A 1,153,433-nucleotide genomic window follows, 5' to 3' on the forward strand; every position below is an offset into this window, starting at 1 on the left:
AATAGTTGTGTCCATAAGAAGTGGATAAGCAAAAATAAACTAGAGCATGTTATGGACACGGTAGCTCAGTGGCAGAGCGTTCACCTCTGGTACATGGGGCCCTGGTTCGATTGCAGCTTGCGCTATGTGAGCTTCTTTGGTGAACAAACACCCTGTGCGTGGGTTTTCCCGTTTCCTCGTACTTTCTTCAATCCACCATTTCTCATCATCACTGTTTCCCTTAGCCACAGTGTAATAATCGTGGTACGTTAAAGTAGATATTTCATTTCACTTCAAAACATATTAGTGGTGTTCTTCTTCCAAAACTAAAGAAATGTAGTATTGAACATCGGCAATTCCGTACACCATAGGTGCCGACTACATGGGTATGGCCTTGGCTCTGAGGTTCAAGCATCCGTTGGAAATTTTTAATGTGTACTTATAAAATTAATATTGAAATAACATTTTCATGACATTGACAGAAACTTAGCGCATGTGACCGCAAGTTTGATTTCATAGGTGGATGCTTATACGTTGAATAATTGTTTATCAATATAACTTATAGCTCCCTTAGGTATACGGCATATCTAGGATTCAACGATATAACATTATACAACAATAAATAATCTATATTCACATCTGAGAGTGATTTCGTACTTATTTGAAATAACTTGAAGTTTGATGCCGTTATTATGTATTTCTAATGTAAGTCAAAACTATTTATATAAATTGAGTTTACACAAGACATAGACAGTTGAGTCGTTTTCAGTTTTCACTCAAATTATTCTAAAATATTGGGGCCGCGGTGGCTCAGTGGTAGAGCGTTCAGCTCTGGTGTTTGGGGTCCTGCGTTCGATCCCAGTCCCCGCCAAGTGAACTTTGTGGTGGACAAACACTATGTGCGTGGGTTTCCTCGGGATTCTCCTGTTTCCTCCCACTTTATTCTTTCCACCATTTTCATTCATTTTTCATCATCACCGTCTCCTTTAGCCTAGCCGGCATAATCGTGGGACGTAAAACTCACAAATTTAATTTCATTTCACATTCTAAAATATTAAGAGGTTTAATTATTATTATTTTAATTTTTTCTCTCTTTTTTGGTCAATATTGCAAAACATATCATCATCGTCATAATAATAGCTATTCTGCCATTATTGGCAGCTGAGAAGCTTCGATGACTGTGGTCCTCAGCTAGTCTCTTCGTCTTAACGTAGCAGTTTTCTGTCTTAATATCTTTCTTCAACTACAATCTCCTTCGCCTCCTCCCTCTAGCATGTCCCTCATAATACAGTTCCTCCTCAGCCAATGTCCTCCTCTTAATTACATCTAAAATTCTTCTTTTCTCCCCTACTGCTACTATTTCTAAAACCTTCGCATTCGTTTTCCGTTCAACCCAGCTGATTCTCTCCTTTTTTCTCCATGCCCACATTTCGAAAGTCTAATTGTTTCATCGTTTTTGCGTAATGTCCTTGTTTCTGCCCCATACAGTACATATTAGAATCAGTAAAACAAAATTTCAATATTTAATTGGGAGTTTGTTCAATACAAAGATGACCTAATCGTGGTTGGAAAGAAACAAATCTGACGCCTTTAGAGTGTAAAAATAATTTTGCAATTTATGGTATTTCAGTAATCTGTGCCGTCTTGGTTTTCTTTCATGCGTCTCACTGTCAGGGGTAGCCTCCCCAGTTTGGGAACCAGTGGAGTATTGGATCTGTTAAAACATATAAAAATATTACGAAATATTGTGATTTATCTTGTAAGTAGTGAAGCGTGATCACCCATTGAAAAAAAAAATAATAAAGGTCATCGCCTATGTTGTACAGTATCATCACACTTACACGAAGGTAAAATATATTACATTTAGAAACATACATTGTATTTCCCTCACTATTGACGCAGTGTAGGATTTATTATCCCTTATGTCGAGACTAAAATCTACTTATGAAAATCACAGATTTCTTAAAAGCAAAACTTGCAAGACTCTTGCAAGCAAGACCAAGACTGGGTGTGCAAGACCAAGACCAAGACCAAGACTAGGTGTGCAAGACCAAGACCAAGACCAAGACCGAGGGTTCCAGTGCAAGACCAAGACCAAGACCGCATGTGCAAGAGCAAGACCAAGACCAAGACCACCCGGGTCTTGGTCTTGGTCTTGCATTTGCTCATCACTACAGTAATATACAGTAAATACATATGTATGAGCGTAAATACGTAAAATTCAATATGAAAATACTCTATTTAATACGTATTTGAATTACTGGGACGGATGAAGAAGAAATTCATTTCTGTTAAATATTATTGTTGGGGAATGTGTTAATATGTTCCTATACTGCAAATAATAATGGGTGTATGGTAATTTTCTTAAGGACATGTCATCACCCTGTGGAGAAGAAACTCACCAAATTTCTTGGGGAAAAGTCTGCAGTAGTTGTCTGCCGTGTACATCCTACGGACACGAGTTTCTGTTCGAAATTTGCTTGTAACTGTTGGATCAATTGGAGAACTTCTATTTCACCGCGATTAATGGCAAATTTCTTTAATTGTTCAACTGTTTGACACACCAATTTGTAGAAAAGCAAAATTTTGCTTTTCCAAAAAAAGTAAGAGAGAAAACATTGCTTGTTGAAAAATGTTATCGCAAAATAAACAATATTTCTTTTGTTATCTATGAAATTGTCGGGAAAAATGGAAGGCCCAGAGGAAAAAGCACTAAATTTGTTATGGAAGGGAAGATCCGCATAGAATTCTTGACCATACGACTAATCCAGCATGAGGGTTAGTGCTTATGGAAGATTTTGTAGGATTTCCGCCAGAAAGCAGTTTATTGCGGGCAGAAAAAAAAAAGAAGCATTTCAAGTTCAGCTTGAAGTTGTTCTGTTTGATGATAGATATACTTATGGGGAAAAGACTTTTCTGTCTACTGTCATATATCGCAGAACCGAGAATAATTCCTGTCCGTTATGAAGAGGTTATTGAAACGTTTTGGGGTAAAAAAAAGGACTGTCCGCGTCCGTATCTGAGAGTGTCCGTAAAAGGGAGGGTTTTGTTCCGTAAGAGAACATATATTTTTGCCGGGACAAAAAAATCTGTCCGTATTATAGAGGTGTCCGTTATTGAGAGGTATCCGTTAAGGGAGGTTTCACTGTATTTCGTTGGACTTTAGCATCCCTTTCAACACCAAGGTTATAATGAGACATGGACCTACTGCTTCACGTGAAATCCGAAACACATGGGATTACGCCGAGAATCGAATCCGAGAATCTCCTGGGCCAAAGACACGTACGTTAACGATATAGTCACGATATAGTTCCAGACAATGCAAAATTAACCCTGCTTTTCTTTAGAATTAATATACTAGGGTCAACTTTACATCTCCTGAAACTTTATTTAAACCAGGGGTTCGCAACAGACTTGAAGAACAAGTGAGGGATCACAAGCTCACTGCAGAAATAAATTATAAAATTGTTAAAAAATCTTAACAGATGTTACGTGTTTGCTATTTTGCCTTTTTATACTCCCATTGGAGATTTTTAAATAATTGAACACTTAATGAATGAAAACAAAGCAAGTGGTTTGAGGTTTTGAGTCTCGTTCAGCAGCAAAGCTATATGATACGTTAAACTACACCTTAACGTAAAATCCTGTTCTCGCCAAAAATCAAATTCAGGTCTCTCGCGCCGAAGACGTCTATGCTAATCATATAGCTTCGAGGGAACTAAATATGAAAATATGGTTATAATTGCATTATCGTTATTATTATTATTATTATTATTATTATTATTATTATTATTATTATTATTATTATTATTATTATTATTATTATTATTATTATTATTATTATTGAAGACTTGAGATTTCAATGCTGAATTTGAAATCAGACAAAAAAGCACATATGGCCAATGAGGGAGAGGGAGGTTAGCGAGAATTATACAGAGTTTAAGAAGGCGCCAGGTAAACGGTTCGGAACCACTGCTTTAAACATTATCATTTACACTTTATAACCTTGCACTTGTGATTCCTGCTTCCCCCTGCCCTTGTGCGGATTTGATTCAAAACTAGCTTGTACAGACTAGTCAGCACACATTGATTTGTATTTTATGCACTTGATATAATTGCATCAAGAAATCATTCACACATGGTACATGGAGTAATAGCACATGGAGTAAAGGCACGCCAATAACACCTGTTACAAAATATCTCTCCACGTCCAATGCAAGTGTGAACTGCAGGAGTACTATACGAAACTTGTAATGTTTAAATGAGCCTATTCCATCAGCAAATTTTCATTCTGCTACGAATGCTTTCAAGAAAAGATTAGCTTCATAATCCACTGGGAAGTGTTGGGGACCTAAGAAAACAGACACCTGAATAGCACATGGAGTGAGGTTAACAGCAAGGATAACAGATCTGAAAACACTATCCTTAAAACACTGCAAACAACTGTATGTTGCATTTACTGCAAATTTAAAAATCACATTCCAAAAGCTGGCAATTTACAGGAAAGATGTAGTAATTTAGATTTTATTTTCAAATTGAATTTAGCCTTCCTTTCAGCAGGAGCCTGATGTGCCAACGGTGTATACGCTATCAACCTACCCATAAACTAACTAACTAACTAACTCTATGGCCTATGGAACCCGGAGGTTCAATGCCGCGTTCACAAAAGCTCTCCACTGACTTCTATCCTTAGCCAACTGGATCCAGTTTCTACTTTGTATTCCTATCTCTGCGAGATACATCTTAACATTGTCCTTCCATCTGCACCTAGGTCTTCCTAATGGTCGTTTTCCGATTGGTCTTCCAGTTAAGACTTTGAAAGCATTTCTATTTTCTTCCATCCTAGCTACATGACCTGCCCACCTAAACCTCCTAGACTTGATGACCCTAACAATGTTTGGTAAACCGTATAAATTATGTAGTTTGTCGTTATGAAGTTTCTGCCATATCCCATTCCCGTTCCTCTTGGGTTCGATATTCGTCTCGGGATCTTGTTCTCAAATACTTTCAGTCTATATTCTTCTTTCAGAGTAAGCGACCATGTTTCGCAACCATGTTTCGCAACCATATAGAACAACAGGCATGCTTATCGTTTTATATATTTTAAGTTTCAAATTCCAAGAGAGAATTCGCGACGACAAGAGATTTTGAACTGAATAATAACACGAATTCCCTGCTTTTAGTCGACATTTAATTTCTTTGTGAATATGATTTTCGTATTAATCCAATGTTCTCGGGATTGCTGCTAGAGTGAGTGTTCCTGTGCTGAGCCTTCGTTACCATACAGCGGCAACATCTTCACATAGCTCTGAAGATATTGCCGCTGTATGGTAACGAAAGCTCAGCACAGCAACACTCACTCTGGCAGCAATCCCGAGAACATTGGATTAATAGTAGACGCCAGCAAAGCTTCAAGATCATAATGATTTTCGTATGTTAATATTGATCCTATATATTTGAAACTATTCACTTTATCAAAAGAATTATTTAATATTTTAACGCATCTATAATTTGCTGTATTACGGCCCCGACACACTTCCATGTATTTAGTTTTCTCTGCATTTACTTGTAAACCCATGTCCCTGCAAGCGTTTAATAAGATCTGTGTATTTCTTTCTATTGTTCTCCTGTAATCCCCTATTAAATTTACATCATCAGCATATGCCATAACTTGGTGAATACCGTTTAAATCTATTCCCTGGTTGCTATCTTTGACTTTCCTTATAGCGTATTCCAGGACAACGCTGAATTATAATGGTGACAACGCATCTCCTTGTTCCAGGCCATTTTCGACGAGAAAGCTCGTGGACAAAAATTTTCCTACCCGGACTTTACTTTAGGATTCATTTAAACACATCTTAATCAATTTAATTAGCTTTCTCGGAATTCAAAGTTCTGTAAGAACGTTGTATAATGTTTCTCTTCTAACCGATTCGTAAGCCTTTCTAAAATCAATAAATATTTGATGTACTGGGGTATTGTATTCTCACTTCTTTTCGAGTATTTGGCGAATGGTAAATATTTGATCGATAGTTGATCGATTTTGTCTAAATCCGAACTGATAATCTCCAATAATTTCATCTGCGTATGGGGTCAATCTTGCTAATAGAATATTTGAAAGGATTTTATAGGATGTTGACAGAAGAGAGATGTCTCGATAATTATTAGTCAGTTTTGTTACCTTTCTTGTGATTTGGAACAATGATTGATTCTTTCCACTATTTTGGTAATTCTTCCTTGTTCCAGATAAGGGGAATGAGTTTGTGTATCTTGTTCCACAATTTTTGCCTCCAGCTAGAATTAACTCAGCCGTAATTTCAACTACATCCACCTACCCATTAGGAAGCTATATGTAGTAATTTAGAAACGAAAGGGAATTTCTTAGGAGCTAGTTTGTCTATACACTGAACCATGTAAGTATAGTGTCAGAAACTTATAAACAACAACACTAGACGTCTTCGGCGCGGAAAACCTGAGTTTGTTTTCCCGCGAGAACTTATATAGCTAGGATTTTACGTTAAGCTGAAGCCTCAAGTCTCATATAGCTTTGCTGCTGAACGGGTCTCCAAACTTCAAATCACTCACCTTGTTTTCATCTGTTTATATTTATTAAGTGTTTAATTACTTAAATGTCTCGAAAGGGAGCATAAGAAAGACAAAATATCTAACACGTAACATCTGCTAAGTTTTTTTTGACAGTTTTATAGTTTATTTCTGTAGTCAGCTTGTGATCCCTCGCTTGTTCTTCAAGTCTCCTTCAGAAGTCTGACTCTTGGGAACAACTGGTTTAAAGTTTAAGGCCATGTAAAGTTGACCCTAGTATATTAATTCTAAAGAAAAGCAGGGTTAACTTTACATTGTCTGGAACTATTTCGTGACTATATCGTTAACACGCGTCTTTGGCCCAGGAAATCCGGATTCAACTCCCGGCGTAATCCCATGTGGTTCGGATTCCACGTGAAGCAGTAAGTCCATGTCTCATTATAACCTTGGTGTTGAAAGGGATGCTAAACTCCAACGAAATATAATGCAGTTCACACTGTATGTTCCAGTTGGTATCCTTATATGGTTCCTAAAGAATGCTACCTAATAATGGCCATCTAGTTCAATTTGGTGGGCATTTCTCGTGCAATTGAACCGAGCATGGCAGCGACACTACAACGTTATTTGCTGCAAAATAATTAAACCAGACCTACCTTTTGGATGCAAATAAAGGCGAACTGGAGCGTGTAATGTAAAGTTAATCTGAAAAACATTTTCGCACATGGTAAAAGTAACAAGGCCAAGACGTTTTCAATTTTACATCATCATTTGAGTGGAACCCAAGTTCTGTACGTAAATTTGAAATCAAAAGAAAGTGTTGCATAACAAAGTGCACGATTTCTGCAAAAACCAGTGTATTCACTGCAGTGTTTAATTCAGACTTTTGTACATGAGGGGCAATAAAAATTAAGAGGCGGCTCTATTCTAGATTGCAATAGGGCAGTAAGGATCTGTCGCAACAAAACCTGCGACTTGTTATTGTCTGCTCGGTTGCAATAACCCACATATTGCCATTTTTACCTAACTAATGGTGTAAAGCGTTTTTGTGCGTTTGTATCTATTTTCCAAGTTTTTATTTAACCTATATGGAAACGCCATTTGTTAATTAGAACTATTAGATTGGGCAAAAGAAGACACTAATTTTCTTTTAAAAAACAAACAGAAGTCTTTGCTGTTAAGATTTCTTATTTCCGAAACATATATATATATATATATATATATATATATATATATATATATATATATACAACGGTATGTTGTATGTTGTATATTTCATTATTATGTTGTACTATTATCTATCTGTACTGGTCTTAGGGATAAGATCAGAGGTGCAATAACGGAGCATATTTTGTAAAGGAAGAAAAGGAAATTGTAATGAGTATTATTGTTCCTTAGTTACGGTATTGAATAAAATAAATAGAAAGGATGATAGATGGAAGATTAGGAAGTTCTCAGAACTATTGTTGGTAAAGGAATTATAAGTTTGTATCCTGAACACTAAGCGAAGGTAAAAATAAATAATATTTACGTTTTAATGTTCTTTTATATATATTGTGGCTCAAATAATATTTATTAAGAACCACGGGAAAGGAACAAAATATAGAATTACTGTTCCATATTTAAATGGTGCCTTCACACCGGGAATTAGTGTTTTGTTTCGAAGTATAGTAACAACGAACACAATTGAGCCGAATATTTATGTTACCGTTCTAAGAAGTGGTAAACGAATACATAGAGGCATGTCGGAAACAGAAGGGTCCAAGAAAGACTTATACAAAGGGAGATTCCTGCTCCTGAAAGTATGACAGATCTCTCAAAACAGATATCTTGTCAAATGAATCAACTACAGGAGAAAATGGTAACTCAACAACAGTTTGAAAAATTCCAGCAGGTAATTCATCAGCAGTTGGAGGAATTCCAGCAGAAAATGGTAACTCACCAGTAGTTTTAGGAGTTCTAGCAGAAAATGGTAACTCAACAACAGTTTGAGGAATTCCAGCAGGTAACTCATCAACAATTTGATGACTCAATAAAGCAACTGCAACTTAAAATTGAGGAACGACTTGAAGATAAAATGAACCAACAACTGAAAAAACTAGAACAAACATTGGATCAACGAACAGTACTGAGGTAAGAATTAAAACAAACAATTGCTGAAGAAACCTCATTAACAGTCAGCAGGAACGCGTCAAAGGAACCTGAACGTTCTACAATTCCTAAATTTGCGTCGGCGAAGAAATATGACATTGTTGATTTGAATGTATGGAATTAGCCGAATGTTCGTATAAGCGTACTGCTGTGCTGATTGGATCAGATTATCCTAATTTTTCTCTTCGTTCGAATGTTTTTGATTGTCTTGCCGATGTTGTGTGTAACGAAGATTCTGGTAGATATCAGTGTGCTAGAAGTTATGACCATCCTCATCTTGAGAACGCTATTAACTGTCTACGTTACCCGTATGTCCAACATGATATTAATTCTATGGTCCATGTAGCAGAAGATAAGTTGCTTCCAATATTTGTGAAATTCAGGAAGAAGACGTGTGTTCCTATTAGTGCATGTATTGATTGGTCGAATGAGTTGAATTTGTTGAATTGTTCATTCAACGAAAAGACCGGTATGATATCAGTGAACAATCCGATGATGCTTACACAGCATGTGATGCAGTGTGTTGGTTTCCATCATCTAAATATGATGCTGCAAAGTTTAGAAAATACATCAATGTTTCAATACAGTAATAGATGACATCAAACTAACCTTCGTAACCAGGTTCGGAGTGGCCATGGAAGACTAAAGTGTGATCCCAATGTAAAAGGTGATGTTAGATCCATGTATGCCGATAATGTAACCAAGTATAGCTACAGAAGAAACAGAAACCATGGCAGGACAGACCACCGTGGATGTCACGTAAAGGACAAATATCGATCCATTAGAAGACATGATATTTCACCTACAGTGAAACGAAGGAGAACTAAACCTAGTGTTATCGATGACGATCAATGTGATACCAGGAACATAACCGAACCTAATCTTAGTTGTGACGATAAATGTGATACCGGTAACAGAACCGAAACTAACATTAGTAGTGACGGTAAATGTGATTGTGATTGTGTGACTCAACTTAACCCTAGTGAAGTACGATTACGTTTGCCTAGGAAGCATGTAAATACAAGGTCTAATCTCGTTCAACGTAGATTACGTAGAAATACCGGAGATGACGAAAATCCTCGAAATAAGAAGCAAAGAACTACAGATACAAATAACGCGACATATTGTATTCATGTTTGTGACTTTCAATGCAACCCAAACAAATGAATTGGTCATGTAACTTAACCTAATGTAGGAGCGTCCGAAAGGACATATCAACTTGATTTTTAATTTGACCAAATGCTTTACTTTAATGTTATGTGTTTTCTTTGATATTTGTATTATCAATTTCATTATTTATGTTCCATGTTATTGAAGTATATTTGAAAGCATTTTTGTAATGTTAGGGGTATAAATTGAAGTTAATGAGTTTTGTTTTCAATAAGCAATTTTATAATGCGTCTGAAGGGAACCGTACTCAATCGATTTTGCTCTATGTTATGTTTATTCGTGTAGTATGTTTATTCCGTATTCACTTCCTAATGATAAAATGGACCAATTTCAATAGAGAATATGTTTGTATTTAGCTCTTTGTAATTATACTCAATTTCATGAATTGAACTATATACATTATAAGAAATATATCCCAATGAATGTAAAAATAATTGTGAACCGTATTATTATTGTCATTTTTTTGTTGATACACCTTGTTATCAGTATTATAACGTGAGGCTAAAGAACATGCTTAATTATGAGATTAATATATGTGATATTGATGTAAAATGTAATCTTAGATATATACAAGTGTCGTTCAAAATGTGTATTCTCTTACGGTACAGGATTCTTTTCATTTATTGTTAATCAATAAATGAAATCCATGTTCGAGACGCCATATACAACGGTATGTTGTATGTTGTATACTTCATTATTATGTTGTACTATTATCTATCTGTACTGGTCTTAGGAATGAGATCAGAGGTGAAATAACGGAGCATATTTTGTAAAGAAAGAAAAGGAAATTGTAATGAGTATTATTGTTCCTTAGTTACGGTATTGAATAAAATAAATAGAAAGGATGATAGATTGAAGATTAGGAAGTTCTCAGAACTATTGTTGGTAAAGGAATTATAAGTTTGTATCCTGAACACTAAGCGAAGGTGAAAATAAATAATATTTACGTTTTAATGTTCTTTTATATATATTGTGGCTCAAATAATATTTATTAAGAACCACGGGAAAGGAACAAAATATAGAATTACTGTTCCAAATAAATAAATAAGTAAATATTGGTCATTTTCTGCTACTTTTACATGTCCCGGTAAACGCCCCCCTGAGACCCCATTGTTTCGAAATTTGAAAAAAAAACGCTTCGTCTTGATCTGGGGCCTGGGACAAGTTACCCCTTACCAAAATTTGGTAACTCTCGGTCAACTCATCTGGTCCCCAGGCCACACACAGACAGACAAACACACAAACAAACTCTTTATTTTATTTATATTATAAGATAGTTTACAAGATAGTATTCAGTATGTATTTTTATAATAATTGAGGTCATAACGAAAGGAAAATTGTTATATTTGAATAAACAGGAGAAGGACGTAAATATTGCAAAATCTTTTTCAATACTTTTTTTTATTACTTTGCTCGAAATTTCTTCATAGTTTGTTATTAAAATACTTGCGAACATATCCTCATTTTATTGCCCTAACAAACCAATATATGTTGATAGTAAAGTAGTTTAGATTGATCGAGCTCCTGGGCCTTCAGAATTTCATGTCACTTCGCCCCCTGTTACGAAATCCTGGCTAAACGAACCAATATGTTCCAGTAAAATAGTTTAGAGTGATCGAGCCCCTTTTGTGATGACCACAGTATTTCATGTCACGGACCCCCCCCCTTTCACGAAATCCTGGCTTCGTGCCTGATTGTATCATTGTTTTTTTAAATCGAGAAGTATAAGAACACGGTATGTTGGAAGAATACTTTTTAAATCCTGTTTTCGAGGTTATCAAGATTATCTGCAGTGGATACGTAAGAGCTAAACTTGCTCAACAGTTTTATTCTAAATAGCAAACGAGATGCTTCTTCACCGTGCGCTTAAAAAGCTTACATACATAGTTCGTAAGAGGAATAAGTCTGTAGCTCGTGGCTGTTGTTGCACTTTTCTCTGATTTAAAAATTGCAAGCACCTGAGACTTACGCCTTTGAGATGGAAAGATCTCCTCCAACCAGATGCGATTAAACAGCTGGAATAATGAAAGCTGCAAATTGCCTGAGACGTTGTGCTACATAAGATATATGATCAATTCCTGGAGAATTGTTGGACGACTCACTAAGGTAGAATGAATTGGTGAGCCATGAAGTCAACATTATAATCTTCAGTATTGTCACTCCGGAAATTTAAACGTTCTTTTTTCTCGGTACGAGTGCAAAAGCGATTGAACTTGACGCAATAATAAGCAGTCAGAGATAGAAGAAAAGTGTCGGCTCAACATGTCGACTATCTATGTGCGGTTAGTTTCCAGAAACCTGTTTGGAGATAGAGCAGGCACATTAGAAGAACAGTGGTTATTTATGGAGCGAACTCGACACCAAACAGTAGTTTTAGGGATTCGACTACTGGGAGCCGTTACATAATCTTTCCAACTTTGACACTTCGAAGATTTTTATCAGGTATCGAGCATGGAGAACTAACTAACTAACTAACTCTATGACTTATGGAACTCGGAGGTTCAATGCCGCCTTCACAAAAGCTCTCCACTGACTTCTATCCTTAGCCAACTGGATCCAGTTTCTACTTTGTATTCCTATCTCTGCGAGATACATCTTAATATTGACCTCCCATCTGCAACTAGGTCTTCCTAATGGTCGTTTTCCTATGGGTCTACCAGTCAAGACTTTGAAAGCGTTTCTATTTTCTTCCATTCTAGCTACATGACCTGCCCACCTAAGCCTCCTAGACTTGACGACCCTAACAATGTTGGGTAAACCGTATAAACTATGTAGTTCCTCGTTATGAAGCTTCCGCCATTCCCCATTCTCGTTCCTCTTGGATCTGAATATTCGTCTTGGGATCTCGTTTTCAAATACTTTCAGTCTATGTTCTTCTCTCAGAGTAAGCGACCATGTTTCGCACCCATATAGAACAACAGGCATGGTTATCATTTTTATATATTGTCAACTAATTACTGTGTCGTGCCTATTAAGCAGGGATGTACGTGTTAAAAATGACACAGTACTAGTTGCTTCTATCTACTATCTGAAGTAGATAGGATACATTAAAACTACTATCTCCACCAACCTACTACTACGTAGGATTTTGTATAACAACATGCGAAAGGTGATTGAATCAATTATAACTTAGACTGTTAACTTTAAAGTATTCATTTATTAGATTATCTTTTAAGTAGAATTTAGAGTTGGATGTTGTGATGTAAGTTATTAGATAAAATAGCTGAATCACATTTAATAAATCTGTTGGTGAATTAGTCAACTCGAGAGTATCAGAGATGTATTATAATATACCTCGTTGAACTGGATTCGAACTCCTGGACTCGAAGTTCGTCGTCTAAGTTCCACACAGTGGATGGATGTCCACTGGAAATCGGTGTTGTCAACAGCTGGTTCCCAATAGCTGTTCTACTGAGAATGATCCTTTGAGACTGAACAACCAACGGATCTCCTACCACTGATCACTGATCTCTGGTCCTCATTCAGTCCAACATTACCTTTTTATGTTCATGTCCATGATGACGAATTTGTTGTTGTTTAATTACAAATTCTGTAGCTCTTACATCTCTGTGCCGAAATTGTGCTGAATCACAATTTCTGCTGTTTCTCTCAATGACTATATTCTCCAGACAGTTTACGTCTGCAAAATTCACAATTTTACCTAATTTTGATAATGTGTACATGTTAACATAAATTTATACAACGTTTTACATTTTCTTGTTTTTCGTATTTGTTTATGTTCTTGTGACACTTGCAGACTCGTGTCTATTACTTCAAGAAAACAACAGTCATCAGCAATACGTAACCTGATGTTATAATATGTCTGTCTGCAACCTAATTACGTTCTTACAACAAGTTAAATTATAAACAAAAACTTTACTGTTTCCTTTTGAAGCCAATTAATAAAATTAAACGAATTTAGATATTAAAATATTCCAGAATTTTGGCGTACCGTGACACGCCCCCACTTTAAACTGAGGCATCTCCGATGACGACTAGATCTTTCAAAAGAAAGATCGGCTTTCGGAGAACTCCCTGTATACAAAAATTTCCAAATTATTAATTCATGTAACAAATTACAGATATAATTTTTAAAAATTGAAAGCCAAAATTGTACTGTTCAGATTAAACAAAACAACATTGATGGTTAATAATTCTCACGGATTTTTTTTTCAAAAGTTCAATTAATTCTTTTCTATTTATGAAGCCAAATATATTTGATAGCAGTACACTGCATTTATCTGCAATCTGTTGTAGTAACACAGAACTACTTGAAGTCTGTCTGTCTTCAACACGTTAGTTATTGTTTCCATCCTAAGTCCTTTCTTAGGAAACTCGTAAATGATATATTCATATTTAATTTATACATATACACACACGATAACATACTTTTATGCACTTTCACTATAATTTTATCTTGATTTCACTAAACACACTAATACACCAACACCAAAACAGCATTATTGTTCCAACAAACTTGACCCAAATTGAGTTACATAGTTGGCAACTCAGTGTCAACTCTGTGTCAACGCTTTTATGTTAAAGTGATGATCTTAGAAAAAATTCCTTCTTCTTCTTCTCCTCTCATTTCCGCTCAACCTTGACCAACTTGCGTATCCGTTCTACGTGTAAAACGTCCTTGTCCAACACATCTCGTTCCACGTCTATTCATGTCCACTCACTCTTACAGTTTTACTGCACTATTATGTAATAATACTATCTCAGTACTCGAAACTGAATTCACCAATTCTCAAATGTGATTATTTTTAAAAATAAGTGTGCATTTTTAATTATGTGATGTGTAATAACTTTACGTGTGTTACTGTGTTATATATATTTTTTTCACATCCTTCACTCTTATATACATCTCCTCTACCTATTACTGGTAAGTACCCTAATTTTATTATTTCCTATTACTTGTTATTATTTATTAAATTTAACTTTATTTATAATTTGACAAGTTTCTTATTTTTAAAAAAAATGTTTTTTATTAATATTATTATTTACGTCTCCCGTTACTTATTCTTTTAATTATCCTTATTATTTAGTTACTCATTTTATTACCATTCACTGTACACAAAATATATTTATAGATTAGGGATTTTATTGATGCAGACTCGCATTTCCTCGAATCTGGGATTGGGCTTTTGATGGTAAATTGCGGCCCTCCCCGCAATTTCATCTATAAATACCATTTTGTATACAGCTACTTACTTATTTATTTAACTTTTGGTGTTTTCCTAGAACACTTGTTATTACTATTTATGTATTTATTACCTAAAAAAAATATTTAATTTAAATTTCCACTCTTCTTCATACTCAAAAATGTTTAATTATCTATTTATTTATTTAAATCGACAAAATCGGGTATAAAATTGATAATTTACTATATCTAGATGTTGTATCAATAATCAATAGTACTTATATCGTACTCTCTATGATTCTCAATTCTCGGTCATTAACTTCAACGTCTTTAGTCGCTGGCCTTTCAACATAAAAACTATTCAAGTTATCGTCACTTTCGGGTTTTAATTAATAATATAATAATAATTAATAATATAATAATAATTAATAATATAATATAATCATAATCTTAATAATAATATAATGTTAATAATGCTAAATAATAATTAATTATTTTATTTATTTGTCAAATGGCCTAAGCTTTGAAACGGTACCTATGATCAGTTATATAAACATGATTCTTCAATCCGTCTCTAAATGTTCTGTAACACTTAAGGGTTTCTCTGTAGACTGCATATAGCCAAGTCTTATTTTTCCCCTAAATTATTTCTTAGTAAGCTTACTTTATTTATTTACTAGTTCTATAGCTAGAGCTCTCTATATATCGCTTACTTCTCATTATTTCAACTAGTATATATTTACTTACTTATTTATTTATTTAGCTAGCTTTCTTTTTTTTCTTATTAACATTAATAAAATATAATCATAATTCTTAATATAATAATAATAATAATAATAATAATAATAATAATAATAATAATAATAATTGTCACTTTCTGTTATAATAAAATTCTTCAAAATTAATCATAATCTTGACTGTCATGTCCGTAATGAAATATCTATTATTCTATTTTTCTATTAAATTTGCTATCTATTTCTCTATTATCTTTATTTATTTTCTACTCTCTTTCTCTTTCCAGATCTTTCCATCTCTCCTCTTCCTTCATTTTCTCATTCCTGAATTAAATGCTCGTGATTAGTCTATTTTCTACCTTTCCTATTCTTAGAACTTAACTATTCTAACTTAACAGCTAGATAGCAAGCCTATTTTCTCTATTCCTATTTTTCTTAAACATCTATTTCCTTAACATTTAACTATATCTTTTATTACTATTCCTACATTCTAATAATTAAAAAAAAATTCAAAATTTTGCTCTTTCTAGATACTTAGCCTAAATAGGTCAGATTCACACACACAAAAAAATTTCACCGCTTTGCAGAACGACAAGTGGGTAACTATTTCCTTCTCTGTACCGCCTTAATGTCGCCGAAGACTTATGTGTTATTTATAAATAAACATTTTCGTGAGAGGTCTGGTAAACGCCCAATTCAACATCACGAAAATGTGATTTCTTACCTACCTAGATTTTCTATCAAGATGTCTCCTAATTATATGATTATCTTTACAAAATTTTAAAACGTAATCACTAAACATTTAATTTCATCAATCATTCATTTTTTTCATTCTATCTTGCCTTTCTCTCTTCTTATTTATTATTATCCTCTTTTTTTCAGATAGCTTCTTACTCATAACTATTTTCTTCTTTATTATCACATTATTTTAGTCATACTTAAAAACTTTAAATTCTCATTTATTTAATAATTCATTCGTTTATTATGCCGTAAAGACATCTTTACTTATCCAATTAAATTTCAATATTTACTCCTTTTAAATTTATTTTTAGTACTATAACTAATTCCTAAACCTATTTAAATCTTACTAAAAATAATAATATGCAAATCCTTAACCCTTTACACTTAGATTATCGATATAATTATCCTTACTAGTAACTAACCTATTCTTAATACTAATTACAATTACTATGACTATAATATTACTTAACTACTTAAATATTACCTAATCCCATATCCTAAATATTACAAATATAACTAATAACTCTATATACATCTACTGAGTTTGCTAATAACTCGTCCATCTCCATATCTAAATATGAATATTTATCATAACATCCAAGCATTTCGCTTGATGAATAGCAATGATGACAGCACTGCTGCCTTAAAAACAACATTTCTACAAGTATTATGCCTAATTTTATCACCCCGTGAGGGCGGGTGGTGAGGGTTAATTTACCCTTATGGCCTGTAGCCATGATTATAGCCTAGTGACTATATTCTTATTTAAACCTAATGACAACTTACTATCGTGACGGGAATCGAACCAACGGTCGCTTTCCACCATAATCATGATGGCTAATCAAACCTAACGCATGTTATTACTCTTACAAATTACTCTTGGCTTGCGACAGGTCGTAACTTATGCGCCATGTCAACTATTACTGCGGATATAGCGCTTGAATTGCTATCACCGGGAATCGAACCCTAAGCATCTGCACCATGTCAACTTTAATACTGATGTCGGGGATTGAACCAAAGATGCCTTCACTATACTAATGATAGACCTTGCTCCACTAGGATCGCTACACGGCATAAGCCTCACAGCCTCACCATGTCAACTTATTATTATTTATAATAACTATGTGAAGGAGAGTGACTCAATTAGAGTATGAGCGTTTATCTTTGAATAGGCATTTTATTGTAATATCTTTTTAGTCGTAGAGAGTAAGATGTTGTTATGTCAAATTTAAGTAAAAATGGTGAATCACATTTAATAAATCTGTTGGTGAATTAGTCAACTCGAGAGTATCAGAGATGTATTATAACATACCTCGTTGAACTGGATTCGAACTCCTGGACTCGAAGTTCGTCGTCTAAGTTCCACACAGTGGATGGATGTCCACTGGAAATCGGTGTTGTCAACAGCTGGTTCCCAATAGCTGTTCTACTGAGAATGATCCTTTGAGACTGAACAACCAACGGATCTCCTACCACTGATCACTGATCTCTGGTCCTCATTCAGTCCAACATTACCTTTTTATGTTCATGTCCATGATGACGAATTTGTTGTTGTTTAATTACAAATTCTGTAGCTCTTACATCTCTGTGCCGAAATTGTGCTGAATCACAATTTCTGCTGTTTCTCTCATTGACTATATTCTCCAGACAGTTTACGTCTGCGAAATTCACAATTTTACCTAATTTTGATAATGTGTACATGTTAACATAAATTTATACAACGTTTTACATTTTCTTGTTTTTCGTATTTGTTTATGTTCTTGTGACACTTGCAGACTCGTGTCTATTACTTCAAGAAAACAACAGTCATCAGCAATACGTAACCTGATGTTATAATATGTCTGTCTGCAACCTAATTACGTTCTTACAACAAGTTAAATTATAAACAAAAACTTTACTGTTTCCTTTTGAAGCCAATTAATAAAATTAAACGAATTTAGATATTAAAATATTCCAGAATTTTGGCGTACCGTGACAATATTTTTAGCTTGAAATTCTTCGATAGAATTCTCGACGACAAGAGATTATGAACTGAATAACGTTAATAACACCAATTCCGTGCTATTAGTCGACATTTAATTTCTTCGTGAATATGATTTTCGTCTGTTAATATTGATCCTAAATATTTGAAAGTATTAACTTTATCAAAAGTATTATTTGATATTTTAACGCATCCATAATTTGCCGTATTACGATCCCGACGCGCTTCCGTGTATTTAGTTTCCTCTGCATTCACTTCTAAACCCATGTCCCTGCAAGCGTTTAATAAGACCTCTGCATTTCTTTCTATTGTTCTCCTATCCTCCCCTATTAAATCTCCATCATGAGCATACGCCATAACCTGAGGAACACCATTCAACTCTAGGCCTTGGTTGCTATCTTTGATTTTCCTTGTAGCGTATTCCAGGACCGTTTCTAATAGTTTAAAAATATGCTGTTGAAAGATTCATTCTCCCGTTTCTGTGTCTCGATGTTGAAATGAAAACGCAGTATAACAACAACTACAAGTAAGGGAAACAACAATAGTCGCATGTGTCCCTAGCGGACACCTAGATGAATAGTTAATGTTTAATCAAATGTTTATGGCTGAGAAATGTTTGCTTTGAAATTAGCATGTGAATGTGCAAGGCTTCCTTAAGTTCCTGCTAACGACATACTGAGTGTACACAGTTTGAATAATATACAAGATGTTGATTACGTAATTATGTCTCCAGATGTAGCTACAACAACAAATTTCCATGAGATTCAAGAAATTTGTCACATATTCTGTAACTTACACTTCTTCTCAGTAACGCTGTTTTCTTCATATATTTTTGTTTCCTTGAAATTTATTAGAAATAAGAAGACATTTATTAGAAATAAGAATTAATAGCTAATAATTATTTAAAAGTTTATGTAAGAATATTTAATATAGCTCAGCTTGAGAGGTATGTACGGTGGCTATTTTGTCCTCTTTGTGGTTCTATAAAGTATAAGCAAATTAGAAATTAAAGAGCTGGAGAGAAGGGAGAAGGAATATATTGAGAATTATGATCAAGGTACTGTTAGGTTTAAGAATATTAGTTGGGGCGAGAAATGTTTTAAATTTGTAATATACTTACTAAAAAGAAAAAGAAGTGTGTTGCTAGGTAGATTGTCGTTTATTGAGATTGGGATATACAAAGTTTTTGACAGAATATATATATATATATATATATATATATATATATATATATATATATATATATATATATATATATATATATATATATACAAAAAAATTGAGATTGGAATATAGGACATGGATTAAGGAAAATGTCAAATGAGTTATGTGTAAATAAGTAGTAGAAGTTGATGGTATTTAATGTATTGGAAGATTACGACATTGTGATTAAAGTGTGTTACGAGTTTTAATGAATAAAGGTATTTGAAGGAGGTAACAGGGTTGAAATATATGGAAGCTAGTGAATTTGAATATATCTATTGCTCTGCTGATAAATGAAATAATTTAGTGGAAATTACTTTTAATAATTACAGTAAAAAAAAGTTTAATAGGTACTACGATACAAAAATACAAGTGAGGGTTCATTATTAGAGATGTACTTGTTCCTTTGGTTAATAATTCTACCATATAAAGCAGATTCTTGACAAAGATCAAGTAGTAAAAATAAATAAAAAAAAGAAAGAAACAAAATTTTCGAGTTTAATTGATTAATAGTTTTTGAGTAATTAGTATCTTGAATTTTCACACCGTACCTTAGAATTATATCCAAGCAATGAATAGTTAAATTGAAGCAATGAAACATCATCTTGTGTGAAAGCAATATAGAAGTCAATTATTTCCTGATACTGGGTTAAACTGAAAATAGTATGCCAGCAACCAGGACTCGAACCCAGAACCATATTCATGTTCGCAAAAAACTTGGCTACGTAAAGAAATATATGTCATTAAAATTTAGTCACCGAATGTTATTCCCCCTTTTTAAATTATCCATAATTCTGTTACGGTTAAAAAAGCAATGTGTTATTAGACGTTGCTCTAAAGAACGCTTTCCACCTTGTCCGTTGTTTCAAATACTCTGTGTATTTGAAAACTTTCACAGATAACACAATTTCATGTTGTCCCTTACTGTAAGTGAAAATATCAGGGTGTAACACCCATTTTCAGCATTGACATTGTATGAAACGTGGACCTACAAATTTAACACACTGACTGCCATACTAGAAAAATACAATATTTCCCTAAAAGTCATGGAGACTTTTTACAAAAATATATATTTTTTGCAACAATAAATGTACAAATAATTAAGATTTTCAGGAATTAACTGCAGAATTTTGCCCAAAATTGCATAAATGTAACAGGGTAGTAGTGTGAGTCGCTTGCGTATTACGCGGTTCCTAAGGTAAATATACGTATAAGTTATATTTAATCACGAGGTGACTCCCTGAAAACTTCGAGTGAGTTTAGGATAACCGTCTTTCACACTTCCTAACTATGCTATGCATAAGTGTCAGAAGTCTTACAGAACGGCTTTGTCCGTCCGTTCGTCTGTAAGAGATATCAGAGCAAAAACGGTAAGAAATATCGAGAAGTGGTTTTATACAATAGATTCAGCATACCAACAATAGATCCCCCATCTTCTCCATTAACGCTCTATTCAAACCGCAAGTGGCTAAGCGGTTAGCGTATGCGCATTTGGTGTGGGAGACCCGGATTTGATTCCTGACAGGAGCTTATGGGATTAGTATTCCACGTTAATCAGTACGTCCCGTCTCATATAGCCTCGCAGGTGAAAGGGGCGTTAAACTCAAAATAAATTTAGCTCAAACCGCAAGTGGTTCAAACTAATGATTTCTGGTATCAACACTTATCGCCATAGAATAAAAATGATAGTAGATAGTGACAAGCGGTTTTCTGCAATCGATTCAGGGTCTCAAGGAAGCATATCATCACAACCCACAACACTATACCAAAACCGTAAGTAGTTGAAATTTACTACTACTTCCGGTTTCAATACTGTCTTTTATAGAGCTAAAAGTACCATAACCCACAACACTCTACCAATATTAAAAGTGGTTGAAATTTATTACTACTTCCGATTTCAACACTGTCTTTTATAGAGCTAAAAGTATACCACAACTCGCAACATTCTAACAGTATTAACATTGGTTGAAATTTATTATTACTTCCGATTTCAATACTGTAGTAGTACGGTCCCCGTTATATTGCGCCGAGTCAACAAAATTTTTTATGACGTCATAGGTAAAAGATCAATGACCTTGGCCCGGGGTCAATGACCTAGGGGAACCTAGGATCCCCCTCTAGATTTTGGCAGGGGTACCAGGCCCGTAGCCAGCCCAAGAATTTAGGGGGGGCTCGGTAGAAGTTAGGAGGGGCCGACCCAATCATATTATACTTCATCATCTTATTATAGTTCATTTGCAAACCTACCGTGAAACTTTCTTAGGGGCCAGCCAGAGTTTAGGGAGGCCCGTCCCCCCTAGTCCCCCGTGGATACGGGCCTGAGGGTACCTTGGCCCACCACGTAAATTTTGGCAGGGGTACATAGGACCACCCTCTTAAATTTTGGAAATTGCCAAATCTAAAATTTGGTATGGTAGCATAGGACCACGGTATGTACACTCTTGTCCAAAATTATTGTCGCATGTCTATAAATATGTTGTTGTAGGAATATAATTTGATAACGAATTCGCCCGGTATTTCTTAAAATGTTAGTATGTGTATAATTAGTAAAGACATGTATGTGGCAAATTTCATATCAAAGAGCAGTAAATAAAAAGAATAAAACAAAAATAAAACTTCCTTGTCCATTTAGCAACATTTTGTTTTACTCATTATAATTTTCGTATTTATAATTCTTTTCCTATGAAATTTACCACAAATATACATTTCCCGATTATACACATTGTATCAGTATTAAAAGTACCCTGCAAAATCATTATCACATTACATTCTTACAAGAAGACAGTTATAGATATGTGACAATAATTTTGGGCATGAGTGCAACTCTATCAGTGTTCGGGGTCCATCTCATTCCCTTTCATGGGTAAAAAATTCCCCAAAATTTAAATTTCGGAAGTTTTTGACCTAATTTATCCCCTTTTATGAGGTTTTATTATCTTATATGGTCGTGTACATGGCTCCATTCTCTTTCATAACACATGGGTACCTGAGTGCACTCATTTTAAAATTTTGCTGGGGTACCTTGGCCCATCGCCTAAAATTTGGAAATTGTAAAACTTAAAGATTTGGTATAATAGTATAGGGCCCTAATAAATATCATTATAAATTTGGGTGGTCCACCTCGTTCCCTTTCATGGGTAAAAAATTACCAAAATATAAACGTAAGCAATACGTTGTACCATGTGTTCGGTTTTTGGCCGAATTTATTCCCTTTGATGAGGTTCTATTACTTTATGTGGTTATATGGGCATACATAGGGGTCCATTCCTTATCCTAAGACATAGATAGGTTACATTGGTGCATCCTTCTTAAAATTTGGAAGGGGTACATTGGCCCACCCCTTAAATTTTGGAAATTGTCCAATTTGGTATACTAGTACAGGTCAATAACAAATATCATTGTAAATTTCGTTCCCTTTCATGGGTAAAAATTGTCAAAAATTTAAATTTTGGAAGTAATCGAACCCTTTGATAAGGATGAATGTGTACAGGGATTCGTTTCCTTTATACTTTGATGCTCACTTTTTAAAATCTCTTGGGTACATAGGACCATTTTTTAAATTTGGGAATTACCAAATAAGAAAATTCGGTAAACGTTCTCTAGAACCCATTGTAAATGTTGGTGTTCCTCTTATGATCAAATATTCAAATTTTGAAAGTTATTGACCTATTTTACTTTCTTTGATACCTATTTGTTATCTCATATGAGTACAGGGTTCATTACTTTTCATAAGATATAGGTATATTTGTGCACCAATCTTAAATTTGGGAGGGTACATTCCTTATTGTTAAATCAATAATTCTTAATTGTTCTTAGAATGTGTCTATAAAAGTTGGATGGTCCAGCGTGGTTAAATCGCTGTCAAACATTAGTATGATCACCTGGTCATTTATTGACCTATGAACCTGGGATTATGGGTCCAGGATATTGAAACATTGGTACGTTCCTCTTAAACTTTGTAGGATAATTTTAGAATTGTCAAAATGAAATTACGTCATTGGTCTTGACGTCAAAATATAAACGTCCTATAGGTCAAAATATAAACGTAAGCAATACGTTGTACCACGTGATTGACCTTGATGAAGTAGTAGTAGTATCAAAATTTGTTTTGACACTTCTTAAGTTTGGGAGTTATCAAATAACACACTCCTAGACAACAGTTGGTTCTGCTAAGGTAAACGATTGACGGTGGTTATTGACCTCATTGAGAGCTAACTACAACATATAATTATATGGTTAATTCTAAGACTTAGGTATATCGAGAGAGGCACGTAGGACCATTCTTTAAACTTTCGAATTGTGATAAACAAAATTTTAGTATGATGCGCGAAGTTTGAATGTTCAATACCTGATTAATGTGAAACAATACTTTGAACTTTAGTCACAGCTCTTAGTCTAAGATCATTTGTGGTGGTTGATTTTTTACCTTGAGCTTTAGAAATCTGATAAGTAACCTTATTGAATCTTATGACTCATAGTCTAAAGGCGATATGATATCTGATATGCTACAACACTTGGAAATTTAGTCACAACTCACTGTCTAAGGTGATGTAATCTGACCACTGGCAAAGTTATTGTTGATGCAATTTGATTGGGTGATCACTATCTTTTATGCAATCTGATAGGTTGATGTCTTTCAAATCTTTGTGATTGGTTGATCACTATCTTTCGTGCAATCGGATTGGTTGCTGATTTTCAAATCTTTGCTGCATTCAGTTTTAAGTCTTGTTTAACATTTATAGATTACTGTTTAAAAATCTTGGTTTCAACATTTTGTTTGTTTTGCATTCACTGATAAATATAAGCAAAACCGTTTATTTGTTAATCGAATAGTTAAAAAGCGGATAAAGTTTGACGGGTAACCGTGAAATTACTTTAGTTGAAAATTTTTTGAAAAAATTTCGTTTGAAAAATTTTGTTTGGAAAATCTATTTAAAATTTTTCGTTTCGAAATCGTTTGAAATTTTTGGTTTGAAAATTTTGATTTTTTTGAAAAAAATTTTGTTTGAAATTTTTTGCTTGATTTTTTGAAAATTTTGTTCGAAATTGTTTGAAAAATGTTTTCGTTTCAAAATTTTGGTTGTAAAATTTTTTTTCCAAACTTTTTGTTTGAAATTATTTTTCTTCAAAATTTTTGTTTTGTAAATTTTTAGTTTGAAAATTTTTGAAATTTTTGTTTGGAATTTTTTTTAAGTTTGTGCACTCATTAGTAAAGAGTCAGAACTGTTTAGAATAAAAACAATTTTCAAACAAAATTTTGAAAAGAAATTGTAACAAAAAATTTTTCAAACTAAAAATTTCAAAAAGTTTTTCAAACACATTTTTGAAAAAAAATTCAGAAGAAGAAAGGTCTATTTTGTGAGTTTTAGAATACGAGTTAAAGAAAAGACCCATAAAATGTTTCGTGCGAAGTGTTGTACTTTATGGGACAGATACATGGATATTGCGCAAAAGCGATGAAAAAGACCTATAGTCTCCCAAATTCTACTTTTCATATTTTTAAGGACTTTTTGTTTTTTTCTTTCTGTTCTACAAATAGGGAGGGATTTGCACAGATTTTAAATCTAGTTGGAATCTTTGTACTATAAGCTTTCCAATGATGTATCAATCATGAATCTGTGATTATTAGAGGGATCACCAGAGCTGCGGACGCAAGGGTCTGCAAAAGGCCTTCGAAAATCATATACATTGCATTTTTATAGGAATTTCGTTCTGAATTTTTATCTCGCTTTGTATTGTAACAATGTTTACTTTTTTTTTCATGATTGTCACAAGTCTGTTGCCTACACATTAGCATCATTTTGTCAGCGATGGATGACTTTAGGGGTTGCCAGGGCCTCCTCAAATTTTATTTTTTCACATTTTAGGACTTTTTTGTTTTTGTTTTTCTTGTTCATCTTCTACGAATAGGGCAATAATTTCACCAATGTTACCTAGTTGGAATCTGTTCAATAAGCTTTTCAAGGAAGTATCGACCACGACTCTGTGATAATTAGGGGCTTCACCAGGGTCCCCAACGTGAGAGTCTACGATTTCGTAAAAGTCCCTGACGGGTGTAGAAATGATATAGTACCATCTCGTGAATTTTTTTGCTTGGCAAGTTGTTTTCAGTTGTAAAATTGCAAATTTCGTTTTCCGATAGAATTTGGGATTGTTTCAAATCTCGAATCCTTTCTGGCCGAACAAAGTAATAAATGTATAAGAGCTTGGTTCTGTTTTTCACATTAATATTTTTGTTGGGATCAGATTTACGTGATGTAAACTTAGATCGAGGTAGATGATAACTATATTTAAAGTCATTGTAAACTAACAAGATAAATTACTAACAAGATCACTAAATCGTTTACCTATGATGCATTATTTATATAATCATTAACAATGCATGATTAATATTCACTTATTGATGATACATGTATTACTTATTATTTTAAGACAGGAATTATATTTTGAAATGTGCTAGTTATATAGTATTTCAGAAATTTGAAGATGAGGAACAAAGAAAGCCATTTTGTGCTTCAGCCTCCAGCAGATGACACTGGACGGGGTGGTACTGCTTGAGGTGTTGAAACAAATTCAAAGAACCAAATGGTACACTTATCTATCAGGATACGAAATGAGAGTATGGGGCCACGGTAGCTCAGTAATGGAGCGTCGTGGTTCAGCCCCAGCCCACGCCAAGTGAACTTGTGTTGGGGACAAATACCCTGTGCATGGATTTCCTCGGTACTTTCAGTTCTCCTCTCATTTTTTCATTATCTTACTCTCACAGACTCCTTTAGCCCGCTTCAGTGCATAATCGTGGGACGTTAAAGTTTAAAAAAGAGAGAGAAAGATACAAGAGATGCAACATTATCGTTCTTTGGTATTAACCTTTGACATATATAATTTGGTAAAAGCGTTTCATGGGCGTGAGTTGTATCTTTGTACAAGAGGCAGGATAATATGGTTATTGCGGATCCTATTTTGAAGCAGACAGACATTTTTAAACGGATAAAATATTTTACGCATTTTGATGCAAACTACAGTTATTTTATCGTCTCTGCAATTGGAATTACTTCCTCCCTCCACTCATTTTCAGACCAAATTTAACTTTTAAGATAAAGTTATCATTAGAATACATGGGAAAATGGTAAATAATTTATTAATGGATTAATAAGAAAAAAATATTTGTTAAGTTTTCACTAGTTAAGTCTGGTAAATTACACAATCTCGATCTACATGCAATTCATCACAGTGTTGCCACAGTCCTCGCTCTAGAGTGGGCTGAAAAATAGTACCAAATTGAAACAGAAAGGGCTGAAGTCATTATTTTAAGCCATGAACATCGCTTTATAGCACAAAACTAAAAGAGGTAAAATTTTAGACCCTCCCGCTTCCAAGTGTCCAAATCAAGGGTTTGGTGTTGATTGCCACGGGTGCTGACTGCCACAGCCAATTATTTGTGCCGATTGCCACGACTGGCGCTGATTGCAAATATCAAGGTGCTGATTGCCACGACGGCGTGCTGACTGCCACGAGCCTGGGAGAAACTATTTGGGAAGAGCGGAATTAATCCCTCATACTAAATTTACTAATCATAAATTTAGTACGACTGTTTAATTTAGTAATCATCACAGCAAATCTATGTGGTATCCTGTAAGGTACAAAGTTGCTCACTAAGTGGAACGACATACATTTGGATGTTTATAAAGAGATTGTCTTTTCTGTTATATGTATAATTTGCACATTTCGTTGCTTAAATTAATTGTCTTATTGTACTATTTAATGGATCAGTATTATAAATTACAGTTAGTGTGTATTTATTCACCCTAATAATGTTTTTTCTAGTCAAAGGAAGGGCTATTTAAACAATGCTAGGAGGACAGTTCTTGGCATAAAGAAAAACAATTCCACGTTTAAATAACTAGATTTTCTGGGCGATCATCTTCGCTTCGAAGAGGGAACTTCTTTTCTGCAGTACGATAGATTTGAACAAGATAAACGAATTTTGTGTTTTGGATATGATGGTCTGAAGCGAGTGCTGACAAGGGAAGTTCGGGAGAAAGCACTCGCCAGCAGAGAAACTAGGCATGTCATTTGAAGGAACAATTCACACAGACAAATTGTCCATTACAAGTTGCATGGCGGATGGCAAAGACGTAATGGTTGAGAAGATATCAAAGAACTGCACACGATTTGTACAACCATTTGATGTGTTTGGATTCCGACCAATTAAAGATTATGGCAGGAGATTTGTACATAGTCTGAAACTTCTTCATTCGAACGTTATGATGTATCAACCAAAAAATCAAATAAAGTTCGTGTCCATACGAATCGATTCCGATCACCGCGATACATTGGACTCAGTTTGAGTTGAGTTGATTTTGAGTTAAACGTCCCGTTCAGCAGCGAGGCTATATGAGACGTGGACCTAGTGATTAAAGTGAAATCCGTACCACATGAGCACCAGCTGGAAATCGAACCAGGGTCTCCCACGCCAAAGGCGCGGACGCTAACCTCTCAACCACGAAGGAGCTCTTGTTTCAGTTTGCATTCCACAAGTCAGGTTACGAACAAATTATAGGCTTATACCTTTTGAATCACTTGTCGAATTTCCTTTTTGCTTTGGTCCTGCGAACTGTTCCCTTGACGGATGCAACGCAATTGCACATATAAAATGTTCATGGTGAAAGGAAGTCTTTTGCTTGCGTCATTTCTTTAAAGAACGCAAGAAGAACAACAGGGATCAATTTTCATCTCTAACCTATCATTATTGTGAACAGTACAATGACTAATTGTATCTAACTAATTGTATCTAACAAACCCGTTAGTTATTGCAAAACAGTTTTTTTCTGTTACTTCCGATAGCTTTCAATTCGTATGTCAATATTCGTTGCTAATTATGTTGTACTTAACGAGTTTAAATACTGATATCCTCATTTTCTTATATAAACTTCCACGTTAAATATCTCGAGCAGTTCTCAACCGTACAGGAATTTTATTAGCTTGTTGTAATCAGCTTGAATTGGGGCTTCAAATGGCATGTTCAATTTCTCTGCAGGCGAGTACTTTCTCCCGAACTTTCCTTGTAAGAGACAGCCAGCGTTGTTTTTTTGATGGAACTTTCGAGAGCTGCTCGAAACAATTTGCACAGCTGTACACAGTTCATGCTGACATATGGAGTTCAAGTAAGAACACATAAATGGACCAATTTTGTACGCACCGCTCTCTGACAAAACTGAAAGTACATACAGAGACAGGTTTACGTTTGTTAGGAGTTGGTCTGAACAAAACGATCCTAAGGTTCATCACGTTTCTTTCATGCTTCCTGGAGTCAGGTAATGTTAAGTCTAGCAACTTTCTCTCAGGTTCGTGACAGTCAGCACATCATCGTGGCAATCAGCACCTTGATATTGGAAATCAGCGCTAGTCGTGGCAATCAGCACCAGTAATTGGCTGTGGCAATCAGCACCCGTGGAAATCAGCACCCCACCAAATCAAGAAAGTGCTCATTTTAAAAATTACTTTTTAAAAACATCCAATTAAGAGGACCCAGAACAATCGTGGAAGTAAATGAAACGTTTTCCGCACGTAGAAAGTATAACAGAGGCCGTAAATTCATAGGAAAAAACAGTTATGATATTCGGTATGTATTGTAAGGAAACCAAACGCGCGTCTATTTCAAAGTGACCAAAAACCAAACTGTATCGTGACCATATATGAAAAATATATAAAACAAGGAGCAAATCAATCATCTCTGTGTAAACAGTTATGTTATAATAAAATATTAAAATATAATTTATTATTGCACCTTATTCTCGCGAATTTCAGGACCGAAGGAGCACAATAGACACACAAAGTTTGTAGCGTTATGCGATGCAACGTCACAGAATGATTGCTCAACAGCATTTTTTAACAGTCCAAAACACAAGTAACGTAAAATGTATGAAAAGTTTTATTGACACTTTTGAAAATGTGACAAATATTTGTTAAATGGTGCTGAATTAGGTAGAATTGTACCAACTTTTTCACAAAAGGGGCTGAAAGTACCAGCGTGGTACCAACGGGCCGATGAATGATTGAATTTGGTACAATTGTACCAAGTGTGGCAACAGTGATTCATCATCAGTGATGGAGAGGTTGATCGATAGGAAGAAACTGTCAATGGTGTGGTGAATCTGTGTAAAATTTTCATTTTAAGTATTGAAACTCATCATTTTTGTTCGAAAATGGTTGAGGATATAAAACAACTGAATTGTACGTATAAGAAAAAAACAAACATGATTACAAGTTTTAGATTTTTTTTGGAGATAGTTCTTCAATTTGCCTTTATGACGGTCATCTGTCTCTAGGAATGATATGTTCAGAATACTAGAGTACCAACTTTTTATGCCTGAAGTCACACAGGTGCAATTCCTGGTACAATAAAATTCTTTTGACCCTAGCGTGAACATTAACAAACATATTTCATTTCTACTTTCCCAACGATTTTGTAAATAAATTGAAACTTTTTCAAGTGGATTAAATGTGGTGATAACGCAGATGAATTGTTCTCATTTGAATTAAAAAAAATATCTCTATTAATGATAGAGCGAACTTATTTTTTAAAGTAGTGTAGTTACACTTGCAATGTACATGTAGTATGTCATGTTCCTATGATGTCATCCGACAGCAATGACTCTCTAAGCATTTAATGAATGTATCTTTCTACAGCTAAATTTTTCATATCTCTGTCTGCTCTACATGGAGAGAGCATGGGGACGAAAGTAGTTTATGATGAACATATTTTTCTTTATTGAATACAAATGGTAGAAAATTTAGTGTTAGTTATGAGTAAAGGGTGAGCCAACAGTTCATTTTGTATCACGAACAAAGACTGGCTTTGACATTCAGTGATTGACGGTTAAATCAACACGAAAGCTGGAAGTTTCCCAAGCAACACGAGTTCATATATTGTTATGAAGTGTTGTGTCTCGTCTATTATTACAGAAAATCAGTATGGAAGAGAAAAATCAGAAGTGGATTTATAATTGTATAATAGAAGTCTTGTAGTCATTTTATATAAACTTAGGTAAGGATTACTCGAATCTTACATAAACTAGGTCAATCGTCTCTTTTCATATAACCTTACACATAATCTAGAAATGATTGAAATAATAGAAATGTTAGGATTCGTTGAAACTGTCACGATTTACTTAACCCAACTCATAATCTAAGATTATTGATACCACAGGTATACATTATTTCCTATCAGTTATGTAAATACAAGCAAATCAATTTGGAATTTCCAATATCTATTTATTGTAGTAAATTTCTGATCAGTTTTGAGTTAATTACAAAACATATTACAAAGGTAGTATATGGTACCAAAGATCCTGGGTTCGAGGATCGTGCTGTCCCAGACATGAATACATTCTGCCCTTAATTGACAGCATTAACAAATAATATAATATTACACAGAGCAGTTAATAGTGAATTCAAAGAGTTATTCGCCATAAAGACGAATTACGAAAGAAAGCAATATTAAGCTCCCTATCTACTCTAGAATACATTTGGCCAACGTCATAATGAGACCTAGTAGTTAACTCTTTCTCGAGATATCCTGATTAATCAGTTATGCATACTGTCAATATAAGACTCATAGTACTTACATAAGTACAACCATTCCTACAGTCTTAATCAAAATATAACGACGAGTAAAAGTCGTGTGTACTCGAAGTGGCTTGGGTACAAGTACACTTTGGCCGTAAGTTTAATACAGCTAAATGAGACAAATTTCGGAGCTATAAGTTATTGCTCTATAGGCCACGGATGGGCCTTCACGGGTTATGAACCACGAAAGCCTGTGCGGAGAGATCCAGCTCACGCATAGGTCTGAATCGTACTGATTACACTGATATGCAAGGTTTTGTTGTGTTCAAGTAAAGAGTGTATTGGAATCGATTTTCTCTGCAGATTACAAAAATGACCTTCAAAATTGTGTATCACGGCAGATTTTTTCACAAATCATGAAAATGCCAAAATTTAAAAAAAAGTACTTTTTATTCATATCTTGACGTTGTCATCTCTGGTGCCTCTCCTAATCGTTGCAGAAACATGAACGATCCCTTGTTGGAAAGCTAATAGAACAAGTAATACAACGAACTATGTTTAAAGTATCTGAGCTCCCATTCGTAGAATAATAATAATAATAATAAATTAGAAATATTTGTAAAAAGAAGTCATTTTTTGAATTTCCGACCACGCTGGCAACACTGTTAGTTATTGTACGTTGATAAAAAAAAAATAATACGAGTTCCTTACATAGTCATACCAATCATATAGAAAAATGAAAGCCGTAACCACAATAGGAAGCCAGGGAAAAAATCAAAGTGCAACCACCGTTTATAAAATTTTTTGGTTGGTAAACATTCACGTTGTTACCCCTGGCGCCTCCTAATTGTCACAGAGACATGATCGACACCTTGTTGGAAAGGTAATAGAGCAGGAAATCCAACGAGGTATGTCTGGTAGCCCTGAGCTCCCATTTGTAGAACAAGAAGAAATTCGAAATATTTGTAAAAAATAAATAAAAAAATAAATTTTCGGTCCGCTGACAACATTGTTAGTAATCCCACACTGATCAAAAATTTAATACAAGTGCCTTACATAATAATACCAACCATATAGAAAATGAAAGCCGTAGCTACAATAGTAAGGGAGAAACAAAACGAAGTGCAATCACCTGTATAAAATTTATAATTTGATTTGTATGCATTCACCTGGCGTCTCCCCAACTCGTAATTGTCACAGAGATATGAATGACATTTTGGTTGGAAAGCTCATGAAACAGGAAATGCAACGAGGTATGCTTCGCACTCATAGTCTAATAGTCATAGAAGAACGGTAAGAAGAAAGAGAAAAAAAAGAAGATAAACATAAATGCATAGTTTAAAACACACATTCGTCACCGGACTTCCCTTTAAACTTCCTCTTTTTGGATTTTCGTTGGTGTTCTTCCGTACAGTCTCTTTTTAACATCCAGCAATAGTCAACCATCATATGGACAGACAGTCCTTGGTATCTCTTTTCCATCACTTTAATATCCTGATGGAAACGCTCGCCATGCTCTTCCGTAAAATCACCAAGATTGTCAGGAAAGTAATTAAGATGAGCATGAAGAAAGCGAACTTTGATGCTCATGTTGCAGCCAAGCAGTTTAAAAGATTCCAACATCTCGTCGATTAAAACGCTGTAATTTGCAGCCTTCTTATTCCCCAAAAAGTTTTGTACCACATTTCTGAACGCAGCCCATGCTTGTAATTTTTATCTCACTCATACTTTCCTCAAATGTTTTGTCCGCCATCAATTTTCGGATTTGTGGGCCTGTGAAAATTCCAGCTTTGATTTTTTTTCTGACGTGATAGATAGAAATTTACTGGCAAGGTACTGAAAGCATTTACTATCTCTGCTTAAAGCTGTTACGAATTGTTTCATTAAACCTAGTTTTATATGTAACGGTGGCAACAGTATTTTTAGAGGGATCAACCAATGGAAGTGAAACAATGTTCTTTTTGCCAGGTATGAAAGTACTTTTGAATGGCCACTGCTTTCGAACCCAATGTTTAGTTTTTGTTCTGGATTCCCACTCACACAAAAAGCAAGGATATTTTGTGTAGCTTGCTTGTTGGCTTAGTAATATTCCAATGACTTTGGTTCGGTACTATTGTTGTAACATTCAGCGATATATTTGTTTCTCTTTACACTTTAATTCCATTTAAACTTTCCAACAAGTCGATCACATCATTTTTTATATGGTTGGTATGACGATGTGAGGAACTCATATGATTATTTTTACCAGACTAGGATTACTAACAGTGTTGCCAGGGTGGCAGGAAATTAAAAAAAATAACTTATTTTACAACTTTTTTGACTTTCTTCTTCCTATTCTGCTACAAACGGGAGACAGGGTTACCAAACATATCTCGTTTGATTCCCTGTTTTATTACCTTTCCAACAAGGTGTCGATCATGACTCTGTGACAATTAGGAGACGCCAGGGGTAACAACGTGAATGTTTACGAACCAAAAATTTTTATAAACGGTGGTTGCACTTTGAATTTTCCCCTCCCTTCCTATTGTAGCTACGGCTTTCATTTTCCTATATGGTTGGTATGACTATGTAAGGAACTCGTATTATTTTCTTTTTACCAACGTAGAATAACTAACAGTATTGCCAGCGTGGCCGGAAATTCAAAAAATGACATTTTTTACAAATATTTCTAATTTCTTCTTCTATGAATGGGAGCTCAGATGCACCAAACATTGCTCGTTGCATTACTTGTTCTATTAGCTTCAACAAGGGGTCGTTCATGTCTCTGCAACGATTTGAAGAGGCGCCAGGGATGACACCGTCAATACTATATGAATTCCCTGGCAGGCATCTACAGGTTAAAACATTAGTTTTTTTTTCAATTTTGACATTTTGTGATCTGTGAAAAAAATTGACGTGATACACAATTTTGAAGGCCATTTTCGTAATCTGCAGAAAAAATCGATTCGGATACACCATTTTATTTTAAAACAACAGAAAAGAGTTGAAAATTTGCAGATCAGTGTTACTGAACGAACTGAACGCCAACTCGACTGAGGCAAGTCGTTATGTACTACCTCAATTCTCTTCCACATCACAAAACCGTAACTGTGACCCAACTACGTCATAGCCATATAGCTTATTCCACTTTGGCCAAAATATTATTTTTGATATTTCTAAACTTGGCCACTGCTTTCCTTCTGTCATTTAATGAGGACGCTCAGATTTATTTCCATCGAAGATCTCGGTTCTTCCGTTTCTTTCGATTGTGATGTCACTCAAAGACAGATTTCTCTACAGTGGCTGTTAATAGTCTTGTGAAGAATTCTCTTCCGTGTTAAAAGACAGTTAACGTTTTTGCTCTATAAGAAATTACTCTTTTCTATTTTTCTCTCTCTTTAATGTTTTTGATGCCTCTTTTTTATTATTTTTTTTTGAATAAAAGAAAAAATGAATTTTTCTGGATATCGTCCCTTTTCTCCACTGAAACGTGGTAATAATTAGCTAAATTAAAGAGAGTAAAGTTTCATATGAAATTTATAACAAAGAAATGTCTGTGAAAAATTAACTTTTGCTTTCATTAAGTAAAATGCTATTTCAGTTTTAAACAAAGACCTACCTATAATAAATTAACGGGAAAAATATTTGCTTTCTTTAAGTCGATTCTTTTGGTTAATATAGGGCCCACCAGACGCCCTGGTTTAGTTGGGAAAATCTCAGGTTTACGCAATCTGTTCCCTAAAAGTTGTTCAAAACTCCAAATGCCCAGGCTTTTCTATAAAACTTAATATTATTCGTGCAATAAATCCCGCCTTTATTACTCATTGATACTCAGCTAGTTAGAATAATCTACTCTGTCATTTACTTTTGGTGAGTGTTGATATATTATGTAATAATTTCAGCAGAAGATAAGTACATAACTACGAATTATTCTTCTTATGATATCCTGATTTTCAGTCTAAATTTTAATAGAGGGGTCTTGTTTTTCCAGTTTTAAAATCTGGAAGCCTTCCTTAGGTTAATAACTTGTATACTTTGGAGAAATTTTGTTTAAAAAGATAAATTTTTAAACTAACTAGGATAGTCTAATCTTTAATGATCAGTAGCTGAAATACCTAGTCTTCGCACACGAAGAATACATTTATGGATAATATTTGAATCCTGCTTAAGATACACATTTCAATGAAAGTGTCACTATAAAGTAACCTATAAGATACTTCATATTTTATATACATTTTGAAGCCATACCCCTTAAGATATTGCCTATTGAGGAATGTGATATGATAAAAACCTCTTGATGTAGGTATTAATTATGTTCCCAACTTTTATTTCAAACGGGTGAACCGTTTGCAGTGATATGATCACAAACAACAGACAACGTAGAAGTAGATTCCAATCCGTCGAAAAGGAAATTCCCCTAAATACTGGAATTTTGTAAAATACTGGATCATAGTCTCCGTTTATTTCTAATGAGGAGTTTAGGGTCTATATACAGAGTTTATCTTCTTAATTTGAGTGGTCATAAATAATAGATGGAAATTTTACTATAACAGAAATTGGTCCGTTTCCCCTATAAGAGTGAGATAAAAAAAATAATGAAATATGTATCTTCTTAATAACCGACTTAAAAAAACAAACTAGGTTTTCAGTTTGACCTGTATGTATGTTTGTATGTATATATGTATGGCTGTACGCGATTATCTCGAGAACCGTTGGTCATATTTCGATGTGGTTTCCACTAATTTAATAAGCTAATAAGCTATTCCCAAGGAAAGCTTATAATTTTTTAAAAAATCGAATAACTCCTGCGCCACTTGAGAGAAAATTATCTTTAAATATTCTGCAAACAGAAGTTTAACGAAATAAGGCAGGTTGCATACATCAAAAGGGGTAAGAACACCAACCAGCATTCTCCGACTGAATGACTTAGCACTGATGATGGATGTTTAGGCAATTGGTGATGTCATGACTGTTTACATGACGGTCTAGCTCAACTATTGCCAGTATTCACGCACTTTTTCTGTGACTGATCGCCCACTGCAAGGAGCATTTTGGAGATCGAAATTTCCAGAATGAAAACTAGTTTTACTGACTTTCGTGAATATGTTAACTGTTTGAAGTGTCCAAATATCCGCAGCCTACTAAGAACAAGCCTATAAGAAGTCACGATGGCCATTGGTAGAGGCTTAAATCTTGTTTCAAGAGTAGACGTTTGATCTCAGCCCATGTGAATTCGTGACGGATGACATTGAGAGAGAAAGATAGAGAGAGAGGAGAGGGAAAGTTTCCAATATATGACAGAGAAGGATGCTTCACGTATGCAGGCTTAGAGTTGGAGAAATAAATTATCGAACAGCATCTATACTCTGAGGAAAATTGTGATTTTCTGAAGCGTAATAAAAACCATAGGTTCTCAGTAAAAGCTGTGAGTATCGCATCCGCAGTTGAATTAAGGTGAACTCTTTCTTTGAAGCATCAGATGATTGCGCAGTGAGAGAAAGATCTTAACACATGGAGAATGAAATATTAAGAAATTCACAACTTCGGAGATTGATTTTGAGCCAAGAACGTTTCGATCATGTAGCCATGACGTTAGCAACTCATCCACGGAGATTATTTGATAAATCATGCTATTGTTGCATATCTCGAGAATGTCAACATTTTCGAGGCATAATAATTAGGAATAATTATTTATTGTAAATATTCAAACAAGTGTTTCAGTGAGTCGAAAAATTAATATTTAAGGTGCATGCTATGCGACAAAGTTTAGCGTCTAAAATACTGCAACGTTCTCACTCAACAATGAGGATCTAATATACGGTATATATATTTGTAAAGTACTAACCGAAATTAGTAAAAATACGAAATCTGAGCGGGAGAGATCAAAACGTATAGGATCTAAAGCTAACATTGTAATCTATGGAAAATCTTATTTACGTATTAGTCTCTAACTTCTACAAGCTTTCTTTACTGGTCTATTGCAAGTGGCAATAGCAGGGTGTTCCCGGGCTTTCGACTTCGAATCATGAGGCGCAATCCATTAGGGTTCGAGTTCCTCTGAAGAGCATGGTCGAGATTTTGAACTGTCCTTGATATTTCTGTGTTCGTGTCCCTGTCGCGTTTGGATTACGCAGAATTTACGAGTAATGGTCATGCAGACCAGTATTCCTGTTGAGTCGAAGTTAAGAAATAAAATAGTGGCTAGCGTGAGTGGTTTTTATGCATGTGGTCCCGGGTTCGATACCTAGAAAAGAGTACAAAAATTTAATTTCAAATCATTCGCTTTTATTAAAGAACTGCAACCGACATCAAAACGCACTAAAAAGCAGAAAATAAAAATTATTTAAAAATATGAACCGACTTAAAAAAAAACGCACTACGGATAGGCAAGAGTCGAGCTAAAACTTGACTTGGCTCGAAACTCGACTCGAGTTTCGAGTCGAGTCAAAGATAATTTTCTCGAGTCGTGTTCCGAACCGAGTCACTGTTTTTGAAATCGAGTTTCGAGTCGATTGAGTTTGATAAATGGTTCGCTCGTTCAGCTCGTTTTAACTCGTCTTGAAATCATGACCTGATTAGACTGGAAAGCGAAGGCCATGAGAAATGTAAGCAGTAATGTGGAATATTTTTAGTGTTGCTCACGACAGGGGTGCATCTCGTCTCGTCTCGATAACGAGACAATAATAGATTTTTATAACGAGACAGCCTCAAACGTCGTGAGCACCAATATAAGTAAATACTGTAGTTCTTATCATCAAGGTTGAAACCTGATCGGTTGACTTTTGAGCCAAAGCAGAAGCCTAACCCGGGAGTGATGTCAACCGGATCGGCTCGGTTAACTGAGCGAACAGACTAAGCCGACTCGGTTTAACTGAGCGAACCAGCTCTGCTCAACTGAGCTGATCGCTTGGCTAGGCACGGTAAGGACGAGTCATCGACTCGGCTCAATTGTGCCAATGGCTCTAACCGCCTCGGTTGGGATGAGCAACCGGCTCGACTCATGTAAGCCATCGCTCCAGTCATCTCCATTGAAACGAGTCTATCAGCTCGGTTCGACTCAGCTCAACTGAGCCTGGCCCAAACCAGCTCGGTTGAGGTGAGCAATCAGCTCGGTTCGGTTCGGACCGGGTGAGCCATCGACTCAATTGGTTGCGCTGTTGGCTCTGCTCACTTCTCGGTTCGGCTCGATAGTGAATGAGCTGTGAGCCGAGCCGTTGACAACCCTAAATCCAGGTCTAGCAGTTTTGAACATGTTTGGCCGGCGCCCTATAACTTTTAACAATTTTTGGCTATAGCCCGAATACTTGCTCCTCCGGAACTCAAACCCAGAACCTCGTGACCTTGCCTTCTGAAAATTTCTCGACAACCGAGATCGAAAGTCAACTAAATTTTAGTATTTAGATACAAACAGCTTATCTTTAATGGTTATACACGGTGCTGTTATAATAATAATAATAATAATAATAATAATAATAATAATAATAATAATAATAATAATAATAATAATAATAATAATAATGTGTTATAGCAGTAGCATTGATAATTATATTGGTTATGTAGAATACTCGAAGAGAGTACTTGGAATTACACAAAGGATTTAGCTCGAATTGGCTCGTTTTTGGCTCGACTCAACTTGAAACTCAACCAGAATTCGAGACGAGTTTGGAGTCGAGTTGGAGGATTTTTTCGAGCCGAGTTCTCGAGTTGAGCTCAAAGTTGTCTGTTTCGAGTCGAGTCGAGTTTCAAAGAAAACTCACTCAAACTCGCTTGTGCCAATCCCTAAAAGGCTCTAAAAGGCAGAAAACAATAAAAAGTGCTTAAAAGTACAATATCATTTATCACTATTATATATATATATATATATATATATATATATATATATATATATATATATATATATATATATTTTTTTTTTTTTTGAAGTCATGCCAAGCCGAACAAATTTATATCTAACATAAAACTATTTCGAGGGTGATTTTAGGAATCATTAGTATTAATGGCTTCTCACGAATTAAAAAGAATGTTGGTATAGATAACAATAATAAATTATTTTGTGCTTTTAAGCACTTTACTATTACTTTTACCTGTTTTTTTAACGCTTTTGCCTTTCCTTTTATGTATTTTTTCGTCGATCGATTCATATGTTTTAAAAATAGTTTTTATTCTTAATGAAGAATTTATATACTGAATTTCAAACCTCCAAATTAGAGCAATCCCTACATTCGGCAATTTGTGTATAAAAGAGAAATCTCAATATTATAGAAGTTTATCCCTTTTATCCCTTTAGGAGGAGACTTTTAAAGATCATATTCTCTTATTTTTGTTTAAGAGCTTAAACACCAAATTTCACATCTCCAACTTAAGCAAATCCTAACAATAGGCAAATTTTCAATAAAGAAACAGAAATTTGGGGATTTTATATATTGTCCCTTTTTCCCTCTTAGGAAAGGAATTTTTTAAGAGGCTAAACATGTTCCATTGTTTTCATTTAAAAGCTTATACGCCGAATTTCTTCTCCTACTGAACCGAATCCTTACATTTAGTGTTTTGTGAATAAATCAAGGGAAATTTCAATTATTATAGAAATTGCCTCTCATTTCCCTTTTAGAAGCACAGTTCCCAAAAACGCTCAAACATGTTTTCTCTTATTTTTATTTAAGAGATTACATAGTGAATTTCACATTCTCAACTTAAGCAAATTCCTACATTCGGCACTTTGTGAATAAAAATGGGAAATTTCAATTATATTGAAATTGCTCTCTCTTTTCCACTCAGGAGCATAATCTTCAGAAATGCTGAAATACGTTTATCTTTATATAAACAGAATTTGTGTGTTTATTTGAAAGTCTACATATCGAATTTTAAATCTCTAGCTCAAGCAAATCCTCCTTTACATTTGTCACTTTGTGATTAAACAAAGCGAAATTTAAGTATTTTAAAATTGCCATTGCCATCCCCTTAGGAATGAAACTTTCGAAGACACAATAATATGATTTCCCTTATTTTTAATGAAGAATTCATATGCCGAATTTTTTATCTCACTCACTTCAGGGATTTAGAAGATGCACTATTCTTGTCCAAAAATTGAACTCCCTTTACTCCCCTCTCAGAATACATATTAAAAAAAATATCCCTCATGCCTTTGTTTCATGACAAAAGGAGTATTCTGTCCAAATTTCACGTTTCTACATATAGTAATATGGCTTGGGCGATGATGAACAAATCACTTCTCTCTTTTAAGTAGTATAGATCAGTGGTTCCCAATTTCTTCAAAATTCGAGACCCCTTTTTATTTTTACTGGAACCGACGGACCCCACAACTTTAAATATTCGTATCTGCGTTGAAGTAGTAGTTGAGAGGTACAATTTTTTTCAATGCATTGTTTCTTGAAAAGCAAACCTTGAAGTCTCCTCACTGTTTATCTTGAAATAAGGCTAAAAGTAGAAAATATTGAACCAGTACGGAAAGAATTGTCCGAAACAAGAATATGTATCATTTTTCCCACAACATCCAGATTCTGGCATACATTCCTTATATAATATAAATATAGATTGATAATTGCATTGGTACCTAACCTTCTGGTATTTCTGAAAGTTTTCTGAGATCCCTACGTGAAACCGGGTCCGGGCACGAGGGACGCAAGTGTTCCGAGGGGGTGATTTTTTCAGAAAAATTTCCGTTTTTTCCCGATTTTTACGGTTCAGGTATGCGATATGTACATGCGAGTGGTACCATAAGAATGGACTTGTTATACTAAAGAAAATAATGTTTAAACCATGACTCTAGGCCAAATAGTAATGACGCAGTAAATTTTTATAATATGTATATATATATGTGAGTAAACAGTATATAGAGAAAGTCAAAATTCAGACTTTCAACAATTTTTTCCGCCCTTTGCTTTCAAGATACAAGATTGAAATTTTGCATACGATTATATATATAACAACGTATTCTTAGAAAAAAATCAGATCCTTATGTCAACCCAGGCCTAGGTTAGAGAGGCAAAATGTTTTGGTCTGATTTTCAAAAATACTTCTGGATTTTTCAGGTTCAGGTGCAGGTGCATGACGCAGTACATTTTGAAGTGTATATATATATATATATATATATATATTTCCATTTTACACAGGGACATGCTAACAAAAGAAAGAAAAAACAAGACAACAATAACAATAACATAGAAAAAAGACTGTAAAAGTAAAACTATTCCGTCAAAACTCGTTTAATTGCTCTTTCAAACACTGGGTAGCTCGAAAAAATGTCCACATTAGTTGTTACTTGATTATAACAGTTTGGTATTCTATAAAAAAGAGACCTCTGTATAATAGCCAACCTAGGACGGGCAAGATGGAAGATGGAATAGGTAGGTATTCCGGGTGATGCGGGAAGGGACACGTAAGGATAGTTCCTGAAGTAATATTTCCGATCTTAAGTTTCCATTAACTATTTTATGTAGATACTTCAGGTCAGAGATAATTCTGCGTACTTCAGGAGTCTGAATATTAAGATGTCGCAAGAGTTCCTTCTTAGATAATGATCAAAGTGCAGGAACACGAAAACGGACTATAGCGAGGAAGAAATTGAGAACAGAATCAAATCTGATGAGATGTGTAGGTGCTGCCATGGCCCATATGGGAGACCAGTATTCGATCTTGGGCGCTATTAAAGTTTTATAAAAAGTTGCTAATGAAGAAACAGTGCGTAGTTCGGTGAATCGGTAAAGAAGTCCCAACATGCGCATTGAATTTTTTAGTATTGAGATGTGGTCAGAGAAGGTGAGTTTTGAATCAAAGATGACACCAAGATCGTTATGACTAGCAGAATGTGTGATAGGGGAATCGTTGATATGGTATGTGGAGGGAACAGGAGACTTTTTCAAGGTAATAGTAATACTGTCACATTTCTTACTGTTGAGTTTCAAGTGCCACATTTCACACCAGCTTATAAGGTAATTTATGTCTTCCTGTAGAGCAATTGTGTCATGGAGACACGATATTTCTCTGTATAACTTACAATCGTTAGCAAAAAGCAGAAGACCACTTGGTTGAGCTGATAAGTGCGTGTAGAGATCATCCATATACAGGACAAACAGCAGAGGCCCAAGTACACTCCCCTGAGGCACCCCTGAGTTGAGGGTTGGGGGTTAGAAGTCGCCCCTGAAAGAACAACTCTCTGTTTATGGTCCTTCAAGTCGCTTGTGATTACAGAGAGAAATTTACCATGTACATTAAATCTATTGGAGAGTTTATGAAGAAGATGAATGTAACTGACAGAATCAAAGGCCTTCGAGAGATCAAAGTAGATAACATCTAATTGAGTATTGTTATTCATACATTTGACTGCACAGGAGAGAAGAGTACTTAAATTTGAGAGACTTGAGCTTTTTGGTAGAAAGCCGTGCTGAGAACTGTGGATGTAAGGTGAGGTGAATTTAAGTAGCCTGTCTTTGATTATTTTTTCGCAGATAATTGATATTATAGAAAGAAGATATATTGGTCTATAGGAGGATACATGATCTTTAAGTCCTGATTTATATATTGGGGTCACGTGAGCTAGTTTCCAACTGGTGGGATAATACCCTTCCTTGAAGCATCTATTGAATAAGATAGATAGAGGAACCGCAATAACTGAAGCAGTTTTGTTGAGAAAGAGAGGACTAATTTTATCAGGTCCAAGTGATCTATGTGGAGATAACGATAGCAAGAGAGTCAGAACTTCGCCTGGGGTAGTAGAGACATTGGATAAGGTTTCCGAACATATGGGGCGGAGAGGGGGAAGATGGGTTGTAGAGGAAAGGGAAGTAAATGTTTTGCAGAAGTAGTTATTGAAGAGTCTTTGATCATCACTCGCTTCAGTATTTTCATCTTGAACTGTTGCCGGTATCACCGGAGATTTTGTTCTAGATTTAATTACTGACCAAAAGACTTTAGGGTTACTAATAGTAAAATCACCAATTGAGTCAATGTATTCAAAATACTTACGCCGCTGTACCTTCTTGGCAAGACTTCTAATTTTAGCAAAGTTTTTGTATGTGTAGTCACTCGGATGTGATTTCCATAGAGACCAGGCAAGCTTTTTGTTTTTAAGAAGTTCACGAAGTTCATTGTCGTACCAGACCGGAAACCTGTTCGATTTTGATGCTTTCACTGGCAAAAAGTTCTTTATGGCTGAGTGGACAACAGATGTAAATAAGTCCACAGCGTCGTCAACAGTTCCTACCTCTAACAAACACCAAGGAAACAATTCAATAGTACGGCAGATGTCACCCCAGGGGGTTTTCTTCCAAAGAAGTTGTTAGCTACTTTTGAGGGGCTGGTTTGTAGTAGTGGAGGGGAGGACATCGAAAGAAACATCCAAGGAATCGTGATCCGAGGGAAAAAGATTTCTGCGTGGGACAGCACAACGAGGTTCTAAGTTAGAGAGAATATAGTCAAGATTGCTATTATTGCGGGTATTATGCATATTATGTTGACCTAAACCAAGTCCATGAATAAAATTATCCATGAAATAACTGTCGTTTCCATCTTTAGCGACGCCATGTTTGCTGTCCTGTCACGTGATGGAAAGGTTGAAATCACCCAACAGGATGACGTCACCGTATGACAACACATGTAACAGTGAGTCATGGCAAGCTTCTAAGATGTGCTGGGGGGTGTTCTTGTGCGGCCTATAGAAGCACCCAATAAACATAGAACGACGCTTTGGAATAAACACTGGGACAGAGTGGCCCAGGGTTAACGTGAATATCACCACAAAGGAGGAGAAAACAAACGAGAATGAGGCACTGTTTTTTATTTTATTTATTTTTTTTTGCTTTTGACTCATACTTTGGCACAAATTCACTGGTAGTTCCTCCGTCACTGTTAGTAGAACCAGAGAGAACACATGGCGGTCCTCTTGGTATGAAGGCAGCAGCAATAAAATGGAAAGATCTTCCACTACACTTCAGTCCATGTTTCATTGGCATTGCTTCACTTGGGAAAGTCACAGCACCGATACTACATGAAGACAGTAGAACACGCACATAAACACTAAACACAACCACGAAAAAAAGGTAAACAATAAGAACACCACTTTGCATCGACTTCGAGTTTGACGCCATGTTGATTTTTCCGAAATATATATGAATGAAATTATATATATATATATATATATATATATATATATATATATATATATATATATATATATACATATACATATATATATGAAAAAATGGCTCACCTTCAGACTTTCAAAAATGTCTCCCGGCCTTAGTTTTCAAGATTCAAGAACGAATTTTTGCACACGTATTATGTACATAATAACGTATTTTTTAAAAATCAGATTCCTGCGTGAACCCAGGCCCGGGCCAGAGGGGCACAAAAATTTCGATTAAAAAAGTTCCTGTTTTCTCCAATTTTCTTGTTTCTGGTGTATAATACGGACAAGAGAGTAGTACCGTTGGAAAGTATGATCTATCTTGAAAAAAACGAGGTATGAACCATGATCCTAAGATAAATAGTAAGGAAGCAGTAGCTGTTTGAGTAAAAGTCTAAAATTTACCTCAAAAAGCGGAAATCCTAAAAGGGTTAAAAATAACATGAATAAGTTCATCTTGCTCCTCCTCAAGCAAAATTCTTAATTGTACCACACTATACTCGAGAGGATTTCTTATCCATGAGTTTTCACAATCTGATGGAGGAAAGTAATCTCTGAATCTAGTCAGTAAATCATTCAGGCTCTCAATACTGACATGTTGAACTTCTTTTGGCAGTTCTTCATCATTGAACTTCAGGAATTCCTTCAATGTTGGAAAGGTGCTGAGATTAATTACTTTCAGCAGGGTTTACCCACAACTATATTTTTATAATTGTTGCCTCAATATTTTCATTTCAATGTGTTGTTTGACAGAAATATTTTCTTGATTTCACTTACCTCCGAATCGCCAAGCCCGCAATTCCAGAGAGCCACACAAGCAGCTAGATACAATTTCTTCCTCACAATATGAGCCATTTCTGCTTTGGAAATGATTTTTACAACGTCATAAGAAGCCAACGTCGTTTTCTCTTTTGGACTTACACAAAAGTATTTTTCTATAGGGTTCTTAACATAACTTTCTCAAGTTTCTTTGCCTTTAACTTGAAACATTATAGCGACTTGCTGGCTTCACTGGCTTCATAGATTCATGAGCAAGAATATCATGACATAAAATAGACATAGATTTGGACTCTAAATGTGATCCTTGTTTAGCTTGAATGAAACCACACTGTTGCTGTATTTACGTATTTTTCTGTACTTAAAATGTAAAAGAAGTCGATGTGCTGATACTTTAACAAGTACTGCACTCCGAACCAACAATAACAGACACCAGTTCAGAATTTTCTGTTTTCTTCAGTGGACCACTTTATCTGTTTAAAGAACGAATTAAGCATGCTTTTATTTTAACGAAGCGAAACATCTACCTGCATAATGGAGCATGAAGAAGCAGCAAATGTAAGGAGTAACGTAAATTATTAAGGCATCCGCCAGAAGCGTTTAAAGTTTAATATTACCAACGACTACTAAGTTACCAAATTGGCGTGAAAATCGATACACTTAAATATCACAAATTGAGTTCCGAACAAAAAATTTAGAATTAATTACATATTAGATCGCTAGGTGTCTTACGCTTCCTGCTTGTTGTCTTGACGGGTTTAAGGTTTGAGAATACCGTGATTCTTCAGATTCCATTGCCTCCTATTTCTTGGTTTTTGGTTGACGCTGTGATATGTGATTTAGTGCTTTTGCAACTGTCGCAGGAGGATTGTTATCTGCTTTCTTTGATATGACTTTTGTGCAAGAAGGAATAATTACTGTAGCGGATCTACTAAAGTAAGTGTGGCGTCTTCTTCTGTCTGATGTGCCTTAATCGATATTACCTTAAGTTGCTGGATTTATTTTTGGCTGTCATCAAAGAAAGAGACAACCATTTCCATGAGAACCATGCACTTCATCACTGAATCGGGAGCTGACTTGAGTCGCGGGATTCCCCGTTTCAGTTTTTCCAGTGCTTTCAGAATATTGAGCCCACGAAAAAGGTGGCGGATTTCAGTAAAGAAGGAATTAATGTTCCCTGTCTCATTTTGGTTGGATTGTGCAGAATTCCGTCCTGATGATGGCACTTTGGCTTTCAGTGAGTGAAATAATTTGTTGTCCTGGGAAAAGGATATATATAATTTCTATGGTTTGGTAATTCTTTTGTGCTGATGTCGTTCTTAATCTTGCTCAAACATGATACATTCTTCATAATTTACCGGATGATCTCCTGAGCAATTGACACAGTGAGCTAGGTTTCATGATATCAGTAGGTTTAATTGGGCAGTGTCTGGTGAGATGATCTTGTCGATACTTCACACAACGATGTGGGTGAACATGTGTTTTCTGTATGCCCCAACCGCTGACAATGGTCTCGTTGGAAAAATTCTCCAAAGATGGTATGGCATGGTTCAACCAAAACCTTATAATGGAGTGGTTATTTTATATCATATACACTGCTAGATGAGCAATTGGGGGACTTTTCTTCTTGGGCAGTGTAACAAAAATGAGGGTTATGGGTACCCTACCAAGTGTCGATGATGATTGCACAGCAGTTTTATGATTGTTATGCCCTTTCATGCTTTGGAGATGATATATCCTTTGTGGTGGAGGCATAGTGAATTTTATGGGGCTCGGTGTTAAGTGGTAGTCTTAGTAGAACTACACGGAGTGTAGACAGGCGCTTCTTGGTTTCTAGGACAAATTCCATAGAATCCTTGCTGAATAGCTCTTCGAAGTATCATAATCTTCTTGATTTTGGCATTGTTTTTTGAATGACCCACGCCTTAGTGAGTAAGTACGAGTATGTTGGAAAGACCTTGAGAATGATAGTAGTAAAAATATAGATTTTGTCTTCCCTAATATTATGGACTATTAGACTTTTAAGAGTCGGAGGACTAACAATATGTTCAGCGGCATCGGAATCTTCATCTGCAGTTTGTTTCAGATTTTAACGATAGAAACGTAAGGTCACTCCAGCTTTTTTGCCTATACTATGGAAGAGCTTATACAGTAAAATGCTAGCTTTGCAAAATTGAGTGCGTTATAAATTATGAGTTGTAAGTACTATAATACTTTATAAATTTGTTCTATGGTCCCTTAGGATTCTGCGAACCACAAAATAGGAAATGCTGGTATAAATTATGAATTAAAGCAGTTCACTACGTAGAACAAAAGCTATGTTAATTATTTTTACAAATAATTAGTAATGAAAAAATAATTAATTTTTAATCTTCTACAGCAAGACTAAACAGAATTAGGTGAAAAATTACTTTTGTAATTTAATTAATTGAAGCCCAAAGTGGTAGCAGAATTAATTTCTCCTGTTACTATCTTTATCTTGTTAGCACATTTCATTTGGAAGTTCGCTGCTGGTAAAGGGAAAATGTAATTACAGTTTGTATGCAATATGTGGTAAAATCTAAATGATAAAGCCCTGACATAATAACACATGCCTCTTCTAAAACAAATTAATGCTGTAACTACACTTTACCTTTTAACTAAACTCAATCTACTTACAGAAATTGATATTTAAATAAGGTGAAATTCTTCTTAAATTATTTTATTCTTTATTGTTTTAAAAACAAATTTTTCATAAAGCAAATTAGTATTTATTTATGCAAACCAGGCCAATTTATAATTTTCCCTAATTATAAAATATTATGAATGAATACAAGGCATCTAACACTGAACAGGATCAATGTTTATAGGAGTTATTTAGTATTTACTTGTACCATATATCAAACGAAATACACACACATAAAAGCGAGAAAATTCTTTTATCTTATCATGATTTGTAGAATGCTTTTATTCATGAGCATGTTTTTTTTTATATTAGTTTACATTGATTTACTGATATTAACGTTCAAGGGTGTCATTTGAGGAGGGACCCTTCCATTTGAGTAAGAGCATTCTCGTTGTGAAGATGCGTACTGCTAACGTTAAAGTTTTGAAGAATTCCTGCTTGCCAACTACTATCCACTGAATACATTTTAAAGGTAACATATGATTGATAGTATAAGTTCTACCTCCTTTGAACCTGTAATAAGACTGGACAAAACAGACATTGGTGTACAATTAGACATTGAAGAGTGGAAATCATAATTTACCCTAGTTGGTCACGTTAGTGATTATTTTAGCGATGAACTGAATGTGACAATTGTGAAATCATTAGGCTCAAACAATGAAGTACTGCTACGAACAATACTTGGTGAGACGATAATGCTTCTACGCAAGGAAAATACATTGAATGTGCCTCGCAATATTGTGTACCTGACACAAACTGAGTACAACATATTTACAAACGCATGGCAGTGTGTGAAATATTCTGTTGAAGTATATTGCAAGACAAATATATTTCTATAAAAAGTACTATTTTGAAAAATGTGTACTGCATTAAGTACAACCTTTATGTAAACTGTGGGAAACTTGCAGTCATAGATCATGGATACACACATGTATTGACAATCAGTTTATATGTGACAATATAGACATTGAATTGCCACTTATAGATATCGCCATAGCCTTGAAAAGATTCAGTTCGAATTAAAATTATACACTATAGTACAGGAAGTGCAATAGAAACTGTATTAACAATATCCAAACTCTTTTTCTGACATAGATATATGTGGTTAACAATATCAATAGCTAATCTGTGTGTGCGTGTATTTAACCCTTTACTGTTCACTATGACTTACAGTTGACCAAAAAATCTCAAACTTGTACAGGATGATATATAGGCACTCTATATCATCTCTACTGATTTTGAAAATTTTCCCGCCAAAACTCTTCGAGTTATGAATTGTTACCATATGGTTACATTGTACAATATGCCTGTATTCATAGTTGTAACCATATGGTAACATTGGTCAATATGGTGTGCTTGTTATGTAAAAACCATTTCTACTAGAGCAGTACGATAGTAAATTGATATAAGAGTCCAGTTGCAAAATACTGAATATATTTTAAACCGTGTTCAATTACAAACAATACTTTTGTGTTACAGCTCCTAAATAGTCATGTTATCAAATATCTGGGGCATATAATTACAACTTACAGCCACTTGTCAAGAAATGATGGTGACTTTTTGCGTGCAAGTTAGTATAAAAATGACAGCGTATTTATTTGGACTAAATAAATTACAAATAATGGTTATGGTATTGGATGTTTTCTTGCACTGTAATGTAGTGCTTATGGACATATTTCTTTACCATATAATAAAAGTTTTAGAGCAGTATAGTTAGTTTCTACGAATGGAATACCAGAAAGCAGTTTTTGTTTTTATTTCAGTAAAAGACAACCTTGCATCACATTTCATGCACGTAATTCGACTAGTACCATATTTCTAAACCGGCACCTTCCTTTAGACCAGCGTTTCCCAACCTTTTTCAACTTGCGGCATACTACAGGTGTAATTTGAATTCTCGCGGCACACCCATATCATATATATATATATATATATATATATATATATATATATATATATATATATATATTATTACTATTATTATTTCTAAATATAAAATACCTTGGTATTTTTCTGTGATTACTGATCTTCTTACAGAGAAGAAAGCTCGATCGCTGGTTTTCTCCCGTGGTAAATAATTATGCTTATTTTTCATTCTAATTTTAAAATAGAAAACAATTGCAATGAAATATAGGACTCGGGTTTTTAAAAATCCACTTTCCCTTTCGAAAAATGTATCTAATCTTTCACTAAAAAGGAAGATCACTAAATAACGAACAAATAAAGAAATCTCCTGTACCTTTAAAACACAAATGTGGGTAATTTGTATGCATGTTTGTTTTGTTGAATTTATTGAATGATATGTTAAAATTTCAAGTTACGAAATAGTCTGCAACAATAAAGAAGCAATAATGGTCATAACAATGATAAATACGTTTTTCAACATTAAAAATGTACAGAAAAGTAACACAGTATGCAACTTAAAATTGTAGATTTATAGTAGAGGTTCATAGTAATGTGAAACACAAATATACATTTTTCCCTATGTTTTGCAATTTGGTTCCTATAGAATTAATAATTTGTTTCGATTTCCTCGCGGCACACCAGCGGCCCATTCGCGGCACACTAGTGTGCCGCGGCACACCGGTTGGGAAACGCTGCTTTAGACGTATGGATAGGCCAGTGGGGTATATTATCTGTTGTAGTATCATCACTCGGGCGAAGTTTTCAGTGGTTGACCTGTCTTTCCTTGCGGTTCTATTGTCGATTCTACAGAGGACCATCCTCTCTTTGGTTTCCCACACGTAGCAAGTGCGTAGGTAATATCAGAACGATATACCTTCAACCGTATAAGTAATTCTCTAACCATTTTACGGTCTCTCCTGCATATCAGTCAGCTGTTTACTACAGCCATGTCTAGTATGTAGCTGAAGATTTTGAGGTACCAATGTTTGGCTTTCATTGTACGATAAATTATAGTTAGCATATTTGATTTATCCACTGCCCCTATATGTTTGTTTTATCGTTTGATAATGGCTAGGCACTAAACATGCATTTTTTCTTTGAAACTTCAGAGTCAGCATCAGAATCGGTTATGTCATCCGGTAGAGATGTAAGACCTTTTGGAATGCTATTATTCTGAAAAAAGAAACAAAGGTAAAATTATTCTAAATCAGATATTTTTAGATGTTTTTTTTTTATGAAGTAAAACCTTCAAACATGAAATAGATTTTGGTGAATATCTGGATTCAAAGAACGTGATTTAAAATTGTATTATTTACATAGAACTTACTGAAAATACCAGTAGTAAGTTATAGATATTACGCCAAAGAACGAGAATAGTTTAAATGTAGGAAACAAAAAGGGAAGGGTTTTTATCCACTTTCTTTCTACTAGTAGTTTTGAAATGTATATTCAATATCAAGCATATAATATGCTAGAATTTAGCAGCAACACAAAGAAAATTTGCAACAGCAGAATACTTCTACGAGATGCATAAACATATATAGGTGCTAAATGATTCAACATACCTCACTGTCAGGTACATAATCTTGATCTTGAGGAACTTAGGTCTTCATCGGATTCGGACGAATCAATGTCAGGCAACTGCGATGAATCGGATATGACAGCTGTTGCTCCTTAAGACTTTTTCGTAAAACACGTTGACCGAGATACCATCCCCATCCATTTTAAGCGACGACGAACTGAACTCTGAAATGAACAAACTAAAAAATATAATAAGTCAGTAAACTATAAATTTATTTCTCATAGATCAGCGTTCAGGATAGATCTGGGTAAAAGAAAAAGGGGTACACAAATTGTACCTAAAACACATTTACATTTAACGATATCCCATATAAAAGTATTATTAGAAATGGTGTAATACCAACAAAACCTTTACTGACAACGCCCCTGATCACAGTTCATTAGATTTACGAAAGCCGAAAATGAAAATGGACACGTCTCAATGAAACAAATTGATGAACCAAACTGTAATATGGAAATTTCACAGAGTAAAGACACATAAAACATTTCTTTCATGTATGAATATAAACAATTCAGTAAATACACTTGTACATAAAATCGCGAAGAATACAGTTCAATAAATAATATAATTTTATTCCCTCATTGAACAATGTAACCATATGGTTACGCGAGGTTTAACAACCCTAAACGTACTCATAAATTGATTTAATTGATAAAATTAAATTTAAAATCTTTCAATTAGGCTTTATAAACAACTAGAAGTCAACAAAACAAAATTACTGTTACTTACCTAACAACCAGGAATATTTCCTCTTCACCCTCTGTGAATTCTGGCTTCTATTAACAAACACAACACATCTTTCCCACATAAAGTTACCCGAACCCACTACAAGGTGTGAGAACGAGTCAGCGTACGAAGCGGAAAGGTGCAGCCATATGGTAACAATGACCAACAACGGAATATTGAATTAGCGTTCACGTTAGACAAGTTCGATTATTTTGTAACCATATGGTAACAAAAAACAGTAAAGGGTTAAAAAGTACCGGTTTTATTATGTTTTTTTTTCAATTCAAGTACAACCAATAGGTATCAAAAGTAATTATAAAAATTACAATAGTTTATCACATGTATAGTAATAAGAGATAATTTATTTCCACTTTATTATTTCCACTTTACAAGGAATGACTATCAATAGATTCTTTTACATGAACGTTTTTTGTTCTCAAATTTTAAAACTAAAATTAAGGAAAAGTTCATGTTCATTGAACATGCAATCTCTGACAATTTGGGTATGTAAGCTTTTCAAGTGTGCTTGCTATTAGTTATTTATGCTCCTTAGTCTCTGACTGCTTGTGTCCTTTTTCCAGAAAAACACATTTTCAATTAAAAGATCAGTGAAAGCATAAAATTCAAACAAAGAAATTTTAAAACAAAAATTTTCAAACTAAAATCTTTCAAACACAATTTTTGAATAAAAACTTCAAACTAAAAATTTAAAACAAACATTTCAAACAAAAAGTTCAACGTATACAAAACTTTTCAACAACAAATAATAGGAAAACTAAAATTTTATAATATTTAACTTTACAGCAATGACCGTAGACTTTGAATACTGGCTACAAATCTTGTAGTTCAAAACATGAAGAAAAATCAACCAAGCAGATTTCACATTATTCGACTTCCACGAAAACCCTAAAGTTTTAAGTTCTAATCATACGGTTTAAAGTGTGAACATACATTAATGTATCAGATTTCACTAAAGATAATTTTCCACCAATGATTTTAAACTTTGAGTCATATTTACAGATCCTAAAGTTCAAAGTGTGAAATTATTGTTGTTGTTGTATATCAATTGTTTTTATTGACTACCTATCAAGTCACAAGTAGTAAATTTGTTTTACTTTGAAGGCACAAAAATATGCGAATGTGATATCAGAATACATGAATCAGATTCCAAAAATGTAGTGAATCTTTGTTTCTTCTTTCGAAGAATCAGATGAATAGTTTAAGTTCATAACATCCTCAAATGTTTTGTTTTGAAGACAAGAAATATGCGAATATGCCATGATAAGATTTCTAAAAAATGTGGTTCCAAAAGTTTGGGAGGAATACTTTGGACCAAGTGCATATGAAATATTTAACTTTTCTTCATGACGGTTAACATCAATAAAAGTAGCTACCGATTATGTGTTTACGAAATATGATACCTAAATTTTAGAGAGGTATCTGAATCAGCCGTTTAGGAAGAACACAAACTTTGATTAAATTATTGTACTCATCATAAAACAACAAGATCTAGGAAGGTTTCACTAAATAAAAAACCTCCATGAAAAACAATTACAACATTTCATTTTTAAAAATCCCAACTTTAAGAATGTACCCATGCCAAACTTTGGGAGAAAATTATCAATGCACACATGACTTATGAAATAAAATCAGCTCCTGTATTCATCCGTATGATAATGTGTTACAATAAGGCATCATCTTAGTAAACCTTAGGGCAACATACTCAAAATTCCCGCCTTATGGTTATTTGAATAGATTTAGTAAATTAATTTAACTCCCTTACGGATTCAGTAACGAAAAGAAGTGACGTTAATCGTAAACACGGTGCTTTTGTTTGCTTTAAAGGATTGTGCTGGTAGTGATTTGCTATTAAATATATGCAAATATATGCAATATATTTCATCATCATCATCATAAGTATTCTGCCATTATTGGCTGGTCACTTGCTGCAACTGACAAATGAGAAGCTTCCATGCCCCACGGTCTTCTTCTAACCTCTTCGTCTTCACGTATGATTTCTCTGTTTTGATAGCGTCCATTAATTGTAGTCTCCTTTGTCCCCTCCCTCTCTTTTCTGCCACCATACGTTTTAGCACGTTCCTCATGATACAATTCCTTCTTACTCAATGTCCCAACCATTTCTCTTTATCTTCTTAATATCTTCTTATTAATATCTAAAATTGTTCTTTCTTCTCTAACTATTTCTAACACCCTCTCATTCGTTTTCCGCTCGACCCAGATAATTCTCTCCATTCTTCTCCACATTCATATTTCGAAAGCTTCCAGTCATTTTTCATCGCTTTTGCATAATGTTTATGTTTCTGACCCATAAAAAACAATACTCCACACGGAACACGTTATGAGTATTTTTCTATCCAAAATATGTAACTATCCAAAATTCTGCATTTCAGAAAATCTGATACTCCTCTGGCCTGGAGGTTCCCGGACTTCTGATTATCAAATTACACTTCCTCAATTTTTTCAAAAAAACTGTCATTAGGACTTACGACTTCTGCTTCACTATTCTTTTCGTTATCGTACGTGTTTGTGATATTTATTTTTAGTATTTTGTGTGCACTAAAGCACAAAAATATATTTATAATAAATATTATTTACGATGATGAAAAATTCTATATGGAACGTACGTATATATTGCTGTTCAAATTTAACGTTGGAGCAATATGCAATGGGTAGTGTAATAGAGTGATAAACGGCTACTTTTATTTTTATCTATTTTGGAACAACAACCTTAACTTTAAAAATACTACATTCTTTTCTTATTTTCTATTTTTTTTAACTCCTATGTATTTCCCCAATTCTGCTAAATTACTTCTACAGACATAATAAAAATCCCAGCTGTTTAAAAAGTGAACAATGTATATAAGGTTTCGTCTATCCCTAAGGAAGTTAAATTAAAACGTCACCCAGAGAGCTGCAATTTGTGCAGTCCTTGGAGAACGAGCTGGTGTTGTGCTTCGGTACAGAAGCAGGAAGAAGAATGTTCTTCCTCTATTGTACCCTCTAACTCAAACGGATTCAAGAAGTTAAGTGATTTATATGCTGCACGTAGCGAGCGTCGCGTGGAGTTTCTAACTAACCAACAGTGGCTAATAGGAGTTTTTAGACGTACTGCTCTGATAACCTTATCTGCAACTTCTCATAGTATGTTACATTTTTTTTACTTTTATTCTACTATCATTAATGACTGGACCTAACACAAGCTGTTTCATGAATTGAGAGGAGAATTCGAGGACCTTTCTCTACAAACGTGGTTATATGTATTTTTATAATTGCTATGTAGACCAATGTATATCCAGGTTAATACTTTTATTTGTGAAAGAAGCATGAACATTTTACAATAAAAACTTCCAGACTTTGTTTAAGATCAATGTAAATAATCATAATCACCATCATTGATATTGTGCCATCAATGGTAGGGCACTTACCTCAAGATGTGAAACTTCCATACACTGAGGTACTTAACTAATTTCTTCGACTTGATGTAATGACAATCCCTTTTGATCTATCTATTGAAACTTCTTTAGTCCCTCCCTCTTTTTCCTTTCGTTATACTTTGTATCACATCTCTGAAGATACAGTTCCTTCTCAGCCAATCTCCCAACTGATCTGTCTTCCTTTTTGAAGTTATATCCAATCTTATTGTTAGCTCTCATATTATTCTCAGGACTTCATAATTGGTTTTCAGTATAATCCAGTTTATTTTTCCCGTTCTTCTTTACATTCACATTTCGAAAGCCTCTAATCGTTTCTCGTCGTCTCTGCATAGCATCTATTTTGCTGCCCTGTACAATACTTCCTGTCCCTTGCAAAACGTTTGAGAGCGTCTTCCGCATTTAAAAATTCTTAAATGCTCCTTCCTTATACATTCATATCCTTGCTTTTATTGATTGCTTAATCGAACTGTTGTTTGAATGACAGGTAAAGAAAAGATGTTGTAATACAAAAAATCAAAAACAATTAATTTTATTGGTGAGAAAGAACAAACCAATAAGCTTGTAAGTCCATATTAAGTCATAATGTATATGTAGACCTCCAGCTCTAAATTAAAAAAAATTGTTTAAAAGCATTTTCATGTTGATTTTTGTCCTTTTTCGGCCATTTTACGCATTATTCGTGGTTGCCGCGCTACTTAATTTCGCGGTAAATCTAGAGTTTACTGTATTTGAAACAGGTTGTTTCATTATAATCATTATTGGTTTTTACTTTCTAGAATTTACTTTTATCCCCTTTTTCCCGTAGTTTTGCCTCGAGTTTTCCAACATTAATTTTCTATATAAATTCTGTGATAAACGCCATATCATTACCAAAAGGTATACAACTAATCCTCCTACTGAAATACCATTTTCTACACGCAGACCCTTATTCATTATCTCACATGAACACATTAAAAAAACGGTAAGAAGTACCTTTCTAATTGCGCTCTCCTCTAATTTCATCCATTATTCTGCCACTTATTTAATGCCTTCGAGCTTGCTTTCATGACACTTCGGCCTTTCCATTGCAATCCAATTGTTTTACAGAATTTCGGTTAAAAGTCTTTTCCAATCAATATACACACTCTACCTCTTTCCATAAATTGGGGCCGCGGTGATTCAGTGGTAGAGCTTTCATCTCTGGTGCTTGGGGTCCCGGGTTCGATCCCAGCCCCCACCAAGCGAACCTTGTGGTGGACAAACACCGTGTGTGTGGGTTTCCTCGGCGTTCTCTCGCTTTCTTCATTCCACCATTTCATTCATTTTTCATCATCACCGTCTCCTTTAGCCTAACCGGCATAACCGTGGGACGTAAACCTCAAAGATTTCATTTCATTTTCTTTCCATAAATTTTCAGCGAATACTCTTAATAATCAAACAGAATTTATTATTCGCTAACTCCTTCTAAAATCAAACTGTTCCTCCTTACTCTTCTCACTTATTTTCTCATATAGTCTTCTGTTCATTATTTAAAGCAGAAATTTTTCTGCATGCGATATGAGTTCCGTAGTACTCACATCCTTTTGGGTTTGATTCCTTAATCAAGGAAAGCATATCGTTTTCAAGTAATCTCTCGGCAACTCTACCGTTTCATGTATTTCATTACAGAGCCGGAATAATTCTTTTACTTCTCTCCCATACCCTTAATTAGTACCGTATATTATTTATTCTGGACACCTTTCTCATCTCGAGGATTACTTTGTCAAACTCGTCCGAAATATAGTGGATCCTTTATCATCGTCCCTTACTGTACTTTCTATTTCAACATTTAAGCTACGCGGTCTATCCTCAATCTAGTGAAAGTCCTCAATACATTTTCCATTTTCCTAAGACTTATTTTTGCTATAATATCATTTTTATTATCTAGTAACTTAACTTTTTTTTTTTTCAAATTTATATTGATTCCTGGAATGAAAGTGTGTCAGTTACCCGATCGCATAACAATATTCCATCCTTTAATGTCACTCTGACCACAGTTGGGACGAGTCCCAAAGTTGCCAAACCAATCAGTATGATTCTCGCCAACTTTGGCTACTGGAAGAGACACTTCTTGTCTAACTGCTCCAGTTAATTTGGCAAGGGTAGCCTTTTTGGTAACTAACTACTGCGACATAGCTCTAAATTTCAACTTTGATTTGGCAATTTCTTTCTTCTTTATCCATCTAATCATGTATGAGAACAATATTTCTGAAACGATTCAGATAAAAATATCAGAAGCATGGCCGTCCTCAGCAGGGGCAATGGAAGAAAGGGGGTAACACGTACCTTCCCTGGATTTTCGAAGAGTGTTCAGTTCTTCGAAGCGCATATCAAGACATAATAATTGCTTACTCACATACTACGAGTATAGCACTTAATAAATTTATATTAAATACTATATTACTGTAGTAGGAAAGATATATTTACTGAAGGCAACAGGAATATATGCGTAAATAATTGTTGTTTTACATTATACATTATGTGCACCCATGCATTTAAGTGTGTGTGTGTGTGTGTGTGTGTGTGTGCTTCTCGACTGCACTTTTGTGTTTATCTTTTGCCTTCCCTCCTCTTAGAAAAAAAAAACTCTGAAGGCGTCCCTGATCAGAGATTCTAAAATCTCTCAAAGCTATTTTTGGAAGTTTATCATCTCACCAGAGATGAAAACATTTATCCAAGGATATCTAAAAGCTCCAATGATTTTTCACCGTTCCAATTGTATTGTAAGTACAGATGTCTTCACTTCTTGTGAAAAAATTTCTAATGCCTCGTAGCAACATGAAGCTATTGAGGTGCAAAACAGTGTTGCTAAATATTAACAGCAGAATGCTAATAATTAGTTTAAATGTGGAATTTTGACACATCTTTTATCAGACGTACATATTGATGAACTGAAACTACAAATTCTCTATGAAAGTACAGTTGAATCAACTAGACTCTTGAAACAAGTCAGGGAGTATCAGTGGCTTTAGGGTTCGAATTCGTGCGATATTTGTGACTTTTCGAGGTCTAATAAATGGCCAAAATGTTCACATGACCGCTGATTGAAAGGTGACTTCGTGAACAAACATGTAACCACTCAGCAGTGCTGCCTCCCACTCCCATGTTCCCAAAATACTTGCCATTATAATCGTATCGTTCATTATATGATAGGCTCGGGCAAACATTATGGTAAGCGCCACTTCTGGTGAAATTGAGTTATTAGGTATAATGGGTTGGGATCGAATCACAGAAGAGCATGTAGGAAGTTTAATTTCGGAAATATATTTGCAGAAGTCAGAATTGAGTTTTACGTGTCATTGCATTGAGTTGCATGGAGTGACTTGCGTGGTCTCTGTGTCATGGTCAGTTTGCTATCTTCCTCTCTCTTTCTTTTACTCCCTCGCTCGTAAGAGGCATAGTGAAACTATTTCGCAAGAAATTGTACAGCTAGCAATAAAAGTATATCCCGATGATTGCTATAACTCTTTAGTTCGAGTCCAGTGCTTTTTCAGCTATCACAAACGTCTGGACAGATGTAACCCAATTGACACTTAGCATTACAACCAACAGACTACACTCTGTAAGTCTTTCGCTGTGGAATTAATACACGGAAAGCATCTCCGCTTTAATATTAATGTCTATTGTTCGGAGGGTGTTGACCAATAAGCGCCATATGAAAATGATATTACAGTTCTTTGTATAAATAATGCATTATCTTATTACATTCTGCGTGTGAGAAGAAAGATAAAATATTGATCACACACGAGTCAGAAAATGGTGAAATTAACTGAAAATGTCAAATCTGCATTAATTGACTGTAATAAGTTTGTAAATCTTTGTCTCCATTCATGGACCTACTTCAATTCCAGTCATCCGAATATCTCTTTCCTTTTTCACAGGAGAAGATCTTGTATTTTACACATAGCATGAATGAAATTGAAATTTAAACATGTTGGAAATTTCGGACCTACGGGAATTTGAACCTGGGCCTCTTTGACAGAAAATCGATGCAATAACCACTTACATATGGCCAACAATTATTTGATGTTGCACATAAATTGTTAGCTAGTTTAAAACCTTTCTTGTAAAACTATTTCAAATACTAAGGCCTGTATAAAGAGACGATTATGAGTTGAGTTACACATTATTTCCTTTTCCAATTCAGGAGCAAGTCAAAGCTTGTAGTGTAGTAGTATCGTACGATAATAACAAGTGGTAGACCTGTGGTCAAGTCCCGTCGTGTCAATAATTTTTTTCATTAACTTTTACTTTTTAGGTAATTGTAATTCTAATTCTGTTATTACTTTATTATTATTATTATTATTATTATTATTATTATTATTATTATTATTATTATTATTATTATTATTATTATTATTATTATTATTATTATTAACAATCATTTCAAATCCTATCAGTGTACGGATTCTGTTTTATATAAGTTATTGTGACCTACAAAATAAAATGTGACTTGTGCGGAAAGTACGTTTATATGCAGCAAGAGCTGTAACACCTCAGTTATTCTTCTCAAACTCCGTCGTCTCTGACTGACTAAACCTAGCATGAAGCAGGAGAGAACGAAGTATGATTAAGGGTGAAAGCAAATAAATCAGGACACTGAAGGACGAAAACCATAATGCTTCCACCATAACATGCTATATACATCTATAGAAAGAGAATTAAGTATAGTTACATGTTTTGCAGAATTTCTTGTGAAGTTGTTGTCTATTGTAATCAGCTTGTTTCTAAGAAAAAGTGCTTTGATGTGCTGTTGGAAATGAAAGGCAAGTGCATCTTTTAGTTATTTTTTCCATTGAGCATGTGTGCAATACTTTCACTATTCTTCATAGAAATGTCATCTATGGAACGTTACCTTCCAGGCCAAAACTGAAATTATCAGCTCTATGTGGGTAGGCATCGCTAGCAGCAGCGAAGTCGAGAAGACCCGTGGTGTTAAGTTACGTACGTCAGGGAAAAGGTGGTTAAGTTTATCCTGTACAATGAAAAGCAAGTGGACAACTGTCATTCATTAAATTATTCGAATAGATTATGCCTTCTAACAGTAGGAATTTACAGAAAACTTTTGTAACCAATAAACCAATAACTTTTGTATCTGGTTAACCAATAAAGTGCGTGACTAACGAAGTAAATGAGTGACGTACGTAACATAACGGTATTTGTTACGTACATCACGGCGAATAATAAGATCTATTGCATATCAAGAATCATGTTACTATATGTAATGTAATGTAAATTTATTTACATCGAGGGTAAAAGTGGATCTGAAAAGGTGGGGGGACGGTAGGTAGTGGCATGAAACCACGTCGTTCCCCCTGCATATCTTTGCTCATTGTAATTTTTTAGAAACTGGGGGACGCCGTACATATTTATTTTCCATCTTTCGAATAAAAAGGAAGTAAAGCGATATCTTCATTATGAAGGCCGCCACACTCGAAGAAAGTCAGAAAAGGAAGTCAACATGTTACGTGCGTCACATTGCTTTCACCCATTATCGTGAAAAAAAAATCGAATTCAAGATTTCAACGGATTTGCACGTTTCATGACCGCTACATACCGAAAAAAGTTATTTGAATATTTGTTCGTTCGTCCGAATCTAACGTCTAGAAATCACATCGTTCAATGAATTCGCACAAAATTTTAAACTTAAGGTTATCTAGAAGAGTTTCTCGAATTTTCTTCCTACTACAAAAATAATTTGCTGAAGGGTGAAAATTTTTAAAATTGCCATTTTCTTGTAACAGCTATAACAGTTTACCTGTACTTTATATACCAATGTTGCATTAGTAACACTATGCTGTGACATAAGTCATTCTTTTGGGGAAGATCTACGAGTGGCAGTTTATTCATGGTGATGAGTACTTTTGGACAAAATAAGACAATGCTCTTTGCCCTGTCTTCGTCGTTATTGAATCGATTCTTGCTTTCATGATCAGATCAAATATCGACAGAAACTTTATTAGAGCTACGCATAAAAAGCTTTCCGGGTTTGAATTTTCAGTTACAATCTTTCTGACACAGCTAAAGGATTTTTTTCTGCAAGTAATAGAATCAGTGACATAAAATGTCTCTCCACCTTTTGATCGAGGATTTTATGTGTCTTTGCAGACCATCATCGATCAGTTCACAATTGTTATGTGACGTGCTTTCATAGTCCTGAACTCTCGGATATTCAACTTTCTCCGATTCAACGTCAAAAATCATATATATATATATATATATATATATATATATATATATATATATATATATATATAAACTGTATCTTTCGTTCTCCTGTCAAGCAATAAGACACAACAGAAATAAAATAATGCTTGCTAACGTCGGGCTTAACACAAAGAAGTTCGAAACATTTTCATAATTCTTTTTTTGGCGTATGTTTTTGCTTATCAAGACTGCTAGAAACGTAACTGCATGCTCCATTAATTGTAATTTTCACATATACTTCTATAAATTTTCTGTAAGCTCTAATGTTTATTTTTCTGGCAGCTTTTTTCTTTTTCGTTTTTCTGCTTCATTGAAATATCGATGCTTCGTCTTAAAGAATAATACACTATATATTATCAAAGGCTTGCAAGGATTTCTAAAAAAAAATTGCAACTATTGCTGTGGTTCAGTGTTTGATATATAATACGATGGTATAATAAACATATAAAATCGTTTTGTACTATTACAGCTCGTGCAAGCGTGCAAAGAGCGGTTTATGATTCATGTACTTCGCAGTTCGTTGTTTCACCCACTTATGTGTCTTCCAAGTTATTTCCACTTCCCCCTCGAACTATTAAACCGTCAAGAAGTTCAAATAACTACTGTATGTGTCGCATGATTAATCTACTGTATGTTCCATGATCATATCACAGTTACACAATATGGTTCATAGGGTAAGTTTGAATTTTGTGTGCTCATTGAAGATTACCTTGCAGCTCAGTTTAATGCAAATAAAACTGAATATACCATCCAAACTCATTCCAATTTACAGTACATATGCACTTTAACAGTAAGTAGCAAAGTACACAATAAATATTATATTTTATTGATTCTACACATAACTTGTCAATCAAATGTATGTTTATCTGCTGTCACATGGCATCCAAGGTTCAATCAGCAAATCAGTGAATGGAAGCGAGATTCTGGGAGGGAGAGGAAATCTGAATCGTGCGGAGACGCTACAGATGACTCGCTATGCGAAACAGACTTGTTTTCTCGCTGCATCCTATGCATGACCATAGTTATTGAAATTGTGGAGAGTCTTCCTTTCAGCAAGTACAGCAAAGCGCACAAATAAGCCCTGAGAGTCCTGAGAGATGTTACTAACCATAAGGGCCGACTGCTTGGGTGCTCCCGAGCTCCAGCACCCACACAAATAATCTTATGGGTGCGGCACACCCACAAGATTTTTAGTTTGATAGAAAAAATAAAATAAATATTTCTCACTTGCCATTATCAAAAAATAATAAGCAATAAAAATATTGAGATGGAAGTTAAGATGTCTAAACTCTAAAACATAATTGTTTGTTTCAAATGTGTTTGTGCAAAGGTAACCCAAGCAAAATGCTTCCCTTCCTTCCCTGTCTCTGGCCTGGTCAAAGGCAGTCCTCACAATATACAATTCAACTATATTGCGATTAGAATCGGGAACAGCCCTTTATGACAGTTTTCATAAAAGATTTTAACTTAAAGGAAATCAATCAAAAAATACGGAGACTCCCATGAAAACATAGGCTATAACACGCCCCGCCACTGATATGCACCCACATAAATTTTGGAAAGTCGGCACCGTTGGCATTTTCACGGATCCCAAGAGCTTCAGATATCCTCTGATCTGATTGGCCGATACAGATAAGACATCACGAGTCATGACATGTATATATGACCGAGTGAGCTGGCGCAACATGATAGGAAAAAAGTAGTTTTTGGCGTGGGTTCAAACACTGCCTCCTGCCTAAGGAAAGTTTTTATTATTATTTTTAAAACTTTTTATAACACTCCTTTTGTTAAAATAATATTAAAAATAATACACAGAAAATGATTTAACGATTATTTTTTTTAAAAATTTTCATTAAACTTCTTTCATTAAAATAAGTTTGCCCTTGTACTATACAGATCCAAAGCGATTTAACGATTATTTTTTAAAATTTCCATTAAACTTCTTTCATTAAAATAAGTTTGCCCTTGTACTATACAGATCCATAGCAAAAGCAGTAGTAGTAATAGTAGGTGACGTCATCGATACGTGGCCAATAAGAATGCTACTTCAGCCATGTTTTGGATGAACCTCTTGGGATCGGCGAAAATGCGCACTGTTGTTACTATCATCATGTTATATGTTTCATTAATTAACGAGCAATTGATCATTTGCGTCAGCTACTGACAGGAGCCCATCAGAAGGCAAGATCCGGGACGGTGGCAACGCTGACCCTTTTTATGCCGTCACTACAGAGAATGGATGTTTCTTTTAAAGTAGTATTGAAGAAAGTACATGGCACAAACATTAAAGTGCAAACTAAAGGTTCATGAAGAAAATACACAAAGCAGAACTCTACAATACAAAGGATGATTACAGAATAGTGTGCTATGGTTAGTCAAATTGAGATGTCTTAGAAGTAGGGATGCTTGCTAGAATGAGAAATGTACATAGGCCTATAGTTCAGAATGGGAAAGATTCTCAGAGCAAGATTGATCATACGCATGGGCGGCGATTAGGGGGGGCAAAGGGGGGCAGTTGCCCCCCACTTTTTTGAAGCAACCCATTAATGTATATACCGTAGTTTCATTTGGAAATATAAAGTTTATGTGTGTGCTACTGTTTCATAAGAAAAATGGTGCTATGTAACATTTGCCTTTGCGTGAGTACGTATTGGTTGTCTTCCCGTGAAGTTAAGAAAGCTACAAGAATTGCGTTTTAAGTGCGACGGAAATTAACCCAAAAATCAACCTATTGGAGCACAACAATTCGAGCATACTTTCAATCCAGAGATATGGAAGTCAAACCTGCTAAATCCATTTTCAGTTTTGTCAGGAAACGAAGAAGTGATGTCTTTATGTTTCAGAATTGTTTAACAATTTTCTTGTTTAGAGGTCCCTACTTAATACAAATGAGTGAAATCAACCATTAAACAAAAAATGTTGTTCAACAATTCTGAAAACACGAGGGCGTCACTTTTTCGTCGTTCCCAGACAAAATTCAAAAATGGTTTTAGCAGGTTTTGCTTCTATACCCCCTTCTTACAAGGGCTCGATATGTTAGTCAGCCGCTTTGAAACTAATTGAGAGAACATTTAGCAAAAAAGAAGTATTTCACAAGTTATTCTTTAATTGCACAAAAATTGACAATTCCTAAAATGTCTTCTCTTCTTTCTAAAGTAAGGAATATTGATTAAAAAGAGCGTAATAAGAAACGACTTCTACCTTTTTCATTGTTTTGTAATGTAATATACGAGTGAAGTGGTGTGTGTTTAGGGGTGTAACTGTATATACAATTAAATTTAGTGAATTCAACATAATTCTAGGTTTTAGGATTATTTTGTATAGCTGGAGTGTAGAGTGATTCTAAGTATTGTTGTCTTTTGATGTGTTCCAAGAAAGTGAAAATTGCACCTAATGGCAACGAACATGTTTCGGGAAGCTGCAAAAGCAAATATTGCTTTAAATGTCGTAGCATATGCTTATTGTATTTAGTGTCTTTCATTTTCTAAGAGTAATAACACGCATTTAATAGCATGTGTGGAATTAAAAATTAAGTTGTTCAATTATCCCCAGTTTCAGTATAGCATCTACAAAGCAAGACAATTTATTCATTACTATGACTAATATTATTATTTCTATTTATTTGGTTTTCAAATTTGTTATTAAATAATCTGATTACACAGTTTTCCAGACAGAATTTTAAGATGTTCGTGAGCAAGGAATCAAATCTCTTCTTACATTTTCGTTATTTCAGAGTATTACCTACTTGCGTTGGTTTTATCAATTTACTTAATAAAATATGAAATACGATATATAGTATTTTGACTTAAAAATATAGTATCCTATTAGTTATACAACCTTTCGTGAAACAAAGTGTTAGAAACAACCAGGAAAACTAAGATTGATATACAAATATTCAGATCATGTCTTGCCCCCCCACTTTTAACGTCCAATCGCTGCCACTGATCATACGAATTCAATCTGCTAGTGGAATTTTGTTTATGCAGCAATAAGCATTCGGCCTTCTTATTCCATATATTTAAGGAATCAAAATTAATTTTCATAACAAGTATAGAACCCTCTTTTTTAAAAGTCACTTTCTTGAATTGAAAATGTCTATATCATTACTCTATGCTTAAAGTTTTAAATGTTCACTCCAATAACAATTCAGAACTGGAGACTCACTGTAGAAAACAATATAAGTGTCAAAAACAATAGTTACTGTAACAGTAGAGACAAAATGTATGATAGTAAATTGTGCCCAAGCGTCGCAAAATAGAAAATACTATTGCCTAGAAATACAACTACTGTTCATAACGATGTGAAGTTATGTATGAAAATCTAAGACGTAAACGTATTTAAAATAATAAAATAAGTTAAACAATTTCAAGGTGGCACTTACATTGTTTTCTACAGCGAGTCTTCAACTACGATTTTAATTCGATAATATTGCTTTCTTGAAAAGATTATAATATATTGCTTAGTTTACATTTTACACACCTTTTGTAGGATTTTTAATTAACGAAATGTTATTTCACTTGAAGCAGATGACAAGTGTTATCATTGTTGCTTGAAATATTTTCTTTCATTAATGATACAGAAATGCGGGTTCCAAGAAAACAAGGTGAATTTCTTCTTAAACAAGAGCAAGTCACCTAATTTTGAGAAATTTTCTGTCACAGTTGAAGTCAATAATTAAAAAACTTTTTATTGTTTTAACTAATTTAATCTCTTACCCAAAGAAGGGTAACACTTAGGAAACACTTATGAATTTCTAAACGTTTGCTTTCAAATTGATTTTTCCAATATTACTAGGATAGTTCACATTATTGTGAGGTCATCTTTGAGATGTTTTGGATTCACAGAGAACTTGAAATAGTTCGTATATAAAGGGAATATCTCTTCCTGGAAACTTGTATCTATCTTTGAATTTATTCCCAGAGGGAGTTAGTTACAGCTGAGCGAGTTGGTTGCCTTAACAGGACCCATTAATTCCGTCACCGCAAACAACTTGTCTTTGAAACACCTGATACACTCTGCAGTACACAATTTCAGACACACTTTTTGTCATTCATGTTTAGTGATTATTTACTATCATTGTGTTTTCTTTTTGCGATTAGTATTATTATGCAGAGTATTTTTTTAATTCAAATACTGTTTGTATCACTTGTAGTTAAGTTTAAAAATGGTTAAATCACTATTCAGAGTTTGAAGTTTCAAAGTACTTGATTTTCAAGAACACACAATGCAAACTAAGTTATGATTATGAACTTAAAGAAACCTTTTTAATTAGTATAGTTATGATATTTTGTATCGATATGTATGATATTTTGTATTTCAAAACTAAATATATTACGCAAGACAAGTATCACAGGAAGCTATATAATGTGCGTACTGATTTTCATTAGTTTCAGGACTAATATAATATACATTCACTCCAAATTGCGATTTGCATGGGTAGATACTGCAATAACAAGCAGCTGATGGAGGAATTCACTTGTGAACGCATGAAACGTTCTTAGAAACATATGTTAATTTCCAATTTACAAGCCAGACTAAAGTGTCTTGATATGAGCTCCTTCGTGGCTAAGCGGTTAGTGTACGCGTCTTTGGCATGGGAGACTCCGGTTCGATTTCCAGCGGGAGCTCATGTGGTCCCATCGGAATTCAGAACTGAGTATATTTTTCTTGTATGTATTACCTTATAAAGCTTTTGCGATAAAAGTGTTCCTGCTACGAGTACATAATATTTAAACTTATCATGTATGGTTTCTTTTATAAGGGGAAATAAAAGAAATTATGAATGTATATGTACGTGTAGTAATTCAAGATGTTAAACTAAAGCATATCTTTAGCGAATCCTTTAAAAGTTTATTTTCAATTATTACTTTTTGTAGAACAATATAATTCTATCTAATTACATTTTCTACTTATAAATTTCATATCATACATTTTTAGCCTAAAAGGAAAGTTGGAGAAATTAAATTCGTTAAGCAAGTATAGTTGTAAAGTTTAACATTATGAAGTAGAATCATTATTAAACACGTTTTTCTTAATGTAGTGCAGAAGCTTTTTAATTTAACGTGTTTTTTGTTAATTGCTTAGCCAATTTCTTGGAATGGCGTCGCTCGGGGCCCCACTGAAATAATCTTTACAGCTCAAACAGGGACACAGCTCAAATTTGGTGGTACCCGAACTAAAATACTACTGCATGGTAAGCAGGCATTAAGTTATGATTGCCTAGTGGTTGAAGTTTCGTCTATGTAAGCCAAGAGTTTACGCTAAAGCGGCTTTGTGATGAATAACAGTATTCGCACGTCTTCTTAGCTCTTTTCCCATTAACTTGAATTGCTTCGTATTGCCTAACTAATATACATAACTGAAGGACATTGCATCTAAGACTGCAGTTTGAGCTACACTCTCTCTAGCAACTAGTGTGAAGAACGTTAATCTTCGTTTGTTGGAGAAAGATGAGAGAAGACAATTTCTTTAGTATTTTCTTACTATTTACTATACAATTTTCTTTTATCAATGACTACAATGGACGAGAAAGTAATTTCGTTGCGGTGGTAGCGAAAGTACAATCCAAATGTTGCAGTTTGATTCTAATCAGTAGGGATTCTAGGCATTAGGGCGGTATTATAATTGACACTTACTTTTCTTATCTTCCTTATCTTTGATTGTTCTTGGCAGTAACTAGACATTAATATACGCTATAATAAATCATTTGTTCTTGGTAGTAAGTAGACAGTAATATATGCTATAATAAATCATATTATTCATTTAAGTGATTGAATATTTAATTAGAACGGTCGATTCATGTCGATGGGACGGACACAAGCAGTTTCTTGTAGTTTATTTATGCGCTCTTTTCTTTTGTGTTTCAATTTTTACACGAGTGCCTTTTTTGTTGTCTGATTATTAAATTACACAATCACGAGGCACACTAATGGACTAATCAATGAACCAATAGACTGTGATGTGCATTCATAACCAAAGATGGATATATGGTATATCACCTTTTGAGATAGATATGTCCCGAAAGGTCCCTTATTGCGAGAATGCCAAAGTTTCTGTTTCGGAAATTTAGTCAGAAATTTAATGTTCTCTTTCATTGTAATAGTATAACTAAAGGTAATCGAAAAAGATAACCATTTAAATTTTCATATATGGGACATTCCTTTGAAACTCACCAGAAACACGTTGAAAGCATTAGGGGAAGTACAGCATACCTGACCAATCCATCGCTAGCAAAAGGAATTGCTGCCTTGTATGGTTCAGTGTTCAGTTTTCAAAAGTTTTCAACTCTTGAAACAATACAACCGAAAACCATGTTTAAATTGATTAAAGTTACTTGCAAAATAAAGTCAAGAGATGAAAAGGAAGTTTGAGTGACTACTGTGTTTGATGTAAATAAAATATCACTGGGATTGTTGAGAAACTTCATCGTATATTCAAGTTCTCCTTAGTGTGTAATGTATAGATTGGATGTTATATACTGCATCAAACTTTTCTTTTAGGATGTAGCCTATATATATATATATGTTTTAGTGAAGTTTGTGGAACAGATTTCCTGAAAAAATTTGAAGTAGAGTTAAGTATTAAGTTGAACGTCATTGGTCGTATCTATTGACTATGCAAGAAGATAAATACTACAAAAATATAGCAAAGTGATTATGATTAGATAAAAGAAAATTGTCAGAAAGGAGAATATTATTACTACTATTACTATTAATAATAAAATATCAAATTTCAAACTACTATGGTGGTAATTATAACACAGCCACTTGCAGTTAATTGTATTTTTATATTTTAGAACATGATGTGTTCGGTTGGGTCTAGTTCAAGAAGACGTTTTCACGAAACAACAGAAGAAGAAGCATGTTGCATTGTTGGCTAAAAATAAGAGACAAAAACCTAGAGTATCATTAAATGTTAGCGATTTTCTGACCCCAAGCTCTCTTACTCTCCGATTTAGTACCATGAGACAAATTTCAAAATCTGCCTTAAAAGGACACAGATTTGACGACATTTTCTGACATCTGGTGCGCGGCGACAAATTTACTTTGCAATATTCTAGGAGACAAGCTTCAAAATTACTTCCAGTAGTGGAGGAAACCTTCATCAAAGAGCTTCACTACTCTTGGTTAAATTCGAGTTTAGTGTCCTGTTTAGCAGCCGGGCTATGTGAGACGTGAACCTACAGGTTAACATGAGATCCGAACCACACGAGCTCCAAGCGGGAATCGAGTCCTGGTATCCCGTGCTATCGACCCATATGCTAACCATATAAAAATGGATAGCTCTTATTTAACAAGAGAACTATTTTTAACTAGTGTATAGGTAAGCAAACATTTTATTTCATAGACGATTCAGAGAATCAAATAGTCACACCTTGTATATTACACGATCAGGTTTTGAACATGCCAAACTGCCTTTGACAGGTAACATAGGTTAACTCGACGCAACTGAATTTCCTTTTAGTTCCCAACAGGAAGCTGGATAGAACGCGAAACCAGACTGTTAGCAGAGTTAACCTAATTCATTAATGCTTTCGAAATATTTTGAAATCCTCCCGGAATTCGTTATTTTTCCCATTTCAGGTATATAGCTCGTAAAAATTCCATATTCCTGCCAGTGAATCCATTAGTAGAATAAAATATGCTTACATTTGCTCTTTATGGTTGAAAAATAGGAATTTTATTTCATTGATTAATCTAGTGTAGTGCATAAATCACACAATTCAAATGACCACTCATATATTTATGAAGAAAAATCAATGAACGCGAATAATGTTTAAAGAGAGATGTTCGAGAGAATCAGAAGTGGGTGAGGTAAACAACCAATGGCGTTTTCGTTCTTCAACTATGAGAATCCAATTTCAGTTGACGACTGCTGCAAAAAGGATCTCTGCACATTAAAAATTAGAAAAATTGATTTCTCAAGTCTGTTAAATTCGCGCACACCTTACATTTACAAAATAAACAATATGCTGTTGTCACGTCTTTGCCAACAGGGTGCCAATCCTTGAATTTAGGGATCATTTCCTATTGCTTCCGGTGCTTTTGTTCATATTTTAAACCCATAATAGCTTCTAAATAATTAAGACTAACAAGGGAAGATCACGAAGTGACTCCGTTGAGATCCGAACGAGACAATTGTGTTTGCACTCGATATGTTATAACTAGACAATTCCCAAAGTTATACGTGCCAAATACCGTGAGTTACAACATATTTTTTAATGTAAAAGCTACCTGGCAGAATAGTTTGAACCGGGTCATTTATTCGGAAACAGTTGTGTAAATGAAAAGCTCGGCGAACACGTATACCATCATTTTCAAGGACACATTTTTTTGGATAAAAAAAAAGTTTGTCTTAGGGTTTCCCACAGAGTCCCAGACAGGGTCCAACTCAAAATTTTCAAATGACAAGGGGTTTTAAGTAGCACATCGTTTGATAGCTGTTGTAAAATAAAAGAACATGGAGCAAGTCTCGGCTCTCTACGACAACCCTCTGCAAAATGGCAGCGATTCAAGCGTAAACGAAAGCTTTATTGAAAATCTATGGCCATCTTGAATCCAAGATGGCCGCTTAAAACCTATGTCATTCATAACAGTACAAATCTAAATCTCTATTTTTCTCTATTATGCATTTAAAAGCAATAGGAAGATTAAAGAACAATAGAATTTCGATTCACTTCAACTATTATTTCATTCCGTAACAACACATATGTTTCTTTCCTAATGCACGTTCGTCACGGTTCACTCGATATAATTTACATGAATATGACGAATATGCGATAAACACATAACGCTGACTTTCTATTCATACTACTAAACAAAAGATGAATACCTTCGGGTATTTTTCTAATATTGTCATGCAAAGTTCAAACATAAAGAGCCACCAGTCAGGTTGGGGGCTCTATTGTAACGTATTCGCGATGGTTACATTTGTATGTCATTCGTTGGTTTGATCGCAATATTTCAAGAAATAGCATATTTATATACAATCTCATTTTTCACGCTGGAAGCCATATTGGATTACAGACAATACTCTCTTATATCTTGTAGATATCTGCTATAAACCATAAACGTAAATACCACATTTTGCTTCTTCAAAACCAGTGGTTTCAAGTGGACATGCGTTCGATACATAGTGCGGCATTTTGAACTCAATATGTGAAGTGAAAAAAGGGACATCGTGAAATGGGAAATGGGGAGTCGCTGAATTTTTGAACTGAAGTCTTTTAATTTGATAATTTTAGTAAATATGAAATAAGAATAAATGAATTTTGGAATTTTTGCTTCATATGTATGTTTTAGGATTAACTAATTCATATCGGACTTCCGAAGAGGAACATCAAAGCAATTTAATGACCGTGTCTATAGCGACAACTCCCAGTCACGATCCCTCTTCAGTTTTATTAGAAAGACGAAAAGAAAGAGTGAGAAAGAAGAGAAGAAGGTAGGAGAAAGGAGGAAAAGAGGAAGCGGGAAAGGAGAAAGGAAGAAGGAGCTAAATATAAAAGATACTGGATAATTATAGAAATGTGGTAAAGGAACTTGAATAGTTATTAAAAAGGTGATTCATACTCGAATGTTATTACTTGAGGATCAATTCTAAAGCGATCCCGAAGGGGCACATGTTCCCTCATACTACCCCGACTTGGATCCAGGCAACTGCACAAGTAGGAGTTGCCCTAACCCAGCCCAGGTGACGAGAAGTTTAAATTTGATTGTTTGTCTGTTATTTCCAAACGTTAAATAACCTTTTATCCAGTATCTCAATTTTCATAATGGAGATCGAACACACATTTGAATTAGCCAAGAAAAAAAATTAAAGTAATGGAAATATTTTTCACAAATAGAAGTTTTGAGACTTCTGAAAAGACCGTCATTATTCAGGCTCATCCTGTTATTTTGACTTTTCTTCCAGAGTCTATTTAGACTTCTTTAGGATTAGTTATCTTTCAGGACTTCCATCATACATTAATACATATAACATGCTATTACACACTTATTATAAACACTATCATAGTAAACCAATATTAAATACTACAACTTACAACTAAATTTGTCATTCATTCACGCACACTCACATACATACAGGACAGCGTATCAACACGGGTAAAAATAGTTTTAAAAGAAACCATCTAACTACAATTTGGTGAACATTATATATAATTAACTGCTGGTAAAATATGACATAAGTTCATAAATACTGTTACATTCTACAATATTCTAAGTAAAGAAAACATCTTGAAATGAGGGTTATAATGAGTCTTTATCTAATTAATTAATTCTACGAGCCCTCTCTCGTACCTTTAAACGAGCTATTATAGCACACATATTCTTAAAGCACCCTTTCTGGTGTCCATGCTTTAACCCCATTTCATTTTAAGATTCACACATAAAATTATATTTATTAATCGTAACCGACACATATTCCATTCGTAGCAGTATTTATCGACACATTTCTTCCATATCTGGGATTAAGAGTGCAAAGTTTTGTCACTAATATCACGGTGACTATGTTATTTATTCGGTAATTCCACTTACTATCCCATTCACTAACTATCTTTCAGTCAATATCACCTTGTATTACCAGGTGCACACATTTATCATTACATTCACACCATATATAAAAAACGAGAATTTTCCAAGTCCAGTCGGATTTTTCGGTTGTATTGAGAACACGACTACTGAGGTGGAAAACACTGATCAAGTTTGTTGATTCGTATGGAAGGGAAGGAATCGAAATGTAATTCTACAGGAGGATTCCAGTTTACTAACTTGAAGGTAGATTTAACATTACATTAGAGTTACATTTATTTATTTATTTATTTATTTATTTAATATACAACACAACAGGCTTAATACCCAATTACAGTGTTGTGTACATACAGCAAATGTTACATGTATTAATTTCTTAATTATTTCTACAGAAAATTTCTTGTTTCACATATAATCTGAACCTGTTTTCTGAAAGACTAAATACATCCACTTTATCAAGCTTATTTACAATATCATTGTATAATTTACACAGCCTCCACATAGGGGATTTATATAATATATTGCTCCTGGCTTTTGCACAATAAAATGTCTCTGTATTCTCTACTCTGGTTTTGCAAGTGGGAATCCGCAATGATATTTTCGAGACCAACTCCATACAATCAATCTTATTATTTAATAACTTGTATAAGAATAACAAGTCCAACATCCATCTTCTTTTTTCTAGAGTTTGAAAATTGACCTGCCTTAATCCATCCTATACGCAATTAATGTAATACAGACGATGTTAGCTGTTACATATGTTACTTAATAATATTACAAAGATTAGATAGAATATCTAACATGCGGCGGTATTTTCTAACATTCACATTTTACATTTATCGGATATTTAGGAACTATCGCAACCAGGAGCCTTTCGGGGTAGGTACCCTTTACATATATTTGTTTACTCAATTCACCTTTATACCTTTTATTTTAATATCATACTTATATTCTACACATATGTATATCTTAATATAAATATACTCAAGAATTATTTAAATTTTCAGATTAATAATCCCGACAAATTAAATTTTAGGTTGCAACATTTCACATAAGAAAATCCGAATATATCTCAAATTTAACTAAGTGACCGCACATAATGATAGAATTAATATTCTCAAGCATTCTATTTAGACTAGTAGACATTTAATTCGGATGGAGGCACGTAAGCAAAGAATATGTATAAATATATGATTCTAAAATGTTAATACTACTTTTGGGCCCAGAGAACTACAACAATATTCAAGTTTATGGTTACCAATGGAAACAAAAGTAGAAATAACTGATAATTTAACGGAGAATTCCAAATGGATAATGATACAAAAAACGAAAAAATGAAATGAAATCTTTGAGTTCTACGTCCCACAGTTGTGCCGGTTAAGCTAAAGGAGACGGTGATAATGAGAAATGAGTGAAATGGTGGAATGAAGAAAGTGGGAGGAAATGGGAGAACCCCGAGAAAACCCACGAGCACGGTGTTCGTCCACTACAAAGTCCACACGGTGCGAGCTGGGATCGAGCCAGGGACCCCTAGCACCGGAGGTGAACGCTCTACCACTGAGCCACCGCGCCCCCAACAAAAAACGAAAGTAAAATTTAATTGTGTACAGAACCATCGATCGCTATTGCAGTGGGACAAAATATGGTGAGAAAAGTTTCCTTAATATTCAACATCAACGAATACCTCCACGAATCGTGTTTCGGGACATCTCAGTCTCGCGACATCTCAATCTCTTGTCGTCGCGAATTCTGTCGAGGAATTTAAAGCTTAAAATATACAAAACGATAACCATGCCTGTTGTTCTGTATGGTTGCGAAACATGGTCCCTTACTCTGAGGGAAGAACATAGACTGAAAGTGTTTGAGAACAAGATCCTGAGACGAATATTCTGACTTAAGAGGAACGGGAATGGGGAATGGCGGAAACTTCATAACGAGGAAATACATAATTTGTTTGGTTTACCAACATCGTTAGGGTCGTCAAATCTAGGAGGCTTAGGTGGGCGGGTCATGTAGCTAGAATGGAAGAAAGTAGAAACGCTTTCAAAGTCTTGACTGGAAGACCAATCGGAAAACAACCATTAGGAAGACCTAGGCATAGATGGGAGGACAATATTAAGATGGATCTCGCAGAGATTGGAATACAAAATAGAAACTGGATGCAGTTAGCTAACGATAGAAGTCAGTGGAGAGCTTTTGTGAACGCGGCATTGAATCTCCGGGTTCCATAGGCCATAGAGTTATATATATATATATATATATATATATATATATATATATATATATATATATATATATATATATATATGCTGAGTCGTTCATGACGCATGACTAACGCTTCAAGTTCTGGGTTTTTCCCACACTTTTTAGAAAATTCTCGCGTTTTCTGTTTTTACGGGGAAAACCGAAACATATAAGAAATTATATCAAAAAGTGTAGTTTGGCTTTGACAAGATTGAGTTCATCAGTAACAGCAACACAAGTAGGCTTCCCCTGCCATAGATACTTCACAATACATTAGTTTCCTAACTCAAGAACAAACAACTGTCAATTTCATTTGCAATAAATTTGATTAAATACCAGAAGACACAATGATACGCTCACCTGAGTTGCCAACAATAGAAACTTTATGAAAGCCAACTGCATACCTAGAGCAGAACTCCACTTTTAACGACATCGTCTGTGCCTAGTGATCTGAGTAGTGATGTAAGGTGGGAAATTTTGCGCGGAAAATTTTAAAATTTTCCCGTATATTTTTCCGGAAAATATTCCGTTTCAAACAAATATCAGTGATCAAGCATCAATTTCTCATTAACCATAAAATTGATTGACTTAAAAGGCGGAATATCGTTTAAAGAATCTGAAAATTTTCATGGCTCAGAAAATTCCCGGTACTATGTAGGAACAAGTGAAACAACTTTTTAGTGACTTGAAATATTTTCTGTCGTGTATGAAAAAATTGAAAAACTTTTTATCTTGAAAACTTTTCATAATTTTGAAGCGAAAAGTAAAACAACTTTGTATGAATCGGAAAGATTTATTTCTCTGTAGAAACAAGTGAACGGAATTTTCATGAATCGGAAAATTTTCATTACGATGTAGAAACAGTGGAACAACTTTTCATAACGCGGACAATTTTGAATAGTATGTATAGTGATGTTAGGTGGAAAATTTTCAAGTATATTTAACTGCACACTGAGCTCTAAAATTGAATTCCTGTAGAGGAATGTTAGAGCAACTTATGATTTTCCAATTACCTTTCGGGAACCCAGTGATATTTCGAGTTGGTAAGTAAAGACTTACATAGTGTTTCTCTCTCTTTCTCTCTCCCCCCCTCTCTCTCTCTCTTTATATATATATATATATATATATATATATATATATATATATATATATATATATATATATATATATATATATATATATATATATAGGAGGTGTTTCAAAAGAACACCGACAACGTTTGGGAGGTGATTCTTGACACCCAGATAAGACAAAAAGTATCGACCAACTTGGGTGCACCAATGCTTCCTTTCGGAGTTATATGCTGCCAAAAACATGAAAAATTGAATGTAAAGGTCCATAGCTTCAATACTATGGGACCTACCTTAGTAGGGTCAAGACCACTTAGGAGCTAACATGTACCCTATTCAAATATCCATGCCTCAGAATCCTGCAACAATTCCGCAATAATTTTTATAGAGGTAATTGGTGAGTACTTCAAATTATACGCCCATAACCAAACTCCCTCTGCAAAAATTGCTACGTGAATACTTTAGGATTCTGGAACATGTATTTTTGGATAGTGCACATATTAGTTCCTAAGTGAAGTCTTGACCCGACTACGGTAGGTCCCATAGTTTTGGAGCTATGAACCTTTAAATTTCAATTTTTCATGTTTTCAGCAGCTAATAACTCTGAAAGGAAGCATTTGTGCACCCAGGTTGATCTATACTTTTTGTCTTATCTTGGTGTCAGGAATCACCTCTCAAACGTTGTCGGTGTTGTTTTGAAACACCCTATATATATATATATATATATATATATATATAATCATTGTGTGTATAAAGTGCAGGGAACATAAATTGAGTTTGTAGAGTACAAATATGCAATTCCACTGTTTAAAATGTAACAGGAAAGCGAGAAAAAGCTTTTGTGAATTTATCAATTATTTCAAAAACAGAAAATTCCACTATTTCTTCACATATACGCCTGTCTATGTAATGAAATAACTACACAGAACATAAAGGTTCCACTTCCTTATAAAGATTATGTTTGTAACATGAATTAAAAAGAAATGCTCGAGTATTAAATTAACGAAATATGATTTTGTGAGATCAAATGTGAATTCTGAGGGAAGAGTACATTGAAGTTTTTGAAACGTTTTTGCAGAAAAGATGAATGATGTAGGAATAAGTGGATTATGTTTTTATGAATACGAAAAATTTCCAGAAAATTTACATCAATAGATCTGAGACACATTCGTTGGCTCATTGCAATCTTTACAGAGAAATCATAAGTTCACCACCTGACGCCACATAAACCTCCACCAGGGGCACTGGTCATTCCAAAAGTCAACTTACTGTAAGATTCGCAAGACATCACGCCCGGCTCCACAAAACAGATTCTCCACGAATCTTAAGCCGCAATAGTGATCCTCCTCAAGATGGCTCCATCACTCCATCACTCCAAACACTACAAGGTTAGTCAAGGTTAGACGCTACAACACTACTCCATACTTTCCCAGCGTCCGCCATATTCCTATTGTAGGCAACTACTCCTCGAGTTGAATATAATTGCCGTAGGCAGGAGAACTGCGGAATATATTTTATATGATGGTTAAAAGTTCTTCCATTGGATCCATACTTTACATTAAGACAACATTTTAGATTAAGCATTTCTTTGTTCTGAAACTTAGTACTTCGTTATTTAATCTCCAATTGCGTATATTTAAACAAATGCTTTTGTTAATTGCTTTTAGTTCTACGTAACTAATAGGTTCTCTAATTGACAAAACACGAAAACAAAGGAAGTACATTGATATCAATGTATGAGAGAGAAATCTTTTGAAGAAAAATACGTACTTCTGTGAATTCAATGTACTTCCCTGTTCCGTTTTTTTTTCTTTCTTTTTTTGCTTTGTCTTTTTACCCACTTTCCCGTATGTAATCATCTCTTTTCTCTCCTTGATGAGTGTCATATTGTTTTGGGCTAGCAGCTGAATCCAGATGCTTAAAAAAATAAGGTTTTAAAAAATTGTCGTGCAATTCTCTTCTGAAAAACACAGCAACAGCAGCGGCGAATGAAAAGCGGTCGGGCTCCTTGCAGTAGCACACAATTTCGACAAACAATGACGCAGATGTCGTTGCGTCCAATGCTTTTATTTCGGAGGCTGATGAAGCTGCGCTTGGACTAACGAGAGATGGGAATGTCGATTGTAGTTGTAGACAAGATATTACAGGCTTCCACCTACATTACCCCTTTCTCCCTCCCCCCTCTTTCTCCTTTTTAAACATGCACACGTACACACACATCGTATTTGCAGCAACTCTATATGTAGATCACAATACTGTACTGTAACATCTACCAACAGCTCACAAACTGAATCAATTGACTAATTGATTTTTTTTCACATGATAAAAATCGGTTTTCGGTGTACAGGACTCTTTTATTTGTTAGTTCTCTTTTTCAATGCGGTTGTAAAACATGTCATTATTATTGTATGTATATTTAATCTTCAATTCCCTAATTGAATTTTTGTTCAAGGTTTATTTAATTGACGCTTTGCAAATTCCGGTTCATCAATGTAGGAATTATTGATTTAGTATGTCTAGCCTTCAATAGGTTACTTCTACATATCTTTATCTGTATTACTATATTATATCTATATAGTATATATCAATGACTCTATAAAAACAGACTTCTTTTAAGGACAACATATTTAAGCTATGATTACTATCATCCACTGTAAAAATGATTTGTCTAGAAATGAATTCTTCAATAAGAACGTATCGTCGGGTGAAACAATGTGTGGACAGAAATAAACAAAATGAAAAAAATATAGCGTAATACGAAATAACATAACTTACTATTCAGTGTGTTTTTGTATATACTATGCGACCTTTTCTTACGGTTTGTTTAACTACTATTAACGGAACAACCATACAGTGCGGGAATAACAATTGTCATTTAATACCTACTTACAGTGCTGTTCACATTTCGTGACATTTTTTGGTTTCCTGTTTTCTGGGAAATAGAATATCAAAAAATCTATTTTCGGTTACAAAACTGAAACAGATTTTTCAATTTTTAAAACCGAATTTTCGATTCGAAAACCCGAAACCAGTTTTTTTTGTTTGAAAAACTAGAAGCCAATTTCTCAATTTCGAAAACCGAAATCGATTTTCGATTTTGGAGACTTTTTTATGACAGACTTTTATAACATCTGTTATACAAATCGAAATTTAATTCAGTTTTTAAATGATAAAATGGTTTCAAAATCCAATAATTGGCGGTTTTATTAATCTCTCTATCACAGAAATACTTTTACGTAAATAAGCGTGCTCGAATTTGGAGGAATGGTATTCTTTTTCTTTAAAATTACCATTCCCGTAGTTTTAGAAACATTCCTCATATAACAAATGCTCGAAACGGGGAATTTCAAATTCTAGCGCTATATTTTGCATATGCATTTTCAAATGATCCGTTCGATTAAAAACTTTACATGTCGGAGTACATCACACTGGAGTATTCGACAAATTTCGAGCATTGTATAAAATTCTCAGCGCTGTACGGATCTCTTCGGGGAGTCGACGCAGGAAGATATTTTGTGCCCCCAATCAGTGAGTTGGTACTGTATGCCCCCAATCCTACACTCCAGACTTTTACAACGTTCTTTCATACTGCTCAAAAAGTTGGTAATGAATTACTGTGGTACTGAATTCCATTCCTCCATCAGCACTGTTGACAACCGCTGTATGTTCCTTGGTTAATCTGAATGTGCTACACGATGCCTCCTCATAGTGTCTTAAATGTGCTTGATGGGATTCAAGACAGACAGGCTAGTCCATTCGGATGTAGTAACTCATTATCACTCATAATGAAGAAGTTGGCGCCGACTACCTCTGAAAAATGATACGTGGAGAAGGAGTAGGTTATAGTGTCACAATAACGTTGAGTAGTGAGTGTATCACGTTCAAAAATTGGGAGGTCGGTATGCCCAAAGCAACGTTATGCCTCCTCATACAATACCACCAGAATGATCTTGTTCAACAACACTCCTGGTTTCACCAGATGAGTATATTACTATTCAGATTGAATGTGCTCTTATCGGACAAGAGAACGCGACCCTACTCCTCATAGTAGGTATATACAGGCACGACACTGTCTCGCCATCAAAAGAGGTGAAACAGACTACAAAGGACCATTCATGGCCCCTATGATCTTGACATTAACTCACTCTATTTGTGTGGTTTACTTTGTTCGGTGTTTGACAGCAAGTAGAGCAAATTCGTTTTAATTTATCAATTTATAAAACTATCATCGTTATCATCTCTTAAAAAAAGAAATCTTTGAGTTTTACGTCCCACGGTTATGCCGGTTAGGCTAAAGGAGACGTTGATGATGAGTAATGAATGAAATGGTGGAATAAAGAAAGTGGGAGGAAACGGGAGAACCCCGAGGAAACCCACGCACACGGTGTTTGTCCACTACTATCATCTCTTCAAGTCTACACGTACTGTATGTCCATGTTTCTCGCAACTTTCTCTTGCCTCATGAATCACGATCACTTAGAATCAGTGGCATACACAAGGGAGGCTTGGGGGTTTAAATCCCCGTGAACAAGTTATGGAAAAATAAATATGTTATATTAAGGTATATATACGCAGAAATCAAGTTTATCATTAAATAAAATTAAATTGAATGCTTGACCCCCTTAGGAAATTCTGGGTACGCATCTGTTTTAGAATAATCCAGTACTGCACAAAGCATAAAACAGAAGAGAATCATGGATTCTTTACGTAATACTATTTTCCTTCACGTTTATCTTCCTTGAGAAAAAGTCGGAGAAATTAGTTAAAACTGTCGGAAACACATTTTATATTTTTCTTGAATGCAAAAACAACTTTACAACTCCTGAAATGTTGCCAAATTGCGTGGTCGGATTCATATGCCTTGAAGGACAATTGTTGATACAAACTTTTTTTCGTCCTTTGCGGGAAAGATGAAAAAAATAGAAAGAAAAGGGGTGAGAAGAGGGATAACTTAAAGTTTTCTTTTGGACAAGTTTTCTAGGAAATGCTTCGGCTCCTTCCTTTTCGTCTTCAGTTTCAAGTGACTAATTTTCTAGGTTATCTTCCTCATCTTCTCTTAAAAATTTTGTTCCTTTGTTCCTCTTACGATACAGATAAAAAAGGGGGAGAAGACACAAAAGTAAAGAGAAATTTGTGTCTTTGTTGAAAAGCTCTCTAAAAGCCAACCATACTTCTTTAGTTATCGTTTTCTCTCCAGTAGAAGGGTAACAATTTATAGTTGCTTGTAAGTGAGGAAGTTACTTAGAGTTAACAAGAGACCTATGTTAGGGTCATATTTTCTATCTTGCCAAGTTAAAGTAATATTTAATGATAATAGGAATAAGAAATATCTTTCTTGAAGGTAAATATAATTTATTATTATCATTGTATAAAGTGGACATATCCCATGTATGAATAATTCACATCTTACTTAGAGAACGTATTTTAAGATTCCAACTAAAAATATTTTAAAATTCCGTAGATCAATTTGAGGAATTTTCTGTCACCACTAGATACCAAGAGCTTATACGCGTTGCTTCAAAAGCGTAATTTATGGCATTGAAAGACTTAAGTGCGTTTTATTATAAAGTTCAAGGCATCACTCAACCGGAAAGAAAACAATGACGACTGTGTTTTGAGATATGCATGGTGTACTTCTGATGGATTTTTGAATGAAACTGAATGTTACTGTTCTTCGAATGAAACATTAATGCTATTGCTTATTTAGTCACATTGAAGAAACTGAGGATGGTTGGTTGTTCAAAGCAAGAAACTTTACGTGTCGGATCATGCTGTGAGCTCATACTGCACAGCAACCTTAGTATTAGGAACTTCATCTGTATCCACTCTACATTCCGTCAAGTTCACATTCCTTCTCAACTATCCTTAAAAGTATCTTCATGGTAATTGTTTTGAGTCACATGATAGGACCAATTAAAATCCCAACATGCTACTGTTAGGATAGTTAAGATTACTTTTTGTATCTAAAAGAAGTAACGTATTACTTCAACTAATTCTACAATCAACTATCAATCAATGAATGTCGATACCACCTTCTTTTCACTGTTAACCTTTAATTGACTTATACCACCAGAGCCGTAGCTAGAGATTTCGGAGCTCGGGGGCGAAGTAGAATTCGGCGCCCCCTACACTCACCACATCAAGCTTATCCTTCATTTTTTTGGATATAAGAGAAACAGATTTTGTTGTTATAAATACTATGTTGGTTTTTTTTATGAAGCTGCTTCGACAGACCATTGCATCCGCCAAAAGCGATCATTATGTATTCTATTACAAATAAGAGGAGTATTCAAGAGGTGTTTTCAAGAGGCGTATTTTGGACTTTTTGTTAAACTTGTCAAATGGTCGGTGGTGTGATATTATTGTTTTAAATGTACAGTACATGCCCAACAGAAGATAAGGATGACGATATTAAAAGTCTTGCGATACCGTATAAAATTCTTTTAGAGAATTTCCATGCGAAGGTAGGGAGACAGAATATTTTCAAACCTGTTATGGGGAAAGGAAGTCTGCATAAGGAAAGTAATGAAAACGGTGTTAGTTTTGTGTGCTTTGGGAGATCCAAAAACCTTATCGTGAAGAGTACAAAATTCCTACATCGCGACGTTCATAAATGCACAAGGACCCCGCCAGATGAAAGAATATACAATCAAATTGATCAAGTTTTACTAGACAGAAGAAGACCGTCTAGCATAATTAGTGTTCGCTCGTTCAGAGGACTCGACTGTGACACTGATCACTATCTGGTTGCGGCGATAACAAGAGAGATTATCGTTGAATAAACAGAATATTCATCATCTGAAAACGGAGAGGTTTAGTTTAAAGAAATTAGAGGATAACCAAGCGAGAGAAGACTACAAGATTGAAGTATAATAGATTCCCGTTTTTAGAAGGTTTTGAGAGCACTAATGTTGAGGGTACTTAGGTTCAAACTAGGGAAAGCATTAAAATCTCACAAGAGAACATCTTATATTGATAGTATCAAACAATGCACAATCGATAGAGGAGTGAAGAAAAGTGAGAAATCCGAAGTTTTACGAGCCGACACCCAGAAATACAGGAGATACAGAGGAAAAAAAAAAGATCTAGAATCATATGAAGATAGTAATGCAAAAGATACACTGACACAGAAGGAACTTCAAAATGATCAAAGTAATCAAAATGACATTTACACAACAGTATAGTAAGCAAATACAGTACCCACAGATATGCTCAATAACATCATATGTAATTGCAGTGTTGCCAATGGAGCACAAAATGCAGTTTTGTTATATTTGTGTTAGCACGGAACACAAATTATAACGTCTAGACACTATAACATCTAATTATGAGTAGAACCTTACCTGTGAAGTCCTGATGTACAGTTTTGCCAATGTTTGCGGACCACTTGGTCATCAAAAGGTATGGATCATTTCAACTTATGTGCTGTGTTTTGGTACTATTCTGACATTTTCCTTCAGCAAAAATGAATCGACTGTGCTTCGTCCGTTATTTTTGTACTCCAGTGATTATATTATTGTTTGCGCTCTCATATTTTGGTTTCAACTAGTTCGAATCGTATACTGTATGTACTTTTCTACTTCCGAGATTCATATAGGCCTATTTTTAAACGTTGGCAACACTGTATCAAGACTTCAAAGGTATGGTTCTTTTCATAATTAAATTTTCAGGATGTTATATTTTGAGTTCCGTGCCATTTAACCCTTTTCTTGACAATGTATCCTTTGGGATACATAATTTTTTTTGAACATTTTTCGTTCTTTGACTACCGTAGATGCGGGCTACTTGGACCCAATTTTGCAATAAATTCGTTCTTTCGGCCTGTTTTCATCCACGAAAAGTCGAAAGTTATTGTCATAACCCATATTAAGTTGAACTACAGGCTTTATTGTACATATCGAGGACAGTTTTAGTTACATATATTGAAAACAAAGCACAGGCGATTATTGTAAAAGATGGGTCCAAGTAAGACTCGCGTTCGGGCTACTTGAACCCACCCCCATATTTTCCTACAGAAAACCATTGAAATCTGCTCTGAGATTAAGTAGGACGTAGGTGTTCCAAGAACAACACTTTTTATTCACTGCAAACCGCAAAGAGAACATGTTAAGAGGTACTGTCAAATATAATGACTGTAATAGCTGATTACGTTTTCTTCTATAGTTGCACGAGCCCTATCTATATTAGCAGCGAATCTATTCGTTGACTGGAGGTGCAGTTTCTAAAATAACTTCACCCAATCTCGACAGAAAGCAATGACAGTTCTCCCATGCATGGCTAAATAGGACTTCTCAATAAATCTGAAATCAAGTTAATTAACGAGGAATCTGAAATCACACTTTATCAAGATGACTAACGAAGGCTAATTATTCTTCTTCAGTGAACACTTTCAGATGGCCCGAATTCTGCCTTGACCTGTTCTTTAATCTTCTTTCTATGGTGGAATGGCTTATCTTGAAGTGAGCTTCTGTTTCTTTTTGCGACATTTTCCCCGACTGAATTGCTGGTAAACATTCAAGCTGTTATGAAAAATCAGCACATTTCCGACCTGCAGGCAATCTTTTATATTGATGTACCATTTTGTACCGGTATCCTTAAGGAAACAATGAAAAGTGTGACACGTAACAACAGACCTTTATTTTTCATTGATAAAGATAACAAAGTATGGGGTGTTATAAAGATAACAAAAGATATGGTGGGACAAAATATCCATATTTTCCAGCTCATATGTATATACATACTTAATAAATAATGCAATTACGCACACATCTTATTGTATATGAGAAAGTTTACCATTTCAGTTTCATTAACCTATATGTAACTACTTATGTGTTTACTTAGCATTCCTTGCAAATAGTATTCACACATAAAAGTTTGGCGGTCAATAAGTACAGTCTTTCCGTCAACGACCTTTCTCACCAATGCTGCTCAATCGTAGCCTACCACAGAACTATTTTCAATGTGTGTACACCTGCATTATGATCCCATCTAACGGATCTAACACTGAAATCACTCATTATTGCATTGCATATGGGACTTTAAACGAGTTTTTGGTATGGGTCCAAGTAGCCCCTTAATGGTCCAAGTAGCCCGCAATTACGGTACCTATTTTGGCAATGTATCCTATGGGATACATTACATCACAGCCTTGTCTAAATAAAACATGTAACTAAAATGTGCAATTATCTATTATTTTATAATGGCACGGAAGTCGCATCCAGTAGGGAATGCGGCGTAGGATCGAAACTGCGTAGCATCGAAACTGCGTACGATCGAAAAATTCAGCTCAAAACCTGTTTCGATCCTACGCAGTTTCGATCGTACGCAGTTTCGACGCTACGCAGTTTCGATCCTACGCAGTTGCCCTGAAATAATTTAAGTTTTAATCATGCGCTCAAAAAATATATATTTTTTTCTCTCTCTTTAATTTGTTTAACCTGTGCAGCTATAAATTAGGGTTATATTCATGGACTCCACACGACCTAAACTGCGTAGGATCGAAACTGCGTACGGTCGAAACTGCGTAGCGTCGAAACTGCGTAGGATCGAAACTGCGTACGGTCGAAACTGCGTAGCGTCGAAACTGCGTACGATCGAAACTGCGTACGGTCGAAACTGCGTAGCGTCGAAACTGCGTAGGATCGAAACTGCGTAGGATCCACACTGCAGGTAGGATGGACAAGTTACAGGCGTATGGATTCAGAATCAATTATGATTTGTAATGATGACTATGTCAGAAGTGTAATACTAACTTTGAAACAGCTTCGACGGAATATAATGTAAAATAGTTATGTAATATCAAGAATTTAAAGTAATGAAGAATATGATGTATAATGAATATTGAAGGATAATAATAATAATAATGTTTAACGAATATTTCGATTGTAAAGATATTATTTCTAAAGGCTATCAGAAAGTTAGAGAAACAAAAGTCAGATAAAGATTCATATGCTGTTCTGTGTGTACTTGTCTGCGTAATATGAATGAAAATTTATATGATTTTATGTACAGCTTAACGACCTAATCACCAGTTATTCATATGTATGTCAACAACGTTACAATATTGTACTTCGCTTTGGGAGTTTCTCATTTGTACGCTGAACCTCAAATCGATTTATAATTGGAACACGTACCCGTGGGAGTAGGAGCATTTCAATGTATTCCGTTACATTTCACAAAAATATTTTTAACCGTAAAAGATTCGAGATTAAACTACTATTCAAATAGAGAATAAAATTACGAAAGTTTACAACTATTACTGGAAATCAATGCTGTCATCCATTTTGAACATTTTAAAAGAACATAGTTTCTAATGTATTGAAATTTCATTTCTTATGAATAGTTTGAAACGTTGTAAATAGTTGTAAAGAACCTGCAGAAAATTCGTCAAAATCCTCCTACAATGGGGAAGCCGTGTTAGACATGGAGTTAGTAGATGCAGATGGTGGCATTGGAAAAGTCCGGGTCTCCCGAGCACAGTGGTGATATCAGAAACCGGGCCCCAGCCATGAGGCTCCAGAAAAATGGAGTCCCGAAGTTTTGGGAGCGGGTTCTTTCTATACGCCTATTAAACATGGAATTGTATGTGGGTGGGTGGTGAAGTTTTTAAATGTTCGGGTTGTCTGAGCACAGTGTTAACGTCAGAAATTGGGCCCTTGTCTCAAAGGTCCAAAAATGGTGTCCCGAAATTTTGAGCTTGGCTTCATTATATTTTTCTTTTAAGCATGGAGTTATTGGATACATATTGTGGTGTTGGAAAGCTCCGGGACCTGAGACTCCAGAAATGAGATCCCAAAAGTTTGGGTTCAGGTCTCTTTTATTTGCCTATTTAACATGGTGTTGTACTATAGTGTTAGCGTTTGAAAGGTCGGGGTCGATTAACGAAAGCGGTAATGTCAGAAATTGGGCCCTGGCCTCGAAGCTCCAGAAAATGTGGTTCCGAAATGTTGGGCTTGAGTCCACTCTATTTCTCGTTTCAGCATGGAGTTGTTGCATACAGATGGTGACGTTGGAAAGATCCGATTCCCCTCAGCACAGTGGTGGTCAGGAACCGGGCCCCCAACATGGGGCCCCAGAAATGGAGTCCCAATGTTTTGGGCATGAGCCCCTTCTATACGCCTATTAAACATGAATTGTTGTACGAAGGTGAAAAACTTTTATCTTCGTAAAAAAAAAAAAAAAAAAAACTTATATCTTCCTTATAATTATTAGATAATAATCTCAGCTCCTAAACACGTATAAAAGATACCGAAGTTATATTTCAGCAAAAAACAATTACCATAAAACATCTCTTTGCATGTGTAATGACTGAAATGTATTATACTTTGCTTCCCTCCCAAATAAATAAATAAATAAATAAACGATTACAGTCGATAAGCGTAAATCTGGCAGAACCTATTTTCCGAAATCTAAAACAAATCACGCAGCTTGTTTATTGCTTGTTCGCGATTGTCCACATCACATTTTCGGTTTTTCATTGTATGTAATTAACTATACCATAACAGAAATTCCCGCTACGAACAAATTACACGTTAGGTATACGCCTATGTGTCTCGTCTCGAGGACTTCCGGGCCGCAGTGGCTTAGTGGCAGAGGGTTCACACATGCTTCGGGGCCCTGGTTCTATACCAACTTGCGCAAAGTGGGGTTTGTGGTGAACAAACACCGTGTGCGAGGGTTTTCTTGGAGTTTCCCTTTCCCACAACTCTTTCATTTCACCATTCCATTTATTCTCATCATCTGCGTCTCCTTTAGTCTACCCAGGATGACAGTCGGACATAAAACTTAAAGATTGCATTTTCATTTTCACATTTGGAGACCCTGTATCTGTGTTCCTTGAGTGCCCCAAATGCTAAATAATAATGGGTTGGAAGGCCCATGAAGTTTAGTACCTGGTACACTCATTATCTCAACTTGCCCAAAAAGTTAAGGGCTCACGTTAAGTTAACGCCCCAAAACTTTGATTTTCACACCTTATTAACTATATTGGCCCAAAAGATGAAATTTGTTAGCCCATCGATCTTTATCTCTACTAGCCCAGAAAGTTGGGAGGCTCTGGTGAAGTTAGCCCCCAAATTTTCGGCGCCTATATCACATTAACTATGGGAGAACGAAAGCTGAAATTTGGTAGCCTATCCAGCCCGTAGACAGTACTATGTAGGCCATTCATTCTCTGGACCAGCCCAGAAACTTTGGGGGGGAAGGGGCTCACGTTAAATTAGAGCCCGAAATCTTTGGCGCGCATATCTCATTAACCCTTTCGGGACAAAATCGATTTTGGGGTTTTTGGTAGACTTTCAGTTAATGATTTATTGCCCAAACACTGTTATCCCGATTGATATCGTTTACGTCTTGTATTTTAGAAGAGGGACATGGCTATTTTTTGGTGTAAGTTAGATTGCAGTGTTGCTAACGGGAGGGATTATTGAAAAAATGTAGGAGTGAAATTTTAAAAAAAAAATCCCTAGCCGAATTTCATGATTTTTTCTAGCTGGGAACACCGAAGCCACAGGGGTTCAAGTCACCTAAAAAGAATTTTCTGGTATGTTGACAAGGTACAGTAAAAACCTGAAGTCGCTGGCTGCCATACAAAGAGAGAAAGAAAAAAACTCTCTCATAATACACATCAAATTTTGGCACTTCTTACGCGTCAGAAGCAAAAATCAGCATACATGGTGGTTCACCGTCTTCCCTAATTATTCAATCGTGCTCCTCTATGGTGCGTTTTGTAGGCCAAGAATGATTCCAGACAGTTGTACGTTGGTTTGAATATAGCCAAGGACACTGAAATAATAGGGGGGAAAGGATAAACTTCCCAAATTTTTTACAAACAATTACAATTAACATTTTCTGTAGCTGGCAACATTGCTACCACTCAGAAGCAAACAATTTTAAAGTAATCTTTGGCCCACCAATAATATATTCAGCTAGTATCATGATGATATCTCTCAAATTAAGCATGTAATTTTAAAAAGTATATCATTTTTCCTAGAAAGTCACTATTATCCTTAAAATTATGTAATATGGTATACTGTAAGACCGGAATTGTAGTGTCCCCAATTATCCAAGTGAAACTTTTTATAGTGCGTTGTGTAAGTCAAGGATGAGGCATCCAGAATCTGGTATGTTCGTTCCAATGTAGCCAATAGAAGAGAAGGAAATAAGAGGAAAATTTTAGAAGGGAAAAAAGGGAATTTTTTTACCAAAAAAAAGTCTGGAAATAAGTAGTTCTATGGCTGGAAATACTGCTAAGAGACAGATGCAACTATCTTCAAATAAACCTTAGCCCACCACTAATATATCCTGAAAGTATCATGTCGATATTGAATAAACGAAGCTAGTAATTAAAAATTAATAGATTATGGTAAATATAAAAGTGAGAAAAATCAAGGATTAGAACCTTAATACGAAAATGAAATGAAATGAAATCTTTTAGTTTCACGTCCTACGGTTATGCCGGTTAGGCTAAAGTAGACGCTGATGATGAGAAATGAATGAAATGATGGAATGAAAAAAGTGGAAGGAAACGGGACAACCCCGATAAAACCCACACACACGATGTTTAGAACCTAAATACGAATTTATGGTGCGCCTCCTAATTACGCAATTGCAACGATCTGTGCCCAAGTTTGTTCAGTAAGGACCGATGTTTGACTGACGTAGTTCACTTGCGCTCGGACGTATAGGTACGGAATTATAAACATAAACTTCGAAAATTGACAAATCTGAAAATACTTTATCTTCGCATTGAATTTGGACCCCTCCTCCAAAGTAAGTTCATGCGTATGGTACGTACCACCATACTACGATTTTTAATTTCAGTAAAAATCCCTTTGTTTTCTTGCCCCCAGGATAACTATATACTCTGCCAGTTAATATGTTTAAAACATTTGGAGTGATGTATCGTCATGTGTATAGATTAACCTCTTGCACACAGAGAATGTTTCTTTTCCAAGATTTAAATAAAACTGAAATGTTTTCCATTTCCATACAGAATTCAATTCACCTAAGATGTCCAAAGTTCACCTAAGATGTCCAAAATTCAATTCACCTAAGATGTCCACAACAATTTTTATGGAGGTAGTTGGAGAATACTTTATATCATAGGCCCGCAGTTAAACTCCCTCTATAAAAATTGTTGTGGAAGCACCTCAGGATTCTGACATACGCATTTTTGGATAGGGCACATACTAGTTCCTAAGTTAAGTCTTGACCCGACTGCGGTAGGTCCCATAGTTTTGGAGCTATGGACCTTTAAAATTCCTTTTTTCATGTTTTTGGCAGCCTATAACACGTAAACCGTCGCTTGTAGAGGGATAAATTCTTAAGGTCTTTTGAATTTGGCTAATCAGAGTGCTCCTTTAACCCGCGTATATTCGACGATAACCGTTCGGGATAAAATCTGCTCGCCATGTAGACCTAATTTTATTACAAAATGACGACTGTCTATTTACTTTATTTTGTAGTTCTTCCATATTCACTTTCAAATGATCGGCGCCAGTTGCCATCTAATAAAGTTGATGCGTTTGTTGCTTCTAGTACACAACCGCTTTGAAAAAGAAGCAATAAATGCATCAAATGTGGGAGATGAATTTAGAACACCAAAATGGTACATGCCTAGCACATCTTGTGCTGTTAGGGTTTCTTCAGAAACATTTTGTAAAACAATTGAAAACACATCGCGCGGTTTGTATTTTGAAATTTTGCGTATACTTGGATTTGTTTAAGTATTTCTTTCTACTGTGTTTGCCTGTAGCTTCAGTTCATAAGCCTTTATAATTAGATACCCAACATATATGGCAATCACGCAGAAAACAACACCGAAGATTTTACACTTGTGTTAACACACAGGCTGTGTGTCATTTCAACTAGCGGCATTTGACACACAACTCCAAACGGAGAGTGAGTTGTTCTAACCACTTGTTTGTGTTATATTTTAACACAATCGTGCTAACACATAGGCATGTCGTTGAAATAATACAACGATTTTTTACAGTATAGGCACTTCCAGTAGAACTACAAGGATTAAATTTGGCAAAGTTTTTAGCCTCCTGGGACTATATAGAAAATTTCCAAAAGTGAATATTTTCCATTTTTAGCAGCTTTAAAGAGACAAAAAACTGTGTAATTTAAATAGACTTTTTGGATGTACAAAATCTCATATTTTAGGTACCGTAATTGAAATCGGAATAAAAACTAGGAATTTTGGTATGTTAGTAGGTTTATGAGGCGCGAGGCCGTAGGATGAGAAATTTTGTATCTGGCGACAAATTCCCACCTACTTAAAACTAAACTGATTATATAAACATTCAATTTTGCCAATTGCCAAGTTCATAAAGAAATTGAAAATCACAGCAACTGGGTAAGTAAGAAAATGCTAATCCAAATGTCAATTGAAAGAAACGGAAGTCTTTTAAGTAAATATTGGCAGCAACGCATTCTAATTTTCCAACTTGGTCAAAAGTTAGCAGGGTTGGAAAAAATACAGTCTTTTTTTTTTTTAAAAAAAAAGAACAAAACGCGTGTTTAAAACATGAAAAAAGTGTTTAAAATGTTTTAAAGATGTTTTAAAAAACACAAAAAAAAAGTAAAAGTACATGTTTTAAACATTTTGAACAGTTTAAAATATTATTTTAAACATATTTCAAAATCGTGTAATCACGTATTTATTAAGACTTTTTGCTCTTTCAACCGATCTTTTCATTTATTTTATTCTCTTTAAGACTACACAGTGTTGGGTACAGAACATTTCCGTATAGATTAGTAATTTTCAACTTATTTCATATAACGACCCCTTTTATTACACCCTCTTGCCAGTGACTCTCATACAGTAAGTATTTTCTTGGATATAGTTAGCTTTTAAGGTAGATTTTAAAATTTACCAACTATAGAGGTTTCACACAATCTATCAATATACATGGCAAAACAAAAGTCCTCACCATCCTTGTGCGTTGACAACGGGTTGAGGGAGAATGATGAATCTTGGAAGTGGTCTGACACATCAGATGGTGCTATCAAGCATCATGGCGAACATCTGTGCTTAGTATTCGAAATTTCAAATGCAAATGGTGTCATGTTACATGAGGGCTAGAATTTTACCAGAAATGCTGTTGTGCGGTTATTTTAACCATAAAGAAAATCATTTCGAGTTACCGCTTCTAAAAGTTTTGTAGTTATGCCTTTAGGGGCTAAGCTAGCGTTTCGTGGAGGCGGGTGAGATTTTTGTTGCAAAATTTGATTACTACTTCATAACACTGGTGCTAATAAAATTATTTTATAATAATAGGGCTACGTTTTCGAAAAGTAATGTTTGAAGCACACTTCATATTGTGCTAACTTTATATTTTCTGCAAGTCTATGTAATTGGTTGTTTTTTGAGTCAAAAATTTATTGACGAAAGGTAATATTTGGGGCGTTCAGAGTACAATAGATCCAAATCCATTTTCAATAAACTTCAGTTTTCCTCAGCAAATGAATTCTATTTCAAAAAATAATACTTCGCAGTCAAGAATCCAAAACAAATGTAACTAAAACCATGCGAAAAGGCGTGGGATAGTTTCATATGACAGCCGCTAGTAAGGGCGTCAGTGGAACAGGAGGGCAACCACCCTCATCCGCACCCTGCATTTCAGATTTTGGGGACGGTAAGACAGTTTTAGAAATCTTTTGATAAGCAAAGTCCAACAGAATAAGCCTGAGGTAATTACACCGAATAAATACGAAGAACATACAGATGATTAAAACTGGGAAGTTGCTTAGGTCCAATTTCCTGAATTTTAAGCAGGCCCGAAACTCGAAAGTAGAGCCACCTTTGAAATCCTTGGGTAAAAAAATTATACAAGAAAGCAATATAGGCCTATAGCTCCTTACGGCCAATGATCAAAATCCGTATTTATTCGGTGCAAGGACTTCAATTTTTAAATGTTGGACTTTGCTAAGCAAAATGTTTCTAAATCTGCATTACTGCCCCAAAAATCTGAAATTCAGGGTAGAAGACGGATGATTTCTAAACGAACGCCCCTATCTAGCGGCAATCATACAAAATTCTAGATTCCTTTTTTTCAGGTAGTTTTTCTTTCTTTCATCTCGGATTCGTGGTTGTGAAAATATGACATTTTACGTCGATGTATTCTTTTGGACACATTCTGCATTTATGTAACGTAATTATGCATCATTGACTATGACATTCGGAGCTTGACTTGTTAATCATTCCAACGCTGCAACATACACAATACAAGTATAATGTTAATATCTTAAATGTATGAGCAAGGAGGGGGAAGGGAAAATTAGCTCTCCTCCCCATTCCGTCAACGCCCTTGTCTAGCGGTTGTCCTATGAAACTCTAGTCCACACGCTTTCCCGTGGTTTTTGTTTCATTTATTTCATACCCTATGCTACGAAGATATTACGTTTGCTGAGCAAAAGTGAACCTTTCTGAAAATGAACTTGGGTCCCTTGTGCTCTAAATGTTGAGTTGAAGCCAAATTTATCCTGCAACCCAAGTTTGTTCGAAACATATAAAATTAGTTTGTTTAGTTTGATTGATTACATCTTGCATCAGTAGCAAGGCTATATTAGACAGGGCTTTTTGTTTAAAGTGGGATCTGACCCACTAATTTTGAAATTTTACGTGGGATCGCAGTCAAAATCTATACAGCAAATTCCGACGCCTCGTGTCTCTATCCTCAAAAATTAATGTTAAAAGACTGAATATTGCACCCTGTAGCGTGGTACATACATACAAACAAACAAATTGAGATCAAATTGTCCCAGACCTTGACGTTCAGCACTAACGTTATAATAAGTATCACACTTGGTTAGTTACGTGATCGACTGCCATACCTTGCGTTTCTCACCTGGTCTCTTCATACAAGCTATGCCAAGTTGTAAAGTTTCAAAGAAAATTTAGAACTGTGGTGGGGAAGAGGTACGAAATAAAATTTTCATAATATAATGAAAAAGATATTGTTGATACAAAATTAGTTGTTACCTGAAGTTTCCAGTTGCATCTCAGCCACACCACTGACGTTAGATTCATCAGAAGCAATTTTCGGATCAACATTTTTACCATTTGTTTGGGTTTCCATTTTTACCAAGCATTGCATTTTTTATAATGATTTTCGTTCTTGGAACTAAACCACCCATTTCTTTCTTACACGTTTTGTGACAAACTCGTTTGATCGTTTACTTACCTGATTGAGTTTGAGTTACTCTAATAAATTTGTATCAAATCATGTCCTTCTTTTCTTCACGCATAATCCATGTTAAACGATTCCATGTTGTACGGAGACAGAACTAACATGTACTGTACAAACGAATGCTTGCGATATTTTAATTTCAGAACCTCAACGTCGCAATGAATACAACACAACAGTTTGTTTCCGTGATAATTATTTTATTTATTTTTTAATATCAGTTCTATAAGTAGTCCAACCTTCGACTACGACACTTTCTCGCAAGTTAACTGAGAAGCATTTAAACAATACAATATACGTTAAAAATAAGGGGGAAAAGAGACAAAATAAATTGTAGATCACCACATTGACCTGCTGTAGCCACGAGAAATCAAACCATTCACATGGGAAGAAAATAGTCTTCTGATTGGGGAGCACTTTTGGATAGTTCTCTTGCTCTGGAAGATTTCTTTTTTTTACGAACATAAAATAAAATGCAAATAAACATATGTTTAAGACAAGTCTTCAAAATAAACGTGTATAAAACAAAATGTTTAAAACATAAACAAAATTTGTTTTAAACAAAATCAATTGTTAAAAAAAAGTTTTAATCATTTGTTTTAAATATTTTGTTTTAAACAAAACAACCCTGGAAGTTAGTAAATTTGGGACCAAGTCCAAACTAGCAAAAACTTGAACTAATTACATGAACCTTCGATTGTACCACCTGCAAAGTCTATAAAAGAAGTGACAATTCACAGCAGCTAGGTAACTAAGAAAATGTTAAGCTAAGTCAATTGAACTTAACGGCAATCTTCTGAACAAGGAATTTGCCAACTTGATCAGAAGTAGTGGCTTTTGGGGGGAGGATTCTCCTTTCTCCCTGCTGAGACAAGACTTAGCTTTTTTGGTCCTCCTGAATAAGTCATAGTCCCCCAAGAAAAACTTCCTGGGTACACCCCTGTATGATTATTTAATTATATTTGTCACTATTTTATTTCTCAGTTTCGTATCTATGCACTTTCGATCGTACGCAGTTTCGACCGTACGCAGTTTCGATCGTACGCAGTTTCGATCCTACGCAGTTTCGACGCTACGCAGTTTCGGTCGTATACAGTTTTGATCCTACTCCGATTTTTCCCTATATAACTTCAAAAAAATACTATTACTTAATATTCTGTGATTATAAAATAATTGTTTTTTTATTGTTCGATCATAAGACCTTATCTGTTTTCGATCCTACGCCGGTTTTAGTTTCGATCGTACGCAGTTTCGATCGTACGCAGTTTCGATCGTACGCAGTTTCGGTCGTACGCAGTTTCGGTCGTACGCAGTTTCGATCGTACGCAGTTTCGATCCTACGCATGTAACCCCATCCAGTATTTTTTTCTGAGCAACACAAGTCTCCTTGCCAAGAAAAGGGTTAACAAAACTTCATTTTGTGCTCAGTTGGCAATACTGTATTACATATGATGTTATTAAGCATGACTGTGGGTACATTGTTTGCTTACTATACTGTTGTGTAAATGTCATTTTGATTACTTTAATCATCTTGAAGTTCTTTCTGTGTCAGTGTATCTTTTGCATTGCTATTTTCACTTGATTCTATAGACCGTCTCACCCTTAGATTGCAGTGCAGGAGTAAAGGACAATGCTTTTTTCCTTATGTCCATTGTTGCCAAACTTAGATTGAATTTTAGAAATAGTTTGTTTTGCTAAATATGGATAGGTTATTGTAGAACATTGTATTTTCTATCAAATAATCTGTTTTGCTCATATCAAGAAAAATTTGCAAGTATTGAAATAAATTGAAATAGTGAAATCTTGCTAATGGCAAATTCTAACGTCGCATTAAATTACGTCATAAGTTCGGAACTAAAAGAGATACAATGTTGAAACTTATACAACTATTAAAACCATATTTGGTGCCTCAGTTCAAAAAGTTTGCATTCAGAAAAACTTTTTGAATTTTAAAATAAAAAATAAAATATAGGAGAAAGTGTATATACTATTGCAACGCAATATCTAAAAAGTTGACTAGTGAGAAACTTTTTTATTTTTAAGGTTAGATGGGGGTGCAAAGCGAGAAAAATATTGAGAAAGGATTGAAGTTATTTTTAAAACAATTCGCAGATCGACATCTTTTTTGTTTAGATTTTATAACTTTTAGTGTTAAGAGTCAATTTTCCAAAGCGCGCGCGTCTGACCAGAGGAAAAGCAGTGACAAAACTTGCCGATGCTATTTTCCTTATAATGTTTGTTTTAAAGTGACTGAGTGTTGTGCATACCGATGAGTATTCACTGTTGATTCTATGCGAGCACGAATCTACTGCTTAACGGAAGCATGATCGTAAATTCGAATCCTGAACCACACCTACGAGAAACATTGCGTCAACTCCACTCAATCTTAAGTTCCACTTACTTCGCTCATTTTCCTGAGTTACACACACACACTCACATACATAAGAGGTACACACAAGTTTTATATATAAGATTAACATTCAGACATCGGGAGCGTATAGTTTAAAGCCTGTGGCAAACATATTGGCATTTCAGCTAAACGAATAAAATGCAAGCTCTGACACGACGTTGCCGAGTAGGAAAGGGGTGTTGTGGCTATGGCTAAGCAGACGAACTTTAGCGCGATCAGGTAGCAGGGGACAGACGTGGATGTATACAAAATAAACGTGGCAAAACCGCTGGCTCCTCATTTGCTAGCAGCATTTAAAGGAAACTTGGAGCGCCGCCTTCAAATGCCAAGATGTTTGTCACGTCGTTTAGTTCGTATTTTCTCTCTTCCAAGAAAGGCAAATGGGTGAATAGTAAGTACAGTGAACACTTGAATCAGGATAGTAATTCAGTTAGCAATAACATAAATCACAAAAATGCAGTTGGCACTAAAAAAACTGTTTCTTCAGAAGATCAATATCTATGGAAGAGGAAAAAGCAGACCAATATCTCTTAATAATAGAACTCCTCACTCCTGATGATAAAAAGCTATTAGATTTTGTAACTAATCCATTTACAGTTCGCATGTGGTCCCTAATGTTGTTTCGAAATGCTGACAATTTTGACAATAAAAGTTGGTTTCGTTTTTAATTCCACTTCTCTTATTTACTTTGAATACGCAAATGAAGATGGAAAAAGCGTTCATAACAATTAACTTCATCAGCTCACAAAGCAGAATGAAAAAGCTCTTGTTCTTTCCCCCATGTTTCTTTAGGAAGCATGAAAGAAACAAAATGTATTTTCAGTGGGTTGATAATTCTGTTTGGTCTTCTTTCCTCGCCCAAGGATCTGTACCTTGTTGCCTGTCATACGTGATTTAAAGTCACAACTTGTGCGTTAGCTTAGAACAGATATAATAAGGTTTCTTTTCATTCTTCTGTTTCCAGACTGACATTGTGTGTCTGAGGTGTCAGAAGTGAGTATAGAAACCAGGAAGGTTCAGTTCCTATTCACTATTACATTTGTCATCATCACCATAGGTGTTCTGCTATTATTGGCAGGTCACTTGCTGCAACTGAGAAACTTCCATGATCCACGGTCTTCCGTTAACCCCTTCGTCTTCACGTATGATTTTTCTATTTTGAAATCGTCCAGTAATTGTAGTCTCCTTAGTCCCCTCCCTCTTTGTCCTGCCACCATACCCTCTAGCACCTCCTTTATGGTACAGTTCTTCCTTAGTAAATGACCCAACCAATTTCTCTTCCTCTTCTTAATAATATTTAAAGTTGTTCTTTTCTTCTCCACCATTTCTAATACTTTCTCATTCGTTTTCCGTCCGACCCAGTTCATTCTCTTCATTCTCCTCCACACCCACATTTCAAAACCTTCCAGTCTTTTCTTTAATTGTTTCTTGTGTAATGACCATGTTTCTGATCCTTATAGTACAATACCACATGCGAAACCTTCTATGAGTCTTTTTCTCAACTCTTTATTCAAGGTCCCGCAAAGCAGACTTTCCTTCCTCCTAAAGGCTTCTTTCGCTATTCCTATTCTTGCTTTTATTTCACGTTTACATTTCCATGGTCTTCGGATTTTCAGCTACAGACTGAATACATGGAAGGAATTTCACCTTTAAGTGGAATAAGAGAAAGGATTAAAAGGTATTTAGCATGCGTACTTTTCTTCTTTTATTTTAAATTTACAAATCTTTCGTTAATATTGAAAAATGCATTTATAATTTCTATTATAGTGCGATGTTTTGTTTAGACCTGGTATTTATTAAAATATCATGCTGTTGTTTCGCGGGAAAAATTGGATCTAAACCATCGGATGTGGGGAGCAGCTGCATTCGCAATATACTTTACGATGTAAACGGAATTGGATTTGCCAATATTTTGCGTACACAGACGAATGAGCGTTCTCGTACGTCATATTTTCTCGTCACGTATCAACATCACTCTACTCGTTTTCATTCTTATCCAACTTCAGTAGCAGTATCTTAAACATTGCTATTCCTTAGTTTGCCGCACAATCGGTGCTGGGAATTGAACTGTTTAGCCTGCCATTTATTTCAATCAATGTTTTCTATTCGTTTCATACGTTCTCTCTGTTTCGTATTGCTTCCGTCAAAATTTTGTTGTAACGATTTATAAACCATCGTAAAAGGAAACCTCTAACACACAATTATTAGACTGTTGCTTCATACTCTCCAATTCGCCGTTCCGAATGAATTTGCGGGAATGGAATGGCAAAAAGATTGAAAATATATTAATTTGAAAAAACCTTTATATACAGACTCAATCACTCTTTCTGTGTTTCTTGTTCTTTCTTCAGAAGAAAACATACGGCGGAAGAAATGTGGCAACAGCGCGCTCCATTTACTCTGTACTTCAATGTAAGAGTGAGACGCTCTATAGATTCTTCCTTCCTCTGTATCTCCTGTATTTCTGGGTGTCGGCCCGTAAAAAATTTGAGTTTCTCACTTTTCGTCACTCCTCTATCGATTGCGCGTTGTTTGATTGGGCAATGCTACTATCAATATAAGATTTCCTTTGGCAGCAAGAGAAAAAATGGGGCACGCGGAAATACGTGGGAACAAATCATAGTTTGACCAGGAATGCACCAAACAAACGGAGAAGGGAAAATAGGCGAGACTGGGTTGGCTACAAAGTCCGAACGATATAACTACACTAAATTTCGTTGACAGCAGACGGGAAAATTCGAAAATATTTAGAAGAGAGAAAAGCGACTTTTTGAAAGCTGAAATTAATGAACTTGAAGATAATAGTAAAAGAAAAAAATCTAGACATGTTCAAGAGCATCAACGAATTTCAGAAAGGGTATCAACCTCGCGCGTATATATTAGAAAGAGACAACATAACAATTCTTATGGTAGAGATAGCATCTTGAATAGAGGGAAAGATATCTTTGAGGATTTGCTTAACATGAACCCAAAATCTAATGTTCATGGGGAAAATGATGCGCACAGCAGAACCATAAATTTCAGAGCCTAGCCGAACAGAAGTAGAAACTGCTATAAAGAAATTAAAGAAACACAAATCTCCAGGTATAGACAAAATTCCTGATGAGTTAATTTTAGCTAGAGGGGAAAAATTGTGGAATGAGATACAGAACCTTGTTCTCCTTATCTGGAACAAGGAGAAATTACCACAAGAGTGGAAAGAATGAATCACTGTTCCAATTCACAAGAAAGGCGACAAACCAGATTGTAATAATTATCGAAGCATTTCTCTCATGTCAACATTCTATAAAATCCTCTCAAATATTTACAGTAATTAGCAAGATTGATCTTATACACAGATGGAATTATTGGAGATTAACAGTATGGATTTAGACAAAATCAATCAATTATGGACCAGATTTTTACCATTCTACAAATACTCGAAAAGAATTGGGAATACAATACCCGGTACATCAATTATTTATTGATTTTAGAAAGTATTACGATTCTATTAGGAGATAAATATTATATAACATTCTTGCACAATTTGGAATACCGAAAAAGCTAGTTGATTAATTAAGATGTGTTTAAACGAATCCCAAAATAAAGTCCGAGTAGAAAATTCTTGTCCACGAGCTTCCTATAAGGAAAATCAGAGATAGCAACCAAGGCCTAGAGTTGAATGTTATTCATCAGGTTATGGCGTATGCTGAGTGCTGACGATGTAAATCTGATAGAAGAACAATAGAAATAAATACAGAGACATTATTAAATGCTTGGAGGTTTAGAAGCAAATGCAGAAAAAATTAAATACCTGGAAGTTCACTTGGATTTTAATACTACAAATTATGGATGTGTCAAAGTATCAAATAATATTTTCGGTAAAGTGGATACTTTAAAGTGTCTAAGATCAATATTAACAGACCAAAATCATATCCACGAATAAATTAAATGTCGACTAAAAGCAGGGAATTCGTGTAATTATTCAGTTCAAAATCTTTTGTCGTCGCGAATTCTGTCGAGGAATTTGAAGCTCAAAATATATAGAACGATAATCATGCCTGTTGTTCTGTATTGTTGCGAAACATAGTCGCTTTCTTTAGGGGAAGAACGCAAACTGAAAGTATTTGCGAATAAAATCCTGAGACGAATATTCGGACTCAAGAGGAACGGCAATTGGGAATGGAGGAATTTCCATAACGAGAAAGTGCAAAATTTACAGTCTTTAACGTAAATAGATTCATCAAATCTAGGAGGCTCAGGTGGCCAGATTATGTAGCGAGAATGAACGTAGGAAAGCTTTCAAAGTTTTGACTGAAAATCCAACCGAAAAGCATTCATTAGGAAGACCTAGATGCAGATGGAAGGACACTATTAAGATGAGTCTTGTAGAAATAGAAATGCAATGTAGAAACTGGACTCAGTTGGGTAAGAACGGAAGCCATTGGAGAGGTTTTATGAACGCGGCATTGAATCTTCGTGTTCTATAGGCCAGAGAGTTCGTTAGTTACTTGTTTTTACGGCAATAAAATATTTTGTGAAACATAACGGAAATTCAGAAGGTTTATGTTTTGTCTGTATGTAGATAGATAAAACAGAGCACAACTGATACGTATGCAAAGAGAATGTATCTTGGCGATACTAGTTGATGGAGAAATGATCCCAATAAATTCCTTTAAATTTGAAGGATTTCATATGTAAATGGAATAAAAAAAATACTGGTAGTAATTAGACTTTGATAAAGACGAACTTTGTTGAGTTAAGTCCTGACCCTTTTAGCCCCTACTCTACGATTTCGAATATGTCATTATTCCCCTTATTTACCTTCATTTTAAATATTCCTGCTCAAACAGCACCTTACGTGTGTCTGTTCACTCCTCTCACACTCTTATACCTTCATTCTCACCATCGTGATTATCCTTAACTAAGCAAACTCATCGCCATTACAACGCTGAACATGTACTTCAGATTTTACGGTTTTCGATTTTGAAAACGCTCCTGTGTACCCTATAAGTCATTACTCGACCCTTTGTATATTACATCGTTACTATTAAATCGTATATAATTACTTCCTTTAAGTAATAAGTAATAACTTGTTAATTTTGGGTTGCGAGCAGAGCGAGCAAGAAAATTTTTAACAAATATATTTCTTTGCAAACTGACAATAATATTGATTTATTAGGTCGCCAATTCTTTAACGGGGCGCTGCGTCGTTTATTCTTTTCCGACACCTTTTCTTTTTTCTTGCTCGTTCGGCTCTCCCTTGCTCTCAGCGCCCGGGGCAACCGCCCCGCTCGCCCCCTAGCTACGGCTCTGTATACCACTACTCCTAATTAAACGGGAACTTTCCCGTATCCCAAAAATTATCACAATAACTAACATGTTATAACCACACTTGGCATTACTATAAGCCACTAAAATATCAATTGCCACACTTGGCACTAACTCTCCTTAACATACAAAGACTTCAGCCACTTAGGGCTCCATTTCTACATCAGCATTATTTATATTTCATAGTACCGCTCTTCTTTTCTTACTACAATTTCCCCAACACCTTGTTCGATTATTTCTAATAAACACCTTGTTTGATACTTTTAGATAATATCCTAGTTTAACTCACAAAACTTTAACATCTACTTAGTCAAGGTCCCATCTTCCATCGACAGGAATTTGACAATACATACGCTACCGCTTCAAGAGAAAAGGTGACTACGTCAAAGAAATAGTATAAGTATGTATCTTCCTTATACATGTAAATATTTCAGTTCAATAGAATACTGTATCAAAATCACATGAGATGAGGACTTTTCAACTTTTCCTCATAGTACTAATATCTGCTGGAACATATATCCATTTAACAGAACTTTGAAAGCTACCACTGTGTAGCTGACATTGGTAGTTAAGCAATCAAATTAAGCCACTATCGCTTTATAGAAAGTTGCAATGTTTAGGTCTCATGCAAGTGCATGGGATGGTTTGAAGTGATCAGTGAGTAAATAGTGTTTTGTGAGAATCTTAACTTCTTAAAGTTCCTTCTACGGTAATGACGTGGCAACAGTGCCTAGTAGACAGACATGTATTCCACGCGATAATTTATTCAACTTAAAACTTACGAACTGTATTGAAATTAATTCCGTCTTTATCTCTCTCTCTAGATGTGGTACTGGTTGGTAGTAGTTATCTTTCACCTCGAAATGTTGGTGCGAATGGAATATGCGCTTTGACGTCTGGTGGAAAATTCACCTCAACGACATAATACCACACAAGAATACGCTAAGACCAAACATCTAACGTCACAAACTCAGTATACGTCCAGCAAACAGCATGAGATATCCAGTCAGTCAGGAAGTATTGTGTTGTTAAACAGTGTCATATGAATAGTTCATATGTCGCAGTTAAGTTCATAATTAAGAACAAAAGTGCGAGTGTCTTTACAATTTCAAAGTGGAACATTCTGCATACCAGGTTGAAAAAAATATGGTGCATTTAGGCCAGGAATGGTGAATGAACGCATCATTCGGCGTTGCTTAGTCAAATTTCGTTCCGGCGACACGAATACTCTGTACAATTGGTAAGATGAGAAGGTTGGACTCATGAGTGCCACATGAGTTTGTAACGATCAACGAAGACTGTTGTATGAATTTGTGAAGTTCTCTGATTGTATGCAGTAACCAGAAAGATTTCCAGCATCGGATTCATAAGATGCGGAGCTGCTACTACAACCGTAAACTGTCAGGAGAGTGGTTGAAACATGATCAACATCCAGGGGTATGTCTTTCAAAGCAGCAAGTCTTGTAATGTTTTTACAGGGAATATATCATGAATTAGAAATTCTTAAATAATAGCAAAGACCATTTTTAAACACTAATGCTGTAACCTCTAATTTATCAGGATTTCATTCACGATTCATAGTATATACAATTATACTATATTTGATTTTGAAAAGTTTTACACTAGTAGCCCAGAACGGTTTCCAAAACCTATAGATTGTTTTATTCCGACCATTTCCAGAATACGTTCACACCCTTTCCACCTGATTTTCCTCTGGGGCATCCTACTGATCTCTTAAGCTTATCATCTCCATGTCTACAACCAAGAAAAACGCACATTCTTTCCGGGTAGCTTCTACAGCTCCTATCTCATTCAACTTAAATCGCAAACGTATACAGCTCCTGGTATGGATCAGATAACTTACTGCCACATCATCTTACTGTCTTCTTCTTCTTTCCTACATATATATTCTTCCATTTTTCGTACCGGCTACATACCCTCAGACACGAAAACCTTCTTTACTCGAATGATTCTAAACGGTTACAAACCTGCAGAATTTGTTCCACTTTACCGACCTATTCAACTAACCTCCGTGTATAGTAAAATTATTGAATGCATCATTGTTATCAAACTTCATCTCTCTACCCTAATTTGTTACCTGTGCATCAGGCGGCCTCATTTTAACAATAAGGACCAACTGCTCAGACTCTTAAATCTCATTACTAATCATATAATACTATTCATCCAACTTGTCTTATTCTTTTCGATCTAAAAAGAGCTTTTGATAAAGTGTGACACCTAGCTTTTATGTTTATACTTCCAGTTCCCACTTTTTTATCTCTGCTTCATCTTTCATTTTCTTTCCAACCGCCTTTATGATTTTACTATTAATAGTCCATTATCTTATTCGTTTTTTATCTCTGGTTTACTCTGGTTTACCTTAAGGCTCCGCTCTCTTACTCCATCTGTATCTTCTCTTTGTAGCTGACATGCCATGATACTGCTTTTCCTTGGACAGCCCGGACCATCCAACAAATCAATTCTTCTGTCAACATAGCAACTAATTCACTGATGCAATAAGTGCCGACTCCATATCAACTTCAGCAAGACGTAAGAGTCTTTGTTTCACCTCGCTCTCGAATCCTGAAAGATCCGATTCTTACAATCAGTGCCCATGGCACATCTACCCGCCATCCCAAACAGGTCACTTACCTTGGTCTCACTATCGACCATCATCTAACTTGGCGCCCCTATCTGAAAGAAATTATTCGCAATTCCTATCACCGTTTACTAAAACAACCTTATTAAACATTAAACAGTAGTTAAAAAACAAAAGTGACATAGGGACGACAAGATATTACAAAATGCCGCATTTGTACTCAAATGACAAATGTGCAGACATGCTTTTTGTCTATGGCTTCTGCAACAATAGTTGAAAGTGTGCGGTAGAAGAATATAGGCAACAATACCCTGATCAAACAACATCTGATCGGCGCGTATGGGACAATATGTAACACTGGCATTCTGTAAAGCGTACAGTTACTATCTGAACGTCCCCGGCAGTACACCCTTGACAAGAAAGGCAATATTTTAGCAATGGTCCAAAGAAGTCCTGGAACAAATGTACGCACTGGATTGCTGCACGTGAAGTGTAGAACGATCGTATGTGCATCGGTTTCTAGTCGAAAATGGTTATTATCGATTACGATTTATCCTTTTCATATACAACGGATACAACTCCTCCATGCAGGGGACTGTGAGCTGCGTGTGGAGTTTTATTGGTGGGTACAGGCAAATAGAGATATACTTCCATATATTCTATTTGCGGACGAAGCTACCTTCATCCGACAACACCCGCAACGCATATTAGTGGATGTACGACAATACGCATGCAACTGTCCAGACAAATTCCCAGTGACGTTTCGCAGTGAATGTATGGTGTGGGATCGTTAGTGATTTGTTTATTGGTCCCATTATGTTACCAGGACGAATGAAGGGCCAACAGTACCTGCATCTTCTGCAGTATTATTTCCCATTGCAATTAGAAGATGCTCCCCTAGCCACACGAAAAAGATTGTTTTTCCAACAGGATGGGAAACCCTGTCGTTATACTCGTATAATTACACAACTTCTCAAAACAATCTTCCCCAATGGATGGATCGGCCGTGATGGTTACGTCCAGTCGCCACCACGATCACCTTACATAACACTCGTGAACTTTTGTATATGAGATTGGGTGCAGGAAATCGTGCATGGGAGTAGGTATCGTACACGTGAAGAAGTTGTTGCCCAAATTCGTCAGGCCCTGTCTACCATACGAGAGCGCCGGGCTGATCTGAGACGGGCCAAAAGTATGTCCTAACAGGAACTGCTGAGCGTATTGAAATTGAGGGATACATTTTCGAAAATTTACTGTGATTCTTAAGGCAGTAAACAGTCACAACTATCCTGCAGATAAGAACTGAAAGGCATTGAGTGCTTTACTTTCATTCGTTGTTGTGTCCTAGTATGCAATTGGAGTTCATAGCACTGCCATCTTTTGGCAACCAAAATAAAGTACGCACATATGAAAACATATTGCGTTGTTATTGATTCATGACAGTTTCGCAACATTGCACATTGAATAATATTACGTTAATGCACTTGATGTCCAATTCTGTTTACTTTACAAACGTCCAGTTTCTTTGATATACTACAAAGTAATTACAAATGACGCAGTGGTTCGAAATTTTGTATTTCATTCATTTTTGTGCTGTACCTACGATACTAGTCGTATTACTACACGATTTTGACTATTTACGTGATATGTAGACTATTATAGCGCATATTGGATGGTAAAATTGGTCATTTTTGCTCATTGCATTCTAAGCTTTTTTTAAAAATAGAGTTTGATATCCAGATATGAGAATTAAAATTTGGTATTTTTTTTATTTCGGGATACAGGGATCTGTAAATGTAACGAATGTAATACGTATCTAATGCATATTACGTGTGCTATTTACATGTTTTTGAAAGAAACTGATTTTGCTTGTCCTGATCCGTACTACAATTCCGCAAAATATTGGCCTTTTCTGATGGAACACCCTAGTGATGAAGGCATACGGCCTCTGGTTTTTCAGTGATCAAGACATACCGTCATTAGTGTTTAGTAAAATTCCCAAATGAAATTTCGTGATTTTTTCGTGACCTTTTCTTTACCAAACCATAAAATTTCGTAACATCCTCAACAGTGAATTTGGGTCCAAATTAGGCTGAATTTTCATGCATGCGATAGAAGCGTGCTTTGCTTGCAATTTGGTAGTATCTAAAAGCCGACCACCAACATTTTTGATGGTGAATTTTGACGTTTTACAAAACAAAATTTTCCAGTCTGTACTTATATTTGTACGAATAAAAAAAAATCGTAACCCAACAGCTAAATTTCGTGACTTTTTCTTGACTTTCATGACTGTTTTATGATTTCGTGACTTTTTCATGACTTTCGTGACCGATAAACACCCTGTAAATACCTTTAATAAATCAATTTTTATACACATTAATTGACGAATAGCTTTGCACGTAAAAAGATTTGTTTCTTATGCAGAAATAATTTCTAAGTTGACAACACCAACATTTTTGTTATCTTACTCTTGCCTTCTGTTTTTAAAATGGGACTTCATCTAGTTTATATTTTGATGTGCCATATTGAATTGTTCCTTTCTTATGTGTGTGTGTGTGTGTGTATGTGTATCCTTGCCTAAATACACGTAAATGCCGTGTTTCGAGTACGTGCGGATTTAGAGGTTGTCTGCTGAGAGGGGCGGATCTTTCGAGGGCTTGGACCCCTGAGTCGAGTGGAGGATCCGGGAGTTTTTTTCGCACGAAATTGTAAATATAAAAACTCGGTTTTTGAGCATTTTCGTTTATAATTTTCTACGATACAACATAGGGAGATATATGTCTTTTCAGAAAGATATTAGTAAGAAATCAAAGTGTCTCCATGCCCCCGCAACTACAGAGAAGCTTTACAATTGTTTTCAGTCATTATATAAATAGAAATGCAATCTTTTAGGCAACACACCCTCACTGTATTTCAACATTTAGATAGCCGGTATGTCGAGTCAAAATCGTAATATATATATATATATATATATATATATATATATATATATATATATATATATATATATATATATATATATATATATATATATATATATATATATATATATATGTGTGTGTGTGTGTGTGTGTGTGTATCTATGTATGTAATAATGTTTGTCCGTTTATTCCACTCAGACCATTGCACCGAAGATTTTCGCTACATAGTTTAACGTATGATTCTAACTTATTGCTTTGATTAAAATGCGTATCCTAAGAGGGGAGTGAGGAATTCAAAATATATGCAAAAAAAGTTGAGTATCACACGATCCTCTCAACACAACAAGATTTAAACTGGGTACGTAAATCATCCATTTACAATAATATAACCAATGATCTTGCTGTTTTGAAAATTCTCGTTTTAAGGGAAGCAATATAGGCATCTTCAATATGTATAAAAATTAATGTAACGATTTTTTGTCGTTGAACTCCTTCTAGACCAGGGATGCAAATAAACACTCGCCCGGGGCGAGTGGTTCATCAGTGCAGGTGAGTATTTGATATCATACCGAAGGTAAGTAAATGATTTCTATTGTGGGATGTGGGCTAGTAGCTTTTTTCTCGAGCGAGTAAAATTGTGTTGCTTATTTGCATCCTTCTTCTAGACCATCCACCAATGTTAATGGTTTAAGTAAGTACATTACCGTACCATGGTTTAACCTAGGGCTTTATCATGTTACTTTAAGAAAAACGTATATCCTAAGGGAACACCGGGAGGTTCAAAATTTATGCAAAAGAATTTAGGATATCTCGAAAACGACAGATATTAATGCCCAACCCTTAGTTTTGGGGAGCTGTTGAGATAATTAGTAACACCTTCAACCCCATTGAAGATTTGTTCAGCCCCATCGGCATTTGTTACGGTGGGAAATTATTACACGTAAAACTAATAGTAAACGTTCGATATTAATGTTCAATCCATTAGAGGAATAGTGACACCAACAGTGCCGTTGAAGTCCAAATTTATCACCCATGCATATCCTAAAATGGAGTAAGGGGATTAAATACTTTACATAATCTTATTCTTTCTGTGCGAAAAGCAGGCATTTCATTTAGTCATTAAATAAAACAATGTTAGGGCAGACATGGGATAAAAAAATCTAAACAATCCTTCTTTTGATTTATTGGTTTGTTGGTTAATTTGGAGTTCACCATGACCTTGAACACCGACGCTATATGAGACGTGAACCTACAGCTTAAAGTGGGATAAGAATCACATGTGTTGTAACTAAGAATGGATCCCAGGTCTCCAATAGCCTCTTTAAAGTTTAACTAACATCTTCACGGTTATGCATCGAGGCTAAGGGAGACGTTGATGATTGTATTGCACGAAATAGTATAATTTAGAAAGTGGAAGGAAACGGGCGAAGTATGAGAAAACCGCTGTTTGTCCACTACAAGGCACCAGGGACACTATGCCCAGATGTGATCACTGTACCACTGAGCCACGAGGCCTCGTACGTAGCGATTTCTTAGATATATATATAGTTCTTCCAAATACCTTGCAACAACTAAATGCAACACACAAAAGTTATAAAAGAAACACATTATTAATAATACGTAATTTAATATTTAAGTCTATAGATTTAGTATGTTGGTCCGTAGACCCGTAGAATGCACTTCAAAATTTTGAATTCCAGACGGTTCCAGAAAAACTGTCTACTGTAAATTCTACTGCTGCATCAAAAAATGTTATTCCTACTGAAAAACGAATATATGCCATATAAGGCGGGGAACCGAACCAATTTTACAGGATTTATGTGGACTTACACAAAGCATTTTCTGAATCGTATATTCAAACGAGAAATAATACGAAAAAGTTTAGTAGCCGTTAAGAGAATCGATGCAGGGATTGAGGCAGAAGCTTGTGTCTGGGCCAAGTTGATACGAAAAAAAGGAATAATAAATAAATAAAACAGCTCTCTATATTTTTTTTAAAAAATGAATTTTTAGTGCCCCTAGCGTACAGTTTATGGGAAAACCAATTACATCATTCAATTTTAATATTTCATTTCAGAGCTTATGCTACATCCCACTTTTCTTTTCTGCATCTCATGTTTCCGCTAGCCATTTACGCGTCCTGGGTTCTTCATAAAAAATGCCAATTTTAATTTTTCATTCCGTGGTTTCGTTTTTCCATTACAGCATTTGCTTGGGTTCATCTACTGTATATTATCTATAGATATATATACACTGTATATATATTATGAATTCTCGGTTTTCAGCTTGCTTGTCACGAATTATTCACATGTGTGCACTCTTTTGCTTTTAATGTGGCATGAGGATTATAGGGTTAAGATTACTCTTGTTCTCCCCTTCAAAACTCTCAAACCGATAATCCAATGTTTGACCACAGTAGGTCAGTGATAGAGGACCAAATCGAGGACGTATAATCAAATGGCTAAAAAAAAAGCTTTGTGCAGTGGTCCGCAAGAAAAGGAGAAGAAAATATATATGTAAAAGAAAGTTGATCAGTTAGATTTGGCATTATTCAAGTGAAATAAATAAATATCTATACCGAGTTCGTGTGGAATTACATGTTACAAAATGTTAAAAATGTCAATCATTAAAAAACATTTAATTATTAATCCTAATGTATATGACCAAGCATTGTTTTAGAGTTCACGTTTGGAAATATGGATCACATTTCAATCTTTGTTCTAGCATATTGACTTAATTTGACTTGGACTTCCACGGGATAATTTCAATTTTCTTGCATTACATCGCTATCGTAGGTGAGTTTATTTGGAGTTTAATGTCCTTTTCAGCACCGAGGTTATATGAGACGGGACCTACTGATTAACGGGGAATCCGAACGGGGAATTGGGAATCGAACCCGGGTTTCCTACGCCACAATCGCGTACGGTAACAGCTTTTCTCTCTCTCTCTCTCTTATTTTTTTTAAGAGAAAATATCAACCAATCATACCTCAGTTTCCTGAGCACCCGAGTTTCTTCGTATACAGCAGAGTACTGCAAATCCAGGCCCGAAGACGGCCGGGCCCGCCCCGGATCGATCTGTATTCTGTGCTCGGCTCGACCCGACCCGACCCGGCCCGAATCTCGAGTCGGGCAGAGAACGTGCCGGGCTCTAACCGGGCCGGGCATAACCGGCCTGAGAAAACCAAGTTGATAAGTCAAGTCAATCCTTCAATATGCAATGGAAAATGAGAAATGTGTCGTCATAATATTGCAAATGTATATTTGTCCTTCTCGAATGGGAAACAATAATACAGCTCATGGACGTAAATGTCTTATACTAAGCTCATTAGTGCATTACGAGTAAGAGAGAAGATATGTAAAACTGCTACACCGTATATGATACTAATACTACAACTACTACTGCTAATACCACTACTACTATTACTAGTAATACAAAAACAAAACAATGAAAATGAAATCTTTGAGTTTTACGTCCCACAGGTATGCCGGCTAGGCTAAAGGAGACGGTGATGATTAGAAATAAATGACATGGTGGAATGAATAAAGTGCTAGGAAACGGAAGAACGCCGAAAAACCCCCACACACGGTGTTTGTCCACCACAAAGTTCACTTGGCGAGAGCTGGGATCGAACCAGGGACCCCATCCACCAGAGGTGAACGCTGAACCACTGAGCCACCGTTCCAGGAACACCTTATCGACCCTGGCGTCTTGGTGATTTATTTGATCATTATATTTTGTTATATTTGTAGTATCATACTATAAACAATACAGGAAAATGTAACCCCATTTGGTATTTGCTTGCTAATTGAACATTACTACAAATTACACTGATCTTATGAGCACGACAGTTCGCGGGTTTTGGCCTCCGTGGTCTTATGGTAGCGTACCAAATTCTACTTAGTAGGTCAAGTACTTGACTTTATCATACATTCTTTAGGTAACTACGGCTCAGGCCGTATGGATGATGATGGGATGAATTGGTGGAATGAAAACAGTGGGAGGAAGCGAGACCACCCCGGAAACTCCTATGCACACAGTGTTTTTCCACCACAAAGCTCACGTAGCACGAGCAGGGATTGATCCGACGACCTCCAGCACAGATGTGAGTTTTTCCTACTGAACCACCGTTGTTCCTCGTATTTCAAGCATCGCTTCACATTCTGTGCAGACCGGGCATAATAACTAGCATTTCTCCGTTTTTTTCTGTACTTAGAATAAATTCTGTACCACTAGATATGTCAACTCTGACGCGAAGTCGAAGCAGTTGTCGTAGTAGTAATAGTAGAAGTAGTAGTAGTAGTAGAAGTAGTAGTAGTAGTAGTAGTAGTAATAGTAGTAGTAGAAGTAGTAATAGTAGTAATATTACAGTACTTTGCAGTCTTGAATAAAGAGTCAGTTTCCCAAACACATTACGATTAACATAGGCTGACAGTAAGACCGTAACAACACGGCAAAGGCAGAGGTAGTGAAGGACATTAAAAAAAATGACAACATTAGTTTCCGATCTGTCTTTCAGAGTGTCCGGGCCGGCCCGGCTCGACCCGGAAATACATGTGCCCGTTTCGGCCCTATAGCATTTGTGTCCGGCCCGGAATGTGCCCGGCCCGATTCGCCCTGGTTATGGTCCGGTCCAGTTTGATATTACCTGATACACAGTCAGGGCTCTGGTACACAGAGATTCCTTAGCCTTTATTAAATTCGATAGCGACACGAACACATACATATTCGTATAGTTAAAATTAAGCTTTCCAACCGGGAATCGAACCCAGGACCTCGTAGACCAAAGGCAGACGTCCTAGCCCTTAGACAAGCGGGGAGGGCTAAGCACGAAGAAGCTCTACATCGCTATCGGATTTCTGAACTAAATTTTATGGAAATATTTGATGAGAAAACAGTTCTAATAATAGTAGGATAGAGAAACTTACATAATGCAAAACTTTTATTATATTGTCGAAATTCATATATAAGGAACTGTTTGAACGTGCCTATGCAGAATGCAGTAGTGAAATACTTGTGACAAATTCAACATCGTTTTCTGAAGGAATCTGGTAATAAGACCATTTAACATAAAATTACAAATAATTGTGGACATTTATGACTGGATTATAGCTAGAGTTAGGGAGACAATAAATAAGTTTCGAGTTTCTGTATTTTGCGTCCTTATGTAACTCCTTTTTTTTTTTTTTTTTTTTTTATGAAAGACAAGACTTAACTATTAATATGAGCTTAGAGCCATGAGCAAGACTTGAATCGTGGGGAATTGACAGTGTAGGCCGTTCCCGACTACTATATTTCGCCTCCAAGAGCGCTGCTTACAGAATCACTTCACCAGTTCCCGGGGATATGTTAAAGAATCAATAGTTTGATGACCAAAGAGGTTTAATATGTGATTTTATCCTGTAAGATTTCAAGGAATAACGAAAGCATCATATAGTTAAAATAGTTATCAAGTTGGAACTTTATATTCAAACACGTCTTGGTCATAGAGTGATTGGCTTTAAACTGACACGGTCTTCGGCTTTTGACAACTCTGCGGCCACCTTTATTTTTCATTCTTACTTTTTTGAAAGGAAAGAAATCTGCTAACGTAGCATTTAAAGAAAAGAAAGAAACTTCTGCTTGAAGGAAGAACTTTGGAAACTGGAAAATTTTCTTGTCATAGTTATAAAAGACTCCACAAGTATAAGGAAGTCTCGCTCAAGTAAATGAGTTTTCGAGACAAGAAGAAAGAACACAAGGCTAATGGTAAACAAACTCTTAATACATTTTCGACGTATTGTGCTCCAAGAAATTGTTTGAAGAAAGAATCTGAAGGATAATTGTTAACAAACTCTCCTGGTTCACTAAAATATGTAGGTGTTACCGGATATTACACAGTTAGTATGATTGAGACGTGCGAGATACAGAAACAACGCTCGACTAGATTTAGAAAATGAAAAAAGGGATATTCGGCAAATTGATATGATTTGACTATCCATCTAGATATAGTCCTTGTTAAGTCTTTATTCATATCAGTCAGGAAGAAAAAACATTTGATCATCTACAAGCCAAAATTGGGACACTTTTTTTTTTTTTTAGTAGAGCATTTTGTGTCTGTCACGTTTGTATTTTTTCGCGGACACCGGACGACTTTCTAAAAAAAATCTCTTTACAAACGTGACATCTGATCCACCTACGGTAGATGGATTGAGGATTACGAATTATGGCGCTAAAATTTGGGAGAGTGTAAGAAGAGATTACATTCACTATTAGTTACATGAAATACCACCAAGAGCAATACAAGAGTTTGGAGTTACATTTAACATGATAAAGGAAAAATACTAAAGAGAAAGTAATGATCCGTATACTAAATGTCTTCGAATATGTAAAATTCTGGAGACGTTCGAAACGACATGACACTATAGAAGGTCGTTTCAGGTTGATGGTAATGAATTCAGCACCTTTCCCAGTTTAAGAAATACCACAACAACGCCAATAATTGTAATTGACGTTACGTGGTTTTATCCACTGTGGTGATTGCCTGTAATTATATTGTACTCATGGCTACTCCCCGAAAGTTATGAATTGAGACTAAGATTGAAAAACTTCTTGCTTATCTGAATCACGAACAAAAACAACTCAAGAAAAGATTAATAAGCTCGAAAAAAAAAAATGAAACTGCTTTTCCTTCATCTTCAGCTGAAGCGAAACGACACACCATAATCGAAAAGAGTGAATATACACTGAAGCGTAAGTGCGGTGCTAGTGGATGGTTGATGATGCAATAATTATGTTTGTCTCAGACCTTACTTGTGAATTTGGCAGTATATGATCTCTGCTATCGTAATCGTAATAACTGATAACTGAACAGTTTGTAATGAACAAAATTGTTTTAACGTACAGTTATTAAAACTAAATAATAATGTTATTTCAAAAATAGTTCACAAGAAACCAAAACAACATGATACGTAACCAAATGCAGTTGAAATCGTTCCTCTAGTTGCTGTCTTAACTTAGATTTTAGAGCCGTTGTTTTTTACTGGCAACACTGAAAATATCTCAGGTTCATATTTTCTGTTGTAGAATAACATTCTCTGTGATTGTGGTAAGTTGCATTTCATTATCCTCTTTCACTTATGAATAAACAAGCAAAGAAAAATGGTAAATTGTGTATTATTTTTGGTAAGTCAGGCTCTTAAAATGAGATTGGGTAATTATTATGGTTATATTCAAAGCTTGATCCATCCACTGAAAGCACGAGCGTTAGCCACTTAGCTATGACGGAGTACGCTCCCACAATAATTCTCTAGTCAAGAATGAAGTGAAAAAGTAAAAAGAGCAAACGACATGATGCTAGATAGGGAATCATGTGATTCGGATCCCACGTTAAGTTACAGGTCCACGTCTCATATAGCGTCACTGCTAAAAGAGATGCTAAACTCAAAATTACATGAAATTCATTTTCTATTTCAAATAGTACATTTCGAGACTATCGAGTCAAGATCGAAACGACGATTTTTGACTCGAGACGAGACCAAGATCGAGACAACTATTTGTCAACCGTGACTGTATACAATCTCGTCTCAATACCATCACTAGCTAAGGAAAACGGTGACGATGAGATGGATGATAGTGGTGGAATTACGAAATTGGGAGGAAACGGGAAAACTCCGAGAAAACCCACACATAAGACATTTCTCCACTACAAAGCTCACTTTTATAGGACTGGGATCGAACCAAATACCAATATGCCATAGATGAGAGATCTACTAGTAAACCATCGTGTCCCTTTAAAAAAATGTGTATATTCTAGAGTAATATATTCGGACATTAATTGCAACTAAAACTAAATTGTTTCAATTTAATTACAGTAAAGCTCCAAATATCCGCAAGCGCTGCTAACATTTTTGTAACCTTGCTACAGTCTTTTAACCCTTTTAATTAAAAGCCCTACTTCTTTACTTGCAATATATATCCAAGCACGTTCATGTTCAGTATCATCATCATCCATTTCCAAATACAGTAAAGCCACGTTTATCCACGGAACTAGGTGGCAAAGGCACCGCGGATAGCGAATATCGCTGATAACAAAAAAAAAAAAAAAAAAAAAAATACAAATGAGTTACAAACACGAAAAAATATTTCAGCATAAAAATTATGTTTTATTATACGAAAAAGATAATAAAACTTTAAAAATATGTACAGTACAGCAGAAGCCTTTGCTTTCTAGGCCTAAAATACTAAATTGAACAATAAACAGAAAACAACACTGTACTGTAAACAAAAGGTATTTACTTACTCTTAAAAAAATAGTAATTCGTTTCTGCTTCTTGCTTTGGAAATACCTGTTCTTTATTCCAGATTGTACTTTGCTTAAAATGAATTTTTCTGCGAATTTTCTTTTAAATATTGAAGCAATTCGTCTACGTGGTGCATAGAAGTTTCGTGTGTCATCTGCGCAGGCGCCTCGTCTTCTTCACTTTCACTTTGTTCTTCTTCGTTCTCGTAGCAAGTTTAAACGGTGACGAGGGAATTTCTGGACTAGATTATTTTCATGAACATTACGAATTTGAGAAATCAGGAGCATATTTGAAAAAGATCTACGTTATTTATTAACCTCTATCAGGTATCGTACCTATGAAAATCAATAACCTAATTTTAATGTTGGTACTTTCTGTCAGCTACACTATCAATATGCAAGAGTGATTATTTTAAAGAAAAAAAAAATACAACCATGAGAGTGGTTTCTAAGAAAATCGAATTTTAATTTTCATTTTGCTGTATGTTAAACTTATATTTGGAGAAAGACATGAAAGTCGAGAAAAAATATTATGAAAGTTTTAAAATTTGGCATCTAGTATGTATACATACCAATGAATGAACAGAAAAATTGAGATTGATGAAGAGACTGACTGACATAAAAGAATACCTTTTCCAACATATATAGGCTATGAAACGTGTAAATCGATTGAAATATCGAATTCGATTTTGTTCTTTATCATCTATTTACATTCAGAAGGAACTAGTGGGCATTTTGCAATATGTTGATTGAGATTAACAAAACCAGCCACGCAACTACGCTAGTTGTCACCCGGGGTAAGATCTCGCCTTAGCGTCCTTCCCCTCTGACCAACAATACTAAAACACTTTCCCAAATATTTGCCCAATTTTGCGCTCTCCGGCTTCCAATTTGCCGTCCGGGGCACAAGCCCCGTTTTCCTCCCTAGTTACGTCACTGAACAAAACTGGCAAATTATAACGAAGAGGATGGACAAACCGTTAAAGACAAAAATTTTCTTGCTTCTTGGGATTAACCAACCCTGTACAGTAACAATATTTTGAGTACTGTATGCAATTTTAATGTTTGTTTTGCCATTAGCGATGCTGTGCATTAAAAGTGAGCGACAGTCTCTTCCTTTTCTTCTTATTGTGTATTATTAGAGATTTTCAACACCTTACCCTTTACCGAAATTCTTATCTGAAAGAACTCAGTGGGTTATAAACAGTTAGGCGAAACGAGATTAAATTGTCGCAGAATACGCGGGTTCAATTTCCGGTGGGTGCTCGTGCGGTTCGGACCCACTTTTACATTCCGCATATAGGGTGTCCCACTTAAAACCAATTCGTTTCACTTTCATTCTGGTATTCAAAATTTTAGGTAAGAAGTTCACATAAGATGTAATAATGTGGTGACACGTGTCTTGTAAGAATGTAACTTTGCGATATTTACATACGATGCAATACAACATGTCTTTTGCATGAAGGGAAGTTGGCTCTGTTAATGTGATATTTTGTTTACGACATTTCTAAAATCACAGCTTAAACAAAAGTTATTCTAGATCTGAACTTACCCAAGGTATTGAAAATAGGCATTGTCGTTATTTAACCTGCAATTTGGCGTACGTAGACAAAGCAGCTGCCGTCGTCCATTTGGAATGTGCAGATTAATCATTCAAACAAAAGTGAGTGTTAATTAAAAATCATATTGTACGTAAGACCACAATGATGAGTAAAGTTTCTAGTTCTCTTTCGTAGTAATTTTGAACAAGAACTTCCTCATTGGCAAAGTGAAACGACCAAAAAGGAAGTTTTCGCGCGGAAGTTCAAGGACCTCTCACTTTTTGAACAAAAGGAAATCTTGTAGTGAAGAAGAGGCGATGAGAAACAGTGGATGTAGAGCTGTGAAGTTTCGAACCTACGTTGGGCGAAATATTCGTTCATTTGTCGAGAGGCTCTGTTGAGAGTAATTCCTCTTCTTCACGCCCTTTTTTTCAGAAAAAGAAAAAAAAAGTAGTTTACAACGGCACAAGAGCTGTCAACAATTTCGCTGTAATCCTGTGTTCAGCACCCGTGGGTGTAGTAGTGGTAGTGATAAAGTGGGACAGAAACTGCCCCCATCCGCACAAATAGTCTTCGAATTTCGATCATGTCAAAGAAAAGAAAGAAAGAAGGAAAAAATACTGAAGTAAGTTTCTGGCAAACTTCTTCATTAAAACGCTGCCTCCCTTTTAATGGGTCCTCTGGTAATCTTCCGGGGAAAAGAGGAGAGAGAACAGGGTGCACATAGGGAACTAAAGAATGCAGCCGGAAAAGTCGTCAATACATCTTTCTTTCTCATTCTCTCTCTCTCTCTTTAGTAAGGATGGACGAAACTGAACGAACGACCCAACTGCGCAAGAGTACTCTCGAAAACCTGTCTGACTGACTCTGTTGCTTTCCCGTGGTAGTAGTTTGGTCGTTGCATTACATAAATACACATCCATTTGGATTTCCAGTTCGGGAGCGCATTCCGGTTTAATAACAAACTCCGTTGTATCTATATTTTTTTAACACTGTTGATATTCTGTTTTTCGTAAATTAATCCGTTCACGCTTCATCTCATGTGATCTGTTGGGAACTGAGTGGATAGAGTATTACATATGTTTTTCTTTTTACTTTTTTTTTTCAAAACAGCGAAAGGTGTCAATAAGTAACTTTTTTTAGAGGTTAATATCTGAAGCATTTTCCTGTCTCTAATTCTCTGTATTTTTTTTACAAAATAAGTAAAATCAAAATCCTACAGAAAAGAAAGTTGAAAAAAATAAATTTTCATTATTTTTTGTGATGGGACCTGTTGACAAATTTTTAGTGTCTTTTTGCTTCATTTTTGCTAACGGTAAGTATTATTCAATTTTTTTTTAAATTCTTTTCTTGTGTGTCTATATACATAGATGTTTCGGGAAAACGAATATTAAACAAAAATCTTTCCAAAACTTCCTTTCTGAATTCAAATAAGAAACTACGAGAAAACCCGAATATTTTCAAAATGCTTAATATGTTCAGGAATTATTTATTTCAAATCAAAGTTTTTTTTTTAAAGAAAACTATTAGTATCTGCTCTGTACTTCCAAAGCATTAAAACTGTTGTTTAATTTAAAAGTAGTACAAAACGTCCACAGAGTTCAATGGAACACAATCTTCTGAAAACATATTCATAAATTCAGCTGAAAATTTGCATTTCTTTACCATATTCGGAAGCCTTTAGTATATTAAAATTATGCTTGTTTAGTACTTTCTTATTAAAAATACAAATATTCTTTAAAAAAAAACTGTTGCTAACATTTTCTCGAAAAGAGAACTATTATTTTAAAAAATGTTACTCTTTCTGGCGAAAAAATAAAATAATGCAACAAAATTGAAAAAAAAAATCTTTGTAGTAGAGTTATAGCCCTGCTATAAATACTTATTGAAAAGAGAGAAAAACAAATTCTTTGACTCTAGCTCACTTTAAATTTAATTTTAAGTATGGTTATATTTTTGTTTAAGAAATCAAAAAACTATACTTTGAAATTTCGTAGCATTTCCAGGAATCTGTTAAATTGGATTACCAAGAAGCTACCTCATATATGAACTCCAGTTGATCGAACTGAGAATTTCTGTTCCCTCATGTTTCTTAAAAAGACATTTCAAACACTCTCAAAACTTTGTTTTTAAAGTTTTTTTTGCCTGGGTTCTTTTATCACATAGTGTGAGATCTGTCTATGGTAGTCGCGACTACAAAAGGTTTTGAATAAAGTACTAACATCAAATTCCTGTCACGAAATTGTTTTTTGTATTTTCGTTGAACTTGTTAATTTTTAAAATTACATCTACAATAGTATTCTCCTTCCCCACTTTATGCAATAATTCCCTATTTGCAACAATAGTGTCTAGTTTTGTCATATTTTGTTTTCATTCATATTTCACGCACATATATAAAGCATTCGTGGCAAGTTCGACCAACAAGAGGTTAAATTAAAAAAAAAACTCAATAAAACTTCACAATAGACACAGTAGGTGGTGAAAGTGCATATCCTTTTTTTCTAACTCTTTCAGACCCAATCCATTCTTATTCAGGGGCGTGATTTACGGGGGCTGGAGGGGGAAATTGCTCCCCCCAAAGAGTTTGAGGAATACATATAGTCTACTTTAATTAATTGTCTAGTTATATACTAGTACAAAACGTGAAAGTCTTATTCTGGTGGTGCTCTTTCCCCCCTCAAGCGAATTCTCAAATTACGCCCCTGTTCTAATTGGCATGTGATTTTACGAGTTAGGTCTTATTTCTATAGTGGGAAGTTTTAGTTAAAAACATTTGGCACCTTGGGTGGATATTACATTGTACTATTAATTGGATGAATTGCGATCTGACGATTTTCTTTCTGATTCTCCGAAATACAGAAAGAGGTCAAAATTAAATCAGATCTGAAGAATTAAACAAGAAATACTTAATTCATTATACATTGTAGAACTCGGTATTCAAGTTCACCAATTTACTCCAAAGCAGTTGAAAACTGAAGATATAGAGATGGAAAGCTCTTCTGCACTTCTACTTCGTATACAATCATACACCGTGTATTCCAAAAATTCTTCGAAACACATCTCTCTTACGACCCTTATACTCTTACCTGTACACCGAAGTAAATCAAACATATTAGATAAAAATATCTATATTTCAAGCCACAATAATACTAATCCGTCTTACGAGGTACATTATGTATAGTCGTGAGAATACAACTTTTTACACATAATTCACTGAATATCACGCGAACAATAAGAGGGAAACGCCTAATATTGGGAAGTGAGAAATAGTAATTCAAAGGGATAAATATGGATATTTCTACGAGAAATCTCGTACTTGAGAAATCTCAAAGAAAGGTATATATTTAGGTTCGCAAGGAAAATACAAAGAAAGTTTAATAATAAGAAAGAATCGTAAAGGAGTAACAAAAATCTTGTCTGCATTGAACTGACAGAGGGTATGATCCAAATGTTTCACCAGCGACAAACCTTCCTCTTTTTCAGCGTTAGAATTCTACTTTTTTGATTTCTTTACACTACCAATTATTTCAAAATCATTCTACTCCCTTTGGTTTAAAGATACAAACTCCATATAACAAAAAGAAGTACACAGTTACTTCTGCATCCCTCACTAGCCGGGGATAATCGCATTTATCGAGGACATAACACGAAAAGTAAGAATGATAGCGTTCGGTAATTTGGGCCGCCCAGTAAATTAACGTAGTGTGGCTATGGGTTTATAGTTATATCATTTTTACTATAAAAATATTTAGGAAAATGTACAGAATATGGCTTCACTTTAATGTATTCGGTTTCAAGTCTAAACTTCCACGAATCTGGTCTTACAAACACTAAGAAAGTTGAATCTCCAACGGGAATAGAATTAACTCATCAAACACATTTGGCAAAACTATGCTCATCCCTCACCTGCTTTTTATGTTTCGCACCAAGTAATAGAGCCAATAGCATAACAGATGAGTACAGGGTTAGACATGGAAAGTTAGTTATTGGCTTGCTCGTGGTTTTCAAGATATTTTGACAGTTTTTTATCCTTTAATATTCCGCACATTTTTATACTATAAATCTTTGGTAGTGGAATTGTTCATATCGATTACTCTAGGTACTATTTTTTTTTTCCGTTTGTGGGATGTTTATTGTATATTCTCATGATCAAAGGGAAATTGTGAAGAAAGAAAAGAATAAAAGGAAATAGCAAAAGGAAATTGATAAACGTAATATATGTGTATGTATATACAAGTGCCCTGGTCACAGGCAAATTTTAACCCATTTTCCCTAAACATAGCTAGATGGCGCCACTAAGCCAATTGAGCAGGAGTAAGATAAGCAGTATTTTTCTTCTGTGATTCAAAAAGTCTTGGCCAAACTGGAAATTTAAGAGCTGGATTAGACGAATAGATTAAGAATTATGATTAGGGATACCACGTGTACAAAAACGGTGTAATTAAGTCTTCATTACACATGTAGTCACTTGTATATGTCAATTAATATTAATCCGATATAATAAAGCACTTTGATTTCCCATGGTGTCAAGGAGCCGGATCCTCCAATTGAAAAAAGGAGTAATTTAAAATTCTGAAGAATTTTAAAATAAATTAGGAGTATGTTCTGTTTTGTACATGTAATACTTTAGTTATGTGACAAATTATTATAAACAATTTTTCTCCTTATCATTTTTCTCTTCTCGAAATTTCACTCTTTGACATGTAACTAGGCGCGTCGTTTATTTACCGTACTAGGTGATCGGTTGATATGAAATATAACGCCCGTTTCAGTACCGAGACTATATGAGACATGGATCTGCAACCTAATATGAAACCCGAACACATGAGCTCAATCGGGAATGAAATCCGGTCTCAAGCATATACCTGTGAGGAAACTTTGTGAACTATATTTGTAATCATAATTATAGCATAAAAATAAGATAAATGCATATATATCCTACTATTAATAGTATGATTGTATACAGTAAATGGTGATGTGACAGAAAATTTGTAAACATTTATTTAAAGAATTATAACTAGAAGTAAACAAAAAATATTTTTCTTGTACGTGTTTATGTGTGCATTTAAAATAGAGATGGTGGTTTTAAAATAGGACCCTTCAATGAATTGCGCATTTAAAATGATACTTTTAGTACTATAAACAGTACAGAGTAGCTCCCTTAAAATTAAATAAATAAACAAATAAAACAATTTGTTTTTTTAAATGATGTTTTTCTACTTTTTACGAAGTTATTTTAAAAATAAAACGGAGAATACGTAAATTATTTTTGACGGTGACTATATAGAAATAGGTACTTCAACTCATGTAAAGGGTCGGAACCAAGACATATTAATGAAAATTGGGAGTATTTTGGAAGAACTCGGAAATCAATAATATCTAAATGTTCACATATTATTATTAGTGAAGCGAACATAGCGATTATTTGTGTGTATGTCTGATGGTCTATGTGTTCGTCCATCTGTTTCATGATAATTTTCAAAAAGCTTATACGATTATAATATGTACATTCCTCATATTAAAAAAAAATGTCCAGGATTGCGATCTAGCGAAAATAAGTTGATGAAATTAGATGAAGTTCACCCCATATTGCAAGTTTGCACATATACATGTTAAACAAATTTATGACGTTAACTATATAAAAAAAAACTATTCTACTAAACAATTTTCCAACACTACATAGTGATTTTTATAAAAGACATTGCTTACTTTATTTAGAGTACTCCGACCATCCCCATTCGATGCTGATAAAGTTGAGGAAGGATAATCGGGCTAGGAGGGGTAAGCACCCAAACTCTGAAGTACTCTTTATTAAATGGCATGATAAGAAAATAATATTCTTCTATAACTTTCATTAAAATAATTTTATTTTGGTGCAATTATTTTGGTGGTATACTTTTACTGAGGTTTCCAAATCACTCCAGTGCTTGGGATTAAAGTCTATTAAAAATGTCAGGGCGTATTGTTCTTTCTCCCTCATTAAAAAATATTCCACGTCAATTTTCGTAAAAAAAAAAAAAAAAAAAGCTGAAGCAATATAACGTATACTTCCTTTAAATGCTTTACAATAATTCCTATAAAATCGCTGGAAAATAGGGATGTGGATTTATTCCTTCTTCTTCTTCTTCTTCTTGTCTTTTTAAAGTTTCAAGATGACTTTCGTAAAAAAAAAAAAAGGTTGATGATGGGATATACACATTTATGTGAGGCTTCCTAATCATATGCAATCATTGGAGAATGAAAAAGTTAATTTAGGCCGTTCTTCACTATTATAAATATGTCCCACAACAGCTTTCAAAACAAAAATGGTTTCGATAGAATATGGTGTTTGTTACAAAAGGCTTTTTCAAATCTCTACTACTTGGGGTAGAAATCTATCACTAATGAGATGGAAATTAATCCTTCTTCCAATGTAAAATGTATGTTCGGCTGAAATTTCCTAAAATATTTCCGACTTTTATGATACATAAGAAATTTAATTAAAAGTGAATAAGGCGAAAAAATCTCCAATTAAAAATAAAGAGATCACTTCTACAATAGACAACATCATTAATTATTACTTCAAGTAACGTGCTCGATTAATTGATTACAATTAATATCCTTAGTCAGCAGCTAGAATGGCGACATCTACAGTTCAAAGCGAAATCGGATCCATTGTACTGGGTCCGATGCTTCCCCAAACTTGTACACTATACTTTAAGTCACACAGTGATGTAATGTTCGAACTTTTGGTACATATACTTCGACATTTTCAAGGATATATCATATACTTACCTGCGTATACGGGCGTTATTTCGTAAATTTAAGCTGATTTTGCGCTGCAGTAGCGGATCCAGTCTGGGGCAGGGAGGCCTTGCCCCCTGCTTTTTCAGTGACAAAATAACTTTAGACATTACTTATATATTTTGCAATTTATAGTAAACTCACGATATATTCTACCTATCATAGTATAGGTTCTGGCTGCGCCCCATTTTTACCTTCTAGATCTTCCGCTGATAAGTTGTACTATGAAAATATTAGGTACATATACGCAGAACCGTAGCTAGAGATTTCAGCGCCCGGGGTGAAGTAGAATTCGGCGCCCCCTACACTGGCCTGACCAAGTTTTTGTTTTATTATTTTAAGAATAAGATAAGCAGCTTTTGTTATTATGCTACGCTGAATTTTTTTTTTATCAAGTTGCTTGGACAGACCATTGCAACAACCAAAAGCGATCATTATGTGCACAAGCTGTTTTCAAGAGTCTTATTTTGGACTTTTTGTTAAAATTGATAAAACTACCTTTGGTTGTATACAAAACCACTTGGAGAAAAAAAAGTAAAAACCTACTTACAAATTTCATACTTTCGATAAGGAATGAAATTTCAAGACATTAGAAACTATGTGCTTTTAAAATGTTTGAAATGGGTAACAGCATCAATTTCTAGCAATAATTAATTGTAAATATTTGTAATTGTATTCTGTATGTGACCACACAAATAACATTTTAATTTTGATTCTTTACGATAAAAAAATATATTGTGAAATGTAACAGAAATTAATAAAGAGCCTTCTTTGTGAATTTCTTAATATTGATGGACGGAGGTGAAAAGTATATTTAATGTTTGTACTTAAAATCCAAAATATAGTTTGGCTACTATATATACAAAAATTATACGTATCCACAAAAAATCATGGCGATACAAGTAGTTGACGGAGAAATGATCCCAATAAATTCCTTCAAATTGAAGCATTTCATGTATCAATGGAATAAAAAAAAAAGCATTGGTAGTGATTAGTCTTTGATAAAGACGAAATTCGTGGGGTTAGGTTCTGACCTGTTAAGATTCAATTCTACATCTGCTTCAAGTTCGAAAATGTTATTATTTCCCTTGTATACGTTCATTTCTAATATTCCGGCACAAAGAGCAGCTTGCGTGTGTCTTTTCAACCCACTTACTTTTCATACTTTCATTTTCACCATTGTGATTAATCTGCTTGGGTACAAAAGCGCGATTGACTAACCGAATTAGTCCCAGAAGCGACAGTCCTATTAGCGACAGGAACTGTTATCTGTCCTACGAGCGACCGATTCATTTACATTGAGACGATGGAAAATGATATGATTCCATCTCGTAAAATATGTTTGCCTCTGACGTTATTAGCGCCCGAACAACCTTGGTATGAAATATGTACGTGCCAGTGATACTGTTCGTCAAATATATTTTTCCTCTACTGTGAGTGCAAATAAAACTTATTTTAATTTTGAGTTAGATTTGGCATAAAACGTATCAAATAACTTAACGAGACAACAGGGATATTTCCATGAAAAGTATCGGTATATTCCTATGTAATTATTGAAAATCCAGTTGTAATATCCCCTTTCTTCAAAAGCTCTGTTTTCTGTACTTAATTTGATTCAAATCTAATTACTTACTAAGCACAGTAATATATTTTATTTTGAAAAATTTAAACGTGTAACAGTTTCGCCAACTATCTACTTTTTAGACTTCCTAAGACTATGAATAAAATGAAAAAAAAAATGTCAATGATAAAAGACAGCTTTTGAGATCCCTTACGTCTGATTGGCTATTCTCAACCAATTCCACCAATTACAATGCAGTTCCCTCTAAACAATCCAAAAGGTAAGCCTAAACAAACTCTTTAAACTCCTATTGTAAGATATTAAAACGTAAACTATTTGCTTAATTTGCCTTCCTCCCTGTTTTGACTTATACATAAAAGCTTGTCGTGTAGCAATCTGAAATAATCCCTTATAACTAGACGAACTGTTAAGTACTGCGAGAGATTTGTAACTTGTGTAATAATTTCTTCGAATATACCATGTTTTTAGGTTTCTTTGATATCCTCAAATGGTGAACACCTTTTTTCTATGGACACCCGATGGGAAGGCAGTGGTCACCCCCCTGGCTCACAAAAAATGTATACGTAATAAAGCAAACCATGTATATTAAATACCAGATATACCAGACGTGATACAGCAACCATAGAGATGCCCCTCCCTAGAAAATTTTCTTCCGGCGCTCCTACCTCCTGATTTCTTTCTTATGCCATAAACATATTCAATCTAAACTTATGCTCCGTATCATTTTAACATGAAATTTTTAATTATATTAGAATCATAGAGAAAGGCAGATCTACTCTAAATATTTAGTTAGTTTTCCCTTGATAGAGTCAATGTATTCATAGAAATTAATTCAAAAATATAATATTAGGAAAAACTTATAAAAGATTGTTAATGTAATGAAAGCATTCTCACGTATTAAATTCAGGTAGAGCTAAATTTTTCATAGCACATTTTGTTAGGTTCTAAATCACATTAGCATAAAACAAGTTAAAGAAGAGAGAACCTTTTCTTCCATTATGAACGAATCGGTGACTCATAGGGAATTAACGGATCAAATAGGTCGCTCATAGGACAGTTAACAATTCCTGTCGCCAATAGGACTGTCGCAAGTGGGAAGACACCGACTAACCACACTCGTCACCATCAAAACGCCGAACGCGTATTTCAGACTTTGACCGTTTCTGATTTTGAAAATGCTGCTGCGTACACTTCGTGGCATATATATATCACAATGTCATTAACAAATCATATATAATAACTGTCTTTAAGTAAAAGTAAAAAAAATTGTTGTGACTCTTATTGAAACGTTTCTATTGCGAACGTAGCGAGCAAGAAAATTTTGATCAAATATACCTAGGTACTTTTTTGAAACCGACAACAATATTGATTTAATAGGGCGCCAATACCTCCTCGGGGTGACTCGTCGTTTACTCATTTCCAACAATTTTCTTTCTTCTTGCACGTTCGGCGCCCTCTTGCTATCAGCGCCAAGAGTGACAGCCCCGTCGCCCCCCTCCTCAACAGGCTACGGCTCTGCACATACGCCATATTAGTACATCCCGGAAGTATTAATAACATTTGTTAAAATAATGAATATTGGGATTGAATGAGGTGGAACGGACTTCTTTTTTTTCCCTATGTTCATGGATCTGAATTTTAAATTGAGGGACAAATCAATAGTAGAACATGACAAAGCAATTTTGTTGCAGTGATAATAGACTCAACAATGAACGTTTCCATAGATAAATGGAGTTTCATTATTATTATTATTATTATTATTATTATTATTATTATTATTATTATTATTATTATTATTATTTTGCCAGAAATTAATAAAATGTACAGTTTAGATCTTCACAAGTAAATATCAATTAAAGAATTGCTGAAGTGAGGAAATAGGAGTGTTGAATGATTAATTAAAATAATATTGTAAAAGAATTTTGTAGGTCCATTGAAAAAGAAGACTAAATTAATGCTTTAGTAGTTATTTACAATGGACGATTGACATGAAAAATTAATGTTATAAGTAGAAATAGCTAATAGTTGTCGATAATAATTTCATTAATACGTAGATATCTATGAAAGCGTGTAATTAATGATCAGTGAAGATTAATTGTGTAAAGCGTAAGGAGAAACAAATGCATCCATAGATTGACACTGTCGAATATTGAGTGGTCGTTATGGTGACATAATTGTGTGATTGCCAGAGAGAGAGAGAGAGAGAGAGAGAGAGAGAGAGAGAGAGAGGCATTTCGAACTGGTATCTGGTAGTGATTTGAGCGTATCTTCGACCCTCTGTGCATTTTAGGTTAAAGTCAAGCTTAATTAAAAGCTCTAATTGTTTATATTTAACGTTTCCGTTCCGTTTATTACCAACCACCATTCAATTTTATGAATACTAATGTTCAAATCTAAATATGATAAAATATGGATCTTGTTCTATTGGTAAACAGCAAAGTAGCTTCATGTTCAGTATCATTAGTATACAGATGTTAAGTTGCAACTAAATCGTCACAATATTGGGTGTCCGAAAAAGCATGCCCTTTAAAAAAAAACTCTGGCTCCCTAATGTGATATTAGAACCCTTTATATACCAAAACCAAGATAGTATACATAGTTTTTTGTTTTACCTACATTACAAAGATTCAATATGGACATTTTCCGTGACACATCAGATATCTAGTCGATAGTCCATTTCCTCCCATTTTCGAATCAACATATATCTTGTAACGGGAGCAAAAGCTTCTATGACCCGCTCTCGCGCCGCAGCTCCGTCAGATCTTGCAACTGTGGGACCAAGACGTGGTGTTTGACAAAGCTGCATAGAAAGAAGTCGCATGGTGCCATTTTTGGAGAGCTCGGGGGTCATCTCGAAAATGCTTCATCATCAGGACTAAATTTAGTGCGACCTATTCAACGCTGTTGGGAGATATTCATTCAGATAGCTTTTCACGTCATTATGGAAGTAGGGTGGAGGTTCATTCTGTTGGAAAATAAAATCTCGGGAGTCCTCTTCAAATTGCGGTATGAACGACATTTGGAACATGTCATGATACGAGTGCCCTGTTATAGTTCTTTTTGCAAAGAAAAATGGTCTATAAGGCTTCGTTCTGCACATGGCAGCAAAGATGTACAACTTTTGAGAATCTCTGACATGCTCAATGATTCGCAGAGGGTGTTCTGAACCCCAGATTCAAACATTATGAATGTTAACTTTGCTATTGATATGGAAAGTCGCCTTATTTCAGACATCATTTTCCAGAAAACCCAACATGTCTACACTGAAGACAGTGTGAAATTTTTTGTCATCTTCAGTGAGTGCTTGCACAAGCTGTGAATTTCAAACGCGAACAAAGAACATCCCTTTTAACTCACGACCCACAATCCGCTGACTTCGTGGGGCTGCGTTGGAAGGATTGCCAAACTCTACCCATTGCCTCCTCTGAATGCGAAGAACAGTCTGCAGCAATCTTTCTGAATTTTGAAGACTTGCAATGTAATTATTTATTTTAAACCATACTACATAATCTCCCACCACTTTTGGCTTTACCTCCTACCACTTTTGCATAGTGAACAAATGAAATTGACACACTAATCAATCAACTATATATATATAAATCATCATCAGCTGCTCCTATCTACCGTTTGTGGGAAGTTAATTCTTGGGCTATGCCGTGATCAGTTTCGCACACGACAGAATAAAGTCGCTTATAACTCAGGCACTATTAGTCCTACACTAATATAAGTATACATTTTTTTGAAAGAGCATAAAATGACGAAAGACTTTTAGGGAAAAATATTTTTCCGAATTCTACCTTGTAAAGAATCTGTGGCTAAAAAAAAAAAAAAAGTCACACGCAACCAATACTAAGTAAAAATCAAAAAAGCAAGAAAACCATTGTATTTAGCTCAAAAAATGCACAGGAATTAAATTGTGGAAGACAATTAGCCAAGCAAAATGGAAAAGCAAAATGGAATGCTCTAGCTCCTATGGTTACGGAGATATAGTGAATAATAGAAACGGCTAAAATAACGTGCCTACTATGCTGTTTACTCTTATCCATTCTTTCACCTCCATGAACAGTGATGGACTCAACTTAGTAAAGTAACAAGGGAGAAAAAAATCTCAAAGTAACCAAATACTAGCGCGAACAAAGGCCGGACGCGTATATTTAAATTGCACCAATTGCGGAAACAGCTATACTGTTCTGTAGTTACTTTTAAACAGTGCTCTCAAACGGGTCGGGTTGGTCCCACCCGACCCGACGCTGGTCGGGTCATTTGGGTCAGCTCGGGTCGAGTTATCCGGTAGGGTCAGTTGGGTCAGGTTGTCGGGTCGAGTCACTCGGATGGGGTCATGGGTTGGGTCAGTCAATTTGGGCCACGGGTCGGGTCGGTCTTCAATCTGACCCGACGTGACCCGTTGAGAGCACTTTGTCTACTATTAGGTGGCCTAGAAATAATATGTATTAGTATGGCTTTGAAATTTGTCAATATTGTCCCCTTAATTAATTTGTCATGTATGAAACGGGCTCAGGGGCGCAGCTTATGGTCCCCCTGACCTTACCGTGCTGGAGGGCCCACAGGCTCCGGGCCTGGAAGTATTCGTAACATAGGGCCCCTTGAAATTGTCGGCTCCAGTGCCCCAAAAGACTTAATCCGCCCAGTGATTTATCTACACCCCCGCCCAGTGATTTATCTACACCTCTTAAACCTCCAAGCACCCCCTAAAATTTTGGGACACCCCGAAAATAAATTCCTTACACTCCCAAGTGCAAATACTAGAAAGATTCATTCTCGTTCTGACTAAAGCCCTCCAGGACTTTGTAGAAAATATTTTAAATGATCTTATCTTTAGGCAGAACGGGAATTCTCGTTGTGCCAAATCTTTGGAGACAAGAAATTTTAATGCGAGGAGGAAATTTTTAGGGAAATGCAACACCAAAAAGCTTGACTCCTAGCGTGTTTGTACGCAAGATCGGAACTCATGTATAAAATGGCAGTGGTAACGAGGGGGAACTAAATCCAAGCAGTAAAAATACAAGGAAAATTCTGACAAGGACAAAAACACAGTAATATATATTGGATATACCAGTGCACACCCTATATGATATTTTTTCTTCAATTCATATATTCTAAAATGTTATCTGTATTTTTTCAACCGAAATAACTTTTTCTTTCTTTTAAAATGCTGAAAACTCGTAAAATGCGTAAAATGTTATAATAAAAGGGCAGAGTAACTTTAATTACTTTCACACATATCCATATGAAAAGTTCTGGGTATTCATATTTATTATGCCTTTACTACATTTGAAATACGTTTAGCATATTACAGTTCATTCATTTTAATTAAGACCATTTTAATTACGAAAAGTAACTGTGATGCTATTTGATTTTTAAAAAGTCGTTCTTGTGTGGTAGCATATAGCAGTCTTTTATTTTGAGTAATGTATAAATATTTATTTTAATTCTGAAATACTGATCAAGGTTTTTAGAATCAAAGATCAAAATGTGAAATATATAAAAAGTCTTTTATTGGGTTTTCAGCATTTTGTAAAAAATGTTATTTCCGTAAAATGAAGAATTTCAGACAGTTTAGATGTATAAGAGCCTAGTTGAAGAAAAAAATATTCTTTTATCAATCTGCGCCTATGATTCTGTAACTTCAATTTAGTCCGTTTATTATTATTATTATTATTATTATTATTATTATTTTCCAAACTAAAATTTTAAACAAAAAAATTTCAAACTAAAAGTTTTGAAACGAAAAAATTTAAAACAAAAAAAAATTCACACAAATTTCAAACGAAAAAATTTCAAACAAAATTTTGAAACGAGAAAATTTTCAAACAAAAATTTTGAAACAAAAAATTTTACAAACAAAAATCTCAAACGAAAAATTCTCAAACAAAAAAATTTCAAACAAAATTTTGAAATGAAAAAAATTTCAAACAAAAAATTCAAAAAAATTGAAAATTTTTTAAACCAAAAAAATTCAAACGAGAAAGTTTTCAAACCAAAAATTGCAACTAAAATAATTTCACGTTTCACGGTTAACCGTCAAACATTATCCGGTTTTTAACTATTCGATTAACAAATAAACGGTTTTGATCATATTTATTAGTGAGTGCAAAATGTTGAACGAAAGTGTTCAAACTAAGTTTTTAAGCAGTAATCAATAAATGTTAAACAAAACTTAAAACTGAATGCAGCAAAGATTTGAAAATCATCAGCCAATCAGATTGCATGAAAGATAGTGATCAACCAATCAGATTGCATGAAAGATAGTGTTCAGCCAATGAAATTGCATCAACAATAACTTTGCTAGTGTCAGATTACGTCACCTTGTGATTAAATTTCAAAATGTTGTAGTATGTATTGCCTATCATCTATTAGTCATAAGATTCACTAGGGTTACCTATTAGATTTCTGAAAACTCAAGGTTAAATCAACCACCACCATGATCTTAGACTATGAGCTATGACTAAAGTTCAAAGTATTGTTTCAAATTTTGCGCCTCAGACTAAACTTTGTTTATCACAATTCCCAAATTTAAAGAATGGTCCTGCGTGCCTCTCTCGATATACCTAAATCTTAGAATTAATCATATAATTACATGATGTAGTTAGGTCTCAATTAGGTCAATTGTTTACCTTAGCAGAACCAAATGTTGTCTAGAAACGTGTTATTTGATAATTTCCACGAATTTTGAAAAGGAAATGAATTCGTGTACAGTACCTCATCAAGGTAAATCACGTGGTACATCGTGTTGCTTACGTATATATTTGATCCATAGGCGGGAATAATCAAAACCAATGACGTAATTTCATTTTGACAATTCTCAAATTATACTACAAAGTTTAAATGTACCAATGTCCTGGACTCCTAATCCCATCATAGGTCAATAACAGATCACGTGACCATACTCCTATTTGACAATGATTTACCCAAAGAATGAGATATCACCCAATTCTAAGAAAAATTACCAATTATTAATTTAACAATAAGAAATGTACCCCTCCAAAAATTTAAGATTGGTACACAAATACACCTGTGTCTTATGAAAAAGTAATAAATCCTGTACTCATTCAATAATAAAACCGTATTTAAAAAGATAAAATAGGTCAATAACCTTTAAATTTTGAATATTTGGCCATAAGAGGGAAACCAACATTTACAATGGGTCCTAGAAAACGTTTACCGAATTTTGTTATTTGATAATTCCCAAATTTAAAAGGGAACAGAAACATATACAGGTAATAAACCCATGTACATACACATATAACGTGCTAAATCCTTATCAAAGGGGGTCAATAACCTCCGAAATTTGTTTTTTGGTAGTTCTTTACCCATGAAAGGGAACGAGTTGGACCATCCAAATTTATAGTGGTACATATTGAGGTCATGTATTATGATACCAAATGCTTATATTGAACAATTTCTAAAATTGAGAGGGTGAGCCAAGGTACTATCCTAAATTTTTAAAGGGATGCATCAGTGTACTCATGTCTTATGATAGGAAATTGACCCCTATACATGACCATATAACCATATAAGGTAATGGGACCACATCAAAGTGGATAAATTGGTCCAAAAACCAAACACGTGGTACAACATATTGCTTATGTTTATATTTTGGCAATTTTTTACCCATGAAAGGGAACAAGGTGGACCACCCAAATTTTTCATGATACATATTAAGATCCTGTGCTATAATACCGAATGCTTAGATTGGTAAATTTCCAAGTTTGAAGAGGTGGGCCAAGATACCCCTCCCAAAAATTTAAAGGGGTGCACCAATGTACCTATATCTTGTGATAGGAAATAAACCCCTATACATAACCATATAACCATATAATGTAATAGGACCTTATCAAAGGGGATAAAATGGGCCAAAAACAAAACACGTGGTACAACGTATTGCTTACGTTTATATTTTGGCAATTTTGCATTCCTAAAAGGGAACGAGGTGGACCACCCAAATTTATAGTGATACATATTAAGCTCCTATACTATTATACCAAATGTTTAAATTGGGCAATTTCCAAAATTGAAGAGGTGGGCTTAGGTATCTCTCCCAAAAATTAAAGGGGTGCATCAATATACCCATGTCTTATAAAAGGAAATTAACTCCTGTATACGTTTATATCACCATATAGGGTAATTAAACCTCATCAAAGGGAATAAATTAGGTCAAAAGCCCCGAAATTTAACTTTTTGATAATTTTTTACCCATGAAAGGGAACGAGGTGAACCGCCCAAATTTATAGTGATCTATATTAGGGTCCTATACTATTATACCAAATGTTTAAATCGGGCAATTTCCAAAATTTAAGGGGTGGGCCAAGGTACCCCTCCCAAAAATCTAAAGGTGTGCATTAATATACCCATGGCTTATGAAAGAGAAAGGACCTCTGTACACTCCCATATAACCATATAAGGTAATAAGACCTAATGAAAGGGGATATGTTAGGTCAAAACCCTCCGAAATTTGATTTTTTGGCAATTTTTTACCCATGAAAGGGGACGAGATAGAACCCGAATACTAATAGAGGTACATACTATGGTTCTAGGCTACCACAGCCAATTTTTAGATTTGGCAATTTCCAAAATTTAAGGGTGATGGTCCTAGGTACCCCTGCCAAAATTTAGGGTGTGGGCCAAGGTACCCCTGCCAAAATCTAAAGGGGGTGATCCTAAGTACCCCTAAATCATTGACCCCGGGCCAAGGTCATTGACCTTTGACCTATGACGTCACAAATATGGGGGTCAAAGTCCAAAGTTAGATAGAGTCAGGCCATTACTACTGTTACTTTATTGATCTAACTACACATACGGACTATGGCTACCATATAATTTCAAATATTGACGACAATTCATTGTTCTTAAACAGGTTAATAACACTCACACACACATCAATACATACATGTTACAGGCACGTAGCCAGCATTTCGTGAAGGGGGGGGGGGTCCGTGATATGAAATACTCTGATCATCACACCAGGGGATCGATCATTCTAAACTATTTTACTGGAACATAAATTGGTTCGTTTAGACAGGATTTTGTAACGGGGGGAGGGGGAGGGAGTGATATGAAATTCTGAAGGCTCAGGAGCTTGATCAATGTAAACTATTTTACTATCAACATATATTGGTTTGTTAGGACTAAGTATTTTAATAACAAACTATGAAGAAATCTCGAGTAATAAAAGAATAAAAAAAAAGTATTGAAAGAGATTTTACAATATTTACGTTCCTTTCTTTGTTCATTCAAATATAACGATTTTCCTTTCATTATGATCTCAACTATTATGAATAGTACATATTCACTATTATAAAAAGTACATACTCAATAATGTCTTGTAAAATATTTTACAATATCTTCTTTCCCTTTTCTGTTGAATCAAATGCTAATAGCACTCCTTTTCCATATATTTTTTTCTTTTTATTATTCCGTCAACTACTGTCGGTTCCAAATGAGAGGTTAAAGGAGCAGTAGAAAATTGTTTTTGAAATAATATGTTTGATTCTGCAAGGATGCGATGACGAAAAATTATGAAAAACAAATTTCCACGCTGTTACTCAAAGGCACTATGCTTTCGGAAGCTTGAAGTCTCCCTGAATAGTAGCAGAAATTCTGAGAATTCTGGAACTTTTTTAGAAATTTCAAATTCCCTGACTCTTCCAGGATATCTCGCTCACCTCACCACCATGTATTGCAAGTTATACAAATTTCCTCATAAGAAAGAGTAACCAAAAGCTTCCTGTAGTTTTTTTTTATTTTTAACGCTGATCCTTCTTTTTCACATTTCATTTTGTTTCATCCTTCCTTAATATTTTTCATTTCTTGTCTCGAAGGGGGTCCGGACCTCCCGAACCCCCCTTGGCTAGGTGCCTGCATGTTACATGACATACGAACTAAATCTACACATACTAATACATATCACTACAGAAATTTAAATTTTACATATTTAGACTAAACAAATCACTAACATCACCATATTTTCAATCGGCTCTGATACAAAAAGAGGGAAGGGAATTAATCCGGGTAAGCTGGCCTTTGCATGCAAACTAACCCATGTTTTCAGTTATGAGATTATTATTTATAGCCCCAGAGGGACATATCAAAACTATTAAGGGAAAGATCCCTTTCCTGAAGAGAAAGGAGCCTTTACGAAACTATTCAACCCAGAATACTGAGGTGGAATATAGTTCCCAATCACAGCAAGGAAATTTTCGCGGCGGAAAATATAAAGCGAATAAAAAATGGTGAAAACTGGATCAAACGAGATTTTTTAAAGCAGAATATGGGCATCTCAGTGGGGCGAAGGGGGTCTAAATTATTCTACCAAATATTGGATTGGTGGACAAATTCAGCAAATTCTACCCAATTACTAGCCTATAGATTACGTTGAAATAAAATGTATAATTTCAATAATCATCCAATTGAGGTGCCCATATACAGAAATTTACGATGAAATAATATATAAATAAAGAAATTATTCCCTGAAATATAATTTTTCCTAATTATTCTGAAGCTCCTGAGTTAATTTTGATTTGGACAAGGAACAAATGGATTTAATACGTCAACCGAAAATTATATAGTAAAATCTAATAATATACAGCACTCGTCAAAAATTACTCAGAACCCTCCCCCCAAATTTTATGCTACCTCAACTGCAATTGAATATTACAGGAGGCTGGGAATTCTCGACTTGGGTGCTTACAACTCACGCCACGGCCCTGTTTGACTATATATCAAATCTTACATTTTGTTTCTTTTTTTGATTATCCAGATGAAGGGAATTGAATTAACTGTGTTTTATTGTATTAGCAAAAGTAATACTGCGCTTGAAAATTTGATTTGTTTTCACGGAAGTGATTGATTTTGCATGGTGTGAGGCATGATTTGTAGTTTCTGTGAGTGTTCCCAATGGAGTCTATCGTTTAGAGCTGAAATTAGGAAAAGGCAACGGGATCAACTTTTAAGTGACGTTTAAAAAATAATGCGATCTCTCTTCCTTTAAATTTAAAATTTCCATTTTACAGTTTCAAAGCTGAAATAATAATAATAAAAAATACGTTTAGGGTAGCGGACAAGACGAGACAAGGCAGAATTTTCGTGACGAAATTCGAGACAAGACAGCTTTTCCAATAGAAGCAGATACATTTTTCCAGGTGAGAAATCACTTTTACGATACATTTTCAAGATAAGACAGCTTCAATTCATCTCGTGCACATTTCGAAATGCGTTCCTGTTCTTTGAAAATTTAAGTTGCCTTTTTCTCCAGTTCTTAAATCCTTTAGTAATAAATGCTCCATCGTAATATCGATCTTACGAAATAATCGACATAGAAAACAAAAGCACTTTATGGAAGAAGACATTGTATTCAAATAGTGAATGCTATGCACTTTAAATTCTTCCTTTTACTCCTGGGAATCGTGCCAATAAAGGCTGGAATAGTTCTGCTTTAACATGTTCCAGTTCTGATTATTTAATACAGCTGGATCACTCTTGAATGTTAAACTGAGACTGGTTTCAGTTTATACTGTAAACCTCAGTAGGTTTGATATCTTACCTTCTCTGTCACAAAAAGAACTACTTGATATTTTCAAAATTCCAACTGCTTGAACCAGAAACGATTTGAGAGAGCTGTCAAGGGTCATAATTTTAAGCCGAATAGTTTATCTAAACATAGTATCATATAGGCCTCGATATATTCCAATTTTAAAAGTAATAAAGGAGTAATTTTACCAAGTAATACCACTTACAGTGATTATTCTTAACTTTACGATCATAAATGAATTAATTGATTGGATTTAATGTTTGTTTTCAGTACTGAAGCTATATGAGAAGTGGAGCCACAATTTAACGTAGAATCGAGGAGTCGTACCTAGGTCTCATGCATGAGAGGCGAAAACATGGCGCGAATGAGGAAGCCCGAAGCTCTGACATGTGTCAGGTACACAGAAAGAGGGGGAGAATATCAAATGACAATTCGGAAGATACGGTATGCCACCTCTAAACACCATATTGGAAGCACGATATTTCAGTGAAAGGGTGCTATATTCTAATAGATGGTATTCTTGGTCCGATCCCTGGCTAATGGATAGTGGACAATATTGTGTAGCAGGTTTTCTCGAGGTTCTATGACAGCCTGTTTCATAATCACCTGCATTTGCAATCTGCCTCTTTACCCGAGAGAACAAATTCGTGGGACGTTGTGCCTCTATCCATACTCCTGGGTTTGCGTCTGGTCGTATTAATGTGTTTGGTCAGAATCATTTTATTCCTTTTACTTTCTTAATTCCGTAAAGTTTTCCAGCGTCGTTCTCTTTAAACACCAGTCTTTTTATTATACAGTAGCTCGTGAATATTCATTGATTCTTCATTTCTATAGAGCTCCCTCGCGGCTATATGATCAGCGTACGCACTTACAGCTCGAGAGATTCGGGTTCGATTCGTGGGGTGGGAGTTTATGTTGTCCGGATTCCACGTTAAGCTATAAGTTAAGGTGTAAGATCATATGTCATATAGCCTTAGTACTGAAGGAGGCACTAAATACCAATCCACCCAGTGCCATGCCGTGGGGAGGCGAGCTGGGCAATGCCCCCCGGCGCTGAAGGAAGCGGGCGCAAAATTTGGGAGGAAAAAGAAAAGAAAACAGGAAAGAAAAAAGAGAGGAAAAATACTTGGAATGTTTTAGATCAATAGCAGTATTTTTCAATCTAATATTTAATTTGCATGTGTACATATATAAAATGGAAGGAAAAATTAATGAAACGGGCTCAAAATCAAGGAAAAGCAGGGTTTATTTCTGAAAATTTTCTTACGCTTCGCTGTTGGTGGTGCTTCGCGTCCGGTCTGTCGATCTCACTCATATGTATGGGGGCGCCGGGCACTCATTTTCCACGGCACGGCACTGAATACACCATAAAAACCAATAATCATTTCTATAATACAGATCTAATCAAATTTTAAGGATGATTATTACATGTAGTATAAGGGTCACTGTTTGGACTATGCGTCTCACTGCTACGAGTGTGTATATGTGTGTGTTATTCTCACTCACACACAAGAATAAAACAACAATAGATAAATCTACTAATTAGACCTACATAGCATTATGTCTTTTTCATATAGGGTAAAGAAATACATAAAAAAGAAAAATTCCTGCAGGATAAAATATGTCAATGGCATCAGATTGACAACGACGACATATATTTAACGCCACAGAACTTGGTTTCACTCGATTTTCTCGAAAAATATGCAAGATAATTTACGCTCAAGTATATCATTTTATTTATTTCGATGTGATGTGTCAATTAATATGTTTTATCTTTGGACAATTTTCTAGTTTAACAAAAGTTAAATGTTAATAGTCAATAGTAATTTTGGACAATGTCTTTCATAACCACACTGTATACTTTCGGCTTGATAGTGTCACAATGAAAAGCTTTTAGTGTACCCGTATACTTCAGTTTCAGCTTTATGTTAATAGATGGCACGATTATCGTACAGAATCAATTTTGGGGTTTACAACTTCGCTTTTCTCGAAAATTACACATGAAGATAGGGATGCTAGCAGCTTTGGACGTTTTTTTTTTTTTTCGTTGAACGCTAATTGCGTTGTAACATTATATAGTTTAAATATTTGTCATTAGTAATTTGTAATGCTTTTGATAATTGCTTTCCTCTTATTTTCCTGCATGTTTGTCTTTATCTAAAATGCTTAAAGGTATTTGAAAGAATATTTCTAATTTGTACAATAGAAGTGTACATATTTTGTTATTGCGACATGATAAACCAGTTTCTTGTGCCTAATTTACAAGATGTGGATATGGATGACATGTGGTTTTAATAAACCATTGGTACATGCTATACAACACTAGAAACAATTCAATTACTGCATCAGTCATTTCCTCCTCGAGCTCGTGTAACTGCCTGTTTGGATGATCAGATCATGCTGTTGGTCTTTTCTTTTCTTTTCTTTTCTTTTTCTTTCTTTCTTTCTTTCTTTTTCTTTTTCTTTCTTTCTTTCTTTTTCTTTTTTTTTTTTTGAAGTTTTAGATTTATGCCAACAAGCCAACGACCACTCACGCCTTGAAGGAGGAAATTTAGTGCTGTATCAACGAAATTCAGCCACATTTATGCAAAACGGTCATGGAAAATTTCAACATAGAAGTACGTATGTGCCAGCCAAGACGAGGAGGACATTCACCTGATATGCTATTCTACACATAACCCTATACTCTATAGTTTATGAATCAACAAAAAATTTACAATGATAAACAACCTGTTTTCTATCAAAATTACTTTCTTTGTGAATTTCGGGACATCCATTTTAAACACGATGTTTCAAAACAACACCAACAACGTTGTCGGCGTTGTTTTGAAACACCCTATATATATATATATATATATATATATATATATATATATATATATATATAGATAGATAGATAGATAGATATAGATATAGATATAGGGAGATCTCGACACTTTTAAGGTCTGGCAAAGCTAGTGATCATACACGCACACGATGATTTGTGTCGATTCTCAGTGGCAAGTTGCATATGCAGAGAAGTTAACCGCTTCCTGGATTAACCCGAATATATTACTTTTAGTGATAATATGTAAAACTGGATTAAGCCGAATTATTACAGTCATTATATTTTTTTACTTTCTTGTCTGGATTAATCGAAAATATTGCGTCGTGATAAAGAAAAGTGCACGGAGCAAATATTTACACGCGATTTAACCGTCTTTTGTTTTGGTTTCTTGATTTAACTTTAATTTTGGGCAGGCCCGTTCCCTCGCTTATAGATACATCTAAACACTTGATTGATTAATGACAGCAGGATATTACTTTAACAGAAATGGTTTATGCTATTTGTTAAGTAATTATCTACCGGTACCATTAATATTAATAGTGGAAAATATACTATATAAATACTCTTTATTGTATCTTTTAGCGTTTATATATTTTTCAAAATTTTTGGGTAGATCTGTGCCTACCCGGCCTACTAAAGCCGCCAGTGCACCAGGGGCTCGTGTGTTATTCCCGTAATAGTTCCTTGTTTTTATTTTCAGTATTAGAGCTAGGAGGGAGAAGTTCGTTAGTTTCTTTTCTTTCCTTTTGAATAAGTTTTGTGTGTACGACTGCATTTTTGAGTGCCTTTTGCAAACAGTGAGCAATGACGAAGAAGAAAATTTTAGTGTTGTTAGTGTAGATAGAAGTAGTAGTAGTGACAGTAAATTCACTACAGACTTTTTTTTTAAATTTTAACATTTCCAATTTGTACGAGGGTAAATAAAAATGTAAACGCAATTTAAAAATTACGTTAAGGATCAAACGCAGAGGAACTGGTACAATGAAAGTCAACATGAGGTAGTGTTAACAATTCTCTGGTCTGGTTACAGCGTAATTTATACATTATTTTTACTTCTTTATTTGCATTCGTATTATTACTAATTTTTACATTGGATTTGCTTCTATTAAATGAAAATAGCATATAATATACAATATAGCCATTATATTATGACATATGGAAAATTGTATGACTAAATATAGCTTAATTTCAGCATATATTTTATTTCATTCTACAGTTTTTTTTTAAATCAGTGCCCTAAGTAATTCGGAATAATCCAGGAGGATGCTGTTGCTGTTTTAAATAGCTCCATATTATTATTTCACGGAACTTTTGCTTTGTTTCTGTACAGTAATAAATAGATAAAGATGTTTCTAAATAAAACATATTTTTTAAGAGCGCAAATTCATTCTATTCTTACAGCTCTAGTATTTTGAACTGTGCCCAAAATAACTAGAGATAATCCAGGAATTTTTCGATGGGCTATAACTTTCGAAATTTAGTCCTGAATGAGAATTAACATAGGTCGTGAGAGGTTGCATTTATGATAGATTAAACATATAAAATAAAACAATATGCTTTTTTGGGGCTTTTCTACAAAAATGTAGACCGGGAAGCGGTTTGCCTATTGCAAAGGAAGCAGAAGCCTCTAAAAGCTAAAGCTTTATTTAAAATAAAAATATATCCATGTTATAAGTTTCAGTAAGTCAAAAATAAGATATAGCGGTAATATATGGTGATGAAAGGAGACAAAGTATTGGTATTATAATAGAGTATACTCTGTATGCATGTGTGTCAGGCAGACACACATTGCTTGTTACAGTAATAACTCGTGCCAGCTTTTGTTGATCAATCCATTTAGGAGATAAATCGACAGCGTCTGTTGGGAGATTTCGACATGTAGTTTCTTTGTTATAAGGAAAGTCATCAGACAAAAGGACTACCGTCTGGTAAATCTTAGTGTATACATCGTAGGTTAAGGTTACATAACAAATACGCTTTCACAGCTTCTGAGTCAATTAGTCCGGTAGAATCCTGATGGTAAAGTACCTTTTGTTTTAGATTAGCACAGTACATGTGTTAAAGATCCTGATATATTAAAGAAAGCCTCAGATGCTTCCACTACACAGTACTCAAAATTGTCATTCCTTAATGTATCCTTCTTCAGCAGTTTGAGAAACAATTTCAACTTATCTTAGACAATTTTGCTCGTAAAAACCCTGGCAAAATGTTGTGAAAGAAGACTATGAGAAAATCATTTTCGTTGGAAAAAAATCAGCCTCTGTTGGATGCTTCGCATATGGATTCCGAAAATGTGTTAAATTGTGATTTTCAATTATTGATTACTATGCGTACTGAAATATTGAAATACAATATGTTGCAAAACAAATTGAAAACAAAGTTTGTTATTAATGACCTTACATTGTTTCAGTGTTATTGTATTTCAACTTAGTTGTAATGAATTGCAGCAAAATTTGCAAATAAGTCGTATGTAGATAGTGGAAACCTTACATTTAGTATTTCATTGCGTTTTATATTTGTTGTAAAGGACACTGTTTTCAAAAACGTGAAGGATTTCATTGTTTATGTAGTGTCGACATCTCCCACAGTAATTGTCGAGTGCTCCCACAAGCCTTCCAAAATCTACTGATCCGCACCACTCCCTTTACGTGTTCTTGCGTTTGCAATAATACTGCATTCACGGGCAAGATTTTGTGTTTTATAGCTAGAGCAAGGATTATTGTCAAATATTATCGCTTTTGCAGAATAAAATTATCGTAACTTTCAGAGTAATGTCGAATTCTTTCTTAACGTGTCGAAATGTCCCTAAGTGACCCTATATATCTATATCTATATCTATATCTATATCTATATCTATATCTATATCTATATCTATATCTATATTCATATCTATATCTATCTATCTATCTATCTATCTATCTATCTATCTATCTATCTATCTATCTATCTATCTATAGTAGTAAGTTTGGGTGATTAGGGACAGTCGCTGAATCCGGACATCCTAAGCTTACGATAATACTGTTCTTCGCATGTGTAATGTGGAAACTTGTTGTGATGCATATTTGAAGCACCGTACCTTCCTACAGTTCAGTGCTGAATAGGAAGTGGAAAGAGTGTTATACGTAGTTTCGACGGTGGAGGAAAGAAGAAGAAACAGGATAGTTCATGCACGTTTTTTGACCTGATATAACTTTTTAGTGGAATATGTTAAGGTTTTACACAGAAGTGGTTATCAGCAAATGGTTAAGTAAGATATATATCAAAGCGAAGACCCTACTTTACTCGTTGCATATTGGAGGAATTCTGTTACTTTACGAGTACCTGCTCAATGCGTGCACAAGTTTACAGTGCTCAAAACGGGCGAATCCAGACGTTTATGGAAGAGTGAATTCGGACACGTTTATTACGTTAAGGTGAACCCGGACAATGTAATTAATGAACTAAGAGGATTCAGAACACTCCCTCGCTTTTCACGTTTATGAGTGTGAAATAGTACGTGAGGTCTATTGCTTATTTCTAGTGTCTATTCATTTTTGCCATAAATGGACTTCGAGGAATCACCAGAAAAAACTGTAAAATTATCTTAGGATCTACAAACACAACTAAATTACAAAATGCTAATCACAAAGTGCCCAAAACTTCTACACTACTGAATGGCTACATCCTCTGGTATATTCCTGTTTGATCCGCAACAAGTTCGGGAACATGAATTTCTTTTGTCTAGTGAACATGATCCGCCAGTAGCTGGAAACAATTCCTCTTCTGTGTCATCAGTCTCACCCTCAAACACGTCTCAATCGCCTTCAGAGTCTTCAGTTAAACAGTTCATATCTTCTCCTGCTGTTGCTTCTTCCAAACCCACAGCCCAAAAGTCAGGTGTTGCTAAAGGATTAAGTGTCATGAATTGCAGTTTGTTTCAAACTGTCTCCTCAAACACAATCGAAAGTATGTATGAAAACAACTATGGATTTTGTGGGAAGAATTATTATATACCATCATCAAGCAAATACGGTTCCTGGGTGTCCTATTCTGTGTATAAGACCTGGTTTCATGAAAGGTGTGTGGGAGGTGATAAGGAACTGTATTTTATTTGTGGACGATGTGTCTGAATTATGACTAGTGCTTCGTGAAACTGGCAGACGCCATTAACGCATAATAATAATAATAATAATAATAATAATAATAATAATAATAATAATAATAATAATAATAATAATAATAATAATAAAATAAAAATAAATAAATAAATGCTAGTCTCATTGCACACATATTATACATTTTACTAATAATCTAGTTGTTACTAGCAAATAATAGTAGTACAATGTAGTTCTAATGGAAACAAATGTGATTACTATGTTTAATGATTAAACACTATAGTGGTAGTTACACTACTGTGCGTTTAACTTACAGTTTCAACAGTAATTAGTATAGAAATGGCTATGTTAGTAATTTGTATGTATTATCATGTATTTGTATTTACTCATATATTCTGTATTTGTATTTGTATTGCTTATCATTTTAGAATGTTAGTGTAGCAAGATAGTAAGCTAAAATATACCTGTCATGTATACGTATATCATCCTTCAAAGTTCAATGTCCGGAATCGCCAACCTACTGTCCGGATTCAACCTTCCAAATTTGCCAAGTTTCAGAATATTATTTTTTATTTCTTAACATACAATTCCAGGAAAACTATTTCAGTTGTACATGCATACCAATATATCATTAAGTAATATGACGAAGTACTGGATATTTTCGTTTAGCGGGGTAGTAGTAAAAGAAACATCAGAACTGTCCGGATTCACCCAAACTTACCCTATATATATATGGGTGCACCATTTATATATATGTCCAACCTTAATAACGAAGAACCCAAAAGTGGGAGATAAGCGAAACTTTGCATGAAGCAGCTATAGAAAGGCAGACACCTATCCATATAGTGCGTAACATCACCAGATGAACAGTGTTGCCACCCCAATATAAAGTTATGTTTTTTTAGACCTAAGTTAGAATGACCTAAATTTGATTCCATAATTCGAATCAGCAATGAAAACAAAGACAAAAAGATGATAATCGCAGATCAGTCTTGTACACGTTTTGAGAAATAACATTAAACATGTGTCAAATTAAAATACCTTTTGCACACACAAGGAATGAAGTAGTACTTATTTGCGCATATTAAATTAAATACTAGTAAGAACTCTTCCAGGTGGCTTCAAGTTTAGAAGGTTCAGTTAAACACTGTTGCCACAACGGAAAGGAGAAAGGTTAAGTTTAGAAATGATGCAATAACTTGGAAAAGGTCACTACTATAGTATGGTTTAAAGTTTATTGAGCAAATCAGTATGTCGTAAGGAGTATTGTCGCGTTTATTTGAGATTGTTAAGTCAAATACTTACAGAGATATTCGGCATCTTGTAAAAGCTGAGAATTTTGTGCTCTACAAGGTGGCAACGCTATCTCAAAATTCCCCATTTTCCTTTAGCGATGGAGAAATCGTAAAGAAATACTGAAAACGAAATGAAACATTGATGTGTAGATATACAATGAAATGAAACCCTTTGAGTTCTTGAAATAAGTAATTAAACGGAATGTTGTGGTTATAAATGGTCCTCGAATTAGTAATACGAATTCACAATACAACAAGATGATACAAAGACATTTACGGGAGTTACCTAATAGCTACTTTCGTGTGGGAATATAGTTACTGTCTTGCAACTTTACAGGAGCAATATCGAAACCATTCAATAGTATCTGTAAATATTACAAACTTCTGACCAATTCTTGTTTAAAACAGGAATGAATGCAATCATAACAGTTTGTTGCAACAGAAGCAATACCAGAGGGTGGTTTGCAAGCACATTTTTTTTTTGTCTGAGTGGTAATTGGTGGTTGTAGCCAAGCGGGTGTAACGAAGAAAATTACTCACTTCCCTTGCTTGCTAACACACGTCTAAGGGGTCATTCGGAAGCAATGTTCAAGAAATCCTACATACGAGAAAGTGGCGCCAAAAATGTGAGAAGTCATAATTACTATGCCGATTATCGCTAATAAAATGGTAAATATTGCATTGCGTTGATGCAATCCATTACGGAATGTGCCCACAAGTCTCCGGCAGTAGATCACGAAACAAATTTCTTTGTATGGCATACAGGTGAACTCTCACGTAGGAACTTAAGAATTTTAAAGTCATGGCCCTAACTGAGTATTTTATTCATCATCATTTTGCTACCATGTTATAAATCTCTGCAAATGTTAGGTGCACCAGTTGTATATGCACCAATGAAAAATTCATTATTCTGGAAATACACAATTATGTTTACCATAAAATTAGTTGGCCTTATGCAGAGTCGTTCAGATGTGTGATTAGTTCCATACTAAAGAGTTCGACTAGCATATGTTTCCTGCAGTAGTCAGGCTTTTAGTGTGTCGTTAATCAAACGTCAAAACGACTCTGCATAAGGCCTAGTGTATTTTTTACATTTCTACTTTGCCTTCACTTTGTTAAACTGCACGTTGTCTTCTGTATTTGTCAACTCATTTATTGAATGTATAGTTACAATTCATCGAAAAAGTTTGAAATGCGCTACTGCATTTCATGTGTAGCTCCAAACAATGTTTTAAGCACAGTTTTAGTAATATTTCTTATGAATTCAAAGGTAAATAAATTGACCAAACTGTATGTATTTTTTCTCTCTTTATGTTCGTGAACATAAAACAGGTGTTATGATAGATAGGTTGGGTTTGCTTAGTTTAGCTAAATATAAATTTGGTAGACACCTTCTATAATACTGTATTTCATAAAAAGGTAAATAAAATATGTGAATTATGCATTAATCTCACAAAAATCATAGATTAGAATTTTCTTTTACATACGCAGTAGATAGGTCGTAATTAATGAATGTCTTTTAATGTTTTATAGGGCTTCATTCTGCAGTGGATTGCTTTAACGAAAAGTAAATTTTTGTGCTTTTGTTTGCAATACTTGGTATGTAATTAATTATAATTATTTATTACATTATTTGCGTTCCTCTGCGATCCCCAAATTTTGCGAAGTCTATTACGAAATTAGGACCATATACTTTTATTTAGCATGCGTTCTGGCATACTGTTATTAGCACTTTTGATAACTGTTTTTTTCCAGGAAAATACGAAACCCGTATTCCCTCATTTTTCGTCCACAATAAATGTGCACAATCTCATTCACTTCGATCCACTTCTTCTTGTCTTTTGGGCATGGACTTTGAAAATTTGGGGTGGGGGCTATTGCCCCCCTAAAAACGTTTTTCCGTAGAAAATAAAAAAAACGTATTCGTTTATTTTTTTTTTTTTTTTGCGTATTGTCCCTGCACGAAGTTTTGTTGCAATTCTTCATGTCCTTTATACACATCTGGATATGTCCATGGTAACTCACGTTACGTAATGACGTATATTTTGAAGGATACTAATCACAATAAACTTAAAAGCTCCGCTTTTTTTTTTTTAAAAAAAAGGAAAGATGTTTAAAAAAAGGAAAATAAAATACTATAGTAACTCAAGTTACAAATTTTTCCCCTACATTCAGAACCTGTTTTTTTTTTAGTACATTTTTTTGTCCTGTCATAGCTATGTGCATGAAGTTACTATGTAAGGTAGGGACACACACAATTTAATTATGGCAAAAATATTAAATTTTTATTTACATGTTATGACTATTTATTTTAGTGGAATATGCACAGAGTCGGGTAACTCACGTTACGGTAACTCACGTTTCATTTGTCAACGGTCTTTTATTATTAAGTATAAGCAACATACATTTATAATAATTTGAAATAAGCACAGTTTAATTAAGTTGAACATTGAACTTTACTTTAGGAAAAGATTTAATCAGTTATATGAAATTTTACTTGGGATACCGACAGAAAAAAATAAGACCTATGTAATAATGAATAAGGCCTGTATAATATAATATAATTAAAACTTGAAAGGGAATGAAAGGTAACCTACGGAAAAAATAAGAAAATAGTAATTCTCTGAAAAAAAATTAATGATGCTACTACATACAACTATATTTTTTCAAAAGAACAACTTGAATAAAAATTATAACTATATTTCTTTCATGAATTTTTGTCCCTATTTCCGTGGACATACCCATCTGACATACTGCTACTAGCACTTTTGATGTTTCGTGATCAAAGGTTTGGAGGGGTTCGTGCCCCACCTAATCGTTTTTTTGGGGGGGGGGGGTGAAATACGAAACACATATTCCCTCATTTTACATCTGCAATATCTGTGCACAATTTCGTCACTTCGGTCCACTTGTTTTTGCCTTTCGGGCATCACCTTTCAAAATTCTGGCTGGGGTCTTTTGCCCCCTAAAACCATTTTTCCACAGAAAACGAAAAACACGCATTCGTTTATTTTATGTGTAATATCTACCTGACAAATTTTTATCAAAATCGGAGTGTTACACTTTGGAAGTGTTATTGTTAGTAACACATGCAGCAGCGCCATTTCAGACTTTACTTGCCTGGAGTGAGGGTGGGGAATGAAAGAGTTTTTTTTTTGGCTGTTATTAGTAAAGTGCATTAGTATACAATGATTAAAATATATGTATTATTCAAACTCTCACTCTAATTGTCTCCTCTCTCTCCCCACATGAGAACTCTGAAAGAAAATAGCAATCTTGATCTTAAATTTTTATAGTTTGTTCAACAATATGATACGAACGTGTATGTATGATTCAAGTTGACGCTTTAAATTTCGCTTCAAATTTTCTACTTGAAACTGAATCACAGCTGGACACAAATTTAATGCGTGGATTATTTTCCATGAAAAAAAGAAGAAGAAAAAAGAAACTAACGAGGGAAGTTGTTGAAAATTGAGATCAAATGTTCTGTTTTATGCTTGGAGTGGGAGATGAACTTTTAATGACGTTACCTTTTGTTAAAAACACATTTTTATATCTTCATAAAAACGAAAAATGGATGATACATGAAATGATTTGTGAATGTTTCCTTTTCTATTGATTCAATGTATCGCCGTTCCAAACACAGAAAGAAATAGTTTGTTTAAAACTAGAACAAAGATGGGTCAGGTCAATTGGATAACATTATAATTTGTAGTATCATAATTTTATTTATTCAAACGCATTTAATTGCATAGAAATGTGCATGGTTAAGTGTGTTATAGTGGAAGAAGCAAGTCATAAGATCATTTGAGCCGTTAAATGTACAACAATAGAAATTTAAAAAAAATGAGTGGATAATGGTCGTTGATGCAAAAGTTTTGTAAAATATTGCTGATAAAGCTCGCTATAACAGCAATAACGAGAGGAACCAATGTAGTTTTAGACATAACTACGTACTCCCACGGCACACAAAAGGAAACGAATTCGTAACTTCCAAAATGTAGTGTTAAACCAAGGGGTCCATATATTTCATATAACACTACTTCTGAATTAAATAGGCCATATAGTAATCTTAATATCCTTTGCGTAATGACTTCCAAGATCGAGAAGAAAGTCCATCTGCTTGACATGCTTCAGTACTCCTTTGGACATGTGCCACAATTCCTTATTGTGTTTTCTGATGAAAATGCAATTTAAATTATTTTTTAAATACTTCAAGAAAAGTTACAGTAAACAAAGACAAGAATATGACCAGGGGAAACAATGTCATGACTGTAGATATCTTAAAATAACTTCAACTTACTTTCAGTTTTATTTTACTTTCAAATATGACAAAAGAGTTTGGAAGTTGGAAGGAAAGCGATTATTTAATTTCAGCTCAAATTAGATTGACAAGAGAATTTAAAACTGGTTTTAGAAACATTCTTAAATGATCTTAACAGTAATTGGTGCTGCACACACACACACACACACACACACACACACACACACACATATATATATATATATATATATATATATATATATATATATATATATATATATATATATATACATATATATACTCGCACACACTCGAGCCTACTCCCAGTTGTAAGTCTTCGACGCTCATTTTTGAACCCATATCACAACGGGTTCTCTGTAAAAAGACGAGTCAGATGAGTACCTCAGGCATTGGTTTGCTCTTGGCTATTTAATGGTTTGTTTATAAATTTAAATATACGAGGTGCATCCAGAAAGTAAGTTTCCCATGCGTCCCATAGCTAGGAAACCTTATGTTGCGCGAAGCGGCTACCTGTACGTGAGAGAGTAAGCTCGTAGCATGGCACATGCACTAGCGGAACTTCCCTAGTGCTCTCAGTAGCGTCGTGGCAGTGGTTGAAGATGGACGTTCCTATTCCAGCTCCCGCCGCGTGTGAAGTGCGAGCATTGATAAAGTTTTTAATGCACACGGGGAATAGCACCAATCGAAATCCATCGTCAGCTGTGCCAGGTCCATGGGCCTAACGGCATGAGCAAGCAGTTCCTGCAGATTTTCCGCTCCTTATTGCACACCAAAGTCACCGAGTGCCTGTTGATCAAGAAGTTTTGTGTTGAAGCAACCGACCCTAGAGCACAAAGCAAGGCGCACAGGGTCAGCATTGACATTTTTGCAACGATACAGCTGACGATAGATTTCAATCGGTGCTATGCCCTGTGCATTCAAAAACTTTATCACTGCTCGCACTTCACATGTGGCGGGAGCTGGAATAGGAACGCCAATCTTCAATTACTGCCACGACGCTACTGAGAGAATTCGGAAAGTTCTGCTGGCGCTTGCGCCGTGTTAGAACCTTACTCTTTCACGTACACGCAGCCTCTACGCGCAACATACGGTTTCCTAGCTATGGGACGCGTGGGGGAAACTTACTTTCTGGATGCACCTCGTATTTTAACAATATCTCCTACTGAGATATTCTTAAAAACTGCTCTAAAGCCATAGTGGCTAATAAATGTTGCAGTGTAGTTTGTGAAATCAGAAGCCTTAATCTATGGTTGATGTAAGTAATTCTTTATTTTCCAATTTCTTGCATACCAATTTAATCTAAAGTGAGTACCAACAGATTCTTTAAAAAGTATAGAATTACATATTAACATTTGATCCATATAAAAGTAAATTAAGTAAATTTATTATTGCAATTTACTGTTTCATTTTCATTTATTGTCTCAAATGTGTCTACTTTCTTTACGATGCTGTTGTGGGAGGTGTAAATAGCATTCTCAAGCTTTAAACTGGGAAAAAAACTCAAGATTATAAACGTTATGTCCTCATACTAGTAATCACGGTGTTCTAATATGGGAGAAAAGAAAAGGGATACTCGTGGTATTTATGTTTCTATTACATAGTAATTGTTGCAGTTCATATTTTAATGTATTATTTTGACGAACAGTGTTCCAACACATCATTACTATAACTACTAAATACCTACTATGAACCGTTTTCAAACAAGAATGTCTTTTTTAAAAAGCATCCCTGTTTTTGGAAAATTTCCCCTACAATTTAAGGCAACATAGCGTAGTCGCTGACGCTCTCGCCTTCGGTGCGAGCGGTCCCGAGTTCGAGTCCCGGTGGGGGCACTCGGTCGAGAAAGTGTATACAGCTTTTCAAGGCCAACCATTCTGAATGAGGTTTTCCTGGCTTTTTCTCATTCACACCAGAAATCGCTTCCTTCCTTTCCAAATCCTTTCTTCCTTCCATTTCCCCGGATAGTGTGCTTGCCGAGGGACGTCATTCCTTATACATGACGGACTAAATGGCAATAGATGCCGAACATCTAAAAATTTAAATCCTAAATCCTAAATTTAAGGCAACAATCTACCCAAATTAATTTCATAAAATGCCTATTGTCTCACGTAATTCTATCTTGAAACATACCAAATAATATATGTATGTACATTCTAAATACTGTCTATTAAGTTATATTGTTCAGTACCCACGCTCTGTGCATCTACAATAACGCGACTTCTTCCCCATACCATACCATCAGAAGAAACTCCTAAACAAATTCCAGAAGGAAGAAGAAAATTAGGAGTCATTGAAATATAAAACAATTTTCCTGCAGCTATATGTTTTGCTTTACATTTTTTTCTTATTCTGTAGCTTCAGACCCTCTTCTATCACTATTGGGAAAAAATTCTTGACAATCCGTTAGCTCTAGGGCTGAATTTCTTTTGCTAACTCCTCAATGGCTGGGACAGCTGTTGCATCAGATCAATTTTATCCCCTCCTCTGCTTTTCGTTAGAATTCTCTTTTTCTTTATGTCGTTTGAAATAGGAAATTCTTATCGAAGAAAAAAAGGAAAAAAGAAGAAATGAAAGTTTCTGGAAGAACAACATCTTGTAGAATCGTCAATAAATTTGTATTGGATTCAATAACATAATCTAGATGCAAGGAGGAAAATATTATAGAGAAATCTTCATTCTTATTCCTCATCTCTTCTCATTGTATGCCTTCTTTTGTTTTGTGAAACTTTTTTTTTTTAACTTTTTCTACAGTCGCATATTCTGAATTTTCAATATTGTCTTCAGAAATTACCATCTGATAAAAATAACTTCCACGATTCAAGCTGTAATACTTACTATCTAAATGAAAGGATATACTTAGTAAAATCAGCACTTGTAGCCTTCCCTTACCCTTGCTCTTCTTACGACTGGTTGATGCTGCATATTATTTAAATTCACTTAAATTTCTAATTAAAAATCAAGGAGATAAATTCAAGAGAAATAAAATAGAACGGATCAATAACATAATGTTTACTTGAAGACCATACAGCAAATAAATGACAACATCCGAGATCCGAGCTCAGTCTCAAAGAGAAAGTGTTTTTAGAATTTAGCTAACTTCTTAAGGTGAAAGATGGTATTGATCTAGATATTTTTATTATTTAGTTTCGAATAGATACTAAAGATCTACTGCACACTGGAAACATTTTTTTTGCGCAACTGTTTTGTCACCCTGACTAAATGCATTCAGTAGTATGTTAGCACGCACACTACGGCGGTGGAGATAGAAAAGTCGTCGAGGTATCTTCAAGCAGGGGGACAGCTCGGAGACGAAACAGTTAAGCAACAGCTCAAAATGCATGGAAGCAAATGGCAGCCTGCACACCGGCGACAAAACAGTTGCTCAGAATTTCTTGTGCATTGAGTTAAAAAGTGTGTCATGGAAGCCAGCCTGTCTTTAATTATTGATGAAGATAACGAAAAGACATAGAAAAACGCCCAACATTATAATGATTCTTTGCAAGAATGTTCTGATGTAAATTTAAAGAAGAAGCTGTCGGAGGAAGTGTGTTTTACTATTGAAGAAACTGGAATGAGTTTTCCACCAGCCAAACAAACAAACAAAAAATCAGGGGCGTCATTTCGGGAGAACAATTGTCCCCCCCCCCGCCAAGTTTGAGAAACATGCGCTTTTCAATAAATGGTTTACTAGTATATTAGTATAAGAAACTGAGAGACTGCTGTCAGTGGAAAATATTGCTCCTCCTCCTCCCCCGGCGTAACTCCACTAGATACATTACTCAATAGTTATATATTACTGTCATACTATACTCTACTATTTTTATTGATCGATTTCATACAACTGGAAGAAATATAGATACAATTTCCATTCTCATTTTTCTTTTTATTACAAATACGAGGACTACTAGGAAAGTTTCTGCATACTACTACGTACTAATGTTCCTCTATTTCAAAATTCGGAAGAATAGGCTTTACCTTTGATTGTTAAAGCCTTTTTTTTTTTTTTCAGAATATGTCGAAGAAATACTGCTATTCGGAAGAAATACCACTGTTCAATAGCTGCTTTAAAGAGTACTATATTATTTTTCATTGTGAGACCAAAAACAAGCCAATGGCTGTTGGATTATTGGAGTACGGACAATGAGTCATTAATTCGACATTTTCACTGAACTTGAAAACAATATTTTGATTTAAGTGATAACTGACCTTGTAGTGGTGAAGAATGATGCGATGATTTGAGTTTGTTTTACACAATTCATTGATGACCTCTGGCAAACAAGTTGTTGTATACCACACATCATTTAGAGTTCTTAGTTTTCTAAAGCTATGACTGCCACATGTCCGGTATAATTGAAGAAACAAGCAATAATTTGCGTGCCAGCACTCCTGAAAAGAACAACTTTTATTGGTTTAGGATAATGTTGAAACATCCGAACAGAGGACTGCTGTTTAGTTTTGTTTTCATATGAATAGACCCAATATTCGCCCCCTGTAACAATTAAGTACACAAAATTTGACTTATCTTGGTTGAATTTTTTGAACATTTCTTTTCATGGATTGACACAAAACTGTTTTTGGTATTTGGTCAAAGTGTGGGATCGTACGGCTTCAAAGTTCCCATACACCCTCCATTCCACAAGAAACAGAACTTTTGAAAACAAATAGTACCACTAGTGCCATCTGTTGTAATATTTTACCGGTAGATGGCGTAGTCCCTCATTGACAACTGGTATAAATGTCATGACATTTGGATGCACGGCAACAAAGTTATTGCGTTTCAACTGTCAGTGTGTTGTGTACATCGGTCGGAAAATGAGTTTCAAACAACGAGCTGCAATTGCGTTTTGTGTTAAACTGGGTAAAACTTCTAGTGAAACGCACCAAATGCTACAAAATGCATATGGTGATGAGTGTCTATCCCGTACGCAAGTTTACGAGTGGTTCAGGCGATTCAAATTGGGTAGAGAGACGCTGGATGATGACGAAAGATCAGGCCGTCCCAGAACCGGATTATCGGAAGAAAACATCGAAAAAGTGCGTGAATTCATCAAACATAACAAAAAATCGTCGGTGAAAGTTATTGAAATGGAATTAGGCATTCCTCAAACAACCGCAAACCGCATTTTGACCGAAGTTTTGGGCCTTAAGAAGGTTAATTCGCGGTTTGTACCACACAAACTCACCGAAGACCAAAAAGTTGATCGAATTGCGCATTGCAAAGACATCGTTAAAAGTGCTCGGCAGGATCAAACTTCTTGAAATCGATTGTAACTGGTGACGAGACGTGGTGTTTTGAATATGAGCCCGAAACAAAGCGGCAAAGTGCTGAATGGAGAGCGCCGGATGAAGGAACACCCAAAAAAAGTCGCTTGGTGAAGTCAAAAGTTAAGGTGATGCTGATTTGTTTTTACGATTCAAAAGGAATTATCCACAAAGAATTTGTTCAGCCCGGCCAGACAGTCACTGGAGAGTTTTACTTGGGCGTCATGAAGCGTTTGCTGGCAAGAATTCGTCGTATTCGGCCCGAATATCACGAAATCGGCAGTTGGACTCTTTTGGACGATAATGCACCATCACATCGTTCGCGACTTGTAACTGAATTTTTGGTCAAAAATCAGATTATTCGGTTGCATCATCCGCCCTATTCACCAGATCTCGCTCCGTGCGATTTCTATCTGTTCCCGAAACTGCATTTGGCGATGAAAGGAAAGTGGCACGCATCGATTGATGCCATTGAGAAGGCGACGACCGCCGTCCTAAAGACCATTCCAAGAAAGGACATGGAGAAGTCGTTTGACAACTTGTTGGAGCGTGCAAATATGCGTATCGATGCAGAAGGGGAATACATTGATTAATAAAAATGATTTGTTCCAAAATGTACATTGCTTTTTTGTTTTTTAAAAACGTTCGGTTTCTTTTGGAATGGAGGGTGTACATTCACTTAACCATGCAAAATCGTATATATTGTCTTCATGTCAGTGTTCAAAGATGTCTGAATCTCACAGTATGGCACATACCGACTTTACTCAATCATTTCACACACAGCATCAACTTTATTGGCAACAGACGTGGATAGACGACATGGCATGATCTTCATCACTGAGAAATGCACTACCACACTCGAATTCGGAAAATTCTCCGAACTATATATATAAAACTATATGAACTGCCATAAAGTAACGGGTACTTTCGTTTGACGTGGAAAGTAGACATTTGGCATGATTGAAGCTTTTTGAGACTAACTCACAGGAAAATTGCCAAAAGTAAATATTTTTAATTTTAGGGAACTAAAGGGGGAAGAAATTCCTTAAATGCTGTATACATTTTCATGTTTATTTCTCGAATTAACCAGATGAATCTTATTACTGGGAAACAAACAAACCTGCCAGTAGAACTTACATTAATTAATGCACATTATCATTGCTGTTGGTGAGATAAATATTCATGCATAAGTGCGTGGGCTTCCGTTTGTGCATATGATCGGATTATAAAGAAATGTTATGAATATATACGGTAATAGATGTATGTACGTACATTATGGAAAAAAATAATCAGGGTTTTAGCCTGCTTCAAATTATTCCTCCCTCTGCACAGCTTTTTGAAAAAGAGAATGTAGGTATCAATTTAACATGAAATCCATCGCACACATGATTTGTCTATTAAAGTTATAAAACAATACTGTAAAATTCGTATACAAGTCGTACAAGCTTAAATATTATATAAACACTAGTTGTTGTGCCCAATAATTTGTCTCGCTGTGCGTTATAAGTTAAAATTATGCTTAATTAAAATAATTAAAGCTCATTTCTTAGCATATAGCTTTTTTTTTTTTATTTCCCATCAGTAACCCCAAACTTCATACCATATTTACCTAATTATTCAAATATTTCATTTTATACAACGTTGTGTTGATGTAAAAGCATATGAGGAATTTGATGGATAACATGTTTAGATAAACTCGAGATAATGCAACATAAAGTTGTCCATGAGCTATCTGAGACAACAGTGGCGTAGCTGACCAGCGCAAGCGCCCTTGCCCTTAGCACAATGATATTGAAACTGGATTCTTCTTACATGCAATATGAACCATGTCTTATTCCGCTCATTACGACGTTATATTTCATAGTGTCACACAAAAAAGTATTACATATCATGGTAACAAAAAAACTTACTTTCCAGAAGATTTGACTAATTATATGATGTATTGTTAATCTTTTTTAACTTGGGGGGGGGGAACACGTTGGTATCAGTGATAGAGCGTTTATCTTGTTGTGTGAGATCCTTGATTCGATCTCCGGCCAAGTAAGTTTGTGGTGGATGACATTATTTCCGTGGGTTTTCTCGGGGTACATGTTTCCTCCTACTTTCTCATTCTACCACTTTTTTCTCATCATCATTCACTTCCAGTTACCCTAACCATTGTCTCCCTTAGCCTAAAACGGCAGAATCCTAATACGTTAAACTGAAATATTTCATTTCATTTTTCAGCTTTTTCTATGTAGCATATGCGTTAAAATTTACCATCTGCGGGTGCGAGTAGAAAACATTAAAAAAAAAAAAAAAGTAGATCTCTTAAATTTCCTCCAAAATATTACTGAGCTGCTGTTTAGCTTATATATACAGTATATGCAGGACTTGAAATTTCTGGACTGATTCCTATTGTTTTCTCGTACATATCTAATAATGCAAATGCTTATCACCGAACTAAAATATTTGTGGCAAATTTGATAAATGTTAACGTGTTTGTTCTTGTGCTTTGTTAATTGTCACAGCAAAGAGATGGCTTGACAGGAAATTTCCATTGTTTTACATCAACAGAGTATTCTGCATAAGATCGCATCAGCGTAATTCGAGGAATGTAAACTTGATTGCCAACACGAGTTCCTGTTATTACTATTTCAGCTTCAACTGAGCAGATATTAAGAGCTTTCACAATTAATCTTGTTACGTTACAAGGATCCAATGACAGCTTAAGATTCTTAACAACAAATATTAAAGCCGAGCGAGATAAAAATAATAAATAGAAAAGTACGGTGATATTCAGTATCATCACTATTCATTTTGAAATAGCGAGTTCGATTCCCGGAGGGAGCTCATGTGGTTCTGATTCCACGTTAATCAGTAGGTCCACGTCTCATATAGCCTCGGTGCTCAACGGAACGTTAAACTCAAAATCAAATCATTTTGAAATGATTTAATTGAAATGTCAGAGTTTAAGTTGCAATTCAATCGTCACAACATGTTACGAGTAGATTAATTTGCACTATCGCAACGGTATGTTACTGCCCTTTTAGGATTTCCACTTTTTGAGGTAGATTTTATATTTTCTCTCAAATAGCCACTACTTCCTTACTATTTATCGTAGGATCATGGTTCATACCTCGCTTTTTTCAGGATAGAGAATATTTTACAACGGTATCACCCGCTTGTCCGTATTATCTTCCAGAAACAGGAAAATTGAAAGAAAAAAAAAGGGAGATTTTTCTAAATTCTTTGCGCCCTCTGGCCCGGGTCTGGGTTGACGTAGGGATCTTAATTTTTAAAAAAGTTGTTATGTACATAATATGTAGACAACATTTCAATCTTGTATCTTGAAAACTAAGGTTGGGAGAAACTTTTGAAAATTTGAAGGTGACAATTTCTTTTATTCGATCAAAAGATCCAATGTACTTCAGGCAAAAATTTTCTTCTTTGCCTTATATCTGCAGAACTACATATAGTGTAGCCATACCCAAACTATCATTTAACTCACAAGCAAAGGGTCCAAATGGATGAATCGAGTTGCGGAATGATACATAGTGCGCCTGATAGAGGATGTGAAAATATGTATATATGGAAAGTTATAGCGGCTGAGCGCCATAATAAACGGAGAGGGATGAGGTCAAAGTTGGTGGGAAATGGGCCATGCTATGCATGAAAATAGTGAAAGCTCGACAATGCAAACGGTGGTAGTTTCACATATTGGCAAAAAAAGAATGGGCAGAGTAGATCAGGAACCTCCGCCGCCATCTTGAAATCCGCCATTTTGAAATCTGTGATATTTTTAGAAATGGAAAGTCATCTGATATATCAATTAGAGCCAGAATGTTCTCAAAAAGTCAATTATGAACTTCAGTGATCGTTATATGTACTTATTTGGGAGATTAGGATCTTCTTTATAGTATGTTGGAAGTTTGGATTATCACGAAAACACATATAAGCAGTGGCATATTGATGGGGTGGCTATCGGGCTCAAGCCCCCTGAAATAAATTTGTTATATGCACAACTTCATTAAAATTTGTCGGCACCTAAAGTAAAAATAAAAGTGCTTATTCACGTGTTGTACATAGCTCCGCGGAAACAAAATCCTAACTACGCCACTGCATATAAGTTATACATACCTACAAGCTAAGAAAAATAACAGTGAAATTTGATATCCAACAGTGAAATTTGATAATAATAATGTAATAATATACAACTTTTATATCAAATTTCACTTTTAGTTTTCTTGGTTTGTAGATATATTTCAGTTGTAAGTGTTTTCGTGATAATCCAAACTTTCAACGTACGAGTATCAATCTCCTATATTTCCGTAAATAACTATAAAGATGATCCTAAATCTTTCAAATAGGCACAGATAACGATCACTGAAGTTCATAATTGACTTTTTGAGAACATACTGGCCCTAATTGATATATCACACGACTACCTTTCCATTTAAAAAAGAATATCACAGATTTCAAAATGGCGATTTCGAGATGGCGGAGGAGTTTCCTGATCTACACTACCTATTCTTCTATTGTCAATATTTGAAACTATCTTCGTTTGCATTGTATATCTTTCAGTATTTTCACGATTCAACAGTTTATTTGATGTATTTCAATAACATAGCACAGCCCTTCTCCCACCAACTCTGATCCCCTCCCCCTCTGTTCCTTATGGCACTCAACCGCTATAACTTTGCACATATACATATTTCCACACATTCTATCAGGTGCACTATGTCTCATCCCGTAACTAGATTCATCCATTTGGACCCTTTACTTGTCAGTATGATGTGCTTATTCTGTAAAAAAATAAGAATACTAGACTTAGGAACCATTTAAAAAGTTTTTGGACACTGTCAAAAAAACTTCAATATGTTTCAATCAAAAATTTGCTAGTACGCCTTATATCTAGAGAACTACATATAGTGTAGCCAAACCCAAACTATCACTGAACTCAATATGATGTGCTTATTCCGTAAAGAAAATACGAAAACTTCATTTAGGAGCCGTTCAAACATTTTGTGGTCCCTGATAAAAAAAACAATACATTTCAATCAAAATTTTTCTTGTAGCCCTTATGTCTGGAGAACTACATATAGTGTAGCTAAATCCAAACTATCACTTAACTCAGTATGATGTATGACTTATTTCGTAAAAAAAATACGAAAACTCGATTTAGAGGCCGTTCAAAAATTTTGTAGCCCCTGATCCAAAAACTAATTATTGGCCAAGATCGCAATATTTTGATCCATTTTTTGGATCATTCATAAAATTCTTGGATACATATATATTATACGAGGCGTATCCGGAAAGAAAGTACCGTTTCGCATTCCCGCCGCTGCTGCGCTGCGATCGGCGTTCCGCGCATGCGCGCTAGTCGTCCTTGTTCGTCTGCTCTCAACTGACGCCATTTTGGTTGCTTTGCATAGTGTTGCCTGTTTATAATGCAAGTTTAAAATATCTAAGACAATTAACGATCTCGCCGACTGTGAGATTCGTTCAGTAATTCGATTTTTAAACGCAAAGAATGTGAACCCAGCAGAAATTCATCGTCAAATTAAAAATGTTTATATTGAAAACGCAATGACTGATGGAATGGCGAGAAAGTGGGAAAGGATGTTTAATGAGGATCGAACTAATGTCCACGATGAGCCTCGGAGTGGTCGGCCTCCTGTTGTCTACGATGACTTGCTGAGGAAAATCGGTGAAAAAATCCGTGAGAACAGAAGTTTCACTATGACATCGCTTTCAGGCGAATTCCCGACGAAGTGAAACTCGCTGTGAAGCAATGGTTCTCATCACTGGCTGCATATAGTGTCAAATTCACTGGTTTCATTGTTCTATGAGGAAGGACTAGATAAGTTGATCCACCGCTACGACAAGTGCCTCAACAACGGTGCAAACTATGTGGAAAAGTAGTGTAAAATATGCTCTTTCTTGTGACAATGTTTTTTAAAAAATATGTTTACTATATTTTTTTTTCAAAACGGTACTTACTTTTCGGATACACCTCGTATGTGCTTAAAAATTTACTGTGTCACTACTGTTAGGCCTAGAGCCACGGTTTAAACGCTATTTTATTTTATATAACGGGCCCTTTTCAACGGTACCACATACATATCCGTATCATACACCAGAACCGGAAAATTTGGGGAAAACCCGGAAGTGTTTTTTGAAAAATTTCATGGAAGACTTTGAGCCTCTGGCCCGGACCTGGGTTAACTTGGGGATCTGATTTTAAAAAAAAATACGTTGGTATGTACATAATACGTATACAAAGTTTCAATCTTGTATCTTGAAAACAAAGGGCGGAAAATGTTGAAAATCTGAATTTAGGCCATATATATATATATATATATATATATATATATATATATATATATATATATATATATCCAGGGGCGGATCCAGGATGTAATCAAGGGAGGTGCTAAACCATATTTTGCGTTTTATGCAGTGTAAAGCAGGATTGATACCCATTTTATCCAGTGTATATCTGAGCGTCAATGGGGGGCTATAGCCACTATATATATATATATATATATATATATATATATATATATATATATATATATATATATTATAAAAACATACTGCGTCATTATTATTTGGCCTAGAGTCATAGTTCAAACGCTATTCTCTTCAGTATAACAAGTCCTTTCCAATGGTATCATTCACATGTCCATATAATACATCTAAACCAAAAGAACCAATGTGCACTGGTAACCAACGGATTGATTAGTCTCTTCTTCGATGGACACGTCATTGCGTAAAATTGCCAGGAAATGTTGGCGATCTTTTTTCTTCTTAAATTGCGACAGGAAAGGTTCCCATTAGGTTGACAGTGGTTCCAACAGGACGGGGCTAGACCTCACATGACTGTAGAAGTGCTCAGGTATCTCCATTTCAAGTTCCAGAATCGAGTTCGTGTTTGGTGGTAGCCCTATTTCTTATCTGAAACATTCTATTTCGGTTTCTGGGATGTGTGTGTGGCGCAAACCCTTCGCCTTTTTTCTCGTCGCCTCTCCCCCGGTTTTCTTTAATATCCCCCTACGAAACATAACATAGTCTTGTTTTTGATCTTGGGTACAATCATATACATCCACATTTATTTCCTTTTGCTAGGTGCTAGTACGCACTTTGATATTCCTCAACTTACCCAAGGTAAACTGTATGCATTGTCGGATAAAAGGCGTCTCTCTAGCAATTATTAGAACGTTCTGTTCCCATAATAATTTCTGTGCCTCAAGGTATGATAAATAATGTCTTCTATGTGAGTCATATTTCCCTTCTGTCCATCAAGTACTTATAATTCTCCTCTGTACTTATACATATTGAAGTGGCTTACTTTCATTTCTAGTTTTATTTTGTATTTAAGTTTTCCAATAAAGAGAAACTCAAAGTGTTAGAGCGTTCACCTGTAGTGCTTGGAGGCCTTAGTTCAATCCTAGCTCGCGCCAAGTGGGCCTTGTTGTGGACAAATACCATGTGTGGATTTTTTCATATTATCTCGTTTCCTTTCACTTTCTTAATTCCATATTTTCATTTATTTTTATTACCACCGTCTGTCTCTTTTAGCTTACACAGCATAACCATGAGACAAAATGGAAAGATTTCGTTTCACGAAAGTACGGGGACGGCAACGACAAAAGTCGTAATTTATTTCATACATTCCTTTATTTTGAAAGGAGAACGCGAAAAGGTATTGCTCATAGTTATTAATTTTACTTGGCGTTTCCCGTGAAACTTTCTTGTTGTAACGCCATTGGTGTTACTTTTTGTTATTTATTTCACACATATTATTAATTTACAGAATGGTGAGGGAACGGCAACGCCCTTGTTATTTATTTCATTGATTCTTTTGCTTTCAACGAAGGTCATGCTCAACGCTAATTTTGATGAGCTGAACATTATTCAACGCAAGTGGTGATGGAATTGCGTGTGACCTTGAGCATGCTTATGGAGTTCTGCGAGCGTGACAACGATAGTGGTGGACTTGAACACTATTGATAAACAGTACAGACATTTCAATTTTTTAGAAACATTTACTATTTATTATATTTACTCACGTTTAACTCATAGAATCTAAGATGAAGGCAGATGTTTATGGATGGAAGAAACCCAAGTGTGAGGAAGATTTTGCGATATTAAATTTCAAATTAGGCCTAAATTACATTTTTAAAATAGCTCTTCTTTTTTTTTAAAAAAAGAAAAAAACGGACTGAAAAACTGAAACTGAACTTTTTCATTATTGGAATCTCATCTATGAATGAGAATTTTCAATCTCATCTGTTGTGCTCAGTGCACAAGGAAATCAAGTCCACTTTTTGGTCGTTTTGGACATATTTCATATTTAAGATCTCTAACTGATCCTCCTTTTAATCCTTAAAAGATTTCATACCCAAATATTGTAAATAAGTCTTCACTTTTACAAGTATTTAAACGGACCGTACACACTTTATATTTATTTTTCTCACAGCTTTAATAATTTGACATGATTATGCTCTGAACACCTCATGCAATATTTTCTTCGAGTTACAAGTAAGAAAAGAGTTTCGCAAATAAATACGAATATTTTCTACTCAAATTTAGGATAATACTTTTAGCAGAGTAAAATGAAATCAGGGACCAAACATAAGAAACAAAAACAATCGATACGTCACTGGTCATTTCGTGATTCATTATCTGTGCATATAGCAAAGCAAGGCCTTCAGTTAGAGCATTTATTAACATAAAACTTGGGTTTCGCTGACATAAGAGGGCAACGCACGGAATAAGGAAAAGTATACTTACTCTCGCTATATCGCATCGCTAGTTCGCTATATTATATAGTCTATATAATGGTTCGAAGTACTTCTCGCATTATGTCTGCATCCTACAAGTTCATGAAATTTCAATGTCTTTAATTATTGTTCGCCTTAGTCTACAAAACATTTTCTTTATTTTGAGGGGAGGAAATACAGCTAATGAAATGCAGGATCAATTTAAAAAACAAAGGCAACTACTGATATTTCTAAATCCACCGATTTCGCTTCTTTCTCAAAATTCTACCAATTCTACCAAATTTAACAGAGAATTTGAGGACAGAAAACAAAGAAACAATCATAACCTTTGTTCCGTTTATTTGGGATTAGCAGAAGTGCTGTTCCTCGCACTGACCGTATAGTATGCAACCTGCAACACATTGAAGTAGTGTGTGCTGTCTAACTTGAACAACTTCTGAAATAAAACTCCAGAGCCTGTGATGCTCCTAATTCCTCCTCTAGTCGCAAAAAAAAAAAAAAAAAAAAAACTTCGTACTGGGTTTAGATCTGATGAAAGTCTATCTCTTTACGAATTTGGTGACTCTAAGTGACTCCTTTTAATGCGGAAATCAGATGACAAACACATACACAGTCATACATGTATTCTTTTATTTATTAGTATAGATCAGGGGAGTTCCAAGAGGGTTCACCGGGTCCGGATCCCCCGAAATTTCCTGACTCAATATATACTTGTACACTTTCTCAATAAAACAATACTTGTTTAACAGGGAAATGATTGATACAGCATGAAAATTCGATCTTATACTTCAAATGTACGCTTTCTCTTATGAAAACAATCTAGTTCTACTTGTTTTGTATTTTTTCTTAAAATATAAGTTTAAGTATTTTACAATTTCTTATCGATTTTTCTGGTGCAGAATAATACCAATTCAATACTACATAGATGTTGTAACTTACAGTATTGGACCCCCCTCCAAAGCTTGGACTCTTCCCAGCAAAAATTTCTGGGTGCACCCCTAATATAGAGAGATGAACGATAAATTGATGGAAACAATTTTTCGAAATATGATTTGTAAAATGATTCAGAGAATAGCAAGTTAGGATCCTACGTTAAAATGTAAGTCAACGTGTCATATAGGCCTAACCTAGGTGCTGAAAGAGGCGCTGAATTCAAATCCTACAAAAACAATCGAACAGCTATTGGTTAAGTATTACACAGTGGATAAGAGCGAAAGAAACTACCGAGCGATCCAGAAAGAGGGAAACACAATGAAATTCTCCACAAATAATGTCAAGTTGTACAGGTGGATAAATTATGTACATGTTTACCTAATCCTATACATATATTCGTTTAACTGTGTAAATTTAGAAACGCCCTTATTCAGGTTGTGATTTCATATACACTAGAAATATGTGTACAAATATGAAAACTTGAATTGTCCTTGGCAATGGAATGAAAGATTTACATATCCCTCAAATTCAACACTATAAGAAGACAGAGCAGACAGTGGTGGAGAAGCTGGAGAGAGATAGTCTTATACTCCAGGACATGGTCATTCAGAGGAAGTAGAAAGAAGAAATATTCCCAAGGCTAATAGAAAGAGAAATAAAAACAAGTGCACATGTATACCTATGTAATCAAAAATACGTACCTTTAATCAATCTAAAAAAAAATACTGCATTTCTTCGATTTTGTAAGTTTCATTCTCTAATTATATAGTATGATGAAAACCAGAAGTAGAACAGAAACTTTGGAAAGCTATTATTGTTTGCAAGGTTTAAGTTCCAAAGTTTTTTCTCTTTCTCGTTTCGTCACACATTTGCAATCTGCTCTCTAGCTTCAGAACTTTGCAGACATTAAGTTGAACCAATCACTCTGTTTTCTGTAAACAGACGTAGTTCTTGTGTAGCCAACTCGTTCTAACGATTCTCGTCTTCAACGATGGGCTGCTATTTTTAATTTCAAATTATATTACTTATATGTATACTTTATACACTAGAATGAATCGATCTCAAAATTAGTTTGAATTTTTAGTTTACTGCTTTAATTAAGAAAAAAATAATCACTAGTGCTCAATAATTGAAGCGAACGTAGCGGGATTCTATGATTTGACTTGACCGACATTTATGTGTTTGTTCTTCTGTTCATCCAGTCGTCTGTTTGTAACCGCGATAACTCTCTTAAAGGTATCGATTTTAGTAAAACTCGACATATACAATCTTATTCAAAAAATCTTGGCCACTCATCTATTTTAGAAGGACATATTCTGGAATTCGTACGTAAGAAATTCCAATACTTTGGCTCTAAATAATACAGGGTGTCCGGAATGGGACTGACGGTTTTTAAAAGTGTATAGTTTTAATATGGTCAGAGGTACAGAAGAAGAAAAAACATGCACTTTAAAGAAGAACTCAAAAATTGGTTTTACTTACAAATCATTCTTCAAATCATTGGTTTTACTCAGTGTAGCTCCACCTAAGCTCCATTTGTAACTCTTACAATATCTAGCCTGAACTCAATCTCTCTCCACGTATTCTGTACCATCTGAGTTGTTACTGAAGCAATCGAATTTCTAATATGGTCTTCATCTAGGTTCACGTAGTTCATCTAGGTTATGAGCCTTTTCACCAGAATACACAAGGTCTTTCACATACCTCCACAGGAAGAAATCTAGGAAGGTCTAGAAGTTGAGGCCACCTAATTAGTCCATCACAGCCTATTCAACGGCCAGAAAATTCAGTATCAAGGTACTCCCTCGCTTGTAGGCTCCACTGTGGCAGGGCACCATCCAATTGGAATATCATTTCAGGTTGCAAATGTTGTAACTGGGGAACAGCAAAGTGTTGAAGCATGTCTAAGAACACACTTCCTGTTATGGTTTGCTCTATGAAAAAGAAGGAGCCTATAACTGCATTATATGTTAAAGCACACCAAACATTCAATTTGGGACTGTCTCTAGATTGTTCTATGTATGCATGCGGAGTCTCAGATCCCCATATCATAACATTGTGTTTGTTAACACAGCCAGACAAGTGAAAAGTTGTCTAATCAGAGAAAACAATGTTCAATAGGAAATAATGGTCATAATCAATCCTGTCCGGAATTTCAGTAACAAATGCTGCTCCATGTGGCTTATCGTTGGGTTTAATGTCTTGAAACAATTGCACCTTATACGCGCGCAAATGTAATCGTTTGTGTGACACATCGTGCACTGTTGACTTTGGAATTGCCAATTGCCTGCTCGCAGCACGAATTGACTTCCTCGGGCTACGTGAGAAACACTTTCTTATTGCTTCCACATTTTCTTCTGACACACGCGATTTACCACCGCTGTGTTGTTTCACTACTTTTGATAAAGTGGATAGTTTCAAGTATCTAGGATCAATATTAACAGACGAAAATCATATTCACGAAGAAATTAAATGTCGACTAAAAGCAGGGAATTCGTGTTACTATTCGGTTCAAAATCTCTTGTCGTCGCGAATTCTGTCGAGCAATTTGAAGTTTAAAATATACAAAACGATAATCATGCCTGTTGTTCTGTATGGCTGCGAAACATGGTCACTTACTCTGAGGGAAGAACATAGACTGAAAGTATTTGAGAACAAGATCCTGAGACGAATATTCGGACCCAAGAGGAACGGGAATGGGGAAGGGCGGAAACTTCATAACGAGGAACTACATAATTTATATGGTTTACCCAACATTGTTAGGGTCGTCTAGGAGGCTTAGGTGGGCGGTTCATGTAGCTAGAATGGAAGAAAGTAGAAACGCTTTCAAAGTCTTGACTGGAAGACCAATCGGAAAACGACCATTAGGAAGACCTAGGCGCAGATGGGAGGACAATATTAAGATGGATCTCGCAGAAATAGGAATACAAAGTAGAAACTGGATGCAGTTAGCTAAGGATAGAAGTCAGTGGAGAGCTTTTGTGAACGCGGCATTGAACCTCCGGGTTCCATAGGCCATAGAGTTAGTTAGTTAGTTAGTGTTGTTTCACTACACTCTCCGTTGATAAAAAAGAATTGATCCTTATATGCCTGGATGCTGTTGGGTGATGGAGGATCCTTGTGGTAAACACATCGAAAGTTTCGTTGAACTTAAACAACACTTTTTGTCTCTGCAAACCACTACACGCATTGCACCTTTTCGACTGCCGACGCCATTTCTATTTATCGGCGTCACCGGTATTTCTTCAAGTATGAAAATTTGCTGAACAAAACTTTTTGAGTTTTCCTTCAATGTGAATGTTTTTTTTTCTTCTGTATCTCTGACCATATTAAAACTTACACTTTTAAAAACCGTTAGTCCCATTTGGGACACCCTGTATCTCAATTGGCCAAAAATTTCTATATTTTTTAAAATTTAAATTTCTACTGTGGGTACATGTATAGGGCGTTTCAAAAAGAAGTGGGTAATCAAGTTTTTTTCTGAACAAGACTATACTTTCCTATAACCTTTCGAAATAAGTCTATTGTTTGAAGTAACATTGCAATAAGAATAAGGTTTGAACATATTCATACGAAACAATTTTACAGTATAAACTATGTAAAAATTGTTTTTTGGGGAAAACATACTATAGTTTGTTTAGAACATTCCGATTATTCTTACAGATTGGGATTACGTTTTGAAATTAAATGAAAGGGCTAATTTACCCCTCTTTCATAAATTTGTCCTTTCAATTGAATTATTTTTCAAAATATTTTCCATGGTAATTGTCGTACGTTTAAAAATGTTATACTGTCATTAAAGAAAGATATATTCGATTTTCATGCAATTTGGCATATAGTTTCTTCAATCAGCCTCTCTGGATGGAATTAAATCAGTGACGAATAACGGGATGGATTAACTTCGCCGATTTGTTTTAGAAACTTCCGCTACATATTTTGTAAGTCAATACTCGATTTTGACAAGTATTATGAATATATTCTTTAGAATTGTCTTCCCACTGACTTTAATCCTTCTTATGATTTAAAAAGAAATGTTCTACAAGTAACTTCTGTAAGAATAACAAAATAATCTCTCTCTCTCTCTCTCTCTGTCTCTCTCTGTGTGTGTGTTTGTGTGTTTGTCATCATACTTTCGAACTGAAAGAAACCACCTAGATTCAACAAATTTTGTACACATATAACCACATACGAAGCCATTTTGTCGATTTTGTCTTAAAGGTAGATTTGCAGGGAAGGGAGTAAAAATATATAAATTGAAGGAGAAAATAAATGTCCAGGACAACATATATTAGCGGTGGTGGACTGGAGTTTAGCGTCAATTTCAGCAGTGAAGTTATATGCCACGTGAACCTACAGCTTAACGAAAGATCCTATCCACGTGAGATTCCGCTGGGGATCTAACGTAGGTCTCCCGCGCCGAAGATGTGCACGGTAATGATAGCCATAAGGGAGCTCCCGACTAATATTACTGTTAAATCCGTAGTTTTTGGGGTCGCTTAGATAAATAGTGAGTAATATTCCCGACGCTGTTTAAGTCCAAGTTTTACCGCATCGTCATGGAGTGGGGTGGGGTGAAAAATAACATATCCAAAATGACCAATATTAATATCGAATTCACAGTTTTCAGGATCGCTAAGCTGATTGGGGATATACCCACTGATATTTACGTAAATGCAAGTTTAGGGAAGAAGAGACATATCAGCTTGCCCAGGAATTGACAGCAACAACACCAAAAGTATTTATTTATTTCAGACACTCCGTATCCGCTTTCTGGCTTATAGAAAAAAATATTAAGAGAATTGATAGAGAGTCAATTATATGTATAAAAGAAAATGATAAATACCCAGATGGACTGATATTTATGTCAAATGCATGGCTTTTGTTTGGTGTTGTTGAGAAAAATGGTGACACTCTTGAAGCCTCATCGTCATGGAGGGGGAGGAGGATAAAAAATAAGACGTCCAAATTGGTCGACATTAGCCTGGAGCTGGAATTGGTCAAATCTATAGTTTTCAGAGTTGGTAAGCTGATTGGTGGTGCCCGATGATATTTGAGCCAAAGTTTAGGCACGAAATTACATGTCAACTGTCCTGGGATTGATAGAGGCAACTCCTAAGGCGTTACTCTTTCTTATCGATTTATTTCACTCAATTATTTAACCTCAAGTATTTTGCATAAACATTATCCTCTCCGGTCATTTTAGGAAGTTCGTTAATAAAATACCTAGGTAATATGATTTTGGAAGAATATTGCATTTTTAATTTTTCTACTGATTTCTGACCATCTCTATTGCTTGAAGCTGAAATCAGCCAATAATTTAATGAATTGAATATTCTCCTTAGTTTAAATAAATTACATTAAAAAAAGTCGTAAAATTACTTAGAGGTTTATACGAGTATATCATTGGAGACTTTCTGACTTCTAATTTGAAGTTGTAAAAATGAAAATGAATTTTTAAGTTTTACGCCACTGTCATGCCGACTACGCTAAAAGAGACTGTGATTATGAGAAATGAATCAAATGGTGGAACGAAGAAAGTAGAAGCAAACGGGAGAACCAGAAGAATACACCCGCACATGATTTTAGTGTCTGGTGGCTGTTTTGTAGTCGAAAATTTACTTGCATAAAGATGCTTCTATTATAGCTTTCGTTTTCTTCCTCTTCATTCATATTTCTATTCCTTCATTACTTTTTGTAAAGAAAAATGATCAGCCACTGCCCTGTTATATCTACTCTCAGCAACACTACACTCTCAAACATATTTTGTTCTATGAAATTTCGAGAAAAATAGTGAGAAAGTGTGTGTGTGTGTGTGTGAGAGAGAGAGAGAGACAGTCAGAGAGTTATAGCATTTTTAACTTTAAAACCTTCAGTTTAATGTCACAAACTCTATGTTCTAATGCTACTTCATTCTTTGAGCAGAGAGAGGGAGAGAGAGAGAGATTTCACCCATTCCATTTCTCTCTCTCGTTCTCCTTATAATGATGCTTCTTCATATTCGTTGCCTCCTTCCTCCTCATCAAATCACGTTCTGGCGCCTCTGAGGACAGAAAGAAACATCACGCTAAATTTCCTAAAGAAAGAGAAAAAAAGTAAAGCCGAATTAATTTGTTGTGAGTTTCCAACTTCCGTGCTCCGAAAGCTAGATTCAGTACTCTACTTTGATTGTCGTTTCGTGTGAAACTCCAAGTTTAATTTAGGTTCGTGTACATTTTGGTGATCCTTAGAATTCATCCAATACATGGTTCAAGTAGCATTCCTATTGAGCCAAATTAAATGATGAATTGAACAGTTTGAAGTTCAACTTGCTCTTGTTGATTTCCTTTGTTTGTGTATGTATGTATGTATGTAATTAATTATGTATGTATGTATGTGTGTGTGTGTGTGTGTGTGTGTGTAAGAGAGAGAGAGAGAGGATTATTAATATCATCAAATATTAAACAGGTTGTAACATAATTCTTGATATATATTCACTTTCTGCGCGACACAAATATACAAAGTCCGTCCCGAAAATAATGCACCCATTTTCATTTTAAGTAATTTATTGAGCCAATTCGTACAAGTATTCAATATTCTTCCGTGACCCGACCCGTGACCCGAATTGACTGACCCAACCCGACTGACCCGAACCGTGATCCGATCTGATTGACCTGACCCGATAACCCGACCCGAGCTGACCCGGTTGACCCGACCCGACAACCCGACCCGAGCTGACCCGACTGACCCGACCCGAGTAGCCTGACCCGACAACCCGACCCGAACTGACCCGACTGACCCGACCCGACAACCCGACCCGAGTTGACCCGACCCGTAACCCGACCCGAACTGACCCGATCCGAGTCGGGTCGGGTCGGGTCAATCCGACCCGTTTGAGAGCACTATGGTCACGACACTGGGTGAACGCCAAAATGCACTCACATTGGGAAACTAGTTTTAAAAGCATAATTTTAGAAAATAAAGCATAAAGCATAATTTAAAATATATAGCACAATTCTGGGAAAATTCTCTTTAACTGAAAGTTTAACATACTGTGTTAATATTTTTTAAAGCCAATATTTACAATGCAAAATCATTGAGAACATAACAATGCAACAATGAAAAGCTTATTTTCATTTCTGTAAACTTTTCGGTGTAATCCTTTGATGTGGAGAAAAGAAAGTAAAAGAAGAAATTTTTCGCCAACAATGAATAGTATGCAAGAACTCCATACTATATTGTTACAGTGACGACGCCAGCTTTATGTTCTTAGGGGGGGAAAGGAGGGGCAGATACATTTTCTGGGGGCGGCTATATGCCATACCAAAAATGACATATTTATTACGTTTGACTTATTTTACATTACATTGTGTATTTCGTTGCTGTTTTTATGTTAGATCTATATGATTATAAATTAAACTTATTTCAAATAAAATTTGTAACTAACAAATAAGTAACGTCTGCACATGAAATATTTTTCAATGAAACTTTTGAAGCCTAAACATAAATTGAATTACTTTCGCGTATGCTACAAGTAACACATTCGTCTATATGCTACGTATCTCTCGCTCTCTCCCTCTCTCTCTCTCTCAATATATATATATATATATATATATATATATATATATATATATATATATATATATATATGTAGAATATATGTAGAGAGAAAGAGAGAGAGAGAGAGAGAGAGAGAGAGGGAGAGAGACAGAGAGAGAATTTACTAGGAGCTGCTGAAAATGTCGTAGTCCAATTCAGAAGGAGTGTAGGTATACTAGGTAGAAAAATGAAACCGTAGTTTAGAAAAACATATCTCTGTATGTACAAATATAAATTTTCATATTAATAATGAAATTCTTATTGTTTCTCAGGCCTCTGAAGTGATTATGTGTGCCCAAACAGATAATTTCACGAACATCCAGATCCTTACTGTTATAACATTTTTGTTCCACCAAGGAAAGTCACCGAAGTAAATTAATTGGGAAACCAGTGAAACACCACGGGACTCTCCTCCGTTATATATAGTGGTGAAGAAGTAAGTGGCTTAGTATAAACGTAGCAATTTCTCAACAAATTATGATTTACATCCAGGATGATTAAAAGCAATGACTCTTCCTGGAATCATGGATGCAATTTGTGACATTATTCTTGAAAATTGATGCATTTCAGCCAGTGGTGGATATAGCCCGGGGCCGGAGGGCCTAAGCCACCCCAGTTTTTGTGTGACAAAAGTAATTTAAGCTATTTATATTTCTTATAGTCTGAGGTCTGCATCCCGCTTTCTCAGTTTTTACCTTCTCAGCAAGACTTGTGTCAGGGATTCTGGGCATTTCTTTGGAACTCGTCGGTAGCATAATTCAGAATGGCTTGGGTATGCGCAAGTTCTCTGCATAATGGGTTCCCAAAATATATGTCAGGGAGAATAAAAGGGTAACGGCATTAAGAGAAGTATTCTTCCAATTTGACCGTAATGCTGATCAATTTCGCTGACGAATAATAACCATAGATGAAATATAATTGTACCACTATGATCCTGAATCGGAACAACAGTCAATGGAGTAGTAGCACTCATTTCTCCATCGCCCCAAGAAGTTCAAGACACAGAAGTAGGTTGAGAAATTGTTTGGAACATTCTTCTGGTATAAGTATGGAGTGGTAGACTACCTCCTCAATGGTCAGATATTTAATCCAGAATCTCTACATTACTTACAAAACTGAAAGAAAAATTCAAAGTTCAACGCTGCGGAAAATGAAAAGAAAGGAATTCTGTTCCTTCAGGAGAACACACCTGTCCATCAAGCCCCTGCGAACATAACTGACATTGCATAATCTAGGATTTCAATGTCTAAATCATCATTCTTATTCCGCAGATTTAGCTCCGTATAACTATTACGTGTACTTATTTCCCAAACTTAAATAACACTTGAAAGACGCCATTTTAGATCTGATAGGGGTAGTGCTACGAACAATGGTGCGAGGAAATCTAGATTTTTTTAACTTTTCTGCAAAAGCTGGAGCACTGTAGAAGGTAATATATTGACTCTCGGGGAAAGAGAAGAAGAAGTAAAACTTCACCAATCCACGTGCACTCCTTCTGGGTTGGGCTACGAATTTTTCAGCAGTTCCTAGTCAATATGGTAGACGTCACGTCAGTACTTTGAAACAAAATAAGTAAAGGAGCACTAGTATATACCAATTACTAACTAAAGATCAGCACTCTGACAATACATTTTATTGGGAATCAATTTCATTCCATAATTTTATTATTATCATTTGCAGGAAGGGAAAACACAACTCTTTTTATCTCCTTCAAAAAATTAAGCCCTGGTAGTTGCAAACTAAGCTGTTATAAGCACATCCTCTGAATATTGGAAGCCGAGAATAATGTTTCAGAAAAAAGAAGTTTTAAATAAAACAAAATATGAAACTGGAAACTTCAAACCTGGACAAATACAAACAAGTTACGTAACTGGTTTTACCTTTCTTTTGTTTCCAATCGAAGTTGATCCAATGAGAAGAAAACAAGTCGACCAAATCTACTATTGTTCGCTAGGCACAATTATTAAAAATCATAAGAAAGAAGTATAACTAAAATTTACCTCAAAAGGGGCTAAATTAGAAAACAGAAATATGCGTGCATACCCAGACGCTCAAAGAAGAAAGCTTGAGGATTAATCTGCCACATAGTAAATTCATGGAAAGTACACTACAATTTGTCAATGAGATTAGTTATGATACTGATATATAATACTACATGAAGAATGTTTAAAGATTGTACGAGTCTGGGGGGGGGGGCAGTCTAGGTGGCAGTCAAGGGGGCAGAAGTAGCTACTAGGGGGGCGCTTCCCCCCACCCTTGCCCCCTCTGGCGTCATCACTGTATTGTTATGTTTACTTTTTGAACTTAAGCACTTTCTGTACTTTTTGGTGGCATCTTTTACTTTCCCTTTCTGTATATATGTACCTGTAAGGCGCACACAAATGATAGAAAAAATTTATTCGAGCAAAGCACATCTCTTTACAATGAATTAAGTAGAAAGTTCATTAAATATGAGAGAAACTAGTTGCAAAAAAATATCAATAAATAGATCAAGATATTTAGAATATTTGATGTATAATAAATATACATTATACACGATTAATGTAAAATAATCATTGAAATTAACAATAAAGCATAATTTAAAAAAAAACATAATTAAACAAGAAATAAAGCATAATGTGGGTTGCTCTAACAATTAAGTTGTATGAAGACGAGAAGAAAACGAAAGCTGATTCCTTAACGAATTTCGTTGATCTTCTTTGTGTTTACAAAAACGCATTCCTAGAAACCTACAAGCTAGGTATCATCTCTGTGATTATATCAGTTTCTAGTGCTACATGTGAAAGGTCATTCTCTTCTTTGAAAAGATTAAAGACTTGTATACGCAAGTCAATGACTCATGATAGGTTGAAAAACTTAGTGTTACTTTATATTGAGAAGAAAATTGCTAAATCGTTAGATCTTTAACAAGTTGTGGATATGTTTGCTGCTGCCCACACGAATAGAAAGATCCTCTTCAAGTAGAGGCATGAACCTGTAAGTTATTTTCTTTATCTGTAAAAGTGTATTTGCTTCCACTTAAGTCAACCAGCTACACATATTTCAAACGCCACGATTAAATAACTATTTACTTATATTAGAAATCAATTGCATTAATGAATCCTAGTTGTTTGAGGTACTAAATTCTTATATTTTCACTGTTTTCCAAAGAGTAAAATCATGAACAATAAAGATGGAAACATTCACCTTGAATACACACACACACACACACACACACACAACACACAAAATATATATTGGAGATGTCCCCCTCAAAATCCTCTTGGGCCCTTCATTGCTCCCCCTGAAAAAAACTCTAGCTACGCTACTGGACACCATGCACCAGAGATGAATTCTCTACCACTGAGCCACCGCGGCCCTGCTTGGGCTTGGTCGTCCATATCCAATCTCTCTTTTGGCGTTGCTTAAACAACTTCTAGTTTTGTTCTAAATCCAGACTCCATATTGGCGTAGATACTAATATTACAGTCGATTGGTAAAATCAATCTTCCATATTAAAAAATTAAAGTACACACAAGTAGAAAAATAAGCATTTATCATAAAAACACTCGCTGCAAGTGTTCAAAATAGATTTATGGTTTCTATAAAATCAATTGAAAATTGCTATTTTTAATTAGGCAGCTAGTGAAAAACAGCAGCTTTCGACTCCAGCCGAGTTTAAACTCAACCTAAACTCAGTTGACCAAAGTGAACTGACCCGACTGACCCGACCCGATAACCCGACTGACCCGACCCGACAACCCGACCGATAACCCGACCCGAGTGACCCGACCCGATAACCCGACCCGATTGACCCGACCCGATAACCCGACCCGAGCTGACCCGATTGACCCGACCCGACCCGAATAACCTGACCCGACAACCCGACCCGAGTTGACCCGACTGTCCCGACCCGACAACCCGACCCGATTTGCCTGACCCGATAACCCGACCCGAGCTGACCCGATTGACCCGACCCGACAACCGGACCCGAATAACCTGACCCGACAACCCGACCCGAGTTGACCTGACCCGTTTGAGAGCACTACCTTTGAGGGAGTTTTCAATCTTCGGGAACAAAAAGAAATCGGGCGGAGACAAATCAGAACTGTAAGGCGGCTGGAGGAGCGTTGAGATGCCGGCCTTGGTCAGGTAGTAGGTCGTCAGAAAGGCGGTGTGGCTGGGAGCATTGTCCTGGTGCAGCTTCCAAGAATTCTTGATCTCGCGCCTGACGCTTTTGACTCGTTGTTTTAGCCTTTTCAGTACTTCGACGTAGAACTTGGCGTTGACTGGTTGGCCAAGTGGAACAAATTCAAAATGGTCCACTCCGTTGGAATCGACCTAGCACTCACACAAGGGTTCACTGAAACAGGCATTGTGACTCTCCAAGAACTCGGAGCCGACTGGCGCTAGTTGCGCTGTGTTCCCAAGACTCCACCCACCCTTTCGTGCAAGCGGCAACGCTGTGCGACGGGTAGTCGCGGCAGAAGAAAATGAGGCGCATTAATTTTGGGGCAGACCTTGTATTATGCTTAAATGAGTATTTACCTAAGTATATATTTTTAAAAAAGAACCACACATCAATCTTGTTAGTCTACAATTTTCTCATTTTTTATTAGATCACCTATTAGATGGTATTACACACAATGAATACACTGACTTTTGTATATGATCTAGGTAAACTTTGTACTGTAACACATTATTTCGTTTTCAAATTTGCATATAATACTTGGGTTCTAGTTACCTGAAGGATAAAGTTGAAAATATCTTGAAATTGTTTCATTTACAGCAGTGTATAAAAAGAAAATATCTTTCAATATGTTTTTGAGATTATTTTATTTCACGCGTCCCTTCCCGCTGATCTAGTGAGTGGAGAGGGCCGCGTGAACGCGTAGTCCCGGGTTCGATTCCCAGTGGAGAGCACAAAAAGTTTAATTTCACAATCAATAATCTTTCCTCTCCTTCAGCTTAAAGGACATACAAATGCACATTAAACTTAAAAAAGAATATTTTTTTTGCTTCACGTTCCAGTTAGTCTTTATATCTATCGAAAAGAAGGATTGGATGAGAAGTGTCTTATGAGAAATTGCGTCGCTGTATCTTTATAGATAAGCCATATTTGTTGCAACTGTGTGAAATAAACCTATCAAGTTGCACTAATGAAATGAAATGTTTGAGTTTTATGTCCTACGATTATGTCGGCAAGGCTAAAGGAGACGGTGATGATGAGAATGAATAGAATGGCGGAATAAAGAAAGTGGGAGGAAACGGGAGAGCCCCGAGAAAACTCACGCACACGGTGTTCGTCCACTACAAAGTTAACTTGACGGGGCTGGGATCGAACCCGGGACTCCAAGCACCAAAGGTGAACGCTCTACCACTGTGCCCCGTGGGCCCATCAAGTTGTACTAGATGGTCTATACAAATATTGCATCAAATTCGTGTCAATTCAGAGTGAAGAAGGATGATCCGTAAGAAGCATTCTGATTAGCAAAAGTGGATATGGTAATGAATGAAGAGTTACAGTATTTGTTTAAATATTTGTTGCCATTTTTTTTCTCGTGCTTAAAAAAATGCGATTCTTCCTGTCTGCGGAAGGATACGAATTGAAGCTGCAATGTAAAGTTTTTTATTTTATGTTTATAGAATGAATATAATTGGGTAAACTTTACATTACTTGCTCCAGTTGATATCCTTACCCAGACACGAAAAATGGTACTACTTTCCACCATGAGAATAATCATATTAGAAAATGATTAAACAAACCTATCTTCATATATACACATTGCTATCTTTGCAACATGCCTGCTTCTTACAGAGGATCTCTGCGCGGCTCTCCTGCTTCTCTCTGCTCTGGTGCGGATTTTATACATTACTAGTTTGTAGCAATCTTCGTTGTTCTAATGGCTAGCGTATGTGCATTTGGTGCAGTGGTCCCGGGTTCGATTCCTGGTGGGCGAGCACTAAAAATTAACTTTCATACTCATTAATTTTCATTATTCATCTGTCTCATGTATCCTAAAGGGACATTAAACTAAACATTTCTATATTTCTTTTACTAGCTTGTAGTGACTACCTAGCACAAATTGATGCATGTCCTCTCACTTATAGACAAAATTCCAACCTTACCTGTAAAACTACAATAGCGATATCTGTCACAAAATGCTTATAACCAGCTCTACTTTCCTAAGTAGAGACCTACATCCGAACGAAGAGGTTTTTAAATTATTTTTTTAACGAGCTTATTTATAATATGTGTATACCCAGTAGCCACTGGCAAATTTTAGGCTGAAGGAAGCCTAATTGTTTCTTTGGAGAAGGACAATTTTTCACTGAAAATAGCACACGTCTACATTTATTATAGTAACAATAAGTTTCGAAATTAAATGAATATATCAAGTTATCTTGGTTTTCTCATAACTAACTTCAATTTTCACTACTACTAATTTTTTAAGGGGGGGGGGATTATAAACTGGAAGAAATTGCATTAGAGCAGTTAGAAGATTAGCATTGTGCACATTGAACACATAAGTGGCGCGGGCAGCGGTGGCTGAGTACTTAGCTGGGGGCCCTGATTCGATCCAAGCTTCCGCCAAGTAGGTTTTGTGGTGAACAAATACCGTGTATTTGGGTGTTCTTTTGATCCTACGGTTTCCTTCAACCTTCGTTTTTTCACCATTGTCCATTTCATCATCACTGTCTCACATAGTTTCAGTGCGTAATCATGAGGCGTATTTTCGAAATACACTGAACTCTAGCCATAAGCCATTGTGAACAGGGTTACACTTGGCAACAATGTAGGAAAAATGAATGACGTTTATACTGCGATCCTGTTGGTGACATCACGAGTCATGACCTACACATAGCACGAAGTAAACGCCAGACGCTGTGGGCGCTTCTAGCTATTAAGCTAGCGCAACATACTAGCAAGGAACTTCGTTGTTGGTGTGGGTTCAAACCCTTCCTAAGGGAACTTCTTTTATTATTTTTTTTTAAAATTATAACACTTTTTTCGTTAAAATAAGAATAAAAATAATATTCAAAAGGTGATTTAACGATTATTTTTTAAAATTTTCATTAAACTTCTTTCATTAAAATAAGTTTGCCCTTGTACTTATACAGATCCATAGCAAAAGTAGTAGTAGTAATAGTAGTAGTAGTAGTAGTAGTAGTAGTAGTAGTAGTAGTAGTAGTAGTAGTAGTAGTAGTAGTAGTAGTAGTAGTAGTAGTAATAGTAGTAGTAGTAGTAGTAGTAGTAGCAGTAGTAGCAGTAGTAATAGTAGTAGTAGTAGTAAAAGTAGTAGTAGTAGTAGTAGTAGTAGTAGTAGTAGTAGTAGTAGTAGTAGTAGTAGTAGTAGTAGTAGGAACGTGTTAGAATGCAATTCAGCATTCATTTGTTTCCGTGCGATGTTGCCAAACGTAATGCCTTCTGCGTAGGGCTGAGTGTATTTCGAAAACATGCAATCAAGAGACGATAATAAAAGAAGTATTAACGTAGAAACAACACTACACAATGCATAGGTCTAGGTAAGAGAAACATGCATGGGGGATATAGAGCAATCACTGACACTGGTAACAGAACTTGATAAAATGGGTGAAGTAGTTTGGATATTGCAGAAAAGAAAAGAATGAATAGCTATAAATATTTTCCAACAAAAAAAAAAGTATTAACCTACTTCAACAAGAGCGCTAAAAGTAGAAAACAATAAGTATTAAAAAGCAGATAATAATAAATTATAAGATAGCACGTAAAAGGTGAAAATAATTCATTATTATTATCTAATCTATGCGAAGCCAGAAAATGAATTCCTCATAAAATTATCATCGGAATTAACTTTATATTAGTTATTAATTTGTTCGGCTTGGCACAGACTTCAAAATTCTTTTTATAAATAATGGTATCATTAACTGATTTTAAGTTATTAACGCTATAATTAATGCTATCATTGCACTTAGACCATCTATTGTATCTGCATTAGCACCACCAACATGTATTGAAACCTTTGCCAAAGAGAGGTCTAATGGCTGGGTTTAGTTTATTTTGATATGAAGACAATTATGCTGAAATAAACAAAAATAGATGATTAACCAAACCTAATCCCTTACCTTAAAAATGCTTTTAAGTGTTTTTATTATTATTGTTATATTTTCTGTTATTTTGTACTTTTATTTTTACTTTATAACGCTTTTTTAAAGTTAGTTAATATTGTTTTCTTTAGTAGTTAGATACCTAAACTACAGATATGACACTAAATTCCATATTAAACATGAAGACTCACACAATATTAACATTATCTATGTTTTCAGGTGTTTTATGATTTCACTCCAAAGACGTAATCAACTAAATATTAGAATCTCCGAAAGAGTATACTCTGAAACTGGAAAAGAATAAGAAAATCAGTACATTTGTGTTGAAGTTATACGTGAACATGCATACAATGAAGTCAGTTAATTTTGGTATTAACTCTGTCGGTCGTTGAAAAGTTTCATGGTCTAGTTCTGAACATTATTGTTAGATCCTTATGAAGTTTAGGAAGTTATGGACAAGGGTAAATAGATTATTATTCCCTCAATGATTTGAAAGTTTCTTGTTTGTTCGTAACACTCTATCTGTATGGTAATTAGTAGCCATCCACGTACAGAGTCTTCCAAAAGTCCTGCAAAAAAGTATAAAGCTGTAACTTTGAAAGTACTACTTTCAATCAAGGGCGTACGCAAGGGGGGGATGATGGGGCTACAGACCCCCCCCCGAAATTTTGAGAAATCAAAATGTTCAAATTAAAGTAGTAAAAAGACTCTAAAAACCTAAAAAAAGAAAGAAAATCGAGAAAATGCAGTCTTTCCCGAAAGAGAACTGGAATTTTCTTTCGCATTAGTAAAGAAAAGATATATACATAGATTATATTTTAATTTGGAGAAGTAGACGCTCTCAGATTTTGGAAAGGAAATGCACATTATCAACTGAAGTCAATTCTTTAATTTTATAAAACTCAAATAAACGAACAACGTAATATAAGTTACATTCGAGTTTCATTGATATATTCGCGGAGAAAAGTTGAATTATCCTGCCCCAGCGGAGATGGACTTACATTGTTCGATAAAAGGTGCGTCTGTTTCAAAGCGAAATAGTACTTTGAGAAATGGCCTGCACCAGGGGCGCACAGAGATGGAGGAACGAGGGGAACATTTGCCCCTTCCTGATTTATACGATTTTCTTACATTTTCAGGGATTTCGGGAGAAGATTGCATACTTTACAGGGGCTTCCCCCATGGACAATTCTCCCCCGTTAGAAATCTATTGCGGACGCTCATGGCCTACACTGTGATGTGATCGCGTGTCATAGTTGGAGAACCCATAACTATATTCTACTTCCGAGTTAATTGATGTCACTACAATACCTTGTTTACTTTGTTTCCAGTTTTACGTCCTTTGTCACTTGCTAGCACTGAGGTCTACAGCTAAAAGTGACAACCCAGCTACTACTCGGGTTTTTATTCGCTTTTAGCTCCCAGGGGAATTTGAACCCTCCAATAAATAGTTAGTATATTCTGAAATAGCCAACGTGAGATATACGGCCATGCGTTGGCTATTTCCACTTTCCCGGTGATGAAGTTAACTAACTTCATTAAAATCATTTGAAAATTTGTAATGGTTTTGGATATCTTGCCGTACTCTATACTACCTTAAGCTACAATGTTACAACACAGCAAAATTATTATTATTATTATTATTATTAGTATTATTATTATTATTATTATTATTATTATTATTATTATTATTATTATTATTATTATTATTATTATATTATTATTAAATGATCTAGTTGAAAGGTAGTTATTCTGAAGCAATGAAATTAATGGAATAGCTACCGTATCTTATTCTTTCTTGACTACGGAAAGTTGTGTTTTTACTGTGCAAGTAAAATTTTTATTCCATTAAAAAAACTGAGGTGCGAAAATTGTTTTGTGTTTATCAAAGGAAAATAAACAGCTGCATATGATAACGATAGTATAGCTTTAAATATTCGTCTCATTCTAGATGGTGACTTCGAAAAAGAGGACAGTGCCAAGGCTTTTCGGCACACGAGGTGTATCATTGATAATGGTCTTGAATTGCAGAATTTGGTTACGGGAAATTCATCCCCCTTGCTCCTTCCCTTGAAGACGACGACATTGTCTCCCCGTTTCGCGCGAATGATCGTAAGCTATAATTATCTCTTCATGTGATGAAAGCTCGCCTTCTCATTGGTCGATTCTTCTTTTGTTGCAATCTTGGGCTTATCTGCTTCTATTATCTAGAACGTTCCAGCAGTGAGTACGAGAGGGAAACGTCAGGGAGACTTTTAAAATCTTTGTTTAAATAGTGTTTTGTGATTGAAGAATTCTCGCGGAGGATCAGCCTAAGAAAAATCTTCTTTGCAAAAGAAACCAGAAAGGAAAGAGAGTTACAGGTAAGTTCAATAAAAGTGTAGTTACATTAAATTATGAATGACGATGGGCGCCCGCAGAATATTTTTTCTGCAGTGGGCTGTGTAAATTGCCATGTTGTGTTTACGAAACATTTACATCTCCTATATGTTTACCTGTATTGTTAGGTGGTCCTTATACGTGGTCCATGTCTTCCTTCCCGGTTTTGACAGCTCACCAACGATGGAAATATACAAGCCAGCTTCATCCAGCAAATATGGATAGAATTTGAGAAAGCGCTTTACACGATCCAACTAATTTATCATCCAACTTTTGTATTCGAGTATCTTTTCTGAATCTGAATTACGGGTACACAATCAATTACGTGTTAAAGACAGGGACGTAGCCAAGGAAGGCCCAGGGGGTCTGTACCTCCCCTCCAAAATTTATGGAAGTTGTTAAAATAAGGCCTAAAGTCGCGTTTTCCTTTCAATTTTTTCCAGGGGAGGACCTCCTCGAAATGAACTTCTAGCCAACGGATCCCCCCGAAACAAATCCTGGCTACGTCCCTGGTTAAAGATCATAATAGGTTCTGCAAAGAATGTACTAAAAAATCAGCGAAGTTGTTATCATTCATTGTTTTTTTCATGGAACCCATCTTCTGGAGGAAATTCGGCTCAGTGCTTCGAACACAGCAGCTTGCAAGAGTAGTTATATTTGCACGAACACTGTAGGGTGGCCTCGCGAGGCGTAGTCGCTAACGCTCTCGCCTTTAGTGCAAGCGGTCCCGGGTTCGATTCCCGGTGTGATCATCGGTCGGAAAGGTGTAACAGCTTTTTCAGGCCAGCCACCCTGAGATCTACTGCGTTTTCCTCACTCCTCCCAGACAAATGCCGGGATGGTACCTCACATATAGGTCCCAGGCCGCTTCCTTCCCCATCCATTTCTTTCTTCCTTCCCCTTCCTCGGATTGTGTGATCGCCGAGGGACGTCATCCCTCAATCGTCACGGGCTTAAGGCAGTAGATGCCGGAGTGCCCATAAATTGCATCAATTGAATCAACGAACACTATACGGGCCACACAAACGTGGTTCAAAAAAACTTTCGAAATTTTCATAAACCAGTAGGGGTTTCGATAATCCTAAAGAAGAGTTCCCTCAACCATCGTCGCGCCTATCACTTTTGTAGACAACCTTTGAAAAGTAAATTGTTCAGGTCATTTTTGTTCTTAATAATTAGAATAGTTCGAAAAACACGAATTCACTTTATGAAGCTCTCATGCATAGAATACAAGGGGGGAGTTGGTATGGGGAACTGTTCTTAAGGATTTCTGGAATTTCTAGTCATGCAAGTACAGAAGTGAACCCAATAAAAAATTTTACCTTGTATTTTTCTAGCTTCAGGTGCAACAATGATACATCTTATCGATTCCTTATACAATAATTGTATTGTATTGCAAAAAAGTAAATTGATGAATTAATTTTGTAGACAACGTTATTTTCAGTTTTAAGGTGTTGTTTGGAGAGAACATTAGTCTCCTTTCCTTTTTAAGACTTTCAAAAAGATTCTCCTGCCTTCTCTTAGCGTAGTGGCTGCAACGCGCATCTTTGGTGCATGTTGTCCAGGGTTTCATTCCCGGTGGGGGCACTCTTGGAACGCAGTGGTTTGGAGCCCAACTTTAAATTGTAGGTGTCGTACTATATAGCCCCGTTGTTGACATAGGACGTTAATTCAATCAAACAGAAAGATTCTGTTCGAGATAGTGATAGTTAACTATGTCCACTATGCAATTAGGTTTTAGCTTTTAACTCTATTCATTATGACTCTGGAAATTATCAGAAAACTTAAATAAAAAACTTCTGAGCAGAGTAATACACTTTTATTACAAAAACTAAAATAATGTGTTACGGTTTCGACAACGATACGTTGTCGAAACTGTAACACATTATTTTAGTTTTTGTAATAAAAGTGTATTACTCTGGTCAGAAGTCCTGTATTTAAGTTTTAGCTCTTAACTGTTTGTTGAAAGATTTACGTCCTGTGTCAGCAGTTGGGCTATTAAGAACGGGAGCTATAGTATAAAGCGGACTCCAAACTACAGCACTCAAAGTACCCTCATCGAGAATCAAACCAAAGACCATGCGCACCAAAAATGAGCGCGCTAGCCATCGATTAAGTGGGGGTTTAGCTTTTGAAACATAAGAAGAATATTGAAAATGCCGTATACTGTGTGCAGAATAATTTTGTTTTTATGTCAATTTTTAATGCGTAAGTAAGCGAACTGGTGACATTATTTCGTGTGCGTAGTCTTAGTTATATCCCTATTTAGTTATTATAACAGTTAGGTTAAGTGTTAATGGTTTTACATGGTCGATGTGAAGCAGTTTTAAAACCCTGAAAAAATACTTAGTGAAATACTATTTCAGTTGTTAACGGATTAGTCTATTTTGTAAGAAATAGAGAATGGCCCGTTTAGATTGCCTTGCCCTTATATGGCGGCGTCCATGGATTTTTCCGACCGATAAATATATTATAGGTACGTTATCAGAATCAAATTTTATTTTTGATATCAGTGTCTCGAGATACTTCTTCATTTGTCTATCTTATAATTTTTTTTTTTATTTTTCAGATGAAGAGAACAATCCTGGCTAATTTTACTTCACGCAAGAAGGGAAATACTGGAGACGAAGCTGGCCCTTCTTCAACATCAGACTTCGCTGGAGATGAAGCTGGCTCTTCTTCAAGATCAAACTTCGCTGGAGATGAAGCTGGAACTTCTTCAAGATCAGACTTCGCTGGAGATGAAGCTGGCCCTTCTTCAAGATCAGACTTCGCTGTAGATGAAGCTGGCCCTTCTTCAAGATCAAACTTCGCTGTAGATGAAGTTGGCCCTTCTTCAAGATCAGACTTCGCTGGAGATGAAGCTGGCACTTCTTCAAGATCAGACTTTGCGTGTGATGAACCAGTCATTTCTCCAAGATCAGACTTTGCGTGTGATGATCTTGTCACTTCTACAAGTTCGGACTTCGCTGGTGATGATTCTGGCACTTCCACAATGGACTTCATTCACGATGAATGTAGCTTCTCCGCAAGATTAGAAGCTACTAGGGTTGGTGATACACCCATTTATGACGGGCCTTGTTCAATTTCTATCGGAATAAGAGAACACGTTCATTCTTCAGTAAACGATATATCAAATTTCATTAACGTCGAACTCAACAATATGGAAAATGGACAAATTGAAGTATCTTTGGACACCATCTTTGAGCTACCAGTTTCCGACTGAAGATTCTAGGACTTTCAAGCGTCATTTTCAAAGAAAATGCTGGACGAGTATAAGTGGCTCCTCTACTCGAAGATAAAAAGTGGATTGTATTGTAAAAGTTTTTTTTTTTTTTTTTTTTTTTTTTTAGATAAAGGAAACGTTGGTAAGGGTTCTCATCAAAAAGTTGTCCTCTTCATATCCAAGCCCTTTTACAATTTGAAAAATGCTTTAGAATCATTTAGAAATCATCAATCTCTGCAGTACCATAAAGATGCAGTTCTCACTGAAAGGACTTTTTTAGACTTCGCAGAAAAGAAGAAAGTACCAATCGACCAAGTACTAGATGTAAAAAGGAAGAAAGTTATTGAAGATAATCGGCTGAGGTTGAATGGGATACTGGAGGAAGTGAGACTATGTGGCATGCAAAACATTCCTCTACGAGGACATTCCGATGCAGGACGTATATCCCTCATCGCACCTGTCAATAACGATGGAAATTTCCGCAGCCTTTCAAGATATTGGGTTTACGGAGGTGACCTACTACTCAGAGAGCAACTCGAGAGCAGTGCAAGAAACTCAATGTACACAAGTCCAAGAATACAAAATGCATTGATTGAGTCTTTTGGGAGCCTTAATCAAAAGAAGATTATAGAAGGAGTGTGTCAGAGCCCTTTTTACACAGTGTTAGCTGACGAAACAACAGACATTTCTCAAGTTGAACAATTTTCATTGTGCCTCAGATATATTACTGAATCCAAACCCTTTGCTATAAAAGAGGACTTTCTTACGATGCCACTGGTTTATGCCTGTTTACGATGTCACGGGTCAAGGTTTAGCGAGAACATTGCAAGAAAAACTCATAGAACACGGGCTTGATTTAATCTATATGAGAGGTCAAGGCTATGATGGAGCATCTACCATGAGAGGCGAATTCAGAGGTGTCCAAGCTATTTTAAAGAAATCCTTTCCAAAAGCAATATACACCCATTGTGCGAGTCATTGCTTAAATTTGTGTATATCTGATACGTTTAAAGTTCAGGTTGTTTGAAATGCTATTGGCGTAATATCAGAGACGTGTTCATTTTTTCGAGCCAGTGCAAAGCGTACCTCCATTTTAAAACAAAAAATTAAAGAACTGAAACCAGACTGTGATAATACAACAATGAAAACACTTTGTGAAACGAGATGGTGTGATAGGCATGATACTGTATTACTTTTTAAAGAAATGCTTATACCAATTGTTTCAGCTCTTGAGTGCGTTAACCAACATCGAAGAAAGCATTATTAATTTTAAATAGCATTGAAACACCGTCCTTCATTCTAGCTCTGATTGTCACATCAAAATTGTTGGGACTGACCTACAATCTTTCAAAATACCTTCAAACGAAAGGCATCGATTGGCACAAAATGCTGATTCTGAGTTTCACAAACTGTTCAAAGATTCTCTGGAACTTGCAGCTCATATAAATATTCAAATAACAATTCCAAGAACAGTTGGTCTCCAACACAATCGAGCCAATCCACCTTGTAGAGACCCGGAAACATATTATAGAGACACTTTTTATACCATGCTTAGACGACATGATTTCTTCTCTAGATGAAAGGTTCTTAGCTCACCAGGATACTGTGTCATCTCTTCTGTATCTTATACCAACTAACTGTGATGTGCCATTTGATAAAGTTCGACAAGCATTTGAATTCTATAGAGACGACTTGACTGACTCTTACGGAGAAGTACTTTTGGGAGAGTGGGATTTATGGAGACAAAAGTGGAAATCAGAAGAAAAACTTGGAAGTGTTCTTGACGCATTAGACGAATGCGATGAAAATATTTCCCCAAATATAAGCATACTATTAAAAATACTTGCTGTACTTCCTGTTTCTACAGCTTCAGTTGAACGAAGCTTTTCGAAACTAAAATTAATTAAAACGTATATGAGGAGCACAACAAGTGAAAGTAGATTGAATGGAATTGCGTTACTCTCTATTCATAGAGATCACAAATGATCATGTCATCGACCATTTTGCTGGATCTGGGAACGCAAGACGTTTGCAACTCGCTTTATAAACCTGTGTATAAATTACATGTTTTTTATATAAAATGTTATTGTTTTCTACAGTCCTCTTCCTACAAGAGCTTACATTATCTATTACGATACTTTGACCAATTGCCTTCGTTATATACACTACTATAGATATAGAAATAAATTATACTAATGGAAAGAGGATTTTGTTTAAATAATAAAAAAACTTTTGTTTTAGATTAAGCTCGGTATTGTAATAAAATAATTTAACTTTTAAATGCACAGTTGTTTTTGGTAGATAAATGTTAAATGGAATTATCACTTTACAAAGTTCCTTTTTTGTGAGACATCGATGTTCTCGTTCTGAATGGATGTAGCAAATATGCCGAATATACTAAATATTTTATTGTTAAGGCTACTTGGTTTCTTTCCTAAATTAAAAAAAATTGCACATCAACAGGTAAAAATATTTTCAGGGGTATTCATCCAAGCTGCGACTAAAGTAGGAAATGTAATATTATACTAATTGCCCCTAAAATTATGCTAATTTTGTAAAAAAAAAAAAAAAAAAAAAAAAAAAAAAAAAAAAAAAACATTTCTGTGTATTTCCCTGCGCACCAGGAATGTGTGTCATCTCTCCAGCGATTTATTCCAACCTACTGTGTCATGTTATTTGACAAAAGTTCATTTACTGTATGTACTATATTCTTCACAACTGATTTCAGCCCCCCCCCGAAAATAAATCCTGCGTACGCTACTGCTTACAATTTTGTATTTTGTTTGTAATGTTTAGTGGAAATGTTAAAATTTTTGTTGGCAACAATGAGCGGATGTAAACGTTGACGTCATAACCGCAAATCACGTGACAAAGATGGCGTCTACTCAAGAGAAAGCGCAGTGTGTGGCGTGGTTTTGTGAGTTAAAACCTAGTGTTTTTGTGAGAAGAAAATTCCGACAAAAATATCAGAAACAAGCACCTGCAGGTTCAAGTATCAAGAGATGGTACGATAAGTTCCTAGCTACCGGTAGTGTCTTAGACTTGCCTCGTAGCGGAAGGCCAACAACCAGTGTTGATATGATTCAGTCCGCGCAGGAAAGCGTGTTTCGAAGTCCAAAGAAATCGTTGAAACGCAGATCCTTGGAGCTGCGAGTGCCAATGACAACGCTACACAATATCGTTCGTAAGAAAATTATATAGGAGTTTACAAGCAAAAACCGAAAAATGTTCAGGACCTCCGGAAGAAGATACTTGATGTGATTGGGAGTATTACGGGTGAAATGCCATTCTTGGATTCCCGAAAAGACTTCAGCAATGTATGGACGTAAATCGTGCTCATTTGGAGGTTTGGCGTTGAAAAATGCTTGGAAACAAAATTTCAGACTTTCTTACAAGTCCATTAAAAGTTTTGTACAAATACAATAAATGGTTACAACTTACAGCTTTTTACTTTTTTGCAGGAGTTTAGGAAGGCACTTGATATCATCTGGTACCGTCAGTATTTTCAGATTACGTCATCACTTCGGAAAACAGATGTTTTTAACCACGTCACTGTTACGGGCATGGGGTGTCTACACTTGGTATCAATGTCTCATTGTTGTTTCGGAACGCTACACTTCTACTCAGTCTACCACTAGCATTCAAATTTGTCCAACAAAAGAGACAACTACCTTTTATTTTCAATTTTTCTTCCCCTTCGTATGTTTCTATCATTTGTGAGGACGGACGTCGAACCCCAACCCATGCTTTATATCTAGAAAGTATCTCTAAGGACAGGTCTTCTCTTTGTGGAATTTTCACTCAGTGGCGTAACTAAAGGCTTGGGGGCCCTCCCGCAGACAGCGTGGTGTGGTTCCCCTTTCTACGTGTCACTTCACTATTTGGGGCCCCCCCTAAAGGCTTGGACCCCCGCAATGCAGGGTCTGCGGGGCCCTTATGTACGCCCCTGGTTTCACTGCACTCGCACTTATTGTTCAAAAGTTCTGACACTTCAAATTTCGGGCGGCGCAGTTATACGTACTGATTGTAACTCCGAAGATTATCGTTAGATCCTCATGAAGTTTACATGAGACAAGAAAACAATATTCTTTTAAACAAATAAAAAAAAATGAATTGTGGGAATCTGCTCACGTGTTGAAATTATGCGTAAACATATATTAAAGCCGGTTGATTACGGTTTTCACACTACATCCATTAAGGTGTTTCATTATCTAGCTCCAAAAGTTAAAAAAACGCCACAACCTCCTTTTATTTCATTACTATCATTACATTCTGATGAAATTCAAGTGGAACCAACAGGAAAATATAATCCGTCACATAAAAGATGAATAATCAAAATCGATGCACACATGTTGAAGGTATGCGCTAATATAGATACAACATATTTCTGTAGTACTTCAGTAGTATATAAATATCTATTTCTGCAGTGTATGTATTATTTTTTTTAAAATTTATGCACGGATTTTGCACTCCTGCACCGTTAATCTCAGTGTTACACGCTTGCCTCTGCTCACTCCGACTTGCACACTTTTCTGTAGAACAAAGAATATATTTCCTCGAAAAGTGAACAGCAAGCAATCAAATGATAATTTTTTGTAACAGTACTTTCATTTCATGTTTATATACACACAGTATAAATCTGTACGCATAAGGTGGACAGGCTTATTGAAGAGACCTCTGAGTGCATAAGCAGATTATTTATAACAAGGAAAGTGATTTTTTAAAAATCGTTACTGTCAGTGGCACTCGGATTCCTAGTCTCCTCATTAGAAGTCTAAATCGTATGTGTAGCCTTTCTCTTATCATGGCTTATATTTCAGTCATCCTTACATGATGTGGTATTTCTCAAGTATCTCAGTACTAGCTACTACACCTACAGATTTGTAGCTTACGTATATGTTTTCTTAGAGCTATGTAATGAATTACTCTTCCAATTCAAGTAACATATATTTATACTTTTATGTTGAGCTATTCTCTTCTAAGTTAGGATTATATTACTTGAATTTAATTTTGGTTATCCTAGTTTTAAATATTCTTTGAAAAACATTGCCGTTTTCTGTGATTTTGTTTGGCATGCTTAAGATTAATCTGCATCCAAACTAAAGAATGGAACTCTTATTCGCTAAACTCAAGAGTTTATCCATTACATTTATGACTTGATCATGAAACGAAGTCGGTACAAAGTATCAACTTTAATAACAAACAAGAGCTGTTGTGGTGACGTCACTACTTGCTCGTTCAATAGTGAATATTCTTGGGATTTAGCTCTTGGGATCGGTGAAAATGCTTCTCTCCTGTATGACCTAAGAGCATCCAAATATGTAAATTACGTAACCTCTAATTGCGCCGTTGCCACAGCAATTAGCAAAGCGAGAGTTCTGTCTTTTTATTGTTTGTCTTTACCTGACTCAAATTCCTCCCACATTGGAATTAAGGAAAAGTGAGAATGTAAGTTTAATTTACATTCTTTACGTTCTTCTCTTTTGTTTTAATGATTTCTATTTGGGGTGTAATGAACTAAACTGCTTTTACATACTTATTCGCCTGCTTCCCCTTCCTACATTGCAACTCTTAGACCCCTACCTTCTTTGTGTTAGAAAAAAATAAGAAGTTTAAAATCCTGAAGGTAACATATCGTTGATTACCTAGTATAAAATTCCATTTCATATCAAGAGCTCACTGGAAAAGTGCTATTTCCACCGAGTTTACTTCCTTCTAACTCAAATAAGTGTTGAATTGAATAATAATGTTGGAACAACAACGAAAAAACTGTCCGTGCCTGGAATAATTGTGGTTAACGTTCCCTTTCAGGTCAGTAGCTACGTAAAATGAGACTTATTGCTTAAACTAGTATCTGAATTCTTAACTTCTATTGGAGCTTTTGTCCAATGTTACTATTTCAGTTGAAGATTGAACATGGGCACAGTGGGAGCGATTTCTATATATTTTTTTGGAGGGGAGGGGAGGAAGGAGACCGTTCTGATATGTGTGTTTTGTTGTTAGATATCCAAGTAAAGATGCCTAGTTCCTGGTGGACCCAAAGGTAACTTTGGAGAAGCACGAGTGTCCCTGGGTCTCCTCCACGATCAATGCCCGTGGATCAAAAGTACAGAAAGAACGCATGTTAGATACTTGATCATGGGCACCCGAAGGGGAGGTCAGGGTGGGGTCCGAGCCCCCCTGGCTCACGAAAATGCATTAAATATCTTAAGATTTTCTTAATATAAATAAAACATACCAAACATAATATAACAATCAGGAGCCCCCTTCCCCCTAGAAAATTTCCTTCGGACGCCTATATACTTGATCGTTATAGAGCATCTCAACGGAACTTATATCAGATGAAGGAACGTAATTACATGATCGATTGAACCATTCGGCTACAAGGAAGGATAATGATTACATTACTCCTTGAAGGAAAAGAAAATTGTAATTTAACATTTCTACGAAATGAAAGCTGTTATCTGTAATTACATTCACATGGATCATTTGCAAATATCTTAATCGTATAATAATATGAGTTATTATTTCTGTGTAGCTCGTAAAATGTAGGTAATAAATTCATCATCTTTATACACTTCTTAAAATGTTATATTCTACACATACGCTATTCTAATGGAAACTTGAGAGGCAATCAAACTACGGAACTGAAACTCAGCAAAACAAACAATACGGTTATTAGGAAATCAGATAATTTTACCTGATGGCAATCGTGATATATGTTCATAAATTTGAATGTTCTTAATACACAATTTCTCTTCTTCATAAGGAGGTAACTGTGATCTTGCTAGTGGGTATATTTTCCGGGAGCAGCAGTTTGACACTCATATATTGGAGTTTATGCGTCTACCTTATAGCATAATTTATTACTGCAAATTTTGAACAGCCACACCAATACAACTAATCAAATAACACAACTAGTACTCCTTCTTTTATGCTTTTATTTTTTTGGTAGGATGTAGCTTTTTACAATAGAGACCTTCCTAGTAGTATAAAGTTTCTTCTAATTACCGAAGAATAGAAAAAAAGTTGTTGCATAGTTAGATATACTTATAGATCGTAGATGTACAGAAATGCAAGAAAATTCCATCAAATCATTAATGGAACATCATACATAAAACACTTTAAACTCTTTCTCTGTCACCTTGATTTCAGTATCCTTGCAACATTAAGCCTTTTGCAACAAACTATCTACATTTAGCGGAAACCAAGCACTCTACAGAAACTGACAGGCCAACACTGTGTACCACCATAGTAGAGGTATGCGCCGGCCGGAATTTTTAGCCGAGGCCCGACCCGACCTGTTAATTTATAATGTGAGGCTCGAGCCGAGTCCGAAATATGTTTTATCCTTTAAGCCCGAGCCCGGCCCGAGCTCATGTGATAATCAAATGAGCCCGAAATAAGCCCTAATTACAGAAATTTAATAATTAACCTAAAATTGTAGTTTTATTTACAACAGTTAGAGGTTTAATTTTGCAGTTTAAAAGCTTACATGATTCAGAAAGAATAACGAAATAAAGCTTATCATTTACACTTGCTAACTATATGAATTCTCTAAAGATGGTGATTAATATAAATTCGGTCTCTTTAGCCTTGGTGCATAAATGTGGGACGCCAGACTAAATATTTCATTTCATTTATATAAGTTCTTATGAAATGCCCAACTTGAAATGAATACTCCAAATATCTAAAACAAAGTGTCAAAATGTGCAAATTCTTATGCAAATAGATGTGTACAAAACTCACTCTGATAGCCCTCAAAGCAATCGATTGCTCACACTCTGACTGCTCAAACTTTCATTCACAGATAATATAAATACGTTTATTTCTGTTATTTTAATTTTTCTCTCCACTACTACTACAAACTACACAGTTAGCTTTACTCTCAATTACAAAATGATAATCAGATTTTTAGTGTGGGCGTCTCAAGTTAAAAATTTAGATGTACTTTAAAAGTTCTCCAGGAAGAATGGTCCCACAAATACCGTTGTACAGTATATTTACAAAGTTAGGCCCGAAAAGGCCCGAGAAATATGGTTGTATATTTAAAAATTTACGGCCTGGGCCCGGGCCGAGCCCGAAGTGATATATGCTTCGTAGGCCCGAGCCCGTGCGGACCTCTACACCAGAGTATAAAAACTTTATGCATAAGTCCCACTTTACAGAGAATGTCTACAATGAGAACTACTCCTTGACGCTAAATGGCGTCAATGGCACACAGCAATAGGCATGAATGACACCATATGGCGTCAAGTAGCAGAGAACGAGTTAAAGAAAATATAAACACTAAAATATACTTATATATGAATTTAAGTGGAACAAATCTTTCAAACAAACTATTATAATAAATAAATTAATTAATTTTAAATGTTTTCAATTATTTTATACGTAAAAACATTCCGTGAGAATAACTTATCCGATTATTGAAAACCACATTGAGTTGTAAACAACGGTTCTCGATATAATCTAAAATAGGTCAAACTGATGATCTCCTTTTTGCTCCTTTTTAAGTCGGCTAAATGATTCCATAGTAGAAACTGTCAATGATAATATAAAATATTTTTTTTTCTTTCGGAAATACTTGGGATCATAAAAATATATAACGATCACCTACTGAAGATCGTCTCTCATAGAGCACCTCTCGTGCATCCTTTCAGAAAAGCGCTGGGATAAAAGAGTTCATCATTAGATCTTTCTCCTTTCTCGTTGCACACACTAATTTTTTCCAAGATTTGAAAATTTGCCCACAGTGATCGCCAGGTGTGCATCTAGAAATTCTTGCTAGGAGAGGTCCAAATTTTGAGGCGGGGATCGTGTACTACAACACATTACGTCTATGTAATATTAAACCAGTGACATTTTGCACTCAAAAAGACGATAAGTAATTGTTAAGTACTGTCACATATATTCTCAGAAAAATGATAGGTTGGTTTTATAAGAAAAGAAAGAGTAAAGATGATCAAAGCTTTATACTATATAAATCATTTCTTTGCTAAGAAAACATAATAGTTTCATTAAGAAAGTGTATAAATGAATGTAGAATTAAGATTTGGGGCGAGGGGGGGGGGTCCGGACCCGATGGTCTTCTCTCGTGGATGCGCTCGTGACGATTGCGCAGTAATGATATGTTACAAAAACAATTTAACTCTTTGTAACAGCAATAAATCATAGCCACGTAATCGGAATCGTGCATGTTTCGATGTGATCTTACAAAATATGGTAAATTTATTTATAACGGAATCATACGGCACCATGTTCTACTTACAAATCTATCACCACACTTTGCTACCCTTATCGAGTGTAAACTTGGGAATTTCGGGAGGGAAATGCTGTTCCTCATCATCTTCCCTGGATACTTCATTGCTATTCCATCAAAAGACCACGACCAACCCCATTGGGAACAGCCTTGAATACACCCATTAATCAATTGCAACGCAAGTATAAGTAATGAACTATACGAAAACTAACCTTATCAAATTAGGGAACAATTTACTTAGTGACGTTGGAGGGAAAGACTAAGAAGCTACAGAACAAAAATTAGTTGAAAGATACAACAAGAATTTTCTTCAATAAAAAAAAAGAAAAAAAAAAGAAATGCGAATCATCTCCACAAAATAAATCCTGATAGGACTGATAGGCCTTTGAAATTTCGACAGTATTTGTGAAGTAAAGTACCACTAAAGAAAGATGTTTTGGAAAAGCATTGTAGAAAGGCGAGATGGGAGTTCCATTTATTATAATAAGATGCCCATATGACAGAATCCTTTAAATTTTGAGTCTTGAAATTTGATATTTTCAAAATAATTTCTTTTTATTTTGAAAATACGTGTTTTATTCAAAATAATTAATACGTGTTTCAGCGTATTTTAAATATGTAATCTAAAAGGGAGCGAAGAATGAGATATTAAGAAAAAGGAGTGGATTAGTTCGCTTACCTAGGTGAAATATCAAAAAGGCTGAAACATATATATTTTTTAATTATTCTAAATGAAAATTCTAAAATTTTATGTCACCAGGACTTCTGCTAGTTACAACGTATAAAGTCTATTTAAGGATTTTATTTCATTATTGTTGACTTTTCTTTCTTTCTTTTTCTTTCTTGTAAGTTGTATTCATTCTTCACTTATTATAAGACTCGTGAAAAGAAAAGACATGGTCGCTGGAGAATTTTTGGAATTCTCATTTTTCTTTCCAGTGAGTTAGTTGTCTTTCCTCGTTTTCAATTTGCCAAGCGTCTCGTCGTCACTGCTTATTATCATTTAAGCTAAATTAGTTTTGGTTTCTATAGTTGTCATTTGTTTTTTTTAACCACCTCACCTTTTTCTCTGCTCTAACGAAGAGTCTGATTCTTTTGTATCGTCGAATATAATTAACTTGTAGTTGCGTGGCTGATGTTAATATTATATTTCATTTTCTTTTGCTTTCTTTTCAGTGCCTCAATAAACTAAGCAAAATACTCAGTAAAATGTTTATGACTGAAGGGCATCAAATATATGTATTGGACAGTTGCACCGATTTCAGTATTACGTTTATTATTGGGGGCGGGCACATATGTTTTCCAGATATCGTCTAACACGACATCAGTGATGATTTCAATATAAATACGGAGGTATAAGCAAATATCATAGGGTCGCTGGGGTCCGTCGGCCCCCCAGAATCAATGTTATGGTATGGAGGGATCATGGTGAGTAGAGCATTCACTCGTAGTGCAAAGACTCTCGGGTTGAATACAAGACCACAAGAATTTATGGCACCCACCGTATTTGCGGATTTCCTTGCAATTCATCTGTTTCTTCTTATTTTTCATTCTACTAGTTTATTTACAATTATTTATTAGTTTTTAATGTAAAACAGAACCTAACTTCATTTCATTTTACTACAAATAATGCATTAGATTGATCCACATGAAATTGACGTTTTAATATGTATATTTTATTTATGTCATAAACACATAATTTTTGAAAATATTTGACTGAATTATGCACCAAATTATGTTCCATCTGTATCAAGGCTAGGGATGGCCAATTCCGGATAGTAAAATCGGAAAAATTCCGGACTTCGGAAAACATCCGGACTTCGAAAAAATTCCGGAACTCGGAAAACTCCGTAATTTAGAAGATTTCGGAAAAATTCCGGAATTCGGAAAAATTATTTTCCTTTTTGTAATCCTAAGAATTTTGTTTCAATGCAAAGGAACAAATTTTCTTTTTGTAATCCTAAGAATGTATGATGCAAGTTAAGCTGGAACTTACATCCTAAAGTATATACTACTCAATCTTTTCATAGTTAACGAGACGTAGCCCATAAGCGTGATGTACTCCTTCTTTCGATTTTTGTTTTCAATACTTATCTTGGATTTGAAATATTCTTGAGTGTCAAAAAAGAAGAAATTTGAACATAAAACTGTTTATATCAAATAGAATAGCAGTAAAATCTACTTACTAATGAATGAAAAAGAATATATATATTCAAGTGGCCTATAGAAATATTTCCTTTTACAAATGTAGCTGTACGTTAAGGCTTTTGAAGAGTTCACTATTATCACTTATACAAATTAGTCACATATTAACACGAAACATGGAATACCATTCAAAATCTCACAGATATTTTAAACATGATTTAGTGAATGTCGGTGCTGATTTTCTAGACAGTTCAACCGACTGTAGCAAATATTGGCTCTGTTCTTCATTGTTTGTGATTTTCTGCGAAAAATCCTGTACCAGTTTGACTCCACGTGCATTTACAACCTTTAAATTTCTTACAAACGATTTCATTTCATTGTAGTGGAGATTCTCTTTCCAAGTCGATGGACATTTTTTCAGCCAGGCACCATTCTGTTGAAATCTTGGGGGGCGCAGTGGCTCAGTGGTAGAGCGTTCACCTCCGGTGCTTGAGGTCCCTGGTTCGATTCCAGCTCGCGCTAGTGGGTTTTCTCGGGGTTCTCCCGTTTCCTCCCACTTTCTTCATTCCACCATTTCACTCATCTCTCATCTCTCCTTTAGCCTAACCGGCATATCCGTGGGACGTAAAACTTAAAGATATAATTTCGTTTCATTTTCTGTTGAAGTCTTTCGAAAAGTAGCCATGAACTGGGGCCTACTAAATGAAATAATTTTGTTCCCGAATTTAGAATTGGAAACACAGGGACGCCTATTGGTAACGTTCTTGCTTCACTTTTGAACTTAAGCAATGAGGATGCTATCTTTTTCTTTTCAGTTTCAGAAATTTTCTCTGAAAAGAGTGAAATCCGTACTGTTTCCTCTGTCAAATACCAGAAGTGTCGATTGAAGGCTGTCAAAGCAGACTGAGCAACCTCAAAATCTATGGCTTTGTACCTGTTCAAACAGTGCCAAAGCTCAATGTCATTCACAGGAGCGTCTGCAGCTTTTAGAGCGTTCAACCAGAATTTTATGTAAATAAGAGCATTGAAACGACAAATCCTGCGCAGTTTTTCAACTTTATCTGGTTCAAAACCCAGTTGCTCACTAAATGCGTACATTTTTGCCGCATAAATAACTGTGGACATCCGTCTTGCTTTATAAAAAGCTCCAGGCTTTTGCCAATGAATTTCACCTAATACCGTAAGTAAGACATCCGCATATTCTTTACAGTCTTCACGAGGAAGAAGTTCCTTCTCTTGGCTCAAAACATATTTTAAAAATGCAACAGCCTCCTCCTTTAAAGATTTTAGCTTTCTGTCACTAAATCCAATCTATATTCTTTGAAATTGTTTTCCACTGTGATTGAAATTCTTTAAAATCTAAGTTATCTGAACTCATAGACTGTCCGAAAACACATTTCCACACTGCAGACTCGATCAACTCAAACACACGGTGTCGACAAGCGAGGTATAATAATTTCTTTTCCAACAGCGTTTCTACTCTTGCACAAGCTCTATTTATCCACCCACTATTTGATGCAGTTGTATCAAAGGAAAGACCAATTATATTTTCTGATATACCCCAATTTAAAAACATTGTCTGCCTGCACTTTAACAGTTCCTTCAGGTATATTTGGAACCCCTAACAGTTTTCCCTCCTTATAATCCGGTATCCCTGAAATTAAGATCACTAGTCTTTCGTCAGATTCCCCATTTAGACTTTTTAATACTTTGCCATTCCAATGAAGCACACAGTGTTTAGGAGGTTTAAAATTCTCTCGAAAGTTACTAACAGTCTCAAAGCGGAGCGTATTGCTAGTTCTTGTAACTGTCTCTCTACTTAATCTTAAGTCATCAAGGTTTGCCCCACCCTCTACTGCAATAGATGCTAACATAACAGTTCTTTGGCTTAGTGAAAGTCCAAGGCGATCGGCCATTTGAGAGATTTTTGGCTTTTGAAGGGATTTTTCGGTACTTTAATAATAACTTCTTTACGTTTATGAAAAGATTTTGAGGCTGAGGAAAAGTCTGGGTCACGATTAGATTCATAGTCTGTTTCACATACATTCTGTTCTTCAACGTCACTTTCATTTCCATTGTGATGATATAAAACGGCTTCTTGTTGATATTTCAAGTTTCTTTTCAATGTTGACTCATCTCGTTTAATCTTATACATCACTTTTTTATACAGTTTATCTTCAGTCCCAACATACTTTTACCTTCCCTTAATGCGTTTAGAAACTCTATATCTTCGAATTTCTGATGATTATTCCTAAGTTTATCACTTTTAATTTTCTCTTCTGCCTCATGATCCGCGATTAAAAAGTATTCGGAGAGTTTGTCAAGAAAGTTCTTTTCCTTATCCAGGTTAGAGCTTGAACCCTTATGTTTTTGGAGAGATCTGTGGGTCATTCTATTTGAAAAGGGTTTTTTGAGGGTTTGAAAAACGAAATTTTCACAGTGTTCAAAATCATTATTTTCTTTATTTTTCTGTTCGCTATAATGATTTACATTAACATCAATACAGTGGTTCAACACGAGAACCAATATTTTGAGAAATATTGGTAAATGTAAAAAATGCTCTGAACGGAGGTGACAGCTAACTGAACGGAGGTGACAGCTAATTGAATGGAGCAGACTTTATACCAGCATGGATGTGACATCAGAACGAATGTGACAAGACCATCTCTTTCCAATTGAAAAGTAAAAATTTGTAACGAATTTCGAAAAAAGTAGTATTACATAATATAAGATTAGTATTACACATCTGCTTTAAATGATTGCTAATGTACAGAACTCAATTGTTGACATTAGCATTCAAATGAAGTACAGTATTTTCTTTAACATATGCTATCCTTATTACGAGGGTGGATTAAATATAAACGGGATTTTATTTCTTATTTAAATTCAATTTTTGAATACCACAAGGCACTTACAATTTATTTTTCCACATAGTTTCCTCCTTGGCCAGCTTTTCGACGCCTTCACTGTAAAAAGAACAGCGTTGTGTTACCAGCCAGCTGCGCACGAACTCTTCCACACTCTCGTCATCTTCAAATCGTTGCTCTCCTAGAGCTTCTTTAACCGGTCCGAACATATGGAAATCGCAGGGCGATAAGTCCGGGCTGTAAGAGGATGTTCAAGTGTAGTCCAGTGCATTTCCTGTGACTTCGAGACAGTTCGAGCTGCAGTATGGGTCGCGTATTGTCGTGCAGGAGGAGTATCTGTAGGAGCGACTGGTCTCGTCTTTTGCAGCGATATGTAACTCTAGCCTTGTTCAACAGCTCGCAGTAGTATTCAGCATTTATTGTGCGTCGCTCATGTAAAAAGTCAATCAGCAACAGGCCTCACCGATCGATAAAAAATGGTTGAAAGAACCTTGCCAGCTGACAGTCGAGTCTTGGTTTTCACTGATGCTATTTCCCCTTTCCTCCGCCACTCCTTACTGGCTTATTTGGATTCAGGAGTGTAGTTGTGAACCCATGTTTCGTCGCAGGTAACGACCCGACTCAAAAATGAATCACCTTCTTCCGTAAACCTTGCTTTAATCCTCTAACAGACCACCAAACGTCACAACTTGAGATTTTCGGTCAAAAGGTGAGAGATCCATCTGTAACACACTTTACGGAACTGTACGTCGTTGTTGATGATTGCTTGAGAGCTCCCATAGCTGATTCCGATTTGTTCTGCAATTTCTGATACTGTTATTCGTCTATCGTCGTCAATAATGCCTTTAACTGCACGAATGTTTTCATCCATAATGCTGGTCCGAGGATGGCGATCGTGTTGCTGATTTTCCACACGTTCTCGTCCTTCCTTGAACTTTTTATGCCAGGCATACACACGCGTCCTTGACAATGTTTGATCCCCGAACTGTGCAGTCAATTTCTGGCAAATTTCTGCCGCTGGAACTCCTTCACGGGCAAGAAATTTTATAATTATGCGTTGCGCAGTTTAGGGGTGCACTTGTTGCTCCGACATCATGAGTGGTACTGACGAAATGGCGGGAAATATCTAATAGCACGCTCTCTCCTCTAACAGCGGTCCCGCCTAGGGATGCGCACGAGACAAGATTTGAGACTGTCTCGACTCGAAAATGTGCTGTAAAAGTGATGTCTCGACTCGAAAAATATATATTTTTCTATTGGAAGAGCTGTGTCTCGACTCGAATTTTGTCAAGAAAATCCTGTCTCGACTCGACTCGAACGCATCCCTAGTCCCGCCTAAACATAATAGAAGCGAGCGGCCAGTCCTACCAACTGTTGATGTTCAGGAACAAAAATCCCGTTTATATTTCTTTCCCCCCTCGTAATTGTTTATTATTATAAGAAAAAATACGATTGCGCATTAAAAATATAGCTAGTTAAACTTCCGCTAATTTTACAGATTTTGTGTAATATCTTCAAAATGGATAAAATTAATCAAAAAGTGGAAGCTCACAATATTATTCTCACAATACCGTTATCACGACTCACCTATGTACTTTCGTTTTGCAGCCATTATTTAACGTGAAAATAAATGTCGTATCTATAAAATGTTCGCAAAGCGAAAGCAGATAGGGGAGTCGTGATAACGGTATCTCATGCAAAATACTCTTGTCTAATATACTGCTTTTCCACTTTTCGATTAATTTTATATATTTTGAAGATATTACTGATCACATCCCCTCCGTGAATGCAGTAATGAACGGAGGTGACATTACTTTATACGCACGGAGGTGACAAATTCCGCCATTATGGCACGATTAAGATATACCCCTAAGGTTAGATTCTGTTTACCCTTATTTTCAGCATTAATTCTTAAAGAGTAACATTATAATTCAACTAAATTAAATTATCATCTATAAATACCTTCTTACAATTTTGAACGGAGTTGACAGCTTGTGTTGAACCAAATTATAACAAGTGCGATTTCAGACTAATAAAAAGGAACAATCATCACCAACAAACTTACCTCGCTTAAGTAACGCCTTCCTTGGAAAGTTCTATAAACTAACAAGTCCTGAGACTACGACAAAAATGAAGTTGAGAAATATGGCGGACATATATGTTTTTTTTAAAAAATGCATTAGCACGGAGGTGGAAAAAAAAAACTGGATACAGAAAAGAATGCTACTTTTAATAGCATAAGAAAAGCTTTAGCTTATAAATTTATTTCCATCTATTCATTTATATTCATAGGTTAAATAAGTCGTCTAATACTTGGCGCATAAAGGATAGTACTTTAATAATTTCGAATCATTGAAGTAAAACTGTAAGTGGTTAAAACGTACGGTGGTGACATATCATCTATTTTGACATCAATATTTTTAAATAAAACTATAAAAATATTATTGAGTTCATTATTAATTTTAAGTTACCTTTGCAATGTATGTACTTATACAATTTCAACATGTTTTGATTTCTACCTGCCTATCAGCATATCAATTACATCAAAAGTCCCATTTCAAATAGAATGACCCCTGTACTGATCAAAAAGAGCAAGTACTTTACTTTTGATTTTATCTTTGTGGGTTCCTGTCACCACGGCATGGCGCGTCCTCAGGTTGCGGATCGAGGAGAAGGCCTCTAGATATAGAGGTTAGCTGCGAATATACTGAATAAGCAGTCGCGGACAGATGACAAGCAATAGTCCTCCAGCTTGGGGGTTTGGGTAAGGCTAACACCCTCATCCTGTAAAAAAAGGTACTTGTTCAGAAACATTCACAAAAGCCTCGGACAAGCACTGATAACTTGGCACGACATCAGCAAAAGAAAATGGACATGAGATTTGGAACATGGAATATTAGAAGTCTTTATAGGGCAGGCGCATTAAAATCTGTAACGAGTGAGTAAGAGAAATACAGGATGGACTTAGTAGGAGTTGAGGAAGTTAGGTGGGAACGAAATGGATCTGAGAATTCCGGAAATTTTACGTTCTTTTACGGGGAAGGAAATAAAAATCACCAGTTAGGAACAGGGTTTTTCGTTCACAAACGAATATTACCAGCTATTAAACGGGTTGAATTTGTTACTGACAGACTTTCTTTTATTACTCTTAAGGGACGGTGGTGTGATATTATTGTTTTAAATGTACATGCTCCAACTGAAGATAAGGGTGACGATATAAAAGATAGTTTTTACGAGGAAGTGGAACGAATATTTGACCAACTCCCGCGATACTATATGAAGATTCTATTAGGGGATTTCAATGCGAAGGTAGGACGAGAGGATATTTTCAAACCGATTATAGGGAACGGAAGTTTGCATAAGGAAAGTAATGACAACGGTGTTAGACTCGTGAACTTTGCAACATCCAAAAACCTAATCGTGAAGAGTACAAAATTCCCACATTGCGACGTTCATAAATACACTTGGACATCACCAGACGGAAAAACACATAATCAAATTGATCACGTTTTAGTAGATAGAAGAAGACAATCTAACATAATTGACGTCCGGTCGTTTAGAGGGGCTGATTGTGACACTGATCACTACCTGGTAGTAGCGATAATACGGGAGAGATTATCGTTGAATAAAGGTAATATTCAATGTCCGAAAACGGAGAGATTTAATTTAAAGAAATTAGAAGAGAGCCAGGTAAGAGAGGAATACCAGATTGAGGTTTCGAATAGATTCGCGGTTTTAGAAGACTCGGAGTGCACTAGTGTTGAGGATACTTGGATTGAAATTAGAGATAGCATTAAAAGTTCAGCAATAGAAAAATTGGGACACGCGGAAATACGTAGGAACAAACCATGGTTCGACCAAGAATGCATTAAACTAGCAGAAAAGAGAAAACAGGCAAAATTACGGTGGCTACAAACTCCGAATGAAACAACTACACAAAATTTCGCAGATATCAGGCGGGATACTTCCAAAACTTTTAGAACAAAGAAACGGGATTTTTTGAAAGCTAAAATTAAGTAACTTGAAGATAATAGTAAAAATAAAAATATTCGGGACATGTATAAGGGGATCAACGAATTTAAGAAAGGCTATCAACCTCGTGCTTATATATTAAAGAAATCTGACGGAACAGTTCTCACCGATACGGATAGCCTCTTAAATAGATGGAAAGATTTCTTTGACGATTTGCTGAACACGCAGCCAAAAACTAATGTGCGTGGAGAAAAGGAGATACACACCGCAGAACCGTATATTCCAGAACCCAATCGAATAGAAGTGGAAGCCGCTATAAAGAAATTGAAGAAACACAAATCTCCGGGTGTAGATGAAATTAAGGCTGATTTAATTTTAGCTGGAGGCGAAAAATTGTGGAACAAGAAACACAAACTCATTCTTCTTATCTGGAACAAGGAAGAATTGCCACAAGAGTGGAAAGAATCAATCATTGTTCCAATTCACAAGAAAGGCGACAAAACTGACTGTAATAATTATCGAGGCATTTCTCTTCTGTCAACATCCTATAAAATCCTTTCAAATATTCTGTTAGCAAGATTGACCCCATACGCAGATGAAATTATTGGAGATTATCAGTGCGGATTTAGACGAAATCGATCAACTATCGACCAAATATTTACCATTCGCCAAATACTCGAAAAGAAGTGGGAATACAATACCCCGGTACATCAACTATTTATTGATTTTAGAAAGGCTTACGACTCGGTTAGGAGAGAAACATTATACAACGTTCTTACAGAACTTGGAATACCGAGAAAGCTAATTAGATTAATTAAGATATGTTTAAGTGAATCCCAAAGTAAAGTCCGGGTAGGAAAATTTTTGTCCACGAGCTTCCACGTCGAAAATGGCCTGAAACAAGGAGATGCGTTTTTCCGCTTTTAGCCACTGCTCTGAAATTTGTTCAACAATTACATCAGCAATCACCCCATTGCTACTCACGTGTTTACCCTTTTTGAAATAATTTTCTTTCAAAAAACATAAATATTTTAACATATCACCTTTTATTGAAACTCGAGATAAGGGTAGTTTTTCCACCACACTTCCAAGAAGCCACACACTTGATTCAGAACGCAGTTTTGGTTTCTCACTAGAGTTCATGATGAAAGATGAAAAAAATGCAATTCACTAACTGTAAGAAATCCTGAGAAGAACACACAGTCTAACCTGTTCATCTTCTCAACACAAACTAGTTCAGTTCAGTTGATTTCCTTTTCTTCATTACAGTACGAAGAAATGACGAACAAGTTCCGACACGCTTGTTTAGACTTAAACTTTAGGACTACATGTCCACTCTTGTCGGTACATATCAGACACAATACTGCTCTAAATGTTAAAAAAAAATGTTACAATTCATATTTTAAGCTGTAGAAACATGTTTATGAAAACTTTAAAAATAATCCATAATTTCATTTTTGGCTATTTTTCAAAACTTTGAACCCTTAGGGGCAAACTAAAACACTAATCTAAAGACTTCAAATTTCATATATTTTCATTTCACACCAAAATAAATCAGAAAAACACCGTGGAGCAACAGTTTCAAAACATTGCTATTTTTTGAGACACCCTAATAGAGATGCACGCGAGACGGGACGAGACGAGAAATGGAAAAGTCTCGTCTCGTCTCGCAAATGTGAAGTCTCGTCTCGCGTCTCGCATAAAATTTTGAGTCTGATCTCGCGTCTCGCGCGAGACTTTCTCGCATGGTCTCGCAGTCTCGCATATATTCTGGGTCAAAATTTTGCAATGTGTTATTCTATGGCTGTTAATGAATGATGATGTGATATTCTGTCCGAAGGCAGGTATTTGACCTAAAAGTCCCTTTGCAAGGTTAATCCATGGTGGTTTGCCATTGCTTTCCATGGGATGAATGTTCATAACATTCTAAGGAGATGGAACCTAGAATTCAACATGGTATCCGAACTTGTATCCCCTCTGCTCCAAATTAAAAGAACAGTTGTGCTGGAGTTTGATTGCTGGACCATTAATTTTCGTCAAATTAATAGCATAATTTACAGCAAAACCAGCATAAATTGTTGCTGGATCCAACATTGTTTTCCAGCTTAGAGTTCTCCAGCAATATTTTCCAGTATGCCATGCGGGCACATTTTTGCCCCGAAAAAAGTCGCCAATGTAATTAGGATATAAAGAATATAATGTTTCCGTATATGTTTTTCTGAACTCATTGAACCAAATCAGGATCCTTTTACTATATCTATATGTAAATTTTTTCGTCTTTATTTAACCGGATTTCAACCTTGTCTTTGCCTGCTTCTAGTCCGAGGAATGCTCTAACGTCACAATATCCAAGGAACCTGGATCGATCTCCAGAGAAAGGTGGCAGCTATTACAGAAAAAAGCATATTCGCAACACGCAAAACCTTGAACAGACACAACAACATTCCTTTCAAATTAGCCACACGGACATGCATTAAATACACTACTGCAGCCCATACTTCTGTATGGATGTGAAGTTTGGGGTACAAACTGTGCTGATAACGTAATTAACAAAGCAGCAACCAAGTTCATAAAACAAATATTAGGGGTACCACAATCGGCACCTAACAGCGCGGTCCTATTCGATACAGGAAGGTATCACGTGAGAGCAGCTATAAAAATACGGGTACTAAAGTGTTGGTTACACCTATGCGAAACAGAAAACGAGAGGGAAATTCAGAAGCAATGCCTCAAATACTAAATGAAACAGAGAGAAAATAACTCATGGATAATGAGAGTAGTGAAACTATTGCAAGAGATAAATATGATCAACCTGTTAGAAAAAAGAAACAAGAAATCAAAAGAAATGTGTAAAACAATTAGAGAAAAGGTAATATTAGATGCAAATCAAAATCTGAAAGCTGATTGCGAAGCCAAGCGATCTTTGACAACATACGTACAAATCAAAACAAATGAGGGGGCAGAAAAATATCTTGAGCTAGGGAGGGAACAAAGACGCGCCATAGCAATATTCCGAATGGGGATGTACAGGTGGAAAAGTCCGAAAGATGAAACCGGAAATTACATATGTAGTCTATGTGGAGAAATTGAAAATGAAATACATATTTTATTCGAATGTGAGGGGCTACAGAAAGAACGCAATAGGGAGTGGATAGGGGATAGCATACATGACAAAAACTTGGAATTAAACAAAATTCTAAATGCAACCGATAAACAGAAGTTATCAATCTTAGCAAAATTTCTGCAGTCATTCTATCGTTTACGGGAAGAAGCTTTAAAAGAGACTGAGGACAACAACGCACCCTCTACTCCACCATAAGAAAAACATAATGATAATAATTAATCTTTTAGTGTATCTATTCATTTGTATTTGTTGTTTATATTTATATCAGAATTGTGTCACAAACCTGTAGAATTGTATTATAGGCCACAGGCCTTCAATACAAACAAACAAACAAACAAATAAATAAATAAATAAATAAATAAATAAATAAATAAATAAATAAAATTGACACGGATTGTTCCCTTAGAATAGGTTTGAACTTTCTTTTCAGAAAGTTGAAACTCTCTAGCATTAAATTTGTGGAAGCAGCAGAGAAAATATAAAAATACGTTACTTGTGGAGGAGAACAGTGCTGCCATCTATTGTAGCCTATCTCCCTTTACATCAACCACCAAGGAATAACATTACTTGTGTCAACGGAGTTGTGGGTAACGCAATATGTTAACAATTGCGAGAATCAAAATATCCAGCAAACTATACTTGATACGAAAAAAGCTTTCTGGATCAATTTCCAGATCATACAGTTGAACTAACTGCAGTGTTGCCAGAATATCAAAACCTGAAAAGTTTTGGTTAACCCGACAGCACTGGTGTCAAGCCACACAGACACAGACCACATGTATTTTGATCCTGAGCTAAGTAAAATGCTGACCTTACAAGAACGCGGTTTCGTGTAACTTCCTACTTCAACACCTCAGTTGTAGACCGCATTTTATCGCTTGCTGAGAGGCATTCTATCCGGAGAAAAAGAAATGTTGGGTCTGACAAACTAGGCGTCAGTGCTCGTGTTACTCAAATGAGAGGTTATTAATTTTTAAAAAAAGTAAGTGTAAGTCCCACCAAACCTATAGGACCATCCTACCAAACCAGTGTTTGAATTAAACTTCCGAACTAGAGGGGGATGTTTTTGATAAATATATAGAAAGAAAATACTTATTTCATGTAAAAATATCATGTTATTTCTGCGAGCCGGGCCGGGGATAAACTTTGACGAGAGGGTATTTCCCCGCCATCCCCCAACATTAATCGCTAGTAGTAACGTGAAAAAGACAGAAATAACATAAATATCACATTTCGCAGCAATAGGGAGTCTTATTCGCTTTTCAGACCAAAAACAGAAGTTCATATATTCGTGAGCGCCCGCGTGTATGGGTTTGTGTCACAAAATAAAGTCCTAAATCGATACTGTAATAAATTTCCAATTTACAAAGCTTTTCTTTTTTAATGATGTTTAGAAACTAAAGAAGGCTTTAATTCTGAAAATCAACCTTGAATAATAATAAATCTCATAAAATGTCTATTGCCCCAATCACTTTTTTGTTCCTGGAGGCATTAACCCACAACTTAGAAAACTCAATAAATGTAAAATCACTAAATATACAATTAAATGGAATTCATAAATGTTGCGAGACTGCGAGAAGTCTCGCGAGACTTAACAGTCTCTCGTCTAGCGTCTCGTCTCGCATGATTTAGTCTCGTCTCGCGTCTCGCATAAAATTTTCACTCTCGTCTCGCGTGCATCCCTACACCCTTAGCGTGAGCCTTATGTATGAAGTTGTTAAACTCATATTATTACGTCAAGAGCTGTACGATGGATGCATTACCGTTAAAATTGATGGCACTAATTAGCACTTACATTGCTCTAACGGTTAACCTCATTTCTGAGATGATTCTTAGATTTGGGCCTGTTGGCATGCAGTTAGAAGACCCATACTCATTATTTAAAAAATACACGTTATCTGCGGAGTACTAAAGATTTGCGTCACTATCGAACACTAACGTAGCACTAGCGGCGTGTAAAGTTGAAATTGGGGTCTGACGTAAGTGGCTTGTCAACTTCACGGACATTTTATTTTCCTTATTCATACACAGTTTATGTCACCAGGGACAAACATGAAATTCGGCGCACCCTAATTTATATGTACATCTATCTATTATTGCCCTTTTAGGCGCCCCTCCAACCACTCGCCCAGGACACGTTCCTTCTCCCTTAGTATCGACCTGTATTCATATATCTCTATATTTGAAAAAGTCTTGGCTGAGTGAGTGTCTGACTGACTGATCATGCCAAGCAGCTTAAAAACCTGCCTTACTAAAAATAATCCAAAATTTAACATTTTCTTTTGCTTGTTTTTTCATAAGTAAAAGGAGATAATGAAATGCAACTTACCATAATCATAGATAATGTTATTCTACAACAGAAAATATGAACCTGAAGAATTTTCAGTGTTGCCATGCATAGAAATTACAGTGTTGCCAGAATAACAACGCCCCTAAAATCTAAGTTAAGGCAGTGACTAGAGGAACGAACTCAACTGCATTTGGTTACGTATCATGTTGTTTTGGTTTCCTGTGAATTACTTTCTAAATAATAGTTTATTTACCTTGTAATAAACAAAATAGTTTTAACATACAGTTAATAAAACTAAACAATAATGTTATTTAAAAAGTAGTTCATTTATTAATAGGACCAGTGGCGGCTCGTTTCTGAACCCAGCATGATATGGGCAAAATGAAGTAGCAATTTGCTTTGAAGCTTTCTGGATAAATATGCTGATGGATTGTAGGATATACCCGTGTCCTATTTGCTTAGTTTGCACAGAATTAATGTAGGAATTCGGAAACTTTTACTTTGACACATATCAGTGATAACAAAATTTGCTTTGGTCCCGTGTGGCATAGTCGCTAATACTCTCGTCTTTAGTGCGAGCAGTTCCGGGTTCAATTCCCGGTGGGGATACTTTGTCGAAAAAGTGTAGAATTTTTTTTCAGGCCAGCCATCTTAAGTAAATTTTTTCATGAGTTTCCCTCATTCACACTAAGCAAAAGCCGGGATGGTACCTAACATACAGGTCCCAGGCCACTTCCTTCCTTCTCTTTCTGCAGAGTGTGCTCGCCGAGGGACACCACCCTCATACGTGACGGGCTAAATGGCTATAGATGCCGACAGCTCGCAAATCTAATCCCTAATCTCTAATAAAATATGGAGGTTGTATCCCTTCTTAATATCGTCTGAAAGCTTATTTTTAGCTGATTGTAGAAATATATGTCATAGGAAATATATCTGTGTATTCATCTATTTTGATGCCTATTTTGATGTATTTAAAGATTCGCAACAACATCAAACCTACACTACTTGACTCATAACAGGTCAAGTAATCAAACCTATACTAGTTTGACCTGTATAACTATAACCTGTATAACCATAAGTAGTATAGGTTTGATTACTTGACTCGTGTTTTAATACTATCCATCAACTGTAGCCTCTTTTTAGATGTTATAATTTGTATTCCGCGCCATTTAACAAAACTTTTTTTTTTGCTCCGTTAGCAACATTGCATTACATATGATGTTATTGAGCATGTTTGTGGGTACAATGTTTGCTTACTATACTGTTGTGTAAATGTCATTTTGAAGTTCTTTCTGTGTCAGTGTATCTTTTGCATTGCTATTGTCACATGATTCTAGATCCTTCTTTCCCCTGTATCTCATCTGTTTCTGGGTGCCGTCCCATAAAACTTCGGATTTCTCAGTTTTCTTCACTCCTCTTTCGATTGCACATTGTTTGGCTGGACAATGCTACTATCAATATAAGACGTTCCCTTGTCGTGTTCCTCAGCAGCAGCCTTTCCAAAAGCGACATCGATGAATCCAGTTGCTTGGGCTGAAGAATGTAGAAGTTTGAATTCATAAAGGACAAGAAACCGTGTAAAGTTTCCACGTCTGTATTTAATACAGAATTTCTGCAGTATTTCTGGCCTAACCTGAAAAATAAATGTCTGATTAGATAGAGCAAAGAATAAGCAACAAAATGATCTAGAACAACTTTCATTAAATTTTAAATTGTACAAAATATATTATAAAAAATGAGTCAGCACAAAACAGACACTTAATGTAACGACTTAACAGTAAGACGTCTAAAAATTGAATCTTTTGCCCACAAGTTGGCGTTAGGGTACCAAATGTTAGGGTATGGGAGTCGCAGCTGGTGAGATTTAACCGCGGACAGCTGAAATTAGTATATGTGCGAAAAGTGTTGGAATTCTTGTAATTAGACATAAGGTATTGCGTCATGAATGTGAGTGAACTATCTGCAAGACTGCTCTATATTTTACAATTTAATTTTGAAAAAGGCACAAATACTTCGAAGCTTCGTGGAGAAATTTATGCTGTTTATGGACAAGATACGTTATCAAAAACGACAGCCAGAAGATAATTCATTCGCTTTCGTTCTGGAAATTTCTATGTCCAAGATGCTCCTCTGAGTTGATTACTAACCGCAGCAAAAGTGAATATTCTGGCAAAGGTCTACTATGTAAGCCGTCATGACAACGCCAATGACTAAAACATCCATCATAAAGGCGTGTTAATCCATTTGGAGAAAGCTGGCTACAAAATGAAATTCGACGTTTGGTGCCTCATGATCTGGTTCAAAAATATTTACTTAATCGAATTCCTACTGAATCAAGGAATCTCTACTGAAGTGTAAAGAACTCGAACCATTAAGACTGTTAAAAAGTGGATAGCCTACGACAACATGCGATAAAGATGGTGATCGAAATGCGAGGAAACTAAAAAGTATGTGGCAAAGTCCATACTGACGCCCAGAAGGTTATGCTGTTCATTTAGTGAAATTGGAAGGTCATCATATATCACGACCTGCTACCACCGGGCAGAACGATAAACTCGGACCTGTACTGTCGACAATCAGTGTGACTGCATTTAGCATTTCTAAAGAAACGGCTGGAGCTAGTCAACAGAAAGCGTGTCGTATACTATGCTGACAACGCCAGGCTGCGAACATCTGTAAAAGTTGTAAAAGTTGATCCTTCAAAAGTTGAGGGAACTTGGTTGGAATGCTCTAATGTATCCATCGTACAATTATAGCACTGTCAGACTATCATTTGTTTCGATCTTTGCAAAACTTCCTGAATGTTAATAGTTTCAAAAGATGTTTGTGAAAACTAAGTGTCTTTTCCTTAAGTAGAAACTACAGAAGGTCTGAAGTGACGGGATTAGATTATGCTGGAAAAATGACAGAAGGCCATCGAATAAAATGGTTTATATGTTCATAATGTTATTTTCAAATAATAAGAAAGGTATTATCAATTTTCGCTTCCAAGAGCTCAATGCTTTTTAGAAGCCTGATAAATTTAGTATCATTACTCAAAGAACATTGTACTATCTAAAATAATGAGTCCTATGCAGAGTCGTTTCTAGCTTCGTATTACGAGTTTTACTAACACGCGGTGTTAACTTCCGTATTTAGAAAACTGTTGGTGAAGTTAGCAACGATTTATATTACAAAGAGCAAGCCACGACTTTTCCTGCAGGATTGTGCAAACTCATTGGGAAAAATCAAGATAAGAAAGAATATTGCGGAGGAATCAAGATGATTGCGGCCAACAAAACTCACGCAAAAGCATATTTGGAAAGAGTAACAGTGGTCCTAAAAAAATTCTCAGTGACATTTCCCATCGAACATTAAAGGGGATTATCACCACCGTGCTACTGCGATTCAAATGACGGAGGAACTGAAAGAGCACCTCCCATACCTTGTGCCGGCAATTACATACCACCGCCAGTTACATGACATGGACATATGGTCTTAAGTTACACGGGCAAAGCCTCTAATAAAAGACCATAACGCTTCAGCACAACGCCAAAGGTAAAATATGAATCTCTGATGACTGGAAATGTATAATATGGTCGGATGAAACGTTGTTCACCTTATTTCGAACTAAGCACCATGTTTATGTGTGGCGGACGCCCAAAGAAACGTATGGTGTAATGTTTTCTTTAGCCTAGCCGTGAAACATGGCAACGTGTCTGTAACACTGTAGCCCACAATGTCTTGTTTTTCAGTGGATTCTGTGTTGGCAGTTACCGTTCATGTCGCTGGCCGTGATTATGTCAACATTTTAGGGAACTATGTGCATTGTAAGGGTCAGACGTTCTTTGCGGGGAAAAGTCACAATATTCCAGGATGAAAGTGCACCAATTCACACAGATAGAGATGTTGCAAAGTGGTTTGAAGAGTATTCAGATGAAGTTCAACACCTTCCCTGCTCCGTCCAATTCTCAGACTCCTATGAGTTCATTCCACGTTGCATCAGAGGTGTTTCGTGGATGCTTCAATGTCATGTTAATAGGGTAAGTTGCCCTTTTTTCAGATGTTCATATATATATAGTTTTAGTCAAAAATATATCACAAAATGTTTAGACTAACGGTATTTTTTTCCGTAGACTTGTTTCCCTAATGCCTGTAATCTCAGATACACTGTCGTTAACATTTCTATTACAAAATGAAATGAAATATTTAGTTTAACACCCCTGGATTATGCATCGAGGCTGAGGGAGACGATGATGAGAAGAAATGAATGAAATGGCAGAATGAAGAAAGTGGGAGGAAACAGGATAATCTCGAGAAACTCCATACATACGACCTTTCTCCATCACAAAGCTCACTTCGCGATCTGGGATTGAACCAGGAACCCCACACACCAGAGGTGAACGCTCTACCAGTGAGACCAGAGCGGCCGATTTTAATTGGCCAAAGTGAAATGTATAGGAAGTAAATAGTACGATTAGTATGAGATAAATTAAAGTATCCCATCCTCTTTGCTCCGGACAGCTCCTAATCATCTGGATTTTTTAAGTGAACTAATGTGGCTCATCAACATAAACAAAATAATGTCATTTCCAGCTTATTGTGTCTCTGGAGTTGCCATACAATGGGAGTTCTGGCAGACGTTCTCAAACTATAGTAGAGGTAGCATAATTCTCTATTGCAATGGATGCTCCAATTGTTCCTTTTTTATTCCTTGAATCTTTGTAGAAAGATCTTGAGAATTTTCATTATTAATGCAATTCGTTGGAATATTTGTTTTACCGGTGTTGAAAATGTCGCTCAATACATATAGCAGACTAGATAATAATTACTCCGGAAAAGTCAATAACAGGCAAGAGATGACGGTAGTAGTATCTTAATCTTTACAGTAAAATATTTGGAATTACGCTTTCTATTATGATCGTTAATCTACGAAAATAAATTCTAAAGAATTGTAATATACAAGGTCTAAAGATAGATCTCTGGTTATGAATAAAGTACATATATTAACAGGCACTCACTCTCACACACCAAATGAAACAGTCTTGAATTTAGGGGTAATATAAGATAATATAGGATGTCGCAGTAGTCAGTGTACATTCATATCTTAAAAAGAGTGTTAGGGAACATTGGATTCAGGAAATGTCAACAAATCGTGATACATGAGGATGCGATACTAGAGAAGATATTGGAATTGATGATTATCGATCTGCAGACGAATCTATAAACGATATTGCGTGTTTCTGAAGTTATTGTTGAAAATTTTCCGAGTGATTTGATGTATTGGAGTGTAGATTGGATATTGCAACTCTTCAAATGTCTTAAGATAATTCCACAGGTTAAAGCTTGATCGGGTGAGATCAAGAGGCTGTGTAGACCAGATTCTGCGACAAATAATTCAATTAAAAAATCAATACTTATTTCTAGAGCAATATCAGAGAATGTAGAGCGGTGTGTGCTATGTTGCGCTTTCTGTTGGAACCAAACACGCATAACGATGAAATTTCCAATGAACAGTTACAATATATCCCGGTAGTAGCATTCCGCATTCTCTGTATCGTGAAAAAAGAGTCGCTCGTAATTTGTTGATGGGCCATGACACACACACCTCAACTTTCTGATCAAGAAGAAATTATTTGTAAAGTGTATGCGAATTATGCGTTCTCACTGACTTGTGTTCTTCTGGCAGTTCATATAACTATGCATCATCAATAAAGACGTCACATTCAGAAAACTAAGAAAGTTTCGAAATGACTGGTAATATTCCACACACAATTCATAGTTTTTTCGCATATAACTCTTAAACACAGACACCTTATATGGATGTGCGTGGTTGATTCAGGAGAATCCTATGTAATATTGGCTTTGGTCTTCCGGTCAGCTGTGACAAGCGTCTGGCAGATTTTGAAATACTTTGTATAATCTTCTCATGAGTGACACGTACGCTTTTTTCTTATGTTGATGTTCTCCTACTGCCACTTTATTTTGATGTTAATAATCTGTAACTACGTTATACATCTAACACATTTCTTGTTTTTGTGAACGTGATAAGAAAGTTACACAGCACTGGACGTTCGGAAAAGATTGTTCTACAAAGCAACTGCAACTTTCACCTGCTCTGTGTAATTACCAGCAAACTATGTATATGTTTAACCGAAAACACTGTCTCCTCTATTGTCAGAGACAACATGGGATGTAGTAATGGGTACTTTCTATTCCTTTTCCAGCGCTATTGTGTCTACTAAAACGAACAGAGTTTTATGCTAGACTATTGGGTTTCTATCGATGCTACTCTACACATGTTATTATTATTTCTGGCACTAAATCACATTGGCAATCTGTTGGCGGTCTCAACTGCACATAGACTTTTTGAACATTCTGTGTATGAATTTAAGTGAAAAAAATGAGATGAATATTAAAACGCGAATGAAGAAAACCTTCAACACTTGAAAATGCTTTTATTCGAGTCACAAGTAAGGAAGTAAAGGAAAACGTAGGAAAAAATAATCACGTATTTTTGAACTCAATAAAAGGTGACGGGAAATTAGCTTCTTTAATAACTCTTCAGTAAATGACGATAGATTGAAAAGGGGACGCTGACGTAGAAGGAAAGAGGGAGAGAGAGAGAGAGAGAAAACCTTCTAACTTCCTCATTTGAAACCTCTTTTTCTCTAAAATTGATGCATTTCTTCATCTATTGATTGACTTCTCGTAATTTTACAAGAGTTTGAACTTCTAACGCGCTTTCATATACCTTGGAAGGTTTTAGTACAGGAAGTTAAGATAGAGAAGTTCGGTCGTTAATTGCATTTGCACAACGGATGGGAAATATATGTATTTAAAAGAGATTTAAAAAAAAAGAAATCAACACTTTTTTCTTGGATAAAAATGGTAAACATAATGATTGCACAATATCAATTAGCAGTGTAGTTTCACATTCTGTATATTATAGACAATTGATTTAAATTAAATTTGAAGCACAAACTTTTTTATTATTCTCGTATATTGTATACATATAAAAAATGTTTACTAGTTTTTTTTAATGAATACGGGGAGCGATAAGGACATTTACTTTTGTATTTTGAAGATAATATAGATTTTAAAAATTTATAAATCCGGGGACATCTGGAAACTTTAGCATAGAATAGATCGGCGATATTACCTTTTTCGACTATACTTTGTGGTGACATTTTATTTTGCAAAGACTGTTAAAAGTTAGCACCGGAAGTTGGATTGGCATTGTTGTTCGAATTAACGAACTTTACTAAAGAATTCACAAATTATGTTCTAATGAAAATAAAATAATGTAAATAATGAATATAATTGTTCTTGGGCAATCATCCAGGTGAATTCTATGTCGTTTCGATAACCGTCAAGATTGTTCTCATATTCAGGGTAAAGTATGGGAGACCAAAAAAAGTCTTTATTATTTAGGTGCTGGCAGGAAAAGAGCGGAATTTGATTGGTCAATGGCGACGTCCAAGCAGTGTCAGTCTATATCCTCAATTGTAATTGGCTGGTTTACTGCTTTGGTTGGCTAGTCCTGATTAGTTGTTTTGTGTACGTTTACATCCAATAAGGGAAGATCATGTATGACTGAGTTGAAGACAGTATCCTTATTGAGGTTGCTGCCTTCTTCTAATAGTATTGTTATTGTTTCCTTCACTTTTCTTTCTCAGTAGCCTAAACACAGCTATCAAAGTCGTTTTAGAGAAATAAATGTTATGTCCCTCAGTTGTGTTATGCTCTGCCAATCCTGATTTTTCTTCTTGCTGTCGTTTGATGTAATCGGAACGTTCTTTTCATCGAATTTCGAGCGTACGTCCAGGCTGTCCAATATACTTAATCTTACCCACATCCACATGGTATACGGTATACTCCCGGTGTCCATCATCCTAAATTATCTTTTACTGGATGTAGCAAGGCACTGAGTTTGGCAGGAGGTTTATGGATAGGTTCTATCACACGAAAACACGGGGTAGATAATGTAACCAAATTCTTGATTGTAATTAGCCAATAGTTTTCTATATTATTTAATCAAAGCTGTTCTATACATTCATTTGTTTGTTTCTTTGTTGATGTATAGCGTTCCTTTTCAGCACAGAGGCTATATGAGATGTAGGGTATAAGGTGGAATTACGAACCACCTAATGCGTTCATTTCTTAATGTTCCCTCACCGGGAATCGAACCCGGGAGGCCCACGTGCACTAAAGGTGCATGCGATAGCAACTAGACCAATGGAGAGGCTTACTATAAATTATAATTTTCAAATGGATTTCCACTAATGAGATACATATTAATTTTGATCTTAAAATCAAATTTGCTTTTTCTATTCATAGTAACATACATAAAGAAAGTGGTTGTATCTTTATAATTAACGGTCAAAAATGAACAAAACGAAAGAAATATGCACACGAAAACATCATATTTGAAATAAGATGAGCACAATACGTATAATATCATTTGAAAGGAAAGAAAATCTAAATCTTTGTTCTTACACTCAGAGCACACTATAGGCACTGTACCATAATATACGACTCATTAGACGTGTTTCAACTGCATGTTGTTTTTCACGGAATTCGTTTAAGTACTCATTTAAAGGTTACCTCTTACATTCTTCTTTGAAATATAATAAGGTACCCAACTAATGAGGATTCATAATGAAACGAATGGAATTCAATTTAGCATAACAGTTCCATATGGCAGTAAAAGAGGCGTATGGCTTAGGTACTTTTGAAGGTAACCATCAATGGCACATATGACGCACTTGAACAAGAATTTTCTCCACAATAGACGCTACACAATTTCAAGATTGTTTGAACATGTATTTTCAAACACATATGTATTATTCATATATACGCACCAAGTTGGAATATTGGACTGGCGTGATTTGGAACCCCTCACAACAAAAATATCACCAAGAAATTGAAAGAGTTCAATCTAAATTTCTGAGGTACTTAGTATATAAAATAACTGGAATTTATCCGTCACTTGAAAGTAATAGTACACTGATAGACAATTTTAATATTTACTCGTTAGGACAAAGGCATAATATTGCCGATCTGGTGTTCCTCCAGAAAATAGTTCAAAATGAATTTGAATGTTCAAACTTTATATCTTCATTATACTTCCATGTTTCTTCAGTTACAACCAGAACAAATAATACAAGTTTATTGCAACAAGGCTAGGGTCAACATAATGCTGAAGTCACCAATCTGGGGAACATGTTCTTTCTATAACAAATTATATCACAAACATAATGAAATTGATATATGTCAATGTCCTGTAAAGCAATGAAAAAACTGTAGTAAAATGAATTATAATATTTCAACACTCTAATTGGGCAAATACCTGATTTGTTGATAAAATAAAATAAAATAAAAAATAAATAAAATAAATACATCAAGTATATGACCATTGCTGGCCTAGCCATTATCTTTATTATATATGCTTGCAAGTAAAGTAAGGTAATAGTTGTAGCTAGGTGCGCTGAGTCCTACATGACGTCTAAAGATGTTGCTAGCGTGGAAATAATTTCCAGAGCAGAAGGCTTTGAGGGAACAACTAGTAATTTTTAAAAGCCAAAAGCAGCGCAAAAGCTATTGGAATTTTATCAGGTACCTTTTCAATTTATCATGAAAAAGGTCTTTCACGAACAGGTTAATAATTATGCTGTTTAGTGTATGTTTTTAAAATGGGTTTCATTACCATTAAAAGTAGCCTAAAGCAGAGTTGATTATGTTACAAGTAAAGAGAAGTCATTATAGTATTGCTTTGGGATATCCACTAACAAAATGTTTTATCCTATGAAAATCTTTTGACTCTATTTAGTTTTTATGTATATTCTACATTGTACAGACATCATCTACTTTGCTTTCCTTTCAGTTACGCTTTTTAGCGTAAATAAAAAAAGTTCTGTGTCCAATTCATTAAGCTTTCTATTTTTTAAGCCTTATAGAATTTTTAGTATTATTTTATTTATTTCATTAGCCTTAAAAACAAATTTTCGGGGGAAAATTGAGTTTTCTATCTATTGAAATTTTACATTAATTTATCAGATTAGAGTATTATAATTCTCTAAATAATGTACGTATTTAATACACACACACTCTCTCTCTCTCTCTCTCTCTCTCTCTCTCTCACACGCACACACACACACACACACACACATATATATATATATGAGGGAGAGAGAGAGAGAGAGAGAGACTATCATACGTTTTATGTTGTTATGAATGAATCTGAGAGTGACCAAAATAAAAAATACAGTAGATTGGATTTTTATATTGGATTTATGAACACCTCGCTTTGCAAACAATTAGGTTTCGTGAAAAGTTTTGTAAACAACTTTTCCCTCGGTTTACGAGCAATATTTAGGCATCGGAACACATACATAGGTGCTACTGACAAGTCCACGTACATAGAAGTGCTTTTGTGCCTTTGCTGTGAATATTATCTGTCAGAGTTCCGTGTTCCGAAACTACTTTCTGTACTTTTTTGTATGTCTTAACCAATTATTGTTTGGTTTAATTTAGTGTTCCTTATTTGTCTCTCTCTCTCTCCCTCTTTATTTTTCTATTTTTGCCTTGAGTAAGGAAATTAAAAGTAAGAGACAAACACATTAATTAATTGCTAATGAATTGCTTGATATCGATTTATTATTCAAAATAAACATTCAATACTTTTACCATATATATATATATATATATATATATATATATATATATATATATATATATATATATATATATATATATATATATGAACAAACTCCATGGCTCTGGATAAGTAGAGTAACAAATAAAACACAGTTCTGACCAGAGCAGAATGAAATATATTAAAAACTATACTTACAATGTGTTACAGTTTCAAGGACCAAGAGTGTTTGTGTCTGATGAAGAGGACGTTAGGTCCTTGAAACTGTAACACATTGTAAGTATAGTTTTTAATATATTTCATTCTGCTCTGGTCAGAACTGTGTTTTATTTGTTATTATATATATATATATATATATATGTACGCTCTGAACACTTTCCTAACATACAACACTACTATTTCACTGTTCAATTAGATGCTCTATTTTTCTACTCTAATTGTGCAACATCAACTCCTTTATTGTTTCTTCTCCAATCATGAATGAAAAGCTAATCCATTCACTCTTTAGTCATTTTTGAATGGATGTTGCTTCTGTGATACGAGTATTACAGGACAAGCCATTACTGTTTGTAACATTAATTCTACACAATTAATGAGCGTATTACTTGAACATTCATAACAATGCTTCAATGTTCTGTTTCCACTTTTCTGCCCTTTGTATCTATGTTAAAGTAAGTGGACTAGAACTTGCCTTCAAACAAACTACTCACACAAGAAAGAAACACTGTTTCCCTATGAGAATTTAATATTAAAAAGATGACATGTCTACGTCTTTCTTCAAAGTAGGACAACTTCATATTAATCTTTGTTTCATTTCTATCTTTTATCGTCTACATATACAACACACATTTGCATAACACATTTTTCTGATGTCATGTTCAATTTTTTTTTTGTAACTAGAAAACATTTGCATATTTTATTTCACTTTCATTAAATTGTTGTTTTGTTTGTTTCGTTCCTATTTCATTTAATAACGTTTGTGTTGTTATCCTCTTGCGGAAGAGTACTTACTGAAAATGACAGCAACCCGCAAAATGTAATCAACACATAGCAAGAAAGAAAATCTCTTGTAATTTAAATGCATCACTCATTTGTAGTAATCTCAACATGTCATTCTTTTTCTCTCTATTTTTTGGTAAAGTTTTTAAATTTACATTTCAATTTTTTTTGGTAAAAGAAAGAAAGAAAGAGAAATAAATTAAATGAAAAGCTCAAGCAGTCAATTTGCCTTTCATCATACTTCAGCAAATATAGTTACATAAAAAAGGATGTATATTTAGTGAAAATCTTTATGTAGCTTCTGAAATGAATAATTCAATACCTGTCTAAATCTCCATGATTTGACTGAGGTCAGTCTTTCAGGCGCCACATGCTCTATATTATTCTATTCGAGTAAAGCGTCTGCTGTTATTATGAGAGAGGCTTCCGTAATGGACGTATTATTTGTCGTCTTCCGGATAAAGGGAATGGCCTTTTGCCAGAATGGAGATTGAGATTTTAGTGTCTGTGACGAGACTCAAAATGCATATATTTATTATTATTACTAATATTATATTCATCATCATTAAAGTAAACCCATTTATGAAGGGAAATTGTCATGTTATATATACCAAAAAATGACCCATTTGTTTTTCATTTTAGTTTATTACTTTTTGTTATTTTCAGTAATTAACGCAGACTGTATTGCTAAACCATTTTGTTTGTTTCAAGTCTAATTAAATTTTCTATTTTTATTGTAAAATATTTTAATCGTTACACAAAATTACATAACAGTATGGTATACAATATAACTAAATCAATCTTGATGTTTCTGTCAGTGTAACATAAATAAACAACATAATGAAAATTTTATTATTATTATTATTATTATTATTATTATTATTATTATTATTATTATTATTATTATTATTATTATTATTATTATTATTATTATAGTTCCGTGCATGGTAAAAATGAGAGAAGGATTCTTAATTTGGGGAGAATTAATGACTGATTATGTTCCTTAGTTATTTCAGCACCAGTCAATATGAATAATCCTTTAAACTTCTAAGGAATCATAGACCACGTTTCATGAAAATCGACTTTTTTTTTTTTTTTTTTTTACCAAAGTTACCTTGAAACACATTTGAAGTTGGAGTGAATTTATCTCCTATCCGGGACAAATCCCAACCCAAAAGACCCCCATTCATAGTCTCAAAGGAAATACATTATTTTACGAATATTAGATTGTTTCTTAATTCATTTCAGTTCCAAGCAACATAGATTGTTCTTTATCGAAGAAAACTCACACAATGTTTCTTTAAAATCGGATAAGTTTTTAACGAAATTTGTCCTGGAATATATATATTTTAAGAAGGAAATATATATTTTTATGTCGTAGAAATTTTACATTGTTTTTGACCTATTTCAATTTCAGGCAATGGAACAATAGATATCCTTTAAAAAACATACACTTAATTAAATCAAATTGGATGAGCTAAAACTAGACTAAAAATTATTTTGTTATCACGTTATGAGACTATATGATTTATCCGATTTTAATACAATTTTGTTTGTTTTTCTTTTTTTCTATTCTTTAAGGCTAGAAAACATCCAATTTTAGGATTGAAAAAGGATTTTTAGGATATATATACACGAAATTTACCATGGAACATAGTTTTCCAAAAAATTGAGATAAAGCCATCTCTTACTCTTGACCTATTTCATGGATGGTCAAGGCAGTGGGATGATTAGAAAGTCAACGAAAATAGACAACACATTGCATTAAAAGCCAATAATATTTACGAAAGTTATCAAAGAATTTTTTTCTTAAAATATTTCAACTTCTGACTAATTTTATCCCAGTATTCTTTACGGATTTAAATTCGAAGGAACAGAGTCATTTTCTAATTCTTAAAGAAGTTTTATTGTCAATTTTCACTGCAATAGAAAGAATTTTCACGGAATTTACACAGATAATACAGAAAGACAGGCGGTCGGTTATACAAAAGCATGCTAAGTTAAACGATAGAGGTTCGCTGATGGTCAGTCATACTTGAATTTGATCTTTCGTTGTGACTCCGAACGCATATTAAATATTAAACTAGTAATGGTTGTTGTATTTCATGATGTAATTATGTGAACAGAGCATGAAGGATTAGAACTCTCGAGAACGTTAAGCATGAGGATAAATGTGTTTCACATGTCTGCTTTGATGCACTGACAACAGAAGTTTACAATGTATTTTAAAGAGACTTTTTTTGGCACTGATGCTTTGAGAGTCTATTCTTGCAATACACATATTATTGCATGTCATCAATTCCTTCAGAGTAGATTATGAGCAAAGTAAATTGACAAGGACCACAATTCAACGAAAAGAATTAAGAATAGTATGACGAAATGATGGTAAAGTGCTTACCTCCTATGTGCAATGTTACAGGTTCGTTTCCAGTGCATGACTCTATACTGAATAAACATGTTTGTGAGTTTTCTTCCGTAATTCTGTTTCCTTCTACATTATAACTCGTACACTAATTGTTTTGTGTCTATTGTTGCCATACACTGTACATTTTATTTTTCTACGTCTTACTCCAAGAGAATCCTCTTTTACAGATGATATAGCTCTTGAAGAAGAATTTGAAATGATGGAAAACATTAAGACTCCAGATGAAAATAAACACTGAAGAAATTAAAGCAGTGATGATTTCAGTGAAGGAAACTGCCAAATCTCGAAATTGAAGGAGAGAAAGTACAACAAATGGTTTTAGATTTTAAGTAGTATTATAAATTCAGATCTGGAATGTGAAGAGGAAAGTAAAGCTATAATAATAGTGGCTGAAGAGGCCTTCAGAAAGATGAAAAGCCTACTGTATTTTGTTGATCATTAAATACAATTTTAAGGAAAAGACTTATAAAAACGTTTCGTGGAGAATATTGTACTGTACGGGCAGATATATTACGGAAGAAGAGTAAACAAGTGAGTTTCGTTAGTTTCGTTTCACAGAGTGAAAATACAGTAAATTTCCAATTATATGAATTAAATATTCAAAATAGTGCCTCTATAACTAGTGTGCAATAGAGGAATAAATTCAAAGATGGATTCTGTTCCTGGGACGAGGAATTTATATCAAAAAGTCATTGCTAGCAATGTGTTTGTTCTATTGGTGTTAATATTAAAACTGGAAGTGGTAATTAGTGCCTATCATTTCTAGTTGCAATAAAAACAATAAAAATCAGAGATAAAACATATTCTTCGTATTGAATCCATATATTAAAAAAACTCTGCTTGTCCCTATCTCAATTTCATCCATTATGCGATTAGTGTTGTAATGGAACAAATTTAGATTTTCACCATTCCCGGTTTCAACAGATAAGTAAAAGTCGTGACAAGAATCATTCTTGTGGCGTTGAATCTGTGTCAAAAATAAAACAACAGTTTTTTGATGTCCCTTACCGTTTTTGCTCTATGGAAATAAGTATTGACGTGGTGTTTGCAAATGGTGATGGAATGTTCTCTTGAGGCGCTGTATCAATGACTAAAATCCACTTCTCTCCATCTATTACCGTTTCTGTTCTTTGGCGATCAACGTTAAAACCGGAAACGGTTGAATTCTATCACTTCCAATTTGAATAGAACGGAAGACCTATTTTTGGGACGCTAAATAGATTGAAAAAAAGAAAAAAATCCCTTCTCGACATCTCTGATCGTTTTTGCTCTATGGAAACCAATATTGGAACCCCAAGTACTAGTGTATTATAATCACTTGCAGTTTTCGTAGAGTTTTGCAGATGACAATGCTATGTTCTCTTGAGACGTGAACCAATTGCAAGAAACGCTTTTCGGAATATAATGCCGTTTCTGTTCTATAGCGATGAACGTCGAAATCGGAAATGATTGATTTCTATCACTTCTGCTTTGAACAGAGCGTGAACGAAGGAGCAGAAACTTATTCTTGGGACACTGAATCTATTGCAAGAAACCACTTCTCGATATCATTTACCTTGTTTTGCTCCGTGCAAATGAATATTGAAATCGGAAGTACTAGTAAATTTCAACCATTTCCGGGTTTAGTATAGTGTTACAGATGATGATGGTATGTTCTCTTGAAAAGCTAAACCGATTGCAAAAAAAAAAAAAAAAAAAAAAAAAAAAGTTTGTCGATATCTATTATCGATTTTGTTCTTTGACAATAAACATTGAAACCAAAAAGATTGATTTCTACCACTTCTAATTTGAATAGAGAGTTAGGTTAGGTGAAAGACGTTGAAACTGGAAATTGCTAATTTAAACCATTTCCAGTTTGAGTAACAAAATAACAGTGAAGTTGGAACCTATTCTTGGGACTGAATCGTTTGCAAAAATCCACTTACTGTTTTTGATCTGATACCTTTCGACAGAAACATTGATGGATATAGCTGATTTATAAGACTTCCGACATCTAAGCATAACATAGTTTGGAAGTCTAAAAACAAGTAAGAGATTTTGAAATGATGTTTAGGGAAAGAATGGAGAAAATTATCTAAGTGGGACAAATTGTACTGAGGAAATGTTGGCGAGTATTGAGGAAAGAAAAAATAATACTGACAATAGTTTTAAATGGAGGAAAGAAAACTAGTTACTTAAGGCATTACTTGAGGAGAATTGTCTTAATGAGGGTGTCATAGACAACAAGAAGAGCATTCCATTGGACTACATTAAAGAAAAAGTTCTTACATAAAAACGAAGAAACTGGCTTAGGATCATAGCGCAAAGATCCTAAATTGAGGAAAGTACTCTACTTATATTGTTGCTGATGGCTAAACAACCAGCGAGTAATTGAATTTCGAAGGAGTACTTTCAATCTCGATTCCTCATATGTTTCTTGCTTCGGATTCGAACCCTAGTACTGACACACATCCAAATTTAAGCAGTAAGTCCCTTCTCGTATGGTCGCGGTACTGTAAAAGGACCTTTAATTCCAATCAGTGAATCTGACTTCATTGAATTGATTTAGAAAGATAAAAATCACCAGATCAGACCGCACCACATGAGATTTGATCAAACAGATATGAATGAACTTTTAATTAGTCTTTTCGTACTTTAGGTAGCTCAAGTTGGCAAATGTAAAGACATTAAAGAAATTGTTAGTGTTAATTTCTTCTTTCTTATTATTGATATGTCGACACAAACTGCGCTAAGAATCTAGTGCGAGAATTATGAGAGATATTCATCTAACGATCATACATATTAATAAGAATGTGACAAACAAGACAAACCAAATCATAAAACGGCTTTGAGAAGACCTATTTACGTATTACATATATGTAACTAATATAGTATATGTAAAATAGAGTGAATAAAAAGGATCTTTAAATGAGAGTGGTATCGATCGAGAACAGAAATATCTATTCTTTCATTATATATATATATATATATATATATATATATATATATATATATATATATATATATATATATATATATATATATATATAAGTTCCACTTCTCCGAAGTAGTTGAGACTGGAAGAGAGAGAGGTCAAGTGTGGAGAACTGCTCTACACTGAATAAACCAACCCAGACCAGACCAACCCATACCGTTCGTTCACTGAAATACAATCTCTACTCAGAGAAAAAGCTAACGGCGTGCGCTGTGCTTTTCCCCCGAGGGTCTTTCTAAGGAAAACCTCCAAGTCACAGTTGATTTAAGTCTTTTCGGAAGAGTAGCTAGAAAAAAATAAAATAAAGTAAAAGAAAACTAAACCATAGATTGTAGATGTGTATAGATAGGAGGATACTTCTTTTTATGTATATGTACAGCTATATTTGTCAAGACTTTTTTTTGTTCACTTGTACAGAATTTTTGCTTTTCATTTTATCTTGGATTCCTAAATTTTATTGTTGGGATGCTATACCATAGAAGAAATAGCTTAGGACGTGAGGAAGATAAACTCACAAACACACTTAACATGTAACGACAAGCTTTTATTTCCTTTCCCCTCGTGAAAAATCGAATGAAATGTTGTTTCTGCGAAGTGTATTATCGGTTCCATTGTTTACTATATCAGAGACTTTAGATTAATTTTTACATGTATTTACAAAAGTTATTTAATTTTGTAAACAGATGCGTATTGGTTTCTAAAACGGAGTACTTTCAAATGCAAATATAATCGTCATATTGCAAAACCAAGTTTCCAACATTTTTTTTCTTTTTTTTGTTAAATCTGTAGTGTTTACCTCTTTGATGTTGAAGGCGTGACTTTGTATTTCATCGGGCTCATATGATTCGGATTAACATCTCGTTTTGTGTTGTCATTGAAAAGAGACATCAAACTGCAATCACAGCATTTTCTTAGAAGTGAATTAATATTTGTTATATCTCAGTGGCAGTTTCTCTTAATGTTTGCATGTTTGTACAAACTTCCTTCCAATATTTTCAATTTTTATTTGTGTTAAATCACTTTTCGTTTTATTGTCAACATCATATCTTTTTAAACAAGTGCGTTTGAAACGGGGTTTTCTAGTTGCTTTCTGGTTGAGAGTTTGCCAAACTCCCCAGCTTAACAGCTTCTGGGCCACTGCGGGGTTGCGCAGTAAGAGGGGGGTTATCACGCCGTGCACTGCCTCATAAGGATCCATATGCTTGCAGATCTTTTGCAAACAAATCTACCAAACAAAAACAGCTTTTCCAAAACATAACACTTTGGAACTGGAACTTCTCCACCGTCCCTCCCCCTATAGTATTGGTTGACACGGTTCTCGCCTGAAGAGGAACAGTCTGTTCCTTTGTGACAATGTTGCGTACCGTAACCAAGTCGCTACAGAGAGAGAGAGAGAGAGAGAGAGAGAGAGAGAGAGAGAGAGAGAGAGAGAAACTTGCGCCTTGCCTACGATATTTAATACACTCCTATCTGAAGGAGTAGAAATTTGGTAGCATTAAAACAATGTTTTCCTTTTCATGTGTGTATGGGTGAATGAGAAAATTGGAGGGCAATTTTTAGAAAAAGAGCGTTAATTGGAGAAGGGGTGAGATTTTAAAGCGGGTAGCGGACTTTGTAATGCTGTATGTTTGTGTGTGTGTATGTGTGCCGGTCTTTGTTTTCATTGGAATATTGTTGCTGTAATTACATAATTACGTGTCTGTCCCTGATATACGTGAACTATTCTAGCAATGCAGTAGCAATGAATTCTGTAACGTCTCTGTTGAATTAGCCGTTTTCGAAAAGAACTTGAGAAGCAAACCTACTTGTGAAAGACATCGGAAGACTGATTCCGACTCTCAATATAACGCAAATAATTAGAAGTCAGAAACGAACATTTACAAGGAAGTTTAATCTCAACTTGTACGAACAGCATAAGTGGTTATGTGAATGTGAAATTAAAAATGCTTTGTTTTGGTTTCCTTGTTTGTTGTTCGGGGTGGGGGAAGATGCATGGAGTAAAAAAAGGTGCGGATATCCAGCATTTTCATGACAAAATAAATAAATAAATAAATAAAACATGAAAATTCGTCAGCTCATATAAGACACGTTCTAATCTCACTGTGTTGGGAAGTGCGAATATTGCTGCTCAACTAGATGCTGGTTATATGCGGTCCATTGAGAATCAGAATCAAAAAGTGACGCAAAAACAGGTACGTAATCAATATAATCATCAATTGCATTTGATTTCGTGGCACCTTCGAATTGGCTTCAAGAGGACATGATGAAAAACAGACTCTTCTTCAAATCGAGGCGTATTTTGTAGATTAATTAATTTCGGCGCAGAACTTGACAGCGCTCTCAAGAGTCCTTTAGAAAGCACAACAATTTTCAAGAGTACGTCTAAAATCATACAAAATGAGCTTCTCCATTGCATGTTTGAAGCATGCCATGAATAAATTGCTATTATTATTTATATCAGTGGCGGAGCCAGGGGCAATTGCCCCCCACAGAAGAGGAAACTTTTATTTTATATATAAATAAAATCCATCCCAGAGTTTGGAGCTTTTAAAAGTTGTTCTAAGTAGCAGTATTACAACCCACCGCCCTCTCTAGAAGTTGTCCTGGATCCGCCCCGGATTTATACTATTATTATTATTATTAAACTATTATTATTTATAATAATAATAATAATAATAATAATAATAATAATAATGAAAAAGGAGAGGTGCACCACCTAAAATTCAAAGCAACGTAAAATAAAATAGTTTAACAAATCAGAGAACTTAATTTCTATCGTTACTTATTCATTCTTTACACGGATATAAAATTACCTCTTTTTTGTATGAGTCGTCACAACTAGTTTTGAATTATATTTGTTTGCATAGCCTCATTATTAATCACAGTGTTAACATCTTTTTTTTAATCAACTGAAATTTCTTACCTTTCGCTATTATAATCTGAAATATCTATTATCATCATTATTATAGTATTATCATCATCCACAATGATTTAATTAACATCTTTGAGACTTTTATTTACGATGTGGATTTCTGAATAATAACGCATATATGGATAATGCACACAGAATTAAAAGTTCCGAAAACAGTCTTTCTGTTCTGCCTGATTCCTGTTCTGCCTAATGACCCTCCAGGACTTTGTAGCACATTTCCAAACTTCCCTTATCTTTAGGTAGAACAGAAATTTTTATCCTCGTCGTCCATGTTCCATCGTACGGTCCACTGTACGTTAACTCTGAGAAAAAAAATGTAAAGACATATGAATATACAGTATTACAGTAACAATGATATATTCTATTACAGCTCGATTCTCATTGTTATGCAAAACTTCGTCATTATATGACGTAAGAAGATTAAGGTTGTAAGATTAAAGGAGTTAAGAAATTAAGGGAATTAAATTAAGGTTGTAAGATTTAATATCAAAGTTGAAAGAAAAGCATGCAATAACAAATCTCATATTTGAAAATAATTTCTCCTTAAACTAGCTGTGACTACATTTAATTCAAAATTGAACTTCTGTAATGCACAGTATTAGCGTAGCTAAAAGAGAAAGAAACAATAAGTACGGTCCGGATTCGAACCTAGGACCCTCCACGTAGGTGTCTCTTACACTAACCATTCATCTAACGCATCATGACATATACGCGCATGACATAAAGCTATATATTCATATCCAAGTGACACTCTTAGACGCATTTTCGTTGTTTTTTTTTTTTTAACTTTTTCATTTCAGAAGTCTTAACATGTTTACGACGGTTTGTTTTATTTTTCCTTAGAGCTTCGCAAAAACAAACTTTTATTGTCTTAAAAAGTGTTCCTGAACAAGAGGAAGTTCATTATGCACCCTGTAACTAAGCTACAAGAGGGCTACGTTCATTGTCTACGGCGCAAGCACCGAGTCAACTTTTGGAATATTCCATTCTATTAGTTTCTCAATGTAACTAAAGGAAAATAATATGAATGAATGCGTTGGGTTCTCCGTGACTGACTGGATAACTTCATGATTCGATAACTAAGGCGTTCCTGGTTCGCAACCCGTCTCAGAAGCTCAAGATATTTTAAAGCTTTAATTCCAAAGATTTTAAGATCTTTCTCTCCCTTCGCAATTATCTGATGCTCTAAAAAGCGTTCTCCATCTTAACTCGACAACTGCCTGACGTCATCCTCGCAGCTCGGAAACTTTCGTTCTTCTGTTACCCAAAATCACAAATTTCGTCATAATATGGATGCTGTTCATTTTTTCTCCAATTCTAAATTTGCATATTTGAATCTCTCTCTCTCTCAATGTCGTCCACTATGAACGCACATGACTTAGGATCAAACCTTCGACTCTTGAGACCAAATATAAGTGCTCTGGTGATGCGCTATCGCAGTCCCATAGGTTTGTTGGTAAAAACAGTGTCATTTTAGATTTTGTTCAGGGGAAATTCTGTGCCAACATAAGAGTTTTACTTTTTATATCAGTGTTTTACTATACATTTGCTCAAACAATATGTGTTTATCACACTCAAGGGAAGGGAGAATTGTACCTTCCTGTCCTGCCCAAATCACGCCCCTGGAAAATTTGCTTGCAATTACTTGAAAACAAACTGAAATTAATCATTGAATAACACTCATTTCTCTCAGTAGTTTTTTAGAGCTCTGCACCCGCATTACTGACTTCGGAAGGCAGTAAACATACTGCCGTGATTGACATTTCCATAGATTTTACAAGGCCTAGTTTGTTGTGATATGTAGTCTTTGAAGAAGGGCAAAGAATGCAAATATAGACGTTCATGAAGCTACGGGAACATTTTGTGACACTTATGTTTTATTGAGGCTCTACCAGGGGCAGATCCAGGACCGACTTCTGGGGGGGGGGACGGTGAGTTGTCATACTGCTACTTTTAAGGGCTCCAAACTTCGGGATGGGTTTTATTTATGTATATATAAAATAAGAAAGTTTCCTCTTCTGAGGGGGCAATCGCCCCGATCGCGCCCCTGGATCCGTCCCTGGGCTCTACAGAGGCATTTCAGAACAAACGAATGGAAGAGTTGGTTTTAGAGCTATAAAACTTGTAAACATGTTTCCTTTTTTTTTTTTTTTTGATCTGAATGGAAAGAGCATATTACGTCACGAGGAGAAGGAGGAGGAGGAGGAGGAGTTGAATTGATTACAAGTATTAGCTAGTCGATCGAGACATGTATTTCTGAATGCATAAGCACATGGCGCAAGAATTTGTTAGTAATTGGATTTAAACTTTCTGTAATATTTTCTATGTCGCACGTTCCAATAACAGATCGTAAGAAATGTGTCAATGTATTGTTCATAAGGAAACAAAAATTACTTATGGGAGCCAGGCACGTAGCTAAGGGGGGGGGGGATCCGGGCAAAGGGAGTTGGTGAAGATGCACAACATCTTAAAATCTAGCGGCCAGGAAATTCCATCTTCACTGCAAATAACTGTTACCAAGCAGAAAACAAATGAACATGGATAGCAATGTTGCCAGACAATGCCAAGCAATGTTACCAGACAATGCCAAGCGGGGACGCGGCAGAAGTCCTAAAAGGCACAAGACCTAAACGGCATTAGACCTAAAATGCACAAGTCCTAAAAATTATTTCGCGGCACAAGTCCTAAATGGCAGAAGTCCAAAAAGGCATAAGTCCTAAAAATCATTTCGCGGCAGAAGTCCTAAACGGCAGAAGTCCTAAAAGGCAAAAGTCCTAAACGGCAGAAGTCCTAAAATTATTTCGCGGCACAAGTCCTCAATGGCAGAAGTCCTAAACGGCAGAAGTCCTAAAAATCATTTCGCGGCGGAAGTCCTAAACGGCAGAAGTCCTAAACGGCAGAAGTCCTAAAAGGCAGAAGTCCTAAACGGCAGAAGTCCTAAAAATTATTTCGCGGCACAAGTCCTAAATGGCAGAAGTCCTAAAAGGCAGAAGTCCTAAACGGCAAAAGTCCTAAAAATCATTTCGCGGCAGAAGTCCTAAACTGCAGAAGTCCTAAAAGGCAGAAGTCCTAAAAATCTCTTGTGGCGCTACCATCGCGTCCGTAAGAAGAATACTGTCAATCTGTTAGTCAAAGTTTTAGATATACTGTTTCAAATTACAGAATCTTAGTTCTTACAAGTTATTTGTATAAATACATATTCTATCGTTCTGAAATAATAAATAAATAAATGAAACCTATTGTCCTTTCTTGCTCTTTCTATGATATATTTCTATGTTGACAAAATTTTAACTTCCTACCAAATGTAATTCCCAGATCTTTCATAATGTCTGTTTTTCTCTATTTCCACACCATTGACCTCATATTAGTAACATAATATTGTATTTTAGTTATGTACGTCATAAATTTTGCTTTCCTTGTGTTGTTTTGAAGTAAATTATTTTTACACATATATTTCTTGTACAGCGGGGGACACTTCTAAATGGTACACCTTAGCCGTAAATCTCCATATGGCTGTACCATTTAGAAGTGTCCCCCGCTGTACAGAAGTCTTTCTGTAGCAAATAATTGTCATACTCGTAATTAACTACTCCTTACTCGTTATCATTATTAATAATAATTTTAGTGTTACTAATAATATTGTTACCGTTGAAATTAAATACGTTCATATTGGTATTGTGCAACTACTTACTACTGAAATGCTTTATCGAATATTTAAGTCTGTAGTTTGTAGCAGGGTGGCCATAGAAGTTAATGGCTTTATAGCCCATAGTACGTCACTGAAATTTTAGAGGATCTTTGAAAAGCAACTTAATTGAAATTAATTAGAAAGATATATTTAAAATAAATTTATTTAATACAAGAACATTACGTTTAATCAATTCCGCAACCATTGTTGAGGAAGGGATGTATTAAAGAACGAACCATTGCATTGAAATAATGCAGAAGCAATAGCTGAGTTTATATATATATATATATATATATATATATATATATATATATATATATATATATATATATATATATATATATATATATATAAATGAAAGTATACTAGAATGTAACTAACTAGACTAGAAATGAAAGAATGTAACTATATATATATAAATGAAAGTAACTATATTTGTAACTTAACAACATTTAAACCACCAGACTGATCTCGACAAAAACTTTCAACATAGATGAGGTTCGGACCTGAAATGGTTTTATCATTTCACTTTGAAGGTGCAATTTGGAGGAAGGAAGTGCGGATATATATTAAAAATTATCGATCTTAGTGTCGAACCCATAGTTTTCGGGGTTGCTGAGATGAACACTGACATTTCCGATGAAGCTTAAATTCTAATTCAGCACTGCAACTTGGGGGAAGGAGAGGAAGATGTATAAAATGATCGAAAATGACCGCTATAAGTGTCGAATCCATAGTTTTTGCGGTCGCTGAGGTGAACAGTTACACTTTCGATGCCGTTTAAATTCAAATTTACTCCCGCAAATTGAGGGAGGTATATAAAAATGATGAAAAATAATCGATATTAGTGTGGATCCATAGTTTTCGAGGCGCTAAGGTGAACAGTGACACTTTCGATACCGTTTAAAAAATTTAAATTTATCCCCGCAAATTGAGGGAGGGGGAGGTATATTAAAATGATTCAAAATAATCGATATCAGTGCGAATCCATAGTTTTCAAAAATTCTTTCTTATTTCCAAAATACTTATTTCCAAAAATTCTTTCTTATGTCCTGCTTTCATAAGAAAATTATATTTTATAATCAAAATTTAACGACTCTACTTGTAGTAGTATGCCCAAAAACTCACTCATCTTTACTCTTTTATATAAGAGTACAGAAGATAAATACAGTCAAACAAATGGACTTCCATGAACAGTTTCCGATTTCTTATAACTAACTTAATCATACATTTCCCCCAAGCTGTGGTTTTAAATTTACACTCTGTCAAGGTCCAGGTTTCAAAAAGGAACTAACTGGAAATATAATGTATTTATAACTGGAATTATGTATTTATGTACATGTGTAATATGTATAAATTTATTGTCTTATTGAAGCTTTCGTAATCTGGAAATAAACTTTTGATTTGCTTTTAATATATAAAAAGCCTGCTCCCATAAAAAAATTTGCAGGCCACACCCCTAAATGACTATGCAGTAATTTCTGCAAAAATGACACAGGACCTAAAATTTAGGTCTAGTGCCTATATTTTTAGAACTTGTGCCGTTTAGGACTTATGAATGTCACCCACTGTATTGCATAATAAATGTTCTTTGTTCAATTTTAAATTTACTGCGTTCTTTATGTATACAGTTGGTATTTAATGTTCACTCGTGAAATGTCCAGTGAGATTTTGTCCTAATTAAGTAAACTTTGGTGGATTTTTGTCCTATTCTTAATAAAATACGCTCCGCATAGTATATATTGCAATTCTGAATGTTTGCTTGGTTTCAGAAGTCTGGTAAAATATGCTTTTTAAACATTTTTTATTTTTTATTTATTTATTTTTGTTTTAGGAATTTGTCTTGGGATTCTCGTATCTCCATTCGAAAGAAACTAATTTCTTAACTAATTATGTAATTAATTCTTAGAATGAAATAGGTTGTATTATGTAACTCGTATATAAGTGCAGAACAGATAGTGATAATAATAATCTTAGTAGTATAAATATAGCTGTTACTGTTGGAATTAGCTACGTTCGTAACATTATTGCCAACTAGTTGCTGGATCGTCTCAATTTCGTGTGGTGGTGGCGAATTTCAGAACTAAAGCAAGTGAATGAAAAAGGCACAAGTCCTAAAAGGCAGAAGTCCTAAACGGTAGAAGTCCTAAACTGCAGAAGTCCTAAAATTTAGGTCTAGTGTCTATATTTTTAGGACTTCTGCCGTTTAGGACTTCTGCCTTTTAGGACTTCTGGATGTTACCCTGCCAAGCAATGTTACCAGACAATGAAAAGCAATGTTACCAAACAAATGTGAGTAAAACCTAACACCGTTAGAAAACACAAATTAGGGGTACGCCCACTTCAGGACCACCCTATATTAATTTTCCAATATTATTGTTTTTCAATGGGAAAATAATTGTCCAAAGATGCTAATCGATAAATATCAGTGGACAAAACAGTGGCATAAATGAGTTCAGGTTCTCATGTGTAATTTTCAAGAAAAATCAATGAAAAGCAGTTTCTTTGTATTTCTAAAAACAAAAAATGATGTATAACAACCATGCCATCTATTAAGATGAAATTTATACTGATATTTATCCTCATTAGACGTTTTATTTTTTTATGACACAAGCAAGATGACAATGAACAATATGGTTAATAACATATAGCCCAAACTTATAGTTGTCGAAACATTAGTCAAATATCAATTGATAGATGAGATCAAGATGAACAAAATGACGTATTTTAGGATAAATTCTCATTGAAAGTTATCGAGAGAACGGAGAAAAACGAAGATTTTATGACTCTAAAAAGAATGCTTGTTGCTAATAATACTTTTTTAAAGTTTTTATTTACTTGGAAAATAATTTATTTATATATTTTGTATATAAAATGTACTGTTAAGTACCTGATTAATTTTCTTCTTCTTCTTTTTTGTCTTCTTTTTAAATTTACACACATACTACTTGTTTAAAATATGGATACTTTGTAATATTTTAAATAATTTTAATCAGAGACTGTATTGTCTATATTACGTTGCAATGTTGCTCAAAATTTCTTTATTTTGTTTAAACATATGTCGTTTGTTTAAATATTTCAATATTTCACAATATATAGTTCTCTTTCTTCTACCTCTATACTTGCTTATTCTTTATCCGTTAATTCTGCGGGGAAACAAAACTAAGTTGAACTCAAGAACTCTTTCATTAAGTGCCCTATTGTTACTCAAAATTCACGCTATTTCGAAATGTTCTGCGTGTGGCGTTATTACAGGATAAATAAACTCGCAACAAGAGAAAGTGAAAATAGATGAATAAAAGAAGCTACTCTCTCTCTGTGTCTGTGTGTGTGTGTGTGTGTCATAATGATCTTAGTGGTTACAAGCAACGTGTAGTCGAGGTATGTTCCTACGTACATCTATAGGAGACTCAGCCTCTCTTACTGTGTCTGTCTATGAATAAACGCTTAGATTTTCTACCTTCGTGACTTGCATCGTCAAATAATCTTTCAAGAGAAACGGCAGAAGAGTTTCGTTGGTGGAGGGGAGGGAAGAAGTGAAAGAAACACAATATGTACAAGAAAGGCTTCAGCTTTTCGTGTTTCGGGGGAAGAGAAGAGATGTCTGTCTGTAGATTGTTATTTTCCGGGTCAGTTGACTCATTGGAAAGCCTTCTTCATCTTTTTCCTCCCCCACCTTCATCCTCCTGTTGTACTCCCTCCGACCGCTCATTGGCTGCACTTCCAGCGTATAAAACGTTCATGAGATGACTGAAAATCTAACGGGAGAGGAAGAGAAACAGGGGGACTAGAAAACGCCTCAGTCATTAGCGCTCATTAGTGCGACTCCCGAAGAGGAGAGAAAAAATATTGCAACGAGGAACGACAAGAAGAGAGATGGTTCATATAAGGTAGGGAACTTGTGACATCACTCAAACTTGCACAGTCAGCTTTACTATTTCACTGTTTGAAATACTGTCATGTGCACAATATGCAGTTCCAGATATTGAGGAAGAGGGAGAAAAATCTTCGCTAAGCGATGGGAGATTTACAATTTTATCGATCCAACTTTTCTTTTTGGCACAACTTCATTTTTGCACCACAAAATTGCTGTATTTCGCCTCTCTTTTCTATACCTTTCTCGGTAGGTCAAGAAGGAGACTTCACAAACACAAACATTATTTTGTTGTGAAATATTTTCAATTCTATATCCCATTTTCCTTTTGCCTTTGAGAGAAAATTCCGGCCCATTTCTAACTTTGCTCTGTGGGCTGGGAGGGCGTTGACATCAATCCGAGTACTAAGAATTCCTTTCCTTTGAGCAAACCACGTCAAATATATATATATATATATATATATATATATATATATATATATACACCACATATGTATGTGGAGAACCTTAGAGCAAAATATATATAATACTACATTCTCATATTGCAAATGAAAAAAAAAATCAAAGCAGCAGCAGCAAAGTCAAGCTTTCCAACTTTTTGTTTGTTTGAAAGAGATTTAAGCAAAAATTGTAAGGCAAAAGTCGTGACAGGAATTTTCCTTTAAAGAATAGGGCATGGCATGAAATTTGGTTACAAGCGGATTCCTCGAGGCATTGACCAGTTAATGTGGACAATATTATCTGTATTTACGTTAGGATTGCCTGATCAAAAGTAAACTATAAATGCATAAAAAATTGAATTCTTTAGCTTTTTAAATCTATAAGTTTGAGATTTTCAAGGGAAAGAACAATATATATATATGTATTTTGTTACACAGAATTCAAATTTTTAAACCCTAGTGGAATCACCGTGTCAATTTTGTTTTATGGGCTAAAATGTGTCCTTCCTATCAAAAATCGCTCAAATGTTTCGCCCACAACAAAAATTGACATAGTCAATCTTCCTGGGGTTTCGAAATTTGGATTCTGTGTAACAAAATACATCAATCCATATCCTGGAGTCTGGTGCGGAGATTTGTGTGTGAGTGTCTGTGTAATCGAACCGATCCTTTCCGCACCGAAGAGGCATATACTACAGTACAGCTTTTTTAAACCTATTTTCTGTCACGACCCTCCCTCTTATCGCACCATTTTACAGCATCGCGCAGCACCCTATAAGTAATTTTCAGTTTGTAATAATCTTATTGATTATAGCTGCTTATCGATCCACTCTGGGTCTAGGTTTCATAGCCTTCATTTTGAAATGTGCACTATTTCAATTTGCAGTTTTTGTTGTATTTGTATTTTTCTTGTATTTCAATATGCAGTTTTCTACCAGTTCCATTCCTTTTTTCTTGCAATTGTTTCTTAACGATTCTTCATTTATTTAAAATGCTCTTTTAAATGTTCTGTTAAATGTTCTTTTTGTATTTGACAATCTATGGAAGTTAAAATATGATTATTAAAATAAGAAATTCAAAATAATCTTAAATTGTTTTCCGCTTCCGGATTCTAATTACATTTACCTTTTTCACCTCCTTTCGCGACTCTCATAAATTTCTTTCGTGATCCTCCTAGGGGTCTTCAGATTGAGAAACTTCGTTAGAGTATACTCACTAGAGAATCCTTCTGCACATGACAGAACTAAGATAAGACCAGTTAAATCACAGACAGAAGCATAATCTCACCACAGACAGATGAAGCGAATGTATTTTCTAGATTTTACCGTCTTGTTTTTCTCTATGATCTGTTGCCTAACGCGTCATTTTCTATACATGTGGTCTAGAATTCATTTCTGCATATTTTATCACTTAATAGCGAAATATTGACAGCTGCATCACGATAAAGCCGCTACTATCCTTCCAGTTAATTGAGACTGTCTTGGCCGGAAACAGAGAGTTCTTATGATTCATCAGAGTTTCTATTCTCCTGATGTGGTTCATTCTCAATATTAACTGTTCTCCAATCTGAACATGTCGGTCAAAGTCTCCTGACTTGAATTATGAGAATATACATACTATACTGAATGTGACTGCTTAGCTATATTCCATTCCAAAAGACGGTTCCAAACGAATACGGGTATCAATGGGATAAGTATGTGTAATGGATTAATGTTTAGGACCTCCAGATGAATTATTGAATTTCTACTGGCCAAAGATAGGTCCATATATGTACAGGTGTATAAATTACGAATTCAACATGTGATGATTGCAAATTCCTTTTCTTAATTATGTCATCAAGGACTGAGCTGATAAATACAGGAATACATAAGCTCTGTGTTTCATTCAAAAATTCGTTGAGTTTCTTAAGGATTATGGATTATGCAGACAGCAGAGTAGGGTATTCACCAGTTCTGACAATGAAAGAAAAAGTTTCTTACGAGGAGAAAAGGCGAGGAAAGAAAGAAAGCAATAGAAAGAAGGAAGGAACGAGATGAGGTCTGACAGTGAACGTGTGTGGATATGGAATAAATCGATTGAGAGCTGACAAAGTTCCGAAAAAGAACAATCTCTTCTCAACAGTTGAGAGTGAAAGAAACCGAGTAATCACGGGAAAGCGCTTCTGATTACGTTCTGCCGAGTTTTCTGGGAGTCTTCCGTACAAGTGACTGAATACTTTTGCTGCGTTGTAATTCCAAACTTCTGAGTTCGATTACTTTCATAAACTTCCATCATTTCCTGCTCCACAGGATGTGGTGTTGGTGTTTGTAAATTTGATGAGACAGTATGGAGGAAAACATCTGGCAGTTCTCAAATTGTGGTTTTCGATACGCTTTAAAGAATCCAGCAATCATAAGAATAAAGAATGGAAAAAATCAAATCGAAATATGAAATGAAATGAAATCGTTAGTTTATGTTCTACCTGCTTTGGCATTTAGGTTTGAGAAGACAGATGATAAACTCAAGGAAAGAAATAATTTTTGAAATGAATGTAAGGAGGATAATGGTGGAAAGTGGAGAAAGAGAGAGAGACACAAGGGCTCATGGCTATGTGTTTATCACTCCGGCGCTGGAGACCCGTCTTCAATTCCCAATGAGAGTTCATGTGATACGTTGAGCTATATGTCCATGCCTCATATAGCATGGTGCTGAAAAAGGGACGCTATACTCCTATCTTCCAACTGTTAGTAGATAAACAATACCTTGGAATGCGATAATTGATCTTGGCGAAATGACAATAAACTGTGGTCGAATTCGAAATAAGTTTAAAAAAATTATGCATACAACATGCGGAGTTAAAATAAAGTCCTAAACAATCGTTTAAAAATTAGGACGCGCAAAGTATGCGATGGCGCAATTACACAATTGTACTGCACATAAACTATTATTGAGTCCTCCAATTCAACAAAGCTCTGGTTTTAATCCTCCCTATAACTTCTGTTTACATATTATACATCATAACTTTCGACTTTGGAATCGTAACCATAAATATCACAATCACATTCACAATCCACTCCCATGTAGCTCATTCTCAATACATGTGGCTCATTCTTTCCATAACCTGAACATGTCATTGAAAAAGATCTAACTTGGGTTGAGGGAAGACACTGTATGCAACGTGACTTCTAACTATATTCCATTCCCAAAGATGTTTCCAGACGAATGACAGTATCGATAGGAAGGAACTGCAGGGATTACTGTTAACACCACTAGGGGAACTAATGTATTTCTCAGTATATAGTGCTATCTATACTTTAACATCAGCAACTACATTCTTTCACATTCAATGTCAAGCTAATATTATAAATCGATAGGCGATAATTGTTAAAAAGGCGATAGTTGTCGGTACGGATAATTTACGAATGAAGCCATTAGGTGTCAAATTGTTTACAGCATACTAAGTAAGGTGACAACAAACTATTTGCTGTTTTCAATATAGCCCTGTTCAAGCGCTATTTATCATCAACAGGTGGAAGTCAGAAGTGGATCAAAAGGCAGTTGTTAGATATATAAACCACTCTAACCACTTTTGACCGTAATCAAAGAGTTTTATGCTTATGGTGAAATACATATCGGGTGTTCTAAAAATGGCGTCCACGGATTACAGAGTACTATTCTACAAGTCAAAATAAAGAAAAAATAAATATGCAATTTATACCTTTTGGGTCCTTATCTATAGACACGAATTGCACTATGTGGCAACGTCGCAAATAAAGAACTACAGAGTAGATTTACCAATCCATCAAATAGTTACGCTGATCCTTTCCAGATGGCAGTTCAGTCGATGTACGTTGACACTAGCACCATTTATAAGCGTAACAATCGATGTAACTGCTTGATGGATTCATAGAGCAATGGCAATGGCTCTAAGTTAATATGAAACGTTGCTACATGGTGAAACTTTTGATTCCCTATTAAGACGTTCTACAAATGGTGATACAAACACGAAATAATAAATCCAAGAACTTACCTGTCCCTTCCCCTCTCTTTAAACTAACTAACTAACTAACTCTATGGCCTATGGAACCTGGAGGTTCAATGTCGCGTTCACAAAAGCCCTCCATTGACTTCAATTCTTAGCCAACTGGATCCAGTTTCTACTTTATATTCCTATCTCTACGAGATCCATCTTAATATTGTCCTCCCATCTGCGACTAGGTCTTCCTAATGGTCGTTTTCCGATTGGTCTTCCAGTCAAGACTTTGAAAGCGTTTCTACTTTCTTTCATCCTAGCTACATGACCTCCCCATCTAAGTCTCCTACACCTGATGAACCTATCAATCTTTGGGAAACCGTATAAATTATGTAGTTCCTCGTTATGAAGTTTCCGGCATTCTCCATTCCTGTTCCTCCTGGGTCCAAATATTCGTCTCCGGATCTTGTTCTCAAATACTTTCAGTCTACGTTTTTCCTTTCTAGTAAGCGACCATGTTTCGCAACCACACACAACAATAGGCATGATTATCGTTTTATATATTTTAAGCTTCAAATTCCTCGACAGAATTCCCGACGGTAAGAGATTTTAAACTGAATAATAACACGAATTCCCTGCGTTTAGTCGACATTTAATTTCTTCGTGAATATGATTTTCGTCTGTTAATATTGGTCCTAGATATTTGAAAGTATCCACTTTATCAAAAGTATAATTTAATATTTTAACGCCTCCATAATTTGCCGTATTACGTTTCCGATGCACTTCCATGTACTTAGTTTTCTCTACATTTACTTCTAAACTGATATGCCTGCAAGCGTTTAATAAGAACTCTGCATTTCTTTCTATTGTTCTCCTATCATCCTCTATTAAATTTACGTCATAAGCATATGCCATAACCTGGTGAACACAGTTCAACTCTAGGCTCTGGTTGCTACCTTTGATTTTTATTATAATGTATTCCAGAACAAAGTTGAATAATAATGGCGACAATGCATCTCCTTGTTTCAGGCCATTTTCGACGTGAAAGCTCGTGGACAAAAATTTTCCTACCCGGACTTTACTTTGAGATTCATTTAAACATACCTTAATTAATCTAATTAGCTTTTTCGGTATTTCAAGTTCTGTAAGAACATTGTATAATATTTCTCTCCTAACCGAGTCGTACGCCTTTCGAAAATCAATAAATAGTTGATGTACCGGGGTATTGTATTCCCACTTCTTTTCGAGTATTTGTCGAATGGTAAATATTTGGTCGATAGTTGATCGATTTCGTTTAAATCCGCACTGATAATCTCCAATAATTTCATCTGCGTATGGGATCAATCTTGCTAATAGAATGTTTGAAAGGATTTTATAGGATGTGGACAGAAGAGAAATGCCTCGATAATTATTAGTCAGTTTTGTCGCCTTTCTTGTGAATTGGAACAATGATTCATTCTTTCCACTCTTGTGGCAATTCTTCCTTGTTCCAGATAAGGAGAAAGAGTTTGTGTATCTTGTTCCACAATTTTTCGCCTCCAGCTAAAATTAATTCAGCCGGAATTTCATTTACACCCGGAGATTTGTGTTTCTTTATTTTCCTTATAGCGGTTTCTACTTCTATTCGGTCGGGTTCTGGAATATACGGTTCTGCGGTGTGTATCTCCTTTTCTCCATGCACAGTAGTTTTTGGTTGCTTGTTAAGCAAATCGCCAAAGAAATCTTTCCATCTATTTAAGATTATATCCGTTTCAGTTAGAATCGTTCCGTTAGCTTTCTTTAATATACAAGCAGGAGGTTGATAGCCTTTCTTAAATTCGTTGATCCCCTTATACATGTCCAGAATGTTTTATTTTTACCATTATCTCCAATTTCCTTAATTTTAGCTTTCAAAAAATCGCGTTTCCTTGTTCTAAAATGTTTGAAAGTTTCCTGCCTGATATCTACGAAATTTTGTGTAGTTATTTCATTCGGAGTTTGTAGCCAACGTAGTTTTGCCTGTTTTTCTTCTCTGCTAGTTTAATGCATTCCTGGTCGAACCATGGTTTGTTCCTATGTATTTCCGCATGTCCCAAATTTTCTTTTGCTGAAATTTTAATGCTGTCTCTAATTTCAATTCAAGTATCCTCAACACTAGTGCACTGCGAGTCTTCTAAAGCCAAGAATCTATTCAAAACTTCAATCTGGTATTCCTCTCGTACCTGTCTCTCTTCTAATTTCTTTAAATTAAATCTATCCGTTTTCGAACATTGAATATTTCCTTTATTAAACGCTAATGTCTCTCTTATTATCGCTGCTACCAGGTAGTGATCAGTGTCACAATCAGCTCTTCTAAACGACCGGACATCAATTATGCTAGATTGTCTTCTTCTATCTACTAAAACGTGATGAATTTGATTATGTGTTTTTTCCGTCTGGTGAGGTCCAAGTGTATTTATGAACGTCGCAATGTGAGAATTTTGTACTCTTCACGATTAGGTTTTTGGATGTTGCAAAGTTCACGAGTCTAACACCGTTGTCATTACTTTTCTTATGCAGACTTTCGTTTCCTAATCGGTTTGGAAATATCCTCTTGTCCTACTTTCGCATTAAAATCCCCTAATAGAATTTTCATATGGTATCGCGGGAGTTGGTCAAACATCCACTCAACTTCGTAAAAACTGTCTCTTATATCGTCATCCTTATCTTCGGTTGGAGCATGTACATTTAAAATAATAATATCACACCACGGACCCTTAAGAGTAATACAAGAAAGACTGCCAGTAACAAATTCAACCCGCTTAATTGCTGGTAATATTCGTTTATGAACAAAACATCCTTATCCTAATTGGTGATTTTTATTTGCTTCCCCGTAAAATAACGTAAAATTTCAGGAATTCACAATTCCATTTCCTTCCCACCTAACTTCCTGAACTCCTACTAGGTCCAACCTGTATTTCTCTAACTCACTCGTTACGGATTTTAACGCGCCTGCCCTATAAAGACTTCTAATATTCCATGTTCCAAATCTCATGTCCATTTTCTATTGCTGAGGTTGTGTCAAATTATCAGTCCTTGTCCGAGGATTTTGTGAATGTTTCTGAACAAGTGCATTTTTTCACAGGTTGCTAACCTTACCCAAACCCCCAAGCTGGAGGATTATTGCTTGTCATCTGTCCGCGACTGCTTTTTCAGTACATTCGCAGCTAACCTCTAACTAGCCTTCTCCTCGATCCGCAACCTGAGGACGCGCCATGCCGTGGTGACAGGAACCCATGTGGCAAGGATTCCTTCGAACAAGAAATAAAAACAGAAACTCTTTTCAAAGTACGAAAAAGAATAAGAAAAGTAAACGTGGAATAGATTGTATCAGATATGTAGTAAACTTTCGTTCCAAAATGAAATTAGAAAAACATTTACTCAACAAACAAGGTAAAGTGTAAACATACATTACAGGAAAAACGGAAGGCCTTGGCGAGAATAAAACTGTTTTTATTTAAAAAAAATCTTCTCAGATGGCCTTCAACTTCCGCGAATATGAAGCAATAAATAGAAAACAAAAGCGTTGGTGTTTACAAGGAAGTGACTATAGAAATCCGAACAAATTCTACTAGAGCATCACTCAACGAGCATCTGAGGATCTTTCAACAATAATTCTTTTAGTCATAAATTCTCGACGTTCTGGTTATCGCTAGTGTTGGTGCTTTGGATAAGTGTAGTGGTAATTACAACTATGGACCATTGTGGACTGTAAGGACGCTTTTGATGAACTCTCTGTTAATCATTGTATAAAGCAATGAACACTTAACAGACTTAACTGTATACGAGATTATGAACTCCGTGTCGTTACGGAGCACGTCAGTGATCTTCAAATCTCATACAGTTATGTATTGTGTACGATAAGCTTTCTTTGTAATTTTCATAGTGTTGGTAATCACAATTATAATGACAAAATCACAAAGTTCCTTTATATATATACAACATCGTTACTCAAAGGTCCTCAGTTTCTGTATTTATATAAGAAAGGCTACGGAAAATCACCATAAAATATTTTACGCACTGTATTTAGATATTACCTTTTATGAGGGTACATAACAAATTAATCAATTACACTCCTTAGAATTGTTCATGTAGCTTACACAAGATGAATCCGAAATTATATGTGTTTATCTTTTGTTGCTATGACAACCAATTTCACATTGTCAAATTACTATATTAACAAAATAGCAACGTATAACAACTGCAAAGAAATTATATCTATATATCCTTTTTTCATATATTTCTTCTTCCTCCTCTTGAATAGCTTGTGCATAATTTATAAGTATATTCTGCCCACAAAATACAAATAAAGATATAATAAGGAGTGATGAAATGCAAGTATCGTTGTACAATTATGTAGTTATACCAATAAAACCCTTTTGGCGGTGTTCACATAGAACATCAGTCTGTTATCTTTCAACACGCTATACTACCCACATCAAGCATCACTCAATCTGATTATATTTTTTTAAACATGGCTTATGGCTCCACCGCCATATAGCGGCTGAAGGAGACCCCAGAGAGTGTACCAGTATATAATATTATTGCTTTATTTTGATCTGAAGAATAGGCTCTATTGTTCGTGGGCACCAATTTTAGAGCATCCGATATATAGAACACTCGCAATGTACACTGGTAGAGCGCTCACTTCTGGTGAGTGCAGTCAATAGTTTGATTCCAGCTAATGCCAAGTGGGCTTTGTGGTAGACAAATACCGTTGAGTAGGTTTTTCCTTGTTCTCTCACTTGCTCCCAGTTTCCCCATTCCATCGTTATCATCCGTCTCTTTATCAACAGCTTTCTTAGCCTTGGTGCATAATCATGAGACGATAAACTCGAAAAGAAATAATGTTCAGTTAAAGGGTCTCAATTTTACTGTCGCAACAACTTCCATAATTTTAAACAGTATTTCTTCCCAAGATTGGAAAATGTCAATCAAGAATGATGAACAAATGAATTAAACCAAAATCATTAACAGAATACACCATGTTAGTTCTAACTGACAGCCCAGATGATTGCAATGGAGTTATACAATACCACTTACTTCAGAGCAAAAACGTTAAATACCGGTATTTAATGCTATTCATGTGAAGACCACAGCTATTTGAAATGAAATCAATCATAATTTGTTTCCGCATACAGTTGAATATTTTTCACTATGGTTAGAACATGAATTGGCTACATCATTATCTTTGGGTCTATACTGCAAAAGAGCCAGAACAGGATAGGCAGGAAGACAAAAAGGAAAAGATCGGACCAGTTCAATTGACACCATCAACTCAATGCATTTATTGTGGAAAGAATCAAGTTGTAAAGGATATAACTCAAGAGTCTGTAGCATCATAGCGCAGGGAGTGTGAGGCTAATGAAGAACAAAAAAGTTTAATTACCGATCATCTTCCATCATTACTATCACTGGTATAGTCTATTTTACTCAAATTGAGAAGTTTTCTATCTATCTAGAGTTGTCTATCTTTGTTACAAACTTCAGCGCAATGAAGCGTACACCGAGGCTAAGGGAGACGGTGATCAATGAGATGGATGATAATTGTGCAGTTAAGAACTTGAGAGGAAACGTGATAACCCCTAGACAACTCACACACTCGGTGTTTGTCCATCATAAGGCACATTTGGGGAGAATATAGTCTGCATGTTTATCAGAATAATGAAAGACATAAAAAATGGAACTTGATAAGTTAACATGACATTGAACCATCTTTCATCTTTACAACAGCTCTGATGCAACATGGAATGGAGTCGTAGAAGTTGTGAATAGTAGCAAAATGTATGTTACACCATTCCACGAGCAGTGGATCATTCGATTCCGTAAAAGAGAATGAGGTGCGGAAATGTGCTACTTACTCGCATCTCCAAAACGGACCACAAAAGTTCAATTACAAACAGGTCCGGGGATTGGGTGGACCAGAGTATGTATTCAACTCCATCCCAATTTTCCTTAAACAGCCCCATAATAGTTCTAGCTGTGTGAATGGGCGCATTATCATCTTGGAACATGACATCATTGCCTGGAAAAATATCTGGACCATACAATGCATAATGGTTCGCTACATAGGCGATATAATCACTGGCAGTGACGTGACCGTTGAGTGTCACCAGAGGATCCACTGAATACCAGGATATTGTTGCCTGCTCTATACACACATACATTCTCCGCAATGTTTCATGGTTGGACACAGATACTGCAAATCATACGCTTCCTTGGGCGTCCGACACAAACACGATCCATGTTTTGTAATAATGTGAATGACGACTCATCCGACCATACCATACACTTCCAGTCATTAGCGATATGTGTTTCATATTCGAGGCCCGCTGCAGTATTGCTAAACAGTTACGGTTCCTTATCAGCAATTTCGTCCTTGGAACCCGACCTCGTATGTCTATACGTAACTCGCTGGAGACTGTGTTTGTCGACGCAGGCTTAAGAAGGTGCTGCTTGAGTTCCTTCCTCACTTGCACTGCAGTCACGTGACGGTTCTGAGTGAGAACTCGCTTCAATGACCGGCGCACAGTGGTCGAAATAGCAAGAAAGCTGGACAAAACCCCCAAAACGAACTCTATCACTGGAACGAATGTCTATAGTCTTTCAGTAAGGAAATGTCCACTCTATATAAAACAGATTTGTTTTTCATCCTGGCTTACCTCGTTCATGAAGAAACACCTGTCGAAAGTGGATAATCTGCCGTCCTTGTAAAAAATGCTTTCCGTTTGTGATACTGTGACGGAAATATTACTCTTAAGTATGTTGATACTTATGAGATGTTAAACATTGGTATTGGTGATCAGAACAGTATCAATCCTTTAAGGCCAATCCCAGTAGACACGTTGGGCTCTGAGGCACATCGTGTGCACGCTGAGGGCATTTTTACAATACTATACTCAAAATCAATGCTTTGCTATATATTTGTAGACTTTTAAAATTTTCCTTGCAAGTCCAAAGTTTAATTTTTTCTGTTGTCTCTCAATTAATGATTTTTGTCAGAATTGGCTGCTACTATACCTGCTACCTAGCAAACGAAGCGAGCTTTAATGAGTCTAGGTGAGCGCTCAATGCTCACAGAGGCTGATTGCTAGTTCCGTTTGTCATGTCGTCGTGCCACCTATACAACTATTGGCGCACATTGTAAATCACTGGGGGATTTAGTATACCTTTAGCTCCTCTCGCACTAGATATGCTAAGTGCGAAAGCTCAGAAGTCTCGAAACAGACTTTCGCAGGTATCGCGAGAAATAGTGCCAGAAAAGCTCTAGAAAAGATAGAAACCTAGATTTGCTACACGTGTTTTGTCTCTGTACAACAACACCCGATAATTTCGCTCAGACCCAGTATGCTCCAAATCATAATAATATGCAGAACGAAATGCTACAACTTTAAAATATTCATCGCCAATCTCATGTTTGGGCACCAGAGACTTTTGAAAGTGATTAATTTCACAATCGAATTTTGTAATTTTTATTGTACTTGATTGGACTACTCCCACTGTTTTGTTTTCAAATATATGTGTTGCGAGATAGTTTCATTTCTGTAACTATTTCTTACATGGACTGACTTTTGGTTAACTTCATTGTTCATGTTTATGTATAGTTTTTCGTTACTGTCCAAAAGCATGTTTATCTTGATTATAATGAGATCTCTAATTTTAATAACATTACCACAAATTCTAAATTATTTTTTTCATAACGACCCAAGATGGTATTTGTAAACCTGATTTTGAAAATGTCAACATTTTCGCCATCTACATAGGCATCACTGACCATAAACGGTAAATTATTCTTCACATTACAGCAGAACAATCGAAAATAAACTAGTGTGCTTTCAAAACAATACCGTATCGACAAAACCACGCTTTCAATTCGCCCTCAAATAGTTTTGCCGCGCTTTCTCGTCATTCCGACCACTGTGTGGCTGCTCATATCACTAAGGATTTTCTACCGATCATTCTTTCTCCTCCCCGATTGACTTTGTCGTGAGTTTTATAGGCCGTCATCAACTTGGACATTGTCCTTCGCGACACACCAAACACAATTGTCACTTTCGTCACGCTCGGACCACATAACCGAGCACCAACAATTCGTTCTATTAGAAAATAAAAGAAGTCACCTATTTTACACTATCTGCTTAATTCATTGCACAATGTCGTTCTATTATTCTTGAGATATCCCTAATACACAGTCACCAACATCCAGGAACAGCGGTCGCCGCCGTCTGATCGTTGCCAACCCAGACTTCTGACGCTCTGTAAGTTTACTTCTTTTGATTGTCAACGTTTTCTATGAAGAAGTGGGATAATTTACCATTTTTGAGCAAGAAAAAGTTATTTAGAAGGTATCAACTTTCAGGAAAGTCAATTAGAAGCTACTTCGAAGCCCGAGACCGAGAGCTGCATTAAATTTGAACTTATATCAATGAATTTTGAACGTCATCAACAGAGAGTTTATAGGGTTCAAATACTTCTCGTTGATGTTATCTCTTCAGAAACACAAAGCAAGTATTCAGCTACTTTCAAACAATACAAATCTTTTAAAAACCAAATAGTTTCATTCCCGTTTCTCTCATTGTTATCCGTATCTTTTGAATGAGACAGTTCTTGTTGTTAGATACTGTAATTGTCTATTTTGAGACAGTTTTTAAAGCATGGATTCACATGTTAGATTTTAATCAGAAAATTCTTACAAATAAATTGCTCTAATACCAACAACACTCTGTACAATCTGTACTTCTACAGATGGCAGAGCAATTTAATGTTCTGAGTTGATAAAAAAAAAAAAAAAAAAAAAATGAGGCTCTATAACAGAAGGAAGGTTCGATTGAGATTTATTTCGCTACTTACGCAATATTTGTGAAAGCACGTTTAAAAGCAATGTAGCAATGGTGTGCCATTTGATTAAATTGTCTTCAGTTAGTATAGTACACATTGTGTTAAAAATTTATCTTAAGATGGAACGCCAACAGTTTCATTCTCTGTAAAAGTTTATTAGCCTGGGTTTATTCATTTTATAAAAGATTGATTACTAAGAGAAATTCAGAGTAAATTTCCTGTTGTTTTAGAGTAACAAGAACTGTGGACGGAAAAACAGGTTTTAGGTTGTGACTTGCGGTCAGCACATCGTGTTTTAACACTGTTGATTCTCGCTTATCAAAGCACCTTAAATTGTTTACTAGAATTCCAAACTTTGAAACAAAAGTTTATGGAACAAATACAATGCACTATAATTTTTCGTGGAATTCTGTTTTGTTTAGTTTTCTAGGGGGCACAGTGGCTCATATATTCCAATCTATATCTACAATCCATTTAATACAACTTGTACCTTCTGACAGTTGCTTTCCTCTGTTTTTTCCTTCCTGCACGTGGTCACAACAATCAGACAAGAGGAACTGTTTCTACGGCAACAGCACGTTCAGCCAATTGTAGTAGCTCATTTCTCTCGCTCTGCAATGGTAAACATTCTACCCTTTCCGCACGTTGCCAATTTGAATATAAACAAATGCAAATTGTTTTAGTCAAATGTCAACTTGAGTAGGGGATCTGCTGGCTATTGAGAAAATTCTTTTTAATTCTCTTTTGTGCCATTTAATTTTCTAAAACTGAGATTTACTTGCAATGAATAATTTCATGTTTCAACACCAGACGCAAAAGCTGACAACACAGCATTGAGCATCACGTGCGCGCAGCAAGCTGTCAGAAGGGACAAGTAGTATCAATTACAGTATAGGAAGCCAATATATTCAGTTAGTTGGAGAAACTGTTACACAGTTATTATTTTAAAATAAAAAACAAACGTTGTTTTGTTCAGTGATTTATATTTCTAGTTTAAGTTAAAAGATGGATGCGATCTCCTTAGGAAAACGACAGTATGCAATTTCGAAGAATTAATACTGGTCACAATCTAACGGGGTTAAAATATTATTACGGTACCCTCATTTTTTAATACCTTCATTTATTGGAGAAAACCTAGAAACGTATTCAAAATACAAGTATTTTGTAATAGAACGTTCTACCATTAAAAATATATTTCATTGTAATATCCCCCAAAATGAGCAAAATTGATAAAAAAAAATTAAAAAGTGTTACGTAACGAAAGGGGAGGGGTTTGGCCTTGCGTTACGAAGTGTTTACAAAGGGGAGGGAGGGGATAAAAATTGGTTAAAAATAGCGTTACGTAATATATGGACAGCCCCTAATCCCGTATATGCCCCAATACAGCCCTGGTGATAACCTGACCTTCATAAAAGACAGTGGGGACAGGAAACAGATACATGGAAAGTGTAGTCAATGGTTTATGCAGGCATACTGATCGTGGACGTATGATTACATTCTTTATGTCTGTAATATAACTTTTGAGATTTTATATTGCTTTTATTTTATTTTGTTTTGTTTCTTTGTTTTTGAAAGAATCATAAGAATAACATACATTGAGTGTAACTATAATGCATAAAGTTTAATGTTATAATTCATATAAATTTTAGTTGAGTGCTCAGCAACTCAACGCAAGTAGGAGGAATCATTAGCTGTAAGTGATAGAGGAATTAAAAACTGGGAGACACTTTATAAATAAAGAAATAAACATAAAAGTTCAACTTGCGTATGTAGCTTTCTGCAAACTAATGTACTATTGTGGATGATCTTTTAATTAGCAGCTCATCAATTTCATGCCTTCCCGTCTTCACTTTAAGGATCTAAAGAAACCCATTATAATTTCCGGAATTTCTTTCTGAAATGTATGGTTTTTTAAGCAACGCTTTTTCTTTAGTATCTGTAGATGCAGCACCAAGCAGTTGATTTTGGAAATTTTCCCTTTGATATTTTTTTATACCTTACTTTAGTTTAGAAGTCGACTATATTTTCAAATGGTAGTCACGCACACGCATTCTCTTTCATTTCTTCTTCCTTTCACTCATCATAATCGAGAATTGAATCAAAATTCTCTCGTGCTCCTATCTTCCTCTCCACACTCTTCTAGAGTTAACGTCTATTATTTTAGAAGTAACTGGAAGGCCGAAACTGTGATGGTACAGAGGGCGTCTACTTGTGGCTCAAATAAAATACCCTTTCCTGACAACTCGTACAATCGTGCATCATCAAGGATAAAGAAAAAGGAAGGAAATAGTATAAAAAAGAGGAGAGTATTGATACAAACGTGAAAAGTATATTTTATTTGAAGAGAATAAGCAAATCGTTGGAGGAACTGACTTTCAGAAAATCATCAAAGGATAAATGTATCTGATATAATTAAAAGGATTGCACCAAACATGAGGTTGATCATTTTGAAAGAACATTTGAAGTTATATATTCTATCTTGCTCAAATGTCACATACCTAGATATCAAATCCTGATGGAAACAATCAACATCTCTGAGTGCTAATTTTATTTACAATAAATCGAACAGAGTTCCTGTCTCCAAACCAAAGAACAGGAATACTAAGTCTGCTTATTTGTATTGACCATTGAAAGCTGTAAAATTGAAGTAGGTAACGAAGCTGTCTAAAACAGTATATTTATACAATAAAATTGACCCTACAGTGCACTGAAACACAACGAGAATACGTCTGACGAAAAGAGGAAATAGTACCGGTATGTGAAGTTCACATGTTTAAGTTTGTGAGGATGGCGTATATATGCCAGCAGGTCAGTAAATTATGTCCTTTACCTAATAACGTAAAAGTTCTTTCGCCCTATGTGGTAGCGATCCAACATTTCAGGAATGTAATAAGATGTTATTAACCGTACCTTGATATGTTATCCAAATTTGGGTTATACAGTAATGTAAACTTCAATGTCGAGATGCAGTTAGGGAATCGGTGAGGAAGTTATCTCAAGAGACTGGGTGTGTTTTTTCATGAGCATCACAGGTGATCAATGGAATTGAGGTGAGGAGAGCTTGATAGAGTGCTGGGAGTTTGCATTATTGGTTATTAGAACTATTCCTGTACGGAACGTGCGAGATGAATAGATCAGCATGCGTTATCATCTTGGAAGGTAGTATCATCACGAGAGAAAAATGTAACTTAGTGCTATGTTACCAGGAGATCACAATAGCGGATATCCGTCAGGCGTTTGTGTACAATCGGTATGATGCCATGTAAACTACCCTACAACATACATCCACTATCACCAGCCACTGTAGACACCATACATGTGGTTTCATCGCCTTATGGAAATTCCTTGAAACACACACACACATATATACCTATCCATAGAATTTAGTACCTTATCAGAACAGTAGATCTTTCTCCAGTTTTTTATTGTTAAGTTCGCATGTTCGTTGCAGCAAGCGATCTTGGTGTTTTCTTTTTTCATTCTGGTGAGGAGCGGAGACCATACCATTGGAATAACCCATACGCTCAGTCATAAAAAATATGTTTTCGAGTTGATACGGTTGCCATATATATTGGAAATGAGCTGCTCCACCGTTAATCAATTCCTGCGAGCCCATACTAGTCACTGAATACGACAATTAGAGTGTCCGGGGGCAAAAGTCCGCAGGCGGCAAAAGTCCTTTTTGGGGTTTTGAGATACGTTTTTGTTGGAGTTGTGCAACATTGCTTGTGCTGCAGAAAGATTAAATGGCGGCGGTGTATTGTTCATGTTAGTAAAGGTGTGAAGAGAAATTTAGTAATACAATGAGGTAAGTTATATTTTGTCTTACTTTGAAGTAATATTTTGTTTTATGGGAAGTAGTATTACAGTCTGTGGGAGAAATTACGACATATTTTATTGCTGTTTCATATGAAAACACTTCTTCAGTAACAATATACACTACCTCCTCTTTTCTCGGTATCAGTTATGAAGTCAGTATTTCATTGTAATTAAAACATGTGCAAATGGGGCAAAAGTCCGACTTTTTTCTGGGGCAAGAATCCGAATGCGGACTTTTGCCCCAGCTCTTGAATTTGTAAATGATTTTATTCTTAAATTTAAATTCCAGTTTCTAACAGTAGACCTATTTAAATTTGTTTGCTACGTAGGCTTTCTTTAGCTTAACTAAAGCTGTGTAGGCCTTTATGAAGATTGATCTTTGAATTTGGGCAAGCCACGCACAACATTGATTAGTGCACCAATGGCACCAAGAGCACTACTCACATTTCAGCGGTGTAAACAGAGCCTAGGATTAATAGTCAGTAGTGCTAACACAAACCAGTTTGTATTGCTGAATCCATCTCTTGAGGTGTGAAAAGTGCTCTTGATGTCATTTGGTTCATCGGTACTGAGAGAGATGTGTCCTTTGCTATTAGAAACAATACGAAAAAATATGGTTTAAGTTTAAACATATACCACCTAAAGTATGTAGTTTCTCTTTTTCGGAATCTCAAGGAAAGAAAAGAAAAAAATGCGTTATCGCGTTGTTTGGACGAATGTGCCATGGATGGCTCTGAATTTACAATACACTAGTTTTTTTTTCTGGGAGTGGTGGTAGTTTATTTCCTAGTTCTTGTCAACAACGAACCTTTGTATAATTTACTTTTTTTCTACAGGGTGGTCCATGAGTCTTAGTACAGTGGATTATTTTGGAAACAAACATGATTAAAGCAAAATCTAACTAGCGGAGGGCGGACGTAGGCAAAGGAGCTACCGATTGATGCATGGTAGTAAATGGCGGCCATCTTGAATCTAGGTTATTTTTTTTCAAATGGGAAGGTAGGCATGTGACACATCCATTAACACTGTCTTTTGCAGGGGAATGCAGTTCCGCAAAGAGAAATGTATTATCATGTCCTGTTCCAAAGTTATGAAGCCCCAAAATTGACGGTTTTATGTTTCCTTGTAGGGAGAGCGACATGGCACTAACGCTGCAAGAAAGATTTGACGCCCCAAATTTGACAGTTTTTCATTTTGTGCAGGCAGATTGCACTGACGAAGCAGGAAAGAACTGAGATCGTCCTAATGTTTGGGGAAAGAAGCAGTCGTGTGATTGCCCAGGACGCGCGCTAGTCCGAAAGACCTGCAATAAGCCACAACACCGTTAGCTACCTCATTAGGAAATTAAGTGTGACTGGTAATGTTGCCGACAGACCACGGTCAGGTCCCCCACAAACCGCGACAGATGAGGAGACATCCACATGGTGCTTGCTGCAAGTGTGAAAAGTCCGAAGCGCAGCACAAGACAACTATCAGCGATAACAGGCGTACCACATGCTTCCGTGATGAGGATTCTCTATACAAACAAGTGGCATCCCTTCAAGCTGCAACTTTTCCACAACCTTTCAGAGGATGATCCGGACCGGCGCATGGAATTCGCCAATTGGGCTTTGTCATAATATGACTGAGATCCGCATTTCCCAGCCAGCATTCTCTTCACAGATGAAACAAACTTTGATTTGGATGAGGAAGTGAATCGCCAGAACATGAGATATTGGTCGGATGCAAACCCACATGCGATCAATTCCTGCAAGAGTGTTACCCCTGCTCATATCATGGTGTGGTGTGGCACATGGAACACGTCGATCATAGGACCCTTATCCATTCCTGATATCTTAAATGATGTCCGATATCTGGACATGTTACAGGAGTTGGTTTTTCTGTTGTTTCTCCGCCCTGATGCCACCTTGCCGCGATATTTTCAGCAAGATGGTGTCTCACCGCATTATGCGCTGCCTGTGCGGGAATGCTTGGATCTGCATTTTCCTGGACGTTGGATCGGTCACAGAGGCCCTGTGGAGCGGCCAGCGGCCGATCTCTCTCCCTTGGATATTTTTATGGGGACACTTAAATACCCGGTGTATCAGGAGAAGATTCGGGATGTTGCACACCTACAGAGACTTATTCAGGACGCCTGTGGCAGCATCACCCCCGCTGTGTTGTTACGGGTTCAGGAGGACTGGATTAAGAGACTCCGGTTGTATGTTGCAATGGACGAGCAACATGTGAAACACATCCTGTAGGTGGGATTTTGGGACGTCATAACTTTGGAACGGGACATGATAATGCATTTCTGCTTGCGGGACTGCATCCCCCTGCAAAAACTGTGTTAATTGATGTGTCACATACCTACCTTTCCATTTGAAAAAATAAAGTGGATCCAAGATGGCGGCCATCAAGATGGCCGCCATTCACCACACATGCATCAATCAGTAGCTCCTTTACCCAAGTCTGCCCTTCGCTAGTCAGATTTGCTTTAATCATGTTAGTTTCCAAAATAATCCACTGTACTAAGACTTATGGACCACCCTGTAGTTTAACTTTATCAATACGAAGAATAACTTCATACTTTGTATGTTTATTGAGTTTATTTCAAGTGAGATAAACTTATCTTTTTGCTTAGTCTAGCGTTTTTTAAATATATAGAATCACTCAATGTTTCGTATGCTGTTTGTTTGTCTTAAGATTATTGTACATCATCATCATCATCATAGGTATTCTGCCTTTATTGGCAGTTCACTTGCCGCACCTGAGAAGCTTCCATGCTCCAAGGTCCTCCGCTATCTTCTTCGCCTTAATGATCTTTCTGTTTTTATATAATCCATTAATTATAGTCTCCTTCGCCCCCTCCCTCTCTTTCTCGCCAACATACCTTCTAGGACGTCCCTCATGATACAATCTCTTCTTAGGCAATGTCCCAACCAGTTTCTCTTCCTCTTCCTAATAATATCTAAAAGTGTTCTTTTCTCACCCATCATTTCTAACACTTTCTCATTCGTTTTCCGCTCGACCCAAGTAATTCTTTCCATTCTTCTCCATACCCACATTTTGAAGGCTTCCAGTCTATTTTCATCACCTTTACGTAATGTCCACGTTTCCGCCCCATAAAGTACAACACTCCACACGAAGCATTTTATGAGTCTTTTTCTCAACCCTTTCTCAATTCTTGTAGAAAACAAAATAGTTCAATAAAAGTGCCTGTATGTCGATTTCCTACTTCGTGTATTTCAGCGGACTTCTGCCCCATTGCGATAGGACTTTTCCCCCTATACTGGGGTAAAAGTCCGAATTTGTCCATTCTTTTTTAAATTCATGTATCTTATTAAGTAATAAAGTGATAGGCGTTTTAGCACTTCCAAAATATAGAGGAATGTTCACTTATACTTCTGTGCGAAATTCGTTATTTTGCCGTTATATCTTTCTGCTCCAGCGCAATTCAAACACCAAACTGCGGGTTTTTGTCCTGCTTACTCTACTCCGACAATCAGTCTCGCGTCATTTTCTACAATGTTACCATCGGTTCATCATGTGTCTCTGTTAACACCAGTCTTGATACTCTTTTCCTATCGATCTTCCAAAGTACCCCACTAGTGCACTCAATTGCATGATCGAGGCATCAGATTCTTGGGCCCCAATAATTGACTTTTGTCAAACATTGACAAGTCTTGATGTTTACCCATCACACACAAATTATCAAATAATGACTGATTACCTAGGCTCGTAGTTGTGCGCTATTAAGATGCGCGCTGTGTCACGAAGAAAATAACTTGGCAACTAATAATAAAATGAAATAAAATCTTTCAGTTTAACGTCCCACGATTATGCCCTTTAGGCTAAGGGAGACTATGATTAAAGCAAGTGAATGAAAATGGAAGAATTGGTGGAATGAGAATATGGGAGGAAACGGCAGTGCCTCGAGGAAACCTACAGACATAATGCTGCCCACCACAAACCTACTTGGTTGGGGATTGAACAAGGGACCCCACGCATTATAGATAAGCACTCTACCACTGAGCCACAGTGCCTCCATATTGCGAACAAAATTGTTCCATTATGTGGAGGGCTTAACTCGGTGATCAGTAATTAAATATCTTATATACCATATTAATCTTGTAGCTTCGTTGTTAAGTTATCAAGTCATCTTACATTTTCATTTTATTTCGAAAGACATAAATATTAACTTACAGAAACATTCCTCTACATTTGGTAAGAAATGGAATCATCTTTCAAGTTGCGGTTTTAACGAATATAAGATTACCTTAATTTACGCGTTTGCAGCTTCAGACTAAGTAGAAAATAATTATAAGATCTTTTTGGATCTGTAGCTTACGCCTATTCAAGATTTAAAAAGAAGTATTTTGAAGCATTTGAGGTAATTCTCAATTTCTCGTTTCCTTGCATTTGGCCTTTCTTTTCTAATTTTACATACTCTATCTTCCTTTTGTTATTTAGATTTCCACACATGACTGGGTCAATTTCAGATGTAACGTTAATGATACTTGTACGTTCTTTAGGTGCTTAGAAAATAACTAGTAATCTTCATTTTAACAATATATTTTAGTTCATTTTTCATTCTTCTAATGCATTTTGAGTATTTAGAGTTCCCTACACGCATCACATACTTAAGTAGAATACAAGAGAATATTGAATCACACACAAACAAAGTAATACAGTAACTGAACTTATTTTCTAATCCATGTTGCTATTAACGTTATACAAAACAAATCATGTACAACTGTTGCTCTTGCCAAATGATACAGTAATGCGCCTATGTATTTTACAAGCACACTAACATCGGAATTCTTCTGTATTCTACCAAGAGCCCAGTCTCTTGAATATTACGTCAAATACATGTTCCAATTAATGGCTGCAACAAAACGATGAGCGTTTAATAATTTTCCTGCATCATTGCCCACTGCTAGTTCAACTTCAACCTTTATTAATTAAGGATTCAACTCTGGTACACATCATTGAACTACAGTTGGAGAACGATCTTTTGTGGTTTGAATTTGATGGGGAAAAATGAAGCAAACATTGATTTCTCACTGTTAGTTCCAACGTCGACATGAGTTATGGAAAGTTATCTAAACAGTCTTTGACAAGAATAAAATGCTTTCCGTCCATCTCTCAGATAAATCTCTCTCAGGTTTTATTGATATGCCTTTGAAAGCCACAAACTCCGCGACTGATTAATCTACAACAGTAAACCACACGCCACTCTTTATTATAGACCCTATGCATTGATTGTTAGATATTCATTCATATAAAAGATTGAAATCCATATTTTTATTTATCTATATGTATTGATACTTGCACATGAATGTTTTAACAATGGGTTACATGTAAGATAGTATTGGTGGATACAAATGAGCTATATTTGAAATTCGTATGTCTGAGGCTAACGAGTACTACATGTAACATCATACAGAATACTGGCCAACAGTATCATTCATAATTAGTATACTTTGAATTTAAATTCTGTCAAATAATCAATTTATTTCGTAAACACTCCGAACGAAACATGAATCAAGCAAACAATTCGCTTTTCATTATCGGTTGTATTGTATATGTCGATCAGTATTCTTGACAATTGCCCGATAGCTCACTTTCTACTGGAGAAGACTCCTTTGCAGGTGTACAAAGGGTATTTTACTCCATTCCTGTAAGAATGCTTTCAGGAGGACAGAAACGATGAACACCTTACAAGAAGAGAGGCGGTGTTTCAGAAGTCCAGAAGCACAGCTGTTCATTGAGTTCATTGAGTTGGCATTCGGACTCTTCCATGTTGTAGAGCTCTCTCGTGGCTACGCGGTTAGCATGCGCGCATTTGGCGTGGGAGACCCGGGTTCGATTCCCGGCGGGAGCTCATGTGGTTCGGATTCCACGTTAATCAGTAGGTCCACGTCTCATATAGCCTCGCTGCTGAAAGGGACGCTAAACTAAAATCAATCAATCAATCTTCCATGTTGTACTTTGTTGGTAAAGAAAATAGTACGAATCTCAGTCCTAGTTTCCATCAGAGAGTAGAATACCAGTGACAATTTGGCTATGTGACTAAACGCCTTGATCTGATGCATTTCCACCCGGTTCATGTCCACTCCATACAGTGTGGAGGTTTCGTTGTTATAAATATCCGTCAAAACATCTTCCTGATAATAGGCAACATTGATTTTCACATAATTGGTAACGCGACGTAGCTTTAATTTGAACAATGTTTACCCACATCATGAAACCATGATGTGTGAAGCTATCAATGTACTGCCGAACGAAATTGCTTGAATACTCTTTTCTATCAATACTTCTGTACGTAGTTGTTTGAACCTTTCTTCAATCAGTCAGATATATCCACGCCTTGTATACAGTGACTACAAACTTCGATCGTTCTTCACTTCACTAGCTAGCGCTCGTAAAGTTTCCTGCAGTTGGTTACACGTTACACAATATTGCGGGTTTTCAGCGAATGAACATTTGCATTATGGACAACCTCTAGATTAATTTTTGTGAATGATAAAATGGATGGTTGGTTAGAACACTTAGATCCGATTGGCCATAGCACGGTAGCACGGTGTATCGGTGGATTCGGATTCTCTGACGCCGTCGATGTCTTAATTCCGCGCAACAGTAGTAGTTTCAGCTTCACTGGTGTAGTGGTTCCATATGGCAATGATGATTTCAGAATTTCAATATACGAGAAAAATAGGTGAGAACTACTGCAAAAATGCTGTAAATTCATACACTGCCTTTTGGATGCAGCTAAGATGGTGATACACAACAAGAGGGCTGTTGCGCTGCACATCTTTTCACTTTGGCATTCGAAATAGAGCGTCTACGAGTAAATCCGAGTTCGTGGCAGTGTTTAACTGTGCTGGACCAACTGAAGTGTGTGCTATAATGCAGCCTCCTCAGAATCGAGTAATTAAACTTCGCGCTGCACGACTACTTTGCTAGAGGACACATCACACATTACTACCTCTGTGATAGAACTTCACATTCTTAAGCTTCTCTTGTTTCATACTGCACCCTTTGTACTTTGCTTGTATGGAGACTATCAGCCTCTATTTATCTCAGAGTTGGCGCAATGAGCATCACTGCTTAGAAGTAATGTTGGATAGATTTCGAAAGAACAATTGCATCAGATGTTGTATGAATCCTGAAAATTCATACAAGTTGTCATCATACAGGTTCAATGAATATTTGGATAGAATGTTTCAAATGAAATAATTTATTTTGATATTTCGATTTGAGTTTAAGCAAGAAGAAGAAGAAAAAATGAAGACAATTTGTTTCAGCAGAAGAAAGACAATGTTTTATGTTTTCAATGATTACGGAACATTGGAAGATGAAGTTTAAAAATAACCATAGAGAAAACAATAGACTTTCTTTACTTCTAATTTCTTTAGTTGAATGAAAAACAGAAATTTCTCTTTTAATAATATTAAAGAACATTTTTCTCAACTTTGTTCTTTAGGAGTTGAAGAGAAAGAAACATTCTTGGATCTCACTTATTAAACGAAACTGTTCCTTGTTAAGCATTTAATTAAGAAAGAGAGAGAAAGGAATTTTTATTGGCTGCAGTTATGAACCGTACTTATTTGTTCATTTAGAGTTCCTTCTCTAATCGTACTTCGTATTTCTTTCATTAACTTCTTAAATTATATTTTCTCATATTTTTTAAAAAAAAAATCATTGTAGTAATTTAAATTAATGTTAGTCAAATTACATAATTAACAATATTATTGGCGTCTAACGAAATAGAAAAAAGTCTAAAATGAGACATATATACCAATTAATAGATGTGATCAATTTGAACAAACTAATGTAAGGAAATCCTCCCGCATACTTTTTGAGAAAGTTGAGAAAATTATTTTTTGTAAACCTAAAAATTAATAGTGAACGATAACCATGCTTCCTATTAAGAATAAATTAATATTAAAGACTACACTAATTAATAATACACTCATCAAACTTTTCGTTATGGCACTTTCACGACGACAGAACACAGTATGGTTACTGAGATATAGCCTAAACTTAACACTGTATGGTTAATGATATATAGCCTAAAATTAACATAGTATGGCTAATGAGATATAGCCTAAAATTAAGAGTATGGTTAATGAGATATAACCTAAAATTAACACAGTATGGTTAATGATATATAGCCTAAAGTTAACACAGTATGGTTAATGAGATATACCCTAAAATTAACACAGTATAGCTAATGAGATATAGCCTAAAATTAACGGTATGGCTATTGAGATATAGCTTAAAATTATCACAGTATGGTTAATGAGATATAGCCTAAAATTAACACAGGATGGTTAATGAGATATAGTCTAAAATTAACACAATATGGTTAATGAGATATAGTCCAAAATTAACAAAGTATTATTAATGAGATATAGCTTAAAATTATGATGAACTCTTAAACTTTATTGTTACTTTCAAGCAACGATAAGAGAGAAGAAAGTACAGTGATCGCGAAAAAATCGACCTATTTTAAGAAATGTACATGTTTCATAGCCTCTAACATGGGCGCCCGAAGGGGGAAAAGAGAGGCCCGGCAAACCACCTATATTAAATACCAAACAGAGAGACGGCTTCCATGCCTCTACATACATACCGAAAAAGTGATTTTTCGATGTTTATCCGTCTGTTCTTCTGTTCTTCCGATGTAAATGTCTTCACTCGCCTAGAGGCAGTATCGTTCAACGTACCTGCACCAAATTTTAAAATTAAGGTTTTTATAAATTTCCCTACGGGCGTTTCTCGAATTTTCTTCTTACCCCTAAAATTAAGCGTGGTTTACTAAAGGGTGAAAATAGAAAATTTCAAATTTTCTCGAAAACGGGTAGAATGATTTTGTTAACATTTCGTACATCAACATTTCATTAACAACCCTATACTGTGTTACATATAATTTGTCTGGGGAAAGTCCAAAAGTTTACTCTTAGAGATGAGCTCTTTCTGAACAGTTTTCTCAAAAATGACTCAAATGATTTTGTTCATATTTGAAGGGTGAGAGGCAAGCTTACTATTTTAAGAAATGTTACTATGTTACTATTTGAAGAAATTAGAGGGTTCTGCTATACAATTCATTTTCAAAGTCGGAAAGCTGACTTTTCACATAAGACTATACCTAGATACTTGAAGGATTAAACGGACAAGATTAAACAAAGCGGTACGCGTTGCTTTATATGTAGCACTACATATCTCAGCTATTGAAAACTTGTTGGTTATCATGTTCTTTCCTCACACTCTTCATTTCACAAATAAATGTTTCGTTAGTAACTTGACAATACAGCATAATTAATTTGTCCTGAAAATATTCAGAATCGGTAATTTACTCTTGAGGATGAGTTTTTCTCAGCCGACTTTCTCAAAAACGACTTAAGCGTTCATTACTAACCTAACAACATGGCATAAATAATTTATCTTGAATCAATACACAAGGTATAATCTACCGCTTCGAACTTATTGTTTTTACGCTTTTGGCCCTCGCTAACTCTGTCAATATGCCAAATATGCTATATGTTCATTGATCTTTTTTGAGTTGAGTTGAGTTGATTTTAGTTTAACGTCCCTTTCAACAGCGAGGCTATATGAGAAGTGGACCTATTAATTAAAGTGAAATCCGAACCACATGAGCTCCCGCCGGGAATTGAGCCCGCATCTCTGGAGTTATTTTAAATCAATCAATCAATCAATCAATCAATCAATCAATCAATCAATCAATCAATCAATCAATCAATCAATCAATCAATCAATCAATCAATCAATCAATCAGTCAGTCAATCAATCAATCAATCAATCAATCAATCAATCAACAATCAATCAATCAATCAATCAATCAATCTATCTATCTATCTAAGTTATATATTAAATCAGGAAATATCTTTAAGCATAAATCAAAACGTCTCCATTAAGGGTAAAGAGTAAATGAAATGAAATCTTTTATTTTAACGTTCTACGTTTATACCGTCTAGACTAAGAAAAACTGATGATTAAAGCAAGTGAAAGATGATGGAAGGATCGGTGGATGAATAAGGTGGGCCGAAACGGGAGCACCACCCACGGACACGATGTTGTCCATCACACATTTACTTGACTGGGGATCGAACCAGGGATCCCACACATCAAAGCAAAGTGCTCTACGACGAAACCACTGTGCCCACCAATAAATAAAGAGATAAGTTACACTTATCATATGAAGTTTGAGTATGCTGGTTCTCGTTTCTCTATTGTATTATCATTTCTTTATTGTATTGATATACGAGGATGTATTACCATTGTATTGTTATCACACGGATTTTCTCAGGATTCTCCTGTTTTTTCCACTTTCTTATTCCTAAATTATTTCATAATAACTCGTTTTTACTCAATATCCATCTCCTTTAGCCTACAAGACATAACTAAGGGTCATAAAACTACATATCTTACTTCATTTCTGTTGTACAGTACTATGTTCAGTAAGAAATTCCTAATTTACACATTTCTTCTCCTATAAAAATAATAATAATAATAATAATAATAATAATAATAATAATAATAATAATAATAATAATAATAATAATAATAATAATAATGTACAATACAATTAGTTATGTAAATGTCTGGATTAGTTAAACTAAAGAGAAGAAGAGGAAGTGTAATAGAAAACATAAAATATGTTAGAAGACGAGCCAGGGTATTTTGCTGATTCAATAAATCTCTGCATGTGGTCTTTTAATTGGCCTATAATTCATGCAGTTTTTGTTTTAGAAGACATGGCGCAATGAATACAGAAGTTTTGTTCACTATGCAGATCAGACGGATTAAATTCTTCTCCTTCTTTTGTAAATATAGTTATGTCGTTTCCGCGTACAGATTAAGCATTCTCTGAGATAGATATAGTTTTTTCTTGCCTCGTTATCTCGGGAAGATTGCAGCATCATAATTTATAAAGCGCGATACAAGAATGTTTAAAACTAGTAATGAATGGTGATACTTTGTGTATGGTTCTCCTTAATTTAAAGGTGATACTAACTTAAACGTTGCGCAATTTACTTTTAACCGAGATCATCTTGGCATATTTTTAAAGAATTTTCTTGATGTTAATGTAAAGGAATTTGTTAGATAGTACTCAAATTCAGAGAAATGCGGAGTATTTATCTACCATTGTCCAGTTTATTCCCTTGCGATAATTTGGTTCTCGTCTTACAAGAAACAATTTCAAGAAGTTACTACCTAATAATAATGAAGGATTACTACTAAGCCAACTAGTCTGGTCTCTTAACAACAAAAAAGGCTCGGATAGTGACAGGCCGGAAACAAGTATGAAACTTGGCAGATTGAAAGTACTTCGGTATTCAATTCATTTTAGGGTCGGGTACCAAAATTTTCTGGCCGTCATTTTGAAATATGCCACCATATTGGATTTTTTGAATGTTCTCTTAAAAGATCATTATCTCGGTAACCAATGATCCGATTTTGATGATTCTTTTTTTAAAATTATAAGTTAAGCCCGAGTATAATCGCTTATAACAGTAATGAAGACAAGGAAATATAATAAAAGCGAGAAAATTAGAAATATTTAAGATTTTATAAAACATATTTTTATATAAATGAATTTCCCTCCAAAATGATCCATTTTATGAAAACATGTACCCTATAACGTTTGAAAGAGAATAAAAAGATCTTTAATTTGATATATAACAGATTAAAATGCGATGAGAAATGGTTGAAACATAGTTAAATTAAGAAATCTGTACATTAAAATACAAGGAGTATGCAGGGAGTCAACTGGACGAAACTTAGCGTTGTGTGATTACAAGCATGGTCGGAACCTTGCAAATTAATGTTTTTGTGAATTGTTATTCAAATCCATATTATTTGAAAATGTTAAAATATAGTTCATATAACATGAACATAGTTCGTAGAACATGCTTATATTTGCTTCAAGTCTCAAGTCTTTATCAATTTTAGATCAAAAGATATACACAATCAAATTTTGGGTTGCACGACTTTACGGACACACTGTATATTGTATAGTAAATGGACAGCTTACATTTTCATAAAAGAGCTAATTTTTTATATTGTTTGCAGTTCCCAATAGCTTTTTATTTCTAAAAAATCACAAATTTGATTTCATACATTTTTCCATTTAATGAGAATAAATTGGAGGAGATAACAAGAATGATTTAGAATATGATAATTTACAACAATGAATGCAATCAACAGCATTCACCCGTTTGTTGAATAAAAGATCTTTGTATGCAGATGCTGATCCTGCATTTGAATTCAGAAAAGCTGAAGTAGGGTATTTGACCAAATCAATAAGATAGCCGAATCCCTCTTCTGTCTTCAGTTTGTAATTTCCTGTACCTTGTTCAGCAGCTGTTCAATTTTCGTTTACATAGCACCGTCCTTTTGATATTTATGTTATCGAATATTTTGAATTTGTTCATTCTTATTATTATTTCTCATTGTTGTATATATTAACATGTTGAATGGCTCCCATAGAAGTTGACTTGTAGTCAGAGGTGGATTAACCATTAAGCACGTAGTAGGACATCAACGGATTGGGGCACCACTGGAATTTTACAGTATATAGTCAAATTGATCTTGCTCCATGGGCCAAATGGCGCAATATCACAAATGGTGCAGTTGAACCAGGATAAGCAAAGCGATCTCTAATATTAAATTTAAAAGAAACATACAGTAGAACCCCCCTAATACGTCACCTTTGGGACTGGGACCATGGACGGAACGCAAAAAAGGTCTGATTATCAGAAAATATAGAGAAAAGCGGATATATAGTAAAATAAACAATTTCTTAGCTCAAAAATTACTGTAATGTTCTCTAATTTAAAAGCAAACGAACAGTAAAGTCTTAAAAACTGTACAGTATAGTATAGAAAACGCGCACAACGAAAGAAACGATACAAGAAATGACGGAGCACTAAAGCGGATATGCAATAACAACAAGTAAACACCAAAGCCGCGACGGCAGTAAACGACAATGGATCTAGTGAGTCACCGACGAGTCGGGACAAGTTCGGCTCGAGCACACTCGAATAATCTAGAGTGGCGGACCAGCCGAGGGCGGACAAGGGGGGTTCTACTTTATCTATCTATCTATCTATCTATCTATCTATCTATCTATCTATCTATCTATCTATCTATATATATATATATATATATATATATATATATATATATATATATATAGATAGATAGATAGATAGATAGATAGATAAGATATAGACTGCCGGTCAAAAGTTTCCGGACAGATCTATAAACAGTGCAATATTAAGTTGTGCTTGTAATACAGTACAAATTTGACAAAAATGCATGATAGTATACAAACAGAATGATCAGTTTTAACATCAGAATAATATAACTACGTTTTTTTGCTAGCAATAAAAATTAGCAAATTCTTTAAATGTTCTTCTCGTCAAAGAAACCGCCCTTCGCTGCTATGACACGTTTCCCCAATCGGGGCAAGTGGTTTATAAGTTTCTGCAGACCTTCATCTGAAATATTATTCCAGGCGTTTTGTAGAATGTCAAACGTGTCATCAGCAGATGTTGGGCAGTCTTTCCGTACACTTCGATCGAGCTCTTCCCAGAGAAGTTCGATGGCGGTTAAGGTCTGGAGACTGAGGAGGCCATTCCATGATACAAATATCTCCATCGGCTTGTTTTTTTTAACGTAGTTAGAACAAAGTTTGGACGTGTGTTTTATCTTTCTGAAAAGTGAATCCACAACCGATCAAAAGCACTCCTGAAGGAATAGCATGCCTACTTAAACCATTTTTGTCAAGATTTCCTTGTATCCTGTGAAGCGAACCAACTCCAGAACTTGCGAAATACCCTCAAACCATCACAAAGCCTCCTTCATGTTTAGTAGTCGAAGTTACACCGTCAGGATGCATCGTTTCTGCAACAAATCTTCTAACATAAACTCGACGACGTTTCCAAAAATTTGAAATTTTGATTCGTCTGTCCATAACAGTCGTTTCCATTGTTCTATTGTCCAATTTTTGTGTTTGAAGGTTCATTGAAGCCTCTTTTGCTTGTTTCTACGACGCAGCAAAGGTTTCTGCACAGCAACTCTTCCACAGAGTCCAGCTACTCTCAAACGTCGTTTCACAGTACTAACTGAAATTTTTGTAGGATGACTACGATTAAATTTTGATTGAAGTTCCGGTACAGTAAGTTTCCTATTTCCTTTGCTAGACAACACTAATACGATCTTCCGCACGCAGTGTTTGTAGTTTGAGTCAAATTTTCCTAATCTAGGGAAATTTCATAAGTAAATTTAGCGAAAAGCGAACAAGGGAATTATTCGATAAAAAGTAAAAATCCAGGGAAATTCTCGCGTTGATTGATTCACCAATATAAATGATTAAATTTTTCTTTGTTTTCAGAAATAAACCAAAACAATATCAATAGTTTATGTATGTTTCGTGTGGGTATAGGTGTGTGTGTGTGTGTGTCTTCAAAGTATTAACGATTTAAACCAGTTGTTGGCTAGGTGGATTTTGTGTATTTCTTGCAAAGGTAAAAAGTAAAAAAAAATGTAGAAGCAGAAAGCAAATAAATAAAACAAATGTGATTGGCACTTCCTTTCATATAGCTCAATTAATCTTATCACATAACTTCTATCATAGGAATTGGACTCTCAACAAACTAGGGAAAATTTGATAATAAAAGGGGAAATTTTGTGTCAGTTGAGAGAAATTTGCTTAAGAAAACCTACGAACACTGAACACGATGCCTCCTAGTTCGATTTTTGTCCACGTTTTTTACTGTTTTCTGAAAACGTTTGATGGAATCACCAACAGTAGATGGAGTCAATTTCAGTTTGGAAGCTCTTTGACGAAAAGCTCGCATTATGAAGCGTAATGACTCCAGCGCGTGTCTCTACACTTAATGTCTTACCTCAGCCCATGATTTCTAAAAATCACAGCACCAAACACTCACAGAAGGCAATCAACACAAATACTGTTCACAAGTCAGAACACTCTATCCTACAATAGTCCTCATTAATACTGTAAACTACTGTTTCTTTTTATTATTTTTTTTTACAACGCTAGCGTGCTGAAGGCCTGCTAGCCCATTACAAGGGTTACGCCCTTTTCTCGGGAAGAGAAGGAGTAGTAATATGGAAAAGAGACAGCAGGGATGGTCTAAGTGATTTAATAATTTATATAAACTTTATTGATCATAAATTATATAGCATTCAAGTACCATAGCAGACATTATGGCCTTTAGCCATAATCATTAGGATGGGTGATGAGATGGAGATGAGGGTGAGGTGCACTGAACGCCACAACACAGTAAAGGAAAGGGTTAGTTACACGAATGCATGTTATCTTCCGATCCTGGAGCTGCTCAGGATCATGATAAGAGACACAATGAGCCCTGTTAGAAGAGATGGATTACTGTGCATATGATTCGAAGATGTAGTTCGAATCTGTATGAATGGCAAAGGCTGATGCGATGTCTTCATCTGGATGATTTAGTGGGAGTGAATAACGATATAAAGTAAAGAGGAGGGAGAGTGGCGGGTGGCGGACAGGATGTTGTGGAGCGTAGTCGATATCACTGTATAGAATATCAAGGAAAAGGGGATGCTTCTGAACCAGTCTATTGGAGATGTAGGAAAGTCGAAGTTTTTCGATATGGTAAAGGATGTGAGGAAAGGAGATGCAATCATACAGATCTTGTGTAGGGCTGGGTAGCTAGATACGATATGCAATACGCAGGGCGTGTCGTTCTAGAATCTGGAGCTTGTTGTAAAAGGTTGAATGTGCAGCAACCCAAGCTGTAAACCCATAGGTGAGGACGGGTCATAGGACGGGTCCTCACCTTCTATGCCCGAGGTTGAGTCTGTGAGTCGGCGAAGAAGATTCAGTCTATTGTAAGCTTTAGTGATAATCTGATCTAAGTGATGTCGACATGTGAGGTATCAAATGTAAAACCTAAGTATTTATCATGTTTGGTAGGTTTGATAGGTGTATCAAGAACAGAAAGGTGCAGGCGTGTTGGGTTTCTATGGACGCGTGACCGTCTCTTAGGGTCAATAAAAACTATTGCTTGAATCTTCTCAGAATTTAGCACCATTACGAGCACCAACTAACAAAGACATTGATGGCAGATTGAAGTGCTGTGTTCAATTGAGGGATCGTTTTGCCGAGAGCAAGAAAGGTTGGGTCGTCTGCAATCTGGAAGAGATGTACATTTGGAGGAAGTGGAGGAAAATCGGAAACGAAGAGCAGATACAGAAGTGGAGATAATGCTGAGCCCTGTGGAACGCCGGAATGAATAAAAACAGGATGTGATAAGGAATTGTTTATAGGTACATATGTAATGCGACATGAAAGAAAGTTGAAAATGAATTGGATGTAGCACATTGGTAGTTTACAGGACAGAAGCTTAAAGAAGAGCGCAAGATACCATACCTTATCGAAAGCTTTCTCAAGGTCGAATAGAAGTGAGCATGAAGGCTGTGAGCGGTTGAAGTGATTCGTAATGAGATTGGTGAGGCGTAAGAGCTGGTCGTGAACAACAATGCGAGGACGGAAACCTGCTTGATGGAGTGGAATGATACGATGGCGAGAGAAATGTAGATGAAGTCTGTTTACAAGAATGCGTTCGAGAATTTTGCAGAAAACAGTGGTTAATTGGATTGGACGGTAAGATGATACAGAGGTGGCTGGCTTGTTAGGTTTTAGAAACATTAAAGTATTGGAGGTTTTCCAATCTGCGGGAATGATACCAGTACGTAAAACGAAAGTGAAAATATGGGCTAACAGGAGCAGTAAACAGAAAGGACTCTCTTTAATGTGACAGTAGGTGATAAGGTCCATGCCTGAGCAGTGTTACGTTTGCGAGCTGTGACTTCACAAATTTCTGGAACTGTGATAGGTGTGGTAAGTTCGTGATGAGCTGGAAAGGTATGCTCTGTACTGGGTTGAAGATGAGGAGAATCAACATTAAACGTATATGCAGGATGGCGTCGTTCAGATCTTTCAGGAGGAAATGGAGTGAAAATGGTTTGCAGATGGTTCGCAAAGGCATAAGCTTTGGCAGTATATGAAGTGAGTGGGTGGTCATCGTCAATGAGAGGGTAAGGTGTTCGAGTAAGTTTGCCAGTCAATGCATTAAATATCCTCCAGTATTTGGTAGGATGTGAAGTTGTGTCCAGTGTGTTGCACGTTTTGACCCAATTTCGAAGTTTATAGGCGACAACATACTTACAAACCCTACGTTGGATTTGTCGGTGATGGCGTAGAGCCTCTTCGTCCTTTGTGCGTACGTAATCTCGGTAAAATTGTCGAGAACGTCTGATCATGTGAAGGTACTGATGTGGTAATCGAAGACGCCATAGATGTACTTGCGAGGTAGGTATATTCTCGACAGATGTTGTATGAATAGAAGAGGTGATAGCATCCAGCACCGAATATAGTTCATTCTCAGTGTTTGGTGGCTCGAGATGTTCAAGCTTAGAAGTGAGATGAAGTCTGTAGTTATCCCAATCCTGTATGGTTGCGAAACATGGACGTTTACTCTGAAGGAAGAACATAGACTGAAAGTATTTGAGAACAAGGTCCTGAAACGAATATTTGGACCCAAGAGGAACGGGAATGGGGAATGGCGGAAACTTCATAACGAGGAACTACATAATTTATACGGTTTACCAAAGGTTGTTAGGTTCATCAAGTGTAGGAGACTTAGATGGGGAGGTCATATAGCTGGGATGAAAGAAAGTAGAAACGCTTTCAAAGTCTTGACTGGAAGACCAATCGGAAAACCACCATTAGGAAGACCTAGTCGCAGATGGGAGGACAACATTAAGGTGGATCTCGCAGAGATAGGAATACAAAATAGAAACTGGATGCAGGTAGCTAAGGATAGAAGTCAGTGGAGAGCTTTTGTGAACGCGTCATAGAACCTCCGGGTTCCATAGGCCATAGAGTTAGTTAGTTAGCTAGTTATCCCAATTAGCTGGGTCAAATCTAGGGACCTCCCTAGGTGGTATGTTTGCAGAACAGTGGTGGTGAAAAGAACGTTTGATAGTTAACTTGACTGGAAGGTGGTCACTGCTAAGAGAGTCAGACATCGATATGACATTTGCCTGAAAGGGTTGTGGAGGTGATAACAACATCGGGGCTGGTATCTGAAAGGGGACGGGTTGATTTTAGAAATTTGTGCAGGGCGTAAGATATGCGTGTCGTGTTGAAGTCTTGGAACTGAGCCGTCTGGCAAACGGGTCTGCTATGAATATTGATATCGGTCATTACAATGCAATTTCGAAAGTTGTTAGCGATATACTGAAGAAAGGATTAAGAAATTGCATGACCAGGGCAAACGTAGATAGTCGCTAAGGTGATGTATAAAGCCTTGAAACAGACGGTTTGATAAGATATTCCGGTAGGATGTGAATAGGAGCGTGGAAAGTACGATAAGATAACTGAGAGGCAAAACTAATAAGTACGGCGCCATTGGCACGTAGGCCAGGTGTTTGATTGTCAGCTCGAAGGATCTTATATCCTGGGAACCTACAAGGCAGGCGTGAGGTGCGATGCATTTCGTTGAGTAAGAAAGCTAATGCGTGTTCCTCCAGAGTAAGTTGTTCGAAGAGGAGTTTTTGTTGGGTGAGGGAACTGACATTAAGAAAGGTGATAACGATATCTGTAATGAAACTAAGAACATTAAACGGATGTTTCCAGACGGGTAGTATGAAAGTGAACTCGGTGACCTGTGTACGTTGCATTGAATATAACATGAAAGATACAGCGGGCAGCGTACTGTAGTTGCTGCAGTACATGCGGCCGTATCTTTGAGTTTTACGTCCCATGGTTATGCCGGTGAGGCTAAAGGAGACGGTGATGATGAGTAATGAATGAAATGATGGAATGAAGAAAGTGGGAGGAAACGGGAAAACCCCGAGAAAACCCACGCACACGGTGTTTGTCCACCACAAAGTTCACTAGGCGGGGGCTGGGATCGAACCCGGGACCCCAAGCACGTTATATATATATATATATATATATATATATATATATATATATATATATATATATATCTGATATCAGTTGCCGGTTATCGGGAAATAATTCCAGTTCAGTAGCTAAACTGAGGTGAACATGGATTACAAAAAGGAGAAGTCAATCTTTCGAACACGCGCGTGCGACTTAAGTTGTTTGGTATCCTGATGAAAAACTTGTATCACACTATTAGCATGTAACAAAAAAAAAAAAATAAAAAAAATAAAAATGAAACATGTACCTAATCAACAGTCTTTCTTCAGCTGAACAAAATGATATACTTGAGTGTCAATTTTCTCATGTGTAGTTTACGAGAAAATGAAGTAAAACTAATTTTTATGCCACTAGAAAAGTATATTGTTTGTTGTCAATAACAACAAGGACTTACAAGATTGTGTGTTAATACTTCTGTCCTTGTTAACTACATTTAATTAATATTTGTATTTATTTTGTAATAACTGATTTACTTTTTAATAAATTATGTAAGTTATTACAAAATAAATACAAATATGAATTAAAAAGTAGTTAACAATGAACATAGACAGCATGATAAATCAATTACAGTTGAGTTTAGTTTTCTAGCCATTGCCTTAATCTAGATTTTTGGGTAATTCAAATTCTGGTCACACTTTAATTTTTGTGGATGGCAACAGTGATTATTCTTTCGATTCATATTTTCGGGTGTAGAATAACATTATCTATTTTTGTGATAAGTTACATAACAAAATTATTAGTTTTTGAAGAATATTTAGTAGTCTGGCCCCTTAACATTTTCATGGGTAACAGTGGCTATCCATATTCTGTTCAAAATCAGTAATATTCCCTAGCTTGTATGCAACCCACACAATAGCAAAGTAATGTTGGTTGCCTATAATAAAATAATATAGAAGCTCGAGATCTTGACTATCTTCAGCATAGTTTATTTATTTATGTACGGTATGTGTAAAAAAAATACACTGCTAGCTAGTAGGTTGTATCTAATATTGTTTATCTTCTACTAGGACCTAACAGTAACACACATACTCTTAAGAGTGATACATACTCCCAATAGTAACGCGTATACTTCATGTAAAAAGTGATTGAGGAGCAGTGTCGCTTTAAAACAAAATCCAGATTTTTAAAACCCATTGATTACTTTCGCCGGATTTACGTACATAGTAAAAACAGAGATTTTCTGGTCTAATTGTGTTATATTTCAATCTTTAGGTGATTTCTTTTTGTTTTTAAACCGTGGTTTCCCTAAAACTACGCAAATTATTCTACGGACCTTCGCACTATTTGAGCCATTATCGAAATAAAATTGTATAACGTAGCCCAGATTTTTCCTCTCGCTCTTGGCCATGTTTTACAAGTTGACAATATTGTTAGTGCGCTTCTACTGTTTCACGTTTTCTTAAGTGTGCATTCAGAAGCAGCTCCACGAGTCATACGGAATTCTGCAGATGCATCACATGCGAAGCCAAGCAGTTTTCTGATTGGTATAGAGCCCAGGCTTTACGAATATCGTGATCACTATAGGCTTACTTAACAAGAGTGCAAATTAGAATTAGTATAGTTGCAGTAGTTTAGAAGACAAGACGTGTGATTCTCACCGTTGTTGTTATCTGTGTCAAAGTGTGAAATGAAGGTGCATTTCGCCAGCCCCCCCACCTTGGAGTTTCGAAAAAAAAACTATGCCAATCGTTTGTGCTACGTTTGTCCCGGAATGTACCGCAAAAATTTTCGTTTGTACCACTTCCGGTACGAAGTTATAATAGTTTTAAAGTGTGGGGGCTGGGGAAACGGCAGCCCCCCACCTTGGAATTTAGAAACGAAACCTATGCCAATCGTTTGTGCTACGTTTGTGTCGGAATGTACTGGAAAAATTTTCGTTTGTACCACTTCCGGTACGAAGTTATAAGGGTTTTAAAGTGGGAGGGCTGGGGAAACGGCAGCCCCCCACCTAGGAATTTCGAAACAAAACCTATGCCAATCGTTTGTGCTACGTTTGTGCCGGAATGTACCGCAAAAATTTTCGTTTGTACCACTTCCGGTACGAAGTTATAAGGGTTTTAAAGTGGGGGGCTGGAGAAACGGCAGCCTCCAAACTTGGAATTTCGAAACAAAACCTATGACAATTGTTTGTACTACGTTTGTGCCGGAATGTACCGAAAAAACTTTCGTTTGTACCACTTCCGGTACGAAGTTATAAGGGTTTTAAAGTGGGGGGGCTGGAGAAACAGCAGCCTCCAAACTTGGAATTTCGAAACAAAACCTATGGCAATCGTTTGTGCTACGTTTGTGCCGGAATGTACGCAAAAATTTTCGTTTGTACCACTTCCGGTACGAAGTTATAAGGGTTTTGAAATGGGGGCTGAGAAAACGGCAGCCCTTCACCTAGGAATTTCGAAACGAAACCTGTGCCAATCGTTTGTGCTACGTTTGTGCCGGAATGTACCGCAAAAATTTTCGTTTGTACCACTTCCGGTACGAAGTTATAAGGGTTTTAAAGTGGGGGGCTGGAGAAACGGCAGCCTCCAAACTTGGAATTTCGAAACAAAACCTATGGCAATCGTTTGTGCTACGTTTGTGCCGGAATGTACGCAAAAATTGTCGTTTGTACCACTTCCGGTACAAAGTTATAAGGGTTTTAAAATGGGGGCTGAGAAAACGGCAGCCCTTCACCTAGGAATTTCGAAACGAAACCTGTGCCAATCGTTTGTGCTACGTTTGTGCCGGAATGTACCGCAAAAATTTTCTTTTGTACCACTTCCGGTACGAAGTTATAAGGGATTTGAAGTGGGGGCTGGGGAAACGGCAGCCCCCCCACCTAGAAGTTTCGAAACGAAACCTATGCCAATCGTTTGTGCTACGTTTGTGCCGGAATGTACCGCACAAATTTTCGTTTGTACCACTTCCGGTACGAAGTTATAAGGTTTTTAAAGTGGGGAGCTGCAGAAACGGCAGCCTCCAAACTTGGAATTTCGAAACAAAACCTATGGCAATCGTTTGTTCTACGTTTGTGCCGGAATGTACCGAAAAAATTTTCGTTTGTACCACTTCCGGTACGAAGTTATAAGGGTTTTAAAGTGGGGGAAGCTGGAGAAATGGGAGCCTCCAAACTTGGAATTTCGAAACAAAACTTATGCCAATTGTTTGTGCTACGTTTGTGCCGGAATGTACTACAAAAATTTTCGTTTGTACCACTTCCGGTACGAAGTTATAAGGGTTTTGATGTGGGAGCTGGGGAAACGGCAGCCCCCCACCTAGGAATTTCAAAAAAAACCTATGCCAATCGTTTGTGCTACGTTTGTGCCGGAATGTACCGCAAAAATGTTCGTTTGTACCACTTCCGGTACGAAGTTAAAAGGGTTTTGATGTGGGGGCTGGGGAAACGGCAGCCCCCACCTAAAAATTTCAAAACAAAACCTATGCCAATCGCTTGTGCTACGTTTGTGCCGGAATGTACCGCAAAAATTTTCGTTTGTACCACTTCCGGTACGAAGTTATAAGGGTTTTAAAGTGGGGGTTGGAGAAACGGAAACCAACAATAGTGAAATTTCGAAACAAAATCTATGCCAATCGTTTGTGCTACGTTTCTGCCGCAATGTACCGCAAAAATTTTCGTTTTAGTGGGGGCAAACTTCAGAAACATCAAATTCTATACAAATAGAGATAGAAACATTGAGTTAACGGCAATCGTTAGTGCACTTAAAAGGACTAAGCACTAACGTTAGTGCTATCATATTTTGGGATTTATTCAAGATTTTTGGTGGTGAGGCCAACTTCAGAAATATCAAATTCTATACAAATAAAGGTAGAAACATAGTGTTAACGGCAATCATTAGTGCATCATTAGTGCACTTAAACGCACTAAGCACTAACGTTAGTGCTACTATATTTTGAGATTTATTCAAAAAATTGGTGGGGTGGTCAACTTCAGAAATATCAAATTCTATACAAATAGGGATGAAACATGGCGTTAATGGCAAACGTTAGTGCATCGTTAGTGCACTTAAAGGTACTAAGCACTATCGTTGGTGCTACCATATTTTGGAATTCATTCTAGATTTTCGGTGGGATGGGCAACTTCAGTAATTTCAAATTCTATACAAATAGAGGTAGGAACATAGAGTTAACGGCAATCGTTAGTGCATCGTTAGTGCACTTAAAATACTAAACACTGACGTTAGTGCTACAATATTTTGGGATTTATTCAAGATTTTAGATGGGGGCCAACTTCAGAAATATCAAATTCTATACAAATAGAGGTAGAAACATGCAGTTAAAGACAATCATTATTGCATCTTTTATTCACTTAAATGCACTAAGCATTAAGGTTAGCATTACCATATTTTGGGATTTCTTCAAGATTTTTGGTGGGGCCAACTTCAGAAATATCAAATTCCATACAAACATTATTGCTTTCTAGAAGCACTTACGATACACTAATGAATGGCTTTAATTTTTTGTTAGTGCTTGAAGTTGACGCAAGTTCACCGTGCCCTCCAAAGATATTGTACCTGTAGCACCTACACTAATGAAGTACTAACGTTAGGGGTTGGTGCACTAAGAACCACTAACAGTTGCACTAGAAGATATCATTAGTGCTTTTCAATATGGCGGAAATTTGATGCAATTAAAAATTCCCAATAAATGTCTTATAGGAGTTTAGTGACATGTAATTGTCCATAACTACACTAATATTGAAGGACAAACGAAACTGTTAGTGTTTTCTAGAAGCACTAACGATGCACTAACGATTGCACTAGAATAGATCATTAGTGCTCTTGAATTTGACGGAAATTTAATGCAATGAAAAATTTTCCATAAATTTATTATGTGTTTCGTTACATGTAATGGGCCATAACTTAACTAATATTGAAGTTCTAACTAAATTATTAGTGTTTTCCAGAAGCTCTACCAATGCACTAACGAATGGCACTAAGTTTTTAGATAGTGCTTGAAGTGGGGGCGCTATGTTCACTCTGGCCTCAAAAAGTATTTTAATTGTAGCACATTTACTAATGAAGCACTAACCTTAAGTGTAGATGCGCTAAGAAGCACTAACAATGCACTAACGATCGCTCTAGAAGAGATCATTAGTGATTTTGAATTTGGCGAAAATTTGATTCAATGAAAAATTTGCCTAAATTTCTTGTGAGTCTCGTGATATGTAATTAGCCATAACTACACTAATAGTGAAGCACTAACAAAATTGTTAGTGCTTTATAGAAGCACTAACGAATTGGACTTTTTTTTCGTTAGTGCTTAAAGTGTCTGTGCGAAATTCACGCTGACTTCCCCATAGGTTTTTTTCTACTTGTAACACCTACACTAATGAAGCACTAACGTTAGGTGTTTGTGCTCTAAGAAGCAATTACGATGCACTAACAATTGCACTAACAGAGGTAATTAGTGCTTTTGAATGCGATGGGAATTTGATACAATGAATAATTCCCCATGTGTTTCTTATGGGAGTTTTGAGACTTATAATTGGCCATTTCTACACTAATGGTAAAACATTAACGAAACTACTTGTATCTTCTAGAAGTATTAACAATGCACTAACGTATAAAACTAATTTTTTCGTTAGTGCTTATAGTGGGGGCTAAGTTCACGATAATTTCGAAAGTTTTCTTTCCTTGTAACATTAGTGCTTCCTAGTGCACCACCACCTAAGTTTCGTACTTCATTAGTGTAGGTGCTACACAAACGTAGCACAAACGATTACAATAGGTTTTTTGCGGTACATTCCGGCACAAACGTAGCACAAACGATTGGCATAGGTTTTGTTTGAAATTCATAGTTGGGGGGCTGCCGTTTCCCCAGCCCCCACTTCAAAACCCTTATAACTTCGTACCGGAAGTGGTACAAACAAAAATTTTTGCGATACATTCCGACACAAACGTAGCACAAACGATTGGCATAGGTTTTGTTTTGAAATTTTTAGGAGGGGGCTGCCGTTTCCCCAGCCCCCACTTCAAAACCCTTATAACTTCGTACCGGAAGTGGTACAAAAGAAAACTTTTTGCGGTACATTTCGGCACAAACGTAGCACAAACGATTGGCATATTTTTTTTGAAATTCCTAGGTGGGGGCTGCCGTTTCCCCAGCCCCCTACATCAAAACCCTTATAACTTTGTACCGGAAGTGGTACAAACGAAAATTTTTGCGGTACATTCCGGCACAAACGTAGCACAAACGATTGTCATAGGTTTTGTTTTGAAATTTCACTTTAGGGGGTTTCCGTTTCCCCAGCACCCCACTTCAAAACCATTATAACTTCGTACCGGAAGTGGTACAAACAAAAACTTTTGCGGTACATTCTGGCACGAACGTAGCCCAAACGATTGGCATAGGTTTTGTTTCGAAATTTCACTTTAGGGGGTTTCCGTTTCCCCAGCCCCCCACTTCAAAACCCTTATAACTTCGTACCGGAAGTGGTACAAACGAAACTTTTTTCGGTACATTCCGGCACAAACGTAGCACAAACGATTGCAATAGGTTTTGTTTCGAAATTCTAGGTGGGGGCTGCCGTTTCCCCAGCCCACCACTTCAAAACCCTTATAACTTAGCACCGGAAGTGGTACAAACGAAAATTTTTGTGGTACGTTCCAGCACAAACATAGCACAAACGATTGGCATAGGTTTTTTTTGAAATTCCAAGGTGGGGCTGCCGTTTCCCCAGCCCCCCACATCAAAACCCTTATAACTTCGTACCAGAAGTGGTACAAACGAAAATTTTTGCGGTACATTCCGACACAAACGTAGCACAAACGATTGGCATAGGTTTTGTTTCGAAATTTCACTTTAGGGGGATTCCGTTTCTCCAGCCCCCACTTCAAAACCCTTATAACTTCGTACCGGAAGTGGTACAAATGAAAATTTTTGCGGTACATTCCGGCACAAACCCAGCACAAACGATTGACATAAGTTTTGTTTTGAAATTCCTAGGTGAGAGGCTGCCGTGTCCCAGCCCCCCACTTCAAAACTCTTATAATCTTGTACCGGATGTGGTACAAACGAAAATTTTTGCGGAACATTCCGCACAAACGTAGCACTAACGATTGGCATAGGTTTAGTTTTGAAATTCCCAGGTGGTGGGCTGCGGTTTCTCCAGCTCCCCACTTTAAAACCATTATAACTTCGTACCGGAAGTAGTACAAACAAAAATTTTTCCGGTACACTCCGGCACAAACGTAGCACAAACGATTGGCATAGTTTTTGTTTCGAAATTTCAAGTTTATAGGCTTCCGTTTCTCCAGCCCCCCCACTTTAAGACCCTTATAACTTCGTACCGGAAGTGGTACAAAGGAAAATTTTTGAGGTACATTCCGGCACAAACGTAGCACAAACGATTGACATAGGTTTAGTTTTGAAAGTCCTATGTGGCGGGCTGCAGTTTCTCCAGCTCTCCACTTTAAAACCCTTATAAATTCGTACCGGAGGTGGTACAAACGAAAATTTTTGCGGTACATTCCGGCACAAACGTAGCACAAACGATTGGCATAGGTTTTGTTTCGAAATTCCAAGTTTGGATGCTGCCGTTTCTCCAGCCCCCCCACTTTAAAACCCTTATAACTTCGTACCGGAAGTGGTACAAACGAAAATTTTTGCGGTACATTCCGGCACAAACGTAGCACAAACGATTGGCTTAGGTTTTGTTTCGAAATTCCAAGTTTGGAGACTGTCGTTTCTCCAGCCCCCCACTTTAAATCCCTTATAACTTCGTACCGGAAGTGGTACAAACGAAAATTTTTGCAGTACATTCCGGGACAAACGTAGCACAAACTATTGGCATAGGTTTTGTTTTAAAATTCCGAGGTGGGGGGGCTGCCGTTTCCCCAGCCCCCCACTTTAAAACTCTTATAACTTCGTACCGGAAGTGGTACAAACGAAAATTTTTGCGGTACATTCCGGCACAAACGTAGCACAAACGATTGGCATAGGTTTTGTTTCGAAATTCCAATGTGGGGGGGCTGCCGTTTCCCCAGCCCCCCACTTTAAAACTACTATAACTTCGTACCGGAAGTGGTACAAACGAAAATTTTTGCGGTACATTCCGGCACAAACGTAGCACAAACGATTGGCATAGGTTTTATTTTAAAATTCCGAGTTGGGGGGGCTGCCGTTTCCCCAGCCCCCCACTTTAAAACTCTTATAACTTCGTACCGGAAGTGGTACAAACGAAAATTTTTGCGGTACATTCCGGCACAAACGTAGCACAAACGATTGGCATAGGTTTTTTTTCGAAACTCCAAGGTGGGGGGGCTGGCGAAATGCACCTGTGAAATGAATGAGAAGAACGGACAACGTTTGGCGATTAAATTCTGCTGTAAAACCGATATCTCGGCAACGTGTTAAAAATGATTCAGAAAGCTTATGGTGATGAAGGATTAAGTCGAACAACCATTTTTCAGTAAAGAAACTGCGCTTTCAAAAATCACCTGTAAATACAACGTTGATTGTGTTTTCCGACAGCCAAGGCGTAGTGCACAAAGAGTTCGTGCAGGAAGGTTGCTCTGCAAATAAGGAGTACTATGAAAATATTTTAGATGTCTAATAATGGGCATTATTCGCGTTTGTCCTGCCTATACCGAACTCGGAATTTTTTCCTCCTACACTGAACAGCTTCTGGTTCAAAAACAAATCGTAACCTTGCATCAACCTGCTTATTCTCCAGACCTTTCTCCGCCTGGATATTTTCTATTTCTCAATCTGAAGTTGCAACTAAATGGTGAAAAGTTCGATATCATAAGTTATATTCAGCAAACTGGGACCGATGAACTGGACTCCCGTAGAAAAATTTTCCAAGGACATGAAATGGTTGGAAATACGTACGTAGCAGTGAATTACTTCAGATAGAGCCTGTTCTGAATAAACAAAATAAAAAATGGTACCAACCTTCTTATTTTTCTTCCAATGGCCCTAGTCCGAGGACATATGGGCCGCACTGTAAGATCGATAACACGTGACTACTACGTCATGAGGGTAGCAGAAAAGACTCACTCATTTTACCACCGCTACCGAATACAGTAGAATGCAGTAGACGTTTGTCATGTGCAAAGAAGCACTGATATGAATGACTTTGATTGAGGGTAAGTTGTTGGGACACTAATGGTTAGTGCTGGTATATCTGTTTGAGTCGCACTCGTAGGATGTTCATGGACTACAGTATCAAGGGTGTACTAGAATGGTTGAGAAACGATAAGACGTCTGCCAGACTATGACACTTAGGCTAGCCACGTCCAATGGATACAAAATGTGTGTAACGAGTTTCATGTATAATGTCTTAGCACAGGCGAGTTAGAGGTTGCCAATCGTCCCGGAAAATCCGGGATCGTCACGGAATCGAGATCTGCTTCCCGAAAATATTTCTCAGGACGAATTAATGTCCCGGATTTCAGCTAAGAAGAAAAGAAGGAAATATTATAATTTGCTTAAAAGGGAATATAATATAACAAACGTCATCAGAGCATATTTTCAATGAATTAACCGTTCTGTATGTAAAATAAGTACAACGTGAGAAATGAAACATCATACCTTAAATGAGCTGAAACGGACTCTGAAAACCACAAAACATAACAGATCCTGAGGAAAAAGAAACAATTTTGCTTACCAGGGTGAAGGAGTAAATCATCTACTTAAGTTTGCTTAACTAGGGAGAAGACCTAGTGAAATGACTAAAAATGTTATAACGTAATACTTGAACAACTCTATCTAATGGAAGAAAGTAAATTAGTATATAGCACTTCTTTTCATTTTAAGCATTCAAAGATTCTCGTAATTTAGTAGAATCCCGGATATTCATTTTTGAAATATGGCAACTCTAAGGCTAGTGACAAGTGAACAATTGAGTTATCAATGCAACAATGCGCCAATACGACCAATTTCAGCAATGTCCATGCGATATATCTTGCATCAGCAAAGTATCGTACATGTAGACCAAGACGAGTACCTTTGACAACACAGCGGCATCGATAGTTATGGCTTGCATAGGTAAAAACAAGATGTCATTGGACTAAGAATCAATAGAAGAAATTTATCTGGAATAATTAGTCCCACCTTTTACTGAGCCATACCCATGGGCGAGTTCGAATATGACATAAACAGCATGGAACCTCCGGGTTGCACCATGGAAATTCAATACACTAAGAACGGTGGTACCACAGTTTGAGCAGTGGTAACTCCTTACATTTCTTAGGGCTATTAGTCATCATTCGCCAAATCAAATGTATCGCCATCTGTTAGCTGATCATCTGCGTTCATATCTCCACGCCGAGTATTCTTACAACAGTACCCATTCGAACAGTAGAACGCAACGCGTTATCGGACTGCGATCACTCTAGAATGGTTGGAGGATCATAACAATTAAATGAAAATGAAATAAAATCTTTGAGTTTTACGTCCCACGGTTATGCCGGTTAGGCTAAAGGAGACGGTGATGATGAGTAATGAATGAAATGGTGGAATAAAGAAAGTGGGAGGAAACGATAGAACCCCGAGGAAACCCACGCACGCGATGTTTGTTCCCACAAAGTTCACTTGGCGGGGGCTGGGATCGACCCCGGGACCCCAAACACCAGAGTTGAACGCTCTACCATTGAGCCACCGCGTTCCCGATAATAACAATGAATTCTCAACACTACTGTATTCTGGCCTCCCAACTCGTCAGACTGTTACTTCATTGAAGATATATGTTACATTTGGAACGTATTTTCCCAGGTGCTGCTCCATCTCCCCAAAACATGCATCAACTGGGGATACTGCTGCAGCAAGCATGGCTTGGACTGTTCATACAGGATGTTTAACATCTTGTAGAATCATTTCCTAGTCATTTGAACGCTGTGATTTCTCAGAAAGGTGGACTAACACACTATTAGTTAAGTTTTACCAATTAAATAACCATGCAGTATATATACACACACTAGCGTTTGGCTAGCTGGGGTCTTCGCCCCCCCCAGACCCTCGCGTTTACTCAGCCTAACTTCTCACAACTCATTTTCAGCATTTGCTTCCGTTCTTTGGAAGACAAGAATACATTTATAGCATTATTTCTTACGAAAAAGTTAAACCTCTTTTCCTCTTAGACTACTCATATCAATCAATGTGAGGTAATAATAGAAACCCATGTCGGCCCAAGCACTGTGATTAAAAAGTCATTTCAAATGATTCACCCGTTTTCTCCTGATGAAGGGACAGAAGAACTCGAAGTGATTTTTATAAATTGAGAGAGAAAACAAATTCCCCCTCGCTCGTTAAAAGCAGAATTTCCGAAAATTATGTGACATATACCCAGAGGTAAAAGTGAGGGACAAAATGTGGAACACGCTTCTCCCCTTCCAGAAAATATCTAAGGCATCCCTCCACTTCTTTAAAAATACAATGGGCAAACATAGGCACGGGTGATGGGGTGACGTCATGCGTCCCCATACCTTTTCAGACCCACTTTAATCCCTGATTATACCCACTTGTTTTCAATATTAAAATTATATACCAAGTTTCATATTCCTTACATCTAACTAATGTTTAGAAATTTCGAGATATGGCGATCCAATTTTAACAATTGCAATCTCCACCCTTTTTCTTCCCGTCTTTTTAATTCTCATGTAGAGGATATATAGGTATATAAAAAATTTTTGAATTATTTTAACTGAAAAGTCTAAATATAAAATTTGATGTCTCTAATATTGATGAATTTCGATATAAGGCTGTCTTATTTTAACAATTACAATCCCCGCCTCTCTTTCTTTATGTCTTTTTTCTTCTTTGTAAAGGAAATATACATTTATCTATTTTGGTTACTCCCATTTTATTTTTAGAAAAGAAATAAATATTTAGACTACTTTTTTCCCCCCCCACCCATTCTTCCTTTGTTCTATTTTTCGTTTTGTTTTTCTTCGAGCTTTTATTCCCTTTGTTTCCCTTATCTATTCTTAATTTTTGTATATTTTTTACTATTATAGGAGGAGAGAAAGCAGAAGGAGATTAACCATTACTATTCCCAGAAATCAATTACTATTGATCCATAATACTTAAGCTATTTTCTCTCTTTACTGCATTTGTTTCTATTCCTTTATTTCTCATTATTTTTTTCCTGGCAAGAATTGCGATCCCACAAGTATGAATGAAAGGAACGTAAGATTAAAAGTATTTACTGAACATCACAAAAATATTCTAACGTATACACTTGTAAAAATTTAATAGCCCTTTTTATATCCAAAAGTAATCCTAGACCTATTGATGAAGTTCTATAGAAATGAGCGGGTGGTTTCTGACTTAATCCTTCGAAGCCGATTAAGATCTCTCACACATTTAGAAAGTGACCAACCAAACCACAAGAGACGCGATTTAATTCGCTTACACGAAGACAGGAAGTAAAATATCTGCTTTTGTTCAAACAGGTCGTTTGGTATGATAATAACGCAAGATCACAAATTCTGTAGCTTTATCAGCGGCTGCTTAAGTAGTGAATTCATTGGAAATTTCTGAGAGTAGCTCGAGCCTGGATAACTTAGTAACTTGTCCGCTGTATTTTACGCGATAAAATCACTATATATAGCTTCTAATCCTGAACCATGAAGGAGACAGCGTTTTCCACAATCAATAGAGAACGATTCTTGTTGTAACAAAATGCATGGGAGACTAATAAATGGAGAAAATTAGTATCAACAATTGTAAACTAACATGGAAAAGTAAATTATAGTATTGTTCTGTACAAAAGCTGTTTCTCGTGTTTGTTTAATACACATACCTTTTGTAGCACATGTTTAAAGAAATATATCGAGGCTACTTTCAGGCGGTCCATGAAACACTGTGCAGAAAGAAAAATTGGACCAAATACAGACGAAAGTATCATTTTTGAACTCTCAGTGCATTTACACAGTTATTTCCCATTGCCCATTGTATGACGTAGGAGCACGCTTTTACAATATGTGAAAAGCAGAGAGAAACACAATGAGCAAAGGAGGGAAAGATTTAAGGTGGGAGAGTATCAAGTTGGTCGTAACACAACGCCAGATCCAAGTGCGTAATTTCCAACGGCAAAAGAAATGAACATTTCAATGCTTGTTTAATCAAAATAGTTAGTATCTGATTTTATATATTTTTGCCATCCTCAGGTCACTATTAATCTCCTTGGCGATAGAACACTAAAATCTGCGATCGAAAAATTTCTCAACCGCACTGTAACGCTCCATCATCAGAGAAGGTCTTCTCTCCCAGAAAGTGATCGAGATGCTGGAAAAGGTGGTAATCGGAAGGAGAGACTAAAGGAGAATACTGAATACTTACACACTGCAGCTCGTGAAAAGTTTACTACGTTCTTTGAGCTACATTTTCGCATGCATTGCTGTGCAATATGAGGATACCATACCTTTGAATCATTTCTGTATGCTTACGGGCAAATTGCGGCACTTTTTTTTTTTTGAGTTCAACACTGTAACGATCTCCAGTGCTGCTTTCTCCTCGATCGAGAAAGATATCATAAATCAATATTACAATAGCTCACAATACCAGCAGCAACATCTCCTAGGAACTTTGGAAACAGTTCTGGGCTTTGATCAACAATTAGTGATCAACAGTGAAACCACTGTCTTGACTATTTACGATTGTCGCACTGGACCCATTTCTTATCCAAAAGTTACAATCCGATGCAGGAAACTTTCGCGCTTGTTCCTTACGCTGAGAACTACATATCTCCAGACGGCGATTCTTATTGATTGGATTGCGATTTTATCATCTCTTTCAGAACTGAAGCTATATAAGACATGGACTTCAGCTTAACGTCGGATAAGGACCACATGAGCTCCTTCACGAATTAAACCCAGATCTCTCGCGCCGAGTTTTGAAAAAAAGTAGTCGAAAATTATGAAAATCAAATCAATATCATTAAATGTGGCAAGAAGGATGTCTGTAATTGTTATAAATATGTGTGGAATTGCAATGAAAAGTACGAGCTGATATTTAAGGGAAGGAAAAGACACGAGCTGACATTTAAGGGAGCCTTTTTTAACATAGTATTTTTTTTACATATACTGTACATAAATATAGCAATAAACATATATTCTAGCAGGACCATCAACTGTTATTGGCAACTACTTTTAAGCGCCATAAAATTTAGTTTTGTCAATTTTCTCGGAAACTACTCATAATAATTTACCCATAAGCATGTCATTTCGTTACTCTCGTTTTCCACTTTCTATTGATATATGTCGTATCTTTGAATAATATTTTAACCACATCTTGGTAGTGTTATTATGAAGATGTTCATCAGGATATACTTTAGTATTCGTTTGACCTTAATACGTGGTACGATTTTCGTGTAGCATTAATTATTTTGGTTTACAAGGTATTTCTTTTAATTTTCTCGAAAACTACACATGAGGTTCAACGCGACACACATTTTGTATATGCCTGATTTTTGAACACCTTTTACTTGTTGAAGCTAATATTATCGTAGAATTTATTGCAACTTCTAAGACTGGACATTTGAGATAAAAAGAAATTAGAAAATATAGAGTGGTACAAAAATACAGACAAAAGAGACCCATGTGTAACATAAATGATATGTTTCAATTAGTAGATTAAATAAACTCCCTGTCATCAGACTTCTTTTTCTCATTCTCATTTAATGAAGATCTTCCTACAGAGAACCTAACTTCACATCAAAGCTGATTAATAGTAATGTCCCTACGCGTATCTAACTCCGAGTATATTATTCAAAATTAATGTCAATACGGCGATTCAGTCATTTTCATAACCGTACACAACTATTTAAATATTCAATAATCGTTTAACGCTGTTTCCACCACAAATTGTAACTTATTTCTTTCTTTATTAGTAAACCTTGCTTTGTAATCCTATTTCCAATCAATATTTATGTTTCATAAGTTATTAATAACATTATAAACGACATATTCTTCATTATCAAATTCAATATCGACTTTGTGAACTCTTCTCTATGTCATGAACATAAATACAATTAGCAATTTCTGCTGTTTTTTTCAACTCTTCATCTTCCTTTTTGGAAACTTTGTCCTTTGTTTGTTCTTGACTTGCTGCTTTGACCAATGGTGAACATTGATTCAGTCAGAACAAAATGTGATTTCATTCTGTCTACGAAGACTGTGGCTTTCCTTAGGTTGATAGTAAGTTAAGTTAATCTGCCTATTCTATATTCGTTTCGTCCGTCACACTGTTCCTAAAAATACACATACACAGTTCTTCGAATTTAACTCTTCGTGTTCCTCGAGAACGAGGAGCGTCGATCGACACCCATACTGGGAAAAGTGATTGGCTAAAACATACGTTGTTCTTTTTATCAGGCAAAGCTTGATTACAAGTCCTCTTCTAACATATTCCTGTTGTTGAGTTCAGACAAGTAATCTCTTCTCCCGAGAGTCAAATTGTAGCTAAAATTCGTGTTCTGAGGTTCTGGAATTGGTGAGAGCGATACATCTTTACCTTGTCTGTATATATCACACTGCTGTGACTATAACACGAATCGCAATGCCCTGGTCGATTTATTAAAGTTATGAGTTATGAGTTCCAGTCAAGTGGGAAACCATCATTCCAAGAAGTATGGGCATTGGCGCTGTCCACTTTCTATTAGACACAGCTGAGCAGTTATCCTGAGAGAGAGAATTATAAGAGAATTTTTGCTTGTCGTGCTCCTGTTTTGTTTCATCTACAAGGACGTTTAAAAAAAACTTTTTGGATATCCGGTATGCTTGCAAATCCATCTGATAAAATTTCTGCACGCGGCAGCTGTGTGTTATTAGGTGCACTGCTCAACGGAGTAATGATACGACGTCTTACTGTTAGAATCATTGCTGCGTCTTTCATGCGTGAGTTCTCTGATAATCTTGGTCGCCTAAAAATGTTTTTCGTGAGGTATCCTTGATAAATATACTATTTCACTGTGGTACCTAGGTAACGATGCAAACTTAAGACTGTCACCGAATCTGTTTTGCACATTATCTTTCAATTTATCAATTTCGCATCATTTATTGTAATGTTATAGGTCGTCCTCCTGAAGACGATGCAGGTACCGTTCTCTAAGAAGAGAAGCTGACTTTACTTTCCCATTCTTCATAATCACTCCTTCAATATAATTACATGGCTTTTAAAATGCTTTTGCGTACGCTGCAAACATTTCCAATGTGTTTTCACTTAAATCAGGTTGATTTCTTGTGGGTCACCGAGTGTATGAATTCCAAGTAGGTTTATAGTATTTCAGCTCAATGATTTAAGTCAATTTCTCGTATCTGCACTAGCAACGTTTTGCTTTCGCTTTTACTGTTTCCTTTATAGAACCGTTGGTACTCGAATGAGCGATTTCCACTGTCGTAGTAACCTTTCTTTCGTCCTACATATACTCCCTCCTTCTTACAGAATATGCACTGGATTTGATTAAAAGAAATCTAGCAGAATTTAATGAAGTTTGCCAGCAGATCTGGTAGCCTGCGTGCTATTTAGTTATGAGACTGGGAGAAGTACTTGAAATTTCTTGAGATAGGGATGGGAGAAGCTTAGTAAAGTTCTGGTAGCACCAGTAATGATACGCATGTAACGTAGGATTAACATGTTCCGGAATCTTCTCACAAATACCGAGTATATTAACCGATTGTTGAGCGCTACTTTTACGTATAGTTGTTACATCAGTAATCTTCCTTGAGGTGATTTCACTTAATTTTGTGAAGATTTTGTCACTGCGATTTCGTACATTATGTATCGTACAGCATGTTTTAGTACCACCAGAAGATATATTCGGGTTACGCTTTTTTCACACCCATGACGAGTAATTGGTTTCAAGTCAGCTCAGTATCTTTCAACAAACTTTAATTAGTACCGTTGTTTTCAAGGACTTGGAGCATCAAAATAAGGTGCCGAAGAAAAGTTGAATTACTAAGTATTATTAAGTAATAACAAAATATTGTTTTAAAAAGATCCCTATTTTCTGAAACATATAGGCGGTTTGCTAATAGAATGAAACGTTTTCCATCACCTAAGCGTTTTTGTCATGGATCTTATCCCCGTTCTTCATGTACACCTTACATTTATTAAAAAAATATGTATTTTTTCCCATAGGGACTACATAAATAATTTCCAATTTCATCTTCCGGCTGTTTCCGCTAGTGCACCTCCATTCAATATATTGTTATAGAACATTTTTCTCAATTCAAATATTTTTCTTCCTCGTTATCGTCACTCGTAAGTTACCAAAAATCATTTAGTTTTGCAATCAGATTTCAAATTTTCAATTGCAGTTGATATTAATTTTTGTATAATTACCTGTATGTATTTTGCCTTCCTGTTTTTTTTTTTTTTTTCATACAGCAAGTCAACCATATTTATCTCTTGCAAGAGTCTCAGTACTTCCATCATCCACGAGTCTCTGTCTCAGTTAATAATCAAGGTATAGTTTTTCTGCTTTCCCGTTTTTTTGTTTTGTTTCGCACAGATTTAGACAGTATTTTAGCACTCGTAATTTTATGACTGAACTAACGGGATACTGCCCTATTTAAAGCAGAACTGCGCTATTAGGTGATAATTGTAGTGCCCAAGGTATTTGTGAACTTCATTCGTGCCTTGATAATTACGTTATCAGCACAATTGGTGCCCCAGACCTTACACTCGTACAGAAGTATGGACTGCAATAATGTATTAAATATACATTTGGCCAATTTCAGCAGAATGATGTGTCTGTTTAAGATTTTACGAATTGTAACAATACTTTTGTCTCTGACTGCTTTCACTCTTCTCAGGTGGTCGAATCAAATCTTTTTATTTAATATATTTACTCACAGGTATTTAAAGTTTTTTTTTTAGCTATTTATAAATCATTCCCCTGATATAACTATCTCTTGCCTTAGGACAGTTTGTTTCTTTTATTTTAGAATAACTACGTTGGGTTTGATCACATTCATTTTGTTTCGCTCTGCAATTCTATTACGGTTTGTGACCTGATTGTCAAGTCGTCAGCGTACTGGATTTGTTTCTTGCAATACATGACGGGGTGACTATTAGTTCCTTTAGTGCCTCAACTAGTCATACTTCAGGCCTATATATAATATTGTATTGGTTCGGATATTTTGTTTTGTCCGTTTGTTACATAGAAATTGAGCCGGTTGTGTATTTTTTGATTCTTTTAAGTGTTTGAGTGGGTTTCGCACGTTCTTAGTTTGTGCAGTAAAGTAGTTCTGCTGATGGAAGCTTTTCCTTCAAAATCGAGGAAACAGCTGAACAGTTTACCTCGTTTCTGTATTACACACCATGATATTGTGTATGATACTGTAGCTCTTGTGGTGAGTTGGAATCATACATACAGTGGCGATACTTTGTTGTTGCAGTTTGCCCAGCAGCGTTCTTTTCTTGTGACCAGGATTCGTGTGACAATCTTCTTATGGCCAGAAAAAAGTGTGATTCCTCTGGAATTAACATTGGCTTTCTTTTTGTACAGCAGGATAATTACACCATTTCCAAATAAATCAGGTAAATCTACGCCCTATAACAACTTATCAAACATAAGTGTCGTGAATTAATAAATTCAATGATAATATTTAACAGTCAAAATTGGTGTTTTAGTAGACTTATTTGTGATATGTCGTACGAACCTAAAATAATACGAAATGAAATGAAATCTTTGAGTTTTACGTCCCACGGTTATGCCGGTTAGGCTAAAGGAGACGGTGATGATGAGAGATGAGTGAAATAGTGGAATGAAGAAAGTGGGAGGAAACGGGAGAACCCCGAGAAAACCCACGAGCACGATGTTTGTCCACCACAAAGTTCACTTGGCGGGGGCTGGGATCGAACCCGGGACCCCAAGCACCAGAGGTGAACGCTCTACCACTGAGCCACCGCGCCCCCCTAAAATAATACGAATATAGACATTAATCTCTATATAGTCTTCTAAACACCATATACATACAGCTAAATAATTTATCACTGTCTCGTATCAGTATTTGAGAGAAAGATGTTGCAGAGTCTTGTTCATTCATATATTAATAGTATGTCTTTCTGTATGTGGCAGCCCGTTGCTCATAGAATTCGGTCATTTATTATTCTCTATCTGGCGAAGGTAATGCTCCTTTTTGTTCCTTCTGATACGACGAAAACTTTCTCATGTTCTCAATATTACCTTCCGTATATGAATATGTGAAAAAAGAAAGAAATATCAACTGATGGTGACATAAATGGACAGAAACAAGATTAAAATCCTTTCTTTGCGGCTTTCATCTCTATAACTCCGTAGCTGGAAAGTGCTAATAGAATAGCAGTAAGTAAATCTGGCCGCCATCCAAAACGGCAACTTTCACAGAAACAGCAATACAAAAGCAGTAAATGGTAGACAAAAGAAGGAAAGAGAGAGAGATACAGAGGAGAGATTAAAACAGACAGGTATCACTTCTCCTAATGGACATCCTGGGATTTCCCAGCTGTTGATGTGAGACTAATGGAAGTGATATATATTCTCTACAAGATAAGATAAAAGCTTAAATAAAAGACGATCTTTCAACTTAATTCGAGGTATGAATTTTGTATCATCTGCTTACGTAAGATTTATTCTCATTAGAATAGCTAATTGTATAAAGAAGTGACACTCCATTTTAAAATAACGCTCAGCCTTCGAGTTCAAATCCATTGTTTGTCTAGCTTAAAAGCAACTCATCCTGTCGAGCTCAAAAGTAATTAGTAATCTTTTAAAAATATTTTTCATTGATATACGCATATCTTGCTTTAAAAATACTATTCGGAAATCTAAAAGATGTTTCAGAAGTAAGAAGGAGAAAGAGGTGAAATGAATATGTGTACTGTTTAAAGTTCTTTGTCTACAAGAAAACATAAAGATAAGGTTTATAGAAAACCTTGAAGTGAGGTGGATACACTTCAAAACACAACTTCAAGATATTTTAGTGTTAGACCCTGAACTTGCAATAGCAATAATCTGTTCATGATAAAGAAAAATAGTTGCATAATTATAAATATAAAAATAAAAAGTAAAGTAAAAATAAGAATAGATAAAATGTACAATTAAACTGGTTAAAAGAAACTTTAACGAAATTGCATGAATCATTTCAACTAATTCGAATCATTTTTTATTTTCAACTACATCATACTATAACAATACCTACAAAACAAAAGCAAAGGTAAAAGAAGTTGTGCAATTTTCAATAAGAGGTTTGTTCTAAGATAAGTAGTTCTCTAAAATCACTTTTATTTAATAAAAAATGTAGATTCAATGTATACTGAAAGTAATATCATTTTTCCTACAAACATTCGTTTTAAATTACATTACAATAGCACATACTTACATGTCTTTACAGGTGTTACTAAAACATGTTCAATAAAGTTATATATTTAGCCGTTGACAAGAAAAAAACAAACTAGAGAAAAGAGAGTTGTTGGAAGTGTTGGTATAGAACAAAACTTTAAAAGTGTATAAAAATTATACCGCAAACCACACCATTCTATCTACTCCTATTTCTGTCTTATACGTGATCAAAATTGGAAAGAATTTTGGAATATCTGATATTTCATATATTTCATATGTAAAAAAAAGTCGCGAGCTTGCGATTTGTGCTTCAAAATATTTATACTACACTATTTTGGTATCGTGCTTCTGGAGGAAATTGAAATTAAATTCTCTAACTTAGCAGCTCTCAAAGGCTTTTGTGTGGCTGATACGTTAGTACATTTATTCCCATCATTATTAATTCTCGCTTTTTAGAGTTGAGTTGAATTGATTTTGAGTTTAACGTCCCGTTCAGCAGCGAGGCTATATGAGACGTGGACCTACTGATTAACGTGGAATCCGAACCACATGAGCTCTTACTGAGAATCGAACTCGGGCCTCCCACGCCAAACGCGCGTACGCTAACCGCTTAGCCACGGAGGAGCTCTCTGGCTTTTTAGAGTAGAATACACTACTCCTAATATAAGTTGCTCCCCAGTTTGTTCATGATGGCATATCAACACTGAAAAGGGAAATTAGTCATATATAATTTACTCGTTTGGAGATTAACGCGTCGTGTCAATGTATGATCCGAGCTACATATACTCCCATAGGAAATTAGCCAGAGTTTTCTGCTAAAAGAGAAGAACATTATTCATTCAAATTATCAAAACTAAACTTTGGTTGGCTGATTTGAAGTTTAGCGTTCGTTTCAGCATCAAAGCTATAGAGACGTTGTTCTACAGCTTAATGGGGGTTTCGAACCACTTGTGATCCCACCAGGAAACAAACCCGGGCCTTGTATGTTAGCCTTGAAAGAGCTCAAAAATAAATGTTGGTAATAAATAAGGATGTTATCTCATCTAATAACATAAATCAATATCTCTTGGTTCCAGTTTCAATGATCAAACTACATTTCTCTAGTAGGAATTTCCTGACTAACAAGACAATATTGAGTATGCTATTTGAAACATATTCCTACCTATAGTAAACAGAAACATGTCTTTAAATATTGTGAGATGACGTACAGGAAATGAATGAACCCGTTGACAGCTTACAAATGTTCAAATCTTTTTTCTTTATTTAGAATTGAGCCATGAGTTCATTTTGTCTCGAAATGTTATGCATCTTCCTAAACGCGTCTAGTGATGCGTAATACTGATAAAACCTGAATACGGTGGTGTATCGTCGGTCAGAATGAGAGAGCCTGCCTTGCATTTATTTACATTGAAGATGGATCTCAGTTATTGAGCGAAAGGCTTTGAAAAAAAAGTGGAATGAATATAAACGCGATGCATGAATATTCTAGTTGGAAGATTTACGTGGTAACATGTAACAGAAAGGAAGAAAGAAACAATTCGTTAAAGTGAAAGCGAAAGCATGTACTGTACATATAGACTTTCAACTACATTTGTAAACAAAGCATTAAAAATACAAATATTTTACACTAGTAATTTCGATAAGTGGTGAAATAGTTTCTGAAGGCAACTATTATCTCTCCTTTAATACTACAATAAAATAGTTTTCTTATATTCAGGTTGATTGGATAGATTCACAATATATACTTTAATTAGAATACGAAATTTAGCCAAAAGAAATAACAAAACTTGTTTTTAGAACATATTACTACATGAGCATTTTAAAATTTAAGAACTTACAAGAATTGCATGCAGTACATATTTTACTTTTAAAAAAATTAACATTGAAGTTTATTTTTGTATATTTGCTTGTTCACTTAACAAAAATCATATAGTTCCGCAGTGGCGTCTGGAAAGGGGGCTTCCGGGTATTAACCTCCAATGAAACAGCATATGAAACAGTGATAACGCCAGCTTTAATTTCTTGAGTGCAAGAGGAGGGACTGGGACATCTTGGGAGGGGAGCTTTTTTTTTGTATACAGAAAGTAACAGACTTATATTACGTGACACATTACAACTGAACCAATCTGAGGGACAGTCGGAGGGGCGGATGGGTCATCGTCCCCCTCTAGGATCGTTACTTATATGAAAAATTAAATATTTATTTATTAATATATCTGTAAAAAATCGTGAAACAGTATGAACTTGGAAGGTTGAATCCTTCCCTTGAAGAAATTCTGCGAACGTTACTAAATTCCTACATCACTTTTGGGTCATTTCAAAGAAAGCAGTAGAACATAGAACCTCAACAACCCTAAATTTATTAATTTACCCAAAATTTAATGCTCATTGGAATAAAGATAACCCATATATGTTTTTATCCAAGAATCAACAATTTACCACTCAGTTCACTATGGAATTTCAAAATATTACACTTTTCAATAGACATGACTAGTGCTTGAAAAATTTTCTTCTGTCTTAGCTGCCAGTTCTGTAAACCAGGATTCACATTGTAAATTATTCATTGCATCTTTGGAAAGTTGAAAATAGCTAATAAAACTCAACTGACCAAAGCAGTATATATACTTTAAGATTATATATACTGCTTTGGTCAGTTGAGTTTTATTAGGATTCACAATACACAATTTTATTCATAGACCTACATGTTAGAGCCCCAAATTAGCTAGACACCACGCTCGTGCTTGCACTCGCCATGGTGATCCCACCTGGAGGTCTGCACACTACTATATTATTCCTATTTTCTTAGGTATACAAATAATCAGAAGTGATTCTTTGAATTATCATAACGAACAGAAAAGAAAGATCTGTTATTAAAATTCTGCTAGTAAACTTTATAAGATTATTATGTTAGTACGTCTGTCTGTATGCTACTTCATATGATAATGCTTGAACGAAAGTTAATTTGTGAATTCTGTTGTTAGCAATAGCCACTTAAAGTGATTATTTCGGTCGAGCTCGTTAATGAATTCTATCATTTAACACTTTCAGGGGTAACGGTGATTTTAACGGCGATATTCAGTTGATTTTTCTTGGTTTGATTCTTAGATTGGCGTTCCTTTCATCAGCGATGCGATATAAGACGTGGACCTACAGCTTAACATGGAATCCGAACCACAAGAGCTCCCGCCGGGAATCGAAGGCGGGTCTCCCACGCCAAAGGGGAGTACTCTAACTGTTTATGCACGAGGGAGCTCAATGGTGACATCCATGTATGATAAGTGGAAATATGTGCTAAGGTTAGATTTTTTGTGTTAAAAGGTAAAATATTTTTATAGGTTAAAAGTGTTTTGTGAGGTTAAAAGATTTTTGGTTAAAACTTGAAAAGTATTAGTGAGGTTAAAACCTCACATACTTGTGGTATGAAAGGGTATACAAAACAAGAGTATTGTTGTTTATTAAGTTCTTCACAAGGATTATTACTAACCGTTTAAACTACAGCATTGCAGATTCATTCATAAATTTGTTTCGCATGATCCTCTTTACTGTCCCTACAAGAATTTATTACACTCCATATAGGTAGGGACGTGAAGTTTTCGTTTTATTTTATCCCTAAAATCGGTGTTATTTTTCGCGAATTAATGCAACCAAATAGGGATTATTTGCTTTGTTTTGTAATGGTTTTGAAATGCAAGTATATTGTAAACATAAAGAAAATGGTCTGTGAAAGCTAATTAAAATAAAATATAACTTTAAAGTTAAATGAATAGTTTTATATTTTGACATCTTAAATTTAAAAGAATAAATTATGTTTTTGGACTTGCCATCTGTTTTTGGACTTGGGTTTATTTAATGTATGATTTCAATACATATTTGACTAGAAAACACACTGCAGTGTTTCTTAATATTTTCTTCACTTCAAAATAATAATAATAATAATAATAATAATAATAATAATAATAATAATAATAATAATAAATCACAATATACTTATATACTTATTTAAATGCAATTCGTATCATTATCAACACATATTTTCAGTTAATGGCGAATTTATAGTTCCTTCAATTTTTCTTATTTTTCAAAAGACAAAATTGTAAATATTTCCACATTTTTCTTTAAGTTTTTGCCTCAATATCTTTGAGAAACAATGTTGGAAGCTGACAAAGATATTGTTTCAAGATCATAGGCAGCAAAATCTCAGGGGCAAATTTCCACTAACCAACCGTTCTAAAAATAACAGGACTGATGGTCTTTTGTAAATTACATTTTGTTGCAAAGGAAACTTGTGTTATACCGACCAACATGGCGATTTCGCGAATCTATCACTTTATTAGTGCATTTCGGTGTTATTTTGAAAAAAGTTCCGAATTCGTGTTATTTCGCGATTTGAAAATACCAAAAAAACAGCCTTCTATCATATACTGAGGTATATCTATATACTTTACTTTGCCTTTTTCAAGTTTTCGATGTTATCATTAAAACGAAAACTTCATCTCCCTACATATAGATATAATGCGCTTCTTTGTTCTCACACAATATCATTAAACACAATAATATTAATTGAGCTCAAGTTAAAATATTCCAATTTTAAAGGAATTTCTTTTATAAAACCGAAATAAACATTCAATTTCAATTCTTTAAGCTTTTAAATGTGTTAAAAGTTACAACTTACTAGAAATCCTATTTTGTACTTGTGCAACACTTACGGTACGAACATGCCGAAGAGATCTCGCGATCGAGGTCGGGGTTTAAGTCGCGGTCGCATCCTAGATACTGGCACAAACCCATGGATTCAAATGAGTAAGCACATGCCGAAGATGTACGCTACATCGCGACCTAGAGGTTGACCGCGAAGGTGAATTAGTGGTCGCGATTATAAACAACCGAGTTTGCTTTTACATCGATGTTCAGCGGAAGCACCGCTGTGGCTCTTGTTTTCATTGGTTCTCCTTGAAGCAGTGCACGGAATAAAGTCTTCATTTATTTAGAATTTCGTCTGCAGAGGATTGTGTGTGCCTATGCTCGAGAGGTTTTGCTGCACTATTAAATTTGATTATGAAAGACATATTAACAGAACTAGTGAAGAATGTTCCAGCAATATGGGATAAGAAACACAAAACATTATAATAGGCACGTTTTAAATAGAGATTGGAAAAAAATAGCAACCGAAATGGGAATGTCGGATAAGTTATTTATATTTATATGAGAATTATACTGCAGCTTATTATTATATAAGGCAGTGGCGGTTAAATAGAGGGGGCTTTCGGGCTGAAGTCCGTAAATTGTGGAATTTCTAAAGAAAAAAGAAGCTAATGTTAATCATATCTATACTTAAAACTCCACCACCACCCAATTCCGAGATTAATAAAGAAAGGTTTTTTCTAAATTCGTTACTGATATAAGGTAAAGAAATATCTGTAAAGACGCACGTATCAATAGGTAGGAAACGTCGAGTAACGGAACTGCAGTGATAAAACTTCATTTGCTGAAGTTAATACCCCCTTCACCTCGAAACCTGAAGGCATGTTTTTTTTTTAATTTTACTGGGAAATGGTTTCTCGCCTGAGTGCTGAAAATTGACATTTTTACACAGGAAATTAAAAAAAATGGTAAAAGTCTTTGATTTATTGATAGAGATGGACAAAAGATGAGACTCGAATAGTCTTGCGAAACAAGGGACAAGACTTCGATATTTCTTATGTCTCGTCTCGCCTCCATACGTATTTATAAACTATTTGGTCCTTTCAGTGCCAAAATGTTGTTTTGCAGTCCTTTTTATGCAATAATTTCACACGCGTCACAGTAATATTTCTCCGCAAACTGGGAACGTACAGCGAGGGTGCGACCTCTTCGCTATGTCTGCCCTTTATCCATCTAAACATCGAGGTAGCGACCCGATTTAAACCTCGCCCTTGATCGCGAGGTCTCTTCGGTATGTCTTTACCCTAAGACACAATTCAATGAAAACTGTAGAACTTCAATCTGTACTCTCTGCCGGATGCAGTGCGAATTCCAACATTGAATGCCACACACTCTGGATTATTATTTGTAGCGCGAGCGGTTAAACCATTTATGCACTAAACTATCCAATATTGATATTAGTTATATTTGAATTGAAAATCTTGATACATAATAATATTTCATTACAAATAACTCTTGGTTTTGCAGTAATTAATATATTTGTATATAATAGGCTATTATTGACAATTTATACATTTCTTAAATTTTAACCAACTTCATATCGTTTAGAAGTGACCTTATTAATCCTTACGTTGGTATTTCTGTTGTTTTCTTATGACTAACACTGATCTCATGATTTCATTTAAAAAATACATCCTCCATATGTGATATCCGAATAGTAGTCTTGTTACTACAGTCATAGCATGTTTATAATATAAGTACCATATTTGCCAAATAACTATTTACGTGGCACTATTGAAACAATCATACATTATCATTTAATAAAAATATGTAGCACTGCAAAACTTCCTAATTTCATGTAAAATGACTTCTTTACAATTCGGAATTTGGTTGGTTAACATGTTATTTCAAATTTATCGTCCATTTCATCACCCAGCAATATTAAATATGCATATAATTTCCAATGTGGTATTCCAATATAATCCCGCTGGTAGTCGCACCAATTCATTGTTCACATTTTATGATTTTGTCATTCTAAATGTTGCTGGATCCTTACAGTGTGAAACTTGCTTCTGATTGTATATAATTTCTAGGTTATTTTTTTCAGAAATCATATAGCGAAAAACATATCGAAGTTGGCTAGCATTTGTTTCACACAAAATTTCAAACTTTGCAATTGGATAACTGTTAAAAGTAATATCAGCACATTGTTGTTAACCAGTAGCGGCAGTTGTCGGTCGAAGTAATGACTGCAATATAAAGTACATGTGCACATGAGCCAGCACGCTTCTTACTCTCGAGTGTTACTTAGATATTTAGAAAATGTGGACCGAAAAAGTACCTTATTCCTTTCTGTGTTTAAGTAAAGAAGTGTAGAAGAAGTCCTGATAGTCGACAGATTTGTGATGTAAGGCACCCCTGAAGAAGGATTTTTGAAAATTTGACGTGGAAGGGGGAAATGTTAGCTAAAGCTAAAGAAAACGTCAAAATTCTGAGAAAAGTTACTCTAGTGAATCATTTGATTCCAGAACAACACATTAAAATATAGGGGAGGGTTAGAATGCAGAAATAGGCTGATTCGAAGCTAGAAGTGTTGAATAATGCTCCATACATTAAACCCTTTCGATTACTATATTTTCCAAAAACTTTAAATGTAAATAGAAAATGCAATGAATTTATGAAGAGAGTCAGAATGTTTCGAAGAAACTTAGCCAAAGTTTGTAAACAAGAAAAATGTCCTAATAAGTGATAATGATAGTAATATGATGCTTTGCAACATACCAAATATGTTGTTCATCTTGTTCATATAACCATCCCGATTAACTCATACAAAGAATAGATCGGCCAGGCAGCTGGTCGTACTAATGTTGAAAATCTATACGAGGTATGGTATCTTATACTTGGTATAGATCTAAGTGTGACTGGGCGATGGCTTTGATGGAGCACTATTAGTGGCCAGATAATGTCCTTCCATTATACACCACGCCTGCAACATACGACTTACGTCTGGAGATCTAATTGACCAAAGTACAAGATGTACACAGAATCTAGCTCACAAGGGTTCTACATAATGTCTACTTAAGATTGGAGGATATGATTGACTACGTCACGAACATACCAAGCACTAGCTATATTCCCCTGAACGAGGACCAGAACGAAGCTCATATGAAGTTTATCATCTTTCATACCATGCCATAATAGCAGAGTTTCGTATGGCAAGTGCGAGCACATGCTATATTTTCCTCACTTACCTGCACGTCTATGGAAAGAGACTGTCGACATTATGTTCAAGATGGAACTAACTTTAATCTCTAAATACTACCACCTTTCATCCGTCCGCTTAGCTACTGTAGCTTCAAACACCATCAGAGATGAGCAGATATCAAAGTTAATAATGTGAAAGAAATGTGGGAGCACAGACCTGGGTCCAACCATAGATTATTTAGAGTTTGTGTACTCATATTTAGGGCAGGAGGAAGCGGCGGCTCCGATTACAGTCCGGTAGGGGGTAACAAACAATCCAGGGCTCCCCGCGCCTCTTGGATTCACCCGAGATCAAGAGTAAAAGTGAGGGGAACGCGAGGGAACGCCGTCCCCCACCTCGAAAATATATGTATGGCGTCTCCCCAGGTCCTAAAAACTACAATGAGCAAAGATAGGCAGGGGAAACGGCATGCGTCATACCGCTACCTGCCGTCAACCCACTTTTTCACATCCACTTTTACCCCTGCCGGATATTATTCTGATATGAAAACTCTCTTCCTCCGATCGTATGCATCATTGACGGATTGACCACGTTACGATCCATGCAAGTGGCAATTCTTGAGAACGATCACCAAGCTCTGCACTGTTTTGTCAATCGATAAACAGACTGTAACCCACACACGAGACACCAGTACTCATAATTGCACTCATTTGTACGAGATCTTCAGATTACCATCACTATCCCTACTGGTACTACAATCACACTCCTCTCTACTGTAACTTTTGTGCTGGAATCTACAAACCAAGACAGGAATACCCTCTATAGACGCGCATTCTGTGGTCTCAAATTCTTTCGAATCGGACTACATAAACCAGATGTATTTAAATGCATTTCTGTCATTGTGTACATGTATGTAATTTGATGATAAACATATAAATATAGATTCGAGACAAGAGCAAAATACATGATTTGTATTACTACTCTTCGTTTCAGAAAATAAGATTATTTTTGAATAAATGCTATTATGCAATGCTTCGTTTACATCAGAAATCAGCGTTCAGTTTGAAGGAGTATCTAAGTCTTCGCTGAGTACTGTGCTTTACTTGAAATTTTCATCAACGGAAATGAAATCTAGAAGTTACGTGTTGTGAAAGGACAACTGTCAACCAGAAGACTAGAAACAGAGACATAAATAAAATATGACGAACATCCAGTGCTCTCTCGAAGCCAAAAGCCTTAATAAGGTATATGAAACTAATTTACAAATCTGAGCAAGGATTTAAGCAAGACGTTTCTCTCGTAGAAGTTTCACCCACAACATCTCTGAAATGAGATGTTGAAATGTCACTCAAAAATGAAAGCTGAAAACTTGAGGTAGGTCTCTCGAAAAGTTTAAAATATTTTTCTCTACTGGAAAGACAACTAACTGAAATATAAATGTGTAATTTAATATTCCAGAATCAACCTATTATATATATGTATGTTGTTAAGGGGGAATATCCGTGTTTTGGCCCCTTACAAGAAATTTGCCAACCCACGCTTTGCTATTACTTGCAGAAGTTTAAGTTTTGGTCAGTATGTGTGTATAAAATGTCAGCATCTCTGTGTTAATTTTTCCCCTCGAGCTTGCCTTTTACGCAAATAGCATGGGCTCAAATTTTTAGCACAGCTCTAAAAGTGTTTGCACCTTTTCCTTGGAAACTACTGAAGGGATCCGTTTAATTTTTGTACCATGCACTCTACACTAGCTGGTAATACTACTGAACTAGGATTATTCTTTTAAGTTACATATAAAGCCAGTAATTATTTCTTATTAATTTCGAAGAATGTTAATGTGATTTTTTATATTCATTAAAGAGTAATTGAAAGAAATAAAGGGACTATGCCATAATTCTAGTTCAGTAAATAGATGTGTGTATATAAAGTAAGATTTATGCAAAATTTCGTTACTTTAGCATTAGTAGTTTGTGAGAAAATGATACACGTATATCCAAAAGTGCAATTTTCAGAAATTAAGAGTTTAAAATTTAAATGGATTTTCATCAATAAAGCGGACAACAACTTTCAGAAAACACCATAACTATACTTTTCGTGTTCAGCCGTGTCTTCTTCATCCTTCCTACATTTTCTTTTCTTTGTTCTTGATTCTTTGGTAAGCCTCAGGATTGCCAATTTCAATTTTGTAATTCGCTTTCTGTCCATATATTGTAGTAATTTGGAGGTGTATTCACCGCTTGAAATTCTCATCCTTTCCAGAACACCAGTATTTCCTTCACGGCCATTATTAAAACACACAACAGCATCATACACTGTAATTTATACGATTTTATAACCCGCAAATGTAGTTTTTGGGTATTGTCATATTAGTGCATTGAAACTTTCATTGGGGTTCTGTGTTTTCCCATTCAAAAGGGCTGGATTTCCCAAAAGGGCTGGATCCGCAAACGTTATGTAGATAGGTTTTATAGCATCCATCACTGGAGCAGGTAGTGAATGCTTATGTTCATAATGTTCTCCATTTGTTTGAGATCTGTTATGTCCACACTAGGAATTTTCTCCTTTGGGACAAAGCATATGCGTTTGTATCTCGTCAGTTGAATATTTTGGGAAAAAAGTTGCCTACACTGCTTTCTTCAGAAGGTTGCCAATGTTTTCCCTTATCTGACCCCAAACACGGACCCCTTTATTCTGGAAAGGAGAGGGACAGGTTTTTCAGAGCAATATCAGTAAATAAAAGGACTGTTATTTATTGTTATTAATTATTTTGAGACCTGCAAACACCTGCGTCGAAAATGTCTTATAAACAATTCACTTCTTATGAACTTTCCAAGTTTCTCTTGCTTCTTTTATGGTAGTTATATCTATATATTAAATTACTCTTACCAACTAACAGTACGCGATATGGACGTAAAATGTCAATAATATGAAAGAACAGAAGCTGGCTTTTAAAAATTTCGAACAATAAATTCTTTATATATTTCATATAATTTTCATGGAGATATTTGTAATTCAATAAATAAGATTTTTGAAACTCCATCTTCTTCAAGACCAAAGTATCTCTTGAAAACGCATTATCTTAAAGAAGATACTATAAATTTGCTTCAAATAGTATTAAAGTTTACATGTTTTTAAACTAGCTGAAATAAACATTCCTCGCATAGGTCAAATAAAATCTGTATGTAACCAAACTGAACAACGAAAGAAAAAAATATCGGTCTATTTCTACTAGTTTTACATAATTCCGGTAAACGCACCTGAGACCCCCTAGTTCGAATTCTACAAAAACGTCTCTGGACCCCAGCCGACGGGGGCTGTATTTCGAAGTCAACGCCTGTAGGAGTATCACCATTCATTTCAACGACTGCAACTAATATCGGTCATTTTGGATTATTTTTACATGCCTCGGTAACACCCCCGCGCAGGTGACCACCGGCCCGCATACAATGGTAGCTGAATTTGAAAATCATCGCTAATGGAAGTATCATCACTGATTTCAGCGACTGTGAAAACTATGGATTTGACACTAATATCTGTCATTTTCTACTACTTTTACATGTCCCGGTAAACGCACCCCGTGAGACTCTCCTGGTTCAAATTTTAAGAAAACCCATCGTTTTAGTCTGGGGCTTGGACCAAGGTACCCGTGACCAAATTTGGTAACTCTCGGTTCACTCGTGTGGCCCCCAGGCCGCACACAGACACACAGATGGACAGACAGACACACAAGCTCCTTATTTTATTTATATTAGATTACATACAAAGGAAAGCTTTATGAACAAATAGATGATGTTGTTGTCGGGTCACCTTTATCGTAAGTTATAGCCAATTTCTGTATGGAGTTTTGGAAAGAGAAAGCCGTGGGAACTGCTAAACTGAAATCATAATATTGATACGTAGATGACACAATCCTAGTTTTTGCATATGGAAAAGATGAAATAATTAAATTTTAATATCATCTAAACGACATACATCCCAACATTTAAGTAAGAATGGGAATTTGAAAAGGAAGAAAAATACCGTTTCTGGATATACTAATTTTAAAGAAAAATTCGTATATGTAGTAACATATTCACACGCATTCTACATAAGAGCTGATACCTATCACCCTCATCCCAGAAAAATCATTACTAAATAAATTATTGCACAGAGTAAAGAGGATTCAAATAAAGATCACCTGCAAGCGTGATCAACTGAAACATGTTTTCCTACAAAATAATTATAATAAAAAGAATATTAATAACGAAATAACAAAATATCTAAAATGTCACAAGAAGCAGATTCCGACAAGATTTAAAAGAAAAAAAACAATAAATGTCTATTATTCATACTTTTTACTCACAATACTTCGTACAAAGTGTACCGAATAAATATGTTATAAAGACAATTCACATACCGCCTTTAAAGATCACATAAATGTTACGCTCTATCAAGGATCAAGAAATACAGGTATTATACACCCAAGATATTTACTCAATTCCCTCGTAAATATGGCCTCACGTACATTGGACAGACGTAACGTACAATTAAAACTAAAACATGTGAACACCTGAAGTCAGCATTAGCGCAATATGCAATAGAAGATAATTTTGTTTTAAATTACAACGATGTTACGTAAAATGATTCATCAAAATAAAAAGCTATTAATAGGAGCAATAGAAATAAGATTATATGATAACACAAAGGAGGATTCAAAAGAGAAGATGAACTGAAATTAAGTGAAATTTGTAATATTTTATTACCAGGAGAAAAAGGAACTAAATAAATAAATAAACGTAAACAATATTGATATTAAGAAAACGGTTAATATAAATTTGAATCAAACTATAATTTGTAACAACATTTATTTGCTAAATATTGAAATATACCTTAAAATTATAACAATGTAATAATTATTTTTTTGAACAGTAAATCTATTTAACTTAATTGCTATGTCTACATAATTATAGTTTAACTCTTGTTCTAAATACTTTCATTCACATTTCTTTACATTTTGGTATATCAATTAAACTCCCTCTCAGCTCGCTGCTTCTATTCGGTAGAAAAGAACTGTTCTTCGTAAAGCGCTCAGTACAATACTTTCTGCTAACAGTACGTTATTTCATACTTTATATATATATATATATATATATATATATATATATATATATATATATATATATATATATATATAATGTAGTAATTGAAAAAGACATAAAAGAAAAACAGAAGATAAAAAAGAAAAAGATAAAAAGATGGTGCGTAGAAAAGAATGAAAAATTGTATGAGAAAACAGCAAATTCTGCACAGTTTGTTATAAAAGGAAAACCTCTTCTGATAATTTGCCAAGAAGTAATGTACCTAAAATAAAAGCCACATTAACTGTCTATAGGACATTTAGACAGTTAAATGGTGACCATTTTATAAAATGGGTCACACACGAAAAATGTTTCCCTTAAAAAAGGTGTTTGTTTTTCCTTAGTCTTTTCAATAACATATCAGATACTAATATACCTTCCATTTGAAATTTTGTGGTAATTTCATAAAGGGATCTTTCGGGTTAGAAGAACGCCTCATTCGATGAACCCTCTGACATCTCACTTTGAATCTCAATCTCTCAGTCTGTAAGATACTTATACAACCTCTTCCTTCTTATCTCATCGCACAGTTATATGCATCTTCAGTGCCTTCAACATCTTCAGTGCCTTCAACACGGAATTTTCATCGGTGTTAATAATTTGCTGTAATCTGACACAGTTAAAGGACAATTGACCGGTTTATGAGTTTGTTATGAATTATTATAGATAGTCGCGGCTTTCTACGAGAATTTACGCTTGGAATTTCCTGGAGTAATACCATCATGGTATCGCGAGTACCCCGTAGACCAGAAGGGCTTGGCTCCTTGTGGTCAAAGTTATTCATAGGTTTCACAGTAAAGTTGCTTTCACAAACTGACTTAAAAGTTTAAGGTTGTGTGAAGTTATAACATGATTCCATAAACTGCTTATAGCTGACAGATAATCCAGCTTTATTGAATAATGTTATGAGCTCCTTGGACTTGCATTTTCCTTGAATTGAATGATCATTTATTAAATGCACATGGGTTATCTTTCTTTCATTGCTTGTAGAAGTTTCCTCTGTTTTGCTGATCTCTTCAATTTCGTTTCACTATACTTTATCTTCTTATGAGCTCAAACATGCTTGACTGTTATCATGGATGGCAGAAAAACGTCAATTTATCCATGTTGAATACACACACACACACAAAAAAAATCAGTGTTTGGGGATAGATGTTGTCTTCCAGAATTTTTCTAATTGATTTGCATCTCCAAATTCTTTGTCTACCCTTAAATCTATTTCCAGAAGTGTTTCTCTAATTACTCTGCCAACCTCTCCGACAGAAGGAACAGAACTTAGTTTATCTGCTACTTCATCAAGAGTAAGGTTTATAAGTAAATAAGTTGAAACTGTAATGGTTGATAAAATTGAATAGGTCGACATAAGTGTATAACTGGTGTATTGACGAAAATAACGCAAATTGCAAATTATTATTGCTCTATTTAACGAGTCTAATATAAATATCGTGTTATAATACATGCACAAATTGTTGTGTGCAATAGTCTTAAGCGTTAAAATTATATAGAAAATAGTGCAATAGGTGAAAAGGGAAAAAGAAAAGGAAAAAATAAATATAAGAAAGAAAGAAAGAAAGAAAGAAAGAAAGAAAAAACTCCGATCGCGTCGTAACAAAAGAGGGGGCGCCCTGTATTGTGCAAATGAGATGCATGGGAATAAGTCGTGAGTGGAAACCCTCCACCCCTGGTGGGGATATTCATGAAGCTATTGGCTTATGTCTAATTTTATATCAATATATTATCCATTTCTTAATTTCGAACACAAGGTTCGACCAAAATGAGAAAACTTTTATATCGGACTTCTGAAGAAAAATAAAATAAAATAAAATAAATACATGACCGTGTTTATTATACATAGAATTCCCAGTCACGACCCCCTTTTCAGTTTTTTCACAATAGGAGAAGAAGAAGAGATGAAGAAAGGAAAGGGAAGATAGGATAGGAGGAGAGGAAAAGAGGGAAAGTAAGAAGGTGAGAAAAGAGAGGGAAACTGTTACTGGATATTCTTTGAGAAATATGGTAAAGGAAAATGAACAATTATCGAATTGGGATTATTTCCAAGAGCTATTGGGTGAGTATTTGGTATTAAGGTGATCAAAGGTAGACACATGTTAACCCATACCCGCCAAACCTAGATCCATTTAACCCCAACTACCAAATTATACCAATCTAGCTCTGAGATAGATGAGAAATTTTAATTTAACAGTTTATTCAATATTTCAGAAAGTTCTTGACTAGTATCAGTACTTGATGTATAAATGATGAAGTTAACGGCATGTTATAATTGACCGAAGCAAAAAAAAAAAATCAAAGTAACACGCATGTTTGTCGTTTTGAAGATTTTGACTTTCGAAGTTCTCCCATGATGATCGTTCGTCAGGCTATTTCTGTTCTTTTTGCTTCCTTTATAGAGCCAACTTAATTGAGTTAGTGTTGACTTTTCCACGACTTTAATTGCCAACTACCGTTAATTACAGTAAGTCACACATATATGTCAAAAGAATTGGTGCACTTAATACTAAACCTACATTTCACTCACACACACATTCATACAGGACAATGTATACTTCAGGTTGCATTTAGTTGAATTAAACTAACCTAACTACATTTCTATAGACATTTATTACATTCCAAGAAAACTTAATTTGACAGAACAGAAAAAAGTTTGATACATGAATTTAAAAAAATATAATAAATCCTGTATTTTACTGAACTATTAACTGTTTCTTTAATAAAAATGCAGATTTTTGGGCTCCCCCGCAGTTTTCAGTCTTTAACTATGAAATTGAATTGGGTTTTACCTTGATTTTCCTTGAAATTTCAGTTCTTTTCGGCAGAGATGTGGTAGTCAATATTACAAGTTGTGCTTCTTGACGCGTCCACGGTAAGAATGATAACATTGCGCCGAAAAAGACAGGGATAGGAGGATTCCACCAATCAGGCCGAAATATTTCAGCCACGGAATTTACCAAGCAAATGAAAAATAGTAAAATCTGGATATAACCGGATATGAAAGTGACTATAGACTAGTGAGAGGAGGTGAGTTAGGGTTTTAATTACCTGGCAAATTCTACATTGGTCTGAAATTAAGAAAATTTATATCCAATGGCGGAACTATGTTTCGGTATGACGTCAGAATGGTAAACCTTGTAACTATTCAACTTGTATATGCGAAAATGGAATTTACAATCAATTAAAATATAAATAAATATGTTATTCCGTGAAAATATGATTCCTAATGAGACTTTTCGATTCATTACGTTAATTTGAAGTAAAGAGAATAAATACATCATGTAATTAAACCGAAATCGAATTGAAAAAAAAATACTAGGTACAGGGTGAGTAAAAAAAAGTTGCCATTACTCTCAACTGTAATGGTACATTACATAAGTTGACTTCATCTTCCTAAATTTAATCTCAAACATAACATATTAACTCCGGCAAATTTAAAGACAGAAAAAGATGATAGTACCATTGGAAACCTCTGGTTGTGCTCCATCAGTTCAATTTGTGTTTATTATCAATGTTTGTTTCATAGTTTCATAGTTATTTCCATGAAATTATAAAAGTCACACCTGAAATGTCGGAAGTTGGTTGCCTTACTCAAAAAAAGTCGGCACCATGTAAGAATTTTACCAGTTATTATTGCTTACAGTATCCTAATTTGGTTCAAGAATGAAGTTTCTAGTTTCATTATACGATGAGATGGTTCTGGTTTAGAAAAATATAACATTTTTCCTAGTCGCCGCCGTATTGAATTTCAAATTTGATAACTTACGCCCGAGTTCCCAGATGCCTACTGAAGATTTTATCATCACTTAGACATGTCTATACTGTTATCTTAGGAGCAAGTTACTCCACCTCAAAATTCCTGCGGGTTTGATGGCCAAGGACTGTATTAGTATATCTGTTGGTTCTATGGGTACGGTTTTCACTTTTTAGTATGTACTCTGTGTTCTCTACATATACTTAAAAACTGATTTCTTAACACGGTACCATTGATGTACGTATTTACCTTTTATTCCATCAACTCTTTATCAAATTCACATTATCAGCATATAGCAGCAACTACATTTGCCTAAGTAAAATATCGTAAACGTCACATGCAAAGCTGGTTCTTTCGAGACAGTTAGGGATTAGGAATTAGATTTCTGGGCTGTCGGCAGCTAAGGCCATTTAACCCGTCACGTATGAGGGATGACGTCCCTCGGCGATCACACTATCCGATGAAAGGGAAGGAAGGAAGTGTTATGTACCATCCCGGTATTTGCTTGGTCTGCATGAGGGAAACCCACGAAAAACCTCACTCAAGATAACTGGCCTGACAAAGCTATTACACTTTTTCGATGGAGTGTCCCCACCGGGATCTGGCGAGGCTAGGATAGAATAGGGTCTCTGCGATTATTATGCTTCTAAAAATGCACCCGTTTTGGGGAGACTAGACAGCACCATTTTATAACGTGGGCTGCAGGTATTTGACAGGTCAAAGCAGGTGTATGATATTTACTACCATCCTTTGGATGAAAAGCATGTACAGTGCATTCACACATGTAAGAAAACTTTCTTTAAACGAGTTTACGGTAGTAGCAGCTTTCTGCACGAAGGGGAACTTCCTATACACAGAGCGACATGTACTGTAAGGTAAATGCTGCTTACTAGATATGTAGTACATCTTAAATTTTATTTATCACCAGCCCTGACAATGATGCCGAGAAAGCACAAATCTACCAAGACAAAGCCAGCAGTCACATCACCAAAGCAACTGAGGCCTACATGTCTCGTGTCAGTCGAATGAAACAAGAAACATGTATCAAGCTTCCGATTCAGGTACATCCCTGTTAAATTGCCGGGTCCATCACCCATTGAGTTTATACCTTTGACCTATTAAAGCATAACACTACAAAACATGAGGGCAACAATACTTGAGTCACTCTGGAAGACATGAAGGGACGAATGCGATAAACTGGACCAAAGTGCATAGAATGGAAACTTCCTTTAATGGAAGCTCCAATATTATGATGCAATTTTTCATCATCAAGGTCATCATATTATACACGATCGGTGACGAAAAAGGAGTTTTGAAGCCTAGGGCACAGTTCACTACCATAAAGATACGATATTACTTTTAAAAATGTTATTTTATATGATTTGTTAATGACGATGTGATATACAAGGTGCCGAGTAATGACTTATATTGTACACAGGAGCGTTTTCAAAATCAGAAATGGTCAAAATCTGAAATATGTTTTCGGTGTTTTGATGGTGATGAGTTTGCTCAGTTAATCCTCGTAAAACGAACTTCAGTCTTCCCCTAGTCCTCTGTTGGTTTCCTAATTGTGCATTCTAAGGCGAATGGAGACAAATTCCAGACTGAATGAATCCTGAAAGACTGACATATTTATTACTACTTGTACCTTACTATTAACTATACTAACACACAGTCTTTCACCGATTTTACAAATGTCAATTAGCAATGATAAAGCTAACCTTGTAACGTAATTATTGGTTTTCGAAAATCTTAATGTGTATATTTACTAAACTGTTCAGGCATCTTCCATATTTTCTTCAATATGTATTTTATGTAAAATATCTAGTCTAACATTGACTTACGTAGTATTTTATCAGAATTCGCATTCATGATGTCTGATTAGGTAATACGCATGGAATATCATAGTGCTAGAATATTAGACAAGATCTTTGGGAAATTTCCTTTTTAGCCATGTTAAGTAGAACGGGAAGATAAATAATACATATTAATATAATACAAAGTAAATAATAAGAATAATAAAAGTATATCATAGACATAGTGTAATTAAAGGCAGCCAACATGCCTGCAATGGAATTTACATACTTCTAGAATGTCAACTAGAGACTAGACGATATTAATTTATTCTTAAAATGTCCTATTTTTTCGGTTGAAAGGTAGTAATTCATTTCTAATTGCTCTCTTTCTTTGCCAAAATAAACTTTTGCTTTTCTTTAGTTATATATTACGGTTGCCAAAAGCACTTCTTCTTTTTTTTTTTTTTTGCTTTCTCCTTGTTTGTCGAATTCGAGAAGTCGAACAACAAACTTTCTTGTTCTCGTTCTTCTTTTACTGTTTTTTCTGTAGATTTCTTTTTTCTCTCGTCCGTTTTTAATCAAGTACCTCCCTGCCCTCAAAAGCTGAGATTCCACTTATTAAACATGAAACCATTTACTTCTTTACATTTCTCCCTTCCTTTAATCAAAAGAACCGAGTCTATGATTTATTAAATTCCAGTTTTCGACATTTCTGAACATCAGTTACAAGTAATTATTTGCTTCTTTATTATTAAATATAGTTGGCTTTCAAGTCATAACCTCGAAATATTTAGTTGAGATATTAAAGAAAGAGTTTCAATACGAGTTGGAATATACTTGTTTATATCACGAGTTTTAAAACTTCATAAGATAGTGCTACTCTTGAAGTTTTCCTTACGTTTTACGTGTAACTTCTTATTTCCAAATTTAAAGATAATTTCGATACATTAGCATTCCTCTTCTTTAAAAAGGAAATGAAAAAAGAAAATGATGTATAAATGTACAATGGAAGCTCACAAGAATAATAAATGATAAAAATAAGCTAATTTTAATTTAACAAGCATAAAATGAGTTTGAAAACGTTACCGTCAACAGAGCTGGATTACATAATTACACGAGTGTAGATAAATTTACATTAAAGTTGCACTATCCGGGTCGTGACGTAATGTCACGTGGTAATTAGTCTATTTTGCACAACAACTATATTGATTAAAAAAAGTGATTTACTTACGTTACGAGACGTAGCTGGGCGAGCGTCAGCGAGCGAAGGGGGTTTGAAGCCCCGATGAGCTCGTTTTATTCACTACCTTTGGCAATCACAAAATGATGGAATAAAGTGTCAATGTGCGTTGGTGGTTAGAGCAAAATTATCTAATTTAAGAGGCCTAATCACTGCGAAATTAAAATACTTCTAATTTTGCAGTAATTATGTGATATCTTCAAATAGATAAAAGATAAAATGTGGAACAAGAGAGCCCTAGACAATGTTTGAGGTACCATTATCACGCGTCACCTAGTAGCTTTCCGTTTGTAGCCATTTAGAAACGCGAAAATAAATGCCGATTTTCTAACTGGCTGAAAATCGAAAGCAGATAAGTAAGTTGTGATAACGGTATCCTATGTAAAATATTATTGTCTAGGGAACTCTTTTTCCACTTTTCGATTATCTTTTATCTATTTAAAGATATCACATAATTACTGTGAAATTAGCAGTATTTTAATTTCGCTATGATGGGGCCTCTTAAACTAGAATATTCCCATATCTTGAAAGGTGGCACTCTTTATCGTGGCTAGTATGTATATTAATATACAAACACTTCGTTATTGCGATCTTTTAAATATATTATTTATATAATTGCAAACAAAGTAATTAAGTCGACTATGTTACCTGATAACAGGTCACTTTTCTGCTGCTTTTTTTTTTCTAATGGCGTTACAGACTTTTGCCTAAAATCAATATCAATAAATCAGAAAGAAACGGAACACTTTAAAGCTTACGTTCACTACTTAATTACATCATCGTTAATGAAAAAAGTCTAAATTTAAAATGTTTAATTATTAACATAACAACTAATATGGTGATGAGATATTGTATAAACAGGGAAACTGATTTTTTTAAAAAAATAAAAAAAAAGACTTAGCAGTATTACTTGACGGAAATGCATTGTTTGATGAACATGTTAAGGCAGTGGTTCCCTTCAGGTGAGTTCAAAATTTATAGAGTTTAACCTCCTTGAGCAAGATATGAAAAAATTAAACACTTACTATATTAAGATATTTCTACATAGGAACAATGTAAACAAAAATAATGCGTGTCCTGAAAGGATGTTAGGATGAGTCCTTAAATCTCCTTCAGCTCTCTGTACGCAATTGACTCTTGTAACATATATGATCTATCCATTAAAAAGGTACAATAGCAACAAAGGCGCTTCTTTTAAACTGTCTTTCATTCCCATCTGGCGATGGGCGGGCCGTAGAAGGTTACGCCTTCTCTTTGGCCAGTGACAAAGGCGTTTTTTTAGTGTAATAGGGTTAGGGATTAGTAGGTTGTACTTTATTCATCATTTGTAGTTCCTAAAGAATAAACGCTTTTGCAGTATGTCTCCTAACCCTAGTCATTAGAGGGTTACACCCTCTCTTTGGCACAGTATTTACGACAATGACGGATTAAATCATGTAGGATGGTCTAAGAGTAGTTTTATAAACAAACAGTGCTGGAAAAATACAATAAACGAAATATTAGATAACTGAATAAAGAGAAATGTGCATACAAGAAAGCAACAAACATAGAAATGGTGCAGGTATAAACAGAAAAAAAAAAACTTTGGTATAGAAACAATGTATTGTGCTTTTATGAAATAAAGATGATGATGTAAAATGAAATGCAGTGCATACACGCCACAGTCACAAACACAGTGTTAGGTACACGAATGCAGGTTAGTTCTGTCTCGGGGCGACTCGAGACTGATGGAAACAAGGGGGCAGCCCAAGTTAATATTGCAGTCAGACATTGTGCTATAATGAAAACAAATGAGGAAGATGATCGGGTATATGATATATATTAAAGATGTCGTGTTCTTCAGCTGTAGGATGTGTGGTTTTTAGATATAACGTGAGAAGAATGTTTAATGCTGAATGTAAATATTTATACGGTGCGTCAGTTTCCGCATCGGCTCGTAAAGTATCAAGAAGTAATGGATGGGAGGCTGATAGGAGGAATAGTATGTATTTCAAACGAAGGTCGGCAATATGTTGAATAAGGTGAGGGAAATTGATATGTTCATATGTCAGGAAGTTCGGATATGGTAACTTTATACGATATGCAAGCCGGATGGCATGGCGTTCCAATATCGATAAACGGTCGTAGAACTTTGTTGGAGCATTGCACCAAGCAATGTGACCAAACGTTAAGATAGGCCTAAGGAACATTTTATATGTATTTAGAAGCAATGGGGCCTTTAATCCCCAAGTAGTTCAGTTAGCCGACGTAGAAGGTTGAGCCGGATATTAGCCTTTTGTGATATTTTTTCAAGATGAGGCTTCCAGTTGAGTTTTGTGTCGAATACAACCCCGAGATATGTTGCCGTAGATGTTGTTTGCAGAGAATGTTCATTAAGCGTGACTTTGAGGTTTCGCGGATTGCAATGAACCTTGGAGCGGCGTTTCGGAGGTAAAAAGACTAACGCTTGTGTTTTATCGCTATTGATAGTAAGTTTCCAAGTTTTACACCATTGCATAAACTCACTGAGAGTGGATTGTAATCTCATGCTAATCTGATGCATAGTTGTGCCAAGAGCTAGAAATGCCGTGTCATCGGCATATTGAAATAAGTACACGTTTTGCATAGGTTTAGGTATATCAGAGGCATACAGTATATATAGGAGTGGACTGAGGGCAGAGCCCTGTGGAACGCCACAATACGGAAATGTGGGATGTGAGATGGCAGATCCTATGTATACATATCCTATTCGATTAGTTAAAAATGAATATATGAAACGTAAGTAGCAGATAGGGAGGTTTAGTTTCTGTAATTTTTGTATAAGCCCATCATGCCACACTTTATCGAAAGCCTTTTCAAGGTCCATTAATACAAGGCAAGATGGAAAGGCTTTGTTATATTGGTTTGTTATTAGTGTAGACAGCCGAAGTAACTGGTCGTTAATGGAAAAACCTGGTCGAAAACCTGCTTGGTGTATGGGCAGTAAGTTATGTTTTTGGATATGTAAATGGAGCCGATGGACAAGAATTTTCTCAAACAGTTTACTGAACACTGTTGTCAATTGTATTGGACGATAAGAAGACACAGCATGCGCTGGTTTATGAGGCTTAAGAAACATGCAAATTTTGGATACCTTCCAATCCATTGGGTAAAAGCCGGTGCGCAGAATGAAGTTGTAGAGAGCAACAAGTAGTGTAAGTAAAGTGAGTGGAGCTTCTTTTAGGAGCCGGTAGGAAACATGATCGATGCCTGGTGCAGTGTTTCGTTTCTTACGAAGTGCGCGTTGAAGTTCTTGAGTAGTGATTGGTGCTGTAAGAGGATGGTCGTTATTTATGACGTGTGTGAGTGATGGTTGAAGAGTTGGGATAGTAGACAAATCTGCGCGGTTATGAGAAATATATGACATTGCAGGCGTAAAGATCGTTTGTAATTGTGTTGCGAATGCGTTAGCCTTATTTTGGTCGGTAAAAGGAGGGACATCATTGTCCAACAGAGGGTACAATAGTTTAGTGCTTTTGCCTGTGAGTCTATGAAAGGTGTTCCAATATCGGTTTGGGGAGGCTTCATCGGTTAGTTTATTACATGTACTGATCCAGTTGCGACGTTTATATGCTATGAGATAATTTGTAACAGTTCTTTGCCATTGTCTATGTTGACGGAGACATTCTTGGTTGCCGGTTCGTTTATATTCTCGAAATTGTTGGCGTGATTTCTGAATTAGTGGCAGATATAGTATAAAGATATGTAGAGCATCAGTGATGTGGTTTACGACATTGTACATTTCGATTTCTGAAGTTGGTGGTTGAAAAGTGAAAACACGGTTATATACCGTCTGCCAAAATTGAGGCCAATCAGCTTTATCATAGCGGTGGATAAGTTGTGGTTCTAGCTTTTGTAAAGATGGTCGAGTCTTCTTGATGGTTAGTTTGATTGGACAGTGATCGCATCCAATCGTATCAAGAACCTTCAATTCGCAGTCATTTATAAGTGCGAGAGACGTAATCACTACATCCGGGGTTGTTTGGCTGGCTGGTCGAGTAGGACCAGGGGGATTATGAATGTGAATTTGTAGTGCAGTTGAAACAAAGTCCATAAACCATTGTTTCTCCCTTGCACTTCTGCTATGAATATTTATATCAGCCATGATGATTATGTTTTTAAAGTTATGGGCTATATAATCGAAAAAGGTGAAAGGTATTGGGTGGCCAGGCCGTATATATATGGTAGCTACATTAACAGTAAAAGAAGGGTAGTATATAGAGAATAAGAGATGTTCAGGAAGTTTTGCAAATGCAGTAGGATTGTATTGTCTATAAGGACGTTTGGGAGAAAAGCCAATCAACACCCCTCCTTGAGCGCGTGCTCGTACATCGTGGTAGTCGCAGCGTTGAAGTTGGTAACCAGAAAGTCGTGCAGAAGACGCTGGTTTTAAAGCTGTTTCGTTGAGAGCTACGATATCAATTGTTTCTTCTAACAGAAGAGGTTCTAGAAGTACTTTGTGTTGTTGAAATGATCTGATGTTAAGGAATAGTAAAGTAAGAGCCATAATGTATACCGCCATATTGGTTTTAGACTTCTGTCTCTAGAGGTGCGATATGGAAGTGAACGAAAGATCCTACAAAGGCGTTTTTTTAAGTGCCTAGCCCGTCCGGCTAGAACCCTGTTAGAGGGTTATGCCCTCTCTTAGGGAACTGAGGTATGGAAATAGTAGCTGTGTGTGACTTTGTGAGGGTCTCAGAGTTCTGTATTAAAGCTTATTATAACTATCAAAGAATTAATGACCTTTGCGGGCTTTAACATCAGGTAGGGAAAGGGTGGCAGTTGTGGATGGATTTATTGTGCAACATAGGATGGAAAGATGAGCGGAAGATGGTCATGAATTTGATAGTCAGCAAGTAACTCAAGGTCTAGTGCATCAGGAGGTAGTGTGTAGCAGTACAGAGTATACGGGAGGGAGAGCGGTGGATGGAAATATCGAAATGCTACTGGGTGGAGTGAGATATGATGCATAGTAGTCAGAAGTAGAGGATGGTGTGCTTCATAACGATTGTGTATGTAGGTGAGACGTAACTTTTCGAGATGAAACTGTAGAGATGGAAACTCAATGCGGTTGTATAACTCTGCTGTTGGGCTAGGTAACTTAATTCGAAATGCAATACGTAGTGCATGTCTTTCTAAAATTAAGAGCTTTTCGTAGAAGGAGCGTGCAGAAGCTATCCAAGCAGTGTGACCGTATGTTAGAGTCGGTCGTAGGAAAGCTTTGTAGGTATTTAATACTGTAGTAGGTTTCAAGCCCCATGTTGTTCCGGTTAACCTCTTTAGGAGATTTAGTCTATTGTAAGCCTTGGCGGTGATTGTTTGAAGATGAGGTTTCCATGTTAGATGTCGATCGAATGTAATGCCTAGGTAGGTCACTGTTGAGCGTGCCTGTATCGGTGTATGGTTTACATGAAGTGTGAGGCGGTTGGGATTTCGACGAACTCGTGAGGTTTTCTTAGAGGGAATGAATACAATCGCCTGGGTTTTTGTGGCATTAATTGTAAGTTGCCATTTATCACACCAGCGGAGGAAATCGTTAATAGCTGTTTGCAAAGATTTGTTTATTGATTGGATAGTCGATCCCAAAGCAAGGAATGCAGTGTCAACGGCGTACTGAAAAAGATGGAGTTATCTGGTAGTGGAGGCATATCAGCAACGTAGAGAATGTATAGAAGTGGCGATAAAGCCGATCCTTGAGGAACTCCGGATAGCAGAAAAATAGGGTGTGATAGGTAGTTGTTAATAGAAACATAGGAAAGGCGACCCACTAAAAAGTTGTAAATCAGACGGATATATGTGAGTGGTAAACGGTGCATTATTAATTTATAGATTAGTGCTAAGTGCCAGAGTTTGTCGAACTCTTTCTCTAGATCAAACAGTACAAGACATGATTTCTTGACGGAATTATAATGATGTGTGACCATAGTGGATAAGCGAAGCAGTTGGTCGTTGATAGAATAGCCTGGTCTAAATCCTGCTTGATTGATGGGAAGAAGGTGGCGTCTGTCGATGTATGTGTGTAGACGTCAGACAAGAATGCGTTCTAAGATTTTACTGAAGGACGATACGATGGACGATACGATGATACGCTTTCAGGTGGTTTGTGAGGTTTTGGAAACATTAACGTCTTTGAAGTCTTCCACTGGATAGGAAAATAGCCTGTTCGAAGAATGAAGGTAAAGATGCTGGCAAGCAGAGTAAGCAATGGGAGCGGACTTTTTTTGATATGTCGATAAGTGATATTATCGAATCCTGGTGCACTATTACGTTTATTTCGAACAACAGTGATGATGTCCTGAACTGTAATTGGTTCTGTCAAAGGTTGATTAAGTGGAAGAGTATGGTGTGGATGAGGCTGTAAAGAAGGAGATGAAGTATTGACTGCGTCTGCTGGATGATGATAAGTAGGAGGAGATCCGTTAAGTGTGAATATTGTTTGAAGAAAATAAGCGAAAGCGTTGGCTTTGTCTGTATCTGTTTGAATGCGAGATTCCCCTTGTAATAGTGGGTAAGGTGTTTTGGTGTACTTTCCACAAAGAGCATTAAAACGTTTCCAATACTTCGTCGGATGATTGACATCAGAGAGAGAATTACATGTCTTAACCCAACAGCGTAGTTTGTAAGCACATATGTAGTTTTTGACCATCCGCTGAAGTTGCTGATAATGACGAAGTGATTCAGGATTGCCAGTCCTTTGAAAATCTCGATAAAATTGTCGAGAGCGAGTAACGAATGTGAGATATTGTGGAGGTAATGTAGGCCGGTATGATGTGGAGGTAGAAACTGGAATGAATAGAGAACTTGCCTCCTGAATTGTGGTGGTGAGATTGTCTATGTGAGCATATAGTTCGTCTTCTGTAGTGAGTGGTTGTAATGGCTCTATAGCTGTCATGAGATGAGCTCGATACTGATCCCAGTTTGCTTTGTCAAAGCGGGGACTGGTGCGCTGGAAATGATTAGAGGAATTCATACTAGTTGTACGGAGCTGAAGTTTAATTGGAACATGGTCACTGCCGACTGGATCAAGAACATCGATATGTACTTGAGAGACTAGATTAGCTGAAGTAATGACGATGTCCGGAGTAGTTTGTGAGATGGGTCTTGTATGTTTAGGCAGATTATGAATGATGCCAAGTGTATGAGTTGTAATGAAGTTTCGGAATGCGGTTCTGTCGTGCTCTGATCTACTATGCATGTTGAAATCGGCCATGATTATAAATCGTTTATAATTATCAGAAATATACTGAACAAATGAGGTAGGTAGTGGATAGCCGAGACGGATATAAATGGTGGCAACAGTGATGGCTATGTTACGGAAGTATAATGTGAGTAGTAGGTACTCAGGAAGACCAGGTAAGTTACAAAGATGTCGGCGTGATGGGACACGATGAGGAAAACCCACAGCTGTTCCCCCATTAGCTCGTTTGGACGGAAGGAAGCTATCCTGTCTGATTAGTGTGTAGCCGGCAAACTGACAAGAGATGGATGGAGTAAGGAATGTTTCATTTAGAATAAAGACTGTGGCTCTTTCCTCTAGTAGTAACGCTTCGAATAAAGGTTTGTTTTTGAGAAGTGAACGAATGTTAAGAAATATAAACGTTAAAGCCATGATGAAACAGACAATGCTAAACTGTGGTTTCCAAGCGAGAGGTATGGAAATATACATTTTGTCCTGAATAAGTCGCATAAAAATTAACATGGAAAATCTCTTTTCCTGCGTGAGTAATTTGCTGTAACACGTGTGATCGATGAAATGGTTGAATATTTTGTAAGGTAAGTGTGAGAAAAGAAAGATTTCGCACTGTTATAGGTGAGTCCATAGAAGGAGGAGCATCAGTGGAATAATTGTGTGTGCGCAATGGTACTACATATTCTGGATGATTTACTTCAGGAGCAGGTTTGCCTTTGCATTTATAGCTATATGTCGGATGTGCTTCGCGACAGGTAGAAGAAGTAGGTGGCCGTTCTAGATTTGGACAGGCACGTGTTAAATGCTCGCCAGTACAGTAACCACAGACGTTGGTGTTAGTACAGGTGGCAGTAGTGTGTTGATTATAAGCCTGACATTTTTCACAACGAACAGGCAAGGGAGCAGAGGAGCGAGAGGGTTCGACACGATGCTTCCTGTTATATATATATGCGCCATTTGTCAGTAGACTATCTATGGTGTTTTGTGATGATGTTAAAACTCGAACCATGAATGTAGGGCCTGTAGCGTTACGGATCCGCAGAACTTTCTGAAGAGTGTGTCCTTCGTAGGTTAGTTCTTCTTGAATCTCCTCATCGGTGTAGGAAGGATCGACACCCCGAATAACCACAGATAGCAGTGGTGTACGTCTTGGAGGAGACATTTGTTTTTGTTTAGATGCATTAAGGCTGCTAAGTTGAGCATCTTTGCCAAAGGTATCAATAGGTACTTTGTTCTTAATAGTGCTGAGTAAATTAGGATCCTCTGTTTTAAAGATGTATCCATTTCTAGTCTTGATAATTTCTTTTAACGAAGCTTACAAAGGCGCCTGAGCTCCACCTTATAACTTTGGATTTAAACCGTTGATCTACGGTTATTTGCGATTTCACGTTTAATAAAGACAAATATTTTAAAGTATGTGTATTTTGAATAAATTATTTAAATAGATCCGTTTTTTATAAAGTTTATCCATTTAAAATGATTGTTCAAAGCTTCTGTATTTTATTAAACCTTTTCCAAAATCAATGCAAATGAATTGTGCTGCCATCTTTGGAGTTCTTTTAAACTATACGTTTGTGGACGTTTATATGTTTGTTGCCAATCCTTTCGATAATGAGATCTCGAAAACTACAGGATCTAGAAAGATGGCGTTTTCACTGATCGATTGCAAATTTTATGTAGATTGTCCAGTTCTAATTGAATATTTAAAAAAAGCCTGGAAGTGTTGAAATTAGATAAAAAACCTAAAGCACCATATCCTACACATTAAACATTCCAACACTACATAATTGTGTACGGGAGTTGAATACTTCTCAGGAGTTTGTTTCATGGCCAAATGATTACGAAAAACGAAGTATAACCATTTCTCCACTCTAAGTTGAATCTTTATTGTTTGCGGTGTTTTGCCCAATGAACACCATATATCACTGACATTATTATTAATTATGTGTGTACTGTATTTGCTTATTACATACTGCATGCAAGAAGAATGAAAACACTGGTCATACTTGAATTAAAAACTCCAACTGGAAGTAGGCTCAAATCTTGCAAACGGTGCGAGATATTGAAAAAGTAATCGAAAAAATCTCCCCTTTATGGTATCTCTTGCCAATTTTTATCAAGACGTTTTTCACTTGTGCTTGTAAAGGGGCATTTACAGGTGTGAGGAATAACAATGAGATTCATGCTCATATGTGAATGATGTGCTGTGTAGAGGGCGCAGGTTCAGCTAGTCTACATATTAAAATGATAGGTTTATATGTTTGTCTCCAAAGAAAAGTTTATATGCTTGTCTCCAATCCTTTTGACAATGAAATCTCGAAAAGCACAAGTGCTAGAAACATGCTGTTTTCGCTGGCCGATTCCAAATTTTGTGATGATTGTCCAATTCTAATTGAATATTTTTAAAAAATGTGCCCCTTATTTCTTTACTACATTTTTAGGGGTACATTGAAAGTGTTCAAATTGTAAAAAAAAAAACATATCCTATGAGTTATACATTCCAACACAACATAGTTGTATACAGGAGTAGTATATCTCTCCAGCATTTGTTTCATGGTCAAATGATAGTCAAAAACGAAGGATAACCACTTCTCGAGGCTAAGATGAATCTTTATTGATTGGAGTGTTTTGCCTAATGAACACTTTATATCACTGACATTTTATAAGTAATTGTGTATAATGCATTTACTTATTACATACTGCATACAAGAAGAGAGAAAACCCAGATCACACATGAATTAGAAACTTCAACCGAAAGTAGGTTCAAATCTTGGAAACGGTGAGAGATATTGAAAAAAATAATCGAAAATTCTCCCCTTTATGATACTGCTTGCCGATTCTTATCAATACATCTTTCACTTGTGTCTGTAAAGGGATATGTACAGAGGTTGTGAGAAATGACAAGGGAATTCATGCTCATATGTGAATTATGCGCTGTATAGAGAGAGCAGGTTCAGCTAATTTATAATAAAAATGAAACAAGTATGTCGCGTAGGCATACAGTAAAGTGTGTCGTCAGTCAAAAAAGGTTGGGAATCACTGTGTTAAGATAATAGCAAGAGGTATCACGAAAATTTTAGTAATTTTATTCAGTCAATATGAAAATTGTAATAAGATTGACGTGAATATTTGACATGGTTTTAGTTATACTATAATTAGAGTATATATGTGTAGTTGTGAACGATGTTGTTGAAGTTCATTCAGAGAAGCTAAAATGAATACAAAAGAGGTTTATCAAGTACCCTTATAATTATGAACAATTGGCAATATTTTTAAAATTTGACTTATTGAGAAACAAATACGGCAGTTGTTAAATGATCATACACTAGAACAAAACTTTTAAAATTATAAATTCTACAGGGCTGACTTTAGTTCAAAATATTTTAAATATTTTAATGAAAAAAATTCATGTTGGTACAAGATATGAAATACTCTATATTGCTATTAATGGCCAGACATCTCCCAAAAGATAAGTATGCTCGTTACAAAAGCATCATGAGTGGCGGTAAAAGGAATATGAGCGTTCGGGAGAACGTCATACAAGCACTTGCAGTTAACAGGAAGGATTATATGTTAATAGGTATATTTTAGGTTGGGTGCTAAGAAACTATAATTTTTAAATCTTTCAAGAAAATAAACAACAAAAATATTACGATAATATGTTCTAAGATATTTAAATAAAGCGTATGACAGTAAACTGTATAAGATGTCAAGGTGTAAATTTAAGATCGATTGAAAGCTGTACTAAGTAGACGAGCATTGCATTAACTCATTTATTTATTTTTAAACATTTATGTCTCTAAATGTATTAATGTGCGAATTTAACAAAGTGTTTATTTAATTTATTATTATTATTATCAAGATGGCGCTGATCGATGACACATATGGTTTGTGTCATAAAGCATTTTTTTGCAAACAATTAAATTTAGCATGCTTGTATAAAAATAGAAGTTTAGATGTGTCAAGTACGAAATGTATTCGCAGAAAAGGTAATCGACATATACACAAGGGCGCAGATTTCTCTGTAGATTTGGGGGGCCCATTCAGATGCAGAAGGCATATATATGAAGATATTAAGACAAATTGCACTCAAATTATGATAAATATTGGGTTTTCATAAATACAATAGGGGGCCTACATGAAGTTTGAGGTGGCCCGGTCCCCCGGGATCGGCGCCCTTGCATATATGGCAAATGTCAAAACTGCATACGAAAACGAGACAACAAAATTGTTAGTCCTGCATTGAGGAATCACGTAGGTTCACTAACGTGCTGATTCACTAACTGAATTCTCTCAATGATTCAAGTGGAGATGAAGTTTTGGACCATTACGCGAGTAATTCTTCTAATAATAAGTATTCTAATAATAACGCAAAAGATGTTTCATGCTGCAATGTAGTGAATGAGATGTTAGACCATGTGATATCTATTTTGCAGGAAATAAGTGAAAAGTATGAGGCATTAAAAGCTGAGTTAGTATCTGAAAAGCAGGAAAATATATAATTAAATTAATTAATAAGCAGTGAGAACAGAATTAAGACATTTGCAGAAGTTGTAAATAGTCCATCCACCAGTAAATGGTGCAAGGAAGTAAAAATGAAAACAATGTCAAGGTAAATGAAACGAACTGCATGCCATTAGAGCAAGTAACAAACAACAGTGGATGAAAGGTTGTAAATGAAGGCCCTAAGCGTACTAACCAAAGAAAGTAGACAGGGACAATACCGAAGAAAGAATCACGTGAGCTTGTAAGAAGTTCAACTTTAATGCAGAGAAGGAGTGTTACTGATGAGCTAGAGGTAAACAAAAAGCCATACTGTGTATCTTCAGTGTTTGTGACTCGTCTTAATCCGAGTGTTTTATGTGATGAACTTAGTGCATTTATTAATGATAGTGCAAATATTGAGGTAGTAAATTGTGGCAAACTAAAGACAAAACATAACAGACACTCATCCTATTATGTTAGCGTAGAAGGAAAACATTTCGAACTCGGATATATGATCTGACGATGTACTACTGTTTACAAGGTTTATAGAACGTTTAAAGGATTAAATAGTAGTACCGTTATCGGAAGTTTCTAGTACCGTTATCGGAAAGTTAAGATTATATTCATAAAAAGTATCATATTTTTGGAATATTTTTAAAAATTCTGAGAGTAAACAAGTCCTATAGCAAGTAAACTACTATAGCACGTTAGTTAAGGATACAATTGAAATTACTGAAGTATTTAAGAAAGTATTTTGCGAAGGTTTTAAGTTACAATTTAATCAAGAAGTATTGACGCCTTAATACTGTTAGTAATATTGCTCTAATTGAAATTCCTCCATCTGAATTCGATGTAATCCAAACCACTGAAGTAATTGCACGAAACACCACACTAGACCCAGACAACATTACCTAGTATGTAATAAAAGCTTGTGCGAAGGAACCAGCAGGTAATCTGGCAAATATATTTAGTATTTCACTTCGTACTGGAATATTCCCTTCAACATGGAAGGAGTGTATGCAGTACCGGTATGTAAGTCAAGTCACAAACAAAATTCTAGTAATTACAGGTCAATAACTCTGGTTAACGGATTTTCAAAGATTTTCGAATTAATCATACAAATCGAATTAATCTTATATTTTAATGTAAGAAGTACTTCAAGTGAGTCACAACATGATTTCTATAAGGACAAGTCAATTGCAACTAATTTAATTCACTTTCCCAATTTAACATATTATGCACTTAAGAATGAACTATAGGTTGAAATTATATATATATATATATATATATATATATATATATATATATATAATAATAATATAATAATAATATAATAATATATTTATTTTAGTGCCATGAACAGCCAGATAGCAAAAATACAGCACTTAGTCATAGAACTAAGGGTTATAACACACATTTTATATTCCTTTTAATATTAACAATACATTTGTTTCGACGACAGGAGGTCATTGTCTATCTTATAATATACACATAATTTTATTATTTCTATCTTGTCTACATAAACATAATTAATTCATTATTCATTAAAATAGTTAGTCAATTTTCTTAAAATTGTCCTTAAAATAAGGATGCCGTCAAACATACAGATATACTATATAAAACATACATACCTATTAAAATCTATACGTCAGTTCAATAAATACAATTATCCCGATAATATATTAAAAGAACTTGTCAGTTTTCTTAAAATTATAGAATTTTTATTCATGGGAATCATTTCCGATGCTTTTCTAAGGTTATATGTTGGTACCCTTATACCTATATTATGTAGGCAGTATTCACTACTATATCTATTATCTAAAATTTTCTGAATAAAGTTTTTCTCTATCATTTATAGATCATATATATATATATAGATAGATAGATAGATAGATAGATAGATATAGATATATATAGATATATACATTCCAAAATATTTCGACTTGGTAAATCACAAAATTCTTATTAGTAAGTTATTAAATACTGGTTTGTATTCAATGTACATACATTCGCTGGTTTGAAAGTTACTTATTGGATAGAATATATAAAGTTAAAATCGCCTATACATTCTAGTGCATGTTGTGTAGGAATGGAATACCACAAGGGTCACCCTTAAGACCTCTTTTATTTTATTTGTAACTGACATCAGAGATAAAACCAAATATTTAAAATATTACTGTTTGCTGATGACATGAAGTTGTTTAAAGTAGTCAATAACGAATATGATAAGTACCTCCTGCGTCAAGATTTGAATACAATAAATACATGGTGTAAAACGATTTACTTCAAATCAGCACTATGAAAATAAAATTTATGACCCAATATTATATTATAAAATTTATACACAATATTATAATAGTAAATACAAGGTTAGTGGTGTGAACATAGAACCAACAGACGACATTTAGGCTCTGCGAATCAAATTTGACAGTCAATTAAAATTTTGTCACTATATACATGTTGTATAAGGAACTAGAGAACCAAAAATTCTCTTTTTAAATAATGGCCTGCTTTTCACACCAATAGAACATATACGCATTTACATAAATTACTACTTACACCTAAACTAGAATTTGGAACTGTAATATGGAACAGTATTTCTAAACTTTTGACAATCATAATTGAATCTGTACAAGAGTGTTCTATTAGATTACTGTGTTTTAAAATGAAAATTAAATACTGGTCACTGGTCACTAGAATAACTGTCGGGGTTTAGAGGAACTTACAAAGAGAAAAAAAATTGATAGGGTTTTCATAGGAAAGGTACTTGAAGATATGTATTAGAATGAATATTGTTTACATAATATTGGCTTCATAAATTGCAAACCATACTGTAAGAATTAGTACAATTTTAGTTCCACTATACTGGAAATGTGAAATTTTAGGAAAGTTGACTCATTCTTTTACGAGATTTGACTGATTGTTTTAGTATGTTGACCAGCAACATTCCTCTTTTTTGTCTGATCATTTTAAAGCATATTGAATCCAAAAAATTAGAATGTTGTAACTACACGATAATAACTTATTCTGCTTTAGTTGACTTTCATTTTCCATTATACGTTGTTAATTTTCTCTTTTCTTTTTTTCCTTTATAATGATACTGTACATGTTTATATTACGATATCATACAAAGTGCTATATTTTTCTCAAAATTGTTTGCAGCACTATAATAAAAACTATTATTATTATTTAGCATATGTATGATTCTTAGTATAACTGACTATTGTACTTATTTATAAGAAGCAAAATTACTTGAATTCAAACAAATACAAAAAAATGAGCAATTGTCGATGGGTTAAATTTAATCTTGAAATCGGATCATACTATTTTCATAAAGTAGCAAACTCTACGCCTCTTCATATACTAGAATACGATTTAGCTGGATCCCTACATTGGAAAGAACTTATTTATTGGGCATATCTACTTTCTTAAGATACGTTTCTTTTCTGCGGTACGAGAGCTTGATCACCTTTTTCCTACCAGTTACAATTGATCTTTCTGACATTTTTATTTGAATAATTCGTGAAATGGCTTTTTATTTTTTTTGTGATTAGGTTATAAATTACATATAGCTTGCCAACAAATAATATATAAAATTACAAAGAATTTTAAAATTTATTTTTACAGTGCTGATAATTCAAGGAGATGAGCAAGAGTACAGATTGACCCGGTATCTCATGGCAAACTACGACTCTTCAGTCAGACCAGCTGAAAATTCTTCAGAACCACTGAAGGTCGTTTTTGGTTTATCATTACATCAAATCATAGATGTGGTAAGTACAATAAAGTATTAGAAACTATTTAACATATTATTTATATGTTTACGTGGAATAAATATAATTTCACATCATAATGAAACGAGGCATATCTCGTGCGGTGACCCTATTTACTTAAAAGTAGGTATATCTCAGTATGCTGAACCAGTTTGAAGTAGTTTTACTTCATACGAACTAGCTTTATGAAAACTAATTTCTATTTCATTACTTAATCATGGTCATTAGGGCAACATGTATAAAAGAAAATTATCATCTCCATAATTATCATAAACATACTTGTCAGCCTTCTAGTTTATTACACTGCAAGAATTAGTTGTTGAAAAATACCTTTAGAAGGAACTAATTCAGCCAGTAGTGCTGTTGCCAACAGGAGCCATCAGAACTAAATAAGTTATAAAATATAGCTAAAATGGCTCAACTCTTCCAAATTTACGATTAAAAAATTAGGAGAATCTTCCGTAATTTTACTACACATATTTAAAGAGTGAAGTAGTATTCATTATGACATTTTCAAATAAATAATTTCCCCCTTAATTAACGTAAACAATTCTGAAATTCTTTCCTTCATTACCAATTCTTGAGGTAATGTTGACTATATACTATATATCGATGCATTATTAATCTAGCATGACATTAAACGTAGACAGTCCTAGCCAAAAAATGTACCTACGAAACACTTAATATGCAATATAATTACACGTTGAAATTAATACTGAAATTCGAAGTATCCGAAATCACAATTTGACGTTTCAGTGGCACTTAAGAGAGAATGATACAAGTAAGGCACATTAAATGCATTCTTGAGAAGAATATAAGTAAGCACTCGCCTACTGCAAACAGAAGGAAGTCAAATTTTATTTTAGTTTCATTCATGTTCTAAAGAAGTTTTATTGACAGAAACGTATAATTACCGTTATATCCAAAATGGCTAGAAATTGGCTATTTTGAGTATAGAATTGGCCAAAATTATAGCTAATAGCTACACTGAATTTTGTAGACTACATGATTTGCTATATTGAACTTTTCAAAATGTAAAGAAAAGCGGTTTTAGTGAAGGAGTGACATTCCAGAGCATGTTAATAAGAGCTCAGGTGAGAATGGCATAGCGTGTATGTAGAACACCGTCAAAGAGCTTAATGAATCTTGTTGATATTTTTGAGTTTGAATAGATTCTAAATATATTTTATTCTAGCTGTTTATTAAATTAACATCCACATTAATGACTTTCATTTATATTTTTTTGTGTTTTAAGTTATTTGTTATCAGTGCATGAGACTTACAGTTTAGAATATGGCCTGAACCACTGTAGTACGTACAGTAGTCATCCACTGGAACCGAACCTGGGAACTGGCGCTTTAAAGGCGCACGTGCTAACTACTTAACTAATGACAGGGTATATTAACAATCTTAATGTGTGCTTAGAGAGTGAGTATGAACCAGTTTATAAGCCATAATAAATGCATGGATATTAAAAAACCATATTATAATACATTATTAATAAGCTATTTTTTGCCATACTTATTTGATATTTTGTTTCGGAAAAGCATATGTGTTGTTGGTTCTACATTAAGAATGACATCTTTGTAACGAATGTTTAATGTTTGGAGAGATCTATCGGATTTCGCTTATTTTTTATTTCTGGACTCATTCTGATTCCTTTCTCGAAATACTATAAAAATAGTAACCTACTTGTGAATTTTTAGAGCTTTAAGAAATACACCATGTTTAACCTGTGTCTTCCCAAACAAATTTATAAAAGCAAAATGGCCAATTTTATTATTATTATTAATGTTAATAATAATAATAATAATAATAATAATAATAATAATAATAATAATAATAATAATAATAAAACACTGTGTATATTTTACCCCTAACTTTTCTTTTTTATACTATGCAGCAGGATTGGTTATCAGTTTATTACTACCTTACGTTTAGCTTGTAATTACTAAATTATTACCTCATTTTCCTCTGGTTATAACAGTAAAGTGTAACGTGGCAATAAAACTGTATATGTGGATGGGGATTTTAAAAAAATAAATTAATACATAAGATTATGTTTAAAGTCCCGACCATTTGTGAGTATCGTGGACTTTGGCTCGAGAGTCACTCGCACCTGAAATTATTTATAAAGTATTTAAAAGTTTATGGTTAGCACCCATTAAGATGTTAGCGTCTGAAGGACAATAAGAAAATAGTTGATTACAAGGTGGGAACAATTCAGTTGAAAGTTCAGTATATTCTTTAGTTTAGAGAATTTAAATAAAATGCTACAGTGTGTAAAACATTCCAAATAATGCACAAAAGGAATGCTATGTATGAGGGAACACTCAAAGGTAGTTTAAAATTTCGAATAAGATTGAAGCGCTGCTGATTTCTACGTACTGGTAGCAACTGTTGTTACTTTCATCTGGAACCAACATGAAAATGATTGAAATTGGAAGACTGGGTAATCTGAAGCCTCAAAAATCTTTCAAAAGATATGGAGAATTAAGAGTCAGTGTCACTACAATAAACAAGAAAACGCGTAAACAACTTAGAAGTTAAAATATAATCAGATAATATAGAAATTATCTGGAGTAAAACTTGATGAGAAATGAATTAATGGCAAGGAACCTACTTCTTAATCGTTTAGGTTTTTAGATTTGAGACCTTGAACATTCTATGTGTCAAAAACGTTTAAACAAAAGTGCATCCTGAAGACACTAAAAAGGTATACGTACATAACTTTAAAGACATTATTTGTGTGTTGTAATTTAGAAAATACCAAAAACAAGATCATAAAATTTTCGGATTCTGAAAAGTGCAGTAATAGTATTTGACATCAATGGAACACAATTAAGGGTCTCTCGTTGAATAACTGTGCATTATTCTTAAAACTTCAACCATAAGAAACGTTTCAAAAGTGATTTGATGTTGATATAACTCTTGAATTGGAATCCATGATCCTTTCTAATTTGATGTAACTTTAAAACACACTTCTAACAATGATATCGAAAATTGGGTACTTTGAATTCAAGTTGAATTTCGCCATATTAAGATTTTTCTCTTACTTTTTAAATTATTTTAAGGGTGAATAAACTGACAATATTTAAAGGTATGCCACTCAAAAAATGTCTAATTAATTCTCTATTACCTTCAGGTTAAAACTGAGAAGATTTTATATCAACGTCCTTAATTGCAACCATTTTTAAAACTTTTATTTACAAAGAAAATAATTTGCTTTGTAGAATTCATAATCACTCCACCTGACAGGCAAAATATATATATATATATATATATATATATATATATATATATATATATATATATATATATATATATATATATCCTAGAGAAAAATGGACATAATTTCTCGTTGCTGCTCTTTGATAGATAATTTCTTTCAGAAATGTTAATTCTAAGAAAAAGAATAGGAATTTAATGATTTCACAAGATAGTATGGCTGATATTCTGGGAGCAGCGTAATGAGCTTAACTTGGTGACAACTCGCACAAAATTGTACAAAAGAAGGCAAAGGAAATCCGATTAATTAGAGAGACGAAAACCTGAAGTTGTTAGAAAGCTCTAAAATTGAGCAGACAATTTTCAAGCAACACGACTTGAAAGAAAACGATTGGAAAACACTGCGAGAGAGAGGGAAGAGTTGTAAGACAGGACATAATTCTAATGACAATTTTAAAGGTACAGTAATTGGAACGTCTTCCTTCAAAATAAATCTTAACAAAAATTACAAAAAAAAACCTAGGTTTTTGCAATTACCAACACTTTAAAATACTGAGCAAAGTTCTTGACTTCCAAACAAATTTTGTGAAATAGTTTGACACTATAACTTTAATTAAAACAAATTATTATGGAATCGTATCTTTGTTGTATTGTTACAGAGTACGGCTTCCTACTTTATACATTTTATAATTGAGAATGCACACCTAAATGAACATTTCAGAATTTGAGGTTAACATTATACTTGGAAGAGGAAAAGGAGAGAAACATGTGATGGGATTTGGAAACGAGATTAAATTGGTTTGGTCAAAAAGTTCGATAATTGGAAAATTTAGCTTTCAGTTTATGTTTTTTTTTAGAAATATTATAGTCTCTGCTTAAGTTTAAATGTCATATATATATATATATATATATATATATATATATATATATATATATATATATATATATATATATACAGGTAAACCAAGAAAGTTCTGCCGCTTTTTCGCCACCATCTTCGAACATCGATATGTCACCTAAGACATACCTGGAGGATCAAGAATAGTCCCCATCGGTATCAACGACCTTCTGCCAACGTTCTGGAAGGCCATAGATTCCATTGCGGTAGAACTTGATGTGCCGTGAAGGGAAGAAAGTATCAAGTGCATCTAGCATCTTTACTAGGGTTTGAACAGGCGCCCTCTAAGATGATTGTCCAAGGAATGGAACAGGTGATAATCGGACGGTACAATGTCCGAGGAGTATGCTGGATGTAATGGTGTTTCCCATACAAGGCGTAGAATGGTGTCCCGCGTCAGTCTAACCACATGGGGCTTAGCATTGTCCTCTAACAGGAGAACCTTTTCGCGGTTCAGAAGTGCTGGCTCCAGAACTTTGAGTTTTTCTTGAACACGGTTCAACTACTGATAGTAGACAGTTCCATTGCTGGTCTCACCAGTTGATAACAGTTCCCGATGTAAGGTGCCGCGAGCAGTCCACCAAAGAAACAGGAGGACCTTCTTCTGGTGCAGTTCTGGTTTCGGCTGTTTTGGAACCGATTCATGGGAAGCTAACCAATAATGACAGCGCTGTGGAGCTTCGTACATTACCCACTTTTCATCACCTGTGAATACCTTGTCCAGAAATGGCTCCTTCCTCAGACGAGATAGCAAAGAAGCACAGGTGTTTGCTTGCGTTGGCTTCTGGTCCGGAGTCAAATTATGTGGGGCTCATCGACCCCACTTGTAGTGCTTCTGAAGTTGATGCTGGTGTTGCCGAATGGTTTCTCCACTCACACTGAATTATAGTCTCAGTTTCTTACATGTCTGGGCACTGTTCGCCTCAATTGCTGCCTGAAGGTCTTCATTTTGTACATGTGTTGGTCTTCCGGCAAGTGGTATGTCTTCGAGTGTTTCGTTACAGTCCTTAAACTTGTTAAACCACCTCTATACTGTCAGCGTAATCAGGACACTCTCAACAAAGGCCTGGCATATCTTCCGCCCCACTGCACCGGGGTTTGATCCCAGTTTGAACTCGTACAGCATACACACCTCTATGAGGCTCTGTGGAGGTCTTATGTTCACTCTGTCCTTACGCAAGTTCACGGTGTAACTGAAATGCCAGAACAAGGTAGTATATTGGATATATCCACATCAACAACTGATCTTCGCCTTATCTCCATTCGCATTCACCTCACGGTGTGAGGGCCAATCGAACACAGACCTCCACGAAAAGCGACAGAACCCTTTTTTTGTTACCTTTATACAATATGAGACACATATGCCTAGTAAATTTAGAACGACTAGAGGAAATGACACCATACCTTGGATACGAGTGATGAAGGTAAAATCGAATATATTACTATATAGATCCATCATGGTAGCCATCTTTTTAAAGTCCGCCAGCTTCGATTTAGATCCGAGACTTTCAATAGGAAGAGATCATGTAGAAAGTTTTCAGTGACAGGTTCTACAGACTATTGCGACTGTACTGCAAGTGACGGAGGAACTCAAACAGCACTTCCCACAGCCTGTGTCAACAATCTGAGTCCGCCACAAGTTATATAAGATGGACATACAGGGTCGGCTTGCACGAGTAGAAACGCTGATAGGGGATCATGACGCTCTATGACCTCAATGGTGCCGCGACAATGCAACATGGATTGTTGATGACTGATAACGTGATAAAGTCGCATGAGTCATCGTTCACCTGATTTAAAATCATTGATGTTTACGTGTGATTTACGTCGAAGGAAGCATATGATTTACAGTGTCTCAACGTAACTGTCATATGTGGCGTAAGTTTGTGATTATGTGTACCACAATATCGTAGTTTTCAGTCGGTCCTTACCAGTCGCGTCACTATCCGTGATTATGTTACCAATTTAGGGAAACGTATGCACCCTATTTTCCAGATATTATTTCCGGGTAATGACGTCATACATCAAGATGATAATGTGGCCGTTCACACAGCTAGAGTTGTTGCGGCGTGCTTTGAGTATATTTGGATGAACACCACCACTCACCCTTCCAGTTCCTGGCAGTGAATATAATTGGACATATGTGGTCCAGTTTGGAGATACGGATTTGGCGTATGCAGATTTTTGCCTCCATCTTCTCTCACGGAACTGAGTAACGTCGAGCATGGGGAAGGGTGAAATATTCCACTTCCTCTCATTCATAACTTCTATGACTCATTCTACTTCGCATCAGAGCTACTCTGAGGGCGAAAGAAGATGCAACGGAGCAATATGTTCAACAGTCTTCTCTACTTAGTAACGGTTTCCATAAAATTCTACAATAAAACAATGGATAGAAAAGCAACTGATGCTATGTGTCCTTTTAACCCTTTCGGGGAGAGGGTGTGGTAATTCATGATTGATGATCATTATTTTACCGCATATCTACTATATTGAACGTAATTATTTAATAAATAATATTTTATAGCTTTGTTTTTAGATAGTAGTTATAACATATATTTACAATTTTTAAATACAATCTACTTATAATACCAACATATCGAAAGTATGTGAATTATGCACAATACGTTATTGTTCGTGAATAATTGTTTAATCTATATAGCTTGTGCTGCCTTTTTCTAATTGTACTTCAAGTGATATTATTTTTTATAAACATCATAATCTGTTATTATGAACGTAATATTTCATACATTAAATATGATTATTTCAAATACATTATATGCAGCACAATTTGAAACGCTCTTTCTTTGCACGAGGAAAAATGGTTTATGGAAAATATTTTTATCCTCTTCCCTTTAGTTGAGTTGATTTTGAGGTTAATGTTTCATTCAGTAGCGTGGCTATATGAGACGTGGACTTACTGATTAACGTGGAATCCGAACCACATGAGCTCTCACTGAGTATCGAAATCGGGTCTCCCAAGCCAAAGGCACGTATGCTAACCGCTTAGCTCTTCACTTTTAGGACATACATTTCAATGGAAGTGTAATACTAGAAATTGTAAGATGTTCGACTTTTGGCATGCATTTTCAAAACCCCGTACCCTCATAGGAACAACCTGTAATGAAGGTGACGTGATAAAAATTCAGCTTGACGTGAGTTAACAATGTTCCAAACGCGTCAACCGTTTTCCTGACTCCAAAAACTATGGATTCGAGACTAATCTCGGTCATGGTTAACATTTCATTTTAACCTCTATACCTTGAACTTGCACTTAAACGATTCGAAGTGTCACTATTCGTCTCAGTAATCTCGTAAATTATGAATTCGATTCTAATATCGGTCGTTTTCTCATTTGCACTGTCATTTTTAGGGCTGCTGAATATGTTATGATACTACACAATATTTGCTCTTAGTAGTTGAAGTCATTGCAGACATTCCAGAGTTATGTTGGAACATACATATACACTTACATTATATTCAATGTAGTTATTTACTACTGTGTCGTAGTAGGAACATCAGTTAATAGCTCAGATCACAACTACAAAACATTAAACTTAGGAATGTAAACATGGGGATGAAAACTGATGTCCTGCACGGAACTTAACAGTTAAGGGTTATGTTTGAATATAAATAAAATTCAAATGATTTAATTTTGTAAACAAATAAATAAATAAATAAATAAATAAATAAATAAATAAATAAATAAAAGTAAGTAGTTTATAAGGTGAGGTAAAAAGAGTAAGGATTAGATTATGATAATAAAGGATGCGCACTAGCCTGAGCAACTTTTGGGTGACTGGCGTCGTCCTTGTTGTCTGGAATTACAAATGTTTCTTTCTACCGTTTTCACTCTCTGAATGGTGATTGGTTAAATTGGAGGTAGTTGACAACTGGAAATGAATCTTGCCAAACTGCTAGGGGGGTTGATTCAACTCTACGATGAGCGTTGTTCTTCATCTCTGCTCAATGAATTGGGAGTTCTGACAAAGTGTTTCTGGAATGATGAACCTTCAGAATGGTATTTCAAATTATATGGACCTGGACCGTCTCCAATGGTATGGTGTGCTTCTTTACACGATCTTGCACCTATCAAATCTTCATGATTAATACTCCTTGTGAACGTGTCCTCTATGGTTTTGTTTAATCAGAAAACGATGATTGTTGCGATCAATGAACGAGGAAGTTCTAGGCTAGGTCGAACGGAATGCATGAAAGCAGGAAGGTCTTTATGTTTATTTGTAACTTTTATAATGATAACAAGGAAATACAAGTTTACTTGAGCTGTCTGAAAATATACAACATGAATAAGAATCTTGTCTCAATTGAATTGAAGATTTCAATAATTCTAATAAAATTTATTTGTAGAATAAAAATAAACTGATTAAATGATTATAATTAAATTTAACAAATTATCACAGAAATACACATAACTATGGATCACTTCACAATACACCAAATATTTGTTTTGTTATTAAAATAGTGTATGTTTCTGTAAGTAATTTCTACGTATTTATGACACTGGAAGTCAATGCGTTGAACATAGATCACCTAGTTGATTGTGCTTCATCTGAATGGTCACAGTTCTTGGTAGACATAAGCGTTACGAAGTTTAGTCATTTTTGTTTAATGTAATTAGTTCATGAAGTGTACCTAGGGCTCTCAGATTTTTAGACCGAAAAATCGTAATACACTTTGAGTTTTCAGTGTTATGGACTTGCATTTTCCTCAAATACCAGGATTAATTACCTACGTAAATAAGGCAATACTCACCAAAGTGACTGACAGACACAACATTTTTCTTGTCAGTTGAGCATCGATAATTAATTAAAATTGTAATATTTAAATGTCATAATAATGATATTAACTTATGTTTTGGGAAATTTAGAATTTTAAATAATTTTTGGAGGCCAAATGATGTAAATTCATGGCTAATCCTGCTAAATAGGGACGTCTGAGAGTCCTAAATATATCAACAATTTGTATTACGTAATTACTAGCAACAAGGGTGCCTATATACCCACCTATGTTCAATGGCGCAAATTAACCTGACATGTCCTCTTTCAAATGCAATATCTTCTTTTCAATCTTACAATAACACTATTTAAACTACCGTCAAATGTTCTTTTTAGGAGTAACATGGTGTAGTGATCGTTGATATTTTACTGTTGCTAAAAGATATATGTTAGTTACAGCAGCGATAGCTCAGTATGCCAACATGTGCGTGTCGAGTACTTTCGTTTACGTGTGTGTGTGTTCTATGTTCTTATGGAAATCCAAGGTTATAAAGGATGGAAATTATTTTTGACATGACCTTTGAACCATAACCAGGACTCGAATTAAGTGCAGTTGCTGGGTACACAAACCATCATGCAAGATAAACCCTCACAGGATAGACTGTTTCCCACCACATTATCTTGCCAGACCGTCATGCAAGATAAACCCTCACAGGATAGACTGTTTCACACCACATTATCTTGCCAGACCATCATGAAAGATAAACCCTCACAGGATAGACTGTTTCCCATCACACTAACTGGCCTCCAGGAGAGCTAGATTACAGGACCACACTACCGGACGCAAGATGTGAAACGTACTAAAGAAATACTCCCTACACAAAGTATATTATTGTTTGGAGGAATTCTTAAAATTATTATCCTAATTCAGCTTTTCCCAATCGCTTTTTCGCAAAACATTACAATTTAAGAACATATTTCATGCTGTTCAGAAGACTTGCAAGTCTAGAACTTATATGATGTCTTTAATAACAAATTAAATCTATTTAGAGACAGACTGACCAGCCAACACTGCTCAGTTGTAACCTAACTTAAGGCAAATTAAGGGTGTCGCTATGTCGTGCATGTTAAGCAAGGTGTGTCCTCAAAGGTGTGGCAGTGCCTTCTAACCCCTTACTCAAAAACTGTTGGAGACCATTGCCCTGATGTGTAATGTCAAACCACACTTGTAGTACAAATATAGAAACATAAGGATACTATCCCGCTTCACTCAGGTAAGTAATTTTAGTTTTAATAATTAAATAAATCTGCTATCATCTTTGCCATAACGAACTCCACTAACTAAAGGCAAGAATAAAAAATAAAATATGAAAAGGGCTCTTGCGTCTGAACATCAAGACACCAAGGTTATAGATGATTACTAAAATAACTGTTGTAACGGATTAAATCTCCCTTACATGTTGCCCTAGTGTGTTAATTGTTAAATATCATTCATCCATTGTTATTTGTGTAATGTTTCATAAGTCGTATGCTATCATAATATGTTACACAATGTTCCGAATTGCGTTATTATTTAACAGGCTATCATCGTCATAGATGCTGAAAGCCCAGAAATTTAAGTTTCTGATTCTAATTCTAACCTTATTATTTATATGTGGTTATTTACTTTATCTAATGACCTTTCTTTACTTTAAAATATATGTAATTGTTTATTTTTTATGTTCCTCGTGTATGACTTCAATGTGCACATAGTGTACGTATGCTGCTATATGCGTTATGAATTGACCAATAAAGCCAACGAATGCAATAAGATGATGCTAAGGGTATCATAAAGATTTAATTATCATAGTAAAAGAATCAGGATACAGAGATTGTTACGATTTCTATTTGTTAAACCTTCTCTATGTAGCCAACACCCAGATTTACATATTTCTCCCAGTGTTCCTTCACTTTACGAATACCGTCATTATAGAAGTCTGCACATTGTGCTTTAAACCACTCTTCATCTGTCAATGACTTCATCTGTGTTGTCAAAATGGCGACTACGCAACGGATTCTTCATTTGGGAAAATAAGAAAAAGTCACTCGGTGCAAGGTCGATAGAATAAGGCGGATGTTGCAATACCTGAAAGTCACACGTCCTTGCTTGGTCGACAGCAACTTGAGATGAATGAGCTGGTGCATTGTCAGCTTGGAGAAGAACGCATTTTGAGAGCATGGCGGGGCGTTTCGTTTTCAGGGCACCGCGCAATTTGTCCAGGAGATTGCTCTAGTACTTTCCAGTGACGGTTTGTCCTTTTGTAAGATAATCTGTGAGGATTACTCTACGAGAATGCCAAGAAACGGACAGCATGACCTTCTCCCTGACTTTTGAACCTCTGCCTTTTTGGGTGGGGGAGTCGGCATGTTCCCACTGTTTGCTCATAGCTTTAGTCTATGGATCATAGTCAAGGTCCGTCGATCCTACTGTTCCGCGGTTTTACAGGTCCTTTCATAACTAGCTGCTTCTGCGTAGCTACTTTCTCCAGCTGTAGTGTGACGTCACCGCGGTGAAGCAGGGACAAATATCGTAGGCTAAGCCATATTCCGCCATAGCGATTTGCAAAGGAAAACAAATTTTAAAATGCGATAAAATAGACTACAAACAGATACAATACGTACTTACTTTAGGATTGTGCAGCACTTGAAGAAAGGCTTTGCATCCACTATCTTAAAAGCATCCTTCTTCCGAAGTTCCCGTGTTTTTCTATTCAAAAACCGAATTCTGAAGAATGTCCTAGCCTTGTCGAATAGTTTCAACATAGAAGCGTCTTTCTTAGAACATCAAATGGTCGGCCAATCACATTCTTTTGTTTTCGTTTTTTTTTTTTTTTGTTGTAAAATTTTCAAAATACATCTTATTTTTTGTTGCTTCCATCCACCGGGAAGAAGGTAAAATGAGACCACAACATAGCCTCACATTACCACCATTCAACTTCGAAAGAATTGCAACTGTTTAATCCTAAGACTTCAACTTTCGATATGATTTCGAAGTTTAAGTTTTTACTGATAGTCTTATGGAAATCTTCATACATTGACTGTTTCCACACATCTATCAAGCCTCGAATCATTGCCACCTGGACATTTCTGTGTCATTCCAAAATTAAGTAAACCTGTTCGTCATAGGACACTCGCCCATTAACATTCATTCCATCAAATATAAGCACTGAAAATTTCTTCACACTTTAAGCAGCGCCCTTGCTCCGTCAAAATTTTCAAAACTAGTGTAAGAATATCACGAGAAAATGGCTATTTTTGCATGCAATGTCAAAGTGTTGACACATTGGGTACGCGGATTAGAACATGTAACCGCAGATAATTGTATAATTTATTACGGTGACGCGTTGTGTTAATGCACGAATAATATCTTAATCAGTCCTTGTTAGTTTTTTCTTGCCATTTATTAGCATATTTACTTGGACCTGTATAAAACTTTTTCGTATTATATCCACCACCGGTTATTAACCACTCTATTGAAACGATCACAATATTATATTTTAGAACCGGTCTTTGAAATTAATTCTTTATTATATTTGCTTTCCAATTCTTTTAACTTCGTTTGTAAATATAGACTATTATTTTGGCTTTGTACATACTGCCAGAGTTTAGTTTTTCGTTGGGCCGCGGTGGCTCAATGGTAAAGCGTTCACTTCTGGTGTATGTGTCCTTGGTTCGATACCTGTGCGCCAAGTGAACTTTGTGGTGGACAAACACCGTATACGTGGGTTTTCTCGAGATTCTCTTGTTTCCTCCCACTTTCTTTATTCCACTATTTCATTCATTCTTATCATCACCGTATCCTTTAGACCAGCCGGCATAACCATGCGACGTAAAACTTAAAGATTTAATTTTAGTTTCTCGTTCTCTTCATGCAAAAAGGAAAGCTATTCCTTTAGTTCATGCCCTTCGCTCTCCACAGAACAAACGGAACATAAAGAGTTATTTTTTGTTCCGGTCATAATAGTTATTTCATCTGACTGTACCCAAATGCCTGATTTGTTTTTACTCTAAACATCTAGCTTTCGTACACTTATTTCTTTCATTATTTACAGGAACACGGTTTCGTATGACACTGACATGTTCAGTGAAGGCACAACATCGGTTTAAACTTACTCTTGAGCAGAATGTTTAGAAACTCACGTTTTAAATCACGTTTATAAGCTTCGGGTATAAAATGATTGGAATAGACGATGGCGTTTTTAACTATAAAGGTGTCTTTCCGACAGCATTTCTCTTGCCAAACTTTCCACAGAGGATTCGAGGGAAATACCTGAAAAATAACTTAGGAACCCTTAATATTTCTACTATGATTGCAAGTACTTATCGTACAATTCGACATGCTTATAAGCTAACACGAACACTACAGTAATTAATTTTTCTCAGTACAGGAAAACAAGAATCATTCGCTTTCCTGGAAAAATCAAACTAACAAGCATGGGTGAATGAGAAGGACCTTGGGCGAAAGCTGTTTCTGCTCCAGCGGTGACGTCACGATTTTACTACATCTTCGGTTTTCAAAGAAGGGTAGTTATGACGCGACCTTAAAAGAGGGAAGGAACATTCTAAAAGAGGGTCGACGGACCTTGAATCATAGTGATATATTCACTATTCATTCATGGCTACCAGATGCCCGAAAAATTCCTCTTCATCCTCATCTAAGAGTGTCAACATCTATTGGGAAAGGCCGCCGTGCGAGCCTCAATCTTATACACTTTGCACTTTGGTCACTTTTGGGACATCCTGTAAAAAACTATCAATCATTAGGAGCTAATTTCCTTAACATCGTGCACATAAGAACCAAACACAACACTGACAGAATTTCATCACCATATTTTAATAACTTCCTGGTGTAATTAAACTTTATGATGTTTATATATTTTTTTGTTTTAAATGTTGTTGAAAAGCTTGAAAGATTATATCATTATATGTTGATGCAAAGTTCTCTTTGAAAGTTCCCCTAAAGTTTACGATTAATTTAATAAAAAAATATATAATAAGCAAGGATGAATTTAAAATATAAATTAGTTTAGCTTTGATAATAGTGAATTGAACCATTTCAAAATATACGATTACACTGCGAGACAAAAGAGATGGTGGTGATAATGAAATGCATGATATGGTGAAAGTAAGAAAGTGGTATGATGGAACGGGATAACCGCAAAAAGATTCACGCACACCGTGCTCGTTCACCACAAAGCCCAGTTGGTCAAAGCCAGGATTGAATCATGCTTCCCTCGCACAAGAGACGACCACTCTACATCTGAACCCTATTTTTTTTAGTCTGCAAAAGTAACTAAAATGATATTCTGAAATATGAAAACTGTAGGATTTATCCTATTGATCTTGTATGTTGTGTTCTGTTGTTTTCTCTTCCAAATAATATGGAAGTTAATTATGTAAATGAAGTTAATCGTTTGATCGGATTTTCAGGAAATGTAATCTAAATAAGTGATTAGATATAATGGCATGTTTAAGCTTTGGAGTTAGTGAACTGCGAAATCGTTGTATAATGCTAAAACAATCAACAGCAGGTAGAAAATATAGAGAGAACAATGCCCATTATTGCATCTTAGCGCATACGAGATTCATGTCTTGTATAAATGTTCAGATTTTCATGACGCAATTATCATGAGGTTGATATATAATGAAAATGCAAACACTCGAATCAATGAATGAATAGTGAAGTATATAAACGAGGAACAGATGATTTATTTAGGAATATAGATATTTTATTAATACAGTAGAATCAATGTTAACCGATTATACTTGTTATTATTATTATTACATCATATTACTATTATCATCTACTTTTTAATGCTTTTATTGAATTTTGCTACTTCCTTTTTAAATTTTTACTTTACCCCTCTATTAAAATAGATGGGAATCATAAAAAAATTACAATCGTCTTCTGTGGCATTATCCTGAAAATCGACACAGGCGAACTTCTTGTACTGATTATAAAACATTCACAATCGTATAAACTTACAATCACAAAATGTCAGAGTATGTGCATCAAGCTCCTTAATTTCTTCGTGAGAAATTATTTTATTTGCCATCTTGATTTTAAGAAAAACTGGTGAAACTGCCAACAAAGAAAGAATGGAGAAAACACGCAAATATATTGTACTTTCTGAATCTTAGTTTAGAAACATTCTATTATAAACACCAAACATTCTTATTCATAGTACAATTATTTACGCTTAAAGGTTAAAGGGCCGCGGTGGCTCAGTGGTAGAGCGCTCAATTATGGGGCTTCTGGTTCGTTCTCAGCTCGGAACTTTGTGATGGAGTTAAGTTGAGTTGATTTTGAGTTTAATGTCCCGTTCAGCAGCGAGGCTATATGAGACGTGGACCTACTGATTAACGTGGAATTCGAACCACATGAGCTCCCGCCGAGAATCGAACTCGGGCCTCGCCAAAGGCGCGTACGCTAACCGCTTAGCCACGGGGGAACTCAACTTTGTGATGGACTATGTGGGGCTGAAGTGGTTCTTGGGATGAGCGATCATTGTTAGTGCGTTATGTCTCTGGTTCAATTCCAGTTCGCTTCAAATAAGCTTTCAAGTGGACAAATAACATGTGATTGCAGTTATCCCGTTTCCTTTCAGTTTTTTCGTTCCACAATTTCATTAATTATCGTCATCAGTGACTACCTTAGACTCGGCACATCATCGTAGGACGTTAAATAGAATTTTATTTGACTTAAACATTATAACTATGAAAGGATATTTCCTTTCTGATCAAAAGTTGTAATTTAAAGACACCATCGTGTAGATCTAGTCTTCAATATACCACATATCAAAACTCTCAGAAAAATATTGTTTAGTTACGGAGGTACAATGCTTTAAACAACGCAAAAATTAGCTGCTTACGTCACGGCAACAGAAACAAGTGTACTGGTGTGACGTCATATCTCGGTATTACTCTCTCAGCCGTATCGAAAGCTTCAGGGATTCTTTTCATATTGCAGTTTCTTACACTAAACTACAAAAATTTACTAAAATAGTGAAAGACAAGTGACAAAAGAAGCAAAATACTTACTGTATATAAAAATAATGTGTTAATAAGACCTGTTTTCCTAGTTTAAAATACATTAAAAGTGGATTACTTTTACATGTCTCGGTATTCCCTCCTCCCGCTGACTCCCGGTCCTCATACAATTGTAGCTGAATTTGCAAGTCGTCGCTAATGAAAGTGTCACCACTGATCTCAGCAACCACGAAAACTATGGATTTGACACTAATATCGGTCATTTTGGATTACTTTTACATGTCCCGGTAAACGCCCACTTGAGACCCCCCTGATTAGAATTTTGAAAAAACGTTTCGTCTTGGCGTGGTGCCTGGACCAAGGTACCCGTGACCAAAATTTGGTAACTCTCAGCCCAGACCCCAGGCCGGTCCCGTAAATCCCCTCTGAGCCTCCCCTGGTTTCAAATTAAAAAAAAACGCTTCGTCTTGATCTGGGGCCTGGGCCAAGGTACCCGTGGCCGAAATTTGGTAACTCTCGGTCCACTCGTCTGGTCCCCAGGCCGAGCACAGGCAGACAGACAAACACACAAACAAACTCTTTATTTTATTTTTATTAGATTAGATTAAATGGTTCGAAATAAAAAAAACACGCTTTCTCTTGATCTGCGGCCTGGGCCAAAACACCCCTGACCAATATTAGATTTTGGGGATATTAAATCTCCATGCTATTATACTACTTCTACAAATAAGCACTTTCTGCACGAGAAAGCTCTTAATGCCTTTAAAAATCCGTATCGTCCTACACCCTTACATTGTGTCTACTATTTACTGTACATAATAGCAACTGATGACCCCACACCATTGCTACAACTATTCTTATCTTAATGCTATAAGATTTGTTTTTGTAGTACTTTATATTTTTATTATATTTCTACAAGGGAAATGCTTTCGTGGTCATCGTGGTTTGGAGCTGAAGAAAGCTGTAGCAAATAGACATATAGTTAGGCTGCCGAGAGAGCATCATGAACAAGAGAAGTGCTCAAAAATCTTTCTTCTGACACAGGCACTAGTTCTCAAAATTAGGAACCATAATAATACAATTTAACCCCTTACCGCATGCCGTGCCACATATGGCACATACCCTTTTTTCACTTTAGCTTTTTTGTGATTTATCAAAGGCACCAAATGACTGTTTTGTCTGCTGTCATCAGTGCTGTGTGAGATATTGAAGTGTATGAATTAGAGATTTTGGTGTCATCTGGTATGTTCTTTGTGAGTTGTAAGTGTGTCATATATGACACTTACTTATTTCTCGTCGTAATTAAGTGAAAAATCTAAAATTCAAGTTTTAATTCATTTTTCAAGTTCCCATATGAGGATTTCCAATACTGATTATTATTTTTTCGCTAAAAGAAAAGAAAATCATGCCGAAAGGGGCTAATAAGTGGGCCTACATAATTTTATTTTGAATTTAAATTATCTAGGCTCCTGACTCCGCCACTCCGAAGCTACCTGGTGCTCGGGATTTTTCGATTCTGAACAAGAGGGATATTAGCAGAAATTCATTATGCATTACATGTGTTGTTATTTCGAAACTTCATTTTTTTGTTTTCAACAATGTCACACGAAATAGTGTTATAAACATACGTGTTCTGTTTATATTCATCCTCTCGTTAGCTGTGAGTGTGTGAGTAATGTTTGGTATATGGTGGTACACTGGCAAAAGATTAAATCGTGAAAGCATGTTTTCGGAAGTCCACATGTAAAATAATAATAATAATAATAATAATAATAATAATAATAATAATAATAATAATAATAATAATAATAATAATAAGAAAAAGAAGAAGAAGAAGAAGAAGAAGAAAATCAAATGTTTGAAGATTCAACACTGTTAAGTTTCATTAGTCTAGGTTGGTTTCCATATTGCTTTACTCGCTAAAACAGAATATTGTGTATATTACTCGTCATGACATACAACAAACAGTTCTAATCATGGGAGACAGTGGAACAGTTGTGGGGCGAGGGGTCCCTCATTCGATTTCAGAATATTGAGTTTGTGGTGGACAACATCGTGTTCGTGTGTTTTCTAGCGGTTATGGTGTTTCTTCACACATGACCATCCGGCCATTTTTTTTAAAAAAATACTTTCCTTAATTATTCGGCTCTCTTAGCCTACAGGGCACAAACATGGGGCGTGAAGCTAGAAATTTCATTCAGTAATCAGCCAATTGGAACTAATTTGTTGTCGCTATTTTGCTGTCATATTAGTTTATTTGTTAGTTTAAATGTTAACTTATGTGTTGAAAACACTTCAGTCAATCTGTAAACCTTGACCTGGACTAGTATAAACAATTTACGAGTATGTTTCACTGGCTAAAGAAAACGACAGTAAGCGCCAAGATATTATGATTAAATAATATTGTTAAAGTGCAAAGTTGTTCGATAACGGCACTGAAGAATTCTTATAAAAACTCATGGATATGATTATCATCTTACGTTGGTGCGCCCCAGGATTAAATTCAGTAGATAATTTAAATTATTTTTCCTCGGGGGAATGATTTCTCATGGGTAAATTTCCTTTTGCTACTCCCTTAACGCATATCGAATTCACAACAAACTAACTTATCAGAAATTAGCACTCAGCCATCAAATTACTGTGCTTTTATGTCGTTATTTTTTCGAATATGAATAAAATTCGCATTGTAAGGTCGGTTGGTGATCTAAACATGAGAACATTTTTAGTGTATTAACTCAGGCTGCAAACAATGCCTATTTACATAAAGGTATTAAATAATATTGCTATCACAATCGCCTTCGTGTGTTTATTCTTGTGGCATACATTACAGCTTTTAAAAGAACTGGAAAGCTTAGATGAATACCTATGTTCATAAACACTGATTTCGATGTAACGTGAGGAAAGGTAACACTAGTTTAATATTTAAATGGTTTAGTGAATTCAATACATTCACCTTATTATTGAATAACACTTCAGAAATATATGTTAGATGTGTTGTTGCTTAATCTTGCAAACTAATAAAACGTAACATGGTTCTTAGCTATTTGACTATATTCAAATAATTAATTACCAAAATAGACAAACAGTTTATTTTTTAAAAGCATATATTTTGCTACTTTTTAATTCATTTCATTAGCAACGTAGTATACATCTGAAAAACATGCATCATTTCTTTTCCTAAGTCGTTTCACTACTTAGCGGCGCAAATATCTTTCCCTGAACCAACAGATGACGTATAAACATGGTAGTCATTGTGTTAAGCACACGAGTATCAGACCTAAGTTCGATCGCATATTTCGACCAGTTAAAAATCAACGTCTGAGTAAAAACAAGTGCTTCCTGTAATCAGCTTTCCATAAAGTATTTTATAGCATAATAAAAGAAATCAGTGGAACTGTCCATTTAAATTTCGATGATGTGTAGAAAAATACAACAATTCTGTTTGCTATCTTAATTTCGGTGAGTTGTTTAAAACATGCTTGAAAGATTCAAACCTTCTCTAAAAAAACCGAAAATCGTCTGAGCACATTTCATTCCCGTTCTGAATAAATTACAGTAAATACCATATTCAAATATATAAAGTTGTAAAACATAATTTTGATGACTATACTTTTGTGAATATATACCTGCTTTTTAAGTTGTTAATTGTTTAGTAATCTGAGAAATATCACACAAATGTGCCTAGTGTTTTTAAAATCCTGGTTACGCAACTGCCTATGGTGCTGAAATTTCCACTTCGAAATTCAAATCATATGTCTTAATTTTGAAAGAAAATGTAGGTTTTGAAGAATTTAAACTGAAAAGTGCAATTTGTTCTAAAATAATATCAGCCTTTAATGAAAAAGTGTTCAAAACTGCGACATAGAACAATTGATAGTTCTCATTAAGCTCAATAAAATAATGTAGAAGAGTGTCGATCTTGATGTGCAGTTTTCGAGAAAAATGATTTTTTTGTAAACTTAAAATATTGCAATGTTTTGCTGCACTAAAAGAATGTGATAACCACACTACCTATAAAGATAAAACTGATACTACAGCAAACAACTAGTGACACCTTATTACTTGTAAAATCACTTTCTGCCCCATGTAGATGAAACTGCCGTTAAATCCATTTCGTCTCCCAACAAATATGTCTGTGGGTTATAATGCTTTTATTTTAATGCTAAGTATAAATTCATCTTGTTAAGTACATTGTTATCGCAACTTCCTTGTTCGAGGAAGGAAAACATAGTCCAGGATTGTGGTGAACAGCTCTCGTTAGAAACTTGAAACAGAATAAGTTAAAGTCGAATTGAGACGGAGAAGGACACATTTTGTAAATCTCTCTCTCTCCCTCACACACACACACACACACACACACACACACACACACACACATATATATATATATATATATATATATATATATATATATATATATGCCTGCGTGTGTCTCTCTGTATGTTTGTATGTGATAGACAAGAAGTAAGCAGCTAAAGGTTAGAGTGAAGAGGAAGAAAAGGGGCTGCAAGAAGGAGAAAAGCGACCACTTTTAGTCTCTAACAAGCAGAACAAACACAATCAGGACGAAATACCACTTCAGGACCCTCTGGCAGAGAACTCCCAAAGAGCTGCAAGAAGAAAAATAAACAACTACAGGATGAGAAGTTATAGAAAGGAGGTAAAACTGCAGCCAGTTAATTCTGTTATTTTGTCAAAAGCTCTGGAAATGAGTATCTAATGGAAGGGAGATGTCTGCTTTTATGTTATCATTGAACGTTATCTTCAGTTTTTATTTCATTTCAAAAAATATCGATATCAAACTTTAGTGAAACGGATATTATTACTTTTAGAGTACCTTACCTTAAGGCAGGTAAAACCAACTGACTGAAGGGGGAAAGGGATAATGGAAGAACAGGATATTATTAAATATTCTCGACTGAAGTTTTGAATTGAGGACAAACGTTTACCAATTTATGTAATTCGAAGAATATTATCCATATGATTTGAGTTTGTATATTTAATTTTACCTTCTCAGTAACAGAAATTTTGAGTCGTTGTCCACTGAAATTAGAGACAAGGGACAATTTCTCTTCCTACTCCAACTATTTTTTTGCTGATAATATTAGTATCGGGTGTGAAAATCAGTTGTTGATGTAAAGTGTTCGCGGGATGAAATAGGCATGTGTACTGTCATCGCAGTTAACATGTATTCTGGGGAAACAGTTTAGAATAAGAGAATAATTAATGATAATATGGAAGTAATAGTTGGTGTATCCATATTGTGATATTATTTTATATTTATAGGCGAAGTAGTTGAAGTTATATTTGCTTATATTGACATGGAGGAAAACAGTAAAAAGGAAATATGAATTTTAGATGATATGGAATAAAGTTGTGTTATCAGGAAGTTACTGTGTATTATTCTTTCGTAGTGCAGTACGAGTTGTGACTTGTTTCTTGGTTAGTTACTAACATAATGATATATAATCTACACTTTTGACCTAAAATCATTAATATTTATATAACATATATGTCGATATTATCAACAGTTAGCATAATAGAATATTGCATTATGCATCGCAGTAGATTACTATGTATTGTTCTTTCGTAGCACAGAGTGAGTTGTGACTTGTTTTTTGGTTAGTTAGCAATATAAAAAAAATATAGAATCTACACCTTCGGTGTAAAATCATTAATACTTTATAACCTATATGTCGACGATACCAACAGTTAGCAAGAAAAAAAATTACGTTATACATCGTATCAAATTATCTATGATATAATCCAACTATTATTCCTTAAAAAAGTCCATAACCTGGAAAAAATATATATGACCACTAAAATTAAAATTCTAGAAAAGTGAAGAACCAGTAGCATCATATTTGTTGATGTAAAAGTAAAGATATTACAATTATCGCTCTGTGCCACAAGTAACTGGGCCTCAAGAGACTAGCAATATACACAATATACAAAGATTGTTATTGTGTGAATCTACCACAAGTGTCAACATCCTGCGATGTGACAAGGTATAGAAGGAAGAGCCGTTGAGTGTCTTCTTGGAATGTTGCAAGTCATGCCGTTACCAATTTCCTCAGCTGTAATAAGCGAACAAGTATTAGAAGAACGCATGGATCAAAGAAGCAATTAAACTTGGTGTCCAAAGAATTATCGGTAGATGCAAGCCACATGAGTTCATATGTTGTTCTTACTGGAATATTGTTCCTTACAAGAACAACTGAATTGGACCAACAACAAAGCTCCGATACGTCAGTGATGTAATAATAGTTTATCAATGTCTAGTCAATGCCAATGTCACGAGTAAAAATGAATTCAATGGCATTATACAATAATATCCCATTTCGAACCAAGTAAAGTCAGATATGACTGCTACAATTATATTTCCGCAGATAGAAGAGAGATTTATCCAAGAGGGTATTATAAAATTCATCCGTCATGAGCAATGTTATTAACGCCATAACTTTTAGTAGCTTATGTTGTGCTGTACTTATGTTCTCCATTCAAGTAAAGCGATTCACATGTGTTTTATTTGTAATTTTTATAATTTAACATATTATTACTTTGCCAGTGTTATTAATCCTATGAATACAGTAAAGTGTTGTCTTGTGATTATCATCGACGTGCCCATATCAACCTACTTCACCACTACTTTGTTTATATTTCGAGAGAAGCGTAGTCAGAAGTAGGGTTAGACTGCTCGTACTATCGTCTTGAGGTCCAGACCTTGACATTTAGTGATTACTATCTAATCTTACATTAGGTGTAACTATAACTTCATACTTCTTTCCTTTAGTTCGTCACTGGATAAAGTAAGATTTTCAACCTTTCTTACTCTGGAGTCATTAGAAATGTAGTTGAAGCAAGTAAGCGAAGTTCTACCATTCAACTTGACATACATTATATTGTATTTATTACATTGTATATAGTATGATAACTTATGGTGCATTGATATGATTTTAACGAATCTTTGCATGCGCTATCTTTGAGATTTATTAATGTTTAGTACTTGAAACTTAAGTCGCTGAACAATTATAAGCCAAAAATATATAAATTTATCCCTAATCTGATAAATACAAGTTGTATGTACAGAATAAGATAAAGATTTTCCAAACTAACTTAACAAAAAATGATATATGTTCTCACACGGGAGGGTCCCACAAGTAGTAGCTAAAATCTGATTGACATATAGCACATCTGATAGAGCACCATGAGAAGTGAAAACAAGCAAAATTTAAGGTGCTATGGATCAGAAGGATAGGAACTACGGGGCTTCAAAATTTGAATATCCAAAAAATTATATCATGGAATTATGTACGTTTAAAGTAAATATCTTGAAAACCGTTAAAGCAATCAAAACAAAAGTTGTACAAATTAATGAGAACAAAATGCCCTATCGAAAACCACAAACAATGTTGCCATAGCTGAAGCAATATTGCCAACTCAGCATAAAATATTTTGTTTCCAATAGTACCGTATACAAGTGTACACAGATTTAAAACACACTATTATCACTAAATATTACAGTGAAGTGTAGTGGTACAGTGTTGGATACTGTTGGAGCTACGTATGCTGAAAATGTGCAATGGGAAAATCTGATATGTGGCAACACAGGGTAATAAAGGAACGCATTGGAAAAAAGTGATTGATCTGCATTACACTTCCGTAGCCTCAATGAATAAGCAGACAACTCGCGAAAACAAGATAATACACGCTTAGAAAGAAACACGTGTTTTCTAATTCTTAAAATGATTGTCCAGATTATCTTATTAATACTTGGACGAGTAGTTTCTTGGCGTATGTCTTTCGTGTTAAGTGACATATTCTTTTACTTCCTTTCCTACATACCATAAGATTAATTTTGTACACTGTAATATTACGATATTCACATTGGAAATATAATTATTTTTATTACTATCTCATTTCGTTTTTACTCGGCCATGTGGTCTAGAAGGCTAGACAACCAACCTATTAGGGATGCGGGTTCCAATTCTGCTTCGGACATGTTTTTGTTGTACTTTTCACCTTACATTTCATTGTTATCTTACTTTGTCATAGTGCTTGGATCCTATTTTACACTATAGGTCCCGTTCTATATAGCTTCGCAACTGGCACAGGACGTTAAAAATGGCATCACTCAATTTCGTTTTCCAAGTGCATCAATATTTTGTGACACTGCTGACATTTTGCTATGTTATACTATCGGTGTTATACATTTGAACTAAATTCATAATATGAGACCCAGATTTCATTATTACAATCTGTTGTCACATATCAGACTTCTCCATTGTATATTTTCAGCACACGTAGCTCTAACAATGTGTAACACTGTACCACTACACTTCACTGTTATGTTTAGTGATAATAGTGTGTTTTAAATCTGTGAACACTTGTACACTGAGAAAAAAATTGTAGGTAGCGTACTTGAAAAGATAGGTTACATGCGTAATTCCTGTAGTTTTTGGACTTAACGTACAGCAGACGTATAACTGAAAACGCATGTTTTATAATACTTTCTGTATAGGTGTTCCATCTAAACGTACCTTCTGTATGAAACAATGTAGGCGGTCAGGATTTCACATACAAATGGACGTATATAACATATAGCTGACAAAGTTAACATAAGTATATGCATGTGATATAAGGAAAACTGTTAGATGTTAGACATCCTGCAACGGCATGATGCAACATCTAAGGGCAGTGCCTATGTAGCATACGGATAACGTTTGCTCCGTACTGATTTCTATAGTAGCAAGAGGATACCGTATATTTGTACAATATACCGCTGTCCTGAGAACGGATTTTTCTCTGTGTATATAGTGCTATTTGAAACAAAATAATTTATGCTGAGTTGGCAACACTGCTTCACCTATGGCAAAACTGTTTGTGGTTTTCGATAGGGCAATTTGTACTCATTACATTGTACAACTTTTGTTTTAATTGCTTTAACAGTTTAAGATATTTACTTTAAATGCACATAATTCCGTGATATAATTTTTTATATATTCAAATTTTGAAGCCTCGTAGTTCCTATCCTTCTGGTCCATAGCACCTTGAATTTTGCTCATTTTCATTTCTCATGATGCTCTATCAGATGTGCTATATGACAATCAGATTTTAGCTACAACTTGTGAGACCCTCCCGTGTCAGATTTCCAAAGAATTGAAATAAATCAAGAATAAGTTAAATTCTTCTTAAGGAACGTTTACCATAAAACATTCTCTAATTTTCATGAAACATACTATTTTTTAAGCATAAGAAATCTCACTATTGCTTGGGGTTGAATTTCGTCGAATAAGGGATTTAATCCATTTTTTTGTACATCCAGTTCATTTTTTAAAAAGCAGTTGAACACTGGATGGATCAACTAATTATATAATATTATAAAAGATGAGTTTATAACTGTATCAAATACGAGTTCATATTTGAAAAAATGAAATGAAATCTTTGAGTTTTACGTCCCACGGTTATGCCGGTTAGGCTAAAGGAGACAGTGATGATGAGTGATGAATGAAATGGTGGAATGAAGAAAGTGGGAGGAAACGGGAGAACCCCGAGAAAACCCACGCACACGGTGTTTGTCCACCACAAAGTTCACTTGGCGGGGGCTGGGATCGAACCCGGGACCTCAAGCACCAGAGGTGAACGCTCTACCACTGAGCCACCGCGGCCCCGAGTTCATATTTGAGTTACACATACAAATCGTATATGAGTTACAAACAAGAACTATAGAATACGCAGTGGTACTGAACTGTGATCTGTGGATTTTAGTGCAGTACAATGTAACTAGCCGAACACAACAATCTGGATCGTGAAATATCCAGATTGATGTAAGGAAAAGAAAACATTAAAAATAACTGAATTGAGAACTGTACTGTATGTGTGCATTTATAAAAAATATAATTTCATTGAAATCCATATCTAAATCAACTTTAAAACTTATACTGGTTTGGATTTCTCGAAGTCTTTATTGAGATAGTTCTAAGTCGGTATGTCAGTAATATCAAAGATCCTGTAATTATTTTTCTCAGAAAATCTAAACTATTCACTTGCTTTAGAAATTGTAACTGGACTTTTAAGTGAAAAGTAGGCAGTGTTGCATATTATATCTATCTTTTTACTAAACAAAAGCAATTTTCGAGATACTTTTATTTCACAACATAAACTTTTTGTAAGATTATTCCAATTATCAAAATTTATGCACATTTGGATTGCATTTAGAACTCTCTATAATCTGTAACTAGAGTTATATTGTTATAAAGAGAAACATAAATAAAATTGCATATAAATAATTCAATATTACTATAATTTAATTGATTGATTTAAATTAGAGAAAGTTGATATAAAATCGTGATAAACTTGTTCACTCATTAAAGCGAAAATGTTTGAATTAAATGGATGGGATAATTTATCAGTGTTTACAAAAACCTTGATCTGTCAGTCTCTTAGTTCCTCCAGGTTTGTTATTTATGTTTGAGTATTAACCCTGGACATTTATTATGGTTAACCAATGTAAAAGGAGCTATGTCATTAGATTTTATTCGACGTTAGCTAATAAGAGTTTACGAGTTCTATCATTTCTTTTAATACATATTTTTTGTTTTGTCTTTCCGTACTTTAATCATGTAAAAAAGAGGAAAATTTGTTCCTGATCTCCAGTGGCTTGAAGTGACATTTCTATGGTCACACGTAATGAAGACACACGAGTGGGTTTACACAGAGATAGATGGATAACGTAATCCTTTTGTGTTTGAGTTTGTGTTTAGAACGTGAAACTGGTTTTAACACATACACATACACATACAAACACTTTCTCTTCTCTCAATATCCAATTTTCACCCAAATTCTCCCTTCGAAAGGATCCCCACACACACGTACAGAGAGAGAAAGAGGGAGAGGGTGGAGGGAGTACAGAAGTAATCGAGGAAACCAATTTGAGAGTTTGAGATTCTGGGTTCTATGTAGACAGAGAGGAATAGCAGGAACTGTCGACGACCCCTTTGAGACATTCGCAGAGAAACGAAACGAAACGACACGGAGATGTTTACTCAATTATTGATGGAGTGAGTGAGTGGAAGTTGGGGAGGAGAAGGAGAGGGAGGAGACAAAGATGATGAAACGTTGAGGATGAGATGAAATGAACGAAAGGTATTTTAAACATCTGTGGATGAAACAAAAGAACAGGATGAACTTAACGAGTTTGTTCTTAAATTCTATTAAAAGAAAAAAGAGAGAAATAAAATTTCGTTCTCTTCATATTCAATTTACAAAGTATACACACTTGAGTAAAATACACTTTTTATAACAACATCAGCTTAACTGCACCGTGATAATTAAAGGACACAGTGATTTAATGGTAGAATAGGCCTACTTTCTCCTGATGCATCGGACCATAGATATGACTTATAACTATATGGACTTCGGAGTGAACAATCACTGAGTTTGTGGATTCGCTACTCTTACGCTTGTTTCTTGAAGTTTAACTCCCCTTTTCAGCATCGAGGTTATATGAGACAAGAACTTATAGTTTATGGTGAATTTCGAACTACCGCAATGCGTTTAATGGTCTCCCATCGACAATCGATCCCAGAACCATATAAAACAAAGGTACTTGTGCTGGACACTGGATCACCTGAGAGGGCATTCCTACTCTTATTAAAGTCCAGAAGGTATAACATCGTTTTCTTCCCGCACTTGGACCTACTTGTCACTGGAGGTGTGGTAAGAGGATAGCAAATCACCATCTGCCAATTACCGTGCTCAGCGAGCCACGAGTAACCAAGCAAGCAACTCCCCATAAACGTCACTACAACTTTTCGCGGGAAGCCAACGACTTTATACTTTCCGTACTATAGTCGTTACTTTTAATCTACGATTTACAGACGTAAGACATTAAACTTAAGATTTTATTCACGTCATGCTTGAAAGAAGATACTATATGCTCAACGTTAAAAAAAGGTTAGATGAAATATGGAAATGATGATGCCGTTGTTGACTTTTTCCCGTCTAAACCCTCTAAGGTATCAAATATAAGGCCATTTTCGTTCTACACCAACTCCAAACACTAATAGATCAAAATTTTCAATAAGTAACAGACAATATCAAAGCAAGAATACATTGCATAGACATCCACAAGATATTTGTCTTCAAGATGTTGACATCAACAAAAATCATTTCTAGATCAATCTACTTCAGTATGGTATTTGTACAATATAATTTTCTTACACCTCTTGTGTAGCTCTCTTACATACATCTTCTTGATATCTGTATATTTACTGTGAGGGTCACGAAAATGCAATTATTAAAATTTTTTTAGGATAAGTACATACAGCAGTCTAAATTGTTACTCACATCAAAGCCCACAACACCAAAAAGAAGGGAATCCGAAAGCTCTATTCCAATTCCTCAACTCATTCGGGGCTTAAACTTGGTCAATTTGATGACAATGGGAAGGTAGAGTGTAAACCCATTTTCATTGCTAACTGTACAAAATCTCACTATACAATATATTGCTAAGATTAAATCAATAAGATAATAGCATCAGCAAGTGACTATAAACAAAAATCATATAACTTTTTTCTACAAGATAGGCCTAGATACTAAAATATTTAACTATAACACATTCAGAGCATGTTGACACTCTGTTGTTGAACGGTGTTGTCAATTTGGAGGAAAGTCACTAAAAGTAGGAAATTCAATTTTCAAGGTGGCGAAAAAAATTTTTTCTGGTTGCACTTCATTTTTGGCGATTTTTAGCAACGATTTGGCAACATACCTGCAAATCTAGCGACTTTTCTGGTACGAACAACTTGTCCTTTTGTGATGAAGCATGGTTAGTTCGAAATAATTTTGATATAGACTGTTTATTTTCCTTTCTACAATTTCTCTTTTTCGGTTTTCGTTTTGTTTCAGTCAGTACAAGCGACGACCCTTGCTCTCTGACAGAGGAAAATGACAACCAACAATATTTAGTTTACAGAGTTTCCGCTAAACGCCACAAGTGAAATAGTATTATTGATAATAAGCAGAGTAGTTTTATTTATTTATCATATTTTTGAACCCTACCGGCATCTTAGGCCAGTCTCGTTTGAGTAATGACGTCTCTCGTTGAGCACATTATCCGGTATTGCGAAAGAAAGAAAGAAATGGGAAAACGAAGAACTGGGCAGGGACCTGTATATTGGATACTGTTTCGGCATTTGTCTGGTGTGAATGAGGAAAACCCAATCTGGAAAGGCTTTTACACCATATGTCACCACCAGGAATCGAACGCGTGCTTGCTCGTATCAAAGAGAATAGTGTTAGTGACTGCTACGCGGGACCGCACCGGGTAATTTTAGAAGTGGAAGTAATATTGAATTGGGTGTAAGATATTTTTTCTTTTGTGGATTCAATTTTTATACAGTTTTGGAAATCATATAACGTAAGTGTTTCAATGTGTTAATTATGTCAGTAGCTTTATGACTTCAAGTTTTTGCAACTTCTCACCCAAAATTGGAGTGATTAATCTCTCATTTAGTGAATTTTTATGTTAATGTTTTGGCAACACTATTGTTGATGTTGAAGTCCGTACTCGTGTTCGTTATTGAGCTGATGTTTTAATCCCTTATCTCTTTTAATCCTTTATCTTATGCAACCAGAAAAACTTTACTATGCTTAAGGTTGCATAACTTTGAGAGACGTTAGAATATATAATCTATAGGCTATATTAAAATGCTAGGTTTATATGTTTGTCTCCAAATAAAAATGTATATGTTTGTCTCTAATTCTTTTGACAATGAGATCTGGAAAACCACAAGTGCTAGAAACGTGCCGTCTTCACTGGTCGATTCCAAATTTTGTGTAGATTGTCTAGTTTTAAAATTAATGTTTCTATAAGATCCCTTTCAGAGAAGGTTTCGAATTTTCTTTCTACCTCCAAACATAAAGGTAGTTTACTAAAAGGTGAAAATAAAAATATTTTCTAGCAAACAGCTCTAACGATTTTGTTTATATTCCATACGTCAACATTTCATTTACAATCCTATGTTGTGGCATAAGTTCTCTCTCTGGGAATAATTCAGAAGGAATATTTGGATCTTAGCGATTAGTTTTTTCTGTACAATTTTCTCAAACATGACTCAATTCGATTCAATAGCGATTTTGTTCATAATTCATAAATCAATGTTTCATTAATTCTGGCAATATGGTATAACTTATTTGTCCTGGAAAATCCACAAGGAGTAGTTTACACTTGAATCGAGTGTTTTTTAGACAACTTTTTGTCAAAAAACGACTCAAACGATTTTGTTTATATTCCATAAATTCGTGTTTAATTAATAACCATACAATATAGGATAAGCCATTCCCCATGAAAACGTCAACAACGGGCAGTTTGCTCTTGCCGTGAGTTCCTTTTAGGCTATTTTCTTAAAAAGCGACTCAGGGAATTTTTATTATTTTTTCGTAAATAAGTGTTTTATTTATAACTTACAATTCAGTAAGTTATGTTCTCAATTATGTTCTTATGTTATTTATAACTTACATTCTCATGAAAACAACTACAAGCGTTAGCTTATTCTCGAAGATACATTCTCTCTGTGTGACTTTCTAAAAAATATTTTCGGAAAACTAAAGCAATATTTCGTAAAAGTGGGTCTTTCTGAATACAGTGTGCAAGAATTATCGTGGTTCAAGCGAGAAGACCCTCGACAGTCTTTTTCAAAGCTCACATCGACACCCAAGAAGGTTATATTATACATTCACTCGGATTGGAAGGGCATCGTATAAACTTTATTTGTTTTCGTCGCTGGGGAACTCCTTGGATGGTGTGAATTTCATAAGTTAGTTTCCAAACAAGTTTGTAAATATCGCGTGCCATATTTATTTTGAATAGTAACTACAGAATTGCTATAGTGACTGAATTATGGTATGGTGTTGCTGGAGAAATTTCAGAGGGTCAACGAAACAAATTGTTGGATATTTTATTTCTTAATGTTATTCCCAAATAATAAATATATATTCTTAAGCTTGACCTCCAAAAGGCTCAATACTTGTAGACAATCGGATAAATAGATTAAGATATATAAGGGGCTTTTATAGACATAACCAGATTCTATACAAGAGATTATGTTCTATTTAAGCTAACGTTTGATATTACAGAGTTAGAGTAAAAAGGAAACCAGCAAAGGTGTTTTCACTTCCTAATAAATATCGTTCTTTAATTTATTATCTTTCGATTAATTTAATATTTGCATTTAATGTTATATTGCAAATATTGAACAAGATATAAGTTAGAGCGGAAAGGTTTCAGTTTAGGATAAGAAAGGCAAAAAAATGTAAACATACCATTGATTTACTTGAATAAAAATGAAATGAAACGAAATCTTTAATTTATACGTCCCACGATTATGCCGGTTAATCTAAAGGAGACGGTGAAGATGAGAAATGAATGAAATGGTGGAATGAAAGAAGTGGGAGGAAACGGGAGAACCCCGAGAAAACCCACGAGCACGATGTTTGTCCACCACAAAGTCCACACGGCGCAAGCTGGGATCGAACCAGGGACCCCAAGCACCGAAGTTGAACGCTCTACCACTGAGCCACCGCGCCCCCTATTTGAATAAATTATAGGCTATCGAAAAAGGGCAACAAATATAGAAATTAACTGAGTGAAGAGCGAGGAAAAAAGATTAGAATTTATGGATGACATGAAAGGAAAAAAATAATATTATGTCAAAACGAACAAAAATGAAACAAAATCTATATTTTAAGTCCCACGTTATTCCCTATAAATTAAGGAAGATAGATGATTAATGAAAGTGAATGTTCATGAAGTAATTGTTAGAATGATAAGGAGGGAAGGAACATGAGAATCCTAAGAAAATCCACAGACACGATGTTGTTTACCACAAACTCACATGGTCTGGAATTGAATGGGGGACCCTTTGCACTAACGGTGATCGCTTTACTGGTTTTAATAACTTATTCAACCTTTTCTAACATTGTTGAATTTGTATTATTATTATTATTATTATTATTATTATTATTATTATTATTATTATTATTATATGATAATAATAAATGATAATATATGATAGTAAATTTGTTTGAGCGCTCGCATTTAAAGTGCATTGAATGTTGGAACTAATTGCAGTAAGTAAGATTTGTTATGTGCTAATACTCATTGCTCTTATCAGTGTTCTTTCCCTCTTATTTCCTTCAATTTATTGCTGCACGAATTATTTCATGATAATTCATTTATAGGGATTTTTTTAAAAATATGTTTCCCCTAGTTTACACGTCATATCTATTTATCATTAAACTAATATATAACTTTTCCTTTTCTACATATTTCAAATTCGCAATTTCCCACAGTTCTTTCTTCCCTTATGCAATAGGCTTGTGTGCTCTAATTACTTAGCAAAAGCTACTCAAGAAAGTTTAAATGCCTTTTTTTTTATTGTAGGACGAAAAGAATCAAATTCTTACCACAAACTGTTGGTTGACTCAAATATGGACAGACCATCATCTAAAATGGAACGCCTCTGATTTTGCTGGTATTAAAGTAATTCGTGTACCATATTATCGAGTGTGGAGACCAGATACAATATTGTATAACAAGTAAGTGTTTTTATTTGTAAAATATGATTAATTATGAATTGTTGGTGTGTGTGTGTGTCCCTATCTCTTTCATATATATATATATATATATATATATATATATATATATATATATATATATATATATATATATATATATATATATATTAGGGTGGTCTAAAACGAAATGCAAAAATTCAACTTGTTCAAAACAATCTTCCACAAGGCTTATTTTTCCCCTCGTGTCGTAAGTTAGTTACCTGTAAAATTTTAGCCCTATTGCTCAGTATTTACAGATCGCACCATTTTAAACCTTTTTGTTCTTATACTATTACCAATGATCTAATGCTAGAATATTGGGAGGTATACGCTGGACCGTTTTGAAAATATAGCGTATGCCAACGTCCGTATATACTCGTTTGCTCGTAAATTTAAGTTAAATATATGCTGCACTCTAAAAAATATGAGGTGGGTAATGGGTATACGCCCAATTCCTATATACTATACTATAGGTGTTAAGACTACAATGTAATTTAACACAGTAGCTGCGCTAATAGCTGGATAGATATAAGTTCGTAGCTTTCATTATGATCACTAGATGGCTATATAATGCTTTTTCCAAGAAGTTTGTGAATTATTAAAACCAATGGCTGTGGTGATGATGTAGCTGAAAGAGGTATAAGTCTCATCCGAAAGTATAATGGAGCCTTAACAAAAGACGAGGAACAAAATCAGTTTGGTCTTTGATTGGTTGAAATCCATCGTAAAATGTTCCCGTTCTACTGGAGAAAGCATTTTTGTAACTTGAGAGTACAAATACTGACATTTTGTTCTGAAAGGTTTGACAACAACCAAACATTTGACAGAACATTTTATCCTGTTTTCGTATCTTTATTCCGGAAAGTATAATGCCTTTGTAAATATAATCATGGAAGAAAATAGGGCAAAATATATAAAAGTTAACAATCTAGGTTTGCTAAATATCACTGAATTATGCTTCAACAGATATAATTAAAGAATAATGCAAATTTCTGGAGTTCCTTATTTTCAAATGCAAGTATATGTATTGTATAAATATTTTAATACATTATTTGCACTATATTATTTTTCATTTTTTCCTAGTGCCGATTCACAATACAATTCAGCAATTATTAACACTAATGTAATAATTTCAAATTCTGGTGAAGTGGTGTGGTTGAGTCATGGAATCTTCCGCAGTTCCTGTGACATCAATGTTGAGTACTTCCCATTTGATATTCAGAGTTGCAAATTGAAATGGGCATCGTGGACATATGATGGTTATCAGGTAAATAGAACGAATCATTATCTATTACAACATACTATCTGTTTACGTAAAGGAATTATTTTCAGGCTTCACTTTCAAGAAGGTAAACTAAGGAAAACAGAACGTCAAAGAATTCATTAAGAATTTTAACTTAACTACAATCACAAGTGTTGCGGAAAACTTATACTGAGTACAATACTATCTTTCGTTCCTAAGGCCTACATTGAAATAGTGATATGCACAAAAATGGGCTGAGTATTTGTGGCTACCCAATAGAACAAACATAACACAAAGTTCCTAATGTTCTTCATTAATGGAGAAATTAATTAATTTTCAATAATCTTCGTAAAATTATTAGTATTAGTCCATTATAGTTCTCGGTTCACTTTAAGCTTCTTTAAAAATGGTTTACAAAATACAGGACAAACCCAAGTATTTTTTTAAAAATAAAAGGTAGTACTAAAGTAAGTACTGTTCTTAATATTTTAACTTTATTTTTAACAAAGTAGAAATTCTTGCATAATCTTAAGAATATATTTTTAGTCTCAAAAGTTTATTTACTTTCATTCAGTCAGGTAAACAATATGCTAAAAATCATGTATTGAGCCAAATCTTGCAATTTATAGTTTTCATTTATCTCACACCTACAAAACAATTTGTGGTTAATAGATTTTAGCTCAAATACAATCGTAAAATGGAATCTTAATGAGAAATTATCTTTATAATTAAAGTTTCTTTTTTACTTTATTTTCCTCAATCAAATTAGAATCAAATTGAAAAAAAAATCTAGGATTCTCAACCTTTCTGCTTATTTATTAACGAAGATCCAGGTATAGATATTCAACACTGGAATTGGTCAGAGCATTTTTTTCTTTTTTTTGTTTTGGAAAACACAGATGAAATAACATTTCTAGTTTAACCTGTCTAGATGCACACCTTAGATTAAAGGGAAGAGTTGGCGGAATGAAGATACTGAGAGAGAAACTGGGGAACCTCGTGATGCTCATGAGTTGTCTACTAGAAATTCGGATAACCTAGGATCAAAGGCAATGGTTGATCTTTTTGTTCACAGAATAGAAATAACCCACTCGCTTGAACAAATTATATATGGCTGACACAAATGGGTACTGAAATTGTTTGATGTGTTAGATGTACAGGCTTAAAATTTAGTACATAGTACCTTTCTGATACATAAATTATAATTGTCTTCATGTGAACTTGTTATGAATGACGAAGGCAGTAGGAATATGTGTGCATTTGTAAGTTACGCCAACCAATTAACTAGTGTGTGAATTGCTGTAATTTTTGGGAGTCGCAAGAAGTCATTAAGTAGAGAAAAAATTATAATCATATGAAATTTTTAAAGTCTACGCCGAAGGAAGAAAACAGGAATTTTAGCATTATTACAGAATTATTTAAAAGCATTAGAGTTAAAGACATAAAATTTGGTACAGTAGGAAGTCAAAAATCCGAACTAATTGAGACTACAGGTAGTCCGGATTTTCGAAAATGACCAAGAAAATGCCATTTAGGCTTAAATATAGTGTACGGTATGCTCTTTTATCGATACAGTGGTCGTACAATACCGTACGTAAGACTACATACATTTAATGTTTCTGAAGAACCTGCTCGTACACTAAATTACACTCTTCTTGTAACTAACACTTAAAACTTAACTTGTACAAGCTTAAGGGAAAATAAAAATATGCATGACAAACAATTACATATAAATAAGCTTGCAAGAAACACTGACTTCACACAACGCCGACGGACAACCCTACTTTTGTTTATCGCTAGAGTAAGAAAAAATGTAAAACGCTTCTGGGGACTGCGTTCGGATTTTTGACGTTTCGGATTTTTGACGTTCAGATTATCGACATCCTACTGTATATTGAATTTTTTTGCTTATTAGAATGCAAATATGACATTTACTGGTGAAGATTCGTAATGCATAACATAGAGGAAGGGGTCCAAAACATTGTGTCTTCGATTACATGTTTTAATATTTCTAAGTTTTATAAGGGTCTATATTTATGAGCTTAACTGGATCTGACGTTCCAAATAAGATGTTAGTTACTTTTAGAATAAAGAATTTCGCAAAATATAAGTTCAGCAGAAGTTTTAAATGTTTGGCTTATTATATACTTATTAATGAGTGTTGGAAACTCAAATAGTCGCTTTGACTTCTATCCACAAAACCATGATTATACTAAGCTGTGATATCATTGTGCGGCCAACAAAACAAAAAGATGATAATAAAATAAAAAATAAATAAAATAAAATAAAAATCAAAAATAGAAAAATGTCCTGGAAACCACATAAATTAAAAACGCAGATTATACTTTCGTTTTGTAACTTAGGCAATTATTATTCTTGACCATCCAAGAGATTCTATTAGTTTCCTTATGAATAGATTGTGTAGCATTCATAAACAAATAACTGGTATTGTCAATAAAATACATGAATAAAAGCAGCAGTAGCACCGTCGTGTTATTCGAACGAGGATTTTATCTTCTTTTTCATACAGTTCAACAAAGAGGATCACATATCAAAACTTTCTAGTTTTACAGGCGAACACTGAGTTTACGGTGTTATAGTTTTCCTGTTCAATTCGACCATTTTGTACAAACACTCTCTCTGATAACACACGTCAAATTATAAGGGGAAAATTCTACTTCAGGTTTAATTCAGGAACTGATAGAAAAGAAAAAGATACTTGTGGAAGTTCCAAGAGTTATACTATACTTGGAAGAAATATGGAAAAATTAAATTTTCTGATCTTATATAACATACAGGAAATTCGTATCTTGTGGAAACGTACCTAAGGTTACCCGACGACTGGAAGTAAAACGAAATTCTTGGCATCTTCTTCCTACCCTCTCTCCCTACACACATTCTCTTTCTCTCTGCCAAGACGAAAGACAGAAAACGTGACGCTATTACGTCAATTTCGTACGTGCAATCGTGATTCTTTTTCTTCTTCTGTCATTTTAGAGAACTTTTCAAATTTAATTTATTTTATCTTTTCCTTAGCCGTTATTCAGTTGAAAAGATTGAATAGTGAAAGCGTTTTCTTAATGCCTATTGACCTGCCGTAGTTTTGAGAAGAACATACAGCTTTTTTATCTGTATGACAAGTTTGCTTTTAATAAGCTAATTTGAGCTATTTAAAATGAAATGAAATGAAATTTCTAGTTTTAGAGCCCATGGTTATGCCCTTTAGAATAAAGGGTAAGAATGACTTAGGGGACCCATATACTACAGTTTAACTGAAGGAAAACCTGATCGTGACGTCAGAACTGAAGGAAAAACTGTGCGAACTGAAGAAATCGTTTATAACTCGACAAGTTTCAAACCAAGATGCGCAGATCGCTGCGGAGCACTTCGTATTCCACCACCCTCCCCACTACTCTTCCATCCACTGATCTGGCCTTGAAAATACCAGTGATACTAACTCAGCAAACTTATGCTACAACAAATATCACCTGCTAAATAAATGACAAATATTAGCTTGTAGCGTTACAGTATCGACTCGTAATTCTCATATCAGTGGTCCATTTCATTTAATCCCGCTTTTGAAAATGCGTTCCGGTGGTAGCTCTTAGTATTGTACGGTAGTATATTCGCGTATATTCGTTATTAAGCTTTATGACGAAGAGAAACCAAAAGGCGAATGGCTTAATTTTCTGGATTTCACATTAAAGACTGAACTGACAGCCGAGCCTACTAGAACATTACGACACTGAACCAGGGGCGAAGACAGAACGGGGGGCGCATCTTTGTGAAAGGGAAATATTTCTGTCTTACTTCAATGAGACGAGTTGACAAAAGTATTTTTGTCAATATAAGACAACAAATAAGCTGCTATCAATCTATTTTTAGTACAAACTATGTCTCAAGTGTTATAATGTTTAACATTTTGCGCCCCCCATCCTTCTGAGTAAGAATGAATAATTATTCAACTTCCAAGGCCGAAGATACAACTTGTGCAAAAAAAAAAAAAAAAAAAAAACTATAACAACTGATAACTAATAGAGAAAACTTTGTTCAACGATTTCTTTTATTTCAGCTAATTCCTCTTCCAGAAGTGCAGATCAAAATATTTGGCATAGTTACAATTAAAATATTTGATTTAATTATCACCCTAGTTATACGTTCAAGGCCCCAAAGGACATGTGGGCCCCCTATTGTATTTATGAATATACATTATTTGGCATAATTTGAATGCAATTTGTCTTAAAATCCTCATGTATATACCTTCTGCATCTGAATGCCCCCCTCCCCAACTTTACAGAGAAATCAGCGCCCTTGGGTCGAGCCTAAATGCTAAAACATATTTCTAACTCGAGTCAGGCCTCACATTATTAATTCACAGGCCCGGCCTGAGATGAAACCTACATTCACGCATCACATTCAGTACCGGCGTGTTGGCAAAGTAAGAATGAAATAGGTGTAACAGAAACTGTTGGAAAAGGACCACGTCTTATTATTGTCCATGCAGGAGGGGAATTTGGGTTTGTTGATAATGCTCTATTAATGTTCAAATCTAAGTAAAAAAGTGGAGATTATCATGATGACATGAACAGTAGAAATTTTTCAAAATGGATCGATGAAAAACTACTTCCTAATCTTCCCGAAAACAGCGTTGTTGTTGTTGTTGATAATGCCAGTTATCACAATGTTCAAATCAATAAAAGACTATCTATGTCTTCACTTAAAAGCGACATGATACAGTGGCTATCAACGACAGACAAACCTATAAACGAAACCGAAATTGAAGCAGAGAATAGAGTAAATACATTGTGGAGAATGAACAAAAGACAACTTTTCTTAAGAATTCAAACTGTACCTTATGTGAAACAATACGCGATTGCCAAGAAATTTATAAACGCGGGGCACACTATAATAAGACTTCCACCTTACCACGCAGACTTAAATCCTATTGAACTTGTGTGTGTGTGGAGGGGGGATGGAATCAGGAGCAAAGCAAGGCAATGCATTTCCGATTCACTTGATGCAAAGAAAGAATTACTGGGAAAGTTATTTAATGAATATTCACCACAGAAATTGGTAAAATGTTGTGAACACGTGAAAAAAATTTAAGACTCTTACTTTGAAAGAGACGGACTTATGGATGAGTGTGTAGATGAACTGATACTAGATTTGGTGAAACCGATTCAGACTCAGATTCATCGGCCGATACAGACTCAGATGAGTGGGAGAGTGAAACTGAAGGAGAAATGGAAAACATTTAGAAGGTGATTTCTGTTATCATTTATTTATTTATTTTTCATTAAGATTCATTGCGAACTTTTCCACCTTTTAATTCATATATTACGTTGGTAAGGAGTACCCCTAATCATACTTAATTCATTTAATATTCAAAGAGAAAATATTAAAATGCATTAAAAATTTAGTGCAGTCAATATACAGCATTTACACTCAAATGTCGTAGAAAATCCTCAGACCATTCCGCTCCCTCCAGATTGCAACACTGCAAAACATCATCGTCGCGGAGAAGGGAGTGGGGAAATGTAGGATTAGGTGCGCAACAACTAGGCTGCAGCGTTCTGTTTACAAACTTTTTTACTTATAGTTCAATCTGTTCTTCATGTGGCTATTTGGACTGAAGAACGGTTATTTTGGACTCAACCAACGAACCGTCTTTTGCTACGGTAAGTGCTATTAACTGAAGGAAACACACAGTTGTCTCAGTTGAGGTCCTGTCATCATGGCAGCTAGTAAAACTGAGGCATGTTGGATTTTATTGAAGCCTACCATGCTCATCCCTAACTTCGGGATATGCAACATGTGTATTACGCTAATAGGTATAACAGAGAGGAGGCGAATGACGTGTTACTTACGAAATTAAAAGAGCTGGAATCTCAGGCGACACGCGATACTGTTATTAAAGAATAAACAACTTACGGTCGGAATTTTGGAAGGAACTGCGGAAAGTGAACGAATCCAAGAAATTAGGGATTGAAGGTGAGGAAGTGTGCGTTCCAAAGTTTTGTTTTTCAAGGAATTCAGTAGCGCACTCCACAGAACATCTGATGAAACTGAAGCAACTGAAGGACTGAACGCGATTAACTGACGATACTCCACACACTATCAGTTCAGTTCATCTTAGATCTTTTAAGTCAGTTTCTAGCTCAGTTGGACTGATCAGTTAGAACTGATAGTGTATGGGTCCTTATATAATGTGAATAATGATGAAATAGTTGGTGGAATAAGAAAGCGGGAGGAAACTTAAGAATCCCGATAAAATCAACAGATACGATACTGTCCATCACAAATTCACTTGACCTAGGATCAAACCATGGGATTCTAGCACCTATAGTGAGTGCTTACCATTAACCTTCGCATTATCTAGGCATTTTTTGTAACGAGGACTACCAATGGAGGGTAATTTTGTACCCACGTGTTAAGACTAAATATATCTATCTCGCAAATGAAAAAAATTAGAAATTCTCACAAATATCTACAATGACTGAAGTGAAGAGTACTCGGGATACGAAAAATAGTTATTTATTATACTACCATCTAGAAGTGATACTTCTAAATGTCAATCACATCAACTACAAACAAGGAGGGTGTTACTTTGTGCCCGCAACTCAAAATATCAAATTTATGAGGCACACTAACGTTCAATTTGCACAGTAGGCCTATACATTTTAGCTAAATTTGTTGAGCAATAACATTTTTTTTACAATTTTAAAGAAACCATTAGAAAAGTAATTACAAAAATCCTATTGTGGTGAGTACGAAGCTTCCCCCCCCCCCCCGCTTCGTTGATATTGCGAGGGTTAAACCATCGTGCTACCTTTCTACGATTTAAAAAATGAAATAAAAATAAGAAGAGAAGGAAATGTTACTTTTATATTATTTATTTATTTTTGCTGTCACATTTTTCATTTTATAACGACGTTTTCAGTATATCTTTACAAAGAATGACTTAATTAAAAGAAATCATTTGTACTATTTCGTGATATTATGATTATTTTAATTTATATTAATACAATTAAAAAAACAATGACGTTATTTCGGGAATCAGGGATGAAATTGTTTTTCTGAGTTTGCGGTATATATATATTAACATTACTCGAACATTTCAATAGCAATGAATATTGAATGTATGTATTATTGTCGTCAGATGCGAATTTACAAATATTTTTTGAAATGATCAAAAAGCTGACTTTCGATGTAGTCAACGTGTAATAGTCAACGAGTGATAACTGGAATCGTTTGAAGTGAATTTTCGTTGCCAAGTTGTTTGCTACATGACTCTTGGTGTGATTCCCGGTGGAGTTACAACACATCGGGTAAAACCCTACTAGTGGTTCTGATTTATATTCAAGGGAGCAATCCATCAAGGCAAAATAACTTGGTAGGTAGAAAGCACGGTCATGATATAACTTACAGAAATTTTCTTCTTCAAAGAAAGCATGTATGTGAAACATAAAGGTAACTATTTATTTTAAGGAGAAAATGTGATTATTTTTCATACAACTTTATGAGATTCCTTTGTTATAATGTTTGTCCGTCACATTATCACTGCCAGTGATAGAAAGTGTCTATAAGGAATGCTGGGTTTTTGTATTTATATCACTTTTCTTAAACTCTGATGCAAAGCAGCTTGGGAGTTTATTTTCTGCGTTCTTTCAGTACTTATTGGAAATCTGAGTAGATTTCCTGTGGAAGAACTTAGAGTTCGGATACAATGTTAAGCTGTAGATGCACGTGTCATGTAACTTTAGGCTGAAATTAAACATTACAATTCACCGGGTCTATTCAAAGCAGAGTTGATCAATTTTTGGTGGGGAGGAGAAGGAGAATATTTGGTTCGATTGGATTGGAGTTCAATGTCTCTTTTCAGCACCGAAGCTATATAAGATGTGGACCTACAGTTTAATGTGGAATCCAAACCACAGTAATAAGTTAGGTTGTCCACCAGGAATCGAAGCCTTGCACGAACACTTCACATGCTATTCACTAGATCAGCGGAGAAGGTGTTTTTTCGGGTAAATTACACACTTTTTACACATTTTTAATCTTTCTATTAGTTCCAATTAATTCCTTCCCATCTTCAAAAATTTTAATAACACACTTTTCTGGCATCTTTATATGAAACTAGGAGATACGCTGGCTACTGGTAGAGCGCGTAACTCTGGTACATGGGTCCTTAATTAAATCTCTGACCAAGTAAGTTTGTGGTGGACAACATCGTGTCCTTCTCGGGGTGCTCCCGTTTCCTTCCATACTCTCATTTCAGCAGTTCTTCCATTATCATTCACTTGCCTTAATCGTTCGTCTTCTTTAGCCTAAAGGGCATAATCATGGGACGTTAAACTGAAAGATTTAATTTTTTTTCTATATGAAAATAAACATACAACCAAACAATAAACTATAATTCAATTTTATTTAAACTAGTATATCGTATTTAATGACGAGGAAAGTGTTTTGTATTCAGACAATGTTAATAACTTTATACCAAGCCCTTCGAATCACATGAAAAATAACAGCAAATCACTTAACCTGTTGCGACTACCACAGTAAATTATTATTTTTTATTATTTATGAATCTTTAGTAAATTATTGAAAGAAAGATAAAATATATCTTTATTGTTTCTAAATGCTTCTTTCTCCATTCTTATACTGCTTTTCTTCGGTACTTGGCTATTGAAAACTAACCACCTATACACCTCTCCTCTTACATATTCCTCTTACAGACACCTTTGTTTCAGTAACTATTGCTTTTGTCTCTGTAACGTTTATTTTCACTTGACATTCTTCGCAACTGTTGCTAAAAATTTTCATAATAAAGGATAAGTCAACATGAAAAATATTTAGAGTTGGAAAAACTGTTTGATTTTGATCTCAATTAGTGAAAGCTAAAAGGACACTCGAATTCTTCTACAAGTCTTAACCTTTCTGCTAATAACTTCCATTCAAAGTAATAAACTGTTCACTTATAGAAGTTTATTGAAAGTTTATGTAACTTCTTGCAAAATTGTTCATCATTTTTTTCTTTACAGATTACTTCTCGTTATGTATTTCTTTTGTTTTAAAAATAATGTTTAAAAGTAATTATAACTTCACATTTTGCAGAATTCCTAAACTTTGCTAGTAATCACTGCAAATAGACTCAGAAATTATGTAGCTTTCAAAGCTAAAATCTATCTTAGACGGAAACTTTTAATTTTTCTCAATTAGAAAGAAAATTCTTCCTTAAAAAACGTTAGAATCATTTTACGTACTTCAATTTATTATTTAAAAAAAATATACATAATGAAAGAGAAAGTATGGTGGTTAATTTTTATAGATATACTCAAACATTGAAACCGTAACCTTCAGAGTTAAAATTTCTTTGAGATATTTGGAACGGAAATAATTTATATTTAATGAAGAACGTACTAGTTTTTAGTCGATAATAAGGATTTAACGTCAACTACAATTTTAACACGAATGATGCTATGTGACACAATTAGTCACATGTTCATATTCAGCGTAATAATATCCTCTTTAGTATCGGTGTGTATGAAGATAATTTGGAAAGTTCCAATAATTATGTACTTTACATGGACGTATCTCCCTTAACATTAATTACTTAATACAAAAAATCGACTAATTATTTAAGCTTTTTCTCTCTTCAAAATCCATGAGCATGAAAGATTCTTTCAGCCTCAGACAGAGATGGAAGTTTGACGAATCAAATTAGAGGAGTAAGTGGGACGTGACAGTAAGTCATATCCATATTTTCCATTGCTACGACACATGAATGGAGTAGATCATTGTCTTGATAGATGATCAATTCCATCTATTGTAAATTGACTCTTAACCTCTTGTATTTTTATCTTTAATTGTCTAAAAGGTTAGCACAGCTGCACCATGTAATGGTTATAGTGGTTGGAAGATAGTTAACAATAAGATATCTTAAGAAACACCAACACCATACTATTTTCGGCAAAGACAAGAATTGTGACACTTCTATTCTTTTGCTTCTGATAGGTAGTAATGCAATAATATTTCACCAGTTGTCACTAGGGCAATACTAGTTTTTATAAAAGTCGGAAACCAGTTTCTAAAAAAAACTAAAGCCAGCATTTCGGTTTCCTTCAAAACTGGTTCGATTTACATCGAAAGCGGTTAGGGCTTTTTTTTTTTTCAAGAATCGATTAGGATTTTTACCGCAACTGTTTGTTCCTGCTAGAAAACTGAACCAGGTTTAAAACCGAAATCAGCTTAATAAAGAAAACCAAACCATTTTTTAAAACCAAAACTGATTTTCGATAGATAACAAAACCAGCTTTTGGTATGAAACCGAACCATTTAAAAAAACGGTTTTGTGAAAGTTTCCAAAAATCGGTTTTTGTGCCCACTTCAAGTTGTCACTAGTCAATACATAAAATCAGTTGGATTCTCTGGAAATGGAATAAACTCCCAGTAACTTGGAATGCAATCTGCTTTTCCTATCAGCAGTTGCAGAACTCACTCTGGAGACAATTTCTTGGTACGAATCCTCCGTTGTGAAACATTAGTTCACCTAAAATAACAAAAGTCTCAAAAATTTAATTTACTTTTAATTAGCTATTCTGTAATACCTCATTCTGCACTTTAAAAATTATATATTTTTAGTGTGCTTACAGATTTTTGATATTTCTTACGTAAAGCATTTCTCAGATTTCTCCGATTGCGTTTAAACTCTAAGAAGTTTGTTTGGAATTTTGAAAATGATATACTTCTCTGAATATTTTTCATGTTGGTATGAATACGCAGTTGCTTTCGTATCTTTTTCTTTTTTAAAATGAACATTTAATTACTACTCTATATTTAAAAAAATATCGATTTTGTTCACACACGCCAACTCTGCAACCATTAACTATAAATAACGATGTCCTTATTTGATTCGGAGAGAAATGCACAGATGCCACATTTTGATAGTGTAAACGTTTTGGAACTAGTGTTTCTACTTATAAGTAATTTCAAGAATTTTTTGAAATTTATATCTATTTTCAATGTCAGAACTTATATTTCAAATAGTTTCAATTAAAGACAACTTGTATATGTAACAAACTTAAATTGATTACTAAAATGTGTGAGACCTCACCAGCTCGTTACACAAAATATAGAAGTTCACAGTGTTGTTGTACGGAGACTTACAAACAGTTAGAATTCTAAGAAACCACATCATCAGCCACTTACTGATGGCTTTAAATTATCCCTGCATTTATGGCAACTGAACTTGAACATTTCAACTACAAACATCAGTGGTTAACAGATTGATTGATTTAGTTAAAGTTAATTGGCTGTAAACGAAGTCATATGTGCGACTATAAAATTTAAAATTTGTTGGAATAGCATGGAAACACATGAGTTCTCGCTAAAAATCGTTGTGAAGTTGAGCCAATCAAACGACTTAGCTCGAATAGAGATTGGGGTAAGTTCAATTTTGCAAACTTGAAATTAAATCACGCAATATTCAATCTGTCAAACAAGATCTATTGTTAGGGACCTGTAAAATGTTAAATTGAACGTGTCATTTTGGAAACACATTTAACTTGTTTAGAGAGCATTAAATACAGTAAGTTCGAAATTTTGTTCAATATAGCTAGGTATATATATATATATATATATATATATATATATATATATATATATATATATATATATATATATATATATATATATATATATATATAAGGTTTAAAAAATTGTATACCAATAGTTTAAAGATGTTACAATTTTATTTTCCATTTCAGTTGGAATTGTTGAAGCAAGATGAGGCAGGAGACGTAAGTAATTACCAGGCCAATGGAGAATTTGATCTCGTAAGCTTCGACGCAGTAAAACACGTAGAGTATTATTCTTGCTGTCCTGAGCCATATCCCGATATCACTTACACAATCCGACTTCGGCGTCGACCTATGTTTTACGTATTTAATCTTATTCTTCCATGTATGTTAATTAACGGAATAGGTAAGCCATTTACTAATATTGATTCTTATATTTATTTAGTTCATATAAGTTTGTAACAAGTAATCCTGTTTTTCAGCTTGTTTGTACATATTTAATGATTTCAGACAATTTGAAAACTTTGTAATGTACTGTAAAAAAACAATTAAACTAAATCACTAATGGACAAAATACCCTCAAACATTGCCAGTACGACAATCACGATCAAAGTGAGCTCTTCAACAAAAATTTAAACTAACCTCATTTCTCCTTTGATATAATAAATGATTCGGGCATATGCTAGTTACTCAAACATAAGAATCTTTCATGACTTTGATATATTCACTTGAGGACAAATGGCTTACGCGACTGCTCTTTGTGCACGTGATCCTGCACTGAGAAGAAAATGCACGTAGCGTACGTAAAAACGTAGGTTACATGCGTAAGTCCTGTAGTTGCTAGACTTATCGTACGACTATATGTAATACCTTGCAGCAAGCGTAAAAACGAAAATGTATGCTTTATAATATTTTCCGTATAAGTGTTCCATCTATACGTACTTTTCGTATGAAAGAAGGAAGCGTATAGTCGGTAAGGATCTCACATCCAGATAGACACATATGACGTATATAACACATAACTGACGTATGTAATATACGGAAGACTGTTAGATATCAGACATCCTGCAGCGGCATGATGTAATATCTAAACGGGAAACGGGTAGTACGTATGAAGCATATGGATAATGTATGCTCCTTTCAGATTTCCGCAGTAAACATAAGGATTCGGTATATTTGTACAATATACCACTGTCCGGATTTTTCTCAGTGCGGATTTGATCCATAATGTAGGTAACAAGCCTTGAATAGAAACCCAAATACTAATTCGGATCGCACTTCAAGAATTACATCCTTTCTATATAGATCCAAAGAAACATTAATCTTGATGCAATCAATGCCCATTGGGGTAACTACAGGAGGACCAGATCCCTAGACCATCTTGCCACACGTCTAGAATACTGATGTACCTCAATTAAGGTATTTTCAATTCTCACTAGTAGGCAACCGTTGCCTTTCCTAGCAAAGTTTATTAGTTACGTCAATGTTAATTCCTTTGGGCTTTCAATGTATTTCAATTCTTAGTTTTGTGCCTTCAAAGCTGTAGGTATAACTGAACTCAGATACGGACGGATGACGAATTTAAAGGTCTCATTTAGTCGTCTCATTTTAAAATACGATCATCTTAGAAAGATGATAAGGAGAGGTCATTTCACCAGAAGAAAAATCGCTGAAAGAATAACATTTAATTACGCAGTTTATCGTTAGGCATTAACTCTATCATTAAATGGCAATTTTAATGAATTAAAAAATATGATAAAACTAGCAGCGTTCACCCCGCTTCGCTGCGGTCACCCCGGAACGCAATAAACTTTGTTACTTAGATAATTTTTACTTTTTCGCTTTCAAGTGATATGATAAAAACCATAGAAGATTGCAGTAAATCTTAACATTATATCGCCTGTCATTTATGTTAACCCGCCCCGCTTCGCTGCGGTCATCCCGGTGCTGGCATATTGTAAAAGTGTCTGTAAAAATAAGCAAATCAATTAAAAAATTTTAAACAGAAGATTCAAGCTATTTTCCGCTGTATATCGCCTGTCATTTATGTTAACCCGCCGAGTGACACGGTCATGCGGGTTGCATATAAATACGTTTATTTTTACCTATGATGAACTAATAACAAAGGATTTGTACGTTATGGACACTTGAATGGTCAATTATCTCAAGACACTGGTAATTAAAAATTAAAGTGATATGATAAAAACCATCTAGGGTCCAAATCCTAATAACCCCCCAAAAATGAAAGAAATTGGTTCAGCCGTATTAGCGTGATGAGCGGACAAAATATTGTACGTTCTCTTTTATATATATAGATCATGGATATTTAAAAATATAACAGCACAAGAATATTCAGTAAGCGAGGTAAGTTTTAAACTCTTTGCTTATTCAATTATACAATTTACTTTTGGAAATTTAAAATTCTGAACAAATAAAGGATCAAACTTACAGTAACTATATTCTGAGATTTTTACTAGTAGAATTAAATCAAAAGTGCTTATTGTTAAGAAACCAAACAACTTTTACTTCACGAATGTTCCTATTTCACAAGTCTTAATATTTAAGAGTTATTTATGTGAACTGTGAAGATGATATAAATAACTATCCAGCAGTTTATGAAACTAGTGTGTAAATGAAATAAAAATCCATGAGATCGCTTCTATTGCATTTATAATTGTATTATATGTAGGTCGTCCTTAAGAGAGAACAGGAGAGTATTCAAATTGTATGGATTAAGAGCTTCAATGTAATATGGTCCACGAACACTTTTCATTTTATATCTTGGGGCTGAGAAGTTTTTAGCAATGAATTACACAATATTTTAATGTAAATGACAAATATTAAAACTCAAGTACTTCACAGAGAAATCGATATAACATTACCATCAGCATATATATTCTGCCATTATTGTCAGCTTACTTGCAGCAGCTGAGAAGCTTCCCTATTCCACGGTCTTCGGTTAACCTCTTTGTTTTCATGTATGATTTTTCTGTTTTGATGCTATCCATCAATTGTAGTCAACTTCATCCTCTCTCTCTTTCCTGCTATCATACCGCCTAACGTGTCCTTCATGATACAGTACCTTCTTAGTCAATATTCCAACCAGTTTCTCTAAAATTTTCATTTTTTTACCGTATCTAACATTATCGCATTTTTTTCGCTCTATCCAGCCAATTCTCTCCTTTCATCTACACAAATTTAGAAAGGTCTAGTCTTTTTTTTTTCCTTTTTTGCATAATGCACATGTTTCTGCCCCATACAGTACAATACTCCACGAGAGGTATTTTATGAGTCTTTTTCTCAACTCTTTTATTCAAGGACCCCACAAAGTAGACTTTTTTCTCCTGAAAGTTTCTTCCGACATTTCTGTACTTGCTTTTATTTCACGTTCGCACATCGTATTACCTAAATATCGAAATCTAGTCAGTTGTTCTATTTTCTCCCCTGTTACTCTGTTTTTGAGAGCGACCACTTCGTTCCAATCACCATAACTTTTGTCTTTCTAACATTTATTTTCTTCTCATATATTCAGTCCTTTCTCAAATTTTCTAACATCTTATTGATTTTCTCTTTAGATTCCGCAACAAGTGCCATATCATTTGCAACTCCCGACAACAATTTCTAAATTACGCGATCAAATAGCTTTTCAAGAATAGTAGGGTAATCCGCTGCATATCGATCATTTCACATTGAATAACATATGGGAATAGAAAAACAACCTTTTCCCCAAAATTTTTAACTTATTCCAAAATACTATCTGCAACTTCTTTGTCAACCCTTCCTCCTCATCTTTCGAAAGGATGGTTGGATGACCAACTACTTTTGGAATGATAATTTTTTTTCTTGGAGGGCTTGGCTTCTAGCACTCGAAATCCTATTCTGTAATATTGTATGTGGCACGTTGAAGAGGCCCACCACAGTTCGTAAACTTATATCTTCACGCAATACACTTGAAACAATCCTATTTATATTATCCTCCCACAATTCATTCAAAAGCCTTTCGACTTGTACGTGTGCATGGTCTATAACGATACGAAATTATTGTAATTAATTTTTGGAATGGAGTAGCTGATGATCAATATAGCCCTGGGAAAAATGATCATAAATTCTCGAAAAGTCTATCCTTCTTTGAGTGGTGAAACATGCAGATTTGAAATTATGTAAGTTCTTGAAGTAGTGAGATTTAAAAGATGGGTTGGTAACTCTGTTAGTTGAGTAGTATTCAAAAGAATAAGTCAAGCGATATCCTTCTGTCGACATGTTACAAAATTTCATCAAATTTTATCTATTAGTTTAAAAGTTCCAAGGTTGATTCCAGATATTTTTTGTTTTAAAAAATGGTCTACCCTGTGCAAAGAAAAGTGTTTATGACCCATGTAACATTGGCTCGTCTTCACAAGAATTTGACTTATCGTACATCTACTTTTCTTTTTTTTTCAGCACTGTTGGTGTTTTATGTGCCATCTGAATCAGGAGAGAAGGTGACTCTGGGCATCAGCGCTCTCCTTTCAATGACAGTGTTTCTTATGACTATCCGAGAAAGTCTTCCACCAACGGAGAAAACGCCTCTCATCAGTAAGTACCACACATAAATTCTTTATTCATATATTTCTGACTGATAATTATATTATTTTATTAGGCAATTTTATTCGGCTGGTAAAGTTATGGTGCGTTCACCTCTCTAGGGTCAAATTTTGCAATTTTTCACTCCACATACAATTTTCTTTAAATTTTGCAAACATATCTATCTCTGATAATTATATAGTATTTTAGCAATGTTGGCTTAGAACGTGTACACGGCAAATAGTTGTCTCCAATACATTATGTTACTACGAATGTTCTATCAAGACCCCTCCCATGGCTAGCAAATAAGAAACTATCTTTTATTCAGAAGAATAGTTTTGGGATATGTTAATAAATTTTAATATATATAGGTTTGTGGTGTTTGATTTATCAACTCTCCAAGTTTGGCTCCCTTGCAGCTGGCAGGTCTGCTTGACCTTGAGACGGTACCAGTGCTATTTTTCCCTCTGTTTCCTCAGTTCAGTCCAGGTAGGCGTGCAGTGCAGAGCAACTCAGCAACAATGTGTACTCCGCAACAGAAAGCGCAGTGTGTTACTTGGCTTGTGAAAACTGAGTCAAAACAGTGCAACGCAATTTTAGACGTCAGTATGCTGGTGAACCACCTACAGCAAAAACTATCTGTCATTGGCTAAAGTCTTTCAAGGAAACCGGTAGTGTTTTAAAAGCAAAATCACCAGGTAGACCGAGAACTTCTGAAGATGTTGTCGAACAGATCCGTGTTTCTTGTGTTCGGAGCCCGAAGAAGTCATTGGCCAGACGTAGTCTACAATTAGGAGTGCCTAAAGCAATGTGCGTGCAGCTCTTGACACTCACTTTCCAGGAAGGTGAATAGGCAGGGCTGGCCCAATACCTTGGCCACCACGAAGCCCAGACTTAACTCCACTGGACTTTTTCTTTTGGGCCACAGAAACAATGTTGTGTACAGTGAAAAGATCAGAGACATCAATCATTTACGGGAAGGAATCGTCGCGGCGGTCGGGACAGTTACACCTGAAATGTTGGTGAATACGTGGCGAGAAGTGGAATATTGTCTCGACGTGTGCAGGGCTACAAATGGATCCCACGTTGAAGTCTACCAACATTAAACAAAACTTGAAGGAATTTTCTTTCATGATATGTACTCATTGATGTAAGTTTTCATTCATTTCCCAATTAAATTTATACTTAAAACTAGGGAGTACTTTTTCAAACACCCTGTATATATATATATATATATATATATATATATACAGTGGTGGCAGTGAGACAGTATGGAGTGGTATGCCATACCGCCTCTGGTTTTTCAGTGATCAAGACATACCGTCACTGGAGTAAGAGGATGCTAAATACCTTTAACAAATCCATTTTTATACACAGTAATTCACGAATAGCTTTGGAGGTAAAAGGATTGTATTTCTTATGTAGAAATAATTTCTAAGTTGGAAACACTGACATTTTTGTTATTTTATCCCTACACTTTGTTTTCAAAATAAATTGTCTTCAAAGAAGTCCATCTACTTTATATTTTGATGTCCCATATTGAATTGTTTCTTTCTTATGTATATGTGTGTCTTCTTGTCTTAATGCATATAAATGTCGTGTTTTTGAGCATGGGCGGATTTAGGAGTTGTCTTTTGTGGGCGGCGAATCTTCTGGGGTCTGAAATATCCCTCATTCGAGTGAGGGGTACGCGGGTTTCCCCGCAGGAAATTGTTAAGATCGGCTTTTGAGCATTTTCTGTATAATTCTCTCTAATACAACATAACGGAATATTTTATTTTTTTATTTTTTTCAGAAAGTTGTTTGTTAGTGGGGGGATCAAAGTGTCTCCATGTCCTTTCCTCCCTGTAACTATAAAGAAGCTCTCCACTGGTTTTCAGTCATTATGTAAATAGAAATGCAATCTTTTAGACAACATAACCTCACTGTATTTCAACATTTAAATAGCCGGTATGTCGAGTCAAAATTGTAATAGAACATACCACCTCTTTTTTTTCACTTGGAACACTATATATATATATATATATATATATATATATATATATATCGTTGATCATAAAATTAATGAGCACTTTCACTTTTCTCATGACTTGAATGTATTCAATCTCTCTTCTAGACTTTCTTCTTTTCCTCCGCCTTTTTCTCTCTACTTTCTATAACATTCCTTATAAGTAGGGAGCGGAATTTTATGAAATGTCATCTTTTTATCCGATAATGCGGACACAATGCCCATCAAATATGCATCATATTACACTTCACTTTGAAAAAAAAAAAGATAATTTCAAAGTGTATGTTTTAGCATATTTTACCAATTTTAAGCGTTTAGGTCATTTTTTGTTTTTCGATTTTAGGTCATCTTTTGTCATTCTTCCTCATGTTTTCTGATTTTCTTTAATCATTTTTGGTATGTTTCGGTAATTTGTAATTTTTTTTTTGTTATTCCTTTGATTTTGGCAACATGCTCGAGACTTCGCACCGAGGTAAACATATTTTTTTCATAAGATAACAATTTACAAGCAAAAGAAAAAGGATCTGAAGTACAGATATTAATTTTTGTATTCATGTTGTGAAGACAATGGTGGCGTACTGCAATCATGGGTAAGGTAAGTGGGAAAATGGATTTTTCATTTTCATTAATTATTTCCAAAATTAATTTGTGTGTGTGCAATATTTAAAAAATAATTTCTGATGTTTAACTTGTTAATTTTTCTACGGTCTGTATCTTAGCGGAAAGAGGCAGCATGTCTAGGAAGTCCTCCCTTCCCCGAATGTATCTCTGATTTTCACTTTCCAATTTTTCATATAAAATTTGTTAATTCTAAACAATAATCACACGATCTACATGGAGGCATTATTTCTTTATCTTTACAGTAATACGCAGAACATGAAAGCACACAACACTACACAATAAGCCAAGATGCGAAAAATAAGTGTATTTTAAGCTGAATAATTTGCTGTATTTGTCTTAATCATTAAATTCCTTACATTTATATTTTATTTGGTTATTTTCATTTAAAATGAAACTTACATACTTCAACAGAAAAAACTATTTTATTTTTCTAGTATCGCTGACACCATGCCCATCATTTGATATGTTTGTCTTATTCTTTTAGTTACTGTCACAGGTTTAATGGCCATTTTCATAATTTTTATGCCATTTTTCCATGTTTTAAGGGCATTATATATATCATGAATTTGCGACCCTATTCATAAGCCAATTTAAACTCAAACAATGCAGTAACCAGTTTATCTTTCTCTTTTTAGTTATTTGCAATTTAATTATCAGATATCCAAAAAAGTTCGTGAGTTCGTGCCGCTGAAACGAAAATTGTAATTCAAACGGCAGATGTCGGCAACCTTGTCTGAATGAGCTCAGATGTTATTCTCATTAATCGTCAGTCAGTCCAGGGTTATGAAGTGTGTTGGTTGTAGGAACTACAATACTGATGTGAACCGATCAATGTCAAAGGATGTTTTACGGCCGGGTTTACTTTATGAGTTCAAATTGGGCAGCAATGCTCGAAAGATATGTTCCACGTTTGGAGAGGCGCGTCAGTGAGTGAGTGCACAGGTCACCATTAACTTTGATCACAATGTAGAGGGTAAAAAATTAGGAATCGAGTTCATTGACGGAGATGATTCCCAACAGGAAGTAGGTTTTATCGTTGACCACTATGGAGCGAAGCGATAGTAGATAGCGAGAAGCTGTTTCTTGCATATCGATTAAGTGTTCCAAGAATACATTTAATCTCCATCCTCAACATTCTACTAAAACCGAAAGTGATAGAATTCCTGTATAATTTCCGGTTTCCGGTTCCAATATTGCTCTTCTTAGAGCGAGAAAGGTAGTTATTAGCTAGAACCGTTTTTTATTTTTTAAAATCTTTTCGAATTGACTTAGAGTTCTAAGAATAGGTATCTTCATTTCTCTTCAAACCGGAAGTGGCACAAATGAAACAATTCCGATTTTAAAGTTAATCACTATAGAGTAAAGATGGTAACAAATAGGAAGAAAATATTTTTTTAAATCAATCAATCGAACCCAAGAATATATGCCATCTCCACCCTAATCTCTGTACTAAAACCGGAAATGATATAAATCTGCTACCACTTCTGGTGTCGATATTAATTGAATATATATATATATATATATATATATATATATATATATATATATATATATATATATATATATATATATATATATATATATATATATATATATATATATATATGTGTGTGTGTGTGTGTGTGTGTGTGTGATGCTACTGGTTTAAATATACATTTCATTTTCATTCTTGTAGGTATGTATTACGGCGTTAGCATTTGCCTCGTTTCGTTTGCGTCCGGATTGTCAGTAGTGACACTAAATGTTCATCATAGAGGCGTTAGAGGAACAGGGGTGCCAGAACTTATAAAAAAGCTCGTCCTTGGAAGGTTAGCAAGACTTGTTTTCCTTCAGTTTGAGCCAAAACAAAAGAACAAATCAGAAGACTCCAAAGTGCGAATAAATGTAAGTAAAATCCATCAACCTACGAAATCTTTAATTACATTATTAGGCTATTCTTATTGTAAAATATAGTTTTTTAAGAGTATGTGTGTCACCAGTAGAAGACAAAAAATAATAGGTAGACCCTATAATCTGCTACTAATCACTGTAGGTTTCTTTTACGTGTATGGTGCATGAACGAATAAACAACCTACAGTGACTAGTAGCAGATTATAGGATCTACCTATTATTTTTGTCTTCTACTGGTGACACACATACTCTTGTGGCACATACAAACAACCATAAAAAAAGAACACTATCAATTATTATTGGCAACGATTGACATACTATTCAGTGCCATAAAATTTTGTTTTTTAAAAATCTATTTTCCTCGATAACAATTTGCCCTAAAGCACCTCATTTGTTTTGCCTTATATTACGGTTAAACAAAATATAAAGTTTAAGATTTGATCATAATTTTGAGTCTATATATACGGTATAATACTTTAGTAATCATATACTTTGTGTTATCTTGCTAATGTCATAACGGAAAGCTTAATCAGGATATACTTGTATTTCAATACCAGTTAGTCTTAATTGGTGTCATGCAGGAATGCCCGCAGGGTTTTTTTTTTCTAGAGGGAAATGGCCGATTGCAAGGTGGAGCAAATGACGGATTCCAAGGAGAGGCAAAAGAGTGATACTAATGGGGACAGAAAACCGACACACAAGTACACTTGTGAATATTCGCATACTTTAGTGTGCGCGTGTACGTAATATATCATATAGAATAATAATTATTTACGCATATATTATTATGAACTACAGTAAATAAACTATAGTACTATAGTATTTAATATAAATACATGAAGTACTGTTACATTTCAGAGCATATTTCTAACAACTGAACACTCATCTGAAATCCAGTGGGGACGATGCAGGAGAAAATCCTTGCTCCTTGCTGCCGTGGTTATTATACATTATACCATGGTTATCACACAGAATCAGATTTTATTTTTACAAAAAAAAAAAAAAGTTTTCTTTACATTTGAATGTGATTTATGTGACAATTGCACTTCACTGCAGCAAAAAGTACTCAGTCCAACGAATTGGAATTGGTACACAGATGGAGACTAAGAAGTACAAAATCTGAAAGGATGCTACTCAATATAGATTAAGACAGTGGTTAGTAAATCGCAAAATGTCAGGTATAATGCATATAAAATGTACGTTGTATGTTCCAGCATAATTGTGGAACTCTTGGAGCAATTTCTTAAACTTTGTACAAATGACTTACAATCTTTTAAGAATATATTGGGTTAGACATCCCTAGCAACTCTAAACGGTGGAACATGTAAAACTAATCAAAAACGATTGGTATTAGTATTGAATCTATAGTTTGCTGGCTCCCTGAGATGAAAAGTGACATTACCAATGGTGTACTAGCGGGGCAAGACAACCATATATTCCTTAGGGAAATAGGAAGGGGGTAACAAAAATAATCGGAAACAACCAATATTAGTGTCGAATCCATAGTTTTGCGGGTCTTTGATAGGAACAGTGACACTTTCGATGCAATTTACTTTCAAGCGCAGTCTCCTATGGCATGAGGGTAAAAAGATGTGATAAAGTAAAGGTTCAAAAGATGTGAACCTACACTTTATCTGAATCATCGTAATGGGTTCAAATTTAATGTTACCCCATTGCAAATTGCATTAAAATTTGAATACTTACTATCCTGAGACAACCACAGGAACTAAAGTCACAGGCACTAACCACTGGAAGTTTTATGTAACTCCCAACAGATATATCTTTCAAATTAAAGGAAACAAAAATGATAAAGTGTATAAAAATGCATACAATGGAATCATGAATCTGCATCTTTCTTATGGTGATGTATCTAAAAGAACAAGTATTTCTGTTCATATGTGTTTTACTTCCCTATATACTCCTTAACTTATCTCACATTTTGAAGTAAAATTTATTTATATTAGCCAATATAAATCACCAAGCATTCGACATCTGACGACATAAATACTGCCAAAAGCTGAGAAAGTATTCTTTCTAATAACCTCGAGGGCTTGAAATCTCTATACGTCGTATATAAATCCACTTGAACTAGCGTAAGTGAAAAGCTAACGTCTGGAGAAGAAGAATCTTGTGTGCTCCCCGCTGTACTGTGTAAAGCTGCAAGTTCTGTGAATTCGACACCCAATGACATCGATTACCAATATATTAGTCGTGCTCACTTGTCACCTTCCGAAGGAAATGGGAAAACCAAACCCCTGATCTCTGCCAAACTGCAAAGCAGATACTTCCAACTTCTTTCTTTACCTTTTTTTTTCTAAATAAAATGTCTTCCTTTCTTTACGACCAAATTTCCTTTCCCATCCACATTGCAGCTTTTTCTTGAGGAGTTTTCTCTGATTTTATTTTTTTAATCTATTGTGTTTCCGTTATGGTTATATACGTATTTTCTGCATATATTACATAGGAATGATGTAGTACTATTTTTTATAACATAAAAAGGCTGCGTTTTAAAACAAAATTAAATATATACTTAAATCGCTCAGTTTATGTCGCATGGTTATGTCCTGCTGACTAAAGCAAACGGATGATTAATGAAAGCGAATGACTATAAAAGAAATTGATGAAATGAAGCTGTTGGAGGAAAATGAAATAAACTCTCGATTTTACTACCCACTTTCATGCCTTGTTGGCCAAAAGAAAAGGTGATGATGGAATGAATGAAATGACGGAATGAAGAAAGTGAGAGGAAACGGGAAAAACCGAGAAAACCCAAGCATATGGGGCTTGTCGACCACAAAATCCGCGAGCTGTGACCGAATCAAGGACCCTATGCACCACAGGTGAAAGCTCTACCATTGAGCCACCGTGGCTCCTGAAACTATGGGAGGAAACGGTAGAATTCCGAGAACACGAATGTATCCAGCACAAACTCATATGCCTTGGAATCGAATTAGGGAACCCTTGCACATGGAGTGAGCAATCTATTTTTTTTAATTCGCTCCAACCGAGGCACCTGTCTCTATGACAATATTCTTTTATACCCTGTAATATTTAACATAATCTACCATAACAGGGACACGTACACAGAAATAAAAAGGACAGTTACAAATCAGGGCATGCGTTTCAGACTGGCACAAAGCAGATGTGCACAAAGCAGAATCGTATATTCCAGAGCCTAGCTGAACAGAAGTAGTAATAGCTATAAAGAAATTAAAGAAATACAAATCTTCGGGTATAGACAAAATTAAGGCTGAGATAATTTTAGCTGGACGGGAAAAATTGCGGAACAAAATATACAAACTCGTTCTCGTTATCTGGAACAAGGAGAAATTACCACAAGAGTGCAAAGAATCAATCATTCTTTCAATCACAAGAAAGGCGACAAAAATGATTTTAATAATTACCGAGGCGTCTCTCTTCTGTCCACATCCTATTAAATCCTCTCAAACGTTCTATTAGCAAGATTGATTCTATACGCAGAGGAAATTGTTGGAGATTATCAGTGCATAATTAGACAAAATCGATCAAATATCAACCAGATATTTACCATTCGACAAATACTCGAAAAGGAATGAGAATATAATGCCCCTGTACATCAATTATTTATTGCTTTTAGAAAGGTTTACGATTCGATTGGGAGGGAAACATTGTACAACATTCTTACAGAATTTGGAATACCGAAAAAGCTAGTTAGATTAATTATGTTTAAATAACTCCCAAAGTAAAGTTCAAGTAGGAAAATTCTTGTCCACACGAGCTTTCACATCGAGAATGCCTTGAAACAAGGAAATGCGTTGTCATCATTATTATTCAACATTTTTTGGAGTATGCTATACGGAAAATTAAAGATAGCAACCAGGGCCTACACATAGAGCTGAGTGGTATTCACTAGGTCAGTAGTTCTCAACGTAATTCCTATCACGACCCCCATTTTATCACATTATCTTGCCAGCGAACTCCTTATAATTTCTGATTTGTAATAAGCTTCTGTGGAATGTTTAATATACCTATTGCGGAGATCTCACGATATCCATCTATTTGTATAACAGTGGAATTCATTTCTTGTATACAGCGTGTTTCAAAACAACACCGACAACGTTTGGGAGGTGGTTCCTGACACCAAGATAAGACAAAAAGTATAGTCCAACCTGGGTGCACAAATGCTTAGTTTCGGAGTTATAGGTTGCCGAAAACATGAAAAAATGAACTTTAAAGATCCATACCTCCAAAACTATGGGACCTTCCGTATTCGGATCAAGACTCCACTTAAGAACTTGTATGTGCCCTATCCAAATACCCATGTTTTAGAATCCTAAGGTTCTCACGCAACGGCTTTTATAGAGGGAGTTTGGCTGCAGGCATATAATTTGAAGTACTCACAAACTACCTCTATAAAAATGTTGCGCAAGTACCGCATGATTCTGAAACATGGATATTTCGATAGAATACATACTAGTTCTTAAGGGAGGTCTTGACCCGATTGCGATAGGTCGCATAGTTTGGGAGCTATAGACCTTTGAAGTTCATTTTTCATGTTTTCGGCAACCTATAACTCCGAAAGAAAACATTTGTGCACTCAGGTTGGTCTATACTTTTTGTCTTATCTTGGTGTCAGGAATAACCTCCCAAACGTTGTCGATGTTGTTTTGAAACACCCGTATAGTGGACACAGTAACTTTCCTAAAAGCGACTGGTTTGAAACCAAATTTAGTCAGTTCATTCATATTACAAATATCGAATATGATCCGTCATATTGTTTCAAAAGGAATGCCATTTCAAAATTTTAAAATTTCATAACTCCCTTAATATTAGATCCCATGATAAAGAAAAATAATTTCTAATTTTGGTTTAAAAACTTGGACAGTTGTCAAAAAAAGTTATTGAGTATTTTAAGTGGTATGATAATGTGCGGCACGAAGATTGAACCGGACATTACCGCACTAATGAAATCACACTATGCTCAAATATCTCATTAGTTTTCGATTCGAATTGTCTTTCAATATGCAAGTTTTGTTGCATTTGTATTTTTCTGGTATTTCCATATACTGTTCTCATTAGTTTCGTATCGTATCTCTTTCATTTAAATTGATCTCTACACCATTAAAAATGTTTAGTAGACCTATATTTTGTTGTTCTTAACAGTATGTATAAAAATAACAAAATGGCTATCAGAACAAAATTCAAAATAATATTTAAAAATACTTTCTGGTATTAGATTCTAATTATATTTATCTCTTTTGCTTATCTTCGCGACCCCATGAAGCCCTCTTACGACCTCCTAGGGGTCGCGGCAACCAGGTTGAGAAACCTGCACTAGGTTATGGCGTACGCTGCTTATGTAAATCTGGTGGGGAATGATATGAGAACAGTAGAAATAAATGCAGAGGATTACTAAACTCTTGCAGGAACATGGATTTAGAAGTAAATACAGAGAAAACTAAATACATGGAAGATCGCCGGGACCGTAATACTACTAATTATAGATGCACCAAAATATCAAATAATACTTTTGACAAAGTGCATACTTTCAAATATCTAGGATCAATATTAACAGACCAATATCATACCCACGAAGAAATTAAATGTCGACTAAAAGCAGGTAATTCGTTTTATTATTCAGTTCAAAATCTTTCGTTGTCACGAATTCTGTCGAGGAATTTGAAGTTTAAAATAGATAAAAGGATAATGATTCCTGTTGCGCTGTATGGTGTTGCAAAACATTTTTCCCTTCTTTGAGGAAAAGACGCAGACTGAAAATATTTGGAAATAAAATCCTCAGACGAATATTCGGACCCAAGAGAAACGGGAATGAGGAATGACGGAAACTTTATAACAGGAATTGCATAATTTACAGAGTTTGTCCGGGAAGTAATAGGACTGATTTTATTCCGCCATGACTGTACTTCGGAGCGTGCGCGCACCGACTGGATCCGGTAGAGGGCGTTCCTAGCTAACGAACGAGCGGCTGGTCAGTTGTCTCCGAGCACACGGAGAGTTAGGACAGGCTTTTTCGCGCGACGTGTTTCTGTGAGTGGTGCAAGCCGAAAATGCAGCGTTCATTAGAGCAGGGGTACGCGATTAAAGTCTGTGTTAAACTCGGTAAATCTGCGACAGAGACGTTTGATATGATCAAGCAGGCTTATCCAGATGATGCTTTAGCAAGAAGTGGTGTGTTTCGGTGGCACAAGGCCTTTTCGGAGGGCCTGCATACCGTTTACCAAACAGTTTTAGGGTCATCAAATGTACAGGTCATGTAGCCAGAATGGAAAAGGAAGTTGAAACGTTAGGTGCAGATGGGAGGACAACATTAATATGGATTCAGCAGAAGTAGAAATACAAAAACTGGATCCAGTTGGCTAAGGACAGAAGCCAATGGAAGTTTTGTGAACGTGGTATTGACTCTCCAGGTTCCATAGACGATATTGACTGTTTTAAAAATGATGCTCACGGACTACAGAGCACTATTTTACAAGTCAAAATAAACCGAAAAAATATATAATTGTATAGCTTTCGGGTCTTCGTGTAGAGACGTGAATTGCACTACGTGGCAACGTCGCAGATAAAGAACCACAGAGCAGATATACCAATCCATGAAATAGTTACATCGATCCTTTCCAGATAGCAGTTCAGTCGATGTACGTTGACACTAGCACCACCTATTAGCGTAACAATCGATGTAACTGCTTGATTGATTCGTAGAGCAATTCTAATGTTTCCAAGTTAATCTATAACGTTGTCACATAGTTTAATTTTGATTCCCTATAGCGGCTGAAGGAGGCTTCAGAGGGTATACCATGATATAACATTCTCGCTTTCTTTTGACCTGAAGAATAGTGCTCTATTATCTATGGGCGCCATTTTTAGAACACCCAATATATATACATATATATATGATTTGTATTTTTCTTATTGTTATTGTTTTCGTATATTTTTATTTTAATTACATGTTTATGTTTCATTATTTTATTATGTTTTATTAAAGGCTTATAAGAATGACATTCCTTATTATTGGGCAACTTAACATTGGTAGTAACTACGGGAAGATCAAAATCGAGGGAATCTTACACGGTGCAAATGATATATAAATTAAAGAACAAAGCACAATCGGACGTTAAAACTGAAAGATGTGATACATCAGGGCGGCCGACAAAGATCTAAGTTGTAATCAGCTACTTAGGTAAAAATCCGAATTTCGACGTAAATGGTCATTATGGCCAAGCAAGTTGGAAATTTTGTATTCGCAATGTTTGTAAATGTTGTTTAATAGATGGAATTCAGATAGGAGTTTAGGAAATTAGGAAACTGTTCAGGAAATTAGTTGAAGTACAGTAAGCATACTTTAATTTACGTAAATGAGGAAGCATTATTTTATTTTCTTTCTAATAAGAAGCGAGAGCTTAAATGGTTTTATTTGATTGAATTCTTCTTCAAGCTTATTTAACCCTTTCGTGGGCGAATTTTTCTAAAAGGATTCGAAGATGTTTCCTCTATGCTCCCCAGCACACACTCAAAACAAACAAACGAAATCATTTCTCGAGTACAATTCCCATTTCCATAGTGAAAAAACATGACTAATGGGAATATTGCTTCCCAGTGCAGCAAATAAAAGCATACCTATGATCCCTTGGCGGGAAGTATGCTTCCCATTGCCCACAAAAGGGTTAAATGACAATTTGCAAAAATTAAACTTTATTTATATACATCTAATGTTTTATGATTGAATCCTAATTTAAATAATATTACTTGATGTATATGGCTATTATAAAGTATAATTTTGGGTGGCAAAGAGACATTTAGAGAGGTGTGAAGAATATAAACTTAAATCACATTATAATTTGATTATTAAATTATTAATAATTATTAAAACGCGCTTTCATTTCAAATATAGGAGATAAATACTTCCATATTGTCTGAAACACAAGATGGCGCAGGTACTCAACGCAGTTAATTGAATTTTCCTGTAACATTTCTGCAATTTTTAAACGAGCAACTTTAAAGAAATCTACTTAGTCGAAACCATTAATACTCACAATACTTTGCTTTAAATCTACAACTACGTACTTTAGAGAGTGAAATATTTTATGGTAAGCGGGAAAATCAAGTAAGCTCTCAGTTTAACGTTTAAACGTAATGAAAAATTAATTTCCTCAATCATTTTTATTGTTAGTTTAATAAGAATTATATTTCTAGTTTTATTTTTATTTTCTTAGCAGGATATGAATCCTCACACAGGAACCCGCTTGGGTGCACAACGAGCTGATAAATGGATGTCAGAAGACAGCGTCTCCTATGATCCCCAACAGAGGTCACCTCGATTTATCACAAGAAGTAGTAAATCTGACTCTAGTCCAGGTAAAAATAAGGATTGTAATTCTTTTTAACTTTTATTTTCTAAGTTCGTACATGTGACATGAATAGTTGTAATTTGTCATATAATGCATTTCTTTTTCTTTCTTTCTTTTTTTTTTTCTATTTGTTATTATTAAAGCCTAGCAGATAAGATGTCTACTTACTAATTTCAGGTTGGGAATTTTTTCTCATTCTATCCACCAGGGTGCAGCCAAAAATTTTTGTTGGGGTGGAGGGGGTCCAAACTTAGGGAGGTTCCATACTACAAGCCACGACGTCTATTTTCCCGTAATATTGAACAAGTTTTATTATGTATTCGATAAATAATTGTAAAATTGTTGCCTTCTGTTCTTTGTGTAGGTTATATATTATTTTTCGCTCCTTCTAGTTTATTTCTGCTTCACTCAGAATTTTGAACATTTTACATTATCAAATGCTTATTTCAGGTCCACAAATGCTACGTAAATTGAAGAGTTGGATGCAAGAACCAGGTAAGTCCACTTTTAGAAATTTCTCCCCAGCTGCCTGTTTCTTGCTCTAACTTCACGATGAATACTATATGTTGGTATCTCCCTTGCATTATAACACTGAATCCACATGACTCTTGCATACAATGTAGAGTGATTTTTTCCTACTGAAATGTGTAAAAATATCAAATTCGTTAAAAAAATTGGATCTACCTGGTTCTTGCATCCAACCCTTCAATTGTTCTATCTACTCGAATTCTTTCTTTTGGCAATCCTCTTAGTATAAGTACAGCTTCCCACGTTCCTGTTTTCTTTCTAAATTCAAATTGCCATCTACTAGTATTTCTTCTATCTTGATTTACAGTCATCTATAGAGAATGTTTGTAAAGATTTTTGTAGCGTGTGTAAGCAAGCTTATCGTTCTGTGATTCTCTCATTTATCAGTAACTACTGCTTTTGGTATTGCCACTATATTGCTGCTCTTGAAGTCTGTAGACACTTGCTCCTCTTCATACATGTTGTTAATTAATTTATAAAATCTCTCCTGAACTTCCTGTCCCGTACTTTGTAAGATTTCTGTTGGTATCTCATCCACACCTGAAACTTTCTTGTTTTAGCTCTTGTAATGCTTTATTGTATTCGGATCTGAGTATGAATTCTTCATTAGCCCTTTTCTACTTCCCCCATGTTTTCTAATTCTTCTAATTGCTTGTCGCTTCCTTAGAGCCTTAATAAATATTTCTTCCATGTTTCCAATCTATCTCCACCTTCAATTATGGATCTTCGTTCTTTATCTTCTAACGCACTGATCTTTGGTCTCCCCGAAAAAAAAGTGGTAAACTGAGCTTCGAAGGGGACTAGAGTAGGGTAATCTGTTGAACATTCCGGCTAATAAAATTGATTCCCAGTTGAAAAACTTTGAGAAATGCTTGCTACATTATTAAATTATAGCTTCCGGTAGAGTCTTCACTACAGCAAAATTAAACCACCGCTAATTTTAGAGTTTTTCTGTAATATCTTCAAAACAAATAAAAATATTCCAAAAGCAGAAACGTAATGAACTAGATAATACAATTTTGCATGCGATACCATTATCACAACTCTTCTATCTGCTTTCGATTTACAACTGTAAATAGATTTAGCATTTTTTGCGGGTTCTGTAAATAGCGGCATACCAAAAACAGATTGTGGAATTGTGGTAGTGATGAATTGTGGTAAAGGTATCACATGCAAAATCATATTGTCGAGTTCACTACGTTTCTGCTTTTGGAATATTTTTATTTGTTTTGAGGATATTACAGAAAAACTCTAAAATTAGCGGTAGTTTAATTTCGCTGTAGTGAAAACCCTTAAGCATGGAAGAAGATAGTAGTTTCTTGCTATTTCACAGAAATGGTTACCGGTATATTGTATTTTAAATCCATTTGCTGTTAACAATTCTGTTATAGTGTAAAATCTTAACTGTTTCAGTTTGTCCTTAGCACGTACTTCAAATTCATAGTGTTGTGTTTATACACCTATATCTTCCAAGACTTCTCTTCCTTATAGCACGATTAAACCTTTGTTTCTCATTTACAAAGAATATTATGAATGAAACATGAAGTACACGAGCTTCAAGTTAAGCTTTACTTACCATTTTCACGCTTTAGCTACAATAGGTCCTCAGTGAAGCAAAAACCACTCTCACATAATATCTCTTTCAACAAGTAAAGATCTTTTTTAGTGCGAACCGTAGGAAACGAAGACTGCAAGGTAATGAGCTGTCAGAACTTTAGCAGCTATGTTGTGGAATTCAGCTAAAGTGGGTGTAAATCAAATTGACGCATACGGGACTCGTAGCTAGAGATTAATCTTGTCTTATCTTGCTCTATTTGGTAACAATCCACACTTTAATAATCTTCTTTTGTATTTAGAATAGCTTTACTGCATTGTTATTATTATAAAGAATAAGAAATAAATAACGCATCTTTATAATGTAAATAAAAAATTGACAATTCTTTTATATTTCTAATTTAATTGTGTCTTCACTGAGATATGCTATATTCGAAAAGAAGTTGATTTGCTGTGTCTATTAATATTGAGCAATGATACCAATAGGGATGCACGCGAGACGAGACGAGACGAGAAATGGAAAAGTCTCGCGTCTCGTTTCGACTCGCAAATGTGAAGTCTCGTCTCGCGTCTCGCCTAAAATTTTGAGTCTCATCTCGCGTCTCGCGCGAGACTTTCTCGCATGGACTCGCAGTCTCGCATATATTTTGGGTCAAAATTTTGCATGAATGATGATGCGATATTCTGTCCGAAGGCAGTTATTTGACCTAAAAGTCCCTTGGCAAGGTGAATCCATGGTGGTTTGCCATTGCTTTCCATGGGATGAATGTTCATAACATCCTAAGGGGACGGAACCTAGAGTTCAACATGGTATCCGAATTTGTGTCCCCTCCGCTCCAAATCCAAAGAAAAGTTGTGCTCTAATTTGATTGCTGGACCATTAATTTTCGTCAAATTAATAGCATAATTTACAGCAAAACCAACATAAATTGTTGCTGGATCCAACATTGTTTTCCAGCTTAGAGGTTTCCAGTAATATTTGGCTCTTCTAAAATATCGTCGCCACTATCAACATTTACACGTTTTGGTCGTTTCCTTGAAGGGTGATTTTCCATTATAAAGATGCTTTTATACCACCAAGAGCGCTTGTAGACAACAAAAGAACTCCTCACAACACAATACGACCCAATTCTTTCGCTTCGTTCGCTCTTATAGCAATGTTGCATTATCGCATTTTATCAACTTTCGCTTTCAACTTATATAGTGCTGCCAGATCTAGAAAATGAAATTACTGACAGATATAGGGCCATTCCTACCATCTCCCACCAAACCTATTGGGCCATCCTACCAAACCAGTGTTTGAATTAAACTTACGAACTAGAGGGGATGTTTTTGATAAATATATATATATATAGAAAATACTTATTCCATGTAAAAATATCATGTTATTTCTGCGAGCCGGGCCGGGGATAAACTTTGACGAGAAGGGATTTCCCCGCCATCCCCCAACATTAATCGCTAGTAGTAATCTGAAAAAGACAGAAACAACAGAAATATCACATTTCGCAGCAATAGGGAGTCTTATTCGCTTTTCAGACCAAAAACAGAAGTTCATGTATTCGTGCGCGCCCGCGTGTATGTGTTTGTGTCGCGAAAAAAAGTCCTAAATCTATGCTTTAATAAATTACCAATTTACAAAGCTTTTCTTTTTTAATGATGTTTAGAAACTAAAGAAGGCTTTAATTCTGAAAATCAACCTTGAATAATAATAAACCTCATAAAATGTCTATTGCCCCAATCACTTTTTGTTCCTGGAGGCATTAACGCTCAACTTAGAAAACTCAATAAATGTAAAATCACTAAATATACAATTAAATGTAATTCATAAACGTTGCGAGACTTAACCGAGTCTCGTCTATCGCCTCGTCTCGCATGGTATAGTCTCGTCTCGCATAAAATTTTCACTCTCATCTCGTGTATCGTCTCGCAAATGCGATACGAGACGAGACTTTTCGCATCTCGCGTACATCCCTAGATACTTACAATGGTTGAAATCAGGGCCGCCACGTGGGTGGGGCGACCGAGACAATCGCCCCTGGCGCCGCAACCAGGGGGCGCCAAGACGACAATTGAACAAAATTCTAGGAATTCAGATTATCTTGGTAAATGATTTTTTTTCTTACAAAAATAATGTTAATTCAGATATTTTAATAAAATCAGGCCACGGTTAAGTAAACTTTATTTATTATTTCATAAGGACAACACAACAGGCCTAATGCCCAGTTATAGTATCGTGTACTTACTTATCTAACATAGCTACACTATTATACATACACAAATATACGTCGTTTAATTATGCAGAAGTTATTGCCTGAAGATTGTCTTCAACTTGTTTTCGGACATTACTAAATACATCTACTACACAAAACCTAATCATTTCGTTATACACACTGGCGTCTCTGGCATGTAAAATTTGGGTGGGACATCAAAGAGACTGATTTAAATGGTACTACCTAGCCCAACCTGTTTATTATCTTTGAGTCCATGTGTTACCTTTCTGCTTACCTTCACGGACCCCCTGAGGCATATCAGGAACTCTGTTACCTATTATATTGCAAATAAATAAGATAATTATTACTTATATGTAGTTCTGTCGTTATTAAATAAATTAAATTAGAATAAAATATTGAATATTTTGTACTTCAAAATATTGGGGGGACGCGCCCCCCTCGTACCCCCGCCAGAGACGCCCATGGTTATACAAAGTATATATATATTCTCCATACAGGAGGCTTATATAATATGTTAGTTCTTGCTTTTCTACAATAGAATGTCGTAGTGTTTGTTTGCTGTTCTAGTCTTACCTGTTGGGACATGTAATAACACTTCTGAAACTAATTGTGGACAATCAATTTTACCGTTTAATAATTTATGCAAGAAAAACATATCAAATACCCATCTCCGTTTTTCGAATGTTTGAAGACTAAAATTCGTTACTAAGTCTTCATGGGGGACATAATTTGGGTAGAAACCGGTTTTCTTGTATGCAAGCATTTTTAAAGATTTTAAACTGTATATTTTCTATTGCATCAGAGTATTTAGTGACATTTGGTGTCCAAACAGTAAAACAGTATTCTAATTTTGACCTCACATACGAAAAATATAACCTTATAAATGTTGATTCTTTGTAGAAATCCTGCCCTATCCTATAAATTAAACCTAGGTTTCTATATGCAGTATTCGTTATTGCGTCAACGTGTTGAAACTAAGGTTAATTTGCTATCAAATCTAACTCCTAGATCTTTGATAGTATTTGGGGTAGACAAGGAAGTGACACTTATTGTATAGGCAAAGTTAATTGGATTTTCTTTCCTCGTGAAAAATATAGATTTACATTTGGACACATTCAGGACTAATTTATTGTTATCACACCATATTTGAACTCTCTCTGGAGCCTGTACAAATTTCACGCAGTCACTTGAACTTACTTTGAAGTATAATTTGAGATCATCGGCTATAAGAAGAACTTGAGAAGTTTTAATACACGGAGGAATATCATTAATAACAAGAAGAAAACACGGAACTTAGATTATATCCTTGAGGGACTCCCGATAAATATCGAACTTGAAAATTACCGCTAAAGTAAAACATTGTTTAGGATTATTGAACTGGAACTCTTTCCAGCCCTCTGTGAGAAGAGTTTTTTTAAAATCTTTCTTTATCTTTTTATTTGCATCGTTATTTGTATATATTCTTTGTTAGCTATGTTGATGTGTATCAAGTTCAAAATAAACAAGAATAGCACTCGATTTCAATAATTAAAAACCATGTTTTCATTAACTTTTATGTTTTAACTACAAACGCCATTCACTTTAAAAAACTGATAAAATATCAACTTCTTTTATCTTACATTATGATCTTACATTCCACATTTAAATCTAGGAGTACAGAATAAATTCTGGTTGTTTTTCATAACACATTTGGGGGGGGGGGGGCGCCTGGGAATTCTCGTCCCGGGCGATTACAACCCTCGTGACGGCCCTGGTTGAAATGCACAAGGAAAGAAAGTAGTAATTTATGTGCATGTGTGAGTCTTCTTCCCGAAGGCAGGTTTTAGCTTACTTATTTCAACGCAGCAAAATGTAGCTATTAAGCCAGTGGAGAAAAGATAGAGTAGGCTGTTCGTTTCCCCTGTGGCTCTAAAAGGTATATTCAAAATTGGAAACTAAACATGACGTAGAGGAGAAGGTTGAGAATGAAAACGCGGGATTGCAGGTGGAAAAAAGCTGTGTAATTATGACTTCACTTTTTACATACCAATTAATAATCGTCTGATATAAAGAACTTTGACTTCCTATAACTTCAACTGAAGAAAATGTTTAGGCAGGCCCTGGTAATTGTTATTAGCTACAAGGCTACCCAGGCATTCTTTTAAAGAAAAGAAAGTACACAATGTGAAAATTTAAGTTTCAGTTTTCGAATTTCCTTCACCCACTATTCTCCGCTCACAAACCCGTATAATGAATGAATGAACAATTCAAAAAATAAAAAATAAATAAATAAATAAAAAATAAAAAATAAGCTTTCCAATTTGACGAGTGGAAACTCATTTAGTTTGATTTTAGCCCTGTATGCTCACGGAAGTATTAGTATTTTAGATCCTGTTAATCTTAACAGCACTGAAGGTAGTTTATCAAGCAAATATGATATCCATAATTAATTTCATAGGATTACATGTAGAACGTATTTTTTGATTGTTCATATCTAATGATCAACTGAATAAATCAGCCATCAACAAACCCGATTTCTAAAATTTGGTCCTCCTACATCCTGGCCAAAACTGATGGCGATCAATTAAGTAGTTGGTGAGAATCTGTGTCTTCCGGAGGGATACACGGACAGACAGTAAATACATAAAAGAGTCTTTGTTAACCCAAACTCCTTAATAAAAATTACAGAAAACAATGCCCTATCTGATGATAGAATGTTGTGTTCGCATTTTTCTGTTTCTCCGGATGTCACATAGAGCAAGGGCATTCTTTCACTATTCATTTCATTATAGTTATTCATTTCTCAACGTTTGCTTTAGCTTAGATCCAAAAGCAAAATAATTAGGAAAGACCGAGGATAGATCGAGTGTGAAAGAAGAAGAAGAAATGTAAACTAAATGAAATGAAATCTGTAGTTTTAAACCCCACGGGTAGATCCTGTAGGCTAAAAAGATGAATGATTGACAAACATAATTATTGAAAATTTGGTGTGAATGTGATTGAAAACGACATAAACAAGAAATATCCTATGATCGCGTCGTTGTCCACCACAAACTGACATGATAATGTAGAAGCGAAGCAGGGATACCAGGTGATAGCTATAGGCCTACCACTGTCTGATCCTGACCCCTAAGAAGAGAAGCGAGTTCTATTGCTGTTGATCTGTTTTGCTGATTGGTGTCGGTTTCTTTGCCCGCTCTAATTTTTTTTATAACAATAGAAAAGCCATATGTTCAATACCGCTTTCTCTTCGTTACAAACTGGCTAGTGCACATGGTCCTAGGTTCGATAGCCGGTATCAATACTAAGTATCAAATCTAACCTAAATAATCATACAATTTCCACTTTAAGTAGTTGGTCTGCTGAAGACGGAAGTTGAACTTAAAAATTAAAAAAAAAAAAAAAAAAAAACTATTTGGTACCGAATCGTTAGTTATGAACATCGTAGTTCCTAAATTAACAAATAAGTAATATTAATTTAAAATGTAAAACCTGTTTAACAGGTACTTACAGTGCTTGTTGACAACAGTGGTATATTATCTTCTTTCACGACACATCATTTGTCGCATATTTTGATATTTCTAAAGCTACCTAGAAAGAGCCTAAAAGCTATCCTAAGGGTATCGGACGCTGCGTCAAGGCTGTACCTAGGGATTCTGACTGTATTAGAACCAACGAAATTTTAAAAATAATATTCATGCAGTTGTAATAAATGTTCTTGTTTCTATTAGACTAGACTCTAATCTTAGCTATTTCTTTTTTCTTGGGTAGAATTTTTACATAGATGTTCCTACGAACTCTACTTTGGTGCGGTTACTATATTCTGAAATGCCACATTTCCGTCTGGGTAACTCTTATATTGTATATACACATTAACTTTTGAAATAAGAATGATAACTTTTATTTTTTACTTCCAAATTCGTCTTGAAAACATTATGAAGAATGTATTGAAATGTATGAAATATAATAATTAACGGATTAGGATTAGATTTCTGGGCTGTCGGCATTTAAGGCAATTTAGCCCGTCACGTATTTGAGGGATGACGTCCTTCGGCGAGCACACTATCCGATAAAAAGGAAGGAAGGGAGCAGCCTGGGCCTTATAAGTTAGGTACTACCCCGCCATTTGGCTGGTGTGAATGAGGGAAACCCAGGAAAAACCTCACCCAAGATTGCTAGCCTCAAAAAGCTGTTACACTTTCTTGACCCACCAGGAATCGAACCCAGGATCGCTCGCACCAAAGGCGAGAGCGTTAGCGGTTACACCACGCGGGGCCACATATAATAATTAAACTATAGTACTTACCCAGCAATAAACTAAAGTACATATTTTCAAGTAGAATTGGTCTTCTTTTAACAGTTCCTTTTTTGAATCCAACCATTCAAATATATCTTTACATGTGAAATGTATGAAGTTGAATTGACAAAACACTTGAGCTTAGAAAATGTGAACAAATCAGAGAATTTCAGAAAATGTATGCTGTCGGAAATGTTTATTCTCAAAATGCAGACATGTCCATATAAATGCTGACAGATGGTAACTCTATGCTTTGGTAGCCGAATGGTCAGCGCTCGTGGCCTATGGTTCGATTCTCGGTGGGCTAACACAATATTACCTTGTTGATAAGTATCGTGAGCGACAAAAGGTGTGACGAGCTCTAGTCTGTAGCGCTAAAAGCAACTGTGATGGAAGTCTATGTATTGATCATATGGCAGCTACTTAAACTCTGTCTAGCGGACCAGAGTCCTTTGTGAGGTCTAATGGGGGAATAGCCATGTTCATTTGTTTCTGAACTAGTGGGTTCTATAATAGACTTTTCGTCAGTGGTGGTGCCTAGCAGTTTCTGTAATTAAAAGAGAAGATATATTAAAATGGAAATTTTAATTAATAATCTATCAAAATCTTATATATAAAAAGTAATATTTGTTTGTATGTTTGCCCTGTATCTATATCTATACCATTGACTTGAAATACTTCTAAGTAGTTGTATTGAAGAGACCGAAGTCTAGAAGAGGTCGTAGAGTATTTAAATTTTTTGATGTGTTTCCTACGGTGGGACGAGGATGGTTCAAAGAGAAAAAGCTGGTTTAAATCTTGTGTCAAAAATAGAGTATCTCATTGAACACTTCATGTTAGGAAAGTGAAACTCGATGAGTGAACTCATTCTTAAAAAGAAATTGACATGGAAAAATTACTCTGGGATAGGAAATTTCTAGACGATGAGAAGTGAGGGACTGCAAGAATAATCTAAAACTACCAATAGGCCTATTAGTCTTCGGGTTCGCTGAGATGAATATTGACCCTCCCCGATGCCGTCTAAGTCCAAAATTCAGCCTCTATCAAAATGAAAGAATTGAGAAAGAGTGAACAACAAAATGTTCAAAATGACCGAGATTAGTATCGAATCCATAGATTTCGGGGTTTTTAAGCTGATTGATGACAGTCTTGATGACATTTAAGCCCAAGTTTAGTCATAAACATGTATATCAGCTGTCCCGACAATTGGTAAGGGTAACGCCAAAGGCGTTGCTCCTCGTTTTTTATTCTACTTAATCCTTAATTTTTAAATACTGCTCATAAACATTATTCTTTCCGTGGGAAGCCAGGCAACTCTGCTAGTGTTCTAATATAAGTAATAAATTAACGTGGCATAACCTCAAGGACTCATAGTACGTTTTGCCACTTTACGTCTCTATAAAGTCTATCAAGAAAATCGATATTATTATTATGTCCTATATAAAAGAGTAAAATCCTTACTGACGGACAAACAATGCCTAGGCCAAACTACTTAAATGTGAAATCTAGGTAGTACATATATTTTTGTGACGTAAGGTGCTACTAAGGAGAACTTGACATTTGATGGGGGAAGTGGATGTCCCAATTATTTTAATAAGATGTCCATGTCTCAGATTTTTTTTTTAAATTTGGAGACATGAATTCGTGTATTTAGAGTTTTCATTAAGAATAATTAAACACGTTTGTCGTATAATGCTTATACTAGAAGGGAAGTAAAGGGGGAGTAGTAGTGGTTCACTAAGAAGAAAAGTGTTTGAATTTCGTGCGAGGCTTCGTGTTCAAAGAATTCTATGTAAAAGATACAGAGGGAAAACATTGTTCGCAATAACAAATGGGGGCATTTACTAGTTATTTATTAAAACCCATTGAATGATATTGTAAAATGATAAAAGGATGATCTTATATGGCTTAGGGTTGGGAAACCTTTACAGCCTTGTGCACCAACGAAGTTTAAACAAGCGTTTACTCAAACGCGTTCAACATTAAAACTTAAAGTTTAAACGTGTTTCCAGGACTTTGGTTGCACCATTGAAAGTCGAAGTTTAGTACACCTCGTTTAAGTAAACTTCGGTCAATTTGTAAAATCGACTCTGATTGGTTGTCGTCTTTTGTCTCTAATCTTAATTTAACAAAGTAACAAATAAAGAAAACATACCGCGTGCCGGTCTTTTCGACTTTCGAGATTGTGTGCATAGAGTTGTGAGTAGTCTAACTTCAGTGATGGTAATTGTGATTGAAAAATAATGAAACCATGAGCAAAATATTTTTCCGAAAACGAGAAATGTATTGTAATTTCACTAGTGAAAAAATACAAAGATATTATTGAATGTATACAGACTGACTTGGATCAACGAAGTTTAAACCCCCAAAATCCGGCCGTTCAAGCTAAAACCAAGTTTATCTACCATTTGACCGAAACCGAGGCCGTGCAACAGACATTTTCACCGAGCTTGGTTACGACCCTCATTCAACAGTTGAACTTCGTTGGTGCACACGGCCAATAGTCTTTCTTCAAAACATTCAAATGTTCCAAGGTGTGTTCCTTCTTGATGCAAGCAAATAATATTCTTAACCACCTTTTTATTCAAGTATGACAAGCGCCAGCTAGTACAGTATTAACGAAAAAATTAGGACATTTGAATTCTTTAAATACATTTTATGTATCTTTACATTTTTGTTCCTTGCAAACATAAAAGTTCTAGTTCTTGGGGTTTAGATGATCTGAACTTGACTATTTTTAGTTAATATAGTTTTAATAAGCGTTTCATAAGCTTTTCATTGACATGCTACTTACCTATATTCGAATAATATGAGTTCTGAACTGTGTTTCTTCCAGGGATAGTTACTCGGAGCTAACATATATATTAATTTCAGACTAATCGTACTCTTTTGTATTGGATGCGTTCTTCAGCAAATAGTGGTCAGTGCAGGCCCTCACATTTTGATTTTGACTCCTGGACAACATTTTATGAAAGTCTATTACTTAAGGTTTCCTTTAAAGTAGTGTTCAAATGTGTGTCATAATTTAATATTAATTTATTAAAAATCTCAATAATTTCTTAACTTTTCTCCTGAAATCTGACTAATAATATATATTTTTCTTTTCAGATAATTTTGAAAACCAGTTTATGAGAGTTTTAACGAAAGTACATCAAACAATTGAACGAAACGAAATTCGTCTAGCAGAGCAAGACAACAAAGAGATGGCAGAACTAGAGTGGAAACAGGTGGCGCTAGTGTGTGATCGTTGTCTTCTTTGGATTTTCATGCTATCAACCGCCATTACAACCACCGTTATTTTGTGTTCTTCTCCCTACGGGCCATGATTCAATGTTTCTACTGACTGTAATATTAAAGATTACTAAAAAAGAAATAATTTAATATTCGTCTCGGTCGTGGCTGAAAAAAAAAAAGAATAAATGAGTGTGTTTGAGTGGTACTTTATTTTAATGAACACTAATGCTTGTGAATGAAATTGGTTTCTGATTATAAACACATGGAAAGTTATGTAATTCAATGGGTAAATGATTTCAAATTTCACATAAGAGAAAATAAACTACAGATAGGTAGAGAAAGGCAGTAACTTCTTTGGGAATGATTTTACATAGGTTTACAACAATGTTCCAAAATAAATTGAATACTCACCTCCTTTTCTGCACTAGGGGGCGCAGTGGCTCAGTAGTAGAGCGTTCACTCCGGTGCTTGGGGTTCCTGGTTCGATCCCAGCTCGCACCGTGTGGACTTTGTGGTGGACAAACATCATGCTCGTGGGTTTTCTCGGGGTTCTCCCGTTTCCTCCCATTTTCTTCATTCCCATTTTACTCATCTCTCATCATCACCGTCTTCTTTAGCCTAACCGGCATAACCGTGGGACGTAAAACTTAAAGATTTAATTTCATTGTTTTCCTTTTCTGCACCTTTCTACTTAGACACGAGTGCCCATCAGTTGGAGTCATCTCAAATTGAGAGAAAAATATGTTGGGACACTTAGCAACTAAAGTTTGATATAAAAAGGGTATCAAGGGTAAAAAGGATACAATAACACACGTTTTAATTAATGGTGCACCAGAAGAATACGGTATGTATTTGACAAAGAGGAGGGGAGCATCAAATATTGGTCTTGAAAAATGGCGGGCTGGGACTTCAAAGACAAGGTGGAATTAACCATGGGAACCTATATATACTATATAGATGGTATGGGCTTGCGTAAAATATGTGTCTAATTGCAGTATTAGTTATACAGACCTGCAGCTTTTCAATCTTGACATACTTAAACTCCATCAATGGTTCATATACTTGACTAAAGAGGCCAGGCGGAAATTCCCGCATTCCAGCCCGGGGTAGTTTGCCATAAATCTAGAGGGAAACTATGTAAGGAGAATTTAGGGGAACACATCTTGGGCTATAGAAATGAACACTCCTGCCTTAGCTAGAGTTCTATAGACAAAGCCATATCTTTGGGAACACACTTTATTTTCCGTATTTTTTCTATTTAATTTGTTTGCAAACTTATAGATCAAGGTGTGTTACCAACTGGTGGGAGTAAATAACATAAAACATAAGGTAGGTGTTCAATTTATTAGAACATGGCGATAAAGTCGTGAACAAAAGAAATAATTATATTTTACAGATATTTTCTTTTGTCGTAGACTGTATAAGCACTTGATGTGAGTTATCTAAAAAAAAAAAAAAAAAAAAAATCTTAACCACAGGAGATTTAAGTACCAAGATGAAGCATTATATGAAAGAATGCATTGCTATAATACTGTTTTTACAACAAAAAAGCATTAAGATATTTGATATAGTGTTTTAATTGTATTTGTACTTATTTCTTAGCGAACATGTTTACAACGATAATTTCAGATGCATTCTTTTGAATGTGTCAAATGATTTAAGAGCTCAATATAATGACATGTTGTTATACAGGTGTATTTAAAGAGAAGAATATATTTTAAAAAATGAATCCGCCCTTGAAATTGTTTTCTTTATTTGGGCAAAGAGGACAAGTAAAAAATGTTTTAAAAAACAAACAATATTTCAGTTATTGCATTAAGTCATGTCAAATGAGTAATTCCACTGATATATCAATCTACGACATACTTATGAAAAAATGGTAACTCCATCCACCAATTATTGCTTTTTAAATTATAAAGAACAAATTCAATACCAATTGTCCTCTCAATATCTAAGACTTGGGTTTACAGTTCACAGAAAAAATTGAAAATTTTAGACATAATCCTTTATAGATCAAGACAGGTTTCCACCAGCATTTATTCCAACACTTCCAAATATCTATTTAATAAATATAGTATTATTTTGTTTAAAAAATCACGTCAATAGAATTGCATAATTTTAATATACATAGCTTAAAACCATAGGCCTATATCTTAAATATTATTCCAATTATATAAGGAAGGTATGTGATATAATTATTTTCATTAGTTCATCGGAATATAGTTTCATCACTTATGGAATCACGGGTGTAGGGAATATCAAAGTAAGATAATTAAGAAGCAATTATTATAATGACACAATAAAATTTGTCTTTAAACAACAACGTTATTTTCTGTTGAGTTCTACACCATTGATTTAAACGAGAAAAAGTTATTTCTACATTACGTATTACCAACCACAGCTATATTCCTCAGAGAGATAAAATTGTTAACAAATTATTAACATGTTAAGAGCTGGTTATTCATCATACCATCTGTTTTGAATTTATTTTTATTTTTGTTGTTTATGTATTGTGAATAAAGTGTGTAATATGATATTAAGAACTTTTTTATATTAAACTGATCATGAAATGCATCTCTATTCTATGAGCTTGACATTCCCATTATTTATTAACATAAAATATGTGGAGCATTGTGGACATTATATATTATAGCAATAAACTATTGGAATAAAATGAAACTTGTGTTTACATTGAGACATAAAAACCAACGTTTTAAGAGGTATGTATGGCGTACCTGAATAACCATACACTATCTGTATGAAAGTAAGAAGGATGACAAAAGATGTTAAATTAAAACACTTTGTTACGTTGACATTGAAATATCTCCCCTAATTCAGAGTAATAACAAAATCTTTGTCATTTTCGACAAGTAAGTATTTTACCTAAATACTCAATTATACAAAACTTTGTCTCATACAGGAATTCATGACGCATTAGGAAACTTAATCAAATTATTTCTTTTATAAATCCAGTGTATAAATAAGTTAAATTATTATTAGCCGTCGAAATAATAAATTACCAATAAAGTACTAATCAACTCATCAACTTGATACAAACTGTAAAAAATAACACACAAATATTAACAAATTCCCTACTAGTACTCTATAACTTTTCATCACATCATCGCAAACCTTCATAATGCTTCACGTAATTTTTTAAAGCAGTTAATGGATTTTTTTCCACACCAGAATAAGCAAACCTTGTGCTAGAATACTGTCCTGCACATATACGTAAATGTAGGTTCGTTCCTTTCCTGATCAAAGCTCAATACTCAATTCACACAATAATACCGAGCGATCAATAGCTAGTGAAGGCTTGTTAGTAGCCACGATGATTACTTTCACTATTACAACTGAATGAGGATGCGCCGCACTATTCTAGAACCCTACCCTAAGCCATTACTGTATACGCTTTTTAAAGTTTAAAAAAGTGTTTTTCTCTACTGTGAGCGGTGAGCTTGTGTAATTTAAATTCCAAGTTAAGCTAGGTGTTGTTAGTAAAAGGAATAGTATCTGATAGGAAACTAATAATGGATAAGGTACTGATTAAAAATACTCCATCATAAAAATGATTATTTTAAGATTAACATGAGTAATTGTATTTAAAAGAGGATTATGTAGGATATTAGATTCTACTGGCAGAAGAATTTTTCACGATGTGGGAAACAAGTATTTAATGTTTAGAAGTGTGAAACCATTACAAGTGCTCAAATGGATAAGGGCTTATGTGATGTTAAGCGATGTGATGTTAAGCGATGTGATGTTATTCGCTATTTTTATTTAATTGCATTCTTATCCATCACTGACGAGCCTGCTCTTTGTAGACGCAACCCCATGCGGTCTCCTCTGCTGCGCTCCTGCCCTAACTCGGTTAGATAGCATTCTTGCTTTTAGTGCTCACCTTGCACAAGTTGGTTTGTGTTTATTGCGCAATTGTTTTCCTGGCATAGTCCGAACGCGTATTTATACCGTAAGAAAAAGTCATCATAAAGTGCTTCCACATCCATGAATGCAACTCCTGCCCTAAGTAACAACATCTAAAACACTGCAATGACTCTGATATAATAATTGCCTGTCATAAGACTGGAGGTACTACGATATCAAGTAGTCATTTCCAGGGCCTATCAATTGCACCTATTTTATCGATCTTTACGCAGTTATTTAGTCATGCATCACGGGAATACCAATCCACAATATTTTTTAGGAATTATTTAAACCAAAAAAGTGAAAGAAAATGTTTTTTTTAATTTGACGAACTATCCTTAATCTGCACCTTAATTGCATTAGAAATCGTTATCTTGCATCACTAGTGCGCCATATCTAAAAGCATGTTACAGTATGCCTCATATCAGGAGCGTCATTTCAGATTTTGCTTGGGGGGGCAAGACCCCTTGATATAAGTAAAATTTCGCGTTTTTCACTAATTTACTATTATTCTATTGATAAAATATATATACATCTAAAACTCAGGGTGGGGCAAATGCCCTTCCCTGCCCCCCCTAAATGACGCCCCTGCCTCATATACGTCTAATATTAAAAGAAATGCTAAGTGTAATTAAAATCTACTAGTACTACTTATTCTCCATCACTAATGCACCATACCTAAAACTATATTAACAAACGTTCTAAAGAGTTCTTCAACTATATTTAAGTAAATATTCTCTTACTTCAATACGTTTCTGCCTACATAAAAATATAATACTGTGTTCTTTGTTTTGTTTCCTCTAATTAATGAGGTTTTTGACGTCCCTGTTATCTGTAAAGCGTCAGTTCTCACTACTTATGGTATTAGAATAAAACTAATATTTCAAAAGCATCATCTTTCCTCCTACTTATTTTAAAACATTTTCGTTTGTTGCTCTCTTCGTTCATTTTATCTTCTTCATCTTCCTCCAACTCTACATCTCGAAGCTCTCTAAATATTTCTTCTCAAACTTCCGTAATGTCCAAGTCTCTGGGACAACCATATTATTCAATACTTCCTTAACATCCAATATTCCAGTCCAATACTTTGGGAAATAGTAGTACGGATGATTCTAAGCAAAAACGTTCATATGAACATAGATCTTAATCTCAAAAGTTTGAGAACTACAGATTGTGCACCATTTTTGAACTTATGTTGCTTATTGCTCAACTGTAGTTATTCTACAGAGATGAAACATAGCGCATTTGAAAGATGATACAATAGCTTTTCAAACGATATGCAACATGTGGCAATGGTGTCTTTGGAAGAGAAGTTATTTAGGGAAATTTGGGAATTAGTATTGTCATTTAATTGCCTTTAAATTTATCTTAAAATAAACTTAGCCTTATCAAATTTTCCTCAATAACTTCTCTTGCAAAGACACCATTCTATCATCTTTTAAATGCTTAACACCTCTCCTCTGTAGACTAACTACAACATAATGTAAAAAATGGTTCACAACCTGAATTTCTCAAAGCGCTGAGAATAGAACTCATGTTCATATGATTTTATTGCTTAAACTCACTCATAGTGCACTTTCTCAAGGTATTGTTCTTTTCCCCTGAAAAATCCTATGGGTATATGGCTATAGCCCCCTCCTCCCTTGACGCTCCGGTATACACTGGATAAAATGGGCTTCCATCCTACTTTACACTGGATAAAGCGGCGAACTATGGTTTACCCCTCCCTTGATCATATCCTGGATCCGCGTATATATATATATATATATATATATATATATATATATATATATATATATATATATATATATATATATATATATATATATATATACTTCTTGCGGGTACTTCTGCGACAACTTTTGTAGACGTAGTTGTTGAGTACTTCAAATTATATGCCCGTAGCCAAACTCCCTGTATAAAAATTATTGCATGAGTACCTTAGGATTCTGAAACATGTAATTTGGATAACACACACATAAGTTCCTAAGTGAAGTCTTGACCCGCCTACGGTAGGTCTCATAGTTTTGGAGTTATGAACCTTTCAAGTTCTTTTTTCCATGTTTTCGGCAGCCTATAACTCCGAAAGGAAGCATTTGTGCACTCAAGTTGCTCTATACTTCTTGTCTTATCTTGGTGTCGGAAATCACTTCTCAAACGTTGTCGGTGTTGTTTTCAAATACCCTGTATATGGGATCACTGATAACTTCAACATTGGTTCACCAATTTTGATTATTACACTGTGCAACACGAAATCGGTCCTTTACATGGATATCTGTTTTTCTTATGTATTTTTGCATGAGAAAATCAAATCTGTGATTACTTTTTATGTATCACGTACCAATTTTGTGAAAAAATGAAAAGTTTGAAATATTTTACTGTGAAATCCCATATTTTTACGGGATGTGATCAAATATGATCAAATTTTGGTTTGGTTATTGGAATTTAGCGTATCTTTTTTTAGCAGCGAGGCTATATGAGACATGGGCCTACAGTTTAAGATTGAATTCAAGCCTCCGTGTCGCTCAATGTTTTCCTACCGGAAATCAAACTCGAGACCCCGTGCGCCAAAGGCGCACATGCTACACACTAGATCAGTGGAGAGGCAGAAATGTATTTAAGATAAAAATTATTGCATATGTAATGTACCATACCTTACAATTTATGCTCATTTAATCATCATCCAAACGACAATTTTTCTTCTTTGCAGAAGGAATATGCTGTTTAAAGAGAGGTTCTCATCCTCCAATTTTCTCCTACTGTGTAAGTCTTTTTCTGTGTCATAATAGGAAACCTAGTTTCTCATATTTCTCCTCACTCTTTATCTCATTTCAGGGAGTAGCCCATTAACATCTAGTGATAAGCGAGTTCAGATTTGTGTTGTCTAAATCTGCTGCCATATGTTCTTGCATTTGAGTACTTTTTGGTTCGATTGTATTGTTAGTTACTAAGTGTGTTTCGTTTCGAGTGGTCGAATTTGTCTTGTTGTGTCTCTTTTGCGGTAGTGTTTGTTGCACATCTGGGTTTCAAGAAAGTGCTGAAAATACGTTTAGTTACATACAGTGAAATGCAATGTCCCGTGAGTGTAAAAATAAACCCGATTTATTTTATGTGTGTGGTGAAATTACATTAAAACTCAAAAAGTAGCCTTACACCTTTAGTGAAAAAGGCTTATGAACTGTTTGGTTGCAGGATTGGAGATCAAGATGTCTTGGGCCCCACATATATGTTGCACTACGTGTTCCAGGAATTTGAGAAGCTGGCTACAAGGAAAACATATTTCTATGAAATTTGCTGTTCGTATGATTTTGCGCGCACAAATGGATCATGTAACTGACTGTTACTTTTGTTTGACTGATGTAAAGAATTTTTCCTCTAAATCTAAACATAAGATTCAGTATCCTAATTTAAAGTCAGCTATCCGACTAATTCCCCACAGTGAAGATCTTCCAGTACCTAAAAATCCAGAACATTACATTATTGATTCGGAAGAAGATACCTCAGACGTTCCAATCAGCAGAGAAGATGTACACTTTCAGCATTCTACATCCCAGTCAACGTTACCTCATTTGATCACACAAAAAGAGCTTAATGATCTTGTTCGAGAAAAGCGGAATTACTGGGCTCCTGGCTTCAAGGTTGGAATCTCTTAGCTCAAGATGTTAAAATAAGTTTGTTTAGGAAACGACAAAGTACTTTTGTGGATTATTTTGTTGAAAATGGAGGCATTGTTTATTGTAAAGATGTAGATGGCTTATTGCAGTCTTTAGGACATGATCATAACCCTATCGAGTGGCGCTTGTTTATTGACAGCTCGAAACTACGTCTGAAGGCAGTGCTACTCCATATTGGAAATGTTCGCCCATCTGTTCCTGTAGCATATGCGGCTCATACAAAGGAGACGTATGAAGTCTTGAGTGCGATATTGGACTTCATTGAATATAAAAAATTCAAATGGCATGTGTGTGGGGACTTAAAAGTTATTGGTATTTTTACAGAAATGCAACAAGAATACACCAAGTATTGTTGTTTTCTATGTGAGTGGGATAGCCGTGACAAAGCAAACCACTACGTTCGTAAATACTGGCCTCAAAGACATGATTTCATTCCCGGCACCAATAACGTATCTCGTACACCAATTGTGAACCCTCAAGATGTATTTTGCCACCACTACATATCAAGCTTCCCAAACTTAAGTGAGGTAAAAATTAAAGAAGGAATATTTGTTGGTCCACAAATTAAAATAGTCATGCAGGATGATTTGGCTGTCATTTAAATCGGTATGTTCAGGTTTTCTTGGAAATGTAAAGGATGAAAATTACGAAGCTATTGTTAGTGACATGGTGCACATATTTCAACTCATGAGATGCAACATGTCATTAAAATTACACTTTTTGCACTCACATCTCGACTTTTTCCCGCAAAACCTCTGCGCAGTAAGTGATGAACACTGAGAACGGTTTCATCAGGACAGGACATTTGCCACATTTGAAAAGCGTTACAGTGGAAAATGGACTGAAAATATGCTTGATGAGTATTACTGGTCTATCGTCAGAGAGACTCCAGATGTCTGCAAGCGTAAGTGGCCAAAGAAAGTATTTTAAAGGGTAAGTAAACAAAATTTAATATTAGTATCATATGCTTTCCTAGCCTACATTGGATAGCAAATATACGTAAATATGTACATTTCGTATAATATGTTTTGGTCTGCCCAACAAAAACGTGACGTGATAGAACATTTTGGTTTTCACCATTGAATTCAGCACCTGCCATTTAGTTAAAATCATATAATTTCATTTGAAGGACAGAAAAAGGTTTAAATTTGTTGCACAGTGTTATTATTATTATTGTTTAGAAGAGCAAATTTTCTCAATGACCCCACAGAAAGTTCATCAAGTTCTAATGATAGTCTCTGGAGCTAGACCTTGAAACACCTCAATGGATGTGTGAAAACCGTAATTAACCAACTTTAATATGAATATGTCCAGGCATAACTTTAACATAGGTGCACCGATTTTGATTATTCTTTCTTTGTTTGTTCTTTTCTTGTAGCCTTATGTAAACTTCATAGAGATCTTGAGAATTAGACCATTAAATTCCACAATGGATGACAGTGCTCATACAATAATTGTGTGTATAATGACGTTTAAATTCGACAAAGGCGCACAAATTTTGATGATTCTTTTTCGTTTAAAAGAGTATTCTTTCTTCGTGATCCCATATTAACTTCATAAGGATCTAACGATAGTCTTTGCAGCTAGACCATCAAATTCCTCAATGGTTGACAGTGTTCATCATTAATTATGTATGTGTTCACATCTATTTTCGCAGAGATGCACCGATTTCGATTTTTTTTTTGTTTTAAAGGATACTCTTTCCTTATACTGCTTTAAGGAAACTTCATAAATGTCTAACCATAGTTTTCGAAGCTACAGGGCATCCGTAAAGTCGCGCAACCCAAACTTGGAGTGTCAAAACTTTTGACCTATAAGTGAGAATGAAATGAAATTCCCATCCAGAGAAGGCTTGTTCTTGCAGATATTTTTGAGGTATAAACCATGGGATGGGGATTCAACGGTAGTTCTCACGAATGCCAGAAGCATAGGAAGTTGAAGATTTTTTTTAAGCAACGGGAAAAATCAGGAATTAAAGGTAGTTGTGGATTTTTTGTGAACAAATATGAGTGCTAACGGATAGACTTGTCATTGTAGATGGCAATAAGACATAACTACAGACAGCTGAAATAAACAACTTGGAAATCATGAAGTAAGTTTCATTTTTGATGGTTCTGATATAACTACTTTAATTTTTTTTGAATTTCTATTACATAAAAAGAAATGAACAGAAGTAAATAATTGACTAGGTATTACCGGTATTATTAAGTCATGTTTGATGTGTAGGATGAAGTGTTAGATAAATCTAATTGTTCTCTGTAGATAGTGGCATTTATCGGTAGAGTAAAAAACTGTGGAAGGCACAAAAGTACGCAAACCATGCTGGGGCAAGAGTACGCTCATCATTTATCAACCTAAGGCTAAAGTTAGAAATTGCACGTTAGTATAATTGCTTACGATATGATTTAGTTATGATATTAATTAAATCCAGTACCAGTTCTTATCGACTGTAACAAGGACTATCAGAAGAAAACAGGTTGAAAATTGTTTATTCCGATCTATGTTTCTAGGCATATAATTGTAAAGAATCACATATTATAATCAATATAATTTTGCACGTAATCTTTAATAATTCGCACTTCATGTAATACTAATACAGTTTATACAGCGTGTTCAATATACAATGCAACCCGGAGTTTGGAATAGTAGAACTTTTGAACTGGAAGCGATACACAAATAATGGTTATACCAAAATGAAGCTTTGTTCATGCATATATTTTTAAACTAGGAAGCAACGATTGAAGTACGCTAGGCACCACCAGATGTAACCAAAGGCGTAAACTTTTTTTTTTTCAAATCACGTAAATTATTCGTAACTCATACGTATGGATGTTCTGTCGTTAATACTCAGTTTCTACAGTTGGAGTAGCTTGGAAACTATGGAGCGGAAAAAAAGAATTTTTAATTTCCACCGATAACCAATCGGATCAGGCCTCTGTAACTAGGGAAATTGTAGTTTTCATAAATTAACATTCTGAATTGGCAGCACTTCTGATGTTTTGATTCAAACACAGGTTCACATGTTTCACCATGTTGGCAGCAACTTTACGAAGAGTAGAAGTGTTAATATTCTCAATGACACTTCAAATGTTTGTTTTCAGGTCTTGTATAGTTCGGGGATTGTTCTTGTATACCTCTTGCTTCAAGAAGCCCCATAGAAAAACTCAGAGAAGCAACAAGTCTTTACTTACTATCCGTTCAACAAAAAATTATTGGAACATGTTTAATGTTGCAGTTGACGTGTGACATGTTGCCCAGTCTTGCTGAAACCAACAATCACGTTAATCAATATTCAACAAAGAAATGGACTTTGTAATAAGTTAACGATATACTATGCCATCAACTGTTGTGCAAAAATAAATGTCCAGCTATTCGGCGCCGTGAGATAGCGCATCACACACCTACTTTATGGAACACTGCTGTTGTTCTTGCAACACACATGGATTGTCAGATGACAAGTATCTGGAATTCTGACTGTTCACTTAACCATTGGGATTAAATCAAGCTTCAGGTCTGGCATCTTAAGTTCTTGAACAACCTGTATCTTGTATGCCCGTGAGTGCGCCATCCTTAAAGTCGTGTGAGTCGTTGAATGTGGTCAATTTACTTGTGCTGAAAGCGTACAGATTTCCGTGGTGATTGTGACATACGTTGTTCTACTGTGTCCAAAACCTCTTGTGTAAGAATACGCCGTTACTTATTGTGTTGTTTTTCGTGTACAGATCCCGTCTGATGAAATTTTGAAACAAATCTACATATTGTTGACTTATTTGGAAGGCTAGTGTTGGGAAAATGTTCACTAAATTCTGGTCTCACGTGGCATATGAGTTGGAACGAAAACAATGCTCAATAATGAAAATCTTCTCTTGTGTAGAGTACCTCATTTCACCAAAACAATAATTATTTCACAAGAAGTTAATAAATACATAAAACACAACACAGAACACAAAATAAACTTTCCAAGCAAAGCGACAACACTCAATACAAATACGCACTGCCATCCAAACACGATTCACATTTCCTTCGTCTTGTTTTGTTATATTTTGCAAGCAGGAAATGTTATCTTGCTGGTTAGCAGTGTTGCCGGGTGCATGTAGGCCCTAAGTAAAACTTCTACCATGATAATTTCAAAGTTTCTTTTTCATTGTTTTCAGGAATTGTATAATGTACAAAGATTCTTAAGATTCTTAACACACCTTTTGATGCACTGAAACATCAGCAGTGTTGCCAATTCAGAGTGTTAGTTTATGAAAACCACGATTTCCCTAACTCACCTTACAGAGGCATCATCCGATTGGTTATCGGTGGAAATTAACAATTCTTTCTTCCGCTCTATAGTTCTCAAGCTACGCACTCCAACTAAACAAACTGAAAATTAACGACAGAACATCCATACGTATGAGTTACTCGTATGACTCAATTTACGTGTTTTGTAAGAAAAAATTAATTTACACCTTCAGTTACATCAGGAAATACTGTGTGGTTCCCAGTACACTTCAATAGCTGCTTTCTAGTTTAAAAAATATGTGAATGAACAAGACTTCATTTTGATATAACCGTTACTTGCATATCGCTTCCAAATTCAAAAGTTCTACTATCCCAAATTCGGGTTGCATTGTATATTAGACACCTTATAGTATTAACTGTTTTGTACTTTTGTTGTTCCATACAAACTTTAGCCCCTTTCCATCCGGACTTCTGGTGGAGTAAATGTGTGTTTTCGCCGTTGGTTAAATTATCATTTATTACAACCAGAATCTTAACATTATTAATATGAAACGTTTTCAAAGTAGAAAGAGATGTTTGAAAATTGTTAGATGTAAGTTACAAGCTTCTACTTGTCTTTACTACTGTGTTGCACTTTGCTATATTGTGAAATTACTCTACAGTTTTTTACGCCTACAAATTCATTAGACTATTTAAATTACTTTTAAAATTGAACCATTTTAAGTTTTTCTAAGTCTTACTTAATTCATTAATTCAGCCTCAAAGAACATTTGATTATGATTGTACATTGTTAGATAATTATTTGCAAAATCATTACTTTCAATTCAGCATTATAAAATTAGTCAATAAACTAAAGATTAGTACTCCTTATACCATCATGTCACATTTCTTTCTATTGCAAGAGCCTTCTGGTTGAATGATCTAAACGTCATTGTCCTCTCCCAACCAAACTGTTAGAAATACTTCTCAAAGTAATAGTTGTAAGTTAGATTGTGCGACAAAAAGTAGGAGAACAAATAGCCATTATTGGAAGCTAGGATCTTCTTCAGGCCGTCCTGAATTGGGAACTTCGAAGCTCGTCGCAGCACAAGCAATCGATGAAGGAAGTCCAGGTCATTGTCTAGAAACCATCATCAAGCTGAGACATGACAATCCATTCATCACTCCTGGCAGGTTTGAGGGATACGAAATCCAATCATCAACATTAATTTGGTTTCATCAATTGCCAGCCAGAAAGTTTCGCAACTACTTCGGAGAGCCATTTCTTCGATTGAAACAACTAATGAAGAATTATTAACGTGAATAATTCTTCATTCGAGATGAAAACGAAGAAACATATTCTCCAAACTTATAGCATCTGCATATTTTTCGTTCTTTCTGAACAGAAGAAGAATGATTTTGTTTCGATAGTACATTTTCATAAAGCAACATGACTATATCTGAGTTTCCAGACTATTTATTTTTCTGTTTTCTTCGTCAATACTGCATTCGATTCCTCCCTCAAGTGACACAAAAGAGAGCAAGATTATTCACCTCATATCCCAAACGAAAACTACTTGTGGGGTATATTAATTACTTATTATTATTTTAAACATTATATGTGAATATTTTTAAATATTAGGAACGAATTTTTTCATTCTTGGATAGACGTGCCTAGCGTGGTTGAAAATCAATATTTGCACGTATTTAAAAGTAAATGAATAAATGCCATATTCTCTCGTTTAAATGTTTCACTTTGTCTAGAACATTTAACATCAGATAATGTGTCTGATGAAGGCAAAGTTAATTTGCCGAAACTGTAACGCTATTATTTATTAGTTAATATATGCTTTGGTCAGAATTTGTCTGTTATTTTATACAAGAAGTTCCAAAGCTAGAATGAGTGGCATTCAGAACATTTCTATTTCAAGTGTGCCCTCGGAAAATATGTGAAACATATTTTGGTCCTATCTCTTACAGAGAAAACCTCTTTGTTTTGGGGAAAGAAGTGAATGACCTAGGCTATGTTGCTAATTTGTCATTCAGTCGTAAAGATTGTGGGCTAGTTAGAATGGCTAACAAAACAGTGCACAGCGAAGCCGGTAAAATAATTCAATGTAGCAATCCTCTCCGCATTCACCTATTGAAAGAAGAGGTACGGAAAAAACACATCGACAGCAGCGCCAACAGGGGCAAACTTGAAATAGAAAAGCTCTAACAATAGTTTGTGCATTATTTAGTACGATAATATAAAGGTATACCAATAGATTTTTTTGTATCTGAGATAATTCAACTCGGTTTATCGTTTTCAGTCCCATATGATTGACATAAAGAATTCATTTGTCGCAAGTATAAACTACTTGCACCTTGTAGTTCATAAATATTATTTGTGAAATAAGTTTACTTTATATTCTAATTGCTTCTCGAACTACTCTGAAATAAAACAACAACGTATACAACAAATATATTTATGTACTTGTACAGAAGAGAGCGAAACAATAAACACGACATTATATAAGAATTGCTGTGTTGAACAAGTTCAGAGAATATAACAAACAGTACACCAAAAAACAGAAAGAACAATATACAAATATATAATAAGTATATAGAAAGTAACATAAAATAACAAACTGCATTAAAGAAAGAAAATAAAATTTAGAAAAAAGTATCTCTTTTTCTTTGTCTCACTCCGTCTTCCAAACACACTTTTCTGTATTCTCTCAACAGAACACATGGGAATAAGTTATTCTTATTAAGTAGAAATGTTAACTAGAAACAAGTTGATGACAGTGTTGTTATGAACATTTACATCACAACTATATTGACACATCTGTTTCAAGTTTTTGGTTCAGAATTACGTCTGATGAGCAGTATATAAGACAAAAATAAAATAAAATAGAGATTCTTATAGTTCAGATTTCACAGGAATATTTTTACACAAATATGGAATATATCTTTCATATTCTTAGTAGTAATAATAATGATAATAAATTTAGATATAAAATTTAATGAAATCTTCTAACTAGAAAGCTTTTCCTTAAAATTTGTATTTACTAACAAATGTATATTTTTTTATTCATTATCTGTGCTGAATATAAAAAGATTTGTATAAAAAGTTTCTAATGAAACAAAAAGTTATTCTGTTGTGCACTAATACGATTATTAATAAGTAAATGTCTCTTTGCAGCGAAAAATTCTCTGCATAACCTTCAAAAACAATCTGTTTTCATAGGTTTTATTTGGACCAGGTCTAGTTCAATTCTAATAATTATTAAGATTCTTGTGTAGTTTTCTAATAAGGCTAACAAGGCTAAAATATCCAAGATCTAATATATTTATCTAATATATCTACTGGCTTTAGAAAATATATATATATATTTATTTAAAGTATCTAAAGTTATTATGTTTCAAAAATCTACAAAAGAAGAAAATTCTAACGATGCTATTAAATTTAAATAAAGCCTAAAGAATTTCAAAAATTACTTTATGCACAATATACATATCTTTTCGAGATTATTTCAACATAATGAAATGGATTTCTCACATATCTGCCCTAGTATTTAATGTTTGGTCGTTTATACACACTGTTTCATTATATATATTAACTTAATAATTTTTTTTGTGCTGAAGTCAACCTAAAATTTTGTTTGAAATAAATTTAAATCTTTAAACAGATAACCTCTTTTTAGAAACAATGTAAGAAGTAAAAAATAATGTAAGTATATTTCGTTATTTGTTTACTGTGTAAAATTAAAATTAACGTTTAATATAGTTTTATATAAGTTTTCAGCTAGTTTGAAGATATTTTTTTCTTGTAAAAATAAGTGTTTATTATTCTAATCGTCTACATGTTTGTCTCCTTGGTGTTATTTTAATTTAATTGAAAGTTTTTTTTATAGAACTATTGAATCTATATAATGAGTAATAATGAAACATTAGTTACAAATATTTCTTTTATATTTTATATACATAGTTTCACAAACAATAGATTCACATTATGTACATATAATTCCAACAAATAATAACGTTTTCTGTACTATTTACAATGACTTTCCCTCAGAACTGAAGTCCATGTGATAGAATTATTCTGGAAGATAATACAAAGGATGAAGAAAAAGTAGTAGAACAGTTTTGTAGATTAAAGAACAGTATAAAAGTAATATATACTAGAATATATTAAGATTTCTGAAGTTTCAATAAATTTTACAATTAGTTATTTGTATGAAAATGTTGAAAAATAAAGAATTTAAAGTGACTTTGAAATAATATAAATCTTTATACTATCATGTAATAATACATGTTACAATATTTAAGAACTGCGCGAGAGAAATGGAAAAGAAATATTGATCACATGAGTTATTTCTAAATTGCCCTTTGAAAGAATAATTAACAGAAAATTTAATTAAAGATTGAAGTACTAGAAGAAAAAGAAAACTATGATATAAGACGGAATATTATAAACTACATATATATTTCTTAAACAAGTGGGTTGAATGAATTCGAATCTGTAACTTTCTGAATGTATACTATACTTAAAAATGATAATTAAACTGAATTATAACAAAATTAAGATTATATATTTTCTGGAGATATGTGAAGTACGTGTGATGCATTTAAGGAACAGAACTTTAATAAAATAAATATTTAAATTAAAATATTGAAACATGATAATTTGTGTATTGCTGCTATAAATATGAGTTATTTTTCTCTTTAATCACTGTACCAAACTAATAATTTTGTATTAATCAATTATGTGACAACCAGAACTAGGTAACAGGAGAATACATTCAACCAATAGAATTTCATCCATTGTTCCCTCTGAATGGTAAGATAAACTAGTAGTTAATAACATATATTTCGAATATTAATTGAAACTTAATGCAATATAATAATTATGTTAACTAATAAAAAGTAAGATAAAGAATGATTGATAGAAAATATAACATTAATATTCCGAGTAATGTAGAAAGCAATAACATATTTTTTTTTTTCCTTTACGTAAAGTCGGATGTCAAAAGAAATTAACTCACTTAATGTCTACTTTGATTTATATTTTGGCTTGTTCTTGAGAAATGTAATAAAAAATATTTTAATTTACGGATGGAATTTCCTTTTGTTTTTCATAAGAAATGTACTGTGATGGAATATGAAATGTTATTTACAAACGTAAAATAAGAAGGAAAAGCAATATGCTCAAGAAAATCGGAAAGAGTTACAATTTTATAACATATTTAAAATGTTTCAAGTTGTTACTTTTATACATTATAGTACATTACAGCATTTGTTCAAAATTATCATATAATTTTCAACAGCATTCGAATATTGGACAATATCAGCTGTCTACATTACACTCTTGCTTAGTTTTATATTTCTTCCTAAAAATAAGCATTTTGTACACACGTATAATTGTATAATATGTTTCAGAAAAATTTCACTCGAAACAAGTTATACACTACTGCCGCGATTGGTCAGAAACGAAAGCTAAAGTTTAAGCATAGACTGACAGAAAAAAAGACTTTTACAACACATATAATTCTAGGTTTATTTTTCTTTTTCTTTACAAGATACAAAACGATTTTATAAGAAAAAATTGTGAAAATTTTGTGTAGTTACATATTTATATAATTCCATTTATTTTTTTACTATTTTACCAGCTGATATTGAAGCAATATCTTAAGGCTGCAAGGATGCATGTACATAGTAAAAGGTAGTATAGTCCCTCAAGGACAGAATTCTGAGCCCTCTTTATTTAATTCTGTTCTTGAGACACTTTTACCCTTACTAATCCAAAATATACACATAGGCCTATTTTTAAAAATGACAATTAATGTATATATGTATATAATATGTAAAGCTTAATACAGAAATTGATCGTCCATGTTGCAATCAACTAAAAGGAAAATTATTCACATGTATTCCTTTCTGTTGGATGCAAGTAACACTATAAATATTTACATGGGAGCCATTTAAATATATATCACCATAATAAAAACAAATTCTAAGTATTTTATTTTATTTTTTTAACAATGGCTTGATTATTATTTTATTATTCTTACAAACTGTACTCGAGACAATATCACTAAAGCTTCTGAATAAATTTCATCTATAAATATGCAATCTCTAATAACATATTTTTCATTTTGGTATTTAATATCACATTATCCAATAATTATATAGTATATATATATATATATCTTTTAAATAATCCTTATGGTTCTTGAACTGCCAAGAGCAACAGTTTTGTAAGATAACATATCTCACTTGTTTTACTGCTTGTGTTATCAAGTGAATAACTGATAAATACTTGATTTTAAGCACACTTTAAGTTTTAGTAAATTAAGGTAGGAAAGTGATTAATTAAATACCTTTCAATGTCTGGTAATTCTCTTATTCATATTACCTCGAAAACATGTTTAACCAAATTTGTAATGATTTTGTAAATATTTACGAGTCATTTATCATATTATTATTTAGTTTTATTAAAAAAATGTAATGAAACATATTTATCGTGTCAAATATTTGCATCCTTATGACATAAAACTTTATTGATTATATATCATCTTTGGGAAAGATTGGTTAACTTAGTGCAAGATTGTTTTTTTTTTTTTTTTTTCTGAATGGTTGAGAAAAATTTGATCGTCTTGATCCACTACATGACTGATTGTTTCCTTTCTATTCGATATCTTTCGCAAATTATTTTCTGGACATATTCGCCACGAATTGTATTAAAAATTAATGTTAGAGGTAGCTTAGAATTATCTTTAAAAAATTCTGTTATAAAAAGTCCTCAATGAAAATAGCTAAACATTATAGAATCGTCAATCACTCCATGTATAAAGCAATAAAGAAAAGTATCGATTTCCATAAAAGTAACACAGTATGTTTGATTTTAAAATTTAGAAATGTGAAGAAACAAAAGAAAATGAAGAAAATCAATTCGTTGTAAATTTCTCTTCGACATTTTGTAGGATGTTCACTATTCAAATTCCAAATAAGAAAAAGGAGGCAAAAATATTTAAAAGAATTTGGTACATGGAATAAGCGATCATCTAGAACACAAACGCATTAAAAGCTTTATTAAAAATGTATATCACTTAAATTCTTGCGTATCTCATTCTGCACATCGAAGCCACCCTAGGATATAAGATATATTGATAGACATTTTAGTATAGCGTTTTTGTCTTCTGTTTTTTATAATCTATTTTTTACGTACCTAATACTTTTGAACCTTTTAGTTAATTATATTTGTTCTTCGTTATTGGACCTTTCCGAGAAAAAATTCAGAAGTTGGGTACTGAAAGTTGGAAAGTGAAAGGACTTTTATTCTGGACTACGTAGGCAAACTGCAAGGCTCACATCTCACTAAAAAATCATTAAATGAAAGAAAAGTTTCGATAACGGTAAAACACAATACTTGATCTGAAATTTATTTAGATACATGAAAACGTTATAAATGGGCACTGCTATAAGGTTTCTTCTCTACGTGAGCGAAGTCTCGGTTACTAATTTTTTTCTATAATTAACTGAATTGTAAAATAGCTGAGCTACTCTATTTGAAAGCAAAGCCTTGTTGTGTTACCATCTAACTGATGGTGGTAAACTGCTGCTTTGAGCAATTTTAGGCCTAAGAACTATTGAAAAAATGCTAGTCTAGCAGCATTATAGTAGGATTGCCTTATCAAAACCTCTCGCTTGGTTTCAGTAGTTTGAGTTACTAGCGCTGAAAAACGGCACGAAACTATCAAACTATCGTCCTTTTGTCCAGAGATCAACAATGCGCTATCATTTGTGGTGTATTTTTCTTCGTTTCGTGTTGCAGCGTTTCCAGGTTTGTAGATTTATTTCTAGATCTACAAGTTTTACCATTGCTATAACTTTTTTTATGAGCCATAGACTTTTCATTAGTATTAAGGAACATATATTTTCCATATGCATTTACACATTAATTTAGAAATTGCAATCGATCCACAGATACTGATAACTAATACAACCATTTTTTTCAATTCAGTAAACTTTGTTGTAAGAGTTAGTTGAAATTTCATTGCTGGTCATGAAGACTAATAGGTGTTTATGACATACGTTCAACTTGGTAATGCCTGCTCCGCAAACCGACCCCTTAACATCATTATTAATTGGACAATCATTGATAATGAGCTAATTGAGCATTAAAAGATATCCATAAATATTGTATAGTGAGATTTTTCAAATTTACATCTTTTACCGAATTAAGAAAAGGAAGAAAAACCTATCTTCAGAATATGTCAGTTTGGAGGATATAGCAAAAGTAAAGATTACGGCACGTGAGTTCTATTGAGAAACAGCTCACTCCACTTTAAAAAGCAGAGATTACAATAACAGTTCCAGTTTGGATGTTAGGAAAAGAAACAGAAAGGATTATTTGTAATTTTTTATGCTTCATTTTTCCACAATTACTGATAAATGTTACAAAAATAATTCAAGAAGTGAATATGAAAGTGGCTGTATATTACAGAGGTTCCACTAAGCACACTAGTGAACAGGAATTTTTAATTAAAATGTTTGCTTACATATCTTCCTACAATGTCATCTCATGTTCTACTCAAGTTGCCATTATCTGTCTTCAAAGAAAGGCATTTTGTGCGTATATAGTATGTATTTATTTTAATGTGTAACTTAAATTTATCAAAATTTCTATAGATTTTCAATTAAGTATATACACAGTTTTAAAATATTAGATATGGTCGTTTCAACTTTTTTAGTTAAATAGAGCTTGGGACGAATGTGGCAGTACTGGCCAATTAATATTCAGCAGCAACTACATGTTAAAAAATAGAATATTGGAAACGGTAATTCATGATTTTGTAAGATTATGTCTATAGCACAATTCTACATAAGATTAAAAACATACTAATATTTTAAATAAATTTAATAAATTTAAGTGTTTTGAAAATAACACTCCAAGTTGTATATAAGCAACAAGCAGGTTAAATTCATTATTATACCATAGGTAGCCAAGTATCTTCAGTGACTGTGCAGAAATTTTGAAAAGAACTTAAAATTATTTCAGAAGAAACTAATTTATAGTAGTTTTGCAGTATGTTTCAACTTTCGTCTTATAAAAGAGAACTTAAATACCATGTATGATTTGTTTAATAAATAACATATATTACAGCTTCATCGCCCTAATTTATGTGAGCTTCAAACTACATGGATGAGTTTGAAATTATGTAAAAGTTCCTTCAGTGACTGTCTGCAAAAATGTTTTCATTGTATTTACATTCTTGTTTATATTTTGTATTCTGTGGTGTTTTACGAATCTTCACGTAGAGTTTACAATCAGAATTTTGTTTGATGCTTGTTTTCTATTGGAGTAGATAAATTTTCAACTTACTTTCTACTAGGATAGAGGGCTATTAAAAGAGGTTAAATGTGTGAGTTACTCACGAGAGTAAAAAATCAATATTTATGTACATGGGCGGATATAACTTATCAAAACTTGTAGATCTAAGATGAAGGATAGATTGAGTTCTAGAAGGGCCTTTAAAACACAAATTATAAGGGACACAAATTTAAATATAATGTATTCAGTGAAAGTGCAGGTGCTTTGGATCTCACTCTCAGTTTACATGGCATATCATCTCAGTCTTAAATCGGATGAGGAGAGGGTAAAATATTTGTGCTGTTCCAAATATCCGAGAAAACAATATCAAAATATTAAAAACAATTGAATAATTCGTAACTATCTTAAGGAGACAAGTAACATATATTCATATCAGAACATTATATTTGGCGAACAATAAACATTTCTCTATCATTTCTTGTGTCTTTCTCTTCAATATGTGAATATCAAATTTGTTCAATAAATACAAGATAAAAGTACTGTTAAAAGTTTACATTTGGACTCCTTAGATTCGAGGTTGTGTACAAATAAATAGTCTGAACATAGTCCAACATAGTGCATTACGCCACTCAATACAGTCATCAAAAGTACATCCTTTCACTGGGTGTGTTGCACACGAGATTATTATGATGGCGTTCGAAATTTGCAACAAATTCTGTTGTGCTGCAGTAATGATTGCACAATTTCCTCAAATTATTCATTCCAATTTATTGTTTTGCACTTCAAACTGGCAACTTTATTTTTCTTTCTTCTTCTTTTCTTTTTATAGAGTCGTAACTCTATGAAAAATTTGAAGGCAAGTTTCCGAAAAAGCTCATTGAGTTTATTAGATTAGCTTTCATCTTCGACTATCAATGAAGTCAAATATATATGTTTCTTCAAATATCTATATGCAATATTGTTTCGAATAATATATATTGAGATTAATGAGTGTTGTAAGAATACATAAGCAGAGGTTTGGCGAAAAATTGGTATTATTCCCAGAATATTAAGTATTGAAAATTATTCTTATATTACTCTTATATTTTGCTTATTTGCCTTGCACTGAGAAATTAACACTAGTATGCCTTTAGAACTTTATAGTATAGCTATATATTATATAACTTTGGAACAAATATTTGAAACAAAACATGGTTTTCTAGGTCTGAAAATAAGAACTTTTTTTCTGAAAATATGAACTTCTGAAACTAATATTTGACTCATTTTATGTTATATAGCAATAGAACACTGGAAAAATTACTCAAATGCACACAACAACAATTTTTGTTCTTATATAGGTATAGCCTCTAACTAAGGAACGTTTCGACTAATCAGTCGTCGTCAGATTAGAGATTAAATGACAGAAAGCATAGAAATCGAAACGTAATTATACCAAGAGAAATAGAAGAAAAACAAGCTCAATAGTAAGAAAAGAATAAATTATTGTAATTTAATAATATATAAAACATGTTAACATATAAAACATGTTCATTAACAATATTTTCGTTGATAGCATATATGACTCTGAGTTATATTTTAAAGAAATATTTACGAATTGACTGTAAACTAAGATTTCATCGAAAAAATTGTGCCCCGTCATTTCGATATCTCAATCTATGGTTACATATGTTACTTATAAAGAATTGCACTATTAAATTTTCATTTACCAATATGTAAACACATTGATTCTATATGAGAGAAAAAATAATCTCAAAAGAGAATATGTTCTCTTTACTATTCAATTCGTATTACTTATGATGTGCTAAGATTCAGATAGAAGTAAATGAATATAAATGAAAATTCCTTTCATTGCATCCAAACTCAAATGACAATTTTTTGTACACATCTAGACATAGTATTAATCAATAAATTCACTGCCAAAACAACAATAATGATGGGGTTTGGTCCTTCTAAACATGGCAATACTTTGTAACTTAAAAAATTCAAGATGAATAGAATAAAAGTGGCATTTATATTACTTTAAAACTTGAATTAATGAATTTGTTACTTGTACCCTTTTATTATAAGTTTTTGGTAGAAACTAAAAATTTTCTTCTAGACCAAAATGTATAATTTCATATCAAAAAATGACACAATTTTTCATAATTATATTCTTGTAGTACGTCCACTAATTTATTTTTGAGCCTAAGCTATTTAAGTGATAAAATGCTTATACTTGAAATACATGCTTTAGAGGTAAAATTTTGGTTTATGTCTATGAAAATGTAAGATATGGAAAAACACTGTAAACATATACTTTAAAGAATATTTTTTTTTTCAATTTTATTTTTCCGCCAACTTACCGCAATTTTTTTGTTTGTGTTTGTCTTCTTTGCTATTTGCAAATACAGTAGAAAGATTCACTTTATTTTTACTTGCCAAATGTTTACAAGAAATCATGTATGTATATATACTTACAATTTATCCAGTTTCGAAACAATATTTCCTGAAAATGATTCGCTTGGTGAATTTTAGTTAGTAAGTGACAAATAAAGCTACGTATTTACTTTGTTTTATTTCATTTTTAAAAAGAAAAAAATGAATACTCTGATTAGTTATTCTCTTTGACTGTAAATATAATACATTTATCGATGTTGATGTTTGACATTGAATGTTTCGTGTATTTAAGAATTATTATTAATAAATGTAGTATGTAGAGCCACACTATGATAGAACGAAAATTTCACAAATAAATATCTGAGATCAGAAAAATGGAGATTCAAATTGTTGTTTGTTGAAATACTGTCCACCAGAAATCAAGCAATTATACAGTCAATTCACTTGATAACAACACATTAGAATATCTTAGAATTTTTCTTGTTTCTCTGTTTTCTTCATCCCGGAATCTCACAACTGAAGCGGTGTTCTTAAAGCAGGAGAAACAGCAGCAATATACATTAAAGCACTATTAGATGCAGTTGTACAACCTGCGTATTCACAGACATTTTCAAAAATCTATTTGTTGATATTTCTTGTAAGCGTATTATAAACAGGATCGTATTTGAGTTTTCAAATACATCCCAGGCAGTTCCGCTGTTGGTGTACACATCTGGTCATTTTTTCCAAAACCTGAAAAAACCTTTCCCCTTTTCTGGTGGTGGACCCATTAACATGGGAACTTGGTTTCTATGAGTAATATGAATCTGAAAAAGAAACCAAGAGATACTTTTAAGATTTTATTCTTTAAGGAAACGACATTGCTTTAAACACATACTTTTATTAGTTTGATTTATCATCCAAATTTATTAACTAACAGTAATACATTTCAAAATAATTGGAAACTATTACAAACTTTTCTTTTCTGATTTGAGACAAATATATTATGTATTTCGTGACAACACTTACTTTATGAGTGATTACTAAAGTTAGTTAGATTTCTTTGCACATTTAACGTTTATATGAGCTATACTTAATTTAAGCTAAATAATTAAGTTAAATAATTTATATTAATATTAAAGTTATACGTAATGGTACAGTTGCCACATAACTATACTTACTCTATGCGCAGTTAACAAAAACATTTTCGTGATTTATAGCATTATTGTTCGATACTTTAATACCTAGAGGCGAAGTTTATCATGTTCTCTTATATGAGAATATTTCATTTGAAAACACTTTATTTGATTCATGAAATGTCTTCCCGAGTTTCACATATACTGTTAAATAATAACATTTCATTTGAGAACACTTTATTTGATTCATGAAATGTCTTCCCAAGTTTCACATATACTGTTAAATAATAACATTTCATGTGAGAACAGTTTATTTCATGTATGAAATGCGTTGCCGAATTCAAAATATACTATATTTTACAAGTGGGAATATTTCGTATGGGAAGAGTTATACATGTAATAAAATACACTTTTATTTGTTCTTGTATCTTTATTAGTACTCTTGCATCTTTTAAAATAAAATCCAGTGAGCAAGGGGGCTATACTGTCATTAAATTACAAGCTCGAGTGCATGTATAGACAAGAGTATATCTTTAGATATCGCATATGTATGGCGTATCAGAATTTCAGAAAACGATTAATAGTGTCTTTTCGTTTTTGTTTATTTCTGGGTCAATCAAGACTATCAAGAAAAAAAAAAAATATGCATCTGTTTTACAGATGAAAGATTTTATCACGCTTATGAAGATGATTTAAAAAAAACTCCAGTTTTCAGAATCATATTGCCGACAAATGTGTTCTTTTTTTTTTTCCTTTTATATTTTCCTACTGGAAACACTGAACTGATTCGAAACCATTATCATTTAAAAGAGTAGTTATTTTTATATTTGCATTTATTTTCATCCTTTATCATATACACTGTTCACAGAGTGAAGTATGAATTGGATATGCTAGAACACAAATACATTTACAAGTTTATACATTTAACAATATGAGATATGTATTTAATTAATAAAAACTCGATTTTTACTTAGTGTAACTAGTTGTGGCTCCCCAAGCTTTCGGCTCGCTGTACACTATAGATTAAAATTGTGCTTAATTAAAAGTTCTTAATATTTGAATCAATCATTTTGAAAAGATCATGAGTCAGAAAATAGTGAGTTGGAATTGAGTACAGTTTTTGTTGCTACCTGTTGCTTTTAATATGTCGTTCATTTCGTACAATGACAAGAAAACTGTTAAGTTATATTTTTAAGTAAACGAAATGTTACTTCAGCTAGATTTCAAATAGGGGGCGCGGTGGCTCAATGATAGAGCGTTCACCTCCGGTGCTTGGGGTCCCTGGTTCGATCCCAGCTCGCGCCGTGTGGACTTTGTGGTGGACAAACACCGTGCTCGTGGGTTTTCTCGGGGTTTTCCCGTTTCCTCCCACTTTCTTCATTCCACCATTTCATTTATTTCTCATAATCACCATCTCCTTTAGCCTAACCGGCATAACCGTAGTACGTAAAACTCAAAGATTTCATTTTAATTCAAAGATTTCAAATGTACCTAAATCAACCAAAAATGTAGATAACATTTTCTCTTCATTATCAACCATTATTGGCTTATCCAACTACAACCAGCCACATGTAGTTTTACAATAAACCACCTAAAATATCATTTGCCACACTTGGCTCATATATCTAAAATATAACCAGCCACTTCTGCCTCATCAACCTAATTATTAGTATCTTCAGCCACTTATGACTCCTTTCCGATATCAACACAAATACTCACTATTTATTATACATGGTAACGCTCTTCATTTGTTCATACAATATCTCAACACCTTGTCTGATTTTTCCTACTAAACATCTTGTCTGATACTTTTAGATACTGCCCAAGCTTAACTCACAAAACCCCAACGAAAACTCTAGTTTTTCGAACAAAAGTCGATCATTTCATGTCTAGCAGAAGTTTGAAAACTTAAACAGGTTTTTGTTTAATTTTTTTATAACTTTACTTTTCTGACTCATGACCTTTTCAAAACTACTGATTCATTCACATTTATTTTTTTAAAGTTTGCCCCTCCTCCCTTCCTACCCCCCAACTAATTTGCTGTTACACAAATATCACTGCTCTCGAATATAAAGATGATTATGGCTTGTTAACAGTAGTATGCTTCATGTGAATTAGGGGTAAATATTGTACTGTCCCAGAGGTGAACAGTAACAACTATCTGTAGTTTACGTGCTATGTTCTGTTGCTGAGTTACTAAATTATATTTTGCTTTACATAGTATAAATACTTGTGCATTTAATGTATTATAATTACAATAATTACAACCTCACTTATATTTAATACAATCCTTGTGTTAATTGTAAATAGCGAACCACATTCATGTTCAACATCACTCCATTTTTAAATAAAGAGAAGCAGGCAACGAACGTAGCGGAGCAGTGACTGTTAATTATTACGAATTAGTATTACTCACAACTGGTTGCTTCCCCTTTAGTTAAGGCCGTGTGCGTGGGTTTTCTCGGGGTTCTCCCGTTTCCTCCCACTTTATTCATTCCACCATTTCATTCATTACTCATCATCACCGTCTTCTTTAGCCTAACCGGCATAACCGTGGGACGTAAAACTAAAAAATTTCATTTCATTTCCCTTTAGTTAAGGCCATGACTATATTATTAAGCTTTTTACAGGAAAACCTTTAAGATTTGCGACGGGAAATAAACCTATAACTTCAAAGTAAGCCTTTAAAAAAATCTCAAATCCTATCTGTTCTCTGGCTACTTACATAGCAATAGGTACAAGCAATTTTTAGTTACATACAGATATTCAGTAGTAAAATAGAAGATAAGCATTGAATCTTCATGTAGATCACTAATATTCAAAAACACACAAGAATAGCACATTTCTCATCACAGTAAATATTTATATCAAACTTCTTGCATCTATAAAAAATAAAACATCAGGTTTTCATAGGACAGTAAAGTGCTATCTTCTTGAGCACTGCTTCTGTTCGGTAGAAGAATGTCACGTAAGTCTTGAATCAATAATGTCTTGAAAATGTGTTTGTTGCTTGTAACATTAAAAAAAAAAAAATAAATAAATGTAATAGCATGTAAGTTAATATTCATAAGTGTGTCATATATATAATTTTAGGGTTACGAATTTAGCTCTTATCCTCGGTGACACAAACCCTAGTTGCGGGCCTGAAGGTAATGAATCTCAGAAAATGTTGCGTAAAAAAAATGTTTGTAGAACATGTTGACTCGCATAATGTGTAGTAGATTTGAATCAGCTATGATGGTTATGTTGCTCGTGTAAAAAGAAAGAAAAAACTTCTCAGGACGGAAAAATTTGGTGAGGTGAAATTTAGGTATGATCTTCCATATTGATCAGGACATATTTGAAAGTTTCTTCTTAGTGCAGAAATGGATTTTATAGGAAGTTTTGAAATTCCAGTGCAAATATTTCAGTTGATTCACTTTTGTTATTCTCAGTAGGTACGTAATACCAATAAACAGATACCGGCATTTGAAAGACTGTTCATTACAAATACAGTGAGATGTAATTTGTTCCCATGATGCTGTCACACTGGAAGCTACAGCTGATTAAGTAAACTTCAACAAAATCATGAATAGAAGTAACCGTCGCCTTAAAGCTTAACAAATAGAAGGTTCTAACCACTTACTGTGCAGGGCGGTTGCATCCATGGTTCTCCATCAATTTGCATTGGAAACCTTTTGCGAGTTCTTATTACTACAGAAGAGCATTGAGCCAATCTTCTTCCAGATGCCCTTAATCCAGTTCTCACTTGACCCATGTGTAAACAATTCTCTAAACCTATTACTTCAATTAACTTGTCTCCGATATCTTAAAATAAATAAACAAATAAATAAAGAAAGAAAGAAAGAAAGAAATACATTAAATATACACTAATTACACAAGTAACGTATTACTAACATAAATTAAAATGCTGTATAATCAACGTAGGAAATAACTTTGAGCTCTTTAACGTTTCATATCAAAACACATAGTCTAATTTTAATTTTTACATTTAGCACGAATTATTATTTTTAAATTGTTATCTTAAATTTAGATAGATAAAATTATACACTTCCAGAAATAAACATGTTTTCATTACATCCTTGAAAAGCATTTTAAAAAATGAAAGAAATTAATAACATATTTAAAGTTAAGAGATATGTCAAGTTGAAAGTGTACAACGGGTATACAGAAAATTCTATTTCTACTCTTAATAGGTTTGTGTTGCTCAATGCATCAATATCTAAAAGCTATTTTGTTATATATTAGAAGGATTTTACCGATTCGTTGTCCCCTCATTACATTTTTTTTAGCCTTCCAATATTTACAATGCAAACTCGTAAGATAAATCTGGCAAGCATTTTCAGTGCTACATTTATAAATCTAAGCACTCTAAGCTTGCTATCAGAAGAAAAATTCTCTAATACTTCTTAAGTTTAATAACCTGGAAATTATTTTCCTTTATTGTTACATTTTGAACGCATCATATACTCATTATGTAGTGCCTTTTTTCTGTTAAAGACTAAAAATAAATAAATAAAAATAAATAAATAAATAAATAAATAAAAAGTTGTATGACATGTATATGTAAATTTTATATAGATACTATTAAAATCTTCTTCATATTTTAGTTTTACACTACAACTTAAAATAAACTTAAACGACATTGAAAAGAACGGAATAATCATATTTCGGCTTAGAAATGCCTGTAATGAAAGACACATAATGATAAAAATGATCGTTTCCTCAAGTTCATAATTAGTGGCGGATGCTATTACAACGAAGAAGAAACTTTACCTCGTAAAGGGTTTTTTTTTTTTTTTTTTTTTAAATTTTAACGTTTCACATTAATACACCAAGGCTGAGGAAGACTGTAATAATGAGATAGTTGATAATATTGGAATGTCGAAAGTGAGTGCAAACAGGAGAACTCCGAGATAACTCATGTACATGGTCTTTGTTCACCACAAAGTCCACTTGGTGGGAGGTTTGATCGAACTTGTGATCCCACGTGCCAGTGGTGAGGGCAATATCACTGAGCGATCACGACTCTTAGTAAAGTGAAGTGAAATAAAGTAGGCTTTCGCTAATCCCAAGTATTTAAGAGGGGCACTTCCTTGAGGAGGATATGTGTATCATTTGCTTTGAAAAAGTTGTTTATATCGAAGAGGTTTCTGTCCAATTCAGATTATTTTAATTATTATTATTTTTTTATTTTTTAAAGTAATGCTCCTGTAGTTCCGTACTTGCAAGTTTGGTGGAAGTTTGAAATGCAAAATGAATTCATCTTCGTAGTGTATGTTCCAACAAACTTCGAAAAGAATCTTTCAAATACCGAGAATCTTTAGAAATTTTTTCTTTCGAAACAAAGTTCATTAAACTGTATGATGATCAAATATACATATATAATAACAATAAAAAAATAACTAAATTCGTTAATAGTAACCTCCATTGTGCACTTCATTGCAGCAACTAAATTCTCGTATTACTTATCTTTAAAAATAAAAATTTACTACCCATCTTGGCTTTTCAAAATCGTCATTAGTTATAATCGAACTGCAAATCATTGTGTAATTCAGTTCTTTAACGATATGTACTTCTTTATTAGCAGTTATAGAATTAACAAAGAGAATAAATTGACTCACAGTTTGTTGATTGTTGATTTCATGTAATGTGGGTGAATTAACGACGTGACTATACCAATGATGGAATAATTCACATTATTTTGGGATTTCGTGCGTGCTACAGGAGGTGGTTGACTGTTGCGCTTGATATTCAACTGACACTGAATGTAAAGAAGTGGCACAAGTCATACACAAAAAGATATTGCTCATGCGTGTTCACACTGAGCAGCTGTTATTGTAAGATATAAAGCGAATAGTGCATTAAAGTTAAACATGCACTAACTTAACAATAAGCGAATAGTGCAAGTGCATTAATATTTGACACTAACTATATTGGGAATTTGGAAGAAAAGAAAGAATTGCTTATGTTTTTGTAAAAGCCGTTAAAAAATAATAGCTCTTTTAAATGACACTTACCTTTTGGTAATTTTATACAATAAATATGCCTAATATGGGGAATATTTGGTATAAAATTGGGTCAGAACGGTGGTGTTGGTACTTCGTATTGTTAAGCTACGAAATCTTTTCTTATTAATTTCCTATTCGATTAGTGCCAAATATTAACGAGCTTTCTGTTCATAATTGTTCACTGTTCTGAATTCTTCACCGATATTCGTGAATTTCTGTTCATGGTTTGGAAAAATGGGTAAAAATATATCATAAAAATCTGGTCACTGAAAAGACTAGGAAATTATATTCCGATTTCCTGCTTGCTGGGTAGTTGCTCTTAAATCAGTTGAGTTTCTAGTGGCATGGCTATCATTTTCATGTTTTAACGATATTCCCTTTATACTATCGATTTGTGCAATTACTGGAACTTAAGTACATTTGAAAAATAAGAATTACCTAATGAGATAAAGAGCTTGCTGTGGGGAATGTCGCATATGTCGCAGAGTATATTACTACTGCAACACACCGTTCCGTGTGATCAATTTACTGTACTTATCTCTCACCAGTCAACTCGACGTAAGCCTTCGCTTTCAGCCTAAGAAGACGAATACTACAAAATTTACAGGTATTCATCTTTCACACTACAATAACTACTAGAATTATTATTTCTGACACTCCCCAATCTGATGAGACTTACTGAAGGAAGGAGAAGAATCATACGTATAGATATAGCTTTCCTCTATCGTAAAACTATTTGCGTTAATGACAACATAGATAAATACATACCTTGTATTGCGCTGCTGAGATCTACTGAATTAAAGCTACTGGTAGAAAATTCCTTCTCTCTATCTTTCTTTTTCCTAATTCTACTATGAGGTTTATTTCGCTTTCTGTTTTGATTTTCACCCCATAAATTAGAACCTCCGTGAGTGTACGGAATATTGAGTAGAGCAATTCCCTGCAAAGCTTGACCATTGGCTAAGTCTAACGAAACACCATCACACTGTGAAAAAAAATCAATAGTTATATAATAAGTTCTCGATGTGTTATAGTGTGAAAGAAGTATTAAGAAAGTAAAAAAATCTTAAAGCTCTTTATTATTTTAACTGAATTTTATTGTTCATTGAATCTGAGGGAAAAGAGGAATTTAAACAAATATTATATGAATTTAAGGTATTTTTGTTAAAGTATGCTTCTGTATTTTGTATTTTATATAAGTTCTGCTAAAACAAGACTTGAAAGTAAGTACAATAAAAACATGAATTTCTTCCACATTTTGGCATTGTAACACTGCCTTAGTTATACCTATATCCCTTCTCTGAGAAAGGCACTTTGACGAAATAATAAAAATCCATGTTTGTATTTAATTATAACCCTTGCCTCAGCGGAACCTACAAAGAATAAAACAAAAATTAGCAATGGAGTATGTACAAAATAACTTTAGCACACACACACACACACACATATATATATATATATATATATATATATATATTCTGGATTACTGTTGTAACATAGCGGATAATAATAAATAAATAAAAAATCTTACCATTATATCCAGATCTTCGTGAAGATTTTTACAAGAAGCTGCGAATTGTTCTGACGTCGCAAACTCAAAATACCATAATTTGTTTTTCATCCTACTATTAAATTTCTCCGGATTTTTCTCTCTCTCCAAATGAAATTTTACACAAATTGCTGCATCCTGAAACACAGTACAAAACAAAAAGATATATTTATTTAATTTATGTAAGTTTCACATATAAATTTAGTCATTAATAGAAAGAAACATCCTTGTTACTTATTGTTTAAAAATACATATTTCTGATATACCGTAAGGGCAATATTGAAATAATACGCAAACAGCTCATTCACACCTTTATGCAGTTAATCATAGATACCTTCTCTTCTTAGGCACAAACGACCATCTTGCTGATGTTCTCATTACTTCCTTCAATTAACAAATTAATCAATTTCGTATTTATTTTGTGCTCTGTCGATCGTGCCTTCATCGAGCCATTATGCCAGTAGCAGGAGAAAAAGATGAACAGTTTTTTAATTTACGTTTTTGACCATTAAAATTTGTGGGAAAGGAATCTCGTTTTTAGAACTTAAATAAAGGATTAAAAGTTTTCTTTAATGATTACAGTTGTGAAGATACACTGTAATCGTATCAAAAATATTATATTCCTCTTTAATATTTCTTGTGTACCAAGTGTGAAATAAGTAAACATAAAATGTGCTCATCTTGCTCTCTGTATCCTGTGATTCATTCCCCCCCCCCTCCTTCCATAAGTAAATTATCATTCAATTGAATGTCTAATATGACATACTGTGAAAATCTACTCTGGGAGCTTCAGGAAGTTTCTGTTTATTAGTGTTAATATGCTACTGTATATAATTAGTTATTACCTGTATGATCAATTTCCATTCATCTTATAGTCTACAAATCCTTTTTCCTTATCTACGAATTGACAATGCTGGCAAAAGTAAGTAAAGCTTCAACAACTAAATGACTTTTTGAATAAATCCATAAGGGGACACAGAAAACAAGGTAAAAGTATTAAGAAGTTTCATATTCAACGGATTGCAGAGATACTTAACACAATTCTTTTATAATTTAAATGAGTATTTAATTATAGATAATATACAAATAATTAAGGGAGAACTCGCCCTGTTAAGCATAAGCTTTACGAAATATTTACACAAACAAATAAATAAAATGATCAAGTATGAATCCAAGCTCGTTTTCTAAAGTCAGACACCAGTTATTGGTTGCCTGAATTTTGAAGTGTAATACAAAAGCAGCACGTAACTCAATAACAAGGTAGTTATGCACCCAGACGTATACTGAACTGGAGTTTTCTTTTAACCTACTGTTCTTCATTCATTCCATATGAAAGCAAAATACTCATGTAAGTTATTGTTATTAGTAAAGAATATTTCAATACGAGCAAATAAAAATTAAAATAAAAGTATTAGGTGGTTTTACTCAAAACTGCACATTTAGAAATATGATATATAGCATTAGCACTTTCAACTGTCTACAAGCTATTATCAAATGAGACACAGACGGGATATGAGATACTAGGAGATTTAAATACTAGGAAATTACAGATTCTTTCAAATACAGAAATTTATAATATATGTATATGTGAAAATGAAAGTGACTATGTTTGTGACATCGCATCACTTGAACCACCGAGTGATCTCGTTAAAATTTTTAACATAGATGAGGTTTGGGAGTGTTTTTATCATTTCACTTTGGCGGTACAACGTAGGAGAGAGGGAGAGGAGAGATATATAAACATAAATAAAATTTAATAGCTCTTGAACCACGAGACCAATCTTGATCAAATTTTCAACATAGATGAGGTTTGGGCCTGGGAGTATTTTATCATTTCACTTTGACGGTGCAATTTAGGGGAGGAAGGGGTGATTTCGGGGTCCTGAATTGAACAATGACACTTCTGATGCCGTTTAGATCCAAATTCAGCCCACAATAGTACGTAATATTTAATTTTTACTGTCATTTTTATCAACGTTGCAAATGGAGTTGGGCATTTAAAGTTTTTATTTCAATCGAGCGAAGCGAGTAATCAACGCTAGTATTTGAATATACTAGTTGTTGGCACATATATTTGTATTACCATAAGATATTTTTCCTTTCACTTAAGCGTATATTCCATGTATATATCTATAGCCTTTAGCTATTTTACATATTTGTCATATGTTAATATATCATTTTCTTTGTGAAAGATCTCGTTTCTTGACACTTATATCTAGGCAGAAGAATTAATTGATGAGCGGAAATGACTATCTCAGCAACGAAGCCATAATTTTGCAGTTCTTATATATCGTATTCCTAATTCTAATTTTAAACCTATCTGTCCACTCCACTTTTTAATTTCCCTTTTTCTATATTCCTTTTTGAACCACAAGAAAAAGAAATGGTTCGCCTTTGCCCTACTTTGCTGGCTTAATGGCTCCAACTCAGTTTGTTTAGGTAAGTAGGTTAGAACCTACTTTCGGGCAGAACATTCAGACAAGACAAGATTACATTATGCAAATCTTAAACAACAGTTCATACGAGATTCAAGTAATAAACGCGATATTTCTTGTGTATCTGAAACAAAAGTTAAGTTATTATTTTCATTATCGTTTTCATGATACTAAAGCTAAGAATCTAAAAAATGAATTAGAAACTAAGAAATGTATTAAGTGTGAAGCAAATGTTCATAGCATAAGTGAAAATAAACAATTTGAAATAGAATCATACTTACAACGCCAATAGAAAAATAATTATTGATAATATTGTAGGGAATAGGGTCCCCTGGTGGCTCTCCTTCCACTTTCAGTTCTGAAACTTCAATCTGCCACCTGTCCATCATAACTGGTGTTGATTTTTCTATTTTCTACATGTAACAAAGGAGGAAAACGAAATTAAATTAGTATTTGTAAATAGAAACAATTTTAGAACAAATAATGATGACTTTATTTTAATTTAATAGTATTAATGTAAATTTGTAATCAATAAACATATATTTGCAGCTTGGATAGATTTTTTAAAAATTTCTTTATTTTTCTTCTTCTGTCTTCCTTTGCTCCATTTGAAGTAAGGATTCTTAATGGTATAAATACAAAAATCTTCAAACGAGAATTAAATTAAAACCTAATTGAAATTAGTAGCAGAAATTCATTACATTCTATACACCGCAACATCCAGTTCACAATGGAAACAGAAACAGAAGGAAGACTCCCGTTCCTGGACGTACTCGTATACAAGAAACCAGATGGAAGTCTAGGCCATTCAATCTACAGGAAATTCACACACACTGATCTCTACCTCGATGCGACCAGTTTTCATCATCCTGCACAGAAGATGGGGGTGTTAAATACTCTAATACACAGAGCATACCAAATAGCAGATCCAGGTAATATAAACACAGAACTGTCTCACCTGGAAACTGTATTCAAATTCAACAGATATTCGTCGAAACAGATCAAGACAGCCATGAGAAAATACAGTAGCAGAAATCGCACCACAAAAGAGGACAGCACGGCAGACAAGGAAAATATTGCAGTTATTTCATATATGGGAAAAACCTCCAACCAACTAGCAAGACTATTGAAGAAATTCAACATCAAGACTGTACACTGCCCTCCACCGAAGATCAGGAGTTTACTACCAACTGCAAAAGACTCATTGGGATTAAAGACACGGGGCATCTATAGGATCACCTGTGAATGTAACGCCACTTACATAGGTGAAACGGGAAGGAACATTGAAGACAGAATGAAAGAACACCAGCGACACACCAGACTTAAACAACCTGAAAAATCTGCAATAGCCGAACACTGCATACAATACAATCATACGGCCATGTAGGACCAAATTGAAGTACTAAAAAAAAGCAAACAGTTCTGGGGCAGGAAAATACATGAATCTCTATTCATCCGTACATACAAGCCATCCATCAACAGAGACGAAGGTTATCATCTACCTGACATCCGGATCCAGCTTCTCAGTACGAAAAGAACCATCAGTCAATCAATGAACAGTTTCCAACAGCAAAATCAGAGCACGCCATTGGCCAACAAAAACAACCAATAGAAATACAGTAATTCCTAAAGACTACAATATAAATTGTACAACCAGCACACTCCAACACATAGTTCTGAAGATGTTGCCGCTGTATGGTAACGAAAGCTCAGCACAGCAACACTCACTCTGGCAGCAATCCCGAGAACATTGGATTAATAGTAGACGCCAGCAAAGTTTCAAGATTACATATTCTTATCTCATCACCGAAGAGCGTATGACCTTCCTGATGTTAGGGTTAAGGTATTAAACTGCCCATTTAGAAGAATTCTCTTGCAGTATGACTTTCGCAGATGTTTTGATATAGAATATGCTAAATTTCTCTTTGGCGCGAACGATTTCTTAGTGTTTGTAATGAAAAAGTTTTCCATGCAGCATTTTAAAAGCTGACCTGAACGTGATGGTGCTGAGGGGGGAGAGATAGCTATAGAGTTATGAAGTAACAAGAACTGAATGTAGTAATCCTGTTTGATAGTTGTAATGCAGGACAGTCTGTTGAGACGTTACTTGATTTATACTAAGTTGTTGCGTTGGAAAAAATATCTTTAAGTTGTACGTCCCACGGTTATGCCGGCTAGGCCAAAGGAAACGGTGATGATGAGAAATGAATGAAATGGTGGAATGAAGAAAGTGGAAGGAAACGGGAGAACCCCAGAAAAAAACACGCACATGGTGTTTGTCTACCACAAACTTCACTTGGAGCGAGCTGGGATAGAACCAAGGACCCATGCATCAGAGGTGAACGCTCTACCACTGAGCCACCGCGGTCCCGCTGCTGCGTTGGCTTTCTGTATTCTTTCTTGTGTCAGTGTAATGATTCATACACTGTCTGCTGTTATGAAGATTTCGCTTGGCATGTTGGTACAACTTCTAGCTCCATCTGCTACAATCAAGTCCATAGTGGGTAGATGAGACAACATGTATTGAATTAGAGGAACCCACCTTTCTAGCGATTATTGAATGAATCTTCCGTTTAATATCCAGTCAAGAGACCTTGTTTGCAAATATTTTTTTTTTTTTCATCATATTGCACAAGTAATCACCGTTTTCGACTGAAAAGCATACTAAAGTTTCACATATATAAAATTACAATAGAAAAATTAATAAATAAGACTGTATATAATGGGAAATAAGATACGCAGTTCTATGTGAGGAGGATAGACATGTTTGGACAAGGATTATTGGCACATTGAAATAATTAGGAAAATAAGTAACTCATTCACTATTAACATAACACACCTATGTATGTTTACCTTTACTTTTTTCTTATCAGCATACTTCCTGATATTTTGGTCCTCCTCTTGCTAGATTTTCTGACTGTTTTCATTCGTTACCTTATTACTTCTCATCCTTCAAAGTATTCTCTATGTAAGAGAGAAAGCCATGTTATTAATATCAAGTAAAAATATAAGTAGATACCTTTAATAGTTTTGGAAGCGATTCTCCTTCATAGCCTCCACCCCATCTGAGACACCGTGCCAAATCATTTCCTGTACCCAAAGGAATGACTCCAACGGCAGGTTGACTAACGAATTGAACACGGTCTACAAAAGAACACAAAAATAAATTTACATAATAAAAAAGAAATGTAATAAAATATAACTTTCATTCAACTAGAACCTACGAACATAAGGCATAAAGTTTATTATTAGGAACAAAAAGGTAGTAATATTGTGAATTTAATATATAATTATATATTGATAATTTGGTACACTTCCATAAGGATAATTAATTATTTATGTAATTCAATTTTAATGCATCGAAACATACAAATCTATTTTTCACCAAAACTTGAGTTGAACTACAGATACTGATATCGTTATGACTAACAACATTCCCTCTTCTCCCCCTCCCCCCTCAAGAGATGGAAAAAGTGTTTTAATAAAACTTTTAAAAAATCTATAATTATGCTGTTTACAAGTCAAAGCTTATTCGGTGGCATAATCTGAAAATAAAAGCCCATTAGATAATCAGCCAAGGGATTATTTGTCTGATAATTTTTGTAGGAAGACAGTCTTTATTTCAAAATAATCTTAAAATATTAGATGGCGGAAAGTGCTAATTGATTTCACATCAACATTTCATGTATTGTATTAAGAACATAATATATCTAATAATGTTTGTAACATCATTATTAACTTAATACTAAATGAAACTGACAATGCAAAACCACGCTCAGGAATTTTAACAATTATTCTTCTTACAGATTCCTGTAATTCCTGAATTTTCTTTTAACTTCCAACCTTTCGTCTCTCCCCTGGAGTCTTGGTCACGGAGGTTAAAACAGGAAGAAAAATAATAAAAGCATTTAGGAATAAAAATGAAACGGCTTACCAAGGAAAGATTTGTGTTGTACGAAAACACGTTGTCAAATACGCCTGTAACTTCCAGATGAAGATGATACAAACTAAAACATGATGGAGTTGATTTGTGAGCTTTCTTTGCTCCTTGTTGAAAGGTTGTCAACTCATGTTATTATTTTTATTGTCATGCCAATGCTGTGAAACTTTTGCAATTACTGCCTCTCATTCGTCAATCAACCATCGCTAGTCTAAATTTAATTTCGTTTTTTTTTTTTTTTTTAATGAATAAATAAACTTTCAAAAACCAGTCTCTCTACTACATTTATAGCTCCAAATAAAAATTTTGAATCTTCTACCCTATGTTGCGTTTCTTTTAAATGTTTCGATAAACCTGGCAGTGGATTTAAAGCTTTCGAATGTCTAATATGCTACTTGACTTGGACTTTTAGATTTCTTTTTATTTTGCCTATATAACTCTCTTGGCAACTGCATTTAATTTTAAAAATACTCAATCTTTCATTGGGATCCGTGTATTAACTTTTAAATTGGGTAGTGATCTTTTCCAAAGTTTTGAGGGGTTTTAAGGCTGTACTTAAACCTTACTGTGCATAAGTTCCCTTCATAAGTCCATTCCATTTTTATTCCTTGATGTTTTTATTCTTTTTCCTCCTGTTTTTAACCTCCATGACCAAGACTCCAGGGGAGAGTCGAAACCTTGGAAGTTTAAAGAAAATTCAGGAATTACAGGAATCTGTAAGTAGAGTAATAAACTGACCTTATTATTCCTCTATATTGTGAAAATTTTCAGGAATTTCTTTGTTTCCTTCGTCGATTACGATGTACAGAGAAGGAAACTAAGGGAAAAACGAAACTGTAAAGCTATAAAATCTATAAATTTAATTTTGACTGGTAGGAATATCAGTTTTGTTTCGGTATTAGTTATTTATCAGTACATCATCACCGACGAAGAGAACCGAAAAATTCCTGAAAATTTCCACATGTTAAATATAAAGTCATGATAAAGTTAGTTTTATTATTAAGCATAATATATTGTTAGTTCTCTATTACTCATTTCTATATAGTTTTAAATTTTTTTATCTAACTTCCCTTCACAGTATAATTTCTCTTAATTAAGTTAATCTGAATTGTTTATAATTCTTTTTTAGACAAAAAATATTATTGTTAACTGTATAGCTGTACAGATGTTATTACAATAACAGTGCTGATGTATGATATATTCACACCGCTAAAATCAAGCTTAAGTTTTCATATTAGATCTAAATTTCCATTGGATTTCATCCTTCTTTGTTATTCTATTTATTTCCATGAATAATTTGCATCCTTAATTCCATTTGTTTCAGCTTTAACTTTTCTAAGGACGATGTATGATATCTTTGTACAAATTGTTCAAACTGTTATTATTATTACTGTACAAATTGTTATTATTATTTTTTTTTACTTACCCATCGTTTCGAGAACCCACCCAACAGTGCCATCCCCTCCACAACAGATAACTCTAAAATTGCTAACATCCTTAAAGAGTTGGAGTCCTTGCATTGGGCCACCTTTAGCAAGGTTATATACTTGACGAGGATTCAGAAGGTACTGAAATTTTCTCAACATCTTCGCCCCTTGTCGCCCTCCTGACTTCGGATTGATGAACACAACCAATGGAAAGGTTCCAGGAAGGGGAGTTATTTGGAATGACATTGGGCCTGGAGTGTTGCCACTCTGTAGGAGAAGAGTAACACACATTTTAATTTTAGTCTAATTTTAAAAGCATTGAATAATAATAATAATAATAATAATAATAATAATAATAATAATAATAATAATAATAATAATAATAATAATAATAATAATAATAATAATAATAATAATAATAATATAAGGCACATTCATAGCCTGAAAACCACAACTTCACATTCAATGTAAATACATTTTCGTAGAGACAAACAAAGCAATATGAAAAATAAAAGAATCAGATCTTACGAGGAAACCGATTCAAGTGTGACACGAAATTGTGGACGAGTTTATGCGCAAACGAAGTGCTTTTGTGTACAATTAAACCCATTAAAGGGAAAAATCCTAATCTTCAACCATTCCGGAGATATAGAAGTATAACGGGAAGGCTGGTTCTCCAATATTTTGCGAAGTTTTGAACATGTAGCAATAGTACACGTAAAATAGACTTTCAAAAATGAAGAATTCCTTCATCCACGAAACATTAGTAATACGTTGCCTTAGACATGAGGTTGCAGAACCGAAGAGTCCATAAAAATTCTAGGGGAAGAATGTTTTGGAGGGGAAAGACGAAAATAACGGAGTTCAATTGTTGCTTGAAATAGGCGTGTAAGGTGTCTATGTATAGGTTTCTTGGTACGCCGAATCAAATAAAAGTATCATCAGGTCAAATAGGATGAAAGTATAAAAGATAGTGGACGTTTTTAACAATATGTGTTTATGTTTGATATTATTTGATTTGTTTTTCTGTAGCGCTTTTGAACAGAATATGACCTTGCATTTTTGTTCACATAATAACGTCTCTGTTCCTTTGGCAATATAATTAACACATTTTCATATCACTTTTTCTCATTTTTTACGAACTAAAGATATGATATATTAGCAAGTAATATCATACATTTTTTTTCTTTGTGTCAATGGCGTTTGTTATTCCTCATAGGCCCTTCGTTTTCCGGTCTCAGGTAAAAGCTACGCCACTCACCTCAACATTCAAAACCACTTTCAGTCGTTCTGATGAATCTTTCTTAACGTTTAAATGCAATTCTCAAACATATGCACTCGCAACATAGCCGAAAATTCACAAAATTTTGGAGCATCAACTTTCTTCTAACCCCTCTACATCTCCGGAACGGTTGAGATCGAGGGTTTTTCCCTCTTGTGGAATTCATTGTTCCCCAAAACACTTCGATTGTGCATAAACTTGTTCACAATTTCGTGTCTCACTTGAATCGGTTTCCTCGTTAGAATTATTTTTAATCTGCTTAGTTATACACCTTTCTCAATCTTGAGGGAAGTCAAAGCTATAGTGACTAGTCATATTATTATCAATCATGTGGCGTGAGATAAATGCTTCATGTTATGCTTTCTATTTGTTTTAAGCTGCAATTTTTATTTGATAATAACTTATAAACAATGGAAAGTTCTTGTTTATGTATATAAAATCAAATAAAGTTTACTATATATATTAGCAAAAGGAAACAATACTCGAAAAGTTATTCAAAAATGAAAGAGAGCAAGAAAATATGAAATCCAGTTTTTTGGAAGACAAATCTAAAAAAAATTAATAATTTATAAGTATTGTGTGAGTATCATTTTCTTCTGCTCAATTTGGAAGATACCTTTATTTCCTTTTATATGTGCCTGTCTATCAAAAATTATCCTCCACAAGGACACGCCCATGGACACATATGTAGTCTAGGTCAACGAATATATAGTATGTATGATTTGATCAATATAGAGCAATTTTGAGAAAATTCAAATTGTTCTCGTTGCACCTACACTACTGAGTTGCACTCAGTTAGGACAAATAAACATACAGCTTTAGATAATCTTGGTGGTATATATATCATAAAGTATTTGCAAGATTTATTTTAAAAATATTTCTACAAAACACACACATTAATTGGTTAGCATTAAAATTATTATATAAGCTCATGAGAGAATGATTCAAACGAACAAAAAATTGGTTACTTACCAATAAATCTTCCTATGGGGAAACTAAACACTCTTCACACGTTTCGGAAAAACAAGCTAGTTCCGTCTTTAGTGGTAAAACAAGAATAAAAACGAATGAGAGAAAAACAAACACATACCACTGAATGAATAAATATAACGTAAAGGATGCTAAAATACCACGAGCAGAGCATAGTGCGAAAGAATAAGCTGAGTTGAAGGAAGTGCGATGGCTATGTTGCGTCACTATTGCCAGATCGAAAATAGGATCGAGTGGGGACAACTGGGACAGCACGTCAACTGGAACATTGATTGTTGGTATCATCTGGTGGGAGTAACGAGAACTTTTTGTAGTACTGTGGATGCAATGTCAGACGGTTGTTGTTTATGGCGTGTGAGTCGTACAATCTAACAAGTACAAATAAGAAGAAAGCAAGAAGAACATTTTTGACAGGTAAAAGTAAATTCTTTGTATCGAATTATGAATGAAATTTCCCCTTAGAACACTTATGTATTCTTAAGGCGAATATCTATGTTCGACATGTGCTTTTAGGGCTCCAACAGACAAAGCCGATTCCATGTGTTGGGTTAAGCGGGTTTGAGTAAGGAGATGAAATGTGAAAAACAGCCGTGTGTGGTCAACTGAGACATTTCGCATGGAGACAACTGAGACAGTGTACCACTTGTCCCAACTGGATATGTTTTGGTATATAGTGTTTCTAATAGTGTAAATAACTTAATATATTCTGTTTTTTAACCTAATGGCAGTTAATCGTAAGGACTGTATTGCAAGCAGTTTTTCATTAATAATCTACTTCACATTATCATACTTTATGTTCATCGCCTTGTGACTAGTTTAATCAACCTACATACTGCTTATTGGATGCTTCATGTTCACAAAGTTTTTGAATTAGAACTAATAACAATAAAAGTTAGAAGCGTTCTTAACATTTTTCTCATAATTTTTGCCGATAGGTTATTTGTACAATTTTGATCCCTAAGAGTAGCAGTTAAAAATAGGTCTTAAGTATGATGTTTCTTGTTTATATAGTCATATATTTAAAACTGATACTGGTCTGCCGTGTAATGTTGATTATTTAATGTACACTTCCCATTATTTACATACTTATTACATTGTCCCAGTTGACCCCAATAGGTGTCCCAGTTAACCTGCCAATGTAGATAAATAGGAGAAAATGCACTATCGAAGTAACTTCGACAAATTTTTAACGAAGTATTTTTCTATTGACTTCCAAAAAATGTGGACTGTCCCCAAAGGATTAAGCTTTAATATACCACCTTTGGTTTCTCAATTGAAGCAAAATTGTAGTTTTAAAAAAATCTGAACGGAAAATTGTCCTAGTTGTCCCTACTCTGCCGTATACGTACATCAAAGGTAGGTAACTAGATTCTATCAATGTTGCCAAAATTCAGATTTAAAGTCGGTTTATATTTAGGAATAAAGAATGGATAACTTTCAGTAAAAACAAAGAAACAACGGGAGATTAAAGAATCATTCTTTATTCATAAATATAAACCGATCTTAAATCTGGATTTTGGCAACAATGATAGGATCTGGTTACCTACCTTTGATGCTTATTTTGAATCTGGCAATAGTGACGTAACATAGACATCGCGCCTCTTCAATTCAACTCACTCTTTTGCACTGTGCTCTGCCTGTGATATTTTAGCATCCTTTACATTATATTTATTCACTCTGAGGTATGTATTCCTTTTTCTATCATCCGTTTTTATCTTTGTTTTACCACTAAAGACGGAACTAACTTGTGTTCCGAAACGTGTGGAAAGTGTTTAGTTTCCCCACGGGAGGATTTATTAGCAAGTAACCAATTTTTGTTAATTGGCTAGCACTTATGAACAATAAATAGAAGATAAAGAAAGGAAGAAAAACAATAAGTGATTTGTCAAGATGCAATCATTTATACGTTCGTTGATTTTTTTTTTTTTTTTCATTTTTAGAGTACGTTCTTCGGCTGTAACTTTAAATTAAATGTGAAGATTGAGATGAGGATTCCAAATACAGCACGTGGTTACTTTTAATGAGGTTGAAGAAATACTATATTTTAATTGATAAACTGTATTAGAAGAAACAAAGCATTGCCAAAGCACGTTGTTTGATTTATCTTATATAGTTATAATATGGTTTCAACTTTTCATTAATATTCAAATATTCTGATATAATATACACTAGTATTTATTGTATTTTCTTCCTTTCGATAATATGAAAATAAATACTATCGCCAGTGAATTAATTTATCTTATAACAGGGGTGCCCACAAAGGGGGGCTATGACGCAAACTGCGTCATTGAAATATTTGGGGGGGTTAAAAATCCATATAAATATGTTTGAGGGGGTGTAAAAATTAATAGAAAGGATTTTTTTCATGGAAGAACATCTACGGATGGACAATTGAGGGGGGGTGCGTTATGGACATGAAGGGGGGAGGCACCACTGCTTATAAAGCTATGAAATACGGGCACAGAAACTGCTAAGCATTTTTAAAGTTCTTAACAACAGGAATTTAAGAATTTCTATCATAAATAAGTATTTAAACAGTAACGATAACAATAATAATAGTATTACTCATAGACAGAATACTTACTTAGAGGGATAAGAAAAGATCAAACTATATAGCTGTTTGAAAATAGGAATGCAAATATCGTACGTTTGATAAGAATAAAGATATAGATTGACTTACGGAGTGATTGGAATCTGGAGTTTGGCTCTCACTTCTTTGCAAACTTCTCTTCTCTTTAGAAAAGGAACGTTGGCGATCAAGCACAATAGGACAGATGGAAGTTGGAGGCAGGATATGGGCTCGGTGCTCGCCCAGGTTGCATTCTGGTTTCACCTGTGACGCGCATCGATTATGAAGCTGCAACACAAAGCAATATTAAAAATTAGTGTATGTATGTGCTAAAATTAAACCATATTCACGAACAAATTAAATGTCGAATAAAAGGAGGGAATTCGTGTTGTTATTTAGCTCAAAATCTCTTGTCGTCGCAAATTCTATTCAGGAGTTTGAAGATTAAAATGTATGAAAACAATAATCATACCTGTTGTTCTGTGTGGTTGCGAAATATGGGCGCTTACTCTGAGTAAAAAACGTAGACTGAAAGTATTTGAGAACAAGATCCTGAGACGAATATTCGGACCCAAGAGGAACGGGAATGGGGAATGGCGGAAACTTCATAACGAGGAACTACATAATTTATATGGTTTACCCAACATTGTTAGGGTCATCAAGTCTAGGAGGCTCAGGCGGGCAGGTTATGTAGCCAGGATGGAAGAAAGTATGAATGCTTTCAAAGTCTTAACTGGAAGACCAATTGGAAAACGCCCATTAGGAATACCTAGGCTCAAATGGGAGGACAATATTAAGATGGATCTCACAGAAATAGGAATACAAAGTGGAAACTAGATCCAGTTGGTTAAGGATAGAAGTCAGTGGAGAGTTTTTGTGAAAACGGCATTGAACTTCCGGGTTCCATAGGCCATAGAGTTAGTTAGGTATGTGCTACAATCAAAATTGTTTGAGAAAATGAGACTTACATTTTTACTTAAGACAACTTACCTTGAGACTTACAACTAAGCAAACACCCCACATGCTAATGTGGACAATATTTAGCGTTCTTCCTTCATCATCTTTCACATAGAATTTGTTTGAACTTGAAATATCACAAAAAAGTCGAACGTTTTATATAGGCATCTTAGGGAAGCATTCCCATCCTTATTTATTCCATTCTAGGTCAAAATCTAGAAACGCTGAAATACGTGTTTAACTATTTTAGGGGAAAATTCCAAACACCAAATTCTATGTCTTTAATCATAAGGGATTCCGAGGTTGGAATCTTATTATAATAATTGAAAACTTCACCTCCGTTTTCTTCTCGTGTTTTTCTTCTCTTCTAGGACGAATATAAAATACGATGAAACATATTTAATTGTTTTAAATGAAGGGTATAAACACCAAACTTCATGCTCCTAACCTTAAAGAATTCAAGATATGGAAAAATTCTAAGCCCCACGCCCGTTTTTTCTACATATTTTCTTCTCTTCTAAGACAACTGTCAAAAATGCTGAAACAAGTATCTATTTTAAATGAGGACTTCATATGTCAAACGTCATCTCTCTAACCTTCACAGATTTCAAGATGTGAAGATTTTCATATTCCAATTGCCACACCTATATCCCCCCCTTTCTCGTTGAATTAAAAAAAAATCTTCTTTAATGGTAACTTCCGTCACAAATCCTATGCAGTGTGCAAATTTAAAGTTTGGCCTAAGTGGTTTGGCATGGTCTTTAATCAGTCAGTCTAAATGATTGACTGACTGATCAAAGACCATGCCAAACCGCTTACGCTATTAACTTTAAATTTGGACACTTTATAGGATTTGTGACGTAAGTTACAAGTAAAGGAGAAATTTAAATCAGTTCAAACTTTTCCTTTGACTTATTAATTAGACACAACGTCATTACCTTGTAAACTTAGATGATTCACTTATATAGATTCAATGTATTCTGTCACGTATACTATTTGGTTCCTCCTTCCTCTGAACTATTCAAACTATTTTAAGAAAATGGTAGAGCACACTGAGACTATCTAAGTGAACCATCTAACTTATCATTTGTCGGCAAATATGTTAATGATTGTTCTAAAATGCTGGCAAGAAAAGTTTACCTATATTGTAATTTAAAAAATCTTCCTGGACAGGAATTAAGTTTAATTTTTTTCCCATACATCAATAAATCAAAGAAAGGTTTGAATTGATTTAAGACCAAACAAAATTACATACCAATCTTAGATTTAACCTCTAAATTTATGAAGTCTTCAATATACTCAACTATTGCTGAGTTTTTCGCGTTATGTTTCAAAAAGTTACTTATATAATGAAATCAAAGTGAAAATTAACCCTTCATCGTACGCGTGCTTAATTGTAACATCAAGCCACGCGCGCGGAGTCTCACTCCGCAATATGTATTTATCTTCTTTTTAATGTGTATTTTGTTTTGAAGCGATTTTTAAATTGTTGAATATTTTCTTTTAAATGTTTTTAACAATTGCCAGCGAATATTTTACAGTATAAACTCCTTTGAACAGTTCTAATATTTTATTACTCTACCTGACTTAGCAGCATACATTAACTCCAGCTGTTTGGAATTAATGTCGACATTCATGGTACACCGTTTGGAACGAACTCGAAGTAAAGTACCTCTCGTAGTTACACCACACACAGAGCATGACTGAATGCTTGAAATGGCTCTGACAAACGGTCCCGGAAGTTGGTTCAAGCTCAATCATTGTTTATGCACATTCAGATTTCGGGAATACTCCCACTTTTCTTCGCATGTAAAAATTCGTTTCAGGAAACTCACATCACGTTATAGCAGTTGTTGGTAGAGATTCACTTTCGTTTGGATCTGAGCTAAGATCAACTAATGTGTTACAGTGCAGAAGTTCCTTGTGATTCGTAAAGGTGACTTTACAAATGTTTCGGTTTTCTGCAACAGCGTTGGGCTCGAGTTTGAACTTATACAGTAACAGTTCACGCATGAGATATTGTTAAGCATTCATTGTCATTGCCACTAAAGAGTAACTGAAGATAGTGACGGAGTGGGGCCTCCGTGTTAAATATGTAGTTCTCTTACCACACTTTAGCCAGTTAGACTTTGCATTTACGGTCAATCCTGATGTATACGCATTCTGCTGTTTGGACTACGGAAATATTGCAAAGTCTGTAGGATATTACTGCACCGATCATAGATGTATGTATTACAAAAGAGCAATGAGTAATTACTGTAAAAGTGTTCGAGTTCGGAGCATGGAGTAGAACGAAGAAGAATTAATAAATGAGAAAGAAAATTAAAGTGAATAATAAAATTTTATGATTTATTGAAAGTTCAGCTCAGTCATAACTAACCCAAGGTATGCATATTACTAACGACACGAATATATTTTGTAAACAAGGATCGAGAAATTTAGTTTTCGATCTTCTTTTTTCCTCCAAAATATTGCATTTATCTTTAAAAATTCTTTTTTTCACTTCTTTTTCTTTCTTCCTTCTTTTTAGCTTTCTACATTACACTCTCGTTAATCCGGTCACTTATTGCACAAAGGGGTGCCGAATTGCTGAGAATGTCGGATTACTGAGCCTGCTTAAATTTTTTTTGTATTTTCATGTTTTCATTTACGTTGATAATGCAAGTACAATTTAACACGTTAACTGCCGGCCAAAATTAGCTGGTTGGGCCCCAGGCGTCATTGATGCAGTATTATGTAATTCTCAGTGAAATATTCACTGCTTGCTATAATCCTCCTCCCATATAGTAAGCAAAAAATTTTTTCACAGGACATTAGTTCCGGTATACTTTCGTGCGTCGTGTCCCAAAGCACGAATAAGTAGCTTTAGTTGTGAGCAAACGGCTGGGAAAATAGTCATAAACTCAATATTACAATGTTGGTCTCATCGGACCAACGCGGCGCAGTAGGAAAGTTCACTGTTGGGCCCATCGGCCCAACACGGCAGCCAACGTGTTAATACAATGACACAGCATAAATTTAATCACAAATGCCACAGACAATAACACAATTACTTATACAATAACGTACAGATTATAGAACACAAAAGTTTGAATTCTTTAATCAATATGTACGTTTCTGAACATGGCAGAAATTTTCTTTTGTTTTAGTGAAGATGATCATAAAGGCAAGGATTATTTAAGAAATCTCTTCACGTCTTATTGATAACGATCATATAAAAGAAAAAAAGTACTGTTTGGACGATCCGATTTTGCGACGTCGTAGTGTATTTCTTTCTATTGAAGTGTTCTTTTCTAGTACTAATTTATTACGTCTTATATCCTATTATTCTAAATTAGAATCTTGATTTTAGGATATACTGCGTCTCGCATAACTGAAATTTTTGCTAGAACAGATGCTAGCAACCATTGTAACACAAAACAAGTCAATAAGTGATTGCAATTTTGTAGTAGGTTACAAGTTCTATTTAGAAACAAAATATTGAAAAAAAAGGTACTACAGTAACTGGTGCTGATTGCATATTAAACTACTCGCGAATTAATGTTAAATGAAGAGCGAATGGTTTTCGTTTTGTGAATGTAGAAGTTAAGTTTGTCCATATTCATATAATTTTCACATGTGTTATACACATAAATAATTCTATAATTTACGAGATATTGATGAAATCAGAGCAATTACATAAGACAGAAAGTATGATACCAATTAGATGGAAAGTTACTATTTAAATGCGTTGTATGCTGTTAAAACTAAACTTTGGCAAGGTGGATTAGAATTTTACTGTTAGAATTTTGTCTCAACAACAAAAGTGGCAAAATGAAAAAGGCAAGATTGAGAGTACTAAATCTCTGTACTTAGCTGAAAATAATGACATAATATTTGCTTTACGAAACGAAAGTAGTTTTCTTTCCTCTCTCTTTAAGAGCAGGAGCGAGAAAAGTAACACCAGCCTTTAAAAATATGTTCTCGAGAGTAAATACATTCGCAGTGTAAAGTTAGTTATATCATTTGTAGATTTATTTAAAAAATATATTTTCTAGACGATTTCTATATTCTATTTAAATGCATAACATTGCTAAATAATAGTTACCGTTATTTGACACCATCTACAATGAAGTCCAGTGATACCATTGTAACTCTTAATAGCCTTCTTACACTTGGCACATTTTCCATGACAATTGCCTTCGACCCAATGGTGGGACATCACCTGAGATGTCTTTTTGGATTTCACGTACGTTGCAATGCAAGACGCTGGCGCTCGTTGCACACAACGTTCGTGAACAGTGTATTTGCAAACTGAAATGAGAAAGGAAAGCAAAACTGTATTATATGTTATAATCTTAACAAATGCTGTTAGAAGCAAATAGAAAATACATTTTCGTTAATTTCATAGAACATAAAACTTTTATCTGAATATTACTCATTCTGCCTTTGAAATCACGTATAACTTAAAAATAAAATCTAACCTAAGCAAACACTTATTACACAGTTTCGATAACATATTATTGCCTTCATCAGACACACTGTCTTATTATTACTAAGAAAAACTTAAAATCCTTTATTTGGCATGCATAGACTTTTACGTCTTGCCTTTACGTTGAACATTAAACATATAAGGAATATATGTAAATCCTTTTTGTTATGAGTGTGGACTACATGTTTTGATGTATAAGCAAATTAAACAATAACTAGTATTTGTTATTATTCGCTCTTGAATTAGCTGTCTGAATACATTTTACTGGTAGAAGGTAAAAACAACTTACAATACCTGATAAACATACCAACTGTGTAAAACATGAAAATCTAGTTTCTCTTTTCTACGATGAAGTTAAGTAAAATATCACTTCATTAAATTCAATGATAGTACATTTATAAAATATATAAAATTAAAAATCGAGATCAACATATATTACTACTTTTCCTATTATAAAAAACTGAATATACTTATGCATATATATCATATAAAATGATTTCAAAACTTAAAAATCAGCAGAATTTTCAAGAAAGTGTTTCCTAATATGTACAGGTAAGTAATAAAATAACAAATTACATAAACATTAGACAATTAATTTCACATAGAAAATGATGCTATATTTCTTAGGAATATGTGAATATCGAATTAATGTTAAAACGATTGCTGTGCAGAAAGGCATTGGAAAGGATATGAATTCCTAAATTTCAGTGACTTATGTAAGGGACGGCTGATTAGGGACTATCTTTCCCTTTGTACAACGATAACAAGTATGAATTCTGCTTTCATGCTGTATGCTCCATTTGCGATTCTCGCTGTTACTCCGTTTTGTTATTATTTATCAAACATACACATACACAAGTACAGAAGCGTTATTTCGTAGAAGCTTTATATTTAACCCTTTATAAGGTTTAAACAAATTAATTATTCTTAATTTTTTTTTTAGTTATTTCTTGTTAGCACATGCATCGAAATTTGGTGCTCTCCGTGGGTGCGAATGGAGATTATTAAGAAGGAAAGTATGTATTCAAGTTTATGGAATACTTCATTACCCAAATTCTAAGCATGCTCAGCTTTGGTGTGCATGGTTGCAGACTCTATTCTCGATGGAAATACTAACAAATTTCGGGTGTATACCGAACAACATGAGGCAATTGAAGAGATGCTTGGAAGAGGTAGTAAACTGTGGTTCAGAAAACCAGAAATAATGACGACTTGAAGCCGATACGCTGACCATGCATCGTCCAACCAATGTGTGCTTTCTGGTTGGTCATAGACCTTCATCACCTGTAGCGCCAGAGAGTTCACTTTGATATATCTTTAAATCTGTTAGCTAATTTTATCAGTATTTTCATATCGTGTAACTTAAAAAAAGACTGAAAAGAATGTGGTTTCTTTGTTATCTATCTTCTGTAATTCGCCTCAACTTTTGTGTGCCAAAATAAAATACTAAACTTTTCGTGTCGCAAGAACCCATAAACAACTAGTCGTTCATATGGCCAACATATTCTGTATTATACTGCTATATAATGTTTGGTGTTTATATGGTAACTATTAGCACACACACCCACATGATGATATTCTGGTTACGCCACTGCCAAATCGTGTAAATGATGTTTACAACAAATACATTTAAAAATAATAAATAAAGCGTAAATAAAAAAGAAATATTGGTAGTAATTAATTTCATGATTTTGGAATAACATATTTAAGTATATGAATTTAAATATTAGAAGTAAAGTTTACTGTTATAAAAAGTTGAATATAGCCATGCTAATATCCTATGTATTTTAAGATTTAGATTTAAAATAGTTATTATGCAAAGCACAAAATATTTAGAGAAGTAGTTCGGCTTAAGAATTATACGGACAAATTTCGTATTTTTGTTTGAGAGGGCGACATTTTAAAGAAATAAACTTGAATTCAAAGTTACATGTAAGCTTCTTGAAACAATTCAATTTACGAGAGACATAAGAACCATGTTAAAATGATTAGTATGGATATAAAATTTGTTTTCTATAGATATTTGAACTTTATTTTTAAGATCATTGATATTTAGAAATATGTAAATTACGAATCAGTACGTTTGGAATGAAATTTTTAAGCTAGGTAGTATTTGAAATAATGAACGTCTTTGTAAAGATTGTTATAAGTTTTCTAAGGATCATAGAGATTAAAATACTTACAAACACAACAAAGACCCTTCTTTCCGAGACCAACCAACATATTAAGACAAAGGTTGCAGTAAGCAGGTTTGCTGAAGTGTTTTAATCTCCATAAATGGTTTCCATCTTCTTTTACATTCTTAAATGAGAAAACAATAATAGGAAATTAATAATATTTAGTTAATAATACCCTTAATAAGAAATTACTATTATCATTAATAGTTTATTAAACAACGATAGACACAGTAAAAATAATTACTTAGATAATTATAAGTATTCATTATTTGAAGTTGATATTCATAAGTTATAAGTGAATGATATTAATTATAAACAAATTAATTTTGGTTTGTGATTGTTTGAAAAGCTACAGAATAACAATATTACAGGGTGTCCAGAAAGTTGTACAGCCCTGTACTTGGTAACTTATAACTGTAAGAGCAAATGAAAACTTTGTGCTAATATTCGTATTAAACCTGGCATATTGGGAAATTCTTGCAACGTTGAGAAATTAAACATTGGTCATCATTTATTTACAATTATTAAAACTATTCACAGTTACAAAAAGCGTAGTAGGTATATGTTTATATAAAATACATGCACGTAACCAATTGTAACATTTTTCAATATGGTTTAACAATTTGGATCAGTGCTTATAAAATGAGGAGGAACAAAAGAAAACTAGAAAGGCGTCGAGTTGCAAGTTCGTTGATTTTCTAAATGTTGTTACGAAGAACTTTATGGTGTACTTGACACCTCCTTTGTCATTACCATTTTATCCTTTTCTGCCTCTTTTCATTGTTATAACCTCCTGCTTGACTCACTGCAAACGAGAATATATTCACTAGCAAATAATTTCCTCAGTCTATAATCATAATTTATAATCTCGTACACTTTGGTAAGCTTTAACTTCCATTCTTTATTCTATGAGCTGTTACGCAAAATTTTTCGTAATTGTGAGAAATATTGCCTCGAGTTACATGAATGTATCGTGTTTAAAAGTATACTAACTTTAAATACACATTCAAAAATGTGAAAATATACTTATAAGATTTCTTGCTTTGAGATGACCGTATTCCCTTTCGCCATACTTCTTCTCAAATGTAAATTATTTCTTAGAGTGTACGTTATATATATCTTTTCTTGAGCTATATATACTTGTATTTCTTACTAATTAGGAAAGCTATCCAACAACTCAACGAGTATCCCATTGAAACTTGCACAAGTAGAAGGACATATTGAAAGATGGAAATATGCTTACTCGTACGATTAGCTACGTCCTCGAACAGGAAGTAGAATGATCTTTTCCCATGGCCCCTGAAAGTTATGTACTCTGGTCATACATGATACATGGAACTTGTTCTCTCACGAAGACAAATATAGCTAACTCAAGATGATAAGAGCCGGTGGTGATTGGGATCTCTGGTACGTCATTGATGCTAATCGATGTCAAATGGAACACAATACGCGATCTTAAGTTCCAAATGAACACGTTTACCCGGTGAAGAAAAAGGGACACGCTTAGAACACAACGCAAAAATGACTTTCTATTATTATTATTATTATTATTATTATTATTATTATTATTATTATTATTATTATTATTAGTAGTAGTAGTAGTAGTAGTAGTAGTATTAGTAGTAATATGAGCAGTATGATAAGTAAAAATAATAATAATGAGAAGAAGAAGGTAACAAATGTATTATTGGGCCTGTCAAATAACGAAGGACTTCGGCCCATCTTTTATCTCGTTTAGCACTACTATAATAAAGTTTTTAGAACCCACAAACAACCATACCCTAGCTGGGATGCGAAGTCGGGACCCTTGATTCGCTGACTTGACGCCTCAACCTACACGAACACTTATTCGGCAAGAAAAGAAAAATAGTATAGGACAGGGTTTCTCAATCTGAGGGTCGCGAAGATAAGCGAAAGAGATAAATATAATTAGAATCTAATACCGGAAAATATTTTTAAATATTTTGAATTTTGTTCTGATAGACAATGTATACATACTATCAAGAACAACGAAAAATTGGTCTACTAAACGTTTTTAACAGGTGCAGAGTTGGTTAAAAATCAATTTACCGGCAAATGAAAGAAGTACGATATGAAACTAATGAGAACTGCATATTGAAATACCAGAAGAATGCAAATGCACTTTATTTTTTACCATATGACCCAAAATTAAAGGAGTAATGAAGTTTTAAAAATTTCAAACGGCCTCCATTTTGAAACAGTATGACGGTCAAATTCGATATTTGTAATATGAATGAATTGACCAAATTTGTTTTCAATCCATTCGCTTTTAGGGAAGTTACGAGGGTCGGCTGATAAGTTTTCGGCCCGACCCCCTTCCGAATATACTACCCTGATGTAATTGATGTCATGTGAAATGTTGATCTTTTATATGTTCAAGTACCAAATTTTACGATTCTACCATGAACGGTTTTCATTTTACAGGTAATGAACCATGGCGGAGCCAGATGTCAAATTCACCAAAGAGGAGTTGCGAGGTGTTCTTCCTGCAACAGAATTCACCCAAGGAAATCCATGGTTCATGCTAGACACATTGGGTGGGCAGTGCTCTTCATACTCCACTGTGAAGAAATGGTGTGCGAACTTCAGGCGTGGTGAATTTTCAACAGAAAAGGTGACAGGTGTGGCAGGCCAGTGTCAGTGTCAACTCCGGAAAAAGTGGACCAGATTCATGACCTGATTTTGAGCAACAGACGGATTTCGCTTCAGGAGATAGCTAACAAAGTGCACATATCCAAAGAACGTGTTGGGTCAATAATCCATGATCAGTTGGACATACGCAAGCTTTCTGCAAAATGGAATCCAAAATGTTTGAACGCGGATCAGAAACGTGAATGTGTGAGATCATCGCAGGTGATTTTACGGCATTTTGTGAACTCCAAGGACAATTTTTTGAATCGGCTTGTTACCCAGGATGAAACGTGGTTGCATTACTTTGATTCGGAAACCAAACAGCAGTCATGCGAGGGGCGCCACTCAGGATCTCCAAGGCCCAAAAAATTCTAAGCACAAAAGTCCGCAGGGAAGGTGCTTGCCTCAATATTCTGGGATAAGGATGGTGTTCTGCTCTCAGATCAGCTTCCAAAGGGCCAAACCATAACTGCAGAGTATTACTGCAGTCTGCTGGCTAATGTAAAGGATGCTATTAAAGAAAAGCGCCGGGAAACTTGACACGAGGTGTCTTGTTCTTGCAGGACAATGCTCCCGTTGACAAGGCTGGCAGAACAATGGATTTTCAGAGGAACCTAGGGTTTCATTGCATTCACCACCCACCTTACTCGCCAGATCTTGCCCCTTCTGATTATTATCTGTTTCTAAAACTCAAAACAGCACTGAAAGGACAGAAATTTCACAGCAATGAAGAAGTGATAACAGATGCGGAACAGTTTTTTGCAGACCTTGAGAAATCTTTTTTTTGGAGGGGTTGGAGAAGTTACAGCATCGAAGTGCCAAGTATGTTGACCTTCGAGAGGACTAAGTTGAATAGCCTCACACTTTCATGCCTGCAGCGCAAGTCCTTCTGGGTCGGGCCGAGCACTTATCAGCCCACCATCGTACTGTATAAACTATATACAAGAAATGGATTCTGCTATTATAGAAATAAATGTATATAGTGAGATCTCCCCAATAGCTATATTAAAAATCCGACACAAGCTTATTACAAGCCAGAAATTATAAGGGGGTTACTGGCAAGCGGTCACAATATGGAGGTTGTGATCGGAATTTGGTTGAGAACCACTGGTATAGGATTATTATTATTATTATTATTATTATTATTATTATTATTATTATTATTATTATTATTATTATTATTATTATTATTATTATTAGTAGTAGTAGTAGTAGTAGTCAGAGTAGTAGTAGTAGTACTATAATTCGCTGCGTAGTACAGTAATTTGTACAGGCCATACTCTCCATTCAAAGTGATCAAGTTCTGGGTTTCTTGATGCTACGAGGTTCATGGGCATATACCTAGTAGGTGGCGTTCATGTGTATGGCAATGACTATTGCTGGAAGTAGTGTGATAAAGCATGGGCCTAAGGGTCCACTATTGTATTCACCTGATATGTGTAACCCGTCCTCCTTGTTCATCTCCGGAACTGGACGCGAAATCGTTAAGCGGATTGCATATTTGGAAGTCTGATCGGACGGAGACGACAACGAATATAATTCTACTCAATTGGCCACTTCCTTTTGGATTTCGAGAGGTTACGTCCGATCGGAAGTGGCCAAAACGGGATCAAAATCTGTTCGTTGTTGTTTCCGTCCAATCAGGATTTCATATATGGAATCCACTTTCGGATCTCACTTCCGGTTCCGGAGGTTAACAGGGGGTACATGTTGACCATTTCCGGTTAGAAGTGACCACTAGGACGTTGGGTCAAACTATATATCCTCCTGCTCCTTATAACCTGAGGACCCAGAATATATGAATCCGGCTGCCCTGCGACCACTTCCGGTCCGAGATTTCCAACTGGAAGTGAGATCAATCTGCATATGTATTCGTGTGACAACTCCGAATATATTATTTGCCAGCTCTTCAACCTCTTTCTGTTACTCAGAAATCACTTCCGATTACATACAACGAAGTTGCAGATAGATCTCCGGACAGGAAACTCAATGTCACCCACTAGCTTGTTATTATTAATTTTATTATTATTATTTCTTTGTCGTCTTCTTGTCGACCTCATGTTCGTGTTGGTTGAGGCGTCAAGCCAGCAACTCAAGGGTCACGACTTCGAATCCCTGCTGAAGTATGGTTGTTTGTGTCTTTTAAAATCTTTATTGCAGTGCTAGAGGACACTTAAGACGGGCCGAAATCCTTTGTTACTTAACAGGCTCAATAATACATTAATAATACATCAAATTTTGTTGTCTTCTTCTTCTCATTATTATTATTTTTACTCATCATACTGCTCATATTAATAATGCTAATTATATTACTACTACTACTACTACTACTACTACTACTACTACTACTACTACTACTACTACTACTACTACTACTACTACTACTAATAATAATAATAATAATAATAATAATAATAATAATAATAATAATAATAATAATAGAAAGCCATTTTTGCGTTGTGTTTTAAGCGTGTCTCTTTTCTCCACCGGGTAAACGTGTTCGTTCGGAACTTACGATCGCGTATCGTGTTCCATTTGACATCGATTAGCATCAGTGACGTACCAGAGATCCCAATCACCACCGACTCTTATCATCTTGAGTTAGCTATATTTGTCTTCGTGAGAGAACAAGTTCCAATGCATCATATCCTGGCATGTATGACCAGAGTACATAACTTTCAGGGGCCATGGGGGAAGATCATTCTACTTCCTGTTCGAGGACGTAGCTAATTGTACGAGTAAGCATATTTCCATCTTTCAATATGTCCTTCCACTTGTGCAAGTTTCAATGGAATACTCGTCGAGGAGTTGGATAGCTTTCCTTGTAAATCACCTTCTCCTATACCAAACATAAGACTTTTACCATTGCAACCTTTGGCACTACCCCTACCGCTATTCTCCTATATTCTTCCACCTATTTGCATGACTTTGTTCCGTGCCCAATAAATCCTACAGAGCCATTATCGCTAGCTTCCAACATCATGATTCATTTTACGACCAAAAAGAGATTTGTTCTCTACGGGTGTCTATTACTCATTTACCCATTCACAGACTTCTCTTGACACTTTATCAGTGAATAATTGTTTTTAGATAGACTTGGGTCTAATTTTTGGACATCTACTCACTTCTTCACCGAAAGCTATTACGCTATCAGAGCACATGTTTCATTGATAATAAAATTAATTTTATTTCCCTTTTCAACCAATTCAGTTCGATCGCAACACGACGAATAAATCTAACACTTAAGAAGAACGTTATTTTTTATCAGACACTTACTGTATCTAATCCTAATAGAACTAATAATGGAATGGTAGTCATGCCTCCTCGTTTCCACTCCTCCAACGACACAGTGCCATCAGCATCGTAGTCAATCTCCACCATCATATCTTGGAGAATCTGAAGGACACAGAAACACAAGAATTATACATATTAGATCATGCCGAACAATATACAAGAACAGACTATAGAGCTCATTCTAGGGTTGAATTGACATATGTGTTCATATAAGATATTTTATATCAAAGATCAATGGAATCATCAATCGATTTAACTCGCTCTAAATTTTATTCTAGTCGTATCAATACTGGAGTCACCTTTCATTATCAAGAAATACAAAAATATACAATCGAGATTAATTTCCTTACATGTTGTTAAGATTATACTAAAAGATCTATTTGACTCAATCTTTATTTATTTAATTTAGTTTTGAAAAATTCTACGTTGAAAATTATATCATAAGTACATACGTAATAAGTACTTACAATTATTTTTAGTATTATTTTATGTACAAGCTGTACTTTCACTTCTTTATCTGGTTAAACGTTAAGTACCATGTACATACCATGGGACCGACATGCATACTCTTTTTCGTTACTTTCTTAGGAGGTCAATCTTGTTGAGACTTCCCCATTAGGAGGGATCGACGCTGCTCCTTCGAACGGTTTTATGCTAACGATCCAGTAACATTGCGTTTTATTTATTTTTTTCATCTACAAAATTATTAGCGGCCCATTAAAAAAAAAACACACACAAAAGTCAACGCGGCGCTCAACGTGTTAAGTTAAAATAAAATTAATAATTAAAGGATAGCTAATATTTCAAAAACCAGACAGCATGTATGTAACGCTTTAAGAAATTTTTGATGAGACAGCTCCCACCCTTCAAAAATGGTGGAAAATTTTACATATAATTTTTCCATAAGTTTTACCATTTTGTGGGATAAAATCATTAAAATAATAATTAATAACGATCATTAACACTAATAATAACCTCTCGAAAATAAACGATCATTAATTTGTACATAATATCATTAATTATTTATGGAATAAATAATTAAAATAATTAGTAATCTTCTAGAACGCATGCATCTGCAGAAAAATGTATGCCAATATGCAAAGTTTTATTATGCAAAGAAACACAGAACGACAAAAAGTACGGTAATGGTTTATTCCTTGTCAAAGAGTAAATATCGTACGTTTATATACTGTTTCAATGTTCAGAAAATGATAAATATCACCTTTTACACTCTTCTTGTTTGATAAATAATGTCGCATGTAGTTGAGATACCACTGATATAAGCCAACTTGTCCTATTACCTTGATGCTAACAGGGGTCTTAAACCAACGAAACAATTGAGATGTTACTATAAGCAACTAGTCACTAAAGTTTGTGGTGAATAGATTTGTGTATCGATGAAATCTACTTCTCAACAGCAAAGAACATTTTGAAAACATAATGATCATTATTTTAGACAACACATTTTATAAATACAAAATAATTATATTCTGAAATTGATATTACTATTATTTTTTGCAATACTATAAAGGTAACCAAGAAAGTTTCTGTTCCTTTTTCACCCACCACCTTCGAAGATCGATGTCACCTAAGACGTATCTGGAGGATCAAAAGTAGTCCTCATCAACATCGACGACCTTCTGCCAATGTTCTGGAAGCCCATGGATTCCATCGCCGTAGAACTTGGTATGCCGTGAAGCGAAGGAGGTATCAAGTGAATTTTCCACCTCTACTAGGGATTTGAACTGGCGTTATCTAAGTAAATTGTCCAAGGAATGGGACAGGCGATAATCGGATGGTGCAATGTCCGGGGAGTATAATGAATGCAATAGTGTTTTCCATCCAAGGCGTAGAATGGTGTCCCGGGTCATCTTAGCCACGTGGAGCTTAGCGTTGTCCTGTAACAGGAGACCTCTTTGTGATTCAAAAGCGCTGGCTCCAGAATTTTGAGTTTTTCTTGAACATGGCTCAATTGCTGACAGTACACAGTTGCATTGATGCTCTGACCAGCTAGTGGCAGTTTCCGATACACGATGCTACGAGCAGTCCACTATACACACAGGAGGACCTTCTTCTGGTGCAGTGCTGGTTTCGGCTGCTTTGGAACCGGTTCATGGAATGCTAACCAATGATAAACGCAACGTGGAGCTTCGTACAAAACCCACTTCTCATCACATGTCAACATGCCAGAAATGGCTCCTTCCTCAGACGAGACAGCAAAGAAACAGATCTGCTCGAGTTTCCTTCTGGCTCGGAGTCAAATCATGTGGGACATATTGACCCAACTTGTAGTGCATCCCAAGTTGATGGAGGTGCTGCCAAATGGTTTCTCTCATCACACTGAATTGTGGTCTCAGTTTCTCACATGTCTGGGCACTGTTTGCCTCAATTACGAGCCTGAAGATCTTTATTTTGTACATATGTTGGTCTTCCGGCAAGTATTGCGTCTTCGAGTGTTTCGTCACCGTCCTTAAACTTGTTAAACCATCGCTGCACTGTCCGCGTAGTCACGACACCGTCGCCAAAGGCCTGGCATATCTTCCGCCCCGCTGCAGTGGCATTTGACCTCAGTTTGAACTCGTACAGCATACACGCCCTTATAAAACTGTGTGGAGATGGAGGTCCCATGTTCACTCTGTCCTTACGCAAGTTCACGGTGAAACTGAACTGCCACAACTAGGTGGTGTATTGGATATACCCACACCAACAACTGACCGTCGCCTTATCTTCATTTGCATTCACCTCACGGTGTGAGGGTCAATTGAAGACAGAACTTTCAATTCAAAAGCGATAGAACTTTCTTGGTTACCTTTAAAATATAATAGAAGAGGAACTAGTATACATCACCATTCCCTAATTATTTATTGATTTATACTTACATCCTGAGTCAGCTGCTACACTATGTAAGATAGACGTACAGTTTAAAGGGAAATCTGAACCACTGTAGTTCTTACGATGCTCTCTCACCAGGAATCGATCCCAGAACCTCGTGCATCAAAGGCACGTGCGCTAGCCATTCGAAAGCGAATAAAGTTCAGTCATTCACTATTGAATATGCTATAATAACTTGTAAACCTAAACTATTCCAAACACTGGCGCACCACATAGGATTCTATATTAGATTACAAAAATTCAAGTAAATACGTTTCCTAGACTTCCATAAATGACATCATAAACTTTAAGCACAACCAGGAACTATAGTAAGTATATATTAAAAGGATTTTTTACCCTACATTTACTATAAATCTTTTTAAGTTTTATGTCCCACGGTTATGCTGGGCTGAAGGAGACGGTGATGATGAGAAATAAATGAAATGGTGGAATAAAGAAAGTGGGAGAACCCCGAGAAAACCTACGCACACGGTGTTTGTCCACCACAAGGTTCACTAGCTGGGATCGAACCAAGGACCCCATGCACCAGAGGTGAACACTCTATCACTGAGCCACCGCGGCCCCTTACATTTACTATAAGATACTTTAATATGAAGATTATAAGTATGTTAAAAGATGTTCCTAATACGTTTAAAATTTTTAAAGCCCATTTTGCGTTTGGAAAGCAATACTTGTGAGTGAAATGAATAAATGACATGAAAGTGTTTGAAAAAGCGAACAAAACTGTTAGGTAAAGAAGATTTTTTTGGGTACAATGTTCGATAAGAAATGTAATTCCGAAGGATAACCTGTAACAGAAGGATAGCTTAAAGAAAAATAAAGAGGAATAGATGAAAAAATAAATGGAATTAGTAATACAGGAAATAATTCTTCCTTGAATACAAAGAATATAGTAGGAGAATGAAGTACATTTGTTGCAAGTGGCATGGAGAATTTTTTGATGATAATGCCCTAATAAGAAAGAAAAAAAAACATACACACACACATTGAGCCAACGTAGCGTAGTTGTAGAATGTTGACTAATCGTTCTATCTGAAAAAGCCCAATACTATCCTACGTAGGTCATTCAACATGATGAAACCTAAGTAACTTAAGTAGACTTAATGTTGGGAAATTGAATATCTGCCCCAAGCTGTTGTCCATAGATAATTTCTATGGAACATCCAACGTTCAGAAGATGTTTATTGGATCAGCGTAGAGTGTTTTCCAAATCGTTGATAAGTTATTAGTAAATTGCCCTTAGCACAACATTTTTTCGAAGTACCTTCTACTTTTATTGGCCAATTATTTGCCAACATTGGCTCAACCTCTTTCCTTAATATCTGCTTCTATTGACCAACTATTTGCCAACATTGGCTCAACCATTTTTCTAACAAAGTTGATGATCTGTACAACAACTCGATTTTTTTTAATCACCGAAGTTGTAGAAACATAGATTTACGGCTTAACATTGGATTCGAACGAACTTCCATTGTCAATTGAATTTAGGTCTCCCGCACCTCAGTCAAGAAAGCTACATTTAGAACGATAATTCGTGTATTGTGTAGTAAAACAATGTATCCTTAAAGCAAAAAAAAAAAAAAAAAAAAAAAAAAAGTTTAAAGCTTCCATGTAAGAAGTTACTATGAAACCCGACAGTTTAGTTTACACACACACACAAGCGAGATTCAAAATTCTCTCGGAAAGTCTGATGTTGAGTAATAGTGTAATAGAAATATGTCATTCTCTTCCCTAAATCTTTACTCAGTTTACTGTAGTTTATAGTACTTAAGAAAACCTTTTAAGACGAATGTCTGGCGTCGCCAGAACTTAGAAAGTATAAAAATAGTAAACAGTTGAATACAATAAATCTGATCTTTCAGAGAAATATTCTTTGCACATATAATTATATACCCAGCATTTATAATTTGTCGCAATTTCCGTTGAAGAGAAAAATGGTGGTTGGGGCGCCAACATGACAGCCGAGCTCTTTGTCATTATTCTTAGTTGCATGCACACACTCAACAACGGAAGAAGTAAAAGAGACAGAAAAAGGCGGGCTGGGGGAGGTTCTCTGAGATAAGAGAAGGAGCTCCGTAAATTATTTCAACACATTAAGCGTATCTTAGTGGCGCATGAGTAGTTCTCGTAACACGAGTTTCAGAGCTGGAAATTACCTTATAAAAATGTCAGAGATGGACGGCTTGAATTCATTCATCCGGGCAGCCAGCCTAGTCACGAAAGGGGGGGGGGAGAGGATAAAGTTTAATGTATATGCGTCATAAAATTCAACGTGACGTCTTACAAGCGGGGAAGATGTGGGTGATGTCAGAATGTGAGAAAAGGCCAAATACTGGAAGTTGATATTTTTCTCGCTCTCATAAGACCGAGGAATAATGCTAGTGTAAAATGTTTTATGACTACACATGCATATATTTAATTTTCAATAATATATGTAAAATATACATAAACTGGATCCTTTATGAAATTTCATTTCCTTGTCATTAAGCATAAATAAATATATCAAGCAGATATAGAGGATCCTGTTCTTCAAGTATTTTATAAATGAATAAAAATAGAATAAAGAATAAAAAAAAATAATTAAAACTCTTCCGAACAATAGCTAATAGAATGGGAAATGAAAATCCACCAGTATTTCTCAAATATACGTATATATAGTAGGCCTACATAAACAGTAGCGTATGCGATAGGGATTTTCGTGCTTTAATCCCCTCCTATGAACTTTAGAGCTTGAATCTTCCCCCTCCCCATTGATGAGATTATGTGCACACTGTACATAAGCACTAGTGAAAACGAAAAATAAATGCTGTATTTCGATACTTTTAGGGCCATATATCCCCATGCTACTTTAAGAAACTAAGATCTACGTTTTTTTTTTTTTTTTTTTTTTTACAGGTTCCGTTAATCAAATGTATTCTGAAGATTGTCATTCAATTACAGGTGCGGTGGAAGAGAAAAACGCAACGGTTTTAAGCAGGGACGGATTAAGGGAGGGGCTTAGGGGGCCATAGCCCCGAGTCTCCACTCTGATTAAAATCTCAACTAGTTGTCTAAATAGAATCATGAAGATACAATCATCATCATAAAATAAAATATTATCAAAAATATGAAACATATTCCCTTAAGAGCCTGACATACTAAAACTAATAGTCACTACCTTAATTTGATTTTCCGAGAAATGTTATTCTGGCAACACCATAATTTCTATGGATGGCAATACTGAAAATTCTTCAGGTTCATATTTTCTGTTACAATAACATCTATGTGTAGAATAACATTATCTATGATTGTGGTAAGTTGCATTTCATTATCTCCTTTCACTTATGAAAAACAAGCAAAAGAAAAATGGTAAATTTTGTATCATTTTTAGTATGTCAGGCTCTTTACTTTCCTGCTGTACTTTCACAGAGATATATTAGTTGAAGTAGCAGGGACCACATACCTTTTCTAGCCCCGGACCTCCAGATGGGTTAATCCAGCTCTGGTTTTAAGATATTAATTTTTTCAGGGTGACATGAATATGGAAACTTCTCTTGTGGCAATTGATCTACATGTAACGGCAATATAGACTATTAGTGAATATGGCGATGAGTTGTATATGATCTAAAACACATAAGATCTATTTAAAGTATTTTTTTTTTAAATTTTAGGCCTAAGTAATTATGCTATTTCTTAACAATAGAATATTGTATAAAGTATAGGAAAGTATGACATATATTTACCGGCTTTAGCTCAGACACATCCCAACCCAAATATTCTGCAACATTCATCATTTGGTTGACAATGCAATCCATTTCCTGAGGAAGAGAAAGAAATGAAATAGATGTGTAACATTATAAAACAAGGTACAATAAAAATGAGAATTTAAAATATTTGTCTAATAATCTTTGAAACAAATTGAATGAAGTGAATGGAATGAAACTTTACAACTTTATATAAATGAAGTGCAACTTCACAAGTACTACGGGCGCCGATCCTTGGGGGGAGAGGAAGCGAGGATGCTGATCCCCAAAGTTCCTTTATTTGGCTCCCTGTATTTGTATTAAAATTCTCATCAATGCATTGTTAGACGATATATGACACAGTGGCGGATCGCCCTCCCCAGAAGAGGACATTTTCTTATTTTATATATATAAATTAAACCCATCCCAGAGTTTGGAGCTCTTAAAAGTAGATCTAAGTAGCAGTATTACAACCCACCGCCTCCCCAGAAGTCCGTCCTGGATCCGCAACTGATATGACAACAAAACACACATACTTGAATACCACTTCCCCTCAAAGGTATACGGAAATCAGCGCCACTCACAATTAATCATAATAGGTTACCTTTTTGGGTATAAGGATAGGCAGAAAGGGTTAAATGACAAGATTTTAAAGGGATGCAGTTTACGATGCTAGTGCAGTGTTAAATGGAAAATTAAAATTTAATAACATTATTTTTTAGGGTTTGAATTTTCTACCGGTAGAAACAGTTACCGGAAACAGTACGGATTTGGTCCAAAGCTAGCACCCAAGGTCGATAGAAGTGATTTGAACATGGCACCAGTGGAAAATCCCGAATATACTTCACAAGGAGTTGGGAAACACACAGCACTCAACATAATATCAAGTGGAATTATGGATGATCACATTCCCTAAGATTCATGATACACCCATGAATCCGCAAAATCAATTTCTACTTTCAAATTTTCCTAGTGGTTCTGTTTACCATACCGCCTTGGTAGTGGGAGGTTGATTAAGTGTTGCTCTTGTATAAATTACTAAGCTTTTTTTTTTAATAGTTGCCAATTGATTTAAGTGTTTAATTCTTCCTTAAAGTTTCAGTGGTGCACTATGCGTTATGACCCTTTCTCTTGTGGGCATCATTTCGTGTAACCACCCCAAGCACTCATACAAGTAGTTAATCGGACACAGATGATGAACATCTGTTTCGGGTGTAGTATTCCACGGTCTAGCTGGGTGATGATCGTTGTCAGAAGCTATCAGCTATAATGTCTTTCATACCTTTCCACCATATTCTATACTTATTGTAAGGGACTTAAGTCCGGAGACCTGGCAGGCTAGAGTAGGTGTATATCCAGTGGATTACGCTGAGTTGAACTATCGTTATCGGAATGTTCATAATCCTGGTAGAAGGTAAGGTACAACGAAGCCTCGAAATACGATTGGAAGACAGGATAGACGTCATGAATGCACAATGTACTGGCCATAGTCTCCAGAATGAATACCAAAGGCAAAAGGAGTAAATACATTGTCTCATATACAAGAAAGCCAGGTGAGTCCTATAGAGAAAGTAAGAATACACGCTGTATTTTCTTGTTCATGTGTATGTTTACGGACATTCATACGGCAATTTGCCCCAGACAAAAATGAGTCTCATCACTAAACACCATTTTCCGTTTTTCGTCTTGCAACTGCTGTTTCTTCCGATAACACTAAAGACATTCTTGGTATAAGCAGGTATCAAGGGTAATCGTGCGATAGAAACACAGGAACGTAGATCTTCCTCTAACAGTATTCATACACTTGCAGTATTCATGATTGCAACGGTGGCTCTGATTACACTGTCGTTTGCCGTCCTATCAGTGAGGCTGGACTTAAAAGTTTCTTCTAATCAGGCCCTCGCTTACGAGAGCATGTCTGCTGTGGGAACCCCTATGTTTCCAAACGTGTACCACATAGAGACTACTGGCCGTTACAATACACGCTAGCTGTAGGACGGCCACCCGAACTCTCGCAGTTCCATTGAACGATCATGCACAAAATTATTTACAAGCACAATAGGCGTTCCTTGACGTCTCCTGGAATTACAGACACTGACTATGTCCCACAAAGAATTTACACACACAACCATATTCGTCACCTTGTCTGACGACTTTCAAACTACTAGTAGCATGCTCTCTGCAGACACTAGGATCAACCTGCCTTAATTCTACGGGGCCAGTGTAATGAGATCTTTAAGATCAGTATGACCTGTTAAGTCATGGTGTAATATCGCTGTATTTGACAAAAACACTCTCAAAAGTGTTCGTGATATAATCATATTATAATTTGTTAGGTTTTCTAAGTAAAACTAGAGGGCCATTGGTAAAGAAGAGACTATTTAACAATCGTTAAAATACAGCAATGCGTTATAAACTACAGTTACATAAATACAATACTAATCAATGCTCAAATAGCCATCAGTATTAATGACGACCAATCATTTCTTATTTTATTAGATTGGTGAGAATGAAATTTATTCCCAGATATGCCACTTCAAGGTCAAGATGTCGCTCAAGGCTAAAAGACTTAAAGCTACTGTTTTTAGTAATCAAAACAGTCGCCATCCCAACCATGCAATTTCGCAATTTTTCCATTGAATATCCAACGATTGGATCCTATTGCGAACGAAGTCTGCAGTGTGTAATGTGAAGAAATCACTAACCGCATATTGCATCACTCTATCATCAAGAAAGGTCTTCCATCACAAGAAGTGATCTAGATATAGGAAAATCTACTATGGCGTAAAAGTCAGGAAACTGTGGGAGATGATTAAGGTTTCATACTACAACTCATGGAGAGTGTCCAATGTCTCTTGAGCGACATTATGCGTGCACTATCATACAATATGTGTACAGGATGTCTTTTGAACATTTGTGGATTTTTGAAGGCAAAGTTGAGATGCATTTTGTGGAGTTCAGCACTGCAACGGTCCACAATTTTAAAGTTTCACGTCGACGGAGAAAGACGTGATGGGTCAACTACTCATAAATCACCATACTAACAACATCTTCTACAGGTATTAAAAACCCACTTTGAACTTTGATCAAGATCCAATCACTATCCTAAATATTTACGATTATCGTAACAGATTTATTTTCATAAAAAAATGACAATCTGATGCAGGAAACCTTCCCCTGTTATTTTTTAACCTCGAGAAGTGCATTCCTCCAAACGGTGATCTTTCTTGATCGGTGTCAACTCATGTGGCATCCATGAATCCAACTTTTTACCTTATCAATTGAATGAAGTCGCTGAACGACAGTAGTACCGAGTATATCTAAACTCGTCTGCAATGACACAAGCAGTTTTTTGGGGTTCCTCTTTTGTTTGTTTCTGAGCTCATCCGGAAACGATTCAAATCGGTGGCCATGGGGATCAGTTTGTAATACTGTGTAATCGGAAGAGAATCTCTCAGACCAACAGCAAATGGTGCGTTCATTCGGAATTTCTAGCCCAATTTGCACTGTTAATGTTTCTCGCAACTTTTTCCACGGTTCAATTTTATACGACTCTATTCAACAAGGCCCTGCCTCCTAACTGTCTGGGTCTGCAGTTTGTTTGCTACAAAATTTGTGACATTTGAAGTTAGACACCTGCTCTTAGTCCATTCTTCTATTGCTGAGGTACTAGTCTTAGTGTTCTAGTGCTGAGGTGAGTTTTACACCAGTCGTCAAAGTAGACATTCCATTCAACGAACCTATTGATGTTAACAATATTCCCCATGCTACAGATATTGCAATTTTATAATTATAGAATATCTAAATGTTACCTATTAATTAATTGTAATTTCGCTCTATAATCTCATAAGAGACAGTAACCAATTTGCATCCATTAATCCATACCAATGAAGAACTATCCAACGCGTTATTTCCAACGGGCATGCAACCCCAATCCAAGAAAATGTGATGTTACATTAAATCTGTAGAAATTTATACCTATTACTCCTACCAAAATTCACTGGTGTTTCTTAGACTACAGAGTAGAGTATTTTCGGCTACACAATTTTTGGGTGGCAATATTGTGTAACACAATGCAGCAAAAAAGACAACTTTTTACTGAAATCTTTGTGTTCTTGAATTTCAGTAAACAATATGAATATCGGTCAATGTTCAAACTCACGAGCCTAGCTTTCAGCATCGATCGGCCTTGAGCTCTATAAGTAAGTTTGAACGTGTGTGAGCACGAGTCTTGTAAACAGACAGCAAGCCAGAATCAGTGTTCTGTAAGTGGATATAAATCTAGACCTCGAGTCCTTATGTAAGTGGATCACAAGGCAGAGCCTGAGTATTATACGTGGATAGTAAGCTAGAGTCCGGGTCCTCTAAGTGGATATCAAGTCAGACCCCGAGTCGTGAAAGTGGAAAGCAAGCCAGAGTCCTATAAGTAGATATCAAACCAAAGCCCTAGTTTTTAAGTGAATAGGAAGCCAGAGGCCGATTCCTTGTCTAAATTGATAGTAAACCAGAGTCTGAATCCTGCAAATAGATAGTAAGTCAGGGTCCGAGACCTGTAAATAGATAGCAAGGGAGAGACGGAGTCCTGTAAGTGAGTAGCAAGCTAGAAACCGACTCCTGTAAGTGGATAGGAAACCAGAATTCATCCCTGTAAGTAGAGAGGAAACTACAATCCGAGTCTTGTAAATCGAAAGCAAGCCAGAGCACGAGTTCTGTAAGTGGATAGCAAAGCCAGAACAGAGTCATAAGTGAATAGCAAGTCAGAATTCGAGTCTTGTAACCGGATAATAAGCTAGAAAACCTAGTCTTGTATCTGGATAGCAATCCAGAGTCCCAGTTCTATAAGTAGACACCAAGCCAAAACCGGTTTCCTCGTGTAATTGGTGACAAGACTGAGCCCGAGTCTTCGTGTAAGTGGATAACAATCCAGAGTTCGAGTTCTGTGAATGGATAGCAAGCCGAAGCCCGAGTCCTCGTGTAAGTGGACTCACTAGCAAGACAGAGCCCTAGTCCTGCCAGTGAATAGCAAGCCAGTGCTGAAGTAGTCATATAGGTGAACAGAGAAGCAAGAATCCGTGTCCCATATGTGATTAATCAATCCAGAGCCCTAGTCGTGCAAGTGAATAGCAAGACAGGGTCCGAATCCTATAAGTTGTTAGCAAGCCAGAGCCCGAGTCCTTGTTTAAGTGGATAATAAACCAGAGCCCAAATCCAAAAAAATGGATACAAAGCCAAAGTTCGAGTCCTGTAAGTAAATAGCAAGCCAGAATCTAAGATCTCTAAGTAAATAGCAATTCAGTCCGAGTGCTATAGGTGGATAGCAAGCCAGGATGATTCCTCGTATAAGTGGATAAAAGACCAGGACAAGTCCTCGTGCAAGTTTATAACATGCCAGAGCCCAAATCCTATAAGTGGATAGCAAGCCAGATTCAGAATCTTATAAGTGGTTTGTAAGCTAGGACAAGTTTTTGTAAGTGGATAACAAACTAGAGTCAGAGTCCTGTAAGTGGACAACAAACTAGAGTCCAAGTCCAATAACTGGATAGCAAACCAGGGTCCGAGCATATAAGTTGATAGCAAGCAAGAGCGCGAGTCCTCGTGGAAGTGATAACAAACCTGAGCCCGGGTCCTATATGTAGAAAGCAAGCCACATTCCGAGTCTATTAAGTCGGTAGCAAGTAAGAGCACTAGTCCTTTTGTTAGTTTATAACCAGCTTGAGCCTCAGTCCTATAAATGAATAGCAAGCCAGAGTCCGAGTGCTATAAATGGATAGTAAACCAGAGGCCGAGTCCTATAAGTGGAATCAAAGTCCTATAGGCGTTTCCTCGCGGCTAAGCGGTCAGCGTACAAGCCTTTAGTGTAATAGATACGTGTTCGATTCCCGATGATCCTGGTAGATGATAGATGCGTGGTACGGATCCTACAAAAAACTGTAGGTCCACGTCTTATATAGCCTTAATGCTGAAAGGAACACCAAACTCAAATCAACTTGAAATCTGAGTCCTATAAGTGACTGCAAGAAAGAGCCCACCCACGTTCTCGTGTAAGTGAATAACAAACTTAATCCCGAGTATTGAAAGTTAATAGTAAGCCAGCATCCGAATCCTATAAATGGATAGCAAGCTAGAGCCCTAGTTCTTTAAGAGAATAGCAAGCCAAAGTCCGAGTTCTATTAGCGGATAGTGAGCTAGAGTCCGAGTCCTGTAAGTGGATAGCAAGTCTAGACCCCGACTCCGAAAGAGTGAGAGCAGAAGCGAATACGAAATTCATTGAGGATAGTGTGTTCGAGCCCCTTAGCAGCAAGGATAATGAGTGCTAGATCGAGCTAATGCAAATCTTATTGAGGTTAGAGAACTGGAGCTGGAGCAAGTAATAGCCTGAGGTAGCGTGAATCACATTAAACATAGGAAGTCAGAACTCTCGTGAGCCCTGACTGAGAAATTACCATATACTTCTTTCCAGAGTAGCGTGTATTGAGGAGGACTTTTTTTTTAAAAAAAAATCCTATCCCTCTATTTTGTTTACTCCAGGTCCCGCCTGAAAAAGAACAGCCTTATTAACTTTACTTATTTATGAACTAATTGCATTTAAATCAGATGAAGGTGAAGTTCACACTTGAGATCAGAAACAAGATTTTTGTGCTAAATGTAATGCTTGTTCAAGATACTGTGTTAAACGCTTAGGACAGCAAAACATAGTAACTTCAACTTGCTGTAGGGTATAATAGCTTCTCACTATTATTTCTGACCTGTTGTTTATAAATGAAATGAAATCTTTCAGTTTTACGTCCCATAATTATGTCGGCTAGTCTTAAGGAGACGATGATGATAAGAAATGAATAAAATGACGGAATGAATAAAATGAGAGGAAACATGAGAATCTCGAGAAAACTCACGCACGCGGTGTTTGTCTATCACAAAGTTCACTTGGCGCGAGTGGGGATATAACCAGGGACACCACGCACCAGAGGCGAACGCTCTACCATTGAACCACCGCATCGATACCTGTTGTTTGTCTGGAATACTTCCAGAAGAACTCATTTGTGCCACAAACTTAGTAATTGTCTTTCATGATGGAAGTAATTAGCGATTCTATTGATCTAATATCATTGGAAAATGTAATTGACTTCAACTAAACTTCTCCGTAAAAAAAAAAAAAAAAAAAATGATTATCTTTAGGAACCATGGATACTGTAATCCAAGCTAACAAAGGGTAAGTATAACAAGCCTTGTTTCTATACTCCTTCTGCTACAGAATGATGACAACTTAAAGATCCATCTTCCAAATAGTTTTTATTGGTTCAGATATCAATTCTTGGTAAAGAGATTATTTCCTGTCCCTAGATAGTCCAGTAGCTTTCAGTTTTGACACTACGTTTTATAACGATAACGCTGTATATAGTATTTGCAATCTGTGCCAGCTTATAAAAAAAGGGATCAGAGGCGAATTAGTTGAGCAGTATTATATATAAAGAACAGAAAGACACATAGCGATATCGAGAGATTATTTTTGGTAATCGTTAACTAAGAAAAAAGAAAGTTGTTGCTATGGAAAAGTAGTAAATAAGTGTATATAGGGGTAGACATCTTGTAAAATATGCACAAAGTTGATTATGTATGCTTCTCATGTTTGAATATTAAAAATCAGCTAAGGAAGTGATAAAACGTTTGAATTATTTTGAAGATTATTAAAATTTGAATTCTACGAACCACCTTCTAGTTTCAAAAACTTGTTTTCTTATACATGTTTAAATTTGTAACTTTTTCAGAATGACTTGTATCATTTGTAACGCTCTTGAATCTTACAGGCGCGTGAGGGTGATAATTGTTCTAATTTGGTAACAAGGAAGCGAGCTAACTAACTAGAAGCATTGAATGCTTTATTAAACACAGTTATTTGTCCAATTTGTCCTATTATACACACTTCCCCGGAATGTTTTTCCATAAGATTCAAATGATGCAGAATTTGGTAACACATCAATAAATGTTTTTGAATTGAAAACTTTAAAAACTCTTTCCTTCAACAGTGGTACCTGCAAGTTTATACGCAAACAATGCTACATGAGGTTTTCTACGAATTAATCATATTTCATTTTCCCATATTTGATCCCAAATAGTGCTCAATACTACGAAATGCTTTCAAGAAATGAAATTCTAAAGCAAAGTTTTAAACATTTACAATTTCTGGGATTCAAAATTACTGGAAGGAGTTGTTAAGTGTAAATAATACGTATGTGACATTATATATTCAATTTCGTTTATTACCGAGTAACAATTATGTGCTTCAATAAAATTCTTAAGTAATTGTAACTTGCAAATACTAGCAGAATAATTCTGGAAGCTAAAATTTAAAATATCTATCAAATGATTGCGAATTGGGACCACGATCACTTACTATTACGACAATTAATACTATTGCAATTAATAATAATAATGATTTTTAAAGAGAAAATCATCTTTGTACATTTCATGGACACAGGTGTTCAAATACACGATACAACTTCTGGTATAACAAGCATGTACATTTGAAATACAATGTACAGTATTCAGATAGGAATGAATGAAATCTAATTGCCAAAGCATAAAGCTCCAATCAGATGCAAATTACTGAAAGGGAGTTTTTCCCCTACATTGGCTTGTAATTAGTGAATCATAGATTGTTTAAACAACATTTGAATGATTGTTGCGAAGAGAGTGCGCGAGCGAGCTAAATGCATTGAATCCTTAATTGAACCAATGTATCTGGCTAATTTGTAATTAAGGATTTCTTTCGCTTTACTATTAGATTGTTATATCGCATTCTCTTTAAAAACAATCTTTCCCGAATATCAAGATGAGTGTCAAACACTAGAATTAAAGCCAACTGTTTAACTATTTGCAGAATAGTATTTCTTAAACTAAAAATTATTATAAAATTGATTCATAATATTAACTTAGGAGCAACCATATTTGCCAAAAATTTATAGATCAATTCAAAAATGAAATGAAATCTTTAAGTTTAACGTCCCACGGTTATGCCGGTTAGGCTAAAGGAGACGGTGATAATGAGAAATGAGTGAAATGGTGGAATGAAGAAAGTGGGAGGAAACGGGAGAACCCCGAGAAAACCCACGAGCACGGTGTTTGTCCACCACAAAGTTCACACGGAGCGAGCTGGGATCGAACCAGGGACCCCAAGCACCGGAGGTGAACGCTCTACCACTGAGCCACCGCGCCCCCAATAGATCAATTCAATTCTTGTCAGTTTCGTTCGTAATTTGTTTTGTCTTTGAAGTTATCATTCCTGCATTGGCTAAACAACTGTGCAACTTCTAAAACAATCAATAAAAGCGCTGAAATCGTTCAACTTACTCGTCAGTACCAACAGATCAACAGTGGTGCCAACTCAACAGAAAGTTATACATTGTGTCTAATGTACAATGCAACCAGAGTTTAGAATAGTAGAACTTTTGAACGTGAGGCGATAAACAACTAATGATTATACCAAACTGAAGTCTTGTTCATGCACACATTTTTAAGCTAGAAAGCAACGATTGAAGTACACTAGGAACTATACAATGTTGCCAGATGTAACCGAAGGTGTATTTTTTTATTTTACAAAACGCATAAATTGACTCATAACTTATACGTATGGATGTTCTGTCGTTAATTTTCAGTTTGTTTAGTTGGAGTAGCTCAGAAACTATGGAGCGGAAAAAAGAAGTTTTCATTTCCACTGATAACCAATCGCATGAGACTTCTGTTGGGGGTAACTAGGGAAATCGTACTTTCCATAAGTTAACACTCTGAATTGACAACACTGCTGATGTTTCAGTGCATCGAAAATTGTGTTAAGGATCTGTCTAAATTATGCAATTCGTGAAAACAATGAAAACGAAACTTTGAAATTATCATAGTGAAATTTTTACTCATCATAATGATGAAAATTAGACATTATCATGATGAAAGTTGGACATTGTTTATTAAATGCGTCATACTGTTTAATATCTATAAACAGTTTTTATTCTTTTTAAAATAACACTTTTAATAGATCATTGAACATTTAATTTTGCTCTGATCTACTGAATAATTTGTTCCCGCAGAAGTTGATAATTCTGTTACACATAATCCTTATTAAAAAGGAAGAAAGAAGAAAAGAAGAGCGAATATACTAGAACATGAAATGATCTATTAAGTGATCTGAAAAACAATGACATTTTGATGTATTTAAAATTCAATATCCATATTGAAATTATGCCATTTGATATAAATCGAAATACTGTATGTAAAATCTTATTGGATGTACTTATTTCTGTAACTTCGCAATTAGAACAAAGGAACACACAGAATATATATATATATATATATATATATATATATATATATATATATATCAGAGGTTATTTTGATTAAACTAATTTTGTTTATACAAAGTATTTCTCATTTAATTTGTTTCCATAAATACGGTTTAGAGTTATTAGAAAGAGTAGAATTATACTCTTAAAATGTACCACAAGGCAATGTCAAAAGGAGGATTTGCTTCATCAGTGTAAAACCAACTACATCGATATAAGTTCTCTAAATCCATCAATTACAATTAAAACAGTAAAATTAATACTCATATTAAAGTAAAAGAATACATACGTTTGTATCCAATACGCCATTTCCATCCGTATCATACAAGCGAAACATAACTAAAAAAGAAAAGTTTAAAAATATTAAATATTCCTAATACAATAAGTTAAGTAAATTGAAACTAGATTTACTATAGGATTTATAAGTGAACATTGAGCACAATACTGGATAAATATTAGAAGACATAAATTATGTACATGGATAAACTAGATTTAGTTATTTATATATATCATTTTGTCTAGGATTTGATCAGTTTTTATTAAATAAATGTTAGAGCACTATTTTAAAGTATCTTAATCCGTTTTCCTTCCGTAATTCTTCTCCCCGGTCTGTATGATGAAGCTTACCATTTATACAGGGTGATACAAAACACGGGAAATTTTGAAAATTAAATAATTACATGAAAACATTATATATATATATATATATATATATATATATATATATATATATATATATATATATATATATATATATATATATATATATATATATATATATATATCATTTAATAGTAAAAATAGTGCCACTTTGAAATTCATACAGTAAAAATTTAGTAACCAGTGGCCACTGGCTAACTGTACTGGTTTAGCCAGTGGCCACCTGTTACTATTTCATACGAAAATGATCATATTTCTCTTAGGTATTGATCAACACCAATATCATCTTTCTATGAGTTACCGTTTCCGAGATATTGGCCAAAAAGTTCCGATTTCGGGAGATTTAAGCAGCCATATCTCGGGAACCGTAAGTCATAGAGAGATGATATTGGTGTTGATCAATACCAAAGAGAATGGTGATCATTTTGACATCAAACAGTAACCGGTGGCCACTGGTTTAGCCAGTCGCTAAAGGTTACTAAAATTGCACTGTATGTATTTTAAAATGGCATTATATTTACCATTAAATGAGATAAAAATTAAAAAATGTTTTCATGAAATTATTTAATTTTCAAAATTTCCCTTTCTTTTTGAATCATTCTTTATTTAGGGATTCTGATGTTTTAATCATATACAATGACTGAAATAGGAGTGAAATAGAATTTGGTCACTTGTTTAATTTTTCTCACATAGGCTTCTTATGGAGCCATGGATACCAAACAAGTAAAAAATATATTACAACTTTGTAGATTGGGTATGTACTGAAATTGCCGTCCAAAACATGTAATGACATCTAATGCTGTTAAAATTCGAGTAATGCATTACCCGAATATTCGAACAAAATTCGTTCCAATAATTATTTGGATTACGAGAAATTATTGGAACGTTTGTTCGGATAGCGAATAATTATTTGAACAATTTTTGTTCAAATAACAAATACGAGGTGTGTTTAAAAAGTATCGAACCTTTAGTTGGCAAAAATACATTTATTGATTTGGAAATCCGAAACAATAATCCCTTCAAAGCAGTCTCCTTGGCAATGCACACACTTCTCCCAGCGCTCCCGCCATTGTTGGAAACACTTTTGGAACGTAGTTTTTGGAATGGCCAGCAACCATGCTGTCGCATTTAGTATTTGAATCAAATAGGGTCCCTTTTGGTGGCATTTTCAGAGTAGAAATTAACCAAAAGTCACACGGAGCCATGTCGGGTGAGTAAGGAGCCTGATGACACACAGAAATGCGTGTTTGGCGATGAAAACCTGAACCAAATTTCGCGGACACTTTCCTCATGCCCAAATTCTCGTTCAAAATTGAATGTAAAGATCCGATTGAATAGTTTCCTTTTGGATATCGCAAAGTTTTTTCGTAAAATTTGATGGAATATTGTTGATCAAGTTTTACTGTCATTTTACAAAAAAAATAAATCCTACGACCTCTGATTAAATGTTTTTACTCGTTGGCCGACTGCCAGTGACTAATGCTTTCTGCGGGCAGGAAAAAATTCATGACTGCGCATAAGTGTCCCCTCTAAAGGACGACGAAGAAAGTTTCCCGCGCTTCATTGGTTTACGGGAAAGAAAAATAGGATTCGATATTTGTTGAACACACCTCGTAATTACGTGAATAATTGTGCGAATATTGAAAACAAATATTCAGATAAAAAGTGCTGCTAAAATTATTCGAAAGCTATGTGAGAAGGCTCTCAGCATTGGAGAATGGTCTCAGTGGAAGGCATCTTTGAACCTATGGCGAAATAAACTATCGTCGAGAAGAAGCTTTCCCATTTCCAGGACACACATTTTAAAGATATGTATATTTAAACCTTGAAAAGCAGTACGACAAATACAATAACGTCCTTGGTTCATGTAGAAAAATAAAGTAAGGTTTATTATTTATTTTTGCAGTATATTACTTACTTGTATAAACATCTCTGAATATAGTCACAAGAGAAAACATATTTCCCAAACTACCCTCGTAATATTATATACACGACTACACTATCATATATATATATATTATTGTGAAGCTGTCTCCAACATGATGAAAATATGATTTGTGATACAAAAATAATTTAATAACAAGTTTTGGACATGCAATATATTGTACTGAAATTATGTGGAAACGACAAATATTATTTATTTAAAATTATGAACAGTGAATTTTCTTTATCTGTTCAATGTTATAATCTTATAGTAAATGTTCGTTTCTTTCAGTACAACTTACAGTTCATTTTCATTTTTAAATATAAAATTATTTCTATAATGTGTTGACTCTTTCCTTTTATATATTTCTTAACGAATAAACATACAGATTGTTCCTCATATGCACATTCCTAAAGATCGTCTCACCTTATGTCAAGTCAACACGAACTGCATTTCATTAGCTTGCCAGGAATTCGATGGCCACTGCCTTGGAACGAAACCACAGAGACACGACTCTTGAGATGGAGGGAACCAAAGGTGTAGAACTAGAAAGGTACTCTCCGCGCTACACGATTTTCGGCGTATAGACTTTACCCATATTGAAAAGGGATAACGCAATTTAAGTTGTGTGTTCTCTACAAACGACAACAATAATATTGATATTTGCAAGCGTTCGTATTCCAAGTTATTTGACTCTATAAGTTTATCTTGATTCTGTTGCTTACGTGCTTAGTTTCTGTTCAAGTTGTCTGGCTGTCCATAGCTTAAAGTCCATATTCCAGAGGATAAACGACGGTTAACATTCATAAGTCCTAAACGGTACAAGACCTAAACGGCATAAGACCTAAAAAATATAGGCACTGGACCTAAATTTTAGGTCTTGTGCCTTTTAGGACTTGTGCTGTTTAGGACTAGTGCAGCGAAACGAGTTTTAGGTCTTGTGCCGTTTAGGTTTTATGCCGTTTAGGACTTGTGCCGTTTAGGTTTTGTGCCTTTTTCATTCACCTGCTTTAGTTCTGAAATTCGCCACCACCACACAAAATTGCGACGATGCACTAACTAGTTGGCAATAATGTTACGAACGTAGCTAATTCCAACAGTAACAGCTATATTTGTATTACTAAAATTATTATTATCATTATCTGTTCTACAGTTATACATGAATTACATTATGTAACTTATTTCATTCTTAGAATTAATTATATAATTTATTAAGAAATTCATTTCTTTCAAAGGGAGGTACGCAAATCCCGTAACAAATTTCTAAAAAAGAATTTAATAAAAATGTTTAAACAGCATATTTTACCAGACTTCTCTGAAACCAAGCAAGTATTCAGAATTGCAATATGTATACTCTGTGGAGTGTATTTTATTAAGAGTAGGACAAAAGTCCACCAAAGTTTGCTTAATCAGGACAAAAGCCTACTAGATATTTCACAAGAGAACACTAATTAAATATTAAGAACGCAGACAGTTACTATATTTCACTGTGTGTTTTAATAGAGTTGATATGTATAAGCAAGAAAAATCAACAAATAATGCTAAATTACTAATGTAATACGCAAACCATTACATAATCATTTAGGGATGTAGCCTGCAAACTTTTCCAGGAGGGCAGGCTTTTTACATATTAAAAGCAAACCAAAGGAATACTTTCCAGATTACGAAATCTTCAATAAGACAATAAATCTATACATATTACACACGTACATAAATACATTTATTATTATTATTATTATTATTATTATTATTATTATTATTATTATTATATTTTCAGTTTGTTACCTTTTCGAAAGCTGGGTCTTGGCAGTGCGTGAATTTAAAACTACAGCTTGTTGGAAATGTACGAATAAGTTAAGTCAAAAGAAACCGGAAACTGTTCATGGATGTCCGTGAATTTGGCTGTGTTTATTTTCAGTACTCTTATATAAAAGAGTTAAGATAAGAGACTTTCTGGGCATAGTACTACAAGTAGAGTCGTTAAATTTTGATTTTAAAAATCATTTTTTTACGAAAGCAGAATATAAGAAAGAATTTTTGGTAATACGTATCGTAAAAAGGGTGGGATTAAGATTTTATTTAAAAAAAAGAGTAGTGTATCTCGTAAATCTCTAAAGCTAGTAAAATGAAATTTGGCAGATAAACTTTCCACTGTAAAACAAAGAAACAAAAAACAAAACAAAGAAAAAGAAAAAGAAAATTCAACACAAAAGGGAAAGAACAAAGGGTGCACTTTCTTTAATGTTCGAATTCTTTATTACTTATTCAGAAAATATTTATAAATTAAAGAAGTATTTGCTTAAGCTGGATGCGCGAAACTCGGTATTTTAACTTTTAACTAAAAGTAATAAAATATATGTTTTAGCGTCTTGAAAATTACATTTCTAGGAAGGAAGGAGGGTCAATTTCTATTAAAATTTCCCATTGCTTTTGAGATTTGGGCAGAAAACTCTTTTCCTTTACCTCTGGGTTCGTCCAGTTAAGCAAATGAGAGTACAAATTACATGATTAATTAGGTTCTTTTAATTATTTTAACATGTTGACGTAGTTTAATTTTTAAAACAGTGTTTGTTTCACATTCTATTATAAACTTATTAATTTGCTTTAATTATTAAACACAGACTAACCCCGAGTTGGGAGGACCAAAAGTTTGTTTTGAGTGTTAAACCATCATTTGCCGTCTGTGACATAACGTTTGATTTTAACTTCACGTACAATCAAGCTCAGATTCAAAAATGTACCATATCTGAAATATACTGTAATATAATAATAATAATAATAATAATAATAATAATAATAATAATAATAATAATAATAATAATAATAATAATAATAATAATAATAATAATAATAATAATTATTATTATTATTATTACTCCTACTCCTCCTACTACTACTATTACCACTACTACTACTACTACTAATAATAATAGTTAATTCCAACTGTAACAGCTATGTTAGTAATACTAAAACTATTGTTAATAATGATAACGAGTAAAGAGTAGTTAATTACGAGTATGATAACTATTTGCTACGGAAAGAGTTGAATATGTAAAAATAATTTACTTCAAATCAGCACAAAGAAAACAAAATTTATGACGTATATAACTAAAATACAACATTGTGTTGCTAGAATAATACGAGGTCAATGGCGTGGGAATAGAAAAAAAAAACAGACACTATGAAAGATCTGGGAATCATATTGGATAGGTAGTTAATATTTTGTCACTACATAAATGCTATCATGCAAACAGCAAGAAAGAACAATAGGCTTTATTTATTTATTTTTTATTTCAGAATGATAGAATATGTATTTACATAAATTACTTGTAAGAACTAAGCTAGAATCTGGTTCTGTAATATGAAACAGTATATATAAAACTTTGACTAACATACTGATAGTATTCTTGGCGCGGACGCGATGGTAGCGCCACAAGGGATTTTTAGGTCCAGTGTCGTTTAGGACTAGTGCCGTTTAGAACTTGTGCCATTTAGGACTTGTGTTGCGAAATGATTTTTAGGTCTTGTGTGTTTAGGTCTTGTGTGTTTAGGTCTTATTGTCGTTTAGAACTAGTGTCATTTAGGATTTGTGCCGCGAAATGATTTTTAGGTCTTGTGCCGTTTAGGACTATGCCGTATCCCCTAAACGACAACACACAGGGAAAATCATCTATGAAAAACTGCCGACTGTTGCAGGTAAGCGATGTGTAGACTTCTTCTATCCTAAGTTCATCTTTTTTTTTTCGTCCTCTTACATCAAGGTATTGTTTATTTGAAAAGTACTAAATGTATTTAGTTAAGTGACCCAGTCCACGATCTCAGTATCTTTGCTCTAAAGATTTTAGTTTACGAAATCCTAGGATGAGCTTGTCAGTTCTAAAACCGAGCTACAGCAGCTGACGAGATCGTACTGCACACTATAATACTATATATACGCTATAATGTTACTGTAAAGAATACTATTATTCTGTGTTTCATTTTTTGCAATAAAATTTAAAAAGAATATCAAGTTGATTTTAATCAACGTGCTTTTTATTCAATAAATTACTTTGATTTCTTCCATAGTTAATTCAGAAGCAAAAATGAAAATGAAATGAAATCCTTGAGTTTTACGTCTCATGATTATGCCGAGCAGGCTAAAGGAAACGGTGATGATGACAAATGAATGAAATGGTGGAATGAAGAAAGTGGGAAGAAACGGGAGAACCCCGAGGAAACCCATGCACATGGTGTTTGACAACCACAAAATTCACTTGGCGTGAGCTGGAATCGAACCAGGGACCTTATGAACAGAGGTGAACGGCTCTACCACTGAACCACCGCGGTCCCTTATTTAGAAGCAATTTAATATTTCTTTATAGAGAGCAAATTCACCGTTGAAAGGCAAAACTTCTCTTAATTACTTACATCATTTTTTTAAACAGTTTTCTTTATTCTCAGGCTCACAGATACGTACAATGTAGGTTTAGAGACTCGCAAAAGAAAGAGGTTATTTACTCGGATATAAAATCATATTTTGATGAGGTGAGTAATAAGTACAAAGCATTTGAAAAAATAAATAAATAGGCGATTACTTTCTTTGAGAAGGGACTGTATAGTTGTCTACTAAAAGAAACAATATAAATCACTACAGCAAGGATTTTTGGTGGATAAAAGTACTGAAATTGATGAGTTGAAACTTAAGAAATACATTTTTTCTGGAAATTTGGTTAAATGAAAAGTATTTTAATTAATAATTATACTACATCACAAACATAATGTTAATATTTTTGTACCAATTTTATACGTCTAGATGTTTGGTCACTTGAAAGATTTGTTCTTTAATTGAACATCGAAATGGATTTGATTTTACATCATTGATCATCTCAATGTTGGAAAATGTCATACCTCTTCGGGTTACCATAAGTACTTTTCACTGCGGAAAGGAGCGTTCTATGTCTACACACACATCGATGGAGCATACGTTGTTTTGACGGCACACTCTAGGTCCATCACATTAGTTGGATCACCAACTTTCCAATCAATAACCGAATATCCCATCCCTACAAAAAGATCTAGTCACAATACGATGTAACCAATGCTTCATTTATGTGCATAACAAGTACTGGAGTAACTTCGTATATGAATATGGATGTGCAAAAGGGCAGAAGGAGTAAGCTTTAAGAGTTCTTTCAAGGGATGTAAAAATGAATTTTGTGTATCTACATATTCTCAATCTTTCGTAGCGCTTTTTATGTGACTACATGGTATTATTGTGGATCTAAAACTGTAAATGGAGAATGTATGGGATATTTGAGTATGGGTATGGATAACTTACCTGTAAGAATAAAAAACACAAAATAAAATTTGAGTTGACAACTTCCATCAGTTTTTCTAAGCCAGAAAATTCCTCTGCTGCCCATCCTTATTTTCCCTACGCATGAAATTGTTTCTAACACTGAATTAACCAAAGATAGTTTGCAATTTCACTCGCTTTTATTTCTTAGTTGGCAAGAGTCAGGAGTAGCAAAATTTCTTACTTGAAACAAATTTTTATATTATTGGTATTTAAATTCTCTAAGAGATATCGAAAACCTTTTTCGTTTCTCTACCTCATGCCTTCTTGATTTTACCTTTTAATACCTTTTCATCTATGTTGTAATACATTTTAAACAAAGTTATGTGCATCGTTAATACAGGCGGGAAGCGAGAAAGAACTGAGACCAATATCGGGACAATATGTTAAGGTAACGAATAAAAGCTTAAACTTGATGCTTATTCAATGAGGATTTCTTGATTGGGTGGAAAAGATTCTTTTTGGCAAATATAAACTTCAACTGTGGAACCCAAAAGTTATGTCTTAACTTAAAAACATTGTTTCAGTAGCCCTCCTCCCACTACATTCTACATCAATTGGAGCTCTACAGATCACACTCGTCATATACTTTTTACATTTGTCGACAATTTTACGTTTGAACCAGGCTGGTAGCCAGCCCAAAAATGTAGTGGGGCCCGCTGAAGTTAGGGGGGCCCGATCCAACCATATTATAGTTCATCACCATATTATACAGTAGTTCATTTGCAAACCTGCCGTAAAAATTTTAGGGGGCAGCAAAAATTTAGGGAGGACCGGCCCCCTAGACCTCCCTTGAATGTAGGCCTTATTTGAACACATTTCAATATTAGATAGCTTCAACGGTCCACGAGCTTTACTTTTTATATTTATTTTACCAGTATCATTTTTTGATGTACCTCACAAAATCTGTATGAATGAATACATTACTGTCTTAACGTAAGTACTGAAATTGATATTGGAAATTATATATACAAAAAGTATTCTCAATAAACTGGTTTGGTGGAAACTTTTCTTAAATTCCCTTTCATTGTATACAACTGAAAAGTAAATTGTTCCAAATAAATAAAGTAATAATGTTGAATATACTTACATTCTAATTTATCTTCGGGACGGCCTCCCTCCAACAGCGACAGATAACAAATGATATCCTTCAGTTGAACTCTCACCGTATGGACGTCTACACTGCTCGATTTCCTCACCAGATGTCTCATTTCTACAAAAAATATTTAAAAAATGCATAATAATAATTTGTATCAATATTAGTACACCCGTAATAGTACGAAGAAAGCAGAACAACTATAACTTTATGAAATAATTTTAGGATTCAAACATATGATGCTATACTAACCATCAAGCTTCCCATTAGTAACGAGCATCGAATTATTGGACTTTCTGGAAGAGTTGCGAGAGATTTGACTGTGACTGGGAGACGAATCTGTGCTCTTCTTCTCTTTCGTGTCCTCGTGATACGTGTACGACGTCTGTGTCACCGTCACCATTGGATGGACCAACGCCCCGACGCTTCCTACAAAATAATTTGGACAATTTGGACATTTAATTCAACACAATAGGTATGTCTAAGTGATCAAAAGCCAAGGAGAAGTTATGTAATATTTAGAGCAAACCTCCTAATAAAAGAAGTTTGAAATATATACGATTATCTTTTTTAACATTGTGAATTATGCTATTGGACAACTAAGCTTTATGACTAGGAATTAAACTAAATAAGATTTATTTATTCATTATTACATTTTTTAAGAAGTTAAAAAGAAAGAAGAATATGGTCTACAATAAAAGCGTCCAAATCATTTACAAATATAAATGTATATTTATATATTACAGCGTTATCCAGGGTATCTTTGAGGCTTTCTGTAATAATTTATTTGCTGCAGCATATCTGTACCAATTTAATGGAAATACCTGGAGTTCAAAACACGTCTAGGCGGCAACATGTAAAGTCAGACTTTTGATGGTGATGTGTTAAGACAAATTTCATACTATTCTCTTTCCAGCCTTAGAAGAAAGTAGATGTAAATAAACCCACCTGACTAGCAGTGGGTCGATGACCAGTGATTGGTTGTTTTTCTCACTGTACTAGTATCCTACTGCAATATAATTCTACTAAAATAATAATTTCAAATAACGATATCTGAATTTATCCTACATTTTGTGATAATAAGTGCAATATATATAATATTTAACAACAGAAGTAGCTTTATTTCAATCTCACCCGTATCTGGACATATAGTATTTACTGCGCATGCGAATGCGTTCCCGCGTCTTCTCCTGTCATTTAAAATTATTGTAGAATGCAGAGTTTCATGGCAACGATGTGTGGCAATAATCCATTTTCGTTTCGTGTTATAAAACACAAAAGAGGACAACAGGAACAGAGACAATCTCGTTTATATACGGATTTAAGGAAATAAATATCTCCAACATAGCAGTAGTCAGTGTCAGTCCGTTAATTATTTACCAACAAACTGTAGCCTTATAGTCTGGACCAACAAACTATAGACTCTCTGCGACGACAGTAAGCAAGCAGACGATATTGCTGTTCACGTCTCTCGCTGCCGAAGCACGTGTGAGCCGCGGAGTAATACATTTCGCTTTGTTTACGTCTACTTTGTTCTAAGGCTGGAAAGACTTTACGTGAAAAGTAGTAGAACGATAGTATGTGGTGAACTGAGCAGACAGCGATTCTGATAAATAGGTGATCTCTGTGATTTCTGTAAACATTAAAGGACCCATAATGCTTTACGAAGACACCAATGGGGAAATGGACATGCAATATGGACCACTGATGACAGCAAAGTGTGATATAATCGGATAATTAGTCGCTCTCATTATTTCAAACCATGGGCCCTGTTTACGTATGATGGACGAACAAAGAGGCATATGAACCACAATGTCTACGCCAAATCGTGAAAAATGACAGTGGCTCTGTGATGATTTTCGCTGCAATTCCCCAATCTTCAGTGGGATCTGTGATATTGTTTCCTGGCAGTGACGCCATATTACAGTCTGATAATGCACTCATTTACACAGCTGGAGCTATTGCAGCGTGGTTTATGAAATAATAGGATGAAGTTGAACGCCTTTCTTGGCTTTCCCAGTCATCGAACATTAACATAATTAAACATCTCTGGTTTGTTTTCGTGACAAGAATCGGAGAGTTGCTACCATTCACGATCTCTATGACTCCACCCCACGTCATAGAGTGAAGTCATAGAGATCGTGAATGGTAGCAACGTTTTTCCATTAAATTGATAACTATCTGTGCATTGCATTCTTCTGTGTTAAGGGTTTTCACTGCAGCGAAATTAAACTACCGCTTATTTTAGAGCTTTTCTGTAATATCTTCAAAACAAATAAAAATATTCGAAAAGCAGAAACGTAGTGAACAAGACAACACGATTTTACATGTGATACCTTTACCACAATTCACCTATCTACTTTTGGTATGCCGTTATTTAGAGAACCCGCAAAAAATGCTAAATCTATCGACAGTTGCAAATCGAAAGCAGATATATGAGTTGTGATAATGGTATTACATGCAAAATTATATTGTCTAGTGCACTACGTTTTTGCTTTTCGAATATTTTTTATTTGTTTTGAAGATATTACAGAAAAACACTAAAATTAGCGGTAGTTTAATTTTGCTATAGTGAAGACCCTTAAGATTTTAGATTTCTGTTGTTTATTTTACATCATATTTGGTAAGATCAGTTTAGTTCCTAATGCGCACAAGGTTAGCCTAGGAGCTTTTTATGAAATCCATGCCTCCGAGCGTAAGAGTTAAATAATGATTGATTTAAGTTGGTCTTTATACTTGACCTATCTCAAAGAAATTATGCGGTCTACTTAAAGTAGTCCAGTCAAAATCTTACATTACAATTGTAGTTCAAATCAGTCAGTACTCTTTCGACCTGCAACCTTGGTCAATCTCTTTCAAAATCGGTAGACCATCTAAGTAGACTATTAATTACATTAATGTCAACATTTATTTAAATTAGTCAAGTCATCGTGAGAACTAAAAGCTTAATCGATTTGGTTTAGACCATGACAAAATTTGACATTTGGCTGTGACTACCTGAACTAAAATTCCCAGACTATCTAAGCAGAGCTTATGGTAATTTTGGTCCAAATAGAACAAAATCGACTTTAGCCTTCGATTTTGGTCAAATTTAAACATTTGCAAATTTGAATTTCACCCATATAAATCAAATCAGACCATCCGTTTATGTTGTTTGTCAACGATCAATGAGCCATACCGGAGAAATAGAAGCTAATTGTTCACAGCAAAACCTCCAAATAATTTTGAGGCTAGGTTATCCTATACTAGTAGTTCATATGGTATACATAATTGATTATTAATCTCCGTGGTAATGGTAGTTTCAAGAGTCATTCTCAACCATTGTGAAATATGCATGCTTCAAAATGCATTACTTATCTAAAAATTAAAAGTTTAACATTCAGAGTTGGATAATGTCACATATTATATTTTACTCTAGCAAAACTTTATCTCTAACATGAACTTTTTTGAACTGAGAGGTTTTGCTTTCATTTGCGTTATTGCTATAGAATAACTTTGCACCTAAATAAATTACTTTTCCATAAGATTCGAAGGCTCTTATCTTCCTATAAAAAGCGTTGTATAGACTAGGCTAACAAGATATATGTTATGTTTTGAAGTTGTTTTAAATGTTTCATACGCAATATTTTTATTGTTTGACTTTAATATTATAAATCTTTTTAAATAGAAAGAGAATTATAAACCAGCATATTTCATACAAAAGGCAATACAGGATATTGTTTCCGATATTAAAATCAGACTGAAGCATTTAGGTGTGTACAAGATTCCTAGTACGGAATAACATAGACATTCAGTCTTTCAAAGTATCCAAAATATCAAGTGATATCTTAACAAAGTACTGAGAATTGAATTTCATACCATGTTTCAGTGTATTTACGAACACTAAAAATTGTTAAAACTCCATGCAGAGTATTCTTCAAGTAATATTGATACCTTACAAATTTATATTGATGGATTTTTTGGATGACGTATTTTTTCAGGGATGCTACTTGAGACTAAGATCTATAAATGAAGATGGTTTTCAAACAGTATGCATTTTGAACAAGAGTCGAAGTTTGTTCGTCTGCACGAAAGACTAGGACCCCGAATTGGAGTATGCCTTCAGTGAATAAGGTCGCAATGCGCTGTTACCAAATCTTCAGTGACGAATCTAATCATTCATAATTGTCCACAAATACGAACAAAATCAATTATGAATGATTAGATTCCTCCCTGAAGGTTTAGTAACAGCGCACTGTGAGCTTATTGGCTGATGCCACACGCCAATTCAGGTGACGCTGACTATAACCATTTATCATATGCTCATTCCAAATTTTAAACTATGCCAACTTAGTTCTTTTTGTATGTGAACAAATTCCAGTCATTATTTCGGCATACTGATTTTTTTAAAATAAAGTTAAAACCTGTTTTATGTATTTTATTAACATTTTTAAAGCAATTTTTACTTGTTTTGGTCAGTTTTTCTTTATGTGTCTTAGTATTGAAAGAGTTTACTTTTATACGTTTTGCATTAAAGCAATGTTTAATATCCACTATATTTTATAACCAACAATATTATATTTAATTTTTAATTTATTTTTTTTGATTTTTCATTTATTCTTTAAGTTCGCTTATACAAACTTTTTATCAACGCAATCTCTTATCATGATCAAATTTGAGTACATAACAAGGAAACTTGCCTGTTCGTGTCCGTGTACTGGTGTCCGAGTCTGACCGATGGTGTCCCAAATGCTGCAATTTCTCCGTCAGCCCATGGAGTTTCTCCGCCAATCCATGGTATTTCTCGGTGGGTTGCTCTGTCTGTTGGACAGTGACATTGGCGAGGTTCGACACCGAGCCCGTCGTCGTGTGAGAAGTGATAGGAGCACATGCTGTCGCTGAACTCATCACGGCCATCTCCTATAAAGAGAAACATACCATTGTCCTTCCGGAGTAACTTCATTAAAGTTTTAGTACAGTCACAGTGTTGTAAATCAATAAAAATTAAGAATTCAAAGGAAGGATAAAGATGCAGATTTTACAAAGTAATGTGCATGCAGTCATTTAAAGTTTATGTTAAAAGAACCAATCTAATGAATGTAGCATATGTAAACTTAAGAATAGTAAAATAAGATATCCACATGTTTGGTGAATATCTTTAACTGGTGGAGAGGAAATAGCTAGGAAATATAAATATCAACTAATGAAAAGCTATTTCTTTCATGCAATATAGAAAAAGTTATAATTAACACTAACTAATAAATTGATTCAATTGATTGCGGCAGACTCGATAGTCATAAAATATTTCAGCATATATTTCGCCCATTAAAATGTGAAACTTGCAGACATTTGGGTTTGGTTCCAAGATTGAAGAAAAGTTTCAGAAGCGTAAATCGACTTAACCCTTTTGCGCGCATATATGCAAAGTTTATTTTGAAATTGTAGTTTTGAAATTGCACCATGTAGTTTCAAAAGCAGCTTTGCGTATTAGCTAAGATGTCCTTTCACTAAGGAAGTTCTAAATTTCCCGCTAGATGTCTTAGTAAGCCAGCGTTGGACTCTTTGTCTTCCTTGTTGCACGTGGAGTTACGCCATATTGTTATTTTTGGGCTTTCTTTGCTTGTTTAGGTGGACAGGTTTCGAACTGTTGACTTTTTCTGTGTTATACAGAAGTGTGATGAGTGCAAAAGTGCAAGTACGCTGACATTCGTCGCGTTTTATTGGTTCTACCTGGTTTTAGAGGACTTTGCAGATGTCAACGCGCAACTTTGCATAGACCCTATATGCAAACACCATAAAATGTCCCATAGACCCCATATTATTTGCATTGTTTAAAAGAATTCCCGTTTCTTACAACGAAACCACTCCAAATTAAAAAAAAAATCAGTCTGATCGGAAAAATGGGTTAAAACATTTTACTTCTCGTATATCAGATTGACATTGGATTACGCTTCTCAAATAAAATTGTATTACATACACTTAACAAATCGGAAGCAAATAGTCAAAAGATTTAAGATTCATACTTTTCTCGCGACTCATTATTATTCACAATATGTGTTACTTCTCCAAGTAGAAGCACGTTTTACGGTATTTGTCCTGAGAATAGAGTTTCATTGATTATCTATGTTATTGCACAAAATAACAGACTGGATTGACTTGATAAATAAGTAAATTTTGCCATTGCGCAAAAGACATCCTTCAATGGGTTTTAAATAAATACATATATAGAAAAAACCTTCTGGTTCGCCACTCCGGTTGATCCGACCATGTTCAAACCAAACTTGTCCCGACTCGTCGGTGACTCAAGAGACCTATTGTCGTTTACTGCCATTGCGACATTGTTGTTTACTTGCTATTACCGCTTGTTTGCTTTATAGCCTAATAAACAAAGACCCAAAAAGGGGCTCGAGCTGAAATAATTCTAAAAAAGCTGAAATTTTCAGGACTTGCTCTTTGTGTCGAGTACAATGAAACCTCAAAAGTCCCAAAATATCCTATGTGAGCTTCATCCTCAAAATGGCGGTCAAAGACGGCCGCCATCCCATACGCGTCTGGTTTTCTATTTCAGCCTGTACCTGGCAAACCAATAACGATATTTTAATTTAGGAGACACCATTTTACTCTGCAGGAACTGTACTTGAATTTGGTATATTTTGTATTTAAATAAAATCACACCCAAAACGGTTATCCGTGATCAAAATTGATAATTTCAGCATTTTTGAAAGACATTCTGTAGTAGTATTTTGCGCTTAAGCTCCTAAACTATTAGAAAATCGTGAAAATATGTTCATATATTTTTGATTGTGTGTTTCATAAGCTGCAGTTTAAAGGAAAGATAATCAAAATCGGATCATAACTTTACGAGATATTTACTCCGTTGTGAGCCTAGTAGTTACCGATAATTAAAAAAAAAACACTAACTGGTGGTTAAATATAATTTTTTAAATATTTTTTATATTTATTTATATTTATTCAACAAAACATGAAGAGCTTTCTTCGAAAAAGAATTGGTGAACGACAGATCGTTACAAAGGGGTGCATTGGTTATGGATGGGAATTCATTCTAACTTTCAAGGGAGCAAATAAGAGATTGCTACACGATGTTTGGTATGAGAAAAGGGACAAGAACGATGAAAGTGAAAGAACTCGCATTGTGTTAATGACAGCAAAAATAATTTTAAAAATATTCAATCAAAAGTATATGATAATGTGTCATATCCTCAAGCAGAACAAATCTTTGAGGAGTACAATGATCTCATTCTACCATCACTAAATCATATAGTCGAAGAAGTGACATCACCAAATAAAAGTTATCTCAGGATAGCCCGAAAACAGCATGATATGTAGTTCTATTATTTCGTTATGCACACCCGGAAGTTTTATATCTCCCAATCAGCTTGCTATACGAGTATACAGCCTGTGTCATTTTGGTTCTCAGCAGCCAATTGAGATCTTCCAAAGTTTTGAAATTTGTGCAAGTTATAATGAGATTCAACGATACAAATTCTCAAGTATTTTGCTCCACAACCCTTATTACATTTTATTCAGTGGGTCTTTGATAATGGTGACTTCGATACGAGAACACTGGACGGTCATGCAACTTTCAATAGCATGGGGGTATCAGAATAAGTACGCCTCCTGAAGAAAGAGTCACAAATTCTCGTGTTCCTCGCCGTGGTTACAATACATCGAACAATTCAACCTCGTACTAATATACAACCAAGCGGATCGCACCGAAGATTATGAATTGCATTTGCATGCAATCAAATAAATGCTGCCGTACTTTAACGCAGCTGGCCATCACTTATATTCTAAATGCTCAGCAGATGGAAGCTTTGTAGGAGAAAATGAATCCTGAGCAGTACAGCAAACTTACAGAACCATGATATTTTACCATTCGCAGAAAATAGATATTGGAGTAGGGTTGCATCAGTTATGATCATTGAACAAACTTTAATGAAATCACAGAGTCGAGAATAACAGACTCAACATTAGCTAGATGGATACTATTGTTTCCCATCACCATGAAAGTTACTGAAGCATTAGAAAACTTTTGCCATAAACATTTTGTATTTTCAGAACATATTGAGCTTAGACTCTCCCGCCAGACACGAGATAATCAGGAGCTAAAGAAGTGGTCTGACTGGTTAACCCTTAATGATTTCTTTGAAAGCTCAACTTCAAAGGAATTACTCATGAACATTGCAAGGGTTTAATTGCTGACAGACAAACTCTGATCAAGTAAAGAAGATTAGTGAAGCGTCATTAAACTAGATGATAGGTGGTTACTTTGGAACTGTAAAACTGGAAAGGAAGGAAACTGTAGTTATTCCCATATCTGCTACAAACAATCCGCTATCTTCAAATGTTGGAAGAGAATACTACGATTGTCGAAACAAGCCTGTACAGAATTGTCATTAAAGAACACAAAGAAGTTCTCAAAGTGAGTGCCACATATTCTGGGGCCAGAAGAGAAGCAGTTTCTTTTAGATTTACAGAATGTTTCTTCAGAAGATTTTGTAGCCGTGGGGCATTTAAGAAACTGGTGATCGGGGATGAAAAGTGGTTTTCCAACTTAAACCGTCATTCAAAAACAACAAATGATAATTTGGTCTGCAAAGGCTAGACCACTGCCAAAGGTTAGACGACAAGAGTTTGCAACCAAGGTCATGATTACCATCTTCATGTGTCAAGACGGAATTTCGGTAAAAATACCGTATCATTCGTTGAATGGAAAACAGTAACCTCAAATTTCTACATAAGTAAATATTTACCTGAATTGTTCAACATTCTCATTCAAGATTATCCCAGTGACAAGTTACAAGACTCGTTTCTTCACCATGACTAATCAAAATAAATATAATGCAATATTTAAATAAAATCCTGATACTCATCACCAAATAGACTTAAAAGTTAATTTATGCTCATGGCCCCAGAGAAGGCGTTACCTTCTGCGGCTCGCCCTTGCCCGGGAATGAAACTACACATAATAAAAAAAATATACAAAGATTTCAATTTCTAATTTTATATCAAGCAGGTCAGTGGTGTTAAGCATATGAGATACATAAATATCTTTTAGATACAGTTTATTCTCTTGTGCATACTCTAGCTTAGCAAAATTTTGAGTTTTACTAAGCTTATTTAATCTAGAGTTCATTGAAAATGTTTTACGTGATCAATAAAGCAAATTGCTTTAATAAAGTTAGAACCTGGTGTGTTCTTCATTTTTTTTAATTTCAAAAGAAAACTTGCACTTTCAACTCCCAAGAATGGAGAACAAAGCTTAAGAAGGAACGTTGGAAACTGCTAATGAATTCCTGAGGCAACAATAAGAATATTGTTGAGGCACGGAAGGAGATTACCTCTGAGACAAAAAGAGGCTGTTGGTCGCCTTCAAATTTACGTTTCTATCCTCCCTCTATAGTAATTCTCTACCGAACGAAAATTAACTTTGGAATCTTCTTACACGAAATTAAGGAGACACGCTGGGAGCTTTGGAAATTATTTACAAGAACTTGTGGGATCAAGCGCTTTCGACGAACACCTTTAAACATTCATAGACAGTAGAAAACGGCGTGAAAATTTTTAATTAAATATCCCTGTTCTAATTTTGGGTTTATTATATTTTTTAAATGAAGGGGACATCTTGATTACGTCCTTGTCGGCCTTTTCGTTTTTAAAAGGATGTTTATTCAACTAAAGAATCTTAACACTATGGTTGAGAGAAAAGAGTATATGCTAAATTGTGTCAAGATGAAATATGTGACTGGATTTAGCAATAAATGTTATTCATTGGCATTAAATTTTTTACACTTTGATAGTACCCTTAATATTAATTTGATTTTCCTATCTTAAGGTAGCTGATAGTTCATAAAAAGAAGAAAGTGGATTGTAATTAATTATGAAGTGTTTATCTTTTTAACAATGTGACGGAAGGCACAGTAGAAATTAAAACAGGGAAAAGAAGAATTTTGTACTTGCATACGGCAGTGCTTCCTAACCTTTTATTGACTAACTATACACGTTACTCATATCCCGGTGCACTTATGCTGCAAGACAGTATATTAAGTTAGGATACTAATATTAGAATTCAGCATTATTGCACGCGTTGTATTAGTCTCAAAATTTATTTTAACTTATTATTATTAAAGGTTTTCTGGTAAAAATAAAACATGTATTTCAGCCAGTCCTTTCTTCGCAGAAAGAAGATCACAGTGTACATCATCATTTACTTTACTTTAATATTATTGCGATTTACACCTGGGACAAAAAGGGATTTCCGAGGTACGGCGACAATAGGGCTTTGATCGTCATCTGGGGAGACATCTCAGAAATAAACGTAGCCGAATAACGATATCCAATCACGATTCAATCAATAAGGACATCAAAGAGCCGACACAGGAGTATAGCAGATCATACATAATGAATTTAGCTGAAATAATATAACATAGCAAAGCAAGAGGCCTTTCAGCTTGATTATATAATTTTTATTCCAATTATAGCAAGAAATATAAGATTGATCCAACAACTACCATTTTAGCATTTTCGTGAAATTTGGAATTCATTTACATTTTCTTGTTTTCTTTCGGATTTGGTTCTAAACTAAGTTCCTGATCTGCTGTTATGAAGAAAAGGGCTGCGCTTTGATCCTCAAGTAAGCGTCTATGTGGTAACCATGGTAGAAATAGTAGTTGTAGACTTACTCTAGCTGTAGATTTCCTATTAGTTGTAATGTAATGTAGTTTGTCGATATTCTAATAGATTATAGCCCTTACGTTTTTATTTGTTGATGATTAGGTTGATGATAGATATATAGTAATACGTAACATGTTTGTACACTGAAGTCTGATGTCATTTATTCTACTATAATGTACAGCTTCTTATATTAGCCATCCGATAAAGTAATGTAGAAAACCATTTAAATCTCCCATCCCTACAACTGCTTTAACCAATAACATGATCTAATCACAACCAGTGGCGTATTTAGATGGGGGGCTTCCGGGCTTAAGCCCCCCCGAAATCTTACTTACTATAGTCAAGTATATGAAATATCTTGCAGAATTTTCACATTTTCAGGCAAAGCTCCCCCGAAAGTTAGCAAAGCTCCTCCCGAAACAAAATCGTAAATACGCCACTGATCACAACAATGACTTCACAAAACAAACGTCGTGACTCGCAGATAGAATGTGTCATGCAATTATGTTGTAAAATTCGAATTACTTTTTCTTTAATTGTCTTGTAACAGGTATGTTCCTTGGTTCTTAAGTCAGTCCCAGATAAACGAGTAGGCACAGGCTGTCGTAAAATATTTGTCCCGGAAGACTTCGAGAGCTATTTTGGGGTTTAGATTGGAAATAGACAAAGGAAAAGGTATGCCACACGAGAGTACTTCCAAAAGTTTTCTACACTAAACTGGTATAAGTTGTTCATGGTACATAGTGTGCCATCTATGGAAGAAATAATGAATTCATTTCAACTGTCTATTTGTGTCCGTTCGTTGGAGAGAGTAATCTGAATCAATCGCTGGTCACTAAATTGCATATTGTATGATAATTTTCCAGTTTACACAGCTGTTGCTGTCAATGCTACGGTGCTAAATCGATCGACAAATCGTCACTTCATCTGGGCTGTAAGCTGGTGCTAAATCTCGTCGAAGTCACAGTCCGATTCAAAGATTACCTTCAACGAACTGACGCAGTTGGACATTTGAAAGTGACACATTATGCCTTTAGTAGATGGCACTATAAACAACAAGTGACATATTAACAGTGGCGCGATATTTCAGTGTCAAACCGAGAAAGCCCACACAGACAATGTTTGTCCACCACAAAGTCTACTTGACGCGAGCTATATTCAAATCAAGACTCCCATGCACCAAAGCTAAGTGTTCTACCACTGAGCCAGCGCGACAGAAATATTAGCTAAAAAACTCATGAATATAAAAGGTTAACAAGATAAACAATAAAAATTAACTCTGGTATGCATGTAAAGAGAATCTTACAAAACTTACTTTATCCATGTATGACATATGGGATATGGGTAATAACCGTTAAAGTCATCGCTATTTGTGAAGATGTTAATAATTAACTCCGTTAACGATCCCGGCCGAGATAATCGTTCTAGCAATCTATTACAAGAAACATAATTGAAAAACTTGCTTTTGTTCAAGAGTTATCGTGTGGAGAATTAATGTACTAACGTTACAATCTTAAATGGCTTACTTAGTATGATTCCAATAAAAATAAGTGATAGCACCTTAAATAGAGAAGAAGCTTTGAAATTAAGTGAAATTTGGCACTTTTTATTAAAATGAAAAAGCGAGAGAAAAATAACTAGAAAAACAATTAGGATTATAAATGTGAATTAAAGATAACGTTATAACAATATTTGCTGATTACGTATTGAGAAATCATATTATAACAATTCAAATACCACTGAGATTGTATAGTACTTCAGTTAGTTAATGAAGACTTACCGTAATGCTAAATGTCGTGAGTCACCACTTGAACTGAGATAGAACACTAATGGCATAACGAAAGTCAATTTTTTTAATTATAAAGATTCCTTTATGTTTTGTTTCTCGTTGTATCGTGTTGATACCTAAACATTCAGTATAGGTTGAGTATTTAATGCGTGCCTTGTAAAACTCGGCTTAATTTTACGTGGCGTTTAATTCCAGTTAGCGGCTAACCAAGATAACCAAAAAGGCTGAAAGATGGAGTAGTGTAAAACCACCTTGTGAATTGGAAATTACTTAATGACTCGTACTGTCTCTAAGTTGACACCACTTCCTTCTAACGCTGGGAAATTATCTCACGAAGATCTCCAGTGAAGATAAATCGATTGAAGCAAAAGTAGTCCAGAAGTTAATGGAACCAAGTTACGTGCTTAGATATGTATCATGTAAAACTTAATTTATATTAGTTTCCTTTTGTTTGTATTACAGATAATGAAGAGAACCATACATTAAAAAATCCAAAATTTAATCTTTAATGTGTCAAATTTTTCCAAAGAAAATATACTATTAATATTTACTATTAATAGTGGTTTCTAGGTAGAAAAAAAATCACGAAGAATTTTATCTTATTGTCATAATGTAATAGCCTTCCATTTCAACTGAGCAGTTAGTCCTAATTTTGGTACAGTCCTGAGATTGATTCTCTGTGTTGCAAAGGATGGACATTGACCTGACATTGAAGACTTAAAATTATGATTGTAATAAATAAAGGCATAAGTGTCGTTTTTGAGAAAATTGCGTTATTATGATTAATTGTCTCGACTAGACTTGCCAACAGTATTGAAACTGACGCATGTAACCAAGATCATGGCTACAACCAAGTTGACGATACCAGTAATATTGCAAGAATTTAGCTATTCGTTGACAAGTATAATAAATCCATTTCTCATGTTAGTCATGTTGATTTTGAGGACAATCGTTGAGAAAGTACCCACATACTACACACACATATACTTAACAATTATTGTCTCAGATGTTTTCTTCTGTAAAATTAGACTTATTCTTTTTTACTATAAACATTAGAATTGAAATTTAAAATTTCATTTTGTACAGGCAAAAATTAGATAATACATTCGCCATCTTCATATCCTGATTGGGTTTCTTAAATACATTTGCTGAAGTAAAGTCTTCCCTGAAATATCTGGAGATCCACTGTAGGCACTCCTGCTTATTACCGAAATACATTGTACCCTATTCACATATTTTTGTGTTGGAGGTCCGGGTTCGATTCCTTGCGGAAGTCCATGTAGTTTCCAAATAAGCTGAAAGTCCTCGTGTTACATATACCTGGTGCTGAAAGCGACGCTAAACTCAAATCCATCCATTCATCCCATTCACATATTTGATTGAGTTCTTCTTTAAAACTTAGATTACCATGTTCAAATAAATATATTTTTTTAATCTACGGATTGGATGTCATGTGAGTTATATATGATCAAGAGGTTTCGTGAGTTAAACAGTACTCACAGGATCTATTTTACTCTACGTTCAGTGGCGTATAGGATTCGCTTCATATTTACCATGTAACAGAGACTCTGTCTAGTTGAAATTACAGTTTTAAATACTGGACATTATAGACGCAATGTTATGTCTTGCATTTCCTGTAAAGTTTACGTCTTGGATTTATTCAGATTTTGGTATTAACTTTTAAATTAGTGCCTCAAGAACTGATTGACTATTCTTTTTGACAGCAAATGGCAATTTCCAATATCAAACTATTGAGTCATCATCCAGCAACAGTGAGTGTGGTATTATATCTCAAACAGAAATTCAGTACCTGTATGCCGACTGTCTGCCTGAACAGCTCCTTTTATGATCTCTTGCTGAGGTTGCATGTGCTAATAAGATGAGCACTGAGTATTTTCGATCCCTGACATGTCCTGAATGTCCAACGAACATCAATATTAGAACCTTAATGACCTACAGTTGTTATTTTTTGTGTACCAAACAAACTTTTGTTTAGATCCGTAGGTTCCTCAGGGCTGTACTTGAGTGTTTCCATTAGTGTATTTTCGTAATTTGTATTTTTCAGGTAAAAAACCAGTCTAGAGAAATACAAATTACATTCAAGATTATTACACTTTATAACAATATGCAACCTGCAACATAGTGAAGTAGCTTCGGTTGTCTAACTTGAGGCTCTTCTCAGATATGCACTTTTCGAGCCTCCGAAACGTGTAATCCCGAAATCCCCATCGAGCCGAAAAATTGAAAAACGTCTTTGTACGCAATTAGGTCTGGTGAAAATTTATTTATGTATAAAATTTGGTGGCTCAAGGTAACTTCTTTCTATGCGAGAATTCGATGAGAAACTCACACACACATATAAACAGATGCACTTGTTCTTTTATATATTAGTACTAGCTGACATATTTAAAGATGAGGAAATGAGTGAAGTAAATAAATAAAGTAGAGGAAAATCTTTGCCGTTGCTCCTGCTCATATCAGTAAAATATATAAATAACAAAGAGCAACGCCTTTGACGTTGCTCTTGTTTATATCAGTAAAATACATTAAGAACAGGGAGTAAGGCCTTCAACCCTGCCCTTACCAATATCAATAGCATAAATAAATAACAAAGAGTAACGTCTTTGGCGTTGTCCCTGTCAATATGAATGTAGTAAATAAATAACGAATAACAACGTTTTCGGCATTGTTGCTCTCCCTCTCAATTCAAGTGAAATAAATAAACACCGAAGAGCAACGTCTTGGGTGTTATCCCTTCAGTTCCAGAACCAGCTGCGACATCCTTTGTTGCCCAAACTTGGGCTCAAATACTAACGAGACTTTCACCAATTAGCTTTTAGATCCCGATAACTATGGATTCGACACTAATATAGGTTATTTTGAGCATGTTAATTTTTAACACCACTAAACCCTCCATGACAGTGGAGGCTGAAGTTGGATTTGAACAGCGCTGAGAGTGTTACTATTCATCTTATGTACGCCGAAAACTATGAATTTGACATTAATACTAGTCAGTTTGGACATACAAAGCATTACTTTCCATTCTTCCCCCTCTCCTAGAACTCTCCATGATGATGGCGGCTAAAGTTGGACTTAAACGACAGAGTGATGCTATTCATCTAAGTTACGTTGAAAACTATGGATTCGACAGTAATATTAGTCATTTTCAATTATTTTTACATGTCACTTCCTTCCCACTTCCTAGGGGTGTCTTAAACACACAGTATTTTTTCCAGATCGTTAGTCATACACGTAAGTCAACTTGTCTCTCGAAATGAGATTACATGCCGAGTTTAAACGTCCTAGCATGAAACATTCGTGAGAAATTCTATTTTTTTATATAATTTTTAAACCAAAAAGGATCTATATACCCTATGATCCCTTCCAAACTACGGTCAATTCGATAAAATCACTTTGAAGAATGACAAATTAAGGTGTAGATTTGTATACCTGACCAACTCACACACACAAAAAAACAAACAACCATTCATTTTTATGTTTAACAACATAGATGTTAGCGATTAAATCATCCATGTGTTACCATATCATTCACTTACACTGTGGTTAACTAAAATTGGGATGTACGAGTACGTAGTTGATAGGAAACGTTTTTATCATATAAAAAAAAGAACAAACGAATGGCGCATAAAATTTTCAGTGGTATTTCCGTAAATTGTTAGCTTACTGTTAAGTAAACTAAGATGATGAAGGGCACAATAAAAAGAAGAATAATAGAAGTCACTATAATACCAGTTAATTTATAGGATTTGATAAAATATTTTTATTTTTGATTCGGGAAACCATAGTGTAATTCGTTTGTTAAAACCATGTTATTTATTTGAGGATTTCTCATGTGCGTTTAATTTTAAGAACTTACTCGTACGAATATACATTTCTAATGTAAATTAATATTTCTACTGATCCTTTTAATTGATGTCGTTTATACATCCATATTTTGTCCGAAATTTCTTTATATTGCAGAATTAAAACCTATGCGCAATTCTGGGAGCAATATAAATAAATTTTCCTGTGGTATCTTTTTGCAGCGCGTGTTTACTCACACTAAAAAGTATCACCTCATTTGACTTAAAAAAAAAAAAAAAAAAAAAAACACGCGTGCTTTCGTTTTCTCGTATTTTCTAGCTGATCGATATTTTAGTGGCATATTGGCAGGAGAAAATTGTGAGGATAAGCAAGACATCTTTGAAAATTCTCTACCATCAGATGTTGAATGCAGCACTAACGACGTAAAGTGTGTTGATGCCAAGAGGCAAACAACTGAAGAGGGAATGACATCGTCGTCACCATCATCATCATATATACTTTGAAATATGAACACTTGACTTTGGGATGGTGATGGTAGTATTATATAGTGTCTGCAGCTCTTTAGCGCCAAAGGTCAAGGGTGTGAACTGAGTGTTAGGAGTATGTATGTATGCATTTTTGTGAAGGATGGTGGAGGGAAAGGAGCAGGAGAAACGCCTGGAGGTTGACACCGAATAATACAGAATAGTGGAGAGAGTCTAGGGACCTGACGATGGCAGGTAGTCAATTTTCAGGTCTTTCACACAAGACTAGCGTCAAAACTTTCAAATTCTGATTCAGTCATGTGGAAAAATCAACGAGAGAGAGAGAAAAAATCTTTTTTGTGTAAATTGTAGCTTCCTCTTCGTAAAGCAACAAGAGAGAGAGAGAGAGAGAGAGAGAGAGAGAGAGAGAGGGAGAGGGAGAGAGAGAGAGGGGGGAGATTTGTGTAACGTTCATAACATATTCGAAAATCTCATCTCTGCAGAAGTTTCTACACAAAACCAAGAAAACGCATTTTAGTAAAGAGTAACTTTCCTAACAACTCTCCAAGTATTGTGCTTTATCTTTACCACATGATACCTTATTATGTGGCATATTCTTTTATCTGTTTCAAAGAAAATGAAGAAAACAAAATCATGAACAATGTTAACACTATTTTGGATATACTCGTTGTCCAGTAAAAAAGTATTCATGACAGATTTAGATTTTTTTAAAAAAATATGTAAGATCGAATATATCTTTCATACATACTTTGGGAAATTAATCTTCAGGTGAAAACATGAAAAATTACGGATCAATATAGGTGCACAAATGCGTTATTTCTGAGCTTTAATCCACCGAAAATTGCTCGAAAAGATAAAATAAAGAGCAATAGCTCGTGAACGAAATGTCGGCTAAAGGAATGTAATGGTAATTTTCACCTAGATCTCATTACTGTAACAGTGGGTGTGCAACAGCGGTTTGCGACAATGTTAGCCTTGAAGCATAGATTGAGATTCATGAGATCGTTTAGAAACGAAAAATAATAGATCATAAACTGAAAGCTGTCATACATTCTACATCCACTGGGACATTAATAGAATCCAAGCACAAAATAATCAGTATGTTCTTCTATTAGACTCCATTCGACATTTTTTTCTCAAATTACGGCCCTTTTTATATTGCTCCGACCAATTTTCGGCTGGATATAATCCCAAAATGATGCATTTGTGCACTCATGATTGGTCTATAGAGTTTTTCATGTTTTTGTGTGAGGATCACTTTCACAAAGATTTTTAGATGTTGTTTCCGAGCATCCTGTATATTTCAAAAGAGTGGAAATAAACTCACAATGTCTTGTGTTGTGTGATGGTAATTAGTACGAGAAGTGATGTAATACAGATTAGTGTGTGTGTAGTAAGACATTGGTGGTAAAAAATCGAAAACCTATCTGCTTTTCAAGGAAGAAACATTGTGATCTTCAGCTCTTGAAACAAATATAACCAAGGCTGCCAGTGTGTTAATTGTATCGAGAACAACGGTGTTCAAGAAAATGACCTCATAATGATCTATTAGCAAGACATAATCAAAGAAGAGGAATAATGGACAAAATCCAAGCCTACAGATTTAAAAAGATGGCTGTGTTAAATCAACACAATGGCTCTGAGTCACTCGAGTTGTGCTAAATTCTAACACATGCCTGGTGTTACTTCAACTCGATCGAGTTTAGGAGTAAATTGTTAAAAAGGTAGTAGTTGAATCAAGTACCTGATGTTGAAACTTATAGTATAAATTAAGTTTAGAAATACGTCATTGGTATTTTTTGTATATAATTGCCAAATAACAACGATTATTTCCATTTTGATTAAATGGAAATGACTATTATGAAGAATAATAATGTATTTGATGGAAATATTTATAACTGGTTACGAGCAACGAAATAAGTCTGTGAGGAGGAGGAATATCGCGGACGTTAATGTTGCGATTGGCTACCTTGCATCCTTAATGAAAGAAAAGCAGATGAAAATAATCAGAAAACTAATCAAGTATCGTATAGAATGTTCTTGATTTAGCGTTATTTTGAAGATACATTATGGGTTGAAATGCACCGTGAAAAAATGTAGGAACAACGAAAATATATTGAAAGCACTTCTGCTAATGCTAATATTGTAGAAAAATTCATACACTGACAAAACTATTTTCGTTATGAATGTCTAATATACCATGTAAAGCTTTGTTTATAGCTCAAAATTAAAACTAACACATTTTTCTCAGAATCACTTAGAGAATCTAAGTGACATCCTTGCAAGGCAATGCACATGCCAAATTACATGTCTGATGTGCACGGTTTTAAAGTGGTTGTGATATCTTTGCGAAATCATTGTTCTTACAAAATAGAAGATTTGGCTGATCACTGACAAATTATACAACATTAATGTTAGTACCCCAAAGGTTTTCGTTTACAATACGGTCTGAGGTGATACTAACTATGCAATGTATGTATTGAAAGAACACAGTGGTGCTGTTCCACTTTCGTGTTGCTTCGGTCATGCACCTAGTTCTTTAACACTACTGCGATGTTACTCTTACACTGCAAAATTGCCACCATCATCTAATCTCACACCGCTCAACACCAGCTTTCAGACAAATTGGTAACACCAGAACAATGATGTTAAAGCAACACGCTAAAACGGTAGTCATGCTGGGACCACTGTCATGTGTTTAAATTGTGATATTAACTCCATCAGTTCTTGCGTATAGATGAGAGGAATTGTTGTACATTGAGTAAAATTGTCAGAAGCTCTGCTGAATTAATGTGTCACTGTAGGCCTCATTCACTGCCTGGGCCGACTTGGTTTACACGATCACAATAGCTGCATGACTTCAACATCCACAGTCAAGTTGGGATATCGGAACCTCTGACCGTCGCCGTCAACACGGAATATAAAATAAAGGTGAGAACATAAAATATGTAGGGCAACAAGACCCGATCTTTCTCCTTATTTCCACCAAGAGACCGCGTTTGTGTATTGCTGACGCCCTAAGAGGCATATGCACCAGACTGTCAGCTCTGCATTGTTAAGAGTGATTGGTGCAAAGTACAGTATGGGCTGGAATTTCACGGCAATCCATTGATCCAATTATTACTCTCACAAACTGCCAGAAATTATGTTAACATTTTCGATAAAAAGGTGCATCATGTGATATAAAAGGTGGATGTTGTACCCTAACCAGAGTCGTGCCGTGGAAAATCAGTGCCCGTGGCGAGAGTATACGACGGCGCCCCCATACCTATATTCGAAGTAATTTTTCGTCTCCTTTTTCCTTTTTCTCCCGAATTTTGTGACCCGCTTACTTTGGCGCCCGAGGCCGTCGCCCCGCTCGCCCCCTCACGGCATGGTACTGACCCTAACAATGATAAGTGTCAATATGCACAACCAGGACTGCTCACGGTTGCTTTAAGGTTCATCAAGATGAATTTAAGCACATTTTCTGTCCCGTTTTATTAACTAATTTGAATATTATTTAACATTTATTGAAGTTTTAAGAAGCGAGTCCATTTCAAACATCCTCCTCCATCGTCGCTGGCGCAAGTAAGTGCTACGTGGCATGAAGAATGGTTCGTTATTTCATTTATAATGATTAAAGGATTATATGACACAATTTCCGACAAATGAAAATAGGCAATATTCCTATTAATATAGGTTAAAATGGCAATATTCCTATTAATAAGATATATTGGTAACAAATGATAATGACTTAATAATAAGATGAAGTTAATCTGTATCGACTTTGAAATAAGACTAAATTAAACTACTAGATATACTTATCAAGAAATTTGTTTTAAAACTAAGTTTTCCAGTTATTATTTTATTGTATCATGTAAATTTTCATATCTTTCATATCTGGTACATTAAGAAATATTACACGTAAGAGTTACGAAAATGTTCTCAATAGATAACATCACTTTACCACGTAAAAATGCATTTAGAATTAATAAGAAACCTACTAGAAGAAAGAGGATATGATTCTTATGCATGTGCTCCAACATAGTTTGTTGTATAATAGTGGAAATTGGGATGTCGGATAATACTATAATGTGATTGAACACAACACTTGACGACACGGCTTTTAATAGCTGAGCTTTACACTTTGAAAATCGGTCGGATACAAACCAAACAACGAGAGGGTTAGAAGGAATATTTTTTTTCTGTACGAAGGCCACTATTTATGTTTTGAGCCTAACAATAATAAAACGGTAATTTGTTATTTAAAATTGATTTATTGTTTTTCGAAATATTCGCAATTTTCCATTCGTTCGAACCATTTGTCAAAGCATTTTTTCCAATCTTCTTGAGACACCTCCATAAAATGGTTTTTGAACGCATCAATGGCTTCTCCCGCTGACGAAAATCGTTGTCTACGCAATTTATTCTTGACATCCGGGAACAAGAAGAAGTCATCGGGTGCCAAATCAGGACTTACGGCGGATGACCCATCAATTCGATTTTTGAGTGTTCAAATAATCGATTCTTAGACGAGATGTGTGGGAGCTCACATTGTCTTTATGAAGAATGATCCGACGGCGCTTGACCGAAGACCTCCGGCAAACAAATTGTTGTGTATCATTCAGAGTTGACCGTTCTACGTTTCTCTAAAGGCGCAGTTGCCACATGACCAGATTTCCCGAAAAAACAGGCGACCATTTGTTTCGACGTGCTTCGAGCGCGAATAACTTTTGTCGGATTTGGTTCACCTTGAAATACCCACACAGTCGACTGCGTTTACATTCCAGCTCATATGCATATATCCATGATTCGTCACTTGTCACAATCTTATATACATATTTTGAAGCACCACCATTGTATTTATTGAACATTTGTGTGCACCAATCGACGCGAGCTTCTTTTTGAGTATTTGTCAAATTATCTAGGATGCAACGACAACAAACCTTTCTCATAGCTAAATGATCATATAATATTTTATATATACTGGTGGAACTGTAATATTTTATATATACTGAGGATTGCCTCAATCTCACAGTATGGCACACGATGATCTTGCAGTATTAGGTTTTGCACGGCATCAATGTTTTCTTGAATAGCAACTGATTTTGGACGACCTTCGTGAATTTCGTCAGCGAAATTCAAATGGCGGCCACAAGTAAAATCGTTATACCATCGTTTCATAGTGGCAAAGGATGGGGCTTCATCACCAAATGTGGAAGTTGATCGATGCACTCTTGTTTTGATTATCCACTTCAAAAATCGTAATAAATCATCGCACGAAAATTTTCACGAGTTAATTCCATTTTTCTGTTGTCACGCAATCTTCAAGTCAACATAAACAACACAAATAAAGCTACTGACAAAACATTTGAAGTACGTTATAGTTAACAATGTCAAACGTTTCTATACAAACAAAAAATAGCGCGTAACTACAATCAGTGTTGCCAAGGCTCAAAATATAAATGGTGGCCCTCGTATAAGTTATAGTTTCCTAGAATGTTCTTTGCATTTCACTTCAGTGAATCCAAGAGATGCGGAAGAAGAAGCTATACATTAATAATATAAGTAGATGTCCTTACTACAAAGATAATGAATTCACTGATGTGCAAATATGAATCTCATTTTTCCTTAAAAAAGAACTCTCTCCATTTTGCTTCCTACCTTCGTTTATATGCTTTCCTGTCCCACTTTGTTTCTTGTGGACAAAGGATGGTGCAAAGAGAAAGAGACAGAGAGGACAAAAACTCATTGTAGCGATCCGCGAAACAAGATTATTCCTGCAAAGCCGTTCTTAATAGCAGTTATAAAACAATGGTACACCTACTCACAGTTTCTGTGAAAAGGAAGAAGAATAAAAAGCTTACAAAAGGTGCTTCCGTCATTGGGATTAAGCTGAGGAGGAAGAAGAGTAGCCAGGGATAATTCTCTTATTTATGTATATATGTATGTAATGTATGTATATGATAATAACACTACTACTACCTACTACTTTCGGCTGAGACAGAAGGTTTATGTAGCTCGGAAAAAGACTCAAAAATTATGCTTTTTTTCTTTAACGAATGTAATACTACTATATGTGTGATAAAATGAGAAAGGACATTATATGTAAATTTCAATTCCATTCATAGAAACACTAAACTTGAGAAAGTTAGTACGAACTAGATAAGAGAACAAACTATATTTTCATTTGGTAGTCAAATAGAAATATGGGGATAATAAGAATACAGAAAATAAACTAGGTGAAAGAAAAAAGGAAGATGAAATATCGGGAAAAATGGAATGTAAACAGTATTAAAGATAGTTTAAAAAGACGAAACGAAACAAACTGACTCATACAGTCTTGTAAGCATTAGCGGATGCAAAAGAGTCGCTTGGAAGAGGGGGAGGACCATTAGGATGATGAACGTAGGCTTGAGGTGAGGAAAAGAAATTTCACATCTAAAGGAGAATAAAGCCTATACATATTCATTTGCATAAAGCCCTGGAAAATACGAGTAAAGGTTAAATATTTAGGACCATGTGCTATATTGGTTTTATGTCCTTTTGTGTTATTACGGCGCCTAGTATTAAGAACTGACACCTAGGTTAGAAAAGAACTTTGTTTTGAGAGAGTTCATAGACAATCATTGTCAACCCACTGCTGAACTAAGGTCTTCCAACTCTTTTTTTTTCACAACCATCTATCTCAGGCAACTCTTTTCCACGTTATGGTGCAGTGTTTGTTGATTTTGTCACATCATCTTATACAAAGATTTTACCTAGTTTCTCCTTGTTCCTTGATATCCAGTTCAAGAACTGCTTTTCTCGATCGATCATAATTTCTACTTGGAAGATATCCGACCCATTGCCATCTCTATGCATTTATTTTCATTATCATATCTGTCACTTCTATAACAGTCTGATTCTTTACATGGTTCTTTTCCTATCCTTGTCAGTGATTTCCAGCATACATTTTTCCATTCTTATTTTTGTAGTCTGTAGACGGTGAATAATTAACTCCAAACAACAATAGTATAATTCCTAGAAAACAGCATGCGGATGGTTTTATCATCTCGCGAAACTCACATGCAACATACACTTCAGAACTTAATCCAGAGACTTCGAATTCGGTGTATATGAGTGTGTATTTACGCACAGGCTACAGCGGCTTGGGGTGAGGGCGGAAACTTTCCGAGGATGGCACATTAGAAAACTGAGAATGGTGAGGCTGTCCACGAAAGAGAAATTTAAGGGAAATTTATACTGAAAACAGTTTTGGTATCACAGCGTGACCGGGTTTTCTAATTGACGTTACTGGCATTACAAAGAACTGAGGCTATTGCCTACTGGCTGCGAGGATAAAACTATAACGTTTAGTTTTTTGCAAGTTCTTGTATTATTTTTACTGACAGATAACTGAATATGAACACATACAAAACGGAAGGTTTCACTGGGACCAGAGGTGCAGGGTGATGCATTTTTAATACTCCTAGGGTCGACAAAAATGTTAAATACGACCCTGACTATACATGAAGCAAACAATTTACATCTCTGCAATATCATTGGGAAAGAATACCTCAATTACAAATAGTCTGTAACCGATGCATTTTCCTTTCATATTTGAAAATGAAATGAAATTTTAGTTTAACATCCAACGGTTATACCTTTCAGTTGATAACGGAGACGAAGATTAATGATAATGACTTATTGTGAAATTAAATTTTTGTGCCCTTCCACCGAGAATTGAACCCGGGATTACGTGCATCAAACACACGAGTCAGCATTACGCTACTGGTGAGAGCTGCTCTTTCATATTTAGTTTTATCACATTTCAGTATTGTAAAACTTACAACTTACATATATATATATATATATAGGATTAGGGCATCCTTTCCCAAACTGTGTGTCTCGAAATATAATTTAAAAGTAAATTCTTATAAAATCCAGAAAGTCTATACATAAGGGTAGACTTTGTACGACACTTTTCGTTTTTACCAAATAACCGTTAACAACAGATTAAATTAATTTTGAGACAGACTATTCAAACGTATCCTAAGTGTATAGTAGGCGTTCAGTAAAGTGTGTCGATAATAATAATAATAATAATAATAATAATAATAATAATAAAGGTGTGCAGCCCTGGATTAGGATTGGTTGATGTTCTCGTTCTATTATCAGATTAGGTGTAAATTCGAATTACGTGGCCACTCATCTACTCTACATTACAAGTAGTCAAATATTGAGGTGATATAATTAAATATGAGTCCTAATTGACGCATTCCAAAACTTTTTTTCAATTCTTCTTCATGCATGTTTCTATTTTGAAACTGGTTACCGGAAGAAAATGCATAAAGGATGATCGTAGATACTGGTATACTATTGAGCAGAAATAAATAAACATATGGTGTTTGTAAGTGAAAGAACAGAATAAGTCCGAAATCGCACTTTATAAACATGTCAAAATAATTATTATGTTATGCCGTAGCATACAATAAATTCATTTCTAAAATACCTAACAACTTAAAAACTATTATACCAATTCATAGAAATGGGTTGTTTTATGCGTCTAACAATATTTGTTTTTAGCGTTAGGTATACTGATTTATTTTGGACTTATACTGTTCTTCCATTCAACAAATCAATTGTAATGAGGTAATATCCTGAGCACTCGTGTAGTAGGTTTCCACTGCAACAAAATTCTCGTTGTTTGCTTTAGTTAATTTATATACAATAATTAATTTAACATTAGTAAGAATCAACTGGGAATTCAACTACTCTTCACTCGCGTATCAAAATAATCTTCCTGTGTGCAGTTAATTGTGGAGTGAATTGGCTGCGTGGCAAACCTTATGTTGTTCGTGGAATATTTTGATTCTGCCGAGGGGCCAGTCGTTTGATTAACGTGTAATGATGGTTAAGTCCCAATCAATACTCTAGTGATGCATTGCGCTGAAATATTCATAGCACTTTGTAGTGCTCCATTGAGTTGGGAGATTAAGCGTTTTATAGTGAAAGGTCAACCACCCAGACGAACACAGGAAAGCGATTCAAGATCATTAATACTGCATTGCTGTTCAAAATCTATTTCAGAGTCGTTTTCTATTTGTGATGTAATTAAGAGATTTACAACATTCTGCGTTGTATGCCTCAAAGTGATCAGTGTGGTTATGAAATACGGTCGTCTCGACCTTACGCAATAAATTATTCGATTTGTACGTAACGTTATGTGTTGGAAAATCTAATGCGTAGTAATAAGTAATGCAGTTGCATCTACTATATATTACGAATTGGATTCAAATCTGACGTTGTAATAGGAAGATGTTAAAAATAAAATGAGTAAAATGAAATTTTTCAGTTTTACGTCCCACAGTTATGTCAGTTATACTAAAGGAGACGTTGGTGATGAGAAATGAATTCAATGGTGGAATGGATAAAATGGGAGGAAACGGGAGAACCCCGAGAGAACCTATGTATGTGATGTTTATCTACCACAAAGTCCACTTGGCGCGAGGTAGGATCGAAGCAGAGATCTCATGTATCAGAGATGAACGCTCTACGATTGAGACACCGTGGCCCCAATAAAATTAGTATATCCTCAGTTTAGAGGTTTCCTGATAGTTATATAGTTAGTGTGCTTACCTTTGGTGTCAGAGGCCCGAGTTCGACTTCCAGAAGGGAATTCACATTCCACATTTTCATGTTAAACTGTAGATTCAAGTCTTACAGAACCAGCGACAAAAGTTTTTCCGTTTGATAAAATTAACTTTGGGAATAATAGTAGTATGGTTGAAAATACAACGGTAGTATGGCTGGAACGTACTGAAAATTATACTCTTTTTAATTTACTGAAAACTGAACTCAAATTTGTTTTCAAATTGTGAAGTTATTTATGAACTAATTTCATCAAATGAAAAGAACTTTTGTCGCTGACTGTACAGCGTCAATGCTTAAAATTAGTCGTTCAACTCCAAAGTCCAAGTCCAACTCCAAACAAATTGTCGTTTCAAATCATTGTGGTTTGATTTACGTTCTATTTGAAATTCTACTGTGAGCAAGAGAGTGGGGGCCGCGGTGGCTCAGTGGTAGAGCGTTCATCTCTGGTGCATGGGGTCCTGGGTTCAAACCCTGTTCCCGCCAAGTGAACTTTGTGGTGGACAAACACCGTGTGCGTGGGTTTTCTCGGGGTTCTCCCGTTTCCTCCCACTTTCTTCATTCCACCATTTCATTCATTACTCATCATCACCGTCTCCTTTAGCCTAACCGGCATAACCGTGGGACGTAAAACTCAAAAATTTCATTTCATTTCATTTCTACTGTGAGAGAGTGATCACAGTTTAAATAGGATTCTGCTTCACGTCCTTCAATAGACTATTCAGCTACTCATAAGCCCTTGAACTAACATGTCTTTACTCTTACTAGAATAACGTGTGGAAGATAGAGAGTCTCGATTCCCGGTAAGGCTCATCAGGTTTGATTCTACTTTTAAACTATCGACGCTTAATACAGTTTTGGTGCTGAAAAGGGCCATTAAACACCAAATAAAGTAGTCTACTTCTGTGCAAAAGGACAATCACAGAAGTCAGAATTCTTAGAAGGAACATACTTCAACAATAACATGAAGAGAAAACGTAAATCGATCTGAGTGGGAAAGGGGAGTCGCTATATTTTAATCTTCAATTTGTTAATTTAGCCAAATAAATTAAAATGAATTTCGGTATTGTATACGCATGTATGTTTTAGTATTGATTTATTTAATATCGGACTTTCGAAGAGAAACATCAAAGGAACTTAATGACAGTGTCTATAGCGACAACTCCGAGTCACGACTCCTCTTCAGTTTTATTAGAAATAGGAAAAGAGGGTCAGAAAGAAGAGAAGAAGATAGGAGAAAAGAAGGAAAAGAGGAAGGGAAAGAAGAAAGGAAGAAAGAATTAGAGATGAATGATTACTGTATAATGATGGGAATATGGTAAAGAACCTTGAATAGTTATCGAAAAGGTGTTTCATACTCGAATGTTATTACCTGAAGATCAATTCTGATGTGATCCTGAAGAGACACATGTTCCCTCATACTACCCAGATCTGGATCAAGGCAACTGCACAAGTGGGAGTTGCCCCAACCCAGCTCAGGTGATTAGAAGTTTTAATTTGATAGTTTGTCTGTTATTTACGAATGTTAAATAATCTTTATCCAGGATCTGAATATCCATGGTGGAGATCGAACACACATTTGAATTAGGCAAGGAAAGAAAAAATCGAACTGATTTACACAATTTCCACAAATAGAAGTTTTCGAAATTCTTGACAAGACTGTCGTTATCCAAGCTCATCCTGTTATTTTGGCTTTCCTCCCAGAGCCGATTTAGAATAATTTAGGATTAGTTACCTTTCATGACTTTAGTCATGCGCCAATACATATAATATACTATTACACACATATTATAAATACCACCGTAGTAAATCAATATTAAATGCTACCACTTAAACTAAATTTGTCTTTCATTCACGCACCCACACATACATACAGGACAATGTATTGGTATAGGTAAAACAGTTTAAAAGAAACCATAATCTAACTACAGTGAACCCTTATTACATCTATTGAGAAATTACAAAATGCAAATAAGTATACACATAAATGTATCATACCACATACAATATCTTACTACATCAATGTAAATATACATATATATTTGATATTAGTAGACAGACGAAAAAATATTAATTTAAATTTTTGATAAAATAAAATGTACATTAAAAAGATCTAGTTATCTTTTATAATACTTCATACGAAAGAAAGAAAACTTAAAATAGATGGTTAGAAATTTAGTCTGTATCTCATAAGAAATTTTAAAAGGAAGAATAATTCAACGAGTCCTTTCTCGTGCTTTCCGATGATTTGTTATGTCACATGTATTAGCAAAGCACCCTTTTGGTATCCATGTGCTTCATTTCACTTTATTTAAATGTACAAACATGACATCATATTTATAAATTGTAAACAACATAATTCAGTCTGTAAATGTATTTATCTATATATTTTTTCCATTTCCTAGATTAAGAGAACAAAGTTTTGTCACTAATATCACGGTGACTACGTCACTTATTGGGTCATTTCAGTTAATATCTTGTTTATTGACTAGCTTTAAATCACCATCTCCTTGTATCACAAGGTACAAACATTTATAGTTATATTCGTTCAACCTATTGAAAAACGAGAATTTTCTAGGTCCAACAGATTTCTTTTTGTATCAAGAACACGATTACTGAGGTGGAACACTGTTCAGGTTTGCGAATTCGAATATAATGGATAAAATTGAAATGTTATGGTACAGAAGGATTTTAGATTTATGAACTTGAGAGTAGATTTACTGATAAATTAGGGTCACGAAGACGCGCCTAAGTTTCATGCCTCATGCAGTTGGTATAATTACAGACGATATTAGTAGTTACATAAGTTACTTAATAACATTACAAAGATTAAAGAGAATATCTACCATGCGGCGGTATTTTAAAATTCACAATTTATATTCCTCGTATATTTCAAAACTATGGCAACCAACGACCGCATTTATATCTCAACACATAAAATCAATAATCATTTAATCCTTTAAATTAATAACCCCGTCAAATAAATTAATAATCCCGGTTGCAACACTTCACATAAGGAACAATCCAACTATATCACAAATTCAAGTGATTAACCGCACATAATGATAAAATTCATATTCTCAAACATTCTGTTTTTTTTAAAGTAGACATTTAATGTGCAAGGCAGGCACGTAAACACAGAAAATATAGATATAAGTGAATCAAAAATGGTAGCAATACTTTCGGGCCAAGACATTTACGACAATATTTACCTCTATGGTAACCAATTGAAAAAAAAAGTAGAAAAATGAAGGATACCACAACGGAAAATTTCAGATGGGTAATCATGAAAGAAACGAAAGCAAAACTTTAATTGTATACTGAACAATCACTCGCTATCGCGGTGGGTCAAATTGTGATGGAAAACGGTCCCTAAATATTTGACATCAACAAATAATTCCAAGAATTGTGTCTCGCACCATCTCAGTCAGAAATTCAGGTTCAAATGATATATATTAAATGGTTGATATTTGTCAAGTTCAAAACTTGGCGGGGGAGGGGGGGTTAAAAAATAAAAAAAAATCTGGAAGAAGATTCGCTACATCTTGAGGTATCATTTAATTTCGATTACTACGTAGTTTAGAACTGGAGAAAATGAAGACATGTTGGAGAGGGAAACATCGACAGCCTGGTACGGAAATACGAGATTCTACTGTAATAAATTTACAAGGTTATTCGATCCTATCCACTCCGTCATCTCTGCGAACAGTAATGAACTTGGCTTTGCTGACCAAAAGAGATGAATAATTACACAACAATACACTGTCCGTAAATAAATAAATCATACTTTCACTCACACATTACTCCTACTATCTCGTACTAAGTTACACACATACATGCTACATCCCACATAAACCAAGAAAGCAAATACTAATACATATCACTACATATATGAATTGGATAGTCATATGCCAGAGTAGTCTATCTACCTTTTTCACCAATTTTGAGTTCATAAATGCTTCTTACATTAAAAATGCGCTTTTTTAAATGCCAGAATGAGCTAGGCAATATCAGCATTAATTTCAAAATAAAATTATGAATTTTTCTGGCATATGGCTGGCAACGCTGAAGTGATTTTGCCATATTGGACCATGTGAGCAAAATAAAATGGCGAAAGTAGTAGATGGCCCAGACACTATGTCTGACGAAAATCAGCTATGGCAATGTAATATGGACAGTGCTGGTGACATAATTGGCTCAGATGATTCAGAATATGTCCCGGAGAGATCGATGGAGTCTACAGACACAGGTAGGGCCTACGTTGAATCATTTATATTTAATTAAGTATGTTATAGCCATTATAGCTTCAGATTGTCCGGCAGATATGGAGTATAAAAATATATTAAAATGTCATATATCAGAACGGTCCATGTTAAATTCCACTATAAACACTAGTCTGCAATGTATTAAACTCAGTTGCCACCTGTGTTTAATTTTTGGCATCTATAAGAAAATACCTGTAACATTTTTTTCCCTGAAAAAGCATTGTTTATAGGTATGTATTGTGTGAGTGTTTGCCATAGACCACTCTGGCGTAAGTATTTATTGAATCCTTGAGGCAAAATAGCCGTATGATCAATTGTTGCTGATTGCAAACTCACTAATGTGCACAGGCCTGCCATAATTTTTACGTAAATTCATGCGCAAAAGACATTTCTCGGTTACCAGACTGTTGGACTTCTCTTTGTAATAATAATTAGCAAGCAAGGGAAAACAGTAATTGCATGTATTTTATTACATTTGAATTCTCAGATATCGCGAAAATGTAATGTAGGAGTATCTCGTCCAGAACTTTGCAGATGAAAATATTTCTGTCCATAATACTTTGGTTCCGTTCGACTTCTACAGTCTGAAGATATGGATAGGGTAAAATGTCTGGAAGTATACCAGAAGAGTGCAATATTTTACATTTCTTATGTCCAAAACACTATAAATCTGTCTTTCCATAATTGCCTAGTTATCTTTGTACCTATTCATCTGTAAGTTGAAATTTATCCTACATACAGTCAAAGAATGTCTGCTGTTAAAAGCAGGATTGCTGTGAATGCTTACTTGCGAACATGAAGATAATTTGTTTTGTATGATCATGAAACACCCTAACTACTAATTATCCTGTTAATTATCTATCATAGTGCCTGTGGCCAAATTTATCTTTGTATACATCTTTATGAAGATTTCATTACTGTTATTCATATTATATTATTCTTTCTTCTTTTGTTTCAGAAGAAGGAGTTACCAGAAAAAGAAGAAGAGGTGACCCGAAACTCTGGACGAAAAATATCAGAAAACGAAGAACTCAGGGTAAGAAATACACAAACAATGCAGGACAAAAAATTCACCAGTTTTGACTGTAAATGCAGAAGCAGGTGCATCAAGAAAGTAACGAAGGAGGGAAGAACGAAATTTTTCCGCTTGTTTTATGATTCGGGATCATGGGAGACACAACTTTTATTTGCTTTAAGGTAAAATGTGAACCAGTGAAAAATCCCCGACGTGGTTCCCAGAACAGGAAATCGAACACTAGATCTTTTTTTTATTCCGAGTGATAAGGGAAACATCAAAGTTTGCAAGTTAATGTTTTTAAAGACTGCAAATAATCAATGGTAGGCTACACAGAGCGCTCATGAAAGCAAAATCTGGTGACATTTGTGACAATAGAGGTAAGCATGAACCGCACAACAAAAGTGATCCTAACACTATTCCACTTATCAAAGATCACATTAATAGCTTTCCTACTTGTGACAGTCACTACTGTAGAAAAGACTCAACATGGGAAATATTTGGATAGCTCTCTTAATTTGAGTTTGATGTATAGATTGTTCGTCGAAAAAATGAAAGATAATGCAAATAGTGCATCTTTTAAGTTACCCAGTCAACCATTGGATGAAAAGGTGTTTCGTATGGACTTCAATCTGAGCTTTAAGAAACCGTACAAGGATACGTGTAAAATCTGTGATAATTTCGAAATTCAACAAAAAGCAGCCAAAAGTGGGGACAGAATGTTGAGTGTAGAACAAGTAACGCGGCTGATAAACGAACGTAGGTTACATCTGAGCAAAGCCGAGTCAGCAAGGGAACAAATGAACGAAGATAAGCGAAGAAGCAAGGAGGAAAACATCACTGTGGTGTCATTTGATTTACAGAAAGTGTTTCAATTAGCTAAACTTACTACAGGACTTGCATACTACAAGCGACGTCTATCCTGCTACAATTTCGGAATTCATGACTTCAACACGACAAAGAGTACAATGGATGTGTGGAATGAGAGTGTTGCATCGCGAGGACCACAGGAAATAGCGTCTTGTTTACTCAAATACATAAAGACTCATGACATCCAGGACAAATTGTTGCATGGTCTGATTCATGTGGAGGTCAGAATAGAAATTTTGCGATTGCTTCTTTCTGGATGTGTGTTGTTCAATCACCTGATAACATTTGTGAGGTAATTCACAAATTTACAGAACCAGGTCATTCTTTCCTCTCTAATGACAGCAATTTCGGTGACTTAGAGAAAAAAATGAAACCGTACTCAAGATTGTATGAACCTAAGGAGTGGCATGTACTAATTCTTCAAGCAAGGATTAAACAAGGAAAGAAGTTCGAGTTAGTGGAAATGACAGGGAACGATTTCATATCAACGCAAGGCTTACAAAGAACGTTGATAAATAGGAAGACGACAGCAGAAGGAGACAAAGTATAATGGTCTAAAATCAAAGAAATGAAATTTAGTGCAGAGAATCCTTGGGAAATGGAATTCAAATATTCGCACAATACTCTTGAGGAATGTCGCGTTGTCTGTTTCAAAAACGGCCTAATAATAGGGCAATGAACGTATCCAGTATCAATTTTCCTGTGTTGTAGCCCAGTGGTCATCCCATCCCAATACAGAAACTGAATTATCTCAAAAGTTTACTGCCATTTATTCCACTTTATGCTCACGATTTCTACAAGAATTTGGAGTCGGTGTCGACGGTCAATGCAGATGTCTGCTTCTCTTGTACTAATGAGGACTAATATTTTTTTTTTAGTCTCTAGTACTTCGTTAACAACGCAGTTATTTTTCTCTTTGGATTTGATAGTGTGAAACTCAGTGTATTTACTGTAATGCGATATTTAGTTTGCGGTAATTGTATTCCATCAAAAACGAAACTACCTTTCTGCTTACACAACGTCTTAGTACGTAAGTTGGAAAGATAACAAATTGCTATTCATCCTCATCTGCGAATATAAAACTAATTATTATTGTTCTTGATATTCGCATGAGAAGATAAAAGGCAAACTTTCCATGCTTCCAACTTAATTATTAAGATCATTAACTAAACACAAAATGTTAGGTTGTAGAAACTCGTACAAACTGTACATTCCTTGTAGATCCGTCTGGATTACTTGGTTCAGGTTTCAGGCATTTTATGTTATGTTAATGTTGGTAAACGTTGATTAATTGTAGATAGCCCATTTTGAAATGTTGAATTATCAATATGCCTAAATGGGATATGTACAATTAATCAACATTAACCACACTTTAACCATACCTGTAGGTGTGTCACATGTGATTTAGACGTTCCTAATTTTTTTTCCAAGTTTCATTGTAACGCACAAATTGTTAGTAAATGTTCAGTATGCACAGTTTACTAGAAAGATTTTTTCAACTTTAACCTTCAATATTTCGAAACTAACGTTTGTGAGCTTGGACTACTCTGGCATATGCCCATCCAATTCATATTATTACACAACTCAACTATACGTAAATGAAACAAATCACTAAATTTCACCATATTCACAATAGGCTCTGTAAACCGGGAAAAGGAACGGAATAATCAGAGCCAAATTGCCCTTCTATTAACATTCATGTTTTCAGTTTGAAAATTATTGCGAATGTCCCAGGAGGAACATATTGAAGCTATTAACGGAAAAAAGTCCCTTTCGGAAGGGAAAAGAACCCTTTTTTGATTCTTTATTTAGCTCATGATGCGTTTGTGAGTTATTCCTGTGATCAACTCAGGAATAAGTGAGAGTCCCTGTGCTAACTTACACTGACATTATGAAATTTAACTTAACTATACAGAATACCGCAATGTTAATAATAATAATAAAACACATATACTACATACAATATATATATATATATATATATATATATATATATATATATATATATATATATATGGACAGGCTACCGTAACCCTAATCTGAACTTTTAGAGAGTGAAGAAAATTTCAAAGAGAAGCACTAATTTTCAAAATTTAGTTCGGAGAGATCAAAAACTGCAATGAATCCTGTCCATAATTAGCAATGTTTGCCAACATGGTGTCAGCTGAACTGAAGTTCATATTTAACATATTTTCTGACTGTTTTAGCTGAAATTGCACTGAATTAAGACTCTCACGAGGTTTCTCACTATTTATTCATTATGTGAAACTTATTTTACCTGATTTCTACTGCTTTCTCGTTTGAAAACCCAAAATGTTTTCGGAGCAAAACTAGCGTAGTGTTACTCGAAGCCCTTCCCAAGTAGAACGACAGGAAGACGCGCCATAATACTAAGGCGTCAGAAATATTTCCTATCGGAGGAACAAATTTTGGCGGCGGAAAATATAAAACGAATAGAAAATAGTAAAAACTGGATAAAAACGGGTTTTGGGAGGATATGAGCATCTCAGAGGGACGAAGGGGTCTAAATTATTCTAAAAAATATCAGATTGGTGGACAATTTCGGAAATTTCTGTCCAATAGCTGAACTATGTTTTTGTATCGCATTAAGATGTACAATTTCGATAACCATCCATTTGAAATTCCCATGTACAGAGTTTACAATGAAATAACATACAAATAAAGAAATTATTCTCCAAAATATAATTCTTCCTGGATTATTCCGATGCTCCCATATTAATGTTGGTGTGAGTAAGGAACAAATGAAATTAATACATAGGTCGAAAATTATGTATTAAAAATTTACAGTACATGGTACGTTCGGAAAGTATGGGTTCCTCCAAACAAAAATTTCATTACCTTGACTGTGATGTGTAACGTGCCCGTTACAAGTCACAGGAAAAAAAAAAAGAAATTATAAAAATAAAAATGTAAATCTTCGATAAGGAAAATGGTAAATTTACTATTATTGTATTTAATATTATGTGTTACAGCAAGAGACATAAGCTTATATAAAAGAAATATCATCTTCGAATATTTTTTAAAAATTAAGAGAGAAAGAATTAAATGTAAAAATAACGTTTGTGAGAAGATTTCCTTTGCCTTTCGTAACCGAGAAATATCAAGGTCTTGGCTTATGCGCTGGTCGTTGACTGCGCATGGTCACGGCTTTGCGGCCGCAAGTAGCTGGTCTCGGCTAGCTGACTTGGGCTGTGTTGTATGAACGGGTAACATCTGGAGGGATTAAGCTGTTCGAATGGATTATGAATCTAAATGGACGTTTCGTGTTGGTTCACGTTTCTTGTATTGAAATCTTCGTTTGTAGAAGAGTGTGTTATAGAAGGAAATAAGAATATCCATTACAAGTGAGGATTATGATTATAGTGATATTTCATTTTCTGCAATATTTAGTGTATTTGCGTATTTTTGAAAAATTAGTGAAATTAGTGTTGCTTGGAAAATCGATAAAAGTGTTGGAAGGGAGGCTTGGTATAGCCCTCTCTGCTTCTATTAGCAAGCAAATTGCAGAAAGGTGCGTTATTAATACTCGGAATCACGTAATTATAATTGTTTCTGCATTTTTTCTCGATTTCGTGAATGTGGGAAATTGTGGATCTACGTCCCATTTTCTCAATTGAGTTTCTAATTGAATTGAGATCATTTAAATTGAGTCCTGAGCATAACCTCACGTTACAGTGGAATATTCTTGTTTTGATAAGAGAGTCCGAGACGATTGAGGGCAGAGAAACTACTGAAAGTTGAGGTAAAAACGTGGATTTTCAGAGGTGAGTTAATTTTCAATTTTTCTATTAGATTGTCTGTCTGCGTCTTTATGTGTATTCTGTGGGTTGTTTTGTTGGCTCCATTTGGTTAGGTTTTCAGTGGAATAATTATCGCGAATAAGCTCGGCAAATCCAGGGGAACAAAGGTGGAGGGATTTGTACCCGAAACCTATGAAATGTGCTATTCATCCTATGTTTATTACAGGTCTGAAATTCATGTTTTTGATTTAAAGAGTAAAATCCGAAAGGCTTATTAATGCTGTTTTTGAATTCTGAAGAATTGATAGTAAAATTTGATTCTTTTTTTTTTTTTAAAGAGAAAACTTCGTTTGACTTGTTCGTGCTGTTTGGAGTATGTTTGACCGGTTTGTGTTTCAGATGTTTCGATGTTGCAACGCATTCAATTGAGTATAGCAAAGTTGTTTGCGGTTGTTTTTCGTCGGGAATTTTCTATTTTCAAACTAAATTGCGACAAATTAATAAGAATAATTTCTTTAATGATAAGAATTTATGAAACTTTTTCTTCGGTTTGAGAGAAAGGGAAATCTTCACTCGATTAAAGGTACGAATTTATTTCTTATTTTTAAAGAAAGGAATATATTAGTACTAGACAAGAGAGGTCCTGGACTGGCCTTGAGTATTCATATTAGAGTTAAGTGTGAGGGGTCCTTGACTGGCCTCGAATATTTGCGTCAAACTTTATAGGTTCCTGACTTGACTGAAGAATTTGCTTTATTATTCAATTTGAAGATTTACGATTCAGCGAACGATTCTTTGGAATTATATTAATTTATTTTTACTTTTCTCAAACTGAGAAATAAAATATTTATTGAATCCAGATTTTGACTTGGCAGCGAGAAGACAAATTAATTATTGTAATTTATTTGTAATAAACATTTATTCTTGAATTGGTTGTGTTGTTATTTGTTTATATATATATATATATATTTACTGTTAATTTATGAACTATCATTCCTCTGGATTTCCGAATTGAAACAACAGCCTGAGCTATCCGGATGCTTGCTCGTGTAAAGCCCCTTCTGAGGCCAGGCTGGATTGGTTTTTCCCACCTTGTCCGCTAGGCTACGGATGGGGGCGTTACAGATGGCACATTACAAACCTATATAAGTTTTGTTCTTTTATTTCTCTGCACACGTTTTCCTTTGTTCTTTTATTTTTTTTGCACTCGTTTTCCTTGTAGATTTAAATAAGAGTAACTTATCTGTTGGTAGCAGAGATGACTAGGGATCATCATTTATTTAATTATGAACACAGCTTCTATCAATATCTTGTATAATGTTTTTTTAAAATTTTTATTTGCTACAAGACTGTAAAGGTTTATTTAGTTCCCTCTTGCGTAAATGACTACCATCACAGGAATTGTTATTTTCCATTTTTAAGGTTCTTCCTTAAGCTGAACTTCACTTAAATAAAAGTAAAGACCTTCAAGACAATGAAGAATATGACAAATGTGGGAATTGAGTCAGACAGTATACGTAACGCTATGATATGAGCTAATAATCTATTCATTACTCTCTGTATAGTGTATAAATTTGGGTGCGTAAGTATGATGACGTCATAAGCTGCACACCCAAATTTCTGATGTACAATATAAGGCTTGGAAACTATAATTAGTAGATATAGTAACATTTTGTAGAAAGTGGCTGGCTTACTTTCCATATGTATAATATTATTCGTTGTTTTCAAACTAAATTTTACAAGAAGTTCGCAAAGAGCCTTAAAGACTGCAAACACCCTAGCCGCATTGAAAGACCGCCTCTCGGGAGATCAGCAAAGTCAGCAATGCCAAGTCTGGTTAGTGGAAAGATGGGCGACCATTCGTGCTCACCAGATGGTGTTGATATTACGAGGCTCACCACTCAGCGTCGTGAGGACAATTGGAGAACTAGTTGAAAGAAAGAAGTAGTGAAGTCCGGTCTAGAAAGTCTGCATTAACGGCAGGGAGCTGATCATACATCACTGAAAAGGCATGAGACGGCTGGTAGGCTCTAGCTCCCCAAGCGCTGTTACTTCAGAAGTTTAATTTTAGTTAATTAAATTTATTCTTAGAAATTAAAGGAAGTATACACTTTTTGTGTGCTATTTTGTAATGTCCTTTTGGAAATTTTAATGTAAAAGGGTTAACTTATTTCGAACGCAGAGGTTGGTTCAATTATATTGAGCTGACTTCAATGTGCAACTGTACTGCTTACTCTAAACCCATCGCCATAAGTTTGGCATGTGGTAAGCAATAGCGTCTCGTTAGTCATGCAGTAGAGCAATGTGGCCGAGCGTAGTCTGATGCCGCCGAAACTGCACAGATTCTGGGAAAAGTTCATTGTGACTTTTTCGACACTAAGTTCACGGCGTCCCGGCGCTTAAATAAATGTGTAAAGTGAGTAATTTTCGTGTAGGTAGTGCCAATGTGAATCGTATTATACAGAAATATGATGCACAGAGTCTTGGGCTCACAACACTGACACAAGCAGCTATAAAGAGTTCTCCTATGAAGAGGACTCCGTCACGATTGTATATAGTTCGACATATGGTGACATCCGAAAATCCTTCTACACAGCGTGTGATGAAGAGCAAATGCCATACATCGCTGGTGACAATCAACCATGTTATTCACAAGGATTTATGACTTTCGCGAGAGCAGTGTGCATGCTCTAAATCCGTGTTACCTGGCTGAGCAAAAAAAGGAACTGCAAGAGGCTGTATGAATGTCATCTCCCCGGTAATCGGTGGAAGTTTGTTGTTATCCTTAATGAGACGTGGATTTACCTCACAGACTGTGATAAATTTCGTGACATTACGTACAAACTTGTTGACGCCAAGAGCCGAAGCATGTTCTTCTGCCAGTGCTCAGAGTTTCCCAAAAGGGTTCATAGTTGCGTCCAGTCTTTCGTACAGGGGGGGGGGGCAAATTATGTCTGCGGAAGGTAGCTAGCGAAACGTGAAAATCAATGCTGCGTACTACCATACTCATATCCTGACTGAAATGTGCTAGTATGAACCAGCATTGTACACACAAGACACGAACCATGTTAAACTGCACCAAGAAAAAGCACAGCGAAAACGAACATCTCCATATGGAACAGGAACTCGAATTGCAGTAATTCTCTTCTCTGACATCTTTGTCAAGAGTCCAGATGTCATCCCAATGAACTATTGCGCTTTCGCTCTCTTTAAGCGACACCTGTCTCTTCGTCGAGTCGCGTCTGCATCGTCACTGGTCTGTGGAATATCTGTAAAGAGGAATGGGATGCAATACCTATCCCATTCCTCTACGTTGCAGAGCTGCAACGTAGTCTCCTGCAATGAAAACTTCGATGCCAAGCAATAGTCAGTAGACGTAGCCTGCATATTAAACACAATCGGTGGTGGAAAACCTGCCCTTAATTAGGTAAGAGGGACATGCAAATTCGGCTCAATGTACCTGAACCAACCTCTTTACTTTCTTTCCTATTTACTTACAAGAACGATATTTTGACTCATTAGTGATGTCCAAAATACACTACAGTAATAACAAGGATGTTTAACAAGAAATAGTTTAGGAAGCATTTATTGTATATTTCGAGGTAGGCCAATATTAACATATTACAAGAAGCCAATATTTAAAAAAATATGTAAAATATTACAAATATTATCTACTTTCACAATTATTTAACATAAGAATTAAACTACAAACTTTATGTATATACGCATTGAAATAACTTTTCCAGCAGTGAACAATTGAATGATAATTTCAATTTTAATTACAACAGACATGAGATATTTTCTTCTACCTTCAGTCAGTATTAGTAAAACGTAGTCGTACACTGTGAGGTCACATTAATATGTATTTTGCATTACCCCCATAGCAATATTAATGCATGCATACCACAAATCATAATGTAAAATCCCTACGTGTTGTAAGGTTCAACTTCAGTGTACACTTTGAATATTCATACATAAAACATAAACTGCAACTATAGGGGGAGTACACAGGCAAACATGCGTGGGAATCTGGAAAAGAAATTAAAGAGTTGTTTGCTCGTTACTTTAATAACAATGCAAAATACATACCATAAACTTTCAAATTAATGTATTATGCAGAGCGTAAAATGATGTAAAGTAAAAGTATCAGAAACTAAACGAAGTGTCTTAAAAACAAATTTTGTGAAAAATAACACCGAAGACCAAAATTGCTTAGAATATAAATGAATACACTGTTTAGAGATAACTGATCATTTACATGATGTTAATATAACATTCAGGATGGGCACAAGATACGGTAACCACCTTGAGTGAGATACACGACATACAAGTTACCATTATGTCCTGTTGCCTACAGCGTGTCTTAAGTTTAACGGTAACGTACTTGTATATGCTTCAGGTAAAAATATAGAAATCACCGACACAAGTGGCTACACTATCGAAGAATCGAATTATGGCGAGCAGTTAGATTTATGATAGAGTATGAACCGCCAAGACGATGCAAGCGGTGTATCAAGATTTAGGAGAATGTTTTGGAAGACAGGGACCCGAAAATGATATTTCTACGATCATTAACTGTTCAGTACTAGCAACATAAAGATAAACCACGCAGCAAAATACCTTAAATACGAGAGGAACAAAGCAGGAATGCAACAAAATTAGTGGGAAAATTCCCTAAGAAGTCAACATAAAACGAGTCGCAGATACTGTGTAGCCAATTGAGGAGGTTAGCGCAACAGAGGTCTAACCCACATTTTTAAAAATTGAGAAAAATCAAAATAAACTTAAAAACATATGGCTTTTTTGTACAATAGAACAAAAGCAAGCACAAGCGGTTGAATGTGTCATACATTGTATATACATATATTGTACAGCGGCGGACACTTCTAAATGGTACAGCCATATGGAGATTTACGGCTAAGGTGTACCATTTAGAAGTGTCCACCGCTGTACAAAAACCACATGTGTTTTAAGTTTAACTTGATTTTTCTCCATTTTTAAAAATGTGGGTTAGACCACTGTTGCGCTAACCCCCTTAATTGACGTTCAGAGTTTATTGTTTGTAGCAGCTTTGTCGCGTCATCGGAGAAATTCAACTGTTTTACCCCTTTCGAGACAATTTTTTCAGGAGAAAAGGTAATACATGAATATTTTATTCTATATTATTGATACTGTATGTGCTTTGTCGAATTATCTAACCTAAATGTGTTATATTTATTTGAAAATACATGTGGTTTCAGATTGAAATCACCGGGAAACAATGATATGTTACAGCACACATTGTTTCCCTAGGTTGTTCCACTTTTCTTAGAATTCATACATTTTCATGGAATATTTATTTGTATTTCTTACCCTAATTAATGTTCCCCTGTAACGGAAACTGTATATAGTGTAATGAAATTCGATGTCACTTCTGACGGAGGTGAGAAGCGTTGAGAGAGGGAAACATTTTGTGACACTTCCTTGATGCTACTGTTGTAATGCGTATCTGATTCATAAAGAACAGTGTGAGAAGACAGTCTCTTTGAAGCACTTCCGACTTGCTGTATTTATGGGATGATTAGAACAACAACATCACCAAACTCCCGGAAAGGAGAGCGAAAGCAACATAGTCCATATGTTCCACTTGAAACAAGATTTACAAAACCTTCATATATGCCAGTAAGAGGAACATCTCGCAGATCTGCATTCTGTAGCACTACCCAGAAGCCTCATCGAACGTTAGAAAAGCGTAATACCTGCAATATTGGACTCTGCATAACAAAAACCACCGTAAGAACTGCTTCTATTAGCACAATCATAAGAAAGTGTAATCTTTATATGAACCTTTTATGAACATTTATTTCATAAAAGGTTTTCTTTCTTTTCATAAATTCATTCCTTGGACCGCTAAGGGTTAATGCATGTGCGAATGCTATAAACCGCATAGAGGAAGCATATGGTGCTCTTCTGCAAACATTAATACAATTTCAAAGTGGTAAAGTGAAGTCCAACTGATGAGCACCGGAAATCCCCGTCAAAAATGTTGTGCATTGAACGAAGCACGCTTTCATAACGAAATCAAACATAACCCTCTCCATGTCTCGCGAATATTTGAATGAGATATTCCCGCAATGTTTGATAGGCCGTGGTCGACCGTGTTACTCTTTCTCTGCACTGGCCAGCACGGAGCTTAGGTCTTGCAATTCGTGAAAACGTACTGTGGGGTTTCATCAAGAACATTGGTGCAAAGCACCAGTGCCGTACCATGCTGAGTTGAAACATGGTGTGCAACGTGCTTTCCAAAGGGTTATCCTGGCAACGCGAGACAAACATCAAACAGACCCTGGTGACGTATTTTTTTGTGTATTTTGAGCATGATGCTCTTTTAGAAACTTAAATGTATATTTAGTTAATATAACGAGGTAATTGTTTTTATGTTTGTATGTCATTGTTTATATTCTGACTAGGAGATTTTCACTGGTGTGCATATTGAAGTTGTGTCTGGAGATAACAGAACTTTGTACCCACGCTGTACACTTAAAAAGTAAAGTGTTATGAAGATACGTGCAAAGGTAATTTCCACTCAAAGAATATATTGATTTTCTTCTGTAATTTGTTAACTTTTTTGTTTCTAATGATCTCCTACTTCTTTTTTATTTTCATAATTTCGTAAGTTAACTTTTACATAACACGCAAATAACATGACGCAGTCTTTATATAACATAACATTAAAATATTTCTTATAATATTCTTAGAAGCTTGAGGTTACGAAGTTAGAGTAGCGGCAATAATTTTTCGCTAACTTGAAGATTAAAGATGTGAATGTAAGAGAATTCATGTGATGGTTCCACTGCTTTATATTTTTGTGCCAACATCAAAATTGCAGCTCACTCTGGTAATCATTCTCTGACCTTGTAAAACTAAAACAGGTGTGCCAACAATTAGGTTTCGTTACAGAAGGAAATAAAGATTAAAAAACCAAATGTTTATCGTGTCGTGTAGAATATTATACAGAGTGCGGAAAAATAGCTCCCTGATTTCATATGTAAATGAAAGAAAGTAACAACAGATGTTATGCCGTTTTTGTCATATAATGATAATACTATAATTCGAAAAATAACTCCCGGATTTACGTCACTTAGTCTGGCGCTAGTGATGCGAGTGAATATGTGGTCTTGAGACTGGCACGTACCTGGCCAGTTAAGTTGTAATTATGATGTTGAGCAGTGGGCTATGGAAATATCTATCCATTTCTAGCATCGTGTGTGGTGCGTGAAATATATCTAGGACATGTGATCTCAACCCAAGGTGACAATTGATAGCCAGCTCCTTTCCTAGCTCTTGCATTTTGTGACTTCTTCCGGTGGGGACATCTGAAGGCAAAGTTTACCAAGTAAGACCAGGAGAACTAATGAACTGAAAGACGCTATCCGATAGGACATAGCGGAAATATATCAAACTTGAGTAGGACGATATTGTAGAACTTCAGGTAGAGACTTTACAAATTCATATACTACAAAGGCTGCATATCACATATTTGAACGAAATCACGTTTCTTTTAAAAAGAAAGTAAACTCTGTCATTCAAAATTATAAGTTGTTGCAATTTTGACCACAAAATAAAATATACATATTGTTAGTTGTAACTATGCAACACTGTGATACACTTTGTTATTTACAAATGATAAATAAAATGGTATTTTTTCTATAACTATTAAATACAATTTTCTATTACGCATTTTGATGATTTATTACTTACTGCACATGAGAAATGGGAGCGCTATCTCTGTTGCCGCATTCTATCATACGGAGTAGCAATGCGGGCATTATAAAAGACAGCTAAAGATCTTTGAAATTTTAGTGTGTAGAAGAATTGAGAATATTAGGAAGCCTTAATGGGAAGACAATAAGGAAGTGTAATAGTTAAGAAAAACTAGAGATGCAAAATGTTTTTTTTCACATAAAAAGCCGGCTTATTTGGAAAAAAACGAGAATTTTGGAAATTTTGGCTTTTTTCATTTTCATGATTTTTCTATCTAAATAGCTTTCTTACAGTATATTCTATAATTAGATAAGAATTCCATGACCTAAATGCTATATTTCGCTCTGAAATTCACCATCAAGATGGATGGAGCACATGTTTTACGAATTAAAGCTAACATGAAGAATGTAGTATTTGAGGGCAATTATAGAGGTTATTTAACTTTATTTTAACTTTTGAGTTATCGACACCTTTTTCTTCTCTAGATAATTTTACTTTTTCATCCGTGTTTCATTTTAGTACTCTAGCTTCTAACGCAAAAGTTAAACTTGCCCGTTTTTCTATTTATCCGTCAAACCGTACGTTTTTCAATATATCCGTCAAGCCGTACTTCCACATTTCTGTTATACTGTAACTGTGAAGTGATTTAGCAATGATTTTCCGGACACAATTTTGAATACCAATTTATACAAATAATCAGTAGCGGATTTAGAAAAGTACTTTAGGAGGTTTTTTTTCTGATTGTTTCGTTTCCTAAAATGTCCTAATTTTATTTGGAAGGTGCTTGAAGTTTATGAGTACAGGCATAACTAATATTTCGTTTCGTTTATATGTTTAGCAATAATCTTCCGGATACAACCTTGAAGATCATTTTATACTGAGAATCAGTGGCGGATTTAGAAAAGTATTTTGGGAAGGGTTTTTCTTACTAATGTTTAGTTTTTCTAAACATTCGTAATTTTTATTTGACGGGAGCTTAAACTTTATGAGTAAAGGCATAACTAATAGATATTTCGTTTGTTTTAGACATTCCGTAACTTTGGGGAACGGGCTTTAGTCCGAAAGACCGTCCCCCTAACCTTCGCTAAACCGTCACTGCTGGTAATTAGTAATAATAACGATTTAAAAACAATAAGAAAGGAAGTCGGCCAACTCACAGTACACGCAGTACAGATGTAATGAAGAAAAGCTTTGTCAGAATGGTCGAATGCTGGTTAAGTCCCGGACTCCCCGATAGAAGCGCAAAAGCTAATCACTCAGTCATGTTTGTTGTGCAGTTGTATTTAGCTTAACTTAAATATATTCCGTAGTCCTTTTTTTTTGGGGGGGGGGAGTTCCGTAATGATATGTTGAATCCCTCTTGTTAAAAATTCAGAAAACTTGAGGATTGGGTAAACCGTGATGGTGGTTATATAAAACTTAACTGTAGAATTTCAAGAATATACAGAACCAAAAGCTCTAGATGTGCAGCCTTTAAGTGTATCATATAAATCTAAGTATTTCTCTTATGTTTTATTTTAATTTTATTTTGTTTTAAAAAGAGGGTATGCAATATTTTGAAGTAAAAATACTACATACTATTTTGCTAGTTATTTGTGTATTTTTTAAAAGAAGTGTTTACTTTTAGGTTTGGCTGGTTTACACCAACTTTTTTTTAATAACTGGTTTAAACCAAAAAAATAAAAAGAATGAAAAATGCGAATCGTGTGAACTTCATGGTGACGTTTCCAGATATCAAACCATCTGCAATAGTTTTATTTCCTTTTCACCTTTTAATCAAGGTGTCCCATGTTTAATTCTCGGTCGAACCACAACCCTTCTTTCATGCGTAAAGCAAGTAGCGGTTCGGATGTCAGTTTAAGCGAAAGTCTTCTCCTTGATAACCTCGGTATTTCGTAAGGATGTTAACACTAAACATGCAAAACGAAACCAAATTGTATATATCTGCATGCCTAAATGCCTGTTGTTTCATAAAAAAGCCAAGATTGCTTAAAAATATTGATAGAAATTGGCAAAATTTATCGATTGTCTACGTAGCTTCCAACATTAGCTTGGAATGGACTTTCAATGATATCTACGTACTAAATTTGTAATTTAATACCTCAGTTTTAGCGTACTGATTGATACGTTGACCTTTAAATTTTACATGCAAAGCAGATTTTCCTGTTATTGTCTTACATTTCATGTAATGACGAGATTTTCCCGATGGCTAGGGCGGGAGATTCTCAATTTAAGAAATTTACTGACCGGACTTCTTTAAGTTTGTGGGAGTTCTTCCGGCATAACCCCGCTGTTGCATAATAACACTTAGGCGAAACAAACTTATTTCTGTGAATATGTAATATAAATACATAAAGCCAAAAATCTAAATCAAAAAAGCCTGGATTAAACCAAAAAAGCCTGGTTTAAACATCCCCCAAAAAACGGGTTTTTGGCATTTTTAAAAACAACCATGATTCTTGCCAACTGCTTACTTTTGTATATAGGAGGTTAAAAAATTCTTATTATATACATTGGTTAATCCTGTGGAATTCATAATGTAAATATGTTGAAGAGAAATTGTTTGAAATATTTTTTCGAAATTCATAGTTTATTTTCGAGGTTTTATATTAGTATCAGCATAAACCACTAACTAAATGACTTTTGGTGTTATAGAGAAGCGAAACAAAGTCTGATTTATCAATTTAAAGCAGAATTTTGAAAAAAGCCCAAAATTTCCCAAGCAAAAAAGCGAAGCAGAAAACACCGAGTTTTTTTTCAAAAAAGCCGGTTTTTTTTCGAGCCCTTGCATCTCTAAGAAAAACACATAACTGGTGGTAATTACAAATAGAAAAAATGATTATGACAATGTTGCAAGAAAATTACAATTTAGAGATAGAATGAAAATGAATCATTCCTACATCAGGGTGAAGAGGTTAGTAGTAGTAAACCATAGTGCGAGGATTTGTGGCAAGTGAATAGCCAAGTATGGCAGAATCTTATGATATCGACCATGGTGAATATCTAGTAGTTCTAAATTTAAAAGTAACTACTGTTTGAATAATATCTCTATGGTGGTATTCCATCTGGAGTACAAGTATCCCCAGGGATATGCGATGACTTCTTAGGGATATATAAAACTTCAAATAAACCATTCAGCCAAGAATCGAGGATCTGGTGCACAAGAAAGAAGCTGAATCATCTTATTAACACATCAGAAACATTTGAGTTCATAATATAACATTTATTTTATGCTATCTATAACATACTTATATTAAATTTAATGTGAACCTCTTGTTTATAGTAAATTGCGTTATTTAATTATTAAGTAAGAAATTCTACAATTCATTTTAGATGAATTAGCTAGCTTAAATCTGGGGCTATACACTTGAATAGAAAAGTAACGCTAGAATTACGAGAAAAAAAGTTAATATCACTGCTATAGGAACACACTACATTTACTTTCTAAACTCCCTATACATATATCGCTCAAGTCATTTTGTGCAAACAAACGTATACATTAAACTACACCACATCCATTACGTGTATATACAGAGGGAAAGAGCGATACAATTCTCGGACTTCATAAACTTTCATGATTCTACAAGACATGCGAGGCAATGAAAAAAGTAAGAATGCAGAAGAAGAAGAAAAAGAAGAGTTGTAAACAGAATGTTTATAGGAATGAAGGATACAATGGAAGAAATACAACACCTTGGTGACGCCAACCTTCATGGCCTTCCCATCGAGCGGCGGCTGTGTCGAGGGCTTCCCAGGGCGTTTCACGAAGGACAGGAACAGATGACGGCATAGCTCTTCCGGCGTTTCCACCTCCAGGTACGTGTCCATGAACAGCCGAAAGCCTTCGTAGTCAATGTCCTATATAAAGAAAGAATAAAAAATATTTTTATATCATACGTACCACAAAAGCATAAAATAAAAATAAAAACATTCATAAAAATGTGAAGTTTTCATCTGAATGTGAATCCGTTTGGTCTTATACAAATGTCTCTCTACATAGGCAGGCCTAGCTATAAGAGATGCAAGAAAGATCTTTCTGAATTACCCATCAGATGGTTGATCGGACGCTTACGATGAAACCTCGTGAAAGAGAATTCTCCCATAGGTTATTCAACAAGGCGTCACAGATATCTACTGAAGCAAGAAATCATTCTTGGTTTTATCTTTTCAGTTAAATATAAAATGAAAATAAAAATAAGTGCTGCATTTTTTACTATTTAAAACCCATGGAAGTTTTCTTTCTTTAAAAAATCATTGAGATACGTTTAAAAACTGTTAACCAAGTACATTTTATTGATAATTACGTGACATTTCATTACAGCAAATTTTACATAAGTGTTCTACTTTACTTCATTCTTATGTTGGGGAAAGATATTCAGGCTTTAAACGCAAGATAGAGATTTGTATAATTTTGCACCAACTGTCACATTGGAAAATAAATTAATATATTTGAAAGTGAACAGATGCTCTTTAACGACAAATTCAATTGTATTAAATTTGCCCCTATACTCAGTCCCACTACATGATCCTACATATTGAATTTAAGTACATGAATGTTTCATTCATATTCTTGCAAGCAAAGCCCTTCATGTGAAACAATTTTGCTTATTTATTTCTTCAATTCGAATTTTTAATTAGTAAGGTTAGTTAGTAATATTGTTCCTATCTCTTGTGGCAAGAAGATATAACAAGGATTCATATTGATGAATGAAAAATTGTAATTCGTGAATTTCTCTGATAAAGTCATTTCCAAAATAATAAAAGCAAAGTGAAGTAAAATTACTTCTATCAGGTAGCCAAAATTTGTAATAATAATAATAATAATAATAATAATAATAATAATAATAATAATAATAATAATAATAATTTCGTTATAAAGCTTGAAGTTTAAAATTTATTTTGAATCTCAACATGAACGGCTAATAGTTGGAATATTTTGAAATAAATCCAGAGGGTAGACAATTGGTGTTTCAATTACAAGATATTCAATGGACATAAAAAATAAGATTCAATTTCGTAAAATTTCAATTATATTGAATTTAATTACTGAGTTTTTCGAGAAACTAGTAACTATAATTTAAGGCCAAAAGATAAATATGTTCATGTATGTATCAGATTAGATTTGCATGCTGTGGCGCCTAGTTTTCAGAAGTGGCGTCTGGGTTAGCAGATAATTTTTCGAGCACTCTCTATATATACATACATCTTCTTTAAATTTATTCCCATACTAATTTCGGGAGTTACACCAAAAAAGTCGTACCACCATACCAGACTTCGTGTAATACTTTTTAAAAAATAATCTGTTCGCGCAAGAATGATACTTACGGAATAATTTGAATCAAGCATTATAGCAGAGGTATCTCCGAAACTCTTTACATATCTTTCAGGATACCAACTAACTCAACGTACTCTGTCACATTAACGGACCGAGAAGCTTGCCGCTTTCATGGACAATAGCCGAAAGCAAGTAGGCCATTGTTGAATAATACGTATTTACTTACGAAAAAAGGCAGAAATAGAGAAAATTTAATTGAATCGGTGAGTGGAAAAACACTACTAGTCCACAAAACGCATTTTGAAATATTTGAAGAAAGAACTGTCGTTTGTTAATGCCACAAATGTACAGTCGACATTATAGCATTCTGCTATAACGTGCGAGGTCTTGTAATTTCTACTGCTCTTCATTACAACTTGTAGTTCTACATCTTTAGTGTTATTTTTACCTTTACCTCAAAATGGCTTATTTTGAACTCACACTGTTTTCTCTCTCGCTGATTCAATTCTAACGTTGAGTTATTTCCGAATTTTTTTTTATTTTGTTATGCACAACCAGAATTCTAAATACACATAAATTGACATGAATAAACACAAAATGCTTATTAATGTGCATGGAAAATACACATTACGGGACCTATCATGCGTACAAGATAGCCCCCCAAATGTCACCCCTCTTTCTGGAAAACTATCAGGGTACAAACAAAACTTTTTTCGGTACAAACGGTACAAACGATTTGCTTTCGAATGGTGTATTTCAATTTTTTGTACTGTGATACGGGGGGCTATCTTGCCGCCAAGATAGCCCCCCAAATGTTATCTCCTATTCCTCGAAAACTATCAGGGTACAAACAAAACATTTTTCGGTACAAACGGTAGAAATGATTTGCTTTCGAATGGTGTATTTAAATTTTTTGTGCTGTGATACGGGGGGCTATCTTGGCGCCAAGATAGCCCCCCAGTTGACCTCTCAAGTAACCCTATAAGGAAAATGGTACAAACGAAAATATTTTCTTTACAAACGGTACAAACATAGTACAAACGAATGACCTAGTCATTGTTTCAATTTTCTAAAGTGAGAGGGGGGCGCTATCTTGCCATACGTTTGTAAAACACTGAATAATCTACGTCGCGCCATCCAAAATTGGCGGAAAGGAATTATATGCTCTGGAATTCTTCTGATCATGACAACGTTCTCCCACACAGTTTTGTTCTTACCGTTGAGACAATTCAAAGATTTCTATGCAAACTATTCAATCATCCAGTTACAGCCCTAACATCGCCCATAATAGTTTCTTTCTTTTCTTTCTCCTGAAAAAGTAGCCTGCGTCAAAGTGTTTCAACGACAGTGAAGTGACGAAGACATCAGCTTTGAACTGGCAGCACTATTAGGCACATATTTTTACACAGAGGGTATACGAAAGCTTATGTCATGCTACTAGGAATGTATGAATATTCATGGTTGGTACGTCGAAAAATAATCAAGGTATGTAATTTGTATATCATTTACAATAAATTTAATCCCCCATCATTCCTTTTTTCTTAAAAAATATCGGCCTTTTTGACATACGTCTGGTATTTAAACAAAAATAACATTTACAATTTAACTAACAACCTGAAGTTAGATATAACTGCATTAATGAATCATTTATTTCCAAACATAAGTGAGATAACAACAGTCGATTTTCGAGTAATCTCGGAAAATTTAGGCTCGCTTGTGGTTTTAAATATTTGTAACTGTTTTTAAATGTTTGTTCAGGGAATAATTTTAAAACTCAGTCTGTGTTTCTTAGAATTTTCACCGTGAAAATAATAAAGTAAATTTTAAAAACTCAGAATTAAAGATACTAGTTTATGCTGTTCAGGAAGTAAACGGCTCATAAAATATTGGTACTCTTTTCACTTTTCGGAGGAGTTTGAATTCGTCGGTTTTGATTTAATCTTTCGTAGTGTAAAGAAACTCTAGCTACACATAAAATGGAATCCAAACCAACACCTGGTAATTTCTAAGTAATTTATTCAGAGCAGCGTCCGGACCTGTGATCATCTGCACAGAAAACGAACCGCAGAGCAAATCATCGAAGTGTTGATGACTGTTTAAAACATAGTCAATGTCATATTATCATTAAGGAAGGAGAAGTAGTGAGTAAGATATATTTATAAATAATTTACTTAATTATCACTTACAATTAATTAATAAATTAAAACTTGTGAAAGTACTTTGCAGGAAACAAGTGGTTTTGGACCTTTGTGATAAAAGCATTTAGTTCAATGGCTATTGTTTGAAAGGTACTCTTATTATTATTATTATTATTTTTAAAAATCTTATTAACCAGTTTTATAATTGATTCGCAAAATTGATTGAATGAATACTAACAAGTAACACTTCTCAAGTGTAACACTCCGATTTTGATAAAATTTGGCACGTAGATACTACACATAAAATAAAAAAAAACGTGTTTTCTATTTTTTGCGGAAAAAGTTTTAGGGGGCAAAAGCTCCAACCCAAAATTTTGAAAGTTGACGACCGAAAGGCAAAAACAAGTGGACCTAAGTGACCAAAAGTGTTCACAAATATGTTAGACGTAAAATGAGGGAGTAAGGTTTTCGTATTTTCCTGGAAAAAACGGTTAGGTGGGGCACGGACCCCTCTAAAACTTTGATCACGAAATATCAAAAGTGCTAGTAACACGAGGTTAGATGTGTGTAAAGGACATGAAGTATTTCGTGTATGACGAAATTTTGTGTATGAACAATACGCACAAAATAAACGAATATGCTTTGTTTTATTTTCTGCGGAGAAACGGTTTTAGGGGGCAAAAATCCCGACCCAAAATTTTGAAAGTTGAAGCCCGAAAGACAAAAAAAGCGAATCGAAGTGAATGAAATTGTGCACAGATATTGTAGATACACAATGATGGAATACGTGTTTCATACTTTCCTAAAAAAAAAAAAAAAAACGGTTTGGTGGGGTACGGACCCCTCCAAACCTTTGATCATGAAATATCAAAAGTGCTAATAACACAAGTGTCTAAAGGACATGGAGAATTGGAACAAAATTTTGTGTAGGGATATAACGCAAAAACTAAACGAATAAGGTTTTTTATTTTCTGTGGAGAAACGATTCTAGGGAGCCAAAGACCCCACCCAGAATTTTGGAATTTGACGCCCGAAAGGCAAGAAGACGTGGACCGAAGAGAATGAAATTGTGCACAAATATTGTAGAGGTAAGATGAAGGAATACGAGTTTCGTGTTTTCCTGAAAAGAAAAAAAAAACTGTTGAGTGGACCGAGGCGTTGAGTGGCGGAAGAAGTGGACTGAAGCGAATTTAATTTTATGTGGATACTGGATCTGTAAAATAAGGCCTTTCGTGTCTCTCAACTGTCCCCATCTGATTTCTTCTAATTTGGCAGATCAATAACAAGCAGAAACAGTATAGTGTATTTGTATTTCAGGAGGCACCTCTAACCCTTTCAATGTTTTTCCGCATAAACAGAAAGACGTGTCAATTAATTTCCTGTTTGCTGTTGATATGCCAAATTTGAAGCAAAACTTGTCAGGGACACTTGATATTTTACATAGGATCTATACAATATCTGCACACAATTTAGTTTGCTTCGACCCACTCCTTCCTGCGCTGTAATATTTACTTTTTGTCAGGGGGTGCCTAGACCCCAACACTGTTTTTCAACACAAATTAAAACAGGTTTCATTTATTGTTTTGCAAATTGTCTCTATACGAAGTTTCGTTGTGATTCTCCATATTCTTTAGGAACTTCTGATGTATACTTATTTGCACTTTTGATATTTCGTAATCAACGGTTTAGAAGGTCCGTGCTCCACTCAAACGGTTTTCTCCAGGAAAATACGAAACCCAATTACCTCATTTTACGTCTACAATATCTATGCACAGTTTCATTCAATTCGGTGCTCTTCTTCTTGCTTTTTGGGCATCAAATTTAAAATTTCAAATGGGGGCTTTTGCCCCACCCCTAAAACCGTTTTCCGCAGAAAAAAAAAAACCGTATTCGTTTACTTTTTGCATATTGTCCCTACACAATGTGTCGTTCCAATTCTTCATGTCCTTTAAGCACATCCGACAAACTATGATTAGTACTTTTGATATTTCACTATCAAATATTTGGAGGGGTCTGTGTCCCACCCAAACGTTTTTCTTTTTTCAAGAAAATACGAAATCCGTATTCCCTTATTTTTGGCCTTTTGGGCCTCAACTTTCAAATTTTTGGATAGAATCTTTTCCCCCCTAAAACCGTTTTTCGGCAGAAAACACACACATAAAAAAAAAATTCGTTTACTTTTTGCGTATTGTCCATACACAAAGTTTTGTTTCAATTATTCATGTCCTTTACACACATCTGACATACTGTTATTAGCACTTTTGATATTTCATGATCAAAGTTTTAGAGGGGGCCGTTTTTTCCAGGAAAATACGAAACACGTATTCTCTCATTTTACGTCTACAATATGTGTGAACAATATCGTTCACTTCGGTTCACTTATTTTTTGCCTTTCGGACGTCACCTTTAAAAATTTTGGATGGGGACTTTTGCCCCCGAAAACAGTTTCTCAGCAGAAAATAAAAAAGCACGTATTCGTTTATTTCATGTGTAGTATCTACGTGCCAATGTTTATCAAAATCGGAGTGTTACACTTGGGAAGTGTTACTTGCAAGTAAAGCACTTTATGAAGAATACCATTTAGGATCATTGTGCGTAATAATCATTCATCAATAATAATTATAACTACCGATAAATAAAGTAAAATAGTTTTGATTTAGTAATTTGAAATACGATGAATATCTGCGTAGGACTTCAAATTACATTCTTCTAATGTATAATCAAGAAACCCTATAATGATATTTCCAATAAATTAACGAAATACCGATTACCTTTGTTTATGCAACCAACTTCGAAGTAAAGTATTGGTGGTTGCATACTAGCAAGGCATTGGTTGCAATAGGCCTACGAGATCGCAGAGAATTTCGACAAAATCATGATAAGAAGAACCAGAATGCCGGCCAACTTAAAGCATAAAATAAAATAGAAATAGGAACTTTGTTATTACTAAAAGTAGCTACATACTATTCGACTCACATTTTCATTTGTGAAGTGAAATAGGTTCTCTTTTTATGCCGGCAATTATTCTTTTAAAATGGAACTATAAGTAAATGAAAAAAAAATGAAATGAAATCTTTGAGTTTTACGTCCCACGGTTATGCCGGTTAGGCTAAAGGAAACGGTGATGATGAGTAATGAATGAAATGGTGGAATGAAGAAAGTGGGAGGAAACGGGAGAGCCCCGAGAAAACCCACGCACATGGTGTTTGTCCACCACAAAGTTCACTTGGCGGGGGCTGGGATCGAACCCGGGACTCCAAGCACCAGAGGTGAACGCTCTACCACTGAGCCATTGCGGCTCCCTATAAGTAAATGAAGACCTTGGTTTGGTAGTCCATTTATTCTACTAAATGCTGCATAATAGTAAGAATAACATCAACATGTCTTCTTCCAGCTTTTCTTGTTACCAGGTATATAGCTACTGAAAGTTCTCTCTATTTCAGAATTTGACCACGGCCTAACAAAATACAACATATTATTGCATTTTGATGATAATTTAATCAATAATAGAATAAGTTACTCCAGAGATAACAATTTAATTTTCTCTCAGAATTTTTATTGACAAGGGAGTTTGCGATCTCGATATTGGATTAAGATTTCACTTAGGTGCAGGAACTTGATATGTAGGTCTGTGAGATCTTTGAAATATTAATCCAGATCGTTTTCTATCCTTTAGTTATAGTAGCATTTTAATACGAAAGGGTCAGTGTATGTAATAACTATCTATTAGAGTTTTAAAATAATACCAGTTTAAAAGTACATTAGGTACATTAGCAGATAAGTACACTAGGTTTAGAATTTAGTAATGAATTATTAACTTCAGGTAGTAGTGTATTACAATTATTAAATGGCTGTTCTGATTATTTGTCTTTTAGGTGAAGTAACTTCTTTGATGTTCCTTGAGCGTAGCGTTCTTGGATATTTTGAGATATGCTGGGATACTAATGAGAAAGGGATTTGTGAAATCCCACAGTCTCTTGCAGATGTAATTAAGTTATTTACTAAGGAACAAACCTGTAATAGCTATTTATCATCTATATTATTTTGTTATATGTAGAAAATACAAGCTTTGTTTGTTCAAAGTTATTTTTTTTACGCGGGACTTGTACTTGAAGCATTATATTATTATTACACTGTGTACATGCGCAAGCTCAAGTGTTGTGCTTGAATTATATTCGCTTTTAGCTATCCTTTCTCTTGACCAATTCCAACTTCAAGAAATATCTTAGTTAAAAAGCCTCAAATAAAGCAAACTTCTTATCTTTTTATAAATGATTAAACAAACACATAAACAAACGGATACACACAAACACAGAAAGTCGATGTATATTAAAATAGCGCTCAATAATAATGACAATCAATTATTGTTTACTATAATAGAAGCACTACTTCTCGGACTGGTTTATGTGTTAGGTAATTCAAATAACGATGTTATGACAGCATACCTATTTGTCAGTCTTCCGTGGTAATCTATAAAAGATAGAATATTATTATTATTTACAGTACGTCGTTATGCAACATCGTTATTATGAAGAAAAGGATCTAGTTAGTATTTATGGTATCCCGGATTTGTACTCCCAGCAGGGCTTGATTCAAGGAATATACACATAAAAAGTAATCTCTTCATTAATGATGCTCCTCAGAGCTCACTAAATGCAAAATGTAATGTGATGAACTACAAAACATTTGCTATTACGTAAGAGGCCTATACATGATTACAGTTAAGATTTGTCATTCTTAAAATTATACAATATTACATTATGAATGTAAGGTAACTTATCACTATACAGATAGTGTAATGTAGAAACTATATGCATAAGATCTTTACTGCAATATTCTCTTTAATATTGGCTATCCGTTTACAAGGATGGCAGACAGCACACTATGTACAATTTCATATATGCAGAATATTGAGTATACCAATGAAGAGACCTAGAATTTAGTTTCATTTTTTCTTTCTCCCTTAAGATTCCACTGCCAAATTTGTGAGTGCCGCTAATTTATGAACAGTTAATAAGATTTAAAAAAATAAACTTTTAGGAAACTCTTTAAAATTATATAATAGTGGACATTTCTCAAAACATTAAATAAGACAAATATTTAAAACATTTTGAAAAATGCATTTAACTAATTAAAATCTCACAAAATGCTTTCCGAAAACAAGGCTCCTAAGGTTTAATGATGAACTATGTTAACATGTCTATTAATATATTGAAAATTGCTCAGGTTAGTATGGCCCTTGGTGCTGCCCAACCGGAATAGCACAGAAAACTGATTTATGCCTAGGTAGAATACCTGAAAACAGAATCTATGATCCTTGATACAGCACCAGACCCTCACTAGCAAGTTCATCTTTGCTTTAAAAAATAAACATCTATTCGTATCCATTAGAGTCATTTATTAGCTATTTCATTTTCGTTTTGAAGTTTAATGCTCTACTTATTATATGAAATTGGAAGCATCAAAAATGTTGTATATAGATCCAAAGCGATAGTTAGTTTTAATACTTACATAAAATAAATAATTCAATATTTCGTTCAAGGTAATGCTCCATAAAATATTTGCTTTGTGTAACTAATTACAAATAAACCATATTTCATTTCATAATACTGATTGTTTTCAAGGAAAAAATCTTGACATCGTACATAAAAGAAGTAAAAACGTTACTAATAATAGGAAGACGTTAAGAAATGATTAATTCTTAAAAGATAGAATAATTGCTACAATAATTTATGTTACTATTTCTTTCAAACCTAAAGAAAACGGAAGAAGTTTATTTTCTTAATATTAAGGTTATAGTTGGAAGACAGCGCCATTTGAGGAAAATGAACAAATTAATTAAAGAAAAGAAAAAGAAAGTTCCATGTGTGTTTAAAAGAAACAAACTATAAAAAAAACGCAGTCGGAAACTGAGTTTTTCTTCTTCCTAGCAAAAAACACAATATTCTAATAATACTCTTCAACTATTGTCAATATGACTTTAATGTTTGTTTAGAGATTCATTCTAAACAAAAGAGTAGCCCACGTGAGCCGAGGTTAAGTCAAGCGCGTTGAACAAAAGGCAAATTATGAGCGTCAATGGCAACATGAAGAAGAAGAATAAAAACATGAACACAGAAAGGGCAAACAATAGCTTTAGACACTGAGGTTGTTGGGACTGAAGAGAAAGTTATTGTCCCTATCATGAAAATGCTTTATCTCCCTTAAACCTTGAACTCTTACCGTTTTCTGAATTCCCTCCTGTGAGAGAAACCGCCTACACAAGCCACATTGAACCAGAAGCTCTCTATTTTAAACACCCCCGTATCGGTTTCTTCCCCTCTTCCTCTAGTCCTAAAATAGCTCCGTTATTTGGACACAAAAAGAGCATTACACACACAGAAAGAAAAGGGAACGGGGGATGTAGTTGGAGGTGAACAAGCAGGAGGCAGACAAAAGCTGTGGCCCCTGAGAAACGAACGGGTTTTTAGACTTTTGGCACGTTGCCCAAATTCTGAAAATCTTTCCTTCTTGCTGACGTCCTAAAGGATTCGATTCAATGTGTTACAATAAAATGCATGTGAGACATACGTGTATGTATGTGTAGATCCAAACAGCGTTTCCATAACATAGGGTAAGAAAACACCTGGCTATATCACAAAACTTGAATACCTTAATAGTATATAATTATAACTATTCAATAATGATGAAATAATGGTACTTTTCAATTTTTTTACGAGGATTTAATAAATTGTGATTTTTGAAATTACTAATTGAAATGTAATGAAATTGAAATGTGTAGTTTTACGTCTCATGTTAGATTAGAAGAGACGGGTCATCATGAAAATGAATGATTATGACAATGGGGGAATTATATTGTGCACGAAAATGGTACAACTTCTAGAAAAAACATGGTTCTAATGACCATTAGTCACTTCGCCTAGGATTAAAGCAAATATCTCTCACAGCAGAACTGAGTGTTATACCGCTTTTCTTTTTCCTTTGACTATATTATGACTACTAGACTCGACAGCAACGCAAACATAGTCCCTTTAGTTATTAATTGTAGTATGTTTCATAATAATTGTACTATGTTTCATTAACCTATCATCAAATTTTCAACTCTTACTAATAATAAATATTTACCAATTATCACATTTTCAAGAAAGTCCTCAAAATTTGTCAGCTCTAGAAACTTACAAATACTATCCATTGAGTTTTGCTATAGTTTGAGGATAACATGTAAAACAGGGAATTGTACTGGTAAGTAATCTTTAAAACTAATGTTATAATTGTCATAATGTAGCAGAAGTAATTATTTTATGTTTCCTACAAATCTAATTCAGTATTAAGTATTAATTCAGATTACGCTTAAGTCTGATTTTGGACACAACTGATACTTATACTACAACTATCTGTAACACCTGACGTTGCACGGGAATAGTATTGCTTATGGGGAATATTTCAAAGTAAAAAACTCAAGAGAATAAATAACAAAGAGAACGCCTTTTGCGCTGTTCCTGTCAATTCAGGTCAAACTGGCATTAACAACACCGAGACGTTGCTACTATCAGAAAATAAGGAACTGAGTACGATAAATAAGGAGAAATAATGTCTTCGGCATTGCCCCTATCGAAACTAACAAATTGAGTATACTAAATAACCACAAGCTACATGTTCCCCTATCGATTTCAAGGCCAAACGACATACACGTTTTTGGTTAAACTTGAGCTTAAACGTCATAGGGAATATTACCAATCAGCTTAGTGGCTACGAACACAATCGACTCAACAGTAATCTAAGATATTTCGGATATTTGTCACTTCTTCTCACTGCCCATTTCACGCCGATAGGAGCTGGGCTTGGATGTGGATGGCATCGAGAGTGTCATTATTCATCTCAGCGAACCTGAAAACTATGGATTCGCCATTAATGTTATTTTCGGTTAGTTTTACATGTCACCCACTTTTCACTCCCGTAGGAGTGCCCTATTTCCACAGTGTTTTTTAAAGATTGTGAGCCATATTTGTATATCATGTTTTTAGAATCGAGTTAACATACCGAATTTCATTTTCCTAACATTATAAATTCGTAATATAATATTTTTCTTACATACATTTTAAACCACTTCTTTCTCTTTGAAACCCTTTCTTTCCATTTTAGGATATTAAAAGAAGTCCTATATAGCCTACAAACTCTTCCAAATGATAGTATTCTCAATAAAATCACTTTGAAGTAAACCATGGAAACGATGTGAATTTGTATACCGGACAAATAAACACACAAACGTTCATTTTTATATGAGACTGTTCTCTGATAATTATTTTTCCATATATAAAGAACACATTTGAAAGCTCTTGATTTAACATTTTCTTGCTAATACAAAATTTATGTTTTGTTGTAACTACATTTTGTGAAACATTACATGCCATATTAAAGCATCTCACATAACCCTCCATTCACAATATCAAGTTTTCTCCTAATATAATGAAACATGCTCTACAATAAAACCTTTTCTTCGTCTTGCTATAATTTTACCACTATAGTGGAGAAGACATCGTTGCAGGTATACAAAGGATATTTTGTATTAAAAGTTGTTGAAACGCTGTCAAGACGCTGGAAACTGTACACACTTTAGAAAAAGAAAGACGATGTTTCATGACCCCAAAAGTATCCATCGAGACATTTTAGTGGGGTATCGATATACAGCATGGATGTTCACATTGTTGGCAACGAGGCGTAGATTTTATTTTTCCTTGTAACAAAATCCATCGACATCCATAAAATTGAATGAGTAATTTTCCGTGCACTGAGAAACCGAATTTTTCGCCATTCCTGTTCGTAATTACTTGAGCGTTTCCACATCGGTCAGATAGCTATATCTAGTTTACTGTAGTTGGTTTTGTGTTGCGAGATATGGCTGGATTTTACCAGACGAAGATTTGCTTTATAAGCCACCTTGAGATGTAACTTTTATGAATGGCATGATGGATGCTTGGTTTAGACAAACGGAAGCGAGTAGCAATATCACACACTGTGGCTGGGTTATCAAATTATGTCAAGATATTAATTTTGCATACACTGGTTGTGTCAGATTCATTGCGGCCTACTTTGGATGTGACTTAGTCGGTGATACAAAGTCCACGGATAGTCCTGCTACATGCCGTTGCACTATGGTATTCACCGTGGAAGTTCCAACAGCAAATCTATGTTTGCGGCATTATTTAATTACGGTGGGACAACCGAAGTGTTCATTGAAAAGTTCTTACATGCAGCTTTCTCAGAATAAACTCACTTTTGGCCCAATTAAATTTTTCACAAGACGACTAGCTTGCTAGCAGACACATTACATACTGCTGTCTTAGTGGTGCAAGTTTCACTCCTGTTGGGTCCCGTAATTTTAGAATTTCGTCCATATGGAAGCCTAGCAGCCTCTTTACAAGTCATCAGAAGCAAATACCTTTAATGCAAGTACTGAACTTCCGATGAATGGTTTACTCTCTTGAATACATACTGATTTCGTTTAACACTGTGAAACTATGATAGACTTCCAAACTATGAGAATCCAACATCATATTTTAAATATTACAGCTCCTGATTGCAATAGAAAAATAAGATTAAAGATTGAACTTGTTCCTTGGACACTGAATCCATATCAAAAAAGCAATTACTCTCTACCTTTTGCTGTTTTAGCACTATGAAATTAATATTGGAACTGGAAGTACTAATTGATGTTCACCGCTTCCAGTTAAATAGGTAAATAAAATCAAAGATGAAACAAATTCTTGGGGTCTGAATCTGTATATTTAAAAAAAATGCTTGTCCATATCTATTTCTATTTTATCTGCTACACTTTAAAAAATAGTATATTTTTCACCACTTTCGGTTTGCATAGGTAGGTAAAAGTTGACACAAAACTAATTGTAGGGACTCTGCATCTGTGTTAAAAAATCGCTTTTCAACATCTCTTACCGTTTATACTCTATGGAAATAAGTATTGAAACTAGAAGTACTAGTAAATTTCAATTGCTCTTGATGTTGGTAGAGTATTGTAGCTAGTAATGATATTTTTCTTTTAGACTTTGAATAGATTGCACAAAGCACTTCTTGCTATCTATTACTATATCTGTTCCATGGTGCTCAACATTGGGAACGGAAATGGTTGATCTACCATTTTCGGTATGAATAGTGAATTAGCACAGAAGATGGAATCTATTCTTGAAACCTTGAAGCGATTGCTAAAAACCGCTTATCAATGTGTCTTTCCGTTTTTTCTCTATGGAAATCAATATTGAAATCGGAAGTAACAGTAAACTTAAAGCACTTACTGTTTTAGTAGAGTGTTACGGATGATAATGATGTATTCATTGGAGACACTGAATTGATTGCAATCCTGCTTACCGCTACATGTTGCCATTTTTGTTCTATGCCGATCAATGTTGACACTGGAAATGGTTGGTTACTATTTCCGTTTTGAATAGAGGGTTAACAAAGGAGAAGGAATTTATTCTTGGGACATTGAGTCTATTGCTAAAAATACTTCTTGATATATGTTATCGTTTTTGCTCTATGGAAATCAGTATTGCAGCCGGAAACACCAGTAAATTTCAACCTCTTCCGGTTTTAGAAGAGTGTTTCGGCTATTGATGATATGTTTATTTGAGACGCTGAATCGATTGCAAGAAACCGGTTATCACTATGTATTACCATTTCTATTGTATTAACAAAAGAGACACTGACCAAAGCTTAAAACTTTACTTTATTTTAAATTATAATTTGTAACTGTTTCGGATATCTAGCATATCCTTCTTCAGACACGAACGAAATTAATGAAAATACAGACATATATATAAATGTTGTTATAACAGAGTTTAAATTCTTTAACCGTCATATCTCTGTTATAACAACATTTATATATATGTCTGTATTTTCATTAATTTCGTTCGTGTCTGAAGAAGGATATGCTAGATATCCGAAACAGTTACAAATTATAATTTAAAATAAAGTAAAGTTTTAAGCTTTGGTCAGTGTCTCTTTTGTTAAAACAATTAATCCAAAGCCATGAATAGTCTTTCTATTGTATGTCGATAAACGTAGATGCTGGAAGTTTTCGATTTCTATTCCTTTCGATTTGAATATACAGGGTTAGAGGATGAGATGGAACTTATTCTTGAGACGCTAAATCGAGTGCAAAAAACCACTTCTCGATATTATTAAATATCCATGTTTCCACCAGACATGGTACAAGGTAATGTGGTGGTGGTGGTGGGGATAAATCACAACTCTACAACACACACACACTTTTGGCAGGCTTTCAACTAAGCCACACCCACACCGTAAATAACAACTATTTAAATCCTTTACCATTTTTGCTCTGATATCTGTCGACATACAGACGGACGGACGAAAATAGCTGTTCTATAAGACTTCCAAAACTTATACATAGCATAGGTTAGAAATCTAATAAAATATCAAGTTAGCGAGATTTCTAGAATCTTAATTATTACTTGTTTAAATTGTTTCGTGTTCTAATTATATAGCTTCTTAGGATACACCTACACATTTGGGGCAGCTGGGGTCGGAATACATATAAGATTAAAATGAAATGTAACTTTAACTTAATGTCCCAAGATTAGATAAAAAAAAGACAGAATGATGATCAATAACGGAGTTAATGGAAAGAGAAACTGAGAAAACGTGATAACAGAGAAAGAACATGAACACAATGATGTCCATAAGAAAATCGGATGTCACACACCAAAGGTGAGCGCTCCACTACTGAACTATCAAGCAAATGAACAAACTATGCATCAATTAGTATTTCTTAGGTCTAAAAGAAGCACATAGATTGTTATTAATATATAATAATTATAAATTCTCTTTAATATTGCCTACAAGTAAGAACATACTAAAAGAGCGTAGTTGGAATTGTTCATGAACTTGATCACGATTGTAATAAAGAAAGTTTTTAACACTTCGCTCTTTGCAAATATACCGTACATTTTCCTACAAATTAATACTGTAAATTAATTTAAGCTTTAAAAACTTGAGTGTTTCTTTCTTCTTATTATTACTTCGAAATTATCATTATTATTACTCTTTTGATTTACCTTTTTCTTGATGACAAGAGATAAATGTTAGAACAACCTTTGCTGAATCTCACCTGCAGGCACGGTAACTTGAATTCTAAGCATTCTTCCACACTAATTTTTAGTTTCAAATATGTATAAAAGTTATTCGTAGTAGCAAAGGTTGAGGAAAAAGCTGAACCTCATCAATAGTAATAAAACATAATTTACGGGAAGGATGATTATTTTTCCGATAATTTCAAGAATACCTTTGGCAATTCTGTTTCTAACCGTCTCCCTTGGTATCTCTCTTACATCTTTCTTTCATTGGATACTTTCTAGGAAACGAAGACAAGAGCGCCGATTTCTAAACGAAGAAAAATGGCATCGTTTTCACAAGCTCAGAATATTACCCTGCGAGAGATAGCAGAAGAAGGCCAAACCACAATATATATGTGTTCCTTAGGTAACGCTGTCGTCCTTTGCCTCCACATAATCAAACCAAACCATTCTTTAAGGTTTATGAGCTACAGACTCCTTCTAGCTGTATATTAATATCTGTCAAAGATTCGAACAGTTCGGAAACTGTTCCTTTTCTTTATTAAAATACCTCCTAATGTATCTTTTACTTTTATCTCTTGTGACTATTAACCACTGTAGATCACATGATTCTAAACCACATAACCACAAATTTGTATATATATATATATATATATATATATATATATATATATATATATATATATATATATATATATGTTCTATCATTCACTTTTTTAGTTCTTTTTAAGTTCTCCATTCTAAATACATACTGTATCTTTCAAGTATATGATTTAAAAAATGAGTTCAATACAGAGCAGTCTCGCTGGTAGTAATAAATTTATTTATCTACAGATATAAATGGAATGGAAGATACCCATTAGTTTTGATCAAACTTGTATCTTACATAACGCTTGCTTTTCACGCATAGAAAGGCTATTTCCTGTAGCCGTTTAATATAGTAGCTTACTTATATATGAAACAACAAAACTATGTGGAAAATGGCAAAAGAAAAGTAAGAAAAGTAAATTATTCAGTTTTATTCCTGAAATGTTGTTCTGTAGGCAAAAGGAGACGGGGTAAGTGGATTGAAGAAATTATAATGTAGGAGGAAATGGGAAAACCGTGAGAAAAACCAACGACCCAATGGTGCCCACTACAAATTCATATGGCCAGGGATCGAACCATGGACTCTTGCTTAAGAGATGAACTCTGTACCACTGAGCTACCGTCCCTCCCCGAAAATAGAGTTGATACAGATAATATAAATAAAACATGCCTTGTTACGAAAATTGACAACAAAGTTGCTTACACCAACCAAAACCATGTTATTATTAATAAATAAATTCTGGTAGGGAGCAAAAAAAGGAATACACATATGTTTCAATTTAGTCCGGTTGATGTAAACTGTTGGACCATATTTGCTGCCATCTACCGGCGAATCTCTGTTTCAACAGCAGAAAATTGGATATGAATATCTACCATTCAAGTCACTGTTATCCGTAAACATGTTGGCAGATAGACTCCATTAAGGAACTCAGCCGAGATAATTACTCTATTACAGAATGTAGAATTTAAAAAATATCTTCCGTTCAAGAGTTACTGTGCGGAGTAACGGAAGGACGGATATACTAACATTACAAACTTATAAGTCCTGCTTGCGTGATTCTAATAATTCCTAGATAGATAGATGATCAAACATGGAAACGAAATGAATATTTAAAAAGGAACTATAAAGAAGTGTAGAAATCAATGTACACTGAGAAAAATCGGTTATCCGGTAAACGGTATATTGTACAAATATACGGATTCCATATGTTTACTACGGAAATCTGTACGGAGCATGTTATCCATATTCTACATACGCACTACATTTTTCCCGCTTAGATGTTACACCATGCTGCTGCAGGATGACTGCAGGATGTGTTATTCGGCGCTCTGTGACTACTAACCACAAAGGCAACAGATGAAAATCGTGTAACGTTCAGTGTTGGCAACGTACTAGAACAAAGATGGCGGGCACTTCAAAAGTTGCCTTCTTTATGGGACACACTTTATTACATAGAAACTTTACAATTTATAATAAATTCTTGTAGACAGTAAAAGGGATTACTTACTAGAAGTATTAATATCGTCCGGTAGATGTCAACCGCCGGAGGATGTTAGCATCTAATGGTGAGACCTAACGTTAAAGTAACCGTTACCCGTGAACGTGCTAACGGATTCATTTCATTAACGAACTCGATTATGTTTAGACCCTATCGCTCTGGATACCCATTGCAAAAAAAAAAAAAAAAAAAAAAAAAATCAAAATTTTGCTTTTGTTCAAGAATTATCGTCTGTGCTACTAACGAACGGACGTAAGTCGTTGACTTGAGTTGATTTTGACTTTAACGTCCCTTTTAGCAGCGAGGTTATATGAGACGGGACCTACTGGAATCCGAACCACATGAGCTCCCGCCGCGAATCACACCCGGATCTCTCACGCCAAAGACTAGTACGCTAACAGCTTAGCCACGGATGAGCTCTATGATGTAAGTCATCATTACCCATTAAGATATTAACGGATTAACTCCATTAATGATCCCGCAGGAGATAATTGCTTTAGCTGTCTGTTGCGGTAAAATAATTAAAAAATTTGATTTTTTTTCAGGATTTATCGTGTAAAGTACAGAACTTACATACAGACATGCTAAGATTACAATATTATAAGTCTCTCTTGTCTGATTCTAATATTTAGTAATTAAATGCAGTGATGACACACTTTCAAGATCTCAGATAGCACAACATACCTACGGGACATTCTTTGGATACAGAAAAGCTCTAAACCCGTCTGGGACACTGAGGCTTGCAGTGTAAGTTTTAAAGATTAAAAAAATATCCACGGGATTCCACTTCGATTTCAATGAAATGTGCCTGATAGGCAACAAATGGGATACCAAAATCAAGTGCCCAGGAATGTCTTACAGAAATTTCACAGAGAGTACAGTTTTCACGATATAAGAAAACATTTGAATTCTGACAGGGTGTCCAGGGAACATTGACCGACGAAAATGTTCCCTTGATGTTGTGATGAGAAATTATTATTATAACGATGAAACTCTCAGAATTAAATTTAAATTTTTGCATGGTAAAATAACGTAGTATGAAACAAATGGCAAATAGGCTAGGTAACCACAAGCTAGGTTACCATAGGCAAAGTAAGTATTGTATAAAAAGAAATAAATACCGAAACCAAAGACTGTATCTACAGGAGTAAGAGAATATTTATTTAGAGCTTTGAGTGGAGTGGAGCTGTGTTTTCATAAGAAACATAGACATTTGGGAAAACAGAAAGAGAGAAAGAGAAAGAGAAAGAGAAAGAGAAAGAGAGAGAGAGAAAGAAAGAAAGAAAGAAAGAAAGAGAGAGAGAGAGAGAGAGAGAGAAACTGGCAGCATTTGAAATACGTGATAGAGAACAATGTTGTAGTACATATCATGGGCAGAAAAGAAAACTAACATCTACATATTACAAGCAACAAACGGAAAGCGATACATTTAGCCATAAACGAAGAAAGGAGGAACAACACGATTTTCTTTGCAATTATACTTAAGAATAAATTTCATAGTGCTAGAAGGAAAAGTTGAAGGGAGAACTGGTGCTACATTATAAACGAGTTCTTTTCTTGGACGATATCAAGATGGAACAGCCATACAAAAAATGAGACAACTTTGATACAAGAAGTCAGAGGCGAATCCAGAACGGACTTCTGGGGACGGTGGGTTGTAAGCTCCTACTTACAAAGAGGCTTACGGAAGCGTCACTCACCGATCTGAATGAAATTTTGCATACTTGTAGAATATCGAAAAATAATCGACGATGTTTTTTTTTTTTTTTTGTTTCGGCCATGGTGAAGATTTAAAGGTAGAAACCACCTTTTGAACTTTAGGGGTGATCTCCGAGTATAGACAAAAAACAATAATTTAATATAGAAGAAAACATACTGCCAGCTTTTTTTTTTTTTTTTTTAGGACAACTGAGTCAGAATCTGACGTCAAAATTACAAAATTCAAAATGGCAGATCCAATATGGTGATTACAATTATAAAATGTCTTCTAGCTGAAATTTTCTTCAGTTACGCGTAGCCAAGAACAATTATAGTTGGCTGGGATTACTACGAGAAGGCTGCATACCGATTTAAAACTCCTTTCTGTTGATTTGAAACCTCATTATTTTAACGGGATACTTAATTAAAGTGGGTTTCTGCACCTGAGTCACCTCGACTCTCACTATATCAGAACTTCATATATATCTTCGATTGTAAATAATTATGAATTTATTGAGAAAAAACTTCGCAGTAATGATATTTCTTAAAACATGTCTGATATATAAACATTGTTTACACCAAGCTCACCTTATTGCATTATAACTGTGACAAATCGCAAAATACAACACAATCTTCATCCAAATAACTATTTTTGTATCACGCATATTTAATAAGATTTGCAAATCTGGGAGCAGAAGGAAATCAGTGACTTCGATCTTATGTTTTAGTTGTAGAGGACAATATCAATAAAATGTCTCAAAAAGTTTTTCCACGGCCTAAAGAAGAACACATCAACAGGCTGAATCCTATCAGTTGTTCCTGCAGAAGGGTTTCTATTTTGAGGTACTCTTTTGTTCGTAAAATAGGTTGAAAAGTTGATGAATTATGACCACTCCACGAATCTAATAACAAAATGGACTTGGGAGAAAAACCTCTTGAAACCACGATCTCACAAGACCTGATGTTAATTTTCCCGAATTTGATTCTTCCACAAGGACATTTTCAGATTTAAAGGTTGTTTTGAACTATAGGGCCAGATGTTCCATTCTTTTCCTTCAAAATAATTAACAAGGGTGATAACAAAACATCATTTTCAAAAACTAAAGGCTGTATCGTGTAGCTATGTGTCATAGATTTATTGACTGTGCCACACTTTCTACTGTTTGTATCCCTGTAAACGCTATAGTGAGAGGTGCAGAGACTCGCTTTAATCAAGCATAACATTAAAATAAATAGAGAAAGGGGTTTCAAATTGGTCTTCTCGCAGTAATTTCTGCCAATTATAATTGTTCTTGTCTAATAGCAGAGAATTTCAAACCAGAAGACATTTTGTAATTGTAATCACCATATTGGATCCGCTATTTTGAATTTTGTAATTTTGACGTTAGATTCTGCATCAGCTGTCCTACCCTACCATAGCGTGGCAGTATGTTTTCTTCTAAATTAAATGATTGTTTTCCGTCTATGCTTAGAGACCACCCCTAACGTTCAAAGGGTGGTTTCCACCCTTAGATCTTCACCATTGCCAAAACAAAAAATACGTGTCGATTATTTTTCGATGCTTTACAAGTATGCAAAACTTCATTCAGATTGGTGAGTGACACTTACGTAAGTCTCCTTGTTAGAGCTACTTTTAAGGGCTCCAAACTCTGGGATGGGTTCTATTTATATATAAAATAAGAAAGTTTCTCTGCTGGGGCGATTGCCTCGATCGCTAACCTGGATCTGCTCCTGCAAGAAGTAGCAAACGGGACATTCCATGTGAAATCAACCAATGAAATGGCAAAATCTGACCTGACGATTGTAGATTTTTGTAAAAATTGGTGCACAGCTTTATTACAGTGGGAGATAAAAAAATCCCAAATCTTACCTCCCTCCTTCTAAAAGTGTCCCCATACAGGGTGTTCAAAAATGTCAAAAAGGGCATTTTTTCAGTTACAGTGGTTATTAAAACTTGTCATAAAATGGTTAATATGTGCACTAGAGACATGAAACAAACACCATTGGAAAGCTTAAAGATTGCTTTACAAATTGTAGCATATTGAGAAATCCTGTACAATAAAAAGTGGCACTTCAAAAATTCAAATTAAAATTTAAATTTTGAATTTCGCATAAAAACGTCCCTGTGAATTTGTTCAAAATTGTCCAGATTGTAGTCTCATATGTGTACTAAAACACCACAAAGTTATATTTTGGGATCCGATTCAAAATTCAACATAAACCAAGCATTGCAAGATATTGACCATGTAAATATCTGGGTTCAGTTCGATAACCGTGTGCCTGTAGCTATTTACCTCAGCATCAAAGGAATTTATATTCAAGTTCATTTGTTTCTTGATGCATTTATTTGAATTTACACAATTATCCACCTTTCGAGTTATTTAGAGAGGTATTACGTTTCCGAACAGTACTCTATACAGGTCATTATTCTTGTTAGTCAGTACGGATATTTCTAATTTTATATTGGCTACATTGATACATGTTATTTTCATTCGTTTGTTTCAGGATTGCTGTTACAGAACTTATTATGAAAGGGAGGGATTATTTCCCTCTCTTTCAGAATATTTGTATCAAATGTGTTATGAAACACAGTGACACTGTTTAAATCACTTCACACACTTTCAGGACATACAATTAGTCAATAAATTCTTTTTTCCTATTTCAATCATTCACTTCCATATGTCTGTAACAGCAAACCTGAAACAAAGGAATGAAAATAGTGTTTTGAAACTCACAACAAGTTCGCTAAAATAATTAACACCATTACAATTTGTAAGGAATGATTTTTCCCCTCTGCAAAAGTAGCACAGAAAGGAAAGCATGTTCTGCATTTATTGCAGCAGAAAATCATAGTTCTCAACGGTTTCATGACCATAAATCTGTTCAATAGATTCCTAGAATATTTGTTTTCTAATTATATACAGTGTGGATGCAGTATTTTCGCTTAGTTAATTAATCTATATGTGTTAGATATCTATATGTGATAGATAAACAAAATGTTTTTTCTTAAGTAGCTATTATATTTTACGTTTTGATATATTTCTTTTCAAGTTGTTCAATATAGTGCCTTTTGCTCTCTTTTGTAGTTATTTAGTCGCGGGCTTACTGTATTTTAAAGAAACAATGTGTTTTCTGGAGAGTGGTAAACATTTTTCAATAAATCTTAGTTAAAACGTTTTATAAAAATAATTCAAAATATTAAGTTAGAAAGATCTAGATGCACTGTTGTTCTTACAAGTAATACAGGGCAAGTCAAAATGATGGACACGATATCAGAAATTTGATCTGTAAAATCTAATAAACACGTGTTATTGTGAGGCATGTGCTAAGAAAGGTAAACTTGTCAAACGTTTCTTCAAACATATCACAAGTGTTCCATGTGAACACCTTGCGTAACACGGGACTCATCAAGCCAATAGTCTATCTTCTGCCAAACCATCTATAGCATTTTACAGTCAGTATCAACAATGGCCAATGTGATGCGGGGACTTAGGTCATCCAATATCTTAAATGTTTAACCCACATACGAACGGCCTTACTCGTAGATAGTTCTCTCCGATATTTGGTACGGAAATGTCGTAGCACATTAATCATAGACTTGTTTACATAATAATCAAGCACATATTCTGTTTCCAGCCTTAGAAAAAGTAGATGTAAACAAACTCACCTGAGTACCAGTGGGTCGATGACCAGTGATTGGTTGTTGGTCTCACTACACTAGTATCCTGCCGTAATATAATCCCTACTAGAATAATAATTTCAAATGAAGAGATCTGAATTTATTCTGCACTTTGTAATAAGAAACGCAATATATATAATATTTAACAACAGATGTAGCTTTATTCCAACCACACCCGAACTTAGACATAGTATTTACTGCGCATGCGTGTGCGTTCGCTCGTCGACTCCGGTCATTTGAAATTGTAGAATGCAGAGTTCCATGGTGGCGATGGGTCACAATAATCTATCTTCTGCTTGTGTTGTAAAACACAAAAGACAACAGGAACAAAGGCAATCTCGTTTATATAACGATTTAAGAAAATACATATTTCCAACATAGCAGTAGTCAATGTCAGTGCGTTAATTATTTACCAACCAACTGTAGCCTTACACTTTGGAAATTATGCGACGACAGTAAGCTAGCAGACAACTTTGATGTTCGTCTCTCGCTGCCGAAGCACGTGTGAGCCGCGCAGTAATACATTTCGCTTTCTTTACGTCTACTTTGTTCTAACGCTGGAAACAGAGTAGGAAGATCTCTGTTCTTCAGTAAACGTTGTTTTTCCTTAAACTGGTCGCTACTGACTCCTAGCGGTAGAAAGTGAAAACATTGTATGAACTTTGAAAGTTAACCTTTCGAACATATATCTCACAATAACAGGTGTTTATTAGAATTCACAGAATGAAGTTCTGAAATCAGGTCCATCATTTTGACTTGCCCTATATGTGTGTGCAATTGTTAGGATTATGTAAGCCATTCTTAGGAGCATGTGTGTCACTGTTAGGAGATTTCAATCAATAATAAATACAATCTGCTGGTTAACAGTGAATATTTTTAATACGAGATATGTTCAAAAAGTATCGAACCTTTGGTTGGCAAAATACATTTATTGATTTGGAAATCTGAAGCACTAATCCTCTTCAAAGTAGCTTCCTTGGTAATACATGCATTTCTCCTACCGCTCCCGCCATTGTTGGAAACACTTCTGGAGCGCAGTTTTTGGAATGATGAGAAACCGTACCGTCGCATGATGTTTTATCTTGACTCAAATCGGGTCCAATTCAGTGGCATTTTCAGCTTGGGAAATTACCAAAAGTCATACGGAGTCATGTCGTATGAGTGGGTAGCCTGATGACATATAGGAATATTGTGTTTGGCAAGGAAAGCCTGAATCAAATTTCGAGGTCACTCTCCTCATGCCCAAATTCTCTTTCAAACTTGAATGTATGGATCCGATTGAATGGTTTCGGCTTGGATATAGTCAAACGTTTGGCAAAATTTCTTGTAATATCGCTCACTACATGTCTTCATTCGTTAGAAGACTACCAACAACTGATTCTTTCTACCGGCGGAAAAAAAATCATGACTGCATATGAGTGTCCACTCTACATCTACATTGAAGAGTCTCCCACGCTTCATTGATTTACGCGGGAAAAATAAGGTTCAATACTTTTTGAACATATACCATATACAGAACATAAATAAATGAATAATATATCTATTCGAGGGTAATAAAGACCATTCCTTGCATCAGACTGGCAACGAACATGATTTTTAACACCATAAAGAATTCGTTTTTGTCACGCTTATTTTTTATCATTACTCAAAAACTAAGCATGAGAGTTTACATTCAAGCATGTAATTTCGTTTACTTCCATGCCGTCTATCGTTGTATAATAAATACCTTATATTTTGACGTTATCTATATACATGAAAATGAAAGTGATTATGTTTGTGACCTAATAACTCATGAACCACGAGACCCAACTTGATCAAATTTTTTACATTCGGGCTTGGGATGGTTTTTATTATTTCACTTTGACGGTGCAATTTAGAGGAGGGAGAGTGGGTAGATATATAAAAATGATCGGAAATGACCGATATTAGTGTCGAATCCATAGTTTTTGGGGTCGCTCAGATGAACTGTAACACTTCCGATGCCATTTAAATTTAAATTGAGCCCCCATTAGTCCTTCTAATGGGGGACGGTGATATGTAAAAATAATTGAAAATGACCGATATCAGTGTCGAATTCACAAATTTTGGGGCTTGATTGGTGACAGTTTTGGTGCTCTTTATGTCCAAAGTGAAACGTATTACCCCGATGCGAAGAGTTCATTCTGATAATTGAAGTTAATCAAAAGTCAAAGTTCAATAGTTAATTCTAATTGTGTACTTTCGTCTTTCTAATGTTATAATGATAAAATTGATTTAGGGTATAATTTAGTATCAGATTCATATTAATAGGTGCCATGGTTTATAGTAAAACATTAATTTTTCAATTTATATAAAAACAAAACCAGTGTTCCGTTGATTTTCTCGAAAACTACCCATTCAATATCCTAATCACTGCGAAATTAAAGTACCGCTAATTATACAGTAATTATGTGATATCTTCAAATAGATTAAAGGTAATCGAAATGTGGAACAAGCGTGCGCTAGACAATATTATTTTGCATGAGGTACCGTTATCACCAGTCATGTAGTAGCTTTCCGTTTGCAGCCATTTACATACGCGAAAATGAATGGCGATTTTCTAAATGGCTGGAAATCGAAAGCAGATAAGTGAGTCGTGATAACAGTATCAAATGTAAAATAATATTGTCTAGCGAGCTCTTGTTCAACTTTCCAATTATCTTTTATCTAGTTGAAGATATCACATCATTACTGTAAAATTAGCGGTATTTTAATTTCGGCTTGATGGAACCTCTTAAGATTTACCTCAACTAATTTATTTTGATTAGCACGAGATCTTTAAATTGGTATATGTCATGTCATCTTTTGAATTTTTTTTTTTTTCGTCTAACTTTAGTAATAACGTAGAATGCTAGTAAAACAGATACACATGCAATGAAAGCTCCAGCTTAAAGCTTTGAAGAATTGTTCAAAGCATGAGATTTCTGATAATCCTTCACCACATCGGAACAAGAAGAGGGATCGAGAGGACACTTCATTTCCTATTTCGTGGTTTCTTTCCTGTGTTTCCTGTCAGCGTCCTTTTAGACCACTCTCAACCATCCAGCGAACATGAAGGAAACTTTAGCATTAGACGCGGCATCACACTCACACACGTACAGCACACTTGCCTTTACGACGAGGGACGAAACAGCCCGTAAGCAGAATCAAGACACAAAGAAATAGAGAAAAAGATAAAAGCCCAAAAGGCAGGGAGTGCGTGATATCGATTTGAACGTAGTGTTTCTGTTTGAGTAGCAGGATGCTTTTGACATCATGATTTGTAAACTAAAAAAAGTCTTTTTCTTCTTTCTTTGGAAAAGCACTGTTTAACTGCTTCTGAAGAAGAAGAAGAAGAAGACGTTGAATCTTCTTTTCTTGCCTTAAGGTTTTTGTGCACAGGAAAATCTGTTAAGAAATATACGTATAACAGGCTTAACAGAATGCTTGAATACGTTCGTATTTACACCAAGTAAAAACCTGCAACGACTATATACATCTTCCTGGAACCGTCTACATCGTAAACTATTCACAATAAACGCAAATGAAAAAATGGAAATGGAACTGTAAAGTATACATATACAGTATATCTATGTATTTCTACAGACGTGTTTTTTTAAAGCCAATTCACAATACAGATGAGAAGTTAAAAATAAAATGGAAAGCAAAGAATATGATGGCCTGGCTTTGAGGTTTTGATTTTACTGATATTTAATTTATGTTTGGTTAGTGTTTCGTATTTATATGACAGTGGTTCCCCACCTGAGGGCATGAAGAGCCAATAAGGAGGCACAACTCCTGACAAAAAATAAACTACCAGAGTCAAATGTTCCTTAATGGTCATCTCTCAATAGTAAATCTTTCCATATTGTTCCGGAATAAAAATGTATGCATTATTATGGAAGATTACGGATGCTGTCAGAAATGGCAGTCTTTTTATTTCCCCAACGTTTTAGTAACTTCGTCATAACGGAAAAGAATTATTGTCTCACATGTATTTACATTTTTTTAATTTAAAAAGATATCTTCAATTGATCTTCTCAACAGATCCAGCAGTTATACGAAAATTTCAATCAAAAAAGCTAGTGTTCGCAAGATTATACGGCAAATAGCTATTGCAGACTTCTTCCCAAGAAGTTCATAAACCATCAGGATTGGTTAGTTCCATATACAACTGCAAATAATCGAATGAAGAGACTTTTATAAAGGTTATCACGTGCCCTTGAAACGGAATTGTCATAAGAAGCATTCTATTTTACAGTACACATCTACTAGCAATATATTTTTTTTATTTCTTTATAGAAAGATATTTCCCCTAATTCTCTCAGTAAGCCGAACACTGTGTACAGTATTTTATACTAGTCTATATTTACATTTATAACCATTGTTGTAGTGGGCATGGTGGCTTAGTCGAAGAGCACTTATCTCTGGTGCATTGGGTCCTTGGTTCGATCCCTGCCAAGTAAGTTTGAGGTAGACAATATCGTGTTCGTGAGTTTTCTCGTGGTATTCCTTTTTCCTCCCATACTTATTCATTTATTTATTGTAACAACACAACAGGCATTTATAGCGTTTGTTTACATATATGGTAAACGACATTATTTTTACAGAAAAGATAAAAAGAAGAATGTTCTACTGTCTCACTAATTAATTCAACTTATCACAATACAAGTTGTACTTCTAAACACTCTTTCGAACTTATCGAATACATCTATCTTTTCACACTTTTTATTCCATAATATTGTGGTATTCTCATTCCACTAATGGAGCTCCTTCGTGGATAAGCGGTTAGCGTACGCACCTTTGGTGTGAGACCCGGCTTCGATTCCCGGCGGGGAGCTCATGTGGTTCGGATTCCATGTTAATCAGTAGTCCCGTTTCATATAATCTCGATGTGGAAAGGGACGTTAAAATCAAACTCATCAACTCTAATTCTTCCATCATCATTCACTTGCTTTAATTATCCGTCTCTCTTAGGCTAAAGGGCGTATTAATGGAACTTAAACTAAAAGATAATGTATTGACAGTGTACTGTATGCAATTACCGCATCAGCTGTGAATAATCTAAAATAGTGTAACCTCTCTCTCTAACGGACACCTCCGATTTAAGAACAAATAACGACCCACCGGAATCCCATATTGAGATGTTTCACTGTACCAATATTACGAAACCAGTAACAAAGAAACATTAAATTAAATACTGCACAAACCTAAAATAACTATTGAGTAAGAACTGTTGTTTTCAAGATCAAAGTTGGTGAGAAATAATGCTGCACTACACTTATATGCAAAAGTATTCCTGGAAATAAATATAAATTGGTGAGAATATAGTTATTACTAGACTACCAAATTATGTTACGTATACATGTCGGAAGTCTTGTAGAACGGCTATGTCCCTCCGTCCCCATCTATCTGTCTGTTAACAGGTACCAGAGCAAAAGCGGTAAGAGGTATTGAGAAGCCATTCAGTTTCTCCAAAATAGGTTCCGTGTTCTTTGTTATTGTCTTACTCAAACCGGAAGTGGGTAAAATTAGCAATTATCGGTTTCCACGTTTCTTGTCGTAGAAAAAACGGTAACAGCAACAAGCGATTTTTTTTTTTTTTTTTTTTTTTGTAATCGGCAGCGACTCAAGAGAATATAGCATGACTACCAACATCACAGAATACTTCCGATTTCAATATTGATTATCATAAAGCAAAAACGGGAAGAAATATCGAGTAGTGGTTTTGTACAATCAATTTAACGTCTCAGAATGAGTTTTATCAAGATTTTTACCTATCTGTTAAAACCAGAAGTGATGAAGAACTAAAATTTCGTTTACAGTCCTAATTGCATAATGGATAAAACGGAAATAGCGACAAACAGTTTTTTCTATATTGATACAGTCGCAACTATATGTCAATCTGATTTTATTGTTTTTATTTCAACCAGAAGTGAGACACCAGTTACCATTTTCGGTTTTGACGTTGATCTTTAAAGAGTATAGAGATATTGCGTAAATGACCTTTTGACATGGATTCAGCGTCCGAGGAGCAGGTTGTATTTTTGATTTGATTTCTTTATTCTGACCAGTGGGTATAGATGTACTATAGTTTGAGTATTGACTTTGCGAAGTTTCGAAGCCTACTGTAGCTTCGCACTGCAAAATGAAACTCTATTATTATTATTATTATTATTATTATTATTATTATTATTATTATTATTATTATTATTATTATTATTATTATTATTATTATTATTATTGAAAATTTGAGAATTTGATGCTGGATCTAAAATCGCAGAAAAGATCAGACCAACGAGTGACAAAGATGAGAGTATGGAGGCTTTTGAAGCATACAGGGCTTACGAAAGACACACTGGTTAAACGTGATTGGTAGCCACTGTTATATCACAAAACATATTTAATATCAACAGATAAACGACTGGAATTAATTCAATCATAAAAAGAAAGACATTTATCGATTTTATCTAATATTTTAAAATTTTACATAGAAAAATGTATATCCACATCATACCTATTGAACCGACATAGAATAGGCTCTATAGATTAATGTTTCACTATTCACACATATGCCATGTGTGTGATGAAAGAGATGTCTGAAGGATTCAGGTAAGTGACTATGCGAGAAAGAATAAAATAAACAGATAATGACGTTATCTATTAAAAGTTCGTGTACTGTATAACTTACCATCTTCGAATCAGGGAATCTATCATCTTCAATGATGTCTCTTTAGTTCTATCAGGCGAATGGTTGAATGGTTCTTTGAAATAAATACCCAGTCAGGTTTCCTTCCAAATTGCTTTCTTATTGTTTGATGTTGATAGTTGATTATTAACAATTTTTGTTTGAATTAGCTTTGTATGTAAACAATCAAGTAACTATATTTTAGAAAGTAGTGTATACAGAGTGTATCAAAAAGTCTTTACAACTTTGTAAACTAATACTGATTTATTTATTTAGCTTACAGACATGGTTTTGGTGTCATTTTGTGGCAAAAGAATTAAGGTTTTTACCTTAAACCTAAAGAAGTTCAATGTGGCTTCCATCGGTGATGCAGTACACATTCCATCTGAAGTCTACTTCTTGCCAAACCCGCTGCGGCAGGCCAGGTGTGACTGTTTAATTGCGAGGTAAATCATAGATCTGTATGATTTGAGATGCAACCGTTTCTCAACACACGCCAAACTACCGTGTGTAGGACGTGTGTTGAGAACCACGCCGCGTTGATGTTGCAGAATTGCTCACAAAACTTTGTCTTACTTCCCCTACAACGCCTTCAATGTACGGAGACGACCTTGAAGATTTGTTGTGTCTCAACGAACACCAGTTTCAATATTAAAAAAAAAAAAAAAAAACTTGTCACTTTTAAATAGTAGGCATACTGGGAGGATCTTTACCGTACATTGTACGAATATTACGTTGAACAGTTATCGCAAAGTTGGATTCCTCAAACCAAAACACTACCTAACGATCTCGGGACCAGTAAAAGCAGCCATCTTTGCTGCAACTGCCGCTAGCGCTTGCGGTGGCTTGTTTCTGAACTAGTGTACTATGTGAATCAACACTTGATGTATTTTGCTACAAAATGACACCAAAACCATATCTGTAGAATAAATAATTAAATTAATATGAGCTTTCAAAGTTGTAAAATCCTTTTTGATACATGCTGTATTTAAAACTTTTGGTTCTATAATACAAAAGCATAAGATCTATTACTTTAGAAATTTTATTGTTACATTTATATTTTGTTTCGGTTTCATTCTACAGCTATTGACTATCCTCTTTCTTAACAATGTTAAGAAATATTGGATTTTCTATCCATTTTCTCGTATATAGAATTGAAGTAGTCGATGTGGTGATTTTTTATATTTATTATTGCGCTTGACGGTTCTCAACACGTTCACTAGAAGCGCTAGCTCTGATTGAGTGAGGAGGTAGAATCACGGTTATTTCGCTTCTCCGCTTTAGCAAAAACGTGACGTAAATTTCCGGTGATGGTTGTAAAATCTTGTTACATCTTTTCTAGTGAAATCCACGATAAAATTCATTGTAACAATTTGTCAAAAATCTTGTTATTATTTCGGAAATAAAACTATATTTCACAAAACTTCTTTTATATGTTTGAAGCAGAAAGTTTTCATTATTTCACAAAACACCTGCTTCCTTACTGTAACAAATTACATGTAAATGTTTGTTTATTTATTGCAATTTAGCCTCTATTTTCTGTATCTAGGCTATATGAGACCGGGAAATATAATTTAAAGTGGAATGACTGTAATTCATTCAAATTCTCTTCATTACGCCGGATCCCTCTGCAACAAGCTCGGGCGCTAGCCACTAGACAAACAGAAAGAGCAAATTATATCTATGATATATTATCTATAATTCAATAACTTAAAATCCAAAGACTCACTGCTGCAGAAACAAAAGATGTTACCGGTTTCTCTGTTGTTCGAACATGTCAAACAATTCGGAATTATTATTATGATTACATTAATTTGGACTTATAACATTGTAATGTTTATACGTCCGTCTGTTATTCCACACGATAACTTTTGCATGAAAAAGGAACTTTATAAATTACATTTCTTTTTTCTTTTCTCTTTGTTTTTCATTCTTTCTTTTTCCTTTTTCTTGCAATAGATACCTAGAGCGATTAATTCCGCTGAGTTTTTTAATGGAGTGAATGGGAGTCTGGGAAAAAGATATTTATTCTAGTTTCTATCAGTGTGGGAAAAAGGTGTTATTCTAGTTTCTATCAGTCAGCACGGCAGCAGAGAATCGTTGGTTGGCTATGATAAAATGCCATCTAGTTTCTCTTACTGCAAATAGTTTATTAGTCTTCATTATTAGGAGCACTGTAGATAGCCTTTAAAAAATAAGATTGTAATGCTAGTATATAGGAGTCCTTCGAGTGATCCTCTTCAGTGTCTTTACCAAATATTATTCCTCTTTCCTTACACACACTGCTTTATATTTCTTCGTGGACTATCTAAAGTTCTTTTTTTCCATTGCATCGTAATAGTACTCTACATTTCGAGTGTGTTTTAAATGCGTCCAACCCGTTCATTCTATGTATATATAATAAATATTTCGGACAAAAAATACGAAGCGAAATTGGTCAATAAGGCGTTACATCACCACGGACACGGATTTCAGCTCTGATTTTCTGTGGCATACTGTCAGTGTGGGAGAGACAATGTTGAAGTCCAGTTTGACCAATTCCTAGAACAACTGGTCACAAAGAGTGATTGACATGAGGGTATATTGATGTCTCCTCTTCACGGCCCGTTCAAACATGTCCCAAATTTTGTCAATAACGTTAAGATCAAGCGAATTCGCGGGCCAGGTGAGATATGAAGGGTACATGTAAAAAAGGGGGGGCTCATTGCAATTTTTGCGAAAAAGCCGATATGGACATTACCTGTTGATGCTAGTTTGTAGTTCTAAATACACTACAAATATTGTGGAAAAAGTGACTCGTTGCAGAGAAACATACACAAGAAAAACAGCTATACAAGGAAACAAGAAGCCCATCAACATTTTAAATTGCTTCTCCTGAAAAAGATCTAAAATGTCGATTAGCCCCTTCTTTCCATGTACCCTTCATATAGGATGGCCACACCATGTTCAGCAAAATATTCCCACACAATACTGGCCCGGTGAACGGTACAGTTGTGGTCTTGATACTGAGACTCTGGGATGTGACCATCTCGCGAAACTGGACAAATAGCAACACCTCATTATCCAGAACGGACATGTAATCCATAGCCTTCATGAGGTTGGGCATATATATTTATATATATATATATATATATATATATATATATATATATATATATATATATATATATATACATATATATATATTTATATTTATATATATATATATATATATATATATATATATATATATATATATATATATCAAACCAACACTCTAAATTCAATCACACAACATGACATAACAGACATTTACACGCACTCAGCTTTGTAAGCTTCTTCGGCTCGCCGTATCACTCTGGAGCGACCGTCATCGGAATAGAAACAGAACTAGGATTCGTCTTTGTCTCACCAGAAGATGATCGATACTGGTCTCTAGTCAAGTGTTGATGTTCCCTCACCCACGACAAGCGATTTTTCTTTTGTATGGCAGTCAGTCTGGAACGTACCCGGGCAACGCGACTGAATATGCCTATATAATGCAATTCTCGTTGCAGGGTTCGCTCAGAGACTTGACGACTGGGTCCTGCATTGTACTCCTGGATCAGTTTCTGCCGAGTTTGGCCACTTTCCACAAGGTCCCTAGAATGCCCACACTTTGTAATATTTTGTCCGGAATGCTTACGTTGAAATTTGCTTGGATATCTCTGTTCAGACATATAAGAAACATTTTGCGTATTAAAAGATTATAACAATAATTGCAACCATAGAATAGACTGAAATCTTACAATTGAAATACGTAGTAAGTGTGAATATTTTTAGTTGGTTAATTTAAAATGAAACAGCAATATGTAAAGGTATATATAGAAAGTTTTGAAAGGATACAGACTAATTTTAAATATCTCCTTATGGTATATTAAGGAGTTTGAAATAAACATTTGCAGTTGGTGAGCAATAGGGAGATGATGATACATGATGATACAGAAGTCTGAACCAGACAATTTAATTGTAAATATTAAATGTAATGGTTATAATGTAAAAGAAGTACAGATGACGGAAATATCTATAACATGACATACACTAACATTACCTGACATTCTGATTTTTGCCATTTGAAATCATTTGGAATTTTTCATTGTAAACGAGGTCGTATACCAGTAATACACATTTTAGACCACAATTTATAGAGAAAACTATTTCGTGATATACGTTTCACAGTTTTGCAAAACATGTTTAATCCCACATGACTTGCTAGAATAGACATGGGACTTTATTTGGACGTTCTATAGATTTCATGCTTGTTCCGCCACATTCAGACTTACAGTAGAAACTTTAATCACAGTGAAAATGTACAGGGGATTTCCCATGATTTTCAGAGAGATATATACTGGATAATATTTAAGTGTCCTAAAGTGGTTTAGTGATTATACTACAAAGAGCCCAGAAATGTCCCACAGGAATTAAGTAACTTTTCTGTCCATCTGGATTTCTATAGAATCTGAGGACTCCACTGGCAAAAATTATACTTCCCATAGATATCTTAATATCCAGACACTAATGACTCTTGAGATAGTGCTATATATGTGCTATATGAGGTATTGTAGGGCTACATAAGGTACCTGTTTGTGCTAATGGGATGTAGTAGGATTACATAAGGCATCTCTCTATGCTATATGAGTGATTGCAGAGTCATATAAGGTACTGTACTTCTCTGTGCTATATGGGATATAGTAGGAATGCGTAAGGCACCTCTCTGTGCAATATGGGATATAACAGGGTTACATAAGAATAACTAGACATTTTAAGAGAAGTAAAATATTGGTTTCCATTGATTATACGTAGTTCCTGAAAATTTTGGTCTTAGAACATGTATTATATTACATCATTCCTATTCGAAATGCCGAAAGTGATTTTAAACTAGTTGACATTAAGATGATTTATCATGTTGCATATAGCGCATAAGTTTTCCCTTATCGATGTCAGTGCTTTGTACCCTACAATCATATGTAGGGCTTATTGTTTCAAATTGAAAGATTTAGCCTGACTTTTGAAACATCTTCTCGTATCTCCTGTCTTGAATTTCACATACCATAAGTTGCTTACCATAAAATCCTGAAAGGGATGTCTATTCCGAAAGATAGTAAAACTATTATAAAAATAAAAAAAAATTGGAAGACTACAAGAGTTTGGAACCACAAACACAGCTTAATTGATATGAAATGATTACATCAAACACAGTGAAAATCTGAAACAATATACTCATTAGATTCACTGTTAGTACCATATCATGACTAGGGATTACAAATGTCCCGGTTTAGCTGGAACAATTTCAGATTTAAATATATTGCCCAAAATTGGTAAAAATTCCAAATGTTCTGTTTTTGTTCCCCAAAATTGTGTGATATTTTAAAACTATCGCTATAATTAATCACTTTTAGTAAGAGTTGACCCATTAGGGATTTAATTATGCTATTTTGAAGAAAACTATTGCATAACAATAATTATACTTAAATTTTCGCAACAGAGTTTGGTTTTTAATGCAAAGGTTGTCTCAGGTTTTTACTGTAAAAATATGGAAGCCCTAACCATAACATAAATATATTCAGTTCCTTGAAGTGGAGTACAATTTTTTTCTTTAACATAAAAAGACTCCCTTTACATATCACATAAGTAATCGCTAAATTTAAGTTAATGCTCTGTTGCATGTTGGATGGACTGTTTTCAACCTTGCTTTGCATTATACATAAAATTATTCTATATTAAAAGTTAAGTGATATTCTATATTAAAAGTTAACACGCAAATGAATGTTTGCTACTACTGACAATTTGACAATTATTTTGGATATTCTTAATGAAATGCCTATGAAAATAGATTAAAAGATTCTCAAAACAATCTAAAAACAAATTGCATTTTTATTGAGAACTTAACAGAGGACGATAAGACAAAATTAAAAGCTAAGTTTCCAAAAAATCGTAGTGGTAATTTGGATGAACGTGTTTGTTGTTTAAACATTAAAGAATGTACGTCACGTTCCATTTCTATGGCACTGTTCGTTAAAAGAACAGAAAATGCTGTCACGTTCCACGAAGAGAAATAAAGTCTCAAAAAAAATATATATATACTCAATTGTGTGCGACAGGAAATAGAATGAGAGAGACACAAGTACAATGCAATTTGGGAATTAACGATAAGCAAAAACCATGTTTGAAAGTTGGCTGGACCATTTTTTAAATGTTTATAACTCTTTAATTCAGGAAAATATTTTTGAATCTTGTAAAATTAAGTGACGATATGTTTAGAAACTAATTGATTTCCTATTGTCAAAAATAAGTCATTCATGGAATATTTAGCATTTTATTATTATATCTAGGTAAGTGCAAAATGCTTTCATAACATTGCTGATCAATCATCTCACAACTTGCTTTTTTCCTTCCACTTAGCGTTTAATAACAATTTTGTTTCAGTTGTGTTTTGATTTTAATAACAATTTGGATTTTTGATTGCAAAGAATTAATTAAATCAAGACGTTAATTTTGATAGTCCATAACTGGGGAACCAAAGGCGTGCGCAATATAACATTCCATATACATGGTACCCTTGTCAAGATCTACTATCATGTTAAATTTTGTCAAGACTTATTGAGATTCATTGATCGCACACGATATACATATATATATATATATATACTATCTTTGAACTTCCTCGTGATTATATGGTTAGTGTATACACCTTCTATACGGAATAGACGGGTTCGATTCCCAGTGGGAGCTTATTTGGTTCGGATCCCACGTTAATCTATAAGTTCTTGTCTCATTTAGTGACGCTGCTGAAAGAGATGCAACCCCCCCCAAAAAATGTATTATTTTTGTGATTGTTTTTAAAAGGAAAAATCAAGTGTATTCAGTAACAGGAGTAGTAAAATTAATTTTTAAAAAGAAAAATCAAGTGTAGGCAGTAATAGGAGTAGTACTGGGTGCTTTAAGAACGATTTTGTCCCAAATGATTCCTGGCTCAGTTCCTATGGTCCATGGCCCCCAGGTTATGATCCAGAGGGTGCATAGAGACACCGCTCTTGATTTTGTCAGGGGTACCTTGGCCTATCTGCAAATTTTAGGAGGATCCGTAGAACCCCTCTCTTAAATTTTGGAAATTACGCACTTTAAAAATTTAGTATGGTAATATAAAATTGGAGTATTTACCTTTAAATTTGGTTGATCCATCTCGTTCCCTTTTGTAGATAAAAAGTTGCCAAAAATTCAAGTTTGGGAGGTTTTTGACCTCTTTTATCCTCTTTGATGAGACTATCACGTTATATGGTCATGTGGTTTTGGATAAGGATTCATTTTCTGTCTTAGGAAATGGATATATTGATGATCCCCTCTTGAATTTCGGAAGAGGTAACATTGGCCCACTCCTTAAATTTAGGACTTGTTAAAAAGAACTAAATTAGATATGTCTTTTAGGACTCGAATATATAAACTGTGTAAATTTGTATGGGTAAAAATTACTAAAATATTCTTATTGCGTTGTGCTCACAACGTGGTTGGTTATTTACCTAATTTATCTTGTTTAATGATGCTTTATCAGGTTATATGTTATTCTTGATTCACTTTTTGTTTTAATAGAAGAATAACGGGAAGATTGGATGCAATTTTGGGAATGAATTCGTATCGAACTGTTTTTCTTACTATCTGTTACAGTTTTTACTCTATCGGAATTGTTAATACTGGAAGTAATAGTAGATTTCAACTACTTCCGGCTTCATTACAAATACAAACTGACATTAAATTTATTACTGAGATGTTGAATCCATATATTAAAATAATATCTCGCTATCTGTAACGGTTTTTGCTCTATGGAATCCATACTATAAACGGAAGTAAATATTTCAAATACTTCTGGTATTAATAGAGAGACTAGAGAGGAGATGGAATATATTCTCGGGACACTGAATTCCAACAAACCCTTACTCGCTAAATTTTACAGTTTACGTTCTAATAACTGTCGATAGACGATGGACGTTAAAATGAATAAATCAAGTATTTAACCAGAACATCTACCAAAATTCAACAACAATACACCCGTAATAAGTAATTAAGGAATAATGTTGAAGTTCAGTTTAGAACAGTAGAAAAAAAGAGTGAACCGGCTTAATGAAGAGGGCAGTGCTAGAGATATTGAGTGGGTGCCATACCTATTGGTCGGAGAGGAGGTATTATTGCGTTTATAGATGATTACTGTATTATGCTGTTACAATAGCCATCTAATATTATGTCTATAACCACATATGATTTTAACTGTAACACAAGACAAAATTTTAAAATAAAAGTACTTCAAATAAAAGTGATGTTTGATTACAGAACAACCGTAACGCTCCGGCACTACAGCTGTAAACTGAGGTTAGCAAACCTTACATACTCCTTGAACAGCTATTATTACCAACAAATGTTCACAAGATACGCAAATTATTTTGTATTATTTCTGAAATATAATGTAAATATTTCATTCAATTTATTCCGCATTGAAATAGATTTGGGGAATCTATAAAAGGAAGAGCGCACTGAGCATTTGCTCAGGTATCCGGCGAGCCAGTCCGAATTAAACTAAAATATTAGTATAGCGTTTACAGTAAGACTACCCATGGCTTTGGATTGATTATTTTAACAAAAGAAACACTGAGCAAAGCTTAAAATCCACTTTATTTTAAATTATAATTTATAACGGTTTCGTATATCTAACATATCCTTCTTCAGACACTATCGACAGTAGCGTTTGTATTATGACATATTCTTTAAGATAATCTAGTCGTGAAACTCAACAAATGTCTTTGTTTTCTCTAACTAAAGTTAAAGTAAAACTTAAAAAATAATGATATGTACTTGAAAGTAATGAATATATATTTGGTGAAGATCACTTACTCTAAATAAACTGTTATAAATCGATACCAATACATGTTGAGTTGAGTTGATTTTGAGTTTAACGCCCCGTTCAGCAGCGAGGCTATATGAGACGCGGACTTACTGATTAACGTGGAATCCGAACCACTTAAGCTCCCGCCGGGAATCGAGGGAGCTCCGTTTCATACTTAGCCACGACGGAGCTCCGTTTCATATTATTACGGAACTCCGAATACTATTAACGTGGACATCAAATCACGACGGAACCTTGAATACGGTGTAATTGGTAGATGCACGGACTATCATGTAAGGTCAATCCTCACCAGGATGACATAGTTCCCAACTACACCATCTCACCTCCAAGATTACAGAATGATGTCAGTGGTCTCGGTTCAGGAGAAGTGAGGAAGGAATTCATTGAAACATAATAAGGAGTACTGCTCCCCTGTACACTGATATCTAATGCAACAATTGATTACTTATAGCAGAACTACAATGTAGATAATGGAGATATCATAACGTGAATTTTCAAACAACTATACATTTATACGAACAAACAACTGGCTACTGGGAATCTATATCATTGCTGTTGTCTTATTATGATTCTAAAGCATTAAAAGTGAAGGACAGGTTAAGTTGGGGAAAAGTATGTCCGAGTAATACTTCTTCAGAAGAGATTTGCATTATCAAAGACTTCAGTCTAATATATTTCGTGTTTATTTAAAGAAGTATCCTTCAAATGTTCTCCATTCCCATCACACAAACACTTAACTTTGTTAACCATTCATAGCCAATCCCTTATGTGCTGTACGCTGCAAAAGTATGAATTTTCTTAGTTACAAAATTGATGATATCTAATATTATATTAATACAAAGAGAGATGGAAACCTTGGTTTTGAGTGATCCAATGATTCTTCTTTTAGTTCGGTTTTTTGTAAGATTTTTTTGTTTGTCCTTTGGAATTTGCTCCCATCTTACAAAAGTTCATTCATCTGACGTTTATATAGACAAATCGATAGTAAAACGATTGCCTGAAGAGTTTATCTTACGTAAAACTTCATCTTGGGTCGTGGATGATGTCGTTCTAATGGCAACATCTGCAAACTCTTTCCCAAACATTTTCTTTTGATCTTTCGGACACTTTTTTCTTATATATAGATAGATACTTCCCTCCTCTCTCTCTCTCTCTCTTTTTTTTTTAAAGAAGAAAATATCATTCTCTTACGGTCTCATCTGGAGTCACTAAATGAATAACTCGATAAGCTAATGGCTTTTGTGGTGACGATACCAAACGTCTAAGTGAAAGTTAAGGGAATTTAATTGCATTTGCCTGCTCAAAAGTAAAATTCTATTTGCTTCGTATCAGAAAGTAATTTTCCATCTTCTCTCTGTGCTATTATGTGTTATCCAATTATCAAATAAACACATCCTCTCTAGAAAGTTTTTTCCCAACTTTTTTGTTTACAAAAGAATTCCGTCTTTTAACTTCATATGCATTATCTTTTTAAATCAAGCAACTCTTACAATATGGAATTGTAAACAGAAAACTGAAAGTAATTGTCAAGACTACTAGCAAGTATAAACTAGGGATGGGCAAAACCGGTTTTTATAAAAACCGAAAACCGGTTTCTATAAACACTGAAACCCGAAAAACCGACATTTCGGTTTTCTCCAAAACCGATTCGGTTTTCTCCAAAACCGGTTTCGGTGAAAAGTTTTCGAAAACACACAAAACTATTTCGGGGGAAATGGATTCGGTTTCCAAAGAACAACGAAACACCATTCTGGTCAGAAATAGAACAAATTTTGGAAAAAACCGGAATCGGTTTTGAAGAAAACCGAAACCGGACCAGGTAAAAAACCGAACCGGTTTTGGAGAAAACCGATAACCGGTTTCGGTGAAAAACCGAACCGGTTTTTCTAAAAACCGAAAACCGAAGACCCGGTTTTTGTGCCCACCACTAGTATAAACACGATGTTATTTGCTGCCAGATAGTGGTATAATTAACCATTTCCATAGTAGTATAACTGGGTTAACCCGAATTTCGTTTACCCTAAATAATTCGTAAATATAAACTTTATTACTAAAATTTCAGGCTCACCTTTACTATATTGAGTAGAATTAGAAAGTTTGATTGACAAAGTTTAAGAACCTGATATACTAAAAGTAATACAAAATTTACCATTTTCTTTTGCTTGTTAATGATAAGTGAAAGGAGATAATGAAATGGAACTCACCACAATCATAGATAATGTTGTTCTACAACAAAAGATATGAGCCTGAAGAATTTTCAGTGTTGCCATCCATAGAAATTACAGAGTTGCCCGCATAATAGCTCCCCCAAAATCTAAGTTAAGGCAGCGACTAGAGGAACGAATTCAATTGCATTTGATTACGTATCATGTTGTATTGGTATCCTGTGAACTACCTTTTTTAAATAACATTATTAATGACTGTATTTTAGTGACTGTATGTTAAAGCTATTTTGTTTATTACAAACTAAATACAACTATAATTTAAAAAGTACTTCATTGGATACGTAATCAAATACAGTTGAGTTCGTTCTTCTAATCGCTGCATTAATTTAGATTTTAGGGGAGTTGTTATTCTGGCAACACTGTAATTTCTGTGGATGGCAAAACTGAAAATTCTTCAGGTTCATATTTTTTGTTGTAGGATAACATTATCTATGGTTGTGGTAAATTGCATTTCATTATCTCCTTTCACTTATCAAAAACAAGCAAAAGAAAATGATAAATTTTATATTATTTTTAGTATGTCAGGCTCTTAAGAGCAAAAACAATTATTGAATCAAGTCTGTAGCTCTTATACTTTCAGACTCACGTTTTAGCATACAGCTGTGGAAAACGTGCGAAAAGTAGATCCCCCACTTTCGGACGAAACCCTACGTCGGAGAAAAAAGCAGATCCTTTTAATTACTACAGTATGACATCATGAATTACTTAGATACATATATACTAAATATATTTTTCGTAATTGTTACGCAACCATTTTTTCTTAAATCCAAAAGCAAAACTGATATTTTCCAGTATTCAACATCAAAAAAAGTTTATTAATTCAGTTTCTAGAACAGATGTTGTAACTAAATTAGCTTGCCTTTTTTTCCTGCTCTCCTTAATTAGATAGTACAGATGTTGCATTAGAAATACAATCCCCAATATATGCATGAGAAATAACATATAATGGGAACGTATCAAGCAAATGTAGTTTTCTTTTCATTTACATTTTCGTTTCTAAATTTAGAGCTTAAAAAAGACGAGACGTTTCCGATATGAAAGTATAAAAGAGATGAAGCTATCGTTTGCTTTAGGTTTTTTTTTGCTCTTTCTTGCTTCATATGTTTTGGTAGTTCGTTCCTAATGGAAGGATTCGATATCTTTGTATCATATTGCTATCGATCACCCTCTGCTACCAATCTACTACTTGGATCAGGAAAAAAACCTGAATGTTTCTGTTTCGGAAGCAGGATATGGATGGAAGTTTTAAAAGAAAGAGTTCACTATTATGGAACAAGGTCTGCAAAAGCAAAAGAAGAACAGGATAGATAGAAAACCGAAACAAAACAACTTTTGCTCCTCACCCAACCGTATAACAGATAGAAAACTTTAATTAAAGTTGGAGTTCGTTCATGGCTGATGGTGGATTCTGTTGAGGTTCCTGTTGAGGGCCCAGTTGATCCCTTAAGGAACAAAAAATACCCCTGGAAAGTTGAGAAGACGTCTGTATCAGCTTCAGTTGTAAGATGTAGTTCATGATGAAACAATCTGTTCAATACCCAACCATTCATCCTTCTTCACTACATTTTGTCGATTTCTATCTTTATACAATATTTATAGAGATGTTTCATTTCTTTCAACTATCTACTTTTCTCTTATTTATACCCTTGTCATTTTTTACCACTTCATTTCCCAAGTTTCTTCGGGCTTTAAAAGCTTTTATATATACACAGGGTGTTTCAAAACAACACCAAGAACGTTTGGGAGGTGATTCTTGACACCAAGATAAGACAAAAAGTATAGACCAACCTGGGTGCACAAATGCTTCCTTTCGGAGTTAATAGGCTGCCGAAAACATGAAAAAATGAACTTTAAATGTCCATTATTCAGATGGTAGGAGAGGGTAGCAATTTTGTCCTATCTTTAAGATGAAAACACATATGGGATATTATGGTGTGGATATATTTGATTCTTGAGTTATTTTACTATCAACGTTTGGGGTCAGTCGAGTCCAAACCACGAAATTGATGGCCAATAGCTAGAGAACAAAAAGCCTGTACTATTTCGTATTTCATATGAATTTTAAAGTTGTTAAGGTCTATCAACTTTCAAATTTGGTTTTTGAGTCGTTAGCCGCCAAGATCCGGGCTTGGACTTAACGATCCTCTAAGTCCAGTCTGTTTCTATAATAAAGATTTGCTAAAAATAACGAAAGATCTTTCCCGCTATAACGAAGCTTACTAGCCTTGTGGTGAATAACTTCGCGTACTCGGAACAAAATGTAGACTCTAAGTGTTTGATTATCATTCTTAGTCACCCTTATACTGTAAATATAAATTGCATTAGAAATTTCATAAATAGTTCTAGGATTATTCGTAACCATTGATCGATCCATTTTCGATTGTTTTATGTCCTATATTACGGGTAGTCGACAATAACATTGACATGGAATAATATTTCTGATAAGAAAAGGAAAAGAGTTAAGAGTAAGAACAAATTGCAACCAATCAGTGTTGTCAAAGTTAGAATCTATTCTGGTTTGAGAAACCCTAAAATATTTGAAAGAGACTTATATAGAAGTAACACCAAGTACTTATGGATGATATGCAGAGATGGGCGTCGAAAAAGTTCAACTAATATATATGCATAAATAATACATTAACAACTTACCCCATCCGGATTGAACTTGGAAAGAGGCCCAGATCCACTAAATTCTTCCAGTACATCCTTCAGTTTTTTTGTGGAATCTGTAGAGATAAAAAAGAAAGAGAAGGTAAACAAAATAAGCAACATTATAGAATGGTGTATTTAAGTAGTCCGCTCGAGAGATACAAAAATAATAGCAGTAGTACATATGACCTAATGGGAAGCTTTCTGACAAGCTATAGTTCTTTGTGAACAATTACGCCATTGAATGTAATACTTAAAAATATACAACGTATTGATTCTATGTTATTATCCTAGACTATGACTTAAATTTTAATTTTTGTTTCTTTGAGGACATACCAAGTACAGTTTTAGGCATTGTAGTCTGACTCAGATACTATTATCATGCCAAGAGTTAAATAATTCGACAATATGATTTGCGTATGAAGAAAAAATATCCAAAGATGAGACATATTCGTATCGATAGGTGTCATTGTACTGACCAAAATGTATGGATAAGTTTGTCTATCCGGTTTGCCATAAGGACCACTGTGTCACGCGATCAGAACAAAAGTCACGTTGTGTGATTAATCGAGTCTGGAGATTCCAAATCCAGATGTGAGATATTTCTAGTACGTAATTTCTGTGCAGGGCGTCCTGGGTAATTCGAAGAATATGCATTTACTTTATCACTATTATTGATTTTACTCAAACAACTTTACTTTAGACAATGCTCTATCCATATTTACTTTACGTGCTATACAACGTTTTTTAGCTCTTCATTACGTCTTTCCAATAAGCTTTCAATTAGCCATCTCCGTATTATAGTTTTTGCTGATTTTCAGCCAAAAGTCTGTTCACATCATTGCAACCGGGTAGGCCCTTTCATGCATAGTTTTCGAGGAAAACGATTTCTTTTGTAAAACCTTAATGTTGTCCGATAATCACTCCCCCTATAATCATGGAACTGTCACTGAAGGAAACCTTAATTAAGTTTTTCGCTCGCAAGAAGACAGCACAATGTATCAGTATGGTTAATGACATAATGACCAAAATTAGCATTAACTCTTAAACATTTAATTATAATTATTGTCCAAGGACGAGAAAAAACGTCAATCGTTAGATGAAGACCAAGTTGAATAAAATGTCATACGTTTGAGAGTATAATTCTCATGCATAATTTTCGAGAAAATTGAGTGTAAACGAATATATGTCGTTTGTCTAAAATATATGTCGTTTGTTGTCGAAAATAATGTGATAGCTTTCATTTTGCTAAAGCATGTTGTTTGCTTGTTTATGTACTAAATACTTAAACAAAATACACTCTTCAGTAGCACACTGATTCGACCGTTTGTTTCACTAACAGTGACGCAAATACTCCTGAAAGTGCCACAAAATATTTATAATGCTTTGATCGAAACATTTTATCTAGCCAAAAACAAACAAAAAAGTGGGGTCAATACATCCAAATTTTGCTAGAGTCTGAAATTATTCAATAACATGCATGAATACTTTTTTATCTTCCTGTCTGCATGAGAAATTTTAGACGTGCAGACGAATTGAAGATCAATTTTTTTTTTAATTATTTGAACAAACTAATTAGGAGCACACTGCCTTTGTCTGTGGTGTGACAGGAAACATCAAGTGAAAATGACAGTAGAAAAGTTGTCATAGAGAACGTGGGCAGGAAATGTGTCTGTCATTTTCTGTCATGAGGAAAATGAAATTTCACCGAAATTTCTCTCTCTCTCAACTGGAAAAAATGAGAATACTTCTAAGATAATTACCAAATTACCTCGTTTGCGGTTTTTGATTTACCAATCACTTAAAACTTTATATAACACACCACCGCTCTTTCCTAAATACAGTATTTGATCTAGAATTTACCTCAAAGATAAAATGTCGTAACTTCATAAAAGAAGTTAATTTTCATTTTCTTCCCATTGTATCTGGTATTTAGTATTGAAATGTAGTAGTTCCACTCATTGTAATGACCGAATTTTCAACTCAAACATACTTTCTCTAACATTGAAAGATTAAGAGAGGTTCGTATATTTCACAGTGTTATTTAATAAATTTGGATTTGACAAGGTGTAAACAATAGAATAGGTGGATTCCATAAATAGAATGAATGACTTCTCTTTCGTTCTTGATCGACAAAGCAAGAATTATCGTTCAGGACATTCAGTATTATTTTAAAGAGAAAATAGTATATACTGTATCTTCGGACAAACACACACGCATATATATATATATATATATATATATATATATATATATATATATATATATATATATATATATATATATATATATATATATATATATATATATATAGGATGGTAAGGAACTATTTGAACAAACTTGGGAAGCTGATTCCCGAAACCGAAACCAGCAAAAAAGTCATCCGGAACTTTGGTAAGTGAGGGATCGTTTCGGCGATATAAGGTGCCGAAAGCGTGGGAAAATGAACTTCAGAGGGCTGTAATTCAAAAACAATTCAACGTACAGAGTGCAGCTTAGAACATGGCACTCGAAGTCATACCTGCTCGATTGAAAACTGGGCGGCCTCACTGGCTCATGACATTTGAATCGTAAATGATGTATGGTTACGAATAATTTCTAACGTGGAGCCACCTATAAGCCGGTGGTGGAGCTGTTAATAAATACGTGAAGAACCTACCCGGCACACAATAAACGTGGTCTTGTGGGGAAGACGTAAGAGTACTAACCCGAGGAATGATGGTTCGCTCCTATTGTAGTGTTACACTGGATTTTTCTTTTGTATATTGCATTCACGAGAAACGTATGTTTTATATACATAATGCTTTGTTATTGTATTGTGTTCTATAACACCACGGAAGTAAATGAGAGAGTCATGGAAGAGGGGAAAGTATTTCGGATGTAATTTCGTGATACGAACAGCTCATTGGCAACTTTTGGCTGTTGAGCACAAGTGACTTAGCAATTAACACACGACTACTCGCACACTGGTAGGCTATGTTTGGGCAATAGAAAGCGCTTCTGTAATGCATGAATGCTTGCTTGTTCGTGCAAGTGCAGTGATAGCAGGAACATAAATTACAGCAATGTGTGTGTGCAGATGCATGTGGTAGTGCAATTGAACTTGGTGTGTTAGGAAAATGGCTCAATATTCGTACCGGGAACAGGAAGACATGCCATTTATTTATGGGCAGACTAACAGAAATGGGCGAGCAGCAGCATGATTGAATCAAGAGCCATTTCCAGATCGATAACCAGCTCATCCGACATTTGCGGCTCTGTATCAGCGTGTACCTGAAACCGGCACACTGTTCCCTCTTCAGAACATGACCACGTAGAGTGCGCACAACACAGCTTGAGGAACGTATGTTACAAATGGTGGAAAACGATAGTGGTACGAGTTTTAGACTGGTGGCTCGTGAGACGAATGTATCGCATGGGACGATTTTAGCTATTCTTCATGCATCAATATCACATGCAAAAGGGTACAGGAACTAACCGATGATGATCTTCGGATTTTACTGAAAACTATTTTGTGGTGATTCATTCGTCAGGACAGGAACTGTTTGACGTTTCTGTCGTCTATATTGTTTACGGCTGAAGCGACATTCGGGAGCATTACTAACATACCGCACATCTGTTTGGCAAAGAACATCTCCATAGTACCATCGACACCAATCATCAACAACGCTTTGGCATTAATTTATAGGCGGGTATTCTGGAAGATCATCTGGTGGTATCTTCTTCCACAAAGACTGAATGGTACTGTATATGAGCGGTTCTTGCGCTACACTCTTCTCGTTTTGAGGGAAGATGTGTTCTTATCAGTGCGCCAACGCATGTGGTTTATGCACGATGGCGCTCCTGCTCACTTTCGTGTGAGTGTACGTCAATATCTAGATCTCACATTCCCAGGACGATGAATCGGACGAGGGGGGTGTCGCATGGCCTGTCCGGTCTCTAGAAAAGTCAATCCTCTGAACTTTTATCTTTTGGTCCGTCTGAAGAGTGCTACCCAGGTCCTGATATCAGCGTATTGGAACAACGTTTCCAGGACGCCTGTCGTGCTGTTTAACAGGATCCTGGGATCTTCATCCGGGTTAGATACTCCATGCATAGACGTTGGAATGCGTGCATCAAAACTCATGATGGTCACTTCTAGCATTTGCTGTAAGGCAATTCACATAAGCCCACTACATTGTACACCAGAGTTTCTACTCGTTCTTTTGGCCTGTTTGTGTATGTCTTCTCTGGTCTTATGTTGTCATTGACCAGACATATGGGCCTGGTATGGCATTTTTGCCCCTTTAACTTGCCCAGCATATATTATTTCAATAGCCGTTTTTGGTTTTAAGGGCTTATGGAAGAATTTAATATGAATTATATGTTTTCGATGCTACTTCTTATATTTCGGTCACTTTGAACCCACGACAACTTGAGACATATACAGGTTTTGAGCATTGTTCATTACTTGTTTCCACATTTATGAACCACCCTGTTCGTATCTGTTTGAGATATAGAGATATCTACTTATTACGTACAAATTATGACGAATTATTGTTACTAGGCGGGAAATATCTGTATTCACAACGATTTCGACTCATCTTTACTTGCTAGGTTATAGAGGATCCCACATTCCTTTGGGGAATCCCTCGCACACATCTTGCGGAGGTTTGAAACATACATTTTTCAATCGGGCAGGTATGACTTCGAGTGTCATGTTTTAAACCGAACTCTCTACATTGCGTTTTTTTTTTTTTTTTTTAATTACAGCCCTCTGAAGTTCATTTTCCCACGCTTTCAGCACCTTATATCGCCGAAACTATCCTTCAGTTATCAAAGTTACGATGACGTTTGTTTGTTGGTTTCGATTTTGGGAATCAGCTCCCGAAGTTTGTTCAAATAGTTTCTTACCATCCTTTATGCGTTTCAGGAACCTGCACAGTAAGAAGAAATGCTAGTTGCCTATAATAAAGGCTATGCAGCTTTTCTTACTGCAAAATGTTTCTCCGAGTACATGATACATGGAATCGCGTGATATTATACCAAAGTGAAAATTATCGTTCAGAACAGGATACTTGCATCACCAGAAGGCAAACCAAAGACCTCCTATACCAAAAAACATGCGAGTCAGGAATTTAAGTTATTGACGAAAGATTTCCTTGTAAATTGTCTTCTTTGGTATCCCTCTTTCATTCATTTTCGTTTATACACTCTTTCCTTCTCCTCAAACTTGGAAATGAAATGAAATCTTTCAGTTTTACGTCCCACGGTTATGCCGGTTAGGCTAAAGGAAACGGTGATGATGAGTAATGAATGAAATGGTGGAATGAAGAAAGTGGGAGGAAACGGGAGAGCCGCGAGAAAACCCACGCACACGGTGTTTGTCCACCACAAAGTTCACTTGGCGGGGGCTGGGATCGAACCCGGGACCCCAAGCACCAGAGGTGAACGGTCTACGACTGAGCCACCGCGGCCCCTCTCCTCAAACTTGAATCATGCGTAGGCCATTATAAATTCTTGTAAATGCTGCTGAAGCAATGTAATTGATAAGTGGGAATCCTTACCTAGGTCACCACCTCTAAAATGGAAACTTTAAGTCAAATTATACATCTATATAGTTATTGATACTTTCAATATAATTAACGTTAAAATGATTTATAATCCTATTTTACAAGTGCTGGAAATCATGAACTATGCGAAACAAAATTTTAAATTATGTGATCTAAGCTTTAAACTTTCCATGAAATTCCTAAAAAAGCCGGAAACGACTGGCCATTTTAGCAAAATTTATAACATTTGGCAAATATCTTTATCTTGGATTCTAATTAACAAAATCACACGAAACAAACACTTTTCTACTTTATATTGATTGTTTATGAATCATCCATATGGGCATGAACAGTGTAAAGGACAAAAAGAAATCTGTATGTATACGAAACCGATACATGAAATTTCAATTAATTGCTAAATAAGTCAAATATTGTGGTTTTAAAAATACTTATAGTTCTTTAAATGATAGATACTCTGTTTTAAAAAATAAATTGATTCAACCTGCTTAAAAATACTAGAAAGAAGCACAAACTAGCTTAAAGCAACAGTAAGACGATTCTTATAACGCTTATGTAGAATAAATTGTACTTGTATACTTGTCTTTATTCATCCAGTATTATTTAGGCCCTCTTGCTCTCCAAATATATTAAATATATTCCTCACTGAGTTGATATAGCGCATTTACAAGTAATATGCTTGGAAATGTGGGTTCATCATAGAAGAAACACATGTCAAAACACAGTAACAAAATGTATACGAAGGTTCATTCGACTTTCAATGTAGGCATTTTACTTTGGGTTTCAAAACCCAAGATATAATCAACTTCAAATATTTTAGTTACGAGCGTGTCTTCCCTATTGAGCAATCTTTCGATTGATTGGCACTGCCTTCCACTCTTCTGTATTCTCACCCAGAGTTTCCATTTTCTTCTACCTTTTTCTCCCTACTTCTTGTAATATTTGAACCGTATATTTCAATTGTATACATCATCTAAGTACAGTATTTTATCTTCTAAGGAACACATACAGTACGATAATTAGATTCAAATTATATAATATTTACTAGACACTTGCATGATAGGCTTAATACAAAAGAGTCATCAGTCACCGCATTAAAATATCACAGGACGTAAGTACCATTTATATTGTAAATATACACGATTAGCAAAAATCATATACCCGAGGTCACTACTAAGCGACTTTGAGAAGAAAAACGAAGCTACATCTTGACTATATGATTAGCGTGCAAGTGCTCAGTTTGGCAGACCCAGGCTCCATCCCCAGTGGAAGCTCATGTGGTTCGGATTCTACATTTAACTGTAAGTTCACGTCTCATATAGCCTCCAGTTTGAGAGGGACGTTAAATTCCAATTCAAGCAACCAACCAATCACATGACTCAAAATACAACTAACGCACAAGCAAAGATTAACAAATTACACATCTTTGCGTTGAGCGAGCAAGGTTGCAATAGAGATAAAGATATGCACATAAAATGCATGATAATACATTTACACGATTTAAGATATTCTGAATTTAAAATATACTCTTATAATGTTAATTACATATCTCTGAATCTAGCTACATATGAGTGTATTGCTATTTCTGAAGTTTCATGATATCAATTTCCCTTTCAACGAAAATGGACAACAGGACTGGCAGACTGTAATAATTAATATTCCATTTAGAGCAAGTTTACTATACTATTTCTTGGAAACGAAAATATGAATAAATTCCACGAACAGATATACTTTATTTGACATAATTTGCCATTTCATCATGTATCTCTAGTTTTATTAGTAGATTTGGTATATATATATATATATATATATATATATATATATATATATATATATATATATATATATATAATAAAAACATCAAAAAAGTAGAAAAAATAGAACCGAAGAGGGATAATTTGATTCCTTATTAGAAGCACTCCACTGCAGAATTAGTTGTCGTGGCAACACGCCAAGTTGATGACACCGAGCTTCTCTTCCCTGTGTAATAGTATTTAATTCCTAGCTGTCTGATATACGTATGTATGTAGTTTCATCTCTCTCTCTGTCCAATTTCTCTCTCTCTCGCCTTGTCCTTCTGTTTATTTGTGCAATGGAACACTATATGAAAGCTGGGAATTAGCAAACATCAAAAGGGGTGACTTCTTTTTTTTATTAGGATGAGACAGTTTCTTTTTCGCTTTTCTGTTTTTCGGTAGGTCTTTCAACCTGTTCTCTTCTATTACGGCTAAATTGTCAGAAGTTTGAAAGCAAGATGCTTTTAAAAAAATAATCACACCAACAAAAATGAATGAACATTCAAACTATTATATATATATATATATATATATATATATATATATATATATATATATATATATATATATATATATATATGAGAAGTACTTCAAACAATATGAATTTTCAAATTAGAAACAGATCTAATAGGAAACTAAAACCAGAATTTCTCTTTCATCACAGAATTTTTGAATCAAGCGTCTAAAAAATACCACACACTCTGCAACTATAAAAGAAATCAACAAAAGATCTCTGTTCAAGATAAAAATATATGAGAGTCTTTTCTGCAACATATTATGCAGTGAGTTGACTCTTCTGCAAACGGATACTACTTAGTATTATAGTGCTGGTGATAAGATATATCATATTAGTCATCGCAATACGGTACAGTTATTGAAGTCGTACTTTAAATGGTTTTCTTCCACTACTTCAAAATTATGAAATATTTGGGGCTTTACGTTATTATGCGCAAGGATTGGAAGTTGAGTCTAAATTAACAATAAACCAAGTTAACAACAAATGACCTAAAGTACTTTACAGTAAAGTAAATGAATTGACTGTCCGTCAATCAATAATGTTGATTAAGATTTTCTATAATAATCTCATATGATTAATGTTATGGTACCTTCATACCCTTCAACGAAACACTTTAACATTTTGTCCCCTTATGGCATCTTTTGGCTTTTGTGCATAGAAAAACAACGACAAATTTTTTGTGGTAAGAAAAATTGCCCCAGGGTCCCCCGCAGGGTCCCAGATGGGGTCCAACTCAAAATTTTCAAATGGCAAGTGGGGTTAAGTGGCACATCATTTGAAAGCTGTTGTTAAATGAAAGAAAATACAGCAAGTCTCGAATATCTACAACAACCCTGTGTAAAATGGTGACGGGCAAAAGTGTAAACAAAAAATTAATTGAAAAGTCCAGGGTCACGCCTATAAATCGGAAACGGTGAGATAAATGTGAAAACAGGAAAGAAAGCTTGGCATAATTTTCAAAGTACAACGATTTAAGTGAAAATGTCTTGTCCCAAGGTCCCCACATGGTGCCAGGTGGGGTCCGACTAAAAAGTTTCAAATGGCAAGAGAGGGAGCACATCGTTTGAAATTTCCTTGTTGTCTCGACTTTCTACGACAACCCTGTCCAAAATTGCGGCGGGCCAAAATATAAACAAAAGCTTAATTGAAAATCTTTGGCCACCTTGAATCCAAGATGACCGCTTAAAACCTATATCGAAAGGATAGACATACCAAACTGCTGAAGCTAGGAAAACCAAATTTGGCATGAATGTTGATCAGTGGGTGACGAAAAGATGCGAAATGTTCGAAAACGAAACGTCTTGAGTTCAAAATGCGGTAGTATGTATCAGTAGCGTAGCGTTAACTTTCGCAAAGGGGAGACAGCACAGGCGCACCCACGAGGGGGGGGGAAGAGTCAGCCGGGTTCCGACATCCCCAAAACTTCTTAAGTCAATATACTTTTATTAATTTTCTTAATTAAACTATGCTTGTTTAGTAGAGAAAATATTGATGTAGAATGAAAATTTGATCTTACATATCATCGGTACTATTTCTCTTATAAAAACAATGTAGTTCCATATTTTTTTTTCCTGAAAATACAGATGAAAATACTTTACAGTTACTTGTCTTGTCGAGTGCAGAATAATATCCGTTCAATACTACATAGACGTAGTGGCTTGGATCCAGGGCCGTAATTTGTAGGGGGCAGGGAGCAATTGTCCCAGAGAAGCTCCCCATCGTTCGAGGGAGACCCATTTTAAGACAAAATTTTCTTACTCTATATACGATACGAACATGAAATTATAAATGAAGCATCAAACAGATTCACTATATTACATAAATAAAACAGCACACAAAAGGAAACAAAACAAAAGAGTCGTGGGCCCATTTTAGTAAAAAAAAAGTTTGCTATTAGGGGCCCTAGAGATATTTATTCGTATGGCTTTGAGATTTATCAATATTGTCCCCTTAATTAATTTGTCATGTATGGAACGAGCCCAGAGGTGTAACTAACGGCCCCGCAGACCTTGTCGTACTTGAAGGCCCAAAGGCTCCAGGGGGGGTCATAAAGAGTAAGAGAAAATTGGAAAGAAGGGGCCCAAGAATTAGAAAAACAACTTTTCTAGGGGACCCAAATATGCGTATTAATGCTTGCCCCTCAGAAAACTCTAAGTTCGGGGGCGCTGCTTGGATCCCCCCAAACCCTGTACCCCTCCGCCATGAATGGAGTTAGGAATTGTCTGCTCGGGCAGACCTTTTGTTCAGTGTCGGACCTGTAGAACACTTTCTACACAAATGTGGAGTTAGCATATAGGTATACATTTTATTTTTTTGTAAAAAATTTGGGGGCAACTCCGCCCTCCCAACAAAAAATTGGGTGCGTGCCTGGTAGATATTATTTCTTCTCGAGTTCGGAACCAACATTAAGTTGTAGGGCCATGTCTCATACAGCTTCGATGATGGAAAGGAATATGAAACTCCTAACCAATTTTTGTTATAAACTGATTTTTGCGAGGTTGCACTACTGTATATAACATATGGAGACTTAATTTTGATCAACAAAACCCTCAACGATTAAATCAAACAGGCATACCGATATTTATTCATTCTGAAGAATCTCAGTATATACACTGGATACGTTAAATTGAATTAATAAGTTACTTCCTATGTAATATCTTCTTATTTGCTTAGGCTTTGTAAAGTGTGATCTCTGATTCAAAAAGTAAGCTTAGAAATTGGTTATGTTTTAAACTTGATACTAATTTTCATACGACAACATAGCATGCAATTTAATAACAACTGGTGCAATAAATCTATATCTAATCATTTAGTTTTCACATAATACATAACACACATATCCAAATTCACACAAAGTTAGCTAACGATTTTAAAAGCAACAACAGAATAGCATACTATAAAACATCTTGCGCTCGCTTTTGCCTTTCGCAGTGTTGATACACTCTGATATTGCGATTAAAAAGAAGCCGAAGCTAAATCGTGGAAAATTTATATGAATTACTGGTACTGTATTCATAAAACTTTCAGCAAATTGTTCCGGTAGTTATTAATTTGTTTTTTTCTTCTATTTCTTGAAATTTTCTCTGAAATATGATTGAATATCTAAAAAGAAGAGGAAAAAGTGTGTTGGATTTACAATAGTACAATTGCGCTGAGTGTGGTATCACTGCAGCTGAAACATGTCTCATTGCCAGGTTCTTTCAGCGAGCGAGAACCCCACACAGCCACATGCGCACGCAACTTTCAAGTAGGAGCTACACTGACTTGTTCAGCCGCGTTGAGACAGACTTCTTGATGTCTCTCTCTGGCCTGTTTGACGGAGACAGAACTTGAATTTCCCAGTTTTGAAAACTAAAATTATTTACAAATTAGATTCTTCCACTATTGCCATTAACCAACCTATCACGGACCCTATTATTTCTATATTTTTCTACAACATGAAATGTATATTGATTCTTATTAATTAAGAAATTCTAAAACCATGTTCTTTTAATTTGAAAGGGTAGACAGTGTCTCAGTGTCTCATAGAACTCTACGCCACTGGTACGTATCGAACGCATGTCCAGCTCAAACCACTCGTGTTGGAGAAGCGAAATATGGTATTTACGTTTATGGTTAATAGTAGATATCCACAAAATATCGAAGAGTATAATCGGTAATCCAATATGGCTGCCAGCATGAAAAATGAGTTTGTATATAAATATGTTATATCTTGGAATACTGTGACTAAACCAACAAAGTTTGACGCAGCTCGAAGTACTGAAATGACTTACACATTATTTGGTGCTACTCGCCAATCTTGCAAATCTTTTTTTTTTTTTTTTTGTATATTTTGTATTGCTTGGAGTATTGCGAGCAAACCGACGAATGATATACAAATGTAACCGACACGAATACATTACAATAGAGCCACCAACCTACTGGTGCAGCAAGCCCTTTATGCATAAACTACGTATGACAAAATTAAAGGAAGTCAGAGCTGTGTGTTCATCGCATATTCGTTATATTCAAGTAAATGATGTCGAGGGGACCGCGACGAAAATGCATTAAGAACAAAACATATATGTGTTGTTACCGAATGAAATTATAGTTGAAATGAATCGAAATTCAATTGTTCTTTAGTCTTCCTATTATTTCTAGATACGTAATAGAGAAAAATAGAGATTTAGATTTGTACTGTAATGAATGGCATAAGTTTTAAGCAGCCATCTTGGATTCAAGGTGGCCATAGTTTTTCAATTAAGCTTTTGATTACATTTTGACCCGCTGCAATTTTGGACAGGGTTGTTGTAGAGAGTAGAAACTTGCTCCATCTACTTTTATTTAACAAGATCTTGCAAACGACGAGCTACTTAACCTCTCTTGCCATTTGAAACTTTTCAGTTGGACCCCACCTGGGACCATGTGGAGACCCTGAGACAAGACATTTTAACTTAAATTGTACTTTGAAAATAATGTCACACTTCCTTTCTTATTTCCACATTTGTCTCACCGTTTCCGATTTATAGGAGTGACCATGGACTTTTCAATTAAGTTTTTGTTTACATTTTGACCCTCCGCCATTTCGCACAGGGTTGTCCTAAAGAATCGAGACTTGCTGCATCTTCTTTAATTTTACAACAGCTTTCAAACGATGTACTACTTAACACCTCTTGCCATTTGAAAATTTTGAGTTGGAGCCCATCTGTGACCCTGCGAGGACCCTGAGCAAAGTTTTTTATCCGAAAAAGTGTGTCCTTGAAAATGACGGGATACATATTATCCGAGTTTTCCATTTAACCAACCGTTTCCCAACAAATGCGTCGGTTGGAAATATTCTTCCAGCTTTGTATTTCTTACATTACAAAATTTGTTGTAACTCACGATATTCCGCTCGGTGGCACGTATAACTTTGGGATCCATCTAGTTATAACATATCAAATCCAAACATAATGGTCTCGTTCGGATCTCAGCGGAGCCACTGCGTGACCCTTCCTTGTTAGAATTTCTAGTCGTAGATAAGAAATTGAATGATAAATTAACAGAGCATGGCTTTATACCAGGGATGCAAATAAGGAACAAAATTTTACTAGCCTAAGAAAAGAAAAGCTACTAGCCTACAGTATAAATCATTACTTACCTTCGGTATAATATTAAATACTCGCCCGCACCGATGAACCACTCGCCCCGGGCGAGTGGGCGAGTACTTATTTGCATCCCTGCTTCATACATATGAAGTTAATGAACATGACCTGAACACAGTGTTTCTTAAATTGTGTTCAGCTGCTCAAATGTGATCCTTGAGGTCTGCCTAAGCGGTCTTCTTAGATTGAACATTAGTCCAAGAAAATAAATAATAAATAAAATTTAAATGAATTGCGCATCATACACTATAATTGAGAATCTCAAACAAGAATAGTATCATATAAATAATGTAAAATTGATAAAAATATATAAATTCTAACGGCCTACGCAAAACTTCTATTATCAAATATTCTTGATAGACTTGACTAAAAACATTTATTTTATTATACTAATCTCTATCTATCTATCTAGCTATGGATATATATATATATATATATATATATATATATATATATATATATATATATAAAAGAAAATGACTATATTTCTGACTTCGTACCGTTTGAATACCCGACCGATGTCGATGATTTTTTTTTCAACATAGATGAGGTTCGAGCCTGAGAGTGTTTTTTAAATTTCGCTTTGACGGTACACTCCGCATCAAAAAAATTGCGAGAGCTAACGCCGTGCAGTTAGGCCACCCGATATACACCTTCTTATCCCATAATCGTGTCAGGTAAAGAGACCCTCTCTCTCCTCTAAAATTAACTAACAACATGAGCTCAATTCTTATTTCAAACTACACATGTATTAGTTTCGACAAAATGAAATAACAAAACCGAGTGGAAACAAGATTCATAAGTTGATGTAGGGAGAAACTGAAACACAGACAATGAAAGATTGAAACGAATGGATGTCTATTACACAGAGATTCAGAAATGAGGTAGAGAGAGAGAAGAGGAGAGAAAAGAAAACGAAAAGGGAGAACAGATAAAACTGTGGAATTCAAACGTAGTAAGAGAATAACCTAACATTATAAAGTCCCATTTCCAGAAATCCAACAGTAATATAGAAATAACGTTTGTTTTTACATATTTTTTTAGAACTATTCGAATATATAAAGGATGTTTTAAACATTCATTATGTGCCTTTCATAATGGATAGCATACTCAATTTCGAGTAGAACTGTAAATCTCCGAGACACATCTAGGATAATGTCAAAAGTTTAACACACATGCTTTGTTTCCGCGTGGTTCGATCCCAAATTCAGTAGTGTTCATTGGACGTACTGTTCTAAAATACATTCTAATAAACCCAGTAGATAGCGTTGTTCGTATCCTCCATTTCAGACTACTAATGCAAACTGAACGAAAAAGGAAAAACGAAAAGAAAACAAAAGAGAAAGAAAGAGAAAATAGAAGAGTTCTATTTTACTGCTAAATTTCTATCAAGAATAACCAATATTAAAAGTCCAAAGTGTATCGTAATGAAAAGTTACACATGTTGGAAAGGAAAAGTTTTTGTTCCTCATAGAAGTAGTATGTTTCAAATTTCAACGTGAAAAAAACATATTGAGTTATAGGATGAAAACAAATTTTGTGTCGAACTAATATAAATAAAATTTTGTTTTCAAATAACCAAAGAGATTACCACTTTCTAGTCTTTTCCGAACATTTATCTGTTTCGAACATCCAGCATTGATTTCATCTCTTCCGGATATAACGTAATTTGCACAAATAAAATGAACACGTTAAGAGCTCAAACGGATCACCATGTGATTCGGATGATGTTGATTAGGTTATAGACCACCACTGGGTCGAGGATTCAAATCCGTAGTCACCCGGTAATTCAATTGCGACTCGGTAATCCACAGGAAAAATAAGAGATTTTACTTATTACCTTGGGTTTAAACAGTATTTTTGTCAGAGATGACCAGGACTGGAGATGTTATCCCCAGAGCACGAAAAACATGACGCCGAAGTTCCCAGTTAATTAGATTCTCCAGACCAGGTATATCTGGCTCTTGCTCCGTTTTAACTTTGGAACATGAAGTGCGTGAGAGAGAGAGAGAGAGAGAGAGAGAGAGAGAGAGAGAGGGAGGGAGAAGTGAAACATGCAAAGGCAGGATAGAGAAATGTCAAGATAGAGAGAAAGGGGGACTAATATAAATATGAAACATTATTGCAGTGTATGATGTAAAACGCACACACTGCTTATTCGAACTATTGCCAGTGATGCCTTGTAAGTTCTCCATCAGAAGATAAATCTCTGTACGTAGCCATTATTTTATGCGAAAAGATCATACAACCTGATGGGGAATCGAACCAAGATTTTCCATTTGGAAGTCTGGCACGTCACCACTGTACGACCGATTGCTTCAACCAAACTTTGTTTAACAAATGGTGTAGTGTTTCTTTCTGAGAACGATAACACGAAAAGTGTATACTGCAGATCAGTGATGTCTTTGGAATGTTCTGGTAATTCCCTTAGGCTTTCCCAACCAGCATTCGTAAATCGTCTCTATCATGATACAGGTGTTTGCTTCCACATTCTTGTGTATTGCTTGTCCAGTATGATAAGTCGATTCTTCACAAACACTTTGTAAAAAATTAAATTTGGCATGAACAGAATTTGAAACTACGTTCGATAGCTGTATTATTCATAAGGCCATTACGTTACTCCTATACTATCATTTCATCTGAAATTAAAAGCCAAATATTACTTACTAAAGCCCTGATCTTTGGAACAAACCAAAGAACACAAGGGGATTTATTTATTTTACGGCCTAGAAAGAAATTAGTGACCACTAATAAAGGAAAAGCGTACAATCCAGGAAAAATTACAGAAATAAAACATGTTTTGCAGTAATTTCGTCGTGCAAGTTCAAAAGTACGCAAATAATAATAATAGCCCGTTCGACAAAACATGAAAACATTTTACACATCAGTTCTAGACTATGTTCGAGAACAAATCAATAAGACGTGTTTTGTTGGGTGATGAGTCTACTGTATTTTCATGACACAGGTGCTTGTCAGTACTCTAATAATGCACTTATTCAACAGCTTGTGAATTTAATGATAATGAAGTGGGATACAAACCTGAGAAAGTCAGAAAAAAAATAAAAATTTACAAAACGCAATAAAAGAGTAATAAGTCAAGAAGTTATTTTTCGTTGAAGAGAATTTGTGTACTGTAAAGAACGTTATTCATTGTGATTCAATCTCTTAAGCTCTCCGCTGAGAAGCTAGTTTTGCATATACACTCTGTTTCAAAAATGATATACGTATTTTGAGTGCATATATTTATTAAACTTTAAGACATACCAATATGAAATTTTATACACATATTTATGAACCTCTCAAGTTCAAATTACAGTTGAAAGTTGAAAGTTGAAATTACAGACGTACAATATGTCCTCCATCAGCGACACGAACAATATCACATCAATACTCGAATTAGTCCCATACTCGGGCAAGCATGTCCTGCGTCACTGATGTTATGGCAGTAGAGATCCGGTTCTTCAACTTTTCCAGATTATTTGAGAGTGGTGGTACATAAATGTTGTCTTTAACGAAACTCCACAGGAAGAAGTCACAGGGTGACAAATCCGGTGACGTGGAGACCAGCTGAGACATGCTAAGTCGCCAGCTCCTTGACGACCAATCCAACAGTTCGGTAGAGTTTCATTCAGATACTCACGAACTTGACGACTCCAGTGAGGGAGTGTCCCGTCCTCTTGAAAAATGAAGTTATCTTCATGCAGCCTCGGAAACAACCAGTTTTGTAACATAGCGAGATACTGCTGATTGTTAACCGTGTTTCCATTAAAGAAGAATGGTCAGTAAACAGTTAATCGGGATATCGCACAAAACACATTGACTTTGGGCGAATCTCGCACATGTTCAATGACTGCATATGGGTTCTGTAGGCCCCAAATTCGAACATTTTGTTTGTGTACCTGACCACTAACACGGAAAGTCGCTTCATCACTAAACACGATGCGTTGTGCAAAAGTATTATCATTTTCAATAGCATCCTGAATCTCGTTACAAAATGCCACACGTTTGCGTTTGTCATCAGGATGCAGAGCTTATAACAGCTGTAACTTGTACGGCTTCATAACCAACCGACGTCTCAAAACACACCAAATTGTTGTTGTCAGCACTTGTAACTCCTGAACGACGAGATGATTTTGAAGGACTACGTTGGAAAGCAGTTTGAATTCGTGCAACATTTTCTTGAGGAACACGAGGTGGCCAGGACTATTTCATTTACATACACATCCTGTATCTACAAACTGTCGATACCATCTGCGAATGTTCCACCCATTCGGAGGATCAATTTGTACCTCAACCTGAAACGTCTTTGCACTGTAATCACTGAATTGCACTTCGCAAACTCGAGAACACAAAATGATTTCTGCTGCGGAGTAGTCATTTTAAACATATGACTGTTACCAAGCAAAACAGAAGACAACTGACATCTAGTGGTTATTAATATAAACTAGACTATGTATTCGTTTCTCCAATAGCCGAGCCGAGGCGCAGCGATCGATAGTTTGGACAAAATAATTCTCCGTAATAAGTATATTCTTTTTGAAACACCCTTATATTATTTCGGAAAGTAACAAAGCATGAAGTTCATTGTCTTCAAGCATGACTGTAGTTTTGTAAACAGTAGTTTTTGAGATAATATTTTACGAAACGACATAAAACAACCATCACAGTTAAGATTGTATCTAGGTAACTTTGTGAATTTTTGTTACGGTTATTGAAAATGAGATTTAACACAAGCATATATTGCCCTATTCTCTTTCGATAACAATTCCTCAGAAAATTGTTCACAAACTTTTCGCTTGTAGACAGATGTATCGGGCCAGCTACATGAGTATACTTGGTATCAGTTGATTTGAGATCCACCTGGACTGTATAAATTTTTGGACCTTGTGTAAACTGAATTATCGAAATTTGAATTACTTTTTTTTTTTGATTGATTGTTTCTGAATCGCCCGGTCTCCTAGGGAGGAGGCGCTACAATCTTGCCTTTATCTTGAATCAACGCAAATTTTTGTATTCGTTCTTTGGCTGTATATAATTAGTACCAGTGGAATTTTGACTGGAGAGTCCGAATTACAAATACTCTCACCTATGTCATTTGACGTGAAACTCGTGCCATGCTTGTGCTGTTCTTATGATTAGAATCAATAGATTTACATTCTGATACCTCAAGTGTGGAAGCGATACCACTCAAATCACTAAGAGTATTAATGATTGTGTCATACAGCCCGTTTCGACGTCATAACATTTTTAAGTGAGTGAAATGAGATCCTTTTTTAAACAAATATTTGTGAGGAATAATATATCTTTGAGTCTTTGAACTCAAGACAAAGCAACATAGAATATTCTGAAACACTTTTATTTATCAGCACTGGAGGTTCTAGAGGATGTTACGGCCTTTGCCACAGTTGTTTAATGGACGTCAGGGCGACATGAAAGTAGATCTCTTATTTGTATTTTAGGTATCATTAAATAATAAAAAAATATTATTATGAAAACAATAGTTTAATACATTATCTACTAGAAGAGGCACCTCGGAACAAAGTTTACTACACAAACTTATTATTGGATAAACGGAAAAAAGGTGGGAAACTTTAAAATTGAAATTTAATATCAAGAAAAATAGGTTACACACTTATGTAAAAATTAGTTTGCTTTGACAGTAAATTTTACATTAGTCAAGTCATTTGATAAAGGTATTGTAATATATAAAACCCGGTGTGAGATGGTGTAATTGATTATTATTCTGCAAAAATATGCAGAGACGCTCTTTTGTTTATCATAACCCTTGGTTAAGAATCTTGAAAAAGCCAGTGTTTGTCTCCGAGATCAATAACAAATTTAAGCAACATGTTTCCTTGCAAAATGAGTAAATAGTATACGGTGACAAACAGTGATCGAAGTCTGTTGTCGAGTAAGTTTCACCATCTTTGTTCCACGTTTTTGTTATTAGAGGGATTGGCATAAAGTTATTAATGAAAGGAGACTTAATAAATGATCAAATAAAGTAAAAAATGAAGAAATAAATAATTAATTGAGAAAATACACAGTTATCATACATCCGGTCACTCTTACTGTCCACATCACACTTCTAAATAAGACTAATTACGTCCTCTTTTCATATTGATATCACTTACTATTTTTCTTCAAATATACATATTTTCTCCCTTATAAATATTGCATGAACCTTTCTCACCTATCTATTGTTCAATTTGGTAAAAACAATGTAGAATATTTTAATGTACCACGCATATAAGTGACACCACCTATGTGTGAATTATGTTTCTTGATATTTATTAATCACTCCCTTAACTTATATTGAGTAGCATTCTTCCAGATTTGTCGCTTCTTAGTCTCCATCTGTGTATTACATTTACGCTCAATCGGCTGTACTTTTTGCTGCAGTGAAGCACAATTGTTAACATTCGTCATACTCCTTACAGGAAAATCAATAATGTATCTATCAATGCGAAGATAATGCCTAATATAAAAATAATCAATTGTTTATATACCAGAAATCACTTAAATTTAAATTACCGAAATTATATATTCCAGCAGAAAATTGTGAAATAACATGAGGTTACTGTAGTTCTTGCTAGGATACTACTTGCTACTTGCCAATTGTAATATATGAATATTGATATGTATAATAGAAATGTTAAACTATTTTATACTTTTTGATTACTGAAAGTATCTGAGAACAAGATTCTGAGAGGAATATTCGGTCGTAAGAGAGACGGGAATGAGGAATGCTGGAAACTTCATAACGAGGAACTGCATAATCTATACTGTTTACCAAACATTGTTAGGGACATAAAATCTAGGAGGCTCAGGTGAGCAAGTCATGTAACCAGAATAATAAAGAAAAAGAGGAACACTTTCAAAGTTTTAACTGGAAGTCCAATCGGAAAACGACCATTTGGATGACCTAGACGCAGTTACGAGGACAATATTAAGATGGATATCGCAGAAATAGTAATAGAAAGTAGAAATTTGAATCCAGTTGGCTATGGATACAAGTCAGTGGAGAGCTTCTGTGAACACAGCATTGAACCCCCGGGTTCCAATGGCCATAGAGTTAGTTAATTAGCAGGGCCGGCTTTAAGCCGATTGGACCGATTGCTTCCAATCGGGCCCCGCGCCTAAGGGGGCCCCGCACTAGTGCCGTCTACTCTATTCTACAGTCTAATCTACTCTTCAGTGCCGTTTTAACAGCATATTTGGCCCCAGAGTAAACAACTGTTGTGTGGACCCTAAGACTAAATTTTGCTTCTAATACATGTAATTAATACATGCCATTCTGCTCGCGGGGCCCCCGGCCAAATGGCTATTGTAACGTCTAGATGGCTCTGAGCGGGGCCCCCAATGCTTGCGGGGCCTCCGACCAAGTGGCTATGGTAACTTTAAGATGGCTCTGCCATTTTCAGTTGTCAAGTACACATAACAACATACAGGATGGCCCAAAAGTAGGTATACACCCCTGCATTGATCAAGTATAATATTCTAGTTTATAGGGTTATTTGCTTCGGCTGTTCCGGGCTTGAGATGTAAGTGAAAAAACATTTACAACAAATAATAAAGAAACTATGTCTACCTGATAGATAACAATAAGAAATTATATAAAATACAATGAGCTGATCAGTATGGTACTATGTCTACTTTTGGGCCACGGTGTATTATAATACAGGTACACCCATGAACTTCACAAAGGAGGGTATGGCCTCTCTCCAACAAGTAACTGAATAGTTTGTATTAAGTTTCCGGACATAAATAGATATTTTCTGAATTTAATGGTGCAGTACTTTCTTTTTATTATTTTTTTAACCCTTACAACTTTTGTTGTAAAAATAAATATTATGTCTAAGGAGTATTCTACACATCCCCACCACACCTAACACTCCTCCAAATTTCCTTACACTCACCCCTGGGCGTAAAAATATTGTTTTCTTTGAGTTTGTGTAAAAATGTGTATCATTACTCTGGGTGCTCACCCTATTTTATTTTGAACACCCCACTACGTAAAAGATCCTGGCGTTCTTACTGATTGTCATGTGATACTACAGTGAATACCGAGATGGTATCAAATAAATCAGGCTCAGTGCGACTTTGCATATTCGTTCTCTTATTATAAAAATACTAAACCAGAGGACAAACTTTGCCCTCTCCTTCGAAAAATCTCGTGGATTTATATATATATATTCTAAATCAAGTCAGGAAAACCGAACATATACTAGTGTGTACTGAATAGGTGGCTGCTTATGACAGTTTGTCTTCTAACTTGAATAATAGAATGAAAAATGTGTCATATATCTTCCATCAGTTCATTAAGGTTTGTGATCGTCTCATCACCATTTCATTTTGTCTGTAGTCGATAACGATTTCAAGCTGATTATAATTTTCATAAGTAGCTACCTACGATGTTCTCGCGTACATTAGGTTTTCCTGACTTGAATTGTTTTCAAAAAGATAGAGCTGTTACGAAATCTTTGAACCAACGAAGTCAGAAATCTTTGAACCAATATCATTGTGCATTTCATTATGTCTTACAAATATAAACTTATGGAAACATACTCTGCACCACTGTACTTCTCGTAAAAGTCTACCCCAACTCGATATATCACACGACCAAAGGCGCCCATCAGGGGGGACAAGGTTGGGCGCTCGCCCCCTAGAGGAAATTGTACTTGGCAATATCGAAAACCCAATGGAATTTTTACATTAGTTACAGCAAAATTTGAAACTATGTTTGAAACGTCGCTTATAATTGCCCCCTTGGAAACCACAACATGGGCGCCCTTGCACATGACCCCCTTCCTATTTAAGAAAAAATCGAGCGAGATACAAGATAGCCGACTTCAAGACAGAACCATGATAAACAAACTAAAATAGATGTCTACTTCCTCCTGGTGTCGGTTAGTGTGTTTCTGTTTATTTTATCCCTTTGCCCGTTTTACAAATAAAATTAAATTTTGAAACTTGAAACACATTGTTATGGCTTATTCCGATCAATCAGGTTTTTGACCACTTTGGCCGTCTTTATGGACAGAAGCACTTTCAGTTTTGCTTAAGCTTGTATCTTGATATTCCACACTTCTTTGCCAAGTGTGGTCACGAAACTAAATTTCCACATCGATAGGTTTACTTGTAAGAGAACAAAACTATGAAATACTGGTACAAAACCTTCTTGAAGAATTGCGAGACACAAGGATGAAATATGTATTTTAAAATCCATTCACTATTTGCATTTCCATTTGAGTTATTTCTCTGAAAAATTAGCTGCTTAAGCAGTGAACAGGGTAAGCGTTTTCACCAAAAATTTTGCAGATGGAAAAACGTTGTAAAGGGAAATGGGACCCGTCCACTCTACCAAAGGACGGGTACTGTTGTTCCTCCTCAAAGAGAACTCCACAACATACAAACGGGAAAATTTTTCGAAATTGTCTTTGCCGTTAATCATTTTTCTTAATCAAGCTTATAAGTAAACATGCAGGATGTTCCGGGGATAAACTGACAAATTTATCATGTGTGTTCAGGATCTCAATATAAGAAAAATATTTTTCTGCGACTTTGCATCGAAACTCTTAATTACGGAGAGAGAGCTAATTAAAAGTAATTACTAAAATTGGTCCTTCCTTTTACCCTTTTATTATCCCTATCTTCGTAATTATGCGTTTTCGATTAAAATTGCAGATTTTTCTTGTATTGAGGTTCTGAACACACATGCGAGTTTGTCCGCTTTTCCCGGAACACCCTGTATATAAATATGTAATAACGATATATACATAAGTTTATAAATGACGTGTTTGCAATGTTTAGTTTGACGTACATGTATTTCTTTCATTAAAACTTAGAATTTATCTTCATAAATACCTTTTATTTTATATCTCAAATTACATTTACTTATGTCAGCAGTTAATCATCATCATTATCATAGCTGAAAATCTGAGAATGATAAAAAAAAACTGATTGCACTTTCGTTTTCAGGACGTGCGATTTAGTAAAGATTGTTTTATCCCTGCAAGTTTTTGAACGTTGAAATTTGTAGATGTGTGTGATCAGTGCCACAAAGTTTATTACTGAAACTATATGTAAAAATACGATTCTAGAGAACAAGCTGCACATACCATCAACGTTAGATAATTTTTACATCACTCCCAATCAAACCTAATGGTACTTCCACAATCATTGCCAAGAGTATATGACACAAAGAATTTTTCAAGTAATCAGGGATGATTAATGAAAAGGAGTGATTATGAAATTAAATTTCGTGTGCTCTTCCACCGGGAATCGGGCTGGAGACTTTGTACACCACATGCGCACGCGCTAACCACTGGACCAGCAGAGAGAGTGCAATATATATAGCTGCGGATCCAGAATATGATCAAAGGAGGGGCTAAACCATAGTTTGCAGCTTTATCCAGTGTAAAGTAGGATTGAAGCCCATTTTATACAGTGTATACCTGAGCTTCAAGGGGGACTATAGCTCCTACAGCCCCCCTTGGTACCGTGCCTGTATATATATATATATATATATATATATATATATATATATATATATATATATATATATATATATATATATATATATAGGTTCTATAGACCTTGATGCAAGTTAGTTGTGAACCTGGGCCCCGCACCAACTAAGGCCGGCCCTGTTAATTAGTATAATAATAAAATTAACGTATTGTGATTTGCTCTTTATGAAGATACGTTGACTTATATGTTACAAGTCTTATTTGCTTAAACAGATATTTAATTATTATTTGCTAAAACCTTGTCACTTAATTGAAGTCATTGCAGAAAGAACCTGAATCTAACAATTGTAAATTTGTAATTATTGTCGTAATTATGTTACTAAGTGATGAGACTGAAACTTAAAATATGGGTACTTAGGTACTCTTTGTAAATAGATTAACTGCATGTCTTGAATATAACTACGAGAAGTTTTAAATAGTTTTTCTTTAGTGTCTCCAAACTACACAAAATGGATTCAGATGCTTTCTGCAATTATCTATTGAATTTTACTATACACTATAAAAGATATATCTAGTAAAATTAGAACTAATATGTTCTGTTCTTGTAAGAATGTAACAAAATGAAATATTCATCTTTTAATTATAAATGATAAACATAAAAAACTGAAGAAAGAAAATAGAGAATTGATTCCTTTCGGAACAAAACAAACTTAAGTTGAACACAAATTAACTAAAGCGGATTGAAAACGTATAAAACGGAACGCTTAGATTATTGTTGAAGGAATTACAATGAGAGACAAGCTAGACTGTTAATAGTTGGGAGAAAATAAGTAGATTGGGGGGAAGGAAGGGATGAGAGGAACAAAATAAGTAAAGGAAGTAGTTAACAGACGAAGACGAAATTAATTTCAAACTGCATCTTTCCTTAGTTAACTGAAAGCAGATGAAATTCAACCGATTCACTTTTGAAACTGAAAGAGAGAGAACGAAAATAAAAAAGAACAGTATTCCGTTGTCTCGAAATGAATGGCTAGAAAACTCGATGACAATTGCAAATGAAGGCTTAATGAGGTTTTAATCCCAGGTTCTCCCACAATCATCTTCTGCCTTGAATGAGTTTCTTTTGTTTCCCTCTAAGAAGTGACTCAATGAGTCAGTAAGACATTTATGCAAAATACCTCCATTCTCGTAAGTTTTTTGTGTCCAGCATTTCTGCTTTTCTCTACATATTGTATTGAATGAAAACTTCCTTCGAATTGATTTATGGAAAACAAAAGAAATACCGTTAGGACACATTTATTTCCTAGTTCTGTTTATGACAGAGTTGATTGAAATGATACATAATGGAGAAATGGATTTATGGAGCTAGAAATATTTCCACTCAATTTGCTTGCAATATGTCATCATTATCATTGGATTTTGGTGCTTATTAGATCTAGGATTTTGACCGTACCGTAATTATAGAATCGATTAAGTGATTCTTTCAAAGCAGTACTTAGATGTAGATACGAATGGGTGAAAGTCAGAGATAAACCAACTTTAAGTTGGCTGATCCCACAAGTTTCTTAAGAAAAGTAGATTACGAGGGCTGCTGGAAAAGTATCTACAAATTACTATTTACAGAGGACAAAAAATATCCCGATATTCAACCCCGCCATGGTCGGTCCCAAGTCCGTCCTGAGAAAGGGGGAGGGGACCCCAGCTGGCCGAAGACCTGTGGCATGCATTGTGGCTACAGTGTGCCAGTGGGGGAGATTGGTTCGGGAGGGACTTCCATCTCCTGTCGAGCGTTCTGTCGAATGTCCTGTTCGAGCGTCAACCTCTCTTGTGAGGCTGAATGTAATGCAGGACAATCTACCGGAGGAGGTGAGGCTTGGCCATCCTCCGAAATGGGCGAGTAACTCATGCCATTGGATCTGGGAGAGTACGTATCATCTTGTCACGTCCTCAGCGAGGTGGGTGGTCTCCGACTGCCGCCCCTACCGGCGGGGGTAAGCCTTTGGTATCCCCCGAAATGGGCAACTAGGCCGTGCCTTTGGGTCCTGGAGACAAGGCTGCGTGGCACCCCAACTCGCTAAAAAGTGTGGGTAGCTGGTGTGTCCAAGAGTGTGGGCGGATCGAGCGTCCTACCGGGAGGATGATGTAAGTACTACCCTCAAAAAGAGTGTAATGCGTTGTCTTGGGTCCGGGATGGAATACTTAGTATCCTAACGCATACTCTACCTCGGCAGCGCTGAGGAAGTGGGTCTCTCCTTCGTCCCAGTCTTCTGCGTTCGCTGGGTGCAGGAGCCACGACCCTACCAGGGGAGTCGCCGCTCCCAAATGGCCATTGTCTTTAAAGGTAGGCAGTCTACATCAGCCATTGGGTCTGGTAATGTACGGTTAACCTCTCTCGTAAGAAGAGGTAGTTCCGTATTGTTCCAACGACCCTACCGAAGGAAGGGTGTGGGTGTCCCTTCTAATGGTGGTTTACACATACCATTGGGATTCGGACAAGTAGCTTTGCTACAACGTGTACGTGGTAACTAAACACGTTAAAGGTAGATAGCCCCGTATTGTTTGGGCGGGCCTACCAGGGGAGACACAGCTCCCTCGGGAGACACGGCTCTCAAATGACAATGTCTGCCTTGAGCAAACGGTCTACATCAGTCATTGGCTCTGGTAATGTACGGTGTACCTCTACCGTAATTAGAGGAAGGCCCGAATTGTTTGGAGACCCTACCGGGGAGAAGTGCTGGGGGATCAAACGGAGGTGGGGAATGGGCCAATCCCAGGAATCTGGGTATCGGTTCTGATCTCGCCAAAGGGAGGAAACTCTGTAGGATATGGGCCGGCACCAAACCCGAATGGTGACTTAACACGTACCATTGGGTCCGGGATGAGATAGGGAGTATCTCGACATGTGCGTGGTACCTCTATACGACAAGGCGGTTGCCAGTTCAACGATAGAGGTAGGCAGGGCCGGGAATGAACAAGCCCCCTTGAGCATCGTCTGGGGCCCCGGACTTGGGTTGGACTCTGCCGGGCTGTGGTCATACCGTGGGATTCGGTAGCTTGTGGGAGCCAATCTCAGGAATTTAGGTAACGGTGAACACGGGCGAGAGGTGAGCTTGCCTTATAACGCTCGAGCGCCATGCCTGGAGAACATGGTAGGACTGGCTCGCTAGCAGTCTGCCTCAATCAGTAGGTTAACTGGTAGGCACTAAGAACTTCTGTCTAGCCGCGAAGTGGGCATATCCCACTCCCTCAGAGAATGGGGGTTACATCGCTTAGGTGAGTCAGGATTAGGGGACAAATCCTGACGTGCACCACGTGCACGACAATACAATCAAGTATCGAGGAACTACGGGCGGGGTGCGACACATTTTAGCGGGACCCGTCAATCAAATAGACCGAACGGTCGCTGGCATGCTCTCCATGCATGCAACTATCCCGATACTATTAATTTCTGTAGAATAGACCTTTATGCTTAATTTATCTTTGGTTGTTTGTTTAAACCTTACTTGTTCATTATTTTACAGCAGTTTTAAGAAATCCCCTGTTTGGAATGCGTTAAAACACGCTTCAGGAGACTGAGATTACTCACCACACATCTTATTATTCTTTATACATGGAAACAAAAAGAAACCGTAAGGTGAGTACGGCTTATGAATCATCAATTCGAAATTTTTACTGAAAAATAATAAAAGTTTGGTGTGCTGAATGGAAACTCAGGATGTGATAGTAGAGAATGATGAGAAGTTTGAGATGTTCTATTCTTTGATGACTTCTGGCAAACAAATTGTTGAATATAACTCAGCATTTTCAGTCTTTTGATTTTCCAAAGCTATTGCCACATGTCGGTTGTAACTGAAGAAACAAGCGATCATTTGCATGACTGCACTCCTAGTCTAACAACTTTTGTTGGTTTCATTTCGGATTTGTATGAATAGATCCAAGTTTCGTCCCCTGTAACGATAGAGTACTTCAAATTTGATTTACCTTTGCTGAATGTTTCGGTCGGTTCTTTATACTAATTGATACGAGTCTGTTTTTGTTCGGTCAAAGTGTGTGTGATCCAATCACTTGAAAGTTTCCATACGTTCAGCTGACCATGCAAAATTGTATTTATTGCTTTCATATCAATGTGAAAGGACGCTTAACCCTTATCGGATCCCATGGTACAATTTGTACCATACGGGTGTTTCATGGTACATTGCGTTATTTCTCTTCTATTTGAGCTTTTTCGTCCGGTTTTTTTTGTTTTCCAAGTCCAGAGGCCTTGTAGAAGAAATTACGTATGGTTTCAGAACGTCCTGCGTCCAGACATAGGAGGTGATGACGTCATAAGTCAAAAATGTATTTTCTCATTTTCTAAGCCTACGTTCAATATTTTTGGCGGGCTTATTTTTCTATGTAGAAGATTGAAATTTTGCCCAAACATTCAGTCCACCGAGTAGTATTTACCAGATGTTTTGTTCCGATGTCAGTGCTAAAACAGGGGGGAACCAGAGGGGCAAAGGGGTAAAAAAGGGATTTTTTACCCCCAAAATCCAGTTTTTCGTAATTTTCCCGCCTTACATACATGATAGGACCACGTAAGTCATTCCGTCTGAAAGGCAGTTCCATTCTGAAGAGAACGACGGTCGAATTATTATTCTAGGGTAATTAGGGATGTCTCAGGGAATTTTTAAAAAATATACTTCTATATAGGGAAAAATAAGGCATTGTCGGTATATATATTTTTTGGCTGGCTTATTTTTGAACGTAGAAGATTGAAATTTTGCACAAACATTCAGTCCACAAAGTAGTATTTACCAGATTTTTTGTTCCGATGTCAGTGCTAAAACAGGGGGAACCAGAGGGGCAAAGGGGTAAAAAAGGGGATTTTTTACCCCTAAAATCCCGTTTTTCGTAATTTTCCCGCCTTACATACATGATAGGACCACGTAAGTCATTCCGTCTGAAAGGCAGTTCCATTCTGAAGAGAACGACGGTCGAATTATTATCCTAGGGTAATTAGGGCCGTCTCAGTGAATTTTTATCCAAATATACTTCTGTATAGGGTAAAAGTGAGGCATGGTAGGAAAATTTTTTTGGCGGACCTATTTTTTCACGTAGAAGATTGAAATTTTGCACAAACATTCAATCCACCGAGTAGTATTTACCAGAAGTTTTTTTTTCCGATTTCTGCGTAAAAACGGGGGGGGGGGGGTCCAGAAGGGCAAAAGTTGAAAAAAGGGAAATTTTGCCCCAAAAATCCCTTTTTTCAGGAATTTCCCGCCTTAGATACATGATGGAGACATGTGAATGGTACCGCCTGAAAGACAGTTCTATTCTGAAGAGAATGATTGGCGAATTATGGTCCTAGGGTAATTAGGGATGTCTCAGGATTTTTTCCCTTGAGATGATAGTGTTTTATGGTAATTTGGGGCATTGTGAGAATTTTTGGTACAAATTCTCTCGCCCTTACTATTCAAGATAGAAACTTGAAATTTGGCACACACATTCAGTATACCAAGTACTATTTATCAGATTTTTTAGTGGCTACGATCACAGGGGGGGTCCAGGGGGGGCCAAAGTTCGAGAAAAAAAAATTTCCCTCCGAAATTTTTACTTAAACATTTTTCCCCGCTTCTGGTATATGGTATGAGCATGCAAGTGATACCATTTGAAAGCCAGCTCTATTCTGAAGACAACGAGGTATGGACCATGATCGTAGGATAAATAGTGACGATGTAGTAGCTGCTTGACTGAAAGTCTAAAAAATAGCCCAAAATGCCAGGCTCCTATTAAATTTCATGGTAGGCCACATGCCAATGTATCTCAATCATTTCATGCACATCGTTAACATTACTGGCGACAACAGACTTGGATGGACGATATTCACAAATTTCATTAAGGAGAATGTTCGCCCTCGCTGGAATACAGAAAATTAATTGTACACAACCCTATGTTGCATAGTGCTTCAATCTCAAAACCTAATTGAAATAGCTAGATCCATTTGTTTCCGTGTTAAACTCGTTTCGTATTCTTTCTAGTGAGAACTTAAATGTAAAAGGGAAATTTAAAAGTTATGCTCCTAAATAAATTATGTAAATTCTCGTAAGATAGTTCCCTCTTCGCATTATTTCTATTGAAGTTTGAAATGATGTTAAACGAATTGAAAATATGAAAAGTATCATCATACATAACATGGTTTTTCAATTGACATAAAAATAGATATCGTTCTCGATTTGTTTTCTTATTATTGAGGACTAAAATGTTGTAAATGAATTAAAAGTTTAGAAATTATTTTCACTCATAATTTGTTTTGGCCATTCTCATAATATATATATAGTCTTCGTTCCGTAATATATCATTTGAGGGTGGAAATGTAAAATCAATTTAAAAATTTGGAAATTATTATCATAAATGAATTGCTTACAACATGTCAAATATTTCTTCGCACGGGGAAAATAGTTTCATTTTGGACATAAAGGGCTGAATTTGGATTTAAACGTCATCGGAAGTGTCACTGTTGGTCTCAGCGACCCCGAAAACTCAATTCGACACTAATATCAGTCATTTTCGATCATTTTTATTTATCTTCTCTCTCCTCCTCCTCTAAGTCAACCCCTCAAAGTGATATGATAGAAACCTTCCCAGGCTCGAACCTCATCTATGTGGTGAATTTGATCGAGATCGGTCGGTGGTTCAAGAGCTATGAAGTCACAAACAGTCATATTATATATATATATATATTAAAGCTTTGTAAGGTAAATCATAATGTAATTAAATACGAAAATACACTCCCTTGTGTGGCCTTCGGTGTAGCGGTCCTGAGTTAGATTCCCGGTGGGGCTTTTAAGGCCAGCCACCCTGAAGGGGGTCTTCCTGGGTTTTCCTCATTCACACCAGGCAAATGCCGGGGTACGTCTCAGGCCGCTTCCTTCCTTCCCCAATCCTTTCTTCCTTCCTTTTCCCCGGATAGTGTGCTCGCCGAGGGACGTCATTACTCAAAACGTGACGAGCTAAATAGCTTTAGACGCCGAATGCCCAGAAATCTAAATTCTAATCATAATCCTACACTGCCTTGTAATCAAGAGATTATCCTGTATAGCTAATCTCGGGTTGTAATTTCGGGTTGTAATGTACAACTTTGCGTATTGATCGACCATCATTAGCATTTACATTTATATAATTTAAGAAGTTGCAATCTTCAGACTACAAAATAAAGCTTAAACGATGTTGGAAGAGAATGAGCTAACTTGGTACAGTAAAAGACCTGCAACTGAAATCAATATATAATAGAGTCCTGGAAACTCTATATATCCGATATCTCGACATTCCGTATAACTGAACGGTTCCTTTTTTCTCGAAATGGCTTTTACTTTTCAAGCAGACAATTATCTTTGAAGCTCTGTTAAGTCGTGTATTAACAACCAGACTCAATAATTTCTAATATGGCCTATACGGTGCAAACAGTATAGGTATCAATTACTGCAATATAGTATCAATTACTGCATTATAGTCTAACTCGACACTTATTCATGTGAATGTCCGTATGTTTTCTTTCTCTGTTCTGAAATTTGTTACCTTATTCAATTTACTTAATTTTTGTCTATTTCCTTTTGTGTCACTAATTTTCGAACTTTCTAACTTGTTTGATAAAGGGTTTTGTTCTTTTTATGGAAGTTCCATATAACCTATCCCCACTCATAGTAATGAATTGGATGGAGCAAGTCAGGTAGCCTCTGTCAATTACTACACGTACTGCTTTCTATTGTTGCTAGCCGTTAGCAAGTTTGATTAAAGATTTATACCTGTGCCCTAATGTAAGTTACACTTTCACGTTGAGTAATATCCAGTAAAATATTATGAGTTGTGAATAATACATCCCCCTTTTTCCTATAAAACACATTTTCGGTAATTTGTCACGAGACATATACGCAAGAGTTTTATTCTGGAAAGGTCCATAATATTTTTGGGGCGGTCCAATTTCAATATGAGGATAAATTATTTTAACACTTATAAAATCACCCATGAAATTATACTGAATTTACGGAAAGTAGGGATTTCCGGTGTCTTGTACCCCATGGACCACCCACTGATTTCGTCCATGCTTGCTACCCTTTCAGTCCACATTGGGTCGAGTTTGTGAGGCTGTTGTATTGGAAAATACAACCAATTGTATGGAAAATATCAGGAAATAATAATAATTTCCATTACCATGATCATCATTGGTTACGAAAAGTAACACATTATTTACATAAAGAAAATACTGGGATAATATTTTGATTATGCAGTCTGCTGGTTGTAGTTTAGTGTCAATTTTCTTCGCTGCGATTACGATATTTGGATCTATAGTTTAAGTTCGAATCGGAGTAATCATAATGGTTCAAATGTCAAAATTTTCCAACCGAGAATCGAATAATTGATCCTCTTAAATAAAGACTAGCGTGATAGCCACTAGACCAGTGCCGAAAGACTGTTTGGGATTTAACATCTCTTTCGAGTACATAGTTATAAGGTGCGTTGAGACAGACCTTATCGTGATTTTTGAACTTCCATCCAGGATCGGGGTGAAAGATAAGAATGCTAAACAATTCGAAATAAATACTGTTAAATTTTATGACGATCCTGATTGGAGAAAGTAACATTAAAAATGTTGAACAAGAATATATGTACCCAGTTGCTAAATGCAGACAATGATAGATCGTAAACAGTACCTTTGGAACTTGAAATATAAACTTGAGAAGCACGATTCGAGTTAAAAGATTGATTTTTTAAAAAGAATATTCTGAACAGGTGCACAGAGAAATACAGGAAAAAATATCGTCCCGCTGCAGACAAATAACAGTTCGGTGACTCAGTAACGTCATTAAACACACATACAAATTGTCTCTTTGTTTACTACTTTACCGCCAAGAAGGAATAAGCGTGAATCACAGTAGAATTGCGTCACAAAGACTTCTTCGCACATCTGATAATAATGGAAACCACGACGAAAACGTCGAGAGCTAAAGTGACGTCATTAGGTTTTCTTGCTGTGTGGGTGTTATCATTGATTAAATTTTAATGCAATCTTTTCGATGTTTTCCGTCTGTAATCCATAGTGATGCTACTGAAACTAGTCGTATCGTTAAGAGTAGAAGCACAGTTGAGTGTACCAAAAGTATTAACTAACAGTTGTGTCTTTCATACGAGACAAAATGAGCATACATGACTCTTGCTCCAACTTGTCACAAGGTGTGCACACGTTGAAAATAATGTAACTTGTAATAAAATAAGTATGAAAATAGCGTAACTTGAAATTTGAGATTCAACTAAACTCTTGGTTTTTAATCCTTGAGTAATTTGAGTCTGAGACTGCATCGTAGAACTTTTTGTGGAGGTTGTCAGTGTTGGTCAAGAAGAAAATTAAAAACAATTTCTATTACAAACTGTAAAAATATGGCGTAGAGGAAGTAAACATTAATTCATGTTTATTTTCGGAAAACCCTTTCACGTTTGTCTCATGAGCACCTGTTTTATTTGTTCCTCTTTTTAATACAGTCATCTGCGTCTAAAGTCTTGACACTTTCTCTTAAGGGAATATCGTATTAATTACAAATACGTACACTTCTAAGAGACACGTAAGAAAAAAAACTAATAATGATATTGCAATGCCAACAGCGCTAAAATATTTGTGCAACTGAACACAAGCAAAAATATTATCTGGCGGTTAGCCAAAATAAGGTAAAAGTAATTATAAAAAGTAACGATTTTCAATATGGCATTTATAAGATTAGAACACTGATAAAACACTGTGATTCTTCCTTCATGATTATACTGTAGATCTTTCACAAACTTTGTTCTTCAGATTTCTCCTTTTTCTCGTGCTGTTATGGAATAGATCTTTCTTTCATACCATATATGTGTTTGCTAGCTTTCAAGAGTGTTCTTGAGCAGAAGCAACGATAATGTAATTCCAGGTTCGTAGCAGTAGAAACAACCGAAACACCTGATACCACACAATAACCGTCGCTCGATATTTTATGAGTTCCCTTCCGTAGACACAATATGATTCAACTCTTCTATTTTTTATATCCTGAAATCAAACATTTATCCATACATACAACACTATCACGAAAAGATCTTACATCTTAACTTTTGTATATCGTCTTTATGCAACAAAAAAGTATACATGTTTTTTTTTGAGCATCAACGTTGTAAATACAAGAAAAAGTTCTTGCATTGACCAGGGTTTCTAGTAGTAAACTTGTTTCTTTGTGGAAAATAAAATTTTCTATTGAAACATCAAATCACAAACTAACAAATATGGAAAAATGATCTTAAGTCTTTTTGTATACACATACAGATCTGCTTATCTTTTGTGTAAAAAAATGAGTTGAATTAAATAAACTCTATCCCGGTTTTGGAAGTCCCAATGTCATATTAAAAATTATCTAACCATGTTGATATAAGAAATAAATTTAAAATGGAGAATTTTACAGCTAATTTGTTCGATGATATTGCTTACATTCTGTTCATGGTTTAAAGCAGGTTTTTCAAACTGGTAAAATTTAGAATTAAGGTATAATTTATGACATCTAAAAGCAAAGAGTTAATTCGTTTTATCATGAAGCCTTTAGTAAAGTTTAAAATTATTTTTCAGAGAGGCATTACAATGATCAATTCTAACCTAACCTAACTTAAGTGTAACTCACAGACAATGACAGTGAACACCTGCAGCAACAATGCAGAATTCTATCATAAAATATTCTAAGTGTATCGGGCAGATTGTGATAGTCAACATGTACAACAACAATGCTCAGTGTCAATCTAAAATAATCTAAGTATATTGAATAGATTGTGAAAGTGAATGTGTACAGCAATAATGCTTAATTCTTACTTAACATGATCGAAGTGTACTGGATATATTGTAACAGCAAACAGCAAATATGGTCAATTCTAACCTAACCTAACCTAACTGTGTATGAGAGACTGTGACAGTGAACACATGCAGCAATAATTATTAATTCTCATCTAATCTACTCTAAGTGTATAGGATAGACTGTGACAGTGAGCACCTGCACCAACAATGCTCAATTCAAACATTACCTAACCTCAGTGTGTTGAAAAAACTATGACATACAATACATGCACCAACAATGCTCAATTCTAACATTACCTAACCTAAGTGTGTTGGGAAGACTATGATACACAATACATGCAGTAACAATGCTGATTTCCAATGTAACTTAACCTAGCCGTGTCGTAAGACGGTATACAATCAATACGTCTAATGTTTAATTCTAGCCTAACCTAATCTATGTGTGTCGGAGAGACTGTGACAGTCAACCTCTGCATGCAATAATGCTTCTTATCTAACCTAACCTAAGTGTATCGCGTCGTCAGAAGTATTTAGTAAAGTATAGTCAAAATAGATTAGAAACAGTAGAATATTTCATATTGTATAGGAGAAGATCATATTTCATGAGTGTAATTGTACTCCCCTAGAATAGGACAGTACCATGATAAATATAACGTAACTTTACCTAACTTATCATCCAAAACTGGAAACGCCATCGGAAGCTGATTTATACGGTTACTTCTGTTCATCAGCTGGGCGGGGCTTAACGGAATAAATGCCTTGAGTTCAGATACCTCACTTAACTTCACTTTGTATACTGTGGTTAATGACTACCTTTGGCCCAATTCATGCTTAACAGGTTAGATTTTCATTAATGTATTTCTATAAGTAGATGCGCATCTCACAGATGAAAACACAACATATTTAGATAATTTACACATTGGTCTATTAAAATATTATTACAAATTTTACAAATATGTAGATCTGTACAGTAAATCTGCACCATATTTAATGAAAAGGTGTTATGATCCACATTAAATTCGAGTTCTTAATCGATACTAGTTGAATCCACCTTAATTATTCCAGTATTGTCTCAGTACCGCACAATAGTGCGAATTTGTTTTTAGACTAACGAAGGAACCTATCCAAGTGCAACTCTGACTTCGAGTCGAGACTATGGTCGTTGGATACCTTGTCCCAAAAGGACATAACACGAAAAGTGATACATTCTCGATCGCAACCGTTGCAGAGATATAAGCGTAAAAAGTTAGAAATTGAGCTCCATACTATACATTACAAAGTCAGCTTCCGGGGTAGATTTTTCGGAAACGGTCAGGTAAGGAAACTCAGCGAATACATATCAAATTAGTGTTGGGAGCCCACCACCTTTTGAATGAAAAAATGTTGCCCCCGGGGCACTCGCAGGGTCTCAGACGGGGTCCAACTCAAAATTGGCAAATGGAAACGGGGGTCAAGTAGCATATTGTATGAAAGCTATTGTTAAATAAAAGAAGATAGAACAAATCTCAACTCTCTATGATGACCCTGTGCAAACGGGCAACTGGTCAAAATGTCAATACAACCTACATCAGAAAATATATGGCCACTCTTCTAAATCCTTACCTGTCCGTTTCCGAAAAATCTACCCCGGAAGCTGACTTTGTAATGTATAGTATGGAGCTCAATTTCTAACTTTTCACGCTTATATCTCTGCAACGGTTGCGATCGAGGATGTATCACTTTCCGTGTTATGTCCTTTTGGGACAAGGTATCCAACGACCATAGTCTCGACTCGAAGTCAGAGTTGCACTTGGATAGGTTCCCTCGTAAGTGACATGAAAGATTACTTATAACTACAATGGTAACCGGTGTGATCCTCAGACAGCACCCAAGTAACCAGACAGGCAGCTGGTTAAAGTTCTACAGAGGGTTAATTGTAATAGACAAAATTTGTTTTTATTTTTTTCTGTTTAAAAGTTATACTCGCACTTGAGTAGTACCAATTTTATCTATCTTAAAAGCAAACTAGTTGGCAACACTGACTGGACACAGAAAAATAAAAGTAGAAAAACATTTCTACAAACATTGTTACTTTACGACGAAAACTTTTACTTATTATAAATGAGTGTAACTTACCATAACTTCTTTAGGTAGTAGACGGTGTGCTTAAATTGATGATGTCCCTAAAACGTGGTTAGGAAAGTATATCGCAGCTCACGAGAAGGCGGACACATTAATAAAAGACTCTCTTCTCACACTTTCCCAAAGAGTCCCGAGTTCGTAATTAACGAGCAATTAACGAGCGTAAATGGCTGATCTCATATTCGTTACAGCCGTTATCAAAAGAAGAAGAAAAGAGAGAAGAGAAACTAAGTGAGAAAAGGAGCTTCAAATGAACTTTTCGCTACGAAGATAACTTCTAATAAAGTCAATTCATGAGAAGAGACTCACCGGACAGCTATTACCAATTATCTCAACAGATAACGATTTACAATGTCAATACAGTCGTTCCAAGCGCGTAGTGTGTTACAAGGAAATGAAGTTCTACGAGAAAGCCATAAATTAAGTCCATCTTAAATAGATCTTTTTTTAAAACATGATTTTATTGAATGTGCTTATTTGTGTGGATCTCAGTTTGTAATTAATGTTTTACCCTCTTATACTCTCTTAATTTTCTTTATATTTTCTACCCGCCTAGAACAGTTACAATCCGAATTTTATACATTAGTCACTGTTAAGATTACGCTAAGTCAGAGAGAGCACCTTTAGTGCTAAGTGCGTGTAGAGATGCAATCTTTGCATCTATGCTCAGGATGATTCTGATATCCACCAGCAACTACTGCTACTACTACTACTACTACTACTACTACTACTACTACTACTACTACTACTACTACTAATAATAATAATAATAATAATAATGAAACACCTGGGGAGTAACTATTGAAAATAAGATCCCCATTAGAGGGGTTAATACTAAATATTAGCTATAAATATTGTACGGGTCTCCACTGTTTCAATGTGTATTATTTCTTCGAGCACACGTTACAAAAAAGCAGGTGCTATTGTTTATAAATAACAATGCAACCTGATGATACACTGAAGTAACAGGAAGACACGAAGCCGACACGGTGGAACCCGAAGATGATCGACTCACTCAGAAACCATCCATAAATGGGGACCAGGATAAGACCAAATTATCAGTTGACCACGGATCACTTAACCTACAACACACGCTCCTGAGTTCGAATTGGGCAAAGGACTTTTACTACCCTTCATAATCTCCGGTAGCTGCATTGGGCTAAAGAGATTCCTAATTACAACTCATTTCCGAGGGCTGCATTGTGAGAAGGAGCATCCTTGTACACAGTTGCCCATGGTTGTAAAGATTCGTTTTTTTAAACCGAAGAGGCTGCATTAGGGTTGCAAAAGGGTTACCAGTACATATCTAATTCCAACTTTCATCAACCGAAGCCACTTTATGTGTGCTAAGAACTAATACTGAAACACTTAATTTATATATTACAAAGAAATTTTGTAATTAATTCATAAAGAATTATTTTATAATAAAATTCGTGAAGGGCTAAGCCTAAACTATTATTGACTCTACCAATTAGACATTACGATATTATTATCCACAATAACATATATTTTTTACCTAATATATATATATATATATATTATAACGAAATATTGGATAGGTTAATAATTACCTGTACCTTGGGTAGAAAGTGCTCATACATAAGCACTATACCTTATACAATGTTAATTTAATAATAACAAAAGAAGAAGGTTTTTAATATCTGTAAGATATTAGAGTAATAGATAGTTCGTTGCTATGTAATTGTTTATGGATACCTAATTCTCGTGTATGTGCACGACAGTGTGAATGACAAATACATTAAAAGTGTATCAACTAATAAACCATTTAAAACCGTTCATCTACTTTATAATTCTGATAGAGAAGGTGAGAATAGTATTATATATATAATTATAAAAAATATTTTTACATGAAAACAGTTACTACCACTCAAGTTCTTTATATCATCGATCGAACCAGGTTGACGACTACCCTTGGTGAGTCGTTATAAAAATTTTGGTTTACCTCACCCGGGATTTCTTGTAAATTCACTACCCGAAGCAAAGTAAGGGTGAATTTACTTTTGTAATAAAGTTAATGAATACAAATTTCACAAGACTGAGAAGTGGTAGAATAATAATAAGAAAAATGAACGGTAACGCTATGGAGAATGAACCCAATGATAGTGACAACGGTGAACATAGTGTAACACCAGGAATGACACTAGAAGACCGAATCTTGTTAGCCTTACAGCTGCAAGAACAATATCGTAAAGACGATTCGGAAGCCATGAAGCGACTGAAACAAAATTTGGTTCATATATCCAACAAACAATACGAAGAATTGAAACAGACGACAGAACAGAAGTCGGAAGAAAACAACAAGCAATACGAGGAATTGAAGCAGACGATAGAACAGAAGATAGAACAGAAGTCCGAAGAAAACAACAAGCAATACGAGGAATTGAAACAGACGATAGAACAGAAGTCTGAAGAATCCAACAAGCGATATGAGGAATTAAGTAAACGAATGGAACAGAAGTCAGATGAAACGAAACAATCAATTATCCAGGCGATGGATGACATCACCTCACAGTTCGAGGAAAAGTTAAATAGAATATCTGAGGATTGTCAGGATAATCACGACCACATTATACAAGAAATCAGTGGTGTAAAAAAGGATTTAGAAGTAATGGAATCTTCTGTTCGTCAGCAAAAGGTTCAGGTCACCAATAATTCAAACAACATACGTACAAATACACAACTGATAGCTACTCTACAGGAGGAAATGAGGAAGCTACAGGTCAAGGACAACGCACACCACAATAATACGGTCAGTGATCATTTGGAGTTTCCCCATTCACAAGAGATGACCTCGCATCCACCCACATCTGATGAGGACCTTATTTTGGAAGAAATTCATCCGAAGAGTACTGATGGACGGATAAGAGACGGTACAACAACACATCACGTCATGGATAGGAATTGTCACCCAATAAGTACTCGGAACGATAAAAGGAAGGTAAAGTTAAGCGTTAAGATGAGTGAAATACGTGACATGAGTAAATTCAGTGGTAAATGTAATGAGAATGCTACTTCGTTCCTGGAAAAATTTCAGGACGAATGCAATATAATGTGTATAGATAGATCACAATATATGAAGCTAATCCCTCATTTATTACTCCCACCATGTTCCTTATGGTTTAAGGCAATACGTGATCACATCAATACATATGAGGAATTCAAGGCAGCGCTTGCAAATAGAGATGCCACGATTAGAAATCAACATTTCAATCCTCGTTTACACAAATCTGTTGTCGAGTTTGTTGTAAATACCTACAACGAATTAAAGGTTGTTAATCCATTGCAGTCGGAATCTAGAATAATAGCTTCCATTCGAAATTTGCTTCCATTTAAGTTACAACAGATCTTGTTTTCTACACAGTGTATGAGTTTCAACCATTTGTTAATGCTCGTTCAATGTTATGAAACTCAATACCATGCTTTGAATCAACAAGCAGGTGTGAGTAAAAATAAGAATAATTCAGATCATTTTGTACCTGTTAGGAATCTAGATATCCGTAGTATGAACGATACGGAATACAACCGAAGTCGAGTAAATTCTAGCAATCCAAACGAGCAAAATAGGCAAAGCTATGTAGGAAATCAACCTAACCTAACCAATCACAACAATAATTATGTCAGATCACCCAATCGAAGTAGACATAAAAACAATCGAAAGATATGGCAAAATTCTAGGAATACGACAAATTACGTGGATAGACATAATCGCGGTTCAAGAGATGGCACTTCGTATCAAAATCAGAATCACGATGCAATACATGTACAACATATGGTGGAACCTAATCAAGATTGTGCCGTACAATGTACCTTATTAGAATCATATGCTAGTACAAATTTAAATTGATTCTAGTTAATGAAGTTAGGGTTAAACCCATATCAGTTAAATATTCTTGTGAATTTTTATTTTTAAGTTTATGTGTTAATATCAATAATGAAAACAATTCTTATAACTTCGGTATACAGACAATATGAGGAATTATAATTCGGTTCATAATTGATTAAAAGCAAAGATTATTTATATTAGATTGACTTGTGTTGAAAACTTAATTGTCAGAGATTATGTTAAGTATAAGATTCATTCTTTTAAGCTAATTATTCAACGACTATCTTGGATAAGATTCTTCATTATTCTGATGCCTTATAGATCCAATGTTTATTTTGAAATATCATCTAAAATAATTAATATATATAATGCGCCCTGCATCACGGTGACTCATGTATTAAAACGTAATTGATTCTTACGATTTTAACTTCGTACCCTTCAAAAATTATATATTAAGCGACGACATTTAATAATAAAATATAATAATGTAATAAATGATAATGAAATGAATATAATTAATGTAATAAAATATAAGTAGTAATGAAATGAAAGATTTGTTATAAATGTATCTATATATGAAATGTAATGAAGATATACGAGGGACGATCAAAATGTAAAGGACATATGTAATGTAAGATCACTATTGTAAACGGACCAGTGATTCTTGAAGATAAAAGCCAAGTTCGTTTATGACTTTTATATTCAGTCCCATCGTCGGGCGACATTTTTATATAACGAAATATTGGATAGGTTAATAATTACCTGTACCTTGGGTAGAAAGTGCTCATACATAAGCACTATACCTTATAGAATGTTAATTTAATAATAACAAAAGAAGAAGGTTTTTAATATCTGTAAGATATTAGAGAGTAATAGATAGTTCGTTGCTATGTAATTGTTTATGGATACCTAATTCTCGTGTATGTGCACGACAGTGTGAATGACAAATACATTAAAAGTGTATCAACTAATAAACCATTTAAAACCGTTCATCTACTTTATAATTCTGATAGAGAAGGTGAGAATAGTATTATATACATAATTATAAAAAAATATTTTTACATGAAAACAGTTACTACCACTCAAGTTCTTTATATCATCGATCGAACCAGGTTGACGACTACCCTTGGTGAGTCGTTATAATATATATATATATATATATATATATATATATATATATATATATATATATATATATATAGTATACATTTTCTACGCAGTCAGTGTATTTTACTAGTGTATTAAACTACGAGTGTCACTTGTCTTAGTGGAATTATACATAGAAGTGTAAAAACAATATACATGAAAGTTTGTATGTCTTGACAGAATAAAACCATAATAAACCAAGGCCTAAAACTTAATTTAAAATATCTTGAAAAATTTGGAAAAAACTCATATATTGTTATGTAAGGATGCAGAGAATACATAGAAATGCCCAAGGTTTTTTTCTTCTTTTTTGCCAAAATATCTAGTATTGCAACTGGTTATTCCTCCTAAAGAGTGAAATACCAAAAGTTGAGTGCATAATTGAATTAATTATATTCATCAAAGGCATAAACAAGCCAACGTTGAATTAGAAACCTAAAGCTTAATTAAGCATATATAGTGTGTGTGTTTGAGAGAGAGAGAAGGAGAGATGGGATATAACATAAGCTTGTTAGTAGAAAGAGAAGAAGGGAAGAGGGAACTAATTTTAATTAACAAAACCGAAACAAAATTTACCTGAGATAAAGGGGAAATAAAAAATATCTGCCAAAATGTAAATAAGGTACTATTATATAACACAACATCCAAACGATAGGGACAATTAAAAGAAAGTTTTTGTAGTAAGCAGAAAATAACTATTTTATCAAAAATTCGAGATTTTTTATATCTATTTGTTTACAAATTAGAATAAAATAATATTTATTTACATTATTTTGTCGGAAAATATACGTTATAGATAGGAAGTCTTTTTTTTATTGAAGTACAGTTCGCAACCATAACTGAAGTTTGCAAATACTCGTATAAAGGCCAAAGGCCTGGGTACATAAGAGGAAACAAGTGGGTTTCGTTTTATCGTACATTGAGAAAGTACGAAGGATCTCCAAATTATGCACATTCAATACTGAAACAAGATAGACGGATAAAGTCAAAGACGAAACATTTATTTCGGATGTATACCAAAATCACTTTCACGATATCTCATACAGTATTACTATATTATATACTACAGTATCCTACTATGATAGCAGTCAATATGGAAACTGGAAATTGCGCTGCCCTTTTACCATTTTCGGTTGCAGAAGAAGAAAATAAGACTTTAGGTGAAATATATTGTAATATTCTATAGGTAGAGTACATAACGTACACGGAAATTTAACCCTTTTTCTTTTTATGATAAAATGTCGTATATAATTATCATATCAAGTCCCAATAAAAGCTTCCTCTAAGTCTCTAATCACTCTAAATAAATGTTTTCAGCGTTGTATAAAAGGAGACCCCTCTGCGAATAATGTTGCCTCAGGTTGACAGGAAGGTATCCTAGTCCAAAGCGGCCTTAGACAGAAGTGGTGACTCCGTAGTTCGAAGCGACCTCCGGAGTAGGTATTGCAGGTTAAGTATCTGTAGCCCTTAGCGGCCCCGGGAGTAGGTATTGTAGGAGAATGCACTGATAGCTTCTTGATGTCGACGTCCTCCTTTATAACCGTCCTTTGGAAGGAGAACCTCTGGACGCGTTGTTGGATTTCTTCGTGGTTCTCCGTGTCTTTTTTTGTCTCTCCCTGAAAGTGTAGTTTCCTTCCGACATCTGCCAATATTCATTTAAAAATCGTGAAAACACATGTTTATAGTAAGAGCATGTTGTTTACAGTACCGGTACGTGTGGGTGTACGGATCCATGCAATATTTTTGGCATCTCGAATCCACATCAAAAATCTGTTTGTAGTCGTGTTTACAATATGTGAATTAATATTGTAGTCTATCATTTAGTACATTCTCCTATTTCAGGTTTTAGTATAGAAATTACAGGTAGACATAGAATCTCTTCCTGAAACACTGAATCCATACGGAGAAAAAAGTGCTGTTTATTATCTTTTACCCTATTTGCTCTGACACTTGTCAACAGAAGGACGAACGGTTGGACATAGCTATTCTATAAGACTTCCCATGGCTAGGTATGGGATAAGTTAGAAATGTAACTGGAAGCAAGGAAAGTATATATATATATAAAAATAAAAATTCGTTTTATAGGTAGTTTAACGGAAACATATCAAGAGAGACTGTGCCCTTCCGTCAGTAAAACTCTAGAACATAAATGAAATATTACTTTAATGTCATGCAATAATAGCATACAATTTAAGGACAATGATTAGTAACTGCAGATGAATGATGATTCAAGAATGGATGTAATGAGAAAAATCAGAGGGAATTGCACAATACAGCGAAAAATCATTGAACACGTGTTTGTCCACCACAATCTCTCATAGCCTGAAATCAACCTAGAGGTGAACACTGTTCCACTGTTCTGCAAAATGTCTGAAAGTATTTCATAAGGCAAAGCTGACAAAAAGCATTTTACAATTTGTAAAATTTTAATTTAACATCTGGAAGGAGGACGTAAATATTAACGTTTGAGTGAATAATAGAAGCATATTTCATGAGATTTGGAGACATAATAGAAATGTTACTGGAAAATTAGGAATTAGAATAATGCTTAAATATACCAGAAATATATATTCAATATCTTTCACCTGCCTTACGTATAATTTGTTAAGATAGGTAAGGAAATAACTTTTTAAACTTCTACTTACTCTACATTTCTAGTGTAATCTTACGCTGTTTTATTTCATCATACCTGACTAACCAGCTCGAACATTCCTTATGCTTTGCCTGACCTAACGTAAGTTAGACTAGTAAATATATTCACTTTTCGCTTTCGATACACATTGTATACAGTGCTTGAACATGCGCATAACGCTCTCAACTAAGGTCAAAAGCGGTCTATCTTTGAGGATTATTCATACACCATATCATGTTTTGCAGGATTATCCTGCATGATATATCGTGAAATGCATATATGAAATTTTTTCCATTCATTTACTATTTTTGCTATGAGGTTGCAGTAACAAGGCAATGAGGAAATGCACCGTTTCATGTTTCAGCTACAGGACAGTGACTGCTAGGTATGCTATAAACAGCACCTCATTGTAAAATGAGTCAGGTAATCCAATTAGTGCTGCAACAAACTAATGAGAACTTAATTACCAGGGTCGACAGTGAGGCGAGACTAGTGACAAAAGTGCGGGAGAGAGCAGGGGGATGGGGAGAAGTGTGAACAATGCAGATTGTTGGTAAACCTAAGCATGCCTTGCTTGTCAGCTAGCACACTATACATTAGAAGTAAAAGTTGTATGTAAGTCAAATATTATGTATACAACAGACTTCTTTATTTCCGATTGCAATGCATGTGTTTATTTTTTACTTTATTTATGTACTAGCAAATGTTACCAGAACATTTTGATACAGAAGTCATAAATTATTTTATTTAAGAGTCATTTATATTTTCGTATTTTGCCAACTATGGTCACAATTAGTCTAGAAGGAAATGGTAAGTGTATACGCTTTAAATTACTTGGAAAAGTGTACACCTTATATCTGGAGAACTACATATAGTGTAGCCAAACCCAGACCATCAGATAACTCAATATGATGTGCTTATTCCGTAGAAAATACGAAAACTCGATTTAGGATCCGTTCAAAAATGTTGTGGCCCCTGATCTAAAAACTAATTATTGATCAAGATAGCAAGCTTTTGATTCATTTTTGGTTTACCTAAAGTTCTTGTTTTGTGTAATACATCAAGGAACGAGTGAACAGATAGTTTAAGATAATACTAATTTTGTTTTTCTTAGATAAAAATAGAAGTGTATTTTATTGTTATTCTCTAGATCAGTAGTTTTAAAACATTTCTTAGTTTTGTAGACAGTTATCTCATTCTCACAAATAGTGCATTTAACTTTTTTCTTTTAAAGAAAAAAAAATAAACTTAATAACGCCAAGAAAGTTGTAAATAAATGTTTCAAAAACAGAAGTGTGTAAACGTAAGGGATATGGTTTATGTTACTTTCAAACTGTCTCCATTATGTTGGTACCAAACGCCCTAATTTCCCATTTAACGTAGTCTATAATTTCAATTATTTATACAGAGTGATTCTTTTAAAACTCGCTGATTTCATTTGGGTCTAGAATTTCTAACTGAGGTCCGATTTTCATGCGTTTTGTGGCAAATGATCAAGTAAGGATGGGAGATTTATGAGACTATGTTTACTGGTTTAAATTCATCCGGGGTAATATCGGCTACTCCTCAAGAAAAACAACAAATATTCGCTAGTGTACCTTGCAATTGGAATGAGGTTTTGGATTTTTGAAGAAAAATTGCAGAATACAAATTAAGTGTTAGTGAGAATACAACTTAAGTGTTAGCGGTAACACCCAAAAATTCCATGTTGAATAGTTACAACCGATTTCTTGCGACAAACGACGGAGAGATTTCTTACGCGACCTAAGGGGTCAATAAATGCCATTTTCCACAAGAGCTGCCTACAGGGTCCGATGCTTCCCTGTCTCACTCAGAAGCGATCCTGTTTCTTCCAATTTATTTACTAGCGACCAGAGATATATTATGTTACTGTCTGGGGCAGAACGAGAGGCAAATTTGTTTCTAAATTATCTTCGCGAAGCAACAACAGATTCCGTTTACTAAACACTTTTAACGATAAACTCATGTTGCTCCAAAGAGTACACTATTATCACTGTGTCCTGATTATACTCACACAGTAGCACAGAATTGTACAGTGCAATTCCCAATACAACGGTCCAGTTTCCTATTTCTTATTCTTATTGGCCTTGGCGAGATTTCTATGTACGAAGAAAACTCAAATCTTCACACCGCACCGCACTTGATTCCAATTGTAAAGTACACTGCCGAATATTTGCGGTTTTTCTTGAGACGTGGCCGATATTACCCCGGATGAATTTAAACCAGTAAACATAATCCCATTTATCTCCCATCCTTTCTTGATCTTTTGCCACAAACCACATGAAAATCGGACTTCTGTTAGAAACTCTAGACCCAAATGAAATCCGTGAGTTTTAAAAAACACCCTGTATATTATTTATACTGTAAACATAGTGTTTAGGTGTTATTTCGCCATTTTTCCACATATACATGGAAGTCTCACAAGTGCATCTCTTTCTGATCATTTTTCTTGTAGATTCACAGAAAATAAGTAAATATATCGTGTATAGTACATATGTTTTTACTGTATTTCAGTGAAGCGGGATTCAAGTTAAGACTGAATTTCAGAGTTATGGTTGCATAATTTAAATAGTAGTTGTGACACAAATAATTTGTATTTACTGGAATCTAGAGTGGAATGTGGGGATGGAATCTAAAGTTTAACATAGGTTTCGAAAAAGTAAAAACTTGACTTAGCCAAAATCATTCTCTTGATTATATGTACTTATTAGAATATCCGCGCTAGCTGCTTAGATAACCGATAACCTACTAATTAAATGTCAAATGTAATATGATTTTAAATATAAAATATATTATTGATCTTCATTTCCAGATCTCGTAGCTTGCAATAATCTAATTTTTGTGATAAAAATTTTTGTAATCACTACTGATTGCATCGTTAACTTAAAAGACAACAATACTATTCGCTTTTAAGAGAATATAAGTACATAAACAAATTTCAATCTACATCTATATCTTTTGTATAGTATATACAGATATAATCGAAGACTATTTCAATTGAAAATTCTTTAATCCTCTTTGTAGACATCGTATCTTTAAAGTTCCCAATATGGATATTATTAAGTTATTGCGATTATTAATGCATTTATTAGATCCAGATACGTAAGGAAAGAGTTCTCAAGAAGAAATGTGACTTTTGTACTTTTATCACATGCTCACATCCACGATAAATTGAATTCATACTCCCTGAACATCCGTAAAAATCAAATAAGAGAAATATGATAAGTAGATTAAACTAAACATTCACTTTTATTTACTGCTAGATGAAACACTCAGTCTTCCATGGGAAGAATAATATTTATGCAAAATTTTTGAAAGAAAAGAAATGCGTGAAACATATACCGATAATCACTGCCTTCGGCATTGCCCGCATTGCTTCTCAGGCCAGTTGACATACCTATTCTTCGCACGGAAAGTATAAGACTAAAAGGTTTCAAATATCCGAAACTAAATGTAATGTGAATCTTTCTAAAATTGGTTGGGTGGCTTACCTCACAAGTATTAGGGTTCATTGTATACACACATACTTATAAATTTTGATTTCCCAATCTCCCCTCAAGTCGAAAATCATAAAAACAGCTTTGTATGCGATTACATCTGGTAAATATCTATTTATTAATAAAGTTTGGTGCCTCTAGATTACGCCTTCTATGCGATAATCCGATGACAAACACACACACACACACTCACATTCTTTTACATATTAGTATAGATTTCAGAATATATGACCTTCGAATTTCCCTTCGAGTCGAAATTCGGAAAAACGGTTTCGTGCATGATTAGATCTGGTGAATATTTATTTGTGTACAGAATTTGGCAGCTCTTGGTGACTCGTTTCAATACAAAAATCTGATGACACACACATATATATGCACATTCTTTTCTATATTAGTATAGATATAGGTACATACACACATTCCTTATTTTCAAAAAAAAAAAAAAATATATATATATATATATATATATATTAAGACGTTTCGGTGTCTTGGCGGTTAACCATAGTTCGCATGTCCAAAACTTCTTCTTCTTTTTCTTCTTCTTCTTCTTCTTCTTCTTCTTCTTATTATTATTATTATTCAAATCACATCATTCATCGTGTTGGACACTTTCAATATATACTACCAGTGTTTTCGTAGTATACATTTCACCTCCTGTGTATTGAAATTCTCTCAAAAAGAAACATCTTCTGAAGTCACTACTCTTCGTACTAACTGGAATTGTTCTATAAAGCTTCTCATACTTCTTTGTAAAGTGATTTGGAACTGTAAAAGAATGCATACAAACATATGTTCTTTCTGTGGTTGTTACAATTTGTTCCACCGAAATTGTTTGTTACTGACCATAATACCAATTTAAGAAATAATACTAACATATTATTAGACTGGTAGGAATGAAATGCCCAATTCGACGTCTGGCAGAAAACTCACCTCAGTAACACAATAACGGGATGGATCAAAGTCAAGCGTCCTAATTAGTCTTTCTTTCAGAAAAATGTTCCTGGGGACACACTTAGAAACACGGGTCCTAATGTCACAAACTCAGTACACCTCCACCAAACTGCCTGGGGTACCAGACAGTTTGGGAGCAGTACGTTATTGAACATTATCGTTAAAAGTGTACCATATAGAACGCATAATTACGAATGATGTTCTCTATTAATTCAAACTGATACATTCTCCACAGCAAGCCATAAACAACATTAATACTGAATTTGAGTCAGTAATGGCGAATGAATACGCCGTCGTCCAGGTGATAAAAATGAACATTTGGTTTAATCTAAGAACGGTTTCTGTCAGGCGATATCAACATTAACACTGAATCAGTTGTATGAAAAATTTAACGTTAATTTAAAAACTGTGCACCTGTTAGCTGCTTTATTCCTTCCGAAAATAGTACTAAGTTTTCGTACCGTCTGCATTTCGTTTTCATCATTTTGGTAAAATGTATTCACAATAAGAAAGCACGTTACTCACTCGAAACTGAATCAAAGACGATAGACTTCAAACCGGTCTCGATGATAGAACTACAGCCCCATAAGGCTTAGCTCCATGTTCATTATTCTACCTAAGTTATTACTGTGTTTTGAAAATTTCAAGAGACTTTTGCCTCGCCTTACCCTATAGCGATTCTTTTTTAAAACGGAAATTTTCAGTCTCTTCGTTATGCTTTCCATCTTTGTCAGTTTCGTTTGTTAATAACAAGACTACATGAGTTTGTTTTTTTATTACATTTCAATACTTTTATTAGTGAGTTTTATATAATTCAATTTATTTTTCCTTTTTTCAATAATAATTTTTCATAATTCTCAGAATTGTAATAACCTTATTTGGCGAAAGGTCCATAATCCGTTTGCCTGTCGGGATGTCATGGTAGAGAATTTTATTTTGTTTCATATTCTAAATATGGCTATAATATTTTAAAAAAACAGAATTAATTAAATTTTTCAGGTTCCAAATGTTAAGATTTCATATTTAAATAATTTCTTTTAAACCAAAATGCAATAATAATTGTTTACAAATTAGTTGTCTTTGTTCTGAAGCTCATTAAAATTCATTCTCTTATCAGTATATTTTATTGTTGTTAGTTGTGTTATGAACACCTGCGAGCAGTTTCCCCTTAGCTCTTCGAGCAGAATTTTTCTTCTCATAGCCCCACCAATTTCACACAAAATAAACCACTTAATTTCTACTGGTCAGAAAATCTTAACGTAACCTTTTCATTGGTCAGAGTGCAGGTGTTAAATTTACAAGAATTGAAGTAGACAAAGATTTCAGTGAACTTTAGGTGGAGGGGGAAAGCACACACCTGTCAAAGGGGAAATAGATTATATTGCAGCTAGAATCTCCAATAATATAGGGAGATGCTATCATCTCTGGGATTGGAGAGTTTTAGTCGTTGTTGCTCACCTGATTGATATATTAATAAAGCATACTTTAATTCATTTTATAGATCAACATAAAAATAATAGACAGCCATTGTTCCTCATATAGCAGTTGAAATCGATATATTTTGTTCTTAGGTATTCAATTGGAATTCGATCGTCAACAGATGACATGAAATGTCTTATTTTTCTTACTAATTAAACCAACAATATTTAGCTTCATACATACATAATAAAAGAGGAGTTTCAAATAGGAATTATTCTGTAGTAAAATGTTATTTTTAGCACCCGACAGCATCTGAGATCGAATCTGATTAGCAGTCCTGCGTCTTTCGAAATTATTTAGAAATTACATACAAATGTTATATTTATCAAATTCTTTCCAATTTACGAGTATTTTCGGAGTGTAGCTTTTCCGGATAAGTCGGAGTATTGATTTATAGATAATCGGAGTTTATTTTTATACTAGATGAAATGTCCATTCCTAGCACGGGAGAATAGGTTTATGAAAAATATTTAAACTTCTTTCCATAGGGTTCACATTGCAATGAAAGTGTAATTTTAAAAACCTATAAGATACTTTATTTTAGGCATACTGTACATTTTCGAACTCTCCTACCTCCTTAGGATACGTCCGTTAATCATTGTAGAAACACGATAAAAGCCTTGAGTCAGGAAGTAATTATGTTCCAAGATTCATTTCAAATGGCTGACACATTTCCCATGACACCATTTCGAACAATACACAAAGTCTATTTAGTGTGGCGAAAAATATATAGAAATTGCATATCCCTTATTTAAAACTGTAATTTTGAAAATGCTGGGCCACATGTCCGCTTTTTTATAATTAGGAGCTCATATTAAAGATTTGTGTCTCCCTAACTTGAGGAGCTCACTAACTAACTAACTCTATGGCCTATGGAACCCGGAGGTTCAATGCCGCATTCACAAAAGCTCTCCACTGACTTCTTAGCTAACTGCATCCAGTTTCTACTTTGTATTCCAATCTCTGCGAGATCCATCTTAATATTGTCCTCCCATCTGCGCCTAGGGCTTCCTAATGGTCGTTTTCCGATTGGTCTTCCAGTCAAGACTTCGAAAGCGTTTCTACTTTCTTCCATTCTAGCTACATGACCCGTCCACCTAAGTCTACTAGACTTGACGACCCTAACAATGTTGAGTAAACAATATAACTTATGTAGTTCCTCGTTATGAAGTTTCCGCCATTCCCCATTCCCTTTCCTCTTGGGTCCGAATATTCGTCTCAGGATCTTGCTCTCAAATACGGAGCTCACTATGTACTTTAATTTTTCACATTAATTTTGCACTCTGTGCTCGTTCAGGACACAGCTCTTTAATTAAAATGATGATTCAGACCTAGCTCGACGTAGATGCTAAGTATTTTCCGAAATTCATTTCATAGCTTTCAGTCATTCTTCCATAATGTGATCAACAAGCAACAGAAAACGTCGCTTTCAATCTCGAGAAGAGAAAATAGAAAATGCTAATTTGTTCATAAAACAGGAATTTTTAAAAACACTGAAACAAGGGTCCATTTATTTTTAATGAGGAATTTATATGCAGAGCTTCACCTTCCTAACTTAGGGATTTATGTGGTACTATTCTGGAAAAACATTTGTATTACTTTATCAACTCAAAAATCCTTTCTTATTAATTGTTAAAATAACAAGTACCTGGCTAAATCTCACGTTTCTAGAAATATTAGTATGGCTTGAATTTCAGTGAAACATTTCACTCTTCTATTAGTACATATTGTCTCCTTCCCTTCAAGGAGTCGAATTTTCGAAAACGTTGAAAAACGAGTTTTTTCCTAAATTTTTAATTAAGAGAATGGATAACAAATTTCACACCTCCAATTTAAGCCAATCCTTTCCGTGAAACATTTTCGAGTAAATAATAGGATAATCATGCCTGTTGTTCTGTATGGTTGCGAAACATGGTCGCTTACTCTGAGGGAAGAACATAGACTGAAAGTATTTGAGAACAGGATCCTGAGAAGAATATTCGGACCCAAGAGGAACGAGAATGGGGAATGGCGGAAGCTTCATAACGAGGAACTACATAGTTTATACGGTTTACCCAATATTGTTAGGGTCGTCAAGTCTAGGAGGCTTAGGTGGGCAGGTCATGTAGCTAGAATGGAAGAAAGTAGAAACGCTTTCAAAGTCTTGACTGGTAGACCCATAGGAAAACGACCATTAGGAAGACCTAGGCGCAGATGGGAGGATAATATTAAGATGGATCTCGCAGAGATAGGAATACAAATTAGAAACTGGATCCAATTAGCTAAGGATAGAAGTCAGTGGAGAGCTTTTGTGAACGCGGCACTGAACCTCCGGGTTCCATAGGCCATAGAGTTAGTTTTTTTAGTTAGTTTTTTAATAGGAAATTTTAATATATTAAATAATGTCCCGCTTATTCTTTTAGAGTTTAATTTTCGCAGCCACTGATATACGTGTTTAATTCTCTCTATTTAAGAGTTTATATACTGTCTTTAACACCTCAAACTTGGCATTCCACGATTGAAATTACTCTCTTTTACCCCTTTGCAGTGAAATTATTAGAAACGCTAAAATACGTGTCGCTTATTCTAAATTCTAAGACTATATATGGAATTTCAGATCTCCAATTTAAGGGAATCATCACTTTTGGCACTTTCTGATTAAACAAAGGGAAATTTGAACATTTTTATAAATGTTCCTTTTACCCTCTTTGGAGTGGAATTTTCGAAAACTCTGAAATAGTTTTTCTATCATTTTTAATGAATAGTTTCATATGTCAAGTATAATCTCTCTAATGCCAGGGGTTCAAGACATACTCTATTCTTGGGGGAAGTTTTGAATCCCCTTCACCCTGCTTAGAACGGGGATTTACAAAAATCCTTCTTATCCCTTACTTCCTTGTTCAAAAGGAGTGTTCTCTATACATTTTACTGAACAGGAGTTAATTTCTGTAGCAGCGTGGCCTGGACGATAATAAGTCACCCATAGCATACTACTTTGAACCCATTTCTACTCTTTTATTTAATAGTATAGCCTTTGGAATTTGCTTCGACTACTGTCCTACCTTATTTCCTCGCGTAATGTCCTTCCAGATCTCCGCTGTTTCAATTTCATTCACTCCAAATTATCTCGGGCTGCCTGGCAGTGTCAAGCCACGCTTGCATAATAAAAAGGAAGGAATAGGATTTTTATTTTATTTTATTTTATTTACTTATTTATTTTTACTTTAACAGTATTTTTGTAAATAATTCAATAACAACAAAGAATGTGACAAATTTGGAAATAAGGTGCTCAATACTTAATAACACATAACAAAATGTTAATGGTACATTAGTATTATATTAATTTTGGGTTGGTCATAACTGAAAGGTCGTATATTATTACCGGTGGGGAAACCCTTTGTAAGTCAACCAACTGATGAACTGAGGTCAGGCGTACAATGTCATAAACTTCTTACAAGGAACCCCTTGAGTGCAAGGTCGGAAGGGCAATCTCTAGTAAGGCTCACTTGAAAGTGTAGTGTGAACAATGATGATAAGAAAAATATTAGCTGCCAATGACTCACCATGTGCATCAGGAGGGCGACAGAAAATACGTGTTCTGAAGATGCAAGGATCAACCTTCTATGGGATATATGTATTACACTTCACAAAATGGAAATCGTCAACATTCATGAAATGTCCAAAACAAACCATTAGCTTGCACCATGAACACAGAATGAAAAATGCCAGAGTAATCACAATAGCACCACCAAGATCGAAGCAGGGGCGGATCCAGGGGGGTTGATCGGGGCGATTTCCCCCCTAGAAGAGGAAACTTTCTTGTTTTATATATATAAATAAAATCCATCCCAGAGTTTGGAGCCCTTAAAAGTAGCATTATGACAACCCACCGCCCCCCCAGAAGTCGGCCCTGGATCCGCCCCTGTATCGAAGGCGACCTCCTGGGGAGTTACAAAGCGTTCAGGGCGCTCAGCTAGGCATCCACTCTTAAAGAATACATATAGAATCATATTAGTGTAACAGGTGCCATCACATTCCATCAGTTTTCATCTCCTCGTTATATCAATATGATTATAAATTCATTTTTTGAAAGTGGATACCTAGCTGAACGCTCTGAACGGTTTGTAGCTCCCAAGAAGTTCGCCTGCGATGTTCATGGTGCGAACATTTGTGATCACTGTGGCGCGTCATTTTTCATTCTGTTTTCATGGTGCAAGCTAATGGTTTATTTTGAATATTTCGTGAATGTCGACGATGTCCATTTTGTGAAGTGTAATACATATATCCCATAGAAGATTGATCTCTGTACCTTCCAGACAAGCATTTTCTGCCGTCCTCCTGATGCACATGCACGGAGAAATATGCATAATCCAGTCGGCATGTAAATGCTGTTTTTACCAGGTTACGCGCGTCACCACATTAAGTAATGTTCTTTCATCAGTAGTACGATCTACACCAGCGTCCATCGAAAATTTTGTATTGTGGGAACACCGTTTCAAATCTAGAATTAACGCCATACCCATTCCGACGGTGGTAACTTACGTATGTAATGTTGTTACTACCTTCCTACGAGTGTACCCTCTTGGTTCTTTCTAAATCTGTGACTCCCTACTTTACGAGAGTAATAGTTTTTAACACGAAATTAATCATGTGAATAAAATTATCCAATCACAGCGAGTCTAATTCGACGCCGAACTCCGGACTTGGCATGGTGTTCCCACATGCTGTACTTTTATACATGAAATTACATTACTTAAGGAGCGCACCCGCGTAAATACGATGTATCCACACAGAAATCCTAGTCCTTTTTTTCTCAGTGTGGTAAGTCATTAGCAGCTATTATTTTACTTGTCATCATTGTTTACACCGCACTTTCAAATGAGCCTTACTAGAGATTGCACTTGCGACCTCGCACTCGAGGGGTTCCTTGTTAGGGGTTGCGGGACCTAGTTGCAACAGGAGTGGTTTGCAACACTGTTAATACCTTCTCAATGCGAAAAGTTGCGAGAATGAACCTGCCCTTCACTCATGCGCATTTTGTAGAGTAAGAATTGTGGTCACTGATTTCCCTGATGAACCGCTGGCTATATCACAATGAAAATTCAAATCGTTCCCACAATGCAACGAAAGTGACTCGACGACACTACCGGTTAGAATTGTAACTAACTACATCGTCTGCTACTGGCAGTAGCTAAGTGTATCATTGGCTAATTCTATCAGACTCACGCACTCTGAATGATTTGATTCGTTCTTTAGTAGTTCGTGGTACTCAACTCCCTTGAGTTGCGACGCCGCAGTCTCCACAGCTTCAGCGGGAAGGCCAGTTGAAACCTCTTATTACTCTATGACTGAGGTTGAGTGGGCCAGGAGCTTTAGTTGTTGACACAGAGATGAATTGTTATACTCACGTCAGACCAAATGAGTAAAATTTGAAGAATTTATTTTAAAGTGGCTTGCGACTAGTACAAGTAACTTAAATTAACTACTATACGAAGAATGTTATTAAAGGAACACATATAGATCCTATTTTCACTTGTAAAAATTACGGCCGTTTGCAATGAGATTTATGTTGAAGACATTTTCTTCATTTTGTGAAGTAAAGTGGTGAGGAGTAAATTGCAACAGGTGTTGCAACATACCTCAGTAGTACGGTGAAAGAAAATCAGTTTCGTCAAACCACCTGCATTCATATAGATATTTTACATTCAGAATAGAAAATAATGTACTTCAAATTTTATGGTATGAAGGTTAATTGAACTACTAAAGCATTTCTAAATGTAATGCTGCTTGTCAATTTAAAAATACTACTTTCAACACTGTTCCTTCAGAAATTTTCATCTTTCTTTATTCTTGCGCCGACTATATGACTTTTCTCTCCCAAAGCGATTAAAGTTTTCGATTCCTTTGGAAACATGTCACAAGATGGCATTAGTACCTTCATTGTTACAAAAGATTGATATTGATAATTCTCTGCGTCGTTTTGTTTTCATTCCTTATGATTGTCCCACATCAAGTGTACTCTTTTGGTTGAATCTGACAAAACAGTTATTTTTAATCCTAATTTGTTTCTTTCCATATAATTTCATATGTCATGAGATGAGGACGTACAAAAGAAAGACTTCGGATAAAGACTTTTGAATTCGGATAAATAGCTGCCGAGTTTAATATTTACTAATCAACATTATCACGACATGTTGCTCGTGTAAAAGGTAGCCTAAGTAAATGCAAAACCACTCAGATTTCCCCCACCCATGACAACTTATCTTTTTTCCATGGAGCGGTTATCAGCAACAGCGACTAGTTTTTAGTGCAGGCCAGAAGAAAGAGCTACTTTAATATTCAGTTAATTGTAGTAAAATTAAGTTTGGGCTTAATACGTTATAAATAATACAAGTTTCTTACTTATCAGTGCGCGATTAAGTTCGGAATCAAGAGTTCAGATTCGTGCTCGAAGGAAAAACATGCTCGTGTCGATGTGTTTAAGGCATTCATGAAATGAAATCCTACTTTGTCCCTTTGACAACCTGAAGAAAGAAGTTGATCTAGTGCCTCTAGTTTCAACAGAACAAATGTATTCTCATTTTTCGACAAATTACCAGAAGCGTATTGTCGATGTGACTGTATAATATGGATAAATCCGGAGATTCCACTATCGTAGAAACACATAAAATAGTGACTCAAAAAGTCTTAAACAGGTTGGGGGCATAACTTCTGCAGAACCAGCAGAAATGATAACAATCGCTATTGTTGTTAACGCTTTCAATAACACAGTTCTCTAATGTTTATTTTCTCCAGAAAATGCTATCACTATCATTTCATTAGAGATGGTCCGAACGGGTGTGTGGGAGTAGCAAGTATTTCAGGCTGGAAGCGGAAGATAAAGTCCGTGAAATTCCTTGAACACTTCACTCATCACACCAATCTTAGCAGACAGAAACCTATTTTGCTTCTACTGGATATCCACAGGTCTCACCTTAACATTCCTGCAATTGATCTCTATTGAAAGAATTTAGCGATTCTCTTGTCTTCTCCGCACCATTATTCACACAAGTGGCAACCACTGGCCGTGTCTGCATTCAGTCCATTTGGTTACGGTTATGTAGATCCAGTATTGATTCCTGACTATAAAGTAATTCAGATAAAACAATCACAATCCACGATATTCCTGGAATCGCAAAGTAGCCATTTCTTGTATCAACAACAACACAAAACATTTCTTTTGAATTTGCAACTACTGGAATATTAGCTTAGTAGACATATTTTCAGAGATCCTACGTTCTTACCAACTACTGAAATATTACCTTAGTAGACATGTTTTCAGAGATCCTACATTACCGATAGACCCATTTCAGACAGCAATTCTTCTGCATTTTTACTTCCATCAACATCCACATCAAGTGGATTTGCTGCAGGTTCGGCGAATAGCGAAGATATCTCAATGTCACCACCTCTTGGTGTTGAACCTGTTGAGCAATCTGCAAAATCAATAGACCTATCGGAAAACGTTACACACATAAATATATCAGCTTCTCCATCCACTTCGCAACAATCCGCTGTTGCGAAAGTTACACCAGGGCTTCTCAGACTGCTGCCTAAAGCGCCTCGGAGAACAACTATTTCGAAAAGATGCAAGAACAGTGCAATTTTAACAGACACTCCAGAAAAGAAAACTCTAGAAAAAGGAAGCAAGAACTGAAAGTGTCGAAGTTAAATGGAAGAATTGTGAAGAAACAGAGGCGAACACAAAAGAGAAGACGAAAAGACACTACGAAGAGAGTCAGGCCAGAAATCATCGCATTGTGAGAGGACTGATAGATCATTGAATAATGATAAGTACAAGGGGGAGTCAAATGGAACCATAATTATTTTTTTAAATATTATTTATTGGTCACACAGGGTACAGAAGTAAATCACTTTTCAACATAGTCCCGTCCTCGTTCAATGCAGGTCCGCCAGCGCTTCGGAAGAGCCTGAATATCTGCAGAAAAAAAGTCTTTTGGGCGACGGCGCAACCACTCGTGCACCGCGTTGCTCACCTCTTCATCGGAGTGGAAATTCTTGCCGCCACTCCTTGCTCGCTCGCTTTGTTTCAGGCTGATGGTAATGCACCCATGTTTCGTCACCAGTGACGATTCGTGACAGGAAGGCATTACCGTCACGTTCAGCACGCCACAAAAGGACTTCGCACGCATCAACACGTCGCTGTTTCAGTTCTGGCGTCAGTTGTCCTGGCACCCATCTTGCAGACACCTTATGAAACTGGAGAACATCATTCACAATATGATGTGCCGATCCATGACTCATGTGTACACATGCTGCAATTTCGTCTATTGTCACACGGCGGTTTTCCAAAACGATGGCTTCAACGGTGCATGTGGCTAGTGGGGCTGCCATTTTGGAACTGTCGTTGCGCCGGTGTTTGTGCATCTGCCGGCTCCTGCCACCTAGGAGACATCCGGCATACTATCGTAAATAGGCATGCCAACTTTTGTTTAGTGCGTCTCAAACTATATGAAGATGAGGAAAGGAGTGGGTACAGTGTTTAAGAGTTTTGGGCTCATTTCAAGAAATGTGTGAAAGAGGATCAGTTTTACATGTGTCATCATTGTTTCTCAGGTTAATCGAAGTGTTTTTTTTTTGTTTCTAATTGGTCTAGGAATTAATTCGTGCGGTTGGTACGCACACATTGAAGCTGTAGTACAAACACAAAATACATAAATACCTTAAGAAAAATATTGTCCATCGCTAGCCACCACTTTCGCCCATCTGTCAGGCAATGTACGGATTCCGTGGCGAAAGAAGTCCTCATCCTTGGAAGCGATCCAGTCAGAGACCCATGTTTCGATATCTTCTGAAGAAGTAAACCGCTGTCCAATCAAATCGTTGTTCATGCAATCGAACAAGTAGTAGTCCGAAGGAGCAACGTCTGGTGAATACGGCGGGTGGGGTAAAACTTCCCATCCGACATTTTCTAAATAGGTTTTGACCGGTTTTGCGACATGTGGGCGAGCGTTATCATGTTGAACAATAAGTTTATCGTGTCTGTTCTCCCATTCTGGTCGTGTTCTGGCCAGAGCTTGCTTCAAACGCATTAATTGTCGTCGATAACGTTCTCCATTCATAGTTTCACCCGGTTGCAGCAGCTCATAGTACACCACACCTTTCATATCCCATCATATGCACAGCATAACCTTTGCACAGTGAATATCTCGTTTTGGTTGTGATGGACCTGGTTCACCTGGTTTCACCCAGGCCTTTTTTCGTTTAGGGTTCTCGTAATGGATCCACTTCTCATCACCCGTAATAATTCGATGCAGAAACCCGTTTCTGCTCTGTCGTTGAAGCAGCAATTCGCAAATGGTTTTTCGTCTTTCAACGTCTCTGTCTTTCAATTCATGTGGAACCCAATGTGACATCTTTTGAATCATTCCCATGGCTTTCAAGCGTTTGGAGACTGTTGTTTGATCAACGCCTAATGCTGCTGCAAGTTGTTCCTGCGTTTGACACGAATCCTGCTCGAGCAATGCTGTCAATTCTTCGTCTTGAAATTTTTTTGGCTGTCCAGCTCACTCTTGGTCTGCCAAGCCGAAATCACCACTTCTAAACCGTTCAAACCACTTCTGACACGTTCGCTCAGCTAGAGCATGGTCACCATACACTTCCACCAAAATACGATGACTTTCAGTCGCACTTTTCTGCATGTTAAAGTAATGCAGCAGGACACCCCGCAAAAACACTTTATCAGGCACAAATTGCGCCATGTTCACTTAACTACAAACTGGTGTTGTTGACGCTTTAATCCACTGCCCTATACTACGAACGATACGCGATGACAGGGGTTTGCAACACATGTGTGGATACACGGAACTGTGGGACGCTCCGTTCGTTGCGCCATCTCTTGTCCACCCGCACGAATTAATTCCTAGACCAATACATTATTTTATCCGGCCTTCATTTGTAATCTACAAATAGCTCATTCTACAGGGTATCTAATATACAATGCAACCCGGAGTTTGAGGTAGGTGAACTTTTGAACCGGAAGCAGTATACAAATAATGGTTATACCACAATGAAGCCTTATTCATGCATATAATTTTAAACTAGTAAGCAACGATTGAAGTACACGAGGAACCACACAGTGTTGCCAGATGTAATCGAAGATGTAAATCAAGTCTTTTTACAAACACGTAAATTGACTCATTATTCATACGTATGGATGTTCTGAAGTTAATTTTCAGTTTTTATAGCTGGAGTAGCTTGAAAATTATGGAGCGGTAAAAAAGAATTTTTCATTACCACCGATAATCAATCGGACGAGACCTCTGTAAGAGGTAACTAAGAAAATCGTAGTTTTCATATATTAACATTCTGAATTGGCAACATTTCTGATGTTTCATTGCATCAAAAGGTGTCTTAGGAATCTGTCTACATTATGCAATTCCTGAAAACAATGAAAAAAACTTTGAAATTATCACGATAAAACTTTTACTTACATACACCCGGCAACACTGCTATTCATTTTTATAAGGCTGCTTAAAGCAAGAAGTATACAAGAATAATCCTTGAACTATACAAGACCTCGAAACAAACATTCAAGGTGGCACTGAGAACATTAACACTTCTACTCTTTGTAAAGTTGCTGCCAACATGGTGAAACGTGTGAACCTGTGCTTGAATCGAAACAGGAACACTTCCAGCATCTGCTGTAGAACTGACAATTCACTTAGTGATGAATAGCAGTGTTGCCGGGTGCATGTAAGTAAAAGTTTTATCATGATAATTTCGAAGTTTCTTTTTCATTGTTTTCAGGAATTGCATAATGTAGACAAATCTTTTACACCCCTTTGATGCAATGAAACATCAACAATGTTGCCAATTCAGAATGTTAATGTATGAAAACTACCATTTTCCTAGTTACATCTTACAGAAGCCTCATCTGATCGGTTATCTGTGGAAATGAAAAATTCTTTTTTCCGCTCCATTATTTCCAAGCTACTCCGACTATAAAAACTGAGAATTAACGACAGAACATCCATACGTATGAGTGATGAGTCAATTTACGTGATTTGTAAAAATACTTGATTTACACCTTCGGTTACATCTGGTAACACTGTATGGTTCCTCGTGTACTTCAATCGTTGCTTCCTAGTTTAAAATTATATGCATGAATAAGGCTTCATTTTGGTATAATCATTATTTGTATACTGCTTAGGGTTCAAAAGTTCTATTATCCCAAACTCCGGGTTGAATTGTATATTGGACAATCTTTACGTTTAGGCCTAGGTCCTATTGAACTTCAAAATATTAGCTATATGATCTATTTGGTAGGCTTATGTGTAAGATCACAGCACCATATCTTACATTAAGTGCGGATTAGCCTAATCATACTATAGCTTTTTTCTTTAAGAATACAAAACATTTTTAGTCACTTGTGCTAGAAAAGACAATTTACGCTGTAGGTGTTACCTACAATGCCAACACATGCTAAAATTATTTCACATAATATTTATACTGTTCTTTGTTAACTGTATCATTTATTATGTAAATGTATTTCACGTTCACACTTTCATTTCTGTTTCTATGTGTTACAATGTACCTCAGCCACTGTTGCAACTTACCCCACATATGTTCAAGTTTAAAACAAAAGTTTAATGTTTGGAAATTTTAAATTTTCCAGAAAAGCACAAGTGTCAAAGTTCTCAGATTTTCTATGTAAGTAGAATATATTCCACTATGCAGCTACAAAGTTTGGTGGATGTATGATGCAAATCTAAAATAATACAATTTTTTTGAAGTTGATAATTTTAAAAGGGTTAGAATTATCCACCGTCTCCACTACATATTGAGAAAACAGGTTGGTGTGCTTAGTCAGTCAGGATGTACTGTGTTGTTGAACAGGCTCGGACTATGTGTGAAAGTGGACGATGGAATACACAAAATTGCGAGTTCAATCTAGGACATAGTGGTTCCGCGTAGTGTACACTGAGAAAAAAATGTAGAGGGCGTACTTAAAAAGATAGGTTACATGCGTAATTCCTGTAGTTTTTGGACTTAACGTACAGCAGACGTATAACTGAAAACGCATGTTTTATAATACTTTTTGTATAACTGTTCGATCTATACATACTTTCCGTATGAAACAATGTAGGCGGTCAGGATCTCACATACAAATGGACGTATATAACGTATAGCTGACGAAGGTAACATAAGTATATGCATGTGATATACGGAAAACTGTTAGATGTCAGACATCCTGCAATGGCATGACGTAACATCTGAGGGCAGTGCCTATGTAGCATACGGATAACGTATGCTCCGTACTGATTTCTATAGTAAGCAAGAGGATACCGTATATTTGTACAATATACCGCTGTCCGAAGAACGGATTTTTCTCTGTGTAGTCACCGTTGTTTTCGCCTGTAGTGCAAGCTATACCGCGTTAAATTCCCGATGGGGACATTCGATCGAGAAAATTTAAAAACAGATTTTTCAAGTCAGACTTCTTAAGTAAAGTTTTCCTGGATTTTCCTTATTCATACCACGCAAATGCCTGAATAGTACATCAGATGATGATTCCAGGCCGGTTGCTTCCTTTTCCATTCCTTTTTCTTGCCCAATGCGCCGGGGAGTGTGATAGCCTAGTGATGCCATCCTCATATGTACCGGGCTAACATGGCCATAGATGCCGAAAGTACATAAATATAATTCTAATCAAAATCAAACTGGGACATTTTATACATCTAGCAGCTAAAAAACAGCAGTGAATTTGAGCTAGAAGCAGTAGAAGAATGTAGCATAAACCATTCGTTTGTGAAATTTTGAGCCGGTGGCAATAATGAAAAACGGGCTTCGAGATCACTGACTACAGCACACCGTATTCTGATAAACACTTCAGAAACACTTTCAACCGAACCCTCGAAAAAGTTTTCGTGTAATTTGCGCGTGGAGGACTTACGCATACTCCACACCACTTTCGTTCTTCAGATTAGTGTACTACTTGGTAAGGAGGAAATATTGGAGTCATCACATAAGTTGACATTGGCACATTCAGACACAAAGAACCGTTCTGTAAGACTTCCGATATTTGTCCATAACATATAGTTTGGAAGTGCAATATGAAGAACACAGTGATAATTGTAGAAATTCGTTCTATTTTAACTTCCCTGATAACTATTTTTGTCTAAAACTGTTTATAATATATATATATATATATATATATATATATATATATATATATATATACTAGTTTTGCAATGTTAATATCTCACGTATGAGATACAAAGTCAATGTGAGCATACAATTTTAACGTTAACTCAAATAAACAAGCATCATCTCATTTAGTGAGTGTTGCGTCACACAATGTGATATGTGCATATATACTGTATATATATATATATGATACCATTTACGCATTACCTAGTTTTTAACGCACACACTGACATAATGGGATCACCTCTAATTCCATTTCCATTATCAGGTCCTGCTCATATGATTTTAGTTTGTCCTCTCTCTTTGTGTAACTGTTGACTCTTGTGATGTATGCAACCTTCCCCTCTTTTTTTCTCTTTGATTCTCTCTCTCTCTCTCTCTCTCACTCACTATGTGTGTGTGTGTGTGTGTTAGAGCGGGTGCTTTGGGAGATTATCTACAAATGACAAACATGATATGATACCCTTCTGTAGTGGCTGTCGTTTTCATAAGCGGTTACTTTGATCTTGCATTATTAAAAACAATAAATTACATATGAAAATGCTCTCAGATTTGGCACCAGAAGGATGTTAATTCAGTCGAACATACATATGTGCTTTCTCAATTACTTTCAGGGTGGCATATTCTCATTTCAAATATCATACATATATACGTTTCTATTCCTTTTTTTTATTTTAAAATGTGCCCGCTTTAACCCTTTAGGAACGGTTATAAATTTTTCTTCAAAAAGTTAACGCTACAAAAGCCATCCAAGCCTATGATTGGATATTGAATACTTATTTGAGTTTAGAATTACTAAGTTCATATGACTAAGTTTATAAACTTAGTCATTCTATTTGAATGTCTAAATTTATAAACCACACCTGTTCTCAGTGGGAGGATCAGCTTTGTGTTTATATACCATGTCAATACCTAAGGCGTTAAAATAATCGATTATAATACTGAACTAAATTGTTAATCTAGGAATGAAAATTGTTAATATATTGTGATGGCGCACAAAATTTCAGTGCGAAGAGTCATTATCAGACATGAAAGTATAATAGAATAAGATATATTTCTTTAAGTGAACAAAATGACAGGTAAAATTGTAAAAAATAGTTTGTCTTTAGAAAAGCATGTTTACTAAAATGTATGACAGATATATGTGTCTAGGACGCATAAAGTAAATTAATAGTTTGCAATATCATGTAATAATTTACGTTATACGTGCTCAAACATCAGTATTCTCAATACATTGTTCACTTTTACACGTAATTTATGTATTTCATTTTGCATTTTGTGGTCCTGAATTCTGCTTCTTCGGCTAAAGGTCAGGATCAGAAATGTATGCTTATAAGAAAGTGAAGTGTGAAGTGACAATACACCTGTCCCTAAGTGTGATTCGAATTCATAACAGGTGGTCATAAGATCAATACTTTAGACCAAAGATTCCCAACTCTTTCTGATTGACGTTGGACTAAATAAACGCCCACGACATCATGACACAGTTGTTTGATGAGTATTAATAACAATATAAATTACAATAGTGTAAGACTTCAAGTTTGTATAAAGTAGTAACCCTGTATAGTACTGAGCATCGTCGCTGAAGCTGGAGGAGTTGAGTGGTACATTCTGTTTAAAAATCATTATAACTTATTTCTAAATTCTAAAACTTCGAGAGATAATGTTTCGGATTTCACGATACTTCGGTTAGAACCACTGCCTTAGACACACTCGACAGTAGCTATCTTTTCATACATAGTCTTCACAAATTCTACACATCAGCCACACTCTAATCTTCTTGATGCCACAGTTAAGAAAAAAGTTATAGTCATCTAAGTGGTGTACGTTTAACGTAGATCCTTATTTTTTATTATCAAGATATCGAGGGTGCAAGACATATATGAGGGTCATTTCAGAAATCATGGCCGGCAAAAAGTTACAACAAAGAACATCCAGTATACTCGCTTGAAGGCTACGGGAAAGTGACTCTTCATACCACTAAACATATATGCAGAGATGTTTAGGAATCAGCGCACGCAATCAACTGTGTGCGGTCGCCTGTGCTCCACGATTGAGGTTGATAAAATGGAAAAGCTGTTCTTGGTGCTTCCACGAGAGAACAGCACACCAATGTCATGCAAAGTTGCAAGAAGCGTTGGATTCAAATCGACTTTGGCCTACTGAGTCGACTGTTGCACGGTGAGTCGATATATTAAAATGTGGCCTTGTTGAAACGAATGATCTATTTTTTGTTGACTTTCCATTTCGATTCGCAGGTACCAGGGACAACATTTAATGGAAGACAGGTCTGGATTTATCCACACTTAGGTGGATTCCTGTGCAATAGCATTTAGCATTTACAACAGGATCTGCAAACGTGGAAGATTCCTGTAATGTCAGTGCCCATCAGTTAGTGGAGATGAAGAAGCGGGCTCAGCATAAGGCATGTCATGTCTACCTGGAACGATTTCAAAGTTAAGTTAATGGCATGGTCAAGCGAAATATCAGCGTTCAGCAAACCTGGATTGGAGGGTACAAACTTGAACACAAACGGCATCACGTCATCCAGTTTTTCACCATGAATATATAAGGTTCTTCAAAATCCATTCAAGATGATGTTCATTACGATGTGTGGCTACCAATGTGTTTTTGAGTATGATCCTATTCGTGAGGGTCAGGAATAATGTGAATATCGAGTACTACGGATCATTTCTTTAACACTGTTTGCGTCATACATTGCGGCGGAAACACTCAACATTGTAGGCTACGATAATTTCATAATCCTCAGCAGAATAACATTATTGCCCACGTAGCAGCTTCTGTCAGGGACTTGATACAGAAGGGAAATGACAGGTCTTTGAACAGTCTTCTTATTCGCTTATTCTTGCGACCGTAGTTTCATTCCGAAAGTGAAGCAGCTATTGCATGGGAAGCGCATTACTACCAAAGAGAACATTTTAAAGCGGCATTTTAGCAACAAGTAGGACACATTAATGGATCACACAGTATTGTTCACGGTATACAGTGTCTTTCCTATAGATAGCAAAGACATGTGAACACCATTTGGAATTATTTTCATGGGTATTAGCAGATTGCTGTATACGTATCGTTCGTTTGGTTTAGAAATTCGTTTCTTTCTGTTCAATTGTGCATATTAAAATCTGATCAAACAATGGATTTGTAATTATGTATCTTTCTGTTGACCCCTTCGTTACCATCGAGAATAAAAATGAAAATAATAGAGTAATGACCTAGCATCAATTTTGGGAGTATTTGCAAATTATTTTCCACAACTTGAGTGGTTACATGAATTCTTCAGAGATCTTCATATGTCATTCCATTCTCGATTGGAAAATGGGTTGGCATTAGTAATACAACTTCAATTCACTCAATTAGCGTCTGTATAGAATTGTCATCTCTTGATGACATTGAGAACCACATTTCTGTGTTTTTTTAATGCTTATATTTTATTTCCATTGCTGTAAACTTTTCGACGGCTTTGGCACAGTTGTCATGATTTAAGAAACAACTCTCGTATGAGCGTAATATTATTCTTCATTGTTTCTTTGATTGAAACTTAGCTTTCATCTTTAGAATTTAAACTATAAGGGAATGTAATTTCATTTAACTCCAGATTGACAAAGAATCTCTTCGGGGACAAAAACAAGGAACATGCGTCTTCCCATTCATATAGCCTAATCAAAATCCATGTATCCATCACATAAGCAACATTTTGAGTTACAATTCTTTCACATAAATGCACTAATTTTTTGAAATTTCACCATGTACGAGTAAGTGCAATACATTATAAAAATGATTTATCTTATTATACCAATTGACACCTTTAGTAGTACCAGATAAAATCCATTTTTCTAATTCGATTTTCAATCGATCCGCTAACCGTTGACAGGCTTCCAGCGCAGTTCTATTCTCTCTATAGATCAGTGTGTTTGTCACGTCATCGCAGTATTCAATACACCGAGGAATTCAACCACTATTCAAAGGTTGGGTTCAATGCCTTTTAAACGGCTGAATCAGCGGTTTTCTACGAAGAAAGAAAGAAAGGGATTTTAGAGAAATCTGACTTCCAGAAAATATGCTGTGGCACAAAGAATGGATGCAGAAGTGACGTTTATAACAAAGGAATAGTAAAATAAGAAGATATTATATATATGAAATTTTTTAGAAAGGTGTAATAATAAGGAGAAAACGCATGTTCAGTGCTTACACAATTATATTATGGTTTGTTATTTTATTGCTTATATTGGAAGAAACCTACAGCTTTACTAGCGTGTACTTATGAATTTCGTTCCCAAGAACACGGAAAAAAGCCAAATGTTTGAGCAATTGACAAGCTACTGTACTTGATTTAAAATATTCTGAACTCTAGTCTAGGAAGTCACAAGCGGTGCCAATATGCTGACCATAATTATCGAACTAAAACGTGTATTGCATGGTAGACCCAGGAATGATTTTGTTTTTAAAGGTTAGTTTTGTACTGAAAACGACTATGTGTTAACATCACAATCAAGAGAATATTATATGAGAAAGAAACAACAAAGTTTCTGGGCTATGATTATTTTGCAGGAAGATTGTCCATTAATGACTGAGTTCTTTCAAAAGACTTGATGCCAAGGAACTACTGCAAACTTTTAAAAGAATAACATAGTTGTTATACAAACATTCGGAGAAATCATACTTCAAAATACCTATCAGCTGCCTCGTCGGTTGATTGGTTGGTTTGGACTTTAGCGTAAGATTTTAGTACCGAGGCTATACGTGACATAAACTATCACTTAACATAGGATCCAAACTACATGAGCTCCGGCCGAGAATCGAACCCAGACTTTCCTCGCCGAAGACGCATACGCTAATCAAATAGAGACGAGAAAGTTTCTGTTTCGTGAATTAACGTTGGGCTTAGAGAAAATATTTGAAACAAACTATTTATTTGTTACATAGAATCATGTGGTACTATACTGCTAATATATTAATCCCAATACCCTTCATTAAGTGATTCACTAAAGTAAATACATGTAATGGAGAGTGTACTGAAGGAATTTAAGGACTGCTTATAAAGAAACATTTCTTAATGAAATGCAATTGTTAAAAATTTTGTTTCCAATGTTCGCATCAGATATCAGCCAATGAACTAATGTTATTACAAATGAAGACGGGTCAAATAAGTGATATTAAACATTTTGATTTGCTAAAGCGTAACAACTTTCGAGGGAACTTTTTTTTTTTAAATGGGATAATTGAACAGTTGTTGCTGTGAGTTTGATTTGAGTTTAGTGTCTCTTTCAGAAGCAAGGCTATATAAGACGTTTATGTAGGATCAGAGCCACATGAACTTCTACTTGGAAAAAGCCGGGTCTGCCAAGCTCAAAGGGTGATTGCGAAACTTGCTTGGGGATTCCTATAAAGCTAGAGAGAAGTCTTATACGATCTTAATTTATTAAATTTACTAGTCCCTCACACCACGAGGCCGTGAACACGGTCGTTGTAATTGAATAAATGATTTAACATGGCTAGTATATTTAGAAACAATTTTTTGCTTTACGTACCACGTTTACGCTATATAGAAGGAAGGAGACGGAATGTAAATAAATGTGAATAATTATGAAATAATTGGAGAAACAAGAAAAATGGGACAAAATGGAGAACGCAAGAAACCCTAAGAGCCAAAGAGTACGATTAGTAAGATGCTATTCCCACATTTTCGCATCACCTGAATTCGAACCAGGGATTCCGTACATCAGAAATAATAACTCTATTAAAAATTTCAAATAATAGTCCTCGATTCTAGCAAGTTTCGAAGTTTTACTAACCTCAGCAAAATAACGATTTGAGGATAAACTTGTTTCGTGTTGTGCTGATGTAAAACCCTGTGCCAAAATCAGTTCTTCATTCTGAAACTATTTTTCGAAATCTGTTTTTCAAAAGGCACGGTGGGGACACTAGATTGGAAAGGTGTAACAGCCATCCTAAGTGTGATTTTTCCTAGGTTTTCTTAATTTACACTAGACAAATGTCGGGATGGCACTTGCTTCCTTTTTCATTCCTTTCTTCCTCCCCATGATCAGCTGATTAGTAGCCAGAATCATGAATAAAGAGGATCTGAACGGGACATCTGAACTTTTTGAATTTTTGAATGCATTGAAAATAACTATTTATCTATATACGAGTTCAGAAAGTCATTATCGCACTTCATATCCCTCAATGACCGGTAATGCCATTTATATAGAAATATATGTACCTATAAATAAATTTAATTCAATTCTCTAAAAAATTATCTATAGTCATTATTATAAATTTAAAACCTCTAAGTTCTATTTATTAACCTTTATGTATAAAGTTTATAAATGATAAAACAATGGCAAACTATTAAGGTTCCAAATGATGAATTTAGGGGGTCATGAAATGTTCTCTTTGAAATTAAACTTCGTGTTAGTCAGTACACTTGCAGTGTATCAACGCTGTGTTTAGCATTAAAATAATGTAATGATAAGTTCTAGTTTGAAACAATTTATGTTTCAAAAATATCACAAGACAGAAAGTTAGAATTATGATTCTAAAATAAATAAGCACACTCATTTATCTATTTAATATCTTCAGTAGCATTTGTAGGTAAAATTATAATCATTTTGAAATGTTTATAAGAACTAATTTTCTTGACTTATTAACCTATTTCTTAGCAAAATTATCTCACAAAATTACGTTCTCCGTGAGATTAATAACTTAGGTATCCACACGCCACTAGCAGGGTGTGTGATTTAAAGCCCGAGCTGTTGGAGATTTAAAACTAAATATTGAATGGGAGAATCTCGAATTCTTTGAATGAGATTCGGAGGGTGTGGAATAACCAGTTCAAAAGGAGTTGAGAAGTGTCTTAATGCAAACGGTTCATACTTTTAGCAGCTCGTTTAGCAGTAAAAGAAAGTGGATTCATTTCTGGAGTTTGGGTGGACATACTGTACACCCTGTATAATAACACAAATATATTATTATTTATTGTTCATTTCATGATTAAGTATTTGTCAACAACGACATTACGACAGGAAGTTTGCCAGTGATTTAACGTACTTTTACAAAACTTTCGTAACATACAAATCCAATGTAAATAGGCCTATTAAATTCTTTCAGATAGAACAACCCGTTATTTGTATTTTTCTCTCAAGCTTCATACGTAAGATTAAAAGTACATATATGTAGTTTGGAAATGAAAGATTTTCCAGATGCACATAATATGACATCAAATACAGATTTTGCTTTCCACATTAGCCACTGGCAAATTCATTACCTAGTTAGAAAATACGTATTAAATAAATATATGTATATTTCTGTTCCATCTGTTCTCTTTCACGTTTTTTTTTTGATTTTTTTTTGTTTTCATTTGTCGGTGTAAAGTTTAATGAGAACAAATCCTATTGAAACATGATTAGTGAAAATTAATCCTTTTGTAATTTGAGTGCTCATTAAATCGTAGTGTGCCATCTGTGGGTAGAACACAGGAACTAACTACTCCCTCTAGTGTCATTTATTTCCTCACGTCCGGTTTTTGGGAAAATGAAGGAAGGAAGGGGTTTACAAAAGCGGAAAGGAATAGGGGCTAAATAATATCCGGAATAACTTCAACTGCTCACTTTGTCTCTAATTACATGGGAAACTATCATCAGAGGCAGACAGAAATTGGTTTGTGGGAGCATTGAAGCGGCAACAAAGTCAATATAGGTTAGATATCTTCAGAGATTGAATCTATTTTTTTTGTATCTATAATTCAGATTATATATCATTTTCTAGATTGAAACCGGCAATTACAAAATGTTTATAAAACTATATAAGTTTACTGAAATTACAAGAAAAATTGATTAGTTCCTTTTGCTTTGAAAATTATTGTTATACAGTTCTGGTCATAAAAAGTAGGACTGCCTTCCAGAGACTAAGTAGAAAAAAATATCCTAAATTACGGATGCAAATAACCACTCGCCCACTCGCACAGGGCGAGTGGTTCATCGGCAGGGCCGGATTTTTAGCATTTTGGCGCCCCCTAGTCTGGTTAAAGTTACTTTCCTAAAAACCTTTATTAAAAATTATATCAGCCCTATATGTTAATTACTTAAACACCACTCCACGATGCAATTTTATCATTGCAAGTTTTTTGAGGAATTTACTTGGTTCTGGGCTTAACAAAATACCGTTAATGTATTAACAAGAGATTTGTGAACTTCACCAACAATTATTTGTTCCAATGAACTTCAAAATCAGAATGCTTTATTAGCCTGATTTTTAAAATCAATTCAAAAAATATGTTAAGTAATGGCTATTTATTTTTAATTTTTTTCTCTCGGCCGTGCACCCCCTGGAAGCTTGCGCCCATAGGCCCGGGCCTACGGGGCCTATTGGGAAATCCGGCCCTGTTCATCGGTGAGGGTGAGTATTTAATATAAGAAAGAAGGTAAGTAAATGATTTCTATTGTGGGATGTGGGATAATAGCTTTTTTTCTTGGGCTAGTAAACTTTTGTCGCTTATTTGCATCCCTGCTCTAAATCCTCACGAATTCCCTTTAGGTACGACTCTTTTTCTCCTCCATTTTTGCCACAATCAGAGACGGAAATCGAACGGTAATATTGCAGTATGCATATGATAATTTCACTGTAGCCAAACAAAATAGCTACGATACAAAACATTACGGTAATTTTGAGTTGCAAATATGACACATTCTTTATACTTTTAATCTAAAATGATTAAATAAGTGATGGAAGTAGGGAAAATATCGTAACTATAAACAGACTACAATAATTAACCATCTGCTTCAAGCGATATGCTTATATTTTTGCTGTCAATTCGAGTGTCCACAAGACGTACTTTTGTCTACTTACTTTCCTTGGAGCTAAATCTAAGTAGTTTATGAAAATCCCATTGAAGTTAGCAGGGTAAAAGGAAGAAAATTTGAAAATATTCTGTCGTTTTATGTTATAGCATGTGATTCATTCGACCAGTCGTTTGCATAGGAGGTTGAGATGGAAATATATTTCAGGAAACAAAGTAAAATTACATTTACTTGCAATGTTAACATTACAACCTAACAGAAAAGAAACCAAAATCTGAGTAAATTTTGCTGCGTATAAGACGAGTTACTTTTTTTTCTTTTTAAAGCTTAATTCTTAAAGCGATATTTTTGTCAGGAAAACAGATAAATACTTTTGAAATTGTATTTTCTGTTAAGTCCTTCTGCAAGTAACTCTGTAATTATTGTTCAAAATCAACATAGAAACACGATGAGAAGAACCTTTAAAATTATGAATCTTTACGAAACATATAATGATTTGTCATTTCTACCTTTAGTGCATGAGATCCCTGGACTTCGTGGACAAACACCGTGAATGTTGGATGTTCTCGGAGTTCTCTCGTTTCCTCCCACTTTCTTCATTCAACCGTTATCTTCCGTTTCATTATCACTATAGGGTATAGACGTGGGACGTTAAACTAAAAAATGTACTGTTTAAAAATTAGACCCCAAAAAAATACATTAACTTACATTTCATGGCAATTCTACCTTTTTCCAGAAAAAATGAAAATTTAAAATCAAGAATAATGTTGATGTTTCCTTGTGTTAAAATAACCCTTATACTTTTTAAATTAATAGTTGTTGAAAAGCAAAAACAAAAAAGAAAAGAAAAAGATGAGAAAAGAAAACCCTTTCTGTTAACATATTAAATATAGTATTATTTTTTGTATTACAAAAAGCATTTTTCAATACTATGTTTAATGGACGTAAGAACAATGTTACCAAATTAGTTAATAAAATTATATCTTTTTTCAAAACTAGTAGCAGCTTTAAGAGTGGTCCCGTGTAAAGTAAAGCTTTACGGCACAGGGGCTACGAGGCAATTGTCCAAGAATCAATTATTAAAGTAGATTAGTTTGTTTTTAAAATGAGTTCCTGAATCGTCCTAATAATTAGGACTTCTCGTTTCAAAAATAAAAATATGGGGGCACGGTGGCTCAGTGGTAGGATACGAGTGCGAAACGTCGACGAGAGCGGAAGTGGGGAAGAGTTCTCGGAAGACTGTTCTTACTGTGTTGCATACGAGTGTTAGTTAGACGTACTGTTATTAATAATTTTCCGAGCTTATTGCTCCTGTGTACTGCAGGTACGTGGTTTATTCTTTTGACCTGTAAAAGTGAAGTAAAATGAATCGTGTAAATACGATTCAATTTCTATTTGAAAATGGCGCACAGAAACCTAGTGCTTTTGAGTTGCATGATTGGATTTTTGAAACTTTTCGTTTGCAAGAAGACGAAATAGCTGCTATTCAAATTCCGACAACCCAGCGTTGTGTTTATTTAAAATTAGTGCGGAAAACTCGAATGGAACAGATTCTTCGCGACGCTAATGGTGAACTCACTTTCAAATATAATAATGGAGCCGTAGCTAAAGTATTGGTAAATGATGCTACTTTAGAAGTGAAAGTGTTACGCATATTTAATTTGCCCCCGGAGACTTCGATTCATTGTATTCAGACGACTTTAAGTGCCTATGGTAATGTGTTAAGTGTTACACCTGATGCATGGTCTAGACAATATCGATATACTGTAAATAATGGCATTTATCTTGCTCGTGTTCAGCTTAAACGAAACATTCCATCATTTGTGATGTTTTCAAAATATCAAGGACATATTATTTATGAAGGACAGCCGAAAACGTGCCAACGATGTCATTCAGAATTACATGAACGCTCTAATTGTCCTTTAAATACTCGCCCTACTGTGTTGCCTATACCCCCTACTGTTCCCCGTCAAGTGCCTGTACCTCCCCCCTCTGCCATCCAATCTAGTACTACGGACAGTGAATTACATGTAACGAAGGAAGAAATTCAATTCAGTTCTAATGATGTTCGACCTGTAGCTCCGAGCGAAGGTGTTGAGAACCAAACACAGGCAGAAACAGCTGACGTAACACCAGAGGAAGTAGCTGGTGTTTCTCCCGTGGAACTAGCTCAGACCGAGGTAACTGAAGGTCACTTCACTTCAACAACAACAACAACGGGGAGTGTCGATAGAAAGCAAACAGAGGCTTCTTGTGTGCTTCAAACTGATACAAACGATAATAACTCTGACCTTCTCAAGGACGCTGACATCGATAGTAATGATGATTTTCCGTTACTACGATCTAGCCAACGCAAAATTAAACGTTCGAAATTAGAGAACAAAAGACATGATAATACATCGCCAAAAAGACGGACACGTCAACAAATTGCGCTTCATCTGCAAAATCAGAGTACTGCCTCACAAAACAAATTAAATACGGGTGATAATCAGGCAAGCAATATGGACTGTTCAGAAACGGCGTCTGTAAATACCTGAATACTTCGTTTTTCCTTTACTTGTTTACATTTAACAGGGAATGAGTGTTAAGGTTGCATTGTGTTTACTGTGTTTACTGGGTTTACTAAGTTTACTGTGTTTATTTATGTCCTTATTGAGTTGTGTTACTGTTAATGTTAATGGCATGAGTTCGGAAACGAAACGTCAACTGTTTAAACAGTTTATATTTGACCACGATCCCGGAATTATTTTTTTGCAAGAGGTAGTTGAAGATAATTTTGCTTATCTCACTGGTTATAAATCTTATGTAAATTTGGGAGTGAACCGAAGAGGTACTGCAATTTTGATCAAGCACGAATTTGAGATTTCTCAGTTGCGCATGACACCAGATGGCCGTGCTATTGGTTTTCTTTGGAACAAAATATTATTTCTTAATATATATTCTCCTAGTGGGCATAATAAAATAAATGAACGTAAGATATTTTTTAATGAAACGTTAGTATATATGTTCAATCTGACATATGATCATGTAATATTTGGGGGAGACTATAATTGTATTATTCGACCTGGAAAAGATGCCACAGGAGACACTAGTTATAGTCCTGAATTACGATATTTAGTCGATGGACTTAGATTACAGGATGTTGCTATTTTTAAAAAGAAAGACCATTTGTACACGTATGTCCGTAGTAATAGTACTAAGAGTAGAATAGACAGATTTTATTTTAGTGATAGGTTGTGTACACCACAAGTGATGTATGATGTGCGTGGTAATTCTTTTTCCGATCATTTTGCAGTACAAATATGGATCCCTTATGATGTACCACGAAAGTTAATGGGTAAATCTTATTGGAAATTAAACCCTTCTTTGTTAGATTTACCTGAAGTTAAAGAAAACTTTCGAAACTGTTGGATTAAATGGTGTGAACGTAAGCCCCACTTCAACTCTATTCTCAATTGGTGGGAGAAAATGGTTAAACCCAATATCAAAACCTTCTTTATGCGCGTCGCACAAGATCAGGCTATACAGACTACACATACTTTGCAATTTTATCACAAATGTCTCCAAGAATTGAGTCACAGGAATGATCTTCCAGATCAATATCAAAGATTGCAATTTTTTAAAGCAAAAGTTTTAAATTTGCAACGAAAAAACTTAGAAGGGTTTAGGGCAAGAAGACGTGATCCTCTGACGATTCCACACGAAAGGTTATCCATGTACCAACATATAAAAGAAACTCGCCGACGAGAACGTCTCAGTATTCATTCTCTTCATACAGGGGATGCGAATGTCCTTCAGAAGCAACCTGATATAGCGGCTTATATACTCTCCGAATATCAAAATAAATTTAATGACATACCTGATCTTACTCAGTCTGATCCGCCATTTCCTCTGCCGCAAGTGAATTTTCCTACCTCTGAAACACACCTCTTGACCCAACCATATACAATGAACGAAATCCACCAAGTAGTTAAATCTTGTAGTACATTGAGTAGTCCAGGAGTTGACGGAATTCCGTATGCTTTGTATCAATGTTATTGGGATATTATTGCCTCGGACTTTCTTGAAGTCGCTCATTATATTCTAGAGACGGGTCAGGTGTCTACCACATTTGCTACGGGGGTCATTGTTTTAATACCGAAGAAAGATAAATCCCAGGTCTTGAGTGATTACCGCCCTATTACATTACTCAACTGTGATTACAAAATTATTGCGAAATGTCTTGCTCGTAGATTGCACCCTTTCATGCCTGATCTATTGCATGACGCCCAAAGTGGCTTTAGTATTGATAACAAAATGTTAGATGTTCTAATGGACTTCCGCGACACAGTTGCTTGGTTTGATACCACAGGTACTATGGGTGGTTTACTGAGTTTAGACCTCTGTCAAGCTTTTGATAATGTGCGACATTCCTATTTATTTCATGTTATGCAACATATAGGGTTACCTCATAAATTCATTCAACAAGTCCAAACCCTGTTTTTACATGCAGCTTCTAGACTCCAAGTCAATGGTTTCTTGACCCCAGCATTCCCAATTCGTAAGTCCATACGCCAAGGAGACCCCTTGTCGTCGGTTTTGTTTAGTATATATCTCCTGCCTCTTATTACGGAACTCGATCGCCAGCTTACTGGAATTCCAATAAACGGCACTAAACTTGCATTGCGATCTTATGCAGATGACATTAGTGTCATTATCCGTTCAAAAGAGGATTATCAACAAGTTATGCAGGTTATGGCTCATTTTAGAACATCTGCTGGAGCTAGTCTAAATATGCATAAATGTAAATTTTTACAGTTTGGTGTTACAACTCCGACTTATCTGCCGACTACTATATCTGTTGTGTCGCAAGTCTCTATATTAGGTATAGTCTACCAGCCAAATGTTTCCTCAATGATTTTTTCTAATTGGAAGAGAGTGGTCACTAATATAAAGTTACTTTGTCAGGATATTCGTTTTCGACCATTTAATTTGGAACAACGAATCTGGATTTGTCATAGCTATATTTATGCAAAATTATGGCATGTTGCCCAAATTTTGCCTGCTCCGAAGGATAGTCTCCGCCAAATTCAATCTTTGAGTCTTTGGTATATTTGGCAAGGGCAAATCTTTCGTGTGCCTTATTCAATATTATGTAAAAGGAAGGAGAGTGGAGGTCTTAATTTGATCAATATCCGTTTAAAGTGTTATGTTCTGTATTTCACAAAATGGTATTGTAAACTGTATCAGGAATCTCCTTCCTTCACTAAAGAGTGGGCCTTATTCTGGTATGAAAGAGTCGGTATACTTGCACCGTTAAATATAGGTAACTTACTCCCATCGGTCTCTTATTTAAAAGAACTCTTATTGGAGGGCAGTTATTTAAAACAAGATCCGGCTCTTTCTTCTCGAGAGCTTGCAAAAAAATTGTACAATACAAGGTTACTTTCTGAACATACCACAGTCTCTCGTGTCGAAAGAATAAGTCCCACCTCTTGCTGGACGCAAATTTGGAAAAATATAAATAGCCCTGTCATACCACAATATATACGCATTGAGTGGTATAAAGTCGTACATGATCTTCTTGTTACACCTGCTCGGTTAGTACGCATTAACTTACTTGCAAACAACGTATGCCACTCTTGTGGACAGGAAGATGATTCTCAACATCGTCTCACGACGTGTTCTAAGGTTTTACCAATATGGCATTTATTACGGGCCATGTTAGGATATATATGCCACTGTGGAATTCAAGCATTCCCAGATACTTTATTACGCCTTCCTGATTTTTGTTATATGCCGCAGCCTAAACAAAATTCGATGCTCTGGTTGTGTGCTTATACGGTGTACTATCTGGTTACTCATGTAGACTATTCAGAATACCAATACAAATTGTTTATGTACGGTGCGCATGTCAAATGTCAAAATGTTCCTTCTTATTATGGATTTTTTGCTAATTATTTGAAGTTTTTGTTTCCCCCTCATAATTTGGGGCGGTTTTTTTGATCAGTAGTTATGTTGTATAATTTGTAGTTTTTGTTAAATTGCACAAATGTATTTTTAAGCTGTCAATAAATCAGTTAAAAAAAAGTGGTAGAGCGTTCACCTCTGGTGCTTTGGGTCCCGGGTTCGATCCCTGCCTCCGCCAAGTGAACTTTGTGGTGGACAAACCCCGCGCTCGTGGGTTTTCTCGGGGTTCTCCCGTTTCCTCCCGCTTTCTTCATTCCACCATTTCACTCATCTCTCATCATCACCGTCTCCTTTAGCCTAACCGGCATAACCGTGGGACGTAAAACTCAAATATTTTATTTCAAAAATAAAAATAAAAATGGAAAGTATTCAAATCCACATTGACCTGGCGTTTAACACTGTTAGAGAATCAAATTTTAAAGAATACAACAAGTTTATTGTAGAACATATTTAAGTTTGAGGTTTTGTTTCTCATCTGATGATTTAGTTTTAGAAAAATATTCTGCTTAGAGAGAAGTAGACACATTAGTAAATGTTGTAGTCTCTTTTACTGGTGTCTACCTCTATTAACAATTATAGCTAAAATTCAAAATTAAACCACATTCAACTAACGACATTTGTGATAATAATGCTAGTACTTTAGTCCTGTTGTTTTGCTGTCATGAAACATCTATCACAAGCTTTTAACACGTAAGAAAATATAACTTTTACTTCAATACTACTTTTGTATTTCTTCTATTTCTCTTTTCTTCTTTCATAACCGAATAAACTTTATTCTGAAATTGCTCAATGGCTTCAGCTTAAATGATATTTCTAAAATCTCAGTGACTGTGCGTTTAGAATTGTTTATACAACTGTACCTTCCAGATGTTTAAATGTCAAAGTGTAGCTGCCAGACAGAAAGTTTGGCAGTTTGTTGAAACTTTTCAATTGCTGCTACTTTATGTACATAATGCTGATGCTATTATATATATATATATATATATATATATATATATATATATATATATACAGGTACCAACAAAAATAATAGTTTACTAGAAACAACAAACTTGCTCAATTAAAAGAGAGGAAATGTCGCTTTCGCATGGCATTCTAGGAAAAAATAACTAAATTAGACAGGAGTTTTCAAATTCATAAAAAAACTAACTTTTACCTACGTAACTAACAAATCCTATGGCTTTAAAAATCCAAAGATTTGTCACTATAGAAACAAAACTTACGCCATTTTATCCTGTCCTTTGGCAAGGCATTCACTATTTTTTTCGTTATCCTCCAATTTCTATTTGCTCTTTCGGAAGATGTTTTAACAACAGATTTCTCAAATAGAATTCCTTGCTTTCAAGGGGAGAATATTTTTCATACATTCTTCAGAATTTTGCTCGAGAAGAGATTTAGGGATTTCCCGAATATTAAAATTTTCTCAGACACAATTATTAACCTCAATATTCAAAGTTGAAAGAAGGGGGCTCTATTATAATATATTATGCCTTATTGTGATGATTTTCAGATGGTAAACATATGATAAAACGAAAAAAACTCAAATGAAGCTACCATCAATTTCAAATTTATACTCACACAATGAATCTTGGTTCAAACATGTCATATTCAAGTAATAGCATAAGCTCATGAAAGTACCAGTTCTCGAAGTGTATAGTTATATAATTTTTTTTGTCTTTACCCTGTGTGCGATTTTTATTGGGACACAAATCTAGTAATCGAAAAGTCGAGTGGTTCGGACTATTCCATCAGTGGTTTCTGCCTAAGATACTGAAAAGAAAAGTTATACAATTCACTCAATCAACCCATCAATTCTGTAAGAGAAGCCGGTAATGAATATCAGCATAACCGTATTACTTCGACGGTTAATCTTGTATACAATTTAATCTATTGCTTATGAGAAATACAAAGACAAAAATATGTAGGAAATTTAGGAAGTAAGCTATTTACTTATTATAAATGTTATTTGAATATTTAAATGATACATAGCTTTAGTTTGTTTGGTTATTGCTCAGAAATATGTTTGCGTAATTTGTCTTCGGACACAAGTATTTTCCAATATGAATAAAATTTCCAAGACAACTATTAGTTCAATCCGTGTAACGTGGGTTCCTGTCACCACGGCATGGCGCGTCCTCAGGTTGCGGATCGAGGAGAAGGCCTCTAGATATAGAGGTTAGCTGCGAATATACTGAATAAGCAGTCGCGGACAGACGACTAGGAGTGGTCCTCCAGCTTGGGGGTTTGGGTAAGGCTAACACCCTCATCCTGTAAAAAAAGGTACTTGTTCAGAAACATTCACAAAAGCCTCGGACAAGGACTGATAACTTGGCACGACATCAGCAAAAGAAAATGGACATGAGATTTGGAACATGGAATATTAGAAGTCTTTATAGGGCAGGTGCGTTAAAATCTGTATCGAGTGAGTTAGAGAAATACAGGATGGACTTAGTAGGAGTTCAGGAAGTTAGGTGGGAAGGAAATGGATCTGAGAATTCCGGAAATTTTACGTTCTTTTACGGGGAAGGAAATAAAAATCACCAGTTAGGAACAGGGTTTTTCGTTCACAAACGAATATTACCAGCAATTAAACGGGTTGAATTTGTTACTGGCAGACTTTCTTTTATTATTCTTAAGGGACGGTGGTGTGATATTATTGTTTTAAATGTACATGCTCCAACTGAAGATAAGGGTGACGATATAAAAGATAGTTTTTACGAAGAAGTGGAACGGATATTTGACCAACTCCCGCGATACCATATGAAGATTCTATTAGGGGATTTCAATGCGAAGGTAGGACGAGAGGATATTTTCTAACCGATTATAGGGAACGAAAGTCTGCATAAGGAAAGTAATGACAACGGTGTTAGACTCGTGAACTTTGCAACATTCAAAAACCTAATCGTGAAGAGTACAAAATTCCCACATCGCGACGTTCATAAATACACTTGGACATCACCAGACGGAAAAACACATAATCAAATTGATCACGTTTTAGTAGATAGAAGAAGACAATCTAGCATAATTGACGTCCGGTCGTTTAGAGGGGCTGATTGTGACACTGATCACTACCTGGTAGCAGCGATAATACGGGAGAGATTATCGTTGAATAAAGGTAATACTCAATGTCCGAAAACGGAGAGATTTAATTTAAAGAAATTAGAAGAGAGTCAGGTAAGAGAGGAATACCAGATTGAAGTTTCGAATAGATTCTCGGTTTTAGAAGACTCGGAGTGCACTAGTGTTGAGGATACTTGGATTGAAATTAGAGATAGCATTAAAAGTTCAGCAATAGAAAAATTGGGACACGCGGAAATACGTAGGAACAAGCCATGGTTCGACCAAGAATGCATTAAACTAGCAGAGAAGAGAAAACAGGCAAAATTACGGTGGCTACAAAATCCGAATGAAATAACTACACAAAATTTCGCAGATATCAGGCGGGAAACTTCCAAAACTTTTAGAACAAAGAAACGGGATTTTTTGAAAGCTAAAATTAAGGAACTTGAAGATAATAGTAAAAATATTCGGGACATGTATAAGGGGATAAGCGAATTTAAGAAAGGCTATCAACCTCGTGCTTATATATTAAAGAAATCTGACGGAACAGTTCTAACCGAAACGGATAGCCTCTTAAATAGATGGAAAGATTTCTTTGACGATTTGCTGAACACGCAGCCCAAAACTAATGTGCGTGGAGAAAAGGAGATACACACCGCAGAACCGTATATTCCAGAACCCAATCGAATAGAAGTGGAAGCCGCTATAAAGAAATTAAAGAAACACAAATCTCCGGGTGTAGATGAAATTCCGGCTGAGTTAATTTTAGCTGGAGGCGAAAAATTGTGGAACAAGATACACAAACTCATTCTCCTTATCTGGAACAAGGAAGAATTGCCACAAGAGTGGAAAGAGTCAATCATTGTTCCAATTCACAAGAAAGGCGACAAAAGTGACTGTAATAATTATCGAGGCATTTCTCTTCTGTCAACATCCTATAAAATCCTTTCAAATATTCTGTTAGCAAGATTGACCCCATACGCAGATGAAATTATTGGAGATTATCAGTGCGGATTTAGACGAAATCGATCAACTATCGACCAAATATTTACCATTCGCCAAATACTCGAAAAGAAGTGGGAATACAATACCCCGGTATATCAACTATTTATTGATTTTAGAAAGGCTTACGACTCGGTCAGGAAAGAAACATTATACAACGTTCTTACAGAGCTTGGAATACCGAGAAAGCTAATTAGATTAATTAAGATATGTTTAAGTGAATCCAAAGTAAAGTCCGGGTAGGAAAATTTTTGTCCACGAGCTTCCACGTCGAAAATGGCCTGAAACAAGGAGATGCGTTGTCGCCATTATTATTTAACTTTGTGCTGGAATACGCCATAAGGAAAATCAAAGATAGCAACCAGGGCCTAGAGTTGAACGGCATTCACCAGGTTATGGCATATGCTGATGATGTAAATTTAATAGGGGATGATAGGAGAACAGTAGAAATAAATGCAGAGATATTATTAAACGCTTGCAGGGACATGGGTTTAGAAGTAAATGCAGAGAAAACTAAATACATGGAAGTGCGTCGGGACCGTAATACGGCAAATTGTGGAGGCGTTAAAATATTAATTAATACTTTTGATAAAGTGGATACTTTCAAATATTTAGGATCAATATTAACAGACGAAAATCATATTCAGGAAGAAATTAAATGTCGACTAAAAGCAGGGAATTCGTGTTACTATTCGGTTCAAAATCTCTTGTCGTCGCGAATTCTGTCGAGGAATTTGAAGCTTAAAATATATAAAACGATAATCATGCCTGTTGTTCTGTATGGTTGCGAAACATGGTCGCTTACTCTGAGGGAGGAACATAGACTGAAAGTATTTGAGAACAGGATCCTGAGAAGAATATTCGGACCCAAGAGGAACGAGAATGGGGAATGGCGGAAGCTTCATAACGTGGAACTATATAGTTTATACGGTTTACCCAACATTGTTAGGGTCGTCAAGTGTAGGAGGCTTAGGTGGGCAGGTCATGTAGCTAGAATGGAAAAAAGTAAAAACGCTTTCAAAGTCTTGACTGGTAGACCCATAGGAAAACGACCATTAGGAAGACCTAGGCGCAGATGGGAGGATAATATTAAGATGGATCTCGCAGAGATAGGAATACAAAGTAGAAACTGGATCCAATTAGCTAAGGATAGAAGTCAGTGGAGAGCTTTTGTGAACGCGGCACTGAACCTCCGGGTTCCATAGGCCATAGAGTTAGTTAGTTAGTTAGTTACTATTAGTTCAATCTAACCCATTACCATATTTTTTAGCAACTACAGCAACAAGTCATTTATTTTGCAAGGAAATATAAGCTATTGGGTTCCGTAAGAAACAGGTTCAGAGCTAGTCCAACAGTGTCACCCTAGTCATTTCAGTTTCGTATTCAGAACATCAGGCGGGAAGAGAGGTATCGAGTACATATTTGAAGAATAATTTGAGCTCTTCTTTCAGTCTTGATTACTTACTTTTTAAACACATATTTATCTAAACAAAGAACGAAAATATTCTAGGAGCTGAAGGTAGTCTCAGGGAAGTCTCATTGGGCTATATTCATTTTCTGAAAATCAATATAACGATTGGTGTTACAGAGACTGACTAATCTTGTAGAAAGAGCATCTGTTCTCTCTCGAATGATAAATATAATATCTATACCAGGCTATAGCAATAGAGAACACAATCAAAGAAAAATCAAGATATTTACGCTATTCAGTATCGCTTGCGAAAATTCAATGAACTTCAACCTTGAGTAGTACATAATTCGAATTAAATACACTAATAACAAGTACAGAATTAAACTACAATTCTTCCTCTTTCCCACGATGTAGAATGCATGTATAGTATTTCGTACTTCATATTAATCCAAACGGAATCTAAAGGAAATGAAACGGAAAAAATGTAAAGGAAAGCAGATGAAAAAAGGAAAGTAAAAGTAAAAGAAGGTAAAGAAGAGCTGGCAAAGTGAAATAGACAAGGAAAGTTGAGATAACTTAAGGTTAGGACAAGTGACGGAATGGGAGATAAAGTTTGGCATTTTATGTGGAGAAATTCCTTGTGCTTGGGTTTTCTCAAGGTTCTCCCGTTTCCTCTACCTTTCTTAATTCCACCATTTCGTTCATTTTCCATCATCATCACTACTCTTAGTCTAGGAGCATAACCCTATAACATTAAACTCAGAAGAGGTAAAGTAATGTAAAATTGATGCATGGAATACAAATTATAAGCGATTCTATTTCTTATTAGAATTAAATTCTTATTTCTTCTATTTCTTAATAGAATACGTCAAATGTAAGGAAGATATGTTTTTCGTAATGGCAATGTATATATGTCATAACCGAGATGAACGAATAGCTTGTAACCGTACATATGTGTTAATGGGTTAATGAGATTTAATGTTTAATGAAAGAATATTAACATGAAGGGTAAAACCTACAATTTCATATTCATACAATAGAAAATGAAATGTTATACATTATAATACTATTTTTAAAGAAATAAGTTTGAAATATAATGTTCAATTTGACTTTTTTGACTCCTTTGCCACTGGGTTTATACTCCACCATATTTATGGAACATCATATCAAATGGCAAAGTGGAGGAAAACAATTTCGAGGCCTTACACCTGAGAGTAGTACATTTGGGTTATAGGCAAAATTTTAAGTACTTTATATTGACCTTGCTTGGAAGCAGCCAATATTCGTTTTTTTTTTTTTTTTTTTTTGTAAATACAGAAGAAAATATAGAAGAGAATTTATGTGATCGAGACATCAAAAGGAAAAGTTATTTCCTTTGCATTTGAGGTAGCTCGCCGAGAAATTTATTGGAGAAACCGAACCTATAAAATGATGGCAATATATCTGTATATACATACATAGATAAGTCTTCTGAAGAATTTTATTGCTTCGATAGTGCATTGGATATACAAAAAAAAAAAAAAAAAAAAAAAAAAACATAAAAAGGAATTCGAATTGAAGTTTGATACTACAGTTTGCATTTGGAGCTGTGACATGATATAGGTTATAGGGGGACAAAGAAAACCTCTTACTTTCTTCCTATAGACGGCAAAAAGTTTATTTAAAAAATATTTCTTTTGTAGTTTCAGAAGAATAAATACCTGATGGTGAAGATCTTTTGAACGCAATATAAAGGAGATTCTCGGACGTACATGTAGGAAACAACTACTATAGAGAGTTTGTTTATGTCCCGGTTATTTTCCCTATCGTTCTACATTGCGAAATTTACGGATAAAGATGAAGTTTTTTGATAAAAACTAATGAAATGGAGAAACAGATGGGAGGAAAACTATAACGAAATAAAGGAAAACAAATAAAGTACTATGCAATAAGAGATATTTGTATGCAGAAAAAAGTAATTAGTAAAATTGCCAGTAAGCAGTTACTGGGTACCCTCTGAGGTCATAGGCAACCTATCAAGATCATTTGATAATTGGGTTGCATAATATTCCAGGAATGTAATGGTAAACCGTAATTTAATTTCTTCTTGTTTTCTAAAAGTGACCTTTTCTGTAGCATCAACTTTACATTATTTTACCTGTTTTTTTTTCAAGTTTAGTGTTACATGATTACGCTCTTCGGTTAAGGGTGGCAATAATAGCGGTAAATGAAAGAAATGGCGGAATGAAGAAAATCCCGAGAAAATCCAGGCAAAAGGTATACGTCCACAATAAAATCCCAAACTTTATCTTCCAACCTGTCACTTTTCCTAACTTTAAATTGCCTCAATTTTCCTTGTCTTTACTTCACTTTGTTTTTTTCTTTACCTTATTTTCCTTTCCTCTCCTTCATTTCCATTTTCTTTTCTTTTTTCCCTTTAGATTCCCTTCGAATTTCAGTTCTTAACATGATATACGAATTACATCAATTTTCAGAAGGTAATAAACTCGACCCTCTTGCACAAAACGCGAAGAAGTTAACTATTGTTTGATAGTGAAAAGGTATCATAGATACAATAGTAGAAAGTTGTATATTGCCACATGTTCGATGGAGAGTGAATATTTTAACTTTCTAGTTTTTGAAATGCGGAAGACAAGTGTTCTGGTAGTTAAAGCTTTCAGAAATAACCCTCATGTCCAACACTGACATTATATATATGTCAGCTTAACACAGAAAAACATATTTTCTAAGACCGACTGGTTAATTATAATGGCAACTAAAAAATTAATTGTGAAGAAAATCAAGATTCAATTCTGTTGTTCTACCATCCTTAGGTTTTTTTTTTTTTTTTTTTTTTTGTAACTGGAGAAACCTGGTAGTACAGGAGCTATATTTGTAACTATAACGTTTAACGTTTCAACATTTCGAAAACGCTTTGTCTTATCCTTTCTTTCAATATCTCAATTGAATTAGGTATAACCATAAAATATATTAATGATAACCTATATACAACCACCAAATTGCATTATTATTTTGGTGTAGCGTGTTCTTTCTAAATTCTCAAGGATAAAACTAGTAAGGGATATAATTTCTTGTCCTATAGCAATAAACTTCCATTAGATTTTTTAAATCACAAAATATATGCTCGGAAAACAAAAATTAATGATTATCGCACAAAAATTATCAAAACCGAATTGTCAGTGCCTATAAGCAGTTACCAGAAACTGTAGACGTTTTTTCAAGTGAATATACTTTCAGATCATCTATAAATAAGCTATTTTTGTAATGTCGCGTTTGTGTTGTACCATCTTGACCTCAAATTTTTATTAAATTGTTATGTTATCAAATTGTTAAAATGTTTCAGTGTAAAATGGCCTAGTGCTGTATCTGAAACCTGTTATAAATAAATAAGTAAATAAATACTTTTGATAATTACTAGCTGAACCTGAGCTCTCTATACAGCGCATTATTCACATATGAGCATACCTTGTAGTTCCTCACAACAGTTGTATATGCCTCTTTACAGACACAAGTGAAAGACGTTTTGATAAAAATTTCCAAAGGGTACCAAAAGGAGAGTCTTTTTCGATTATTTTCTCAAAATCTCGCACCGTTTGCAAGATTAAACCTACTTCCGGTTAGAGTTTCTAATTCATGTATGATCAATGTTTTCTTTCTTCTTGCATGCAGTATGTCATAAGCAAATACATTACACACACAATTAATTATGTCAATGATATATTGTTCATTGGGCAAAAACCTCCAAGGAATAAAGATTCATTTTAGACTGGAGAGATGGTTATACTTCGGTTTTCATTATCATTTGACCATAAAACAAACGCCGGAGAGATATACTAACCCCGTACACAACTATGTGGTGTTGGAATATACAACTCGTAGGATATGATGCTTTACTTCTTTAAAATTTCAATACTTGCAGTGAACCGCTAAAAATGTAATAAGTTAATAATGGACATTTAAAAAAATATTTAGTTAGTACTGAACAATTGACACAAAATTTGCAATAGATCAGTGAAAACGGCATCCTTCTAAAGCCTATGGTTCCCGAGAACTCACTGTGGAAAGGATTGGCTACAAACATATAAACTTTTCTTGATCACAAACATATAAACCTAGAATTTTAATATATAGATTGATTTTAGTTCGTATTCCTTATGCAATTGACATTCTACTAGGCTGAAGAATAATGATATATACAGTACATTGCCATGTGTCAGCATATATCCAAATCTAACACAACAATATATATATATATATATATATATATATATATATATATATATATATATATATGGAGAGAGAGAGAGAGAGAGAGAGAGAGAGAGAGAGTTTTAAGGGAAAAATCAGTCTCATGTAGCAGATGACATAAATTATTGTCGACAATGATTCCAGCTCGCTAAAAATGGAGCAAATGGTAATGTCCGCAGGGGGACACAGCATTATTTTTAGATCAATATTTCATTCATGGCTATATACACAAGCGAGTGTGTCAAGAGAGGGTGATTAAAACAGGTATGCGACAATCGATTCTCTGGATACACATGACGATCATTAGCAAGTAACATTGAAAATTTAATGCTGGCGGTTAATAATAGAGAAGGGCTTCCTGTAGCACACAATCAACAGAACGCAGACGGATTTTTTTTATCATGTTGACAACAGTATTAACATATTCTGCACCAAAATTAGCTCAGGTCTTTACAATGTCACCAAGTTAATGTATATATTTATTATCGTATAAAGAAGAAAATGGGATTTCTAATATAACATCATAGGATTATACTATATACCAAGTAGACTTATGACTAATGAAACTGAATAACTGCTAAATAATTCGTGAAATAATAATGTGGAAGGACACTTAGAAAACCCACGGATATTAAAACCTATATATCCATCAAATATTCACAGGACCTGAGATCGAACCAGAGATTCCTTGCACGAGAAATGAGCTCTCTAGCACTGCGCGACTGTGCTTCTCTTATAGAAAAGTAGCATTGAGTGTGAGTAAGTAATAATCTAAATTTATTCCATGATGTAATATAGTAATGAGTGTGTAAAAGTGGTCTCTTTTATATTATGATCCATACTGTGATTATTTATTTATTTATTTTATTTTATTTATTTTATTACACCACCGGATATATGTACATAAACTCGAAGAGCTTATTTAGATACCGGGTTGCACTCTCTTGGACATAGGTCACCCATACCATGGGAGAAAAATCCCATTATCCCTCGACGAAGCTTTCTATGTTTATAGCCAGTGATGAATTCAGATGATGTTTCTGAATAAATCCCCCCCCCTTCTCAGGTACATATCATCGATTGTGCTCATCGTGAATGACCAGTACTTTCTAGCACTATTTTCAATTCCTGTGAATTGAGTGTCTTCCCCTCCCGAGAAAAATCAGAAATCGTCACTGCATACGTCTACAAGGTGGGAAAATTACCTAATTTCGAACGTCATTCCAAGAAATTTTGTTTAAAATCAACGAAAAGAACCAATTAGATAATAAAGCAGCAATACTAAAAAGTATCCTATATTAGATACGGAAAAGCAAGTAACCATAAGGCAATATTTTTGGGAGGCATAGAGATCGGGAATGGTAGTAAGTGTAATTTTACACCATTCCTCGTGCAGGGCATCGGCCAGTTCTGTGAGAGAGGATGGAGGTGGAAATCGTCGCCGGAGTCCTGTTTCCAAGACGGACCACAGATGTTCAATTATGTTGAGATCTGGGGATTGGGCGGGCCAGTGGAGGTGTTGAACTTCACCCCGATGTTCCTTAAACCACGCTGCAACAACACCAGCTGTGTGAATGGGTGCATTATCATCCTGGAAGATGGCGTCATTGTCCGGGAACAACATCCGGATCATAGGATGCAAGTGGCCTCCTAAAATTGCGATATAATCGTTGGCAGTGATTCGTCCGCTAAGTGTTACCACAGGACCCAATGAAAACCATGATATGGCGGCCCACAGCATCACCGAGCCGCCGCCATGTTTCACAGTTGGGCGGAGACACTGCAGATCATAAGCTTCTTTGGGCGTTCTCCACACATAAACACGGCCCGTGGTTGGGAATAGGGTGAAGGATGACTCATCCGACCATATCACACGTTTCCACTCCTCAACGGTCCAAGTGGCATGGTCGCGGCACCATTTGCGGCGTGCGAAAGCGTTATGGTTCCTGATGAGCGGTTTGGCCCGTGTAACACGACCCCGTAAGTTCATGTCATGTAATTCGCGACGGACTGTGATTGTCGAAACAGGGTGGGGAAGGTGCTGATTGAGTTCCTCCGTCACTTGCTCCGCAGTGGCACGACGGTTCTGCGTGACAATTTGCTTTAATACCCGGCGTGACCTGTCACTCATGATTTTCTTCCGCCCACTGTTCCGCTTACCCGATGTGGTTTTCCCGTGTGTTGTGTAGGCCGTCATCACCTTCGACACTGTTCAACGCGACCTAACACAGTAGCCACTGCCGTCACACTCACTCCACATAACCGCGCACAAACAATTTGCCCTTTTTGAAAATCTGAGAGGTCTCCCATTTTACACTACCTCCGTCTGTTGCAGCCACTGGACACTGCTGTTCCACTGCGCCTGACATAGTATGGAGACCGACCTAACACACCACCACCAGCTGTTCGGCGCTGCGGGCGCCACGACACCACTGCCAATCCATACATCTGACGTGTTGCCAACTACAAGTGTTTCCATTTTTCTGATCACCATCTGTATATTTGATAAGGAAATTCAGCCAGTTTGAAAATTACCAAATTTATTTCATATGTTTCAGACATATACGATGTACATATTTGGTCTAGGAATTAATTCGTGCGGGTGGACAAGAGATGGCGCAACGAACGGAGCGTCCCACAGTTCCGTGTATCCACACATGTGTTGCAAACCCCTGTCATCGCGTATCGTTCGTAGTATAGGGCAGTGGATTAAAGCGTCAACAACACCAGTTTGTAGTTAAGTGAACATGGCGCAATTTGTGCCTGATAAAGTGTTTTTGCGGGGTGTCCTGCTGCATTACTTTAACATGCAGAAAAGTGCGACTGAAAGTCATCGTATTTTGGTGGAAGTGTATGGTGACCATGCTCTAGCTGAGCGAACGTGTCAGAAGTGGTTTGCACGGTTTAGAAGTGGTGATTTCGGCTTGGCAGACCAAGAGCGAGCTGGACAGCCAAAACAATTTCAAGACGAAGAATTGACAGCATTGCTCGAGCAGGATTCGTGTCAAACGCAGGAACAACTTGCAGCAGCATTAGGCGTTGATCAAACAACAGTCTCCAAACGCTTGAAAGCCATGGGAATGATTCAAAAGATGTCACATTGGGTTCCACATGAATTGAAAGACAGAGACGTTGAAAGACGAAAAACCATTTGCGAATTGCTGCTTCAACGACAGAGCAGAAAGGGGTTTCTGCATCGAATTATTACGGGTGATGAGAAGTGGATCCATTACGAGAACCCTAAACGAAAAAAGGCCTGGGTGAAACCAGGTGAACCAGGTCCATCACAACCAAAACGAGATATTCACTGTGCAAAGGTTATGCTGTGCATATGGTGGGATATGAAAGGTGTGGTGTACTATGAGCTGCTGCAACCGGGTGAAACTATGAATGGAGAACGTTATCGATGACAATTAATGCGTTTGAAGCAAGCTCTGGCCAGAACACGACCAGAATGGGAGAACAGACATGATAAACTTATTGTTCAACATGATAACGCTCACCCACATGTCGCAAAACCGGTCAAAACCTATTTAGAAAATGTGGGATGGGAAGTTTTACCCCACCCGCCGTATTCACCAGACATTGCTCCTTCGGACTACTACTTGTTCGATTGCATGAACAACGATTTGATTGGACAGCGGTTTACTTCTTCAGAAGATATCGAAACATGGGTCTCTGACTGGATCGCTTCCAAGGATGAGGACTTCTTTCGCCACGGAATCCGTACATTGCCTGACAGATGGGCGAAAGTGGTGGCTAGCGATGGACAATATTTTTCTTAAGGTATTTATGTATTTTGTGTTTGTACTACAGCTTCAATGTGTGCGTACCAACCGCACGAATTAATTCCTAGACCAAATAATATAATGCGATGACAGCACGGTTATGTATTGAAAATTAGATTTGAACATTCCAGGCAAACTAAACTTCAGTAAGTAACTGCTCTTTGTGGTGGTTAAAATTTCAGAGAATTAAGGACTTCTCCGAGAGAGAGCTGATTAGAATTCATATAACAAATATGGTATGCGAAAATTCTCTCTAATGTTCACTCTCCTTCTCCATTTATTTTTATATGTAAAGCAGGGAGAAAGGTGAGGAGGAACGTGGGGGGACGCCATGTACGGTGTCCCCCAGGTTCCTAAAAAATTACAATTGGCAAAGATAGGTAGTGGGACGACGTGACGTCATGGCACTACTTACCTCCCGCTATCTTTCCAGATTCACTTTTACCTCTGATGTGAAGTATGTGCATGTTATCTTAGCGAGGCTATGCAGCATAAGGTTAAACACATGCACTTCACAATCTATGGGATACTATGAAACAGAAATCAGTAAGTAATTGTAACGTACTATAAAAACGATGATCCACAGCGGAGTTTATGAAGTATTTAGATAAAAAGTTTTAAATGAGAATGCAGGAATATAGAAATGTATAGATATTGTCAGAACATGAAGTGCTTCAAATTTACTGAATGAACTGCATTGAAGCAGAATAATTACTTATCTAAAATTGAGTTTCTGTAATCGACGTTAGATGTTATTGAAACTGTGATATATATAATTAGAAGCAAATGGGCGATTTTGTAATCGATAATTGTTGAAAGTATAAAGATGATATGGGTCGTAGAGTATCATTATGTAATACTGCAGATGCAAAATTATCGTGGTGAGCCTGATTAACTATCGAGAGTGGTCCATATGTCTTGTCACTCCTACTGAAAGGTTAAAGAACAAGAGAACACATGTATTGGATTTATTTGATCACTGTCACTGTTACACATGAAGAAGTCTGTATGAACATCGTTTTCGTGGCACAAAATCATATGGATAATATCAAGAATTATGTTTCCCAAAAGCGATACCGGACAATCCAATCTTGATAGATGTCATTAAGGTAGTTTGCAACAATCACAATGAACTTCATAAAATATTACCCAGAGTATAACACTGTATTATTTTGAGCCGCACAAAGGATGTTGTTCATTCAGACCATCCAGATGTGTGACAATACCATTGAAAATAGTAAAATAAGCCCAGTACTTGTGCCTCGTCTTATTTTATTATTCTTACACCTTGCTAAAGAACGCAACAAGACATTTGAACCATTCAGAACTTTAAGTTGATATAGTAATAGTTGTTAGTAGGCACGATCATTGAATTCAGCATTAATATTAGAAGTTCCATAGCTATTACAAAGATAATTGTCAATAACATCAAATGAATTGACAATTCAACAGTGGAATATAAAGTTATGAACATAGAGTTTTTCAGTCTAGTAATGTCCAAACGAGAGATTCAAATTGATTTTCAGCGTGGTTTTTAATCTTGTTAGTTTGATCTAGGTATTTTCTTGGGATGATATCGGTCAAAAATTGTTATTGGAATGTAATCTTTATTGAGAAGGTGAAGGAGAAAGTGAATAATGTTCTACGTGATAGTATCTTATCTCCCTAATAGAGTAAATAGAGGATTAAATTCCAATTATAAACATAATGCACCTTAAATGTTGTTATTACAGTGGATTTCCAGTCTTCAGGCATAAACAACTGACCTATTGTTTGGATAAGGAAGAATAGAAAGTGTATGTAAAGATTTATTTACTTACCTTTAATTTAAAGTTAGTTTTAAAACCTGTAATTTACAAACTAAACAAATGATGTATTGCGTTCTTAGTCAATATATCCATGACATGGTAGCTAAAGAATGATTCATAATGCAAATTACAAATTTATATATAAGTAATAACGTTTTATGACTATAAAGAGTAATAATACATTATAAGTATACTAACGAGAATACAGAAGAACTTTGTTTGATTCCAGCCCATGTACATTTGTGATAAACAATACAAAATCCGCTTGTTTTTTCGGGATTCTCTCTTTCCATCTGGTCTCTTTATGCCAGAAATTCTTCCTTGCTGTTCTTATTTAGCGTCCATTTTCAGCATTGAGGCTGTATCAGACTGGGTTTATAGTTTGAGGAAGAATCCAAACCATCGTAATGCATTCAAAGTTTTAATTCCTTTCTGTAGGGAATCGAACTTAATATGAACCTAAGAACACTCCCTCCCCACTATAGGAGATCAGTAAGGAGGTCTCTTCCATCATTGTTACTGGTAAGCATCATTCACTGTTTCTTTTTGGGGAAGGACATACAATAATTATAAATCATAAATTAAAATTCATTCCATGTATTTCAAGTCTTCTTTGAGTTCCTCCCTTTCATCCTAATATTTTCATTGGTAACAATTTCTTTATTAGTATCTCCATACTCTTATAATAAATCTCCGTAAAATACAATCAATAAAATCGAAAAAGTATACTAAATACTACAGGCTGCTATTGAAATACAAAAGTTAACAATTACTCTCTTAATATTAGTTACGGTTTCCTTTGCAATATCATACAATTTTCTTCTGCATAATGCATTCCCTAAAAGGGTCCAAATAATAACAGCACAATGTGAAACTTGGAGTGACATGAAAGTGTAGAATAAGGTATTGCGTACAGTATTATTTACGATACTGTGCGTATCGGTAGATATCGCAGCTGTTTATTCACAGATGTTTTAAAATGCATAACTACATCTCAAATAAAATTCAGTTAGAATGCAGATCAATTTTAGATGAAATGACAACGAATATTCGTGGAAAAAGCGTTTTCAGCAAAAATGAGAAATCCGTGTACATCAAAGATTCACCTAGGTGTTACAATGTGCACACTAATACCATACAAAATTTAATAGTCAGATTTTGCAAAATGGATAGTATTGCAGATGATTCCAAACTAGTAAATCTGCTGCATCAAGAAGAGTGTTTGAGACCAAGAACATGATAATGAGGACTACAAACATTCGAGACGATTGTCTGAAAAAGCGTTCAACACGAGACATTAAAGTTACTCCCTTACATAGTGTACTAACAGAAATAATATGAACTGCAGTCCCCAGATAAGTATAGTAATTTGTTTCAGAGATCGTTTCTGGATGAAGATGTGATATCCTTTACTATGGGATATTGTATAATTTTACCGCCTACACAAACAACCATAATGCTTGTCAGTGTAACACTTCATTACCTTTGTCATGCTTAAGGTACTTGTCCAAAGAAACCATAAACGAATGATATTAACAAACATTTTGGAAATATACATAGGTAAGCTCAATAAACATGAGCTTAAAGTAGGTTGATGCCAACAAGAGGGGTTACGGTGTATTCAAGGACTGTTCATCAATGCTGTTTGCGGAAATCATTAGTGAAGGCCTAATTTCCCATACATCTGTTCTGTAGACCACTGAATCCCGCATCCATGCTTTTCTGTCTGGAAAAAGCTGAGTATGGTATTTACCTAACACATCACACATCACTCCCCGTTACTTTTTGGATTTTTAGAATGTATTCACAACATGCTAAGACATGTTTAGGCAAGTTTCTGATCATTGGTCACATTACCAACATTTTCTGTCTAAAAATCCACAATGTTGTAAGTTATCTTAAGATTGATGGAGAAGAGGACCTCATTTAAAATGCCAGTGAGTCATCTAACTGTTGAGAAGCGAGTTAAGTGTATACGTTTTATTTTCAATAATCAATAACGTGTCAGGGGCGATGGCGGCTCAGTGGTAGAGAGTTCCCTTCTGGTGCGTGAAGTCCCATTTTTAAACCCAGCTCGCGCAAAGTGAGCTCTGTACTGGACAAACAAAGTGTGAGTGGGTTTTTTTCGGGATTCTCCCATTTCCTCCCACTTTCTTCATTCCATCATTTCATTCATTTCTCATAATTACCGTCTCCTTTAGCCTAACCGGCATAACCATGGGACGTAAAACTTAAAAATTTTTATTTTAATAGCGTGTCAGAAGTTCAGAAACGGATAATGCAGAAATATGGATCTTCAGCACCTAAATATGTCATTACCTGATATCTCAAGAATAAATAAATTATTTGTTAGAACGATAAATGTATTTCACACGTTAAAAACTTAGACGCCTTATTAATTCCAATGTAATCTAATGAAGACACCTTAAGTAGGATTTAGACTTTACTCATCTTTGTAAAAACGAAGTCTCAGCACCCATTGTCCACATTTCTGAGATTTAACATTCAGAAATTACTGTGTTGCATGAATTTTGATTGGTTCAAGATTAATTGATGGTTTAAATGATGGCAATGATGACTGTCGAGGTGTGGAAAATCAGGATTCTACAGAAGTTCATGTGATTTGAAGAGCACGTTAGCTGTAGGTCTACGTCTCATATAGCATCAGTACTGAACGGGACTCTAAACTCCAAAAACAACCAAGTAGTCCGTCAACTACAGTCCGCAGAAAAATGGGCTGAATAGTTAAGTACATTAAATAAACAAAGATAAATCTAATATCCCTGACTTAGGCAAAACATTACGCGAATTGACTAAGCCAAATTTCATCTCAGAGGATGATTTAGTCAACATAATTACGTATGTAGGAGCGGTACAGGATAAGAATTGGTTCAAGATTAATCCCTGGTTTAAATGATGGCTTGACAGATGACGAGGTGTCGAAGATCAGGATTCGATTCCCGATAGGAGTTCATGTGATTCGGATACAATAGCAAGACACAGTGTGATAGGGTGGAGGAGAGTGGGTTATGGTGAGGTTATTGAGCCTTTGTTTTTTTTGATAGAAAAGTTCATGTTGATAACTAGTTTATACTTTTAGAATATAAATTAGGCCTCGTGATTTAATAAAGACAAGCGTCTACAAAATGTAACATTAGTTCATTGTTTAAAAGAAGGGCCGAAAATAGTTTCCCAGTAGGTAGATACATCACAGAGAACCAATTACATGACCAGTTCTGTTTTATTTTACTTCTTCAGACTTTCATATTTCAAGGTACTTAAAGGACACCTGAATTCATTGCATTCTAAAAATAGATGATTTTAATCTGTCATAATTGAAAACTTCAAGTCTTATTGAAATGTGTCTAAATGCATTTCAAAATATCGAATCATGGCTTATGCTAATGTAAGTAGAGATCAAATTGATCATTATCTATTAGACAGATAAAATCGTATTGTGAAATCTCAGTTACTGGGTCTGGAGACCATAAAAGACGCTGAAATTACAAGCAATAAAGAGCATGTGTGTAACCGTTGGAGAAAAACAAGCAAAAATCTTCTAGTTAACAGTGTGATTTTCTACATATACAGTACATAAATAACAGTAAAATAACCTCTGTCCGTTAGTATTGGCATCTAACGACGTACTTTTAGATCCACAGAAGTTTCTTTCTTTTTCCTAAAGAACTACTCACAAAAATTGACTCTCAAGCATGTTATCTTGTACAACTTGATGTGATCTAACGACCGAGATGTGTATTCTGTTTGGATTATTTCTTAGTTAAACAGAAATTAACTCCTTGCGTACCAGTGACATCCATGTGGATGTCATGAAAACGTATCCCTTACTAAGGCTCGTATTAATCCTGGAGATGATGGAATTTGTTAGTGGCAGCGAGACAAGACTTAGTTTTACCATTTCATCTTAGATGACAGCACTTACTGACAGAAAAGGAAAAAAAAATGTGTTGTCTCAGTAGATGATAGATGTAAGTTAGCATTTAATAACAATACTTTTTTGTTGTTGTGACGATAAACAATTAACAACTTGGAGATATATTTCAAGATCGGAAGAGGAAAAACTTGGTATTTTATCTCTGGAGAGAGGTGCCAACCTAAAACAGCATAAAATCCCTTAAGAACATCAGAATTTCCCTTTTTCAGTCCAAATGTTCCACAAAGCAAATAATTGTTTTTAACAGTAATGTAAATGTTCTCCTCATGCTCGCACAATAACTATGCTCTATATAACGGTCTAGACAGTTTTTTTTAACAGTAAATAAAACCGGTATTACAGCACATACATAGGAAAGTGACACTTGGAACGCAAAATGTTAAACTTTGGGAATTAATGGACAAGGTAGGAAGGTCTTCAGGTAGGTGGAAGGAAACAGGAGAGCCCAGAGAAAATTTGCGATCCCGTTGTTTTCCACCATAAACTCACATGGACTCAGATAGAACCGGACCCCTCTCAGACCACAGGTTAGCGCTCTTCAACTGATCTACTGTACTCCTTTTACAGCATCATATGATTATGCTATTTCTTCTCAAATACGTGTGTAGCTTTAAAAGGATGGCGGCATTGAATGGTATAGTGCATTGATGGAGCATCACACAATATTGACTCTATCGTGTTTAAACAAGTCTATATTTGAAGATTAAATGCCATAAAGAAAATATTCAAAGCACGTTTGTTACAATTTGTGAAAAATACAGTCTTCAATTTCTTCAATTTCTAACACCATAAAAATTGTCACTCTTAATAACTTTAGGGAATATTCTATTAACTTAGGAAAGGTATAAGTAATATTTGCTGAAAATGTTCTTCTGCTTGAAATCCAATGCCAGAATGTTGCCACCTCGACACAGATGCAATGAGGATGGAAATTGTGATAGTATACCTCACAGCAAAGATTGCAGATAAAACCTGTACCACTTAGTCATGATGCTAGTAGGAACATACAGATTCCTTGATACAGTCATCAGTAATACATAGTTTGTTCCTGTCAATTTTCTAATTATTAGTTCATTTTTCACAAATGGTGTTTTGTATGTATTTTACCACTAAACACAATGCAATATTTTTCAAAACGAAGATTTTATTACGATTTTGATCTATTTACGGTCTAAGAATTAGGACCAGAGATGTGTACATGCATATGTGTTGCAGGAAGAAATGCAATCATTATTTATCATAAGATTTTTCTCTATAATGATCAATGTTAAAACTGGAAATGGTTGACTTCTACCATTTTTGCTTTAAACATCACGTTAATGAACAAAATTCTTAACGTCCTGGTTTTAATTGGTAGTGATCCATCAAATAGATATTGAGATTAATTTTATCTCCTGGATGGACAGATGGACAATCAAGCTTAATATGTAAACGATTTTTGGTAAATCAAACTCTTCTTAAAGATAGCCTGAATGCAGTGGTGGTTTTGGTTATTTGGAGTGGGTTCATTTAATATGAACAAATGAAACCTTTGAAAAGTATCGTAAAACACAAATCTTATATCAACACTATCTCCAGAAATGGGATCATTTCCCTAATGAAGCAACAGAAAAACATAGATATCTGCTCGTGTCTCTTCTTGAGCTACAGTTAGTAATTGTGTGTCATCCGTCTTTGTACTTACAAAGCTGGTGGAAGCGCTTGCAAATGGTTTCTGCACTGCATTAAATGCCCCTTGCAATCCCTTATATATATAGAGAGAGTCTAGTTGTGCATGGCTTATGATCATAGCAACCCCCAGTGGAAGGCAAGCGGTGAAGTTCTTTCCCTCTGGATTTTCGAATAAAATCCTTGGAAGTAGATGTCAAGGCATACTAGTTTTCTTGCTCATATACTAGAGTACTTAATATATTTATCATATAAGATACTATTAAACAGCTTCCCCAATTTATCATATCAAAAGGAAAGGTACATGGAGTGTGTACAGTGTCATCATATGAAAATCAGATAGAACTTCTTTGAGTATCGAATATTTTTATTTCGTCAGATTATTATTATATCTAATACACAGACCAAAATTCACTAATTTAAACCGGTAAATAAACTTAATTTCTTCGACAATTATTGCGTTTATAGGAAGCTAAAACTCTGAAATATTTTGCGATCCGATCACGAGATCTAAAGAAAGTAATAGTTATATGGAGAAAGAACCAAATACATTTCTGACATATCGGATATGTTCATAAAGCCGAAAACGATAATTCAGTGTGCATAGAGAAGTACACATTTTGAGACCAACATTTGCAAATATCGTTAGCCAAAGGTTGTAACAATCTGAAAACAATTTTGAAAAAGTGTAAAATAATAACTCAATGGAACCTTCTAACACAATAAAAAGTCGGTTTGGTAAAATATTTTTTTTTGTAATTTTGTTTATGTTTCAACATCGGTACACTTGAACAGAACTGACTCTCAGAAAAATCAATTTCTATTCCAATCCTGAAATCTATTCTCTCGTAAACTTAGTATCAATATCGGTACACAATTATTTTTAGGTAAGAAAATTATTATTGGATCTGGGTTCAAAATCATATTGGAAGAATCTGCTCCAGTTCCGTATCAAAACTTAATAAACACATTTACAAGTATCGATTCTGTTGCCATTAACAGCAGAATATTCAGAACAAGTACACATAACTTGACTAATATAAAAATGCATTAAGTAATTCTCCAATAAGTGTATCGTTATTTCACATTTAAATGGACTAAATAACACACTGAATAAAGAGGGGAAAATATACGAAGTGTTAGACCGAGTAAATTCCGTAGTTCAAAAGCTCAAATATATTCAGTTAGAAGGATAAACATGAAAACAATGCCACAGAGTTTCGACAGCAACGCATATATTTATCTAAATAAATGTTGTACCTAAAATTTATAATGTAGAATACTCTGTGACATAAGTAAACCACACTGAAATATTTCTTTCTCGCTTAAAGGTGTGTATATATATATAACACCACAAACTTAGTTCAAAGAACGTTCTCCCTTTGTTATAATATCAAGCAAAAAATGGTGATTGATTTTCTTGTTACAACCCACATGTTCCACGAAAGAAATAAGACGAGATTCAGAGTATTTCTTCAGTATATTTTGAAGAAAAAAATACACCGCTTAGGAAGACAAGAAATATTGTTACATAGTAGAGTTGAGATTCCAACAGCAGAGCCAGAACAGTGGAATTTACCCCAAGCCACGACACCGCAAGATCAAGACACACAGGATGAAAAGAAGTCGAAAGACAGAACTAGAGGAAGAAAATAAATAAAGAAAGAAAGAAAAAGAGAAAGAGAGATGGAGGGAAGAACGAATGAAAGGCCTAGAAGGAAATTTCAGGAATTTAAAAACTGTGGGAGGGAAGGCATCTAGCTCCCACAGTCCCACTTCCAAATTCAATTTATGACGGAAAATTAGTTCATCTGGGAAGTGAGTTTTTTTGTTTAAAGTACAAGACATGAAAGACTAAACTGTCTTTTTTTACTTTTAACTTCTCTGTGAGAGTACTTATCTGTAAAATCTCGTTTGTAGTTGATTGAAGTGAAGCACACACACTTCGAAGCACATAAATAGTTCAATCTTTTCTAGAAGAAGAAACATTATAATTTTAACCATCATTTTTGGACTTTTTGTGTTGTTTTAGGCTCTAAACTCCTTACCTTATGAATTTTTCTTTTCAATTATTTCTAAGTAATACAAACGTAAATGAGGGTAAACTATAGCAAACCCAGGAAGAAGATTAACCTGAATCATACATTTATGAATGAATCTATACTGGTTGTTGAAGAAGTCAGAATTAAGATGTGTGTCACAAGCAGTGATACAAATAGGTAGGACGAGTCACCGTAGCTGGCCAATGCTGTGTAGATAGTGGAAGTGTTGGTTTGTGTCTCTGGTTGTATACTATGTGTAGTACTGTGAAGATGAAAGCTGCTGAGCACAGAAGTTTACAACAGCGTCCCCACATGATGTTGGGCAAACATAGTAAAATGCAAGTGTTACATCAGTTTCTCGACAAAAGTGTCAGTCGAAGAACAATGTACAGCGTGGTTGCGAGATACGAAAAGAACATTGTCCTGAAAATAAGAAAAACCCGGAAGAATCCCACTTTTGTACCAGCGGAAGCTTCAGAAATTCAAGAAAATAGTAGATAATCACATCGAAGTTAGGGCTCGTAAAGTGGGATATAAATTCGCGCTGTCGAAGGACATTGTCTACTGTACGTCGAAGAAACTTTGCCCGAAGTGTTATCAACGCAGTGTAAAATCCCAATATACCGCCAAACAACTGCAAGAAGTTCTCGAAACATATAGAGCATTGCGTTAAACAGTGCTGAAGGGTAATATTGTCATGGACGAGAAAAGTACTTTTCATTTGCAAATAGTAATAATGTCACAAACCAGGCATTTCACAGTACAGAGAAGTCAGCCACAACATGAATGTAAAATGTATCTTGAAATCGATATTTGAGCCAAAGGTCTCAATATAGTGAGCGATAACCGCAAAATGTACCTCCAGCATTTTCATGCAAAGGCGAAACGGAGCAACTGTGAGCACGGATATGTATATTTCAAAATGTCTGTCAGAGCTGCTTGTGCTTATCAACAAATATCACCAGCACGACAAAAGCATATTTTGACCGATACTTTGTTCTTATATTATGCCACAAAACAATTGGATTGGTTCACCGCTAAAAACATACTGTTTGTTCCAAACCATGTCGATGTGTCATAAGTTTGTTTGAGATAGTGTGGACAATATTATTCCGATTGGTGTACACAAATAGTTAAGAAGCAACGTTAGTTGAACAGTTACAACGACTGATTCCATATTGCTCCATAAAATTAACATAAATCTTCTTCAGTGAATGGTGCTCGCGTTCGTAAGAAACTGTAGCAAATTGTGGGTATATGTCCGTAGGCAATGCTTTTGTGTTCTGTTTGTGTAGTACAGTATGTGCATGTTGTCACGAAAAAGCTATGGTTTCTTTCTATTTGTTTCCTTGTTTGTAATGGGTTGCATTTTGTGCCACTATTTCTGATACGTTTCTTAAATACCCTATAATACCCCAAGTATATGAGGTGTTAACATCAAAAAACTATTTTACGTTTCATCATAAAAAACTTTTAACAACTAGAAATATATCTGTATGATATCAGTTTAAATAAAGTCAATATTCTAGGCTTTATATGCCCTGTCACAGCCCAAGTACACGAGATTTTAATATCGTAAATTAAGATGATAAGCTACTTAAATTAGAAAATGCTATTATATGCAGCAATATTATCATATACTGAATATTTTTGTCGTATATCGAAATCGCATACCGAATTGTTTTCAAAACTGACACACACACATCAATTCATACAAGCCATTGATCTGAATGAAATGATATGAATCCATGTAAATCCCTATGCGTTGTTTACGATTTTAAAAAAATCGAAACTAATAGATTTTGTGTGTGTAAACATAATATCAAATGTACTATTACCATGCCATCTATTAGAAAGAAACTGATATTGACATATCCTCATCAAACTTCTCGAAATTTCATTAGGAAGACGACAGTACACAATGAGATAATCGTATCTCAATATTATAATTAATTGTTTAACCTTTATTTGTCTTTAAATAAAACAATATCCAAACATAACACATCGACAGAGTATTGAAATGAACAAAATGACATATTTGACGGTAAATTGTGATGCGAAATTTTCGCGTACTAGTTCGGACTCAACTTTTATAATAATATCCTCAGCATTAAGTATAAGTAAGATACATCTTTTCAGCAATATCCATGTTTGTTGTCGTACGTATCAACCTCTTAAACAACATATCTAAATTGACGCTTACTGTATGCATTGGCAATGACATGACAATTCTTTTTGGTAGGACATGCATACAAACTATAGTATTTAGAGGACTTTACTGAAAGATTTTTAAAACATCTTCTTCAGTGAATGACATCTTCTTCTGTCACACATACTGTAATGACAATTTTTTTTAAAAAAAACATAAATTCTGCACATTTTTTTTACCAAGTAAGATATAGCCTATACATATATATATATTTCTATACTAATTAGAAGAAAATTACTAATGTGAAATAGACATTTTTACTTCAACCTTTAAGTGTAGATATCAGTTGAACACTGACTACCGTTTTCTTCACTTAGTTAAAAATTTCATGAGCTAACTAGTCAATTATGGACACTAAGAGACGTTGATGGTGAATCCTTTTCATCAAGTGTTACAGTACTTAACAATGTTTCTTCTAAAGGCGTAATTTGTCAACCTGGAGGTCGCGAGGGGAGGCGAAAAAAATAAATTCAATTAGGACCTAGTAACGGAAAAAACATTTTCAAATATTATCTTGAATTTCTTGTCATGATAGACATTTTTATTTTCACATTTATTGTGAAACTGCTATTCCTGTTATTCGTATTACTACATAAGACTAACACACATATACAACTATAAGCAATAAGAGAAATAATCGAAAAATATATTACGAACCGGAAATTACTTATAAGAGTCACTGGTAGAGGGATGCGATAAAAGGGGAGGTCATGATGTGAAATAGGTTGAAAAAGCCTTTTCGAATGATTGTTGCTTAAACTGAGGATATCGGTTCTTCAATGCGCCTCTCACTATTTTGTTAAAACAAGTCAGGGATAAGTTAAAAAGAATGAAAATCATCAAACATAAAGAAAGTAAGCCAAATAGTATTTGTAAAATGAATTATTTCCGTATGGCCGGATACTCGAATTTCTCCGGTACACAAAATGTCTTCAAAATTAAACCATTTAACAACTTTTCCCACATATATTCTCCCTCTCTCTCACTATCTCACTACGTTAAGTATCTATTAAAATTTAAAAAAATGGAGAGTGAAAAGAGCCAAGACAATTAATACAGTTACCTATTTACTTCAATAGACAATTGAAAGAAAATATTTGTTCTTAGGTATGTATACGAAGAACTAAATATACAACAAACCCAAAACTTTATCTTTCTCTTTCATTGCTAGAGACATGGACATGTTATGGCCCTTTTATGTAGCAATAAACAATAATATGTTGTTAGGATGTACTTCAGCTCGTTAATGTCTGGTTGGAAACAATACCAAAAGATTTACAGATATTTATGCAACTGAGATGTTCTGAGGAAGGAGAACGAAAGAGACTGTAGGATAGAAGCATATTACAAGCAATAGTTCTTCGCAGAAGGTAAATACGTAAGAATTTTGTATAAAGAATTTTGCGAACCTGTCAATATTTCATATCACATAATTTTCTTCCCAGCGTTTTTAACGTTAGTTTCTAAAAGTTTTCAAGATATATGGTAACAATCTGTGTAATAGGAAGTTTACTTACGATAAAACACATACTTTTGTAATATTGATCGACCAGCGAACGAATTCAAGCGGCCGCATTTGTAACTAAAATGTAAATAGAAGTGTCACCACTCGACTTACATGTAATTAATCTATCCCATCCAAAACATAAATGTGAAAAATGGAGCCTAAGCTTGTACATTAATGACTGGTTTCGGGCAGGAAAAAGAATAGAGATATGAACTAATACCAAGTTCAATTGAAATTCAGAAAGCTGAATATGAAAGTTGCAACCTTAATGCTGAGAATAATTTGACAGGCAAAATCTCCCAGAGGTGATACTACACAAAATTTGTTTGCAGCACAAAAGTTACGAATTTCATTTTCCAATTTTCGGATTTCACTAACAAAGAGATGTACAAAAGTGTCACTCACCGATTTGAATGAAACTTTGCACACTTGTAGAACATCAAAAAATAATCGACACGTATTTTTTTTTTTTTTTTTGTTTCGGCAATGGTGAAGATTTAAGGACAGAAACCATCCTTTGAACGTTAGGGATGGTATCTAAACATAGACCGAAAACAACCATTTAATTTAGAGGAAAACATACTGGAAGGGGGGTAGGCCAGCTGATTCAGAATCCCCTGTTCATTTCAGGCTGACTGTCCTGAAAAGCTGTTACATTTTTTCGACTAAGTGTACCCACCGAAACTCGAAGCAGGGACCGCTCATAGCAAAGTCTATTGCGTTAGCGACTAAGCTACATGGAGCCACACATATTTAATAATTTTAATATAAAATAAGTAAACTACTCCATAACACAACAACATATTGCTGTTAAACACTACACTATATCTAATTAAAATAAATCCAAATGCATATTAATGATTTCTATGCACGATTTAATCACATAGTTAGTTATTCTTTTCTGTAAAAAAACGTGGAATATTAAACTTTCTATATATAGAAGAAAGGGATTTGGGGATTGATCCTCTCGATCATATAGTAATAGGGAACACCTCAAACGTTTTTCCATCTCCAAACACTTCTCTAATAACCTCATAATTTTCTCTTTTCCCTTAGAGTATTCACTTCCATTTCTCCCTTCTCAAATCTTACATTAATATTTAAAATACACATGGAACTACCCTTCTCAATTATTAAATCCGACTTGAGTTTTTTTTTATTTTGAAGATTAAATTCTGATTCCTTTGAGATATTATACCATGAATCTCAGAATGTTTCACAAACATATCAAATATTATATTATGTCGAGTAATTCTACGCGGGGCATGAGTAACACATTTCCCGATAATATGGGCCATCGTTTCTAAAAGCTATTGACAAGCTCTACATTCCAATTTAATATTCGTTTTGGCCCGAGCTAATACAATTCTAACGCCACAAGTATTGGTACGCATTTTAACAGCATTAATAAATATGTTTTTGGGAAGAGTTTCTTCAAGCAAAAAATTATTGTCAATAAGATTTATTCCACAATCATTTAATTACTTTGACTTGGCTTTTTTAGATTCCTAATTTTGAAACCAATCATGCTTCCAAGTACCTTTTTCTGTAGAAGAACAATTAAATTATATGGTATGGCGATTTTTAATTTATCCACTACCTTAATTTACATATTATCTAAATTACTATTCACAAGAAGGTGTTTTAAAGGATTAACCTTCACCTGCATACGCAATGTATGCATCAATTTTTAACTAGGCAAGTAATAAAATATTCATCATGTTTTGGAAGCCCAGGGCCCCTCTTTCTTTTTAGAATAAAAGAACATCAATAAGTTGATGGATGAATTAAGCGAATCTTCACATTTGATAGTTTTCAATAAAGAAAGACTATAATATTATAAATTTGACGAGTTTGAGTCGTATATGGGTGTGCATGATGTCTCCGAGGTGAAAGTGGCGAAATCCGTATTAAAATTGGTTTTGTGGTTATCTTATTATAAAGGAATAAAAAATAGGCCTAATGAACGTTAAAATTCTGTAAACTTTAACAATAAAATCTAGTGCAACGGAAGAACGAAAAGTGCTATTTTATCAGTTAATATTCGTTAAAAGTGTATGTTTGAAAATTTCAACAATAACAATGAGTAAAACAAAACAGTTTTAATAACTTATAACCATAATATGGATGCATCAAACATTTCAAATGATGTGCAATGTGTTCATTGTAATAAACATTTTCTTAGCCAAAGAGGCTTATCCATTCACACAGGCAAATGTCATCATGTGATACGCAGGAGTAAGGGAAGTAACGTGAAACTTCAACAGCCTACCAACTATATTTCAGATTTATTAACCTTAGATTTCAATGACAATTCATCTGAAATTTTATCCAAAATGAATGATCTTATGTCTCATCTGAAGGCTAATGTTCCGGTTCATCGTCGTGTCCCGCGCGGCGCTCGTTCATCGGTAGCTGATTCTTTATGTGATATTATTCGTAATATCAACAACACCAATAATGTGGGTTCTTGGATCGACCTTCTAGTTTTCCCTTACGCAGTGCTTTGCATCCCGCCGCGTTCTGAAAGAGTAAGTAATCTCACCACTTGGATGAAGCTAAGAGTCAGAAACTGGAGGGAACATCATCGTGAAGTATTAATGAAGCAGCATCGACGGACAAACGAACCTCGCAAACCACAAAAATCCGGCTCAATCAATACCAAGAGCATCGAACAAAAATTAGCAGATGGTGATATACGTGGCGCTATCAGACTACTGATATCCGATGACACTGTGGTTACGCCAGATACGTCAGTACTACATGCTCTCAGAGAAAAGCATCCAGCCCACGCTCACTCATTCTTCAATCCCGAACCACCTGAGGACTCGACTACAATAACTAAAGTCTCTTCCATCGAATTATTAAAGGCGATAAAATCCTTTTCCCCTCTGGTTCGGTAGGCGGAATGGATAATCTCCGTCCCTCAATCTTAAAAGATCTACTTACAAATCAAGACTTTGATTCAAGGGAACGCTTAATCACAGCCATTTGTGAATTTATGCACTTAATTATATCTGGGAAAGTGCCGACCATTTTACGACCAATTTTCTTTGGTGCTTCACTTATAGCACTGAAGAAGAAAAGCGGTGGAATTCGCCCAATAGCTGTTGGCAATGTTTGGAGACGCTTCTCAGCAAAAATTATCTGCTTCCGGATACGAGATTCTTTAATTAAGATACTATCACCAGACCAACTAGGGGTCTGTATACCATTCGGAGCAGAATCAGCCGTACATGCTGCCAGAATGTACTACTCATCTTCCCATACTGAAGTGAAAGCATTTTTGAAAATTGACTTCCGCAACGCCTTCAATGAACTCAACCGCGACTCAATGTTACAATCTGTTAAAACTAACTTTCCAACTTACTATCCATACATCTACCAATGCTACTCCGAACCAAGCAATCTTTTTGTAAGTGATAACATAATTCACTCACAACGTGGAGTACAGCAAGGCGACCCACTTGGACCAGCACTGTTCGCCCTAACCATCCATCACATTGTTAAGGATATTAACACAGATTTAAATATCTGGTACTTAGACGACGGAACCATAGCTGGAAATATCGACATAGTACTATGCGCTTTTAATAAAATTCGTCTAGAAGCTTCATCTATTGGATTGTTTCTTAACTCTGCCAAATGTGAAGTGAGTTTTCTGAGCGCCAGAGTTGATGAAATCCATGACCTTTACGAAAGGTTTAATGATGTAGCACCTGGTATCAAACTCTTATCTCCTACCAATGCGGAACTTTTAGGGGCTGCCATCTCTACCGAATCAAGGAGCAAAATTTTATTGGACAAGATATCAAAATTAGAATTCTTCTTTTCTCAATTATCAAAGCTTTCTGCACACTCCGCTTATTATTTACTACGAGCTTCACTCTCACTTCCAAGATTACTGTATTTCCTTCGTTGCTCCCCTTCTTGGCAGGATGATAAATTACTTGACAAATTCGACCACACTCTTAGAACAGGACTGGAATCCATTCTAAACTGTTCTTTGAAAGACAGTTCATGGTTACAAGCTTCCTTACCAGTGGAGAATGGGGGCCTTGGGATTCGTCGAGCCATGGATATCGCCATACCTTCTTTCCTCGCATCATTCTATGGCTCACGAGAACTAATTGGATCTCTTCTTCAGCAGCAGGTTGACTTAGACTCGATTCGAGATGTACAAGAATGCATCGATAAATGGACTAGTCTAGTTGGAATGGATCCCCCACCTAACGACAAAAGACATGTTCAGTCTGTTTGGGATGAACCTATAGTCAAGCTTCACTTATCTTCACTCCTATCATCAACCAATAACCCAGATGACAAAGCCAGGCTGTTAGCTGTCTCCTCCTCTAAAAACGGAGCATGGCTTCAAGCCCTACCTTCTCACACACTCGGCCTACACCTTTCTAATGAGAGCTTTCGTATTGCTACAGCTCTGCGCTTAGGTGCTAATATTTGTGAGCCTCACTTTTGTCCTGCTTGCAACGCATATGTTGATAATAAAGGATTACATGGTCTTTCATGTAAAAGAAGTGCGGGAAGACAATCTCGACATCATATTGTAAACGACATTATTTGTGGAGCCCTCGTTTCAGCGGGAGTTCCTTCAATAAAAGAACCAAATGGTTGTTGCCGCTATGATGGTAAAAGGCCTGATGGCATGACCTTGGTACCGTGGAAAAATGGAAAGGCACTAGTCTGGGATTTCACATGTTCCAATACGTTTGCTCCTTCCAACTTATCCCATTCTTCAATTCAGGCAGGTCTCGTCGCCGCTCACAGAGAATCAGACAAAAGACTAAAATACTCAAACCTATTGGACAAATATTGGTTTGTAACAGTAGCAATAGAAACCAGTGGGTCTTGGGGTCACGAAGGATCTAATTTCATTAATGAAGTTGGTCATCGAACAGCAATCAAAACTGGTGACCCCCGAGCTACTGCATTCCTTTTCCAACGTATCAGCATCGCCATCCAGCGCGGGAATGTGTCATCGATCTTGGGCACATTACCTCCTGGTAAAGAACTGGACGAGATTTTTCTTCTATAACACACAATAAGACGGAAGTAGAGACATCCTAGGAGGCTAACAACCACTTTGACTATGTTCATGAAGAATGTTTTGAATACAGTTTGGATAAATATAAGTTCTTGGAAGTCATGCTTAATTCCGGTAAATTTGGGAGTGGTAGCAACATTATCTACAGATTTTACTTTGCTGCTCAAAATCGTTAAAGACCCGAAAAATATTGTTGTCAAGCTGTCCGATGTTTATAAAAATTGTCCCTTTCCCACTTAGGAGCAGTATTTTTTAAAACGCTGAGTAGTTTGAAAACGGGAAAACATGTAGTATTCCTTTATTTTAATTAACTAACTAACTAACTCTATGGCCTATGGAACCCGGAGGTTCAGTGCCGCGTTCACAAAAGCTCTCCACTGACTTCTATCCTTAGCTAATTGGATCCAGTTTCTACTTTGTATTCCTATCTCTGCGAGATCCATCTTAATATTATCCTCCCATCTGCGCCTAGGTCTTCCTAATGGTCGTTTTCCTATGGGTCTACCAGTCAAGACTTTGAAAGCGTTTCTACTTTCTTCCATTCTAGCTACATGACCTGCCCACCTAAGCCTCCTAGACTTGACGACCCTAACAATGTTGGGTAAACCGTATAAACTATGTAGTTCCTCGTTATGAAGCTTTCGCCATTCCCCATTCTCGTTCCTCTTGGGTCCGAATATTCTTCTCAGGATCCTGTTCTCAAATACTTTCAGTCTATGTTCTTCCCTCAGAGTAAGCGACCATGTTTCACAACCATACAGAACAACAGGCATGATTATCGTTTTATATATTTTAAGCTTCAAATTCCTCGACAGAATTCGCGACGACAAGAGATTTTGAACCGAATAGTAACACGAATTCCCTGCTTTTAGTCGACATTTAATTTTAATTTTAATTACGAGTCTATATATCAACTTCCAACTTCAACGAATGTTCACATCCAGCACTCTATGAATAAAACAGGAAATTGAGTTTATTAAAAATATCCCCCTTGTACCCTTAAGAATGGAATTATCACAAGTGCAGGATTCGTGAGATTCTCAGTCTTTGCAGATAATTTACCCCTCTTTACTCCCATTAGGATACGTGTCTATTTCCTTCTATTTGTTTTTTAAATAAAAGTTTAGATATTATTATTATTAATAGTAATATGCAACTTACAAGCTGCGAAGTCTTGCAGCTGCTCGAACTCTGATGGTGACAGCTTCTCCCAGTGTAACGTCATCTTGATGACGAAGTGTGACGCAGGGGATTACGTCAAAGTTGATGAAGAAGGAGCCGAAATCGTGCCCAGAGCACTTGGCACACTTTGCGTATCACCATCCGCCACGCGAAGGACATCGGGGCAGTTGCATCCCATAATCCTCTTCATCTGCAATGAAACACGAGAACAAACTTGTATTAGCAACATTGATTGAAACACAAAATTACTTTGTATTGAAATTTATATCTATGCTAATGCCATACATCAAATTAAAACAAATATACAATATTGTTATATTGTATAACATAATAAAGCATTTAGATATGTATAAATACTGTAATGTTGCGAAACGCCTCTATCATGTAATATCTTCTGTCTGAGTTTGATAGAATCAACAGTACACGAGTAGTTTCCCTCTCCTTATTTATTACAAAATATATCAAAAGTTTATACGCTTATGTTACAGTCTTGCAAAAGGAGTTCAGTAAGATCCTTTGGATTGTCTTTTAAAGAAACATTATAAACTTAATGAGCTGAGTGTCCGGGAATCTCTCCTTTCCCCAGCAACCGGAGAGAGGTTGCGTATGTATGATGTCCTTGTCCACAGCAGCCGAGAAGGTATAAGGATCTGTCTATCTGACATATTTGACACTTTCTGGATAGCTTTTTTAAAGTACCTGTTGTTTGGCGGGCACCATAGTCATAATGAGTATGTAGACGATACCCACTTTATGATGTCTTGTGTTGCTTGCTGTATTGCATCCTGTATGATGGATTCGATTGGTTGATTTGTTTTGGCTACATCTGCAGTGATTGGTCGTTGCGCTTCTTCTTGCGTTCAGGTCTCTTGGGTGGAGTTTTCTTCGTAGATCTATAATGAGCGTGTTTCAGCTGATGATAATGTTTGTTATGTTTTAGATTATATTATGAAGTCTGTTTTGACTGTTGTTTTGGTCTCCCTAGATCATTTTGGACAGCTGTTGTGACCTATCCGCTGTCCCATTTTCTTGCATGTGGCGCAAAAATTTTGGCTGGTTGGTCTCTTGCAGTTGAGTCACGTATCCGCACTGGTAAAATTCCAGCATGGTAGTGACCGTACTGTCATTCTGGATGCTTTTGTTCTATGGATTTTGTCTAAAGGTAGACTTCCTTTGCGGACGAGCTTGTTAATTTGATCCAGAAAACCATCCTAATCAGGTACAAGACCATTGTTTCCCTGTGTTCTTATAATGTTACAGAAATTGAAGTTTTGCTTCTGAAGTTCTTTCTTGATGTCGCTCATGTTATGCTGAAGATCTGATTTATTCCCTTCATAACTCAGGTAAAGATACTGGTGTTCTTGTGGTGCTTCTTTATTTGTGTGATTACGTCTGTACTTGCGGCCTTCTTTGTATTTATTTCGGAGTTCTCTGTAATGTTTGCAGTTTCTATCAGTCTTTCAGTGTTCCGTGGTCGTGTGTGGTGAGAGTTCTTGTTTGTGTCTCCAGCTTGATTTGTGTTTTTCTCTGTTTGTGGGGAGGGTCTTTATAGTTGTCTTCATTTTTCTCTCAGTAGAAGGATACATTATCTCCGAAATTCTCTTCTTTGTGAGTTTGTACAAAGAGCTGGGAGTATTCGGGGATCTTGAAGGTGAAAAGTAGAAAGGCTTCGCCGTCTTTTGTCAATTTGCTGTGTATTACAAAATCTGATATTCATTTGTTTCCTTTCTTATCGTGACAAAGATGCCATCTAATTTTCGCCTCCTCAAACGTGTACGTTCTTTTGGTGGGGCTCAGTATTCTACAGTAAGATATGGCTCTGGGTCTTCCTCTTCGGAGTCATCTGTGTGTTGATTTACGTCGGCTGCGACTGACTATTCCGCTTCGGAGTCCTTCGTGTGTTTATTTACGTCGGCTGTGACATTTTATGCTGGGAGTAAGGGTTATGAAGATGGCTACCAGTAGCAACCGAAAACGTTCATCACACAATACTTCCTTGTTTCAGGCATATGTTCATCGAACATAAATGAAATACTATTTAAAAAAACAAACAAAAAAACAAATTGTTCCCGGTAATAGTGCAAATATGGCACTTGTTTTCGAGTGTTTTGCATAAGAAAATACTTGTTGCGGAAAAAGGATGGGTTAACATATAAGTAGTGGATTATTTATTTAAAGATATTATTGTTTAATCCACAATATATAGTTCAAATACTTAGTATTGAATCTGTTTACTATTACAGATATATTGTATATAGGGCAATATTTCTGTATAGAACATGTATTTTGTTGTACATGTTTTACCTCGGTAAAATTGTTTTCACCATGGCTTAGCATATAGACTATCCCGATTCTTTTTGCAAGTTTACTAACGAAATTGTTTACAGTTAGAAGTCTTGCGTAGGAACAAGTTTGAAAAAATTCAGTTCAGAAAGGGATACGATTTTTCATATTTCAAGAAATTGGAGGTTGGTTGAAAGAATTGGTCTATTCTTTTTGGAATAAGGAACAGATTCGTTTCGACTGTTTGAAAAATATTTAGGGAAAACTTTGAGGTATACAAAAACTCATCCGGTTGATCTTGCCATCTAAAATGCGACAGCTAACCAAACATGCTGCTTAGCTCTTCTTTTGAAATACTTCCTTAGTCTTCTAATGACATATTAGATATACCAATGGTAGAAATACAATACAAAGGAAACTAAAACTCGAAATTTCTGAATTGCATAAATGATGTGAAAAAGAATGGAATGATTGTCATTATATGTGACGTAAAATTAGTGTACTTACTGTAGGTGGTATTGAAAATTAAACATTCTACTTTTAAACGGCTAGTTTGTTAATGTTTCCCCAAATTATTCATGCCCCTTTTTAGTTCTTATAACATACAACACCTATTGTGAATATTAAATAACTTAAATCTTTCTCTTGACGAAAACTGACCAAATAAATTCGTGAAATATTTGTGTACTCATGTGAAATTCAATACTGTTGATCTTTTCTGACTCCTTCTATATTTCCTCCTTGCAAAGCATTGTTTCGTACAATTATGAGGTTTCAAAATGTTCTCTTTTCATGTTTCCGTTTGCCATGAAAATGTTTTGTTTAATTCATGGGAAATGCTGTCGACGGAAGTTGTACGTAAACGGAGATCGCGTTTGAAAGTTTCGTTTTTTTCCTTTCTTGTTTGCGGCCATGCGCATTTTCATCTCTCATGAATATTTGAGTCAAGATCCGGCAAAAGGAGAAACCTCTTTAGAAGCAGCTGCAGAAAAGGCGACTATCGTCAGAGTGCGAAATGCTATTTACTCCAAGAAAAGGGTTTCTCTCAGAGGCATGATTAAGGATTAAGTCAAATCGAGTGGTGTGATGTAGTCCAGAGACGTACTCTGGGTCATAAGATATCACACGCAGCAGAATCAAACGAGAAAAGAAAGAAAAGAAAAAATATTCTTTTTGCATACTCAGAGTGTTCAAGAGAAACGTCACTCGCTTTGTATCGAATTTCTTATAAAAAAAAACTAAAGCTCATTACAACAGATGCAAAAGCTTGGCATTGTATCCTGTCTTATGACAATTTAACTCAATAAAAATTGTTACTATCATTTACCGAAGATTTTAATTTCCTTTAATATTAAGACGTTTTAGTGTATTAAAGGCTTCTCAACTTCTGTAGGGTTTAAATTGCAGTTCTACTATTATGGCCATTTTCAATAAGGTAATGACATGTAGCCAATATTCCCCCAAGCCACTTTTCTTTAATAACTGTACTCAGATTAATCAAAATCATTTTCTTAACTTGTATCTCAAATTACTCTCCATCCTTAACGTAACACGATTTCTTTCCTCACAACGGAAATTATACGGATCATGGGTAACCAGGTCACAAGAGTCGTAATGTTTGTCATGGCCATCCGTAGTTTGGGCCTTGCTTCTCAAACCCACTTTACACCCGGTGACTGGAACAGACCCAAACTAGCAGATATCATATCATTTCTAAAGCATTATTGCAGACTTTGATAGATTAATGATGTCCACTATTCGAAAAATGAAATAAAATCTTTAAGTTTTATGTCCCACGCTATGCCGGCTAAAGGAGACGGTGATGACGGAAAATGAATGAAATGGTGGAATGAAGAAAGTGGGACAAAACGGGAGAGCCCTGAGAATACTCACGCACACGGTGTTTGCCCACCACAAAGTTCACTTGGCGGGGGCGGGGATCGAACCCGAGACCCTAAGCACCAGAAGTGAATGCTCTACCACTGAGCCACCTCGGCCCTGTCCACTATGCGAATTCGAATAATCACTTGTTTTCAATCTCTGATGTGACATTCTTAATAAAGATACTATATCTTGAATATTTTCATACATAATTTTTATGTTTATTCGTTTTCTCATTTTGGGAAGTAATGTAGTAGTTTCGAAGGCAGACTATATAAGAAAAATTAACAAAAGACTCGACTCGCCGGCGTTATTCCTATTCTACGCGATTTTTTCTTATGTTCTTAGGAGATTCTTCGCTTAGATTTCAACACCCACTATAAGAAAAACCAGTAGTTTTTATTTTCTGTGATTCTTGAGCGATTATACTCTTTCTTTGCAGTTACCTTTCGGTGTAATGTTTTAGCCATACTGAAGTGAAATGCGGTAAAAGGTTTAGTAAAAAAAAAAAAAAGGGAGGGACACACACATACTAGTTATAATTGCGTTAAGAGACCTACTATTTTCAATGTGTGTGAGGAAGTTTCATGTTCTCCGGTCACACCGGGAACCGTTCTGATCACTTCGGGCTAGGATTTGATTGTTTATCACGGGTAACGAAATTCATGGATCTCTCTTTATTTTCCGTAAGAGATTTAAATAGACAATCCGTTGTTCCCAACTTCGTCTCAATTACAGTACTGTATTGTGTCTCATGCTGTGACTCTGTTCAAACCTAAACCCACTAGACTAGTTTTACGGCATTCCCAAAACAAAATATATTACAGAATCTACTATCAAAGTGACAGCACTAGATGCTTCTATTCTAAATTTCAATATCAAAAACTGACTTCCCACTAATATATTTTCATACTTGCTTCTACGCCATCGTAATGTTCGTATATCAACATTTCTTTATTGATCTTCGTCGTTCTAAAATCGTCATTCTCTATTACAGATGTAACCTGTACTTTTGTGCATTTCTCATGCAACCTACACATTCCTTCTTATCTCAAACATCTTGATCTCATTCTATAATCTACAAGTATCGTAATTTTTGTTATATATTAATTTTTAGGATTTAGAAAAAATGCTGTATATATATTAGATAAACTAATAAAAATGTCCAATATCACTCCAAAGTAAAGTGTCCGGATCAATACTAGGAAATATTTTAAAAATACATTTTAAAAAATTGAAATACGAACAATATGATTTTGTTTGTAAAATATAATTTAATTGAAATTTCTTTTTAAACATCTGATATTTAATTGGAATTTTCTGTATTCTTAAAATTATTTTCTAGTAGAAGTTAAATTTCAACATACATTTGGCCAACCTTTTTTAATAAATAAATAAGATTGAATGGAGGTTTTCTTTTTAATTTAACTACATAACCATCAGTTGGTGTATTACACAATTATTTGAATTACTGCATATGCGGATTACACTAATACTTGTTGTATTAATACGAATACTTGGTATATGGCAATACCTGTTTTAATCTTAGCTACACTCGACACTCGATTAAACAGAACGAACGTAAAAACCTTCAACTTTAGAAAAATATTCTTATTTTTTTCAGAATACGCACAAGGGTGATTAATTCATCGACTGGTAAGAGGCAACCCAAGGTAGTCTGTGTCATACTATCTATTTCGAACATTGCCAATGATTCATGATTTCCTCTAGCGAGCTATTGGACAGATAAGTAAACCGCTAGTGAGTTTTGAAATAAAATAGTGGCTCTTAAGCCTAAAAACGGTATATCCATCCCCGACATATAAAAAGAAAAATACGTTTCTTTCCACAATGTGAGACTAAAACAGATTTCCTAATTAGTGCAAATCAATACTGAAATTGAATGTCGCAAATTTAACCACTTCCGTCTTCAGTACAAGGAAACTAGCAGAAATGGAACCTATGATTAGGGAGTTGAATTCGTATCAAGAAATCATTTTTCGCTATTCTTTTTTGAATTTACTATGGCACCTGTCAACAGACAAGTATTTGTTCTATAATACTCTGTGCCTAACCTTATTGTTTATTCAGTTATTCAAAAGTCACCATTATTATTATTATTATTATTATTATTATTATTATTATTATTATTATTATTATTATTATTATTATTATATTTAGGTTTGTATTATTTGAAATAATTGAATTTTCTGGTTGCTGACATCTCATGATGACGTCACTTACCTACATAGCATAATAGGTATAAGAATATAATACATTTAAGTAGCTTTTTACTAATATAGGTCATTTAGATGTAATTAACTGAATTTTAGCAGATTAATGAGATTTCTTTACTTTAAAAGCATTATTCTTCATAATATTGAAGTTGGTTTCATATATAACATCTAATTTAATGTGTCAAATTGAATGCAACGTAGGATCATTTATTTAAACATATCCCATATGTTTAAGTGGGTGTTGCCTTGTTTACAAACTTGTAACCTTCTAGCGACAGGAATAGGAAGCAAATGCTGTGCAGGATTACGCACTACTTTGGAGAAGTCATAGTCGAAGGGAAGTAAGTTATTTGGAGTTCATAGAAAAAAAATAACATTTTCCATCTTCATACAGTCACTTTCGAATGATTGACTTTTAAGTTAATTCAACAATTTGTCCAGTGTTTAAAATATAAATGACTGTAGAAAAGTTAATCTTATCTGAACAATATGATGTGTAATATTCAGTATCTGTAGCTGAGAGCTCTATGCAAGTTTCAACTTGTTTAATAGTAGTAGGATCCAGTTGGTAGCGAAATTGAACTGTTTTAGATTTAACTCTTTTCTAATATTTATTTGGAAATTTTAATAGTATGACCTATTTATAACATGGAAAGAATAGTATATACAATAATTTTAGGAACGATTATTTAATTACAAATATGTGTACAAAATTTGCATACAAATATGTGTACTAAATTACAAAAAAAGAGAAGAAATTTGCGGCTTTCCACTTCCGAAAACCAATGCAAATTATTTAAGCATTTCGTAATAATGTTCTGTAACAAACTTTAATATTAATCTTACAGTTAAATTAATCTGGGCTTGCCAACACCGATATTTTCATCTCCGTTTAGTTTGATATTGCTGAACGTAATTGTTGGATTTGCAGGATTGAAAATAAAGGTTAAATCTTTGAACACCCTGCGAGTTTTATATTTTGAATTTATAGCATTTTAGTGCTTTTGTAGCTACAATACGAATGTTTTGAAGTCTAATATTGTTTGTGCAGAGCGTTGTAATGCGTAGGCCTGCCAGATGTCCAGGTTTGACCGTCTGGAGTGGTCGTTCCAGTGTCTCGACCAGTCTCGTGTTTAGTCCAGTCAGCCAGAGAAATTTAGTTCCTAGTTGCAAAGTTATTTAACAGCTCCTGGTGCTTTTTCATTGTGGTCTAGTGACAATTTAGATCTACAATGTGACAACCTTTCTAAGTTCTATAAGTTGGCATCTATGGTCGTGCATCGAGTCGTCATGTTGTAGTGCATGTAATAGAGTATTACTAATAGTTGATGTGTATTTCAGTTGGCTCACAACGTCTAAAAGATTGTGTACGTTTAATGATAAGCTGAAGAACGAATTTAAATTTCTGAAGAAAGTTTGTACTGAAAGGGAACGATCGAGTGAAATGTTTCCAGTGCGGATCGGAATTTTCTATTACTCATGGTGGACGTTCAGACATAAAAGACCATTTAAACTCTAATAAACATAAGAACAGTTTGTTAGCAGATTCTAGTTCCTCAAAAGTAACATAGTATTTCAGACGTGCTGATCCTATTAGTAAGGTGTCGGATTTAGTAGCAAAAGAAGCAACATTTGTTTACCCTACCGCAAACCACAATTTAAGCTTTCACTCGAACAGGTGCTCGTCTATTCTTTAATTTCCAGATCACTCTGGGGAAAACTAAGTGAAACTTTGATTTCAAATGTCATTGCATCGCTAGCTGTTGATGAACTTCATGAAGATTTAACCAAGGCTAAATTTATAAGTGTGAGTATGGACGCTTCGAACAAAAAAGAGAAGAAACTAATACCCATTATTGTGAGTTACTTTCAACCGGAGTATGGGGTGAAATTGAAACCATTAGAGTTTAAGTCACTTGAAGGCGAAACTTCAGAATTACTGTTAAATTATCTATTAAAAGTCATAAAGCAGAATGGCCTTGAAAAAGTAGTTGGTTTCTGTGGTGACAACTGCAATACAAATTTTGATGGCGTTCGAAAAAGAGGGAAAACAATGTTTTCGCTAGATCTAAGTAAAAATTGAGAAGAAAAATAAATGGATTTGGTTGTGGAGCACATTTTCTGTACAACTGGATTCAATCAGCAGTTTATGCCCTTCCATTTCGTTCACAAGATTTACAAGTACTTCCATATACATACTAATCGGGTAGCCAAGCTTAAAGAATTTTGTAATTTTGTATAAATAAGTTATCGTAGGCTTCTGCAGCACGGTAGCACTCGTTTTCTTTCTCTAGTGATAGCGATTGAATGAATATTGCAGATATTTGAAGGGTTAAAATCGTACTTCTGTTCACAAGAATTATGCCCAATCTTTATAAAACAATTTTTTGAAGATGAGCAAGGAGGGATATACCTAGGATTTATACATGGTTAACTTGCTCTTTTCATAGATCAACCAAGAGCAACTGATATTGTAAATGGTTTGCGGAACCTGAAACTGAATTTTAAAGAAAGAAGGCAGGACAAACTTATCCCTTTTAATGATATGCATGTCTTTACGAAAGTCGAGAAAAAGAAAGCATTCAATTCTATGAAAATAATTTATAACTTTCTACAATCTTATAACAGGTGTCTGGCATATTTTGAACTGTGGGAACAGAGCTTTCAGGTGCGCATTCATTTACGTAGGTAAATGAAAACTTATTAGGTGGGAAAATGTACAGAAATCAACTGAGAATATAAATTAAAAAATGGGAAACAAATTGCTAACTATGATCAACATTTTGATGAAATAGCGCTCGCTAAAGAATTTTGGAAAGCACAAGTATCCTAATGGCTTCATGAAGAGAAGGAAAGTGGCAAGAAGATAACATCTGAAGAAAGATGAGCTCATCTTTTCAAACATTTTGAAGGCCATAATATAGACATTCCTAATCTAAGCCTAGACAAGGAGTTCGTATACTATATTTCTGGCACGTCTGCTTCAGTAGAAAGAGTATTCTCTTTGATGAACAATGCATGGACAGATGAGAGAAGTTTAATGGAAGAGTGAACAGTGAGAGAACCAACGCTTTGCAGAATGAACTTTGAAATGACTTGCTGCGAATTCTTTGATAAAACAAAGAATAAGAAGTGCGTCTTGTGAAACGATCATTCAAATGAAAAGTATAAGCCGGAATAATGTGCAGTAGTTCTTGCTTTTCTCCTCGGATATTAAACTAATTAGTTGTTAAACTTTTTCTTGCTAATTTTTTATGTGTACATACATATATTTCAGTAGGAACCAGTCCTGAGAGAAATTGGATTGCTCAAGAAATTAGAACACTAGATTTGAACTACTGAACAGCAAATTTTGAGACTAAAATATCTCAGACTGACTTCTAAATTATGATTATTACTATTATTTTTGTACTAGAAATCAAAATACCTGTCTTAAGTTTGTTTGAATTCTGAGTGGTGTGTAAGAATATATCTTATATTACAATTTTGAAAAACGTATGCTATAAATTTTCATTGCGCATGTGTCTTGTTAAATTAATCACTAGAATTTTTGAGAAAGAATTACTATTAACAATGTCTTGGTTTGAAGCTTCAGAAATCTTACAAGTTTACATAATAATAACAGTGAATGTGTTGTTGCTTAGTTATCTCACTTAAGGATCGAACCGTAAACGTTTATGATAGTGATAATTTACTTGAAGATTCTGACTATAATGAAGGAATGGGAAGTGAAAGTGAAATTGAATATGATGTTGAAGTTCAGAATGCAGTAATCGAAAGGAATGACAGAGTGGAAGAGGAATAAGCTTCCAATAGTACCAACATAAGTTAAGGCTGCTTATCTACTTCTGCTAGAAATTACGTTTTTTAGCCTCCAAGATCATGCAAAAGAGAGCTTCAGAAAAAATAATTCACTTTACTCCAGGACTCACAAAAGAAGAGAAAACTGAAAAACCTGTTGAACCATTCTTGAAAGTTTTCAGTAATAATGCCGTATGTACAATTCTGTGTTGCGAAGCCGATGCAAAGAATGTACCACGAACAAATAGAAATGAACTTGTTGCTCACCTTGTCCTGCTGATTTTGATAGGGTCTAATCATGATGTCAAAATCAGTATCACAGTTTTGTGGTCAAATCTGTATGGATGACCAGTGTGCAATGCTATAAGAAGCCGGAATCGTTTTCTACAAATAAACACCATCATAAGATTAGATGATAAAAGCATTAAGGATGAAAGGCGACCAGATAACAAGTTCGCACCCATAAGAGAATTATTTACACTGATAAATGATTTGCTTACTACGTTTTATGTGTCTGATGCTCAATACTACTATAGACAAAATGTTGTCATTGTTTAGGGAAAGATGTCCTTTTAATGTTTTTGTAAAAAAAACAGGTAAATATGGTGTTGTTATAACAATCATTTCAGATGCCCAAATACGTTATCCTATATCCATGGAATTATATACAGGGAAAAATAACTTGTCCCATAGAACTTCCTGAGAAACTCTTCGAGGAAAACAAATTGACACAAGGGGAAACAACATAGCACAACCGGAAATACATTCCCGAAGAACTAAAAAATATCCAAGGACGGAATCTGCACTTTTCAGAACTTGCATTCACTGAGCCGTCAACAGGAAATAGGCCGTGACCTTTGTGTCTCATACTGTGAAAGAGAAATAATCAGGAATTGGATTTTGCTTTCGACTTTACACCAAGATTAAGAGTGAGCTCCGGATACAGTAGAAAGCAAAGCCGTCAATAGTTCTGTACTATAATTCGACGAAAGGAAGAGTCAACACGATAGATGAAATGAAACTACACGTGAAAAGTAGAACAAACCAATGGCAACTTTCAGTGTTCTATACACTCCTAATTGTTATACTACTCAATGCAGGTACAATATTCTTTCAAGCTAATCCTCAGTGGTACTTGAAAGAAAAAAGCCGACTTCGAAAGTTTCTGTTTTCAGTTGGTGAGGAGTTGTTGAAAGCCTATGTCAGAGGAAGGCCAACAATAGGACTGCACAAGAAGACAATACTGGTAAGTCAAGATCTCTTAGGAAACGAACTGTCTCAACACAAACCTGATACTTCATCTGTTTCGACAACATCTCGTAGCAAGTGCTACATTTGTTTTCAATGTGTGCACAAGCAAAAAGAAAAAGTACAGTAACTTTGGTATGAGGAAAACGGGATGCGGTGATTGCAACAAGCATGGTACTAACAAAGAAACATGCCCACCTGCGTTCGAGTCAAATGAAACTCTCAAGGGTGTTGAAGTCTGAAACGTTCAGAAACTTACGTTCATTAGATAGCATTTATGTTTGTTTAAAATAGCTCATATGTTATAAACAGACATAACATTTGTATTCGTCTAATCTGACTTTACATAACACAACCTAACTTATTGACCTAATCTACGAGATACACAACAAACATACGTGACGTTTTGTTCTAAATTCCACATTTTTTTGTCATGCAATGCAAATACATAGATTAGAAACACTGCTCGTTTTCTGTCCGTATGCTTTATATTTTAGGAACACCAACATCTGATTTGAGTATTCCATAATTCATTTTATGCTTGATTTTGTCTAACTGGAATGTAATTACAAAGTGATTTATTTTATAGTTCACTTTGACAGTAAAATTTAAGTGCTTGGTAATTCAATAGCTCAGCTGAACAACGTTGCAAGCGACAATTTCTGTGACATTGAGATTTCAACTGAACAACGGTACTGTAATTGAAGTTTCAATTTTATGTAACATCATTTGATATAAAGGCATATAGTTTGAAACTGAAAAAAGTAAATTTGAAGCCTATACATAATCAACATATAGATTTTTTCTCCGAATTTCTGTAAATTTGGGTTGTTGTCACTTGCAACGTTGTTCTGGGGAGCCATTTAATTGTTTTCATGCTTCGCTGTAAGTTAGTCTCTTCACTTTTACGAGAAACCATTGCTCATATGTATCGATTTTAATGTTTCACAGTCAATTCTATTCTTCAGTTTCGTTATCAAAAATTAATTTACTGCATTTTTCAATTTGTCAAACAGTAATTTAAGTGCATAATATAGGGTCTAGTTAGTCTGACAAAAGGGATTTAAATCATATAAAACCATTTTATGATTTATTTTGCATAACAAAATATTTTAAGTATTGTATTGTAACGGTGCTTAACTACTTCTTTAATTTTTACCCCAGGGATTAAGAATTAACATTCTCTGCAGATATTTATCAAGTAAGTTTTTCTTGAGGGGGCTCAAAACTTTTTTCATGGGCCGCACTTTTACATACTAAAAGCGAATCGAAAGTCCTGATTTAGAATGTGAAACCATTAACAACTCACTACGCATAAACTACAGATATATTACATATATTATTATTAATATTTGATGCTGAAACATGGATTTTCACACTGTGCAAAATTACAATCACAGGTTGTAGGTAATATGCCAATAGGAATATTCATAGGAAAACAAAAAATAGTTTAGAATATTCATTTGTTTCACTTCGTCTTTGTGTATGTAAATAAGAAGTACGGACCCTCGCACTGAACTTTCTCGCTCCAGTTTCTTAAACTAAATCATGATATGCTGCAATTATTACTGAAACATTCGTTTATGAAATACAAACAAAATTATAATTTTAGGAAAATTTCATTCCAAGAAGACTGTTTGTGGTTTTTCTAATGACAAATTACTATCGTGTATTAGGGTTAGTTAGAACATTTGTTTATGATATATCAACAAATCGCATGAGTCGCATTTGAGGAAACAGATAATAATAATAATAATAATAATAATAATAATAATAATAATAATATAACAAGAACTATAAAATAACAAGAACTAAAATAGTAAGTCTTGCTATTTAAAAGAAAAGTTAGTACTAGCAGTTGTTATTATTAAGGGATGTAGGATTTAGATTTGTGGGCTTTAGGCATCTAAGGCCATTTAGCCCGTTACGTATGGGGGATGACATCTATCGGCGAGTACAAACACTATCCAGTGAAAGGGAAGGAAGGAAGTAACGTGGGACCTATAAGTTAGGTACCATCCCGGCATTTGCCTGGTGTGAATAAGGAAAGCCCAGGAAAACCTCATTCAGGATGGCTGGCCTGAAAAAGTTTTTACACTTTTTCGACCGAGTGTTCCCATTGGGAATCGAACCCGGGACCGTTCTTGTTATTATTAAATCACTGTAGTTCTCGAGAGTGGATCTTACATGTTATCGTACAAATTACTATTGGAATAATTTCTTGTCATACTATGGACCAAAAGTTTAATGTGTTAAATGTAAGTAAACCTTTTTGTTTCTATTGCACTTTTTCCTTCTTATTTTCCAGCTTCTTTAGTTTTTCTGTTAAACTTTGTGTCATTCTAATCAAACTAAGAACTGTTCATTTAAAACATAAGACTTTCACACATAAATAATGTTTTCCCTCGTGCACAATAGAGGACTTCTAGGGATAATGATGGCTATCATGTGACTATATCTGCTTTCCTTTTTAATGAATCCTAACCTTGATGATTACGCAAGCGTCTGAACTTAAGTAAAGAAAATTTTGACATTTGGTTTCAAAGTCGTAAGTTAGATGACAATGGAGACACTTCTGAGAAAGTCAAATCAAGATGATGGCTATATTTTAAATCACAAAATGAAATGACATGAAATCTTTCAGTTTTACCTCCCACATTTATGCCGTCCAAGCTAAAAGAGAAGGTGATGATGAGAAGAGAGTGATGTGGTGGAATGAATAAAGTGAAAGGAAACTGGAGAATTGCGAGAAAATCTACGCATACGGTGTTTGTTCAGCACAAAGTTTACTTGGGCCGATCATTTTAAATCAAATATTAATATCTAATTAACAAATGTGGCAAAATTCATGTACATAAACTTTAGGAAAATAATATTCCTTTCAACAGCATGCAAAAAAGAAAGAACAAAAAGAAAGAAAGAAAGAGAAAAGTTTTTGCTCGGAAGATAACAGTTAATAGACTTACTAACCATTGAGATTCACGGATTTTATGGTCCTTTATATATTGATAATTTAGTATGACAATCTGTATTTAATCTAAAATAGTGCAGTGTAAGAAAGAAAAATGTCAATAATTTCTGATCAAGTTAACTTAGTTTTGAGAATTAGTTTTGCGAAAATATTTGATGAAATTCACCAATACATTCCAAGACTCACTGTTAGACCGTTAAGGAAAATTGACTTTTTTAGATAGATGAATTGTTTTCATGTTTTTGCATGATAAATTACCCAAAGGTTTTATTCTTTACTTTCTAAAAAGAGAAATGAAGCTAAAATAATTTATTTTGCTCTTTTTACTAGAGCTTGTAATAGCGGTGTTATTTCACAATAGCTCCCTTTGCAATAACTTATTTCTCACAAGCAGTGTTGCCAACAAACGTCTTCATGAAGTACCTAACTGATGAACAGAATGTGGCTAAAGTAGCTAAGCTTTTTCTATTTATTGCTCAATCTATTGTTTACAGAATTGAATGACTAAGAAAGAAATGTTTCGCAATTTCACTGACTGAAATAGAACATATTGTGATACGCATCTAAATATACTCAAATTTAGTATATTCACTTTTAATTTGGTTGTAGTGCTTCACTTACAGCGTTGAAAATAGTGGCTTAATATTCCCTGAATTATTGTCTTCGTTTCAAATTGTTGCGGAATTATATATATCAATTGATCAAATTATATAGATCAATTTTTAAAGTTAATTACTGTATGGAAATTCATGCCTTTAATAGTGCTTGTGTTCTATCGGAACACCAGCATTATGGACTATCGTCCGACACCCCAATTACCATTGCAACAAACTACGTTGGACCAAGACAGAAATTTCATCTCATCCTTTTCTGCACTTTTTCAATAGACCAGTGACGGCGATGATGTAGAGATCGTTCTAATAGTATAAATTCAGGGAGATGCATTACATTGGTATTATCGTTTCTGATAGAAACGTTATGAAAAGGAATAACATGAATTCCTCTTTCCTGCTCCATGTCATGACAAAGCCGGAGGGATGGTCTCTTGCTATGGCTGGACGCTTTGTCTATATGGATTCACACCTGGTTCCCATTGTCTATATACAAATGTTGAAAATATCTCGGATAGACTTGGCCCATAGTGGATTGTTCAGCTTACACACGTCCAACTAAACCTTCACAACTGTATTTTCTACAATCATGATTACTCATGGGATGCTTTCACGGTATTGGTAGTAAGCTTTGATACACTCCTTGAAAAAGAATTCGCTGTGTATAATAGTTCAAATGTTACCATTACGCATGAGATAAATGTGGGAATCGTCCAATGTAACAATTGTCTTTCATTTTTACCCCACCAAGTGTCTTTCGCACAATTTGAGACAGTTTGTCCTATGTACAGCAATGTGATGCGGGAGTAGGGACGAGCAGAATACCGGGAAAATATTTTTGTTTTTTCCTGGGTTTAAACCCGGGTTTTTCTCATTCTGGGAATATATGAGGAATTTTACATATAACGACAAGAAAAATATATATTTTATCTACATTTATTTTTATGTATATCTTCCTTGTCATGAAAAAAAATCATGTTCTTTCGCAATATAATAATAGAGTTCTCATAAATTTTACTATTTTATGAAAATTCAGAAAATATTTCCCATGACTTATCACTTACAATGCTTCTGAAAATGATTATAAATACAACACACGAAACAAAACTAGTAGCCTATGGACGTGCCACCTGTCCGAGTCAAACTATCAGTAAGTATCACATAAAATAACTTAACCTAAGCCAAATGATTTTGTGTGAAATAAGAGAGTAGGCTTATCAAGTATGCTAACAATAATATATTGTGTGTATAGTTAGTAATTGTGTATTGATTGACGAAGTCTATTGTACGATAAAGTTGCTTAATGACTAACAAATAATGATTATGAGGACCTTTGACCACAAACATAACTGATTTCGGGCTAGACTGGGAAGGTAGTGTTTGGCTGGCCCTTACTGCCATAACTTGTCTCTAGGTCAATTAAAATTACGTTGATTTAGTAAGAAATAGCAAAAGAAGATAAATACTTTGTTAATATAGAACTTATTCACATTATTTTTTCTATATTAGAAAAAGAAATCAGCTGAACTTTCGAGTATGGGAATTAGGTTAGATTAGGATAGCTTGTTTTGGTTAACGGTGCATAGCTAGTGAAGAGACTATTATGATGTAAAATTTTTCAAGGATCACAAGACTGATGTACCACACGTATAAAACGGTAATAATTACATAATGTTATTATGTGCGAGGGGCAAAGTATCACTAAATCACATCTATCACATTATATGTAAGTATATTTTAACATTCTTAAGCAAAATACACTTACATCTGATACAAACCTGAAGCCAGTAATACGTAAGTAAGGTGGGCTAGTTTTCTTTACCCTTCCGTAAATTTTGATTCTGAAAACTTTTTTTTCTTACATACAAAATATGCGCTTACCGTTTCTCCTTCAGCCTTGCTATCAATGAAAGAACGAATTTCATCCTTTTTTTACTTCTCTCTCTTGATTCTCTTGAGCTTCCCATAAAAGTATGGTTGGAGATTGTCTTTATTTTGGATCTGATTTGATTAACTGTGGTGATGCAGTTCCATCCGAACTACACATTGACAATGCATTAGAATCTACTGATTGGTATGAATTTGGCAGCCTAGTATTTGTATTTGTCCCTTGATTTTGAATAGGCCTAATCAATAGAGATGTAAGCTTCCGGGTTGTTTGGAAGAGCTTTTTCTTTACGCGTTGTGGAACCTGTAGCACTTTAATATGTGGACTGACATTTTCTCCACATTTGGAACTCTGCAGGTCTTTTGCTAAAAGTTACATTCCACCGATTTATTTCCTTTCTCTGTGTACCCTTTCCTGATATCGCCTTTACGCCATCCCGTTTCTAGAGCTAAGCATTTACCAATTACCAGAAATAGAAGTGACACTGACTACAAAGTTAAACCTTTACCTCTTGCGTAAGTAAATAATGTTTCCAGTGTTATCAGATTCAAAGAAGTTAAGTGATTAAAATTGACGTAGGTTATGCTGGTAAAAATTCTGAAAATTAAAATCAACAAACGTCAACTAAAATAACGTATTTTTGCTTTATTAACAAAACCCCATTTTTGGGTGGGACAATACGATTTTCGAGAAAACGCGATTTCTCGATCTCCAACATATATTTTCCTTCCCATTGGGTTTTTCTTTTCGCCCATCTCTTTGCTGGAGGAAATTGAGAAAACGACTCTTATGAACACAAAACAGACCAACGTAGCCACAGTGGACTGCATCATATTTAATTACCAGGCAATGCGATATTGGAATAATGGATTCTGCTGGCCTGGCAGACGACGAATTTCAGGAAGCAATTCAGGCCACATTTTCGCTAGTAATCTCAAAGAGGTTGCTTTTGTTCGCGAATGTTTCCGCATGTGCTTCATTTGTATTTGCCTGCTTAACACATCTTTAGATGTAGTTCCTCTGATAGTTATACCATTCTTTTGGTATAACTATCATTTACTGGATTTTAATGAATTATTTTAGTCTCTCACAGTTATATCCTTTAAGCTAGGAAACGGATGGTTACTAAAAGTAGATGATTGTAAAATTACGTTGTTGTGCTCTCCCACCGGGAATGGAACCCGAGACCAGGTGCACCAAAGACACACGTTGTAGAATTCTAGTTATAGCAAGCGATATACTGTAGTATAGTTATGCAGTTGTAAGCTACATAAATTAAGAAGTAGCAAAATTCGCTGTAGAAAGTAAATAACTAACATCGATGTAATCCATGCATAACTTAATTAAGCACTCCGGCCACCCATAGTTTCTTCAGAAAGTTTATTTTCGTTAATTGTTTCTTGTCTAATTGTTATATTTATTTTCAAACTATGTGCTTTCTAAATTAAATAGTATAATGAAAAACAGTATTGAATTTGAGACATTAGGGAAAACCTCATTTTAGGTTACAGATTCATATTTGTGAAATGTTGATACAGTCACACTGGAACAACATACGTAGTAGCTATATAATTCTCCGGAAGTTCATATAAGTTTACATGTTCTATTTGTTTCTTGTGTAAACTGTTTCCATAAATTCCATGTTTGTATTCATCTGTGCCTGTGTTTGTTGGAGAGCCAGGATTACTTTCAACCCGTTACACTATGTAAACTAATATATTCACTTCGTTACGTGACGGTTTACGTAAGAGAGAGAAAATTTCGAAATATACGCACACAGGTATGGATATCCATGTAAGAGGCCATACAATATTCAAAACATAGCACTATTAACCATGCAAAGAGAGATGCAGAAATGCCGAATCTCTCTCTGTGCGACACAATGTGTGTGTGTATGTTCGTTTGTGCGTATATGTGGTCATTAATTTGAGAGACAGGGAAATGGGAATGAAGAACAGCACGTATAATTTTAAAAATTGCAATGCCAGAGTTGGTTTTGTTTAGAAGGGTGTATTGAACATACAGATGTAAGTGCAAAATATGTTCTGATCTACTAATACATGCTATTAAATAGGATGAAATATAGTAATAAAAAATGTTATTGTACCAATTTCCGAGAGAATATTAAGTTGGAGAGTTATATTTTATGACTTTTATATAAAACAAATTTCTCCATCTACGCAGCCATTTATGTAAAGATTTAAATAGATATCATTCAAGAACTAAACTAAGTCCCATACTTAGAAGTTTATCTTCGAGGATTGTGCAAAATAAAATGTAGGTTTGTGATGAAGAAAGCACTTTGTGATGAAGGTTTGTGATGAAGAAAGCACTTTTAATATTGCTCCAAGCACTTTGTCTATATTTCATAAACGAAACTAGCTAAATATGCTTTTTAACCTCATATTCACTTTAATGATTTTCGTATTTTTTTTATTTTTTTTTAAATAATCAACTTATCCTTCGATTCCACACAAATTTCTAGTCTTTTGGTACGACGATCTGCACCTACACCTGCTACACCTACTTGCTTGCTTTGAACTTTTCTAACTACCATATATAAGATACAATCAAATTTATCTTATACAGATAGCAAAGCAAACATCTTGATTTATGGTATGACATCATAAGTCGTAAAGGCTCATTTCAACAACTTGAATTTTTTATTTTACATTTAAATTTGTAACATTTAAATCTGTAACACAAATTAAAAAAAACATATAAAAATAAATAAATATTAATATTATTATTATTAATGTAAAGGGTAAGTATAAGAATATAAATTTTTGTTGGCAAATTTATTGAGTATTCAAATCGGAAACAGTTTTACTGCATGGCTGGTTTATTAATTGGCACTCACGTCTTCCGTAAATTTCTAGTTTAACACTATTAATACCATGCACTATTAACTAATTTCAACATTAACCTTGAACTGATTCTATCGGACCTTGACATCTTGTTAAATTCGTACTGTGAATTAATTTCACCAGATTGGGGAACGAGACTTATTAAAAAATTAAGTTTTTATACTCAATTTACGAAGAACGCTATTAATAACTTTTGTATTTGCTAAACTTTCTTAAATTTATGCTCTGTAACGTTGCGAGTGGCTTGTTCCCGTTATATATATATATATATATATATATATATATATATATATATATATACTGATCACCAGGTGAATAAAAGACAACAGGACAGTTGCAGAAACCGCCCTGCAGAAGTCCATCAGGGCATGTGAAGAAAACACATCGCACGTGTACTGATACCGTGTTCTTCCTCTCTCGGTATCCGTGTCAATGGAGCGTGTGATGGGCAAGACGAAGGATCTGAGTGCATTTGACCGTGGTCAAATCGTAGGGACCAGACGACTGGGTGGCTCGATTTCGGAAATGGCTGCGGCACTCGGATTTTCAAAGACAACTGTGTAAATGGTGTAGCGTGAGTAACTGACTATTGGTAAAACCGCACCTGCACGGGCAAACTTTCACGGCCAGGGATGTGTCGACGATAGGAGTAGGCACATACTGGCCCGAATTGTTACAGCCGATAGACGGACCACAGTGTGTCAAATTACGGAGAGGTTGAATGCAAGATAACAACGCCTTGTTAGTAGCCACACAATCCACAACCACCCACTTGTTATAGGCTTACAGAAGCCATCGCACTACGCGAGTACCTTTTCTAACCGCACAACAGTGGAAACAAAGTCTAGCATGGGTAAGGAACACCGCCACTGGAGAGTGTAAATGTGGAAAAAGTTTGCGTGGTAATTTGAGTCACGTTTCACATTGGTACATGGCGATGGATGGGTACGGGTGCATCGCCAACCCCACGAGGCAATGCTGTACCTGGCAATCCATCGTGACAATGTGCAGGCCAGAGGTCGTGGTATTCTCATCCGGGGCATGTATACTTGGACTGAAATGGGTCCCGTAACACTTGTGACACTTGTGACAGGGTACCACGATCTTCTGGATGGACATGTCCTGTCATTTGTTCGACGGCAATATCTAGATGGTGACTTCATCTTTCAGTAGGCAATGCACCGGCCCACCGCTCTAGGATGTCAACATGCTGGTTTGGTGAGCACTCCTCTGATCTGGCAACACTTCCCCGGCCATCACGGTCACCGGATTTTAATCCCATCGAACACATCTGAGCTCCTTCGGGCTGTGCTGTTCAGACCAACCTGCGGACTCTGTGGAAGACTTTGCAGCAGATATGGATTGTGATGCCACAACACTTCAGGTGCCTCGAAGAGTCCATGCCGCGGCGGATAGCAGCCGTTATCAGAGCGAAAGGTGATGCTACACGGTATTAGGTAAGTATCTCTAATTAAACTGATGATCAATGTATGTATGTATGTATAGATAGATAGATAGATTTCTTCGGCAGAAATGAAATTATTTCGTATTAAGCACCAACGACAGGCGTACTTTGCGATCCTCTGTACTAGAAATTCACATGACCGTTCATGACTGTTGTAGAGAGAGAGAGAGAGAGAGAGAGAGAGAGAGAGAGAAATCTTGTCTATTTCATATCTTCGTTTATTAAGACATATTGTAATCACACAGTTTTATTAACTACTTTCTAAATCGTATGTAAAATCGTCTAAGTACTTAAGTGTTTGTCAGATTACGTGTATTTAAAATACATACCTAAAAAAATAATTGTGTACATGAAGGGTTAAATTTTGTGGTAGAGTTTAACAGGAAAGACTAAAAGCTGATGTTTTGCTCTCTACTGTATACCTATGTCTGAGTTGGTTTGTGAATATCTTTTAAACATATGAACCTATAGCTATAATTTAGTAATATACAAATAACATGTGTGTGTGTGTCGTCAGATTTTTCCATAGAAAGGACTTATCTAAAGCCACCAAATCTGTACATAGATAGATAAATCTTCATCGTATCTAATAGCGTACGAAGCTGTGTTGTCAATTTTCGACTCTAGGGGGATTAGGGGTCACAAATTTTTAAGGTTCAAAACGTATATAATACCTGAAAAGGCTCTCAACAATGTCATAGAGTAATTTGGTTGCTAACTTGAGGGATTTCTGAGATACTATTGGTATTTTTGAACTTCAGGGTAACACGGTGACTCGGTAGTAGGGCTCTTACCTCTGGTGCGTGGGATCCTGGCTCTCTGCTTGGTCAAGTAATTTTGTGGTGGACAACATCATGTCCATGGGTTTTCTCGAGGTACTCCCTTTCCTCCCACTTTTTCGTTCCATCACCATTCACTTGCTTTAATCATCTTCTCCTCCCTTAGCCGAATGGGCCTAAACGTGGGACGTTAAACTGAAAGATTTAATTTAATTTTTTGAACTCTAGTATGTGTGATCTCCAATCCCTCCTTGAGTCGAAAATTAAAAAAAAAACTGCCTTCGTACGCCGTTAGATCTGGTGAAGAATCGAATCTGGCGGTTCCATGTGACTTCTTTTTTGATAAAATCTTATGACACACATTATATATATATATATATATATATATATATATATATATATATATATATATATATATATATATATGTGTGTGTGTGTGTGTGTGTGTGTGTAATTCTTATTATTAAAGCTAAGAATGGTACTTAGTTATGTTTAAGTTTTGACCTTATTTCTTGTTAAACTGTAAGACGCCCTGAAGAAACTAAATACCTTAGAAAATTATTAACTTCATTCCTTCGCCCTGCAGCATCCAATTACAATAAAAGCCATCTTCTAGTTATTTTCTTGAAGGTACTTACCAGGTAATGACCTCCACTAACGCCTTCTTTACTCCCAGCATAACAGTATACTTCCTCACCCCTTTGACCATTCTAATTTAAGCATCTCCTACGAGATACGTCCAATTTGCAACGATAATTTAATAAGACACTTGTGTCCTTATCAACGGTTTACAATTTCTCTCAGAACCAAACTATCTCATTAAAAATTAAAAGCTTACTTTTCTTCATTTTCTTTTTCTTTTCTTTTCTTTTTCTTCTTTTTTTTCTGAACACTATAACAGAACAAATTAAACAGGCAGTGTTGGGGAATGAAATGATGGGGTTTTGTAGGAGTAAGATTCTTTAACCCGCCAATATATTCATCTCGAAACGGAAATTTCTTTTGCGGAACAAAATGCCTAATTAAAATACAATACCATTTTATTAAAATAAAATAAATAGCTAGAGAACTTTGTAATTAAAGCAACCAATATGAAAAAAAAGATAAAATAATCTTCTTCTTCCCCTTTATTCTGCATTACTTTTGGTAATAATTAGAGCTGAAGAATATACAGCTATTTTCCTGATCTGGAAGACGTAAGAGGATAGAGAGAGAAAGAGGAAGAGAGAGAGAGAGAATCTTTGACTTTTAAAGGTAATCATTAAAAACATGTCTTTCGTTTCCAAATCAGGAATCAACAAACTAATTGAATTGTCCAGTGTTCGTTAACCTTTTCGGTAATCCAAAGTTCAGTGATAGGCTATATAATTTCTTATTTTTTTCTCTGTAACAACAAATGTAGACATATTTTTATATTATCATGATTCCATTTCTGTTAAATTTGACTTGTTTGAATTCGTATTGAGACTTAAATTAAACAATTAGGGATAAAGTTTCGTTTCTGTAACATAAATTCTACTGTTTATTATTATTTTTATAAATTAATAATCAATTATATATAGAGTATACAGTAGACTCTCGACTATTCGGCCAAGTTCCAAAGAAAAATCGTAATAAAATGAGAAAAAATATTTGCAATTATCTACTCCACTTTTAACTTCTCATAATTTTCTTACGTAAGCAGAGGGACATTGTGTCCCGGAAAAGTGCTGAAAGGAAGAAGATAATTTGCCAAAGTATTTTTCAAAGTTTTGATTTCTTTACCAACTACCTTTTCAGATTTATGTAATTATTTGTCAGTGAACAATAAAATAAGTTTATTTTTTATTAAGAATTAGGCTAATTTTACCTTAATGTTTTGTTTATTTTTAAATTGTAACTATGTAGTGCAGTGTACATCATTTTATATTTCCTAGATATGTTAGACATTATAAAAATTTATATTAAAATGTGTACAATATTTTTATTCTTGGACTTCATTTTCTGTAATAAATTTGCAAAACGCACAGTACAGCAGCCCACATACGAAATACAAGGGCTGTCCAGGAAGTACGACACGTTTTGGCCCCATCTCAGTAATTAGAAGTTTTCTACCAAATTCGAATTTAACTTTGCCGTTGCATTGGGGTTCTGAATTCATATGCGAGGTTCGTCAGTTTATTCCTGGAATATCTTTTATATACAATTGAAAAGTGAGACAATCAGCAGCAGCGAGTGAAAGACAGGAAAAAAGCGCTCGTAGACTTTGCAGGAACTATGAATTTATTAATGAATGGTGAACTCACACCGACATGATATACCTGCAGCACCTAAAAGGGGTCACTTTTAGGGAAGAATTCAAACAATTATCCAGGCAACAGATGCTCGTAAGGTTTCCGAGGGAGACAATCTTTTCTTCTAAACTGTGTGCTTACCTTAATCTCATATTATACAAGCATAAGTCAGAAGTCTTGTAATAATCTGTTACACAACAGCCTGTATTTATTATAGTACAATGAAATCAGGTTAACATTCAAAGCATAGCTCGTGGTGTTGTACTACCTGCAGTCACTTTCTTTTCAACTCCTCAATTCCACGTGGAAACCTCGTATTGTTCTTAGAGCAAACAAGTCAGTCACTGCTATTTACACCTACTGGTTGATAAAGTAACATGATTTCAGGAAGTGTGACATGGACCGAAACAAGTAGTAAGTCGAAGTGGCAAGGTTCGGGTATAGCATCAATTCGATGCAATCAATTGCCTGAATTTTGTGTTTATGCTTACGAGCCGAGTTTGAGTTGTGTTATCCTGTTTCGATTCAGTAATGTAAGATATTTTTGGCGTAGCACAGCATGCATTCGTTCGAACTGTTCGGAATAAAGGCGTTCGTGGAATAATAATACCAACGTTAGGAACGTACTCGAAGTGAATTACCCCATAACAATTCCACTACACATAGCATGATTTTAGTCTCGAAATGACTGTTTGATGACTGGTTCTGGAAGTTTACCTTGTTCAACCGTTGTTTCAACAAAAAAAAAAAAAACTTTTTGTCGTATGTGACAATTCATTTCAGGAAACGCATATAACGGGGAATTTTGTAGCAGTTGTCGGCACACATTCACTCCTCTCTGGGCCTGAGCTGAAATCAACTTATGAGGGAGCTCCTGATGGTTTTCCGAGTTCGTGAATGTGACACACTACAGTGGACTGGGACATACAAGTTCGTTTGACAATCGTCGTGTGGTAGAGAATGAGTTTTCCTCAATTACTTGTTATGTGACTTCAGAATATGTTACTTTGGGAGGGACCACACCTTAGTGATCTCCGACATTTTTGCAACCTGCACGGATTTTCTGGAACCAATAAGTTACTGTGTTGTGGTTTACTGCACATTCCTCTTGCATTACAAATGTTTTGGGTTGGCTATGACGCACCAAGAGTAAATTCGAACTCACCCAGTAACGGTTTACAAATCAGACACTGAACACTCATTATCACTGCCACTAAAAACTGACCCAAAATGCTGACGGAGTGGTGGCCTACATGTTAAATAGCCCATGTGTCACATTACCTCTTTTGTCAGCCTGCTCTTTGGGTTGTGGAAATATTGCAAGACTTACGACTTTGGTTTGTATTATACAGAAAGAAAAAAGATTAATTGTTAATATCCGAAGTTGTTTAACTGATTTAGACAATTCTTTAACTATTCTAATTTGTTGTTCTTCTAGATGGCTCTGCGCTTCCTTATTATGACTCATTGACACCATAGAAGTGTTCAATAGCATAATAGATGTACCGAAAAACGAGTATTTTAATGGATTATTTTGGCTATCTTACAACGTTATTTTGAACTGTTGAAAATAATAGAGACAAGTGAATCGGAGGATCTTGCTTTAGGAATAAGTAATAAATCATTTACTTGCACGAATTGGAAATGGTGGATAAATGTTGATGGAAGAAAGGCTTTCTTTCTGACCTAGAGACTGAATATCCAAAACATTTGACATATTGAGACTTTTTGATTAAAGTAACGTGGACATATTAACTTTCACCAGTTTTACTAAAAAGTTCACTAATTTTACTCTTTTCTTCAGAATCACTAAATATAAAGCTACAACATATGTCATATGGAACTTTTCTATAGATAAACTAAAAAAAATCTGACCCAGTTGTAAGAATTTCAAGAATTCCATTCGGAAGGAAAAATTTCATTATTACAAATTTCGTTTCATCCAGTGAACGAAGACACAACTAATGTATAATTAGTTTTGATATATTTTTCTTTGATTGGAAGACAAATGTGCCATTCACATGAATTAATTTCGGAAATTCCTATCTGATGAGATGGAACAAGGGTAAAACTTTATTATTTAACATATTTCCTCGGAAATCACACTATACTTCATATGTGAAGATTCCTCTTTGATACACACAATACGAATGTTTTACTCATTCGCTAGAGTTTTGGAAATTATGTAAGGGAAAGTTTTTTTTTTCATTATCAGATTTTTTCTTAGAAATGCCCCATCAAAGTTTGCAGTAGGGCTGTTCCGATAATCGAGTAATCGATAACAATTCGATAAATTTTCAAAACCGTTTCATCGATAAAGAATTTTAATTTTATCGAATTATCGAACTTTCGAGACTCCCGAAATGTTCGAGAGTCTCGAAATGATCGAGACTCCCGAAATGATCGAGACTCCCGAAATGTTCGAGACTCCCGAAATGATCGAGACTCCCGAAATGTTCGAGACACTCGAAATGTTCGAGACACTCGAAATGTTCGAGGCACTCGAAATGTAAGAAACATTAGACAACTTCGAGACACTCGAACTCTTCGAGAGTCTCGAATTGTTTGAAATCAGCGAATACAGAAATATATCAATATGATCGCATTTGTCGAGTCGCTTGAATATTTTGAAAAGCTCGGGATTATCGGAGTGTTCGGAAGAAACAATGAATTCGAGGTTATGATAGTTGTATATAATATGTATTACATATATGCAGAGTGTTTATTTTAAAACTTCTCTCCTTAGCAATGAAGTGAAGGAAAAGTTTTTTTTCCCCACATATCTGTATAAGGTTTAAGCAGTCTGTCAGAAGAGAGAAAGAGAAAGAGAAACATGCATCACCTGAATGGAATTGGAATCCAAGACACCATTAGTCTACTAATAGTCACTTTGCCAATTGCGTCAATAACGGGGCAGGCAGAAAAATAATTTTAATATGATTTCGAGGGTTTAATTTAAAGTTCTGTATAGAGATAGGTACTGATATAGGTAGAGGTAAGGAAAGTCGATAAGGCTGAAGACTTATCAAACTTCCGTTTCGAAAATTTACTCTCCGGCGCTCGAATGCCTTCGAGTATTTGAGATTGTCGTGAAACAAACCTTGAGAATTTTGGGTGTGAAGCTCCCTATTACAGGCTGTCCTGTCTGTCTGTTTGCATGTGGCATCCGATGATAACTTTCGAACGGATTGTCCGATTTTGATGGAACTCATTTTAAAATGCTCTCTTTTGCTTTCACCAGACACCTATTGTTTTGGTTGCCATACCACAAGAGGATTTTTCCCGAATTGAAGTATTTGTTTTTACTTTGGGCGTAGGCGTGTGAAAGCTGCGATAACTTTCGAATGAATTATCCGATTTTAAAGAGGATTGGTCTAAATGCATATGTCAGGTATCTGTTGCTCTTGGTTACTTTACGATATTTGATTTGGTGCATAAGATGCCGTGCGGCTCTGGGTATTACCAACCTCAGATTCAATGCGTACCTGGGAGGGGGGATGCGGCCGAAGCGTGGTGCCGACAACACCACATTCATCTACGACTGAGGGCACACTCCCTACATGCCCTCATGATGCTATGAACAAGGGAGAACTTTACATATGAAAGAACGAAGACTCATGAAAAATGAAATGAAGTGAAATCTTCCAGTTTAATGACGTACTATTATGTCTGTTAGGCTAAGGGAGAAGTATGATTAAGGCAAGTGAATGATGATGGAATAATTGGTGGAATGGGAATGTGGAAGGAAACGGGAGTACGCCGAGAAAACCCACGGACACGATGTTGTCCACCACAAACTTACTTGGTCGGGGATCGAACCAGGGAGGGACAAAAGGCATGAAGGGGAAAGGAGAAAAGCACACATCCTCTGACTTACATTTCAATGGCTCTGATTCAATTTCCATTTCAAATTAAAATAACTTCCGATCACTTCTTAAGGAAAAATAGAAAACATTATTTCCTCAAGAGTTCTTTTAGCTGCTTCGTATATTGTTGCAAACAGCCTTTCAAAGAAAGATGGTCGTGCAGTTACTTGCTTTGCAGTTGTTGAAAGAAATATTAGACCCTATCTCTGCTGTTGTGTCCTGCATACAATAGACTACTTATCATTGTTTCTTTCTTTTAAGAAACAAGAAGCCAATGTCTTTAAAACCGATTACGATTACATTGCACTTCGGTTGTAATCAGATTTCTCTATGGGAAACAAGGTTATACTGCTAATTCAAGCTGAAACAGTACTGAAAAGTGTGTTCAAGTTACTGAAGTGAAAATGTCAGTGAAAAGATCATATGGGATATTTGGATCATTCTTAAACTTGGATATTTGGATAGGGCACATACTAGTTCCTAAATAAAATCTTGACCGGACTACGGTAGATCCTATAGTATTGGAGCTATGGACCTATAAAGTTCATTTATTCATGTTTTCGGCATCCTATAACTCCAAAAGGAAGCATTTGTGTACCCAGGTTGGTCTATACTTTTTGTTTTATCTTGGTCTCAGGATAGGGTTGCCATATTTTGAAATTAGGGATTGTAAACCGTAAGTACTGATGTGAATTTGTGTATTAGAAATACTGACGATCCTTCTGACCATTTTTTTTTTTTAGTGATTTCTTTGTTAAGTGACACTTCCAATGTGAAAATTTAGATTTTGCCTTTAATGTTTTATTAAGTTCAACAAATGTGAGTCTCGAATTGTAAAGTAAGTATTAAATAAGTATTACAGTAAAATATCTCTAATAAGGATTTCTCTAAGACAAGTTTTCAAAAAAAAAAAAAAAAAAAAAGCGATATATGGCAGATGTTGTTCATACGGTTTTCTGTCTAAGGAATACAAAATAATTTCTAAACTTTTATCGTAAGAAAGCTAAAACATATTTAGGAGTCTTGGTCCATTTCTTATAAAATTTCTGATCATTTTCAAAGATTTCTACTTGAAATCATACTAACATACGAAAATACCACAGTTTCACAATATATGAAATACAGTATAAACATTTTAAAATAAAAAATACTAATAATTTATCTAATCTAAACAATATGCTAAGGATCCGTAGGTTCAATTTGCAATCATTTCTGAATATATAAAGACTAGTTGAACATATAGATTACGTAACAACATAGATGTGTTCAGTTGAACTGGACAGAATGTTATCAAAGAAATACGCACCCATGAGATCATACATTAGTATTCATGGATTGAACCAAAATGTGTATGATTATGCCAAATTTTTTACATTTTTCATTCCCTTTAACTTCCTTTAAAAATCTCGATGGCATAAAATCTTATCATAATATTCTACGCATGATACGTCTTTTATATTGTACAAAACCAGTAGTAATAATTTGACAGTTTTTGCGTTCATCTTGTTTCTGTCATCTGTCCATTCGCGATTGAGATTAACACAGAAGTGTAGCGGTTTACGTTGAATATAACAACACTTTATCAACAAAGTCGTCTTAGATTTTTCTCCAATCCAAAAAAGCCGGTTGTTTTTCCTGATTAAGAGATGATTAAAAGGGGAACGAATATAAGACCTGAAAATCTGGTGGTATCCGCTAAAATTAGGTAATGTGGCAACCCAAACGTTGGCGGTGTTGTTTTGAAACACACTATATAAAATAATGCACCACGTTATTCTAAATTGATGCAAAACTCTCACGTTTTTAAAACCTACATTATTCGTCCAGGAAGCAATCTAACGACGCCAAACGACGCTTCTGGATCCGCTAGTGTGTGGATTCATCATAATGTATATACAAACCAACTGTATAGAACATATGGTACACTGTATATTCACTGTCGAGGAAATAGATTTATTTCCGTTTTTCACCTTCATTAAACTTAGTGATGATTTCAAGGTTTCCCATGCGTAGTCTTATCATACGTCCTAGATTCAAGCCCGATCCGGAAAATTGTCTGGGATTAACTAATGCCGGAAATTTCTGGGAAAATGGAAGACTGGGAAATTTCGCTGTGTTTGGTCAAGTACTTGGCTTGCAATTCTGTCTTGTGCTGATATTTATAAAAAAATCAAAACTATAAGGTGTTCTTCGCAAGAATACTTTACTCAGGAAAATAATTAAGACAATAATATAAAAAATATATTTTAAGTATAGAAAATGAGCATAAGCATTTTAGGAAGTTAAGATTAGACTTTTCTTAACTTCTCAATAAACAGACACACCATTCTTAAAAATATCCAGAAATTATGGTAATCCTACCCCGGGAGATTTTGAATACACGGAGAGTGAAAGTAGCAAAAATACTGGTAAACCACGGTGAACATGATCAGAGATATGTTTGTGGGGAAATATTCCTCCTAAACAACCCCTGAAATCACCACTGATTTGACTAACATTTATTTTACTGAAAGGCTAAAGGGGGAGTTTGCGCCCAAAGCATCATCATATCAGATTGCGGCAATGTGTGAACTAGTGGCCATTAAGAGAAAGCAAACACGACATAAGATAATACATTTGGCTTTAAAATAAAATTTTGCTATAACATTTTAGCAACACCGTGCGTGATTAATATGGTTGAGGTGTTGGGCATATACTATATCGTATGAACAGCAAATTGCCATATTAGTACGTTTAAGACCGTATCTCTGGCAACACTAATACACTAGCTGTTAGCAAATAACAAACAAGAGATAAAATTCAGAGGAAACTGAACGCTTTCTGTGTGTGTGTGGGGGGGGGGGGGTACGAAAAAGCAATCCCTTTGTGCACGCTTTCTTTTCTACTCGCTTTCCTTTGCAATAACTTATCAGATAAAAAAAGTTGTTTGACTAGTTTGGCTGCAAGAAGGAATCATTCGAGAGGTGAAGGAACCGAACTGTCCATCACTACTTTTGATAATACCCGAAACTTCGATAATACTCGAAATTTCGATAATACCCGAAACTTCGATAATACTCGAAATTTCAATAATACCCGAAACTTCGATAATTTCAAATACTCGAAAGGTTTCGAGTAACCGATGACAACTCGATAAATTTTCAGTCCCGAAGTTCGATAGGCCCTCAGTCTTATCGAACACCCCTAGTTTGCAGAAGGGAGATTTTATTATATTATATGTATTTTTTCGAATATTTAGGTTAAAAACAACTGGTGACCATTTGCTTGAAGAAATATGAATTGATGCTCAATTTAGATAAATTTGATATGAAAATGTCTGGGAGAGGGGCAACAAAATATTTTATATGGAAACACGCGATTTGAATTTGCTTTTTTATTTTCTATTTCAGCGCAAACCACTTAGTAATTGGGTTCAGTATACCCTGTAGAATTTACTATCTCATAGTCGATAATTATTGAAGCACATTACAAAGAAGCACAAGAAAAGCATGGACTATAAATTGCAGTGTTGTTGTTTCATAACGTTTAGCTACCTGAAAAATAAATGAATAATCAAAAAAAGTTTCATGACTTTGGTTTTTAAATAGCTTGAAAAGATGAAGTATGGGAATATTTTATATTTGTACCTGATGTACGCAAGTTCAACCAGCCAGTCATTCATAATATGAAATAGGTGCGCACCCAAACGTGCTAGACATTTGAAATTTGCTAAAACATTATCAATTTTTTTTAAAGAAACTAAGCAAAATTACACTGCTGTTTGGACTGCTCGTATGAACTGTGTAAGAATTATAACAATACTTCCATTACTTGTTGCCTTATCTTTCAAAATATATCTAAGGTATTTATTTGTTTGTGTAGTGTATATCGTACGGAAAAGAGTACATAGATGATTGAACCCAAAAGTTGATTCTTCCTTGAACACTCGATAGTCTATTGAAAAAACGCAGTGAAACTTCAAACTAACACTTATCTTCAGCTAATTAGCTCGAATTCTCCCGACAAATCGTTACCCCAAATTTTATTGTTACTAAAGTAAATTATTGAATTAAAATAATAGCTTATGAATGTTTTTTTAGTATATATATATATTCAAAAATAATCATTTTTGGGAGCAAATATTTGTCTGTTCGACCTTGTAGATTAAATTTCGCAGTGATCTTATACCTCTCCCAAAAAAAAATGAGTATACAAAAATTACGACTTATCCATGAAGATTCGCCAAGTGAGCATGATTTTCACCGATGATACATGCACTTTTCAGTCAAGTAGTTACGTTCGTTGGGTGGTGGAGAGTTTCTTGATTTAGTTTGTACCTTCAATATCTTCAAAACCTTCAATACCCGTATCTTTAATAATTTCGGGAGTTATTCTGAAAAGTATTAAAAGAAAGAAAATATTATATAAAATCGTGTACATGTTCTCAATCTTTTTCATAAAACTATACTTTGCTTCTAAGAAATTTTATATCATGCTACTATAGTTCACCCAATTTCTTTATTTATCGTTTGACACTCATCACACCAGACTTTTTGGTGTCTGCTAATGGTAATTTTGGACGTATTTGTTACTACTAAATAGATTATAATTTACCGATAGCGGGCTTCCTGCTTTTTGTTCTAGAATAATGAGAGCATTTTTCGCGCTACCATATGGATATACACACATACAGACGTGAGCTCACATGTTGTTTGATGAAAATTTTAGCTGACGCGAAGCGTGCATTTAATGCTCATCCAAAGAGTGTGAGAAGACTTTTTTGACGAAGAGGGTGAAGGGCAAAACGATCCTTGGGGAGGTGGAGAACAGGAGAGATTGGATCGTGTCCGCCTGGCGAACCCAGTAAATAGGGTTCGATGTGCTGTTCTCTGTTTCCCATTACCAAACCACCAGTAGGTTGTGCCAGATGCTGATGCCCTTCCCTCCCCCTCTCCATGGCCTCGCTCAATCTGTCTCTCTCGCTCTCTTTCTGTACACACCCATCCAGCTCATGGTTACCAAGGAGACCCACTGACGTCAGAGCCTTCCAATGAGGACTTTTCAAAAACCGTTGAGTTTGTCACCTACAGAAACGGCGTGTCAGAGAGGCAGACAGAAACTCATGGATGTGGGCATCGTGGACTACAATTTTCACTCTCCAACCCCCACATACTCACTACAGGTGTCATGCACACGTACATGAAATGCGTATGTTACATGTATATGTATCTGCATCTCTATTTCTGTGTATCAAATGAAAAATTCATTGTTTACGTACTAGTACCCTGCTATTCAAACATTTTTTCCATGAACATTTCTTGTCAATAATTTGAAACCTGTCTTTCTCACTCTATTTTCTTCAGTTGTACACGTTTAGATATAAATAATAAACCCATTGCCTTATAAAACACAATTTGTGCTAGTATCAGGAGCAAGCTATAACACGATAACGTCATACTTGATAACATTGACTACAAACCGTCCCGGAAACTCAGAAAAATCATGATCCACGAGTGTCTTATCAAGTTAAACAATCTCTCAAAGCTAAAAAATTAATAATATGAATTATAGTCAGTGGCGGTCTGCTCACATGTTTGCGATTTGCCCTACAACAACTGGAAATGCTGCTCATGATTTATGATATCCTTTCAAAGTAAATATAATATATAAATCTCTTAGGTCAATTACATTTACTTCTGTCTCTCTTATTCCAAGAACTTTCACAAAAAACAGAATGTAAAATATAATATTTTGTATCCTATATTTAATACAGTTATACATATATTTATTTCTCAAGAAAACGTAAAGCTAACAAATAGAAACTTAATGAAGCTCTGTAAAATGATTTCCATTGCTGTTGCTATGTTCTAACATAACGAGAACTTTACTTTGCAGATATTCAACTAATTAATCAATATATATATATATATATATATATATATATATATATATATATATATATATATATATATATATATATATATATATATATATATATATATATATATATATTTACATCAGCTAATGCTTCTGGCAACAAATACTATTCGAAGCTTTCTTGCACCCACTGGAAAACGTGAAGTATATTAATATTTATTTGCATATATTGTTATTGTAGACTGTTCCCATAATGCCCACCGACTTCGATTTTACAAAATTTGAGAAATAAATTTCACTTTTTATTTAGTGGTCAATTTGAAGGCATTTTGTTATACTACCATTAAGAAACCCATATACATCATATTACGAATCAATCATTATGGAACAATCTCGTGTGACACGCAGCAGTGGTACCAATCTTTGAAAGTTTCATTTACAACTTTTTTCTTTTTTCTTTTTTAACTGATTTTGTGAGTTATGGTGCATTGAGTATAAAGGTACAAGATATTCTCTTTCTCTCTCTCTCTCTCTCTCTCTGTGTGTGTGTTTTTTTTTTGTTTCTAGTTTCCGGCGTAAGCATGTGGATACTACCAGGTATACTTTCGTGTGTACAAATGCTAGCGTGTGTGTGTGTGGCGCGGGTATATGAACTATTAATTGGGATCGCGTAGTGGAACTTATCAATATTAGTACGTACATACAAACGGCTGTTACTTCACACGATAACTTTGGACGAATGCGAATTTTTAAATTCTGCTTTTTGCAATAAATAAGTAGAGAGATTCCTCTCGAGGGAGTTCCCCTAAATGGTAGCCCCTACCATGTCCAATTAAATCACAAATTGTCGCAATCGTTTGTACATTGTTTGTACGGAAATGTACAGGCCAAATTTTCGTTTGTACACAATTAGGGGCGCCGCCAGAACAGAAAAAAATGGGGGCTGTCTAAGTGGTAGCCCCCCACCATGTCCAATTGAATCACAAATTGCCGCAATTGTTTGTACTTCGTTTGTACAGAAATGTGCAGGCGAAATGTATGTTCGCACGCAATTAGGGGCGCCGCCAGAACGAAAAAAATTGGGGGCTGTCTAAGTGGTAGCCTCCGACCATGTCCTATTCAATCACAAATTGTCGCAATCGTTTGTACTTCGTTTGTACAGAAATGTGCACCCGAAATTTTCGTTTGTACATAATTAAGGGCGCCGCCAGAACAGAAAAAATGGGGGCTGTCTAAGTTGTAGCCCCCCCACCATGTCCAATTCAATCACAAGTTGTCGCATTCGTTTGTGCATCGTTTGTACAGAAATGTGCAGGCGAAATGTTTGTTTGAACAAACTTAGGGGCACCGCCAGAACGAAAACAAAGTGGGGAGCTGTCTAAGTGGTAGCTCCCCCCACGATGTCCAATTGAATCACAAAGTATCGCAATCGTTTGTACATTGTTTGTACAGAAATGTGCAGGCCAAATTTTCGTTTGTACACTATTAGGGGCGACGCCAGAACGGAAACAAATTGGGGGCTGTCTAGCTGGTAGCCCCCCACCAACATGTCCTATTCAATCACAAATTATAGCAATCGTTTATACTTCGTTTGTACAGAAACGTGCAGGCGAAATTTTTGTTTGTACACAATTAGGGGCGCCGCCAGAACGAAAACTAAGTGGGGCTGTCTAAGTGGTAGCCCCCGACCATGTCCAATTCAATCACAAGTTGTCACAATCGTTTGTACGTCGTTTTTACAGAAATGTTCAGGCAAAATTTTCGTTTGTACACAATTAGGGGCGCCGCCAGAACGAAAACAAACTGGGGGCTCTCTAAGAGGTAGCTTCCCACCAACATGTCCAATTGAATCACAAATTTTCGTAATCGTTTGCACATCGTTTGTACAGAAATATGCATGCGTAATTTTCGTTTGTACACAATTAATGGCGCCGCCAGAACGAAAACAAAGTGGGGCTGTCTAAATGGTAGCCCCCACCATATCCAATTCAATCACAAATTATATCAATCGCTTGTACATCATTTGCACAGAAATGTGCAGGCGAAATTTTCGTTTGTACTCTATTAGGGGCGCCGCCAGAACGAAAACAATGTGAGGGTTTGTATAAATGGTAGAAGCATTAAAAAAATGTGTCACATTTATGGAGTATTTTTCTAACAGGACTTTGTTCACACTATTGTGTGGTTTGGTTTGTTCACACTATCGTGTGATTCACTATATTGATCTTATCCTAACGATGATGGAATTAAATGTTTTTTTTTGTTTCTTTATATTTATATTTATACTTACAATCATTATTGCTGAGTTAGTTTTTCACTCCTCGGCTCTTATTATTAAACTTATTCATTATTTCTTACGTGAACTGAATCCTTATGAGAAAAATGTATTTTTTTCTTTCTATCTTGAGCAGAAACCGTTATTCTCATCTCGTACAGGAAATTGATAAGTGGAAGATATAACAAATTCACAAAGTAGACTGTTAAAGGGAAAATTATAACACAGTATTTTGTTTTATTTGATCATCTTCATTAAACTCATTTTGCAGAAACTATAGAATGCATGGTGAAGTATTTTGGTGCATTCAGCATTCTGATTTACGAGTAGAGTTGCTAACTGGCCGGTATTTGCTGTAATTTTGATTAAGGCCGGTGACCGGTACAAACTTCTTATTAGACCCCTTCTGACCGGTATTTTGGAATCTGCAATCCAGAATATAACATTGAGCATCGAAATTTTTCAACAGTGCCTTTACAAACACAAATTTCCGTTGTATTATACATTATCGATATTTTTTTAACGTATGGCAGTTTTTTTTTATTTATTTAACATAACAAATTTGATAACACTTATATTTTATTGTAAAAGAATTTTATTCATTTATTGAGAGTAGAAAATGACTTTTTAAAGCAATTTCCTTTGTTTGAAGTGAAGTTTATAGAATAAATTTCATTTTATGAATCAACTATTGTTACATAAAGATTAATATCCAGTATTATTCATCTGTTTCGATAATTTTAAACAAGTGGCAATTGCTGGTAAATACAATAACGATCAATACAGTCTTCAGTTTCTCATTTGTACAGAGAATTTTGAGGGTGTGCCGGTAATTTTGTTTTCGAGTTGGCAACCTATTTACGAGGTTTTGTTTCAACTCTGCTACGTAGTGGCTCCGTACTGACACTCCGCATGCAAATAAGTATGTAAGGCTACCATACGCCCCGGTTTCTTAAAATTTGTCCCGGTGTGCAGAAATTTTCCTTCTTGTCCTGTTTTTTTCTTTATTATTATTATTAATTACATATCAAAATTTCTGAAAAGATAATAAAATCGACTTATTCCTTTTGCTTTCAATTCCGACAATACTATAGGAACAATTTCATTCTAATCTTTATTATTATTGCAATCGCTGCTTCCCCGGATATAACATGCAATGTTTAAATCCTCCTAAGTAGCACTCTTATCACTAAAAGTAAGAATGTATACCCCGAGGTGGCAACAAATTCTTGTGACGTTGCAGACCAGCCCCGAAAACACATTTTTTTTCTGCTTCAGAAAAACAATTATGCAAATTGCTTTCTTTTAGTTCGCATTTTAGGTTAACAAAAATAAATCAGCCTATTGAAATTTTGAAACAACTTCATAAATCTGGATATTTTTCTTTATAGACATGTAGAGCATGTAAAGGTGGTATGCGTAATAATATTGAAAATATAATTTTTGCCTAAATATTGTATGTTCACTGATTGCGTTTATATTGTATAACAGCTTCTAGCTTCTATAATAATTTTTAGCACTGTTGATTAAGTATGGACAGTGGCGTATTTACGATTTTGTTTCGGGAGGGGCTTTGCTAACTTCCGGGGGTGCTTTGCCTGAAAATATGAAAATTCTGCAAGATATTTCATATACTTTACTATAGTAAGTAAGATTTCGGTGGGGGGCTTGAGCCCGGAAGCCCTCCCCCTAAATACGCCACTGAGTATGGACTATATTAATACATTATTTTAAGTTGTATAACTAGTGCGATACTGTAGTAAAATTCGAAAGATAAAATTAATACAAAATGCAATATTTACTACTAATTTGTAAGATGTTCCGTTTTTTCTGTTTTCAAAAAGTATGGTAGCCTTAAAGTATGCTAAACCATACAAAATAAATTGTACTGTAAATAGTACCCCTCTGATAGTGCTTTCAAACGGGTCGGGTTGTCGGGTCGGGTCAGTCGGGTTAGCTCGTGTCGGGTCACTCGGGTCGGGTCGTCACATTCTTCACTTATTTTCTATACGGAATACTATAAAGAGCTTTGTTGTGGAATTCAATTCGAAGTTGGTGAATGAATGATAAATGTGACTAATTGAAGGAGAAATAGTAATAAAATTTTAATTTTACCCTATATTAACTAATTGGTATTGTAATTGTAATTAATATTACTACTGACTTTTTTCCTTTCTGCGTTTCTATGTCAAGTTAAATGTCACATTAAGTGAAATTGAAAGGAAATATCTAGTTAACGTCCCACGTTATGCACCAACGCTAAGAGAGACTGTGATGATGAGAAATAATTGAAGTGGTTGAATGAAGAAAGTGGGAGGAAATGGGAGAACACCGAGAAAACCCATGCACATGGGGTTTGTCCACCAGAAAACTTACTTGGTACGAACTGGAATCAATACCCATGGACCTTCGGGTCAAACATCTGCCTTTGGGCAGGGCACATTATTATTATTATTATTATTATTATTATTATTATTATTATTATTATTATTATTATTATTATTATTATTATTATAACTTTAAGAGTGCCCAAGAAAGTTCCGCCGCCTTTTCACCAACACCTTCGAACATTGGTATGTAACCTAAGACGTACCTGGAATATCAAAAATCGTCTCCATCAGCCTCGACGACCTTCTGAAAACGTTCTGGAAGGCCATGGATTCCATCGCAGTCGAACTTGGTGGGACGTGAAGTGAAGAAGGTATCAAGTGCATATTGAACCTCTACTAGCTGTTTGAATTGGCGTTCTCTAAGGTGATTGTCCAAGGAATGGAACAGGTGATAATCGGACGGTACAATGTCCGTGGAGTATGGCGGATCCAATAGTGTTTTCCATCCAAGGCGTAGAATGATGTACTGGGTCATTTTAGCCACGTGGGGCTTAGCGTTGCCTTGTAACAAGAGGACCCCTTTGCGATTTAGAACTGCTGGATCCAGACAGTACACAGTGACAGTACACAGTTGCTTTGATGATCTGACCAGCTGGTAGCAGTTCCCGATGGACGATGCCTCGAGCAGTCCACAAAATGCACAGGAGAACCTTATTCTGGCGTAGTGCTGGCTTGGGCTGTTTTTGAACCGGTTCATGGGATGCTAACCAACAATGACGGCGCCGTGGAGCTTCGTACAGGACCCACTTCCCATCACATGTCAACACCCTGTTCAGAAATTGCTCCTTCCTCAGACGAGACACCAAAGAAACACAGGTGTCTGCTCGCGTTGCTTTCTGGCTCCAAGTCAAATCATGTAGGACCTATCAACCCAACTTGCAGTGCTTCCCAAGTTGATGGTGGTGGTGCCGAATGGTTTCTCCACTTACACTGAAAGGTAGTACCAGTTCCTCACATGTCTGTCTTCGCCTCAATTGCTGCCCGAAGATCTTTATTTTGAACATCTGTTTGTCTTCCGGCACGTGGTGCGTCTTCGAGTGTTTCGTCACCGTCCTTAAACCGTCATACCACTGCACTCTCCGACACCCTCACCAAAGGCCTGTCATATCTTCCGCTCCGCGGAGCAGCAATTTGAACTCGTACAGCAAACAAGCCCTTATGACGCTCTGTGAAGGCCCCATGTTCACTCAGTCCTTACGCACGTTCACGGTGTATCTGAACAGTCACAACCAAGTAGTATGTTGGATATACTTACTAGTGTTGCTCACGAGACCTGGTATGGGGCATTCTCGTTTCGAAAATGTGTCGTGAAGGTAGTCTCGTCTGGAAAAGTGCATATGTTTCTATTGAAAGAGCTCTGTCTCATCTCGTAACCTTTCATGAAAATTCTGTCTCGTCTCGTCTCGTCCAACAACTGACCTTCACCTTATATCCATTCGCATTCAACTCACGGTGTGAGGGCCAATTGAACACAGACCTCCACAAAGAGACAGAACTTTCTTGGTCACCTTCAGATTATTATTATTATTATTATTATTATTATTATTATTATTATTATTATTATTATTATTATTATTATTATTATTGCTGGGGTAGTGATTTGACTTTCTCCGCAATAAAATACTTGCTAATTTTATATAACGTTGCAAATATCTTCTAGATAAATTAATCAAGAAAAAATAAAAGGTAATTCCCTACAGAATGATATTTCAGTGCAATTAGTTCCTTATGATTCTATCAGACAGCAACGCTGTTTTTAAATAGAAAAATCGGAATGTTAACGTGATGAAATTGTTGTTTGTTACACAGCAAAAAATATTAAAAGAAGTTCTATATACATTCCTTACTAGAAAATAATGTTGTCTTCAGAACTTTTATTCTTTTAGCCTTCAGAACTTGTCTTCAGAACTCAGTCAAATTTTATTTTGACTTTTGAACTTGATTGCCTAAATTTTAACCTTGGAAATTTGGATGTGGAGTAAAATAAAGAAGGTTAGCAGGGTAGAGAGGAAAACGAATTAGGAAATGCTGAGAAAATGCAAGAGACGAGAGCAATATTAGACGATATAAGGAAGCGAAAAATGGACGGATCACAAGTTTTGATCTTGCTAAGGGATTGCATTCTGAGGGATGTAGTAAAGGGGGTGATATCAGGAGAGCGAGAGTGTGTAAGAAGGTTGGAATTGATAGATTGTAATAAGGAGGGTGGTACTTTATGTTGGGTTGCGAGGCAGATATTAGCGGGAAATCGCAAAAATGGAAGCTTCTTACCTAATTCACGGAAACTGGCCTGTTTATTAATGGGAGAACACTGAGGAGGAGGAGGAGGATAATTATACTACAAGTAAAAAAAGCCGAAACAATGGTTTATGCATAAGAATTGGTCAGCATTTTTTTTCTGGTGGCAGTTTTGTAAAGTTCTAGCTCTCTCAAACTGGTTAGATTGTAAGGTAAAGTCACTCGGGTCGGTTGTCGGGTTAAGTCACCTCGGGTTGGTTCACTCGGGTCACTTTGGGTCGGGCCAATCGGGTAAGCTCGGGTCGGGTTGTCGGGTCGGGTCAGTCAATTTGGGTCACGGGTGGGGTCGGGTCGGTCTTCAACACATATAATTTCCACGAAAATTACAATATACCACGGTTTATACCTCATTGGACTTCCAATAAAACGTTTTCAATGATGTGTACACCATGTCACCATTTTTGTATGAGGGAATGTCTAGAGGGATTTTGTGGGAATTTGATGGAGTGTAGATTCCTGTGTGTGTGTGTGTGTGTGTGTGTGTGTGTGTGTGTGTGTGTGTGTGTGTGTATGTATGTATGTGTGTGATACCTTACAGGATACAAGATGTCGAGGAAGTGTGTAAATAAACCGGACAATTTCTGTTATGTATGTGGGGAGCTGATATTTAAATCACAACGTCGAAGTTTTACTCCACTTGTGAGGAAGTGTTATCAGTTATATTTTGGTTGCTGTGTAGGAGACCAGGATAAGAACTGGGTTCCTCACTACATTTGTTGTACTTGCGTGAAACGTCTGACTGGGTGGGCAAATGGTGGACGAAACATGAACTTCGCAGTACCGATGATCTGGAGGGAACCAAAAGATCATTCTTCAGACTGCTACTTTTGTATGACACAGATAAAAGAAATAAGCAGTAAATCTAACCACACAGTACAGTACCCTAATTTGCATCAGCAATTAGGCCAGTTCCACACAGTGCAGAATTACCTGTACCGGTACCTCCTCCTCATCTTACGGTAAATGAGGATTACGTACTTGAGGCAACTATTGAAGTTCCAAATGAAGATGATGATCCTACTTATGTAGGAAGCACATCTACATTGGATTCCCATCTGTTAACTCCGGGTAAACTAAATGACCTCATACGGGATTTAGAACTCTCCAATACACAGACAGAACTTCTTGATTCTAAACTTAAGGCTGGAATCTGCTCCATCGTGACACTAAAGTGTGTATTTTTCGAAACCTTCATACAGAGTTTCAAAACTACTATTCTCAAGAAAATGATTTAGTGTATTGTAATAATGTCTGTGCTGTGATGGATAGACTTGGACATGCACATATAAGTACAGAGTGGAGATTGCTTATTGACTCTTTGAAAACTAGTTTTAAGGCTGTCCTTTTGCACAATAGCAACAAATTTCCTTCAGTGCCTTTGGCTTACGCAACTAATATGAAGGAAACCTATGAAAACATCGAAATAGTGTTAGAAAAAATTCAGTATGAGAAATACAAGTGGACCGTTTGCTGTGATTTACAAGTCATTTCTTTGTTAATGGGTTTGCAGCTTGGTTATACGAAATATTGTTGTTTCCTCTGCGAATGGGACAGCAGGAACAAAGCGGAACATTACATCAAGAAGGAATGGCCAACGCATGTATTAACTCCTGGACAGAAGAATGCTGTTTATTCCTCACTGGTGAGCCCTGATTAGATAATTCTACCTCCTCTTCACATAAAGTTGGGGCTCTTCAAAAACTTTGTTAGGACAATGGACAAAAGTAATGCAGGATCTTGTTACCTCAAGGAAAAAATTCCTCGGGTTAGTGACGCTAGGGATTTTTGTAGACCCCCAAATAAGATGTTTGATTCGTGACCAAAAATTTGAGGATCTCTTAACTCTGGTTGAGAAAGCAGCTTGGTGTCCATTTAAATGTTTAACAGAGATTTTTTAGGAAACAAGAAAGCCCCAAATTACCGTGAAATTGTGAGTGATTTCCGGCAATCATTCAATGAAATGGGTTGCAATATGTCCTTTAAAGTTCACTTTCTAGACTCCCACCTGCATTTCTTTCCTGAAAAGCTTGGTGCTATTAGTGATGAGTATGGGGAACATTTTCATCAGGACATTTCCTCCATGGAGAAGAGGTACCAGTGACAGTGTAGTTCAAAAATGCTAGCTGATTACTGTTGGACACTTAAAAGAGATGTTCCAGAAACCAAACACAGAAGAAAGTCGACAACTAAAACATATTAGTTGAGGTAAGTAAGTGTCCATTTATTAAGAAGATACCACTCACTTCTTTTGTATTATTTATTAAGTAGATATAAAATGGTGACACGGTGTATACATCATTGAAAATATGTTTTATTTCAAATCCAATAAGATATAAACCGTGCTTATATTGCAATTTTCGTGGAAGTTATATGTGATTTTATCTGCACTAATGAATATTGTAAAATGAACAGTACACATAGCATATTTTTTATATAAATACGTTTATTTCTCTAGATAGAATAATGCTATTCTTATGAAACTTAAAGGGCTTACTAAGTATAAATCAGGCTAACATACAATATAATTTGTGCGTTTATATACCTAAGGTACCCAAGCTACAAGTATGAAAATGGTTTTAAAAAAAGAAAAAAGAAAAAGAACAGAAATTTGAGGGGAAATTTTCCGAAAACACCTCTGTCACGGGAAAACTGAGGGTGATGGAGAAAAACTGATTGCAGATTCGAATTCTACGTGAAAAGTTCTATTAGAATCAGGCATTTTCTTCCGTGTGCCAGAGAAAAAGATTTTTTTTTCAACTAGTGCAATATTAACCATTTTCAAACTCATCAACCGTTATTCAAACCGGTTAATGTTGATCGCAGATATTAAAAATACTCACATCCGTATATTATTTAATACAAACGAAAATTTTACCTGCACATTTCTGCACAAACGATGTATAAACGATCGCGACAATTTGTGGTTCAATCGAACATGGTGGGGCTAGCACTTAGACAACTCCCCTTTTTTTCGTTCTGTCCACGCATCTGATAGCTTAGGAAAAAAATTTCGCCTGCGCATTACTGCTCAAACGATATGCAAACAATTGAGATGATTTTCTTTTGAATCGGACGTAGCGGGTGCTACCAATTAGGTAGCCTATACTTTGTTATCGTTTTGGCGCGCCCGCAATTGTGTACAAACGAAAATTTCGCCTGCAAATTTCTGTACAAAACCGTAACAAACAAGTGCGACAGTTTGTGGTTGAATTCGACATGGTGGGAGGCCTATCAATTAGAGAGCCCATAGTTTGTTATCGTTTTGGCGGGGCCACATTTATGTGCAAACGCAAATTTCAGCTGCACATTTATGTACAAAGGCGTACAAACAAGTGCGACAGTTTGTGGTTGAATTGAACATGGTGGGAGGGCTAACATTTAGACAGCCCCCCACTTTGTTTTCGTTCTGGCGGCGCCCCTAATTGTGTACAAACGAAAATCTCGCCTGCGCATTTCTTTATAACTATATTCAAACGATTGCGACAATTTGTGATTCAATTGCACATGGTGGGAGGGCTACCATTTAGACAGGCCCCCCCCTTTGTTTTCGTTCTGAGGTCGACCCTAATTGTGTACAAACGAAAATTTTGCCTGCATATTTCTGTACAAACGATGTACAAACGATTGCGACAATTTGTGATTGAATTGAACATGGTGATTGGGCTATCACTTAGAAAGCCCCCCACTTTATTTTCGCCCTGGCGGCGCCCCTAATTATGTACAAACGAAAATTTTGCATGCACATTTCTGTACAAACGATGTACAAACGATTGCGACAATTTCTGATTGAATTGGACATGGTGGGGGGCTATCACTTAAACAGCCCCCACTTTGTTTTCGTTCTGGCGGCGCCCTTAATTATGTACAAACAATAATTTAGCCTGCACATTTCTGTACAAACGATATAGAAACGATTGTGACAATTTGTGATTGAATTGAACATGGTGGGGGGCTACCACTTAGACAGCCCCCCCCTTTGTTTTCGTTCTGAGCTCGCCCCTAATTGTGTACAAACGAAAATTTTGCCTGCATATTTCTGTACAAACGATGTACAAACGATTGCGACAATTTGTGATTGAATTGAACATGGTGATTGGGCTATCACTTAGAAAGCCCCCACTTTGTTTTCGCCCTGGCGGCGCCCCTAAGTTTGTTCAAACAAACATTTTGCCTGCACATTTCTGTACAAACGATGCACAAACGAATGCGACAACTTGTGATTGAATTGGACATGGTGGGGGGCTACCACTTAGGCAGCCCCCATTTTTTCTGTTCTGGCGGCGCCCTTAATTATGTACAAACGAAAATTTCGCGTGCACATTTCTGTACAAACGAAGTACAAACTATTGCGACAATTTGTGATTGAATAGGACATGGTCGGGGGCTACCACTAAGACAGCCCCCAATTTTTTTCTGTTCTGGCGGCGCCCCTAATTGTGTACAAACGAAAATTTCGCCTGCACATTTCTGTACAAACGAAGTACACACGATTGCGACAATTTGTGATTCAACTGGACATGGTGGGAGGGGCTACCACTTAGGCATCCCCGACTTTGTTTTCGTTCTGGCGGCGCCTCTAATTGTGTACAAACGAAAATTTAGCCTTCACATTTCTGTAGAAACGATGTAGGAACGATTGCGACAATTTGTCATTGAATTGGACATGGTGGGGGGTATCACTTAGACAGCCCCACTTTGTATTCGTTCTGGCGGCGCCCCTAATTGTGTAAAACAAAAATTTCGCCTGCACATTTCTGTACAAACGATGTACAAAACGATTGCGACAATTTGTGATTGAAGTGGACATGGTGGGGGGGCTACCATTTGGACAGCCCCCACTTTGGTTTCGTTCTGACGGCGCCTCTAATTGCGTACAAACGAAAATTTCGCCTTCACATTTCTGTAGAAACGATGTACAAATGATTGCGACAATTTGTGCTTGAATAGGACATGTTGTTGGGGGGCTACCATTTAGACAGCCCCCACTTTGTTTTCGTTCTGACGGCGCCCTTAATTGTGTACAAACGAAAATTTCGCCTGCACATTTGTGTACAAACGATTGAGACCATTTCCGATTGAGTCTGATAAGGGGGGGGGGCTGTCTAAATGGACGTCTCCTTTTCACCTCTACTGTAATTAAATTCTTCCTCGAGAAAATCTGTAATCAACACTGTCAGTAGCTACGTCCTCGACTAATATACCTTAACAAGTACAGCTTTATTTTCGTATATTTTTCAACAGTTAAACAATTTAAAACTATCGCAAACAAGAATATGTAGTCAACTTCTTAAATACTTCGCTCGCCGAAACCCGTTCAGCGCGTGCAACAAGCAAAAACAACATGTTTGGCGTCTCACAAATGGAAAAGGGGGAAAAAAGAGAAGGAAAAGCAGCACGGCAGTGCCTTATCGCAGTCAGAGCTGACAATATAGTTTCGGTCGTCACTAACGCGAATAGACCTACTAGCGGTGTACAAGAGTTATACAGTTACAATATACGTCGTGCCACAGTAGCGCTACAGGCGGAATGTGCACGAACTACAAATGAATATGTTCCCTTACAAGCATCAGTCACTGTTGCACCCTCTTTACATTCTACACATCCTTTTTTCTCCCACTTTTTGACCTTGACAAGCAGAAGTACCAGGCTTTCCGAGTTCACAGCCATAAACTGTTTGTGTACAGGGTACGTTTTCAGTTCTTCGAATGACTGTGCGCGCGAAGAACAAGGGTGATGATCGGGCTACCGTATACGGAAGTCAGTAAAACCCGGTTGCAATAATAAATGTAAAATACAAATATAGAGCCTTGACAATGCCGTGAGGATGAATATATATATATATATATATATATATATATATATATATATATATATATATATATATAGGGTTAGTCAAAATTCTATTCACACTGAATGGACATACAATGTGGAGGCAAAAATACTGTTTTCTATTAGAATGTATTATTTTTAAGATGTATTTTTGGCATGTCAGTGTATTGCATTGTATTGGTGCATTGTTTTGTTTTGTAACATCTTCAATCTCTCTCCTTTCAGTTGATACACAATGACCGTATAACAGTGTACCGCATCTACAATAAGTTTGTGGCTACAAGATCGGTAGCAGACAACTATAGAAGGAAATGCAGTACGTCCAAGACCAGGACGATGTGAACAAAACATTGCTGTTGTACAGTAAACTGTTTTGCTTAGTCCTCCGAAATCAAGCGTTTGATGTAGTTTGGAAACAGGAATACCTGAAAAATCAGTGTGGCAATCTCGAAACTTTTCCTTGGAATGACACCATACAACATCCAAATCACTCAAGCTTTAACATTAGCGCAAAAACGTAAGCGGGAGGAATATTGTCAGATTTTAGCTGAAACGACCAATATCCAGCAAGACGTTGTGAATGTAATGGCATTCAGCGACGAAGACACATTACACACCAGTGCGTTTGTGAACCGACATAACACGATTTTCTGGGCCACCGAAAACCCACGGGTCAACTGGGAACATGAACGTGACTCCCCCAAAGTAAATGTTTGGTACGCTGTGACCGCCGCTGGAGTCATTGGACCCTACTTCTTTGACACACAAACAGTAACCGCAGAGGTGTACTTACAGATGTTAAAGGAGTACACCCTTCATGAACTACTACTAGAAATATGCCGTGCAGGGTATTTCCAACAAGATGGCGCTCCACTACACTGAACCCAAACTGTTAGAGACTATCTGAATGATACGTTACCCGGTCGATGGATTAGTCGTGATGGACCAATACGCTGGCCTCCACAATCCCCTGACTTAACACCATGCGATTTCTGGTTGTGGAGCATAGTAAAGGAGCGCGTTTACATTACGAAAGCTCGCGTCATTAATGACCTAAAGGACCGTATACGGAATGTTATATCATTCATTCCCTGTGAAATGTGTGCACGTGCTTTACATCAGATTATTCGTCTTGGGTTTTATGTGTAGAATGTATTGTTGAACAGGTTGAGGCTGCTTCAGAGTGAGTTCGCACGTATTTAGCTCTTGCAGTAGGATATCCCATCGGAGAAACTCACTAACAATATATCATACCAGAGACATTCATTCGTGTATTGATGTATGTACAGTTTGAATACATTGTTTCTTTTTCACTCTGTGTTAACATAATTTTGACTAACCCTATATATATATATATATATATATATATATATATATATATATATATATATATATAACATCCAAAATTATCTAAGCGATTAAGTGATTTGCTTAAAAATCCTTGATACATATCATACACGGATGATGCGCAAACATTTTGATTTTTTCTATCACTACTTATTACAACAAGTGAAGTTTATCGTCATCCATCTTTACTAAATATGAATATAGATTGATTCTGGATAAGCCACGATAAAGCAGCTGTATAACTAAGCATTACTTATTACACATATCTGGCACAGAAATTTCACTTTGATACAAACGAACTAAAAGTCAAACTGGTTAATTCTGCTTAAAAGTGTAACAGTATGTTAGAACTTACATACAAATATAAAATTAGGGCTCAGCTGATGTGTGCAAGATCATTTTTGTATTGTTGTGTCAACAGCCTCATTGTGATCAGATTTATGTTGGTATGTTCTTGTATGGTATTATGTAATCAATCATATTAGATAAAAAAGATTGAACTTATGTATGTAATTGAGAAATAACGACAGTCAGCAAATATAATATTTTGCCGCATAGCGGAGATGTTCCGTACAGTCGTGTCGGCTATGCAATTAGCTCAAAGCTGGAATATTATAATGAACAAAGACTTGTCTGCGTAGATGATTCGATGGCGCCTCCTGGACGCACGACTGGCAGTACGCATGCCTTTGTGTCATACATTGAACTAGAACAACAAACGCCTAAGGTAACAGGCGTGAATATCCTCGCTGGTGAGCTGCTGACACATAATCTTGTTTTAAGGGAAACCTCTTTTCAACATGTAAAAAAAGGGGAAAATGCCAAATGCACCTTAGCGTATACCTATACGAGGATGCATTTCCGATGCATTAGCCCCGCAGAGAACGCAACCTAGGTGGCTACTCGACAATATTACTTTTGCCAGAGTTATAAATCATACTGTGAGCCAGTCAGGGTTTCTCGGCCTTACTGCTACACCCTTATTCTCAATGATGCGAATCACGAGAAATAACTCTCTTGTGTTACATAGATTTTTATGTGATTAGCTAATTTTTCGGAATTTCCTTGTATTTTTGTGAAATTTCTGTTGTTAAATACGCACAAACTTTATCATATCAGAGTTTCAATACTGTGCACAAAGCATCTTCTAAGGAGCTGTTTCTTGCTAAAATCACATTGCCTGGCAACACGTCTTTCCTTTTTTTCCCCTTCCTTTAAACGTCTTTTACTAATTCCGAAACAGCAGGCGGCCTATTGTTTCGAAACGCACGAAATACGCTCGAGAAGACATTTTCTGTGTGTTTTTATTGCTTTCATGTTTGCAGAGGATTGTGATTAGTCATCCACATTTAAATACATCGTCAGAATATTCCAAACGTACGCATGAGCCATAAAAACGTGTTGCGAACGCATCGATGAGCCGTGCACTTAGAAGACACTATCGTTGTGTGAATGATCTGCCAGCGTACATTGTAAATTGCAATAAGCAAAATTGTAGAATTTTAGATCATATCCTTCGTTCAAGCAACTGTGCTGTTTACCTATTTTCCGAAATGGGTCCCGTTGGACTCCATTTTCAGGAAGACAATCCCTATCATATTTATCCCGGAATGTACAACCTTTCATAAGAAACTATGTATGCTTCACTGACATATATGATCACCTGAAAATTGCCTATCAAACCGATGGAAGGTATCGTTGGTCACTGTCCTTAGAAGTAATTGTTGTCGTTTTGTGGAGTCTCAGGCGATTCTTCAAGAACACGTCCAATACCTCTTCGATTTGATGGCATACAAAGAGGCTTCACACCATATTGCTTTATCAAGGTTGCAGTTCTGACGTTTTTAATCTTTTGTATATTCAACAGTCTTGTAAAACATCTGTGGTTTAAATTCAATTTAACTTAAATGTATCTCTTTGGTATTACCATTTTTGAAGATATTAGTAAAAATTCAAAGCTCTACAATTTGGCCTACTGACCGCAGGGCCGTAACCTATGGGGAGCAGGGGACAACTGAACCCGAAGGAAGCTCCCAGCCGTTCGAGGAGGGCTCATTTTAAGACAAATTTTCTTACTCCATATATGATACGAACATGAAATCATAAATGAAGCATCAAGCAGGTTCACTACATTACATAAAGAAAACAGCATACAAAAAGTAAATAAAACAGAAATGAGTCGTGGGCCCATTTCAGTAAAAAATGTCTACTATTAGGGGCCCTAGAAATAATATTTATTCTTATGGTTTTTGAGATTTGTCAAAATTGTCTCCATAATTAATTTGTCATGTATGGAAAGGGGCCTAGGGGCGTAACTAACGGTCCCGCAGACTCTGCCGTGCGGGAGGGTCCACAGGCTCGGGAGCCCGTAAAGAGTAAGAGAAAGATGAAAAGAGAGGATCCAAGCATTAGAAAAACAACTTTTTTAGGGAGCCCAAATACGCGTATTAATGCTTCCCCCTCCCCAGAAAAAAATCTAAGTTACGGCGCTGACTGATCATTACTCATTTTTATACACGCTTTGCGACCGTAAGTTTTCAAATATTCACTTATCTTTTCTCGAGGCATTACATAATTAGCGCACACGCCTTTATGAGAGAGACTCGTGTTGATTCCCGGCGAGAGACACATGTGGTTTCGGTTGCACGTTAAGTTGTAGGTTCATGTTCTTTTTAGCCTCGCTGCTGAAAGAAACACTAAACTCAAATGCAATCAACCATTTTCTCCCAGCATTATCTTTGTCTGTTGATATTACAATGAGGTTGTAAAATGTATAATTATGTCTTAAGAGAGAACTGGAAACAATAATATTGAAATTTGTAATTCTTCATACCGATATGCTCACAATTTTCAAAAGTTATAGGCCTACTTGGCTTACTGTTTTCCTTTTCTCTTTCAGCCAGCAGAGTAATTCCGACTATTCCGTATATTGTCGTAAAAGCCGCGGTTCTGAACACACAACTGAGATAAAAAGAAATCCATAATTTATACATTAGTAAACTACACAGATAACTGTCCCATTCACGTAGGAGCAATAATAAATTTAGCTAATCACTAACTCACTAATCGCCTAAAAATTGGATTACAACCAAACGATACCAGAAACATTGAAGAGTTTGAAATATTTTCCTTCAAACTTCAACCAATGCTTTTTCGAAAGACATACGTACAACAATAGGTGAAGAAAAATTGTATTATTTCTATTTCAACAGCAAAGCTGTATAAAAACAACTGAGCCTATAGCTGCAAGTAGGATATACATAATATGAGGAGCGTATTTTTCAAAATTCGACAGAGCACAACTTTCGAGAAATGGGGGTATTTATGGGATAGTTATGTTTTTAGTGCTCCCAATCGAGCTGTGAAATCAGAATTAGCAAATATCAATATGTGTCGTGTGTATAGCATACTGAATCATGAGCGTTTTGTCAGAACTCCATAGAGCGCATGCACAACAATTTCTCAAAACTAAATACAGCATATAGCCGAAACACCGACCCGACAATAAGGTCTCACTTCAGGTCTATGTCTATGTCACTTGTGTAACATACAAGTAACATAGACACAGAAGTACAAAATTTATGTCTACACGTAATTTCTTTCCCATCAGAGGACACAGTTACATGGCTCCTGATAGTGTGTTTGGTAGGGTTGAGAAGGAGTACAGAAGAAAGGAAGTTTTATTATCACCCAATGAATACTACCGAATCTTGCAATCCCATAGAGTTGTCAAAGTTCTCAACAGACACTGGTAAATCAAAACACTGAAGGAGACTTGTGAGAAGATTTTGAAAACAAAGTTCCCATTTCACATACGGATGCAACGTGTCATATCGTACAGAAAGTCTTCTACAGAAGTATGTACTACTGTTTCTGTAAGTGTGCCGAACACTTACACTGAGTTACGTGTGGAGGTTTCTATTTTCAAATTTGGAATTACACCATGCCACAAAGAAATGCTGAGGTTCTCATGTCCAGAGAAGATGAGCATGGTATCCAGCGAAGAGAAGGGAGACATTAAAAAAAAACTCATGTACTTTTTTTTTAAATTATAGAAAAAGTAAAAGGATTTTATGATGTTCTCATGACTGCTAACTACAATACAAATGTATGCTTCATCACTTTGTATTCTTACATTTTGGTGTTACTTTTTAAAATTTTCCATAATGTCTATTATTGCCATGCATGTAATAATATAGATTTAACCCATTATACTGCACACAAAACCAACTCAATAAAACTAAATACTAATAAAAACTAAATAGAGAATACATCATGACGAAATAAAAATAAAATTACAGCAGTAATAAAAACAATAATACTAGCAGCAAATTCAGATTCAGTTACATTACTTTGTTTCCAGTCCATGTTCTGTATCGAGTTTTGAAAAAACCTGCATATTTTAAGTTGTCAATTCTATGACAAATATTTGTATCCCCTAGGAGATTCACGCTGTCTGAACATGTCCCAGGATAATAACTAGTATTACCTACAATTACGTTTCTGTAATGAAAGGTTATGTACAATAATAAAATGCAATTCCTGAATAAATGATCTTTTGTGCTCTATCGAGTTTTGTAAAAACGCTCCTCATATTCATTTATGGGTAAAATCGAATCCAATTGTTTCCCATCAAAGTAGAAGGCAGGGAGGAAGAAATTACATTTCATGGTCATTTTAGTCCCTCACATATGCGCGATGACGTTCCTTAGAGATAACAATATACAAGTAAGTGAGGAAAGAATGAAGCAGCCTGGAATATTGGGTGCTATTTCGGCAGTCTTCTGAAGTGGATGAGGAAAACCGGGGGGCAATATTCACTGCAGCAGAAGTCGGTGTTGCTTAATCGCTAAGGCATTATTCACAGTGCGAGACCCCACGTGGCAAGGACAACTGGAAATAGCATTGAGAAACTGGTGGAGGACACTGTGGTATCCACATACTCGCCGGATCTAACACCCTCAAATTACCATTTGATTAGGTTGGAAACCACTCTGCACTCGCTGGGAAATCCTTCGACAATGAGGCAGACCTACGGCACGTCCAAAACTCCCGAGGTCTATCACCAGGATATGCAGCTACAAGAACGGTGGCAGAAAATGTTGGATGATGAAGATTATTTCGAGATCTAAAACTGAGTTCCATGCGCTCTATGTCTGCTTCCGACGATCACGAATGGCAAAAGTTTTTTGTTTCTTTTTGGTTGCCTTGTAACTATTGGATAAGAACAGTGGTTTCACTAAGAACAAAACTGGTGACAAATTATTACTGCATTACAATTGTATGCTAGATGTCTTACTTGTAATAAACACAAACTGTGAGAATAGTTATTATTATTATTATTATTATTATTATTATTATTATTATTATTATTATTATTATTATTATTATTATTATTGAAGATTTGAGAACTTAATACTGCTTGTGAAATTGCAAAAGTTAGACAAAATCTGGGGAACCAAGATTGCATTCGGCGAGGTAAGTACATGAGTGTAAAATTTTCACAATATTTCAATATTTCACTTTTTAAACAATTTTTACCTTTATACACTTTTTATTGACACAATCTTTAAGTTATTTAAAACAATTTATACATCTCTAACGCCACTACGTGTTCTATTACAATTTTTAGTGTTAGCAATTTAACTTACAATCGACTATTTGGCTTTGCCCGAGCCATTTTGGTTACAGCTCATGCTGTAACTTTTAAATCAATTTAAACATTGGAATAATTCTAGTGATACAGTCAACATGGCTTTATAGATGCGGCTATAATACTTAATGTTCGACTAGGTTTATATAGAATAAAATAGAGAAAATCATATATGGCTAATGACTTGGACTGATTGGCCGGGATGTTACATGTGGGGTTTATGAAAGGGAACGCGAGGTAAATATACATATATTGTAAATCATTGCTATAATAAACTAAACACAAACCATATCTATATTACAATGTTTCTCAAACATTTTGTGCGGACCAAACGATGGTTACAAGTTATGGATGGACATCAGAAAGGTTTCCATCGGCAACTCAGTATAATCAAATTGGTTTTGTAGGTGCCAGTCGAATAACAAGTATCGATGTAACAATAATTCTCAAATAAATTTGTTTATAAAGTGTCGTTAATTCTGTTGGTATAACTAGTAGGGGTAAAAGTGGATCTGAAAAGGTAATGGACGGATGACGTCACGCCGTCACCTGTGGCTATCTTTGGCCATTCTATTTCCTTTAGGAAGTGGGGGCACGCCATAGATATTTTTTTGGAAGTGCGGTAACGGCGTCCTCCCGCAATTCCCCCTCACTTTTACCACTGATAACTACTATACTTTTCAATGTCAGATGCTTCGAAACTGACATTTTACATTTTCAGTTGCATCATATAGCCCTTCAGAAAGAAAGCGCTTTTCTACTTTGCCTTAAGGAATCTTGGCATAAAAAAATGGCCTCTTGGAACTTGGTAATTTTATTTATCCGCAGAGTATACAGAAATCCTACGTATAGTTTAGACAGCTTAGAGACAACCCCGTTATGCTCAACCTTCTTACAAATCGATTCGCGTACTTCGTGAATGCGACGCATAACTGAACAAACTTGAACGAAAGGAAAAAAACAACTCTTTGGAAGTTAATAATAATGAGCCATCAACATTATCCAGACGCACGCCTTCATTTTCCCTTTCTTTTTAGACGCTGTTTTTATTGGCGGTTAATTCTGAGTGGCAGAACGAACGATATAAAAATAAAACCACTACGAGAGAAAGTGGTAAAAAGTCATCACTTATTTTTTCCATTCAAGTAATGGTCTACGTGTGACGTGCAACCTAAATAAGCTTTGAAACTTTAAAGCAGAGTGGGTAACTACTCGAAATAAAATTGTCGTGATTATTCTTTAAAATTATCTTAAATCTATTTTTAGAAAACTGCATGAAGAGGAAAGAACTAAAAATCTATTATAATTTAGTAATTTTTAATATTCGTTATATTCTAGAACTTTTAAGTTTGAATACAGTTAATGTTCGTGTTTAATTAGTAGTTGATTGCTTGGTTGCTTCGAATTTTTTCGTCTATTACACCACTGAGGATATTATGAGATGGAATTCAAACCGTAATGCGTTCAAATTTATCAATGTACTCCCACCGCCAAAGGCACGCGCATTAGTCATTAGACCAACGGGTGATGTGGCACAGTATTTCACTTTCTAGACCTGAAACCACGTTACCTTCTTACTGTGAAATAACATAAGGATAACGGCACTAATAAATTAAATGCAAATGGAGGTTGTGAGAAACAAGTTACTTCAATGGTTTGTACTTTAAGCACTGGAATATCGGAAGTATTTTTTAAGTTACGTCCATACGTTTTACTTTAATTTTTTGTTACCTTAAATTTATACTTAATCTATATAGTATAGTATTTCGACAGTAAAATGGTATATTTATATCACACATGTGCAAACTAGTGTAAACGGATTGAATGACTATGTGGTTTGTAGGTTTAGATGAGCCTTAGCTAATTTCTTTTGGAAAACTAAATGCCTATGCTTTGCCGCTACGTTCAACAAGGATGTAATTAGGTGTATACAATGACTCGAAGTGAGTGCACCAACCAGAGTTGAGTTGATTTTAGTTTAGCGTCCAATTCAGAGCGAGTCTATATGAGACGTGGACCTACTGATTAACGTGGAATCCGAACCACCCGGGTCTCCCACGCCAAAGGCACGTACGCTAACCGTTTAGCCACGAGGGAGCTCGTGCACCAACCAGAAATGGTGTCCTTTCCATTTTATTGCCACATGAAGTATGTATAACAAAGGGAAACAACATTCGATTGATGATTCCTTTCTGAAAATAGAACATTAAAGTCTAATAATTTACATTTTCGTTCTCCCCACCATTCTAAAATTAGAACGTTCTCAGGGTAACAGGTTTGATTCCTGGCAGAATAGTTTCGAAATTTGAAATCATTATTGTGGTTTAGATTCCATCTTAAATGTAGGTCTACGAATCACATAGCGTCGATGCTGAAATGGACGCTGAGCTCCTCCATGGCTAAGCAGTAAGCGTACGCTCCTCTGGTGTATGAGATCCGGGTTTGATTCCCGGCGGAAGCACGTGTGTATCGGATTCTACATTAAGCAGTAGTTCCTGTCTCATATAGATTCGCTGCTGAAATGGATGTTAAACTCAAAATCAACTCAACTCAACTGAAATGGACGCTAAGTATTTCAATATCAAAAATACGAATTGAATAAAGACTTAGATTATCTCACTGGTCTAGTTGCTAAAGCGTGAATCTTAGGAAAGTGGGGTCACAGGTTTTATTCCCGGTAAGACAGCTTTGAAATTTGAAGGTATTACAATAATTGAGATTTCACCTTAAATGTAGGTTTACGTCCCCGAGCTATAGAGCCTCGGAGCTGCAAAGAACGCTAAACTCCAATGCAACAACAATCAAATAAATATTTCTTCACGAGCTGAAAGCCGGTGATAGAGAAATGATTACCAATAATTTCATTAAACTAGAACTTTGGAAAAGAAGTAACATAAAATACTAAACGCCGCTAAACGTTTTTTTAAAAAATAGTTTATGTCTTTGCATCAAAGTTAATTATTAACGGGCTTTGGAATTATATATCAGAAAATATAATGAATAAGTTATTCTTAAATATTTACAATACTTTTCTGGAATCACACAAAATATATCGCATATTTTTGAATCTGGTGACACGAACTTCTCCACATATGTATAAGGTTGGCTAGTCTGAATTGAGTTGAGATGATTTTGAGTTTAACATCCCTTTCAACAGCGAGGCTATAAGACAGGACCTACTGATTAACGTGGAATCCGACCCACATGAGCTCCCGTCGGGAATCGAACCCGGGTCTCCCACGCAAAAGGCGCATACGCCAACTACTTAGCCACAAAGGAACTCCTGGCTAGTCTGAAGTTACCGCTATATTGCCTGGGAACCGCAGCTATCTTCTTGTAATTAAGCATCAAACTAAAACAGATAAAGAAAATTCGAATTTGCACGCAAAGCAGAATAATTCGATAAGACAATCTTAGATAGTTGAAAATATGTGTGTACAATTACAATAAATTTATATATGTTGGAAACTCTGTGCTAGAGAACCACAGATGTGAGTTTTCCGTCGTGCACACACCTACTGTCTGTGGAATAAGAAAAAAAATCTCGGGGTGAAGAGTGGAAAGTTTTTATAGCTTCTTCCAATGTTTCTTGCATGGTTAAAACGTTGTTTTATGGCTCCATTCTTTTGTTCCCTAACTGTTCCAAAAACTTTGTTTTAGTTCTCGTCAACAATGGTATGATTAAAGCCAAAAAATGCAAGTTCGACTAATTTCCCTTTTTCTATTATTATTGGCATCAAGAGTTTAGGGGGAAAAAGTATAATGTATATAACATATGGAAAAGTTTTTTTAAAAAAACTTTTTCAATACGTTTAATAGAAAATAAGTTTAGAAAAAAAGTTCGAAACTGAAAAAGTTTAAAGTTTTGATTACATTGACAATGTACTAAACTTTTCCTTTATTTGACTTTTTTTTAAAAGCAAAGTTGAATAAAAGCTGAATTCGAAACTGAAGAAGAAAATAGGAAGCATTGCGTTGATTAATTACATTTATTAAACAACCGTCAGTTGTAGTTTCAATTGCAAACTTTCTCTTGTAAAATTGCAGACATGTATAGCATATAAGAAAGGCATATACACGGGTTTATTTCTTTACTTGTATTAACATACTTTGTAAGCAGTGACATTGTACGGGGAGAAATCTACAATTTAAAGTGGCATTTGGACCACTGTATGTGTTCGATGATCCACTGGTTATATCGAAGCTGGGACCTTATGTATTAAATACAAGCACTAGTGACTAAACGAGTACCGGTTTCGTCCATATAGAATGCATAGAATGCATCTAATGTTTTATGAAAGAAGTATCTGAAGTTAATTAAATAACTTTGAAAAATTATGATATAAATTTGATATTAGCTCTTAAATCTTGATCTAAGTGGTTTCAAGAGGAATTTCTACTTATGCTTATGTACATTTACTTCGTTTATTATATGAATCTTTAATTCATTAATCGTTATGATCATTTCTACGTGCTTACTATTTGCAGCAGGGACGCACGCATGGTGTATGTCTTGGGGGTTCGTACCTTCTCGAAATCCTGATTTTTCTGTAAATTTTGAGTAATTTTAGGGGTAATTTTACAAATTCTAATATGATTTATCGTCATAGTGAATTTGAACCCACACAAGTCTTGGAATCCCCCTCCGAAATTATTCCTGCATATGTCCATAATTTGTGGTACATCTTAAATAAATTCGTCCCCATGGATCCTTCTGTCGTTGGTAAATTTGAGCCACAACACATCTAGTTATTTAAACAAATTCTACTCAGATTTCTTTGCGAAGTTCTATGTTTGTGAGATGCTTGTTAGTATTATATTGGACACTTTATTGAATATCTACACTAACATTTTGGGATACCTGAATTTATGATTCATTTGAAACGATTTCTTGAAAGATTCGCAATTTGAGACGATGCGTATTTTACAAATGAAGTGCAATAAAAAATCTAATTTTGCGTCCCACAATTATGGTTAATGAAATAGAATGATTACGAAAGAAATTGATGGAATAGACATGTGGGAGAGAACGAGAAAACTCCGAGGATTCCCACAGATACAAAGTTGTCCACCACAAACTCGCACGGCCTGGGATCGAACCAGGGTCTTTTCAGACCAGAGATCAGCGTTCTACCATTGAGCCCCGTGGTCCCAATGCTATTTAAGATTTTGCTTAAATGAAATGGAATTAAATATTTCACTTTAAAGTCCTATGATTATGCCATTACGCTAAGGAGGCGATGGTTAAAGCAAGAAATAATGATGAAAGAATTGATGGAATGAAGAAGTGGAGGGAAAGGAAAGTAGCCCGAAAGACCCCACAGACACAATGTTGTTAATTCACTTAAGGATGGGAGACAACTATAGAACGTGGAAGCTTCAGCCATTACATTTAATACTAGCTGAAATAACCATTCTTCGCATGGGGGCTGTATTTCGAAGTCAACGCCTGTGGGTGTACCACCATTCATCTTAGCGACCGCGAAGACTATGGATCTGACACTAATATCGGTCATTTTGGAGGTCCCGGTAAGTCCGGCCCACAGCCGAATGGCGTGAATTTGGAAATTATTCGATCGGAGTTTCAATATTGATCTCACCTACCGCGAAAACTATGAATTTGACACTAATATTGGCCATTTTCTACTACTTAATATGAGACCCCCTGGTTCGAATTTTGAAAAAAAAAGAAAAAAGAAAGAAAGAAAATGCTTCATCTTGGTCTGGGGCTTGGACCAAGGTACCGTGACTAAAATTTGGTAACCTCGATCCACTCGTCTGGTCCTCAGGCCGCACATACACAGACAGACACACAGATATACAGACAAACTCTTTACTTTATTTACTGTATATTAGATTAGATATGTACGCACAATTACTTCAGGAAATTCCTTACAAAAGGAATTTTAATACACCTGTGCAAAAGATGTCTGTGTAATAAAGTGGTATTAAACGTTTCTAATATGCACATCTCTAAATTTAATTTGCATTGCTCACTCAGCTCTACCTTCCTGCGTTTTAGCTTTTAGGGAAAGGAAACTGACTCCTTTTTATTTAGTGGCTCCCACCTAACTACATTAGGATAAGTGGCCTGCAATCTGCCTTTGAGCAGTATATTTACTCAGAAAACACATATTCATACGTGTTTAGGGTTACATTGTTCAGAGCATTATATATATCGCTCACATAAATTAAAGCCAAGTTCAATATAAATATTCAAAGATAAATAGCCTAGGGAGAAGATATATGCCCATAATCCCAACTTTATCTATCGCGCTGTTGAACTATAAAACCTAAGTTGTAATGCATGAACTGTTTCTTACGTTACTCAATTGCAGTATGCGTTTTTCTCACTGTAATCATATGTTGATTATTCTGCTTAACACAGTGCAGATTCTGTTTACATGTGTTTCCTCTTATGTTGATATCGTGCTTTTTAAATTTCATTTTGTACAACATCAAGGCTTGTTGTCAAGTTTACCAGACAGTAATGCCAGGTATATTGACAGATAGTGCATTCAAATGCTTTTAAATCTCAGTTTGTAGGCATGAGAGAGAGTTATATAGACAAACAGGCGATAAGATTCTCAGATACGTAAGTATTTTTAAACTCTAAACTTACAATACACACAATTTACGCGCACACATGTTTACAGTGTGCACAAAGATTGTAGATATGGATAATGTATGGTATATGGGGGTGGGTCGAGGGAACGTTCCTCAAACAGACTCTTGAAGGACAAATTTAGAACGTTTTCCCACAAACAAACAGGGCATGGCTCCAACATATGTAGAATACAAACACACTCATACGTGCGAGCGTAGGAATGGAGATACGGAATAGCTGTTTATCAATCACAGCAGTTGATGGTACAGGCGGCTCCGTCTAACTTCATACGTCTGGGACCGCGAGCGACGATTTGGCAGCCTTACTCGCGAACATGCCGAAAAAAAAAAAAAAAACTGGAAGCGATCGTCTCATTAGATGTTTTCTGTCTTTCAGCTTTTTTCTCTCTTACTCATATATACAAGTATACTCATGTCAGCTGCTGGGTGAACTATTTTTAATGCCGGCAACACACTGATTAACCAATAGCTAAATGCTTAGTTAGAATAGTCCATTAAAAACTATTTCATAAATAGTGTACAGATAGGCCAACAATAGTAAATGGAAAAAATAATTAGTTATTTGTGACTAATAGGATGTTCGTTTCCAACAAACAACTAAATGCTCCAAATAATAATGTTCAATAAAATTACTGGCCCATTTAACGAGCTAGCGGAATTAATTCCATTTTTATTCCTATTTTAAATGTATAATTGTAAATATTTTAGTCCATTTCAGACACATGTATGCAGAAACCGCATTGTTTAAAATCTTTTGGCAAAAAGTATTTTCTCGCGTCAAGCAGAAATTCATAGGAACGAAGCTTCGTGAATAGGTTATACTGACAGATATGGGAACAAAAGTTACAATCACTAGGACTACCTTTATACAGAAGTTAAGAGTATGCTTAGAAACAATAGTTTAAGTGGTTGAACTTAGTACAAACACCTACAAGTTACATAGTATATTGATTGATTTGAATAGATTGTATCAGATATGAGTAAAAATTGAAAACTGGGTAGTTGAGTGCCTCTTTCGGCTACAAGGCTATGTGAGAAATGGGTTTACTCAGCATCCAATTACTTAAAAACGAGTTAAAGATTATATTTCTTTGGAAATAAGACAGTTCCTATTCAAAGCAAAGCATCTGCTGATGTGATAGATATGATGGGTAGATATAAACCATGGCTGGGTATTAATTTAATGCTTGGTTTTCCACCGATATGAGACTCAGCCCCATAGAGTGTATAGCGATATATTTGAATTTATAGATCTTCAAATATTTAAGATTTATATTGAATTAATTAAAATTAGCTTTGAGACAGAATGTACCAGTCATAGTCTCCAGTGGCACCAACAATGTTCAGTACATTATAAGTTATTACTTTATAGAAGTTTGCTGAGGAAATGAACATTATTAATTAGAATGGAATGTAATTACAGGGTTATCAAAGCATAAACCATTACGTATATTAATCTTGCTTCTGACATGTTGGAAATATATAGTTATCATTGTAAAATTTTCTCAATTATGATGAAATTTTATATTATATTGTCTCATACATTTCACTTGTTTTAGTACCTTCAACTGAAGGGTGAGAACTAGAGTAAGTCATTTTCATACTTTGCTATTATGTGTACCATGATGTCGCGAATGTTCAGTAAACTTAGTTGTCGAAGAAGAAGGTTCGGAACCACTGATTTAACAGACACCCGTAACTTTTATGAAACCTGAAGTTTAGCAATTTGAAAAGTAATAAGATTTGTTAACAATATATAGTAATTAATATTAATATAGTCATCAAGATATGGAAATAATTCTTTTCAACTAATCTTTTGTTTGTGTTAAACTCTGCTACCTAACGATGATCTAATCTTAAATACATTTTTAAAGTACAAGGAAACTAATATAACATATACTTAATCATTTTTCATGAATATAGAAATATCTGAATATTGAATTCCGGAAAATTAAGCACCATAGTGAACAAAAAAGATTCTTCCAGGGCAAGACGCAGAATTCCTGGATAATCCCAACCAAACCGTGAAGGTTAAGAACTTTAATTTGATCCTGGATCGCTCTATTGTCCTTTTCACAAGAGTAAAAATTGTTACAAGTATGCCTAACCTTGAAAGTAACTACACTAATCTAAATTATTAACTTTGCACAGTAGATGCGTAAATATAACTTTATACACAAATCTAACAATGAAATACGATATTACTGTAGAAATTAGAAAGAGAGTTTATAAAGATATATGTAACTGAGAACGTACAAGAATGTACAACAGTATACAATTACATCATTAACACTAGTGCTCAATTCTCGAGAAAACGAAATACGAAAAAATCCTAAGCTCAATATGGAAGTTGTTACTGTAGACTCTATGATATGTGAGTCTCAAGTGTGATTTAACGTCAATCGAACTAAAGGCTGTAATTTTATGAGAAGCTAAATTATTTGAGTTTCGTTGAAACTTTCCAGTTTTCTTTGTCTTCATAACCATTATGGTTGGGTTGGTGCAGGTTCATTTGTCGCCATGATCTATCTATTTAGCTATCGTGTTGTAAATAGGAACAGAGTGCCAAGCTTGCTTTGCAAACGCGGTGAATGACCGCGGAAAAGCTGGAATGAATAAATAGTGCCAAAGAAATCTCGGAAGACTATTTGTAAGAAAGCTGAAGAAAACGCATGTTTCCAATATATTCTTGTTTTGATGCTACTTTTTTGTAACATATTTGAAAGAAGCTATAATGAGAGAAAAAGGCTCTCTCTCATTTTGAACATATTTTTACACAAACAGTATTGTATATCTCGTATTTCCTATTTATCATAAGTAGGGAATGGAAATTTATGACCTAAACATATAGATATATGACATATACAATGGCCTAAAACATGGAAATATTAACCTAAAATTACTAAAATGATGATTAGTAAGTAACATTTGAAAGAATAGTATAGCATACCAAATTATAAACATCATGTCTTCAATGAAAATAAAAAAAAAGTAGCTTCTTCAGTTCTAATATGGAGGTTTATGATGTGCATGTTCTTATTGACACAATACCGCTATTAGTGACGTACATATTAGTGACACAATCTTCTAACAGTGCTGCATATACCCCTATTGACTAAATACTTCTATCTATGACACGCATACCCTTATTCACACAATATTCCTAACATTAAACGCGCATATCCTACTGATATAATAATTCTACAGTCTCGCATATACCCCTATTGACAAAATATTGTTATGAGTGAAGCGCATATCCTTATTGACACAAGAATCCTTATATATTTTAAAGTAAATGAAGTTTCTCAGTTCTTTCTCCCACGATTATAGACCGAGTAGGCTAAAGAAGAATGAATTAAATTATGAAATGGAGAGAGAGTGGGAGGAAACGGGAGTACTCCAAAGAAACCCACGCACCAAATGTTTGTCCACTACATAACCCACTTCCCACATTTTGCCCACAAATACAAATAAAGGTATAATAAAGATTTTAGAATACAAGTATCGTTTTAAACTAATATTTCCTTTAGTTACAAATAAATAATATCGACTACATGTTATGTTATGTTAGGGTATGGCAATAGCTATTCTGTTATATACGTACAAATAAGAGAATCGAAAGGATAGATAGAAGTATGAAATTATATATAAAAACTGGGTTCAGAACCTTATTACATAATTATATTTCTAAGTTTATTACTCACTTGCGTGAAGTACTTGTACTGGGTATAGAGGACACTAATGTAAAATCAATTACAATGGCCACCGTAAGAATTTGATAGTAGTTTTTACATTATAACACACACACACACAAAATCGCTTCCATTAGATAAATCTCTTATGATGGACACTTCCATATCTGAATTGAAAACTTGCTTTGTGTAGCATGACGTGTGATATCTTTTTTTGAGACGTATGAAGCTTTCCTTTTATAGTTATTGTTTGTCTAAGGATCATGGGATCAGTTCCCATTCCTTCCGTTGGCCGATCTTTGCGATGGTTTGTTATAGCTGGACGAATACTAACGGTTAGAGAAAGGATGAAAAGAACGAACATCACGGATATCCGGAAGACGGTAATGAGCTGGATTTAACGAGCTTTTCTTCCAGAAGGGCCGGATATTGGGGAAGCTTATGAGAGGAAAATGCTCGCTTGAACTGCGAGTGATTTCGGATAACCGTGAACAGCAGCGGAAACTGAGGGATTTAAAAAAGAACGCAATATATTTCTATGGCTAGATGAAAACTTCGATGAAATTCACGGGAAATTTAATATTTCAAAGATCTTTCATTTGGAGATTCTCTCAAGTGAATGTATACAATGCCTTTTTAAATTTGTTTCAGTTAGATCGTCCCTTTGACTTTTCGTTAGTCTGCGTCATTTTTTTTTTTTTTTTTTTTTTTTGCATAACCTTTGTAAAATGTTAGTATGTTGCTCGTATATGAATACAAACTAGAGACAAACGCGAAAATATATTTTATATTAAATACAAGTGAATATTATGTATACAAGTGCATAGCATGAAATACAAGTACATAGTCGTAAAAGATAATCTTTATTTTTATTTTTAATTTTTCTGTCCGACTAGCCTTTAATTGTCATTCAAACAGTATTTATTATATTTTTGTTATGACCAATTAATTGATTTAGAACTTTGTGCGTAACTCGGAAACCAAAAGTATGCATACCATAATGTTAGATCAAGGTTTATCACCACGCCTACATTGCTTCCGATCGAATGAGTTTAATGTATGGGTTTTAGTTTTCGAAAACCTGACTCAAAATTTGATCACCGATAACTTGATGCCGAAATTCTGCACAGTATATTACTTCATACGTTTCTGTACCAGATTAAATTCTACTATTGTGACAGTTTGGTTTCGATCTGGTGAGCTTGGTATATGCATTAGTGTCATTCTGCTGGTTCGAGTCGTTTCATCCAAATCGGATAACATTTCTTAGGCTCCCAGAGTTGTTGAAATTATTTTTTCACCTCTAGATCGAATACTTTAAAAAATTCTATTAGTATTTTTAAGAATTTGCTTATTATATATTTTCCCCTAGTTTCGACCTTTAAAGAAGCAATTAAGATATGCTGCAGTTCAAACATGACACTAATATTATTAAATGATTTTCGTAATTTTATGACTTTTTATAATCAAGATCAAGATTTTTTAAAAAGTAAAAATCATCCCTACCATGAAAGAGCCAAGAAAAATAAAATTGTTACTATGAGTTTCGCAGAGGGATTTTAAGCTACAGACATATAGCTATAGATGAAATAAATTCCCTTCATGTTGAAAATATGTCATCTCATGACAGTATTCCTTATGAGAAACTCTTTAGAAGAACGGAATGCAACTCTTTTTATGAAATCGTGGTCACACCAAAGAGATTATGCAGGTGCTGACTGTAGGATTAAAAAGAAAGCTACCCTGAGTATTCTAAACATCAATTAGCATTATTGTTTCCTTAATTCTAGGCATTTCTCAACAACTGGACGCTCTGTCGAAAAGTTGTTGTACCTTTTTATAGTCAGTCATTCTGAGTGATTTTTTTTTCTGAGTTCTCTTCGTTCACATCACGCAACTGCTGGGATGGTACTTAAACCCTTTCTTCCCCATTTCTTTCTCCCTTATGTATTAATCGGATAGTATGCTCGCATTCCTCATATGTGACGGACTTACACCATAGATATCGGTAATGTCTAGAAATATGTATAAAATAATAAAGTAAATCAACACTTGTGAGTTTCACTAACAAAGTCAATATAAGAACAAGCTGCTTGACTATCCTAGTCACAATTACTAGTATTATTGGAATAAATAAACAATATACAAATGCATAATAATATAACCATATAGTAATAGTACTTACATTGAGTCTACTTTGTATACTTATTATAGAACCAATTGTTAAATGATTTGAATGATATCGCTCAGTGTATGGATTTTAGTTTTCTAAAATATGGTGCAAAATTGGATCACCCTAACTCAGGAACAAAAGAGTGCACAACATAATATGTAACTCTTGTTATATTGCGGACTACCTCCCCGATAAACACCGCCTTTACGAAGGCACTTATGTGTCGGGTGGGGAGGATTGCGTGGTACAGTGAAATTTAGAGCTATGTCGGTGGTAGTTCACTACCAGAAGGACCACCCTACCGAATTGGTCTAAATGGAGTAGCTAGACGAAGTGTTCTGGGAGAAGGCAGCAGTTCTCCAGTAGCCAACTTGGCGGAAATAATAGTGATTGGTACGGCAACTTGGACATATCGTCCCAGGCGTGGTCAGAGTGACTTTAGCGGCTGGGGTACTGCGGGGTGGAAGGCAACGGAAAACCACCACACTATTTCCCCTAGTTTGCTGGCAGCTAAAAGAGAACATATTTACAATGGTCTTTCGCAAGTCAAAATATACTTCCGGAGGTAAAATATCGCCCCATTCGGACCTCCGGGGGATGGCTTATGAAGGACTATTGGACGAAAAAGTAATAATGGGTGGTAGAGAGACAGAGAAAGAAAGGTTTAGGATTGGGGCATGGAACGTATGTACTATGTTACAGGGAGGAAAATTAGAAAATCTTAAAGAAGAAATGAAACAAAATAACCTAGATTTGGTGTGAAGTTAGATGGAAAGGTAATGGGATGTTGAACAGCGAAGGGTATAGAATGTTTTACTCGGGTAATGAAAAGGGTTGTCATAAGGGCGTAGGAATAATTCTTGGAAAGCGTTTAAAGGAGAAGGTAGTGAAAGTACAATTTACTGATGACAAAGTTATGATGTTAAGACTTAAAGGGAAAACAAAGGATCTAGTGGTGATACAGACATATGCACCGACATATGCACCGACGAAAATTATGAGAAAATAGAAGAAATTATAGATAGGGAGAAGAGAGGTGCATGCGTAATTGTAATGGGAGATTTCAATGCAGTTGTGGGAGAAAAAAGGAAGGGAGAATCGTAGGCAAATATGGTTTAGGCGAAAGAAATGAAAGGAGAGAGGGACTAGTGAATTTCTGTAGACAGAATTCACTAGTAATTGAGAACACTTGGTTCAATCAGCACAAGAGAATAAGATATACATGGAAATCACCAATAGACGGTGGAAGATATCAAATAGACTATGTTATGATTCAGGACAGGTACCGAAATAGCTTAAAGAATGCGAAGACATCTCCTGGTGCTGATATTTTCCCTGATCATAATCTTGTGCTGGCCGAAGTAGATATTCAACTGAAAAATGTAGACAGAAGAAAAGTAGGTAACAAAGTGTTGAATACTGAAAAGTTGAAAAACGAGGAAATAAGAAAACGTTTCGTTGAAAAATTCGAAGAAAATATTCAAACCAGAAAAGAATAGGCGCAAATAGTAACGCACAGTGGGAATACATGAAACTTTGCTTACAGTAGGCTGCAGAAAAAGCAGTAGGTTACCGCGAACACAAAACGGCTAAAAAACAATGGGTTACAGAGTAGATGTTGCAGAAAATTAGGGAAAGAAAGACGTGGAAACAGGTTGATACAGAAGAGGGCAGACAGATGTACACAAAGTTGAATAATGAGTTACGGAGAGAAACAGACAGAGCGAGGGAAGAGTTTTACAAAATAAATTGCGAGGACATAGAAGAATTAGAAAGAGCTGGGAAATATGAGGAAATGTATAAGGAGGTGAAATCTATGGAATTTCGGAGGAAATAAGAGTGTATTACGATGTCAGTACAAAATAAAAATGGGAAGGTAGTCAGCGACAGAAATGAGGTCATAGAAAGATGGAAAGAATACGTGGAAGACTTATATGAGTGTAGGGAGAGACCGTGTAGCCTGAATGTTGAAGTAGAAAATAAAGTAGGCGAGGATGATGAAGGATTTAGTGTTCTTCGGGATGAGTTTGAAAAGGCTATATCCGAGATTAGGAATGGAGAGACAACCGGAATAAATAACACACCAATCGAATTTATTAAAAAATATAGAAGAGAAGGGAAAGAAAGAATTGTTCCGATTTTGCAAGGAAATACATGAGACAGGGGAGTGGCCAAAAGACTTCCTGAAGACGATCATGATACCGATGGCTAAGAAATCGAAACCAATTAAGATGTGAGGATTATAGAACTATTAGTCTCATATCTCATGCAGCTAAAATTTTACTCTGAATACTGAAGAGACAGTCATATGGAAGAACAAATGAAGAAGTTGAGGAAGAGCAGTTCGGGTTCAGAAGAGGTAAGGGCACAAGAGATGCTATTGGATTATTAAGGGCGATCGGTGAAAGATTTATAGAGAAAGGGGAAGAGGTGTATGTTGTATTTATCGATCTAGAAAAGGCCTTTGACCGCATAAATTGGGAATTGTTGTTGGGAGTTCTAACAAAGATAAGGTTGGAATGGAGAGATCAAAGACTCATAAGAAACTTATACATGAACCAACAAGTAACTGTTGGGAGAGGGGAAGAACCTACGGAAGAGAGTGCAATCGGAAGAAGAGTTCGACAAGGATGCTGCCTCTCTTCAACACTATTTAATGTGTAGAAGAGGTAGTGAAAAAGAGTTTACATGATGATGACGGCGTTTCGGTAGGAGGTAGAATGATTAGATGCATAAGATTTGCAGACGATATGGCGTTTGTTGCAGAAACTGAAAAGGAAATCAATAAAATGTTAGAAAACCTGAGGATGGGCTTTTGAAGAATATGGGATGAAAATAAATGTTAGAAAGACAAAAAACATGGTGTCTGTAACGAAGAGGTCTGTGTAAAATATAAAAGTGGGAGGGGAGCAAGTAGAACAAGTGAATAGTTTTCGATATCTGGGTAGTATTCTTAGTAATGACACGAAGTGCGAACGCGAAATAAAAGCAAGGATAGGAATGGCAAAAGAAGCCTTTAGGAGGAAGAAAATTTGTTTTGTGGCACCTTGAATAGAGAGTTGAGAAAAAGATTCTGGGGCGGAAATCGTGGACATTACGTAAAAGTGAAGAAAAACGACTAGAAACTTTTGAAATGTGGGTGTGGAGAAGGATGGAAAGAATTAGTTGGGTCGAGCGGAAAACGAATGAGTGGGTGTTAGAAATGGTGGGGGAGAAAAGAACACTTTTAGATATTGTTAAGAAGAGGAAGAGAAACTGGTTGGTACATTGCCTAAGAAGAAATTGTATCATGAGGGACGTCTTAGAGAGTATGGTGGCGGGAAAGACAGGCAGAGGGCGAAGGAGACTACAATAGAAAGATCATACGTCAAAACAAAGAGGTTAACAGAGGACCGTGAACATGGAAGCTTCTCAGCTGCTGCAAGTGACCTGCCTGTAAGGGCAGAATATCTATGATGATGATGATGATGTGTGATATATATTATGTCCTTGACTTTTAAAGGAAAAACAGGAATAGCAATAAAATAATGCAATACTAAGCGGTTCGTCCAGAAGTTAGAGGGGTTAATTATTAGGTGAGCTCTAATTTCAAATAAAGAATGGGTAAGAAAAAAATTGTAAAGATTCAAAAGAAGAAAATTACGTCGCTAAAATGCAAAAAATTGGCGAATGAATTAATTATGTCAAAATATTGAAGTGTTATAGAAGTGACAGATATTGCTGAAGTCCTTTACGGATTGAGTTACTTCCACAACATCATGTGTATGGTCATACTACCTTCTCTTTTAAGTCATAGTTGTGATTATCATAAGATGAAGTGAGTAAATTGTGTATATGGGCATATTGTTTAATGTTTTAAATTAATTGTCAAGTTTTCTTGTACCATCGTTAACATAAGTAAATCACATTTCATATAATTTATCTAACCAAATGATAAAATGTTTGAATTATTTTTCAATGTGCTAAAGTTAATCCGTTGGATTCGAAAATATCGCCAAGAGGATATGAATGACCAGATATATATAATTTATGCCAATATGTTTCTATAGCCCATAGTGCCACTGGGAGATATATATCAAGGGGTATCAAGTATTACAGCGTCTATCTGAACCTAAGCAGAGCCTATAAGCATCATTAATGTTCAAATTTACCCTGGATAAAATGAAATCTATAGTAGATAATTGTATAATTTAAAATGAACGAACGGACACATTAATGCCCATAGCTGTATAAACTTATCTCTCACCACCTTTTCAAATACATTTTATAGAATGCGAAAAGTAAAACATTTAAAATGTTTTAGCTGTCAATAAAGATTTCAATCATAAAAGACTTATATCTAATTAATTTGATTTCCCTTATGATTACATCTGCAAATCTTAAAAATTAATAGGAGTTTCCTGATTGCTAAAACAATCTTTTTTATTGATTATTGTCAATATTTACGTAAGTACACATTATATGTATATATTTGTTTAACGCTTAACATCATGATAACATTTAACAAGATTATATCATGATTTTTTCACTAATCATTTTTCTAAACAGCAATTAATCAATTGTTTGTCCAATATGGTTGATTCATAACTCGAGAACCAGAGGTCTGTGCAGGAGATTATTGCATATCCATACTTTGCAAGTCAGCATGTATCTTCGTGCCAAGCTTCGTGGAAATCATTGGACGAAGTTTGTAAACTGCATACAGAATATGCTTTCCTTATAATTAAATTCTTTTAGATCAAATGAACAATGAAAAAGGGTATAGCCAGATATTTTTCAGCAAAGATTGTCCTTTCATTTTGAAACTAAATCCTCTTGGCAATTTTGTTAGTAACTTTTCCTGGTACATCTAGCTTTTTGAAACAGGAACTTTCCAATCCAATAACTTTTATTTTCGATTACATTTGGGGTTATTGGAATTCTTGTCTATTAAAATGTAACAGATCATTTCAAGGTGTCTAACTAGAAGAGAATGGGCGACTATAATAAACCTGAATCGAAAAATAGTTTATTGAAAAGTTTGAGGTTTCATGAGGACATTTGTCTAAGAGAAAATTTTATAAACGTTATATAAGTTGATATACTAGTGATAGCTCAGGAAATAATATTCAAATCATTCTAAGTCCAATAAATTTGTTAATTTCAAAATTTCCTTTGCATTAGCACTGACAAAAATTCAAGAACATGACATTCTTTTAACACCTAAACTACTTTTGTTTTCTTTTCTGACTACCACTATTTTCAATGTAATATGTGCCCTTTTTTTTACTTTCTTATGATTTTGGCCACGAGTATTTCATAATGAAAATGTAGTGAGGGTGAAGGGAAGTACTTAAAATTAGTTTTGACACAAATGTTAGATTATTATTAGCGCAATCCCACATGAAAGAAAGTAACCAAAATGTGTTGAAGGTCACTTGTACTTCGTGTGAAAGCATATACAAGCTAAACGGAAGAACTTTACGTAGTTGAATCCCTGATGACAGCTGGAAACATTCGTTTTCGCAAAATGTCGAAACTCTTAAAACTCTAAAAATATCTTATATCAACAGATGTTTCTTCTATTTTTTAACCGAAAAGAAAATAGAAAGAAAAAGTTTTGTTTTGGTTGTCTCACACAAGGTCGCGTTTCATTACTATTAGTATTATTATTATTGCTGTTATTACGTACATATTTATTCATGTTTTCCTTAATAGCACAGATACCTAGCTGACAAGAGCTGATTTCAAATAAAGTAATGGCATCTATTAATATATCTTGCTCTTTCTGTTAAGTTTCTATTTTCATGAAGGTCTGTAGTCCAGCACACTATTTCCCAACATGTGAGCTATCAATTGGTTAGTTTCTTTAATACAGAATACAACAAAATAGAAGTTAATGTGAACTATATGTATATTGAATTTTTTTCAACGTGATATACTTTCATCATCTATCGGTGAAAATTATTGGTCAACGTAACCTCTCATGGTCTGCAGATCAAGGCCTTTTAAAGCCATAATGGTGATAACCACTTTCTTGTCTCCAAAAGTCTCCTATGAAAAATATCGAGTGTTTCCATAAATGACAGTTGAAAGGAAGTTCTTGAATCAATATTGTGTACCAGCTCCCCAAAAAATGTAGAAAGTCCATGATACAAAAGTAGGCTATAACAAAGATAATATTCTGCAAAATTCAAGGAATTCAATCCTTCATATTTATCATAGTAGGCTGGTAGTAAAATATAAGCTAACATGTTCCAACAACTTTTGCGGTGGGCAAATGCCATTTTGATAAGACTCTTTGTTGTACTTCTGCCTCTACTGTCATTCCATGATTCATTTAAATTTTGAATTGTTCATCTTTGGACCAACATTGTCATGATGGATGACCAATGAGGTATTTAGGAGGGACGTAAAAATTCACTAAGACCAGTCAAGATGGAAACCGAAATCAATAATTCACTCAAAAATGGTCTGAAAGTAAAAATAACATGAGACCTATCACTACTCTACACTTGAGTTGATGACAAGGAATATACGACCATTTAATCTTAATATGACTGGAAATAATTTAAATTACTTGTAAGATAGCAGAGGAATGAGTTCGAAAACATGCAAATGCGCATTGACCATACTAAATATACACTGACACAGGCCAGAGTGTAATGACTCTTACTCTTCCATTTCTTTATCTTCTAATTTTACTTACAACACCACGAATGATGTAGCAAGAGAAGTATACTAGGTATTAAGTACCAAGAAAAAGAGGATATCCTATTACCCGTTTCTATTTTGTACAAGAAATATTCAATTCAAAAATAACTAAACACAAACTCTTTCCATTTGTATCTTTTTTGGGTAATTAATTGCGAACATAATTACTTTCTATTCAATTTCAGAAATGGGTTTAACCTTGATCATGAGGAACTATTAATTATCAGTGAAACAATTCAATTGTTATTGTGCTTTATGTATGAAATCGATATGTGTTGCTAAATTACAAGATGGTACCCGAATCACATGAGCTCTCGCCAGAGAATCGATCCCAGGCCGCCTGTATGAAACTCAGAAAAGATCACACTTCATAAACTAAGAAGTCTCATGAACAAAATAGTAACTGTATTATCACAATACCTATATAACCAAAATATATTTTAATCATCAGTATTTTATTTCCAATAATCTATAAAAGTTAACAACTAAATTATTCTGATCATTTCTCAGTTTGTATTAATAATGCAGTCGTTCTTTCAAAAAAAAAAAAAAAACTAATGAATTTATGAAAACGATGTATAAGAAATACGTCTATCATGAAGAAAATAGAATATCTGTTCTTAAAGAAATATAGATGTAGGTATTGATTATATAGATATCTTGTCTCAAAAGAACGTATTGAAAACCTATAATTCGGGATGTAATTGGAAATCAATGACAAAGAATTATTCATCTTAATTAATGGAAAAAGAACATGCGCAAGACAATTTCTTGACAACTGATACTGCATGCTTTCTGCTAATTTTAATCATATTTTAATCACGAAAAATCCAACGACTTATAAAACTGTTTATGAGCATTTTAAACGTATGCACAGGATAACTGTATAAAAGTATGCAGTTGGTTCATATCAGGCATGTAACCCAGCTGGTATTACACATAGAGTCTTGAAACAAAAACGTGGCATAAGAAAATTACATGTAACAAGCTAGATGATGGTATTTTGAACTTCCAAAACCAACATGTCCATCTATACCAGAAATCGCTTGTTTTGAACGGAAGGTGGTAATTCAGAGCCTCAGTGTAAGCAAGCCAAGAAAGAATTCTGAATTAAAATATAATTTTTAAATATTCATGTTGTTCTTAAAATGATATTGAAAAGATAATAGAAACTCAACCTAATGTGAAGGAAGTCACTCGTTTGTCTCTTCTAAAATGCTCTTAATAGCATGCACACTAACATATAAAATACTAACTAAATCTAACTAAATGCTCTATGCTCAAACAAATGGCGATATTTTTGTTTGCTGTAACAATCCAGACCTAATCTATTTATACTAGAAGTAGATATTTTGAAGTTGTTTATTTATTCTAACTAGGAAAGTATCCATAAGACCAAGAACGTTCCGTTTCATTTTCCTGAAAGTGTTCTGTCTTAGCACTTAAAATGGCGTTGAAATTGCAATGGGAACATAGTTACATAATACACTCATTTTTAATGTTATTCTAGGGGCAAAAAAGAGTTGTGAGAATAAGTTTCAATCTAGACTTTCTTATTTACTTGAATACCTTCCAAATTTGAAGTAAAGATGTTAATATTCCATTTAAGTATTTGTGAAATAAATGTATTTATAGCAAAGGAGATTTTTAAAGGGAAATAAATATTTGAAACAGACAATCCTTCCTTTTTCGAGAACATTTCGAATCTAGATCAAAAGTGACTACTTTTTTTCTTTTTTTTTTAAACCTTCAACTTCAGGCCTTGACATACTACTTTCAGTTCGGATATATATATATATATATATATATATATATATATATATATATATATATATATATATATATATATATATATATAGGGTGTGATCCAAAATTATCTTTATAACTTTCATCGCGAATAAGTACAACAAATCTCTCTTCTATGATTTTTTTCTTTGCAAGTAAAGCATTGACGAAAAAGGCTACCCAGCAGGAGACGGCACAGTGAAATGGTGGATACAGAGCAAATTTGCCATACAGGTCTAGTGGAACTTCAGGGCGCGTTACAGGCGCCCACCACCATCATGTCCGACCCTCTGGCAGGGCTACAAGAGGTTCAATCAAACCGGAAGTGTCATTAAAAGGACGATTCTGGAAGTCCGAGCACAAGTGAAGCAGATATGTATCGGGTGAAACAGGTATTTCTCCGGAACCTAACAAAATAAATCTGTAAAGCATCTCTACAGTTGCATCTAGCAACGTCAATGGTACACAGGGTGTACACAAGCGACTGAAGCTGCATGCCTACAAATTGCAGCTGTTGCATTAACTTCAACCTTATGAAAGGCCAAAGAGCAAAACATTTGCTAATAAGATTCTGAATCGCATTGACGAGACTCAGACTTTCTGACAAAGGTGCTGCGATGAAACGTTCTTTAATGTGTCCGAGATGGTAAACCGACAAGGGTTCTGAAATACCCCTACATTAACCGGGAAATTATGCGCGACAGTAAAAAGGTAAACGTATTGTGTAATCCGCTTCATGACCATGAGGTGGGACCGTTTTTCTTTGCAAAGGAGCCAACTACTGCGACTGTTTATCTGGACATATTGGAACGGTTTACATTTCCACATGTCGAACACCTGCAACCTGATATTCTGCTGCTGGAAGACAGTGCCCCTCTGCATTGGTTGATGATCGTTAGAAGGGTTTTGGACGACATACCTCCAGGTCGCTGGATTGGTCGAGGGGGATCCATTGCTGGCCGCAAGACCTTTGGACATAACCCTAGTAGATTTTTTCTTTGGGATTTTGTGACGGATGTGATATACAATATCCCAGTGCGGGACCTGCAGGAACTGCAAGTTCTTTCGCCTTCATTGTGAGCGGTCCCGGGTTCGATTTTCGGTGGAGGCACTCGCCTGAAAAAGTGTAAAACGTTTTTTCAGGTCAGCCACCCTGAATGTGTTTTTCCTGGGTTTTCTTCATTCAGACCAGACAAATGCAGGGATGGTATCTCACTTATAGGTCCCAGGGTGCTCTCTTCTTCCCTCAATCATTTCTACCTTCCCTTTCCCCGGATAGTGTGTTCACCAAGGGACGTCGTCCCTCAAACGTGACGGGCTAAATGGCGATAGATGCCGAAAGCCCAGAATTCTAAATCCTAAATTCTAAACTGCAATTTCGCATCGGTACAACACTTAAAGATGACAGAGAGAATATGATAGGCCGCACATGGGTTTAAGTGGAATACAGCTTAGATAATATTCTGCGTGCTACAGATGAAGCGAAACTTGAACTCTGTTAGAAGACATGTAAAACTAAGTGGTGTGAAGATTATGCCCCAAAAAACACCTTTCCTTTATCGTCATTTTAATTCTGACTTATACCCGATCAAATTTCAAAGATCATTTGGAACCCTATATATATATATATATATATATATATATATATATATATATATATATATATATATATATATATATATATGTATATAGGGTGTTATAAATGATATATATATGGCTTTCTTTTCAAAGGGAATGCAACCTGTAACATCAATCATATAGTAGTTTGGGTTGACTAACTCGAGGGTTTTATGATATTCTATACTTTTTTAAACCTCCAGAACATGTGAGCTCCAATCTTCTCCTGAGTCGAAAAAGAAACGGTTTCCTGTCCGATCAAACCTGGTAAAGAGCTACCTGTGTACAAAATTTGATGGCTCTAAGTGATTTTTTTAATACTAAAATTTGATGACATTCCGTTATAATCTATACGAGCTAAGATACTTGTTATTTACACGGGAAGGATAAAGTTTTGGAAATATATCATATTTTAATTTTAAAAAACTGACTGAAACAAATAAATAAGAAGGAGCAATGCCTTTGGTGTTTCCCATGTCAATATCAGTAAAATAAATAAATAAATAAATAAATAAATAACGAATAGCAAAGCTCTGAATATGAAATAAATAAATAGAAAATAGCAACGCATTGGTCATTGTCCCTTTCAATTCTCTGCCATGTACTTTCTTGCCTAAAGTTAGACTCAAATGTCATTGAGACTGTTACCAATCAGCTTAGCGATCTCGGAAACCTGGATTCCACACTAATATTGGTAATTTTAACATGCTATTTTCCACGTCCCCCAACCACTGATGGTGATGGAGGTTAAAATTGGATTTGATCGGAACCTGAAGTGCTACTATTCACCTCAGCAATTCCAAAAACTATAAATTTGACAATAATATTGGTCATTTGATACATACTATTTTTTATACACCTTAAGCCATCCTCCAAGTCCATGATGGATAAAGTTAACCCTTTTAAATTATGGCTTTTTTTAAGGTATTTTGTAGACTTTAACTCAATCATCTATTGCGTCAAGACTATTTATCGTAGGATCATGGTTCATACCCCGTTTTGTTTCTAGCAAAGCAGTGTTTCCAACTGCGTCCGTAAAATTTCCCTAAAATGCACCAAATGCGGGAAATTTCCGCTCAAATTGGGAAAAAGGGATTTTCTTTTTTAAAAATTCCTTTTCTTATAGCAAATATATCCCCTTTGGTATAGGACATGATCATACGATTGCTATTTAAAAAACTTTGCTTTATGGTACAGAGAATAAGATACGAAGAGTGGCCCTGGGATGAATAGTTTTGATGCTACAGCCAATTTACATATTTTCCCTTGATAATACCTTTTTAGTGAATTTCTATACTATCATCACCATCATCAAGACTATTCATTGTGGGAACATGAATTCTACCTCGTTTTCTTTACTATGAACTAGTCTTTCAAACAGCACCACTTACATGTCTCTAGAATGTACCATAGTGGAGAAAATTTGCAAAAAAAGGAAATTTTTGTCAAAAAATCCCTTTTCCCCCGATTTTCGACCCCTCTGGCCGGCCCCTGTGTCAACCCATAGAGCCCCCAAAAATCTCAATCATACTACATACAAAGTGCAATTACTGTGCGAAGTTTCAATGTTATATCTTGAAAAATAAGAGAGGAAAAATATTGCCCCATGTGGAAACAGTATCAGCTTTCCTTGTCCGCCTGATTTAGGTTATTACTGTTTTAGAACCCTCCAAAATTTGTTATTGTGATACTGTAGCATCAATAGTTTGCACACTGTGTGGCAAGTGTGGTATTGCATGTTTTCCGTTTACATGAAATGTGAAATATATATAATAACCTGACGTAGTACTATTTGTAAAAAACAACCACTTTACGTTCAGTTGGCAACACAGTTAGCATTGTGATATCACAGAGTATATAAAATATTGCATCCCTGTCGATATTTGCATAGTACAAAGTTTCACCGTATTTTGTCTATTAGTTTAAGTTACAAGGGCATATCAATATTGTAAAGATTTCTCGGGTAGAGCAAATAATGTACTCGGGATTTGGACTTTTCCCTTCACCTTTTTATTACAAAAGTTTTATGTACACAAATTATAGTAAGAATTTCCTCTAATATTTAGGTGAGATTAGATAGGAGCCCGGTGACCAAGCGTCGTGGGCCTTGGGGTTAGGTACTCTCGGTGACCGTGCGTCGTGAGAGGGGTGTAGATTAGGTTTCTCTTTCTCGGTGACCGTGCGTCGTGAGAAAGAGGATAGGAACCCGTTGACCGTGCGTCGTGGGTATAAGGATAGGTACCTCTCGGTGACCAAGCGTCGTGAGAGGGGTTTTAGGTGTTGTGATCAATCCGTGAAGATTGATGTTGGTCGAGGTGTGCAGGTCCTTTTTATTCTGTCTTGTCGGCTTCCATCGTGGGTACTCGTCCTTCCGACTGATGGCGATGGTGATCGACTCCTCTTCGGGAACGTCGTCTGTTTGTTTGTGTTTATTATCAACACATGTAGTTCACACGTGGTTATTGCCTGGTACGGCAACGTGGGGATCCTTACACCCCCGGGGCGTAGAAAAAAAATAAGCCACTGGATTATTTTTTCGTGTTTGTGCCAGCACGTGGAGTCCGCATATTGGGCACAGTAGACACTGGAAAACACTATAACACTGAAACACAAAAGCAAAGTTAAAAAGCACTGGTCACTGATATCACTGTTTGAGATATTATCACATAAGTTTTAAAGTTGAAGTTGAGCACTGACAGTTTGTCCTCTTAATCTAAGCAGGATCCGTATGTCACGTCACTTCCCTCAAAGGAGAGGCTGTCGAAGCTCTGATGATTACAGTTAATAGTTATAACTACATCACTGATGGTAATGTCCGTAGTATATGTTATGAAGTACGCACGTCATATGGTGCTATTATATAAAAGTTTCGAATATTGGTCTAGTTCTAGCTAGTACTAGTTAATAGATGACAAAACATACTTAGAGAATGGTTAAAGTCAGTACTTTGAGAATTGTAGTCACGGCGGAAAAAAGGTTGCCAATCAAAAGTCCTGATTTTCTGAACGCTCTGTATATGTAGGTTAATGTGGTAGGGACAGTTATATGATACGCAGCAGAGGAGCGAAGATAAAAATGTTGTAGCTGGCCTTGTGAAGTTCGTTCGCTCGAAGTCGAAAGAAAATGCTGGCTTGCAATTTTGTTCACTGAAGGAAATTGTATGTATGTATGCTTATTTATATGACAGAATGCAGGTTGGTTAGGAATTATAAGAGTGAGAAAAAAAGACAAGGGATCGCTTGAGATTTGAATACTAAGGTGGGTACTAGATTTGGTCACTTCAAATAGTTAGCTGTATCATATGCTGTATCTTGGTTTCTTCTATTCCATGGTTTATTTCTTGTCTCGCTTTTTTTTTTCTTCTTTGTCTGCCGCTAAAACATGAAGAGTGCGCTTCGCATGTCGCTCGTTCATATCTGCTGAGGGAATGATGATCTTGGTTTTCTCTCTTCTTTTCTTCTTCCTAGCTGGTGCGTAAGTCATCATTATCGTTGTATATGTATTCTTCGGCTGCATGAAATTGCTTGATCCTGTCAATGGAAATATTCTGTTCTCTCTCCCTGAAATTATGGGGCATGCGAACTCGATAGAGATTATTGTTTAGTTTTGTGATTATTGTAGCCGGTCCGCAGTATCTATCAGTCCATTGTGATGACTCTCCAATTCTTCGAAAGGGAAAGTAAATGAGTACTTTATCTCCAGTGTGAAAAGTTTGTTGTTTATGTCTTCTATCAAAGTACTTCTTTTGTTGTTCGTGAGCCTTCAGTAAGTTATGCCGTGTCTTTTCTCGAAGTTTTACGAGTTGGTCCCGTTCAAGCTGTAGCTGAGGGATAATCCTTAGTTTGCAATCGCTGATGGTCCTGGGTTCGTATCCAAACATGAGGAAGAAGCTGGATTTCTTCGTTCCTAATTGAGCGAAACTATTTAAACCAAAAGTAATATGAGGTAATAACTTTGGCCATGTTTCGTGATTTTGTTGGACGAAAAATTTTAAGGAATTCTGCAGTGTTTTGTTCATAACTTCGACTAATCCTATGTCTTGGTGGTTGAAAGCAGGGCAAAACTTAAATTCAAAGTTATATATCTCTGCCAGTTTTTGAAGTTTCTTCGCTCTGTGCACAGGATGTCTGTCCAAATGAAGGAAACGAAAGGCGCCGAATTTCAGAATTATTTCTTCCAATAAGAATTGTTCAATTGTATCTGCTGTAATCCCATTAACAGCCTTTGTCACTATATAACGTGTACTTGTTTCGATGGCGACTAAAACATATTTTGGTTTTCCTTCTTCGTGCGGATAGGGACCTAAGCCGTCAAATATCCATCGTTCTCCTATATGGCCTATCGGGTGGTGCAGAAGTTCACCTTGTTGTTTTCTGGGTAGTTTTTTCAGAAGTTGGCACTCTCTACAGTTCTTGATTCTGAATGCCAAGTATGATTTCATGTTTGGCATGTAATATTTGTTAAGGACAGTCTTATATGTCTTAGAAAACCCAAAATGAGGAGCTGACGGGTCTTATATATACGTATGTGTGTGTTTGTAAGTTAAATATTTGAAAGTAATAGAGAGGAAAGTAAAACAACATTGATTAGAATAATATTGTAACTCAAAACTAAAAGCTCTTTAGATATTTCCGATATGGAAAATGTTTCAGAAATTATTAAAAAGTTACTTACTACTTGTGAATATTTTTCTTTCACTAAAGTTTTCTTAAAAAAGTATATAGAAATTCTAGGAAAGTAGAAATTAAAACAAAATTGCTTTTTCCCCTAAAAATATATATAAAAATACAGAAGAATGGAAAGAGGCAATGAACACGGTTTTGCTTTTGTTAAAACAAAAGTTATACTTACAGAAGCAAGTTATAATGAATTCGTTTCAGAAACAAAAGCAAAGAACTCCCAATAAAAATCTTGCTAACTTTACTAATCGTAAAAGCGCTCAATATTCTTAATTTAAATATTCTTTAAAACTATTGCTTGAAAACAGAAAGTGTTGCGGAGATACATTGAATTTATGCAATACTCTGTTGTTTTCCTAAACAAATCAGTTCTCAGTTTATACAGTTGATGTGGTTCGGATTCCACATAAGGTTTTAATGCCTCGATATTGAAAGGGATGCTAAAATTTGTTTCCACACAATTCGAACATCTACAACAGTGGTTTGCAAATAGGGTCACATGCAACTGACAGAAATAAAGTATATTCGTAATTAAAAATATTACGTTAAGTATCGTAAGTTAAATATCAAATGTACACAAACGCAAAATAACTACTAAGGAAGATCTGTGGTTCCTATTCAGAACAAAGCTGATTAAAAATAATACTGGACTACAATGTTATGCAAAAGTTTTCAAGGAAATAAACATAAATCTTTGATATTATTATTATTACCACCTATTATTATTAGTGAAGATTCGAGAATTCCATGCTGCAACTGAAATCTTAGAAGGGATTAGTGAAAAAGCACTTATGACAAACGACCTTCAAGGATGAGAGCAAGAAATATGCAGGGTTTACGAAGGGGAACGCCAGATAAAAAAGATTGGGAACTACTAGTCTACATGAACCAGCAAACGTCTAAGCAAGTATCAGTCAGATGATGACTCTATCGTGTCGGAACATTGCATGATACATTCTAGATCCCGTAAAAGTACATGAAGTTCCATTTTGTATGTTGCAATAAATGGCAATTGGTTTTCGTTGAAGTGAGTGTTAGACGGATACGGGGATAGTCCTTTAATGGCTCTACCTATCTTTCGTCTAGATGTTCCTTTCCTTTATTGTTAATGTTCTAGTGTATCTTCTATGCGTATCTGCAGTTTGGTTGAGAAATAAAATTATACATTTTTCCTTGTGCCCTAGTACTTAATGTAAGTATAGACTGAACATAATAACTGCTGTTAATGTAGTAAAATACTATAAACATAAAATAATATCCAAATGCAACACATAATCTTTGTGAGTTAGTAACATTGAACATTCGTCATCTGTAATTATATTGCTTTAAATATGATAGTGAGCGCTACGAGAGGTGTCCAGTGCTGATTAGTGTGTGTAATATGTTATATTGAATGTATATAATGGAAGGCATCTATGATTTTCGAAGAGGACAAATTGAGATTGTGCAGATAGTTGGAACAAGTTTACTAAACAGCACAGGTTATATCAAGAGCAACACTGTTTAAGGAGACGAAGAACATGGAACTTGTGGCAATACCTCATCATAGCAGACGAATAGTATTTGGAAACAAAGTAAATGTTAGGAACTTTATCTACAATTCTTTGTGTTTTCAACTTCGTGTTCAAACGTTTACATTTCTTAACGTTATGAACAACTATAACTTATATTTTAACAACTTTCTTAAGTCCTTCATCATAATACATAAATGAATAGAAATAATTTTTATACGAATATAAAACAATTACAATTCATTAGCAATCTGACACAAGTCAGCACTATATTATTAAATCTGGTATGAGATATGTATAGAAAGGAAATTAATGTAATCAATTTTGGTTGGATGTAGTAAAAGATATATTATGGGTGATGGTGAAATCATGTACAAAAGTGTTAAAACAATGAATAGAGTGTGCAACAGAAGAGAAAGTATAGAGGAACGTATACTGCAGTGTGAATATATATATATATATATATATATATATATATATATATATATATATATATATATATATATATATACTGTATATATACGATAAACGAAAAAGCAAAAGTAAAATATATATGCGAGAGATGAAGATAGTTCGCTGTGTGAAAAGGCAGCACAGTCAGTAGTATAAACACTAATGTTTGTGCGAATTGCAATAACAAAAAGACATTGTAAGTGGAAAATAATGTACACCATAGATCAATATATCACTATACCCAGTTGATTACAATTTGAGAACTGTACATTATCTCTAAGTGTTATAAATCAATATCTCGTGAAGCCTACATGTGTTGCGACCAGAACGTATATACGTCGACTCAAATAGGCATTGAATGCATTCCGAAAGAATCTCCTGCTTATACGGGTCTACCAGACATCAATACTCTCTGCTGGAGAAGTATGACAAATAAGGTCCTGGCAAACATATTTTATGTTTGCTTAATGAGTAACATGGCATCGGCAACATTGACAAGTGATAGAGTGTTCAGTAGTGTAGCGCTCACCTCTGATGTGTGAGATTTCCGGTTCGATCCCAGCTCCCACCATGTGGGCTTACAAGGGAAGCTCGGGAGAAAGCACTCGCTTGCAGAGAAACTAAGAATGTCATTTGAAAGACCAATTCATGCTTGTTACAACAAGCTGATGAAATTCCTGTATGGTTGAGAACTATTCGAGAGATCCAACTTTGAAGTTTATATGAAAAAATGGCTATATGCACATTTAAACACATTACTTACAACATAGTTAGCAACGGATATTGATATACGAATTGAAATCTATCGGAGGTACCCTCAAAAAAGAAAAAAAAACAGTTTCAGTTAAAATTAGTTAAAATTAGTTTTTGTACTGTTCACATTAATGATAGGTTAGAGATGAAACTAGATCACTGTTGTTCTTGTGTTCTATTAAGAACTGACGCAGGTATAAGATTTCCTTGCACCATGAACATTTTATATGTGCAATTGCGTTGCATTGGTCAAGGGGATAGTTCGCATACCCAAATCGAGAAAGCAAGTTCGATAGGTGATTCAGAAGGTATATAATTTGTTCGGTAACTTGCCTTGTGGAACACAAACTGAAACAATCCAATCTATCGCGGTGATGGGAACTGACTGATGGGATGTCATTAGCATGGACACAAACTTCATTGATTGATCCATTGGTACACCATAATGTCCGGATGAAGAAGTTTCATACTATGTACAAATCTCCTACCATAATCTTTGATTGGTCGGAACCCAAACACATCAAATGATTTTACAAATCGTGTGCAGTTCTTAGGTATATTCTCAACTATTACGTCTTTGCCATCCGTCGTCATCCAACTTGCAATGGGCAATTTAACTGTGAATGAAAGTCAGTGATCAAGAGGTAGCAAGTTCAAACCATGCAGCAAGTCCAAAAGTGCATAATAACGGTAGGTTGCTAGAAGGCGCAATCATGCATTTAACGTTGAATCTGTCGAAAAGTTCTCAACCATACAGGCATTTTATTAGCTTGTTGTAATCAGCATGGATTGGTCTTTGAAATGGCTTGCATAGTTTCCTTGTAGGCTAGTGCTTCCTTCCGAACTTCTCTTGTTAGTGGTGGACAAACATCATGCGCGGGTTTCCTCAGTATCTCATATTTCGTCCTTCATTTCATCATTATTATCAATTTCATTATCACCGTCTTCCTCAGCCATGCCAAATCATGGAACGCTAAACTAAAGAATATGTGTAGCTACCTTGCAGACCTGACGAACAACAGTACCCACAGTTTCTGGAAGAATCATTATACATATTGGAACACACATGGCCAGATATTGTCTCCTAGAAGTCACAAATTTGAATCCCAATATACCTTGATTAAAGTAATGTAACGGTTGCTGGTCAGATTAGGCTCCGTATGTTACAGCAAACATCTCGTGTTGCCCAATGGTGCTCCAGAAAATTATATATACTGTTTGGCAGCTACAATATTCAATAAGCATAATAGCAAATCCTGCTGCTAACCATACTATCGTTCAACCCATGCGCCCATCATTGCACGACATGTTGTAGTAAGGCTCGACCATACTCTACTATTCACCACACTATTGACATTGTTTACGCACCCTTGTAGATTAAAGCATGTATAGTTCTGGGCCAATTTTAGCCGTCGAAATCAGATGTATGTCGTGAGTCCAAAATTTAGCACACAAATCCTGGGCCCAGCATCTAGCTAACTTCGGTCGACACTGTATTGATTTGTCACAACTATGTGGACAGAATACCTGTCATCCCCTTTTGCGGTCATATTGTACGTTCCACTGTCCGATTTTAGTCAAGTACAGTTTTTTGTTCATTGCAGCTTCCATTGTTGGGGCGCGTGTGTGAAAGATGCACATTATAAGAATCGAACCGGTGTATGCACTATGCACGAGGCCAGCAGATACTGGAGAATTACAGAAACTATACAATGCTGAATTTCACAATAGCACAACCTATATATAATATGAACAATAATGTTGAGATATCTAGTATGGGAAAGACATGTCTTTGCACGAGGTGCATGGAGTTTTGGTCGGAATGTTCTGAGGAAAGATTTCGTGGGAGATTAATAACGGATTGATCCAGATGCTATTATTTTAAAGGGGAACAGTTGCTCGAAGATTTGATACTCGAACTGGGTTTTGGAATGAAATTTGAATCCTAAGGTATCAATATATTTTGCTTCCCAAAAGTCTATTGTAAAGTTCAAACAATTAATTAAATAATACCCAATATAAAACAGTAATTCGGATAAAAACCTTCATAATTCTTGCTTACTAGAGAATCCACACCACCAGAACAGGTTTCAAACAAGCTTTGATCAAAGGATGTATGAAGGGTAAAGCGAAAAATGTAACGTACTTAATTCTGGGCTTTGAGAGCAAGCATATGTGACTCAGGAACTCAGACAGCCAAACCAAGTCAACCGATTCCGCAACTGCGTCATTGCTCTTGTTTACTTTGCTTTCTATTGATACAAATAAATGGTAGCAAAGTGGTGTGTACCTTTCGTATACACAAATTTGTATCTATTATATTAATTGGTTGCTCTGAGAGCGTTAGAGTGTTGTATCAAAGAACAACGATCAATTGGCGAAGTTCAATTGGAATAGATAAAATAAAATATGAAGTTCACATTCTTAAAAATATATTTTCCTTTGTAAGTGTCATTAATATTCTACGTAAACGGAAATTGTTTCCAATATTTTTGACTAATGAATTATTTTTAAAAATTTTTGTGTCCTAAGTAATTCCAATGGTAAGCAAAATATTTAAAATTGTTGAGTAATAATGTTATTCATATTTCTATTAGTTACTTCTAATCTTTCAATTAGCCATTATTATGCGCTTTATAGCAACAATATTAATCAAAACAATATAGGAAAAGGTGTTACCTCCGCATGCAATAGAAAACAGTAAACAAATGATAACAACATTAACAACTGAAGTGGACTGATATGTTTACTTTAATTTCGCTTTTCAAATATAACGTTAGTGAGACAATTAATTTTTTCATTTATTTTTTAAATTTATTTTTTCTCATATAAACTGTCAAAATCGAATGACAAAACTGTGTAAGTTAAATAATCCTTTCTCATTAATTGACGTAAGCAGGCAAAATTGTAAAAATATTCATCCATGCAAACATTTAAACGTAAATTGACACTTATTGATTGTCTTTTCTAGAATGTTCATACACACAAACAAACAAAACATAAATGGTAAAAAACTTCCACAAATTACTAAAGGTTCATGTGTAAATGAAAAAACTGGTTACACTTTAACATGCAACTACAAATTATCTTTATTTTAAATGAAATATCATCTTTTGATTTTAAATAAATCCTTGGTCTTCACTGATTCTGTCTGACATTCACATTTTGTTAATCTTTACACAGAAAATTAAGAAAGAAAGAAAAAGAAATCTTTAGAATCATGTGCTCTTGGATTAAGGAAGATAGTTGCTTCTCTCGAGCTTTCGGTTACCTGTAGAGTGTAAGTTAAGGGAATTATTCAAGAACTTCGTAATACATTCTTGATTAAAAACACTGAGCAGTAAGTGATAGCACAGGTGACATCATCTAGTAGTGTGACTCTTTATTATTAGGGATTAGCTTGACACATAAACTGACTCACTGAGAGACTTTTCCTTCAGTTAAAAGGATAATCCAACAGTATCCTGACATCATCGACTAAGAAAAACTAAATTAGCTCCTATATCTTGCAAATTAAAGAAAACATACTAGAGCTTAGATCAAGAAGAGAGAAGTAATATTGAAAGCAGAATAGACTATCTAGATTTGGTTTCCAATAATTCTCACATTCTTCGTCAAAATCTTGTTGGAAGATATTGTAATTCTACTTTGACTGATTTACGGTGTAATTTGTAAAGTTGTGAAGATAATGCATGCTCTTCCACAGATTCAATAGACGTAAATTGTACAGGTCTTATTTATATTCCATGCTACTCATCCAAGTTCAGCAAATGTAACTTGTAAATGTATGGCTCACACTTCATGCTCCTTACACAAGTTCTATTAATAAACGTAATTTGTTAAGATTTGACTTCTACTCCATGCTACCTATGCAAGTTCAGTAGACGTAATTTATAAAGGTTTATCACAAAGTTCTTGCTACCTACATAAATTCAATAGTAGAATATTTTCTTTGCTTGAATATGATACAGCACAACATAACTGAACGTCAGTATTAGTTTGAAATATAATGAATTTTCAACATGTTGAAATATATTGAATGATATATGCAATAGAATCCTCCACTAATTGGTGGTCTGTCATGATACAACTTTATTGAGGTTCACAAAGAAGTTTTTGTCCGCAAGTACTATATTCGAAGATGCTGAAAATTACATTTCTCCACCTAAATGCGAAACATTGTTTTGTGTATCAAAAAACATTAAAAGTAGTCCAACATTTCAACTACTACATGAAAAAATTAGTTCCATACAAATAAATTATGTAGCACAATGCGGTGAGGTGGTAAGGGTAGAGGCAAAAATCGATATTAAACTTACATCGAACTTTTATGGCCAAGATTCCTTTTTTTTGTCTTTCCTTTGTGTGTAAAAATGTAAAAAGTGTTTTAGTTAATAATTATTTAAGCATTATAGTTACATATATGCACTGTACAAAACTCAGAAATACACATTTTCGTTGAATATTTAAAATTCTTGTCTTGAACCGTTTATATTCAGTACATCATTTATTTAAATGTATATCACTCTACACCACTAGAAGTTTGAGAACCGCAACTACATACAATGTAACGTTAAATATCGTTATCGAATTTTTTGTTTACAACAAAGGAAACAACAAAATAAACTACTATAGTAAAAAATGTAGGTGCCATATGATGTTAAATAACCGATTAAAGATCATTGCCCTAAACATGTTTTAGAATAGTCTTTCAGAAAGTCACCGTAAACACGAGTACATATTTGATCCTTACAACGATGTCTGAAATACCCCTATGCGTTGAGAACTATCATTCAAAACAGCAGGGAGACAAGAACGTCTGTTATGAGATCCATGAAATTTAGGCATCTAATTATACAACAAAGTAATCTCACAGGAAATGGCCATTCAACTAAAGAATTCTTACTGCAATCGACGAAGTGCATCTATGAAATTGTGGTCAATGCTGCCACTTCGTATGCAAAGAGAAAGAACGAAAACAACATTCAGATAAGGGTGCTGCTTTCGTCAGGCTGACAGCGAAACTGAAATTTGTGTAGCCTTATCGCACTAGCGCACTGCTTGTGAAGATTTGTTTATACTAAACTGATTACTTGCAAGTGATTTTTAACTATTTTATACATATTCATTTTTTTGTCCTTTAGGAACTGCACAATGGGTCTAACCTCCTCAAGGTTGTAACTTTTAAAAGACATTCCTTGATTAGAATCTATGATTCAAAAATTAGATTAAGGGTTTCATTGATTTTATTTTGCTCCTAAAGGGTTGAATTTGGATTTAAACGGCATCGAAAGTGTCACTGTTCATCTCAGAGACCCCGAAAACTATGGATTCAGCACAAATATCGGTCATTTTCTTTCATTTTACATATCTTTCTCCTCCCCCTTTCTAGGTTATACCGTCAAAATAAAATAATAAAAACCATCCCAGGTCTGAACCTCGTCTATGTTGAAAATTTGATCGACATTTGTCGGGTGATTCAAGAGTTAAGTCACAAACATAGTCACTTTCATTTTTATATCTATAGATACATGGATTATTGAGGCAACATGAAAGAAATAATAGTGATGATCTCATTTGATAGAACATGAAAGTACATAGTAGATACTCGTACACGATCATTAAAGCTTGTGCTGACAATCTTAGTGAGAGAACAAAAAGTAGTATGTATTTATCATTATAATCACGGATTCCAATTTTATTTATTTTGAAATTTACGTTAGTCCTAACGTCTGTATTCACATCTTTATGGACTTTGTCCATATCTTTATCCAACATCTTTATGGACTTTGTCCATATCTTTATCCAACATCTTTATGGATTGTTTTCCAAAATCTTTATGGACTTTGTAAATACACTAATTATACGAAATGGAGGTAAAATAATATAATTAAATATTCTTATTATCTTTATTTATTAGAATTTATGATCCAAATAAAAATGACGCATAATTTTCACAGGTATGTATATATTCAAATTTTACATTTTTACAGAAAAGGTTTGAAGAACTAAAAAGTATCTCAATTTTCACAGAAAGAGTATTTTAGTCTGTTTGTATAAAATTCAGTAAACTCGCCACAAAAATTCACAGATTTAGATTAAATCTGTGATTCTATATACCTTATGTGCACGTCGTAGCTCTAAACCACACTGATTTCTAGAACAGAATAAAATGTCAAGATGATTCCCCTTGTCTCTATACGTAAATAACTTGACTTAAATTGTTAAGAAATGCCTTGTGACAGGCAAATACAGGGATTGTTTTAGGTTTACGTCATGGAAAAATCTCATACTCCATTCTACTTCAATTGAACTGTAAGTTCAATTGAAGTAATTTGTAAAGTTCTGTCACAAAGTCCATGCAACTTATTCAAATTCATTAGTATTATCTTTCCATGATTTGATTATGATACACCCTAACACAATTGCAAAACAGTACTAGTTTGAAATGAAGAGTGAGCACAAAGACACTTTTACCAAAATAAGTAAGGAAAGAAAAGAAATAAGAGAACGTATTTTTAAACTAGCATTGGCACAACTTTGTCCCTCAATGTGGTTGCGAATGGTAACTATGTTTTCGCACGTGTTTTGTTTAAGAGTTATTTAATGAGTGAAGTTAGTAAAGGCGCTGAACTGAATCGCAAATTGACGAAGAAATAACGTGTTTTCGTGCAACACGCTTCGTGGAAGCACAACAAATGCACATACGTATGTGTTGACAGTAGACTTTAGAAGATTTCCAGATATAGAACCACGATCACGCCAAGTCGTAAGAAACCTGAACCAATGATTTGAGCTATATGCACAGATTCTGTATATGATCTACTGCAAAGATAACGATCACAAAGTGCACAAAGTGAAAGAAACACAGAACGTGTTACTAGTAGTTCTATATCTAGTCCTATGAAGTCTACCAGAAGGCGCATAAGTGACCTGAGAATGACAGATATCTCTATAAGAAACACGTTAAAGGGTTTGAATAAGAAATCTTACAAGTAAAAGCTTCTCTACTTTTTACACAAATGTAATCTGGACCAATATCTTGAGTTCTGTGAGTGGTTTCTTACTCGAAATCAAGCTGGAAGAGATTCGTGGAAACAAATTTTCTGGACAAGGGAGTCTCATTGAAGGTAAATGATTGTGTAAACAGACAATAGTGTTTATTAGAGTGATACTAATCCAAGTGAAACTATGACAAAAGAGTTAAACGTCTCTAGTGTCACTGTTTGGAGTTGTATTTCAAGTGGTGGTGCCATAGAATAATTTCGTTTTGAAGGAACTGTTACCAGTGACACATACCTTCAGAAAATTGCAGAAAGTTCTCATTCCAGAACTTGAAAATAATCTTCGTTACGAAAACATTCAATTCACGTGGCAACACAATGGAGCACTGCCTGACTTTGGTGTGGTTATGAGGGATTTCTTGCATGAACATTTCGATTAATGGATTGGTCTTTGTGGCACGACAGATTGACTATTCCGTTCATGTGACCTCACACTATTTGACTTCTCTATGTGGAGTATTGTGAAATACGAGATATTACGCGGGGAACCGCAGAACTTGGATCACTTGGAACAGCTAATCGAACAATCATTCGAGAGATTGGATGTCAATAATTAGTTGCTACATAGTATTTGTAAATCGATGCTGAGATCTACCTTGTGCATGAACATAGTGGGAGACAGTTTGAACAGTATTTGTAAGTGCAATAAAGGTGGTCAAGTCACCTAGCTTCATTTGTGTTAATTCTTCACATGTTGGGGAAAGCATACGTGACCATTGTATATGGAATTTTCAAAAGAGCAATGTGATAAAAGAGAGACCGACATATCAGAGGAGAGGAGAGACCGACATATCGAAGTCGCGAATACACACATCTTGATTTATATGATAGTACTTCAAGTAAAAGAAGAATTATATATGCACATTGCATGTGGCCCATAATTATGTACATGATGTTTCAAAGACCGCAGTAAAGAAATTAGCAACATAATTTGAACATAAAATTGGTCATAAACACATTACTCTTATACCTTCCCTTACAAGAATTTTAACCTCTGTTCTTTGTGGCATGGTCCACCAATGCACCATCCAAATCGATACATGTCTGAAGACGAAGAACAACGTTGTGAAAAGCAGCTCGACAGACCCGTACTATTAGCCTGTGGAACTCTTTTGTGAAAGCTTCCCATAGTTCGGCCAAATTGCGTATGAGATGTTAATACACTGTGTCCTCTAACCCTTTCGTGGGCCAAATTTTTTCTACAAGTGATGGAATGATACCTCCTCCATGTTATCTAACACGCACGCAAAACAACCAAGCAATCAAAAAAAAAAAAAAAAAGATTTCCCCAGTGCAATTCCCATTTCCATGGTAAAAACGACTCATAACCGATGGGAATATCGCTTCCCAGTGCAGCAAATGAGATGATACTTATGTTCCCTCCTTGGCCAGAACTATTCTTCCCATTGCCCACGAAAGGGTTATTAAAACACCCTATAAGTAAACGTAAGGTGGTGGCAAAACGGGAGATTGAGCTGTCTACTCTGCCCCAGGTCGACCGATCCAGCTGTTCGGAGATGTTTCATTCAGCCACTTTACTGCTGGCATATACTCCCGGTTCTAAGTGCAGTGATCGTTATCCCCTCTCAGGCTACACAGTGTTGCCATATCGAAACATTTTTTTAGAATTACAAATTCTACAGTCAGTCAAACATCATATACGTAATTATGGACCATCCTGTAAATGTGTGAGTGAGAAGTTAGAGAATGTTTTAAAGTGTACTTCGAAGTATCGGTCTGCTTTCAAAAACCCAGAGAAGGCAATTGCCCCCCCCCGCCCCTGCCTGGCTGCAGGCGCTTACGATTAGAAGAAAGCACAAAGTTTTCTAAATATTGTACGAGGATTTCTACTCACGAAAGTGATTATAACAGGAAGCTTTAAACATAAGCGATAAAACTGTGTTTGTTGGTGACATTTTTTTTTTGCTTTGAAGAGATTACTTAAGAAAGAATAGTTTGCTTTGTCTGTGTTCAAGCGTTATCGAGAGTGAATCTAGAGAAGTTCACGTAGAGATAAGAAAAGCAGAGAACACAGGATTTCTCTTACCATCCTTGTGTCAAGATACAAATACAAAGCTCTAAAAGCAAACATTAGAAAGCGAATTAAACAGAATTTGAAATGAAACAAAGCTTACTTTGAACGTGGTATTTACACTACTCGTAACATTGTTTATTTTTAGTGGACTTCAATCGAAACAAGTCTTAAAATGCACACAACGAATTTTGTTCAAAAGCCTCTGGAAGTGATTCATTGGAAGGAAAGGCGCACCCACGGAAGACTATCGAATCTGAGCCTCCCCAAAAACGTCCTATCTCAACGTACATTTGTACACTTCCTTTAAAAAACTATACTTGTTTAACAGAGAAATGATTGATGTAGCATGAAAATTTTATCTCACACTTCATCTGTACTCTTTCTCTTATAAAAACAATCTAGTTCTAACATTATTTTCTGAAAATATAGATGGAAACATTTTACAATTATTTATCGTCTTTTCGGGTACAGAATATTACCCATTCAATATTAAGTCTATAATGGCTTCTAGTATTGGACCCCCAAAAGCTTATACCCGCCACAACAAAAAATTCTGGGTGCGCACCTGATTGGAAATATTACACAGAGAAAAATCCGTTCTCCGGATAGCGGTATATTGTACAAATATATGGTATCCTCTTGCTTACTATAGAAATCAGTACGGAGCATATGTTATCCGTATGCTACATAGGCACTGCCCTTAGATGTTACATCATGCCCTTGCAGGATGTCTGACATCTAACAGTTTTCCGTATATCACATGCTTATGGTTATGTTACCTTCATCAGCTATATGTTATATACGTCCATTTGTATGTGAGATCCTGACCGCCTACATTGTTTCATACGGAAAGTACGTATAGATGGAACACTTATACGGAAAGTATTATAAAACATGCGTTTTCAGTTATACGTCTGCTGTACGTTAAGTCCAAAAACTACAGGAATGACGCATGTAACCTAGCTTTTTAAGTACGCCACCTACATATTTTTCTCAGTGTAGTGACATAACTTAAAGTGAATTATTTAACCAATCTCCGTGTTCTGAGTTCTTAAGTTATGAATATCAAATCTCAAAATGTGTATTGGTAATGCTATTATATCAATTTTAAATGTTTCCTAATTAGTTTTGTCACTACTGAAAAATTTTAACTCGCAAAAGTGACGTGTAAACATAAAACGGACAACAGTGTTTCAATAATGCTTTTGGTTGAAGAGAATACACGTCTAGAATAATCATTTTATGTTTTTTTTAACTTTTAAATATAAGCATTCATAACATAAATAAAGCATTCATAGCCTTTGAAAGCAGAAGATTTAGTAGTACCTGCCGAACATCATGGGAACAAAGTACCGAAGAATAGATATTTACTGTTTCATTTGAAATTTTCATTATAACAGTTTTTTAAATAATCATTGTTATTTTACAATTCTTATGTAATTACTTATGGTTGTATCATAGAAATAATGTAATTAAATTCAAAAGCATAACATAAATATAATTCCGCAATTAATATTCCGATTTTAATACTACAGAGAACATATATTGATGGTAATCCATCAAGTAAAATTTGAGTTTTTTCTGTCTCCCAGACGGAAATACCCACGAACAGAAGGGTAAATATATAAAGGTGATTTGATTGGTACACTAAAGGCTTAAAAGGATTGTTCTCCTCCCTTGGAGGAAAGGTTTGAGTTGGATTATAGACGAAATTTTATATTATCCAAATACTATATTGAGCTTTTAAGTTCACATGTTCAGATCTAAATAAACAGACCAGAAAGGAAAACTTTTGTATGCTGGTATTGTGGTCATTCTGAAAAGTTCCGATATACTTTATGCTTAGAAAGCTATAAAAATAAGTTTCTATTTTACGCTTGTTAACCCACACAAAAGGTAAAAAAATGCGACTTTCTATACTTGAGGCAGCCTAAAGTAGTACAGGAGTAGCAGTAGTAGTAGTAGTAGCAGCAGCAAAAGTATGGGGTGAATGCAAGGAAAAAAGAAATGGTAACTGGAGCTACAGAATACAAAATGTGTGGTTTATAAGAGAAATTTTCCTACCAAAGAGGAGAAAGGATTTTCTCTCCATTACTTTTGTAAAACAATGCCGCTTAGTAAACGAATAATTCGTACCTTTGTATTATCTTCGCCCTCTGGTAGCTAGAAATAAGAATAAATCCAACTTCTTTTGTTTAATCAGGAGAGCTTTAGATTCTCTATTCTCGAGGCAGAGCAAATATATAAAATTCTTTTTCAGATGGTAAAAATATGAAGTAAAGGAAAAGAAGAGAGAGATAGGACTAAGGATAAAAGGAAATGTATACAAGAAAATAATAAAGGAATACTGTAGAGTGAGAGGGTTGCTCAGACTAAGGTCATGATTACTTTTTGTTTTGCTGTCTGATAAAAAAAACAAAGAAAAAATTAAAACTTTCCCAAAGCGCCATGTTTGAAGTTACGGATTTCTCAGTTTAATGGCTTAGTAATTGCTTTTTTAAAAGACATTTTTCTATACTACTATTATAGTATTTTAAATTCACAAAGAAATATTTAATATTATGTTTTTCAAAAAGAAAAAGTTTTCTCAAAGAAGAAAAGGAGATTTTTAACAATCTATACACTAGAAAGGTCTCTTCTTTCACTTCCTTTAAATTTTGCTCCTCTTAGTTTATTGTTAGTTTCTGAAGAAAATAAAATAATATAGACCTGTAAATCCCCCTCCCCCTAGTAAAAGTACTTCCAAATTTGTTTAATAGGATATCTGACGAACAATAAAACTTATGTCTCACAAGGTACATTCGTGAAGTGTCCCCTCGGAATTCGTGTAAAATTAATCAAATGCAAAGTTCTCCACTGACCAACTTGCGTTGTACTACTTTTAGCGGTCCATACCGGTAATTTGCATATTTATGAACCTTCACACATCCGGAATTCAATTATAAATTAGTATAACGTTGGGTAACTGGACATGAATGTGGGTATATGCAAAACAAATTGAATCAAGTACAGTTTCTCTGAACATGACACACTACAGCCACCATCTTGGATCCGCCATATTGGATGCAACTTTCAGTTTTTTTAAATGGGAATGCGTTCAAGTGATATACCAGATTCATGTACAATTTTCTCAGAAATTCACTGGTGTAACGAGTTTTACCGTATATTGTTCCGTTTACAAGATATTGCATGTTAAATATCAGGCATTTCACGAATATTGAACCAAATAGAAAGTTGTGTAGGGCCCCGTCTGTATTGTGCTAATTGCTGCAGCTCACACAGGGGAATAATATATGCTTATGAGACATCATGAACCAATCTTGTAATCATCAATATACACGACAGTAAGTACACTAGATGAATGAGTCATTTGTGCAGTTGGGAGATGAGCAATTCGTTTTTTCAGTTTGTCAGAGAACACTGTCCGGAGCATCGAAGAAATCACAATTAACGGGGAATACAGATTCTTTCCAGGCATGCCTAATCATGTTGTTGAATATTGTAGCACTGAACTGATTATGGATAAGTGTATGCAGGTTGATAATAGCATTACGAGTCTAGAGGTCTATATCAATATGATCGAGCTTAACTCGCTCACAAAATCGCTTGACAAACCTTTTCCACTGTCGCAAAAAGTATACATCTAAAGACTCGACCACCCACATATATAACTTGATGGTCTGTATACAATTAAATCCCTCCTTCCCCACCAGGCACTTCGTGAATAGACATTGCAGAGTAACAGCAGTTACACTTAGGTTTTGATGTTGACAAATGAAAACAATTTGAAACTAGAAAAATACTGTAAGTATAAACAAACTATTTACAACATTGGTATCATACTTTTTATTATATTTCTGTGAATGATTGTTATTACTTCCATGTTATGACATGGAAGTATTGTATTACGGTCAAAATGTCTAACGTAAATCCAGACACAACTAGATTTGAATGAAGCTCTACTATTTCCATCTGTGTGTCTGTATATATGTACGTCTAGAGAATATTTTGTAAATGATAAATCACGTTATAGGTTACATATAAACATGGAGCTCTGCACAACTTGCTATTTGGTTCAATATTCTTGACATTCGTTCAACATCTGTGACATTTAACATGCAATATCTTGCAAAAGGTACAAGGTACGGTAAAACTCACTACAGCAGTGAATATCCGAGAAAATTGTACATGAATTTGATGTGTCATATGCAACTATTCCGAATTGAAAAAAACGAAAGTTGAATCCAATATGGCGGATTTAAGATGGCGGCCAGGGTGTATAACACGTGTGAGAGAAGCAGTACTTGATCCAATTTGTTTCGCAAATGTCACCATTCATGTCCAGTTACATCTAAAGAAACTAAAAATAATTTTGAATCAGAGCGTTATAGAAGTTTATAACTGAATTCTGGATATATTAAGACTCATAAATATGAAAATTACCTGTATGGACCACTAAAATTAGTACAACACACATTAGACCATGGAGAACTTTGCATTCGAATAAATTTTACTCTAATCTGGATTGAACACTTCACGAATATATCTTGTCAGGAATACTCTCCTTAACCGCTTATTTATCATTCGTACCAATAGATCATTACTTATTTTTATCGACCTATTTCCACTTTACTACAAGAAGAAACATAACGTTTGATTTACATATATATATTTAGTCAATATGCGATTTCTTAGAGGTCAGCCGTCCCTTTTCAACATCGAGGCAATGTGAGTTTCGAACCTAGAGTCTAAGGTGTAATACAAATGACCATAATGCTTACAAATTTCAATCAGCTAGAAGACCTCGTGCACCAAAGACGCTCGTGCTTAACACTACACCAGCGGGGAAGGCAGAACAATATAGGGGACCAGAATAAAATTTCTGATTTAACGTGCTGCAAAGATGCAGCAGCAAACAAAATTCTTTGCAGAGAACTATTACATCTATAGCATACAATTATTTGCAAATGAGGTATGTGCTTTCACGTCTTATGAGACATCTATTACTTGCCCGTATTTGTTGTTGCTAATGCAATATATATGTAACAAAATCACTTGCACGAGTATGTGATAGTCCTGCTAGCCTTCTCAGTGACAGCCAGGATGTAGTTTCATGAATCCTGACAACCAATCTTGTCGTGTAAACCCTATATCAATAAAATTTATGTTTACATACACGAAGCACTGTTCGTCGGTGGGAATCCGCTTCATGGAACAAGAAGTAATTTCTCAATGCTTTTTCTTAGTGGTTGGTAAATATTTTGTTCATCTAAAGGTCTTATTTCAACACCTTTGCGTGCACTTTGCATTCTTCCATGTCAGATTCCATACGGCATATTCCATTCTTCACATGCTCTGCGCAGAAGGATATTACATGGAACTACAGATTTCATTGCCTTGTCCAAATCATTTGGTAGCCACTTTTAAAACCTATTTTCTTTTTCCTTCTGCTGCTAGGGTACATGATAAAATCTATAGTTAGCCCTTACAAATCTATACGTTTTATTTCAAGATTACCATCTTATTATTATTTCTCTAAGGTTACAGATAATGATCCGATTCACTCCATCGCAGATGTGTTCAGTTCCTTCTCCATCGAACGAAACTGTGACCCTATATGTAGCCTTACACTGAACTTGTATTATCGCATGCACGTCTGAACAACGTCATCAAGATCTCTCCTTTTATCACATTCACGATCTTCCTCTTGACTGAGGGGTTAGCGTATGTGCCTTTTACATGGGAGGACCGCCGGAAGCTGATGTAGTTAGGATTCCACGTAAAGCTGTAGGTTCATGTTTCATATAGCTTTGTTGCTGAAAGGAACGGTAGACTCAAAATCAAATCAAATCAAATTTATCACATTCATTAGTTTTAACCATGACACAGGCAGTACTCATTTACAGCCTTAGCAATAGATTATCATTTTCATATGTAGGCACATGTACTATTCATGTACTTACCTTACAAGGCGGTAGATGTCTATAACTCTTGTATATAATGTTCGTATCAAGCAGTATCCGAATATATTTTCATCCACGGTGTAAACAAAGCACTGGAGTCGTAATCTAGTAGAAACTGTAGAACACCTTGGAGTACGTACTTAATTGTTTCCACTCACAATGGATATTGGTGGACGATGGACAGCTGACATGCCCATTGTTACTGACTTAGCTAATAATATACATCCATCGGATTTCATTTGTCAACGATCAACGTAACAACTTAAGGAAAGATACTGCAACAATTTTGCCAATAGTTTAATGGTATTCACCTCCAAAGCTAAAAATCGTACAGAAGACGTGAAAAGAAATCAATGTTATGTTAACCTTTTCTTTTGACTTTCCTAAGTAGTCATCACAATACCAAAATATTACCAAAGAGTACCACTTGGATTTTATTTTTCTTCTTGCTGATGGTACCCTTCATTACCTATGGTCACTTAAATCTTAATAGTTTCATTAAGATAATGTAACTACTAAGTTGTCACATCTACAGTATTGATATTTTCTTGTTTTGGCTATCCATCGTTCATTACTATGTTTTCGGGATCGCTAAGGTGTTGGGTACCAATTCCAATGACGTTTAAAAATGGTCGTTGAGTTGAGTTGATTTTGAGTTCAACGTCCCTTCCAGCAGCGAGGCTATATGAGACGGGACCTACTGATTAACGTGGAATCCGAACTACATGAATTCCCGTCGGGAATCTTAAAAATGGCCGTGTCAAGCTTGTAAGGCTTAAGCAACAATGGGCATGTCAGCTGGATCGGAAATTTACAAGGATATGCCAAATTGCCTGTCGTTATTTATTCTAGTTGGTACTTTACTTTGTGATAGGGGCAACGTCGGAGGCGTTGCTTGATGTTATTTATTCTACTCAGTTTCATACACTGATCACATTTTCGTTCGATGAAGAGTGAACTGAATGCATCTGCGAAGGGATGAATCGGATCATTGTTTTTAACATTAGAGAATAATAAAAAGCTAATGATGAAGAGAAACACGTAGAATTTTTCAGAGCAGGTTATAGATTTTTATCATGTACCTTAGCAGCACCAGAAGAAAGTAAATACAATAGGTTTTAAAAAGTGGATAACAGATAATTTGGACATGATAATGAAATGTAGTTTTTCCAATTACCAAGAAAAAGCATTGAGAGATTACTTTATGTTGCACCAAGCAAATTTCCACTGACGAACAGTACTGTACTACGTACATACGAACAGTACATATGGCGGGGATAATAATGTCAAACATAATTTTTGTAGTGGTACAGGATTAACAACAAGAAATTGGTTCTCAGGATTCGTGAAACTACAATCTGAGCTGTCATTGAGAAAGTTGGCAGGACTATTACATGCTCGTGCATGTGATTTTGCTTTGTATATTTAGATTACTTTTCATTGGCAAAAACAAATGCGAGCGAGTAATACACAAGACATGAAAGCATATAATACACTTGAAAATAACTGTATGTTATAATTGTAACAGTTATTTAATTGTACTAAATCAATTATTAAAGCTTGCTTAAGAATTAAATATGATTTTTTTTTTCAGAAATCGTTCGCTAGAATGTAATTCTAAGTTAATATTACAGTATTAGTAGAGAAAAAAATATTTCCTCGCTTCTGATATTGGTTCTAAGATAAGAAGTACTTTTCTGCTATTGACCAAATATGATGTTAAGACATTAAGAAATGAAATTCGAATGAACAAGGTTGCGGCCTTGTTCGTGGACAAGTGGTTACTGTGTATGGTTTACTTGGGAATGGTTTGGCGTTTTACAACCGATGAGAACACTTCTTTCGTGCACACAGCTAAGTGATGGTTTGGATCCAGGTCTGGTCTTAGGTAGTCTCAGTGTTGTAAACAGGTGCCAAACTCAATCAATCAATCTAGTATAAAAATGTTGTGTGCTATGCTGAGTATGGAAAAAATGACGTTAACTTTAATATGCCCTGAGTTTAAACAACCAAATACACGAGAAATATCAAAAATAAAAAAAGAGAGAAAACTTCAAGAACCCTACTAAGTCCTTTTTCATAAGGTATTTTGCTCACTAGTCCACACGTAATCTTGTAAACTCCATTTTTCCTATAGAATATTAGATTAGGCCTCCTTACAGTTTTCCTGTTAGTTTTCAGGAAGCATCTTACATAGACATGTGGTTTGTTTACATGAAGATCAACTTTGTATTTCACACTCTGTTGATGATGAGTGAGGTGACTACGCAAAGTATGCAAACACACCTACGTATGTTGTTGACTTAGGCTAATGCTTCACAGATCAAAGCTGAAGGAAGATATTTCCCTTTTCTGACTGTAAAGTGAAGATTTTCCATTACGCATCTACTGTAAAACTCTGGTTACTTTACAAAGATAAATTTAAAACAGATACTATACCATTAAAATATGTTTTAGATTTTGAAATGTAAATTTCCTTTTCTCTGGTATAATGTAATTATTTGATTGACACACTACTCTTGAAGTGTTAATAAATTGATATGGAACTAAAAACCTTTCTATTCTGCAAGTTTATTCTGACGAACAAAATTTTTGTTTAATTCTAGTCAGGTTATATTTTTTTAAATTTCAATTTTGAAATAAAATTGTAAGTTTCACTCTCCATGGTTGAGTTTTATATTTTAAAGGAGATGTACAACATAAGTAAGTGAATATACTAGTTATGACGAATAAATTGATTAGATAAAGATACTAACGAGGAAACCGATTCAAGTGTGACACGAAATTGTGGTACTAGTTTATGCGGAAACGAAGTGTTTTTTGTGTACAATTAAACCCATTAGAGGGAAAAACCCTCGATCTCAACCTTTCCGGAGATATAGAGGAATGAGGGGAAGGCTGGTGCTCCGATATTTTGCGAATTTTTGAATATGTAGCGTTAATACAGTAAAAGAGTCTTTTAAAAATGAATAATTCCTTCATTCAGGAAACTATAGTAATACGTTGCCTTAGACATGAGGATTACAAAACCGAAGAGTCCATAAAAAAAATCTAGGGGAAGAATGTTTCGGACTGGAAAGACGAAAATACCGGAGTTCCATTGTTGCCTGAAATAGGCGTGTAAGGTGTCTATACGTAGGTTTCTTGGACGCTGAATTTAATAAAAGCGTCATCAGTCAAATAGGATGAAAAATGTTAAAAAAAAAAAAAAAAAGTAGCCGTCCGAACTCTCCAAACATTTATAATTTCTACAATTATTAACTGATGGGAACTGTATGTGATATACAGTATATAAGGCGTACCGGTTTTCGTTTTTTAAATTGAAGATACTATTTTTGCTTATTGATCCATACATTGCATTTTAATATATGTCACACAAAAATACACTGTCGTACTTACGTTTGCAACAATATGTGTTTATGATTCATATTATTTAATTTGTTTTTCTACAGCACTTTTGTACAGAATATAACATTGTATTTTTCTTCACACAATAACGTCTCTGTTCCTTTGGCAATGTAATTAATACATTTTTATCTCACCTTTTCTCATTTTCTACAAACTAACGACATGATATATTAGCATGTAATACATTGTATATTAGCATGATATACAATTTTGTTCTTCGTTTCAATGGCGTTTGTTATTCCTTAAGCTCCTTCTTTTTCCGGTCCAGGGTAAAAGCTACGCCACTCACCTCTACATTCAACACCACTTTTATTCCACCCTGCTGCATCTTTCTTAACGTTTCAATGCAATTTTCAAACATATTCACTCGCAACATAGCGGCAAAATTCGCAAAATATCGGAGCACAAACCTTCCCCTTATTCCTTTATATCTTCGGAACGGCTGGGATCGAGGATTTTTCCCTCTAATGGGTTTAATTGTGCACAAAAACCCTTCGTTTCCGCATAAACTAGTCCACAATTTCGTGCCACACTTGAATCGGTTTCCTCGTAAGAGTAAACAGGGAACCTTAAAGAGGAAGTATAGACATGATGTTGTCCACAATAAGCTACCGTGGTTTGGGAACGAATATGAATCATTCACTACATACTCATATAAGGTGCAAATTTAATTTGCTGATGTTAATCCAATGGAACACATCACCAATATCCATTACGGATATCCAATATCCATTATCCCTTGGTTTACGAAAACAAATGTTAGTGAATAAAACTAATGGATAATGAGTTTATGTTTCGACATGGGCGAATAAACCTATTTTGCAAGATTTCACATTTTTTGAGCTATCGCCGTTATGGTAAGGGAATAGGGTTGCCAACTGGCCGGTTTTTGACCGGCCTAGTCGGAAATATTGCTGTTATTTTGATTAACCCTTTCAACACGGCGGCAGTCATGGCTTCGTTGAGAACACTGCTTTTCTTTGTTCTTTTACGCGCCAAAAATGACCTATCACAAACCGAAACAACTGCAAATCGTGGAACGAAACTTACACGCCGCTTCGAAGCATAAAAGTAATAGTGGGCACTTCTACATCGATTTTAATCAACCCGCACAATTGTGTTTCCCCGTGTTGAAAGGGTTAAAGTTGGTGACCGGACAAACTTCTTACCAGTCCCTTTATAACCGTTTTTTTTTTCAAATTTGTATCTAGTTCGAAGCAATTTCATCTAGTTCGAAGTATAGATTTAAGAAGTAACTTTCATAGGTGTAAATCTAAACTATCATCTTTCACCATCATATGTTTAGATATTAATTTTAAAGAGAGGACAGGGCTGTATCAGGGAAAATTTGAACTTAACTTGTAAGGAATTTTACATATTTATTGAGAGTGGGAAAGGACTTCTTAAAGCAATTTCCTGTAGTTGAGGTACAAGTTTAAAGAACAAATTTCATTTTCCAAACACAAAATTCTTACATCTGTTTCGATAATTTTAAAGAAGTGGCAGTTACTGGTAAATGCAATAAAATGATCAATGCCGATTTCAGTTTCTCATTTATAGAACAATGTATCTATTAAGCTTATTAGTGAACGTGCGCCGTAAACTCGCCCATATGGGCTTCTCCAGCTAACGCTCCTGGTTTCATTAGCTCCCCACTCACGTTTAGACGCCCTAACGAATCGTCTGGTGTAACGAATATATAGCTTATAGTATAAGAGAGTTAGGAGAACGTTTGCTGGTCTGCCCTTTGGGGATCCGATGGTACAATTTGTACCATACGGGTGTTTCATGGTACATTGCGTTATAACTCTCCTATTTGAGCTTTTTCGTCCGGGTTTTTTGTTTTCCAAGTCGAGATTCATTGTAGAAGACCTTACGTATGGTTTCACACCTTCCTGCGTCCAGGCATAGGAGGTGATGACGTCATAATTCTAAAATATATTTTCTTTTATTAAGCCTATGTTCATTATTTTTTGGCGGGCTTATTTTTGCATGTAGAAGATTGAAATTTTGCACAAACATTCAGTCCACCGAGGATAGTATTTACCAGATTTTTTTCAGATTTCTGCGTTAAAACAGGGGGGATCCAGAGGGGCAAAAAGTTGAAAAAAGGGATATTTTTACCAAAAAATCCCTTTCTTCGGGATTTTCCCGTCTTAGATACAGGATGGAGACATGTGAATGGTACCGCCTGAAAGAATGATTGGCGGATTATAGTCCTAGAGTAAATAGAGATGTCTCAGGAAATTTTTTAACCTGAGATCATGGTGTTTTGCGGTAATTTAGGGCATTGTGGGAATTCTTGATAAAATTTCTCGCGCCCTTAGTATTCAAGATAGAAACTTGAAATTTGGCACACACATTTATTATACCAGGTACTACTTATCAGACATTTTTGAGATCTCTATATTCACACAGGGCCGCTCCAGAGGGGCCCAAAGTGTGAAAAAAATTACCCCCGAAATTTTCTCTTTGACATAATTTTCCCTCTCCTGGCAAAGCCAGCTCCATTCTGAAGATAATGAGGTATGAACCATGATCCTAGGATAAATAGTGACGATGCAGTAGCTGCTTGACTGAAAGTCTAAAAAATACCCCAAAAAACCCGGATCCGGGATAAAGCAGGACTTTGTAACGGAATCGCTACAACTTCCTCTCTACTCTTGTGCGCACACGATGTCAACACCGAAGGTCAGTAGTGACGGGCGTATGATGAGGGGTATGTTTAACCGGCAAGAATTAGGTCCTTTGGTGGTTGACCGGTAACGCGATCTGCTATAGAATGGGTACACCCGTCACATTGCACTTTCCTTTTTGTAGAGATAACATCTTCTGATAACGCACATAGCCATAACGCGTGTTTTATTGATGAATTCTTTGATGATTACAGTGCAAACTTCAACTGTCTTCTCTGGTTTCCCTACTCTTCGGGTCTTGATCCCATTGAGCACCTACGAGATTCCATAAAATGACACATCCTGTTTCTTGAATCTTCAAATCTCCTTCTTGGTATTGAAGTCCGCATTACATGCAGCATGACTGGCTATACCAACTGACAAAACCAACATATTATTACATCGTTGATACATCAGATTGCTGTTACACAGAAAGCAATAGGAAAACCTACAGGCTATTATGCAGGTAGTCATAATTTATTGATCGGTACCTGCATATATTAAACCAATGTAGTACGTGAATATTGTTTATTATTGTTTTATTGGTTCCAAATCATAAAATGTACCGAATTACATGAGCTATAATATACCTTTGTGCGTGGGAAATGATAAATATTCGCACTTCTGTTATCAATATGTTTTTTATCTAAAGTTTTATTTCTTGTGGCACAAATACTGTATGCAAGGACACTTAAACATGTTAATATCCTTTTCTAAGTTTTAATTTTTGCATTGAAACAGAGTCCTATACACAATTTAATAGTCAAAACGAATAAAAAGGATTTTTTATGTTTTGCTTATACGTAAAGTAATAGCATACTAGAGGGTACCGGCACTGTACACAAAGAACACTGGAATGTTTACACCAGTTTCATAAACGAGAGCTTTGTTAAGTCCGCCCTAAGGCAAACAAACAAATCGAGTCAATGTTTTCGCTTCCGATATGTTATGGTTGTTTTTGTCTCAGCGAGTTTGAAGCAAGCAAAAAAAGATAGGAGAACGTCATATAAGTTAAGCTTTTGCCTTCAGCTAATAAATGAGAGCGAGGGGGCTATGCGTGATGTGAGACGAGGGGGCGGTGCTAAGGTGAAGAAGAGGACAGATGGGTTAGAGCGAAGGAGACTGGAGATCACTGACAGCAAAATAAACAGCGATAATGGCCTTGTGTCTTCCCGCCCGATCTCATCAATCATGAGCACAGCCTTGATGGGGGTCCAGATATAGAACACCGCTCTATTTGTGGTGAGAGAATTTATGAATGGGGGGCCGGATGGATAATGAAAGCTCAAAGGGCAAAGAAAAAATGCTAACAGAATAAGTTTGTTTTCACTCATATTTTCTTTCATTATTATTTTTTAAAGAAAAGCAAAAATAGGGTAAAAAGTTACGTAAAAAGTAAAAATGTGTATTAACTTCATTGCTTTTTTTTTCTAGCTTTAATGAGATACTTGTTTTTCACAGCAAAAATCACTTCTTGTTCTTGCTCAAGACTTAAAGAGGGTTACATACGAGACGTTGACATTATTGTAAGGCTTCAAACTAGTGGTTCCCAACCTTGCGTACCTCACGCCCTCTTAGTGAACTGTATACTTCAGGTTCATTTCCCCACGCTTTTGTCGCTCGATAATAAAAATCTCAATAATTTATATTTATTTTCAGCAGGTATCCGTTTATCATTGTAGTGGAATATTTTTTTACCAGCCTTTTTTAATGGAAGCACAATCCTCACTCAATAGCTACTTTGTGTGGTACGCTATTTAATTTAACGTCTTTCCTTACAATTCGCAATGTATGCTGTAATGAGGAATGCGACTTATTCCTGTAAATAGCTTGCGCTTCAATACTTGCTCTTCATGTTTTGTGGTTGGACCGCTGCTTTAAAGTCGTTCGAGAAAGCTATATGAAGTAGTTGATAAAACTTTCACGTGCTAAGTGTTCAAATGAGGGTGCAGTGTTCTACTTTTTGAAACCACAGTTTAAGTATTATATTTTGTTCTTTTCAATCGTGTGGAAGTATATCTTAATGAAAGAGACATAAACGAAATAGGTAAGCATAGTTCCTATACTTGGCTCACTTCGAACACTCCAAGCTATATTATACTGTATGTAGCATCATATTAATATAATTATTTATTATTTCTTCTTTAGTTTAACATCTAACGTTTAAGCACCAGGTCTAAGAGAGAAAGTGATGATGAGACGGTTGATTATGGTTCAATGACGTAAGTGCTAGAAAAGGGGAATACCCCGAGAAAACTCACATACAACATGGTGTTTGTCCTCTACACAGTCTACTTGGCACGGGTTGGAATCGAACCAGGGACCTCAGGCACCAGATGCGATATCTCTACTACAAATAATTATTATAGCATATAATGTACCAAGTAATACTTTCAACAAAGTGGACGCTTCCAAATATTGTATCTACGGTCAACATGAACAGAACAAAAACATAGGGTGAGTACCGTATACCTGAAGTCAGCCGTCTGCAGTAGTCAGCCATTTTTCAGTAAAAAACATATCAAATAAACATACAGTACCCTATTATCAAACAAATAGTACACTAAAACTTAAATCAGAGCTCGAGTAGTCAATGTCATTTCTTTTGGCCTCGTGTGACTTCTCGTGGTAGGAAAGAAAAATTATCATTTGAGGTCTGCTGTTGCAAGTGAGCAAAATGCGCATTTTGTTAGTAAAAAAATAACGAAGAAGCTTTACTTCAAAGGTAAGTTAAAACCATATTATTGTGAAATAGTACGAGTTATTGCTTTCTTCGATGCATGAATGTAGGTAGTTTGTTAAAAATTCGTGGTTTTTGATACAAAACAAGATATTGCCTACAAATAAGGGGGGCCGACTACAGGTTGCATTTTTGATAACGTTTCCCGGTAGTCAGCAATTAGGGGCTGACTACTGGAAATGACGACTTCATTTTCCAGTGGTCAGTCCCCCATTACTTTCAACGGACGACTACTGGATATACATACTCCAGTAGCAGCCACCTATCATTCATTCAATTTAAATGCACATTTCTACAACTAAGACAAATAACAAATACGTAGAAGACATTTCTAACAATTTAATGAAAAAAGTAACTGTTATGTAGGCACTAATTGCATCATGCAAGCATAATACAGTTATAATACCAGCCTGGTATTATAACCATTTCAATTCTTTATTTTTCTGGAACTGAGGGGAAAAAGATTAAGAATTTATGGCTGGTCTGAATTATTTCTTTAAAATTTGAAGGACAGGTAATGAGTATTTTTTAAAACCTGGTCTTTTAATCAAGGTAACGATGAGGAAATCAGAGATATCGATATCTAATTGATTTGATGATTTAAATTACTCCGCACAATGTCACATTTCTGCACGTTTTTAATTCCGAGGTTGCAACTGCTCTTTTATTATTATTATTATTATTATTATTATTATTATTATTATTATTATTATTATTATTATTATTATTATTATTATTATTATTATTATTATTATTATTATTATCTGTTCCGTTCCTAGACTTGCCTGATTGCCAAAACAATACAGAATAATCATAAATATTTACATTCTAACTCATGCTTCTCATTAAATACTTCATAGCCTAGCTACACCTTCTCATAGTAACCTACTTGCTTTCTATCAAAACCTATTTAAAAACGCAGGTTATCTTTTTATAAGTAAATTCACGCACAGATGCGTGTTAGCCTATCTTGAAAAGAGACAACGGAAACCAGAGTGTCATAGAGAGTCAATTTCAAGCATTACAACCAAAGAGGACTACTTGGCAGCTGTGAAGTTATCGAATACTTGAAATCGAATCTACATGAAAAAGCAAACAATGTTGAAGGTCTTCTTCAAGAAATTAAAAGGACTGCTGACCGTGAGGAAATACGTCTAACAGTTTAAGAGCGCGTGATTCAGCGTTTCTTTCACCCAGTCCAAAGAAATCTTCTACTAGAATAGATTCAGTGTGAGATGTTTTTGCCAGATGTTTTTGCAACCAGGTGTGTTGAGGATACTGTATCCAAAGAGTCTCCTTGTTCTACACTAATGAACAGAGATCGGGCTAATGTTCTGTCCGAAGAGGATCGATCTGCTACTTCACTACTTGCTAGTGAGATGTTCGATAATCGTAGTCCTGTAACATACCAGATTTCCGCAATTGGCCTTCTAGAGCCTATACAAATATATTTGCGATATCAGAAATAGACGTTACGTATGACTGAAACCAGGAAAACAACACATTTGTTATGGCATCTTGTGCTGAAACGACGCAAGATGAAAGGTTTCCTTTGGTTTCTACAATCGGTAGTGCCAGAAATAGCTTCATATGATCTCAGAAGAAATTCAAAGAGAACCCTCGTCAAATACTTCCATATCATCAACCTTTGATCAGCATCTTTTCTGGCCAGCTCCAATCAAAAACAAAACTACCAAACATGTGCCCAGAGAAAAAGTTCCAAGTGCAATATCCTCAGAAGAATAGATAAATTATCAGATGGTAAACAATGAAAAGAAAAGAAAACTAGAAGAGGAACGTCTAAAACGAAAAAAGGAGAGAATAAAAAAGAAAGGAAAATTTGCTAAAGTTTAAAAAAAAAAAAAAAAAAAAAAGAACAGAAAGACTGTCAAGCCAAGTAGCACTAATAGTTGGGAAGACGAGATACAAGAAGTTGTTGAAAACCGTGTAAGGCTTATGAAGAAGAATTGATAAGTGATATTGAAAACGACACACAAATATATTGGGTGTGATTTTTGTGATCACTGGTACCACTTAAAATGCACGTGCCTCTGTGAATTATCGTGCGAGGAAGCTGCTAAACAAGTGTTTGTGTGTCCTAAATGTGCTTCATGAACTTCATATTAAAGGGTTAATGTCATAGCTAAGTATAAATATCAATGTAAATATAAAAAGACCTATATATTAGTATTAAATAGGCCAGTCTAGGCCGAGGCACATTTTCTTAGTTTATGGTAAGTACAAGGAATCTTTTTTCCCTATCGCAACATATTTTCCACGTAGTTTTTCTCTGTAAGAACTCTGAGTGCAATATATTTCTCCCTTAATTTGCTAACTGGGGAATTGGTCTCTTAAATTCCATTAAAAAAGTCAATTCTATAGTGTGGCTGAGTACTGGTAAAAATAATGGCTAGCCTTTGGTTCTCATAGGCCGACTACTATTTTTTTCTTAGGGTTTCTGGTATTTTCTTTTACCTGTGTAATTATTTATAAAATATTTCCTATGTGAGCTACGCAAACGTAAAATTTAAACACTGTTCTCTGTAATAGCATATGCAGTAAAGTTATTAGTAAAAAATGGATTTTTTATACTTTAACAAAGTTGAAAATCACCTTAAATGGCCGACTACTGGCACATTTACCCTACATACCAATGAAGGAATTAAATGTCAAAATTCGTGTTACTATTGAAAGTAGAATTCTTGATAATAGAATGTTATGCCTTAAAGGAAAAACGAAGGATATAGTGGTGATACAGATATACGCACCGACGACTTCATATACAACTGAAAAAGTAGGTAAAATATGAGAAAATTGAAGAAATTATAGACAGGGAGGAGTGCATGCGTAATTGTATACGAGATTTCAATGCAGTTGTGGGAAAAAGAAGAAGGTAGTGTTGTAGGGAAATAGGTCTTAGATGAAAAAATGAAAGGGAAGAGGGGCTGGGCGATTTATGTACATGGAATTCACTAGTACTTGGAAACATTTTGTTCAATCAGTACAAGAGAAGAAGATATACATGGAAGTCCTCAATATATGATTCAAGATATCAGATAGATTCTGTTATGATTCAGGACAGGTATCGGAATAGTTTGAAGAACGCAAAGATACTTACAGGGGTTGACATTTTCTCTGATCATAACCTTGTTCTGACAAAAGTGAACATTCAACTGAAAAATGTAAAAAGAAGAAAACTAAGCAATAATGTATTGAAGAGTGAAAAGTTGAAAAATGAGGAAGTTACAAATCTTTAGTTGAAAAGTTTGAGGAAAAATACTCAAACGAGGAAAGGATAAATGCAGATAGTAACACATGGTGGGCGCATATTAAACTTTGCATATAACAGGCTGCAGAAAAACTAGTAGGTTACAGCTAACACAAAACCACTATTAAACCATGGGTTGCAGAACAAGTGTTACAGCAAATGAGAGCTAGGAATACATGGAAATGAAGATTATAGAACTTTACTAAAATCGAGGATTATAGAACCATTGGAAACAGTTGATACAAAAGAAGGCAGAAAGATGCTCAGGAAGTTAAACAATGAGTAGCGAAGGGAAACATACAGAGCAAGAGACAAATTTTACAAAAGAAAATGTAAGAACATAGAAGAATTGGAAAGTGTCGCTAAATATAAGGAAATGTACAAGAAGGTGAAATCTATAGAACTTCTGAGAAAACAGGGGGTATTACGATGGCAGTAGAAAATAAGAATGGAAAGGTAGTAGAGCGAGAGAAGTCTTAGAAAGATGGAAAGAATATGTTGAGGACTTATATGAGAGTAGGGATGGGCCATGTAGCCCAGACGTTGAAGTAGAAAATGAAGTACGCGAGAATGATAAAGCATTCTTTAGGATGCGTTTGAAAAAACAATATCCGAGATTAGAGATGAGAAGGCAATCGGGATAGATAATATACAAATGGAATTCAATAAAAATATGGGAGACAAGGGCAAGAAAGAATTGTTCCGATTCTGCAATGAAATGTATGAAACAGAAAAGTGGTCAAAAGACTTTCTGACGAAGATCGTGATACCGAAGTCTAAGAATTCGAACGTAGAGAGATGTGAGGATTATAGAACTCTTAGTCTCATATTGTATGCAGGAAATTTTAGCTTCCAATACCGAACAGGAGGTTGTATGGAAGAACAAAAATTAAAAAAAAAACAACAACAAACTGAGGAACAGTTCAGGTTTAGGAGAGGTAAGGATACCAGAGATATAATTGGATTATTAATGATAATCACTAATAGGTTTATAGAGAAAGAGGGAGATGTGAATGTTGTATAATTGATTTGGAAAAAACTTTTAACCGTGCGAATTGGGAATTGTTATTGGGCGTTCTAAAGAAGGTTGGATTGTAATGGCAAGATCAAGAACTAATAAGAAATTTGAATATGAACCAACAAGTAAGTATTAGAATAGGGTAGGAAATGACAGAGGAGAGTTCAATTGAAACGGGAGTTGGTTGTTGTTTCTCGCCAACATTATTTAATATATATCTAGAAGAGATAGTGAAGAAGAGCATATATAATGAAAACGACATTTTGACAGGAGATAGCATAATTAGGTGTATACAGTTTGCAGATGATGTGGTGTTTGTTGCATAATCTGAAGAGAAAATCAAAAGGACGTTAGAAAATTTGAGGAAGGACTGTGAAGAATATGCGGTGAAAATAAATGCTAGAAAGACAAAAGCCATGGTAAATGGAACGATGCGGTCGGAGTATAATATAGAAGTAGGTGTGGACAATGGAACATGACTGGGTAGTGTTATTAGTGATGATATGAAGTGTGAACGTGAAACAAAAACAAGAATGGAGAATGACGAAAGAACAGTCATTGCAAACGAAATATTAAAAATGAGGAAGGCAAGCTTTATGACGAAGAAGTCAATTTTCTAGAATCTTGAGTTGAGTTGATTTTGAGTTTAACGTCCCGTTCAGCAGCAAGGCTATATGAGACGTGGACCTACTGATTAACGTGGAATCCGAACCACATGACCTCCCGCCGGGACTCCCACGCCAAAGGCGCGTACTCTAACCGTTTAGCCACGGAGGATGTCTTTTAGAATCTTGAATAAAGAGCAGAGAAAAGGAGTCATAAAATGCTTCGTTTAAAGTATTGTACTGTATGGTACACAAACATGGACTCTAAACAAAAATGATGTAAAACTACTGTGAGCTTTTAAAATGTGGGTGTGGAGATGAATGGAAAGAATTAGTTGAGTCGAGTGGGAAAAAAGAGAGAGTCTTAGAAATGGTAAGGGAGGAAAGAACACTTTTAGATATTATTGCGAAGAGAAAGAGAACCTGGTTGGGTCATTGGCTAAGAAGGAACTGTATCATGAGATATATGCTAGAGAGTATGGTGACAGAAAAGAGAGGGCGGGGGCAAATGATGGACGCTATCAAAACAGAAAAATCAGACGTGAAGACGGAGAGGTTAGCTGAAAATCGTTGACCATGTAAGATTCTGAGCTTTTGTCTGCTAATTCTCACGAGTAATTTGAAGCTAACAATAAATAGAAACAGATATGTATGCCACTTGTGATGCATGATTGCAAAACATGGTCGCTTACTTTGAGGACAGAACGCAAATTGAAAGTATTTGAAATTAAAATCCCGAGGCTAATATTCAGACCGAAGAGGGATTGGAATGAGGAATGGCGGAAATTTCATAAGAACACTGAGGAAAAAAAAAATGTAGGTGGCATACTTAAAAACGTAGGTTACATTCGTAATTCCTGTAGTTTCTGGACTTAACGTACAACCGTATATAACATCCTGCAGCAAACGTATAGCTGAAAAAGTATGTATTATACGTACTGTCTGCACAAGTGCAATGACGTCATTCGTGTGACGTTATCTGCAGTAACAAGTATATACGGAGGTAATATCTAGCTTTGTGACGTCAGGGTCGTATGTAGCATGTGGGTTAATAATGACGACATACACTGACTATCAGGACGGAGCATGATTTCAAGAAGTATGCAATATACGTTCTGTACGTATGTTTCTTGCGTTCAACCCCGAGACAGCATCTATATTGTACTTGTGCCCCATACGTACGACTAGATACAGTATACGTATTGTACGTATGTATTACACAGATTTTCCTTATGTCGCACACAGCTTGTCCAGATACAGCATACAGAATATCCGTATGCACCATACAGAGTGCACATATGTAGCTTACAGACTGTCTGCATGCAGCATATAGATTATACGTATGTCGCGTACAGGTTGGCCATATGTAATGTATAGATTGGATGTATATAGCTAATAGGTTGTCCATATGAAATATACAGATTTTACCTGTATCGAATACGTATTGCCTTCTTGTAATGTATGGATCGGACATATGCAGGATCTAGAGTGTACGTATAGTGCACCATTATTAAAGTGCTGCAACATACTGCAAAGTGCATGATACATTCTTACTGTAATGTTGTCAAATATTGTTTTACTCTGTATGAAAACAAAAATAGCTTAAAATATGGTTGATCTCCTTTGTGCCAATAATAATAAAATTAACAATACTACACTTTTCAAATCTTAGTTTGGAGCAGTGAAACTGTCCAAAGAAATGTATTTACCTGCAGGGTGTCCTATAAGTTTGGGCTTCCTGCTAATTCGTTGGAAAGCTACTGCAAAGTCAAGTGTTGAAAAGTGACACAAGCGTTAGTTTTAAAATTATGGGCACAAAGCAGGGGCGGATCCAGGACGGACTTCTGGGGGGGGGCGGTCGGCGGTAATACTGCTACTTTTAAGAGCTCCAAACTTGTTATGGATGGGTTTATTTATATATAAAATAAGAAAGTTTCCTCTTGTGGGGGGGGGGCGATCGCCCCGATCGCCCCCCTCTGGATCTGCCCCTGACACAAAGGAGGTTAACCATATATTAAACTATTTTCGTTTCCATACAGAGTAAATCAATATGTGATATATTACTGTAAGAATTTATCATATGGTTTGCAGTTAGTTAGTTGCAGCACCTCAATAATAATGCAAAATGCACAGCCTTATACAATCCTATATTCAAACTCAAACAAGATTTACGTACAATCATTTATTAAGCTGTTATCATCCATTGCTTGTACGATATAAAGATTATTTTACCTCATTCTTTTCCTTAATAGTATCTTCTACTAAAGTGCAGTTGTTACCACAAGAGGCCTGAATAGAATTTTCCAGAAATAACTTCTCTGTACATTTTACTTAACAGGTATTTTTTTTTAAATGTCGCAATAATTAAAAGTGTGGTGTCAGCCGGAAACGCATTCGCTTACAATATTATTCCTACTCAGTACTCGCCATTAAAAATGAAACACCAAGAAGGAGACTGGGTAGATGCGCCAAAGTTCCCAGGCCGATACCTAATAGTAAGTGCAGAATACTCTTAAACGTTCGCTGTATTCGCTGTGTGACAACGTGGTGGCAGCGGAGGCGTTGTGCAGCCATCGACTAAACATATTTATTCTTCCCTGCTATAGACATTCTGCAAATTTGGACTTTCCTGGATGCATCCTTCTTAGTGCAACATTTTAAGGAAAGAGCAATTTAACAGTCTCATACATTGCTTAAAGAAAGAGCAATGATTCTCAGAATTACTCGGAAGATATATATACACAATAATTTAAAACGGTTATTTCAAACTTTGCAATTCAAAGCACGAAAAGAACTATAGATAAAGGAACACTGATTTTAGCCAAATAGTAATTAGTAAACTCAATCACACTCAGTACCATTAGTTGCTTGGTGTTATCCGTAAGTCAGAGATCACGGTATCTCATTTCGTGTAGATTTTTGCATTTGTTTAACGCTAAAAATGTATTTTATCGCTAATTGAACCCAGTACCATATATATATACCGACAGGAGGTACCTTAGTCACAAGGTGACATGAGTGAAACACTAAACTATTCGATTGACACCTGCGGCCTTGTCAACACTAGAGAAAGTTACAAAGTGATTAAGTAAATACGGAACATAGTTCATACAAAGTATAGCGATGTATGAAGTCTCCGTTTCATACGACTTGGATAAAGGATACATCTGAAATAGCAACAAAGAAATATATAATGATTTCTCTGGATAATTTGGATTAGTCCAGAATTCGAACACACACACGCTGGTGTCCAACATTTTTTTTTTAACTTCTTTCTTCGGATTCCCAATAAAGTTGACTACTGAAAAGCTGAGTTATAGATTCTGTATTAAAACAACACCTTCGCTAGACATGTTCAGTATACACATTGTCTTACATACAGAACAATACATTAGTTATTAATGCATGTCTGAAATAATAGTGCTTCGTATAGAATTTTACTTCATCCAATCGCAATAGCACAAAGATAAAAAATATTGCTAGGGATAATGTTCTTATTACAGAGAAAAAGAATTAAAATGACTTAACATTAACAATCATTTTCTTTAAACAGAGATAATATTTTATTATAATTTATGGAAGAAAGAAATAATTTGTAGTACAGTATCTTTATTAGGGTTATATATTCGTACAAAATAATGTAAGTACAACTGAGTCTGTCTTCAGAAAGGGCGTACTTTTAGCCACAACCTACACTGCTTCTTTTGACTGTCTTTCAAGCAGAATTCTGGTTTGATGCACGAAATACCTGCAACAAAAATCAGAAAAAATTTAAAATGTTATATTCAGTGTGCTTAATTTGGTTGTACTTAACAATACAAAGTATCTTAACATTTTTGAGATTAAATGGACAAAATCTGTTCGGTCAGGTATGGACTTTTGGGTTGCACGTAGAAAAACTATGAAGTGTTTATTGATGCTGAACAACAACTCAAAATGTATTACCATTCAAAAGTAAGTGGGTACCTCAATGGTGTTCGGGCTACCATGGGGTACCTAATGTCTGTATTTTTTAGATATATGAAAATATATGTCTCTAAAATGTAAGGAACTGACATCTGTTTACCGAAAACCTCAACTCGGTAAGCCTTATGGATATCGAGATATGGGAAAATAAAGAGCGACACTACAGAACTGTGAAGTTTGCGTACTAGATGGTGCAGTTTCGGAAACGTAATTACGAGGGCTTACAACAACCTCAAAAGTAGTTTCAATTAAATACACTACACACACGCCCTGATGGGGGTTTTCGGGTACCATGATATTCCCAGAACTCTCATTTCTAAATATTCTAAAATATGTCTTAATAACGTTTTAAAGAACGTTAGAGGTGTGTGTTTACCGAAACCGCAAGTCGGTACGCCTAACAGTTACCGAAATATGGTGAAATAAAAAGCGACACCATAGGTACGTGGAGCTTGCATATTAGACAGTACAATTTAGAAAATTAATTAAAATATGACTATCAAGATATTGTCAAATAAAGGGAGGATCCATATAGTTATGGGGTTTTCGTGTTAGGTGGTAAAATTTCCGAAACCGGTCATGTAAAGTTAATAAGCATCAGTAGCAATTTCATCTTAAAATAATTAGGTATTTCCATGGAGTTTAAGAACATCATGGGGTCTACCAAGATTAAATTTTAAAAGTTTTGTAAAATATATTTTGACATTTGTAAAGAGTATTAGAAATATGTATTTACCTAAAAGTTCCAGCTAGTACATCTAGCAGCTAGAGAGACACCATACAATAAAAGCGTATTAGATCTTGAAATTTCAGAAAACAATTATTGATCCTAACAAAAGTTAAATAAGATGGTACTTATATGGGTTAAGTGAGAACCTCAGACTCGTCAGTACAATTTCGATCGAAAGATTAATTCAGCTCTAAATTTTCTTTGGACAATTCCAAGCGTTCATCGGGCTCTGAAATAAAGTGAACATTTTTTTGTCAATATCTAATATAGCAAGCGAGATATAAGGAATTATGTATTTTATGACGTCGTAAAAATAGAGACCCACATGGATTTGTACTTTTGAGTATTTGCTGTAAGAAGAAGAAATTTCAGAAAACAACCGTATATACCTTAATAGACAATTAAATGGGCGGGGGCACAGTGGCTTAGTGGTAGAGTGCTTACCTCTGGTGTATTGGGTTCTTGGTTCGATCCACGGCCAAGTCAGTTTGTAGTGGACATCGTATTCGTGGGTTTTCTCGGGGTACTCTCCTCCCACCTTTGCATTCCATCAATTCTGTCAACAACATTCACTTGCTTTAATCATAATCTCCCTGAGACTAAAATGCATAATCGTGGGTCGCTACACTGAAATATTTCCTTTTATTTAATTTTAAAATTAAATAGGGAGTTAAGTATGATCGTATTTCTATGGGTTAAGTGAATACTCCAATAGTTTCTGCAAAAAAAAAAAAAAAAAAGATTAGTTAAATACCCTACCACTAAGCTACTGTGTCCCCGCCCACTGAATTGTCTATTAAGGTATATACAGTAGTTTTCTGAATTTTTTTCTTATAGGAAAGACCCAAAAGTACAAATCCATAAAGATCTCTATTTTCACGTCATAAAATATATAATTCCTTATATCTTATTTACTATCTTAGATATTGACAGCTAATTTTCATTCTTTTGCACAGCTCGACGAACCCTTGGAATTGCCTGAAGAAAACCTAGGACTGAACTAATCTTTCGATCGAAATTGTACTGAGGTACTGATTTAACCCATAGAAGTACCATCTTATTTAATTTTTTGCGACCAATAATTGTTTCCGAAATTTCAAGCTTTTATTTCACAGTGTTTCTCCAGATGTTAGATGTACTAGCTGGAAGTTTTGGGTAAATACATATTTCAAATACTGTTTACAAATGTCAGATTATATTTTCAAAAGCTTTTAAAATTTAATTTTGGTAGACTCCATGATGTTCTAACACCCCATGAAGATATCTAATTACTTTAAGATGAAATTGCTACTGGTGTTTATTAACTTTCCATGACCGATTTCGGAATTTTAGCATCTAACACGAAAACCCCTTAACTGTGTTGGTCCTCCCTTTATTTGACAACATCTTGATAGCCGTTAGTCATATTTTAATTCAATTTCCGAATTGTAGCGTCAAGTATGCAAGCCCCACATACCTATAGTTTATTCCCCCCCTAAAAAAAATCAGTTCTTTACATTTTAGAGACATGTATTTCCATATATCTAAAATGCAGAAATTAGGTACCGCATTGGAACCCCATTGGAGTACTCACTTACTTTTGCATAGCAAGGTAAAAACGCCAGTGGTTCTCACTTTAAGTTTGAAAACATACTATTTTGTCTCTTCTCTGAGCATCGTGAATCTGTCGGAGCTGTACCATAGTTGGAAAGACTCACTGATCCTTCCTATAGTGACCATGTAGTCAGAATTCAAAAAGGAGTAGCCCTTGAAGGAAAAACAATATTTTAAAATCCTTGCACCAGTAGTCGTCACCTTAAAATCAAAATGTTCCAGTAGTAGTCAGGATTTTCTACCAGTGTTCATCACTCAAATAACTTGACAATTTATTCAAAAACGCACTGTGTATCAGTTTAGGGTTGAGAATACAATATAAAGTAGTAAGCTTAATAACTTTGCATCACTTTTAGCACTCAAGAAAGAAAATAAAAACGTTTTTACATACTTTTTAAAGCAATTTCAGAAAGAAAAATGTTAACTGAATTCAAAAGTTAACTGTATATCACTTCCACGTTAAGAGTACAATATTAAATACTATGTTTAATAACTATACGTCACTTTAAACTCTCGAGAATGAACATAAACAATTGTACATACATTTTAAAAACAATCTGAGAAACAAAATAAGTTAAGTGAATTCAAAATTTAATTATACATCACCTTAAGCTTAAGAATACACTATAAAATGCTGAGATTAATAAAAAATGAAATCTTTAAGTTTAACGTCCCACGGTTATGCCGGTTAGGATAAGGAGACGGTGATAATGAGAAATGAGTGAAATGGTGGAATGAACAAAGTGGGAGGAAACGGGAGAACCCCGAGAAAACCCACGAGCAAGGTGTTTGTCCACCACAAAGTCCACACGGCGCGAGTTGGGATCGAACCAGGGACCCCAAGCACCGGAGGTGAACGCTCTACCACTGAGCCACCGCCCCCCCTGAGGTTAATAACAATGCATTACTGAAGAATGAAAACAAAAATGTTTTAGCTACCTATATTGTATTTACATGTTATTTCTCATTAACATTTTTTTTTTTTGATAACTCATGATCAAGTCTAGGGATGCGCAAGAGAAAAGATTTGAGGTTGTCTCCTCTCGAAAAGGTGCCGCGAAAGTTGTCTCGTCTCGAAAACTGGATCCATTTCTATTGGAAAAGCTCTATCTTGTCTCGAATTTCGTAACAAAAATTGTCTCGTCTTGTCTCGTGCGCATCCCTAATCAGGTCCATAGCCAAAAACTTCATTTCGGAGGGTGCTCGATAGGGCTTTGGGATATCCGAATTTAGATATAGATAATCGATGTCGACAAACTATCGAAACTTGTTCGAAATATCGAAAAATACAGCAATATCGAAATATAAACAATATCAAAAATCGAAAATATAGAAATATGAAAGAGATCAAAAATATGGATATATCGAACAAAAATGGATATATGATCTTGGAATACGATTTGGTGGAATAATGAGGGAGAAAAATAATCATTGATTAAATATTAAATTGAAAAGAAATAAGAGCCTGACGCTCAAATACTTATCTATCCGGCACCCATCTTGATCCCCATAAAATATCATGAAGTGCTTCATTGATTCTAAACCCAATAATAGTAATTTAACAATAAACACAATATATAATTTACTACGCACCTTGAAATGTAGAAATTAATGATTGTAATCCCCAGCTTTCCAATAGACCTTTGATTTCTCCAAATGAAGATTCGGATATCTTGTTTCTTCTCAAGCAATAATGGGTTACAATAATCAGTTGCAGTCCAAAGCCAAGTCACTAAGTTAAGCATAAAAATAAAAGAATTCATTAGTTAGATGCATACAAAATCCTACGCATGTAAATCCGAATCTACTTGTATTAAATTGTAAATTTAAACAAACTAAATTATACTACAGTTATAGTGACATCAAACATACATTAAATAAGGTATACAGGGTGTCTCAAAAGTCCCCTGACATAGGGTAACTCTGTTATTATCAGAGTTACAACAGAATGTAGGAGGGAAAAGCATATCCAATTATGATGTTTTCAATCTAAAGTGAAGGAATTTTTAAAATCGGATGACCCGTTTGCGCTGTACACTCTCTATGCGCCCAATGTGAAATGAAAATGCAACGTTGCCATTTACCTGGACCCACAACAGAAGTGAGTGAAGTTACTGTCTTTTACGCTAACATGTCGATGGCCAGCCCCCGTTTCAAACAGTAACTTCATTCACTTATGTTGTGGGTCCAGGTAAATGACAACGTTGCATTTTCATTTAAAATTGGGTGCATAAAGAGTATACAGCACATTCATCTTGTCCGATTTTTTAAAAAAGTGTTCACTTTAGATTGAAAACGTCATATTTCGAGATGTTTTTCCTCTTACATTTTGTCGTAACTCTGATAATAACAGAGTTACCCTATGTCAGGGAACGTTTGAGACATCCTGTATACATCATAAGAGGTTCCTTTCTTAATTCTACACGGATGTGGTTTCATTGAATGTGAGGTGGGTGATACACATTAGGCCTTTTGGGAGTACGTCACACGGACGACCGTAATTTTGTGTTCAAAATTTTTATGAACTGGTGGGATATGTGATACATATGGCCACGGGCTAGAATTTTCTCAGTATGTCAAATATGCAATCAGATTTCATGCAGCTTAATTTGGTGAAAAGCTATTGCCAATTGAACGTTACATTTACCTCTTTCTTGCAGATGTTGAACCATGCCGTTAGCACGTGAGGAATGGATCGAAATAATCAAACTGTGGGGCGGGAGGAGTATATGTGCAGTGGTTGCCGATTGCAGAGTCATCCACAATGTGACTCTGTGTCACATGTTTCAGTGTCACAGTAATTAACTAAATTTGAGAAGACGGGCACATTCGTGAACATACATCGTAGCGGTTCAAACTCGCGGGACCTTGTTCCTTCCCCATTTTGAACCGGTACATGAAAATGCCATTTACTCCATGTTTGCCTGCGCCGATTTTGAAAATTCCTTCACTAATCGATTTCTCCCGTTGAGTACTACAAGAACCAGTTAAAATCTCGCGGGCCCTTTATTCTTCCCCATTTTGAACCGGTACATGAAAGTGCGATTTTTTTTCATGCTTGCCTGCGCCGATTTTGAAAATTCCTTCACTAGTCGATTTCTCTCGACGAGTACTACAAGAATCAGTTAAAATCTCGCGGTCCTTTTTTCTTCCCATTTTGAACCGGTACCTGAAAATGCGATTTTCTTCATGTTTGCCTGTGCCGATTTTGAAAATTCTTTCAGTAATCTATTTCTGTCGTCGAGTACTACAAGAATCAGTTAAAATCTCGCGGGCCCTTTTTTCTTAGCCATTTTGAACCGGTACATGAAAATGCGATTTTCTTCATGCTTGCCTGTGCCGATTTTGAACATTCCTTCACTAATCGATTTCTCTCGTCGAGTACTACAAGAATCAGTTAAAATCTCGCGGTCCTTTTTTCTTCCCATTTTGAACCGGTACATGAAAATGCAATTTTCTTCATGCTTGCCTGCGCCGATTTTGAAAATTCCTTCACTAGTCGATTTCTCTCGACGAGTACTACAAGAATCAGTTAAAATCTCGCGGGCCCTTTTTTCTTCCCATTTTGAACCGGTACATGAAAATGCGATTTTCTTCATGTTTGCCTGTGCCGATTTTGAAAATTCTTTCAGCAATCTATTTCTGTCGTCGAGTACTACAAGAATCAGTTAAAATCTCGCGGGCCCTTTTTTCTTCCCCATTTTGAACCGGTACATGAAAGTGCGATTTTTTTTATGCTTGCCTGCGCCGATTTTGAACATTCCTTCACTAATCGATTTCTCTCGTCGAGTACTACAAGAATCAGTTAAAATCTCGCGGTCCTTTTTTCTTCTCATTTTGAACCGGTACCTGAAAATGCGATTTTCTTCATGTTTGCCTGTGCCGATTTTGAAAATTCTTTCAGTAATCTATTTCTGTCGTCGAGTACTACAAGAATCAGTTAAAATCTCGCGGGCCCTTTTTTCTTCCCCAAGCCAATATTTTTTTGTATATTTTGAATGTATTCAAGTATGGAACAAAAGTATTATATAATTCCCTTAGTAGGCTTCTCAACTTAATATGTTTCAACTTAAATTTTATTTATTTTAATTATTTATTTTCTTGTGACTCAATATTTAATTGCAATCGTTCATTGGGGAGAAGGGTGGCCATTCTCAAATATATAAATATAGTATTCTTAAAATTTATGTGTTCTCGTACTATTAGTTTCTTCCACTAGACCTGGAAATTGCAAAATTAATACCTGGAAAACCTGCAAAATTCAGGGAAATTGAGTTCCATATTTATGTATGAACACTGCTATTTACAATTTTTTTTTTCGAATAGGGAGAACTTTACGAAAGGGTGGTTTGAGAATAGTATAACAGTAAGTTTCTGGGAGTGTTGTTCGAAATGAAATCTTTAAGTTTTACGTCCCACTATTATGCTGGCTAGGCTCAAGATGACGGGGTGTTGTTCGGGGTGTTTGAGAATAGTATAACAGTAGGTTTCTGGGAGTGTTGTTCGAAATGAAATCTTTAAGTTTTACGTCCCACTATTATGCTGGCTAGGCTCAAGATGACGGGGTGTTGTTCGGTGGGGGTCAATGTTGCCAATTTTGGGTAAAGTCGCTAAATAAGGGGAATTCGACCTCAACGATAGCGCAGGGTGACCATAAAATTTTCAGTTAAAAACGGGACAGGTTCTTGCAACACTAGACTTTTAGATCTACCTTTGTTCTTATCAGTGCCTTGATATCAAAGTTCCCCCTCTCTCTCTTCGTTACAGAGCGGGTACTTATGAAAAAGGAAAGACACGTTGAAGTTTGTTTAACACACAACCAACTGCTAAAACCTCTGCTGCCTTTCGAGCAGTACTGCGAACTATAGAGTATGTTTAATATAGGGATTTTCAGTTCAATTTTTGCCGCTTTGTTATTATTAATACTTTTAAAAGGAGTAAAGGTACTGGGTTTGTTATTTACTTCTTTCATTTACATAAAACGGGACGAATACTACTTTTTTCCATCTACTGACGGGACGGCCGCGACACGCCCCTAAAACGGGACTGTCCCGGTCAAAACGGGACGTATGGTCGCCCTACGATAACGACAAAAAAAAATCCGATTGGAGACTTTTTTGGGTGATTTTTAAATAATGATTTACCTACTTACACATTTAGCGACTTTTTGCTGCAAACAAAATGTTCATATGTAGAGAAGCATTATTAGTTCAAAACAGTTTTTACGTTCTATTTTTCTGTTTGTTTGTTTTAATCAGCGCAAGTGATGAAGAGTTTGGAAATACAGCGTACTCACTACTCCACAATCCTGCATTGTTATGTTACCCTTGCCCTCTAACGAAGAATAACTACAAACTTGATGTCCTTTAGTTCGCAGAGTTTCCGTTGAGAGACACACGTAATACATCATTACCGATAGCAACAAGATTAGCTATAGATGCGTGAAAAAAGGCGAAGAAGGTGTTTGTTATATTTGTCCTCTGGGGTCTTTTAATTATTCTGCACTTTTTCTTTTACAAAAAATTGCTTAACGTAAGTACTGTAGTGTTAATTATTTCGGAACTATTTTGACCACAACATGAACAAAAGTACCCGAAACAACCTGAAATGATCCCTGAATTAAAGGATTGGTTGCGCCCTGTTTACAAAGATGTGAATAGAACCAGCGGCGCAAATCTGTCTTCAACATTGGGGGGGGGGGAGGTAAGACCGTTACCATACTTTTTTTGGCGATGTCCAAAATACTTATGAAGTTGAAAAACAATGTTGTGGAGGATCAGAGTTGTCTTTAGCGTTAGGAGGCTGCAGATTTGAGGCTTATTCTGGGGGACATCTCACGTTCCTTTGTAGCAATCGGACAAAAATCATCAAATTTCTCCCAAAAAACACATTTCAAATCGGATTATTTGGGAGAAGTCCCCCTCAGTTCCAAGATTGGAGGGGACATGTATCCGTCATCCCCCCCGGGATTTGCGCCAGTGAGTAGAACATATTGTTTAGTTTACATCTACAACTTTTACAATGCTTATAGACAATGAATTTCTCGATTATTTCTTATAGCGACTTTTCACCCAAAATTGGAGTCGTCACCTCTCGTTTCGCAAACTTATTGCCAACATTTTAGAAACTGGTTGCGGGGAGAGCTACAATGGATGATTCAAGTTATTTCATCGCTTCCGCTGTGAACCTAAGTACAAGATTCCAAAAGTCACATTTTTTTGGTTCCAAACAATATGTCTGCTGGGTGAAAGCATAGACTGGAATGTGTTGCCTTTCCTACCTTATCTTTAATCCCATAGTAGCTCCTTTCCCAAAGTTAAAAAAATGCAATTATTCCTTTCTTAATAGTACTTATGACCCAAAGTATTACGTAAGCATTGTATGTTACTTATGTAGCTCACAGAGCCGCAGCTATGGGCAAGCAAGCAAAGCACGTGTCCCGGGCGCGTGGTTGGAGGGGCGCCTAAAAGAGAGGTTATATATTAGTACTTTTCCTGGCGGTATTTAATACTTTTCATCAGAGTGCGAAATCATGAAATCAAAGTGAGAGGAAAAAATGAAATGAAATCTTTGAGTTTTACGTCCCACGGTTATGCCGGTTAGGCTAAAGGAGACGGTGATTATGAGAAATGAATGAAATGGTGGAATGAAGTAAGTGGGAGGAAATGGGAGAACCCCGAGAAAACCCACGCACACGGTGTTTGTCCACCACAAGGTTCACTTGGCGGGGCTAGGATCGAATCCGTGACCCCAAGCACCAGAGGTGAACGCTCTACCACTGAGCCACCGCGGCCCTAAAAGTGAGAGGAGACTGGAGGAGTGAAGAGAGAGAGAGAGAGACAGAGACAGAGAGAGAGAGAGAGAGAGAGAAGAAAACGCTCGCACTTTTACACTTCAAAGTAAATTAAGTCATTTATTTTTTCTGTCCCCCTCCTCCCCCTCCCCTAAGTTCTACTGTCAAAGTAAATAGCTAAAAACACTCCCAGGCCAGAAGCGCATCTACGTTGGAAATTTGATCGAGATCGGTCGGTCGGTGCAAGAGATTAAGAAAAAATGAAATGAAACCTTTGAGTTTTACGTCCCACAGTTATGCCAGTTAGGCTAAGGGAGACGCTGATGATGAGCAATGAATTAAATGGTGGAATGAAGTAAGTGGGAGGAAATGGGAGAACCCCGAGAAAACCCACGCACACGGTGTTTGTCCACCACAAGGTTCACTTGGCGGGGCTAGGATCGAATCCGGGACCCCAAGCACCAGAGGTGAACGCTCTACCACTGAGCCACCGCGGCCCCCGGCCGGGAATCGAACCCGGGTGTCCCACGCCAAAGGCGTGTTCATTAACCACTTAGCCACGAGGGAGCTCATCTGTGAGGCAGTGTAAACCCCCCAAAAAAGAAAGAAAATAAACGCACACTGGATGTTTGCGCAACTGAGGATCAAAACATTCTCAATGGAGTATGAGAAATAGTAAACGTCAATCAATGTGTGCTTTTGCTTATTCATTACTTCGTTAATACTTAATTCCTTCTAGAAATAGTGAAACAATACTATGAAGAAACACTAATTAAACTAATAACAATTACGTTGTATTTCTTACCATACCGTTTTTACCACCCATAGAATTTCAATCTAGCACTATACTGCATTAGTCACGCCGTAACGAAAGCTGAAATTCAAAGACATGGCACTCGTTAACTGTTGAAGCTGTGTTGTAGCTACCTGTATATCACGCGGCCTGCGTTGGTACTCCTCAACATAAATACGTCACAGCCCAAAGCCAGGAAACATCACAAACAGAAGACAGGGGCACAAGCAGTGCCTGACACTTCACGAACTCAAACCCACCAAGACTCAACTCAACATGACCTTCAATTACGTTCTAGAAACCAAACCAGTGCTAAGGCACAAACTCACCAACTTCCTATATGAAAACACAAGAAAAAAATCTAACGTTTTGGTTCCAAAGTGATGACATAACAATAATACTAAAAAGGTTTTAATTTTCAGTAACCCAAACATTAATTAACTAGGGAACATAACAAAGCAAAAATAAATAAATAAAAATAAATTAAATTAAAAAATAAAAACCTGACAAGTAAGCTCTCCCTGACTACTTTTTTTTTAATTTCAGTGAGGCTGTAAAATATGTCAATATCTTCGTTATATATATATATATATATATATATATATATATATATATATATATCATTGTAAACAAGTTCTTTAAACAAAAGAAAGCTCTGAGAGCGCTTACCTCTGACGCGGTAGGTCCCTGGTTCGATTAATGCTCCCGACAAATAGGCTTTTGGTGAACACTGTAGTTGTGGTTATTCTTAAGACTTTCCAGTTTCCTTACATTTTCTTGATTCCACCATTATCATGTATCTCATCGTCACCTTCTCTCTTACATTGATGTACAATCATGGGGCGTTAAACTAAAAGAAAAAAAAATCTTGCAAATATCCTAGTAAAAATGAGTTTTCTAAACTACACTAGTGGACCCGCGTAGCGTATTCGCTAACGCTCTCGCCTTCGGTGCGAACGGTCCCGGGTTCGATCCCGGTGGGGGAACTCGGTCGAAAAAGTATCAAAAGATTTTAAGTCCAGCCATCCTGAATGAGGTTTCCTTGGCTTTTCCTCATTCACAGCAGGCAAATGCCGGAGTGGTACCTAACATATAGGTCCCAGGCCGTTTTCTTCCTTCCGAAATCCAAAAATGAAAATGAAATCTTTGAGTTTTACGTCCCACGGTTATGCCGGTTAGGCTAAAGGAGACGGTGATGATGAGTAATGTATGAAATGGTGGAATGAAGAAAGTGGGAGGAAACGGGAGAACCCCGAGAAAACCCACGCACACGGTGTTTGTCCACCACAAAGTTCACTTGGCGGGAGCTGGGATCGAACCCGGGACCCCAAGCACCAGAGGTGAACGCTCTACCACTGAGCCACCGCGGCCCCATTTTTCCCCAATCCATTCTTCCCTTCCTTTCCCCGGATAGTGTGATCACCGAGGGAAGTAATCCCTCATATGCGACGGGCTAACAAGGCCATTGATGCCGAAAGCCCAGAAATCTAAATCCTAAATCTTCACTACACAAGGGAATTTTCGCGCTGAAAACGGTTTATTAGCAATTATGTTAAGCAGCCCTGTAGTAAATCTGCACCAAGTAATAAATCGTCACATATAAAACGGAATGAATAAACACATAACATTCATTTTGCTACCTTGAAATGTAAAATGTTTCAAAACATTAATATTCAAAGATTTCTCAAAATTCAGATTCACCCATTCCATTGTCCTCAATCATTAACGAGTTTTACAATAGTAAGAATTGTATTCATAAACTACATTACTTACTTAGTACTATATTAAAGCAAGTTACACTAAAAGAATATATAATTAATGGAATATTTAACTAAAGTAATAGTTAACTAGTGTACTTACCCAAGCATTTGTTTGCTTCCTCTCTTCTTTTCCGTTTGTAAACAACCTCGTTTCGCAAGCAAAAGACGGTAGTTCAATGACGTCAGCCATGGCGAAAGAAAGAGGTGTCTATAGGCGGCCTGGATCTCACACACAGATGGACGTATTTAACATATAGCTGAAGTATTTAACATACGTATACGTATGTAAAATACGGAAGATTGTTAGATGTCAGACATCCTGCAGCGACATGATGTAATATCTAAGCGGGTAAAAGGCAGTACCTCTGTAGTATATGGATAAAGTACGCTCCGTACAGATTTCCTTAGTAAACATAACGAATCCTTGTATTTGTACAATATACCGCTGTCCGGATAATGGATTTTTCTCAGTGAAGAAACTGCAAAATTTATGCCATGTATCTAACATTGTTAGGGTCATGAGGAAAATGAGGTAGGTAAATCGTGTAGCCAAAATGGAGAAAAGTAGTAATGCTTTTAAAATTCTAACCTAACCTAACCGAACCCCAATCGGGGAAATAATCATTAGGAAGACCTAGGCGCAGATGGGAGCAAAATATTAAGGTGGATCTCCTCAAGAAAGCTTAAGGACACGTGTAACATACGGTAGAAAGTGATAATGGTCGTAAATAAACATGAAAAGTGTTTTTAGTCATGAAGGATATTTCAGAATGAATGAATAAAATCACAGTTTGCAAATTGAATCATAAATATCAACGCATAGATCGAGAAAATATGCCATGTCTTATGATTGCACAATAAGTCAAAATTCAGGATTTCTTCAACTTTGGGAACAAAATTAAATAAATGAGGAAGGCAAATGTGCTACATCTACACTAGCATTGATTTTCAATACTGCCTAAGTGCAAAAGATTTTAAACGCATTGTGGGCTTGTTCAAGTGACTTGTACTGCAACTAATTACAGGGTGCATTGAATTCTAAGGTTCTAAGCAACGAAAAAGGCACCCATGCAGTGTGCACCTTATAATTGTGTTTCGAAGTTATTGTCATAAACATAAAAAGAAAAAAAACGAGACAAAAGTGCTTGTAATAGAGAAGTTACATATACCACTTGATGACCAAAAGTTAGAACCGCAAGTTATATAGCTGCCGTTTTTATTATAAACACAGAATTTATTACACTCTCTACAGTTTCATTACGAGTCACATGGACAACCTCACTATGTATGCAAAGTCTTGTGTATTTAGAGAGTGTTGAAAATCAGTGATTCTATAACATATTCGCCTTCCCGCTCTCATTTTTAATTATTTACTTCGCAATTATGAAGAAATGTTATATTTTCAGTTATTGTCAATCATAAGAAATGACATATTTACACGAATTGTGCTTCGATTTTCATTAATTAAACGGCATTAATTAAAATCCAAAATTTGCGATTTCATTAATTAGCTGAAATACTCAACAATGTTTTTCACATTTATTTAGGTCATAATCACTTTCTATCATTTACCTTAAACTTTTGTTAAGGACTGTAGAAGGTGGATCCAGTTGACTAAGGCAGAACATAATAGAGAACGTTTGTGAATGCGGGATTGAATCTTGGGGATCCATAACGTTATTTTTTTTTAGTTTAGCTAGTTAGAACACACTATATTAAGGCTATCAACATAAATACAAGTCATATATATAATTTGTTACCTACGAATTGTACTGTTCTACTTTGCTTTGCGTTGATGTAATACTCCTCATTTCGAGACTACGTTCGTTGCCCAGCGGGTAATTCGCCTACTTGAAACAACCCTTCTGGATTTGCTAGTGTTACATACAGCATTAATAAGTGGCAAGCTGCAGAAGAATAAATCGCTTCCAGTAAAGTTGAAGGTTAATACAATTGATAGGGCAGCTAAACAAAACTTTATAGTATTTGATACGACAAAAAGATTAATTAACGATTAGAACAGAAGATTTTTCTCTCATCTTTTTCATCTTACCACGAGTTACAACCAGAAATAGACATGATCATGATCACGAGATCTCATGATCATGACCATGAGATTGATTGAGCGAGACCTCTATTCATAATGTGAGTGTAGGATTAAAATGATGTTATGAGTATGAGGCTCAGTAAGCGTGATGTTAGATTGACGACGTAAGAGCGAGGTTAGTCCAAAATATCTTTAGTACCAGATAAGCACCTAGTTAAATGCACTTCTGTCGGACTAATGAAAAAGTTATTTAAAGGTATGCATTTCATCTATCTTTTGGTTAGAAAGCTAGATAACACGAGTTGAAATTCATGGGTTTCGGATGTTGCTGTCCAAAGTTGTTTTAATGCAATTTCCAAAAGTGAAGACGGAGTTAAAATGCGTTTCCGCATACGAAAACGATGTCACCTTACTTCATGACTATTGTAGGACATATAAACAGTAATGTCTTTTAGTTCGTATTTCAAATTTTATTTTCATAATAATTTTGTTAATCAAATAGTAATAACATATATGGATATTTATATCATCCCAAATCTCGCTGAAGCGTGAAGATAATGTCAGAAATGCAGATTGATCTATTTCAAGTTGCGCAAAAGCATTTGGAAAGAAGTTTGAAAGAAAATATTGGAAGAAAAGTTTCTCATGTCCAATTCACGCATCTGTTGCTCCTTTGGATCGAAATATCTAAACTTTCCTCAAAGCACCCCCCATCCCTATGCTTGCCTCTCAATGGCCCTGAGGGTAGAGAGCAAAAGTTCTCTTGTTGTTTGAGAAGTTTCCATGAAAAGAAAGAAAAGAACATTGGTGTGGTGTACCACAATTGACGATTTTTTAAATGAAAAAGAAGTTTTTTTCGTAGATCTTTCTTTCCTTCTGTTATCTGTTTGTAAAAACTAGTGTTTACAAGATGATGAGTTGAGAAAAGATCATTTTACCTGACCAAAACATATTTTTTAATTCTAATAGATTTAATATTTAGTTAATGAATGTAAATTTAGCTTGCACTCTTAAAAACTAAGATATACATAGTACAAAAAGCATATTACTAGATGTAAAAAAAAATTGTGTAACAAGAGCACTATGAGCTGCGATATAGTTAAATCCTTTCCTTACTAGAACAAACACAAGAAGCAGTATTGTAATTATTAAGAGCCTAGGTGGACAGAAACTACTTTGAGAACTAGAATTTTCCCCCTAATCAGTGGAATTTAGCAGGTTTGAATAAAATGAAAACTCTTTAACTAACAATAAGATTACGTAACTTCGCAAGAGATTGGCCAGCAAGAGGATGTAATCACCCCGCTTTTATCATATCATTTTTACGTAACGTTAGAAAGATATCTTAAATTATTCTTGTTGTGACTGGGGTCTACCCATATACCATTGCTACGTTTTTCTTGCAGTATTGTTAGTTATGATTCTTCCTTAAAAATGGAATACTATAAATATAAATCAATCAATTGCACTTATAAACACATTCATAGTCATTTAAAGTAGCTAATCTAGGACGAACGAACAGTAATTCCGTAAGTAGATATACTTGATTATCACAGATACTGTAGTTTTCTGGCTGGTTATGATTGCTCCTTAAGGCTACTGAAGACGACTAGGGAATTCGACACATATTACATTCTTTTACATTTGTAATTAAATCTGTTTTACAAGTTCACTTGTTACAAATGCATAATTGATATCAATCATGAATACATCTACCCTACAACTTCTTTTGTATACTATTTGAAAGGACATAACCAGTATCCGTACTTAAATTACCAAAATTCAACTATTCTCAAATTACGTATAGTTAACACATTACTTCAGTTCAGTTGTCATTTTTTAAATTTTCATGTCGAAAATTACATTATGTAAACTGTGGATAGTTATCAGTGCAACAAAGTAAATACTTCAGGTGTGGTGTCCATTTCAAGTTGACCTTTAGAGTATAAGTGGTTACAGTCAAATATATAAGAACATATTACTTCGGCATATTCGTGACCCGAACCGACATAGGCTTTCTAAAGGAAATACCAAAGTTGTTATGGAAAAAACTGGCGTCTGATTTTTTTTAATTATTCAAAGTATTCATATACACGTCAATCTTAAAATATACAGTTTTCTTCTTTTAATAGAAAAACATCTGACACTTCGGAATACCATACTTTCACCATAGGTTTTGTATCTCTTGTAAAATTGTTATATATGATTTTTTAATAGGTAAACTGTATGTCAAAATGTCTTTACAACTTTAAACAAAAATGTTATGTATAGTACACAATTGATTGTCCTTCGAGATAGTTCAGGTTCATTTTACATAATACATAAATCGGGCGATAGATCAGAAATTGTTTGAAGGTAATTTTGTAGAATAAATCTAAATTATTTGGAGAATGTGTAGAATTGCACAAAAAATATGTTGTACAGGGCGAGTTAAAGTAACATGTTAATTACAAGAACTACTAGACAGTATAGACTTCCTGACGAATATTAAACATTACTTCCTATTGATGATATTTACTATGTAGATTGGTCTTCTGACTACATCTAAAAGCTAATTTTAAATCATAACTTACGGCTTGCTAATCACACCCCTACTTTCTTTTTCTAAAAAAAATAGTAATTGCTTAAAGACAGTGAAGAGCGTAGCAAGTATAGCAGGTAAGGCAAGTAGTAACTTCAAAATGTTATTAAAATAAATAATAACTGTTTCCAGACACTGAAGAATATCGAAAGTATAGATGGTGAGACAAGTGGTATCTCCAAAATAATTAATAACTGTTCCCAGAATGTGACAAATATCGCAAGTAGTGTCTTCAAAATGTTATTAAAATAAATAATAACTTTCCAGAAAGTGAAGAATATCGCAAGTAAAGAAAGTGAGGCAATAGTATCTCGAAAATGTTATTAAAATAACTAATGACTGCCTCCAGACATTTTCTTATAGACCAAAAATAACAGTGCGAGCAGTTTATGACCTCATAATAGTTAGGCACAGAAATGTATACACTATTTGAAGGGTCTTGAAAACAACTATTAGTTCATATAATAGCATTAAGCAGTTACTATTTATTTTACACTCTACGTATTTCGTCATGGGATTTAATTTATTCAGTAAAACGCAAAAGAATGGGGACGAGCCTAGCGAAAAACCTTTACAACCACAATGCCTTTGCCTTAATTCTACTACTCTTAATTATAGCCAGAGTTATTATACAGTTTGTTTTACTTGAACTTGTCATAGACCAAGGAGCGAAGTTGCATAACTCGAAAGTGTGATTTTCAGTTATGATTACTGTGCAACTTTATTTAACCTGTTATATCAACCATAAACGTTTCATAGCGGAATACTTTATATTAAAAAAGATTTGAAAGTTATTTTGAAATGAGTAGCAGAGTAAAAAATTAAACTAAACTTTTAAATTGCTCTACTGTAGAATTATAAGAATCAGGACACCCCATTTAGACCGTCCGCCGACAATGTACTCTTTTCTAAGAATAAAACAAACATTTTGGCGGATTTTTTCCCACAATGAATTTATCTGGATTTTCTATCAATTCGAGAAAATTCGAAAGTTGAAATATGTAGTTCCAAATCTATTGCTGAAAAATTTTAATCCATTTGATTTAACAACGTATATAGTTATCGAATTCTGTTCCAAAAAATGGTCGTCTCGCAATGCTGACCATGAAATTGGATTGAAAAACAGTAATTAACGTTACAAGCAAGGGTTGGTACTACATATAAGTAATTTAAAAGATAAAAAGGCATTTATATTTGCTCCTCTTTTTGTAAATAAACGTTTTTGTCAGATACCTTCATTTTAACTTCGTGAAATGTTTAACTTTTATTATAGTACCTTGCTTCATTTTGCAGCCAAATCAGTTTTCCTTTCTAATATTTAGAGGAGTAGAATACGTTGTGTTACGACCTCTAACTGAAACTAAGGATAACAAATGTTTGTAACGAAGCGTTAATTGCAGCGTTACTAACAAATTATTAATGTAGATGACAAAAATGGAGCCAACAACACTAGTAAAATAATGGTTTGGTAGTAGTACAAAGTGAATCAGAATAGATTGGAAAGAAATGGAATGTTATTGTTATTACTGAATTGCTTTTATTTTGTTCTCCCTATCATCTTTTTAACTTGATTTTATTTTTGTTTGAGGAACGTCTACCTCTTTGTTTCTTATGTAATCATCTGTTTGCTATGACGAGTTGAAAAGAGAGAGAAAGAAAGAAACAAATGCATCGGGAAATCAAATTGGAACGCAATTCTTTCAACATCATTGCATTTTATTCTTTATTTCCTCTCTTGCTGTTTGAAGTCTCAATATTTGAACATTTTCTTTCTGTCTCTTTTTTCTCCCTTTAGCATCAATCGTCCGTGATGTTTTTGTTTCAAGATACGAGTGGGAGTGTTGAGAAAATAAAAGCAAACATTTTCTGCCGAACTATTTCAAAAAGAAAGACTTTCTCCTTAAATGTAAAACGTAATACATATGAAAAGTATATAAAGTTCTTCTGAATATAAGGAAATGAAAATACATATGAACTTGGACTTACGTGACATTATTAAAAAATATTGACTAATATTAACTAACGATTTCAATCGAGTAGTTGTAAATTCACAATAACGTAGTAGTAGTGTTGAATTCTGGAGACGAAACTATTATTATTACTATTTTGTTTACTCTTGACTTTTATATAGCACTAACAAAATACTAGACTCACACACCAGAAGGTCTGGATGGAAGCGCGTTCAACTCATTTGAAGAAAGATGCCCAATGATAATAAATTTTCCAGAATAAGACTAATTACCCTCGATACTCTGAGATCAGGCACAGAACATGCAAACGAAAAGCCAATTTTCAGCAGATATAATGAAACGATATTATTGTATTAGATAAACTCTTTCACGATGATGCAGGTCCAATGCTTGGCGAGAATAAAACATAACTTAACGTACTTCAGTTATGCCGCGCAGACTAAAGGAGACAGTAATTATGAGAATTAATGAAAGGTTGGATGAAAGAGAGTAGGAGGAAACAGAATAACTCGTAAAAGCCCACATTCGCAGTGTTTGTAAATCACAAAGTCCACTTGAATAATAAGTCATCGTACACTAGAACAGTTCATATAATTGCAGAGATTAGCAATATAAGGAACCGTATAGTTGTAACCGTAGACGAATAACAATAAAAGTAAGTATATAAGTATGAATATACTTAGTGGACATGGAGGATGGAAAATACTATATTACATATCTTACATGTTTACAGAACGTAATTTAAGATCAATTTAAGTCAATAACCAAGTTAAAAGAATGAAAACGAACGAAATGTAATATTTAAGTTAACGTTCCACGATTATATTCTGTAGGCTAAAGGAGACTTATGACTAATGATAGTGGATGATTTCGAAAGAAATTGGTGGGGGGTAAATGTGGGAGGAAAGCGATGAACCTGAAGATAATCCGCAGATACGATGTTGATTACCACTAACGAACGTTGGTGTTAAACTAGTAACCAACCTGGTATCGAACCACAGGTGATCAGTCTATCATTAAGCAGTCGTGCCACCTAGTAATCCAAAAGCCTAAAACTATACACTACTAAACAATAAACCACTTGATACATCTCATATTTAATTTATTTCTTTATTATAATTGTCAGAACCATCACTAGTTTGTTATACGTGATAATTACTCTCAATTACGAAAATACCCACTCTCATAAGCTCATTTAAATATATGATACATAACCATGTCTACTTAACAGTATCCATTAATTAAAATACTCTCAATATTTTATATACAAAATTAACCTTGTGTCTTAACCTCTTTTTTTTATAGCACTTTTAACAACAACATTAATTAAAACGTGCATAATGTTAATCAATTATCCAACACTGATAACTTGTATTAGTGCAAAAACAGTTTCAGAAGATTAGTTTTGGATATATTAATAGACAACTTGTTATGTTGTAGTATGTTTCTTCACATTACTGATGACGTAATTTATAAATGTTCCTCTTTCAGTAAGGAACATTTATTTTATACCCTGTGAAACGTTATCAGTTCCAAACATCTCCAGAAAGTTAACTTCGTTTTTGTTCTCAAATGACACATAGAAATATGTCCGTTAGTTTTGCTATAAATATGTATCTCCGTGTTCTTAAATGTGAATTTCAATTCGAGACAACAAGGAACTCTCGTGAAACCAACATAATTACTTAAATGACAAACTAAATGAGATTGATGCTCATATCTAAATGTTCATGTCTGTTTCTATAACCTTGTATTATTAAATTATCAATAGAGTTAGAATTTCGATGATGTTACATTTCTTTCAGTGATGAATAGAAACTTTGTATATTATGAATAAATTGTTTCATTAAAAATCGAATGAATTAAAATACATTTGTAGTTTCGTTTTTTAAACCAACGTTTGTACATAAGTGTATTTTTGTTAAAGTTTTGGCATATTCACACGCATTTTTGGTAATTGTTCACTAAACTGCATATCTTCTAAAAATGCACGGAAAAAATTAAAAGCGAAACGAGATACACTATTTTCCAATATTCTCAGCACATTTCCTATGAATTCTGCGTTGTTGAGAATTGCAATTGTTGTATGAATCATATTTTTCTGTCCATCTTTGACCGTTCGGCTTTAACTATGTAGGCACTTTTAGATCATTTGTTAGCCAGATAAACGGTTGAGACTGTCAATTTTGTACTGCTTTCTGCAGCTTCGTTATTGCAAAATACTTTAAATTGGAGAAGTCAACCTTTCAAAATAGTTTTGTTCTGAATATAATGATGGAAAAGTTCTATTACGGATGATTCTACTCTGTACTGTAAAATATATGATACAGCAGTTACAACTAAAAGAAAATTTACTGTGGTACAGCTTGTGCTGGGGAGAGAAGACATAAACCTGGGCTTAAGCTACATACGAATGAAAAAAGAGCTATGCAGCAACTTCTTGGGCTGTGTGGCACATCAAATCATTCTGTGTTGCATTTTGCACACGAAGGGTTATGTGTGAGGGATTTACCTGTGCTGACGTTCCTTTGAGTAAACAGGACACTATACAAATATGTACATTTTATTTTTCTTTTTTAAAGAAAAAGGTACGCTTCTAAATCTCTTTTTAATTCTTCGACATTAAGGAAGAACTACATGAAAAGGATTTACGTAAACACGATGCTGAATACTTGGCATAAAGGGAAGAAAATATGAATATATATAGATGAAACTTGTGAATTGCAGGGATGCAATGTTGTAAATGTTATTATTGGTGTGATGTAACATGTGAGTCCTTGTAAAATAGTATATTTTTTTTCCCAAACTGTGACACGCAAAATGTTAATTACACCATCTCAACAAATTATTTGACAAATCAACGTATGCCGTTCAATACGAAAATTTGTTGTTGGTAACTGACGCCTCGCTGGATGTATAGGGGAAGTCCACGAACTAATTGCAGGTGCTATATTCAAATATGGTTGACAAAACTTGTCTTGCACATAGTTGCCACGGACTGCTGCAGAGGTACAGGTACAATTTTCCAAAGTTGATTTTATGGAGCAAGTGTTCGCTAAAGAACATCAACTGTCTCCCTTAGCCTAAAAGGCATAATCGTGGGATATTTAACTGAAAGATTTCATTTAACGTTTTCAAAGAACATCACTTATAACTTGTTTTGAAATAAGAGCATCCTGAACACCCTCTACCACCCACCCAGTTATTACTTCTTCACCAAAATCTGTGAACAATTAGCAACAACAGATTTGCTAAGCCAGTATAGGTTATCATGTAATGTGCTAAAGTTTTTGCTTCCTGAATTTGATTGGAGCAGGAACTAGATGACTTTTTCGGATTTCAAGTATCTACGTACTGCTGTATCTACCGAACAAAAAGAATATTTTCAACGTAAGTATATGAGTGTTTCTTTGTTGACAAGAGCCATACCGCCGCCGTATTCAACAATATGTACATGATATGTGTTGTATATTATAACTCTGCTTTAAATACCTCATAAGAGTAGTAATAGAAAAGAGTAGTGAATCGATTTTAATTAAATATATGATTTGTATATATCTTAAAATAAAAGCACAGAATCGTCAGTAATATATGATTTCTTTCTTATGCTTTTACTTACACTTTTTGTAGCATTTTTAAACACATTTTAGGGTGCTTTTAAAATATTTTTAGTGCATAAATGGATAGTTTATTCTGTTTTTTTTTTTAAATTTATCGTGCAATAAAATGCTAACAGTACTTATCAATTAATAAAGCAATATGTAAAATAGCAATGAAGAGGAAATAGCTTGTGGCATCTGCGACTTCTTAACTGGCATCTGGGTAAAAATCTCGTTTTAGGATTCTATTTTTAACGTTATTCTGAAAATTAGAATTGTGATTTATGGTATAGCTATTAAACTCATGTTGCCCAGTAAGATTATTTTCCGTTGCAGATTGGCATGCTAGTTAGCTTTCATTCATTTCATGTCAATCGCTTGTTAAGTTTTTTAGGTCTCGCTCATTTGCAATGCACTTCCGGTCACACACACACACACACACACACACACATATATATATATATATATATATATATATATATATATATATATATATATATATATATATATATATATATATATATACAAATCTATTCTGGCAAAAACAGTTCTTTTCGTTGTTATATTATGAACCTTATTTCCTATTGCTAACAGAAGCTTCTGGAACGTACATATACCAAATAATGTTCTTTTTATTTAAATGTACACGTGTGTATGTATGGATTTTGCGTTTTCATTCTGGTTCATGTTACCTAACCCACTTATTTCCAATTAGCGCATTCTAAAATACGCAACGCAGTCACACCAAGTTAAGCGGAAAACGACTTCTCTGTGCACAAGTTACTGTCGTTCTGCAAATATGCACATTATGTGCATGTATATGTATATATATATATATTGAACCAACACTCTATTAACGTCATATTATCATAAGAATATACAGTTAACGTTTCCTTACTGTTAAGCAAACATGCTATTTTTATTTCAGATTCAAGTGTCAGTTCAGCTGTGCTAAAAAAAGGAAAACAAAAAGAACAAAACATTGAAGATGAAGAAAGAAGGAAAAATTTTTCACGGTTTAACTAATTAGTGTTTCGTTTTATGCACTGCTAGAATTATGGTCGTATTCTCAACGGTAACACGTTCTGACGAGAAGCATTTATGGTTTTCTAATATTAGACCCTTTCATTCAACTGAAATTTTCCAGATTGTCGTGGTTTGGTGTGAATCTGATTTTTTTTTGCCTAGATTATTACAAATACACCCAATGCACACTGCTTTTACTGTAAATAACTGCGTATGGAAATAGTTATTACACATGGGACATACATTTTGGGTTCACACAGTATGCAATGGGAGCTTTAATGAAGTACATTGATTATACAACCACACCTTGAGTTTTCATTCCTTTTATTGTATTGTTACACTATTAAAATAATATAATTTTACAGTATAATTTCAATCACTTTTTATACTGTTTATTGCGTGTGAAAGTGGCAAGAAAAACGCATCAAATGTTAAAAAATGATACAAAAACAATAAAACTTTCAAACCGTGAAACATAGCCTAAATATGTATGAAATAAGTGGACAATCAAAAGTTTGATAAATCACAAGACAGTTGTAGATCCACTTCAATTACGCGGAAGAGAACCACGATCTAGAACCCTGATATAACTGATAAGGTGTGAAAATATTTACCAGTTTTCTGTACATTTTAATTAGATTATCTATTCAAATAATACACCTAATGCAACACAACTAAATATATCATATTTCTTAGTGGTTATTTGTATATTATTTTAAGCGCAAAAACATGGGTGAGAAATGGATATTGTTAAATAGGGCGGGATCGTATATTCGATACTGATAGAAACCGGTTTGGAAATACTATCTGTTTGGAAAGAGCAACCGATAGTAATATAACAAATAAAATCAAAGCTTTTTAAATTGGAAATGTTGAAAACATTAGAAAATTAAAACATTTTCAGAAATAAAGCTAGCGGAAGAAAGTATAGGGTTTTCAAACGGAAATATTGGAAAAAGAAAATAGTGTTGTAAAGAAATGTGAGTTGATAGAGTTTAATATCAGTAAGAGAATATAAGAATCGCACACATGTGAAAATGTTTGAAATAAATGCAAAATCAATGGAAATCCCATTAGATATTACGACAAGAATTATTTAAAACTTTAGGTTTAATACGAATATTGATGCAGTTAATAAACTAGAACTAAAGTTCCCATAAGTTCCATCTAGAATGTGTCTAATGATACTGTGAAAAACATAAACAAGCGCGAAAATACAGGGTTACTTTTTTAAAGCTCACTAATTTCGTTTGAGTCTAGAATTTCTAACCGAATTTCAATTTTCATGTGGTTTGTGGTAAATGATCAAGGGAGGATGGGAGATTTATGAGACTATGTTTACTAGTTTAAATTCATGGCGAATAATATCGGTCAAGCCTCAAGAAAAACAGCAAATATTTACCAGTGTACCTTACAATTCGAATGAGGTTTTTAGATTTTTTGAAGCGGAATTGCAGAATACAAATTAAATGTTAGTGGTAACAAGCATGAACTAAAAAATATTCATTGATGACGGAGAGAGATTTCTCGAGCGATCTAAGGAGTCGATAACTGACATCTTCCACAACCCCCGCCGTAGAAATCCGCTGCTTTTCTGCTTCGTTCAGGAGTGATCCTGTTGCTTCCAATTTCTTCACTAGTGACAATAATGTGTTCCTGCCTGGAGCAGAACGTAAGGCAAATTTGTTTCTAAATGCCCTTTGCACAGCAACAACAGATTCCATACTCCAAAAACTTTTCATCGATAATAACTTGTTGCTCTAAAGAGTACGCCATTCTCATTGTATCCTGATCACAATCACAAAATAGCACACAACTGTATATTACTGCAATTCCCAATACAACGGCCAGTTTCCTGTTGACCTTGGCAAGGTTATCATCTAACGGAAAAAACTCAAACCTCCGCACCTCACCGCACCTCATTCCAATTGTAAGGTATTGTCTGTTCACTCTAGGATGGAAGATTGTTTACAAACAACAATTGTAGTGCGAGCGTCAAAACCTTGCTTCTCACCCCTACATGGTTAATTCATGGTTGTCAGGCACATGAATCTCCGAACCGAATGTACCTACTTCTGCACAGTCATGGACCAAGTGCTATTACTACATAAATTGCTGCTTTTGAGATGACTGAGATATTAACGTTATGAAAAATTGAGTTAGTTATTATGTAATACAATCTTACATATAATGCACACTCAATTTTGTACAAGTGTTCTTGTTCGAAAGTGTGCGAAAACCTTGTACGCCTGGCAATATTGGAAGATGGCAGTTTGTGTTGTAAACAATAAACAGAGGTAGCGAAGACCGTTAGGTTCGCTGGACAGCGTTGTTTTCATGATAAGTCGACAGAAACATATTGTACAGATTGTAAACAAGGGCTGGGAATTTCGATGCGAGTATAGGTGGAAATATTCTCCCCACATATTGCCTGTTGGTGAAGGTTTGCAATGTTGCAAACTGCTAAGTGTAGACTTTCATACTAATTGAACGAGCTTTGAGAAGGATTAGTATGATGCAATAATTATAAATACTAACAACCATAGACTTAAAGTATTAGGAAATAAACCATGCTGCTGTAAGAAGAATATAATACACATTGAATTAAGTGTTCAAAGTACAATATAAAGCGAATTTTAACATTTAAACATTTCAAAGCTGTACACATTTGCCCTGTTTGGGTGCCCTTACCAGACACTGTGCAACACGAAAAAAGGTATTAAAATAGGTAGATCAAGCGTGGGCATGAACGCGGCTCTGGCCGGTATTCCTTATTAAGGTTTTCCTCAGTCCCACGAGGTGAATGACTAGATAGTAGCTTCTGTAAGGCAGGGGCGGATCCAGGACGGACTTCTTGAGGGCGGTGGGTTTTAATACTGCTACTTAGAGCTATTTTTAAGAGCTCCAAACTCTGGGATTGGGATTTATTTAAATATATAAAATGAGAAAGGTTCCTTTCCTGGCGGCAATCGCCATGATCGCCCCCCTGGATCCGCCACTGCTGCAAGGCCAGAATTGGGCCAAACACCGAGGCCCCAGAATTGGCGGGAAATATATTCCTTCAGAATATTATGTTGTCAACACTTCCACAAATATTATGGTGGTGGGTTCCGATATCCCTTTTTCGTTTGTGTGTGTTTAAATTCATTATGAAGTAAATGTAGAAGTGTTTCTTTCATTCTCTTTCTTTCTTTCTTCTCATCTTTCTCATCCTTGCTCTCCTTTCCCCACCTTCTTAAAATATGAATACTATTCTCCTGTAATATTGTTTCTCTCCACGGCCCAACCGGTTTAAAGAGACCAACCTGATATAGTTAACTATTAGCAGAAGTGTACCAATAAATTCACATTAGAGACAGCGCCGTAACTTATATTTTTTTTCTGGGGGGCAAGCATTAATATGTGTATTTGGGCCTCCTAGAAAAAGTTGTTTTTCTCATTCTTGGCCCCCCCTCTTTCTAACTTTTTCTTACTATTTATGCCCCCGGAGCCTGTCGGCCCTCCCTCACGGCAAGGTCTGCGGGGCCGCTACTTACGCCCTTGGGCCCATTCCATACATGACAAATTAATTAAGGGGACAACATTGACAAATCTCAAAGCCATACGAATAAATGTTATTTCTAGGGCCCCTAATAATAGACATTTCTTACTGAAGTGGGCACAAGGCTCACTTTTGTTTTATTTACCTTTTGTGCGCTGCTTTATGTAATGTAGTGAAACTGTTTAATGCTTCATTTATAATTTCATGTTCGTATTGTATATGGATTAAGAAAATTTCGTCTCCAAATGGGCCCCTTCGAACGGCGGGGAACCTCCCTGGGGGGAAGTTGCCCCTCCCCTGTCCCACACAAGTTACGGTCCTGATTAGAGAAGAAGTAAACTCTTTCGAAATTTACGCAACTTGCAAATACCAAACCCTACTAGTGCTAAAATTGATGAGTTAGTTCCACTGTTACAACTGCTATAAGGGGAAAGTAGGGGAAGGACTGCTAAGATTCGCTGGCCAGGTTTTGTGTCAAAACACAGCGCCAAGCTACAGTGAACGGACAATACACTAGGGAATATTTGCTGTTTTACTTGAGGCGTGGCCAATATTACCCGGAACGAATTTAAATCAGTAAACATAGTCCCATAAATTTCCCATCCTTCCTTGACCATTTACCACAAATTGCATGAAAATAGGATTTCAGTTAGAAATTCTAACCCAAATGAAATCCTGAGATTTGCAAAGGTGACCCTGTATTATCCTAGGTGTAATCATTTAAAAAAAAACAAAGAATAGACTATTAAAGTTATATAACGAAAGATACACGAAGATTGTAAATTCTAGGAAAATTTTATAAATAGCACAAGACAATGTTTTCAGCTATCTTCGCAATACAGAAAAAATACAATAATCGAACTTTGATGTATTAGGACTTGTTTAAAAAAATCTTTTTGAATAGAAATAGAAACAATTTTGAAAGAAACGGCCAAACGAGTGCACAATTGAGTCATTACCAAATGTGCACGTATACTTGGAAAGAAGAATTGATGTGAATAAATTTCCTAATTAAATACTATACATCTTAATATTGAGTTTAAAAATTCAACATCAAAGGTTGGTAACATTTTCATGTGTTATGATCTGCTAATGATTATGAAGCAATAGAAATACTGATCAAATTTCTCGGCGCCAAAAAATATCTCAAAATTTTGCTCGATAGCACTCACTACTGGTACAGTCAGCAGCAAAAAATCTGCAACATGAGCATGTAAGTTTATTGTCAAATGACAAAGAAGTCTTTTGTCTTTTGCTCCAAAATAAGTGTGCAGGGGAGGACGCCGAGGTTTCTCTGGCCTGAGTCGTGCCACTTAGACGTTAAGTTGATTCTCTAGTTTCACAATAAATTTACATGCTCATGTTGCAGGTCTTTTGCTGCGGACTGTACATTGTTATGAAGCTTAAAATGTGACTTTGTCACTTACATTCCTATTTTTAAAATTGTAAAAACATGTCAATTTGTGTTTTCACATTAACATGGTTAATATTTTTGGTAATGTCATATGACGTGTCTCCTAAGATCTTCCTCACCTGTCCATCAAAAAAGTAATCACTGATAGAGAACATACTCAGTAGTTATTAGCTTCAATAATCCCTCCATGAATTCAACCATAATTCAACTGTTATTTTCAATTTATACAAATTTCTGTTTAGAGTATGGCTTTCTGTGAATGTGAGGCATGAAGTCAGCAGAAAAGAAAACTGAACAATAAAAACCTTAGAATATTGGGTTATAGAAGGATGTTGAAGATGATAGGAAATGGTAGCGAAAAGATACGTACTGAAAATTATTTCGAAAAGAAGAGATCGAATTATTGAATATATTAAGAGGCATGGTAGAATCATGGAGGGAATGGCAGAAGGAAAGCACCTAGGGGATGGCCGGGATTGAAATGTATCGATCCAATAATATAAGATAAAGATAAGAAAAGTTATGTAGAAAATGAAAGTTTGACTTAGGATAGAAGAAACGGAAAGTTTCATGAAACCAATGAAGAAACTGTTTACTCAAGAAGAAGCAGAGGGTTTTGCTAATCTTAGACGCTAACTATAGTTTAAGTAATTTTTCCCTCGATCCTTTAAATTTTCTCCCAGGTACTATTACATAATAGCGATAAAACATGTTAATTTTTCTTTATCTCTGCTCTTCTCTCTAGCATTAGTCAGAAAAATTCTTTCTTACCATGATTCCTCCTAATGTATTTGGACGATTCTTCAGAAACGTCGAGACTGGAATTTTTCTATATAAATCGTTGATAACATAACCGCTGTGTTCCTAAAATCGGAAATTAGAATAATGCTTTAGTTAAACTTTTAGTACGACGCTAATCACACGTGGAAACAGCTAATTGTCTAGTCTCAGAAGCAATGTTATATAGTCATGTAACACATAGATTTCGAAATAAATAATGAAACTATTACATATATTTTTATATAGAACTATCAAAAACAAATTATTCCCATTGTATTTTCATATCTACACAAAAATAATATCCCTACGTTACATTACAGTATAACTATTAGAACCAACACGGTAAGAGAATGTGTAAAATATTGAAGATTATAATCAACATCAACCTACTCTTCTAAAAGCCAATTGAAAGTGTGTAAATCATGATGTTTTGTCTTCTAAGACAGTCTGTCATATATCTCAACATACAGATTCTCACACTAACTTTGACACATGCACACATGTACACACACACAAAAAAGTAGAACTCCTTTTTTCTCATTTCCCGTTTGACGTTTCGTGACAGAAAGAATCAGTTGTTGGGGAAGAGTTGCCAAGAAACTGTCAGTCAAATGGGTCAACAAGGATGGTTAGAAGTAAGTTTTCAGTAAAGAGAGGGTGGTGAGGTGAGGAATGTGACAGACGAGAAGAGTCTTCCGAAGATAAAGTTGGTAACTGAGAACTTATTAGCTTGTCATTGGCAACGAAAACATTTTTTTAAAAAGAGACACAAGAAAGAACTTACTAAAGAAAGAAAAAAAATAAGGACATCCACTCATCGTACACTAAGTACGTGCCAAAAATATAATAGGCCTTGACTCTGACATAGTACTTGTTACAGTAAACTCTTTTTTTTTTTTCTTGTGGATAAAAGATCTCTACTTCACCAAAGTACTGGTTCTATGTTGTGATATTTCTTAACAATGACATTTATTATCACATGCCTTTTAGAAGAAAAAGCATTATCTGAAATTACAAGGAGAACATATACGTAGTAAATCTGTTTATATTGAATAAACTCTCAGTTTAAAATAAACAATGTCATCGTTTTATGCTTTTGTGCTCTAAGAAGTAAATATACTATAGATAAAACAGCAAAAAGATATTACGCAAAAGTTACATTCCTTTCTAATAGGCAATCAGCAGTTTGTTACTGCTGTACATATTACATAGAAACTAAAGAACATCATAGACTCTAAACGATACTGTACATTAAAGTCACTGTTATCCATGAATACTCGTATGTTAAGGGATTAACTTGGTAATTAATATAATAGGGATGTATGCTGCCGCATTTGTGGGAAAATTGCTATTTAATCTTCTACACTTAGTATTATTTTTAGTTTCACCTTCGTATTCGTGGGTCTGAACATTCGTGAAGATAACCTATTTCATTTCCGTGAAAATTCGTTACTTTAAATGTAGATATGTTCACTGAACTGCACATTCTCATGAAAATTTCATAATTAGGTTACGTTTAATACCAACTCGGGCGCATCAGTATAATGAGATAACCGAATAACACAATACATACATTGTCATATCTAACTATTTGTGGTTACTTCTAGCTTTAAGCAAGTTGTTAGCAGTGAAATTAATTATTCTTATTGTAGTACTGTCTTAAATTCATCTTAACGTTGTCACAGCAGTTTTATATAGAAACTCTTAAATTGTTGTTTAAATGTTTACTTGTATTACACAGTTACACTGTAAAATTGTACTGTATCTCTCCTTTTGTCCTAACATTATCCTGTTGATGTCTAGATGCATTGATATACTGTACTCATTAATTCGGAACTAGCACTAAGTAATTATTGAAATTGATATATTGTGATAACAATACCTGATGAAACTTACATGGTAACAAAATCTGAACAGATATAATTCATCTTGGATCAACATCTTGCAGGTTGGAATGAGTTAAGTAATTTTAAATCATTATATGTTTACATCACGAAATCTATAACACTTATGAGTTGTTGGTTGATTTTGAGTTAGCGTCCCGTTCAGCAACGAGGCTACATAAGACATGGACCAACAGCTGAACGTTAAATACGAAGCACATGAGTTCGCACCGAGAATCGAACCATAGTCTCCTGTTTTGATGGCACTTACGCTAACCAGATAGTCACATAGAAGTTCCTGTAAGATTTTAGTGTATTCTTGAATTTACCTAGGGGGCACGGTGGCTCAATGGTAGAGCGCTTAGCTCTAGTGCATGGGATCCCTGGTTTGATCCCTGGCCAACTAAGCTTTTGGTGGACAACATCGTGCCCTGGGTTTTCTCAGAGTACTCCCATTTCCTTCCATCTTTTCATTTCATCAATTCTTCCATCATCATTTACTTGTTTTAATGGTCGTCTCCTTTAAGGTAATTGGCATAATCGTGGAACTATAAACTGAAAGATTTCAATTTCGGATTGTACCTAGAATTTCTAATCTGCGTATCATTATTTGCTATTAAATCGTCTTCAAAGTTGCTCAAAAATTGATCAAAATCTTTGTAATTATATAGTTGACTTTTTATTACTTTAAACCAGACGTAACTGAATGCCGAAAAAATATCTGCAAGAACTTTTAAGTAATTATTCTTTCTTACGGCTATTATGTTGCAATCAGCTTCGAATCAAAAAGCCTCTCGCAAGAATGTATCCTCATATATATCTTTGATGAGTGATAGCACATCATTGGGTTTTATGGCTATCTTTCTTCTCTCAGGATTTCCTTCGTCAATCTCACTCTCCGTCCCAATATAATAAATGATGGATTTCTATATCAATAGCGAAGATCTGTTTTCCCGTTAAGTGTGATTCTGTTATCCAGTGTATAGTTCTAATTTCAATATTACATTGTATCTAGTATCAATATGTCACTGAGAACATGGAGTGACTATCATCGACTTTCCTATTGCCTTACGCAACAGTGTTAGATTTAGCAAGTTTTAAGCCTACTCTTGTCTTAATCATTTGTACTTGTGTACATCGGTAATTTCAGTTGGTATTTTATTCCTTCCAAAATGTTTCTCGTTTTCCTTCTACAGAAAGGAAGGAAAATGTCTCTTTTTTTAAAAAAAAATCTTACATACACTCTAACTTGGTATGAAACTAGTCTTGGGCTTTAATATGAGATTGTGTGATTTTATCATCCAGATGATTTTCTATTTATAAGATAAGACTCTGTTATAATTTGCCGTAGATAATGCTATCTTAAATCAATTCTTCGCCTTCCATTTTCTTTTACCTTTCGTTGTAGCTGCTTTTACTATATCTGTCCTGTATTCGTCCGTCCAGAAGGCAAAACCATATCTGTCCATATGTCTATCTGTTTAGAAGACAAAAATATCTCAAGAAACACTTTACGGATCCTTATCAAATTTTAGCCAAGACATAGAGAGTCAAAACTTATGAACCAAGTTGGTTGATGAAGTTGATCCATCCACCAGAAGTGGAAGAAATCTACCATTTCCGGTTTCAACTTTGATCACTATAGAGCGAAAACGGTGATAAAATTGCGAGGAGCTTTTTTTTTTTTTTTTTTTTTTTTTTTTTTTTTTTTTTTTTTACAATCGATTAAGCATCCTAAGATAGGAAAACATTTCATTCCATTCCTAATTCTCTACTAAACCGGAAATGATACAAATTCATTACAACTTCCGACTTCAATATTGATCTATATAGAGAGAAAAGATAAGATATAAGTGTTTTATTTTTAAATTGATTAATCGTTCTAGTAATAGGCAACATTTCAAACCTCTATTCAAACCGGAAGTGACAGAAATCGACTGTTTCAAGTTTTAAGGTGGTTGGTACCTCTTCGCTGAGTCGAGTTTTCCCCTATCTAATAATATTGGAACTTTTTTCGTATTTTTCTCAGCAAGCAATGAACAAATCCTTACAAACTTTTGCATGGAGTCAGGTCGATAATAAAGCATTCGTTATATGAGCTTACAATTTTACTAAGAGCCTTCAATTAAGTTATTCATTCCCCCCTTTTTTTCATGTGAAGATTTGCAACAGTGCGATCTCTTTTTCCCTGTTTGTGTTAGCAGCGTGAGGAACATTCGAGCTAGTCATTTAAAACAGGTTTTAAAACTCTGTCCATGTCACATCTGTGGAATGAAATTTTCTGGCCATCTCGTCTTTTTCGAGGACAGATTTATGACACTGAGAAGGAGTGGGCGCTCTTTATTTTCTTTGCTAAACCTATTGCTTTTAGTATATTCGTCTAGTCTCATTCGGAGTTCTTGTGGTTACTTTGAAACCTAGCAAGGTGCCTCTTGCATCTCATGTATTTCAGTCTTACACCTGATGATTGGTTATAGAAATATAAATTAGCAGACAATTGTGATATCAGATACATTTCCCGTGTGGGGGCCGCGGTGGCTCAGTGGTAGAGCGTTCATCTCTGGTGCATGGGGTTCTTGGTTTGATCCCTGCTCGCGCTAAGTGAACTTTGGGGTGGACAAACACCGTGTGCATGGGTTTTCTTGGGGTTCTCCCGTTTCCTCCCACTTTCTTCACTCCATCATTTTATTCATTACTCATCATCACCGTCTCCTTTAGCCTAACCGGCATAACTGTGGGACGTCATACTTACAGATTTAATTTCATTTTCAAATTTCCTGTGTGAAATACTAATACTACTATTACTACTACTACTACTACTACTACTACTACTACTACTACTACTAATAATAATAATAATAATAATAATAATAATAATAATAATAATAATAATAATAATAATAATAAATAGGAAATTCGTGGCACAAGAGATTGTAACGAGCAAGGAATATCAGTGCAGCTCGGCACTAGTAACTTAGTTAAAATGTGTGGTTACCACATCGGTTCCTTCTTGCCGGTTTGTTTCCCTGAGCGGAGACTGGCCGCGCCGCTGACACCAGTGGGGGTTTCACATTGAAAACACCAGCGCTCTTTGACTTTTGTAACCTCACGGAAACAGGTAAACCAGTGGAGATAATATTTTGGAATAATTATATATATGTATTTGCAGGCCCGTATCCAGGGGGTCTAGGGAAGCCCCCCGCCCTAAATTTTCGCTGGCCCCCCTAAACTTTTCACGGTAGGCTTGCAAATGAACTATAATATGGTGATAAAATATGATATGGTTGGATGGGGCCTCCCTAACTTCAGCAGCCCCCCTACACTTTTGGGCGGGCTACCGGCCTGTGTATATGTATTTGAAACTGTGAATAGCAGTATAGAATGTTTATGCTAAATAATAATAATTTCATTTTTACCACATACGAAGGAAATTTAGAAATAAACTTTTTTTGTTACACAAATGTGTTCTTAGCGTGAATGCTGTCAAATTCTATTCCTAGTGATGACAGATTTTTCGGTGTTGTTTCAGTATCGTGAGGCAATTGAGAAACTGAAGAACTGACCACACATTACCCTTCTAACAGAGCACATTTGTAGGAGAAAGTGAAGTGTAATATCAGTGATTCTTTTACTACACAAGAAAACATCTATACATAATGAAATACATATATTATTCTGTATGTACTGTTAATGTAGATACAAACGTCATTTTCTTATTATTACTTTTCGAAATATGAATAGGGACTTATTTCTTGATAACAGGAAATAGGGACTTATTAGTGTTACCTGCTAATAATAACCTTTAAACTTACGCCAGATTATTTATTTTCCAGATGGTGAACGCGAAATTTCATCTATAGCTACCATATATATACAAATAGTACAACACATATTAACAGAATAATTTTAATTTTATTCATTATTTTTTCATGCTTCATTTTAAAATATAGGCCTTTTTTTGTTGAAGTACACCAATTTGTCAATATCATATATATTAAAATAAAACATTACCGAATGAGTATAAAAATATGTGATGGAATACTTCGTTACATCAAGTCAGAACATTGAGTAAATGAAGTTACTCGTATTAGAAAACTAAATAAACAAGCAGTATAATCAAAATGCTAAATATCAGCGAAGTACTGTTCACAATTTAAATATCTATGAGCATACTCCAAAATCCCTAGGCAAGTTTCTACATTGAAAAAAGGTAAACAAAATTCACAAGGCCACGCTAAACCTAAATACAGGAAAAGTTAAATTAAAAAAAAAATATTAGTAAAATTTCTACTCTTCCCCTCCAAAATTATGTCGCAAATCAAGTAAGTAACTTGCTTAAATTATACTGCTCTATCACGTTTTAATTTTGTTGATAGGTGGCCAAAGTTACACTCGAAGTATTGATTTCAATCAATACAAATCAAACAAAACACTAACATTTCACATTTATTTATACAATGAGTATGTCATAGTTTTTTTAAAAAAAACATTTTCATTTCATGTATAACTTTGAAAAGTAATAATTTGGTTTCAAATGTTAATTTCACGCAAAAAAAGAAAGAAAAATATACTATGGCAAATTAAAGTGAGATTACAGCATTACAGTACATAAAAACTATCTTTTGTTGTATTATACTATGTACATTGTCAGATCAAACCACAAGTTCTCTAAACGTACACATTCCATTTTAAAAAGTAGTTCAAATAAGATGCTAACGAAATTTTGCTGACAACTCTCGAAACTCTATCTAAGAATCAACTTTTTAAAAAATTGACAAAAGTTATAGGTATACTTCATGAGTGAGTGAAAAAAGAATACAAATATAGATTAAAGAGAAATTTTAAAAAAATCTGCAGTTAACAAGAATATAGTTAAACAAATCTAAAAGATTCTATAAAATAAATTTAAACAAATCTTCAATCAGATCAATTGATTTCCTAAATTCTCTTTGTATCACCTTTTATATAAATATAAAAAACATATAAAAATAAATGTATACAGTATATAATGGTGTTGTTGTCCATTATTATGTTGATCTAAATATAAAGTTGACTGGTAATAGGTACTATTTTGAGCACTATTCGTTGTTACAAACCATACACTTTATTTTAAATTAAAATATAATAAATAAAATACAAATAGTTCTCTTAGCAAGGTACATTACTATAAATGTAGTTTTTCTTTTACCAGTGTAGAAGTTTATTATAAATACCTCATATATACATAGAATGGGCACTGGAGTCAAGAAAGGTATGTCTCTTCATGTATCAAAAAAGTTATAATAATAATAATAACAATAATAATAATAATAATAATAATAATAATAATAATAATAATAATAATAATAATAATAATAATAATAATAAAGTGACATTCGCTTTCGTATACATTAAAAGTATCTTTATTCAATAGAGACAGTTCGCTTCTAATTTCTTACAACTGCCTATACTTGACAGGGAGAAAAGCTAATGCAAAGAAGAATGAATCTGTTCTTGCTGTTTATTTTTTCTGCTTTTAGCAAAGAAAACGTACTCCAACGCCTCCTCACTGAAATGCCATAAATACGTCATTGTTGAAAAAGGTCCCCTCACAGCTGTGGACGTTGTTCAAACTTCAAAGTAACCCTAACTCGCCGCAACCTGCTAGAAGAGAGAACGCAGTGTCGTCAATGCGTTGTTACAAATCTTCATATGAAAAAAAGGGGGAATGAATAATTTAATTGGAGGCTTTTAGTAAAATTATAAGCTCATATAACGAATCCTTTATTATCGACCTGACTTCATGCAAAATTTTGTAAGGATTTGTTCATTGCTTGCTGACAAAAACACGAAAAAATTTCCAATGTTATTAGATAGGGAAAACTCGACTCAGCGAGGAGGTACCAACCGCCTTAACGTTGATGGCTATAGAGTACAAATTTTAATAGATAGCAAGAAGTGGTTTCTGTAATCAATTAAGCATCCCAAGCGCATATATTTTTCATCAACACTTTTCTTCATGTGATATTGCTACTTATTGTAACATCTGTTATTTGGTTAATCAATTTGCTCTGAAAGAAAGCTACAATATGCTTAGAATCTGGTTCAATACATTGTCTTTTACAGAACTTGACTTTGTCAACACTTCATCAGCATCAGCATCAGCATCAGCATCATTTAGTCTTGATGGATTATTTGTTTATCCATATGATTTTTCTTTCCTCTTTGCAATTTTCGATAAATTATTTTGACTAAATATTCGAACAACTGTATAAGTTCAAGAACCCATATTGAAATTCCAGGCTACTGAGTGCTCGAACCTTGATACACCACTGAGTATGATAGTACTTATTATTGTAATAAATCTGTTTGTCATCTGAAAAAATGTAAGAAACGACTCCGAAATATGTAGGCTTTCAGAGCGTATTTGTTGACTTCCTTTTTGATCATTATACATATAATTTTTCATCTATATTTTGGCAAAGATCTGCTTCAATATTAGTTCGTCATTGAACATGTTATAACCATTTTCTTAGCTACTGTATTTCCTAATAACATTACACAGAAATGTATAATAGTTCATATTTATCGTCAAAATTTTGTCGAATATATTATCTACTTAATATAACTTTGTTTTCTTCTGTAGCCACAAAAAATTGGCATTCGTGTTCTAGTAATTAGTAATATTATTTATTGACGGGTTACTGATCGTTGTAACATGGCTTACAAGTTGAAACACAACTTGCCATGTAATCCGGGAGAAAATTCTAATGGTCTTTCTCAACATACGAGTGCCCACATAAATTGTCAGGTTCCGAAGTGACTGGGTAATAAAAAACTTAGAATAATCAATCTGACCATTTTCTTTTTAAGAGAGAGATAAAGTGGAAATTCAGGGCTACATTCATCCATTTATTAGACTCTTAGTTCGAATAACCTACAAAACGTTTCCAAAAACGCAAGAATGGAAAGCATTACAAATACTGTGGCTGACAGTAAGGCCGCGGTGGCTCTGTGGTAGAGCGTTCACCTCTTGTACATAAGTCCTTGGTTCTATCCTACCCCGGTGAACTTTGTGGTGAACAAACATCATGTGCGTGGATTTTCGCGGGGTTCTCCCGTTTCCAACCACTTTCTTCGTTCCACCACTTTATTCATTTTTCATAATCACCGTCTCCGTTAGCCTAGATGGCATAACCGTGGGACTTAATGATTTCATTTCATTTTTTGTAGCTCCCAGTAGGAAAATGTGATTGAATGTTATGAGGGTGACAAGAATCGAATAATAGGATATATATTCCACATATAGAACATGTGAGTGGATTATCTTGAGCTTCAGGGGAGAAACACGTGGCGAAGAGAGAATGAAATAAAGTACCTAGGTAGTTAATCAAACATCCAGCAAATATGTACTTTACCCTAAAGGAGACGAGTTAATAATGAAATTCAATGATTATGAAATAATTGGTGGAATAATAATAGTTTAAGAAACGGGAGAACCCTCAGAAAACCTACGGACACGATATTGTCTTCCACAAGGTTACTTGGCTTGGGGTAGGACCAGGGATCTTTCGCACTAGGTTAGCTCTGTATGACTAACTCCGTGGCCATATATTTTTTTAGACAAGAAAGAGAGTGCGAGAGAAAGAGGAATACATAAAACAGGATCTATTAGAGATGGATATAATAATAATATTAATTACGTTGGTACAGGGTAGAGTTCAATAGCAAGCTTTTATTTCTGCGGAGATCGACTTTAATTTTGTAAAATGTAGAATTATCTAGATTGACTTAGTGCCTCTATCCATAATTATTTACCACTATATACACTATAACACTTCTAATGATACTTATAACGTGTTAGAAGCACACACGTATTAGATATAAAATTTGAAGATTGTTATGGGATTATCATTGCTATGGCTTCTTCTGAGTGAATGATTATCAGTTATTGTTTCTTTCAGTATTGAGAATATATCAGACGGAATCTGCTGCTTATGAAAAGCTACTCGGATTAGTACAGGAGTCGAACTTTTAACCACACAAGCAACAAGTAAGCATGTTAGCCATTTGGTCACAAAGAGGCTCACAATTGAAGCATTCGCCCGAATAACACTGTGTGGCACATGTGAGGAAATCGAGAAATATGACGAAAACTGGAGTATGCTTCTCTATACGGCCATGTTCCGCGTATAGTTCGCCAGTTTACAGGTGCCATATCTTGAGCAATCGAGAAACGAGCCTTTCAGTATATATCAGTAAACTCAAAAATTAGAAGCTCACTGATAAGTCAGTAATTTCAATATGTGTCATGCAGAGTCTTTCGAGGATTCTCTATTGTTAATAGGCACATCGAGTTTCATAGGATGAGGGTAATTACTTTGTATGTATCAACTTGGACAGGTAATCGATTTATATCTTTTTTAATTTTGATGTGCATTTAAATTACCTCTTATGGTTGTTGTGTAGAAGATAGTTAGTTAGTTACTTCGAATTTGGCATTGAGTCAAAAGTTTGTGTATTTGTGTGAGGAGAACGAAGATAGACCACCCGGAATCTGTTGCCTTGACAGGAAATATCGTGGCGTGGCTTTACGGAAGCTCGATCACAGAGTCGCTGGTGGTTTTGATGGTTTCTGTGTACTCTCTCTCTCGTCTCGCACTTGAGTCGTCGTTTGCGGTAACCAGCAGGACGTGGACTCGGTTGAAGTTGGAATATTGATCAATTGATGGGAGCCACGAACTGGATACCTCTGGCTTACGAAATGTTAGGCGTCAATCAATTCACACACACACACACATGTACACAGAAATAAACACACATATACCTATTCTTTACGTAAAATCTACTTCTGCAATATGCATCAAAAATGCACATTTTAAATTTGAATCGAAAATCCATAGCACTAAGGGAGCGCGGTGGTTCATTGGTAGATTGTGCACCTCCGGTGCTTGGGGTCCCTGGTACGATCACAGCTCGCGCCGTGTGGCCTTTGTGGTGGACAAACATCATGCTCGTGGGTTTTCTCGGGGCGCTCCCGTTTCCTCCCACTTTCTTTATTCCACCATTTCATTCATTTCTTATTATCGCCGTCTCCTTTAGCCTAACCGGCATAATCGTGGGACGTTAAACTTAAAGATTTCATTTCATTTAATTTTTTCCATAGCACTAAAATACCGTTAATTAACCACGAAAATTTAAGAATATCAGTTGTGATGTACGTGTTCTATTATTGTGACATGGAGTCAATTTTCTACAAAATCTTACATTATTTTCTACAGAATATACTTACAAAATTTGATGTTTGTCGAAATATAAATTTTAGTTATTTATTACAAACGATTTAAAAATCCATAAGGATACTTAAATATTTATACATGCCTTTATGTATATTCTGTTTAATGGAAAACATGTATTTAAATTCGTGCGTTCTTTCGTAGCACAGAATGCTATTAAAACTTTTTGCCAATATTACTATCAGCAAATAACTGACGCTTGCTGAAGCGAAAAGTAAATTGTTAATTGTAAGTTTATTTGATTATTATACAATAAAAAAGTTATTTTACACTGATGTCAGTATTTCACATTATTACTATTATAATTAGTATTATTATATTTATCATCAATATAAGAAAATATAACTGATATTAATTCTAAAATTTCCTGATTTTTAATTCAAAATAACTTTTCGACACGATGAATATATGTTTTTGAACAGTTGTTATAAAATATTTTATCTAAATTATCGTATTTACTTACTTCACCAAGTAAGCTTCAACTTATTTGAATTACTTCTTAATTATAAATTAAATTATGCAACTTAAAATTACAACCGAAAATTATTGTCATACATGTTTATGTAAAATATTATCATAATTACATAGAGCACAGATTCTCTTTGCTGAGAGAATGTATACTTAAACGAATCACGAAACAATATAATGTATACATGATTCCTGGTAATGACAATAAAGAGGATCACGCAAAGCACCAATGTAACTACTAACATTACAATCTTGTAAGGACACCAGCGTGACACTAATATTAAGGTTAATAACCTTCTTGTGCTAAAACTTAATTTATACTTAGACAACCAACATTTATTTGCTGCTGCATAAATTCCTAGATTGCTTAGAAGCTATGGACTGTCATGATAAATTTTCAAACTATACAATGTGTTAAAGACACTGTTACCCGTAAAAATAATAGTGATTAACTTCATTAACAAACCCGGCCGAGATAATCGTTATAACTATCTATTGCAAAACACACACACACACATATCTCTCTCTCTATATATATATATATATATAAATAACTATCTATCTATCAAAAATTGGTTTTCCTTTCATGAGTTGTATCTGAAGTAAGGAAGGGACGCACTAATAGTACAATTTTACAAGACCCACTTTGTGGAACTTCACTTTAAATTACATAATTTGAATAACAAAATTGGCCAAAATTTTTCGGCCTCTTATCTCTCTATGCACCAATCTTCTGTGTCTCCTTATAAGTACATTTAATATTGTGTAACATTTATATTCTCTGAAGCAAAATTCTCTACAAACTAAATTTGTTAATGAACCAAATGTGCCCAGCATAATTCAGGAAATATATATGTAAGCGTTAAATATTTCTTTATCCATAGTATCTTTTATGGCATACTGACGTAAGATTACAATTTTTGGTAAGTATTCACAAGATCGTTTTCAAAACATATAGCATACATTCATCCCCTCATATACATCTTTCTTACGTAAATTTAATGTGAGTATATGCCGAACTATAAAATTATAAGCTGGGTATATTCCGTATTATATCCCTGGGAATGTCCAAAATTCCTGCAAGAAGCATAATAATAGGAAATGCTAGTTCCAAAGAAACTTTTTGAATTCACTACTCGTTTTCATTGTTGTTACCTCTTAAAGCAATGATAAGTATCAATGAATGAAAAAATATGAGACTTTAACGAGTAGGTGTTCATAATAATATCCAAAATTTATGCTACGATTTTCATGTATATATTTAGAGAGATATTTTTCCTCTTTATTTAGAAAGGCAGTACAAAGGAAGGTTGAAAATCATTTTTAGTTTTAGCCTCCATTTTGGTTTCTGTTACTTCCTTCTTTACATATTGAATTTGTTTGAAAGCTGCATTACTTCTTTTATATAAGTTGGATAAACTTTCCTAGCAACATTCAGAATAATAAATGCAGTCAGCATCACCAATATATTTATCCGTATGTTTGAAAACAAGGAAAAGAAGCCCTTGGTTTTTGCTATAAAGAATATTGATCAATAAAATATTTATATAAAGTTTCAAGAAGAAAATTACTTTTTTGATGTTCTTTTCAACAATTTAGTACTCAAAGGAAGGGAAAGATATTTTCCATTTATTTTGATATCTCTTGAGTTTCTCTCTGTTAGCTCTTGGTTTTGTTTGCTTTAGAGTTCCTTTTCTTTGTTAGCTCCTTAAACAGCATTTGGTTGATGGATACTAATATCGTTCAATATATTAGTTGTTTTTATTATGTTTCTTTTATAAAATGTATGTTTTTTATTTGTATAATATGTATTACCTCTGCTGGCATCTAATTTAGATTGTAGTTTATCGATATTTTTAACAAGGCGAATTACTTGGGATTTGACTCCGCTCCGCGAATAACATTTGATGATAATTTGGTTGCTTAGTGTGGAAAGATTTATTCGTATTATAAACATTCGCTTATCCTTCATGAGTTCCGAACCCAGTAGTACTGATAATAGCTCTGTATGAAATAGAAGCGTTCTTCTCTACGTTATCTAAATACTGGAAACTCTAATATTGTCGAGAAAATTCAAACGAAACGAGAATATCTTTTCAATGATGATATAATTGAATTTAAAATGAAGTTGGTGTAAGGTAAAAGAAAAAACGGGGAGATTCCGATATCTGCGTTACATTGTCCATTCTGCTGGAATGTGCTTTAGCTGTCGCCAGTCTAGTTATTTCAGCTGGTTCTACAAGGATAGGTAGGTGATCAGTTTGGCTTCACTGGTAACTCGTTGCAAGCATGAATGGCCGGTACCTCCTGAATTTCTTCTGACCTGGCTCCCTTCTTGATTATATTCTTAAAGGCCTTGATTATATGTATTTCATACTAGAGATTGATAAGATGATAAAATATACTTATAAAGCGTCGATCCAATGCCAAAACCGCGAATGTGCTAAATTTGACTTTGAGTTATAAGCATTTTAATATTCAACTTACCCCGAAAAATGAGTATATAGACTTAGGTACATGTTTCAGGAATTGACGATAACTTCTAATATACTCATATTTCACAAATGGGACTTTGGTATTGGAATCTGTGTGCTCCAAGCAACGTGAAACTGCACTTAGGTAAAAATAGCAAAATTTGCACATTCGAGGATTTGGCATTGGACCGACGCTACCATCTTATCAATCTCTAGTATGAAATACATATAATCAACCATTTTCAATACGCTTCAATGCTTTCGAGTTTCAGCACATGACGTGGAATGAAGCTGTTTATTAGGTCTCCTCTTGTCTTAATATCCATGAAAAGATTTCTTTTGGCACCAAATATTTGAAATTTGATATATAATATGAATATCTCGCAATTTGCACGAATTTTGAAAATTCTTATATACTAACCTTTGGCTAACTGGGGGTTCTGCCCCCAGACCCACGCATTTGGTCAGCCTATGGCCTCGCATTTCTTAGGTATCAGTCTTTTCATCAAGAATGAATTTTGTGCATTTGCTCTTTAATTACATTTCCTGAATTTGGCACAACTAGGGGCTTCGCCTCCTGACCTTCACGTTTACTCTGCTTACGGTCTCGCACCTCTTAAGTCCACAATTGTACCAAATTTCCAGTTTCTTTTTCCCTATTTCAACTATCTAAAAGATAAGGTTTTGTATCCCAAGAAATCGCCCATTTAAATAACATGGGAATTTCTTCATTCACCCTTTAGATCCCTTAAAACCTAAAAATATTCACTTTTGGCAATTTTCCTGTAGATTAGTCCCGGAAGGCTAGAATCATGCGAAATTTCATCATTCTAATCCAGCCGGATGTGCCTAAACATTTTGGGGTGTAGAAGACGTCCCATATAAATAACATGGGAAAGATTTTTCAGTTGGAAATTTTTATTTTTAGCGATTTACTTAGTTAACACTAACCAAAACATTAACAATATAAGCATACAGAATTTCAAGTTTTTATTCCAATTCCAAGTACCTAAAATATGAGATTATAGGTTCAAAAGAGGCCCATTTAGATAACATGGGGAATTTTTTCATCTCCCCTTTAGTCCCCCTAAATAATAAAAATACTCACTTTTGGCAATTTTTCTGTCGGTTAGTCCCTAAAAGCTACAATCATGTCAAATTTAATCATTGTATCCTTACAAGATGTACCCAATAATTTGGGGGTGTAAAAGCTGTCCCATATAAATAACATAGCAAAGTCCCATATAAATAACATATACCTTTCTGAGTTTTTGGTGATGCAATATTGAATACTTTTTAGAGATCCTTCGTGACTTAGCGGTCAGCATTCGCACCTTTGGCGTTGGAGACCCGGGTTCGATTCCCTGCAGGAGCTCATGTGATTCGCATTCCACGTTAATCAGTAATTTCTGTCTCATATAGCCTCGCTGCTAAAAGGGACGTTAAACTCAAACTCAACTCAACTCGACTCATATTTGATACATTTGTCCACTGTGTTTATTGATACACATAATATGGATATCTCATTCACTTCCACGAATGTTGAAAATCTAATTACAAAGAAATGGGGGAGAAATACAGCGGCTCTTAGGAATAGAAATACTTCAATTCAACTATTTTATAAATAAGGCACCAAATTTTATACATGGGGATCTTTGAAAACGTAAATATTGCATTTGCTTTCCGAACTTTAGAAGAGATAGAAATTTAACTGTTGTTACTTGTCTCAGCATGCACTGCGACTGTCTTTTGCTATTGTTGTGTAGGATATATCATAAGTGGTAGTGTGGTACGGATTCGTCTGTGCAATAAGCAAGACGTTTGTAGTGCAAAATAAGAGAAGTCTGTGACTTTCACAGGGAGTTGGAATAAGCATATCGAGCGTAAAATTTCCAAGATTATGATAGATCACATAACTCTTGGTGTAGCATGATTAGAGGGTGAGGGTGAGGGTTCTGAAACAAAACCAGTGCGATTGTCGAACATGAAGAAGACTGTCACAAAGATACGAACATTTAGTGGTGGAACTCAGACATCATCTGGCACAATTTTTGTCTACAAACAGTACGATCGGAGATGGATATAATCAACATCCATGACCGAGTTGCGATATTGCCAACGTGGTAGTATGAAACAGATGCTCTCCAGAATGTAAAAAGAAAAGAAAAACATACTTCATCAATGATTTGATACCAAGAATGTAGTATTGTCGCCATTTTACGCTGAACCAATCTGTGCTACAGGCTATATTGATAGTCCAATGCATTATTAGTCAAATAGGTTGCTGTTTCTGTTGTTTTTTAATGCGAGGATTGATCCAAAATCATGACAACTACTTTTTTCTTACAAACTTGAGACAACACGAAAAATGTAAGGCATATATTTAAAGTGTGTGTAATGTGCTTTCAAATGTTACAACCAGATTGAGTACGCAATTTAGTCACTATGACCTGTACATCTTTCACCTGAACATAGCATGTTCACTGCGAAGAAGATAGGGAGTCACACACTGCCTCGTTGGAAGGCCTCCACCAACCTCGCCACTCTTTAATAGGGGTACGTACACTGTTAGGGGATAAGTACGCGCACCCTTCGTTTCTTGTAGTTCTGCATGGCAATCTCGTTGTTTCTGTTGCAGAGAACTGCTATCTTGAATTGCGTATGTTGCTCGCTATTCGTTCCTCTATTACAGAACACTGCCATTTAACAACCGAAACTGAGTGTGTTCTCTTCCACCAATCTGTATACATACTTGTTCTAATAACGCTTTGAACTACATGCCACATACTTTCAAATATACATACGAAAAATCATATACATACATACATATATATATATATATATATATATATATATATATATATATATATATATATATATATATATATATATATATATAGTTACCTCCTACCTTAAGAAGTAGGGGATTTAGTTTGGATTCACACTTAGATATGTTTTGGAACTACTGCATTGAGAATGGAATTTCAGTACTTTTCACGTCACTGTAACAAGCATTTTTTGCGTCAGAAGCCAGAAGTTAAAATATGTTAGAGAATATTTCTATTGAAACCTATTACCGTTCAGAGAACGGGCAGTTTAGATAGTTATTTCAGTAACCTTTAACTCAGATAGTAATGCGGAGACTAAGTATTCAGTTTCTGGAATGCAATTACACCTAATGGAGAACATCATAATGCATTTAGCCTTCCTTCCTACTCTCCGTCTCTCAGAGGGGTGTTCCATTATTTACATAAATTTTCTACAACTTCTCAGTCTCACATTTAAACATTTCTCATTATTTTTTCTATTTTCGATATAATTAATTCAGACATTTAAATACCCATATTTGATTTGCCATATCTCTTTCTGTCTGTAGATTTCTTTAAGTGTCTGTCTGATACTACTCTCAACGTTACAAATTTAGAATCAACACGAAGGAAAACTTTAAGAAAATAAGTTTAAAATAAGTTAAAATAAATCAACCTATATTTTTTGTTGTCAAGAAGTTGCAAAATATTTTATATAAACTTTCCTTTGAGATACTTATACACAACATAAATGTAGTATATATTGACCTAGAAAGTTTTCAACAGAAAAGAAATGAAAGAAAGCAGGGGACAATATTGAGTTTCAATTGGCATTGCAAGATTGAACGTTCCGGAAATAGGAATGTCAACTTATGATAGAGCTCACTTTGTCTCATGGCTTCAAGAACACATTTCAGAACATTTTGGAAATGGAAATGGATTACTCTCTCCATCAATATAAAAGAAAAGAAGAAAACAGTAAAAATAACAAACGGAAGATAGAAGATCGGAAAATGGTAAAAAAAAAGTGATGCTGCAACAGTGATTTTTTTCCTGAAAGGCAATTGTAAACGATAACATTTCTAGTTCAAGTTAGCTTTTTTCTGTAATATTCTCTTTTATTTAAAAGTATAAAGTATCATTTTCACGTCAAATTACAGACAGGTTTAATATGTCAATTTTTATATTTTAGTCAGGTAAATTTAAGTAATCATCAGAGAAACGCCGAACTTAAGAGTCTTAATATTTATTAGATGATTACATTATTTGAACCTGTTTCGTGTTACCATTTCAGAAAATGACATGTTGATAGATGTATGGCCCCAGATATTAATGGTATAATTTTTTGTTTTATTATTATGTTAAAAATCTATAAATATTTTGAGGTGTGCTGTTAAATGTAAAATCGATTGATTTAGGATCTCTTTTCTGAGGAACATCTTTTTGAAGATTAAGATATTTCGGTGCAGAGCAAGGCTTAGGAAACAAGAAATTTTCGCAATACGTTATTGTTTGTCATGGTATGAAATTGGGTGGTTACAATGAAGAACTGTTTGAAAAATCTTGCACAAAACAGTATTGCAAGAGTAGAGGACTATTTGAAATAGCAACAACTAACTCCAAATAAAATCCCAAACGTTCCAACACTAACAAATGCTACTTGTTCAACTCCCTTACCAGGGATTTTATAAAGAGGCAAACATAGTCGTTCGGTAATACACTTGAAAAACTTTAAAATAATGCAGTTACTTTTTTCTGAGATTAATTAAGAAGAGATCTCCTAGAAATTGTCCATTAAGTGGGCGATAAAATTCGAGCATCCTATATTTTGAATGACTTCTTGTTTGAATGTAGTATATCCTAATGTCAACTTGATTCTAATTCTGTGTTGTTCCTGGTAAAACATTTTTATTATGTAGATAGTTTCTTTCTTGTTTATTGTTTCGATAGTTAATTTTGAATACTTTAGAGTACTGCATATTATATTATTTATACCTATTTTCAACTTTTAGAGCCAGTTGTGTCATACATACAGTGTATTCACTAACGCTTCTGTAAGTAATAAATCTACACAGATTCCGTACATTTTCAAATCAGAAGCATTTACTAAATATTTGGGAACAAAAGTTTCAAAATATTTACATGATTTTTAAGTCAGAGTATCTTATTAAATATTGTACCACTAATCTATAATAATTACGACCATTGCTATTTCTGTTCTTTACGATGGGGTAGTATTAATAGCTCAGGAAACTACCCTACTGAGCCAATTCTAAGACAAGGACAAGAACACGTTAAGCCAGAAATCCTCAAACTGAATACGTAATACTATTTTCACTCATGAAATATAATAAAGTTTTAAAATACGTGATGTTATACCCAAAGCGCGCAGTTAATTCAATTTGACGGACTTATATCTACTAATAAGAGACATGCATATGCGCGCAACTGCTTGTGCAACAAGAAGGGTCAGCTGCAATTGACTAACTTTGGAATATTACTTGAAAAAATGTTCCATAGTTGTTCTTCCATTCACCTTGTTCTAAAAAGGTTGACTAGTCTTTGTGAAGTTTAGTTCCCCTTTTTACTACCGAGAACATAATGAGACTTACATTTACAGTTTCAGTTGAAAGCCACTACATGATCAACTACAGTAAATAGGATCTAAATGGTAGAACTAACCATTTTGACAGGAAGATCCCCATTGGGTAAGATGCAACTGCTAAAATTCATAAGTTTTAGATAAAGAAACAGTGGTTCAGTGGTAAAGCGAGAAGTCTCTGGCGGGATCAAAGGCTAGATGAGTTTGTGTTCGACATTGGTATTTTTCAATGTTCTTGCATTCCTTCCCTCATGGTTATCGCACCAATTTTCAATATTTGTTTACGTTCATCAATAATCAGTCTCAGGGCGCTTTTCTGGGACATTAAAAGACAAATCTCACTGGTTTTAGATAGGTTATTTTACCGAAATACCGTTCGCCATGCAATAATTACAATTAGTGCATATTAATACACGAGTACATATAACAACAGTAAGTTGGCATATTTAAGGATAAGTTAATGAAGTTAACATTGCTTAGAGCGTCTCAAGACAACGTAACATGACTATCAACAACATTGTAACAAAACCGGAAATGGTTCGAATTTGCTATTACTTCTGGTTTTAATACTGATTTTCGTAGTGCAAAAAAGTTAGAAGTTATAAAGAAGCGAGATTCTACAATCGATTCAGTGTTCCAAGAATACAATCCATTTCCTCCGTTGAAGCGCTGTTTAAACCTGGAGTAGTTCTAATGTTTGGAGTAGTCCTTTAGTTTTCCTTGAGTAGTCCTTTTGGTTTCATCAATTATCACTATAAAACGAACACGGTAACGGATAGCGAAAAACAGTTTTTTTAACGATTCAGCATCCTAAGAAATATAACTTGACGATCTACAACTCTCTACCAAAGCTAGAACTGGTTTAGATTTACTATTCCTTCCAGCTTTAATACTGATTTCCATAGAGTTAAAATGGTAAAATATATCGAAATAAGTTTTCTGCAATCGTTTCAGGGTCCCAAAAATAGGTTCCATCTATTCCTTTATCCTATTTTGAAATCGGAAGTGGTTCAAATTAATTATTTCCGGTTTCAACATTTATCGCCACTTAACAAGGATAGTAATAGATAGAGGAAGCAGTTTTTTTTGGAATCGATTCAGGGTCTTAAGGGAACATACCAACTGGATAATGTAAAACACATTCCTGAAATCGATGATTGAAATTTACTAGTGCTTCTGCTTTCAAATCTGACATTTTATAGAGCAAAAATTGTAAGAGACATCAAGAAACGGATTGTTGCAATAGATTGAGCGTCGCAGGAACAGGTTGTATCTCCTCCTTTAACTCTCTATCCGAATCAAAAATGGTTAAAATTAACCATTTCCGATTTCAACATTTTTCTCCATAAAAAAAGTAAGGAATACCGAATAGGCTTAACGTCTTTTCGATATTGATTTAACGTTCAAGTTTTATCTTAGATCTTATTCCTCTATTGCAGCCAGTAGTTACAGATATACTACTTCAAGTTTAAGTGTTGAATTCACACAGTTTGGAATTCGACCGTAGTTTCACACTGTGAAATGAACCTTATTGGTTTCATTATGAGTGTTTCAGTTGTGAGAGAAAATCAGCAATGTCGAGATTTTATCTTTTGGTTAAAGATCAAAGAACGTTGTGTCCTATTTCATTAGCTAGTCAAATGCGTAAAACACTAAAGTGTGCAAAATACCTCATGAATTTACGACAATACGTTTATTTGTAAAGAAATATAAATTTAGTGCTTAATTGAAACATTCATGTCTTGCAGTTAGAAAATTAGTTTAAAATGGAAACATTAGTTTACTAGAGAGGCAGACGAGGTTGCACATGATTTTAGGTTGCACATGCATTCACGAAATTAACATATGCAATTATTGTGCCCTTTAATTTCCAAGCCTGTAACTCTTCCAACATCATGTTGTAGCTCTCGAATACTAAATGAACTACAAATGGTGAGTTAAATTTACAATTATACTAAAAAAATATTTCAATTTAACATTCTACAATTAAGTCAATCAGACTAAAGGAGATGGGTCATTAAGCCAAATGAATAATGATGGAAGGATTGGTGGAATGGAAATGTGGGATTATCCAGAGAAAACCCACATACAAGATGTTCTCCACCACAAACTGACTTGGTCAAGGATCGAACCAAGAACCCTACACAAAAGAGGTAATCCTTTCACCACTGAGCCACCGTACCCTCTACATTTGTACTAAAAGATGAGTTAGTTATCTCATTAATACAGCAGACTTCCGATATCCACTCTAATGTAGCAGGCTAGGCTGGATAACAAAAAAAAAAAAAAAAGGAGTTGTATAACCACTCACCCCCTGCTCACATATAACATTAACCAAAACACGCTGTTATTTGTTATTCACATTTTGACCACTTAGTACATATACTAATTTATAAATGCTTGTTATGTACAGTAGTCTACATTTTAAGAATTTATTATAGAAAAGTAAGTCGAAGACTATAAATATTTTTACATATTTTTAGATAAACGTTATAAGCCTAACTTAATTGCAGGAAACATAAAACGATGTATCGATACACTGTACAGTAAAAAATACATACAATTTGAAAACAAAATATTAATATAAAATGTGGGTCTACTTATTTAAAAATAATTTAAATTATTTTATTGTTCATTAGTAAAAAATTACACAAATGTGAAAATATAGACCTAAGATAAAACAGTCAAAGTTAGCAGTTCTTAGTTTCTGATAAGTCCTTCATATATGACTTCTTCTCTTTGGCAAAATTGCTTTTTTAAGAAGGCATTATAACCCAAGTAGATCGTTCAAAAATGTATTCCTAATTTTATTACAGATATTTTTTTTTAACTAGGCCGGATTGTACGTAAGCGAGATAGTCGATATTCTACTAGGCGTATTAACGCAATAAAGTGTGTAGACATGTCTTTCAGAAATTTATAATTGACTAGCAGAATCCTCGTTCTTTTGACCATAAAAAGCGCCAAAACTGTTATCAACTTAGGGACCCCAAAAAGTATGATTTCGACCCTAATATCGGTCATTTTCAATTGTTTTTATATGTCACCATCTCCCATAGAAGTATTAATGTGGTTGAATTTGGATTTAAACGGCATCGGAAGTGTCACTGTCTCAGCGACTCCGAAAACTACGGATTCAACACTAATATCGGTTATTTCAGATAAATTTTATACATCTCCCTCTCTTCCTCTCCCCGAAGTTTCATTGTGAAAGTGAAATGATACAAGGAATCCCAGGCTCGAACCTCATCTCTGTTGAAAATTTGATCGGGATCGGTCGGGTGGTTGAAGAGTTATTAAGTCACTTTCCTTTATATATATATATATATATATATATATATATATATATATATATACACTTAGATATAGATAGATAGATAGATAAATAGATATAGATATACAACTATAAATAGATAGATAGATTTTTTAAATATGCTTAAAAATTCTAAGTCACTTTAGAGCGAAGTCTCCGGTAGAGTAACAACAATATTGACGTTTATCAAATCTGAATGAAAGCGTGGTGGAATAGAAGTTTGGTTTCGATTGTCTATCATGTCAAGTTGAATGAATAATAGACATATAATGGTTTCAATCACTTTTCTTTACTTTTTCCCTGTTTCTAAATCTTTCTTGAAACTTGACGGAATATTTTGTAACAAATTCTTATCTAATTTGACGAGAGGGAACACACAGTTAAAAAAAAGTTAAATTTCCAGCATTATATTGTATTCTACAGAAACAGTTACTAATATAGTAACAGAGTTTGAAACTTCTTTATCCTTTACTCTTCGTTTCTTTTATAATTTAATAACTCATTGGTGACTTCTCATTGGAAAGAAATATTTTCCCAATATTTTATTTTCTTCTCGTTGGAGTCGAGTGGTTGTGTGCTCTAAATAAAGAAAAGGCTCTCGTATGGATAGGAGAAAAAGTAGTATGAGATATTGCTTTTAACTTAAACTGACAGCTTGAATAAAACAGAAGTCAGAGCAATTTTAATAAAAAAAATCACACTCACAAGAACATTAAATGACAAGGCAATGATCTTACAGAATGCCAGAAGCTCTAATTGACTGTTTCTAAAACATTTTAAAAATCTTTAAAAATTCATTTCAAGGGTTAATATTTCCGTTTATTAAAGTTATGGGATCTGAAAGGGGTAAAACAGTTGTAAATTATTTTTTAAAAAGTGTAAGCTACAAAGAGACAATTAATTTCAAAGTTGTCTTTATCAGATACTTGGTCTAAAGCTATTGATAACTTACCATCAAGTACTGAAAGTTGGACAATAGATTTTTAGTTGCAATAAGGGTAATCAATGGTATTACGGCATTACTAAGTCAACCATTATTTCATTTGTATGATAAAGGATAAATATTATTTTTGGAAAGCATGCTTAGGCCACAAGCGCTGAAAGTAAATATATAGTAGTGTTCGAGGTCCTAATCGGTAGTTCCACTGGACACAAAGGTCATAAATTCAATGATCACGCAGGAGGACATCTGTATCAGATTCACTGCTTCCAACGCTGAATAAACATGATTACCAACGCTAAAATAGAGTGTTTTGTCGGGCCAGAGAAAGTGTTGATTTCATCCTGATATTCGCCAAACCATGTTTCAACATAATTATTATTGAGCCATTATTATCTTTGAAGATTGCATCATGGTTGTAATAATACACAATTTGTACCATAGAATACACCACATTTACCCACACAATCACTGAGAGTAATACGTCTTTCGTGAGTATTAAAAGGCCAACGGAATACCATAATATTGTACAGAAGGTTGGTCTCTCTACATGTGTCCAATTTTCACGTCTCACCTACTTTAGGAAAAACCACGGGTCCCCCATCCGTTGCCCTGTGAGCATAATCTGTTTTGGCAAAATACCTGGATTGCAGGAGGCTCCACTTATAACAGTCTAGAGTTTAAATCCGATATTCGTGGGCCATTTTATAACAAGTAAGGTTCTGTGTTTGTTCTTCGTTTGGACGGGATTTTATGAAAGTATCGGGTTCAAACCATTGACACCCCCGTGCGCCAAGGTAACCATTATCTGTTACTTTGTCTCTGTAAGCGAACATTTTATGACAGTCCTGGGTTTACGCCTTTCGGACAAACCGCTTTGACCTCCGCAGGTCCTGCCAAGTTCCTCACTCAAGAAATAAAGCCTTGCACTACAATATCTGTGAACTTGGAGTGTATACTTGTTTCCGCTAGTTGTCACTCAATTGTGCTGTACTTGGCGTTCAACCCATCATGTCACGGTCCAGTTTTCGGGAGGCAGTATCTGTAAAATGATCCAAGACGAAATTACCAAGAATAGGTGATGTAATCATTTATTCTTGTTCACTTGTTACAACATAATTATCATGCACAAACGTAAGAGATGCTTCACTTGGAGATGAAAATCAGAGCACTTGTTCATTTAGTGCCTTTATTATAAAAGCAAAAATATACTTGAATGATTGCACAAAATACAAATACGGTAAATATGGTGCCACTTTATTTCTTTCCCCTTTGTGTTTTATATGAAACGCAGAACAAAAGTTCGAAGAAATGTGCACTATCGTTAATCCTGACTTGCTTCTCGTGCGACGATTTCCTCATTCATGGCGGGTTCACTTGACGTTATAGAAGATTGTTCCTTCGAGATAATCCGACTCATCCTCTCATTTGGAAGGTTCGAGGCATTTCGTTTCACACGGAATCAAAACGTAATCGTTGAACACCAAAATGTAATGTTTATAATCATTATTTGTCGTGCGTGTGCATTATTGAGAACTTTTGTATTTTACAGACTGATAATAATCCGTATCCATCTCCAGCTATAAGTTATTGCGCACTTACTTGTCCGCGCCAAAGTCTATCTCTACCACCCACTCTTTTGATCACGAGACAGTGCACTTAACTTTAGCACACAAGTTGTCAAAATATTTTCACATACTTATTTCTAATTTTTATGGATTATACGTATGCACTATTCTTATTCGTATTCGTAAAGTTATATTTGTATACGTTTTGGTGTTTAGGTTACTATAATGAACTCAGGCCACTTTGAAGTATGCTGAATCATTCTGACTGTTTTATACACACACACACATACATATAACTTTTCCTATTCTACGAGTCATCAACAGCTTCCCTTTTTCTTCCTTTTGTTCTATTAGTGTTCCTCTGGTACCACTAGGTGGCAGAATAATCGAAGAGCAAAACCCACATGGTAAATTAAATATACTTGGATTACCACAATCAACACAAAAACGTGCAAAATTTGCGTTTAAGTGAATGAATAAATTTATGAACAAATTTGGAGCAGAGCTCCTCCGTGGCTAAGCGGTTAGCGTACGCGTCCTTGGCGCGGGAGACCCGAGTTCGATTCCCGGCGGGAGCTCATGTGGTTCGGATTGCATGTTAATCAGTAGGTTCACGTCTCACATAGCCTCGCTGCTGAAAGGGGCGCTAAACTAAAATTCAACTCAAGTTTGGAATAGTTACATATTGAAGTACAGGAACGGAGATCTTTAACCATTTCTCTTGCCAGGCTCTCCAGAAGCCACGGACAGTGGTGACGTAACGAAATGCAAGTGTTGTTTTCAACCCGCAAAAATCCATGGAACTGGCATCAAGTGACATCAGTACTATATACTAGAATGGAATAGCGTGGATGCCGATGTCTGTCGGCATTTCTTGCACAAATCTCTGTGCAGAATGTGTTGAACATGATGAGGCCTTACCCATATGCACACGGACTTGATTTATTGCATTTTCATAGGAACGTGACATATCTTCTGTATAAATTAGTTTGAGGATATGTAGCTTATAAAATGCGGAGTTGATTTTGCAGGTTTTAGGCACCTGAAGAATCACTGATTTGTGATCATAGCAGTATTCTGAGACAACCAGAAATTCCTTTGAGAAACGTGTTTTGAACTGACGGATGAAGTTAAGATGTTTCTTTTGCCAGAAGCGTGATGGATCTAGGGTGTATGTTACGGTTCGAATTTTGTCACAAGCTGACAGATAAATCCATGCTGTATGGAATGCAACAACAAACTTTATATTTTCTCGGATGGATAGCCATCGCAGGATGTGTAGGAAAGGTTTCTTACAGGGCCATTCGGTGCAACTTCCGAGCTACAGCTGAAGTTACCACAGTGCACGGTCTCTTTCTACTCCCTCACTGAGTGAACAAAGTGCTGGAACGTAGTAATGTTTATGGCGATTAATTATTTTAATGACGGTCGTTGATTCCAATACACATTCATTTACGCTCTCCTGTTTTTGAATCTGTTACGGAAAACTTGGTGTGGCAAAGTGCTACGAAGTAGCTTCCTAAAACCGGTTCACCTTGGAAGCCATGATGCACACGCAACACACACGAGAAATTGGAGGAGCAAAACTAGAGGCTTTTATTTTTCACCTGTTCTTTGAGTCTGTCTGATTCTATAAGCAGAAGCGAAAGTTTAAAATTGGACTATCTGCTGACCACACACCAAAGGTGGTACCACAAACCGACTGATAGGCCCTGGTCTTTAAGGCCTGTTACACCAGAAGTTTACGCAAGTTTTTGTAGGGTTTGTGAGAAGGTCCAGTAAGAAAGGATTTTTGGAAAATCAATATGAAAGAGGGAAGTAGGAGTAGCAGGTGTTATAATAAGATAAAAATATCTACAGTCCCTTGAAGATAAAATTTGGAATTTGGATTTTCATTTAAGTAATTGAAAACACGTTAAAGCTTTTATTTTATTTTTTATTTTATTTTATTTTATTTTATTTTATTTTTTATTTATTTATTTATTTATTTCTTTATTGCTATTTGATCTAGATTGATCTGGTTGGGGTAGATTCACTAAGATGTTCGTACGAAGTGTTCGAGTTTTGAGGAAGATTTCAATTTCATAAGAATTCTATGTAAAAGATTCAGAAGGAGGGACACAAAACATTGTAGGAAGTAACTTGCGGGGCATTTTTCAGTTTACATTGTTTTATTTATATAGTATTATTTGTACAAAAGGAAAACTGAAACGTTAGTAATATTACTTAAAACTGAAAATGTATCATCCATTGTTTATTGACTAAAACAGTCACTGAAAATTATATTGAATGATTGCAGACAGTTTTAGAATCTACTACTGTAATTTTCAAATTTCCAAAATGTTATTTTCAGCTGTCAAAGTATATTTAAAAAGTGGTCCATTGATCTATGAGTTGCGAACGAATCTATTGCTTCAATGAAACTAACTGAGAATATCCAACATAGCCTTGGTCAGTTGGTAAGTTGGAACTATACAGTTTTGGATCTCTGCCAAACTGTTCTCTTCATTTTCTCTGCTTTTACTTTCGACAGAATGGAACAAAACTGCAACCATTTTTCTCTCTTTCACCACTTCTCGACATATGCTCACTTGTCCAATTAAGATTAACTTAATTTTTCATTCTCTTTTTTTTTTTCTTTACATTAATAGTTGCCTGAAGATGAATGTGCTAGCATTTGTTATTAGACCAGTTTAATTCTTATTAACGTTCTCCTGTAACTGTTCCCACTAGATTGAAGTACGTTGTGTTCTGCACTATCAAAGTGAAGTAATAATTTTTTAAAAAAATACCAGATTGTCAAGTAAAAATTCGGGTATTACATTAAAATGTCGCAATGCAGACTTACGGTGACGTTTGTTATGAAATACATTGGGTGTCCTAAAATAGCTTCCACAGACTACAGAACATTATTCTACAAGTCCAAACAAAGCAATAATTGTATACCATTGGAATCCTATTCTGGAGACTCGAATTGCACTATGTGGAAACGTCATAGATAAAGAACCATAGGGTACAACTACCAATCTATCAAATAGTTACATCGATTCGTGAATGGTGGAACGATGAAAGTTAGAGGAAACGGAAGAACCCCGAGGAAGCCCATGTGCACGATGTTTGTCCACCACAAAGCCAACTTCAAATTTTTAACTAAAGTCTTATGATTATACTCTTTCTGCTGAAAGAGACAAATGATTAATGGAAGTTAGTGGTGGGAAAAGATTTGGTGGAACGAGAGTGTGGGTGGAAAACGTCAACCCAGAGAAAACGCACCTACTCAATGTTAGTCATATGGATTCGGATCGAACTAGAGACCTCATACTACAGATGTAAACACTTTAACACTGAATACGGTCTCGAAATATATTGGAGAACAATAGTGAGTGACGACATTGCGCCCCGTAAAGTACTTGAGATAGAGGACAATCTACTTCGTAATGTGTGATCAGTGCATTTACTTGCGAAGACAAGTAAATTTCTTTTCTTAACCACAGTTCACGTATTTGTTTATTCAAGTAGCTTTGCAGTTAACATAATGCAGTTAACAGATCAATCCAAGTATTTTTAGTTCTTAAGAATCGAAGCCAGATAACACGTCTACCAAAAATGATTCTCCTGTCAACACAACATGCTGCAGTTTTCCCCATATAAAGTACAATATTATTGTAGAAGCGCATATTTCTAATAAAATATAAATCAGACTCTATTTATCCTTATTACAACACAAGAAGTCTTTTTTAAAACGTTAGCTTCCTGATGTAGCTAACACACCGTTACTAATGTACTTCTGTTGAAGTTTAGTGGCCTTTTTGAGTACCAAGGTCATATTAGACATGAGTCTACTGTTTAAAGTGGAATCCAAATTATTGCAGTGCGTTCAATGCTTTCTCACTGGGAATCGAGCTCGAGACCACATATACCAAACGGAAACGCCACAGCCACTAGACTAGTGGGAAGACCTACAAACTTGTTTGGAATATATGCATATACAAGATTGATAATAGATTACTTTAGTCACAGTGATTACCGAGATATATAAAGCGCTTATAAAACAAATATTGAAAATATAAAAAGAACAATAATGATTTAATTACTTGCATTCATACTGTATATTTAATTTAAATTACAATAATCGCACATAGGGATTAAAGAAATATTACATTAAATTATAAGCATGTGTAAGCTCGGAGAAGGTCATCGTCATTAATATCAACTTGTGAGAGGAAAGTTAATCTTTCACAAATCTACGAAAATATTAGTCATTTACTAAATGACTGGATGATTATGCTCCAATTCGCTCAATGAAGCATGCCATGGCAATTCGTTTGTATATGGTTCTCGAAACCGATGTGTTTTGTGGTAGGTAAAACTCACAGAATTGCTTTTGCATATGTTTTCCCGTTAATAACTGAGTAAATTAACAGGAAGCAGGAGTACATACAGCTAGTATGAATTGAGAGCCTAAATTTAACAGGAGCCATTAATGGTTTTAGAGAAGGTTTATTTACTAAAACTCCTTTATATAAATGGTTATTCAAAAAGCACGCCGGTTTTGTTACATCAAATTATGAAATTTATTTTTTCAAAACACACTAACAAAAATCATTAACATCTCCATCCCACATTTCTATTTCAGATATGGCGAATGATGGCGGGCATATGACCTCTACTGCGCTAGTATTATTGACTGTTCGCCTAACTAACTATGACTGCCTGACTAACAGCCATACTGTCACGAACCACCGCAATGGTTTGCTCAGAACAACCTTTATGACGACGCCCAGGACTTTTAACGTTCACTGTTGAACCCATTTCAATGAATTTTTTCATAAGTCTGCGAACTGTTGATTCATTCGGGGTCTCATTTCGCCTCCAACCGCAAGAATTCGGCTGACATTTGCTGCATAACTTTTTCCGTTCTGATAAAATGTTTTCACAATTAGCGCACGTTGCACCATAGTAAACTGCTCCGTACCTAGACACAGACTGAAGAAATGCAAGAAATTCAGACTAAGGCGACAATCGAAATGTTTGTGGGTAGTGCAATAATACAAAATAATGTCGGCAACCGAGAAACAAATTTGCCAAACGATCTAAAACCGGCGCGCTTTTTGAATAATCCTATATTTATTTTGTCAGTTCACGTGTGTGTGTGTGTGTCCGTCAGTCCAGGAGACAAAAATCTCAAGATCTACTTGATGAAATCAACCGTTTCGGGTTTTAACGTTGATCACTATAGAGAAATGATCGCCAAACCGTCGACCGAGAGTTACTAGCAGCTCGCGGGGACATTTTCGGTCCTTCACATAGTGTGAGTTTATAGGCAATAAACAAATGTAATTTTAAAAAAAATGTTGGTAGTTCTTTTGATTGGTAGCCGACAGTAGGATTTAAGAACGATACGGTAGTTCAGAACCTTCATAAGTATGGCGACCACTGCTATAAAGCAAAAAGGATAATAGATACCAAGAAGCAATTTTCTGCAATCGATTAAGTGTCCCAAGAATATAGTTCATCTACAGCCTTAATTCTCTACCAGGACCGGAAATAATAGAAATTCACCTTAAATTTCGCTTTTTGCCCTCATCTAAATATTAACAGAACTAGTAAGAAACATCGACAAGTTTTTTTCTTGTAGTCCATTTACCATTCTAAAAATAAGTACTATTTGTTCCCTTAACCCTCTGTTGAAACCGGAATTCAGACAAATCAAATACTTCCAGTTTCAAGATTGATTGCGTTACATAAAAATACAATGTATGATTAGGGTAGCCGTTTTGTGCAATCAATTAAGAGTCCCAAAAATAATACATTGCATTTCCACTCTAATGTCTCTACTAAAATCGGAAGTGCTAGAAATGTATTACCACTTCTGGTTGCAATATTTTAATATTAATTGAAAGTATCACACCACACAAAGAAACCTCTTTCACATGTTACACTGCTATTTGTTTCAATTTTTTGGGAATAAATTGCAGTTAATGTAAACGGTAGATGCAGCCGTATCAATCGAAATTTCATGAAGCTTATTAAAGTTGCAATTTACATGGGCGCCCGAAGGGGAGGGCAGGGTGGGGCCTGCTCCCCCCTCTGGTTCACGAAGATGTATATGTAATATAGCAAAACACGTATATTAAATACCAGAAATACCAGACGTAATATAGCAACCATGGGGGTGCCCCCCCCTAGAAAAGTTTCTTCGAGCATATCTGGCAATTTATTATATTCATAATAGAAATTTCCATTAGAATATCGATTATTAATATAACAAACGTTATCTCGTACATTAAGGTAACTATCGTTTACATTCTAGTATAACTATTTTATTTTTAAGAAAATCATAAACTTTAGGTATTTAGGGAAAAGTATTTTTGGCTCTTGTTAAATCGAATCATTTAATCCATACTAATACCAGCATTTTACTCCGTCTTAATGATTCAACAATTTCTAAACAAATGCCACAAAAAATTAAACAGTACACTATTTATTCCAACGGTGGTTCAGAAAACTAAATTTAAGCAATAATTTAGCAGGGAGTTATTAATATAAAAGTACAATATTTCAATCTTTGGTAAATATTCTTTTATACTTCATCTTCTTTCTGGTCTGTTTTGGTATTTTACAAGAAGTTTATTGCGACCGAAAACGAACTAATGCTTCTATCTTAAAGCTTCCTAGCTTTTTTTCATTTCTTCCTTGCCATCAGCAACGGTGGGAAAAAAGTCCTTGATAAAAGAAATCCTAAAGCACTGACATCTAAAACAGGCTGTTAGTCTGTGGAGAGGAACCCTCGGGAGAGCCTGTGTCAGAATTTCTTACAAGAATGTTGCGTTCTTCGAAGGGAAAAGAGGAATCTGTAAATCCAAGCATTAAAGAAGAAAAGGGGGAAAAGTCTGTCAGATTGAAGGATGTAATCGTGACGACAGAGGCTGCTCTTCAAATGCATGTCGCTGAATTACTTTTGCCAAGACGGTTTACACTCCCACTTTAACAACGAAAGAAATTTATACAGTAGAACCCCACTAATCCGTCACTTTTGGGACTGGGGGTATGGTCGGAACGCAAAAGAGATCGGATTACCAGAAAATACAGAAAAATACAGATTGATATTAAAATAAATAAGCCAACTCTAAACTCAAAAATGACTGTATTTTTCTCTAGAGTGAAAATAAACGAAAAGCAAGCACTAAAAACTGCACATATAGTACAGAACTAAAGAAATGATACAAGAGAACGGAGAACTAAAGCGAGTATGCGGTAACAGTAAGTAAACAACAGTGTCGCGACGGCAGTAAACAACAATAGGTCACCGATTACTCAGGTCAAGTTCGGCTCGAGCATGGTCGGATCAACCGGAGGGGGGGACCAGCCGAGAGTGGACAAGACGGGTTCTACTGTATTTGCTTTGCGTTTAGCAAAGAAAAATATATTCTTTGCTTAATGCTAATCATAGTATTTTGTTCCCATCAATAATAGCAAAAACAACCTTATGAAGTTTAAAATGGTTCCCTTTTAACGCTACGTATTAGTATCAGAGGTCTTATAGAAAACATATGTCCGTCCGTCTATCTATTGACAGATATCAAAACAAAAACGGTAAGATATAGCGAGAAATTTAGTGTCCTAAGATCAGAAATGAAATGAAATTTTTCAGTTTGAAATGAAATGAAACGTCCCACGATTATGCCGGTTAGGTTAAAGGAGACGGTGATGATGAGAAATGAATGAAATGGTGGAATGAAGAAAGTGGAAGGAAACGGGAGGACCCCGAGAAGACCCATGAGCACGGTTTTGTCCACCACAAAGTCCACACGGCGCGATCTGGGAGCGACCAGGGACCCCAAGCACCGGAGATGAACGCTCTACCACTGAGCCACCGCGCCCCTGTCCTAAGAATAGGTTTCATCTTGTTCCTTATTCTTGGTTTCAATATTGACGTCCACACACAAAACAGTAAGTTTCATTTCAGTGTGAAATTACGATAGACATCCAAACTATCCGAATTCAATTGTCAAACTTGAAGTATTACATCTATAACTACGGATTGCAATATATTAATAAGATCAAAGATAGAACCGGGTCCTCGGATGCTGAATCCATGTCATTTTTTTAAAAGCATTGTTTGTTACACTTTACTGTTTTTGTTCTTTGGCGATAAAAGTTGAAACAGGAAATCGTTAATTTGAACCAATTCCAGTTTGAATAGACAGTTAAGGTAGAAGGATAGAACTTATTATTGGGACGGTGAATCCGTTGCAAAAAAACACTGCTTCTCGTCATCTCTTAGACATTTAGCTATATGGAAATCAGATTTGAAACTAAAATTACTAGTAAAATTCATCCATTTGCGGTTTCAACAGAGTTTTACGGGCTGCCATGATGTATGCTTTCGAGACACTGTATCGATTCATAGGGCCGCGGTGGCTCAGTGGTAGAGCGTTCATCTATGGTGAATGGGGTCTTTGGTTCGATCCCAGCTTGAGAAAAGTGAAATTTGTGGTGAGCAAACACCATTTACGGGGGTTTTCTCGGGTTCTCTTGTTTCCTCTCACTTTTTCATTCCACCATTTCATTCATTTCTCATCATCATCGTCTCCTTTAGCCTAGCCGGCACAAACGTGGGACGTAAAACTGAAAGATTTCAGTTCATTTTACTTTATCGATTGAGGAAACCATTTGCCGCTATGTATTACAGTTTCTGTTATATGGATAGATAGAACCATAACTGCTTCGTCCATATCAGAAAAAGCCATTACATTTATTCACTATCCTTTACTAGTTTTGTTCTATATAGCGATAAGTTTAGATCCGGAAATAGTTAATTTAAAAGACTTCCTGTTTGTGTAGAGGCTTAACAGAGGGGATAGAAAATTTTGTTGGGAAGCTGAATATACTGTGGAAACCTTATATCAATATACTATAACGATAATGTATATTTTGTATGTAATTTCTAATTATTGTTTATATTTACGCCCAAAAGTGTTGTTTTAAAGGCACAAGAAATTAAGAAGAAGAATAAGAAGAAAAAGATAAAGAAATAATTTAAATGTTTGTATCATATTGAGATATTTATTAATTTCGTTGCTAGGACAACTTGTTTATCTGTTTGATGTCGTTGTTATGGTAACTAAAAAAAGATAGATAGAACGAAGAGCCACCTTGAAAGACTGAATGTATAATGTTTTAATGTGACAAACATGATATATGTTAAAAGTGAATATATATATTCAAAAGTGAATAACGGTGTTATGTGATTCATGATAATCTCGTGAACTGTATAAATATTTAATATATACATTTGGAATCAAGGAATATAACGTAGCAAGATATATACAGTATAATTAACGTTACAATACCTTATTGTTTTCCCTCTGCAGAAATCAATACTCAAACCGAAAGTAATAGTAAATGTCAACCATTTCCAATTTTTGGCATACTGTTCCGAATAGTCATGGTATATTTCATTGAGACACTGAATTGTTTTCAAAAATTAGCTTTTCGATGTACATGTTCATTTTTGATCTACGAAGATACGCGTTGAAACCGGAAAGAGATAATTTCAACTACCTTTATTTTGAAAAGAGAACTTACTGAGGAAAATGGAACCTGTTTCTGGGACGCTGAATCAATCGCGAGGAACCACTTTAAGATATACTCTTCCCCTTTTGTTCTAATACCTGTTGACAGACGGACAAAGCCCTTATAAATGACTTCCGACATTTATGCATAGTTAGTTATAGCTTATAAGTGTAAAAGAAGGGAAACTTCTTTTAAAAATATGAATTCATTGTCTAAATAATATGTTTTATCTCCGTCTTTATGTCGGAATTAAAACCAGAAATAGTATAACTTTACTACATTCCGGACGTAATAAAAACTAATACAATTTCCGGTTTACATATTGATTCCTAAAGACCTAGAAACTGTAACAGATAGCGAGAAACTCTATCGCTATGGATTCAACACCTGAAGAAGAGATTCCGCCTAAAACCATCTATCCGCCTATTGTAACCGGAAGTGAAAGATCTGCTACTTCCTTTTTTCAATATTGAATCCTCATAGTTTCGGTAGTTTACTGTACTTCCAAAATCTTAAACGAAATTCACTTTTTTAGCATGTTAGTTCTTTCGAAATATTTATTTTGAGTGATAAATTCAAAGGAGATTTAATATTTCATCAGCAAAGATGTTATTTGTTAATTATGCTGTAGTTTTTCAGTTCCTAGATTTGTTATAACTCGTTCTCCTAATTTATTTGAAAAATAAAAATTAACTGTTTCAGTTTTGCGGCCAACGGTTATGCCGGCAAGGCTAAAGCAGACGGAGATTATGAGATATGAATGAAATGGTGGAATTAAGAACGTCAAAGGATACGAGAGAATACCGAGAAAACTCATGCATACGGTGTTTGACCACCACAAAAATCACTTGTCGCGAGCTGGGATCAAACCAAGGACCCCATGCACCAAAGGTGAAAGATGTACCACTGATCCACCGAGGAACCCTAATGCTTATTTGAATTTATGGTCATAGTAATATGTGGAAATGACAAAACAAGAATCGCACTACGAATTATCAAATTCGAAATCAGTTATTATCAAATCTTTTTTCTAAAGGGATTTCACCTACCCCTCCAGAAAAGAGTAGCTATATAAGGTTCCGTCTTCTTGTAATGTAGGAATTAGTTATGTAAAGTACAGGACAAAAATAAAGGATCAGAATCGTCATTATATAAGACTCTTATCTTTGTCCTATACTTTATAAGAATTTTTTTTAAAAGAATTGTGCCTTAATGCAAATACCTCATGCTTTAAAAATCCACTGAGTCTATCATATTCTTGACTTTACTAGTACGCAGTTATTTGTATTTAAAAATGTGTTCATGTTTATATTGTAGACCAGAGAATAATGTTTAAAACAAGTATCATTGTCACTGTGAACATCACGTGAGGAATTTGGCTTGGTTTTCGATATACAAAACTTCTCAGCTACCTAAATTTGACCAAGCTTATGCTTAAAATATACCATTCTATCTTAAATTTAATGAAGAATACTTTAAAATGAATGAATATTTGGAAATAGAAAATATTTAAGTCTTTAAATTTGTCAAGTAGAAAATCATTTAGTTTCATTTCAGCCTTGTGTTTCACGGACATATTACTATTGTGCATCCTCAACATTATACTAACCCGCTAACCTCAGCAACATTGCAGGTAATCTATCAAGCGCGGATGATATCCATAATTTCTGCCCTTAAGAATACATAGGAAAGTGATTTTTGATTATCCATATCTTGGGATCAGCTTGATGGATTATCTCCATCAACAAGCTTCATTCATAACCTGTTATCCTCTACATCCTGGCCAAAATGAAAAATGAAATGAAATGAAATCTTTGAGTTTTACATCCCACGGTTATGCCGGTTGGGCTAAAGGAGACAGTGATGATGAGTGATGAATGAAATGGTGGAATGAAGAAAGTGGGAGGAAACAGGAGAACCCCGAAAAACCCACGCACACGGTGTTTGTCCACCACAAAGTTCACTTGGCGTGGGCTAGGATCGAACCCGGGACCCCAAGCACCAGAGGTGAACGCTCTACCACTGAGCCACCGCGGCCTCCTCCTGGCCAAAATGAATAGTGATCCTTGAAGTACTTCTTGAGATTCTTGACATATGGACAGACAGAGTAAATATGTAGAGAAGTTCTTGTTACACCAAATTCCGTATAAGTAACGAGGGCCGCGGTGGCTCAGTGGTAGAGTGTTCACCTCTGGTGCTTGGGGTCTTGGGTTCGATCCCAGACCTTGTCAAGTGAGTTTTGTGGTGGACAAACACCGTGTGCGAGCTTTTCCCCAGAGTTCTCCCGTTTCCTCCCACTTCCTTTATTCTACCATTTCATTCATTTCTCATAATCACTGTCTCCTTTAGCCTAATCGGCATAACCGTGGAACGCGAACATTTCATTTCATTTTTGACGTATAAATAACAAATTCTTCTCTATTTTGGTCAATCATACTCGCAAACTATAATATTAGTAGATGAAATATTGGATTTAACCCCTTTGGGACTTCCACAGTTTTAGGTAAATTTTAGATTTTTACTCAAGCAGCTCTTGACTATTTATCGTAGGACCATGCTTCATACCTTCTTTTGTTTGGAATAAAGAAGTGTTTCGAACTGTACGAGTCAAATTTCCATAATATGTAGCTAAGACAATAAAATTCCCGCCTAAATTGGGAAAAACGATCTTTCTTTTAAAAATGTCCCCGTTTCTCGCAAATTTCTACCCTCCTGTACACAACACGGACATGTAAATGTTACTAAAAAAGCTTTGCTTTATTCAAAACAAAAGAAATATGAACCATGATCCTGGGGTAAATAGTCTTGGTGCTAAAATCTATTTACTATTATTTCCGACCCATTTTTCCTAATAAGTACTAATCTATTGTTACTCAATAAGCTCCAGTGTCAAGACTCTTAATCGTATTATCATATTTTTTACCTCATTGTGTTCGTAATGAAGCAATATTTCCAACTGTATCACTCAAATCTCCCTATTATGTACCAGAAGTGGAAAAATCCCGATGAAATTGGGAAAAAGATAATTTTGTCATGAAAATATCACTTTTTCGGAAATTGGTTCCCCCAATTACGTGCTAGCGCCACGTGAGTGGTACAATTTGAAACCTTGCTTTATTATAAACAAAATGAGGTACAAAGCATGGTCCTCCAATGAACACTCTTGAAGCTAGAGCTTATTGAATAACAATACATTAGTAATTATTACCCAAAAATTGGGAGGGAAATTTAGTTAATCAGCTCTAGCACCAAGACTATTTATACTAGGATTATAGTTTGTACCTAATTCTTTTTGTAATGAAGTACCTTTTCCAATCGTAGCACTTGTATGTCCCTTTCATGTACCTGAGGGGAAAAATTCTCGTCCAAAGTGTATAAAGACGTAGCTGAAAATTCAAATGTTTTAAAATTCCCTTTTTCTGAAATTTATCTCTCAGGTACATGACAGCGCACCGGTAGTGATACCGTTTAAACGTTACATTAATACAAACAAAATGAGGTACAAACCATGATCTTACGATAAATAGGGATGACACTGTAGCTCCTTTACTAAACCCATTGGCTAATAATGTGTAATAGGGGAAAAATTCAGAATTTTTTTGAAAAATCTCTACTTACTCAACGATCATAGTTCGTACTTGGTTTTGTTCGAAATAATGCTAGAGTTTAAACGGTACCACTCACATGTCCCTATCATGGGGAGGAATTCCCCAAAAGGAAAAATCTCCTGAAAACTCCCCTCTTTCCCCACTTTGATCGGTATATTCCCTCTTCTTGTACATAATAGGGAAAGTTGAGCGGTACAGTTGAAACATTTCTTAATTACAAACACAACGAGGTACGGACCATGATCCTAGGATTAATACCAATGTGCCAGGATTTTAAAAAGTAAAGCTCTAAAATTTACCCTTTTCTTTTTTCCTTTGCCCATGTTTGTGACATCACTGCCCTCAGGCATCGTACGCGTGACTGCAAAATACGCATGAAGCATATTCTTTGATGTTTCCTCTCCTGAATGAATGCAAAGAAAACAGTGTGGAATGCTTTACTAGATATTTATAAAGCAAATTCCGAAGATCGAAGCCATAGTACAGATCTGTACCAAAAGTCCACAAGAAGATTAGTTGCAGAATTGAGAATCATGGGAAACGATTTACAGCAATGTAAAGTTAATCTACCTATGAATAAATACTATAAGTGTGGTACGGTTACTAAGTTTTTTTTAGAGGTCCCTTGTTCGATTCAGGTCACGTGAGTTTGTGATGGACACCATCGTATCCGTGTATTTTCTCAAGATTTTCTCGTTTCTTTCTACATTCCCATTTCTCCATTATTTTCATTGATAATTCATCTTGTAGTCCTCGGGGCATAATTATAGGACATAAAACTAAATTTGGTCTCATTTCAAATACTTACTAACAGATAAAAATTGTGAAAGATGTGCCAATCAAAAGTATAACAACATCGGAAACTGTTTCAATAGTTCCTTACTTTCCATGACTCTATATCTCATGAACTATTAATTCATAAAGTACCCTATACTTGATATGAACGAGATATCTCTAAAATTGTGTATTTGAAATCAATTCGTAATTGACTAAATTCTCAGTCACTGTTGGAGAACTGTATTATACTTAGCATGTCACAAAAAGATTTGAGAACATATACTTGTACCAACATATTCAATCCTTTATCTTGTTTTCTCATTCTGTCTCGTTTCTCTTAAACTTATTGGGCCTTATACAGAGTCGTTCTGACCCGTGATTAGTACCATATTAAAGAGTTCGACTAACATATGTTTCTTGAAGTAGTCAGGTATTTAGTATGACGCTAATCATACGTCGAAATGACTCTGCATAAGGACCATTGTCTTTGTTTCTTTAAGTTGAAACAAAGATAGCCTTTCTTTTAATGCTGAGTCCAAATTACGACCATAAAGGTCAGGCACTCAATGACACTGAGTATTCTTTATTTTTATTACCAGCACCTTAACTGTGAACTATTTACGAATCAGAGAAGAAGTCGGTCATTTCAAATGGCTTAGTTTTTTTTTAGAGAGGGGGGACGAGATGTGTTTGCTACACGAAAAACCAAGAATTTCTGCAGCCAAAGAAACATTCAAGAAGAAAAGATCACTCCTAATTAGCAGGCTTAACGTTGAACTAAGGATGAAACTGGTCAAGTGCAATGTATAGGGTATTCAACAGTTGTTCGGAGACTTCGAAGTTACGTAAGTTAGAGAAGAAATATTTTGAAATCTTTGAAATGTGTGTTGGAGGAAATTGAAGACGATAAAGTGGACGGAGGAAGTAACACGCCAAGATATTTTAAAACGGGCAGGAGAAAAGATAATGTTTTCAGCCAGCATCCTTCATAGGAAGGCCAAATGGGTTGGGTAGATCTTGCTAACAAATTATCTTTTTCATAATGCCATAGAGGGAAACAAGAAGGAAAGCGAGGAATAAAGAAGGACAACACAACTGATCGATGGGTTGAAAAATAGAATATAATATTGGAAATTAAAGGAGGAAGGTAAAGATTGACAAATATGGAAGAAACATTTGCAGACTCGCACCTAAGAAAGAAAGAAAAAAGTCATAAGTATCGGGACCACCGTCAGGCAGAACAATACTTAATAATAATAATAATAATAATAATAATAATAATAATAATAATAATAATAATAATAATAATAATAATAATAATAATAATAGCAAATAACTTTGTTAGTAAACAGAGTTGTAGCTAGAGATTTCGGCGCCCAGGGCGAAGTAAATTCATTGTCCCCCTATACTCAGCACGCCAAGCTTTTCCTTCCTTTTTTTACTTATAAGAAAAGCAGCAGCTATTGTCATACTACACTCAATTTTTATTAACCTAGTTAAGTAGACCATTGCAACAGCCAAAAGCGATCATTATGTATTCTTTCATAAATAAGAGCTGTTTTCAAGAGGCGTATTTTGGACATTTTTGTTAAACTTGACAAAACTACCTTTGGTTGTATACAAATCCTCTTAACCCTTTCACTGTGGAACCCTTTCACTGTATCTTGGGTTTGTCGATTGTAGTCGCCAAAGGTTTTCTGTGTGATTTCTATTGTTTATCGAAAACAATAGAACACAAACAAAAATGAACGGTACAACTTTGGCGACTACTCTCGACAAAGCCAAGATACGGACAAACAAAGTTTAACACGTCGACTATCGTCGACATTCGCATGTTAAGGAAATTTGGTTCTGTCGACAAAAGTCGACTTCGGAAATTTACAATACAACTATTTGTAACTATACTATACTATCAATAAGAAATGAAATTTCAACACATTAGAAACTATGTGCTTTTAAAATGTTCGAAATGGGTGACAGCATTAATTTCCACTAATAATTGTAACCTTTTGTAATTTTATTCTGTATGTGACCACACAAATAGGTTTTTAATTTCGATTCTTTTAATATCAGCAATTAAACGGATTAAACTTGTTAATGATATATTTTCTTTTATTACTCTTAGGGGTCGGTGGTGTGATTCTAATGTTTTAAATGTACATGCCCCAACAGAAGATTAGAATGACGATATTAAAGACACTTTTTAAGAAGAAGTATCACGGGCATTCAACCAAGACCCGCGAAACCATATGAAAATTCTATTAGAGGATTTCAATGCGAAGGTAAGGCGACAGGATGTTCTTAAACCGGTTATAGGGAAATATAGTCTGCATAAGGGTTAGTTCGTAAACTTTGGAACATCCAAAAACTTTATCGTGAAGAGTACAAAATTCCCACATCGCGACGTTCATAAATACACGTGGACCTCGTCAGATGGAAGAACACACAATTAAATTGATCACGTTTTAGTAGATAGAAGAAGACAATATAGAATAATTTATGTTTGCTCGTTCAGAGGACCCGACTTTGACACTGATCACTATCTGGTAGCAGCGATAACAAGAGAGAGAGAGAGAGAGAGAGAGAGACATTATTGTTCAATAGAAAGAATATTCAACATCTGAAAACGGAGAGATTTAGTTTAAAGAAATTAGAAGAGAACCAGGTGAGAGGGGAATACCAGATTGAAGTGCACTATATTCTCGTTTATAGAAGGTTTTGAGAGCTCTAATGTTGAGGATACTTAGGTTCAAATTAGGAACAACATTAAAATTTCAGCAAGAGAAAAATTGGAACACACGGAAAAACGTAGGAATAAATCCTGGTTCGGCCAGAAAAGCACTAAACTAACGGAGAAGGGAAAGTAGGCCAAACTGCTTTGCTACAAAATCCGAACGATATAATTACACTAAATTTTGTTGACATCAGACGAGAAACTTCCAAAATGTTTAGAAGAGAGAAACGTGATGTTTTTGAAAGTTTAAATTAATGAGCTTGAGCTTAAGAGAATAGTAAAAGGAAACATGTTCAAGGCCATCAACGAATTTAAGAAAGGGTGTCCATCTCGTGTGTATATAGAGACACTACGGAACAATTCTTACTGATACAAATAGCATCTTGAATAAATAGATAGATTTCTTTGACGATTTGCTTAACACGCAGCCAAAAACTATTGTTCGTAAGGAAAGGGAAATGCACAGCAGAACTATAAATTCCAGACAGTAGCCGAACAGAAGTAAAAATTGTCATAAAAAATTCGAGAAACACAATCGGTGTAGACGAAATTCTGGTTGAGTTCATTTTAGCTAAAGGCGAAATTTGTGGAACAAGATGCACAGACTCATTCTCCTTACTCATGAACAAGGAGGAATTACCACAAGAGTGGAAAGAATGAATCATTGTTCCAATTCACAAGAAAGGCGACAAAGCGGATTGTAATAATATTCGAGGCATTTCTCTTGCGTCAATATCCTATGAAATCATCTCAAACAGTCTATAACAACGAAAGGAAGCATTTGTGCACCCAAGTTGGTCTAAACTTTTTGTCTTATCTTGGTGTCAGGAATCACCTCTCAAACGTTGTCGGTGTTGTTTTGAAACGCCCTGTATAGAAGAATAATCATGCCTGTTGTTCTGTATTGTTGCGAAACATAGTCGCTTACTTTAAGGGAAGTACGCAAACTGAAAGTATTTAAGAATAAAATCCTGAGACGAATATTCGGACCCAAGGGGAACGGCAATCAGAAATGGCGGAAACTTCATGACGAGGAACTTCATAATTTACACCCTTTCCCAAACATTGTTAGGATCATCAAGTCTAGGAGGCTCAGGTGGGCAGGTCATGTAGCAAGAATAAAAGAAAGCAGGAACACTTTTAAAGTTTTGACTGGAAATTCAATCGGAAAACGTGCATTAGGAAGACTTAGTCGCAGATGGAAGGTCAAGATTAAGATGAATCTCGCAGAAATAGGAATACAAAGTAGAAACTGGATTCAGTTGGGTAAGGACAAAAGTCATTGGAGAGGTTTTATGAACGTGGCATTGAACCTCCAGATTCTGTAGGCCATAGAGTTAGTTAGTTAGTTAGTTCTTTTACGGTAAAAATAATTTTAAAAATACGCTCGAGGTAAAAAATATTTTGTGAAATATAACGGAAATTCAGATGGTTTACGTTTTTATCTGTATGTAAATAGATAAAACAGAGCACAACAGAAAACACATCCTGGCGATACGTTAGTTGATGGAGAAATGATCCCAAAAAATTCCTTCAAATTGGAAGCATATTATATATCAATGGATTTAAAAAATCTCTGGTAGTGATTAGTCTTTGAAAACGACGATATTCTTTGTGCTAAGTTCTGACCCTTTTAGCCTCTACTCTACGATTTCGCATATGGTATTATTCCCCTTGTTTACCTTCATTTATAATATCCCCGTGCAAACAGCAGCTTGCATGTCTCTTCACTCCTCTCATTTTCATACCTTCATTCTCACCATCGTGGTTAATCCGATTGGGTAGGAAAACGTGATTAACTCAGCAAACTCATCATCATCACAACCCTGAACACATATTTCAGACTTTGACCGTTTTCCTTTTGAAAATGGTTCTGCGTACACTATACTCAACACCTTGAATACCATATCGTCATTAACACATCGTATATAATAAATTTCTTTAAGTAATAAAAAAACTTGTTGTGAACTCTTATTGAAAATTTTGGTTTGCGGGCGGAGCGAGCAAGAAAATTTTTAATAAATGTATTTCTTTGCAAACCGATAATAATATTAATACAATAGGGCGCCAATTCTATAATATTAATATAAGAGAGCGCGTCGTTTACTCTTTTCCAACACTTCTTCTTTCTTGTTGCTCGTTCGGCGCCCCTTGATATCAGTGCCCGAGGCGATCGCCCCGTTCGCACTCTCCCTAGCTACCGCTCTGTTAGTAAAGAAATACTGTATATCACGGTAAGTTTAAATAGTGTAGCTGATTTGAACATATTTGAAAACTAAGGTAAAGTAGGTACGTTAAGAAATCAAAGAGGGATCTTTTATTACACTCTGGATGGTTCAGCAGCTGCTTTGCAAGATATATATACTTAACAACACGTATTGCATCTAGGATAGCTAGGCCTATCCTACAAAAATTCAATTACTACATTTGTATTTAAGTAAATGTAAATGGTGTGCATATAATTTAAGAAAGAAGGTTTAATTTGAATGTACTTCTAATAATGTACAAGCACATCCCTCGTACATATAATCATATCCCTATCTTTCTTGTCTGTACAGAAAACTTTGAATTTGTGGCTACAACGTAGAGTAACGCAATTTTAATTTCCTTTTGGTGCAAATTCTAGTTGCTGATTCTCTAAACTCATTACGAACTGCAAAAGGAAGTTAAAAGAATTTCTTTTATTTTCTGGCAACCGTGGAAGTTGTTTGCGAAGAAAAAAAGGTTTTGCCGCTATTCACAGATGTTATTTGCATCACCTACATATTGAATGAAGCAACGTTTGTGGTGGAAACTTAATTAAAGATTCGTGTTTTCTATTCAGCAACAAAATAAGGAAGTTTTTACGCAAGTTTTCTTCTCTATTCATACTTTCTTTAATAAAACACATTTTCAAGTATTGGTGATTCTGCCGTCGCATAATGCAAAGCTTTTGATCAGAATCTTATGTTATGTTGCCTTTTGGAATCATAACTTTGGATTTGTACTATTTTTCAAACATGTTCTTGGTGAGCATAATAAGTAAGATGGGGACAGGTAGATCAAATTAAATGCCATATTAGGTTAAATATAATATCTCGAATATACGAAGGTAATCCTAGAAGTGAGGTATCCTAATTTTAAGAAATACAAGTGAGCTTTCTTCAACAATATTTACATTATTTTAATGCTTGTACATAATCGCCATTTCGGTCGATGCATTTTAGTAGGTGTTGTGGCCCGTTTTGTATGACCATGTCATATAAGTAGACAGTATTATGTATGAGTTATTCATATACCATTCCACTGTCATTCAGTGGCTACATACAATCGGTAAGGTGAAAAAAATTGAACTCACTGGTGCTATATCAGTTAATACCAGTAAACAAAAATCGCCATCGGGAGGTGTGCAATTCCTGAGTGTAAGGAATAGCCGCGAAAGTTTCCTGCATTGGACTGTCACTACAGATGAAAATAGATCTGTTATGGTGTTCGTAAATAGTCACGAAAATGCTTTGATCGCGATGAACCTCCAGGACGGTTTCTTAAACCACCTATCCACCCACATAAGGTGTTGAAGCTTGTAGGGTAGTGTATTTTGGGAATGATCCTTCGTGTGTTTGTTTTCAGGTGAGGTGAAACCATCAATGCATATCATTACAGTGCTGAACTTTACGAAATGCACTCAAACTTATCTGCAAGCATCCAACAATAGTCAAGAGACATGTGTTTCTTATGTTGCATCAAATATTTTCGCGCAAGGGACAATGTAGGCACTCTATGAGTTACAATATGAAACCTTTACTCGCCCATTGTATTTCACCACTGCAGTGAGCACCACCTCTACCGGCATCTTGGTCACTTCTTGGAAGGGAAGACTTTCCCTGATGACTGGGTAATGTATGGTTCAAGACTTTTCATCGAAAATACCAGACGTCTTTGGTCGCGTAACCCAATCGTTTTGCAGAGAGCTCCTTTGTGGCAAAGATGGCAAAGGGGTTAGCTTACGCATCTTTGGTGTGGGAGAGACCAGTGTTCGATTCCCGTTGGGAGCTCATGTGGTTCGGATTCCAAGTCCACGTTTCATATATCCTTGCTGCAGAAAGGAACGCTAAATTCAAAACTATTCAACCAATCCACAGCAGAATGATGGCGAAAGCGTATGATTGCAATCTGTGACTATTTTGGTTAACAAGTTATTATAATTCTATTTTCATTTCTTCACCTTCTTTTTGCTCTAAGAATTTACGCACTTGATTTAACATTTCATTTGCAAGCAACTAAATATTCATTGATATATTTCTTGTTTCAAATTTTATTACCTATGTATCAAATTAAACTTACAATTAAGATGGATTTGATGTTTCCATGAATTCCCTATATAATTCAAATTGTAATTAGGTTAATGGAGTTTCTTTTTACAGAAAACCATGAATACACGAGATCCCGGGGACAATGGCCTGTTAGGTCCATAACCACAAAAACAAATTGTTCAACCAATGGCTGATGGTCACACAAATTATCAGCGTACTTTTGCTTCTGAAAGGGACAAGTAGGGAGTCGTTCGGAGGCTCTACTAACAGTTTTGGTGAATGAAACCATATAGTCTCATTTGTGAGATTTAGTAGGAAAAGTTTCTACGAAGTAACTTCGTTACTTTATATATGATCTCTCTCCAAAGTCTTGGATAGTCAGTATACATCCCAATTGAGTACTGAATTCGTAAAGACGTTCTGATAGATGATAGAATGATGAATTAAAAAAAATATACACCTCAAAATGTCTTGATTTGACATAGAAGAAACATGGTAACCATAACGTCCTTCTCCGTTCTGTATTTATACCTGGAGTGTCGATCTCTCACTTTCGATCTATATATACTTTATGGATATATATAAAACAGTTCACACTATCTCAAGCGGTTTCTGTTTAATGGAGATCTCATAGTGAAACCTGAAGGGATAGAATGAGATATCAGTAGATAATTGAATAAGGGATGGTGAATCCACATCAGAAAATCACTATTTCATACAGTTTTGGTTCTGACATATGTTGGCAGACGGATAGACACAATAATTCTTTAAGACTTCCTGCACATAGTTCCTATATCATAGTTTGACATTCTGTCAAAAATGTGTAACAGCTTTTTTTTGAGGCCAGCCATCCTGAATTAGGTTATTCTTGGGTTTTCCTCGTTTACGCTAGGCAAATTGCGGGATGGTACCTAATATAATAAATCCAAGTCTCTTTCTTGCTTTCCCATTCCCTTCTTCCTCTTCAATTCTCTGGGCAGTGTGATCGCCTGGAAACGTCATCCCTCATTGTGTGAGTGGCTAACATGGCCATAGAAGCCGAAAACCCAGAAATTTAATTCCTAATCCTAATTCTAATTCTAACCCTATAGCATTACAACGATATTGTATATCTATTTTGTAATTTCTTCTATTTTTATATCTTGATTTTGAGCAACGGTGCATAAAAGTATACAATCTGTCGTGTAGAAGAAGAAGGAAAAAGAATATATATGTTGTTGATTCTGAATAGAAAGAAATAAGATTTAATCTCAATAGTAAAAGTATATGTTGGTTTTATAAGTGTAATCTGTATTTATAGTTATCATAACAGCAGATAGTTGCTTGTTTAAAACGTTGCTATGACAAACGAAAAAGAAAAGTATAATTAATAAAGTTTTGGAGAATAAAGGTAATAGTGATATAATTTGTCGTGCCTGATTTAATGTGATTGGATCAATTTGACATTTTTTAAAACTTACAAACTGTGGACTGGAATGTAACGTAAAATTTATGTACAATATAAATTAATCATTACATTTTAAATGGTGGTTCCCAATATACGTTACATTTATAGATGGTGTTATTTCGCCCCAGGATGTTACAGCGTAGTTTGGAAGTTTAAAATTCTATAGCTGAAAGATCTTCCCATATTTTATTAATTACCAAGAGCAATTTGTGAAATACTTTGTGAAGCTTTTACGAAGGAAAACATGTAATAATTAAAGACATTATTGTCTATGTCTCATCCGTGCGTGCTTCGAAATTTATTTGAAGTGTTAATAAAACATGGATGAAACACAAAAAAGTGTTTGAATTTCCATTTTGGTGTTCACTATAAATGTGTAATTAACGAGAAGTTATATGAAGATGATTAATTGTTACATTCTCCTCAAAGTAAACAATTAATTAGTAATTAGAAAAGGAAAACTACAGAAACCAAATTATTCACTTTTGTGAATAAGTTAAATGTTTCATTAATTAAATATGATGGAATTTAATTGTTTACTAAAGAACAGTTAGATACCATAAGAGTGTTGTATTTGTTCAAGCCCACGCTGCCACAAGCTTATCTTTTCCTAAGTTGCAAGTTTTCCCGAAGGAAACAAAACATTAATTACAGGAACAATTAAGTTGTTATACACATTTTGTCAATAATATCATCTTCCAATATGATGAATGTTTTCATCCTTCAAAGCCAAAGTAAAAGCACGTAGGAGTCAATATTAGTACGTAATTAGTTAGTATATAATGATGGATATTATTACTCAAATAATGTTTTCTCTATATCAGTGTTCCGCAACCTTTTTCTACTTCCGGCACAGTAGGAATAATTTTTGACTCAACACTGTATACCAAAACGTATTATATGACACTATTACTATAATGCGTATTGTAACTAATCTATTACTATTACTATTGCTAGAAATCGAATCCTGCATTATTAATAATCTGCTAAATAAATTAAAGCGTATTATAGCAAATAAAGGCTACAACTGACGAAAATAATCGATAAATTTATTTGCCAGAGAAGAATGTTTTATTGAAAAATGTTGTTTCAATTTACTATGAACCATAGTAGCCAGTATTACTGAGATTTTTGCCACAAAATGATACACTTGGAATTTGGGCAAGTCTCATCACTACACCAAAAAAATCATAAGATGAATAATTAACCATTTTCTGCCGGTGCACTCATTTTTGTTTCTGTTTATCTGGCTCAATACTTTCACTACTTGCACTTATAGACGGGAACATTCCATACAAGGAATTTGTCCGTCTTGAAAAATTAGTTCAGTAATAGTAACAGAAAATAGTAAGCCTAACTACTATCAATTATTAATCGTGACAATTGAGAGGGAACTTTAATAATTGTAAGATGCGGGACCTATATTCTTCTAAAGAAGCAACATACATATGGCACCGATTTCTTTAAACTGATGTCTAAGAATGGGTGGGTGACTCGACACAGGAAGAAGTAATGAAGTTGAAGAAGCACTGACAAAAACAGGCAAATACCAAAACATAATAAAATGATAAAACACAAGGGAAAGTTTTGCTAATTTCAGTAATTTTAGCGAGGAATTTACGTGCACAATACATGCGAATCACAAATAAACAAATCAGAAATCGAAATGTTAGAGGCAAGAAATTTAAATATTTCAGTAATGAATAAACTAACCTATGATATAAGAACAACTGTGAATTAATAATTTATATTTAATTTCTTAAATACGTAACATTCACGTCACGCAAAATAATCAATACAGGAGTAGACAATGATATAGTGTACAAGCATACGAAACACAGCAAAATAAAATTTAGGAAAAATACAATTAATCTTTTACAATATGTAAAAATGTGCCTCACACTTCACAACTTGCTGTGGCACACCTGTTGCGGATCACTGTTCTACGTAAGTAGAAAGTTCTCAATGTAATTATGAAAAGAAATTATATTTTGATGAGATATGTATGTTCAGTCAAGTATGATAAAAACGTTAGCTTATAATATGACTTGCCAATTAAGTTAGGATCGAGACATGTCACTCCATGTTACATTGTTCCAAATGTTGATGGTCCTGTCACGGTCTTCTGTGGTTCATGCAAGACGTTGCGCTTGCTGATGTATATAGAAGTGATAAAGACCGTACCACATATAGAATATGGCTGCACAATTCGTCTACTGACTGTCGACTGGGCCCTTTATTCAATTAGATAATAAGTCGACTGAATTCGTTAGCTACCTCGTCTAATAGTCAGTGATGTCATTAAAGATCACGATCGTTAAAGTTTGCTTGTCCCTCATCACTTACTAGATTACTATTTCTTTTTAGTATTCTCGTCATATTCTTGAATCTGTGAAATGACAAGACCACAATTTCCGAAGTTGATTGCCTTCCATGTGAAGCATTTATTATTTATCCTCGATCGAAGTCGTCTAACTTGCCTGTTTTACCAATTCTAACTTGTATCAATTCCTTCGAGGATTTTAGGATTTAGGATTTAGATATTTGGGCTTTTAGCATCTAAGACCATTTAGCTCGTTACGTTTGAGGGATGACGTCCCTCGGCGAGAACACTGTCCAGGCAAAGGGGAGGAAGGAAGCGGGCTGGGACCTATAACTTAGATACTACGCGGGCATTTGCCTGGTGTGAATGAGGAAAACCTCATTCAGGGTGGCTGGCCTGGAAAAGCGTTTTACACTTTTTTGACTGAGTACCCTCACCGAGAATCGAATCCGGGACTGCTCGCATCGAAGGTGAGAGCGTTAGCGACTACGCTACACAGGACCACTCAATTCCTTAAAGAGGGCTACACTCTTCACTCTATATAACCTACACACTAAACTAGCAGTATTAGATATGCTCACTACGCCGCCTATCCCCAATTTAGTGGCACTTCAGTGTATAAAGCTCAAAGTATAGCTATAAATAAGTAATATATCTTGACAGCAATGACTTGGTGTCTGAGGTGCTGAAATTTCAGAAAGTTATAAACTAACACAACACTGTATTGACATTTACTTAACAGCAGTTGATCAAAATCAATCATTTACAGTTATTGTCGTCCGTATTTGATTTTATGATGGCTTGTTATGGTATGTTTAGCTTTGATTGCTGACTGCATTGCAATTCTTGTCTGTCAATATATTTAAGTTCCAAACATAAGAGTGCTAATAATACTAGAAAATAATATTTTTTCAAATAAACATTTAACTTGATGCTTCTGAAATGCCACAAAAAATCACATTTTTCTAGTTAGTAATAGGTATAAATATACAATTTCCCTCGATAACAAAGATTCTACTTAAAAATCATAAAGTACAATTAATAATAAGTAAAGTAATTTTTAAATAGAAAATTTGTTGTATTTTGAAAATGTATTTCATTGATGCGCTTTTGTTTCGTCGTTCAATCCCAGATTTAATTAGTGGTGGGACAAAATTAACTGTTGTTGTTAACTTAATAATATGAATTGATTAGAAATCCACTTTAATTAATAGATATTGTAATTGAGGAACCAAGTAACTATAGTATTGGAAAATGGTGTTCTTATCAGTATAACACTTTTAAAACTCCAACGCACCATACCTCTTTATGAGTTATAGTATTAGAGAGTTAGTTTTTAAATATGTAAGCGTATGATTTATGAATGATTATATTATTTTCTCAATATCAGTTTTTTGAAGGCTTGGTACCACAGCAAAAATCTACCGCTATCACGAAATGAAACAATGACTTTAAAAAAGCTTTGTCATTCCTTATTCGTTGCAAAATCCTTGAAATACTGTAGCACGAAAGTAATATTTCTTTTTCCTAATATTGTGTTTAGGGCCGTATTACTATTAACAAACTTCAGGAGAGCAGCTCAGCAACATTACAAGCGAGAACAGTATAATTTGCTAATCATATTATCTGTTGCTAAAGGCCACCGTTCGTTTGGTTTAACATGAAATTTAAAAGAAGACGGAAACTCCGGCAGTTTTACGATCTGATGCAGTCACATAAACAGTTATCTTTCGGGAGCCACACAGTGCATTGCGACTTACAAACTGGCCCATAAAACTTTGTTTTGTGTTCTTTAGAGAGATTAAAACAAGCTGTGAGAAGTAAAGCGGATTTTATCAATGTTTTCCCCTTAAAAGGGATCTTGTTTTCTTTCTAAGAGAGAGAGAGAAATAGAACAACCCGTTTCTGGGAGAAATTTTATAAGATTGTACTGATGTAAAGAGATCCTCAATCCAGAAAACACTGTACATTCATCTGAGTAATTCACACAAGTTGACTGTGTTAGCTTTAAAGCTATAAACCATTAATTGCCTCTTTCAGTTTCAAGAAGAAATATTGCTCCACACGCTCCTCACGCAGTTAACAACTTACTGGCGCTTCTTGATACAGTATCTAAAGCAATTGCCACTTCTAAACCACAAGGTGCAGATACATCTTAGACTCTAATTTTTATTCTGTGGGAAAATATTAATAAAAAAAATAGTATGTAGTTATAATTGTTACAAGTTGTAAATTTCTAGATGTAGACAGAATGTTGGAGTAGCTGAGTATTTACCTAATATGTTATATGTGTATGGTCTAAGTTCGATTCCTGATTTATGACATTTCTGCTTCTATCTTACTTTAAAATTATTGCCACAAACGCCAATTAAATAAGAATCACAGATAATAAGATTAGATTAAATATAGCAATATTGCAATTAAATATAGCTATATCTGAACAACATTATTTGATTTATTTGTTGTTAAAATCAAGTTATATCCATATTCAGATGATACAGCATGTGTTTCATAGCAAATTATACAATGCTGCTGTTAAAACTAATCATTTTCCAAAATAAGTATAGCATGTATGGAACAAATCATATTCGACTACTATAATTTTCTAGTAACAACTACTTTATTAATATGGAATCCGTAATGTCTCCCACAATCTTTTCCATTTTCTTTTTAAATACTGTCTATCCATGTTCTTTAAAATGTCTTGTATTTTAATCTATAAGATAGAATAAAGTTGAACAAACATAAATGGTTTGCTTGTGTTTAATTAAACACGAAATATTAGAGTATCCTATTTATGATTGTGCCAATAGAGGATTTTCAAGACATGTGGAAACTAGAATTTTTTGAACAAAATTTTACGTAGTATCACGCATATGTCCAATATCGATTCCTTACTCTGCATACCAAACTACTTTAAACAATACATTTTTATAAGACTACTGAAATACAGACTAATATCACAGTTTTTGGCCAGATTTACATCTGATATTTCTTATCTTAGTTACATTACACATTTAATATATATTTCACACTAATATCCCTAATTCCTTAATGTTCTTTACTTTTATACAATGTTCTTAACATTTCTTTTTTTCTAGTTACAATAAAGTGAAGACTTCAGTCCTAGTCTCTCAGATCTGTAACAATTTTTAGGTAATTGAACATTTTATATAAACCTCTGTTTGCATGACTGTAGAAATATTTACAAATATTTCAATGTCCAAATATTGTACATGAGAATGAATTAAATGGTTAGGAGGAAACGAATGGTTAGGAAGAATGAAAATCCACACACACATATGGTATTTGTCTATCACAAAGCTCACTTGGCGCCAGCTGAAATAGGTGAATGCTTTACCACTGAGTCACCGCGGCTGCCTTTAGTTTGTCATTCATTGACACACTGATACAGTTGATATATTTTATTCTACTGCCAGAAATTATTTGTTTACTTTTGTAGTATACACGAAAAATATACAATATTAACACTAGTAGTTTGTTTCTATTACTATTTTTATTTCTTCCACGCAGTACTTGTAATTATTCGTGTATATTAATAACTTTGCTCAAACAATAAAATTAGATCATAATTAAGTTAAATGATCTAGAACGTTTTAATACATATAATTGAGCTGTTTTCATATACATATCTTATATTATATATTCTTGATATATATTTTCAATTAAAGCTGTTTATAATTGTAATATTATTTAAAATAGTATGCTGTAAAATATACATACTTAATTGAAATTGTAACATAACCTGCAAAATTTAGTAAACCATTCACATATCACAAACACTCTCACTAACTCATGACTCCATTTGTCCCAACTTGTTTACATAATGTAATTATCTACAATATTTGTACATATTAAAATGTGTTTTGAACAGTCATGATACGGAATTCTTAAAATTTAGGGTGAAAGTTGAAGTACTAACTTTCACTCTCATTCGGCAGGTGTTAGTTCCATACAGTTTTGTTTAAGGCATCTCTACTATATTGAGGGAGAGCTAAATTACGCATCAATAATTATGTTATTAAAATTCTGTTTTGATTTGATTTTAAGTTTAGTGTCCCTTTCAGCAGCGAGGCTAAATGAGACGTGCCCCTATAGCTCAAAGTGGTATCGAAAACACATGAGCTCATGATTTACATGATTTAAGCACATATACTTCGTTTATTGGAACTTGAAAGTCTCTTCCCAGAATCAGCCCTGCATGCGACGTGAATCTACTGTTAGTTTTCGATTTGTAGGTTATTTGATTTAAAAGGGAACCAAAACCAGATCTCATGGACTGTAGACAAGTGCATACAGCCTGTATATAGTGACTTGATATCTAAGAAACTGAACTTTATAAGCTATGGAAACTTTTTATTAGTTTATAACAGTTTATCTAGAATAAATCTACACTTGATAATCCAATTTTTGTTGTGATGCTTTAGCTTTAATATCAAATTTTGCAAGCAATTAAGTCACCGTTGTGCTGTACAATAATCACGCCCCCCATAAACATGAAACTGATACTAAAGTATACTATATTAACTTCTACAATATGACACTAGAAAGACAAGATTACAATATATAGTAATGTCCTACACGTGCTCCCAAACCATCGTGCTGGGTATAAACAACTTCAGACGACAATCATGATGAAAAAAACCATCATCAAATAACAAAGAGCAATAAAGTTAGCTACATTTGAGGCTAAAAGAAGCTACAGTGCCGCTAAAGTCATAAATGTTCACGAACTGATCATCATCTCTACTCTCTAGGATGCCTGGTCTTCGAGAGATTTCCTTTGCTTGGATACCTGATTCTCGCAATAATCACACCACTCTCTAAGATGCTTGGTCTTTGAGTTTTGTCCGCTTAAAGACGCTAGGCTCTGAGAGGTACCTTACATATACACTTTTGGTGACAAGAACATTGCATCCTATCATCCTAGGACATTCGGTATATGGGTCCCTTCAATCTTATCAACAAAACAACCAAACATCTAAAAGGACTTAGTAGTTGAGACTAAGTTTTGTTACTGTATGTGGGAAGCTTTTTTTTTTTAATAGAAAGTGATGGGGAAAGTATATAATTCCGGTGTACCATTTTTAAGCTCTATCCTAAAAGAGAACTTCACAATATATACAGATAATATTATATTATGTATATATATCAGTAGATAGATCACATGAAACTGAGGAAAGTAGCATGATTGATGAGAAACTAGCAAAAGCAAGTTTCTAGAATAAAGAAAAAAAAGAACTTTCATGGTGCTAGAACATATGTCCTTTCTTGCTATTTGATGGAGGAAGTTGTTATATATTTATACATTGTATGTAGCAAAGTGAAATGTTTATTAGCAACATGTATCTATTACTGTTTTTCTTTTACTAACGGTGACACACATAGCCTTAAGAAGTAGGCTTACTCCTTAACACACATACTATTTCTAATCATTTATTTCCAAGACCTTTCATGTAGCGTAAAAATTTGTATGGTCGACAACTATGACGTGAAAAACTGCGCACCCGCATCTGTAGGCTAAGAATAGATCTAGGAGGAAATTATTGTTAATATAGGGATTATTTTGTAAATTGTATTTTCTTCATTAAGCCTTACACTAAAAGTCACAATGTGATAGAGAGGGTAGTGAACACAATTAATTGTAATTTTATTATTATCCACGCAATGAGACTTAAAAGATCGTAATGTTAGTAGTTTTGTCGGCTCGTTATTCTACACAATAACTCTTGAACAAAAGCTTTTTTTGTGCAATAAACATCTTAAGAGATTACCTCGTCCCATTTTGTTAATGGAGTCAATCCATTTATAACTTCACTGAATAGTGGCATTAACATAATGTATTGTTTAAAATCATTGACAGCCCCTGGCGTATATGCAACCTGTACGTTAGCAATACATTGTTGGTTGCCTATGATAAGTAATATTACTATTTCATGAAAAAGCTCATTAGCCTTTCTCATGATGCTATGCACTCTTTTTACTATAGTTCATTTTACTTATAAAAATTTGAGTTATACATTTCTGTACTGGTAGATAACATTCACTTAACATGAATGATATTAGACTAGTAAGGACGCCAGAAGGAGGGAGGAGTACAGAAAGCTTTCTGCCACTTTATATTAGCCTCCCCTTAGAAATTAACATTGCATGTTAGCTACATACAAGTATTAACCCACAACCATGAAAGAATAATGTAACACCATGTTGCTTTTAAAAGTAAATGAATGACGGATTACTTTCTCGTTCCACCGTTGTCCCAACGCGGCTCAGGACTGTCAGTTTCTAACATGCGAAACTGGGTAAACTTAGGAAGTAAAGGAAGTCACAGAACAAATCACTTTCCGAATTTAGAGTTTATGAAAAAATAACCTCATACAAGCTGTGAGTCTTCATGACCTGTCCTGAATTGAAAAGGAGAAGGCTTCTTACTTTCTAGGGGCTCAAAAGTACGGATAAAAAGGTCTTATGGTATAGGTTTTGTTGCAGGTTTTATTGGAAAAAAGTAGCTTTCCTAAAAACTCTTAGTTCCCCTTTGGAAACTAATTAAATATCGTTGCCATTGGCACTTGTTAAATTGGTAGATTTACTAATGTTTAAAATGAAATCCAAACTCCTATAATCTGGATTCTATCCGAAGCTTAATGTCCACACAAAGGAACAAAACTGATTAGCATCCATGACGCTAGAATTGGGCTCAAACACTACATTCTCTTCTCATATCAGCTGAAACAACGGAAATTTCCGTTCGAAATTATAACGCGTTTGAGAAATTATAACATTTGAAAGAAAATTATTATTTCAAGTTTCAAGGCAGTGTCATTACTTCTATTGAAGCCATTACGGTATACTCAGAATCTTGAAGCAGCTGAAGAAGTTTTAAAGAACGGCTTATAATTTTATCCCAACACCCATCTTTGGTGAAAATAATGTGATGCAAAATTTTTAATGAAAGAAAATTTGACGCAACCTGGTATTGTTATGAGAACTTCAGTTCGCATCATTTACTAAAAATAACCAAAGAAAGAATTATTTACATCAACATAAATAAAACTACAAAAATATTATAAACTACATAAGATCGTTGATTAGAATTTTGGTTTTCATTTCAATGTTTTATTGTGTGTTGGCTTACACCCTTCTTACGTAATTTCTCTCCTAGAGTTACCATAATACCTACGTTGAAACTAATGCTTTCCATCCATTAAGAACAAAATAAAAACGAAGCAATTATTTCGAATTCACGTGCAGATACTTAATATCTTAACCATATCGATTAGTCATGAAATGAAAATTATAAGGTCCGTGCGAACTGCTCTTTCCTGCTAAAAGAAGGATAGGTTTTAAGACTGCACGCAAACGTCGACGATTTCATTTTTAACGAGTTCTTCAATATGAGAAACCCAGTTCCTAAGGCAATATTGTAGCTATTAGAATTTCATAACACGACAACATAAGTACCCAAAGCTCATAGATTGAGTTTGAGGAGGAGCTTGTATCTCTGTTGTGTGTAGTATCTGAATTAATTACTTTTCGAAGACCCAATCTCCACAAATCAACAAGATATAACCCCAAACTTATAGAAGTGACTCTTTTAAGTTTCGATAATTTCCGATGGACACATTTTTAAGCATTAAAAATTTTGAAAATAAAATGCCTTACAAACGAATTAATAGACTACCAAACTATGTTTACGAAAAATATGGGAAATCTTATTGACTCATCTTACAACGACTCACCAAAGGTAGTCGTTAACCTGGTTCGGCTAATAATATCAGTAGAACTTGAATGGTAGTAATTGTTTACACATTAAAACATCTCCCGTGATTACATTTACTAGTATTCTCACCTTTTATATTGAAATTACAAAACGATGATACGTTTTAAACAATTTTTATTCGTTGATTCTTGTTGAACGAATATGCACCTAGACTGTATTACAATCGTACATGTTAGTTAGGTATCTATCAACAACAACATAGCAACCAACTATATAATAATGTCTATTTCTTCTATATTAAAAACATTCTTCTTTTGTTATTTTTAAATTAACATTTTATCAGGTATAGTGCTTATGTAGAAGCACTTTCTGCCCAAAAATACAAGTAATTATCAATTTATACAAAGTATCTCGTTGTATAAAAATGTCGCCCGACGATGGGACTGAATATAAAAGTTACAAGGGAGCTTGGTTTTTATATTTAAGAACCACTGGTCCGTTTATAAGAACAATATTCCATTAAGTATATTCTATACATTTTGATCGACCCTCGTATGTATATATAACATTATTTATTTTCATTCATATAAATATATTTATAATAAATCTTTCATTTCATTATCATTTATCTTTTATTACAATAATATATATATTTTATTATTAAAACGTCGTCGCTTATTTGTATAATTAACGAAGGGTACGAATTCAAAATATTAAGAAGCAATTACATTTAAAACATGAATCATCATGACCAAGGGCGTATTATATTAATTACTTTAGATGATATTCAACAGTATGCATTGTATCAATTAGGCGTCAGAATAAAGAAGAATCTTATTCAAGTAATATATAAGATGGTACATGAAGACAGTCGTCGAATAATTAGCTTAATAGAATGAATCATATACTTAACATAATCTTTGACAATTAAGTTTCAACACACAATCAAATATACTATAAATAACCTTTGCTTTTAATGAATCGAACTATAACTCTTTCATATTAACAAGAAAAAATTAAAATCATTTGAAAATTATCATTTGTTGAAACAAATGTGATAAAATATTTATGAGTTCATTAACTAATCCTATCAAGTATAGTGCTTGTATATCGAAATCATAAGAATTGTTTTCATTATTTATATTAACACATAAACTTAAAAATAAATGTTCACAAGAATCTATAGCTGGTATGGGTTTAACCCTTACTTCATTAACTAGAGTCAGTTTAAATTTGTACTAGCATATGATTCTAATAGAGTACATTGTACTGCACTATCATGATTAGGTTCCGCAATGTTTTGTACATGTATTGCGTCGTGATTCTGATTTTGATATGAAGTGCCATCTCTTGAACAACGATTATGTCTATACCTAGAATTTGTAGCGTTTCTAGAATTTTGCCACGTATTTCGATTACTTTTATGCCTACTTCGGTTGAGTGATCTGACATAATTATTGTCACGATTGGTTGGGTTAGGCGGATTCCCAACATAGCTTTGCCTATTTTGCTCATTCTGATGGCTTGAATTTACTCGGTTAAGGTTATGTTCCGTATCGTTCACACAACGGATATTTAGATTCCGAACAGGTACAAAATGATCTGAATTATCTTTACTTTTACCTACTCCAGCTTGTTGATTCAGTGCATGGTATTGAGTTTCATAGCATTGAACGAGCATTAATAAATGGTTAAAACTCATACATTGGGTAGAAAACAGGATATGTTGTAACTTAAACGGTAGCAAATTTCGAATTGATGCTATGATTCTAGATTCTGATTGCAATGGATTTACGACTTTTAATTCGTTGTATGTATTTACAACAAACTCGACAACAGATTTGTGCAAACGAGGATTGAAATGTTGATTTCTAATCGTGGCATCTCTATTTGCGAGCAAAAAGTCATTTTCGTAATTTGCGATTAGCGCTGCTTTGAACTCGTCATACGTATTGACGTGATCTCGCACTGCTTTAAACCATAAAGAACATGGTGGGAGTAATAAATGAGGGATTAATTTCATATATTATGATTTATCTATACACATTATATTGCACTCGTCCTGGAATTTTTCTAGGAAAGAAGTAGCATTCTCATTACATTTACCACTGAACTTACTCATAGCACGTATTTCACTCATCTTTACGCTTAACTTTACCTTCCTTTTATCATTCTGTGTTCTTGTTGAGTGACAATTCCTACCTATGGCGTGATGTGTAGTTGCACCATCTCTTTTCTGCACATCGGTACTCCTCGGATGAATTTCTTCCAAAATAATGTCCTCATCAGATACGGGTGAGGGCGAAGTCATCTCTTGTGAACAAGGGAATTCTACACGATCATTAACTATGTTGTTGTGGTATGTGTTGTCCTTGATCTGTAGTGTCCTGATTTTCTCTTGTAAGGTAGCTATCAACTGAGTATTCACGCGTATCTGGTTGGAGTTTTCCGTGACCTGAATCTTTTGTTGCTGTACAGAAGATTCTATTACTTCCAAATCCCTTTTTACACCATTGACTTCTTGGATTAGATGCTTTTGATTATCCTGGCAATCCTCAGATATTCTTTTTAACTTTTCATCAAACTGCGCGGTGATGTCATTCATCGCCTGTATAATAAATTGTTTCGTCTCTTCTGACTTCTGCTCCAATCGTGTGTTGGATTCCTCGGACTTCTGCTCCATCGTCTGCTTTAATTCTTCATATTGTCTGTTGGATTCCTCGGACTTCTGCTCCATCGTCTGCTTTAATTCTTCATATTGTCTGTTGGATTCCTCGGACTTCTGCTCCATCGTCTGCTTTAATTCTTCATATTGTCTGTTGGATTTCTTGGACATCTGAACCATATTTTGTTCTAATCGCTTCATGGCTTCCGAATCATCTTTGCGACATTGTTCTTGTCGCTGTAAGGCTAGCAAAATTCGGTCTTCTAATGTCATTCCTGGTGTTGCACTTTGTTCACCGTTATCACAATCACTGGTTTCTTTTTCCATGGCCTCACCGTTCATTTTTCGTGTGATTATTCTACCACTTCTAAGTCTTGTCAAGTTCGTAGTCATTAACCTTATTACAAAAGTAAATTCACCCTTACTTTACTTCGGGATATGAATTTACAAGAGTTCCCGGGTGAGGTAAACCAAAATTTTTACAACGACTCACCAAAGGTAGTCGTTAACCTGGTTCGGCTAATAATATCAGTAGAACTTGAATGGTAGTAATTGTTTACACATTAAAATATCTCCCGTGATTACATTTACTAGTATTCTCACCTTTTATATTGAAATTACAAAACGATGATACGTTTTAAACAATTTTTATTCGTTGATTCTTGTTGAACGAATATGCACCTAGACTGTATTACAATCGTACATGTTAGTTAGGTATCTATCAACAACAACATAGCAACCAACTATATAATAATGTCTATTTCTTCTATATTAAAAACATTCTTCTTTTGTTATTTTTAAATTACCATTGTATCAGGTATAGTGCTTATGTAGAAGCACTTTCTGCCCAAAAATACAAGTAATTATCAATTTATACAAAGTATCTCGTTGTAATCTGACCGTCCGATTTCGAGGAATCAAACCAAAAATAGAAAGAACGAGCAATAAATTACTATTATTGATTAATGTTTAAATTTAAAATTAGTTCTTAGAGGGTCAATTTATGTATAACTTTAGAAGGGCATATTTAGGTATATGTGTTTCGTTATCAGATGTCCAGATTCTAGGGCATCACGAGCAAAATTTGGGAGAGGTAAGGAAAGACATCCATGTTTGTCTTCTTTCCGCTTCCTTTTTCATTCTTGTTACTATAAACAACTTCGCTGTTGTTACTATAAACTGACTTCGCATTCTGTATCTGGAAGTTTGTAAAAATAAAACCAAATTTCATCGTGATGTTTCCAAGACGCTGAACTGCGTTGGTAATTAAAATTGTATAAGATATTTTCATACAATAACAATAAGGTGTTGGAAAATGGTTGGACATTAGTCTCAAAATATTGAGATAGCGTCTCGTTTTTTCTCTACATATCAAAAATACCACGAATTTTAATTTTTTTCAGAAACGATTTCTGATCAATACTTAACATGTACAAAAATGTCCTGAAGTGTCCTATCAATGAGGAAAGAAATATCCACAGTTGTTAACAGGTACTGCTCTAACAGTAGGATTGTTCGAAATGTATCTGAACTTCACATGTGTCCAATGAGTATACGGACACAGAAATTACTTTTATGAGTGTTAGGATAGTATTATCATTTATACATTTACAAGTCGTTTCTGCCCTATACTTATTGAACATATCAGTCGATGAAGTACCTTTTGAATGCTAAAAGACAAATATCCAGACACTGGTTTATATTTTACAGTGAATTTACAGTCACTTTTGGGGTATTAAGGATTGATACTGACTTTATGTGCAACCTGTAACTATGAAAGAAAGCGTATTGATTTACATTTATTAGAAATGTTCTATTTCACTTGGTAAATAATTCATCCCTAGAAGGGCGTATTTTCATAACACTTTCCATCTCAGATCTATTAGGCTTCTTAAATGCCCCTAGCGTTCGTAGTCAAGTAACTGGTTAATTTACAAAACCATTTGATGTAAACTCTACCAACCAGTTCACCAAGAAAATGAAATAAAATAATTTTAGTAGTTCATGGAGCACTTTCTTATCTACTAGTCTAACAGTATTTGTTTGTGGAGATAGGTAAACATTATGTAGCAAAGAGAGATGAGCACAACCTCTCTCCTTCAATGCTCAGATGTAATTAATTGCTTTTAAGAATGTAAGTCAATTAAGCTATACCGATAACGAAAATCGAGAGTTATACCAATTATGAAGCTGGGTGGAAAGAGACTGGACTTCCCCTTAAAGCTAAAGGGAATATTTAATGAAGTCACAGTTGATAGATTCCGTTCGTTAACTCTCGATTAACGCAATTCGTTGTTAAAGTTCCTATCTATTTACTTAGGGTAATGGTAGCAATTAGGCGAGCCATTAAACACCTAATAATGAAAGCAATTTTAGTTACAAGTGTTGCAATCTAAGAGGGAGCTAAAAAGTTATCGTTTTGTATATTTGTTTAGTCAATAATATGCAAATAATAACTTTTATGAATGAATTAATTATTTTGTCATGGTTTGTGTTGTTGGTTTGAAAGGAATTACATTATCTCTTTCCAGCCTAGCACAACACCAATAGTTCTGGAAAGACTGTGGTAAGTGATGTTTACGACGAAATGTTTACGTTTTCTGACAGATATCGGAGAATAAAATATTGTTTCCAATTAATAAAAGTATTTCAATTATAGATAGTTATCAATATAAGTAAGGCTAAGGGCGACTTATAGTGGTAAAGCCTTCATTTCTGGAGCGAGGGTCTGCGGATTTTCTCGAGGTTCTTCCATTTCTTCGCATATTATGATTCTATCAATTTTTCGTGATCATTCACTTTCATTTATCACCTGTCTCTTTCAGTATAATTGTGGAATGTAAAACTAAAAATAATAATAATTTCGTTTCGATATTTAAAGTTTTCTAAATAGGAAATGAAACTGTAAACCATATATCAAATATATTGATAAAAATAATGAGTATATTTTACTTTTGTTGTTATGTGGATTACGATATATAACAATCTCAACTAATTCTTGTAAAATCAACAAATTTCAATCGTCACTAAAATAGCATAAACAATTCTTGCAAAAACACGAACAAAGAAAGAATTACGAGACAAGTCATTGAGAAAGTTATAGATACATATCAATTTCCATAGAGAAGACCAGCGGCGACGATTTCTGTATAACTTTTGAGAAGCCAACTAAGATAGTTTGTGTATCGTTATCAGATCTCTCAGCAAAGATTTTTAGATCCTAGTAGCCCAAACCAACTTAGGATGGATTGAATCCCCTCCATCTCCCCAGCATCACCACCTAGAAGAAGGTGGGCGTGATCTTATTAGGACTAGGCCTTCTTTGATTTTACAGACGCCAAAAAAATTAAAAAATAAACCCTACAAATCATGACAGTAAGGAACTAAACTGAGCTGTTTATAAAACAAATTGCGCTAAACAATGTTAATTTCTCTAAATAGTTAACCTTTAAATACTATTTTAAAGTTTTACAACGGTTATCAGTTATTTTGAATAACGAGTGCTTCACTGGCTTTCCTACCAGCGTCATCAAGGAAACACTATCATAGATCCAACGTTATAGTCGTTAATAATATTCTATAACAAACATCATTGCTACTCTCTTTATTTTCTAGTTTATGTCTATACAAATATCACACTTATATCCTTAATAAAATGTTTGAATTTAGCATATATATTTTTTTTCTGATTGTATTGACTTGTTTTCTCTACGTTACATATATATTTGTTTTTTTTCTTTATGCTTATATGTATGTCAACTATGCATCCCACCAAAGAAAGAATACCTCTTTACTAAAAATAGCTGTTTTGTACCATTATACGTTTTATATGGAGAAATTACATTTACATCATTATTGTTTTTGATTCTGGACAAACTTACTTGCTCAAGAAGGAGGAATAGAGTATAATACTGCATTCAAAGTAAAATAAACGATAAAAATAACGACATAAAATTTTAAGAGGGGCAGAAAATAGTTGAATTTAATTTTACATTATGAAATAACGCTAGACTTCTAAACCAGGTTTTCACAACCCGTTGTTTCGCGACACACTGTTGTGCCGCGTAGCTCCATGTGGTATGTCGCAACAATTTATAATTTACAATTACGGAATAAAAATAAAGTTTATGCTAGACTTTATATACAATAAACTTTATTTTTACCATCAAGTTTTAACAATAAGTTAAAACTATTTTTTTAGACGGACTGTAAGCTTTTCTGCAATGATGGCCGAAGTGCTCAATTTTACCTAACCTAAGAGTTAGTGTAAACAGATGAGAGCGACGGGCGATAATCTTTAGAAAAGAAGACCGAGTTTTTGAATGCGACATGAGTATTGTAGTTAACTATTATTCTTTTAGTCAGCTTATATTAAGGAATTCGATTTCTTTACCTAGCCTAACACAACTGTGTCGCGATGTCGTGTTCGTTCTGTTAAGTGTGCCGGCAGTCAAAAAGGATTGGGAAACACTGTAAACTATGAGGACTATGGGAAGAGCGAAAGTGGAATCTATTCTTAGCACGATGAATTTGTATCTCTTACTGTTCTCGCTCTGAAACTGGTCCACATATATACAAATATACCGCCAAACAGTACAGATACACGCACAGGGAAGTTCTATAAGACATTCTAAGCTTATATAAAGATGCTTAGGAAGTCTGGAACTGATCGCTATAGGTTGAGAGGAAAAAAGTGCATTTATCTGATGTGCTTGATCCTCTATATTGCACAATTGCTATCTATGTTGTCTTTGTAGCTGTGGTACGAAACAAAAATGAAATGTTTACACAACGCGAAATTTAATACTTTGAAACAAGTTCAAGGTTGACACGTCAAGTATATATAGGGTGTTGCAATTTTTGACATAATTAGGAGATATCGGACAAACGAGTGGAAAGAAGATAAGTCTTATATGTCCAGTAGAAGTTGTAATTTATATACCTACACGGAAAGTCAAAAATAGGTGTGTGGCGGCACAAACAGCGAATTCTGGCCGCGCTGCTAGCTAGCTTTAGACAAAGGACTACATGAACTGAAATTGTCATTTTAAAAATGTCACTGCTATGTACGTAACTAGTAATCGGGAAACATTCAGTTACCAGTAATGACATGTACGAAAGTTTCAAATCGTACGTCTGGGTGATAATTGGAGGTTGAGGTATGTACCGCCTGAAACTCCATTTTTCATGGTTTCGTAGCTACTCATTCATCACTGTTATAAAATTTTGTATGTTCCCGACAGTTAGAAATACGAATATTTGGACAATGGTAGGAGATAACATGTACATTTCCAGAAAATTTTAACATATTTGGAACCACAGCTAAAGAGACCAAACAGCGCCATCAATACGGCAGACTACACTTGGTTTAGACCCAAATGATAATTTCCAACACGACATAACTGCTGATTAACTAATAATATCAGCAACACCAAATTACGCAGTCACTAGTAGCCCGCATCAAGGGCGAAGAAAACGCCTTGAGGACCCTGCAACTAAGGGGACACCAAGATTTTCATGAAATACTGAAAATATATTTTCAAACTCAGAGGAAACCCACTCAGACGATGTTATCCATCACAAAGCTCAAATGGCACAAGATAAGATAGAACAATGAACCGCATGCACGAGAGCTATGCGCTTTATCGGTGAGTGTCTGGGTCACTCTACTTACCTGGCAATGCCATGCCATAAACACCTCGATTATTAAAATTAATATTGAAACTGAATGTAGCAGTAGATTTCTGCCACTTTCTGCTTCAATACAGAGGTTAGAGTAGAGATGAAATATGTCCTTGAGACGTTTAGTTGATAGCAGAAAACCATTATCTCAGTCTATTACTAATTTTACTCTTCCGAGAACACGGTTTAAACGAAGTGTGGTTGTTTGTTCTATTTCCGAGTTAAACAAACAGTGAAGAGAAGAAGGTAATATCTATTCTTAGAACGCTAAATCGATTCCAGAAAACAGCTTTTCTCTAACCCTTATCGTTTTTGAGCTATGTAGAACAATATTAGTTGTAGTGGTTTACTATCACTTCCAATTTTGACAGAGTTTGGAATGGAGATGAAATATATTCTTGGGATGCTTAATCGATTGCAAAAATAAATTCCTGCTATCCATTATCGTTTTTGCTCTAGAGTGATGAATGTTAAAACTGGAAGTGAGTAATTTCTCAGTTCCAGTGGATTAATCAATTCCGTCAATGAATTCGTTTCCTCGCTTATGAGTCTCTCTATACTGGTCAAAACAAATGATGATTCATCGAATATATTTTGAGATTTCTTATATTTCAGATGGACAGACAAGGTAAATATGTAAAGGATTTTTAATAACGAAAGTCCTTAAGAACAACAAGTGCTTAGTGATCATTGAGGCTCACAATGTGGTTCTATAGTAAATAGCTTGTTAGCATGAGGTGAGGAACCATTCAGCTCTATTCAGAGTGTTAGATCGAAGTTGGATCTTCATAATGAGTGTAAACTTGTTTATGCTGATAGTTTAATAGCATCAGGAAAACGCTGCACTGGTGAAAGATTTACGTATGAATCAACTTCTATTAACCTAGCACCACAAATCCTTTAGGTGCAATGAGAGAGTAAACACTGTCACAGCATGCAGAGTGGCAGACTCGCGTGTTTTCGGCAAGTGCTTCACCTATTGTACATTAATCAGTACGTGCTGTTAATATTACTGTTGTGCTGATATTAATGTTATTTATTTTCAAATATCTCGATCAACTTGACGTCAAGTTGGCCAGAATTTTTGGAACTTAAATAATTCCGTTATTTACCCAGCAGTAACGTTGAAATTTGAACAGTTTCCAGAAGAAGAGTGGTAGGAATGATTCTCGTAGTCTGATTATTGAAACTTGAATCTGTCTCTGCTAACTTGGCACATATGGTAATACCATCTCTACAAACAACTCCTCACGCCGTATTTCAGCAAGACAATACTTGGTCATATGTGTTTCTATATATGCAAACTTTCGAGGAACGACATGTATCCATGTTGGCATGACTTGAATGTTCCCCTGATTTGTGACCTATTGAGGTCTGGTTTGATGGCTCCTTGTTCGTTACTCAAGGAGCAGAATACGTCCTTCTCTTGTGGTACTTGCACACAAGCGATATGACACATGATTCCTCAGAACATATCTAACGTATGGTTGATCCGTTCTCCCAACGTGTAGAGACTCTTATTGCAGCAAGTAGACGCTACACGTCCTATCAAGGTTAGAGATATTTCATTTTTTTAAATATTGATCTTTTGTACAGTTATATAACGAACATGTGGTGCAGATTTAATTTTACTTTCATAGTCTTTGTTGGAATTACAATTTTCATATACTGCAGTGTATTTACTTTTTCTAATAAAAAGTTAACAGAAAGTTAATTTCTGTTTATTAATACAATCACTACAAAGGTTGTCATCAATATTGTGTTAAACAATATTGGCTCTTACACAAACTCACGCAAAATACTTATAACAATATCCCTTCTACTGAAACTCTAAATTATATAATTTCTTGAATAAAACGCTAACAGTTTCAAAAGACGGTTTAGGATATGCAAAAGAGCAAATGCTTCTAGATATACTTGCAAATAAATGTTGTGCATAGTATAATTCTGTAATTAGTTGCAAAATAGACTGCGGTTAATGGTGACATGAAATATATTGGCTTCCACTCTACTGGACATCTACATCAACCAATGGTATGCATCGTGGGCTGATCCACTCGCCATGCACACATTACATACTCCGCTGTTAAATTACATTTCCTACGCGGCAAGCTCGATTAATTTCTCTCTCTCTCTCTCTCTCTCTATTTCGCTATCTGGTTCTTTCGCATTTTGGCCATGTAGACGATCATCATGCGGCATGTTATCTGCTCTCCTCACTCCACCATTTTACTCTCCCGCGTTGGGAGATTACGACACTGCTCTGTGATGAGTCCTGCGACATCAGTTAACCTCTGCATGCGAATGCGAATGAGATGCCAGTGTTTACGTGTTGCTCTCGTAAGCGGAGAGGTCCCAAGGGAACTCATATAGAGCAAAAAGAAAGAAGAGAAGGGTAAGTGGATATACGTTTGTGGTGGAGACACTATTTGCGGAGAACTCTTGATTGCTTCGCTTCCTTTACAACGTTCAGTGATAGAGACAGAAAAATAGGAGATAACGGAATCAGAGAAACGAAGAGTGTATGGAATGAAAATGTTCAAAGCACATTCACAATCGAGTACGTCGTACTTGAAGAATAGGTTGCGTTAATATTGCGTTGGAAATATCTCAGTACCTCGAAATGAAATCGAAAACAAGTATTGGATTTCTTTTTATTTTTCTTCGAGGAAACAACTTCTAACTCAATTCATATATATTAAAGGCAAAACAGAGGTCACGGCAACTCAATGGTAGAGTGTTCATCTCTAATGAGAATGATTGTTGATTCGGTCATCCACCACGCAAATTTGAGGTTCTCAACATCGTGTTCATGACTTTCCTTGGGATTCTCTCACATTCCTCCCACATTCTCGTTTTCTCCCACATTCTCATTCCACCAATTATTTCATAACTATTCACATTCATGAATCATCTATCTCTTTTAGTTTAAGGAGCATAACCATGAAACACTATATAACGTAACAAAATTCTACATTTCAACTGGATTATACAGTCAAATGTAGGTATACGTATCGTTTTAAGTAAAATAAAACTGATGATTCCTGCAGACCATGTTACATCGGGGTAAAATAACTCAAAATAATGATTTTGTAGACTCTCAATTAAGAGTAAGACCTTCAGAAATTAAAATGTACAATATCTTTGGTACACACTTTAATACAATACAAAAAAGAAAAAAACTGCTAGTGAGGAATCCCTTTGATGTGTAAGCACGCATTCTTTAATTTTATATTTAAAACTTTTTTCTAACGTCAAATTCTTCAATAACTTTAATGTTTAACAGGAAATACTTGCCCATGGATGAAACAAATACAAATTTGTAGATTTTATTCTGCTGAATAAAATGATGTGCATTAGTGTAAAATTTGATGCTTTCGTTTGGGAAAATTGGAGAAAAATGTATTTCTTTGTAAATCTAAAAGTATACGCTGGATAATAACCACATAAGGTGGCCGGGCTAGTAGTGATCAGCATGGACAATAACTTCAAGTTCAGAAGCGTATTAGCCAATATGGTTTTAGTTTTTATTTTTTTCTGTTATGCATACTACCCCTTCTTTATGGTGCATTCCTATTGAACAAGTTTTCAGTTGGAGCATGAGTGTAGTAGAATATGTTTATATTTGTGTGGAGTTTTTTTTATATAAATTCCAAGTTTTGAAGATAAGCAGACCATCTGAATTATTTCATTATATCTGATTTACTTCGTAAGTATTGTGAAATATGTAAATATGTACGAATTCAGTAATGATTAGTTCCTTTAAACATATATTTCCTTTACGTCTACATTGTTGCAGACATAAGTTGTAGTAGTTACTTCTGAAAGAGCAAAATGGCTATTATTTTAAGTAATGATCAGACTGTAGTGGCCACAGAAATGCCCATCATATTAAATATTTTAGTAGTAGTCATACTCCGGATTAGGCTTAAATTTTCCCTCGTAATCCTAACCAGTATGTCCTATTTTAATAAACTTCCGGACCCAAAGGAACGCCTTCTAAGCAGAAATGATTTATGTGCAAAAAGGATGACGTGAAGGCCAGTCGTCAGTGCTGTAAGGAAAGACGTCATAAAAAGCAGCTTCTAAGGAGTATTTTGTTTGCAGGTCGGCCTATATTAAATTAGTCCATCAATTAAATCCGGATTTACTTGTTCTTCCTTGACTACCTCAATGGGAATCTACTGTAAAACTACATATGTTAATTTATCTAAGTAGTATCTAATCAGTGCTTGCACCTTAATTAGTTTATGTATCAATATAATAGATATCGGAAATTGAATCACTTTGCTATAATTGCGGACTATCTGTATCGAGACAGGTCTATTGTAGATCTATTTCAAATTGGCAGTAATTTGGAACTAGGTTTAGCATTTCTTGGATATTTTTATTAGATGGTCTCATATCAAAGTGGACCAACCCCCGAAAAATATTTTCGAGAAATTGAAGTCTTGTGTTTACGAAATGTGTGAATGTGTGTACGGAGGTTTTCATTTATTTCATTCGATCGTACAAAAATTTAGTTTTAAAATAATATGAATATTAAGTATGCATCATCCTTAGTACATTCTTTCGTAGACTGCTAGTGTTGCAAACCGCATGTCAAAATGAAATTCTATCATTAAGAAACTTGTTTTAAAATATGACCTGGCTAGTACTTGCATAAGAAAGAATACATATGCTTAAATGGTATTCGCACGTTTAATATATATATATATTAAACAATAAAAATGTCCATATGAACATAGGGCGAAAACCGCGTTGTTTCAAAGTTACGAAATGCCGAAATCTAGAAAATTGTAACTTTGAGGCTGCCTAGCTCGAAAACTATGAGAGATATCAACGGCGGTTAAAGAAATATTATAGGAACTAATACACTCTCTATTTAAATATGTGTTTCAGACTTGAGACTTTCGCCAGCCTGCAGATGGAAATGTTTCCGTACTTTAAGGGCAGATTGGATAGAACATGTAAGGGAATGGAAATTCCGTAATTTTCCGAAGGAAAAAACGAAATGAGCTTTCGCTTAATATTACAGGAAATGCTTATGAAGAAAGCAAAACAAGAGGTAATTCAATATGGTTTTAGAACATGCTGGGTTGTTCCACTTTTCTCCGATGCAGTGGGTTTCAACAAATGTCTGCATTCTAGAAAACCGGCCGCATTTGACGCAAAAGTAAATGTGTTTACATCCAGCAACATGACTGGAACAGTCGATACGGTTAACCCCAAAATTGCTTAGAGTACTTGGAATCAAACATTGGCAAGCAAATGTTAATAAGTTTCAACCAAGCAAGTGATACCTCGTATGTAAATAAAAAATCTCATGATTTATTATACGTATATAGTTAATTCCGTTCCGACCACATAAGAGAGTATCTACTAACGATATCTAGGGAATTTACAGAACTGACGTTCATACACTTGTATCTATACAACTTATCCACAGTGTTTCATCTTTCTTAGGTCTGACAAAGGATGCCCAACGGAAGCTAATACAGTGCCTCCTTGAAGAATCACAGTCTCTCAGCTTGGCTCTACCAGTTCGATAAATTCCAAGAGGGGGAAATGATTTGTTTGTTCAGCCCATTCAAAAGAAATTTGATGTGGCCAAAAGCTCCAGAGAAAGTGCACAAATCCAAAAGAAGGAAGCTTCGATTTCCAGTTGTAGTGAGTTCGAACAAGTACAGAGACTTCTTAAGCAAGAAAGAGGAACAAAAATCGAAGTCAAAGAATGGAAACAGTTCAAGTAAAGGAAAACGAGCTCCTAAAATTAATATGAAAATTAGTAGTGAAGAATAAGTGCTGAAAATTAAATGCAAGATCTTCTCAGCAAATGAGTATGGGAAGTGTATGTCTAGATGGGAGAAGTATACTAAATTAAAGGGTGGTTTCCTATTAGTTGCATATGCAGGAAACGTTGTGAAGATTTGGATTTTACTACGTAGGCTACATAAAATTAACAATTCTGATTCTGAAAACGAAAGAAAGTTCGAGTTTTGCGCTCACATTGCCTCTGATGAAGATAAAAACTGGAAAGTTCTCAATTCAGATGATCTTGAATAACGCTGTACTATTACTATATTTTTACATTATAACAAGATGTTCCACGTGATTATATGTATGAATGTGATAGTAATGAGTACATAACCATATTTCTTTATTTAAAAAATATAACGATTTAACTAAAATCTAATCAGATTTCATTTTCCTTCTACACGTAGCATTTTACTTTCATTAAAAATGTAATGTTAATTAAATAATATGTTTTATTACCATGATCATACTAGGGTAATGATAATCTTAATGTAAATTAAACTTCTATCAAGCATGCATATATATATATATATATATACAAATAAGCATAGTACTATATAATAATTGTTACCTACAATGTGTGACCACCACTAACAAAACTGCTCTTGCCAATGAAAACACTTTGCATATTTTATAGAAAATAGAAATGAAAATATAGAATTTAAATAACAGGTTGAAATTAAGAAATTGAAATGATAGTTGTAGAATAAGGAAGGAAGATAGGGACGAAAATTCTCCGCTTGCTTTAGATGCTGTTAACATTGGATACGCTTTTGATTGATACACATACACATACACACACCACACCCATTTATATGTAGCATGTAACATATTGTAATTATTTATATTATGTGTTTTACATATTTCATTTCACATTTTATATTCAACACCTCAAAGATCGTCCTGAACTTTGAGGTGGAACATCTGAATACCGTTGGTTTATCTGTAGCCAGAATTTTCTTCAAGAAGGATCAACAGAGCACTAGCCAAATAACGACTTCAGAAATATACTCATTCAAGTGTGAACATGAAAGTTTAGACATAAGAAAATTAAATATATAAGTATATAAGATGGTTTATAAAAATGGTAAGTCAAGACTCCAGCAGGCGATTCCTCTAAGCACATACATCAAAAGTTTCCATACCGATATGTATTTGATACAGCATCATTTTGTCATTAGCATCATTGCAGGACTTGATTAAGAAGAATGACCAAAAACCTCCGATTTAAGTAGAATTTTACAGTTTTCGTTAGTAAAGGATTAAAATGTATAGATACAGGGTGTTCAAGAATATGTTGCCTACCTGACAGGATACCCACTGTCCAGGGAACATGAAGGTCATGCAAATCATGGTCTCGTTGAACATTTCCTCTAATTGCGTTATGCTCAGTGTGGGACCATGTCTCTGGCCCCTCCCGAGAGAAGTTTGTCATTCACTGCTACGGTTGCATTAGTTAAAGTTTGCTCTTGTGGTAGTTATTATTATATCGTTTGAACTCCTTAACAATGTCTGCAGTACGTTGGTGTTTGTTTCCAAGGCAAGGTTCTAGACACAGGTCTCCCTTCACATTGAGCTGTAATAAAAACAGAAAACCACGTGCCCTGCTGGGCTCTAACCCGCCTTCACTCGCTAACGCAAGCTCGGCAACACAATGTGAATTAAATATTAACTTTGGTACAGAAAGGAACAAACCTTGCTACTAATCTATATGGGGACACCTGTGTTCTAGAACCTTCCCGTTTCCACTGTTCCCAGAATATCAATGTGTTTCTCAGATTCACGGATGATTAGTCCACCTCTTCTGCCATACCAGGCAGTGTGTGTCGTGCTTTTGGTTCGCCTTGTACATATCCGGAATGCTGTGATCCCCTCGTGTATACATGAGTGGTATAGACTGTTTGTTACCTGTCCTCAGAGGAATCACCTGATGAAGTTTGGACTTGAACCATCTTGTACGGGGTGCGAAAACTTCAGGCGGCTCCAAAGTAAGATTTGTTGCTTGGTCTTTGAACAAAAGTAATTTATAAACACCGATTGCGACCGATTCAAACCAGTTCTACATGTAATGTGCCTAATGTAATATGAAAGAGATTATCAGCAGTAGCTGAAACAAGTGGTTGTTGTAAGTTTCGAGTTGTCAAATGATCTTAAATCTTGAGATGCCTATTTTCATAATGGAAAAATATTTTACATCGAGAACCTTCAACATCGAACGTCGGAGAACATTTCAGAAAAGCATTTCTTGACATGCCAGCATCTCATAATTATACAACACAGAAGCTAATTACAAAATTCTTTGAATCAGGTTCGTTTGCAGCAGGAAATGTTGAACAGAAGAAAGCACGAACTAAATACAATATTCTAAACATTAGTAGAGGCATGTTGAGTGATGTATGATGTATACAGTACGATGCACTTTTAGTCATGACCACTTGTCTCCCCCTGATGTCACTAGACGTTTTACAGAAAAGACTTTAAAATCATATTTTATTCTCACAAATTAGAAGACGATGAATAGTATATTAAGATTTTTTTTATATATACAACGACTTTAAGTAATGATTTTGATTTCAAGTGTTGAGGCGTCACTCATTATACGGTGAACATGAAATGATTCATATTTGGAAAAGAACATTCCTCAATTGAGTAAGAAACGTAATGTAATCGTAAATTATTATATATTATGTTTCTATATATTCTCAATATTTAGTTGTCAGAATCAATAATGCTATCTCAGAAGCACGTACATAGAAGGAAATTGTGATTATTAATAATAATACAAGGTGATGGTATGATACATACCAGTTAACTACGGACATTACTGTGGGTGCATCGCTCAGTATTATTTCATCGTCACCCCTGCAGTGGCGGTTCTAGCCCGAGACCGGGCGCCTAGGTCTTCCCAGTTTATGAGTGACTAAAATAATTCAAGCTATTATTTATCTATATTTGAAAATATATAGTAAACTCATGATATACCTATCATAGTCTGGGGTCTGGCTGCCCCCCCCTAAGTTTTTACCTTCTATAACCACTATTGCACCCATGCTTGAAAATTGTGTGAGAAAGCCTGTGTAGTTCCGAATCGAAAAGATTTTATAGTGCATATGTTACACTACAGATGTACAAGTATATATTGTTTTCATACTTAGTACATTTAGGAAAAATATGTTTTTACATTCCAATATTTGTTTTTGTTTTACTTCGCAAAAAAACACACACACACTTACTATGTAAAAAATTCAATTCTATAATTTATTATATCGTTAATCTACATCTGCATCCATTTGCAATGGGAAATGTGGTGTAATTATACATCACGATGCAATCTTTAGGGTATCGTTTTTGAATTTTTTTCGTAGGAAATCAATTTTATTAAGCAAAATTTTCTACAGGATCACTGATTTCTGCTTCCCTCCAATATCATTTTTTGTTTAATTTTGAGCGTATATCAGTATACTTACCTTTTTAAATAGTATTAATTAAAATATATTAATTTTATTGTAATATTAGTAAAAGGAAATGCTTTTTTTAATAATTAAATGCTATTAAGAATAGTTTAGCATGCAGACAATTGTATCAATCATTACAATTTGTATAACCTAATCTTATTGAATTGTAATCTATGATTTGATCAATCAATATCTGTTTAAGATTCTCATCTAAGACAACTAAACATAACGCTATCCTTTTTGTTATTGTATTCCTAATGTTCTATCTAAAAGGACCAAGATGATCATGTATTCTCCATGAACCACAGTTTGATAAACACTGCTATAGGACATATGCTTGGCAAGTTGATTCTTGCAGTGACTGGGATTGAAACATTAAAATACCGAAGAAGAATATTCTGTCTAGAATAGCATTACGTACAGTACATAATAAGTAACGTATTACTACAGCTGTTCGACTGATCCTCCTCGTTTTACCATTGGCTGATTTTGAGTTTATCATCCTGTTCAGCGCTGAGGATATATGAGACGTTGATCTACAGTTTAATGTGATATATGAACCGCATGACATTCCCACCATTAATGAAGCTCGCGTTTTTTGCGCTGAAGAAACTTACGCTAATCATAATTATAACCACGAAGGATTTCCATTATTACTAGAGTAAACTGATTTGTTTATGGACTCAACAGCATATTTAATTCTCAGGATAAGGATGTAAATTTCCGACATTTAAAAGTCGATATTCCCTTCTTCAACATACAGTAAGATATTATTACACCTGCTCGCATGTCGAATAGAATCTTTCTCATTTAGCCTATTCACGTGCACTAGTGAAACTAATGACTTGTGCAAAACGCCTATTCGGAAGTGGAATAAACAACTTGTCCTCTTGCAAGATACCTATTCAATTTGACTCTTATTACTTTATAAGAAAAAATAAACGCTCTGACCGTGAAGAATTTAACAGTATTCCATGAAGAGCTGGTAAGTACCCTTCAATTTGATTTGATAAGTTATAGTTTTGACTAGCGAGTGAAATCCTAGCGGCTGTACGTATTGAGGCAAGAAGAGCGATATAATTGGAAACGTACATTACGTACTTTGGGAAATTAAGCTTTATGGTTCCACTTCCCTTTTTCCTTGTTTCACCTTTTAAAAGCTTTGCTACACATGTAGTTATATAAACAAAAAATTCGGAGACCCTCTCCGATATTCAAGCGCGTGTGGTTTCGGTGCATGGGTTTCCGGATTTGATCTTTTATGCAATAGAGTTGAACTATGAACGCATTAAGTTCGCTTGAATTCCTCAAAAAATTGTAGACCCATGTCTAGTATAGTCTCACTGCTCTAAAGGGGCGCAAAACTACAACAAACAAACAAACCAACAAAATTCCAGAACAGCGGTTTCTAAAACATTTGAGCTATTGGACAGAAAATGGATATTGTGACATCTTTTTAAGTTAAGCTTTTAAAAGATATTTGTTGCAAGTCCTATTGAGGTCGACTATTATAATGAGAAATATATATTATGATGAGAATGATCAAAAATGAGATTATTGTCATAGCGCACTATTGATATAATAGCATGATACTTAAAAACCTATGAATATTTTCTTCTTTATCCTTTATTTTGAGAACTACATTGACAAAATATGTAAGTCAAAAGCAGAGTATTCAAGAAATACATTATTTTAACAATAGAACAGCATGGTGTTATTATTGCTTATCTGTTCATTTTTCAGTTTATTCAAAGTTACTTTTTGAATAGAGTATATTCAATATTCACTGCACAAAATTAATAGTCACCGTAACATCGAACGGGGAGTTATCCTCAATTGATGAATGCGTTTCCTTAATAGGGAGCATGAAATATGCATATTTATAAAAGCAAACAACATATTATAGCACATCCACTGAAGCGAGTCTTTTCCATGCTGCTGATTCTCTCCAGCCTGCCAACGGTAGTTGCTAAGAAACGTAAACTTGTAGTCATGGTTACAAAGCAGGAAAACATGCTATTGATTCTGACACAATGAAAATTCAATCATGGTTTGAGGATAAAAAAAATTAATTTAGTCATACATATATCTATCTTCGTTCTGATTTCTCTTCAATTGTTCACAGAGGGTTTGTTCATTTTCCTCTCTTTTCTTTCATATTCTTGTACTTTTGAAATTAAAATAATACATTGGCATTAATACTCACATGTAAAATGAAACTTAAAGTTTCGGGAATGTTTACAAGCTCATGTTCGTATTGTAATTATTATTTAGCCTGATAATTAAATGTTAATAATATACTCATATATAGTAGAATAGTTATCTTTGTGCTTTTGCCTGATCTTTAGGCACAGAACTTTATGTATTGACCCAATATTCTCAGAACATTCATGCTACTTAAATTAAGAAGTAGGTACACAAGTCTAGGAAACCTGATCCGTTATGTTGATAAGATATCACTAATTAATAAGGACTATATAGCTGGCCATAATCTTTAGTTTGCCGTAAGTTTAGCTCTTTCAGTTTAATTAATGTAATTAGTATGAAATGAAATTAAATGTTTAGTTTTATGTCCCACGATTATGCCGTCTAAGCTAAAGTAGACGGTGATGATGAAAAATGAATGAAATGGTGGAATGAAGAAAGTGGAAGGAAACGAGAGAACCATGAAAAATCCACGCACACGATGTTTATTCAGCACAAAGTTTACTTGGTGCGAGCTGGGATTGAACCAGAGACCCATGCACCCGAGTTGAACGCTCTAGTCACCGTGGCCCAATTTAATTATTATATACTATATTTCTCACTTTTTCGCCGTGCGACGAAATTTCTAATCGACGTGCGAGCAAGTGTAGTAATATCTCATTGTATGTTGAAGAAGGAAATATCAACTTTTCAATATCAGAACTTGATATCGAGACCCTGAAAAGGAAATATATTGTTGAAGTAGGGGACCACTTTTATTAATTAGAGTATTCTATGGACCACCTTACTGTCACTGCCCCTGAAAGCAACATTTACACCAGTTAAAAGTAGAAATTGATTTCGGAGGAAGCAACCACTTATACTAACTTATGCCACTTTTATGTGTTGAGCTTATACCAGTAGACTATTATTTTAAAAATAACATTAATTAAAATTACGTAAATTTTTAATTGTATTAATAGAAGAAAATTCATATTACTTTATTTAAAATAATCGTAGGCTATCTAGATTTTTATTTCTACAAGAGTAATACATCTATATAAGTTATTCGAATTTTCATAACTTTTATCTAATCAAATTCTATAATCTATTATCTACCTGTTTCAGATTTATACCATAGTTTGTGATAAGTAATTCATTTAAATTTAATATTTTCTGAACAAGACCACAAGAACTATTCCAAGTTCAATTTATGATTTTTGAGCTACAGTTTGGGAATCATCGATCTATATTATCATATAAAACAACAAAGTCATTTATTCGCTCATTAACCTCAAGACCAAGCTAATGTAGCTAGGAACATTTAATTTGGACAGAGAGCTTCTTTTGCCAAGCAGATAGGTGACGAAAAAAGTCTAAACATGACATATTATTCATATACTGGCATGATACTTAAAAAGAACTAAGAATATTTTCTTCTTTATCCTTTATCCCGCGAATTACATTAGAAAACATTTAAGCAAAAAATACACTTTTCAAGAAATACATTATTTTAACTCCATAACACAATGATGTTATTGTCAGCTCAATCTAACAGGACCACAAGAACAGATCTCGGGGGCTATTTGTGATCTGTGAGCCATAGTTTGGGAATCACTTATTTTTAATAATATAGAAAAGAGCAAAGTCACTTATTCACTCATCAACGGCTAGACTAAACTACTGTAGCTAGAAAATGTAATTTGGACAGAGAATTCATTTGAGCACGCAATAAGGCAAGGAAAAGTATATTCTAAATATATGTATATTAAGAGAGGAATTTTTGTTTTTCATAAATATATCTAGATAGTATCTTACGAATTTTCGAAGTTAGAAAGATAAAACTCTTTATTAAAAATAAGTGAAATTTTCATGTTTTTTTCCCTAAAATTCCATTTCTAAAGAATGAAATGGACCAATTTCTATAATATCCAATTTTCGGACATTCTATATTCATAGTGACGAATGTCAATATTTGCTTAAGATAAAATGTGAAATTCAGCATATTCTTATCAATTTTTGATTAAAAGTGAGATCATATGAGATTCTTTAATTATTAAATTTCACTCTAAGAGGAGGAAATGAGCACAATTTATATAATGGTATAGACCTAACTTCCGATTGTATTACAGAAACAACATCTGGAAAAATCTTGAAATGGTAAAGAATAATTATATCTAAGAATTGACTCGGTTAGTAATATTATCCGTAGAGATTAACAAAATTGTGATAAAGACAGTGAAGACGATTGTGTTGTTTAACAGTGATAATGTGAATGTTTACATAATAACAGAGAAATCGAATTTGTATAAAAAGTATCTTGAAACTAGAAAAAAAATTGTACATTTACCTTTCAAAATTTTTCCATAAATCTTATTCTTTATGTATGAGGAACGAGTACTTTTGCTGCTTAATTAGATGAAATGAAATCTTTCAGTTGAACGTCCTACGGTCATGCCCGTTAGGCTAAGGGAGACGATGATAAAGGGAAGTGTAGGGTAACGGAAGAGTTGGGGGAAGAGATTGGGAGGAAACGGAAGTACCCTGAGAAAACCTACGGCCACAATGCTGGTTTTGATACTAGGATGATCAGGTTTCGAATTATTATGTTTAGTTATGGAGTCAATTTGATTCAGAGTATATAAGAATTATCTTAACTACTAATATCAATATCTCTAAACTAATACATATAATATCAGATCAAGTCTTGGAACAAGATAAACTTACATAGTGATAGTTATGTTGAATTAAACCTGATACAATGAAAAGGAATTTTACGTTTCAATATCGGGCACAATCTAAAATTATGGTCACAAAGATGTTGAACAAAGTTTGAACGAATAGCAATAAATATGTTAGATATAATATTATAGAAGGTGGATCTATAGGAAAAGCTATTTGGTAATGTCTTTACAGAAAATCAACTACATTCTATACTTGGCAATGCTAGTTGTGCTAGGTCTTTGCAAACGATAAGATAACAAGTACTAGTGCATAAGATTGAAGCTATGCACATATATTGAAATTTATGCCACATTTTAAAATCTCCTCTCAAATTAAAATTCTAAAAATATTGTAACTTTTCTTTCATTGAATTTGCTAGAGGGTGGACAAGTACATTCCATGTTTACCTTTACAGTAATGATTTGATGTGTTACACGTTAAAGTTGCAGGATTTTAAAACTAACATTGACAGTATTGACACTTCATTTACAAAAACTGACAGTGAATTAATCATTTTTAATTATTGCTTTTCTCATCTCGATTTATGGTGGATGCTAAAGTATTCTTAGCTATAACACTAATTGGTCCAGCGAGCAAGTCATTCTTGTTGGACTACCTATGTAAAGTGGGATATCGCATGCAAAATGAGTAAGTGGAAACACAATTTCTCTATAAAGTAATCTCTCTGAACTAATTAATAATTTTGAACGAAACATTCAATATTAACATACATGAGGTAAGTATGGAATAAAGTGATTACAAAACTAAGATATGCGATACTACATGAAAATAAATACGTAAATATGTAATTTTCTCTAAGAATATTTTGTAAATCACGTATAAACTTATGCATAAGCAAGGCGTAAAATATGTAGTGTCATTGACAATAAAACTGACATTATAAGCAACTGGATATATATTTCAAATAGTCAATTCCTATAAAAGAAATCTATCTTGAACTGTAGGACTACATCTCATATAGCTACGGTGCTAAAAGAAAGACGCTAAACTCATCGAGTAGATAAAGAATACTATATACCAGCGAAACTTATATTATTCATTTCTCCTCTCGAAGTGTTTATGCAGTTTATGTTTGTTTACCCTGACATCGAATAATGAACTACATGGACCAGATCGAATATTCTGCTGACCAGTCTGACTAAAGTCGAAAGAGCTAACAATTTAGTTGAAGAGGAATGTGAGTTGGTATTAATAGTTCTGGGTATTATTGAAACAAGTTTGTAAGACTAGGAGTAACATATCAACGTTACAGTCGTAAAATAAGCGTTTTCAACTGGAGTTTTGAGTCAATCATTATTTATAATATTTTTTTCACAGATGACACATGGCTTTTGTTGATAAGATTAATAACAAATGATTACAAAAGAACCTCAAAATAATTGATTTCCACAGAGTTTAATGCTACCCTACATGTTTATCTGTAAATATCTTAGTGTAGTTTATGGTTATCTATAGTAAACGCTAACCAGCTAAAACATATGAACACCTGTTATTTTTTCAACGGAGATATCGAGTTGACATAACAAGTATAAGTCACAGGAGAACCGCTCCTGAGATTGTGACAGGGATGGTCAGGGTCGACAATATTTCAGAGTTCGATAGGGACCAGACGGCAGGAAACAAACATCTCGGAAACAGCGCAACTTGTCGGGTGTTCGCGAGTTGCTGTGATTAGTATATTCAAAAGGTAGGAAATGGATGGTGAAACCAGCACCAAACCACAAGACATGTCGCTGTAACATCTCATTAGAAATGCGGGACGGCATAGATTGTCTAGGTCGGTATAATAAGACATAATTGACCGCAAATTTTAAAAGATTTTAACAGTAAACAAAACAAGAATGTGTTTAAGCATACAGTTCATCTTATACTGTTAGATAGACGCCTCCGCAGCCGATGTTCCATACGTGTACCAATGGTAACCGTACAGTATTGTCAACGACTGGAATGGGCAGTGTCCACAGTCATTGAATCGCAGAGCAATGGCACAACTTTTCATGCTTCGATGAATCACGATATTCAAGCGATTATTTTAGTAGGCCAGCGGGAAGAGTTAAGACCAATTTTATGTTTCAGTGGTTCGAGGAGTATATTCAATTGATGCAATGGCCCCCAAACTTATCCGATCTCAACGCAATTGCTCAGCTTTATGACTGTTGAATATGAGATCCAAACTCAACCATCCACGCTTGTAATTTAAAGGAATTAAGTGACTTGTGTGTGCAGATGGGGTGTGCTACGCCGCCAGCCTCTTACCAAGGTCTCATTCTTTAAATGTCAAACCACATTGCTGGTTTCCTGCGAGCCAAAGTTGGACAAACCAGATATTATCTAGACAGTTATAACGTTATTGGTGGTCAGTGTATAGCAATGTTGGGCAAATTTCAATTGAATTAACAATTGAAATAAGTAATGGTTAATTGTTAATTGCAGTTGGCCATTGAAAAAGGAGAATCAATTGCAATTGATCAATTGATTGAAAGTAATTGCAGTGGAAAGTAATTGCAATTGAATTCTGTAATTCAATTGCAATTGAAATTAATTGGCAATTGATTCAATTGCAATTGATTTCCACAGCAATTACTTTCAATTGATTGATCAATTGCAATTGATTTTCACTGATTAATTTTCAACACTGTAGTTCAGAGAGGGCGTGGGGCAATGAAAACTTTAGCCACGACCAATTGACTCACCACCCGTCGTGACCCACGACCCACCGTGACCCACTCTGACCCACCACCCACCATAAATCACTCTTACCCACTGTGACCCACAGACCCGCCAAAACCCATTGTCATCAACTCTGACCCATGATTCACGCCCTCTTCTCTACTGACTAAAGAGTTTAAACTTGTAATAAAACAAGCCTATAAAATTATCACTCATCGGAGTTTGAATTTCTACGATCAATCGCTCAAGCATCGCACTAATACAATAACAGCGGATCTGACCTTTCTAATATAAATAAAATAGTTTGTTCGTGTGTCTGTGTGTCTATCTTTGTGCGGCCTGTGGACGGGACGAGTGGACCGAAAGTTTTCAAAATTTGGTCACGGGTAGCTTGGTCTAGGCCCCAGACCAAGACGAAGAGGTTTTTTTTTTTTTTTTTTAATTCCTTACTATGGGGTCTCCAGGAGACGTTTACCGGGACCGGCCTGGGGACCAGACAAGTCGACCGAGAGTTACCAAATTTTGGTCAAAGATACATTAGTCCAGGTTTCACACCAAGGCAAAGCTTTTTCGAAAAAATTCGAACCAGGGGGTCTCAGGGGGGCGTTTACCGGGACATGTAAAAGTAGTAGAAAATGACCGATATCAGTGTCGATTTCATAGTTTTCGCGGTCGCTGAGATCAATGGTGAAACTCCGATCGCATTAACTTCCAAATTCACCGTATTCTGCTACGGGCCGTGGGTCAATGGGGGGGGAGGGGGGAAATACCGAAACGTACAAGTAATCCAAAATGACCGATATTAGTGTCAAATCCATAGTTTTCGCGGTTGCTGATATCAATGGTGACACTACCATTAGCGATGACTTTCAAATTCATCCACCGTTGTATGCGGGCCTTGGGTCACCAGAGGGGGGAATTCCGAGACATGTAAAAAAATAATCGAAAATGACCGATATTAATGTCAAATTCATAATTTTCGGGGTAGCTGAGCTCATTGGTGAAACTCAAGACCGCGTTTACTTTCACATTTAGCCCCCATCAGATAAGAAACGGGGGCATTATGAAGGGGATCACGAGACATGTAAAAATAATCCACAATGACCGATGTCAATTCCGTAGTTTTCGCGGTGGCTGAGATTAATGGTGATACTTTCATTAGCGATGATTTTCAAATTTAGCCAGCATTGTATGCGGGCCGGGAGTCACCGGGGGTGGGGAATTGCGAGACATGTAAAACTAATGGAAAGTGACCGATATTAGTGTCAAATCCATAGTTTTAGCTGTCGCTGAGATGAATGGTGATACTTCCACAGGCGTTGACTTCCAAATACAGCCCCCATCGGGTGCAGACCAGAGGCATTGTTTTTTTTCAAAATTGGAACCAGAGGATTATAGGGATTTTTACAGGCATATGTAAAAAGTAGTAGAAAAGGGCAGATGTTAGTATCACATTCATAGTTTTCGTGGTATTAGTTGGGGGTTGGTGGGGGCCAGAGGAGATTGTTTCACAATACGAACCAAGGGGGTCTGAGGGGGTGTTCACCGGGACATGTAAAAGTAGTAGAATTTGTGTCGAATCCATATTTATCGGGGTTGCTCAGACGTATAGTGACACCCCCGATAGTGTTTACGTTCAAATTCAGCCCCATCGGCCTTCCCAATGAAAGCACATGTACGTTGTTGGATATATATTCACACAAAATATATCCAATGTTAGAAATGTTTCTTAATTGTTCTCCCGTTGTTCAATTTGTTTACATTGATATTTTATCTGATCCGTGCGAAGAACGGGTATAACAGCTAGTACGAAATGGTAAAGTGTTTGTTATGGACCAAATTACAATGAATTCAATTATATATAAATAGATAATTATTATAATTATAACTAATAAATATTTCCTTGTTGAATCATAGAGCTCCTCCGTGGCTAAGCGGTTAGCGTACGCGCCTTTGGCGTGGGAAACCCGGGTTCGATTCCCTGCGGGAGCCCATGTGGTTCGGATTCCACGTTAATCAGTAGGTCCATGTCTCATATAGCCTCGCTGCTGACCGGGACGTTAAACCCCAAAAGCAACTCAAAATCAAATCAACTTGTTGAATTATACATATTTTTCAGTGGAAAAATGAATACAATTTAAAAGTCCCAAATCAACGTAAAGTAGACCAACTTAAAGGAAAAATGTATAAAATTTTCCATATAATTAAGCTTACAAACTTAAAATTTCCATGTAATTAAGCTAAATTACCATTTTTGTGTCGTTTTGTGCGCCTATTTCCTCGTTTTCTGCGTCACCGGAAATGGGTCAACGTTATCCTACAAATATGGCGGAACAAGTTAATGTTGTTCCGTCAGGAACGATTTCGAGGTCGTTTACTTCACATCGTCTTGTGCGTGTTTACCGTTTTGTAAGCCTATTTCCACGTTTTGTGAATCAATGGTAGTGGGTCAAAATGGGCATTCAATGTGGGAAGAAAACTGATCCACTCTCCCACCAGTATCGAATTTCAAGGTCGCTTTTTTCGCATTGTTTAGTGCATATTTATACCGTTTCTGCGCATACTTTCACGTTTTGTAGGCCAACGAAAGTGGGTCAAAGGTGACCTACAAATATGGCAGAGAAAGACATATTCATTCCACTTTCAAGGTCCATTTTGACCCTCTTCCACTGATGCACAAAGCGACACAAATCATGTATAAAAAGTGTGAAGGAAACGACCTCATTTGATGGTGACGGAACAGCATTAAGTTATTCCGCTATACTTGTAGGCCATTTTGACCCATTTTTGTTGTCGCCCTAAAGTGGAAATAGAAGCACTAAAGTGGAAATAGGAGCACAAAACGGTACAAAGCAGGCACTATACGATGCGAAAGAAACGAACCCCCAAATTCGATAGTGGCGGAACAATGGCTCTAGTTTCTCGGACCATTTTGACGCATTTCTGGTGATGCTCAAAACGTGGAAGTAGGCGAACAGAACGGTACAAAATACACACTAAACGATGCGAAAGAACCAACCCCGAAATTCGATAGTGGCGGAATAGTGAGCCATTTAACTCCCACTTTAAAGGCCCGTTTAACTCACTTCCGGTGACTACAAGACGAGGAAGTAGGCACAGAAAACTTTTTAAAAAATAATCACTAAACGATGCGAAAGAAACGACCTAGAAATTCGATAGTGTCGGAACAATGGGTCATTTTGGTCACACTTTGGACGTCCATTTTCACACACTTCTGGTGACGCGCAAAACGTGGAAATAAGAGCACGAAACGGCACGAAACATTCACTACTCGACGCGAAAGGAAGGACCACGAAATTCGGTAGGTATAGTGGTGGAGCAGTGGGTCATTTTCGTCCCACCTTCGAGGCCCATTTTGACCGTCTTCCAGTGACGCACAAAACGTCGAAATACGCGCACAAAAGGGTATGCAATGTGAAATTAACGACCTCGAAATTCCATAGTAGCGGAACTCTTGGTCATTTTCGTCCCATCTTGGAAGCCCATTTTGACCCACTTACGGTGACGCACAAAACGTGGAAATAAGGGCACGAAAATCCACTAGTCGATGCAAAAGGAAGGATATCGAAATTCAATAGTGGTGAAACTCTTGGTCATTTTCATCCCACCTTCGAGGCCCATTTTGACCATCTTCCAGTGACGTACAAAACGTCGAAATAGGCGCACAAAAGGGTACGCGATGTAAAATTAACAACCTCGAAATTCGATAGTGGCGGAACAGTGTGTCATTTTCGTCCTACCTTGGAAGCCCATTTTGACCCATTTCTGGTGACGCACGAAACGTGGAAATGGGGGCACGAAACAGCACGAAAATTCAGTAGTCGATGCGAAAGGAAGGATATCGAAATTCGGTAGTGGCGGAGCAGTGGGTCATTTTCGTCCCACCTTCGAGGCCCATTTTGACCGTCTTCCAGTGACGCACAAAACGTCGAAATAGACGTACAAAAGGGTACGCGATGTGAAATTAACAACCTCGAAATTTCATAGTAGCGGAACTCTTGGTCATTTTCGTCCCATCTTGGAAGCCCATTTTGACCCACTTTCGGTGACGCACTAAACGTGGAAATAAGGGCACGAAACGGCACGAAAATCCACTAGTCGATGCAAAAGGAAGGATATCGAAATTCAGTAGTGGCGAAATTCTTGGTCATTTTCATCCCACCTTCGAGCCCATTTTGACCATCTTCCAGTGACGTACAAAACGTCGAAATAGGCGCACAAAAGGGTACGCGATGTAAAATTAACAACCTCGAAATTCGATAGTGGCGGAACAGTGTGTCATTTTCGTCCTACCTTGGAAGCCCATTTTGACCCATTTCTGGTGACGCACGAAACGTGGAAATGGGGGCACGAAACAGCACGAAAATTCAGTAGTCGATGCGAAAGGAAGGATATCGAAATTCGGTAGTGGCGGAGCAGTGGGTCATTTTCGTCCCACCTTCGAGGCCCATTTTGACCGTCTTCCAGTGACGCACAAAACGTCGAAATAGACGTACAAAAGGGTACGCGATGTGAAATAAACGACCTCGAGATTTAATAGTGGCGGAACTCTTGATCGTTTTCGTCCCACCTTGGGGACTCATTTTAACCCACTTCCCACGACGTACAAAACGGAAGTAGACGCACAAAACGGCACAAAACGATGTGAAGGAAACAATCTCGAAATTCATTGGTGGCAGAAGAGCAATAACTTGTTCCGCCATATTTGTAGGCCCATTTTGACCCACTTCCGGTGATGCACAAAATGTGGGAATAGGCGCATAAAGCGACACAAAACACGCACAAAAGATGCAGAACAAAGTACCTTGAAATTCGTTGGTGGCGGAACAAGTTAATGACGCCGTGAGCACCAATATAAGTATATACTGTAGTTCTTACCAGTTGGCGCGGTGGGTCAGTGGTAGAGCGTTCACCTCCGGTGCTTGAGGTCCCTGGTTCGATCCCAGCTCGCGCAGTTTGTACTTTGTGGTGGACAAACACCGTGCTCGTGGATTTTCTCGGGGTTCTCCCGTTTCCTCTCACTTTCTTCATTTCATTCATTTCCTATCATCACCGTCTCCTTTTGCCTATCCGGCATAAGCGTGAGACGTAAAACTAAAGATTTCTTATCATTTTTTGTAGTTCTTACCATCAAGGCTGAGAACTGCACGGTCCAATTTTTTAGCCAAAGTAGAAGCCCAACCGGAATAGTGATGTCAACCGACTCGGCTTGGTTCAACTGAGCGTACAGCTTGAGCTGGCTTGGTTGGGATTACCCATCGACTGGGCTCAATTGAGCCAATGGCTTGAACCGGCTCGGTAAAGACGAGTCATCGGCTCGGCTCGATTGGAGCCAATGGCTCGAACCAGCTCTGTTGAAACGAGTCCATAGGCTGGGTTCGAGTCAGCTCAACTGAGCCGATGGCTCGAACGGGCTCGGTTGGGGTAAGCAATCAGCTCAATTCGGCTCGGCTCGTGTGAGCCATCGGCTGGAGCTGGCTCGGTTGGATGAGCTGTTGGCTCGGCTTATTTCTCGGTTCGGCTCGATAAGTGAATAAGCTGTGAGCGAGCCGCTTGAGCTGTTGACAACCCTAAGCCCGGGTCGAGCAGTTTTGAACATGTTTGGCTGGAGTCCCATAACTTCTAACAATTTTTGGCTCGAGCCCGAATACTTGCTCCTCCTGAGCTCAAACCAAGAACCTCGTGACCGATGTCCTTGCCTTCTGAAGATTTCTTGACGACCAAGATCGACAGTCAACTAATTTTTAGTATTCCGATACAAACCGCCTATATTCCATGTTTATACAGGTACACGGTGTTATAATGATAATTAATTATAGTAGTAGTAGTAGTATCATTGATTATTATATTGTCTATGTAGGATACTTGAAGATAGTAGTACTTGGAACTACACAAAGGATTTAGCTCGAAGTGGCTCGACTCGACTGGAAACTCGATCCGAATTCGAGTCGAGTTGGGGGAAATTTTTCGAGCCGAGATCTCAAGTCGAGCTCAAAGATGTCTGCTTCGAGTCGAGTCGAGTTTTAAAGAAAACTCGCTCGAACTCGCTGGTGCCCATTCCTATTGTATGCATGACGGGCATATAGAGTTCTTTCGAGGGGGATAGAACCATAAACATAATATATTTTAAAAAATACTTAGTTTCCTTGCTTTCTTCCCAGGGGGGGGAAGGGATGGTAGGTATCCAGCATTTCTTATAAGTACCTTATTTGAAATATATAAAACAGTAACAAGTGGACAACACAATACACACACATCTTCTTATCTTCAGTTTTAATTGCTGATTTCAATTACAATTAACAATTACAATTAACAATTACAAGTTTCAATTGTCAATTGCAATTAACAATTAAATGTTTCAATTGCACCCTTTGCAATTGACAATTAACAATTAAAAGTTTCAATTGCCTGGTGACCAATTAACAATTAACAATTGACGAAAATTTAATTGCAAATTTTATGATTGAATTCAATTGCAATTGAAATTAATTGTCAATTACAAATTGAAATCAATTGCAATTGAAATCAATTGCAATTGATTTTCAGAGCAATTACTTTCAATTGATTGATCAATTGCAATTGATTTCAATTGATTTTGCCCAACACTGGTGTATAGTTTCTTGGTGCAATCAATAGGTTAATAATGAACATTACTAATAGTATTGAAATGTAGCAAAGCTGGTTAGAAGTGCTTGAGAGAATTTCACTGAAATAGCAAATAATGATTATGCTTCCAATTTTTATGCTGCATTTCGAAGACTTGTAAATGTTAATTTGCAAATGTTATTATTGTACTTCCAATCAGCCTTACTTGAGCCAATTTTTTAATTGGATCACCACCATGGTCTTATGTCATGATTCGTGATGGATTAATAACATTAAAACTTGAAATTATTGATTTCTATCACTGTCTTCCTTTTATTAATCTACTAGATTATGCATGAGTATGTAAAGTTTTATAAAGCAGCTATTTCTATTTGTTTGACGAGAGATATCAGAGTAAAAACGATAAGAGATATTGTTTCTGTGGGTTCAATTCATCGTCCCAAGAATAGGTTTCATCTACTCCACTAATCTTCTGCTTCTATTCAAATCGGAAGTGGTATAAATCAATAATTTTCCGTTTCTACGTTATTCATTACGGGACAAGAACAGTTCGCGACAATCAAGTTTCTGGAATCGATTCACTAACTCAAGAACATATATTATCTCCATTCTTACCTTTTTTCTAATCTCGCGGGTTATATCATGCTTAGTAATAACATAAATTCTTTCCCCAGATCAGAACATCTACAATTTCGTTACAATTTAATTGAAGGAAGAAAACAAGTGAGAAATGTCTATATATTTCAATGATTAAGATAACTTTTAGAGGTCAGTAGTTTGTATAATAATGTTTTTACTAGCGTGTTGAGCAGTAGAATGATTTAGTATAGAAATAAAACGAGGCGATAGCAACAACGATCGCAGGATGTTGGATAGCCACACCGACCAAATGGCATAGCCTGCAAACTCTTCTGAAGGCCATTTGAAGATCATAACCACGAGAAGCCGAGAGAAGACGCCTGGTTTTTGTCTTCAATATGACAGTACAGAGGCGAAGAGTTTAGATTGAGAAAGCTTAAGACTTCGCATTTTCGGAAACTCTGGTTGGAGTATCAGATTAAATATTCTGTAGGTTACAGAATGCAAACGTTCGAAGGACAACAGAACGAAAAATCTGAGTTTTTGAATGATCATGTAATCAGTAATGTGGTCTTCCTTCAAAATGCTTGTTACGAAGCGCACAAGCTAAAACATCTTAGGAGGCATAGTATGTTAACATGTTCATAACTTAGAAATATTTGTGAGAAGACAAACAGTTGTAGAGACAATTTGTTAAAATGTATTTTTATATGCAGTAAAAAAATCTATTTAGCAGAATAGAAACTATCAATTATTACTGGAAACGAAGACACCATAAAAATAGTTTTTTCTCGATTTTTGTCAAAAAGAGTGCATAGAAATTTATACACAAGTATATAATTTTGTTCAGCTTGATGTTATGCATCGATTCATATGTGTCTCATCTTTGCACATATTGTATTTAAACACACATTAAACCGTAACATCTCACTAACCATATCGTTGACGTGATAGTCGTGGAATATCAACTTTTAGGTTTGCAAAAGAACTTACTTTTCGATTTTCTGAGTTAGAACTTACACTTATGCATATTAATTTATTTAACTCGATAAGGATTATCGATTGGCATATGTATATATCTTATATTTAGACTATTTTTGTAATAAGCTAGTAATATTCTAAACCTTGAGTTACTATTGTTTAGTTGACTATAGAAGTTTGTTCAATACTATGCACTTAGCTACACAAAATGATTATATAAAAACTTATAATAAGTAGTGTATAATGTAGTTAGAAACAAGTATAAAATTATTAATTTATACAATTTATTGTTTTCGTTTGGTTTTCTGTTTACAAAGTAGTTGTATTCACATCTAGTATTGGATGATATATAGAGGTATCGTGAGGAAGTATGTAGTGAAAGAATGACGTTACATGTTAAAAATAGAATTTTATTACCTGCAGTTCGTTTCTAAGTAATGTTGTCTTTTAATAATATCGATTGTTCTACACGAAGAGGTTAGGTAATTTAGATAAGTTACATGAAGTTCTGCTTCCATATAGTCGAATTATTGTTGAGCTGTCTTATGACGTGAGTGGACCAGGGTTTGAGATCCTGTAGAAATACTCAATTTTTGATTTCGATTCGCACTATGACGCAATTAATAACTCAAGTTATTTTCGTCACTTCCTCCAACTAGTGAAGAGCAATATTCCACAAGTTTCATTTTCGGCTTCAAACAATATGGTTTCTAGATTAAAAAAAACATTGACTAGTACATGATTCAAATTTATTTCGATGGAATTCGTTTCCTTACTACGTTATATTTGATCTATTGATTACTGACGGTTTCTTGTTTCCGAAATTATACCAAAAATAGTAATTTCCTCATTCGTTATAATGTTTATGGGTCAACAAAACATAGCTATTGGACGTTTCATATGCATAGTTTTGAAACTCAGTGTAAACAAATTATCCCGGAAGCATTGACGAAAGTACGTCATTCTTGACTGACCCATTGGATAGCTATTTGATTTTAAAATGAACAAATTACAGTTTACTCAAAGGCAAAGTACGATGGAGACGAACGTGATAATTTCTCAACACCGAGGCTGATCGTATCTTGTTGTATTCCGTAGCAGCAGGGATCAACATTCCGTGAATTCACATCAATTTGGTTAGGTTGAAATGTGATTATCCTACTGATTTATATGGGGGAATAATTTTTCTGTATTCTTTGGAATGAAGTGAAATTTCAATTGCAAGATAGTAATTATTTCTTATTCAAGTTTACTTAAATGTATCTTGATTTTTAAAAGAGAACTTTCTCTATACATGATAACCCAACTACATTTTTAGCGTTGAGGTGATATACAAGCCTCTATCGCTATTTGGAGCACTAACAGCAGTGAAACTCATAGAAACAATACTTCATCTCACACAAGAGTCTAACCACTCCTAATATCAAATGAACTATGAGAACTATTACTCTAGTCAACTAGCTACTATTGTAGCCCAACCAGAGTCTAATAGCTGCTACTGCTGACTTTTGAGACACATGATACATAAAGTAATATCTCTTAAATTTGTTGAATATGAAAATTATATACTACAAAAAAATTTAAATTTCACAAAGGAATGGATGTTGAAACAAATGACTTCGCACTTTTCTGATGGAAAAGCGACTTCTATTAAATTGCTTACATGTGTCATATTTCGATTCTTCACAACTTCCTGAAAATAAGCCATGGTGTACATAAACACCAGAAAGTCCTTATGAAGTCAGGGAGTAGATGGAATTGTCACAATGATCAACTTATTATAGATGTTTCAGAGTGTATATAGCATTCAAAAAATTGTGTACGTATGAAAAATGTAATATAATATCTGAACGACTATAAAGTAAAGGCTAAACGATAAATATATTTATGTTTTTTCTTATATTCTTTGTATTTGTTATATTATTTAGTAAATATTTATAATTTGTTTTATGTTATAATGATAAATAAAATACTTTCAAAAACTATAAGTAAGATATCCTTCCTTCAAGCAAGGACTCTATGCACAAACCCAATCTTCCAATCATTCATTAACGAAATTTAAACTCTCAATCATTCACTTATCCAATTATTAACCAATAATACAATCATGTAGAAAGTATATAGTGAAGTCTTCTCACGCCATTCGATTTTTGAAACCATTCCATCTCATTTAAACGATCATTCATTATCAATCACCCATAATCTATTATTAATGAATATATCTACCAATCACTCACTACCCGAGCCTCCGATTATCCATGGTTTGCCGTTCAATTATTTACCATTCAATCATCCATCATTCATTATTCAGTATTCGATCACTCAACTACAAAATATCCGTACACCTTATCACTTACTTTCCACCCATTTTTAATCAAATTATCCACTATTTGGCCAATCAGACACCGATCATATGATTATCCAATCGATTACCAGCCATAATTCATCAATCATACATCATTTATCATTCATGATTTACCATCCGATTATCCCATCACTCACATTCAATCTTCCAATCATCCATCATCTAATTATACAATTAACATCATTCTTTTGTCTATTTGTTAAGTTAGTTAATCCATCAAGCCATTGCTTACTCGGTTGTTCTATGAGGTTATCACACAATCTTCCAAATTAAACAGTTATCTAATTATCTATTCATCTAAAAGTTCATCTTTGAATCATCCAGTTATCTAATAATTTAATTATCTAATTAATTGATTAATTTGGTATTTTAAACAGTTTTAAGCTTCGATAATTTGTCAAAGAAATATTAAATTATAAACGACCACATTGAAGGTTAGGGACTGATTAGGATTGACTGTGTTTAAAGTCTTAATAAGAGATTTTCGGGGATTTTCGGGGATTTTGCCAATTTTGATTTATCTTTAGAAAGATTTGAAAAATCAATATATCACTCATGTAAGCAATTTAACGGAATCCGTTTTTCTATATAAAAAAAAAGTGCACGGTACTTTTAGGTTGAAATCAGTGAAATTAAGCCACGAAGATTTTAGTTCATTTCAAAGAAACCAGAAAAGTAATTTCTCGTATAAATTAAAGGACTAAAACACAGAGAGTACAGATATTTCCACATCGTTAAGGGGAAAATGTGTCTTCGATTTAAGACAATTCTTCAATGAAATAAACGTGGAACATTTTTCCAGAACAATATAACTCCTAAGTATAATACTGTGTATTATTATAAGTTGAAACATATTATAATATTAAAAATAATGTTTGAACATGAAATAACATTATCTACCTTAGCTAAATAGTTTGGAACAACGATCGAAAAGCAAAACAATGAATGGGTCATGTGATGTCAAATTATGTTAACTGTAAATGCTGAACATTTGGTTACATGAATACTGAACAATATATTACAACCACACAGAAAAGATTTTATATATATATATGTCACATTCTATGAATGGGAACTATGTCGTTTCGTTTGCATGCACGAATTTTCCATTCTTGATTTCCTGTGAGAGATATCTCGTATGGATGATAAAGATAGAAAAATAAGAAATGGCACAGAGACGATACAGCCTCGTTCCCTTTGTTCCCAGGAGGCCCAGTGGAAGATGGAAAACATCACATCATTGTCAGAGTAAAGGGACATGAAGAAAAGAGAGAAAAGGATATATACAACCTTGGTAGAAAGGGTATTAACATGCAGTTCGTTGTTTTCTTCCAGGAAAAACAGATTAGTAAGAAAAATAGGCAACGGATTACATTATAAAAAATCAGACAGAGACAGCATGGCTCCAAGACGACAAAGATTTTTTTACTCTCCTGAGGAAAGACAACGAAAATAGAGACAAAGACATATGCGATTCATTGTTAAAAATACTTAACTATTTGTCACAAAAATAGAATCATTTACAAGAACAATATCAGAAATGGAAGAAATAAAATGTAGGGCTAAAAGTATAATACGATAAATTAAAGTTACGTAAAATCAGAAGTCCTAATGATGGAAACTACATTAACTCAATTGATTGAATATACAATACATAATATGATACACTATCAATATACAGTATAATGTTATATATCCACACTTTTAAATTACATTCATTTTTCATTTAAGTTTGTAGTTTAGCATCTATTTTCTTCACTGAGGAAACATAAAATGCAAGCTCATGCTCTAACGGATCAAAATGAAATTTTTTCTAGTGACATTCAAATCTGGAATTACCTATATACGAAAGGACACACTTTTCTACACATCAATTATCTAGATTTGTAGAAAAATGTTTCCCTAAGGAGGATACAATTTGGATATGCGCCACAACATTTGATGAAATTCTGAATGAATCTGACTTACAATTGCGCGCATTAATAAAAGTATGTAGTTTTATGTAACAGTGGTGTGATAGAAGTTGGCACGTTGGTAATACACCAAAGCACAAATTCTCTTCACCATATAATTCATTTCCTACCGAAAATTTCCTTTCAATATCAGCGAATTATTATAATTAGGGATAACATTGTTAAGGAAAAAAATACAATAAGAGATTAGGGGCAAATTCGATTCTAACCTATCAATATTATTTTAGAGTACTATGCAGTAAACTTTTAATAACAACACAGGTTATGAGATTAATGAATAGTAATGACTTTAAATGTGCATAGATTTTAGCGTATGTCGAGATACCTAGTTACAAAACATCTCTTCCCAGTCCCCATATTGTTATAATATTTTATACTTCAGTGATTTACAGGGCCCGCGGTGGCTCAGTGGTAGAGCGTTCACCTCTGGTATGTGGTATCCCTGGTTTGACCCTAGCTTCTTCTAAGGAGGCTTTGTGGTAAACAAACAATGTGTGCGTGGATTTTGTCGGAGTTCTACCGTCTTTTCCCATATCCTTCATTCATTCTCGTCGTCATATTCTCTTTCACCCTATATGACATAACCACGGAACGTAAACTGAAAGAATTTCAGTAATTGCATATGGGATATTAAAAAATAATAATAGCGAAATTTCTTGCAAAACGGATGTATTCCAACTCTATCTGAATTGTTTTATTTCAAAAGTAATTAATAAACTTTTCATATATTTACGTAACATCGTCGATCAACTGGATGTAGAAAAAATAAATTAAAATATTATCACAGATATGAGTGATTTTTTTGGTCATGATCCAATAATAAATATATAGTGAGTTTCGATAATAATCTGCAACAATATTGACTGTTATTGGTGTCTAATCTGTACGTACAGACAAGCTTCACCATAAAAATTGAAATCGTTACTATTGGGTTCCACAGAATAATTAAAATTTAGGAATAAACTGGAGATATAGAATTTTTCTACAGGTGCATGGCACAAAATAATCATATAACTTATACCAAACTAACCACGGTATCGTTTAAAAATACATTTTCGTAAAATTTGTAAAATACCGTAAATTTGACTTGTGGTTTACTTATTTACTCTAGGCCACACCAGGAAATAGAAGTAGGACGGGATATATTTTAAAAATTAAATGCAAACTGCTACTCAAGTCTGTATCTGATCTGAAGCGTTGCATTCTCAGGAGATTTGAATATGTAACAACTCGAATCGAATATGAGAACTTTAGTTACGAAGGTCATGGGAGTATTTTTTAAAAAAAATATTTAGTAATGTTTTTTCTGCCAATAATGTAGTTATAAATATATAAGTTAAAAAAGCACATCGTTACCAAACACAACAGAAGCTATTAATATTTCATGTTTTAAAACAAAATATTTATGAATAAGTCCTGACTGACTGACTGATTAATCAACACTCAGACAATACCGCTTAAGTTAGAAACTTGAAATTTGGACAGAATATTGAATCTGAAATGTGAGATTTCACGAACGAAGGATTTTTAGAAATTCTACAGAGTAGGGTTGAAAGAGGGTGGCAGTGATTATCTTAAAATGCCAATATCTCGGAATCTCTGAAACTTAGACATGTCATTTGATATATGGGATTCTAATTTAAAATAGTTAGACATGTTTCCAGCGTTTTTTGATACTTGAAGTAGAAGAAAAGAAAAGGGCGAGAAGGATAAAGGGGTGGGAATTACAATTATTATAATAAGATTTTCATATTTCGGAATATAGTAAGGTCAGAGACATGAAATTCGGTATTTGGAATTCTCGTGTAAATAATTAGAAAGTGTTCTACCAGTTTCATATATTTACCCTAAAAGTGCAGAAAAACTCGGAAAACAAACACGGTGGGGTTACAATTGTTATAATTGGATGGCAATATCTCTAAGTTAGTTAAAGTAAGAGATATAAAACTTGATATTTAGACCTTTCATTTTAAATAATTAAAGACGTGGTTCAGCTCCTTTTTCTTAATATTTCGTATACAAAAGAAGAAGAAAATGCGTGAAGAAAAAAATTGAGGCTGAATGATTAAAATGAGATGGTCATATCTTGAAATCCTTTAAGATCAGATATATTTTATGGATTTGAGAGTTGCAAGGCCGTAGCCGGAGTAAATGGGGGACGTCTGGAACCAAAGTCCTCAGCTAGCCGAAGGCTGGTACCGGGTAATACACAGCAAGACATCCTTAATTTAACTAGGTCAACTTAGAAATTTTTATCTCTTTAATGTACTACATTTATATCAAATTAATTTTCTGCAAGAATGTAAGTATACATATAATTCAAACAGGCCAATTCTTTTTCGAATATTTGTACTTACTCTTAAGATAGCTCGCTCTGTAGATTTTGTGTCACATACCTGTAAAACAGTAAAGAAATAAAGTACAATTACTATTAAATATATAATGTGAAAGGAGGTGTAATAATGAGCTATAAAATTATACTAAATTTAAGAAGTCAAGAGTATTTCCTCTTCTTATTATAGATATTATAATAGAAGAAATCATATAACATTTTAAAGAAGGAATTAAGCTGAACATATTGCGAAAACTAAAAAATCTCATTGTAACAAAAATGAAAATTATTACCAATAAAATGAAACATCATTGAAGTAACATTTTTAATGTACACAGTGTGTATATATATAGTATACGTTTTCATATATATAATATATTGCTTTTAGTGTGTCATATACATAGTCAAATTTAAAAATAATCAAATGTTATATCACAGAAAACTACGTTTCTGAATCATCTGCTTGTAATATCTTTCTTCTTTTCCAAGATTGTTCCGTTAAGGTAAATAAACGGAAATAGACATATTGTGAAACTAAATATTAAAAAGGAAACACAAATACAGTATTGATTCCTAAATCCGAACACTCCAGAACTGTAACAATGTAAAGTCTGAACGAAAAATTCTAACAAATTTTGCCTTTGAATTTGAATGCTACTTTAGAATTTGAACACCTATCACAATGTTTGTTTAGGTTTGTTCGTATGTTTTCCCAGAAACGTAGTTATCTTATGTTTTTACTCCTCCAGTTTCCATGTGCATCATTATCATTCCTTTCCAAGATAAATACATGTTTGAAAGTTTTAAATTTTATTAATTTACATTTTTATTCAAATATTATTATTAACTCTTAATAGTTTACCTCCAGATTAAACGTAGTTACTATTGAAATCAATATAAAAATTCGAGGTCGCGAAATTCAGGAACAGAACAACCTAATTTCTATTATTTTAAATTACAAATTTCCTTCTGTCGCGTTTCCTTCTGGCCAGGAGCTAAATAATGTGGGCCCCATCGTCCCAACCAAGTCGACGGAGGAGCTGCTGAATGTTCTCTCCACTGAATTGTAGTCCCAGTTTTTCAGATGTCTTACCACTATTCGCCTCAATTGCTGCCTGAAGATCTTCATTTTGTACCTGTTTTAGTCTTCCAGTACACGGTACGTCTTCGAGTGTGTCGTCACCGTCCTTGAACTTGTTAACCCACCGCTGCACTGTGCGTGTATTCATGACAGACTCACCAAAGACCTGGCATATCTTCCGCCCCTTTGCAGCGTCGTATGACCCCAGTTTGAACTCGTATAGAATACATGCAATTATGACGCTCTGTGGAGGTCCCATGTTCACGCTGTTTTTACGCAAGTACACTTTGTAATTGAACTGCCACATCCAGGCAGTATGTTTGATATACCCACACCAACAACTAACCTTCGCCTTATCTTCATTCACATTCAACTCAAGGTGTGAGGGCCAATAGAATACAGACCTCCACAAAAAGCTACAAAACTTTCTTGGTTACGTTTATACATTCGTACGCTGTTATTTCATGAAGTATATGTAACTGTTGGAAAGTAAATACAAGAATATGGGCAACGTGGATATTAGTCACTATCGCAATATGATTAAGCTGGAAGATGTTACGAGATAGCTTGAGTCTGTGGTGATTATGTATTGATTTTTCTAGTTGATTAGTTATTACCAGATGAATAACTACTTTTTGCATCACAAATATAGAGTTATACTCTTTAATAAAAGGTGTCTGAGACTATATCTGTTGTTAAAATGACTAAGGTTTTAGTGTGGAATATAAATCTTAACAGTAACAGCAAGTCCATTTTCTTGTTCAAGACATGATAGGGGATTTCTCATAGAATGTTTGTGAATCTATTTATAAATTTATTTTAAAACCCAAAATATAATAAGCTATTCTTATTTTAAAAGAACGCAATAAATAATTGGGTAGAAGTGAAACTTATTTTTCATATAATATATAACATTCTTATTCGTACACATTGTTTTTTCAAACAAAATATTTAATTTCTCCATTAAACTACAATATTGTGCTAATTAATTGTCACATTTGGATACATTAGAGCTTCACAAACTCAAAAGCATAGAAAAATTAATTCGTAACAATTTAAATATTAATTAATAAGAAGAAACAATGAGAGAACCTCTGTTTTCGTGCAATTTTTTTATTTGTACACGGGTTGTTACACCATAAAAAAATCATAAGAAAGACTAGAAATTGGTAAGTCTTCTGATTCCACGACACGGTTTAGTTCATCTTTTGATTTAACACTGTGTTTACGAACGTGCCTTTTCAACTCTGTCCACAAATGTTCAATAGGGGTTAAATTCGGGTTTTGAAGTGGAGTTTGCAGCAATTTCGGCACGCTTCTAATCAACGAAGATATTATGTTTACTGTCTAGCCTTATGTTTACTGTCATTGTCCTGTTGAAATATGTAGACAGGGGCATACCCATTTTTTGCGACTCTGCTTGACAGTGTTCTTTAATATGTCACAATATACATTGGCATCCATAATGCCATCAATAAACTGTATGGTGCCAACTCCCTTCGATGACACACAGGCCCAAACCATTACTGACCCACCACCATGTTTAACTGTGGGGAGTGTGTTCATAATATTATTCTCTGTGTTTGGTTTTCTCCATACGCTATGTACCCCATCTGACCCAAAAGGGTTTATTTTCGTCTCATCTGACCATATAACACTATCCCAAAATTCTTGATCTTTAACATGATGTTCTTTTGCAAATGCAAGGCGCTTCTTGCGGAACTCCTTACTTATATACAGCCTCCTTCGTGCTATTCGACCATGATACCCATGTTTTATCAATAAACCCCGGACAATTTGGTCACGCATCTGCTTCCAGGACACATTTTTTACTAATGGACGTAGTTCGGGGGCACTTAATTTGGGATTTTCTCCAAGTCTTTGAAGAATGAAACGTTCTTCGCGTGCTTTTAATTTATGTTCCTTTGGTCTCCTCGGTAAATTTCTCGCTGAACCGTGCTCTCTGAATTTCTGTAATATGTATTGCACAGTGGAGTACGAACTATTAACTATACGTGCTATTTGACATAAAGAATTTCCTCTCAGTACTAAGTTTATAATTACTTTTTAGGTCGAAACTCAGCTCCTTCTGCTTACCCATTTTTACCCGTGGTGTTCGAAGAAAAGCATGCACTGCACCTACCACTAACACAAGAGTCACCTACACCACCCATACTGCTCCAATACAAAACGAAGAATACTCGTGAATGATAACATTATTTCCGATTAACAAGACACGTCATATTAATGTATGAATAGAAATGTTGCATGAAAACATGGTGTTTCTCTTTAATTATTACTATTGCATAGCTTTTAAAACTATTTTGGGTTGGTTTTTAAATTGAAATGTATGAGCAAAACCTCCTTTACTCGTAAGTTATAAACGTAGTAGATATAAAAATAATAAACGTAAAGTTACTTTTACTAAAAAATTCAGGTGTATGAATAAGAATGTTATAAACTGTATTAAGGATATATTCCTGTATCCCTGTATATTAAACAATACACAAATTTGCATTGAATTGACTCTGAATGGTGTACTTCTTTTAAAATACCAAGATCTCAAATTATCGACGTGTATATTGGTTCGGAATGTACATATGCATTATACAGAATTTCAAGCACATTAGCGTTCTTAAACTCACTTTGTAGTCTCATCAGAATCTCGAGATTTCTGTAAGCATCATTTACAATCAGGTTAAGACGAGTATTAAAGGAGATATTTGATGTCATTGATACGCTTAGATCAGTCATCTATTTGCAGTTGTATGCTATTTTATGTGGTATTTAAACTCCCTTTTCGAGGTACCGTTTCGTTCTTGTATAAAACATTATAGTATTTAACAATAGTTTGTTTATTTTTCACTAAGTAGAAAGTCCATTAATGCTATTTTGCAAACTGATGTGTTGCTCTCTAAACTTGTGTTACGGTAATTTTTTGAATAACCTGTATATAACAGTTTTCTTCTGACGGGAAATCCTACTCAATATTATTTAAGTGCAGAACATGGTGGAGGCATCCATATGGAGAACTGGCCTCTTGAACACCATCCCCTCTAATATTAATAGCAGTAATGTGTCAGGATTTCCTTAGTTTACACGAGGCATTACGTTTGCAACTACCACGTTATAAAACATTTAATTCTTTTATATCAACATAAAGCAATCGGTATTATTCTGCAAAAGTACTAGCGTTAAGTTATCTACAATACAAAACCTACTGAAAAATTGTAGTAAAATTTTTAAATTGTTTTGTGAAACGTCATAGAAATGTTACACTACATGTTTATGATGTTTATACCGAAACATAATATACCTAATGAACAAAATACAATGAGATATATTTTGTGAAGACTTGCTTTGTCTTCTAAAATATCATTCACTTCGTGTTTAAGATTATTTGTAGGATTTAAAATATTGCAAGAACGAAATAACACAATATTAAAACTTTAGAATGTGACCTTTTCAGTACTCATGCTTAGTGCTCTGTTTCCTGATTGTAAAAAAGAAATCGTCCTTTATTGATTTTAGGACATCTTTAAAAGTACTATACGCCTAAAGAGAATATTTGTCACAGTTAGTAAAAGACTGGACATTTATATACTGTATTTATAACTGCACATAAATACATAACAATTTCTTCTAGCAAAATAGAAAAGTATTGTCAATTATTATTGGCAACGAAAGATAGTCGTTGTAGTACCACAAAAATCCGTTATTTTTCCTATTGTGTTGAAACGTAAACATAAGAATTTACGCACAACCTCAACTGATATATGTTTTATACTTAGGCAATATTTTCAGTTAAACAGAAATTAAATTTGGGAGTGAAGGGTAATTTTAGACTATATCTCATGAAACATGCTATGTACCATCTTCTTGGTAGTGCCATAATTACGAGCTTAATGATAGTTTATTTTAATATAAGTTTCAGGCTCAATTTATTGTAGAATGGAACTCTTCATACTCCATCAATTTTTAGTTTTGCAAATTAAATGTTTTCTCTCCATTTAATCGAAAACTACAAATAAGCTTTTACTTTCATGCATTTAATTTTGTTAAGTTCAATAAGATGTACCGATCGGTATACGTTGAATTCGGACAAAGTTTTTTCCTATTGTTGTTAAATGTTACTAATATTGTTGAATTTTAAGAAAACAACGTTTACTTAACGTTTAACAGGTTTGTTGCCTGATATTTTTCTGTAATTTTTGTTCTAAATAAAATTTCTTAATTTTTCTGCGAAACTTTAATTAAGTTCAAGAGGATGATTCCGTACCAGACTTCGGAAATCTCCACATGGAGCAACGCAAGAAAGAAAAAAAGTCATTATAACTGCTATACTGATTATCGCAAATTTCGTGTTATTTTAACACAAACTGGTGGAATATGCACACAACCTCCAAATTTGATAGTCAATACTATAATACAGAACGAAACATCTTACGGAAAAATATTTCACTATTTTACTGTGCAAGACAAAATATACTCCTATACCAAGTATGGACAAGATGTATGAGTTCTATAGATCACGTAATATATAATATTTACTATCCTCGTGTTGATTTTGTTCAAAAGAGAAAAATCAAATGAAGTATTACATAGTCACTATACAAAATTGCCAACAAGAGAAGGATTGGAGTCACATGCGACCTTGAAACTTTAAAAGATCGAGAATAAGAAAGTTAACAAGTTGAACATTTATACCAATTTCAAAATTAGATCTAATAAAGAATGCTTATTTTTGAGTACGATATACTGAATATGTATTTTAGAGTGTAATATTTGTTTATTCTACATACTAATATTTGTATATCTCAGAGTGCATAATTTACTTAAGAATGTAGTATTGGTCTATTTCACAGAACGGAATTTATATACCTTGTAGTATAATATTATTCCTGGTTTATTGTAGACCAGATGCATACGAAGTATTATTCTTTTCGAGGACTTAAAGTATTTGACGTGATACCCAAAAATAGCAAAAGTGTAAACCATTATTACTAACGTTTCCATTACTCGTAATCAGTGGTGGCGATTTTACGTTAAATAGGAGTAAAACATGAACTGAACATTTGTATATCAATGTCACTTTTCCTGGTTGTTTCTAACATTTTGTTTGACGACAGGTTGTATAACTAATAGGATACTATTTTTTCAGTTAAAATACTGTGACTTATTTCGTATTTTATTAAATAAATTAACAAGAGCAACGCAAATAGGTACGTACTAGCTTTTGTGCTCTTAAAGAGCGAAAGTATAAGAAGAGATTTGATTCCTTGCCCATGAACTTCTTAAAATACTGTCTGGAAAATTGTGTGGCAGATTATTTAATAACAAATTCGCGAAACGTATAAATAAAAAGGATAATATTAATCATAGTAATGAATAATGAGGCTTGTTTTGCAGAAGTTGTACTGAAACTAGGAATTAATGAACAACTTACATTTTCAATTCCACGCATGCCATTAAATGTATTATTGCTCTTAGAAAACGAAAGACAGTAAATACTACCTATGAACAAGCATACGCTACGATATTAAAAGAAATATGCAATTGCTTTGAATTGTAATTTATACACAATTCCTGTAGCTTTCTTAACTCCATCAAAAGACAAATGACCAATACATACTCATGCAACGGCAAATATTATATGGCACCATTTTTTCCATGAACCAGTTGTAACGAGTCTTCCTTTCATTGTTCATACACAACAATTGCGTTGTTTAATAAAATTGTTACTGAAGATTTGAATCTAGTGTTTATTTTATGCTACATTTACTATCCTGATTAAAAATGGGAAGATTGGATCATAATACAAACATTTCACTTAGCAGAGAGGAGGGATCATTCCATCAAGTCTCTTCTGACGGGCTTCTTTTTCTGAACGAAATCAAATCGAAAGTTCTTCTTCTACTTCTTCTTCTTCTTCTTCTTCTTCTTATTATTATTATTATTATTATTATTATTATTATTATTAATAATAATAATAATAATAATTGATTTGATTTGATATTTTTGTTCTCTTGATTTGGGTTCGTTTGGGGGAATTAGGCGGACGGAGACGTTACTCAGTAATACATACAAAACTTAACATTTCCAAATGAAACTATATACTTTAAGGGGTCACTTCAAAAAAGTCGGAGGCAACTGCCCCTCTCGCCCCTAGTCGCCGCTCTGCTCATAATAATAATAATAATAATAATAATAATAATAATAATAATAATAATAATATTGTTAGTGTTTAATGGGAAACATGAACAAAGATGAGAAACTTGCAAATAGAAAGATCCCATTTGAGCTAAACAAGATAATGCGAATGAGTGTACAACCTCATGTGTAATTTTCGCGAAAATGGACAAAAGCTATTTTATTTGCAAATCTAAAAACTGATGTTGAATGAATACAATGTGCTTTTCAATGAGATGAAACTAATACTAGAATATACCGTCATTATCCTCTTCATTATAACACTAGCAAGACGACGGTGCTTTGTACAGTTAATGAGGTATGGCCTAAAATCATTATTAACTTTTAAATTTTAGTTTCTGTGTAGCTAAAATGTTCTCGAAAGATAAGACATATATCAGTGGATTGCCTAAGATGAAATTCAGATGCGCAGTTTTCAAAAAAATCGAAGAAAACGAACCTTTGTAGTGCTAAAATGTATGTTGCTTTTTCCCGTTAATAATTGATAATTTTTGGTTTGCTGGAAAAGATGGTATTTTGTATTTATTATATACTGTATATAACAAAATGTACTATTAGTTAGTAGATTGTATCTATTAATGTTTATCTTTCCCTAATAATGATACTCATATCCTTTGTGCACAACACGACTTGTAATAAAAGTTGATAACCATTCTGAGAAGAGCTGAAAATAAAAATATAAAACTTAATCCTAAAATTGAGTAAGAAAGTATACCTACGGTAAATCTAAGTCTGTCCTTAATCTCTCTTGCTATGCTTAACTTTGTATGACTTGGAAAAGTGTAAATTTTAAGTCATGTTGTCAATTTAAAGGAATTTTAAGGCTACCGTCATAATACGAATTATTTTTGAGTCTTAAGCAAGCTTGCAATTGAGGAACTGGTAAGTTTGCTATAGCGTTGATTAGGTCTGCAGCCGTGTAAATGGGAGCTTTGCAAGCCTATAGACGTAGCCGTGAAGGCTTGTGTAACGCTTTTAAAAGTTTGAATGCTATCATTATAATACGAGAAAAACAAGCTAGGAGAACAACATAAAACATTATGCTAATTAGATACAAAATGAATGATTAAGAATAAACTCTATCAATATAGTCAGTGTCAGTTCCTAAGATTCATTTGAGAACCAAGCCAAATAAATTTCTAACTCCTACGATTTTGAAGTCTTTCACCAGTCTTGAGATTTCAACATCTTTTCTATCATTAGATAGAAACAATATTTTAGTTCTTTTACCATTTCTACTTATAATTTTACATTTTTAAAAACAAAAAATCTGCTTAATACCGATTCTCAAGTATTTGTTTTCATAAAATTAGAGTCAAACAATTTTCTCCTGACTACAAGTTTTTTTGAGTTCTACATAGATTCCCAGTACTCTAAAATATTATAATAAATGAAACCTAAGTTAGAACTTAGTATTCTAATGAAACAGTTTTGAACCATTCAACTTGGTTTACAAGTGTTTGGGTTTCGCTATTTCGAATCTTTGATGTATTTTCAAATTTTTATCATACCAACAGTTTATATTAATGTATATATCCGGTTGGCAATATATATTAACACTTTATATTTTTTTCAACCTAGTAATTAAACAGATAGCCAATATTTTCTTCAAGTTTTTACATGTGTTGTGTATATATTCATTAAAACACAAAAAACTATTAAACATTACATTAGATTCCTTACGAAATCAACGTATTTTGTTTTAATATGCAAAATATAACTTTATATTTCATATTGAATTAACATAATATTGAGATTAGTTTACTATATGGCAAGTTGCTATATTACTATTAGCACTATACTATATTAGTAATTTTAAACATGTGACGTTAATATTATTATCTGTGCTTTGTACAATAGTTCCACTTAAGTCATTTCGGATCATAACATTATTATCAAGATTATTTTCTATAGAATTTAATATCATGACCATACTAAAATATTAGAATGAACTAAAATTATAAGTAAATCATTAATGATTTTTCGAAAAAATAATACTTCCAATTGAAAACTTTAGAGAGCTCCATTGATGATAGTAGGTGAATTTCGCCAGTGGTTTCGAATTTGGTATGTTCTACGAGATATTCCCATGTTTGGTAGTTTCTTTAAAATAGTCTACGATCTGTTAAGTTAAAAGCTTTGCACATAGCAATGCATTTAAGGTCTGTTTGCGACCTTTGTTTTTAAGACATGATATGTATATGTTCTTAACTGAAGCCATTTGCAATTAATTTAGATCTATAAAAGCCGGCCGTCATTATTCTCTAAAAGTAAACATTTGTTTATGATAACTTTTAGAAACAATTGCAGAACACATTATATAAGGTTTTTAGTTCGAATGGTATTTGTCATTATTCTTATATAGTGTTACATGTTTCAATTTAGATAGATGTAACATTCCAGCTGTTAACAAGATTTATGTTTTGTTAAGAACAAAACTATTTCTTTCAAACATGTTTTAATTCTGTAGTTAGATCTATGTGGTCCAAAAAGTACTTCACAGCTGATCCAAAAAACTTGCTTATTACTTCAATAACACCATTATTGGAATTTTTATGCTTTTGCTATTGGAGGTTACTAACTACTACACCTTGCAATATTTTAACTCTCAGTGCCAGTCATTATTATAATTATAATTATTTTGAATAATGTGTGAATAACATGATTCCCGTTCTTTTTCCTTCTAAATTTGAATTACTGAGGGAATCAAGTTGAATCTGTAATTTTTGTAAAAGTTTAAGACACTTTTTTGTGTACGTGGGAACTTATCAAAAACTCACTAAACGGCTATACGGATCATTGAATTTTTTCGCATGAATGAATTAACTGAAATCACTTTGTTTAGGTCGATTGTGTAATTCCTTTTAATTGGGAATCAGTATCGATCAAAAGCCATCATGAAGTCTGAAATTTTGAAGGAAGGCGTCTTCTCTAATTTTTCCATCGATATATCAAAGCTTCAGGGTTTAGTATTTGCTTATTTTAAATATTCTGTCCATTTACTAAAGTCGATGTGTAAATGAAAATGGAGTCTTTGCTATCCTAAAACTTTTCTCTCCACCAAACGACTGAAATGGAAGTGATGTAAAATATTTAAATGTGCAGTGTCAGATTTTATTGTTCCGTTTTAGGTGGTTAGTTGTTTGATTAGGATTTTAATGTCCCTTTTGAGTAGTGAGTCCATGAAAAGAGACATACAGCTTAATATGAGACCTGAAATATATGAGCAATTATGAAGAATCAAACCACCAATCTCCAATTCTGAACATGTATTCCCTAACTATATAACTAGAAGGAAGTTCTTAATTGCCCTATTAATAATCTTTTGCAGTGTAAAATGTTTCATCATCTGTTTATTTTAGTGTTTTAGAAACAATATGGCGTATTAAATACAATAAAGGGAAATAAAGATGATACAGGACTGCTTGCATTCTACATTAGAAAAGGATCTAATAGTTTATCATTATTCATTCGATTATAAAGTCATTTCTTTTTAATCCTTTCCATAATAACTAAAAACAGACTATACCGGTTTTTTAATTTTAAATTGATCTACGTTTACAATACAATATGGAATAAAACTATATTGCTTTTCAAGTCACATTTAGGCTTTTTGTATCACTGGAGACGAAAAAAGTAATGTCTATTAAATATTCAGATTGTTTTAGACATAATCACACACATTCACACACATTCACACACACTCACACACACAAACATACATACATATGCATACCTACACTCTCATACTAACATAAGTTTGGGAGAAAACTACGCTAAACTTAAATAAATAATGATAGTAACCTTACCTTGCGTTTTTCTTTACATTTACACTCGTGTCGGTAGTAGAAACACGTATTAATGAGAAAATTTCTGATTATCTATAATTCTCTTGCAGGATGAAAACATTGTCCTAAGATACTAACAAGTTACATTTGCTTACACCAATAATTGCTAAATAAGCTGTGAACGATGATTGCTCGAGAAATACAGTAGAATATAAGAATATATTAAATAACTTAAAAGACACAAAAATTGTCAAAGCCACGTGGATTCCAATACGCTTCCCCCGCCAATAAGATGAATTAATTTCTTAAACGTGTAATTAGATATGCCGAAACATAACAAAAATAATCAAGAGTGCAATTTTTCTTTTTAGGGCGAAATAAATATCAGTATTTTTCAAATACTGATTATGAAAAGATTTACAGAAACAGACGCGAAAAATTCCCGAACGAGTTGAACACACGCGCCCCCTAGCGATCCGAATCAGCACTCACTTCTCCTGTACTGAGTGGCTGGCTACGCCAACGAAAACATCGGCAGGGGCAAGAGGAGAGAGGAAAGGCTTGTGTGAGAGTGCGCTCATGGCGCCAACTAGTGAAAGAAGCGGTAATGAGAAATCTCTCTCGCACTAAACCAAATTCTTTTCTCTGTCTTCTCTCTCCGTTTTCTAGCTTAGCACTAGCCTCGATCGCAAGCACTCTTCCAGTTCTCGTTTCGTCTATGGAACGACTATCATTAATTTTCTTAACGGCAATGTCAAAAATGCATTCACGTCATCCAAAATGCGAATAACATGAGCTGGACGAGGAGATATACGAACGAGAAGAAACTAACTTTCCTTCTAGTGTCTTCAGATATTAAAATCTTGGAAGTAGCAATAGTAGTACTACTATTAGTAGTAAGAATACTTGGACATCTCTCGCATACAGTGCAAAATGAGATTTTGTTCCTTCAATTAATCTCTGAGCTAAAAATTGCTATTTCGTCAAAGTCTCGTTACGTACTACAGAAACGTTGTGTTATGTATGAATTACCTAGCTACGGAGCAAAAGAACAGAAAATTAATTTTCACTGAGTAACGTAAGTTTTTGAAATAGTTTCGTTACAAGGAAAAGAAAACGAATGCTAGAACTGAACAAAATTAAAAACAATTAATTAAATTTGATGTCACAATTTTTTGTAGGTAAAGGTTAAGGAGAAAGTTGGAACTGAGGTTTGAGTTATAGTCGAATTTGAGATCTAATACAATTTTTCTTCTAAAAGTATTGTAATTTGAAACAACAAGTATTGTAATTTTGAGGTAGCATTTTGAAACAACTTATACCAGGTCCCTATATGTTAAGATAGTAATGAGTACTAGGTGATCTGAACTACCTTTCTTCCTTTAAGATCCTTTTAAATTCTAGCTTTCTTTTTAGGTAAATTATAGATTTTCAGTCAAGCAGTAACAGCACAATCCGTATTTATCCTAGAATCATAGGTTGTGCTTCATTCTCTTAAGAATAGAACCGTCTTTTAAAGGGCACCATTCAGATTTCCCTAACATGCCCTTGAGAAGGGAAAATAGGGATTTTGGTTGAAAAATCCCTTTTTTCCTAAGTTTGCGCCCCTATGGATCCCCCTTTGTTTACTTACAAATCTCAAAATCAACTGGAAAATACTAACGAAAAAACGACGCGATATCACTCAAAGATAATTGCACTCAATTTGGTGTAATAGTCGGTAATGGAAATAGAAATGAACGTGTGGAAGCATTCGTTTCGCAGGCCTTCGGAATCAGAAATAATGGGTCCTACAGTTTTGGAGAAGTATGGTCTGTCAATCAGACATTGATGGGACGGAGCCTTTGCTCGCTGTTGCGGCCAATGCAGAAGTTAATAAAGCACGATGAAAACAGAAAAGATAAGCTGAACAGAAAGTGCATCAATATCCGCCCTCAGTCCCAACACGCGAATGCTGGTATACTAAATCTATTTACGGCCCTTGCCATTACACATTGGATATGAATCACTAGTTAACTTAAAAATATATATATTAAGAAAATAAAGAAATTATATACAGGAATTAATCACGGCGTCGCCAAAAAGTTTTCAGGGGAGGGGTCGAAATGAAGTTGCTGCATTTCTTCACACTATAGGATGCTGTCAGTACGCAAGTATTAAATGTGTAAACCAACAAATATTAATTGAATACATCTGCACAGACTTTTGATACCTACGACGTGGCGGCCACCAAAAGTAAAGTACCGTGTGTTTGTGAGGTACATTCAAATACATATTTCGGGGTTAGTGATGTTTAAAATATAAAAGACTGTGGACGGACATGACAAATATAACCGTTTGAATACATACAAGACTGTTCATTAATACAACTATGTTAACGCAAAGGATAAAGTACATATTTGAATTTGGTCTACTCACCACTAGAAAGCAGCAAGATATATTGGACAGAAACAGCCTCGTAACAACAACTTCGTTGAAGACTCCAAATATAACTCATACATGTATTACAAATACTGCGATTTAATAGTGTGAACACAAAGTGAATATTTATTTCTGTGTATCTATTTTCTTTATTTGCTTAATATAATTTATTAGGCTGACTAGGAGAGTTGTATTTTGACTGAATAAGAGTCTCGATATAGCATTCGGTACGTCATGTAAATGTCAGCTGAGCGGCCAGAATTAGATCCCCAGTGTGACCCTGAAATTTCCCTCATGTCGTTGTTGAAATGCAATATTTATCCACCCCTTCGAAATGCATACTTGGGAAAACCTGGGGAAGTAAAGGAGGCTTGTGTGTGGTACTGATTTCATCACCTCCATAAGTTTGAAAGTAAGGAAAGTGCATGCAGGTTCCCAGTGTTTCATATTTCGTTTGGAATCCCAGTACTGAAATCAAAGTCCAATAATTCTGGACAATAATTGCTGCTTTTACTATAGAACTTGAGTTTTCATGGAATGTCTTGAGAGGAAAACCTTTCTTTCTTTTATTTATTTATTTATTTATTTGTATAATAAGACCGTGCATATGAAATATTTATATGCGATGATAAAATACGAGGTGTGTTCAGAAAGAAACCGAACTTTTGCTATAACTTCTTTATTGCCCATTGTACTACATTTTCAGCACTGTCCCACTCAAAGTAGTCTCTCCTACTAATAAGTCACCATTCCCAAAATTTCTACGTTTTGCGAAAGCCTCCTGAACCGTACTTTCTGAGATGGTGCCATTTTTGTTGTCAGATTGTCCTACGATTTCTCTTTAATTTGAAAACGACTTCTTTCAAAATGATTTTTAGTTCAAGAAACAAGAAAAATTCTGGTGGGGCTAGGTACGGAGAATAGGGTGGATGGATAATAACAGGCGTCTGATAATTTGCCAGATAACTGCGGATAAGGAACGAAGAATGAGTAGGTGCGTTGGTACGGTACCACACCCAAGTCTGGTTTTCTCACAATTCGGACAATATCGTTTAGCCATGCTAAAATGTCCTGATACAACTGTTTGTTTACCATCTTGCCACATGATACAACTTCATGATGGACAAATGTCTTTCCAACTAAAAAAAAAAAACACAACCAACATCACTTTAATCTTTGACTGACTCATGCGTGATAATTCTAGATGAGGAGTACCTGAATGAATTAAAAAGCAATTGAAATATAACTGATAGCGTACTTTCGTTTTGCCAATTTTGTAGCAAAATTTCACACCAACACATTATTCTTCAAGCTCTTTTATTGTTATTGTATCATTAACGAACAGTTCTCGCAAGTACCCACTTCCGCGGCTGTAGCTCAACAACTAACAGTCATAGCCAAACGGAGTAAATTGTAATTTCCTGTCTAAACCTGCCACTAGGTGCGCTTATTAGCAGTTCTGCCAATTGACGCGTCATCTCAAAAATCCCGTTTCTTTTGGTACATCCCTCATATAGACAAAGCTAATAACTAACAAACTAACTAATGGCCTATGGAACCCGGAGGTTCAATGCCACATTCACAAACGCTCTCAACTGACTTCTATCCTTAGCTAACTCCATCCAGTTTCTACTTTTTATTCCAATCTCTGCGAGATCCATCTTAATATTGTCCTCCCATCTGCGCCTAGGTCTTCCTAATGGTCGTTTTCCGATTGGTCTTCCAGTCAAGACTTTGAAAGCGTTTCTACTTTCTCACATTCTAACTACATGACCCACCCACCTAAGAATCCTAGACTTGACGACCCTAACAATGTTGGGTAAACCACATAAATTATGTAGTTCCTCGTTATGAAGTTTCCGCCATTCCCCATTCCCGTTCCTCTTGGGTCCGAATATTCGTCTCAGAATGTTGTTCTCAAATACTTTCAGTCTATGTTCTTCCCTCAGAGTAAGCGACCATATTTCGCAACCATTCAGAACAACAGGCATGATTATCGTTTTGTATATTTTAAGTTTCAAATTTCTGGACAGAATTCGCGACGACAAGAGATTTTGAATCGAATAGTAACACGAATTACCTGCTTTTAGTCGACATTTAATTTCTCCGTGAATATGATTTTCCTTTGTTAATATTGATCCTAGATATTTGAAAGTATCCACTTTATCAAAAGTATTATTAATTATTTTAACGCATCCACAATTTGCCGTATTACAGTCCCGACGCTCTTCTATGTATTTAGTTTTCTCTGCATTTACTTCTAAAGCCATGTCCCTGCAAGCGTTTAATAAGATCTCTGCATTTCTTTCTATTGTTCTCCTATCATCCCCTATTAAACTTACATCATCAGCATATGCCATAACCTGGTGAATACCGTTCAACTCTAGGCCCTGGTTGCTATCTTTGATTTTCCTTATAGAGACAAAGCTAATCCAGGTTTAAACTACCATCTTACTGATTTATATATAACATTATTCATCATGTTTCTACAAACTATTGTGAATTTCATTAATAGTAAGGCATCTTTATTTATTACATCTTTCACAGTGTGTGCTTGAGCGAAACAAATACATAACTAAATATTGAAATCAGCATTAGAGATGTTTGAAAGGAAGTGGGCTGGATATAGAAAAACGACGTGTGAAATGTAAAGCGATTACAAAGGCACTTACAGTTTTATCTATACATAAATGAATGTTTTAACTTTAGCGAAAAGATTAAATAAACAAGGATAGTAGGCGTCAGTTGAAGCATAACAGTAGAAATCGATTACGTTGTGGAGAAGCTTTTTCTTTTTTTCTGTATATTCTTCTATAAATACCACTAAATCGTATTTAAAACCTCTTAAACGACTTCACTTCCGTTTCCTTGTGTTTCGCTTACGAAAGAGAAAAAATAACGTATCTCGTCCTTTTCTCATATCAGTCAGAGAAACTCTTCCATCGAATATATTGATCAGTTAACTGAGCTGCTATTAATACACACACACTTAACATTTTCCCTTCTTCTCAGATCTCTTTCAATTCCTGTTGTTTATGTCAACTATTTTTGTTCAACAAATGCCCTTGAATTCACCGGTATTTTCAAAGATATGTCTTTTTTAAAAAAGAAGAAGAAAAATATAAACATCATATTATCTATTTCCTCTAATATTCAACAACAACACTAGAGTGCGTAAGCGCGTTAAGTTTGCCCGTAAGATCATAACATGAAACATACCATTACAAATCTAGGAAATCGTAATACTAGAAATATTAAGTTCAGGGATTTACAATTGTATTAAGATAAATATGTTTTAGCAAAGTCAAAACTCAAGGTGAGAGTTTTAGAGGTCAGAAGTACTGTATTAACCAACTAAGCATTGCTTTAAAAGTAGGAATTGCACTTTTGGGAGTGTATGCTCTGAGAATTTATAAAGAGAACGCTTCATCATCATGAGGGAATGAGTACCATATAGTATAATGCCCTAAATATACAAATGTGTGTCCGTCCTAATTAAAATAGAAATAATTAAATAAAATAATTATATTAGAATACGGTCATATCTCGTATGGTAACAATATAATAAACAGATTCATAATACAGAATCACTCTAACGCAAATATCCTAGAGGTATATACAACCCTGCTCAAGAGATTTGTAATTTTGGTTGCAGAGAAGCAAGGGACAAATTGTAATAAACACAAACATTCAATGCATAACGCTAATTAATTACTAATAGCAAACAGTCGCAGAAGTCAATACGTGTGCTATCACTTGCCCGTCTAATGCTAATAGATGTCATTACATGTGAGATTGTTGTGAATAAGGAATTTCTTGAATAAATTGTTTAAGCTATAGTATGGAATTTCGGGAAGTTGGAGAGCAAACTCCCAAAAATAAATAATTATTTTGTTAACCGTAAACAACTAGAGCTTTTAATTAAGCATGAATATAACTAGGCTTCGGATTTTTAGGTCCCAAAAAATTCAAATTAGGATTTAAAAAATGCATTTTAGGATTTTATAGGTTTTTAAAAACACCGTTTAGGACTTTTAGCGTTATATTACTGAAAACGGAATATTACTACACATTAAACACTTTGTTAGCTATTCCATACTTGCGTATCCTGAGAGCTTACCGTCCAATCCAATTAACCACTGTTTTCTGTAAAATTCTCGAACGCATTCTTGTTAACAGACTTCATCCACATCTCTCCGCCATCGCATCATTCCACTCCATCAAGCAGGTTTCCGTCCTCGCATTGGTGTTCATGACCAGCTCTTACGCCTCACCAATCTCATTGCAAATCACTTTAACCGCTCACAGCCATCATGTTTACTTCTATTTGACCTTGAGAAAGCTTTCGATAAGGTATGGTATCTTGCGCTTTTCTATAAGCTTCTGTCCTGTAAACTACCAATCTGCTGCATCCGATTCATTTTCAACTTTCTATCATGTCGCATTACATACATATCTGTAAGCAACTCCTTATCACACCCTCTCTTTATCCATTCCGGCGTTCCACAGGGCTCAGCATTATCTCCACTTTTGTATTTGCTCTTCGTTGCCGATCTTCCTCCACTTTCTCAAAATGTACATCTCTTCCAGTTTGCAGACGACACAGCCTTTTTTGCTCTCGGTAAAACGACCCATCAATTGAACACAACACTTCAATCTGCCATCGATATCTCAAGCGCCTAGTTGGTACAACCTGGGGATTAAAACCGTTAACAGTACTTCATACATATAAAGCATTTATGCGCAGTACATTAACATATGGTCACATTGCCTGGATATCTGCACCGCCAAAATTCTATCAGAAGTTGGCTATCCTCGAGCGCCATGCTCTACGCCTAGCACATCGCATCAGCTTACCGCATTCGACACGGTTACTTTACGAGCTGATTGACTTTCCACCTTTATTGCACCATCTCCAACAGTTTCGTATTCGGTACATTTGCAAGCGAATTGACCAGCAGCATCCCATGTTACTTGATATCCTACGGGATCACGACGCACCCTCAACTAACGTTGATACTCCCCTACAGCACTTCATGACCTTTATCATTTGCAATTGGATGATGCTGTAGTGGATCCCGAAATCTTTCACATCTACGAACCACGTGAGCTTTCACCATTCATATATCCATCATACGCACCGTAAATACCTATTAACATGGGCTTCCTCTGTCTTCATCAGTTCCTGAATCGCCCCAGGAACGGAAGATAACTTGCATTCGTCAGTACTAACAAATACCTTGTGATGTGGCGTTCAGAGCACTGCATTTAATCTTCATCTCCTTCTCTCCATACTGCCTCCTGTACTATATTCATTCCCGTTTTGCATTCGTCTTACCTCAGCACTACATGGTAATAAATGTATTATTTTCTACAATATTGTTGTCTCATGCTTATATCATGCTTGTACTTCATTAGATGTTATTGTCACCCTTCAATCACCACTCTGTGTGTGTGTGTATTTAATAAATAAATCAATCTTATATACTTGTGCACCTCTTATACCAGCCACATTAAACTGCAAACTACCTTTTCTATAAAGCACTTTCCCGAAGAAAGGGCAAAACCCTTTAGCGGGACGACGGACAAAAAAAAAGTGTATTTATAGAGATCACACTGTATCAAGGAGCCTAGTCTCTCTTGTGTCAGTTAAAGTGCTAACTAAGAGCAAGTGTTGTAATACGCGTTTGTGAGCAAAGCACATATACAACACTTAGAGGATTAACGGAAGTTTTCACTTTCGGAGGGCAAACTTGCTTTTTGAACTTCATTTCATCTTTTCTTTCACATTCATCTTCATTTGGACTTCGGCCCTAGGTTACCTTCTTACGATGGCGGACTCTGGCATCACTAACGAGAAATCGATTCTCGGTAGACATGTAGAATTACCAGCCTCAGTTCCTACCAACGCAAGCACTTCGCTTGCTCAAGTTGCACCTGTTGGACCTTCTAGTCGCACTAGACATTTCTCATGGGGAAGTCAACCGGTAGCGAGTACATCTAGGGATAGACATTCATCCACTGATTCTAACCAGTCTGCAAAAAGATTCCGCGGTGAATCCAATTCTACTAACATTCAACTAATTCATGTCGACAACGCCATGAACACGGGACCACCATGCTCAGAATCATCAGCAGCTATTCTCGTCAGAACTCCAGGCCCGGTTTATAAGTTTGTCCTTACTGATTTTGACTCTAAATACACACATCTGAAGATGACCTTTCTGCAGATCATTAAATATGTCCCACATGCTAATGTTGAGCAAATAGTTCACACTAGAAATGGCTATATAATCAATTCTAAAGATACGAATTTTGGCACCTACTTGAGAAACAAGGCATCCTACGAGATCTTTGGTAAAAATGCCAAACTTACTAAGAAAACGGATTCTAGGATCAAACAACCTCCACCTACGAAGAAGATACCAATGCTGTCTGTGGTCATTCGTGGCGTCCTACCTGAATTTACAGATGAAGAAGTTCGTGAAGAATTTATTCAAGAGGGCATCAATGTTGACAAATGCATTCGTATCATGAATATGGTTCGGGTATTATCCCAAAATCAACAAGCTATTGATCACTTATTAGCCTACAGTGCACCCATTTACAAAAAGATCCATAAAGTGGAGCCGTCAAAAGCTCCTGAACCAGTGCCTATCAGATGTGAGAAATGTCAAGTTCATAATTCTTATTTTACAAACTCCTGCCATAAATGTGGTTATTGCGGTGAACAACATAACACTAGGTTGTGTAAAAACCACCATCAACATCCAAAATGTGCCATGTGCGGAGCCGCACAGCCCAGTTACAGCTATCGCTGCAAGGCAAAGCTTCAAGCAGAACCTACTCATCCAGAGTTTACAGCACCTCTCCAAAGTTCTGAAAAACCAACGCCACCAGCGCAATCAATCTTACAACCTGTCAGTGTTGAGGATCTTCTTCGTTGTTTGACAATAGTGCTTCATAACATACTGCCTTTTCAACGTTTCATGTCCTTCGCACTATTAGTGAGCCTGCTAAATCACTCTTCAATATCAATCTCCACGCTACCTACTCCAGACAATATGCTCATTTTCAAATCACACCACGTGAAACAACCGTATAAAACCATGGCACTCGTATTTCTCATTATTGAAATTATAAATATTCTATTTCTTAATATTCGATCCTTTCTACAACATAAACTTCTGCTGGAACATCTACTGCTAGAGGAACATATTAATCTATTTGCATTAAATGAAACTGCACTCAAACCTACCACCACAATACGTCCACCAGGATATCAAATATATCGCCATAACTATTCAGGACCTGGTGAAAGAGCACAGGGTGGGGTCGCAGTTGGGTTTTCCCCTAAGGTATCGTTTCGTCAATATCATCCCCAGAGTTTCCCCAATCTTCTTTTGTCAATTACCCATCACTTGTTATCAATATCGCTACAATATATATACGACCGCGACACCCGATCCCATTTGATTTTCTTCATTACATAGCACATAACTTCAGAAATGTCATAATCTTGGCCAATATGAACATTTATAATCGAGGCGACCGAGAGAAAGAACGCTTCTTTGACTATGTTACTCAAAATTTGAATTTACATGTACATTGTTTACCTAGTCATTCATAACCAATTAGTCAAACAACACCCGATGTAGTGATAACGTCTCTTAATCTAGTCAGTGACTACACTACACAAATTCTTGACACTATAGGCAGCGATCATGCACCAATTAAGCTATCGTTGACTAGGCACCGTTGCCCACAGTCTAAAACCGAATACCGTACTGTCAAACGATATCGAGCAAACTGGAGCACATATAGGAAGAATATTGACAGAGATATTACGGATATTGCTGCACCGAGTAGCGAACACGAATTATATAATACTCTCACTCATCTTACTAGCACCTTAACAACAAACGTACGTGTAAGTATTCCCGAAGACAAAATATGTCCGTACAAACCAAAATTGAAACCTCAATATCTTGCACTTGTAAAGCGCTCACGGCAACACATTAGAGAATATCACCAAACTGGTAATGTGGAAGAGCTCCTTTACCACAGGCAATGGCAAAGAGCAGTTAGGAACTACCTTATTGCATACAAACGGAAGCACTGGATTAGTACTTGCAACAAACTTCGAGACGAAGTACTTCCAACCCGATACTGGAAGAACTAAGGAGTAAAAGTACAATAAATACGTATCCGCTTCAACTTAATGGTGTGCCACTTCACACTGATATCGATAAGACAAATGCTTTCGCTGTCCAATTACAGACAGTTTTTACTCCATCAGATTCGCCTTGCCGTGATGAGCGGATTGATCTCTCCACCATCTGTTCTCTACAACCTTCTACATCACGTCACATTGATCACAATCATCCTCTTACAAGGCCTATTACACCGACTGAATTTCATTCAGCTCTTAGTAGAAAACGAAACACAGCACCAGGAATGGACTACATTTCCTATAGGATGATAAGAGAATCACCGGCCTCTTTTATCACTTTGTTAATTTCCGTTTATAATTTCATCCTCTCAACTGGTTATTAACCGTTAGAGTGGAAGGTTTCCAAAGTATGTATATTCCATAAACCAAATAAGCCCATTCATGATGTCAGTTCATATCGGCCGATCTAGTTGACCTCTGTATTTAGTAAACTATTCGAAAAGATTCTAGTAAATCGACTTAATGCACATCTTGAAGCATACGATCTATTGCCAATACATCAAGCAGGTTTTCGGCCTAAATTCTCTATCAGTGATCAACTGCTTCGTTTAACTACAGTCATCACAAATCAGTACAATAAGGATCTTTCATACTGTCTAGTACTCCTGGACTTAGAAAAAAGCATTCGATAAAGTATGGCATCATGGCTTACTACGTAAACTACAGTCACTCTGCCTGCCCACATCCATCCCATAACTTTTAAGTAAAATTCCTTTTTCTTAGCATTTGAAGCGATGTTCCTTACCTGCTAAAACGGCAGTCCAATTTACATTAATTATTACACTTTGTCATTATTATCAATACATGTACATTTTAAGTAGTAAGCAAAATAAAAACGATTACATGCAAACATAATGAAAATTGTTTCTTTCTAAGTAGCATGAAAGATCACGCTTCATAATTCACAGATACTGTACGTGCAAATCAGAGAACGCTTAATAACATCATAATATTTTACCTTATTGTGTACCAGCAGTTTATTTAAAAGTATTTTGAACTAGTCTAGGATATCGACTTTATTTGAAAACGCTATTCATTTATTATTATTATTATTATTATTATTATTATTTTCAGCTTAATGCCTATATCTTTTAGAGTTATCTTCGTTATTCAGTGCCACAGAAAAGTTCGAAATGTTAAAAGAATACAAATGATGCTAGATACTGTTTCCTGTCTTGAAGGAAAGATAAATTGATTTTTGTTTGATTTGGACGACTGCACCTGCATATAGCTTACCTTCAAAGCTTGTTGCCTTTATACTTAAGTCTGTGTGTGCTTGTGTGTGTGTGTGTGTGTATGTTTCGTATGTCTGTGTAGTATGTGGATAGGGGTGTATGTGAGTGTGTATGTATGCGAAAGAGAGACTAGAAGTAAATTTGTCTTTCGATAAGTATAGGAAACCTATAGATTACCAAGAAAGAATTATCCATTTGTCATCCATATCAGAAGAGTGTATATTGCACTCTGACAGAGCAAAATGAAATTTCCACGCCTCTCGTCAGTTTCCTCTTTTCTCTAGTTTAGGGGTTCCCTGTCATAAATGTAGGATATCCGTATGCTACAATAAAAGCAAGTCCCTGCAGATAAAGAAGAGAAATGACATTGTATAACTCACAGAAAGTATCATGAACGGGTAAGCTGAATACAGTAGCGGATCTTGAGGGAAGTTACATCGGTAAAAATTAAACTTTTTTCGTCATAAACCAAGGAAAGAAAAAAAACACCTAATGTACTATGTTTCTTGTGCATGAATTAATTCATCAGGTCAGATAAAAGTTTGAATTTTACTTATATGACTTCTCCCAACAACCACCACTTGCTGAATATGATAATCAAACGTGAAAATATTGTAAGTTTTGTGTATGTTTGTGGTAGTTATAATCACTTCCCTATAACCTAACCAGGGGAGATACATTTTCATTTCAGCTTATATTGTATATAAAAGCATTATAAATCTTTATTAGACTGAAGCACACTGTATTAGATAATATACACCTTCTATAAATTACAATAATATTTAACGAATTATGAGTCAATAATATAGATGTAATAATGCTATATGTAAATAGTTGACGCTACATATAAATAATATAATTTCATATAAATAATAAATATAACAAAAATTTACAATAACAACTAGATTGTCATCAGATGTGTTGTTTAGGAGGGTCAGACGTCTCCTGGATGAGAAATGTAAGGTTGATATACGAAATACTAGTTTTTACATCAGAACAGACAAAGCGGTATAAAGCATCATTAACAAAAGTATTTATATTGTACAAAAGTAGTATAACTTTTCATCAAATAATATGATTTATAGTGATATTGATAGCTTTCATATATTAACCTCAGAGCCTCGTCCTATATAAACCGTTCGTGATGAACAACGTAAATACAAACGAACCCGGCAGTCGCTCCAGAAGTACCAGATTCAGAGATATCTTCAATAAAGAGAGATTCTACTGCCTTTTATTTTCAATCAAAGTGAAGTAAATTGCTTGTTCCATATCTGTATTCCATCCATAACCCTTTCTGTGAAACAAAAATTACATAAAATTTCAGTTCAAAGAGTTGCAGTTCTCTTATCCTTCTTCTTACAACAGTTGTTGAAAAGAATGAATCATACACACACACCTTTAATGCTTATCGCGAACAGCAAGAGAAAAAGCACCACAAATACTTCCTATTCAAATATTAAGACAGTATAAGTGTCGGAATTTTAGGTTATGCTCTGCCAGGCTTGAGTCACATAGACTGGATCAAGTGATGAAAAAGAACGTATGTCTGTACCCTAACGAATTAATGCTGCAAATGAAATAAAAGGTATGAGCGACCATACTAAACCTTCTTGTTCCAATTTCTTAAACTACGCTCCAGTCATTAATGAAATATCTTCTATTGAAATATAAACAAAATTATAATGTACTTTTGGAAAACTTTGCCCGAAGAAAACTCAGTTTCGAAAGTAAACTACCTATTGTGTATTTTTTTTCATAAGAAATTACTAATGCTATATGTCAGGGTTATTAACTAAATATGAGTCGTATTTGAAAAAAATGTAAAAAAAAAAATACCCTTGCGGGTATTTTCGTAGCTTGCCCAAAATTACAGAGTTTTGAATGACACGTTTATTTATGAAATATGAACTAAATCGCACAAATAAAGAAAAATGTCTGAAAAGAACTCATTCTTGAAAATACACTGTCCCTCTTAGGTTTTATCCAGACTTAAAGCATTATATAGCTTTATTGGAATATTGATATGCAAATACTTTATAGGATTGCTATTGGAAAATCTTTAATAACATGAAAGAGTAATCGGATATTTAATAGTTTATACAAATTTCATTGTTTATATGAAGGTGAAGGAGGTTAAAAAAGGTGAACATTTTGCACATTTCAAACGAATATGTAAACATATCAATAGTTCGCACTTGAGTCCAGATGAGTTTTTATAACGTCATTTCGTCTTCTCAAAGTGCAAAGGAAACTAAGCACTTGCAGAATAGCTGAAAATGTTCTTGTCAAATGGATGATTTATGTATTCTTAGTGTACGCCTTAAAAGCTAGTAAATCTTTTTCTGTACTTTCCTTCGGATACAAGACATGCTTAATCATTAGTGAATTTATATTCTTAAAATTCTTAAGTGCTCAAGAACTTGTCATTAAAAAAAAAAATAATCAGAACATTCTTGTGCCTGACTCGAGAGAAATTAGAATTACATCCCATAATTGTCGACACATAAGCCGTACCCGAATTTATCTCTCGGGTTTCTTTTAAGGAAACAATATTTTCACTGTATAATATACAGATTTGTTTAAATATAAAGTGGTTCTTGGCAGGGGCGATCCAGGACTGACTTCTGGGGGGCGGTGGGTTGTAATACTCCTACCTAGAGCTACTTTTAAGAGCTCCAAACTCTGGGATGGGTTTTATTTATATATAAGATCAGAAAGTTTCTTCTTCTGGAGGGGCAATCGCCCTGATCGCCCCCTGGATCCGCCCCTAGTTCTTGATTAACAATGCTTTAAAATGTGTATGCCTTCTGAGAGGAACATACATACTATTCAATTGTGAATAAAGCAATAGAATCCAAACTAGCTGTATCAGACTGAAGCAAATAAGGAAGGCACCAAGTACAAGACGGAATCTAGAATTCTTGTTGAAATTGAAATCATGGTGTAGACAAACTCATTCCACTTCGGGGCTTATTCTGAAAGAAAAATAGAGAACTCCTCTTGTATGCCGGAAAATATAGTGGATGGAATCACTGGTGGTAATACACATATGAACCTTCCTCCTCATGTGTTATTGTAGGAACGTTTCAGTGATTTAAGTTATCCATTTGTTTTAAATACATTGCAAATGTAAGAAAAGCCTAACATTGTAATTTTATTATAAATGCTTCCGAAAGTTAATGATTTAGTTTTCTTGCATATTATAACATTTTGTACAGTAATCAAAAATGCGCATTGACATAGGGCTATATGAGGAAAGAATACATGTAAAGAAAACTTAAGAATTTCAACAAATATTTGAAAATAGGATGTCCCTTTTGTATACATCTCAATGGTTCACAAGACTAATATCCGGTGTGACCCCTATAGGCAATAGGGAGGTATATATTTGTTTTTTCTAGGTTCACGTTAACAGTTTATGCAGTGGATATACCCGTACACATATGCGCACATTCTATATAATATGGACAAAGGCACGCAAGCACATAGACTACGTTGACACAATTTACATACAACGAAGTTTTTTCTATTTCATTTCTTTTTTTTTTTACCACGAGACAGGATTTTAACAACAAATTCTGTGAACGTGAGTTCTTAACAGCTGGTGCTCTCTTCAAGTTAATTGCAACTCAACCTCGCGTGTTTGTGTGTTGAGTTGTATTTGTTAGATTCAGCCCAAAGATCTCCATTGTTACCATGTCAGTCACAGTTTACAACAATAAAGTCTCTTACAGAGCTTTGTTTCTACTTACAACAGAGAACGAGACTCTCAGACTCTGGGTGAATGTGTGTGTGTGTTTGTTTTCGAGCATGCAAGTGTGTGTGTGTGTGTTCTATCTCAAACAACGTTCTCCCTTGGTTATCAACGGTGTTTGTGTTTCTTCAAACACAAGAGAGTGTTGATATTCAAACAGAAACATAAAACTAGTTACAACTGAAAAAGAAATACTTAATGAAAGAACAAACATAAGCTGCGTATATTTCTATTTACTATTATACAGATGCCATCCATTTTTACTGTATTTTGCATTTTTTTGTATTATCTTAGCAAATTTATACCCTCGTCTAATGTTTTTATTTTCCTTTAGTTTTTAAATATTATGATAACATAAAGTCTTGCCTGAATACTTTATCTGAGAACAGCTTTAACCAATCTGTCTAGTTTGAGATTCTTTGTTGCTGATTCTCAAAATGTATGCTGTTAGTAAAATACAGTCTACACTTAGCAAAAATAAGAGTGACAGCCTTTCCTATCCCATGGATGATCGCAGGTAGGACAGGATATGCTATAACCTTATAAAATACCTTTCACAACAATAAGATCTGAAGACCCTTTCTCAGAATAGGAAATACATCCTCTCAGTAATGTATCACACAATAAAACGAAACAGGTCCACTGGTGTCGAGAGCTTAATATCAACCCCAGTCTTAAGTAGCATTCGGCAGTCCATTATTTTACTAAACATTTCCAAGTCATTCACACCTATGACATAAAAGTTTTCCTTAAAAATGTATTTTCATGAGTTGTGCAGATCAGTTCCTTTATGTTTAATAGACAGTCGAAAACTAGAGTCCAGTTTCTTCAAACTATTTATGTGTCTCAAATTTCTGTGTTCACGCAGGCATTGACAAATTACACAGACATTCTGTGTATTTTACAATCATTCTTTTCGTCTGTTGTCTGGCTCGAACTCTACAGCAAACGTAAGAAGTTCTATTAAATTTCCAGCACTCTGTGATGCTTTGGTTTTTCAGTTTCAGTTGCACTTTCTTTATGACCTCTTAGTGCTTAATTTTGTTTGGCTAAATACTATTTTCTGCAGCATAATACCCTCTTAAGCACCTGTCGCCATTTTCCCCTCTTCTTAAGCACTTTGATTTTGGAGCTGTGCATCTATTAAACCTTCGTTTTTATTAGTCTTCTTTTAATTTCTTTCTATATTGTGAAATAACCCTGATGCCTTTGGAACTTCTCGTGTGCAGATATTTTACTGTTTTCTTCGACTATTAAAAGTACTTATTTTCAGTTTCCACAGAAGAACAATTACTGGGTGTATATTCTAATGGTCAAAGTAGATACGGAAAACTAAATGCTGCTCAATTCACAGGGGATTACACCAATCAAGATTAATTGACTCACAAGATCGACTCATCATACCACGTTCTCTTTTTTTCTAATTGTTTTGTCGGACAGTCACATATGTCAAATAATTAAAAATAGAATCACACCAGTAAATACAGTTTAAGTCCGATGTTCACTAGCGCAAACCTATACAAAAGGTAGCAGGGAGAATTCGGGTAAAACGTATAAAATTTATTAAAACTACCTTAATTATGAAAACATTACAACATCGGGGAATCGATCTGGGTTCTTTTAGACATAGAACTGACTAGGTATATAATGTTGCACTACAACGCGCCCATCTCGCAAGGTTAAGAACGTACAGCATGCTAGCAAAATCATTTTCCTACATAACAGCATTGGTAACGTCGATGTAAACGGATTGATGTGTGGGAGAGTACTGCTTAGGCTCAAATCTCAATTCGGCTGCCTCTTACAGCGTTTATTAAATTGTATAGCTAATGGTTTTCTTGTAAATTATTCTCAAATACAGTTGTAGAACTTTCTATTGTTTCTTGAAATCAGACTTTAATATCGGATTTTGCACGTATTGAAGGAAATCACAGAGAATTAGAAAGGGAATCCGGAGAAGAAAGATGAAGTCAACCCAAATGCCCTTGTGTGTCATAGTAAAGGGGTATACCTGCGAATTCTGATAAAATGATATGATTCTATTTTTTCAGTTCCCATGCATTCTAAAATTGTGTTGTCTGAATAATGCTTCAATGCACTTAAATGACATTTTATCTGGTTTCTAAAACACTTAAAACCAATGATGATTTTATGGGGTGACCGGGGTTATTTCCCCTGGAGCAACATCTCACCTTCAGAACCATATCACCATTCATGCTCAATGTGTTCCTCTATGGTAAGGGTTTCTAGTATACTTAAAATATTGTTTCTTACCTCCCGTATATTGAAAGTCTCCCTACCTCGGGGAAAACTGAAATCAAATCCTTAAAACGATATAAAGTTGACACACATATAACGTGCGCGTCTGTATAGAAAGGAATGACTGGCTACGCATATGTTTTGCAAATTGGTTTAGATTTTTACGAAATAGGACAAAGTTTACCTGACGCTACGTGAAGCTATGCCAGTCTTGAAGTGTCTGACAGAAGTCAATAATTTTAGTTTGGGCTTTGCTCAATAAGTAATCAGTCCGGAATATATTTTGTTGCCTTTAGGGAGCAGAGATCAGAGATGTGTCTCACGCCGACCTTCAAATCCTTTCTAAGATGTCTAAAATTCGAGAAATCACTCTTTTAACAATCCTGCTTGATCCAGAAATTTAAAGTGTATATTTCTTCACCCTCAAAAATTACCAAAAGATAATCTTGACAATTGCGGTAAGTGCTAATTTAGTAAGACGGGGAGAGACATTTCGAAGTAGCGGCAGAGTATATATTTGCATATGTGTTATACGAATATATATATTCGTATAATAACGTGTTAAACAATCCTGAATATTATAAGAAACTTTCTAATAACTTTCGTAATAAAAGTATTTTGTTTTTTTTACTCCAGGCAGTAGATTAAATATTTCCTTATGAAAATCAGACCTGAAAAAGGTGAAGAATTGTTAGGCATAAATATATCTAGTAGTGAATATATGAAGATTTTAGACGAAAGTTGTGTGATCAATTTTTGGTCCAAGTCTGTACAGCCATACTACAAAATAAAGACTTTCTTATAACATATGCATCCTGCTACCTGTAGATGAAAGTGAAAAGAAAATTTGAAGGTGAAAAATATGAAATTGTAGTGAATAAATGATACTGTATCTAGGAGGAGAAATACATATTTGTCTAGATTCGTCACGCGTTTTACTCAGAAAAAGAAACATACTATAATATTCACTACATAAAACAAAGCATAATTAGGTATAAAGAAAATGCAAAAATGGGAAAAATGAACATGAAGATCAATTTAGAAGTGCGTAATGTAAATGTATTCATATTTGAACTGTTTCTAGGTCATAAAGCCCCCGAGGCTCTGAAGAAGAAAGTGTGTTGAAGCGAATTCTATTTCCTTGGATGAAAATGATCTGAGAATTGGAGAAAGTGGAGAAGACAAGAGGAATTGAATGGATCAATGAAGCGTACAAAAGAAGAACGAAAGGAATTCTGGCAGAAATTCAAAGAACTCGAGAAACAGCCAGTGAACTTCAACGAATTTCGCTCAACTTCCTGAAGAAACCTTATAGTCTCTGTCTTGTTCTGCTCCTTATACAAGAAACACAAAAGCATTTCAAAGCACAAACTAAATGTTTCGAAGTTCTTTAACTTTCTATTAATTTATACAAGGAGACGGGAAATAATACTATATTTCACGGTAAAATACATTTTTAATAAAAACTGTTGAACCATAGGTAAGAGAAATACAAGAAAACATGTCTTCTCTTATTTTAAATGAAAGCACAGGAATGTTTCTTTGGTAAAAATGAAATCTCTTTGTTTTCAGAAGCTCTACTTTTATATTCGTAGCCAAATTGTATCCAGAGTATAAGGAAATATCTGAAGTACCCGGCATTGCACGACAAAAGTAGGTTTATGGAAAATATTTGAAAGGTATATTTTACTCACGACGCTTACTTAAATCGAAATAAAATAATAAAACTTTTGTTCCATCCAAGTGCTAAATATGTTTTAAAATTTAATTTCGAACTATACAGTTGTGATTCTTTGTGAAAAATTTAAGCTTTCTTCATCTTCTTAAATATTTCCACGTTTAATCTAAAATTTATTTTCAACTGTTGATATGTTTCTTTATTTGTTACAATTTTTATTAAGACAAAATGGGAAATTAAAATATTGTACATTTTGCATATCTATGAACCTGGCCCTACAAACACACGCATCAAATTTAAAACATATTCCAAATATTAGTGCTAATGACCTATAAAGTTTAAAAAATTGTGTTGTTACGCAAACATCAAAAAGTAAAGAAGATTCTGGGTGGTTCTTAGTTCTATTTGCGTTACTTTAAATCTATTGTTTTGACATTTCTGTTTAAATCTATGTTTTGCTTTGCCAATGTATATAAATTTGTACTTATTGGTAGTTAGTTCGTTTGGAGTTTAGTCATCGAAGCAACATGAAGCGTGAGCCTACAGCTAATTGTGGAATCTGAACTATACGAGCTCCTGCCGGGAGCCAATCTCAAAGTTCTTAAACTTGGGCTGTCATGTAAAGTTGAGTGACCAGACGTTCTGTTTTGTTAAGCTGATTGTTTCTTGTGTTACAAAGTCATTGGAGGTTCCGACAAAAATGCAAATAGGATGGGAAATGTAAAAAAAGACAACCCGTTTTTGATGCATAGTTAAGTGTCATAGCACACTAGTAGCTTTTGTATCAACTACATTTTTTTAAAATTCTTCTACAAGAAATTTAGAAACGTGACGTTCAAGAGACAATAGATGCTTCTAATTGTTTTTTGTTTAATGTTAAAAAGTAATATAAAAATCCAAATTGGAAAAAGCGTTGGGCTCAAATAAATAAAGAAAATTCTGATTATTTTGAAAGCTCTTCGTCACTGGCATCAATAATGGTCAAACAACGACTATACGTAAGTGTATTGTTGAATGATGAAAATTTGCAAGCCTTTTTAAAAGAAATTATTTTCTAAATCTGGTCATCCTAGCATAGGCGTTTTAAGCAGATTACGAACTCTTTCATGGCTAATTGGCTAGCGTACGAAACTTTGGAGTGGAAGACGGGTTCGATTCCCGGCGGAAGCTTATGTTTTGCATCCTACGTTAAGCTGTAGGTCCACGTCTCATATAACCTCGCTGGAGAAAGGTGCGCCAATTTGATAATCCAAAGTAATTCAATTCTTAAGCAGATTATAATGCTACAATTTTTCCAGGTATACGCTTGACTATTTTCAAAAATATAACATGTTCCAACACAATATACACCCGTTAGTTCGTAAATTAAGATAAAAGGACTATTGAAGTATTAGGTGGTATACGGCGCATACTCCCTTATATGCTCTATTATATTTCTGATATTAAGTAATTGTATATACAAACATTTTAAGCGTTCTCGGTATTTTCAGTAATTCAGCACCCACCTATTCGAAGAATAACAAGATTAGCAGAAGTTTCATGTGTTAGAAATCAAGACTCGTCAGAGAGAAAAAGTGATGAATATCCCACCTAAAACTTATCGATATAACATACTTCATTGTTAATGGAAGGGTTTTATTTTCGGATCCATTACAATTGAAGTACCAAAAGATTAAGTTATTAAACTCTGAAAGTAAATTATACCAATAGAAGAAGCAACAAACAATACTTTGAGGAAATGTCCGATACATTTTTATCAGAGTTTACGGAGGTTTTACGATGGAATAGAAACTACAGCTAGCAGCTCGTGACTTAGCAAATCAGATCTTGATTATCTCGACATATAATTATATTTATTTGATGTTTGTAATGCAAGCAATTTTGCCATGCGAAAGAACAACAATTCTTGAATTGCTTTAATGTTTTCTTTTTTTAGGAGCTTGTCACAAACAAGGAGCTTGTCACAAATAATCCCATTCCGCTGTGGACTAATTCTCATGACATAATAAAACGTGGTTCCTAATTCAAGTATTTAGAGAAGTCCTTGGTGAAAAAAAATCCTTTATTTGTTAATAGCATACCGTTGTTCTGTGAGATCTGTAAAGTAACATCACATGTAGAAAAATCAAAAAACACAAGGAAGGGCGTAGCAACTTACAGCTTTCAAGAAGCAGCTATGGATCAAAAGACGGAACATGGTCGTTGTTAGCACGCTTGAATGACGAAAGCATTAAACACTCCTTGTCTATCTACAAATAGTAGAATACAATGCAAAGTGCAGAAAACATATTTTGAAGACAAGTGTTGATTTATTATGAGTGTTAAACGTAAACGATATGCCTTTTAAACAATAGAAAGTATAGACAAGAGAACGAAAGAACAACAATTCCTGAATTGTTTTTGGATTGAATAGTGCGTCAGAAACAGAAAGCAATCTTAAACAGTTGCATTCCTCTGTGATCTAGTTCTTGTGATATAATAAAACATGGTTCAACTACCTTTTAAACGGCTAAAACTATTAAGCGAAATAGCAATGCTGTTTGTACAAAGAAAACAAACGATCGGTTAGAATTTAAAATATTCTGGTTGTCATAGGGAGATTTCCAAATGCATAATTAAAAGTCTGTCGTCAACAAATCAGTCTAGTTTGTGTTAACGCATGAACTTTCTGATGTACGAGATTGTGAACAGTCTTTTTTTTAAAACTTACATGTGTTTCTATACTTACCAAAATTAAAATAGCCACTGACGTAAATTATTTTCATTTCTCTTTCTCTGTCTTGACTTTTGCTTCCTTGCTACTTTTATTGTCTGATTTTTCACTCCCTAAAGTATAAATAGATCTCTTAATAATAATAATAATAATAATAATAATAATAATAATAATAATAATAATAATAATAATAATAATAATAATAATAATAATAATAATAATCCTAACTATACCAAAATACATGAACTGACATAAAATAACGGGTACTTCTAGTTGGTATGTAAAGTTGACATTTGGCATGATTGTAGCTTTTCGGGTCTAACCCACAGGAAAGTTGCCAAGAGTGAATATTTTTTTAATTTTGAGGGATCTAAAGGGGAATGAAGTTCCACATGCTATTTAAATGGGCATTATTTGGACTTATAATTTCATGTTTTAGGAATAAAAACTTGAAATTCGGTATGCTTGTACGTTTTCTATAGGATTATTTAAAAAAATCACTAAAACTAAAGATTTCTAACTTCATAGTGGTTTCATGGGGAACTGAAAAATCTTCTCCATGTTATTTATGTAGGACGTTTTGTCCACCCCAAAATTATCAGTGAACGCAGGGGTCTGGGAGCGGAGCCCCCACGTAGCCAAAGGGTAGTCCTTATTATAAAAGGGAAACGTCTATATCTGAGAATAACGCTAATTTCTAATAATTAATCGTCTCCGTTCCCTACGTTCACTACCTGTCAGCCTTTACTTAACAAGAACTTTAGGAATGACCCAAAAAGTGGATCAAAAGCTCACGAAATTCATCAAAGTATTGAGATCTTGGCCAACAATTAGTTTTTGGATCATGGGCCACAAAATTTTTAACGACCTCTAAATTAAGATTTCGTATTTTTTAAGGAATGAGCACATCATAGTGAGTTAAGTGATAGTTTGGGTTTGGCTGCACTATACGTAGTTCTCCAGATATAATGCCTACAAGAATTTTTTTCCTGAAATATATTGGAGCTTTTGATCCAAAATTGGTAACAAGGTTCGTATTAAACATAACTAAGGTTCTCATTACTTATATAGAATCCATTTATTTCGTGCCAAGCACAGTATTATTTAGTAACTAAGAAACATGAACACAGTAAATACAACAGAAACAGTTGTTAACGTTTACCTTTAGGAGAGTGCAATATTAAACAAACTGGAACCAATATGGAGCCTATTATTAAGCATTTAGTATATTTAGATTTTAGAATTAATATTTGCGTAAGCGCAAGTTAATTTATGTGCAAACAAAAATAAAGAAGTTAAATGTAAATAAGATTCAATTTCATTTCAACAGGTAACGTGCAGTGAACCGGAAACTTGTGGGGAACAGCTACTGCTACTACTACTACTACTACTACTACTACTACTACTACTACTACTACTACTACTACTACTAATAATAATAATAATAATAATAATAATAATAATAATAATAATAATAATAATAATAATAATAATATAACGATGTTTATCTGAAACAATACTTATGAAATATGGAGATATATAAATATAATTTGTAGTTAACTAACCAACTCTATGGCCTATGGAACCCGGAGGTTCAATGCCGCGTTCACAAAAGCTCTCCATTGACTTCTATTCTTAGCTAACTGCATTCAGTTTCTACTTTGTATTCAAATCTCTGCGAGATCCATCTTAATATTGTCCTCCCATCTGCGCGTAGGTCTTCCTAATGGTCGTTTTCCAATTGGTCTTCGAGTCAAGACTTTGAAAGCGTTTCTACTTTCTTCCATTCTAGCTACATGACCCGCCCACCTAAGCCTTCTAGACTTGACGACCCTAACAATGTTGGGTAAGCCGTATAAATTATGTTGTTCCTCGTTATGAAGTTTCCGCCATTCCCCATTCCCGTTCCTCTTGGGTCCGAATATTCGTCTCAGGATCTTGTTCTCAAATACTTTCAGTCTATGTTCTTCCCTCAGAGTAAGCGACCATGTTTCGCAACCATACAGAACAACAGGCATGATTATTGTTTTGTATATTTTAAGCTTCAGATTCCTCGATAGAATTCGCGATGACAAGAGATTTTGAACCGAATAGGAACACGAATTACCTGCTTTCAGTCGACATTTAATTTCTTCATATAATTTATAGTATAAACAAAAATACAAATATTTCAGTTTTATGTCCATCACATATGCGCTTTAGGCTAAAAGAGACGGACAATTAATGGAAGTGAGTGACTATGAAAGGAATAGATTGAAATAAAATGTAGGGGGAGACGTAAGACCTAGACACAATGTTGTTCACCACAAATCTACATCCACTGCAAAAAATAAAACAGTACTCAAACAGTTTTGAGACAGATTTTGATGAGAAAATAGATTAAACAATATTTAGAAAGTGTTTTGTAGTTACTCAAAAAGCACTAGTTCTTATAACTAGGTTCCATTATTACATATTTAAAACACTTATTCTTGCCTAGCATTTTCTAAACAAAGTTACGTTGCACTTAAATATAATTGGACTACCAGGGACATAATTGTAAAACGCCTAAATGCGAGTGAACAACAAGTCCCAACGAGGATAGAGAGCGCGAGCACGAATGAGTGCGAGCAACACTGCTGGTGAGCCCGAGCCCTTAGTAAACAAAAGCTTGAGGTAAATAAGTGTACGACGTCGGGCTAATCCCCAAGAGAAGTTTTTCACAAGCCGCGGTGACTCAGCTCATTAATTGACTAACAGATTTATCAACGCCCAGAACGGATCACTTATTACTTGAGATATTTTGAAGTATATAGAATTTGTAACTTAAGGCATCAATAAGATGCGTGAGAAGAACAGGATCAAAGGCTGAAATACCTTCTGTATGAGGTGCGGTACCGTAGGTTGAATACGTCTGTGGATCTTAAGGGGTTATTCGACGAGGAAGAGAGGGTAATAGGAATAACAGTTATTATAGTAAAATGTTCGATTCTCAGAAGGGAAGAGACATGAAATTGGGTATACGAATTTTTCATTTAAAATTAATACACACGTGTTTTACCGTTTTATGATATTTTCCCTACAAGGGAAGAAAAAGAGGCAACAAGGAAAAAAGGGTTGGATTACAATTGTTACAACAAGACCATCGTATGTCGAAATCTTTTAAGGCTAGAGACATGAAGTTTATTATGTAGACTTTTCAATTAAAATAATTAAAGATATATTTAAGTTTTTTATATTTCCCTTTAGGTGTGGATTCCAATTGTTATAACAAGACAATAATATCTCGAAATCCCATAAGATTAGTGATATAGTCAATATAAAGTTTGGTACATAAACTTATTCAAATCAAGTGAATTATGTTACAATGTTCCCGGAAGTTCCGCTAGAGTATTTCCCGAAAGTACACTTTTAACGGAAGAAGAGGCGCAATTTCTATTTTTACCCATAATATATAAAAAGTGACTTCGAGTTGCCAATCTCATCATGAGTGGAAGAGAGAGGATAAACCAATTGAAATGAATTTTTAAAACAGCATTTTGCCCAACATAGCCGTTTACCATCTCACTTGCCATTAAAATACGTATTGAAAGGAGAAAGGTTTAAATTTTTCGCAATGAACAATGCCATAAACATGTCTTGCGTGAGAAGAACAGGATCAAAGGCTGAAATACCTTCTGTATGAGGTGCGGTACCGTAGGCTGAGTACGTCTGTGGATCTTAAGGGGTTAACTACAGCGAAATTAAACTACCTTTAATTTTAGAGTTTTATTGTAATATCTTCAAAACAAATAAAAATATTCGAAAAGCATAAACGAAGTGAACTAGACAATACGATTTTGCATGCGATACCGTTATCACAACTCATCTATCTGCTTTCGATTTGCAACTGTAGATAGATTGCCTTTTCTTGAGGGTTTTGTAAATAGCAGTATACCAATAGCAGACAGATGAATTGTGGTAAAGGTATCATATGCAAAATCGTATTGTCTAGTTCACTATGTTTCTGCTTTTTGAATATTTTTTTATTTGTTTTGAAGATATTACAGAAAAACTAAAATTAGCGGTAGTTTAATTTCGCTCTAGTGAAGACTCTTAAGGGCAAATTCCCCAGCTACTCTAAGCCTAGTTGACCTATCTACTATAAAAAATATGTAGTTTATTCTTATATTCTTTTCGGAAGATTCATAGGCGTGCCCAAGAAAAATTTTCTGGGGGTGACAGTATTCTTCACTCAACATTGTGGGCCAAATTAAAAGAAAGGCTGATGTCATTGCACCCCCCTTAATTTTCAAAATATCACATAACATTAATTAAAGTGCCGCAATTTAAGATCGATAAATCCTATCAATGGTGATAACAGGTTCTATTCCAGCGACTCACTGTTGACAACATTTATTATAATTAATGGGATTTCCAGGGCGATAATATTGACTTTTAGATTTCATGACAGTACAAGTAACTTATGATTAGTGACTAAGCATATTATTCAAGTTCATGTTTTCATTTATGATTTGTATTGTTTCCCATTTTGACACTGAAATTGGGTCTTTAAGTGTCCTGTTAAAAGCTCCAACCTCTGATAATATCCCTAGTCATATGAGCCCAAGAAACGTAGATCCTTCTTCAAAAAGCCGCAATAGCCCAGCTGCTGATCCTGAAGATGTATTGACAATTCCGTCAGTCTTCATCTTTCCAATGTAGAGAGAATTTCTTCATAATGTTAAACAACTCCCGTTATTAGACTAAGTCTACAAATTCACCTAGTAGGACACAAGGATTTAATGTTTACAATGTTTAAGACGAGACCACAAGCATTAGCCTTGATTAGAGCAGAAAATCGTGATCTCACTGAAGATGACTGCAAGAATAGTACTTATAGTTCGTGCACCCACTGCAAATAGTTTCTCACTACTTCTGACGCACTACAGGCACCCTTAATCACAAGATTAGTACTGTGAGCTCCACAATGTACGTACAAGGCAAGAAATTGTTATTTACATATAATAGATGGAACACTAATTCCAGAGCCATCATAAACTTGTCCACTGAGTTGAGCAATGGAAAGCTGGAGTCTCACCATCTCATCCAGAATAATTGAAGCTATAAACTCACCAGTAGTTTTTGATATACTGTAGAACACAAGAAAACTTTCATGTGAACAGAGATCTTCAACAACTCCCCTGGCACAAATATCTAATTGTTCTTCGCCATTCACATCACGGGAACCATCAGACGCGATAGAGTACAGAGAAGAGTTTTGAGATTTGATTTTGTTACATATATGAAAAGCAGTTTCTTGGCCCATGGTTTCGAGATTTCGTTCTGGATTTTTAACATCCATAAAATTACATATCTTCATGTTTCCCTTTCTCCCGCTTTTCAATTGTGGAAAATCCTCAGAGCAAAGGCTCATCAACTGAAATAAATTCCTGAACCGGGAATCATGTCCTCTAAATGTGAGTCGTTGTCTTGCAAGATAACGTATACTTGAGATCACATTTTTTAAAGGAATTTCCTGGTTTTCAGTTGTTCATCTAAAATTTGTCTGTTTAGTTCGTTTTCTATTGGAATTTTTCTCTGAGTGCAGCGCAGCCAGTTAATGAAATTCTGAAGCTTCGTATATACTTAATTTCTCTTTAGCTTTCTTCCAGTTGCAAAATCCTACAGTATAGAAAGCGTCTTCCATGGTTTTAGTAAGAACTTTTTTAAAAACGTTTTTCAAGATGTCCTACAGTAAAAACAGAAAATGACGTTAATTTGGTTGGATCGACGTGCAGCCACGGAAGAAACCAAGTTGGCACGACCTTTTCAGAGGCTGTTGTGGAAAATTTGTAGGTAACACTGAAGTCTAATTGGGCTTTGAAAGGTTCGAAGGGTGGGGAAAAATCTTAACCACTTGCTAGACGTGGAGATTGAGAGGTTTTCTCTATAGACACTGATGGTGATGGTGACCGATATAAGATTTGAATTTCCGTGGTCAGTTTCAGGTTGTAATCCATCAGCTAACTATCATTTGAATTAATTTATCTCTTCTTTTCTTCAACAATGGCACTGCTTTGGCCCACCTGCTGTCTTCTTTTCTTTTTCTATGACAAATTAATCAATTTCGAACAATAAAACAACACTAAACAGAAACAAGAGATGAAAAACTTCATATCAACCAAGGATGTTATAAATAGAGGATCTGCCCATATGCATCTTCATCTTATTAAATCGATGAAGCCAAAAAACAACCGAGCGTCGGCACATCTGATTGGCTACTCTCGTTTCTGCCATCGTCTGATTGGCTACTTTCGTTTCCGCCATGATTGTTGGCCCAAAACATTGCGATCCTATTGGGCGGAAGAGGCAGAGTAGGGGTGGCGAAACTGTGACATCTGGCTTCAAGATTTTGTTGTAAGGGCAGATCCTCTATTTTATAAGATCCTTGATATCACCGTTATATTCACAGTAACACACATAAACACAGCTGTTTAAATAATGTTACTGTTGGAGAAAACACTCTGCAAAACATGTCCTTTCAAAAACAGTGGCGCACTTGCGTACAGCCCAGTTGACGAAGTTCAACAATACATTAGAAAGAACACGCAAATAGACCTACGTTACCCGGCCACGAAGAAAAAAGTCTTTTTAGGCAGGTTTTGAGTTATATTTCCGAAGCTAAACAGTGTTGTAAGTCTTCCATCGATTGACCAGGTTGGCACAATAATGGTGGTATTTTTACATGAAGCCGATACAACAAGAGTCGGTATATTAAATTTAAAAATAAATCATTTCATATTTTCTTTTTTCTTTTTGTAATGCTATAAGTGTAGAGGGAAAAGAATCTTTTTAGATACTTAGAAACCGACATTTTTTTCTTGCAGCTACCGCTTTCTTGGAAGACTAAAGATAAAATCTCAAGGCAGAAATATTTGAAACAGCATGAAACTTTTGATAAGTACTAAGTCAAATTCGAAATATTTTTGCCTTGGAACCAAGTTGTAAATCTTTCACAAAGTGGTAGTTGTTCAAAATGAAAAGACACGCTAAGAATTGCGTACTTTCAATTAGAATCTACTGTTTTCATAAAGATACTAGCCCACACACACAATTAATTATAATATCAGTGATAAGCTATATGGTGTTCATTGGGATTCATCTTACACTGGAGAAATAGTTATGCTTCGTTTTTCATTATCATTTGATCATGAAACAAATGCCGGAGAGATATACTAACCTCGTATACAAATGTGCGGTGTTTTGATGTATAACTCGTTGTGATATGAAGCTTTACTTTTTAAATTTTCAATACTTCCGCGTACTCCTAAAGAAATGTAATAAAGAAATAACGTCCATTAAAAAAATATTCAATTATAACTCAACAATCTTCACAAAATTTCCAATCGATCAGTAGAAATGGTATCTTTCCAGAGCTTGTACTTTCCAAGATATCACTGTTAAAAGAATTTGCCACAAACATACATGTATAAACTTTTCTTGACCACAAACATATAAACGTAGCATTTTAATATATAGATATTTCAAAATTTTCTTTTTGCTGCAAATGAATGTGTGCATTCTTTATGGTAGTTTTCGACGTAGCTAATGCAGTGTCGCTACTTTCTGTACTTCATTTATATAGTTTGGCAGTTGTTGCAGAATTTTCTTCAATGAAACTGTCATTCCTTTCAATTCAAGGAATTATTAATTGACAATCGACGTTCCCATTCCAGTATTGTAAAATTTTTGACGAGATATTTGGGGAAGAATTCCTGCTATTCAATTTTCTGGGGGGGGGGGCAATCCAATCCTAGAAAATTTCTGGGGGGACGCGTCCCCCATCATCCCCCCGGTTGGCACGCCCATGGAAGATTCTCTCAAAAGCAATTCAGCTGATTTTGTTCAAATTTTATAAATAAATATTTTATTTGCAACCTGACAATGTGGCATAACTCATTTGCCCTGAAAAAGATCTACGACGGTTAGTTTATTCTTGGTGATGAGCTTTTAGCGATATTTTTTGACAAAAAAAAAAGACAAGATATTTTGTTCATTTTTCATAAATAAATGTTTTTGTTAATAACCTGAATATATGGCATAACTCATTTCTTATAAAAATCCACAAGAAGGTGTTTACTTTTGGGGTGAGTTTTTCTACCGAGAATTTTACATTAAACACCTTATATATTTGTTAAGGGGGTAGTTGGTAAATAACAATATGATAAATAGCAAATGAAATATAACAAAATATTTCGCATAACTCCTTGAAAATCTACATAATACATTCTCATTTCGTTGCCTAATTGTCCCCAAGGTTTTTTAGGGGGCAATTTCTTCAAGTATGAGTTCCACTTTCCTATCATTATGCTCATGAATTGCGTAATTAAATGAGTGCATTATGAATGCACTGGCAAAAAAGCACTTAATGTTAAAATAAATGATGAGAATGTGTTTTGATTTTAGTATTACATTCGAACATCTTACAAAATATCTACAATATTTCATGAGATTTGTAAAACGCAATTATTAGTTTTTTTTGAACAAAATTTGTTGTTATTTGTAAGCGGATTAATTAGAATTTTCTTATCTCTCAAATTAGAAGCACTACTTCACATAAATAATGAAGAAATAATTCTCCATTCCTCTTATCAATTAAAACTATTAGACAAACCGTCTTCATTGAGATTAAATCTTAATTGCTGTTAAGCTGCTTAGTTCTCAGACTAATTATTATGTAATTTTAATATATGATTTTTTTTCTTTTCTGAAGACGAAAAACAGAAAACAAAAGGAAATTAAGGTCTCTTAAGGAAATATACGGAAGAGGTGCTACAAATCAAGTTAAATTTTGTAAATTTGAGTATGCATATGAACTTTTGATGCCATAATAATACAAGAGGTGCTGATAGAGTTGGAAAGATATATGCATTTCAAAGTAATTAGCGTTGCTAAGTTTAGTTTAGTGAGTTAATTAGTCCTGAAATATCCGTAATTAACAAGGTTTCTTATGTTTTCCTGAGAAACGCAATGATTATCTCATTTTCTCCACACTAATACTAGAAAACATTTTCTTTGCACAGTAACAACTGTTTGCCAGTGTTCAGTTACACTTCTATAAAATTTATTTACTTATAATATATTAGAAGCCCATCGTTGTGAGAAATGTTTTAGCATTTCTGATTTCGGTTCGTTGGACCTCAATCGAGTTAGTGGTTCTTCAAATGCTATATTAAGCAGTACGTCCATGTGTTGTGCAGAGCGGTATCCCCAGCGTGGAATCCTAGTTAGGTTCATAGGACACATCGTACATCCAAAAAAACAAAGATTCCAATCACCCTACCAGGCACGTAGCCAAGGGGTGGGTCCGGGACCCCCCCCCCCTTCGAGACCAGAAATAGAAAATAATAAAGAAGGATGAAACGAAATGAAATGAGAAAAAGAAGGATCAGCGTTAAAAATTAAAAAAAAAACTACAGAAAGCTTTTGGTTACTCTTTCTTATGAAGAGATTTGTAGTACTTACTATACATGAATGAGAGGTGAGCGAGATATCCTGGAAAAGTCAGGTAATTTGAAATTTCTAGAAAAGTTACGGAATTCTCAGAATTTCTGCTACTAGTGAGGGAGATTTCAAGCTTCCGGAAGCATAGTGCTTTTGTGTAATAGCGTGGACATAATTTTATCATAATTTTCGTCATCGCATCCTTGCAGTATCAAACATGTTATTTCAAAAAGAATTTCTGCTGCTCCTTTAACCTGTCATTTGGAACAGACGGTAGTTGACGGGAAAATAAAAACAAAAATATATGTGGAAAGAAAGTTCTGTTGACATTTGATTCAACAGAGAAAGGGACGCAGATATTGTGAAATATTTTACAAGATATTATTTAGTATGTACTTTTCATAATAATGAATATGTACTTCTTATAATAGTTGAGGTCATAATGAAAGGAAAATTGTTAAATTCGAATAAACAGAGGAAGGACGTAAATATTGTAAAATCTTTTTCAATATTTCTTTATTATTTTACTCGGGATTTCTTCATAGTTTGTTATTAAAATACTTATCAACATATCCTCATTTTACTGTATTAACAAACCAATATATGTTGATAGTAAAGTAGTTTAGATTGATCGAGCTCCTGGGACTTCAGAATTTCATGTCACGCCCCCCCCCCTCCGAAATTCTGTTTAAACGACCAATATATGTTCTAGTAGAATAGTTTAGAATGATCGAGCCCCTGGTGTGATGACAACAATATTTCATGTCACGGACTCCCCCTTCACGAAATCCTAGCTACGTACCTGACCCTACCAAATCTTTCCTGACTTTACATTTTCGAGCTACGTTATAAAAAATGTTAGTCTTCAAAGCAAAAACTTTTTCAAGATTTGAACCGATTTATACTTCGTTCGTACGTATTTCGAATTGCTTTTTAGATGTCTATTTATGTCCATGTCAGTGTCTCAATGTCCATCCGATTACCCGTCCGAACGTATGCATACTTGCCCAAATGCCATACTTTTCGATGTACTCAAACCACATTTTAAACTTAAGATCTTCATAAGATTCTTCAGAAGGAAGTTCAAATTATTTTTTCCTACCCTCGAAAATAAGGGTACTTTACAGAAGAGTAAAACATTCATATTCCTCGAAAATAGTTCAAACTACTATTTAAAAAATATTTCATAAATCGACATTTCATCAATACCCTATAATGCGATGAAAGTCATTTTCATGAAACAAAATCAGAAGTGGTGCTCATGGTACTTCTTCGTTATTCTCAGATTTTTTCTAAAACCACTAGGACGAATTTATTTATAGTATGTAAGTACTTACTATACATTATGTAACTATATATTATGTATATACTATGTATTATGAATTAAGACGAGTTTATTTATATATTATGCAAATAACTAGTTAAGTAAAAACTATACCATGAGATGATTTCACTTGTGAAATTGGAAGAAGAAAGCTAAATGTGATGGCCCTTACATATTATCCTTATAAGGCTACCTGAAGAAAAAGGTGAATATGAATCTTCCTACAATATCAAATGAGTTAAACAAACTATCAGAACCGAGGTTAATATTTATACACTTAAGAAACAGCACGTAATATGATGCGGATCATTTAGTGTATTTACAGGAAGATAGTGCATTTCCAATATTTGTTGTAAAAAAATACTAGCTCAACATATACTGTCCATGGTAGAACTGATTATATATGTTTGTCTTAATTTGTTGACTTACAAGTTATTAAAACTGTAAATGTTTGAAACGATCATGCTGTAACTTACTATAGTCTTTTTACTTAAAATAACTATAAAGTTCTGAATCTAACTGATAAGAAATATCATTGCTTTACTTACCAACGCACAACCTTTGTAGAGTTAATTCTTGGACAGAAATGTATAAAACGTAAAGGAAACTTTTCGAGGAAATCTGCAAAGGAACGCTATATATATATATATATATATATTTCAAAATTATCTCCTGTGTTTCGCTTTAGAATTCTCTCAAATGAATCTAACATGACGCATGTTATAAAATAAAAAGGTAGAAAATGTGATGAATAATGTCTACAAGTTTTCCTCTCAATTTCCCTCAGGTGTTCGGTTTCACAAGAAGTTCTTTTCGGTGAATTTAAGCATTTGGGTTTTTCCTTGAAATTAATCATAGTATGAATTTAATATACACACATATGTTTTAGTTACTTTATTTCAAGTTACCTAATGCAACGAGACACTCATTACTTTGTTGTATAATGGTGTATACCTCGAAATATTGAACATTAATGCTATTGAAGTTCAAAAAGGAAGAGGCTAGATGAATCTGATGTTAGAGTTGCCTAGTGCAGACTTCACGAAATGCTAATCTACTATTTTACTCTCTGCCATAGCAATGGGAGTAAATAAAGATGTTCTTTATTATTAAGTACTTGCATTCAATGTGGTTCAAAAGCATGAAAATATTCGAATAAATATCGAACGATGTACTATATAGCAAAACTAAGAAAGTTCGTGATAGGAACAGGCAAAATGTTTAAAATATATAACATTACCGGAAACTATGTTGATATCCGCCCTCTAGATTCAATCGTAAAGATTTTAAGTGGTAAACGTAGCACAGTTACAGCAACTCTTCTCATTAGCAATATTTTCACATTAACTAATAAGTCTATTTGCAGTCTAGTGCCAACCATGACGACTGTTCATTTACGACGTTCTAACACAGCATTGCTTTTGCTTTGACGCACGCAGAGTGAATTGAGATCATGTTGATCTGAGGACAAGGAGGCACTAGAATAGTTGCAGATAATTCCAACCTCTGTCATCCAGTCAAAGTCTTTATCAACAATAATGCCGTTTCTAAATTCCTTGCGAAACTTAGGAAAACCAGGCCTGTAACTTATAATCTGAAATCGGACTGCGCACATACGTTTGTAGGTGAAGTAACATCAATAGCAGTATTTGCTACATTATCCAAGTGATCCAATTGAAGCACTCTTCGTGTAGAGCGAGGAATTGATGTTAGTCACACGTCCATCGTGCTTTATTCTTGAATAGAAAGAAACCTACAAGATCCAACTGTACTGACAACTTTAAGATGATAATACTGCAGAATGGGTCACATAGCATATATGACAAAGCCTTCGCGTTATTTATAAAGTGCTAGTTACTGAAGAGAAAAAGCTTCACGTTTTGGGCAAAGTGGACCAACAAAGTATTTAGAAATATATGGTTACTAAAAGATTTCAACTTCAGTTAAAAAGATTTACAATATTTCTGAGTTGCAGTACAAATGATTATATCATATTACATACAAATGATTAAAATTACTAATCTTTTTGAATAGTCTCTTAATTATTTATATTATAAATCAAAAATAAAAATAACTTTCCTGAAACGAAGTTCATTTCACTGGTATCTCAATTGAAAAATTTTGTAATTGTAAAACAACTAATTGTATTAACGAAACAATAATACGTTCCATATTTCTTTTCCCATTATGACACGAATGATACTATGACACATATGATACTTTGATTACAGTGATTTGAAGTGGAAGAACAAGAAATACTTTTAGAAATTGAAGAAAATCAGACATTGACAAGAGAGAAGAGTAACAAATGAGTGAGCGTCCAACAAATTGTTTGTAGAGCTACTAGGGTAACGTTGAGTGAAAATATATTATTTTTGTTTGCCACTGAAAATGTAATGATATATTTTGTCACCCAGAATTATCATTCAGAACTACGCATGAAGGAGACTTTTCGTTTGTAAGATCTCGTAGAAGCTTAAGGTAAATTTTATGTGAAACCATAAGCCAAACATGCTATTCACATACGCATTAAAATTCGAGGAGAAAGATAGTATCCTTAAAAATAATAGTAATAAAAGAAAAATGAGAATGATAACGTTCCAGAACCAATTTCGCAATGTAGACGGAATGAAATTGTAGTTTTACTGACTCAATGTTGCATTCTATTAACTTCAAGAGAGTGACTAGTCCATGCAAGTGAATCATAGCAAAGTAATTTGTAAATATGAAAGTAATAGGAGCGAACAAAAGAATCTCGCATAAAACAAACAACTTACAAAGTTCAATAGGGTGAGATCCTTCACATTACTAGTTAGTTTCATTTGATTCTCTATAGTTCTTATTTAGACTGAAGCTACCTTGGCTTTTCTTAATACTTAAGGTGATTATTTTAAAAAGAAATAACTATAAATGAACATACTAATTTATGAAACTACATGCCATACGTTTCTCTTTATATTATTGTTTAATAAATAACTGAATATCAACAGGGAAAAAAGAATGAGAAAAGGAAAAACGGTAATATCAGAAAGCATGTCATTTAAAATTTACTTGTCTACTACTAATATCTTTGAAAATATTTTATAGTATGATGAAATTTGATTAATCAACAATGACGACTTCGTAAACTGCGCTTCCAAACACTAATGTATCTAGAAGTGTCGTTGGGTGGAGAAGAATCGCCTCCTAGACGATAAGCACAGGCTCAAAGTAGAAAATTCAAATTTTACATCAAAATAGACTGAAATATTATAGTAATATATTATTAAGAGAAATTTGATTTTGAGTTTAGCGTCCCGTTCAGCAGCGAAACTATATGAAAACGCTAACCGCTTACCCAGGAGGGAGATCTATTAATGGAATGTATATATGCATAAAGAATAATATAAATTTTCAAGAATTCTGTTATCAAGAATTGTATTAATATTCTGTTTGTTGCACTCCTGTGGTAGCTTTTATAAATGACACGCTATGAGATATATATATATATATATATATATATATATATATATATATATATATATATATATATATATATATATATATATATATATATATTCGCAATTACAAACGATATATTTGTATGAAATACCGCGCATTTCCATAGGCTATACCAGTCTTGTGTACACATATTTGGTTGACCTAGCAAATACCTATTTGTGATGTGTGTTCACTAAGGAATTAATGCTGCAACTAAAAGAAATTACCTTTAGGAAATGAACTGTCTGCTTCTCTGATCTCCTTACGGGCACGTCACTGATAAAGAAAGGCCAGAATATAGTATTGGTTTTGTTTGAAATCATTTTGTGGGTAATGTTTGGCTTAAATTCCAAATGCTTGATATTATTGTTTTCCTTTAATTTATTCATAAAAAATAGAGAAATTATGAGGAAGCACAGTAAATGCATATAAAAACAGATACTTCCTACTTAGTATTTTGTTTCTGTAAATGAGCACTTCTTATTTAAATATGATTTTATTTGCTACGTACGCTGTAATTCAACCGTTGCTTTCATTTACTTCTTTATCCTATCGCTGTTCCAGAGATATTTTTAGTTAAACCTTCTTTTTTCATTTTTTGTCTTTGTACTCGTTTTCCACTCGAGAGACGACTTTGATTAAACGCCTTTAGTTGCTCCCTTCATCCAGAACAGCGTTACTTGTTTATTAGTGCAGAGTCAACGTATCTCAGTTTAATGTGATAATTCATGTATTTTAACCGTGTTTATCAGTCTCATGATCACAAAAAAGAGGGAAAAGCACTGAGATGAGATCTAAAAGCTGATGAACTACAGATGAAATCGTAATGACAATCATGATGGTGATGTTGATGATAGTGTTGATGACTCGACTTCATCCGTCTCGCCAGAAAGGATGTTTCCTCCGCCTCTACCCTGATGCTTAGTCAACAAGCTGTAACTTACTCTTAGTCATATGCATTAGAGGGCAACTGGAATGGGTAACATCAAACAACCAAGCGTTAATGCTACATCTTTGCTGCCTTCTTTCTTTTTCTTTCTTTGAGAAACTTCCGTCAAACGCTCTTTTGCAGCTTAGATTTCTTCACCACTTGAACATTCTTTGGCTTGCGAGATGACACTCACTTCTTAGTGCTTAAACGAGTGCTATATTAACTTACAAAAGCAAGACCTTCTCTAAATGATCAAATCAATTAAGAAACATTAACTCTTGACCTATCGTCATAGAAATAATATATCATTGCAGAAAGTGATCTATAAAGATGTAGAGTGTCTTAGATTTCTACTTTCAGATCCGAGGAACGTGATAAAACCAAGAAGATAGCCAGTCAATGAAAGCAAGTATCTCGGTAGGTAGGTAGATATGAGAATGCAAAGCATATTAGATTTGTTAGAGAGGATATGATCAAATTGTGATTACTTGTTTCTGAGGCAATGAACACGTTGACGGTTAGTTAAATATATAGCTGGAGGCGTCACGGCAGCTCAGCTCAGTGGTAAACAAGTCATCTCCGATATAAGGGGTCCATGGTTAGATCACAGGTTATAAGCATGAAAGATTAAACAAAGATGTAATTTCATACATAGCTAGACTAGGAATAGCTAACCTTTTTTACCTATATACGAGGCTACTCCTTGTTTTAGACATTACCGGCGACGAACTTATCTGTTCACTAGCACAATAAACAGAATCATAAAGCAACCACACTGATCGATGCAGAGTGTATGACACAGACCACTGGGGGATACTTCTAATGATTTTTCGGTCGACTAGTAGATGGCAGTAGCACCAATGTTTAGAGTTACAAAAATAAAACTAATTTTATCGAGGTTCTCAGGAACTACTCTCACCCACAATAATTAATTCAGCTCAAGGAGATTTAGTGACTGACTTTACATCCTTGGACTCTCTTTTTTGTTAAATCTAAGAACAAAACTTTATAATCATTTGTTTTATTAGGTACTGTCTAAATTTACAAAAGCAACACATGTATTTTGAAAGAAGAAAGTTATTGCTCCACAATTTTAGTGCTACTTTATGAATTCTACCTATGCAAGAAAATTCATATAAAAATCTGATGAAAATTCACAGTACGTTTAGGTGTGTATATAATATTAAAACAAGCGAGCTTTCTTTCACAGTGTTAAACTATGGTAGACTTCCAAATTATGGCAATTCAGTAATTAAACTTCAAATAGTGCATATATAACTATTGTATGCAATAGATTAATAGGATCAAATATATAATCTGTTCCTCGGACACTGACTCCATATCAGAAAGCCATTACTTCCTATGTTTACTGTTTTGTTCTATGGTGAAAAAGGTTGAAACTGAAATTCGTTAATTTGAACCACTTTTCGATTGAATAGATGGTTAAAAAGGAAATGGAATCCAGTTTTGGGAGCTGAATCGATTGCAAAAAAAAAAAAAAAAATGGATGTCGAAATATCTTACCATTTTTGCTCCACGAAAATCAGTATTGAAACCGGAAAGAGTTCTAGTTATCAACCGCTTCTGTTTTGGTATAACATTGCGGATTGTGATGGTGTGTACTCTAAAAGCGCTGAGTCAATTGAAAAATAATTGTGACTATGTATTACCATTTTTATTCTATGGCAATAAATGTTGAAACCGGAACTGGTTAATATTATCCACTTCCAGATTCAATAGGGTTAGGGGAGGAGGTAAAACCTACTTTTAAGAAGCTGAGTTGAGTTGAGTTGAGTTGATTTTAGTTTAGCGTCCCTTTCAGCAGCGAGGCTATATGAGACGTGGACCTACTGATTAACGTGGAATCCGAACCACATGAGCTCCCGCCGGGAATCGAACCCGGGTCTCCCACGCCAAAGGTGCGTACGCTAACCGCTTAGCCACGGAGAAGCTCTTTTAAGAAGCTGAATCGATAGCAAAAAATGCATCTCGATATCTCTTACCGGTTTTGCTCCACGGAAATCCGGTATTGAAACCGGAAGTTGTAATAAATAGCAACTCCTGCCAGTTTTCGTAGACGTTAGTGGTTTGTGACTTTATGCTCTCTTGAGGCCCTGAATCTATTGAAGAAGCCCGCTTAACGCTATATATTACCATATTTTGTTTAAGGCGATAAGAAATGAAACTGATTAATTTGAACAATATTTGGTATAAATAGAAGGTTAATGGAGAAGACGGAGCCTATTCTTCGAAAACTAAACTAAAAACTGGATTTCGATATCTCTTACTATTTTTGTCCTATGAAAATCAACATTGAAACCGAAAGTAATGGTAAATTTCAACCTCTTCCGATTTTGGTAGAGTATATCAGGTTACCACGGTATGTTCTCTTGATAGCCTGAATCGTATACAGGAAACCGCTTATTGCTATCTAATACCCTTTTGTTGTATAGAGATAAATGTTGAAACCGGAAATTGTTTATTTTACTTATGGTTTGAATAAAGAGTTAGTGAGGAGATGGAATGTATTCTTAAAATGCTGAATAAATTTCAGAAAACCGCATCTCGATATATTTTTCCGTTCTTGCTCTGTGGAAATCAGTATTGAAACCGGAAAGAATATTAAAATTCAACCACTTTCAGTGTCGCTAGAGTTTTCAAAATAGACATGCTACTTTGCCTTGAGAGGCTATTTTTTTCTTCAAAAAGCGCTTCACGCTATCACTTACCGTTTTCATTAAATGGCGATAAACGTTACAACCGGAAATGGCTAATGTGAATCATATTGAACAGAGGATTAATGGAAGAAATGGAATCTATTCTTGCGACAATGAAACAATTGCAAAAAACAGCATCTCAATATCTTTTACTATTTTTATTATGTGAAAATCAGTATTGAAACCGGAAGTAGTAGTAAATTTAAGCAACTTCCGGTTTTGCTAGAGTGTTCCGGATAGTCATACTACATTGTCTTAGGACGCTAAATCGTTTGAGAAAAAATTTTCGCTATATGTTACCGTTTTTGTTTTATGATGATAAACGTTGATACCATCATCATTATCATCATAGGTATTCTGCCCTTACTGGCAGGTCACTTGCAGCAGCTGAGAAGCTTCCATGTTCCACTGTCTTCCGCTAGCCTCTTCCTCTTCACGTATGATCTTTCTCTTTTATATCATCCATTAATTGCAGTCTCCTTCGCCCTCTGCCTCTCTTTCTCGCCACCATACCCTCTAGGACGTCACTTATGACACAATTTCTTCTTAGGCAATGTCCCAACCAGTTTCTCTTCCTCTTCTTAACAATATTTAAAAGTGTTCTTTTTTCCCCCACCATTTCTAACATCAACACTTCGTTTTCCGCTCGACCCAACTAATTCTTTCCATCCTTCTCCACACCCACATTTCGAGTGCTTCCAGTCATTTTTCGTTACTTTTACGTAATGCCCACGTTTCCGCCCCCATACAATACAACACTCCACACGAAGCATTTTATGAGTCTTTTTCTCAACTCTTTATTCAAGGTCCCACAAAACGGACTTTTCTTCCTCCTAAAGGCTTCTTTCACCATTCCTATCCTTGTTTTTATTTCACGTTCGCACTTCATGTTATTACTAAGAATACTACCCAGATATAGAAAACTATTCACTTGTTCTATTTGCTCCCCTCCTACTTTTATTTTGACACAGATCTCGTCGTTCCAATCACCATGGTTTTTGTCTTTCTATCATTTATTTTCATCCCATATTCTTCAAAGCCCATCCTCAGGTCTTCTAACATTTTACGTTGATACCAGAAATGATTCATTTTAACTACTTCCGGTTTAGATTTAGGAAGAAGTTAAAACCTCTGCTTGGGACGCTTAATCGATTTAAAGAAAACACATTTCGATATCTTTACCGTTTTTGCTCTTATATCTGTCGAGAGAAGAACGGATGGACAAAGCCATTCTATAATAATTCCGACACTTATGCATAGTATGGTTTGGAAGTCTCAAATGCCGCTACAGTGTGCAGAGAATTAAAGTTAAAATAATCTATTGATCTTCAATCATTTGTAACTGAAGAATGTGTTATAGCTTTCTTCCTACAAATATGTTGCATGACGTCCTAGTAAAGAGAACTAAAACTATTTAAGTCAAGACAAAATCTAAGTACTAAATTCTGTAATACTGGTGCATACAATGGACTGTAATCGGTCAGTCATCTTGTTCATTATATGCTTTCAATATCTAACTAACAACAAGGTACCATCCATCCCTATTACTTCTAGAGCTTTACATTGGTATTTATTAGCTTGTGGAACGAATCAAAATCGAACACCAGAAGCACAGTAAAACAAAGGTACTTATATTAACCATAAGTTACAAGATACAATAAGATCACACAAAATAAATTTACCAAAAATGGATTCCATTTTACTAATACTCTGTAATTGTCTCTAATCTTCATACTCGCCGAAATGTGGTGGAAACTCCTTTCGTGCCCCTTTAAATAAACTTAGGTTGCTTCTTGTTACGTCCGGATTTGAAATGTTAAGGCAATTAATGAAGTATTAAATCTATATTTGTGACTAGAAATCTTCACTTACTTCTTTTAATTATTTTTCTGTCTTGTTTCTGTTTCTTAATGTAAGTAACGCAAGAGACTTTGTGCACTTTCTTTAACATCACGTGAAAGAACAAAGTAAAGATTGGAGAAATCCTTTAACGTGTGAAATTGTCAAAACGTTTATCAAACGATTTGTAATTTATCATTGAATGGAATACAGAAATTGACGAACGTTTAGTATTTCAACAGAAGGTATAATGATTCAAGTTTAGTATTCAGGTCACTGTTTTCCTTTCCTTCAGTATTCGGAACGTCCAAGAAAAGAAATTACGTGCAAAAAGTTGATGGAATTCTAACACGAAAATCATCCCGGAAAATCGTTGTCATTGTGTGACTTGAAATCCAACTGGTAGCATTACGTTTCCACATGTAAACGTTTGGACAAATGCCCATGAAACCTGCAATTACTTAACTCTGTCACTTTTGTCGGGTAGTTCCATAATAATATGATATACTTACATGCTATATATTTTGAGAACTATGAAAAGTGCTTTTCTTTATTTACAAAGCTATTATTTGGCTTTCTTCATTTATTTTTCTATCTTACTCTTGGATGCATAAATTTACTATTGAAGATAATTAAAATTCAGTCACACAATATATATACCCATTCTTTTAACTAATCACTAAGTTACAGAAATTATTTCTAATTAAGTTTCATAACGTATTTAGCAATGACAATTGATAATCATAGAAAAAAGAACTTTGTGTAAAAGAAAGTAATGGTAAAAGTGAGTAAAAATCTAAAAGAACGTTGATGATATATATATATATATATATATATATGTGTGTGTGTGTGTGTGTGTGTGTGTGTGTGTGTGTGTGTGTATGTATATATAAAGTATTCAAAACAAGGCTATTACAGATTTTTGAAAGCTAATACGACTAAAATAGAACAAAATGCTTCATTCTCTTCTTCTAATTGTCTACCCTGTCATTGGAAAGTTAATTTACAAAAAAATGCTAATTTCCATATTAATGGCTTTGTGGTATTAGAATTCTTTCCAACGTAAATTAAATATTTTCCCCTAAACTTCTGATTTCCATTTATAGACTTTGTTACAGGGATTTCTCTTTAGGAGTGTATGTAGTTATAGAGGAGGTAATGATCAAATTTTCTGATGGCTATTGTAGTATATATACTTTTCTACCTTCTTTCCCTATTACACCATATATTGTGGAAGAAAAGCATTGACAACAAAATTAAAATGAGGTAGCTTTCTAGAAAAGGGAAATTAGTAAGGTTACAATAACATTTCTTAGTTTGCTTGGACTTAAACGTCACTTTATAGTGTACAAAAGACTTGAATCTACAGTTGAACTTTGAATATAAGCCAATTACTTACTCTTATATTTACACTATCCATAAGCCACTATGGCTTGTCCAGAGTAATTGGTGATGACACATTTAATTTTTACCTTTTATAATATCTTATAGTTTTATTTTTTTGGAAACTATAATACTGTCGATATGTTTTTAGTGCAACAGTCCAATTTTAGAAGCATTTCAGAAAGGAAATATATGAGTACAGTAGCTAGGCGGAATTCAGTGATAAACGTGTTTTCCATTTCGCTCTTACAGAACTCAATTACTTAAGCACAATCTACAGTATTCCATATCCATCATAACCTGCAATGTTATGCAACCCATCACATTACAAGATAGAAATGGTTGCATAAAACACTGGCGTAAAATGTTATGTTTTATTACTGTTTGCATGGTTATTGAAGTCGGTTTTCATTACTGAGCTCTAAGTCGTACGTCTGTGAAGTTGTCCCGCCCACCTAACGAATTTTTCTTTCTCTAATCTACATCGTTAGTTTATCGTTAGTTTACGTTAGTTTCGCTAAAAGTATCGTTAGTTTCGCAAAAATAAGGATTTCATTCCACAAATAAATGGGCAGGCCAATTTCACGGTTCCCACACAGAAACGAATTTCAAAAGTTTTTCATATCACATCGTTAGTTTATCGTTAGTTTACGTTAGTTTTGCTAAAACTGTCGTTAGTTTCGCAAAAATAACGATTTTATTCTAGAAATAAAGTTTCCTGCCAACTGTGAATTAGCCCGACCATATTGAATTCTCATCAAATTACAAGTCACATCGTTAGTTTACGTTAGTTTTGCAAAACTATCGTTAGTTTCGCAAAAATAACGATTTTTATTCTAGAAATAAAGTTTCCCGACAACTATGAATTAGCCTGACCATATTGAATTCTCATAAAATTCAAACTCATTCGTTAGTTTACGTTAGTTTTGCTAAAACTATCGTTAGTTTCGCAAAAATAAGGATTTCGTTCTACAAATAAATGGGCAGGCCAATTTCACGGTTCCCCGCCCAGAAACGAATTTCAAAAGTTTTTCATATCACATCGTTAGTTTATCGTTAGTTTACGTTAGTTTTGCTAAAACTATCGTTAGTTTCGCAAAAATAACGATTTTATTCTAGAAATAAAGTTTCCTGCCAACTGTGAATTAGCCTGACCATATTGAATTCTCATAAAATTCTAACTCATATCGTTAGTTTACGTTAGTTTTTTAAAACTATCGTTAGTTTCGCAAAAATAACGATTTTATTCTAGAAATAAAGTTTCCCGCCAACTATGAATAGCCCGCCCATATTGAATTCTCATAAAATTCCAACTCATATCGTTAGTTTATCGTTAGTTTAAGTTAGTTTTGCTAAAACTATCGTTAGTTTCGCAATAATAACGATTTCATTCTAGAAATAAAGTTTCCCGCCAACTGTGAATTAGCCCGCCCATTTTGAATTCTCATAAAATTCCAACTCATATCGTTAGTTTACGTTAGTTTGGTAAAACTATCGTTAGTTTCGCAAAAATAAGGATTTCATTCTCCAAATAAATGGGCAGGCCAATTTCACGGTTCCCCGCCCAGAAACGAATTTCAAAAGTTTTTCATATCACATCGTTAGTTTATCGTTAGTTTACGTTAGTTTTGCTAAAACTATCGTTAGTTTCGCAAAAATAACGATTTTATTCTAGAAATAAAGTTTCCTGCCAACTGTGAATTAGCCCGCCCATATTGAATTCTCATCAAATTCCAAGTCACATCGTTAGTTTACGTTAGTTTTGCAAAACTATCGTTAGTTTTGCAAAAATAACGATTTTATTCTAGAAATAAAGTTTCCCGACAACTATGAATTAGCCTGACCATATTGAATTCTCATAAAATTCTAACTCATATCGTTAGTTTACGTTAGTTTTGTAAAACTATCGTTAGTTTCGAAATAATAACGATTTCATTCTAGAAATAAAGTTTCCCGCCAACTGTGAATTAGCCCGCCCATTTTGAATTCTCATAAAATTCCAACTCATATCGTTAGTTTACGATAGTTTACGTCAGTTTTGCTAAAACTATCGTTAGTTTTGCAAAAATAACGATTTTATTCTAGAAATAAAGTTTCCTGCCAACTGTGAATTAGCCCGCCCATATTGAATTCTCATCAAATTCCAAGTCACATCGTTAGTTTACGTTAGTTTTGCAAAACTATCGTTAGTTTTGCAAAAATAACGATTTTATTCTAGAAATAAAGTTTCCCGACAACTATGAATTAGCCTGACCATATTGAATTCTCATAAAATTCTAACTCATATCGTTAGTTTACGTTAGTTTTGTAAAACTATCGTTAGTTTCGAAATAATAACGATTTTACTGTAGAAATAAATTTTCCCGCCAACTGTGAATTAGCCCGCCAGTATTGAACTCTCATAAAATTCCAACTCATATCGTTAGTTTATCGTTAGTTTACGTCAGTTTTGCAAAACTATCGTTAGTTCCGCAAAAATAGCGATTTTATTCTAGAAATAAATTTTCCCGCCAAAGGGGCATGCACTAGTAATAACATCAGAGGGGAAGGTAAACGTTTCATTGTTATATGATTATAGTATTTATACATGTGTATAGAGACGAATTTAAAGCAGGAAATATACTAACTAGCCGACTCAAACAAAAGCGCTAAACAGCAGAAAATAATAAAACAATAAAAAAAAGTAAAATAATAAGGTGCTTAAACACAGAAAAAGATTCATTTCTGTTATATATATATATATAAATGAAATCTGCACTAAGCTTACAAATGAATGCCTCATAAAATTATCACCCAAACTCATTTTATATGAAGCATTAGCTTCTTTTACTTGGAATGGACTTCAAAATGTCTTTATGTATAACAGCTGTGAGTTAATTTCTGCTTTGAAACGCTTTATTATTATTATTATTATTATTATTATTATTATTATTATTATTATTATTATTATTATTATTATTATTATTATTATTATTATCTGTATATTAGCGTTTTTGTTGAAGTCTGTTACTTTTCTTTTAAATTTATTTAATTTTCCTACTCTTTCGTTACGAGAGTAGTTTAGATAGATACTTAAAGACACTAACTAAAGGTAAGACACTAAATTACTGTAAAAAGTGACAAGCTACGAAACATGAGTCAACAAACATATTTTTTAAATCTGTCTGCGTTAGGGAATTAAGGCTGTTCACACGTGCAGCATACAATCATACAGCCTCCAAAATATTCACTTTACGATATATTTTGAAGGAAATCAATGTTGCCGGATATGACAATTTTCATATAAAATAAAGTAAAGTTGGATTTTTAAAAATAGATATTCGACTCTTCTATGATCGTTAATGATTTTTTTTACTGAATATAAAAAAATGTTGTTTTCCTTAATCTAATAGAACTTACTATGAATTAATTGCATAGGATTGGTATTTTAATACATATAGTATCTACCTATGTAAGAAATTATTTTTATTAAACAGAGTCATGATTATTAAAATAATCATTCGAATGGAGATTTAGTTTAATGTGATGCGTTAAGTAACTCCGTTTACCAGTTTTGAAAAGAGTCAGAATTATACATTGTTATATTTAAAAAAAAAAAAAAACTTGTTTGCAATTACGGTTTTGTATTACAAACACCTATCACATCTCATTTCACCAAATTATTTCCATCATCATTAACTTCCCTTAATCTCCCTTAGTCTAAAGGTCATATTCGTGGGACGTCAAACTGAAATATTTCATTGCATTTACAATTGCTTAATATTAGAATTGCGAAGTTTGTTTGTTTTTCGTATATAAAATTTAAGAAAAACATAGGAAGAAGAAATGTGCAGCTAGTACACTCTACCTTATTAACGCCTTGGATTAAATTTACTACTTAAAGCAACTTCAAACTAAGATAATTACTTATAACGACCCTGGTTGAACATCAATATTCTACAAATAAAAGAAAAACCAGAAAGAGACGTCCGTTAAAAATAACCCTATGTCATTCACTTGTAACGCTACAAACTACTTCATTACTGTTAAAGGTTTTTCTTCTTCTGTAAGGCCTTGAAGGCCTCGGAGAATTGGGAAAGATTTAAAACATTGATCTCTGCCCTTCAACCTTTGGCAGATAAAAAAAGAAAAAGGTTTTAAGAAATTCAAATGGTGTGCATTATAGTAGTAAGTTATATCTCCGAAGAGATTTAGATACTTTTCTCTTTTCCCTCTCTTACTCATTTACTCTCTCACTCTTTCTCTCTCTCTCTCTGTGCTTTTGAACCTCTGTCTTTTTATTCAATGCTGTATTCAAAAACCAGAATATACGAAAGTAATGAAGGGGAAGTCAAAAAGAGAAATGTTTATCGTCCTGTCTATAATATTTACAGTCAGTTGAAATTATAAAGGAGCACTTGAAATCTTGCTTCATATTCTTTGTTTCAACTTAATTTTCTTTTTTTTTCTTCAATTTGAGCAAAATCGTATTTTCTAGAAGTGTTTCTTAGATCAACATGGAGAGTTTTTGCAATTTCGAAACTTTCTCTTCCGCTTCCTTAGAGTTGTTTTCGTCTTCTTTTACCATTACTTCCCACTGAAATGTTTGATTAAAACCATGAGAATAAGAAGTTTTCTTTTGAAGGGAATGTATAACTCTTTAAATACTTTGTGAGTCAAGTTATAAAAGATCAGGACACAAATACGTTTTCTTACGTTGTTGAAAGTGAATGTTTATTCGACTACAATATTGATCACATAATGGATGTAATGAATGTTAGGCATCAATTACCAATTCTGGTTTTAATGTTAATCACCATAGATCAAAAACGGTAAGAAATAGTGAGTAATGGCTTTCTGATTTGGATTGAACGTCAGAGGAATGGAATCTTTGTTCTTATTCCTCATTTACAACTATTAGTTATAGATGTACTAATTCGAGTATTGCATTCATATAATTTCATAGACTACCATAGTTTCATAATATGAAACGAAATTCACTTATTTAGAAATAGAACACAATCATTTAATGGTTTGTTATATCCACAAGATAGGTAATTCTGCACTTTAGCATCGTGAATTAAAATATAATTATTTCAGGGTTGCCGCTTCCTTTAGTGTAAAGAGCAATACAGTCATACATCAAACGAAAATGAATAATAGCCGATGTATTATCTACTATGAAAATCAAATTCTAATTATAACCGCATTTAAATCTTCATTGTCACTTTTGCAGTGACATTCGCAAACAATCATTATTACGCATTCTCTTATTTGTGTGTTAAACCTAATTTCAGTTTCAAACGGGAATTTAGTTTAAAACACGGTAAACTTAAACCATTGATAATAGTTCGCGTACTACGCACTGGAGGATTATCTTAAACGGAAACATCACTTAGTGTCGTATAATTAGCTCTCTTACTTAATTGATGTTCTTTAGTTGGCGTAAATACTTTTCCCTTATTAGGGAATATCAAGAAAGGGAAAAACTTTAACACCAACAAGTTGTAAAATATAAACATTTATACAAATGGATTAAGAATACATCACTCAATGTAATTCTTAGGGGAAAAAATGAGCCATGGAATATTTTCCATTCGTCTTATTTCAAACATACAGAGGTAAATCCGAATGTTGATCTAGCAATGACAGCTACTCTGCTTCAAACTCCAAAGCGTATCAATTAAGATCACCATGCCTACTGGATGAGGGAAATAAATTGGGTAAATATTTTCTGTATTCTTGAAGGATGTAAGAATGTCCGTAAGTATTAGTCGGTTTCAAATATATTCACGAAAATTTTCCTATTCATTCGGTTTCAAATATATTTCCAATTTCACGTTAATTGTCCGGAAACATAGTTCGAAATTAAAACTGTTATTGGCAACAATTTGTTCAAAATATTATTTCAAAAATGAATTTATTGTATAAGAATATTGCTTGGTTTTATTTTCTTCTGCGGGGATAGTATGTTGTAATACTATTTAAAAAGAAACTAGCATTCTGTGAGTTCTGTGAGAAACGTACTAGTATTCACATTCTGCTAGCGTTGTTACTACCAAAATCGTTAGCTTTAATTTCTTCGGTGCGGCAAAGTTGAGGATAAAGACAATTTTGTGAGGCAGGTTTTCTTTCGTATACCGAAAATAATAATTTTACATTATTTGAAGTATAGTACAAATAACATATCCGGGGCGGATGGATGATGCCGAGAGGACACCGCCCCTTTTGTACCCCTCTAGCATTGTTATTCGTTTTCGGACACCCCTGCGATAAGTTACAGCTGGTTTCTTGATAATTTTACTAACGTGTAATCATCTATTGGAACACGATGACCGCAGATTGAATTTTTAGTTTGTAGCACTGCCATCATTTTTTTCTTATGAACAGATAACTTTATCTGGGTTCGAAATTGTTATTGTTAATGTGTTGCAATATGTGACAACTCTGAAATCACTAGATTTTAATTCACAACGCTAAAATGTGCCACAAGGTGTTCCACTCGTTACCGAATCAGAAATTATTTCAATAATTTTGACACGAACTTATTACCTAATTTATTATATATGTGATGACATTATAACATACAGTATACCGAACGTTGAAAACAGTTTATTTAAAATGTTCTTTTTTACATCTTTTATATTCTGCTAGAATTAATTAGGGAGATTTTTTTTTTATTGTTTTTGGTAGTCTCTATTTAGGTTAGCTATTCAACACCGAGTACACAGCCAGGTGGTGCTGTTGTCCAATTATTGTCTAGTACCACCTAGTCCTGAACACCACCAACATACAATAAGAAACGTTTAACTGAAAGTTAGGAACAATCAAAATATGTTGCTATCTTATTGAGTTTAAAAAATGAAAAGCTTATATAGTAGTCAACACATCTGTTACATAAATCACAGAGAGGAAAGTTTTTTTTAAAAAAGAATTAAGTGCATGTTGAAAAATAGATTGTTCCATATCCTTAAACTGGATATATATATCCTTAAACTGGAAGCTGGCAGTGAGAACAGCAACACTTTAAGAAACTTTCTGCCATTATTTTTTCGTTTGGGGTTTAAAAGAAAACTGAGCTTTGCAAAAGCAATAGTTTGAATTGATTTTCTGAAGGTTGAAGGAAAGGGATTCACCAAGTAAAACAATATAACATTTGTCAAATAGGGAAGAAAACAGAAGCCAGGAGGGGAGAACATTTTCTCTGCATATCACTTGCGACCCTCTTTAAAATACCCCCACGTTCTATGTATCAACGTTGTCAGGGATAAAGAATATTGTCGCATGTCACTTTTCCAGTGTGCTTGGTTATTTTAGTAATTGTTGGTGCACCCTGTTACGTGTCGTAACTTTATTTTTTATAAAAAATAAAATAATTATGAATTGCTGTCAGTGCCGAGAAAAGTTACATGTAAGTTGGGTTGAATCTATCTAGGCGTTCTCACAACTGCAAAAGACCTGGACCCCAAGTAATGGAATAAGAGCACTTAGGGGGGGGGAGATACTTTTGTGGCGGGGTGTAGGCTGGGACGTGGTTTAATGAGGAAAGGACAAATTTTGTACACATGAGGATCTTTGGGAAACTCGGAGAAAACAAGAAAACAATGAAAAGCAAATATATTGAGCATGTAAGGAATACGTATTGTCACTCACTAATTTGAAAACAATTCATAATATACACACCAAAATTTAATAAAGAAGACATATGCAGCCTCATAGCTAGATCTACTCCGGTTATTATCTTATATTTGTTTTTATTTACTATAATTTGCATATTCTTTCGATTTTTTAAAGGGAAATAGCTGGATGCCAATAGCGAAAGAATCTAATTTTGCTATGATATTCCGTTTTACTTAAGAAGGAAACGGCTTATTTGGTTGCATCACAGAAATCCCGAAGTATACATTTTGAAATATTCCAAATTTTTACGACGAAAGTATTTTGCAGTACTACCAAACTAGAATACTATAAGACAGATTACTGAAAATTCATCAAAAGAAATTTCGATGCACGATATGTATTTCTGTATTTGTGTGTTTGAACTTTCCTTTTATTAAAAATACTTTGATGATACCTTCATTAGACAAGTGATTAGTACGTTTCGTACAGCTTAGCTCGTGAATCTCTGCCGCGATTGACGGCAAAATAGAATTAGGGTCGCGGCAGATTCGTGAGCTAAGCTCTACTGTATGATTAAATACGCATATTTTTCGTTTGGAGTTCACTGAATAGCAGATTGTAACGATATTTAGGACTACCTAAGTACAAACTAACTTTAAGTAAATGAAAACATATGTTAATCCTTTTAGCGACTTCTTGTTTTACTTAAGATTCACATTTTCGGAATATGCTGTTTCGTATTTAGTATTGAATGAAATAGAGTTTAACCATATCAATTGTTTGCTCCAAAAGGAACTATTTATTGGTTCAAATGCTATGCTATTAATTTAGCTTGCCTAACCTTATTGTGCAATTAGTTTAAATATGATTTCTATTCTTCCATTTCGTTACTGGTTTCTCTTCATAACACTTTGAAAACCTAGCATCTGTCAATCTTCTTTCCGTATTCTTCATGTTTCTGGTTCGTGTACTTTATTATCTATATATAAAATATTTTATAGAGTTTCTAGGGAACTTATATATATGTACAATTGAAGAATAATTTTCTGTATTATTTACTTTTTTAATTTTAATTGTTTTCTTCAAAATTTTAAACTTTTTTCTTATCCTAATTTTTGTGATGAGGATGCACATTTAAAATCTATAGGACAACGCGAAACCTCAAATTTCGCATTGTCCTATATGTTATGATAATATCCAATCCTTAACCAACAACATTTCAATGAGAAACTTGGTGAGCTTGGTCAGTACCAATTGTTACTGATCCACCCTCGTACTAAAATGTTCCATTGTAAATAAATATGCAAAGGATGCATTTTACTTGCTTATAAACAAAGTGGAAAATCGTAGAAATATTTCACATCTTTCACATTTTAATACTGGCCATTCGTAATATTCTTCCTACAACGGTTGTCAAAGAAAGGAAAAAAAAGTACCAACTGCATTTCAGACCAATGAGATAGAAGGAGAAACAGAATGTATGAGAAGATAGATTGTGTGCGAACAAAAAAGAAAGGAAAAAAGAATCATAGGCTATTTTTGTCTAAAGTAGGGCCATTTGAAAACATAGCAAGTCGCTCATGCAAATAGTTGCACACATTTTTTATGCCTGTTCAGATATGCAAAGCCATGTGTCCCTTGGCATAGTTTTCCAAATTACATTTGAAAAGAAAAAAAGAAGAAAGAAAAGTCTATTCACATATAACAACGCACACAAAGAAAGTACAACAGAACAAAGGCAGAGATGGATATTCAGATTATATTTGTGTCTGCACGAGAGTGCTTATAAAAGATCTGGCTGGCATTTAAGATCGTTTTCATTACTTTGAATTTTCTACAAAACTTTTTCATTCGCATTTTTAAAATGTGAGCTTAGATCATTTTATTGGGTTTACACAATAACTAATAATTTTGTAATAATTATAAAGAGTCATCATATAACATACGAATAGCTTCGTATACCTAAATAGAATGTTTGTTCTGCTTAAGTAAAAATGCTTCTATGGGATGAAATAGGTTCCAACTGTAATTTATTGTGTACTTCTACATTCGTGTAATCATACAGTGACGTAAACTCAGCACGTTGTTTGAACACAGGAAATTTCTTCCGCCCATATTATTAATCAATCTAAATTATGCTTTATTTTACACGGCAGAATCTCCTTAATCAATTATGACTTCTTCCCGTACTTGTAAATATGATTCAGGTTGGTTTTGTTATGTATGTTGAGTCTTACTGAGCTCCAAAGCGGCGAAGCACAGAATCAAGTATGGTGAAGCTTCTATTCAGTCTACAACTCTCCTTTTGGTGTACTTTTGTCTGGCCAATACAAGAAGTAGACACTACATGTTGTGTGTGTGTATGCTGTAGATCTACTCATGAGAGTCTGGTACAAACAGAGAACAGAAAAATAAAGTCTGGTATGCCTCAACTCTGGCGTAAACCAGCAGACTATCTATACAACAGCTCCTTCTGCATTGTAAACTTGTTTCATCACATGAGATGTAAGAAAACCAGTGTGTCTGAATATCCAGACACAGATATATGATGTCTGAAGCCCATTGCATATAGTGAGGAGTCTTCTATTACTTCTCTACTATCACAGAAATAGTATAAATATTTTACCTCTTCAAACAGAATTCTGCAAGAGCTTTATTCATGTAGTGATTGAATATGGGGTAATACAATGGATATGGACAATTACAAGAATGTAGTGCAGGGTCTAGTGAAGAGCTACAAAACAATAGGCTCAATAATGTCAAGCAGTTACATATTCCACATTCGTATTTAGATTTCTTCGAATCAAACATAAATACACATTCAGAGAAACAGCGTGAAAGAATTCATTAAGAGATGCAACTGTTTGAAAGAAGATGATATTGACAGTATAATGAGCTGACAAATTGATGATTGATTCGTGATTGTGAAGTACAATCTCATGAGGAGAAAGAGTAAGCAAATAATGTACTTTTACACACCTTGCGTAAGCATTTATATGATGAAAACATTTCCACATTCTTTCCACATTTATTAATTGCCTTTTGATAGGCATTTTACAAATACATTATTCAAGATCCAGTTTAATGTTGAATCTTAAATCCACTTATATGGCAAATAAGGACATTTGCTTGTAACTAACAAAATTGATATAATATCACTGAAATTGTAATTTGCTACATGAAAAATTGTATTTACTACTGTTTTGCAACATACTTTATCAGAAACAGCAATAAATTTGCTTAAACAAAAATGTTGTCACATGGTATAATTGTTAATAATAAATGTCTTACGAACACCGTTATTATTCAAGCATATATAATAGTTGGAAAGAAGAATGTAAACAGTAGTAGGAAATCAAGTATTGACTGTTATTATTATATGACACGTGTAGCAATAATGTTTTGTTGTTCATGGATGTTGTGGATCTCGCTCACCTGTTACCAGTATTCACATTCAGTTCATCCATGAATCTTGTGATGTGACGGTGATGCATTCAAATATCAAAGCCTGCATACTCCGAAAGAGAACGGATTGTTTGTGCTCAGTTAGTGGAAGCGTCTGTGACAAGTGGCAAATGCTGTGGGAGTATCGACAGCTAATGTTTCCAGTGTCATCGGATATTGTGAGAAAACCACGCCTGCTAAACATAGTGGTCAAAAACCAACATTGTTAAACATGAAACAAAATTGCATTAAAACGAACTGCTGCGAGAAATAGAGCAACTGCCACTAAATTTAAAATGGAAGTCAATTGTCACCGAAACACTTTATTTCCACGAATATAGTGCACAGGAAACCTCATTAAAAGAAAACAATGCTTTCTTGCAGGACTCATTCTAACATTGAGTAGAAAGATTACTGCTAAGTCCTGTAAGCAAATTTTAGAGAACAACGTCATTCTCTTGACCAAACAGTGTGTTCTGTTGGGGAATGATATCTACCTAGAGAATTAAAATCCCTGTCAATAGCAAGAATAGTCACGGCAACGGAGCATGAACAATAACTTTCTCACCTTCCATGGGCTCTTCAATTATCTTATCTCAACATCATTGAGACATTGTAATATGTTTTAGAAAACTTTGTGTGGTCTCGTTTCCCTCCACCATAATCTCTAAAAACACTGGAGCGTGTTTTGCAGGAAAAGTGATAAAATTATCTGTTAACCGTTAACCAATTGAATGAGGGACATTCCATGTGAAATTAACCAATGAAATTACTAAATCTGACCTCACTATCTTAGATTTTTGTAAAAATTGGTGCAAAGCTTTATTACAGTGGGAGATGAAAAATTCCAAATTTATCTCTCTCCTCCTGAAAGTGTTCCCATACAGGGTGTTCAAAAATGTCAAAAAGGGCATTTTTCAGTTACAGTGATTATTAAAAATAGTCATAAAATGGTTAATATGTACACTAGAGACATGAAACAAACACCATTAAAAATCTTAAAGACTGTTCTGCAAGTTGTACTATATTGAGTAAACCTGTAAAATAAAAAAATAACACTTGAAAAATTAAAATTTAAATTTAAATTTTGAATTTCGCATAGAATTGCTCCTGCGAATTTGTTCAAAATTGTCCAGATTGTAGTCTCATATATGTACTAAAACACCGCAAAGTTATATTTTGGACACTCAATGGGATCCGATTTACAATTCAACATAAACCAAACATTGCACGATATTGACCATGTGAATATCTGGGTTCTGGTCGATAATTATTTGCCTGTAACTATTTACTTGCAGCATCAAAGGAATTTATATTCATTTGTTCCTTGATGCATTCATTTAAGTTAAATATGAGATGATAAAGTCTGATAACTTGGTGATTTGACATGGAATGTCCCATGATCATGAACGAATTGCTAAATTAAGAATGTGGAAGAAAATGTTGACAGGATTTGTCGATTACAAACTCGCATGTTCTGGGATTGAACCAGGCACCCTCTAGTACTAGAAGAGATTGCTTTACCACGAGCTACCTTCACTCTGATGTGTAATTTAGATTTCATGTTAAATTGTAAGAGTCATTTTTTCATTTCATTCTATCAGTCAGTAAATTGTTCAGTGCTTCGTTATGTGTACTAATCCATTCCTTATCAGATCCAGGCTGTTTTGGCTGAATAAAGTAGCTTTCCATCGTGCTAGGTATAATTTTCATTCGTGTTTGATGTGTTCACATCCCATCAACCTCCCTATATAGATAAATAATAAGTAGTATTGCCACGTGTACACCACGCGATTAAGTTTGGTAGGTATGGTGCGACATTTCCTCAATTATTATTTAAACTGGAATTTTTAGAAGATATAAACTTTTTGTAGTTTTAGTAGACATATTAGACTGGAGATGGAGTATATTCTTGGGGCGTTTAATCTATTACACAAAACCTCTTCTCACCACATGTTACCGTTTTCACTCTACGACTATCAACATCTAAACCACAAGTGTTTGATTTGTGCACTAAATTCGGGACTCTAAATTGATTACAGAAAATCACTTCTTGCTATCTATTACGTTTCTTATTCTAGAACGGTTAACGTTAAGCTCGGAAGTATTTTATTCCTTTAATTCCAGTTTAAATATAGTGTTAAAACAGAAGATGGTACCTATTCTTAGAATACTAAATCGATTCAAAAGAACCGCCTCACATTATCTGTTATCGTATCCACTCCATGCACATCAATATTAAAATGGAGAGTTGTAGTAGATGTCTATTACTTTCAATTTTAATACACTGTTAATGATGAAAATGTAACATAGTCTTGGGATGGTTAACCAATTCAAAAAAACACATCTCTTTTATCTTTTACCATTTTTGCTCTATAGCGATCAACGGTTGAACCAAAAATGGATAATTTTTACCACTTTTTTGGGTTGAGTATCGACTCCAAAAATGATCTCGTATCCTAACATTTGACTCTCTACATTTTCACCAAATTTGGTTAATATTGGTTGAGTAGTTCTTGAGAGTATTCTCCCCCCCGGGGGGCCGGGTAAATTTTATAAAGAAGTTTTGGTCATTCAAACAACTTAATAAAACAAAAGTATATAATAGCGTAGTATTTTTCCCTTTTAGGTATAACAGGACTTAGGTGTACTAAAAACTATCATGGTTATAATTCTGTTAGATCACAGATAGTTTAGATATGAAAAATGAAGTAAACGTTTTAGTTTAATGTTCTACGGCACCTTAAGCTAAAGAGAAAGATAATAAAAGATCTTCCTACCCTCACATTTAGTTCGGTTATTAACGAGATGCTTTTCTTATTTAGTTGCGTATAAGCTAGAATACTTTTTATAGTTGCGATCATATCACGATGACATCATAGACCTAAGTAATAGAATAGAAAGAGGAATACAATCTATTTAAGTAGCTTTTATTAATACCACTTATTTAGGTTTATTTTGTAAAATTTTAGTAGGTCAGTTTTCATCATTTTAAAAGAAAGTATATTTGCTGGTTTTTAATCGTTTTTATTTCTCACAATTCAGTTAACTTGTAAAAATCAGTCATGATATAGAATTATTTCCCTTATTAAATCCCAATGTTTAAGTGGGTGTTGCTCTATTTACATACGTACATGTAAATTTCTCTAGCGATTGAAATAAGAAGTATATTTGGTGTAGAATCACTATTTAGAAGAAGCAAGAACCGGAAGGAAATACGTTAGAGAACGTAAATAAGGACTTTAATTCGTAAGATATTCAGACACTTCGGTAGTAATTGACTACTTAAGTAATGCAATAAGTTTTCAATGCTTTTTACATAACAAACAGCTATTTAGTTCAACAATACAAGTAATAAAATACAGTGGCTGTGGTGTTTCGAGGGAGGCAAGTTCTGATTTGCTCTGAAACTATTGGACCTAATTCAGAGTGTAATTAATATGGTTAAAATTCCAGCTATAGTTAATAATTATTGCAAGGTTTGGTGCACATTACCGAATTCAGATATGCAGATTATATATACACAGTGTGTTTTCTGGACAGTTCTTCAATTATAATAATGAGCAGTTTAAGAGATTTCCATAGCCAATGTTGAATATTTGTGCAATCCGTAATACTTGAGTGAATAATTCATAAAAAATTATTTCTACAACGAAATTCATGTCTTCAGTCATATAATTTAATGTATTGTAGAACGTGTATATGAAAAATAAAGACTTCGAAATGTCATAATTTAGCGTGTAGTACATTTTATCGAAAAGTTCATATTTAGGTGATTGTTGTATATTGTTATAATAATAATACTAGTTTGCATTCCAGATTATCTGAAATGGTAGTAAGGTAGACTAAGCTAAAACTGTCATTTCGTATGTGATTATCTGATAAACACAAACCATCATATCATTTCTTTGCAGTATAAATTAAATACTTCCATTTCCTATTAGCAGCAATGCACCAACTTTGCAGCTGAAATGGGCTTTGCTTAATTTATTTACGAAAAAATATTAATTTACTCAACAATAATGAATAATTTATTTATTCGTGATAAAAAGAATGAATATAATTTTAATGTAAGTGTAAGTAATTTGTAATTTATAGAATACGTAGCTGAATTACATGTCAATTCAGTATATCATAATTGATTCTTTGAAATACATGTAAAATTATTTATTTAAAAATTGACCATTGCAAAACATACCAGCACCTCTAATTTATATAGAATTTTGTATTTGATATATCCTCATTTCTTGTGCGATCACTTTTTAGATGGATATTATACATTTTTCAGAAATACCGGTACCAGCAAAGAAAATACATACTCTTTCTGAATTTGCAATATTAAAATGTTTTGGAAAAGAATTGAAGAAGGAAAAATGAAATGAAATCTTTAAGTTTTACGTCCCACGGTTACGCCGGTGAGGCTAAAGGAGACGGTGATGATGAGATATGAGTGAATTAGTGGAATGAAGAAAGTGGAAGGAAACGGGAGAAACCCGAGAAAACCCATGAGCACGGGGTTTGTCTACCACAAAGTCCACACGGGGCGAGCTGGGATCGAAGCAGGGACCCCAAGCACCGAAGGTGAACGCTGTACCACTGAACTACCGCGCCCCCACAGAATTGAAGAAGGAGTGACTAATATTATTTATTTCCAATTTTACTAATAATTGTTGAAATTTAATTTACTGACGTCTGTTAAAAGGCACAGTAAGCGAAATTTATTTACATTAAAGAAATGTGGCTGTCGGAATAAACTTTTACCTTGGAATAAAATTTAAGAATATTTTGTTCTTTAATAAATATGGAAATAGCTTTAGTGTTATATGATCTATTTTAAATGATCTATTTCAGCAGCAATAGACTATCCACGGGACTATGAACATACCTTAAATTAATAAATAGTTATGGATTAAAGTTCCGCGTACATGTCGGATGTAATTTCAATGGAAGTGAACGATTATGAAAGAATTGGTAGATGAAAAATGTGGGATTGGAGGGGGAGAGGGTCAAACTCCGACTAAACCAACGGATATGAACTTGTCTACTAGAAACGTATAAGGTATGAAATTGATCCAGAAGCCTCTCACACAAGAGATGAGTGCTCCACAGCAAGCCACCGTGCGCCCTGATTTGTAGTTTAGGGTTCATGTTAAAATCTATTTATAAACCTCATAAAATCTTGAAGCGTGGAGGTTAGCCTTGCACTTCATAGTTGAAATAGACTTTTAATCCAGTTTTATTTATTTATTTATTTATTTATTATTATTATTATTATTATTATTATTATTATTATTATTATTATTATTATTATTATTATTATTATTATTATTATTATTGCAATTATGAAATTTATTCCTCTGTCGTAAAAAAGAAACTCCCAACTAGTGAAGAGAAATATAGAACAAAGATACGTCACGTCAGCAGGTCATAGGAAATACAAGGCTATACTTTCTACACTTGTAGAGAAGATACTGTAGCGAGAACCATGACTGGACTACAATTACTGCCATGTGTCCCCTGGTATCAATGGCTAAGCCAACCCTTAGAAATATTAGAACAACAAAATCTCACCATGGGAGATCGGACCAAGGATGCCCAGCTGATGTTTGGTAAACATCTCACAGACTGTATTTCTGCGGCTCAATAGATCAAATATCAACTATCAAAATATAAATCCAATGACCACATAAAATAGGATTTGTAATGTTGAATTTGTGTAAAATCGGAGGCAGCAGAATCCTTACTCTTTGAATTAATACTACAGTAAGTGTCATAGATAAGCTATATTACTAAATAATTATGTTTCATGACTTCTTAAGCATCACCCTTCTTATTTTTATATACTTTAACCGACAAAACAAAATGTACGGAAAACCGCACTAAGCTTTCTAACTCCAAATTCTTAAATTAAATTATATATATTATTATTATTATATAAATTATTCAATAATAGTAATTATTGAAACGTTTACTACATAAATAAGTACAAAACAAAATAGGTGTTTTCGCAAAACATCTTCTGCAGAAAATTCACTCCCAAGAGTAAACTAGCTTTTGTGGATATTTTCATGAGAAATTACTTACGGCATATTGCAGAGTTGTTAATGAAAGATGCATTTATGAAATATGGTCAAAATCACCTGATTCACTTTTGAGAAAACCCACTTCAATAGTAAACTATCGCTGTGTATAGTTTTAGGAGAAAGGATTTATTCTGTTTTAGAGAGTCGTTAATGAAATGCCTTATTAACAAAATACGAACAAAGTCACTTGAGTCGTTTTTGAGAAAATTGCCCAAGAAGGCTTTATTACCAAGACAAAAGAACTCCTTATGAATCTAACACAGACAAATGAGTTAAACCCTGTTATACAATTGTTAATGAGACATTTTTTTGCATTAAATATAAAGAAAATCGTTAGGGATTTTCATCAGACATTTTTAATTTTCATTTTCACCTAACCTTAATCCTAACTATTTTTAATCTTTCGGAGATAGGAAGATATTTCCAGCTGGCAACTCTGGCGCTGGATCGTTGACTCCAATATATATTCTATTTATTGAGTGAACTAACCAGCATTTTTGATCATATATGTTTGTGAAAGTATTACATACTGGGAATTCTCTGTGATATAATGGAAAGTGAAGTTGTGTATTGTGAATGTCATTAACACGGTTTGTTTGTCTTGTTAACAGGAGTTCATGAGCTTGTACAAATGCAAACAAACAGAAAACAAGCGATTTTATTAAGTGTTGGTAAATCATTGTGAGTTTTCTGTTACTGTTTTGTGAAGCCAAAGTGAAGGTACTGTTTTGATCTATCGAATTGAAATTAGTGTTGTGATGAATGTATGAAAAGTGTGGCAAAACAAGATGCAATTGCAAACAATAAGTGTGGAGATTGCTAGAATTTATGGCATATTAAACGTGTTCAATTAAGAAAAGAGGACCTTCAATATATGGAAGAAGAAAATCAAATATGGAGGTGCAAAACCTGCGCATCTCTCAGACGTAATAGCATGCATGAGAAAGGTAACGAAATTAATCAAATACCTACTTTATCAGGCATTTATGAATTATTGGAGTCATTGAAAACAGAAATGTTAGAACTAAAACGGGAACAATATGAAACTGAGCGTGATTTAGAAAAGCCCTGGATCACGCTTATGAAAAACTGGATGAAAATGCAAAGTTATTAGAGTCAAGTAGGAAAGATAAATAAATGCGTTCTAGAAATTCGAAAAATTATCTGAAGAAAAACGTCACTTAAGAAACAAGTTAGTGAGCTGAAGTTAGAAATGGATAACATTGACCTATATGGGAGAGGAAACACTGCAGAAATATATAGTGTTCTTGAAACAAAAAATGAGGACACATAAGAAATAGTAAAAAAAAAATATAGGAAAAGCGCTAGATGTAGAAATTAATAAAGACAATATAGATGTTTGTCATAGATTAGTAAAACGCACTCTTGAAATGTCAGCTGGTATTATAGTTATGTTTGTAAATCATAGCATGAAAGATAAGCTTTTAGAAAGAAGAAACGTTTAGAGAAATTTAAATGCAGTTGATATAGGATTTGTAAGCAATCAATCAGTTTATATAAATCATAGTCTTACAGCCTATCGTAAGCTAATATTTTTACAGGTAAGTAGAGTACAAAAAGAAAAGAACTACGCATAGATGGTGGATTTTTTTAGGAAGGATAAAATTAAGAAAAAGACAAGACGATAAAGATGTTATTATTCTAAAATCAATGGAAGATGTCTCAAAGCTAATGTAAATAATGAGCGGGCCGAGATCGTTAGCTATTTTGTTTAACAAAATGTAAGAGGGTTGAGCAGAAAATTAGATGAGTTTAGGACAAATCTTATGACTGTTTCTTTATAATGTGACATTATTATCTTGAATCAAACATGGTTAAAAGAAGGTATACTTAATGCTGAAGTATTTGGTGAATACTATAAAGCATATCGGTGTGATAGATATAGTACAAAGCGGGGAGGGGGTATTATTATAACCGTTAGCCAACAAGTAATTTCAAAAGAAATAAAAGTATAACACACTAGAGATATTGATTTATTAATTGTGAAAACATATTTGAATGGAAAAGTGTATTGGTTTATAACTATTTTGTCCCGTTGTCTTTTATTATGAAGGCTTCTTCTAAGATTGAAGGCTATAATGAGTTTTATGGAATTTGTGTAACAATTAATAATTTTCACCACGATAATAATTTTATTATTGGAGATTTGACTTTATCTCAAATTACTGGAGCGGACTATAAATTAGCAAATGGCGATAAATGTTATATACAATTGTTTTAAATTTATATAATTTAACGTTAATAAATAAAGTTCGAAATGAAAATAGGAAAACATTGGACTAAGTCCTCTCCAATATCAATACAAATACTGAAGTATACAAAGAAGATAACTGTCTTGTAAAACCTGATAGACATCATCCGCCGTAAGTATTAACAGTAACGTCTAAAATAGTAGAAACGTATGTTATGGATAAAATAGTAATATATTATGATTTTGAGAGAACCTACTTTATAAAGTTGCATGAAAAACTTAGTAAGGCTGACTGGAGTGAATTGGATATAATTGATTATGTAAATGATGCTATTAACTGTTTTTATTCACGGGTACATGAGATATTTAAAAGTAATGTTCCTCAAAGTAAATATTTTTAAAATAAAAGTACCTATGTTGATTTTCAAAAGTAATAATTAACAACATAAAACTAAAGAATTATCATAGAAAACCTAAAAAGAATTCGATGTATAACTGTGAAAAATTTAAAGACTTTAGAAAAAGGTAAAATATATGATTGATATAGCTTACAAAAATATATAAAGGGAACTGAATTGTCTATAAGAAACAATACGAAGTCATTTTGGAATTACATACAGTGTAAGAAAATCAGCAAAATAAATTCTAGGGTTTGACATTGGATGGAATGGAATATAGCACGAACAAGACAATACTGGATAGTTTTGTAACTTACTTTAAGTTGGTATATGCTAATAATGTACCAACATATAATTATAGAGATATTGTGGATATGCAATTGTGTTGTACCTTAACATTGGAAACAATAAATGAAAGCGAATATTGTCAGGCTATAAAGAAATTGAAACCAAAGAAATCTTGCGGTGTCGATTGTATACCTCTGTATGTAGTCAAAGCATGTTGGGAAGTTTTTAGGTACCTTTTATGTACTTTATATAATTTAATTATAACGAAACAAGTATTTCCTGATATGTGGAAAATATCTGGAATTACAACTATTTTTAAATGCGGAGATGATACAAAGGTAGAAACTTATAGACCGGTTTCCATTACTTGTGCTCTGCGAAAGTATTAGAATTCATTTTCTAATCTCGTATTTTCACTCACATAAATATATATATATATATATATATAAATCATCGTGGATTTTTTGAGAATAGGCCGATATTAACTAATTTAGTAAACTTTACTCAAGATACATTTGAGGCAATGGATAAATGTAAAAGAGTAGATACTATCTACTTTGACTTCAGTAAGGCTTTTGATAAATTGTTGCTATTGTTGTGGTTGTAAAATGAATAATTTGAAAATATAATGTAATCATTGACTGGCCACACTTAACTATTTTTTATTTTATTTTTTCTATTTTTATGATTAGGTTTGTTTCGTTCTTTATATTTTTATTATTTTTCTGTATAACACAAAATAATGTATTTTAATTTATGTAAAACATATGTAATTAGGGATGTGCTGCTGTTAAAGTTAAAAGATAAATAAATAAGTAAATAAAATATGGGGAATTTCGTAGAAACCTTACAATTATAATTTGATTCTGATACTTTGAACGTACAGCGTCTAGTTAAGTATATATGTACGTATGTATGTTGAGTTGTATGCAAATATTACCTCTAGAAAACTTCATGCACTAATGGGTTAATCTTCCGGCTCCCTTAGCCTAAAGGGCATAATGGTGGAACGTTAAACTGAAATGTTTCATTTTATTTTTTCAACTAGTCTATTTGTTATCCGGATCTTCAGAAAGACTGATGCATAAGAATGCATTCCCACCTTCGGTCAATTATTTACATACCAATAACACGAACAGGCAAGTTCAAATTTGTACGATATTTCGGGTTCTAGTTTCAAAGTTGGCAATTTTTACACCCAATCATAGTAGAGGCTTTTCTGCACACTTCAAGGTAGCATTTAACCTTGGAATGAATAAAACACAAGGAAGCGAAAAAAATCGAAATCCTGTAACATTATTTTGGCAAATTTTATTCTGACTTTTCTCTTTTCCGATTTTAGGTAGTTAAAAACTCTTTTCTCATTTTTAATAATATACATTGACCAGACCAAAACATTTTCGCTTATACTCAAATGAAGAAAATAATAAATTATTTTTACATGCAAATTTACTAAATATTTGAGAATTTTCCACCACCTTTCCATACTAGGAATCTCCAATGTGTTGCCAATCAATATAGCTATCTGAAAACCATATAGACTTCTGATGGTGCTACGCAACACATATTGACAACTAATTATTCCGAGTAAAAAAATAAAAATGTAAATTTAATCACTTGTTTGAGTTTTTGATTCACTGTGTAGCGGTCCCTAATATTATAGAATTCCCACTGACACCTTCATTGTTCACTACTATCAAAGGTTACTTTTTTATATACTTTAAACCGACTTTTAAGAGTCTGCGTATCTGAAGGAATTTTGTTGGAATGTCTGGGAATCCCTTATTCATTACACATTAGTGAAATATGCATATTTGGATGTCGTATGTGTGACTTCCTTTAAGCTAATAAAGATCGTCAATAGTTGGATCCTCGTGTTCGAAATATGTATTTTCTCATATATATTTTTTATTTTACCAAGTATAAATATGAATCAATTATACTAACAGTACCAAGACGCGATTATTCAACTCGCTTTTACAATTGACTTATACCAAGTTTACCGGAGGTGGAGCATGACACATAGGTCTCCAATCCAGGACTCCCAGCTGTCCTATTTTCCTATTTTTTCCTACATTTTGGAAATATGTGTATATTTGTCCTATATCTATCCTATATTTTAATCTTGTACTTTATTTTCTATATTTTTCAGTGATTGAATTATTAAAAGTACAACCCAAGGAAGTTCCATTGATCATTTAAGTTGCTACATATTAGCAATTTGCTAATTGTATCTTAGCACTTTTCCCACGAGGAATAGCCGCTATTCCTCACAATTATTATTATTTAATTTACTTTTTCCTATACTCTCATGTAATTTGCTTTTTTCTTTGTTTGTTTCTATGTGCTTATTCTTCCCCAATCAAGCCTAGCTGAGAAACTTTGCCATGGTCCAGTTTCTTATAACGCAAGCTGTGTTAGCATTTTCTTTCAGCAGTGTGTGCAGCAGTATTGGCTAGGCATTGAAGTGTGTTGATATTCACCAACATATCGAAAACGTCTTCCAATATTGTTGTACATAATATGCAGGGTTCCCACGCGTCCTGGAAAAGTCATGGAAAGCAGAAAAATGGCGAAAATCCTGGAAATGTTGTGGAAATTACTTATGAACTGGAAATGTCCGGAAATTTATGTTGTGTAACAGTTGTTAGAAGTGTATGCATAATTTCCAGAGCTAGGAGTTTAAAAAGTAAAATATTATATATACTCTTATTCTGTATTAATCTAACTCTTGTTTCCTGTTGCCTATTGGGGTGAAGGGTGGCCTTTTCTATCAATACATTTGTATTTTTTTCTGTGCTTCAGAGCAAAATACTCTATTATATAAACCAAATTGTTTTATTTTATAAACCAAACTTTCCTATATTTTTTCAATGTTCTACTGCGAGACCTGCTTATCTCAATTTGGTCAATTTTTGACTTGTACTATTCCTCCCGCGCAGCCTAGAATTTTAAGTCAAATAGATAATTCTATTCCATAAATATAATTTTGTTTCAAATTATGTTAATTTTAATTCTATTTTAGACTTTATTAATTATAGAAATACTTTAATTTTTAAAACTATGAACAGGGAATAACGTAATAAGTAGTTGATCACTATTAAGTATATAACGATTAAACAAATATAATAAAATAAGAATGCTAGTTAAAGCCTCATTTTGGTTCAGCATTGCGTGCATAATTTAATTTTGTACACACACTTGATTTTTTTTATCTGGTTTGACCAGTAACTTTGGCACTTGTTTCTGTTTAAAATTATATTTTTAAATGCAAATATATTTTTGTGTATAGAAAATATTACATGTTTATCTTGTATTGTCCAAATCAATATTAAGTATGTAATTGGTGGCACCATTATTAACATTTTGGGCACAACACTTGAGAATCAAGACTTAAAAGCAATCATTACGAAAGCTGAGTCCCCAATATGGATGAGGTAAAAGTTGTTGAGACATACGCCTCTAAAAGTACGTACGAGTTCAAGGATGTATTATAAATATATATGGACTGTCAAATGCAGTCTCTTTTGAATTTTGTAATAGTAAAATACTGGTTGTCCGAATTTGCTACTTGGCTGAATAAACTTGAAGGTAGATAGAGATCTACACAATCTGTATAAATACAGTCGGTATTTTCACTTTTATGAATGGTCCACTTTTTGATACAAGCTATGGTTTCCGACGGAGCTTCTTTGGAATTCTCTCGGGTCTTACTCAATCAATGCTCAGGGTGTATAGCATATGGTTCCTTTTGTTGATGCTCAAATCTTAAGGTCAAACCTCACACTTTACCATTATGATTTAAATAACTCTTAAGACTTATCCAGTAATGTTAGTTTAAAATGTAAAATTCCTTTTTCTCCGAAGGTACGCTTTCCGTTTTATTTGCTTAAACTTTCTAACTCTTAATAATAAGTTAATAGAAACATATATAAACTAGAATGGGCCGAATTTCAAATTTTTTCGAAAATCGATTCGGCGAAGCGGTTAAAGGGTGTCTTTTAGTGGGCAAAGTGTGCCAGAATTTTTTTCAGAATTTTTAGTCAACGTCTTCATGTGCCGCATTAAGGTTTTATGGAAAACATATGAACCAGCACTACACGGTACAATATTTCACCTTTTTGATTGTGTAAAACGCATATATTCTCGTTTTTTTAAGATTCAGCATTAGGGACATCTTGAACTATACCTTATTCACCTTCCCAAAGCTCACTTAGTTCTTCGCAGTGTAGTTCTTTGCTTAAATTGGCCAAATTTCAACGCTTAAGGAAAGAAGGTTGCGTTTTTTATTTGTATGTACAAAAATGATTTATTTTTTGTTTAGGCTGAGTAGAGTTTATTTACTGATTTATTTATGTATTTATTTATCTTTCCCTTTAATGCAATTCATTATCAACATTCACGATCATTTATTCCTTGTCCAAAATAACCCAGAACTCATCAGAAAGAGGTGACTGCACTTCCAAGTATCACCCTCTTTAGTTCCGCCCTCCCGCTCTGTCTAATTTTCTGACATGGCCTTACGTGCTTGCGTCCTCACATACTAGCTTTACTTTTCAAGATGACATAATATTATTTCCATCCAAATGTTGGCATCCCCTTGCAAGAAATCAAGGCACTGCTTATGAATTGATCACAACTTGCCGGCCCACACACGCATTGAGAAACTTCTGTCACCAAACCCACCATTCGCTCTACTGCTTGGATATGGCAAGTTATTTCTTCTCCGAGCATTGCAGCTGACTAAATATTTTCTTCAATCTCGGAGTCGGAGAGCATCTTGGTGAGCGGAGGTTCTGCTGGCTACAAGGTCATCCATTCCACCATGTCGTGGTAAATGTCCGGGTCAAAATTTATTTTAAGAACTGCAAATAATTGGAAAATACAGAAAATACTATCTGCTTAGGTTTCATGGGTAGAAATTGGGCTAGCTGTCCCAAATTCAATAAATGCCGCGGTCCTTCACAGCATGATGGCTTTTGCTGGATGGCAAACCAGACCCGGGGATACACCATGACTATGTATTCTACAAAACACATGAATGCCTCGCGCTGTGCTAATGTACGTACAAACGAAGAATGCAACATGCCTTGTTGAGCCAACGTGACTGGACCACTGGACCGGGTTTCTTGTTCGCCAAGTTTGAAGAACAGTATCATGAGTGAATTGCTCTGCATATTGCTAGTAAATATTGTTGGTCCGCACTGAGGTTTTCAACTTTTGCGAATTCATGCAACCAGTCAAGATTTATTGCTTGGTATTTTACCAAGGGCGCTTCCTCGCACTTGTCGAGCTTTCTTCAGATGGGTCCTGAAAGTGTTTTTGGACCCGATGCTCCCCCGTCGAGATGTCTTATTAAGTAACGAAGTGCTAGTTCATTTCCGTGAAGGCAAACGGTCCATTGAACTTCTCGATTTAGTTTTTTATTTTTTTAAATAACAATGTAGAGCCCCTTTAAATCTTCCCGTGGTGTACCGTCATAGCCAGCTGCTACCACCGTTGACAGATCAGTTCCGTTTTCATCAGGAAATTCGTACACAGACGCGGCGATATCCTCTCCACTACCAGGCTTCGGCACGACGTTGCCCAAATATGAACCTGATTCTTCCATTATTGTTAAGTGTTCTTCTTTAATCTGCAGTCGATACCAATGTTTTCTGGGCTTCTCTTCCATTAAAGAAGACTCTTCTAACAGATCTTGCGGCTATGTCGTTACTTTCTTGAACAGTTGCGCTGAATTTACTCTTTTCCCTCCTAATCTTATTTTTATCAATAACAAGGATTTTTGCGCTCCGTTTAAATCTCCTGCATTTTGAATTGCTGCACTACGATTATTGAAACCGTCCAGAGAAGAAATAACTGTGTTTTCATGCCATGCCTAAGCAGTAGAGCGAATGGTGCATTTAGTGACGCAAGCTTCTCAATCCGTGTCTGGGTCTTCAAGTCGCGACAGATTTATACACTGTGCCTTGATTTCTAGCAAGGAAATACCAACACTCGGATCGAGAAAAAGACTATGCCATCTAGGCAAGTAAGTGAGGATGGAAGCAACTAAGGTCATGGCAGAAAATTAGACAGGGCGGGAGGACGGAACTAAAAGTGGGTGGAACTCGAAGTGCAGTCACCTTCTCGTGGTGAGTTCTGGGTTATTTTGGACAAAGAATAAATGATCGAATGGAAAAAGTATGTTGATAATAAATTGCATTAAAGCTAAAGATAAATAAATACATAAATAAATTAGTAAATCAACTCTACTCCTAGGCTAAACAAAATAAATCAATTTTTTGTACATACACATAAAAAAACGCAATCTTCTTTCATTAAGCATTGAAATTTGGCCTATTTAAGAGAAGAACTGCAAATAAGTGGGCTTTGGAAAGATGAATTAGGTATAGTTGAAGCTGCCCCTAAGGATGAATCTATAAAACACGAGAATATATGTGTTTTACATAGCCAAAAACGTGAAGTATTGTACTTTGTAGTGCGGGTTGCCTACATGTTCCATAAAACCTCGATGAGGCACACGAAGGCGTTGACTAAAAATTCTGAAAAGAATCTGGCACATTTTGCCAACTAAAAGACACCCTTTAACCGCTTCGACGAACCGATTTTCGAAAATAAGTTGAAATTGGGCCCACGCTTAAACCTAGGTATATACTAGGTAAGGCATAATAGACATACTTAACTAGAAGAATATAAGGATAAGCCTTTGTAAGATCCCTATCCAACCACATTCCTTATTTCAACACTCAGAAACAGTTATCAAATATAGCAATATGGTGTATTCTGTAGCTTCACTTAGGTAGATTAATATTAAAGAACTTTACTGTGCAATGAAAGAAGAATGAAATTAACTTTGTTTAATTATCCTAGAGGAATAAAGTAGATAAATAATAAAGGAGACTGCAAAAATTGGACAATATTTAAAAGGATTATAATTACGTTAGAACCAACAGTTTAGCAGAAGAACATAATACTTGGAAGCTCTTAGCTTGGGAAAACTGTCTTCTTAGTAAAAATAGAGTACATATGGTGGTATTGATGATGATGAAAGCTACTGAATCAAATATATAGTTACTTGTAACTACATATAGTCATATGAACATCTTGTAACAAGGAAGAAAGTATGACAACCGCTAGTTATGCATTTAAACGTTGTGGAATGTTTCAGAAATATGTATTAATTCCTCCCGCTGCCATGAACTACTTTCTGCTCTGGCGTTATATGACATTATCAACTTCCGATTTTTTAAAAATTTTCTCTAGAGACAGGATGTTTGGGTAATGATTCTGATGATGAAATATGTTTGTAATCTTTCCCTACGATTTGGAAGTGTAATCTTTGCCAATCAGCTGTCAGCTGGATAAATTTCTTCCGTCTGAGTGGTCATCGTTCGTCAACAGCCAGGGGCAACTTTTCCAAATCGATAAGTAATGACGAGCGGGCAATATCACTGGTTTCACATTTAATCCCCTCTTTCCTCATATATCAAATTTCAAACTCACATACATGCATATTCATCCAGAAGAAAAATATGATCTCTAAAAATATATGATTTGGAAGTTTGTTTCACATCCCTTTTTTTTAATATTTAGATTTGTATTCACGCTTTTGAATTGACATTTGGTTTGAGCTATGGTGATTGTTTCAACTTTTGCTACACGATATTTTTTAGTGAATTACTTTCTCTATTTCTAGGAATGAACATTTTACTAACATAACGTTACTAAATTATCATTAATTTTGAACGAAACATTAAATCTTAAACCAATCTCTAGTTTCATAAAATCTATAACAAGATATATCAATTCAGGAGATTCATCGTAAATTTACAACTAATCAAGTAAATTTTTTTTCGCATTTTAAGACTACTGCATTTTTGAAACAATAAGGACTCCAACTTTGTATCTGGAAGTGATGTACTTATCATTTTCTATTCTAGTAGAAAGGCAAGCATGAAGATGAAAGCAACTCTTCAGATAGTAAACTTGTACCAAGAAACAACTTCTATATCTTACTCTTTTTTTCTTTCTGGGAGCATAATATTCAAATCAGATGTGGGATAAATGTTTGGTGGAAATATATTGTATCTCGTGGCTTTATTAGCAAACCAATTTTCTATTTCTGATGAGATATGATTAATGTTAGGGTTCTTAATTTTCTATTTCTTTGTAAAGTTGTAACAGATTTCTGGTGGTTATACATTATACACTAACGTTTTTCACTTCTCCTTTGTGTACATTGGCCATGTTACTAGCATAAAATGTGTAGGACAAATTATTGTAATATGAGTTACCTTTTTATTTTCCAGTAGATTCAATTTATTAGTTTGAGGAGACACAAGAGTTTTGTGAAAGTTTTAAGATGGTGGAAAAGATGAGACATTTGAACTAGTTTGTAAATAGTTATTAAGGACAATCAGTGTACAGTCACTTACAATTTTCAATCGTTGAATTGAGATTTTACAATCTGAATGATAATAGAGAGAAACACTAGAGCAAATGAGGGTAGTGAGTGAGGTAATACAGTGAAATAAGTGTTGGCAATGTGTGCGTACTCACAGGTCCACAAATAGTATGTATACTTAACCATCAACTACACTATGAATGTTCTTCTTTGCCTGTAACCAGTGTCTTTTATCAACATCTTATTTCCAATCTGCCCTTTTTCTTTTGTGGTTTGTTAGAATAGAACGTCACAGGGTAAACTGTAACATTACAGAGTACTCAGGTGAAATCATTTGAACTAAGACTGTGTATAAAAAATTTATAGTTAATACTAGAGCTACACAATCAAGACTATATCATGAGATAAGGGAGAGTGTCTTGAGAAGCATAACCATTGTGGAGCTTAAAAGTATATGTTGGTTTTGTAGGCACATATATCAGAATAATAAAGAGATAGATCATACACACCTGAAAGTAATGGTACTTCAGTTATCTTTAGTGTATAGGCAGCTGAAAAGAATTAAATTATTAGCATTCTCTATGATGTTTTTCTCTATTCTTCCCCTATTAATGTCATGCGAATAAAACTGTAAACCGTATACGAAACCATATTTAATTATATTTTTAATATATATATATATATATGATTGTGACAAAATAATGGCTGAACTGGAATATGTTTATAGTGTACATAAAATACTCCAGCGAACAAGGAAACAACTTTTCTCTCCTTATGCATTACGGAAACTTACAGCATTTGAGTATTATTGAGAGCAAATGCTATACTTTCTCGCTAACTAAAATGACCGTCATATTCTTTTTCATTATGTAGTACACAAAAATGACTACTTATGTATATTTTAACTTTTGATCTATAATATATAATACTTACAAACAATATAAACTAATTTTAGTACATGCGAGCTTCATGATTTTGTTAAAAACACTACAAGATATTTTAAAAAAATCCAATTTTGTCACGAAAATCTGAAAAGATTTCAAATACCAAAATTTAAATTTGTGTCCCAATTGCTAATTGGGTGGTGACTTATGATTGTGAATTAGAATCAGAAGTATAGACTCTGAGCAATACTAGTAAGTGCAACACTATAGATTGCTGTTGCAAGCATAATTTGAATGTTCGGCAGTTAACACACTTTATCCATCTCTCAAAATTTGCTACAGTTGTTGACCCACTTTGTACTACTAAAGGCGCATTATGACTCAGTGGTGCAACGCTTACCTCTGATGCATGGAGTCCCTGGTTGTATCCCCGTCTAAGTAAATTTCTGACATACAGCATGGTGGGTTTTCTCGGGGTACTGCCGTTTCCTTCCACAATCTCTTTCCATCAATTCTTCTATAATCATTCCTTTTTTTTACCATCGTCTCCCTTAGCCTAAAGGACATAATTGTATGACTGTAAGATTTCGTTTCATGTACGTACCATATTTTGGCCATCTTATATCTCTCTAGGATTATGTACTTCAGAATTATGATAATTTCCTAGAGAACATATTTTGTCTGCGAAGAAGAGAAGTGGCGTAACTCAAAAACGCGATTTTAAATTATGGCTGTCATCCATCCTCATTGAACCTCTTAATGAACCATAAAACTTTAATAGTTGAATTATTTATATTAACAGCGTATCAGCACGATAGAAGTTAAACGATGCATTTGAAGTCAATCTCACGTAAAATTATAAATATCAATTGCTCTTTTTCTTTTAACTTTAAAATGCTGAAACCAGTGAAACTTTGTTATCTTAACATATCTGTCTAGGGGGTCATGAGAAAAATGGCCTTATGGTATATTTATATTTGTTTATATCCTAAATTGCAGATCATGGAAAACCCATGCATATAACAGAAAAGTTCCATTGGATAAAGTAGCCTCAACTTTGAGGTAATTTATCTCGTGACCACCTGAACGGATATCTTTATTTTTTTATTTAATTCAGCATCCTAAAATTTTTAAAGAACGTGCAATTGAAAATTTATATAAGTGTTGGCACATTTTTTTACCAATGGCATAGTTATTAGTTATTTATTTCAATTTGTATGCCTCATATATTCATTAAATCTTTTGTTTTATTTACCTTAGGTGCCCAAAGTTAGTAGTTTTACTTAAATTTGGCAGCTGTTCTCTCCGAAAATGTGCGTTCCAGATTTGGGTACATTGTAAAGCCAATTCTAAAATGTGATAGGCAGCCATACATTTTAAGTTTTCATTTACTAAAATTTGATAAATATCCATACATTTTATGCTTTTGTTTTTATCAGCCAAAATTTGATAGACAGTTCACTTTGCATCCACAAAAGTCTGAGAAATGTGTACTTTCAATCCCATTCGAAAATTTTACAGAGATGCATTTATTGACTTCATTTTCGTATTATAATTTAGTCAGTCAATTTTAGTGCATTTTACATTTTGTCTCCTCAAAATTCTAGTTGGTTTACTTAATTTCGGATATTTTATCCAAATAAAAAAATGGTATGGATCCAATGTCTATTCGGTCTACCAATCATGTTGCAGGTAGCAATCCTTCAACTAACAATATTTGCTGCCCGATAATGTTATGTAAATATAGGAAAATATTCGTTAGCATACAGAAATGAACATTTGTAATTGCGTATACAAGACATTTGGCATATATTACTAACGTTAATAGCGAAGTTCACAACTTATATGTACTCCAGAAGAAAATTAATAAATCCAAGACGACATAAATGTGCATATAATCACCCTTAATGTGATTATGCAAGTAAAGGTATGAATAAAATGAAATGAAATCTTTCCGTTTAACGTACCACGTTTATGCCTTTAGGGTAAGGAAGACAGATAAGTAAGGCAAGTGAATAATGATGGAAGAATTGGTGCAATGGGAATGTAGAATGTAACGGGAGTACCCCAGAAAACTCACGGACACGATGATGTCCACCATAAACCTATGTACAAGTGCATCATATTGGTTGAGATGAGATTCATAATTAACTACAGGGGTATAAAAACTATTAACTGAATTTAGTTGCAAATTTCATGTTAAAAACAAAGGCTGATTCTTGTTAGCATCTGTGTTATTAGCTTTAGTTTCATGTCTTTTATTTTTAGTTTATCGTGCCACGTTTATCCACCAAGGCTAAAAAACGTGGTGATCACAAGTGAAATGATGGAATTAAGTTATAAAGAACGGGAAAATCCCGAGAAACCAACGAGCATGGAGCACGGTATTTTCCAGTACAGAGTCAACTTTGTGCGAACCGAGTCCAAACCAGAAATCACACGGACCAGGGGTAGACGATCTAGCACTGAACTACCAAGGCAAAATTAATTATTTTGAATTGATATATTCCCTAAATAATGGAAATTGTAGTACTACAACTTTTAAACCTTTAGTTTCTTAGACGTTTCTAAAACCTTTATTTATGTTCATTTCTTGAATCCATTTATGCAACTAGAAACGTTTAAGAGGGGTTTCAACTAGAAAAGCTGAAAGACAATTTGTTGGTAACACTTGAAAAACCTGCTTCAAATTTAATTAATTTGTTATTGATACAACCGATATTCTATATCGACTACCTGGTCACACTCTTCTAACCATGTTACAGATATCCATTATTCAAAAGGTTACCAGTCTTTCAAAATTTTAATAATGGGAACGCTATATTTCTCCTAGTAGATTGTATTGGAATACAATATTACATAAAGTTCTCAAATAGTTTGCTATCGTGAAAATTAACGATAGAAAAAGAACGTTATTATCTTTTAACTTTTGTGTGTGTGTGTGTCTGAACCACGTTCCTTCAATACTTTGGAACATGTTTCTACGAAAAAAATGTCTCATATACGTTGCTCTGATTAAAGATTCCAGTGGACTAGAAACTGAAAGTGATTCTAACTTGTCTCTAATTCGTGCTAAAGCTTTTCGTAAAAGCTTCCATTAATCACCTATGATCATTAACCATCCTTTAATTACTTCCACGTGCTTGTAATAAATAGGAAAATGCTCACTACATATAACCATTTATCTTGTCTCTTATAATTAGCCTTCTAGTTCTTGAATTTGAAGAGTAAGCATTCTTCCATTTTTAAACTTCATTGCACGAAACACTGTCTTACATTTATTGAATACAATTGTAAAGAAAATGCATTGTTTAAATATAGACCGAGTAGAGTTTCGAGTAGAATACTTTAAGTAAAACAAAATATTTCTTCAAGTTATGTATAGTGATAGATGCAGGCTTAAATACGTACTGCTTTTTTTTATACCTTATCAACACAAAACGCTGTTCATATAAGTAACAACCTAACCATTAATACTAATCAATACAGCTTATTTCTCTTTAGTATAACTGAAGAAATAACGGTTTTCAATTTGTGTCATTTTATGCCATGCTGGTGAAATTTTATTTTATAGGCATTAATATCAAAGTAATAGATAACAAGAATTTTAGGAATGTTCCAAAAATGCATCAAAAGGTTGCAAACTTGGCCAATAATTAGGGTTTGAAACAGGGGCCACAAAAGTTTTGAACGGCCTCTAAATCGAGTTTTCGTATTTTTTACGGAATGAGTACATCATACTGAGTTAAGTTATAATTTGGGTTTGGCTACACTATATGCAGTTCTCCAGATATAAGGCGTACAAGAAAAATTTTACTTGAAAAATACTGGATCTTTTGATACATTTTTGGATCAGGGGCCACAAAATTTTTGAACGGCCCCTAAATCGAGTTTTCGTATTTTTTACGGAATAAGCCCACCATACTGAGTTAAGTGATAATTAGGGTTTTGCTACACTATAGGCCAGATATAAGGCTTACCCGAAAACTTTCGCTTGGAATATATTGAGTCGTTTGATCCAAAAAGCTGTTTAGGGTAGTGAGTTATATGTTTTCAATAGGATATAGTGGCAGTTTAACTACGCAAGTCCCTTATATAAGTAACAATGCTCTTGCCTGGTACTGACATATCCTTTTCCTGTGATAATAAAATGGATCGAGGTTTGTTTACATTTGAAATATTTTGATCCGGAATATTGTTTTCTCAGTATTAAGATTGTGCACTATTTCAGATTTTGAAGTCACGGTACAATGAGTCATTCACAAATATGTTACAAGAACACCGATGTTAAAATGTACACAAGGGTAACACGAAAAGAAAGTCTGGAAGTGTTTTTAAAATAAGAATAATAGATAGTCATTTTGCTTTCAATCTTCTCTACAATTTAGCTACAATGTTACAGTCGTACAGTGATCAAGTATTCCTATGAGAAAACACTAAATTAGCAGAGACGAAGAGAGCTTCTTCATTTCATGTACAGACGCTAACAAAATTTATCGGAATGCCAAATGCGTCTAGGATTTTATGAAAATTTTCTTTTCGAATTAATACTTGAATAATTTCAAATATAAACCTACTGTTTTAGACTTGCTAAGCATTTATAAGTACCTTGCGCGTTACTATTATGAGTACTGTGTCACAGTTTGCAGTATATGTGTCACTGTTAGCAGTATATGTGTCACTGTTAGCAATATATGTGTCACTGTTAGCGATATATGTGTCACTATTAGAAAAGTACAAGCAATAATAGCAAATAGCAAGTGTTAGTTTCCAAGTGTATTTTTTGTTTTTTTTTTTTGCATATGCACTGCGTAAATAAACAAATGTTCTGTTTTAGCAGCTGGAAAAAATCAACTATTGTTAGCAATGAATGGTGTATTTTTATCTTTCACCATAATAACTCGTTTTTTTCTAATTTTCTCGACAACTACGCATAAGAATTGCCTCAAGCATGTCATTTTATTCGGCTTAATATCCTCTATCAATTTGTATATGTCTTATCTTTGTAAAACATTACACTTGAACGAACATTAATGTTTCATGGTTAATAATTTCTGGATATTATCTCACTAACCATATTGCGTACCATCATGTTGTTTATGTTATAATGAAAATCTTTATGAAAGTATGTTTCAAAACCAGTTTCGTCTTAACCCTTTGTGTTTCAGGTGTCATCTTCCTATATGCGTGCTGTAATACCAGGTTTTCAGTTACTGTTAGAAGACCGTCTAGCCCAGCGTTTCCCAACAAGTGTGCCGCGGCACACTGGTGTGCCGCTAGGAAATCGAAACAAATTATTAATTCTATAGCAGTCAAATTGCAAGACATAGGGAAAAATGTATATTTGTATTTAACATTAACGTGAACCTCTACTATGTATCTACAATTTTGAGTTTCACACTGTTACTTTTCTGTACATTTTTAATGTTGAAAATAGTATTTGTTATCATTGTTATGATCATTATTGCTTCTTTATTGTTGCAGACTGTTTCATAACTTGAAATTTTAAAATATATCCAGTCCTTTCGACAAAGCAAACATGCATACAAATTACCTACATTTGTGTTTTAAAAGTAAAAGAGATTTGTTTGTTCATTCGTTATTTAGTGATCTTCCTTCTTAGTGAGAGGTTGGATACAGTTTTCAAGAAAAAGTGTATTTTTAAAAGCCTTGGTCCCATATCTCATTGCAGTTGTTTTCTATTTTTAAATTAGAATGAAAAAAATAAACATGATGATTTACCACGGGGGAAAATCAGTGATAGAGCTTTCTTCTCTGTGAGAAGGAGATCAGTAATCAAAGAAAAAATTACCACTATATTTCGTATTTACAAATAATAATAATAATAATAATAATAACATCTATATGTGTATGCCGCGAGAATTCAAGTTACACCTATAGTGTGCCGCAAGTTGAAAAAGGTTGGGAAACGCTGGTCTAGTCCGTTATATAGGGCACGCGCGGGAACATTTACATTACTGATTTAAAAAAAAAAAAAAAAAGTTGTGGAACATTTGGACTGAAAAGGAGAAATTTTGATGTTCTGAAGGGATTTTATGCTGATTCAGGTTGGCAACACAAACCAGAGATGAAAGACAAAGTTTTTTTTATTATTTTATTCCAATTTCGAAATACTAGCTCGTAGTTGCCAATTGTTTGTTATGAAAACAAACATGTGTGTCGTAATTGAATGCTCCCTTAGGCCTACTATCTACTGGGGCAAAACATTTTTTTTAAATTTTCTGTTAGTATGGTGTTGTCACCTAAGGAAAAATAGTAGAACTAACACGTGACGTGCATCCAGTAAAAAATTCATAACCTTCAAGATTAATATGATTCTTAATAAAGGATACGTTTTCATGACATCCGCATGGATGTCACTGGAATGCAAGGGGTTAATAGTTGTCAGGAATATCGTACAGTAACAATTTTAAGTAGTATAGTTTACCGAAAGTCTTTAAGACATTTTCCTTGTCCATTTGTTTGTCCACCCATCTGTTAGACAAAATATTTACAGATGTGGATCAAGACGATCTAGAGGGCCAAAAATATGGAATCGAGTTCTTTAATGGAGATGTTATTCAAACCGAAAGTGGTAGAAATAAATGATTTCTGGTTTTAACGTTGATCACTCTAAAAGCAAAATGGTAACAGCTAGTGAGAAGCTGTTTACAGCAAGCAATTAAGTGCCTCATAATATATTTAATTTACATCCTTAACTTTTTACTAAGACCGGAAGTAATACAAACCTAATACAACTTTCGATTTCAATATTGTTCTACGTAGAGCGAAAAGGATGATAGATAGCGAGAATTGAAAAAAAAATCTATTTATCGTTTTAATATGTGTACCAATAATACATTTCAGCTTCTCTCTTAACACGGTATTCTAATGAGAGGTGGCAGAAAAGAACCATTTTTAGTTTTAACGTTGATCGCTAATAGAATAAAGTGGTACTGTATAGCGAGAAGCGGTTTTCTGCAAGAAATTAAGCGTTCCAAGATTATATTCCATTTCCACCCTAATCTCTCTACAAGAACCAGATCCGGTTTCAAGATTAATTTTAAAAAATATTTAGAAAATGAGGATCAGGGGAAATATATAGCGAGGCGTTAAAAAAATCCAAACTTCAATTTTCATGTTTTGTACATTATGATAAATCGAACTCCTTTACGTGGTGAACGCTGTGACGCTATGCCATTGGCTATGTTTTGAGTAAAAATCTTTTCTCTCTATTTTCTTGAAAACTATGGATGAAAGGTGTAAGAGCTCCCATATCGTTTTGTTCAGCAAAACAAGATCTATCAATCATTATATGTGTCATCTTCGGACATTTTCCTTTTAAGCTAAAAATATTGTAGATTCTTTCTGTAAGTAGTTTATTCGCTTCTTAAAGTGTTTTGTCATTGTGTATGATGTATTTTATTTCTCAAAAGGGAAGAAACTAAAATATATCGTTTGCTAAATCGTAAATACAAATCAAACACTTGCATTCTTGAACAACGTGGTAAATTTAGTGCTACGTGCAGTTAGTGCTATGAGAGTTTGGGGTACTGCCATTTCAACTGAAAATTTGACAACTTTAAATATGAAGTAAAAACGGAGGTAAATATTTCCTTGCCTGCTCCCATGGATTTTGTGATCAATATAGTACTTAATCATTTGTCTCCGTTCGTTTCTGGTTTCATAAAAATAAAACTTCTAATCAAACTAAACTATTCATATAAAATTGAAAATTGCGAAAGTTAGAATAAATGAATAGATTAGAGAACTAGAATTACGAAATACTATACAAAACCAAAAGATGCTCCTCTGTATGCAGATATTAACTTGCACACTTCAGTTAATATACCTTCGATGTATTCCACCATGATTGTTTTTTACGGAATCAAGAAAGCAAATTCTAGAAAGACATAACGATTCGTTATGACTGGCAAACCTTGTTTTCCGATTATAACGACACATATATGAGCTTGAATCTTCTTTAATATATGCAATTTAAACCAAATAGACACTGATAGAAAATCGATCCTAGGTATTCCACATGGAATGCAAAATTATTTACTCCTAAGCTAGAAAGATACGAAGCTCTGGTAGTAATGAAAGGTAGTAATGAAATTAAGTTAGCAATGTCATACCAATTAAAGTCTTTGTTCAGAGGCTTTTATCTTACATTTACCGCATATGAGTCCTATTGCAAATATGATAAATCAAAAAAAAAAAAAAAATCATTTTTATCGCAGAGAACCTCGTCCACTGTAGTAAGTTTATAATCGTAAAAATGTCCGAGTTGGTTCTTCTCACTCGTAAAATCAACGTTGCCTAGGGGATATTTTTTTTCAAAAGAAAGTAAAATAAACCGCAGAAAAATAAAACGAAATATGAAAAAAACTGGACAACACAGAAAGAGGTAAAAATGTGATGATTCGTAAACGTACACAAATTCGTGAGACAAATAACGCTTGTTTGTTTTCCATACCAGCAGAGAAAGAACAACGCTAACGGTACTGAACCCGTAGAGCAGCGCATGGTTGAATAATAAAATAACAGTGCACCAGGGAGAGTGTTTGTCTCACATGTGGGTATACGCAGTTCACATTAATAATTGCGATATGTTTTTACAGGCAGAGACATAAATTAGCATGAAACTGTTACAGTTTGACGTAATTTGACCGCAGGTATAGGGTGTGTTGGTCAGGCTTTTGTCATCGTAACAACAGAGTGGTTACGTTTTATTTTATATGCCGTTTCATTGCCCACAACCTAAATGCGTGTCACGTACAATCTGATTTTCTATCTGAGCTTTCGGCAAAATTAGGGTTGTTTCAGCGTGTATATATATATATATATATATATATATATATATATATATATATATATATATATATATATATATATATATATATATATATATATGTGTGTCTGTGTGTGTGTCATGAATTTTACGGTGTATATAAAAATATTCTAATATAGTATCATCCACATATAGGAAAGAGCGAAAATTTCTGTAAGATTAGATTTCTTATTTTTACAGAGATAGTTGTAACATTATATCTGAATAGTAAACAGCATTTAGTATGTATGTATAGTCAACAGTAAAAAATATCTCCCACTGACTGCTATAACTCTATGAGGTCGGGTCTAATGCTCGTGCTGGTATCATAAACGTCTGAACAGAAATTATCTTTCTTACACCCAACATATCAACCAAAAGACAACACTTTGTTAGCTACGGAGTACTGAAACAGTCTATTAATGGGCCGTTGATGCATGGGAAATGTTTCCAAATTAATCTGTATTGTTTGAAGCGTGTTGTCCAATGAATGCATATATAAAGGTAATCAAGAAAGTTCTGTCGCTTTTCTAGCCCCACTTTCAAACATCAACATGTCGCCTAAGACATACCTGGAAGATCACAAATAGTCTCCATCAGCATCCAAGACCTGCCATCGTTCTCAAAGGAAATGGATTCCACGGTAAACTTGGTAGGCCGTGAAGTGAAGAAGGTATCAATTGCATTTTGCACCTCTACTGTGGATTTGAACTGGCGTCCTTGAAGGTGATTGTCCAAGGAATGGAACAGGTAATAATCGCACGGTGCAATGTCCAAGAAGTATGGCAGATGCAGTAGTGTTTCCCACCTGATGTCTGGGTCATCCTAGCCACGTGAGGCTTAGTGTTGTCTTGTAACAGTTGTGATCCATAGTTCTGAGTTTTTCCTGAACACGGCTCAACTGCTGACAGTACACAGTTGCATTTATACTCTAACCAGCTGGTAGCAGTACCCGATGCACTATACCACTAGCAGTTCATTCAACACACAGAAGGATCTTCTGGTGTAGTGCTGGTTTCGTCTGTTATGGAACCGATTCATGGGATGCTAACCAATGATGATAGCGCCTGAAGGTTCGTACAGGATCTACTTCTCATCACATGTCAACATCCTGTTCAGAAATAGCTCCTTCCTCAGACGAGACAGCAACACAAACACAGGTGTCTGCTCGCGTAGCCTTCTGACCCAGACTTACATCATGTGAAACTCATCGATCCAACTTAGAGTGCTTCCTAAGTTGATGGAGGTGCTGCCGAATGGTATCGCCACTCACACTGAATTGTAGTCCCAGCTTCTCACATGTCTGACCACTGTTCGCCTCAATTGCCGCCTGAAGATGTTCAGTTTTTACATCTGTTGGTCTTCTGCACGTGGTGCGTCTTCTACTGCTTCGCCACCGTCCTTAAACTTGTTTAACCATCGCTGCACTGTCCGCGTAGTTACGACACACTCACCAAAGGACTGGCATATCTTCCTCCCCGCTGCAGCGGCGATTGATCCCAATTTGAACTCGTACAGCACACACTCCCTTATGACGCTCTTTGGAGATCCCATGTTTGCTCTAAGTGAACTTTGTGGTGGACAAACACCATGTGCGTGGGTTTCCTCGGGATTCTCCCGTTTCCTCCCACTTTCTTCATTCCACCATTTCATTCATTATTCATCATCACCGTCTCCTTTAGCCTAACCGGCATAACCGTGGGACATAAAACTCAAAGATTTCATTTCATTTTCCCATGTTTGCTCTGTCCTTATGCAAGTTCACAGTGTAACTGAACTGCAACAACCAGGTAGTAGTTGGATATACCCAGATTAACAAATGACCTTCGAATTATCTCCATTCGCATTCAACTCAGGGTGTGAGGGCCAATGGATCACAAACATCCTCAAAACGAAAGAACTTCCTTGGTTACTTGGAATAACGTATTATTTTACTACACACTACATGTGAGATAAAAAAGAAAACACTGATCATACAAGTGATCATTTTGTCCGAAAATTATTAAAATATCAAGGAAATAAGTTTTTAAATATTTGTCTTCATTCATTGATCCATTCTAATTTCCCATTAATCTCATCATTCGAACTTTTCTTTTAATCTCCACAGGAAAAGGTCATCTACGTCACACTGAGTATGGATTGAAATTGAAATTGAAACATGTTAACAACTTTGGACCGACGGGGATTGGAACTCGGGCCTCCTGGGTAGGAATCTAATGCGATAACCAATTGAATCGCTTTCTGTTAAAAGGGCATATGTGCAATAAACAATTGTCAGGAAATGACTAAAACTGTTTTCTTACGAGACGGTTTGGTTCATGAAAAAAGGAAAATGTCTTATATTTATAACATGTTTTAAGAAACATACATGCTTTAACACAAGTTGTTACATCTACCTCTAAAATATTCATTCCTTTAAAAAGTGAAAAATATTACATACGCCCTTTTAACAGAAAGTGATTCAATTACTTACGTCATGTTTTGTTGAAAAGATAACTGATCATTTCTCAGTTTCATGAGCACCCGAATTTGTTCGTAGTTTCCTTTTTTAACCCTTATCAAAGTGGAAAGGGACACAAACACAAACATTCCGAATAGTTAAAATTCCGATCATATTCTTCAGAGGGACTCGAGTTCTCAACGGATTGGATATAATGATCCGAAGCCAAACGCCCGAGACCATGTAATATAAATCTTAACCATTAAATAAGAAGTCCAATATCACTGATCAGGAATGCTTTATAGCATTCTCCACTTTTCGTAAAAGTAACGAGTTGTTTTCGGTAATATAATATTAAAAATGGGAATCAAAGAGCAAACTCAATTTCTGACAATTATCAATAAAGGCAAATCAGAGTAAATAAAGTATTTAATTTTAAGAAAGTGTCCATTTATAACAAATTCAAAAACAGGAGTACCAAGAGTTTAGCAGTCAGTTAATTAACTTGAACACTTCAAAATTAAAGAAAAATATTTACTGCATGAAGGACTCAGATATTAAGAAAATTATTTTCTGCAATTAATCTACTCTTTATAATATTAAATATACTTATTTAAACTTCTAATTCACAATTTCAGTATATGCACCATATAACCATTGATTCATTCTACAGGTATTGTTTAATAGGAAAGAAATTATTTCTATTCACATAATAAAATTTCTCAACTCATCATATATCTAACTATCTCTGTTAAATAACTGGCATCAAATATACAACATCAATGACTATATCCTCAATAGCAGTATCCAAAACTCGTATAACTATTTTTTTCACTTATTCACAATTGATCTTTTAGATTTTGATCAGTATAGTACTAGTTAGATACTAAAGCACAAATAGCTCAAACTGGATTACAGAAAAAAATTAATTCCAAATTTTGCCATCAATGGCGCTGTAAGCAATTAATAAACCCTTAGCGACCAAAATCACTCAGAAATACTGAATGTCAACTATTTTAGTTATATTTTTACTTTTTCTAATCTATTCTATAAATCAGTATAATCACTCGGCTGTTGTCATTGGCATGACGATGATCACTTTCTTGATGTTGCACGAAAACTGTTAGCTACATGAAACCCTTTTATGTAAGACTAGTTCAGATACAAAGAGTTGTATGAAGAGATGTTGAGTTAGTTATCATTTCCATCTTCAACTTAGAAAGAGGTAAAATAGACCATTCTCAATAAAAGAAACGTGTCTAAACGTTCCTCAAATTGAGGCTGAGATTTTAATATTGGCCCCACACCTTAGAAAAACAAAATATATTATCTGTAATTTATTAATTTGTAATTTCTTAAATTGTATAAATACGTTCATGAATATTATTTAGGTTTCGAAATATTTTAAAGTAAAACATACTTAGCAAACTTACGTCCTGTTTAACTAGTGGTTTAATTTGTCAAGTTTACATGGAGGAATTATATGGCATTGGTATTGTGCGAAACTTGTAACTGACAGACTTGAGGAGGGAATGGCGTATTCATACTTCAACGAAGACTGAAAACAAGTCTGTTCATAAGGTAGAAAGGGTAGGGTTCATGCCAGTGGAAATAGTTAAAGTAGCTAAATAAAATTACTTTCGTGTTAAAATAAATGATCAAAACAAATAGTTTCTTTTGCATAAAATTGAAGACTGGGAGAGTAACTGAAGGACGTTTCTAAATATCAATTCCAAACTTTGAGATTCTCCATTATTGTCTGTAATATGTAATTCATTTCAATTTTACATTTTCCAAACTCCTTTGGACTATGTTCAATCTTGGTTGTCATATTTGTAGTTTTGTGTCCAATTCAACACCGATGCTATATGAGACGTCGTCCTACGGCTTTACTTTCAGAGAATCGAAGGAAAGTCTCCCACTCCAGAGGGATGTAGCTAAACCATGTAGCTGTGAGAGAATTCAGTGCTCTATCTAACCAGGAATACTTCTCAACTTAAAATGGGTTTTGGATAATTTAAAAAAATATTTAGTGGGTGTAACGTATTCCAAAGGTGTAATGTATTCCAAAGTTGTCGTTGCCAATGAATATAAATAAAAAAAGTATCGCACAAAGAATGTGAGAAAAATGAACTCACACAATAGTAAAAGTTAAGAATAAATGCAAAGAACTTTTCATGCGGTTTACTAATCTGAAAGAAATTGTAGTAACATTATTTACAATAGAACATTCTATCCGAAAACGTTATCATCAAGTGGTGTAAGTGGCGCAATGTTTCCAAGCCGGTATATGTCTTTTATTTTGAAATGGCTCTACGTCATGCTATTACGTATACAGGAGAACTGCATAGTACTGAACATAAATACTTATCTAGTACTTAATAGTGTCCCAAGCTTTAAGAGTCATTTGATATAATTTATTGCTACAGTTTTGAAAACATAATTCACGAATAATAATATCTTACTAAAGTAGTTCCAAAGAGGGTTATACTAACCTCATGTACAAAAACAGGTACATTGATTCAACAGTGTTATCAGAATATAACCTTATCTTTCAATAATTTGTGAAGAATGTTCTGAATAAGTTCTCAATCTAAAACAACATACTTCTCATATTAAAATACGTCAAGCATAGGTAATAGAATAAAACAGCAAATTAAACACAATGACCATCAAAGTTTCAGGCTGGATAAAATTGAAAATCATTAACATGAACTGCTTCTACCAGTTCTCGGCGTAGTTTGATGATTGACGGGACGAAATTCTCACGTGGGAGAGATTAGGGTCCGACTTTATTCCATATCATTTTTTTTATTATTACTTACGTTTGTTTTTGCCATTTAAGAATATTAGAAAATAGTAGAAAACTAAATAGGTATCATCAAATGTTAACATCAAATAGGGTCAAAGTAATTATTTTACTATGTTGTTATACAGGTAACGATTCTACTGGAGATTCATTGCTACATTCTTGATTGATATAGGGTACGTATTAGAAGAATTGACAGTTGCCAATTAACGTATTTCTTTAGAGAACTTTCCTAACTTTAAATACAAAAATATGAAGACTGACAAAACAATGCTGTCAGAATAGAAAATTTATAGGTCTATTTAGTAAGTTTGTTAAGGATTTCAATCGGATTCAGTCCGATCCAGAATCAAAGAAGGAACAACGTCTCTCTTCAACTTACTTTTATAATTACCTACACTGCTACATGTTATGCATGTGCTCTTGCTTGTCGTTTTTCAGTCAATTTCATGTGTGACGCACTTCCAAAATCTTGCTCTCTGTTAAGATTATCTAAGTGAATTTGCTCAGGCAACATACCAGAATTATAAAGACTAAAGAAAAAATACCAGATCACCAGAATAATAATGTCAAATGCATTCTTTACTTGTGACATCATGTCAGGTTGTTCGATTGAGACGAATAGCATAAACAAGAAAACAGCAATTAATTCAGGTTGGATGTCATAACGCAAAATAAAACATTTACAGTTTAATTGATAAGCGCATGAAACAAGCTCCATAATGCAAGTTACCAATCCCAAGTTAATTCAGTCACCCTGTTGTGTGGAGAAGAAAAGATATATTCAAATGACAAGATTAAGGAGAAATTGGGGTAGGTCCATGAATGGAGATAAAGACTTATAAACTTATTTCCTTAAATTGTTAGAGATGTGTAATTGTGAGTTAATTTCAACCGATTTCTAACTCATTTGTCATCAATATTTTTTTTTCTTTTCACATACGGTATGTAGTGATATAATACATTAGGACGCAACTAATTATAATGTCGTTGATATTTGGCATTCATTGGACAACACCCTCCAAACAATACAGAATCATAAATTGGAAACAATTTTAAATTGCCGATATTTTCCATGCATTAGCTACACACCAAGAGCCTGTTTCAGTGCTCCACAAGTTTGTCAACTGTCGTCTCCTGGTTGACATGTTAAGTAAGTTGAGTTACATCTGTCCAAGCGTTTGTGATACCAGAAAAAGTGATGGATCAGACCTAATGGAGCTGTTATTGAGGAGACATGATTGGTGTTGCATGTACAACAGAGTATATTTAAAACTGTTGACTATAATTCTGTAAATCCGACTTCTAGATTATTGGAATCAATGTCACACCAGAATCAAATTTCTTTCTTAATAGGCATGTCGTCACCAAATGCTATCTGGATCTACAGAAGGACCAATTAATGTTTCTTGATGGTATTCCATTAGTAATATATCAATTGTCAACTACCAACCAGAGGTATTTAAGTTTCTCCAAGTTTTGAGTTTCTGTGCAGAAATTACTTTCCTCTTTAATATTGGATGTTGGATGTGATGTCCGGAGCTATTAAGTGGTCTTCACGATCACCAGACGTTAACAGACAGCTTGCTGTTTACAGAAAAATCTTTTAAGCCCCTTTTGGACAACAAGCAGCCATGGTTAGTTGCAAAATTATAACACAACTTTAGTTGGGTATCTTGCTTATTGGATATTGGAATGTAGGAATAAAATATTTGGAGGATTTTGTTATAAATTAAATATGGCAACGTTATTAATAATGTGTAACATGCAAGGATATTTTATTTCCCGTTCAATGTATGCCGGACTTACCATGTGTACTAATTTCAATACTTGTTGAAATAAACATGCTTTTAGCGTATTTTAACTAAATTCTCTTGAATAGTGTGGTTTGAAATTGACTGAAGTATGTAAACTGAGAAATGTGATCGTGTACACATGATAATGTTATGGTCTTACATGTACTTTTGGGATGTCAACGACGTCAACGAAACAACTTCTATTTTATAATCCACTATTTTGAACGCAAGTCAAATTTTCAAATATAACATGGGCATGTGAGATATAATATATCAAATAACATTACTCGGCATGAAAGCATATTTCCCGTCATAACATTATCCGTATATGCACACGCATGTTATCATGTTACTCCAGAAAACTCCTGTATATCGTTGAAACTATTTCTCTATATGCGACAGGATTTTGGAATACATTATGTATAAACAACAAAGTAGAGATTGTCGTTATGAAGCATTAAGTATTTTATTGATAAAATTTTTGAATATTTTTTACATATAAATTAAATAACATTGATTATTCTTTATCTTCTAAACTTAATTGATTTCAGTTCACATATTTTAATAATACTAATCCATGATTCCAAATCCATTTGATTTTTTCTCTAGCTTTCCTAATTTCATTCGTTTCATACAAAGCAGAACAATCATACCGTAACGATTATACACATTTAAACAAATATTGGTAAATTATTAACAAGTTGTCGTTCAGCATGATTCTGCTCTGTGGACATTGCTTCCTCCTGTCACAATTCATACATAATAAAATAGCTTTCAAATTGTATACATTAATAAATAATTAATAATACTGTAATTAAGTTGGACTTTTAGTTAATGAAAGTTTAATTAATGAAAATATTGTCCTGTACTTAATAACACATTAATCATATTTAAACTAATAATTTGGTTGTCAGAATATAATACTTTTATGTTCAATAGAGTTAACATTATGTATCGAGTATCGTCTCTGTATTTAAGTATTTAATCCAGGTTTCGTTGCTCACTGCTGGCAAAGAGGAATTTCATGAAACGATTTGGATATCCGTTTCGTTTTGCATCCAGTTTTAGTGGAATATCATTGTCAATTGTGAGTTACTTGTAACCATAAAATTCATGATCGCAATTATGAAAGAGGGAATTACTGTTAAAGAACAATCGATACAATTTTCTAGTATACATGCAACACATTATACGATGAAGAAGAATTCACTGTCATGTACATAGAAATTTAACTCATAGTTCTTTAGGCAATGAATAAGCTCTATAACTTTTTTACTGACTAAAATATGATCTTTTTGTAATTATGAGTTTCAAACTAGGATTCAGACATTTCTAGATTTTGATGTAAGTATTCACTTCTTCAGTGCTTTTCTCTTTATAGCCTCAGTTAATCATTCAAGAATCATGCAGAATCATTGAACAACTATGTTGTTTTGCTAACTTTTATAAGTTGTTTATTCTTAATATCATTTGTTGACAGGAGTGAAGTTTTCCTCTTTGTGTCACCTTAGAATCATTTCTAATTCTCCCATATACTGAGTAGAATGAGTATGCAAATTGCAATTCACGTCAAATTTTCGGATGATTTCCGTCCTCAAGAATACAACATATTGTTGGTATCTCGACGTGAAACAATAACTATTGCAAATAATAACTAATAGATCTTAATTTCACTTATTTCGCTGTGGACAAATAACAAAATGTCATGTTTTCTCTTACCTTCTGAATTATTATATGTACATTTTACGAAACGACATATTTTGACATAGGCACCATCGAATACATGTGCTTTTTGAATCGTACGTTCAATACTGATTTCCTATTACTTTATAGGAGAACAAATTCTATCGTCAAATCGCACTGAGTAGTATCAGTGATATCAAAGTACTTCATGTAAGGAGTTCATAATTCAGTCGTACTACAGGTTCTATACTTCAGTGCTTGTATGCCTTCTACAGTCACAGTATGCTTTGAACGGGAAACTAATATTGTATACCTGTACATACTGTCCCTCTTTCTTCAGTATTCATAACATGGGTTCGAACTTCTACTTCCCTTTCTTTTCTACTTGGACTTTAAGTTTCGTTCAAGCAAGAAATGAGTTCATTTGGGTCACAGACAAACTTTAAAGATCAAAACTACATGTACTATTATCGGGAATAAATAAGTAACATTGCGCTGCTTTTAGCCAAAAGAAAATAGCTGAAATTACAACGTAGATTCATTTATCAAAAATAATTATGCAGTAGTCTCTTAAAATATGCAGTTTCTTTCCGTTTATCTCTCCTTGTGGAAACAGAAGCAATTAAAACAAAGTGTAGTAGGAATCATCTTTATATTGTGTAGTACAAAATTAACTAAAACGGGGAACATTTTGTGTTCGCTCGGTAAGCACTGTATCGTTCTTTCTGTTCATTGGCCGCGGTCTCTCACTTAATTAAGGCTGACTAATGACCGCAGTGGACAGAGAAGGAAACCAGGCCGGGAGACCCAGACCCTGCGGCGACTTGCTCCGATGTCCCATTTGCATACCGTCATTCTCTATCTCTTTTGTCTTCCTTCCTATACAATGACTTCACAGTTAATAACAGATAACCTCCCTCAAGCGAGTTTGACCAACGTCATACAATATTATAGAAGATAAAAAAATATTTTAAAATGAGAATTGCTCGAATGATGCGGAACAGTAATGAAATTATTGTTGTTCGATAATATTCTACTTCGCGATTCAGGAAAAAGTAAAGTTTTTAATGAATAATGGTCACGATGTGGTTTGAGTTTATCAGAAACGATCAGCTATAACTAAAATACAACTCGTAACAACAGGATAACTCGTTAATATTCATTTTTAAATAATGTTTTAGAGCTCTATATTAAATGAAAACGTAAAATATGCGTCTTTTTTTGTAAAATTTTCACGAAAGTAATATTGACGTTTTCAGCACTTCACCACTGGCTTATTTAGTCTTACATTCATTCCATGGACGATGTTCCATTACATTTTGACACAAACTGGGATTTTCTGCAGAGAAAGCTTCAGAAAGCATTAATAGTTCATTTGGACCACAAATGGTGAATAAACGCAGTTCGCCGTTAGTTAGTCCAATTTCGTGCAAGTGGCATAGTATTTCAAAATGTACCCGATGTGCATTGACCAACATGGTGTTTGGATTAGCTCCTCAGGAACACCGTGGAAGCGTACCCTCAGATAAGTGTTCGTAGCTTTGGATAGAAGCTAGGTTTACATTGTACCACTGTTTCGACAGCTGTGTGGAATGGGAAAGGTGAAACAATTGGAAACGTAGTGTTGCATAAGTTGACACTGATCAACATGAATCGTAGTCTGGGGATGTGTAGTGAGTGTAAAGAATACCAGGAAGCTACCTACATTCTTTTCTTGGCACTTCAGATGATAGATGAATCTGCCATGACAATCGTAAACGGTAAGAGTAATGGTTGGTTTGTGATCAAGGTCCAAGATGACCCTTAACCACAGCTCCATCCACAAAAGGTGTCATTACTGGTATCACAATCTATGGTGGGAGTGATTCATCATGTCTTTCTCAGACGAGGTGAAACTATCAATGCAGGTTATTACAGTGCTCAACTCCAGGAAGAGAAGCCCAAACTTGTCCAATAATGATAAACAGATATGATGTCGTTGTGTTGCACAAAAATGCCTACCAACATGTCATGCAAAATATGTTGTGAATTGCAATATGAAATGTTTTCTCACTTTTCATATTCCTATATATTTCTCACATGTTTTCCTTTCGCAGGCTCCAGACTTCTTTCTCCACGGAATCCAATCGTTGGCTGAGATATTTCAAAAGTATGTGGTTGCTGACAGCTACTGTTTTGATTAACCAGGTATTCTAGGTTTATTTTATTGAATTTGTATATGACACATCAGGGGGTGAACATTTCAGACACACAAACTTTTATTTATTTATTTATTTATTTATTTATTTCATAAAACAACAGGCGGATGCCTAATTACAGTTTTCCATCATGATAATATAATTTAAAATACATATATGATAACAAAATAATACGATAGCAAAATACTTTAAAATACATATAACATGATCTACACCTTATTTATTTAGAGTAAAATTCTGTCTATAGTTTAAAATGTCTATCTCTGGGTGCTTTTCTCACTTTATCTTATTATACAATAAACACATTTTTCTGACAGGCGATACATCCAATGCTTTAGTCCTTTGCGCTGAGAGATGGAATATGCTATTATGGGGTCTGGTTGCTCTATGTGGGACGTGAAGTTTGATTTCTGATAGTAAATATTCTGAATCTATTGTACTATGAATTATTTTATGTAAGAAAGATAAAATGAAATGAGTCCTCCTGCTTTCAAGTGATTGTAATGAATATTTGCTTCGAAGATCTTCATACTTCTCAAATTTCGGATATATCCCTGTTTCTTTATGCGCACAAATTTATTTTGAATATTTTCGATTTTACTTGTATATTTCTTACTATCAGAACCCCATATTATCGCTGCATATTCCACCTTAGACCTTACATAGGCAATGTATAATGTTTTGAGGACATCGATGTTAGAAAAATCACTTCCTAATCTCATCACAAAGCCAAGGTTCCTAAAGGCCTCACCAACTACTCTGTTGACATGAATATCAAATGATAGGTTTGACTGCAGAGTAACTCCAAGATCAGTTATATAATCCACTCTTTCAATTGGTGTTTGATTAATAGTATACACATTGCGGACATAGCTCATTTTCCTGGTGTATGATACTACTTTACATTTTTTAATATTTAACAGCAATTTGTTTGATTCACACCATTGGAAAATAGAATTTATGTCGCTTTGCAAAGAAATAGCGTCTAACTCCGTGGAGATACTACGATAGATTTTTAAATCGTCAGCAAACAATAGCTTGTGGGAGGATGTTATTACAGGTGGTAAATCATTAACAAATAATATAAATAATAGAGGTCCTAAGTTCGATCCCTGAGGCACACCAGAGTCTACGACATATTCCTCAGTTAGAATATTTTTGTATCGAACGCGATGTTTGCGTTGGCAAAGATAGGACGCTATAAATTGTTGAAGGTTTCATGAAAAATTGAATGTCACAAGTTTGCTTAGAAGTATATCGTGATTAATTACGTCGAACGCCTTGGAGAAATCTGTATAAATTACATCTACTTGTTCCTTTTTATCAACTTGATTAGCTATAAAATGTGTAAGTTCTGAGAGATTAGTTACAGTTGACCTCTTTGGCATGAAACCATGTTGAAAGGGAGATATTACTGACCGTACATGTGAGTAAATTTTTTCATATATAATAATTTCAAATACCTTAGATGGGGCAGATAGCAGTGTTACCGGTCGATAATTTTTTATTTGGTCAGTAGGACAACCTGTCTTGGGAATGGCACAGACATCACCAATCTTCCATTTCATAGGAAATGTAGAAGAAGCTATTGACTTGTTAAAAATAGCCTGTAGGGGATGTTTCAGTATTTCTGAGCAGCCTTTAATGATATACGGTGGTATTTTATCCGGCCCACAAGATGACCGTGGGTTAAGTTTTTTAATAGCATTCTCAACATCTTCGATGCCTATAAAGTTAATATTTAATTTATCCAGAATTTCCGAATTATTGTATTGCTCCATAGAAATAAGATTATAACTTGATTTATTGTGTGTTACTTGAAAATTTGCCATAAATGCATTTGCAATAGCAGCATCGTCACTCAAAGTTTGATCGTTATAGTGAAACAAATTACTTCCCGAATTAATCTTTTTATTCTTAACATACGTCCAGAAAGTCTTAGGATTGCTTATAATATTGGCCTCACAGTTGTTTACGTATGCATTGTATGCCTTGGAAATTTCTTTTTTCGAAAGAGCTCTCAATTCTTTAAATTTATTGTAGTGATACAGTGCGTCCCAAGAACGCTGCTTCCATTTCTTATGGTGATATGATTTGCTCTTAATTAATCTAATTATGTTACTTGAAAACCAAATAGGATAATTGAATTTAGCTCTTTTTTTCGGAATGCACCGATCAAAAATAGAATAGAGTATATAATAACGTCATCCTAATACAGTCTCATACTCAGATATTTTATACACAGATATTATTTTATCTATTTTCAGCTGTTGAATTGTGACCAATATACAACAGCGCAGAAGCTATAAAATAAGTGAATACTTAATCTTTTCTGAAAATGTAGTACTTATCTCTGCAGTGGGTTATGGCAAAGAAGTAAATGGATATTTAATTAACCAAATTTCTTCAACTCATAGAGTAATCTCGTCTTATTGGTGCCTTACTCTATGTGCCACAATTACTATCAACTGTTCAGCGTTAATAATAACAGACTGCCAACGTTATCAATACACTGTGATAGATGCAAGTACTTTGAATTCCAGGCTTTGCCATATAATAAACATCAGGCAAGAATTTACAATAGACGATGCGATTACCCAATGATTTACACCAAAATGTTAAGTATCAGAACTAAATCGACTAACTAAGTTTAAATTTTAAATAAAGGACAAAAGTAATGAAAGAAAATACACTGGTAGAAAATTAAAATAAATTCTCGAAAGATGTTGCATAGAAACATCGCATAAGTGGAGTTACTGAAGAAGATTTAACTCAAGGGTCAATAGTACCACGCTGTAGAAACTCAGAGAACATGCCAGTGACATGCCGAAGGAATGGTCGAGTGCTTCTAATACTGTGCAATGTGTCCAACTGAAAATGAACAGTAGAAACATGCCAGGGTAACGTAGTTGAAGCTAGTTCATTCAGTTAACGAGGCTAGGGACAGGGTATATCATTATCCAATAGGTTTTTTGTTCGTTTCGCAGAGTAGCACAACGTAGTGCAAAGAAAGTGTCTACTATTTACCAACTTTAGTGTCGTTTGTTCAATGAATATCTACACTCATATCAACCCGATTCCTATCACTAACGATATATCTACTTTTACCGTTGAGGATCTCACGGCGGTTACACTATAGGTTAGGATGAATTCTGCAGCAGTAATGCTAATTAGGGTTATGTAGAACACCTTGCTGGATGAAAAACTTAGATTGATTAGTCTCATGTTACCCAACTTATTTTCCAAACATGCATCTATCCCCCGTGATTTTCACGAGCGCCCGACTTTTCCAATGGAATATGTATACAGCTCTAGTGGACGACGCCAAACCTTGACGGTATACAACATCAAGTAGAACGCTATTCCCAAGGCTTATATCCAGTATCCGTAGAACTTTTTCGATGAGAGAATACTGGCCTCAATTTCGGCTGGAGAAGGGCAGAATTAACATAATGTGTTAACACACTATGCATTATTTTACATGCGTAGTACACTATACAAATTACTAGGTAAAGTGTACAATCTACAGAACATATTCCTGCAATTTCATTCATGTGGAATTACGCTTTCTGGAAGTTTATTTCATTTTTCTACCAATGTATTTTTTGACACTTTTTTTCTGAATACAGAATTCTTTTTAAAAAAAAATAGTGCGGCAGGGTATCTGGTTCGATGATGTCATATGCGCTTATAATAAGTGGACATCGTTTCTATAAATTTTCTGATTTTTAGATTTAATTCCACTAATTCGACGTAACAATTCCATTTAATTTATCATCTGTTTTCTTCCAAATAAACGTGTTCATTAGATTAAATACTTCACTTTTATATTTGTAACAATTGTATGGACATGAAACTAGGTAAATTTTAATATTGTATATAGATTATCACGTGAGAGTTATACGAGTGTTTCTAGGATTCTTATGTCAATTGATTAGTATCTGTTATCTTTTTCAATGGATTTAGTTTCGTATTCAAGGTAGAAGCTAAGCGTTTGAAATGGTTAATAAGCAATGTTTTGTAGAAGAGAGGTTTCGTATACCAACGGATAATAAATATAAAAGACGTTTCTATGTCGTTTGCCATCAGTTATTTGCTAAGAATTAGAGCGTTGAGAGCTACTTATCTTTCGTGGGAAGTTAAGGGCGGTGACACTTCTTGACTCTTGAACGAAGGGCAGGGTAATGGACCAAAAGTGAGGTCCCTTAGGGAGGCGGATGGCAAGGCGATGCGTACCGCATAAAAGAAGAACAAGCGGACAAAATAACGAGGTTCTCGAAACACGTTTAGCTTCGCTAACAAGCCATCCCTGGAGGAAATTTTCCTTAGATTGTAAAGCAGAAACTGCGTCAGAAAGTGGCTATTCATGGAAGCGTGGCATTTCGTAATGAATTGAGGCTTAGACGATGGAATGTGTCTTGTTCTGCTTGCCTTCTTTCCTTTTTGGAAAGAGTGGTGACACGACGCTTCAGGAAAAGTGTATGTTCCTTTCCTGTGGGTAAAGACTCGTCTGCCACTAGAAATGTACCCTTTGTTGCTTCAATAGTTCAGTACCACATTAAAGTTACACAGACGCATATACTTCCTCTCTTTTGATCTCTCTCTTTCTCGCTCTTTCTCCTTTTTATTTAAGCTGGCAATCAAAGTGCACAGAAGGAGTTAAATTTCAAACTCTGAAATGCCTTACCAGCACCAATAGTGAATAGCATGCACATAATTTAAATTATTTTATGCGTATTATATTTGTGGTGTTTCTGTGGTTTTTCCTCAATACTTTTTCTTCTTCACCAACTCTTCAGTCATCCTTAATTTAAATTTATTTTTCACCTTCATTAGCTTACGGAGCACAAGCGCAGGACATTTAACAAAATATTTTGATATTAGCATTGACTCGTAAAGACAAAACCCATGACAAGTGGAACGAAGCGGCCGTTGTCAAACGTAGAAGTATAAGGTGGGAAAATAGAACAGGTGACTAGTTTTCCATATCTGGGTAGTATTATTAGGGATGGCATGAAATATGAATGTGAAATAAAACCAAGGATGAGAATGACAAAAGAACATTTAGGAGGAAGAACATCATATTTTGTGGATTCATAAATAAAGAGTTTTTAAAAAAGGATTTATAACCGCTACCAGGTTATAGAAGTATTTTTTCTGGACACTCTGTATATTTTCTGAAGACAGTGATTATTATTTTCGATTTATACTTTATTCTACAACGCACATAAGTTCTTTATTTGGTGGGAATTGCTTCTTTCCCACACAATTGGACAAAGAAGTCTTTCATCGTTTTCTCATATATATATTTAAAACATTGCTTTTGCTGAGAACATTTCAGCTAGTGACTAACCATTTCAGTGTTTCTCCCTGACTTATTATATGCACAGTATATATTCTGCAGTTATTTGGAACTGAATTAAGTGCTTTCTTTAATCGCTTATGGAAACATTATAATAGATTAGAGAAATACGGGCTGACCAGATGTTCCAGCAACCAAAGTGGCACCAACTGTGTTGTTCTGCAGTCCGTTATCTGTACTTTCTCACGCCAGTGTTATCGCCGTGTCTAGTGCATTATAGGCAGTTGACTAAAATTAACATAAATTGTTTTCCATATTCTGTTTGTATGTGCATACAGGTGAGTTAACTGAGCGATTTTTGAAATGAACTGCCAACACTTTTCCGTTGACCATTGCAACCCGTAGCTTGAGCTTGGATGCTCAGGGAGTCCGACTCCGGTGTTGTACGCAACCACCACGCACCTTGCGTTGGTTAAGTTTTGTGAAGGGGCACAAGCTATTTAGCCGGTGAAGGACGATTTCTTACGGCTAGCCCCAACTAGTGAAATCCCAGGTCCGCAGACCTTGTGCGTTTAAAAAGTTATATACGCGCCCTCCAATATCACTATTCAACTGTGGAGACATTCTTTTCATTTATTTACTGAAGATTTACCTTTACGCTGCAGGACTGTTCAGCGTAACAACTGGATTCATCGTGGGACGATCCAGACAACATTTCCCCAGTGCTAATCCCCCAAGTGTGTCAATGGTGTGAGAGAAACACTTACAGTGAAATCCGAATCATAATTTTATATATTTAAAGGGCTATCGCGCACTGAAAAGTTAAAGCGTGATTTCAGCGACTAACATTGTTATACATCCTCAGTGTTCAGTGTTGTGTCCATTCCTCTTTGCTGTTTTTTTTTTTTTTTTTTTTTTTTTTACAAAATAGTGTTCTAATAAATAAGTATAGTGTTATTTAATCCAGTGTGTTTTCGTTGTTTGTATGAGTGATGTTTGTGTGCGTTATGGTCTGGATGACCGTCTGATCGTCCGTGAGGTTTTCGAGACGAGACACCCGAACCTCTCGGTGCCTAATGCTCATATTATTGAGACCGACGAGCTATTTGGAAACAGTTTGTAACCTTTTCTTGGAGAGGTCCTTCATCGTCCTGTCCAGGTAAGTTAAAGTATCAGGAGTATACTTATTGGTAGTACCACGAGCCACGGACAGCGACTTGACACCGAGCCGGTTACAAATAAATGTTCGCCCGAACAGTGACCCGAACTCAGCCGGTTACAAATAAAAGCCGCCCGAACAGTGACCCGAACTCAGGACGGTTACAAATAAATGGCGCCCGAACTACCGACCCGAATCGAGACCGTTGGTGCTCGAATACTCATAAGATTAATATTTTAATTTACCATTTCTCTTTCAGCTCAGTATTAGGAATTTAAAAAAAAAATCTCTTTCAGGTGATTTTAATCATATATTCTTGTGATAGTTCATTTTATTCTAATCATATGTTTTAAGTTTTACTCTTGTCCAAAATGGAACATCAGGAAGTAGATATTATAACTAGAATGAGTTTACTTCTCGAGGAATCGATGAGAGACAATAAAGAGAATTTTGCTAGATTAGAACAAAAAGCAGATAAAAACGATGAGAATTTTACTCATCTTAAAGAGAATATTGACAGATTAGAGAAAGAGCTAAAAAGTGAGTTAGGACAGAAGTTAGACGCTGTACAAAAAGAATGTCGCGAAAATAACCAAAGATTAGAACAAAGTATTAGGAACGTAGAGGCCGAAAGTAAACGAAGGAACGAAATCCTCGAACAAAAATACGATGGCATCACACTTAAGATTCATGACCAGCTTCATGAAGTCAGTCATAGTACTAAACAGGCAATCGAACTCGCCACACAGACTAGTGTCGAAGTTAGGCAACAGACTGAAGAAACATGCCATCGTGTAGAACAAATAGAAACAAAAGTCTGTAAAATTCAGAATCATTTAGGAGGTTTGCACGATTACACACAATCCCTCCAAGGGCAGTTGGAATCAGCTCGAGATGTGTGTCAGGCTAATAAGGAACGCTGCGTTAGTTTACATATAGATACAATCGATAAATTAGATGAGATCCATGACCGTATTGAGGAAATTTCTGAACGCGTAGAAAGGCAAGGTAAAGACATTAAAATGGTATATGAAGAGGCGAAACTGATAGATTACAATATGAAGGTAAAAAATGAATCTAACGCAGAATGTCGCGCCGAAATACGGGCCATAGATAAGAACATAAAAGAAATTAGGCGTGATATGGTAGAGCTCGCCCAGAGAGTAGAAAGTACCGAAAATAGAGCGTCAGAATTGGAACCCCGAGTAGAAGCAGATACTCCTAGACATGTTAGAAATAGGCACTATAGTGATTCGGCTTATTCGGAATGTAAGAACACCAGTAGTAGTGATAGTGCAAGTGATGATTCAGAAATCAAGGTTGTATGTGACCGAAGGCGCAAGCGCGACAAAAATGTTACTTTCACTAATTGCCAGAGAAAAAATACGAAATTAAAAGACGATGTCATGCTTAAGGAAATTCAGTGTTTTCCTAAATTTCAGGGTGATCCTTCCAGTGAATCAATTCACAATTATTTGCAAAAGCTAGAGCTTACAGCTCAATTAGCCAACCTTTCTGATAAAGCTCTGTTTAAACTCATTCCACATTTGTTGCAAGGAGTTTCATTAAGTTGGTACAATATCAGGAAAGACGACTTTACTAACTATGATCAAATCAAACAAGCACTTATTGAAGCTTTCGCGGGAAAAGCTACAGTACAACACAGGCTATCAACCTGTAAGAGTACTAGGTTCGATCCCAAGGTACATAGTTCCGTACATGATTTCGCGCTAGATCAATTCAATAAACTTCGTGAATTGACACCGCAATTGCCTGAATTTCTCATACTTACAGATGTAATACAGACTTTGCCTAATAGATTTAAAACTGAACTCTTTCTTCATTCATGTAACAATATCAGGGAGTTTTTGGCCGCAATTCAAAAATTAGAAACTTTACATGCTCAGCAACGTCGTAGAGAAGAAAGATACAAGCAGGGTAATAATTATAATGGTAATCAAAATTTCAGTTTCCAAAGTAACCAACGAAATTTTTCATATAATAAGAGTAATAATCAAAGGTACCAGGATCAGCGGGTAAATAATATGAGAATTGATAGGAATCAGAACCGAGGTCGTACGCGACATGACAATAGTAGAAATAATAGAAACCGATCCTCATCACGTGATCGGAGAAATAGTGAGGAACGAAACAGGAATCGCAACTCGCGCGATAATTCTAACACTAGACCTGAACGAAAGAACAATAATTCTAGGAATAGACGAACAAACCGTAATTATCAAAGTAGAAATAGTAATCATAAAAAAAAGTAACCAAAACTTTGTGTGTTGATACAAATTTTTCTCCTAGGAGAGCGACGCATTTCTAAGCGACAAACATGTATTCATTTTTTTCTTTTTTTTTCTTTTTTGCTTTTAGTTTTGGTGATGCATGGAAAAAATGAAGAGGAGAACTACGCATTTCTTTTAAACTCCTTTTTGCTTCTAGCTTTTAACTATTCGGTAAAGAGCAGATAACATGTATTTCTTTCTTTATTTTGATAAGATAGTCGCTGTATTTCCGACCACCTGTGTTTATGGTTACGAATAACGGACGGTATACAGCTGATTCATTCTTTTCTTTTTTCTGTCTTTGCTCTGTGTAGCACTTCATACCTCAGTCAACTGTGCATTTGTGTTGCAAACCTTATCACTGACTTACTATTAGTTTATTATTATTAATTTTTCTTGTTTTCATTTCAGATGTTTGAATTTAGATTTTTTAATAAATAATTAACGTATTCACATACGTAGGGGAATTGCATTTTAAAAGCAATTTGAAATCTTGGCGCGATTTCCGTACCCCCAGCTAGTGGGAAGATGTTTTGGCCTTATAACATATTTCTATTGTTTTTCATTTTTAAAAAAATCTTTTTAGAATCCCTTCCCACTTTCCAAATTTTTAAACATGTTATCATATGTATAACTCGCAATTAATGTTAGTAGTGGAAAATGGATCGATCTGGATCAGACCTGGCTCATAATAGAACAACTCACAAGCCACTGGGAAAATGACCACCGTGCACCGTGAGCCCACGGCCTTTTACGACCTCCATTTTAGGGGTGAATTCGTTCCCTTTTATGAGCACTTTTAATGGGGTGTATTCGTTCTCTTTTACGAGCACATTTTAGGGGGTGAACTCATTCCCTTTTATGAACACTTTATCAACCCTTATTTTAACATAGGAGATAACACATAAGATTACGAACACATAGAAGAGAAGATAACACATAACACTACGTAACATACAGCAGAACAGATAACACATAAGAGTACATAACATAACAAGGGTGTATTCATTCTCTTTTATGAACATATTTGAACGAGTTCACCCCTAAAGTTGAGGCTTGCTATGTTATGTAGTCTTCTGCTCTTATATGTGTTCGTAATCTTATGTTACCTACTATGTTAAAATAGTGCTATGTGTTATCTGCTCTTCTATGGTTATCTACTATGTTCAGAATAGGGGTTGGAAAATATGCTCATAAAAGGGAACGAGTACACCCTTGCTATGTTTCATATTCTTATCTGTTATCTGTTCTGCTGTGTGTTGCGTAGTTTTATGTGTTATCTTCTCTTCTATGTGTTCGTAATCTTATGTGTTATCTCCTATGTTAAAATAAGGGTTGAAAAAGTGCTCATAAAAGGGAACGAGTACACCCCTTAAAATGGAGGTCGTAAAAGGGAACGAGTCTTATGTGTTATCTGCTCTGTTGTGTGTTACGTAGTGTTAGGTGTTATCTGTTCTTCTATGTGTTCGTAATCTTATGTGTTATCTCCTATGTTAAAATAGGGGTTGAAAAATATGTTCATAAAAGAGAATGAATACACTCTTGTTATGTTACGTACTCTTATGTGTTATCTGTTCTGCTGTATGTTACGTAGTGTTATGTGTTATCTTCTCTTGTATGTGTTCATAATCTTATGTGTTATCTCCTATGTTAAAATAAGGGTTGATAAAGTGTTCATAAAAGGGAATGAGTTCACCCCCTAAAATGTGCTCGTAAAAGAGAACGAATACACCCCCTAAAAAGTGGTCATAAAAGGGAACGAATTCACCCCTAAAATGGAGGTCGTAAAAGACCGTGGGCTCACGGTGCATGGTGGTCATTTTCCCAGGGGCTTGTGAGTTGTTCTATTATGAGCCAGGTCTGATCCAGATCGATCCATTTTCTACTACTAATGTTTGATTTTCTTTTAGATTTTTTTTTTAAATAATGCATCGAGATGCCCAGGAAGAGAAATTTTTAGTTATTCATTATATGTACACTTGTATATTTGTGATTAAAACTTAGTACGTAATCTTATGCGTAGAACATGAAACTTTACACTTATAATCAATATTAAATTTCTTTTTAAGTGTTAATCTTAGATTTTCGTTTTCATTTTTGTAGTAACTCGTAACTAAGTATGCGTATTCTTAGGTTAGATTTTTTGAGTATATTTGTCTAGTAATATTCTAGTGAATATCGTAATGTTTATGAACCGCAATTTTATTATGTGTATTTGTATGCTAATGTGTTACAATGTTTAGTTTATACATTAATTTTCAGAAAATTATATTTTAGTCACAGTATGTCCCAAAACTATTTGGAATTTAGTAGTAAAATTGTTATTGTTATGGAGGATTTTTTTAAAAAAAAAAATCAACATGGCCAAAGGTTTTGAAATATAAATCTTTAGGTTTCAGCCATAACAAACGGTATGGAGGATTTCCTTCAGAAATCAACATGGCCAAAGATTTTGAAATACAAATCTTTAGGTTTCAGCCATACTACCATTGACGGATGATTTTCTTCAAAAATCGACATGGCCCATTATTTATGAGGTTTCAGCCGTCTCAGAGATATTGATATAGATCCCAAAAAATAAACTTTTTTCTTTCTTTCCAACAGCATGAAGCCATAATGATTTATGAAAATTATTTTTGTTAATTATTTCATATGCTCGATGACTTTGAAGTTTAATGTGTTAATAAAACCATTTTGAATATTTTGCAGCGAAGATGCCTAAGAAAGTTTAACTGTCGTGGTATGACATTAATGTTTCGTAGGGAATTTTATCTTGATGTTTCAGACCGACCAGAGAGTCGTAATGTCGTTGACTATATTCTTGTTTGTATCTCATGTTTTTCTTTTAATAGGTCTCATGTATTTTGTCTTATAGAGACATATCTTTACGATGCTACGAGAGCATTTGTATTTTGTGTGTTTACACATCTTTTTCCAGGTGGATGATGTACGTTATGTTCCAGGGAACATACGTGTATTTTACTGAATATTAGTGTTGATATTTCAGTTATGTATAGAAACATTTTGTAAGTGCCTATGGTTGCAGGCCTTTCCACGTTTCTAGTCTTGCCTCGCAGGTGTCGATGGCATATTGTGTGTGTAAGTACGTGTAGTATTACACATTTTTCCCACCTATGGTTTTGGTCAATTCATGACGTAATGACCATTTATTTTCAGGAATGTTTGGACTAGTGAGTCAACTTCCTTGATTCAGACATTCGAAAAACTTGGATCAATATTGAATAGTTTTCAACGCTTTATTAATAAAATTTTTGCAGATAATACCCATCTATTCTGGTAACCCTACAATGTTTACGTTTTTGGAATGAACAACAACCATTATTCTAGGCCTACGCTAATAATAACTTTGTTTCAGAACGAAACCATTTGTTGTATTGAGCATTATTGAATTAAAGTCTCGATTTTCATGACGAGCAGATGGCGTTTGATCTTATGGCGTGCCAAATTTTCTCCATACATGTCAACGAAATCACGATCTTTTCTTTGATATGCAGAATCATGCTTATTTCTTGGAATCACTGTGAACGTCATTTTTGACACTTAAGTTTATTTTTTTTTTATTTTAGAAAAACGATTTTTCGTTCTTTTCTGCCAAACAACACGAGGCACAGTTAAAAAAAAAAAGGGGGACATACAGGTGAAAATCTTATTTTGTTTACATATTGTCAGTTTATCATGTGTTTACATTTTCATTCATTTTACTTTTTCGTATTTTTCAAATATATTATAGTGATATCGAAACTTTAACAATAATTTTAATATTTTAGTATCTTTAACATATTTGCTATTTGCATATTTATTCGTATTTTGATATTTTAAATACAGATATCAGTATATTTGCTAATTTTTATTGAAATGTTTGATAATTCTTTCTTTAAGTCGATGTTTTCTTGAATAGTTATTGAGTGTGTATATTTGATATTACACAAAATAAAGTCATCGAAACGGAACACTTAAACATTTTACGAAAAGTATTTGTGTTAAAAAAAAAAGTAAGAATCAAATAGCCCTATAATATATTTACTCCATATTACTCAAAATGTAGTGATCGAAACGGAACACTTAAAACATTTTATGAAGAGTATTTACGTGTTTAAAAAAAAAAATATTGTTTAAAAAAGGTAAGAATTTTAATAGCTCTATAAACGCTTTCTGCAAACTTTAAAAAAAAAAAAATTATCATGCAGGTGTTATAACCGTACTTCGTTTCTCACACCAGTGTTAAAAAAAAATCTCCCCTTCTCCCCTCATCAACTCATCGTTGGAGAACCATGGAGGATACTCACACAGGAAGACAGCATGGTTTCAATATGTGAAGAAACGGAAGACAAGGAAACCCAACTGCACCAATTGTTCAAGAGGATCTTATTACCTTATGGAACACTTGGATTGGACATTGCTCATGCAGGAACCTCATCACTTTGTAGTGAGTGGACAAGTTCTTTAACTATTTTAAATAGCCCTTTTTCAGGTGAAAAACCATTCATCGTCTATGCACGTAAGTCTCACACCATATGACAGTGTTGCCAACTAACTAATTTTAAATTTCAGGTGAAAAACCTAATTTTATTCATACTTCGTCATACGGCCAAGGGTTCTCAACCTGTCTACGTGTGCACTTGACAGGTCGTTCCACTTTCGGACACCATATATAACCGCTACCAGGTTATAGAAGTATTTTTTCTGGACACTCTGTATATTTTCTGAAGACAGTGATTATTATTTTCGATTTATACTTTATTCTACAACGCACATAAGTTCTTTATTTGGTGGGAATTGCTTCTTTCCCACACAATTGGACAAAGAAGTCTTTCATCGTTTTCTCATATATATATTTAAAACATTGCTTTTGCTGAGAACATTTCAGCTAGTGACTAACCATTTCAGTGTTTCTCCCTGACTTATTATATGCACAGTATATATTCTGCAGTTATTTGGAACTGAATTAAGTGCTTTCTTTAATCGCTTATGGAAACATTATAATAGATTAGAGAAATACGGGCTGACCAGATGTTCCAGCAACCAAAGTGGCACCAACTGTGTTGTTCTGCAGTCCGTTATCTGTACTTTCTCACGCCAGTGTTATCGCCGTGTCTAGTGCATTATAGGCAGTTGACTAAAATTAACATAAATTGTTTTCCATATTCTGTTTGTATGTGCATACAGGTGAGTTAACTGAGCGATTTTTGAAATGAACTGCCAACACTTTTCCGTTGACCATTGCAACCCGTAGCTTGAGCTTGGATGCTCAGGGAGTTCGACTCCGGTGTTGTACGCAACCACCACGCACCTTGCGTTGGTTAAGTTTTGTGAAGGGGCACAAGCTATTTAGCCGGTGAAGGACGATTTCTTACGGCTAGCCCCAACTAGTGAAATCCCAGGTCCGCAGACCTTGTGCGTTTAAAAAGTTATATACGCGCCCTCCAATATCACTATTCAACTGTGGAGACATTCTTTTCATTTATTTACTGAAGATTTACCTTTACGCTGCAGGACTGTTCAGCGTAACAACTGGATTCATCGTGGGACGATCCAGACAACATTTCCCCAGTGCTAATCCCCCAAGTGTGTCAATGGTGTGAGAGAAACACTTACAGTGAAATCCGAATCATAATTTTATATATTTAAAGGGCTATCGCGCACTGAAAAGTTAAAGCGTGATTTCAGCGACTAACATTGTTATACATCCTCAGTGTTCAGTGTTGTGTCCATTCCTCTTTGCTATTTTTTTTTTTTTTTTTTTTTTTTTACAAAATAGTGTTCTAATAAATAAGTATAGTGTTATTTAATCCAGTGTGTTTTCGTTGTTTGTATGAGTGATGTTTGTGTGCGTTATGGTCTGGATGACCGTCTGATCGTCCGTGAGGTTTTCGAGACGAGACACCCGAACCTCTCGGTGCCTAATGCTCATATTATTGAGACCGACGAGCTATTTGGAAACAGTTTGTAACCTTTTCTTGGAGAGGTCCTTCATCGTCCTGTCCAGGTAAGTTAAAGTATCAGGAGTATACTTATTGGTAGTACCACGAGCCACGGACAGCGACTTGACACCGAGCCGGTTACAAATAAATGTTCGCCCGAACAGTGACCCGAACTCAGCCGGTTACAAATAAAAGCCGCCCGAACAGTGACCCGAACTCAGGACGGTTACAGATTCATAAAATATTTTTATGTAAAGTGTTTTACTAGCTGGAGTAGAAACATGGAAATTATCCAGAGATGTTGAAAATACCTGAAAGCCTTCTAAATGCGAGCATGAAGAACAAGGAAAGAATTAGCTGAGTCAACGGAAAACAATGAGATGTTACAAATAGTGAGAAGAAACTGTATAATGAGAGACGTGGACTAGAGGATATGGTGGCAGGGAAAAGAGGGAGTAAGATAGAGGCTATAGTTGACGGACGGAACTAAAAAATAAAAATCATACGCGAAGATGAAAATGTTATCTGAAGATCGTGGTGTATGAAAGCTTCTCCGTTGCGCCAAGTGACCTGTCAATAATGTCGGAACAGCCATAATAATGATTATTCTTAACCGTAAACTTTAATTTAAGCAGCATCCATCTAGAAACATGATTTTCCTCAAAGGACACTAATATGTACTATTGGTTCTAATTTAATACCTTTAATATGTAACTTATAAACAACTATGTTTACTAAATTATACGTGAAAACTTAAGAACGCAATGATCGACACGTGATTAAGTCAAAGAACACCTATTCTAAAATATACAATAATGGCATTGACATTAATTAAATTATTAATATAGCTTACCTTTTCAACAATCTATGTATCTGCACTTCTCACAACTAAAACTTCATATCGCCTCGAATTTCTGAAATTGACAAAGCAAAAAAGTGTAAGATATTAACAGTAATCTTAATACATCTTTGATAATAAGACTAAAGAAAATTTTAATATATTTCGTTTGGTGTGTAAGACAAAAGAAATGTTAGATGATAAACGTAAGAATATTTGTAAAGTACTTTGTGGACAACTATAATAGGAGAAATTTACAAGAGCCAAGAAAACTTATGGACGTGATATCTACCAGCAACTCACATGTTCTTTGTCTAAGTTCCAATCTTTCCAGCCAGTGTTGCACATCTTCCCTTTGAAAGGCAATGCAGTTGGTCTTTATTGTATAATGATTGTATACTGATATTTTCATTTATTAAAAAAGAATAGATTTTACTTATACAGGGTGGACCATTAATCTTGATACATCCTTGTAATTTTTAAATTAATGGACAAACAATGCTGAAATTATGTACTATGTAAATATCAACAGGCGGACATTGTTTGAATACTCTATGATACCATAAAGATAACAGTGTTGGCAACTTGCATAAAATTATGTTTTGCATTTGACACTGTTATTACATATTTCAAATGTTATGTTATTCCTCTCACATTCTCATTCCATCTCATTCCACAATTCTTCCATTATCAATCACTTGCCTTAATCACCGATCTCTCTTAGCCTAAAGGACATAATTGGGGCCGCTGTGGCTCAGCGGTAGAGTGTTCACCTCTGACGCATGGTGTCCTTGGTTCGATCCCAGCTCGCGCCAAGTGAACTTTGTGGTGGACAAACATCGTGTGTGTGGGTTTTCTAGGGGTTCTCCCGTTTCCTCCCACTCTCTTTGTTCCTTCATTGCATTCAATAAACTTTATTATAGTCTCCTTTATAATAAACATAAGCGTGGATGGTAGACATAAGCTTGAGACGTAAAAGTCAAAGATTTCATTTCCTAAAGGGCATAATTGTGGGACATCAAATTGAACGATTTCATTTCATATTTGAAATATGTAGTTACCTGATGTAATGTCATTAGAAAAATACATCTTTATATTGGGTTGGGAACACTGTAGCCGCAGAATATGCCAAAGAATGTTCCCCTACACTGTGATTAATTCTGTGGTCCAGAGTATGTCAAAAAATGTTCCCCTACCGATATTTGCATAGTATAATGTTTGTCCATAAGTTTAAGTTACAAGAGCATATCAAAATAAATGATGCAACCAGCATCTTTAACTCTATTTAAAACTTTAACTCTATTAGTTGAGCAGTACAAAGTCATCAATAACGCTATTATATTAGTCGTGTACAACAATATTTACTTAAATTGTCATATAAGAATAAAAAATATAAAAAATAATTCATAATACTCTAAAAATATGTAACGTGAAAAATTTTTAATTCTGAGAAAACATTGAAATAAAAGATCCCTTCTAATCTGAAAGTCTGTGAAGGACTCAAAATCGAAAGAACCAAATGTATTAATATGCCTATTATGTTGTCTCACCTTCGTAAACATCTAAACACTTAATTAGTTAATGAATTGATATAACAGGTTTAATTTTTAAGTAAAGTCCTCTTGTGAATAACGTTTGAAATTCCCCATGCCTAGGAGAATGAACATGTACGCAGGCTCCCGCCATTAATTATGTACAACACATTAGACTCCATCTGGATTAATGAGTTCACTCTATAAGCTTCGTAGTGTGAGGTTAACATGTATAAGAAAATCAAGCGGTCCGACGACTGTAAAATGCGGCCAATTATCCGGTTTCTAAGAACAGGAAACATGACACCTGAGAATGTTCGCAAGTTATGTGAAGTGAACATTGAAAATGCAATAAATGAGTTTTAGTAAAATGCGAAAATGTTTCAAATCGAAAGGTCGGATGTTCAAAGAAGATCGGGAAAACGCTCATGATGTCAACTCAAAATCTTTCGGCTGGAACGAATTCTATCATTCGTCATACCTTGGGTCCAGCGATTACTTCCTCTTAACCCATTGCAGTGAAATGACTAGTCTAGCTCGTCATAGCCTCCCCGTGCCAAATCGAACAATGACGAGCTACACTCGTCATAAAATTCAAACTATTGTAGCATCACGTAGGGTTACTATATTGATCTTTTGAAAGCTATATAATGATAAACTATCTATAATACACTTTTGTAACTTATACTTCAATTGTCAGAATTCAGACAATAATAAGGGGTTAATCTATGTAGAAACATTCCTAGGTAGCAATAACCAAGTTACTAATGAAGAAGTGAAAACTATCATGAATAACTTGCTATCATTACCGATGAAAGAGTAATATGATAAAAATACCCTAAAACTTGTTCGGTACGATAAACATTTACATCGCCAAGAAAACTGCGTACAAAATAGAGAGTTCCATGTTAATTCAGAAAATAATTGCTTATGAATAATGTTGACCTGTTTAATTTTAATGTACAACAGAGCTTACTTAACAATGCCCTTGTGTATGAAGCTATTACTTTGTGATTAAGTAATTAATGGCATTATTGAAACTATTTATATATTTCTGATTTTATTTGATACATTATTTGGGAAGTTATATTAGTGAAATAGAAGTTTTTGTTTGGAAACAATCAAAGAATTCAAAATAGCAAGAGATTCTCAGTACATAGACTAAATAGCTTCTATAAAAATATGTTTACGACAATAAAGTTAGCTTCAGTAAGATAAAAGTATGTAGCAGAGCAAGGTTCTCAATAGATATAGGGAAGGACTCAATATTTAGTTTTGTAACGAAGAGTAAAGCAACAACGTATTCTAAATATCGAGTTCACCAAAAACGGTTTTGAACTTAATGCTTTTTCTCGTAGACGACAATCACTTTGTACCTGTTTTGCTACTTATGTGTGATACATGAATCAATGCATATTATTCTTTACTCCTTTTCCTACCGACAATGTAAAGTTTAAATTGAGAACTTACAGCATTACGAGTACATAAAACCTTTAACTGTTCAAAGTCACAAAGATATATGTATTATGAAAGAGCGGGATCTCTAAGCGTAAACCAGGACATTTGATCACTCTGAGCTAGCTCAAGTTAATATCATTGACAAGAAATGTCCAAACGTTTTAAAATTAATGACTTCTATATCGGTTGTACAACAATTATCCAACCTTAAGTACACTATTAGTATGTACACACATTTTTCATTCCTACTTGCTATCGCTGTTATAGCTTCCATGAATATCATTATAACTGAGGATTCGAAGCATTCATGAAGATTAAGAACTTTAAGGATATTCCAAAGTTTTGCGATATGCTGGTATAACAGAAGTATATACCTTTAAAAAATCTTTGATTTATGAGTCTTCTCATTTTTGGTCCATGGTTTAAATTCATTCGGTACTTCCTTAGTGAGGATGGTCTCTAAAATAACATAATGTTTACTTTAATTAAGAACTCTTTCAATATTGCTTCAAATAAATGGCCTTTGCACCTTCGTCACATCTTTTCTAATATTAAAGATTATGGAAACACTGATGTTATGTTGCTGGCCTGGACATTTGAACATTTTAGTGTAACGTCCTACGATTATGCGTCAAGGCTAAGTAATACGGATTTTCTTATTATTATTCATGCATGTAAAAGAAGAAATCAAGTTGTGAAAACCTATGCCTGTTCTGCATGTACTATCATCCATGTCCATGCATCTGTATGCTTTCCTCGTATGATCAACTATGCCCTTCCTGCTGATTTAGTTGCTAGCAAGTGCGCCTGTGGTCACGGACTTAAGCGTTTAATTCCAGGTGGGAAATCCTTGAGCCAAATGTTGAACAAAAAATTGAAATTTGGAAATAAATAGAGAATCTTTTAAAAATTCATAATAGATTATACAAGTCAGTTATTTCGACAGTTTTTTTTTACAAAAAGAAGATAAGCATGATACTACGTGGCGTCATTTGAAAGGTAAGTCTATCTTATCTTTTAGTTTTAAAGACTCAACTTTCTTTTTTAACTACGTACTCAAGTATTTTCTAAAGTAAACATCAGATACTTATGCAAGAGAAGCAATATTATTATTTATCATTATATTTGCGGTAATATTAATGGGAAATATTGTAAAGATCTACGATAATTTCGGAAACACCGTTGTATACACATATGAACCTGAAATCGACAAACGAAGTTTTATCTTATAGTACTAATAACAAGAACAGTCTTTCACTTTTCCTTCCTTGCAATAACATGCATTCAATTCTAGCTTTAGTAAAATAAACGTAGCAAAGACAATAATTCCATTATTACCAATGCAATGAAGATCCATACAAACACAATGTCCTTTATCAATAAAAATAGTTTGAAGCTGATCTGTGAGATGATCGTTGATAGCGATTTCCAAGTGGTCGTAACTCCGGAGGAAATGAGCTTTCCTGCGCGATCCCTGCCACCTATCGTTTACTATACCGGAAAATGGATCAGTTTTACGATCTCTTATTTTCTTCTTTACAATTTTCTTGCTGCGGAGGTTGCAAAGTTTAACAATGTTAGTATGTCTCGGAAGGAAAAAGGTAATGAAGTTCAATCAGGGTTAACTAGTCGAATCATAGTGTAGTCTTTGGAAGCAATCTCATTTAGAATACTTTATGTTGAATTGTTCACTGAAAACCTAAAAGCAAAGAAACGAAAACAACTACATTTATTAAATGTATTGGAAAGAAAGGAATCAAAACTAATGTAAGAGTGAACGCAAAACACAATGTATAAAATACATATTACTGAATCGACTTTCTTTGTTTGCAGTGCTTGAACGGTAACTTTGTTTTTTTTTTTTTTTTTTTTACGAAAAAAATGGCATCAGCCTACTCGTTACACAGCACAGGAATCATAAAATATAAAGGATGATCAATACTAGGTACAAATAATAATGAATACATATTTTCGTATAAACTAGCCTTCTTGTTTCAAGGCAGTATTTAGTAACGGAAATTTGTATCACTAGAACAAATTATTGTGCTTATGAAAGGCACTTTTATGTTGTAGGTGTCTAATTACTTATTATAATATTTTAGTTTGTTTTACCATGATACTGTTGATATTATTTTCAGTGGTTATACAGAAAGTGCTGAAAGCTAAAAGTGTAGAATGAAAAGTGTATACAGTCTATAGTTACCGTAGAATAGCATTATAAAAGTATAGAAGATAGACGTTATTAAAAATTTAAATAAATAACAGCTTTTTTGATAAAATTCTTGTATGTCAGATGCCCACGCTCATCTAATCATGTGAAGAATATCTAACCGTATTTCAATATGACCGAATTATTGAAGTTATTGCTCTTATTTTTCGCGTTACAAATACTACGTATTAGAACTCTGATACCTACAGACGATGTTAGAAATAGGTTCGAACATAAATTAAAAATATATTTAAAACTGAAGTTGAAGAGTTAATGAATGACATTTGCTAGTGTCATAATAAAAGGCTTGATAATGAATATTTTAATCTCAGTTTCACCTTAATACATAGTGCCTAATGTAACCTGTTAGTATAAGAACGTAATATGAAATGCTATCATCTCTGTTGTTTTGTTGATTTTCTCGAAAACTGCATGCGGATTTACTGTTACTTACGTCATTTAGTTCAGCTCAAAGGAATGGATTTATTATATACACCTCACAGTTGGGCAGACGCTTGATTTCCAATACATGCTAATAGTACACAGTAGAATTATATCTTACTATTTCGTTATTATTCGTAATGACTATTCACCTTGGTTCACGTGTGTACGTTTTATCTGTTTATCTACAGATTCAATGGGTTCAACAATGATACCCAGTCTATGAACTGTAAATATATCCGTTAGTATCAGAAATACACAAACATCGTCATATAATGTAATTAACTTCTTAGTATTAACTGAGTTGATAAGTGTGAGCTGCGCCAATCATGATGTATTTCCTGTACGAGGTATTCTGTTTCCAAACTATAATAATTTATGTTGATCTTCGTTTTATGACTTCTGTGTTGATAAACTAGATTTTCATAATTGCTTGACATAATACAAGAAACAGATTTTTCGTTCTTTACTCAAATGTCTAATATTACAATATCTCTATATCAATATTTACACCTATGTATCTATCTATCTATCTATCTATATATCTATATATATATATATATATATATATATATATATATATATATATATATATATATATATATATATATATATATCGGGTGTTACAAACAAAATGTGTCACAATATTTTGGGAACAGATTCCTCACATTAGAAAAAAGTTAATCTGGATCTGTGGTCAAAAGTGGACAGTTTCGGAGTTATATGATACCAAAAGCGTGAAACAAGTCAACTTTAAAACTTCCTAGCTTCACTACTATAAAACCTATCGTAGTTGGTTCAAGACATCACTGAGGAACTGTATGTGAGCTATCCATATATCAATTTTTAAAAATGCTCCAGTACTGGCACACCAATTTTTAGAGAGCTAGGTGGAGTTTAATCAAGTATTCCCAAATAGATTCTCTAAAAATGATTGTTCAAGTAGGGGAGGGCAGGATTTGTAGTGACAAGGGCAAGTAGTGACAAAGCAGATATTTTCTTTTCTGTGAGAAGGCAACAATGAGTTACGCCACTGCAAGTTTCAGAGTTTGGCGGGCAGTAATCGAAGTGAAGTTGGAGGCAACAGATAGTAGCACGGTGTTTTTAGTGTAGAAAAGTTAAATTTAGGGAATCCTTTGGATTCGTGTCAGTTGAAGCTTATGGTGAGGTAAGTAAAAATAGTAATTATATCTTTAGACAATAGTGTTTAAATCATTATTTCGTATGATGTGTTGGAAGCAACACATTGTTTTTTTAGTTCGTCACATTGTGAAACAAAGAAAAGGAGGAGTGGGGCTAGTTGTGATACGTGACATGGGGCATGTTCTGACATTGTTACAACCTACCCCATTTGTGAACTTATGTTCGATTTTTGTTTCATTTTCAGAGATGGTTCGTAATTATAAACGGAAACCAGAGCGAGCTAAATCAACTGGAGAGGACTATGAAAAAGTTACTAAGGAAGTGGAATCAGGTGCATGCACCTTACGGACATATGAAGAAGAACGGAAATTATGCTATCACTATGGAACATAAGAAGATGCGTATGGTTTTCTCAGAATCTGAAGAAAAAGAGTTGTGCGATTATGCACTGTCAGCTTCAAAGATATTTTATGGGATTGATCCTCGTGAACTAATAAGTTTAGCATTTGTGTAAGCGACAGCTAATAAAGTTAAAGTTTCAGAAACATGGGTAGAAAACTGATCTGCTGGCAAGGATTGGTTTGCTGCTTTCAGAAGACTTCACTCCAATATATCACTCCGGGTACCTGAACCTACGAGCCTAAGTAGAAGCACTTCTTTCAATAGACACAAAGTTGCAACCTTTTATGATAACTTGGAAACATTTATGGGAAGTACAAATTCGAGGACATGGCATTTGAAATGTGGACAAAACAGGGGCTGAAACTGTACAGAAAACTTGTAAGATCATAGGGCAAAACGGAGAGAAAGAGGAAAGAATGAAACTATGGTGTTCGGAGTAATGCACTAGGAAATTCAATTCCTCCAATGTTCATTTTCCCACTTAAATTTTTCAAAGAGTATTTTATACGCGATGGACCACCAAGAAGTGCAAATCCCAATGGTTGGATATCAGCTTCAGATTTTCTGTTGTTCATGAAACATTTTTGTAAGGATGTTCCTGTTCACAATCATTTCCGTTTCTGGTGTTATTAGACAATTATGTATTTCACCTTAGCATAAGTGTTCTGCATTTCTGTAAGGAAAACGGAGTGGTCTTGTTATCTTTTCCTCCTCACACCACTCATTGCTTACAACCCCTCGACGTATCGGCGTTCGGTCCGTTTAAGAAGTTTCAAAGCCAAACTCTGTCTGATTAGATGCAATCTCATTTTTCCACAGCAATATCACTTTATAAAGTTTACCATTGTCAAATCTGCTCTGCTAAATGTTGCAACACCCAGAAATATCCAAGCTGGATTTCGCAGTTGTCTGAATATGGGAGTTTAATAGAAACATATTCACCGATGAGGACTTTCTATGTTCTTCAGTTACAGATCGTTCACTAAATTCTGAAATCCCACTAGTAGTTCAACCAGAGAATGATAACAATGAATGTTTTAAGAACCTACAGCCAGTGTAAGTAGAGTTCAAGATCAAGAAATTGTAGAAGGTCATAAAAGTCTTGAAGAATTGATGCCTCTTCCTAAAGCAAATAAACAGTTAAATAATAATAAAAGCCGTAAAACCCGAAAGTTAGCTATTCTGACACTCCTCTGAAAGAGATGCTTAGACAAGAGTAATTAAATAAAGAGAAAAGAATTGAAAGTAACAGGTCTGAAAGACTGTTTGAAACTACGGACACTCGAAAAGAACAACGCAGAAGAAATCCAGCATTAGATGACTCCGAATCTTATGATTGTTTTTGCTTAGTATGTTTTAAACCCTTCAGCAAATCAGCGCATGGACATGAATGGGTTTTATGCTTGAATTGTAAAAAGTGGGTTCTTGTGAACTGCACAAATACCGATAACTATTATATTTGCCTTAATTGTCAATCTGATGCTTAAATTAAGTTTTCATTGCCCTATCTCAGTTTGCCTAAAATCGACAAGCCTAAAATAAGCCTGTATATTCGGAATTTTGAGATCATAAGATTTCATAATAATATGTTCTTGAGTTATTATTTTTTAAAGCTTATGTTATTCACACAATCGTTATAAATTCTACATTTTAACATGTACTAGCTGAAACTACGCTCTCTACACAGCGCATCATTGATATATGATCATGAATCTTCTTGTCATTCCTCACATCTAGACATGTTCCTTTACTGGCACAAGTGAAAGACGTCTTGATAAAAATCGGCAAGGGGTACAATAAAGGGGAGATTTTTCGATTATTTTTTCAATACCTAACACCGTTTGTGAGATTGTCTACTTCCGGTTGGAGTTTCTAATTCATATATGGTCAGTGTTTTTTTCTTGTATGTATGTAATTAGCAAATACATTACATACACTGTTATAATATTAGTGATATATGGTGTCCATTGGGTAAAACATTCCAAACAGTAAAGATTCATCTTAGACTGGAGAAATGGTTATCCTTCGTTTTTCATTATCATATGGCGATGAAACAAACGCCTGAGAGACATGCAAGCCCTGTATACAACTATGTGGTATTGGAATGTATAACTCGTAGAATATGGTGTTTTTTTTTTAATTTCAACACGTCCAGTGTACCCCTAAAAATGCAATAAAGAAATAACGGCCATGTTTTTTAAATATTAATTAGAACTGGACAATCTGCATAAAATTTGAAATCGACCAGTGAAAACGACACGTTTCTAACGCTTGTGGTTTTCGAGATCTCATTATCGAAAGCGTTGGAGATAAACATATGAACCTTACATTTTAATATGTAGATACTAAATTGTAGTTGTGAGTTTTTCTTTTAAAAGTCAATATTCAACCTTTGAAGAATAGTCAGTTTACATTGCAAGATCCACTATGTTGGGGTGTTCTTTTGAAAGTATTCATTAGTTTAAGTTGTTATTCGGAATAAACATTTCTTTCAATAAATAGTATATTAGAGTGGTATGTACTAATATCAGTATTTTATAAATGTTGTCACTACCTGCCCCATAGACGGGGCATATTGTGCCAAATGATATGATTGTGTGCGAAAGTATTTACTGTAAAACGATCATGTCAATCCCAAGAGTTTTATGCTTGGCGGATGCCGGAAGATCTTAGCTGTAGTAAACAAGTATTACTATTTTAGAAATAAATTTTGTCAAGAAGTTGCAAGATCGTAAGTAAAAATTGTCACAACTAGCCCGCTCTATCCTACCAGAGGTTCTGAAAGATAGATATTTGGATAGTTCATGTATTAGTTCGTCAGTGATGTCTTGAGCTGACTACGATGGGTTTTATGGTGGTGGAACAATGGACCTTTAACTACAAATATATGCACTTAAGTCCACAGGTCCATATTAACTTTTTTTATATATTTTGATGTGAGCAATCTATTTCCTAAACATTGTGACACACTTTTGTAACACCCTATTCTCCTTGTCACAAGCACTTCTGCACACTTATAAGGACATCCGTGCATTCCATTTCATTTCATAATCTAATTTCGTGAGGAATGGGTTTATCAAAGGTACAGTTATTCACACTTCAAAGGTTTATTACGTATGTTTGCACTATGAATTCATGGTATTGCAGGGCTAAATATTTTTGTTTATTAAGTTTGAAATGTACTGATAAAGATATTTATTACATTGAATTAATTTAAAATACGTGGAACATTAGAAATAGAATGAACTTCTTATGTAATGGAGAAACATATTTATCACAGAGGAACTTCGAATTATACCTGTAGTTTTTATTTGAACATTAATGTCTAGAAAGTATTCCAATGAAACACATGTGTGGTATATTTTCACATGGTGTCTCAAGTATTACATTGAGATATTAACGAAAATTATAATGGTTTGAAAAACACGATATATGTGATCACAGCAGACCAGTGATGGCGCGAGGAGACAAGCGGAGGAACATAGCCATTTTAAGCATACAGAAAAAATAGTTTTGTGTTAATTCACCTGCACTACAATGTAACATGTCTTGGTGGGGGCAATAGGAGATATTCAAGGCCACTGAGAAGCGGACGTATGCCTTCTTGTCTCCCTCTAGCATTGATAGTGTATCACTGTTTTACATCAATTATGTTCTTGTTAGACGTAGTTTAAAGATATATCTCGCGTGATATTTCTGTGTACGTTTACGGTGTTGCAGTTTATCTGACAAATACTAAAATATCAGACCGATTTATATACGAGAGCTCTTCAAACGTTTTGCAGATCTGTTCTTGCAACTATACCGAAAATAAGAGGACAGCGAGAAACGTAAATATGCAAGCTACTGTGATTTTGGGGCCACTGGTCTGTGCTAAATTTGAATTATTTTAAGACAATCACTTCTTTTGTGAAAAGACTCCGTAAAAGCCATCAAAGCCTATGATTGGTTAATAAATACCTTACGTGACAAATTACAATGACCATTTCACAAATAATACTTTAAACCTCACCCGTTCATATGTGTTTATATCACACCCGTCATCAACGGAACAATCGGTTACGTCTTTATATGCCACCCTCGTGTCAAAAGAGTTAAAATTCCTATAGATGGTTGTAATATGACATAAAGCAATCACATAAGCTAGAAACAGAACAACATATGATCATCAAATATATTCACCAATACCGTGCCTGAAAAATGTAATATAATTGAAGAGAATAAAGTAAAAGATCCTCAGACTAAAACTCTAAAAGTGAGATTATGATCATATTAAATGGTAACCTTGATGTCGTCAAATACGAAGAACTATTGCTGATAAGACTACTCTTATTTAGATAATGTCTGACCATCTCATCTCTTTCAATTGCTATTATTTAATTATAGCAACTATAAAAAGGAACAATCAATTGAGTAAAAAGCTAATTAAAATTCGTGATTCAATGCTTTTTTTTCATGTGTTAACTATTGCTGTTCTGGGCTTTGATTGATATTCCTTCTGTACCTTCAACTTTCAATTGGCAAAGAAGAATAACTGTTACAAGCTGCGACACAACTGTCCATCCCACGGCCTTCTAGAAAAGTGTAACATGTTACCATGCGAAGATGGATATTATGTATTTACTGTGAAAATACTGTCATGTGTAAATAACTTAATGTTAAGTATTCGGGTGCATTTAAATGCAAATCAGTCTTACAACATTTGAATGACAATAGTAGCCTTGTGTTTCACAGCAGTTTCAATTTTGGAAACAGGAGCGCAAAACACATCTTAGTTTCCGCGTCTTTAACGACAATTGTAGAAACTTCTGTCCTGGCAGTTTAAATCTCAACTAGCTCTTTCTTTAGCTCAAACAATAAAAACTGTGTAACTTAGGGTTGTCCAATGCTCCTCGTCCATCTTCATGAAGAATTTACGCCCTACGACTTCTCCCCACAACGTCGCTCTGCTCCCAAATCCTGGACAACGACTACAAAGTGGAGCTACTAAAGAGTGCATGTAATGGACTCCCCTCCAGGAAAAGAAAATATAAAAAAGTTGCTATGTTCAACATCGTCTGTAGAATATGGAACAAAAGGAAAAGAAAAAAGAAACTAACAAGCCACATAAAAATACCCTGACTCCAGGAAACGAAGACAAATTTAAGACTGAGGTCTTGTAAAGCACATAAGAAATGCTTACTACAAAAGCTAATTTTAAGTTTCATCTTTGATTCGAATTCAACTAATTAATTTAAATTCTTAATATCTTAACCTTTTCTAATGTAGTACTTCAGTTATATTTTCTCTTTATTGAACTCTTTGTAAATGAAGTAATTTTAATGTTCTAATAGCCAACACTCATATAATTAAATTAATCAATTCCTCATGAGTTTGAATAAATACTATTACTTTTGAAGCATAATGTACCTTTGTAGGACAGATATTTGAGGTATTTTTTGTGCAGTACTACTTTGGAATGGTACTAAATCGGTCTCTAGACTAATAAGAACTAAAACCTAAAAACTATGGCCAAGGATAATAACATTTTCTGTGTGATTCGATTTGCAGTGTATCCGAAAGCTATATCGCTCTCAGTTTTTAGATATTCTTCCCTACATTCAGATGCTCATGTGTTTTTACTCCTTTGACATGAATTTTTGGTGATAAGGATCAGTGGAACAGGTTAGTTACTAGGACCAGTCTAGTGTAAATTAAATGCTATTGAAAATTGTTCATATTTTTTCTAAATATTGGTGGTACAATATTTCCTGAAAATAATACAGTTGTATACGGGGGCAGTCGTTGGTCTGTGCTCTTTGTAAAAACAGTTATTAACCGTTACAATTGTTACTACTAGGCATGACAAAATACGTAAATTACTCTCGATAACGCACATTATCACCCAAAGGTGACAGTGCTGTCTTGTGTGATATAACAAGCAATCATTTTGTGCGCCTATTTCTTCTAGCGGACATAATGAACGCACAACGCCAGCTAACAGTGGCAGAAAACAAAATATGGTTTATTTTGTCCATCTTTTGTATTTATCCAAGATGATGTCCTGCCTCATTTTGCTCCTGACGTCCATATGCCTTCACGAGCATTTTCCAGAACTTTAGTTGTTTCGTCATCCTCCTTGTGAATGACTAACAATGAACTCTAACCTCGACTCTGGGGTCCCGGGTTCGATCCCGACCCCCGCCAAGTGAACTTTGTAGTGGACAAACACCGTGTGCGTGGGTTTTCTCGGGATTCTCCCGTTTCCTCCCACTTTCTTCATTCCACCATTTCATTCATTTCTCATCATCACCGTCTCCTTTAGCCTAACCGGCATAACCGTGGTACGTAAAACCGAAATATTTCATTTCATTTCATATCTAACCTCGACTCTTGTTGGTGGGTTAGATTTAGGTTTAACGTCCCTTTCAACAATGTTATGTAAGACACGGACCTACGACTTAGCGTAAGGTTCGAACTACACGACGTCTCACCAGGAATCAAACTCGGTCTTACGTGCTAAAAGAAACAAAAGCTAACCACATAGACATGAGGAAGCTTCAGCACTATTGTGACTTCTTTCGTAGAGGTTTGTATAATGAAAAGGTAAATTCCATAAATCACAAATTTTAAGTTAACTGGATGATTGCATTCGCCATGTGCTCATCGACGTACCACGTGGCTTACTCATTAAGTGTGTGGGGACTGATTAAGTGCTAGACATCGTTAACAACACTGATATTTCTGTGGAAATTTAAAGTGTCAACAGAAATTCTACAACTCTCAGATTCCCACCAACAGTTTTACTGCAATCAACAAATTATATATATATATATATATATATATATATATATATATATATATATATATATATATATATATATATATATATATATATATAAGTTACCACAAGTGTTTAATTTTGATCCACCCTGTACAAATATACCTGAACGTGCGACTGTAAATTTAGATTGGTGTTCGAGTCATCAATAACCAGTGATAAATGTATTTGAATAAAAATGGTTTGGTGTACTGGTGACTAGAATCAGTGAATAATATTTTAATGTGCCGTTACATATTACACATATGTAATATTGTAGTGTAATTTATTGTTTATTGCATATGTAATATATATCCAGTGGCGGATCTAGCCCAGGGCCGAGGGGCCTAGGCCCCCGAGTTTTTTGAGTGACGAAAGTAGTTAAAGCTATTATTATACATTTTTGAAAGTTTATAATAAACTTGTGATATATCTAATATAGTCTGGGTTCTGCCTGCACCCCCCCAGTTTTTACCCTCTAGACCCGCCATTGAATATGTCCTGGCTGTAACTGAGCTTAAAAATTCTTGTGTTGCTAATGACGTTCGTTTATTCTCATATCACATGTTATTGGCCTCCTTTGTTTGTTTTGGTGTTATTGTAGCTAAACATGCGAAGCGCCGTTATATTCAGAGGATATTACAATATTATCCCTGGAAATACTTCTCAAATTAAACATTTTTTAAAAATAAATATTTTGGGTATCATATTCTACCTAGGTAGATTAACAGAATATAAGAGAGTAGAGAAAGTATAAAGATGCTTTTTAAACTAAGTATGAATCAATTCTGAAATAACAACGTCCATTATATATAGTGTATAGCAAATAGATAATATGTGCTTTTAGTTTATGTATTCCAAGATTTACTTACATTGTTTTCAAAGTATGTATGTTCACATTAGCAGGAACTTATGCAGGGGTTTCTATTGAAGATCGGGTTCCTCCCCCTGAAAATTCCAATTTTTCAGTAAATTTAGTCTAATTTTAGAGGTGATTTTGCAAATTTTGATATAATTTATTCTCTGAATTTGGACCAATTTCCTTAATAAATTGCTGCATACTTTCCTGAACATTAGGACTTTCCTCCAATGTTGAGGAAAAAGAAATTGTGCCCTCCTCATTGGTCTAGTGATTAGTGCCCAGTTTTGCTGCACGTAATCCAAGTTAAATTTTCAGTGAGTGTTGCAATTTAAACCCATTACCGTGGTTCGGATGCAATATTAAACTGTAGGCTCACATTTCACATAATCTCAATGCTGGAAAGAGACGCTATTCTTCGATAAACGAACAAACGTAGTTGCGAATATGCTATTTTAAAGAGCTTCGAATTTCGTACGTACAGAATGTTACTAAGTAGATGGGAATAGTAGTATGCACACAAAATCACTGAATTACTTTTATGTTAGAGTAATAATATAGAACTAGAAATATTAGGCACTGTACTTTACTTATTTGCAATTATAATGCTTAAATTATCTTGTATTGCATAGAAAACACATAATAAATACTCCTATCTGTATTTTGGCTGCACTTTTTTCCAATGAAAGCACATTTTCACAATATCATCACATCAATTACCTTTCTGCATTTGTTTAAAGATTTTTGATTCCTTTTTCGCATTTTATTCCTATAATAATTAAATAAGAAGCACCGAGCGTGTGCGACATCACATTACTTTCGCTTCAGCGCAGTTCCATTAACCCCTTATACTGAAATGACGAGTCTAGCTCGTCATGCCCTCCCGGTGCCAAATCGCACATCAACGAGCTACACACGTCATAAAATTTAAACTATTGTAGTATCACGTAGAGTTTCTAAATTGATGTTTTGATAGTTATATAATGATAAAACATCTATAATACACCTTTTATAACTTATACTTCAATTATCAGAATTCAGAAAATAAATCGTAGTGGAAGGGGTTAACCCAAAGCTTTTAAATGAAAAATAAATAAAGAGAGGTGCAACATCAAATTGACCAGTCATAGCTATCACAAATTGGTAAAAATGAAATGAAATCTTTGAGTTTTACGTCCCACGGTTATGCCGGTTAGGCTAAAGGAGACGGTGATTATGAGAAATGAATGAAATGGAGAAAGTGAGAGGAAACAGGAGAACCCCGAGAAAACCCACGAGCACGGTGTTTGTCCACCACAAAGTCCACCCGGCGCAAGCTGAGATCGAACCAGGGACCCCAAGCACCGGAGGTGAACGCTCTACTACTGAGCCACCGCGCCACTTCTATCACCAATTGGTATTGCTTAGTACTTTTGTACTTTTGTATATACAAATTTTTACTTCTGACCGAAGGAGTTGATTGTATGGTTGATTTTGACTTTAGTGTTCTGTTGAACACTCAGGACAATATATGAGATGTGGTCTTACATCCTAACGAGAGATTTGAACTACATGAGCTTCCGCTGGAATCGAACTGGAATTTCCATTGCAGAAAGCGCATGAGATAACAATATAGATAGGAGACTTACTAAGTGTCCAGAGAGTCAGCCTCACTGAAAAAACTGAAAGAAATTACATTTTAAATGTTATCTGTTTTAACAATTTTTTGTACTTCTAATTTTATTATCTGTTATAAATATCTATCTTAAAGGTTTCCTGGACTTGTGGCCGTAATTAGATTGTCATCTATGAATTGGTTTAGCCTGATTTTTAAAAACAACTTTAATTTTGAGTCAAAATAATCATGATGAAATTAGTTTTAGTATTGTATGTATGAATATTCACATTTGAAAGTTGCACCTTACCTTTTAAACCAAAATTTTGTACTTTTAACCTCATAGCTCTAGTAAAAATACTTATTTTTTAATGATGGTTCTCAAATACTTCTATCAATACTAATTACAACCGTAATATCAATAATCACATCAATGTTTAAATAGAATTCTTTTTTGAAATGTTTTATGATGTGTTTTTTTTTTTAATTTCCTTCGAGAAACTGCGAGACTTATTTAATATCCCAGAAAAGAAATTCTAATAATAAACAAGAAAAGAAATGTGCAATATACATGTATTTAAAATTCTTTATATAGAGGCCCAAAAAACAAATATATTTTACGCAAATACATGACATAAAATCGAACATGGTAATCTTTTTGTAAGACACGACCGCTGTTTCGTATTAAAATAACTTGTATGTAAGAAGTACCTCGTACAATCATGTCCAAAATTATTGTCATTTATCTATAAATATGTTGTTGTACAAATATAATTTGATAACGAATTCGCCCAGTATTTCTTATAATATTAGTATGTGTATAATCGGCTAAGACATGCACGTGGCAAATTTCATGTCAAAAGAGCAGTAAATAAGAACAATAAAACGAAAATAAAACTTTCATGTTCATTTAGCAACATTGTGTTTTGCTCATTCTAATTTTCGTATTTATAATTCTTCTCCTATGACATGCTTATGAAATTTACCACAAATATACATTTCCCGATTATACACATAGTATTAGTATTAAAAGTACCCTGCAAAATCATTATCAAATTATATTCTTACAGGAAGACAGTTATATATATGCGACAATCATTTTGTACATGAGTGTACATCATAATCCTAAGAACCTACTGCCACAAAAATACTAAAAAAGATCACAAAGTACGATTCCAATAAGAAAATTGAACATTTCAGCTACAATATGTTGACGAAATATTGATAAGGTTCTTGCATTTGCTTGTTAGTACCTATTTACCTTAAATTTTCTATGCATCTAGCATGATCTATTGGTAATATTTTATTATTTAGGCTTTACTAGCACTTAACACACAATTCAGTTCTCGCATACTTAATGTTCATTCTTCTATCTCGAATAGAATAGAATAACAATGTCGAAAGTATATTCCAAAATTTATGAGGATATCACTTTTATTTACTGTATATCACGGAATGTACACGTAATAGTAATCAAAATTGCTAAAAACATTTTAGCTTCTTTTGGAAAAACAAGGAAAAAGACCACTCCATTATATTTTTCGTTTGAAGGAACTAATGAGTAATCCTAAGAAATAACGAAAATATTCTTTTAGGTTTCCTTTTCGCAGTTACTTTAAAGAAACTAGGAAAACAAAATCGAACACAATATGGTCAATCAGTTGTAGCAATGGATCACTGGAGGCAGATCGCCAGCAACTTGATCACAAATCTAGACAGCCATGCTATGCTCTAGGGACGTGTGTGCGTCAGGAGTTTTATCTCATCCGACAGAAGTTTTTAAGCGTTTCCTATCAGTTCGAATAGGAGAGAAAACCAATGGAATAAAGCAAGCTATCGTAAAGTCTGTACAAAGTGGCGGAGAAACAAAATTGCAAGCATGTAATATAATTCTTTGTTTGAAGTTTGTTAGATATTTCGTATTACAATTAGAATTTAATTAGCGTTTAACTAACTAATGTCCAAAAATATATACTAATACCAATAGATAGTTCTTATTCAGCTAAACAAATGAGATGGGTGAGTGAAAATCCTCATGTAGTTTTCAAGAAAATCGACATTGTTTTTGCAAATCTAAAAATTAATAATTTGCTATAACAGTAACAATTCTGAAAAATGCATTTTAAGAAGCACCCAAATTCTTCAGAAATGCTTATATATTTCTATTTCCTTGACGACAAAGTTTTAAATCCTCATTACCCAGTAAAACCACAACCGTAGTTCAAAACTAAAACAACCACAACCGTAGTTCAAAACTAAAACATCAATCTTTGTTAACACAATATTAACACATAAAATGAGGCGCTTTTCTTATGATGCAAACTTTAGCTCACCTCTATAATTTGGTCTTACACACAAGATAATATTCCGTATTCAAAAGTCTTTATATCTCAAATTGAATAAGGATATGATATTATACAACCACAGAGCTATGGATTCGTTCAATTAACATCTAAACTAGGAAAGAACTGCCTTGAAAGGATGGTAGTTCGTAATCTTCATAAGTATGCAAGAAGTTACGACCTTCTACCGTCATTTCAAACAAGATTTTGACTCTCCTGAATAGTTAATAATACTTAAGTACATCGATCAGTAATCGGTACTGTATATAACAAGGATCTTTCATCTTATCTGCTACTATTTGACTTAGAGAATGTATTTGATATATGGTATAGTGAATTAATTTATAACACTCGTTATTTGCACGTATCAGAGGCCTATATTCATGTTTTGTACCACTTTCTCTACTTTGGCATAGTTTATACGAGGGTTACCGCAAAAATCATGGCAATTATATTCTTTTGCGAAGAACGGAAACAAAGCAAAAAATTCTAAAATATGCAAATGGAATGTTAGTTACTTCATGTGTAAATGTTACATGTAGGGAGTTCGATGAACAGACACTTCCTCATCAGGATAGAGCGCGAAAAAATGAGTATAAATAATACATACGTGTTACAGCCCATACGACAGTGTGTATGCAGAATCGTCTCGCGTACTGGAGATGGGAAGTATTCGGCATTCCATCATATTCGCTAGACTCATCAAGTATCGATTTTTACTTCATGTCGAACTGAAAAGGTCATTGTAAAACACGTGTGAAACGAAGGATTCGTTGTTCTCATTTTTCTCATGCTACATCTTCATGGGTATAAGTAACTTCCCCCAACTCCTACATGTAATGTTTACTTATGTATTAACCTTCTATTTCCATATTTCAGAATTTCTTGCTTTGTTTCCATTATCGTAAGAAAAAACGTTGCTATGACTTGCGATAACCATTGTATTTCCATTAATAACAGTATATCTTATCCAGTTTGTTAATTTCAAAGAGTTCCCAAGATTCAATACTGTCTTTGCTCTAGTATGTCTTTTATGTAGATACCGATACCAACCGGAATATTCATATTTTGAAAATTACATTGCTTTCCTGCCCGTGAAAAAGCAACAAGACCATACATACAGTAGACCTGTTTTTTTAATGGTGTGGCAGTTTAAAATTAATGTCAACAGCTTTAATGTAAAATTCTAAGGTCAATAAAGCATTTGTTTAGCAGTGTGCCAAGAAACAGAACATACATTTAACAGAGTTTAATCGGAAGTGTGACGAAATGTAGACACAAAAAATATTAATTTTGTGCACATATTTACAACCTATAATTAAATAGCAAAAAATAGGAGGTATACTCTACATTGGGAGCCATACAAGTTTATTTATAGGAAATTTAATAATAAACTCACTGGTATTCTTATACATAAGTTACTAGCAAATGCCCTCATGTATTATTGCGGAAAATATTTTGCATTCCGCCTTTGTGTGTTTCATATCTGAGGCGGGACCCCCAAAAAAACCGGATTGAAGGCGCGCGGCTGTGCGCGATTGTTTAGGCGTAGTAGAGGGTTCTACTGCTAAGTGGATCTAGTGGAGCCCTTCCCAAATCACTTGCTCAAGTGATGTCTGTGTAAGAGGTTAATGTTTGATCGTAGTGTTGTTTTTATCAACTGTTCTCGTTTCTCGCTTGCAAAATCTTTATGGCAGATTTAAAGAAACAAGGAATGTACTTCAAACCTTGCTTCTGCTTGAAATCTGCAACGTAAACTTGCCAAATGCTTCAACAGGTTTTTAGGAAGGATTCTATGAGCCACACACAAATTTTTGAGTGGTTTGGGCTTTTTAAGCGTGGTGAGATGAGTGTTCAAACTCGTGCTTCTTCTGGGTGTCCTTCTAATCTCGAAACGACAAAAACATTGAAAACATCCGCCAAAAAGTCGACGAAGATTGTCCTTTCATGATCGACAAGATTTCAAAACAGACAGAAGTGAGTTAGAGCTCGTGTCAGCGGATTTTGACTGAGTGTTTGCATATGAGACGTGTTCCCGCTAAGTTTGTTCCTCTCCTGCTGACATAGGATAAGAAAAAACATTCGTCTGAATTTGAGTCCGGTTTTGAAAAGTCAGATTGAAGTGAACCCAACTTTTTGACCAGTTATTACCGGGGAGATGAGAGTTGGTGTTATGGATATTACCCTGAAGCCAAGCAAGAAAACCTCCGACTCCTCTGACCCCCCCCCCAAAAAAGAAAGAAACACGAATGAGGTCGAATGTTAAGACGATGATCACTCTTTTATGTATTCGTGGAATTTTCTCCCCCTGGTCAGAGTATTAACCTGCACTTTTATTAGGAAGTTTTTAGGCTTTGCGTGAGGATGTGCGAGGAAAACGCCCAGAACTCTTGCCATCAGGTAACTGGTTCTTTCATCATGACAAATCCCCGCACACACGGCCTTGTCTGTGAACCGTTATTTGAGCTTTCAGGGGTGGGATGTCGTTCCCTATTTTCCGTATTCCCAGACCTAGCTCCATGCAACTTTTTTCTGTTCCCGCGAATATAAAGAATCTAAGATGAAGCATGTTGGTGAGGTTATGGCTATAAAAAGAACTTTGCAGAGGGCATTGGGAAATATCAAAGGTGCAGTGTTCCAGAGGTGATTCAAACACTGAGAAAGAAAAGTGGAGAAGTGCATTTCATTTAATAGAGAGTATTTTGAAGGACACTGAAAGAATTTTATAGAAAAACTTAATAAATTATATTTTAGAATAAAATGTCTGATTTCTTTTGGGTCTCCCCTCGCATAATCCCTATGAACTCCAAGTTTTGCAAGACATCCGAAAGTTTATATAAATATCTAAGTGAACCGAAATATCACTTTTCTTCCCTTCTACGTCCGATATAAAAATACTGAAAAAGATCTTCAATTATTTTAAATGAAAGATTTAAATCGACTTTCATATCTTTAATTTATTAAGGCCCAAAGGGGTTTTCGCAATGCTGGTAAAAGTTTAATAATCTGAGACTCCACCTTGAACCCTCTACCTAGCTCTGACATCTATAAATTTTATAAAAATCCGACGCATACACTAATACTAATATACATTACAAGTATACAAATACACAATATATCATCATATTAAGGAATTACGAGATATGGGAATCTTATTATAAAGAGTTGCAGCCTGTATTTCCCTATATTTGCGTTTAATTTAAAAAAAAACATCCTTATTGATAGCTTGCGTCTCAAATCTTACGTACTATCTAAATTTCAAGATTCTATCTTCAGCAGTTTTAGCAATCATTCATAGCTGCTTCTTTTACATAGAGAGATTTAAGTATACCTGGAGATACAAAACAAAGAACATACTAGGAAACAGGATAGTTGTGTGTCCTAGATACGAATAAAAGATTCACAATACGTCTGAAAACGAAAGAAGCTGATAGTTTCTCCGTGAAAAAAAAAGAGCAAGTAAAGAAAAAAGTATTATGAATATAGAAGTTAACTCTTTATAAAAAAAAACAATATGAACTCTCGCTGAACTTTAAATTTGCCAGAAGCTTCATTTTAGACCCAACAAAAATAGTCTATGTCTGTTTCCTTGTCTTTCATTAGTGTTTAAACAAAGTTTTCATTTCATTATCGCATGGCAAGATCTGGAACATTTTGTTTTTCTTTTCTTTAAACAGAGTAAATTATGAATATATTTCGTTAACGAACTGAATGAATATTCGACACAGACAAACTTTCTTTTTCTTATATACATATTTCTGCTAAATGCATGAAGATGATTCATTTCACTTAATCAAGCATACCTGTAGAGGATATGAATAAAATAAAATTCTGAGCCGAAACAGTTATACATATAGGTGTACAGTTATTGCTATAGGAATGAAATAAAGGAGAAAGTAGAATCAAGAAAGCAGAAAATGACAAAAAGTATATACACAGTATTACTATTCCTTACAAATGAAATAGAAAATAGTTTTTCTCGAAACGACGAGTACATTCTTATGTTCGAGACGAGACGAGAAATACCTCGAGTCAGGTAGGCAACATTAGTTCATCTAAGTCTTAGGTCTATAAACATTGCTTAGTGTTACATGATTCATAGTTACCCGTCATCATTGGTTAGCATCCCATGAACCGATTCCAATACTGCCGAAACCAGCACTGCACCAGAAGAAGGTCCTCCTGTGTGTATCATGGACTGCTCGCGGCATCGTGTATCAGAAACTGCTACCAGCTGCTCAGAGCATCAATGCAACTGTGTACTGTCAGCAGTTGAGCCATGTATAAGAAAAACTCAAAACTCTGGAGTCAGCAGTTCTGAATCGCAAAGGTGTTCTCCTGTTACAGGACAACGCTAAGCCCTACGTGGCTAGGATGAGCCCGGAGACCTTTCTACGTCTTGGGTGGGAAACACTACTGCATCCGCCATACTCCCCGGACATTGTACCTTCCGATTATCACCTGTTCCATTCCTTGAACAATCACTTTAGAGAACGCCAGTTCAAATCCCTAGTAGAGGTGTAAAATAGACTTGATACTTTCTTCGCTTCACGACCCATCAAGTTCTACCGCGATGGAATCCATGGCTTTCTAAGAACGTTGGCAGAAGGTCGTCAATGCTCATGGGGAGTACTTTTGATGTTTCAGGTACGTCTTAGGTGACTTATCGATGTTCGAAGATGGTGGATGAAAATGCGACAGAACTTTGTTTTTTCCTTTTATCTATCTATCTATCTATCTATATATATATATATATATATATATATATATATATATATATATATATATATATATATATATAACATTTTTCTGGTTTCGAAATAGTTATAATTTTTAATGTAGTTCGATTTCGCTGAAATCACATTCACTAAAATGCTCCTAAATAATTTATAACAGGGTCAAGACCAAGTCAAAACGGTTTCTCGCATCTGGTAACAATGGATTCAGTCCAATCTATAGAAATCCTTAAGCAAACTTGAAGTCAATTCCTGCCAAATGTATTTTTGTGAAGGTTTCAACCAACTTAAATCGTTTTCTTACACACGAAATTGGAAGATTTTCTCCCTTTCATAGAAATTGTTACTCGAAATTTATATGCCTCAAAATGAATTTTCCAAAAGTTCTACTTAGTTAAAACTCTTAAGCCTTTACTTACTTAGCCAAATTGTCTTCATGAAATATTCATTTTTCATAAAATTTCATGTCTACATACTTAATGTTTCTAAAGAAATTCGTAATGATAATATAAAATATCTCAATAAAACTACGAACACCTCGTACCAGTGTCTCGGAATAGAATTACTCAATACTTCATCCATCCTAGACCGATAATAGGTTTGAGTTGAGTTGAGTTGATTTTAGTTTAGCGTCCCTTTCAACAGCGAGACTATATGAGACGTGGACCTACTGATTAACGTGGAATCCGAACCACATGAGCTCCCGCCGGGAATCGAACCCGGGTCTCCCACGCCACCGATAATAGGTTTATCTCCCTTTTCTGTCTTCTTGTGTTGAATTTCATAAATTTCTTCCTTTCCCGTAGTATGGAGCCTGAGGAAACAGTTTAAGAATCCCTTATTTTCCGTATGGGTGTTACCCTCCTTCTCCCTTGGCCTAGTTTTCAAGGAATACAGAACATTTCAAGTCCTTGTACTCAAGAAATAAATCTTTCTGTTTTACGCCCCACGTTTATGCAGTGTAAGCTAAAAGAGACGGTTATTACAAGAATAAATAAAGTAGTGGAAAGAAGAAACTGCAAGGAAACAGAAGGATACAGAGAAAATCTCAGAGGAAAACACCGAGTAATATTCAAACTCTCTTATCTACCCTTAATAAACAACGTTCTCTTCATCAGACATTTAGGAAAGGCAGATGACAGCAAACCTTATATCTTCCTCAGATGCTAACTAACGGCTGTCTTTTCTAAATGGCTGATGAAGAGGACGTTAGGTCCTTGAAACTGTAACACAAAAACGTATAGTTATTAATATAATTTATTTTGTTCTGGTCAGAACTGTGTTTTAAATGTTATCTAGTGCGAATAATAATTATATAGTGCAAGTGATATCGAATAGAAGGGCTATGTTTCTAGTGTTGTTATATAATGTGTGCATATCCACGTCTACTATGAAATATTAAGTGTCTTATTTTTCATTATTTCGTTTATTCAATTGCGTGAGTGCAATTTCTTCTGTTTGAGCGTTCAAGCTCTGTGTAGTGAAAATTTTGTGTGTTGTTAATATTTCTTATTCTACTCCGTATCCACATATATGCCTATTTAATAAATAAGAATTCATCTAAGGAAATACTGTCGTCTGCATTCATGTGTGTATGAATCCCTGCGAGCAGTCGGCTTGCCAGTCGCGTATATGTATACGCATGCATACGCAAAAGTAAGTATAACCCAACCTAAGTCTCAAAAGCACCAACGTTGTTCATGTCAAATCACTTGTTGTATTTCACTATTATCAACCTGCGCCTGAACAGAACATGAGCCCGAGCCAGAATTGTTATCAGCTGTTTTCTTAGGGAGTTCTCCGGAAACCAGCACCCGAGGGAAACGGTAAGTAGCAGTCTATGGCTCCGAAGTTTTGATACATTCTGTATCCGGTTGTGAAAGTTCTAAGGTGACTCGTAGAAAGTAACACATTGGGTGAGCATTTTCACAGGAATATAGGACTGTTATAAATGATCTTTCTGTTTTCACAGTTTAATAACCGTTTTACTTAGTCACAATGACATGCAACTTACGTTAAATGAAAGAAAATCTGAAAAACGTTTTAGTGACTGACAAATTTGATGTTTAGTTACGTATTCCACAGACAGGGCGGCAGTAAATAAAAATGGAAGGAACCGAACACAGCACTTAATGTTCTGAAATTTCATATAAAACAATTTGTAGTCAGCGCTCAACGAATATTCAAGACGAAGTTCGGATCAGATGTATCAAGCAGGTACTCGATTTGAAAACAACTTAAAGAAAATACATGTGTCTGTAAGACGAAATCAACAGGTTAATCAGGAATTGATGAGGAAACAGTTGATCGTGTATGTGCGATTGTTTTCAGAAGCCCAGAAAAAATGATTGTTTGTGCAAGCAAAGAATCGAACTTAAAGCAGACAACCGTAAGGTAGATGGTGCGCAAACGTTTGAAATTTCATTCATTAATACTTATTAAAATTCTGCAGAAGCTTAAAGCTACTGTAGTGATGAGTAGAACAACCCAAAAGCATAAAGAGCAATTTACACATGTGCTTGGTACTTTGAACATAATTGTGGTTGTCTAACGGTCCAGAAGAAACTAATTTCAAAAGCATAATTTTAGAAAATAAAGCATAAAGCGTAATTTAAAATATATAGCTAGGGTTCTATAACTTTTTGATCCAAAATACGGACATACCTTAAAATGACGACCTATCCAAGATACGGTGCTGAAACACAAAACAAATATTTTGAAATTCCTTACCTAATAATTATCTTTTTCGGTTATCACACAATTGTTGACTGTAATACTTAAAACACTATTGGAAACTAACTTGTTTTAATTTTTTCATTAACACAAACGCAATAAGCCATGGCATCAAATTACGTATATTAAGTTTAACCAAAAGAACCCCGGAATGGAAAAAGGAGAAACTTTTCAAAAACATAACCTACTTTATTAATAGTAACTAAAAATATGTTATATGATGTAAACACAATTCTTTTCGCTCGGGATTTTAGCGATTCTCGACTCGGAAATTTTCGGACAGCTCCGAAAACTGTAAAATACGGACATTTTCCTATTTCATGCTTTGTACGATACGGACACGGACCCAAAAATACTAAAAGTCCGTACAAAATACAGATATACGACAACCCTATATATAGCACAATTCTTGGAACATCCTGTTTAACTGCAAGTTGAACACACTAATATTTTTAAGATCAATGTTTACAATGCAAAATCATTGAGAACATAACAATGCAGCAATAAAAAGCTTATTTTTATTTTTGTAAAGTTTTCAGTGTAATCGTTTGATGTGGAGAAAAGAAAAAAGGAAAAGAAGAAACCTTTCTGCCAACAATGAATAGTACACAAGAACTCCACACTATATTATTATGTGTACCTCTTGAACTTGAGTACTTTCCGTACTATTTGGTGGCGTCTTTTACTTTTCCTTTCTCTATATATGCACCTCTAAACACACAAGTGATTAAAAAAACTGACTCGAGTAAAGCACATCCCTAAACTGGTTCCACATAATATTCAAGATATTTAGAATATTTAATGTATAGTAAATACTATACATTATAAACGATTAATGTAAAACAATGATTGAAATTAACAATAAAGCATACTTTGAAAAAAATAAATCATAATGTGGGTTGCTCTAGTGATGAGGTTACATTTTCAGGAAAGTAAATAAACAAAATGTGATCTGAGTTTTGGAAAATTCCCATAGCCATGAAGAATAATTCCGTGATTCGCCCAAGGTAAATGTGTTTTGTGCAGTCACCTGTAAAACAGTGTATGGCCAGTGATTTTCGAAGTGGACACTGTAAGCGGACTTTTCTAACCTTATATGCTTCAGACATGGTTTTATACTCAACTGGAAGAGGACATGGAAGATTTTATTTTCTAGCTGATCTGAGCACCGCCACATTGGCGCCTGATGTCAGAAGGACAGTCAACACAGAGTTACCAAATCAATGGTTACGACGAACTAGTCGTGAAGATCAGGGTAACTTTATTGTAGTAAGTAAATGACACCGCATTAAGCCTGATATGCCTAAAATGTGCGAAAAAAATGTACGAAACATGTATAGGAGCTCACAACTTTAGTTAGAAAGCTTGCCATAAAAAAGTTAGTTTATGAAGAAAATAATATAAAGATGAATTTAGTGAAGTATCAACACGGCAGCTGGAGTCATTTGGAACAGGTTTAGAAACCAATTTAGATCAATCTTAGGTTCTGTCATACAGTTTAGTTTAGACAAACTCGAAACTAAGAATTATTCTATACTTACATAATGATGTCAAATGTACTAATGATATCTAAGTACGAGTGTTTCTAGTAAGAAGAAAAGCAAAACGATTTATAGATATAATAGCTAATTTATTCATTTTAAGCACTAGTAAACGTACTTTTGATTGGGTCTTATTTAGTGGCCATGGAAATAGATGAAACGGAAATAATATCAACAGTCATGGGCGGCGATTAGGGGAGGCAAAGGGGAGAAGTTGCCCCCTCACTTTTTCGAAATAACCCATTAATGTATTTAGTTTCATTTGGAAATGTAGTTTTTGTAAGTATTTCTGGTTCATAGAAAAAATGAGACGCCATATAATATTTGCCGTTGCGTGAGTACGTATTTGTTATTTGTCTTGCGTGGAGTTAATAAAGCTACAGGAATTGTGTTTTAATTGCAATTCAAAGCAAATAATATAACAATTGCATATTTCTTTAAATGTCGTAGCATATGCTTGTAGTATTTACTGCCTTTCATTTTCTAAGAGTAATAACACAGGTTTAATAGCATGCGGGAATCTTTCTCATATAAATAAAATAAAGAATTTGTTTGGGTGTTTGTCTGTCTGTGTGCGGCCTGGGGACCAGACGAGTGAACCTAGAGTTACCAAATTTTGGTCAGGGGTATTTCGGTCTAGGCCCCAGACCAAGACGATTTTTTTTTAAATTCAAACCAGGGGGTCTCAGGGGGAGCGTTTACCATGACATGTAAACGTGGTAGAAAATGATTGATATTTTTTTCTTTCATTGTTCAGTATGTTTACATAGATATTTTAACTGACCCATGCAAAGAATGGATATTTCAGCTAGTTAAAAATACAAGCTGTTCATTAATCCCCAGTTTCAACATAACTTTTGCAAAACAAACTGCATTATTCGTTACTATGATTAATATTATTCTTTCTATTTATTTGTTTTGCAAATTTGTTATTGAATAATCTGATCACACGATTTTCCAGACAGGATTTTAGGATGTTCATGAGCAAGGAATCAAATCTTTTCTTACATTTTCGTTGTTTAAGATTACAAATGGCTAGTACCTATTTGCGTTGCTCTTCTCAATTTACTTAAAATGTGAAATACGATATACGGCACTTTAATTCAAAAAGATAGTATACTATTAGTTATAAAACCTTTCGTCAAGCAAAGTGTTAGAAGCAACCAGGGAAACTAACACTGATATGCAAATATTCAGATCATGTCTTGCCCTCCCACTTTTAACGTCCAATCGCCGCCACTGTCAACATTAATAGCCTGTCTCCAACGATCGGAGTAAGTTCTCCAACGACAAGCAAAAATTAATGCTTAGTGTTCATAAAATTGAGGGAGATACAGTAAGTAGCAGACTACGGGGGTATTTTCATAAATTTCTGGCCTGACAATGAAACATTACATTTCTGATTATAAGCCGTTCATTACGTATGGTGCCATCCATGGAAGAAATAATATACTAATACATGGTTGCGCCAGTTGATCAAGAGGCCTAATCACTGCGAAATTAAAATATCGCTAATTTTACAGTAATTATGTGATATCTTCAAATACATAAAAGATAACCGAAATGCGGAATAAGAGCGCTCTAGACAATATTATTTTCCATGAGGCATCGTTATCACGAGTCGTCTAGTAGCTTTCCGTTTGCAGCCATTTAGAAACTCGAAAATAAATGCCGATTTTCTAAATGGCTGGAAATCGAAGGCAGATACGTGAGTCGTGATAACGGTATCTCATGTAAAAGAAAAAAGTCGTCTAGGGAACTCTTGTTCACTTTTCGATTATATATTACTTACTAGGAATGCAATGTATATACCCGATTGCAATGAAATGAGCTGAACGAGCTTAAACTACGTAATCAGGAAGCGTTTTTCGGTGATTATTCCTCGATGGTACATCGGATTTTTGATTTCGACCTATGCTGTCACTCAGCACGACATACTCTATCAGCGTGCTAAGTTTGGTTGAGATCGGCCAAACGGTCTAGGAGGAGTTCGCGGACAACCAAACGGCTAACCCGAGTATAAGAGGTTCGCTTCGCTCAGCTCAATTAATGTAAAATAAGCAGTATTTTAATTTCATAGTGATGAGGCCTCTTAAGGACAGGAGTTGAATCAGTCGCCGTCCGTCAAGTTCGTGTACTGGATGACAATACTCGAGTCTACATGGCTGTTGTTGCCAAGTATGGAATAAAAGACTGTGGCTTCGAAGAGATTCAGCAACCAGTCTACAGCCCAGGTTTAACAGAGAAACTGAGACTATTACTTTGATGCATATAACTATAAACCATGAATGGTTTATTACTAGTGAAGTGATATTTCACTGTCAAGAAGAAAGCTTTTGTAAGTAATCTCTTATCGATCCCATGGTGATAGAAGTCAGTATAATGTAACGAAAAAATCGTTCAGTTGATTGGATCACCAGCGTGGAGGCTCCAGAATCATAATCTCTGATGATCATGTCTAACGTTTGGAACAAATAGTAATCTGATGTTGCCATGTCCGACGAACATAGAGATGTAATGGCCCTTCTGAACCAAGTATAGCGTGAATATAACCATAGCAATATATGGCTTTGTCGCATTGTCACAGGTCGCTTCAGGACAATGCAATTCATAAATACATACTCCATAATTTTCAATTGTTCATGCACATGTTTCAGTTCCTGGAAGTATTGCATGGTCATCTCTCCAAATGATAGAGACACTTTGAACAGTCTATCAAACGCAGAAAATAACATTATGTTGATCAAATAGTAATTTTTGTTGTTTGAGAGTGGATTCAAGTGGTGCAGATGAAGACTAGCATAAAAAAACACACTTTTTACACTTCCACTTTCTGTCCAGAAACAAATTCTTTCTCTGACGAGACAAGAAAGGGACACATGTATATGTTGATGTGTCAATATCAACTTATATGGGGACCGGACTTCCACTTCATACTCCTTCTGAACATTGTTCAAGTGTCAGTGAATTTTTTTCTTTCATCTAAACGTTTTATCAACGCCTCATATGTTTGGTGTGAATATTGGTCTCAATATTCACTTAGAGTACATCCTTGACTACGACGTGCAGAAACCATGTGGTGAGTCCTGGGGAAATTAATATCACTCTAAAATATGTTTAAACCACTGTTGTTCTGTCCACGCATTTATTATAACCCTAGTGAATGTCCGGCATATATATTTCTTCCTTTTTCATCAGTGTTCCTACTGTTTTAACTCGTAAAACTCAACCATATTTCCATCCCAGACCATGTGAGTTTATCGTGAACCACACCACACCTGGCCCGTAGTTTTTCTGGAATCTCCTTTTCTTCCCACATTCTCATTCCACAAATTCTTCTACAATCATTCACGTTCATTAAACATCCGCCTTCTCTAGCCTACAGGAGATAAATGTGTAACGAAAATCTGAAATATGCACTGTATGTAAGCATTTTATTGATTCTCGCATGCCCATTTCTGCTTATAAGAAAAACTATTAAATCTATCTCTATATTTCCTGAAATACGAAATACGTGTAGATACAAAGTGTTGAAATTTTGAAGTTGCAACTTTTTATAACAGTCGCTAAGCCACATTCTCGTATTCTCAATATTAGCCGACGTTGTCTCAAGAGTAATGTATGCTTTTTCCAAGTTCAGAAGTCACCAGTTCCAAATTTAAAAATTAGTTTTGTTTAATTTATTTCTTTCGTGTTGAGTTGAGTTAATTTGGAGTTTATCGTCCCTTTCAGCAGCAAGGCTATATGAGACGGGATTTACTGATTAACGTGGAATCCGAACCACATGAGCTTCCGCCGTACTCTAACCGTTTAATCATGAAAAAGCTTCCTTTCATATCTTAATCGATGCTCAAAAATAATATTAATGTCAGTTTGTAGTTTGTAGTTGCATGAGATGTTGGTTGAGTATATATAGACAATACTTCTGTTGAAAATATTAGTTTTGCTCCAGAATTGTATTAACGCATGGTGAAAAATTGCACAAAATTATAATCCGTTTGCCGCACTGAACATCCGCAATTTTGTTGTGTTCTCTGATTGTTAAACAAGAATGACATCTGGACTTTAATGTACAAACACATTTACGCCATATCTGCTGGCCTTATGGCAATTGCGGGGAACGTTTTGCATGGGTGACGCGAAACACGATGTATCAATTTCATTCAAGCATCTACGGATTCGTCGGATAAAACCTGCAACAGATGTTGGGTGATAATTATTGACATTCACTTGTCTCTTTAAATTTGTCCAAAAGTCCTCAATAGGCCGAAGTTGGGGAACATTAGGATAATTTTGATCTTTGGGTATGTAGCGTATGGCATGGCTGCAAGACTTGCTATAGCGTAGTGGCAGCTTAAAGCTGGTCAAAACACCACATTGTCTCCACGATGCTACGTGTTGATAAACTGTTTAACTTTCGGCAGACAGAACTTCACATAACGCTCAGTGTTTAGCGCTAGACCGGTGGTGAAAAACTGTGGTTTAGAGACTCTCTTTTCACTCATCGCAAGCCATAGCAACACCTTTTGTAGATATTTTGATTTCGTAGGAAAACGCACTTAATCAGGCATATCACCAGTTCCTAGATCGTAGTACGATTTTGGCTGCCACTCGTGACCGTCTAATGTAAAATAGGTCTCATCGTCCACCATGCAGAGTACATCATTTTTAGCAGTGAACGTTTTGATGACCAGAGTTATTAAACGTTGTTTCTGAATCACAATTTGTTGTTCCGTAACCTTCGGCATAGTTTTCCGTTTACGTCTGGTAATTCCCATTTTCTGTTAAGCATCCTTCTCTGTATTTTTATCACAGTGAAATTTCCTACCAAGTTCTCGGTACGATTTTGCCACCTTATTGCAGTAGCTCGTCGAAGTTGTCTCAACACCTTGGGATCACTTAAACTCGATTTCTGTTCACTGCCGACCATATTTTCCACGTTCATACTACTTTCAACACAATATTATAACCCGTTCGTCTTGAATATCCCACATTCTGGAAGTGTTTCACAAAGTCTGACTTTTCAACATTCGGATTGTCTTTCCAATATTGCACGATTATTTTACGACGCTGTTCCTCATTTAACTCCAAACTCATTTCGTTGTGCGTCATTCTTCTCCTGCACTTGCTAATGCACAACGGATACACTAATCTTCCTGCATAGCTCATATCGTGTGCCACTGTCCACTGTTGCCAGGGTTTGTAGTGTTGCAAATTTTGTGCAATTTTTTTTCGTCATACGTTAGTTCTAATATACCAAAATGAAATATGTAATATATTAGTCTAATTAGATTGTAGTATAAGTTATCAACTGTATCGTATAAGTCATCAATGCAGCAAATATTCTTGCCCGCGCTGGTAATATAGCTTAATACAATTATCGTACATTTTAATTAGTTAGCATTATATTCTGTTCTATTATCCTACAATAATCGTTATATAATATGTGATTTTTAAATTATTGAACGATTAAGCATCTGTCGATTGGTCTGATATTTCGTATTTGAAGTTAAGTATTATTTTCATTGAATGGCTTGAGCGATTCGGATACATAATATCAAAGTGAAACACAGTCGATGAATCGAACTCAAAAGCTCTCGATGTGCAAAGCTGCGGAACATAGCTAATCTTGTCAATCCGACCCTTTTCCTGATCAAACTCGGCCATAAAACGTAGCGATCTTTATTCTTTAGATGATGGACTACTTGACTATCAAATTTCGTTCAGATCCGGACAATATTTACCAAAAAATAAAGTACTGCTCCCGTATGCGTACTCTGAGAGATCATAATTACACACAAGCGGGGAAATATAAATTTATTCAGAAATAGGTAAATTAAATCTTAAAGAAAAACATGTGATGGAACTTTTTTCAAAATGTTCAAAGCATTAACCCATGAATTCGAAAGAACAAAACTTACGCACGATAATCTTGAGAATGCTAACCAGCAAAGCTCCGGAAGAAATAAATTCCAAGTTTAAATGTCCAATTCTCAGGATGTAAACCACACTGGATTCAAGATGAAAAAGTTTGTTATACAGACTGTAACCACTGAATTCCTGCGGAATCAATGACAACCACGACGCAGCCCATTATTGCAAGTAATTGTGCTTTAGTAAAGGGAAGAGACGATTTTGTTTTTATTGCTCTAGTAACAAAATTTCAGGTATACATCTAGAAGTCCATTATTACTGTTTTTTATTATAAAATTATGGATTATAACAGAATGAAAAGGAGGTGTCAGGATGTTGCCCAGGTTCTATATTTAAGAGTAGTCTTCCAGTATTCGACTGATCGCACTACCCTTAATAAACCTTGGCCATAGTGGCTAGCGCCGAAGATTGAACCTGGAATATTCCAATTGCAAAGCAAGAACGTGTCTATGTTATATGTGCAAAGAACTGCTAAGAAGTAATAATTTCTGCCTTTACAGAGGACTTCAAATTTGATTTAAAATATTTCGCATGGGTTACAGGCTTTACCGTTACCTATGTCTAAATTCTTTAAAATGTACAATGAGCGTGCAAGAGAGACTAAGAACTCTGCTTTCAGTGGATTTTCCCCGTGTTGTAGTGACATTTTTGTGCATTTAAACTTAAGTTGAACTTTTAGCTTATTTTCCTTCTCTGTATTACTAACAGCACTCATGTTGTTTCCTTATGCTCCCCTTCTGTCATCTGCTACCCACGCCTTTAAGCATACTGCGAGAGTAGTCCAGGGTGAACGACTAAGTGACGAGGTTTTTAAGAGTTCAGAGGCAGCTAAGTATTAACAAGTGAGCTCTGTAGAAACAAAAATATATAGAGAAAGGAAGCATACAAAAAAAAAACAAAAAAAAAACATCTTTATACCCTTAAACTATTAAAGTGGTTCCCAGACAACGTAAATAAGCAGTTTCATGCAACTTCACTATATTATCTCAAGACAAATGTCAAACTTCAGCTGAAATTGAAAGAAAATAAAGTTTTACAGAATAGATCGCAATCGATGTTTAATTGATTTTGATTTTAGAGGTAACGAAGACGATTTTAAAAAATACAAATAATAATAATACAGTATTTTAATTGAAAATTAAAAGTTAATGTTCTTTTGGTATCCAATAGTATGTTGCTCTGACACTTCCTTTGACTCCTATTTCATAGAACTACACCACTTAGATACAAAATACAATATCATAAGGAAAATGCCTCATACCATTCTTTGCCACGTTATCAATCGACTACGTTTTAAAGTTAGGATGCTGTTGTAGCAAGCAGTTGTTTTATATCCCAGATAGAAGAAACTCTTCTAAAAATTGACGCCATGGCAGAAGGAAATGTTAAACAAACGAAATGAAATCTTTAACTTTTATGTCGGCTAGGCTAAAGGAGACGGTGATGATGAGAAATGAATGAGGTGGTGGAGTGAAGAAATTGAGAGGAAACGGGAAAAACCCAAGGAAATCCACGCACACGGTGTTTGTCCATCACAAAGTTCACTTGATCGAACCAAGGATCGAGGTGGGATCGAACCAAGGACCCCTTGCACCAGTGGTGAGCGAGCGCTCTACCACTGAGCCACCTTGGCCCTAAAGAAATTTTAAGAGACAATAGACACTTTTGTAATTTCTTCCATTCTTATAAATCGTATGTAGCTCGAATCACTTCTCAGTTAATTATCCTGTAAATTCTGAAGAAGATAATATTTATCGATGCTTCAACTAGAATTCTGAGTTACATCAAATCAGACTGTATACAAAAGATCAACAGACAAAGGAAACTGGAATAGCAATAGTTTCACAACTTTATAATAAAATCTTTACTGCGAAATTAACAAAGGAGCACACTACAAGAACTAAATTAGTGTCTGAACATACTTTGAAAAATTTTAGAAACTAGTTTTGGCCATTATTTAACCTGTCCAAAAATGCCATTATTGAATCAAATAGTTTATGAGTAAATGAAGTAAAGAATACCTCTTAACAGTGGTTAACAGGGACTGTTTTATAAGAGTGTTCAAAACGTAACTGAACTTTTAAGGTGTGCATTAAGGTGGAAAGGGAAAGAAACTCGAATTTTTTACATATGCATGAATACACCTTTTAATTTCACATTAACTCCTTTACCCACGTTCGATAACTAATCATACCAGAAAATCATTTATTTCTTTTCGGTATATGTTCAAAATGAAATATTAAAAAAAAAATAGATCGGAAACTTATTTCCACTTCCTCTCTCATTCTTTCTTTGTGTTTGTTAAAATATGCACCTTAATTTGCATTTCTAATACCTTTTTTGACGAGATGAATCCTACTTTATACCAAGCGGTTTCTCTTTATTCTTTCCCCCTCAAATAAATAAAGAAAGAAAACTTTTTGGTTAGCTTTTTCAATCTAATAAGATAATCATAACTTTGCTTTCCAGATGAAAAAAAAACGGAAACAATTTATTTTTGTTACATTCCGTATATAAATATCATTTCGTTACTTGTTTCCATTTCTTTTTCTCTTAACAATTGATATTGTTGATGGTTGATTATTTCCTAATAATGAGCAGGGATGAACCCAAAGGATAGGTTCTCGAAGTGCGGACTCCCACCCTTTATTTACTTCAGTTTTAGTTTTTCTGACAAATTTTAATATAATTTGGTTCATATTCACTTCAAACTCCCCATAAAACTGGCACGGTGGCTCAGTGGTAGAGTGCATACCACTGGTGCGTGTGGTCCCTGGTTTTATACTCGGCCAAGTAAATTTGTGGTGGACAAAATTGTGTTCGTGGGTTTTGTCAGTTCTGTCTCGTTTAATCCTACTTTCTCATGCCATCAATTCTTCCATTATCATTCACTTGCTTTAATCATCGTCTCCCTTAGTCTAACAGGCATCAACGTGGGACATTTGGCTCAAAAGGTTTTTTTTCCGGCACAAAGCTTTGGACCTTTCCCGAAATAAATTCCTGATGACGGAAGACTTGAAAGTACGTCATAAACAGGCATTAATAGATAACAAAGTCAAATTGTTCCAAGGATGTGATATTTATAATAATTTTACAATATTATTAGCTAACTGGTTAATATTAGATTTGCTATCTTAAATAACTTAAACTAGAAATGCAAATTACTGAAAAAAAAAGCAACGTTTATTTAAAAGTAATGAATGTCTAACAGTTTCGCCAACTAACTGAACATATTGGCTTTATCAGACACTGTAGGGGTGTGTCTGAGGAAACCAAGACAATGTCTGATGAAGCTAATATGCTCAGTTATATGGCGAAACTGTTACACATTTATTATTTTTAAATAGGCGTTGCTTTGCTCAGCAATTTGCATTTCCAGTTAAGAATATTATTAAGGTCCATTTGCTACAACTTGTCCTTTCTGACAGTTGTTTTCATTTCTTTCTCGTTCCTGCACGTGCTCATAACAACCAGGCAAATAGAACTGTTTCCACGGCAACAGCGCGTGCAACCAATTGCAGTGGTTCATTTCTCTCGCTCTGCAATGGTAAAAATTCCACCATTTCCACACGTTGCCAATTTGAATATAAACAAATGCACATTATTTTAATCGAATGTCAACTTGAGTAACGAACCTGCTGGTTATTGAGAGAGTATCCTTTTCAATTGTATTTTGTGTCATTCAATTTTATAAAACTGAGATTTACTTGCAGTGAATAATTTCATGTTTCAATACCCGACGCAAAAGCTGGCAACACAGCATTGAGCACTACGTGCGCGCAGTGAGCTGTCAGAAAGAACAAGTAGTATCAATTGCAGTATAGTCTTTAATTAAAGAAAGTATCCGAATATGAGACATATACAGTGGAGTCTCGTTAATTCGAACTTGGATAATTCGAAATATTGGATAATTCGAACAGAAGTCCATTCCCCTTGAAAACTGTATTGAAAACAATAGTAAAAAATCGTGGATAAATCGAACTTTTGAACCTATGTTTTGGATAATTCGAATTAAATACAGTTGAAAGTTTTTAATGTTGGACAGATGTAAACAGAGAAATACAGTTTTAACGTGTTTTCAGTTATCCAGATGCAGCCATAGGGAAGAGTAATACAAAAGATAAATAGAAAATCCATGTAATGATAAAGATGAAGGTGAGTTGGGGAAGAAGTAAAGATAGAGAACGTGTGCCAATCTCATCTTGTTTCAGAATTGGTTGAAAATTTGAGATGAATTGTTGATAAAGTCAATCAAATGTTATTAATATCGTATTCCACGCAATACATGAAATTCAAGATTTACTGACCGTACAAAAACAATCAAATTTAAGTAAATGAGGTTTACGACTTCTTAAAAGTGAGAACAGAATATTCAAATGGTTACTGGTGTTTAATTGTTTGGGCTACTCAATGTAGGTTGCCGTATTGTACGTAAATATATTTTCCATTATACACGTAGTTTGTATTATGTGGAGCCAATGTCGTTTGTTAGTTTGCAGTATTCGATTACGCAAAAAATAAGCTGCTTTAAAGATAAAATCTACACCATATGAATATGTTTTTGATGCACAGTGCTTTGGTTTGTTTGTTGTTATATATGTGAAAATGAATGTTGTTGGATAATTCGAATTTTGGATAATTCGAAGTTTTTTCGTGTCCCCTTGGACTTCGAATTAAAAAGAGTCCACTGTACCAATTGCCAGATCTAAAAATGATATAAGTGACTATAAATTCCCATAAGTAGTTTTCGAGAATATCGAGAATATTGTTGTTTTATCTAAAACTTTATGGTTTACAAAAAGCACGCTATCTTTTAAAGAAATCTATTCCTGAAGTAAACAGTGCTCAAGCGTTTCCTTTTGACACCAGCAAGACGACAGAATGCTACAGCAGTGGTTCTCAACCTTTTCTTACTGACGACACACATATATAGCATTGACCATTATTGTTACCGTTGGAGGTGTTGAACTGGTACAGTCTGTCTCGAGTTTAACTAATTATTATCAAATTCTTCATGATTTTTAAATTCTAAAATTTCGCGTCACACACACCTTACGGGACTGCGTTATACACTAGTGTGTGGCGACTCATCGGTTGAGAACCACTACACTACACAGTAGAGTTAATGTGATATAGCGCAAAATTATGATTAACATTTTCATTTCTGTTTAACTATAATATTGTAAGGAAATGAGACTTATCTCAATCGATAGTTCGCATCAACTCAACAAAATCACATTTATAATTGGAAGTAAATTCTCAAGCTAGATTTTGAGAAAATTCACCCCCCCCCCCAAAAAAAAACTAATTTTTGTAGTGCTCAAATGCATGTCGTTCATTGTTAATTTAAATTAATAGCTGGAATTCTGCTCGAAGAAATTGTTTACATGTATTTTTTCTTAATTTGGAGGTGGATTGATTACCGTATTCTTGATTGTTTTAAACCGCAACGAAGGTGTTTAGTAAGAGAAACCGCAAAGAATGCAAACCGCCATGTTTCATATATGATTAATATCATAATTTCTAGAAAATGCATACATGCCCTTAAACATTTTTATTAGAGATGGAATGAATTCCCTACTTTTCCACCAAAAGGGAACTCATTTTCTACAATATTTATTAGAATTATATTCTTAATTTGGTAAAAGGAGATATAACCTAGCTTGATGACGTATTTTTGTACAGAAGCTTTTAATTCTAAAATTGCAATTTTTTCTTACTCTTTCTTTATTCTTCTTTTCTTATTTTTCTTAATATTCAGGATTAAGATTGGCTGTATTGTGTAACTGTACGGAAAACTGAGAAAACTGAGTTAATTCCGCAAACTGTACTTGTAATTCTAGCCGAGATCTCTCAATAATTAAATTGCTCTGTAAATGCTATCTCGACCAGAACACAGCTCAAGAACCACAGAGAGATAGATACCTAACACTTACACGCTCTCAGAGCAAGATAGCTGTATTTTCTATTTTTCTTTTTTCTCTTTCTTCTTAGTTGTGTGTGTGTGAGAGAGAGAGAGAGAGAATAGGTATACATATATATGCGTGTGTGTGTGTGTGTGTGTGTGTGTGTGTGCATAATGTGACAAAGAAAAACTTGTTCTCAACTTTTGTATACGTAGTAACAAAAGAAGTCATGCTGTACGATAGCGAATTAAAAGTTGCAACCATACCACCTGAGGAGTAACAGGAAATGTGTAACATAGCGTTAAGGAAAAACACACACATATATACAGAGAGAGAGAGAGAGAGAGACTGAGGAAACAGAGAACACACCGCTGAGAAGTCAACAATCTTTGTATATGGTCCATGAGTACACAAAGGACTGTTTGAATTACAGTTGTTCCCAACAGGATTTGAGGCCTTTTGAAATGCAGCCACCAGAGGGAGTTCGCATCGTTGTTCCATTTGCTTTGCTATCGAGAACTCTCTTAAGTTAGGTCTATTTTCACGTCTCTCTCTCTTTCTCTCTCTTCTCCTCTTTCTCTCTGTTTGAGCTAAAGACAACCTGTCTTTAACTTCGCTAAAACAGAACTAAAGAATACAGAAAGTGGCAAAGAATGACCAGAAAAAGGAAGCAAAGGAAACATTGGAAAGTGTGTTGTATTATTAAAGTTTATTTTTAGTTATTGTATATACTTTAAAACGTGATCAAAATTGCAACCAATAGAAATACCGTGGAGACAGTTCATCTGATTTGATTAGAAAACAACTTTTATTCTCGATTGGGCGCTTCTAATTACAATATGTCTGTATTATTCGACCGGGGAATATGACTAACGTTTTCTATAGTTTGGATATACCAATAATAGATTTGTTCGAAATCTAAAAAAAAAAAAAAAAAAAAAAAAAAAAAGAAAGAAAGAAAGAAACATTTGATAAATTAAAGAAATACTTAAAATACCCCATAGAAATGTACTCTTATTTCTGAGCAAATTTACATTGATTTAAAAATGTGGCAAACCTAGCTCAAACCTTAGGGAAGTGGAGCTTTATATAAATATTTTTATAGAACATTATCGATCATAGAGAATATTGTTTAGGTCTACTGCATGGAAGCTTCTCAGTTGCAGTAATTGAACTGCCAATAATGGCAGAATGTCTATGATGATGATGATGATGATGATGATGATGATGATGTATGGTTGAAGCAAGATACATGTTTAAGCTTCATTAAAAGTGGATAAACTTTATGAGAGTTACTGTGAAACAGACAGAAAGGCGGACATATGCACAAATACCGATTGAGTCAAATGGTAGAAGGAAACTTCAGTAATTTCCATACATATTCTAGCACAATGTCTTTTCAAATGTTTAATACATATAATACTTAACGCTATTGAACAGAACTAAAACTTTCCTATAAACTGTAAATAGTTTTTTTAAAATAATAATCTTCGAAACGTTTTAGAATGGTCTTATTAGTTTTCCAAGACTATTTTTTATATTAAAAGCAACTATGTATGTACAAACTATTTATGTATGACTATGTGTGTATATATTATTCATGCTTCTGCGTTTTGTATACAAAATGCATAGGGTGCTTACGTACAAAATTATTGTCGCATGTCTATAAATATGTTGTACGAATATAATTTGATAACGAATTTTCCTGGTGTCTCTTACAATGTTAGTACGTGTATTATCGGCAAAGACATGTATGTGGGAAATATCATGTCAAGAGAGGAGTATATAAGAACAATAAAACAAAAATAAAACTTTCTTGTTCATTTAGCAACATTTTGTTTTACTCACTCTAATTTTTGTATTTAAAATTCTTTTCCTGTGAAATTTGCCACAAATATACATTTTCCGATTATACACATAGTATCAGTATTAAAAGTATCTTGCAAAATCATTATCTATTTATATTCTTACAAGAAGACAGTTATAGATATGCGACAATCATTTTGAACATGAGCATATGTACACTTTATGTGCGAACATCTACACGGGATATGAAGAAACTGTAGAATTCTATCAACTGATGTACAGTGAATTGTATAATAACTCTTCATTTCACATGTACTGGATAACTAATAAACTCCTTTCAATTCAGTACTTATTTATTCCTTCTATATGTATGATCCTCTTGCTCTATGCATTCATAACTGTTACATTATTTAACCATCAACCAACTATATTTCTTAGATATCCAAACAAAAGGAACACTTTTTCCATAAATAAACTGTCCGATTATTTCAGTTACCTGTTACACAACAGATACACTTTTCCCTCAACAGTATATTTCTATTTGACTTACTTGTTTCATAATACTATACTACTGGCGGATGTGTTATTCTCTAAAAATATGTACAGAATGTTTACTGTGAATTGAGTGGCAACTAGAGATAACACACTTCTCATGATAAATCGTAAATTCAACAACTAGTAGTGTTACATCTGTACAACATGAAGGAGCTTGGTTTGTATGGCATGGTATTGCTCAATTAATATTGAAACCGGAAGTGTTACTTGATTTCTACTACTTCCTCTTTTAGTAAATATATTAAAGTGCGATATAATATATTCTTGGGACGCTGATTGATTACAGAAAACAGTTTCTTGCTATGTCTATTACCAGTCTATAGCAATCAATGTTAAAACCAGAAGTAGCTTATTTCCTCCACATCCGGTTTGTTGCGTGTGATAAGTTTTATAATACTTTATTTTTGGTTTAAAAAAAAGAAAAATCATGTTATCCTAGAGGTTATGTAAAATTTCCGAACACTCGGCATATGCAGCGCCTCTAGAGGAAAACTTTGGTACTACTGAGTTTCGAATGAGCTGCTGGTAACCTGAGCGGCCATTCGGAACGAAATGTAGAACTGGGCACATCGAATTTATACTGGTTCTATTTCATAAATTTAAATATCTCGGAATACAGTTATTGCTCTTATAGTTCAAGTGATCTAATTGGTGTATTAGTTAAAAGTGTAAAAGTTCTCACGAAGTTGTTATAGTGTTATATATATATATATATATATATATATATATATATATATATATATATATATATATATTGGTGTGTTATAATAGTCGAAAATTCAGAGGCAATATCGAGAAAGTGTTCTCTTGGCTGGTATTTAACGAGCATAATGGTGTCCTTGTCCAAGGGTGAGTGTTATACTTTTTCAAATAAGTACTAGTAAATTATTCAAATTATATCACATTGTGAGATATATTTAATTGTTCTAAATAACTATATGAATTAAGGAGGAATTCTAAAAGGATTTATTTTTCAACGATTTAATATATTATTGAAGTAATTTAGTAGTGTCAGTTAATATACCTTTTTGAAATACTTGAACACGTGTTGTCTTGTACAAAAGGAGATTAATATTCATCTATTGTTATATTTAATCTGTATTATCGTTACATTTTTGATAGAACATATTTGTTTTCAAATAAAATTAGAAAAGATAATTACTGAATTTCCGTTAAAAAGTACCTGGCCATTGAATTACCTATAAATCTGAATGAGACTAGTGCAGTTCGTAAGAGCATTATTAGTGTAGATGAATTTAAAGCTGAATTTTTTTCTGTTTCATATTCTGAAGTTCTAGATGTGGAAAAATACCAGTATTATTTCTTTGGAAAGATAATATAAGTTTAACAACTCTAACCCCTCAAATTCATTATATAGTTGTCCTGGATCTTATATCCAGGCCATCGAGGCACGTTACAGGTTTGAATAGACGGCTACGAGAGAAAATGGCACATATTCTTAGAACGCTAAGGCAATTTCAAGAGTCATTTTTTGCAATCATTTTTGCTCTATGAGTAGCAATATTGAAACCGAAAGCTGTATTGGACTTATACAGCTTACAGTTTTAGTAGAGAATTAAGGATGGACATTAAGTGTTTCCTTGTGAATGATTACAGCAAACAGTTTCTCGTTATCTATTAACACTTTTGCTCTAGGTCTATAGTGATCGACTTTTATTTCTACCACTTCCGGTGGGTGGATCATCTTCATCAACAAATTCGAATGCTATGTTTTGATTTCTCTGTATCCGATTCAAAATTGATGTTCAACCATAAAAGAGTTCTTGAGATCTTTTTATATCCCTAACGGACAGACGGACGAACACACGGACAGACAGGAATAATATACATGGTCTTTCAAAACAACACTAATAATTTTTGAGAGGTGATTCCTGACACCAAGACAAGATAAAAAGTATAGACCAGCCTGGGTGCACAAATGCTTCCTTTCGGAGTTACAGGCTGCCGAAAACATGAAAAATTAAATTTTAAAGCTTCATAGCTCCAAAGTATGGGACCTACTGGATTCGGGGCAAGACTTTACTTGGGAAGTAATACGTGTTTCAGAATACTAAGGTACCCACGCAGTAGATTTTGCAGAGGGAGTTTGGTTACGGGCATATAACTTGAAGTACTCACCAACTACCTCTATAAAATATTGTTGCAGAAATACGGTAGGATTCTGAAGCATGGATATTTGGAAGGGCACATACTATTTCTAAGTGAAGCCTTGACCCGACTACGGTAAAAAAATATACATAGTATTACAGCTATGGAACTTTAAAGTTCATTTTTTTTCATGTTTTCGGCAGCCTATAACTCCGAAAGGAAGCAGTTGTACAACCAGATTTGTCTACTCTTTTTCTTTTTGTCTTATCTTGGTGTGATGAATCACATCCTAAACGTTGTCGGTGTTGTTTTGAAACATCTTGTATACATCGTACAAAGGAATTACCGTGATTTTTTATATAGCAATTGAAAACGCCAGCTTTCCGCAACAAAGGTTCAATGTACTTCTTCAAAAAATATACATAAGTGTAGATACGCAATTATTACATGGCTTTTTGTATAGAAATTTTCTGACTTCTTAAAGGTGTTTAATTACAAATGTCTTCTAGCAACTTTAAACAATTATTATATACACTAGTTTATCCATATTTAAGAACGGCAAAGAGGAATTACCATATATTACCGAAAGTTGTTAAACAACAAGGTGATAGTTAAGCAAAATCTGTCTTAACCGCAACACGGTGAATATTTTTGGTAAAATTCCAGTTCCACTTCCTGAACTTAGAGCTAGCCAAGAATGAGGGGTGAGTTTCCCAATAAAAAAAATGTACCCTTCATTTTATCAATGCACCATAATAACTTCTATGAAAACTATTAGATTTTAATATATTGCATATAAAGGATATTTTGTTTGAGGTTTTCCAATAATATTCACTTCTGTCCAAACATTTCCAGTACTTGACCCTGAAAAATATGATCCACGAAAATTTCGTAAAACTTCTCCGTTTTTATGAATTAGTGTGTGTTTTATTAGATATTAGAGACTTAGTCCGGCTGTTTGAAGTGAAAATTAGTCAAAAGGAAGAGGATGAACTGATTTCATCTTATGAATGCATGTTAACTATACTTTTCCTTCTTAAAAATTACCTGATTTTCAATAAATATTACGTTTGTTTATGTCCTGGCTTTCCAATAACATTTATATCCCAACCTTAAGAACATATTTCAGAACTCCTATGAAATAAACTCACTTCATTAAACAAAATATTTGTTTAGTTGGAAATTTAAGAATTACTCCTATTAAAGGGGATTAAGAATGGCAATATGTCATTTAAAAAAGAAGAAGAAGATCGCTTCTACAATTCACTGCTTACTAGTTTGATGAAAGCTTAGTAGGAATTGATCTTTAAGGAAATCTAAGCCATGGTGCTGAATTTTCGGCCATTACACGCTCTGTGATCAAACCTGAAGATGTCTTGGTGATATGTAGTGAGAGGAGATCACCATTATAGTTCGCAACTGCCATGGTAACAGCTTATCAGTCCAGCCTTCGCTTTTATAAATATATATATATATATATATATATATATATATATATATATATATATATATATATATATATATAAAAGATCTGAGATTAAATTTTAGAGTCAAATATTCTTGTAATTTTCTTGAACAAAAATGTATCAGTTAATTTCAGAGATATTCTCTTTCTTTCCGTTGTTTCATTTCTATTTCTTTCGAAAGTTCCAGATGCAGTGCTGGCAAAGATAGACATTTTTGTTTTCTTCGGTACATACCAATATCACACATCAAGCTTTCTTTTCCCATTACGCCTCCAGACTCGTTGTCTGGCACTCTAAGCTTCTGCAGTTTTCTTACAATTGGCGGGTTTTCGAGTCAATATCATCACCAATATAGGGTGAACAAGAAGCCCATGTACCTTTATTTTTGAGTATCACAGAGAATGATTTCAGTGGTATTAGTAACACTACATTCATACTTACAGACAGCACTGTCTGGTATCCCTCCTTTTAACCATTGCCTTGCATCTCTGCGTTCATGGCCACTTGCACTATTTCAGTTATGAAGCCATGGTAGATGTAAGTGGTTGCAGTTACAAAATTGAGGAACTGTTAGTGGCATTAGGGTGGGCGGATAAATGACCACACATAGAACAAACAATAACGCAGTTAATGAACGCGTTTAAAGATCGCTGTTGTAGGACCCAGTTCGTAAAGCAACCCTTCTTGATTGAAAAAAAAATCGTTTGCTTCAAGATATATAAAAGAAAACGTATCGAAATTAAGAAGCGTGAAGAGACCTGCTGTCGTTGCTCGGTCAATTGCAGTGTCTTCAACTAATCGCTTCGCAACAGGACAGCTGAATTAAACGTAGGTACTGAATATATAAACTAAAATTACATCGATATGATTCTATATGATATTCAACTTTCGAGTACGGTATACGGGACTTCTAAGATACCATGTGCATTTAGATATCTTCAAAACATTTTATCTGTAATCATTTAAAACATAAATATGTAAGAATATATACAAAGATAAGTCATAAATCTTGCAATATTTCTGTAATCCGAACAGCAGACGGGTGTAAACACCGTATTAACTCCTACGAACAAGGTAAACTTGCCCAAGAGGTAGTTAGAAAAAGTGGCCTTAACTTCCTCAGTTATTAGTGGCACTGACAATGCGTGCTCAACAGAATACAATACGTGAACAGTTACTGGATAAGCTCGAACTCGAGGATATCGCAGCGTCAGCATCCTAATCTTTTTTTTTTTTTTTATGCAAAGGGGAAAGATCCTGTTCATTGGTTTCAGCAATTCTGTGCTGATTGTAAAAATGTCGAAGATCAGTCAAGGCCCGGCCGTCCCAAGGTAACAGATTTTGAGGTCATATCGCACGCCATTGAGCAAAATCCATCCACCAGAAATCGGCGATTTTCAAACCAACACGGCATGTTCCAGGTCACTGTCACCTTTGTTGGGAATGGAAATGTTGGCAACGAACAACTTAAGTTTAGCGCCAAGTATGTGACCTTTAGAAGCTGAAGTATTCTATGTTAGCGTGTTGTTTATAGATAACTGAAATTGGAATGGCTAATAGGTTATGAGGTTCGAAGTAGAGGAATTTATGATAAAAGGTCGGAATAATTGTGACTCGATATTGTGATATTATATGGCAGTAATTAAATGCGAGATATGGTAAAAGATTGAGTTATAATTATAGTTTATAAATTAGTAATTGTTCATTGCATAAATTAAGCCTAACAATATTCCATTTACAATTTCACTTACATATTGAATTTTTCAATCACTATGAACTTTCACGAAATCGGGAAAACTATTAGGAGCTGTCGCATTGTGTCACGTGACTTGACATCACATCAGAACCAGAGGAGAATGGGTATGTGCCAACAACTGCATTTCCTGATCCTGAAATGAATTGTCACATGCGACGAAAAGTGGGCATCTTGACGAAATCCGACTGTGCAAAAACAGTAGTTGAGCAAGAACAAACTTCAAGAACCGGTTGCCAAACAGTGCCAATTCAAATATTCAATGTGTGGAGGGACTACGAGAGAGCAATTCGCTTCAAATTCGTTTAAATTTGTTGACAGTTTCTACTATCAATGGTGACCTTCATTTCGAACAGTTGGAGCGAGTGTATACTGTATACGACAAAACTATTATACATTTGTGAACAGAAGGCGCTCTTTGCTGCAACAGCAAAACACAAAACCATACTCGGCTGGAAGAACACAACAACAAATTCAGAAATTTGATGGCATCGAACTGACGCTTCATCCGATATATAGTCCTGATATTGCCTTTTCAGATTACTACCTGTTTTGGCATTTATTCCGAAGTTGGGCGTCCGCTTCCGCCACGGTTTTTCCCTGTTATCTCCTTTCCACACTTTCTGCAATTTGTTATTAGGTTCATTAATCCGTGCTCTTCACAAACTTTTAAAATATTTTGCTCGTTATCAACGTATCGCTTCACAAATGTTAAAACTGTTAGTTCATTCCCCTTGTACATTCGCCATGTTGATAACATAAATGCTCGTTTCTTTCCCACAATGCAACTGTTCGGTTATCTTGCGCCAAGTAGTTCCCTCCGCTCACTGTATAGTCCTATATTTATAACCGCTCATATATAAGAAATAAACAGATTTTTCGAGACTCTTATATGTTATCAATTGTCGACATTTGTATCTATCTATCCATATCAACATCCTTCCAATGAATTTGTTACATGCTGTGATGCCCTTTCATACATGGACAATCCGATCCACCTTTTCTAACGAAATACCTCAGAATTTATTTACTTAGGTATTTATTTATTTTTTTAACACAATAGTGTCTAGGCCCAGTTACAGTGTTGTTCCTTTATAAATACATTTACTCACAGTTATATATTTTAACAAGATTACACTTTCATACATTTTCTTAGTTTTTATATAAGTGACTAATTTCAAGAATTTTATTGTATCCCTTCAATACCTCACTTCCTTTTTTTGAAATCCATTTTGCCCACAATGAAGTATTTTGAGTCATGTATTTTGGTTAGAGGAGATTATAACTCTATGAGTATAAGATGCCGCTGCAGCTTTCTATCTAGTAATTTGGGAGATTTTCTCCTTAAAAGTTCACTTACTCATACTTTCGGTATCCTGAATCTGTGAAACAAAGCTATTCCAAAGAAATGTTTACTGGATTCTTTTTCTTGTTTGTTCTATGAGCAGAATCATCTCCCAGGCGTTGTAATCAATATTTAGAAACACTCTGTATACATAAAGGAATATTTTGCATAATGTAGTTTAGAACAACACAGGTTTTGTATTAACTCGGCTTTTATTGTTACACACACTTAGTAACTAGCGATGGGGTTGCCCATTGGAAGTTTTAAAAATAAACAAATGAAAGAACTAAATGGACATACTGTGTAAGTCGAGTATTGGCCTTTGTTTGACGTATTAACTATGATTGAAGATTGAAGGAATGGTGGTTTAGTGGTAGAGCACTGACCTCTAGTGCGACAGGTCTCTGGTCCCAGACAATGTGAGATTGTGGTGTCTGTGTAGTGTTAGTGGGTTTCCTTGGAGTTCTCAAGCTTCCTCTCATTCTCATTAAATCAACCCCTTTCAAAATCATTTACTTTAATAAATTTATCACATGTCTCCTTTAGCCTAGAGGGCACAAACGTGAAAATTAAAACTGAAAGATTTTTGTCTTTTTATCTTCAATTAAAGATTGTTTTAGATGTTTAAATGGCTTTTCTATATTATTTGTCTCATTAAAGTATATTTATTATTTATTATTTTTAAACTTGTTTATCATGTAAAGTTTTTTGTGATGAAGACATTCCATTTAAACTCACTGAAAATAGATTAACAACGCTGTTCTTCACAACACTTTTAACAATTTAACCGTATTATACAAAGTTTACTATCACGTGCCTTTGGTACTTATTTATTTCATTCGTAGCACGTAAGAAATGATTTTAAAATCACAAAATGGCATCCTTCAGATAGATAAAAAAGTAAAACCTCAAATCTAAAAGCTTCTTGATCTGAACAAACATGATAAGATTTTGCAGTGAAACCTCTCAAAAGTTTTACCGAACAACAGCAGATGCGATCCAAGAAGATGAAGAACGAGAAAAAGAATCAAACATAAGAAGAAGAAGAAGAAGAAAAAGGATTAGTAGAAAGACAAACAGGGTAAGGAAAAATATACGTTTCAGAAGGTAGAGTACTGCAAAAAAAGTAAAAAAAAAAGAAAGGAAGAAATACATATAAAAGAGTATATTTGAAGAAGTGCTGAAACTCTCCGCTAGGAGATTACCTGATAACGGATTCCCAGATGAATTACGCCACCAGAACAAACGACCTATCCTTTCTTTTCACTCTCCTGTTTGGAAAGACGCCAGGAAATACTTTCTTCGAAGAGAGAAAGACAAAGAAAGGAGTGAAATTCAAGATGAGTTTTTTTTTACGAAAAAGAAATGGATCACTTTTTCTTTATTTAAATATAAGATATTCGTTAATAATTGTCAACAAATGAGTATATAAATTTCCAACTTAGGACATGTCTATACTGAAATACTTCGAAATTTCAATTTATCGTACTACCAGGTTTCAATACTGAAGCACATGTTTATTTTAATATTTTGAGATACGCCACAGTTTGCTTATTAATACAGAATAACTAAAACGCAAATGGGAACCGGTCAAAACCCCCACAGCCAAAACCCCCACACTCAAGAAATGTCAAAACGCCCACACAAACGGTCATAACCTCCACAGCCAAAACCCCCACACTCAAGAAATGTCAAAACGCCCACACGATCGGTCATAACCCCCACACAAATGGACAAATATCCCAAATACACGAACGGTCATAACCCCCACAGCCAAAACCCCCACATTGGTAGTCGGTCATAACCTCCAACGGTCATAACTCCCACACAAATGGACAAAACAGCCACACATAGCAACGGTCACAATCCCCACATAAATGGACAAAACCCCCACACAAATGGACAAAACTCCCACATGCAGAAATTGTCACAACTGCCACACAATGGACAAAACCCCCACACAATCCGACAAATCTCCCACACTCTAAAATGATCCTGGGTGCATGTCTTGCCCTTGTACTTTTTAATAACATTTTTTAATCCACTTAAACTGATGTTGCAACTATTCTTCTTGGGCGTCATAAAGAGCCGCAACAAAGACGTGAAATGACGATCATTTCAGAGTGTGGTGGATTTGTCCGATTTTGTGGGGTTTTTGTCCATTTGTGTGGCAGTTGTGACAATTTCTGCATGTGGGAGTTTTGACCATTTGTGTAGGAGTTTTGTCCATTTATGTGGGGATTATGACCGTTGCTATGTGTGGCTGTTTTGTCCATTTGTGTGGGAGTTATGACCGATTGTGTGGGCGTTTTGACATTTCTTGAGTGTGGGGGTTTTTGCTGTGGGGCTTTTGACCGTTCGTGCGTTTGGGAGATTTGTCCATTTGTGTGGAGGTTATGGCCGTTTATGTGGGCGTTTTGACATTTTTTGAGTGTGGGGGTTTTGGCTGTGGGGGTTTTGACCTAGACCCAAACAAATATGTAATCAATGTTAGTACAAATATGCAAAAGTGGAACGAGCTTTACATTTCCTACTATACTTACGTTATGGAGAGAAGAAGTAGCTAATTCAAAACTGCTCATTTGTAAGAGAAATAAGGAAATTATATGCTTATGTCAAGTTAGGCCTTAAAATAACCAACATATATTTAGCTACTACGACACCAAAACAGATGTATCATATCGTGATTTGCTAATAAACAGATATGATACTTTCAAATATACATTGTTTATATGTATCAGCTATGTGCAATAGCCAGCTCTCGGGCGGCACCCAGCCCACTGAGCTTTTTAATCAGACCCGCCTGACTTGTTATTGAAAATTAATTTCTTATGTGATCTCTTAAACTGAGCCGAAAGTTTATTGAATAACTTATGTCCGTCTTGAAAATATCCTCCGTGCTGGAACATCCCGTGTAGAGTGTACCACTAGGGTGGGTCGTTTTGCCACTTTTTCTTCGGAACGAAATGTAATACCTGGCAAAAGTGGCCAATCCACATGGACATTTCAGGTATAGATCTTTTCTCAAATCAGATAATATCTTCTGTGAGAACTATTGCCTCAAAGTTTCAAAATTTCACTGAAAATTGCAAAAAATACCAGAGTTGTTCATGAATTTTAGTTATATTAAAGTAAACATATTTTTGGTTAAATACATGTCAGTTGCTATGAAAACTGACATTTAAGTATAAAAATGCCAGTTATATGCCCGTGGGGGAGAATAGGAGTGCCTCCTCTGGGGCCAGAAAAGGGGGCAAATTCAGTACAATTAAGCGTTTCTACAGCTTTTTTCGTCCTTGCATTTTTCTTTGGGACCTGCTGGACCAATATGAAGATGAACGTGACAATTTTTTGGATAGCATCGTCACTGGAGATGATAGGTGGTGTTATCACTACAAGCCGGAATCCAGGAGACAGTCCATGGAATGCCGATTTTTACAAGCGCGACATGCAGGCTCTGGTTCATCGTTGGCAAAAGTGCATAACAAGGGGTGAGAACTATGTGGAAAAATGAGTCTGTAGCTGCAATATTGCTCTGTTTAGCTGTGCTGTTGTTAGTTATAAAAAAGTTATGAACCAGCTACAGTATTAATATTAGTTAGCTCCATTAGTTTCCATAAAAAAAAAAACATGCATTACTTTGGGAACGACTTTCGTAGATTTAACTGAAACTGTTATGATTGCCCAGAGATACAATGTAAACGAGAGGGCTGCGGCACATATAACAAATGTGCTTCAGGCAGCTTCGAAGGCCGGAATTATAACTTCTCAAAAATCTAGCGACATAACATCTGCTTTAACTGTAGACAGGAACAAAATAAGGCGTGCGAAACTTAAACTGGCTCGGAATTTAAAAGAAAGTTCTAGAAATGATGATCCCATTAAAATCCTATAACTTGATGATAGAAGGGATGACACTAAAACACACATAGGCATCGCTAGAGAAGAGTACTTATCACTTGTAGCTGAACGTAACTCTGAATATGTTGGTCACGTGACACCATTCTCTGGCTCTGCACATGACGAGACCAGAGCTATTTTCGAATACATCATTAACCAACTCAGAGTTGGCTTTGGTAAAGTTGAGGTTCTTGGGTGTGATGGAACTCACTGTTGCGAGCTCTCTTCACGCATATTCAAGGCGCTTATTCAAGCCCCTATTCTTACACACATCCCATAGTTTCAAAACTATCTAACTGTGAAAGAGCTTTTCGTGTTGCTATTCAAACCAATAAAATGTTACTTACCTCATCATAGTCCAGAAGAACACAGAAAACTCAGTAAGGACCTGAGATGGTTGTTCCAGATATCTCAAACCATTGATTCCAGAGCATGCCCGGAAGAGTTTGTTTCTATGTTCTCTGGCAAACTAAACGAAGCTAGCTGGTTGACTAGTGCATAAAGAATTTAAGATTGTATATTGCAACAAAAAACCTACCAAGAAATTAATAGAAATTGCGACATTCATACTTAGAGTCTGTGTGATTATGCAATGCCAAGCTAGGGAATACCAGGCTGTAATCCGTTCATCCATTCAGACGAATGCATTCTTTGCACTCCCAGAAAATTTCTTCTCGCCATGATGACTGATGGTCGACTTGCTGTCCGACAAGATGCATTACATAAGATTCTTAGTGCTCGAGAATACGAAGCAGGGAATCTCCATAACTCCATCAGATATAACATCATTCCCAGACTGAATTTTGAGGCAAACGATTACACTGCAACGATCTTTTGGGAAAGCACTGATGTTTCAATAACTGTACTACCAGTAAATTCTATGGACGGTACCAACAAACAGCTAATGGTCAAACTTTCACTTCCTGGCAACACGGTGGCAGTAGAACGGATAGTGAAATTAGTCACTGAAGAAGCCTCCCGAGTATGTGCCAGTGATGCTAGAGGCGGAACAATCAGGTCAACCTTACTTTCTAGGCAGGCTGCGTCTAAATTTCAATCAAAGTCGCAATTTGTGACAATTTTTCCTGACAGTGACTAATCGGATCAGTTCATCCGGCCCAACATATGGTTGGTTGAATGGATAGGCCTAGCAGAGGAGCCCTAGGTGCAGCCACCTCTACATGATGGGCTCTGGGTCACTTAGCCAGGCTATATTGCCAGGTGAGCGAGGAGCTGCACAACCGCTTAACTGTACTGAATTTGCCCCCATTTCTGGCCCCAGAGAAGGCACCTATTCTCCCCAAGGGCATATTACTGACATTTTTATACTTGAATGTCAGTGTTCATACCAACTGACATGTATTTAACCAAAAATATGTTTACTTTAACATAACTAAAATTAATGAACAACTTTGGTAGTTTTTGTAATTTTCAGGTAAATTTTGAAACTTTGAGGCAATAGTTCTCACAGAAGATATTATCTGATTTGAAAAAAGATCTATACCTGAAATGTCCATGTGGATTGGCCACTTTTGCCAGGTATTACATTTCATTCCGAGAAAAAAGTGGTAAAACGCTGCACCCTAGTGTACCACTGAACATTGACAGACTGGTCAAGTGTTTCACTAAAATGGTAAATAAATAGATTTTTCTGCTTTTCTTTTTTAATTAAGTAAATATTTTGGTTAACGTTGTAACAGCTTTTATATCCTTGATATAACAGCTTTGTGATATTAGTGTACGACGAACGATTTATAAATTGAATATGCGTATTCAATTCTTGTGAAAAATGTGCGATGTCTCGTATGGCCGTCGACACCCGTAAATCCTCTGTGATTGGCCTATTCCTGTTTCAACTAACACATGCCTGATTTATATGTTGTTTAATTTTTTGCGCTGTTTCTAATGGTTAATGTTTCCTTCGTTTAATATACGTATAACAACGTATACGTATAATATACGTTTCCTTCGTTTTATATATATACGTATAACAACTTTTTTCATTTCAGATAATAAGAAAGTTTAAATGTTTCTTAACCCAGTACGTTTTTCAATTGGAACATGAACTTGAGTAACAAATTTCTGAAAGTATTTCTTTCGCTTATTTTCTGTAGTTAGTGTTAGAGGTTGTTGTGGGTGGAATATGAGTGTTACAGGAAATAGCACATAACAAGTGAGAAGGAAAAAACGAAATGTTTCAAGGATTATTACTGTTTCTGGCTTTATGATACAATGGGTGATTTTGTACTTGAGATTCTTGTTTAATAAAATGTTATTGTAACGAAGCAGACAGGATTCTGGATTTGTCAGAATACGTAAAATTGTAGATAAAGCATAATACCAATATGTTCCGAATTCGATTTCCGATGAGGAGCAAGCCTCAGATGGAAACATGAGTAGAGATTTCACATTAATCATTAGAATTTGAGCTGAAAATAAAAGTTAAATTCCTATCCATCAATGAACTAATCAGCATAAGGCCAACACAAACAATCAATACTAGAATGCAGCATGCTGTGCGTCTTTTCTTTATTAGATGTAAGAGTTAGAAGTTAAAGAGGAAGAGTCCTAAAATACGAACGTGAAATATCCAACTGACAAAGAGTGGAAACAAAGATGATTTCAGGGAACAGCCTGGGAGAAAATGTAACCCTTCGAAGCTGCGAAATTCCCTTCGGAGGCAAATCTCTAATAGCGCTCAATAATGATTAGCAGTAGATTAACAGTATTACTTAAATACCTTACATATTGAAACCTCCCCAGGAAAAAAATGTCTGAAATCATCAGTAAGTGGAAGTTGTCCATAATCTAAATAAATAGTTTTAATATTGAAGTTCATGAAATTCAGAAATGTTGAGTTTCTAGTTATCAATTTTGATTCGAAACTTAATTGGAAGTTACACTCTTTCCAGTTCTCGACGCTGGTATAGAGACTAGCGCGCAGTTTTCGGAGCACGAGAGTCCGTGTTCGATTCTCAGTGTGAGAGTTTTGAAATTTAAATGTATTTCGGAGTCCAACCTAAACTGTAGGTTCAAGTCTCATACAGCTTTGGTACTGAAAAGAGGTGCTAAACTCCAATCCAACATACCAAATGCACATTCCCCATGTTAAAGACAAAGTAACGAACAGGCTTAATGTTTGAAAGGTCTATCTGAAATCACTTGGAGTTTAAGGTCTTTATTCGACTATGTTAAATACATATATATTGCAAATTGCACCTCACTCGGGCTCAAACTCACTCATTGCGTGGCGTTTTTGCTTCGTGGAGCTTCCTTGTCGTGGATTGATTTTCTACTCGTGGTTATGCCCCTAAAGTATTCAGTGAAAACTGAAGGCGAGGAACCCTTTGACTCTACCTGAATCGGAAAGAAAAATAACAAACGTAATCAAGATGAAAAAAATTGGAAGCGTTATATTAGAGTAGTCTAATGTATTTATTAACTTACAGCCGTCTTTAAAGTATTTATTAAAGTTACAAGCTCCTTTCCCTATAATGAGTATTGTAAATGTATTAAAAACTTCAGGTTGCTTGGTACACTATTTCATATTATTCAATTGAGCTAATTTTCCACATGGATTCTTTGGTCTGATATGGATAATTCTAGCGAGTGAGACTTAAAAAACCCGGAAGTCGATAACTAACGACCACTCTAATATATATTTGAAAATTGATTCTTAAAAAGATGGTAAATAGAATCACGAATAAAAGTTTGAACTTCGTCAGGTATGAAGGTCACCAAGGAAGTTTTGTCTCTTTATGTGAAGGTCTGTGTTCAATGGACCTCACATGGTGAGTTGAATGCGAATGGAGATAAGGCAAAGTCAGTTGTTGGTGTGGGTATATCCAATATACTACCTGGTTGTGGCAGTTCAGTTACACCGTGAACATGGGACCTCCACAGAGCGTCATAAGAGCGTGTATGCTGTACGAGTTCAAACTGAGGTCAAGCGCTACTGCATTCGAAGATATGCAATGTCTTTGGTGACGCTGACGTGACTACGCGGACAATGCAGTGGTGGTTTAACAAGTTTAAGGACGGTGACGAAACACTCGAAGACGCACCACGTGCCGGAAGACTAACACAAGTACAAAATGAAGATCTTCAGGCAGCAATTGAGGCGAAGAGTGGTCAGACATGTGAAGAACTGGGACTACAATTCAGTGTCAATGGAGAAACCATTCGACAGCACCTCCATCAACTTGGGAAGTTGGGTCGATGGACCCCACATGATTTGACTCCGGGCCAGAAGGCAACGCGAGCAGACACTTGTGTGTTTTTGCTGTCTCGTTTGAGGAAGGAGCTGGGCAGGGTGTTGACATGTTATGAAAAGTAGGTCGGTCCTCTACGAAGCTCCACGGCGCCGTCATCATTGGTTAGCATCCCATGAACCGGTTCCAATACAGCCGAAACCAGCACTGCACTAAGAGAAAATTCTTTTGTGTGTTTGGTGGATTGCTCGCTCCTTCGTGCATCGGGAACTGCTAAAAGCTTTAAGTCAGTGCATCAATGCAACTGTGTACTGTCAATAGTTGAACCATGTTCAGAAAAACTCAAAATTCTTTAGCCAGCACTTCTGAATCGCAAAGGGGTCCTCCTGTTACAAGACGACGTTAAGCCCCACGTGGCTGGAATGTCCCGGGACACCATTCTAAGCCTTGGATGGGAAACACTATTGCATCCGCCATACTCCCCGAACATTGCACCGTCCGATTATCACCTGTTCTATTCCTTGGAAAATCACCTTAGAGGACGCCAGTTCAAATCCCTAGTAGAGGTATAAAATGCACTTTGTGTTTTCATGTGTGAAGACCTGAATCACAGAACATCGCAAGTCCACCGGAGTAGTTTTGTGATTTTAGAAGGAAGACAAGAAGATTATTTGGCGTGCAATTCTGTTTAGCTGAAATTATTTTGTATTTTTTTTTAAGGTTTTGATTTGGATTTACGTATTATGCTAGTGGATAGCCCTTAAAACATAAATGCTACCATAGAAAACAAAAATGCAACATACGAAGAAAAAGAGTGAATTTGGGATGTTATGCAATTCAGGTCTTCAATTATGTTTAAATAAAGAATTGTTAAGTTAATGTTTATTGTTTATAACACCTAATCGGAATGAATAATTTGTCTCCTATGTATACATACTGTATGCCTACTAGGATCGCACAGTGGGATTAATGAGATTGTACGACTCAAGTAGTATGTCCGTCCGTTAATCCACACAATAGCTCTTGAAGCGAAACTACGCGCACAGAAAGCGTATGTATGTATTAGCTATTTGTAATCAGAGACACTGCTAGTTTTGAACACGCGCAAATCTCAAAACAGAAAATAAAGAGTGGAAAAATACAGAAAAGTTCAGAGATTGAAGATAAAAGTTGAATAACATTGTTGAATCTGGAACTATCGTATTGAAATATGTTAAGCTTAATTTTTTTATTAAGTCTGTTTTTATTTCTAATATCAGATTTTTGTCTTCTTTCAAATATCTTATTTTATTCTTTTCAACAGAAGATTGGAAATACAATACTGAAACCTTTTTGTTTTTACCTTTATTTTGATATACACAGGTGTCCAAAACTTAGGCATAATGACTGTTCGACTTCATAGGGCATGAAAAACGTAAAGAAATCCCACGGAATTGAAAAACTATACCAACATATCACATGTAAATCCATACTTAGCCAAATTTGAAGCAAAACATGGTAAAAGGGGTCACACAACACAAACTCAAAACTTGGTGCCAAATACACATACCACAAAAACACGGTTAGAAGTACTGGTGACATCGAAAACAGGTTAGTATGGGATATGGTCTCCCCGAACAACCATACATGTCTGGCAACGACGTTCCATGCTCAAGCTCAGGTTGTTGAAAAACTCTTGAGGTAACTGAATCCACTTCTTACGAGGAGCAGTACAATGCTCCTGATGTGTTCGGGGAGGTGGATGGTGGGTTCTAACACGTCTTTCTAATACGTCCCAAGCATGTTCAATCAGGTTTAGTTCAGGAGATCGCGCTGGCCACTCAATATGTTGGACGTCTTCAGTCTCTAGGTATTCTTCCACCAGTTTGGCTCAATGAGGGTGGGACTTTTCACCCATGAACACAAACTGTGGGCCAACTGCGCCCCTGAAAAGTTGCATATGGACGCGCAGAACCTCGTCTCTGTGCCCCTGGCCATTGATGGACCCAACTTCGAAGATGTGCAGGTCAGTACAACCATTCATCATAATGCCTACTCAAACCAGTAAGACACTACCGCCATACTGATGCCTTTCCACAATAATCTCGGTACGTAAGCGAGTTCCCTTTTCACGCCAGATCAGAGTGTGATGGGAATCGCTTTGAGAACTGAATCGGGATTCATCCGTGAACAGTACGCGGTCCCATTCGTTGAAGGTCCACTGGTGATGTTCTCGCCACCACTGTAAACGTTCAGTTTTGTTTATCTGAGTCAATGGAATGCATGTTGCTGGTCGTCGGGCATACAAATTACTGGCTCTCAGTCTCCAGTACACAGCCTGGCGTGACGCTGTCCCTGAGACTGCTGCAAGCTCCTCTGATAGTTCTTTTGCAGGCATTGTTCGGTTCGGACGCGCAGTTATAGATAAGTATCGGTTCTGTTGTGGAGTTGTCACTCGTGGTTGTCCTTCACGAGTCTACGGCTATTGTCTCTGATGTCGATAAAGTGTTTCCAGAACCTAGACACAACACTTTGTGGCACAGTGTTAGCTTGTGCTACTGCTGTCTGTGTGTCATCTTTTTCCAAGCTCCCGATGATCCAGTCTTTTATAAAAGGATCCAAATGACGACTTTGTCCATTAATCCATTTCCACATTTAACTCCACTCACTACAACAATCCATTCACTGCACACCTGGAATGAGCCTATTTAGAATTGATGCACTAATGTTCGCTTTCTTTCCATAGGAGGCCAGGCGGACGTTTGTCATAGCCAGTTCAATGCTCCTCACAAACAATGCATGACATCCATTACAATTCCTGTGTTCGTGATGCCCTTCCCGTGCTTTACATGCAACTTCTTGTATTATGTTTAAGTTATGGACACTAGTGTATTTTATCGAGTTACCATTTGCGAATCAGCATTATATAAACATGATTTAGTGTTATTAATATTTCTTTATTATGTAACATAAATATTGTGACCTTTAAAGCAAATTAGATTATGATGATGAACGGAAGAATGTGTAATAGCTGTGTAAATCAGAAAGAATAAATATTATTATTAAGTGTTGGTAATATTACGGAGTTATACAAGATGTTAATGAGCAATACCGATAATTTCTAAGAGGTGATTTCTCACATAAAAGAAGAAGAAGTAAATGTGTTAATGTGGGAAAAATGCATACTTTCGGAGCTAGGACCGTCCAAAAGCGTGAAAAAAAAATAAATTACAACATGCATTATTTCGAATATGAGGACCAGGAGAGCGATAGTCCCTACCCTAACATTTCTTAGACTCCTTCCGTGTTCATTACTGTCAAGACTTTCCTTTCCCTACTTTGGATCCACCTTTAAGTACGAGCATAAATGGGAAATGTGTTGGTAGCATGTCTGGGAATAATGGCCTGTGGGAAATTCCTTGTCCACCTATTGCACATTGCTGAAATATGCAATTTTTGATGGCGTATATATGCCTTCCTCTACACCGATATAGATTGCCACTCCACGGTTCTTGGTGTTAGAAATAACGCGCATTCGAATTCATTTTCTCACGCTTTTGAACAGGATAACTCTGAAGCTATGCACTCTTCCCTGCAGGTCCATATGAACTTTTTTAATGCGAGGAATCAGTTCTTACGGTTTGTTAGTACTACTCAGTACCATTTCGTAATATTATACTCAATTACAATGAAATAAAGAAAGTACAGGCTACCAGAAAGTCCCAGTACCCGTATGAATGATAATAATGTAAATTTTAGTTTATATTTCTGATCCTGTGAAGTAAACAAAGATTGATACATTCTCTTACACTGTTGAATAAAGCCTGTACTGTATAATAAGACATTTTATTTGCATTTAAGACCCTATGAAGTAAACAATGGCCCGTCCGATTACACTATTGAACAACGCGTTATTGCAAGTTGTTGAATGCATGAGAGAAATCAAACATGAACGACTATGGTAAAAAATGTGTAGTGGCTTTGTGATAATGTCCTGTGGAGATTCATGAAGGGTATCATGGCAAAAAATAAAAACAAATATGACATCGTTGGTGATCTGAAATATTTTGTGAGAAATTTTCACCCAGGTTTCCTCAGCATTGCTCTGAAAAAAGTTGCACGAAATCTGGCAGTATATTATCCTTTGCAATGAAAATTATGATTTAGAGACCGATCTCTTGGATGATTTATACCACATGAAAATATCACAAACTCATTCTGCACTAATAATAACACTACTTCAGAGAACATTTGTTAATTTAGTTTGCACATGATACGGGTAATAGGACTTTGTGGCCACTCGTTCGAGAACAAGTTAAATTCTGAGTGATATAATTTGTACCAAAAATTATCGATTTCAAATGATGGAAAGTCGCTGCAAATCAAGTTTATAACTGGAAGCCACAGTGCATGGAAATTTCACTGTGGGTAGCCAGTGTTCTGTAGTTAATTATCGTATATTTATGATGACGATGACGATGGTATAGAATTACGAAATATACAAGCCTATTATTTTACGGGTCAGTGCACTGAGCGCAAGTGTCTTGAGCACATAAGCCAAAATCGTGTCCTGAGCGCAATAGCAGGTGTCTGGCGTGTCCTGCGCGCAACACAAAAAACTGGTTGACCTTGACTAGGTATATTTTGTATAGTTTTCACGGGCGTCCATAAAATCTTCTTTTTTTTACTTTTTTGCTGGTTAAACGTGTGAGATTGATACCATTAAGGAAGGAACAACTGAAATGTATTATTTTTAAAATCCATTTTCCATATTAGTCTCCAATTAAGCATATGAATAATAGTAGATGCACTAACAGATGCACAATAACAGGTGCAATATTTTCGCGCCGAAAAGGATAGTTATGTACTTAAAATAAATATTGGAAAATAAATTTATTTTGCGTTCAATGGCATAAAATATCCGATGTTGTGTATTATGGAATTTCGAGGATTGGAAGCAGAATTGAAAGACACTTGAGGACAATTAAAAAGTTTATCTATAGAAAGAGTTTATTTTTGTTGTTCATCTCTTGATTGGTTCTCCCTGTTCTTTGGTACGCGTACCAATGTGATACGGAGGGGGCATGGCCTTTCACTTTTCAAAAATTTTAATATTTGCAATAATTTTAATATTTCAACTGAGTTTGTACAGTACATGCCTGATGACAGTAGTGAGATGAGTGAAGTGAAAGAAATGGCTAGTGAATTTGAAATTGTACAGACTGATTAAGGGATGCCTTCTTTAATACGAAATGGCCATCGTTACTGAGTTGGACACCGTAAATATGACATTACGTTTTGGCGTTGTGTATTGGAAAAGAAGCAAAAATGTTGTGGGAAGATGAGAACTCAAGGTGACAAAATTATATACGAGAAACAGCATGCCTGTGTTCCTCATGTCGCTGCTAATGAAGTGAGAAGAATAGTGACACAATGTCGGAAAATATCCCGAGATGAACTGCTGACCGGTGTGAAAGATATATTTTATGATGAAGTGAAGCAGGCGTATACGCGCGGTTATGAACTAATCATCAATGTTCCATCCTATGACAACATAAAATCAGGTAGGGCCTATGCAACTATGATCTTTAATAAGTGTGCTATTTTATTAGCATTTGTTGATTCAAGATGTCGTAGCTAAGCTTGTATGAACTAGCATTTGGGTTCTCCATATAAATTACTGGATTCTGTTTACTGTGCATAATTGTGTGTGTTTATAATGAATATAATGTATTTTCAAAGTTCTTACTATACAATACAAAATTACGGGTCTTTCTGAGCAATTGTATACTAAGTAGCTTGCGGTATTTCGTTATTGGTCAGACATCACAGTGGGTTCGACTTCCATGGCAATTGTATACGAAAGAAAGCTGATGTCATAATTTCACTTTATTTCAGGGCTACAGAAAATTAGAAAGAACGCTCTTGGAACATGTCAAGATCCACTTACAGCCTTGGAGGTAGTTTTCTCAGACGATTTACTGATGTTTGCAGATGGAAGCACTTTCCTTCAGATTGATGACATCGAAAAAGGATAAAGAATTTTAGTGCTTTCAACTAATGAGCTGAAATCCAAATTGGAATCTGGAACGACTTTTTTCTGTGATGGTAAATTTAAAAGTTGTCCGAAGCAATTTAAGCAGCTCTACACCGTTCATATGAATATGGGCAACACAAGCGAAAGCACTTGTGTTGTGCCAGTACTCTTTGCGCTATTACTGGATAAGACAGAGTATACATAGTTGCGGTTATTCACACATCTGAAAAATTAGGCACCAGCGTGGACCCCAGAGGTGATAAAAGTGGATTTCGTATCTGCGGCAATCAGTTCTCTTAAAGGAAGTTTCCCTTTAGTAGTGATATCTGATTGCAGTTTTCATTTTGCTCAAAGTTTATGGCGAAAGGTGCAGGAACTAGGACTTGAAACTCTTTATAATGACAACGAAGATATACGCCTTCATATTAAAATGTGCGGTGCATTACCTTACTTACCAGAAGATAGAGTGGTCGATGGCTGGTTGTGTATAATGGAAACTTCTCCGGAAAATGACAAGCTTCAGCAATTTTTTTGACTATTTTGTTTCCCAGTGGTTGGATAATGACAGATTGCCAGTTTCCTTATGGAATGTCTACAATCAACGACATCCAGTTGAAGCATGGAACAGGAAGTTTAAATCAACAGTGCAAACAAGATCCCAAACGTTTTTACATTAATGCAAAAGTTGAAAGAAGAGGTTCAATGTTTTGAATTCTTCCTGAGACGCCAAGAGATAGGAGAACCATTACCCAAAGGAAGAGAAAATATCTCACTATGGACGACAGAGTAATAACATTACTTGAGAGGTTAAATTTGGATGCAGATTTGGGGAAATGTCTGCGGTCCTTAGCATACATACAGAAGTTCGATTGAAATTTTGGGACAATATACCAACAATTACTTTGTACAGACTCTGACTATTATCAACATATTGTATGACAACGAAAAATTTTTGGAGCTAGTAATTGTGTTATATGTATATATATTCATTAACCTCTACGATCTTTTATACATTTATAGTCACCTAGGGAAGTCAAATCATCTTATGAGATGGTGCAGAGAACGCAGATGATGCTTTATAGAAGACAAAGGCTATTTAAGTGCCGTCTTATGCATCCTCTTGCATTGTTTGTTTAATATGACCAAATATGACTTCAGAATGTAAACTGTGGCACCTTTTACATATGACGAATCTTTATAGACTGATAATACATTGATCGGTCTCTCTTTGAGTTAATATATCTTATCTGACACAGGAGTTAGTGCAAAATGGTGGAAATAAGATTAGTACAACAATTATTATAGTGAAAACATCTGGCTATGATGGCTATTTTCAAAATCTGATAAAAATATGTCCTTAACACGTTAAAATTCTTTTGTGTTATGTAGTCTTTAAAATTTAATTTCGGTAATATTGATCGTGATCTATCTCTTATAATTTAAAATTAGATGATTTTTGTGAGTATAAGTAAGTTTTTAGGAGATTATTATTATTATTATTATTATTATTATTATTATTATTATTATTATTATTATTATTATTACTATTATTGTGTTACGCAAGGTGCTACTTTCCTTCCCTTCCTGATCAATTTGTTTTTCTTGCTTGCGCTCAGGAAACGCCAGATGTCTGCTCTTGAGCTAAGGACACTTGCGCTCAGTGCACGAACCCTTATTTTCCATTCAACTGTTCTATGATATACCGATACCAAAAGGGCCTGCAACATAATTTTATATATGAGTAGCTAAAGTGCCTATTCTTCTCAGGGGAAGATGAGCTTTATGGAAACTATGCTACTGTATTTAAAAAAAAATCACTTCAAAGATTCAGCATCCGCCTTACACAAAATAAAAAATACAAATTTATCTTCTCCTCCCCCTGTAGAAGAAGCTTTTTAATAACACTCGGACAAGTTTTCCTAGCTCTTTTAATGCGGAGATTATACGGTAATTTCCATGTCCCGTACTTGAGAAGGTCAGAGAGATACTCCGATTTCTTGAAAAATATTTTATACCTTCTCTTTCCCCACTGAGATGTGCATTTTAATCATAATAATCTTATAGAAACACTACTCGAGAACAGTGCTATGAACGTTCAGAAATTCATTTAAAACAGTTCATTCGCTTTTTTCCATTATGATAATATAACAAACAAAGTCGGGCTCATTTTTGGATCAAAAGATCAATCAAAGTTTTGGATTTTTAAGATTTTTGGATCAATCAAAAAATTTCTTGTAGGCCTTATATCTGGAGAACTTCATATAGTGTAGCCAAACCCAAACTATCACTTAATTCAGCATGATGTCCTTACTCCGTAAAAAATACAAAAGACTCGATTTAGGGCCGTTCAAAAATTTTGTGCCCTTGATCCAAAAACTAATTTTTGGTCAAGATCACAATCTTTTGATCCATTTTTTGGATCACTCCTTAAATTCTTGTTTTTATGGTCTAGGAGAAAAGACAATCATAGAAAAGAATATCGAAACCGACTTATTACTATCAGAAATCCGCCTTGAATTCTCTTATTTTCACCAGAATTTCTGTTAGTATGTGTATATTTCTTTTAAACAAAAGATGATCAAATTCTTGACCAAACAATCTTTATACAAAATTTTTGAATTACCACAATTTGAGGGAAAACATTCTTTTATACATATATAAAAAGGAAACTAAAAGATTATCCTCGAGCGTTGGGAGTATTTAACTGACGCAGTTAACTCTTGGCGAATAGCTGGACTCTGCTCTGAGTAGTAGTGAGATGGGAAGAGAGGGAGAGAAAGATGCAAATTTGATATAACAACAAATGAATTCTTGTGTTGATACTGTTTCTCATTTATACTGCGTAGGAAACACCAGAGGAGCTTTTCCTGTTCCTTGCCCTTACCCTCCTGTCCGGGCAGATTTCCGAAGGAGTTTCTATAATTTCTGTTGAACTGCTTAGGGCAGGGTTTTCCGTTGTCATGGATACGTTAGGAATATCTATCTCTCTGTTATTTTCGGAGCCACCTAGCGATAAAGTCACGACGTTTCTGAGAGATACGGAATGAGAAAAGATGAGATGAGAGAGGTATGTCGGTGGAAATTGGAGAATGGAAGTAAAATCCACTATCTTTCTTCCTTCTTGTCGTGATACTTACCCTCCCTCACTAACACATTGACGCGCTTCTGGTTGCACTTTCTGAATGTTGATTTTAGCAGAAACAAGATGAGGCCAAAGCTCAAGGAACTGGAAGTAGGAATGAATCAACGAATTAGAAAAAGAAGAAGACAACGAGACTCGCTATGAAACATCACCTATCTACTTTCCAACTGTCGTTGTATTTGTTTTATTTGCATTCGTGTGCTCGTCACTAATTCCGGCAGGATTACAACTTTTCTAGTCAACTTTTCCACTATGCAAGTAATCTGAATTTCGTTAATGTACTACTTAAAATGGGATCCAAATTACTATTCCAGTTTTTTGTCAAATGTAATCTCTCTTATCGAAGTATGCAACCCAGAATGTGTAGAAAGAAAACACACGTTAACTACTTGATGTGGAAGAGCACTGAAACATGTTAGAATATTTACAGACACTTATCAATTTAATGGAAACACCTGTAAGTGGAAACATGCTAGATGTATGTGTTAGCAACGATCATATTGTGACTGCAGAATCGGGTTATGCTGGTATTATGTTAGGATAACATCGTGCTACATGAGGAGCACTAGAACGACAGTGTGTGGTGAACTGAGTAGACAATAATATTGTAAAATAGACGACCTCTCTGATTTACATAGAGAACAAATCATTAGTGTTCAATTATATGATATGATCTTCCCAAAAGTGGCAGTGCATGTCGTGTTTAGCGAGAGACAGTGTCCAAGATGATGATGACCTACGGGAGTCACAAGGAAACACCTTCGGAGAAGAATAGTGATCAGAAGAAACCTCTCTGTGATAATTCCAGCTATCGTTACAGTGGTTGTCACTCCGAACCGTCGTGCCATTACGTGGTATGTGATGGAGAAACTGCACCATTGTTCTAATAATTTAGACAGAACACATAAAATTGCAACTGGTCTATAATTTTCAGTCTTATTAACATCTCCAGATTTAAAGAGAAGGAAAATACAAGTTTATTCATTAGATTGGATAGGTCACAGTCTTTATAACTAAATTGTAAATAGTAGTAGTCATAGTAGTTTCTGTGATATCCCTGCACAAGCTTTCAGTATGTGAGGTGGAAAACCATCTGGTCACTAACTTTTTTCGGTTTGAGTTTCTCAACTGCTTTTCTAAATTCTTCAACAGTAATGAAAGTCACTCGTGAATCATGGATTAACGAGTAGTATCCCTGCTAAACCATCGAGTACATTTCCAATGACCTTGTTTTCCAGTCGCCACTGCCCTTTTTATCAACATCGGGTTACTTGCCAGCTTTTTCCACTCTTCGTCTGGTTTACTCATTAGAGGATCATTAAATGTGAAGTTACGAAGCATTCAGCTTCAAAAGGCTGATTTAGAGTTTTACGTCTTCTTTCAGAACAGTTTTTTTAAACATTGTATCAGAACAATAAGTGATTCACTGTAAATTGAAAAGGGGTTCTGTTTTAAACTATTTTCAAGCCACATGAAGTGTGCTTTCATTGAACCTTCCGGATATGACCTATTGATTGGAATTGACACCAGTTAGAAGCTAGTGGATGAATTCACCGGAACTTTAGAACAGCTTCCGTAAGAAAATCAAATTTCGTGAAGTATAGCCTGAGTTTCCTTGAAGTCTTAACAAGCATTTCCGTAAATGAGTATTGAAATAAGTTAATACTGGATGTGGTAAAGTCTACATTAATACACTGAAGCTAAGGGAGATTATTATGGTGAGATTGGTGATAATGAGATAATGACGAAAGTGGGAACAAACGGGGAACCTTGAGAAAAGCCAAGCACATTGTGTTCATCCACCACAAACCTCACTTGGAAAGAGCTGGGATCGAACAAAGGAACCTGCGCGCCAGAGGTGAGTGTTCTACCAGTGAGTCATCAGCCCCTTTGTATTAAATTATAAAAATTGTATGATGGTATTCGTTTCAACATCTTTTACACCTATAGCCTATAACTAACTGATTCATACTAGCTTTTCTATATTGAATAACTTGCACTAAAACACAAATTGCTGAGCAAAGCAACGTTTATTATAAAATAATAAATGTATGACAGTTTCGCCAACTAACTGAACATATTGGCTTCATCAGACACTGTAAAAACAATAGAGAATTGCATCTAAATATAACAGAATCACAGAAAATGGTTTTGAACGCTGATTGGCTTATCAAAACAGATTCAGCCATTGTATTTGTATTTTAGTGCAAACTATACCCTATATTTTGACTTCTAGGCATTAAAAATACTATCGACTATTGAATACCAGAGAATCAAGTGCGAAACAGAGCTTACAATATGCAAACTCAAGATTAATAATAGCCGAATTTTAAAATTGAATATAGGCGTGCGAAGACAGATTGAAAATTATCAACGCAATTATTCCACACAAGATTGACATCTTGTAAACACAATATTGACATCTACTATGAAAGCATATTGTATTTCATTATGACATCTAAACCAAAAATGTAGTAAATAAAATGGGTAATTAAAGAAGAATCAACATTTTCATGTAACGGTTTTCAACCATCTGCTTGACGCTAAGCTATATCCTTAAACTGAAATGAACAGAACACAACTAGCTTCCATTTGCTGCAAAATAATCACAAATAGTACTATGATTATATTCTGAAATTATTCAGACAGTATGTCATCTAATTATATTTCTATTAAATCGATAGCACCACCAGTGAGTCATTTTTCTCTGATTTTCGTTTTCTGTAAATAAAGTAACACAAACCTTATATTATAGATTCACATTTAAATGTTTGTACTATTTTAATATTTGTTTTATATGTGGCAGCTAACTTTGTTACTTGTAAAATGACGGAAATTGATACAGACCATAGTCTTTTACTTGTATTATTTTATTTTTCTGGATAAAATGTTATACTTTGTAAAGAACTTTTAAAGGCATTTCTACGCCTAACTCTGTAAGATATATTGTATATTCAGACATATAATATAAATCAGACATATGGGAATATTATTTTCCTAGATTTAAAATGATGTTTTTAATTTTTACTAATTGTTCAATTTAATATCTATCATCCCAGAATTGGAATTACTTTGGGTTAATGGGAATATTATCACCGGCCCTATTTGTCCCGACGATCAATACACGCCTGCTCTAGTACGGATTGCTCTCATGAAAATACTAAAAAGAGCAGGGTAAAATCTTAAAAAAAAATAAAACGACGGTGCACAATAAAAAACAGGTAAAAGAATAAATATATGAAGATAAAACTATAACAGTAACAATAAAAAGCAAAAAATAACAATGAAATATGAGAATGAAAGAAGATATAAGCAACGAGGAAAAGTAAATGAAGTAAAATGTTCAGAGAACGTGAGTGAGGTCAAGAACTTGCACAAAGCAAGAAAACAAATAACAAACCACAGGTCATTCCCCAAAGTTTAGTCAGGGGTACGAGGCAGTCCGTGATGTTCTGTATGTTCTGGGTATTCAGTACATTCAACAAGAATGTTCCGAATACTCAGTAGGAGAATACAGTCTACATAATACGGACGATTCAACCTACACAGCAAATGACTATGCGTCAGATGAGAGTGTCCAATACACAGACGCGCCAGGAGCACTTCATCTCAACAACAAAGACGATAGAATGTTCGCCAATTCCCAAGGAGTGGCTTAACTGCGTGAAATTTATTGTCATGTGCCTGGTCAAAGTCATCCCAGAAGAACAGGCGTATAAGTAATGAATAATTGGGAAGGAAACATTCCAGTTTTTCCCAGGGAGAAATTTTGAGTTTTGATTTTGTCTTCTTGACATCGACCAGCAATATACTGTATACATTTATACAGTATATATATATAGGGTTATTCGAAAAGAAAGAACAGAATTCAAACATTTATTTCTTCCAAACTACAAAAGATAGAAACATGATTCGCACGTTACTTGATTAAGAAAGGTTTACAATTTAAACAGCCCGGATAGAAGTTCCAATCACGGCCCCATTGGTGCTGTTGTTGTTTGTCTGAGGTGAAATGGCGGCGTCACCACAGGAGAAGTCTTTTTGTGTGCTACAATTGGCAAAACTTGAGTCCATTGTTCCAGTTCAGCGAGCATTACCCGTCAATTTAATAAACAACCGCCGCATCATAAGCAAATTTACGAGTGGCATCGAAAATTCGTAGCTGTGAATTCGATAACTAGGGACTAGCTGATTCGTGTGTGGCAAGAAATAAGCAATATATAAACATATATAAAATTATTAAGTATTCTGCCTTTCGCCAGGTCCTGGAGCTAGTGAGGATTTTTTTTTGTAATTTTAGATTTAGGCCTGGAAGTATTTCTTCCACTTTCCTCGATATTTAGTTTCCTCTTGTAACTCCCAATATTTTCTAATATCTTTCAAATCATCGATCAGCTGTGCTCTTCTTCTTCCTATTCCTGGCTTCCCTTCCATCTTTCCTTCTATGTCCGTGTGAAGAAGACAATTTCTTCGTAAGATGTGTTCAATCCAATTGGTCTTTCTAGGTGGATGGTGGCTAGAAGTGTCCTCTTCTCCCCTATCCGTTTTAAAACATCTTCGTTTGTTACTCTCTCTGTCCATTTTATCTTTTCTAAATATTTCTATCTCTAAATATTTCTTCTCTAATTCCGTAATGTCCAAGTCTCTGAACCATACAGTCCAATGCTCCATATATAGCACTTGACTAACTTCTTCTTAAGTCCAATATTGAGCCTGCTGGTTAAGAGTGATCTTTTCTTGTTGAATGCTTCTTTAGTTATGGCAATTCTTGACCTGATCTCTTTGGTGCAGCGTCTCTCGTCAAAATTCTTCCTAGATACTTGAAATTATCGATCTCTTCAAGTTCTCTTTGTTCTATTCTGATCCATAAGGAATTGTTTCCACAGGATATATATATATTAGAATTATTAGAAGTTGAACACGTGGTTTGAATGTTGTTTCAGTACTGTTACAACATTTTATCCATAATTCATTTTATGCATTCTATGTTCGCTTATCTTTTGTGATTAACTGTTTTGTCCTTTCTTTCATTTTTACCTTTTCCCTACTACAAAATATTTATATTGCGTCTTTTTAATTTATATCCTTTGTCACGGTCAGGGAAAATGATAACTATTTTTTGTCCTTTCTTCTCCAGCGCCAGGTGAATTTGTTTTGCTAGATTCTTTTGTTCTTTTGTTTATTTTATTATTATTATGTTTTTGTTTCACCACATGACGGTACGATTTGCTTTAAGAAAATGTTCTCACGTGAGTCATAATACGCCTGACATTCAAACAAAAGATTGTCTCTCGTTTCCCACATTCTCGCAAAAGAAACACTTCCTTACTCCATCTTTGTTCTTCTAAATCTTTCACTTCCATATACTCAATCTCACAGTTGCTTGGAATTATGAGGTAAAAATGCTTGTTGAAAAAATCACTGTCCGATAATAATTGCTCAATAATATGTGGTAAGGCCTACTGCTGTTTACTTGGAACAACACAGGAGCTAATTCTTGAAAAAGAAATATGACATATTCTAACATGTAATACATGCTGCATTGGTGTAATGGTGCAATGAATGTAATATTCATTTTACATGGTAAGCTATTTCTACAATGACGAATTAGAACATATCAACATCTACCAGTAAACAGCATACAGATACAAGAATTCTTAGTAATTCAGAAGCTTCTTGTAGTAAGACAAGTCTTTAGATACAGGTCTACACAACTCCCAATCAAAGCCGTACCTATAGAAGGGGGGAAAGCTGCGACGTTCCCCAGGCGCTGAAAGCAAGAGGGCGCCGAACGAAGAAGCAGAATGAAAAGTGTTACAAAAGAGTAAACGACGCGGTGGCTCGTAAAACTATTGGCACCGTAATAAATCAATATTGTTGTAGCTTTACAAAGAAATACATTTGATAGAAACTTTCCTCCTCCGCTCGCAACCCAAATGATTCAATAAAAGTTAAAACACGTTTTTACTTATTACTTTTAAAAATATATTTATATATCATTTCTTAATGATTATCTGATATACAGTACAAGATGTCAGATAATGACTAGTGTACGCAGGAGCGTTTTCAAAATCAGAAACGGTCCAAGTCTGAAACATGTATTCGGCCTTTTGATGGTGAAAAGTTTGGTTAGTTAATCCCGCTTTTATACCCAATCGGATTAATCACGATGGTGAGAATGAAGGTATGAAATTGAGAGGGATGGAGAGGCATACACAGGCTGCTGTTTGCGCGGTAATATTAAAAATGAAGGTGAACAAGGGTCATAATAAAATTTGCGAACGTGAAGCAGTTGTAGAATAGGAACTTCAGGGGTCAGAACTTAACACAACTTTTCAAAGACTGATCACTGCCACTGATTTTTAAAAAAAATCTATTGATATGTGAAATGCTTCCAATCTGAAAGGATTTATTGAGATCATTTCCCCATTAATTACTTTTATCACCGGGATATATATGTATTTGTGTATTTATATCAAGTTATATATATTTATCTATCTATATACATGCAAAGCACACACACACATTATATATGTATATATATGTGTGGGTGTAGTTTTAATATGTTAATTAATAATAAGTAACCTTAAATTTAGAACTTTTATTAATTAAGAAATTAATTTGCAAGATATGTAGTAGCCAAACTATAATTTGAATTTCAAATACAAACATTAAGCATATTCTTCAGCTTCATCGACCAATATTGAGAATATCTCAAAGGAAGTCTGCTTCTGGAATTCTGTTACATTTTACAAAATATTTTTTTTTTACCGGAAAAGAATTGAAATTAAAATGCTAATTGTGTGGACAGATACTGAATAAAATTACAAAAGTTTACAATTACTACTGGAAATCAATCCCGTTAGCCCAGTCATTTCTCATATTATAACTGAAATAGCACTTTCTTTCTCTTTCGTCCTTGCAACACCGAAGAAATTCATCTAAGGCCATTCCAGAAATTAATGTTATCATAGGCGGCGTCACAGTGGGTGCAGTGCATGCAGCTGCACCCACATTAATTTTGATTTTCAGATTTCCTACAATAATCCTATCTATTTTGAATATTTCTTGTTTCCTATGTTTGGGTATATTTGAGTGACTCTTTAAGTCTCTCACAAGTTATTTGCTATCATACTGTGTTTTTCTAGTTTTTTTTAAGTAAAACTTAGGGATTGTTTCTTGAGATCTTAAGGCTCAATAGTGAAGCTTTTTGGGAACAATGTTAGAATGTCCTTGCACCCACATTACCAAAATCATGGTGCTGCCTATGAATGTTATGTCTTCCATTCGTTACATTTATCACACATGACAGGTTTTATAGTAGGTATCATTCAAAACGAAATATGTGGAAGAGGACAACTAAAATTATGAAGAATTTTAACAGTGTGTATTTGACAACACTACTGTAATCATATCGTTCAGCGTGCAATGTGCTTATGCTTCTATCGTGGTCGTATATCGTATTTATTTGTATTTTAATGCTTTTTTCGCAGTATTTGTATATTCAAAATTTACTTTCATGACAAAAATTAATTACACTAATTTTTTGGTGAACTTCCCTTTAAAGGATGTCGGAAGATCTAGAGTAGTCGACCAGTTTGAAAGCCCTTATTATAGTGATTAATTTACTGTTACACAGTACGGACTTGAAAAGTGTCGTATTTGCGTTTTTGTCCTATTCTTGGGGTAATTTGCTCTTGAGCACTGTTTTCCCATTCATGAATGTGCGTTTTCTATATAACAAACAAAAATATTTAATTTGATAACACTAACATAATGCTATTATCAGCACTATATGAGGTAATTATTTCTTCGGTATGATGAAGTTACATCAAACCCTGCTGTTCTATTTACCACACTCACCACATTGACCAATGTTGCCAATTATGGGTTAATTATAATAATGCGCACTTTTTCCTGTATGAGCATTTTCCTCAAAACTGTCCTACATAGCAAGAAGCAGTTTTATGAAATTATGGAAGTGCTCCAAGACCAAGTTCTATAACCACTTTATTGTTTCTACTAATGCCAGAAATGATAGAAACCTATTAACACTTCAACCTTAAATATTAATACCCTTTTACCAGTTTACACTAGATAAGAAAAAAAACCTTCACATGGTAAATGCGTGTCTTTACGCACATTAGATTCTGCTCTTGTGTAGCTTATCATAGGTGAGCGTAATTCTGCCTTCTTTTTTAACACAGGAAGGTCGCTCAAATCTGATTGCCACATAGCACTTCTCATAGAGCATTATGAGAAATGAAAATGAGCAAAATTTAAGGTGTCATGTGCCAGAAGGATAGGAGCTACGGGGCTTCAAGATGTGGGTATCTAAAAAACTGTATCATGGAATTTGTACGTTTCAAGTACATATCTTGAAAACCGTTAAAGCAATCAAAGCAAAAGTTAGGCAATATGATGAGAATAAAACGCCCTATCGAAAACAGCAAACAATGATGCCTTAGGTAAAGTAGTGTTGCCAACTCAGCATAAAATATTTTGTTTGAAATAGCACCATATACAAGTACGCACAGATTTAAAATGAACTATTATTACTAAACATAACAGTGAAGTATAGTGGTACAGTGCTGCACACTGTTGGAACTACGTGTGCTGAAAATAAACAATGGAGAAATCTGAAATGTGGCAACAGATGGTAATAAAGGAATCTGCGTTTCATACTATGAATTTAGTTCAAGTGCATAACAACGATAGTATAACATAGCAAAATGTCAACAGTGTCACAAAATATTGATGCATTTGAAAAACGAAATTAACTGATTCCATTTTTACGTCCTGTGTCAGCTCCGAAGCTATATAGAACGGAACCTATAGTGTAAAGTGGCATCCGAACCACTATGAAAGAGAAATATAACAATGAAATGTAAGATGAAAAGTACAACAAAAACATGTCCAAGGCGGGATTGGAACTCTCGATTCCTAATATGTCAGTTGTCTAGCCTTCTAGACCACACGGCTATCCGGGCCGACTACAAACGAAATAAAATAATTATATATAAATATTATACTTTATATATATATATATATATATATATATATATATATATAAGTATATATAAATATTACTACAGGGTGGCGCGTATTGTATCTACCAACTTCAAATGAAAATACAAAGGTGTGTTATGCAAGTTGTAATGCAAAACTGTTATGGAATATAAGTATATGGACTGGCAATTTGTACACTGTACAACACTTGTCGAAGGAGCTCACTAAACTTTAAAAATAACGTCCTGTAAATGTCCGCCTTTTTCCTGGATGCACTGCTGCAGGCGACGTGGGAAGGCATGCATCACACGCATTAACGTATCCTGTGGAATGGAACTTATCACATGACGAATGGCAGTCTTCAGTTCGTCAATTGTCTTCACGCGATTGGCAAAGACCCTTTCCTTAACATATCCCCAGAGGAAGTAATCAGGAGCTGTTAAATCTGGGGAACGGGATGGCCATGAGACATCGCCAAATCGGGATATCACGCGGTTTGGAAATGTTTCTCTGAGTATAGACATACTTTGGCGTGCCGTGTGTGCCGTAGCACCGTCTTGCTGGAAATAAACGTTATTGATCACACCCCTTTCCTGCAATTCCGGAATGAGAAACGTCTGTAACATATGGCAGTAGCGGTCGGAATTTACAGTTGTTGCATGTCCGGCGTCATCCTCAAAAAAATAGGGACCAATAATGCCACACATTCCAACTGCACACCATACCACAACTTTTGGGCTACCTTGAGGCTTTTCATGTAATGAACGAGGATTCTCCTGAGACCAATACCGGAAGTTTTGCTTATTAACATACCCAGTCAGGTGGAAGATTGCTTCATCGGACATCAAAAGTTGTTGGAGGAACAGTGGATCTCGGTTAATCAACTCAAGAATGTTCTGGCAGTTATTGAGTCTGTTTTCCTTATCAATGGCTCTCAACTCTTGTACCACCTGCAGTTTATACGGATGGAACTTCAAATCACCCAGCAAACGACCCAATGAACGTCGTGTCAAATGTAATGTTCGTGCATGTTGCCGTGCTGAACGTTTGGGACTGCGTTCCATCGCTACGCGCACTCGTTCCAAGTTTACATTTGTTCGAACACTTCGTCCACGACCTGGTGATTTCCGGTTCACAACACTACCTGTGGCCCGCCACTGTCTCACCCATCTCAGAATACTGTGTCTCTCGGGTATAGCAACATGGCGATCATCACTGTTTCGTCGCAGTGCCCGCTGAGCCTCACTGACAGAACCGGTTCGGATAAAGGCTTCCACCGCCGCAATTCGCGTCTGCACAGACCACCGCTCCATGGTAAACTAATTGCCAGAGGCCCTGCTATTCAGTGCCGTAAGCATGCGCAGCATTCGTACGCGCATTTGATCAGGGTTGCCAACTGCAACTGGTAGATACAATACGCGCCACCCTGTATATATAAATATTAGTAATAAAATAATTATATTTCCGGTTTTGAACACTCTGTATATGCAGTTTAGTTGACAGTTCGTACAGTACATATATACACGTATGTATTCATTGTGTACAGTAACTTTTTGAATGTCATGTACTACAGGGACTTTTGTCAACTTCAGACAAAATAATAAGTGAGTGTATTCTTTTTTATCAAACTATGATATACTAATCAAAATTGCTTTCAGAAAAATTTGCAGGAAATTAATTGTCATTATTATTACTATTTAAAATAGGAATAATGTACAATGTGTTCTGAACCAAGGATGTATCAAAGCAATAAAAAAAATCTTATAATTCAAAGAAGAGTATTTTCCTTTGATAAACCGAATTCGCTGATGCGGACGAAACATGGCGTGGGTGCCAGATAGAGTGAACACCAGGGGAAGGGGGAGATGAAGCAACCGCTCATCCTTGATGTGAAGACAAAAGTGGTTTACTGCTCTCAGAGAATTCTATCAGCGTCAAGTGAGCGAAGAGCCCTTCAAGATTCAGAACGGTGAAAAATTCCCTGCCGTCACACACACACAGGAACAAAGAGTTTTGCTATTCTTTCGTTTTTCCTCCTCGCTTGAGCGTAGCTTTATGAGCACATTGCATTCTCTATCTACCAGAACAATAGGCCCTTCATTTCTCAATGGGAAAAACGATGTATTTGTTCACCAAACCAGATAACAACAATGGATTTGTAATAGGTAAATGAATGATTTTTTTTTCCCTCCAGGTAATAAATGTGAATGCATTTAAGAGCGCTCTGGTGTCTATACGTGTTGACCAATAAACATGGGATTCAGTAGAGATTTCAGAACATTTTCCGTGTGTGTGGGGGGGGCCGTTAATACACAGAGGGAGAAAGAAAAGTGCAAACCATAAATGTCTTATAGCAGTTCCCGCTATAATTCTTACTTGAAAAAGGGGCATAAATATTTATCGACTCTGGAAAGAGCGACAAAAATTGTGAAAAACTATTCAAATATTTTGTTAAAATTTATTAATAGAGAGCAAATTTTTAAATTTTAGGAAGTTGGGTTGTCAGTATTCCTATATATTTGAACTGACAATTCAAAGGCACACGCACACACATACTGGTAATCTACATTGAGCATAAACGAGGATATAAAGTAAGGAAACGTTGATTATATATATATATATATATAAAGAACTTATACATTATTCTGATCATTCGTACAGTTATAATTATGTCTCATACAAGTAGACAATTATCCTTAAACTTATAAAGTTCTGAAACTTAACACTATTCTTAAACTTCAAATTTCAGTATTTCCACTTTATTTCTAACTGACAATAACGCAATTAGAAGTAACAAATGGCTATCAATATGAAAAAGTAATATTAAAAGCTTTGTTGAGTTTTCAAATCACGAACTCTATTTCAAATTATTATAAAATGTAACAAATTAGAGATTTTATAGTTATATCAGTCGAATGCGTCTGGGTATCTTCACAGCATACCTGTTGATAATCTCGTGAATAAAATCTTCAAGCTCAATGTCTCCTTCGATCGATACTTTTAAACATGACTGAAGAATATCTTGACCGATACGATTTCACAATTTTGTCATGCTTCTGTTCATAGCACTGAACGACCTTTCTACAGTAAAAGTACAAAAAGGGATACAAAACTAACGCTCAGCCAGAGTCTCGTAACCAATACCAGCTTTTAAAATAAAAGAAGCAACATCTATTTTCCCGAATCTTCAAGTTTGCTACGTGCAACATATTTAAAAGAACGTACATCCGCAACGACAGCATCAACATTATGAGTTCCAAATACACACAGAGCACAGAGTTCTTTACGTTCATTCTCACTCAGCTGTAAAAATGTATCAAAATTTTGAAAATACGCACTTAGTTGAATCAATTTCATGGTCTTATGATTGAATCTTTCCAGCGTTTCATTAAGGACACTTTCCAGAAATTGTTTTGCGCTCTTTAAACATCTCACTTTATCCTCGTTAAAACATACACTTTTGACTTCTCATGCATCTTCCTCAAGTTTCTTGATTTTGTTATTCACCTCATTTTCTTCATCCCTTGTAGCGTATAGAGTCGATGCTCTTTAAATGCTCTACCGTTCAGATACAAGAGCAGAAAGAAACGAAAGTTTTATAGTTTCCTTTCGTAAAAGTTTGCTAAGGTTACTAACTGCACTTAATGTCTCATCCAGAATCACCAAATCAACAATAAAACTGAAATTAATCATTTCTAACAAAATTCCCCCTGCTAAATTAGATAGATCAGAACCATCCTTATGAATTTGCTCACATGCTATTAATACAGACTTGTAGCAGACGAACACTGCGTGAGCCGTACGATAATGACTAAGCCAATGCTCATCAACAGCTTCGGGAATCATTATCACAGGCTCTTCCAAAACTTTCAGAATTTCATGTAGAATTCTTTCTCTTTTCAGGGAAGCATGAAAGACTTTATACTTATATCTTTTACAATATGCAGCGTGCGCTTGATAATCGGAGGGTGACAGCGATTGACAAAATGTGTGCTCTACACTGTATATACGGTATTCCTTGTCCCTTTTCCATCGAAAGTCGAGCACGAACATCATTAACACAACCACTGAAGTTAGCTGTCCCATCAAATGAACAAGATATTAAGTTTTCATAACAAAGTTCACGCTTTTAAAATTCATTATTAATGGTCAAAAATATTGACTAAGCGTCTGTACCTCTTAGATCAACCGCCCACAAAAATCTCTCGCGAACTTCAGAAGAAACAGGGTCAATACATGACGCACACATTGATTGATCGGCCATTTAATATTCGTTGATTCGTCCGCCATTTAATATTCGTTGATTCGTCCGCCATTTAATATTCGTTGATTCGACGGCCATTAGAGAATAACGTCTATTGCGAAGAATGAATTTATCCTGACTGTCCAACACCTCCCTAGTGCAACTTAAAAGTTCTGAAGTTGTATTTGTACTTGAATATGTAGAGCGTTCACTTAAAGATTGAACCCATTTCTCAAGATCACTGTTATTTTTTAATAAAATTCTCTGAAATAAGGGTTCATACTTATTTGTGTGAGGTATTTCCTCCTTGACCAAAAAGTACACACTTTGAACTAAGGTACGTAAGGCCTGTCGATTCACTTCTTTTTCTCTTCATTTTGCTGAATTATTTGAGAGTGGATAGGAATTTTAAGCCCTTGAAGTCTATCATTCTCCATTCAAACGGCTTTTGTATGTTTTACTGAGTGGGAAAGTTTTTTCTAATTTTCCAGTGTTTTCTGTTGCCTTTCGAAAGTTAGTGAAAGGTACGGTAATTAATACTCCCCTCCCTTTTTTTTTTTTTTTTTTTTTGGTAGAGCTTCTAAATCGTTTCTTGAGTGCTCTTCACAATATTTACAGAAAGCACCAAGTCGTGCGCGATCAAAACATAGCTAACTATACTTACTCTCCCACTTTCTTTGATATTTGAATTCCCGTTCAACTCACACTTACTTGAAGATGGCTCCGACTCAATATCACCGCTCATTGATATCTTAGAAGAAACAATTGGAACTGATTCTGCACTGTTAATTTCGCTGCGAATGTTGCCACTTGTAGAACACATAATGGGTCACATTCAACACGTCATCGTTTTTTTTTTTTTTTTTCAGATAATAATATCAGTTGTTTTGACATTTTAGCAAGGTGAAATGTCAACTATTCCACACGTGTATTGACTCTTCAAAATATGCACCACAACACCAAATACATAGGAGGACTAATCAAACACTTAGGCCACCTCCCAAATAAGTAACAAACTCGAATTATGCAACAATATGTGTAGATTTACGATACATCTTTTCTTCCTGTACAATCAGTAGACAATCTGAGGTTGACTGTTGGCTCATCCAAGCTTAGGTTACTGCTCTATAAATCAACGTCTTATTTTATTTTCAACACCCCCTACACCTTCTTCTTTGTTTGTACAATATAATGATAATATAGAATGGATTAAGTGAAGAATTGATTCTTTAGTAATCATAGTTTTCTTTTTAATTGAAAAATATTTATCTACTGAGCCCAAGCGGGCAATAGGTTCTCACCAAATAATTATCAGGAGAGGCCTGAAGCACCTTGGGGAAATTTTGTAGCTTTCCGGGGTACGGATGCGCACGAGACGAGTCGAGAAAGGATTTTTCTGACAAAATTCGAGTCGAGACACGGCTCTTCCAATAGACCAATATACAGTTTTCGAGTCGAGACATCACTTTTACAGCACATTTTCGAGACGAGACAGCCACAAATCTTCTCTCGTGCGCATCCCTACTCCGGGGGAGGGATTACCCTCCCCGGGCCACTCCCTGAAATCATTACTGATTGTACTTTTAGTCTGTTTCAAGATTATTTCGTGGAAAAGTATGAGGATACAAATATTTATGAAAGATCTAATCGGACAAGGCTAGATTACCACACTGTTGCATCCTACGCTACATTTCTTGTACTGCCCCTCTCGCTCCCAAATTACTCACTTTATTTCATTTATATTATTTATATAGCCTACTTAACGAAGACGCTATTCTCCTACTCCTTAATTTGTTTTAATACACAAGGAAAATTTTACATTTAAAAATTTTAAAGTTTATATTTAAGTATCAACTACAAAATTATCTCTCGAGGCTATACAAGTACTCATTGTTCAAGTTATAGGTTTAAAAGGCAGAATCATTCGAAAAGGAAATAGAAAGCATGCTGTAATCCGTAATGCAGAACGCGCACACGATAAATCAATATAAAGAGGAGAAAAGGAAGCAAAATATGCCGCCTCAGGCTGCAGCCACTTAGCTTAGGCGTTAATTCAGGAGCAAAGATTGCTCAGTTTTACTGCCAGATAGTGATGAGCGCAAGAGTCTTGGTCTTGCAGTTTTTGCAAGAGTCTTGCATGCAATACCAAGACCAAGACCAAGACCAAGACCAGGAATTCCGATGCAAGACCAAGACCAAGACCACACCTGCAAGACCAAGACCAAGACCAAGACCATACTTGCGAGACCAAGACCAAGACCAAGACTCTTGCGCAAGAGTCTTGCACAAGTATGGTAGTACTTGATTTTTTATAGAATGTAAAAAGGAAGGGGGAAAATCATTACATCTTTCACGTGAACTTCTTGGCTCCAGTAAAAATACCACCGGAGTGAATGTGTTCCCAGTAGTTTATGCAATCCATGTGAGTCGATCTGCTCCTGTAACATATAGCTACAGTATGTCGTTCTTTGAATCGGTTGTTCACGAGACGACCGATAGCATAACTCTATGAATTGTTACATGAGCTAATCGTGGTTAGAAAGAAAAAAAAATCTGACGCCTTTAGAGTGTAAAAATAATTTTGCAATTTATGATATTTCAGTAATCTGTGCCGTCTTGGTTTTCTTGCATGCGTCTCACTGTCAGGGGTAGCCTCCCAAGTTTGGGAACCAGTGGAGTATTGGATCTGTTAAAACATATAAAAATATTACGAAATGTTGTGATTTATCTTATAAGTAGTGAAGCGTGATCACCCATTGAAAAAACGTAAAGGTCATCGCCTATGTTGTACAGTATCATCACACTTACACGAAGGTAAAATATATTACATTTAGAAACATACATTGTATTTCCCTCACTATTGACGCAATGTAGGATTTATTATCCCTTATATCCAGAGTAAAATTTACTTATGAAAATCATAGATTTCTTAAAAGCAAAACTTGCAAGACTCTTGCGAGCAAGACCAAGACTGGGTGTGCAAGACCAAGACCAAGACCAAGACTAGGTGTGCAAGACCAAGACCAAGACCAAGACCGAGGATTCCAGTGCAAGACCAAGACCAAGACCACATGTGCAAGACCAAGACCAAGACCAAGACCACCCGGGTCTTGGTCTTGGTCTTGCATTTGCTCATCACTACTGCCAGACACTCAGTGGAATTGTATTTTGATTTCAACGATTGTGTATAGATGCATGTTCCATACACTGTCGCAAACAAACTCATTAAGCAATGGACATTTTCCTTTATCACAAAAACTTCTAATTTAACGGTCCCATTATGTAGAAGTAGCCTTCAATATAGCACATACCAAAAATCTCAGGAAAACATTTCTTATATACGGAGATACAAAGTTTCAAGAAATGCACAAATGTGATGCTAACGTCATAGCAATGAACAAGCAAATCCAAATCATGAACATAAGTAAACAATATCTTAATAATGAACTGCAAACATCTATCTTTGCGTCACGCAAATACTAATAATAGTCACGCTAAGAGAAGTAGCTATATACGTCACTAGGTGTTAAACTGTTTAGACAATTAGCCAGTTTAAAATGATTATGATAATTTAATCGTGATTAGAGAACTATCTTTCCAAAATGAGACAATCTAATTTCTTTTTAAACTTGTGTTTTTTCTTTCAATTTAATTATTCCAAAAAAAGAATAAGGACGTAACCATACTTAGATTTGAGAATTAATATTTGTGTAACCTCATGTTTAGCCCATTTATAACCTAACTACATGGATTGTATTTGGTACAAATAGTTTAATTACTTCAATCACTCTCATTTTGTTTATGGATGCTGCATAAAAGTAATATTTACTGTATTTCTTGGGCCCTCGCGTATTTTGATATGTATGTTTTTGATGAACGGGCGGAAAAACGTGGAAGTATTAATAAAAATCTAACCATTATAAATATATAAATTTAAATTATTCGAAACATTTAACAAGTACTAGGTATATTCTAATACAAATGTCAAAAATCACGATGTAAGTGTTGCACTGCATTATATACTAATGTCCTAAACTTAAGGGAATGTGCAGATAAAAATGACAATCGCGAAAAACTCATTTTTTAAAAAGAAATGTTTCTACTCAAGCAGAAGTATGGTACAGATGCCTCTGAATACAACAAACGCTTGCAATAACACGCAAACACTGAAAAAATTACTGACTATATTCACGTCATGTGAGTTACCATTTGTTGATTGTCAAAAGTCTGGATTTTGTTGGCAGAAATGTTCGACACGGGATGTGGTACTGTAAACAGTTATGCAGACTACAAAGTCTGTGCATATAGGCCTGTGGTAAAGCATCCTACTTTTTACTAGCATCCTTTGCAGTACAGCATTGACCGTGTGGCGGAGTTCAAGGTTCCAATCCGTCGTCCGAGGGCATCTCATGCATGCTCAATGGGATTGAAGTCCGGGGACTAAGATGGTCACTCGAGAAACGTAATTTCTTCATGCTGCAAATAATTCCCCACCAATTGAACCCTATGTGGACATACATTATTATCCATAAAACGAAATACAGGCACCACGAAAGTCGCCATACTCTTATAAAATGGCGTTCCTGTTGCACTCAGCTGTTTTCATCCACTGCTGAAACAAACGAAGTGGTTGTTATACTGATCCCCAACATGATACCGCCCGATACCATGACATCACAGCCTCTATACCTGTCCATTGCATCAACATTTTAGTGGCGATAACGCGTCCTGTGCCTTCCAATAAAACGGACGGTAAAAATCGATCTGCAAACTAAAGAATCGTGATTTTTCACTGAAGGGTACACGCTACTTGTTTCTGAGCTCTACTTACTGTGCGCTATACATCACTGTAGTTATATCTGGCGCTGCTCTTGGATAAAGGTAATGCACCTGGTGGGACGGATTGCATTAATGTGCAGTTGTGTAACCACTGGTATACAGTTTGTCATAATACGATGGTCTCAGACTAAGCTACAAGGTCTCAAGCTAGTGTACCTGCTGTGCTCGTTAGTCTTCGTCGTGAACTTAAACATTCTCTTAAACATTCTTAAGTATATGTAATGACTAACAATCAACAGTAGTAAATTTTAGTTGATAGTTTTAATTGAATGGTGAACTTAATCGTTGATCGCTAAATCGAATCAAGTATTTGATCACAGCATATAATAGGGCAGAGTATTGACCAGTTGTACATCGCTTATTTCTTTATACAAAAGAAGTAACGTGAATTTTACTGAGGTAGATTAGAGATAGCTTGAATAATTAGTTTCAAACTGAATATAATTGAAAAATGATGTATAGTTTTATTACTGTGCATGAAGTGACGAGATTCACTTAGGTCATTTAATAATATTTCACACGACTTGACAAGTATTACTCACTGATACGGTTTCAACCGAAATATTGGCGTAGCCCGAATCTTATCAACTTACCGAGTATTAAAACAAAAACTGAATATAACAAAAATTACTAAGTCACCCCATAATGCAATTATACAAAGGAAAAGCTTTCGATATTACACATTCAGCATACCCCGTTTAAGCCATTTTCACAAAGAATTTTGACTTTTGTTATTTATTTATTTATTTATTTATTTATTTTACTTTCTGGTAAATCATGACTGCACAATGGACACAGTAATACATTGCACAGTCACCCACATATGTATCTGGACCCGAAGTAATGAAATTATAACGATCAAGGGTCCAGGTACTTTTGTGGATGACTGTACACGAAAAGGCCACTCGAGAACAATGAAGTCGGACCTTCATTACGAAACACTATAAACAGCATTACAAAACGATAATTACGTTGAAAGCTAATATTTTCTATTTAATTTTGTAAATCTATACTTAAATCATTCAATCAAAATACTAGTGATGTGATGTGGAAAATTTACCATTCTAAACAAATATTAATATAAAGTTAGGTTGAATGCACTATAAGGAATATTAAATAACAGCAATGTATGGTTTTCCAATAACAAGTTTACGTAACTGGAAATTTTCAGTATAATATTTCGTATTTGGTAATGAAAAATTAACGTGTTGTTTCAGTCTCTGTGTGTGTGTGTGTTTATTAAAGTACACGGAAAATGCATATAGAAAATAAATTTTTTATTTAATGAAAAACTACCTAATTTTTCTTTTTTTAAAAAGAGGTTATTGTTCTCTATGGCTACACAAACAGGGGCATACTGAGGGGTTTACCCTCCGAAAATTTCTGCCTTTGGAACAATTTTATACATATTTCTCTCTCTCTCTCTCTCTCTCTCTCTCTCTATCTCTCTCTACAAGTACTTTGGAACATTTTCACTTATATGAACCAGGAGTCGCAAATCAATAGCTTCTGAGTAATTTGCACATATGTGATTTCTTTGAAATTTGTCTGCTAACGAGAGGTGCGCGATAAAGTTTCACTCTGACCCACTTCCACATATCGTAGAGCAATGTAATTTTGCATGTGTAATCTCGCATACCGTACCTATTGTTACGATGACAAACTAATGTTATAATAAGCTAATGTTAATGGTCAATGCTAATGTTAATGGTTAATGCTAATGTTAATGGTATACAAAGGTAAAAATGTAAACCTTGGAAAGTCATAACAAAATAAGACATTTAGCACTGTAGCTAAACAAAAGCTTGTGAAGAATACAAACAGAGAATGGCATGTTGACAAAAGGTTTCCGACTTATGGAAAACAACATACCCGTTCAATCTTCGAATGTTGGCCGGTGAGATGCACGATCCTGGGTATAAAGTCCGTCATTGTTCACGTTTTCTTTTGACCGCACACGATCTTCGGCTTCGTTCCACCTCTTCCCAACTATGCAATCACTTCCTAGGAACATTTACTTCTGCGATGTCGCCACGCTACTTTCTGAAGTTCAGTAATGGATTTTGGACCACTACACCTTATTTAACGTTCGGGTCTATAACATAGCAATGGTGCAGAGTTACGAGCTGTACATTTCCACATGACCGATATAGGTGTGGTGGATTACACATGTAAAATTTTATCGCTCTGCGATATGTTGAAGTGGGTCAGGGTGAAACTTCCTCGCGCACCTCTCGTTAGCAGACAAATTTCAAAGAAATCACACATGTGAAAATTACTCAGAAACTATTGATTTGCGACCCCTGGTTCATATAGGTGCAAATATTCGAAAGTACTTGTAGAACATCCCCTTGCAAGGAATGCATAGAATTACCAGTCTCCCTGTATATACTAGTTCTAAGAAACTATTCTCAGAAAAAAGCTTTGTATTGAAAATATATTATTATTATTTGTAAACTATGTATAAAAGAATGATGAAAGAAGATAATAAATACGATACAAAAACACGAATATAAATAAAAAGCAAAGGATATCTTTTTCCTTTATAAATTAAAATGAAGTGACTTTTTGCGTCTTGAAGCTTCGTATGTTTCCATAATACTTAAAAAAAAACTCGAAGAACACTGCAAAAGTCAATCTGTTTGTTGGTTACAGTTTACTTTCTTCTCTGAATGAATACATGAATAAATTTTTATTTATAGCTTTCTGGATTTGTTTTAATGAATTACTTTACTTTCACTCTCTAATTTGGGGAATTAAAAACTTACAGTACTCATTTTATGTTAGTCCTATTTCTTAAAGTAGGATGAAATTATGTAAATGTAGAAAAGTACAACGTTATTTGAGAGCATTGTACTACGCATATAAAACTGACAAAATGTCGAAATTACGATTTTCTATGTTAAACAAGAATTTTAGAAAACAATGGATCAAAAGATTACGATCTAGGCAAATAATTAATTTTTGGATCAGGGACCACAAAAGTTTTGAACTGTCTCTAAATCGAGTTTTTTTTTTTAATTTTCTATAGAATAAGCACATCATACTGAGTTAATTAATAGTTTGGTTTGGTTACACTATATGTATTTCTCCACATATAAGGCCTACAAGAAATTTTTTGTTGAAATATATAAGATCTTCTGGACCAATAATTAGTTTTTGGATCAGGGGCCACAACATTTTTGAACGGTTCCTAAATCGAATTTTCTTATTTTCTACAGAATAACCACATCATACTGAGTTAAGTGAGTAGTTCTTCAGATATAAGGCCTATAATAAAATCTTTGATTGAAATATATAGGATCTTTTGATCCAAAAATGAGTTCTATGGAAAAAGGAACATTACATATTTTGATTTTTTTTTTTTTTTTTTTTTTTAGAAACGAAGAATAGTTAGGTGTTTCGCATAACTAATTTTTCATATGACTCCTATTACAAATAAAATTTATGGTATAACAACCATAAAGAACAAGTGAAGTAACTTTTCTAAAAACGGAAAATACAAATTTATAGTATGGTCCATTGAAAGTAAACTGTACTGAATTAAGAACAGGATATAATCATTATTGATTGTAAATTCATGCAACTCAGAAGGTGAATGTAATATAAAAGTTTGCCCTATTTCTTACGAAATTGCTATCCTAAGTGTTTGATGTGGGTCTTTCAGAGTGGAATCCAATTACCAAAGGTGTGACGAAAAGAGACAAAATTTGCACGTTACGTTTAAATACATGGAAAAGTGAGCGCTATTGTTTTTACATCACAAGAGTTGCTTAGAATATCTAGGACTGCCTTTCAAGCACTAGAAAGAACTTCATTTAGAAATCTTAATTATGAAATATACCTAAAATGTCCAAAAGTGGACTTGAATCCTTTGTTCATTAATTTTGTGTTATTCACTACGATGTTCTATGGTTTTCATGTTTCAACTATCTTGACAAGAGAAATGAGTTTGGAAACTATTTGGAGACTATGAGTTTGGAAACTATTCGATTGAAATTATTCTTTACAAAACCACTGAAAAGTTTTTTTTTTTTTTTTTTAAATTCTGACAACAATTTGCAATCAATCTTCTCAATTGCAACACTACTACATATTAGACATATACTTTTGTACATGATTATGTACGCATGTTCTCCCTTAGCCTAAAGGGCGTAATCATGGAACGTTAAAGATTATATATATTCATGTTACATATGTAATAACACGATGTAGTGCTATTTGAAAATAAACCAGTTGCGGATGCTCCAAGAGCATTGCCAGACTGAACTTAAAAAGAGCTGTTTGTTGCCTATGGCAATTTGCTTTTATATATAAAAAAAAATAAATGAAAGGTTGTAGGATATCTGTCCCTTATAACTAAAGGAAGAATAATTACATATGGGAAGCTGGAATGCCTAAAAAAGGAAGTTGCTCGAGCCTGGATATTAAAGCAGTAAGATATTAAATTCAATGATTCGAAGCAGAAGAGGGGACAAGGATTACAAACTAAATCGAAACTAAGTAGACCGCAAGTGACAATGGAAGATGAAAATGTTTCGACTATTATTTAAGCTAACGCAGCAAACCCATTCGCTTTTGCAACAAAGCTGGAAACAACTTTAGGTCTGGAATGCAGTGCAGAGACATGTAACTGTACTCATTATTTGTTCTGTTTCGCAGGTCAAACTTACATTTATGTGCATATACATGCTCGCTTAGAGTCTGCAAGGACGCACATCAACAAATCACAACACCTCGGAACCGTGTAATCGGGAGTAATGAGAAAGCCTTTAGTTTTTGCGAAGGAAAAAATCTGTTAAAACGTTCTACGATATGTTGTTTTACGAAGACACATACTGAAAATTGAAAACCTGGCAAAGTATCGTCTCTCTATGACTTACTGTTCCCGAATTATGGTTCCTTAAATCTCCCGAAATCGGAACTGTTTTGGCCTATATCTCGGGAACGGTGAGAGTAATGCGAAACATTCCATCACTTTTTCAGATAGTTTTTGATGCTGTATCGAATACAGGACTCAAAATTGAAAAAAATAACAAATAAGATACAGAGAGAGAGAGAGAGAGAGAGAGAGAGAGACATTCAGTAACGAACTTCTTGAATTCGTTGAAAAGTGCGTAAATTATTTCTTTATGAATTTGTCTGGATAGGAAGGATTGGGAAATAAGCTGTCAATTTAATGGGTAAAAATAGAAAGTAACAGTTAAGCAGCACAAAATCCTGTGCCGAAGCTTGAAATTATTTTTTAAAAGTATGTATTGAGCATGATGAAATTAATTATGTTAATATGTTACAAAATAAATTGTGTCAATAGAAATGGAAGAGTAGACTTGCGAGAAATCAATGTAAAACCCGAATATATCGAACATAGAAACCGATGGAAAAATTCTCTAGGTTCAACGACAAAAACCATTTAGGAAGAGTTAGTAGAAAGTACAAGAGAATAACAATGCGGGATATAGTTTAAAACACTTAAAGAAAGTATGTTGTAGTTAATGTTTCGTAAAAGCAGCAGGGAACTTACATTGATAAAAATTAAAAGTTTTATCGTTTCAACCTAAGGCAAGAAACGTTATCAAAAGTACTAACTCCCGTATACAATAATTAGTACGTTAGTTCCATTTCTTACTTAGGCCGAAGCGGTACAACTTTTCTTGCCCTCACGATCTGCCTCTAAGGAGCAGATATATTTCTACTAATAGAAGAAATGGTAGAAAGTATAAGAGAAAGAGGAAAAAATTAAAAGTACTGGATTACAATGCAGGAAAATTCTTACACAAGAGATTAGTGGTAGATCACAGTATATCAAAGCTTCTCACATTGTGGCAAAAGACACCAGTTATACCAGAATACAGTATTTATATTGATTGTGATTAATACACGGCATTTTGTGATATAGTTTTAAAAAGCTTACATTTACATGCTTTTCTCCTTTTAAAAACTACATTTCTTGGAAAGATTGTATAAAATGATGGATTCATTAATTTGTCAGAAGAACTGACTCTAGTTTAGTGATGAGATGTATTTTTCTGAACATTTTGCCTACCATGATTTTACCTTCTATATGTTCTTCCCTGAATTTAAAACAGAGAAGCTCATATGCACTCATAAACATTTTTGGTTAACCTCTTCTAACAAATATGAAATGAAAACAACGAAGTTGTTTTTCCCGAAATTATATTTGGTCCTTGTTAAAAACGCATGAAAAAAGAAGGAACTAAATGTGTGTGTTTTAGTTTTGCTCAATGTTTTGTATAATGTTTCCTTCATTTTAATATGTGGTTTACTCATTTGAAAAATAGTTTGTATGTTATGAGTTTTCTCTTTGTTGTCTCTGTCATTCCTGACAACTTTGAGGTTTCTACTTTTGTTGTACAAATTTTAAACTCTACTCACATCAAAGTAACTTTCTGCTAATTTTCTTTACATTTCATGGAAAAATACGTGAGAAAAAGAGAAAGAAATATTAGAGTATCTCAGAGTATCAATAATGTTTTGTAGATTTTTGATAATGTAGTAGTTAGTTTAACATTAAAAGCCTCAATTTTATTTCATATTTTCATGGACTATTTTAAGTTTTTTTTTTTTTTTTTTTTTTTTTTTGTTCAAAAGATCCAATATATTTCAGGAAAAAAATTCTTGTAGGCCTTATATCTGGAGAACTATACATAGTTTAGCCGAAACAAAGCTATCACTTAACTCAATATGATGTGCATATTCCATTAAAAAATACTAAAACTTGATTTAGGGGACGTTCAAAATTTTTGTGGCCCCTGATCAAAAAATTCAATATATTTCATTCAATCGAAAATTTTCTTGTACGTTCCGTATCTGGTGAACCACAAATAATGGAGCCAAACCAAAACTATCGCCTAAATCAGTATGATGTGCTTATTCCGAAAAAAAACCACGAAAACTCGATTTCGGGGTTGTTCAAAAATTGTGTGTCCTCTGACCCAAAAAATCCAATATATTTCATTCAATCAAACATTTTCTTGTACGTCCCATATCTGGAGAACTACATATAGTATAGCCAAACCCGAACTATCACTTAACTGAGTATGATGTTCTTATTCCGTAAAAAATAAGAAAACTCGATTCAGGGGCTGTTCAAGAATCTTATGGTCCCTGATCCAAAAACTAATTATTGGCCAAGATTGCAATCTTTTTATCCATTTATTTGGATCATTTCTAAAATTCTTAAACTATTATTAATGCATAGAGCAATACACTAGACCATATATCTGTAATTGTCTTTAGCTCATAAGTCCTTACATCAATACATTCATACCACTCTCCGCTGACCTATTGATCAGTTTGTGCACCTTGTGTACACGTGGTCTCGGGTTCGATTCCCGATAGGAAAGCAATACGACAAATGTTGAACGCATTAGGAGGTGCGGATTCCACGTTAAACTGTATATCCACGTCTTATATAACCTAAATTCCCAAACGGAACGCTAAATTTTAAGAAATAAACAATTTAGTCGTAGAAAGTTACAGCATTTGCAGTTCATTTTGCATAAACTTCATGAAACAATTTTATTTCTATGTTCATAATATCAGATTGAATAAATGTTAAAATAAAATTTGATGTAGAAATTAACTTTCAGTGCGACAAAAAGGCAAAAAGAGCGCAAACTATTGCCTGCAGTAACACGTGAGGGAATATGTTAGTAAAAGATAAATAAAATGAACAAACTATGTAGTATTGAATCAAACAAAATGAACGTGTATCTATCAATGTGAATTTTACATGCATTGAAAAATCTCATGACCAAAAGGAAACATCACCACTTTTACCAATTTTAAGATTACGGTATCTTCTATGCTCATCCAAATTCATTTGATTAAACTCGATTAGTTGTTCCTCATCCCATCATATACTCTTCAACTTACGTATAATGGCCTACTATAAAGTTAGTTAATTAGTAAATTAAAACTCATTGACTGCCAAGTGAAAAATTCAGTCCACTGAGCCATAGAAAGAATTTACTTCTTTTCTCACATTACAGAAGGAATTTAAGATAATCATTCTGTACTTTGTACTTTTATACACTGTATCAGCTGAACATACATCTGAAACCGCGGAGATCCGTAGCCGGAACTAAGATAGGGGTCTAACTTGAATACATCTTACACATATGTATATATGGTGTATTGTAGATTGAACACAACAGGTATATACTATACAGGTGTATTCACCAGTATATAGTACATACGTGAACTATTCATCCATATAACTTACTAAATTATGTGATTATTAAACTGTTGTTTCAGATGTACCGGTACTTCAAGTTCTACATGTAAAATTGTAGGACTGCTTATTTGGACAAGTATACGAAGTTCTCATCCTTCTAATAAGTGGTATATCCAATACATTCGTCCACTGTAATACTTCTTGAAATATTTGTAACTGTGAGCTGTAATGATATTGTGCAGTTTATTGGGGGAAAAAAAGAAAAGGAAAAATGCATTTTTTTTATTTAGGTACATTTTTTATTTGTAGGACATGTTTATTAGTTGTGATTTTGTATTTAAAATGTTTATTTAGGATAATAGGATAGTTTTTAATTTTAAAATAGTTTTAGGCTAAGAAAAGAAAGCAAAATTAAAAATAGAAAGATAAACAGGTACTGTCCTACAAATAAAAAATGTAAAAGTGGGAAAAAGGGTTTATATAAGTAGTTTAAAAAATATATTAAAAGGAGCTTTTAGGAAGGGAGTGTAAGACAGATATGTATTGATTATTTGTTAGGTTGTTTATAAAAATAATTTTAAGCTTTAAATTTAAAAGGGACAGGATGGCGAAAATATTTTTTTTTATAAATTTACCTTTCTTATTAATAGCAATATTTATTTATTAAAATAAAAGCTTATGATAGGAAATTTCTGATAGCAATGCTGGTGAATCTATCACATTTATAAGTTCATGTTTAAAGAAAAACCAGAAATAGAAAGAAAAGAGAAAAGAAAAGAAAATATGCTCTTCTTGCTTCAAAAGAATGCACAAATAATTTGATGAGAGTACAATATTTTTTTTTTTCAATTTTCATATCGATAATATATCCGTTTACATTAAATAACGCACAGGTTTGAATGAATTGACTGTAGATGGTGCACACATTTTGTGCACTAGGGTTCCGAACATAGATATGCTTTACATAGAATTCTAAGTATATTAGCGTTCTTGAACTTGCTTCCTAGTCATATTACAAACCGGAAATTTCTGTAAGCTTCTTTCACAATCCGACTCATATGAGTATGGAACGAGATATTTCATCTTATTAACACACTAAGATCAGGTATACGGCCAACTCATTGCAGTATTATGTAATTTTTTTATGACATTCGAATTCCAAGTTGTTTTTCTTGTAACACATTACGCGACGCTTTCCAATATTTATCGGTAGTTTCATTATTTTACACCAATTAGAAAGTGGGTGAAAGTCATTTTGCAAACTGATGCAACCACTCTCTAAACCTATGACAAAGTAAAATTTTAATTCTAATTTATGTTAATTGTATTGCAAAGATCTTCACTTATAACACCAATTATTTAAAAAAAAATAAAAACATTAACGTAATGAATACTTGATCGTCATTGTAACAAAATTTTTCTGATATTCAAGACTTTTTTTTTTAGTTTTCTGATTAATGAATCGTTATGTTTTGGATGTTCTTGTAAGTACACATATATTTAAGATTATACGTACACTATTATTAGCGCGTTCAGTGTACAAGAGAATCAAGTCCACTCTTGGTCATTTTGAACGTATTTCACCTTCGAGTTCTCCATCTGAAGCTCCTTTCAGAGCTGAAAGGATTCATTGTCCGGATATTGTAAATTACTTTTATAAAAGTGAAAAATCGTGTTAATTTTTCCTTGTATTTAAGGTATTGTACAAACCACAACTTTTCTCTCAATTTTGGCAATTGATTACAAAAATTACAATACAAAAATTAAAGCTTCCCCCAATATTTTCCTTGTTCTGTTTGTCTCTTGACGTCGTTACTGGTGCCCTCGCTGAATTCAACTTTGCAGTGTACAAATGTTGTGTTAGAATTATCTAACACATTTTGATACAATATTTCGGTAGATTATTGCAAAAGGAAGCTATTAGTATAACAGTATCTCACAAATATTATCTTGATTATATCCTACATGGACGTGCTATTTCAATAGATTTCTACATTATATGTTTTCCTCTAAACAAAAGTCTGAACATAATTTTAGTAGTATGAAATCATAACATTATTGTAAAACTGAGAGAGGAAGAAAGCAACCCATTTTTGTTAGGTGTCAACCTAATAATTAAACTCCTGTGTATGTATACAATCGTAAGTCCTTACAAGTTTTAGATTCCAAGCTCTTTGTACCTTTTAGCCAAACTTATTATTTTATGTGACTATTTCAATAGGCTCTGTAGATATGAATCTTTTTATATTATTAAGTTTAAAAGTGCACGATTTCAGTTATTGCATGTATCAACACGTTTAATTCTCATAAGATTTTATGAACAAAAAGCAAAGCTACATGAAAGAAAACGGTCGTGATGAAACCATATTCCACATTATATTTTAACAGGACTATTTTTTAAGGAAAAGAATCTTGGATGCTCTCCACTATATTTACGAATATTTTCGGATGTGTTGTGTGACTGTTGTTCTGTCCCTGGTGTCGAGACAGAAACTGAGCGGATCGCCTTTAAAACGCTTGCATGACCCTTGGCATTTCGTTTATATCGCTTCGCTTTGGCAACACTCGGCACGGCACGGCGACTGGATAGCTATGATTCCCTCTCTTTCAACCTCCATTCCCCGCTATCTCTCTCCCATTCTTGCTCATCCACAGGAAGCGGGCACGAATCCATGATCCAGCGGATGAAAAGCAACAATGATTCGCCTCTTTTTCCTATTTCTGGCGAAAAAGCAAAGAAAGAAAAACAGATAATAAGCATATCTTGAAGAAAGGAGGATATAAACATTGGACGAGATAAAATTACAAAATGTACCGAGAAAAAAATACAGCCAATCACGGTTTGGATTGGTTCATTGCCTTTCCAAGAGTACAAATATAAAAATAAAAATAAATGATTCGTGTAATTTGTCTATTTGTATCCGTTATATACAATTTAAGTAGTTTAATTTATTTCCAAAAATGGGTTTCATTTTTTCTTTTTTTTAAGCGGACGACGCTATTTAAATAAATATCTAAATTTACTTTCAATTGTAGCTATGACTATAGGGAATTCGAAAATTGACGGTACTTGTATTAAAATGGATATAAAAAAATCAATTGTCTGTTTAGTATTTCAAAAGGAAAGTGGGAGAGTTCTTCCGTTGGATGTCAATAGAACCGTCAGAAATGACAATCCTTTATGTGCTGTAGTTTTACGTTTTCGAATCTCTCGTTTTTTAATTCTTAAACTTCCCAAATAATCATAAAATTTCTTTGATTCAAAATTGTGTTAGGCAAAGGATTTTATACGATTTCAAGTGATCACTTTGATGGAGGTATTACTCTTATCAAGTGAATGTTTGTCACATATTGCTGCATTAGATTTTATCAGTAGTAGTGTTTTAGATTAACTAGACCAAGATATTGTGTACAAGAAAACAATAGAGTAAATTGTAAAACATAGAGAGTAATATTGGAAAAACTCTGTTATATTAATATTTCAGTATTGTTAATTAGTAATTAATGCATAGTATACATGCTACGCAAAAATTGATTATATTATATGAATTTGATTCTATAAAATTCTATATTTGATTTAAGACTGCCAAATATTTGGTTCTATAAAACCATTAACAGCAAAAGAATGAGTTAATATTACGAAAAGAGTATCAGCTTGGCACTTTATTGAGAATACAAAGGTTGACAATAAGCGCATGTAAATTTGGAAGGAACTCAGAAAGAGAATACAAATTTAAAACCTAAAGGAAGAGAGAACAGAGGGGTGTTCTGTACTGGAAAAATGTAAAGGTGAAAGAAGACTTCGTTTGGTTGAAAGCACTATATCAAGATTGTTAGAAAGAGCAGTTAAAGCAGCTATGCTGAATAAAAAAAAAATAAAAAAGAGGATGTGATTATTGGAGGATTGATGTATTTAGTTTGGACTGAAACTGTTTAATTTTCCGAGACTTAATATTGGTTGCAAATTAGTCTGTGTAAATGTTTTTTTTTATTTGTAAATTATTATTGAAAAATTGTAGTTTATTAAAAGTAATAGAGTGCTCTTATTTTGCATATTAGCTTTTAGGCTTTGGTTATCGAGGTAAATAAAACAAGTTGTTCAGTGTGATTTAAGGAGCTGACTAATATATAAATGGGGTTAAAGCGAGGGTTAAATAGTTACTAGATCACCAATTTATATCCTATACACTTCGTAATTCACGTTTCATCAATTACATTACGATTGAAGGTTTGGTTATCAAGTACGCAATTGTGTGTACTGCACACACAGAACAACAGTGATTCTAGTGCGTTGTACACTCAACGAATATAAGCATAATAATATTGTTTGCAACATGTTACTATCTGATATAACTTTCGAATGTCTGAACAAAATTGAATGACTTTCGTGTTACATCATTTTTTCATCTGTAAAATGTGTGAAAATAATTCAATTCTCTTAAAGCATTCTAAATTGTAGATGTAAGCAGTACATTAGCAAAAGTAATGAACTTACATTTATTGTAGTTAAACAATTTTCATTTGAAAGGGTAACGATTAGGCTGTTAACTTTAAATAATTAAGTTTTCATTTAATGAATGTAGTTTGGCTTCCAAGAACGAATTATTCTTTTCTTTGAGTATGTTTGCTTGTGTGTACAGTCGAATGGGAATGGTACCTAAGAGTCAATTTCCCGCCTCTCAGCAATAAGTGTGGACACACAACTGTATACAGCAGGAACCAAGATATTGCACAAAACTTAGTTTTGCAAGGGCTGTGTAACAAAGTGTTGCTAAGAAAATAAAAACAAACACTTCGTTTTTTCCTCAACGTTCCATTTTTCCTGGCTTTGGTAAAAACGATATAACCAAAGTTTTCTTTAAAATCAATCAAGTTTTCTTTGACTCTTTACTGAATGAAATTAAGTTTGCAATAGTCATTCATGCAAATGGTCAGTTTCAATCCATTAAAATTTATCAATCTAGAAATCTGAAACTTTCACAATTTATATTTTAACCTACTATACAAATCCTTTCCGGCTGTTTGCAAGATGTACTGTTGTGTATGAATCTCAAGTACGTGAATTGCACGAGAACTTAATTGTAACTTTTTTGTTAATTCTTCTTTCCATGGGGCGATGAAATATTCCGTGTAAGTTGAGAAGAAATTAAGCTGTAAGAAGTTCATCATTCCTTTTAATCCTTCCTTTTTGCAGCAGTTGAAACCTGGACTTTTGGAGAAGAAGGCGAAGGGAATCGAGTCGAACGGAAGGAGTTTCTCACTTGGCTGAGCTACTTTTAATGAGATTTACGGAAAAAATAAGATTATACCTGCCTTTAATTAGGAGTCACAGGTCTTGGAGTCAAGGAGCATCCAACTGATTATAAAATCTGCTACTTGCAACTGACTTTTACTTCTCTCTCAAGAGGGTTGTTGTTTATTTCGCCACACTGGAAAAGAAGCAAAATGGAAAACAAAAGAATGTTTCAGCATGTATGTGATATAACCTGGCCTACACGTTTAAGAATTGGTCTTTTTACAGCAAGTCAGCCACCAATGATGTGGTAATGATAATGGTGTGGTTTCAATACGCACAATCTTTCCTTAAGTATATTATTATTATCATTATTATTAAACAGAGGTTTTTCGAGTTACATTGTAAAACAACGGGAGGCTTCCGAACTATAGGTATTCAATATTCTAAACACAGTTGATAGATTTATCAGTTTCTTTTAATAAACGAAACGGGGGGGTATTAAACTTACTCTTGAGACACGTAATCTATAACTCAAATAATAATCTCCCTTTATTTATTGCTGTCTTTGCTCAATGAAAATTCAATATTTGAACCGAATAAAATATATCTCTACAACTTTTGATTTGAACTAAAGGCGAGATAGAACTAAATTTTAAAACATTAAATTCATATTTGAACAAGTAGCATAAACTCGTGTACATCACCCTAAGGAGTGTGGTTTTGTATGGCGTTATATTTTCTCAATTTAGTCAGGGTGGCCCAGAAGTAGGTATACAGTCCCGTACTTCTCGGCACATGGCATTTTAGATCATTTACTTATTGTTATCCATACAGGTATTGACTTAGTTTCTTCCTTATCTATTCTTAATTTCTTTTCACATATGCCTTAAGCTCGGAACAAACCAAAGCAAACAGATTTAGTATGTTAATAAATTAAAACGTCATACTTGATCGATGCTGGTCTGTGTATCTAATTTTGGACCACCCTGTACTTCAACCAGAAGTGGTAGTTCTTTTCTATGATGACGGTTTAATTATATTTGAGATGGAATATATTCTAGAGGCGCCTATTTGATTGCAGAAAACTATTTCTCGCTTTTTGTTATTGATTTTATTCTATAGCAATTAACATTAAAAGTAGGAATGGTTGACTTCTTCAACTTCCAGTTTGGACAGAGGGATAAGAGGGAATATAGTATATGTTCTTAGAATGCTAAATCGATTCCATAAACAGGTTTTCTCTATCTATTATCGTTTTTCCTCTTTGTAGATCGATACTGCAACCGAAAGTTGTGAATTTCTATCCCTTACGGTTTTAGTAAAGAATTAAGAGTTCACATGAAATATGTCCTTAGAACGCTTAATCGACTGAAGGAAACCGCTTCTTGGTATCTATTATAGTTTTGTTCTGTAGTTATCAATGTATAAACAGGAAATAATCGTTTTCAGGCACTCTTGGTTTGACTATCACCTCGACCAACGAAATTGATTACTAACTTTTCATCCCGTAGTTCCTGGTCGAAATTGAGGGAGTTATCGATTTTTTTTTGTCCCCTGGATACATGGATAGAGTAACATATAAAAAATGTTTTGGTAAAACGAACTCCTTTAAATGTTTCTCCTAATATCTCCTATAGTTACGGCTCTCTATAGATCAATACTGAAACCGGAAATGATAGTAATTTCTGTTACTTTCGGTTTTAATACATGGATTAGAGCCGATCTATCCTTAGAACATTAAATTTATGTCAAAAACCGTTTTATTCACTATCAATTACTATTTTTGTTCCATGGGAATCATTATTGAAGCCTGAAGTTGTAGTGGATTTTAACCATTTCGGGTATCAGTAGAATGATGTGAGTGGAGAAAGGATCCCTTCTTGAAACAGTAACACCATGAGGAGTAACATCATGAGGAACCAACAAAATAGGAACTTATTTTAATTTTAAATAGAAAACCAAGAAGAACTGTTCGTTTCGATTTTATGTACTAATTATTCTTTTAATATAGTGTATTTTATTTTATTTGTATAGCAAATTAAAAAAGAAAAGAAAAGGGATAATAAAACATGGTTTAAACGACTAGATACCATACTAATGAAATAGTAGCTCAGTTCAATCTGCTGAGATGTTAAAACCGAACAGAAGAGAGAAAAATAACGAGAGAAAGTAATATAGAAGAAAGGCAGAGGCAAGTCGCGCCTGTCATAAAGAAGACCGGAAAAATCGGAAAAGGCAAGGAAAAGTGGAAGGCATTTTATAAAAATTTACAAATTAAAAAAAAAGACTTGAAATATGTCACATACTCATTTATGATATACTCTGGCACATCTTGTTTCCTGTAATTTTCATACCTATACTTTTCATGCGGAGAGTGTATTAGAAAATTCATATGTAAAACATATACTGGTGTTCTAGCAATGGTTATATAGGAAATGTTTCGAAAAGCGGGGGAATAGTAATATTTTAATAAAATGAAAAGAAACGGAACCGAAATGCAATTTCGAATTTTATAACAGATGTCTGAGTTTAAAAACCGAAGGTTTATTTTCAAAACCGAAAAATCGATGACAATTTTTGAAACCGAAAAACCGTGTCGGTTTTCAAGACCTAAAATTTTTGAAACAGAAAATATCATGAAATGTGAACAACACTAATAACTACATTCTTTATTGCATTCCTGATGCTAACAGATGCACTAGAATGTAGATGATGTACCGATTTAAAAATATTGTGATTATTTGATTGCAACTTAAACGCTGTATTGTTTACATATCATTTTTCCAACATAGGAATAGGACCATAAACATATTTAGTTTGGGAATTAGTGTTTGTGTATATAGATGTTGTTTGATGGACGAAATTAAACTATATAAATAAATTTACACAAATAAATAAATTTATTAAATGTAAATAAATTAAATTTTTGATTAACTATGATTTTAGCCTATAGTGTGCAGGTTGCAATAACTAATCTAATATAACACACTGTATAAAAGTTGTAACATTATAATGACTTTTGCAACTTCACAATACAAAATTTTCTGCACGAGACAAGTTTTCTTCGCGTTAAATATGTGTAATGTTTTCATTCTTTTCTCAAATTCAATATTTTTTCTGTATACATTTCATTTTTTATTTGCATAAGCTATTTTTAAAGCTAAATCCAATTACTGCTTAACAATTTATTCAAACCGCCATTCCAATCTGTTGACATAAACGGGTTTCGAAATTAAATACAAACTGAATTTTTCAGTTGAGCCATCTACTTGGTAAATAACTTGGATCGTCCATAAAGGTATCTGAATGTTTATCAACTATATTAGCAATTACAT

At 34.9% G+C, this 1,153,433-nt stretch overlaps 2 protein-coding genes across 7 annotated transcripts; one reads left to right on the top strand and one right to left on the bottom strand.

The window, feature by feature from the left end:
- The first annotated feature begins 118,681 nt into the window (after positions 1-118,681).
- On the top strand, positions 118,682-406,418 carry LOC145668480 (neuronal acetylcholine receptor subunit alpha-7-like). 4 transcript variants are annotated; one of them, XM_081736407.1, is made up of 10 exons: positions 118,682-119,084; positions 329,017-329,162; positions 361,498-361,652; positions 362,754-362,937; positions 374,679-374,895; positions 378,930-379,064; positions 383,357-383,565; positions 391,782-391,923; positions 392,367-392,411; positions 403,614-406,418. In XM_081736407.1, exons 1-10 carry the CDS (start codon positions 119,033-119,035, stop codon positions 403,829-403,831), a joined length of 1,503 nt encoding a protein of 500 aa, XP_081592533.1. In that variant the 5' UTR covers positions 118,682-119,032; the 3' UTR covers positions 403,832-406,418. The 4 variants fall into 4 exon arrangements, with proteins under 4 accessions (XP_081592533.1, XP_081592534.1, XP_081592535.1 ...); XM_081736408.1 differs by having other exon boundaries at positions 391,785-391,923; XM_081736410.1 differs by lacking the exon at positions 118,682-119,084 and adding an exon at positions 183,037-183,151.
- An 11,577-nt stretch (positions 406,419-417,995) lies between these two features.
- Positions 417,996-945,079, bottom strand: Dgk (diacyl glycerol kinase 1). 3 transcript variants are annotated; one of them, XM_081736413.1, is made up of 21 exons: positions 944,620-945,079; positions 835,605-835,697; positions 690,423-690,633; positions 579,564-579,640; positions 535,818-535,967; positions 492,747-492,966; positions 488,320-488,496; positions 488,062-488,184; positions 479,342-479,391; positions 468,722-468,796; positions 462,090-462,209; positions 456,168-456,285; positions 453,601-453,806; positions 448,668-448,844; positions 443,715-443,982; positions 441,368-441,492; positions 438,630-438,761; positions 435,896-436,051; positions 435,133-435,349; positions 431,979-432,160; positions 417,996-428,044 (listed from the first exon to the last, which is right to left on the bottom strand). In XM_081736413.1, the coding sequence occupies exons 3-21, from the start codon at positions 690,484-690,486 to the stop codon at positions 427,955-427,957; spliced, it is 2,727 nt and encodes a 908-aa protein (XP_081592539.1). In that variant the 5' UTR covers positions 690,487-690,633; positions 835,605-835,697; positions 944,620-945,079; the 3' UTR covers positions 417,996-427,954. The 3 variants fall into 3 exon arrangements, with proteins under 3 accessions (XP_081592539.1, XP_081592537.1, XP_081592538.1); XM_081736411.1 differs by having other exon boundaries at positions 535,803-535,967; XM_081736412.1 differs by lacking the exon at positions 835,605-835,697 and having other exon boundaries at positions 535,803-535,967.
- Between the last annotated feature and the right edge of the window lie 208,354 nt (positions 945,080-1,153,433).

The sequence above is a fragment of the Thermobia domestica genome, chromosome 13 (genome assembly GCF_964235325.1).
Source record: "Thermobia domestica chromosome 13, izTheDome1.hap1.1, whole genome shotgun sequence".
Classification (NCBI taxonomy): Eukaryota; Metazoa; Arthropoda; class Insecta; order Zygentoma; family Lepismatidae; genus Thermobia; species Thermobia domestica.

Bases quoted from the DNA above. Each gene is read 5' to 3' on its own strand.
- LOC145668480 (XM_081736407.1), top strand. From the start codon at position 119,033: ATGGGACCTGTTGACAAATTTTTAGTGTCTTTTTGCTTCATTTTTGCT. The intron at 362,938-374,678 runs GTAAATAGAACG...TTTCCATTTCAG, and splicing joins GGACATATGATGGTTATCAG to TTGGAATTGTTGAAGCAAGA. The intron at 383,566-391,781 runs GTAAGTAAAATC...TTATTTTCTTAG, and splicing joins ACTCCAAAGTGCGAATAAAT to CAGGATATGAATCCTCACAC.
- Dgk (XM_081736412.1), bottom strand. From the start codon at position 690,486: ATGACGTTACACTGGGAGAAGCTGTCACCATCAGAGTTCGAGCAGCTG. The intron at 453,807-456,167 runs GTAAGTATTTTA...TTCTCATTTCAG, and splicing joins GAAGGGTCTTTGTTGTGTTT to TTTGCAAATACACTGTTCAC. The intron at 432,161-435,132 runs GTATGTATTTAT...ATTTATTTTAAG, and splicing joins TCTCAGCAGCGCAATACAAG to ATATCGGAGACAAGTTAATT.